This window comes from Scyliorhinus torazame, chromosome 18, assembly GCF_047496885.1.
Source record: "Scyliorhinus torazame isolate Kashiwa2021f chromosome 18, sScyTor2.1, whole genome shotgun sequence".
Classification (NCBI taxonomy): domain Eukaryota; kingdom Metazoa; phylum Chordata; class Chondrichthyes; order Carcharhiniformes; family Scyliorhinidae; genus Scyliorhinus; species Scyliorhinus torazame.
Window position 1 is genome coordinate 77,949,667 of NC_092724.1, and position 1,153,433 is coordinate 79,103,099.

Here is a 1,153,433-nt window from a genome sequence, read left to right on the forward strand (position 1 = left end):
CCATGGGGAAGGTGGGTGGGCAGCTGAGGAGGGCGACAGTGGCGGTGTATGAATATGGTGAGTAAGCGAGCAGGCCAGCAGGGGCGGCATGTGGCGCAGTGGATAGCACTGGGACTGCAGCGCTGAGATTCAAATCCCAGCCCTGGGTCACTGTCCGTGTGGAGTTTGCACATTCTCCCTGTGGGTCTGCGTGGGTTTCACCCCCACAATCCAAAGATGTGCAGGTTAGGTGGATTGGCCACGCTAAATTGCCCCTTAATTGGGAAAAAAATAATAATTGGGTACTCTAAATTTAGTTTAAAAAAGGATGGCTCACCAGCTGTGGAAGCAGGAGACAGCATTTGTTTTCCAGAGCCTTCCAAATTTTCATCCCCAAGGCGTTTTTCAGTGAGTAATCACGCAGTAATTTTTCAGTAATCTCAGGGTTTGTGTGGGTGAGTAAAACCCCGCAGTGAAGAATGCTTTTCTGGAGCAGGGTCAGGGTTGGCCCTTCCAAACTTCATAAATTATTATTGGGCGGCAAACATAGCGATGGTCAGGAAATGGGTGGTGGGGGAGGGGTCGGTGTGGGAACGGATTGAGGCAGCCTCATATACGGACACTAGTATGGGGGCACCGTTATCGGCGCCTCTACCGTTCTTGCCGGCCAGGTACTCCACAAGCCTGGTGGTGGTGACAGTCCTGAGGGGGTGGAGGACAGTGTCGACAACACATCAGACTGGAGGGGGAGTCGGTATGGGCACCGATATGTGGCAACCACCGGTTTCCTCCGGGGGGGGGGGGGGGGGACGAGCAGTTTGGGGATCAGTTTATAGATGTGGGTTTTCCGGAGGTGACAGCCATTTATCGACTTTGGGGGAAAATTAAGCTGTCAGCACGGTGGGGGGGGGGAAGAGTCATGGGGAGTTTTGGAAGGTGTGGGTAGGTTGGTGGGGTATTGGGAATGGGGAGTTGGTTATGTAAGCTATGTTGGCTGAGTTTTGTTGTTGGTTGGCTGTGTGGTTGCTTATTTTATTAAAATTATAACAAAAAGAAAAATTTAAATCAAAAAAATAATTTTTTACGTTTCTGAGAACCCCATCATTCTTATGAACTGCAGTGAATACAATCTTAACCGATTCAACTTCTCCTCTTCTGTTATCCTGCCATCCCAGGAATCAGTCTGGTAAACCTTCTCTGCATTCCCTCTATAGAAAGAACATCCTTCCTCAGATAAGAAGACCAAAACTGCATACAATATTCCAGGTGTGGCCTCGCCAAGGCCCTGTATAATTGCAGAAGACACCCTGCTCCTGTACTCAAATCCTTTCGCTATGAAGGCCAGCATGCCATTTGCCGTCTTTACCAACTGCAGTACCTGTATACTTACCTTCAGTGACTGGTGTACGAGCACACCCAGGTCTCGTTGCACATTCCCCTGTCCTAATTTATGACCATTCAGATAATGATCTGCTTTCTCTGCCATTCATTTGCCCACTCACTCAACTTGACCAAATCCTACTGTAGCATCTTGGCATCCTCCTCACAGCTTACCCTCCCACCCAGGTTTGTGTCATCTGGAAAATTAGAGATATTACATTTTGTTCCCTCATCTAAATCATTAATATATTTTGTGAATAGTGGGGTCCCAGAATCGATTTCTGTGGTACCCCACTAGTCACTGCCTGTCATTTGGAAAAAGACCCATTATTCTTACTCTTTGTTTCCTGTCTGCCAACTATTTCTATTCATTTCAAAGCACTACCCCGAAACCCAGGTACTTTAATGCATTTTACATGCTCATCTCTTATGTGGCACTTTGTTGAAAGCTTTCTGAAAATCCAAATAGATCACATCCACTGGCTCCCCTACATCAATTTATGATCGGTATTGCCTAAGGCTCCTTTACTGAGGTTAATGATGAGGTCCTGCAGAAAGAGTTCAGGGAGTTAGGCAGTAAGCTAAAAAGCAGGATCTCTAGGGTTGTAATCAGTAATACGCCCTGTGCCACGTGCCAGTGAGGCTAGAAATAGGAGGATAGTGCAGCAATACATGTGGCTGAACTATTGGTGTAGGAGGGAGGGTTTCAGGCTCATTGGGATCAGGTGAGACCTGTGCAAGAAGGACGGGTTGCATCTAAACAGGAGAGACACCAATATCCTGGCTGGGAGGTTTGCTAGAGTTTCTCGGGAGGATTTGAACTAGTATGGAGGGGGGGGACCAGAGGGTTAGTTTAGAAGGTGTAATAACTGAAGGGGAAATAGAGAACAAAAATAAAAGAACAACATCACCCTCAAGCAGAGCAAAAAAGGTGACAAGTGTGTCAATGCAGGACTGAGGGTATTTTACCTGAATGCGCGCAGTATACGGAACAAGGTAAATGAGCTTGTTGTGCACATTGAAATTGGCCGGTACGATGATGTGGGCATCACAGAGACGTGGCTGCAAGGGGATCAGGGCTGGGATCTAAATATCCAAGGATATGTGTCCTATCGAAAGGACAGGCAGATGGGCAAAGGTTGCCTTGTTAGTAAGGAATTAAGTTAAATTGATAGCAAGGAGCGATATAAGATCAGAAGGCATAGAATCTCTGTGGTTTTGAGTTGAGGAATTGCAAAGGTAAAAAGACTAATGGGCATTATCCACAGGCCCCCGAGCAGTAGTCAGGATGTGGGGCAGAAAATAAATCGGGAGATAGAAAAGGCATGTGAAAAATGCAATATTACAATAATCATCGGGGACTTCAATATGCAGGTGGACTTGGAAAATCAGGTTGGCAGTGGATCCCAAGAAATGGAATTTGTGCAATGTCTAAGATGTTTTTTTTGAGCAACTTGTGACAGGCTACTAGGGAACAGGCAATTCTGGATTTGGTAATGTGTAATGAGTAGTGACCACAATATGATAGAGTTTACCCTGCAGTTTGAGAGGGAGAAGCTGGAATCAGATGTAACGGTATTACAATTAAATAAGGGTAACTAAAAAGACATGAGGGAGGAGCTGGCCAGAGTTGATTGGAAAAGGAGCCTAGCAGGGAAGACAGTGGAACAGCAATGGAAGGAGTTTTGGGGGTTTATTTGGGTGGCACAACAGAAATTCATCCCAAGGAGGAGGAAACATGCTAAGGGGAGGACAAGGCATTCATGGCTGACGAGGGAAGTCAAGGACAGCATTAAAGCGAAAGAAAAAGCATACAAAGTGGTGAGGATTAGTGGGAAGCCAGAGGTCTTTAAAAGCGAGCACAGGACAACTAAAAAAGCAATAAGGGGGTGTCATGTGTGAGTACCTTTAAGAAATGGGTGCTTGAGAAATGTACCTTTAAGAAATGAGTGTTTATTACTGCAGTGATGTCAGAGTGGGTGGAGCTGGGCTGTCTGTCAGCTTTTTTCTTTCGTTTTAGGCTATTTGCTGCAGTGTGTGTTTTAGTTTCGTTTTCAGAGCTGGATACCTGCAGTCACAGCCATAAGGTCTATTAGAGTCTCTCTCTGTATAAAGACTGTAAATCGATCCTGGTGATTTAAAACTAATAACAGTAGTGACTTCAACCTGATGTGCTTCTGGTAAAAGGTGTTTTAAGTCTTATGGATGTTAAAAGGAAAGCTTAAAGGATTACTTAATGTTGTATTCTTTGGGGTTTGTATTTGAATTAATGGTTGCTAAAATGTTCACTATGTTTTAAAAAGGTTAACTTGAGTTCATAGAATAAACATTGTTTTGCTTTAAAAAATACTTTTCCATTTAGAACATAGAACATAGAACGATACAGCGCAGTACAGGCCCTTCGGCCCACAATGTTGCACCGAAACAAAAGCCATCTAACCTACACTATGCCATTATCATCCATATGCTTATCCAATAAACTTTTAAATGCCCTCAATGTTGGCGAGTTCACTACTGTTGCAGGTAGGGCATTCCACGGCCTCACCACTCTTTGCGTAAAGAACCTACCTCTGTCCTATATCTATTACCCCTCAGTTTAAAGCTATGTCCCCTCGTGCTAGCCATTTCCATCCGCGGGAGAAGGCTCTCACTGTCCACCCTATTTAACCCCCTTATCATTTTGTATGCCTCTATTAAGTCTCCTCTTAACCTTCTTCTCTCTAACGAAAACAACCTCAAGTCCATCAGCCTTTCCTCATAAGATTTTCCCTCCATACCCGGCAACTTCCTGGTAAATCTCCTCTGCACCCGCTCCAAAGCTTCCACGTCCTTCCTATAATGCGGTGACCAGAACTGTACGCAATACTCCAAATGCGGCCGTACCAGAGTTTTGTACAGCTGCAACATGACCTCATGACTCCGGAACTCAATCCCTCTACCAATAAAGGCCAACACTCCATAGGCCTTCTTCACAACCCTATCAACCTGGGTGGCAACTTTCAGGGATCTATGTACATGGACACCTAGATCCCTCTGCTCATCCACACTTCCAAGAACTTTACCATTAGCCAAATATTCCGCATTCCTGTTATTCCTTCCAAAGTGAATCACCTCACACTTCTCTACATTAAACTCCATTTGCCACCTCTCAGCCCAGCTCTGCAGCTTATCTATGTCCCTCTGTAACCTGCTACATCCTTCCGCACTGTCGACAACACCACCGACTTTAGTGCCGTCTGCAAATTTACTCACCCACCCTTCTGCGCCCTCCTCTAGGTCATTGATAAAAATGACAAACTGCAACGGCCCCAGAACAGATCCTTGTGGTACGCCACTTGTAACTGAACTCAATTCTGAACATTTCCCATCAACCACCACCCTCTGTCTTCTTTCAGCTAGCCAATTTCTGATCCACATCTCTAAATCACCCTCAATCCCCAGCCTCCGTATTTTCTGCAATAGCCAACCGTGGGGAACCTTATCGAATGCTTTACTGAAATCCATATACACCACATCAACTGCTCTAACCTCATCTACCTGTTCAGTCACCTTCTCAAAGAACTCGATAAGGTTTGTGAGGCATGACCTACCCCTCACAAAGCCATGCTGACTATCCCTGATCATATTATTCCTATCTAGATGATTATAAATCTTGTCTCTTATAATCCCCTCCAAGACTTTACCCACAACAGACGTGAGGCTCACCGGTCTATAGTTGCCGGGGTTGTCTCTACTCCCCTTCTTGAACAAAGGGACCACATTTGCTATCCTCCAGTCCTCTGGCACTATTCCTGTAGCCAATGATGACATAAAAATCAAAGCCAAAGGCCCAGCAATCTCTTCCCTGGCTTCCCAGAGAATCCTAGGATAAATCCCATCAGGCCCCGGGGACTTATCTATTTTCAGCCTGTCCAGAATTGCCAACACCTCTTCCCTACGTACCTCAATGCCATCAATTCTAATAGCCTGGGTCTCAGCATTCTCCTCCACAACATTATCTTTTTCCTGAGTGAATACTGACGAAAAATATTCATTTAGTATCTCGCCTATCTCTTCAGACTCCACACACAACTTCCCATCCCTGTCCTTGACTGGCCCTACTCTTACCCTAGTCATTCTTTTATTCCTGACATACCTATAGAAAGTTTTTGGGTTTTCCTTGATCCTTCCTGCCAAATACTTCTCATGTCCCCTCCTTGCTCGTCTTAGCTCTCTTATTAGATCCTTCCTCGCTACCTTGTAACTATCAATCGCCCCAACTGAAACTTCACATCTCATCTTCACATAGGCCTCCTTCTTCCTCTTAACAAGAGATTCCACTTCTTTGGTAAACCACGGTTCCCTCGCTCGACGCCTTCCACCCTGCCTGACCGGTACGTACTTATCAAGAACACGCAGTAGCTGTTCCTTGAACAAGCTCCACTTATCCAGTGTGCCCAACACTTGCAGCCTACTTCTCCAACCTATCCCCCCCAAGTCATGTCTAATGGCATCATAATTGCCCTTCCCCCAGCTATAATTCTTGCCCTGCGGTGTATACTTATCCCTTTCCATCACTAATGTAAACGTCACCGAATTGTGGTCACTGTCCCCAAAGTGCTCTCCTACCTCCAAATCTAACACCTGGCCTGGTTCATTACCCAAATCCAAAGTGGCCTCCCCTCTTGTTGGCCTGTCAACATATTATGTCAGGAAACCCTCCTGTACACATTGTACAAAAAACGACCCATCTAATGTACTTGAACTATATCTTTTCCAGTCAATATTTGGAAAGTTAAAGTCTCCCATAATAACTACCCTGTTACATTCGCTCTTATCCAGAATCATCTTCGCCATCCTTGGATGACGAGTGATATTGTAGGCCTCGTCAAAAAGAAAAAGGAGGCATTTGTCAGGGCTAAAAGGCTGGGAACAGACGAAGCCTGTGTGGCATATAAGGAAAGTAGGAAGGAACTTAAGCAAGGAGTCAGGAGGGCTAGAAGGGGTCATGAAAAGTCATTGGCAAATAGGGTTAAGGAAAATCCCAAGGCTTTTTACACGTACATAAAAAGCAAGAGGGTAGCCAGGGAAAGGGTTGGCCCACTGAAGGATAGGCAAGGGAATCTATGTGTGGAGCCAGAGGAAATGGGCGAGGTACTAAATTAATACTTTGCATCAGTATTCACCAAAGAGAAGGAATTGGTAGATGTTGAGTCTGGAGAAGGGGGTGTAGATAGCCTGGGTCACATTGTGATCCAAAAAGACGAGGTGTTGGGTGTCTTAAAAAATATTAAGGTAGATAAGTCCCCAGGGCCGGATGGGATCTACCCCAGAATACTGAAGGAGGCTGGAGAGGAAATTGCTGAGGCCTTGACAGAAATCTTTGGATCCTCGCTGTCTTCAGGGGATGTCTCGGAGGACTGGGGAATAGCCAATGTTGTTCCTCTGTTTAAGAAGGGTAGCAAGGATAATCCCGGGAACTACAGGCCGGTGAGCCTTACTTCAGTGGTAGGGAAATTACTGGAGAGAATTCTTCGAGACAGGATCTACTCCCATTTGGAAGCAAATGGACGTATTAGTGAGAGGCAGCACGGTTTTGTGAAGGGGAGGTCGTGTCTCACTAACTTGATAGAGTTTTTCGAGGAGGTCACTAAGATGATTGATGCAGGTAGGGCAGTAGAAGTTGTCTATATGGACTTCAGTAAGGCCTTTGACAAGGTCCCTCATGGTAGACTAGTACAAAAGGTGAAGTCACACGGGATCAGGGGTGAACTGGCAAGGTGGATACAGAACTGGCTAGGCCATAGAAGGCAGAGGGTAGCAATGGAGGGATGCTTTTCTAATTGGAGGGCTGTGACCAGTGGTGTTCCACAGGGATCAGTGCTGGGACCTTTGCTCTTTGTAGTATATATAAATGATTTGGAGGAAAATGTAACTGGTCTGATTAGTAAGTTTGCAGACGACACAAAGGTTGGTGGAATTGCGGATAGCGATGAGGACTGTCTGAGGATACAGCAGGATTTAGATTGTCTGGAGACTTGGGCGGAGAGATGGCAGATGGAGTTTAATCCGGACAAATGTGAGGTAATGCATTTTGGAAGGGCTAATGCAGGTAGGGAATATACAGTGAATGGTAGAACCCTCAAGAGTATTGAAAGTCAAAGAGATCTAGGAGTACAGGTCCACAGGTCATTGAAAGGGGCAACACAGGTGGAGAAGGTAGTCAAGAAGGCATACGGCATGCTTGCCTTCATTGGCCGGGGCATTGAGTATAAGAATTGGCAAGTCATGTTGCAGCTGTATAGAACCTTAGTTAGGCCACACTTGGAGTATAGTGTTCAATTCTGGTCGCCACACTACCAGAAGGATGTGGAGGCTTTCGAGAGGGTGCAGAAGAGATTTACCAGAATGTTGCCTGGTATGGAGGGCATAAGCTATGAGGAGCGATTGAATAAACTCGGTTTGTTCTCACTGGAACGAAGGAGGTTGAGGGGCGACCTGATAGAGGTATACAAAATTATGAGGGGCATAGACAGAGTGGATAGTCAGAGGCTTTTCCCCAGGGTAGAGGGGTCAATTACTAGGGGGCATAGGTTTAAGGTGAGAGGGGCAAGGTTTAGAGTAGATGTACGAGGCAAGTTTTTTACGCAGAGGGTAGTGGGTGCCTGGAACTCACTACCGGAGGAGGTAGTGGAAGCAGGGACGATAGGGACATTTAAGGGGCATCTTGACAAATATATGAATAGGATGGGAATAGAAGGATACGGACCCAGGAAGTGTAGAAGATTGTAGTTTAGTCGGGCAGTATGGTCAGCACGGGCTTGGAGGGCCGAAGGGCCTGTTCCTGTGCTGTACATTTCTTTGTTCTTTGTTTCCTCTACATCCCTAGAACTATTTGGAGGCCTATAGAAAACTCCCAACAGGGTGACCTCTCCTTTCTGCTGTACTACACCTGCAGAGTGGGCCGTGTGCTCCCCATACCACAATCTATTAAAAGTTGTGTGTCAGGTGAACTCCATGATACACTTTGGGGTTCTCCACACCCTGGCCCATAACAGGGGGGAGAAGATGAAATATGACTGCAAACTAGCTAGTAATATAAAAGAAGATGGAAAGAGTTCTTTTCAATATATAAAAGGTAAGAGAGGCAAAAATCGACATTGGACCACTGGAAAATGTGGCTGGTGAAGTAATAATATGAAACAAACCAGAGGAACTGAATAGTTACTTTGCAGCAGTCTTCATGGTGGAAGACACCAGTGGGATTCTAGAGCTCCAGGAGAATCGGGGCAGAGGTGAACGTAGTGGCCATCACTAATGAGGAGGTTCGGGGGAAATGGAAAGGTCTGAAGGTGGATAAATCACCTGGATGTGCGGAGGATGTTTCCACTTGTAGGAAAAACTAGAACCAGCGTTCACAATCTCAGTTAAAGGGACAATCCTTCAAAACAGAGATGAGGAGAATTTCTTCAGCCAAAAGGTGGTGAATCTGTGGAACTCTTTGCCGCAAAAGGCTGTGGAGGCCAAATCGCTGAGTGTCTTTTAAGACACAGCAAAGGCTCTTGATTAATAAGGGTATCAGGGGTTATGGGGAGAAAGGGGATGAGAAAAATATCAGCCATGATTGAATGTCGGAGCAGACTCGATGGGCCAAGTGGCCTAATTGTGCTCCTATGTCTTATGGTCTGATGTACTGCTCTAAGAAATTGTCCTGAATTAACTCGCTGGACTCATTTTCCAGGCCACCTTTACTAATGTGAATTCCCGAATCCACATCAAGATTAAAGTCACCCATGACCTTTCTTACACATTCCATTATTTATACCTTCCGGTATTTCTATTGTTGCCTTTTTACCCTTTACGTGAACCACAAGCTGTTTCTTATATTGACCAAATGACCACACAACCAATATGTTAGCTCAAAAACACAGCTTATTAATAACACAAGATTTGTATCTCTATGCAATAATACACGCGGCTCCATCCTAAACTACACCTAACAACTAAGATGACCTTTACTTAATTTTGAGTGACCGGCACTGTGCGAGATAAGGCCTTTATCCTTTATCCGGGTCCATGTGGTCGATTGGAAGTTGTTGGGTTTAAGTGGTCCTCTTACCACATGACCAAAAATTAGTTCAAAAGGACTGAATTTGGTTGACTCATCAGGTGAATCCCTAATTGCAAACAGTACGAATGGAATTCCTTTATCCCAATCCTCTGGATAATCGTGACAATAAGCCGTCAACATTGTCTTTAATGTCTGATGCCACCTTTCTAATGCTCCCTGTGATTCTGGATGGTACGCAGTGATTTAAATAGTTTTATTCCTAAGCTATCCATAACTTCTTTACCTCATAACCTTGAGGTAAAACTTGATCCTTGATCCGATTGTATTTCTGTGGGTAGTCCATATCTAGTAAAGGATTTAAGTAACTCCTCCACAATCTTTGTTTGTAGTGTTGCCTTCTTTACTTTGGGATGAACCCAAAGAAACAAGCTGTTTCTTATATCGACCAAATAGAACATAGAACATAGAACATTACAGCGCAGTACAGGCCCTTCGGCCCTCGATGTTGCGCCGACCTGTGAAACCACTCTAAAGCCCATCTACACTATTCCCTTAGTGTCCATATGTCTATCCAATGACCATTTGAATGTCCTTAGTGTTGGCGAGTCCACTGCTGTTGCAGGCAGGGCATTCCACGCACTTACTACTCTCTGAGTAAAGAACCTACCTCTGACGTCTGTCTTATATCTATCACCCCTCAATTTAAAGCTATGTCCCCTCGTGCTAGACTTCAACATCCAAGGAAAAAGGCTCTCACTGTCCACCCTATCCAATCCTCTGATCATCTTGTATGCCTCAATTAAGTCACCTCTTAACCTTCTTCTCTCCAACGAAAACAGCCTCAAGTCCCTCAGCCTTTCCTCATAAGGTCTTCCCTCCATACCAGGCAACATTCTGGTAAATCTCCTCTGCACCCTTTCCAATGCTTCCACATCCTTCCTATAATGCGGCGACCAGAATTGCACGCAATACTTCAAATGCGGCCGCAACAGAGTGTTGATTAGCAACATGGCCTCATGGCTCCTAAACTCAATCCCTCTACCAATTAAAGCTAACACACGGTATGCCTTCTTAACAACCCTCTCAACCTGGGTGGCAACTTTGAGGGAACTATATACATGGACACCGAGATCTCTCTGCTCATCCACACTGCCAAGAATCTTACCATTAGCCCAGTACTCAGTCTTCCTGTTATTCCTTCCAAAATGAATCACCTCACACTTTTCTGCATTAAACTCCATTTGCCACTTTTCAGCCCAATGCTGCAGCTTATCTATGCCCCTCTGTAACTTGTAACATCCTTCCGCACTGTCCACAACTCCACCGACTTTAGTGTCATCTGCAAATTTACTCAACCATCCTTCTACGCCCTCCTCCAGGTCATTTATAAAAATGACAAACAGCAGTGGCCCCAAAACAGATCCTTGTGGTACACCATCCACTAGGACTGGACTCCAGTCTGAACATTTCCCATCAACCACCGCCCTTTGTCTTCTTCCAGCAAGCCAATTTCTGATCCAAACTGCTAAATCACCCTGAATCCCATGCCTCCGTATTTTCTGCAGTAGCCCACCATGGGGAACCTTATCAAACGCTTTACTGAAATCCTGCTTTACCCTCATCCACCTGTTTGGTCACCTGCTCAAAGAACTCTATAAGGTTTGTGAGGCACGACCTACCCTTCACAAAACCGTGTTGACTATCTCTAATCAAATTATTCCTTTCCAGATGATTATGCATCCTACCTCTTATAAACCTTTCCAAGATTTTTCCCATAACAGAAGTAAGGCTCACTGGTCTATAGAACAAAGAACAAAGAACAAAGAAATGTACAGCACAGGAACAGGCCCTTCGGCCCTCCAAGCCCGTGCCGACCATGCTGCCCGACTAAACTACAATCTTCTACACTTCCTGGATCCGTATCCCTCTATTCCCATCCTATTCATGTATTTGTCAAGATGCCCCTTAAATGTCACTATCGTCCCTGCATCCACCACCTCCTCCGGTAGCGAGTTCTAGGCACCCACTACCCTCTGCGTAAAAAACTTGCCTCGTACATCTACTCTAAACCTTGCCCCTCTCACCTTAAACCTATGCCCCCTAGTAATTGACCCCTCTACGCTGGGGAAAATCTTCTGACTATCCACTCTATCTATGCCCCTCATAATTTTGTAGACCTCTATCAGGTCGCCCCTCAACCTCCTTCGTTCCAGTGAGAACAAACCGAGTTTGTTCAACCGCTCCTCATAGCTAATGCCCTCCATACCAGGCAACATTCTGGTAAATCTCTTCTGCACCCTCTCTAAAGCCTCCACATCCTTCTGGTAGTGTGGCGACCAGAATTGAACAATATACTCCAAGTGTGGCCTAACTAAGGTTCTAAATATAGTTACCAGGGTTATCTCTACTCCCCTTCTTGAACAAGGGGACAACATTTGCTATCCTCCAGTCTTCTGGCACTATTCCTGTAGACAAAGATGACTTAAAGATCAAGGCTCAGCAATCTCCTCCCTAGCTTCCCAGAGAAGACTAGGATAAATCCCATCCGGCCCAGGTGACTTATCTATTTTCAAACTTTCCAGAATTGCTCACACCTCCTCCTTATGAACCTCAAGCCCTTCTAGTCTAGTAGCCTGAATCTCAGTATTCTCCTCGACAACATTGTCTTTTTCCTGTGTGAATACAGACGAAAAATATTCATTTAGCACCTCTCCTATCTCCTCTGACTCCAAGCACAACTTCCCACTACTGTCCTTGACTGGCCCTACTCTTACCCTACTCATTCTTTTATTCCTGACATATCTATAGAAAGCTTTATGGTTATCCTTGATCCTACCTGCCAAAGACTTCTCATGTCCCCTCCTGGCTCTTCTTAGCTCTCTCTTTAGGTCCTTCCTAGCTAACTTGTAACTCTCGAGTGCCCTAACTGAACCTTCATGTCTCATCTTTACATAAGTCTCCTTCTTCCTCTTGACAAGTGTTTCGACTGCTTTAGTAAACCACGGTTCCCTCACTCGACCACTTCCTCCTTGCCTGACAGGTACATACTTATCAAGGACACGCAGTAGCTGTTCCTTGAACAAGCTCCACATTTCCATTGTGCCCATCCCCTGCAGTTTTCCTCTCCATTCGATGCATCCTAAGTCTTGCCTTATCGCATCATAATTGCCTTTCCCCCAGATGTCACTCTTGCCCTGCGGTATATACCTATCCCTTTCCATCACTAAAGTAAACGTAATCGAATTGTGGTCACTATCACCAAAGTGCTCACCTACCTCCAAATCTAACACCTGTCCTGGTTCATTACCCAGTACCAAATCCAATATGGCCTCGCCTCTCGTTGGCCTATCTACATACTGTGTCAGGAAACCCTCCTGCACACATTGGACAAAAACGGACCCATCTAAAGTACTCGAACTATAGCGTTTCCAGTCAATATTTGGAAAGTTAAAGTCCCCCATAACAACTACCCTGTTGCTTTCGCTCCTATCCAGAATCATCTTTGCAATCCTCTCCTCTACATCTCTGGAACTTTTCGGAGGCTTATAGAAAACCCGTAACAGGGTGACCTCTCCTTTCCTGTTTCTAACCTCAGCCCATACTACCTCAGTAGATGAGTCCTCATCAAATGTCCTTTCTGCCACCGTAATACTGTTCTTGACTAACAATGCCACCCCTCCCCCACACAAATGACCACACAACCAATATGTTACCTCAAAAACAGTTTATTAATAACACAAGACTTGTATCTCTATGCAATAACACGCGGCTCCATCCTAAACTACACCTAACGACTAAGGTGACCTTTACTTAACTTCAAGTGACCGGCACGGTGCGAGATAAGGCCTTTATATGGAACCACGTGGTCGGTTTGGAAGTGCTTGGGTTCATCTCAGCTGGGCCCGTCCTTCAGGAATGGTCGCGGGTACTTGAACTTGGTTGTTCTGCTGCAATACAGTATTGCGTACAGTTCTGGTCACCGCATTATAGGAAGGACATGGAGGCTTTGGAGCGGGTGCAGAGGAGATTTACCAGGATGTTGCCTGGTATGGAGGGAAAATCTTATGAGGAAAGGCTGATGGACTTGAGGTTGTTTTCGTTAGAGAGAAGAAGGTTAAGAGGAGACTTAATAGAGGCATACAAAATGATCAGGGGGTTAGATAGGGTGGACAGTGAAAGCCTTCTCCCGCGGATGGAAATGGCTGGCACGAGCGGACATAGCTTTAAACTGAGGGGTAATAGATATAGGACAGAGGTCAGAGGTAGGTTCTTTACGCAAAGAGTGGTGAGGCCGTGGAATGCCCTACCGGCAACAGTAGTGAACTCGCCAACATTGAGGGCATTTAAAAGTTTATTGGATAAGCATATGGATGATATTGGCATAGTGTATGATGGCTTTTGTTTCGATGCAACATCGTGGGCCGAAGGGCCTGTACTGTGCTGTATCGTTCTATGTCTATGTCTAATTGGTCGCACACAGGCCAGTCCCAAAAGAGGCAGGTCTCTAGTGCGCAGGGCTTTTTTTATCCTTCACCTCTTTCGCGCCCGTTTGGGCGGTCCTTACTCCAGGTCCAATGGATCGATAAGGTTTTCGATCACCCTCATCGATCTCAGCCAATTAGGGGGCAGATACCTCGATAGCTGGGTGGGTCCTAGCTATCACTGTCCCAGGCACCTAGACCTTTCCAAATAAGGGGGGGGGGGGTGGTTTGCGCCGGTTAGTCTGCTACTGTTGTAACTCCTTGATTCAAACTCTATTGTCCTTTCGGAAATGGTGATCGACCCTTAATGGATACAAGTTTCAGCCAAGTCTGGTTTTGCGCAATACACAGAGGCTGTGTACCTGTCTGTGTCCCAAATTCATAGAATAATAGAATCATAGAATTTACAGTGCAGAAGGAGACCATTCGACCCATGTAGGTGAGCACCCTACACATGCCCACACCTCCACCCTATCCCCATAACCCAGTAACCCCCCCAACACTAAGGGCAATTTTGGACACTAAGGGCAATTTAGCATGGCCAATCTACCGAACCTACACATCTTTGGACTGTGGGAGGAAACCGGAGCACCCGGGGAAAACCCACGCACACACGGGGAGAACATGCAGACTCTGCACAGGCAGTGACCCAAGCCGGGAATCGAACCTGGGACCCCTGGAGCTGTGAAGCAATTGTGCTAACCACTATGCTACGGTGCTGCCCTCAATTGGCCACAATTCCCATGGTCCTTTGCAGGTGATCATTTTACACAGCTACAGTAGTATTGATTTGGAGGAAATTATAGCTGGTCTGATTAGTCAGTTTGGGGATGACCCCAAGGTTGGTGGAGTGGCAGATAGTGTTGAGGAGTGGCAGAGTATACAGCAGGACATAGATCGGTTGGAGAGTTGGGCAGAGAAATGGCGAATGGAGTTTAATCCAGACAAATGTGAGGTAATGCATTTTGGTAGGTCTAACATAGAGGGGAAATATATGGCAAAACTCTTAGGAATATAGAAAGTTAGAGATCCGGGCATGCAGGTCCACAGTTCTTTGAAAGTGACAACACAAGTGGACAAGGTAGTCAAGAAAGCATACGGAATGCTTGCCTACATTGGACTGGCGTCGAGTATAGAAACTGGCAAGTCATGCTACAGTTGTATAAAGCCTTGGTAAGGCCACACTTGGAATATTGTGAATTCTGGTCACCACACTACCAGAAGGATGTGGGGGCTTTGGAGAGGGAGCAGAGGAAGTTTGCTGGGATGTTGCCTGGTCTGAAGAATGTTAGTTATGCAGAGAGGCTGAATAGACTTGCACTGTTTTCATTAGAATGATGGAGGTTGAGGGGTGACAAGGTTATGAGGGGCATGGATGGAGTGGATGGGCAGGCACTCATTCCAGGGTGGAGGGGTAAGTCACCAGGGGGCGTAGGCTTAAGGTCCGTGGGACAAAATCTAGAGGAAATGTGCAAGGCAGCTTTTTTACACAGACGGTGGTGAGTGCCTGGAACGTGTTTCCAGGGGAGGTTGTGGAAGCAGATACATTAATGGTGTTCAAAAGCACCTTGACAAATATATGGATAGGATGGGTATAGAGGGATACGGCACAAGGAAGTGCTGAGGGTTTTGGCGAAGGTTGGTAAAGGCTTGGAGGGCCGAAGGGCCTGTTCCTGTGCTGTATTGTTCTTTGTTCCTCTTAAATGTCGAATAAATTTCAATATTCAAGTTCCAGCTTTGGTCACCCTATAACCACATTTCAGTGATTGCTGGCAGGTCATGCATATTTATTTCAATCTGTGCTAACAATTCATCCATTACGTTATTGAAAATATGGAAAGATGTGTCATTTGAAACATGGAAGTCTGGCAATGTCTGGTCTGAGAGAAACATGAGAGGATACAGGGAAAGATCCCACAAAGGCTTAACAGCAGCTGCAAAGAGCAGGATTGTAAAATGCAGATATCCTTGGTCAAGCAGGCTTAGCAAACAAGACAAACAGGATTTTGAATAGAACATAGAACAATACAGCGCAGTACAGGCCCTTCGGCCCACCATGTTGCACCGAAACAAAAGCCATCTAACCTACACTATGCCATTATCATCCATATGTTTATCCAATAAACTTTTAAATGCCCTCAATGTTGGCGAGTTCACTACTGTAGCAGGTAGGGCATTCCACGGCCTCACTACTCTTTGCGTAAAGAACCTACCTCTGACCTCTGTCCTATATCTATTACCCCTCAGTTTAAAGTTATGTCCCCTCGTGCCAGCCATATCCATCCGCGGGAGAAGGCTCTCACTGTCCACCCTATCCAACCCCCTGATCATTTTGTATGCCTCTATTAAGTCTCCTCTTAACCTTCTTCTCTCCAACGAAAACAACCTCAAGTCCATCAGCCTTTCCTCATAAGATTTTCCCTCCATACCAGGCAACATCCTGGTAAATCTGGTAAATGAAGCCAAAAACAATGGCTCACACCTTCATTGAAAGTAACTATCTTAGTAAGCATCTGGAAAAGCATGGATGAGGTTCAGTTGAATTTGGTGACAATTCTAAGTGTGAAATTTTGTTAATACCAGGTAAATTAAAGAAAACTGGAGACTATCAGTCTACGAGAAACATAATTCAAAGCCAATATCAAAGTCAAAATTATGAGCCGAGGACACAATTGGAAAATAAAACTATAGAAATGACAGGAACCAAACCAAAAGTAACACCTCTTGAAGTCAAAGCATTTTTGAATATCACAAAGGACACAATGCAATCAGATCTATGAGATGAGGTTATGTCAAAATGAATACTGAGTTGGATTAGAATGTTTAGATCAAAGATACTTTTTACAATCAAAGAAAATCAAGAGTTACTTTACAATAAAGTCATAAAAACTAGATAACTGTTAGAAAAATATATAAACCCGAAGAAAGGGGACAGCCAGCAGAGCCAGCTCTTACAGCTCGGTACATGGGAAAGATAGGACACAGCAACCGAGCTCATCAGCGAATACATCTAAAGAAGAGCAGGGGCGAAATTCTCCGGAAACGGCGCGATGTCCGCCGACTGGCGCCCAAAACGGCGCAAATCAGTCGGACATCGCGCCGCCCCAAAGGTGCGGAATGCTCCGCATCTTTGGGGGCCGAGCCCCAACCTTAAGGGGCTAGGCCCGCGCCGGATGAATTTCCGCCCCGCCAGCTGGCGGAAAAGGCCTTTGGTGCCCCACCAGCTGGCGCGGAAATGACATCTCCGGGCGGCGCATGCGTGGGAGCGTCAGCGGCCGCTGACGGCATTCCCGCGCATGCGCAATGGAGGGAGTCTCTTCCCATGGTGAAGACCGTGGCGAAGGCGGAAGGGAAAGAGTGCCCCCATGGCACAGGCCCGCCCGTGGATCGGTGGGCCCCGATCGCGGACCAGGCCACCGTGGGGGCACCCCCCGGGGCCAGATCGTCCTTGGCATCCCCCTGACTATACTATTCCCAACGACCACAACATTCCTACTAACATCCTGTATCATGGTTTCATGGCTAGTTCACGCTTCCAACTTGCAAGCTGCAAGAACCTTAAAATGAAGTCTCTTCGCTGCTCTTTTTAAAATGCAACAATGGAAGCAGAATGCACTGGACAGAGCTAAACAATTCCACGAACAGCAGATCAGGTCTAAGCTTTGCAGTCCTGCCACATCCAGTTGTGAGTGGTGGTGGACAATTAAACAACTCACTGGAGGAGGCTTCACAAGTATCCCGATTCTCAATGATGGAGAAGACCAGTATTTCAATACAAAAGACAACACTGTCGCATTCCAAGGAATGCCAAGATAATTGGCATTCCAAGGAATAACCAGATCGTGGTTATTAATACCACTGTAGGTTATTAATAACCTACTTTACTTACTTAGCAACGCAGGACCCAGGATATCAATTCTACTGAGGGGTAAGTAGGTAAAATTCTTCGGTGAAGGTATGGGTTATACCAGGGGATAACTTGAAAATATAGTTTGACCTGAATAGCACCCACTGAAGTCTGCAGCGGAGTCGGGGAGTGAGAATTCCAGTTCACCATTTAGGATATCGACCCTTTTTTTGGTATCGGGGGAATTCTAAGAATAGTGGTAAGTTTTTAATTTCAATTGTGTTGCAAGTGCTACATGCTTTCAGATACAGAGCCTTTAATTCTGTCTTTTTACCAGTTTTTGCAATCTCTGGCCTGATCTGCTAATACAAGTTTGTATGCTCATTGAATGGCCTTCCTACCACATTCTGCTGATCATTACTCAAATGTTACCCACCTACCTTATTGTTGCCCATTAATTTACTAAATGTCCACTACATTGTCCTTTCCCCCACTATTTCGTTTAAAGCCCTCTCTACCACCCTAGTCATACGGATCATCAGAGCCCGGTTCAGGTGAAGACCATCCCAATGGTTCAGCTCCCATTTTCCGCAGTACTGGTGCCAGTGCCCCATAAATCAAACCCATTTCTCCCATGTCTGTCTTTGAGCCACACATTAATCTCCTGTGTCAAATGGCTTGTGGCTTAGGTAATAATCTTGAGAGGTTCTGTTAACCCCCAGCTCCTTATTCTTCCTGAACAGAATCTCGTTCCTAGTCCTGCCCGTTTGATTGGTAATAAAATGCACGACAACAACTGGATCCCCTCTCTCCCACTGCAATTTCCTCTCCAGCCCCGAGCAGATGTCCTGAACACTGGCACTGGGCTGGTAATACAGCCGCCTGGTCTCCCCCTGTATATCCCCCTGACTATACTATTCCCAACGACCACAACATTCCTACTAACATCCTGTATCATGGTTTCATGGCTAGTTCACACTTCCAACTTGCAAGCTGCAAGAACCTTAAAATGAAGTCTCTTCACTGCTCTTTTTAAAATGCAACAATGGAAGCAGAATGCACTGGACAGAGCTAAACAATTCCACGAACAGCAGATCAGGTCTAAGCTTTGCAGTCCTGCCACATCCAGTTGTGAGTGGTGGTGGACAATTAAACAACTCACTGGAGGAGGCTTCACAAGTATCCCGATTCTCAATGATGGAGAAGACCAGTATTTCAATACAAAAGACAACACTGTCGCATTCCAAGGAATGGGTAATTAATGCTAATCTGGCTACCAATGCTCACATGCCAATAACAATTTTTTAAAATTCAAGGTTGGATCAGGTGAGGAGTGCAGTGGGAACATTGAATTCTCTGCACCAAAGATCCTTTGAAATCAACGATTTGTGTCATTTGAGTTAAAGATATTTGTAACGGAGGAAATTCATGGCAAGCTCCCGAAATACAATCTGTTTTTGCAAGATTGATTGAGGGCTAAAGTTTGGGCAGGACAATGGTGGATAATGTTACATTACACTTTGTGGTAATATATCGTTACTCATGATCCGGAATGGTCTGATGATAGACACTCATTTCATAGAATTCACAGTGCAGAAGGAGGCCATTCAGCCCATCGAGTCTGCACCGACTCTTGGAAAGAGCACCCTACCCAAAGTCAACACCTCCACCCTATCCCCATAACCCAGTAACCCCACCCAACACTAAGGGCAATTTTGGACACTCAGGGCAATTTATCATGGCCAATCCACCTAACCTGCACATCTTTGGACTGTGGGAGGAAACCGGAGCACCCGGAGGAAACCCACGCACACACGGGGAGGATGTGCAGACTCCACACAGACAGTGACCCAAGCCGAAATCGAACCTGGGACCTTGGAGCTGTGAAGCAATTGTGCTATCCACAATGCTACCGTGATCAAGAAACCACCAATCTTTAACTTGAAGCAAAACTGATTTATTGAATAACTATTAAATTAAATAGAGCTTGCACACTCTACAGAGCTGTAACTATTAATAAAGTTAGACTGAATCTGTTAACCTAAAATCTATGATTAAGTATTAACTAATGAAGTACACATGCTAATTCTCTCTAACCAAAACTAGTCTTTGAGTTGTGATCTATCTCTCTCCTCTGCTAACACTACCCGAGATTCCCTGAGCTTTGATATTTATACTGGGAACTGGTGGTGCCTCCAGTGTCTGAATTACACTGAGATGTAATAATTAACCTTTTCGTGTTATGCCTATATACATATCATTAAAGATAACTTGCCTAATCTTCTTCAATATAATGGCATGGGCTCTTTTATACCCACCCAAGGTGGCAGATAGGCCGTCGGTTCAATATCTCATGTGACAGCACCTCAGACAGTACAGCACTCCATTAATGATGAGAGTGATCCCATTGGGCCATGGTGGATGGTATTCTGAGGCAATCTAGTATAGTATAACAGTATAGCAAGTGTTAATGTGGAACTGGGAACAATGCTGCCCACTGTCATGATAGGAAGATATTAGAAATATGGATTCAGAAATGGGGCAACAATGAAGCAGACAATATAAAGGTTTAAGCAGCAGAAGCAAAGGGATATGCCCATACCTAGCTGAGTCACAGGCTCGCATTAACAGAGTCTGAGGACCTAATGGTCTAGTAATGGAATCTCGTTGCATATCACTGCCACAATGAACGCCAGGGCTACACCCCCCCCCCCCCCCCCCCCCCCCAATGCATCTGCATCAAAATCACGGGGCCAGTGCGGACCAGAACAGTTTTCTCAGCCCTGCAACTGTGCTAAAGTTTGCGAGCACCACCGGAATGCTGGGGAACATCCAACAGCCGGAACAGCCAACTGTATAGACTCTGGACTCTTGAGACTGGTAAATCTACCTTTTTATAATGGGTTTAAAAATTGCATCCATAAATGTGCAAAGCATCAAAGATACTTCGCGGTGTGTAGCCACACTCAACTATTTAGCAAATGTGAAAGCTGACCTACTGTTCCTGCAGGAGTGCGGAATTCCGCACCTCAGCAACTACAGGCGCTGGTCGAGCTGGTGGTCCCACGGGCCATCCATTTGGTCAGGAGGAAACGACTGCCGCTCCTCCGGCCTGGGTATTCTGCTGCGGGGAGGCAACTTCACCATCTCCGACGTTAAGGAGGTGGTGGGCGGGCGCCTCCTCGTAGCAGACGTGAAATACAAAAACACCCCTCTCAGACTTATTAATGTGTACGCCCCGGCCGTAAAAAGTGAGCGGCTGGCAGTCCTTCAGCAACTCCCACTGCTGTTGGCCACCTCCAAGCCGGTCATCCTGGGTGGTGACGTCAACTGCATCATCGATGCGGCTGGACGATCCAGCAGAGCCGACAGCAAACTAGACGCTACGTCCAGACTCCTGATGGAAACGGCAAAAGATGCCAAGCTGCTCGACGTCTGCAGCAACCCTGCAGACGGAGCGCAGCGTAGATACACATGGTCACGGCCAGACGGGTCCGTCCGCTCCAGGATAGACTTCTTTTTTGTGTCCCGAGCTTTCACGGTCAGGTCCACCGACGTAACGCCGGTGTTCTTCTCTGACCACTGCCTCCTACTGGCTGACTGCCACCTGCAGGAAGACCAGGGGGTAGGCAGGGGAACATGGAAGCTAAATGTAAAACTGCTGACCCCTGAGAACCTCGAGGAACTCAGGAGGGATTACAAAGGTTGGAGAACCGTGAAACCCCTCTTTGAGGCCCCACACCTCTGGTGGGAAGCAATCAAGGGGCATATTAAGAGGTTTTTCATCCTCAAGGGCGTTCAAAAGGTGAGAGAGAGACGAGGAGTCATGTCCAGGCTCCAGAAAAGTATGCAAAATTTTCTCCAGCTGCAGTCGATGGGGGTGGATGTCAAGGAGGATCTCCAAGAGGTGAAGAGCCAGCAAGCCTCGCTCTACACCTCGGAGGCCTCCAAGGTTATCTTCCGTTCCAGAGTCTGCTCCGTGTAGCAGGACGAAAAATGCTCACGCTTCTTCTTCCAAAAGGTGCACAGAGAGACCTCTGTGATCAGCAGCCTGAAGGAAGAAGATGGCTCTGTAAAGTCAGCGCAGTCTGACATCCTGAGGATCAGCCAATCCTTTTATGCCGGACTGTATGACCTGAAGCCAACAGATTTCACTGTTTCCCAGACCTTCCTGTCGACTATCACGGAGGTCATAGGCGACAGCGAGCTGGAAAACCTGGACAAACCACTAACTCTGGATGAGCTGACAAAGGCCGCCAAGTCCTTTGAGACGAGTAAAACTCCCGGAAGCGACGGCTTACCGGTTGAGTTGTATTCGGCTCTGTGGGACTGGATGGGCCCAGACCTGCTGGAAGTGTACGAGAGTATGCTTCTGGATGGCAGCATGTCAGAGTCCATGAGGAAAGGCATCATCACCCTCATTTACAAGCAGAAGGGGGAAAGGGAAGAAATTCGAAATTGGCGACCCATTTCACTGTTGAATGTGGATTACAAAATTCTAGCCAAGGTCATCGCCAATCGGGTCAGGTCTGCTCTGGAGTCGGTGATCCACCCTGACCAGACCTGTGCTGTACCCGGCAGGAAGATCTCTGATAGCCTCGCGCTACTCAGGGATACGATCGCCTATGTGCAGGACAGGAGGGTGGACACTTGCCTCATCAGCCTTGACCAGGAGAAGGCTTTTGACAGAATATCGCACACCTATATGATGGATGTGCTCTCCAAAATGGGGTTTGGGGAGGGAATTCGCAATTGGATCAAACTGCTCTACACAAACATATGTAGCGCAGTCTCAATCAATGGGTGGGAATCAGAAAAATTCCAGATCAAATCTGGAGTCAGGCAGGGCTGCCCTCTCTCCTCTGCCCTTTTTGTGTGCTGCATAGAACCTTTTGCCGAGTCCATCAGGAAGGATCTGGGTATAAGGGGAGTGACGGTCCCAGGCAGTGGAGGCATGCAAGTCAAGGCCTCCGTACATTGACGACGTTGCCGTTTTCTGCTCGGATCCTGCGTCTGTACGCAGGCTCTTGACCACCTGCGACCAGTTTGAACTGGCCTCGGGAGCCAAGGTAAACCGTGGCAAGAGCGAGGCCATGTTCTTTGGGAACTGAGCCGACCGGTCCTTTGTCCCCTTCACTGTCAGGTCAGATTACCTGAAGGTGCTGGGGATATGGTTCGGAGCTGCTGGGGCGTGCACCAAAACCTGGGAGGAGCGCTTAGCAAAGGCAAGGCAGAAACTGGGCTGGTGGGAGCAACGCTCCCTCTCCATTGCTGGCAAAACCCTGCACGTGGCGAAGGTCTGGCCCATAACCCGACCCCACGCTGCAGCAGTCACCCAGGCCATCTTCAAATTCATCTGGAGATCCAAGATGGACCGTGTCCGAAGGGACACCATGTACAAACCTCTGGAGAAGGGAGGGCGGAACGTACCCAATGCCTCCCTCATCCTGTTGGCCACCTTTGTGTCCAGCTGCATCAAGCTGTGCGTGGACCCCCAGTATGCAAACACCAAGTGTCACTACATACTGAGGTTTCTATCTGTCCCCGGTGTTACGAAGGATGGGCCTGGCCTTATTGCCGCGGAACGCTCCAAATAGTTGGACCGTACCGTACCTGTCCTTCGTGGAAAAGTTTTTGAAGAAAAACACCTTTGACCACAAGGCAATGAAGCAGTGGTCAGCATGTAATGTCCTCGAGGCTCTCAGGGAAAAGGAGACCGTGGAGGACGTTGGATGGTTCCCTGAGCAGACTGCCGGAGTCATCTGGCAGAACGCCTCATCACCAGAACTTTCAAACAAGCACCAAGACCTAGCTTGGCTGGTGGTGAGAAGGGCCCTCCCTGTCAGATTCTTCATGCACACCCGAAGGCTCTACGCCAATGCATGCTGCCCTCGGAGTGGCTGTGGGGGAAATGAGACGGTCACACACCTCCTTGTGGAATGTGCCTTTGCAAAGAAGGTCTGGAGAGAGATGCAGTGGTATGTGTCAAGGTTTATCCCAAACAGATCTGTGACACAGGACTCTGTGCTCTACGGACTGTTTCCAGGGACACACACCGAGACAAATATCAACTGCTGCTGGAAGGTCATCAACTCGGTGAAAGACGCTCTTTGGTCTGCCCGAAACGTGCAGATCTTCCAGTGCAAAGAATTGTCCTCGACCGAGTGTTGCAGACTGGCACATTCCAAGGTCCAGGACTACGTGCTGAGGGACGCACTCAAGCTTGGGGCAGCTGCCGCCAAGGCGCATTGGGGAAAGACCACTGTGTAAGGTCTTTCCAGCAAATGTACACCGAGGGGCGGGTAACCCCCCTCGGTCTGGGCCACCAACACTCCAATGTATAAAACAAACATGACAATGTAAATATTTAAGAAGGAATTGTAATGTAAAGAGTGATATGTGTATAATAATATCAAAATTGAATGGAAGAAAGTCAAGGCAATGTATAACTCTGCCGGAAATGTACAGTCAAGACAATTTGAAATGTTTCTGTAATGCTTATGATAAATTTTATGAATAAAGTATATTTTTTGGAAAAAAAAAATGAAACCTTTTTGGGAACAAAGGCAGGCAGAGAAGCAGTTAGGCAGCCAATGGAAGACAATGACAAAGACCCACAGAAAGAAGTCATGAACATGCGGTTGTAAAACAGTTACAGAGAAGCACGTAGAAGGCAGCCAGTCTGGTCAGGAAACCTGCAAACGTAAAGTTACAAACAGCCATGGAACAGATCATGGGAAAAGCCACAGAGAGAGAAAGCTTTGACAAAGGATTCTGAACGAGATGTCCCGAAAAGAAGGAAGATTGCTTCCCAAATCAAAGTACTGCTTTTGCCTGTATAAATAAGTGGAACAAGAGCTTAGTTTAAGGCCACGTAATGGGAATTCAAGTTAAAGTTAAACTGTATATAATCTGTTAGTGTTCAAACTGTGAAGTCTGAAAGTTAAATAGTATTCTCTGTCCTTTTGTTTTAATAAAGTTTTTATTTCTAAAATAACAAAGCCCAATTTCTTACATTCTCACTCCTGGAACGAATCTATCTTTTCTGCAGTCTTAAAATTTACAAACATTACGCGCCTGGTTCAAAGAACAAAGAACAATACAGCACAGGAACAGGCCCTTCGGCCCTCCAAGCCTGTACTGGTCATGATACTAACCTTTGCCAAACCCTCAGCACTTCCTTGGGCTGCCCATGTGTTTGTCAAGATGCCTTTGAATGCCATTAAAGTATCTGCTTACGCAACCTCCCCTGGCAATGAATTCACCACCCTCTGCGTAAAAAACCTGCCTTGCACATCTCCTCTAAACTTTGCCCCATGGACCTTAAACCTATGCCCCCTGGTGATTGACCCCTCCACCCTGGGAAAGAGTATCTGCCCATCGACTCTATCCATGCCCCTTATAATCTTGTAGACCTCTAACAGGTCACCCCTCAACCTCCGTCTTTCAAATGAAAACAATCCGAGTCTATTCAGCCTCTCCACATAGCTAACACCCTCCAGACCAGGCAACAACCTGGTAAACCTCCTCTGCACCCTCTCCAAAGCCTCCACTCCTTCTTGGAATATGGTGACCAGAATTGTGCGCAATATTCCAAGTGCGGCCTTACCAAGGTTTTATACAACTGTTGCACAACTTGCCAGTTTTTATACTCGATGCCTGGTCCAATGAAGGCAAGCATTCCGTATGCTTTCTTGACTAACTTCAATATAATGGCATGGGCTCTTTTATACCCACCCAAGGTGGGTATAACCACACTTGTGTTGCCACTTTCAAAGATCCGTGGACCTGCACGCCCAGATCTCTCTGAGTTTCTATATTCCTCAGAGTTTTGCCATTTACGCTCTGTGTAAATATATTTCCCCTCTGTGTTAGACGTACCAAAATGCATTACCTCACATTTGTCTGGATTAAACTCCATTTGCCATTTCTCTGCCCAAGTCTTCAACCTATCTATGTCCTGCTGTATCTTCTGACAACCCTCAACACTATCTGCACTCCACCAACCTTGGTGTCATCCGCGAACTTACTAATCAGTATCTTAACCTTTGTTGAGGTCTGAGTAGGCGGCCATAATACCACAGTAAAGGGTCACATGACTAAAGGGTCTTGACAGAAATCTTTGTATCCTCCCCAGCTACATTGAGGTCCTGGAGGACTGGAGAATAGCAAATGTTTCCTTTGTTTAAGAAGGAAAGCAAGGATAATTTAGGAAATTACAAGCCGGCGAGCCTAATGTCAGTGGTAGGGAAATTATTGGAGAGGGTTCTTTGAGACAGGATTTACTCCCATTTGGAAGCAAGAGGACGTATTAGCAGTATGGTTTTCTGAAGGGGTAGAGTTTTGATTGAGTTTTTCGAGGAAGTGACAAAGATGATTGATGAAGGTAGGGCAGTGGATGTTGTCTGCATGGAGTTCAGTAAAGCCTTTGACAAGGACCCTCATGGCAGACTGGTACAGAAGGTGAAGTCATGCGGGATCAGAGGTGAGCTGTTTCGGTCATACAGAACTGGCTCGGTCATAGAAGTCCGGTAGCAGTGGAAGGGTGTTTTTCAGAATGGAGATCTGTAGCTGGTGGTGTTCTGCAGGGATCAGTGTTGGGACTTCTGTTGTATGGAGTAAATATGAATGCTTTGGAGGAAAATGTAACTGGTTTGATTAGTAAGTTTCGGAAGACACAAAGGTTGGTGGAATTACGGATTGCATTGAGGACTGTCAGAGCATACGGCAGGATATAGATCAGTTCGGACAGAAAACAGATGGAGCTTAATCCGGACAAATCAGAGAGTCACAGAGGTTTACAGCATGAAAACAGGCCCTTTGGCTCAACTTGTCCATGCCGCCCAGTTTTTACCAGTAAGATAGTCCCAATTGCCTGCATTTGGCCCATAACCATAAATGTGAGGTAATGCATTTTGGAAGCTCAAATACAGGTGGGAAATATAGAGTAAATGGCAGAACTCTGTGTTGACAGGTTACTAAAACTCGAAATGCAGATGGAGAAGGTATTCTTTTTTTTTTAGAACATATTTTATTGAGGCATTTATAATTTTAACACTTTTCAACAATAACATCCAACAGAACCCACAACAAAATAATCATCATTCCCCCCAAACACAAACCACAACCAACATGGCTTATAAAAACACACCGCCAACTCATCCCGGCCCACATGCCATTAGTTTTCCTACCCTCATTCGTCACTTCCATGCCTCCCCTTTCCCCACCACCCTCCCCCTGCAGACAGTGTAATTTTTCTCGAAGAAGTCGATGAATGCCAACTGTGAGCAAACCCCTGTAATAAACCCCTCAAGACAAATTTAATTTTCTCCAGCCTGAGAAACCCTGCCACGCCACTAACACAAACCCCGGACTTTGGTGGATAAGGGATTTGAAAATAGACCAAATGTATGAATCTCTCAGAGAAATTATACTTTTAGAGGAGTTTAAAAATTCTATTCCTGAAGTAGTGAGAACTCATGTGGAAGAGCAGAGGGTTAAAACTGCGAGGTAAGCAGCAGAAATGGCAGATGATTATGAATTAGTTCATAAATCAAAGTTTGGTTTCCGACATCAGTTTCAGCCTGTGAGGGATAGAAACTGGGGAAAAAAGAAATACTCAAGTGGTAAAGGCAAAGGGGATCTGATGGGAGATAATAAGGAGAGTGTACCTCAGATTTTTTTAAAAATCCAGGAGGGTGGAAGAGAAATGAAAAGTTTCAAATGTTTTCACTGTAATAAACAAGGCCATGTAAAGTCACAGTGTTGGTGGTTGAAAGAAAGCACTGGAAAGGCTGATGTGGTAAATCAGGATAAGCCAGTGAGATTTGTTAAAGTGGTAAAGGAAAGCCCAAGTGAAGCGAAGGAGGTGCAAAAGATTGTACAGCCTGATCAAGAGGTGATTGATCAGAAGGTGCCAGATCTCTTTGAAGAATTTACTTGTGTGGGTAAAGTTTACTTATGTGTACCAGGAGGAGTAGGTAAAGAAGTCAGAATTTTAAGAGATACGGGAGCTAGTCACTATTTGATGGTAAGAGATGAGGAGTTATATTATCTAAGGTAAGATTGGTAAGTCCAGTGAAGAGTGGTGAAGTGGTAGTAGGAGTGATAGAGAAACTACCTTGTCCAGGAATACAGTTTGTGGTAGTATGTATTAGGGGTCATGTGGGACTGGAAGCCCTAATGTCATTGGCTGACAGATCCCGGGTCCTGGTTGGCCGTTGACCTCTAGCTCCGCCCTGAAGGCGGAGTATAAGAAGCTGGAGTCCTCCCCCGCAGGCCATTCTACTATCGAGCTGCGGGGGAACAGACACGCTTAATAAAGCCTCATCGACTTCACTCTATTCGTCTCACGGAGTCTTTGTGCGCTACAATTTATTAAGCGTGCCTAAAAAGGACTATGGAGCTCAGGATCATCCCGGAATGCCTGAGGATCAGCCCCCACGCAGTGAACGCGGCAGCAGCCTTCAAGCACTGGCAGACTTGTTTCGAGGCCTACCTCAGAACGGCCACCGGCCGGGTCACAGAAGACCAAAAACTACAGGTCCTGCACTCGAGGGTAAGCACGGAGATTTTCTCCCTCATCGAAGACGCGGAGGATTTCCAGATGGCGTTCGCAGCACTGAAAAGTCTCTATGTCCGCCCAGTTAACCAAATCTACGCTCGCTACCAGCTCGCGACGAGACGGCAAGGTCCCGGAGAATCGATGGACGAATTCTACGCCGCGCTGCTGATTTTGGGATGAGCCTGCAGCTGCCCTTCGGTGAACGCAAATGAACACACGGACATGTTAATGCGCGATGCTTTTGTGGCAGGTATGAATTCCTCCCAAATCCGCCAAAGACTTCTAGAAAGAGAGTCGCTAGGACTCTCAGAGGCCCGGGCCCTAGCAGCCTCCCTAGACGTGGCCGCGCGTAATACCCGCGCCTACGGCCCCGACCGTGCGGCAGCCCATTGGGCTCCGTACGTACCCGTCGCGACAAACCCCCCCCCCCCCCCCGGACACCCCACAGGCTTGCGCGGTCCAAACGCCAAGTCGCACCGGGGGCGCCCGCTGCTATTTCTGTGGTCAGGCGAAACACCCCCGGCAGCGCTGCCCGGCCCGCGCAGCAATCTGCAAGAGCTGCGGGAAAAAGGGCCATTTCGCGGTTGTGTGCCGGTCCCGCGAGGTCGCTGCTGTCCCGGGAGAACAGGAAGCCCTGCAAGCCGTTTACGCTCCCCAACCCCCCCAGCGCCCCATGTACGACCCGTAGGCGCAGTCGCTCTGGGTCCCGACCACCGCGGTCCCGGGAGAACAGGGAGCCCTGCACGCCGCTTACGCTCCCCAACCCCCCCCCCGCGCCCCATGTATGACCCGCCGGTGCTACCAACTTGGGGCCCGACCACCGCTGTCCCCAGAGACGAGGGAGCCCCGCGCGGTCCTAACGCTCCCCAACCCCCCCAGCGCCCCATGTGCGACCCGCTGACGCCGCCATTTTGGGTCCCGGCCACCATGAGGGGTGGAAGGGCGCCGCCATCTTGGACCACCCCAGACCTGTACGACGTGTGGGGGCGGCCATTTTGTCCACCCCCGCCGCCATCTTGTGACCCCCCAGCCATGTGCGATGTATGGGGGCAGCTATTTTGTTCATCCCCGACGCCATCTTGGACGGCAACAACGGACCCCACTCCACTACTACAACCACGTCTCGCTTCAATTACGCTCGATCAAGCTCGGCCCCGGACACTCCAGACGACGACGACAACGGTGCTAATAAACGGCCACGAGACACCATGCCTAGTCGACTCCGGGAGCACGGAGAGCTTTATCCACCCCGACACGGTAAGATGCTGTTCCTTGACCACCTATCCCAGCGCACAAAAGATTTCCCTAGCTGCAGGATCCCACTCCATACAGATCCAAGGTTTCTGCATAGTTACCCTAACGGTGCAGGGGAGGGAGTTCAAAAACTACAAACTACACATCCTTCCCCAACTCTGCGCCCCCACTTTACTGGGATTAGATTTCCAGTGCAATCTACAGAGCCTTACGTTCAAATTCGGCGGCCCAATACCCCCACTCACTATCTGCGGCCTCAAGGTGCAACCCCCGTCCTTGTTTGCGAACCTCACCCCGGATTGCAAACCCATCGCCACTAGGAGCAGACGGTACAGCGCCCAGGACCGGACCTTCATTCGGTCCGAAGTCCAGCGGCTACTAAAGGAAGGCATAATCCAGGCCAGCAATAGTCCCTGGAGAGCACAGGTGGTAGTAGTGAAGACAGGGGAGAAACAAAGGATGGTCATAGACTATAGCCAGACCATCAACAGGTACACACAACTAGACGTGTACCCTCTCCCCGCATATCCGACATGGTCAATCGGATTGCCCAATATAAAGTCTTCTCCACCGTGGACCTCAAGTCCGCCTACCATCAGCTCCCCATCCGCCCAAGTTACCGCAAGTACACAGCCTTCGAGGCAGACGGCCGATTATACCATTTCCTAAGGGTCTCATTTGGCGTCACAAACGGGGTCTCGGTCTTCCAACGGGAGATGGACCGAATGGTTGATCAACATGGGTTGCGGGCCACGTTCCCGTATCTCGACAATGTAACCATCTGCGGCCACGACCAGCAGGACCACGACGCCAACCTCCAAAAATTCCTCCAGACCGCCAAAGCCTTGAACCTCACGTACAATGAGGACAAGTGCATTTTTAGCACCAACCGGCTAGCCATTCTGGGCTACGTAGTGCGCAATGGGATAATAGGCCCGACCCCGAACGTATGCGCGCCCTCATGGAATTTCCCCTCCCGCACTGCTCAAAAGCCCTGAAACGCTGCCTGGGTTTTTTTTCATACTACGCCCAGTGGGTCCCCCAGTACGCAGACAAGGCCCGCCCCCTAATACAGACCACGACCTTCCCTCTGTCGACAGAGGCTTGCCAGGCCTTCAGCCGCATCAAAGCGGATATCGCAAAGGCCACGATGCGCGCCATCGACGAGTCCCTCCCCTTCCAGGTCGAGAGCGACGCCTCCGACGTAGCTCTAGCGGCCACCCTTAACCAAGCGGGCAGACCCGTGGCCTTTTTCTCTCGAACCCTCCACGCTTCAGAAATCCGCCACTCCTCAGTGGAAAAGGAAGCCCAAGCCATAGTGGAAGCTGTGCGACATTGGAGGCATTACCTGGCCAGCAGGAGATTCACTCTCCTCACCGACCAACGGTCGGTAGCCTTCATGTTCGATAATGCACTGCGGGGCAAAATCAAAAACGACAAGATCTTAAGGTGGAGGATCGAGCTCTCCACCTTCAACTACGAGATTTTGTATCGTCCCGTAAAGCTGAACGAGCCGTCCGATGCCCTATCCCACGGCACATGTGCCAACACACAAATTAACCGCCTCCAAACCCTCCACGAGGACCTCTGCCACCCGGGGGTCACTCGGCTTTTCCACTTTATCAAGTCCCGCAATCTCCCATACTCTTTAGAGGAGGTCCGTACAGTCACAAGGGACTGCCACATCTGCGCGGAATGCAAACCGCATTTTTTCAGGCCGGATGGTGCGCACCTGATTAAGGCTTCCCGCCCCTTTGAACGCCTTAGTCTCGATTTCAAAGGGCCCCTCCCCTCCACCGACCGCAACACATACTTTCTTAATGTGGTGGACGAATACTCCCGCTTCCCATTCGCCATTCCCTGCTCTGACATGACCGCGGCCACAGTCATTAAAGCCCTGAACACCATCTTCACACTGTTCGGTTGCCCCGCATACGTCCACAGCGACAGGGGGTCCTCTTTCATGAGTGACGAGCTGCGCCAGTTCCTGCTCAGCAAGGGCATAGCCTCAAGCAGGACGACCAGCTACAACCCCCGGGGGAACGGGCAAGTAGAGAGGTAGAACGGCACGGTCTGGAAGACCGTCCTACTGGCCCTACGGTCCAGGGACCTCCCAGTTTCACGGTGGCAGGAGGTCCTCCCGGACGCTCTCCACTCCATCCGGTCGCTATTATGTACGAGCACTAATCAAACGCCTCATGAGCATTTCCTTGTCTTCCCTAGGAGGTCCTCCTCTGGGACATCGCTGCCGACCTGGCTGGCGGCCCCAGGACCCATCTTGCTCCGAAAGCATGTGCGGGCACACAAGGCGGACCCGTTGGTCGAAAAGGTTCACCTCCTCCACGCGAACCCGCAGTACGCTTACGTGGAGTACCCCGACGGCCGACAGGACACGGTCTCCCTGCGGGATCTGGCGCCCGCCGGCAACACACACCCCCCCCCCCGACACCATTCACCCAACACCCCCCCTTCCTGCCACCGCCGCACCCCGCGACCGCTCCCTTCCCAGGAGGATCGGTTCCCCTCCCCTCAGGCCCGACCAAGAATAAAGCCCAAGCTGAAACCGTAAGGCTCCCGGAGACGACAACACCGGTACAAGCACCACCACCACCACCGGGGCCGAGGCGATCGACACGGACGACCAGACCGCCCGACCGACTCGCGGCGTCGATCTAAATCAATATATGGACTTTTCACAAGAACATTTTGCTTTTCTCCCGATACCTTCTGTAAATAGTTGAAACAGGACAAAATTGTACATACTGTATTGCCATGTGAATGTTTTCCTCCCAGGACCAGCCCTGTAAACCCTTACCACCATGCGAAGCATCACCCCGCCGGGTTCATTTTTGACAAGGGGTGAATGTGGTAGTATGTATTAGGGGTCATGTGGGACTGGAAGCATTGGCTGACAGATCCCGGGTCCTGGTTGGCCGTTGACCTCTAGCTCCGCCCTGAAGGCGGAGTATAAGAAGCCGGAGTCCTCCCCCGCAGGCCATTCTACTATCGAGCTGCGGGGGAACAGACACGCTTAATAAAGCCTCATCGACTTCACTCTATTTGTCTCACGGAGTCTTTGTGCGCTACACAGTTTATCTTGGGTAATGATGTAGCTGGATTACAGGTGGGAGTGATGCCTACTGTGGTTGATAAGCCAGTGGAAAATCATACAAGGTCGAAGGTCGAATATCCTGGGATTTTTTCCGGATTGTGTAGTAACAAGGTCGCAAAGTCACAGGTTAAGACAAGAGGAGAAATCAAAGAGTGAAAATAAAGTTGAAGTTCAATTATCAGAAACGATTTTTGATCAGATGGTTGGAAAAGAACAAGAACAGGTGGAGGATAAGGCGGATGATTTTAGTTCAGGAAAATTGACGGAGTTACAACAGAAAGATATAGAAATAAACCGGATGTATCAGAAAGCATACACGGAAGATGAATCTGAGTGTACACCAGAATGTTATTACCGTAAAAGTGATGGCTTGATGAGAAAATGGAGACCTTTACATATGCAGGCGGATGAAAAGTGGGCAGAAGTTCATCAAGTGGTATTGCCGGTAGGGTATAGAAAGGAGGTGTCACGGGTAGCACATGAGGTACCAGTGGGAAGTCATTTGGGAGTAAGGAAAACTCAAGCTAAAATCCAAAAACAGTTTTATTGGCCTGGACTACATAAAGATGTAGTTAAATTTTGTCGATCATGTCACACATGTCAAGTGATCAGGAAACCTCAAGCAGCGATAAAACCAATGCCCTTAATACCCATTCCAGCATTTGAGGAACCTTTTACAAGGGTCTTAATTGATTGCGTAGGACCGCTTCCTAAAACGAAAGGTCCACAAAATTATGAGGGGCATAGACAGAGTGGAAAGCCAGAGACTTTTTCCCGAAGAGGGGTCAATTACTAGGGAGCATAGTAAGCTGCGAGGGGCAAGGTTTAGAGGAGATGTACAAGGCAAGTTTTTTCCAGGAGGGTAGTGGCTGCCTGGAACTCGCTGCCGGAGGGGGTGGTGGAAGCAGGGACGATAGTGACGTTTAAAGGGCATCTTGACAAATACATGAATAGAATGGAATAGAGGGATACGGACTTTGGAAGTGTAGAAGATTTTAGTTTGGACGGGCAGCATGGTCGGTGCTGGCTTGGAGGGCTGAAGGGCCTGTTCCTGTGCTGCACTTTGTTAGAACATAGAACATAGAACGATACAGCACATTACAGGCCCTTCGGCCCACGATGTTGCACCGACATGGGAAGTCAAAAAACAAAAGCCATCTAACCTACACTATGCCATTATCATCCATATGCTTATCCAATAAACTTTTAAAAGCCCTCAATGTTGGCTAGTTCACTACTGTTGCAGGTAGGGCATTTCACGGCCTCACCACTCTTTGCGTAAAGAACCTACCTCTGACCTCTGTCCTATATCTATTACCCCTCAGTTTAAGGCTATGTCCCCTCGTGCTAGCCATTTCCATCCGCGGGAGAAGGCTCTCACTGTCCACCCTATCTAACCCCCTGATCATTTTGTATGCCTCTATTAAGTCTCCTCTTAACCTTCTTCTCTCTAACGAAAACAACCTCAAGTCCATCAGCCTTTCCTCATAAGATTTTCCCTCCATACCAGGCAACATCCTGGTAAATCTCCTCTGCACCCGCTCCAAAGCTTCCACGTCCTTCCTATAATGCGGTGACCAGAACTGTACGCAATACTCAAAATGCAGCCGTACCAGAGTTTTGTACAGCTGCAACATGACCTCATGACTCCGGAACTCAATCCCTCTACCAATAAAGGCCAACACTCCATAGGCCTTCTTCACAACCCTATCAACCTGGGTGGCAACTTTCAGGGATCTATGTACATGGACACCTAGATCCCTCTGCTCATCCACACTTCCAAGAACTTTACCATTAGCCAAATATTCCGCATTCCTGTTATTCCTTCCAAAGTGAATCACCTCACACTTCTCTACATTAAACTCCATTTGCCACCTCTCAGCCCAGCTCTGCAGCTTATCTATGTTCCTCTGTAACCTGCTACATCCTTCCGCACTGTCGACAACACCACCGACTTTAGTATCGTCTGCAAATTTACTCACCCACCCTTCTGCGCCCTCCTCTAGGTCATTGATAAAAATGACAAACAGCAACGGCCCCAGAACAGATCCTTGTGGTACGCCACTTGTAACTGAACTCCATTCTGAACATTTCCCATCAACCACCACCCTCAGTCTTCTTTCAGCTAGCCAATTTCTGATCCACATCTCTAAATCACCCTCAATCCCCAGCCTCCGTATTTTCTGCAATAGACTACCGTGGGGAACCTTATCAAATGCTTTACTGAAATCCATATACACCACATCAACTGCTCTACCCTCGTCTACCTGTTCAGTCACCTTCTCAAAGAACTCGATAAGGTTTGTGTGGCATGACCTACCCTTCACAAAGCCATGCTGACTATCCCTAATCATATTATTCCTATCTAGATGATTATAAATCTTGTCTCTTATAATCCCCTCCAAGACTTTACCCACAACAGACGTGAGGCTCACCGGTCTATAGTTGTCTCTACTCCCCTTCTTGAACAAAGGGACCACATTTGCTATCCTCCAGTCCTCTGGCACTATTCCTGTAGCCAATGATGACATAAAAATCAAAGCCAAAGGCCCAGCAATCTCTTCCCTGGCTTCCCAGAGAATCCTAGGATAAATCCCATCAGGCCCCGGGGACTTATCTATTTTCCGCCTGTCTAGAATTGCCAACACCTCTTCCCTACGTACCTCAATGCCATCTATTCTAATAGCCTGGGTCTCAGCATTCTCCTCCACAACATTCTCTTTTTCCTGAGTGAATACTGACGAAAAATATTCATTTAGTATCTCACCTATCTCTTCAGACTCCACACACCACTTCCCATCCCTGTCCTTGACTACTCTTACCCTGGTCATTCTTTTATTCCTGACATACCTATAGAAAGCTTTTGGGTTTTCCTTGATCCTGCCTGCCAAATACTTCTCATGTCCCCTCCTTGCTCGTCTTAGCTCTCTCTTTAGATCCTTCCTCGCTACCTTGTAACTATCAAGCACCCCAACTGAAACTTCACTCCTCATCTTCACATAGGCCTCCTTCTTCCTCTTTACAAGAGATTCCACTTCTTTGGTAAACCACGGTTCCCTCGCTCGACGCCTTCCTCCCTGCCTGACCGGTATGTACTTATCAAGAACACGCAGTAGCTGTTCCTTAAACAAGCTCCACATATCCAGTGTGCCCAACACTTGCTCTTTGTTCTTTATTCTTGAAAAGTGGGAATCAATATCTTTTGCCTCTAATGGATGTGTCTACTAGGTTTCCAGAGGCCATTCCAGTATGCAATATTACAGCTAAAAAGATTGTGGAGGAGTTACTTAAATTCTTTACTAGATATGGACTACCCACAGAAATTCAAGCGGATCAAGGATCAAATTTTACCTGAAGGTTATTCACAGAAGTTATGGATAGCTGAGGAATAAAACATTTTAAATCAACTGCATACCATCCAGAATCGCAGGGAGCGTCAGAAAGGTGGCATCAGACATTAAAGACAATGTTGAGGGCTTATTGTCAAGATTTTCCAGAGGATTGGGATAAAGGAATTCCATTCGTACTGTTTGCAATTAGGGTTGCACCTAATGAGTCAACCAAATTCAGTCCTTTTGAACTCATTTTTGGTCATGAGGTAAATTGATTAAGGAAAAATTGGTGAGTGAGCAGTCAGAACTTACATTGTTGGATTACGTGTCAAATTTTAGGGAACGATTAAATAGAGTAGGTGAATTGGTGAGACAACATTTAAAAATTGCACAAAATGTGATAAAACAGATAGCGGACAAGAAAGCGAAAGTTTGTAGTTTTGCCAGTGGAGATAAAGTTTTAGTATTGTTACCAGTGGTAGGTGAAGCTTTAAAAGCAATGTTTTGTGGACATTATCAGATTGAAAGGAAAGTAAGTGAGGCGAATTGTGTGGTAAGAACGCCGGATAGAAGGAAAACTCACCGAGTGTGTCATGTAAATATGCCTAAAAGTTACTTTGAAAGGGAAGGAGAGAAAAAGGATGAGGTTTTAACAATTCTAGCTCAAAGTGACGAACCAAATCCAGATGACTGTGAATTTGACATCCCTCAAATTAAATTGGAAACGAGAATGTTCTTAAAAATTGAGATAAATTGTAAAGTTACCTTTGAGAGGAATAACAAACTGACCTGAAAGCGTTATTGATATCACATGGGCAAGTTTGGGGAGATAAGTTGGGAAGCACTAAAATGGCTATACATGATGTTACATTGTTGGATTACGTGTCAAATTTTAGGGAATGATTAAATCGAGTAGGTGAATTGGTGAGACAACATTTAAAAATTGCACAAAATGTGATAAAACAGATAGCGGACAAGAAAGCAAAAGTTTGTAGTTTTGCCAGTGGAGATAAAGTTTTAGCATTGTTACCAGTGGTAGGTGAAGCTTTAAAAGCAATGTTTTGTGGACATTATCAGATTGAAAGGAAATTAAGTGAGGTGAATTGTGTGGTAAGAAGATAGAAGGAAAACTTCTTGTAGATGTGGGAAATGCTGTTCCAATTAAACAACATCCATATAGACTTAACCCTTTAAAATTGGCACAGGTTAACAAAGAGATTGAGAGTATGCTTAAAAATGGCAGAATTGAAGTGGATTGCAGCCAATGGAGTTCACCCATAGTGATCGTACCAAAACCGGATGGTACCCAACGGTTGTGTGTGGACTATAGAAAGGTTAATGCAGTTACAAGTATGGACTCTTATCCTATCCCACGCTTGGAGGATTGCATTGAGAAAGTGGGACAATCAGCTTTTATTTCCAAACTAGATTTACTTAAAGGTTACTGGCAGGAAAGGGCGAAGGAGATTTCAGTATTTGTGACTCCAGATGGTATATACCAATTCAAAGCCTTAAATCCCAGGCTTTGTCACAAATGTGATGAAGAGAAGCAGGTTCGATGGAGAAAGAACTAAAATGGATTGTTATTATAAATGTTTGTGTGTTTTGTTTTAATCAAAAAAAAGTATATTTCCTGTCAATATTTCTTAAAGGAAAGTGAAAAGGTGAAAAATGAAACCATCTTGACGTTGATGGTTTATTTATTTTTTCTTGGAGGAGGAGCCTTTAAGAAATGGGTGATGTCATTGTGTGGGTGGAGCTGGGTGGAGCTGGGTTGTCTCTCTGGCTTTTACGTTCGGTTTGAGCTGGAAACTGTTTTTGGCTTTGTATTTTGCTTTTGTTTTAGGCAGTTGAAAGCTGAATTCAGACAAGCAAGATTCATTTTGTCTCCCTCTCTCTGTATGTTAAAAGGTGTCCAGATCACTTGATAATTTAAAAGTGTTAACTGTCTTGTGTAAAGAATTTATACCTACTGCTTTGTTAAAAAGGAGGTTTGGCTCATAGATGTTGTTCGGAAAGTTATTAAGGGTTACATATAGAGTACTGAATCTGTGGGGGGTAGTTGTGTTGGTAGTTGATGAAATGTTTACTGTGTGTTTATAAAATGTAAACTGAATTCATAGAATAAACATTGTTTTGTTTAAAAATACTTGAGGTCTCTGGTGCATAACACCTGGAAAGTAGGCCTTTGTGCTCCTCATAACCAAAATCTATTAAAAGTTGTTGGTCAGGTAAACTCCATGATATCCTTTGGAGAATGGGTTGAGCCCATAACAGTGGAAACAGTGTTATGGACCAGGGTTTAGAGAACCCCAAAGTGTAACATGGAGTTCACCTGACCCACAACTTTTAATAGATTGTGGTATGGGGATCACTCGGCCCACTTCTGGTGTGGTACAGCAGAAATGGAAAAGTATTTTTTAATAGCAAAACAATGTTTATTCTATGAACTCAAGTTAACCTTTTTAAAACATACAGTGGACACCTTAGCAAACATCAATTCAAATACAACCCCCAAAGACTAAAACACTAAGTAATTAATTGCTAATGTTGTCCCCTTGTTTAAGAAGGGTAGCAGGGATAATTCAGCTAATTGTAGACCGGTGAGCCTGACATCAGTGGTAGGGAAGCTGCTGGAGAAGATACTGAGGGATAGGATCTATTCACATTTGGAAGAAAATGGGCTTATCCGTGATAGGCAACATGGTTTTGTGCAGGGAAGGTCATGTCTTACCAACTTAATAGAATTCTTTGAGGAAGCGACAAAGTTCATTGATGAGGGAAGGGCTGTAGATGTCATAACATGGACTTCAGTAAGGCATTTGCTAAGGTTCCCCATGGTAGGCTGATGGAGAAAGTGAAGTCTCATGGGGTCCAGGGTGTACTAGCTAGATGGATAAAGAACTGGCTGGGCAACAGGAGACAGAGAGTAGTAGTGGAAGGGAGTTGCTCAAAATGGAGAACTGTGACCAGTGGTGTTCCACAGGGATCCATGCTGGGCCTACTGTTGTTTGTGATGTACATAAATGATCTGGAGGAAGGTATAGGTGGTCTGATTAGCAAGTTTGCAGATGACACTAAGATTGGTGGAGTAGCAGATAGTGAAGGGAATACAGAGAATACAGCAGAATATAGATAGATTGGAGAGTTGGGCGGAGAAATGGCAGATGGAGTTCAATCCGGGCAAATGCGAGGTGAAGCATTTTGGAAGATCCAATTCTAGAGCGGACTATACGGTCAATGGAAGAGTCCTGGGGAAAATTGATGTACAGAGAGATCTGGGAGTTCAGGTCCATTGTACCCTGAAGGTGGCTCCGCAGATTGATAGAGTGGTCAAGAAGGCATACGGCATGCTTTCCTTCATCGGAAGGGGTATTGAGTACAAGAGTTGGCAGTTCTGGTCGCCACATTACCAAAAGGATGTGGATACTTTGGAGAAGGTGTAGAGGAGGTTCACCAGAATGTTGCCTGGTATGGAGGGCGCCAGCTATGAAGAGAGGTTGAGTAGATTAGGATTATTTTCATTAGAAAGACGGAGGTTGAGGGGGAACCGCATTGAGGTCTACAAAATCATGAGAGGTATAGACAGGGTGGATAGCAAGAAGCTTTTTCCCAAAGTGGGGGAGTCAATTACTAGGGGTCACGAGTTCAAGCTGAGAGGGGAAATGTTTAAGGGAGATATGCGTGGAAAGTTCTTTACGCAGAGGGTGGTGGGTGCCTGGAACACATTGCCGGCGGAGGTGGTAGAGGCGGGCACGATAGCGTCATTTAAGATGTATCTAGACTGATACATGAATGGGCAGGGAGCAGAGGGATACAGATCCTTAGAAAATAGGTGACAGTTTTAGATAGCGGATGCAAGATCGGCGCAGGCTTGGAGGGCCGAAGGGCCTGTTCCTGTGCTGTAATTTTTCTTTGTTCTTTGTTTTTTGGTTCAGGACATGCTAATGACCCAGCACTCTGGCAGCGCGAACTGAGAGCAATACCCGCCTCAGCGACCGTTCTAACTGCTGGGACCTGAGTTGGCGCTAAAACGCCTGGCAGCTGGAGCAGATTTTCAGCACTCCACTTACCACGCACTCACTGCAGTCACCAAGATGACTCCCGGAACACCTGGCTACCAAGATGGACCCACTGCTCTATGGCATTGAGGAGAGGAGGGCCACGCAGGGTGGGCTGCAGACTCATACCTGCCATCCTGAACAATGCCTTGGAGGTGGTGGCAGAGACAGTCAGCATTGCCAGTCTCACCAGGTGGAGACAGCTTGGAGGAATTGAGGTCTCTTCTGAGAGGGGCAGAGAACCAAAGGTCACATTGAAGGTGTCCTCTGGTTGGGGTGGATTCTGTTGATCCCCAGCTTCCTCTGCAGTGGGGCAGTGCTTCTGAGGAGTGTCAACACCTGGTGGGCCCCTCATTGAGCATAGTTACGCCCATCCCCTTGATGATACCAGTGGGTATGAGGGTGTCCAGAGGGGAAAACTGGGAGGGCTCCCGGATGACCAGAGGCTCTCTGAACATTTACAGGACACAGGGAAGACTCAGTAATGTGTGTAGTCAGGAGCCTGTAAGTAGTACCAGCACTTTAAAACACATAAAAGTCACAATAGTCACAGATGATCATAGGCTGCAGTCACCCTTTGAGGGCGAAGAGCTGACTAGTGGTGATTTAAGCTGAGGATCACCACACCTCAGGCGAGGGGCAGGTTGAGAATAACCTCAGCAGGTACAGGATTTGAACTCACGCTGCTGGCCTTGCTCTGCATCACAAATCAGCTGCCCAGCCCACTGAGGTAAACTGAGCACTGAGCTGCTAATGATAATAACAGTTTTGCATGGATCCGCCAGCACGGGACACAAACTTAGATAATGCCACCAACAAGGGATCGGAGCATGGTGCTGGAATCGGCGCCAGCTGCAAAATTTTCAGGCTATGTCCGGAGGAAGTGTTTGGTTTTACGATGAAAAAGTTGTTGCCGCCCCCGCACTGATGCTCCGACTGGTGAGGGGCTATCAGTGCGCCACTTAAAACTTCCGACCTCCACAAAATAAACGGCCGGAGAATTGCCGGGTCCATGGCGGCACATGGCGATGACCTGCAGCGGTCACAAGGTACAACATGGCGCCGGCCATGCGCGGACCTGGTCTGCCAGATACTGTCCCCCGGACACCCCCTTGCCACCACCCAACAGCGTCCCCAACCCTCGCTGAAACCCCCTCAGCCAGCACCGCTCCCACCCCGACTGTGACACAATCCGCAGCTGCCACACTGGGTTCCCGAAAACTGAGAACCCCACGCCGTCGGGCACTCGTCCCATTGGGGGTGGAGCATCAGGGGAGGACCTTCAGGTAATGTCCTGAGGCCGTACCAACGGTGTGCGGTGTACTTCTCAATGACGCCATTTTGTAGGGGGCGCAGCATCCATAAACAAGCACCGCCCTGATTGGGTCGTAAATAGGGATTCTCCGCCCGATTGCCGATTACAATATCGGTGTCGGGCAACGGAGAATCCCGCCCTGGATTTTTCCATTGTGTGCAATTCTCCTCCCGATTGCGATTCTTGATTCCGGCATCGCAAAGCGGAGAATTCAGCCCACGTGCTTGATGGCTGTCGCAGACAAAATGGCTGAAGTCTCTGCTCCCGTTTGAGTAAATCTCTTTTGTGCCCTCTTCAAAAGTGCAGAGCAATGACAGTGATCTATTTCTCCCTCTGTCCCAAATATTTGTCTATGCTGTGGAGTTGATTTTCGTGATAATCTAAACAAAAGATTTTCTCAGATCTACAGTTGACTCTGGGATAGGTTACCGAGACTAGCTTACAGTTAACAGCTTTGCATATAGAACGACACAGAATGTACAGCGCAGTAACAGATCTGTGCCAATCCTTAGCTCCAAACCAGCTTCCTCCCACCCTTTTATTGCAGCCTGATAGATGTCTACAAGATTATGAGGGGCATGGTTAGAGTGGATGGGCAGGCACTCTTTCCCAGGGTGGAGGGGTCAGTCATCAGGGGCATAGGTTTGAGGTCCATGGGGCAAAGTTTAAAGGAGATGCGCGAGGCAGTGTTTTTACGCAGAGGGTGATGAGTGTCTGGAATGTGTTACCAGGGAAGGTTGTGGAAGCAGATGCATTAACGGCATTCAAAAGGCATCTTGACAAACACATGGATAGGATGGGTATAGAGGGATACGGCACAAGGAAAGTGCTGAGAATTTTGGCAAAGGTTGGTATCATGACCGGTACAGGCTTGGAGGGCCGAAGGGCCTGTTCCTGAGCTGTATTGTTCTTTGTTCTATCAGCAGATCCTACAATTCCTTTCTCACTCCTCAGGTTATCCAGTTTTATTCCATTCACTCCTTCAGGGTTCCACTTTCAGTACTCCGAAAGCCCCTGTCTGGATTTATTATCTTCCGGTTTGAATTCCCCTGCAAGTGAAACGGTTATGCTTATCCGATCACACACTTACATAATCTTAAACACTTCCTTAGTCACCACACAGGCTTCTCTTTTCTGTAGAAAACTGCCTGACACGTGCTTAATATGAGACTTGGTTTGTTCACCATCCACTGCTTCCCAGGAAAGATTGGTTTGCCAGGCTCTACGCTGGAAGGAGTTTGCAGAGAGGGATTTGAGTGGTTAAGTTTGAAGCAGAGACAAAGAGAGAGACAGACAGCAGAGGGAGTCTGGTGAATGGTTCCACATGTAAGGAAATGACGAGGAGGAAGCAGCCTTGGGGGTTGTGGCTGGGCTGTTGATGCGGGAGGATTCTTGCCGAGTCCCGGGCACTGAGCCCCGTCCCCTCCTCTGCCCTCCCAGCAATGCCCATCCCGCATTTGCACTCGATGTTGGAGTTTGTCCCGTTCCTGCTCCTGTTACTGTTGCTCCTCTCGCTGCTCCTCATCGTCCTGTACAGCCAGCAGCCTGGCCCGGACTCCAAGCGGATCTGAGCCGGGCTCACCTGGAGCTGCTGCCAGGTAAGTGGCGCAGAGACTGCTCCCGGGGGCTTCTCCTCTTCACAGGACAGCCCGAGCCAGGGCCCCCTCTCCAGGGGGACTTCCCTCCCTCCGGCTGCCTCCACCCACCGGCTACTCCTCGGGGAGGCGATTCGATCATAGGAGGCATCATCGCCAAGAGCCAGATCCTGTCCGTTTGTGAGTGCACATTCACTTAGTATAGTCACAAACACTGAGCACTAACTCACACTCACAACTCACAAACCCATTTTCACGAACACACACACTAACCCACACACACTAACGCAGTCACACATATACCAACACAAACACTCTTAACAGTCACACACACTAACACAACCCCACACTCACGAACACAAACCCACACTCACTAATTCACACTCACTAACACAACTCACAAAATCACTCACTAACAGTCAACCACACACACACTAACACAACCCCACATTCACTAACACACACAAGCATACTCACTAACACTCACACACATTCACACCCACTCACACAGTCACTCACAAACAGACATACTCAGTAACACACTCATAAACACACATTAACTTAAATACACTCATGCACACACATGCACCCACACAACACACTAACACACACCTGCAAAACTCACTCACACAGACGGCTGCACACACCCACCCACATCCCTGCGCACACACAGCTTCACGCAGATACACATGCGCACACACACGTGCACATGCACACCGGCACAAACACACACACACACACCGGCACAAACACACACACACCTGCACACACACACAACTCACATTCATCTGCTCACACCCACACAATTCACTCACACATATTCACCCACACACTTATACACACACCCACACATCTCACTCACACACCCACACCCGCTCACGCACACACACACAAACCTGCACAACTTACTCACACACACTCTCACACACTCACACGCACGCACCCCCCGGACGCGCACGCACACACTTGCACGTGCACACACAAACTCCCGCACACTCACACACACACACACACACACAAACTCACATTCACCTGCTCACACCCACACAATTCACTCACACACATTCACCTGCACACTCACATACGCACGCCCGCACATCTCACTCACATACACCCGTTCGCACACTGCACACACACACACAAACTCGCACAACTCACACACACACACACCTGCGCAACTCACACACACACTTGCACACACTCACTCACAGACACCTGTGCATACACATACACACCCGAATACACACACATACCCGCATACTCACACACACACTCACTCACTTACTCACTCACACTAACACTCGGTCTAACCCACATTCACATTCTAAGACACATTCTTGCAAAAACTTAACACACGTGCACACTTACATTTTCACTTAATCTCACTTTGTCACTCTCACATTCTCATTCACACACTTACTCAAACTCATCCTTTCACTCAAACTCACTGAAGAACTTTGCCTTTCACCCCCACACATGTGAATTTTCCAATATGGAATCAGTAACAGGTCTAGGGTGAATTCTCACCCCCCCACCCCTCACCATCTGAGGACACAAGTGGGGGCCCCAGAGGTCTACTAAACAACCTTTCATAGATACATAGAACATATCGTGCAGAAGGAGGCCATTCGGCCCATCGAGTCTGCACCGACCCACTTAAGCCCTCACTTCCACCCTATCCCCATAACCCCATCTAACCTTTTTTGGACACTAAGGGCACTTTAGCATGGCCAATCCACTTAAACTGCACGTTTTTGGACTGTGGGAGGAAACCGGAGCACCCGGAGAAAACCCACTCAGACACCCATGGAGAACGTGCACAGACAATGACCCAGCAGAGAATCGAACCTGGGATCCTGGTGCTGTGAAGCCACAGTACTAGCCACTTGTGCTACCCTGCTGCCCGGTTCATAAACAGTTAAGAATTGTTACTGTCAGTATTTCATATTGGAAAAGTTTTACTGGTGGTGCAACAGGATAGATCCAAATCTAAATCTTGCCTCCTGTACAGGGTGAGTTTTCTGGGCTGTTCCTGGGGCTTTTCACACACCTGAAACCCACACTGCACACGTCAGCCATACCTTAGTGGTAGCAATGCCCCATCTGGAGGTAGTTGGTTTGCATTTCTCTTCATTTACAAGTGCTTCTGTATTGATAGAAGGAACTGAAGGCACTGTTGCCAAATTTGCAGATGATAAAAAGATCTGTAGAGCGACAGATAGTATTGAGGCTGCAGAAGGATTTGACAGGCTCGGAGAGTGGGCAGTGAAGTGGCAGATGGAATACAATGTGGAAAAGTATGAGATTATGCACTTTGGAAGGAGGAATGGAGGCGCAGACTATTTTCTAAATGGGAAAATGTTCAGGAAATCAGAAGCATAAAGGGACTTGGGAGTCTTTGTTCAAGATTCTCTTAAGGTTAGCGTACACGTTCAGTCGGCAGTTAGGAAGGCAATTGCAATGTTAGCATTCATGTCGATTGGCTAGAATAACGCTGTTGGGGAGGGTTTAAACTAATGTGGCAGGGGATCATAGAATTTTACAGTGCAGAAGGAGGCCATTCGGCCCATCAAGTCTGCACCAGCTCTTTGAAAGAGCGCCCTACCCAAGCCGACACCTCCACCCTATCCCCATAACCCAGTAACCCCACCCAACACTAAGGGCAATTTTGGACACTAAGGGCAATTTAGCATGGCCAATCCACCTAACCTAACATCTTTGGACTGTGGGAGGAAACTGGAGCACCCGGAGGAAACCCACGCACACACGGGGAGAACGTGCAGACTCCGCACAGACAGTGACCCAAGTCGGGAATCGAACCTGGGACTCGGGAGCTGTGAAGCAATTGTACTAACCACCATGCTACCGTGCTGCCCGAGGATGGGAACTAAATGGGGACAGTTAAGGAGGTAGTAACTAAAGTCTGTAAGGAACTAGATCATGAAGTCAGCGTGACTAAGGGGAAGAGTAGGCAGGGAGCAGATGATGAACGCAAAGGGACTGGTGGTCTGAGGTACATTTGTTTTAATGCAAGAAGTGTAGTAGGTAAGGCAGATGAACTTAGGGCTTGGTACCTGAGAGTATGATGTTATTGCTATTACTGAGACTTGGTTGAGGGAGGGGCATGATTGGCTGGGGAATGTGGATTGGGAGCAGCTGTTTGAAGGTAAATCCACATTTGATACGTGGGAAGCTTTTAAAGAGAGGTTGATTAGCGTGCAGGACAGACATGTCCCTGTGAAAATGAGGGATAGAAATGGCAAGATTAGGGAACCATCCAAGTTCCCTCCACGATCCCTGATCATCTCTCACTCTGATCATCCTCTTATTTCTCACATAAGTGTAGAACGCCTTGGGATTTTCCCTAATCCTTCCCGCCAGGGTTTTTCATGCCCTCTTCTAGCTCTCCTCAGCCCATTTTTGAGTTCCTTCCTGGCTACCTTGTAACCCTCTAGAGCCAAGTCAGATCCTTGCTTCCACAATCTTACGTAAGCTTCCTTCTTCCTCTTGATTAGAAGCTCCACTTCTCTTGTCATCCAAAGCTCCTTCACCTTACCATTCCTTCCTAGTCTCGGGGACAAAACTATCCAGCAGTCGCAGCAAGTGCTCCTTAAACAACCCCCACATTACTGTTGTCCATTTCCCCAAGAACAATTGTTCCCACTTTTTGCTCCTCAGCTCCTGTTTCATAGCAGTATAATTTCCCCTTCCCCAATTAAATACCTTCCCATACTGTCTGTTTCTAACCCTCTCCATGACTATGGTAAAGGTCAAGGAGTTGTGGTCACTGTCACCGAAATGCTCTCCCACCGAGACATCTGACACTTGGCCTGGTTTGTTGCCGTGCACCAAGTCCAATTTTGCCTCCCCCTTGTTGGCCTATCTACATATTGAGTCAGGAATCCTTCCTGTACACACCTGACAAAATATGCTCCTCCTTATTTGCGAGATGAACAAAGGACAAAACAGGTTCAAAGTTTAACGCAATTTTATTCACAATTATATTACTCAAGAAAATATGGCTCACACTCACAGCTGAGCTTTGGGTTTTACCCACACTTAATGAAGGAGGCTGGCCAGGCTACGATCACTCGATGTGGATATCTTCTCTGTGTTTGAAACTAGGGTCCTTTCTTCTTGCGATGCTTGTGCCTGGGGACTCCCAGGTTATTCCTCAAGATCTGTTCGATGCTCCTTTCTTTATGCTTGGATTGAGTCATATGTATATGCCCACGACCGGCCATTGTCCTAATCAGACCCCACTGGTTAATGGGAAAGACAGGATATTCCTATCTATCCATGGTGGTTCAATCAAGACCCATTGTCCTCTGAAACTCCCTTTGTCTGACCAGCCATCAGCTCATTATGGAGTCTGCTGGCTTCTTTTGTCTGTCCTTCGTTCTGCTGCAAAGTTGATCACCTGTGTCTGGAAGTTTATTACATATCCATAGTCTTTGGAGTGGGTAAACACAAAGTCCATATAGCAATAACAGATTTATGCTTTGATTTGAGTGCTTTTGCAGATGGCCAGTATCGAATCCAGCCAGGGTCCCATGAGACAGTTTCTGTTCCTGGCCTATCCGTATCTTCTCAGCCTGTACCACATTGTGGTATGAGGAACGGTTGAGGACTCTGGGTCTGTACTCATTGGAGTTTAGAAGGATATGGGGGGGATCTTATTTAAACTTACAGTATACTGTGAGGCCTGGCTAGGGTGGATGTGGAGAGGATGTTTCCACTTGTAGGAGAAGCTAGAACCAGAGGACACAATCTCAGACTAAAGAGGCGATCCTTTAAAACTGAGATGAGGAGGAATTGCTTCAGTCAGAGGGTGGTGAACCTGTGGATCTCTTTGCCGCAGAAGTTGTGGAGGCCAAATCACTGAGTGTCTTCAAAACAGCGTTAGATAGGTTTTTGATCAATAAGGGGATCAGGGGTTATGGGGAGAAGGCAGGAGGGTGGGGATGAGAAAAATAACAGTCATGATTGAATGGCTGAGCAGACTCGATGGGCTGATTGGCCTAATTCTGCTCCTCTGTGTTATGGTCCTCACTACTCCCTCATTGAGAACACACACATTTTTGGGTGTAAGTGGGCAATCAATCAAAGTTGGTTATTCAACCAAAGAGGCATCACCGGCAGGCCACATTTTGTCTGCACCTGGTGTCCTGACACATTTGATTTCCAGCAGAGGTGACTGAACAGTGAGTCGGAACATTGTGGGGTGCAGATTGTGTCAGGAATTAAGCGTCTCCTAGCTGACTGTCTGTAAAAGAGAGGACCATTGGCTAGCAACGGCTTGGTTGTGAAGCTGCACAGAACAGGAATCCAAAGTGGAATTTGCCTTGCTCACTCGATAAATGGGCAGCTAGTGTGATTAGATGATCATGGCTAGCTCCAGTGCCCAGCACTGAGAGAAGGGAAAGATCTGCCAGGATTCCTGATCCTCGATTTAAAATAAATTATCCAGTGAGATGTGGGGGACTGTTGGAAGACCATTATTTATTGCCTCTCCCTAATTTCCCTTGAGAAGGTGATGGTGAGCCACCTTCTTGAACCGCTGCAGTCCCTGTGGTACAGGTTTAAAAAAATCCTTCCACAGGGTGTGGGTGTCACTGTTTGGTTTAGCCTTTGTTGCCCATCCTTAATTGTTCTTGAACTGAGTGGTGTGCTAGGGTAGTTCCAGAGGGCAGTCAACCACCAACCACATTGCAATGGATTGGGAGCCATATGTAGGTCAGACCGGGTAAGACGGCAGATTTCCTTCCCGAACGAGGATAGCAGGGTTTTTACAACAATCATTAATAGTTTCACTGTCACCATTACTGAGACTAGCTTTCAATTCCAGATTTTATTAACTTGACTTAGATTCCCACCATCTACCTTGCTGAGATTTGAACCTGTGTCCCCAGAACATTAGCCTGGGCCTCTTGATTACTATTCTAGTCACATTATTACTACGCCACCATCTCTGTGGGACACCCAAATGCTGTTATGGGGAGGGGGGGGGGGAGTTCCAGAATTTTGACCCAGTGCCAAAGGAACGGCAATATACTTCCAAGTCAGAATGGTGTGTGACTTAGAAGGGAACTTCCAGGTGGTGGTGTTTCCAGGTATCTGCTGCCCTTGTCCTTCTGGGGTAGGTGGGACCTCTACAAACGGGATGGTCTACACCTGGACCAGAGGGGTACCAATATCCTGGGGAGGGAAATTTGCGAATGCTCTTCGGGAGGGTTTGAACTAATTCAGCAGGGGCTTGGGAACCTGAATTGTAGCTCCAGTATACAGGAGGCTGAGAGTAGTGAGGTCATGAGTAAGGTTTCAAGGTTGCAGCAGGGTCGGTGCAGGCAGGAAGGTTGTTTGAAGTGTGTCTACTTCAATGCCAGGAGCATCTGGAATAAGGTGGGTAAACTTGCAGCATGGATTGGTACCTGGGACTTCGATGTTGTGGCCATTTCGGAGACATATATAGAGCGGGGACAGGAATGGTTGTTGCAGGTTCCGGGGTTCAGATATTTCAGTAAGCTCAGGGAAGGTGGTAAAAGAGGGGGAGGTGTGGCATTGGGGCTGGTTTAACACACTGGGCTAAATCGCTGGCTTTTAAAGCAGACCAAGGCAGGCCAGCAGCACGGTTCAATTCCCGTACCAGGCGCAGGAATGTGGCGACTAGGGGCTTTTCACAGTAACTTCATTTGAAGCCTACTTGTGATAATAAGCGATTTTCTTTTCATTTCATTGTTAGTATTGCAGTGGCTGAAAGGGCGTTTGATGAGGACTCGTCTACTGAGGTAGTATGGGCTGAGGCTAGGATCAGGAAAGGAGAGGTCACCCTGGTGGGAGTTTTCTATAGGCCTCCGAAAAGTTCCAGAGATGTAGAGGAAAGGATTGGAAAGATGATTCTGGATAGGAGCGAAAGTAACAGGGTAGTTGTTATGGGGGACTTTAACTTTCCAAATATTGACTGGAAACGCTATAGTTTGAGTACTTTAGATGGGTCCGTTTTTGTCCAATGTGTGCAGGAGGGTTTCCTGACACAGTATGTAGATAGGCCAACAAGAGGCGAGGCCACATTGGATATGGTACTGGGTAATGAACCAGGCCAGGTGTTGGATTTGGAGGTAGGTGATAGGCACTTTGGTGATAGTGACCACAATTCGGTTACATAGAACATAGAACAATACAGCGCAGTACAGGCCCTTCGGCCCACGATGTTGCACCGAAACAAAAGCCATCTAACCTACACTATGCCATTATCATCCATATGTTTATCCAATAAACTTTTAAATGCCCTCAATGTTGGCGAGTTCACTACTGTAGCAGGTAGGGCATTCCACGGCCTCACTACTCTTTGCGTAAAGAACCTACCTCTGACCTCTGTCCTATATCTATTACCCCTCAGTTTAAAGTTATGTCCCCTCGTGCCAGCCATATCCATCCGCGGGAGAAGGCTCTCACTGTCCACCCTATCCAACCCCCTGATCATTTTGTATGCCTCCATTAAGTCTCCTCTTAACCTTCTTCTCTCCAACGAAAACAACCTCAAGTCCGTCAGCCTTTCCTCATAAGATTTTCCCTCCATACCAGGCAACGTCCTGGTAAATCTCCTCTGCACCCGCTCCAAAGCCTCCACGTCCTTCCTATAATGCGGTGACCAGAACTGTACGCAATACTCCAAATGCGGCCGGACCAGAGTTCTGTACAGCTGCAACATGACCTCCCGACTCCGGAACTCAATCCCTCTACCAATAAAGGCCAACACTCCATAGGCCTTCTTCACAACCCTATCAACCTGGGTGGCAACTTTCAGGGATCTATGTACATGGACACCTAGATCCCTCTGCTCATCCACACTTTCAAGAACTTTACCATTAGCCAAATATTCCGCATTCCTGTTATTCCTTCCAAAGTGAATCACCTCACACTTCTCTACATTAAACTCCATTTGCCACCTCTCAGCCCAGCTCTGCAGCTTATCTATATCCCTCTGTAACCTGCTACATCCTTCCACACTATCGACAACACCACCGACTTTAGTATCGTCTGCAAATTTACTCACCCACCCTTCTGCGCCTTCCTCTAGGTCATTGATAAAAATGACAAACAGCAACGGCCCCAGAACAGATCCTTGTGGTACTCCACTTGTGACTGTACTCCATTCTGAACATTTCCCATCAACCACCACCCTCTGTCTTCTTTCAGCTAGCCAATTTCTGATCCACATCTCTAAATCACCCTCAATCCCCAGCCTCCGTATTTTTTGCAATAGCCTACCGTGGGGAACCTTATCAAACGCTTTGCTGAAATCCATATACACCACATCAACTGCTCTACCCTCGTCTACCTGTTCAGTCACCTTCTCAAAGAACTCAATAAGGTTTGTGAGGCATGACCTACCCTTCACAAAGCCATGCTGACTATCCCTGATCATATTATTCCTATCTAGATGATTATAAATCTTGTCCCTTATAATCCCCTCCAAGACTTTACCCACTACAGACGTGAGGCTCACCGGTCTATAGTTGCCGGGGTTGTCTCTGCTCCCCTTTTTGAACAAAGGGACCACATTTGCTGTCCTCCAGTCCTCTGGCACTATTCCTGTAGCCAATGATGACATAAAAATCAAAGCCAAAGGTCCAGCAATCTCTTCCCTGGCCTCCCATAGAATCCTAGGATAAATCCCATCAGGTCCCGGGGACTTATCTATTTTCAGCCTGTCCAGAATTGCCAACACCTCTTCCCTACGTACCTCAATGCCATCTATTCTATTAGCCTGGGGCTCAGCATTCTCCTCCACAACATTATCTTTTTCCTGAGTGAATACTGACGAAAAATATTCATTTAGTATCTCGCCTATCTCTTCAGACTCCACACACAATTTCCCATCCCTGTCCTTGACTGGTCCTACTCTTTCCCTAGTCATTCGCTTATTCCTGACATACCTATAGAAAGCTTTTGGGTTTCCCTTGATCCTTCCTGCCAAATACTTCTCATGTCCCCTCCATGCTCGTCTTAGCTCTCTCTTTAGATCCTTCCTCGCTACCTTGTAACTATCCATCGCCCCAACCGAAACTTCACACTTCATCTTCACATAGGCCTTCTTCTTCCTCTTAACAAGAGATTCCACTTCCTTGGTAAACCACGGTTCCCTCGCTCGACGCCTTCCTCCCTGTCTGACCGGTACATACTTATCAAGAACACGCAGTAGCTGATCCTTGAACAAGCCCCACTTATCCAGTGTGCCCAACACTTGCAGCCTACTTCTCCACCTTATTCCCCCCAAGTCACGTCTAATGGCATCATAATTGCCCTTCCCCCAGCTATAACTCTTGCCCTGCGGTGCATACTTATCCCTTTCCATCATTAACGTAAACGTCACCGAATTGTGGTCACTGTCCCCAAAGTGCTCTCCTACCTCCAAATCCAACACCTGGCCTGGTTCATTACCCAAAACCAAATCCAACGTGGCCTCGCCTCTTGTTGGCCTGTCAACATATTGTTTCAGGAAACCCTCCTGCACACACTGTACAAAAAACGACCCATCTATTGTACTCGAACTATATCTTTTCCAGTCAATATTTGGAAAGTTAAAGTCTCCCATAATAACTACCCTGTTACTTTCGCTCATATCCAGAATCATCTTCGCCATCCTTTCCTCTACATCCCTAGAACTATTAGGAGGCCTATAAAAAACTCCCAACAGGGTGACCTCTCCTTTCCTGTTTCTAACTTCAGCCCATACTACCTCGGAAGAAGAGTCCCCATCTAGCATCCTCTCCGCCACCGTAATACTGCTCTTGACTAGCAGCGCCACACCTCCCCCTCTTTTGCCTCCTTCTCTGAGCTTACTAAAACACCTAAACCCCGGAACCTGCAACATCCATTCCTGTCCCTGCTCTATCCATGTCTCCGAAATGGCCACAACATCGAAGTCCCAGGTACCAACCCACGCTGCCAGTTCCCCTACCTTGTTTCGTATACTCCTGGCATTGAAGTAGACACACTTCAAACCACCTACCTGAACGCTGGCCCCCTCCTGCGACGTCAAATCTGTGCTCCTGACCTCTATACTCTCATTCTCCCTTACCCTAAAACTACAATCCAGGTTCCCATGCCCCTGCTGCATTAGTTTAAACCCCCCCCAAAGAGCACTAACAAATCTCCCCCCCAGGATATTTGTGCCCCTCAGGTTCAGATGTAGACCATCCTGTCTGTAGAGGTCCCACCTTCCCCAGAAAGAGCCCCAGTTATCCAAAAATCTGTAACCCTCCCGCCTGCACCATCCCTGTAGCCACGTGTTTAAATGCTCTCTCTCCCTATTCCTCATCTCACTATCACGTGGCACGGGCAATAACCCAGAGATAACAACTCTGTTTGTTCTAGTTCTGAGCTTCCATCCTAGCTCCCTGAAAGCCTGCCTGACATCCTTGTCCCCTTTCCTACCTATGTCGTTGGTGCCAATGTGGACCACGACTTGGGGCTGCTCCCCCTCCCCCCTAAGGACCCGGAAAACACGATCCGAGACATCACGTACCCTTGCACCTGGGAGGCAACATACCAAACGTGAGTCTCTCACGCTCCCACAAAATCTCCTATCTGTGCCCCTGACTATAGAGTCCCCAATTACTAATGCTCTGCTCCTCTCCCCCCTTCCCTTCTGAGCAACAGGGACAGACTCCGTGCCAGAGGCCCGTACCCCATGGTTTACCCCTGGTAAGTCGTCCCCCCCACAAGTATCCAAAGCGGTATACTTGTTTCTCAGGGGAACGACCGCAGGGGATCCCTGCACTGACTGTTTTTTCCCAGTCCCTCTTACAGTTACCCACCTATCTCCAATCTTTGGTGTAACTAATTCCCTGAAGCTGCTATCTATGACCCCTTCTGCCTCCCGAATGATCCGAAGTTCTTCCAACTCCAGCTCCAGTTCCCTAACTCGGTCTTGGAGGAGCTGGAGATGGCAGCACTTCCTGCAGGTAAAATCAGCAGGGACACTAACTGCATCCCTCACCTCAAACATCCTGCAGGTTACGTTTACTTCAGCGATGGAAAGTGACAGGGCAAATACTGCAGGGCAAGAGTTATAGCTGGGGGATAGGCAATTATGATGCGATGAGGCAAGACTTAGGATGCATCGGATGGGGAAGGAAACTGCAGGGGATGGGCACAATTGAAATGTGGAGCTTGTTCAAGGAACAGCTACTGCGTGTCCTTGATAAGTATGTACCTGTCAGGCAGGGAGGAAGTGGTCGAGCGAGGGAACCGTGGTTTACTAAAGTAGTTGAATCACTTATCAAGAGGAAGAAGGAGGCTTATGTAAAGATGAGACGTGAAGGTTCAGTTAGGGCGCTCGAGAGTTACAAGTTAGCAAGGAAGGACCTAAAGAGAGCGCTAAGAAGAGCCAGGAGGGGACATGAGAAGCCTTTGGCAGGTAGGATCAAGGATAACCCTAAAGATTTCTATAGGTATGTCAGGAATAAAAGAATGATTAGGGTAAGAGTAGGGCCAGTCAAGGACAGTAGTGGGAAGTTGTGCGTGGAGTCCGAGGTGCTAAATGAATATTTTTCGTCAGTATTCACACAGGAAAAGACAATGTTGTCGAGGAGAATACTGAGATACAGGCTACTAGACTAGACGGGCTTGAGGTTCATAAGGATGTTCACAATGAGGTTCACAATGACAACACAAAGATCAAAGCCAAAGGTTCAGCAATCTCTTCCCTAGCTTCCCAGAGAATCCTAGGATAAATGCCATCCGGCCCAGGGGACTTATCTATTTTCACACTTTCCAGAATTGCTAACACCTCCAGAGGCATGGAGGTGTTAGCAATACGGAGGCATGGGATTCAGGGTGATTTAGCAGTTTGGATCAGAAATTGGCTAGCTGTAAGAAGACAGAGGGTGGTGGTTGATGGGAAATGTTCAGCCTGGAGTTCAGTTACTAGTGGTGTACCACAAGGATCTGTTTTGGGGCCACTGCTGTTTGTCATTTTTATAAATGACCTGGAGGAGGGCGTAGAAGGATGAGTAAATTTGCAGATGACACTAAAGTCGGTGGAGTTGTGGACAGGGTGGAAGGATGTTGCAGGTTACAGAGAGACATAGATAAGCTGCAGAGCTGGGCTGAGAGGTGGCAAATGGAGTTTAATGCAGAAAAGTGTGAGGTGATTCATTTTGGAAGGAGTAACAGGAAAACAGTACTGGGCTAATGGTAAGATTCTTGGTAGTGTGGATGAGCAGGAGATCTCGGTGTCCATGTACAGAGATCCCTGAAAGTTGCCACCCAGGTTGATAGGGTTGTTAAGAAGGCGTACGGTGTGTTAGCTTTTATTGGTAGAGGGATTGAGTTTTGGAGCCATGAGGTCATGTTGCAGCAGTACAAAACTCTGGTGCGGCCGCATTTGGAGTATTGCGTGCAGTTCTGGTCGCCGCATTAGAGGAAGGATGTGGAAACATTGGAAAGGGTGCAGAGGAGATTTACCAGGATGTTGCCTGGTATGGAGGAAAGATCTTATGAGGAAAGGCTGAGCGACTTCAGGCTGTTATCGTTAGAGAGAAGAAGGTTAAGAGGTGACTTAATTGAGGCATACAAGATGATCAGAGGATTAGATAGGGTGGACAGTGAGAGCCCTTTTCCTCGGATGGTGATGGCTAGCACAAGTTTTAAATTGAGGGGCGATAGATAAAGGACGGATGTCAGAGGTGGGTTCTTTACTCAGAGAGTAATAGGGGCATGGAATGCCCTGCCTGCAACAGTCGTGGACTCGCCAACATTAAGGGCATTTAAATGACTATTGGATAAAAATATGGATGATAGGCTTTAGATTGGTTTCACAGGTCGGTGCAACATCGAGGGCCGAAGGGCCTGTACTGCACTGTAAAGTTCTATGTTCTATGTTCCAGATGGTAGTGACCGTGGGTTTAAGGTGCTGTCTGAGGAGGCTTGGTGAGTTGTTGCAATGCATCTTTTGGATGGAATACGCTTCTGCCATTGTCTATTGGTGGTGGGGGGAGTGAATGTTGATGGTGCTGGATGGGGTCGATAAAGCAGGCTGCTTTGTCCTGGATGATATTGAGCTTCTTGAATGTTGTTGGAGGTGCATTCATCCAGGCAAGTGGAGAGTATTCCAACACACTCCTGAATTGAGCCTTTTAATTGGTAGACAGATTTTGGGGAGTCAGGAAGTGAGTTACTCATTTCAGAATTTGTCCTTCTGACCTGCTCTTGTAGCCACAGTATTTGTATGACTGGTCCAGTTCTGTTTCTTGTCAATGGTAACCCCCAGAATGTTGATTATGGGGGATTTAGCGATGCTAATGCCATCAAATGCCAAGGGGTGATGGATTGTTTCTCTCTTGTCATTGCCTGGTACTTGTGTGGCATTAATGTTACTGGTGACTTATCTGTCCAAGCCTGAATTCTATCCAGGTCTTGCTGCATTTGGACATGGATTGTTTCAGTATCTGAGGAGTTCTGAATGGTGCTGAACATTATGCAATCTTCGGCGAACATCCCCACTTTTGACCTGATGTTGGAAGAAACGCCATTGATGAAGGAGCTGAAGATGGTTGGTCCTAGGACATTACCCTGAGGAACACCTGCAGTGATGTCCTGGAGCTGAGATCATTGACCTCCAACCACCACAACCATCTTCCTTTGTGCCAGGCATGACTCCACCCAGTGGAGTTTTCCCCCTGATTCCCATTGACTCCAGTTTTGCTAGGGCTCCTTGATGCCATGTCGGTCAAATGCTGTCTTGCTGTCAAGGGCAGTCACTCTCACCTCACCTCTTTTGTCTACGTTTGAACAAAAGCGATAATGATGCCAGGAGATGAGTGACCCTGGCAGAATCCAGATTGAGCTTAAGTGAGCAGGCTACTGCTGTGTAAGTGTTGCTTGATAACACGGCTGGCAACACTATCCAACACTTTACTGATGAATGAAAGTAGACTGATGGGGCAGTAATAAACCTGATGTGGTTATGTATTGATTTTTGTGGACAAGTCGTCCCTGGGCAATTTTCCAACTTTTGGTTACATGTCAATGTTGTAGCTGTATTGGAATAGTTTGGCCAGGGCTGTGACTAGTCCTGGAGGAAGAATCTTTAGTACTATTGCCTGAATGTTGTCAGGACCTTTGCTGTATCCAGTGTCACCCATTTGTGCAGGCTTGGCTGAGAATAGGACTAAAGCATCTTTTACAGCCCCAGAACACTCAAATGAAACATAGTCACTGTGGTAATATAGGAAACATGACAGCTAATCCTTACACAACAAACTTCCATGAACAGTGATATGATAATGACCAGATAATGTGTTCTTATATGATGTTGATTGAGGGATAGAACGCCATGGATAACTCACCAACTCTTCTTTTGAAATAGTGCCATGGGATCTTTTACACCCACTTAGTGGGCAGATCGGCCTGGGTTTATTGTTTCATGCAGAAGTTAGCACCTCCAATAGTGCAGCACTCCCTCAGTAGTGTAGGCCTTGAATATATGACATTTTGACAAAGTTGATACCGACCGACCCACAGCGGACACCAAGTTGAGAACGGGATCATGCTCGATTGCCTCTCAAGGTTATCATTTCTTTTATTCATTCAAGGGATGTGAGTTTCGTTGCCAGTCCGAATTGCCCTTGAGAAGGTGGTGGTGAGCTGCCTTCTTGAACTGCTGCAGTCCATGTGATGTAGGTACACCCACAGTGCTCTTAGAGAGGGAGTTTCAGGATTTTGACCTAGCGACAGTGAAGAAACAGTGAATGTTTCCAAGTCGGGGAGGTGAGTGACTTGCCAATTTGGAAATATATCAGCCATTCCTTCACTGTCACTGGTTAAAATTCTGAAACTTTCCCCCGAACAGCGCTGTGGGTGTACCTACACCACATGGACTGCAGCAGCTCAAGAAGGCAGCTTATCACCACCTACCAATTAGGGATGGGCAACAAATGCTGGCCTGGCCAGTGAAGCCCACATCCCTTGAATTATTTAAAAAATTCACCTTGAGAGGTAATTGAGTACGATCTCAACATTCACTACATTGGCAACTTGGCTGAGGTATTGGGGAGGCTGCTGGAATATGTGGAACCCCAATCGCTGCACAAGTCAGAAAGGAGCAGAACAATGGAGACGTGACACTTCAATATTTTCATTACTCTCCGCTAATCGACAAGCCCTGTTGCCTGTGATTGGCCTGTGTTAGGCTCCATTGAACAGGAACTGATGAATTAAACCCCCAGACTTGAGTAGACAAAGGCAGCGTGAAATTGTGATCCTTGTGATTCCCATTGAACTGCTGCCAGCCCAGTGCTGAGCTGGCACATTGCAACAGATGCATTGTGGGGGATGTGGGTGGGGTTTCAGACAGTGACCTGGACACTGGATGCTCCCTGGCCCAGTGGCGATCAGGACGGAACAGACTATCAGAGAGGAAAGCAAATCCAGGAGATCAGCTTTCCACACACAGGATATGGTAATCCTGCGATGGAGTGCTGGGCTAGCCAGGGAGAGAGGCTGCTGTGATTGGTTTAGGGTAGAAGGAGGGGTAGGGATTTCGGAAAGGCCAGGACAAGGGTGGTAAAAGAGCCCCTGAATCTCTTGGATTGATTCACCGATGTGAAGAAAGTACATCTGCCGTCCTTACCCAATCTGGCCGACATGTGATTCCAGATCCAAACTCTTAGCAACCCTGTGAAGTGACTGATATGCCTGCTTTGTACAATCCTAACACCACAGCCTGCTCGAGATGACTAGAGGGCTGAGAAATGCTGACCTAACCAACAATGTCTATATTCCAATAGTATTGAGACAAGGAAGAAGCGTCAAATTCAAAATATACGACAGGCCCATCAGCATCTGAGAGAGCAAGTACTGGGCGAATCTGTCACCCCCAGACCTGGCTCAGGAAGACTCTACGCAGTGATATATTCTGGATCTTACCAGAAACTTGGACTAGCTTCTCTTTCTTGACACTGAGCAAGCTGCAGTATATTTGCTGATTTTAGGCTGTGTACTGGTGCTACAATGGTTAGCAATGCAGCAGGAATCCTGCTGAACTTTTGGGCTGTGGTTTGCCCCTGGGCCCTGTCCTGTATCCCTCATTATCTCTGGCTCCCTCTTCCTGTATCATTTCCCTTTCAGAGTCTAACAGCTTCCAGGTTTTACTTTGGTGTTAATATTGGGCACAGCCTGATTGTTTACCAGCTTTGTTGGAATGGTCAGAATATGGATGTTCTTTTCTCTGATAAGACTTGGATGTAGGGTTAGAAGGTACTATAGCCAAACTTGCAGATGACATTAAAATAGGTAGGATAGTAAGTTGCAATGAAGAAATAAGACATTTTAAAAAATGGACACAGATAGGTTAGGTGAGTCGACCAAAATTTGGAGATGGAGTTTGTGTGAGGTTATAAGCTTCGGACAGAAAAATGTAAAGGCAACTAATTATCTAAATGGAGAGAAACTTCAGAGTGCTGGATGTCCTCATGCATGAACCTCAGAAAACTAGTAAGCAGGTAAAGGAAAAGGAGCTTTGGCCTATAGGTAGGGAGTGTAGAGGTGGGGAAGTGTTGCTGCAACTGTATAAGGCATTGGTGAGACTACACCTAGAGTACTGTGTACAGCTTTGGTCCCTTTATTTGAGGAGGGATGAAGTTGTATTAGAGACAGTTCAGAGGAGAGTTACTAGATTGATTCCAGAGATGAGGGGCAGGATCTACCAGTCGCATTGCGCCCGAAAAGCAGTGCGGCACATCCAACCTGTAGATGAAGGGAGATCCCACTTCAGCGATTTACCCGGCTTGCCACGCTTCGCAAGATCTAACACAATCTTGCGTTGTGAATCCTGCCCTTTCTGGCAAATCTGCATATTAGAGTGAGACAGCTAGTCTCACTCTAATAGGCGTTCCTGAGATCTAACCAAGGCATGGGATCTAGGTTTGCACTGAGTGCTGAATTTGGTGCTTTTTGAGTGCGATAGTGAGAGTTTGGTGACCGAGGGAGTATAAGGCTTCATTTTTATCTAAAGTTTAGTCTTTCTTTTATTTAGTTAATTAACTTAAAAGTTGCTGTTTGGTTTAGAAGAAGGTGAATTTTCAATCAGCTTTAAACAGGCTTCTACTTCTAGGCACTTGCAGCTGGAGCTTGTTAATTAGTTAATTGGATTAGGCCAGTTTTTCAGAGGCTAGATTCACAGTATAAAAGTGATCCCCTACAGTGCAGACTTTGTTTGCACTGAGTGCTGAATTTGGTGCTTTTTGAGTGCGATAGTGAGAGTTTGGTGACCGAGGGAGTGCTGAATTTGGTGCTTTTTGAGTGCGATAGTGAGAGTTTGGTGACCGAGGGAGTGCTGAATTTGGTGCATTTGAGTGCTATAGTGAGAGTTTGGTGACCGAGGGAGTGCTGAATTTGGTGCATTTGAGTGCTATAGTGAGAGTTTGGTGACCGAGGGAGTTAGGTGAGGAGGGAGTAAGGTGCTCCTTTCATTTTGTTTCCGACATTTCCGCAAAGAGTGCGAAGAGAGCCAGGAGTTTACAGGAAGTGTAGCTGACTGGGAGCAGAGTCGGAGGGCGGAGATCGAGTTAGTCCACACAGCAGCTATATTCTGTAAGGTAAGAGGGGATGGAGGCTAGGCCAGTTACATGCTCCCCCTGTAGGATGTGGGTGGTGAGGGATACCACCGGTGTCCCCACTGCCTATACCTGCGGGAAGTGCACCCAACTTCAGCTCCTCAAAGACCGTGTTAGGGAACTGGAGCTGAAGCTGGATGAACTTCGGATCATCCGGGAGGCAGAGGGGGTGATTGAGAAGAGTTACAGGGAGGTAACCACACCCAAGGTACAGGACAAGAATAGCTGGGTTACAGTCAGGGGGAAAAAAACAAACAGGCAGACAGTGCAGGGATCCCTCGTGGCCGTTCCCCTTCAAAACAAGTATACCATTTTGGATGCTGTTGGGGGGGATGACCTACCGGGGGAAGGCCCTAGCGGCCAGGTCTCTGGCACTGAGTCTGGCTCTGGGGCTCAGAAGGGAAGGGGGGAGAATAGAAAAGCAATAGTTGTAGGAGATTCAATGGTTAGGGGAATAGATAGGAGATTCTGTGGTCGCGAGCGAGACTCCCGGAAGGTATGTTGCCTCCCGGGTGCCAGGGCCAGGGATGTCTCGGATCGTGTCTTCAGGATCCTTAAGGGGGAGGGGGAGCAGCCAGAAGTCGTGGTGCACATTGGTACCAACGACATAGGTAGGAAAAGGGGTGTGGAGGTAATAAACAAGTTTAGGGAGTTAGGCTGGAAGTTGAAAGCCAGGACAGACAGAGTTGTCATCTCTGGTTTGTTGCCGGTGCCACGTGATAGCGAGGCTAGGAATAGGGAGAGAGTGCAGTTGAACACGTGGCTGCAGGAATGGTGTAGGAGGGAGGGCTTCAGGTATTTGGATAATTGGAGCGCATTCTGGGGAAGGTGGGACCTGTACAAGCAGGACGGGTTGCATCTGAACCAGAGGGGCACCAATATCCTGGGAGGGAGGTTTGCTAGTACTCTTCGGGAGGGTTTAAACTAATTTGGCAGGGGAATGGGAACCGGATTTGTAGTCCAGCAACTAAGGTAGCCGATATTCAGGACGCCAAAGCATGTAATGAGGCAGTGGGGAAGGGAACACTGACAAAGGAGAGTATTTGCAGGCACGAAGGTGGGTTAAAGTGTGTATACTTCAACGCAAGAAGCATCAGGAATAAGGTGGGTGAACTTAAGGCATGGATCGGTACTTGGGACTACGATGTGGTGGCCATCACGGAAACTTGGATAGAAGAGGGGCAGAAATGGTTGTTGGAGGTCCCTGGTTATAGATGTTTCAATAAGATTAGGGAGGGTGGTAAAAGAGATGGGGGGGTGGCATTATTAATTAGAGATAGTATAACAGCTGCAGAAAGGCATTTCGAGGAGTATCACCCTATTGAGGTAGTATGGGTTGAAGTCAGAAATAGGAAAGGAGCAGTCACCTTTTTAGGAGTTTTCTATAGGCCCCCCAATAGTAGCAGAGATGTGGAGGAACAGATTGGGAAACAGATTTTGGAAAGGTGCAGAAGTCACAGGGTAGTAGTCATGGGTGACTTTAACTTCCCAAATATTGAGTAGAAACTCTTTAGATCAAATAGCTTGGATGGGGTGGTGTTTGTGCAGTGTGTCCAGGAAGCTTTTCTAACACAGTATGTAGATTGTCCGACCAGAGGAGGGGCAATATTGGATTTAGTACTGGGTAATGAACCAGGGCAAGTGATAGATTTGTTAGTGGGGGAGCATTTTGGAGATAGTGACCACAATTCTGTGACTTTCACTTTAGTAATGGAGAGGGATAGGTACGTGCAACAGGGCAAGGTTTACAATTGGGGGAAGGGTAAATACGATGTTGTCAGACAAGAATTGAAGTGCATAAGTTGGGAACATAGGCTGGCAGGGAAGGACACAAGTGAAATGTGGAACTTGTTCAAGGAACAGGTGCTACGTGTCCTTGATATGTATGTCCCTGTCAGGCAGGGAAGAGATGGTCGAGTGAGGGAACCATGGTTGACAAGAGAGGTTGAATGTCTTGTTAAGAGAAAAAAGGTGACTTATGTAAGGCTGAAGAAACAAGGTTCAGACAGGGCATTGGAGGGATACAAGATAGCCAGGAGGGAACTGAAGAAAGGGATTAGGAGAGCTAAGAGAGGGCATGAACAATCTTTGGCGGGTAGGATCAAGGAAAACCCCAAGGCCTTTTACACATATGTGAGAAATATGAGAATGACTAGAGCGAGGGTAGGTCCGATCAAGGACAGTAGCGGGAGATTGTGTATTGAGTCTGAAGAGATAGGAGAGGTCTTGAATGAGTACTTTTCTTCTGTATTTACAAATGAGAGGGGCGATATTGTTGGAGAGGACAGTGTGAAACAGATTGGTAAGCTCGAGGAAATACTTGTTAGGAAGGAAGATGTGTTGGGCATTTTGAAAAACTTGAGGATAGACAAGTCCCCCGGGCCTGACGGGATATATCCAAGGATTCTATGGGAAGCAAGAGATGAAATTGCAGAGCCGTTGGCAATTATCTTTTTGTCCTCACTGTCAACAGGGGTGGTACCAGGGGATTGGAGAGTGGCGAATGTCGTGCCCCTGTTCAAAAAAGGAACTAGGGATAACCCTGGGAATTACAGGCCAGTTAGTCTTACTTCGGTGGTAGGCAAAGTAATGGAAAGGGTACTGAAGGATAGGATTTCTGAGCATCTGGAAAGACACTGCTTGATTAGGGATAGTCAGCACGGATTTGTGAGGGGTAGGTCTTGCCTTACAAATCTTATTGAATTCTTTGAGGAGGTGACCAAGCATGTGGATGAAGGTAAAGCAGTGGATGTAGTGTACATGGATTTTAGTAAGGCATTTGATAAAGTTCCCCATGGTAGGCTTCTGCACAAAGTAAGGAGGCATGGGATAGTGGGAAATTTGGCCAGTTGGATAACGAACTGGCTAACCGATAGAAGTCAGAGAGTGGTGGTGGATGGCAAATATTCAGCCTGGATCCCAGTTACCAGTGGTGTACCGCAGGGATCAGTTCTGGGTCCTCTGCTGTTTGTGATTTTCATTAATGACTTGGATGAGGGAGTTGAAGGGTGGGTCAGTAAATTTGCTGACGATACGAAGATTGGTGGAGTTGTGGATAGTAAGGAGGGCTGTTGTCGGCTGCAAAGAGACATAGATAGGATGCAGAGCTGGTCTGAGAAGTGGCAGATGGAGTTTAACCCTGAAAAGTGTGAGGTTGTCCATTTTGGAAGGACAAATATGAATGCGGAATACAGGGTTAACGGTAGAGTTCTTGGCATTGTGGAGGAGCAGAGAGACCTTGGGGTCTATGTTCATACATCTTTGAAAGTTGCCACTCAAGTGGATAGAGCTGTGAAGAAGGCCTATGGTGTGCTCGCGTTCATTAACAGAGGGATTGAATTTAAGAGCCGTGAGGTGATGATGCAGCTGTACAAAACTTTGGTAAGGCCACATTTGGAGTACTGTGTACAGTTCTGGTCACCTCATTTTAGGAAGGATGTGGAAGCTCTGGAAAAGGTGCAAAGAAGATTTACCAGGATGTTGCCTGGAATGGAGAGTAGGTCTTACGAGGAAAGGTTGAGGGTGCTAGGCCTTTTCTCATTAGAGCGGAGAAGGATGAGGGGCGACTTGATAGAGGTTTATAAGATGATCAGGGGAATAGATAGAGTAGACAGTCAGAGACTTTTTCCCCAGGTGGAACACACCATTACAAGGGGACATAAATTTAAGGTGGAAGATATAGGAGGGATATCAGAGGTAGGTTCTTTACCCAGAGAGTAGTGGGGGCATGGAATGCACTGCCTGTGGAAGTAGTTGAGTCGGAAACATTAGGGACCTTCAAGCAGCTGTTGGATAGGTACATGGATTACGGGAAAATGATATAGTGTAGATTTATTTGTTCTTAAGGGCAGCACGGTAGCATTGTGGATAGCACAATTGCTTCACAGATCCATGGTCCCAGGTTCGATTCTGGCTTGGGTCATTGTCTGTGCGGAGTCTGCACGTCCTCCCCGTGTCTGCGTGGGTTTCCTCCGGGTGCTCCGGTTTCCTCCCACAGTCCAAAGATGTGCGGGTTAGGTGAATTGGCCAATGATAAATTGCCCTTAATGTCCAAATTGCCCTTGGTGTTGGGTGGAGGTGTTGAGTTTGGGTAGGGTGCTCTTTCCAAGAGCTGGTGCAGACTCAAAGGGCCAAATGGCCTCCTTCTGCACTGTAAATTCAATGATAATCTATGATTAATCTAGGACAAAGGTTCGGCACAACATCGTGGGCCGAAGGGCCTGTTCTGTGCTGTATTTTCTATGTTCTATGTTCTAGCTCCCTCGCCTTGGAGACCTTGGGCGAGTGCCGTTCAGTGCTGTTCCTCACAAATGGGGTAGCTGATTAAAAACAGAGATGAGAAATTATTTCTCTCAAAGGGTCATGAATCTGTAGACTTCACCGCCCCAGAGCTAAACTCCAGTCAGGCTGAGAGTTGTATGGTCTCGAAGCTGTAATGCATCATCTTTAGTCCAACTTCTTGAGGGCACCAATCAGAAATGGAAGAAGTGTGGGAAAAGGAAAAAAGTCACATTAGGAGTGAGCTTTGCTCTGTATCTAACCCCGTGCTGTACCTGTCCTTGGAGTGTTTGATGGGGGCAATGTAGAGGGAACATCACTCTGTATCTAACTCTGTGCCAGACCTGTCCTGGGAGTATTTGATGGGGACAGTGTAGAGGGAGCTTTACTCTGTTCTAACCCCGTGCTGTACCTGTCCTGGGAGTGTTTGATGGGGACAGTGTAGAGGGAAGTTTACTCTGTATCTAACCCCGTGCTGTACCTGTCCTGGAAGTGTTTGATGGGAAAGCGTAGCGGGAGCTTTACTCTGTATCTAACCCCATGCTGTACCTGTCCAGGGACTGTTTGATGGGGATAGTATAGAGGGAGCTTTACTCTGTATCTAACTCCGTGCTGTACCTGTCCTGGGACTGTTTGATGGGGACAGTATAGTGGGAGCTTTACTCTGTATCTAACCCCATGCTTTAACATAGAATTTACAGTGCAGAAGGAGGCCATTCGGCCCATCGAGACTGCACCGGCTCTTGGAAAGAGCACCCTACCCAAGGTCAACACCTTCACCCGATCCCCATAACCCAGTAACCCCACTCAACACTAAGGGCAATTTTGGACACTAAGGGCGATTTATCATGGCCAATCCACCTAACCTACACATCTTTGGACTGTGGGAGGAAACCGGAGCACCCGGAGGAAACCCACACACACACGGGGAGGATGTGCAGACTCGCACAGACAGTGACCCAAGCCGGAATCGAACTTGGGACCCTGGAGCTGTGAAGCAATTGTGCTATCCACAATGCTACCGTGCTGCCTGTCCAGGGACTGTTTGATGGGGATAGTATAGAGGGAGCTTTATTCTGTATCTAATACCATGCTGTACCTGTCCTGGGAATGTTTGAATTGGAAAGTGTCCTATACGTAGACATAGATTTTTTACGTACAACATACAGTGCCATTCAGCCCATTGAGTCTGCACCCACCCGCTTAAGCTTAAGCCCTCACTTCCACCCTATCCCTGTAACCCCTCCTAACCTTTTTGGACACTAAGGGCAATTTAGCATGTCCAAAAATCTCCAACAGTAATGTCCATTTTTTTCATTGAGTATGAGAAACCAGGACAGTAAGAGCAGGAATTTTGCAGCTTGTCAAATTGCCCAATGTTGGACCTTTGCTGTTGTCCACCTTTTGCTGTTTGTTTGTCACTGACTGGCATCTTCTCTCTCACCAGTCTATCTCTGAAGTGAATGCGTGTGTGACCAAAGCAACTACCATGGAAAGTTCAGCAAAGGATGATTACAAGATCCAGTCATTTGATGCAGACACACAACAGCTGCTGAAAACAGCTCTGAAAGGTAAACGTATGAAACGGTGAGAGTGATAGAAAATTCTGGCTTTTAGTTTCCTCTCATCCCTCCCCGACTGGTGTGTGCAGCTTTCCTAGGGCACCAGCTGCTCTCTGACAACTTCACACAAGTGGTCACTCAGAGAGCAGAAGCCTATATGATGAAGTGTCGCTGGGCTTTTGGAACAGAGGAGGCATTACAACCTGAACGGTACGGTCTCTGAACTGAAATGGCCTCCTTCTGTGCCGTGACGATTCTGTGATTGTACATATTTGCTAACATGGTGTCTTCCTGATCCTTGGAGCTCAGTTCCACAGAGAGTAATGTCTGCCACTCTGACCAGGATGACTGAATATGGATGCCCCTCACTGCTGGGCAACTCAGTGAGTCTCTTGTTTTCAGGGGGGCTGGGGTTGGGAGACTGCCTGATGCTATGTCTGTATCAGTAAATGTGGTCCAGGGGCTGACACCCACTGAGCTCCCACCTCTAACCAGATGCAGCAAACTCTGAATCAGCTCCTGTGTTGGGGCTATGGGGGTTCAGGGCTGTGGAACAGACACCTGTTTACCAGAGGCAGCACACTGATGGGACTGAACAGGTGAGATGCAGGGAAAAATGTTCCCGATGTTGGCGACGTCCAGAACTCAGGGTCACAGCCTAAGAATAAGGGCAGTACGAAGTCTTACAACACCAGGTTAAAGTCCAACAGGTTTGTTTCTATGTCACTAGCTTTCGGAGCGCTGCTCCTTCCTCAGGTGAATGAAGAGGTCTGTTCCAGAAACACATATATAGACAAATTCAAAGATGCCAAACAATGCTTGGAATGCGAGCATTAGCAGGTGATTAAATCTTTACAGATCCAGAGATGGGGTAACCTCAGGTTAAAGAGGTGTGAATTGTACCAAGCCAGGACAGTTGGTAGGATTTCGCAGGCCAGATGGTGGGGGATGAATGTAATGCGACATGAATCCCAGGTCCCGGTTGAGGCCGCACTCATGTGTGCGGAACTTGGCTATATGTTTCTGCTCGGCGATTCTGCGTTGTCGCGGGTCCTGAAGGCCGCCTTGGAGAACGCTTACCCGGAGATCAGAGGCTGAATGCCCTTGACTGCTGAAGTGTTCCCCGACTGGAAGGGAACATTCCTGCCTGGTGATTGTTGCGCGAAGTCCGTTCATTCGTTGTCGCAGCGTCTGCATGGTCTCGCCAATGTACCACGCTTCGGGACATCCTTTCCTGCAGCGTAGACAACGTTGGCCGAGTCGCACGAGTATGTACCGCGTACCTGGTGGGTGGTGTTCTCACGTGTAATAGTGGTATCCATGTCGATGATCTGGCACGTCTTGCAGAGATTGCCATGACAGGGTTGTGTGGTGTCGTGGTCACTGTTCTGAAGTTTGCTGCAAACAATGGTTCGTTTGAGGTTGCGCGGTTGTTTGAAGGCAAGTAGTGGGGGTGTGGGGATGACCTTGGCAAGATGTTCATCGTCATCAATGACGTGTTGAAGGCTGTGAAGAAGATGACGTAGTTTCTGCGCTTCAGGGAAGTACTGGACGACGAAGGGTATTCTGTCGGTTGTGTCCCATGTTTGTCTTCTGAGGAGGTCGGTCCGGTTTTTCGCTGTGGCGCGTTGGAACTGTCGATCGATGAGTCGAGTGCCATATCCCGTTCGTACGAGGGCATCTTTCAACGTCTGTAGATGTCTGTTACGCTCCTCCTCGTCTGAGCAGATCCTGTGTATACGGAGCGCTTGTCCATAGGGGATGGCTTCTTTAATGTGTTTAGGGTGGAAGCTGTAGAAGTGGAGCATCATGAGGTTATCCGTAGGTTTGCGGTAAAGCGAAGTGCTGAGGTGACCGTCCTTGATGGAGACGAGTGTGTCCAAGAATGCAACTGATTTTGGAGAGTAGTCCATGGTGAGTCTGATGGTTGGATGGAACTTATTAATGTCATTGTGTAGTCGTTTCAGTGATTCTTCGCCGTGGGTCCAAAGGAAAAAAATGTCATCGGTGTATCTGGTGTATAACATCGGTTGAAGGTCCTGTGCGGTGAGTAGGTCCTGTTCAAACTTGTGCATGAAGATGTTGGCGTATTGGGGTGCGAATTTGGTCCCCATGGCTGTTCCGTGCGTCTGGATGAAGAACTTGTTGTCGAAGGTGAAGACGTTGTGATCCAGAATGAAGCGGATGAGTTGCAGAATTGCGTCTGGAGATTGGCAGTTGTCGGTGTTGAGTACTGAGGCTGTTGCAGCAATGCCGTCATCATGGGGGATGCTGGTGTAGAGTGCCGAGACGTCCATTGTGACGAGGAATGTTCCTGGTTCAACTGGTCCATGGGTGCTGAATTTCTGTAGGAAGTCCGTCGTGTCGCGACAGAAGCTGGGTGTACCTTGTACGATGGGTTTCAAGATGCCCTCGATGTGGCCAGAGGTTCTCACACCACCCACCAGGTACGCGGTACATACTCGTGCGACTCGGCCAATGTTGTCTACCTCATTCGCTGCAGGAAAGGATGTCCCGAAGCGTGGTACATTGGCGAGACCATGCAGACGCTGCGACAACGAATGAACGGGCATCGCGCAACAATCACCAGGCAGGAATGTTCCCTTCCAGTCGGGGAACACTTCAGCAGTCAAGGGCATTCAGCCTCTGATCTCCGGGTAAGCGTTCTCCAAGGCGGCCTTCAGGACCCGCGACAACGCAGAATCGCCGAGCAGAAACATATAGCCAAGTTCCGCACACATGAGTGCGGCCTCAACCGGGACCTGGGATTCATGTCGCATTACATTCATCCCCCACCATCTGGCCTGCGAAATCCTACCAACTGTCCTGGCTTGGTACAATTCACACCTCTTTAACCTGAGGTTACCCCATCTCTGGATCTGTAAAGATTTAATCACCTGCTAATGCTCGCATTCCAAGCATTGTTTGGCATCTTTGAATTTGTCTATATATGTGTTTCTGGAACAGACCTCTTCATTCACCTGAGGAAGGAGCAGCGCTCCGAAAGCTAGTGACATAGAAACAAACCTGTTGGACTTTAACCTGGTGTTGTAAGACTTCGTACTGCCCTTATTCTTAGGCTGTGACCCTGAGTTCTGGACGTCGCCAACATCGGGAACATTTTTCCCTGCATCTCACCTGTTCAGTCCCATCAGGATTTTATATGTTTCTATAAGATCCCCTCTCATTCTTCTAAACTCCAGTGAACACAAGCCCAGTCGATTCAGTCTTTCTTCATATGTCAGTCCTGCCATCCCGGGAATTAGTCTGGACACCCTCAATAGCAAGAATGTTCTTCCTCAAACGAGATCAAAACTGCACACAATGAAGGTGCGGCCTCACCAAGTCTCTGTATAACTGCAGCAAGACATCCCTACTCCCTATCTGTTTTTCCACTTGGCGCCAACCTCTGCCCATGACGGAAAAACTGCAGCAGGGATATGAAGAGGCCCTTAAGAAGCCATTAATTGGCGACATAAGGGCCTAAATTTGTCCACAGCTGACAGGGCCACCCGACCTCTCCCTCCTCACAAATAAAATTGATGTGTGAGCAGCGCCAGTGGTATTAATCCCACCCATCTGCTAACCAGACCCTGTGAGATGCAGTGGGGGGAGAGGGGCAAAATTCAGCTCCATGTTTCTAGATTCAATAGTAACTTTCAAAGGGCATTGGATATTGAGGAGGAATTTGCAGCACTTTGGAGAAGGATCATTGTGCCGTGGGAATACTCAGATAGCTTCTAATCAGCTGGCACAGTGACCTCCTTCTGCGCTGTATCATTTTGAAGCTGGACTAGAGTAAATATGGGATAATAGATCTGTATTGTGAGATGCCGACTGGAATTTCATGGAATTTACAGTGCAGAAGGTGACCATTCGGACCATTGAGTCTGCACCAGCTCTTGGAAAGAGCACCCTACCCAAGCCCACACCTCTAACCCCATAACCCAGTACCTCACCCAACACTAAGGGCAATTTTGGACACTGGGGGCAATTTAGCATGGCCAATCCATCTATGGACTGGGAGAAAACCGGAGCACCCGGAGGAAATCCATGCAGATATGGGGAGAATGTGCAGACTCCACACAGACAGTGACCCAAGCCAGGAATCGAACCTGGGACCCTGAAACCGTGAAGCAACTGTGCTACCGTGCTGCCCAGGAGTGTAAAGATTGTGCTGCTCTTGTGTACCCCTCAGTGTCTGAGTGAAGAGTGTCTCTATCTGGGAGGAACATCTCAGAAGGAATGTTAAAAGCTTCTGTGATTCTTGTTTCACAGAACCTGCCTCAGTGGACCTGGAGAAGGTAGCCTCTGTGATAATCGAACAATCCATGAAAGACCTGGTGTTCAGTAAAGAAGCCGGCCGTATTTGCTACACTATAGTACAGGTACAGTGTAGAACTATGGTAGATATACCCCTCCCTCACACTTACTGCATGGGGCTCAGAGAGCCCAAAGTCCCAATTGACTCGGGTGACACTAGAAGAAATGCCCATGTTGGCATTTATCTACCATACAAATGGTTTAAATCACTTTTAGCTGCCCTGTTCATATCAACTCATTCTCTTCCGATCAGGCCCGTATGGCTCCAAAATCCCACAGCCGCTATTCTGAAGAAGAGAAGGGGAGTTTGTTCCAGGGACCTGGGCAATATTTGGCCCACAATCATCAACACAAAACTTGTTATCTGGTCATTATCACACTGCTGTTGTGGGATCTTGCGCTGCACAAATTGGCTGTCATGTTTCCAAAATTACAACAGTGACTGTACTTCAAAATGTGCTTCATTGGTTGCAAAACGTTTTGGAACGTCCTGCTGTATAAATAGAAATATTTATCTTCCTTCCCCTCTCAAAGAACAAAAAACAAAGAAAAGTACAGCACAGGAACAGGCCCTTCTGCCCTCCAAGCCTGCGCCGACCATGCTGCCCGTCTAAACTAAAATCTTCTACACTTCCGGGGTCCGTATCCCTCTATTCCCATCCTAAAAGAACGTTCCCCCTCTCGTTCCCCATCTCATTTTTTCCCTTTAATTTCCTACTTAATTTTCTCCCCCTCTTGTTCATTTTTCAATCATCCACCTATCCTGTCTAACATTGAATGTTGACGTAATTTTTGCCACACCCTGGGAGACAGTTCCACAGCCTTGCCGTGCTCTCTGTGTGAAGAACATTTTCCTGTTCTCTGTTCTACATCTCTGACATTTAACTTTGTAACTGGTCGCTTCTCCCAGACTCCTCAACTACTAGATAGAGCCTCCTTCTATCCAGCCTGCCCGACCACTCAGAATTTTAAATATTTCAGCCATATCGCTCCATTTTGCATTGTTCTAACAATTTAGTATCAAGTCTCACTCTGTCTCACTGTGGCCGATTGTCACTCAATTCAGTTCTTCTTTCTTCCCAATAATTTCATGTGGCTTCTTCAAATCACAGTGCTTTTTAATTAATTATTTAGATTGCTTGAATCTCCTTTACGTACAAACCCTACAATCAACATGGGAATGTAGATCCTAACAAGGTTTGTCGCCAGGCCCAAGAGGTGACAGCCCCTGTTGCCCAGCTGCCTTCCTATTGGTTGCTTGTGTAGGCCAGAGATGTGGAGTTAGACTGGATTCTGCTCTTACCTCAGTGCAGGCCGGACCCCAGGGTCAGGTTCGCTGCCTTTACCGGCTGGATCCCAGGATCAGGCTCACTGCCTCAGTCCAGACCAGACCCCAGGATCAGGCTCTCTATGTCAGTACAGACCAGACCCCAGGATCAGGCTCTCTGCCTCAGTTCCAGGGCCGGCTAGACCTCAGGGTCAGGTTTGTTTATTCTTTCTTATCTCTAGGCGGAGAACAAGCAGAGTGGAAACAGCAACTTCAGACGTAACATCCTGACCCGCCTGCAGCAGGAATTCCTGTTGAAGGAGCAGCTTCGAGAGCGCTCGGTGAATGATTGGGTTTGTCTGGTCACCTTCATCTGCAACATTTTTGATTACCTGAAGGTGAGTAACACCTCCCATTACCTCAGGGCTTGGGCCACGACCTGGGAGATTGTCGAGGCAGCAGCTAATAATACTTATCTAGTTAAACCCCCCCCATGTCAAGTTTTTTTATAATAATACAGTCTGTTACACATCTCCATGAAAATAACTTAGTTATAAACCTCCCTTCTATTGCATGCCCCATTCAGTATAACACTCACTCTGGTTCTGTTACTGGCAAACATGATTTTTTTAAGCTGGTTGATATAGTGTGAAAGACTCTGCCAATAGATGAAGCTGAGGCAGAGCAGATTGTACATTTCAAGATGTTTTGATTTTAAAAATGTGATCGGAATACCCTGGTGTCCAGATTTTCCTTTTCAACATGGCCTACTCAGGCCCCGTGTGTGCTGGTTTCAGAGTGACAGGAGGAGAATGTCAGGTTTCCATGGTTTGAAAGGGAGAGGGAGAGCAGCCTGGAACCTGACCATGAATTTATTGTCTAGCCGTTCTCGCTGGTCCTTGCTATCCATTCATTCTGATCACACCACTGCCAAGCATCATGATTGGAGGTGCTATATAAATGTAGCTGGTTACTGAGTGTAAGTGCATTTCCGATCTCCTCACCTCCCTGGAGAGGTTAATCCTGATGTTAGTCACTCAGGGCTGTAATCATCTGCCATTTCGGGTAGACAACAGATTGACAGTATGAAGAAAAGGCAGTGGGAAATATGCTGGGTTTGCAAATGCCCCCTCCTCCGTCCTGCCCATCCCCAATGAAGTCATCAACAGATGCTGCAACAGGTCAGGTGGCACTCCCTGCATTGAACCCTAACCAAATTGTGTTTGTGCCCGGGATGGGTCATTGCTTCCAGTTTTGGAATGGAGTTGCTGTGAAGATGGATCGGCCGTGTGTTAACTCCTGTTCTCTATTTCAGGTGAATAACATGCCCATGATGGCGCTGGTTAACCCCGTGTATGATTGTTTGATGCGTCTCACCCATCCTGATTCACTGCAGAACGAAGAGGAGGTGAGGAGGAGCCCTGATTCCCTGTCGCTGTCTGTAGATACTCTGATTATCTGGGCCTTGTATCCCTACCTTTCTCAATGACCTCAGCTTCTATTTCTTCTTGTTTTTATGTCGATTCTCTATATTTTTCATTCTCGTCATACATCCTTTCATTTCTCTCCTCTTGGATTCTCTGCCCTCCCAAATCCCTATTGTAGCCCTTTGGTACTGCTCAACCCTTGTTACCTTTGCCACTGACTCCCTGTGAGATAAGCTGACAGTTTTTCTCTGCTCCTCTCGGTATTCTCCAAAGGGCTCATCAAGGTACCTGTGCTACCTCTGCATGAGCAGCAACATCAACATTCCCATCTCACCCTATCATCTGCCTATTGGCCCAGTGTACCCACTGGGGAATAATCTTGATATCATTCTCCCTGTCCAATTCACCTTTCCAGTGCCTATCCTGTAGACTCTGCCAGTCGATCAACTCTCAATACCCCTCCATGCATCTCCCTCCAAAATATCCGTTTACTTGTGAACAAGGCCCGCGCCATCCAGAAACGTCTTGTGGATGATTGCATCAACATTGTGGTTTTGATAAAGAAAGCCTGAGACCTTCTTAACTAAAGCCTCTCTGTCTGGCTATACCCTTCACCACTGGCTCTGTCAGGATCATTGCCATGACGCTGATCACCAAATCACACCTTGGCTAGTTCCCCTAACCTTCTGGCACTTTTACCTCCTTTGAACATCTCATCTTGTTCTAACCTCTCATTAAAAATTCTTATTTCCTCCCACTCACACCCAAGCCATTTTTCTCACCACCATTTCTTCATCACTTTCCTCCCTCAGCCCCTGCACCCAGCATCATCTTTCATTCATTCTTGGGATGCGGCTGTTACTGGTGAGACCAGCATTTGTTGCGCATACCAAGTTGGTCTTGAGAAGGTGGTGCTGAGTCGCCATCTGAACTGCTGCGAACCCTGTGGTGTTCATACACCCACAGTGCTGAATCTTGCTGAAAGGTTGATTGGTTGGCAGGTCAACTCTGATTGGCTGAGGCGGTGCCAAGGAGATTGAAATGGGGAACTATAGGCTCCCCAAGGTCCCCTGAATTCAAAAATGGTGCAGCAAGGCTTAAACATATTCCATTTGTTTGTAAAGAACAGGTACTTGCTTGGAGTAAGGGTATGTTGTGAGCTTGACTACGATAGTGATGTTTAAGGGGCATCTTGACAAATACATGAATAGGTTGGGAATAGAGGGATATGGACCCTGGAAGTGTAGACGATTTTAGTTTAGACGGGCAGCATTGTTGGCGCAGGCTTGGAGGGCCGAAGGGCCTGTTCCTGTGCTGTACTTTTCTTTGTTCTTTGTTTGTTCTTTGACAGATTGCCTTAAATTGGTTGTTAGTGTAGCTGTGAGTGCACATAGGATTATTCATAAGTGCTATCCCATTGTGGAATTACAACTAACAGTAGACAATTTTGGGTTTTGCAAGGGTGGGTTGGTTGAGTACGGTCTGTACTCTGCTTATTGCGAACAATTGAAAAGAACATATTGATTGATTTCATTAGCCAATCAATGGGATGTAAGCCTATGTTGCAATGAAGAACAAAGAACAATACAGCACAGGAACAGGCCATTCGTCCCTCCAAGCCTGTACTGGTCAAGATACCAACCTTTGCCAAAACCCTCAGCATTTCCTTGTGCCGTATCCCATGATATCCATCCAGCCGTTAATGTGTCTGCTTCCACAACCTCCCCTGGCAATGCGTTCCAGGCACACACCACCCTCTGCGTAAAAAAAATGCCTCACACATCTCTAAACTTTGCCCCATGGTCCTTAAACCTATGCCCCTTAGTGACTGACCCCTCCACCTTGGGAAAGAGTGCCTGCCTATACACTCTATCCATGCCCTTCATAATCTTGTAGACCTCTATCAGATCACCCCTCAACCTCCGTCTTTCTAATGAAAACAATCCGAGTCTATTCAGCCTCTCCACAGAGCTAACACCCTTCAGACCTCCTGTAAACCTCCTCTGCACCCTCTCCAAAGCCTCCACATCCTTCTGGTAGTGTGGCGACCAGACTTGTGAGCAATATTCCAATTGCAGCCTGACTGAATCTTGTAGCACGACTTGCCAGTTTTTATAGTCAATGCCCCGTCCAATGAAGGCAAGCATTCCGTATGCTTTCTTGACTACGTTGTCCTCTTGTGTTTCCACCATCAAAGATCTGTGGACCTGCACGCCCAGATCTCTCTGACTTTCTATATTCCTAAGAGTTTTGCCATTTACGGTATATTTCCCCTCTATGTTAGACCTACCAAAATGCATTACCTCACATTGTCCATTATAAACTCCATTTGCCATTTCTGTGCCCAACTCTCCAACCTATCTATGTCCTGCGGAACTCTGACAATCCTCAACACTAACTGCCACTCCACCAACCTTGGTGTCATCCCCGAACTTACTAATCAGACTGGCGAAATTTTCCTTCAAATCGTTTACGTACACTACAAACAACAGAGGCCCCAACACAGATCACAGTGGAACACCACTAGTCACAACCTTCCATTCTTAAAAACACCCTTCTACTCTACCCTTTGCTTTCTGTGACCGAGCCAGTTCTGTATCCATCTTACCACCTCACCTCTGATGCCGTGCGACTTTACATTTTGTACCAGTCTGCCATGAGGCACCTTTACTGAAGTCAGTAAACAACATCCACTGCCCTCCCCTCATCAATCATCTTTGTCACCCCCTCAAAAAACTCGATCAAGTTAGTGAGGCACGACCTCCCCTTCACAAAACCATGCTGACTATCGCTTATGAGTCCATTTGTTTCTAAATGGGTATAAATCCTGTCCCTGAGAATTCTCTCCAATAATTTATCTACTACCGACGTGAGGCTCTTCGGCCTATAGTTTCCTGGATTATCCCTGCTACCTTTCTTAAACAGCAGTACCACATTAGCTATTCTCCAGTCCTCTGGGATCTCGCCTGTAGCCAATGAGGATACAACAATGTCAGTTAAGGCCTCAGCAATTTCCTCCCTTGCTTCCCTCAGTATTCTGGGGTAAATCCCATCCAGCCCAGGAGTCTTTTCTATTTTAATATCTTTTAAAATACCCAATAACTCCTCCTTTTCGATGTTAACATGATCCAGACTGTCCACACACCCTACCAAGAATTACCTTCCACAAAATCCCTTTTTTTGGAGAACACTGATGCAAAGTATTCATTTACTACCTCGCCCATTTCCTCTGGCTGTTGAGCCAGAGATTCCTCCCACTGTCCTTAAGTGGTCCAATCCTTTCCCTGGCCACCTTCTTGCTTTTTACATATGAATGAAAAGCTTTGGGATTCACCTTAAAGGATTAAAGGATTATCCTACTTGCCAAGGATATTTCATGACCCCTCCTAGACCTCCTAATTTCCCGCTTCAGTACTTTCCTACTTTCTTTGTACTCCAAGGGTGTTGACTGTCCCCACCCTTCTAGACCGTACAAAAGTCTCCTTTTTCTTTTTGACGAGGTTCACAATATCCCTCGTTATCCAAGGTTGAAATTCATACATAATATTGCTCAATTGTTGTGGTGGGCAGAATGTTGTTTTGGACTAACAGCAGCTCCTCTGCTGTTAGTTCTGGACAACACTCAAGAAACTCATTGGCCTTTTGACATGGGCTAATCTGCTTATCCCAATTTATACGAAAGTTAAAATCACCCATTCTGGACTCTGCCTCTTCTCCATGCTTGTGTAATCTCCACATTTATATAATCTACCACTTCATAGCTGCTATAATGTGTCCAAACACAACTCCCAACACTGTCTTAAATCCTTTTCTATTTTCTAATTCAACCCGGAAAGTTTCTGCTACCTGCTTCCTGTTGTGTTAATCACCCTGAGGTAACACGGACTGCAACTGGATGCAGTTGTACTTGAAAGTAGACTCCAAACTTTGATGTTAGTTCAATACGCTTTATTGAACTTGTTAAGCAGTGCACACAGTTCGCTGTGGGTTTGACACTCTACTAATCTAATTGTGCTAACAGACCAGCTCTGAGCCACGTGTAGAAGGTGCTAACTGATATATACACCCTGACTGTCACTCCAGTTGTCACCAGTGGAAAGAGGCAGAGTGTTGATGCCTCCTGTGTTTTATACCCTCAATCCCCACCTTAGAACATAGAACATAGAACGATACAGCGCAGTACAGGCCCTTCGGCCCACAATGTTGCACCGACATGGGAAGTCAAAAAACAAAAGCCATCTAACCTGCACTATGCCATTATCATCCATATGCTTATCCAATAAACTTTTAAATGCCCTCAATGTTGGCGAGTTCACTACTGTTGCAGGTAGGGCATTCCACGGCCTCACCACTCTTTGCGTAAAGAACCTACCTCTGACCTCTGTCCTATATCTATTACCCCTCAGTTTAAGGCTATGTCCCCTCATGCTAGCCATTTCCATCCGCGGGAGAAGGCTCTCACTGTCCACCCTATCTAACCCCCTGATCATTTTGTATGCCTCTATTAAGTCTCCTCTTAACCTTCTTCTCTAACGAAAACAACCTCAAGTCCAACAGCCTTTCCTCATAAGATTTTCCCTCCATACCAGGCAACATCCTGGTCAATCTCCTCTGCACCCGCTCCAAAGCCTCCACGTCCTTCCTATAATGCGGTGACCAGAACTGTATGCAATCCTCCAAATGCGGCCGTACCAGAGTTTTGTACAGCTGCAACATGACCTCATGACTCCGGATCTCAATCCCTCTACCAATAAAGGCCAACACTCCATAGGCCTTCTTCCCAACCCTATCAACCTGGGTGGCAACTTTCAGGGATCTATGTACATGGACACCTAGATCCCTCTGCTCGTCCACACTTCCAAGAACTTTACTATTAGCCAAATATTCCGCATTCCTGTTATTCCTTCCAAAGTGAATCACCTCACACTTCTCTACATTAAACTCCATTTGGCACCTCTCAGCCCAGCTCTGCAGCTTATCTATGTCCCTCTGTAACCTGCTACATCCTTCCGCACTGTCGACAACACCACCGACTTTAGTGTCTGCAAATTTACTCACCCACACTCCTCTAGGTCATTTATAAAAATGACAAACAGCAACGGCCCCAGAACAGATCCTTGTGGTACGCCACTTGTAACTGAACTCCATTCTGAACATTTCCCATCAACCACCACCCTCTGTCTTCTTTCAGCTAGCCAATTTCTGATCCACATCTCTAAATCACCCTCAATCCCCAGCCTCCGTATTTTCTGCAATAGCCTACCGTGGGGAACCTTATCAAACGCTTTACTGAAATCTATATACACCACATCAACTGCTCTACCCTCGTCTACCTGTTCAGTCACCTTCTCAAAGAACTCAATAAGGTTTGTGAGGCATGACCTACCCTTCACAAAACCATGCTGACTATCCCTGATCATATTATTCCTATCTAGATGATTATAAATCTTGTCTCTTATAATCCCCTCCAAGACTTTACCCACAACAGACGTGAGGCTTACCGGTCTATAGTTGCCGAGGTTGTCTCCACTCCCCTTCTTGAACAAAGGGACCACATTTGCTATCCTCCAGTCCTCTGGCTCTACTCCTGTAGCCAATGATGACATAAAAATCAAAGCCAAAGGCCCAGCAATCTCTTCCCTGGCTTCCCAGAGAATCCTAGGATAAATCCCATCAGGCCCCGGGGACTTACCTATTTTCAGCCTGTCCAGAATTGCCAACACCTCTTCCCTACGTACCTCAATGCCATCTATTCTAATAGCCTGGGTCTCAGCATTCTCCTCCACAACATTATCTTTTTCCTGAGTGAATACTGACGAAAAATATTCGTTTAGTATCTCGCCTATCTCTTCAGACTCCACACACAACTTCCCATCCCTGTCCTTGACTACTCTTACCCTACTCATTCTTTTATTCCTGACATACCTATAGAAAGCTTTTGGGTTTTCCTTGATCCTTCCTGCCAAATACTTCTCATGTCCCCTCCTTGCTCGTCTTAGCTCTCTCTTTAGATCCTTCCTCGCTACCTTGTAACTATCAAGCGCCCCAACTGAAACTTCACTCCTCATCTTCACATAGGCCTCCTTCTTCCTCTTAACAAGAGATTCCACTTCTTTGGTAAACCACGGTTCCCTCGCTCGACGCCTTCCTCCCTGCCTGACCGGTACGTACTTATCAAGAACACACAGTAGCTGTTCCTTAAACCAGCTCCACAGATCCAGTGTGCCCAACACTTGTAGCCTACTTCTCCAACCTATACACCCCCAAGTCTAATGGCATCATAATTGCCCTTCCCCCAGCTATAACTCTTGCCCTTTCCATCACTAACGTAAAGGTCACCGATTGTGGTCACTGTCCCCAAAGTGCTCATCTACCTCCAAATCTAACACCTGACCTGGTTCATTACCCAAAACCAAATCCAATGTGGCCTCTCCTCTTGTTGGCCTGTCAACATATTGTGTCAGGAAACCCTCCTGCACACATTGTACAAAAAACGACCCATCTAATGTACTCGAACTATATATTTTCCAGTCAATATTTGGAAAGTTAAAGTCTCCCATAATAACTACCCTGTTACTTTCGCTCTTATCCAGAATCATCTTCGCCATCCTTTCCTCTACATCCCTAGAACTATTTGGAGGCCTATAGAAAACTCCCAACATAGAACATAGAACATAGAAAATACAGCACAGAACAGGCCCTTCGGCCCACGATGTTGTGCCGAACCTTTGTCCTAGATTAATCATAGATTATCATTGAATTTACAGTGCAGAAGGAGGCCATTCGGCCCCCTGAGTCTGCACCGGCTCTTGGAAAGAGCACCCTACCCAAACTCAACACCTCCACCCAACACCAAGAGAAATTTTAGACACTAAGGGCAATTTATCATGGCCAATCCACCTACCCTGCACATCTTTGGACTGTGGGAGGAAACCGGAGCACCCGGAGGAAACCCATGCAGACACGGGGAGGACGTGCAGACTGCGCACAGACAGCGACCCAAGCCGGAATCGAACCTGGGACCCTGGAGCTGCGAAGCAACTGCGCTATCCACAATGCCACCGCGCTGCCTTTAAGAGCAAATAAATCTACACTATATCATTTTACCGTAATCCATGTACCTATCTAATAGCTGTTTGAAGGTCCCTAATGTTTCCGACTCAACTACTTCCACAGGCAGTGCATTCCATGCCCCCACTACTCTCTGGGTAAAGAACCTACCTCTGATATCCCTCCTATATCTTCCACCTTTCACCTTAAATTTATGTCCCCTTGTAATGGTTTGTTCCACCCGGGGAAAAAGTCTCCGACTGTCTACTCTATCTATTCCCCTGATCATCTTATAAACCTCTATCAAGTCGCCCCTCATCCTTCCCCGTTCTAATGAGAAAAGGCCTAGCACCCTCAACCTTTCCTCGTAAGACCTACTCTCCATTCCAGGTAACATCCTGGTAAATCTTCTTTGCACCTTTTCCAAACCTTCCACATCCTTCCTAAAATGAGGTGACCAGAACTGTACACAGTACTCCAAATGTGGCCTTACCAAAGTTTTGTACAGCTTTTGTACAAGTCTTGTATCATCACCTCACGGCTCTTAAATTCAATCCCTCTGTTAATGAACGCGAGCACACCATAGGCCTTCTTCACAGCTCTATCCACTTGAGTGGCAACTTTCAAAGATGAACAAACAGGGTGACCTCTCCTTTCCTGTTTCTAACCTCAGCCCATACTACCTCGGAAGAAGAGTCCCCATCCAGCATCCTCTCCGCCACCGTAATACTGTTTTTGACTAGCAGCGCCACACCTCCCCCTCTTTTGCCTCCTTCTCTGAGCTTACTAAAACACCTAAACCCCGGAACCTGCAACAACCATTCCTGTCCCTGCTCTATCCATGTCTCCGAAATGGCCACAACATCGAAGTCCCAGGTACCAACCCATGCTGCCAGTTCCCCTACCTTGTTTCGTATACTCCTGGCATTGAAGTAGACACACTTCAAACCACCTACCTGAACACTGGCCCCCTCCTGCGATGTCAATTCTGTGCTCCTGATCTCTATACTCTCAATCTCTCGTACCCTGAAACTACAATCCAGGTTCCCATGCCCCTGCTGTATTAGTTTAAACCCCCCCAAAGAGCACTAACAGATCTCCCCCCCCCCAGGATATTTGTGCCCCTCAGGTTCAGATGTAGACCATCCTGTCTGTAGAGGTCCCACCTTCCCCAGAAAGAGCCCCAGTTATCAAGAAATCTGAATCCCTCCCACCTGCACCATCCCTGTAGCCACGTGTTTAATTGCTCTCTCTCCCTATTACTCATCTCATTATCACGTGGCACGGGCAACAACCCAGAGATAACAACTCTGTTTGTTCTCGTTCTGAGCTTCCATCCTAGCTCCCTGAAAGCCTGCCTGACATCCTTGTCCCCTTTCCTACCTATGTCGTTAGTGCCAATGTGGACCACGACTTGGGGCTGCTCCCCCTCCCCCTTAAGGACCCGGAAAACACGATCCGAGACATCACATACCCTTGCACCTGGGAGGCAACATACCAAATGTGAGTCTCTCTCGCTCCCACAAAATCTCCTGTCTGTGCCCCTGACTATCGAGTCCCCAATTACTAATGCTCTGCTCCTCTCCCCCCTTCCCTTCTGAGCAACAGGGACAGACTCCGTGCCAGAGGCCCGTACCCCATGGCTTACCCCTGGTAATTCCCCCCCCCCCCAAGTATCCAAAGCGGTATACTTGTTACTCAGGGGAACGTCCGCAGGGGATCCCTGCACTGACTGCTTCTTCCCAGTCCCTCTTACAGTTACCCATCTATCTCCAATCTTTGGTGTAACTAATTCCCTGAAGCTGCTATCTATGACCCACTCTGCCTCTCGAATGATCTGAAGTTCATCCAACTCCAGCTCCAGTTCCCTAACTCGGTCTTGGAGGAGCTGGAGATGGCTGCATTTCCTGCAGGTAAAATCAGCAGGGACACTAACGGCATCCCTCACCTCAAACATCCTGCAGGAGGAACATTGCACTACCTTCCCTACCATCCCTCTAACCTCCAACCAAGATCTGGTTAATAAATAAATAAATTTTAAAAAAAAATATTTATATATAATAATAATATGGCACTTACCTCACACCAATGGGTCTTATTATTAGGTTAGAGGAGGAGGGTGGGAGACACTACACGTGTAGTGTCTCGGGTTTCCTCTCCACCAGAATTTATTGGTTGGGGCGTGGGCCTTCCCAGAAGTCCGCGGGTCAAACTTCCGGTTCCCGCCTTATATTAAAAATAAAATAAAAATAAAACAGAAAAGAACAGAAACGGGACCAGGTAAGTGTTTTTAAAGTAAAAACTTACCTCCCAGAAGTCCCTTGCGCCCCGCTCCCACCGAAATCCAAAGTGCTGCTCCTGCAAAGGTAAGGGTTTTTAAAGTAAAAACTTACCTCCCAGATGTCCCTTGCGTACCGCTCCCACCGAAATCCAAAGTGCTGCTCCTGCAAAGGTAAGGGTTTTTAAAGTAAAAACTTACCTCTCAGAAGGCCCCTGAGCACCGCCAAAATTCAAAGGGCTGCTCCTGCAAAGGTAAGGGTTTTTAAAGTAAAAACGTACCTCCCAGAAGTCCCTTGCGCACCGCTCCCGCCGAAATTCTAGTGTTCTGCCTGGTGATTGGTTGTGTTCTGTCCTGTGTGTTGATTGGCTGTACTGGGGTCTGTCACTGCCTGTCTGTATCTCATTATGTGCATGACACTTACATCCTTTTTTATAATTGAAATTATTTTATGCTTTATAATTATGGCTACTACTTTCCCTCTACTATTTTCCCTGACTTTGCTGCAGACCTTACAACCTGATATATTTAGTTCCCAATTCTGACTGTCTTGTATCCATGTCTCAGTCATGTCTACCTTGTCATATAAACTCTAAGTTGAATTTGTTGAATTTGTGTCTACAATTCATTCAATCTGTTCATTATCCTCCATTAATTTGTCTAATGAACACTTAGTTTGGCTTAAACATCTCCCGCTGTCCTAACGTTTACTCACATTTTAAAATTTATTTTTCCTGGTTTAATTACTTTATATTTTTTCATTTCCCCTGTACCACAATTACAATTATACAAAGTACAATTTCTACTTTCTACCTTTTCATTTTTTAGTTACACTACCTTTTCAAATTAATCCCTCTCTCCCCCACTCTAGATGGTCAGATTAGCTCTGTTTCTGCCTCTGTCTGTCCCCCACTCTTCTAGGTGGACTGCCTGGTGTTGCAGTTACATCGTATCGGGGAGCAGCTACAGAAGATGAATGCTCAGAGGATGGATGAACTCTTCTGCCAACTGCGAGATGGCTTCCTGCTGCTGCACCAGCCATCCTCGCTGTCCCGCCTACTGTTGTTGGAGATTATTGAGTTCCGTGCCGGGGGCTGGAAGATGTCTGAGAATGCTCAGAAATATTACTACAGTGAGGTGGCAGACTGAGGAGGATGTGGGAATTTGGGATGAGCGAGAGAAGGACCGAGCTGAGCCTTTTCTGCAACTGATATTTCAGCAAAGTGAAACCTTGCGTTGATTTTAAAGGTGACTGATGTATGGGAGACTCACCAGTGATGGTCCACATTGCGAATCATTGAAGCTTGAATTATTTTTTTGATAGAATTTTGATAATGTTGGAACCGATTATTGGAATAGGTGATTGGTACCAGTCTGCATCATGTGTGCTCCTGCCCAAAGATAAATTTTGTACCCCCAATGCTTGTTTTTAATATATCTATTTCTTGATAGCTGTTGGGACTCCCTGTTTGGCCGCTTTGCCATAGGAAATAACAGATGGACTATGCAGTGTTTGGTTTTTGGCCTGGTGAGGTGCTAGCACCAACAGTGCCTGTTTCCATAACACCATGAGGTGTAGCCTGTGGGGAGCTTGTATTGTGACAGTATTGGGCAATATTGCCCAGTTTCTGAGTAGGCAGGGGGTGCAATGACAATGTTCAGAATCATGAGCTGTCAACCAAAATATTCAAAATTCTTCATTCTTCCCTGCCACTGACCCTTTTTCATCTCCACTCCCCGTTTCCACATGACCCCATCGCCTGCTTCTGTCCTGATTGCAAAGTGCCAAGTGTAGCCCCAGGGCCCAGCAGCTTCTTTTTGGGGGAGTGTAGACACAGTCACAGACAGCTCACCCCATCACTCAGAATGATTGCCGCTGCAGCTCAGATGAAAGGGCTGATGCTGCAAGTGCTTAACATTAGTTACAGCTGATTGGTTTTGAGAAGTTTTGTCATAATAAAGGAGCTGGTTTGATTTTGAGGCCCTGGTAATCCTTCATTAACCGACCAGAGATCACAGCCTGAGAGAGGAGCCTGTTGAAGCTTGCTTGCCCATTCCAATCGATCATGGATATCTGCACATTAAGTTCATCTTACCCACCTGAGTTCTTGATCTTTAACCTAAGGCAAATCCAACAATCACCGTTTTGAAATTTTCTTTTTTTAAAATATTTTATTCAAGACATTTTCATACAAACAAACAAAAGCAGAAGAACAACCAAACAACTTTATAAATAATCAACACCCACTCCCCCCGCTCCCCTAATACCACCCGCTTCTCACATCCCCCATTCCCCACACTCCAATTCCCCCCCCCCTTGCTGACCCCTCAAAGCTCCATAAATAAATCAGTAAACGGCTTCCACTGAGTGAATCCATCCGCGACCCCCTCAGGATGAACCTGACCTTCTCCAGCCTCAGGAGCTTTCGGCGGCTCCGAGTCCCTCCATCAGAGCAAGCTCCATCCGGGCGATCAGGGAGGCAAAGGCCACAACGTCGGCCCCCCCCCCACCAGCAGGATTCCCGAATATCTGCACCATTAGACACGGGACTACCTCCACTCCCAGCACCTCAGACATTACGTCCGAGAACCCCTGCCAGAACCCCTTCAGCCGTGGACATGCGCAGAATATGTGGGCGTGATTTGCGGGCCCTCTAGCACCGCCCACACCAACCCTCTCACCCCTCAAAGAACCTACTCATTCTTGGCACCATCATATGAGCCGCATGTATTACTTTAAACTAAATGAGCTTAGCCTTGCACATGACGAGGACGCGTTCATCCTCTGCAAGGCCTCTGCCACACCTTCCCTCCTAGCTCCTCCTCCAACTTGTGTTTATGTCCCCCACCAGGGCCCCCTCCCTACAGACATCAAACACCTTCCTCCCCCCTATCTCATCCTTCGACAGCACCTTTCTTGCAACCCCAGGGGTGGCACGCCAGGAAAGAACGGCACCTCTCACAAAATCCTGGCCCTGCAGGTACCTAAATTAGTTCCCCCTGGGCAGCTCGTACTCCTTCTCCCGGTCCTCCAACCTCGCAAATTTACCCCGTATGAACAGATCACCAAATCGCTCAATCCTTTCTTGCCGCCACCCCCGAAACCTCACATCCAAGCCCCTCCCTGGCGCAAACCTAGGGTTGTAACAGATCGGTGCCTACACCGAGGCACCCTCCAGTCCCAAATGCTGCCTCCACACCCTTAGTGCCGGCACCACCACTGGCTCACTGAGTACCTGGCTGGCGAGAATGGCAGAGGCACTGACAACAAAGCCATTAAACTTCTTTTCCTACAAGATACCGCCTGCATCCGACTTCACGCTGACCCCTCCCCTTCGACCCATTTCCTAACCATAGCACTATTCGCCACCCAGTAGTAGTACATCATGTTCAGCAGCGCCAGCACCTGCCACACCCCACACCACGCTCCAGAAGAACCTTTCTGACCCGCGGGGTCTTGCCCTCCTACACAAACCTGGAGATCAGCACGTTAACTTTCTTCACAAAATGACTTCAGGATGAAAAGTGGGAGGTTCTGGGACACGGACAGAAACCTTGGCAGCACCGTCAATTTTAATGTCTGTATCCACCCTGCCAGCGATAGCGGCGACACATCCCACCTCTTAATATCCACTTTCATCTGCTCCACCAGCCGAGTGAGGCTCAATTTGTGCAGCTGTGCCCAGCCCCGGGTCAACTGGATATCCAAATGTCTAAAACTCGCCGCCGTCATTGTCCTGGACGGCAGCTCCTGTAACCTGCTCTCCTGCCCTCTAGTCTCAATGGGAAACGAACTCTTTCCCATATTCAACTTGTAGCTTGAAAATGGGCCAAATTCCTCTAAAATCCCCATAATGCTCCCGATACTGCCCACCGGGTACGAGATATATAACAGGTCGACCGCACACAATGTGACCCTGTGTTCAACCACCCACCCACTCAATCCCTCTCCAGTCCCTCTCCTCCCCAAGCGCCATTGCCAATGGCTCTATTGCCAAGGTGAAGACCAATGGGGAGAATGGGTACCCCTGCCTCATCTCCCAATGCAACCCAAAATACTCCAAACTCACTCGGTTCGTCCGCACACTTGGAGATGGCGCCTTATACAGCAGCCGGACCCAGTCCACAAACCCCTGTCCAAACCTGAACCACCCCAAAACCTCCAGCAGATACTCCCAGTCCACCCGATTGAATGCCTTCTCCGTGTCCACCACCACCACTGCCTCCACCTCCTGCCCCTCCGAAGCCATCATCATTACTTTAAGCAGCCTCCTCAAGTTCGCTGTCAACTGCCTCCCCTTCAGAAACCCTGTTTGATCCTTGCCTATCACCCCGGGACACAAGTCCTCGATACGCGAGGTCAACACTTTCGGCAACAGTTTGGCGTCTATATTCACTAACGATATTGGGTGGTACAACCCAACTGCTCTGGATCCTTATCCTTTTTTAATATCAGAGAAATGGAAGCCTGTGACAATGTAGGGGGAGAGTTCCCCCCTCTCCCTTGCTTCATTATACAGCCTCACCAGCAGTGCCCCAAATCTTTGTAAAACTGCACTGGGAAGCCGTCCGGACCCGGGGCCTTTGCTACCTCCATTTGGGGCCCCTAATCCCTGAACCAGCTTCTCCTCTACTTGAGGAAACTCCAGCCCGTCCAAAAAACGCCGCATCCCCTAACCTACTTCCCCCCCCGGCGAGTGTTCATATAGCCTTCTGTAGAACACCTCAAACACACCATTCACCCCCCCTCTGCGTCCATCATCACCTTACCCTTATCATCCCTAACTCTACCGATCCCTCTCTCTGCCTCTTGCTTTCTCAATTGGTGGGTCAAAGTCCTGCTCGCCTTCTCCCCATACTCATAAACTGCCCTCTGGCCCCCATAGCTGCCCCAGTGCCATCCCTGTAGACACCAGTCCAAACACCACCTGGAACCTCTGCCTCGCCTTCAATAACCCTGCCTCCAGGGCCACTGAAACAACATATGGAAAAGTAGGATCTGGTGGTGGGCAGGCAACTTTGCGCAGTGCCCTTCTGTTGTGCCTGCCAATGGAGCCATCAGCCATACTGCTATTTGTGATTTTTATCAATGACTTGGAGGAGGGGGCTGAAGGGTGGGTCAGTAAATTTGCCGACGACACCAAGATTGGTGGAGTAGTGGATGAGGTGGAGGGCTGTTGTAGGCTGCAAAGAAACATTGATAGGATGCAGAGCTGGGCCGAAAAATGGCAGATGGAGTTTAACCCTGATAAGTGCGAGGTGATTCATTTTGGTAGAAAAAATTTGAATGCGGATTACAGGGTCAACGGCAGGGTTCTGAGGAATGTGGAGGAACAGAGAGATCTTGGGGTTCATGACCACAGATCTCTGAAGGTTGCCACTCAAGTGGATAGAGCCGTGAAGAAGGCCTATAGTGAGTTAGTGTTTATTAACGGGGGGCATGAGTTTAAGAGCCGCGGGGTTATGCTGCAACTGTACATGACCCTGGTGAGACCACATTTGGAATATTGTGTGCAGTTCTGGTCACCTTACTATAGGAAGGATGTGGAAGCATTGGAAAGGATGCAAAGGAGATTTACCTGGATGCTGCCTGGTTTGCAGGATAGGTCTTATGAGGAAAGGCTGAGGGAGCTAGGGCTCCTCCTCTTTGGAGCGGAGGAGGATAAGAGGCGACTTAATAGAGGTTTATAAGATGATGAGGGGGATAGATAGAGTGGACGCTCAGAGACTATTTCCTCGGGTGGATGTAGCTGTTACAAGGGGGCATAACTATAAGATTCAGGGTGGGAGATATAGGAGGGATGTCCGAGGAAGATTCTTTACTCGGAGAGTGGTTAGGGTGTGGAATAGACTGCCTGCTGTGAGAGTGGAGTCGGACACTTTAGGAACTTTCAAGCGGTTATTGGATAGGCACATGGAGCACACCAGAATGACAGAGAGTGGGATAGCTTGATTTTGGTTTCGGACAATGCGCGGCACAACATCGAGAGCCGAAGGGCCTGTTCTATGCTGTACTGTTCCATGTTCATTTCCAACTGCTCTGCTTTCTCCCTGTGCGCTCAAATGGAGATAAACTCCCCCCTAACCACCGCCTTGTGTGCCTCCCATGGCGGCCGTGAACTCCCGTGTCGTTTAGCTCCACATATCCCTGAATGGCAGCCCTCACCTGCTTGCACACCTCCTCCTCCGCCAACAACCCCGCATCCAGTCTCCACTGGGCTGGGCCCCCTCCCCCAGGGCCATGTGCAAATCCACCCAGTGTGGCGCGCAGTCGGAAACCACAATTGTTGAATAGATCGAGTTGGCAACACCCGACAGCAACTCCTTGTCTAACACCATAAAATCAATCCTGGAGAACTGGTGCACATGGGAAAAGTATGAAAATTCCTTTGCCTTCGGCCTCCCAAACCTCTATGCGTCCAGCCCCGCCACATGCTCCATGAACCCCTTCAGGTCCTTCACCACTGCCGAGAACTTCACTGACTTGGGACTTGACCGGTCCAAGCTTGGTTCTATAACAGTGTTAAAATGCCCCCCACCCACCCATAATCAACCGTTGCGAGTCCAAGTCAGGAATCTTTTCTAGCACCCACCTCATAAAATCTACACCATCCCAATTTGGGGTATAAAAGTTTATCAGAACCACCGGCACTCAATCCATTCTCTCAATCCCCTAATCGGCTCCACCACCTTGGCCAGGTCTTCCAGGAACTCTTTCCTCTGCTGGCAAAACCTTTCATTGAAGATCTCTATTAACTGCTCCGTTGACCACTGGGCAGGCAGAGCAGCTCCTGTATCCTCTGCCATTATATCCTGTGACGCATCAGCAAGATTCTCCTTTCCTTTGTGCCCCACTCCTAGTCCGTGGATCTACCCAACAACCACACCAGAGGAGTAAAACCTTCTCAAGCATTCCTGCACGTCTTACACTCAAATACTTCGCCCTTCAAGTGGGGAAAAGACCGAAAAAATCCACCGAGTAGGAGCCAACATGTGACTGCTCACTCCATGGCCACCATGGAAGTCCCCATTTTGAAATTTTCAGTTGACTCTGTGCATCAACAACTTTTTTGGGAGAGCATTCCAGATTTCCACAACCCAATGTGTGAAGAAAAGCTTCCCGACATCATTCCTGAAGGACATGGCTCCAATTTTGAGGCCACACCTCCTCATTCTTAACTCTATCGACCCTATCAAACGCTTTAGTCAGCTTAAATACCTCAATTAGATTAGCGCTCAGGTTTGCTAGGTATAAACAGCTGGTTCTAGAGGATGATGGTTTTGGGGCCACTTGGGGCACTTGCTGAATCAGCTATCTCCCGCACAGTTTCAGAATCGAGGCAGGGCTCTCTGGAGTGTGGATCTCACTGGAACGTGTCCACTAACTCATCTGGGGAGCCTTAACTGTTGCTATTTAAATGTATCAGGCAGAGAAACAGCAAGTCACAACATGACAAACACATTGGGCTCGATTGTCCGTTCCCGAGGCTAAGTGCCGACGCGAACAGAGGATACGTGGTGTTTCACGACTGGAAAACTGACGCGAATCCTCACTGATTCCGCTACCGGTGAGGGGCTAGCACCGGCGCTGCGTGAAACACCTGCGGAACGCGCGGAGGACTGACAAGCTGCTGCCGCACGTACGCCTACACCCCTCCACACACGCACCAATCGCACCAGAAAAGATGGCGCCGACCGTGCTGGACCCTACCCGCCCACCCCCGACCCCACAACCCCCCCCGTCAAAGCCCTGGAAGAAGCCCCCCAGCCAGTGGTGCGGATCCCGGCTGACTGTGGCATGCTCTCTCTCCGCAGTCGCGACAGCAGGCTCCCGACCACTGAGACCACATGTGGCCCGCATCGTCGGGAACTCAGCCCATCAGAGTCAGAGCATCGTGAGTGGGCCAGCCAAGGACATTCCAAAGGGGTTACGACTGCGCGCAGTGTGCGTCCTGATGATGCCGATTTGGAGGGGGCGGAGAACTGCCGCCTGCACCGATTTCGGCGCCAGGCAACGGAGAATCCCGTCAATCATTTTATTCAGTAAAAATCAGCAAGACACAGCCATGCAGAAGGAAGAGAAAGTTCCAGAACAGAAATGCAAGGAGCAGGGACTGGCTGGTGGACTTTATACATACACAGCACCCGGCACTGACATGGGGTGGCATGCCACAACCAACACAGTGCTACCCACTCATGGTTAATAATTGGGCCTGAGCTAATGCTGTGTGCCTCACCTGGAAGCAGTGCCAATCCCCACATGGGGATCCTTCCTGGTATCAACCTCCTGGAAGTGACAATTGATGAGAAGCTGAACTAGACGAGCCATATTAATACCGTGGATACCTCAGCAAGTCAAAGGCTAGGAATCCTATGACAAATGTGGCAGGGGGATGGGAACCAGATTAGGAAGTTAGAGGTCAGTGAAGAGGCAGCAACTAAAGCCAGTAAGGTCCTAGATAATACACTCAATGTGACTAAGGGGAAGAGTAGACAGGGAAGAGATGATGAACGCAAAGCGACTGGTGGTCTGAGGTGCATTTGTTTTAATGCGAGAAGTGTAGCAGGTAAGGCAGATGAACTTAGGGTTTGGATTAGTACCTGGGAATATGATGTTATTGGTATTACTGAGACTTGGTTGAGGGAAGGGCAAGATTGGCAACTAAATATCCCAGGGTATAGATGCTTCAGGAGGGATAGAGAGGGAAATAAAAGGGGTGGAGGAGTTGGATTACTGGTCAGAGATGATATCAGCTGTGATTAAGGAGGGCACGATGGAGAATTCGAGCACTGAGGCAATATGGGTAGAGCTAAGAAATAGGAAGGGTGCAGTAACATTGTTGGGACTTTACTACAGACCTCCCAAAAGCGAGCGTGAAGTAGAGTTACAAATACGTAGACAGATTATAGAAAAATGTAGGAGCAATAGGGCAGTCGTGATGGGAGATTTTTAACTTCCCCAACATTGAATGTAGTGTTGGAGGCGTAGATGGAGCAGAATTTGTAAGGAGCATCCAGAAGAGCTTTTTAGAGCAGTATGTAAACTCGGGAAGGGGCCATACTGGACCTGGTATTGGGAAATGATACTGGCCAGGTGGTTGAAGTTTCAGTCGGTGATTATTTTGGGAATAGCGATCACAATTCCCTAAGTTTTAGAATTATCATGGACAAAGACGAGAGTGGTCTTAAAGGAAGAGTGCTAAATTGGGGAAAGGCCAAGTATAACAAAATTCAGCAGGAGCTAGGGAATGTGGATTGGGAGCAGCTGTTTAAGGGTAAATCCACATTTGAAATGTGGGAGTCTTTGAAGGAAATGTTGATTAGGGTGCGGGACAGACATGTCCCTGTGAAAATGAGGGATAGAAATGGCAAGATTAGGGAACCATGGATGACGGGTGGAATTGTGGGACTAGCTAAGATGAAAAAGGAAGATCTAGGCGACTTAAAACTGATGAAGCTTTGGAGGAATATCGGGAAAGTAGGACAAAAGAGGGCTAAAAGGGGTCATGAAATATCTTTGGCTTACAGGGTTAAGGAAAATCCCAAAGCCTTTTATTCGTATATAAGGAGCAAGAGGGTAACTAGAGAAAGGATTGGCCCACTCAAAGACAAAGAGGGAATTTATGCGTGGAGTCCGAGGAAATGGGTGAGATTCTGAGTACTTTGCATCGGTATTCACCAAGGAGAGGGACATGACGGATGTTGAGGCTAGGGATGGATGTTTAAATACTCTAGGTCAAGTTGGCATAAGGAAGGGGGAAGTTTTGGGTATTCTAAAAGGCATTAAGGTGGACAAGTCCCCAGGTCCGGATGGGATCTATCCCAGGTTGCTGAGGGAAGCGAGGGACGAAATAGCTGGGGCCTTAACAGATATCTTTGCAGCATCCTTGAGCACGAGTGAGGTCCCGGAGGACTGGAGAATTGCTAATGTTGTCCCTTTGTTTAAGAAGGGTAGCAGGGATAATCCAGGGAATTATAGACCTGTGAGCTTGACGTCAGTGGTAGGCAAACTGTTGGAGAAGATACTGAGGGATAGGATCTATTCACATTTGGAAGAAAATAGATAGGCAGCATGGTTTTGTGCAGGGAAGGTCATGTCTTACAAACCTAATCGAATTCTTTGAGCAAGTGACAAAGTTAATTGATGATGGAAGGGCTGTAGATGTCATATACATGGACTTAGGCGTTTGATAAAGTTTCCCATGGCATGTTGATGGAAAAAGTGAAGTCGTATGGGGTTCAGGGTGTACTAGCTAGATGGATAAAGAACAGGCTGGGCAACAGGAGTCAGAGAGTAGTGGTGGAAGGGAGTGTCTCAAAATGGAGAAAGGTGACTAGTGGTGTTCCACAGGGATCCGTGCTCGGACCACTGTTGTTTGTGATATACATAAATGATCTGGACGAAGGTATAGGTGGTCTGATTAGCAAGTTTGCAGATGATACTAAGATTGGTGGAGTTGCAGATAGCAAGGAGGACTGTCAGAGAATACAGCAAAATATAGATAGATTGGAGAATTGGGCAAGAACTGGCAGATGGAGTTCAATCCAGGCAAATGCGAGGTATGCATTTTGGAAGATCTAATTCAAGAGCGGACTATACGGTCAATGGAAGAGTCCTGGGGAAAATTGATGTACAGAGAGATCTGGGAGTTCAGGTCCATTGTACCCTGAAGGTGGCAACGCAGGTCAATAGAGTGGTCAAGAAGGCATACAACATGCTTGCCTTCATCGGACGGGGTATTGAGTACAAGAGTCGGCAGGTCATGTTACAGTTGTATAGGACTTTGGTTAGGCCACATTTGGAATACAGCGTGCAGTTCTGGTCGCCACATTACCAGAAGGATGTGGATGCTTTAGAGAGGGTGCAGAGGAGATTCACCAGGATGTTGCCTGGTATGGAGGGTGCTAGCTATGAAGAAACGTTGAGTAGATTAGGATTGTTTTCGTTGGAAAGACGGTGGTTGAGGGGGGACCTCATTGAGGTCTACAAAATTATGAGAGGTATGGACAGGGTGGATTGCAACAAGCTTTTTCCAAGAGCGGGGGTGTCAATTACAAGGGGTCACGATTTCAAGGTGAGAGGGGGAAAGTTTAAGGGAGATGTGCGTGGAAAGTCTTTTACGCAGAGGGTGGTGGCTGTCTGGAATGCTTTGCCAGCGGAGGTGGTAGAGGCAGGCACGATAACATCATTTAAGATGCATCTCGACAGATATATGAATGGGCGGGGAACAGAGGGAAGTAGATCCTTGGAAAATAGAAGACAGGTTTAGATAGAGGACCTGGATCGGCGCAGGCTGGGAGGGCCGAAGTGCCTGTTCCTGTGCTGTAATTTTTATTTGTTCTTTGTTCTTTGAATAACTCAGCTCCTGACCCCTCCAGAGCCTGTCCACCATCTACAAAGCACAAGTCAGGAGTACAGTGGAATACTCTCCACTTGCCTGGATGAGTACAGCTGCTCAAGAAGCTCGACACCATCCAGGACAAAACAGCCCGCTGATTGCTCCTCCTTCCACAAACATTCAAACCCTCCACCACCGATGAACAGTGGCAGCCGTGTGTACTATTTACAAGATGCACTGCAGTAACTCACCAAGGTACCTTAGGCAGCACCTTCAAAACCCACGACCACTACCATCTAGAAGGACAAGAGCAGCAGATACCTGGGAACACCAAGTCACTCACCAGCCTGACTTGGAAATATATCGCCGTTCCTTCACTGTTACTGCGTCAAAATCCTGGAACTCCCTCCCTAACAGCACAGTGGATGTACCTACACCTCTGGGACAGCAGCGGTTCAAGAAGGCAAATCACCACCACCTTAGAAAGCAAAGAGTGGGGATTAATGGGTGTTTCTCTGGTTGGCAATCAGTAGCTAGTGGTGTCCCTCAGGGATCAGTGTTGGCCCACAATTGTTCACAATTTACATAGATGATTTGGAGTTGGGGACCAAGGGCAATGTGTCCAAGTTTGCAGACGACACTAAGATGAGTGGTAAAGCAAAAGTGCAGAGGATACTGGAAGTCTGCAGAGGGATTTGGATAGGCTAAGTGAATGGGCTAGGGTCTGGCAGATGGAATACAATGTTGACAAATGTGAGGTTATCCATTTTGGTAGGAATAACAGCAAAAGAGATTATTATTTAAATGATAAAATATTAAAACATGCTGCTGTGCAGAGAGACCTGGGTGTGCTAGTGCATGAGTCGCAAAAAGTTGGTTTACAGGTGCAACAGGTGATTAAGAAGGCAAATGGAATTTTGTCATTCATTGGTAGAGGGATGGAGTTTAAGACTAGGGAGGTTATGCTGCAATTGTATAAGGTGTTAGTGAGGCCACGCCTGGAGTATTGTGTTCAGTTTTGGTCTCCTTACTTGAGAAAGTATGTACTGGCACTGGAGGGTGTGCAGGGGAGATTCACTAGGTTAATCCCAGAGCTGAAGGGGTTGGATTACGAGGAGAGGTTGAGTAGACTGGGACTGTACTCGTTGGAATTTAGAAGGATGAGGGGGAATCTTATAGAAACATATAAAATTATGAAGGGAATAGATAGGATAGATGTGGGCAGGTTGTTTCCACTGGCGGGTGAAAACAGAACTAGGGGGCATAGCCTCAAAATAAGGGGAAGTAGATTTAGGACTGAGTTTAGGAGGAACTTCTTCACCCAAAGGGTTGTGAATCTATGGAATCCCTTGCCCAGTGAAGCAGTAGAGGCTCCTTCATTAAATGTTTTAAAGATAAAGATAGAAAGTTTTGAAGAATAAAGGGATTAAGGGTTATGGTGTTCGGGCTGGAAAGTGGAGCTGAGTCCACAAAAGATCAGCCACGATCTCATTGAATGGTGGAGCAGGCTTGAGGGGCCAGATGGCCTACTCCTGCTCCTAGTTCTTATGATCTTATGTTTTCTGAAGAGCAACTAGGGATGGGCAATAAATGCTGGCCTAACCAGCGACGCCCACATCCCGTAAAGTGAATGAAAAAAAAGGTAAGTGGAGCTCTGTGTGGAGGATTTTAGTGCCCTGGGGAGGTCAAAAATACATGACTCACAACTTGGATAACCCGCTGCTCTCAATCACTCATTTACTCTGAAAAGCACAGTCCGATCGAGAGGACTGAAACAAATTTCTGACAAGCCAAGAACCAACCACTGATTCAGATCTGGTGAAACAACTGCTTTTACATTAAAATGAGCATCAGTTAGTTTCCAAGTGCGGGTCTAGAAGGAGAGACTTGCTACTGTTTCCACCCAAAAGAACTTTCTAGATGGCTTTGGATTAGCTTCAGATTTCTCAAGGTCTCAGCTTTTTTTGCACAGTGCAAAAACCTCAACAACTAATAATCACTCTTAAAATTCAGCCATTTTAAACTCTCAGAAACATTAGGTGATGAGATATTCAAGATGAATAATGTTGGCTCAGGGGGAGTACTCCATCAGTACTGATCCTCTGATAGTGCAGTGCTTCTTGTGTACCGATCCTCCGCCAGTCCAGCACTCCCTCAGTACTGACCCTCTGACATTGCAATGCCCCTCAGTACTGACCCTCTGACAGTACAGCACTCCCTCAGTCCTGACTCTCTGACAGTACAGCACTCCCTCAGTACTGACCCTTTGACAGTGCAGCGCTCCCTCAGTACTGACCCTCTGACAGTGCAGCGCTCCCTCAGTACTGACCCTCTGACAGTGCGGCACTCCCTCAGTACTGACTCTCTGACAGTGCAGCATTCCTTCAGTACTGACCCTCTGACAGTGCGGCACTCCCTCAGTACTGACTCTCTGACAGTGCAGCATTCCTTCAGTACTGACCATCTGACAGTGCTGTGCTCCCTCAGTCCTTACCCTCTAACAGTGCAGCACTCCCTCAGTACTGACCCTCTGACAGTGCAGCACTCCCTCAGTACTGACCCTCTGACAGTGCAGCGCTCCCTCAGTACTGACCCTCTGACAGTGCGGCACTCCCTCAGTACTGACTCTCTGACAGTGCAGCATTCCTTCAGTACTGACCATCTGACAATGCAGCACTCCCTCAGTCCTTACCCTCTAACAGTGCAGCACTCCCTCAGTACTGACCCTCTGACAGTGCGGCACTCCCTCAGTACTGACTCTCTGACAGTACAGCACTCGCTCAGTCCTGACCCTCTGACAGTGCAGCACTCCCTCAGTACTGACCCTCTGACAGTCCAACACTCCCTCAGTACTGACCCTCTGACAGTGCAGCACTCCCTCAGCATTGACCCTCTGACAGTGCAGCTCTCCCTAAGTACTGACCTCTGACAGTGCAGCACTCCCTCAGTTACTGACCCTTTGACAGTACAGCACACCCACAGTACTGACGCTCTGAGAGTGCAGCGATCCCTCTACTGACCCTCTGACAGTCCAACACTCCCTCAGTACTGACTCTCTGACAGTGCAGCACTCCCTCAGCATTGACCCTCTGACAGTGCAGCTCTCCCTACGTACTGACCTCTGACAGTGCAGCACTCCCTCAGTTACTGACCCTTTGACAGTCAGCACTCCCTCAGTGCTGACTCTCTGAGAGTGCAGCGATCCCTCAGTACTGACCCTGTGACAGTGCAGCAGTCCCTCAGTCCTGACCCTGTGACAGTGCAGCGCTCCCTCAGTCCTGACCCTCTGACAGTGCAGCGCTCCCTCAGTCCTCACCCTCTGACAGTGCAGCGCTCCCTCAGTCCTGACCCTCTGACAGTTCAGGGCCTCAGTACTGACCCTCTGACAGTGCAGCACTCCCTCAGTACTGACCCTCTGACAGTGCAGCGCTCCCTCAGTCCTGACCCTCTGACAGTGCAGCACTCTCCCAGTACTGACCCTCAGACAGTACAGCGCTCCCTCAGTACTGACCCTCAGACAGTACAGCGCTCCCTCAGTACTGACCCTCTGACAGTGCAGCGCTCCCTCAGTCCTGACCCTCTGACAGTGCAGCGCTCCCTCAGTACTGACCCTCTGACAGTGCAGTGCTCCCTCAGTGTTGACCCTCTGACAGTGCAGCGCTCCCTCAGTCCTGACCCTCTGACAGTGCAGCACTCCCTCAGTCCTGACCCTCTGACAGTGCAGCGCTCCCTCAGTTCTGACCCTCTGACAGTGCAGCACTCCGTCAGTCCTGACCTTCTGACAGTGAAGCGCTCCCTCAGTCCTGACCCTCTGACAGTTCAGGGCCTCAGTCCTGACCCTCTGCCAGTGCAGCGCTCCCTCAGTCCTGACCCACTGACAGTGCAGCACTCCCTCAGTACTGACCCTCTGACAGTGCAGCGCTCCCTCAGTCCTGACCCTCTGATAGTGCAGGACTCCCTCAGTCCTGACCCTCTGACAGTGCAGCGCTCTCTCAGTCCTCACCCTCTGACAGTGCAGCGCTCCCTCAGTCCTGACCCTCTGACAGTTCAGGGCCTCAGTACTGACCCTCTGACAGTGCAGCACTCCCTCAGTACTGACCCTCTGACAGTGCAGCGCTCCCTCAGTCCTGACCCTCTGACAGTGCAGCACTCTCCCAGTACTGACCCTCAGACAGTACAGCGCTCCCTCAGTACTGACCCTCAGACAGTACAGCGCTCCCTCAGTACTGACCCTCTGACAGTGCAGCGCTCCCTCAGTCCTGACCCTCTGACAGTGCAGCGCTCCCTCAGTACTGACCCTCTGACAGTGCAGTGCTCCCTCAGTGTTGACCCTCTGACAGTGCAGCGCTCCCTCAGTCCTGACCCTCTGACAGTGCAGCACTCCCTCAGTCCTGACCCTCTGACAGTGCAGCGCTCCCTCAGTTCTGACCCTCTGACAGTGCAGCACTCCGTCAGTCCTGACCTTCTGACAGTGAAGCGCTCCCTCAGTCCTGACCCTCTGACAGTTCAGGGCCTCAGTCCTGACCCTCTGCCAGTGCAGCGGTCCCTCAGTCCTGACCCACTGACAGTGCAGCACTCCCTCAGTACTGACCCTCTGACAGTGCAGCGCTCCCTCAGTCCTGACCCTCTGACAGTGCAGGACTCCCTCAGTCCTGACCCTCTGACAGTGCAGCGCTCCCTCAGTCCTGACCCTCTGACAGTGCAGCACTCCCTCAGTCCTGACCCTCTGACAGTGCAGCACTCCCTCAGTACTGACTCTCTGACAGGGCAGCGCTCCCTCAGTACTGACCCTCTGACAGTGCAGCACTCCCTCAGTACTGACTCTCTGACAGTGCAGCGCTCCCTCAGTACTGACCCTCTGACAGTGCAGCACTCCGTTGCATGATGGCAATCGGACCGCGGGTGCACTGCGTGGGTGTTGGACGGGATGCGGCGGGTGGGGGAGGGGGGGCTTGGTGGAAGGGGGGGAATCGGGAATTACTACAGAGATTTAAATGGTGGCCCAATGTCTTGCTACACTGAGGAGTTCCAGCACGCAGATCTCCTCAGTGCACAAAGCCGGGCTACATGTGTCCTTGGATGCGCGTTTCCCGCTGAGGCCCCCTATCTAACGTGAGTGCCGTTTTATACTGTGTTTCTCAGCACTGTGAGCTCCGGGGAATGTGGGACTTTGTTCCCATTTAGTTAAATTGCACCCTACGTCTTACAAATTTGATAAAGTCCCACATGTGAGACTGACGGCGAAGGTAAGAGCCCATGGGATCCAAGGAAATTTGGCAAATTGGATCCAGAATTGGCTGAGTGGCAGAAAGCAGAGGGTGATGGTCGAGTGGTGTTTTTCTGACTGGAAGCCTGTGTCCAGTGGGGTCCCACAGGGTTCAGTATTGGAGCCCTTGCCGTTTATGGTTTATATAAATGATATAAACATGAATGTAGGAGGGTTGATCAGTAAGTTTGCGGATTATACGAAAATTGGTGGTAAATAGTGAGGATAGACTTCGATTACAGGAGGATATAGACAGGCTGGTCAGTTGGGCTGATCAGTGGCAAATCAAATTCAATCTGGATAAGTGTGAGGTGATGCACCTGAGCAAGACAAACAAGGCAATGGAATACATGATGAACGGCAGGACCCTGGGAATCACCGAGGATCAGAGGGACGTTGTTGTGCATGTACACCTTAAGGTAAGCAGAGAAGGTTACAGTGGTTAAGAAGGCATATAGTATACTTTGCCTTTATTAGCCAAGGCATAGACTTTAAGAGCAAGGAGGTTATGCTGGAACTGTATAAAATGTTGGTTAGGCCATAACTAGAGTATTCCACATTATAGAAGGGATGTGGCAGGAGACAGAGGGTGAAATTCAAGGTTTTTGTGACCGGAAGCCTGTGACCAGTGGTGTTCCGCAGGGATCAGTGCTGGGTCCCTTGCTCTTTGCAGTGCACATTAATGATTTAGACGTGAATGTATGAGGATGATCAGTAGTTTGCTGATGGCACAAAAATTGATGGTGTGGTAAATAGTGATGCGGAAAGCCTCAGATTACAGGATGATATAGACGGACTGGTTAGATAGGCAAAACAGTGGCAAATGGAATTTAATCCTGAAAGATGTGAGGTAATGCATTTTGGGACCCTGGGAAGCACCAAGGATCAGAGGGACCTTGGTGTGCATGTGCACCGGTCTCTTAAGGTAGCAGAGCAGGTGGTTAAGAAGGTATGTGGGATTCTTGCCTTTATAAACCGAGGCATAGAATATAAGAGCAGGGAGATTAAATGGAGCTGTATAAAATGCTGGTTTGGCCACATTTAAAGTACTGTGTGCAGTTCTGGTTGCCACACGATAAGATGGAAGTGATTGCACTTGAGAGGGTGCAGAGGAAATTCATCAAGATGTTGCCTGGCTGGAGTGTTTCAGCTATCAAGAAAGACTGGTTAGGCTGGGGTTGTTTTCCTTAGAGCAGCGAAGGCTGGGGGGGGGGGGGGGGGGGGGCTGATTGAAGTGTATAAAATTCATAGATTATCATAGAATTTACAGTGCAGAAGGAGGCCATTCGGCCCATCGAGTCTGCACCGGCTCTTGGAAAGAGCACCCTACCCAAGGTCCACACCCCCACCCTAGCCCCATAACCCAATAACCCCACCCAACACTAAGGGCAATTTTGGACACTAAGGGCAATTTATCATGGCCAATCCACCTAACCTGCACATCTTTGGACTGTGGGAGGAAACCGGAGCACCCGGAGGAAACCCACGCACACACGGGGAGGATATGCAGACTCCGCACAGACAGTGACCCAAACCGGAAGCGAACCTGGGACCCTGGAGCTGTGAAGCAATTGTGCTATCCACAATGCTACCGTGCTGCCCGTATGAGGGACATAGATGGGGTAGATAGAAAGAAACTTTTCCCCTTAGCGGAGGGGTCAATAACCAAGGAGCATAGATTTAAGGTAAGGGGCTGGAGATTTAGAGGGGATTTGAGGAAGAACCCTTTCACCCAGAGGGTGGTGGAAGTCTGGAACTCACTGTCTCAAAGAGTGGTAGAGGCGGGAACCCTCACAACATTTAAGAAGCATTTAGATGAGCACTTGAAACACCATAGCATACAAGGCTATGGACCAAGTGCTCGAAAAGAGGATTAGAATAGACTGGCTTGATGACCAGTGCAGACACAATGGGCTGATGGGCCTCTTAGACCATAGAACATTACAGTGCAGTACAGGCCCTTTGGCCCTCAATGTTGCGCCGACCTATGAAACCACTCTAAAGCCCATCTACACTATTCCCTTATCGTCCATATGTCTATCCAATGACCATTTGAATGCCCTTAGTGTTGGCGAGTCCACTACTGTTGCAGACAGGGCATTCCGCGCCCTTACTACTCTCTGTAAAGAACCTACCTCTGACATCTGTCCTATATCTATCTCCCCTCAATTTAAAGCTATGTCCCCTCGTGCTGGACATCACCATCCGAGGAAAAAGGCTCTCATTGTCCACCCTATCCAATCCTCTGATCATCTTGTATGCCTCAATTAAGTCACCTTCTTCTCTCTAACGAAAACAGCATCAAGTCCCTCAGCCTTTCCTCATAAGATTTTCCCTCCATACCAGGCAACATTCTGGTAAATCTCCTCTGCACCCTTTAAAATGCTTCCCCATCCTTCCTATAATGCGGCGACTAGAATTGCACGCAATACTCCAAATGCGGCCGCACCAGAAGTTTGTACAGCTGCAACATGACCTCATGGCTCTGAAACTCAATCCCTCTACCAATAAAAGCTAACACACGGTATGCCTTCTTAACAACGCTCTCAACCTGGATGGCAACTTTCAGGGATCTATGTACATGGACACCGAGATCTCTCTGCTCATCCACACTACCAAGTATCTTACCATTAGCCCAGTACTTTTCTTCCTGTTATTCCTTCCAAAATGAATCACCTCACACTTTTCTGCATTAAACTCCATTTGCCACCTCTCAGCCCAGCGCTGCAGCTTATCTATGTCCCTCTGTAACTTGTAACATCCTTCCGCACTGTCCACAACTCCACCGACTTTAGTGTCATCTGCAAATTTACTCACACATCCTCCTACGCCCTCCTCCAGGTCATTTATAAAAATGACAAACAGCAGTGGCCCCAAAACAGATCCTTGTGGTACACCACTAGTAACTGGACTCCAGTCTGAACATTTCCCATCAAGCACCACCCTCTGTCTTCTTCCAATTAGCCAATTTCTGATCCAAACTGCTAAATCACCCTGAATCCCCAGCCTCCGTATTTTCTACAGTAGCCTACCGTGGGGAACCTTATCAAATGCTTTCCTGAAATCCATATACACCACATCAACTGCTTTACCCTCATCCACCTTTCTACGCTGTAATCACTCTATGACTCTGTTCTGGTAAGCAAAGAGTTTAAATGCTGCACAACGGCTTTGAAAGCTATGGCGGCACAGTGGTTAGCACTGCTGCCTCACAGCACAAGGGACCGGGTTTGATTCCCACCTTGGGTGACGGTCTGCGTGGAGTTCGCACTTTCTCCCTGTGTTTGCGTGTGTTTCCTCTGGGTGCTCCTCGTTTCCTCCCACAGTCCAAAAATGTTCAGGTTAGGTGGATTGGACATGCCAAATTTGTTGCAAAGGCATCTTGACAAATACATGGATATAGGAGGAAGGAGGAAGCGCTGAAGGATTTGGCCAAGGTTCGTATCATGCTTGGAGTGCTGTATTGCTCTTTGTTCAAATTGCCCATGAGGGTAATTGGGCCTAGGTCGGGTGGTCTTTCAAAGCGACGGTGCAGCCTCGATGGGCTGAATGGCCTCTTTCTGTACTGTAAGAATTCTATGTTGATTCTAAGTGGGTAAAGTAAATGGGAATTGGGGTAGGGTGGCAGGTGGGTGAGGGGGTTAGGTGGGTCTGGGGCTATTCTGCTCAGTGGGTAGTTGGGGCAAGTCAAGTCAGCGAAAATCGGGTATTAGTGGATAGCCGGATCACATGGGGGGGGGAGGAGTCAGGAGTTAAGGTGGGGTGACGGGTTGTGGGGGCTAGTTAGGTTAGGTCGCGGGGGGGTCAGGGTGTCAGAGGTGTACTGATGGGGATCGAGGGGGTAGACTGGAGGGTCAATGCGAGTGATTGGAGTTATATAGACTAGTTGTTCTCTCAGTCTGTTATTTCCTGGGAAGTAAGTTGGAACACCCAAAGTCTCCAATTCCCGTGCAAGCCCCACAAAGTCCTTGGGACCTCTGAGGGATTCCATAGCGTATCTTCCGGGGTACACCGTATCTCGGATGGAAAATCTGAACCTTAGTGTTCTCTGTATGAGCACAGCCAAGTCTCTTTAAACATCAACGTTTGCAAGTTAAAAAATATTCTGCTTTCCTTCAATGAATAACTTTACACTGTACATCATTACATGTGCGAAAGATATTGCCCACTCACTCAACATTTATTTACAGCCTCTTTTTGTCCTCCTGACAGCTTATCTAAATGTGTATCACCAACACGTTTAGATACATTTGGCGGAATTCTCTGATAATTCCCCATGCCCGTGGGAAACGGTCGCAAATCACTGGACTTTTTTCTGGAAAGTCCAGAGTGATTCTCCATTTTGAAGGGGGCTAGCAGGGCCTCGGTGTAGCCCACGCAGCTCTGGCTGCCAATACGGGGCCCTGCAACTCCGGCGGACCCACACAGCGGGCCGGCCCCCACAATATCAGCACCTCCCCCAGATCACGCTCACCCGCCGATCGGTGGCCCCCGATCGCGAGCCTGGCCGTCTTGGAAGCCCCCCCCGGTGACGGATCCCCCCACCCCCCACCAGGGCGGCCGTGGTCTTTGTCCACGGCCGCCACTCCGAGTGCCTGCCGGGTGGAACCATGAGTGAACCACGCCAGTGGGAACTCGGCCAGTTGCCTGCGGAGAATCGTTGCGGGGCCTCTATCAATGGTCCCTGATTAGCGCTGTGTCGACCGTGTGGGACCAGAGAATCGCTGGAAGAGTTCGGACCCGATCGCGGGTCTGACGCCCCATTCTCTGCCCCCGTGCCGAGCGCGATTGCGGCGCGGAGGCTCGGAGAATCCCGCCCAGGGCAGCACGGTAGCACAGTTGCTTCACAGCTCCATGGTCCCAGATTCGATTCCTGGCTTGGGTCACTGTCTGTGTGGAATTTGCATGTTCTCCCATGTCTGCGTGGGTTTCCTCCGGGTGTGTGGGTTAGGTGGATTGGCCATGATAAATTGCCCTTAGCATCCAAAAAAGGTGGGGTCACTGGGTTACGGGGATAGGGTGAAGGTATGGGCTTGGGTGGGGTGCTCTTTCCAAGGTCCAATGCAGACTCGATGGGCCGAATGGCCTCCATCTGCACTGTATATTCTATTATTCTCTGACTCTTGGTCTAATTAATTAAGATTTGTAAACAGCTGAGCCCCAGCAATGACCCTTCTTCACAGCCCTTTACTTATTCTAGTAGTGACATTCTCAAAAATCTAATTCAATTTGTCAAAGAGGGTGCAAGTTGGGAGCCTAGTAGAATTGAGTGGAATTGTCCACTCTGGAGGATTCAGCAGTGGGCAGCAGAGTTAGGGGCAAAATTCATTATGTTGACTCCCTCCCCGAGATTCTCTCTCAGAATCTCACACTTGTTGAAATTCTCAATCTACCTAGACCCCACAACCCCAAATAATGCAGTGCTTACTTATGAATTGCCTGCTTCCACATCCTCAGCTTGATACTGCTTTATGAGTTTTCTTCTTAAATTGAATCATATAGGGGTGGTAGTGGTACTGTCACTGGACTAGTAATCCAGAGACCCAGAGTAATGTTCTGGGGACCAGATTTGAATCCCACCATGGCAGATGATGACATTTTAATTCAATAATTATCTGCAATTAAAAGTCTAATTGTGACACTAAATGTAAAAACCCATCTGGTTTTTTAATATCCTTTAGGGAAGGAAATCTGCCACCCTTACCTGGTCTGGCCGACATGTAACTCCAGACCCACAGCAATGTGGTTGTCTCTTAAATTCCCTCTAAAATGGCCCAGCAAACCACTCAATTCAAGGGCAATTCGGGATGGGCGATAAATGCTGGCCCAGACAACGCCCCTGAATGAATAAAAAAACAGGCCATTCAGCTCATCATGTTTCTTACTTGTTCTCTGGAGACCTGCAAATTTTTACTCATCAAGTACTTTTTCAATTAAATTTTTTGTGTAACTATTTTAATAAATTTAGAGTACCCAATTCTTTTTTCCCAATTAAGGGGCAATTTAATGTGGCCAATTAACCTACCCTGCACATCTTTGTGCTGTGGGGGTGAGACCCATGCAGGAGAATGTGCAAACTCCGCACGGACAGTGACCCAGTGCTGGGATTGAAACGGATCCTCGGCGCGTGAGCCAGCAGTGCTAACCACTGCACCATCGTGCTGCCCTCATTCTTGATCCTTTTACAACCAGGAACAGTTCCTCCCCGTCTCCTCTATCCCACCTCCACATGATTTTGAACATTTCTATCATAAGCTTTTGTAATTTGGAAAACCTGCTGTGGATGTAGGCTTCTACCCATAATACCATGGCAGAAGATGTCATGAAGTACCTTTATAGACTCCCTGATGTCAGGGGTTAGGTGCAAGCTTAGTACATTAGGAAACTTCCACCAGCAAAAAGATAAATGCGAGAGTGCTCAAAACATGGCATTTCACATTGATGGGCTCTTCTGGGACACTGTGGTGGAGATGCCAAGACTGGGCTCGTGTTGCTATGGTGAGGGGCACCTCCACTTTTTGGCATGAATAAGTCAAAGGTCACTTTCCTGGATATTCTATTGCATCACTTCCTGTTCCAAAAGGTACATGACTGAAGAAACTTCTAGTAAAACAAATATATCTGAACAGTAATCTCATTACCCAGTATAAAGCAAAGATGTTTTTATGTACAATTTCATTTTGGGTTTAAAAAGCTATATGTCTAGGTCTGTGTATAAAATGTGCAGCCCACCCATAACTAAACTGATGCAACTTTATTTAAAATCATGCTCAAAAGCAGAAATATACAGAGACATGGCAGGAGAGCAGGGCAAGATGGTGGCTGAGCTGTTCGGTACCATGAACTAATGGTTAAACTCATTGATCTCTGAACACATGTGGCTGATGCGGTGAGGGAAGTGGTGGGGTTGGGGGAGTTAATTGGACTATAGTCTGTCTACATCAATGAATACCCATTTAAAAGGGGTGGGGAGGAAAGGGAGTCTATTATTGGAACGGCTCCATCTACTTCAGGTTAGAAACCCAGTGACGAATTCTGGCTGTGTGTATGGGAGAGATGTATCCACAGATGTGTACAAACCTGATGATGACTCGACTTTCACTGTCAGGTTGCATACAACAGAGGGAGGACATCCAACCCCTCCAAACTGTTATGGCTGATCTATATCTTAATTCCATCTATCAATGTAACCCTTAATCCCCTTGCCTAACAAAAATCTCTCTCAATTTTGAAATTTCCAATTGGCCTTCAGTCTCCACAACATTTTTGGGGGACAGAGTTCCAGATTCAACTGTCCTTTGTGTATAGAAGAGCTTCCTGACATCACCCATGAATGGCCGAGCTCTTATTTTAATTTTATGCTCCTTTGTTCTGGAATTACTGCCATCAGAGAAAACAGTTCCTTTCTATCGATCATATTAAATTCTTTCATCACCTTAAACACCTCAATTAGGTCACTAGTAACTCTTCTGCACTTGGGAGAAGTTTAGAGTATGCAACCCACACCCATTATTTAACCTTCGTAGAATCAGCATCCACACTTGCACTCTCTCCAGAACTGAATGGACGGTTATCTTCCTGAATACCAGTGGCCAAGAGCTCCCTAATTGGACTGTCCACGTGGCGAGGGTCACTGCCCCCATTTATGTTGAGAAATTCAATTGTAGATAGCTCTGGAGGAAGTCCATCGACTGACTAATGGACCGCAAGAGCTGGGATGGTAGAGGGTTATGGGGGGAGCTGAGCAAACCAGGGGCTTTCAGCTGACACGCAGAATGGCAATGAAAATGCCCAGGCTGTTCCTTTCTGTTCCCTCTGCCGAAAGCCTGCGGGGTCAGTTAGAGGGCACTAATTCACACTAGACCACTGGGTTCCCATGCGACTATGGCTGTATCCTGAGCATCCATTTGTCCCATGGAGCGGCATTCCTGCAAATATGGAGGGGGTTGCCCCTGGCCTTCAGATCTACATGTTTATTCAGCCCCCTGTGCAATGGCTTAAGGAGCAGCTTCAAAGTGGAGACAGAAATGGAGACATTTAATGAGAAAATTCCAGAGCTTAGGGCACAACTGCCAATGGTGGAATGTAACAATCCAGGATGTAAAAGAGGCCAAAATGGAGGAATCTGGGATCTCGGAGGACTGCAGGGCTGAAAGTGGGCACAGTCAAAGTCTTACAACACCAGGTTAAAGTCCAACAGGTTTGTTTCAAATCACTAGCTTTCAGAGCACTGCTCCTTTCTCATTCATCTGAGGAAGGAGCAGTGCTCTGAAAGCTAGTGGTTTGAAACAAACCTGTTGGACCTTAACCTGGTGTTCTAAAACTTCTTACTGCGCTCACCCCAGTCCAACGCCGGTATCTCCACATCAGGGCTGAAAGTGGTTATAGATTTACAAAGGCAGGGATAGGTTAGTAGACCAGGAGCCCACATAGGTCAGCAATCATAGGGGCTTATGTCTCATCAATCCCATTGCATGGGATATCTCAAAATCACAGAGAATGTTCCGACATCCCACATACATCACTGATTAAAAGAGAAGTACATTTCAAACTGGCATAATCTTGTTTTGTGTTGCAGATGTCACATCACATGGTACAGATATTGGACGGGACAGGTTCACAAAAAGAATGAAACTAGCATGAATATGAGATTGAATACGGAATGGGTTAAGACAATGGTGTGGGAGTCATGTTGGCTTGAAACGTTAACTCTATTTCTCCACAGATGCTGCTAGTTTTTCCAGCATTTTCTGTTTTTATTTCGGATACCTAGTATCCGCAGCATTTTGCTTTTATTATTATTATATTGGTGCATATTGGGTATGGTCTGGGATGGACATATTTATGCACAGAATGCATATGAGTATTGGATGTGTACAGGATGGATACTGTGTGGGGATAGATAGGTACAGGTATGGAAAACTGGGAATGGGATAGATATGGGATGGGGTGGCTAGGGATATGGGATATATACAGAATAGGGATGGGGTGGGTAGGGGATGGGTGGGAGGGGTATGGGGTCAAAATGGGATAGGGTGGAATGGGTAGGGGTATGGGATAGATACAAGATGGGTATGGGATGGGTAGGTAGGGGTATGGGGATGCTGTATCCTGAGCATCCATTTGTCCCATGGAGCGGCATTCCTGCAAATATGGAGGGGGTTGCCCCTGGCCTTCAGATCTACATGCCCCCTGTGTAATGGGTATGGGATGGGGTGGGTAGGGGTATGGGGTAAATACGGGATGGGTAGTGGAATGGGATAGCTACAGGATGTGGATGGGTTGGGTCTGGGATGGGATGGATAAGGGTATGGGAGATACGGATTGGGTATGAAATGGAGTGGGTAGTGGTATGAGATTGGGTGGGTAGAGGTATGGGATGGGGTGGGTAAGAGTGGGAGATATGGGTTGGTATGGAATGGGGTGGGTAGTGGTATGGTTTGGGGTGGGTGGGGTATCAGATGGGGAAGGTAGGGGTATGGGATGGGGTGGGTAAAGGTATGGGAGATACGAGCTGGGTATAGGATGGCATGGGTAAGAGTATGGGAGATTAGAGTTGGGTATAGGATAGGGTGCGTAGTGGTATAACATGGGTGGGTAGTGGTATGACATGGGGAAGGTAGGGGTATGGGATAGATATGGGTTGGGGATGGCGTCAGGGGGGTAGTGGTATGGGATAGGTACAGGATGGGGATGGGATGGGTCGGGGTATGGGGTGGCTATGAGATGGGGTGGGTTAGGGTATGGGGTGTGGTGGGTAGGGATATGGGAGATATGAGTTGGGTGTACGATGGAGTGGGTAGTGGTATGACATGGGTAGGCAGGGTATGGGATGGGGTGGGTTGGGATATGGGAGATACAAGTTGGGTATAAGATGGTGTGGGTAAGGGTATCGGAGGTACGAGTTGGTTATAGGATCGGGTGGGTAGCAGTATGACATGGGGTGGGTAGCAGTGTGGCAAGGGGTAGGTAGCGGTATGGCAAGGGGTGGGTAGCGGTATGACAAGGCGTGGGTAGTGGTATGGCAAGGGGTGGGTAGTGGTATGACATGGGGTGGGTAGCGGTATGACAAGGGGTGGGTAGCAGTATGGCAAGAGGTAGGTATCGGTATGGCAAGGGGTAGGTAGCGGTATTGCAAGGGGTGGGTAGCAGTATGGCAAAGGGTGGATAACGGTATGGCAAGGGGTAGATAGCGGTATGACATGGGGTGGGTAGCAGTATGGCAAGGGGTAGGTAGCGGTATGGCAAGTGTTGATAGCGGTATGGCAAGGGGTGGGTAGCAGTATAACATGGGGTGGGAAGCAGTATGGCAAGGAGTAGGTAACGGTATGGCAAGGGGTGGGTAGCAGTATGACAAGGGGTGGGTAGTGGTATGGCAAGGGGCAGGTAGCGGTATGACATGAGGTGGGTAGCAGTATGGCAAGGGGTATGTAGCGGTATGACATGGGGTGGGTAGCAGTATGGCAAGGGGTAGGTAGCGGTATGGCAAGGGGTGGGTAGCAGTATGACAAGGGGTGGGTAGTGGTATGGCAAGGGGTAGGTAGCGGTATGACATGGGGTGGGTAGCAGTATGGCAAGGGGTAGGTAGCGGTGTGACAAGGGATGGGTAGCGGTATGGCAAGGGGTGGGTAGCGGTATGACAAGGGATGGGTAGCGGTATGGCAATGGGTGGGTAGCAGTATGGCAAGGGGTGAGTAGCGGTATGACATGGGGTGGGTAGCAGTATGGCAAGGGGTGGGTAGCGGTATGACATGGGGTGGGTAGCAGTATGGCAAGGGGTGGGTAGCGGTATGGCAATGGGTGGGTAGCGGTATGGCAATGGGTGGGTAGCGGTATGGCAATGGGTGGGTAGCGGTATGGCAATGGGTGGGTAGCGGTATGGCAATGGGTGGGTAGCGGTATGACATGGGGTGGGTAGCAGTATGGCAAGGGGTGGGTAGCGGTATGGCAATGGGTGGGTAGCGGTATGGCAATGGGTGGGTAGCGGTATGAGAAGGAGACAGGAGAACCAGGATGAGTAAAATATCAGCCATGATTGAATGGCAGAGCAGACTCGTTTTAGTTGAGTGCCCTAATTCTGCTCCTCTGTCTTATGGTCTTATGGACATGGGATGGGCAGCGGTATGACATAGGGTGGGTATGGGAGATATGGGCTGGGTACACTGCACACCAAACTGTGAATGCCTATTTGCAAATAGTGCAAGTTACACCACCCATTCAGAGCTAACCAGTGAAGCTGATTGCTGCTTCGAACTCTGAATCCTCCAATCAGATCAGTCCCTTATTCAAACCCACAACAGCTGGACTTTTCCCTCTGAGATTCGATATACTCGTGGATTTGGAATTTCAGTTCGTTGGGTTGATTGGCAGACCTGTGTTTCAGCTCCCTGCAATGAGAGGAAGTTAGTTACCCAGTGCGTTTATTGCCCCATTACATACATGCCACCCCACCATCCAAGAAGTTCCCTCAGTTTCTGGGGTGCAGTTTCCATTGGCCCTTCCCAACCCATCAACCCATTTGTCTATTCTGAGTCCAGACAGTGTGAAAAGAGCAAATCCTCTGATGGATGCATCGCAACAGAGCCAGATCCTGCTCTTACCTGCAAACCTTTCAGCAATGCCCACTGAAGGAAAAAGCATACAAAGTGGCAAAGATTAGTGCGAGACTAGAGGACTGGGAAATCTTTAGGGGGCAACAGAAAGCTACTAAAAACGCTATAAAGAAGAGTAAGATAGATTATGAGAGTAAACTTGATCAGAATATAAAGACAGATAGTAAAAGTTTCTACAAATATATAAAACAAAAAAGAGTGGCTAAGGTAAATATTGGTCCTTCAGAGGATGAGAAGGGAGATTTAATAATGGGAGATGAGGAAATAGCTGAGGAACTGAACAGGTTTTTTGGGTCGGTCTTCACAGTGAAAGACACAAATAACATGCCAGTGACTGATAGAAATGAGGCTATGACAGGTGAGGACCTTGAGAGGATTGTTATCACTAAGTTATCATTAAGGAGGTAGTGATGGGCAAGCTAATGGGGCTAAAGGTAGACAAGTCTCCCGGCCCTGATGGAATGCATCCCAGAGTGCTAAAAGAGATGGCTAGGGAAATTGCAAATGCACTAGTGATAATTTACCAAAATTCACTAGACTCTGGGGTGGTCCTGGCGGATTGGAAATTAGCAAACGTGACACCACTGTTTAAAAAAGGAGGTAGGCAGAAAGCGGCTAATTATAGGCCAGTGAGCTTAACTTTGGTAGTAGGGAAGATGCTGGAATCTATCATCAAGGCAGAAATAGCGAGGCATCTGGATGGAAATTGTCCCATTGGGCAGATGCAGCATGGGTTCATAAAGGGCAGGTCATGCCTAACTAATTTAGTGGAATTTTTTGAGGACATTACCAGTGCGGTAGATAACAGGGAGCCAATGGATGTGGTATAACTGGATTTCCAGAAAGCCTTTGACAAGATGCCACACAAAAGGTTGCTGCATAAGATAAAGATGCATGGCATTAAGGGGAAAGTAGTAGCATGGATAGAGGATTGGTTAATTAATAGAAAGCAAAGAGTGGGGATTAATGGGTGTTTCTCTGGTTGGCAATCAGTAGCTAGTCCCTCAGGGATCAGTGTTGGCCCACAATTGTTCACAATTTACATAGATGATTTGGGGTTGGGGACCAAGGGCAATGTGTCCAAGTTTGCAGATGACACTAAGATGAGTGGTAAAGCAAAAAGTGCAGAGGATACTGGAAGTCTGCAGAGGGATTTGGATAGGCTAAGTGAATGGGCTAGGGTCTGGCAATGTTGACAAATGTGAGGTTATCTATTTTGGTAGGAATAACAGCAAAAAGGGATTATTATTTAAATGATAAAACATTAAAACATGCTGCTGTGCAGAGAGACCTGGGTGTGCTAGTGCATGAGTCGCAAAAAGTTGGTTTACAGGTGCAACAGGTGATTAAGTAAGCGAATGGAATTTTGTCCTTCATTGCTAGAGGGATGGAGTTTAAGATTAGGGAGATAATGCTGCAATTGTATAAGGTGTTAGTGAGGCCACACCTGGAGTATTGTGTTCGGTTTTGGTCTCCTTACTTGAGAAAGGACTGGCACTGGAGGGTGTGCAGAGGAGATTCACTAGGTTAATCCCAGATCTGAAGGGGTTGGATTACGAGGAGAGGCTGAGTAGACTGGGACTGTATGCGTTGGAATTTAGAAGGCTGAGGGATATAGAAAGATATAAAATTATCAAGGGAATAGATAGGATAGATGCGGGCAGGTTGTTTCCACTGGCTGGTGAAAGCAGAACTAGGGGGCATAGCCTCAAAATAAGGGGAAGTAGATTTATGACTGAGTTTAGGAGGAACTTCTTCACCCAAAGGGTTGTGAATCTATTGAATTCCTTGTCCAGTGAAGTAGTAGAGGCTCCTTCATTAAATGTTTTGAAGATAAAGATAGTTTTTTGAAGAATAAAGGGATTAAGGGTTATGGTGTTCGGGCCGGAAAGTGGAGCTGTGTCCACAAAAGATCAACCATGATCTCATTGAATGGCGGAGCAGGCTCGAGGGGCCAGATGGCCTACTCCTGCTCCTAGTTCTTATGTTCTTATGATTGTAGGAAGGAGTAGGAATGGAATGGGAACTTGAACACAACTTAAAGATAACCTTTTTCTCACAGCTTGTAACGACATTAGAAATTTTAAGGTGGTGAAGGGTTTATGGGACATTGGCATCTTCAATTCAAATCCCACTGAATTCAATCAACCTGATAACATATGGACTCGCACCAAGAAATGACCACAAAAGAAATCTGATGGGTCATCTTTTATAGAAGTGGACTCATTACCCCTCGTCCACATGCTCTGAATGCTGTCAGGGTTTGATACTGAATGTTGTCTTGGCAGTACCAATCCAAAATTAAATCAAATCAAAACGTACTTAGCCACAGCCAGGAAAGCCAGCTCCACGTTGATGCCAGTTTTGGCACTGGTCTCTATGAAAGGAACTCCATATTCCTGTAGATCAGATACAGGCATATTATTAGGGAAGGGTCATGACATGTTACTAACATGTTACTAACATCTCACACGCTTGTATGTGTTCTGGGCACTTGAAACACCACAGCTTACAAGGCTATGGACCAAGCGCTGGAAATGGGATTAGAATAGGTAAGTGTTTGATGGTCAGCACAGACATGATGGGCCAAAGGGCCTCTTTTTATGCTGTAAACCTCTAAGACTCTATGACTCCTGTGTAGATATCACACATTAGTGTCACTGTTTCCGGTTTGTGAAAGCACAGAATATATGAGAATAGAGGGGCTCATTGTATAACTGCACCAAGCATGGTGGGTACAGCATGACAGCATAACATCATACCTGTGTGTGAAGGTCCTGAAACCCATGTTTGTGGGTTTGCAATGTGAATCCAGAGATCAATGTACCCGATAATTAACAAACACGTATTTATAGAGTGCCTTTCACAACCTTGAGCCACCTCCAAGCTGGTTTAGCAGGGGACGGTATAGCTGGCTTGTAATGCAGAACAAGGCAGCAGCGCGGGCTCAATTCCCGTACTCGCCTCCCCGAACAGGCGACGGAATGTGGCGACTAGGGGCTTTTCACAGTAACTTCATTGAAGCCTACTTGTGACACTAAGCGACTATTATTGTTATTAAGCTCTTCACAGCCAGTGAAATAATTTGGATTGGATAGGATTGGATTGAATTTGTTTATTGTCACGTGTACCGAGGTACAGTGAAAAGTGTTTTTCTGCGAGCAGCTCAACAGATCATTAAATACATGGGAAGAAAGGGGAATAAAAGAAAATACATAATAGGGCAACACAATGTAACTACATAAGCACTGGCATCGGATGAAGCATACAGGGTGTAGTGTAAATGAGGTCAGACCATAAGAGGGTAATTTAGGAGTCTGGTGACAGTGGGGAAGAAGCTGTTTTTGAGTCTGTTCGTGCGTGTTCTCAGACTTCTGTATCTCCTGCCCGATGAAAGAAGTTGGAAGAGTGAGTAAGCCGGGTGGGAGGGGTCTTTGATTATGCTGCCCGCTTTCCCCAGGCAGCGGGAGGTGTAGATGGAGTCAATGGATGGGAGGCAGGTTCGTGTGATGGACTGGGCGGTGTTCACGACTCTCTGAAGTTTCTTGCGATCCTGGGCCGAGCAGTTGTCATACCAGGCTGTGACGCAGTCCAATAGGATGCTTTCTATGGTGCATCTGTAAAAGTTGGTAAGGGTTAATATGGACATGCCGAATTTCCTTAGTTTCCGGAGGAAGTATAGGCGCTGTTGTGCTTTCTTGGTGGTAGCGTCGACGTGGGTGGACCAGGACAGATTTTTTGAGATGTGCACCCCATGGAATTTGAAACTGCTAACCATCTCCACCTCGGCCCCGTTGATGCTGACAGGGGTGTGTACCCCAAATAATTTTGAAGTGCAGTCACTGTTGTGATGTGAGATAAATAGCAGCCAATTTCCACACAGCGGGATCCCACACACATCAATGTGATGAGGACGAGATAATATCTTATTGTTGCTGCTTGAGGCATAGATATTGGTGAGGACACTGGGAGAACCCAGTGTCCTCACTCATCCTCACTTAGGGCCATCCACATCCTTCTGCATCCCAAGAGGTCTGATGGGGGCTTCAGTTCAACATCATACCTGAGAGACGACTTTTCTGTCAGTGTAGTACTCTTTCATTCTGCACTTAGAACATAGAACATAGAACAATACAGTGCAGTACAGTCCCTTCGGCCCACGATGTTGCACCGAAACAAAAGCCATCTAACCTACACTATACCATTATCATCCATATGTTTATCCAATAAACTTTTAAATGCCCTCAATGTTGGCGAGTTCACTACTGTAGCAGGTAGGGCATTCCACGGCCTCACTACTCTTTGCGTAAAGAACCTACCTCTGACCTCTGTCCTATATCTATTACCCCTCAGTTTAAAGTTATGTCCCCTCGTGCCAGCCATTTCCATCCGCGGGAGAAGGCTCTCACTGTCCACCCTATCCAACCCCCTGATCATTTTGTATGCCTCTATTAAGTCTCCTCTTAACCTTCTTCTCTCCAACGAAAACAACCTCAAGTCCATCAGCCTCATAAGATTTTCCCTCCATACCAGTCAACATCCTGGTAAATCTCCTCTGCACCCACTCCAAAGCCTCCACGTCCTTCCTATAATGCGGTGACCAGAACTGTACGCAATACTCCAAATGCGGCCGTACCAGAGTTCTGTACAGCTGCAACATGACCTCCTGACTCCGGAACTCAATCCCTCTACCAATAAAGGCCAACACTCCACAGGCCTTCTTCACCACCCTATCAACCTGGGTGGCAACTTTCAGGGATCTATGTACATGGACACCTAGATCCCTCTGCTCATCCACACTTCCAAGAACTTTACCATTAGCCAAATATTCCGCATTCCTGTTATCCCTTCCAAAGTGAATCACCTCACACTTCTCTACATTAAACTCCATTTGCCACCTCTCAGCCCAGCTCTGCAGCTTATCTATATCCCTCTGTAACCTGCTACTTCCTTCCACACTATCGACAACACCACCGACTTTAGTATCGTCTGCAAATTTTCTCACCCACCCTTCTGCGCCTTCCTCTAGGTCATTGATAAAAATGACAAACTGCAACGGCCCCAGAACAGATCCTTGTGGTACTCCACTTGTGACTGAACTCCATTCTGAACATTTCCCATCAACCACCACCCTCTGTCTTTCAGCTAGCCAATTTCTGATCCACATCTCTAAATCACCCTCAATCCCCAGCCTCCGTATTTTCTGCAATAGCCTACCATGGGGAACCTTATCAAACGCTTTGCTGAAATCCATATACACCACATCAACTGCGCTACCCTCGTCTACCTGTTCAGTCACCTTCTCAAAGAACTCAATAAGGTTTGTGAGGCATGACCTACCCTTCACAAAGCCATGCTGACTATCCCTGATCATATTATTCCTATCTAGATGATTATAAATCTTGTCTCTTATAATCCCCTCCAAGACTTTACCCAGTACAGACGTGAGGCTCACCGGTCTATAGTTGCCGGGGTTGTCTCTGCTTCCCTTTTTGAACAAAGGGACCACATTTGCTATCCTCCAGTCCTCTGGCACTATTCCTGTAGCCAATGATGACATAAAAATCAAAGCCAAAGGTCCAGCAATCTCTTCCCTGGCCTCCCAGAGAATCCTAGGATAAATCCCATCAGGTCCCGGGGACTTATCTATTTTCAGCCTGTCCAGAATTGCCAACACCTCTTTCCTACGTACCTCAATGCCATCTAATCTATTTACCTGGAGCTCAGCATTCTCCTCCACAACATTATCTTTTTCCTGAGTGAATACTGACGAAAAATATTCATTTAGTATCTCGCCTATCTCTTCAGACTCTACACACAACTTCCCATCCCTGTCCTTGACTGGTCCTACTCTTTCCCTAGTCATTCGCTTATTCCTGACATACCTATAGAAAGCTTTTGGGTTTTCCTTGATCCTTCCTGCCAAATACTTCTCATGTCCCCTCCTTGCTCGTCTTAGCTCTCTCTTTAGATCCTTCCTCGCTACCTTGTAACTATCCATCGCCCTTGATTGTCAGCCTTGATTTTGCTGCCCAAGAGTGTAACTTTAACCCATAAACCTTTTCCTCAGATGAAAGAGTGCCACACATACGGCTGACACATGTCAATGTAATATTGTCAAAATAAGTTACTTAGTTAGAAATGCACGTCAGCTTACCCTGGCCAGTTTCTCGCCTTCTTCTCTCTTGATGGCTCTCTCACTGGTTATGTCGGCCTGCAACAGCAATGGATATTGAGGATTTCAACACAATATATATTTGGGATATAATTGATGAGTCAGGCTGGCAAGCTCAAGAGCTATGTGATAGTCAAGTGAATGATGGGCCATACCATGTCAGAGCTAACATGAAAACAGTGAAGAAGATGGAAAGTCAGAAAACTTTGGGAAATGGATTTCTAAATATTATTTTCATGTGATATTAAATACATATGGTAAATCTCCCCTCTCCATAGAGAATCATATTATTCCCAGCAGAGAGATGGTCACTGAATAGATTATATCATGATACACATGTCTTGGAGGACTGGAGATTGACGTACAGGAACTATGAATGTAGATGGAGGTACAGCCAATCTCAATGAGATATCGAGGTACAGACATTCTGAGTGAGAGATAATATAATCATATAATTTTTGTTTATAAACATTTTATTGTGGTATTTATGGTTTTATAACAACAGAAGAAACAATGTACATACAAATATAAACATAGTGCAAAAGCCGTCTTCCTCCCTCACAGGTCACACCTTTTCCAACTCCCTACTCTAAACTAAACGAACCCCCCTCCCCCCCCCCCCCCCCTCTGCTGAGGGTTAATTTTCCCCAAGGAAGTTGACGAACGGTTGCCACCTCAGGACGAACCCTAACATTGACCCTCTCCGGGCGAACTTGATTTTCTCCAGTCAGAGAAAGCTCGCCATGTCCGATAGCCATTGAGTCCTTGGGGGCTTTGAGTCCCTCCAAGTTAATAATATCAGTCTCCGGGCTACCAGGGTGGCAAAGACCAGAACGTCTGCCTCTTTGTCCTCCTGGACTCCCGGGTCTTCCGACACTCCGAAAATCGCCACCTCTGGACTCGGTGCCACCCTTGTTTTTAACACCTTGGACATGACGTCCGCAAACCCCTGCCAAAATCCCCTAAGCTTCGGGCATGCCCAGAACATGTGGACATGGTTCGCTGGCCCTCCCGCACACCTTGCGCACCTATCTTCTACCCCCAAAAACCTGGGCCACTGTCATGTGGGCCCGGTGAACGACCTTAAACTGTATCAGGCTGAGCCTGGCACATGTTGTGGACGCGTTGACTCTACTTAACGCGTCCGCCCAGAGACCGTCCTCTATCTCTCCTCCTAACTCCTCTTCCCATTTGTGTTTCAGCTCCTCAGTCTGCGTTTCCTCTGACCCCATGAGTTCCTTGTAAATGTCTGAAACCCTCCATTCTTCCACCCACATTCTGGAAACTACCCTGCCCTGTATCCCCCTTGGCGGTAGGAGCGGGAAGGTCGTGACCTGCCTGCGTAGGAAGTCCTGCGCCTGCAGGTACCTAAACTCATTCCCTCCTGTCAATTCAAATATCTCCTCCAACTTCCTCAGGCTGGGAAAGCTCCCCTCTGTGAACAGATCTCCCATCCTCTCGATCCCTGCTCTCTGCCATCTCCGGAACCCTCCACCTAGCCTCCCCAGGGCAAACCAGTGATTATTGCAGATTGGCGACCAGACCGATGCTCCCTCTGCTCCCACATGTCTCCTCCATTGCCTCCAGACTCTCAGGGCCGCTACCACCACGGGGCTGGTGAAGTAACGTGCCGGCGGGAATGACAGAGGCGCTGTTAACAATGCCCCAAAACTAGTGCCCTTGCATGATGCCGCATCCACATTCTGAGTGAGAGATTGAGGTACAGACATTCTGAGTGAGAAATTGAGGTACTGACATTCTGAGTGAGCGATTGCGATACAGACATTCTGAGTGAGAGATTGAGGTACAGACATTGTGAGTGAGAAATTGAGGTACAGACATTCTGAGTGAGAAATTGAGGTACTGACATTCTGAGTGAGAGATTGCGATACAGACATTCTGAGTGAGAGATTGAGGTACAGACATTGTGAGTGAGACATTGAGGTACAGTCTTTCTGAGTTAGAAATTGAGGTACGGACATTCTGAGTGAGAGATTGAGGTGCCGACATTCTGATTGAGAGATTGAGGTACAGACATTCTGAGTGAGAGATTAAGGTGCTGACATTCTGAATGAGAGATTGAGGTGCCGACATTCTGAGTGAGAGATTGAGGTACAGACAGTCTGAGTAAGGAATTGAGGTACAGACATTCTGAGTGAGAGATTGAGGTGCCGACATTCTGAGTGAAAGATTGAGTTACAGACATTCTCAATGAGAGATTGAGGTATAGACATTCTGAGTGAGAAATTGGGGTACAGACATTCTGAGTGAGAGATTGATGTACAGACATTCTGAGTGAGAGATTGAGGTACAGACATTCTGAGTGAGAGATTGATGTACAGACATCCTGAGTGAGAAATTGAGGTACGGGCATTCTGAGTGAGAGATTGAGGTGCCGACATTCTGAGTGAGAGATTGAGGTACAGACATTCTGAGTGAGAGATGAAGGTGCTGACATTCTGAATGAGAGATTGAGGTGCCGACATTCTGAGTGAGAGATTGAGGTACAGACAGTCTGTTCTGAGTGAGAGATTGAGGTACAGACATTGTGAGTGAGAGATTGAGGTCCAGACATTCTGAGTTAGAAATTGAGGTACAGACATTCTGAGTGAGAGATTGAGGTGCCGACATTCTGAGTTAAAGTTTAAGGTACAGATATTCTGAGTGAGAGATTGAGGTACAGACATTCTTCGTGAAAGATTGGGGGACAGACATTCTGAGTGAGAAATTGAGGTGCAGACATTCTGAGTGAGAAATTGAGGTACAGACATTCTGAGTGAGAAATTGAGGTACAGACATTCTGAGTGAGAAATTGATGTACAGACATTCTGAGTGAGAAATAGAGGTACAAACATTCTGAGTGAGAAATTGAGGGACAGACATTCTGAGTGAGAAATTGAGGTACGGGCATTCTGAGTGAGAGATTAAGGTGCCGACATTCTGAGTGAGAGATTGAGGTACAGACATTCTGAGTGAGAGATTAAGGTGCTGACATTCTGAATGAGAGATTGAGGTGCCGACATCCTGAGTGAGAGATTGAGGTACAGACAGTCTGAGCAAGGAATTGAGGTACAGACATTCTGAGTGAGAGATTGAGGTGCCGACATTCTGAGTGAACGTTTGAGGTACAGATATTCTGAGTGAGAGATTGAGGTACAGACATTCTTCGTGAGTGATTGGGGGACAGACATTCTGAGTGAGAAATTGAGGTGCAGACATTCTGAGTGAGAAATTGAGGTACAGACGTTCTGAGTGAGAAATTGAGGTACAGACATTCTGAGTGAAAAATTGAGGTACAGACATTCTGAGTGAGAGATTGAGTTACACACCTTCTCAATGCGAGATTGAGGTTAAGACATGCTGAGTGGGAAATTGAGGTACTGATACTCTCAATGAGAGATTTGAGTTACACTCATTCTCAATGAGAGATTGAGGTATAGACATTCTGAGTGAGAAATTGAGGTACTGACATTCTGAGTGAGAGATTGCGATACAGACATTCTGAGTGAGAGATTGAGGTACAGACATTGTGAGTGAGAGATTGAGGTCCAGACATTCTGAGTTAGAAATTGAGGTACAGACATTCTGAGTGAGAGATTAATGTGCCAACATTCTGAGTGTGAGACTGAGGTACAGACATTCTGAGTGAGAGATTGAGGTACAGACATTCTGAGTGAGAGATTGAGGTACAGACATTCTGAGTGAGAGATTGAGGTACAGACATTCTGAGTGAGAGATTGAGGTACAGACATTCTGAGTTAGAAATTGAGGTACTGACATCCTGAGTGAGAGATTGCGATACAGACATTCTGAGTGAGAGATTGAGGTACAGACATTGTGAGTGAGAAATTGAGTTACACACATTCTGCGTGAGAAATTGAGGTACTGACATTCTGAGTGAGAGATTGCGATACAGACATTCTGAGTGAGAGATTGAGGTACAGACATTGTGAGTGAGAGATTGAGGTCCAGACATTCTGAGTTAGAAATTGAGGTACAGACATTCTGAGTGAGAGATTGAGGTGCCGACATTCTGAGTGAGAGATTGAGGTACAGACATTCTGAGTGCGAAATTGAGGTACTGGCATTCTGAGTGAGAGATTGAGGTGCCGACATTCTGAGTGAGAGATTGAGGTACAGACATTCTGAGTGAGAGATTAAGGTGCTGACATTCTGAATGAGAGATTGAGGTGCCGACATTCTGAGTGAGAGATTGAGGTACAGACAGTCTGAGTAAGGAATTGAGGTACAGACATTCTGAGTGAGAGATTGAGGTGCCGACATTGTGAGTGAAAGATTGAGGTACAGACATTCTGAGTGAGAGATTAAGGTGCTGACATTATGAATGAGAGATTGAGGTGCCGACATTCTGAGTGAGAGATTGAGGTACAGACAGTCTGAGTAAGGAATTGAGGTACAGACATTCTGAGTGAGAGATTGAGGTGCCGACATTCTGAGTGAAAGATTGAGGTACAGACATTCTGAGTGAGAGATTGAGGTACAGACATTCTTCGTGAGAGATTAGGGGACAGACATTCTGAGTGAGAAATTGAGGTGCAGACATTCTGAGTGAGAAATTGAGGTACAGACATTCTGAGTGAGAAATTGAGGTACAGACATTCTGTGTGAGAAATTGAGGTACACACATTCTGAGTGAGAAATTGAGGTACTGACATTCTGAGTGAGAGATTGCGATACAGACATTCTGAGTGAGAGATTGAGGTACAGACATTGTGAGTGAGAGATTGAGGTCCAGACATTCTGAGTTAGAAATTGAGGTACAGACATTCTGAGTGAGAAATTGAGGTACGGGCATTCTGAGTGAGAGATTGAGGTGCCGACATTCTGAGTGAGAGATTGAGGTACAGACATTCTGAGTGAGAGATGAAGGTGCTGACATTCTGAATGAGAGATTGAGGTGCCGACATTCTGAGTGAGAGATTGAGGTACAGACAGTCTGTTCTGAGTGAGAGATTGAGGTACAGACATTGTGAGTGAGAGATTGAGGTCCAGACATTCTGAGTTAGAAATTGAGGTACAGACATTCTGAGTGAGAGATTGAGCTGCCGACATTCTGAGTTAAAGTTTGAGGTACAGATATTCTGAGTGAGAGATTGAGGTACAGACATTCTTCGTGAAAGATTGGGGGACAGACATTCTGAGTGAGAAATTGAGGTGGAGACATTCTGAGTGAGAAATTGAGGTACAGACATTCTGAGTGAGAAATTGAGGTACAGACATTCTGAGTGAGAAATTGAGGTACAGACATTCTGAGTGAGAAATAGAGGTACAAACATTCTGAGTGAGAAATTGAGGGACAGCCATTCTGAGTGAGAAATTGAGGTACGGGCATTCTGAGTGAGAGATTAAGGTGCCGACATTCTGAGTGAGAGATTGAGGTACAGACATTCTGAGTGAGAAATTAAGGTGCTGACATTCTGAATGAGAGATTGAAGTGCCGACATCCTGACTGAGAGGCTGAGGTACAGACATTCTGAGTGAGAGATTGAGGTGCCGACATTCTGAGTGAGAGATTGAGGTACAGACATTCTGAGTGAGAGATTGAGGTACAGACATTCTGAGTGAGAAATTGAGGTACAGACATTCGGAGTAAGAGATTGAGGTACAGACATTACGAGTGAGAGATTGAGGTACAGACATTCTTCGTGACAGATTGGGGGACAGCCATTCTGAGTGAGAGATTGAGGTACAGACATTCTGACTGAGAGATTGAGGTACAGACATTCTGAGTGAGAGATTGACAGGCCGATATTCTGAGTGAGAGATTGAGGTACAGACATTCTGACTGAGAGATTGAGGTACAGACTTTCTGAGTGAGAAATTGAGGTACAGACATTACGAGTGAGAGATTGAGGTACAGACATTCTTCGTGAGAGATTGGGGGACAGCCATTCTGACTGAGAGATTGAGGTGCCGACATTCTGAGTGAGAGATTGAGGTACAGACATTCTGAGTGAGAGATTGAGGTACAGACATTCTGAGTGAGAAATTGAGGTACAGACATTCTGAGTGAGAGATTGAGGTGCCGACATTCTGAGTGAAAGATTGAGTTACAGACATTCTCAATGAGAGATTGAGGTATAGACATTCTGAGTGAGAAATTGGGGTACAGACATTCTGAGTGAGAGATTGATGTACAGACATTCTGAGTGAGAGATTGAGGTACAGACATTCTGAGTGAGAGATTGATGTACAGACATCCTGAGTGAGAAATTGAGGTACAGACATTCCGAGTGAGAAATTGAGGTACAGACATTCTGAGTGAGAGATTGAGGTACAGACGTTCTGAGTGAGAAATTGAGGTACAGACATTGAGTGAAAAATTGAGGTACAGACATTCTGAGTGAGAAATAGAGGTACAAACATTCTGAGTGAGAGATTGAGTTACACACCTTCTCAATGCGAGATTGAGGTTAAGACATGCTGAGTGGGAAATTGAGGTACTGATATTCTCAATGAGAGATTTGAGTTACACTCATTCTCAATGAGAGATTGAGGTATAGACATTCTGAGTGAGAAATTGAGGTACTGACATTCTGAGTGAGAGATTGCGATACAGACATTCTGAGTGAGAGATTGAGGTACAGACATTGTGAGTGAGAGATTGAGGTCCAGACATTCTGTGTTAGAAATTGAGGTACACACATTCTGAGTGAGAGATTGATGTGCCAACATTCTGAGTGTGAGACTGAGGTACAGACATTCTGAGTGAGAGATTGAGGTACAGACATTCTGAGTGAGAGATTGAGGTACAGACATTCTGAGTGAGAGATTGAGGTACAGACATTCTGAGTTAGAAATTGAGGTACTGACATCCTGAGTGAGAGATTGCGATACAGACATTCTGAGTGAGAGATTGAGGTACAGACATTGTGAGTGAGAAATTGAGTTACACACATTCTGCGTGAGAAATTGAGGTACTGACATTCTGAGTGAGAGATTGCGATAGAGACATTCTGAGTGAGAGATTGAGGTACAGACATTGTGAGTGAGAGATTGAGGTCCAGACATTCTGAGTTAGAAATTGAGGTACAGACATTCTGAGTGAAAGATTGAGGTGCCGACATTCTGAGTGAGAGATTGAGGTACAGACATTCTGAGTGCGAAATTGAGGTACTGGCATTCTGAGTGAGAGATTGAGGTGCCGACATTCTGAGTGAGAGATTGAGGTACAGACATTCTGAGTGAGAGATTAAGGTGCTGACATTCTGAATGAGAGATTGAGGTGCCGACATTCTGAGTGAGAGATTGAGGTACAGACAGTCTGAGTAAGGAATTGAGGTACAGACATTCTGAGTGAGAGATTGAGGTGCCGACATTGTGAGTGAAAGATTGAGGTACAGACATTCTGAGTGAGAGATTGAGGTACAGACATTCTTCGTGAGAGATTAGGGGACAGACATTCTGAGTGAGAGATTGAGGTACACACCTTCTCAATGCGAGATTGAGGTTAAGACATGCTGAGTGGGAAATTGAGGTACTGATCTTCTCAATGAGAGATTTGAGTTACACTCATCCTCAATGAGAGATTGAGGTATAGACATTCTGAGTGAGAAATTGAGTTTCAGACATTCTGAGTGAGAGATTGAGGTACAGACATTCTGAGTGAGAAATTGAGGTACAGACATTCTGAGTGAGAAATTGAGGTACAGACATTCTGAGTTAGAAATTGAGGTGCAAACATTCTGAGTGAGAGATTGAGGTGCCGACATCCTGAGTGAGAGATTGAGGTACAGACAGTCTGAGTAAGGAATTGAGGTACAGACATTCTGAGTGAGAGATTGAGGTGCCGACATTCTGAGTGAACGTTTGAGGGACAGATATTCTGAGTGAGAGATTGAGGTACAGACATTCTTCGTGAGAGATTGGGGGACAGACATTCTGAGTGAGAAATTGAGGTGCCGACATTCTGAGTGAGAAATTGAGGTACAGACATTCTGAGTTAGAAATTGAGGTGCAAACATTCTGAGTGAGAGATTGAGGTGCCGACATTCTGAGTGAGAGATTGAGGAACAGACATTCTGAGTGAGAAAAAGAGGTACAGACATTCTGAGTGAGAGATTGATGTGCCAACATTCTGAGTGAGAGACTGAGGTACAGACATTCTGAGTGAGAGATTGAGGTGCTGACATTCTGAGTGAGAGATTGAGGTACAGACATTCTGAGTGAGAGATTGAGGTACAGACATTCTGAGTGAGAAATTGAGGTACTGACATTCTGAGTGAGCGATTGCGATACAGACATTCTGAGTGAGAGATTGAGGTACAGACATTGTGAGTGAGAAATTGAGGTACAGACATTCTGAGTGAGAAATTGAGGTACTGACATTCTGAGTGAGAGATTGCGATACAGACATTCTGAGTGAGAGATTGAGGTACAGACATTGTGAGTGAGACATTGAGGTACAGTCTTTCTGAGTTAGAAATTGAGGTACGGACATTCTGAGTGAGAGATTGAGGTGCCGACATTCTGATTGAGAGATTGAGGTACAGACATTCTGAGTGAAAAATTGAGGTATGGGCATTCTGAGTGAGAGATTGAGGTGCCGACATTCTGAGTGAGAGATTGAGGTACAGACATTCTGAGTGAGAGATTAAGGTGCTGACATTCTGAATGAGAGATTGAGGTGCCGACATTCTGAGTGAGAGATTGAGGTACAGACAGTCTGAGTAAGGAATTGAGGTACAGACATTCTGAGTGAGAGATTGAGGTGCCGACATTCTGAGTGAAAGATTGAGTTACAGACATTCTCAATGAGAGATTGAGGTATAGACATTCTGAGTGAGAAATTGGGGTACAGACATTCTGAGTGAGAGATTGATGTACAGACATTCTGAGTGAGAGATTGATGTACAGACATCCTGAGTGAGAAATTGAGGTACAGACATTCTGAGTGAGAAATTGAGGTACAGACATTCAGAGTGAGAAATTGAGGTACAGACATTCTGAGTGAGAGATTGAGGTACAGACATTCTCAGTGGGAGATTGATGTGCCGAGATTCTGAGTGAGAGATTGAGGGACAGACATTCTGACTGAGAGATTGAGGTACAGACATTCTGAGTGAGAGATTGATTGGCCGATATTCTGAGTGAGAGATTGAGGTACAGACATTCTAAGTGAGAAATTGAGGTACAGACATTCTGAGTGAGAAATTGGGGTGCAAACATTCTGAGTGAGAGATTGAGTTGCCGACATTCTGAGTGAGCGATTTAGGTACAGACATTCTGAGTGAGAGATTGAGGTGCCGACATTCTGAGCGAGATATTGAGGTACAGACATTCTGAGTGAGAGATTGAGGTACAGACATTCTGAGTGAGAAATTGAGGTACTGATATTCTGAGTGAGAGATTGCGATACAGACATTCTGAGTGAGAGATTGAGGTACAGACATTGTGAGTGAGACATTGAGGTACAGTCTTTCTGAGTTAGAAATTGAGGTACGGACATTCTGAGTGAGAGATTGAGGTGCCGACATTCTGATTGAGAGATTGAGGTACAGACATTCTGAGTGAGAGATTAAGGTGCTGACATTCTGAATGAGAGATTGAGGTGCCGACATTCTGAGTGAGAGATTGAGGTACAGACAGTCTGAGTAAGGAATTGAGGTACAGACATTCTGAGTGAGAGATTGAGGTGCCGACATTCTGAGTGAAAGATTGAGTTACAGACATTCTCAATGAGAGATTGAGGTATAGACATTCTGAGTGAGAAATTGGGGTACAGACATTCTGAGTGAGAGATTGATGTACAGACATTCTGAGTGAGAGATTGAGGTACAGACATTCTGAGTGAGAGATTGATGTACAGACATCCTGAGTGAGAAATTGAGGTACGGGCATTCTGAGTGAGAGATTGAGGTGCCGACATTCTGAGTGAGAGATTGAGGTACAGACATTCTGAGTGAGAGATGAAGGTGCTGACATTCTGAATGAGAGATTGAGGTGCCGACATTCTGAGTGAGAGATTGAGGTACAGACAGTCTGTTCTGAGTGAGAGATTGAGGTACAGACATTGTGAGTGAGAGATTGAGGTCCAGACATTCTGAGTTAGAAATTGAGGTACAGACATTCTGAGTGAGAGATTGAGGTGCCGACATTCTGAGTTAAAGTTTAAGGTACAGATATTCTGAGTGAGAGATTGAGGTACAGACATTCTTCGTGAAAGATTGGGGGACAGACATTCTGAGTGAGAAATTGAGGTGCAGACATTCTGAGTGAGAAATTGAGGTACAGACATTCTGAGTGAGAAATAGAGGTACAAACATTCTGAGTGAGAAATTGAGGGACAGACATTCTGAGTGAGAAATTGAGGTACGGGCATTCTGAGTGAGAGATTAAGGTGCCGACATTCTGAGTGAGAGATTGAGGTACAGACATTCTGAGTGAGAGATTAAGGTGCTGACATTCTGAATGAGAGATTGAGGTGCCGACATCCTGAGTGAGAGATTGAGGTACAGACAGTCTGAGCAAGGAATTGAGGTACAGACATTCTGAGTGAGAGATTGAGGTGCCGACATTCTGAGTGAACGTTTGAGGTACAGATATTCTGAGTGAGAGATTGAGGTACAGACATTCTTCGTGAGTGATTGGGGGACAGACATTCTGAGTGAGAAATTGAGGTGCAGACATTCTGAGTGAGAAATTGAGGTACAGACGTTCTGAGTGAGAAATTGAGGTACAGACATTCTGAGTGAAAAATTGAGGTACAGACATTCTGAGTGAGAAATAGAGGTACAAACATTCTGAGTGAGAGATTGAGTTACACACCTTCTCAATGCGAGATTGAGGTTAAGACATGCTGAGTGGGAAATTGAGGTACTGATACTCTCAATGAGAGATTTGAGTTACACTCATTCTCAATGAGAGATTGAGGTATAGACATTCTGAGTGAGAAATTGAGGTACTGACATTCTGAGTGAGAGATTGCGATACAGACATTCTGAGTGAGAGATTGAGGTACAGACATTGTGAGTGAGAGATTGAGGTCCAGACATTCTGAGTTAGAAATTGAGGTACAGACATTCTGAGTGAGAGATTAATGTGCCAACATTCTGAGTGTGAGACTGAGGTACAGACATTCTGAGTGAGAGATTGAGGTACAGACATTCTGAGTGAGAGATTGAGGTACAGACATTCTGAGTGAGAGATTGAGGTGCAGAGATTCTGAGTGAGAGATTGAGGTACAGACATTCTGAGTTAGAAATTGAGGTACTGACATCCTGAGTGAGAGATTGCGATACAGACATTCTGAGTGAGAGATTGAGGTACAGACATTGTGAGTGAGAAATTGAGTTACACACATTCTGCGTGAGAAATTGAGGTACTGACATTCTGAGTGAGAGATTGCGATACAGACATTCTGAGTGAGAGATTGAGGTACAGACATTGTGAGTGAGAGATTGAGGTCCAGACATTCTGAGTTAGAAATTGAGGTACAGACATTCTGAGTGAGAGATTGAGGTGCTGACATTCTGAGTGAGAGATTGAGGTACAGACATTCTGAGTGCGAAATTGAGGTACTGGCATTCTGAGTGAGAGATTGAGGTGCCGACATTCTGAGTGAGAGATTGAGGTACAGACATTCTGAGTGAGAGATTAAGGTGCTGACATTCTGAATGAGAGATTGAGGTGCCGACATTCTGAGTGAGAGATTGAGGTACAGACAGTCTGAGTAAGGAATTGAGGTACAGACATTCTGAGTGAGAGATTGAGGTGCCGACATTGTGAGTGAAAGATTGAGGTACAGACATTCTGAGTGAGAGATTAAGGTGCTGACATTATGAATGAGAGATTGAGGTGCCGACATTCTGAGTGAGAGATTGAGGTACAGACAGTCTGAGTAAGGAATTGAGGTACAGACATTCTGAGTGAGAGATTGAGGTGCCGACATTCTGAGTGAAAGATTGAGGTACAGACATTCTGAGTGAGAGATTGAGGTACAGACATTCTTCGTGAGAGATTAGGGGACAGACATTCTGAGTGAGAAATTGAGGTGCAGACATTCTGAGTGAGAAATTGAGGTACAGACATTCTGAGTGAGAAATTGAGGTACAGACATTCTGTGTGAGAAATTGAGGTACACACATTCTGAGTGAGAAATTGAGGTACTGACATTCTGAGTGAGAGATTGCGATACAGACATTCTGAGTGAGAGATTGAGGTACAGACATTGTGAGTGAGAGATTGAGGTCCAGACATTCTGAGTTAGAAATTGAGGTACAGACATTCTGAGTGAGAAATTGAGGTACGGGCATTCTGAGTGAGAGATTGAGGTGCCGACATTCTGAGTGAGAGATTGAGGTACAGACATTCTGAGTGAGAGATGAAGGTGCTGACATTCTGAATGAGTGATTGAGGTGCCGACATTCTGAGTGAGAGATTGAGGTACAGACAGTCTGTTCTGAGTGAGAGATTGAGGTACAGACATTGTGAGTGAGAGATTGAGGTCCAGACATTCTGAGTTAGAAATTGAGGTACAGACATTCTGAGTGAGAGATTGAGGTGCCGAAATTCTGAGTTAAAGTTTGAGGTACAGATATTCTGATTGAGAGATTGAGGTACAGACATTCTTCGTGAAAGATTGGGGGACAGACATTCTGAGTGAGAAATTGAGGTGCAGACATTCTGAGTGAGAAATTGAGGTACAGACATTCTGAGTGAGAAATTGAGGTACAGACATTCTGAGTGAGAAATTGAGGTACAGACATTCTGAGTGAGAAATAGAGGTACAAACATTCTGAGTGAGAAATTGAGGGACAGCCATTCTGAGTGAGAAATTGAGGTACGGGCATTCTGAGTGAGAGATTAAGGTGCCGACATTCTGAGTGAGAGATTGAGGTACAGACATTCTGAGTGAGAAATTAAGGTGCTGACATTCTGAATGAGAGATTGAAGTGCCGACATCCTGACTGAGAGGCTGAGGTACAGACATTCTGAGTGAGAGATTGAGGTGCCGACATTCTGAGTGAGAGATTGAGGTACAGACATTCTGAGTGAGAGATTGAGGTACAGACATTCTGAGTGAGAAATTGAGGTACAGACATTCGGAGTAAGAGATTGAGGTACAGACATTACGAGTGAGAGATTGAGGTACAGACATTCTTCGTGACAGATTGGGGGACAGCCATTCTGAGTGAGAGATTGAGGTACAGACATTCTGACTGAGAGATTGAGGTACAGACATTCTGAGTGAGAGATTGTCAGGCCGATATTCTGAGTGAGAGATTGAGGTACAGACATTCTGACTGAGAGATTGAGGTACAGACTTTCTGAGTGAGAAATTGAGGTACAGACATTACGAGTGAGAGATTGGGGGACAGCCATTCTGAGTGAGAAATTAAGGTGCTGACATTCTGAATGAGAGATTGAAGTGCCGACATCCTGACTGAGAGGCTGAGGTACAGACATTCTGAGTGAGAGATTGAGGTACAGACATTCTGAGTGAGAGATTGACAGGCCGATATTCTGAGTGAGAGATTGAGGTACAGACATTCTGACTGAGAGATTGAGGTACAGACTTTCTGAGTGAGAGATTGAGGTACAGACATTCTGAGTGAGAGATTAAGGTGCTGACATTCTGAATGAGAGATTGAGGTGCCGACATCCTGAGTGAGAGATTGAGGTACAGACAGTCTGAGCAAGGAATTGAGGTACAGACATTCTGAGTGAGAGATTGAGGTGCCGACATTCTGAGTGAACGTTTGAGGTACAGATATTCTGAGTGAGAGATTGAGGTACAGACATTCTTCGTGAGTGATTGGGGGACAGACATTCTGAGTGAGAAATTGAGGTGCAGACATTCTGAGTGAGAAATTGAGGTACAGACGTTCTGAGTGAGAAATTGAGGTACAGACATTCTGAGTGAAAAATTGAGGTACAGACATTCTGAGTGAGAAATAGAGGTACAAACATTCTGAGTGAGAGATTGAGTTACACACCTTCTCAATGCGAGATTGAGGTTAAGACATGCTGAGTGGGAAATTGAGGTACTGATACTCTCAATGAGAGATTTGAGTTACACTCATTCTCAATGAGAGATTGAGGTATAGACATTCTGAGTGAGAAATTGAGGTACTGACATTCTGAGTGAGAGATTGCGATACAGACATTCTGAGTGAGAGATTGAGGTACAGACATTGTGAGTGAGAGATTGAGGTCCAGACATTCTGAGTTAGAAATTGAGGTACAGACATTCTGAGTGAGAGATTAATGTGCCAACATTCTGAGTGTGAGACTGAGGTACAGACATTCTGAGTGAGAGATTGAGGTACAGACATTCTGAGTGAGAGATTGAGGTACAGACATTCTGAGTGAGAGATTGAGGTACAGACATTCTGAGTGAGAGATTGAGGTACAGACATTCTGAGTTAGAAATTGAGGTACTGACATCCTGAGTGAGAGATTGCGATACAGACATTCTGAGTGAGAGATTGAGGTACAGACATTGTGAGTGAGAAATTGAGTTACACACATTCTGCGTGAGAAATTGAGGTACTGACATTCTGAGTGAGAGATTGCGATACAGACATTCTGAGTGAGAGATTGAGGTACAGACATTGTGAGTGAGAGATTGAGGTCCAGACATTCTGAGTTAGAAATTGAGGTACAGACATTCTGAGTGAGAGATTGAGGTGCCGACATTCTGAGTGAGAGATTGAGGTACAGACATTCTGAGTGCGAAATTGAGGTACTGGCATTCTGAGTGAGAGATTGAGGTGCCGACATTCTGAGTGAGAGATTGAGGTACAGACATTCTGAGTGAGAGATTAAGGTGCTGACATTCTGAATGAGAGATTGAGGTGCCGACATTCTGAGTGAGAGATTGAGGTACAGACAGTCTGAGTAAGGAATTGAGGTACAGACATTCTGAGTGAGAGATTGAGGTGCCGACATTGTGAGTGAAAGATTGAGGTACAGACATTCTGAGTGAGAGATTAAGGTGCTGACATTATGAATGAGAGATTGAGGTGCCGACATTCTGAGTGAGAGATTGAGGTACAGACAGTCTGAGTAAGGAATTGAGGTACAGACATTCTGAGTGAGAGATTGAGGTGCCGACATTCTGAGTGAAAGATTGAGGTACAGACATTCTGAGTGAGAGATTGAGGTACAGACATTCTTCGTGAGAGATTAGGGGACAGACATTCTGAGTGAGAAATTGAGGTGCAGACATTCTGAGTGAGAAATTGAGGTACAGACATTCTGAGTGAGAAATTGAGGTACAGACATTCTGTGTGAGAAATTGAGGTACACACATTCTGAGTGAGAAATTGAGGTACTGACATTCTGAGTGAGAGATTGCGATACAGACATTCTGAGTGAGAGATTGAGGTACAGACATTGTGAGTGAGAGATTGAGGTCCAGACATTCTGAGTTAGAAATTGAGGTACAGACATTCTGAGTGAGAAATTGAGGTACGGGCATTCTGAGTGAGAGATTGAGGTGCCGACATTCTGAGTGAGAGATTGAGGTACAGACATTCTGAGTGAGAGATGAAGGTGCTGACATTCTGAATGAGAGATTGAGGTGCCGACATTCTGAGTGAGAGATTGAGGTACAGACAGTCTGTTCTGAGTGAGAGATTGAGGTACAGACATTGTGAGTGAGAGATTGAGGTCCAGACATTCTGAGTTAGAAATTGAGGTACAGACATTCTGAGTGAGAGATTGAGGTGCCGACATTCTGAGTTAAAGTTTGAGGTACAGATATTCTGAGTGAGAGATTGAGGTACAGACATTCTTCGTGAAAGATTGGGGGACAGACATTCTGAGTGAGAAATTGAGGTGCAGACATTCTGAGTGAGAAATTGAGGTGCAGACATTCTGAGTGAGAAATTGAGGTACAGACATTCTGAGTGAGAAATTGAGGTACAGACATTCTGAGTGAGAAATATAGGTACAAACATTCTGAGTGAGAAATTGAGGGACAGCCATTCTGAGTGAGAAATTGAGGTACGGGCATTCTGAGTGAGAGATTAAGGTGCCGACATTCTGAGTGAGAGATTGAGGTACAGACATTCTGAGTGAGAAATTAAGGTGCTGACATTCTGAATGAGAGATTGAAGTGCCGACATCCTGACTGAGAGGCTGAGGTACAGACATTCTGAGTGAGAGATTGAGGTGCCGACATTCTGAGTGAGAGATTGAGGTACAGACATTCTGAGTGAGAGATTGAGGTACAGACATTCTGAGTGAGAAATTGAGGTACAGACATTCGGAGTAAGAGATTGAGGTACAGACATTACGAGTGAGAGATTGAGGTACAGACATTCTTCGTGACAGATTGGGGGACAGCCATTCTGAGTGAGAGATTGAGGTACAGACATTCTGACTGAGAGATTGAGGTACAGACATTCTGAGTGAGAGATTGACAGGCCGATATTCTGAGTGAGAGATTGAGGTACAGACATTCTGACTGAGAGATTGAGGTACAGACTTTCTGAGTGAGAAATTGAGGTACAGACATTACGAGTGAGAGATTGGGGGACAGCCATTCTGAGTGAGAAATTAAGGTGCTGACATTCTGAATGAGAGATTGAAGTGCCGACATCCTGACTGAGAGGCTGAGGTACAGACATTCTGAGTGAGAGATTGAGGTACAGACATTCTGAGTGAGAGATTGACAGGCCGATATTCTGAGTGAGAGATTGAGGTACAGACATTCTGACTGAGAGATTGAGGTACAGACTTTCTGAGTGAGAAATTGAGGTGCCGACATTCTGAGTGAGAGATTGAGGTACAGACATTCTGAGTGAGAAATTAAGGTGCTGACATTCTGAATGAGAGATTGAAGTGCCGACATCCTGACTGAGAGGCTGAGGTACAGACATTCTGAGTGAGAGATTGAGGTACAGACATTCTGAGTGAGAGATTGACAGGCCGATATTCTGAGTGAGAGATTGAGGTACAGACATTCTGACTGAGAGATTGAGGTACAGACCTTCTGAGTGAGAAATTGAGGTGCCGACATTCTGAGTGAGAGATTGAGGTACAGACATTCTGAGTGAGAAATTAAGGTGCTGACATTCTGAATGAGAGATTGAAGTGCCGACATCCTGACTGAGAGGCTGAGGTACAGACATTCTGAGTGAGAGATTGAGGCACAGACATTCTGAGTGAGAGATTGACAGGCCGATATTCTGAGTGCGAGATTGAGGTACAGACATTCTGAGTGAGAGATTGAGGTACAGACATTCTGAGTGAGAAATTGAGGTACAGACATTCTGAGTGAGAGATTGAGGTGCCGACATTCTGAGTGAAAGATTGAGTTACAGACATTCTCAATGAGAGATTGAGGTATAGACATTCTGAGTGAGAAATTGGGGTACAGACATTCTGAGTGAGAGATTGATGTACAGACATTCTGAGTGAGAGATTGAGGTACAGACATTCTGAGTGAGAGATTGATGTACAGACATCCTGAGTGAGAAATTGAGGTACAGACATTCTGAGTGAGAAATTGAGGTACAGACATTCCGAGTGAGAAATTGAGGTACAGACATTCTGAGTGAGAGATTGAGGTACAGACGTTCTGAGTGAGAAATTGAGGTACAGACATTCTGAGTGAAAAATTGAGGTACAGACATTCTGAGTGAGAAATAGAGGTACAAACATTCTGAGTGAGAGATTGAGTTACACACCTTCTCAATGCGAGATTGAGGTTAAGACATGCTGAGTGGGAAATTGAGGTACTGATATTCTCAATGAGAGATTTGAGTTACACTCATTCTCAATGAGAGATTGAGGTATAGACATTCTGAGTGAGAAATTGAGGTACTGACATTCTGAGTGAGAGATTGCGATACAGACATTCTGAGTGAGAGATTGAGGTACAGACATTGTGAGTGAGAGATTGAGGTCCAGACATTCTGTGTTAGAAATTGAGGTACACACATTCTGAGTGAGAGATTGATGTGCCAACATTCTGAGTGTGAGACTGAGGTACAGACATTCTGAGTGAGAGATTGAGGTACAGACATTCTGAGTGAGAGATTGAGGTACAGACATTCTGAGTGAGAGATTGAGGTACAGACATTCTGAGTTAGAAATTGAGGTACTGACATCCTGAGTGAGAGATTGCGATACAGACATTCTGAGTGAGAGATTGAGGTACAGACATTGTGAGTGAGAAATTGAGTTACACACATTCTGCGTGAGAAATTGAGGTACTGACATTCTGAGTGAGAGATTGCGATACAGACATTCTGAGTGAGAGATTGAGGTACAGACATTGTGAGTGAGAGATTGAGGTCCAGACATTCTGAGTTAGAAATTGAGGTACAGACATTCTGAGTGAAAGATTGAGGTGCCGACATTCTGAGTGAGAGATTGAGGTACAGACATTCTGAGTGCGAAATTGAGGTACTGGCATTCTGAGTGAGAGATTGAGGTGCCGACATTCTGAGTGAGAGATTGAGGTACAGACATTCTGAGTGAGAGATTAAGGTGCTGACATTCTGAATGAGAGATTGAGGTGCCGACATTCTGAGTGAGAGATTGAGGTACAGACAGTCTGAGTAAGGAATTGAGGTACAGACATTCTGAGTGAGAGATTGAGGTGCCGACATTGTGAGTGAAAGATTGAGGTACAGACATTCTGAGTGAGAGATTGAGGTACAGACATTCTTCGTGAGAGATTAGGGGACAGACATTCTGAGTGAGAGATTGAGGTACACACCTTCTCAATGCGAGATTGAGGTTAAGACATGCTGAGTGGGAAATTGAGGTACTGATCTTCTCAATGAGAGATTTGAGTTACACTCATCCTCAATGAGAGATTGAGGTATAGACATTCTGAGTGAGAAATTGAGTTTCAGACATTCTGAGTGAGAGACTGAGGTACAGACATTCTGAGTGAGAAATTGAGGTACAGACATTCTGAGTGAGAAATTGAGGTACAGACATTCTGAGTTAGAAATTGAGGTGCAAACATTCTGAGTGAGAGATTGAGGTGCAGACATCCTGAGTGAGAGATTGAGGTACAGACAGTCTGAGTAAGGAATTGAGGTACAGACATTCTGAGTGAGAGATTGCGATACAGACATTCTGAGTGAGAGATTGAGGTACAGACATTGTGAGTGAGAGATTGAGGTCCAGACATTCTGTGTTAGAAATTGAGGTACACACATTCTGAGTGAGAGATTGATGTGCCAACATTCTGAGTGTGAGACTGAGGTACAGACATTCTGAGTGAGAGATTGAGGTACAGACATTCTGAGTGAGAGATTGAGGTACAGACATTCTGAGTGAGAGATTGAGGTACAGACATTCTGAGTTAGAAATTGAGGTACTGACATCCTGAGTGAGAGATTGCGATACAGACATTCTGAGTGAGAGATTGAGGTACAGACATTGTGAGTGAGAAATTGAGTTACACACATTCTGCGTGAGAAATTGAGGTACTGACATTCTGAGTGAGAGATTGCGATACAGACATTCTGAGTGAGAGATTGAGGTACAGACATTGTGAGTGAGAGATTGAGGTCCAGACATTCTGAGTTAGAAATTGAGGTACAGACATTCTGAGTGAAAGATTGAGGTGCCGACATTCTGAGTGAGAGATTGAGGTACAGACATTCTGAGTGCGAAATTGAGGTACTGGCATTCTGAGTGAGAGATTGAGGTGCCGACATTCTGAGTGAGAGATTGAGGTACAGACATTCTGAGTGAGAGATTAAGGTGCTGACATTCTGAATGAGAGATTGAGGTGCCGACATTCTGAGTGAGAGATTGAGGTACAGACAGTCTGAGTAAGGAATTGAGGTACAGACATTCTGAGTGAGAGATTGAGGTGCCGACATTGTGAGTGAAAGATTGAGGTACAGACATTCTGAGTGAGAGATTGAGGTACAGACATTCTTCGTGAGAGATTAGGGGACAGACATTCTGAGTGAGAGATTGAGGTACACACCTTCTCAATGCGAGATTGAGGTTAAGACATGCTGAGTGGGAAATTGAGGTACTGATCTTCTCAATGAGAGATTTGAGTTACACTCATCCTCAATGAGAGATTGAGGTATAGACATTCTGAGTGAGAAATTGAGTTTCAGACATTCTGAGTGAGAGATTGAGGTACAGACATTCTGAGTGAGAAATTGAGGTACAGACATTCTGAGTGAGAAATTGAGGTACAGACATTCTGAGTTAGAAATTGAGGTGCAAACATTCTGAGTGAGAGATTGAGGTGCAGACATCCTGAGTGAGAGATTGAGGTACAGACAGTCTGAGTAAGGAATTGAGGTACAGACATTCTGAGTGAGAGATTGAGGTGCCGACATTCTGAGTGAACGTTTGAGGGACAGATATTCTGAGTGAGAGATTGAGGTACAGACATTCTTCGTGAAAGATTGGGGGACAGACATTCTGAGTGAGAAATTGAGGTGCAGACATTCTGAGTGAGAAATTGAGGTACAGACATTCTGAGTGAGAAATTGAGGTGCAGACATTCTGAGTGAGAAATTGAGGTACAGACATTCTGAGTGAGAAATAGAGGTACAAACATTCTGAGTGAGAAATTGAGGGACAGCCATTCTGAGTGAGAAATTGAGGTACGGGCATTCTGAGTGAGAGATTAAGGTGCCGACATTCTGAGTGAGAGATTGAGGTACAGACATTCTGAGTGAGAAATTAAGGTGCTGACATTCTGAATGAGAGATTGAAGTGCCGACATCCTGACTGAGAGGCTGAGGTACAGACATTCTGAGTGAGAGATTGAGGTGCCGACATTCTGAGTGAGAGATTGAGGTACAGACATTCTGAGTGAGAGATTGAGGTACAGACATTCTGAGTGAGAAATTGAGGTACAGACATTCGGAGTAAGAGATTGAGGTACAGACATTACGAGTGAGAGATTGAGGTACAGACATTCTTCGTGACAGATTGGGGGACAGCCATTCTGAGTGAGAGATTGAGGTACAGACATTCTGACTGAGAGATTGAGGTACAGACATTCTGAGTGAGAGATTGACAGGCCGATATTCTGAGTGAGAGATTGAGGTACAGACATTCTGACTGAGAGATTGAGGTACAGACTTTCTGAGTGAGAAATTGAGGTACAGACATTACGAGTGAGAGATTGAGGTACAGACATTCTTCGTGAGAGATTGGGGGACAGCCATTCTGACTGAGAGATTGAGGTGCCGACATTCTGAGTGAGAGATTGAGGTACAGACATTCTGAGTGAGAGATTGAGGTACAGACATTCTGAGTAAGAAATTGAGGTACAGACATTCTGAGTGAGAGATTGAGGTGCCGACATTCTGAGTGAAAGATTGAGTTACAGACATTCTCAATGAGAGATTGAGGTATAGACATTCTGAGTGAGAAATTGGGGTACAGACATTCTGAGTGAGAGATTGATGTACAGACATTCTGAGTGAGAGATTGAGGTACAGACATTCTGAGTGAGAGATTGATGTACAGACATCCTGAGTGAGAAATTGAGGTACAGACATTCTGAGTGAGAAATTGAGGTACAGACATTCCGAGTGAGACATTGAGGTACAGACATTCTGAGTGAGAGATTGAGGTACAGACGTTCTGAGTGAGAAATTGAGGTACAGACATTCTGAGTGAAAAATTGAGGTACAGACATTCTGAGTGAGAAATAGAGGTACAAACATTCTGAGTGAGAGATTGAGTTACACACCTTCTCAATGCGAGATTGAGGTTAAGACATGCTGAGTGGGAAATTGAGGTACTGATATTCTCAATGAGAGATTTGAGTTACACTCATTCTCAATGAGAGATTGAGGTATAGACATTCTGAGTGAGAAATTGAGGTACTGACATTCTGAGTGAGAGATTGCGATACAGACATTCTGAGTGAGAGATTGAGGTACAGACATTGTGAGTGAGAGATTGAGGTCCAGACATTCTGTGTTAGAAATTGAGGTACACACATTCTGAGTGAGAGATTGAGGTGCCGACATTGTGAGTGAAAGATTGAGGTACAGACATTCTGAGTGAGAGATTGAGGTACAGACATTCTTCGTGAGAGATTAGGGGACAGACATTCTGAGTGAGAGATTGAGGTACACACCTTCTCAATGCGAGATTGAGGTTAAGACATGCTGAGTGGGAAATTGAGGTACTGATCTTCTCAATGAGAGATTTGAGTTACACTCATCCTCAATGAGAGATTGAGGTATAGACATTCTGAGTGAGAAATTGAGTTTCAGACATTCTGAGTGAGAGATTGAGGTACAGACAGACATTCTGAGTGAGAAATTGAGGTACAGACATTCTGAGTGAGAAATTGAGGTACAGACATTCTGAGTTAGAAATTGAGGTGCAAACATTCTGAGTGAGAGATTGAGGTGCAGACATCCTGAGTGAGAGATTGAGGTACAGACAGTCTGAGTAAGGAATTGAGGTACAGACATTCTGAGTGAGAGATTGCGATACAGACATTCTGAGTGAGAGATTGAGGTACAGACATTGTGAGTGAGAGATTGAGGTCCAGACATTCTGTGTTAGAAATTGAGGTACACACATTCTGAGTGAGAGATTGATGTGCCAACATTCTGAGTGTGAGACTGAGGTACAGACATTCTGAGTGAGAGATTGAGGTACAGACATTCTGAGTGAGAGATTGAGGTACAGACATTCTGAGTGAGAGATTGAGGTACAGACATTCTGAGTTAGAAATTGAGGTACTGACATCCTGAGTGAGAGATTGCGATACAGACATTCTGAGTGAGAGATTGAGGTACAGACATTGTGAGTGAGAAATTGAGTTACACACATTCTGCGAGAGAAATTGAGGTACTGACATTCTGAGTGAGAGATTGCGATACAGACATTCTGAGTGAGAGATTGAGGTACAGACATTGTGAGTGAGAGATTGAGGTCCAGACATTCTGAGTTAGAAATTGAGGTACAGACATTCTGAGTGAAAGATTGAGGTGCCGACATTCTGAGTGAGAGATTGAGGTACAGACATTCTGAGTGCGAAATTGAGGTACTGGCATTCTGAGTGAGAGATTGAGGTGCCGACATTCTGAGTGAGAGATTGAGGTACAGACATTCTGAGTGAGAGATTAAGGTGCTGACATTCTGAATGAGAGATTGAGGTGCCGACATTCTGAGTGAGAGATTGAGGTACAGACAGTCTGAGTAAGGAATTGAGGTACAGACATTCTGAGTGAGAGATTGAGGTGCCGACATTCTGAGTGAAAGATTGAGGTACAGACATTCTGAGTGAGAGATTGAGGTACAGACATTCTTCGTGAGAGATTAGGGGACAGACATTCTGAGTGAGAGATTGAGGTACACACCTTCTCAATGCGAGATTGAGGTTAAGACATGCTGAGTGGGAAATTGAGGTACTGATCTTCTCAATGAGAGATTTGAGTTACACTCATCCTCAATGAGAGATTGAGGTATAGACATTCTGAGTGAGAAATTGAGTTTCAGACATTCTGAGTGAGAGATTGAGGTACAGACATTCTGAGTGAGAAATTGAGGTACAGACATTCTGAGTGAGAAATTGAGGTACAGACATTCTGAGTTAGAAATTGAGGTGCAAACATTCTGAGTGAGAGATTGAGGTGCAGACATCCTGAGTGAGAGATTGAGGTACAGACAGTCTGAGTAAGGAATTGAGGTACAGACATTCTGAGTGAGAGATTGAGGTGCCGACATTCTGAGTGAACGTTTGAGGGACAGATATTCTGAGTGAGAGATTGAGGTACAGACATTCTTCGTGAAAGATTGGGGGACAGACATTCTGAGTGAGAAATTGAGGTGCAGACATTCTGAGTGAGAAATTGAGGTACAGACATTCTGAGTGAGAAATTGAGGTACAGACATTCTGAGTGAGAAATTGAGGTACAGACATTCTGAGTGAGAAATAGAGGTACAAACATTCTGAGTGAGAAATTGAGGGACAGCCATTCTGAGTGAGAAATTGAGGTACGGGCATTCTGAGTGAGAGATTAAGGTGCCGACATTCTGAGTGAGAGATTGAGGTACAGACATTCTGAGTGAGAAATTAAGGTGCTGACATTCTGAATGAGAGATTGAAGTGCCGACATCCTGACTGAGAGGCTGAGGTACAGACATTCTGAGTGAGAGATTGAGGTGCCGACATTCTGAGTGAGAGATTGAGGTACAGACATTCTGAGTGAGAGATTGAGGTACAGACATTCTGAGTGAGAAATTGAGGTACAGACATTCGGAGTAAGAGATTGAGGTACAGACATTACGAGTGAGAGATTGAGGTACAGACATTCTTCGTGACAGATTGGGGGACAGCCATTCTGAGTGAGAGATTGAGGTACAGACATTCTGACTGAGAGATTGAGGTACAGACATTCTGAGTGAGAGATTGACAGGCCGATATTCTGAGTGAGAGATTGAGGTACAGACATTCTGACTGAGAGATTGAGGTACAGACTTTCTGAGTGAGAAATTGAGGTACAGACATTACGAGTGAGAGATTGAGGTACAGACATTCTTCGTGAGAGATTGGGGGACAGCCATTCTGACTGAGAGATTGAGGTGCCGACATTCTGAGTGAGAGATTGAGGTACAGGCATTCTGAGTGAGAGATTGAGGTACAGACATTCTGAGTGAGAAATTGAGGTACAGACATTCTGAGTGAGAGATTGAGGTGCCGACATTCTGAGTGAAAGATTGAGTTACAGACATTCTCAATGAGAGATTGAGGTATAGACATTCTGAGTGAGAAATTGGGGTACAGACATTCTGAGTGAGAGATTGATGTACAGACATTCTGAGTGAGAGATTGAGGTACAGACATTCTGAGTGAGAGATTGATGTACAGACATCCTGAGTGAGAAATTGAGGTACAGACATTCTGAGTGAGAAATTGATGTACAGACATTCCGAGTGAGAAATTGAGGTACAGACATTCTGAGTGAGAGATTGAGGTACAGACGTTCTGAGTGAGAAATTGAGGTACAGACATTCTGAGTGAAAAATTGAGGTACAGACATTCTGAGTGAGAAATAGAGGTACAAACATTCTGAGTGAGAGATTGAGTTACACACCTTCTCAATGCGAGATTGAGGTTAAGACATGCTGAGTGGGAAATTGAGGTACTGATATTCTCAATGAGAGATTTGAGTTACACTCATTCTCAATGAGAGATTGAGGTATAGACATTCTGAGTGAGAAATTGAGGTACTGACATTCTGAGTGAGAGATTGCGATACAGACATTCTGAGTGAGAGATTGAGGTACAGACATTGTGAGTGAGAGATTGAGGTCCAGACATTCTGTGTTAGAAATTGAGGTACACACATTCTGAGTGAGAGATTGATGTGCCAACATTCTGAGTGTGAGACTGAGGTACAGACATTCTGAGTGAGAGATTGAGGTACAGACATTCTGAGTGAGAGATTGAGGTACAGACATTCTGAGTGAGAGATTGAGGTACAGACATTCTGAGTTAGAAATTGAGGTACTGACATCCTGAGTGAGAGATTGCGATACAGACATTCTGAGTGAGAGATTGAGGTACAGACATTGTGAGTGAGAAATTGAGTTACACACATTCTGCGTGAGAAATTGAGGTACTGACATTCTGAGTGAGAGATTGCGATACAGACATTCTGAGTGAGAGATTGAGGTACAGACATTGTGAGTGAGAGATTGAGGTCCAGACATTCTGAGTTAGAAATTGAGGTACAGACATTCTGAGTGAAAGATTGAGGTGCCGACATTCTGAGTGAGAGATTGAGGTACAGACATTCTGAGTGCGAAATTGAGGTACTGGCATTCTGAGTGAGAGATTGAGGTGCCAACATTCTGAGTGAGAGATTGAGGTACAGACATTCTGAGTGAGAGATTAAGGTGCTGACATTCTGAATGAGAGATTGAGGCGCCGACATTCTGAGTGAGAGATTGAGGTACAGACAGTCTGAGTAAGGAATTGAGGTACAGACATTCTGAGTGAGAGATTGAGGTGCCGACATTGTGAGTGAAAGATTGAGGTACAGACATTCTGAGTGAGAGATTGAGGTACAGACATTCTTCGTGAGAGATTAGGGGACAGACATTCTGAGTGAGAGATTGAGGTACACACCTTCTCAATGCGAGATTGAGGTTAAGACATGCTGAGTGGGAAATTGAGGTACTGATCTTCTCAATGAGAGATTTGAGTTACACTCATCCTCAATGAGAGATTGAGGTATAGACATTCTGAGTGAGAAATTGAGTTTCAGACATTCTGAGTGAGAGATTGAGGTACAGACATTCTGAGTGAGAAATTGAGGTACAGACATTCTGAGTGAGAAATTGAGGTACAGACATTCTGAGTTAGAAATTGAGGTGCAAACATTCTGAGTGAGAGATTGAGGTGCAGACATCCTGAGTGAGAGATTGAGGTACAGACAGTCTGAGTAAGGAATTGAGGTACAGACATTCTGAGTGAGAGATTGAGGTGCCGACATTCTGAGTGAACGTTTGAGGGACAGATATTCTGAGTGAGAGATTGAGGTACAGACATTCTTCGTGAGAGATTGGGGGACAGACATTCTGAGTGAGAAATTGAGGTGCCGACATTCTGAGTGAGAAATTGAGGTACAGACATTCTGAGTTAGAAATTGAGGTGCAAACATTCTGAGTGAGAGATTGAGGTGCCGACATTCTGAGTGAGAGATTGAGGAACAGACATTCTGAGTGAGAAAAAGAGGTACAGACATTCTGAGTGAGAGATTGATGTGCCAACATTCTGAGTGAGAGACTGAGGTACAGACATTCTGAGTGAGAGATTGAGGTGCTGACATTCTGAGTGAGAGATTGAGGTACAGACATTCTGAGTGAGAGATTGAGGTACAGACATTCTGAGTGAGAAATTGAGGTACTGACATTCTGAGTGAGCGATTGCGATACAGACATTCTGAGTGAGAGATTGAGGTACAGACATTGTGAGTGAGAAATTGAGGTACAGACATTCTGAGTGAGAAATTGAGGTACTGACATTCTGAGTGAGAGATTGCGATACAGACATTCTGAGTGAGAGATTGAGGTACAGACATTGTGAGTGAGACATTGAGGTACAGTCTTTCTGAGTTAGAAATTGAGGTACGGACATTCTGAGTGAGAGATTGAGGTGCCGACATTCTGATTGAGAGATTGAGGTACAGACATTCTGAGTGAAAAATTGAGGTATGGGCATTCTGAGTGAGAGATTGAGGTGCCGACATTCTGAGTGAGAGATTGAGATACAGACATTCTGAGTGAGAGATTAAGGTGCTGACATTCTGAATGAGAGATTGAGGTGCCGACATTCTGAGTGAGAGATTGAGGTACAGACAGTCTGAGTAAGGAATTGAGGTACAGACATTCTGAGTGAGAGATTGAGGTGCCGACATTCTGAGTGAAAGATTGAGTTACAGACATTCTCAATGAGAGATTGAGGTATAGACATTCTGAGTGAGAAATTGGGGTACAGACATTCTGAGTGAGAGATTGATGTACAGACATTCTGAGTGAGAGATTGAGGTACAGACATTCTGAGTGAGAGTTTGATGTACAGACATCCTGAGTGAGAAATTGAGGTACAGACATTCTGAGTGAGAAATTGAGGTACAGACATTCCGAGTGAGAAATTGAGGTACAGACATTCTGAGTGAGAGATTGAGGTACAGACATTCTCAGTGGGAGATTGATGTGCCGAGATTCTGAGTGAGAGATTGAGGGACAGACATTCTGACTGAGAGATTGAGGTACAGACATTCTGAGTGAGAGATTGACGGGCCGATATTCTGAGTGAGAGATTGAGGTACAGACATTCTAAGTGAGAAATTGAGGTACAGACATTCTGAGTGAGAAATTGGGGTGCAAACATTCTGAGTGAGAGATTGAGTTGCCGACATTCTGAGTGAGCGATTTAGGTACAGACATTCTGAGTGAGAGATTGAGGTGCCGACATTCTGAGCGAGATATTGAGGTACAGACATTCTGAGTGAGAGATTGAGGTACAGACATTCTGAGTGAGAAATTGAGGTACTGACATTCTGAGTGAGAGATTGCGATACAGACATTCTGAGTGAGAGATTGAGGTACAGACATTGTGAGTGAGACATTGAGGTACAGTCTTTCTGAGTTAGAAATTGAGGTACGGACATTCTGAGTGAGAGATTGAGGTGCCGACATTCTGATTGAGAGATTGAGGTACAGACATTCTGAGTGAGAGATTAAGGTGCTGACATTCTGAATGAGAGATTGAGGTGCCGACATTCTGAGTGAGAGATTGAGGTACAGACAGTCTGAGTAAGGAATTGAGGTACAGACATTCTGAGTGAGAGATTGAGGTGCCGACATTCTGAGTGAAAGATTGAGTTACAGACATTCTCAATGAGAGATTGAGGTATAGACATTTTGAGTGAGAAATTGGGGTACAGACATTCTGAGTGAGAGATTGATGTACAGACATTCTTAGTGAGAGATTGAGGTACAGACATTCTGAGTGAGAGATTGATGTACAGACATCCTGAGTGAGAAATTGAGGTACGGGCATTCTGAGTGAGAGATTGAGGTGCCGACATTCTGAGTGAGAGATTGAGGTACAGACATTCTGAGTGAGAGATGAAGGTGCTGACATTCTGAATGAGAGATTGAGGTGCCGACATTCTGAGTGAGAGATTGAGGTACAGACAGTCTGTTCTGAGTGAGAGATTGAGGTACAGACATTGTGAGTGAGAGATTGAGGTCCAGACATTCTGAGTTAGAAATTGAGGTACAGACATTCTGAGTGAGAGATTGAGGTGCCGACATTCTGAGTTAAAGTTTAAGGTACAGATATTCTGAGTGAGAGATTGAGGTACAGACATTCTTCGTGAAAGATTGGGGGACAGACATTCTGAGTGAGAAATTGAGGTGCAGACATTCTGAGTGAGAAATTGAGGTACAGACATTCTGAGTGAGAAATTGAGGTACAGACATTCTGAGTGAGAAATTGATGTACAGACATTCTGAGTGAGAAATAGAGGTACAAACATTCTGAGTGAGAAATTGAGGGACAGACATTCTGAGTGAGAAATTGAGGTACGGGCATTCTGAGTGAGAGATTAAGGTGCCGACATTCTGAGTGAGAGATTGAGGTACAGACATTCTGAGTGAGAGATTAAGGTGCTGACATTCTGAATGAGAGATTGAGGTGCCGACATCCTGAGTGAGAGATTGAGGTACAGACAGTCTGAGCAAGGAATTGAGGTACAGACATTCGGAGTGAGAGATTGAGGTGCCGACATTCTGAGTGAACGTTTGAGGTACAGACGTTCTGAGTGAGAAATTGAGGTACAGACATTCTGAGTGAAAAATTGAGGTACAGACATTCTGAGTGAGAAATAGAGGCACAAACATTCTGAGTGAGAGATTGAGTTACACACCTTCTCAATGCGAGATTGAGGTTAAGACATGCTGAGTGGGAAATTGAGGTACTGATACTCTCAATGAGAGATTTGAGTTACACTCATTCTCAATGAGAGATTGAGGTATAGACATTCTGAGTGAGAAATTGAGGTACTGACATTCTGAGTGAGAGATTGCGATACAGACATTCTGAGTTAGAAATTGAGGTACAGACATTCTGAGTGAGAGATTAATGTGCCAACATTCTGAGTGTGAGACTGAGGTACAGACATTCTGAGTGAGAGATTGAGGTACAGACATTCTGAGTGAGAGATTGAGGTACAGACATTCTGAGTGAGAGATTGAGGTACAGACATTCTGAGTGAGAGATTGAGGTACAGACATTCTGAGTTAGAAATTGAGGTACTGACATCCTGAGTGAGAGATTGCGATACAGACATTCTGAGTGAGAGATTGAGGTACAGACATTGTGAGTGAGAAATTGAGTTACACACATTCTGCGTGAGAAATTGAGGTACTGACATTCTGAGTGAGAGATTGCGATACAGACATTCTGAGTGAGAGATTGAGGTACAGACATTGTGAGTGAGAGATTGAGGTCCAGACATTCTGAGTTAGAAATTGAGGTACAGACATTCTGAGTGAGAGATTGAGGTGCCGACATTCTGAGTGAGAGATTGAGGTACAGACATTCTGAGTGCGAAATTGAGGTACTGGCATTCTGAGTGAGAGATTGAGGTGCCGACATTCTGAGTGAGAGACTGAGGTACAGACATTCTGAGTGAGAGATTAAGGTGCTGACATTCTGAATGAGAGATTGAGGTGCCGACATTCTGAGTGAGAGATTGAGGTACAGACAGTCTGAGTAAGGAATTGAGGTACAGACATTCTGAGTGAGAGATTGAGGTGCCGACATTGTGAGTGAAAGATTGAGGTACAGACATTCTGAGTGAGAGATTAAGGTGCTGACATTATGAATGAGAGATTGAGGTGCCGACATTCTGAGTGAGAGATTGAGGTACAGACAGTCTGAGTAAGGAATTGAGGTACAGACATTCTGAGTGAGAGATTGAGGTGCCGACATTCTGAGTGAAAGATTGAGGTACAGACATTCTGAGTGAGAGATTGAGGTACAGACATTCTTCGTGAGAGATTAGGGGACAGACATTCTGAGTGAGAAATTGAGGTGCAGACATTCTGAGTGAGAAATTGAGGTACAGACATTCTGAGTGAGAAATTGAGGTACAGACATTCTGTGTGAGAAATTGAGGTACACACATTCTGAGTGAGAAATTGAGGTACTGACATTCTGAGTGAGAGATTGCGATACAGACATTCTGAGTGAGAGATTGAGGTACAGACATTGTGAGTGAGAGATTGAGGTCCAGACATTCTGAGTTAGAAATTGAGGTACAGACATTCTGAGTGAGAAATTGAGGTACGGGCATTCTGAGTGAGAGATTGAGGTGCCGACATTCTGAGTGAGAGATTGAGGTACAGACATTCTGAGTGAGAGATGAAGGTGCTGACATTCTGAATGAGAGATTGAGGTGCCGACATTCTGAGTGAGAGATTGAGGTACAGACAGTCTGTTCTGAGTGAGAGATTGAGGTACAGACATTGTGAGTGAGAGATTGAGGTCCAGACATTCTGAGTTAGAAATTGAGGTACAGACATTCTGAGTGAGAGATTGAGGTGCCGACATTCTGAGTTAAAGTTTGAGGTACAGATATTCTGAGTGAGAGATTGAGGTACAGACATTCTTCGTGACAGATTGGGGGACAGACATTCTGAGTGAGAAATTGAGGTGCAGACATTCTGAGTGAGAAATTGAGGTACAGACATTCTGAGTGAGAAATTGAGGTACAGACATTCTGAGTGAGAAATTGAGGTACAGACATTCTGAGTGAGAAATAGAGGTACAAACATTCTGAGTGAGAAATTGAGGGACAGCCATTCTGAGTGAGAAATTGAGGTACGGGCATTCTGAGTGAGAGATTAAGGTGCCGACATTCTGAGTGAGAGATTGAGGTACAGACATTCTGAGTGAGAAATTAAGGTGCTGACATTCTGAATGAGAGATTGAAGTGCCGACATCCTGACTGAGAGGCTGAGGTACAGACATTCTGAGTGAGAGATTGAGGTGCCGACATTCTGAGTGAGAGATTGAGGTACAGACATTCTGAGTGAGAGATTGAGGTACAGACATTCTGAGTGAGAAATTGAGGTACAGACATTCGGAGTAAGAGATTGAGGTACAGACATTACGAGTGAGAGATTGAGGTACAGACATTCTTCGTGACAGATTGGGGGACAGCCATTCTGAGTGAGAGATTGAGGTACAGACATTCTGACTGAGAGATTGAGGTACAGACATTCTGAGTGAGAGATTGACAGGCCGATATTCTGAGTGAGAGATTGAGGTACAGACATTCTGACTGAGAGATTGAGGTACAGACTTTCTGAGTGAGAAATTGAGGTACAGACATTACGAGTGAGAGATTGAGGTACAGACATTCTTCGTGAGAGATTGGGGGACAGCCATTCTGACTGAGAGATTGAGGTGCCGACATTCTGAGTGAGAGATTGAGGTACAGACATTCTGAGTGAGAGATTGAGGTACAGACATTCTGAGTGAGAAATTGAGGTACAGACATTCTGAGTGAGAGATTGAGGTGCCGACATTCTGAGTGAAAGATTGAGTTACAGACATTCTCAATGAGAGATTGAGGTATAGACATTCTGAGTGAGAAATTGGGGTACAGACATTCTGAGTGAGAGATTGATGTACAGACATTCTGAGTGAGAGATTGAGGTACAGACATTCTGAGTGAGAGATTGATGTACAGACATCCTGAGTGAGAAATTGAGGTACAGACATTCTGAGTGAGAAATTGAGGTACAGACATTCCGAGTGAGAAATTGAGGTACAGACATTCTGAGTGAGAGATTGAGGTACAGACGTTCTGAGTGAGAAATTGAGGTACAGACATTCTGAGTTAAAAATTGAGGTACAGACATTCTGAGTGAGAAATAGAGGTACAAACATTCTGAGTGAGAGATTGAGTTACACACCTTCTCAATGCGAGATTGAGGTTAAGACATGCTGAGTGGGAAATTGAGGTACTGATATTCTCAATGAGAGATTTGAGTTACACTCATTCTCAATGAGAGATTGAGGTATAGACATTCTGAGTGAGAAATTGAGGTACTGACATTCTGAGTGAGAGATTGCGATACAGACATTCTGAGTGAGAGATTGAGGTACAGACATTGTGAGTGAGAGATTGAGGTCCAGACATTCTGAGTTAGAAATTGAGGTACAGACATTCTGAGTGAGAGATTGATGTGCCAACATTCTGAGTGTGAGACTGAGGTACAGACATTCTGAGTGAGAGATTGAGGTACAGACATTCTGAGTGAGAGATTGAGGTACAGACATTCTGAGTGAGAGATTGAGGTACAAACATTCTGAGTTAGAAATTGAGGTACTGACATCCTGAGTGAGAGATTGCGATACAGACATTCTGAGTGAGAGATTGAGGTACAGACATTGTGAGTGAGAAATTGAGTTACACACATTCTGCGTGAGAAATTGAGGTACTGACATACTGAGTGAGAGATTGCGATACAGACATTCTGAGTGAGAGATTGAGGTACAGACATTGTGAGTGAGAGATTGAGGTCCAGACATTCTGAGTTAGAAATTGTGGTACAGACATTCTGAGTGAAAGATTGAGGTGCCGACATTCTGAGTGAGAGATTGAGGTACAGACATTCTGAGTGCGAAATTGAGGTACTGGCATTCTGAGTGAGAGATTGAGGTGCCGACATTCTGAGTGAGAGATTGAGGTACAGACATTCTGAGTGAGAGATTAAGGTGCTGACATTCTGAATGAGAGATTGAGGTGCCGACATTCTGAGTGAGAGATTGAGGTACAGACAGTCTGAGTAAGGAATTGAGGTACAGACATTCTGAGTGAGAGATTGAGGTGCCGACATTGTGAGTGAAAGATTGAGGTACAGACATTCTGAGTGAGAGATTGAGGTACAGACATTCTTCGTGAGAGATTAGGGGACAGACATTCTGAGTGAGAGATTGAGGTACACACCTTCTCAATGCGAGATTGAGGTTAAGACATGCTGAGTGGGAAATTGAGGTACTGATCTTCTCAATGAGAGATTTGAGTTACACTCATCCTCAATGAGAGATTGAGGTATAGACATTCTGAGTGAGAAATTGAGTTTCAGACATTCTGAGTGAGAGATTGAGGTACAGACATTCTGAGTGAGAAATTGAGGTACAGACATTCTGAGTGAGAAATTGAGGTACAGACATTCTGAGTTAGAAATTGAGGTGCAAACATTCTGAGTGAGAGATTGAGGTGCCGACATCCTGAGTGAGAGATTGAGGTACAGACAGTCTGAGTAAGGAATTGAGGTACAGACATTCTGAGTGAGAGATTGAGGTGCCGACATTCTGAGTGAACGTTTGAGGGACAGATATTCTGAGTGAGAGATTGAGGTACAGACATTCTTCGTGAGAGATTGGGGGACAGACATTCTGAGTGAGAAATTGAGGTGCCGACATTCTGAGTGAGAAATTGAGGTACAGACATTCTGAGTTAGAAATTGAGGTGCAAACATTCTGAGTGAGAGATTGAGGTGCCGACATTCTGAGTGAGAGATTGAGGAACAGACATTCTGAGTGAGAAAAAGAGGTACAGACATTCTGAGTGAGAGATTGATGTGCCAACATTCTGAGTGAGAGACTGAGGTCCAGACATTCTGAGTGAGAGATTGAGGTGCTGACATTCTGAGTGAGAGATTGAGGTACAGACATTCTGAGTGAGAGATTGAGGTACAGACATTCTGAGTGAGAAATTGAGGTACTGACATTCTGAGTGAGCGATTGCGATACAGACATTCTGAGTGAGAGATTGAGGTACAGACCTTGTGAGTGAGAAATTGAGGTACAGACATTCTGAGTGAGAAATTGAGGTACTGACATTCTGAGTGAGAGATTGCAATACAGACATTCTGAGTGAGAGATTGAGGTACAGACATTGTGAGTGAGAAATTGAGTTACACACATTCTGCGTGAGAAATTGAGGTACTGACATTCTGAGTGAGAGATTGCGATACAGACATTCTGAGTGAGAGATTGAGGTACAGACATTGTGAGTGAGAGATTGAGGTCCAGACATTCTGAGTTAGAAATTGAGGTACAGACATTCTGAGTGAGAGATTGAGGTGCCGACATTCTGAGTGAGAGATTGAGGTACAGACATTCTGAGTGCGAAATTGAGGTACTGGCATTCTGAGTGAGAGATTGAGGTGCCGACATTCTGAGTGAGAGACTGAGGTACAGACATTCTGAGTGAGAGATTAAGGTGCTGACATTCTGAATGAGAGATTGAGGTGCCGACATTCTGAGTGAGAGATTGAGGTACAGACAGTCTGAGTAAGGAATTGAGGTACAGACATTCTGAGTGAGAGATTGAGGTGCCGACATTGTGAGTGAAAGATTGAGGTACAGACATTCTGAGTGAGAGATTAAGGTGCTGACATTATGAATGAGAGATTGAGGTGCCGACATTCTGAGTGAGAGATTGAGGTACAGACAGTCTGAGTAAGGAATTGAGGTACAGACATTCTGAGTGAGAGATTGAGGTGCCGACATTCTGAGTGAAAGATTGAGGTACAGACATTCTGAGTGAGAGATTGAGGTACAGACATTCTTCGTGAGAGATTAGGGGACAGACATTCTGAGTGAGAAATTGAGGTGCAGACATTCTGAGTGAGAAATTGAGGTACAGACATTCTGAGTGAGAAATTGAGGTACAGACATTCTGTGTGAGAAATTGAGGTACACACATTCTGAGTGAGAAATTGAGGTACTGACATTCTGAGTGAGAGATTGCGATACAGACATTCTGAGTGAGAGATTGAGGTACAGACATTGTGAGTGAGAGATTGAGGTCCAGACATTCTGAGTTAGAAATTGAGGTACAGACATTCTGAGTGAGAAATTGAGGTACGGGCATTCTGAGTGAGAGATTGAGGTGCCGACATTCTGAGTGAGAGATTGAGGTACAGACATTCTGAGTGAGAGATGAAGGTGCTGACATTCTGAATGAGAGATTGAGGTGCCGACATTCTGAGTGAGAGATTGAGGTACAGACAGTCTGTTCTGAGTGAGAGATTGAGGTACAGACATTGTGAGTGAGAGATTGAGGTCCAGACATTCTGAGTTAGAAATTGAGGTACAGACATTCTGAGTGAGAGATTGAGGTGCCGACATTCTGAGTTAAAGTTTGAGGTACAGATATTCTGAGTGAGAGATTGAGGTACAGACATTCTTCGTGACAGATTGGGGGACAGACATTCTGAGTGAGAAATTGAGGTGCAGACATTCTGAGTGAGAAATTGAGGTACAGACATTCTGAGTGAGAAATTGAGGTACAGACATTCTGAGTGAGAAATTGAGGTACAGACATTCTGAGTGAGAAATAGAGGTACAAACATTCTGAGTGAGAAATTGAGGGACAGCCATTCTGAGTGAGAAATTGAGGTACGGGCATTCTGAGTGAGAGATTAAGGTGCCGACATTCTGAGTGAGAGATTGAGGTACAGACATTCTGAGTGAGAAATTAAGGTGCTGACATTCTGAATGAGAGATTGAAGTGCCGACATCCTGACTGAGAGGCTGAGGTACAGACATTCTGAGTGAGAGATTGAGGTGCCGACATTCTGAGTGAGAGATTGAGGTACAGACATTCTGAGTGAGAGATTGAGGTACAGACATTCTGAGTGAGAAATTGAGGTACAGACATTCGGAGTAAGAGATTGAGGTACAGACATTACGAGTGAGAGATTGAGGTACAGACATTCTTCGTGACAGATTGGGGGACAGCCATTCTGAGTGAGAGATTGAGGTACAGACATTCTGACTGAGAGATTGAGGTACAGACATTCTGAGTGAGAGATTGACAGGCCGATATTCTGAGTGAGAGATTGAGGTACAGACATTCTGACTGAGAGATTGAGGTACAGACTTTCTGAGTGAGAAATTGAGGTACAGACATTACGAGTGAGAGATTGAGGTACAGACATTCTTCGTGAGAGATTGGGGGACAGCCATTCTGACTGAGAGATTGAGGTGCCGACATTCTGAGTGAGAGATTGAGGTACAGACATTCTGAGTGAGAGATTGAGGTACAGACATTCTGAGTGAGAAATTGAGGTACAGACATTCTGAGTGAGAGATTGAGGTGCCGACATTCTGAGTGAAAGATTGAGTTACAGACATTCTCAATGAGAGATTGAGGTATAGACATTCTGAGTGAGAAATTGGGGTACAGACATTCTGAGTGAGAGATTGATGTACAGACATTCTGAGTGAGAGATTGAGGTACAGACATTCTGAGTGAGAGATTGATGTACAGACATCCTGAGTGAGAAATTGAGGTACAGACATTCTGAGTGAGAAATTGAGGTACAGACATTCCGAGTGAGAAATTGAGGTACAGACATTCTGAGTGAGAGATTGAGGTACAGACGTTCTGAGTGAGAAATTGAGGTACAGACATTCTGAGTTAAAAATTGAGGTACAGACATTCTGAGTGAGAAATAGAGGTACAAACATTCTGAGTGAGAGATTGAGTTACACACCTTCTCAATGCGAGATTGAGGTTAAGACATGCTGAGTGGGAAATTGAGGTACTGATATTCTCAATGAGAGATTTGAGTTACACTCATTCTCAATGAGAGATTGAGGTATAGACATTCTGAGTGAGAAATTGAGGTACTGACATTCTGAGTGAGAGATTGCGATACAGACATTCTGAGTGAGAGATTGAGGTACAGACATTGTGAGTGAGAGATTGAGGTCCAGACATTCTGAGTTAGAAATTGAGGTACAGACATTCTGAGTGAGAGATTGATGTGCCAACATTCTGAGTGTGAGACTGAGGTACAGACATTCTGAGTGAGAGATTGAGGTACAGACATTCTGAGTGAGAGATTGAGGTACAGACATTCTGAGTGAGAGATTGAGGTACAAACATTCTGAGTTAGAAATTGAGGTACTGACATCCTGAGTGAGAGATTGCGATACAGACATTCTGAGTGAGAGATTGAGGTACAGACATTGTGAGTGAGAAATTGAGTTACACACATTCTGCGTGAGAAATTGAGGTACTGACATACTGAGTGAGAGATTGCGATACAGACATTCTGAGTGAGAGATTGAGGTACAGACATTGTGAGTGAGAGATTGAGGTCCAGACATTCTGAGTTAGAAATTGTGGTACAGACATTCTGAGTGAAAGATTGAGGTGCCGACATTCTGAGTGAGAGATTGAGGTACAGACATTCTGAGTGCGAAATTGAGGTACTGGCATTCTGAGTGAGAGATTGAGGTGCCGACATTCTGAGTGAGAGATTGAGGTACAGACATTCTGAGTGAGAGATTAAGGTGCTGACATTCTGAATGAGAGATTGAGGTGCCGACATTCTGAGTGAGAGATTGAGGTACAGACAGTCTGAGTAAGGAATTGAGGTACAGACATTCTGAGTGAGAGATTGAGGTGCCGACATTGTGAGTGAAAGATTGAGGTACAGACATTCTGAGTGAGAGATTGAGGTACAGACATTCTTCGTGAGAGATTAGGGGACAGACATTCTGAGTGAGAGATTGAGGTACACACCTTCTCAATGCGAGATTGAGGTTAAGACATGCTGAGTGGGAAATTGAGGTACTGATCTTCTCAATGAGAGATTTGAGTTACACTCATCCTCAATGAGAGATTGAGGTATAGACATTCTGAGTGAGAAATTGAGTTTCAGACATTCTGAGTGAGAGATTGAGGTACAGACATTCTGAGTGAGAAATTGAGGTACAGACATTCTGAGTGAGAAATTGAGGTACAGACATTCTGAGTTAGAAATTGAGGTGCAAACATTCTGAGTGAGAGATTGAGGTGCCGACATCCTGAGTGAGAGATTGAGGTACAGACAGTCTGAGTAAGGAATTGAGGTACAGACATTCTGAGTGAGAGATTGAGGTGCCGACATTCTGAGTGAACGTTTGAGGGACAGATATTCTGAGTGAGAGATTGAGGTACAGACATTCTTCGTGAGAGATTGGGGGACAGACATTCTGAGTGAGAAATTGAGGTGCCGACATTCTGAGTGAGAAATTGAGGTACAGACATTCTGAGTTAGAAATTGAGGTGCAAACATTCTGAGTGAGAGATTGAGGTGCCGACATTCTGAGTGAGAGATTGAGGAACAGACATTCTGAGTGAGAAAAAGAGGTACAGACATTCTGAGTGAGAGATTGATGTGCCAACATTCTGAGTGAGAGACTGAGGTACAGACATTCTGAGTGAGAGATTGAGGTGCTGACATTCTGAGTGAGAGATTGAGGTACAGACATTCTGAGTGAGAGATTGAGGTACAGACATTCTGAGTGAGAAATTGAGGTACTGACATTCTGAGTGAGCGATTGCGATACAGACATTCTGAGTGAGAGATTGAGGTACAGACCTTGTGAGTGAGAAATTGAGGTACAGACATTCTGAGTGAGAAATTGAGGTACTGACATTCTGAGTGAGAGATTGCAATACAGACATTCTGAGTGAGAGATTGAGGTACAGACATTGTGAGTGAGACATTGAGGTACAGTCTTTCTGAGTTAGAAATTGAGGTACGGACATTCTGAGTGAGAGATTGAGGTGCCGACATTCTGATTGAGAGATTGAGGTACAGACATTCTGAGTGAAAAATTGAGGTATGGGCATTCTGAGTGAGAGATTGAGGTGCCGACATTCTGAGTGAGAGATTGAGGTACAGACATTCTGAGTGAGAGATTAAGGTGCTGACATTCTGAATGAGAGATTGAGGTGCCGACATTCTGAGTGAGAGATTGAGGTACAGACAGTCTGAGTAAGGAATTGAGGTACAGACATTCTGAGTGAGAGATTGAGGTGCCGACATTCTGAGTGAAAGATTGAGTTACAGACATTCTCAATGAGAGATTGAGGTATAGACATTCTGAGTGAGAAATTGGGGTACAGACATTCTGAGTGAGAGATTGATGTACAGACATTCTGAGTGAGAGATTGAGGTACAGACATTCTGAGTGAGAGATTGATGTACAGACATCCTGAGTGAGAAATTGAGGTACAGACATTCTGAGTGAGAAATTGAGGTACAGACATTCCGAGTGAGAAATTGAGGTACAGACATTCTGAGTGAGAGATTGAGGTACAGACATTCTCAGTGGGAGATTGATGTGCCGAGATTCTGAGTGAGAGATTGAGGGACAGACATTCTGACTGAGAGATTGAGGTACAGACATTCTGAGTGAGAGATTGACGGGCCGATATTCTGAGTGAGAGATTGAGGTACAGACATTCTAAGTGAGAAATTGAGGTACAGACATTCTGAGTGAGAAATTGGGGTGCAAACATTCTGAGTGAGAGATTGAGTTGCCGACATTCTGAGTGAGCGATTTAGGTACAGACATTCTGAGTGAGAGATTGAGGTGCCGACATTCTGAGCGAGATATTGAGGTACAGACATTCTGAGTGAGAGATTGAGGTACAGACATTCTGAGTGAGAAATTGAGGTACTGACATTCTGAGTGAGAAATTGCGATACAGACATTCTGAGTGAGAGATTGAGGTACAGACATTGTGAGTGAGAGATTGAGGTGCCGACATTCTGAGTGAGAGATTGAGGTACAGACATTCTGAGTGAGAAATTGAGCAGCCGACATTCTGAGTGAGAGATTGAGGTACAGACATTCTGAGTGAGAGATTAAGGTGCTGACATTCTGAATGAGTGATTGAGGTGCCGACATTCTGAGTGAGAGATTGAGGTACAGACAGTCTGAGTAAGGAATTGAGGTACAGATTTTCTGAGTGAGAGATTGAGCAGCCGCCATTCTGAGTGAAAGATTGAGGTACAGACATTCTGAGTGAGAGATTGAGGTAGACACATTCTCAATGCGAGATTGAGGTTAAGACATGCTGAGTGGGAAATTGAGGTACTGATATTCTCAATGAGAGATTTGAGTTACACTCATTCTTAATGAGAGTTTGAGGTATAGACATTCTGAGTGAGAAATTGGAGTACAGACATCCCGAGTGAGAGATTGATGTACAGACATTCTGAGTGAGAAATAGAGGTACAAACATACTGAGTGAGAAATTGAGGTACAGGCATTACGGGTGAGAGATTGAGGTGCCAACATTCTGAGTGAGAAATTGAGGGACAGGCATTGAGTGGGAAATTGAGGTACAACATTGAGTGAGAAATTGAGGTACAGACATTCTGAGTGAGAAATTGAGGTACAGACATTCTGAGTGAGAGATTGAGGTACACACATTCTCAATGCGAGATTGAGGTTAAGACATGCTGAGTGGGAAATTGAGGTACTGATATTCTCAATGAGAGATTTGAGTTACACTCATTCTCAATGAGAGATTGAGGTATAGACATTCTGAGTGAGAAATTGAGGTTCAGACATTCTGAGTGAGAGATTGAGGTACAGACATTCTGAGTGAGAAATTGAGGTACAGACATTCTGAGTGAGAGATTGATGTGCCAACATAATGACTGAGAGGCTGAGGTACAGACATTCTGAGTGAGAGATTGAGGTGCCGACATTCTGAGTGAGAGATTGAGGTACAGACATTCTGAGTGAGAGATTGATGTACAGACATCCTGAGTGAGAAATTGAGGTACAGACATTCTGAGTGAGAAATTGAGGTACAGACATTCCGAGTGAGAAATTGAGGTACAGACATTCTGAGTGAGAGATTGAGGTACAGACATTCTCAGTGGGAGATTGATGTGCCGAGATTCTGAGTGAGAGATTGAGGGACAGACATTCTGACTGAGAGATTGAGGTACAGACATTCTGAGTGAGAGATTGACGGGCCGATATTCTGAGTGAGAGATTGAGGTACAGACATTCTAAGTGAGAAATTGAGGTACAGACATTCTGAGTGAGAAATTGGGGTGCAAACATTCTGAGTGAGAGATTGAGTTGCCGACATTCTGAGTGAGCGATTTAGGTACAGACATTCTGAGTGAGAGATTGAGGTGCCGACATTCTGAGCGAGATATTGAGGTACAGACATTCTGAGTGAGAGATTGAGGTACAGACATTCTGAGTGAGAAATTGAGGTACTGACATTCTGAGTGAGAGATTGCGATACAGACATTCTGAGTGAGAGATTGAGGTACAGACATTGTGAGTGAGAGATTGAGGTACAGACATTCTGAGTTAGAAATTGAGGTACAGATATTCTGAGTGAGAGATTAAGGTGCCGACATTCTGAGTGAGAGATTGAGGTACAGACATTCTGAGTGAGAAATTGAGCAGCCGACATTCTGAGTGAGAGATTGAGGTACAGACATTCTGAGTGAGAGATTAAGGTGCTGACATTCTGAATGAGTGATTGAGGTGCCGACATTCTGAGTGAGAGATTGAGGTACAGACAGTCTGAGTAAGGAATTGAGGTACAGATTTTCTGAGTGAGAGATTGAGCAGCCGCCATTCTGAGTGAAAGATTGAGGTACAGACATTCTGAGTGAGAGATTGAGGTAGACACATTCTCAATGCGAGATTGAGGTTAAGACATGCTGAGTGGGAAATTGAGGTACTGATATTCTCAATGAGAGATTTGAGTTACACTCATTCTTAATGAGAGTTTGAGGTATAGACATTCTGAGTGAGAAATTGGAGTACAGACATCCCGAGTGAGAGATTGATGTACAGACATTCTGAGTGAGAAATAGAGGTACAAACATACTGAGTGAGAAATTGAGGTACAGGCATTACGGGTGAGAGATTGAGGTGCCAACATTCTGAGTGAGAAATTGAGGGACAGGCATTGAGTGGGAAATTGAGGTACAACATTGAGTGAGAAATTGAGGTACAGACATTCTGAGTGAGAAATTGAGGTACAGACATTCTGAGTGAGAGATTGAGGTACACACATTCTCAATGCGAGATTGAGGTTAAGACATGCTGAGTGGGAAATTGAGGTACTGATATTCTCAATGAGAGATTTGAGTTACACTCATTCTCAATGAGAGATTGAGGTATAGACATTCTGAGTGAGAAATTGAGGTTCAGACATTCTGAGTGAGAGATTGAGGTACAGACATTCTGAGTGAGAAATTGAGGTACAGACATTCTGAGTGAGAGATTGATGTGCCAACATAATGACTGAGAGGCTGAGGTACAGACATTCTGAGTGAGAGATTGAGGTGCCGACATTCTGAGTGAGAGATTGAGGTACAGACATTCTGAGTGAGAGATTGAGGTACAGACATTCTGAGTGAGAAATTGAGGTACAGACATTCGGAGTAAGAGATTGAGGTACAGACATTACGAGTGAGAGATTGAGGTACAGACATTCTTCGTGACAGATTGGTGGACAGCCATTCTGAGTGAGAGATTGAGGTACAGACATTCTGACTGAGAGATTGAGGTACAGACATTCTGAGTGAGAGATTGACAGGCCGATATTCTGAGTGAGAGATTGAGGTACAGACATGCTGACTGAGAGATTGAGGTACAGACTTTCTGAGTGAGAAATTGAGGTACAGACATTACGAGTGAGAGATTGAGGTACAGACATTCTTCGTGAGAGATTGGGGGACAGCCATTCTGACTGAGAGATTGAGGTGCCGACATTCTGAGTGAGAGATTGAGGTACAGACATTCTGAGTGAGAGATTGATGTACAGACATTCTGAGTGAGAAATTGAGGTACTGACATTCTGAGTGAGAGATTGCGATACAGACATTCTGAGTGAGAGATTGAGGTACAGACATTCTGAGTTAGAAATTGCGGTACAGACATTCTGAGTGAGAGATTGAGGTGCCGACATTCTGAGTGAGAGATTGAGGTACAGACATTCTGAGTGAGAGATTGAGGTACAGACATTCTTCGTGAGAGATTGGGGGACAGCCATTATGATTGAGAGATTGAGGTACAGACATTCTGAGTTAGAAATTGAGGTACAGACATTCTGAGTGAGAGATTGAGGTGCCAACATTCTGAGTGAGAGATTGAGGTACAGACATTCTGAGTGAGAAATTGAGGTACGGGCATTCTGAGTGAGAGATTGAGGTGCCGACATTCTGAGTGAGAGATTGAGGTACAGACATTCTGAGTGAGAGATTAAGGTGCTGCCATTCTGAATGAGAGATTGAGGTGCCGACATTCTGAGTGAGAGATTGAGGTACAGACATTCTTCGTGAGAGATTGGGGGACAGCCAGTCTGAGTGAGAGATTGAGGTACAGACAATCTGAGTGAGAGATTGAGGTATAGACATTCCGGGTGAGAAATTGAGATGCAGACATTCTGAGTGAGAAATTGAGGTACAGACATTCTGAGTGAGAAATTGAGGTACAGACATTCTGAGTGAGAAATTGATGTTCAGACATTCTGAATGAGAAATAGAGGTACAAACATTCTGAGTGAGAGATTGAGGTACACACCTTCTCAATGCGAGATTGAGGTTAAGACATGCTGAGTGGGAAATTGAGGTACTGATATTCTCAATGAGAGATTTGAGTTACACTCATTCTCAATGAGAGATTGAGGTATAGACATTCTGAGTGAGAAATTGAGGTACTGACATTCTGAGTGAGAGATTGCGATACAGACATTCTGAGTGAGAGATTGAGGTACAGACATTGTGAGTGAGAGATTGAGGTCCAGACATTCTGAATTAGAAATTGAGGTACAGACATTCTGAGTGAGAGATTGATGTGCCAACATTCTGAGTGAGAGACTGAGGTACAGACATTTTGAGTGAGAGATAGAGGTGTCGACATTCTGAGTGAGAGATTGAGGTACAGACATTCTGAGTGAGAGATTGAGGTACAGACATTCTGAGTGAGAGATTGAGGTACAGACATTCTGAGTTAGAAATTGAGGTACTTACATTCTGAGTGAGAGATTGCGATACAGACATTCTGAGTGAGAGATTGAGGTACAGACATTCTGAGTGAGAAATTGAGGTACACACATTCTGCATGAGAAATTGAGGTACTGACATTCTGAGTGAGAGATTGCGATACAGACATTCTGAGTGAGAGATTGAGGTACAGACATTGTGAGTGAGAGATTGAGGTCCAGACATTCTGAGTTAGAAATTGAGGTACAGACATTCTGAGTGCGAGATTGAGGTGCCGACATTCTGAGTGAGAGATTGAGGTACAGACATTCTGAGTGCGAAATTGAGGTACGGGCATTCTGAGTGAGAGATTGAGGTGCCGACATTCTGAGTGAGAGATTTAGGTACAGACATCCTGAGTGAGAGATTAAGGTGCTGACATTCTGAATGAGAGATTGAGGTGCCGACATTCTGAGTGAGAGATTGAGGTACAGACAGTCTGAGTAAGGAATTGAGGTACAGACATTCTGAGTGAGAGATTGAGGTGCCGACATTGTGAGTGAAAGATTGAGGGACAGACATTCTGAGTGAGAGATTGAGGTACAGACATTCTTCGTGAGAGATTAGGGGACAGACATTCTGAGTGAGAGATTGAGGTACACACCTTCTCAATGCGAGATTGAGGTTAAGACATGCTGAATGGGAAATTGAGGTACTGATCTTCTCAATGAGAGATTTGAGTAACACTCATTCTCAATGAGAGATTGAGGTATAGACATTCTGAGTGAGAAATTGAGGTTCAGACATTCTGAGTGAGAGATTGAGGTACAGACATTCTGAGTGAGAAATTGAGGTACAGACATTCTGAGTGAGAAATTGAGGTACAGACATTCTGAGTTAGAAATTGAGGTGCAAACATTCTGAGTGAGAGATTGAGGTGCCGACATTCTGAGTGAGAGATTGAGGAACAAACATTCTGAGTGAGAAATTGAGGTACAGACATTCTGAGTGAGAGATTGATGTGCCAACGTTTTGAGTGAGAGACTGAGGTACAGACATTCTGAGTGAGAGATTGAGGTGCTGACATTCTGAGTGAGAGATTGAGGTACAGACATTCTGAGTGAGAGATTGAGGTACAGACATTCTGAGTGAGAAATTGAGGTACAGACATTCTGAGTGAGAAATTGAGGTACTGACATTCTGAGTGAGAGATTGCGATACAGACATTCTGAGTGAGAGATTGAGGTACAGACATTGTGAGTGAGACATTGAGGAACAGTCTTTCTGAGTTAGAAATTGAGGTACGGACATTCTGAGTGAGAGATTGAGGTGCCGACATTCTGATTGAGAGATTGAGGTACAGACATTCTGAGTGAAAAATTGAGGTACGGGCATTCTGAGTGAGAGATTGAGGTGCCGACATTCTGAGTGAGAGATTGAGGTACAGACATTCTGAGTGAGAGATTAAGGTGCTGACATTCTGAATGAGAGATTGAGGTGCCGACATTCTGAGTGAGAGATTGAGGTACAGACAGTCTGAGTAAGGAATTGAGGTACAGACATTCTGAGTGAGAGATTGAGGTGCCGACATTCTGAGTGAAAGATTGAGTTACAGACATTCTCAATGAGAGATTGAGGTGCCGACATTCTGAGTGAGATATTGAGGTACAGACATTCTGACTGAGAGATTGAGGTACAGACATTCTGAGTGAGAAATTGAGGTACTGACATTCTGAGTGAGAGATTGCGATACAGACATTCTGAGTGAGAGATTGAGGTACAGACATTCTGAGTGAGAAATTGAGCAGCCGACATTCTGAGTGAGAGATTGAGGTACAGACATTCTGAGTGAGAGATTAAGGTGCTGACATTCTGAATGAGTGATTGAGGTGCCGACATTCTGAGTGAGAGATTGAGGTACAGACAGTCTGAGTAAGGAATTGAGGTGCAGATTTTCTGAGTGAGAAATAGAGGCACAAACATTCTGAGTGAGAGATTGAGTTACACACCTTCTCAATGCGAGATTGAGGTTAAGACATGCTGAGTGGGAAATTGAGGTACTGATATTCTCAATGAGAGATTTGAGTTACACTCATTCTCAATGAGAGATTGAGGTATAGACATTCTGAGTGAGAAATTGAGGTACTGACATTCTGAGTGAGAGATTGCGATACAGACATTCTGAGTGAGAGATTGAGGTACAGACATTGTGAGTGAGAGATTGAGGTCCAGACATTCTGAATTAGAAATTGAGGTACAGACATTCTGAGTGAGAGATTGATGTGCCAACATTCTGAGTGAGAGACTGAGGTACAGACATTCTGAGTGAGAGATTGAGGTGTCAACATTCTGAGTGAGAGATTGAGGTACAGACATTCTGAGTGAGAGATTAAGGTGCTGACATTCTGAATGAGAGATTGAGGTGCCGACATTCTGAGAAAGAGATTGAGGTACAGACAGTCTGAGTAAGGAATTGAGGTACAGACATTCTGAGTGAGAGATTGAGGTGCCGACATTCTGAGTGAAAGATTGAGTTACAGACATTCTCAATGAGAGATTGAGGTATAGACATTCTGAGTGAGATATTGAGGTACAGACATTCTGAGTGAGAGATTGAGGTACAGACATTCTGAGTGAGAAATTGAGGTACTGACATTCTGAGTGAGAGATTGCGATACAGACATTCTGAGTGAGAGATTGAGGTACAGACATTGTGAGTGAGAGATTGAGGTACAGACATTCTGAGTTAGAAATTGAGGTACAGATATTCTGAGTGAGAGATTGAGGTGCCGATATTCTGAGTGAGAGATTGAGGTGCCGACATTCTGAGTGAGAGATTGAGGTACAGACATTCTGAGTGAGAAATTGAGCAGCCGACATTCTGAGTGAGAGATTGAGGTACAGACATTCTGAGTGAGAGATTAAGGTGCTGACATTCTGAATGAGTGATTGAGGTGCCGACATTCTGAGTGAGAGATTGAGGTACAGACAGTCTGAGTAAGGAATTGAGGTGCAGATTTTCTGAGTGAGAGATTGAGCAGCCGCCATTCTGAGTGAAAGATTGAGGTACAGACATTCTGAGTGAGAGATTGAGGTACACACATTCTCAATGCGAGATTGAGGTTAAGACATGCTGAGTGGGAAATTGAGGTACTGATATTCTCAATGAGAGATTTGAGTTACACTCATTCTTAATGAGAGTTTGAGGTATAGACATTCTGAGTGAGAAATTGGAGTACAGACATCCCGAGTGAGAGATTGATGTACAGACATTCTGAGTGAGAAATAGAGGTACAAACATACTGAGTGAGAAATTGAGGTACAGACATTACGTGTGAGAGATTGAGGTGCCAACATTCTGAGTGAGAAATTGAGGGACAGGCATTGAGTGGGAAATTGAGGTACAACATTGAGTGAGAAATTGAGGTACAGACATTCTGAGTGAGAAATTGAGGTACAGACATTCTGAGTGAGAGATTGAGGTACACACATTCTCAATGCGAGATTGAGGTTAAGACATGCTGAGTGGGAAATTGAGGTACTGATATTCTCAATGAGAGATTTGAGTTACACTCATTCTCAATGAGAGATTGAGGTATAGACATTCTGAGTGAGAAATTGAGGTTCAGACATTCTGAGTGAGAGATTGAGGTACAGACATTCTGAGTGAGAAATTGAGGTACAGACATTCTGAGTGAGAGATTGATGTGCCAACATAATGACTGAGAGGCTGAGGTACAGACATTCTGAGTGAGAGATTGAGGTGCCGACATTCTGAGTGAGAGATTGAGGTACAGACATTCTGAGTGAGAGATTGAGGTACAGACATTCTGAGTGAGAAATTGAGGTACAGACATTCGGAGTAAGAGATTGAGGTACAGACATTACGAGTGAGAGATTGAGGTACAGACATTCTTCGTGACAGATTGGGGGACAGCCATTCTGAGTGAGAGATTGAGGTACAGACATTCTGACTGAGAGATTGAGGTACAGACATTCTGAGTGAGAGATTGACAGGCCGATATTCTGAGTGAGAGATTGAGGTACAGACATTCTGACTGAGAGATTGAGGTACAGACTTTCTGAGTGAGAAATTGAGGTACAGACATTACGAGTGAGAGATTGAGGTACAGACATTCTTCGTGAGAGATTGGGGGACAGCCATTCTGACTGAGAGATTGAGGTGCCGACATTCTGAGTGAGAGATTGAGGTACAGACATTCTGAGTGAGAGAATGAGGTACAGACATTCTGAGTGAGAAATTGAGGTACTGACATTCTGAGTGAGAGATTGCGATACAGACATTCTGAGTGAGAGATTGAGGTACAGACATTCTGAGTTAGAAATTGAGGTACAGACATTCTGAGTGAGAGATTGAGGTGCCGACATTCTGAGTGAGAGATTGAGGTACAGACATTCTGAGTGAGAGATTGAGGTACAGACATTCTTCGTGAGAGATTGGGGGACAGCCATTATGATTGAGAGATTGAGGTACAGACATTCTGAGTTAGAAATTGAGGTACAGACATTCTGAGTGAGAGATTGAGGTGCCAACATTCTGAGTGAGAGATTGAGGTACAGACATTCTGAGTGAGAAATTGAGGTACGGGCATTCTGAGTGAGAGATTGAGGTGCCGACATTCTGAGTGAGAGATTGAGGTACAGACATTCTGAGTGAGAGATTAAGGTGCTGACATTCTGAATGAGAGATTGAGGTGCCGACATTCTGAGTGAGAGATTGAGGTACAGACATTCTGAGTGAGAGATTAAGGTGCTGACATTCTGAATGAGAGATTGAGGTACAGACATTCTGAGTGAGAGATTGAGGTACAGACAGTCTGAGTAAGGAATTGAGGTACAGACATTCTGAGTGAGAGATTGAGGTGCCGACATTCTGAGTGAAAGATTGAGGTACAGACATTCTGAGTGATTGATTGAGGTACAGACATTCTTCGTGAGAGATTGGGGGACAGCCAGTCTGAGTGAGCGATTGAGGTACAGACAATCTGAGTGAGAGGTTGAGGTATAGACATTCCGGGTGAGAAAATGAGATGCAGACATTCTGAGTGAGAAATTGAAGTACAGACATTCTGAGTGAGAAATTGAGGTACAGACATTCTGAGTGAGAAATTGAGGTTCAGACATTCTGAATGAGAAATAGAGGTACAAACATTCTGAGTGAGAGATTGAGGTACACACCTTCTCAATGCGAGATTGAGGTTAAGACATGCTGAGTGGGAAATTGAGGTACTGATATTCTCAATGAGAGATTTGAGTTACACTCATTCTCAATGAGAGATTGAGGTATAGACATTCTGAGTGAGAAATTGAGGTACTGACATTCTGAGTGAGAGATTGCGATACAGACATTCTGAGTGAGAGATTGAGGTACAGACATTGTGAGTGAGAGATTGAGGTCCAGACATTCTGAATTAGAAATTGAGGTACAGACATTCTGAGTGAGAGATTGATGTGCCAACATTCTGAGTGAGAGACTGAGGTACAGACATTCTGAGTGAGAGATTGAGGTGTCGACATTCTGAGTGAGAGATTGAGGTACAGACATTCTGAGTGAGAGATTGAGGTACAGACATTCTGAGTGAGAGATTGAGGTACAGACATTCTGAGTTAGAAATTGAGGTACTGACATTCTGAGTGAGAGATTGCGATACAGACATTCTGAGTGAGAGATTGAGGTACAGACATTGTGAGTGAGAAATTGAGGTACACACATTCTGCATGAGAAATTGAGGTACTGACATTCTGAGTGAGAGATTGCGATACAGACATTCTGAGTGAGAGATTGAGGTACAGACATTGTGAATTAGAAATTGAGGTACAGACATTCTGAGTGAGAGATTGATGTGCCAACATTCTGAGTGAGAGACTGAGGTACAGACATTCTGAGTGAGAGATTGAGGTGTCGACATTCTGAGTGAGAGATTGAGGTACAGACATTCTGAGTGAGAGATTAAGGTGCTGACATTCTGAATGAGAGATTGAGGTGCCGACATTCTGAGTGAGAGATTGAGGTACAGACAGTCTGAGTAAGGAATTGAGGTACAGACATTCTGAGTGAGAGATTGAGGTGCCGACATTCTGAGTGAAAGATTGAGTTACAGACATTCTCAATGAGAGATTGAGGTATAGACATTCTGAGTGAGAGATTGAGGTACAGACATTCTGAGTGAGAAATTGAGGTACTGACATTCTGAGTGAGAGATTGCGATACAGACATTCTGAGTGAGAGATTGAGGTACAGACATTGTGAGTGAGAGATTGAGGTACAGACATTCTGAGTTAGAAATTGAGGTACAGATATTCTGAGTGAGAGATTGAGGTGCCGACATTCTGAGTGAGAGATTGAGGTGCCGACATTCTGAGTGAGAGATTGAGGTACAGACATTCTGAGTGAGAAATTGAGCAGCCGACATTCTGAGTGAGAGATTGAGGTACAGACATTCTGAGTGAGAGATTAAGGTGCTGACATTCTGAATGAGTGATTGAGGTGCCGACATTCTGAGTGAGAGATTGAGGTACAGACAGTCTGAGTAAGGAATTGAGGTACAGACATTCTGAGTGAGAGATTGAGGTACACACATTCTCAATGCGAGATTGAGGTTAAGACATGCTGAGTGGGAAATTGAGGTACTGATATTCTCAATGAGAGATTTGAGTTACACTCATTCTTAATGAGAGTTTGAGGTATAGACATTCTGAGTGAGAAATTGGAGCACAGACATCCCGAGTGAGAGATTGATGTACAGACATTCTGAGTGAGAAATAGAGGTACAAACATACTGAGTGAGAAATTGAGGTACAGACATTACGGGTGAGAGATTGAGGTGCCAACATTCTGAGTGAGAAATTGAGGGACAGGCATTGAGTGAGAAATTGAGGTACAGACATTCTGAGTGAGAAATTGAGGTTCAGACATTCTGAATGAGAAATAGAGGTACAAACATTCTGAGTGAGAGATTGAGGTACACACCTTCTCAATGCGAGATTGAGGTTAAGACATGCTGAGTGGGAAATTGAGGTACTGATATTCTCAATGAGAGATTTGAGTTACACTCATTCTCAATGAGAGATTGAGGTATAGACATTCTGAGTGAGAAATTGAGGTACTGACATTGTGAGTGAGAGATTGAGGTCCAGACATTCTGAATTAGAAATTGAGGTACAGACATTCTGAGTGAGAAATTGATGTGCCAACATTCTGAGTGAGAGACTGAGGTACAGACATTCTGAGTGAGAGATTGAGGTGTCGACATTCTGAGTGAGAGATTGAGGTACAGACATTCTGAGTGAGAGATTGAGGTACAGACATTCTGAGTGAGAGATTGAGGTACAGACATTCTGAGTTAGAAATTGAGGTACTGACATTCTGAGTGAGAGATTGCGATACAGACATTCTGAGTGAGAGATTGAGGTACAGACATTGTGAGTGAGAAATTGAGGTACACACATTCTGCATGAGAAATTGAGGTACTGACATTCTGAGTGAGAGATTGCGATACAGACATTCTGAGTGAGAGATTGAGGTACAGACATTGTGAGTGAGAGATTGAGGTCCAGACATTCTGAGTTAGAAATTGAGGTACAGACATTCTGAGTGCGAGATTGAGGTGCCGACATTCTGAGTGAGAGATTGAGGTACAGACATTCTGAGTGCGAAATTGAGGTACGGGCATTCTGAGTGAGAGATTGAGGTGCCGACATTCTGAGTGAGAGATTTAGGTACAGACAGTCTGAGTAAGGAATTGAGGTACAGACATTCTGAGTGAGAGATTGAGGTGCCGACATTGTGAGTGAAAGATTGAGGGACAGACATTCTGAGTGAGAGATTGAGGTACAGACATTCTTCGTGAGAGATTAGGGGACAGACATTCTGAGTGAGAGATTGAGGTACACACCTTCTCAATGCGAGATTGAGGTTAAGACATGCTGAATGGGAAATTGAGGTACTGATCTTCTCAATGAGAGATTTGAGTAACACTCATTCTCAATGAGAGATTGAGGTATAGACATTCTGAGTGAGAAATTGAGGTTCAGACATTCTGAGTGAGAGATTGAGGTACAGACATTCTGAGTGAGAAATTGAGGTACAGACATTCTGAGTGAGAAATTGAGGTACAGACATTCTGAGTTAGAAATTGAGTTGCAAACATTCTGAGTGAGAGATTGAGGTGCCGACATTCTGAGTGAGAGATTGAGGAACAAACATTCTGAGTGAGAAATTGAGGTACAGACATTCTGAGTGAGAGATTGATGTGCCAACGTTCTGAGTGAGAGACTGAGGTACTGACATTCTGAGTGAGAGATTGAGGTGCTGACATTCTGAGTGAGAGATTGAGGTACAGACATTCTGAGTGAGAGATTGAGGTACAGACATTCTGAGTGAGAAATTGAGGTACAGACATTCTGAGTGAGAAATTGAGGTACTGACATTCTGAGTGAGAGATTGCGATACAGACATTCTGAGTGAGAGATTGAGGTACAGACATTGTGAGTGAGACATTGAGGTACAGTCTTTCTGAGTTAGAAATTGAGGTACGGACATTCTGAGTGAGAGATTGAGGTGCCGACATTCTGATTGAGAGATTGAGGTACAGACAGTCTGAGTAAGGAATTGAGGTACAGACATTCTGAGTGAGAGATTAAGGTGCTGACATTCTGAATGAGAGATTGAGGTGCCGACATTCTGAGTGAGAGATTGAGGTACAGACAGTCTGAGTAAGGAATTGAGGTACAGACATTCTGAGTGAGAGATTGAGGTGCCGACATTCTGAGTGAAAGATTGAGTTACAGACATTCTCAATGAGAGATTGAGGTATAGACATTCTGAGTGAGAAATTGGGGTACAGACATTCTGAGTGAGAGATTGATGTACAGACATTCTGAGTGAGAGATTGAGGTACAGACATTCTGAGTGAGAGATTGATGTACAGACATTCTGAGTGAGAGATTGAGGTACAGACATTCTGAGTGAGAGATTGATGTACAGACATCCTGAGTGAGAAATTGAGGTACAGACATTCTGAGTGAGAAATTGAGGTACAGACATTCCGAGTGAGAAATTGAGGTACAGACATTCTGAGTGAGAGATTGAGGTACAGACATTCTCAGTGGGAGATTGATGTGCCGAGATTCTGAGTGAGAGATTGAGGGACAGACATTCTGACTGAGAGATTGAGGTACAGACATTCTGAGTGAGAGATTGACGGGCCGATATTCTGAGTGAGAGATTGAGGTACAGACATTCTAAGTGAGAAATTGAGGTACAGACATTCTGAGTGAGAAATTGGGGTGCAAACATTCTGAGTGAGAGATTGAGTTGCCGACATTCTGAGTGAGCGATTTAGGTACAGACATTCTGAGTGAGAGATTGAGGTGCCGACATTCTGAGCGAGATATTGAGGTACAGACATTCTGAGTGAGAGATTGAGGTACAGACATTCTGAGTGAGAAATTGAGGTACTGACATTCTGAGTGAGAGATTGCGATACAGACATTCTGAGTGAGAGATTGAGGTACAGACATTGTGAGTGAGAGATTGAGGTACAGACATTCTGAGTTAGAAATTGAGGTACAGATATTCTGAGTGAGAGATTGAGGTGCCGACATTCTGAGTGAGAGATTGAGGTACAGACATTCTGAGTGAGAAATTGAGCAGCCGACATTCTGAGTGAGAGATTGAGGTACAGACAGTCTGAGTAAGGAATTGAGGTACAGATTTTCTGAGTGAGAGATTGAGCAGCCGCCATTCTGTGTGAAAGATTGAGGTACAGACATTCTGAGTGAGAGATTGAGGTACACACATTCTCAATGCGAGATTGAGGTTAAGACATGCTGAGTGGGAAATTGAGGTACTGATATTCTCAATGAGAGATTTGAGTTACCTCATTCTTAATGAGAGATTGAGGTATAGACATTCTGAGTGAGAAATTGGGGTACAGACATCCCGAGTGAGAGATTGATGGACAGACATTCTGAGTGAGAAATAGAGGTACAAACATACTGAGTGAGAAATTGAGGTACAGACATTACGGGTGAGAGATTGAGGTGCCAACATTCTGAGTGAGAAATTGAGGGACAGGCATTGAGTGGGAAATTGAGGTACAACATTGAGTGAGAAATTGAGGTACAGACATTCTGAGTGAGAAATTGAGGTACAGACATTCTGAGTGAGAGATTGAGGTACACACATTCTCAATGCGAGATTGAGGTTAAGACATGCTGAGTGGGAAATTGAGGTACTGATATTCTCAATGAGAGATTTGAGTTACACTCATTCTCAATGAGAGATTCAGGTATAGACATTCTGAGTGAGAAATTGAGGTTCAGACATTCTGAGTGAGAGATTGAGGTACAGACATTCTGAGTGAGAAATTGAGGTACAGACATTCGGAGTGAGAGATTGAGGTACAGACATTACGAGTGAGAGATTGAGGTACAGACATTCTTCGTGAGAGATTGACAGGCCGATATTCTGAGTGAGAGATTGAGGTATAGACATTCTGACTGAGAGATTGAGGTACAGACCTTCTGAGTGAGAAATTGAGGTACAGACATTACGAGTGAGAGATTGAGGTACAGACATTCTTCGTGAGAGATTGGGGGACAGCCATTCTGACTGAGAGATTGAGGTACTGACATTCTGAGTGAGAGATTGAGGTACAGACATTCTGAGTGAGAGATTGAGGTACAGACATTCTGAGTGAGAAATTGAGGTACAGACATTCTGAGTGAGAGATTGAGGTGCCGACATTCTGAGTGAGAGATTGAGGTACAGACATTCTGAGTGAGAGATTGAGGTACAGACATTCTTCGTGAGAGATTGGGGGACAGCCATTATGAGTGAGAGATTGACAGGCCGATATTCTGAGTGAGAGATTGAGGTACAGACATTCTGACTGAGAGATTGAGGTACAGACCTTCTGAGTGAGAAATTGAGGTACAGACATTACGAGTGAGAGATTGAGGTACAGACATTCTTCGTGAGAGATTGGGGGACAGCCATTCTGACTGAGAGATTGAGGTGCCGACATTCTGAGTGAGAGATTGAGGTGCCGACATTCTGAGTGAGAGATTGAGGTACAGACAGTCTGAGTAAGGAATTGAGGTACAGACATTCTGAGTGAGAGATTGAGGTGCCGACATTGTGAGTGAAAGATTGAGGGACAGACATTCTGAGTGAGAGATTGAGGTACAGACATTCTTCGTGAGAGATTAGGGGACAGACATTCTGAGTGAGAGATTGAGGTACACACCTTCTCAATGCGAGATTGAGGTTAAGACATGATGAATGGGAAATTGAGGTACTGATCTTCTCAATGAGAGATTTGAGTAACACTCATTCTCAATGAGAGATTGAGGTATAGACATTCTGAGTGAGAAATTGAGGTTCAGACATTCTGAGTGAGAGATTGAGGTACAGACATTCTGAGTGAGAAATTGAGGTACAGACATTCTGAGTGAGAAATTGAGGTACAGACATTCTGAGTTAGAAATTGAGGTGCAAACATTCTGAGTGAGAGATTGAGGTGCCGACATTCTGAGTGAGAGATTGAGGAACAAACATTCTGAGTGAGAAATTGAGGTACAGACATTCTGAGTGAGAGATTGATGTGCCAACGTTCTGAGTGAGAGACTGAGGTACAGACATTCTGAGTGAGAGATTGAGGTGCTGACATTCTGAGTGAGAGATTGAGGTACAGACATTCTGAGTGAGAGATTGAGGTACAGACATTCTGAGTGAGAAATTGAGGTACAGACATTCTGAGTGAGAAATTGAGGTACTGACATTCTGAGTGAGAGATTGCGATACAGACATTCTGAGTGAGAGATTGAGGTACAGACATTGTGAGTGAGACATTGAGGTACAGTCTTTCTGAGTTAGAAATTGAGGTACGGACATTCTGAGTGAGAGATTGAGGTGCCGACATTCTGATTGAGAGATTGAGGTACAGACATTCTGAGTGAAAAATTGAGGTACGGGCATTCTGAGTGAGAGATTGAGGTGCCGACATTCTGAGTGAGAGATTTAGGTACAGACATTCTGAGTGAGAGATTAAGGTGCTGACATTCTGAATGAGAGATTGAGGTGCCGACATTCTGAGTGAGAGATTGAGGTACAGACAGTCTGAGTAAGGAATTGAGGTACAGACATTCTGAGTGAGAGATTGAGGTGCCGACATTCTGAGTGAAAGATTGAGTTACAGACATTCTCAATGAGAGATTGAGGTATAGACATTCTGAGTGAGAAATTGGGGTACAGACATTCTGAGTGAGAGATTGATGTACAGACATTCTGAGTGAGAGATTGAGGTACAGACATTCTGAGTGAGAGATTGATGTACAGACATCCTGAGTGAGAAATTGAGGTACAGACATTCTGAGTGAGAAATTGAGGTACAGACATTCCGAGTGAGAAATTGAGGTACAGACATTCTGAGTGAGAGATTGAGGTACAGACATTCTCAGTGGGAGGTTGATGTGCCGAGATTCTGAGTGAGAGATTGAGGGACAGACATTATGACTGAGAGATTGAGGTACAGACATTCTGAGTGAGAGATTGACGGGCCGATATTCTGAGTGAGAGATTGAGGTACAGACATTCTAAGTGAGAAATTGAGGTACAGACATTCTGAGTGAGAAATTGGGGTGCAAACATTCTGAGTGAGAGATTGAGTTGCCGACATTCTGAGTGAGCGATTTAGGTACAGACATTCTGAGTGAGAGATTGAGGTGCCGACATTCTGAGCGAGATATTGAGGTACAGACATTCTGAGTGAGAGATTGAGGTACAGACATTCTGAGTGAGAAATTGAGGTACTGACATTCTGAGTGAGAGATTGCGATACAGACATTCTGAGTGAGAGATTGAGGTACAGACATTGTGAGTGAGATATTGAGGTACAGACATTCTGAGTTAGAAATTGAGGTACAGATATTCTGAGTGAGAGATTGAGGTGCCGACATTCTGAGTGAGAGATTGAGGTACAGACATTCTGAGTGAGAAATTGAGCAGCCGACATTCTGAGTGAGAGATTGAGGTACAGACAGTCTGAGTAAGGAATTGAGGTACAGATTTTCTGAGTGAGAGATTGAGCAGCCGCCATTCTGTGTGAAAGATTGAGGTACAGACATTCTGAGTGAGAGATTGAGGTACACACATTCTCAATGCGAGATTGAGGTTAAGACATGCTGAGTGGGAAATTGAGGTACTGATATTCTCAATGAGAGATTTGAGTTACCTCATTCTTAATGAGAGATTGAGGTATAGACATTCTGAGTGAGAAATTGGGGTACAGACATCCCGAGTGAGAGATTGATGGACAGACATTCTGAGTGAGAAATAGAGGTACAAACATACTGAGTGAGAAATTGAGGTACAGACATTACGGGTGAGAGATTGAGGTGCCAACATTCTGAGTGAGAAATTGAGGGACAGGTATTGAGTGGGAAATTGAGGTACAACATTGAGTGAGAAATTGAGGTACAGACATTCTGAGTGAGAAATTGAGGTACAGACATTCTGAGTGAGAGATTGAGGTACACACATTCTCAATGCGAGATTGAGGTTAAGACATGCTGAGTGGGAAATTGAGGTACTGATATTCTCAATGAGAGATTTGAGTTACACTCATTCTCAATGAGAGATTCAGGTATAGACATTCTGAGTGAGAAATTGAGGTTCAGACATTCTGAGTGAGAGATTGAGGTACAGACATTCTGAGTGAGAAATTGAGGTACAGACATTCGGAGTGAGAGATTGAGGTACAGACATTACGAGTGAGAGATTGAGGTACAGACATTCTTCGTGAGAGATTGACAGGCCGATATTCTGAGTGAGAGATTGAGGTACAGACATTCTGACTGAGAGATTGAGGTACAGACCTTCTGAGTGAGAAATTGAGGTACAGACATTACGAGTGAGAGACTGAGGTACAGACATTCTTCGTGAGAGATTGGGGGACAGCCATTCTGACTGAGAGATTGAGGTACTGACATTCTGAGTGAGAGATTGAGGTACAGACATTCTGAGTGAGAGATTGAGGTACAGACATTCTGAGTGAGAAATTGAGGTACAGACATTCTGAGTGAGAGATTGAGGTGCCGACATTGTGAGTGAAAGATTGAGGGACAGACATTCTTCGTGAGAGATTGACAGGCCGATATTCTGAGTGAGAGATTGAGGAATAGACATTCTGACTGAGAGATTGAGGTACAGACCTTCTGAGTGAGAAATTGAGGTACAGACATTACGAGTGAGAGATTGAGGTACAGACATTCTTCGTGAGAGATTGGGGGACAGCCATTCTGACTGAGAGATTGAGGTACTGACATTCTGAGTGAGAGATTGAGGTACAGACATTCTGAGTGAGAGATTGAGGTACAGACATTCTGAGTGAGAAATTGAGGTACAGACATTCTGAGTGAGAGATTGAGGTGCCGACATTCTGAGTGAGAGATTGAGGTACAGACATTCTGAGTGAGAGATTGAGGTACAGACATTCTTCGTGAGAGATTGGGGGACAGCCATTATGAATGAGAGATTGACAGGCCGATATTCTGAGTGAGAGATTGAGGTACAGACATTCTGACTGAGAGATTGAGGTACAGACCTTCTGAGTGAGAAATTGAGGTACAGACATTACGAGTGAGAGATTGAGGTACAGACATTCTTCGTGAGAGATTGGGGGACAGCCATTCTGACTGAGAGATTGAGGTGCCGACATTCTGAGTGAGAGATTGAGGTGCCGACATTCTGAGTGAGAGATTGAGGTACAGACAGTCTGAGTAAGGAATTGAGGTACAGACATTCTGAGTGAGAGATTGAGGTGCCGACATTGTGAGTGAAAGATTGAGGGACAGACATTCTGAGTGAGAGATTGAGGTACAGACATTCTTCGTGAGAGATTAGGGGACAGACATTCTGAGTGAGAGATTGAGGTACACACCTTCTCAATGCGAGATTGAGGTTAAGACATGCTGAATGGGAAATTGAGGTACTGATCTTCTCAATGAGAGATTTGAGTAACACTCATTCTCAATGAGAGATTGAGGTATAGACATTCTGAGTGAGAAATTGAGGTTCAGACATTCTGAGTGAGAGATTGAGGTACAGACATTCTGAGTGAGAAATTGAGGTACAGACATTCTGAGTGAGAAATTGAGGTACAGACATTCTGAGTTAGAAATTGAGATGCAAACATTCTGAGTGAGAGATTGAGGTGCCGACATTCTGAGTGAGAGATTGAGGAACAAACATTCTGAGTGAGAAATTGAGGTACAGACATTCTGAGTGAGAGATTGATGTGCCAACGTTCTGAGTGAGAGACTGAGGTACAGACATTCTGAGTGAGAGATTGAGGTGCTGACATTCTGAGTGAGAGATTGAGGTACAGACATTCTGAGTGAGAGATTGAGGTACAGACATTCTGAGTGAGAAATTGAGGTACAGACATTCTGAGTGAGAAATTGAGGTACTGACATTCTGAGTGAGAGATTGCGATACAGACATTCTGAGTGAGAGATTGAGGTACAGACATTGTGAGTGAGACATTGAGGTACAGTCTTTCTGAGTTAGAAATTGAGGTACGGACATTCTGAGTGAGAGATTGAGGTGCCGACATTCTGATTGAGAGATTGAGGTACAGACATTCTGAGTGAAAAATTGAGGTACGGGCATTCTGAGTGAGAGATTGAGGTGCCGACATTCTGAGTGAGAGATTGAGGTACAGACATTCTGAGTGAGAGATTAAGGTGCTGACATTCTGAATGAGAGATTGAGGTGCCGACATTCTGAGTGAGAGATTGAGGTACAGACAGTCTGAGTAAGGAATTGAGGTACAGACATTCTGAGTGAGAGATTGAGGTGCCGACATTCTGAGTGAAAGATTGAGTGACAGACATTCTCAATGAGAGATTGAGGTATAGACATTCTGAGTGAGAAATTGGGGTACAGACATTCTGAGTGAGAGATTGATGTACAGACATTCTGAGTGAGAGATTGAGGTACAGACATTCTGAGTGAGAGATTGATGTACAGACATCCTGAGTGAGAAATTGAGGTACAGACATTCTGAGTGAGAAATTGAGGTACAGACATTCCGAGTGAGAAATTGAGGTACAGACATTCTGAGTGAGAGATTGAGGTACAGGCATTCTCAGTGGGAGATTGATGTGCCGAGATTCTGAGTGAGAGATTGAGGGACAGACATTATGACTGAGAGATTGAGGTACAGACATTCTGAGTGAGAGATTGACGGGCCGATATTCTGAGTGAGAGATTGAGGTACAGACATTCTAAGTGAGAAATTGAGGTACAGACATTCTGAGTGAGAAATTGGGGTGCAAACATTCTGAGTGAGAGATTGAGTTGCCGACATTCTGAGTGAGCGATTTAGGTACAGACATTCTGAGTGAGAGATTGAGGTGCCGACATTCTGAGCGAGATATTGAGGTACAGACATTCTGAGTGAGAAATTGAGGTACTGACATTCTGAGTGAGAGATTGCGATACAGACATTCTGAGTGAGAGATTGAGGTACAGACATTGTGAGTGAGAGATTGAGGTACAGACATTCTGAGTTAGAAATTGAGGTACAGATATTCTGAGTGAGAGATTGAGGTGCCGACATTCTGAGTGAGAGATTGAGGTACAGACATTCTGAGTGAGAAATTGAGCAGCCGACATTCTGAGTGAGAGATTGAGGTACAGACAGTCTGAGTAAGGAATTGAGGTACAGATTTTCTGAGTGAGAGATTGAGCAGCCGCCATTCTGTGTGAAAGATTGAGGTACAGACATTCTGAGTGAGAGATTGAGGTACACACATTCTCAATGCGAGATTGAGGTTAAGACATGCTGAGTGGGAAATTGAGGTACTGATATTCTCAATGAGAGATTTGAGTTACCTCATTCTTAATGAGAGATTGAGGTATAGACATTCTGAGTGAGAAATTGGGGTACAGACATCCCGAGTGAGAGATTGATGGACAGACATTCTGAGTGAGAAATAGAGGTACAAACATACTGAGTGAGAAATTGAGGTACAGACATTACGGGTGAGAGATTGAGGTGCCAACATTCTGAGTGAGAAATTGAGGGACAGGCATTGAGTGGGAAATTGAGGTACAACATTGAGTGAGAAATTGAGGTACAGACATTCTGAGTGAGAAATTGAGGTACAGACATTCTGAGTGAGAGATTGAGGTACACACATTCTCAATGCGAGATTGAGGTTAAGACATGCTGAGTGGGAAATTGAGGTACTGATATTCTCAATGAGAGATTTGAGTTACACTCATTCTCAATGAGAGATTCAGGTATAGACATTCTGAGTGAGAAATTGAGGTTCAGACATTCTGAGTGAGAGATTGAGGTACAGACATTCTGAGTGAGAAATTGAGGTACAGACATTCGGAGTGAGAGATTGAGGTACAGACATTACGAGTGAGAGATTGAGGTACAGACATTCTTCGTGAGAGATTGACAGGCCGATATTCTGAGTGAGAGATTGAGGTACAGACATTCTGACTGAGAGATTGAGGTACAGACCTTCTGAGTGAGAAATTGAGGTACAGACATTACGAGTGAGAGATTGAGGTACAGACATTCTTCGTGAGAGATTGGGGGACAGCCATTCTGACTGAGAGATTGAGGTACTGACATTCTGAGTGAGAGATTGAGGTACAGACATTCTGAGTGAGAGATTGAGGTACAGACATTCTGAGTGAGAAATTGAGGTACAGACATTCTGAGTGAGAGATTGAGGTGCCGACATTCTGAGTGAGAGATTGAGGTACAGACATTCTGAGTGAGAGATTGAGGTACAGACATTCTTCGTGAGAGATTGGGGGACAGCCATTATGAGTGAGAGATTGACAGGCCGATATTCTGAGTGAGAGATTGAGGTACAGACATTCTGACTGAGAGATTGAGGTACAGACCTTCTGAGTGAGAAATTGAGGTACAGACATTACGAGTGAGAGATTGAGGTACAGACATTCTTCGTGAGAGATTGGGGGACAGCCATTCTGACTGAGAGATTGAGGTGCCGACATTCTGAGTGAGAGATTGAGGTACAGACATTCTGAGTGAGAGATTGAGGTACAGACATTCTGAGTGAGAAATTGAGGTACTGACATTCTGAGTGAGAGATTGCGATACAGACATTCTGAGTGAGAGATTGAGGTACAGACATTCTGAGTTAGAAATTGAGGTACAGACATTCTGAGTGAGAGATTGAGGTGCCGACATTCTGAGTGAGAGATTGAGGTACAGACATTCTGAGTGAGAGATTGAGGTACAGACATTCTTCGTGAGAGATTGGGGGACAGCCATTATGAGTGAGAGATTGAGGTACAGACATTCTGAGTTAGAAATTGAGGTACAGACATTCTGAGTGAGAGATTGAGGTGCCGACATTCTGAGTGAGAGATTGAGGTACAGACATTCTGAGTGAGAAATTGAGGTACGGGCATTCTGAGTGAGAGATTGAGGTGCCGACATTCTGAGTGAGAGATTGAGGTACAGACATTCTGAGTGAGAGATTACGGTGCTGACATTCTGAATGAGAGATTGAGGTGCCGACATTCTGAGTGAGAGATTGAGGTACAGACATTCTGAGTGAGAGATTAAGGTGCTGACATTCTGAATGAGAGATTGAGGTACAGACATTGTGAGTGAGAGATTGAGGTACAGACAGTCTGAGTAAGGAATTGAGGTACAGACATTCTGAGTGAGAGATTGAGGTGCCGACATTCTGAGTGAAAGATTGAGGTGCAGACATTCTGAGTGATTGATTAAGGTACAGACATTCTTCGTGAGAGATTGGGGGACAGCCAGTCTGAGTGAGAGATTGAGGTACAGACAATCTGAGTGAGAGATTTAGGTATCGACATTCCGGGTGAGAAATTGAGATGCAGACATTCTGAGGAGAAATTGAAGTACAGACATTCTGAGTGAGAAATTGAGGTACAGACATTCTGAGTGAGAAATTGAGGTTCAGACATTCTGAATGAGAAATAGAGGTACAAACATTCTGAGTGAGAAATTGAGGTGCCAACATTCTGAGTGAGAGATTGAGGTACAGACATTCTAAGTGAGAAATTGAGGTACAGACATTCTGAGTGAGAAATTGGGGTGCAAACATTCTGAGTGAGAGATTGAGTTGCCGACATTCTGAGTGAGCGATTTAGGTACAGACATTCTGAGTGAGAGATTGAGGTGCCGACATTCTGAGCGAGATATTGAGGTACAGACATTCTGAGTGAGAGATTGAGGTACAGACATTCTGAGTGAGAGATTCAGGTACAGACATTCTGACTGAGAGATTGAGGTGCAGACTTTCTGAGTGAGAAATTGAGGTACAGACATTACGAGTGAGAGATTGAGGTACAGACATTCTTCGTGAGAGATTGGGGGACAGCCATTCTGACTGAGAGATTGAGGTGCCGACATTCTGAGTGAGAGATTGAGGTACAGACATTCTGAGTGAGAGATTGAGGTACAGACATTCTGAGTGAGAAATTGAGGTACTGACATTCTGAGTGAGAGATTGCGATACAGACATTCTGAGTGAGAGATTGAGGTACAGACATTCTGAGTTAGAAATTGAGGTACAGACATTCTGAGTGAGAGATTGAGGTGCCGACATTCTGAGTGAGAGATTGAGGTACAGACATTCTGAGTGAGAGATTGAGGTACAGACATTCTTCGTGAGAGTTTGGGGGACAGCCATTATGAGTGAGAGATTGAGGTACAGACATTCTGAGTAAGAAATTGAGGTACAGACATTCTGAGTGAGAGATTGAGGTGCCAACATTCTGAGTGAGAGATTGAGGTACAGACATTCTGAGTGAGAGATTAAGGTGCTGACATTCTGAATGAGAGATTGAGGTGCCGACATTCTGAGTGAGAGATTGAGGTACAGACATTCTGAGTGAGAGATTAAGGTGCTGACATTCTGAATGAGAGATTGAGGTACAGACATTGTGAGTGAGAGATTGAGGTGCAGACAGTCTGAGTAAGGAATTGAGGTACAGACATTCTGAGTGAGAGATTGAGGTGCCGACATTCTGAGTGAAAGGTTGAGGTACAGACATTTTGAGTGATTGAGGTACAGACATTCTTCGTGAGAGATTCGGGGACAGCCAGTCTGAGTGAGAGATTGAGGTATAGACATTCCGGGTGAGAAATTGAGATGCAGACATTCTGAGTGAGAAATTGAAGTACAGACATTCTGAGTGAGAAATTGAGGTACAGACATTCTGAGTGAGAAATTGAGGTTCAGACATTCTGAATGAGAAATAGAGGTACAAACATTCTGAGTGAGAAATTGAGGTGCCAACATTCTGAGTGAGAGATTGAGGTACAGCCATTCTAAGTGAGAAATTGAGGTACAGACATTCTGAGTGAGAAATTGGGGTGCAAACATTCTGAGTGAGAGATTGAGTTGCCGACATTCTGAGTGAGCGATTTAGGTACAGACATTCTGAGTGAGAGATTGAGGTGCCGACATTCTGAGTGAGATATTGAGGTACAGACATTCTGAGTGAGAGATTGAGGTACAGACATTCTGAGTGAGAAATTGAGGTACTGACATTCTGAGTGAGAGATTGCGATACAGACATTCTGAGTGAGAGATTGAGGTACAGACATTGTGAGTGAGAGATTGAGGTACAGACATTCTGAGTGAGAAATTGAGCAGCCGACATTCTGAGTGAGAGATTGAGGTACAGACATTCTGAGTGAGAGATTAAGGTGCTGACATTCTGAATGAGTGATTGAGGTGCCGACATTCTGAGTGAAAGATTGAGGTACAGACAGTCTGAGTGAGAGATTGAGGTACACACATTCTCAATGCGAGATTGAGGTTAAGACATGCTGAGTGTGAAATTGAGGTACTGATATTCTCAATGAGAGATTTGAGTTACACTCATTCTTAATGAGAGATTGAGGTGCCAACATTCTGAGTGAGAAATTGAGGGACAGGCATTGAGTGGGAAATTGAGGTACAACATTGAGTGAGAAATTGAGGTACAGACATTCTGAGTGAGAAATTGAGGTACAGACATTCTGAGTGATAGATTGAGGTACACACATTCTCAATGCGAGATTGAGGTTAAGACATGCTGAGTGGGAAATTGAGGTACTGATATTCTCAATGAGAGATTTGAGTTACACTCATTCTCAATGAGAGATTGAGGTATAGACATTCTGAGTGAGAAATTGAGGTTCAGACATTCTGAGTGAGAGATTGAGGTACAGACATTCTGAGTGAGAAATTGAGGTACAGACATTCTGAGTGAGAGATTGATGTGCCAACATAATGACTGAGAGGCTGAGGTACAGACATAGAGTGAGAAATTGAGGTGCCGACATTCTGAGTGAGAAATTGCGGTACAGACATTCTGAGTGAGAGACAGATGTGCCAACATTCTGAGTGAGAGACTGAGGTACAGACATTCTGAGTGAGAGATTGAGGTGCCGACATTCTGAGTGAGAGATTGAGGTACAGACATTCTGAGTGAGAGAATGAGGTACAGACATTCTGAGTGAGAAATTGAGGTACTGACATTCTGAGTGAGAGATTGCGATACAGACATTCTGAGTGAGAGATTGATGTACAGACATTGTGAGTGAGAGATTGAGGTACAGACTTTCTGAGTTAGAAATTGAGGTACAGACATTCTGAGTGAGAAATTGAGGTACAGATATTACGAGTGAGAGATTTAGGTACAGACATTCTTCGTGAGAGATTGGGGGACAGCCATTCTGACTGAGAGATTGAGGTGCCGACATTCTGAGTGAGAGATTGAGGTACAGACATTCTGAGTGAGAGATTGAAGTACAGACATTCTGAGTGAGAAATTGAGGTACTGACATTCTGAGTGAGAGATTGCGATACAGACATTCTGAGTGAGAGATTGAGGTACAGACATTCTGAGTTAGAAATTGAGGTACAGACATTCTGAGTGAGAGATTGAGGTGCCGACATTCTGAGTGAGAGATTGAGGTACAGACATTCTGAGTGAGAGATTGAGGTACAGACATTTAGGGCAGCACGGTAGCATAGTGGTTAGCGCAATTGCTTCACAGCTCCAGGGTCCCAGGTTCGATTCCCGACTGGGTTACTGTCTGTGCGGAGTCTGCACGTTCTCCCCGTGTCTGCGTGGGTTTCCTCCGGGTGCTCCGGTTTCCTCCCACAGTCCAAAGATGTGCGGGTTAGGTGGATTGGCCATGCTAAATTGCCCTTAGTGTCCAAAAAGGTTAAGTGGGGGTTGCAGGGATAGGGTACATACGTGGGTTTGAATGGGTTGATCTTTGTAAGGGCCGGTGCAGACTCGATGGGCCGAATGGCCTCCTTCTGCACTGTAAATTCTATGAGACTATGAGACATTCTTCGTGAGAGATTGGGGGACAGCCATTATGAGTGAGAGATTGAGGTACAGACATTCTGAGTTAGAAATTGAGGTACAGACATTCTGAGTGAGAAATTGAGGTACGGGAATTCTGAGTGGGAGATTGAGGTGCCGACATTCTGAGTGAGAGATTGAGGTACAGGCATTCTGAGTGAGAGATTGAGGTACAGACATTTTGAGTGAGAAATTGAGGTACGGGCATTCTGAGTGGGAGATTGAGGTGCCGACATTCTGAGTGAGAGATTGAGGTACAGACATTCTGAGTGAGAGATTGAGGTACAGACATTCTGAATGAGAGATTGAGGTGCCGACATTCTGAGTGAGAGATTGAGGTACAGACATTCTGAGTGAGAGATTAAGGTGCTGACATTCTGAATGAGAGATTGAGGTGCCGACATTCTGAGTGAGAGATTGAGGTACAGACATTCTGAGTGAGAGATTGAGGTACAGACATTATGAGTGAGAAATTGAGGTACTGACATTCTGAGTGAGAGATTGCGATACAGACATTCTGAGTGAGAGATTGAGGTACAGACATTCTGAGTTAGAAATTGAGGTACAGACATTCTGAGTGAGAGATTGAGGTGCCAACATTCTGAGTGAGAGATTGAGGTACAGACATTCTGAGTGAGAAATTGAGGTACGGGCATTCTGAGTGAGAGATTGAGGTGCCGACATTCTGAGTGAGAGATTGAGGTACAGACATTCTGAGTGAGAGATTAAGGTGCTGACATTCTGAATGAGAGATTGAGGTGCCGACATTCTGAGTGAGAGATTGAGGTACAGACATTCTGAGTGAGAGATTGAGGTGCCGACATTCTGAATGAGAGATTGAGGTACAGACATTGTGAGTGAGAGATTGAGGTACAGACAGTCTGAGTAAGGAATTGAGGTACAGACATTCTGAGTGAGAGATTGAGGTACAGACATTCTGAGTTAGAAATTGAGGTACAGGCATTCTGAGTGAGAGATTGAGGTGCCGACATTCTGAGTGAGAGATTGAGGTACATACATTCTGAGTAAGAGATTGAGGTACAGACATTCTTCGTGAGAGATTGGGGGACAGCCATTATGAGTGAGAGATAGAGGTACAGACATTCTGAGTTAGAAATTGAGGTACAGACATTCTGAGTGAGAGATTGAGGTGCCAACATTCTGAGTGAGAGATTGAGGTACAGACATTCTGAGTGAGAAATTGAGGTACGGGCATTCTGAGTGAGAGATTGAGGTGCCGACATTCTGAGTGAGAGATTGAGGTACAGACATTCTGAGTGAGAGATTAAGGTGCTGACATTCTGAATGAGAGATTGAGGTGCCGACATTCTGAGTGAGAGATTGAGGTACAGACATTCTGAGTGAGAGATTGAGGTGCCGACATTCTGAATGAGAGATTGAGGTACAGACATTGTGAGTGAGAGATTGAGGTACAGACAGTCTGAGTAAGGAATTGAGGTACAGACATTCTGAGTGAGAGATTGAGGTGCCGACATTCTGAGTGAATGATTGAGGTACAGACATTCTGAGTGATTGATTGAGGTACAGACATTCTTCGTGAGAGATTGGGGGACAGCCAGTCTGAGTGAGAGATTGAGGTACAGACATTCTGAGTGAGAGATTGAGGTATAGACATTCCGGGTGAGAAATTGAGATGCAGACATTCTGAGTGAGAAATTGAGGTACAGACATTCTGAGTGAGAAATTGAGGTTCAGACATTCTGAATGAGAAATAGAGGTACAAACATTCTGAGTGAAAAATTGAGGGACAGGCATTATGAGTGAGAGATTGAGGTGCCGACATTCTGAGTGAGAAATTGAGGGACAGACATTCTGAGTGAGAAATTGAGGTACAGACATAGAGTGAGAAATTGAGGTACAGGCATTCTGAGTGAGAAATTGAGGTACAGACATTCTGAGTGAGAGATAGATGTGCCAACATTCTGAGTGAGAGACTGAGGTACAGACATTCTGAGTGAGAGATTGAGGTGCCGACATTCTGAGTGAGAGATTGAGGTACAGACATTCTGAGTGAGAAATTGAGGTACTGACATTCTGAGTGAGAGATTGCGATACAGACATTCTGAGTGAGAGATTGATGTACTGACATTGTGAGTGAGAGATTGAGGTACAGACATTCCGAGTTAGAAATTAAGGTACAGACATTCTGAGTGAGAGATTGAGGTGCCGACATTCTGAGTGAGAGACTGAGGTACAGACATTCTGAGTGAGAGATTGAGGTGCCGACATTCTGAGTGAGAGATTGAGGTACAGACATTCTGAGTGAGAGATTGAGGTACAGACATTCTGAGTGAGAAATTGAGGTACTGACATAGAGTGAGAAATTGAGGTACAGACATTCTGAGTGAGAGATTGATGTGCCAACATTCTGAGTGAGAGACTGAGGTACAGACATTCTGAGTGAGAGATTGAGGTGCCGACATTCTGAGTGAGAGATTGAGGTACAGACATTCTGAGTGAGAGACTGAGGTACAGACATTCTGAGTGAGAAATTGAGGTACTGACATTCTGAGTGAGAGATTGCGATACAGACATTCTGAGTGAGAGATTGATGTACAGACATTGTGAGTGAGAGATTGAGGTACAGACATTCAGAGTTAGAAATTGAGGTACAGACATTCTGAGTGAGAGATTGAGGTGCCGACATTCTGAGTGAGAGATTGAGGTACAGACATTCTGAGTGAGAAATTGAGGTACGGGCATTCTGAGTGAGAGATTGAGCTGCCGACATTCTGAGTGAGAGATTGAGGTACAGACATTCTGAATGAGAGATTGTGGTGCCGACATTCTGAGTGAGAGATTGAGGTACAGACATTCTGAGTTAGAAATTGAGGTACAGACATTCTGAGTGAGAGATTGTGGTGACGACATTCTGAGTGAGAGCTTGAGGTACAGACATTCTGAGTGAGAAATTGAGGTACGGGAATTCTGAGTGGGAGATTGAGGTGCCGACATTCTGAGTGAGAAATTGAGGTACAGGCATTCTGAGTGAGAGATTGAGGTACAGACATTTTGAGTGAGAAATTGAGGTACGGGCATTCTGAGTGGGAGATTGAGGTGCCGACATTCTGAGTGAGAGATTGAGGTACAGACATTCTGAGTGAGAGATTGAGGTACAGACATTCTGAGTGAGAGATTAAGGTGCTGACATTCTGAATGAGAGATTGAGGTGCCGACATTCTGAGTGAGAGATTGAGGTACAGACATTCTGAGTGAGAGATTGAGGTACAGACATTATGAGTGAGAAATTGAGGTACTGACATTCTGAGTGAGAGATTGAGGTACAGACATTCTGAGTGAGAAATTGAGGTTCAGACATTCTGAATGAGAAATAGAGGTACAAACATTCTGAGTGAGAAATTGAGGTGCCAACATTCTGAGTGAGCGATTGAGGTACAGACATTCTAAGTGAGAAATTGAGGGACAGACATTCTGAGTGAGAAATTGGGGTGCAAACATTCTGAGTGAGAGATTGAGTTGCCGACATTCTGAGTGAGATATTGAGGTACAGACATTCTGAGTGAGAGATTGAGGTACAGACATTCTGAGTGAGAAATTGAGGTACTGACATTCTGAGTGAGAGATTGCGATACAGACATTCTGAGTGAGAGATTGAGGTACAGACATTGTGAGTGAGAGATTGAGGTACAGACATTCTGAGTGAGAAATTGAGCAGCCGACATTCTGAGTGAGAGATTGAGGTACAGACATTCTGAGTGAGAGATTAAGGTGCTGACATTCTGAATGAGTGATTGAGGTGCCGACATTCTGAGTGAAAGATTGAGGTACAGACAGTCTGAGTGAGAGATTGAGGTACACACATTCTCAATGCGAGATTGAGGTTAAGACATGCTGAGTGGGAAATTGAGGTACTGATATTCTCAATGAGAGATTTGAGTTACACTCATTCTTAATGAGAGATTGAGGTGCCAACATTCTGAGTGAGAAATTGAGGGACAGGCATTGAGTGGGAAATTGAGGGACAACATTGAGTGAGAAATTGAGGTACAGACATTCTGAGTGAGAAATTGAGGTACAGACATTCTGAGTGATAGATTGAGGTACACACATTCTCAATGCGAGATTGAGGTTAAGACATGCTGAGTGGGAAATTGAGGTACTGATATTCTCAATGAGAGATTTGAGGTACACTCATTCTCAATGAGAGATTGAGGTATAGACATTCTGAGTGAGAAATTGAGGTTCAGACATTCTGAGTGAGAGATTGAGGTACAGACATTCTGAGTGAGAAATTGAGGTACAGACATTCTGAGTGAGAGATTGATGTGCCAACATAATGACTGAGAGGCTGAGGTACAGACATAGAGTGAGAAATTGAGGTGCCGACATTCTGAGTGAGAAATTGCGGTACAGACATTCTGAGTGAGAGACAGATGTGCCAACATTCTGAGTGAGAGACTGAGGTACAGACATTCTGAGTGAGAGATTGAGGTGCCGACATTCTGAGTGAGAGATTGAGGTACAGACATTCTGAGTGAGAGATTGAGGTACAGACATTCTGAGTGAGAAATTGAGGTACTGACATTCTGAGTGAGAGATTGCGATACAGACATTCTGAGTGAGAGATTGATGTACAGACATTGTGAGTGAGAGATTGAGGTACAGACATTCTGAGTTAGAAATTGAGGTACAGACATTCTGAGTGAGAAATTGAGGTACAGATATTACGAGTGAGAGATTTAGGTACAGACATTCTTCGTGAGAGATTGGGGGACAGCCATTCTGACTGAGAGATTGAGGTGCCGACATTCTGAGTGAGAGATTGAGGTACAGACATTCTGAGTGAGAGATTGAGGTACAGACATTCTGAGTGAGAAATTGAGGTACTGACATTCTGAGTGAGAGATTGCGATACAGACATTCTGAGTGAGAGATTGAGGTACAGACATTCTGAGTTAGAAATTGAGGTACAGACATTCTGAGTGAGAGATTGAGGTGCCGACATTCTGAGTGAGAGATTGAGGTACAGACATTCTGAGTGAGAGATTGAGGTACAGACATTTAGGGCAGCACGGTAGCATAGTGGTTAGCGCAATTGCTTCACAGCTCCAGGGTCCCAGGTTCGATTCCCGACTGGGTTACTGTCTGTGCGGAGTCTGCACGTTCTCCCCGTGTCTGCGTGGGTTTCCTCCGGGTGCTCCGGTTTCCTCCCACAGTCCAAAGATGTGCGGGTTAGGTGGATTGGCCATGCTAAATTGCCCTTAGTGTCCAAAAAGGTTAAGTGGGGGTTGCAGGGATAGGGTACATACGTGGGTTTGAATGGGTTGATCTTTGTAAGGGCCGGTGCAGACTCGATGGGCCGAATGGCCTCCTTCTGCACTGTAAATTCTATGAGACTATGAGACATTCTTCGTGAGAGATTGGGGGACAGCCATTATGAGTGAGAGATTGAGGTACAGACATTCTGAGTTAGAAATTGAGGTACAGACATTCTGAGTGAGAAATTGAGGTACGGGAATTCTGAGTGGGAGATTGAGGTGCCGACATTCTGAGTGAGAGATTGAGGTACAGGCATTCTGAGTGAGAGATTGAGGTACAGACATTTTGAGTGAGAAATTGAGGTACGGGCATTCTGAGTGGGAGATTGAGGTGCCGACATTCTGAGTGAGAGATTGAGGTACAGACATTCTGAGTGAGAGATTGAGGTACAGACATTCTGAATGAGAGATTGAGGTGCCGACATTCTGAGTGAGAGATTGAGGTACAGACATTCTGAGTGAGAGATTAAGGTGCTGACATTCTGAATGAGAGATTGAGGTGCCGACATTCTGAGTGAGAGATTGAGGTACAGACATTCTGAGTGAGAGATTGAGGTACAGACATTATGAGTGAGAAATTGAGGTACTGACATTCTGAGTGAGAGATTGCGATACAGACATTCTGAGTGAGAGATTGAGGTACAGACATTCTGAGTTAGAAATTGAGGTACAGGCATTCTGAGTGAGAGATTGAGGTGCCGACATTCTGAGTGAGAGATTGAGGTACATACATTCTGAGTAAGAGATTGAGGTACAGACATTCTTCGTGAGAGATTGGGGGACAGCCATTATGAGTGAGAGATAGAGGTACAGACATTCTGAGTTAGAAATTGAGGTACAGACATTCTGAGTGAGAGATTGAGGTGCCAACATTCTGAGTGAGAGATTGAGGTACAGACATTCTGAGTGAGAAATTGAGGTACGGGCATTCTGAGTGAGAGATTGAGGTGCCGACATTCTGAGTGAGAGATTGAGGTACAGACATTCTGAGTGAGAGATTAAGGTGCTGACATTCTGAATGAGAGATTGAGGTGCCGACATTCTGAGTGAGAGATTGAGGTACAGACATTCTGAGTGAGAGATTGAGGTGCCGACATTCTGAATGAGAGATTGAGGTACAGACATTGTGAGTGAGAGATTGAGGTACAGACAGTCTGAGTAAGGAATTGAGGTACAGACATTCTGAGTGAGAGATTGAGGTGCCGACATTCTGAGTGAAAGATTGAGGTACAGACATTCTGAGTGATTGATTGAGGTACAGACATTCTTCGTGAGAGATTGGGGGACAGCCAGTCTGAGTGAGAGATTGAGGTACAGAAATTCTGATTGAGAGATTGAGGTATAGACATTCCGGGTGAGAAATTGAGATGCAGACATTCTGAGTGAGAAATTGAGGTACAGACATTCTGAGTGAGAAATTGAGGTTCAGACATTCTGAATGAGAAATAGAGGTACAAACATTCTGAGTGAAAAATTGAGGGACAGGCATTATGAGTGAGAGATTGAGGTGCCGACATTCTGAGTGAGAAATTGAGGGACAGACATTCTGAGTGAGAAATTGAGGTACAGACATAGAGTGAGAAATTGAGGTACAGGCATTCTGAGTGAGAAATTGAGGTACAGACATTCTGAGTGAGAGATAGATGTGCCAACATTCTGAGTGAGAGACTGAGGTACAGACATTCTGAGTGAGAGATTGAGGTGCCGACATTCTGAGTGAGAGATTGAGGTACAGACATTCTGAGTGAGAAATTGAGGTACTGACATTCTGAGTGAGAGATTGCGATACAGACATTCTGAGTGAGAGATTGATGTACTGACATTGTGAGTGAGAGATTGAGGTACAGACATTCCGAGTTAGAAATTAAGGTACAGACATTCTGAGTGAGAGATTGAGGTGCCGACATTCTGAGTGAGAGACTGAGGTACAGACATTCTGAGTGAGAGATTGAGGTGCCGACATTCTGAGTGAGAGATTGAGGTACAGACATTCTGAGTGAGAGATTGAGGTACAGACATTCTGAGTGAGAAATTGAGGTACTGACATAGAGTGAGAAATTGAGGTACAGACATTCTGAGTGAGAGATTGATGTGCCAACATTCTGAGTGAGAGACTGAGGTACAGACATTCTGAGTGAGAGATTGAGGTGCCGACATTCTGAGTGAGAGATTGAGGTACAGACATTCTGAGTGAGAGATTGAGGTACAGACATTCTGAGTGAGAAATTGAGGTACTGACATTCTGAGTGAGAGATTGCGATACAGACATTCTGAGTGAGAGATTGATGTACAGACATTGTGAGTGAGAGATTGAGGTACAGACATTCAGAGTTAGAAATTGAGGTACAGACATTCTGAGTGAGAGATTGAGGTGCCGACATTCTGAGTGAGAGATTGAGGTACAGACATTCTGAGTGAGAAATTGAGGTACGGGCATTCTGAGTGAGAGATTGAGCTGCCGACATTCTGAGTGAGAGATTGAGGTACAGACATTCTGAATGAGAGATTGTGGTGCCGACATTCTGAGTGAGAGATTGAGGTACAGACATTCTGAGTTAGAAATTGAGGTACAGACATTCTGAGTGAGAGATTGTGGTGACGACATTCTGAGTGAGAGCTTGAGGTACAGACATTCTGAGTGAGAAATTGAGGTACGGGAATTCTGAGTGGGAGATTGAGGTGCCGACATTCTGAGTGAGAAATTGAGGTACAGGCATTCTGAGTGAGAGATTGAGGTACAGACATTTTGAGTGAGAAATTGAGGTACGGGCATTCTGAGTGGGAGATTGAGGTGCCGACATTCTGAGTGAGAGATTGAGGTACAGACATTCTGAGTGAGAGATTGAGGTACAGACATTCTGAGTGAGAGATTAAGGTGCTGACATTCTGAATGAGAGATTGAGGTGCCGACATTCTGAGTGAGAGATTGAGGTACAGACATTCTGAGTGAGAGATTGAGGTACAGACATTATGAGTGAGAAATTGAGGTACTGACATTCTGAGTGAGAGATTGAGGTACAGACATTCTGAGTGAGAAATTGAGGTTCAGACATTCTGAATGAGAAATAGAGGTACAAACATTCTGAGTGAGAAATTGAGGTGCCAACATTCTGAGTGAGCGATTGAGGTACAGACATTCTAAGTGAGAAATTGAGGGACAGACATTCTGAGTGAGAAATTGGGGTGCAAACATTCTGAGTGAGAGATTGAGTTGCCGACATTCTGAGTGAGATATTGAGGTACAGACATTCTGAGTGAGAGATTGAGGTACAGACATTCTGAGTGAGAAATTGAGGTACTGACATTCTGAGTGAGAGATTGCGATACAGACATTCTGAGTGAGAGATTGAGGTACAGACATTGTGAGTGAGAGATTGAGGTACAGACATTCTGAGTGAGAAATTGAGCAGCCGACATTCTGAGTGAGAGATTGAGGTACAGACATTCTGAGTGAGAGATTAAGGTGCTGACATTCTGAATGAGTGATTGAGGTGCCGACATTCTGAGTGAAAGATTGAGGTACAGACAGTCTGAGTGAGAGATTGAGGTACACACATTCTCAATGCGAGATTGAGGTTAAGACATGCTGAGTGGGAAATTGAGGTACTGATATTCTCAATGAGAGATTTGAGTTACACTCATTCTTAATGAGAGATTGAGGTGCCAACATTCTGAGTGAGAAATTGAGGGACAGGCATTGAGTGGGAAATTGAGGGACAACATTGAGTGAGAAATTGAGGTACAGACATTCTGAGTGAGAAATTGAGGTACAGACATTCTGAGTGATAGATTGAGGTACACACATTCTCAATGCGAGATTGAGGTTAAGACATGCTGAGTGGGAAATTGAGGTACTGATATTCTCAATGAGAGATTTGAGGTACACTCATTCTCAATGAGAGATTGAGGTATAGACATTCTGAGTGAGAAATTGAGGTTCAGACATTCTGAGTGAGAGATTGAGGTACAGACATTCTGAGTGAGAAATTGAGGTACAGACATTCTGAGTGAGAGATTGATGTGCCAACATAATGACTGAGAGGCTGAGGTACAGACATAGAGTGAGAAATTGAGGTGCCGACATTCTGAGTGAGAAATTGCGGTACAGACATTCTGAGTGAGAGACAGATGTGCCAACATTCTGAGTGAGAGACTGAGGTACAGACATTCTGAGTGAGAGATTGAGGTGCCGACATTCTGAGTGAGAGATTGAGGTACAGACATTCTGAGTGAGAGATTGAGGTACAGACATTCTGAGTGAGAAATTGAGGTACTGACATTCTGAGTGAGAGATTGCGATACAGACATTCTGAGTGAGAGATTGATGTACAGACATTGTGAGTGAGAGATTGAGGTACAGACATTCTGAGTTAGAAATTGAGGTACAGACATTCTGAGTGAGAAATTGAGGTACAGATATTACGAGTGAGAGATTTAGGTACAGACATTCTTCGTGAGAGATTGGGGGACAGCCATTCTGACTGAGAGATTGAGGTGCCGACATTCTGAGTGAGAGATTGAGGTACAGACATTCTGAGTGAGAGATTGAGGTACAGACATTCTGAGTGAGAAATTGAGGTACTGACATTCTGAGTGAGAGATTGCGATACAGACATTCTGAGTGAGAGATTGAGGTACAGACATTCTGAGTTAGAAATTGAGGTACAGACATTCTGAGTGAGAGATTGAGGTGCCGACATTCTGAGTGAGAGATTGAGGTACAGACATTCTGAGTGAGAGATTGAGGTACAGACATTTAGGGCAGCACGGTAGCATAGTGGTTAGCGCAATTGCTTCACAGCTCCAGGGTCCCAGGTTCGATTCCCGACTGGGTTACTGTCTGTGCGGAGTCTGCACGTTCTCCCCGTGTCTGCGTGGGTTTCCTCCGGGTGCTCCGGTTTCCTCCCACAGTCCAAAGATGTGCGGGTTAGGTGGATTGGCCATGCTAAATTGCCCTTAGTGTCCAAAAAGGTTAAGTGGGGGTTGCAGGGATAGGGTACATACGTGGGTTTGAATGGGTTGATCTTTGTAAGGGCCGGTGCAGACTCGATGGGCCGAATGGCCTCCTTCTGCACTGTAAATTCTATGAGACTATGAGACATTCTTCGTGAGAGATTGGGGGACAGCCATTATGAGTGAGAGATTGAGGTACAGACATTCTGAGTTAGAAATTGAGGTACAGACATTCTGAGTGAGAGATTGAGGTGCCAACATTCTGAGTGAGAGATTGAGGTACAGACATTCTGAGTGAGAAATTGAGGAACGGGCATTCTGAGTGAGAGATTGAGGTGCCGACATTCTGAGTGAGAGATTGAGGTACAGACATTCTGAGTGAGAGATTGTGGTGTCGATATTCTGAGTGAGAGATTGAGGTACAGACATTCTGAGTTAGAAAATGAGGTACAGACATTCTGAGTGAGAGATTGAGGTGACGACATTCTGAGTGAGAGCTTGAGGTACAGACATTCTGAGTGAGAAATTGAGGTACGGGAATTCTGAGTGGGAGATTGAGGTGCCGACATTCTGAGTGAGAGATTGAGGTACAGGCATTCTGAGTGAGAGATTGAGGTACAGACATTTTGAGTGAGAAATTGAGGTACGGGCATTCTGAGTGGGAGATTGAGGTGCCGACATTCTGAGTGAGAGATTGAGGTACAGACATTCTGAGTGAGAGATTGAGGTACAGACATTCTGAATGAGAGATTGAGGTGCCGACATTCTGAGTGAGAGATTGAGGTACAGACATTCTGAGTGAGAGATTAAGGTGCTGACATTCTGAATGAGAGATTGAGGTGCCGACATTCTGAGTGAGAGATTGAGGTACAGACATTCTGAGTGCGAGATTGAGGTACAGACATTATGAGTGAGAAATTGAGGTACTGACATTCTGAGTGAGAGATTGCGATACAGACATTCTGAGTGAGAGATTGAGGTAGAGACATTGTGAGTGAGAGATTGAGGTACAGACATTCTGAGTTAGAAATTGAGGTACAGACATTCTGAGTGAGAGATTGAGGTGCCGACATTCTGAGTGAGAGATTGAGGTACAGACATTCTGAGTAAGAGATTGAGGTACAGACATTCTTCGTGAGAGATTGAGGTGCCAACATTCTGAGTGAGAGATTGAGGTACAGACATTCTGAGTGAGAAATTGAGGTACGGGCATTCTGAGTGAGAGATTGAGATGCCGACATTCTGAGTGAGAGATTGAGGTACAGACATTCTGAGTGAGAGATTAAGGTGCTGACATTCTGAATGAGAGATTGAGGTGCCGACATTCTGAGTGAGAGATTGAGGTACAGACATTCTGAGTGAGAGATTAAGGTGCTGACATTCTGAATGAGAGATTGAGGTACAGACATTGTGAGTGAGAGATTGAGGTACAGACAGTCTGAGTAAGGAATTGAGGTACAGACATTCTGAGTGAGAGATTGAGGTGCCGACATTCTGAGTGAAAGATTGAGGTACAGACATTCTGAGTGATTGATTGAGGTACAGACATTCATCGTGAGAGATTGGGGGACAGCCAGTCTGAGTGAGAGATTGAGGTACAGACATTCTGAGTGAGAGATTGAGGTATAGACATTCCGGGTGAGAAATTGAGATGCAGACATTCTGAGTGAGAAATTGAAGTACAGACATTCTGAGTGAGAAATTGAGGTACAGACATTCTGAGTGAGAAATTGAGGTTCAGACATTCTGAATGAGAAATAGAGGTACAAACATTCTGAGTGAAAAATTGAGGGACAGGCATTATGAGTGAGAGATTGAGGTGCCGACATTCTGAGTGAGAAATTGAGGGACAGACATTCTGAGTGAGAAATTGAGGTACAGACATAGAGTGAGAAATTGAGGTACAGGCATTCTGAGTGAGAAATTGAGGTACAGACATTCTGAGTGAGAGATAGATGTGCCAACATTCTGAGTGAGAGACTGAGGTACAGACATTCTGAGTGAGAGATTGAGGTGCCGACATTCTGAGTGAGAGATTGAGGTACAGACATTCTGAGTGAGAAATTGAGGTACTGACATTCTGAGTGAGAGATTGCGATACAGACATTCTGAGTGAGAGATTGATGTACTGACATTGTGAGTGAGAGATTGAGGTACAGACATTCCGAGTTAGAAATTAAGGTACAGACATTCTGAGTGAGAGATTGAGGTGCCGACATTCTGAGTGAGAGACTGAGGTACAGACATTCTGAGTGAGAGATTGAGGTGCCGACATTCTGAGTGAGAGATTGAGGTACAGACATTCTGAGTGAGAGATTGAGGTACAGACATTCTGAGTGAGAAATTGAGGTACTGACATAGAGTGAGAAATTGAGGTACAGACATTCTGAGTGAGAGATTGATGTGCCAACATTCTGAGTGAGAGACTGAGGTACAGACATTCTGAGTGAGAGATTGAGGTGCCGACATTCTGAGTGAGAGTTTGAGGTACAGACATTCTGAGTGAGAAATTGAGGTACGGGCATTCTGAGTGAGAGATTGAGCTGCCGACATTCTGAGTGAGAGATTGAGGTACAGACATTCTGAATGAGAGATTGTGGTGCCGACATTCTGAGTGAGAGATTGAGGTACAGACATTCTGAGTTAGAAATTGAGGAACAGACATTCTGAGTGAGAGATTGTGGTGACGACATTCTGAGTGAGAGCTTGAGGTACAGACATTCTGAGTGAGAAATTGAGGTACGGGAATTCTGAGTGGGAGATTGAGGTGCCGACATTCTGAGTGAGAAATTGAGGTACAGGCATTCTGAGTGAGAGATTGAGGTACAGACATTTTGAGTGAGAAATTGAGGTACGGGCATTCTGAGTGGGAGATTGAGGTGCCGACATTCTGAGTGAGAGATTGAGGTACAGACATTCTGAGTGAGAGATTGAGGTACAGACATTCTGAGTGAGAGATTGTGGTGTCGATATTCTGAGTGAGAGATTGAGGTACAGACATTCTGAGTTAGAAAATGAGGTACAGACATTCTGAGTGAGAGATTGAGGTGACGACATTCTGAGTGAGAGCTTGAGGTACAGACATTCTGAGTGAGAAATTGAGGTACGGGAATTCTGAGTGGGAGATTGAGGTGCCGACATTCTGAGTGAGAGATTGAGGTACAGGCATTCTGAGTGAGAGATTGAGGTACAGACATTTTGAGTGAGAAATTGAGGTACGGGCATTCTGAGTGGGAGATTGAGGTGCCGACATTCTGAGTGAGAGATTGAGGTACAGACATTCTGAGTGAGAGATTGAGGTACAGACATTCTGAATGAGAGATTGAGGTGCCGACATTCTGAGTGAGAGATTGAGGTACAGACATTCTGAGTGAGAGATTAAGGTGCTGACATTCTGAATGAGAGATTGAGGTGCCGACATTCTGAGTGAGAGATTGAGGTAAAGACATTCTGAGTGAGAGATTGAGGTACAGACATTATGAGTGAGAAATTGAGGTACTGACATTCTGAGTGAGAGATTGCGATACAGACATTCTGAGTGAGAGATTGAGGTAGAGACATTGTGAGTGAGAGATTGAGGTACAGACATTCTGAGTTAGAAATTGAGGTACAGACATTCTGAGTGAGAGATTGAGGTGCCGACATTCTGAGTGAGAGATTGAGGTACAGACATTATGAGTAAGAGATTGAGGTACAGACATTCTTCGTGAGAGATTGGGGGACAGCCATTATGAGTGAGAGATTGAGGTACAGACATTCTGAGTTAGAAATTGAGGTACAGACATTCTGAGTGAGAGATTGAGGTGCCAACATTCTGAGTGAGAGATTGAGGTACAGACATTCCGAGTGAGAAATTGAGGTATGGGCATTCTGAGTGAGAGATTGAGGTGCCGACATTCTGAGTGAGAGATTGAGGTACAGACATTCTGAGTGAGAGATTAAGGTGCTGACATTCTGAATGAGAGATTGAGGTGCCGACATTCTGAGTGAGAGATTGAGGTACAGACATTCTGAGTGAGAGATTAAGGTGCTGACATTCTGAATGAGAGATTGAGGTACAGACATTGTGAGTGAGAGATTGAGGTACAGACAGTCTGAGTAAGGAATTGAGGTACAGACATTCTGAGTGAGAGATTGAGGTGCCGACATTCTGAGTGAAAGATTGAGGTACAGACATTCTGAGTGATTGATTGAGGTACAGACATTCTTCGTGAGAGATTGGGGGACAGCCAGTCTGAGTGAGAGATTGAGGTACAGACATTCTGAGTGAGAGATTGAGGTATAGACATTCCGGGTGAGAAATTGAGATGCAGACATTCTGAGTGAGAAATTGAAGTACAGACATTCTGAGTGAGAAATTGAGGTACAGACATTCTGAGTGAGAAATTGAGGTTCAGACATTCTGAATGAGAAATAGAGGTACAAACATTCTGAGTGAAAAATTGAGGGACAGGCATTATGAGTGAGAGATTGAGGTGCCGTCATTCTGAGTGAGAAATTGAGGGACAGACATTCTGAGTGAGAAATTGAGGTACAGACATAGAGTGAGAAATTGAGGTACAGGCATTCTGAGTGAGAAATTGAGGTACAGACATTCTGAGTGAGAGATAGATGTGCCAACATTCTGAGTGAGAGACTGAGGTACAGACATTCTGAGTGAGAGATTGAGGTGCCGACATTCTGAGTGAGAGATTGAGGTACAGACATTCTGAGTGAGAAATTGAGGTACTGACATTCTGAGTGAGAGATTGCGATACAGACATTCTGAGTGAGAGATTGATGTACTGACATTGTGAGTGAGAGATTGAGGTACAGACATTCCGAGTTAGAAATTAAGGTACAGACATTCTGAGTGAGAGATTGAGGTGCCGACATTCTGAGTGAGAGACTGAGGTACAGACATTCTGAGTGAGAGATTGAGGTGCCGACATTCTGAGTGAGAGATTGAGGTACAGACATTCTGAGTGAGAGATTGAGGTACAGACATTCTGAGTGAGAAATTGAGGTACTGACATAGAGTGAGAAATTGAGGTACAGACATTCTGAGTGAGAGATTGATGTGCCAACATTCTGAGTGAGAGACTGAGGTACAGACATTCTGAGTGAGAGATTGAGGTGCCGACATTCTGAGTGAGAGATTGAGGTACAGACATTCTGAGTGAGAGATTGAGGTACAGACATTCTGAGTGAGAAATTGAGGTACTGACATTCTGAGTGAGAGATTGCGATACAGACATTCTGAGTGAGAGATTGATGTACAGACATTGTGAGTGAGAGATTGAGGTACAGACATTCAGAGTTAGAAATTGAGGTACAGACATTCTGAGTGAGAGATTGAGGTACAGACATTCTGAGTGAGAAATTGAGGTACGGGCATTCTGAGTGAGAGATTGAGCTGCCGACATTCTGAGTGAGAGATTGAGGTACAGACATTCTGAATGAGAGATTGTGGTGCCGACATTCTGAGTGAGAGATTGAGGTACAGACATTCTGAGTTAGAAATTGAGGTACAGACATTCTGAGTGAGAGATTGTGGTGACGACATTCTGAGTGAGAGCTTGAGGTACAGACATTCTGAGTGAGAAATTGAGGTACGGGAATTCTGAGTGGGAGATTGAGGTGCCGACATTCTGAGTGAGAAATTGAGGTACAGGCATTCTGAGTGAGAGATTGAGGTACAGACATTTTGAGTGAGAAATTGAGGTACGGGCATTCTGAGTGGGAGATTGAGGTGCCGACATTCTGAGTGAGAGATTGAGGTACAGACATTCTGAGTGAGAGATTGAGGTACAGAGATTCTGAGTGAGAGATTGAGGTACAGACATTGTGAGTGAGAGATTAAGGTGCTGACATTCTGAATGAGAGATTTAGGTGCCGACATTCTGAGTGAGAGATTGAGGTACAGACATTCTGAGTGAGAAATAGAGGAACAAACATTCTGAGTGAGAAATTGAGGGATAGACATTATGGGTGAGAGATTGAGGTGCTGACATTCTGAGTGAGAAATTGAGGGACAGACATTGAGTGAGAAATTGAGGTACAGACATTGAGTGAGAAGTTGAGGTACAGACATTCTGAGTGGGAGTTCGAGGTACAGACATCTTGAGTGAGAAATTGAGGTACAGACATTCTGAATGAGAAATTGAGGTACAGACATCCCGAGTGAGAAATTGAGGTACAGACATTCTGTGTCAGACATTGAGGTACAGACATTCTGAGTGAGAGATTAAGGTGCTGACATTCTGAATGAGAGATTGAGGTGCCGACATTCTGAGTGAGAGATTGACGTACAGACATTCTGAGTGAGAGATTAAGGTGCTGACATTCTGAATGAGAGATTGAGGTACAGACATTGTGAGTGAGAGATTGAGGTACAGACAGTCTGAGTAAGGAATTGAGGTACAGACATTCTGAGTGAGAGATTGAGGTGCCGACATTCTGAGTGAGAGATTGAGGTACAGACATTCTGAGTGAGAGATTGAGGTACAGACATTCTGAGTGAGAAATTGAGGTACTGACATTCTGAGTGAGAGATTGCGATACAGACATTCTGAGTGAGAGATTGATGTACAGACATTGTGAGTGAGAGATTGAGGTACAGACATTCTGAGTTAGAAATTGAGGTACAGACATTCTGAGTGAGAGATTGAGGTGCCGACATTCTGAGTGAGAGATTGAGGGACAGACATTCTGAGTGAGAAATTGAGGTACAGACATAGAGTGAGAAATTGAGGTACAGGCATTCTGAGTGAGAAATTGAGGTACAGACATTCTGAGTGAGAGATTGATGTGCCAACATTCTGAGTGAGAGACTGAGGAACAGACATTCTGAGTGAGAGATTGAGGTGCCGACATTCTGAGTGAGAGATTGAGGTACAGACATTCTGAGTGGCAGATTGACGTACAGACATTCTGAGTGAGAAATTGAGGTACTGACATTCTGAGTGAGAGATTGCGATACAGACATTCTGAGTGAGAGATTGATGTACAGACATTGTGAGTGAGAGATTGAGGTACAGACATTCAGAGTTAGAAATTGAGGTACAGACATTCTGAGTGAGAGATTGAGGTGCCGACATTCTGAGTGAGAGATTGAGGTACAGACATTCTGAGTGAGAAATTGAGGAACGGGCATTCTGAGTGAGAGATTGAGGTGCCGACATTCTGAGTGAGAGATTGAGGTACAGACATTCTGAATGAGAGATTGTGGTGTCGACATTCTGAGTGAGAGATTGAGGTACAGACATTCTGAGTTAGAAAATGAGGTACAGACATTCTGAGTGAGTGATTGAGGTGACGACATTCTGAGTGAGAGCTTGAGGTACAGACATTCTGAGTGAGAAATTGAGGTACGGGAATTCTGAGTGGGAGATTGAGGTGCCGACATTCTGAGTGAGAGATTGAGGTACAGACATTCTGAGTGAGAGATTGAGGTACAGACATTCTGAGTGAGAGATTGAGGTACAGACATTGTGAGTGAGAGATTAAGGTGCTGACATTCTGAATGAGAGATTTAGGTGCCGACATTCTGAGTGAGAGATTGAGGTACAGACATTCTGAGTGAGAAATAGAGGAACAAACATTCTGAGTGAGAAATTGAGGGATAGACATTATGGGTGAGAGATTGAGGTGCTGACATTCTGAGTGAGAAATTGAGGGACAGACATTGCGGGAGAAATTGAGGTACAGACATTGAGTGAGAAGTTGAGGTACAGACATTCTGAGTGGGAGTTCGAGGTACAGACATCCTGAGTGAGAAATTGAGGTACAGACATTCTGAATGAGAAATTGAAGTACAGACATCCCGAGTGAGAAATTGAGGTACAGACATTCTGTGTCAGACATTGAGGTGCCGACATTCTGAGTGAGAGATTGAGGTACAGACATTATGAGTGAGAAATTGTGGTACTGACTTTCTGAGTGAGAGATTGCGATACAGACATTCTGAGTGAGAGATTGAGGTAGAGACATTGTGAGTGAGAGATTGAGGTACAGACATTCTGAGTTAGAAATTGAGGTACAGACATTCTGAGTGAGAGATTGAGGTGCCGACATTCTGAGTGAGAGATTGAGGTACAGACATTCTGAGTGAGAGATTGAGGTACAGACATTCTTCGTGAGAGATTGGGGGACAGCCATTATGAGTGAGAGATTGAGGTACAGACATTCTGAGTTAGAAATTGAGGTACAGACATTCTGAGTGAGAGATTGAGGTGCCAACATTCTGAGTGAGAGATTGAGGTACAGACATTCTGAGTGAGAAATTGAGGTACGGGCATTCTGAGTGAGAGATTGAGGTGCCGACATTCTGAGTGAGAGATTGAGGTACAGACATTCTGAGTGAGAGATTAAGGTGCTGACATTCTGAATGAGAGATTGAGGTGCCGACATTCTGAGTGAGAGATTGAGGTACAGACATTCTGAGTGAGAGATTAAGGTGCTGACATTCTGAATGAGAGATTGAGGTACAGACATTGTGAGTGAGAGATTGAGGTACAGACAGTCTGAGTAAGGAATTGAGGTACAGACATTCTGAGTGAGAGATTGAGGTGCCGACATTCTGAGTGAAAGATTGAGGTACAGACATTCTGAGTGATTGATTGAGGTACAGACATTCTTCGTGAGAGATTGGGGGACAGCCAGTCTGAGTGAGAGATTGAGGTACAGACATTCTGAGTGAGAGATTGAGGTATAGACATTCCGGGCGAGAAATTGAGATGCAGACATTCTGAGTGAGAAATTGAAGTACAGACATTCTGAGTGAGAAATTGAGGTACAGACATTCTGAGTGAGAAATTGAGGTTCAGACATTCTGAATGAGAAATAGAGGTACAAACATTCTGAGTGAAAAATTGAGGGACAGGCATTATGAGTGAGAGATTGAGGTGCCGACATTCTGAGTGAGAAATTGAGGGACAGACATTCTGAGTGAGAAATTGAGGTACAGACATAGAGTGAGAAATTGAGGTACAGGCATTCTGAGTGAGAAATTGAGGTACAGACATTCTGAGTGAGAGATAGATGTGCCAACATTCTGAGTGAGAGACTGAGGTACAGACATTCTGAGTGAGAGATTGAGGTGCCGACATTCTGAGTGAGAGATTGAGGTACAGACTTTCTGAGTGAGAAATTGAGGTACTGACATTCTGAGTGAGAGATTGCGATACAGACATTCTGAGTGAGAGATTGATGTACTGACATTGTGAGTGAGAGATTGAGGTACAGACATTCCGAGTTAGAAATTAAGGTACAGACATTCTGAGTGAGAGATTGAGATGCCGACATTCTGAGTGAGAGATTGAGGGACAGACATTCTGAGTGAGAAATTGAGGTACAGACATAGAGTGAGGAATTGAGGTACAGACATTCTGAGTGAGAGATTGATGTGCCAACATTCTGAGTGAGAGACTGAGGTACAGACATTCTGAGTGAGAGATTGAGGTGCCGACATTCTGAGTGAAAGATTGAGGTACAGACATTCTGAGTGAGAGATTGAGGTACAGACATTCTGAGTGAGAAATTGAGGTACTGACATTCTGAGTGAGAGATTGCGATACAGACATTCTGAGTGAGAGATTGATGTACAGACATTGTGAGTGAGAGATTGAGGTACAGACATTCAGAGTTAGAAATTGAGGTACAGACATTCTGAGTGAGAGATTGAGGTGCCGACATTCTGAGTGAGAGATTGAGGTACAGACATTCTGAGTGAGAAATTGAGGTACGGGCATTCTGAGTGAGAGATTGAGCTGCCGACATTCTGAGTGAGAGATTGAGGTACAGACATTCTGAATGAGAGATTGTGGTGCCGACATTCTGAGTGAGAGATTGAGGTACAGACATTCTGAGTTAGAAATTGAGGTACAGACATTCTGAGTGAGAGATTGTGGTGACGACATTCTGAGTGAGAGCTTGAGGTACAGACATTCTGAGTGAGAAATTGAGGTACGGGAATTCTGAGTGGGAGATTGAGGTGCCGACATTCTGAGTGAGAAATTGAGGTACAGGCATTCTGAGTGAGAGATTGAGGTACAGACATTTTGAGTGAGAAATTGAGGTACGGGCATTCTGAGTGGGAGATTGAGGTGCCGACATTGTGAGTGAGAGATTAAGGTGCTGACATTCTGAATGAGAGATTTAGGTGCCGACATTCTGAGTGAGAGATTGAGGTACAGGCATTCTGAGTGAGAGATTGAGGTACAGACATTCTGAGTGAGAGATTGAGGTACAGACATTCTGAGTGAGAGATTGAGGTACAGACATTGTGAGTGAGAGATTAAGGTGCTGACATTCTGAATGAGAGATTTAGGTGCCGACATTCTGAGTGAGAGATTGAGGTACAGACATTCTGAGTGAGAAATAGAGGAACAAACATTCTGAGTGAGAAATTGAGGGATAGACATTCTGAGTGGGAGTTCGAGGTACAGACATCCTGAGTGAGAAATTGAGGTACAGACATTCTGAATGAGAAATTGAGGTTCAGACATCCCGAGTGAGAAATTGAGGTACAGACATTCTGTGTCAGACATTGAGGTACAGACATTCTGAGTGAGAGATTAAGGTGCTGACATTCTGAATGAGAGATTGAGGTGCCGACATTCTGAGTGAGAGATTGAGGTACAGACATTCTGAGTGAGAGATTAAGGTGCTGACATTCTGAATGAGAGATTGAGGTACAGACATTGTGAGTGAGAGATTGAGGTACAGACAGTCTGAGTAAGGAATTGAGGTACAGACATTCTGAGTGAGAGATTGAGGTGCCGACATTCTGAGTGAAAGATTGAGGTACAGACATTCTGAGTGATTGATTGAGGTACAGACATTCTTCGTGAGAGATTGGGGGACAGCCAGTCTGAGTGAGAGATTGAGGTACAGACATTCTGAGTGAGAGATTGAGGTATAGACATTCCGGGTGAGAAATTGAGATGCAGACATTCTGAGTGAGAAATTGAGGTACAGACATTCTGAGTGAGAAATTGAGGTTCAGACATTCTGAATGAGAAATAGAGGTACAAACATTCTGAGTGAGAAATTGAGGGACAGGCATTATGAGTGAGAGATTGAGATGCCGACATTCTGAGTGAGAAATTGAGGGAAAGACATTCTGAGTGAGAAATTGAGGTACAGACATAGAGTGAGAAATTGAGGTAGAGGCATTCTGAGTGAGAAATTGAGGTACAGACATTCTGAGTGAGAGATAGATGTGCCAACATTCTGAGTGAGAGACTGAGGTACAGACATTCTGAGTGAGAGATTGAGGTACAGACATTCTGAGTGAGAAATTGAGGTACTGACATTCTGAGTGAGAGATTGCGATACAGACATTCTGAGTGAGAGATTGATGTACAGACATTGTGAGTGAGAGATTGAGGTACAGACATTCTGAGTTAGAAATTCAGGTACAGACATTCTGAGTGAGAGATTGAGGTGCCGACATTCTGAGTGAGAGATTGAGGGACAGACATTCTGAGTGAGAAATTGAGGTACAGACATTCTGAGTGAGAGATTGATGTGCCAACATTCTGAGTGAGAGACTGTGGTACAGACATTCTGAGTGAGAGATTGAGGTGCCGACATTCTGAGTGAGAGATTGAGGTACAGACATTCTGAGTGAGAGATTGAGGTACAGACATTCTGAGTGAGAAATTGAGGTACTGACATTCTGAGTGAGAGATTGCGATACAGACATTCTGAGTGAGAGATTGATGTACAGACATTCTGAGTGAGAGATTGAGGTACAGACATTCAGAGTTAGAAATTGAGGTACTGACATTCTGAGTGAGAGATTGCGATACAGACATTCTGAGTGAGAGATTGATGTACAGACATTGTGAGTGAGAGATTGAGGTACAGACATAGAGGGAGAAATTGAGGTACAGGCATTCTGAGTGAGAAATTGAGGTACAGACATTCTGAGTGAGAGATAGATGTGCCAACATTCTGAGTGAGAGACTGAGGTACAGACATTCTGAGTGAGAGATTGAGGTACAGACATTCTGAGTGAGAAATTGAGGTACTGACATTCTGAGTGAGAGATTGCGATACAGACATTCTGAGTGAGAGATTGATGTACAGACATTGTGAGTGTGAGATTGAGGTACAGACATTCTGAGTTAGAAATTCAGGTACAGACATTCTGAGTGAGAGATTGAGGTGCCGACATTCTGAGTGAGAGATTGAGGGACAGACATTCTGAGTGAGAAATTGAGGTACAGACATAGAGTGAGAAATTGAGGTACAGGCATTCTGAGTGAGAAATTGAGGTACAGACATTCTGAGTGAGAGATTGATGTGCCAACATTCTGAGTGAGAGACTGTGGTACAGACATTCTGAGTGAGAGATTGAGGTGCCGACATTCTGAGTGAGAGATTGAGGTACAGACATGCTGAGTGAGAGATTGAGGTACAGACATTCTGAGTGAGAAATTGAGGTACTGACATTCTGAGTGAGAGATTGCGATACAGACATTCTGAGTGAGAGATCGATGTACAGACATTCTGAGTGAGAGATTGAGGTACAGACATTCAGAGTTAGAAATTGAGGTACTGACATTCTGAGTGAGAGATTGCGATACAGACATTCTGAGTGAGAGATTGATGTACAGACATTGTGAGTGAGAGATTGAGGTACAGACATTCTGAGTTAGAAATTGAGGTACAGACATTCTGAGTGAGAGATTGAGGTGCCGACATTCTGAGTGAGAGATTGAGGGACAGACATTCTGAGTGAGAAATTGAGGTACAGACATAGAGTGAGAAATTGAGGTACAGGCATTCTGAGTGAGAAATTGAGGTACAGACATTCTGAGTGAGAGATTGATGTGCCAACATTCTGAGTGAGAGACTGTGGTACAGACATTCTGAGTGAGAGATTGAGGTGCCGACATTCTGAGTGAGAGATTGAGGTACAGACATTCTGAGTGAGAGATTGAGGGACAGACATTCTGAGTGAGAAATTGAGGTACTGACATTCTGAGTGAGAGATTGCGATACAGACATTCTGAGTGAGAGATTGATGTACAGACATTCTGAGTGAGAGATTGAGGTACAGACATTCAGAGTTAGAAATTGAGGTACAGACATTCTGAGTGAGAGATTGAGGTGCCGACATTCTGAGTGAGAGACTGTGGTACAGACATTCTGAGTGAGAGATTGAGGTGCCGACATTCTGAGTGAAAGATTGAGGTACAGACATTCTGAGTGATTGATTGAGGTACAGGCATTCTTCGTGAGAGATTGGGGGACAGCCAGTCTGAGTGAGAGATTGAGGTACAGACATTCTGAGTGAGAGATTGAGGTATAGACATTCCGGGTGAGAAATTGAGATGCAGACATTCTGAGTGAGAAATTGAGGTACAGACATTCTGAGTGAGAAATTGAGGTTCAGACATTCTGAATGAGAAATAGAGGTACAAACATTCTGAGTGAGAAATTGAGGGACAGGCATTATGAGTGAGAGATTGAGATGCCGACATTCTGAGTGAGAAATTGAGGGAAAGACATTCTGAGTGAGAAATTGAGGTACAGACATAGAGTGAGAAATTGAGGTACAGGCATTCTGAGTGAGAAATTGAGGTACAGACATTCTGAGTGAGAGATAGATGTGCCAACATTCTGAGTGAGAAACTGAGGTACAGACATTCTGAGTGAGAGATTGAGGTACAGACATTCTGAGTGAGAAATTGAGGTACTGACATTCTGAGTGAGAGATTGCGATACAGACATTCTGAGTGAGAGATTGATGTACAGACATTGTGAGTGAGAGATTGAGGTACAGACATTCTGAGTTAGAAATTGAGGTACAGACATTCTGAGTGAGAGATTGAGGTGCCGACATTCTGAGTGAGAGATTGAGGGACAGACATTCTGAGTGAGAAATTGAGGTACAGACATAGAGTGAGAAATTGAGGTACAGGCATTCTGAGTGAGAAATTGAGGTACAGACATTCTGAGTGAGAGATTGATGTTCCAACATTCTGAGTGAGAGACTGTGGTACAGACATTCTGAGTGAGAGATTGAGGTGCCGACATTCTGAGTGAGAGATTGAGGTACAGACATTCTGAGTGAGAGATTGAGGTACAGACATTCTGAGTGAGAAATTGAGGTACTGACATTCTGAGTGAGAGATTGCGATACAGACATTCTGAGTGAGAGATTGATGTACAGACATTCTGAGTGAGAGATTGAGGTACAGACATTCAGCGTTAGAAATTGAGGTACAGACATTCTGAGTGAGAGATTGAGGTGCCGACATTCTGAGTGAGAGATTGAGGTACAGACATTCTGAGTGAGAAATTGAGGTACGGGCATTCTGAGTGAGAGATTGAGGTGCCGACATTCTGAGTGAGAGATTGAGGTACAGACATTCTGAATGAGAGATTGTGGTGCCGACATTCTGTGTGAGAGATTGAGGTAAAGACATTCTGAGTTAGAAATTGAGGTACAGACATTCTGAGTGAGAGATTGAGGTGACGACATTCTGAGTGAGAGATTGAGGTACAGACATTCTGAGTGAGAAATTGAGGTACGGGAATTCTGAGTGGGAGATTGAGGTGCCGACATTCTGAGTGAGACATTGAGGTACAGGCATTCTGAGTGAGAGATTGAGGTACAGACATTCTGAGTGAGAAATTGAGGTACGGGCATTCTGAGTGGGAGATTGAGGTGCCGACATTCTGAGTGAGAGATTGAGGTACAGACATTCTGAGTGAGAGATTGAGGTACAGACATTCTGAGTGAGAGATTGAGGTACAGACATTGTGAGTGAGAGAATAAGGTGCTGACATTCTGAATGAGAGATTTAGGTGCCGACATTCTGAGTGAGAGATTGACGTACAGACATTCTGAGTGAGAAAAAGAGGAACAAACATTCTGAGTGAGAAATTGAGGGACAGACATTATGGGTGAGAGATTGAGGTGCCGACATTCTGAGTGAGAAATTGAGGGACAGACATTGAGTGAGAAATTGAGGTACAGACATTGAGTGAGAAGTTGAGGTACAGACATTCTGAGTGGGAGTTCGAGGTACAGACATCCTGAGTGAGAAATTGAGGTACAGACATTCTGAATGAGAAATTGAGGTACAGACATCCCGAGTGAGAAATTGAGGTACAGACATTCTGAGTGAGAGATTAAGGTGCTGACATTCTGAATGAGAGATTGAGGTACAGACATTGTGAGTGATTGATTGAGGTACAGACATTCTTCGTGAGCGATTGGGGGACAGCCAGTCTGAGTGAGAGATTGAGGTACAGACATTCTGAGTGAGAGATTGAGGTAGAGACATTCCGGGTGAGAAATTGAGATGCAGACATTCTGAGTGAGAAATTGAAGTGCAGACATTCTGAGTGAGAAATTGAGGTACAAACATTCTGAGTGAGAAATTGAGGGACAGGCATTATGAGTGAGAGATTGAGATGCCGACATTCTGAGTGAGAAATTGAGGGACAGACATTCTGAGTGAGAAATTGAGGTACAGACATAGAGTGAGAAATTGAGGTACAGGCATTCTGAGTGAGAAATTGAGGTACAGACATTCTGAGTGAGAGATAGATGTGCCAACATTCTGAGTGAGAGACTGAGGTACAGACATTCTGAGTGAGAGATTGAGGTGCCGACATTATGAGTGAGAGATTGAGGTACAGACATTCTGAGTGAGAGATTGAGGTACAGACATTCTGAGTGAGAAATTGAGGTACTGACATTCTGAGTGAGAGATTGCGATACAGACATTCTGAGTGAGAGATTGATGTACAGACATTGTGAGTGAGAGATTGAGGTACAGACATTCTGAGTTAGAAATTGAGGTACAGACATTCTGAGTGAGAGATTGAGGTGCCGACATTCTGAGTGAGAGATTGAGGGACAGACATTCTGAGTGAGAAATTGAGGTACAGACATAGAGTGAGAAATTGAGGTACAGGCATTCTGAATGAGAAATTGAGGTACAGACATTCTGAGTGAGAGATTGATGTGCCAACATTCTGAGTGAGAGACTGTGGTACAGACATTCTGAGTGAGAGATTGAGGTGCCGACATTCTGAGTGAGAGATTGAGGTACAGACATTCTGAGTGAGAGATTGAGGTACAGACATTCTGAGTGAGAAATTGAGGTACTGACATTCTGAGTGAGAGATTGCGATAGACATTCTGAGTGAGAGATTGATGTACAGACATTCTGAGTGAGAGATTGAGGTACAGACATTCAGAGTTAGAAATTGAGGTACAGACATTCTGAGTGAGAGATTGAGGTGCCGACATTCTGAGTGAGAGATTGAGGTACAGACATTCTGAGTGAGAAATTAAGGTACGGGCATTCTGAGTGAGAGATTGAGGTAGAGACATTCTGAATGAGAGATTGTGGTGCCGACATTCTGAGTGAGAGATTGAGGTAAAGACATTCTGAGTCAGAAATTGAGGTACAGACATTCTGAGTGAGAGATTGAGGTGACGACATTCTGAGTGAGAGATTGAGGTATAGACATTCTGAGTGAGAAATTGAGGTACGGGAATTCTGAGTGGGAGATTGAGGTGCCGACATTCTGAGTGAGAGATTGAGGTACAGGCATTCTGAGTGAGAGATTGAGGTACAGACATTCTGAGTGAGAAATTGAGGTACGGGCATTCTGAGTGAGAGATTGCGATACAGACATTCTGAGTGAGAGATTGATGTACAGACATTGTGAGTGAGAGATTGAGGTACAGACATTCAGAGTTAGAAATTGAGGTACAGACATTCTGAGTGAGAGATTGAGGTGCCGACATTCTGAGTGAGAGATTGAGGTACAGACATTCTGAGTGAGAAATTGAGGTACGGGCATTCTGAGTGAGAGATTGAGCTGCCGACATTCTGAGTGAGAGATTGAGGTACAGACATTCTGAATGAGAGATTGTGGTGCCGACATTCTGAGTGAGAGATTGAGGTACAGACATTCTGAGTTAGAAATTGAGGTACAGACATTCTGAGTGAGAGATTGTGGTGACGACATTCTGAGTGAGAGCTTGAGGTACAGACATTCTGAGAGAGAAATTGAGGTACGGGAATTCTGAGTGGGAGATTGAGGTGCCGACATTCTGAGTGAGAAATTGAGGTACAGGCATTCTGAGTGAGAGATTGAGGTACAGACATTTTGAGTGAGAAATTGAGGTACGGGCATTCTGAGTGGGAGATTGAGGTGCCGACATTCTGAGTGAGAGATTGAGGTACAGACATTCTGAGTGAGAGATTGAGGTACAGACATTCTGAGTGAGAGATTGAGGTACAGACATTGTGAGTGAGAGATTAAGGTGCTGACATTCTGAATGAGAGATTTAGGTGCCGACATTCTGAGTGAGAGATTGAGGTACAGACATTCTGAGTGAGAAATAGAGGAACAAACATTCTGAGTGAGAAATTGAGGGATAGACATTATGGGTGAGAGATTGAGGTGCTGACATTCTGAGTGAGAAATTGAGGGACAGACATTGAGTGAGAAATTGAGGTACAGACATTGAGTGAGAAATTGAGGTACAGGCATTCTGAGTGAGAAATTGAGGTACAGACATTCTGAGTGAGAGATTGATGTGCCAACATTCTGAGTGAGAGACTGTGGTACAGACATTCTGAGTGAGAGATTGAGGTGCCGACATTCTGAGTGAGAGATTGAGGTACAGACATTCTGAGTGAGAGATTGAGGTACAGACATTCAGAGTTAGAAATTGAGGTACAGACATTCTGAGTGAGAGATTGAGGTGCCGGCATTCTGAGTGAGAGATTGAGGTACAGACATTCTGAGTGAGAAATTGAGGTACGGGCATTCTGAGTGAGAGATTGAGGTGCCGACATTCTGAGTGAGAGATTGAGGTACAGACATTCTGAATGAGAGATTGTGGTGCCGACATTCTGAGTGAGAGATTGAGGTAAAGACATTCTGAGTTAGAAATTGAGGTACAGACATTCTGAGTGAGAGATTGAGGTGCCGACATTCTTCGTGAGCGATTGGGGGACAGCCAGTCTGAGTGAGAGATTGAGGTACAGACATTCTGAGTGAGAGATTGAGGTAGAGACATTCCGGGTGAGAAATTGAGATGCAGACATTCTGAGTGAGAAATTGAAGTACAGACATTCTGAGTGAGAAATTGAGGTACAAACATTCTGAGTGAGAAATTGAGGGACAGGCATTATGAGTGAGAGATTGAGATGCCGACATTCTGAGTGAGAAATTGAGGGACAGACATTCTGAGTGAGAAATTGAGGTACAGACATAGAGTGAGAAATTGAGGTACAGGCATTCTGAGTGAGAAATTGAGGTACAGACATTCTGAGTGAGAGATAGATGTGCCAACATTCTGAGTGAGAGACTGAGGTACAGACATTCTGAGTGAGAGATTGAGGTGCCGACATTATGAGTGAGAGATTGAGGTACAGACATTCTGAGTGAGAGATTGAGGTACAGACATTCTGAGTGAGAAATTGAGGTACTGACATTCTGAGTGAGAGATTGCGATACAGACATTCTGAGTGAGAGATTGATGTACAGACATTGTGAGTGAGAGATTGAGGTACAGACATTCTGAGTTAGAAATTGAGGTACAGACATTCTGAGTGAGAGATTGAGGTGCCGACATTCTGAGTGAGAGATTGAGGGACAGACATTCTGAGTGAGAAATTGAGGTACAGACATAGAGTGAGAAATTGAGGTACAGGCATTCTGAATGAGAAATTGAGGTACAGACATTCTGAGTGAGAGATTGATGTGCCAACATTCTGAGTGAGAGACTGTGGTACAGACATTCTGAGTGAGAGATTGAGGTGCCGACATTCTGAGTGAGAGATTGAGGTACAGACATTCTGAGTGAGAGATTGAGGTACAGACATTCTGAGTGAGAAATTGAGGTACTGACATTCTGAGTGAGAGATTGCGATACAGACATTCTGAGTGAGAGATTGATGTACAGACATTCTGAGTGAGAGATTGAGGTACAGACATTCAGAGTTAGAAATTGAGGTACAGACATTCTGAGTGAGAGATTGAGGTGCCGACATTCTGAGTGAGAGATTGAGGTACAGACATTCTGAGTGAGAAATTAAGGTACGGGCATTCTGAGTGAGAGATTGAGGTAGAGACATTCTGAATGAGAGATTGTGGTGCCGACATTCTGAGTGAGAGATTGAGGTAAAGACATTCTGAGTCAGAAATTGAGGTACAGACATTCTGAGTGAGAGATTGAGGTGACGACATTCTGAGTGAGAGATTGAGGTATAGACATTCTGAGTGAGAAATTGAGGTACGGGAATTCTGAGTGGGAGATTGAGGTGCCGACATTCTGAGTGAGAGATTGAGGTACAGGCATTCTGAGTGAGAGGTTGAGGTACAGACATTCTGAGTGAGAAATTGAGGTACGGGCATTCTGAGTGAGAGATTGCGATACAGACATTCTGAGTGAGAGATTGATGTACAGACATTGTGAGTGAGAGATTGAGGTACAGACATTCAGAGTTAGAAATTGAGGTACAGACATTCTGAGTGAGAGATTGAGGTGCCGACATTCTGAGTGAGAGATTGAGGTACAGACATTCTGAGTGAGAAATTGAGGTACGGGCATTCTGAGTGAGAGATTGAGCTGCCGACATTCTGAGTGAGAGATTGAGGTACAGACATTCTGAATGAGAGATTGTGGTGCCGACATTCTGAGTGAGAGATTGAGGTACAGACATTCTGAGTTAGAAATTGAGGTACAGACATTCTGAGTGAGAGATTGTGGTGACGACATTCTGAGTGAGAGCTTGAGGTACAGACATTCTGAGAGAGAAATTGAGGTACGGGAATTCTGAGTGGGAGATTGAGGTGCCGACATTCTGAGTGAGAAATTAAGGTACAGGCATTCTGAGTGAGAGATTGAGGTACAGACATTTTGAGTGAGAAATTGAGGTACGGGCATTCTGAGTGGGAGATTGAGGTGCCGACATTCTGAGTGAGAGATTGAGGTACAGACATTCTGAGTGAGAGATTGAGGTACAGACATTCTGAGTGAGAGATTGAGGTACAGACATTGTGAGTGAGAGATTAAGGTGCTGACATTCTGAATGAGAGATTTAGGTGCCGACATTCTGAGTGAGAGATTGAGGTACAGACATTCTGAGTGAGAAATAGAGGAACAAACATTCTGAGTGAGAAATTGAGGGATAGACATTATGGGTGAGAGATTGAGGTGCTGACATTCTGAGTGAGAAATTGAGGGACAGACATTGAGTGAGAAATTGAGGTACAGACATTGAGTGAGAAATTGAGGTACAGGCATTCTGAGTGAGAAATTGAGGTACAGACATTCTGAGTGAGAGATTGATGTGCCAACATTCTGAGTGAGAGACTGTGGTACAGACATTCTGAGTGAGAGATTGAGGTGCCGACATTCTGAGTGAGAGATTGAGGTACAGACATTCTGAGTGAGAGATTGAGGTACAGACATTCAGAGTTAGAAATTGAGGTACAGACATTCTGAGTGAGAGATTGAGGTGCCGGCATTCTGAGTGAGAGATTGAGGTACAGACATTCTGAGTGAGAAATTGAGGTACGGGCATTCTGAGTGAGAGATTGAGGTGCCGACATTCTGAGTGAGAGATTGAGGTACAGACATTCTGAATGAGAGATTGTGGTGCCGACATTCTGAGTGAGAGATTGAGGTAAAGACATTCTGAGTTAGAAATTGAGGTACAGACATTCTGAGTGAGAGATTGAGGTGCCGACATTCTGAGTGAGAGATTGAGGGACAGACATTCTGAGTGAGAAATTGAGGTACAGACATAGAGTGAGAAATTGAGGTACAGGCATTCTGAATGAGAAATTGAGGTACAGACATTCTGAGTGAGAGATTGATGTGCCAACATTCTGAGTGAGAGACTGTGGTACAGACATTCTGAGTGAGAGATTGAGGTGCCGACATTCTAAGTGAGAGATTGAGGTACAGACATTCTGAGTGAGAGATTGAGGTACAGACATTCTGAGTGAGAAATTGAGGTACTGACATTCTGAGTGAGAGATTGCGATACAGACATTCTGAGTGAGAGATTGATGTACAGACATTCTGAGTGAGAGATTGAGGTACAGACATTCAGAGTTAGAAATTGAGGTACAGACATTCTGAGTGAGAGATTGAGGTGCCGACATTCTGAGTGAGAGATTGAGGTACAGACATTCTGAGTGAGAAATTGAGGTACGGGCATTCTGAGTGAGAGATTGAGGTGCCGACATTCTGAGTGAGAGATTGAGGTACAGACATTCTGAATGAGAGATTGTGGTGCCGACATTCTGAGTGAGAGATTGAGGTAAAGACATTCTGAGTCAGAAATTGAGGTACAGACATTCTGAGTGAGAGATTGAGGTGACGACATTCTGAGTGAGAGATTGAGGTACAGACATTCTGAGTGAGAAATTGAGGTACGGGAATTCTGAGTGGGAGATTGAGGTGCCGACATTCTGAGTGAGAGATTGAGGTACAGGCATTCTGAGTGAGAGATTGAGGTACAGACATTCTGAGTGAGAAATTGAGGTACGGGCATTCTGAGTGGGAGATTGAGGTGCCGACATTCTGAGTGAGAGATTGAGGTACAGACATTCTGAGTGAGAGATTGAGGTACAGACATTCTGAGTGAGAGATTGAGGTACAGACATTGTGAGTGAGAGATTAAGGTGCTGACATTCTGAATGAGAGATTTAGGTGCCGGCATTCTGAGTGAGAGATTGACGTACAGACATTCTGAGTGAGAAATAGAGGAACAAACATTCTGAGTGAGAAATTGAGGGACAGACATTATGGGTGAGAGTTTGAGGTGCCGACATTCTGAGTGAGAAATTGAGGGACAGACATTGAGTGAGAAATTGAGGTACAGACATTGAGTGAGAAGTTGAGGTACAGACATTCTGAGTGGGAAATTGAGGTACAGACATTCTGAATGAGAAATTGAGGTACAGACATCCCGAGTGAGAAATTGAGGTACAGACATTCTGTGTCAGACATTGAGGTACAGACATTCTGAGTGAGAGATTAAGGTGCTGACATTCTGAATGAGAGATTGAGGTGCCGACATTCTGAGTGAGAGATTGAGGTACAGACATTCTGAGTGAGAGATTAAGGTGCTGACATTCTGAATGAGAGATTGAGGTACAGACATTGTGAGTAAGAGATTGAGGTACAGACAGTCTGAGTAAGGAATTGAGGTACAGACATTCTGAGTGAGAGATTGAGGTGCCGACATTCTGAGTGAAAGATTGAGGTACAGACATTCTGAGTGATTGATTGAGGTACAGACATTCTTCGTGAGAGATTGGGGGACAGCCAGTCTGAGTGAGAGATTGAGGTACAGACATCCCGAGTGAGAAATTGAGGTACAGACATTCTGTGTCAGACATTGAGGTACAGACATTCTGAGTGAGAGATTAAGGTGCTGACATTCTGAATGAGAGATTGAGGTGCCGACATTCTGAGTGAGAGATTGAGGTACAGACATTCTGAGTGAGAGATTAAGGTGCTGACATTCTGAATGAGAGATTGAGGTACAGACATTGTGAGTAAGAGATTGAGGTACAGACAGTCTGAGTAAGGAATTGAGGTACAGACATTCTGAGTGAGAGATTGAGGTGCCGACATTCTGAGTGAAAGATTGAGGTACAGACATTCTGAGTGATTGATTGAGGTACAGACATTCTTCGTGAGAGATTGGGGGACAGCCAGTCTGAGTGAGAGATTGAGGTACAGACATTCTGAGTGAGAGATTGAGGTATAGACATTCCGGGTGAGAAATTGAGATGCAGACATTCTGAGTGAGAAATTGAAGTACAGACATTCTGAGTGAGAAATTGAGGTACAGACATTCTGAGTGAGAAATTGAGGTTCAGACATTCTGAATGAGAAATAGAGGAACAAACATTCTGAGTGAGAAATTGAGGGACAGACATTATGGGTGAGAGATTGAGGTGCCGACATTCTGAGTGAGAAATTGAGGGACAGACATTGAGTGAGAAATTGAGGTACAGACATTGAGTGAGAAGTTGAGGTACAGACATTCTGAGTGGGAGTTCGAGGTACAGACATCCTGAGTGAGAAATTGAGGTACAGACATTCTGAATGAGAAATTGAGGTACAGACATCCCGAGTGAGAAATTGAGGTACAGACATTCTGTGTCAGACATTGAGGTACAGACATTCTGAATGAGAAATTGAGGTACAGACATTCTGAGTGAGAGATTGATGTGCCAACATTCTGAGTGAGAGACTGTGGTACAGACATTCTGAGTGAGAGATTGAGGTGCCGACATTCTAAGTGAGAGATTGAGGTACAGACATTCTGAGTGAGAGATTGAGGTACAGACATTCTGAGTGAGAAATTGAGGTACTGACATTCTGAGTGAGAGATTGCGATACAGACATTCTGAGTGAGAGATTGATGTACAGACATTCTGAGTGAGAGATTGAGGTACAGACATTCAGAGTTAGAAATTGAGGTACAGACATTCTGAGTGAGAGATTGAGGTGCCGACATTCTGAGTGAGAGATTGAGGTATAGACATTCTGAGTGAGAAATTGAGGTACGGGCATTCTGAGTGAGAGATTGAGGTGCCGACATTCTGAGTGAGAGATTGAGGTACAGACATTCTGAATGAGAGATTGTGGTGCCGACATTCTGAGTGAGAGATTGAGGTAAAGACATTCTGAGTCAGAAATTGAGGTACAGACATTCTGAGTGAGAGATTGAGGTGACGACATTCTGAGTGAGAGATTGAGGTACAGACATTCTGAGTGAGAAATTGAGGTACGGGAATTCTGAGTGGGAGATTGAGGTGCCGACATTCTGAGTGAGAGATTGAGGTACAGGCATTCTGAGTGAGAGATTGAGGTACAGACATTCTGAGTGAGAAATTGAGGTACGGGCATTCTGAGTGGGAGATTGAGGTGCCGACATTCTGAGTGAGAGATTGAGGTACAGACATTCTGAGTGAGAGATTGAGGTACAGACATTCTGAGTGAGAGAGTGAGGTACAGACATTGTGAGTGAGAGATTAAGGTGCTGACATTCTGAATGAGAGATTTAGGTGCCGACATTCTGAGTGAGAGATTGACGTACAGACATTCTGAGTGAGAAATAGAGGAACAAACATTCTGAGTGAGAAATTGAGGGACAGACATTATGGGTGAGAGATTGAGGTGCCGACATTCTGAGTGAGAAATTGAAGGACAGACATTGAGTGAGAAATTGAGGTACAGACATTGAGTGAGAAGTTGAGGTACAGACATTCTGAGTGGGAGTTCGAGGTACAGACATCCTGAGTGAGAAATTGAGGTACAGACATTCTGAATGAGAAATTGAGGTACAGACATCCCGAGTGAGAAATTGAGGTACAGACATTCTGTGTCAGACATTGAGGTACAGACATTCTGAGTGAGAGATTAAGGAGCTGACATTCTGAATGAGAGATTGAGGTGCCGACATTCTGAGTGAGAGATTGAGGTACAGACATTCTGAGTGAGAGATTAAGGTGCTGACATTCTGAATGAGAGATTGAGGTACAGACATTGTGAGTAAGAGATTGAGGTACAGACAGTCTGAGTAAGGAATTGAGGTACAGACATTCTGAGTGAGAGATTGAGGTGCCGACATTCTGAGTGAAAGATTGAGGTACAGACATTCTGAGTGATTGATTGAGGTACAGACATTCTTCGTGAGAGATTGGGGGACAGCCAGTCTGAGTGAGAGATTGAGGTACAGACATTCTGAGTGAGAGATTGAGGTATAGACATTCCGGGTGAGAAATTGACATGCAGACATTTTGAGTGAGAAATTAAAATTCAGACATTCTGAGTGAGAAATTGAGGTACAGACATTCTGAGTGAGAAATTGAGGTTCAGACATTCTGAATGAGAAATAGAGGAACAAACATTCTGAGTGAGAAATTGAGGGACAGACATTATGGGTGAGAGATTGAGGTGCCGACATTCTGAGTGAGAAATTGAGGGACAGACATTGAGTGAGAAATTGAGGTACAGACATTGAGTGAGAAGTTGAGGTACAGACATTCTGAGTGGGAGTTCGAGGTACAGACATCCTGAGTGAGAAATTGAGGTACAGACATTCTGAATGAGAAATTGAGGTACAGACATCCCGAGTGAGAAATTGAGGTACAGACATTCTGTGTCAGACATTGAGGTACAGACATTCTGAGTGAGAGATTAAGGTGCTGACATTCTGAATGAGAGATTGAGGTGCCGACATTCTGAGTGAGAGATTGAGGTACAGACATTCTGAGTGAGAGATTAAGGTGCTGACATTCTGAATGAGAGATTGAGGTACAGACATTGTGAGTGAGAGATTGAGGTACAGACAGTCTGAGTAAGGAATTGAGGTACAGACATTCTGAGTTAGAGATTGAGGTGCCGACATTCTGAGTGCAAGATTGAGGTACAGACATTCTGAGTGATTGATTGAGTTACAGACATTCTTCGTGAGAGATTGGGGGACAGCCAGTCTGAGTGAGAGATTGAGGTACAGACATTCTGAGTGAGAGATTGAGGTATAGACATTCCGGGTGAGAAATTGAGATGCAGACATTCTGAGTGAGAAATTGAAGTCCAGACATTCTGAGTGAGAAATTGAGGTTCAGACATTCTGAATGAGAAATAGAGGTACAGACATTCTGAGTGAGAAATTGAGGGACAGGCATTATGAGTGAGAGATTGAGGTGCTGACATTCTGAGTGAGAAATTGAGGTACAGACATAGAGTGAGAAATTGAGGTACAGGCATTCTGAGTGAGAAATTGAGGTACAGACATTCTGAGTGAGAGATAGATGTGTCAACATTCTGAGTGAGAGACTGAGGTACAGACATTCTGAGTGAGAGATTGAGGTGCCGACATTCTGAGTGAGAGATTGAGGTACAGACATTCTGAGTGAGAGATTGAGGTACAGACATTCTGAGTTAGAAATTGAGGTACAGACATTCTGAGTGAGAGATTGAGGTGCCGACATTCTGAGTGAGAGATTGAGGGACAGACATTCTGAGTGAGAAATTGAGGTACAGACATAGAGTGAGAGATTGATGTGCCAACATTCTGAGTGAGAGACTGAGGTACAGACATTCTGAGTGAGAGATTGAGGTGCCGACATTCTGAGTGAGAGATTGAGGTACAGACATTCTGAGTGAGAGATTGAGGTACAGACATTTTGAGTGAGAAATTGAGGTACTGACATTCTGAGTGAGAGATTGCGATACAGACATTCTGAGTGAGAGATTGATGTACAGACATTGTGAGTGAGAGATTGAGGTACAGACATTCAGAGTTAGAAATTGAGGTACAGACATTCTGAGTGAGAGATTGAGGTGCCGACATTCTGAGTGAGAGAATGAGGTACAGACATTCTGAGTGAGAAATTGAGGTAGAAGACATTGAGTGAGAAATTGAGGTACAGACATTCTGAGTAGGAGATAGAGGTACACACATTCTCAATGCGAGATTGAGGTTAAGACATGCTGAGTGGGATATGGAGGTACTGATATTCTCAATGAGCGATTCGATTTACATTCATTCTCAATAAGAGATTGAGGTATAGACATTCTGAGTGAGAGATTGAGGTACAGACATTGAGTGAGAGATTGATGTACAGACATCCTGAGTGAGAAATTGAGGTACAGACATTCTGAGTGAGAAACTGAGGTACAGACATTCTGAGTCAGAAATTGAGGTACAGACATTCTGAGTGGGAGATTGAGGTACAGAAATTCCGAGTGGGAGATTGATGTGCCTATATTCGGAGTGAGAGATTGAGGGACAGACATTCTGACTGAGAGATTGAGGTACAGACATTCTGAGTGGGAGATTGAGGTGCCGATATTCTGAGTGAGAGATTGAGGTACAGACATTCTGACTGAGAGATTGAGGTACAGACTTTCTGAGTGAGAAATTGAGGTCCAGACATTCTGAGTGAGTGATTGAGGTACAGACATTCTGAGTGAGAGATAGAGGTGCCGACATTCTGAGTGAGAGATTGAGGTGCCGTCATTCTGAGTGAGAGATTGAGGTACAGACATTCTGAGTGAGAGATTGAGGTACAGACATTCTGAGTGAGAAATTGAGGTACAGACATTCTGAGTGAGTGATTGAGATGCCGACATTGAGAGTGAGAGATTGAGCTGCAGACATTCTGAGTGAGAGATTGAGGTGCCGATATTCTGAGTGAGAGATTGAGATGCTGACATTCTGAGTGAGAGATTGCGATACAGACATTCAGAGTTAGAGATTGAGGTACAGACATTCTGAGTGAGAGATTGAGGTTCAGACATTCTGAGTGAGAAATTGAGGTACTGACATTCCGAGTGAGAGATTGCGATACAGACATTCTGAGTGAGAGATTGAGGTACAGACATTGTGAGTGAGAGATTGAGGTACAGACATTCTGAGTGAGAAATTGAGGTACAGACATTCTGAGTGAGAAATTGAGGTACAGACATTCTGAGTGAGAGATTGAGGTACAGACATTGTGAGTGAGAGATTGAGGTACAGACATTGAGTGAGAGATTGATGTACAGACATCCTGAGCGAGAAATTGAGGTACAGACATTCTGAGTGAGAAATAGAGGTACAAACATTCTGAGTGAGAAATTGAGGTACAGACATTATGTGTGAGAGATTTAAGTGCCGACATTCTGAGTGAGAAACTGAGGGACAGACATTCTGAGTGAGAAATTGAGGGACAGACATTGAGTGAGAAATTGAGGTACAGACATTGAGTGAGAAGTTGAGCTACAGACATTCTGAGTGAGAGATTGAGGGACAGACATTCTGAGTGAGAGATTGAGGTACAGACATTCTGAGTGAGAGATTGAGGTACAGACATTCTGAATGCGAGATCGAGGTACAGACATCCTGAGTGAGAAATTGAGGTACAGACATTCTGAATGAGAAATTGAGGTACAGACATCCCGAGTGAGAAATTGAGGTACAGACATTCTGTGTCAGACATTGAGGTACAGACATTATGGGTGAGAGATTTAGGTGCCGACATTCAGAGTGAGAAATTGAGGTACAGACATTCTGAGTGTGAAATTGAGGTACAGACATTGAGTGAGAAATTGAGGTACAGACATTCTGAGTGGGTGATAGAGGTACACACATTCTCAATGCGAGATTGAGGTTAAGACATGCTGAGTGGGAAATTGAGGTACTGATATTCTCAATGAGCGATTCGAGTTACATTCATTCTCAGTGAGAGATTGAGGTATAGACATTCTGAGTGAGAAATAGGGCTACAGACATTCTGAGTGAGAGACTGATGTACAAACATTCTGAGTGAGAGATTGAGGTACAGACATTCAGAGTTAGAAATTGAGGTACAGACATTCTGAGTGAGAGATTGAGGTGCCGACATTCTGAGTGAGAGAATGAGGTACAGACATTCTGAGTGAGAGATTGAGGTACAGACATTCTGAATGAGAGATTGTGGTGCCGACATTCTGAGTGAGAGATTGAGGGACAGACATTCTGAGTTAGAAATTGAGGTACAGACATTCTGAGTGAGAGATTGAGGTACAGACATTCTGAGTGAGAAATTGAGGTACGGGAATTCTGAGTGGGAGAATGAGGAGCCGACATTCTGAGTGAGAGATTGAGGTACAGGCATTCTGAGTGAGAGATTTAGGTACAGACATTCTGAGTGAGAAATTGAAGTACGGGCATTCTGAGTGGGAGATTGAGGTGCCGACATTCTGAGTGAGAGATTGAGGTACAGTCATTCTGAGTGAGAGATTGAGGTACAGACATTCTGAGTGAGAGATTGAGGTACAGACATTGTGAGTGAGAGATTAAGGTGCTGACATTCTGAATGAGAGATTTAGGTGCCGACATTCTGAGTGAGAGATTGAGGTACAGACATTCTGAGTGAGAAATAGAGGAACAAACATTCTGAGTGAGAAATTGAGGGACAGACATTGAGTGAGAAATTGAGGTACAGACATTGAGTGAGAAGTTGAGGTACAGACATTCTGAGTGGGAGTTCGAGGTACAGACATCCTGAGTGAGAAATTGAGGTACAGACATTCTGAATGAGAAATTGAGGTACAGACATCCCGAGTGAGAAATTGAGGTACAGGCATTCTGTGTCAGACATTGAGGTACAGACATTATGGGTGAGAGATTTAGGTGCCGACATTCTGTGTGAGAAATTGAGGGACAGACATTCTGAGTGAGAAATTGAGGTACAGACATTGAGTGAGAAATTGAGGTACAGACATTCTGAGTGAGAGAATGAGGTACAGACATTCTGAGTGAGAGATTGAGGTACAGACATTCTGAATGAGAGATTGTGGTGCCGACATTCTGAGTGAGAGATTGAGGTACAGACATTCTGAGTTAGAAATTGAGGTACAGACATTCTGAGTGAGAGATTGAGGTACAGACATTCTGAGTGAGAAATTGAGGTACGGGAATTCTGAGTGAGAGACTGATGTACAAACATTCTGAGTGAGAGATTGAGGTACAGACATTCAGAGTTAGAAATTGAGGTACAGACATTCTGAGTGAGAGATTGAGGTGCCGACATTCTGAGTGAGAGAATGAGGTACAGACATTCTGAGTGAGAGATTGAGGTACAGACATTCTGAATGAGAGATTGTGGTGCCGACATTCTGAGTGAGAGATTGAGGTACAGACATTCTGAGTTAGAAATTGAGGTACAGACATTCTGAGTGAGAGATTGAGGTACAGACATTCTGAGTGAGAAATTGAGGTACGGGAATTCTGAGTGGGAGAATGAGGAGCCGACATTCTGAGTGAGAGATTGAGGTACAGGCATTCTGAGTGAGAGATTTAGGTACAGACATTCTGAGTGAGAAATTGAAGTACGGGCATTCTGAGTGGGAGATTGAGGTGCCGACATTCTGAGTGAGAGATTGAGGTACAGTCATTCTGAGTGAGAGATTGAGGTACAGACATTCTGAGTGAGAGATTGAGGTACAGACATTGTGAGTGAGAGATTAAGGTGCTGACATTCTGAATGAGAGATTTAGGTGCCGACATTCTGAGTGAGAGATTGAGGTACAGACATTCTGAGTGAGAAATAGAGGAACAAACATTCTGAGTGAGAAATTGAGGGACAGACATTGAGTGAGAAATTGAGGTACAGACATTGAGTGAGAAGTTGAGGTACAGACATTCTGAGTGGGAGTTCGAGGTACAGACATCCTGAGTGAGAAATTGAGGTACAGACATTCTGAATGAGAAATTGAGGTACAGACATCCCGAGTGAGAAATTGAGGTACAGGCATTCTGTGTCAGACATTGAGGTACAGACATTATGGGTGAGAGATTTAGGTGCCGACATTCTGTGTGAGAAATTGAGGGACAGACATTCTGAGTGAGAAATTGAGGTACAGACATTGAGTGAGAAATTGAGGTACAGACATTCTGAGTGGGAGATAGAGGTACACACATTCTCAATGCGAGATTGAGGTTAAGACATGCTGAGTGGGATATGGAGGTACTGATATTCTCAATGAGCGATTCAATTTACAATTCTTTCTCAATAAGAGATTGAGGTATAGACATTCTGAGTGAGAGATTGAGGTACAGACATTGAGTGAGAGATTGATGTACAGACATCCTGAGTGAGAAATTGAGGTACAGACATTCTGAGTGAGAAACTGAGGTACAGACATTCTGAGTCAGAAATCGAGGTACAGACATTCTGAGTGAGAGATTGAGGTACAGAAATTCCGAGTGGGAGATTGATGTGCCTATATTCGGAGTGAGAGATTGAGGGACAGACATTCTGACTGAGAGATTGAGGTACAGACATTCTGAGTGGGAGATTGAGGTGCCGATATTCTGAGTGAGAGATTGAGGTACAGACATTCTGACTGAGAGATTGAGGTACAGACTTTCTGAGTGAGAAATTGAGGTCCAGACATTCTGAGTGAGTGATTGAGGTACAGACATTCTGAGTGAGAGATAGAGGTGCTGACATTCTGAGTGAGAGATTGAGGTGCCGTCATTCTGAGTGAGAGATTGAGGTACAGACATTCTGAGTGAGAGATTGAGGTACAGACATTCTGAGTGAGAAATTGAGGTACAGACATTCTGAGTGAGAAATTGAGGTACAGACATTCTGAGTGAGAGATTGAGATGCCGACATTGAGAGTGAGAGATTGAGGTGCAGACATTCTGAGTGAGAGATTGAGGTGCCGATATTCTGAGTGAGAGATTGAGATGCTGACATTCTGAGTGAGAGATTGCGATACAGACATTCTGAGTGAGAGATTGCGATACAGACATTCTGAGTGAGAGATTGATGTACAGACATTGTGAGTGAGAGATTGAGGTACAGACATTCAGAGTTAGAAATTGAGGTACAGACATTCTGAGTGAGAGATTGAGGTGCCGACATTCTGAGTGAGAGAATGAGGTACAGACATTCTGAGTGAGAAATTGAGGTACGGGCATTCTGAGTGAGAGATTGAGGTGCCGACATTCTGAGTGAGAGATTGAGGTACAGACATTCTGAATGAGAGATTGTGGTGCCGACATTCTGAGTGAGAGATTGGGGTACAGACATTGTGAGATAGAAATTGAGGTACAGACATTCTGAGTGAGAGATTGAGGTGACGACATTCTGAGTGAGAGATTGAGGTACAGACATTCTGAGTGAGAAATTGAGGTGCGGGAATTCTGAGTGGGAGATTGAGGTGCCGACATTCTGAGTGAGAGATTGAGGTACAGGCATTCTGAGTGAGAGATTTAGGTACAGACATTCTGAGTGAGAAATTGAGGTACGGGCATTCTGAGTGGGAGATTGAGGTGCCGACATTCTGAGTGAGAGATTGAGGTACAGACATTCTGAGTGAGAGATTGAGGTACAGACATTCTGAGTGAGAGATTGAGGTACAGACATTGTGAGTGAGAAATAGAGGAACAAACATTCTGAGTGAGAAATTGAGGGACAGACATTATGGGTGAGAGATTGAGGTGCCGACATTCTGAGTGAGAAATTGAGGGACAGACAGTGAGTGAGAAATTGAGGTACAGACATTGAGTGAGAAGTTGAGGTACAGACATTCTGAGTGGGAGTTCGAGGTACAGACATCCTGAGTGAGAAATTGAGGTACAGACATTCTGAATGAGAAATTGAGGTACAGACATCCCGAGTGAGAAATTAAGGTACAGGCATTCTGTGTCAGACATTGAGGTACAGACATTATGGGTGAGAGATTTAGGTGCCGACATTCTGAGTGAGAAATTGAGGTACAGACATTGAGTGAGAAATTGAGGTACAGACATTCTGAGTGGGAGATAGAGGTACACACATTCTCAATGCGAGATTGAGGTTAAGACATGCTGAGTGGGATATGGAGGTACTGATATTCTCAATGAGCGATTCGATTTACAATTCTTTCTCAATAAGAGATTGAGGTATAGACATTCTGAGTGAGAGATTGAGGTACAGACATTGAGTGAGAGATTGATGTACAGACATCCTGAGTGAGAAATTGAGGTACAGACATTCTGAGTGAGAAACTGAGGTACAGACATTCTGAGTCAGAAATCGAGGTACAGACATTCTGAGTGAGAGATTGAGGTACAGAAATTCCGAGTGGGAGATTGATGTGCCTATATTCGGAGTGAGAGATTGAGGGACAGACATTCTGACTGAGAGATTGAGGTACAGACATTCTGAGTGGGAGATTGAGGTGCCGATATCCTGAGTGAGAGATTGAGGTACAGACATTCTGACTGAGAGATTGAGGTACAGACTTTCTGAGTGAGAAATTGAGGTCCAGACATTCTGAGTGAGTGATTGAGGTACAGACATTCTGAGTGAGAGATAGAGGTGCTGACATTCTGAGTGAGAGATTGAGGTGCCGTCATTCTGAGTGAGAGATTGAGGTACAGACATTCTGAGTGAGAGATTGAGGTACAGACATTCTGAGTGAGAAATTGAGGTACAGACATTCTGAGTGAGAAATTGAGGTACAGACATTCTGAGTGAGAGATTGAGATGCCGACATTGAGAGTGAGAGATTGAGGTGCAGACATTCTGAGTGAGAGATTGAGGTGCCGATATTCTGAGTGAGAGATTGAGATGCTGACATTCTGAGTGAGAGATTGCGATACAGACATTCTGAGTGAGAGATTGCGATACAGACATTCTGAGTGAGAGATTGATGTACAGACATTGTGAGTGAGAGATTGAGGTACAGACATTCAGAGTTAGAAATTGAGGTACAGACATTCTGAGTGAGAGATTGAGGTGCCGACATTCTGAGTGAGAGAATGAGGTACAGACATTCTGAGTGAGAAATTGAGGTACGGGCATTCTGAGTGAGAGATTGAGGTGCCGACATTCTGAGTGAGAGATTGAGGTACAGACATTCTGAATGAGAGATTGTGGTGCCGACATTCTGAGTGAGAGATTGGGGTACAGACATTGTGAGATAGAAATTGAGGTACAGACATTCTGAGTGAGAGATTGAGGTGACGACATTCTGAGTGAGAGATTGAGGTACAGACATTCTGAGTGAGAAATTGAGGTACGGGAATTCTGAGTGGGAGATTGAGGTTCCGACATTCTGAGTGAGAGATTGAGGTACAGGCATTCTGAGTGAGAGATTTAGGTACAGACATTCTGAGTGAGAAATTGAGGTACGGGCATTCTGAGTGGGAGATTGAGGTGCCGACATTCTGAGTGAGAGATTGAGGTACAGACATTCTGAGTGAGAGATTGAGGTACAGACATTCTGAGTGAGAGATTGAGGTACAGACATTGTGAGTGAGAAATAGAGGAACAAACATTCTGAGTGAGAAATTGAGGGACAGACATTATGGGTGAGAGATTGAGGTGCCGACATTCTGAGTGAGAAATTGAGGGACAGACAGTGAGTGAGAAATTGAGGTACAGACATTGAGTGAGAAGTTGAGGTACAGACATTCTGAGTGGGAGTTCGAGGTACAGACATCCTGAGTGAGAAATTGAGGTACAGACATTCTGAATGAGAAATTGAGGTACAGACATCCCGAGTGAGAAATTAAGGTACAGGCATTCTGTGTCAGACATTGAGGTACAGACATTATGGGTGAGAGATTTAGGTGCCGACATTCTGAGTGAGAAATTGAGGTACAGACATTGAGTGAGAAATTGAGGTACAGACATTCTGAGTGGGAGATAGAGGTACACACATTCTCAATGCGAGATTGAGGTTAAGACATGCTGAGTGGGATATGGAGGTACTGATATTCTCAATGAGCGATTCGATTTACATTCATTCTCAATAAGAGATTGAGGTATAGACATTCTGAGTGAGAGATTGAGGTACAGACATTGAGTGAGAGATTGATGTACAGACATCCTGAGTGAGAAATTGAGGTACAGACATTCTGAGTGAGAAACTGAGGTACAGACATTCTGAGTCAGAAATTGAGGTACAGACATTCTGAGTGGGAGATTGAGGTACAGAAATTCCGAGTGGGAGATTGATGTGCCTATATTCGGAGTGAGAGATTGAGGGACAGACATTCTGACTGAGAGATTGAGGTACAGACATTCTGAGTGGGAGATTGAGGTGCCGATATTCTGAGTGAGAGATTGAGGTACAGACATTCTGACTGAGAGATTGAGGTACAGACTTTCTGGGTAGAAATTGAGGTCCAGACATTCTGAGTGAGTGATTGAGGTACAGACATTCTGAGTGAGAGATAGAGGTGCCGACATTCTGAGTGAGAGATTGAGGTGCCGTCATTCTGAGTGAGAGATTGAGGTACAGACATTCTGAGTGAGAGATTGAGGTACAGACATTCTGAGTGAGAAATTGAGGTACAGACATTCTAAGTGAGAAATTGAGGTACAGACATTCTGAGTGAGAGATTGAGATGCCGACATTGAGAGTGAGAGATTGAGCTGCAGACATTCTGAGTGAGAGATTGAGGTGCCGATATTCTGAGTGAGAGATTGAGATGCTGACATTCTGAGTGAGAGATTGCGATACAGACATTCTGAGTGAGAGATTGAGGTACAGACATTCTGAGTGAGAGATTGAGGTTCAGACATTCTGAGTGAGAAATTGAGGTACTGACATTCCGAGTGAGAGATTGCGATACAGACATTCTGAGTGAGAGATTGAGGTACAGACATTGTGAGTGAGAGATTGAGGTACAGACATTCTGAGTGAGAAATTGAGGTACAGACATTCTGAGTGAGAAATTGAGGTACAGACATTCTGAGTGAGAGATTGAGGTACAGACATTGTGAGTGAGAGATTGAGGTACAGACATTGAGTGAGAGATTGATGTACAGACATCCTGAGCGAGAAATTGAGGTACAGACATTCTGAGTGAGAAATAGAGGTACAAACATTCTGAGTGAGAAATTGAGGTACAGACATTATGTGTGAGAGATTTAAGTGCCGACATTCTGAGTGAGAAACTGAGGGACAGACATTCTGAGTGAGAAATTGAGGGACAGACATTGAGTGAGAAATTGAGGTACAGACATTGAGTGAGAAGTTGAGCTACAGACATTCTGAGTGAGAGATTGAGGGACAGAAATTCTGAGTGAGAGATTGAGGTACAGACATTCTGAGTGAGAGATTGAGGTACAGACATTCTGAATGCGAGATCGAGGTACAGACATCCTGAGTGAGAAATTGAGGTACAGACATTCTGAATGAGAAATTGAGGTACAGACATCCCGAGTGAGAAATTGAGGTACAGACATTCTGTGTCAGACATTGAGGTACAGACATTATGGGTGAGAGATTTAGGTGCCGACATTCAGAGTGAGAAATTGAGGTACAGACATTCTGAGTGTGAAATTGAGGTACAGACATTGAGTGAGAAATTGAGGTACAGACATTCTGAGTGGGTGATAGAGGTACACACATTCTCAATGCGAGATTGAGGTTAAGACATGCTGAGTGGGAAATTGAGGTACTGATATTCTCAATGAGCGATTCGAGTTACATTCATTCTCAGTGAGAGATTGAGGTATAGACATTCTGAGTGAGAAATAGGGCTACAGACATTCTGAGTGAGAGACTGATGTACAAACATTCTGAGTGAGAGATTGAGGTACAGACATTGAGTGAGAGATTGATGTACAGACATCCTGAGTGAGAAATTGAGGTACAGACATTCTGAGTGAGAAACTGAGGTACAGACATTCCGAGTGAGAATTTGAGGTACTGACATTCTGAGTCAGAAATTGAGGTACAGATATTCTGAGTGAGAGATTGAGGTACAGACATTCTGAGTGGGATATTGATGTGCCTATACTCTGAGTGAGAGATTGAGGGACAGACATTCTGACTGAGAGATTGAGGTACAGACATTCTGAGTGGGAGATTGAGGTTCCGATATTCTGAGTGAGAGATTGAGGTACAGACATTCTGACTGAGAGATTGAGGTACAGACATTCTGAGTGAGAAATTGATGTCCAAACATTCTGAGTGAGTGATTGAGGTACATACATTCTTCGTGAGAGATTGGGGGACAGCCATTCTGAGTGAGAGATTGAGGAGTCGTCATTCTGAGTGAGAGATTGAGGTACAGACATTCTGAGTGAGAGATTGAGGTACAGACATTCTGAGTGAGAAATTGAGGTACAGACATTCTGGGTGAGAAATTGAGGTACAGACATTCTGAGTGAGAGACTGAGATGCCGACATTCTGAGTGAGAGATTGAGGTACAGACATTCTGAGTGAGAGATTGAGGTGCCGATATTCTGAGTGAGAGATTGAGGTACAGACATTCTGAGTGAGAGATTGAGAGGCCGACATTTTGAGTGAGAGATTGAGGTACAGACATTCTGAGTGAGAGATTGAGGTGTCGATATTCTGAGTGAGAGATTGAGGTACAGACATTCTGACTGAGAGATTGAGTAACAGACATTCTGAGTGAGAAATTGAGGTACAGACATTCTGAGTGAGTGATGGAGGTACAGACATTCTGAGTGAGAGATAGAGGTGCTGACATTCTGAGTGAGAGATTGAGGTACTGACAATCTGAGTGAGAAACTGAGGTACAGACATTCTGAGTTAGAAATTGAGGTGCAGACATTCTGAGTGAGCGATTGAGGTGCCGACATTCTGAGTGAGAGATTGAGGTACAGACATTCTGAGTGAGAAATTGAGGTACAGACATTCTGAGAGAGAGATTGAGGTGACGATATTCTGAGTGAGAGATTGAGGTACAGACATTCTGAGTGAGAAATTGAGGTACTGACATTCTGAGTGAGAAACTGAGGTACAGACATTCTGAGTTAGAAACTGAGGTGCAGACATTCTGAGTGAGCGATTGAGGTGCCAACATTCTGAGTGAGAGATTGAGGTACAGACATTCTGAGTGAGAAATTGAGGTACAGACATTCTGAGTGAGAGATTGATGTGCCGACATTCTGAGTGAAAGATTGAGGCACAGACATTCTGAGTGAGAGATTGAGGTACAGACATTCTGTGTGAGAGATTGAGGTGCCGACATTCTGAGTGAGAAATTGAGGGGCAGACATTTTGAGTGAGAAATTGAGGTACAGACATTCTGAGTGAGTAATTGAGGTACAGACATTCTGAGTGAGAAATTGCGGTACAGACATTGAGTGAGAAATTGAGGTGCCAACATTCTGAGTGAGAAATTGAGGTACAGGCATTCTGAGTGAGAAATTGAGGAACAGCCATTCTGAGTAAGAGATTGAGGTACAGACGTGCTGGGTGAGAAATTGAGGTACAGATATTCTGAGCGAGAGATTGAGATGCCGACATTCTGAGTGAGAGATTGAGGTACAGATATTCTGAGTGAGAGATTGAGGTGCCGATATTCTGAGTGAGAGATTGAGGTACAGACATTCTGAGTGAGATATTGAGGTACAGACATTCTGAGTGAGAAATTGAGGTACTGACATTCTGATGGAGAAATTGACGTACAGACATTCTGAGTCAGAAATTGAGGTACAGACATTTTGAGCGAGAAATTGAGGTACAGACATTCTGAGTGGGAGATTGAGATGCCGACATTCTGAGTGAGAGATTGAGGTGCTGACATTCTGAATGCGAGATTGAGGTGCCGACATTCTGAGTGAGAGATTGAGGTACGGGCATTCTGAGTGGGAGATTGAGATGCCGACATTCTGAGTAAGAGATTGAGGTACAGACATTCTGATTGAGAGATTTAGGTGCTGACATTCTGAATGAGAGATTGAGCTACAGACATTCTGAGTGAGAGATTGAGGTACAGACATTCTTCGTGAGAGATTGGGGGACAGCCATTCTGAGTGAGAGATTGAGGATTAGACATTCTGAGTGAGAAATTGAGGTGCTGACATTCTGTGTGAGAAATTGAGGTACTGGCAGTCTGAATGAGAAATTGAGGTACAGACATTCTGAGTGAGCAATTGAGGTACGGGCATTCTGAGTGGGAGATTGAGATGCCGACATTCTGAGTGAGAGATTGAGGTACAGACACTCTGAGTGAGAGATTTGGGTGCTGACATTCTTAATGAGAGATTGAGGTGCCGACTTTCTGAGTGAGAGATTGAGGTACAGACAGTCTGAGTGAGGAATTGTGGTACTGACATTCTGAGTGAGAGATTGAGGTGCCGACATTCTGAGTGAAAGATTGAGGTACAGACATTCTGAGTGAGAGATTGAGGTACAGACATTCTTCGTGAGAGATTGGGGGACAGCCATTCTGAGTGAGAGATTGAGGTGCCGTCATTCTGAGTGAGAGATTTTGGTACAGACATTCTGAGTGAGAGATTGAGGTGTCGTCATTCTGAGTCAGAGATTGAGTTACAGACATTCTGGGTGAGAAATTGAGGTACAGACATTCTGAGGGAGAGATTGAGATGCCGACATTCTGAGTGAGAGATTGAGGTACAGACATTCTGAGTGAGAGATTGATGTGCCCATATTCTGAGTGAGAGATTGAGGTACAGACATTCTGAGTGAGAGATTGAGAGGCCGACATTCTGAGTGAGAGATTGAGGTACAGACATTCTGAGTGAGAGATTGAGGTGTCGATATTCTGAGTGAGAGATTGAGGTACAGACATTGTGAGTGAGAGATTGAGGTACAGACATTCTGAGTTAGAAATTGAGGTACAGACATACTGAGTGCGAAATTGAGGTACGGGAATTCTGAGTGAGAGATTGAGGTGCCGACATTCTGTGTGAGAGATTGAGGTACAGACATTCTGAATGAGGGATTGAGGTGCCGACTTTCTGAGTGAGAGATTGAGGTACAGACATTCTGAGTGAGAAATTGAGGTACAGACATTCTGAGTGAGAGATTGAGGTGCCGACATTCTGAGTGAGAGATTGAGGTACAGACATTCTGAGTGAGAGATTGAGGTACAGACATTCTGAGTGAGAGATTGAGGTACAGACATTCTGAGTGAGAAATTGAGGTACGGGCATTCTGAGTGGGAGATTGAGGTGCCGACATTCTGAGTGAGAGATTGAGGTACAGACATTCTGAGTGAGAGATTTAGGTGCTGACATTCTGAATGAGAGATTGAGGTGCTGACATTCCGAGTGAGAGATTGAGGTACAGACAGTCTGAGTGAGGAATTGTGGTACTGACATTCTGAGTGAGAGATTGAGGTGCCGACATTCTGAGTGAAACATTGAGGTACAGACATTCTGAGTGAGAGATTGAGGTACAGACATTATTTGTGAGAGATTGGGGGACAGCCATTCTGAGTGAAAGATTGAGGTACAGACATTCTGAGTGAGAGATTGAGGATTAGACATTCTGAGTGAGAAATTGAGGTGCTGACATTCTGTGTGAGAAATTGAGGTACTGGCAGTCTGAGTGAGAAATTGAGGTACAGACATTCAGAGTGAGAAATTGAGGTACAGACATTCTGTGTGAGAGATTGAGGTGCCGATATTCTGAGTGAGTGATTGAGGTACAGACATTCTGAGTGAGAAATTGAGGTACGGGCATTCTGAGTGGGAGATTGAGATGCCGACATTCTGAGTCAGAGATTGAGTTACAGACATTCTGAGTGAGAGATTGAGGTACAGACATTCTGAGTGAGAAATTGAGGTACAGAGATTCTGGGTGAGAAATTGAGGTACAGACATTCTGAGTGAGAGACTGAGATGCCGACATTCTGAGTGAGAGATTGAGGTGCAGACATTCTGAGTGAGAGATTGAGGTGCCGATATTCTGAGTGAGAGATTGAGGTACAGACATTCTGAGTGAGAGATTGAGGTGTCGATATTCTGAGTGAGAGATTGAGGTACAGACATTCTGACTGAGAGATTGAGTAACAGACGTTCTGAGTGAGAAATTGAGGTACAGACATTCTGAGTGAGTGATGGAGGTACAGACATTCTGAGTGAGAGATAGAGGTGCCGACATTCTGAGTGAGAGATTGAGGTACTGACATTCTGAGTGAGAAACTGAGGTACAGACATTCTGAGTGAGAAATTGAGGTACAGACATTCTGAGTGAGCGATTGAGGTGCCGACATTCTGAGTGAGAGATTGAGGTACAGACATTCTGAGTGAGAAATTGAGGTACAGACATTCTGAGAGAGAGATTGAGGTGTCGATATTCTGAGTGAGAGATTGAGGTACAGACATTCTGAGGGAGAAATTGAGGTACTGACATTCTGAGTGAGAAACTGAGGTACAGATATTCTGAGTTAGAAATTGAGGTGCAGACATTCTGAGTGAGCGATTGAGGTGCCAACATTCTGAGTGAGAGATTGAGGTACAGAAATTGTGAGTGAGAAATTGAGGTACAGACATTCTGAGTGAGAGATTGATGTGCCGACATTCTGAGTGAAAGATTGAGGCACAGACATTCTGAGTGAGAGATTGAGGTACAGACATTCTGTGTGAGAGATTGAGGTGCTGACATTCTGAGTGAGAAATTGAGGGGCAGACATTTTGAGTGAGAAATTGAGGTGCAGACATTCTGAGTGAGTAATTGAGGTACAGACATTCTGAGTGAGAAATTGCGGTACAGACATTGAGTGAGAAATTGAGGTGCCAACATTGAGTGAGAAATTGAGGTACAGGCATTCTGAGTGAGAAATTGAGGAACAGCCATTCTGAGTAAGAGATTGAGGTACAGACGTGCTGGGTGAGAAATTGAGGTACAGATATTCTGAGTGAGAGATTGAGATGCCGACATTCTGAGTGAGAGATTGAGGTACAGATATTCTGAGTGAGAGATTGAGGTGCCGATATTCTGAGTGAGAGATTGAGGTACAGACATTCTGAGTGAGATATTGAGGTACAGACATTCTGAGTGAGAAATTGAGGTACTGACATTCTGAGTGAGAAATTGACGTACAGACATTCTGAGTCAGAAATTGAGGTACAGACATTTTGAGCGAGAAATTGAGGTACAGACATTCTGGGTGGGAGATTGAGATGCCGACATTCTGAGTGAGAGATTGAGGTGCTGACATTCTGAATGCGGGATTGAGGTGCCGACATTCTGAGTGAGAGATTGAGGTACGGGCATTCTGAGTGGGAGATTGAGATGCCGACATTCTGAGTGAGAGATTGAGGTACAGACATTCTGAGTGAGAGATTTAGGTGCTGACATTCTGAATGAGAGATTGAGGTACAGACATTCTGAGTGAGAGATTGAGGTACAGACATTCTTCGTGAGAGATTGGGGGACAGCCATTCTGAGTGAGAGATTGAGGTACAGACATTCTGAGTGAGAGATTGAGGATTAGACATTCTGAGTGAGAAATTGAGGTGCTGACATTCTGTGTGAGAAATTGAGGTACTGGCAGTCTGAGTGAGAAATTGAGGTGCAGACATTCTGAGTGAGAAATTGAGGTACAGACATTCTGAGTGAGAGATTGAGGTGCCGACATTCTGAGTGAGAGATTGAGGTACAGACATTCTGAGTGAGAAATTGAGGTACGGGCATTCTGAGTGGGAGATTGAGATGCCGACATTCTGAGTGAGAGATTGAGGTACAGACACTCTGAGTGAGAGATTTAGGTGCTGACATTCTGAATGAGAGATTGAGGTGCCGACATTCTGAGTGAGAGATTGAGGTACAGACATTCTGAGTTAGAAATTGAGGTACTGACATTCTGAGTGAGAGATTGAGGTGCCGACATTCTGAGTGAAAGATTGAGGTACAGACATTCTGAGTGAGAGATTGAGGTACAGACATTCTTCGTGAGAGATTGGGGGACAGCCATTCTGAGTGAGAGATTGAGGTGCCGTCATTCTGAGTGAGAGATTTTGGTACAGACATTCTGAGTGAGAGATTGAGGTGTCGTCATTCTGAGTCAGAGATTGAGTTACAGACATTCTGAGTGAGAGATTGAGGTACAGACATTCTGAGTGAGAAATTGAGGTACAGACATTCTGGGTGAGAAATTGAGGTACAGACATTCTGAGGGAGAGATTGAGATGCCGACATTCTGAGTGAGAGATTGAGGTACAGACATTCTGAGTGAGAGATTGAGGTGCCGATATTCTGAGTGAGAGATTGAGGTACAGACATTCTGAGTGAGAGATTGAGAGGCCGACATTCTGAGTGAGAGATTGAGGTACAGACATTCTGAGTGAGAGATTGAGGTGTCGATATTCTGAGTGAGAGATTGAGGTACAGACATTGTGAGTGAGAGATTGAGGTACAGACATTCTGAGTTAGAAATTGAGGTACAGACATACTGAGTGAGAAATTGAGGTATGGGAATTCTGAGTGAGAGATTGAGGTGCCGACATTCTGTGTGAGAGATTGAGGTACAGACATTCTGAATGAGGGATTGAGGTGCCGACTTTCTGAGTGAGAGATTGAGGTACAGACATTCCAAGTGAGAAATTGAGGTACAGACATTCTGAGTGAGAGATTGACGTGCCAACATTCTGAGTGAGAGACTGAGGTACAGACATTCTGAGTGAGAGATTGAGGTGCCGACATTCTGAGTGAGAGATTGAGGTACAGACATTCTGAGTGAGAGATTGAGGTACAGACATTCTGAGTGAGAGATTGAGGTACAGACATTCTGAGTGAGAAATTGAGGTACGGGCATTCTGAGTGGGAGATTGAGGTGCCGACATTCTGAGTGAAACATTGAGGTACAGACATTCTGAGTGAGAGATTGAGGTACAGACATTCTTCGTGAGAGATTGGGGGACAGCCATTCTGAGTGAAAGATTGAGGTACAGACATTCTGAGTTAGAGATTGAGGATTAGACATTCTGAGTGAGAAATTGAGGTGCTGACATTCTGTGTGAGAAATTGAGGTACTGGCAGTCTGAGTGAGAAATTGAGGTACAGACATTCAGAGTGAGAAATTGAGGTACAGACATTCTGTGTGAGAGATTGAGGTGCCGACATTCTGAGTGAGTGATTGAGGTACAGACATTCTGAGTGAGAAATTGAGGTACGGGCATTCTGAGTGGGAGATTGAGATGCCGACATTCTGAGTGAGAGATTGAGGTACAGACATTCTGAGGGAGAGATTTAGGTGCTGACATTCTGAATGAGAGATTGAGGTGCCGACATTCTGAGTGAGAGATTGAGGTACAGACAGTCTGAGTGAGGAATTGTGGTACTGACATTCTGAGTGAGAGATTGAGGTGCCGACATTCTGAGTGAGAGATTGAGGTACAGACATTCTTCGTGAGAGATTGGGGGACAGCCATTCTGAGTGAGAGATTGAGGTGCCGTCATTCTGAGTGAGAGATTGAGGTACAGACATTCTGATTGAGAGATTGAGGTGTCGTCATTCTGAGTCAGAGATTGAGTTACAGACATTCTGAGTGAGAGATTGAGGTACAGACATTCTGAGTGAGAAATTGAGGTGCAGACATTCTGGGTGAGAAATTGAGGTACAGACATTCTGAGTGAGAGACTGAGATGCCGACATTCTGAGTGAGAGATTGAGGTGCAGACATTCTGAGTGAGAGATTGAGGTGCCGATATTCTGAGTGAGAGATTGAGGTACAGACATTCTGAGTGAGAGATTGAGAGGCCGACATTCTGAGTGAGAGATTGAGGTACAGACATTCTGAGTGAGAGATTGAGGTGTCGATATTCTGAGTGAGAGATTGAGGTACAGACATTCTGACTGACAGATTGAGTAAAGACATTCTGAGTGAGAAATTGAGGTACAGACATTCTGAGTGAGTGATGGAGGTACAGACATTCTGAGTGAGAGATAGAGGTGCCGACATTCTGAGTGAGAGATTGAGGTACTGACATTCTGAGTGAGAAACTGAGGTACAGACATTCTGAGTGAGAAATTGAGGTACAGACATTCTGAGTGAGAGATTGAGGTGTCGGTATTCTGAGTGAGAGATTGAGGTACAGACATTCTGAGTGAGAAATAGAGGTACTGACATTCTGAGTGAGAAACTGAGGTACAGACATTCTGAGTTAGAAATTGAGGTGCAGACATTCTGAGTGAGCGATTGAGGTGCCAACATTCTGAGTGAGAGATTGAGGTACAGACATTCTGAGTGAGAAATTGAGGAACAGCCATTCTGAGTAAGAGATTGAGGTACAGACATGCTGGGTGAGAAATTGAGGTGCAGACATTCTGAGTGAGAGATTGAGATGCCAACATTCTGAGTGAGAGATTGAGGTACAGAAATTGTGAGTGAGAAATTGAGGTACAGACATTCTGAGTGAGAGATTGATGTGCCGACATTCTGAGTGAAAGATTGAGGCACAGACATTCTGAGTGAGAGATTGAGGTACAGACATTCTGTGTGAGAGATTGAGGTGCTGACATTCTGAGTGAGAAATTGAGGGGCAGACATTTTGAGTGAGAAATTGAGGTGCAGACATTCTGAGTGAGTAATTGAGGTACAGACATTCTGAGTGAGAAATTGCGGTACAGACATTGAGTGAGAAATTGAGGTGCCAACATTGAGTGAGAAATTGAGGTACAGGCATTCTGAGTGAGAAATTGAGGAACAGCCATTCTGAGTAAGAGATTGAGGTACAGACGTGCTGGGTGAGAAATTGAGGTACAGATATTCTGAGTGAGAGATTGAGATGCCGACATTCTGAGTGAGAGATTGAGGTACAGATATTCTGAGTGAGAGATTGAGGTGCCGATATTCTGAGTGAGAGATTGAGGTACAGACATTCTGAGTGAGATATTGAGGTACAGACATTCTGAGTGAGAAATTGAGGTACTGACATTCTGAGTGAGAAATTGACGTACAGACATTCTGAGTCAGAAATTGAGGTACAGACATTTTGAGCGAGAAATTGAGGTACAGACATTCTGGGTGGGAGATTGAGATGCCGACATTCTGAGTGAGAGATTGAGGTGCTGACATTCTGAATGCGGGATTGAGGTGCCGACATTCTGAGTGAGAGATTGAGGTACGGGCATTCTGAGTGGGAGATTGAGATGCCGACATTCTGAGTGAGAGATTGAGGTACAGACATTCTGAGTGAGAGATTTAGGTGCTGACATTCTGAATGAGAGATTGAGGTACAGACATTCTGAGTGAGAGATTGAGGTACAGACATTCTTCGTGAGAGATTGGGGGACAGCCATTCTGAGTGAGAGATTGAGGTACAGACATTCTGAGTGAGAGATTGAGGATTAGACATTCTGAGTGAGAAATTGAGGTGCTGACATTCTGTGTGAGAAATTGAGGTACTGGCAGTCTGAGTGAGAAATTGAGGTGCAGACATTCTGAGTGAGAAATTGAGGTACAGACATTCTGAGTGAGAGATTGAGGTGCCGACATTCTGAGTGAGAGATTGAGGTACAGACATTCTGAGTGAGAAATTGAGGTACGGGCATTCTGAGTGGGAGATTGAGATGCCGACATTCTGAGTGAGAGATTGAGGTACAGACACTCTGAGTGAGAGATTTAGGTGCTGACATTCTGAATGAGAGATTGAGGTGCCGACATTCTGAGTGAGAGATTGAGGTACAGACATTCTGAGTTAGAAATTGAGGTACTGACATTCTGAGTGAGAGATTGAGGTGCCGACATTCTGAGTGAAAGATTGAGGTACAGACATTCTGAGTGAGAGATTGAGGTACAGACATTCTTCGTGAGAGATTGGGGGACAGCCATTCTGAGTGAGAGATTGAGGTGCCGTCATTCTGAGTGAGAGATTTTGGTACAGACATTCTGAGTGAGAGATTGAGGTGTCGTCATTCTGAGTCAGAGATTGAGTTACAGACATTCTGAGTGAGAGATTGAGGTACAGACATTCTGAGTGAGAAATTGAGGTACAGGCATTCTGGGTGAGAAATTGAGGTACAGACATTCTGAGGGAGAGATTGAGATGCCGACATTCTGAGTGAGAGATTGAGGTACAGACATTCTGAGTGAGAGATTGAGGTGCCGATATTCTGAGTGAGAGATTGAGGTACAGACATTCTGAGTGAGAGATTGAGAGGCCGACATTCTGAGTGAGAGATTGAGGTACAGACATTCTGAGTGAGAGATTGAGGTGTCGATATTCTGAGTGAGAGATTGAGGTACAGACATTGTGAGTGAGAGATTGAGGTACAGACATTCTGAGTTAGAAATTGAGGTACAGACATACTGAGTGAGAAATTGAGGTATGGGAATTCTGAGTGAGAGATTGAGGTGCCGACATTCTGTGTGAGAGATTGAGGTACAGACATTCTGAATGAGGGATTGAGGTGCCGACTTTCTGAGTGAGAGATTGAGGTACAGACATTCCAAGTGAGAAATTGAGGTACAGACATTCTGAGTGAGAGATTGACGTGCCAACATTCTGAGTGAGAGACTGAGGTACAGACATTCTGAGTGAGAGATTGAGGTGCCGACATTCTGAGTGAGAGATTGAGGTACAGACATTCTGAGTGAGAGATTGAGGTACAGACATTCTGAGTGAGAGATTGAGGTACAGACATTCTGAGTGAGAAATTGAGGTACGGGCATTCTGAGTGGGAGATTGAGGTGCCGACATTCTGAGTGAAACATTGAGGTACAGACATTCTGAGTGAGAGATTGAGGTACAGACATTCTTCGTGAGAGATTGGGGGACAGCCATTCTGAGTGAAAGATTGAGGTACAGACATTCTGAGTTAGAGATTGAGGATTAGACATTCTGAGTGAGAAATTGAGGTGCTGACATTCTGTGTGAGAAATTGAGGTACTGGCAGTCTGAGTGAGAAATTGAGGTACAGACATTCAGAGTGAGAAATTGAGGTACAGACATTCTGTGTGAGAGATTGAGGTGCCGACATTCTGAGTGAGTGATTGAGGTACAGACATTCTGAGTGAGAAATTGAGGTACGGGCATTCTGAGTGGGAGATTGAGATGCCGACATTCTGAGTGAGAGATTGAGGTACAGACATTCTGAGGGAGAGATTTAGGTGCTGACATTCTGAATGAGAGATTGAGGTGCCGACATTCTGAGTGAGAGATTGAGGTACAGACAGTCTGAGTGAGGAATTGTGGTACTGACATTCTGAGTGAGAGATTGAGGTGCCGACATTCTGAGTGAGAGATTGAGGTACAGACATTCTTCGTGAGAGATTGGGGGACAGCCATTCTGAGTGAGAGATTGAGGTGCCGTCATTCTGAGTGAGAGATTGAGGTACAGACATTCTGATTGAGAGATTGAGGTGTCGTCATTCTGAGTCAGAGATTGAGTTACAGACATTCTGAGTGAGAGATTGAGGTACAGACATTCTGAGTGAGAAATTGAGGTGCAGACATTCTGGGTGAGAAATTGAGGTACAGACATTCTGAGTGAGAGACTGAGATGCCGACATTCTGAGTGAGAGATTGAGGTGCAGACATTCTGAGTGAGAGATTGAGGTGCCGATATTCTGAGTGAGAGATTGAGGTACAGACATTCTGAGTGAGAGATTGAGAGGCCGACATTCTGAGTGAGAGATTGAGGTACAGACATTCTGAGTGAGAGATTGAGGTGTCGATATTCTGAGTGAGAGATTGAGGTACAGACATTCTGACTGACAGATTGAGTAAAGACATTCTGAGTGAGAAATTGAGGTACAGACATTCTGAGTGAGTGATGGAGGTACAGACATTCTGAGTGAGAGATAGAAGTGCCGACATTCTGAGTGAGAGATTGAGGTACTGACATTCTGAGTGAGAAACTGAGGTACAGACATTCTGAGTGAGAAATTGAGGTACAGACATTCTGAGTGAGAGATTGAGGTGTCGGTATTCTGAGTGAGAGATTGAGGTACAGACATTCTGAGTGAGAAATAGAGGTACTGACATTCTGAGTGAGAAACTGAGGTACAGACATTCTGAGTTAGAAATTGAGGTGCAGACATTCTGAGTGAGCGATTGAGGTGCCAACATTCTGAGTGAGAGATTGAGGTACAGACATTCTGAGTGAGAAATTGAGGAACAGCCATTCTGAGTAAGAGATTGAGGTACAGACATGCTGGGTGAGAAATTGAGGTACAGATATTCTGAGTGAGAGATTGAGATGCCGACATTCTGAGTGAGAGATTGAGGTACAGATATTCTGAGTGAGAGATTGAGGTGCCGATATTCTGAGTGAGAGATTGAGGTACAGACATTCTGAGTGAGATATTGAGGTACAGACATTCTGAGTGAGAAATTGAGGTACTGACATTCTGAGTGAGAAATTGACGTACAGACATTCTGAGTCAGAAATTGAGGTACAGACATTCTGAGCGCGAAATTGACGTACAGACATTCTGAGTGAGAAATGGAGGTGCAGACATTCTGACTGAGAGATTGAGGTACAGACATTCTGAGTGAGAGATTGATGTGCCAACATTCTGAGTGAGAGACTGAGGTACAGACATTCTGAGTGAGAGATTGAGGGACAGACATTGAGTGAGAAATTGAGGTACAGACATTGAGTGAGAAGTTGAGGTACAGACATTCTGAGTGAGAAATTGAGGGACAGACATTCTGATTGAGAGATTGAGGTACACACCTTCTCAATGCAAGATTGAGGTTAAGACATGCTGAGTGGGAAATTGAGGTAGTGATATTCTCAATGAGAGATTGAGTTACACTAATTCTCAATGAGAGATTGAGGTATAGACATTCTGAATGAGAGATTGAGGTACAGACATTCTGAGTGAGAGATTGAGGTAGAGACATTCTGAGTGAGCGGTTGAGGTACAGACATTCTGAGTGGGAGATCGAGGTACAGAAATCCTGAGTGAGAAATTGAGGTACAGACATTCTGAATGAGAAATTGAGGTACAGACATCCCAAGTGAGAAATTGAGGTACAGACATTCTGTGTCAGAAATTGAGGCACAGACATTATGGGTGAGAGATTTAGCTGCCGACATTGAGTGAGAAATTGAGGGACAGACATTCTGAGTGAGAAATTGAGGTACAGACATTGAGTGAGGAATTGAGGTACAGACATTCTGAGTGGGAGATTGAGATGCCGACATTCTGAGTGAGAGATTGAGGTACAGACATTCTGAGTGAGAGATTTAGGTGCTGACATTCTGAATGAGAGATTGAGGTGCCGACATTCTGAGTTAGAGATTGAGGAACGGGCATTCTGAGTGGGAGATTGAGATGCCGACATTCTGAGTGAGAGATTGAGGTACAGACATTCTGAGTGAGAGATTTAGGTGCTGACATTCTGAATGAGAGATTGAGGTACAGACATTCTGAGTGAGAGATTGAGGTACAGACATTCTTCGTGAGAGATTGGGGGACAGCCATTCTGAGTGAGAGATTGAGGTACAGACATTCTGAGTGAGAGATTGAGGATTAGACATTCTGAGTGAGAAATTGAGGTGCTGACATTCTGTGTGAGAAATTGAGGTACTGGCAGTCTGAGTGAGAAATTGAGGTACAGACATTCTGAGTGAGAAATTGATGTACAGACATTCTGAGTGAGAGATTGAGGTAGCCGACATTCTGAGTGAGAGATTGAGGTACAGACATTCTGAGTGAGAAATTGAGGTACGGGGATTCTGAGTGGGAGATTGAGATGCCGACATTCTGAGTGAGAGATTGCGGTACAGACATTCTGAGTGAGAGATTTAGGTGCTGATATTCTGAATGAGAGATTGAGGTGCCGACATTCTGAGTGAGAGATTGAGGTACAGACAGTCTGAGTGATGAATTGTGGTACTGACATTCTGAGTGAGAGATTGAGGTGCCGACATTCTGAGTGAAAGATTGAGGTACAGACATTCTGAGTGAGAGATTGAGGTACAGACATTCTTCGTGAGAGATTGGGGGACAGCCATTCTGAGTGAGAGATTGAGGTGCCGTCATTCTGAGAGGGAGATTTTGGTACAGACATTCTGAGTGAGAGATTGAGGTACAGACATTCTGAGTGAGAGATTGAGGTACAGACATTCTGAGTGAGAAATTGAGGTGCAGACATTCTGGGTGAGAAATTGAGGTACAGACATTCTGAGTGAGAGACTGAGATGCCGACATTCTGAGTGAGAGATTGAGGTGCAGACATTCTGAGTGAGAGATTGAGGTGCCGATATTCTGAGTGAGAGATTGAGGTACAGACATTCTGAGTGAGAGATTGAGAGGCCGACATTCTGAGTGAGAGATTGAGGTACAGACATTCTGAGTGAGAGATTGAGGTGTCGATATTCTGAGTGAGAGATTGAGGTACAGACATTCTGACTGACAGATTGAGTAAAGACATTCTGAGTGAGAAATTGAGGTACAGACATTCTGAGTGAGTGATGGAGGTACAGACATTCTGAGTGAGAGATAGAAGTGCCGACATTCTGAGTGAGAGATTGAGGTACTGACATTCTGAGTGAGAAACTGAGGTACAGACATTCTGAGTGAGAAATTGAGGTACAGACATTCTGAGTGAGAGATTGAGGTGTCGGTATTCTGAGTGAGAGATTGAGGTACAGACATTCTGAGTGAGAAATAGAGGTACTGACATTCTGAGTGAGAAACTGAGGTACAGACATTCTGAGTTAGAAATTGAGGTGCAGACATTCTGAGTGAGCGATTGAGGTGCCAACATTCTGAGTGAGAGATTGAGGTACAGACATTCTGAGTGAGAAATTGAGGAACAGCCATTCTGAGTAAGAGATTGAGGTACAGACATGCTGGGTGAGAAATTGAGGTACAGATATTCTGAGTGAGAGATTGAGATGCCGACATTCTGAGTGAGAGATTGAGGTACAGATATTCTGAGTGAGAGATTGAGGTGCCGATATTCTGAGTGAGAGATTGAGGTACAGACATTCTGAGTGAGATATTGAGGTACAGACATTCTGAGTGAGAAATTGAGGTACTGACATTCTGAGTGAGAAATTGACGTACAGACATTCTGAGTCAGAAATTGAGGTACAGACATTCTGAGCGCGAAATTGACGTACAGACATTCTGAGTGAGAAATGGAGGTGCAGACATTCTGACTGAGAGATTGAGGTACAGACATTCTGAGTGAGAGATTGATGTGCCAACATTCTGAGTGAGAGACTGAGGTACAGACATTCTGAGTGAGAGATTGAGGGACAGACATTGAGTGAGAAATTGAGGTACAGACATTGAGTGAGAAGTTGAGGTACAGACATTCTGAGTGAGAAATTGAGGGACAGACATTCTGATTGAGAGATTGAGGTACACACCTTCTCAATGCAAGATTGAGGTTAAGACATGCTGAGTGGGAAATTGAGGTAGTGATATTCTCAATGAGAGATTGAGTTACACTAATTCTCAATGAGAGATTGAGGTATAGACATTCTGAATGAGAGATTGAGGTACAGACATTCTGAGTGAGAGATTGAGGTAGAGACATTCTGAGTGAGCGGTTGAGGTACAGACATTCTGAGTGGGAGATCGAGGTACAGAAATCCTGAGTGAGAAATTGAGGTACAGACATTCTGAATGAGAAATTGAGGTACAGACATCCCAAGTGAGAAATTGAGGTACAGACATTCTGTGTCAGAAATTGAGGCACAGACATTATGGGTGAGAGATTTAGCTGCCGACATTGAGTGAGAAATTGAGGGACAGACATTCTGAGTGAGAAATTGAGGTACAGACATTGAGTGAGGAATTGAGGTACAGACATTCTGAGTGGGAGATTGAGATGCCGACATTCTGAGTGAGAGATTGAGGTACAGACATTCTGAGTGAGAGATTTAGGTGCTGACATTCTGAATGAGAGATTGAGGTGCCGACATTCTGAGTTAGAGATTGAGGAACGGGCATTCTGAGTGGGAGATTGAGATGCCGACATTCTGAGTGAGAGATTGAGGTACAGACATTCTGAGTGAGAGATTTAGGTGCTGACATTCTGAATGAGAGATTGAGGTACAGACATTCTGAGTGAGAGATTGAGGTACAGACATTCTTCGTGAGAGATTGGGGGACAGCCATTCTGAGTGAGAGATTGAGGTACAGACATTCTGAGTGAGAGATTGAGGATTAGACATTCTGAGTGAGAAATTGAGGTGCTGACATTCTGTGTGAGAAATTGAGGTACTGGCAGTCTGAGTGAGAAATTGAGGTACAGACATTCTGAGTGAGAAATTGATGTACAGACATTCTGAGTGAGAGATTGAGGTAGCCGACATTCTGAGTGAGAGATTGAGGTACAGACATTCTGAGTGAGAAATTGAGGTACGGGGATTCTGAGTGGGAGATTGAGATGCCGACATTCTGAGTGAGAGATTGCGGTACAGACATTCTGAGTGAGAGATTTAGGTGCTGATATTCTGAATGAGAGATTGAGGTGCCGACATTCTGAGTGAGAGATTGAGGTACAGACAGTCTGAGTGATGAATTGTGGTACTGACATTCTGAGTGAGAGATTGAGGTGCCGACATTCTGAGTGAAAGATTGAGGTACAGACATTCTGAGTGAGAGATTGAGGTACAGACATTCTTCGTGAGAGATTGGGGGACAGCCATTCTGAGTGAGAGATTGAGGTGCCGTCATTCTGAGAGGGAGATTTTGGTACAGACATTCTGAGTGAGAGATTGAGGTACAGACATTCTGAGTGAGAAATTGAGGTACAGACATTCTGGGTGAGAAATTGAGGTACAGACGTTCTGAGGGAGAGATTGAGATGCCGACATTCTGAGTGAGAGATTGAGGTACCGACATTCTGAGTGAGAGATTGAGGTGCCGATATTCTGAGTGAGAGATTGAGGTACAGACATTGTGAGTGAGAGATTGAGAGGCCGACATTCTGAGTGAGAGATTGAGGTACAGACATTCTGAGTGAGAGATTGAGGTGTCGATATTCTGAGTGAGAGATTGAGGTACAGACATTCTGACTGAGAGATTGAGTAACAGACATTCTGAGTGAGAAATTGAGGTACAGACATTCTGAGTGAGTGATGGAGGTACAGACATTCTGAGTGAGAGATAGAGGTTCCGACAATCTGAGTGAGAGATTGAGGTGCCGACATTCTGAGTGAGAGATTGAGGTACAGACATTCTGAGTGAGAAATTGAGGTACGGGCATTCTGAGTCTGAGATTGAGATGCCAACATTCTCAGCGAGAGATTGAGGTACAGACATTCTGAGTGAGAGATTTAGGTGCTGACATTCTGAATGAGAGATTGAGGTGCCGACATTCTGAGTGAGAGATTGAGGTACAGACAGTCTGAGTGAGGAATTGTGGTACTGACATTCTGAGTGAGAGATTGAGGTGCCGACATTCTGAGTGAAAGATTGAGGTACAGACATTCTGAGTGAGAGATTGAGGTACAGACATTCTTCGTGAGAGATTGGGGGACAGCCATTCTGAGTGAGAAATTGAGGTACAGACATTCTGAGTGAGAATTTGAGGTACAGACATTGAGTGAGAAATTGAGGTACTGACATTCTGAGTGAGAAACTGAGGTACAGACATTCTGAGTTAGAAATTGAGGTGCAGACATTCTGAGTGAGCGATTGAGGTGTCGATATTCTGAGTGAGAGTTTGAGGTACAGACATTCTGAGTGAGAAATTGAGGTACTGACATTCTGAGTGAGAAACTGAGGTACAGACATTCTGAGTTAGAAATTGAGGTGCAGACATTCTGAGTGAGCGATTGAGGTCCCAACATTCTGAGTGAGAGATTGAGGTACAGACATTCTGAGTGAGAAATTGAGGTACATGCATTCTGAGTGAGAGATTGATGTGCCGACATTCTGAGTGAGAGATTGATGTGCCAACATTCTGAGTGAGAGACTGAGGTACAGACATTCTGAGTGAGAGATTGAGGGACAGACATTGAGTGAGAAATTGAGGTACAGACATTGAGTGAGAAGTTGAGGTACAGACATTCTGAGTGAGAAATTGAGGTATAGACATTCTGATTGAGAAATTGAGGTACACACCTTCTCAATGCGAGATTGAGGTTAAGACATGCTGAGTGGGAAATTGAGGTACTGATATTGAGTGAGAGATTGATGTACAGACATCCTGAGTGAGAAATTGAGGTACAGACATTCTGAGTGAGAAATTGAGGTACAGACATTCCGAGTGAGAAATTGAGGGACAGTCATTCTGAGTGAGAGATTGAGGTACAGACATTCTGAGTGGGAGATTGAGGTGCCGATATTCTGAGTGAGAGATTGAGGTACAGACATTCTGAGTTAGATATTGAGGTACAGGCATTCTGAGTGAGTGATTGAGGTACAGACATTCTGAGTGAGAGATAGAGGTGCCGACATTCTGAGTAAGAGATTGAGGTACAGACATTCTGAGTGAGAAATTGAGGTACAGACATTGAGTGGGAAATTGAGTTACAGTCATTCTGAGTGAGAAATTGAGGTACAGACATTCTGAGTGAGAAACTGAGGTACAGACATACTGAGTGAGAGATTGAGGTACACACATTCACAATGAGATTGAGGTTTAGACATGCTGAGTGGGAAATTGAGGTACCGATATTCTCAATGAGAGATTGAGTTACACATTCTCAATGAGAGATTGAGGTGCTGACATTCTGAGTGAGAAATTGAGGTTCAGACATTCTGAGTGAGAGATTTAGGTACAGACATTCTGAGTGAGAAATTGAGGTACAGACGTTCTGAGTGAGAAATTGAGGTACAGACATTCTGAGTGAGAAATTGAGGTACAGACATTCAGAGTTAGAAATTGAGGTGCAAACATTCTGAGTGAGCGATTGAGGTCCCAACATTCTGAGTGAGAGATTGAGGTACAGACATTCTGAGTGAGAAATTGAGGTACATGCATTCTGAGTGAGAGATTGATGTGCCGACATTCTGAGTGAGAGATTGATGTGCCAACATTCTGAGTGAGAGACTGAGGTACAGACATTCTGAGTGAGAGATTGAGGGACAGACATTGAGTGAGAAATTGAGGTACAGACATTGAGTGAGAAGTTGAGGTACAGACATTCTGAGTGAGAAATTGAGGTATAGACATTCTGATTGAGAAATTGAGGTACACACCTTCTCAATGCGAGATTGAGGTTAAGACATGCTGAGTGGGAAATTGAGGTACTGATATTCTCAATGAGAGATTGAGTTACACTAATTCTCAATGAGAGATTGAGGTGCTGACATTCTGAGTGAGAGATTGAGGTAGAGACATTCTGAGTGAGCGGTTGAGGTACAGACATTCTGAGTGGGAGATCGAGGTACAGACATCCTGAGTGAGAAATTGAGGTACAGACATTCTGAATGAGAAATTGAGGTACAGACATCCCGAGTGAGAAATTGAGGTACAGACATTCTGTGTCAGAAATTGAGGCACAGACATTATGGGTGAGAGATTTAGGTGCCGACATTCTGAGTGAGAAATTGAGGGACAGACATTCTGAGTGAGAAATTGAGGTACAGACATTGAGTGAGAAATTGAGGTACAGACATTCTGAGTGGGAGATTGAGGTACACACATTCTCAATGCGAGATTGAGGTTAAGACATGCTGAGTGGGAAATTGAGGTACTGATATTCTCAATGAGAGATTTGTGTTACACTCATTCTCAATGAGAGATTGAGGTATAGACATTCTGAGTGAGAAATTGGGGTACAGACATTCTGAGTGAGAGACTGATGTGCAAACATTCTGAGTGAGAGATTGAGGTACAGACATTGAGTGAGAGATTGATGTACAGACATCCTGAGTGAGAAATTGAGGTACAGACATTCTGAGTGAGAAATTGAGGTACAGACATTCCGAGTGAGAAATTGAGGGACAGTCATTCTGAGTGAGAGATTGAGGTACAGACATTCTGAGTGGGAGATTGAGGTGCCGATATTCTGAGTGAGAGATTGAGGTACAGACATTCTGAGTTAGATATTGAGGTACAGGCATTCTGAGTGAGTGATTGAGGTACAGACATTCTGAGTGAGAGATAGAGGTGCCGACATTCTGAGTAAGAGATTGAGGTACAGACATTCTGAGTGAGAAATTGAGGTACAGACATTGAGTGGGAAATTGAGTTACAGTCATTCTGAGTGAGAAATTGAGGTACAGACATCCTGAGTGAGAAACTGAGGTACAGACATACTGAGTGAGAGATTGAGGTACACACATTCACAATGAGATTGAGGTTTAGACATGCTGAGTGGGAAATTGAGGTACCGATATTCTCAATGAGAGATTGAGTTACACATTCTCAATGAGAGATTGAGGTGCTGACATTCTGAGTGAGAAATTGAGGTTCAGACATTCTGAGTGAGAGATTTAGGTACAGACATTCTGAGTGAGAAATTGAGGTACAGACGTTCTGAGTGAGAAATTGAGGTACAGACATTCTGAGTGAGAAATTGAGGTACAGACATTCAGAGTTAGAAATTGAGGTGCAAACATTCTGAGTGAGAGATTGAGGTGCCGACATTCTGAGTGAGAGATTGAGGTACAGACATTCTGAGTGAGAAATTGAGGTAGAGACATTCTGAGTGAGAGATTGATGTGCCAACATTCTGAGTGAGAGACTGATGTACAGACATTCTGAGTGAGAGATTGAGGTGCCGACATTCTGAGTGAGAGATTGAGGTACAAACATTCTGAGTGAGAGATTGAGGTACAGACATTCTGAGTGAGAAATTGAGGTACTGACATTCTGAGTGAGAGATTGCGATACAGACATTCTGAGTGAGAGATTGAGGTACAGACATTCTGAGTTAGAAATTGAGGTACAGACATCCTGAGTGAGAGATTGAGGTGCCGACATTCTGAGTGAGAGATTGAGGTACAGACATTCTGAGTGAGAAATTGAGGAACAGCCATTCTGAGTAAGAGATTGAGGTACAGACATGCTGGGTGAGAAATTGAGGTACAGATATTCTGAGTGAGAGATTGAGATGCCGACATTCTGAGTGAGAGATTGAGGTACAGATATTCTGAGTGAGAGATTGAGGTGCCGATATTCTGAGTGAGAGATTGAGGTACAGACATTCTGAGTGAGATATTGAGGTACAGACATTCTGAGTGAGAAATTGAGGTACTGACATTCTGAGTGAGAAATTGACGTACAGACATTCTGAGTCAGAAATTGAGGTACAGACATTCTGAGCGCGAAATTGACGTACAGACATTCTGAGTGAGAAATGGAGGTGCAGACATTCTGACTGAGAGATTGAGGTACAGACATTCTGAGTGAGAGATTGATGTGCCAACATTCTGAGTGAGAGACTGAGGTACAGACATTCTGAGTGAGAGATTGAGGGACAGACATTGAGTGAGAAATTGAGGTACAGACATTGAGTGAGAAGTTGAGGTACAGACATTCTGAGTGAGAAATTGAGGGACAGACATTCTGATTGAGAGATTGAGGTACACACCTTCTCAATGCAAGATTGAGGTTAAGACATGCTGAGTGGGAAATTGAGGTAGTGATATTCTCAATGAGAGATTGAGTTACACTAATTCTCAATGAGAGATTGAGGTATAGACATTCTGAATGAGAGATTGAGGTACAGACATTCTGAGTGAGAGATTGAGGTAGAGACATTCTGAGTGAGCGGTTGAGGTACAGACATTCTGAGTGGGAGATCGAGGTACAGAAATCCTGAGTGAGAAATTGAGGTACAGACATTCTGAATGAGAAATTGAGGTACAGACATCCCAAGTGAGAAATTGAGGTACAGACATTCTGTGTCAGAAATTGAGGCACAGACATTATGGGTGAGAGATTTAGCTGCCGACATTGAGTGAGAAATTGAGGGACAGACATTCTGAGTGAGAAATTGAGGTACAGACATTGAGTGAGGAATTGAGGTACAGACATTCTGAGTGGGAGATTGAGATGCCGACATTCTGAGTGAGAGATTGAGGTACAGACATTCTGAGTGAGAGATTTAGGTGCTGACATTCTGAATGAGAGATTGAGGTGCCGACATTCTGAGTTAGAGATTGAGGAACGGGCATTCTGAGTGGGAGATTGAGATGCCGACATTCTGAGTGAGAGATTGAGGTACAGACATTCTGAGTGAGAGATTTAGGTGCTGACATTCTGAATGAGAGATTGAGGTACAGACATTCTGAGTGAGAGATTGAGGTACAGACATTCTTCGTGAGAGATTGGGGGACAGCCATTCTGAGTGAGAGATTGAGGTACAGACATTCTGAGTGAGAGATTGAGGATTAGACATTCTGAGTGAGAAATTGAGGTGCTGACATTCTGTGTGAGAAATTGAGGTACTGGCAGTCTGAGTGAGAAATTGAGGTACAGACATTCTGAGTGAGAAATTGATGTACAGACATTCTGAGTGAGAGATTGAGGTAGCCGACATTCTGAGTGAGAGATTGAGGTACAGACATTCTGAGTGAGAAATTGAGGTACGGGGATTCTGAGTGGGAGATTGAGATGCCGACATTCTGAGTGAGAGATTGCGGTACAGACATTCTGAGTGAGAGATTTAGGTGCTGATATTCTGAATGAGAGATTGAGGTGCCGACATTCTGAGTGAGAGATTGAGGTACAGACAGTCTGAGTGATGAATTGTGGTACTGACATTCTGAGTGAGAGATTGAGGTGCCGACATTCTGAGTGAAAGATTGAGGTACAGACATTCTGAGTGAGAGATTGAGGTACAGACATTCTTCGTGAGAGATTGGGGGACAGCCATTCTGAGTGAGAGATTGAGGTGCCGTCATTCTGAGTGAGAGATTTTGGTACAGACATTCTGAGTGAGAGATTGAGGTACAGACATTCTGAGTGAGAAATTGAGGTACAGACATTCTGGGTGAGAAATTGAGGTACAGACGTTCTGAGGGAGAGATTGAGATGCCGACATTCTGAGTGAGAGATTGAGGTACCGACATTCTGAGTGAGAGATTGAGGTGCCGATATTCTGAGTGAGAGATTGAGGTACAGACATTGTGAGTGAGAGATTGAGAGGCCGACATTCTGAGTGAGAGATTGAGGTGCAGACATTCTGAGTGAGAGATTGAGGTGTCGATATTCTGAGTGAGAGATTGAGGTACAGACATTCTGACTGAGAGATTGAGTAACAGACATTCTGAGTGAGAAATTGAGGTACAGACATTCTGAGTGAGTGATGGAGGTACAGACATTCTGAGTGAGAGATAGAGGTTCCGACAATCTGAGTGAGAGATTGAGGTGCCGACATTCTGAGTGAGAGATTGAGGTACAGACATTCTGAGTGAGAAATTGAGGTACGGGCATTCTGAGTCTGAGATTGAGATGCCAACATTCTCAGCGAGAGATTGAGGTACAGACATTCTGAGTGAGAGATTTAGGTGCTGACATTCTGAATGAGAGATTGAGGTGCCGACATTCTGAGTGAGAGATTGAGGTACAGACAGTCTGAGTGAGGAATTGTGGTACTGACATTCTGAGTGAGAGATTGAGGTGCCGACATTCTGAGTGAAAGATTGAGGTACAGACATTCTGAGTGAGAGATTGAGGTACAGACATTCTTCGTGAGAGATTGGGGGACAGCCATTCTGAGTGAGAAATTGAGGTACAGACATTCTGAGTGAGAATTTGAGGTACAGACATTGAGTGAGAAATTGAGGTACTGACATTCTGAGTGAGAAACTGAGGTACAGACATTCTGAGTTAGAAATTGAGGTGCAGACATTCTGAGTGAGCGATTGAGGTGTCGATATTCTGAGTGAGAGTTTGAGGTACAGACATTCTGAGTGAGAAATTGAGGTACTGACATTCTGAGTGAGAAACTGAGGTACAGACATTCTGAGTTAGAAATTGAGGTGCAGACATTCTGAGTGAGCGATTGAGGTCCCAACATTCTGAGTGAGAGATTGAGGTACAGACATTCTGAGTGAGAAATTGAGGTACATGCATTCTGAGTGAGAGATTGATGTGCCGACATTCTGAGTGAGAGATTGATGTGCCAACATTCTGAGTGAGAGACTGAGGTACAGACATTCTGAGTGAGAGATTGAGGGACAGACATTGAGTGAGAAATTGAGGTACAGACATTGAGTGAGAAGTTGAGGTACAGACATTCTGAGTGAGAAATTGAGGTATAGACATTCTGATTGAGAAATTGAGGTACACACCTTCTCAATGCGAGATTGAGGTTAAGACATGCTGAGTGGGAAATTGAGGTACTGATATTGAGTGAGAGATTGATGTACAGACATCCTGAGTGAGAAATTGAGGTACAGACATTCTGAGTGAGAAATTGAGGTACAGACATTCCGAGTGAGAAATTGAGGGACAGTCATTCTGAGTGAGAGATTGAGGTACAGACATTCTGAGTGGGAGATTGAGGTGCCGATATTCTGAGTGAGAGATTGAGGTACAGACATTCTGAGTTAGATATTGAGGTACAGGCATTCTGAGTGAGTGATTGAGGTACAGACATTCTGAGTGAGAGATAGAGGTGCCGACATTCTGAGTAAGAGATTGAGGTACAGACATTCTGAGTGAGAAATTGAGGTACAGACATTGAGTGGGAAATTGAGTTACAGTCATTCTGAGTGAGAAATTGAGGTACAGACATTCTGAGTGAGAAACTGAGGTACAGACATACTGAGTGAGAGATTGAGGTACACACATTCACAATGAGATTGAGGTTTAGACATGCTGAGTGGGAAATTGAGGTACCGATATTCTCAATGAGAGATTGAGTTACACATTCTCAATGAGAGATTGAGGTGCTGACATTCTGAGTGAGAAATTGAGGTTCAGACATTCTGAGTGAGAGATTTAGGTACAGACATTCTGAGTGAGAAATTGAGGTACAGACGTTCTGAGTGAGAAATTGAGGTACAGACATTCTGAGTGAGAAATTGAGGTACAGACATTCAGAGTTAGAAATTGAGGTGCAAACATTCTGAGTGAGCGATTGAGGTCCCAACATTCTGAGTGAGAGATTGAGGTACAGACATTCTGAGTGAGAAATTGAGGTACATGCATTCTGAGTGAGAGATTGATGTGCCGACATTCTGAGTGAGAGATTGATGTGCCAACATTCTGAGTGAGAGACTGAGGTACAGACATTCTGAGTGAGAGATTGAGGGACAGACATTGAGTGAGAAATTGAGGTACAGACATTGAGTGAGAAGTTGAGGTACAGACATTCTGAGTGAGAAATTGAGGTATAGACATTCTGATTGAGAAATTGAGGTACACACCTTCTCAATGCGAGATTGAGGTTAAGACATGCTGAGTGGGAAATTGAGGTACTGATATTCTCAATGAGAGATTGAGTTACACTAATTCTCAATGAGAGATTGAGGTGCTGACATTCTGAGTGAGAGATTGAGGTAGAGACATTCTGAGTGAGCGGTTGAGGTACAGACATTCTGAGTGGGAGATCGAGGTACAGACATCCTGAGTGAGAAATTGAGGTACAGACATTCTGAATGAGAAATTGAGGTACAGACATCCCGAGTGAGAAATTGAGGTACAGACATTCTGTGTCAGAAATTGAGGCACAGACATTATGGGTGAGAGATTTAGGTGCCGACATTCTGAGTGAGAAATTGAGGGACAGACATTCTGAGTGAGAAATTGAGGTACAGACATTGAGTGAGAAATTGAGGTACAGACATTCTGAGTGGGAGATTGAGGTACACACATTCTCAATGCGAGATTGAGGTTAAGACATGCTGAGTGGGAAATTGAGGTACTGATATTCTCAATGAGAGATTTGTGTTACACTCATTCTCAATGAGAGATTGAGGTATAGACATTCTGAGTGAGAAATTGGGGTACAGACATTCTGAGTGAGAGACTGATGTGCAAACATTCTGAGTGAGAGATTGAGGTACAGACATTGAGTGAGAGATTGATGTACAGACATCCTGAGTGAGAAATTGAGGTACAGACATTCTGAGTGAGAAATTGAGGTACAGACATTCCGAGTGAGAAATTGAGGGACAGTCATTCTGAGTGAGAGATTGAGGTACAGACATTCTGAGTGGGAGATTGAGGTGCCGATATTCTGAGTGAGAGATTGAGGTACAGACATTCTGAGTTAGATATTGAGGTACAGGCATTCTGAGTGAGTGATTGAGGTACAGACATTCTGAGTGAGAGATAGAGGTGCCGACATTCTGAGTAAGAGATTGAGGTACAGACATTCTGAGTGAGAAATTGAGGTACAGACATTGAGTGGGAAATTGAGTTACAGTCATTCTGAGTGAGAAATTGAGGTACAGACATCCTGAGTGAGAAACTGAGGTACAGACATACTGAGTGAGAGATTGAGGTACACACATTCACAATGAGATTGAGGTTTAGACATGCTGAGTGGGAAATTGAGGTACCGATATTCTCAATGAGAGATTGAGTTACACATTCTCAATGAGAGATTGAGGTGCTGACATTCTGAGTGAGAAATTGAGGTTCAGACATTCTGAGTGAGAGATTTAGGTACAGACATTCTGAGTGAGAAATTGAGGTACAGACGTTCTGAGTGAGAAATTGAGGTACAGACATTCTGAGTGAGAAATTGAGGTACAGACATTCAGAGTTAGAAATTGAGGTGCAAACATTCTGAGTGAGAGATTGAGGTGCCGACATTCTGAGTGAGAAATTGAGGTACAGACATTCTGAGTGAGAAATTGAGGTAGAGACATTCTGAGTGAGAGATTGATGTGCCAACATTCTGAGTGAGAGACTGATGTACAGACATTCTGAGTGAGAGATTGAGGTGCCGACATTCTGAGTGAGAGATTGAGGTACAAACATTCTGAGTGAGAGATTGAGGTACAGACATTCTGAGTGAGAAATTGAGGTACTGACATTCTGAGTGAGAGATTGCGATACAGACATTCTGAGTGAGAGATTGAGGTACAGACATTGTGAGTCAGAGATTGAGGTACAGACATTCTGAGTTAGAAATTGAGGTACAGACATCCTGAGTGAGAGATTGAGGTGCCGACATTCTGAGTGAGAGATTGAGGTACAGACTTTCTGAGTGAGAAATTGAGGTACGGGCATTCTAAGTGAGAGATTGAGGTTCCGACATTCTGAGTGAGAGATTGAGGTACAGACATTCTGAATGTGAGATTGAGGTGCCGACATTCTGAGTGATAGATTGAGGTACAGACATTCTGAGTGAGAAATTGAGGTACGGGCATTCTGAGTGGGAGATTGAGGTGCCGACATTCTGAGTGAGAGATTGAGATGCCGACATTCTGAGGTCGAGATTGAAGTGCAGAGATTCTGAGTGAGAGATTGAGGTGTCGATATTCTGGATCAGAGATTGAGTTACAGACATTCTGAGTGAGAGATTGAGGTACAGACATTCTGAGTGAGAAATTGAGGTACAGACATTCTGAGTGAAAGATTGAGGAACAGACATTCTGAGTGACAGATTGAAGTACAGACATTCTGGATGAGAAATTGAGGTACAGACATTGTGAGTGAGAGATTGAGATGCCGACATTCTGAGTGAGAGATTGAGGTACAGACATTCTGAGTGAGAGATTGAGGTGTCGATATTCTGAGTGAGAGATTGAGGTACAGACATTCTGATTGAGTGATGGAGGTTCAGACATTCTGAGTGAGAGATAGAGGTGCCGACATTCTGAGTGAGAGATTGAGGTACAGACTTTCTGAGTGAGAAATTGAGGTAAAGACATTCTGAGTGAGAAATTGAGGAACAGACATTCTGAATGAGAGATTGAGGTACAGACATTCTGGATGAGAAGTTGAGGTACAGCCATTCTGAGTGAGAGATTGAGATGCCGACATTCTGAGTGAGAGATTGAGGTACAGACATTCTGAGTGAGAGATTGAGGTGCCGATATTCTGACTGAGAGATTGAGGTACAGACATTCTGAGTGAGAGATTGAGATGCCGACATTCTGACTGAGAGACTGAGATACAGGCATTCTGAGTGGGAGATTGAGGTGCCGATATTCTGAGTGAGAGATTGAGGTACAGACATTCTGAGTGAGAAACTGAGGTACAGACATACTGAGTGAGAGATTGAGGTACACACATTCACAATGAGATTGAGGTTTAGACATGCTGAGTGGGAAATTGAGGTACCGATATTCTCAATGAGAGATTGAGTTACACATTCTTAATGAGAGATTGAGGTTCTGACATTCTGAGTGAGAAATTGAGGTTCAGACATTCTGAGTGAGAGATTGAGGTACAGACATTCTGAGTGAGAAATTGAGGTATAGACATTCTGAGTGAGAAATTGAGGTACAGACATTCTGAGTGAGAAATTGAGGTACAGACATTCTGAGTTAGAAATTGAGGTGCAAACATTCTGAGTGAGAGATTGAGGTTCCGACATTCTGAGTGAGAGATTGAGGTACAGACATTCTGAGTGAGGAATTGAGGTAGAGACATTCTGAGTGAGAGATTGATGTGCCAACATTCTGAGTGAGAGACTGAGGTACAGACATTCTGAGTGAGAGATTGAGGTGCCGACTTTCTGAGTGAGAGATTGAGGTACAAACATTCTGAGTGAGAGATTGAGGTACAGACATTCTGAGTGAGAAATTGAGGAACTGACATTCTGAGTGAGAGATTGCGATACAGACATTCTGAGTTAGAAATTGAGGTACAGACATTCTGAGTGAGAGATTAAGGTGCCGACATTCTGAGTGAAAGATTGAGGTACAGACATTCTGAGTGAGAGATTGAAGTACAGACATTCTTCGCGAGAGATTGGGGGACAGCCATTCTGAGTGAGAGATTGAGGTGCCGACTTTCTGAGTGAGAGATTGAGGTACAAACATTCTGAGTGAGAGATTGAGGTACAGACATTCTGAGTGAGAAATTGAGGTACAGACATTCTGAGTGAGAAATTGAGGTACAGACATTTTGAGTTAGAAATTGAGGTACCGACATTCTAAGTGAGAGATTGAGGTGCCGTCATTCTGAGTGAGAGATTGAGGTACAGACATTCTGAGTGAGAGATTGAGGTGTCGTCATTCTGAGTCAGAGATTGAGTTACAGACATTCTGAGTGAGAGATTGAGGTACAGACAGTCTGAGTGCGAAATTGAGGTACAGACATTCTGAGTGAGAAATTGAGGAACAGACATTCTGAGTGAGAGATTGAGGTACAGACATTCTGACTGAGAAATTGAGGTAGAGACATTCTGAGTGAGAGATTGATGTGCCAACATTCTGAGTGAGAGACTGAGGTACAGACATTCTGAGTGAGAGATTGAGGTGCCGACTTTCTGAGTGAGAGATTGAGGTACAAACATTCTGAGTGAGAGATTGAGGTACAGACATTCTGAGTGAGAGATGGCGATACAGACATTCTGAGTGAGAGATTGAGGTACAGACATTGTGAGTGAGAAATTGAGGTACAGACATTCTGAGTTAGAAATTGAGGTACTGGCATCCTGAGTGAGAGATTGAGGTTCCGGCATTCTGAGTGAGAGATTGAGGTACAGACATTCTTCGCGAGAGATTGGGGGACAGCCATTCTGAGTGAGAGATTGAGGTGCCGACATTCTGAGTGAGAGATTGAGGTACAGACATTCTGAGTGAGAAATTGAGGTACAGATATTCTGAGTGAGAGATTGAGGTACAGACATTCTGAGTGAGAGATTGAGGTACAGACATTGTGAGTGAGAGATTGAGGTACAGGCATTGTGAGTGAGAGATTGAGGTACAGACATTCTGAGTGAGAGATTGAGGTACAAACATTCTGAGTGAGAGATTGAGGTACAGACATTCTGAGTGAGAAATTGAGGAACTGACATTCTGAGTGAGAGATTGCGATACAGACATTCTGAGTTAGAAATTGAGGTACAGACATTCTGAGTGAGAGATTGAGGTGCCGACATTCTGAGTGAAAGATTGAGGTACGGACATTCTGAGTGAGAGATTGAGGTACAGACATTCTTCGCGAGAGATTGGGGGACTGCCATTCTGAGTGAGAGATTGAGGTGCCGACTTTCTGAGTGAGAGATTGAGGTACAAACATTCTGAGTGAGAGATTGAGGTACAGACATTCTGAGTGAGAAATTGAGGTACAGACATTCTGAGTGAGAAATTGAGGTACAGACATTTTGAGTTAGAAATTGAGGTACCGACATTCTAAGTGAGAGATTGAGGTGCCGTCATTCTGAGTGAGAGATTGAGGTACAGACATTCTGAGTGAGAGATTGAGGTGTCGTCATTCTGAGTCAGAGATTGAGTTACAGACATTCTGAGTGAGAGATTGAGGTACAGACAGTCTGAGTGAGAAATTGAGGTACAGACATTCTGAGTGCGAAATTGAGGAACAGACATTCTGAGTGAGAGATTGAGGTACAGACATTCTGACTGAGAAATTGAGGTAGAGACATTCTGAGTGAGAGATTGATGTGCCAACATTCTGAGTGAGAGACTGAGGTACAGACATTCTGAGTGAGAGATTGAGGTGCCGACTTTCTGAGTGAGAGATTGAGGTACAAACATTCTGAGTGAGAGATTGAGGTACAGACATTCTGAGTGAGAGATGGCGATACAGACATTCTGAGTGAGAGACTGAGGTACAGACATTGTGAGTGAGAAATTGAGGTACAGACATTCTGAGTTAGAAATTGAGGTACAGGCATCCTGAGTGAGAGATTGAGGTTCCGGCATTCTGAGTGAGAGATTGAGATACAGACATTCTGAATGAGAGATTGAGGTGCCGACATTCTGAGTGAGAGATTGAGGTACAGACATTCTGAGTGAGAAATTGAGGTACAGAAATTCTGAGTGAGAGATTGAGGTACAGACATTCTGAGTGAGAGATTGAGGTACAGACATTGTGAGTGAGAGATTGAGGTACAGACATTGTGAGTGAGTGATTGAGGTACAGACATTCTGAGTGAGAGATTGAGGTGCCGACATTTTGAGTGAAAGATTGAGGTACAGACATTCTGAGTGAGAGATTGAGGTACAGACATTCTTCGTGAGAGATTGGGGGACAGCCATTCTGAATGAGAGATTGAGGTACAGACATTCTGAGTGAGAGATTGAGGATTAGACATTCTGAGTGAGAAATTGAGGTACAGGCATTCTGAGTGAGAAATTGAGGTACAGACATTCTGAGTGAGAAATTGAGGTACAGACATTCTGAGTTAGAAATTGAGGTACCGACATTCTAAGTGAGAGATTGTGGTGCCGTCATTCTGAGTGAGAGATTGAGGTACAGACATTCTGAGTGAGAGATTGAGGTGTCGTCATTCTGAGTCAGAGATTGAGTTACAGACATTCTGAGTGAGAGATTGAGGTACAGACATTCTGAGTGAGAAATTGAGGTACAGACATTCTGAGTTAGAAATTGAGGTACTGACATTCTGAGTGAGAGATTGCGATACAGACATTCTGAGTGAGAGATTGAGGTGCCGACATTCTGAGTGAGAGATTGAGGTACAGACATTCTGAGTGAGAAATTGAGGTACAGATATTCTGAGTGAGAGATTGAGGTACAGACATTCTGAGTGAGAGATTGAGGTACAGACATTGTGAGTGAGAGATTGAGGTACAGACATTGTGAGTGAGAGATTGAGGTACAGACATTCTGAGTGAGAGATTGAGGTGCCGACATTTTGAGTGAAAGATTGAGGTACAGACATTCTGAGTGAGAGATTGAGGTACAGACATTCTTCGTGAGAGATTGGGGGACAGCCATTCTGAATGAGAGATTGAGGTACAGACATTCTGAGTGAGAGATTGAGGATTAGACATTCTGAGTGAGAAATTGAGGTGCAGACATTCTGAGTGAGAAATTGAGGTACAGGCATTCTGAGTGAGAAATTGAGGTACAGACATTCTGAGTGAGAAATTGAGGTACAGACATTCTGAGTTAGAAATTGAGGTACCGACATTCTAAGTGAGAGATTGTGGTGCCGTCATTCTGAGTGAGAGATTGAGGTACAGACATTCTGAGTGAGAGATTGAGGTGTCGTCATTCTGAGTCAGAGATTGAGTTACAGACATTCTGAGTGAGAGATTGAGGTACAGACATTCTGAGTGAGAAATTGAGGTACAGACATTCTGAGTGAGAAACTGAGGAACAGACATTCTGAGTGAGAAATTGAGGAACAGACATTCTGAGTGAGAGATTGAGATGCCGACATTCTGAGTGAGAGATTGAGGTGTCGATATTCTGAGTGAGAGATTGAGGTACAGACATTCTGACTGAGAGATTGAGTAACAGACATTCTGAGTGAGAAATTGAAGTACAGACATTCTGAGTGAGTGTGGAGATACAGACATTCTGAGTGAGAGATAGAGGTGCCAACATTCTGAGTGAGAGATTGAGGTACAGACATTCTGAATGAGTAATTGAGGTACAGACATTCTGAGTGAGAAATTGAGGAACAGACATTCTGAGTGAGAGATTGAGGTACAGACATTCTGGATGAGAAATTGAGGTACAGACATTCTGAGTGAGAGATTGAGATGCCGACATTCTGAGTGAGAGATTGAGGTACAGACATTCTGAGTGAGAGATTGAGGTGCCGATATTCTGATTGAGAGATTGAGATACAGACATTCTGAGTGAGAGATTGAGATGCCGACATTCTGACTGAGAGATTGAGGTACAGACATTCTGTGTGGGAGATTGAGGTGCCGATATTCTGAGTGAGAGATTGAGGTACAGACATTCTGACTGAGAGATTGAGGTACAGACATTCTGAGTGAGAAATTGAGGTACAGGCATTCTGAGTGAATGATTGAGGTACAGACATTCTGAGTGAGAGATAGAGGTGCCGACATTCTGAGTGGGAAATTGAGTTACAGTCATTCTGAGTGAGAAATTGAGGTACAGACATTCTGAGTGAGAAACTGAGGTACAGACATACTGAGTGAGAGATTGAGGTACACACATTCACAATGAGATTGAGGTTTAGACATGCTGAGTGGGAAATTGAGGTACGGATATTCTCAATGAGAGATTGAGTTACACATTCTCAATGAGAGATTGAGGTGCTGACATTCTGAGTGAGAAATTGAGGTTCAGACATTCTGAGTGAGAGATTGAGGTACAGACATTCTGAGTGAGAAATTGAGGTACAGACATTCTGAGTGAGAAATTGAGGTACAGGCATTCTGAGTGAGAAATTGAGGTACAGACATTCTGAGTTAGAAATTGAGGTGCAAACATTCTGAGTGAGAGATTGAGATGCCGACATTCTGAGTGAGAGATTGAGGTACACACAGTCTGAGTGAGAAATTGAGGTGGAGACATTCTGAGTGAAAGATTGATGTGCCAACATTCTGAGTGAGAGACTGAGGTACAGACATTCTGAGTGAGAGATTGAGGTGCCGACTTTCTGAGTGAGAGATTGAGGTACAAACATTCTGAGTGAGAGATTGAGGTACAGACATTCTGAGTGAGAAATTGAGATACTGACATTCTGAGTGAGAGATTGCGATACAGAAATTCTGAGTGAGAGATTGAGGTACAGACATTGTGAGTGAGAAATTGAGGTACAGACATTCTGAGTTAGAAATTGAGGTACAGACATCCTGAGTGAGAGATTGAGGTGCCAACATTCTGAGTGAGAGATTGAGGTACAGACATTCTGAGTGAGAAATTGAGGTACGGGCATTCTGAGTGAGAGATTGAGGTTCCGGCATTCTGAGTGAGAGATTGAGGTACAGACATTCTGAATGAGAGATTGAGGTGCCGACATTCTGAGTGAGAGATTGAGGTACACACATTCTGAGTGAGAAATTGAGGTACAGACATTCTTAGTGAGAGATTGAGGTACAGACATTCTGAGTGAGAAATTGAGGTACGGGCATTCTGAGTGGGAGATTGAGGTGCCGACATTCTGAGTGAGAGATTGAGGTACAGACATTCTGAGTGAGAGATTAATGTGCTGACATTCTGAATGAGAGATTGAGGTGCCGACATTCTGAGTGAGAGATTGTGGTACAGACAGTCTGAGTGAGGAATTGAGGTACAGACATTCTGAGTGAGAGATTGAGGTGCCGACATTCTGAGTGAAAGATTGAGGTACAGACATTCCGAGTGAGAGATTGAGGTACAGACATTCTTCGTGAGAGATTGGGGGACAGCCATTCTGAGTGAGAGATTGAGGTACAGACATTCTGAGTGAGAGATTGAGGATTAGACATTCTGAGTGAGAAATTGAGGTGCAGACATTCTGAGTGAGAAATTGAGGTACAGGCATTCTGAGTGAGAAATTGAGGTACAGACATTCTGAGTGAGAAATTGAGGTACAGACATTCTGAGTGAGAGATTGAGATGCCGACATTCTGAGTGAGAGATTGAGGTACAGACATTCTGAGTGAGAGATTGAGGTGCCGATATTCTGACTGAGAGATTGAGGTACAGACATTCTGAGTGAGAGATTGAAGTGTTGATATTCTGAGTGAGAGATTGAGGTACAGACATTCTGAGTGAGAGATTGAGGTACAGACATTCTGAGTGAGAAATTGAGATACTGACATTCTGAGTGAGAGATTGCGATACAGACATTCTGAGTGAGAGATTGAGGTACAGACATTGTGAGTGAGAAATTGAGGTACAGACATTCTGAGTTAGAAATTGAGGTACAGACATCCTGAGTGAGAGATTGAGGTGCCAACATTCTGAGTGAGAGATTGAGGTACAGACATTCTGAGTGAGAAATTGAGGTACGGGCATTCTGAGTGAGAGATTGAGGTTCCGGCATTCTGAGTGAGAGATTGAGGTACAGACATTCTGAATGAGAGATTGAGGTGCCGACATTCTGAGTGAGAGATTGAGGTACACACATTCTGAGTGAGAAATTGAGGTACAGACATTCTGAGTGAGAGATTGAGGCACAGACATTCTGAGTGAGAAATTGAGGTACGGGCATTCTGAGTGGGAGATTGAGGTGCCGACATTCTGAGTGAGAGATTGAGGTACAGACATTCTGAGTGAGAGATTAATGTGCTGACATTCTGAATGAGAGATTGAGGTGCCGACATTCTGAGTGAGAGATTGTGGTACAGACAGTCTGAGTGAGGAATTGAGGTACAGACATTCTGAGTGAGAGATTGAGGTGCCGACATTCTGAGTGAAAGATTGAGGTACAGACATTCTGAGTGAGAGATTGAGGTACAGACATTCTTCGTGAGAGATTGGGGGACAGCCATTCTGAGTGAGAGATTGAGGTACAGACATTCTGAGTGAGAGATTGAGGATTAGACATTCTGAGTGAGAAATTGAGGTGCAGACATTCTTAGTGAGAGATTGAGGTACAGACATTCTGAGTGAGAGATTGAGGTGCCGATATTCTGACTGAGAGATTGAGGTACAGACATTCTGAGTGAGAGATTGAAGTGTTGATATTCTGAGTGAGAGATTGAGGTACAGACATTCTGAGTGAGAGATTGAGGTACAGACATTCTGAGTGAGAAATTGAGGTAGAGACATTCTGAGTGAGAAATTGAGGAACAGACATTCTGAGTGAGAGATTGAGGTACAGACATTCTGGATGAGAAATTGAGGTACAGACATTCTGAGTGAGAGATTGAGATGCCGACATTCTGAGTGAGAGATTGAGGTACAGACATTCTGAGTGAGAGATTGAGGTGCCGATATTCTGACTGAGAGATTGAGGTACAGACATTCTGAGTGAGAAATTGAGTAACAGACATTCTGAGTGAGAAATTGAGGTACAGACATTCTGAGTGAGTGATGGAGGTACAGACATTCTGAGTGAGAGATAGAGGTGCCGACATTCTGAATGAGAAATTGAGGTACAGACATTCTGAGTGAGAATTTGAGGTACTGACATTCTGAGTGAGAAACTGAGGTACAGACATTCTGAGTTAGAAATTGAGGTGCAGACATTCTGAGTGAGCGATTGAGGTGCCGACATTCTGAGTGAGAGATTGAGGTACAGACATTCTGAGTGAGAAATTGAGGTACAGACATTCTGAGTGAGAGATTAATGTGCCGACATTCTGAGTGAGAGATTGAAGCACAGACATTCTGAGTGAGAGATTGAGGTACAGACATTCTGAGTGAGAGATTGAGGTGCCGACATTCTGAGTGAGAAATTGAGGGGCAGACATTTTGAGTGAGAAATTGAGGTACAGACATTCTGAGTGAGAAATTGAGGTACAGACATTCTGAGTGAGCAATTGCGGTACAGACATTGAGTGAGAAATTGAGGTACAGGCATTCTGAGTGAGAAATTGACGAAAAGCCATTCTGAGCGAGAGATTGAGGTACAGACATGCTGGGTGAGAAATTGAGGTACAGATATTCTGAGTGAGAGATTGAGATGCCGACATTCTGAGTGAGAGATTGAGGTACAGACATTCTGAGTGAGAGATTGAGGTGCCGATATTCTGAGTGAGAGATTGAGGTACAGACATTCTGAGTGAGGTATTGAGGTACAGACATTCTGAGTGAGAAATTGAGGTACTGACATTCTGAGTGAGAAATTGAGGTACAGACATTCTGAGTGAGAAATTGAGGTACACACTTTGAGTGAGAAATGTAGGTACAGACATTCTGAGTGAGAGATTGAGGTACACACATTCTCAATGAGAGATTGAGGTTAAGACATGCTGAGTGGGAAATTGAGGTACTGATATTCTCAATGAGAGATTGTGGTGCTGACATTCTGAGTGAGAAATTGAGGTACAGACATTCTGATAAGAGAGATTGAAGTACAGACATTCTGAGAGAGAAATTGAGGTACTGACATTTTGAGTGAGAAATTGTGGTACAGACTTTCTGAATGAGAAATTGAGGTCCAGATATTCTGAGTGAGAAATTGTGGTACAGGCATTCTGAGTGAGGAATTGAGGTACAGACATTCTGAGTGAGAAATTGAGGTACAGACATTCTGAGTGAGAAATTGAGGTGCCGACATTCTGAGTGAGAAATTGAGGTACACACTTTGAGTGAGAAATTGAGGTACACACATTCTGAGTGAGAAATTGAGGTGCTGACATTTTTATTTTAAATAAACAATTTTATTGAGGCATTTTGGCATAGTAAACAACAACAATACAAAACAGTGTGCAAAGAATAATCAAAATGGTGCAAAAACCAGCTTCCATCCCACCAGGACCCACCTAAGTAACCCCCTAATCTACGTTGCCCTAATCCCCCTTCCCGCTCCCCCCCCAACTGCTGACGGTTAATTTTTCGCGAAGAAGTTGATAAATGGTTGCTCCCTCCATGCGAACCCTGACAGTGACTGTCTCAGAGTGAATTTAATTTTCTCCAGACCGCGAAAGCTCACCATACCTGATAGCCAGGCCTCCGACTTTGGGAGTTTTGTGTCCACCCATGCCAGCAGAATTCGTCGCCGGGCTACCAGGGAAGCAAAGGCCAAAACGCCTCTCTCTCCTCCTGGACTCCCGGGTACTCCGATACCCCAAAAACTGCCATCTCTGGACTCATCACCACCCTTGTTTTCAGTACCCGGGACATAAGGTCCACAAATCCATGCCAGTACCCCATGAGTTTTGGACATGCCCAGAACATGTGGACACGGTTTGCTGGTCCTCCCGCACATCTGGCGCACCTGTCCTCCAGTCCAAAGAATTTACTCATCCGGGCCACTGTCATGTGGGCCCGGTGGACGACCTTGAATTGAATCAGGCTGAGCCTAGCGCATGTTGCGGTCGCGATCACCCTACTCAACGCCTCCTCCCATAAGCCCTCTTCTATCTCACCTCCGAGCTCCTCTTCCCACTTAAGCTTCAGCTCCTTGGTCTGCGTCACCTCAGCCCCCATAAGTTCTTCATATATATCCGAGACCCTTCCCTCCCCCACCCATCCACTGGACACTACCCTGTCCTGGATTCCCCTAAGTGGCAGGCGTGGAAAGGATGGAATCTGTCTGCGTAGAAAGTCCCGCACCTGCAAATACCTGAAATCATTCTCTCTCACCAGCCCAAATTTCTCCTCCAGCGCCCTCATGCTTGGGAAGCTCCCTTCTAAGAACAGATCCCCCATCCTCTCAATCCCAGCCCTCCGCCATGTTCCGAACCCACCGTCCATATTCCCCGGGGGAAACCGGTGATTGTCGCAAATTGGGGACCAAACTGATGCTCTCATTTCACCCACGTGCCTTCTTCATTGGCCCCAGATCCGCAAAGTCGCCACCACTATAGGGCTGGTGGAGTCCCGTGTCGACGGGAGCGGCAGGGGCGCCGTAACCTGGGCCGCCAAGCTGGTGCCCCTGCACGAAGCTGCTTCATTTTGCCCCCAAACCGACCCTGCACCCACCATCCACTTCCTTATCATAGCTATGTTGGCCGCCCAGTAGTAATTACTGAAGTTCGGCAGCGCCAGCCCCCCTTCCCCTCGGTTCCTCTCGAGCATCAATCTCCTCACCCGCGGGGACTTTCCTGCCCACACAAATCCCACAATCATTTTATTGACCTTAAAAAAGGACCGCGGAATGAAAATGGGTAGACACTGGAACACGAACAGGAATCTCGGGAGGATCGTCATTTTAACCGTCTGAACTCTCCCCGCTAGTGTCAATGGGAGCGCATCCCACCTCCGGAACCCGACCCTCATTTGCTCCACCAACCGAGATAAGTTCAATTTGTGCAACCGACTCCAGTCTCGCGCCATCTGTATCCCTAAGTATCTGAAACCGTCCCCTACTAACCTAAACGGCAGCCCCCTCAACCCCTAGAAGCTCTCAAGACAATTGCCAGCGGCTCTATTGCTAGCGCAAACAGCAGTGGGGAGAGGGGGCATTCGTCCTTACACTACCCTCCGGAGCCTGGTACAGCAGTCTGACCCCCCCGAACCCAAATCGTCCCAGAACCTCCCAAAAATAGTCCCACTCAACCCGGTCGACATCCATTGCCACGACTACCTCTACCTCCCTACTCTCTGGGGGCATCATGATCACATTCAGCAGCCTTCTTAGGTTGGCCACCAGCTGCCTGCCCTTGGCGAACCTGGTTTGGTCTTCCATAATAAAGTCCAGCACACAGTCCTCAATCCTAGCAGCCAAGAGCTTGGCCAGTAATTTTGCATCTACATTGAGCAGAGAGATCGGCCTATAGAACCCACATGCCTCCGGTTCTTTGTCCCGTTTCAATATCAGGGAGATGGTGGCCTGTGACATCGTCAGGGGTAAAACCCCTCTGTCTCTTGCCTCATTAAAAACCCGAGCCAGCACCAGCCCCACTATCTCAGAGAACTTTTTATAGAACTCCACCGGATACCCATCTGGTCCTGGGGCTTTACCCGATTGCATGGCCCTCAAGTCCACCAATATTTCTTTGGTCCTAATTGGGGCCCCCAGCCCGTCAACCAACCCCCTACCCCACATTTGGGAAGGTCAGTCCATCCAGAAAGCGCTTCATCCCCTACGACCCCGCGGGGGATTCCGAGGTATAAAGCTTACTGTAGAAGTCCCTGAATACCTTGTTCAGCCCTGCTGGATCTGCTACCAGGCCCCCCCCACCCCCCGTCGACTACCTTCCCTATTTCCCTAGATGCCTCCCTCATCCTCAATTGCTGTGCCAGCATTCTACTGGCTTTCTCCCCATGCTCACAGATTGCGCCTCTTGCCTTCCTAAGCTGCTCTACTGCCTTACCTGTGGACAACACCCCAAACTCCCCCTGTAGCCTTCGTCGTTCCCTTAAAAGCTCTGCCCTCGGGGGCTCCGCATATCTCCTGTCTCTCTGTAAAATCTCCTTCACCAGTCGGTCTGTTTCTGCCCTGTCCATCCTGTGCCTATGTGCTCGAATCGAGATCAGCACCCCTCTCACCATTGCCTTCAGCGTCTCCCAGAGCACCGCAGCTGAGACTTCCCCTGTGTAGTAGACCTGCAGGTAGTTTTGCATACATTTCCTCACCCTCTCATCCGCCAACTGACCGACCTCTAGCCTCCATTGAGAGCGCTGAAAGCTTTCCTTACAGACCTGAAGATCACCCCAATGTGGAGCATGGTCCGAAATAGCGATCGACGAATATTCTATGTCCGTCACCCCCGCCAGCAAATCCCTGCTCATGATGAAAAAATCAATTCTCCTTCCCTGTCGGCCGACTAGCCCTCCATGGATCAGCCCTCCCCAGTTGCTCCATGAACCCCCTCAGTTCCTTTGCCATCACCTGTACCTTACCCGTTTTTGAACACGACCGGTCCAGACCGGGGTCAAGGACTATGTTAAAATCACCTCCCATAATCAGCCTGTGCGAGACCAGGTCAGGTATCTTCCCCAGCAGTCTCTTAATAAAATCCACATCATCCCTATTTGGGGCATATACATTGACCAAAACTACCCTCACCCCCTCGGGCTTGCTACTCACCATGACAAATCTACCTCCCCCATCTGAAATTGTGCTACCCACCTCGAATTGCACCCGCTTGTTAACCAATATCGCGACCCCCCCTGGTTTTAGTGCCCAGCCCCAAGTGGAAGACCTGGCTAATCCAGCCCTTCCTCAATCTGACCTGGTCAGCTACTTTCAGATGAGTCTCCTGAAGCATTATTACATCCGCCTTCAGCGTCCTCAGATGCGCGAACACACGTGCCCTCTTTACCGGTCTGTTTAACTCTCTAACGTTCCAGGTGATCAGCCTGGTTGAGGGGCACCGTGCCCCCCCGCCTCGCCGATCAGCCATCTCCTTTCTTGGGGCCGCCCCTACCCCTGTGTCGCGCTTCCCCTGGCTCACTTCCTGGCAGCCCCCATCTCCGATCTCCTCCATGTTACCAAACCCAAGTCTCCCCCCCCCCCCCGCCCCCCCTCGACACCACTTCCCCAAACTAGCCATCCTCGAGCAATTGCTCTGACAAAAAAAAACAAGGAACTAAGAAACTGGTGCAAATCAAGTAATACAAAATAAGTAATAGGCACTTCCAACCACCCCGATCAGAACACAAAAAGCCCCCAGCACCAAATGCCTTAACTTCCCTCTTTTCCAACGAAAACTCGAATACAGAAGAAAAAAAACAAGGAACAAGAAAAACATGTAAATATCACTTAGTAACTTTTTAAACTTAAGTCCAAATGTCCTAGCGCTCTGTGTGCCCTGTCCACCTCCAATGGGCGAGGGAAGGCATCATTCCCCAACAGCTTTTGGAATATGTCAGCCACATATGAGGCGACATTCTCTCCCTCAGCCCCCTCCGGGAGACCAACGATTCTTAAATTCTGCCGACGGGACCTATTTTCCAGGTCCTCCACCTTCGCCAGAAGCCTTTTTTGTTGGTCTTTCAGCCTCCCCATCTCCACCTCCACCACTGTTTGATGATCCTCCTGCTCCTCCAGCGCCTTAGCCAGCTTCTGGATCGTCCGATCCTGGGCATCCAGCCTGTGCTCCAGGCGCTCGATTGATTTCTGGATCGGGTCTAAAATGTCCCGTTTCAGCGCGGTGAAGCCCTCTTGGATGGCTTTCAGCAAATGCTCCGTTGTTGGCTGGGGTGTCTGCACCGGGGTCCGGACATCGGCCATATTGTCCTCAGCAGCAGCTTCCACACTGCCCTTGTTTGCCCACATCTTTAGCTGTTTTCGATTCTTTCTGCTTCTTAATTCCATGCACCTATACCTGGAGTCAGTGTCTGAGTGCCTATGCCTTCAGATCCAGCGCTCAAAAGTACAAAAAGTCAGGGAAAAAGGTCCAAAAGCCCGACCGGAGCAAGAGCCACCAAATGTGCGACTTACTCCCTCATAGCCGCCACCGGAAGTTCCGAGGTACAGACATTTTGAGTGAGACATTGTGTGCTGGATTCTCCATTTCAGAAATGAAGGGCGGGATTCTCCATTGGCCGACGCCGATTTTGTAATCGGCGATCAGGGGAGAAACCCTGCCGACGCCCAAATTGGGCTGGCGGCGGTTTGACACCGGTTTTCTATCTTCCACCCCCTCCGAAATGGATCATTGCGCCACGCGCCGTTGGAATGCCGTTGCCGTGTCATTGTAAGGTCCTCCCCGATGCTCCACCGCGATGGGCCGAGTTCCCGACCGCACGATTTACGTGTGGTCTCAGCGATTGGGAACGTGGCGTGGCGGCCACAGTCGGCCAGGAGCTGTGCTGCTGGTTGGAGGGGCTTCTGCGAGGGCTGGGGGAACTGGTGGGCGGTGGCTTGTAGGTCAAGTCCGCGCACGACCAGCGCCATGTTGTACAGCGTGACTGCTGCAGGTCATCACCTTGTGATTGCGCGGCCACAGACTCGGCCATTCTCTGGCCATTCTTGGAATGGGAACCGGGAGTTTTACCCGCCGCCGCTGCTCGCTCCTCACTGGTCACAGGACCGGTGAGGGATTGGAGCCGATTTTGGCGTTGTAAAATGCCACAGATCCCGCTTAGCTGCAAAATCAGAGAATTCAGCCCAAAGTGTTGACGCCAGTACTGAATCGCTGAGCTTCTACGACCACTAAAATGGTGCTGGTCCCGGAGCAATTCATGATCCCTTAATGGGCTAGCACTGGTGCCACTCGAGAGATTCCAATGTAAAATGGTGTCCGTTTTGCTGGGGTTGGTATTGCCACTCGAGAGGCTGACATACGTGTGCTGCATATGAGCACTCCACTTGCCACACACACTCATTCCAGTCAACAAGATGACAGCATGAAGAGCAGCACCCTGGTTCACAGATGCAGAGCACGAGACCCTGCTAGGCGCTGTGAAGGAGAGGAGTGTCACCGTGTTCCCCGGGTGGGAAGGAGGCTGCTATCCACATCCATACACTGGGCTTGGGCGCAGATGGCAGAGGCCATGAGTGCCGAGGCTCCACCTCCAGGGCCGGAGAGCAGTGCAGGAAGAAGTTGCACTCCTCCTCAGGGCAGTCAGAGTGAGTAGGCAGCACTGTGCCCCTGGCGCCGACCCTCAACCCACACTTCCGTAACCCCATCCTCCCCCACCGGGGGGGGGGGGGGGTGACCAAACCCCACCCGTCGGCAGTGTGTGCGCTCTTCACTCTGCACCACATGCCAGCATCCTTATCGCCCGCCATGTCCAGGTGTCTTGTTCACAAATGCCACCAGCTGCCCACCCCCTTTGCTGTGACTGCCTAACACCTGCCGCTTTCTGGTCCCACCCCACCCCTCCAGGAGAAGGCGGTGTATAACCGCAGATCACCTGGCGATGAGGTGGGTCTTTCTGATGTCCCACGACCCCAACACCAAGTGGATTCCAGCGAGGAGTTGGAAATGGACGCGAGTCCGAAACTCCCTGGACCACCAGCCCGGGGACAACAACACCCTCCACCATCTCAGAGACAGTCACCTCAGTGGGCATGATAGTGAAGAGGCTCCTGAGGCACTATCTTGTGCACACCACACACGTGCAGCGGTACATCAGGTGGAGGTAGGAACACCCGAGTGGGTGGATGTTTGAAAAGCGGCCTGAACTCCAGGGTCTAGCTGCCGTCCTGATGGGAAGGGTGGTCCCATCGATAATGGAGATGCAGACAAAGAGCTGGGGAATACATGACAGGCTGTCAGCAACCATCCATGGCCTGCAGGTGCAGTTGGAGGAGTCCAACCGCCTGAAAGGGCCAACACCGCATGGGTGGCATTCACTGTGAAGGCCTTGGGGGCAAAGGTATCAGGCGTGGATTAGGATGTCCAAGGCCTGCGGCAGTCTGTGTGGGCGGTGGCCAAGGCAAAGGGCAGGGCTGCCCTGTCACAGTCGGGGTCACCTGGACTTTGCAGCACTGCTCCAGAGCTTGGTCCAGTCACAATGGCTAATGGCTGAGGGCTTCAATGGCATTGCCTGAGTGCTGGCTGATCTGAGCCAGATCCAGAGGGAGTGGCACAGTAACTGAGTGATGTAATAATAATAATAATCAATAATAATCGCTTATTGTCACAAGTAGGCTTCATAGAACATAGAACATAGAACAGTGCAGTACAGGCCCTTCGGCCCACGATGTTGCACCGACATGGGAAGTCAAAAAACAAAAGCCATTTAACCTACACTATGCCATTATCATCCATATGCTTATCCAATAAACTTTTAAATGCCCTCATTGTTGGCGAGTTCACTACTGTTGCAGGTAGGGCATTCCACGGCCTCACCACTCTTTGCGTAAAGAACCTACCTCTGACCTCTGTCCTATATCTATTACCCCTCAATTTAAGGCTATGTCCTCTCGTGCTAGCCATTTCCATCCGCGGGAGAAGGCTCTCACTGTCCACCCTATCTAACCCCATGATCATTTTGTATGCCTCTATTAAGTCTCCTCTTAACCTTCTTCTCTCTAACGAAAACAACCTCAAGTCCATCAGCCTTTCCTCATAAGATTTTCCCTCAATACCAGGCAACATCCTGGTAAATCTCCTCTGCACCCGTTCCAAAGCTTCCACGTCATTCCTACAATGAGGTGACCAGAACTGTACGCAATACTCCAAATGCGGTCGTACCAGAGTTTTGTACAGCTGCAACATGACCTCATGACTCCGGAACTCAATCCCTCTACCAATAAAGGCCAATACTCCATAGGCCTTCTTCACAACCCTATCAACCTGGGTGGCAACTTTCAGGGATCTACGTACATGGACACCTAGATCCCTCTGCTCATCCACACTTCCAAGAATTTTACCATTAGCCAAATATTCCGCATTCCTGTTATTCCTTCCAAAGTGAATCACCTCACACTTCTCTACATTAAACTCCATTTGCCACCTCTCAGCCCAGCTCTGCAGCTTATCTATGTCCCTCTGTAACCTGCAACATCCTTCCGCACTGTCGACAACACCACCGACTTTAGTGTCGTCTGTAAATTTACTCACCTACTCTTCTGCGCCCTCCTCTAGGTCATTTATAAAAATGACAAATAGCAACGGCCCCAGAACAGATCCTTGTGGTACGCCACTTGTAACTGAACTCCATTCTGAACATTTCCCATCAACCACCACCCTCTGTCTTCTTTCAGCTAGCCAATTTCTGATCCACATCTCTAAATCACCCTCAATCCCCAGCCTCCGTATTTTCTGCAATAGCCTACCGTGGGGAACCTTATCAAACGCTTTACTGAAATCCATATACACCACATCAACTGCTCTACCCTCGTCTACCTGTTCAGTCACCTTCTCAAAGAACTCGATAAGGTTTGTGAGGCATGACCTACCCTTCACAAAGCCATGCTGACTATCCCTAATCATATTATTCCTATCTAGATGATTATAAATCTTGTCTCTTATAATCCCCTCCAAGAATTTACCCACAACAGACATGAGGCTCACCGGTCTATAGTTGCCGGGGTTGTCTCTACTCCCCTTCTTGAACAAAGGGACCACATTTGCTATCCTCCAGTCCTCTGGCACTATTCCTGCAGCCAATGATGACATAAAAATCAAAGCCAAAGGCTCAGCAATCTCTTCCCTGGCTTCCCAGAGAATCCTAGGATAAATCCCATTGGGCCCCGGGGATTTATCTATTTTCAGCCTGTCCAGAATTGGCAACACCTCTTCCCTACGTACCTCAATGCCATCTATTCTAATAGCCTGGGTCTCAGCATTCTCCTCCACAACATTCTCTTTTTCCTGAGTGAATACTGACGAAAAATATTAATTTAGTATCTCGCCTATCTCTTCAGACTCCACACACAACTTCCCATCCCTGTCCTTGACTGGTCCTACTCTTTCCCTAGTCATTCGCTTATTCCTGACATACCTATAGAAAGCTTTTGGGTTTTCCTTGATCCTGCCTGCCAAATACTTCTCATGTCCCCTCCTTGCTCGTCTTAGCTCTCTCTTTAGATCCTTCCTCGCTACCTTGTAACTATCCATCGCCCCAACTGAAACTTCACACCTCATCTTCACATAGGCCTCCTTCTTCCTCTTAACAAGAGATTCCACTCCTTTGGTAAACCACGGTTCCCTCGCTCGACGCCTTCCTCCCTGCCTGACCGGTACATACTTATCAAGAACACGCAGTAGCTGATCCTTGAACAAGCTCCACTTATCCAGTGTGCCCAACACTTGCAGCCTACTTCTCCACCTTATCCCCCCCAAGTCACATCTAATGGCATCATAATTGCCCTTCCCCCAGCTATAACTCTTGCCCTGCGGTGTATACTTATCCCTTTCCATCATTAACGTAAACGAATTGTGGTCACTGTCCCCAAAGTGCTCTCCTACCACCAAATCCACCTGGCCTGGTTCATTACCCAAAACCAAATCCAACGCGGCCCCGCCTCTTGTTGGCCTGTCAACATATTGTGTCAGGAAACCCTCCTGCACACACTGTACAAAAAACGACCCATCTAATGTACTCGAACTATGTCTTTTCCAGTCAATATTTGGAAAGTTAAAGTCTCCCATAATAACTATTCTGTTACTTTCGCTCTCATCCAGGATCATCCTCGCCATCCTTTCCTCTACATCCCTCGAACTATTTGAAGGCCTATAGAAAACTCCCAACAGGGTGACCTCTCCTTTCCTGTTTCTAACCTCAGCCCATACTACCTCGGAAGATGAGTCCCCATCTAGCATCCTCTCCGCCACCGTAATACTGCTCTTGACTAGCAGCGCCACACCTCCCCCTCTTTTGCCTCCTTCTCTGAGCTTACTAAAACACCTAAACCCCGGAACCTGCAACAACCATTCCTGTCCCTGCTCTATCCATGTCTCCGAAATGGCATCGAAGTCCCAGGTACCAACCCATGCTGCCAGTTCCCCTACCTTATTTCGTATACTCCTGGCATTGAAGTAGACACACTTCAAACCACCTACCTGAACACTGGCCCCCTCCTGCGAAGTAAAATCTGTGCTCCTGACCTCTATACTCTCAATCTCCCGTACCCTAAAACTACAATCCAGGTTCCCATGCCCCTGCTGCATTAGTTTAAACCCCCCCAAAGAGCACTAACAAATCTCCCCCCCAGGATATTTGTGCCCCTCAGGTTCAGATGTAGACCATCCTGTCTGTAGAGATCCCACCTTCCCCAGAAAGAGCCCCAGTTATCCAGAAATCTGAATCCCTCCCGCCTGCACCATCCCTGTAGCCACGTGTTTAATTGCTCTCTCTCCCTATTCCTCATCTCATTATCACGTGGCACGGGCAACAACCCAGAGATAACAACTCTGTTTGTTCTCGTTCTGAGCTCCCTGAAAGCCTGCCTGACATCCTTGTCCCCTTTCCTACCTATGTCATTAGTGCCAATGTGGACCACGACTTGGGGCTGCTCCCCCTCCCCCTCCCCCCTAAGGACCCGGAAAACACGATCCGAGACATCACATACCCTTGCACCTGGGAGGCAACATACCAAACGTGAGTCTCTTTCGCTCCCACAAAATCTCCTATCTGTGCCCCTGACCATCGAGTCCCCAATTACTAATGCTCTGCTCCTCTCCCCCCTTCCCTTCTGAGCAACAGGGACAGACTCCGTGCCAGAGGCCCGTACCCCATGGCTTACCCCTGGTAAGTCCCCCCACCCACAAGTATCCAAAGCGGTATACTTGTTACTCAGGGGAACGACCGCAGGGGGTCCCTGCACTGACTGCTTCTTCCCAGTCCCTCTTACAGTTACCCATCTATCTCCAATCTTTGGTGTAACTAATTCCCTGAAGCTGCTATCTATCTCTGCCTCCCGAATGATCCGAAGTTCATCCAACTCCAGGTCCAGTTCCCTAACTCGGTCTTGGAGGAGCTGGAGATGGCTGCACTTCCTGCAGGTAAAATCAGAAGGGACACTAACGGCATCCCTCACCTCAAACATCCTGCAGGAGGAACATTGCACTCCCTTCCCTGCCATCTCTCTAACTTCCACCAAGATCTGATTAATAAATAATTTTAAAAAAAAATAATAATGTATATATGGCACTTACCTCACACCAATGGGTCTTATTATTAGGTTAGAGGAGGAGGGCGGGTGGGAGACACTACACGTGTAGTGTCTCGGGTTTCCTCCCCACCAGAATTTAACTTCAATGAAGTTACTGTGAAAAGCCCCTAGTCGCCACATTCCGCGCCTGTTCAGGGGGGCTGATATGGGAATTGAACCCGCTGCCTTGTTCTGCATTACATCCAGCTATTTAGCCCAGTGTGCTAAACCAGCCCCACTGATGTGGCCCAGTCCCTGCGCTCCAAGTCTGCAATATGGAGACCCTGGTCGAGACACTAGCAGGCCTCCAGGACTGGCAGGGGAGCCCCAGGAATTTGCTCCGGTCGGACCTCCATCCCATGGAGTAGCCTGGGGGCCATCGGGCACCCTGAGGGAGGAGGAGGTGATGGGGCCTGTGCCGGTGACTCCCGCAGTGGAGGTATTGGAACACCACAGCGGCTCGGACTGTCCCCCTCATGTCCCTGTCACATCCAATGGGCAGCGGGCAGAACGGGGTGGCACCAGGCCACGTGGGACACCCAAGCAACTGCCGGGCTCATCCAGGCGCGGTTGCTCCAAAGGTTGGCTGCCAAATGGGGTCCAGGTCACAGGGCAGGAACCACAGCAGCCTGTCTCCACTCCTGATGTACCACCTGGGGCTCCACCTAGATGTAGCGTTAGGGCTGGTAAGGCGAGCAAGGTAGACACCAGCTAAGTTGGCACAGGTGCATGACACAGGATAGCATTTGGGGCTAGGGCACATACTGTTATAGAGATGTTCACCTGTTACATTCAAAATAATCACCTCAGCGCAAAAGTTCCAAACTGCCTCAGTTCTCTTTCAGAAGGCTGTGAGGGAGGGGGCGCTGGGGGCGGGTGGCGGCAATCACAGGGGGAAATGGGTGGACGATGGAGATGGGCATTGGCCGGACCTGAGATCCGACATGCAAATCGCCCGATACCCCGCCACTCCCGCTCCCCCACCCCCTCAACCCTGCCCCCGTCCCCACCTCCCCAAGGGTTTGGCATGACCGTGCGATGGAATGGTCAGCACGCATGCAGGGATCACCCAAACGTATGGTGAAAAATGCTACCGTGGGCAGGAGTCAGATGTTGTTGAACGATGCAGAGCACCAGAACTCATCACAGAGTGGGTCGTCATCATCCTCCACCCCATGGACCAGACCTGCTGTTACTGTCAACCGAGGGCCCACACTCCATTGTGAGGCAGGTAGGAATCACAGAGGAGGTTCCAGGTGGGAAGGTGGGATGCAGGGAGGGTAGTCATGGGAGGTGGTGGTCAGCTGGGGGGGGGGGGGGGGGGGTGCGAGGCGGGAGAGGGGGGCAGCCAGGAGGGTGCGGAGGCAGGCTGGGATGGGATGTTCGTGCCATCGGTTAGGCCCCCTAGTTGATGAACCTGGATGCGGTTAGAGCGTCCCAAGCATGCCGGCCCTAGCACACACTTTGTGTGGCCTCCTGCGCCTACGCGGGCCTCATGCTCTGCCCATCCTGGACGTCATCAACATCTTCCTTGTCGGATGAGGCCTGACATTCATCCCCATCCTCCAGCATGTCGTCCTTTTGCTGCGCGATGTTGCGGAAGGCGCAGCAGGTCACCACAATGTGGGAGACTCTCCTAGCGCTATACTGGAGGGTCCCTCCGGAGATATCCAGACACCTGAACTGCATCTTCAGAATGCCGATGCACTGTTCGATCACTCCCCTGGTCATGGCATTGGCATTGTTGGAGAGGGGCGGCGCATCGGTCTCTGGCCTCCGGATAGTCGTAATCAGCCATGACTGCAGTGGATAACCCCTGTGACCCAGGAACTAACCCCTCAGCCGGGGATGCACGTTGAAGGTGTCGGGAACCGTCAAATGTGCCTGGATGAAAGCGTCATGACCCCTGCCCGGGTATCAGGCGCAAACATACATGATATGCATCTCATGGTCACACCACAGCTGCACGTTCATTCAGTGGAACCCTTTTCGGTTTGTGAAGACCAACCCGTCAAGGGCTGGTGCTCGTAGGGGGACATGTATCCCGTCGATCACCCCTTGGACCTGGGGCATCCCGGTGATTGCAGCAAACCCTGCTGCTCGAGCATCCTGTTGGGCTAGGTTCACATTGAATTTGATATATTGTGCTAACCGGGCATATACGGCCTCCTGTGCACTGAGGTGAGTGAGATTTAGGGCGACAGACACCTTGATGGCCACTGAGAGAGGGTGGGGTAAGGTTCCCCATACCCCACGGTGGAGTCATCGAAAATACACCTGGTTCAGCAAGCCCTCAAATGACAGGTGCTGCCAGTACACACGGGGCCTGATGCGGCGCCTCCATTCCACCTCATCCTTGGCCTGTTGGACGGCCGACTCTCCATCCTCACCGACTGGTTCCTGTTCCACTGGGGCAGGCTCTGCCGCTGTGGGGTTCTTTCCGAGCAGCACCTGCTCGTAAAGCTTCAGTATATCCCCTAGGGCTGCGATGGCTAGGAACAAGGCCACCATTCCTGGTTGGATTCGAAATCCATTGTCTTCAGGGGATGAAAGCAGACCTGTTAGCATGGTGCGTACAGCTGTGTCCAACCAGGTCCAATGGGCTACACAGTCGCCCCGGTCTGCATTGCAGCCCCTGCCCCGCATGTCCCCCTCCTCCCCTCTCCCATTCCTACCCCCACCCCCTGGCCATTCCCCCTTGCACTCTGCCCTCTGTACCGCACCCCTCGCCCCATTGGTGCCGGCGCAGCAGGGGCCTCTGGCCCCGGCACCTGTCCTTGCCGGCAGTGGGACCGATGGCTGGCTCCTGTAGGGGATATTGTGGGCATCCCCCTTGGGTGGACCACGTGATGCCATGCCAGCGGGAGATGCCCGGTTGGGGGGGGCAGAGTTCGTGGGTGGTGGGTTGGGGCACCCATATGGCCGGTGTCACTCTGCGCAAACATGGGCCAGGGTGGGCGGGCAGTGTGGTGCTTTTGGCAGAGGCAGAGCATCGCAGAAGACCTGGAGAATACCAGGTCCGGCCTGTTAATGCCATACCAACAGCATTTACTGGATGTGTGGAGTAGCCGCCGCTGTCGAGATTGGTATTCCGGAGCATGGTATTCCGTTGGGTGCCTGGCTCACAGACAATTCTCCACCTATCCTGTTTCGAGATTCTGGCATCGCTGGATGGTGAATTCTGCCCTGAGGTACTGACATTCTGAATGAGAGATTGAGGTGCAGACTTTCTCAATGAGAGACTGAGGGACTAAGACAGAAACCAGGGATTTCAAATGGACATAAAAGTTGGAAGTTGTGTATAAACACTGAATTTTGGAGAGCTTGAGATGAGTAGAGATTCAGATGTGAAAGCAGTGTTAGAATTCTTTGCAGGACACTGCTCAGATTTGGATGCCAAATTCCAGACGATGTAAGTGTCTTTTTGCACTGATAGTAAATAGGTAATTTGCCCCTTCCTTTGAAGTTACACCGTATAACGTTTCCTTTCATTCTCCTGTCTACCAGTTATTTACAATCCAGGTTGATCTTCTCGCACTGTTCCTGGTTGAAGATGTTCAGTTCCCTATGTGCTCACCAGACATCCTCATCCAAACCACCATTCATGCTGCAGCAACAGTGAGTATATCAGACCATGGAATATATTACAGCTATTTCTCTATTTCCAATGTGAATCCCGAAATGCCAATCAGGAATCCTCATGGAATTTCTGTCCTTCCGCGAATGGCACTGAGGTCAATTGTAGCACCCATACTAAACCATTCATGTAAAATTTGGGTTTTGTGAAATCTTTGTGTATCTTTCCTTTGGAAATGATGAAACTAAGTTGATATTCTGGATATTTTAGTAAAATTATGTCATGCAACATAAAATGAAATGAGGACTGAGTACCAACCTTGTTACCGAGCAACATGATGACTACATCCTGTTGTGCATATTCATGTACCTCTGTTAACCAGGCCTGAGAGAGAACGTAACAGATAAAATGTTAATAACATTTTTTTATTGAAAACATTTTTTATCCTTAGGAAATGTAAGTTAAAAAGTGGCACTGGTCTCATTGGCCGATTAAGAGGTGATCAACTCCAATTTACCAACCACAAGTGTTATGACCGGCTGTGGATATTTCACAATACCAGCTCCCCCGATAAGGGGATGGGGAACCTTTAACAATGTCTGGTTTTGTAAAAATAGAGTAGATCAGTAAGGCATCAACAGAAGGGAACTACCGGAGCTGTATATAATAGTAATTATAAAATATAGTGGGCGGGATAGTGAGAAGATCAACCTGGATTGGAAATAACTGGTAGACAGGAGCATGAAGGGAAACGTTATACGGTGTAACTTCAGTCGAAGGGGCAAATTAGCTATTTACTGTCAGTGCAAAAAGACACTCGCACGTCGATTCACGCAACGCCGCCCCGACGCCTGTCCGTCGATTCTCCGGTCACCGGAGAATGGACGCCATTGCCTCCGGTAGAGCGCCCCCACCCCCGACGATTCTCCGCGCGGGATGGGTCGAGTGGCCGCCGAGATAAGCCGAGCCCCGCCGGTGGCGTTCACATGTGGTCTTACCCAGTGGGACCGCGGCGTCCACCCTGCGGGGGGCGGCCTGGTGGGGGGGGGAGGGGGGGGTCCGACCCCGTGGCCTGGCCCGCGGTCAGGGCCTACCGATTGGCGGGCTGGCTTCTCCTGGTGGGGGCCTCTTTTACTCCGTGCGGGAGCCCTGTAGCTATACATCATGTTGCATTGGGGCCGGCGCGGAGAAGGAAACTAGCGCACATGTGCGAGTTCGTGCCGGCCGCAGTGCGCATGCGCAGACCCGCGGCGCCCGTTTGACGCTAGTATCGGCAGCTGCAGCTGCGAGTGTCACCCCAGTGCCGTGCTGGCCCCCTGTAGGGCTCGAAAGTAGCAGAGGGGAGGGGAGGCTGGTGTTGCCGAACTTTAGCAACTACTACTGGGCGGCCAACTGGGCGATGACAAGGAAATGGATGGTGGGCACGGGGTTGGTCTGGGAGTGGATGGAGGCTGCTTCGTGCAGGGGCACCAGTTTGGCGGCCCTGGTTACGGTGCCTCTGCCGCTCCCGCCGGCGCGGTACTCCACCAGCCCTATTGTGGTGGCGGCTTTGCGGATCTGGTGCCAGTGGAGGAGGCATATAGGGGAAGTGAGAGCATCGGTGTGGTCCCCAATCTGCAGCAATCACCGGGGAACATGGACGGTGGGTATCGACTGTGGCGGAGGGCGGGGATTGTGAGGGTGGGTGATCTGTTCCTGGAAAGGAGCTTTCTGAGCATGAGGGCGTTGGAGGAGAAGTTTGAGCTGGCGGGAAGGAATGACTTTAGCCAGGGAAGTGGGATGGGTGGTTTCAGAGATGTTCCTGTTCCTGGGAGGTCGTTTTGCGAGGCTTGAGGAGCTGGGGAGAAATATGGACTGGGCAGGGGGAAGTATTTTGATATCTGCAGCTCCACATCCAATCTCCACCCTGGCCTCTGCACTGTCCTCTTCTCCAAGACCATGTCCACCCAATGCGGCGCATGATCGGAAATTGCTATCGCCGAATATTCCGATCCCTCAACCCCAGCCAACTTCCCTACTACAAAAAAAATCTATCCTCGAGTAAACTTTATGGACTGAGGAGAAAAACAAATACTCGTTTCGGATGCAAAAACCACCAGGGGTCCACTCCTTCCATTTCCTCCATAAGCCCAGTCAACACCTTCGCCACCCCTGACTGGGTAAGCGAGCGCGGCTGCGACCTGTCCAACCTTGGCTCCTGCAACACGTCCCTACCCACTATCAGCTTATTCGAATCCAAGTCAGGAATGGCCCCACATACCTTCCTCACAAACCCTACATCATCCAGTTGGGACCATACACACTTGCCAACACCACCAACCTCCTTCCCCAATGCCCCATTACTATCACATACCTACCCTACTGATCTGCTACCACCTTCTTCATCTGGATCCTCACTGTCTTTCAAACCAAAACCGCTAACTGTCGTGCCCAGCTGTCAAACCCCAAATGATACACTTGGCTTACCCAGCCCTTCCTGAGCCTCACCTGATCTTTCACCCTCAAATGAGTCTCCTGTAACATAGCCACATCGGCCTTTAAACTTTTTAGGTGCGTGAGCACTCTCAACCTCTTCACTGGCCCTCCCAACCCCCTCACGTTCCACATAACTTCAACCCTCCCTCCACTTTCCTATCCACCATCATCATAACTCCGGGCCCTGCCCACTGGACCAGACCCACCCGCACCCATTAGAATATAGAACATACAGTGCAGAAGGAGGCCATTCGGCCCATCGAGTCTGCACCGACCCACTTAAGCCCTCACTATCCCCGTAACCCAATAACCCCTCCTAACCTTTTTGATCACTAAGGGCAATTTATCATGGCCAATCCACCTAACCTGCACGTCTTTGGACTGTGGGAGGAAACAGGAGCACCCGGAGGAAACCCGCGCAGACATGGGGAGAACGTGCAGACTCCGCACAGACAGTGACCAAGCAGGGAATCGAACCTGGGACCCTGGTGCAGTGAAGCCACAGTGCTATCCACTTGTGCTACCGTGCTGCCCATGGTTGTTACCATCAAACTCCTCCTCCCCCTCCCAGAATCCCTCCACCCCTTTTCACACCTCCTAGGCACACCAGGTTCCAATGGCCGCAGCCCCACCCCTCACCACACCTCCGTTCAAGAGCTAACTTCAGCTTACTAGTGCGAGGTGCCCTGCCCAGGCCCCCCCACCCCTCTCGCCGCCCAGTCCTAGGAAAACAACCAGAAAATACATACCCCCCCTCAACCAAACATATCCCGTGCAAACATACAAATCCCAGAAAAAACGTTACTACAAAAAACAAAGACAAAAATTTACCCATATAACAGAATGAAGTAAAATTTAGAAAATAGAACTGTATATACACTCTTCCAACTCCCCTCCCCACTGCCCAAGACCAATCCTCAGTCCCATTGCTCACTTCTGCCCCAATACTTCCGTCCTCGCAACGCCTCTGCCCTCTCCACCGTCTCAAAGTAAAAGTCTCTGGCGTTGTAGGTCACAACGCCAAACTGCACCCATCTTCACTCGGTCGAAGGCTGCCCCACCTCCTCATCAGTTCTACCGTTAAGTTCCGGTAGATACGAACACCAGCTCCAGCCCACTCGACCTCCCACTTCTGCTTTGCCAAACTCAGGGCCTTCTCCTTCACATGGTACCTGTGAAAACAAATAATTACTGCTCTTTGCGGTTCATTTGTCTTCCGTTTGGGCTTCAATGACCGATGAGCCCGGTCCAGCTCACACAGGAAGGGATCTTCTCCCTCCCATTCCAACTCCCTCGGACAGGCCCACGATCCTCAAATTTTGCCGCCTCGATCGATTTTCCAAATCCTCCAATTCTGCTCGCAGCCGTTTGTTGGCCTCAACCACCCTCTGCAGCTCCTCCCCCATCGAGGTGAGCTGATAGCTGTGCTGCGACATGGCCTCCTCCACTTCCTTAATTTTCACACCCTGCTCCCGCACTCGGCCGATGCCGTCGACACAGCTACCTTCACCGGGGCAATTGCCTCCTTCACCAACACCTTCAACGTCACCATCACATCCATGTGCTTTGCGAACTGGTTGCCCAATTCCAACTCCATCACCTCGATCATCTTTTCTGCCGTAAGCAGTGCGTCCCCATCCAGCGACCCAGCCCCTGCCATCTTGCCAGCTCCCGGGCTAGCCCTTTCACTCAATGATGAACCCTCACTTCATGCATCTTTCCCCTGACCTTTCGACATCTTCCTCTTTCCTTATGCCTTCTACACTCAATCATCAAAAAGTTACCCCTGGGACTGGACATTAAACTCCAAAAAAAAGGCCTTGAGCGAGAGCCACCCAACGTGTGAATTAGATAGTCATAGAATCTACAGTGCAGAAGGAGGCCATTCAGCCCATTGAGTCTGCACCGGCCCTTGGAAAGAGCACCCAACCCAAGTCCACACCTGCACCCTACCCCCACACCTCCACCCTATCCCCACACCTCCACCCTATCCCCACACCTCCACCCTATCCCCATAACCCCACCTAACCTTTTTTGGACACTAAGGGCAATTTAGCATAGCCAACCCACCTAACCTGCACATCTTTGGACTGTGGGAGGAAGCCAGAGCTCCTGGAGGAAACCCACGCAGACACGGGAAGAACGTGCAGACACAGACAGTGACCCAAGCCAGGAATCGAACCTGGTATCCTGGAGCTGCGAAGCAATTGTGCTAACCACTGTGCTACCATGCTGCCCCTACATACTGCCATCGGAAGTTCCAGTAATCATAGATCACTATTCCAATTATCCTGAAGTCATAACGTTGACAGATTCGACTACTCCCTCCATCATGAGAACTGCGAAGTCTGTATTTGCTCAACATGGCATACTCCTAAAAGTCGTGATGGATAATGGGCCCTGTTTCAGCAGTTGGAAAGGCTACAACTTCCAACACATCACATCCAGTCCGTTATACCCCCAATCGAATGGAAAAGCCGAGAAAGGAGTCGGAATAGTAAAACAACTGTTCAAAAAGGCGATTGATGATCAAAGGATTTTTCATTCGCACTGTTAAGCTACAGAGCTACTTCTTTGGCATCAGGTTGTTGCCTGCCCAGATGTTGATGGGAAGGAAGCTACATACCTCGTTACCAGCCATAACCATTCCAGATCTGGACAAACAGCTGATACATGACAAAATAAAACAACAGAAATGCAAACAAAAATCATATTATGATAGGCATGCAAAGCAACTACCTCCACTGAAAGAAGGAGATGTTGTAAGGATACAAAATCCTTATTTTGGATGGTCAGAAAATACAAAGGTGTCGAATGAGGTTACACCACGCTTATATGTGGTAAAAACTGCATCTGGAGTTATGTTCTGTAGGAGTCGACGAGCTTTGTTAAAAGTCAGAATCCAGAATGTTCCAGCACTACGTATAACACAACCGGACACGGTGTTTAGCAATATTGACTTTCTGGCAGATTTGTTGTCAAATAGAACTTATGAACTGACAAGGGACAATCTAATGACGCTTTGAGTGTATTAAGAAGGCCCAAAAGGACAAGAAAACAACCTAATCGTTTGAACTTGTAAACAATGATGTCTGCTACTCTGTAATTGTAATTATGATATTTGATATGACATTGTACAGGTTATGCATAAATGCATTCTTGTATATGTATGTATCAAATGTTAAAGGATTTCAAACATTTTCTTTCAAAAATGTGACATTATGTAGAATGTCTAGAATATAAAGGGTTAACGTACTATCATAATTGACCACGAGATGGAGCTAGATGCAGAACGAAAGAAAGCACTGACTCTCAGACTTCTGGGAAAGGGCTGGATAGACTGCAGATAAGAGGTGTGATATGGTACGAATTAAGTAATGGCATGATGGGAAAACTGGTCAATGGGAAGACTGGTCAAAAGGTTTGATACTATACAAGAAAGACTGAAACTACTCATTCCAGCTCCCCAGGCCCAGGTAAAGAATGCTGCCCTAACCATTTTCAGAGCTGTATGGTCGTAGGCCAACTCTGCATAACTGAAGTCTGAAAAGATCAGCGAAGGTCGAGCCATTCCAAAACACCGGACCTCGGCAACTCCTGATAAAACTAACTCGTCATAACCCAGGGCCGTAGGAATTTAAAACAAAGATAAGTTCAGGAAGAAACAAGTCTATTCTGGCCTTTCAATGTTCCCTCCGAGGACTAAATAATGGTATGAGTGATATGACCAAACATGGTCTGGTCTTTGCTTCCGTTTGTATTTCCGATCAAACTCCTGACCATACTGTTGTCACATAATCTTGATAAAGTTAATGTATAAATATTGAGTTAATTCTCCGCGAAAAGCACAGAACTTGTGACAGACTGAGCAGTTTTGTTGACTGCCCTCTGACTTCAAGTTTCAGCCATTACTGCAAGCAGTTGTTTTCGACAATAAAGTTTGTTATTCTGTCTTAACGAGTATGTTGAATTTTTCTACCACAGAAGTGAAAATATTAACTTTGACAGAGGTCTAGAGAGTGCAGAGTACAGTTATAGATAGAGTGTAGAGACTAGTGTTAGTAGAGTCTATACATTGTAGATTACTAGATTATTGCTTGCTATAGGAGTAAGTGGTCGAGCTTTAATAAGTAGCATAATAAATGTTAACTTTGTTGTTGAACTTAGCTTCTGTCGTCTTTGTGAACACTACGACATCCATCCTGATAATAAGAATCACAAAGAACACCACACTTGCCTCTGAGTTAGAAGGCTCTGGGTTCAAGGCCCATTCAAGGACTTGACACAAATGAGATACTGTTAGAAATGTCACTTTTACACCGAGGCCTTCCTCCCAAGTGGTCATAAATCCTGTGGCACTATTTCAAAGAAGAATTGGAGTGATCTTCCTGGTGCACTGGCCAATATTAGTCCCTCAATCGTATGTAAATGTCGCTGTAGTCCCAGATGACTAAAGGCTGCTTTCCCCTTTGAGGGGTAGAGATGATTGGTGGTGATTTAACCTGAGGATCACCACACCTCAGGTGGGGGGCAAAGTTGAGAAGGTGGGCATTCATGAATAACCTCAGCTAGCTCAGGAATTGAACCCACTCTGTTAGCATCGTTCCACACCATGAACCGGCTATCCGGCTAACTGACCCCCATCTCTCAATCAACATCACAAATAAACAGATGATCAGGTCACTATCACATTGCTGTCTGTGGGAGCTTACTGTCATTTTTCTCGGCCAGACGGGATATACCCAAGGTTACTACGGGAAGCGAGGGAGAAGATTGCTGCACCATTGGCGATGATCTTTGCGTCCTCACTCTCCATTGGAGTAGTACCGAATGATTGGTGGGAGGCGAATGTTCTTCCCCTGTTCAAGAAAGGGAATAGGGAAATCCTTGGGAATTATGGACCAGTCAGTCTTACGTCTGTGGTGAGCAAAATACTGGAAATGATTCTGAGAGATAGGATTTTTGATTATTTAGAAAAACATAGTTTGATTAAATATAGTCAGCATGGCTTTGTGAGAGGCAGGTCATGCCTCACAAGCCTCATTGATTTCTTTGAGGATTTGACGAGACACACTGATGAAGGTCGGGCAGTGGATGTGGTGTATATGGATTTCAGTAAGGCATTTGATAAGGTTCAGAAAGTCAGGGCACATGGGATACAGGGAAATCTGGCTGAATGGATACAGAATTGGCTGGCCGAAAGAAGACAGCGCGTGGTAGTAAATGGAAAGTATTCCTCCTGGAGGTCAGTGACCAGTGGTGTCCCGCAGGGACCTCTGCTCTTGTGGTTTTTATAAATGGCTTGCATGAGGAAGTGGAAGGGTGGGTTAGTAAGTTTGCCGATAACATGAAGGTTGGTGGAGTTGTAGATAGTGTCGAGGGCTGATGCAGGTTACAACAGGACATTGACAGGATGCAGAGCTGGGCTGAGAAATGGCAGATGGAGTTCAACCTAGATAAATGTGAAGTGATTCATTTTGGAAGGTCGAATTTGAATGCTGAATGCAGGGTTAAAGGCAGGATTCTTGGAAGTGTGGAGGAACAGAGGAATCTTGGGGTCCAAGTACATAGATCCCTCAAAGTTGCCACCCAGGCTGATAGGATTGTTAAGAAGGCGTATGGTGTGTTGGCTTTCGTTAACAAAGGGATTGAGTTCAAGAGCCGTGAAGTTTTGCTGCCGTTTTAGAAAACCTTGGTTAGACCAATTGGAATATTGTGTCCAGTTCTGGTCACCTCATTATAGGAAGGATGTGGATGCTTTGGCGAGGATGCAGAGGAGATTTACCAGGATGCTGCCTGGACTGGAGGGTATGTCTTATGAAGAAAGGTTGAGGGAGCTAGGGCTTGTCTCAATGGAGCGAAGAAGGAAGAGAAGTGACTTGATAGAGGTGAACAAGGTGATGAGAGGCTTGGATAGAGTGGATAGCCAGAGACTTTTCTCCAGGGCGGAAATGGCTGTCACAAGGGGACATAATTTTAAGGTGATTGTAGGAAAGTATAGGGGAGATGTCAGAGATAGGTTCTTTACACAGAGAGTGGTGGGTGTGTGGAATGCACTGCCAGCAGAGGTGGTGGAGTCAGAGTCTTTAGGACATTTAAGCGACTTTTAGACAGGCGCATGGACAGCAGTAAATTGATGGGGTGTAGGTTAGGTTGATCATGGATTACGATAAATGGTCGGCACAACATCGTGGGCTGAAGGACCTGTACTGTGCTGTACTGTTCTATGTTCTATTACAACAGTTATTTTACTTCAAAAAGTACCTCTTTGGCTGCAAAGTGTTGTGGTTTGGATGGGGTGGTGTTTGTGCAGTGTGTCCAGGAAGCTTTTCTAACACAGTATGTAGATTGTCCGACCAGGGGAGGGCAATATTGGATTTAGTACTTGGTAATGAACGAGGGCAAGTGATAGATTTGTTAGTGGGGGAGCATTTTGGAGATAGTGACCACAATTCTGTGACTTTCACGTTCGTAATGGAGAGGGATAGGTACGTGCAACAGGGCAAGGTTTACAATTGGGGGAAGGGTAAATACGATGTTATCAGACAAGAATTGAAGTGCATAAGTTGGGAACATAGGCTGGCAGGGAAGGACACAAGTGAAATGTGGAACTTGTTCAAGGAACAGGTGCTACGTGTCCTTGATATGTATGTCCCTGTCAGGCAGGGAAGGGATGGTCGAGTGAGGGAACCATGGTTGACAAGAGAGGTTGAATGTCTTGTTAAGAGGAAAAAGGAGACTTGTGTAAGGCTGAGGAAACAAGGTTCAGACAGGGCATTGGAGGTATACAAGATAGCCAGGAGGGAACTGAAGAAAGGGATTAGGAGAGCTATGAGAGGGCATGAACAATCTTTGGCGGGTAGGGTCAAGGAAAACCCCAAGGCCTTTACACCTATGTGAGAAATATGAGAATGACTAGAGCGAGGGTAGGTCCGATCATGGACAGTAGCGGGAGATTGTGTATTGAGTCTGAAGAGATAGGAGAGGTCTTGAACGAGTACTTTTCTTCTGTATTTACAAATGAGAGGGGCGATATTGTTGGAGAGGACAGTGTGAAACAGATTGGTAAGCTCGAGGAAATACTTGTTAGGAAGGAAGATGTGTTGGGCATTTTGAAAAACTTGAGGATAGACAAGTCCCCCGGGCCTGACGGGATATATCCAAGGATTCTATGGGAAGCAAGAGATGAAATTGCAGAGCCGTTGGCAATGATCTTTTCGTCCTCACTGTCAACAGGGGTGGTACCAGGGGATTGGAGAGTGGCGAATGTCGTGGCCTTGTTCAAAAAAGGGACGAGGGATAACCCTGGGAATTACAGGCCAGTTAGTCTTACTTCGGTGGTAGGCAAAGTAATGGAAAGGGTACTGAAGGATAGGATTTCTGAGCATCTGGAAAGACACTGATTGATTAGGGATAGTCAGCACGGATTTGTGAGGGGTAGGTCTTGCCTTACAAGTCTTATTGAATTCTTTGAGGAGGTGACCAAGCATGTGGATGAAGGTAAAGCAGTGGATGTAGTGTACATGGATTTTAGTAAGGCATTTGATAAGGTTCCCCATGGTAGGCTTCTGCAGAAAATAAGGAGGCATGGGATAGTGGGAAATTTGGCCAGTTGGATAACGAACTGGCTAACTGATAGAAGTCAGAGAGTGGTGGTGGATGGCAAATATTCAGCCTGGATCCCAGTTACCAGTGGCGTACCGCAGGGATCAGTTCTGGGTCCTCTGCTGTATGTGATTTTCATTAATGACTTGGATGAGGGAGTTGAAGGGTGGGTCAGTAAATTTGCAGACGAGTTGTGGATAGTAAGGAGGGCTGTTGTCGGCTGCAAAGAGACATAGATAGGATGCAGAGCTGGGCTGAGAAGTGGCAGATGGAGTTTAACCCTGAAAAATGTGAGGTTGTCCATTTTGGAAGGACAAATATGAATGCGGAATACAGGGTTAACGGTAGAGTTCTTGGCAATGTGGAGGAGCAGAGAGATCTTGGGGTCTATGTTCATACATCTTTGAAAGTTGCCACTCAAGTGGATAGTGCTGTGAAGAAGGCCTATGGTGTGCTCGCGTTCATTAACAGAGGGATTGAATTTAAGAGCCGTGAGGTGATGATGCAGCTGTACAAACTTTGGTAAGGCCACATTTGGAGTACTGTGTACATTCTGGTCGTCTCATTTTAGGAAGGATGTGGAAGCTTTGGAAAAGGTGCAAAGAAGATTTACCAGGATGTTGCCTGGAATGGAGAGTAGGTCTTACGAGGAAAGGTTGAGGGTGCTAGGCCTTTTCTCATTAGAACGGAGAAGGATGAGGGGCGACTTGATAGAGGTTTATAAGATGATCAGGGGAATAGATAGAGTAGACAGTCAGAGACTTTTTCCCCGGGTGGAACAAACCATTACAAGGGGACATAAATTTAAGGTGAAAGGTGGAAGATATAGGAGGGATATCAGAGGTAGGTTCTTTACCCAGAGAGTAGTGGGGGCATGGAATGCACTGCCTGTGGAAGTCGTTGAGTCGGAAACAATAGGGACCTTCAAGCAGCTATTGGATAGGTACATGGATTTCGGTAAAATGATATAGTGTAGATTTATTTGTTCTTAAGGGCAGCACGGTAGCATTGTGGATAGCACAATTGCTTCACAGCTCCAGGGTCCCAGGTTCGATTCCGGCTTGGGTCACTGTCTGTGCGGAGTCTGCACGTCCTCCCCGTGTCTGCGTGGGTTTCCTCCGGGTGCTCCGGTTTCCTCCCACAGTCCAAAGATGTGCAGGTTGGGTGAATTGGCCAATGATAAATTGCCCTTACTGTCCAAAATTGCCCTTGGTGTTGGGTGGAGGTGTTGAGTTTGGGTAGGGTGCTCTTTCCAGGAGCCGGTGCGGACTCGTGGGGCCGAATGGCCTCCTTCTGCACTGTAAATTCAATGATAATCTATGATTAATCTAGGACAAAGGTTCGGCACAACATCGTGGGCCGAAGGGCCTGTTCTGTGCTGTATTTTCTATGTTCTATGTTGTTACAAGTTACAGAGGGACATAGATAAGCTGCAGCGCTGGGCTGAGAGGTGGCAAATGGATTTTAATGCAGAAAAGTGTGAGGTGATTCATTTTGGAAGGAATAACAGGAAGACAGAGTACTGGGCTAATGGTAAGATTCTTGGTAGTGTGGATGAGCAGAGAGATCTCGCTGTCCATGTACATAGATCCCTGAAAGTTGCCACCCAGGTTGAGAGGGTTGTTAAGAAGGTGTGTTAGCTTTTATTGGGAGAGGGATTGAGTTTCGGTCATGCTGCAGCCGTACAAAACTCTGGTGCGGCCGCATTTGGAGTATTGCGTGCAATTCTGGTCGATGTGGAAGCATTGGAAAGGGTGCAGAGGAGATTTACCAGAATGTTGCCTGGTATGGAGGGAAGATCTTATGAGGGAAGGCTGAGGGACTTGAGGTTGTTTTCGTTAGAGAGAAGAAGATTAAGAGGTGACTTAATTGAGGCATACAAGATGATCAGAGGATTAGATAGGGTGGACAGTGAGAGCCTTTTTCCTCGGATGGTGATGTCTAGCACGAGGGGACATAGCTTTAAATTGAGGGGAGATAGATATAGGACAGATGTCAGAGGTAGGTTCTTTACTCAGAGAGTAGTAAGGGCGTGGAATGCCCTGCCTGCAACAGTAGTGGACTCGCCAACACTAAGGGCATTCAAATGGTCATTGGATAGACATATGGACGATAAGGGAATAGTGTAGTGGTTTCACGGGTCGGCGCAACATCGAGGGCTGACGGGCCTGTACTGCGCTGTAATGTTCTATGTTCTATGGAGGCCATTCAGCCTTCGAGCCTGATCCACCATTTAATACGATCATGCCTGTCCTAATAATATTGACCTAACCTCAAATCTGCATCCCGCCTATCATCGATAACCTGTCATCACCTTTCTTACAAAAAATCTATCCACCTCTGCATTAATAATAATTATGAATTCCTGCAGTGCATCATGATTGCAGAACACAGCTGACACTGTGTGGAGGTGTTCAAGCGAGTGAATGGGATGTCAGTCAGGCGGGCAGCTTTGTCCTACATGGTGAACGGTTCCTTCCCCTGTGTTCACTTATTTCCGTTTTCTTTTATTTTGCCGTTATTATTTTAAGACCAGAAGATTATTTTAAGAGCAGAATTAGGCTACTCGGCCTATATAGTCTGCTCCGCAATTCAATCATGGCTGATATATTCTCATCCCCATTCCCCTGCCTTCTCCCCATAACCCCTGATCCCCTTATTAATCAAGAACCTATCTTACTAAAATATTTCTTTATTCTCCTCCTTTTTCGCATTTTCTCCTAAATTTACACCCATGAACAATAAACAATAATCAGTAACAAATATGTCAATCCCCATATCAATAACAACGATCCCATCCTCCCACAAAACCCAAAACATTCGCCCACATGTTCACATAAACAACTGACAAAAAGGAATCAGGAATCACCCATAGACACCATCAACACACACAGCCCCCCTCCCCCCCAACCCTCCCACCCACCCCCCCACCAACTAATGTTCGGTTATCCAGTTCTTGAAAGTGCATAATGAATAATGCCCATGAATTTAAGAACCCTTCTGTCCTTCCCCTCAGTTTGAACTTAACCTTTTCAAGAGTCAAGAATTCCAACAGATCCCCCGCCACGCTAGGGCACAGGGTGGAGAGGTTGCTCTCCAACCCATCAGGATCCGCCTTCGGGAGATTAACGAGGCAAAGGTACAACATCTGTCTCCGCACCCGTTTCCAACCCTGGCTGGTCCGACACCCCGAATATGGCCTCCCGGGGGCTCGGGTCTAGTTTCACGTGCACCACCTTGGAAATTACCCTAAAAACCTCCTTCCAGTAATCCTCTAGCTTTGGACAGGACCAAAACATATGAACGTGATTAGCGGCCCCCCCTCCCCCGCAACGCTCACACACCTTCTACTCCTTCAAAGAATCGGCTCATCCTCGCCCTCGTGAGGTGTGCTCTGTACACCACCTTAAGCTGTATCAGCCCCAGCCTCGCGCACGAGGTAGAGGCATTTACTCTCCGGAGCACCTCACACCAGAACCCCTCCTCCATATCCTCTCCCAACTCTTCCTCCCACTTTGCTTTGATCCATTCCAGTGGTGCCTTCTCCTCCTCCAAAATAGCTCTGTAGACCGCTGACACTACCCTCCCCCTGTCGTCAGCATCTCCTCCAGCAATGTGGAGGCCAGCTCCTCCGGGAAGTTCTGTACCTCCTTTCTGGCAAAATCTCGAACCTGCATATATCTAAACATTTCCCCCTGCTCCAGCCCATACTTCGCTTCCAGCTCCTTCAATCCTGCAAACCGACCCATAAGAAACAAATCTTTCAGTGTCTTAATCCCCTTCTCCTCCCATTTCCGAAAATTTCCATCCCACCTCCCTGGCTCAAATCTGTGGTTCCCCCGAATCGGCATTTCCCTTGACCCTGCCCTCAACCCAAAGTGTTGGCGAAACTGCCTCCAGATTCTCAATGAAGCTATTCTTATCGGACTTCCCGAGTACTTCCCCGGGGCTATCGGGAGCGGCGCTGTTGCTAGTGCTTTCAATCCCGACCCCCTGCACAAACTCTCCTCCATTCTGACCCACTGGGAATTAACCCCTCTGACCCAGCTCCGCACCTTCTCCACATTCGTCACCCAGTAGTAATACATCAGGTTCAGAAGACCCAAACCCCCTGCCTGCCATCCCCTCTGTAGTAGCACCTTCCTAACTCTGGCCACCTACCCTCCCCATATGAACAACGTAATCCTTCCCTCAATCTCTCTGAAAAAACATTTTGGCAGGAAAATCGGCTGGCATTAAAAAATAAACAGAAATCGTGGCAACACACTCATTTTAATCGCCTGCACCCGACCCACCAGTGACAGAGGGAGACCATCCCACCTTGCCAGATCAGCTTTCACTCTCCCCACCAAACTAGAAATGTTGTACCTGCGGAGCCCCTCCCACTCCTGCACCCCCAGGTACCTAAAGTGAGTCCCTGCCCTATGGAATGGAAGCCCTCCCACCCCTGCCCCCACACCTGGTCGAGATACCACAAAATACTCACTCTTGTCTAGATTCAGTTTGAACCCCAAACACTCGAAGCAGCTCCAATAGTCCCCCTATCGACACACTCGGTTCCGACACATATAACAGCAAGTCGTCGGCATATAAGGACAACCTATGCTCTATCCCCACCTTGCACTATTCCTTTCCATACCCCCGAACTTCTTAATGCGATGGCCAACGGCTTAATCGTGAGTGCAAACAGCAGGGGGGGGACATAGGACATCCCTGCCTAGTCCCACGGTGAAGAGAAAAGTATCTCGAGCTGATGTTGTTTATGTGGACACTCGCCCTCGGCTCCTTATATTGTAGCTTTACCCAGTTCAAAAAGCTTGGTCCAATCCCAAACTGCTCCAGAACTGCCATCAAGACCCCATTCTGCACGGTCAAACGCCTTCTCGGCGTCCAATGCCACAACCACCTCTGTTTCCTTCCCCTCTGCCGGTGCCATAACGACATTCAATACCCTTCTAATGTTTAAAAAGAGCTGGCTCCCTCTCACGAACCCCGTCTGATCTTCACCTATCACCTTCGGGAGGCACTCCTCCCGCCTACCCACCAGTATCTTCGCCAATACTTTTGCGTCCACATTCAGAAGTGATATGGGCTTGTACGACCCAAAGTCCGACGGATCCTTATCTTTTTTTAGCAACAGGGCAATCGATGCCTGCCCCAAGGTTTGTGGCCTTCCCTATCACCTCTTCAAACATCCCCAACATCAGGGGTGCCAGCTTATCCTTGAATTTTTTATAATATTCTACTGGAAACCCATCCGGCCCTGCCACCTTCCCCGACTGCATCCTCCTAATCACACCCTTTGTCTCCTGCTCCACTATCGCTCCTTCTAATGTAGCTCTGACCCCCTCCCCTCACCTCAGGTACTCCAACCCACCTAGAAATTCCTGCATCTCACGATCTCCCCCGGGTGGCTCTGACCTGTACAACCTCTCATAAAATTCCTCAAAAACCTTGTTAATCAGATCCGGAGCCACCTCCAACTTCCCTGCCCTATCCCTCACCTGCACAATTTCCCTTGCCGCTGCATCCCTCCGGAGCTGACCTGCTAATAGGTCTGATCTCCATATTCGTAAACTGCACCCCTTGCTCGTCTCAGTTGGCGCACCGCCTTCCTGGTAGATAGTCGGTCAAAGCTCTCCTGTAGTTCCTTCCTCTTTTCCAGCTTTGCTGGGTCCCCATCCTCTACATAACTCCTGTCTACCTCCAACATCTCATCTATTACCCTCTGCCGCTCCAACCTCTCCTCTTTGTCCACCCTGGCCTTAAACAAGATCACTTCCCCCCTCACCACCGCCTTTAGAGCCTCCCAGACGACCGCCTTCGACACCTCGCCCGGACAGTTGAAACCTACATATTCCTGAATTACCTTTTCAACTTTGTCACAGAACACTTGGTCCCCCAAAAGTCCCACATCTAATTTCCACCCCGGCCTCTGCGCTACCCCCTTCTCCAGCACCATATCCATCCAATGCGGAGCATGATCTGACACTACAATTGCCGAATATTCCGACCCCTTAACCCCAGTCAACAAAGCCTTCCCCACCACGAAAATCCGCGAATATACCTTATGGACTACTGAGAAAAATGAGTACTCCCGCTCCCTCAGGTGCAGAAACCTCCAAGGGTCCAGCCCCCCCATTTCCACCATTAGCCCAGCTAACGCCTTCGCACCACCTGATGGGACCAGCGAGCACGGCCGTGACCTGTCCAAACTTGGCTCCTGCACCAAGTTCCGGTCCCCCCCACTATCAGTTTGTGTGTGTCCAAGTCGGGGATGGCCCCAAACACCTTTTTTGCGAATCCCACATCGTCCCAATTGGAGCCATATACACTTAACAGCGCCACTAACCTCCCCTCCAGCGCCCCTGTCACAATCACATATCTACCCCTCTGATCTGCCACCACCTTCTCCATCTGGAAGCGTACTCTTTTGCTAACCATTACCGCTGCCCCTCGAGCCCTTCCGTCAAGTTCAGAGTGAAACACCTGACTAACCCAGCCCTTTTTAAGTCTCACCTGGACCTTCACCCTCAAGTGAGTCCCCTGCAGCATTGCTACATCGGCTTTCAAACTTTTAAGATGCGCAAGCACCCTTGACCTCTTGACCAGACCTCCTAACCCCCTCACGTTCCACGTGACCATCCTAACTGGGGGTCTCTCACCCCCCCTCCCCCCCCACCCTTCTTATCCACCATCATCATACCACCGGGCCCTGCCCCATGAGCCTGACCCGCCCCTATCCATTATTAACATCGAACCCCTTCCCCCCTCCCAAAATCCCCCCCTACATTTCCTCTCGAAAAAACATCTCCCAGCATCAATCCCTTCCCCCCCCCTTGCTCGCCTCGTAGGCCCATCGAAACCTGCCAACCAGGCTCCAATGTCTGCAGCCCTTCTCTCACCTCACCTCCGTTCACTAGCCGACTTTAGTTAGCTAGCGCTTCCCCCGCCACACTATACCGTCTCCTCCCGCCCAGTTCCAGAGAAAGAAAACACCAAAACAACAATCCAACCCATACAATTCACTAAACTAAGATATAACTGTTGCAACACAGAATGCCAATCAACCCAACTAATAATTTGAACTCTGTAACAATGTGAAGAGAAGTAAATTACAATACACGTCAGTAAAACGAAAGTTATAACATTTATACATTTTCCAGCTCCCCAATCACAGTCCACAGTCTCTCTTACAGCTCCGCTCCTCACGTCTGTCCCAAGCCTTCTGCCCTCACGAATGCCTCAGCCGCCTCCGCTGCCTCGAAATAAAAGTATTTGGCACCATACGTCACCCTCAGCTTCGCCGGGTATACCATACCAAATCGCACCCCCTTCTTGTACAATGCTGCCTTCACTCGCCCGAACGCCGCTCGTCTTTTTGCCAACTCCATCGTCAAGTCCTAGTAGATCCGAACTCCGGCACCATCCCACTGCACCTTGCGATTCTTCTTCGCCCAGCTTAACATCTTCTCCTTCATGCAGTACTTATGGAAACAGATGATTACTGCTCTTTGCGGCTCATTCACTTTGGGCTTCGGCCTTAACGACTGATGAGCAGGTTATTGCTGTGTATGCTGCTTGATAGTTCTGTTGGTGACACCTTTTAGGCATGTTGATTTGATCACCTTCAATCTTCTCTATTTGAGTGAATAAAAACCAGATTTATACAACCTGCCCTCATTTCTTAACCCTTTTTGTGCTGGTTTTGTTTCAGTGAATCTGTGCTGCATCCCCTCCAAGGCAGCACGTCCTACCTTAGGGGTGATGCCTGTCATGATATGCAGGCACACACACACACACACACACACACAAACACACACAATGATATACAGACAAGCAGCTAATGGACACAGAGAACAGGACATGTACTGTGTACAGTTCTGGTCGCCTCATTTTAGGAAGGATGTGGAAGCTCTGGAAAAGGTGCAAAGAAGATTTACCAGGATGTTGCCTGGAATGGAGAGTAGGTCTTACGAGGAAAGGTTGAGGGTGCTAGGCCTTTTCTCATTAGAGCGGAGAAGGATGAGGGGCGACTTGATAGAGGTTTATAAGATGATCAGGGGAATAGATAGAGTAGACAGTCAGAGACTTTTTCCCCGGGTGGAACACACCATTACAAGGGGACATAAATTTAAGGTGAAAGGTGGAAGATATAGGAGGGATATCAGAGGTAGGTTCTTTACCCAGAGAGTAGTGGGGGCATGGAATGCACTGCCTGTGGAAGTAGTTGAGTCGGAAACATTAGGGACCTTCAAGAAGCTATTGGATAGGTACATGGATTACGGTAAAATAATATAGTGTAGATTTATTTGTTCTTAAGGGCAGCACGGTAGCATTGTGGATAGCACAATTGCTTCACAGCTCCATGGTCCCAGGTTCGATTCCGGCTTGGGTCATTGTCTGTGCGGAGTCTGCACGTCCTCCCCGTGTCTGCGTGGGTTTCCTCCGGGTGCTCCGGTTTCCTCCCACAGTCCAAAGATGTGCGGGTTAGGTGAATTGGCCAATGATAAATTGCCCTTAATGTCCAAATTGCCCTTGGTGTTGGGTGGAGGTGTTGAGTTTGGGTAGGGTGCTCTTTCCAAGAGCCGGTGAAGACTCAAAGGGCCGAATGGCCTCCTTCTGCACTGTAAATTCAATGATAATCTATGATTAATCTAGGACAAAGGTTCGGCACAACATCGTGGGCCGAAGGGCCTGTTCTGTGCTGTATTTTCTATGTTCTATGTTCTATGACCAATAAGCAGGCAGGACACTCAGGGGTGGGATCTGACTATAAAAGACACGAGGCACTCATTCCGCCTCTTTCCACTGATGAACATCTAGAGAGTCAGTCAAGGGTGTTGTTACAATCTCACACCTCCACCACGTGGCTAAGAGCTAGCCTGGTTCAGTCAGACAGAGTAACCACACTTAAGTTAGCAGAGAGTCGAACTCACAGAGAACTGTGCTAACTGTGCTATTAGTTCAATAAACCTGATTGAACTAACTTCAAGGTCTGGAGTATTTTTCTGATCTAATCTGCATCCAGTTGCAGCCAGTGTTAGACCAGTGTACCTAACATGACATGATACCAGGAGACTACTAATTTAAGGTGGCTTACCTCAGTCCATTCCGTGACGACTAGCAAATGTATCCCGGCACCATGGAGAAGATTCAGGCTCCTCACCAGCTCAGGACCCCCGGCAATCTCAGTGCCAACTGGCGGATATTCAAGCAAAAGTTTCTGCTGTACATCGAAGCCTCAGACCAGGACAAGACAAAGTTTCAGACCATCCTGGACAAGTTCGATAGTCACTGTGAAGTGGACACCAATGAAATCTTCAAGCGCTACATATTCAAACAACGTCTTCAAGGTAAAGATGAATCTTTCAATGCCTTCTTAACTAGCCTCCGCCTGCTAGCGCTGTCCTGCAACTTTGGTGATATTGCTGACTCCATGATCAGAGACCAAATAGTGTTTGGAGTTCACTCTGATCCTCTGAGAGAGTAGCTCTTAAGAATCAAGCATATGACCCTGCCAGTTGCGATTAAAACATGTACAATGCATGAGCATGCAAAAAAATCGGTATTCCCAATACAAATCGGCTGAAAATGAGAAACTTGCCTCCCACGAGGCAGTGGATGTGCAGGCCATCTCCCGGATGCAGCGCCTCAGCACTGAAGACAGCAGCCATCTAGCGTGCTTTTCCCGGAGCCCCACACATGCGCGATGCGAACGGGACAACGAAGCGGCCGACACTCACAGCGGATGCAGACGTCTGCCGACCGCACTGTGCATGTGCGACGACGTACACCGCGTCACAACACCGACGTCATGACATGCCCGAACTGTGGCAATGCCCACTTAAAGGGGCACTGCCCTGCAAGAGGCAGGCGATGTTTAAACTGCGGGAAGCCTGGACACTATGCAGCCTTATGCAGGTCTGCACCACCAGTCAGAGGCCAGCACTCCCAATTCTGCCGACGGCGCGTCCAGAATGTGCAACGGCGATTACAGGATTCTGATCCTGGCAGTACAACGGATCCAGAGGACGAGTGCCTGGAGTCCGCCTACCGAGTGGTCATCATTACCACACGTGAACATGCCACACCTAACTCATCTCGCATTCAATCCATCCTCGCTGTGGATTCGGAGGACGAATGGCGTGCGGTGATGCAGATTTAAAAAGAACAGGAGCTGCGAGTCGGAGCGGAGATTTAAAAAGCGCAGGAGCTGCGAGTCAGAGGGGAGATTTTAAAAGATCGCGACCTAGTTTCGGGAGCCGTTCGGAGGAGGAGGAGCAGTCTCTGAGAACATCTAAGACCCTAAGAAGGTAAGAAGGTAAGTAAGTGATTTTTACTCATTTTTACTTTTATTACCTTTTCAAATTGTGTGTGTGTGGGGGGGGGAAACTGAAGTGACATCACAGTAAAGCTGTGACCTGAGTGGCTGGTTGGGAATCTACACTAAATAAAAAAAATTAAGCATTGGTAACTAATTAAACATAATTACTTAATTATAATTTAGAGGGGTATCTAAGCCAGAGATCGGAGAGTACTATATTTAGCTTTCACATTTATAGTAGAAATCTAGTGCTAGGAAACAGATAGTTAACAGTAACTTAACATTTAAAAAAAAAACTTTTAATTTTAATTTACTAATTAATTGATGCAATGTCAGTTAGAGGGGGGTGCAGTGCTCTGACTGTGAGATGTGACAGGTCCGGGATGGCTTCATGTGCAGAAAGTGCACCCAACTGGAGCTCCTCACAGACCGCATGGTTCGGTTGGAGCAGCAATTGGATGCACTTAGGAGCATGCAGGTGGCGGAAAGCGTCATAGATCGCAGTTATGTAAATGTGGTCACACCCAAGGTGCAGGCAGAGAAATGGGTGACCACCAGAAAGGGCAGGCAGTCAGTGCAGGAATCCCCTGTGGTTGTCCCCCTCTCGAACAGGTATACCCCTTTGGATACTGTCGGGGGGGATAGCCTATCAGGGGAAAACAGCAGCAGCCAGAACAGTGGCACCACGGCTGGCTCTGATGTTCAGAAGGGAGGGTCAAAGCGCAGAAGCGCAATAGTAATAGGGGACTCTATAGTCAGGGGCACAGATAGGCGCTTCTGTGGATGTGAAAGAGACTCCAGGATGGTATGTTGCCTCCCTGGTGCCAGGGTCCATGATGTCTCCGAACGGGTAGAGGGCATCCTGAAGGGGGAGGGCAAACAGGCAGAGGTCGTTGTACATATTGGTACTAACGACATAGGCAGGAAGGGGCATGAGGTCCTGCAGCAGGAGTTCAGGGAGCTAGGTAGAAAGTTAAAAGACAGGACCTCTAGGGTTGTAATCTCGGGATTACTCCGTGTCACGTGCCAGTGAGGCTAGAAATAGGAAGATAGAGCAGCTAAACACATGGCTAAACAGCTGGTGTAGGAGGGAGGGTTTCCGTTATCTGGACCACTGGGAGCTCTTCCGGGGCAGGTGTGGCCTACATAAGGACGGGTTGCATCTAAACTGGAGAGGCATAAATATCCTGGCCGCGAGGTTTGCTAGTGTCACACGGGAGGGGTTAAACTAGTATGGCAGGGGGGTGGGCACGGGAGCAATAGGTTGGAAGGTGAGAGCATTGAGGGAGAACTAGGGAATAGGGACAGTGGGGCTCTGAGGCAGAGCAGACAGGGAGAAGTTGCTGAACACAGCGGGTCTGGTGGCCTGAAGTGCATATGTTTTAATGCAAGAAGTATTACGGGTAAGGCAGATGAACTTAGAGCTTGGATTAGTACTTGGAACTATGATGTTGTTGCCATTACAGAGACCTGGTTGAGGGAAGGGCAGGATTGGCAGCTAAATGGTCCAGGATTTAGATGTTTCAGGCAGGATAGAGGGGTTGTAAAAGGAGTGGTGGGGTTGCGCTACTGGTTAGGGAGAATATCACAGCTGTACTATGGGAGGACACCTCAGAGGGCAGTGAGGCTATATGGGTAGAGATCAGGAATAAGAAGGGCGCAGTCACAATATTGGGGGTTTACTACAGGCCTCCCAACAGCCAGCGGGAGATAGAGGAGCAGATACATAGACAGATTTTGGAAAAGAGTAAAAACAACAGGGTTGGGGTGATGGGAGACTTCAACTTCCCCAATATTGACTGGGACTCACTTAGTGCCAGGGGCTCAGACGGGGCAGAGTTAGTAAGGAGCATCCAGGAGAGCTTCTTAAAACAATATGTAGACAGTCCAACTAGGGAAGGGGCGGTACTGGACCTGGTATTGGGGAATGAGCCCGGCCAGGTGGTAGAAGTTTCAGTAGGGGAGCATTTCGGGAACAGTGACCACAATTCAGTAAGTTTTAAATTGCTGGTGGACAAGGATAAGAGTGGTCCTAGGATGAATGTGTTAAATTGGGGGAAGGCTAATTATAACAATATTAGGCGGGAACTGAAGAACATAGATTGGGGGCGGATGTTTGAGGGCAAATCAACATCTGACATGTGGGAGGCATTCAAGTGTCAGTTGAAAGGAATTCAGGACCGGCATGTTCCTGTGAGGAAGAAGGATAAATACGGCAATTTTCATGAACCTTGGATAACGAGAGATACTGTCGGCCTCGTCAAAAAGAAAAAGGAGGCATTTGTCAGGGCTAAAAGGCTGGGAACAGACGAAGCCTGTGTGGAATATAAGGAAAGTAGGAAGGAACTGAGGGGTAATAGATATAGGACAGAGGTCAGAGGTAGGTTCTTTACGCAAAGAGTAGTGAGGCCGTGGAATGCCCTACCTGCTACAGTAGTGAACTCGCCAACATTGAGGGCATTTAAAAGTTTATTGGATAAACATATGGATGATAATGGCATAGTGTAGGTTAGATGGCTTTTGTTTCGGTGCAACATCGTGGGCCGAAGGGCCTGTACTGCGCTGTATTGTTCTATGTTCTATGAACTTAAGCAAGGAGTCAGGAGGGCTAGAAGGGGTCACGAAAAGTCATTGTCAAATAGGGTTAAGGAAAATACCAAGGCTTTTTACATGTACATAAAAAGCAAGAGGGTAACCAGGGAAAGGGTTGACCCACTGAAGGATAGGCAAGGGAATCTATGTGTGGAGCCAGAGGAAATGGGCGAGGTACTAAATGAATACTTTGCATCAGTATTCACCAAAGAGAAGGAATTGGTATATGTTGAGTCTGGAGAAGGGTGTGTAGATAGCCTGGGTCACATTGAGATCCAAAAAGACGAGGTGTTGGGCATCTTAAAAAATATTAAGGTAGATAAGTCCCCAGGGCCTGATGGGATCTACCCCAGAATACTGAAGGAGGGTGGAGAGGAAATTGCTGAGGCCTTGACAGAAATCTTTGGATCCTCACTGTCTTCAGGTGATGTCCCGGAGGACTGGAGAATAGCCAATGTTGTTCCTCTGTTTAAAGTAGCAAGGATAATCCAGGGAACTACAGGCCGGTGAGCCTTACTTCAGTGGTAGGGAAATTACTGGAGAGAACTCTTCGAGACAGAATCTATTCCCATTTGGAAGCAAATGGAAGTATTAGTGAGAGGCAGCATGGTTTTGTGAAGGGGAGGTTGTGTCTCACTAACTTGATAGAGTTTTTCGAGGAGGTCACAAAGATGATTGATGCAGGTCAGGCAGTGGATGTTAGAACATAGAACATAGAACAATACAGCGCAGTACAGGCCCTTCGGCCCACGATGTTGCACCGAAACAAAAGCCATCTAACCTACACTATGCCATTATCATCCATATGTTTATCCAATAAACTTTTAAATGCCCTCAATGTTGGCGAGTTCACTACTGTAGCAGGTAGGGCATTCCATGGCCTCACTACTCTTTGCGTAAAGAACCTACCTCTGACCTCTGTCCTATATCTATTACCCCTCAGTTTAAAGCTATGTCCCCTCGTGCCAGTCATTTCCATCCGCGGGAGAAGGCTCTCACTGTCCACCCTATCTAACCCCCTGATCATTTTGTATGCCTCTATTAAGTCTCCTCTTAACCTTCTTCTCTCCAACGAAAACAACCTCAAGTCCATCAGCCTTTCCGCATAAGATTTTCCCTCCATACCAGGCAACATCCTGGTAAATCTCCTCAGCACCCGCTACAAATCCTCCACGTCCTTCCTATAATGCGGTGACCAGAACTCTACGCAATACTCCAAATGCGGCCGAACCAGAGTTCTGTACAGCTGCAACATGACCTCCCGATTCCGGAACTCAACCCCTCTACCAATAAAGGCCAACACTCCATAGGCCTTCTTCACAACTCTATCAACCTGGGTGGCAACTTTCAGGGATCTATGTACATGGACACCTAGATCCCTCTGCTCATCCACACTTTCAAGAACTTTACCATTAGCCAAATATTCCGCATTCCTGTTATTCCTTCCAAAGTGAATCACCTCACACTTCTCTACATTAAACTCCATTTGCCACCTCTCAGCCCAGCTCTGCAGCTTATCTATATCCCTCTGTAACCTGCTACATCCTTCCACACTATTGACAACACCACCGACTTTAGTATCGTCTGCAAATTTACTCACCCACCCTTCTGCGCCTTCCTCTAGGTCATTGATAAAAATGACAAACAGCAACGGCCCCAGAACAGATCCTTGTGGTACTCCACTTGTGACTGTACTCCATTCTGAACATTTCCCATCAACCACCACCCTCTGTCTTCTTTCAGCTAGCCAATTTCTGATCCACATCTCTAAATAAGCCTACCGTGCGGAACCTTATCAAACGCTTTGCTGAAATCCATATACACCACATCAACTGCTCTACCCTCATCTACCTGTTCAGTCACCTTCTCAAAGAACTCAATAAGGTTTGTGAGGCATGACCTACCCTTCACAAAGCCATGCTGACTATCCCTGATCATATTATTCCTATCTAGATGATTATAAATCTTGTCTCTTATAATCCCCTCCAAGACTTTACCCACTACAGACGTGAGGCTCACCGGTCTATAGTTGCCGGGGTTGTCTCTGCTCCCCTTTTTGAACAAAGGGACCACATTCACTGTCCTCCAGTCCTCTGGCACTATTCCTGTAGCCAATGATGACATAAAAATCAAAGCCAAAGGTCCAGCAATCTCTTCCCTGGCCTCCCAGAGAATCCTAGGATAAATCCCATCAGGTCCCGGGGACTTATCTATTTTCAGCCTGTCCAGAATTGCCAACACCTCTTCCCTACGCACCTCAATGCCATCTATTCTATTAGCCTGCGGCTCAGCATTCTCCTCCACAACATTATCTTTTTCCTGAGTGAATACTGACGAAAAATATTCATTTAGTATCTCGCCTATCTCTTCAGACTCCACACACAATTTCCCATCCCTGTCCTTGACTGGTCCTACTCTTTCCCTAGTCATTCGCTTATTCCTGACATACCTATAGAAAGCTTTTGGGTTTTCCTTGATCCTTCCTGCCAAATACTTCTCATGTCCCCTCCTTGCTCGTCTTAGCTCTCTCTTTAGATCCTTCCTCGCTACCTTGTAACTATCCATCGCCCCAACTGAAACTTCACACCTCATCTTCACATAGGCCTCCTTCTTCCTCTTAACAAGAGATTCCACTTCCTTGGTAAACCACGGTTCCCTCGCTCGACACCTTCCTCCCTGCCTGACCGGTACATACTTATCAAGAACACGCAGTAGCTGATCCTTGAACAAGCCCCACTTATCCAGTGTGCCCAACACTTGCAGCCTACTTCTCCACCTTATCCCCCCCAAGTCACGTCTAATGGCATCATAATTGCCCTTCCCCCAGCTATAACTCTTGCCCTGCGGTGTATACTTATCCCTTTCCATCATTAACGTAAACGTCACCGAATTGTGGTCACTGTCCCCAAAGTGCTCTCCTACCTCCAAATCCAACACCTGGCCTGGTTCATTACCCAAAACCAAATCCAACGTGGCCTCGCCTCTTGTTGGCCTGTCAACATATTGTTTCAGGAAACCCTCCTGCACACACTGTACAAAAAACGACCCATCTATTGTACTCGAACTATATCTTTTCCAGTCAATATTTGGAAAGTTAAAGTCTCCCATAATAACTACCCTGTTACTTTCGCTCTTATCCAGAATCATCTTCGCCATCCTTTCCTCTACATCCCTAGAACTATTAGGAGGCCTATAAAAAACTCCCAACAGGGTGACCTCTCCTTTCCTGTTTCTAACTTCAGCCCATACTACCTCGGAAGAAGAGTCCCCATCTAGCATCCTCTCCGCCACCGTAATACTGCTCTTGACTAGCAGCGCCACACCTCCCCCTCTTTTGCCTCCTTCTCTGAGCTTACTAAAACACCTAAACCCCGGAACCTGCAACATCCATTCCTGTCCCTGCTCTATCCATGTCTCCGAAATGGCCACAACATCGAAGTCCCAGGTACCAACCCATGCTGCCAGTTCCCCTACCTTGTTTCGTATACTCCTGGCATTGAAGTAGACACACTTCAAACCACCTACCTGAACACTGGCCCCCTCCTGCGACGTCAAATCTGTGCTCCTGACCTCTATACTCTCATTCTCCCTTACCCTAAAACTACAATCCAGGTTCCCATGCCCCTGCTGCATTAGTTTAAACCGCCCCAAAGAGCACTAACAAATCTCCCCACCAGGATATTTGTGCCCCTCAGGTTCAGATGTAGACCATCCTGTCTGTAGAGGTCCCACCTTCCCCAGAAAGAGCCCCAGTTATCCAGAAATCTGAATCCCTCCCGCCTGCACCATCCCTGTAGCCACGTGTTTAAATGCTCTCTCTCCCTATTCCTCATCTCACTATCACGTGGCACGGGCAACAACCCAGAGATAACAACTCTGTTTGTTCTAGTTCTGAGCTTCCATCCTAGCTCCCTGAAAGCCTGCCTGACATCCTTGTCCCCTTTCCTACCTATGTCGTTAGTGCCAATGTGGACCACGACTTGGGGCTGCTCCCCCTCCCCCCTAAGGACCCGGAAAACACGATCCGAGACATCACGTACCCTTGCACCTGGGAGGCAACATACCAAACGTGAGTCTCTCACGCTCCCACAAAATCTCCTATCTGTGCCCCTGACTATAGAGTCCCCAATTACTAATGCTCTGCTCCTCTCCCCCCTTCCCTTCTGAGAAAAAGGGACAGACTCCGTGCCAGAGGCCCGTACCCCATGGCTTACCCCTGGTAAGTCATCCCCCCCACAAGTATCCAAAGCGGTATACTTGTTTCTCAGGGGAACGGCCGCAGGGGATCCCTGCACTGACTGCTTTTTCCCAGTCCCTCTTACAGTTACCCACCTATCTCCAATCTTTGGTGTAACTAATTCCCTGAAGCTGCTATCTATGACCCCTTCTGCCTCCCGAATGATCCGAAGTTCTTCCAACTCCAGCTCCAGTTCCCTAACTCGGTCTTGGAGGAGCTGGAGATGGCAGCACTTCCTGCAGGTAAAATCAGCAGGGACACTAACTGCATCCCTCACCTCAAACATCCTGCAGGAGGAACATTGCACTCCCTTCCCTGCCATTCCTCTAACTTTCTACCAAGATCTGGCTAACAACCACATTAAAATTTTTATAAAAAACAATAATAATATAATAAAATATGGTACTTACCTCAGACCAATGGGTTTTATTATTAGGTTAGAGGAGGAGGAGGGCGGGTGGGAGACACTACACGTGTAGTGTCTCGGGTTTCCTCTCCACCAGAATTTATTGGTGAGGGTCTTCCCAGACGTCCGCGGGTCGACTTCCTGTTCCCGCCTAAAACACTAATTTAAAAAAAAAATTAAAAAAAATTCTCAGCTCCTGCTGAAATTGACTAACCAGCCAGCTCCACTCCCGCCGAAATCGATTGGCCTGCCCCTGCAAAGACAAGTGCTTTTAAAGGACACACTTACCTCCCAGCAGCCACTTCCGCACTGCTCCCGCTGAAACTGACTCACCAGCTGATTCTCCCGCCGAAATCGACTGGCCTGCCCCTGCAAAGACAAGTGCTTTTAAAGGACACACTTACCTCCCAGCAGACACTTCCGCACTGCTCCCGCTGAAACTGACTCACCAGCTGATTCTCCCGCCGAAATCGACTGGCCTGCCCCTGCAAAGACAAGTGCTTTTAAAGGACACACTTACCTTCCAGCAACCACTTCCGCACTGCTCCCGCTGAAACTGACTCACCAGCTGATTCTCCCGCTGAAATCGACTGGCCTGCCCCTGCAAAGACAAGTGCTTTTAAAGGACACACTTACCTCCCAGCAACCACTTCCGCACTGCTCCCGCTGAAACTGACTCACCAGTTGATTCTCCCGCCGAAATCGACTGGCCTGCCCCTGCAAAGACAAGTGCTTTTAAAGGACACACTTACCTCCCAGCAACCACTTCCGCACTGCTCCCGCTGAAACTGACTCACCAGCTGATTCTCCCGCCGAAATCGACTGTTGTCTATATGGACTTCAGTAAGGCCTTTGACAAGGTCCCTCATGGTAGACTAGTACAAAAGGTGAAGTCACACGGGACCAGGGGTCAGCTGGCAAGGTGGATACAGAACTGGCTAGGTCATCGAAGGCAGAGAGTAGCAATGGAAGGATGTTTTTCTAATTGGAGGGCTGTGACCAGTGGTGTTCCGCAGGGATCAGTGCTGGGACCTTTGCTGTTTGTAGTATCTGTAAATGATTTGGAGGAAAATGTAACTGGTCTGATTAGTAAGTTTGCAGACAACACAAAGGTTGGTGGAATTGCGGATAGCGATGAGGACTGTCAGAGGATACAGCAGGATTTAGATTGTTTGGAGACTTGGGCGGAGAGATGGCAGATGGAGTTTAATGCGGACAAATGTGAGGTAATGCATTTTGATAGGTCTAATGCAGGTAGGGAATATACAGTGAATGGTAGAACCCTCAAGAGTATTGAAAGTCAGAGAGATCTAGGAGTACAGGTCCACAGGTCCACTGAAAGGGGCAACACAGGTGGAGAAGGTAGTCAAGAAGGCATACGGCATGCTTGCCTTCATTGGCCGGGGCATTGAGTATAAGAATTGGCAAGTCATGTTGCAGCTGTATAGAACCTTAGTTAGGCCACACTTGGAGTATAGTGTTCAATTCTGGTCGCCACACAACCAGGAGGATGTGGAGGCTTTAGAGAGGGTGCAGAAGAGATTTACCAGAATGTTGCCTGATATGGAGGGCATTAGCTATGAGGAGCGGTTGAATAAACTCGGTTTGTTCTCACTGGAACGACGGAGGTTGAGGGGCGACCTGATAGAGGTCTGCAAAATTATGAGGGGCATAGACAGAGTGGATAGTCAGAGGCTTTTCCCCAGGGTAGAGGGGTCAATTACTAGGGGGCATAGGTTTAAGGTGCGAGGGGCAAGGTGTAGAGTACGAGGCAAGTTTTTTACACAGAGGGTAGTGTGTGCCTGGAACTTGCTGCCGGAGGAGGTGGTGGAAGCCGGGATGATAGTGACATTTAAGGGGCATCTTGACAAATACATGAATAGGATGGGAATAGAGGGATATGGACCCAGGAAGTGTAGAAGATTGTAGTTTAGTCGGGCAGCATGGTCGGCACGGGCTTGGAGGGCCGAAGGGCCTGTTCCTGTGCTGTACTTTTCTTTGTCCTTTGTTCTTTGGCATGTCGCAGGGTCAACTCCTGATGAACAGGATCCTGCGAACGACACTTCCAGCCATACACGTGCCCAACCTGTATCACCTCCCGGTGCTGCAGAAGGTGCAGCAACTCCGAGACCGGCAAAAACTCATGCCCGTGATTTGCCCGTGTTATCCCCGTCAGATATTGTTCGGGTCAAATCCATGATGGAGGCTGGTCAGCTCCAGCTGTCATTGTTCGACAGGCTGCCCCCCTCTCGTATGTTGTGCGTCTGGCTGATGGTTCTGTTGTGCGACGAAACAGATGGGCACTGCGCAAAGTTGCCTGCCCTCAACCACATTCTTCTCCGTTTCCTTCTGTTGTTTTGCCACCTCCTGATACCTCGACTCACGAGGCCACCAGTGAGGCTTCAATCCCGCCCATCATGGCGCTGTCGTCCCCACCACCACCTCTCCGACGGTTGACAGGGATTAGACGCAAGCCACTGAGACTGGACTTATGAACATTTGTTCTGCTTGCTATGTTCTATGTTCTCGCACTAGACAGCTGTTTTCACATGTACATATCTTCACATCCACTGCATGTATATATGTTAATATTGGCCTATTCTTGTAAATACGCTCACATATGTCATCCAAACATTAAAAAAAGGGGCGATGTCATGATATGCAGGCACACACACACACACACATAATGATATACAGACAAGCAGCTAATGGACACAGAGAACAGGACATGACCAATAAGTAGGCAGGACGCTCAGGGGTGGGATCTGACTATAAAAGACACGAGGCACTCACACGCCGCCTCTTTCCACTGATGAACATCTAGAGAGTCAGTCAAGGGTGTTGTTACAATCTCACACCTCCACCACGTGGCTAAGAGCTAGCCTGGTTCAGTCAGACAGAGTAACCACACTTAAGTTAGCAGAGAGTCGAACTCACAGAGAACTGTGCTAACTATGCTATTAGTTCAATAAACCGGATTGAACTAACTTCAAGGTCTGGAGTAACTTTCTGATCTAATCTGCATCCAGTTGCAGCCAGTGTTAGACCAGTGTACCTAACACGACAATGCCCATAACTGTTTTTGCTAAAGTGGGAATTGGTCTGTAAGAAATGATGTTGTGAAGGGGGAAGATGGGAGCAGTGCTGGTCATTGACAGTAGTCAAGAGGGGATCTCTCATAAAAGAATAGCAGAACTGTCCCATTGTATCCTGACAGTAATTCGAATGTCCAAGCTGCTACCACGAGGAGTAATTGAAGCGAATAACTTAGAGCATTTATGAAAAAGCTAGACAAGGATTTGAAAGAGACACTGAGATGAAGCATGTTGGGAAGAAATTCATATGAATCATAAACACAGCCATTGACCAGTTGGGCTGATTGGATTTTTCTATGTAATTCGGTATAGCCAGCAAAAAACTTCCTTCACATCACATCTGGATGGAAATTGTCCCATTGGACAGACGCAGCATGGGTTCATAAAGGGTAGGTCGTGCCTAACTAATTTAGTGGAATTTTTTGAGGACATTAACAGTGCGGTAGATAACGGGGAGCCAATGGATGTGGTATATCTGGATTTCCAGAAAGCCTTTGACAAGGTGCCACACAAAAGGTTGTTGCATAAGATAATGATGCATGGCATTAAGGGGAAAGTAGTAGCATGGATAGAGGATTGGTTAATTAATAGAAAGCAAAGAGTGGGGATTAATGGGTGTTTCTCTGGTTGGCAATCAGTAGCTAGTGGTGTCCCTCAGGGATCAGTGTTGGGCCCACAACTGTTCACAATTTACATAGATGATTTGGAGTTGGGGCCCAAGGGCAATGTGTCCAAGTTTGCAGACGACACTAAGATAAGTGGTAAAGCAAAAAGTGCAGAGGATACTGGAAGTCTGCAGAGGGATTTGGATATGCTAAGTGAATGGGCTAGGGTCTGGCAGATGGAATACAATGTTGACAAATGTGAGGTTATCCATTTTGGTAGCAATAACAGTAAAAGGGATTATTATTTAAATGATAAAATATTAAAACATGCTGCTGTGCAGAGAGACCAGGGTGTGCTAGTGCATGAGTCGCAAAAAGTTGGTTTTCAGGTGCAACAGGTGATTAAGAAGGCAAATGGAATTTTGTCCTTCATTGCTAGAGGGATGGAGTTTAAGACTAGGGAGGTTCTGCTGCAATTGTATAAGGTGTTAGTGAGGCCACACCTGGAGTATTGTGTTCAGTTTTGGTCTCCTTACTTGAGAAAGGACGTACTGGCACTGGAGGGTGTGCAGAGGAGATTCACTAGGTTAATCCCAGAGCTGAAGGGGTTGGATTATGAGGAGAGGTTGAGTAGACTGGGACTGTACTCGTTGGAATTTAGAAGGATGAGGGGGGATCTTATAGAAACATATAAGATTATGAAGGGAATAGATAGGATAGATGCGGGCAGGTTGTTTCCACTGGCGGGTGAAAGCAGAACTAGGGGGCATAGCCTCAAAATAAGGGGAAGTAGATTTAGGACTGAGTTTAGGAGGAACTTCTTCACCCAAAGGGTTGTGAATCTATGGAATTCCTTGCCCAGTGAAGCAGTAGAGGCTCCTTCATTAAATGTTTTTAAGATAAAGATAGATCGTTTTTTGAAGAATAAAGGGATTAAGGGTTATGGTGTTCGGGCCAGAAAGTGGAGCTGAGTCCACAAAAGATCAGCCATGATCTCATTGAATGGTGGAGCAGGCTCGAGGGGCCAGATGGCCTACTCCTGCTCCTAGTTCTTATGTTCTTACAAAACCAGGGGCTGGTTTAGCACAGTGGGCTAAAACAGCTGGCTTGTAATGCAGAACAATGCCAGCAGCGCGGGTTCAATTCCCGTTCTGGCCTCCCCGAACATACGCCGGAATGTGGCGACTAGGGGCTTTTCACAGTAACTTCATTGAAGTCTACTTGTGACAATAAGTGATCATTATTATTATATTATTATTATATCTATATCTGTCCTTGCTGCTTCCTCCTCCTCCTCCTCCTCCCAGTTTACCTGATTACCCTTTGTCTACCTAATGCAATATTGCACAGCATGGGGCACACAGTCCACAGGCATTGATGACCAATATTGAAGGAATCCCCCAGATCAATTGATGACACCTGAAGCTTGCCTTCAGTGTGCCAACATTGTTCAATTATCCACCTGGAATCACGACTGAGCCTTGCTATCGTATAGTGTTTGACTTGAACTCTGTGAAAATGCATGGATATGAAAACTGCCGAGAGTCATCTCTAAACCGTAGAAAAAACCTACCAACTTGTATTTTTTTCCCTGGGTCAAAGATCATGGGCACAGTGGACTGACTGATAATGAAGGCAGCTGCTGGGGTTAGAAGCTTGTCTGTAGCTAAGGTGATGAAATTGCTGAATCAAGGTAGCAAGGTGATTTGAGACCTCAGGGGTGGGTGTGGCTGCATTTTGACAAGTTCACTGTTATGAACCAGTGAATTTTCGATGCTGATGACAGAAGCTCTTCCCCCCCAAAATAAAGCCAAGAGATTGGGGAATGTCCATGGGAAAAGCTATGGAGCGCTGTTTGAAATGGTGAAGTGAAGGGGGAAATAGCAGCCTCACCAACCAATGACACCAAGTCCAATGGGAAGTTGATAAAGGAGAAATTAAAACAGAAAGCATCAGAATGATGTCAGGTATAAGGTTTCAGTAAATCAATTCACTTGGAGATGCTGAGCTTCTTGAAGTTTGCTTTTGTCTTCTCAACATTTGCTTAGTAACTGCATGCCTGATTATTCAGGTGTAAAGGAACTAATGTAGCTGAAAGGTAAATTCCAGGCAGTGGTGCCTGAGGTGCCATCATGTTGCTCCTATCTCATCATGGCATCGTGGCACTGCCCCTACTTACAACCACTGGAGAAGAGGGTGGAAAATAGTGTTTCCCTGTCCCGTCGCACCAGAAATCTGGTGCGGCACACCATCAGAATTCTCCGTTGCGGCAGCTGGTCAATGGGGTTTCCCATTGTGGGGCAGCCCCATGGCGCCAGGAAACCCCTGGGCTGCCGGCAAAATGGAGAATCCCGACGGCAGAGAATTCAGACCCCAGCTTGACACTCCAGTGCTGTACTGAGGGAGTGCCGCTCTGTCAGAGAGCCCATCATTCAGATGCGACATTAAACCGCGGTCTTGCCAACCCTCCTAAGTTGTCATAGTAGCTTCCATGGCACTATTCAAAGAAACCCCAAACCCCAGCATCCTGGTCAACATTTAATTTTTCATTGGGAAAACTGGCTGCTACATTTTCTCTGTCACAACATTTCAGTGAATATGTACATAAAACAGAGAACATAGAACAGTACAGCACAGAACAGGCCCTTCGGCCCACGATGTTGTGCCGAGCATTGTCCGAAACCAAGATCAAGCTATCCCACTTCCTGTCATTCTGGTGTGCTCCATGTGCCTATCCAATAACCGCTTGAAAGTTCCTCAAGTGTCCGACTCCACTATCACAGTAGGCAGTCCATTCCACACCCTAACCACTCTCTGAGTAAAGAACCTACCTCGGACATCCCTCCTATATCTCCCACCCTGGATAGATCATAGAATTTACAGTGCAGAAGGAGGCCATTCGGCCCTTTGAGTCTGCACCGGCTCTTGGAAAGAGCACCCTACCCAAGGTCCACACCTCCACCCTATCCCCATAACCCAGTAACCCCACCCAACACTAAGGGCAATTTTGGACACTAAGGGCAATTTATCATGGCCAATCCACCCAACCTGCACATCTTTGGACTGCGGGAGGAAACCTACGCGCACACGGGGAGGATGTGCAGACTCTGCACAGACAGTGATCCAAGCCGGAATCGAACCTGGGACCCTGGAGCTGTGGAGCAATTGTGCTATCCACAATGCTACCGTGCTGCCCTTATAGTTATGCCCCCTTGTAACAGATACATCCACCCGAGGAAATAGTCTCTGAACGTCCACTCTATCTATCCCCCTCATTATCTTATAAATCTCTATTAAGTCGCCTCTCATCGTCCTCTGCTCCAAAGAGAAAAGCCTTTGCTCCCTCAACCTTTCCTCATAAGACCTATCCTGCAAACATAAGAACTAGGAACAGGAGTAGGCCATCTGGCCCCTCGAGCCTGCTCCGCCATTTGATGAGATCATGGCTGATCTTTGTGGACTCAGCTCCACTCTCCGTCCCGTACACCATATCCCCGAATCCCTTTATTCTTTAGAAAGGCATCTATCTTTTTCTTAAAAACGTTTAAAGAAGGAGCCTCAACTGCTTCACTGGGCAAGGAATTCCAGAGATTCACAACCCTTTGGGTGAAGAAGTTCCCCCTACACTCCGTCCTAAACCTACCTCCCCTTATTTTGAGGCTATGCCCCCTAATTCTGCTTTCCCCGACCAGTGGAAACAACCTGCCCGCACCTATGCTATCTATTCCCTTCATAATTTTATATGTCTCAATAAGATCCCCCCGCATCCTTCTAAACTCCAATGAGTACAGTCCCAGTCTACTCAACCTCTCGTCATAATCTAATCCCCTCAACTCTAATCTAATCAACCTAGTGAATCTCCTCTGCACTCCCTCCAGTGCCAATATGTCCGTTCTCAGGTAAGGAGACCAAAACTGAACACAATACTCCAGATGCGGCCTCACCAACACCCTATACAATTGCAGCATAACCTCACTAGTCTTGAACTCCATCCCTCGAGCAATGAAAGACAAAACTCGATTAGCCTTCTTAATCACCTGCTGCACCTGCACATCAACTTTTTGCAACTCGTGCACCAGCACACCCTGGTCCCTCTGCACAGCAGCATGTTTTAACATCTTACCTTTTAAATAATAATCCATTCTGCTGTTGTCCCTCCCAAAATGGATAGCCCCACACTTGGCAACATTGAATTCCATCTGCCAGACCCTAGCCCATTCACCTATCCAAATCCTTCTGCAGACTTCCGGTATCCTCTGCACCTTTTGCTTTTCCACTCATCTTAGTGTCGTCTGCAAACTTTGACACATTGCACTTGGTCCCCAACTCCAAATCGTCTATGTAAATTGTGAACAACTGCGGGCCCAACACTGATCCTTGAGGGACCCCACTAGTTACAGGTTGCCAACCAGAGAAACACCCATTTATCCCCACTCTCTGCTTTCTGTTAGTTAACCAATCCTCTACCCATGCTACCACTTTACCCTCAATGCCATGCATCTTTAGTTTATGCAGCAACCTTTTGTGTGGCACCTTGTGAAAAGCTTTCTGGAAATCCAGATATACCACATCCATTGGCTCCCCATTATCTACTGCACTGGTAACGTCCTCAAAAAATTCTACCAAATTAGTCAGACACGACCTACCCTTTGTGAACCCATGCTGCGTCTGCCCAATTGGACAATTTCCCTCCAGGTGCCCCGCTATTTCCTCCTTAATGATAGATTCCAGCATTTACCCCACAACCGAAGTTAAGCTTACCGGCCTAGAATTACCCGCTTTCTGCCAACTTCCTTTTTTAAACAGTGGTGTCACGTTTGCTACTTTCCAATCCTCTGGGACCACCCCAGAGTCCAGTGAATTTTGATAAATTATCACTAGTGCATTTACAATTTCCCTAGCCATCTCTTTTAACACTCTGGGATGCATCCCATCAGGGCCAGGAGACTTGTCTACCTTTAGCCCCATTAGCTTGCCCAATACTGCCTCCTTAGTGATTACAATCATCTCAAGGTCCTCACCTATCATATCCTTATTTCCATCAGTCACTGGCATGTTATTTGTGTCCTCCATTGTGAAGACTGACCCAAAAAACCTGTTCAGCTCCTCAGCCATTTCCCCGTCTCCTATTATTAAATCTCCCTTCTCATCTTCCAAGGGACCAATATTTACCTTAGCCACTCTTTTTTGTCTTGTATATTTGTAGAAGCTTTTACTATCTGCTTTTATGTTCTGAGCCAGTTTACTTTCATATTCTACCTTACTCTTCTTTATGGCTTTTTTAGTAGCTTTCTGTTGTCCCCTGAAGACTTCCCAGTCCTCTAGTCTCTCACTAATTTTTGCCACTTTGTATGTTTTTTCCTTCAATTTGATACTCTCCCTCACCTCCTTAGATATCCACGGTCGATTTTTTCCCCTTTCTACCGTCTTTCTTTTTTGTCGGTATGAACCTTTTCTGAACACTGTGAAAGATCGCTCAGAAGGTTCTCCACTGTTCCTCAACTGCTTCACCATGAAGTCTTTGCTCCCAGTCTACCTTAGCTCGTTCTTCTCTCATCCCATTGTAATCGCCTTTGTTTAAGCACAAAACACTAGTGTTTGATTTTACCTTGTCATCCTCCAACTGTATTTTAAATTCCACCATATTGTGGTCGCTCCTTCCAAGAGGATCCCGAACTATGAGATCATTGATCAATCCTGCCTCGTTACACAGGACCAGATCTAGGACCGCTTGTTCCCTTGTAGGTTCCATTACATACTGTTCCAGGAAATTATCCCGGGCACATTCTATAAACTCCTCCTCAAGGCTGCCTTTACCAACCTGGTTAAACCAATCGATATGCAGATTAAAATCTCCCATGATAACCGCTGTACCATTTCCACATGCATCCGTTATTTCTTTGCTTATTGCCTGCCCTACCATCCTGTTACTATTTGGTGGCCTATAGACTACTATCAGTGACCTTTTCGCCTTCCTATTCCTGATTTCCATCCAAATTGATTCAACCTTCTCCTCCATAGCACCAATATCATCCCTTACTATTGCCCGGATGTCATCCTTAAACAACAAATCTACACCACCGCCCTTACCGTCCATTCTATCCTCTCGTATAGTCTGATACCCTTGGATATTTAACTCCCAGTCGTGACCATCTTTTAACCATGTTTCAGTAATGGCCACTAAATCATAGTCATTCACGATGATTTGCGCCATCAACTCATTTACCTTATTTCGTATACTACGTGTTTACTTCAGGTAAAAACACTTATGCTGTTTTTTATGTCTTTGTTATGAATCCTAACACCTTGATCAGTAACTTTTCGCAATTTATTTTTCCTCTTACCCTTTCTCCTAATTTTCCTTGTCTTTGAACCCATATCTCTACATAATAACCTGTCACGTAACCTGCTGCCTTGATCTCCATTAACCATTATACTGTCCATAGCTTTACACTTCCCTTCCCCCCAACTTGCTAGTTTAAAGTTCTTGTGACCAACCTATTTATCGTATTCGCTAGAACACTGGTCCAAGAATGGTTCAGGTGAAGACCGTCCCAACGGTACAGGTCCCTCCTGCCCCAGTACTGATGCCAATGCCCCATGAAATGGAATCCCTCTTTCCCGCACCACTCCTTTAGCCACGTGTTAACTTCTCTAATTTTCTCAATCCTATGCCAATTGGCACGTGGCTCGGGTAGTAATCCAGAGATTATAACCCTGGAGGACCTGTTCTTTAATTTAGTCCCTAGTGTTTGATAATCCCCAAACAGGTCCTCTTTCCTAGTCTTACCTATGTTGTTAGTCCCAACGTGGACCACAACAACTGGATCCTCCCCCTCCCTCTCCAAAATCCTTTCAAGCCGATCAGAGATGTCCCTCACCCTGGCACCGGGCAGGCAACATACCATGCGGGACTCTCGATCTGGCTTACAAAGGATGCCATCAATCCCACTAATTATAGAATCCCCTACAACTACCACTTGTCTTTTTGCTCCCCCCTCTTGAATGGCTTCCTGTACCACGGTGCAGTGGTCAGTCAACGCATCCTCCCTACAGCCCTCTTCCTCATCCACACAGGGAGCAAGTACCTCATACCTGTTGGACAAGGTCAAGGGCTGATGCTCCTCAACTCCTAAACTCAGGATCCCCCTACCTGCCTCCCTTGCAGTCACACCACTCTGTCCCTGGCCACTGTCCGAATTAACAGAACTTATTCTACCGGGTGTGACTGCCTCCTGAAACAAAGCGTCCAGGTAATGTTCCCCCTCTCTGATGTGCCGCAGTGTGTGCAGCTCGGTCTCCAGCTCATCAATTCTGAGCTGAAGTTCCTCGAGCAGCCAACACTTGCTGCAGATGTGGTCACTGACGGTCTCAATGGGATCCACCAGTTCCATCATCATACAGCAACAGCACATCACCTGTCCAGCCATATTCAACTAGTTAATTAATTTAAATAATTTTTTTTTTAATAGAACCTTAAGGATAAACCCGAACACCAACAAAAACACAGCCCTCTCTCGCCACTCACTTGAACTCAGTCACTCACCTAAACGCAGATGCACTCTGTTCCAATCAGCACTCCATGTCTAAAGGCACTCCTGCCACACCTTTTGTGCACTCACCTCTCCCAGCACACCCGGCTCTCTCCTCCCGCGCTTTTTAAATCTTCCGGCTCTCTCCTGCGGCGCTGTTTTCGCTGTCCCGGCTCTCTCTGCTCCCGCGCTGTTTTCGCTGTCCCGGCTCTCTCGTCCCGCGCTTTTAAAATCTCCCGGCTCTCTCCTCCGGCGCTGTTTTCGCTGCCCCGGCTCTCTCTGTTCCCGCGCTGTTTTCGCTGTCCCGGCTCTCTCCTCCCGCGCTTTTTAAATCTCCCGGCTCTCTCCTCCGGCGCTGTTTTCGCTGTCCCGGCTCTCTCTGCTCCCGCGCTGTTTTCGCTGTCCCGGCTCTCTCCTCCCGCGCTTTTAAAATCTCCCGGCTCTCTCCTCCGGCGCTGTTTTCGCTGTCCCGGCTCTCTCTGCTCCCGCGCTGTTTTCGCTGTCCCGGCTCTCTCCTCCCACGCTCTTTAAATCTCCCGGCTCTCTCCTCCGGCGCTGTTTTCGCTGTCAACCAGCAGCATCCTGCAAAAATCTCCTTTGCACCCTTTCCAATGCTTCCACATCCTTCCTATAATGAGGTGACCAGAACTGCTCACAATACTCCAAATGTGGTCTCACCAGGGTCATGTATAGTTGCAGCATAACCCCGTGGCTCTTAAACTCAAGCCCCCTGTTAATAAACGCTAACACACTATAAGGCTTCTTCACGGCTCTATCCACTTGAGTGCCAACCTTCAGAGATCTGTGGACATGAACCCCAAGATCTCTCTATTCCTCCACATTCCTCAGAACCCTGCCATTGACCCTGTAATCCGCATTCAAATTTTTTCTACCAAAATGAATCACCTCGCATTTATCAGGGTTAAACTCCATCTGCCATTTTTCGGCCCAGCTCTGCATCCTATCAATGTCTCTTTGAAGCCTACAACAGCCCTCCAGCTCATTCACTACTCCACCAATCTTGGTGTCATCAGCAAATTTACTGACCCACCCTTCAGCCCCCTCCTCCAAGTCATTGATAAAAATCACAAATAGCAGAGGACCCAGCACTGATCCCTGTGGTACACCGCTGGTAATTGGTCTCCAGTCTGAAAATTTTCCATCCACCACCACCTTCTGTCTTCTATGTGATAGCCAGTTACTTATCCAATTGGCCAAATTTCCCTCTACCCCACACCTCCTTACTTTCCTCATGAGCCGACCATGGGGAACCTTATCAAAAGCCTTACTAAAATCCATGTATAAGACCATAAGACATAGGAGCGGAAGTAAGGCCATTCGGCCCATCGAGTCCACTCCACCATTCAATCATGTCTGATTTCAACTCCATTTACCCGCTCTCTCTCCATAGCCCTTAATTCCTCGAGAAATCAAGAATTTATCAACTTTTGTCTTAAAGACACTCAATGTCCCGGTCTCCACCGCCCTCTGTGGCAATGAATTCCACAGACCCACCACTCTCTGGCTGAAGAAATTTCTCCTCATCTCTGTTCTAAAGTGACTCTCTTTTATTCAAAGGCTGTGCCCCCGTGTCCTAGTCTCCCCTGCTAATGGAAACAACTTCCCTACGTCCACCCTATCTAAGCCATTCATTATCTTGTAAGTTTCTATTAGATCTCCCGTCAACCTCCTAAACTCCAATGAATATAATCCCAGGTTCCTCACAAGTTCATCGTATGTTAGGCCTACCATTCCTGGGATCATCCGTGTGAATCTCCGCTGGACCCGCTCCAGTGCCAGTATGTCCTTCCTGAGGTGTGGGGCCCAAAATTGCTCACAGTATTCTAAATGGGGCCTAACTAATGCTTTATAAAGCTTCAGAAGTACATCCCTGCTTTTATATTCCAAGCCTCTTGAGATAAATGACAACATTGCATTTGCTTTCTTAATTACGGACTCAACCTGCAAGTTTCCCTTTAGAGAATCCTGGACTAGGACTCCCAAGTCCTTTTGCACTTCAGCATTATGAATTTTGTCACCGTTTAGAAAATAGTCCATGCCTCTATTCGTTTTTCCAAAGTGCAAGACCTTGCACTTGCCCACGTTGAATTTCATCAGCCATTTCTTGGACCACTCTCCTAAACTGTCTAAATCTTTCTGCAGCCTCCCCACCTCCTCCATACTACCTGCCCCTCCACCTATCTTTGCATCATCGGCAAACTTAGCCTGAATGCCCCCAGTCCCGTCATCTAGATCGTTAATATATAAAGAGAACAGCTGTGGCCCCAACACTGAACCCTGCGGGACACCACTCGTCACCGGTTGCCATTCCGAAAAAGAACCTTTTATCCCAACTCTCTGCCTTCTGCCTGACAGCCAATCGTCAATCCATGTTAGTACCTTGCCTCGAATACCATGGACCCTTATTTTACTCAGCAGTCTCCCGTGAGGCACCTTATCAAAGGCCTTTTGGAAGTCCAGATATATAACATCTATTGGCTCTCCTTGGTCTCACCTATTTGTTATCTCTTCAAAGAACTCTAACAGGTTTCTCAGGCATGACCTCCCCTTACTAAATCCATGCTGACTTGTCCTAATCCGACCCTGCACTTCCAAGAATTTAGAAATCTCATCCTTAACAATGGATTCTAGAATCTTGCCAACAACCGAGGTTAGGCTAATTGGCCTATAATTTTCCATCTTTTTCCTTGTTCCCTTCTTGAACAGGGGGGTTACAACAGCGATTTTTCAATCCTCTGGGACTTTCCCTGACTTCAGTGACTTTTGAAAGATCATAACTAACGCCTCCACTATTTCTTCAGCTATCTCCTTTAGAACTCTAGGATGTAGCCCATCTGGGCCCGGAGAATTATCAATTTTTAGACCTCTTAGTTTCTCTAGCACTTTCTCCTTTGTGATGGCTACCATATTCAACTCTGCCCCCTGACTCTCCGGAATTGTTGGGATATTACTCATGTCTTCTACTGTGAAGACTGACGCAAAGTACTTATTTAGTTCCTCAGCTATTTCCTTGTCTCTCATCACTAGATTACCAGCGTCATTTTGGAGCGGCCCAATGTCTACTTTTGCCTCTCGTTTGTTTTTAATGTATTTAAAGAAACTTTTACTGTCATTCCTAATGTTACTGGCTAGCCTACCTTCATAATTGATCCTCTCTTTCCTTATTTCTCTCTTTGTTATCCTCTGTTTGTTTCTGTAGCCTTCCCAATCTTCTGACTTCCCACTACTCTTTGCCACATTATAGGCTTTCTCTTTTGCTTTGATGCATTCCCTAACTTCCTTTGTCAGCCATGGCTGCCTAATTCCCCCTCTGATAACCTTTCTTTTCTTTGGGATGAACCTCTGTACTGTGTCCTCAATTACTACCAGAAACTCCTGTCATTGCTGTTCTACTGTCTTTCCCACTAGGCTCTGCTCCCAGTCGATTTTCGTCAGTTCCTCCCTCATGCCCCTGTAGTTACCTTTATTTAACTGTAACACCTTTACATCTGATTCTACCTTCTTTCTTTCAAATTGGAGATTGAATTCTACCATATTATGATCACTGCCTCCTAAGTGTTCCCTTACTTTAAGATCTTTAATCAAGTCTGGCTCATTACATAACACTAAGTCCAGAATGGCCTGTCCACTCGTGGGCTCCATCACAAGCTGTTCCAAAAAGCCCTCCTGTAAACATTCACTGAATTCCCTTTCCTTGGGTCCACTGGCAGCATTATTTACCCAGTCCACCTGCATATTGAAGTCCCCCATGATCACTGTGACCTTGCCTTTCTGACATGCACTTTCTATTTTGTGGTGCATTTTGTGCCCCTGGTCCTGACCACTGTTAGGAGGCCTGTACATAACTCCCATTATGGTTTTTTTGCCTTTGTGGTTCCTCAACTCTACCCACACAGACTCCACATCATCTGACCCTATGTCGTTTAGTGCTATTGATTTAATTTCATTCCTAATGAACAAGGCAACTCCGCCCCCTCTGCCCACCTCTCTGTCTTTTCGATAGGTTGTGAATCCCTGGATGTTTAAATGCCAGTCCTGAACCCCCTGCAACCACGTCTCTGTGATGCCTACCACATCATACCTGCCAGTCACAATCTGGGCCACAAGCTCATCTACCTTGTTCCGTACACTGCGCGCATTTAAAAATAGCACCTTTAATTCTCTATTGACCGTCCCTTTTTGTTTTCTTAGTGTGGTGGACCTTGGTTTACTGAGCCTTTCCATACACTGTGTCATATTTTGTGGGATGGGGACTTTCGTAACCTCTCCTGAGTTCTGTCTTTTCGTGCTTTTTTGTATTCCTGAGCAGCTACGCTTCCCACTGATTACTTCACCTCTTGGTTCCCTGACTTTCCCTTCCCCCCCCAATCTCTAGTTTAAAGTCCTATTGACCACCCTATTTACTCTTTTCGCTAGAACACTGGTCCCAGCTCGGTTCAGGTGGAGACCATCTCAACGGTATAGGTCCCCCCTGTTCCAAAACTGATGCCAGTGTCCCATGAAAAGGAACCCCTCTTTCCCACACCACTCTTTCAGCCACGTGTTAACTTCCCTTATTCTTGCCTCCCTATGCCAATTTGCACGTGGCTCGGGCAGTAATCCGGAGATTATGACCCTTGAGGACCTGTTTTTTAATTTGAATCCTAGCTCTTTATAATCTCTAAACAGGTCCTCTTTTCTAGACTTGCCTATGTTGTTGGTACCGACATGGACCACAACAACTGGATCCTCCCCCTCCCTCTCCAGTACCCTTTCAAGCCGGTCAGAGATGTCCCGCACCCTAGCACCGGGCAGGCAACATACCATGCGGGACTCTTTATCCTGCTCACAAAGGATACTATCTATTCCCCTGATAATAGAATCCCCTACAACTACAACTTGCCTATTTACTCCCTCCCCTTGAATGGCCTGCTGAACCATGGTGCCTTGGTCAGCTGACTCATCCTTCCTGCAGCCCTGTTCGCCATCAACTGCTCTACCTTCATCTACACACTTAGTTACCTCCTCAAAGAATTCAATCAAATTTGTGAGGCAAGACCTACCCTTCACGAATCCGTGGTGACGATCCCGGATTAAGCTGCATCTTTCCAAATGGTCATAAATCCTATCCTTCAGGGCCTTTTCCATTATCTTCCCGACCACCGAAGTGAGACTAACTGGCCTATAATTGCCAGGGTCATTCATATTCCCTTTCTTGAACAGTGGAACAACATTCACCACTCTCCAGTCCTCTGGCACTATCCCCATGGACAGCGAGGACCCAAAGATCAAAGCCAAAGGCTCTGCAATCTCATCCTTTGCCTCCCAAAGAATCCTTGGGTATATCCCATCTGGCCCAGGGGACTTGTCGACCAACAGGTTTTTCAAAATTGCTAATACATCCTTCCGCAGAACATCTACTTCCTCCAGCCTACCCGTCTGAATCACACTCTCATCCTCAAAAACATGGCCCCTCTCCTTTGTGAACACTGAAGAAAAGTATTCATTCAACGCCTCTCCTATTTCGTCTGACTCCATGCACAAGTTCCCACTTGTGAAAGTGTACAAACTCAGCAATAACATGATGGGAAAAATAGCCAACTTATGTAACCATGTATAAGGAAGCTGTGTCAGCTATTACCAAGACCAGACCCTGGCAAACTAGACAAAGCTAAGAATCCACATAATCGTATCATACAAGGCTAAAAGAGGGAAAAGAGTGCCTGACCTTAGTAAAACCTGATAACAAAGTCACGATCTAGGAATGTCCTAATAACACAACCTCCTCATGACCTAGGACCATCTGCGTCAAGGCATCATGAGGGCAGAGGTGAAAGCAAAATAGGACCACGTCTTAAACCCTCTAAAGACAAAATACTGCGAATAAGCCAAGTCAGGGTCTTTCCATAACAACATGTTTGTTCAGAATTTATGACTGTATTTATGTCCTTACTACTGATTACATTTTTGAACAAGGTCTGTTTTTGTAAAATGATACAGCTTTTGTATAAATATTGAACGGTTTCTCCATGTCTTTGCAAGCTTGAGGAAGAATGAGCAGTTTTGCATTAACTGCTCTCTGGCTTCAAACTGTAGCCGTACTGCATGCAGACTTTGGTCAATAAAGACTAACTTATTTTTATCGAAACAGAGTTGTAAAGTTGTTTTCTCCACAGTCTCGAAGTAGGAAAGATTTCCAATTCAACACACTACTGTCCTTGACTGGCCCTACCCTCACGTGGTTATCAATGATTTGGAATACCCTGAACTTCTGAAAGCCACTAAGTTCTTTCTTTCTGAACAACAATACTACCAGGCAGCCACATGCAATGAATGGAGTTTGGTAAATTGAGAAGCTGTCGTTGACATGCCAAAGTGCAGGGTGGCAACACAATTAGCAGGTTGTATGAGAGAGTGTGGGGTGGATCAAGAAGCAGCGGGTTAGTTGCAAAAGTCTGGAAATTGGAGGAAAAGGGAAGAATGATCGAGGTAAGGTGTTCCAGAGTGTTTAGTTCCTTTGGGAAAATGGTTCTGAAAGTAAAAGAAAGATTTGAATTGACATAACGACTTTCATAAACATCGGATAATTCAAAAGGTTGTTTCATGAAGTAGAATTTTGAAGTGTAGCAGCTGTTGAGGGAAACATGGAAGCTGATGTGCGCACAATAAACTCCCACAAACACCAAGCTGTGTGAGAATGATTATCTGTTTCAGATGTTGGTTGAGGGATGAATATTGGCCAGGACATCCTCTTCTTTGAAGTAGCGCCATGGACTTGTTAATGTCCCCCTGTGAGACAAATGGGTTTCAATTATCTCTCAGTACCACATTCCAAAGTGTAAATCTAGGGGTTTTTGCTGGTCTCTGGAGTGGGGCTTCAGTTTAACATCTCCTCTGAAAAATGGCACCTCTGACAGTGTATCACTCCCTCAGCACTGCATTGGAGTGTCAGGAGTTTCTGGATTGTGTCAAAGAACCCACAATCTTCTGGCTCAGAGGTGAGTGTACTACCACTGAGCTGACATCTGGGTATGTGGCGATACGATGAGGCTTGAGCATTGTGAGAATGGAATAAGGATGGTAAAATCCTTTTATTACAACATTAACACGGGATCAGTCGACCATCTAAATTCCCCAAATTTATTTGCCCGAGTATCATGAAATTTGAAGCATCTTACCCTTGTGTTGTCAAACGATGACTTGCTCGTGATGTCATAGAGCAGCAGCAATGCTGTGAGGAGACAGAGAGATTTTAAATTCCAAACAATCGTCATGTCCGGAGGCTAAACATCTTGCAGCAGCACGTAACAGTCAAAAATTCCCATCCCCCACCTCCCCCAGGGCCAATAACTGTGTTGAAGCAAAATTATAATAATATAATAATAATCTGATAATAATCTTTATTGTCACAAGTAGGCTTACTATTGCAATGAAGTTACTGTGAAAAGCCCTTATCGCCACATTCCGGCACCTGTTCGGATACACAGAGGGAGAATTGAGAATGTCCAAATTACCTAACAGCTTGTCTTTCAGGACTTGTGGGAAGAAACTGGAGCACCAGGCGGAAAATGGAGACACTTCAAAGAGGGATGTGGGGGGATGGGTGAGGTGTTGCTGAGGAGACCATTGGTCGGAGAAGGGTGGTGAAAAGTGGGATGGCGTTGAGGCGTTGACTGGGGTGGGGAGAGGTACTGCTGACACTGCTCAATGGGTCTGCTAACTCTCTTACCAAACACAAACACACTTGTGTGACCCTATCTCTATTTAGGGACCAAGAGCTGGAAAATGAGATTAGAATAGTTAGGTACTTGATGGTTGACGTAAACTTGATGTGCTGAAGGGTCTCTTTCGGTGCTGTAAAATCTCTATGACCCACCTCCCCTGATAGACTCATTCGGAAGCCCCTATTCCAAAAGCCCTCTCACTACTCAATCAACAGACTGGCCTAACCCCCCACCACACTTCATGTGCCTACCAGATAGCCCCAGTCTCCCTACAAGGTCTGCAGGAGCAACCCCCTTCCCCACCCATGGCCTGCCAGACCCTACCTTATAGACCCTGGTCCACTGAACCCCACAAAGTGAGCACATATACAGGCACCAAAGAAACTCGGGAAGAATGCCTGGAAGAGTCTATCCCAGGCAACCAATATCCGGACATGGGATTGCAAATTCCAAGACAATTCCATAAAATACAGGACTGTTGGTTATGTTGGTTTTCCCATATCAGCTGGCAAGATCACGCTGGAATGCTCTCATACCTACACTGGCTCTCAGTCCAGCAACACCTCAAACATAAAATTTAAGGTGAGAGGGGAGAAATACAAAAGAGACCAGAGGGGATATTTCTTCAAACAGAGGGTGGTGAGCATCTGGAATGGGCTGCCAGAGACAGAAGTAGAGGCGGGTACAATTTTGTCTTTTAAAAAGCAGTTAGACAGTTACATGCGCAGGGTGGGTATCGAAGGATGTGGGCCAAATGCGGGCAAGTGGGACTAGCCTATATAGAAACTAGGCGGCATGGACAAGCAGGGCCGAAGGGCCTGTTTCTATGCTGTAAACATCTATGACTCATCTCTGTTTTCAAATCCCTCCATGGTCTTGCCCCTTCCTATCTCTGTAATGACCTCCAGCCCCACACCTTCAGACATTCAATGTTTCTTTGATTCTGGGTAATTGCACATCTCCAATTTTATTTTCTCCATCACTGCTGGCCAGGCCCTAAGCTAAGGAATACCCTCCAGCTATCTCTTGATCTTTCTACCTCGCTCTCCACCTTAAAGACACTCCTTAAAATCGACCTAATTGACCCAGATTCTGGTCAATTGTCCGAATATCTCCTTATGTGGCTCTTTATCAAATTCTGTCTGATAATAAATCCCGTGAAGCGCCTTAGGGCTTAGGGTAAATATATGGAACGTGCTGCCTGGGGAGGTGGTGGGAGCAGGTACGATAGTGGCATATAGAACATAGAACATACAGTGCAGAAGGAGGCCACTCGGCCCATCGAGTCTGCACCGACTCACTTAAGCTTTCACTTCCACCCTATCCCCGTAACCCAATAACACCTCCTAACCTTTTTGAACACTAAGGGCAATTTATCATGGCCAATCCACCTAACCTGCACATCTTTGGACTGTGGGAGGAAACCGGAGCACCCGGAGGAAACCCACGCAGACATGGGAAGAACGTGCAGGCTCCGCACAGACAGTGACCCAGTGGGGAATCGAACCTGGGACCCTGGCGCTGTGAAGCCACAGTGCTATCCACTTGTGCTACCGTGCTGCCCTAAGGTGGCATTTAAGGGGCGTCTAGAGAAATATATAAATAGGGTGAGACTGGAAGGATACGGACTCCGTAAGTGCATATGGTTTTAGTTTGGACAGGTACCATGGTCGGCGCAGGCTTGGAGGGCCGAAGGGCCTGTTCCTGTGCTGTATTGTTCTTTGTTTTTTGTTCTTTGATCCACACAGACAGTTACTCTAAGTTGGAATTGAACCCGAGTCCCTGTCACTATGAGGCGGCAGTGCTAACCACTGTGCCACCGTGCCGCCCATCATGTTGCATTTAAATTTTTGCTGTTGAATTAATACAAGCAAAGGTTAATGAGCTCTTGCTCACTCGTCGATTGGCCTTGTCCTGGTTTGTTACTGCACTGCACAGCTGCTTTCCTTCATCTCCTCAGCCCATATTCCCAGAGTGTAAATTGCTTCACTTGTGAAATTAATAGGAGTCCTAGGGACTGAGCCTTGCTCAGAACCAGCAGTAAAAATGAGAGTCTGGGGCCTGAACCCAGCTTACTGATCAACACTTCATTCCCATCCATTGTAGCCCTACCTTGTGCATCTCTGTAGTAGGCGTGAGTGACACTGCGGAACCTCTCCTGCCCGGCTGTGTCCCAAATCTGGAAACAGAAACAAAGCAAAGTCATGAACCTTGTTATTTAATTTACTTCAAATTAAATGCAATACAAGAACAATAATGAACAGCTGCATAATATGAGGTGAGTGCACACTCAGGAGTTACTGGGAATTAATCGGGAGGCAGCGAGGAATGCGTGACAGAGCCGAGGAACTGGAGAATGTGTCACTTTGTGTGACCTCATGTACCCTCCCACCCACCTGGATAATACTGCTACAAGTCTAAATCTTGTTGGATTCCTTAAAAAACACACTCCGTTACGTATGTCTGAATATAATCTGGGTCTCATTGTGTTGAAATTGTGTTTGGAGTGTGGGCAGATATTTTAGGACTAGTTGTATGCTTCTTTTGGTTTGAAACTCATCGTTCTGTAGACTGGACGAAATTAATGATGAACTACAGAATGACAGAACATCTAGTTTAAATAATTTATTATGCAATAACTGCGTAATAAAGATAACTAAGATAAATAAAACAATAAGCTACTTAGACCAATTAACTGTTATAGAGCTACTGTAAAATACGTCTGTCTCCTAGCACAACCTACTCCCATCTCCCCAGCCACAAGATCACGTGGTAGTTTAAAATTGCCATCTCGTGATCGGAAGTCGTGTATAACATTATGTACAGAACTTCTTTAATCATATCATATCCCCTTTCCTTTGGAAAATTATTTACATACATTAAATTATTTTTTTTACATTTCACCATGATATGCATAACTTTTTACATGTTCAGAATTTTTTACAGTCTGTCACAAGTTAAGTCTACCTGGCTTGCGCCTTATCCTTGTAGATCTTCTCAGTGTCTGTTGAACTTGCAAAGGTTCTTCATGTTCTTTAGTGTTTGTTGCTTGAGTTTGATGTTCTTCATGTATTGATGTATCATCCTCCTGTTGTATTTGTTCCGTGTGTTCTTCAGATGTTTTAGGACTGTTGCATGCTTCTTCTGGTGGTTGCATCACAATGATTTGAGGCGTTTCGTGGATTTATTGGCAAATCACTTTGTGGATTTGGCTTGAAATCTCTCCCTAGCCTCCTTTTTTGACAGAATGGTTGCCTTTCTGCTTCTGGATGAGCAGATTCACACAACGCTTGGAACTGAAGCAGATTGCACCATGTGCCTTTTGTTTGCTTCCTGCACTGTGTACAGACATGGACTCTCCCGCACTGCGTACAGACGTACACTCTCCTGCCCTGTGTGTAGTTTGTTTGCTTCTCGCATGTGTACAGGCGGTCACTCTCCAGTTTGTTTGCTTCCCGCACTGTGTACAGACGTTCACTCTCCTGCACCGTGTGCAGTTTGTTTGCTTCACTGAAGGTAATCAACTATTTTCTGATAGGTAAAAAGGCTATTTTAATGTAAATATTAAAGCCCAGTTTTAATACCCATTTTAAAATAAGGATTTCAGCACTCATAACCTTAGGTCATGACAAAACACATAACCTCAACAGAAGCACAAAAGCCTGACACATCCACAAACTAATTGGAGATAAAAACTGCTGACAAAATGCTGACAAACTGCTGACAAAATGAATGAACAGATTTTAAAGTTAGTTTCATATTAAGAAATGAACTGTAACAGTAATCAAGGTCGAAATAAGCACCATAGTAATATGACGGCACCATTGTCCAGAATATGGATAAAGCAAAGTCAGCAGAAAACCAGTAAAAACCAGTCTTGATAATACCACAAAATTGCATTCCATAGCATACACAAATATTCAAACATGAAACATTCAGAACTTATGTTGCACATTGAGGATTGACAGTTAACCATTGAATCAAATGTAGTTGATTTTCACCCAAACCAATTAGGACGACATAGAGGTATAGACAGATGACTTCAGACTGTTAAAATTCTCTTTAAACATGAGGGTCCACACAGCCATCTTTATTCCGGGATCACTCTATACTTTGATCTAGCTACTTACTATCTTTATTTTCATATTTTCACTTTTCCACTCCAACTCTTGAAGTTCATGCCAGATGTTTTGCCGGAAGCAAGAAACCATTTCTGTATTATTCTGACAGTTAAATTGTTTATAAGTTAATTTTGCTAGCTTTTACTTTTACTTTAAGTCCTTTTGCTAGCCGGACTTTATTGAGAATAGATTTAAGTTTCTCTCAATTGTAACCAAGTAGAGGCAATAAAAGATTCTTATTTGCATCCAAAAAGTTTAACTCAAATTTCTACTGAGTTTTAGTGTTGCGAGACTTCACTAGATCCGCATGGTAGATCTCTACTATTGGCGCAGTCGGCAAAAGGGGAGGAGCGCAGAGTCGGAGGAAATTGGAAGACCGAAGAAAGATCAGAAGGACGGAAGACCCAAAGACATCTATCTGAAAAACGGCTGAGACAGGGGTAAGAAAATATCTTTTCACCCATTAAAAGTCTTAAAGCCGCATCAAATAGAGCTTCGAGCCCTCAGAAAGGACCTTTTTCAGAAGGTGATATTCAATCGGGTGCCGGTTGTAGAAACTAAAATAAAATGGGACTGAATAGTAAGTAGTTGCGGTGGTGTAAATAAAGATTGCACATAACGTAGTTGACGACCAAAAAATTGGGTGTAAGGCTGAGTTTATGGCGGACAGAAATCCTAAAATAGATTCAGAACCTTCAAAAGGTAGAGAACAACTTCCCACAACTTCAAGGGGAGGTTGCGCTGTACCAGATGTCTCTGTTGACGATATATTGGGAGATCTTAGATCTTTGATCTATAGACATTTTGGTCTGTCAAAAGTATCCACAAAAATTGAATCGAAACATAACATCCCTGAAGGACAGTGGCCCCTTGACAACATCAAAAAGTTTGGGGAAAAAACACACGATTGACCAAAAAGAAACCTATGAAATGGTCTTTTGCAGTAATGGCAAAGCTCCATAAGCAGCAAGAAGCAATCACAAACAAAAAACACAATTGCGACCTTAAAACTGCCAATGAAAAACTAGTGGCAGTCATTGCGAGCTGCAAAATCTAAGCTCGAGAAATCTGATCAAACTGAAACACTCAAAATGCAAAACTCAGCTATTACTATTACAAATTGATGAACTCCAAACGAAAAATACTGACTCAGAATCCAAACTTCAACAGTTAATATCAGAAAATGATGGTCTTAAAAGTCAAAATTGCCAGGGAAAATGTATTTTGGAAAGTAACATGGACACCATGAAATGTCATAACAAATTACTGACAGACAAATTAACAGCGCCACCAACGGGAACAGTTGAAATGATTTTAACTAAGGCTCAAGATGTACCAGCGATATCTAAATCAAATCCTGCATTATTGCAAGCTGCTACTGACATGAAAACAATGAATACACTGATCGAAATTCCACAGGGGGAGTCTGGCCGAATGAACTATCTGTCTGTTCTGGGATCAAGGACCCTTTTACCCAGAACAAACCGGCATCTTACTCTGAGACCAACCAAGAAATACTGCTGGCCCCGATCCAAAAGCCACTCATGGCAGCTTTAATAGACTGTGAGATTGTTAAACAAGAAAACAACGAGCCTCATGGCAAATAAAGTGTGACAAAACTTAATCCATTAAGCACCAACCAGTTTGGAGTTGAAGTGATAAAGACAACAGCCTGGGATTGGGAACCTGAATTGTAGCTCCAGTATACAGGAGGTTATAAGAACATAAGAACATAAGAACTAGGAACAGGAGTAGAACATCTGGCCCCTCGAGCCTGCTCCGCCATTTAATGAGATCATGGCTGATCTTTGTGGACTCAGCTCCACTCTCCGGCCCATACACCATATCCCCGAATCCCTTTATTCTTTAGAAAGGCATCTATCTTTTTCTTAAAAACGTTTAAAGAAGGAGCCTCAACTGCTTCACTGGGCAAGGAATTCCAGAGATTCACAACCCTTTGGGTAAAGAAGTTCCTCCTACACTCCGTCCTTAATCTACCTCCCCTTATTTTGAGGCTATGCCTCCTAGTTCTGCTTTCCCCGACCAGTGGAAACAACCTGCCCGCATCTATCCTATCTATTCCCTTCATAATTTTATATGTCTCAAAAAGATACCCCCGCATCCTTCTAAACTCCAATCAGTACAGTCCCAGTCTACTCAACCTCTCGTCATAATCTAATCCCCTCAACTCTGGGATCAACCGAGTGAATCTCCTCTGCACTCCCTCCAGTGCCAATATGTCCTTTCTCAGGTAAGGAGACCAAAACTGAACAGAGAGTAGTGAGGTCATGAGTAAGGATTCAAAGTTGCAGGAGTGTACTGACAGACAGGAAAGTGGTTTAAAGTGTGTCCACTTCAATGCCAGGAGCATCCGGAATAAGGTGGGTGAACTTGCGGCATGGGTTGGTACCTGGGACTTCGATGTTGTGGCCGTCTCGGAGACATGGATAGAGCAGGGACAGGAATGATTGTTGCAGGTGCTGGGGTTTAGATATTTCAGTGAGCTCAGGGAAGGTGGTAAAAGAGGGGGAGGGGTGGCATTGTTAGGCAAGGACAGTATTACGGTGGCAGAAAGAACGTTTGATGAGGACTCATCTACTGAGGTAGTATGGGCTGAAGTTAGAAACAGGAAAGGTGAGGTCACCCTGTTAGGGGTTTTCTATAGGCCTCCGAAAAGTTCCAGAGATGTAGAGGAAAGGATTGCAAAGATGATTCTGGATAGGAGCGAAAGTAACAGGGTAGTTGTTATGGAGGACTTTAACTTTCCAAATATTGACTGGAAACTCTATAGTTTGAGTACTTTAGATGGGTCCGATTTTTTCCAATGTGTGCAGGAGGGTTTCCTGACGCAGTATGTAGATAGGCCAACGAGAGGCGAGGCCATATTGGATTTGGTACTGGGTAATGAACCAGGACAGGTGTTAGATTTGGAGGTAGGTGAGCACTTTGGTGATAGTGACCACAATTCGATTATGTCTACTTTAGTGATGGAAAGGGATAGGTATATACCGCAGGGCAAGAGTTATATCTGGGGGAAAGGCAATTATGATGCGATGAGGCAAGACTTAGGATGCATTGGATGGAGAGGAAAACTGCAGGGGATAGGCACAATGGAAATATGGAGCTTGTTCAAGGAACAGCTACTGCGTGTCCTTGATAAGTATGTATTTGTCAGGGAGGGAGGATGTGATCGAGCGAGGGAACTGTGGTTTACTAAAGCAGTTGAAACACTTGTCAAGAGGAAGAAGGAGGCTGATGTAAAGATGAGACGTAAAGGTTCAGTTAGGGCGCTCGAGAGTTACAAGTTAGCTAGGAAGGACCTAAAGAGAGAGCTCAGAAGAGCCAGGAGGGGACATGAGAAGTCTTTGGCAGGTAGGATCAAGGATAACCCTAAAGCTTTCTATAGATATGTCAGGAATAAAACAATGACAAGGGTAAGAGTAGGGCCAGTCAAGGACAGTAGTGGGAAGTTGTGCATGGAGTCCGAGGAGATAGGAGAGGTGCGAAATGAATATTTTTCGTCAGTATTCACACAGGAAAAGGACAATGTCGTCGAGGAGAATACTGAGATACAGGCTACTAGACTAGAAGGGCTTGAGGTTCACAAGGAGGAGGTGTTAGCAATTCTGGAAAGTGTGAAACTAGATAAGTGCCTGGGCCTGATGGGATTCATCCTAGGATTCTCTGGCCAGCTAAGGTGGAGATTGCTGAGCCTTTGGCTTTGATCTTTAAGTCATCTTTGTCTACAGGAACAGTGCCAGAAGACTGGAGGATAGCAAATGTTGTCCCCTTGTTCAAGAAGAGGAGTAGAGACAACCCCGGTAACGATAGACCAGTGAGCCTTACTTCTGTTGTGGGCAAAGTCTTGGAAAGGTTTATAAGAGATAGGATGTATAATCATCTGGAAAGGAATAATTTGATTAGAGATAGCCAACACGGTTTTGTTAAGGGTAGGTCGTGCCTCACAAACCTTATTGAGTTCTTTGAGAAAGTGACCAAACAGGTGGATGAGGGGAAAGCAGATGATGTGGTGTATATGGATTTCAGTAAAGCGTTTGATAAGGTTCCCCATGGTAGGCTATTGCAGAAAATACAGAGGCATGGGATTCAGGGTGATTTAGCAGTTTGGATCAGAAATTGGCTAGCTGGAAGAAGAAAAAGAGTGGTGGTTGATGGGAAATGTTCAGACTGGAGTCCAGTTATTAGTGGTGTACCACAAGGATCTGTTTTGGGGCCACTGCTGTTTGTCATTTTTATGGGCGTAGAAGGATGGGGGAGTAAATTTGCAGATGACATTAAAGTCGGTGGAGTTGTCACGGTGCGGAAGGATGTTACAAGTTACAGAGGGACATAGATAAGCTGCAGCGCTGGGCTGAGAGGTGGCAAATGGAGTTTAATGCAGAAAAGTGTGAAGTGATTCATTTTGGAAGGAATAACAGGAAGACAGAGTACTGGGCTAATGGTAAGATTCTTGGTAGTGTGGATGAGCAGAAAGATCTCGGTGTCCATGTACATAGATCCCTGAAATTTGCCACCCAGGTTGAGAGGGTTGTTAAGAAGGCGTATGGTGTGTTAGCTTTTATTGGTAGAGGGATTGAGTTTCGGAGCCAAGAGGTCATGTTGCAGCTGTACAAAACTCTGGTGCGGCCGCATTTGGAGTATTGAGTGCAATTCTGGTCGCCGCATTATAGGAAGTATGTGGAAGCATTGTAAAGGGTGCAGAGGAGATTTACCAGAATGTTGCCTGATATGGAGGGAAGATCTTATGAGGGAAGGCGGAGGGACTTGAGAGGCAGTTTTCGTTAGAGAGAAGAAGGTTAAGAGGTGACATAATTGAGGCATACAAGATGATCAGAGGATTGGATAGAGTGGACAGTGAGAGTTTTTTTCCTTGGATGGTGATGTCTAGCACGACAGGACATAGCTTTAAATTGAGGGCAGATAGATATAGGACAGATGTCAGAGGTAGGTTCTTTACTCAGAGAGTAGTAAGGGCGTGGAATGCCCTGCCTGCAACAGTACTGGACTCGCTAACATTAAGGGCACATGTGGACGATAAGGGAATAGTGTAGATGGGCTTGAGAGTGGTTTCACAGGTCGGCGCAACATCGAGGGTTCTATTTAAAATAACTCAGAAACTATCATGAAATGTTTGAAACAGTTTGGAAGGGGTTTTCTGGAATGGAAATCCAGCCAAAAGAGGAAAACCGTGAAATGAGTGCATTCGGATCATTTAAAACCCATTTTGTCACTCGTTTAAAACCAGAACTGTCTGCAGCTTTAAACTTAATCTTACCCAGACCTCAGTCCCAGTCCAAAACAGCAACTGCTAAAAATAGCACGTTAATCATTGCTTCTCCTCCTCCGTCAATGACAAATCTGACCCCTGTACTCACTTCGGAGAAGAATTCTAGAAAAGATCTGGGGCGGGATTCTCCCCTAACCGGTGGGGCGGGCCGTACCGGCGGCGAGGAGCGGCGTGAACCACTTCGGCATCGTGCCGCCCGGAAGGTGCGGAATCCTTCGCACCTTCAGTAGCTAGGCCGGCACCGGAGGGGTTGGCGCCGCGCCAGCCGGCGGCCAAGGGCCTCTACCGGCCGGCACGAGTTGGCGCATGCGCAGGAGCGCCAGCATGTGCTGACGTCATCCCAGCGCATGCGCAGGGGGATTCTTCTCTGCGCCAGCCATGGCAGACCGTTACAGCGGCCGGCGTGGAGGATAAAGGCATCACATGTGACCCGCGGATGGGTGGGCCCCGATTGCGGGCCAGGCCACCGTGGGGACCCCCGTTGGGGCCAGATCCCCCGAGGACTCCGCAGGCCGCCCGCAGAGCCAGGTCCCGCCGGTAAGGAGCTGGGGTATTTCACACTGGCAGGACCCGCTGAAAACGGGCAGCCCATCGTGGGCCGGAGATCCCCGGAGAGGCCGCTGCCAACGGCCCCCGACCGGCGGGGCATGAACCCCACCCCCGATGAAAAACCGACACCAGAGAATCCGGCAGCCGGCGGCGGGGCGGGATTCCCGCCACCCCCCAGCGATTCACCAGCCCGGCGGGGAGGGTCGGAGAACCCGCCCATGAAATTCCTTTCTCATGTTGAAGACGGCCATTTTCGAATTTCAGATTTCATGATTACAAACTGGACTCTTACTATGAAGACCCGCCTCCTGGTTACAGGGATATGCCCCAAGTCACATATCGCCAAAAAGTTGCCATGAACTGTTAACTTGAGAAAGCTGTCATTATTTTGAATGTTGCTTTATTAATTTTAAGAAATTAGCAAATCTTCTTCGCTGTGCTTTCTTTAACAGCCGGCAAATTCATCTACAGAAAACCAAGTTCATTCAGCGCAAGATTGATTCAGCCATATAGTCAATAAGTTATTGAGTTTGATATCTTAAAATAAATGTTTAAAATTAGCTTGGAAATTAAAACTTCAGACAATGCGGAAGCTTCTTTTAAAAAAAAACTCTGATTAAAAGCAAATCTATGTTTCAAGAGCACACTGATAAGCATTAATTTGGCAGCAAGCCAACTTTTACTCCCAGTCCATTTGAGTGACATATATAAAAAAGAACGTTTGTGAAAGATGCAAATGACATCATTCCAAGCTATACGCCCCTTTTTGGTTCTGCAGGCAAATTAACCCTTTCAACAGGCTTTTCTGTATAATCCAGAAGATGTCAAAGACTTGGCAAGTCACATCCAATGAGAAAGTTAAAAAAAAACTTGACCAACCCTTTGATTACACTCTTTGGGGTTGGCTTTCCAATTAGTTGGGTGGCACAGGAATTAACATCATTCAGGGGCTTTTCCTATTTTGCATATTTGGACTTATCTGATTATATTTGCATACTGATGTTGCTGATCAGATCCTTTGGCTAATGCATGCCTATCCATAGTGCCCCACCAATCCACATGGTTCATATTAATTCATATGGACCACGAGCCAATAACATCAAAATGGAAAGTTTCTGTTGAGCTATTATTTACTGCAGTATTATTCATTTATTAGTGAACTTTTATTCATAATTTTATTCCTGAATTACATAGTCAATTTTGATAATCATTTTACCAATTATTACTAAATCATACACTCAACTTCAGTTATTTTACTGTATAATCATTTTATTTGTATACATGAAATTATTATTATTAATTAGCAAATGTGACACCACTGTTTAAAAAAGGAGGTAGGCAGAAAGTGGGTAATTATAGGCCAGTGAGCTTAACTTCGGTAGTAGGGACGATGCTGGAATCTATTATCAAGGAAGAAATAGCGAGGCATCTGGATGGAAATTGTCCCATTGGACAGACGCAGCATGGGTTCATAAAGGGCAGGTCGTGCCTAACTAATTTAGTGGAATTTTTTGAGGACATTAACAGTGCGGTAGATAACGGGGAGCCAATGGATGTGGTATATCTGGATTTCCAGAAAGCCTTTGACAAGGTGCCACACAAAAGGTTGTTGCATAAGATAAAGATGCATGGCATTAAGGGGAAAGTAGGAGCATGGATAGAGGATTGGTTAATTAATAGAAAGCAAAGAGTGGGGATTAATGGGTGTTTCTCTGGTTGGCAATCAGTAGCTAGTGGTGTCCCTCAGGGATCAGTGTTGGGCCCACAACTGTTCACAATTTACATAGATGATTTGGAGTTGGGGACCAAGGGCAATGTGTCCAAGTTTGCAGACGACACTAAGATAAGTGGTAAAGCAAAAAGTGCAGAGGATACTGGAAGTCTGCAGAGGGATTTGGACAGGCTAAGTGAATGGGCTAGGGTCTGGCAGATGGAATACAATGTTGACAAATGTGAGGTTATCCATTTTGGTAAGAATAACGGCAAAAGGGATTATTATTTAAATGATAAAAAATTAAAACATGCTGCTGTGCAGAGAGATCTGGGTGTGCTAGTGCATGAGTCGCAGAAAGTTGGTTTTCAGGTGCAACAGGTGATTAAGAAGGCAAATGGAATTTTGTCCTTCATTGCTAGACGGATGGAGTTTAAGACTAGGGAGGTTATGCTGCAATTGTATAAGGTGTTAGTGAGGCCACACCTGGAGTATTGTGTTCAGTTTTGGTCTCCTTACTTGAGAAAGGACGTACTGGCACTGGAGGGTGTGCAGAGGAGATTCACTAGGTTAATCCCAGAGCTGAAGGGGTTGGATTACGAGGAGAGGTTGAGTAGACTGGGACTGTACTCGTTGGAATTTAGAAGGATGAGGGGGGATCTTATAGAAACATATAAGATTATGAAGGGAATAGATAGGATGGATGCGGGCAGGTTATTTCCACTGGCGGGTGAAAGCAGAACTAGGGGGCATAGCCTCAAAATAAGGGGAAGTAGATTTAGGACTGAGTTTAGGAGGAACTTCTTCACCCAAAGGGTTGTGAATCTATGGAATTCCTTGCCCAGTGAAGCAGTAGAGGCTCCTTCATTAAATGTTTTTAAGATAAAGATAGATAGTTTTTTGAAGAATAAAGGGATTAAGGGTTATGGTGTTCGGGCCGGAAAGTGGAGCTGAGTCCACAAAAGATTAGCCATGATCTCATTGAATGGCGGAGCAGGCTCAAGGGGCCAGATGGCCTACTCCTGCTCCTAGTTCTTATGTTCTTATGTTCTTATGTTTAAGGGTGGCCAATGAATTAAATAAAATGACAACCATCATACAAAACGTAGCCGATCACACCGCCACTGCCATAGATAAAATTTCTGACGAAATGCGAGCTATTCGAAACATGGCATTACAAAATCGAATGGCACTTGACTATGTGCTAGCCGAAAAAGTTGGCACCTGTGCCCTGATTGGTGCGGAGTGTTGCACTTTTATTCCAGATAACTCAAAGGAAGTTAAAGATCTGGCAGCACACATTCAAAAGGAAGGCAAAAAACTTGACTCACCCTCAGATACCTCTATCTGGGAGAAACTTTGCGGGTGGTTGGGACCCACAGGAATGTCCACAGTAACAATATTCATTATTTACATGACATTCCTGGTGATCAAATGCACTCAACAACTATTCACTAAACGCAAGGGCCCAACAGTCAGAATGATTCACACTAACCCCACTGCACCACCATTAGATGAAATAAAACTGCAATATTATTGTTGAAATGTTATTGATCAATCAATTATTTGACTGTATTATTAACATATTGCTAATAGATTAATACTGAATCAGTGGAATCAAATTTGATTAATTGATTGATTGTTGTTTTATAATAATGATTCTTTAAGAATTATAAAATATGTTGCTGTAATGCTTGTAATGCAAAGCTTGTCCACTCTATTGTTGAAGATTGCAATGCCAATATGAATGAGTTCCTCTTTGCGCTTTTACCTATCCTATCGCATTTACTCCTTCGTTTTATCTTATTGTGATATATCTCACTTAATCCTTCGATTTATCATAGGACAGACTGAAGGTAATCAACTATTTTCTGATAGGTAAAAGGCTATTTTAATGTAAATAATAAAGCCCAGTTTTAATACCCATTTTAAAATAAGGATTTCAGCACTCATAACCTTAGGCCATGACAAAACACATAACCTCAACAGAAGCACAAAAGCCTGATACATCCACAAACTAATTGGAGATAAAAACAAAACTTTTCAGACAAAATGAACGAACTATTGTTTTAATGAACAGATTTTAAGGTTAGTTTCATATTAAAATATGAGCGGTACCAGTAATCACGATCAAGGTCAAAATAAGCACCATAGTAATATGACGGCACCATTGTCCAGAATATGGATAAAGGAAAGTCAGCAGAAAACCAGTAAAAACCAGTCTTGATAATACCACAAAATTGCATTCCATAGCATACACAAATATTCAAACATGAAACATTCAGAACTTATGTTGCACATTGAGGATTGACAGTTAACCATCGAATCAAATGTATTTGATTCTCACTCAAACCAATTAGGACGACATAGAGGTGTAGACAGATGGCTTCAGACTGATAAAATTCTCATTAAACATGAGGGTCCGCACAGCCATCTTTATTCCAGGATAACTCTATACTTTGATCTAGCTACTCGCTATCTTTATTTTCATATTTTCAATTTTCCACTAACTCTTCAAGTTCATGCCAGATGTTTTGCCGTAAGCAAGAAACCATTTCTGTATTAAATTGTTTATAAGTTACTTCTCTTTAAGTCTTTTTGCTAGCCGGACTTTACTGAGAATAGATTTAAGTTTCTCTCAATTATAATCAAGTAGAGGAAATAAAAGATTCTTATTTGCATCCGAGAAGTTTAACTCAAATGTCTACTGAGTTTCAGTGTTGCGAGACTTCACTAGATCCGCATGGTAGATTTCTACATTCACGCACTGTGTACAGACGGTCACTCTCCTGCACCATGTGCAGTTTGTTTGCTTCCTGCACTGTGTACAGATGTTTCCTCTCCTGCACCGTGTGCAGTTTGTTTGCTTCCTGCACTGTATACAGACATTCACTCTCCTGCACCGTGTGCAGTTTGTTTGCTTCTCGCATTTGTGTACAGACGTTCACTCTCCTGCACCGTGTGCAGTTTCTTTACTTCCCGCACTGTGTACGGACGTACGCTCTCCTGCACCGTGTGCCTTTTGTTTGCTTCCCGCACCTTCCGGGAGCAGAGAGGAATGGAGCTGTGTGGGAGACTGCTGCAGGGAGAGGATAAAGGCAGCGCCAGGCTCGGGACCTTCATTCAACTTCCGGGAGCAGAGAGGACCGGAGCTGAGTGGGGCACTGCTACAGGGAGAGGATAAAGGCAGCGCCAGGCTCGGGGCCTACACTCACCTTCCGGGAGCAGAGAGGACTGGAGCTGAGTGGGACACCGCTCCAGGGAGAGGATAAAGGCAGCACCAGGCTCGGGGCTGAGCAGAGAAGACTCAGACCTGCGTGGGGCACTGCTACAGGGAGAGAATAAAGGCGACGGCAGGCTCGGGGATGAGCAGAGACAGCCGGACCTGCGTGGGACACTGCTACAGGGCGAGAATAAAGGCGGCGCCAGGCTCGGGGCTGAGCAGAGACAGTCGGACCTGTCATGATATTCAGATGAACATCACAGCACATACATACACACATAATGATGGACAGATCAACGGACCAATCAACACACAAAACACGACAACCAATCACGGACAAGAGCATGCACAGTACAAAGCAGGGAACACAACACTCCCTGGGCACTCGAGCAGGAGAGAGCTCAGGGCACAGACCTCATTGCCAGCCATTCAGAGGTTCACCATGTGCTGAATACCAGAGTTTACTATGTTTATAGTTCAATGAAATAAAATTGCGTTGTACCATACGCAACCGTGTTGGTTCGTCTGTGTGTCAGAGTACCCAACACTTCATGGAACCAGGACTGAATTGACACCTACCCACAAATCTGCCATCCTGCGCCATGGACACCGTCAACACACCGCAGCCGCTGCAAGTCGCTGGGAACCTCGGCGTAAATTGGAAGCTGTTCAAGCAGCGCTTCCAGCTCTTTCTGGAAGACAACGAAAGATCGCCATCCTCCTCACCACCGCAGGGCAGCACGCCATCCATATCTACAACTCCCTGGTGTTCGCGGAAGGCGAGACAAATCCAAATACGAGACGGTCCTTCTCAAGCTCGAGCAACACTTCAACGTCGAGGTCAATGAGAGCTTCGAGAGATATGTCTTCCAGCAGCGCCTGCAAGGTAAGGATGAGCTCTTTCAGTCATTCCTTACCCATCTCCCCATCCTCGCGCAGTCCTGCGGTTACGACACCACCTCGGACTCCATGATTCGGGACCAGATCGTTTTTGGTGTCACCTCGGGCACCCTACGCCAGCAGTTTTTAAAAATAAAAGGCCTCACCTTAGCCTCTGCAATCAAAGCCTGTGTCCTGCACGAAAACGCGACTAGCCGCTATGCACAATTTCAGGCGACCGAATCGGCGCGGCGGGGGTCCTACGCGGCCGGATCGGCGAGCCAGGTGCCCCACGAGGCCGAACGGGTCCAGGCGATCGAGTTCCTCCCAACCCGCGGCCCGGACGACGTCAGCCATTTCGCGCGCTTTTCGAGGCCTCGGTCTAGGCCTCTAGGTGCGCGCCAAAACCTACGGCAACACTTAGGGACGTGATGCGCAGGCGCGCCCGACGCAAGACCGAACTGCGCATGTGCAGTGGCGCAACGAATGTCATGACGTCACGACATGCGGCAACTATGGAGCTGCACATTTAAGCGGCAATGTCCCGCAAGAACCCGACAATGCCTACGCTGTGGCAAGGTGGGCCACTACGCTGCTTACTGTCGAGCAGCTCAACCTGCCAATCTTCCACAACTCCGACAACCTCGCAGGGACGTGCGGACCATTCAGCCTCCCCATTACAAATCTTGCCCAGACGACATCCAGACCGGTGACACAGATGACCGAGACGCCTTCCGTGTTGCGGTCATTGATGGGAACCGAGTTAACACGGTCAATCCGGGTGATGAATGGTGTGCCACCCTGACGGTCAACCGATCGCCGATAACTTTCCGCCTGGACACTGGCGCCTCCGCCAACCTCATAGCATGGTCAGCCTTCTACCCCATGAAGGTCAGGCAACCAATTCGGCCGTCCCGGTGCAGGATGGTCGACTACAACGGAAACGTTATCCCGGCTATGGGATCTTGCCAGCTCCAGGTGACACACAACACACACACGGCCACACTCTCATTCGAGATAGTCGACTCTCATTTCGATGGAAAGACTCCCTGCTAGGCGCACAGGCATGCAAGGCTCACCACCTCGTGCAACGAGTCCACTCACTCTCTCCAGACGGAACGTCTGACTTCCCGGATGCAGAGTTTAATGCACATCTCCAATCGCCCCTCGCCCACAACCAGGAGGCATTCGAGGGCCTGGGAACACTGCAATACACCTATAGAATTCGGCTCAAACCAGACGCCACCCCGGTCATTCACGCACCTCGCAGGGTCTCTGCGCCACTCAAAGACCGCCTCAAGCAGCAGCTGCAGGATCTCCAGGACCAAGGGGTCCTATCCAGGGTCACGGAGCCCACGCCGTGGGTCAGCTCCATGGGGTGTGCCAAGAAGCCCTCCGGCGAGCTCCGCATATGTATTGACCCAAAAGACCTCAATAACAATATTATGAGGGAACATTACCCCATACCCAAATGGGAAGAGATCACGAGTGAAATGGCCCAGGCGAAAATATTTAGCAAACTGGATGCCTCTAAAGGCTTTTGGCAAATCCAACTAGATCCGTCCAGCCGAAAGCTGTGCACTTTCAACACCCCTTTCGGCAGGTTCTGCTACAACCGAATGCCATTTGGCATCATCTCGGCATCCGAGGTCTTTCATAGGATCATGGAGCAGATGATGGAAGGCATCGAAGGGGTGCGCGTCTACGTGGACGACGTCATCATCTGGTCCACCACACCACAGGAGCACATCTATCGTCTCCAACGCGTCTTTGCACGCATACGTGAAAACGGCCTGCGCCTCAACCGAGCCAAGTGTTCTTTCGGCCAAACCGAGCTGAAGTTCCTGGGGGACCACATTTCCCGGTCAGGGGTCCGTCCGGATGCAGACAAGGTGAGCACCATCACAGCCATGCCGCAGCCGGCAGACAAGAAAGCAGTACTATGCTTCCTAGGCCTGGTCAACTTCCTGGGGAAGTTCATTCCCAAACTTGCCTCCCACACGACAGCTCTGCGCCACCTCGTCAAAAAGTCCACGGAGTTCCAGTGGCAGCACACACACCAGCAGGAATGGGAGGAGCTCAAACTCAAGCTCACCACTGCTCCGGTACTGGCGTTTTTCGACACGTCTCGTGTCACTAAAATCCCGCCTGATGCCAGCCAGTCCGGCATTGGGGCAGTGCTCCTGCAGCAGGATGGCACTGCGTCATGGGCCCCGGTCGCCTATGCCTCGCGGGCCATGACCCCCACAGAGCAGCGCTACGCGCAGATCGAAAAGGAGTGCCTGGGCTTGTGTGGTGGTATGTATTAGGGGTAATGTGGTACCTGTGAAGCCGAGAGGCTATTGGCTGACAGGTCCCAGGTCCTGGTTGGATCTGCCGACTTCTGGCTCCACCCTGAAGGCGGAGTATAAGAGCCCGAGCTTCTCCCCGCAGCCTCATTCTGTTGCTGAGCTGCTGGGGACAAGTCTCGCTTAATAAAGCCTAGATCGAGTTCATCGCTTCTCGTCTCGCGTAAGTCATTGTGTGCTACAGCTTGCTAACCGGTTTAGACAAGTTCCATGATTATGTGTATGGTCTTCCCCGGTTCACTGTTGAAACTGACCACCGCCTCCTGGTCAGCATCATAAACAAGGACCTGAACGAGATGACCCCTCACCTCCAGCGCATCCTACTTAAACTCAGGAGGTATGACTTCCAACTGGTCTACACCCCAGGGAAGGACCTTATCATTGCGGATGCCCTATCGAGAGCAGTGAGCACACTGCCAGATTCGGAGGGGTTCGTATGTCAGGTCGAGGCGCAGGTGGCCTTCACATCGGCAAATCTGCCAGCTGACGACTCCAGTCTGGCCCGTATTCGTCGAGAGACTGCGGCCGACCCCCTTCTACAACGTGTGATGCGCCACATGACGGGAGGGTGGCTCAAAGGGCAGTGCCCGCAGTTCTACAATGTCCGAGACAACTTGGCCGTCATTGATGGTGTCCTTCTGAAGCTGGACCGCACAGCATGCACAAGTTGGTTCTCGACCAACTACACGAAGGCCACCTGGGGGTCGAGAAGTGCAGAAGGAGGGCCCCGAGAGGTGGTATACTGGCCGGGCATCAGTGACGATATTGCCAATATGGTGCTCAACTGCCCAACCTGCCAAAGGTTTCAGCCGGCGCAACCTCCTGAAACGCTTCTGCCCCATGAGCTGGTGACGTCCCCATGGGCGAAGGTGGGTGTGGACCTCTCTCACGCGCTCGGCAGGGACAATGTCATCATCATTGACTTCTTCTCCAACTACCCAGAGGTCATAGGCCTACACGATTTGACGTCGTCCGCTGTCATAAGGGCCTGCAAAGACACCTTCGCTCGCCACGGCATTCCGATGACTGTCATGTCGGACAATGGGTCCTGTTTCGCAAGCCAGGAATGCTCATCGTTTGCTGCCTCCTATGGCTTCACACACGTGACGTCTGAGTGGCTAGCAATGAGGTCTGTGCCCTGAGCTCTCTCCTGCTCGAGTGCCCAGGAAGTGTCGTGTTCCCTGCTTTGTACTGTGTATGCTGTTGTCCGTGATTGGCTGTCGTGTTTTGTGTGTTGATTGGTCCATTGATCTGTCCATCATTATGTGTGTATGTATGTGCTGTGATGTTCATCTGAATATCATGACATCCCTCCTTTTTTACAGGATTATGTGCCTACGTGTTTATAAATAGAGATGTGTACTGAGTGTAGCTAAATGTGTGTGTGTGCAATATTTACAGCATGTAAACATGGCGTTTAACTATATACAAGAGGCGATGTCGGGTGTGACACAACAACGAGGTTGTACCATGAACAAAGAACGGGGAAATTTTGAACGATAAAACAAATTCCTGTAACGTCCAACGGAAAGGCGGAGAAGGGCGTTCACATTGTCAAGTGGCTCCTCTGTAAGGCTGCTGCTGCCGGATCGGATTTCTGCCTCACCCTGCTGGCCTATCGCTCGGCCCCACTAGCCACTGGTCTCTCACCAGCCCAGCTGTTGATGGGTCGCGCTCTCAGGACTACTGTGCCTTCCATTCTGGTGCCCACAATCGACCATGCTCCGGTACTGCACAGGATGCAACTGCAGCGCGGTCGCCAGAAGAGGTCATATGACACACGGGCAACTGATCTTCCCGCCCTGGCCCCTGGAAACGAACTCCACATCCACCTACCAGAGGGTGGCTGGTCAGCACCTGCCGAAGTTCTCCGACGCGTGGCTCCCCGCTCGTTCCTGGTTCGCATGCCCGATGGTGCATTCGTAGGCGCAATCGCCGGGCTCTTCGCCTGCTTCCACGCTCGCTACGAGACCTTACACCGACACCGTGCCCTCCTGTTGTTCCTGATTTCGACTTTGTGGAGCTGCCTGCTACCATGCCCCTTCCGACGTCGCCCGTGGCCAGGCCCGTTCCTCAGCTGGTGGTTCCAGACCTACCCTTGAGGCGGTCAACCCGAATTCGTCGCCCACCGACTAGACTGGACTTATGAGACTGTTTATACATTGAACTCTTGCAACCACTTTGTTAATATGTTTATGTTCTTATCGTTACAGGAATTCGTTTTACCGTTCAACATTTCCCCGTTCTTTGTTCATGGTACAACCTCGTTGTTATGTCACACCCGACATCGCCCCTTGTATATAGTTAAGCCCCATGTACGTGCTGTAAATATTGCACACACACACATTTTGCTACACTCAGTACACATCTTTATTTATAAACACGTAGGCACATAATCCTGTAAAAAAGGAGGGATGTCATGATATTCAGATGAACATTACAGCACATACATACACACATAATGATGGACAGATCAACGGACCAATCAACACACAAAACACGACAGCCAATCACAGACAACAGCATACACAGTACAAAGCAGGGAACACGACACTTCCTGGGCACTCGAGCAGGAGAGAGCTCAGGGCACAGTCCTCATTGCCAGCCACTCAGAGGTTCACCATATGCTGAATACCAGAGTTTACTATGTTTATAGTTCAATGAAATAAAACTGCGTTGTACCATACGCAACCGTGTTGGTTCGCCTGTGTGTCAGAGTACCCAACACTTCAGGACCTGCGAGGGACACTGCTATAGGGAGAGGATAAAGGCAGCGCCAGGCTTGGCGCTGAGCAGAGACAGCCGGACCTGCGTGGGACACTGCTACAGGGAGAGGATAAAGGCAGCGCCAGGCTCAGGGCTGAGCAGAGACAGCTGGAACGGTGAGCGACACTGCTACAGGGAGAGGATAAGGGCAGCGCCAGGTTCGGTGCTGAGCAGAGATTGCCGGACCTGCGAGCGACACTGCTACAGGGAGAGGATAAAGGCAGCGCCAGGCTCGGGTCTGAGCAGAGACAGCCGGACCTGCGTGGGACACTGCTACTGGGAGGGAATAAAGGCAGCGCCAGGCTCGGGGCTGAGCAGGGACAGATGGACCTGCGAGGGACACTGCTACAGGGAGAGAATAAAGGCAGCGCCGGGCCAGAGACAGCCGGACCTGCGTGGGACATTGCTACAGGGAGGGAATGAAGGCAGCGCCAGGGTCGGGGCTGAGCAGAGACAGCCGGACCTGCGAGGGACACTGCTACAGGGAGAGAATAAAGGCGGCGCCAGGCTCGGGGCTGAGCAGAGACAGCTGGAACGGTGAGCGACACTGCTACAGGGAGAGGATAAGGGCAGCGCCAGGTTCGGTGCTGAGCAGAGATTGCCGGACCTGCGAGCGACACTGCTACAGGGAGAGGATAAAGGCAGCGCCAGGCTCGGGTCTGAGCAGAGACAGCCGGACCTGCGTGGGACACTGCTACTGGGAGGGAATAAAGGCAGCGCCAGGCTCGGGGCTGAGCAGGGACAGATGGACCTGCGAGGGACACTGCTACAGGGAGAGAATAAAGGCAGCGCCGGGCCAGAGACAGCCGGACCTGCGTGGGACATTGCTACAGGGAGGGAATGAAGGCAGCGCCAGGGTCGGGGCTGAGCAGAGACAGCCGGACCTGCGAGAGACACTGCTACAGGGAGAGAATAAAGGCGGCGCCAGGCTCGGGGCTGAGCAGAGATAGCTGGACCAGCGAGGGACACTGCTACAGGGAGCGGATAAAGGCAGCGCCAGACTCGGTGCTGAGCAGAGACAGTCGGACCAGCGAGGGACACTGCTACAGGGAGAGAATAAAGGCGGCGCCAGACTTGACGCTGAGCAGAGACAGTCCGACCTGCGTGGGACACTGCTACAGGGAGAGAATGAAGGCAGCGCCAGGGTCGGGGCTGAGCAGAGACAGCCGGACCTGCAAGCGACACTGCTACAGGGAGAGGATAAAGGCAGCGCCAGGGTCGGGGCTGAGCAGAGACAGCCGGACCTGCGTGGGACACTGCTACAGGGAGAGGATAGGGATAGCGCCAGGCTCGGCGCTGAACAGGGATGGTCGTACCTGCGTGGGACACTGCTACAACATGGAACATAGAACATAGAACATTACAGCGCAGTACAGGCCCTTCGGCCCTCGATGTTGCGCCGACCTGTGAAACCAATCTGAAGCCCATCTACACTATTCCCTGATCGTCCCTATGTTTATCCAATGACCATTTAAATGCCCTTAATGTTGGCGAGTCCACTACTGTTGCAGGCAGGGCATGCCACGCCCTTAGAAGTCACTACTGTTATTAGTTTTAAATCACTTGGATCGATTTACAGAGAGATTCATACACCTTCTGGCTGCGACTGCAGCTATCCAGCTCTGAAAACGAAACTAAAACACACCCTGCAGCAAACAGCCTAAAACAAAAGTAAAAAGCTGACAGACAGCCAGCTCCACCCACTCTAACATCACTGCAGTAATAAACAACCATTTCTTAAAGGTACTCTCACTACAGATACTTATATACACACCCATTTATAAACACCCATTTCTTAAAGGTATTCTCACATGACACCTTCCCCAAGAAAAAAAATAAACCATCAACTTCAAGATGGTTTCATTCTTCACCTTTTCACTATCCTTTAAGAAATGCACACAGTAAATATACTTCATCGTTTCAAAAAAACACACCTGTTTAGGTATCATAATATAGTCCATTTTTTTTTGTTCTTCTTCCAACTTCCGAATCTTGGAGGTTTGATCGATACTGGTCTTACGCTTGTGGTTTATTTTACTTTTCCAATTTAGGGAGAGGATAGAGGCAGCGGCAGGCTCGGGGCTGAGCAGGGAGGACTCGGACCTCCGAGGGGCACTGCTACAGGGAGAGGATAAAGGCAGCGCCAGGCTCGGCGCTGAGCAGAGACAGCCGGACCTGCGTGGGACACTGCTGCAGGGAGGGAATAAAGGCAGTGCCAGGCTTGGGGCTGAGCTGGAACAGGCGGACCTGCATGGGACACTGCAACAGGGAGAGGATAAAGGCAGCGCCAGACTCGGGGCTGAGCAGAGACAGCCGGACCCACGAGAAAGCCATTGAGCAATTAGTTGCGAATGTAAAAACGGCTCAGTTAGCAGCCGCAGTTAAATTGGGCACCAAAATGAAACAGAGCAAGGCCTGTTTTGATAAGGCAGTACATGCAACGGAGTATGATATAGGACAACGAGTGATGTTGTCTGTGTATAACCCCAGCACATTCCTGTCTCCGAAATACTCGGGTCCGTACTCCATTATGGATAAAGTAAGCCCATCGGTATATAAAATAAAATACCCAAATGGTAAGACTGCGTGATTTCACATAAACCAGTTAAAGGCTTATGGAGCCCAGTCAAACCACGCCCACAACGTCATGCTTGCTGCAGCAGACCACACCCCGCCCACAGCCAACGTAACCAGACCAACCCCCACCACGTCCAGCCCAGACACGGACTCGGCCTCGACTCCACCCCCAAAATCTACACTCCGCCCCGGAACGCCCACAGACTGCAGCAGCAGAGACAGTGACTGTGACTCTGATGATAGCCACAGCACGCCTCCCTACTATCCACATACAACCGGACCCACACCCAGCGACTCCAATTTCGACTCCAGTGATCCCTTCATGATCACTTTTCTAAACAAACCCCACCACCGACCACAGAGCCACACGGACGACCCCGACTTTGTCCCCACACAACTCGACGAAACTCATTGGCACTGCGACAACTCCTACAGACTCGTCCGAAACGACAAGAGCAACCCCAACTCAAAACCACGCAGCCCTCTCAGCATTAATTCACTCCAGAACTTGGCACCCGGGAGAAGGGGACAACCTCGAGTCGGACCCCCACTCCGCCAACTCCTTTGTGACCCTGTTCGCAACAGAGAACTGAGGTGTCCACATGATGATTTAAAGGAGACACTTGGGAGAAGTGTTGTCCTGCCTGATGGAAACTGCAGGATGTTTTATGGTGTTTGTACGTCTGTTTTATGTTGTTTGTCCGACAGAATCTTTCTCACTGTCACGCACCCATTCACCTGAAACGTCTGAGCTCTTGCCTCAGAGACTTGTTCAGCGGTACCAACTTGTCCACAGATACCTGGTCAACAGACCAGACGCTTGTTCAGCGGAACTAGCTTATCTGCAGATTCCTGGTCAGCAGACCACACGCTCGTTCAGAGGAACTAGCTTTTCAGCTGATACTGGTTCGGATATCAGACGCCTGTTCTGATTTTAGGGTAGAATCACAGCAGCAACCCCACCACGATGACTACACTTTTGCCCGTTCTTGTCGGTTGCTCAGGCAGTGGAGAAACGGCGTGAGACCCGCCCTGCCTGGGGACCCCCCCGTTGGTCAACCACGCTCGGGTTGGGGAGATACGGCATTGGTAGCCGTCCTACCCGGAGACTCCATCCAAATCTTACCCGGCGTGGCCCATACGCACCTCATCTGGCATTTTCATTTCAAAAAGTTTTTTTTTTGGCGACCTTTAGGTTGCTGCCATATGATATTTACATCCTGGAACATTGGGATGGTGAATCAGCACTGGCCCCTCACTGGGAAGTGTCCCGTGTCCTAAAATTTGTTTTGAAAAAAAATGAGGGAGTCACACATTGTGACCAATTATAAGGGTATAATTGGCCCCAAAAAGAACAGACACACTAACATACCGGATATTAAACCAAGGTAGTTACAGATACTATGCTTGTTTTACAGAACTCCAGAAGCTCCAGGACCGGAGAAAACAGAGAACACAAAGAAAGACAAAGAAAGAGGACAGCCATGAGGACTTCTTTCATCGTGCTCAACATCTTTTTGATGAACATTTGGTTGCACGGGAACGCGGACCCCATTACCCCAAACCCCCCTGCCGTTAATGTTTCACTGCCTCGCAGTACCCAAAGCCCAGTCACCAGCGACACTGCATCTTCCTGGTGTGCCAGATTCACAACCTTACGTAATTGAAGCACTGTTAGCGTTGGCGATACTCTGCTGTGTAGTGCAGACTATGCGCCTCCGCAAATGGACCGAACTCGAACCCCAGTATATCGGATCCGATCCCCTATATTCGGGTATGACCAGACCCCCGACCCCCGCGACCTATAACACAATAATAAAGAACATGCACTTGCGTTTTTCTGTAAATAAAAGATGTACAAAACGTCCATAAACAAAAAATGTATGATCCTGAGCTTGACTGCCAAGCCAGGAAAGAGTATATTGAATGTTATGTTTGTTGTTGTATGTTTTAGGAAGATAGGATAATGCAATGTTTGATGAGTATAGTGTATTTAGGTAAAATTAGAGGTTCCAAGTTTTTATTTTGTAGATACATGCCCCTGCCTGAATCGCCCTCAGAATTGTTTAGGTAAAAAAAATTTGTGCATAGCTAGGGTCAGAGTAGTGGCCATGTAGGAGGTGTCCCCCCCAGTCAGGGAACGGAAAGGACAAAATTTAGGTGATCCTTCATGCTTCGCGTTAGGATCAGAAGCAGGGATTGTAGCCACCTAAAATGGCTGATTCACGATTAATTTGGCCAAAACCCGATGTAAAATGGCTAACTGAAAAGGCTGATGGGAAAAGCATCCAACAGGGCACAAACGGACAGCTGCAGACAGAACAGCGTATTCCGCTCTGGGGAAGTCGGCCCAGATCGATACCTGCGACCATTAGCAGCACATCAACCCAGACATCTGCAGTTTAATCGGCTATCCCTGGGAACAATTGGAACATATTAGCAATTGAATGCCGATCCAGACCTCTCGGCGCCAGCAGTGGCCGAGACAAGGAAAGGTGAACGACCACCCCACGATCAAGGAATCGCCCCATTATTGGAGCGTATCGAACCCAGTGATTGGGAACAAGTCCAATCACTTGGGGCCAGGGTCAAGGTCCGCCCCGAGAGGCGGGAAGCCCCCGGGAACTATAAAAGATAGGGGCCAAGTTCAGATCGACCCTTCTCGCCCTCCTTCTCCTGCTCGCAACCTTCGCAAGAACCATCGACCAGCAACCGTAAGTTTGACTCCAGCGATCGCTACCCGATAGAGACTCCTAGCCATCGACCTGTATCAGCCTTTGAATCCCGCAGGCCAGACCCAATTCGATAAGCCATTCGTTTCCCTGACCTGGTGGGCCATTCCCAAAAGTTAACTATTGGCCAGTAGTGGTAGGTAGTGATCTAGAAAGTAGGATTATTGTGTAAGTATTTATTGCTGTACATAATAAATGACCGTTGATTTTAATCTTACTAAGCGGTGTGCTGTCTTATTAATCATAACTAGATACTGGATACAAGAAAAACCACAAGTGTTCAAGCGGTCCTGATTAATAATTCACAATTCGGAAGTGTGTGTATGCATGCGTAACTAACAGCGCTATAAGGTAAAACTGATAGATTTTGTTGCGTCAAAACTGTCGGAAGTCTGTATTTTCGGAAATTAGCGCAAGCCGTACCCGCACCTACGACACCACCTAAGCCCCCTGTTCCAAATTCGACCAAAGCAAGCAACAAAGAACAAAGAATAAAGAAATGTACAGCACAGAAACAGGCCCTTCGGCCCTCCAAGCCTGTGCCGACCATGCTGCCCGACTAAACTACGATCTTCTACACTTCCTGGTAGCGAGTTCCAGGCACCCACTACCCTCTGCATTAAAAAAAACTTGCCTCGTACATCTACTCTAAACCTTGCCCCTCTCACCTTAAACCTATGCCCCCTAGTAATTGACCCCTCTACCCCGGGGAAAAGCCTCTGACTATCCACTCTGTCTATGCCCCTCATAATTTTGTAGACCTCTATCAGGTCGCCCCTTTTCCTTAACCCTATTTGCCAATGACTTTTCGTGACCCCTTCTAGCCCTCCTGACTCCTTGCTTAAGTTCCTTCCTACTTTCCTTATATTCCACGCAGGCTTCGTCTGTTCCCAGCCTCTGGTGTTCTCTCCCCAGAGGGAGTCATTATTATGTTCAGCAGCCGCCTGATGTTCGCTGTGAGCTGCCTACCCTTGACAGAGCCGGTTTGGGCCTCTGCGACCACCTCTGGTACACAGCCCTCCAGCCTTTTGGCCGGGACCATTGCGAGTATTTTCGCATCCACGTTCAGCAGTGAAATGGATCTGTATGATCCGCATTCCGTCAGGTCTTTATCTTTTTTGGGTATCAGTGAAATTGTGGCCTGCGTTGGCGTTGGGGACAGGGTGCCCCTTGCCAGTGAGTCCGCGAACACGTCCCTTAGGTGTGGGGCCAGGACTGGTGCAAATCTTTTGTAGAAGTCTGCCAGGAACCCATTGGGTCCCGGTGCCTTCCCCACCTGCATGGAGCTGATGCTCTCCATGATTTCTCCCAGGTCTATTGGTGCTTCCAGCTCTGCCCGTCTGTCTTCCCCCACAACTGGTAGTTCCAGTTTGTCTAGGAACAGTTTCATCCCCGCATCCCCGTTGCGGGGCTCGGAGGTGTACAGTCCCTGGTAGAAGGTCTCAAATGCCCGATTGACCTCCTTTGGTTCTGTTACCAGTCTGCCTCTACTATCCTTTACCTGCGCTATTTCCCTTGTGGCTGCCTGCTTTCTCAGCTGGTGAGCCAATAGGCGGCCAGCCTTGTCTCCGTGTTCGTAGAAGGTCCCCCGTGTCTGATGGTGTTGGTACACTGCTTTCCTAGTGGATAGCAGGTTAAAGTCCATTTGCAGCTATTTCCTCTCCGCCAGCAGCCCTACGGTCGGGGCCTCGGAGTATTTTCTGTCGACTTCCAGGATGGAGTCCACCAGTTGTTGCCTGGCCACCCTCTCTTCCCTATCTCTGCTTGCCTTGTAGGCTATGATCTCTCCTCTAATCACGGCCTTCAGTGCCTCCCAGAACGTGGAGGGTGAGACCTCCCCGTTTTGGTTGTTACTCACGTCGTCGCCTAAGGCCCGCAATGTTTTCTGACAGAAGGCCTTGTCGGCCAGGAGGTCCGTGTCCAGCCTCCATGTGGGGCGCTGGGCACGGCCCGTCTCCAACCTCACATCCATATAGCGTGGCGCGTGGTCAAAGATAACGATCGCGGAGTACTCCGTTCCCGTGACCCCTGGAAGCACTGATTTCCCCACTGCAAAGAAGTCGATAGGGGTGTATACCTTGTGTACTTGTGAGAAGTATGAAAATTCCTTCTCTCCCGGGTGCAGGAACCTCCATGGGTCCACTGCCCCCATCTGCTCCATAAATGCTCCTAGTTCCCTAGCCATGCCCGTCTTTTTCCCTGCTCTGGGGTTTGATCGGTCGGTCAGTGGGCCCTGTACACAGTTGAAGTCGCCCCCCATGATCAGTCGGTGTGTGTCAATGTCAGGCATTTCCGCCACGGTCTTCTTTATGAATTCTATGTCGTCCCAGTTGGGAGCGTACACATTTGTCAGTACGACCGGTGCCCCTTCCAGGACACCGCTGACCATGGTGTACTGTCCCCCTGGGTCCGTAACTGTCTTGGTTTCCGTAAACCTCGTCCTCTTACTAATTAATATTGCTACTCCCCTAGCCCTCGTCCCATAGCATGAGTGGTATGTCTGTCCCCCTAGCCCTTCCTTACCAGCCGTTGGTCCTTCTCCCTCAGGTGCGTCTCTTGTAGGTAGATTATGTCTGCTTTCAGGCTTCTTAGGTGGGTGAAGACTCTGGATCTTTTGACCGGGCCGTTGAGTCCCCTTACGTTCCAGGTAACACTCCTGGTGGGGGGGGGGGAGTTTGACCCCCAGGTCCTGCGGGGTCACCCATACTTACCTGGTGGATGCGCCCCTGCCCTCCGGGGTTTCCCTTCATTAGGGGGCCATACAAAATGACCGCTCTCACCATGAGGTCGGGCTCCGGGGTTTCCTTTTGTCCAGGGGGCACCCACCATGGCCGCCAGCTGTGTCTACGCCATGTGGCTGCGCCCCTGCACTCCAGGGTCTCCCTTCGTCCTGAAGCCCTCCCGAGTGGCTGTTTGTGGCACCGTCTTGGTTCCTTGCCCTGCTCCATGCCTGCCGAGGCCTGTGTTCGTGCTGCTTTTCTACCTCACCCTTCCCTTTGCTTCTCTTTTGTTCTGCACTCTCCCCCCGACCCCTTAGTCCCTGTTTCTCTGGCCCCTCCCTGTGTTCTACCCCCCCTTCTGCCCTGCCCCCCTTCTCTTTGTGCCAGGCGCTACCTCTCCCCTGAGAAGCGCGCCACGACCCTCCTTTCTTCCTGCCCTCCCGTGTTAGCCCTCCTCGCTAGCACGGGTGGCCCCCCCTCCTGTTCTGGTCCTGTTTTACCTTCCTTTTGCTAGCCTTTGTCTCGCCATCCTGTCCGCCTTTTTCACCCTCATTCACCTTGCTTCGCTCCCCCCCCATTGCATTGAGAGGTGGAACGAGCCCGGGAACGAGTCAGCACAGTCCCGCACAGTACACCAAACACGTGTGTACAGTCCGTGATCGTGTTGTCTCTGTTTTCGGTCTGCCCTCCGCTCTTTGTTCCGATTCTTCCTTTCTTTTCCATCCCCGTCGCTTTCCTCATGGCCGTTGCGGCTGTTCTTCCCACAGTTTGTTCACTCTAACAAACTCCTCAGCTGCCGCTGGGGTGTTAAAAAACAGCTCCTTCCCCTCAAATGTTACCCAGAGATTGGCCGGGAATAACATCCCAAATTTCACATTACTTTTGTAGAGTGCTGATTTGGCCCTGTTGAATTCACAGAACATAGAACATAGAACGATACAGCGCAGTACAGGCCCTTCGGCCCACGATGTTGCACCGACATGGGAAGTCAAAAAACAAAAGCCATCTAACCTACACTATGCCATTATCCAATAAACTTTTAAATGCCCTCAATGTTGGCGAGTTCACTACTGTTGCAGATGGGGCATTCCATGGCCTCACCACTCTTTGCGTAAAGAACCTACCTCTGACCTCTGTCCTATATCTATTACCCCTCAGTTTAAGGCTACGTCCCCTCGTGCTAGCCATTTCCATCCGCGGGAGAAGGCTCTCACTGTCCACCCTATCTAACCCCCTGATCATTTTGTATGCCTCTATTAAGTCTCCTCTTAACCTTCTTCTCTCTAATGAAAACAACTTCAAGTCCATCAGCCTTTCCTCATAAGATTTTCCCTCCATACCAGGCAACATCCTGGTAAATCTCCTCTGCACCCGCTCCAAAGCTTCCACGTCCTTCCTATAATGCGGTGACCAGAACTGTACGCAATACTCCAAATGCGGCCGTACCAGAGTTTTGTACAGCTGCAACATGACCTCCTGACTCCGAAACTCAATCCCTCTACCAATAAAGGCCAACACTCCATAGGCCTTCTTCACAACCCTATCAACCTGGGTGGCAACTTTCAGGGATCTATGTACATGGACACCTAGATCCCTCTGCTCATCCACACTTCCAAGAACTTTACCATTAGCCAAATATTCCGCATTCCTGTTATTCCTTCCAAAGTGAATCACCTCACACTTCTCTACATTAAACTCCATTTGCCACCTCTCAGCCCAGCTCTGCAGCTTATCTATGTCCCTCTGTAACCTGCTACATCCTTCCGCACTGTCGACAACACCACCGACTTTAGTGTCATCTGCAAATTTACTCACCCACCCTTCTGCGCCCTCCTCTAGGTCATTGATAAAAATGACAAGCAGCAACGGCCCCAGAACAGATCCTTGTGGTACGCCACTTGCAACTGAACTCCATTCCATTTCCCATCAACCACCACCCTCTGTCTTCTTTCAGCTAGCCAATTTCTGATCCACATCTCTAAATCACCCTCAATCCCCAGCCTCCCTATTTTCTGCAATAGCCTACCGTGGGGAACCTTATCAAACGCTTTACTGAAATCCATATACACCACATCAACTGCTCTACCCTCGTCTACCTGTTCAGTCACCTTCTCAAAGAACTCGATAAGGTTTGTGAGGCATGACCTACCCTTCACAAAGCCATGCTGACTATCCCTGATCATATTATTCCTATCTAGATGATTATAAATCTTGTCTCTTATAATCCCCTCCAAGACTTTACCCACAACAGATGTGAGGCTCACCGGTCTATAGTTGCCGGGGTGGTCTCTACTCCCCTTCTTGAACAAAGGGACCACATTTGCTATCCTCCAGTCCTCTGGCACTATTCCTGTAGCCAATGCTGACATAAAAATCAAAGCCAAAAGCCCAGCAATCTCTTCCCTGGCTTCCCAGAGAATCCTAGGATAAACCCCATCAGGCCCCGGGGATTTACCTATTTTCAGCCTGTCCAGAATTGCCAACACCTCTTCCCTACGTACCTCAATGCCATCTATTCTAATAGCCTGGGTCTCAGCATTCTCCTCCACAACATTATCTTTTTCCTGAGTGAATACTGACGAAAAATATTTGTTTAGTATCTCGCCTATCTCTTCAGACTCCACACACAACTTCCCATCCCTGTCCTTGACTGGCCCTACTCTTACCCTAGTCATTCTTTTATTCCTGACATACCTATAGAAAGCTTTTGGGTTTTCCTAGATCCTACCTGCCAAATATTTCTCATGTCCCCTCCTTGCTCGTCTTTGCTCTCTCTTTATTCAGTCCTTCTTTTGGCCAGGTCCGCCCCAATGTTCTGGTACACCCTTATGGTCTTCCCTTCACACGTGCTCGCTTTCGTCTGCCGGGCCCATTTTAGGATTTTTTTCCCTGTCTTGGAACCTGTGCAGCTTCACGAAAATCGCTCTGGGCTGCTCCCCGGCTTTGGGCCTGGGTCGGAGCGTCCTGTGCACCCTGTCGATTTCTGGGGGGTTTGGAAACTTCTCCCTTCCCACGAGCTTGCCCAGCATTTGGGTGATGTAGCCTGTTGGGTCTCTGCCCTCCATCCCCTCTGGCAGACCCACTATTTTAACATTCTGCCGTCTGGACCTATTTTCCTGGCCCTCCACTTTCCCTCTTAGGCTCCCCTGGGTCATTACCAGCCTTTTCACCTCGGTTTCCTGAGTTACCATCCTGTCGCTCTGGTCCGAGGCGGCCCTCTCCAACCCCTGAATCGTTTTCTCCTGCGCCTCCACCTTCCTTTCCAGGCCGTTGATGGTTCGCTGCATTTGTTCTGTTGTCTCTGCCAGCATCTCCTTCATCATTGTGTGGAGCTCCGTCCTGAGTGCCTCCCTCATGGCGTTTATCTCCGTTTTTATCTCCTCCTTTATGGTGTTTATCTCCGTTTTCAACACGCTTCTCCAATCCTCCCCCTGTGCGGGGGGATCGCCATGTCCTGTTCCTGCTCAGCTGCTCGGCTCACCAGCTTTTCCGCTTCCTGATTCGCCTGAACCTCCGCCTCGCCCCGTGGGGTCGTTGGCCTGCGCGGCCGCAGCTCCTGCTTTTTTCCTTTGCCTTCGCTGCTGTTCCTTCTTACATCTTGCCGTCCCCTCAATTTATTATTTGGAGACATATTTCTGAGCCTTCCTTTTAAAAACAATTTTTTTTAATATAAAAAGGGATTTTTTTTTGTTGAAAGTTTTGTTTTCCCCTCTAAAAAAGTTTTTCTTTTTGAAAAAAAATTTGCAGGAGAGGAACAAGGAATGTTAAATTAAAAAATTCTTATTTTGTCCTTGTGATCCTCTGCGTGCTCCGACTTTCAGGCCGTTTCTGAGCGATCCCCACTCCTCCTCCACGTGCAACTCACCGGGACCAGTCTCTCCTTTTTTTTCCCTCTCCCTCTCCAGCTCTGTGGATCGGAGCTTTGGCGCCTGAGCAGGCCCGAATTCGCGGGGCCTAAGGAATTTTTAAAAAAATGAAAATTCCCCGGGAAAACCCCCCCAAAAAAGCCGTGATTTTGTGGCTGTGCGGGAGCGTCTTTGCTGCGGCCTCTCCGTTCGCGATCGCCACCGGAAATCTCAGATTACTATTTTTAAATTGATTTGAATTACTATTTTTTAGTTTTTTAATTCGACTTAAATAACTATTTTTGGTTGATTTAAATTACTATTTTTAAGTTGATTTAAATAACTATTTTAATTTCAATTAAATAACTATTTTAAATTTGTTGTCAGAGCAATAGCGATAAATGCTCAGTTTTTTAAAAAAAGCTAATTAAATAGTGTACGTGAGATTGGATATAATCTGACACAAAAACATCTTTCTAAAGTTTAATATCAAAGGTTTAATTTAAAGGAATAAATCATGGCAGGCCAGCTCCAAAGCGTGGTCTGCTCGTCTTGCTCCAGTTCCAGTCCCAGGGTCAGTATGTGTGCAGAAGGTGCCTCCAGTTACAGCTCCTGGAAGCTCGAGTTTCAGAGCTGGAGCGGCGGCTGGGGACACTGTGGAGCATCTGCGAGTCGGAAAGTATCATGGATAGCACGTGGTCTCACCTCAGGCTCAGACTCGGCAGGCAGGAAGGGAATGGGTGACCATCAGACAGAGCAAGAGAGCGAGGCAGGTAGTGCAGGAATCTCCTGTGGCCATTCCCCTGCAGAACAGATATACTGCTTTGGATACTATTGAGGGGAATGGCCTCTTACGTTGAGGAGCCTCCGCACATTGGTGTTCAACTGCCTACCCTTCACAAATCCTGTCTGGTCCTCGTGAATCACCCCCGGGACACAGTCCTCAATTCAGGTAGCTCGCACCTTCGCCAACAACTTCGCGTCGACATTGAGGAGCGAGATCGGCCTGTACGACCCACACTGTAATGGGTCCTTGTCCCGCTTCAGGATCAGCGAGATCAGCGCCCTGAATATTGTCGGGGGCAAGGCCCCCCCTGCCTCATTGAAAGTCCTCACTAGTCATGGGCCCAACAGGTCCATGTACTTCCGGTAGAATTCCACCGAGAACCCATCCGGCACCGGGGCCTTGCCTGCCTGCATGCTCCCCAACCCCTTAACCAGCTCCTCCAGCCCAATCGGTGCCCCCAGCCTAACCACCTGCTCCTCCTCCACCCTCGGGAACCTCAGCCGATCCAAAAATCAGCTCATCCCCCCACCCCCGTCGGGAGCTCAGACCTATACAGCTCCTCATAAAAGTCCCTGAATACCCCATTTATTCCCACCGCACTCTGCACCGTGTTCCCCCCTCTATCCCCAACTCCCCCAATCTCCCTCACTGCCTCCCGCTTCCGAAGCTGATGTGCCAACATCTGGCTCGCCTTCTCCCCATATTCGTACGCCGCCCCTTGCACTTTCCTCCACTGCACCTCTGCCTTCCTGGTAGTCAACAGGTCGAATTCGGCCTGGAGGCTTCGTCGCTCCTTGAGTAATCCCTCCTCGGGGACCTCTGCATACCTCCTATCCACCCTTAATATCTCCCCCACCAATCTCTCCCTCTCTCTCCTCTCCTTCCTCTCCTTATGGGCCCTAGTGGAGATTAGCTCTCCCCTGACCACCGCCTTCAGCGCCTCCCAGACCACCCACACCTGCACCTCCCCATTGTCGTTAGCCTCTAAATATCTTTCAATGCACCCCCGGATCCGCCCGCTCACCTCCTCATCCACCAACAGTCCCACATCGAGGCGCCACAGCGGGCGCTGGTCCCTCTCCTCCCCCCACTCCAGCTCCACCCAATGCGGGGCATGACCTGAGATAGCTATGGCCAAATATTCCGTGCCCTCCACCCTCGGGATTAGTGCCGTACTCATAATGAAGAAATCTATACTGGAGTAGGCTTTATGGACGTGGGAAAAAAAGGAAAATTCCCTGGCCCCGGCCTGGCAAATCTTCATGGGTCCACTCCCCCCATCTGGTACATAAACCACCTAAGCACCTTGGCCGCTGCCGGCCTTTTACCCATCCTGGACCGGGAGCGGTCCAATGCTGGGTCCAACACCGTGTTGAAGTCCCCCCCCCCCCATTAGCAAGCTCCCTGTCTCCAGGTCCAGAATCCGACCCAACATGCGCCTCATGAATCCAGCATTGTCCCAATTCGGGGCGTTTACATTCACTAGTACCACCCGCACCCCCTGCAGCTTACCACTCACCATCACGTACCGACCTCCATTATCTACCACAATGTTCAGCGCCTCAAACGACACCCGCTTCCCCACCAAGATCGCCACCCCTCGATTCTTCGCGTCCAACCCCGAGTGGAAAACCTGCCCTACCCACCTCTTTCTCAGCCTAACCTGATCTGCCACCCTCAAATGCGTCTCCTGGAGCATAACCACATCTGCCTTCAGTCCCTTCATGTGCGTGAACACATGGGCCCTCTTGACCGGCCTGTTCAGGCCTCTCACATTCCAAGTTATCAGCCGGATCAGGGGGCTTCCCCTCCTGCCGACTAGCCATCTCCCTTTCTAGGCCAGCCACATGCCCGCGCCTCCCGCACCCTCCATTCCCCCAGGCGGCGGACCCCCGCCCCGCTCTCTCTCCGAACTCCAGCTCCCCTTTGGCCAATGCAGCAGCAACCCAGTTCCCCCCCCCCCCCCCACCTCCCAGCTAGGTCCCCCCCTAGCTGTATTGTTCCCCCCATGGCACTCCCGTAAGTCAGCTGACTCCTGCTGACCCCGGCTTCGCCCGCCACTCCGTCGACCCCCCAGTGTGAGAATCTCTCCTCCCCCTCCTGGCAGACAGCGTGCGCTCCTCTCCAACCCCGCCCTTCCCCTTCATTCCCTAGCGTGGGAAAAAGCCCGCGCTTTCCACCAAGCCGGCCCCGCCCTCTCTGGTGCAGCTCCCTTTTGCGGCCTTATCTCAGCTCCCCCGCCTCGGGCCTCCCCTTCCCCCCGGCGGGGCACCGTCCTTCCAACCACCGATGGCCACACTCTCACACAACCCCCACTTCGAACCATTTACCCAACCACACCCAGCACCAAAGAAAACAGAACAGAACATCCCCCAAAACACAATAACCACAATAACCCCCTCTCGACACCCCCTCCCAACAAACCCTCAGTCCGTGTCCAACTTTTCGGCCTGGATAAAGGTCCATGCCTCCTCCGGCGTCTCAAAGTAATGGTGTCAGTCCTTAAATGTGACCCACAATCGCGCCGGCTGCAGCATCCTGAATTTCACCCCCTTCCGATGCAGGACCACCTTAGCCCGGTTGCACCCGGCCCTCTTCTTGGCCACCTCCGCGCTCCAGTCCTGATATATAAGGATCTCTGCGTTCTCCCACCTGCTGCTCCGCTCCTTTTTAGCCCATCTCAGGACACACTCCCTGTCCACCAAGCGGTGGAACCGCACCAATACCGCACGCGGCGGCTCGTTAGACTTGGGCCACCTCGCCAGGACTCGGTGAGCCCCATCCAGCTCCAGGGGCCTCGGAAAGCTCCTGCGCCCATCAGCGTGTTCAGCATCGTGATCACGTATGCTCCAGCATCCGACCCCTCCACTCCCTCCGGAGACCCAGAATCCGAAGGTTCTTCCTCCTCGACTGATTCTCCATGTCTTCAAACTTTTCTTGCCACTTCTTGTGCAACGCCTCGTGTGCCTCCACCTTCACCGCCAGGCCCAAGATCTCGTCCTCGTTCTCCGAGGCCTTTTGCCGCACCTCCCGAATCGCCGCTCCTTGGGACTTCTGGATCTCGACCAGCTTATCGATCGATGCCTTCATTGGCTCCAGCAGCTCTGCCTTCAGGTCCGCTAAACAGCGCTTGAGGAACTCCTGCTGCTCTTGCGACCATTGCGCCCACGCTGCCTGGTCTCCACCCGCCGCCATCTTGGTTTCCACACTGGGAACCGTCGAACAAATGCCGCTGGGGCCCCTAAAAAAAGCCCAAAAGCCCGTTTCTGACGGGAGCTGCCGAACATGCGACTTAGCTCAGCATAGCTGCAACCGGAAGTCGAAAGCAGTGAGTTACAGACCAGTAAGCCTAACATCGGTAGTGGGGAAAATCCTTGAATCCATTGTCAAGGAATTTATAGCGGAACATTTAGAAAGCAGTGGCAGGATCAGTCAGAGTCAGCATGGATTTATGAAGGGAAAATCATGCTTGACAAATCTGTTGGAATTCTTTGAAGATGTAACCAGTACAGTTGACAAGGGGGAGCCAGTCGATGTGGTATATTTGGACTTTCAGAAGGCGCTTGACAAAGTCCCGCATAAGAGATTATTGTGCAAAATGAAAGCGCATGGGATTGGGGGAAATGTATTGAGGTGGATAGAAAACTGGTTGGCAGAGATGAAAGAAAGAGTAGGGATTAATGGGTTCTTTTCAAATTGGCAGGCAGTAACTCGTGGGGTACCACAGCGATCGGTGCTGGGACCCCAGCTATTCACAATATATATTAATGATTTGGATGAGGGAACAAAATGTAACATCTCAAAGTTTGCAGATGATACCAAATTAGGTGGGAGGGCGAATTGTGACAAGGGTGCAGGGATCCTACAGCAAGATCTAGACAGGTCGGGCGAGTGGGCAAACCAATGCCAGATGCAGTATAATTTGGATAAGTGTGAGGTTATTCATTTTAGACGCAAAAACAGGAAGGCTGAGTGCTACCTGAATGGTTGTAAATTGGGAGAGGGGAGTGTGCAGCGGGACCTGGGTGTCCTTGTGCACCTGTCGCTGAAGGTAAGCATGCAGGTGCAGCAGGCGGTAAAGAAGGCTAATGGTATGTTGGCCTTCATTGCAAGAGGTTTCGAGTATTGAAGCAGGGACATGTTGCTGCAATTATACAGGGCCTTGGTGAGGCCACCAAGTATTGGAGTATTGTGTGAAGTTTTGGTCTCCTTCTCTCAGGAAGGACGTTCTTGCTCTCGAGGGAGTGCAACGAAGGTTTGCCAGATTGATTCCAGGGATGGCGGGACTGTCATATGAGGAGAGATTGACTAGGTTGGGATTGTTCTCGCTGGAGTTCAGAAGAATGAGGGGGGATCTCATAGAGACATATAAAATTCTAACAGGACTAGACAGGGTAGATGCAGGGAAGATGTTACCAATGATGGGTGTGTCCAGAACCAGGGGTCACAGTCTGAGGATTCAGGGTAAACCATTTCGGACTGAGATAAGGAGACATTTTTTCACATAAAGAGTGGTGAGCCTGTGGAATTCATTACGACAGGAAGTAGTAGATGCTAAAACTTTCAATATATTCAAGAGGCGGCTGGGTATAGCACTTGGCGAGAATGGGACCAAAGGCTATGGGGAGAAAGCAGGATTAGGCTATTGAGTTGGATGATCAGCCATGATCGTGATGAATGGCGGAGCAGGCTCGAAGGGCCAAAAGGCCTCCTCCTGCTCCTATCTTCTATGTACCTATGTATGCATTGTGTACAGATGTTTACTTACTGCACCTTGTGCACTTTGTTTGCTTCCTGCATGTGTACAGACGTACACTCTCCTGCACCGTGTGCCTTTTGGCTGCTTCCCACACTGTATACAGACATACATTCTCTTGCACCATGTGCGTTTTGTGTGCTTCCCGCACTGTATATAGACGTACACTCTCCTGCACCATGTGCAGTTTGTTTGCTTCCCGCACTTTGTACAGGCGTACACTCTCCGGCACCGTGTGCCTTTTGTTTGCTTCCCGCACTGTGTACAGACGGTCACTCTCCTGCACCGTGTGCAGTTTGTTTGCTTCACGCACTGTGTACAGACGGTCACTCTCCTGCACCGTGTGTAGTTTGTTTGCTTCTGAGCAGAGGGCAGCAGAGTGGAGCCGCTGACTGGCTGTTGTGGGGAAATATTGCATCAGTGCATTGTGGTCACTGTATCCAGAAGGTGTACCTGAGCAAGACACCCTCCGTGTTCAAGTGAAGGCAAGCATCCAGCAGAGGGCAGCAGAGCAGAGCCACTGACTGGCTGTTGCGGGGAAAATTAGCAATAGTGCATTGCGGGGAGTAGATAGGTGGTTCTGTGGTCGAAAACGAGACTCCTGAATGGTATGTTGCCTCCCAGGTGCACGGGTTAGGGATGTCTCAGATTGGCGCCAGAACATTCTGAAGGGGAGGGTGAACAGCCAGTTGTCGTGGTGCATATAGGCACCAATGATATAGGTAAAAAAACGGATGAGGTCCTACAAGCAGAATTTAGGGAGTTAGGAGCCAAGTTAAAAAGTCGGACCTCAGAGGTCATAATCTCAGGATTGCTACCAGTGCCACGTGGTAGTCAGAGTAGAAATGAAAGAATAGGCAGGATGAATGCGAGCTTGAGAGATGGTGCAGGAGGGAGGGGTTCAGATTTTTGGGACATTGGGACCGGTTCTGGGGGAGGTGGGACTACTACAAATTGGACGGGCTACACCTGGGCCGGACTGGAACCAATGCCCTTGGGGGTGCTTTTGCTAACGCTGTTGGGGAGGGTTTAAACTAATGTGGCAGGGGGATGGGAACCAAATGAGGAGGTTAGTGGACAGTAAGGAGGTAGTAACTAAAGCCTGTAAGGAACTAGATCATGAAGTCAGCGTGACTAAGGGGAAGAGTAGGCAGGGAGCAGATGATGAACGCAAAGGGACTGGTGGTCTGAGGTGCATTTGTTTTAATGCAAGAAATGTAGTAGGTAAGGCAGATGAACTTAGGGCTTGGATTAGTACCTGGGAGTATGATGTTATTGCTATTACTGAGACTTGGTTGAGGGAAGGCCATGATTAGCAACTAAATATCCAGGATATGAATGCTTCAGGCGGGATAGAGAGGGAGGTAAAAGGGGTGGAGGAGTTGCATTACTGGTCAGAGAGGATATCACAGCTGTGCTGAAGGAGGGCACTATGGAGGACTCGAGCAGTGTGGTGATATGGGCAGAGCTCAGAAATAGGAAGGGTGCGGTAACAATGTTGGGGCTGTACTACAGACCTCCCAACAACGAGCGTGAGATAGAGATACAAATATGTAAACAGATTATGGAAAGATGTAGGAGCAACAGGGTGGTGGTGATAGGAGATTTTAATTTTCCCAACAATGACTGGGATACACTTTGTGTCAGAGGTCTAGATGGAGCAGAGTTTGTAAGGAGCATCCAGGAGGGTTTTCTAGAGCAGTATGTAAATAGTCCAACTCGGGAAGGGGCCATACTGGACCTGGTGTTGGGGAATCAGCCCGGCCAGGTGGTTGAAGTTTCAATCGGGGATTACTTTGAGAGTAGTGATCACAATTCCGTAAGTTTTAGAATACTCATGGACAAAGACGAGAGTAAGAGTGCTAAATTGGGGGAAGGCCAACTATACCAAAATTCGGCAGGAGCTGGGCAATGTGGATTGGGAGCAGCTGTTTGAAGGTAAATCCACATTTGATATGTGGGAGGCTTTTAAAGAGAGGTTGATTAGAAATGAAATTAAAATGAAATGAAATGAAAAAATGAAAATCGCTTATTGTTACAAGTAGGCTTCAATGAAGTTACTGTTAAAAGCCCCTAGTCGCCACATTCCGGTGCCTGTTCGGGGAGGCTGGTACGGGAATTGAACCGTGCTGCTGGCCTGCTTGGTCTGCTCTAAAAGCCAGCGATTTAGCCCAGTGTGATAAACCAACACCAGAGTGCAGGACAGACATGTCCCTGTGAAAATGAGGGATAGAAATGGCAAGATTAGGGAACTATGGATGATGGGTGAAATTGTGAGACTAGCTAAGAGGAAAAAGGAAGCATACATAAGATCTAGGCGACTGATGACAAACAAAGTTTTGGAGGAATATCGGGAATGTAGGACCAATCTGAAACGCGGAATCAAGAGGGCTAAAAGAGGTCATGAAATATCTTTAGCAAACAGGGTTAAGGAAAATCCCAAAGCATTTTATTCATATATAAGGAGCAAGAGGGTAACAAGAGAAATGGTTGGTCCACTCAAGGACAAAGGAGGAAAGTTATGCGTGGAGTCAGAGAACATGGGTGAGATTCTTAACAAGTACTTTGCATCGGTATTCACCGAGGAGAGGGACATGATGGATGTTGAGGTAGGGATTGATGTTTGATTACTCTAGATCAAGTCAGCATAAGGAGGGAGAATGTGTTGGGTATTCTAAAAGGTATTAAGATAGTCCGGATGGGATCTATCCCAGGTTACTGAGGGAAGTGAGAAAGGAAATAGCTGGGGCCTTGACAGATATCTTTGCAGCATCCTTGAACACGGGTGAGGTACCGGAGGACTGGAGAATTGCTAATGTTGTCCCCTTGTTTAAGAAGGGTAGCAGGGATAATCCAGGTAATTATAGACCAGTGAACCTGGCGTCAGTGAGAGGGAAACTGCTGGAGAAGATACTGAGGGATAGGATCTATTCCCATTTGGAAGAAAATGGGCTTATCATTGATAGGCAACATGGTTTTGTGCAGGGAAGGTCATGTTTTACCAACTTAATAGAATTCTTTGAGGAAGTGACAAAGTTGATTGATGTAGATGTCATATACATGGACTTCAGTAAGGTATTTGATAAGGTTCCCCATGGTAGGCTGATGGAGAAAGTGAAGTCCAATGGGGTCCAGGGTGTACTAGCTAAATGGATAAAGAACTGGCTGGGCAACAGGAGACAGAGAGTAGTAGTGGAAGGAAGTTTCTCAAAATTGGAGAGCTGTGACCAGTGGTGTTCCAGAGATTCGTGCTGGGACCACTGTTATTTGTGATTTACACAAATGATCTGGAGGAAGGTATAGGTGGTCTGATTAGCAAGTTTGCAGATGACACTAAGATTGGTGGAGTAGCAGATAGTGAAGGGGACTGTCAGAGACTACAGCAGAATATAGATAGATTGGAGAGTTGGGCGGAGAAATGGCAGATGGAGTTCAAACCGGGCAAATGCGAGGTGATGAACTTTCGAAGATCCAATTCAAGAGCGAACTATACTGTAAACGCAAAAGCCCTGGGGGAAATTGACGCACAGAGAGATCTGGGTGTTCAGGTCCATTGTACCCTGAAGGTGGCTGCGCAGGTCGATAGAGTGGTCAAGAAGGCATACGGCATGCTTTCCTTCATCGGAAGGGGTATTGAGTACAAGCATTGGCAGGTCATGTTACAGTTGTATAAGACTTTGGTTCGGCCACATTTGGAATACTGCGTACAGTTCTGGTCGCCACATTACCAAAAGGATGTGGATGCTTTGGAGAAGGTGCAGAGGAGGTTCACCAGGATGTTGCCTGGTATGGAGGGCACTAGCTATGAAGAGAGGTTGAGTAGATTAGGATTATTTTCATTAGAAAGACAGAGGTTGAGGGGGGACCTCATTGAGGTCTACAGAATCAAGAGAGGTACAGACAGGGTGTATAGCAAGATGTTATTTCACAGAGTGGGGTACTCAATTACTAGGGGTCACGAGTTCAAGATGAGAGGGGAAATGTTTAAGGGAGATATGCGTGGAAAGTTCTTTACGCAGAGGGTGGTGTGTGCCTGGAACGCATTGCCGGCGGAGGTGGTAGAGGCGGTACAATAGCATCATTGCTTTTCTAATTGGAGGGCTGTGACCAGTGGTGTTCCGCAGGGATCAGTGCTGGGACCTTTGCTGTTTGTAGAATATATAAATGATTTGGAGGAAAATGTAACTGGCCTGATTAGTAAGTTTGCAGATGACGCAAAGGTTAGTGGAATTGCGGATAGCGATGAGGACTGTCAGAGGATACAGCAGGATTTAGATTGTTTCGAGACTTGGGCGGAGAGATGGCAGATGGACAAATGTGAGGTAATGCATTTTGGAAGGTCTAATGCAGGTAGGGAATAGACAGTGAATGGTAGAACCCTCAAGAGTATTGAAAGTCAGAGAGATCTAGGAGTACAGGTCCACAGGTCACAGAGCAACACGGTAGCATTGTGGATAGCACAATTGCTTCACAGCTCCAGGGTCCCAGGTTCGATTCCGGCTTGGGTCACTGTCTGTGCGGAGTCTGCACATCCTCCCCGTGTGTGCGTGGGTTTCCTCCGGGTGCTCCGGTTTCCTCCCACAGTCCAAAGATGTGCAGGTTAGGTAGATTGGCCATGATAAATTGCCCTTAGTGTCCAAAATTGCCCTTAGTGTTGGGTGGGGTTACTGGGTTATGGGGATAGGGTGGAGGTGTTAATCTTGGGTAGGGTGCTCTTTCCAAGACACGGTGCAGACTCGATGGGCCGTAATGGCCTCCTTCTGCACTGTAAATTCTATGATCTATGAAAGGGGCAACACAGGTTGAGAAGGTAGTCAAGAAGGCATACGGCATGCTTGCCTTCATTGGCCGGGGCATTGAGTATAAGAATTGGCAAGTCATGTTGCAGCTGTATGGAACCTAAGGAAGGCCACACTTGGAGTATAGTGTTCAATTCTGGTCGCCACACTACCAGAAGGATGTGGAGGCTTTAGAGAGGGTGCAGAAGAGATTTACCAGAACATTGCCTGGTATGGAGGGCATTAGCTCTGAGGAGTGGTTGAATAAACTCGGTTTGTTCTCACTGGAACGACGGAGGTTGGTGGGCGACCTGATAGAGGTCTAACAAAATTATGAGGGGCATAGACAGTGGATAGTCAGAGGCTTTTCCCCAGGGTAGAGGGGTCAATTACTAGGGGGCATAGGTTTGACGTGAGAGGGGCAAGGTTTAGAGAAGATGTACGAGGCAAGTTTTTTTACACAGAGGGTAGTGGGTGCCTGGAACTCGCTACCGGAGGAGGTGGTGGAAGCAGGGACGATAGTGACATTTATGGGCACCTTGACAAATACATGAATAGGATGGGAATAGTGGGATACGGACCCAGGAACATAGAACATAGAACATAGAACGATACAGCGCAGTACAGGCCCTTCGGCCCACGATGTTGCACCGAAACAAAAGCCATCTAACCTACACTGTGCCATTATCATCCATATGTTTATCCAATAAACTTTTAAATGCCCTCAATGTTGGTGAGTTCACTACTGTTGCAGGTAGGGCATTCCACGGCCTCACTACTCTTTGCGTAAAGAACCTACCTCTGACCTCTGTCCTATATCTATTACCCCTCAGTTTAAAGCTATATCCCCTCGTGCCAGCCATTTCCATCCGCAGGAGAAGGCTCTCACTGTCCACCCTATCTAACCCCCTGATCATTTTGTATGCCTCTATTAAGTCTCCTCTTAACCTTCTTCTCTCCAACGAAAACAACCTCAAGTCCATCAGCCTTTCCTCAGAAGATTTTCCCTCCATACCAGGCAACATCCTGGTAAATCTCCTCTGCACCCGCTCCAAAGCCTCCACATCCTTCCTATAATGCGGTGACCAGAACTGTACACAATACTCCAAGTGCGGCCGTACCAGAGTTTTGTACAGCTGCAACATGACCTCCTGGCTCCGGAACTCAATCCCTCTACCAATAAAGGCCAACACTCCATAGGCCTTCTTCACAACACTATCAACCTGGGTGGCAACTTTCAGGGATCTATGTACATGGACACCTAGATCCCTCTGCTCATCCACACTTCCAAGAACTTTACCATTAGCCAAATATTCCGCATTCCTGTCATTCCTTCCAAAGTGAATCACCTCACACTTCTGTACATTAAACTCCATTTGCCACCTCTCAGACCAGCTCTGCAGCTTATCTATATCCCTCTGTAACCTGCTACATCCTTCCACACTGTCGACAACACCACCGACTTTAGTATCGTCTGCAAATTTACTCACCCACCATTCTGCGCCTTCCTCTTGGTCATTTATAAAAATGACAAACAGCAATGGCCCCAGAACAGATCCTTGTGGTACGCCACTTGTAACTGAACTCCATTCTGAACATTTCCCATCAACCACCACCCTCTGTCTTCTTTCAGCTAGCCAATTTCTGATTCACATCTGTAAATCTCCCTCAATCCCCAGCCTCCGTATTTTCTGCAATAGCCTACCGTGGGGAACCTTATCAAATGCTTTACTGAAATCCATATACACCACATCAACTGCTCTACCCTCGTCTACCTGTTCAGTCACCTTCTCAAAGAACTCGATAAGGTTTGTGAGGCATGACCTACCCTTCACAAAGCCATGCTGACTATCCCTGATCATATTATTCCTATCTAGATGATTATAAATCTTGTCTCTTATAATCCCCTCCAAGACTTTACCCACTACAGACGTGAGGCTCACCGGTCTATAGTTGCCGGGGTTGTCTCTACTCCCCTTCTTGAACAAAGGGACCACATTTGCTATCCTCCAGTCCTCTGGCACTATTCCTGTAGCCAATGATGACATAAAAATCAAAGCCAAAGGTCCAGAAATCTCTTCCCTGGCCTCCCAGAGAATCCTAGGATAAATCCCATCAGGCCCTGGGGACTTATCTATTTTCAGCCTGTCCAGAATTGCCAACACCTCTTCCCTACGTACCTCAATGCCATCTATTCTAATAGCCTGGGTCTCACCATTCTCCTCCACAACATTATCTTTTTCCAGAGTGAATACTGACGAAAAATATTCATTTAGTATCTCTCCTATCTCTTCAGACTCCACGCACAACTTCCCATCCCTGTCCTTGATTGGTCCTACTCTTTCCCTAGTCATTCGCTTATTCCTGACATACCTATAGAAAGCTTTTGGGTTTTCCTTGATCCTACCTGCCAAATACTTCTCATGTCCCCTCCTTGCTCGTCTTAGCTCTCTCTTTAGATCCTTCCTCGCTACCTTGTAACTATCCATCGCCCCAACTGAAACTGCACACCTCATCTTCACATAGGCCGCCTCCTTCCTCTTAACAAGAGATTCCACTTCTTTGGTAAACCACGGTTCCCTCGCTCTACGCCTTCCTCCCTGCCTGACCGGTACATACTTATCAAGAGCACGCAGTAGCTGATCCTTGAACAAGCTCCACTTATCCAGTGTGCCCAACACTTGCAGCCTACTTCTCCACCTTATCCCCCCCAAGTCACGTCTAATGGCATCATAATTGCCCTTCCCCCAGCTATAACTCTTGCCCTGCGGTGTATACTTATCCCTTTCCATCATTAACGTAAACGTCACCGAATTGTGGTCACTGTCCCCAAAGTGCTCTCCTACCTCCAAATCCAATACCTGGCCTGGTTCATTACCCAAAACCAAATCCAACGTGGCCTCGCCTCTTGTTGGCCTGTCAACATATTGTGTCAGGAAACCCTCCTGCACACACTGTACAAAAAATGACCCATCTAATGTACTCGAACTATATATTTTCCAGTCAATATTTGGAAAGTTAAAGTCTCCCATAATAACTACTCTGTTACTTTCGCTCTTATCCAGGATCATCCTCGCCATCCTTTCCTCTACATCCCTCGAACTATTTGGAGGCCTATAGAAAACCCCCAACAGGGTGACCTCTCCTTTCCTGTTTCTAACCTCAGCCCATACTACCTCGGAAGATGAGACCCCATCTAGCATCCTCTCCGCCACCGTAATACTGCTCTTGGCTAGCAGCGCCACACCTCCCCCTCTTTTGCCTCCTTCTCTGAGCTTACTAAAACACTTAAACCCCGGAACCTGCAACATCCATTCCTGTCCCTGCTCTATCCATGTCTCCGAAATGGCCACAACATCGAAGTCCCAGGTACCAACCCATGCTGCCAGTTCCCCTACCGTATTTTGTATACTCCTGGCATTGAAATAGACACACTTCAAACCACCTACCTGAACACTGGCCCCCTCCTGCGACGTCAAATCTGTGCTCCTGACCTCTATACTCTCATTCTCCCTTACCCTAAAACTACAATCCAGGTTCCCATGTCCCTGCTGCATTAGTTTAAACCCCCCCAAAGAGCACTAACAAATCTCCCCCCCAGGATATTGTACCCCTCAGGTTCAGATGTAGACCATCCTGTCTGTAGAGGTCCCACCTTCCCCAGAAAGAGCCCCAGTTATCCAGAAATCTGAATCCCTCCCGCCTGCCCCATCCCTGTAGCCACGTGTTTAATTGCTCTCTCTCCCTATCCCTCACCTCACTATCACCTACACGGAAGTGTAGAAGATTGTAGTTTAGTCGGGCAACATGGTCGGCACGGGCTTGGAGGGCCGAAGGGCCTGTTCCTGTGCTGTACATTTCTTTGTTCTTTGTTTAAGATGTATCTAAACAGATACATGAATGGGCAGGGAGCAGAGGGATCCAGATCCTTAGAAAATAGGCGACAGTTTTAGATAGAGGATCTGGATTGGCACAGGCTTGGAGGGCCGAAGGGCCTGTTCCTGTGCTTTAATTTTTCTTTGTTCTTTGTTCCCGCACTGTGTACAGACGTACACTCTCCTGCACCATGTGCAGTTTGTTTGCTTCCCGCACTGTGTACAGACATTCACTCTCCTGCACCATGTGCAGTTTGTTTGCTTCCCGCACTGTGTACAGACATTCACTCTCCTGCACCATGTGCAGATTATGGTCCAGGGTTTAGAGAACCCCAAAGTGTATCATGGAGTTTACCTGACCCACAACTTTTAATAGATTGTGGTATGGGGAGCACACGGCTCACTCTACAGGTGTGGTACAGCGAAAATGGAAAAGTATGTTTTAAAGTAAAACAATGTTTAGTCTATGAACTCAAGTCAACCTTTGTAAAACATACAGTGAACATCTTAGCAACCATCAATTCAAATACACCCCCCAAAGAATACAACACTAAGTAATCCTTAATAAATTCCCAAACAACATTCAGAACACAAAAGACCCTTTTAACACAAAGATCAGGTTTAAATTCACTATTGAGAGCAGTTACCACGTTGAAATCAGCAAATGAACACTCATAAGTTTGCAGAGATTCATACACATCATGCTGTGATTTCAGCTTCTCCAAAACTAAAATTAAACCAAGCCCAACCTGCAGCAAAAAGCCTAAAGCGAAAGTAAAAAGCTGACAGACAGCCCAGCTCCACCCACTCTCTGACATCACTGCAATAATAAACACCCATTTCTTAAAGGTACTCTCACATGACAGCAGTTTGTTTGCTTCCCTCACTGTGTACAGACGGTCACTCTCCTGCACCGTGTGCCTTTTGTTTGCCTCCTGTACTGTGTACAGACATTCACTCTGCTGCACCATGTGCAGTTTGTTTGCATCCCGCACTGTGTATAGATGTTCACTCTCCTGCACCGTGTGCAGTTTGTTTGCTTCCCGCACTGTGTATAGACGTTCACTATCCTGCACCGTGTGCAGTTTGTTTGCTTCCCACACTGTGTACAGACATTCACTCTCCTGCACCCTATGCAGTTTCTTCCATTGTGTCGATATCCCAGAGGATGCTCGGCCAATCCACTGGTTCTTTGGCTCTCTCTTCACATTTTTTTCTTCCATTGTGCTTTGCGTGGAGTTTGCTCAAACCCCGAACGTAATCATTTCGGAATTATTATTTGCTTTGTTGGCAGCAAAACTCCATCTACAACACGCAACTCTGCTCTCACATTGTAGAAACCGGAGCAGGATTCTCTGGACCATCCTTCATGAAAATATCTTCTCACCTTCTGTAACATGGGATCCTTCTTAGTTCCTTCTCTTTGCTTGACACCATTAATACAGGTGGTCATCCATTGTGGAGGTTCTTTATTACGCTTCTTTAATTAACCCAGTCTGCGGGGACTTCAACACGCTTAATGACACCCAAGGAAGTCATTCTCTCGCGCTCTGCCTTTAGTTTTTTTCAAACATTTTATTAAGGCATTTATGGTTTTATAACAATAAAAGATACAAATGTAAACATAGTTCAGTGCGTAACGGGAGTGTGCTAATGTTTTCAGTGATCTACGGGAGTATACTTATGTTTACAGAGCTCTATGGGAATTTGTCAATGTTTCCAGGGATCTATGGAAGTGTGTCAATATTTATGGGAAGTTTTGGGCATGTTCCTTTAGCTGTGGACATTTTCCTAAGAAAGAGAGTGATGTTTGTTAATTAGAATTTTCTTCCAGTTCAGTTTTAATGATTGAGAACAGGTTGATGAAGAATCCGTGCATAGTACAGCACTGAAATCACCGAGGAATGAGTTATTTTAGGTGAAACTATGTCCACTGATTTATGATGTTGCCATTCGAAGTTTCGTCAGAAAGTACTGACCTGCAACTTGACTTTGACCCCATCCACAACCACCACCTTATTCTGTGAAACAAGGAGAAAAGCTAGTTAGCAATGGGAAACAACAGGATTAATGATCATAGTGTGAACACTGCTACAGACTATTTTAATTCAGACCCCTATTCTCTGCAAATATTGATTCTGCCCTGATTCACCACTCAAACTGGACCTCGATCATTGGTTACTCTGCGTGATTCACCACCCAAACTATTTGGACATCATCAATGATTGATAACCACCTGATTGACTATCAAATAAATGTTTCAAATGTCACAAAGCAGCTCTGTAGCTGCGTGGCTACATTCTATGATTGGTTATCATTCTTGGTCACTGTGCCTGTTCTTCTTCTCCACTAGAAATTTCACTGCTGCTGGTCCTTGAAAGTGGGGCTGTAGCCACCTAAAATGGCTGATTCCCGATTAATTTGGCCAAAACCCGATGTAAAATGGCTGATGGGAAAAGCAGCCAACAGGGCACAAACGGACAGCTGCAGACAGAACAGCGTATTCCGCTCTGGGGAAGTCGGCCCAGATCGATACCTGCGACCATTAGCAGCACATCAACCCAGACATCTGCAGTGTAATCAGCTATCCCCGGGAACAATTGCAACATATTAGCAATTGAATGCCGATCCAGACCTCTCGGCGCCAGCAGTGGCCGAGACAAAGAAAGGTGAACGACCACCCCCCGATCAAGGAATCGCCCCATTATTGGAGCATATCGAACCCAGTGATTGGGAACACTTGGGACCAGGGTCAAGGTCCGCCCCGAGAGGCGGGAAGCCCCTGGGACCTATAAAAGATAGGGGCCAAGTTCAGATCAACCTTTCTCTCCCTGCTTCTCCTGCTCGCAACCTTCGCAAGAACCATCGACCAGCAACCGTAAGTTTGACTCCAGCGATCGCTACCCGATAGAGACTCCTAGCCATCGACCTGTATCAGCCTTTGAATCCCGCAGGCCAGACCCAATTCGATAAGCCATTCGTTTCCCTGACCTGGTGGGCCATTCCCAAAAGTTAACTATTGGCCAGTAGTGGTAGGTAGTGATCTAGAAAGTAGGATTATTGTGTAAGTATTTATTGCTGTACATAATAAATGACCGTTGATTTTAATCTTACTAAGCGGTGTGCTGTCTTATTAATCATAACTAGAGCTTGAACCACGTGGCGGTATCAGAAAGATACCTGGCGACTCGTGAGCAAAGGTGACAGAATTAGAGCTAATAAAACTAAGGCTAATAAGAGCAACAAATTGGCGACTCTGCCGGGACCCGGTATAGAAGTGGAAAACCACTCCGGGAGAACCCCAGGAATTTGAATAGAATCCAATTGGAAACAAAAACAAAAAACCACAAGTGTTCAAGCGGTTCTGGTTAATAATTCATAATTCGGAAGCGTGTGTATGCATGCGTAACTAACAGGGTTATAAGGTAAAACTGATAGATTTTGTTGCGTCAAAACTGTTGGAAGCCGGTATTTTCGGAAATTAGCGCAAGCCGTACCCGCATCTACGACACCACCTTAGCCCCCTGTTCCAAATTCGCCCGAAGCAAGCAGATAAGAGAGATGGCCATGCAGGCAATGCAACGCCTCATGAATCCCGAAGAATTTGCGGTCGCAGCGACCAGCAGCAGTAGAGTGGGACAGTGTCCCATTTGGGAGGAGGAGATTTGGAAATATCTCAAGGGCAAAGGATGGCCCATGTGGGATGATTTCTGCAGTAATGACGACTCAGGTCCCGGACGTATAGGGCATACTTGGTGGGAGAACATGAGTGAAATCCATAAGAAGAGCTTAGCAAAAGCACGCAAGCCGATGGCAATTGTGTCCTGTCTGGCACAATTGCGAGGCACAGAGGAGGTCGTCAGGATGCTCCGCAAAGGGGTAGAGGGCATACATCGTATGAGTAAAGTCGATGTATGCGAGGTGGAGAAAGAGAACCTGGAGTTAAGGCGGAAATTAGCGGCAAAGGACGAAGAGGTGGCTGACGCCAAACGGGGTCACCAGTCTTGTCTGGCGCATTTGAGTAGTTTCCAGTCCCAGTATGAGAAGGCTTATCAGGACACACAGCGTGCAGTCCTGGTAAAGAAAGAGACAGAGAAGCAGGTGGAGACACTACAGAAGCAATGTAGTGATCTCAAGGCAGCCTTGAGAGCGCTCCACGCTGCAACCACGGAACAAAGGCAGAGTACCATATACCATGCGAAGTGCCGAAAGCAAATTGCAGACCTGCAATCACTGCTTTCTGTCCAAAAGGGATTCCAAGAAACCTTTGGGGAAAGTTTAGAACAGGAAGACGGCCCTGATTGGGAAGAATTGCAGGAGACAGCGCAGAGATATGTTCAGGGAACATGTGTGCAGGGAAAGCCCCAAAGGAGGAAAGCACCCCCACCCCCCACACAGCAGGTAGTTCAGGCTCCCATGAACGCTGTAACAACCCACCGCACAGCCACATCAGATGAGGCGGAATTCCTATATTCCACCCCCCTCACAGTGACCCAATTACGGGACGCATGTGCGAAAATCACACCGTTCCTTCCCGCTTCAGACCCACAGCATTTCTTTGCCACCGTCAAACACCAGGCGACCTTGTACGGCCCGGATGAGAAAGAGCAGGTAAAGCTCATGGTCCTAAGCTTAGACCCATCGGTAGCAGCAGCCCTTCCCGACCCACAGAACGTAGGAAGAGGCACCCTTGCAGAAATGCATACCGCGATCCTGGATGCGATCAGGTATAACCGGGGTGACCCCGTAGATGGCCTAAATAAGTGCAGACAGAAGAAGTCTGAACACGCCACAGCGTTCGCAGGATGCTTGTGGATTCACTTTGAAGCCGTTTTCGGAAACGTAGATCGTGCCCATTTGTCCCCAGATAATATGGCCAAATGGACCCGCACCCTTATCTCCCATGCCACAGAAGCAGGACAGAATGCCTGTAGTAATTATGACCCCTCGGAGGAGGCTCATAATGAGAAGTGGGTGGTAAAAAGACTGTCCCGCGTTTGGGAACAGTCTGCTCACAATAAGCCTGCCGCTAAAACCCCCGAGGAAAAGCAAGCCGCCGCAGACATACAGGCAGTAAGAACTACTCTTCACAACCCTGCCTGGGTAAACGAGGGAAAGAGCAGCCCCCCAGCAAAACCGCAAGAACGCTACAACTGGGGACAGTTGGGACATTTTGCCAAAGAATGCAATGCCCCTAAAAAACCACAGAGAGCCCAACAGACAGGCACTCTCAGTAAGAAAAAGGCAGAGCCCATACATAGCGTTAGCGCCCATTGGATCAGACAGACTTGACCGGAACGGACTGACGGTGTACAGGCTCCCCCAGTTGGGTCTGCGATACCCTTTGGGATAGGCCCGTAGTCGCAGCGAAAATTCGGGGACACCACTAGTAACTGGACTCCAGTCTGAACATTTCCCATCAACCACCACCCTTTGTCTTCTTCCAGCGATCCAATTTCTGATCCAAACTGCTAAATCGCCTTGAATCCCATGCCTCCATATTTTCTGCAGTAGCCTACCGTGGGGAACCTTATCAAACGCTTTACTGAAATCCATATACACCACATCAACTGCTTTACCCTCATCCACCTGTTTGGTCACCTTCTCAAAGAACTCAATAAGGTTTGTGAGGCACCTCTATGCTGAAGTGGCGTATCAAATTTGAGGAGAACCGTCTTGTACTTTGTCTTGTCCTCGTCGTCTGCGAATGTGAGGGAGTTGAAGATGTGGATGGCGTGTTGCCTGGCCGTGGAGAGGAGCAGAGCAATCTTCCTGGTCTCCGAGGCGTTCTCCCTGTCCGTGGCTTTGAGGAAGAGCTGGAAGCGCTGTTTAAAAATCTTCCAATTGACCCCGAGATTGCCGGCGATGCGGTGCGGCGGCGGCGGGTTGATGTTCTCCATACTTCAGGATGCTGGAATGCTGAGTAGTTGCAGGTGGGTCTCAGAAGTGCTAGTATGCAATCACTCCTTGTACCATGATGTGTTGGGTGTTCTGGATCACAAACAGGTCACCAACACTGGAAGTGGTGCAACTCTATTTTATTATAAGGTTAACTATATTAACATACTTGAACTGTGGGTCAATGCAATACCAGCTTTAACTGTTGATCCTTGCCTAGTCCTAACCAGGTGATGCACTTAGCACATGGTGAATGTCTGTGTTGCAGGCTGTGAGCTCTGTGCTCCGAGCTGGCTGCTACTAGAATGAGTGGGAATTCTCCTGTCCCCTGTCTTTATAGTGCATGTGCTCTCACTGGTGATTGGCTGCGGTGCTGTGTATGCTGATTGGTCCCACCGCATGTCCATCAATGTGTGTGTGTGTGTGTGTCTGCACCATGATATACTGGTGTATATTATGACAGGTCCTACTTGAGCGTTATAAGTCCAGTCTAATGGGTGACCGCCTCAAGAATAGGCTGGTCCTCAAGCCGGTTCAGCTGTGTAGATTTGGGTTCACACTGGTTCACCTTGGACTGTTGGAGGTGAGGCTGTTGCCGAAGTCTCTACTTTTCCATTTGTTGTACTTCGTGCAATGCTTGGTTTTTCATTCGTGCAAATATAACATTCAACATCTTTGTTAGTGTTGCCTTGGCTGTGGTTTGGTTCTGGTGGCGATGGAAGGGGCATGATCCGTGGCATCTCCACGAAGTCATCCTTGGGAACCAGTGGAGGATCCGGCGTGTGCGTACGGTTCAGTTGCGAACGTGGAAGGCGGCGCAAAGCTCGCTGATTGCGCCTACGCACCAATCCATCCGCCCTGCATGCCAGGAACAAGGTGGAGTCTTTTTTCTTTTTATGTTTGTGGTGGACGGCATCTTGTAGCCGATGGGTCGTTGCCATCGAAGTAGCACCATCACTAATATCATGCAAGGCGATGACTGTGCCAGATGTGGAAGTTGGCCGAGACCGTGCACGCTGGTTCCGGCCACCTGCTGTGCCGGAAGGGCGACTCCGCAGAGAAACGTCGAAGCATGTCGCCTTGGAGAGAGAATTGTTGCTCACATCAACATCTGGCGATGGCGCGAATTGGTGTGTCCGTCTTGGACCGCCGGTGCTGGTCGCCACTGCCGACCCAGTGGGACTGCCACGCGATCCATTCCCTGTCGCCGTGGCATCCGCCGTCACCCTGAGCATGCCATCACCGAGGCCGCGACACCGCCCGTCCGGTGCAAGGTCTGGTGTGCGCAAATCAGAGTCGGCGCTTGGCTGCTCCCCATCTGGAGTCCGGTCTGCCTTCCGTCGATGCTCCCCGTCCAGAGTCCCAACAGGTTCACTGGAGGCAGCCGAGATTCCCTGAAGCTGCACTTCTGGAGTCGGAACATGCAGGAATGCACCCACCAGTGGAGAGGCTCGAGCCATCGAGGGTGGAAGCGGTTCGCCGCCACCGCAGTCGTCAGTGGTCCCTCCGTGATCGTCGAGTGCCTCGGTATGCACTAGGCGAGGTCTGTCACCTTGCACCTTTTGCATGGGAAGTGGGATGCTGTCGTCACTCGTCTCACATCCCGTGGATAGATCCTCATTAGGATCCATAGATCACTAGGGTTGGGTAAATTGTCAGAGTTTTCATCTGGTGGTGCATACCATGTCGGTGGACTGTCATTGTCTTGCCGTTGTCCTTCATTTGGGCTTTTCTTCTTTGGAATTTTAAATCTTCCCCCAGACATTGCAGAACCTTGTTTATTACCCCCAAATTCTCCCATATGTATGGTCTCGAATGTAGGATCCAATGTTTCTTTCGACATTGTACTATTTTCCAAAGAACATTCCGTTTCACTTTTCTTCTCAGGTACCTCATATGTATCTTTGTCTAATGTACATGCCTTCATGGTCTCTGGGTCTGATTTTGCTGGGACTGGCATGGTCACAGTCTCTCTTTTACTGTTCTCAATTGCCCACATTATACTCCCCATACATAACTGCTTAATCACTGGGGTTAGTGTGGTACAATGGATAATCGGGTCGACCTTATCTGCATCTTCACCATTAGTGGAAAGCATACTTGGTTCACTTGAAACTGCTGCGGGTTTTAAATTCGTTATCTGGCTACTCGATGTCGGTGTCCTCAGGATTCTTGCTCCAATGTTCTGCTCATTTATCAGTGGAGTGTGTATAGGTTCAATGCAATTAATGTTCCCCTCAAGGTTTGAAGAGTCATTACTGACTAACTGCTGGTCTCCGAAGTTGGGACTTTGCGGCGTTGTGTTGAAGGAAGACATTTGTCCCTTCTGTAGATATGATTCAGGTTGTGTTATTTCCATTACCTGAGGATCAATGTCTTGTCCATTTTTTCGATCCGTACTAAAACACTGGCAATTCTCAGTCTGCTCCTTGCAAGTTAAACATTCAATTAATTTCTTTAGCAAATCCTCAGCATCCTTCTGTGACCGTGCAGCATTATTAATCTCTGTTCGGCTATAATGATCCTGAAGGTCAGCGCATAAACCTTTTTTCTTCGGGCTTGGAAGAGGCGATTCCTTTGGCTTGTCTTCAGTTGGGCTTGAACAGTCTTCAGCGCTGTGCCCTTCATTGTAGCATGAGAGACCGTCATGGTCATGCTGCTGTGTAGTGGAGCATGGTAGGCTGTTATAACCTTCTTGCTGTTCACGTGAGCATGGCAGACTTGCATCGTCTGCCGCTGGTTGGTCAGGAGAGGTTGCTAGACCCTCATGGTCTTGTTCCTGCAAGGACCGCACATTGGAGTCTTGCGTTGCTTCTATCGTGGAGGCTGTCCACGAGCTCTCTGTGGAGGCTTGTGACACTGGAGTCACTTCTTATTTGTGCAAGGACTGCGCTCTGGAGTCTTGCGTTGCTTCTATCGTGGAGGCTGTCCACGAGCTCCCTGTGGAGGCTTGTGACTCTGGAGTCACTTCTTGTTCATGCAAGGACTGCGCTCTGGAGTCTTGCGTTTCTGCAATTGTGGAGTCTGTCCACGAGCTTGCTGTGGAGGCTTGTGACACTGGAGTCACTTCTGGTTCATGCGAGGACTGCGCTCTGGAGTCTTGCATGTCTTGCATAGAGTCGGGAACGTTGAGCGGGACGTGGACCACGCTCTGTGTGGCAGCAGGGCGCTCTCCGTGTGCTTGCAGCGCTCCCTGTCTGTTAATGTCAGGCTGCAGCACCATCCGGTACTGATAAGTTGGGACGTCATATCTGCTGGATTGAAGATCCTCAAATCCGAAAAATGAATCCGCATCTGCGTCGGATTCAATGTGGGGGCCGCCAATGTGCAACACGAAAGGTTCGTCCGAGTCATAGTCGTATAGGACCACGGAGCTATCATTGGGCTCGCGAGGTCCGGAAACACTGTAAAGATCGTCATCGAAGTATTCGAGGTCGGAATCATCGGCTTGTGCGTAGGTAACTGCTTGTCGGAGGGTTCTTCGGAGGTCAAATTCATCTCTTGGGTCAATTTGCAGCAATGTGCTGTCATTCCAGGTGAGGGAAGGTTGTTTTACAGCTTTAACAGATTTTTGTTTTTTTGATTTGGGACGTTTCCCTTTTAAATTGGATTTGGGACGTTTCCCCTTTAAATTGGTGCGGTCTGGGGCCTCTGACATCCTGACGCTCGGTATGTAGCACGTAGGAAGCGACTGCGCATGCTCAGATCGCTGTTCCTTTACCGATGGCCGTTTTCTTGACTGCGCATGCGCAGCATATCGCGCATGCGCAAACAAAACTTCCGGTTCTGCGCACTGCTCGCGCAACTGTGCTAGCGTGATACCTTTAGCAAGATGGCCGCCGACCTCGACCCAGCCCTCTCTCAGGCCCGGGATTTCGGCCTCTGGGAATTCGGGCTCCGGGATCCCAGCCACGAGGTGAGTACTGCCGCTTTTCTTCCCTTTACTTGCCGATTGGATTGCGTTTTCTTCACAGTACTTGGAGAATTTGTCCAGGACTGCCTGGTAATCGTACCTTTGCTGCCTCCTGAAGAACCTGAACCTTGTGAATATTTCTCTTGCCCTTGCACCGGCGATGGTGAGGAGAAATTCAATTTTTTCGCTATCATTCAGGTCTTGGAGTTCAGCTGCCACCAGGAACAATTCGAACACTTGCCGGAATCGCCGCGAGTTTTCGCGGAGATCGCCGTAGCACTGGAGCGGCTGCGGAACCGGGAGCTCTATCATTTTGCCTGGGCACTGCTGGTTGTCTGTGTACACTGAGGTATGCCGGCAGGTATCGATCCACTCCTGTACCATGTGGTGTTGGGTTCTCTGGTGCTGTCTCCCTGAGTGTGTCTGGTAGCAGGTCTGTCCTGGTCCTCCTCTCCAGCTAATACTGACCACCAGGTGTCGTGTTTGTGCTTTTATATCTTTCTGTGATTGGTTGTGGTGGTGTGTGTTCTGATTTGTCTGTTGGTGTGTCTATCATGATGTGTGTGTTTGAATATCATGACACCGCCAAGGGCGATGGTGGTGAGATTTCACCGGTTCAGACAGAGAGAGGCTCCTGAAATGAGGCAAGAAGGAGCGGAGCAGCAAGTGGGACAATGCAGAGATCCGAACATACCCGGACTGGAGCACGGAGGTTGCTAAGCGGAGAGCGGGTTTCAACCTGGCCAAAACGGTGCTGCATCGGAAAGGAGTGAAATTTGGAATGCTGCAGCCAGCACGACTGTGGGTTACATACAAGGACCAACACCACTACTTCGAAACGCCTGAAGAGGCGTGGACCTTTATACAAACTGAAAAGTTGGTCTCTAACTGAGGGTTTGTGAGAGTAGGGGGTGATTGAGGGTTGATGTTTGATGTGTGATGGTTGTTGTATATAGGGGGTCAATCACGCACAGGAAATGTTATATGGGCTGGGGGAGCTGCGCCAGAGGGGGCGGGGCAGGCTTTGGAAAGCGCGGGGTTTGCTCCCGTGCGCGGGAAGGGGAACGAAGGAACGTATATTGATTGGGAGACTCCCACACGGGGGGGGGGGGGGTCAAAGGGGCGGCGGGGGAAGCCGGGGTCAGCAGGTGTCAGCTGACTTACGGGAGTGATATGGGGGGAGCAAAAAAGCTAGACAGGGGTCTAGCGGGGGGGGGGGGGGGGGGGGGGCGGGGGATGGGGGGAAGGGGGGGGGGAAAAGGGTTGCTGCTGCACTGGCCGAAAGGGAATGGGACACAGAAGAGGTGGTTGGGACGGAGGTCCCCCGGCTGGGGGACTGGAGGGTGAGGGAGACGCGGACACGGGACTGGCCTAGAAAAGGAGATGGCTCGTCGGCGGGGGGGGGGGGGTTGAGAGCCCCTCCAATCCGGCTGATAACGTGGAACGTGAGGGGCCTGAATGGGCCGGTGAAGAGGACTCGAGTGTTCGCGCACTTGAAGGGACTGAAGGCAGACGTGGCTATGCTCCAAGAGATACACCTGAAGGTGGCGGACCAAGTCAGGTTAAGAAGGGGATGGGTAGGACAGGTATTTCACTCAGGACTATGATTCTATGACTGGACGCGAAAAATAGAGGGGTGGCAATACTGGTGGGAAAGCATGTGTCATTTGAGGCCAAGACTATCGTAGCAGATAATGGAGGGAGATATGTGATGGTGAGCGGCAGGTTGCAAGGGACGTGGGTGGTGTTGGTAAATGTATACGCCCCGAACTGGGATGATGCTGGATTCATGAAGCGCATGTTGGGGCGCATTCCGGACCTGGAGGTAGGAGGCCTGATAATGGGAGGGGACCCAGCACTGGACCGCTCCAGATCAAGGGCGGGAAAGAGGCCGGCGGCGGCCAAGGTGCTTCGGGGGTTTATGGATCAGATGGGGGGAGTGGACCCATGGAGGCTTGCAAGACCGCAGGCCAGGGAATTTTCTTTCTTCTCCCACGTGCACAAAGTCTACTCCCGGATAGATTTCTTTGTTCTGGGCAGGGCGCTCATCCCGAGGGTGGAGGGGACGGAGTATTCGGCCATAGCCGTTTCGGACCACGCCCTGCACTGGGTGGAAATGGGGCTGGGAGAGGAGAGGGACCAACGCCCGCTGTGGCGGCTGGATGTGGGACTGCTGGCAGATGAGGTGGTGTGTGGGAAGGTGAGGGGGTGTATCGAAAGGTACTTGGAGGTCAACGACAACGGGGAGGTGCGAGTGGGGGTGGTATGGGAGGCGTTGAAGGCGGTGATCAGGGGAGAGCTAATCTCCATCAGGGCTCATAGGGAGAAGATAGAGGGCATGGAAAGGGAGAGGTTAGTGGGGGAGATTTTGAGAGTGGACAGGGGATACGCAGAGGCCCCGGAGGAAAGATTACTTGGGAAAGACGACGGCTCCAGACGGAGTTGACCACGGGGAAGGCGGAGGCACAGTGGAGGAAGGCGCAGGGGGCGACCTACAAGTACGGGGAAAAGGCTAGTCGGATGCTGGCACACCAGCTCCGTAAGAGGACGGCAGCGAGGGAAATAGGGGGAATCAAAGACGGAAGGGGAGCCACGGTTCGGACTGTAACAAAAATAAACAAGGTATTCAAGGCCTTCTATGAAGAGCTGTATAGATCCCAGCCCCCAGTAGGGGAAGAGGGGATGAGACGATTCCTAGACCAACTGAGGTTCCCGAAGGGTGGAGGAGCAAGAGGTGGCTGGTTTGGGGGCACCAATCGGGTTGGAGGAGCTGAGCAAGGGTTTGGGGAGTATGCAGGCGGGGAAGGCCCCGGGACCAGACGGGTTCCCGGTGGAGTTCTACAGAAAGTACGTAGACCTGTTGGCCCCGCTACTAGTGAGGACCTTTAACGAGGCAAGAGAGGAGGGGACCCTGCCCCCAACAATGTCGGAAGCGACAATTTTCTTGATTCTAAAGCAGAACAAGGACCCACTGCAATGTGGACCGTACAGGCCGATTTCGCTCCTCAATGTGGACGCTAAGTTATTGGCAAAAGTGCTGGCCACGAGGATTGAGGACTGTGTCCCGGGGGTGATCCATGAGGACCAGACGGGATTCGTAAAGGGCAGGCAATTAAACAATAATGTGCGGCGGCTCTTAAACGTGATAATGATGCCATCGGAGGAGGGAGAGGCGGAGATAGTGGCAGCTATGGAAGTGGAAAAGGCCTTTGACCGAGTAGAGAATGAGTACCTCTGGGAGGTGCTGCATAGGTTTGGGTTCGGGGGAGGGTTTATCAGCTGGGTTAAGCTCCTTTACAGAGCCCTGGTGGCGAGTGTAGTGACGAACCGGCGGAGGTCGGAGTACTTTTGGCTGTACCGAGGAACGAGGCAGGGGTGCCCCCTGTCCCCCCTGTTGTTTGCATTGGCGATCGAACCCTTGGCCATGTCACTGAGGGAGTCTAATAAATGGAGGGGGGTGGTCCGAGGGGGAGAAGAGCATCGGGTGTCGCTATACGCGGATGACCTGTTGCTGTACGTGGCGGACCCAATGGAGGGGATGGTGGAGGTCATGTAGACTCTAAGGGAGTTTGGGGAGTTTTTGGGCTATAAGCTCAATGTAGGGAAGAGTGAGCTCTTTGTATTACAGGCAGGGGACCAAGAAAGAGGGATAGGGGACCTACCACTAAGGAGGGCGGCGGGGAGTTTTCGGTATCTGGGGATCCAGATAGCCAGGAGTTGGGGGGCCCTACATAAACTGAATCTGACGAGGTTGGTGGGCCAAATGGAGGAGGACTTCAAAAAAGATGGGACATGTTACCGCTCTCGCTGGCGGGTAGAGTGCAGTCGGTCAAAATGGTGGTCCTCCTGAGGTTTCTGTTTGTGTTTCAGTGCCTTCTCATCTTGATCACCAAGGGCTTTTTTAAGAGAGTAGGTAGGAGGATTATGGGGTTTGTGTGGGCGAATAAGACTCCAAGGGTAAGGAGAGGGTTCCTGGAACGCAGTAGGGACCGAGGAGGGTTGGCGCTGCCAAACCTAGGTAGCTACTACTGGGCAGCAAATGTGGCGATGATCCGCAAGTGGGTCATGGAGGGAGAGGGTGCGGCATGGAAGAGGATGGAGATGGCGTCCTGTAAAGGAACGAGCTTGGGGGCGTTGGTGACGGCACCGCTGCCGTTCTCGCAGTCAAAGTATACCACGGGCCCGGTGGTGGCGGCAACGTTAAGGATCTGGGGCCAGTGGAGACGGCACAGGGGTGCAGTGGGAGCCTCGGTGTGGTCCCCGATCAGGGGTAACCACCGGTTTGTCCCGGGGAAGATGGATGGGGGGTTCCAGGGCTGGCATCGGGCGGGGATTAGAAGAATGGGGGACCTGTTCATTGACGGGACATTTGCGAGCCTCGGGGCACTGGAGGAGAAGTTTGAGTTACCCCCGAGAAATGCTTTTAGATATATGCAGGTGAGGGCTTTTGTGAGGCGACAGGTCAGGGAATTCCCGTTGCTCCCGGCACAAGAAATTCAAGACAGGGTGATCTCGGGTGTATGGGTCGGGGAGGGCAAGGTGTCGGCAATACACCAAGAGATGAAAGAAGAGGGGGAAGCGCTAGTAGAAGAGTTGAAGGGAAAATGGGAGGAGTAGCTGGGGAAGGAAATCGAGGAAGGTCTGTGGGTTGATGCCCTAAGTAGGGTTAATTCCTCTTCCTCGTGTGCCAGGCTCAGCCTGATACAATTTAAGGTGGTTCACAGAGCGCACTTGACGGGGGCGAGGTTGAGTAGGTTCTTTGGGGTAGAGGACAGATGTGGAAGGTGCTCAGGGAGCCCGGCGAACCATGTCCATATGTTTTGGTCATGCCCGGCACTGGAGGGGTTCTGGAGAGGAGTGGCGGGAGCAATATCTCAGGTGGTGAAAGTCCGGGTCAAGCCAAGCTGGGGGCTAGCAATATTTGGAATAGTGGACGAGCCGGGAGTGCAGGAGGCGAAAGAGGCCGGCATTCTGGCCTTTGCGTCCCTAGTAGCCCAGCGACGGATCTTGCTAATGTGGAAGGAGGCGAAGCCCCCTAGCGTGGAGGCCTGGATAAATGACATGGCTGGGTTCATAAAGCTGGAGAGGATTAAGTTTGCCTTGAGAGGGTCTGCGCAGGGGTTAAACAGGCGGTGGCAACCGTTCCTTGACTATCTCGCGGAGCGTTAGAGGAAGATCGGTCAGCAGCAGCAACCCTGGTGGGGGGGGGACGTCTTGGGAATTGTGGGGGGGGGGAGGAGGGGGGGAATGGGGGATTGCTTGGGGGGATGGATGAGCAGGAGATAACATGAAGGGAGGGGGAAACTGGCACGTGAGGGAGAGAGCCAGTGTATAAAGCTATGTAAATATACCATTTTGCCATGTATATATCTTGCTCAGTGCGATTTTGTGTTATTTTGTTACGGGGGTGGGGGGGGGGGGGGGGCGGGGGGGTGGTGTTATTGTTTGTAAGGGGAAAAAATTGTGTTGTTGAAAAACTTTAATAAATATATTTTTAAAAAATAAAAATAAAATGGCCAACTCCCGATTCAAAATGGCGAACGGCAAAGGCTGATGGGAAAGTCAGCCAACAAGACAAAAACCAGCAGCTGCAGGTTGGCTGTGTATTTACCTCTGGAAAGGCCAGACAATATCGATACCAGCAACCATCAGCATAACAAAACAACAGCCATCTGCACACTAATGAGCAATCCCCGGGAACAATAAGCAACATTTAGACACACAAAGCAAAACTAGACTCTTCGGCGCCAGCAGGAGCCTACACAAAAGGAGGTGAACGAGCACCTCAATACCGCCCATTGATCAGGGAACCGCTCCAGCATTGGAGAAAATCGAACCAAGCGATTGGGACAAAGTCCAATCACTTGGGACCAGGTACAGGGTCCGCCCCGAAAGGCGGGAAGCCCCTGGGGGCTATAAGAATTGAGCCCCAAGTTCAAATCGCGCTCTTCACTCTTCAGCAGCTCCTCTTCAGCTCTTCTTCCTGCCCGGGTCACCCAGCAACAACGAACCAACATTGACCGTGACCGGAGCAGTGAAGATCGAACTCGTAAGTTTAATTCAACGCTAGCTACGAGATAGGCGTCCTAGCTACAAATCTGTACCAACTTCGAATCCCGCAGGCTCAGAACCCGAACGAAAGGCCATTTGTTTCCCTGGCCGTGATCTTTAAGTCATCTTTGTCTACAGGAATAGTGCCAGAACACTGGAGGATAGCAAATGTTGTCCCCTTGTTCAAGAAGGGGAGTAGAGATAGCCCCGGTAACTGTAGACCAGTGAGCCTTACTTCTGTTGTGGGAACAATCTTGGAAAGGTTTAGAAGAGATAGGATGTATAATCATCTAGAAAGGAATAATTTGATTAGAGATAGTCAACACGGTTTTGTGAAGGGTAGGTCGTGCCTCACAAACCTTATTGAGTTCTTTGAGAAGGTGACCAAACAGGTGGATGAGGGTAAAGCAGTTGATGTGGTGTATATGGATTTCAGTAAAGCGTTTGATAAGGTTCCCCACGGTAGGCTACTGCAGAAAATATGGAGGCATGGGATTCAAGGCGATTTAGCAGTTTGGATCAGAAATTGGCTCGCTGGAAGAAGACAAAGGGTGGTGGTTGATGGGAAATGTTCAGACTGGAGTCCAGTTACTAGTGGTGTACCACAAGGATCTGTTTTGGGGCCACTGCTCTTTGTCATTTTTATAAATGAGCTGGAGGAGGGCGTAGAAGGATGGGTGAGTAAATCGTCGGTGGAGTTGTGGACAGTGCAGAAGGATGTTACAAGTTACAGAGGGACATAGATAAGCTGCAGCGCTGGGCTGAGAGGTGGCAAATGGAGATTAATGTAGAAAAGTGTGAGGTGATTCATTTTGGAAGGAATAACAGGAAGACAGAGTACTGGGCTAATGGTAAGATTCTTGGTAGTGTGGATGAGCAGAGAGATCTCGGTGTCCATGTACATAGATCCCTGAAAGTTGCCACCCAGGTTGAGAGGGTTGTTAAGAAGGCGTACGGTGTGTTAGCTTTTATTGGTAGAGGGATTGAGTTTCAGAGCCATGAGGTCATGTTGCAGCTGTACAAAACTCTGGTGCGTGCAATTCTGGTTGCCGCATTATAGGAAGGATGTGGAAGCATTGGAAAGGGTGCAGAGGAGATTTACCAGAATGTTGCCTGGTATGGAGGGAAGATCTTATGATGGAAGGCTGAGGGACTTGAGGCTGTTTTCGTTAGAGAGAAGAAGGTTAAAGGTGACTTAATTGAGGCATACAAGATGATCAGAGGATTAGATAGGGTGGACAGTGAGAGACTTTTTTCTCGTATGCTGATGTCTAGCACGAGGGGACATAGCTTTAAATTGAAGGAAGATAGATATAGGACAGATGTCAGAGATTGGTTCTTTACTCAGAGAGTAGTAAGGGCGTGGAATGCCCTGCCTGCAACAGTAGTGGACTCGCTAACACTAAGGGCATTCAAATGGTCATTGGATAGACATATGGATGATAAGGGCTTTAGATGGGCTTTAGAGTGGTTTCACAGGTCGACGCAACATCGAGGGCCGAAGGGCCTGTACTGGCGCTGTAATGTTCTATTTTCTATGTTCTAAAATTACAGCACAGGAACAGGCCCTTCGGCCCTCCCAGCCTGCTCCGATCCAGATCCTTTATCTAAACCTGTCTTCTATTTTCCAAGGATCTACTTCCCTCTGATCCCCGCCCATTCATATATCTGTCCAGATGCATCTTAAGTGGTGCTATCGTGCCCGCCTCTACCACCTCCGCTGGCAAAGCGTTCCAGACACCCACCACCCTCTGCGTAAAAAGCGTTCCATGGACATCTCCCTTAAACTTTCCCCCTCTCACCTTGAAACCGTGACCCCTTGTAATTGACACCCCCACTCTTGGAAAAAGCTTGTTGCTATCCACCCTGTCCATACCTCTCATAATTTTGTAGACCTCAATCAGGTCCCCCCTCAACCTCCGGTTTTCCAACGAAAGCAATCCTATCTACTCAACCTTTCTTCATAGCTGGCACCCTCTATACCAGGCAACATCCTGGCGAACCTCCTCTGCACCTTCTCTAAACCATCCACATCCTTCTGGTAATGTGGCGACCAGAACTGCATGCAGTATTCCAAATGTGGCCTAATCAAAGTCCTATACAACTGTAACATGAAATGCCGACTCTTGTACTCAATACCCTGTCCGATGAAGGCAAGCATGCCGTATGCATTCTTGACCACTCTATCGACCTGCGCTGCCACCTGCAGGGTTCAATGGACCTGAACTCCCAGATCTCTCTATATATCAATTTTCCCCAGGACTCTTCCATTGACCATATAGTCCGCTCTTGAATTAGATCTTCCAAAACGCACCACCTCGCATTTGCCTGGATTGAACTCCATCTGCCATTTGACTGCCCAACTCTCCAATCTATCTATATTTTGCTGTATTCTCTGACAGTCCTCCTCGCTATCTGCAACTCCACCAATCTTAGTATCATCTGCAAACTTGCTAATCAGACCACCTATACCTTCGTCCAGATCACAAACAACAGTGGTCCGAGCACGGATCCCTGTGGGACACCACTAGTCACCTTTCTCTATTTGAGACACTCCCTTCTACCACTACTCTCTGTCTCCTGTTGCCCAGCCAGTTCTTTATCCGTCTAGCTAGTACACCCTGAACCCCATACGACTTCACTTTTTCCATCAACCATGGGAAACTTTATGAAACATCTTACTGAAGTCCATGTATATGACATCTACAGCCCTTCCCTCATCAATTAACTTTGTCACTTCCTCAAAGAATTCTATTAGGTTTGTAAGACATGACCTTCCCTGCACAAAACCATGCTGCCTATCACTGATAAGTCTCTTTTCTTCCCAGTGTGAATAGATCCTGTCCCTCAGTATCTTCTCCAACAGTTTGCCTACCACTGACGTCAAGCTCACAGGTCTATGCTTCCCTGGTTTATCCCTGCTATCCTTCTTAAACAAAGGGACAATATTAGCAATTCTCCAGTCCTCCGGGACCTCACCCATGCTCAAGGATACTGCAAAGATATCTGTTAAGGCCCCAGCTATTTCGTCCCTCGCTTCCCTCAGTAACCTGGGATAGATCCCATCCGGACCTGGGGACTTGTCCACCTTAATGCCTTTTAGAATACCCAAAACTTCCCCCTTCCTTATGCCGACTTGACCTAACCTCCATCCATCCCTAGCCTCAACATCCGTCGTGTCCCTCTCCTTGGTGAATATACCGATGCAAAGTACCCATTAAGAACCTCACCCATTTCCTGACTCCACGCATAAATTCCCTCTTTTGTCTTTGAGTGGGCCAATCCTTTCTCTAGTTACCCTCTTGCTCCTTATGTACGAATAAAAGACTTTGGGATTTTCCTTAACCCTGTCAGCCAAAATTATTTCATGACCCCTTTTAGCCCTCTTTATTGCGCGTTTGAGATTTGTCCTACTTTCCCGATATTCCTCCAAAACTTCATCAGTTTTAAGTCGCCTAGATCTTATGCATGCTTCCTTTTTCATCTTCGCTAGTCTCACAATTCCACCCGTCATCCATGGTTCCCTCATCTTGCCATTTCTATCCCTCATTTTCACAGGGCCATGTCTGTCCTGCACTCTAATCAACCTTTCCTTAAAAGACTCCCATATTTCAAATGTGGATTACCCTTAAACAGCTGCTCCCAATCCACATTCCCTAGCTCCTGCCGAATTTTGTTATACTTGGCCGTTCCCCAATTTAGCACTCTTTCTTTAGGACCACTCTCGTCTTTGTCCATGAGTATTCTAATACTTACGGAATTGTGATCGCTATTCCCAAAGTAGTAACTGACTGAAACTTCAACCACCTGGCCGGGATCATTCCCCAATACCAGGTCCAGTATGGCCCCTTCCCGAGATGGACTATTTACATACTGCTCTAAAAAACTCTCCTGGATGCTCCTTACAAATTCTGCTCCATCTCCGCCTCCAACACTACATTCAATGTTGGGGAAGTTAAAAATCTCCCATCACGACCACCCTATTGCTCCTACATTTTTCTATAATCTGTCTATGTATTTGTACCTCTACTTCACGCTCGCTTTTGGGAGGTCTGCAGTAAAGTCCCAACAATGTTCCTGCACCCTTCCTATTTCTTAGCTCTACCCATATTGCCTCAGTGCTCGAATCCTCCATCGTTCCCTCCTTAATCACAGCTGTGATATCATCTCTGACCAGTTATCCAACTCCTCTACCCCTTTTACCTCCCTCTCTATCCCTCCTGAAGCATCTATACCCTCGGATATTTAGTTGCCAATCTTGCCCTTCCCTCAACCAAGTCTCAGTAATACCAATAACATCATGTTCCCAGGTACTAATCCAAGCCCTAAGTTCATCTGCCTTACCTACTACACTTCTTGCATTAATACAAATGCACCTCAGACCACCTGTCCCTTTGCGTTCACCATCTCTTCCCTGTCTACTCTTCCCCTGAGTTTATTATCTAGTACTTTACTGGTGTAATGGGCGAGGCGTTTTCAGAACCCCAAATGTATCATGGAGTTCAACCAACCTCTCCCTTCAATGGATTTGTTGCTTTTCCTAGCGCACGGCTTTTTCCCTCGGTGTGGGATTACAATCATGGACACATGGGTTTTTAAACACAAAACACTGTTTATTCCATGAACTCAACTTAACACCTTAAATAAACATTGGAGCTCTTAACACCCCTTACTTCAAAGATAACTCAGAAAATATTGCAACAGTAAATAATTCCTTACAATGTTCCTTCAAACATCCAAGAGACTTAATACCTTTACACAAAATCACACCAGGTTAAAGGTTTTACTATTATGAGTTTAACTCACCCAAATGATCCAGAGGTGGTCTTTTATGGCAGAGATCCAGCTCACAGCAAAACACAGACACACACCCAGCTCTTTTCAAAACTGCAAAACTAAAAACTGCAAAATGGCTGACCTGACCTCAGCTCCATCCACTCTCTGATATCACTGTTTTCTTAAAGGTACATTGCTCAAACATCCATGTCTTAAGGTACTCTCATATGACACTGGCTTTAATTACTGCCTCTTTACTGACCTCTAACTTCCTAATCTGGTTCCCATCCCCCTGCCACATTAGTTTAAAACCTCCCCAACAGTGTTAGCAAAAGCACCCCCTAGGACATTGATTCCAGTCCTGCCCAGGTGTAGACCATCCAATTTGTAATGGTCCCACCGCCCCCAGAACCGGTTCCAATCTCTCAAACCATGTATTCATTCTGACTATTCTTGAATTTCTACTCTGACTGTCTCGTGGCACTGGTAGCAATCCTGAGATTACTACCTTTGAGGTCCTACTTTTTAACTTATCTCCTAACCCCCTAAATTCTGATTGTAGGACCTCATCCCGTTTTTTACCTAAATCGTTGATGCCTGTATGCAGCATGACAACTGGCTGTTCACCCTCCCCCTTCAGTATGTCCTGCAGCTGATCTGAGACATCCCTGACCCGTGCACCCGGGAGGCAACATACCATTCGGGAGTCTCGTTTTCGACCACAGAAACGCCTGTCTACACCCCTTACGATTTAATCCCCTATGACTATAGCCCTGCCAGTCTTTTTCCCGCCCTTCTGTGCAGCAGTTCCAGCCACAGTGCCATGAGCCTGGCTACTACTTCCCCTTCCCCTAGTGAGTCATCTCCCCCAACAGTATCCAAAACGGTATACCTGTTTTGGAGGGAGATGACCGCAGGGGACACCTGCACTGCCTTCCCGCTCTTTCTCTGCCTTTTGGTCATCCATTACCTGTCTCCCTCACCAATCCTAATCTGCGGTGTGATCAACTCACTGAACGTGCTATCCACGACCTCCTCAGCATTGCGGATCCTCCAAAGTGAGTCCATCCGCAGCTCCAGAGCCTTCATGCGGTCTAAGAGGACCTGCAGCTGGACACACTTCCCGCACATGAAGGAGTCAGGGGCATCGGATAGGATGGGTATAGAGGGATACGGCACAAGGAAGTGCTGAGGGTTTTGGCAAAGGGTACAGGCTTGGAGGGCTGAAGGGCCTGTTCCTGTGCTGTATTGTTCTTTGTTCGTTATACACATGGCATCCCGCAGAGAATAATGATAGACAATGCTCAACAATCCATCTCTGTGGAGTTTCAGAATTTTGCACGCACCTGGGACTTCGAGCATATCATAAACAGCCCCCTCCACGGGTCAGCAGAAAGAGCAGTACACACAGCCAATTACCTCTTGAAAAAATATGCACAGGACGACATTGATTGCTATGCCGTGCTACTTAGCTTGTGGAATCTTCCACGACAGGATCTGCCCTCGTTCTGCACAGAGACATTTCTCTACGTGCACCAGGATCAAAATTCCCATGGCCAAGGCTCTGTTTCAGCCTAAAATTATATCTATTGTACAAGGTGCACTGTTGCAATGCAGACTGCGTAACAAGGTACAGTATGAGCGATATGCACCAGGCCAATAATGCCACTGTCTCCCTTTGCTAATTGATGCTCTATGAAAAAGGACAAACTAGCTGCATGGGCCTGATCCTCTGTTGTCATGGTGATCTGGTAAGAAGCTCATCAGTGCCCTTTAACTCTGCCCTTTCCATGAACTAAGCACAGACAGGTGAATGGTTAAAGGATAACCCCTATTCATTGTCTATTCTTGTGCAGATCTATTCACCCACATGCCCCCAATCTAGCTCTTCTGAAGGACTTCGGCTGTGGATCAGAATTGAAACCCAAAATATTACCCAAATGTGAGAGTGACACTTGTTGGGATCTTTGGCGATGAAGGGTGAGACAGTTAACCCATCTCATCACCCAGGGGTCTTGATTTGATATAATCACCCTCTGTGAACATGGTGGATTCAATCCAGATACCCTGGGCGGAATTCTCCATCCCGCCGCACCATTTTCTGGTGCAGCACGCCCTGCCAGCAGTGGAATTCTCCATTCTGGAAGCCGGCCAATGGGGTTTCCATTTTGGGCAAATCCACTCCGTCGGGAAATAGATGGGTGCGAGTGCACTGCCGGTGAAACGGAGAATCCAGCTTTCTGTTTCTATCTCATGTAGTTTTACTCTCCTCTGAAAAACACTGGGCTGGATTCTCCGTTTGGGAGACTAAGTCCCCACACCGGCGTCTTTTATGCCAGGAAAACTGGCTCCCACCTGACTGTGGCGGCATTGAACTCAGTCCGCAGCCACCATTCCGGGTTCACGAAAATAAATAAGATAAGTGTTCCACACCGTTGGAACTCGACATCGGGAGCGGAGCATCGGGGGAGAGCCTCACCTGATGTCCTGAGGCCGTCCCGATGGCGTGTTGCGTACTCTGTGAGTACGCCATTTTTGAGGGGGCGGAGCATCGCAAAAGCGATGCCGTCCCCGATTTTGGCCTAATCGTCGAACGCGATTTCAGAGTCGGAGACCAGAAAATCCTGCCCACCGTCTCTCATATACTTACAAGCAGGTGCCACCAGGAGGTGACTGTGAGTATGAAACCTGCAAAGTTAACTGTGGTGCTTCAGCTGTATCTTTGTCCGCCATGAACCTGTTCATGATCCATATACACAGGTTATCGAGTCATAGAGTTATCGAGGTGTACAGCACAGAAATGACCCTTCAGCCCATCACGTCTGTGCCAGTCAAAAATAACTACTTAACTATTCTAATCTCATTTTCCAGCACTTGGCCCATAACTTTGTATGCCTTGGTATCGCAAGTGCACATCTAAATACTTCTTAAATGTTACGAGGGTCTCTGCCTCCACCACCTTTTCAGCGAATTCCAAACTTCCACCACCCTCTGGGTGAAAAGATTTTTCCTCATATCCCCTCTGAACCTCCTGCCCCTTCATGCCCCAGCTTCCTGTCCCAGCTTGAAGCCTGAAATCAATTTCCAAACTGAAATGGGGGAAATTGAAGTCATATTCATTGAAGTAACAGAACCACAATCTGACTATATTATCCTTCTGCATTATATGTTAAAAGATTGCACAGTTAATGCTCACTTCAATTTGCTACTGCTTTCTGTGTTCTCATTTTAAAAATCATATGGACATATATAATTGTAGTTCATCATCATCATCATAGAATTGACAGTGCAGAAGGAGGCCATTCGGCCCATCACGTCTACCGGCACCTGAAAGAGCACCCTACCTAAGCCGACGCCTCCATCCTATCCCCGTAACATACCTAGCCTTTTGGACACTAAGGGGCAATGTAGCATGGCCAATCTACCTAACCTGCACATCTTTGGACTGTGGGAGGAAACCGGAGCACCCGGAGGAAGCCCACGCAGACACGGGGAGAACGTGCAGACTCTGTTCTGACAGTGACCCAAGCCAGGAATCGAACGACAGCCATTGCCACTGTGACTTGATGCCCATCTCCTCTATCTCTGATACAGGGGTTGATTCTCCCATCATCTATTCTTTCTTCCCTCTATTTATATTTGTTCAGCCATAACAGGAGCAAAGAGAATGATGCTGGACAGGGTTTACAATCCCTGCCTCTGGGTCTGCATTCAGCTCCCAGTCCTGACAGCACTGAATACTGAGTTGATAGCCACCAGGTACTGGTGTCCAATCTGAGCGCAATGTGACCATGAGCACCCCTCACCTCAGCAATCACATCAAGCCTATTCTGCTATTCAATTTGATTAGTAGCCTCCTTAGTTCTTTAATACCAAACAAAAATCTATTAATCTCAGTTTTGAATTTTCAATTGATCCCCACCTTCAATAATTATTGGGATGAGGGAGTTCCAAATTTCCCCTCCCCGATGTGTTAAGCAATGCTTTCTGTCGTCATCCCTGAATGGCCTAGCTTGAATTTTACCCTTTTATTCTAGGCTCCCACACCCAACAGGTATAGTTTCCCTCAATCTACCCGATTGGGCAGCATGGTAGCATAGTGGTTAGCACAATTGCTTCACGGCTCCAGGGTCCCAGGCTCGATTCCCGGCCGGGTCACTGTCTGTGTATTCTCCCCGTGTCTGCACGGGTTTCCTCCAGGTGCTCTGGTTTCCTCCCACATTCCAAAGATGTGTGGGTTAGGTGGATTGGACACGCTAAATTGCCCTTAGTGTCCAAAAAATGTTAAGTGGGGTTACTGGGTTATGGGGATAGAGTAGATACGTGGGCTTCAGTAGGGTGCTCTTTGTAAGGGCCGGTGCAGACTCAATGGGCCGAATGGCCTCCTTCTGCACTGTAAATTCTATGATTCTGTGATGAGGGTCGCCAACCAGTCTGGAAGATGTCAATGGAAGTCATGGAAACTTGGCACAACTGGCTCCATTCTTTAAAACAGCTTAGTTACCAATCCACTTTATTGAGAAAAAAGTATGACATCCACTCAACAGATTTAAGATGCAGCCTGTTGATTCAAAAAGTAGAGTAAGAGATGGCTATTCACCACACAAAACAGGTGGAAACATTAAATATTAAACCTTCGCTGGTGCATGTTGTCCTCTTCTGATTTCATCCCCATTCCGTGTTGTTAATGTTGACATTGCCTATCATCTCAGCCACCTCTATTTTGTTTTTTTATGTGATTTTGGGCTGTATTGTCTGCCTCGCAACGGCAGAAATGTGAATCGTGATTGGGCAGAGAATCAGTCATCCGGCAAACATCAAGATTCGTGCCCGCCGCCCATTTGGGCACCATGCTCCGGTCCCTCTCTGGTGGCACAAATGGAATTTGCACAGCTGGGGCATGAAAAACCAGCAGAATGTACTTACAGGGTTGGATCCAGTATGCTCCGTGCTTCCATGATGCTTTGCTCCTCTCAGACGGACGTCTCGCAGGGGGTGAATTACTATAAGTATTTACAAACGTGGACTGGGTGCCACGGTTGCGGCGTGGGAGGCTAAAGAAACACTGAAAAAAACGTTGAATATTGTCAGCCTAGTCAGCCACCCAGACCAGGGCTGTAGCGGGGAATGACCTGGTGCTGAGTGCATTTTGGTCACTGTTTCCAGAACGTGTACCTGAGCAAGACACCCTTCGTGGTCAAGTGATGGCAAGCATCCAGCAGAAGGCAGCAGAGCGGAGCTGCTGATTGGCTGCTATGGGGAAATGTTGCATCAGTGCATTGCGATCACTGTATCCAGAACGTGTACCTGAGCAAGACACCCTTCATGTTCAAGTGAAGGCAAGCATCCAGCAGAGGGCAGCAGAGCGGAGCTGCTGATTGGCTGTTGTGAGGAAAATTAGCATCAGTGCATTGTGGCCACTGTATCTAGAAGGTGGTCTGTGGAAGAGCTGTTGTCAAGTGACAGTTAAACCCCAAACACTTCTTCAGTGTTTCCCTCCCTACCTCCTCCTCTAACCAAAAAAACCCCAATCACTGTAAGGATCCCAGCCGAGTAAAGATCAAGAGGGAGACTTGAGGGCAGGTAGAAGCAGAAAGAAGTTGAGCCGTGATGTCGCAGCCTGCAGGTAAGTGGTTGGCTGGTGACTGGTAAGTAGTTTTTCTTTTCCCTGAGGTGTTCTCGCGCAGTGGTTGCTGAGAGAGTGCTTGCTGAGAAGGGGAGTAAATTTAAAAAAAACTTACTGTTGGGAGTTTCCAGCTGGATCCGGTCGGAGTGAGGACAGAGTGACTGCTGGGTAAGTAGTGAAGATTTAAATTGTTTGCGCGGGCCCATTACAGCTGATTGCTGTTCTCGCGTGGGGCGCAGTGGTTGCTGGTTAAGTGTTTTATTTTTACCTGTATTTAAGTTGGGCGGTTCCTGAACCCTAGACACTACACTTGTAGTGTCCGCCACCCTTCCACCTCCTCTAACCAAAGGGGTAGAGTGAATAACAGGTAAGCTCTTTCTTTCTTTTTCTTGTTTTATCCAGAGGGGATGGCAGGGAAGGCAGTGCAATGTTCCTCCTGCAGAATGTTTGATGTGAGGGACGCCGTCAGTGTCCCTGCTGATTTCACCTGTGGGAAGTGCACCCATCTCCAGCTCCTCAGAAACCGCTTTAGGGAACTGGAGCTGGAGCTGGATGAACTTCGGATCATTCGGGAAGCTGAGGTGGTCCTAGATAGTAGCTTCGGGGATGTAGTTACTCCGAAGAATCAAGATAGATGGGTGATGGTGAGAGGGGCTGGGAGGAAGCAGTCAGTGCAGGGATCCTCTGCGGACCATGTTTTCAGAATCCTTAAGGGGGAGGGGGAACAGTCACAAGTTGTGGTACACATCGGTACCAACGACATAGGTAAGAGAAGGGACGGGGATTTAAAACAGGAAGTTAGGGAGCTAGGATGGAAGTTGAGAGACAGGACAAACCATTGTTATCGTCTCTGGTTTGTTGCCGGTGCCACATGCTAGCGAGGTGAGGAACAGGGAGAGAGTGCAGATAAACACATGGCTGCAGGGATGGCGTAGGAGGGAGGGTTTCAGTTACGTGGATAATCGGAGCACATTCTGGGGAAGCTGGGACCTGTACAGACAGGACGGTTTGCACCTGAACCAGAGGGGCACCAATATCCTGGGAGGGAAATTTGCTCCGGCTCTTCTGGGGGTTTTAAACTAATTTGTCAGGGGGATGGGAAAACGAGCTGTAGTCCAGAAGCCAGTGTTGAGAATAGTGAGGTACAGAGGAGGGTATCAAGGTCGCAGGAGTGTACCGGCAGACAGAAAGATGGGTTGAAGTGTGTCTACTTCAATGCAAGGAGCATCCGGAATAGGGTAGGTGAACTTGGAGCGTGGATTGGTACTTGGGACTATGATGTTGTGGCCATTACGGAGGCATGGTTAGAACAGGGACAGGAATGGTTGTTGGAAGGTCTGGGCTATAGACGTGTCAGTAAGAGTAGGGAAGGTGGTAAAAGAGGCGGAGGAGTCGCATTGTTAATCAAGGATAGTTTAACGGCTGCAGAAAGGCAGTTTGAAGGGGATCTGACTACTGAGGTAATATGGGCCGAAGTTAGAAACAGGAAAGGAGCGGTCACGTTGTTAGGGGTTTTCTGTAGGCCCCAAAATAGCAATAGAGATGTGGAGGAAGAAATTGCAAAACAGATTATGGAGCGGTGTGGACGTCTCAGGGTAGTTGTCATGGGTGACTTTAATTTTCCAAATATTGATTGGAACCTCTATAGGTTCGGATGGGGCAGTTTTTGTACAGTGTATGCAGGAGGGTTTCCTGACACAATATGTGGATAGGCCGACAAGAGGATTTGGTACTGGGTAATGAACTGCGCCAAGTGTTAGATTTGTTTGTGGGAGAGCACTTTGGCGATAGTGACCACAATTCAGTGTCTTTCACTATTGCAATGTAGAGGGATAGGGCCATACGGCAGGAAAGGTTTATAATTGGGGGAGGGGTAATTATGATGCAATTAGGCAAGAATTAGGGAGCATAAGATGGGAACAGAAACTGTCAGGGAAAGGCACAAATGAAAAGTGGAGCTTGTTCAAGGAACAAATACTGCGTGTCCTTGATAGGCATGTCCCTGTCAGGCAGGGAGGAAATGGCCGTGTGAAGGAACCATGGTTCACAAAAGAGGTTGAATGTCTTGTCAAGAGGAAAAATGAAGCGTATGTAAGGATGAGAAAACAAGGTTCAGCTGGGTCGCTTGAGGGTTACAAGGTAGCAAGGAATGAGCTAAAAAAAAGGGCTTAGGAGAGCCAGGAGGGGGCATGAGAAGTCCTTGGCGGGTCGTATCAAGAAAAACCCCAAGGCTTTTTACTCTTATGTGAGAAATAAAAGAATGACCAGGGTGAGGTTAGGGACGGTCAAGGACAGTAGTGGGAACTTGTGCATGGAGTCAGAAGAAATAGGAGAGGCGTTGAATGAATACTTTTCTTCAGTGTTCACCAAGGAGAGGGGCCAAGTTTTTGAGGATGAGAGTGTGATACAGGCGGGTAGGCTGGAGGAGGTAGATGTCCTGAGGAAGGGTGTATTAGCAATTTTGAAAAACCTTAGAGTCAACTAGTCCCCTGGGCCAGATGGGATATATCCAAGGATTCTTTGGGAGGCAAGGGATGAGATTGCAGAGCCTTAAGCTTTGATCTTTGGGTCCTCACTGTCCACGGGGATAGTGCCAGAGGACTGGAGAGTGGCGAATGTTGTTCCTCTGTTCAAGAAAGGGAGTAGGAATGATCCTGGTAATTATAGGCTGGTTAGTCTTACTTCGGTGGTCGGTAAGTTAATGGGAAAGGTCCTGAAGGATAGGATTCATGACCATTTGGAAAGAGGCAGCTTAATCCGGGATAGTCAACACGGATTCGTGAAGGGTAAGTCTTGCCTCACAAATTTGATTGAATTCTTTGAGGAGGTAACTAAATGTGTAGATGAAGGTAGAGCAGTTGATGTTGTATACATGGATTTTAATAAGGCGTTTGATAAGGTTCCCCATGGTCGGCTTATGAAGAAAGTAAGGATGTGTGGGATAGAGGGAAATGTGGCCAATTGGATTAGTAACTGGCTATCACATAGAAGACAGAGGGTGGTGGTGGATGAAAAATTTTCAGACTGGAGACCAGTTACCAGCGGTGTACCACAGAGATCAGTGCTGGGTCCTCTGCTATTTGTGATTTTTATCAATGACTTGGAGGAGGGGGCTGAAGGGTGGGTCAGTAAATGTGCTGATGACACCAAGATTGGTGGGGTAATGGATGAGGTGGAGGGCTGTTGTATGCTGCAAAGAGACATTGATAGGATGCAGAGCTGGGCTGAAAAATGGCAGATGGAGTTTAATCCTGATAAGTGCGAGGTGATTCATTTTGGTAGAAAACATTTGAATGCAGATTACAGGGTCAACGGCAGGGTTCTGAGGAATGTGGAGGAACAGAGAGATCTTGGGGTTCATGCTCACAGATCTCTGAAGGTTGCCACTCAAGTGGATAGAGCCGTGAAGAAGGCCTATGGTGTGCTCGCGTTCATTAACAGGGGACTTGAGTTTAAGAGGTTATGCTGCAACATTTGGAGTATTGTGTGAAGTTCTTGTCACCTCACTATAGAAAGGATGTGGAAGCATTGGAAAGGGTGCAAAGGAGATTTACCAGGATGCTGCCTGGTTTGCAGGATAGGTCTTATGAGGAAAGGTTGAGGGAGCTAGGATTTTTCTCTTTGGAGTGGGGGAGGATGAGAGGTGACTTGAGAGGTTTATAAGTAATGAGGGGGATAGATAGAGTGGACGCTCAGAGACTATTTCTTCAGGTGGATGTAGCTGTTACAAGGGGGCATAACTATAAGGTTCAGGGTGGGAGATATAGGAGGGATGTCCGAGGTAGGTTCTTTATTCAGAGAGTGGTTAGGGTGTGGAATGGACTGCCTGCTGTGATAGTTGGGTCGGACAGTTTTGGAACTTTCAAGCGGTTATTGGAAAGGCACATGGAACATAGGACATAACAGCACAGTACAGGCCCTTCGGCCCTTGATGTTGCGCCGACCTGTGAAACCACTCTCAAGCCCATCTACACTATTCCCTTATCATCCATATGTCTATCCAATGACCATTTGAATGCCCTTAGTGTTGGCAAATCCACTACTGTTGCAGGCAGGGCATTCCACGCCCTTGCTACTCTCGGAGTAAAGAACCTGCCTCTGACATCTGTCCTATATCTATCTCACCTCAATTTAAAGCTATGTCCCCTCGTGCTAGACATCACCATCCGAGGAAGAAGGCACTCACTGTCCACCCTATGCAATCCTCTGATCATCTTGTATGGCTCAATTAAGATACCTCTTAACCTTCTTCTCTCTAACGAAAACAGCCTCAGGTCCCACAGCCTTTCCTCATAAGATCTTCCCTCCATACCAGGCAACATTCTGGTAAATCTCCTATGCACCCTGTCCAATGCTTCCACATCCTTCCTATAATGCGGCGACCAGAATTGCACGCAATACTTCAAATGCGGCCATACCAGGGTTTTGTCCGGCTGCAGCATGACCGAAACTCAATCCCTCTCCCAATAAAAGCTAACACACCGTACGCCTTCTTAACAACCCTCTCAACCTGGGTGGGAACTTTCAGGGATCTATGTACATGGACACCGAGATCTCTCTGCTCATCCACACTGCCAAGAATCTTACCATTAGCCCAGTACGTTTCTTCCTGTTATTCCTTCCAAAATGAATCACCTCACACTTTTCTGCATTAAACTCCATTTGCCACCTCTCAGCCCAGCGCTGCAGCTTATCTATCTCCCTCTGTAACTTGTAACATCCTTCCGCACTGTACACAACTTCACCGACTTTAGTGTCATCTGCAAATTTACTCACCCATCCTTCTACGCCCTCCTCCAGGTCATTTATAAAAATGACAAACAGCAGTGGCCCCAAAACAGATCCTTGTGGTACACCACTAGTAACTGGACTCCAGTCTGAACATTTCCCATCAAGCACCACCCCTTGTCTTCTTCCAGCTAGCCAATGTCTGATCCAAACTGCTAAATCACCCTGAATCCCATGCCTCCGTATTTTCTGCAGAAGCCTACCGTGGGGAACCTTATCAAACGCTTTACTGAAATCCATATACATGACATCAACTGTTTTACCCTCATCCACCTGTTTGGTCACCTTCTCAAAGAACTCAATAAGGTTTGTGAGGCACGACCTACCCTTCACAAAACCGTGTTGACTATCTTGAATCAAATTATTCCTTTCCAGATGATTATACATCCTATCTCTTATAAACCTTTCCAAGATTTTGCCCACAACAGAAGTAAGGCTCACTGGTCTGTAGTTACCGGGGTTGCCTCTACTCACCTTCTTGAAAAGGGGACAACATTTGCTATCCTCCAGTCTTCTGGCACTATTCCTGTAGACAAAGGTGACTTAAAGATCAAAGCCAAAGGCTCAGCAATCTCCTCCCTAGCTTCCCAGAGAATCCTAGGATAAATCCCATCCGGCCCAGGGGACTTATCTATTTTCATACTTTCCAGAATTGCTAACACCTCCTCCTTATGAACCTCAAGCACTTCTAGTCTAGTAGCCTGAATCTCAGTATTCTCCTTGACAACATAAGCATATGGGGCACACATGGTGCACACCAGAATGACAGGGAGTGGGATAGCTTGATCTTGGTTTCGGACAATGCTCGGCACAACATCGAGGGCCGAAGGGCCTGTTCTGTGCTGTACTGTTCTATGTTCTATGAGTCCGTGGACTTGGGTTATCCACCTCGGCATCGGAGTGTCCTGGCTCAGACCACCATTGCTGCAGTATGTCTTTTTAACACACCCCTTTAGTGCTACTTACAGATTCCTGGCTGCTCACATGCTGAATGCTGCCTGTATCCTTTGAATGCTCAGAAGGCCTCTGGTCATCTGGGAGCCCACCCAGGTTGCCCCTCTGGACACCCTCATACCCAGCTGTATTCTCAGTGAGTTCTCCCAGTGAGCCAGAGAAGACACAGCCAGAGTGAGACAGAACCAAGAGCGAGTTTGGGAATTTGAATCTAGGTGGGAATTGAATCAAATCAGTAAGGCAGGTCCTTTTAAATTTCTGGAGTTTAAATTAATTTAAATTAAGCTAGAATTGTGCAGTGTAGGTTAACAAGGGCTGCCCCACCAACTCAAATAACTGGTTGGCAGTTAAGTGTCAGTCACTTAAATCTACCTTGATCTAAAAGCAGGTGGGGGAGGGGAGTCAATTCAGGACAATTTAAAAAGAGCCACATGTAAACTCACTCCCAGTGAGTTCTCCCAGTGAGCCAGAGAAGACACTGCCAGAGTGAAACAGGACCAAGAGTGAGTTTGGGAATTTGAATCAAGGTGGGATTTCGAAGCTGGGTGGGGCTTTTTATCCCTGGTAAGTGACTGGTAAGTAGTGTTTCTGTTTTTCTGTTTCTTTTCATTGGTATATATGTATATTTTTTTCTTGGTTGTTTATTTATTTATTTAATTTTGGGAGGGGGAAATTGTAATTGGTGATGTTAACCGAAGGTTTAAGACATGGCAGGAGATCTCAGACCCGTGTCATGCTCCTCGTGTGCGATGGGGGAGCTCAGGGACACGTCCACTGTCCCTGGCTCCTTCACGTGCAAGAAGTGTGACCAGTTGCAGCTCCTGTTAGACCGCATGACGGCTCTGGAGCTGCGGATGGACTCACTTTGGAGCATCCGCGATGCTGAGGACGTCGTGGATAGCACGTTTAGCGAGTTGGTCACACCGCAGGTGAAAGGTACTGAGGGAGATAGAAAATGGGTGACCAAAAGAGCAAGAGTAGGAAGGCAGTGCAGGTGTCCTCTGCGGTCAACTCCCTGCAAAACAAATATACCGCTTTGGATACTGTTGAGGGAGATGGCTCACCAGGGGAAGGCAGCAGCAGCCAGGTTCATGGCACCGTGGCTGGCTCTGCTGCGCAGCTGGGCAGGAAGAAGAATGGCAGGGCTATAGTGATAGGGGACTCAATTGTAAGGGGAATAGACAGGCGGTTCTGCGGACGCAATCGAGACTCCAGGATGGTATGTTGCCTCCCTGGTGCAAGGGTCAAGGATGTCTCTGAGCGGCTGCAGGACATTCTGGGGGGGGGGGGGGTGAACAGCCAGCTGTCGTGGTGCACATAGGCACCAACGATATAGGTAAAAAATGGGACGAGGTCCTACAAGCTGAATTTAGGGAGTTAGGAGTTAAACTAAAAAGTAGGACCTCAAAGGTAGTAATCTCAGGATTGCTACCAGTGCCACGAGCGAGTCAGAGTAGGAATGTCAGGATAGAGAGGATGAATGCGTGGCTCGAGAGATGGTGCAAGAGGGAGGGATTCAAATTCCTGGGACATTGGAACCGGTTCTGGGGGAGGTGGGACCAGTACAAACCGGACGGTCTGTACCTGGGCAGGACTGGAACCGATGTCCTTGGAGGGGTGTTTGCTAGAGCTGTTGGGGAGAGTTTAAACTAATGTGGCAGGGGATGGGAACCGATGCAGGAAGTTGGAAGGTAGTAAAACAGGGACAGAAACAAAAGGCAGTAAAGGTGGAAAGTGTAAGGCAGAGAAGCCATAGTCAAAAATCAAAAAGGGCGACAGTATAAGGTCCAGTGATTGAGGGGAGCTCAGTGAATAGGACCAGGAATACTAAAAGGAATAAAACGGGAAGTGAAAACATTAATGGTAAGCGACGCGGCAGGTTGTTCCATGAAGATATGGGTTCAACGACAAGGAAAATTAGGAGAAAGGTTAAGAGGAAATATAACTTAGGAGAGGTTACTGATCGAGGTGTTAAGATTCAGAACAGAGGTAAAAAAGCTAACATAAGTGTACTTTACCTGAATGCTCGTAGTATTCGGAATAAGGTAAATGAGTTGATGGCGCAAATCATCGTGAATGACTATGATTTAGTGGCCATTACTGAAACATGGTTAAAGGATGGTCACGACTGGGAGTTAAATATCCGAGGGTATCAAACTATTCGGAAGGACAGAGTGGATGGTAAGGGAGGTGGTGTAGCTCCGTTATTTAAGGATGACATCCGGGCAACAGTAAGGGATGACATCGGTGCTATGGAGGATAAGGTTGAATCCGTTTGGGTGGAAATCAGGAATAGTAAGGCGAAAAAGTCACTGATAGGAGTAGTCTTTAGGCCACCAAATAGTAATGTTATGGTGGGGCAGGCAATAAACAAAGAAATAACTGATGCATGTAGAAATGGTACAGCAGTTATCATGGGGGATTTTAATCTACATGTTGATTGGTTTAACCTGGTCAGTCAAGGTAGCCTTGAGGAGGAGTTTAGAGAATGTATCCGCGATAGTTTCCTTGAACAGTATGTAATGGAACCTATGAGGGAACAAGCGGTCCTAGATCTGGTCCTGTGTAATGAGACAGGATTGATTCAGGATCTCATAGTTAGGGATCCTCTTGGAAGGAACGATCACAATATGGTGGAATTTAAAATACAGATGGAGGGTGAGAAGGTAAAATCAAGCACTAGTGTTTTGTGCTTAAACAAAGGAGATTACAATGGGATGAGAGAAGAACTAGCTAAGGTAGACTGGGAGCAAAGACTTTATGGTGAAACAGTTGAGGAACAGTGGAGAACCTTCCAAGTGATTTTTCACAGTGCTCAGCAAAGGTTTATACCAACAAAAAGGAAATCTTTAGGGGGCAACAGAAAGCTACTAAAAAAGCTGTAAAGAAGAGTAAGATAGATTGTGAGAGTAAACTTGCTCAGAATATAAAAACAGATAGTAAAAGTTTCTACAAATATATAAAACAAAAAAGAGTGGCTAAGGTAACTATTGGTCCTTTAGAGGATGAGAAGGGAGATTTAATAATGGGAGATGAGGAAATGGCTGAGGAACTGAACAGGTTTTTTGGGTCGGTCTACACAGTGGAAGACACAAATAACATGCCAGTGACTGATGGAAATGAGGCTATGACAGGTGAGGACCTTGAGAGGATTGTTATCACCAAGGAGGTAGTGATGGGCAAGCAAATGGGGCTAAGGATAGACAAGTCTCCTGGACCAGATGGAATGCATCCCAGAGTGCTAAAAGAGATGGCTAGGGAAATTGCAAATGCACTAGTGATAATTTACCAAAATTCACTGGACTCTGGGGTGGTCCCGGCGGATTGGAAATTAGCAAACGTGACACCACTGTTTAAAAAAGGAGGTAGGCAGAAAGCGGGTACTTATAGGCCAGTGAGCTTAACTTCGGTAGTAAGGAAGATGCTGGAATCTATCATCAAGGAAGAAATAGCGAGGCATCTGGATGGAAATTGTCCCATTGGGCAGACGCAGCATGGGTTCATAAAGGGCACGTTGTGCCTAACTAATTTAGTGGAATTTTTGAGGACATTAACAGTGCAGTAGATAACGGGGAGCCAATGGATGTGGTATATCTGGATTTCCAGAAAGCCTTTGACAAGGTGCCACACAAAAGGTTGCTGCATAAGATAAAGATGCATGGCATTAAGGGGAAAGTAGTAGCATGGATAGAGGATTGGTTAATTAATAGAAAGCAAAGAGTGGGGATCAATGGGTGTTTCTCTGGTTGGCAATCAGTAGCTAGTGGTGTCCCTCAGGGATCAGTGTTGGGCCCACAACTGTTCACAATTTACATAGATGATTTGGAGTTGGGGACCAAGGGCAATGTGTCCAAGTTTGCAGACGACACTAAGATAAGTGGTAAAGCAAAAAGTGCAGAGGATACTGGAAGTCTGCAGAGGGATTTGGATAGGCTAAGTGAATGGGCTAGGGTCTGGCAGATGGAATACAATGTTGACAAATGTGAGGTTATCCATTTTGGTAGGAATAACAGCAAAAGGGATTATTATTTAAATGATAAAATATTAAAACATGCTGCTGTGCAGAGAGACCTGGGTGTGCTAGTGCATGACTCGCAAAAAGTTGGTTTACAGGTGCAACAGGTGATTAAGAAGGCAAATGGAATTTTGTCATTCATTGGTAGAGGGATGGAGTTTAAGACTAGGGAGGTTATGCTGCAATTGTATAAGGTGTTAGTGAGGCCACACCTGGAGTAATGTGTTCAGTTTTGGTCTCCTTACTTGAGAAAGGACGTACTGGCACTGGAGGGTGTGCAGAGGAGATTCACTAGGTTAATCCCAGAGCTGAAGGGGTTGGATTATGAGGAGAGGTTGAGTAGACTGGGACTGTACTCGTTGGAATTTAGAAGGATGAGGGGGGATCTTATAGAAACATATAAAATTATGAAGGGAATAGATAGGATAGATGCTGGCAGATTGTTTCCACTGGCAGGTGAAAGCAGAACTAGGCGGCATAGCCTCAAAATAAGGGGAAGTAGATTTAGGACTGAGTTTAGGAGGAACTTCTTCACCCAAAGGGTTGTGAATCTATGGAATTCCTTGCCCAGTGAAGCAGTAGAGGCTCCTTCATTAAATGTTTTTAATATAAAGATAGATAGTTTTTTGAAGAATAAAGGGATTAAGGGTTATGGTGTTCGGACCCACCGAGTATGTCCAATTGAGGATTGCAAACTGAATTTCCGAACTGCGTTTAACTTGGATCATCACATCCAAAAAGACCATATCAAGATCCTGGAATACAAAGCAACTTCCCAGATTGTCAAAAGGCATTTGCAATTGAAGAAAGCCATCTCCGTCACCTGGTGGTGCACGATCCCGAGAGGAAAAAGGAGAATATCAACGATGAATGTAGACAAAAACAGCACCAAAGCCCGAGAAACCTATTATCGAAAATAAGCTGACAAGGCTCATCAATGAAAAACTGTTTGAGTCAAAAAGCAAGATTGAGAGTCACCTCTCCGGTCTCTTAACGTGTGTAATATTCCACATCCTGTGACTGCTGAAGCCAATCTGGCACGACTGTTTGAAAACCAGCTGTCCCTACCAGCAAAATAGTTTAATAGTAATCTACACACCTACACACACCCATCTACACACCCACACACCTTGTTATGGGCCAGGGTTTAGAGAATCTCAAAGTGTATCATAGAGTTCACCTGACCCACAACTTTTAATAGATTGTGGTCTGGGGAGCGCACGGCTCACTCTACAGGTATGGTACAGAAGAAAATGGACCAGTAGCTTTTTAAAACAAAACAATGTTTATTCTCTGAACTCAAGTTAACCTTTTTAAAACAAACAGTGAACATCTTAGCCACCATTAATTCAAAGATAACCCCCAAAGAATACAACACTAAGTAATTGTTTGAGTAGTCCTTTTAACACCCAAAAGACTTAACAAACCTCTAAACAGAAGCACATCAGGGTTTACATTCAAGACTGAAAACATTTATAATTCTTCTGAATTCACCAAATGATCCATAGATAGACTTTGGATGGCAGAGATCAACAGCAATGCAGCACACTGAAAAACACAGACACGCCCCCCAAGCTCTTCTCAAACTGAAACTAAAAAGTAGAAGTAGAGCTCAAGCTCCACCCACACGCTGACATCAATCCAGTAACATGAGCAGCTCCATTTCTTAAAGGTACATTTCTGAAACACCCATGTCTTAAAGGTACTCTCACATGACACCTGCCCCCAAGAAAAAAAAAAAACTATCAATTTCAAGATAGTTTCATTTTTCACCTTTGCAGTATCCTTTAAGAAATGCACACAGTAAATATACTTGTTTGTTTAAAAAAAACAACACACGCAAACAGGTATAATAATATAGTCAATATGTTCCCCCCGTTCTTCTTCCTCCAACTGAAATCCGTCTCGATTGAACAAGAAGGTCTCTGCACGCTCTGTCCATTTCTCTACGCCTCGGCATTTCCCTTGAAAGTCAGATACTTTAATTCAATCTAATCACAGAGTCCCTTGCAATTCTCCAACACAGGAGCATTTGTTATCACAGCTTTCAGGCCACCAAATGCATGTCGAAAGTCCACTGTCAATTGAAATTTTCGACGTTTCTTCAGTAAGTCCATCAGTGGAGCAATCACGCTACAAAACCTTTGCACAAATGTTCGATCAAATTCACTCATGCCAAGAAATCGCATCATTTCCCTTTGTCTGGAGGGTATCGAAAACTCCTCAAGGAAAGTGACTTGGGCTTTTTCACTTTTGGCTAGGTTTATCACCAAACCCGCCTCCTGAAGTCAATCGAATAATTCCCTCAGATGTTTTAAATATTCTTTCCATGTCTGGCTGAAAACTACCAGATCGTCAATGTATACCGCACAATTGGGTAATCCTGAAACGACTCTAATAGTTAACCGTTGAAATGTTGCTGGGGCGTTTTACATGCCAACTGGCATAACTTTGAACTGGTATATACCATCTGGAGTCACAAAAGCTGAAATCATCTTTGCCCTTTCAGATAAAGGCACATAAAGTAACCTTTAAGTAAATCCAATTTGGAAATAAAAGCGGATTGTCCCACTTTCTCAATGCAATCCTCCAAACGTGGGATAGGATAAGAGTCCGTTCTTGTAACTGCATTTCACCTTTCGATAGTCCACACACAACCATTGGGTACCGTCTGGTTTAGGTACCATCACTATAGGTGAGCTCCATTGGCTGCAACCCACTTCAATTATGCCATTCTTCAGCACACTCTCAATCTCTCTGTTAACCTGTGCCAATTTTAAAGGATTAAGTCTATATGGATGTTGTTTGATAGGAACAGCATTTCCCACATTTACATCATGTATAGCTATTTCAGTACTTCCCAATTTATCTCCACAAACTTGCCCATGTGGTATCAATAACTCTTTCAGGTCAGTTTGTTTCTCCTCTAGAAGATAACTCAACAATTTATCCCAATTTTTAAGAACATCCTCATTTTCCAATTTAATTTGAGGTATGTCAAATTCACAGTCATCTGTATTTGGTTTGTCACTTTGAGTTAGAATCATTAAAACCTCCTTTTTCTCTCCTTCCCTTTCAAAGTACCTTTTAAGCATATTCACATGACACACTCGGTGAGTCTTCCTTCTATCTGGTGTATTTACCACATAATTCACCTCACTTAATTTCCTTTCAATCTGATACGGTCCACAAAACCTAGCTTTTAATGGTTCAGCTACCACTGGTAACAACACTAAAACTTTATCCCCACTGGCAAAACTACGAACTTTGGATTTCTTGTCCGCTACCCGTTTCATCACATTTTGTGCAACTTTCAAATGTTGTCTAGCCAATTCACCTGCTCTATTTAATCGTTCCCTAAAATTTGACACGTAATCCAACAGCGTAATTTCCGATTTCTCACCCACCAATTTTTCCTTATTCAATTTAAGTGGTCCTCATGACCAAAAATTAGTTCAAAAGGGCTAAATTTGGTAGACTCATTAGGTGCATCCCTAATTGCAAACAATATGAATGGGATCCCTTTATCCCAATCCTCTGGATAATCTTGACAATACGCCCTCAACATTGTCTTTAATGTCTGATGCCATCTTTCTAACGCTCCCTGCGATTCTGGATGGTACGCAGTTGATTTAAATTGTTTTATTACGAAGTTATCTTTGGGAAGGTGACCAAACAGGTGGATGAGGGTAAAGCAGTTGATGTGGTGTATATGGATTTCAGCAAAGCGTTTGATAAGGTTCCCCACGGTAGGCTACTGCAGAAAATACGGAGCATTGGGTTCAGGGTGATTTAGCAGTTTGGATCAGAAATTGGCTAGATGGAAAAAGACAAGGGGTGGTGGTTGATGGGAAATGTTCAGACTGGAGTCCAGTTACTAGTGGTGTACCACAAGGATCTGTTTTAGGGCCACTGCTGTTTGCCATTTTTGTAAATGACCTGGAGGAGGGCGTAGAAGGATGGGTGAGTAAATTTGCAGATGACACTAAAGTCGGTGGAGTTGTGGACAGTGCGGAAGGGACAAGTTACAGAGGGACATAGATAAGCTGCAGCGCTGGGCTGAGAGGTGGCAAATGGTGTTTAATGTAGAAAAGTGAGAGGTGATTCATTTTGGAAGGAATAACAGGAAGACAGAGTACTGGGCGCATGGTAAGATTCTTGGAAGTGTGGATGAGCAGAGAGATCTCGGTGTCCATGCACATAGATCCCTGAAAGTTGCCACCCAGGTTGAGAGGGCTGTTAAGAAGGCGTACGGTGTGTTAGCTTTTATTGGTAGAGGGATTGAGTTTCGGAGCCATGAGGTCATGTTGCAGCTGTACAAAACTCTGGTGCGGCCGTATTTGGAGTATTGCGAGCATTTCTGGTCGCCGCATTATAGGAAGGATGTGGAAGCATTGGAAAGGGTGCAGAGGAGGTTTACCAGAATGTTGCCTGGTATGGAGGGAAGATCTTATGAGGAAAGGCTGAGGGACTTGAGGCTGTTTTCGTTAGAGAGAAGAAGGTGACTTAATTGAGGCATACAAGATGATCAGAGGCTTAGATAGGGTGGACAGTGAGAGCCTTTTTCCTCGGATGGTGATGTCCAGCACGAGGGGACATAGCTTTAAATTGAGGGGAGATAGATAGAGGACAGATGTCAGAGGTAGGTTCTTTACTCAGAGAGTAGTAAGGGCGTGGAATGCCCTGCCTGCAACAATAGTGGACTCGCCAACATTAAGGGCATTCAAATGGTCATTGATAGACATATGGACGATAAGGGAATAGTGTAGATGGGCTTCAGAGTGGTTTCACAGGTCGGCGCAACATCGAGGGCCGAAGGTTCTGTACTGCGCTGTAATGTTCTATGTTCTATCCATAACTTCTTTGAATAACTTTTAAGTAAAATTTGTTCCTTGGTCCGATTGAATTTCTGTGGGTAGTCCATATCCTCCACAATCCTTTTAGCTGTAATATTACATACTGGAATGGCCTCTGGAAACCTAGTAGACACATCCATTACAGTCAAAAGATATTGATTCCCACTTTTTGTTTCAGGAAGCGGTCCTACAGAATCGATTAGGACCTTTGAAAAAGGTTCCTCAAATGCTGGAATGGGTATGAAGGGCGCTGGTTTTATCACTGCTTGAGGTTTCCCTATTACTTGACATGTGTGACATGATTGACAAAATTTAACTACATCTTTATGTAGTCCAGGCCAATAAAAATGTTTCTGGATTTTAGCTTGAGTTTTCCTTATTCCCAAATGACATCCGACTGGTACCTCATGTGCAACTCGCAACACCTCCTTTCTATACCCTACCGGCAATACTACTTGATGAACTTCTGCCCACTTTTCATCCACCTGCATATGTACAGGTCTCCATTTTCTCATCAACACATCATTTTTATGGTAATAACACTCTGGTATACTCTCAGATTCCTCTTCCGTATATGCTTTCTGATATATCCGTTATATTTCTACATTTTTCTGTTGTAACTCCGCCAATTTTCCTGAACTAAAAATATTCGCCTCACCTCCACCTCTTCTTGTTCTTTTTCAACCATCTGATCAAAAATCATTTCTGATAATTGCACTTCAACTCCATCTTCACTCTTTGATTTCTCCTCTTGTCTTAACCTGTGACTTTGCGACCTTGTTACTACACAATCCGGAAAAATCCCAGGACATTCGTCCTTCAACACTTCAGTTGACTGGTTTCCCACTGGCTTATCAACCACAGTAGGCATCACTCCCACCTGCGAACAGCTATATCATTACCCAAGATAAACAGTATTCCTGGACAAGACAGTTTATCTATTACTCCTACTACCACTTCACCACTCTTCACTGGACTTTCCAACCATACCTTATATAATGGAACCCTACTCCTCTCACCTTGAATTCCACATATCACCACCTTTTCTGGCAACATTCTTCCCAAACTACATAATTCCTCATCTCTTACCATTAAAGATTGACTAGCCCCTGAATCTCTTAAAATTGTGACTTCTTTACCTGCTCCTTCTGATACACATGAGTAAACTTTACCAACACAAGTAAATTCTTTAAAGACATCTGGCACCTTCTTAACAATTACTTCTTGAACAGGCTGTACAATCGTTTGCACCTCCTTCGCTTCCTTTGGGCTTTCCTTTACCACTCTAACAAACCCCATTGTCTTATCCTGTTTTACCACATCAGCCGTCCTAGTGCTTTTCTTCAACTACCAACACTGTGAATTTACAAGGCCTAGTTTATTCCAGTGAAAACATCTTTTTCATTTATTTTCCACCCTCCTGGATTTCCTTTTTAAACTGAGGTACACTCTCTTTATTGTCTCCCATCAGATCACCTTTACCTTGACCACTTGAGTATTTCTCATGTCCCCAGTTTCTATCCCTCACCGGCTGAAACTGATGTCGGAAACCAATCTTTGATTTATGAACTAATTCATAATCATCTGCCATTTCCGCTGCTAATCTCGCAGTTTTAACCCTCTGTTCTTCCACATGAGTTCTCACTACATTAGGAATTGAATTTTTAAACTCCTCCAAAGTATAATTTCTCTGAGAGCTTCATACGTTTGGTCTATTTTTAAAGCCCTTATTCACCTATCAAAATGACTCTGTTTGAGCCTTTCAAACCTCCATGCATGTTTGACCAAATTCTTCTCCAGCGAGGTTGGATGCTAGGTTTTGGGGATGGGAGGAGCGGGGGGAGAGGGAAATGAAGGGCTTATTTCTACATGAGCGGTTACTGAGTTTGGAGGGGCTGAGGGAGAACTTTGGGATCCCACAGGGGGAGGTTTTTAGGTTTATGCAGGTACGGGATTTTGTGAAGAAGGTTTCCCCGACTTTTCTGGGGGCACCACCCTCTTCGTTGTTGGGATCATCTCGGCCATCTATGAGAGGATTTTGGAGGAAGATCAGGGGCGTCATTCTCCGACCCCCCGCCGGGTCGGAGAATGGCCGTTGGCCGCCGTGAATCCCGCCCCCGCCCCCGCCGAAGTCTCCGCTCCCGGAGATTGGGCGGGGGCGGGAATCCAGCCGCGCCGGTTGGCGGGACCCCCCGCTGGATTCTCCGGCCCGGATGGGCCGAAGTCCCGCCCAGGAATTGCCTGTCCCGCCGACGTAAATCAAACCTGGTATTTACCGGCGGGACCAGGCAGCGTGGGCGGGCTCCGGGGTCCTGGGGGGGGCGCGGGGCGATCTGACCCCGGGGGGTGCCCCCACGGTGGCCTGGCCCGCGATCGGGGCCCACCGATCCGCGGGCGGGCCTGTGCCGTGGGGGCACTCTTTCCCTTCCGCCTCCGCCACGGTCTCCACCATGGCGGAGGCGGAAGAGACTCTCCCCACTGCGCATGCGCGGGAAACTTTCAGCGGCCGCTGACGCTCCCGCGCATGCGCGGGGAAACTGACAGCGGGCGCTGACGCTCCCGCGCATGCGCCGCATTTCCGCGCCAGCTGGCGGGGCAACAAACGCCATTTCCGCCAGCTGGCGGGGCGGAAATCCCTCCGGCGTCGGCCTAGCCCCTCAATGTTGGGGCTAGGCCGCCAAAGATGCGGAGACTTCCGCACCTTTTTGCCGGCGCGATGCCCGTCTGATTTGCGCCGTCTTTGGCGCCAGTCGGCGGGCATCCCGCCGTTGGGGGAGAATTTCGCCCAGGGTGTCTCTGCAGGGGGTTAAGACCAACTGGGAGGACAAGCGGGGGGTCATGGTGCTGAGGTGCCGCAGAGGGTGAGGCCGGGATTGATACAGTTATAGGTGGTACATAGAGCGCACCTGATGAAGTCAAGGATGAGCCAGATCTTTGAGGGGAAGGACATTTGTGAACGGTGTGGGAGTGGCCCGGCCAATCACGTACATGTTTTCTGGTCCTGCCCGAAGTTGGAGAAATTTTGGAGGTCGTTCTTCAGCACCATGTCAGCGTTCTTACACTTGGATTTGGAGTCCTGTCCTCTGGGGGCCATATTTGAGGTGCCGGACCTGCAAGAGCGGGGGCAGATGTCTTATTCTTCGTCTTGCTGATTGGCATGGTAGCACAGTGGTTAGCACTGTTGCTTCAAAGTGCCAGGGTCCCAGGTTCAATTCCCGGCTTGAGTCTGCATGTTCTCCCAATGTCTGCCTGGGTTTCCTCCGGGTGCTCCGGTTTCCTCCCATAGTCCAAAGATGTGCAGGTTAGGTGGATTGGCCATACTAAATTGCCCTTAGTGTCCACAAAAGATTAGGAGGGGTTATTGAGTTATGGGGATAGGGTGGAAGTGAGGGCTTAAGTGGGTCGTTGCAGACTTGATGGGCCGAATGGCTTCCTTCTGCATTGTATGTTCTATGTATCTATGTATATCACCATAACCAGTATTACTGTAATTCTCTATTCCCTTGCTCCTCATATACTTTCAAGTTTTCCTTAAATACGTCTATACAATTCACTTCAATGGTATTCCATCACTGAATCCTCCACTATTAACATCCTTGGATTATCATTGGTCAGAAACTGAACTGGACTAACCATATAAATACTGTGGCTACAAGAGCAGGTCAAAGGCAAGGAATTCTGTGAGAGTAACTCGCCTCCTGACTCTCCAAAGCCTGTCCATCATCTACAAGGCACGAGTCAGGAATGTGGTTGAATATTGCCTTCATGTAATATACCTGTAGATATTACATGTACTCAGCAGTGTGATCTCCCACCAGCAGGTGGCATCAGATATAAGGCAGGCGACATCCGGCTATCTCCAGACATTTGTACGACATACATGAAAAATGAAAATGAAAATCCTTATTGTCACAAGTAAGCTTCAAATGAAGTCACTGTGAAAAGCCCCTCGTCGCCACATTCCGGCGCTTGTTCGGGGAGGCTGTTACGGGAAGGACATGAGGACAGTCGTGCGGAGGGGCAGTCCCAGGAGAGTCTAAAAGTAACTCCATGATAACTTGCTCTGTATCTGATTGTTATCTTACCACGTATACATTAATAAGTCCTGGTTCTGGCTAAGTCACCAGCAGTTCTGTTGATTCATTGCTAGACAAGGAACACGGAACACAACACTGGCTAGTCTGAATGGCCTGTTTTTCAGCCTTTTATCTTCTATAATTCCAAACACCAGGGGCAGGAAGACCCCTGCAATGGGAATCAGAGGGAAGAATCTCGATTGGTTTGTCGTATTCTCAGCAGAAAGGTGGTTGGGGTTGTTTGAGGCCAATCATTGCAGCCCCGGCTATCACAACAGAAATTCCTCAAGGAATGTCCAAGGTCCAGTCATCTTTTTTATCGAAAATATTTTATTGAGGCATTTATAATTTTAACAAATTAAACAAAGAAATCCAACAAACAAAGCCCCCCACAATAACATAGCCGTCACCCCCCCAAGCCTAAGCCCTAACTATCGTGGTCCATGTAACCACTCCATCTCACGGTTCTCCCTTCATTAGTTTTCCTATCCTTATTTGTCACACTTCCATGCCTCCCATTCCCCTGCTGACGGTCAATTTTCCTTGAAGAAGTTGATGAACCCCTTTAGACGAACTTGATTTTCTCCAACCGAAGAAACCTTGCCATGTCGCTGACTCAAACCCCCGACTTTGGAAGCTCCGAGTCCCTCCAACCCAACAGAATCTGTCTCCGGGCCACCAGGGAGGCAGAGGCCAAAATGTCACCCTCTCTACCCCCCTGAGCTCCTGGATCTTCCGACATACCAAATATTGCCACCTCTGGACTCGGAGTCACCCACCCTTGCAGGACCTCTGACATGACATCTGCAAACCCCTGCCAAAATCCCCTCAGCCTCGGACACGCCAAGAACATATGCACATGGTTCGCAGGACCACCCCACATCGCCCACACCTGTCCTCCACCTCCTCAAAAAACCTGCTCATCCGGGTCACAGTCATATGAGCCCTGTGGACCACCTTGAATTGGATCAGGCTAAGCCTGGCACACGACGAGGCTGCATTAATTCACCGCAGAGCCTCCTTCCGTAACCCGACTTCGAACTCTCCTCCCAGCACTTCCTCCCACTTCCTCTTCACCTCCCCAATTGGGGCCCCTTCCCACTCCATCAGTTCCTTATATATTTCAGAGCATCTCTCCTCCCCAACCTCTGTTTTTGACATCACCTTGTCCTGTAGCTCCCTTAGTGGGAAGCCTAGGGCCTGCCTCCGAACAAAGTCCCACACTTGCAAGTACTGGAACCCATGCCCACCTGGCAACTCAAACTCTTCCTCTAGCTCCACCAAACGCAGGAAACACTCCTCAATGAAAAGATCTCCAAATCTCTCGATCCTTGCCCGCTGCCACAAACAACAAAGAGAACAAAGACAAAGAAAATTACAGCCCTTTGGCCCTCCCAGTCTGTGCCGATCCAGATCTTTTATCTAAACCTGTGTTCTATTTTGCAAGGATCTACTTCCCTCTGTTCCCCGCCCGTTCATATATCTGTCTAGATGCATCTTAAATGATGCTATCATGCCCGCCTCTACCACCTCCGCTGGCAAAGCGTTCCAGGCACCCACTACCCTCTGCGTAAAAACTTTCCACGCACATCTCCCTTAAATTCCCCTTCCTAATGCCGACTTGACCTAGAGTATTTAAGCATCCATCCCTAGCCTCAATATCCGTCATGTCCCTCTCCTTGATGAATACCGATGCAAAGTACTCATTAAGAATCACACCCATTTCCTCTGACTCCACGCATAAATTCCCTCTTTTGTCTTTGAGTGGGCCAATCTTTTCTCTAGTTACCGTCTTGCTCCTTATATATGAATAAAAGGATTTTCCTTAACCCTGTTAGCCAAAGATATTTCATGACCCCTTTTAGCCCTCTTTAGTGCGTGTTTGAGATTGCCACCTCCTAAAACTCCCATCCAGCACCCCCCCCGGTGGCTGTCACAGATCGGTGACCACACTAACAGTCCCATGTGCTGCCTCCATTGTCCCCATACCTTTAGGGCTGCCACCACCACTGGCTTGTGGAGTATCGAGCTGGCGAGAACGGCAGAGGTGCTGTTAACAAAGCCTTCAGACTCGAGCCCTTGCAAGATGCCGCCTCTACCCACTCCCACACTGACCCCTCCCCCACTTCCCACCACCTAACCATCGACATATTAGCCGCCCAGTAATAGTTGATAAAGTTCAGAAGTCCTCCTATTCAGGAATCCCTCCTATTCAAGTAGGACCTTCTTCACCCGTGGGGCTTTCTCGGACAATATAAAACCCGAGATTGCTGCATTCATCTTCCTACAAAATGCCTTAGGGATGAAAATTGGGAGACACTGAAAATGAAAAGCAATCTCGGGAGGACTGTCATTTTCACAATCTGTACCCTCCCCGCCAATGACAGCGGGAGAACATCCCACATTCGGAAATCACCTTTCATCTGCCCTATCGCCCTGCCCAAACTTAGTTTGTGGAGCTGCCCCAATCCCGTGCCACTTGAATAGAATACCCAGGTACCTAAAACTCCCCCTCACCACCCTGAAAGGCATTTCCCTCAAGTCTCCTCTCCTGCCCCCTTGCCTGGATCGCAAAAACCTCGCTCTTCACCATATTCAGTTTGTAACCTGAGAACCAGCCAAATTCCTCCAGTATTCCCATATTTCCTGCAATCCCCCCCAACGGGACCTTTATGTAATGAGCAAATCGTCCGCATAGAACGAGACGCTGTGTTCCACCCCCCTCTCACTATCTCCCGCCAAATGTTCGATATTCGCAGCACCATTGCCAATGGCTCTATGGCCAGGGCAAACAGTAGTGGGGAGCATGGACATCCCTGTCTCGTCCCCCGACACAGGCTACCTATTTCGATTGCACCCGATTCATCCTTACATTTCCCACCGGTGCCTGACATAGCAACCGGATCTCTGCCCAAACCTAAACGTTCCCAGGACCTCCCACAGATATTTCCACTCCACCCAATAAAGGCCTTTTCTGCATCCATGGCCACCAGCACCTCGACCTCGCGCCCCTCAGCAAGCATCATTATTACATTAAGGAGCCGCCTAATGTTGGACGCCAGGTGTCGTCCCTTAACAAATCCCGTCTGGTCTTCCATATTACCCCCGAACACAGTCCTCTATCCGTATGGCCAAGATCTTTGCCAGCAATTTTGCATCAACGTTTGCATCAACTGGCCTATATGACACCTAGCGACACATAACGGGATCTTTATCCCGTTTCAAAATAAGGGAAAATCGAAGCTGCGATAACGTCGGGGGAAGTACTCCCAATTCCTTTAACTCATTGAAAGCCTTTACCAAAAGCGGCCCCAACAGCCCGGGAAACTTCCACTGGGTATCCGTCTGGCCCCGGGGCTTTCCCGATTGCATTGCCCCTCGCCCCTCTATAACCTCCCCGAGCCCAATTGGGGCTCCCAGATCCTCATGTATCCTCGGGAACTCCAGCACCCCGAAAAATCGATTCATCCCCTCCTCCCCGGTTGAGGAGTTCCGATTTGTATAATTTACTGTAAAACGCCCGAAACACATCATCCACCTCCGCCGGGTCCAGAACCACCTCCCCCCCCTTGTATCCCTCACTTTCACTATCTCTCTCTCGCTGCCTCCTGTTTCCTCAGCTGATGCGGCAGCATCCTGCTGGCTTTTTCCCCATATTCATAAAACACCCCCTTTACCCTCCTCAGCTGACCCTCCTGTGGACAGGAGCCCAAATTCTAGCTGCAGTTTCTGACACTCCTTCAAAAGCCCGTCATCCAGAATCTCCGCATATCTCCTATCCACTGTAGAATTTCACCTACCAGTCTGTCTAACTCTGCCCGCAGCCTTCTCCTTATGGGCCCAAAATGAGACTGATTCTCCTCTGATAATCGCCTTCAGTGCCTCCCAGACCACCCCCGCCAAGACCTCACCCAAATCATTGATCCTTCTATATCCCCAAATGGCCTCTCTCACCTGCTCACACACCTCCTTCTCCGCTAACAGCCCCACATACAACTTCCATTGCGGGCGCTAGGCCTTTCCTTTACTCACTTGCAAGTCCACCCAGTGCGGGTCGTGGTCTCACACCACTATTGCTGAATATTCAACATCTACCCCCTCAGCCAACAGTGTTTTGTCCATCACAAAAAAGTCTATCCAGGAATACACGTGGGAGTAGAACAAATATTCCTTACTCCTCGGCCTCCCGAATCTCCACGGATCAACCCCCTGGGAACCTTCCCAGTACCCGTCTCACAAAATCCAGATCACCCCAGTTTGGGGGCATATATATATATTTATATTTATCAACATGACTATGGATAGTCAGAGGCTTTTCCCCGGAGTAGAGGGGTCAATTACTAGGGGGCATAGGTTTAAGGTGAGAGGGGCAAGGTTTAGAGTAGATGTACGAGGCAAGATTTTTACGCAGAGGGTAGTGGGTACCTGGAACTCGCTACCGGAGGAGGTGGTGGAAGCAGGGACGATAGTGACATTTAAGGGGCATCTTGACAAATACATGAATAGGATGGGAATAGAGGGATACGGACCCAGGAAGTGGAGAAGATTGTAGTTTAGTAGGGCAGCATGGTAGCACGGGCTTGGAGGGCCGAAGGGCCTGTTCCTGTGCTGTACATTTCTTTGTTCTTTGTTGTTCTAACACCACAGACATTCCTTCCAGTTTCCTACTAACCATGACATATCTACCCCCCGGATCCACATCGATATTCCCCACCTCAAATGCCACCCGCTTATTAACCAAGACCATCCAAGGATCTACTTCCCTCTGTTCCCTGCCAGTTCATATATCTGTCTAGATGCATCTTAAATTATGCTATCGTGCCCGCCTCTACCACCTCCGCTGGCAAAGCGTTCCATGCACCCACCACCCTCTGTGTAAAAAACTTTCCACGCACATCTCCCTTAAACTTTCCCCCTCTCAGCTTGAAATCGTAACCCCTTGTAATTGCCACCCCCACTCTTTAAAAAAGCTTGTTGCTATCCGCCGTGTCCATACCTCTCATAATTTTGTAGACCTCAATCAGGTCCCCCTTCAACCTCCGTCTTTCCAACGAAAACAATCCTAATCTACTCAACCTTTCTTCATAGCTAGCACCCTCAATACCAGGCAACATCCCGGTGAACCTCCTCTGCATCCTCTCTAAAGCATCCACATCCTTCTGGTAATGTGGCGACCAGAACTGCACGCAGTGTTCCAAATGTGGCCGAACCAAAGTCCTATACAACTGTAACATGACCTGCCGACTCTTGTACTCAATACCCCGTCCGATGAAGGCAAGCATGCTGTATGCCTTCTTGACCACTCTATTGACCTGCGTTGCCACCTTCAGGGTACAATGGACCTGAACTCCCAGATCTCTCTGTACATCAATTTTCCCCAGGACTCTTCCATTGTCCGTATAGTCGGTTCTTGAATTAGATCTTCCAAAATGCATCACCTCGCATTTGCCTGGATTGAACTCCATCTGCCATTTCTCTGCCCAACTCTCCAATCTATCTATATTTTGCTGTATTCTCTGACAGTCCTCCTCGCTATTTGTAACTCCACCAATCTTAGTGTCATCAGCAAACTTGCTTATCATCCAGATCATTTACATTTATATATCACAAACAACAGTGGTCCGAGCACGGATCCCTGTGGAACATCACTAGTCACCTTTCTCCATTTTGAGACACTCCCTTCCACCACTACTCTCTGTCTCCTGTTGCCCAGCCAGTTCTTTATCCATCTAGCTAGTACACCCTGAACCCCATACAATTTCACTTTTTCCATCAACCTGCCATGGGAAACTTTATCAAACGCCTTACTGAAGTCCATGTATAAGACATCTACAGCCCTTCCCTCATCAATTAACTTTGTCACTTCCTCAAAGAATTCTATTGGGTTTGTAAGACATGACCTTCCCCGCACAAAACCATGCTGCCTGTCACTGATAAGTCCATATTCTTCCAAATGTGAATAGATCCTATCCCTCAGTATCTTCTCCAACAGTTTGCCTACCACTGACGTCAAGCTCACAGGTCTATAATTCCCTGGATTATCCCTGCTACCCTTCTTAAACAAAGGGACAACATTAGCAATTCTCCAGTCCTCCGGGGCCTCACCTCTGCTCAAGGATGCTGCAAAGATATCTGTTAAGGCCCCAGCTATTTCGTCCCTTGCTTCCCTCAGTAACCTGGGATAGATCCCATCCGGACCTGGGGACTTGTCCACCTTAATGCCTTTTAGAATACCCAAAATTTCCCCCTTCCTTATGCTGATTTGACCTAGAGTATTTAAACATCCATTCCTAACCTCAACATCCGTCATGTCCCTCTCCTTGGTGAATACCGATGCAAAGTACTCATTAAGAAACTCACCCATTTCCTCTGACTCCACGCATAAATTCCCTCTTTTGTCTTGGAGTGGGCCAATCCTTTCTCGAGTTACCCTCTTGCTCCTTATATACGAATAAAAGGCGTTGGGATTTTCCTTAACCCTGTTAGCCAAAGATATTTCATGACCCCTTTTAGCCCTCTTTGTTGCGCGTTTGAGATTTATCCTACTTTCCCGATATTCCTCCAAAGCTTCATCAGTTTTAAGTCGCCTAGATCTTATGTATGCTTCCTTTTTCATTTTAGCTAGTCTCACAATTCCACCCGTCATCCATGGTTCCCTAATCTTGCCATTTCTATCCCTCATTTTCACAGGTACATGTCTGTCCTGCACTCTAATCAACCTGTCCTTAAAAGACTCCCACATTTCAAATGTGGATTTACCCTGAAACAGCTGCTCCCAATCCACATTCCCTAGCTTCTGCCGAATTGTGTTCTACTTGGCCTTTACCCAGTTTAGCACTCTTCCTTTAGGACCACTCTCGTCTTTGTCCATGAGTATTCTAAAACTTACGGAATTGTGATCGCTATTCCCAAAGTAATCACAGACTGAAACTTCAACCACCTGGTCGGGATCATTCCCCAGTACCAGATCCAGTATGGCCCCTTCCCGAGATGGACTATTTACATACTGCTCTAAAAAAACTCTCCTGGATGCTCTTTACAAATTCAGCTCCATCTACGCCTCCAACACTACATGAGTCCCATTCAATGTTGGGGAAGTTAAAATCTCCCATCACGACCACCCTATTGCTCCTACATTTTTCTATAATTTGTCTACATATTTGTACCTCTACTTCACGCTCGCTTTTGGGAGGCCTGTAGTAAAGTTCCAACAATGTTACTGCACTCTTCCTATTTCTTAGCTCTACCCATATTGCCTCAGTGCTCAAATCCTCCATAGTGCCCTCCTTAATCACAGCTGTGATATCATCTCTGACCAGCAATGCAACTCCTCCACCCCTTTTACCTCCCTCTCTATCCCTCCTGAAGCATCTATACCCTGGGATATTTAGTTGCCAGTCTTGCCCTTCCCTCAACCAAGTCTCAGTAATACCAATAACATCAAAGAAGTGGAATCTCTTGTTAAGAGGAAGAAGGAGGCCTATGTGAAGATGAGGTGTGAAGTTTCAGTTGGGGCGATGGATAGTTACAGGGTAGCGAGGAAGGATCTAAAGAGAGAGCTAAGACGAGCAAGGAGGGGACATGAGAAGTATTTGGCAGGTAGGATCAAGGAAAACCCAAAAGCTTTCTATAGGTATGTCAGGAATAAGCGAATGACTAGGGAAAGAGTAGGACCAGTCAAGGACAGGGATGGGAAGATGTGTGTGGAGTCTGAAGAGATAGGCGAGATACTAAATGAATATTTTTCATCAGTATTCACTCAGGAAAAAGATAATGTTGTGGAGGAGAATGCTGAGACCCAGGCTAATAGAATAGATGGCATTGAGGTACGTAGGGAAGAGGTGTTGGCAATTCTGGACAGGCTGAAAATAGATAAGTCCCCGGGTCCTGATGGGATTTATCCTAGGATTCTCTGGGAGGCCAGGGAAGAGATTGCTGGACCTTTGGCTTTGATTTTTATGTCATCATTGGCTACAGGAATAGTGCCAGAGGACTGGAGGATAGCAAATGTGGTCCCTTTGTTCAAAAAGGGGAGCAGAGACAACCCCGGCAACAAAAGACCGGTGAGCCTCACGTCTGTCGTGGGTAAAGTCTTGGAGGGGATTATAAGAGACAAGATTAATAATCATCTAGATAGGAATAATATGATCAGGGATAGTCAGCATGGCTTTGTGAAGGGTATGTCATGCCTCACAAACCTTATTGAGTTCTTTGAGAAGGTGACTGAACAGGTAGACGAGGGTAGAGCAGTTGATGTGGTGTATATGGATTTCAGCAAAGCGTTTGATAAGGTTCCCCACGGTAGGCTATTGCAGAAAATACGGAGGCTGGGGATTGAGGGTGATTTAGAGATGTGGATCAGAAATTGGCTAGCTGAAAGAAGACAGAGGGTGGTGGTTGATGGGAAATGTTCAGAATGGAGTTCAGTTACAAGTGGAGTACCACAAGGATCTGTTCTGGGGCCGTTGCTGTTTGTCATTTTTATCAATGACCTAGAGGAAGGCGCAGAAGGGTGGATGAGTAAATTTGCAGACGATACTAAAGTCGGTGGTGTTGTCGATAGTGTGGAAGGATGTAGCAGGTTACAGAGGATATAGATAAGCTGCAGAGCTGGGCTGAGAGGTGGCAAATGGAGTTTAATGTAGAGAAGTGTGAGGTGATTCACTTTGGAAGGAATAACAGAAATGCGGAATATTTGGCTAATGGTAAAGTTCTTGGAAGTGTGGATGAGCAGAGGGATCTAGGTGTCCATGTACATAGATCCCTGAAAGTTGCCACCCAGGTTGATAGAGTTGTGAAGAAGGCCTATGGAGTGTTGGCCTTTATTGGTAGAGGGATTGAGTTCCGGAGTCAGGAGGTCATGTTGCAGCTGTACAAAACTCTGGTACGGCCGCATTTGGAGTATTGCGTACAGTTCTGGTCACCGCATTATAGGAAGGACGTGGAGGCTTTGGAGCGGGTGCAGAGGAGATTTACCAGGATGTTGCCTGGTATGGAGGGAAAATCTTCTGAGGAAAGGCTGATGGACTTGAGGTTGTTTTCGTTGGAGAGAAGAAGGTTAAGAGGAGACTTAATAGAGGCATACAAAATGATCAGGGGGTTGGATAGGGTGGACAGTGAGAGCCTTCTCCCGCGGATGGAAATGGCTGGCACGAGGGGACATAGCTTTAAACTGAGGGGTAATAGATATAGGACAGAGGTCAGAGGTAGGTTCTTTACGCAAAGAGTAGTGAGGCCGTGGAATGCCTTACCTGCTACAGTAGTGAACTCGCCAACATTGAGGGCATTTAAAAGTTTATTGGATAAACATATGGATGATAATGGCATAGTGTAGGTTAGATGGCTTTTGTTTCGGTGCAACATCGTGGGCCGAAGGGCCTGTACTGCGCTGTATCGTTATATGTTCTATGTTCTATATTCCCAGGTACTAATCCAAGCCCTAAGTTCATCTGCCTTACCTGCTACACTTCTCGCATTAAAACAAATGCACCTCAGACCACCTGTCCCTTGCGTTCATCATCTCTTCCCTGTCTACTCGTCCCCTTAGTCACAATGAACTGATTATCTCGTACCTTACTGGCTTTCGTTGCTGCCTCTTTACTGACCTCTAACTTCCCAATCTGGTTCCCATCCCCTGCCACATTAGTTTAAAACCTCCCCAACAGTGTTAGCAAAAGCACCGCCTAGGACATTGGTTCCAGTCCTGCCCAGGTGTAGGCCATCTGAAGGGAACCCTGAATGGAACACTGACCCAACCCATCCCTTCCTTAACCTAATCTGATTCCCCACCTTCAGATGTGTCTCGTGCAACATGGCCACATCCGCCTTCAGTAGCCTCAAGTGCGCGAACACACGGGCCCTATTGACTGGCCCATTCAGTCCACGAACATTCCACATGACCAGTCTGGTCGGGGAGCCATGCCCCCCTCCCCTGATCAGCCATAGCTTCTCCCAGGCCAGTATTCGGCCTATGTCCCGCACCTCCCCTGGCCCGCCCCCAGGAAACCACATCAACCCTCCTCCTCCTCCAGTGTGGAAGTCTCCTCCCTAACAGCAGTATTATCCCCCCACCCAAACCCCCCACTCCCACTCCCCCTTCAGCCCCTCCCCCCCCTCGTCTGCCTGGCCCACCTCTCGATACGTTCCTTATCCAGGAACCGATGCAACCGTACCACCATCGCCCTCGGCGGGTCACTCCCCCTAGGGCTTGCGCATCAGCGCCCCGTGGGCTCGATTCACCTCTAACGGCCGGTCAAAAGCACTTTCCCCAAGCAACTTCTCCAGCATCTTCACAACGTATGCACCAGCATCAGTTCCTTCGGTCCCATCCGGCAGGCCCACAATCCGGATGTTCTGCCTACGAGAACGGTTGTTCAGGTCACCCACTTTCTCCAGCAGTCGCTTCTGCTGGTCTCGCAGCATCCCAATCTCTGCTTCCATTGAGGTGGACTGTTCCTCTTGCTTCCCCGCCAGCTCCTCCAACCTCCGGATCGCCTGTCCCTGGGCTGCCAGTCTCGTCTCAACGCGGTCAACCACTGCCTTGATCGAGTCCACCGCCTGGGCCAGGTCCTCCAAATTTTTCTTCCGCTGCTGGGTGAACTTCCCATCCAAGAAGCTCACCAACTGCTCCAGCGACCACTGGGTCGGTAGGGCCAGACCCTGCCCCTGCCGAACCACCATCTCCATGTGCGTTGCCAGCACATCAACAGCCTCAGCCAACTGGTTTGCTTTTTTCCAGGCAATTCTGGTCCTCCGCTCCATAAACCAAGGGTCACTCTCTTCTGCTCTCACTTCTACACCTTTGTCCTCCAAAATTCCTGCTGCAAACCGGGGTAAAGGCCACAAAAAGGCCACCATGAGCGGGAGCTACCAAATATGCGACAGCTCACTCCATGGCCACCACCGGACGTCAGCCCCTCATCTTCAACTACTTCGCCAATGAGCTGCCCTCCATCACAAGGGAGAACCCAGAATTTTTGTTGATGATTTCAAAGTATTCAGTTCCAATTGCAATCACAGAGATACTGAATCAGTCTGTGTCCATCTGCAGCAAGACTTGGACAACAAGTCTTATGGGGCAGCACGGTGGTACAGTGGTTAGCAATGCCTCACAGAACGAGGGGCCCGGGTTCAATTTTGGCCTTGGGCAACTGTCTGTGTGGAGTTTGCACATTCTCCCCGTGTCAGCATGAGTTTCCTCCGGATTCTCCGGTTTCCTCCCAAAGTCATAAGATGTGCAGGTTATGTGGATTGGCCATGCTAAATTGGCCCGTTGTGTCAAAGGGAAGCGTAGGTTAGCAAGGGTTATGGGGATAGGGCCATAACCCCCCCTGGTGAGCCTAGGTAGGATGCTCTTTCGGAGGTTTGGTGCAGACTCGATGACCTTGTAATTCTATGATTCTAACATTCAGGCAGGGGCTGGTAAATGGTGAGTAACATTCATGCTAAAGAAGGGCCAGGCAATGATCATCTCCAACTAGTGAGAATTTAACCATCTCCCCTTAACATTCAATGGCATTACCATTGTTAAACCCCACCTCCAACATCCTGGGGATGGGGGTGGGGTGGGGGGGGGGTCCATTGACTAGAAACTTCACTTTGGAAGGAATAACAGGAATGCGGAATATTTGGCTAATGGTAAAGTTCTTGAAAGTGTGGCTGAGCAGAGGGATCTAGGTGTCCATGTACATAGATCCCTGAAAGTTGCCACCCAGGTTGATAGGGTTGTGAAGAAGGCCTATGGAGTGTTGGCCTTTATTGGTAGAGGGATTGAGTTCCGGAGTCGGGAGGTCATGTTGCAGCTGTACAGAACTCTGGTCCGGCCGCATTTGGAGTATTGCGTACAGTTCTGGTCACCGCATTATAGGAAGGACGTGGAGGCTTTGGAGCGGGTGCAGAGGAGATTTACCAGGATGTTGCCTGGTATGGAGGGAAAATCTTATGAGGAAAGGCTGACGGACTTGAGGTTGTTTTCGTTGGAGAGAAGAAGGTTAAGAGGAGACTTAATAGAGGCATACAAAATGATCAGGGGGTTGGATAGGGTGGACAGTGAGAGCCTTCTCCCGCGGATGGATATGGCTGGCACGAGGGGACATAACTTTAAACTGAGGGGTAATAGATATAGGACAGAGGTCAGAGGTAGGTTCTTTACGCAAAGAGTAGTGAGGCCGTGGAATGCCCTACCTGCTACAGTAGTGAACTCGCCAACATTGAGGGCATTTAAAAGTTTATTGGATAAACATATGGATGATAATGGCATAGTGTAGGTTAGATGGCTTTTGTTTCGGTGCAACATCGTGGGCCGAAGGGCCTGTACTGCGCTGTATTGTTCTATGTTCTATGTTCTATGTAAACTGAACTGGACTAGCCATATAAATACTGTGGTTATAAAAGCAGTTCAAAGGGTTGGAATCCTGTGGTAAATAACTCACCTCCTGACTCCCCAAAGCCTGTCCACCATCTGCAACGTACAAGTCAAGAGTGTGATGGAATACTCCCCAAATGCCTGGCTGAGTGCAGGTCCAATAACACTCAAGACGCTCAACACCATCCAGGGCAAAGCAGCCCATTGCAAACATTAAACATTCACCCCCGCGCCCCCTCCCCCGCTGACTGTCACACAGTGGTAGCAGCATGCATCATCTCCAAAATGCACTGCAGTAACTTATCAAATCCCCTTTGAAAGAAAGTAACTTCTGTCATAATATCCACTCATGTATATAATGAGATGGAGCCAGGCAGTGATTGACACACAGGATAACCAATGAACACACACGACACAGAACAGCCAATCACCAGACAGCACCACTGTAAAGCCCACAGGGCAATAAGACTCTCCCTCTCTCACAGGACATTGGGCAAGCTAATGGGGCTAAAGGTAGACAAGTCTCCTGGCCCTGATGGGATGCATCCCAGAGTGTTAAAAGAGATGGCTAGGGAAATTGTAAATGCACTAGTGATAATTTATCAAAATTCACTAGACTCTGGGGTGGTCCCAGAGGATTAGAAAGTAGCAAACGTGACACCACTGTTTAAAAAAGGAGGTCTGCAGAAAGTGGGTAATTATAGGCCGGTAAGCTTAACTTCGGTTGTAGGGAAAATGCTGGAATCTATCATTAAGGAGGAAATAGCGGGGCACCTGGAGGGAAATTGTCCCATTGGGCAGACGCAGCATGGGTTCACAAAGGGTAGGTCGTGTCTGACTAATTTGGTAGAATCTTTTGAGGACGTTACCAGTGCAGTAGATAACGGGAACCAATGGATGTGGTATATCTGGATTTCCAGGAAGCTTTTGACAAGGTGCCACACAAAAGGTTGCTGCATAAACTAAAGATGCATGGCATTGAGGGTAAAGTCGTAGCATGGGTCTCTATCTACATCCTCTGATTGGTTAACTAACAGAAAGCAGAGAGTGGGGATAAATGGGTGTTTCTCTGGTTGGCAACCTGTAACTAGCGGGGTCCCTCAAGGATCAGTGCTGGGCCCGCAGTTGTTCACAATTTACATAGACGATTTGGAGTTGGGGACCATGTGCAATGTGTCAAAGTTTGCAGACGACACTAAGATGAGTGGTAAAGCAAAAAGTGCAGAGGATACCGGAAGTCTGCAGAAGGATTTGGATAGGTTAGGTGAATGGGCTAGGGTCTGGCAGATGGAATTCAATGTTGCCAAGTGTGAGGCTATCCATTTTGGGAGGAATAACAGCAGAATGGATTATTATTTAAATGGTAAGATGTTGAAACATGCTGCTGTGCAGAGGGACCTGGGTGTGCTGGTGCACGAGTCGCAAAAAGTTGGTGTGCAGGTGCAACAGGTGATTAAGAAGGCTAATCAAGTTTTGTCTTTCGTTGCTAGAGGGGTGGAATTCAAGACTAGGGAGGTTATGCTGCAATTGTATAGGGTGTTGGTGAGGCCGCATCTGGAGTATTGTGTTCAGTTTTGGTCTCCTTACCTGAGAAAGGACATATTGGTACTGGAGGGAGTGCAGAGGAGATTCACTGGGTTGATCCCAGAGTTGAGGGGATTAGATTATGTCGAGAGGTTGAGTAGACTGGGACTGTACTCATTGGAGTTTAGAAGGATGCGGGGGGATCTTATTGAAACATACAAAATTATGAAGGGATAGATGCGGGCAGGTTGTTTCACTGGTCGGGGAAAGCAGAACAAGGGGTCATAGCCTCAAAATAAGGGGAAGTGAAATTAGGACCGAGTGTAGAAGGAACTTCTTCACCCAAAGGGTTGTGAATCTCTGGAATTCCTTGCCCAGTGAAACAGTTGAGGCTCCTTCTTTAAACGTTTTTAAGAAAAAGATAGATACCTTTCTAAAGAATAAAGGGATTCGGGCATATGGTGTACGGGCCGGAGAGTGGAGCTGAGTCCACAAAGATCAGCCATGATCTCATTGAATGGCGGAGCAGGCTCGAGGGGCCAGATGGCCTACTCCTGTTCCTAGTTCTTATGTTCTTGTGACACAGCTACTGAGATAGTTCGAGTGCACAAGCCAGTGAGCACCATCTCCATGTGGTAGAGAGCTAGTCTGGTCAAGCCAATAGTAGGTTATCAGTTAGATTAATAGAGTATCAACCCACAGCAGATAATGTACAGCAATCAGCAAGTTCAATAAAACAGTGTTGGACCATCTCCTGTGTCGGAAGCCTGTTTCTAGTTTCACTGTATCCAGTTGCAGTCAATGTTGAACCAGCTCACATAACACATCAATTTCCTCTACCACCGAGAAGAACAATGGTAGCCAATGCATTGGGAACACCACCAAGTATAAGTTTCCTCCAAGTCACATCCCATCCTGAGTTTGAAATATAATTCCGTTCCTCGACCTTTTGACAGTCTTTAATTCCCTGCCTAACAGCACTGTAGGTGTACCTACAACAAGTGGATTGCAGAGGCTCAAGAAGGCAGCTCATCACCTCTCAAGGGCAATTAGGGATGGGCAATAAATGCTGGCCTTTGTCTGCGATACCCATATCCCATGAATGGATCAAATAAAACTCATCCCAAATGCCAGAAACAAAGAGGTCAACCCAACCAACCCCAAGAACAAGGGTGAGGGTTTGCAGGAAATCATCCCAGATGTCAGACTGAGAGACAAGGGCAATTTGGACTGAACACCAAATTTTGAAACAGCTTGGAAACCGACAGTGGTTAGCACTGGTGCTTCACAGCGCCAGAGACCCGGGTTTGATTCCCAGCTTGGGTCACTGTCTGTGCCGAGTCTGCACTTTCTCCCCATGTCTGCGTCGGTTTCCTCCGGATGCTCCGGTTTCCTCCCACAAGTCCTGAAACATGCGCTTGTTAAGTGAATTGGACATTCTGAATTCTCTCTCAGTGTACACGAACAGACGCCGGAGTGTGGCGACCAGGGGATTTTCACAGTAATTAATTGCAGTAATGTAAGCCTGCTTGTGACACTAATAAAGATTGTTATTATGATTACAAACAATTTGCCAACACTGTAAGTAGGTGATTCCTCCAACTTGAGGCCCCCATGGTATTTAGACATTGTTCCTAGGCCTCCACAATGGCAGGAGTCAAGCAAGAAGTCACATGAGTAAAACTCTCATCACATACTGAAAACCATGGCTGACTTTACACCCACATTATTTGTCAAACTTGTTTTCAAAGTTGATCGCTCTTTGGAGCTGCTCAACCTGTTTGGCAAGGAAACTTTAAATTAATAACATGTATCAAGTTAAAAGTGTTATGAAGCTGTGGTTGCCTGGGATACAAATACACAACATTCCCTTTTGTTATAACCTGCCTGCTTACCATTGGCTGGGGACTAATGACAATCCCACAATCCTGTGGGAGTATGAGCTTCCCCAATGACCCCCTCACGGGCACCTACAGTGCTGTTAGGCAGGGAATTAAAGACTGTCAAAAGGTCGAGGAACGGAATTATATTTCAAACTCAGGATGGGATGTGACTTGGAGGAAACTTATACTTGGTGGTGTTCCCAATGCATTGGCTACCCTTGTTCTTCTAGGTGGTAGAGGAAATTGATGTGTTATGTGAGCTGGTTCAACATTGACTGCAACTGGACCACGGAGAAATCATTAGCAGACTCCCTGTATAAATAAAGCTGGCCAGTTTGGAACCAGCAGAAAGGAGTAAGCAGCAAGCAAAGTTGCTGCTGTATATATATGTTATTGTAAATAAATGTTATTTCTTTGTATCCTTGAAACTCGTGCTGGATTCTGCGTGGCCCTCACAAAACTGGCGACGAGGGTTAAAGTGAATAGCTGTCTACACTGCTGAAGCCACCTCCCTGGATTTTTGTTGGATACAGGTTGGAAGTTGTTTTCTATTACACCTCTGTACGGACGTTTGGATATTTTTGATGCTGCACTGCAAAGCTGGAACCAGTACACACAATGGATGCATTACTATTTCCGGGCAAACAATATAACCGAAAACAAGCGCCAGGTGGTCATATTGCTCACCGCCTGCGGCCCGCATACGTTTGGGGTGATTAGGGGCCTTACGTACCCAGCTGCGCCGGACACCAAAACATTTGATGAACTTGTGAATTTAGTGGGGCAGCATTTTAACCCAACCCCGTCCACGATAGTCCAACGTTACCGGTTTAATACCGCTGAGAGGACCCCAGGAGAATCCCTTGCCGACTTTCTATCCAGGCTACGCAGGATTGCGGAGTACTGTGACTATGGTGAGACCTTGTCAGAAATGTTACGCGACCGTTTGGTTTGCGGTATTAACAATGCGGCCACCCAGAGAAGGTTGTTAGCTGAGCCAACATTGGCTTTTCAGCAGGCCATTCAAATAGTATTGTCCCGAGAGAGCGCAGAACGAGAAGTGGAGGAGCTACAGGGAATGGAAGTGCATGCCTTGGGGTGCAACCACTTCCGTCCGAAAACGTCCCCCTGAACTCCTGCGGTACCTTGGGCGAGGCGACGTCCGGATCGACGCCAGTGGCCGTCGGATATTCCTCCCCGAAGGGAGCCTTCTCCAGAACCAATGGATGAGGAGCCATGTCCGTGTCAGACTTGTAGGCGCCGACCCCGTCGCGGACGCCGGTCCTGGGGGCGCCAGAGGCGCCGTCGTTCTGACCGAAACTGGGACCAGCCACAGCTAGCTCCCATGTGGATGAACCTGCGGCGACTACTGAGGACGTGGAGACGGAGGACGACTGCCTGCAGCTGCATTGATTGGCAGCTCCATGTGTGGCCCCCATTAAGGTGACAGTACGGGTCATTGGTCACCCGCTTGAGATGGAGTTGGACACTGGCGCAGCGGTCTCCGTGATCGCCCAGAGGACATTCGAATGCATCAAGCAGGGTATACAGACCCTTACATTAACCGACACACAGGCCAGGTTGGCCACCTACACGGGGGAACCATTGGATATTGCATGAACTACGATGACCCCTGTTGTTTATGGACGCCAGGAGGGGCGTTTCCCATTTGTCGTGGTGCGCGGCCATGAGCCCAGCCTGTTGGGTCGGGACTGGTTGTACCATTTGCGCTTGCAGTGGCAGCACATCCTCCAAACAGTTTCTGGAGGGTTGACTGAGGTGCTAGGACGATACCCAGATGTATTCCAGCCCGGTTTGGGGAAAATAAAAGGGGCCGTAGCCCGTATCCAAGTCGAACCAGGAGCCACGCCACACTATTTCCGGGCGCGCCTTACGCCTTGCTCAAGAAGGTAGAAGGGGAGCTCACTCGTTTGGAAGCTTTGGGTATTATCAGGCGCGTCCGTTTCGCTGACTGGGCAGCACCAATTGTACCTGTAATGAAGCCAGATGCCACAGTTTGCTCGTGCGGCGACTATAAACCGACAGTGAATACGGCTTCCCGACTCGACCGATATCCAATGCCTCACATAGAGGATCTCTATGCGAAGCTTGCAGTGGGACTCTCGTTCACAAAATTCGATATGAGTCATGCCTACCTACAGTTGGAGCTGGACCCTGCCTCCCGACCATATGTAACGATTAATACACACCGGGGCCTGTATGAATATCCACGTTTACCCTTTGGAGTATCCTCTGCCTGCGATATTTTTCAACGCGTTATGGAGGGCATTTTGAGAGGTCTACCGCGTGTCGCTGTCTACTTGGATGACGTTTTGATCACAGGGACGTTGGAGCAGGAACATTTGGAAAATCTGGAGGCTTTCCTTAGACGCTTTTCGGAGGCTGGAGTCCATTTACATCGCACAAAGTGCGTCTTTCAGGCGAAGGAAGTAGTCTACTTGGGTTATCGGGTGGACCGCGAAGGTTTGCACCCCGTCGCAGAGGAGGTGCGCGCGATTCAACAGGCCCCCGCCCCGACTGACACTTCGCATCTTCGTTCTTTTCTTGGCCTTGTAAACTATTACGGGAAGTTCCTCCCCAATCTGGCAACTACGCTGGCCCCGTTGCACCTTCTGCTAAAGAAAAATCACACCTGGGTTTGGGGTCAGCCGCAAGAAACCGTTTTCCGGCAGGTAAAACAACAATTGTCGTCGTCTGGGTTACAAACCCACTATGATTCTGGAAAGCCTTTGCTCGTCACATGTGATGCATTCCTGTATGGTATTGGGGCCGTCCTGTCCCACAAGATGGAGAACGGGGCCGAGCGGCCGATAGCTTTCGCCTCCCGCACATTGACTGCAGCAGAAAAAAAGTACGCGCAGATCGAGAAGGAGGGCCTGGCAGTGGTCTTTGCGGTGGAACGTTTCCACCAGTACGTATATGGCCGCCACTTCACTATCGTGACTGATCATAAGCCTCTGTTGGGACTTTTCAGAGAGGATAAGCTCATTGCTTCCACACGGATCCAGCGCTGGGCTTTGTTGCTTGCTGCATACGAGTATTCTCTGGAGCACAACCAGGAACGCAGATAGCGAATGCCGACGCACTGAGCCGATTGCCTTTATCGACCGGCCCCATGTCGACCCCCATGACTGGTGAGGTGGTTGCAACCCTAACTTTTATGGACACCTTGCCTGTCACGGCATCACAGATCCGTGAGTGGACCCAGACGGAGCCAGTCCTGTCAAAGGTTCGACACATAGTCCTGTATGGTGGGCAGCATAGACAGCTCCCAGGCGAGTTGTGGGCATTTTCCTCCAAGCTGTCAGAATTCAGCGTGGAAGACGGCATCCTCTTGTGGGGGACGCGTGTGATTGTCCCGGAAAAAGGCCAGGAGCTGATACTATCAGACTTGCACAATGGGCATCCAGGCGTGACCAAAATGAAAATGTTGGCCCGGAGTTATGTCTGGTGGCCAAGCCTCGACACTGACATTGAGAAGGTGGCCCAAAACTGCTCCATTTGTCCGGAGCATCAGAAGCTTCCGCCGGCCGCGCCCCTACATCACTGGGAATGGCCAGGGCGGCCTTGCATGCGGATTTCGCCGGCCCTTTTCAAGGATCCATGTTCCTTTTATTAATCGACGCCCAGTCTAAATGGCTAGAGGTGCATAAGATGCTAGGCACAACGTCCTGCGCAACAATTGAGAAGATGCGTTTGTCTTTTAGTTTGCATGGCCTCCCCGAAGTGCTGGTCATGGATAACAGCACTCCATTCACCAGTGAGGAGTTTGCGAGGTTCATGAAGATGAACGGCATACGTCATATCCGCACTGCCCCATACCACCCGGCTTCAAATGGGTTGGCGGAGCGCGCAGTGCAGACATTCAAACGAGGCCTAAAGAAGCAGTCTTCCGGGTCAATGGACACAAGACTGGCTCGCTTTTTGTTTTCTGCTATGCGGTGACTGGGGTAGCTCCCGCAGAATTCCTAATGGGCCGGAGACTTCGCACTCGTCTTAGTATGGCTTTCCCGGACATTGGCGTAAAAGTACACCACACATAAGAACGGCAGGGACAGGGTATTTCTCAGCATCGGCCGATTCGGTAGTTTGTGCCCGGTGACCCAGTGTTCGTTTGCAATTTTGCTGGTGGGGCCCAGTGGGTCCCTGGCGTAATCTTTCGCCAAACAGGCCCTATATCTTACCAGGTGCAAGCCCAGGGTCGTCTCCAGCGCAAACATGTAGACCACGTTCGGTCCAGAAGACTATCCCTTCCAAAGATTCCCCGCCCCCAGAGCTCATTTCTACAGCCACAGAGACCAGAGACAATGGAAAGTAGTCCTCACAATCTTCCTCTGGTGCCTCACTCAAAGCCTGCGCAGGTTGTTACAGAACCGCGTGGAGATAGAGACGCCGAGATGACAGAGGCAGCAGTCTCTGACTCCGAGATGGAGCCACAGGACGCATCAGAGGGCGAGTCCTCGGGCCCACGGGCCGTGGATGTACAACCATTACATCGTTCATCACGGAAGCACCGGTCTCCGTCTCGTTACATGCCGCCCGATCCAGCGCCTCGTGCAATTGGTGTCCGGCCTGCGGCAAAACGAGTCCGACGCCCTCCTTCGCCAGGGTCTTTGGTGGATTCCTTGGACTTTGGGGGGAGGGATGTTATAACCTGCCTGCTTACCATTGGCTGGGACTAATGACAATCCCACAATCCTGTGGGAGTATGAGCTTCTCCAATGAGGGGGGGGGCGGAGAAATCATTAGCAGACTCCCTGTATAAATAAAGCTGGCCAGTTTGGAACCAGCAGAAAGGAGTGAGCAACAAGCGAAGTTGCTGCTGCTGTTGTATATATATGTTATTTCTTTGTATCCTTGAAACTCGTGCTGGATTCTTCGTGGCCCTCACAAAACCTTTGTATTTTATCTTTTTGTTTTAGAAAAGGTCAGGACATTATTGAGATATTGCGTCATTCAGATCGATTGATGGAGTGTTGGGGCGTAAAGTATGAATGTGGGGTGCATGGGTCGTGGTGGTGAGACCATGGGCGGAAACGGCGCGATGTCTGCTGACTGGCACCCAAAACGGCGCCAAACAGTTGGGCATCGCGCCGCCCCAAAGGTGTGGAATGCTCTGCATCTCTGGGGGCCGAGCCCCAACATTGAGGGGCTAGGCCGACACTAGAGGAATTTCCGCCCCGCCAGCTGGTGGAAACGGCCTTTGTTGCCCCGCCAGCTGGCGCGGAAATGACATCTCCGGGCGGCGCATGCGCGGGAGCGTCAGCGGCCGTTGACAGTTTCCCACGCATGCGCAGTGGAGGGAGTCTCTTCCACCTCCGCCATGGTGGAGACCGTGGCGGAGGCGGAAGGGAAAGAGTGCCCCCACGGCACAGGCCCGCCCGCGGATCGGTGGGCCCCAATCGCAGGCCAGGCCACCGTGGAGGCATCCCCCGGGGTCAGATCGCCCCGCGCCCCCCCCAGGACCCCGGAGCCCGCCCACGCCGCCTTGTCCCGCCGGTAAGGTAGGTGATTTAATTTACACCGGCAGGACAGGCAATTTATCGGCGGGACTTCGGCCCATCCGGGCCGGAGAATCGAGCGGGGGGGCCGGCCAACCGGCGCGCCGCAATTCCCGCCCCCGCCGAATCTCCGGTGCCGGAGACTTCGGCAACCGGCGGGAACGGGATTCACGGCAGCCCCCGGCGATTCTCCAACCCGGCGGGGGGTCGGAGAATGTCGCCCCATATCTGGATCTGTCCATCACTTTTGCTTTGCCTGAAGATACATTATGACCACTTTGCCAGTTCAGTTGGTTAATGACAAAGGAACGTGGGTGTCATTAGACACCAGTCACTGAAATCAAGCAGTTAGGAAAGCAAATGGTATGTTGGCCTTCATTGCCAGAGGATTTGCATACTGGAACAAGGGTGGCTTACTGCAGCTGTACAGGGCCTTGGGGATACCACACCTGGAATATTAGATGCAATTTTGGTCTCTTTATCCAAGAAATTATATAATTGCCACAGAGGGAGAAAACAGAATGTCATAATATGCACACATGCACATCATGAGGTAAAAGCAGGCAGTAACAGACACCCAGCACGGTAGCACAAGTGATTAGCACTGTGGCTTCACAGCGCCAGGGTCCCAGGTTCGATTCCCCGCTGGGTCACTGTCTGTGCGGAGTTTGCACGTTCTCCCCGTGTCCGCGTGGGTTTCCTCCGGGTGCTCCGGTTTCCTCCCACAGTCCAAAGACGTGCAGGTTAGGTGGATTGGCCATGCTAAATTACCCGTAGTGTCCATAAGGGTTGGGAGGGGTTATTGGTTTGCGGGGATAAGGTGGAAGTGAGGGATTAATGTGGGTCGGTGCAGACTCGATGGGCCGAATGGCCTCCTTCTGCACTGTATGTTCTATGTTCTATGTTCTATGTTCAGGTGAGCCAATCAATTTACAGAACACAACACGACTTATCACAAGACAGGACACCAGAGGGGGACTTACACCTATAAAACAGACGAGGCATCAGCACTCTGCCCCTTTCCACTGGTGATAGCTATAGTGATAGTCAGGGTGTACAAATCATTCAACACCTCCAACACGTGGATCAGAGCTAGCCTGGTCTAGATAGTTAATTTTAGTTTAATTTGGTTAGTAGAGAGTCAACCCACAGGCAGCTGTGTGTTCTGTTGCTAGAGTTTGTCATGTGAGAGTACCTTTAAGACATGGATGTTTAAGCAATGTACCTTTAAGAAAACAGTGATGTCAGAGAGTGGGTGGAGCCGAGGTCAGGTCAGCCATTTTGCAGTTTAGTTTCAGTTTGAAAAAGAGCTTGTGTGTGTCTGTGTGTTTCCAGAGAGCTGCAGTTTGAAGGAAAAGAGCTGGATGTGTGTCTGTGTTTTGCAGTGAGCTGGATTTGCTGTGATCTCTGCCATGAAAGACTATCTCTGGATCATTTGGGTGATTTAAACTCATAATAGTAAAGCCTTTAATCTGATGTGATTCTGTTTAAAGGTGTTAAGTCTCTTGGAAGTCTGAAGGAACATTTTGAGAAATTATTTACTGTTGCAATATTTTCTGAATTATCTTTGAAGTAAGGGATGTTGAGAGATCCAATGTTTATTTAAGATGTTAAGTTAAGTTCATGGAATAAATAAACTCCATGATACATTTTTGGGGATGTGAAAACGCCTCGCCCATAACAATTGGGGGCTCATCTTGGATAAAAGTCTATCTATTGGATTGGCTTTTGTGAACTTAAAGACAGTGAAGGATTGTTGCTTTTCCGGTGTGGTATTTTAGTTTAAGTGGGGAGAGTGTTGTGAACAATGGCTCTTTCAGAGGCTCAGACGTTTTTGGGGGTGGACAATGTCACACGTAGTACTTTACGGACAGAAATGAAAAGCAGACTGTTAGATTTGGCAAGAACAATGCAGTTAACATTACCTGACAAAATGCGAAAAGATGAGGTAATTATGGCGGTGGTTAAGCATTTAAAGTTGCCTGAGATAGAGTTTGACTCACTGGAAACAGGGCAGCATGGTAGCATTGTGGATAGCACAATTGCTTCACAGCACCAGGGTCCCAGGTTCGATTCCGGCTTGGGTCACTGTCTGTGCAGAGTCTGCACCTCCTCCCCGTGTGTGCGTGGGTTTCCTCCGGGTGCTCCGGTTTCCTCCCACAGTCCAAAGATGTGCAGGTTAGGTGGATTGGCCATGCTAAATTGCCCTTAGTGTTGGGTGGGGTTACTGGATTATGGGGATGGGGTGGAGGTGTTGACCTTGGGTAGGGTGCCCTTTCCAAGAGCCGGTGCATACTCGATGGGCCGAATGGACTCCTTCTGCACTGTAAATTCTATGAAACATAACCTCTATCTATCTATGAAACGGCAAAAATTCAGTTGCAAATTAAACAAATGGAACATGAGAAAGAATTAAAGCAGCTTGAATACGAGAGTGAGAGAGAGGAAAAAGAAAGAGAAAGAGAGAGAGGAAAAAGAAAGAGAGAGAGGAAAAAGAAAGAGAAAGAGAGAGAGAGAGGAAAAAGAAAAGGAGAGAGAAGAAAGGAGAAAAGAAAGAATAGCCCTAGCAGAACAAAAAGAAAAAGAAAGGAAGATACAGATCAGGGAAAAAGATAAAAGGAGGGAGTTTGAACTTCAGAAAATGGCCATGAAACATATCACTATCATCCAACTGTACGTTTCCCTTTACGTCTGCCAATTTTAACAGATTGTCAGGATAGTGAGAAAGAGCGTCATAGTCGAAAGCTTGGTGGGAATCTATTTAAATTGTCCAAGCATTGCCAAGGTTTAACGAGCAGGAAGTGGAAGCCTTTTTCATTTCATTTGAGAAGGTAACTAAACAAATGAAATGGCCACAGGACATGTGGATGTTACTGATTCAAACAAAGCTGGTAGGTAGGGCTAGTGAAGTGTTTACTATCGGAGGAGGTATCTGGAACGTATGAGGAGGTGAAGAAATCCATTTTAAGTGCATATGAGCTAGGGCCTGAAGCTTACAGACAAAGGTTTAAAAATTTATGGAAAGAATTTGGTCAAACATACATGGAGTTTGAAAGGCTCAAACAGAGTAATTTTGATAGGTGGATAAGGGCTTTGAAAATAGACCAAACGTATGAAGCTCTCAGAGAAATTGTACTTTTGGAGGAGTTTAAAAATTCAATTCCTGATGTAGTGAGAACTCATGTGGAAGAACAGAGGGTTAAAACCGTGAGATTAGCAGCGGAAATGGCAGATGATTATGAATTAGTTCATAAGTCAAAGATTGGTTTCCAACATCAGTTTCAGCCGGTGAGGGATAGAAACTGGGGACATGAGAAATACTCAAGTGGTAAAGGTAAAGGTGATCTGATGGGAGATAATAAAGAGAGTGTACCTCAGATTAAAAAGGAAATCCAGGAGGGTGGAAAAGAGATGAAAAGTTTCAGATGTTTTCACTGTAATAAACTAGGCCATGTAAAGCCACAGTGTTGGTGGTTGAAGAAATGCACTGGGAAGGTTGATGTGGTAAAACAGGATAAGACAGTGGGATTTGTTAAAGTGGTAAAGGAAAGTCCAAGGGAAGTGAAGGAGGTGCAAACGATTGTCCAGCCTGTTCAAGAAGTAATTGTTAAGAAGGTGCCAGATGTCTTTCAAGAATTTACTTGTGTGGGTAAAGTTTACTCATGTGTATCAGGAGGAGCAGGTAAAGAGGTCACAATCTTAAGAGATACAGGGGCTAGTCAATCTTTAATGGTAAGAGATGAGGAATTATGTAGTTTGGGAAGAATGTTGCCGGAAAAGGTGGTGATATGTGGAATTCAGGGTCAGAGGAGTAGCGTTCCATTATATAAGGTAAGGTTGGAAAGTCCAGTGAAGAGTGGTGAAGTGGTAGTAGGAGTAATAGATAAACTATCTTGTCCAGTAATACAGTTTATCTTGGGTAATGATATAGCTGGATCGGAGGTGGGAGTGATGCCTACTGTGGTTGATAAGCCAGTGGAAAACCAGTCAACTGAAGGGTTGAAGGACGAATATCCTGGGATTTTTCCGGATTGTGTAGTACCAAGGTCGCAAAGTCACATGTTAAGACAAGAGGAGAAATCAAAGAGTGAAGATGAAGTTGAAGTGCAATTATCAGAAACGATTTTTGATCAGATGGTTGAAAAGGCTGATGTGGTAAAAGTAGATACATCCAGATTTACCTAATATACCCAGAAACCCGAAGGCGAAATAGAAGTATTGAATATTTATTTTTGGCAGTGCATTTCTGACAGCATGAATTTTATGTTAAAAGTGATGGTTCATTTTAAACACTTTCGCACTTCACAATAAATACATTATCAATTTAACTAGCAAAAAAGAACAACAAAATGAATGGCACAAATACACAAGATATTCTCTCAGATTCAACATTGTCTCTGTCTTCACCCTATCTCAGGTCATCTGCCACCAACTCTGTACTTATCTCATTCAAAACTCTCTTGTAAACGTCACCTCCTTCAACACTCTGATCCTTCAGTCCCTTTCTCCTTCTCCCATTAACCTATCCCACATTGGCTCCTGGTCTCTCAATGGCTCAAATTCACTCCTCAAACGTATGGCCGAGTCTCCATGGCTCAATCTCTCTCTGGAACCTGTTGCTAACTTTCTCCTTGGTTCAATTGCTCTCTTTTATTACGTTTGCTCTTGAGTCGGCAGGTATCTTTATGATACCGCCACGAGGTTCAAGTCCGAGTAATGATCAATAACCCAATACACCGATTTGTAAGATTCAAATCAAAGCACATTTATTATACACAGTAATCACTACTCATGCACAAATTCTACGTCTAAGCTACTTCTATAACTAACAGGCCTATACTTAACTTCGGACTGACCCACCAGGTCAGGGGAACAAATGGCCTTTCATTCGGGTTCTGAGTCTGCGGGATTCGAAGTTGGTACGGATTGGTAGCTAGGAGCGCCTATCTCGTAGCGAGCGTTGAATTAAGACTTACTTTGTTCAGGGGTCACTGCACCGGTCACGGTCAATGTTGGTGACCCGGGCAGGACGCAGAGGTGAAGAGCGCAATTTGAACTTGGGGCTGAACTCTTATAGTCCCCAGGGGCTTCCCGCCTTTCGGGGCAGACCCTGTACCTGGTCCTAAGTGATTGGACTTTGTCCCAATCGCTTGGTTCGATTTCTACAATACTGGAGCGGTTCCCTGATCGATGGATGGTCTTGAGGTGCTCGTTCACCTCCTTTCTGTTGGCTCCTGCTGGCGCCGCGGAGTCTGGCTTTGCTTTGTGTGTCCAAAATGTTACTTATTGTTCCCAGGGATTGCTCATCAGTATGCAGATGGCTGCTACATTGTTATGCTGATGGTCGCTGGTATCGATGTTGTCTGGCCTTTGCAGAGGTAAATACTCAGCAAACCTGCAGCTGCTGGTTTCTGTCTTGTTGGCTGACTTTCCCATCAGCCTTTGCCGTTCGCCATTTTAAATCGGGAGCTGGCCAATTTAGGTGGCTACAAACCTTCCTCGGGTCACAGACTGCCCATCCTTTCCCCAAACCCTCTGCTCGTATGACTTGCGCAACCCCCCCTCCCCTACCCTCACTGCACACTTACCGTCAACTGTCTCACCCTACTCTCTGGAATATCCTCTCTTGGTATCTCTGCCTCACAATCTCCCTCACTCAACCTTTAAAAATCTCCTGAAATTCCACCTCCCACCAGATTGACTGAGGCTAAATGAAGCGAGGCGAGCCGAGAGATTAAGAGAGACACATGTGTAGAGATTACATGTGATTAAAAAAAACACAGTCACTGAAGTAGACCCATTGTTTTAGGTCTGAAATCTGACAAAAACTGACAATTCTGTAATGACTTCCAGAAACCTAATGAAGTCAATGTTTATCCAAGATTCTGAGCAGATTGAGAGACTGGAGAAAGCCAATTATCTCACCACCTTAGATCTGACTAAAGGATGTTGGCAGATCCCTTTAACAGAGTCTGTGAAATAGAAAACAGCTTTTTGGCTCCTGTACACTGTCATGTCATTGGATTACACAGAGCTGCTATTAAATGACCCCAAGCAAATCATAGGGGTGTTAGAAAGCAAAATGAGACACTGGTCACATAACGAGATACAGCAGATAGCCAAATCTTCTGGTTAAAGAGGTAAGTTTGAAGGAATGCCTTAAAGCATAAAAGTGAGTTTAATCGGCACAAGTGAGTCCGAACTGAGTTGGCAAAAAGGAAATGTGGTTTATTGCAAAGCAATTATATTTACAATATGCATCAAATCACAGCCAGGTCTGTTCTGATGGTTCCATACCCGGCCGACTGCCTACAGACCTCAATCATGAATGATCTAGGAATGCCCGCCCCCTTAGCAGGGGAGCTCGTTTTCGGCGAGACTCATGGGAAAATTGATTGCTCCAACCCCATAGGTCTTGTGCGGGATATAAGAATGGAGTGGAAAGGCAGAGTAGTGTAAGGAGGTGTGATAACCCCCACCAGGAGCACAGGGTGTGTCTTGTGGAGCACAAGTTTCTCTGGTAACACACGGAGACCAGCCCACCGGGGCCCCGTCAATTCAGCGCTTTGGAGGCCGCCCTGAACCTGGAACTGCCAATCTGGTAGCCCAGGGCTGGCCTTTTGTTTGACTTAGAAGACGTTTAGGCTAGCTAATTTGATCCTTGGGACTGTCTTCACCAGAACTGTGTTGGGGACAGTGTACTGGCGATTCAGGTAACTGGGGCAGTAGAGACGGCTTGAAACTAAATCATGGGGAGGAGGGATCATGTGAGAGGAGATGTGGTAAATTAAAGGGAAGCAACAAGGTAAAAGAGCAGCGTAGTTCTTTGGATAACCAGAGCATGGCAAGAGCGTACAAACTATAGAATACACCATAGACAAGGCAAGAGATTACAAAAATGGTGAAAAGACAGAGTGAATTGATTAATATCTGAATGTGGGGAGGAGGTAGCTTGGTGGTATTGTCACTGGACTTGTAAACCAGAGACCCAGGATGATCTGGGGACCCGATCCAAATCCCAGCACGACAGGTGATAGAATTTAAATAGCTGTAATTAAAAGTCTAATGATGACCATGAAACCATTGTCGATTGCCGTAAAAACCCATCTGGTTCACAATTGTCCGTTAGGCAAGGAAATCTACCATCCTTTCCTGGTCTGGCCTACATGTGACTCCAGACCCACAGCAACGTAGTTGACTCTTAAATGCCCTCTGAACTGTGCTAGCAAGCCACTCAACCACTACAAAAACAGAAAAAGGAAGGAAACCAAATGGACCACCCAGCATTGAACCAGGCACCGATGGTGTGAACCTGGTGAAGCTACAACACAGGATTACTTGTGTGTCAAACAGCATAAGCAGCAAGTAATAGACAGAGTTAAGCGATTCCACAATGAACGCATCAGATATAAGCTCTGTGGTCATGCCACATCCAACCGTGAATGGTGGTGAACAATTTAACTCACTGGAGGAGGAGGCTCCACAAATATCCCCATCCTTAATGATGGAGGAGCCCAGCACATATGTGCAAACGACAAGGCTAACGTACAGCCAGAAATGCCGAGTGGATGATCTACCTCGATCTCCTTCGGAGGCCCTCAGCATCACAGTTGTCAGCCTTCAGCCAATATGATTCACTCCACGTGATAACACAATTGCTTCACAGCTCCAAGGTCCCAGGTTCGATTCCGGCTTGGGTCACTGTCTGTGTGGAGTCTGCACATCCTCCCCGTGTGTGCGTGGGTTTCCTCCGGGTACTCCGGTTTCCTCCCACAATCCAAAGATGTTCAGGTTAGGTGGATTGGCCATGATAAATTGCCCTTAGTGTCCAAAATTGCCCTTAGTGTTGGGTGGGGTTACTGGGTTATGGGGATAGGGTGGAGGTGTAGACCTTGGGTAGGGTGCTCTTTCCAAGAGCCGGTGCAGACTCGATGGGCCGAATGGCCTCCTTCTGCACTGTAAATTCTATGATAACAAGAAATGGCTGAAGGCTGGAAACTGCAAAGGCTATGAGCCCTGACAATATACCGGCAATAGTGCTCCAGAACTTGCTGCACCCCAGCCAAGCTGTTCCAGTACATCTATAACACTGGCATCTACCCGGCAATGTGGAGAAATGCCCAGGTGTGTCCTGTACACAAGAAACGAAACACATTCAACCCAGCCAATTACCGCTCTATCAGTCTACTCTCCCGTCATCAGCAGTCATCAACAGTGCTACCAAGGGGCACTTACTCAGTAATAGCCTGCTCACGGACGGTCACTTTGGGTTCTGCCAGGGTCATTCAGTTCCTGACCTCATTACAGCCTTGGTGCAAACATGGACAAAAGAGCTGAATGCCAGAGGTGAGGTGAGGGCCACTGCCATTGACATCAAGGCAGCATTTGACTGAGTATGGCATCAAGGAGCCTTAGCTAAACTGGAGTCAATAGGAATCAGGGGTAAAACTCTCCGCTGGCTGGACTCATGCCTGGCACAAAGGAAGATAGTTGTGGTTGGAGATCAATCATCTCAGCTCCAGGACATCACTGCAGGAGTTCCTCAGGGTAGTGTCCTAGGCTCAACCATCTTCAGCTGCTTCATTAATGACCTCACTTCCATCAGAAGGTCAGAAGTGAGGATGTTTGCAGATGACTGCACAATGTCATCATCATTCAGCACCATCCGTGACTCCTCAGATAATGAAGCAGTCCATGTCAAAATGCAGCAAGATCTGGACAATATCCAGGCTTGGGCTGACAAGTGGGAGGCAATGACCATCTCCGACAAGTGCGTATCTAACCACCGCCCCATGAGATCCCATCGCTGAATACCCCAAAATCAACATCCTGGTGGTTTCCATTGATCAGAAATTGAACTCGACTAGCCATATAAATCCTGTGGCTACCAGGGCAGGTCAAAGGCTAGGAATCCTATAGCGAGTAACTCACCTCCTGACCCCCAAAGCCTGTCCACCATCTACAAGGCACAAGCCAGGAGTGTAATGGAATACTTTCCACTTGCCTGCATGAGTGCAGCTCCAACAACACTCAAGAAGCTCAACACCATCCAGGACACAGCAGCCGGCTTGATTGCTCCGCCTTCAACAAACATTCAAACCCTCCACCATCGATGAACAGTAACAGCCGTGTGTACCATCTACAAGATGCATGGCAGTAACTCACCAAGGTTCCTCAGACAACACCTTTCAAACCCACGACCACTACCACCGAGAAGGACAAGGGCAGCAGGTACATGGGAACCCCACCACCTGGAGATACCCCTCCAAGTCACTCGCCACCCTGACCTGGAAATATATCGCTGTTCCTTCACTGTCGCTGGGGCAACATCTTGGAACTCCCTCCCTAACAGCACAGTGGGTGTACCTACACCTCAAGGACTGCAGCGGTTCAAGAAGGCAACTCACCACCACTTTCTGCAGGGCAACCAAAGATGGGCAATAGATTTTAGCGACGCCCACATCCCATAAATGAATTAAAAACAAAATGTGCAGTATTTGTAATAAAATGGATAAACTGTTACATAGAAACATAGAATCATAAAAGATAGGAACAGGAGGAGGCCATTCGGCCCTTTGAGCCTTCTCCGCCATTCATCATGATCATGGCTGATCATCCAACTCAATAGCCTAATCCCCAAAACCCTTGATCCCATTCGCCTCAAGTGCTATATCCAGGAGCCTCTTGAATGTATTCAATGTCTTCGCCTCAACTACTTCCTCTGGTAATGAATTCCACAGGCTCACCACTCTCTGGGTAAAAACATTTCTCCTCATCCCTGTCCTAAACGGTTTACCCTGAATCCACAGACTGTGACCCCTGGTTCTGGACACACCCACCTTCGGGAACATCCTCCCTACATCCACCCTATCTAGTCCTTTTAGAATTTTATAAATCTCTATGAGATCCCCCCTCATTCGTCTGAACTCCAGCGAAAACAATCCTAACCTAGTCAATCTCTCCTCATACATTAGTCCTGCCATCCTGGAATCAGCCTGGTAAACCTTTGCTGCATAACCTTGAGAGCTAGAACATCCTTCCTCAGAAAATGAGACCAAAACTGCACGCAATATTCTGGGATTTGCCTCATCAAGGCCCTGTATAATTGCAACAACACACCTCTGCTCCTGTACTCAAAACCTCTCGCAATGAAAGCCAACATACCATTAGCCTTCTTTACCGCCTGCTGCACCTGCATGCTTACCCTCAGTGTCCCAGGTCCCGCTGCACACTCTCCTCTCCCATTACAGCCATCAGCTAGTAATCTGCCTTCTTGTTTTTGCTTCCAAAGTGAATAATCTCACATTTATCCAAATTATACTGCATCTGCCATTGATTTGCCCACTCACCCAACATGTTCAGATGATGCTGAAGGGTCTCTGCATCCTTGCCACCACCGATAGAAATTAATATGTCTGACCATCGCAGAGACATGGTATAAGGTAACCAAGGCTAGGCACCTGAATATTGTTGGGTAGGGCGTCCCTGTAGCAGAGTGGTTAGCACTGTTGTTTCACAGCGCCAGGGTGCCAGGTTCGATTCCCGGCTTGGGTCACCGTCTGTGTGGAGTCTGCATATCCTCCCTGTGTCGCCGTGGGTTTCCTCCGGGTGCTCCGGTTTCCTCCCACATGTTCAGAAAGATGTGCTTGTTAGATAATTTGGACATTCCGAATTCTCCCTTAGTGTGCCCGAACAGGTGCCTCAGTGTGGTGACTAGGAGATTTTCACAGTAACTCCATTGCAGTGTTAATGTAAGCCTACTTGTGACAATAATAAAGATTATTATTATTTTGAAAAGGTGGGGGATAACTCTGTTAATTAAGGGAGACATTAGTACAGTACTGAGAGGTGATCTGAGCTGGAAAGAGCAAGAGAGCAAGATATAGAATCAATTTGGGTGGAGATAAGAAATAGGAAAGGTAAGAGATCACTTGTAGGAGTAGTTTATAGACTCCTAAAAGTAACCACACTGTAGGACAGAGTTTTTTAAAAATTTGTTCATGGGGATGCGGGCGTCCCTCACTGCGCCAGCATTCAATTGTCCATCCTTGAACTGAGTGGCTTGCTGGACCATTTCAGGGGGAATTTAAGAGTAAACCATATTGTTGTGGATCTGGAGTCATATATAGGCCAGACCAGGTAAGGATGGCAGATTTCCTTCTCTAAGGACATTAATGAATTAGATGGGTTTTTACAACAATCAACAATTGTTTCATGGTCATCATTTGACTTTACTTTTTTTTATTGAATTCAAATTTCACCATCTACCATGGTGGGATTGAACCTGGGTCCCGGATGTTCTGGGTCTCTGGGTTACTAGTCCAGTTATAATACCACAACACCAATGTCTCCCCTAAATATACAGAAATAAGTAAATGGGGCATGTAAGAAATGTTCTGAATTAATCATGGGTGACTTGAGTCTACGTTAGATTGGGCTGAATCAGACTGGCAAAAGTAGCCTGGAAAATGAGCTCAGAGAGTGTATTCAGGACAATTTCTTAGAGCAGTGCGTTCTAGAGTGGCGCTGAAGCACAGTGGTAAACACTGCTGCCTCGCAGGCTAGGACCCGAGTTAGATTCTGGCCTTGACTGTGTGGAGTTTGTAGATTCTCCCAGTGTCTGCGTGGGTTTCCTCCGGGTGCGCCAGTTTCTTCCTACAGTCCAAAGATGTGCAGATTAGGTGGACTGGCCACGATCAATTAACCCTTAGTGTCCAAACATTTGGTGGGGTTATAGGGTCACATGGATAGGGCGGCGGAGTGGGCGTAGGTGCGGTGGACTTTCGGAAGGTTGGTTCATAATATCTGAAATGAATCCATGATTAAGGAGCTTATAGCACGAAATTTAGAAAATCATAATGCAATCAGAAAGAGTCAATATTGTTTTGTGAAAGAGAAATCAATACCGCTATCTACAGACTGCGTTATGCTCAAAAGGAAGCCCGTGCGCAGCAGGTAGATCCCTCTTCCGGGAGCCACACGGCTCGCCACAACTCGCAAGATCTAATCTGATCGTTATTTTGAATATTCGAGCGAAACAGCTAGTCTCACTCTAATATGCATTTCTGTGATCGACTGAGGCCCTGGAATCGAACCCTCTTGCCTTGGAGACCTCGGGCGAGCACTGTTCAGTGCTGGTCTCCTCAAATGAGGACCAGATGGAATGGAACTCATGGGGGTCTCCTCGGGGATTGGAAGTCCCCAGGTGCTTGCACTCTGGGCAGGATGGCATCCTAACAGTAAAACCTGTGCGCCAGCTTGGCAGTGCCAAAGTGGCATTGCCAGCTGGCAGGGGCACTGCCAGGTTGGCAGTGCCAAACTGGCATTTTTCCCCAGCTGAGGATTGGGCCCCCTTTTGGATGAATTGGGGATTTGGGGTTGCATCAGGGGCTCAAGAGATTGGAACACCAGTTAAAATTTGGTTACATTGCGTCACAAGTTTAACTAATTTATTAGAATTTTTGAAGAAATCACAAGCAAAATAGATAAAGGGAAACCTGTGGATCTTGTGTGCATGGATTTCCAGGGGGCATTTGATAAGGCGCCACACCACACAAGATAAGAGGACAGGGTGTCGGGGATAAGATATTCGCATGTATAAAGATTTTGTCAGGTAACAGGAAGCAGAGTAAGAATAAATGGGTTATTTTTGAGCTGTCAAGCTGTGCCTAATGGAGTGCCACAGGGATCAATGCTGGGCTCTTAACTATTTACAGAGAGCAGTGGATGCTGGGTCATTGAATTTATTCATTGCTGTTAGATTTTTGAGATTCAAAGAGTCAAGGGTAATGGAGTCGTGGAGAGTAGGTGTAGGGAAGGGGGTGCAGACAGAAAAGTGGAGTGGGTCGAAAACCAGATCAGCTATGATCTTATCCAATAATAGAGTAGTCTTGTTGGGCTGAATGGCCGACTCCTACTGCTAAGTCCAATGTTTCTATGACTGTCTAGCAGAATTCTGGGGTCAGTTTGAACAGAATCACAGAATAATAGTGCAGAAGAGGCCCTTCGGCTCATCGGGTCTGCGCCAACGCATGAAACACACCTGACGTGCCTACCCAATCCCATTTGCCAGCACTTGGCCTTGAATGTTATGATGTGCCAAGTGCTCATCCAAGTACTTTTTAAAGGATGTGAGGCAACCCGCCTCTACCACACTCCCAGGCATTGCATTCCAGACCGTCACCATCCTCTGGGTAAAAAGAGCTTTTCCTCACATCCCACCTGAACCTCCTGCCCCTCACTTTGAACTTATATCCCCTCGTAACTGACCCTTCGACTAAGGGGAACAGTTGCTCCCTATCCACCCTGTCCATGCCCCTCATAATGTACACTCAATCAGGTCACCCCTCAGTCTTCTCTGTTCCAGTGAAAATAACCCAAACCTACCCAACCTCTCTTCGTAACTTAAATGTTCCATCCCAGGCAACATCCTGGTGAATCTCCTTTGCACCCCTCCAGTGCAATCATATCCTTCCTACAATATGGTGACCAGAATTGCACGCATACCCCAGCTGTGGCCTCACAACTCTATCATGACCTCCCTGCTTTTGTAATCTATGCCTCAATTGATGAAGGCAAGTGTCCCAAATGCCTTTTTGAACACGTGGGCAATAAAGCAAGGTGGCCACATTTTCAGAGCTTTTAGATAATTTAAATGTGAAGTGAATCTGCATTTTTATTGTAGCAGATCTGGAGGCCAAGGATTCCATCTCCAGTTACTGTGGATAAGCTTCACCTGTTTCAGTCCAGAAGCAAGGCATCGGATGGAAACAGTGCCAGATTTAAATGTCATCTTCAGCAAATGAACCCAGCAGGCGAGGAACAGTTGGAGGCTGAACGATAACTAGTTGGAACTCATTCCATCTAAGACTATACTAGCTTAGATGTTCCAATCATTAAAAGCAGCTGTCCAACAGAGTGGAATCAAAACACGCAGTTCTGCAGCCCCCCCCCCTCTTCCAGTGTAGCCTGGCAGAAAGCGGAAAAAGGCAAGTTCAGGACTGATTATTCACACTCCAGACTGTAACAGAGCAGCACCGTTGGTGTGCTTAAGTATTTGAAGGCTTCCTATCCTGCCTCTGTTTTTGCCGGTTTATTTTGTTCTTTTTCCCGCTGTCCCTTCACACTGTTCCCTTTCCGCGTGCAGCAAAGAAATGATAGAGAGGGGAGGGGGGCGGGGGGAATGAATGTGCAGCCATGAGACTGGGAGTGGGTTCTGGTTGGAGAGGAAGTATTTAAAAGGTATACAATTCTGTGAAGAGAGGAATGCACATTTCAAAGGGTTACTGGATACAGCACGCAGCAGAAATAAAGGTTTGAAGCAATAAATAGGATGTGGGGGCTGAGTAACCAGTGACGTCTTGTGCATAGACCACAAGATGAGAATCATCTCTTTAAAACGGAGATAAGCAGCAAACTGAAGATCAAACTGGATTGAGCCAGTTCAATGCAAGAATGATTGAGCTGAGGTTGCTGGGTAGCGGGTGACTGGGGCGCTCACGTGGCAGACACAAAGGAGCATTTTAACTTCAGTGGATAGCAGAATTTGGGAAGTTTTATCAGGTTAATGATCTTCCTGTTTGTATCCTGAGCAAATCAGCAGAATGTGGCAACCCTGCGTGTGGGCAATGGTCAACAATATGTCCCATGGGCTGCATTCAGAACCCAGACCCCAAGCCACAGTTCGCCCACCACTGTTACAGACACTTTCTCGATGTGAGTTGCTGTCCAGGTCCTATGTTCTGGAATTGCCTTTGAAAACATCCCCATCTCTCATTTCTCTTTTAACATGCTCCTTCACGCCTGCCTCTCTGATCAGCCCTCTTTGCCTTGGCAGTAATTTCTACCTGATAACACTCCCCTAAGCACTTTGGGACTTTTTGTTCTATGTTGAAGATGCTACTTTTTAAAAAAAAAAACACATTTTATTCAAATTTGTATCAAAGTAGTTACAGCAAATAAACACCCCGGGAAACATTCTTCCCAACAATCAACTATACAGTTTGGACAGATTTTCCTCCTTTTTCACCCGCCCTCTCCATCACCCCCCCCCCCCCCCCCCCCTGCGACAAATGGCTCCTGAAACACAGTCACAAAATCCCCCACCTTTTCTCAAACTCCCCTGCTGTGCCTCTTAACTCATACTTTATCTTCCCTAACCACAGGAAGTCGTACAGGTCACCCAACCATGCTGCTACCCCCGGTGGCGATGCCGACCGCCACTCCAGTACAATTCGTCGCCGTGCAATCAGAGAGGCGAAGGCCACTACATCGGCCTTCCTCCTCTCCATGAGCTCTGGCTTCTCTGAAACCCCAAATATCGCCACCAAAGGGTCCGGGTCCACTCCCTCCTCCACTATCCTGGCTAAGACCGCGAACACTCCCGCTCAGAATCTTCCCAATTTTTCACAACCCCAAAACATGTGCGCAGGATTCGCTGGCCCCCGCCCACACCTCTCACACTCATCTGCTACCCCCTGAAAGAACCCACTCATTCTCGCCCTAATCATATGCACCCTGTGCACCACCATAAACTGTGTCAGGCTCATCCTTGCACAAGAGGAGGTATCGTTTACCCTTCGCAGTGCCTCACTCCATACTCCCCAATTGATCTCCATTCCCAACTCCGCTTCCCATTTCTCCTTGATCTTCGCCACCCACTCATCTCCCTGCTCCCCCAGCCACTTATATATATCCCCAATTCTTTCCTCCCCTTCCACATCCGGAAGCAGCAGTCACTCCAGCAGGGTGTATCCCGGCAATCGAGGGAACCCCTTCCAGACCTTTCGTGCAAAGTCCCTAACCTGTAGATACCTAAACTCACTACCCGTCGGCAGCTCTACCCTCCCCCTTAGCTCCTCCAGACTGGCGAACCCTTCCTTCAAATACAAATCCCTCACCTTGACCAGCCCCACTGCCCTCCTATATACACTATCCACCCCCCCCGGCTCAAACCCATGATTCTCACACAGCGGCGTTAGCACCGACATCCCTTCCACCCTAAAATGCCTCCTCAGCTGATTCCATATCTTCACCGTGGACTGCACCACTGGGCTCCCTGAATACCTACTCGGAGCCATTGGCAATGCTGCCGTCACCATAGCCCTCAAACTAGACCCCTCACAAGATTCCTCCTCCATCCTAACCCACTCTACCTCTTCTCCTTCCCACCACCGCCGCACCTTGTCCACATTCGCCACCCAATAATAATGAAGCAGGTTTGGCAATGCCAACCCCCTCTGCTGCCTCTGCCTCTGTAGCAGGGTCCTCCCCACCCTCGGCACCTTCCCCACCCATACAAGTCAGAGATGATTGTGTTCACTTTCCGAAAAAAGGCCTTTGGTATAAAGATCGGGAGAGCCTGAAAGATAAACAAGCACCTCGGCAGAATATTCATTTTCACCACTTGGACCCTCCCCGCCAGCGTTAAGTGCAGTGTATCCCACCTCTTAAACATAAGAACATAAGAACTAGGAGCAGGAGTAGGCCATCTGGCCCCTCGAGCCTGCTCCACCATTCAATGAGATCATGGCTGATCTTTTGTGGACTCAGCTCCACTTTCCGGCCCGAACACCATAACCCTTAATCCCTTTATTCTTCAAAAAACTATCTATCTTTATATTAAAAACATTTAATGAAGGAGCCTCTACTGCTTCACTGGGCAAGGAATTCCATAGATTCACATCCCTTTGGGTGAAGAAGTTCCTTCTAAACTCAGTCCTAAATCTACATCCCCTTATTTTGAGGCTATGCCCCCTAGTTCTGCTTTCAACCGCCAGTGGAAACAACCTGCCCGCATCTATCCTATCTATTCCCTTCATAATCTTATATGTTTCTATAAGATCTCCCCTCATCCTTCTAAATTCCAACGAGTACAGTCCCAGTCTACTCAACCTCTCCTCGTAATCCAACCCCTTCAGCTCTGGGATTAACCTAGTGAATCTCCTCTGCACACCCTCCAGTGCCAGTATGTCCTTTCTCAAGTAAGGAGACCAAAACTGAACACAATACTCCAGGTGTGGCCTCACTAACACCTTATACAATTGCAGCAGAACCTCCCTAGTCTTAAACTCAATCCCTCTAGCAATGAAGGAGAAAATTCCATTTGCCTTCTTAATCACCTGTTGCACCTGTAAACCAACTTTTTGCGACTCATGCACTAGCACACCCAGGTCTCTCTGCACAGCAGCATGTTTTAACATTTTATCATTTAAATAATAATCCCTTTTGCTGTTATTCCTACCAAAATGGATAACCTCACATTTGTCAACATTGTATTCCATCTGCCAGACCCCAGCCCATTCACTTAGCCTATCCAAATCCCTCTGCAGACTTCCAGTATCCTCTGCACCTTTTGCTTTACCACTCACCTTTGTGTCGTCTGCAAACTTGGACACATTGCCCTTGGTCCCCAACTCCAAATCATCTATGTAAACTGTGAACAGTTGTGGGCCCAACACTGACCCCTGAGGGACACCACTAGCTACTGATTGCCAACCAGAGAAACACCCATTAATCCCCACTCTTTGCTTTCTATTAATTAACCAATCCTCTATCCATGCTACTACTTTCCCCTTAATGCCATGCGTCTTTATCTTATGCAACAACCTTTTGTGTGGCACCTTGTCAAAGGCTTTCTGGAAATCCAGATATACCACATCCATTGGCTCCCCGTTATCTACCGCACTGTTAATGTCCTCAAAAAATTCCACTAAATTAGTTAGGCACGACCTGCCCTTTATGAACCAATGCTGCGCCTGCCCAATGGGACAATTTCCATCCAGTTGCCTCGCTATTTCTTCCTTGATGATAGATTCCAGCATCTTCCCTACTACCGAAGTTAAGCTCACTGGCCTATAATTACCCGCTTTCTGCCTTCCTCCTTTTTAAAACAGTGGTGTCACGTTTGCTAATTTCCAATCCGCCGGCCCACCCCAGAGTCTAGTGAATTTTGGTAAATTATCACTAGTGCATTTGCAATTTCCCTAGCCATCTCTTTTAGCACTCTGGGATGCATTCCATCAGGTCCAGGAGACTTGTCTACCTTTAGCCCCATTAGCTTCCCCATCACTACCTCCTTGATGATAACAATCCTCTCAAGGTCCTCACCTGTCATAGCCTCATTTCCATCAGTCACTGGCATGTTATTTGTGTCTTCCACTGTGAAGACCGATCCAAAAAACCTGTTCAGTTCCTCAGCCATTTCCTCATCTCCCATTATTAAATCTCCCTTCTCATCCTCTAAAGGACCAATATTTACCTTCACCACTCTTTTTTGTTTTATGTATTTGTAGAAACTTTTACTATCTGTTTTTATATTCTGAGCAAGTTTACTCTCATAATCTATCTTACTCTTCTTTATAGCTTTTTTAGTAGCTTTCTGTTGCCCCCTAAAGATTTCCCAGTCCTCTAGTCTCCCACTGATCTTTGCTACTTTGTATGTTTTTTCCTTCAATTTGATACTCTCCCTTATTTCCTTAAATATCCACGGTCGATTTTCCCTCTTTTTACCGTCCTTCCATTTTGTTGGGATAAACCTTTGCTGAGCACTGTGAAAAATCACTTGGAAGGTTCTACACTGTTCCGCAACTGTTTCACTATAAAGTCTTTGCTCCCAGTCTACCTCAGCTAGTTCTTCTCTCATCCCATTGTAATCTCCTTTGTTTAAGCACAAAACACTAGTGCTTGATTTTACCTTCTCACCCTCCATCTGTATTTTAAATTCCACCATATTGTGATCGCTCCTTCCGAGAGGATCCCTAACTATGAGATCCTGAATCAATCCTGTCTCATTACACAGGACCAGATCTAGGACTGCTTGTTCCCTCGTAGGTTCCATTACATACTGTTCTAGGAAACTATCGCGGATACGTTCTATAAACTCCTCCTCAAGGCTGCCTTGACCGACCTGGTTAAACCAATCAACATGTAGATTAAAATCCCCCATGATAACTGCTGTACCAATTCTACATGCATCTGTTATTTCTTTGTTTATTGCCTGCCCCACCATAATGTTACTATTTGGTGGCCTATAGATTACTCCAATCAGTGACTTTTTTGCCTTACTATTCCTGATTTCCACCCAAATGGATTCAACCTTATCCTCCATAGCACCGATGTCATCCCTTACTGTTGCCCGGATGTCATCCTTAAATAACAGAGCAACACCACCTCCCTTACCATCCACTCTGTCCTTCCAAAAAGTTTGATACCCTCGGATATTTAACTCCCAGTCGTGACCATCCTTTAACCATGTTTCAGTAATGGCCACTAAATCATAGTCATTCACGATGATTTGCGCCATCAACTCATTTACCTTATTCCGAATACTACGAACATTCAGGTAAAGTACACTTATGTTGGCTTTTTTACCTCTGTTCTGAATCTTAACACCTTGGTCAGTAACCTCTCCTAAGTTATATTTCTTCTTAACCTTTCTCCTAATTTTCCTTGTCGTTGAACCCATATCTTCATGTAACAACCTGCCGCGTCGCTTACCATTAATGTTTTCACTTCCCGTTTTATTTCTTTTAGTATTCCTGGTCCTATTCACTGAGCCCCCCTCAGTCACTGTACCTTGTACTGTCGCCCTTTTTGATTTTTGACTATGGCTTCTCTGCCTTACACTTTCCCCCTTACTGCCTTTTATTTCTGTCCCTGTTTTACTACCTTCCAACGTCCTGCATCGGTTCCCATCCCCCTGCCACATTAGTTTAAACTCTCCCCAACAGCTCCAGCAAACACCCCCCCCTAGGACATCGGTTCCAGTCCTGCCCAGGTGCAGACTGTCCAGTTTGTACTGGTCCCACCTCCCCCAGAACCGGTTCCAATGTCCCAGGAATTTGAATCCCTACCTCTTGCACCATCTCTCGAGCCACGCATTCATCCTCTCTATCCTGACATTCCTACTCTGACTAGCTCGTGGCACTGGTAGCAATCCAGAGATTACTACCTTTGAGGTCCTACTTTTTAGTTTAACTCCTAACTCCCTAAATTCAGCTTGTAGGACCTCGTCCCATTTTTTACCTATATCGTTGGTGTCTATGTGCACCACGACAGCTGGCTGTTCACCCTCCCCCCCAGAATGTCCTGCAGCCGCTCCGAGACATCCTTGACCCTTGCACCAGGGAGTCAACATACCATCCTGGAGTCTTGATTGCGTCCGCAGAACCGCCTGTCTATTCCCCTTACAATTGAGTCCCCTATCACTATAGCCCTGCCATTCTTCTTCCTGCCCAGCTGCGCAGCAGAGCCAGCCACGGTGCCATGAACCTGGCTGCTGCTGCCTTCCCCTGGTGAGCCATCTCCCTCAACAGTATATCTGTTTTGCAGGGAGATGACCGCAGAGGACACCTGCACTGCCTTCCTACTCTTGCTCTGTCTTTTAGTCACCCATTTTCTATCTCCCTCAGTACCTTTCACCTGCGGTGTGACCAACTCGCTAAACGTGCTATCCATGACGTCCTCAGCATCGCGGATGGTCCAAAGTGAGTCCATCCGGAGCTCCAGAGCCGTCAAGCGGTCTAACAGGAGCTGCAACTGGACACACTTCTTGCACGTGAAGGAGCCAGGGACAGTGGACGTGTCCCTGAGCTCCCACATCGCACACGAGGAGCATGACACGGGTCTGAGATCTCCTGCCATGTCTTAAACCTTCGGTTAACTTCAACAACTACAATTTCAACAAAAAAAACAGCAAAGAAAAAATAAACAAATATTTATTTATATCCTCCCTGGCCTCCTCCAGCAGCTTTGTTAAGTTCCACTTATGGAGCCCCGTCCATTCCCTCGCTATCTGAATCCCCAAGTACCTAATTGCAAGTCATTGTTGCCGTGGCAATTTCAAATTGTCCAACACAGTCAATTTCATTGCCAGCTGTAGAACTGCTGCTCATACGGCTGTGCCTGTGTTACAGGGGACACCTTTTGGTGAGACTGGTCAGAATTGGCTGGTGGATTACCATACAGAGTTTGGGTTCATTCCTCCTGTGCCAGTGTGAGAACCCTGCTAACAGCAGGGCTGTGGTCTTGGAGTGAGTCAACAGTTTAAACCTGACTGTATGTCATTCCTCTTGTGGTTTCCTGTCACTTGACCTTGTTGCGGTTAGGGCATGAGATGTGACTTTTTTTGAGAACTTGCTCTCTTTCTCTTGCTACCAAGAGAGACAAACTTGCAAGACAGAAACTCCAGCTCATTCTAAAAAGGCAAAAGTGCTGTTATAATTGTTAAGGGGCTTGACGGGGTAAATGCTGAGAGGATGTTTCCCCTCATGGGAGAATGAAGGAGTGCCAATATAAGATTGAGATGAGGAGGAATTTCTTCTCTCAGGGTCACTGTCTGTGCAGCATCTACACGTTCTCCCCGTGTCTGCGTGGATTTCCTCTGACTTCCTCCCATCGTGCAAAGATGTGCAGGTTAGGTGGACTGGTCACGTTAGATTTCCCTGTTGTATCCAAATGTTAGGTGGGGTTGCTGGGTTACGAGGATAGGGTGGAGGTGTGGGCTTATGTAGGGTGCTCTTTCAGGGGCCTGTCTAGACTCATCGAATTTACAGTGCAGAAGGAGGCCATTCGGCCCATCGAGTCTGCTCCGGCTCTTGGAAAGAGCACCCTACCCAAGGTCCACACCTCCACCCTATCCCCATAACCCAGTAACCCCACCCAACACTAAGGGCAATTTTGGACACTAAGGGCAATTTATCATGGCCAATCCACCTAACCTGCACATCTTTGGACTGTGGGAGGAAACCGGAGCACCCGGAGGAAACCCACGCACACACGGGGAGGATGTGCAGACTCCGCACAGACAGTGACCCAAGCCGGAATCGAACCTGGGACCCTGGAGCTGTGAAGCAATAGTGCTATCCACAATGCTACCGTGCTGCCCTGACTCAATAGGCCGAATGACCTCCTTCTGCACTGTAAATTCTGATATCTATATGAGGATTTTGAGTCTTTGGAACTCCTTGCCACAGAGAGCTGCGGGGGCAGAGTCCTTGCGTATGTTTAAAGATGGGATAGATATGGGAGGCAGTAGCGTAGTGGTATTGCCACTGGACTAGTCATCCAGAGGCCCAGAGTAATGCTCTGGTACCTGGATTTGAATCCCACCATGACAGGTGGTGAAATTTGAAATTAGCGTCCAAAACATTAGGTGAAGTTATGGTTATGAGGATAGAGTGTGTGGTGGGCCTAGGTAAAGTGCTCTTTGAGAGGGTCGGTGCAGTGGACCAAATGGCCTCCTTCTGCTCTATAGTGATTCTATTCTTCAACTCTAAATTCGGATCAGCCATGATCCTATTGGATGGCTTGAGGGGCCGAATGGCCTACTCCTGTTCCTATTTCCTCTGGTTCTAATTTCACCAACTGAACCTAGAAAAATGTTTGAGCAGACACCTGAAATAAAATAGAAGCAAAGAAGGAAACATTAGGAGGTGGTGATCACACACTTAAAGGTATGGTAAAAGGATGATAAGCATGTTGGGGATAGGGATAGGGTTTTCAGGAGGGAACTCCAAGGCAGGTTGAAGATATTGCCAAGAGTGGGGCAAGGAGGATAGATTCATTAGAGCTCAGTGAAACAGGTGTTGTATGGCTGGAGCAGGCACCCAGAGATTGAAAGGATCAGGCCCACAGGAACATCTGAATGTTTGACATAAGCAACGATCTGCTGCCCATACTCCATTGGACATATTTTGATTGCGATATTATATAGTTTGATGGATCTCAGCGTCCCCTGATTCATGTTTGACACCTCCTATCACCCTCCCTACCCTAACGCAAGACTGTACAGGTGAACTTCTCTTCATGACCCATTCGCATTGCCAAAGCAGCTGTATAAGAACAGCAATGTTGCTCCCAGTCTGGCTGAGATGGCAATCGATGAGCTTATTGTACATGATGTGGAGATGCCGGCATTTACTGGGGTGAGCACAGTAAGAAGTCTTACAACACCAGGTTAAAGTCCAAAAGATTTGTTTCAAACACTAGCTTTCGGAGCACTGCTCCTTCCTCAGGTGAATGAAGAGGTGGGTTCTGGAAACATATATATGGACAAAGTCAAAGATGCAAGACAATGTTTTGAATGCGAGCATTTGCAGGTAATTAAGTCCAGGTCAAAGTCCAACAGGTTTGTTTCAAACACTAGCTTTTGGAGCACTACTTTGTCCATATATATGTTTCTGGAACATACCTCTTCATTCACCTGAGGAAGGAGCAATGCTCTGAAAGCTAGTGTTTGAAACAAACCTGTTGGACTTTAACCTGGTATTCTTGGACACATTAATCGCCATCAAGGACCACGGATAACCTCACGATGGTCCACTTCACCAGCTTCCACCCTAAACACATTAAAGAAGCCATCCCCTATGGACAAACCCTTCGTAGGGCAGCACGGTAGCACAAGTGGATAGCACTGTGGCTTCACAGCACCAGGGTCCCAGGTTCGATTCCCCACTGGGTCACTGACTGTGCGGAGTTTGCACGTTCTCCCCGTGTCCGCGTGGGTTTCCTCTGGGTGCTCCGGTTTCCTCCCACAGTCCAAAGACGTGCAGGTTAGGTGGATTGGCCATGCTAAATTGCCCGTAGTGTCCATAAGGGTTGGGAGGGGTTATTGGGTTGCGGGGATAGGGTGGAAGTGAGGGATTAATGTGGGTCGGTGCAGACTCGATGGGCCGAATGGCCTCCTTCTGCACTGTATGTTCTATATTCTATGTAATCTATGTATACACAGGACTTGCTCAGACGAGGAGGAGCGTAACAGACATATACAGATGCTGAAAGATGCCCTCGTACGAACGGGATATGGCGCTCGACTCATCGATCGACAGTTCCAATGCGCCACAGCAAAAAACCACACCGACCTCCTCAGAAGACACAACCGACAGAATATCCTTCGTCGTCCAGTACTTCCGCGGAGAAACTATGACATCTTCTTCGCAGCCTTCAATACGTCATTGATGAAGCTGAACATCTTGCCAAGGTCATCCCTACACCCCCACTACTTTCCTTCAAACAACCGCGCAACCTCAAACCATTGTTTGTAGCAAACTACCACTTCAGAACAGCGACCACGACACCACACAGCTCTGCCATGGCAATCTCTGCAAGACGTGCCAGATCATCGACATGGGTACCACCATTACACGTGAGAACACCACCCATCAGATACGCGGTACATACTCATGCGACTCGGCCAACGTTGTCTACCTCATACGCTGCAGGAAAGGATGTCCCGAAGCGTGGTACATTGGCGAGACCATGCAGACTCTGCGACAACAGATGAACGGACATCACTTGACAATCGCCAGGCAGGAATATTCCCTTCCAGTCGGGGAACACTTCAGCAGTCAAGGGCATTTAGCCTCCGATCTCCGGGCAAGCGTTCTCCAAGACTGCTTCAGGACGCGCGACAACGCAAAATCGCCGAGCAGAAACATATAGCTAAGTTCCGCATACATGAGTATGGTCTCAACCGGGACCTTTTCATGTCGCATTACATTCATCCCCCACCATCTGGCCTGGGCTTGCGAAATCCTACCAACTGTCCTGGCTTGAGACAATTCACACCTCTTTAACCTGGGGTTACCCCTATCTCTGGATCTGTAAAGACTTAATTACCTGCAAATGCTCACATTCAAAGCATTGTCTTGCATCTTTGACTTTGTCCATATATATGTTTCTGGAACATACCTCTTCATTCACCTGAGGAAGGAGCAGTGGTCCGAAAGCTAGTATTTGAAACAAATCTGTTGGACTTTAACCTGGTGTTGAAAGACTTCTTACTTATTGTACATGGCTGTGGTGATTGTTCCTTTAAGGGTAACACAGCAGAGTAAGGGACGCCCAAGCCAGGTGACCCTTACTCTGCTGCATTACCCTTAAAGGGGCAATCACCATATTGGCTCTGCCAGATTAATCAACACACATTAGATGGGCAGATACACCTCACCAATTGAGTTGTAACAATTGCTCAACATCCCTACTTTCCTCTAACAGAAGCTCCTGTGACATTGTGATGAATGCAATAAATTGTTATATATGTTGTATTTTACATTTGCTGCAGCAATGCTATTAAAGGGCTGGTTTAGCACACTGGGCTAAATAGCTAGCTTGTAATGCAAAACAAGGCCAGCAGCGTGGGTTCAATTCCCGTACTAGCCTCCCTGAACAGGCGCCGAAAGGTGGCGACTAGGGGATTTTCACAGTAACTTCATTGAAGCCTACTTGTAACAATAAGCGATTATTATTATTAAAAGCCTGGGTTCAGGTATTATTTGTTGCAGTAATATAATTAAATAACCTAGGTTAAGGTACCCAGGCTGTGTGTCTGCTAAAGCTGTAATTAATGGATCGTACAAGTGAGGTAATCATTCATGCCAACCACTTACTTGGTTATAGAGAAAGGGCTAATGGAAGTGTGTTTATATTTTGGATGATTCCCTGAAGTATTGATAATCTAGGAATGGTGTCCTTGCAGTCAGCATTGCAGTGAAGCAGTCAGCGAGTGGTGTTCTCGCAGTAAGCATCGCAGTGAAGCAGTCTGGGAATGGTGTTCTCATTGTAAGCAATGCAGTGAAGCAGTCTGGGAATGGTATCCTTGGAGTGAGCATTGCAGTGCAGCAGTCTGGGAATGGTGACCTTGCAGTCAGCATTGCAGTGAAGCAGTCTGGGAATGGTGCCCTTGCAGTCAGCGTCACAGTGTTGTAGTCTGTAGGAATGGTGTCCTTGCAGTCAGCGTCACAGAGAAGCAGTCTAGGAATGGTGACCTTGCAGTCAGCGTCACAGTGAAGCAGTCTAGGAATGGTGTTTTTGCAGTCAGTGTTTCAGTGAAGTGGTCTGGGAATGGTGTCCTCTCAGTCAGTGTCACAGAGAAGTGGTCTGGGAATGGTGCCCTTGCAGTCAGTGTCACAGGGAAGTGGTCTGGGAATGGTTTCCTCTCAGTCAGTGTCACAGAGAAGTGGTCTGGGAATGGTGACCTTGCAGTCAATGTTTCAGTGAAGTGGTCTGGGAAAGGTGCCCTCTCAGACAGTGTCACAGAGAAGTTGTCTGGGAATTGTGTCCTTGCAGTCAGCGTAACAGAGAAGTTGCCTGGGAATTGTGTCCTTGCAGTCAGCAACACAGGGAAGTGGTCTGGGAATGGTGCCCTCTCAGTCAGTGTCACAGAGAAGTGGTCTGCGAACAGTGTCCTTGCAGTCAGTGTCACAGAGAAGTTGTCTGGGAATTGTGTCTTTGCAGACAGTGTCACAGAGAGGTTGTCTGGGAATTGTGTCCTTGCAGTCAGTGTCACAGAGACGCTGTCTGGAAATTGTGTCCTTGCAGTCAGCATCAGAGTGAAGTGGTCTGGGAATGTGTCCTTGCAGTCAGCATCACAGTGAAGTGGTCTGGGAATGGTGTCCTCTCAGTCAGTGTCACAGAGATGTTGTCTGGGAATGGTGTCCTCTCAGTCAGTGTCACAGAGAAGTTGTCTGGGAATGGTGTTCTCGCAGTCAGCATTGCAGTGAAGCAGTCTGGGAACTGTGTCCTCATGGTAAGTATTGCAGTGACGCAGTCTGGGAACCGTGTTCTCACAGTCAGCATCACAGAGAAATGGTCTGAGAATGTGTCCTTGCAGTCAGCGTCAGAGTGTAGTGGTCTGGGAATGGTGTCCTCTCAGTCAGTGTCACAGAGAAGTTGTCTGAGAATGGTGTCCTTGCAGTCAGCGTCAGAGTGAAGTGGTCTGGGAATGGTGTCCTCTTAGTCAGTGTCACAGAGAAGTTGTCTGGGAATGGTGCCCTTGCAGTCAGCATCACAGAGAAATGGTCTGAGAATGTGTCCTTGCAGTCAGCGTCAGAGTGTAGTGGTCTGGGAATGGTGTCCTCTCAGTCAGTGTCACAGAGAAGTTGTCTGAGAATGGTGTCCTTGCAGTCAGCGTCAGAGTGAAGTGGTCTGGGAATGGTGTCCTCTTAGTCAGTGTCACAGAGAAGTTGTCTAGGAATGGTGTCCTTGCAGTCAGCGTCACAGTGAAGCAGTCTAGGAATGGTGTCCTTGCAGTCAGCATCACAGTGAAGCAGTCTAGGAATGGTGTTTTTGCAGTCAGTGTTTCAGTGAAGTGGTCTGGGAATGGTGTCCTTGCAGTCAGTGTTTCAGTGAAGTGGTCTGGGAATGGTGTCCTCTCAGTCAGTGTCACAGATAAGTGGTTTGGGAATGGTGTCCTTGCAGTCAGTATCACAGGGAAGTGGTCTGGGAATGGTATCCTCTCAGTCAGTGTCACAGAGAAGCAGTCTGAGAATGGTGACCTTGCAGTCAGCGTCACAGTGAAGCAGTCTAGGAATGGTGTCCTTGCAGTCAGTGTTTCAGTGAAGTGGTCTGGGAAAGGTGCCCTCTCAGTCAGTGTCACAGAGAAGTTGTCTGGGAATTGTGTCCTTGCAGTCAGCGTAACAGAGAAGTTGTCTGGGAATTGTGTCCTTGCAGTCAGCATCACAGGGAAGTGGTCTGGGAATGGTGCCCTCTCAGTCAGTGTCACAGAGAAGTGGTCTGCGAACAGTGTCCTTGCAGTCAGTGTCACAGAGACGTTGTCTGGAAATTGTGTCCTTGCAGTCAGCATCAGAGTGAAGTGGTCTGGGAATGTGTCCTTGCAGTCGGCATCACAGTGAAGTGGTCTGGGAATGGTGTCCTCTCAGTCAGTGTCACAGAGATGTTGTCTGGGAATGGTGTCCTCTCAGTCAGTGTCACAGAGAAGTTATCTGGGAATGGTGTCCTTGCAGTCAGTGTTTCAGTGAAGTGGTCTGGGAATGGTGTCCTTGCAGTCAGTATTTCAGTGAAGTGGTCTGGGAATGGTGTCCTCTCAGTCAGTGTCACAGATAAGTGGTTTGGGAATGGTGTCCTTGCAGTCAGTGTCACAGGGAAGTGGTCTGGGAATGGTGTCCTCTCAGTCAGTGTCACAGATAAGTGGTTTGGGAATGGTGTCCTTGCAGTCAGTGTCACAGGGAAGTGGTCTGGGAATGGTGTCCTCTCAGTCAGTGTCACAGAGAAGCAGTCTGAGAATGGTGACCTTGCAGTCAGCGTCACAGTGAAGCAGTCTAGGAATGGTGTCCTTGCAGTCAGTATTTCAGTGAAGTGGTCTGGGAATTGTGTCCTTGCAGTCAGCGTAACAGAGAAGTTGTCTGGGAATTGTGACCTTGCAGTCAGCATCACAGGGAAGTGGTCTGGGAATGGTGCCCTCTCAGTCAGTGTCACAGAGAAGTGGTCTGCGAACAGTGTCCTTGCAGTCAGTGTCATAGAGAGGTTGTCTGGGAATTGTGTCCTTGCAGACAGTGTCACAGAGAGGTTGTCTGGGAATTGTGTCCTTGCAGTCAGTGTCACAGAGAAGTTGTCTGGAAATTGTGTCCTTGCAGTCAGTGTCACAGAGAGGTTGTCTGGGAATTGTGTCCTTGCAGTCAGTGTCACAGAGACGCTGTCTGGAAATTGTGTCCTTGCAGTCAGTGTCACAGAGACGCTGTCTGGAAATTGTGTCCTTGCAGTCAGCATCAGAGTGAAGTGGTCTGGGAATGTGTCCTTGCAGTCAGCATCACAGTGAAGTGGTCTGGGAATGGTGTCCTCTCAGTCAGTGTCACAGAGAAGTTGTCTGGGAATGGTGTCCTTGCAGTCAGAGTCAGAGTGAAGTGGTCTGGGAATGGTGTCCTCACAGTCAGTGTCACAGTGAAGTGGTCTGGGAATGGTGTCCTCTCAGTCAGTGTCACAGAGATGTTGTCTGGGAATGGTGTTCTCGCAGTCAGCATTGCAGTGATGCAGTCTGGGAACTGTGTCCTCATGGTAAGTATTGCAGTGACGCAGTCTGGGAACGGTGTTCTCACAGTCAGCATCACAGAGGAGTGGTCTGGGAATGGTGTCCTCACAGTCAACATCACAGAGGAGTGGTCTGGGAATGGTGTCCTCAAAATCAGCATCACAGAGGAGTGGTCTGGGAATGGTGTCCTCACAGTCAGCTTCACAGAGGAGTGGTCTGGGAATGGTGTCCTCACAGTCAGCATCACAGAGGAGTGGTCTGGGAATGGTGTCCTCACAGTCAGCGTCACAGAGAAGTTGTCTGGGAATGGTGTCCTTGCAGTCAGAGTCAGAGTGAAGTGGTCTGGGAATGGTGTCCTCACAGTCAGTGTCACAGAGGAGTGGTCTGGGAATGGTGTCCTCGCCGTCAGCTTCACAGAGGAGTGGTCTGGGAATGGTGTCCTTGCAGTCAGCGTCAGAGTGAAATGGTCTGGGAATGGTGTCCTCACAGTCAGCGTCACAGAGAAGTTGTCTGGGAATGGTGTCCTTGCAGTCAGAGTCAGAGTGAAGTGGTCTGGGAATGATGTACTCGCAGTCAACATCACAGAGGAGTGGTCTGGGAATGGTGTCCTTGCAGTCAGCATCACAGAGGAGTGGTCTGGGAATGGTGTCCTTGCAGTCAGTGTCACAGAGGAGTGGTCTGGGAATGGTGTCCTCGCAGTCAACATCACAGAGGAGTGGTCTGGGAATGGTGTCCTTGCAGTCAGTGTCACAGAGGAGTGGTCTGGGAATGGTGTCCTTGCAGTCAGCATCACAGAGGAGTGGTCTGGGAATGGTGTCCTCACAGTCAACATCGCAGATGTGTGGTCTGGGAATGGTGTCCTCACAGTCAGCATCACAGAGGAGTGGTCTGGGAATGGTGTCCTCACAGTCAGCATCACAGAGGAGTGGTCTGGGAATGGTGTCCTCACAGTCAACATCGCAGAGGAGTGGTCTGGGAATGGTGTCCTCACAGTCAGTGTCACAGAGGAGTGGTCTGGGAATGGTGTCCTCACAGTCAGTGTCACAGAGGAGTGGTCTGGGAATGATGTCCTCACAGTCAGCATCACAGAGGAGTGGTCTGGGAATGATGTCCTCACAGTCAGTGTCACAGAGGAGTGGTCTGGGAATGGTGTCCTCACCGTCAGTGTCACAGAGGAGTGGTCTGGGAATGGTGTCCTCACAGTCAACATCACAGAGGAGTGGTCTGGGAATGGTGTCCTCACAGTCAACATCACAGAGGAGTGGTCTGGGAATGGTGTCCTCACAGTCAGTGTCACAGAGGAGTGGTCTGGGAATGGTGTCCTCGCAGTCAACATCACAGAGGAGTGGTCTGGGAATGGTGTCCTCACAGTCAGCATCACAGAGGAGTGGTCTGGGAATGGTGTCCTCACAGTCAACATCGCAGAGGAGTGGTCTGGAAATGGTGTTCTCACAGTCAGCATCACAGAGGAGTGGTCTGGGAATGGTGTCCTCACAGTCAGCATCACAGAGGAGTGGTCTGGGAATGGTGTCCTCACAGTCAGCATCACAGAGGAGTGGTCTGGGAATGGTGTCCTCACAGTCAACATCGCAGAGGAGTGGTCTGGGAATGGTGTCCTCACAGTCAGCATCACAGAGGAGTGGTCTGGGAATAGTGTCCTCACAGTCAGCTTCACAGAGGAGTGGTCGGGGAATGGTGTCCTCACAGTCAGCTTCACAGAGGAGTGGTCTGGGAATGGTTCCTGAGAGTCAGCATCACAGAGGAGTGGTCTGGGAATGGTGTGCTCACAGTCAGTGTCACAGAGGAGTGGTCTGGAAATGGTGTCCTCACAGTCAGTGTCACAGAGGAGTGGTCTGGGAATGGTGTCCTCACAGTCAGCTTCACAGAGGAGTGGTCTGGGAATGGTGTCCTCACAGTCAGCATCACAGAGGAGGGGTCTGGGAATGGTGTCCTCACAGTCAGTGTCACAGAGGAGTGGTCTGGAAATGGTGTCCTCGCCGTCAGCTTCACAGAGGAGTGGTCTGGGAATGGTGTCCTCACAGTCAGCTTCACAGAGGAGTGGACTCGGAATGGTGTCCTCACAGTCAGTGTCACAGAGGAGTGGTCTGGGAATTGTGTCCTCACAGTCAGTGTCACAGAGGAGTGGTCAGGGAATGGTGTCCTCACAGTCAACATCACAGAGGAGTGGTCTGGGAATGGTGTCCTCACCGTCAGTGTCACAGAGAAGTGGTCTGGGAATGGTGTCCTCACAGTCAGCTTCAAAGAGGAGTGGTCTGGGAATGATGTCCTCACAGTCAACATCACAGAGGACTGGTCTGGGAATGGTGTTCTCACAGTCAGCTTCACAGAGGAGTGGTCTGGTAATGGTGTCCTCACAGTCAGCATCACAGAGGAGTGGTCTGGGAATGGTGTCCTCACAGTCAACGTCACAGAGGAGTGGTCTGGGAATTGTGTCCTCACAGTCAGCATCACAGAGGAGTGGTCTGGGAATTGTGTCCTCACAGTCAGCATCACAGAGGAGTGGTCTGGGAATGGTGTCCTCACAGTCAGCTTCACAGAGGAGTAGTCAGGAAATGGTGTCCTCACAGTCAACATCACAGAGGAGTGGTCTGGGAATGGTGTCCTCACCATCAGTGTCACAGAGAAGTGGTCTGGGAATGGTGTCCTCACAGTCAGCTTCACAGAGGAGTGGTCTGGGAATGGTGTCCTCACAGTCAACATCACAGAGGAGTGGTCTGGGAATGGTGTCCTCACAATCAGCTTCACAGAGGAGTGGTCTGGGAATGGTGTCCTCACAGTCAGCTTCCCAGAGGAGTGGTCTGGGAATGATGTCCTCACAGTCAACATCACAGAGGAGTGGTCTGGGAATGGTGTCCTCAAAATCAGCTTCACAGAGGAGTGGTCTGGGAATGGTGTCCTCACAGTCAGCATCACAGAGGAGTGGTCTGGGAATGGTGTCCTCACAGTCAGCTTCACAGAGGAGTGGTCTGGGAATGGTGTCCTCACAATCAGCTTCACAGAAGAGTGGTCTGGGAATGGTGTCCTCACCGTCAACATCACAGAGGAGTGGTCTGGGAATGGTGTCCTCACAGTCAGCATCACAGAGGAGTGGTCTGGGAATGGTGTCCTCGCAGTCAACATCACAGAGGAGTGGTCTGGGAATTGTGTCCTCACAGTCAGCATCACAGAGGAGTGGTCTGGGAATGGTGTCCTCACAATCAACATCACAGAGGAGTGGTCTGGGAATGGTGTCCTCACAGTCAGCATCACAGAGGAGTGGTCTGGGAATGGTGTCCTCAAATTCAGCTTCACAGAGGAGTGGTCTGGGAATGGTGTCCTCACAGTCAACATCACAGAGGAGTGGTCTGGGAAGGGTGTCCTCACAATCAGCTTCACAGAGGAGTGGTCTGGGAATGGTGTCCTCACAGTCAGTGTCACAGAGGAGTGGTCTGGAAATGGTGTCCTCACCGTCAGCTTCACAGAGGAGTGGTCTGGGAATGGTGTCCTCACAGTCAGCATCACAGAGGAGTGGTCTGGGAATGGTGTCCTCACAGTCAACATCACAGAGGAGTGGTCTGGGAATGGTGTCCTCACAATCAGCTTCACAGAGGAGTTGTCTGGGAATGGTGTCCTCACAGTCAGTGTCACAGAGGAGTGGTCTGGGAATGGTGTCCTCACAGTCAGCATCACAGAGGAGTGGTCTGGGAATGGTGTCCTCACAGTCAGCATCACAGAGGAGTGGTCTGGGAATGGTGTCCTCGCAGTCAGCATCACAGAGGAGTGGTCTGGGAATTGTGTCCTCACAGTCAGCATCACAGAGGAGTGGTCTGGGAATTGTGTCCTCACAGTCAGCATCACAGAGGAGTGGTCTGGGAATGGTGTCCTCACAGTCAGTGTCACAGAGGAGTGGTCTGGAAATGGTGTCCTCGCCATCAGCTTCACAGAGGAGTGGTCTGGAAATGGTGTCCTCGCCGTCAGCTTCACAGAGGAGTGGACTCGGAATGGTGTCCTCACAGTCAATGTCACAGAGGAGTGGACTCGGAATGGTGTCCTCACAGTCAACATCGCAGAGGAGTGGTCTGGGAATGGTGTCCTCACAGTCAGCTTCACAGAGGAGTGGTCTGGGAATGGTGTCCTCACAGTCAGCTTCACAGAGGAGTGGACTCGGAATGGTGTCCTCACAGTCAGTGTCACAGAGGCGTGGTCTGGGAATTGTGTCCTCACAGTCAGCTTCACAGAGGAGTGGTCTGGGAATGGTGTCTGTGGTGTTGGGTGTTCTGACACACAGAAGAGCCAACACAGTTGCATATGGTACAACGCTTCTTTATTTAAACTCACTATTTACAACTTGGTCTTTGCACTCTGCACGTGGGGGGCTCCCTGCTTGTGGTGTTTCAACAGCTCTTTCTTGTTTCCTTCTCCCCAGACCTACTGACCTCCAGGTGTCGTGCTCGTGCTTTTTATGTGGTTGGTGTTCTTGTCTGTGATTGGTTGTGGTGTTGTGTACTCTGATTTGCCTGTTAGTGTGTCCATCATGATGTGTGTGTTTGAATATCATGACATCCCCCCTTTTTACAAAGATATGTGCCTACGTGGTAATAAATATGATCGTGACGTGAGTGCATCTAAGAGTGTGTGTGTGTCGTGTGCAGCATGTGTCTATGACGGAACTATGTACATGGGGCGATGTCGAGTGCGTCACATGAATCCAGTTGTACCATAACATAACAGAAATGCGAACGAGAGAAGAAGAAAAAAAATTTGAACAGTTGTCCAGTCAGACGACATCTGGAACGATAAACAACAACAGGTTATCATGTAAAATTGCCAACTTATTAAACATATGAACTGTATTATAAGTCCATTCTAATGGGTTTGCGACGAATTCGGGTTGACCGCCTTAAGGGTGGATCAAGAACCACCGGCTGCTGTGCAGGCATGGCCATGGGTGGCGATGGAAAGGGCGTGATGTGCGGCAGCTCCACAAAGTCATCCTCGGAAGCCTGTTGAGGATCTGGCGTGTTGTGTGGCTGTGAGCGTGGAAGTCGGTGAAGGGCGCGCCGATTGCGGCGACGCACGGAACCATCCGGCATGCGAACCAGGAACGAGCGGGGAGCCACTTGTCGGAGGACTTCGGCCGGTGCTGACCAGCCACCATACGGTTGATGGACGCGTACTTTGTCTCCGGAGGACAGGGGGGGCAGGTCCGTCGCTCGTGTGTCGTACCGACCTTTCTGGCGATCACGCTGCAGTTGCATGTTCCGAAGAACCGCCTCATGGTCTGTTGTCGGTGCCAGGACGGAAGGTACCGTCGTCCTGAGGGAGCGACCCATTAGTAGCTGCGCTGGCGAGAGGCCCGTGGATAACGGGGCCGATCGATAGGCCAGCAAGGCAAGGTTAAAGTCCGATCCGGCATCAGCCGCCTTGCACAAGAGCCGCTTTGCGATGTGGACACCCTTTTCAGCCTTCCCGTTCGATTGTGGATGCAGAGGGCTGGATGTCACATGAGTGAAACCATATGCTGCGGCAAAGGACGACCATTCACGGCTGGCAAAACAAGGTCCATTGTCTGACATGACAGTCCTTGGAATGCCATGGCGAGCAAACGTTTCCTTGCAGGCCCCAATGACTGCGGACGACGTCAGATCATGGAGAGGCATGACTTCCGGGTAGTTTGAGAAGTAGTCTATAATAACAATGTAATCTCTGCCGAGCGCGTGAAATAGGTCAACACCCACCTTCGCCCAGGGGGACGTCACCATCTCGTGTGGTAGAAGTGTTTCCGGAGGTTGCGCTGGCTGAAACCTCTGACAGGTTGTGCAGTTGAGCACCATGTTGGCTATGTCTTCATTAATACCCGGCCAATATACCGCCGCCCGGGCCCTTCGTCTGCATTTTTCGACGCCCAAGTGGCCTTCGTGTAGTTGACGAAGAATCATCTGGCGCACACTGTGTGGAATGACGATCCTATGCGATTTCATAAGGACCCCGTCTATATTGGTGAGATCATCTCGCACATTATAAAACTGGGGGCACTGCCCTTTTAGCCACCCTTCCGTCATGTGGCGCATCACTCGCTGCAGCAGAGGGTCAGTCGCCGTCTCTGCGCGTATGTGGGCCAGACAAGGATCATCAGCTGGCATATTTGCTGCTGTCAGAGTCACGTGTGCCTCAATTTGACGCACGAACCCCTCCGCATCTGGTGGTGTGCTCACTGCTCGGGAAAGAGTGTCCGCCACTATGAGTTCCTTCCCCGGAGTGTAGATCAGTTCAAAATCGTACCTCCTGAGTTTAAGTAAGATGCGCTGGAGGCGAGGAGTCATGTCGTTCAGGTCTTTGTTAATGATGTTGACCAGGGGGCGGTGGTCAGTTTCGACCGTGAATCGTGGCAGGCCATACACATAGTCGTGGAACTTGTCCAGTCCAGTTAACAAGCCCAGGCATTCTTTTTCGATTTGCGCGTAGCGCTGTTCGGTAGGGGTCATGGCTCGTGAGGCATACGCAACCGGGGCCCATGATGACGTGCTGTCTTTTTGCAGGAGTACCGCTCCAATACCAGATTGGCTGGCGTCTGTTGAGATCTTTGTAGGGCGAGTCGCGTCAAAGAAGGCCAGCACTGGTGCCGTGACCAGTTTGTGCTTGAGCTCCTCCCATTCCCGCTGATGCGACTGGTGCCAGTTGAATTCCGTCGATTTTTTTACGAGATGGCGCATGTTTGTTGTATGAGAAGCCAGGTTGGGAATGAACTTCCCAAGGAAGTTGACCATGCGCAGGAATCTTAAGACAGCCTTCTTGTCAGCCGGTCGTGGCATGGCTGTGATGGCGCTAACCTTGTCTGCATCGGGACGGACCCCGGACCTTGAGATGTGGTCCCCGAGGAATTTCAGCTCCGTCTGGCCGAAAGCACACTTCGCACGGTTGAGACGCAGGCCATTTTGCCGTATGCGGGTGAAGACACGTCGAAGACGATGCATGTGTTCCTGCGGAGTGGTGGACCAAATGATGATATCGTCCACATATACACGTACCCCTTCGATGCCTTCCATCATCTGCTCCATAATGCGGTGGAATACTTCAGATGCCGAAATGATGCCGAATGGCATCCGGTTGTAGCAGAATCTGCCAAAAGGGGTGTTGAATGTGCATAGTCTTCGGCTGGCCGGGTCCAGTTTGATCTGCCAGAATCCTTTGGACGCATCCAATTTAGTGAATATGTTGGCTCGCGCCATCTCGCTGGTGAGGTCTTCTCGTTTCGGGATGGGATAGTGTTCCCGCATGATGTTGTTGTTCAGATCTTTTGGATCTATACATATACGGAGCTCGCCAGAGGGCTTCTTTACACAGACCATGGAGCTGACCCATGGCGTGGGCTCCGTGACCTTGGATAGGACCCCTTGGTCCTGAAGAATCTGCAGTTGTGCCTTGAGGCGGTCTTTGAGAGGCGCAGGAACCCTGCGAGGTGCGTGAACGACAGGGATGGCGTCCGGTCTGAGTCGAATCTTGTACGTGTGTGGCAATGTCCCCATGCCTTCAAAAACCTCCTGGTTGTGAGCGAGGAGGGAATGGAGATTCGCGTGGAACTCAGCATCCGGGAAGTCGGATATCTCATCTGGAGAGAGAGACATGATGCGCTGTACCAGGTGAAGGACCTTACACGCTTGTGCGCCCAGTAACGAGTCCTTTGATGAGCCCACAACTTCGAAGGGGAGTGTGGCCGTGTACCTCTTGTGAGTCACCTGTAGCTGGCAAGATCCTACGGACGGGATAACGTTCCCGTTATAGTCAACCATCTTAAGCCGGGATGGTGTGATGGGTGGTTTGACCTTCATGGCCTGGACTGCAGAGTAAGCAATTAGGTTGGCGGATGCGCCGGTGTCCAGACGGAAGGCGACGCGCGATCGGTTGACCGTCAGGGTGGCACACCACTCATCGTCTGGATTGATGGCATTGACCTTGTTGACATCAATGACGGCAACTCGGAAGTCATCCTGGTCATCTGCATCACTTAACTGGAAGTCGTGATGCGTGGGCTGGACGGTCCTGACTCGTGTGCGAGGTTGTCGAGGATGCGCCGGATCCATGGGTTGAGCCGCACGACAGCGGGCTGCGTAGTGGCCTATCATGGCACATCTGTTGCACTGTCGGTATTTTGCAGGACATTGCCCTTTTAAGTGTAGACCTCCACAATTGCTGCACGTCATGACGTCACGACGTTCGTTGCGCCACTGCGCATGCGCAGTGCGATCTTGCGGTGGGCGCGCCTGCGCAGTGCGTCCCTCGTTGTGGCCGTTATTTTTGGCGCGCACCTGCGCGGGAGACCGCGAAAAGCGCGGGAAGCGGCCGCTGTCGTCCGGGCCGTGGGGCGGGAAGAAATCGACGGCCTGGATGCGTTCAACGTCGTGGGCGGCCTGGCTTGCCGATTCGACGGCTGGGGACCCCCTCCGTGCCAACTCGGACGCCTGAAATCGGGCAAAACGGCAGGTAGCATTTTCATGGAGGACACAGGCTTCCACAGCAGACGCTAAGGTGAGGCTCTTTATTTTAAGAAGCTGCTGGCGTAGGCCACTAGAGGCAACGCCAAAAACAATCTGGTCCCTGATCATGGACTCTGTAGTGGTGCCGTAACCGCAGGACTGCGCTAGAATCCGGAGGTGCGTCAAAAAGGGTTGAAAAAGCTCCTCCTTACCTTGCAGGCGTTGCTGAAAGATGTATCTTTCGAAAGTTTCGTTTACTTCAGTTTGAAAGTGCTGGTCCATTTTGAGGATGACCGTGTCATATTTGGCCTGGTTTTCGCCTTCCTCGAACACCAGTGAATTAAAGACATCGTTTGGGTGGGGGCCTGCGTAGAAGAGGAGCATTGCAATCTTCGAATCATCCGAGGCATTCTGTTTTTCGGTGGCACGGATGTACAGGTCAAATCGCTGCCTGTAGAGCTTCCAGTTGGTGCCTAGGTTCCCCGTGACTTGCATCGGCTGCAGTTTGCCGGTGTGGTCCATGTCCAGAATGGCAGGTTGGTAGGCAGGTATCGATCCACTCCTGTACCATGTGGTGTTGGGTGTTCTGACACACAGAAGAGCCAACACAGTTGCATATGGTACAACGCTTCTTTATTTAAACTCACTATTTACAACTTGGTCTTTGCACTCTGCACGTGGGGGGCTCCCTGCTTGTGGTGTTTCAACAGCTCTTTCTTGTTTCCTTCTCCCCAGACCTACTGACCTCCAGGTGTCGTGCTCGTGCTTTTTATGTGGTTGGTGTTCTTGTCTGTGATTGGTTGTGGTGTTGTGTACTCTGATTTGCCTGTTAGTGTGTCCATCATGATGTGTGTGTTTGAATATCATGACAGTGTCCTCACAGTCAGCTTCACAGAGGAGTGGTCTGGGAATTGTGTCCTCACAGTCAACATCACAGAGGAGTGGTCTGGGAATGGTGTCCTCACAGTCAGCTTCACAGAGGAGTGGTCTGGGAATGGTGTCCTCACAGTCAACATCACAGAGGAGTGGTCTGGGAATGGTGTCCTCACCGTCAGTGTCACAGAGGAGTGGTCTGGGAATGGTGTCCTCACAGTCAGCTTCACAGAGGAGTGGTCTGGGAATGGTGTCCTCACCGTCAGTGTCACAGAGGAGTGGTCTGGGAATTGTGTCCTCACAGTCAGCATCACAGAGGAGTGGTCTGGGAATTGTGTCCTCACAGTCAGCGTCACAGAGGAGTGGTCTGGGAATGGTGTCCTCACAGTCAGTGTCACAGAGGAGTGGTCTGGGAATGGTGTCCTCACAGTCAGCTTCACAGAGGAGTGGACTCGGAATGGTGTCCTCACAGTCAGTGTCACAGAGGAGTGGTCTGGGAATGGTGTCCTCACAGTCAGTGTCACAGAGGAGTGGTCTGGGAATGGTGTCCTCACAGTCAGCTTCACAGAGGAGTGGACTCGGAATGGTGTCCTCACAGTCAGTGTCACAGAGGAGTGGTCTGGGAATTGTGTCCTCACAATCAGCTTCACAGAGGAGTGGTCTGGGAATGGTGTCCTCACAATCAACATCACAGAGGAGTGGTCTGGGAATGGTGTCCTCACAGTCAGCTTCACAGAGGAGTGGTCTGGGAATGGTGTCCTCACAGTCAGCTTCACAGAGGAGTGGTCTGGGAATGGTGTCCTCACCGTCAGTGTCACAGAGAAGTGGTCTGGGAATGGTGTCCTCACAGTCAACATCACAGAGGAGTGGTCTGGGAATGGTGTCCTCACAGTCAGCTTCACAGAGGAGTGGTCTGGGAATGGTGTCCTCACAGTCACAGCTTGGCCACAGAAGAAGCAGCGTTGGCCGGCGGTGAAAACGGGCCGTCTAGCGGCGCAGGCCTGCGGGGTTTGCGGGAAAGTCTGGGGGCCTGCCGCGACGGGGTACCACGCAGCCCAGGGGGGCGCCGTGCGCCTGGGAGCGGAGGCCAGTGCGTTTTTGTACGCAACGTCCATGGACCCTGCCAGGGCCCGTGCCTCAGTGAGGCCCAGCGTGTCCATTTCAAGGAGTCTTCAAGGGGGAAGACATACCTGACACACAAGCGTCCCGAATTAAAAGTTCCGTGTGCTCATTCCCCGTGACTGCTGGGCAGCCACAGTTCCGGCCCAGCACTAGTAGAGACCGATAGAAGTCTTCCAGTGTTTCTTCAGGGCTCTGCCTTCTAGTTGCCAACAGGTGACGGGCGTAGACCTGGTTCAGAGGACGGATGTAATGTCCTTCTAGCAGCTCGATAGCTGCAGCATAATTCTCCGCCTCCTCGATCAGAGGGTAGATTGCAGGGCTGACTCGGGAGTGTAGAAGGTGCATCTTCTGCCTTTCCGTGGGGGTGTCGGCGGTCGTGTCGGCGAAGCTCTTAAAACACGCCAGCCAGTGCTTGAAGATAGCAGCGGAGTTGTCTGCGTGGGGACTGAGCTGAAGGCATTCCGGCTTGATGCGGAGGTCCATCCTTTCAGAAGTAATAGCTGATTAAATTGATGCACAATCAATTACTCGAGAGACAAGGAGAGTCATACTAATCGGCTTTAATCAGCTAGACTGGGCAGCACGGTAACATTGTGGATAGCACAATTGCTTCACAGCTCCAGGATCCCAGGTTCGATTTCGGCTTGGGTCACTGGCTGTGCGGAGTCTGCACATCCTCCCTGTGTGTGCGTGGGTTTCCTCCGGGTGCTCCGGTTTCCTCCCACAGTCCAAAGATGTGCAAGTTAGGTGGATTGGCCATGATAAATTGCCCTTAGTGTTGGGTGGGGTTGCTGGGTTATGGGGATAGGGTGGCGGTGTTGACCTTGGGTAGGTTGCTCTTTCCAAGAGCCGGTGCGGACTCGATGGGCCGAATGGCCTCCTTCTGCACTGTAAATTCTATGATAGACTGTACCCAGCAGCTTCAATACAGAAAGTGAAGGCTGCTGGGACGGCATTGGTTCTTGTACCCCGCCTCTCAGGGCAGAACTATGTACGTTGGGCAATGGTAGACGCCTAGGTCTAGCCAATGGGCATCCACCTCTCAGGTACTGCAATACCTGGTATTACCACAGTAATGTTGCCGGATTGTGTAGGAATTTTGACTAAAGCAAATTAAACAGATCTTGAGCAGCTCTTAAGCACCATGCCGGTAGCCACACTGGTGAGAACTTCCACACTACCAACACATCACTTCCTGTGTAAAGGTCATGGCAATATATACATGTATACACATTGTACCGATAAATCCCTTGATAATTAGCAGCCTGGGTGCTCAAAGCTAAAAAAGAATCTTCAAGAGGTGTCTGTGGTCTCAGAGTCTTCAACAATGGATTCTGCATTCAGCCCTTTAAGCCAATGTGCTTGTTCTCATATTGGGTTTAAAGAGCCCTTTTTGCAGCTGGGCAGTCAGCATCAGACCCCTCTTGTTGGCATGATAAAGCAGGGAGATTTTGAGGGAAATTTCATTTGAACCCCCCCATTGACCTTACTTCCATACAAGGCCCTCAGGCACTGCACACAACTTCTTCAAGATATCAAACCTACTCGAGTCCAACGTCCCTTCAGTAATTAGGGAGCTATATGGAAAGCCTCTGTGGAAATGTTTTAAAGTGCAAATCCGATAAATAAATAAAAAGCTGTGAACAGCATCTCACCCGGAAGTCTATCCCGACTGTGGCGATGAAGTTCCCTGCTAAAAAGGCTCGGTCTTTGAACTGGACCAGGAAGCAGGTCTTTCCCACACCAGAATCTCCAATTAACATAACCTACAGTGTGTGCAAATTCTTATTAGAACCTTCCTTATACAAGGGAGTGTGGCAACAGTACAAAATGGTTATTCAACAGGTTAGTTCAACAGAAGAGATCCAGCAAAGTCTTGGGAGATGATCCTCTAGAATCCCTACAGTACAAAAGAAGGCAATTCGGCCCATCGAAACTGCAACTGACCTTCCAAAGCAGCACCATACATGGGCCCACTCTCCCACACTATCCCCATAACCCCACCTAACCATTGGACATGGAGGGGCAATTTAGCATGGGCAATCTACCTAACTGGACTGTTGAAGGAAACTGGAGTTCTCGGAGGAAACAAGGAGAACGTGCAAACTCTACACAGTCACCCCAAGGCCGGAATCAAACCCAGGTCCCTGGTGCTGTGAGGCAGCAGTGCTAACCATTGTGCCACACTGCCACCCATGGTACTACCCAGTGCCAGTGTTAGTATCCAAGGAGACAGCACTCTGTGTCACACAGCAATCCCAAAAGGGAAGCACGGTGACGTAATCTGGAAATTACTTGGAGTTGTCTTTAAATGGGGCTTTATTTTGCACTTGCGGTTAAGTTAAGGAAATTCCTGGCCATATTCTTCTGAGGTACATTTAAATGTCAGCTTTGGCTATGGGGTATCACACCCATGTCAGGATGCAGTGGGTTCAAAACCAACATCAGGGGCAAAATTCTCCCCCAACGGCACGATGTCCGCCGACTGGCGCCAAAAACAGCGCCAATCAGACGGGCATCGCGCCGGCCCAAAGGTGCGGAATGCTCCGCATCTTTGGGGGCCGAGCCCCAACATTGAGGGGCTAGGCCGACGCCGGAGGGATTTCCGCCCCGTCCAGCTGGCGGAAATGGCGTTTGGTGTCCCGCCAGCTGGCGCGGAAATGCGGCGCATGCGCGGGAGCGTCAGCGGCCGCCGACAGTTTCCCGCGCATGCGCAGTGGGGAGAGTCTCTTCCGCCTCCGCCATGGTGGAGGCCGTGGCGGAGGCGGAAGGGAAAGAGTGCCCTCACGGCACAGGTCCGCCCGCGGATCGGTGGGCCCCGATCGCGGGCCAGGCCACTGTGTGGGCACCCCCTGGGGTCAGATCGCCCCGCGCCCCCCCCCAGGACCCCGGAGCCCGCTCACGCCGCCTGGTCCCGCCGGTAAATACCAGCTTTGATTTACGCCGGCGGGACAGGCAATTTCTGGGCGGGTCTTCGGCCCATCCGGGCCGGAGAATTGAGCGGAGGGTCGCGCCAACCGGCGCGGCCCGATTCCCGCCCCCGCCCAATCTCCGGTACTGGAGACTTCGGCGGGGGCGGGATTCACGGCGGCCAACGGCCATTCTCCGACCCGGCGGGGGGTCGGAGAATGACGCCCCAGAGTCTTGAGCACATGAACTCAGGTGACACTTCTGGGCACTACCATGGGAATGCTGCAGTCCTGGAAGTGCTGTTTTTCAGATAAGACATTAAGCTGAGGGTTAAATCCCCCACAGTATGATTGGACAAAGAACAGGACAGTTTTCTCCTGGCCCATAGTGAACCCTAAGCCAACAAATTATCTTGCCAATCATCACATTTGTTTCTGGGATTTTGCTGTGCAATTTTTCTACACTGGAGAAGTGACTGGAAATATTTAGTTGGTCTTAAGAGTATGAAAAGAGCTTAATATATGCAAACTTGTTTCTTCTTTATGTGTATGTTAATTTGGGAATAACAGATGATTGTCATTATAATTTCCTGTCCATTATTGCGAACTCTGAGCTTTCCTGTGGCATAAGAGACAGGTTCAGTCAACAACGAAGCAGAACAGGCCCTTTCAGACTAATCCAGGGATTTCTGTAAGCCCCCTCCCACCCCCAGATGCAACCCTCCCACCCTCCCTATCTCTATAACCCCAACCTCAGTCCAACCCTCCAACCCTCTCTATCTTTGTAACCACAACCACAGTGCAACCTTCCAACCCGCCCCCATCGCTGTAAACCCAACACCAGTGCAGCCCTCCAATGCCCCCATCTCCGTAACCCTAACTCCAGTGTAACTTCCAAGTCTCCCGATCTCAGTAACCTCACAAGTGCAGTCCTCCAATCCCCCCACATCTGTAACTCCACCCCCAGTGCAGCCTTCAACCCGCACCCAACTCTGTAACCCAAACACCAGTGTAACTTCCAACTCTCACGATCTCTGTAACCCCAGCCACGTGCAGCCCCACACTGCCACCTTAAATACCCCCACAACACTGTCACCCTAAATACCCTCACACTGACACCGTAAATACCCCCACACTGCCACCCTAAATATCGCCCACACTGACACCGTAAATACCCCCACACTCCCACTCCAAATACCCCATACATTGCCACCCTAAATATCCTCAAATTGCCACCATATATGTCCCCCACATTGCTACCCTAAATATTCCCACATTGCCACCCTAAATATCCCCACATTGCCACCCTAAATACCCCCCACATTGCCACCCTAAATATCCCCCACACAGCCATCCTAAATACCCTACACTGCCTTCTAAATATCCCCCACATTACCATCCTAAATATCCCCCACATTGCCAACCTAAATATGCCCACACATAGCACCCTAAATATACCACCACACAGCCACCCTAAATATACCCACAAAGCCACACTAAATACCCTACACTGCCTCCCAAATATCCACACACATTGCCAAGGTAAATATTTCCCCACAACGCCACCCTAAATTACCCCACATACTGCCACCCTAAATATCCCAACATACTGCCACCCTAAATATCACCCCACACTGCCACCCTAAATATCACCCCACACTGCCACCCTAAATATCCCCCCACACTGCCACACTAAATATCCCCCCACACTGCCACCCTAAATATCCCCACATACTGCCACCCTAAATATCGCCACATAATGCCACCCTAAATATCACCCCACACTGCCACCCTAGATATCCCCACACATTGCCACCCTAAATATCCCCCCACACTGGCACAATAAATTTACCCCCACACTGCCACCCTAACTATCCCCCCACACTGCCACACTAAATATCCCCCCACACTGCCACCCGAAATATCCCCACACTGCCACCCTAAATATCCCCCCACAATGCCACCCTAAATAACCCCACACACTGCCACCCTAAATATCACCACACACTGCCACCCCAAATATCCCCACACACTGCCACCCTAAATATCCCCAAACTGCCACCCTAAATTTCCCACCACACTGCCACCCTAAATATCCCCACACAGCCACCCTAAATATCGCCACATTGCGACCCTAAATATCCCCACACTGCCACCCTAAATTTCCCCCCACACTGCTACCCAAAATATCCCCACACTGCCACCCAAAATATCCCCACACTGCCACCATAAATAACCCCCCACATTGCTACACTGAATATCCCCACACTGCCACCCTAAATATCCCCACACATTCCCACCCTAAATAACCCCACATACTGCCACCCTAAATATCCCTCACACAGCCACACTGAATATCCCCTCACAATGCCACACTGAATATCCCCTCACACAGTGCCACCCTAAATATCCCTCCACTGCCACCCTAAATATCCCCGCACACTGCCACGCAAAATATCCCCCCACTGCCACCCTAAATTTCCCCCCACACTGCTACCCAAAATATCCCCACACAGACACCCTAAATATCCCCCCACACTGCCACCCGCAATATGCCCCCACAATGCCACCCTAAATAACCCCACACACTGCCACCCTAAATATCGCCACACACTGCCAACCTAAATATCCCCCCACACTGCCACTCTAAATATCCCCCCACACTGCCACGCTAAATATCCCCCCACTGCCACCCTAAATTTCCCCCCACACTGCTACCCAAAATATCCCCACAGAGACACCCTAAATATCCCCCCACACTGCCACCCGCAATATCCCAACACAATGCCACCCTAAATATCCCTCCACAATGCCACCCTAAATAACCCCACACACTGCCACCCTAAATATCCCCACACACTGCCACCCTAAATATCCCCACACACTGCCACCCTAAATATCCCCAAACTGCCACCCTAAATATCCCCCCCAAGCAGCCACCCTAAATATCCCCCCACACTGCCATCCTAAATATCCCCCCCACACTGCCACCATAAATATCCCCACACACTGCCTCCCTAAATATCCCCCCACACAGCCACCCTAAATATCCCCCCACACTGCCACCCTAAATAACCCCACACACTGCCACCCTAAATATCCCCACACACTGCCACCCTAAATATCCCCACACACTGCCACCCTAAATATCGCCCACACAGCCACACTGAATATCCCCACACACTGTCACCCTAAATAACCCCCCACACTGCCACCCTAAATATCCCCCCACACTGCCACCCTAAATATCCCCCCACACTGCCACCCAAAATATCCCCCCACACAGCCACCCTAAATATCCCCCCCACACTGCCACCCTAAATAACCCCCCACACTGCCACCCAAAATAACCCCCCACACTGCCACCCTAAATATTCCCACACACTGCCACCCTAAATATCCCCCCACACAGCCACCCTAAATATCCCCCCCACACTGCCACCCTAAATAACCCCCCACACTGCCACCCTAAATAACCCCCCACACTGCCACCCTAAATATCCCCCCACACTGCCACCCTAAATATCCCCCCACACTGCCACCCTAAATATCCCCCCACACAGCCACCCTAAATATCCCCCCCACACTGCCACCCTAAATAACCCCCCACACTGCCACCCTAAATAACCCCCCACACAGCCACCCTAAATATCACCACACACTGCCACCCTAAGTGACCCCACACTGCCACCCTAAATATCCCCACACATTCCCACCCTAAATATCCCCACATACTGCCACTCTAAATATCCCTCACACAGCCACACTGAATATCCACTCACAATGCCACACTGAATATCCCCTCACACACTGCCACCCTAAATATCCCTCCACTGCCACCCTAAATAACCCCGCACACTGCCACGCAAAATATCCCCCCACTGCCACCCTAAATTTCCCCCCACACTGCTACCCAAAATATCCGCACACAGACACCCTAAATATCCCCCCACAATGCCACCCTAAATATCCCCCAACAATGCCACCCTAAATAACCCCACACACTGCCACCCTAAATATCCCCACACACTGCCACCCTAAATATCCCCCCACTGCCACCCTAAATTTCCCCCCACACTGCTACCCAAAATATCGCCACAGAGACACCCTAAATATCCCCCCACACTGCCACCCTCAATATCCCCCCACACTGCCTCCCTAAATATCCCCCCACACAGCCACCCTAAATATCCCCCCACACTGCCACCCTAAATTTCCCCCCACTGCCACCCTAAATAACCCCTCACACTGCCACCCTAAATATCCCCACACACTGCCACCCTAAATATCCCCACACACTGACACCCTAAATATCGCCCACACAGCCACACTGAATATCCCCACACACTGTCACCCTAAATAACCGCCCACACTGCCACCCTAAATATCCCCCCACACTGCCACCCTAAATATCCCCCCACACTGCCACCCAAAATATCCCCCCACACAGCCACGCAAAATATCCCCCCACTGCCACCCTAAATTTCCCCCCACACTGCTACCCAAAATATCCCCACACAGACACCCTAAATATCCCCCCACACTGCCACCCGCAATATGCCCCCACAATGCCACCCTAAATATCCCCCCACAAAGCCACCCTAAATAACCCCACACACTGCCACCCTAAATATCCCCCCACACTGCCACCCTAAATAACCCCCCACACTGCCACCCTAAATATCCCCCCACACTGCCACCCTAAATATCCCCCCACACTGCCACCCAAAATATCCCCCCACACAGCCACCCTAAATATCCCCCCCACACTGCCACCCTAAATAATCCCCCACACTGCCACCCAAAATAACCCCCCACACTGCCACCCTAAATATTCCCACACACTGCCACCCTAAATATCCCCCCACACAGCCACCCTAAATAACCCCCCACACTGCCACCCTAAATAACCCCCCACACTGCCACCCTAAATAACCCCCCACACTGCCACCCTAAATATCCCCCCACACAGCCACCCTAAATATCCCCCCCACACTGCCACCCTAAATAACCCCCACACTGCCACCCAAAATATCCCCCCACACAGCCACCCTAAATATTCCCACACACTGCCACCCTAATAATCCCCACACTGCCACCCTAAATATCCCCACACTGCCACCCTAAATATCCCCACACACTGCCACCCTAAGTGACCCCACACTGCCACCCTAAATATCCCCACACATTCCCACCCTAAATATCCCCACATACTGCCACCCTAAATATCCCTCACACAGCCACACTGAATATCCCCTCAGAATGCCACACTGAATATCCCCTCACACAGTGCCACCCTAAATATCCCTCCACTGCCACCCTAAATATCCCCGCACACTGCCACGCAAAATATCCCCCCACTGGCACCCTAAATTTCCCCCCACACTGCTACCCAAAATATCCGCACACAGACACCCTAAATATCCCCCCACAATGCCACCCTAAATATCCCCCCACAATGCCACCCTAAATAACCCCACACACTGCCACCCTAAATATCCCCACACACTGCCACCCTAAATATCCCCCACACTGCCACCCTAAATTTCCCCCCACACTGCCACGCTAAATATCCCCCCACTGCCACCCTAAATTTCCCCCCACACTGCTACCCAAAATATCGCCACAGAGACACCCTAAATATCCCCCCACACTGCCACCCGCAATATCCCAACACAATGCCACCCTAAATATCCCCCCACAATGCCACCCTAAATAACCCCACACACTGCCAACCGAAATATCCCCACACACTGCCACCCTAAATATCCCCCCACACTGCCACCCTAAATATCCCCAAACTGCCACCCAAAATATCCCCCCAAGCAGCCACCCTAAATATCCCCCCACACTGCCATCCTAAATATCCCCCCCACACTGCCACCCTAAATATCCCCCCACACTGCCTCCCTAAATATCCCCCCACACAGCCACCCTAAATATCCCCCCACACTGCCACCCTAAATATCCCCCCACTGCCACCCTAAATAACCCCTCACACTGCCACCCTAAATATCCCCACACACTGCCACCCTAAATATCCCCACACACTGACACCCTAAATATCGCCCACACAGCCACACTGAATATCCCCACACACTGTCACCCTAAATAACCCGCAACACTGCCACCCTAAATATCCCCCCACACTGCCACCCTAAATATACCCCCCACACTGCCACCCAAAATATCCCCCCACACAGCCACCCAAAATATCCCCCCCACACTGCCACCCTAAATAACCCCCCACACTGCCACCCTAAATAACCCCCCACACTGCCACCCTAAATATTCCCACACACTGCCACCCTAAATATCCCCACACTGACACCCTAAATATCCCCACACTGCCACCCTAAATATCCCCCCACACAGCCACCCTAAATATCCCCCCCACACTGCCACCCTAAATAACCCCCCACACTGCCACCCTAAATAACCCCCCACACAGCCACCCTAAATATTCCCACACACTGCCACCCTAAATATCCCCACACTGCCACCCTAAATATCCCCACACACTGCCACCCTAAGTAACCCCACACTGCCACCCTAAATATCAATCCACAATGCCCACCCTAAATAACCCCCAACACTGCCACCCTAAATATCCCCACACACTGCCACCCTAAATAACCCCACACTGCCACCCTAAATATCGCCACACACTGCCACACTGAATATCCCCCCACACTGCCACCCTCAATATTCCTACACTGCAATCCTAAATATCCCCACACAGCCACCCAAAATATCCCCAAACTACCACCCTAAATATCCCAACACTGCCAGCCTAAATATTCCCACACTGACACCCTAAAGCACCCCCCACACTGCCACACTGAATATCCACACACTGCCACCCTAAATATCCCCACACACCGCCAACCTAAATATCCCCCCACTGCCACCCAAAATAACCCCCCACACTGCCACCCTAAATATCCCCCCACTGCCACCCTAAATACTCCCATACACTGCCGCCCTAAATATCCCCACACTGCCACCCTAAATAACCCCCCACACTGCCACCCTAAATATCCCCGCACACTGCCACGCAAAATATCACCCCACTGCCACCCTAAATTTCGCCCCCACACTGCTACCCAAAATGTCCCCACACAGACACCCTAAATATCCCCCCACAATGCCACCCTAAATAACCCCACACACTGCCACCCTAAATATCCCCACACAATGCCACCCTAAATATCCCCCCACACTGCCACCCTAAATATCCCCCCACACTGCCACCCTAAATATCCCCCCACTGCCACCCTAAATTTCCCCCCACACTGCTACCCTAAATATCCCCCCACACTGCCACCCGCAATATCCCAACACAATGCCACCCTAAATATCCCCCCACAATGCCACCCTAAATAACCCCACACACTGTCACCCTAAATATCCCCACACACTGCCACCCTAAATATCCCCCACACTGCCACCCTAAATATCCCCAAACTGCCACCCAAAATATCCCCCCAAGCAGCCACCCTAAATATCCCCCCACACTGCCATCCTAAATATCCCCCCCACACTGCCACTCTAAATATCCCCCCACACTGCCTCCCTAAATATCCCCCCACACAGCCACCCTAAATATCCCCCACACTGCCACCCTAAATATCCCCCCACTGCCACCCTAAATAACCCCTCACACTGCCACCCTAAATATCCCCACACACTGCCACCCTAAATATCGCCCACACAGCCACACTGAATATCCCCACACACAGACACCCTAAATATCCCCCCCACACTGCCACCCTAAATAACCCCCCACACTGCCACCCTAAATAACCCCCCACACTGCCACCCTAAATATTCCCACACACTGCCACCCTAGATATCCCCACACTGCCACCCTAAATAACCCCACATTGCCACCCTAAATATCCCCCCACACAGCCACCCTAAATATCCCCCCACACTGCCACCCTAAATAACCCCCCACACTGCCACCCTAAATAACCCCCCACACAGCCACCCTAAATATTCCCACACACTGCCACCCTAAATATCCCCACACTGCCACCCTAAATATCCCCACACTGCCACCCTAAATATCCCCACACACTGCCACCCTAAGTAACCCCACACTGCCACCCTAAATATCAATCCACAATGCCCACCCTAAATAACCCCCAACACTGCCACCCTAAATATCCCCACACACTGCCACCCTAAATAACCCCACACTGCCACCCTAAATATCCCCACACACTGCCACACTGAATATCCCCCCACACTGCCACCCTCAATATTCCTACACTGCAATCCTAAATATCCCCACACAGCCACCCAAAATATCCCCAAATTACCACCCTAAATATCCCAACACTGCCAGCCTAAATATTCCCACACTGACACACTAAAGCACCCCCCACACTGCCACACTGAATATCCACACACTGCCACCCTAAATATCCCCACACACCGCCAACCTAAATATCCCCCCACTGCCACACTAAATAACCCCCCACACTGCCACCCTAAATATCCCCCACTGCCACCCTAAATACTCCCATACACTGCCGCACTAAATATCCCCACACTGCCACCCTAAATAACCCCCCACACTGCCACCCTAAATATCCCCGCACACTGCCACGCAAAATATCCCCCCACTGCCACCCTAAATTTCCCCCCACACTGCTACCCAAAATATCCCCACACAGACACCCTAAATATCCCCCCACAATGCCACCCTAAATATCCCCCCACAATGCCACCCTAAATAACCCCACACACTGCCACCCTAAATATCCCCACACACTGCCACCCTAAACATCCCCCACACTGCCACCCTAAATATCCCCCCACTGCAACCCTAAATTTCCCCCCACACTGCTACCCTAAATATCCCCCCACACTGCCACCCGCAATATCCCAACACAATGCTACCTAAATATCCCCCCACAATGCCACCCTAAATAACCCCACACACTGCCACCCTAAATATCTCCACACACTGCCACCCTAAATATCCCCCCACACTGCCACCCTAAATATCCCCAAACTGCCACCCAAAATATCCCCCCAAGCAGCCACCCTAAATATACCCCCACACTGCCATCCTAAATATCCCCCCACACTGCCACCCTAAATATCCCCCCACACTGCCTCCCCAAATATCCCCCCACACAGCCACCCTAAATATCCCCCCACACTGCCACCCTAAATATCCCCCCACTGCCACCCTAAATAACCCCTCACACTGCCACCCTAAATATCCCCACACACTGCCACCCTAAATATCCCCACACACTGACACCCTAAATATCGCCCACACAGCCACACTGAATATCCCCACACACTGTCACCCTAAATAAACCCCCACACTGCCACCCTAAATATCCCCCCACACTGCCACCCTAAATAACCCCCCACACTGCCACCCTAAATATTCCCACACACTGCCACCCTAAATATCCCCACACTGCCACCCTAAATATCCCCACACTGCCACCCTAAATATCCCCACACACTGCCACCCTAAGTAACCCCACACTGCCACCCTAAATATCAATCCACAATGCCCACCCTAAATAACCCCCAACACTGCCACCCTAAATATCCCCACACACTGCCACCCTAAATAACCCCACACTGCCACCCTAAATATCCCCACACACTGCCACACTGGACATCCCCCCACACTGCCACCCTCAATATTCCTACACTGCAATCCTAAATATCCCCACACAGCCACCCAAAATATCCCCAAACTACCACCCTAAATATCCCAACACTGCCAGCCTAAATATTCCCACACTGACACCCTAAAGCACCCCCCACACTGCCACACTGAATATCCACACACTGCCACCCTAAATATCCCCACACACCGCCAACCTAAATATCCCCCCACTGCCACCCTAAATAACCCCCCACACAGCCACCCTAAATATCCCCCCACTGCCACCCTAAATACTCCCATACACTTCCACCCTAAATATCCCCACGCTGCCACCCTAAATAACCCCCCACACTGCCACCCTAAATATTCCCACACACTGCCAACCTAAATAACCCCCCACACTGCCACCCTAAATATCCCCACACGCTGCCAACCTAAATAACCCCACACTGCCACACTGAATATCCCCAAACTGCCACCCTAAATATCCCCCCACACTGCCACCCTAAATATCCCCCCACTGCCACCCTAAATACTCCCACACACTGCCACCCTAAATATCCCCCCACTGCCACCCTAAATACTCCCACACACTGCCGCCCTAAATATCCCCACACTGCCACCCTAAATATCCCCACAAACTGCCACCCTAAATATCCCCACACTGCCACCCTAAATATCCCCACACACTGCCACCCTAAATATCCCCACACATTGCCAACCTAAATATTACCCACACAGCCACACTGAATATCCCCTCTCACTGCCACACTGAAAATCCCCCCACACAGCCACACAAAATATCCCCACACACTGCCACCCCAAATATCCCCCAACACACTGCCACCCTAAATATCCCCACACAGTGCCACCCTAAATATCCCCACACACTGCCACCCCAAATATCCCCCACAAGGCCACACTGAATATCCCCTCACAATACCACACTGAATATCCCCCACACACTGCCACCCTAAATATCCCACCACTGCCACCATAAATATCCCACCACACCGCCACCCTAAATATCCCCCCACTATCACCCGAAATATCCCCCCACACTGCCACCTTAAATATCCCCCCACTGCCACCCTAAATACCCCCGCACACTGCCGCCCTAAATATCCCCACACTGCCACCCTAAATATCCCCACACACTGCAACCCTAAATAACCCCCCACACTGCCACCCTAAATAATCCCCACACTGCCACCCTAAAAATCCCCACACACTGCCACCCTGTATAACCCCACACTGCCAACCTAAATATCCCCACACACTGCCACCCTATATATCCCCACACTGCCACCCTAAATATCCCCACACTGCCACCCTAAATATCCCCACACTGCCACCCTAAATATCCCCACACTGCCACCCTAAATATCCCCCCACACTGCCACCCAAAATATACCCCCACACTGCCACCCTAAATATCCCCCCACTATCACCCTAAATATCCCCCCACACTGCCACCTTAAATATCCCCCCACTGCCACCCTAAATATCCCCCAAAACTGCCACCCTAAATATCCCCCCACACTGCCACCCTAAATATCCCCCCACACTGCCACCCTAAATATCCCCCCACACTATCACCCTAAATATCCCCCCACACTGCCACCCTAAATATCCCCCAAAACTGCCACCCTAAATATCCCCCCACACTGCCACCCTAAATATCCCCCAAAACTGCCACCCTAAATATCCCCCCACACTATCACCCTAAATATCCCCCCACACTGCCACCTTAAATATCCCCACACTGCCACCCTAAATATCCCCATACTGCCACCCAAATATCCCCCCACACTGCCACCCTAAATATCCCCCCACTATCACCCTAAATATCCCCCCACACTGCCACCTTAAATATCCCCCCACTGCCACCCTAAATACCCCCGCACACTGCCGCCCTAAATATCCCCACACTGCCACCCTAAATATCCCCACACACTGCAACCATAAATAACCCCCCACACTGCCACCCTGTATAACCCCACACTGCCAACCTAAATATCCCCACACACTGCCACCCTATATATCCCCACACTGCCACCCTAAATATCCCCACACTGCCACACTAAATATCCCCCCACACTGCCACCCTAAATATCCACCCACACTGCCACCCTAAATATCCCCCCACACTGCCACCCTAAATATCCCCACACTGTCACCCTAAATATCCCCCCACATAGACAAACTGAATATCCCCTCATAATGCCACATTGAATATCCCCCCACACTGCCACCCCAAATATCAACCCACACTGCCACCCTAAATATCCCCAAACTTCCACCCTAAATATCCCCACACTGCCACCCTAAATATCCCCACACTGCCACCCTATATATCCCCACACTGCCACCCTAAATATCCCCACACTGCCACCCTAAATAACCCCCCACACTGCCACCCTACATAACCCAGACGCTGCCACCCTAAATAACCCCCCACACTGCCACCCTAAATATCCCCACACACTGCCACCCTAAATAACCCCACACACTGCCACCCTAAATATCGCCCATTCAGCCACACTGAATATCCCCTCACACTGCCACACTGAATATCCCCCCACACTGCCACCCTAAATATCCCCCACACTGCCACCCTAAATATCCCCACACTGCCACCCTAAATATCCCCACACTGCCACCCTAAATGTCCCCACACTGCCACCCTAAATATCCCCACACTGCCACCCTAAATATCCCGCCACACTGCCATCCTAAATATCCCCCCACACAGCCACCCTAAAGTCCCCCCACACTGCCACCCTAAATATCCCAACCCACTGCCACCCTAAATATCCCCACCCACTGCCACCTTAAATATCCCCACACACTGCCACACTGAATATCCCCACACTGCCACCCTAAATATCCCCACACTGCCACACTAAATTTTCCCACACTGCTACCCTAAATATCCCCACAAACTGCCACCCTAAATATCCCCACACTGCCACCCTAAATATCCCCACGCACTGCCACCCTAAATATCCCCCACACAGCCACACTGAATATCCCCTAACACTGCCACGCTGAATATCCCCCCACACAGCCACACTAAATATTCCCACACACTCCCACACTAAATATCCCCACACTGCCGCCCTAAATATCCTCACATACTGCCACCCAAAATATCCCCCACACAGCCACACTGAATATCCCCTCACAATGCCACACTGAATACCCCCCCCCACACACTGCCACCCTAAATATCCCCCCACTGCCACCATAAATATACCCCCACAGTGCCACCCTAAATATCCCTCCACTGCCACCCGAAATATCCCCCCACACTGCCATCCTAAATATCCCCACACACTGCCACCCTAAATATTCCCACACACTGCCACCCTAAATATCCCCACACACTGCCACCCTAAATATCCCCCCACACAGCAACCCTAAATATCCCCACAATGCCACCCTAAATAACCCCCTCACTGCCTCACTAAATAACACCCCTCACAGCCACCCTAAATAACACCCCTCACAGCCACCCTAAATATCCCCCCACACTGCCACCCTAAATATCCCCACACTGCCACCCTAAATATCCCCACACTGCCACCCTAAATATCCCCACACCCTGCCACTCTAAATATCCCCACACTGCCACCCTAAATATCCCCACACCCTGCCACCCTAAATATCCCCACACTGCCACCCTAAATATTCCCACACACTGCCACCCTAAATATTCCCCCACACTGCCACATTAAATATCCCCACACCCTGCCACTCTAAATATCCCCACACTGCCACCCTAAATTTTCCCACACACTGCCACCCTAAATATCCCCACACACTGCCACCCTAACTATCCCCCACACTGCCACACTAAATACCCCCCACACAGCCACACACAATATCCCCCCACACTGTCACACTGCATATCCCCCCACACAGCCACCTTAAATATCCCCACACACTCCACCCTAAATATCCCCACACTGCCACCCTAAATATCCCCACACACTGCCACCCTAAATATCCCCCACTGCCACCCCAAATATCCCCACACTGCCACCCTAATTATCCCCACACTGCCACCCTAATTATCCCCACACACTGCCACCCTAAATATCCCCCACTGCCACCACAAATATCCCCACACTGCCACCCTAAATATCACCCCTCAGTCACCGTAAATATACCACCACACTGCCAGCCTAAGTATCCCCCACACTGCCACCTACATATCTCCCCACTGCCACCCTAAATACCTCCACACACTGCCACCCTAAATATCCCCACATACTGCCACCCTAAATAACCTCGCACACTGGCACCCTAAATATCCCCACACACTGCCACCCTAAATAACGCCGCACTGCCACCCCAAATATCAACCCACACTGCCACCCTAAATAACCCCCCACACTGCCACCCTAAATATCCCCACACACTGCCACCCAAAATAACCCCACACTGCCACCCTAAATTTCCCCAGCCTGCTGCCCTAAATATCCCCACACTGCCACCCTAAATAACCCCCAACACTCCCACACTGAATATCCCCACACTACCACCCTAAATATCCCCACACTGCCACCCTAAATATCTCCACACACTGCCACGCTAAATATCCCCCACACAGCCACACTGAAGATCCCCTCACACTGCCACACTGAATATCCCCCACACAGCCACACTGAATATCCCCCCCACACTGCCACCCTAAATATCCCCCAACACACTGCCACCCTAAATATCCCCCTACTGCCAACCTAAATATCCCCACACACTGCCACCCTAAATATCCCCGGTGCCATCCTAAATATCCTCCCTCACTGCCACCCTAAATAACCCCCCTCACTGCCACACTGAATATCCCCACACTGCCACCCTAAATATCCCCACACTGCCACACTAAATATCCCCACACTGCTACCCTAAATATCCCCACAAACTGCCACCCTAAATATCCCCACACTGCCACCCTAAATATCCCCACGCACTGCCACCCTAAATATCCCCCACACAGCCACACTGAATATCCCCTAACACTGCCACCCTAAATATCCCCCACACAGCCACACTGAATATCCCCTAACACTGCCACGCTGAATATCCCCCCACACAGCCACACTCAATATTCCCACACACTCCCACACTAAATATCCCCACACTGCCGCCCTAAATATCCTCACATACTGCCACCCAAAATATCCCCCACACAGCCACACTGAATATCCCCTCACAATGCCACACTGAATACCCCCCCACACACTGCCACCCTAAATATCCCCCCACTGCCACCATAAATATCCCCCCACAGTGCCACCCTAAATATCCCTCCACTGCCACCCGAAATATCCCCCCACACTGCCATCCTAAATATCCCCAAACACTGCCACCCTAAATATTCCCACACACTGCCACCCTAAATATCCCCACACACTGCCACCCTAAATATCCCCCCACACTGCGACACTAAATATCCCCCACACAGCCACACACAATATCCCCCCACACTGCCACACTGCATATCCCCCCACACAGCCACCTTAAATATCCCCACACACTCCACCCTAAATATCCCCACACTGACACCCTAAATATCCCCACACACTGCAACCCTAAATAACCCCCCACACTGCCACCCTAAATAATCCCCACACTGCCACCCTAGATATCCCCACACACTGCCACCCTAAATAACCCCACACTGCCACCCTAAATATCCCCACACTGCCACCCTGAATATCCCCCCACACTGCCACACCAAATATCCCCACACTGCCACCCTAAATATCGCCACACAGCCACCCTAAATAACCCCCTCTTCCCACCATAAATAATCCCCCTCACTGCCACCCTCAATATCCCCACACTGCCACCTTCAATATCCCCACACACTGCCACCCTAAATATTCCCACACACTGCCACTCTAATTATCCCCACACACTGCCACCCTAAATATCCCCCCACACAGCCACACACAATATCCCCCCACACAGCCACACACAATATCCCCCCACACTGCCACACTGCATATCCCCCCACACAGCCACCTTAAATATCCCCACACACTCCACCCTAAATATCTCCACACTGACACCCTAAATATCCCCACACGCTGCCACCCTAAATATCCCCCACTGCCACCCAATTATCCCCACACTGCCACCCTAAATAACCCCACACTGCCACCCTAAATAACCCCACACTGCCACCCTAAATATCCCCACACACTGCAACCCTAAATATCCCCCACTGCCACCCCAATATCCCCACACTGCCACCCTAAATATCCCCACACTGCCACCCTAAATATCCCCACACTGCCACCCTAAATATCCGCCCACACTGCCACCCTAAATATCCCCCCACACTGCCACCCTAAATATGCCTCACACAGCAACCCTAAATATCCCCACAATGCCACCCTAAATAACACCCTCACTGCCTCACTAAATAACACCCCTCACAGCCACCCTAAATAACACCCCTCACAGCCACCCTAAATATCCCCCCACACTGCCACCCTAAATATCCCCACACTGCCACCCTAAATATCCCCACACTGCCACCCTAAATATCCCCACACCCTGCCACTCTAAATATCCCCACACTGCCACCCTAAATATCCCCACACCCTGCCACCCTAAATATCCCCACACTGCCACCCTAAATATTCCCACACACTGCCACCCTAAATATTCCCCCACACTGACCACATTAAATATCCCCACACCCTGCCACTCTAAATATCCCCACACTGCCACCCTAAATTTTCCCACACACTGCCACCCTAAATATCCCCACACACTGCCACCCTAACTATCCCCCACACTGCCACACTAAATACCCCCCACACAGCCACACACAATATCCCCCCACACTGTCACACTGCATATCCCCCCACACAGCCACCTTAAATATCCCCACACACTCCACCCTAAATATCCCCACACTGCCACCCTAAATATCCCCACACACTGCCACCCTAAATATCCCCCACTGCCACCCCAAATATCCCCACACTGCCACCCTAATTATCCCCACACTGCCACCCTAAATATCCCCACACACTGCCACCCTATATATCCCCCACTGCCACCACAAATATCCCCACACTGCCACCCTAAATATCACCCCTCAGTCACCGTAAATATACCACCACACTGCCAGCCTAAGTATCCCCCACACTGCCACCTACATATCTCCCCACTGCCACCCTAAATACCTCCACACACTGCCACCCTAAATATCCCCACATACTGCCACCCTAAATAACCTCGCACACTGGCACCCTAAATATCCCCACACACTGCCACCCTAAATAACGCCGCACTGCCACCCCAAATATCAACCCACACTGCCACCCTAAATAACCCCCCACACTGCCACCCTAAATATCCCCACACACTGCCACCCAAAATAACCCCACACTGCCACCCTAAATTTCCCCAGCCTGCCGCCCTAAATATCCCCACACTGCCACCCTAAATAACCCCCAACACTCCCACACTGAATATCCCCACACTACCACCCTAAATATCCCCACACTGCCACCCTAAATATCTCCACACACTGCCACGCTAAACATCCCCCACACAGCCACACTGAAGATCCCCTCACACTGCCACACTGAATATCCCCCACACAGCCACACTGAATATCCCCCCACACTGCCACCCTAAATATCCCCCAACACACTGCCACCCTAAATATCCCCCCACTGCCACCCTAAATATCCCCGGTGCCATCCTAAATATCCTCCCTCACTGCCACCCTAAATAACCCCCCTCACTGCCACACTGAATATCCCCACACTGCCACCCTAAATATCCCCACACTGCCACACTAAATATCCCCACACTGCTACCCTAAATATCCCCACAAACTGCCACCCTAAATATCCCCACACTGCCACCCTAAATATCCCCACGCACTGCCACCCTAAATATCCCCCACACAGCCACACTGAATATCCCCTAACACTGCCACGCTGAATATCCCCCCACACAGCCACACTAAATATTCCCACACACTCCCACACTAAATATCCCTACACTGCCGCCCTAAATATCCTCACATACTGCCACCCAAAATATCCCCACACTGCCACCCTAAATATCCCCCCGCAGTGCCACCCTAAATATCCCCACACTGCCACCCTAAATATGCCCACACTGCCACCCTAAATAACCCCACACTGCCACCCTAAATATCCCCACACTGCCACCCTAAATATCCCCACACTGCCACTGTAAATAACCCTCCACACTGCCGCACTTAATAACCCCACAATGCAACACTGAAGATCCCCCCACACACTGACACCCTAAATATCCCCCCACAGTGCCACCCTAAATATCCCTCCACTGCCACCCTAAATACCCCCCCACACTGCCATGCTAAATATGCCTCCACTGCCACCCTAAATACCCCAACACGCTGCCGCCCTAAATATCCCCCCACACAGCCACACTGAATATCCCCTCACACTGCCACACTGAATATCCCCCCACACTGCCACCCTAAATATCCCCGCACACTGCCACCCTAAATATACCCCCACTGCCACCCTAAATATCCACAAACACTGCCACCCTAAATATCCCCCCACACTGCCACCCTAAATATCCCCCCACAGTGCCACCCTAAATATCCCCACACTGCCACCCTAAATATTCCCTGACACTGCCACCCCAAATATCCCCCCACACAGCCACCCTAAATATCCCACCACACTGCCACCCTAAATATCCCTACAGTGCCACCCTAAATATCCCCACACTGCCACCCTAAATATCCCCCCACACTGCCACCCTAAATATCCCCCCACACTGCCACCCTAAATAACCCCCCACAATGCCACTTTGAATATCCCCACACTGCAACCCTAAATATCCCTACAGTGCCACCCTAAATATCCCCACACTGCCACCCTAAATATCCCACACACTGACACCCAAAATATCCCCACACTGCCACCCTAAATATCCCCCCACACTGCCACCCTAAATATCCCCACACTGCCACCCTAAATATCCCCCACACAGCCATTCTAAATATTCCCCCACACTGCCACCCAAAATATCCCCCCACACTGCCACCCTTAATATCCCCCACACAGCCCCCCTGTATATCCCCGCTGCCATCCTAAATATCCTCCCTCACTGCCACCCTAAATAACCCCCCTCACTGCCACACTGAATATCCCCACACTGCCACCCTAAATGTCCCCACACTGCCACCCGAAATATCCCCACACTGCCACCCTAAATATCCCCCACACAGCCTCAATGAATATCCCCTAACACTGCCACGCTGAATATCCCCCCACACAGCCACACTAAATATTCCCACACACTCCTACACTAAATATCCCCACACTGCCACCCTAAATATACCCCACACAGCCACACTAAATATCCCCCCACACTGCCACCCTTAATATCCCCCACACAGCCCCCCTGTATATCCCCGCTGCCATCCTAAATATCCTCCCTCACTGCCACCCTAAATAACCCCCCTCACTGCCACACTGAATATCCCCACACTGCCACCCTAAATATCCCCCACACAGCCTCAATGAATATCCCCTAACACTGCCACGCTGAATATCCCCCCACACAGCCACACTAAATATTCCCACACACTCCTACACTAAATATCCCCACACTGCCACCCTAAATATACCCCACACAGCCACCCTTAATATCCCCCACACAGCCCCCCTGTATATCCCCGCTGCCATCCTAAATATCCTCCCTCACTGCCACCCTAAATAACCCCCCTCACTGCCACACTGAATATCCCCACACTGCCACCCTAAATGTCCCCACACTGCCACCCGAAATATCCCCACACTGCCACCCTAAATATCCCCCACACAGCCTCAATGAATATCCCCTAACACTGCCAACCTAAATATCCCCACAAACTGCCACCCTAAATAACCCCCTCACTGCCTCACTAAATAACACCCCTCACAGCCACCCTAAATAACACCCCTCACAGCCACCCTAAATATCCCCCCACACTGCCACCCTAAATATCCCCACACTGCCACCCTAAATATCCCCACACTGCCACCCTAAATATCCCCACACCCTGCCACTCTAAATATCCCCACACTGCCACCCTAAATATCCCCAGACCCTGCCACCCTAAATATCCCCACACTGCCACCCTAAATATTCCCACACACTGCCACCCTAAATATTCCCCCACACTGCCACATTAAATATCCCCACACCCTGCCACTCTAAATATCCCCACACTGCCACCCTAAATTTTCCCACACACTGCCACCCTAAATATCCCCACACACTGCCACCCTAACTATCCCCCACACTGCCACACTAAATACCCCCCACACAGCCACACACAATATCCCCCCACACTGTCACACTGCATATCCCCCCACACAGCCACCTTAAATATCCCCACACACTCCACCCTAAATATCCCCACACTGCCACCCTAAATATCCCCACACACTGCCACCCTAAATATCCCCCACTGCCACCCCAAATATCCCCACACTGCCACCCTAATTATCCCCACACTGCCACCCTAAATATCCCCACACACTGCCACCCTAAATATCCCCCACTGCCCCCACAAATATCCCCACACTGCCACCCTAAATATCACCCCTCAGTCACCGTAAATATACCACCACACTGCCAGCCTAAGTATCCCCCACACTGCCACCTACATATCTCCCCACTGCCACCCTAAATACCTCCACACACTGCCACCCTAAATATCCCCACATACTGCCACCCTAAATAACCTCGCACACTGGCACCCTAAATATCCCCACACACTGCCACCCTAAATAACGCCGCACTGCCACCCCAAATATCAACCCACACTGCCACCCTAAATAACCCCCCACACTGCCACCCTAAATATCCCCACACACTGCCACCCAAAATAACCCCACACTGCCACCCTAAATTTCCCCAGCCTGCTGCCCTAAATATCCCCACACTGCCACCCTAAATAACACCCAACACTCCCACACTGAATATCCCCACACTACCACCCTAAATATCCCCACACTGCCACCCTAAATATCTCCACACACTGCCATGCTAAATATCCCCCACACAGCCACACTGAAGATCCCCTCACACTGCCACACTGAATATCCCCCACACAGCCACACTGAATATCCCCCCACACTGCCACCCTAAATATCCCCCAACACACTGCCACCCTAAATATCCCCCTACTGCCAACCTAAATATCCCCACACACTGCCACCCTAAATATCCCCGGTGCCATCCTAAATATCCTCCCTCACTGCCACCCTAAATAACCCCCCTCACTGCCACACTGAATATCCCCACACTGCCACCCTAAATATCCCCACACTGCCACACTAAATATCCCCACACTGCTACCCTAAATATCCCCACAAACTGCCACCCTAAATATCCCCACACTGACACCCTAAATATCCCCACGCACTGCCACCCTAAATATCCCCCACACAGCCACACTGAATATCCCCTAACACTGCCACCCTAAATATCCCCCACACAGCCACACTGAATATCCCCTAACACTGCCACGCTGAATATCCCCCCACACAGCCACACTCAATATTCCCACACACTCCCACACTAAATATCCCCACACTGCCGCCCTAAATATCCTCACATACTGCCACCCAAAATATCCCCCACACAGCCACACTGAATATCCCCTCACAATGCCACACTGAATACCCCCCCACACACTGCCACCCTAAATATCCCCCCACTGCCACCATAAATATCCCCCCACAGTGCCACCCTAAATATCCCTCCACTGCCACCCGAAATATCCCCCCACACTGCCATCCTAAATATCCCCAAACACTGCCACCCTAAATATTCCCACACACTGCCACCCTAAATATCCCCACACACTGCCACCCTAAATATCCCCCCACACTGCGACACTAAATATCCCCCACACAGCCACACACAATATCCCCCCACACTGCCACACTGCATATCCCCCCACACAGCCACCTTAAATATCCCCACACACTCCACCCTAAATATCCCCACACTGACACCCTAAATATCCCCACACACTGCAACCCTAAATAACCCCCCACACTGCCACCCTAAATAATCCCCACACTGCCACCCTGAATATCCCCCCACACTGCCACACCAAATATCCCCACACTGCCACCCTAAATATCTCCACACACTGCCACGCTAAACATCCCCCACACAGCCACACTGAAGATCCCCTCACACTGCCACACTGAATATCCCCCACACAGCCACACTGAATATCCCCCCACACTGCCACCCTAAATATCCCCCAACACACTGCCACCCTAAATATCCCCCCACTGCCACCCTAAATATCCCCGGTGCCATCCTAAATATCCTCCCTCACTGCCACCCTAAATAACCCCCCTCACTGCCACACTGAATATCCCCACACTGCCACCCTAAATATCCCCACACTGCCACACTAAATATCCCCACACTGCTACCCTAAATATCCCCACAGACTGCCACCCTAAATATCCCCACACTGCCACCCTAAATATCCCCACGCACTGCCACCCTAAATATCCCCCACACAGCCACACTGAATATCCCCTAACACTGCCACGCTGAATATCCCCCCACACAGCCACACTAAATATTCCCACACACTCCCACACTAAATATCCCTACACTGCCGCCCTAAATATCCTCACATACTGCCACCCAAAATATCCCCACACTGCCACCCTAAATATCCCCCCGCAGTGCCACCCTAAATATCCCCACACTGCCACCCTAAATATGCCCACACTGCCACCCTAAATAACCCCACACTGCCACCCTAAATATCCCCACACTGCCACCCTAAATATCCCCACACTGCCACTGTAAATAACCCTCCACACTGCCGCACTTAATAACCCCACAATGCAACACTGAAGATCCCCCCACACACTGACACCCTAAATATCCCCCCACAGTGCCACCCTAAATATCCCTCCACTGCCACCCTAAATACCCCCCCACACTGCCATGCTAAATATGCCTCCACTGCCACCCTAAATACCCCAACACGCTGCCGCCCTAAATATCCCCCCACACAGCCACACTGAATATCCCCTCACACTGCCACACTGAATATCCCCCCACACTGCCACCCTAAATATCCCCGCACACTGCCACCCTAAATATACCCCCACTGCCACCCTAAATATCCACAAACACTGCCACCCTAAATATCCCCCACACAGCCACACTGAATATCCCCTAACACTGCCACGCTGAATATCCCCCCACACAGCCACACTAAATATTCCCACACACTCCCACACTAAATATCCCTACACTGCCGCCCTAAATATCCTCACATACTGCCACCCAAAATATCCCCACACTGCCACCCTAAATATCCCCCCGCAGTGCCACCCTAAATATCCCCACACTGCCACCCTAAATATGCCCACACTGCCACCCTAAATAACCCCACACTGCCACCCTAAATATCCCCACACTGCCACCCTAAATATCCCCACACTGCCACTGTAAATAACCCTCCACACTGCCGCACTTAATAACCCCACAATGCAACACTGAAGATCCCCCCACACACTGACACCCTAAATATCCCCCCACAGTGCCACCCTAAATATCCCTCCACTGCCACCCTAAATACCCCCCCACACTGCCATGCTAAATATGCCTCCACTGCCACCCTAAATACCCCAACACGCTGCCGCCCTAAATATCCCCCCACACAGCCACACTGAATATCCCCTCACACTGCCACACTGAATATCCCCCCACACTGCCACCCTAAATATCCCCGCACACTGCCACCCTAAATATACCCCCACTGCCACCCTAAATATCCACAAACACTGCCACCCTAAATATCCCCCCACACTGCCACCCTAAATATCCCCCCACAGTGCCACCCTAAATATCCCCACACTGCCACCCTAAATATTCCCTGACACTGCCACCCCAAATATCCCCCCACACAGCCACCCTAAATATCCCACCACACTGCCACCCTAAATATCCCTACAGTGCCACCCTAAATATCCCCACACTGCCACCCTAAATATCCCACACACTGCCACCCTAAATATCCCCCCACACTGCCACCCTAAATAACCCCCCACAATGCCACTTTGAATATCCCCACACTGCAACCCTAAATATCCCTACAGTGCCACCCTAAATATCCCCACACTGCCACCCTAAATATCCCACACACTGACACCCAAAATATCCCCACACTGCCACCCTAAATATCCCCCCACACTGCCACCCTAAATATCCCCACACTGCCACCCTAAATATCCCCCACACAGCCATTCTAAATATTCCCCCACACTGCCACCCAAAATATCCCCCCACACTGCCACCCTTAATATCCCCCACACAGCCCCCCTGTATATCCCCGCTGCCATCCTAAATATCCTCCCTCACTGCCACCCTAAATAACCCCCCTCACTGCCACACTGAATATCCCCACACTGCCACCCTAAATGTCCCCACACTGCCACCCGAAATATCCCCACACTGCCACCCTAAATATCCCCCACACAGCCTCAATGAATATCCCCTAACACTGCCACGCTGAATATCCCCCCACACAGCCACACTAAATATTCCCACACACTCCTACACCAAATATCCCCACACTGCCACCCTAAATATACCCCACACAGCCACACTAAATATCCCCCCACACTGCCACCCTTAATATCCCCCACACAGCCCCCCTGTATATCCCCGCTGCCATCCTAAATATCCTCCCTCACTGCCACCCTAAATAACCCCCCTCACTGCCACACTGAATATCCCCACACTGCCACCCTAAATATCCCCCACACAGCCTCAATGAATATCCCCTAACACTGCCACCCTAAATATCCCCCCACACTGCCACCCTAAATATCCCCCCACACTGCCACCCTAAATAACCCCCCACAATGCCACTTTGAATATCCCCACACTGCAACCCTAAATATCCCTACAGTGCCACCCTAAATATCCCCACACTGCCACCCTAAATATCCCACACACTGACACCCAAAATATCCCCACACTGCCACCCTAAATATCCCCCCACACTGCCACCCTAAATATCCCCACACTGCCACCCTAAATATCCCCCACACAGCCATTCTAAATATTCCCCCACACTGCCACCCAAAATATCCCCCCACACTGCCACCCTTAATATCCCCCACACAGCCCCCCTGTATATTCCCGCTGCCATCCTAAATATCCTCCCTCACTGCCACCCTAAATAACCCCCCTCACTGCCACACTGAATATCCCCACACTGCCACCCTAAATGTCCCCACACTGCCACCCTAAATATCCCCCACACAGCCTCAATGAATATCCCCTAACACTGCCACGCTGAATATCCCCCCACACAGCCACACTAAATATTCCCACACACTCCTACACTAAATATCCCCACACTGCCACCCTAAATATACCCCACACAGCCACACTAAATATCCCCCCACACTGCCACCCTTAATATCCCCCACACAGACTCCCTGTATATCCCCGCTGCCATCCTAAATATCCTCCCTCACTGCCACCCTAAATAACCCCCCTCACTGCCACACTGAATATCCCCACACTGCCACCCTAAATATCCCCCACACAGCCACACTAAATATTCCCACACACTCCTACACTAAATATCCCCACACTGCCACCCTAAATATACCCCACACAGCCATTCAAAATATTCCCCCACACTGCCACCCAAAATATCCCCCCACACTGCCACCCTTAATATCCCCCACACAGCCCCCCTGTATATCACCGCTGCCATCCTAAATATCCTCCCTCACTGCCACCCTAAATAACCCCCCTCACTGCCACACTGAATATCCCCACACTGCCACCCTAAATGTCCCCACACTGCCACCCGAAATATCCCCACACTGCCACCCTAAATATCCCCCACACAGCCTCAATGAATATCCCCTAACACTGCCTACCTAAATATCCCCACAAACTGCCACCCTAAATAACCCCCTCACTGCCTCACTAAATAACACCCCTCACAGCCACCCTAAATAACACCCCTCACAGCCACCCTAAATATCCCCCCACACTGCCACCCTAAATATCCCCACACTGCCACCCTAAATATCCCCACACTGCCACCCTAAATATCCCCACACCCTGCCACTCTAAATATCCCCACACTGCCACCCTAAATATCCCCACACCCTGCCACCCTAAATATCCCCACACTGCCACCCTAAATATTCCCCCACACTGCCACATTAAATATCCCCACACCCTGCCACTCTAAATATCCCCACACTGCCACCCTAAATTTTCCCACACACTGCCACCCTAAATATCCCCACACACTGCCACCCTAACTATCCCCCACACTGCCACACTAAATACCCCCCACACAGCCACACACAATATCCCCCCACACTGTCACACTGCATATCCCCCCACACAGCCACCTTAAATATCCCCACACACTCCACCCTAAATATCCCCACACTGCCACCCTAAATATCCCCACACACTGCCACCCTAAATATCCCCCACTGCCACCCCAAATATCCCCACACTGCCACCCTAATTATCCCCACACTGCCACCCTAAATATCCCCACACACTGCCACCCTAAATATCCCCCACTGCCCCCACAAATATCCCCACACTGCCACCCTAAATATCACCCCTCAGTCACCGTAAATATACCACCACACTGCCAGCCTAAGTATCCCCCACACTGCCACCTACATATCTCCCCACTGCCACCCTAAATACCTCCACACACTGCCACCCTAAATATCCCCACATACTGCCACCCTAAATAACCTCGCACACTGGCACCCTAAATATCCCCACACACTGCCACCCTAAATAACGCCGCACTGCCACCCCAAATATCAACCCACACTGCCACCCTAAATAACCCCCAACACTCCCACACTGAATATCCCCACACACTACCACCCAAAATAACCCCACACTGCCACCCTAAATATCTCCACACACTGCCACGCTAAATATCCCCCACACAGCCACACTGAAGATCCCCTCACACTGCCACACTGAATATCCCCCACACAGCCACACTGAATATCCCCCCACACTGCCACCCTAAATATCCCCCAACACACTGCCACCCTAAATATCCCCCTACTGCCAACCTAAATATCCCCACACACTGCCACCCTAAATATCCCCGGTGCCATCCTAAATATCCTCCCTCACTGCCACCCTAAATAACCCCCCTCACTGCCACACTGAATATCCCCACACTGCCACCCTAAATATCCCCACACTGCCACACTAAATATCCCCACACTGCTACCCTAAATATCCCCACAAACTGCCACCCTAAATATCCCCACACTGACACCCTAAATATCCCCACGCACTGCCACCCTAAATATCCCCCACACAGCCACACTGAATATCCCCTAACACTGCCACCCTAAATATCCCCCACACAGCCACACTGAATATCCCCTAACACTGCCACGCTGAATATCCCCCCACACAGCCACACTCAATATTCCCACACACTCCCACACTAAATATCCCCACACTGCCGCCCTAAATATCCTCACATACTGCCACCCAAAATATCCCCCACACAGCCACACTGAATATCCCCTCACAATGCCACACTGAATACCCCCCCACACACTGCCACCCTAAATATCCCCCCACTGCCACCATAAATATCCCCCCACTGCCACCCGAAATATCCCCCCACACTGCCATCCTAAATATCCCCAAACACTGCCACCCTAAATATTCCCACACACTGCCACCCTAAATATCCCCACACACTGCCACCCTAAATATCCCCCCACACTGCGACACTAAATATCGCCCACACAGCCACACACAATATCCCCCCACACTGCCACACTGCATATCCCCCCACACAGCCACCTTAAATATCCCCACACACTCCACCCTAAATATCCCCACACTGACACCCTAAATATCCCCACACACTGCAACCCTAAATAACCCCCCACACTGCCACCCTAAATAATCCCCACACTGCCACCCTAGATATCCCCACACACTGCCACCCTAAATAACCCCACACTGCCACCCTAAATATCCCCACACTGCCACCCTGAATATCCCCCCACACTGCCACACCAAATATCCCCACACTGCCACCCTTAATATCGCCACACAGCCACCCTAAATAACCCCCTCTTCCCACCATAAATAATCCCCCTCACTGCCACCCTCAATATCCCCACACTGCCACCTTCAATATCCCCACACACTGCCACCCTAAATATTCCCACACACTGCCACTCTAATTATCCCCACACACTGCCACCCTAAATATCCCCCCACACAGCCACACACAATATCCCCCCACACAGCCACACACAATATCCCCCCACACTGCCACACTGCATATCCCCCCACACAGCCACCTTAAATATCCCCACACACTCCACCCTAAATATCCCCACACTGACACCCTAAATATCCCCACACGCTGCCACCCTAAATATCCCCCACTGCCACCCAATTATCCCCACACTGCCACCCTAAATAACCCCACACTGCCACCCTAAATAACCCCACACTGCCACCCTAAATATCCCCACACACTGCAACCCTAAATATCCCCCACTGCCACCCCAATATCCCCACACTGCCACCCTAAATATCCCCACACTGCCACCCTAAATATCCCCACACTGCCACCCTAAATATCCGCCCACACTGCCACCCTAAATATCCCCCCACACTGCCACCCTAAATATGCCTCACACAGCAACCCTAAATATCCCCACAATGCCACCCTAAATAACACCCTCACTGCCTCACTAAATAACACCCCTCACAGCCACCCTAAATAACACCCCTCACAGCCACCCTAAATATCCCCCACACTGCCACCCTAAATATCCCCACACTGCCACCCTAAATATCCCCACACCCTGCCACCCTAAATATCCCCACACCCTGCCACTCTAAATATCCCCACACTGCCACCCTAAATATCCCCACACCCTGCCACCCTAAATATCCCCACACTGCCACCCTAAATATTCCCACACACTGCCACCCTAAATATTCCCCCACACTGACCACATTAAATATCCCCACACCCTGCCACTCTAAATATCCCCACACTGCCACCCTAAATTTTCCCACACACTGCCACCCTAAATATCCCCACACACTGCCACCCTAACTATCCCCCACACTGCCACACTAAATACCCCCCACACAGCCACACACAATATCCCCCCACACTGTCACACTGCATATCCCCCCACACAGCCACCTTAAATATCCCCACACACTCCACCCTAAATATCCCCACACTGCCACCCTAAATATCCCCACACACTGCCACCCTAAATATCCCCCACTGCCACCCCAAATATCCCCACACTGCCACCCTAATTATCCCCACACTGCCACCCTAAATATCCCCACACACTGCCACCCTAAATATCCCCCACTGCCACCACAAATATCCCCACACTGCCACCCTAAATATCACCCCTCAGTCACCGTAAATATACCACCACACTGCCAGCCTAAGTATCCCCCACACTGCCACCTACATATCTCCCCACTGCCACCCTAAATACCTCCACACACTGCCACCCTAAATATCCCCACATACTGCCACCCTAAATAACCTCGCACACTGGCACCCTAAATATCCCCACACACTGCCACCCTAAATAACGCCGCACTGCCACCCCAAATATCAACCCACACTGCCACCCTAAATAACCCCCCACACTGCCACCCTAAATATCCCCACACACTGCCACCCAAAATAACCCCACACTGCCACCCTAAATTTCCCCAGCCTGCCGCCCTAAATATCCCCACACTGCCACCCTAAATAACCCCCAACACTCCCACACTGAATATCCCCACACTACCACCCTAAATATCCCCACACTGCCACCCTAAATATCTCCACACACTGCCACGCTAAACATCCCCCACACAGCCACACTGAAGATCCCCTCACACTGCCACACTGAATATCCCCCACACAGCCACACTGAATATCCCCCCACACTGCCACCCTAAATATCCCCCAACACACTGCCACCCTAAATATCCCCCCACTGCCACCCTAAATATCCCCGGTGCCATCCTAAATATCCTCCCTCACTGCCACCCTAAATAACCCCCCTCACTGCCACACTGAATATCCCCACACTGCCACCCTAAATATCCCCACACTGCCACACTAAATATCCCCACACTGCTACCCTAAATATCCCCACAAACTGCCACCCTAAATATCCCCACACTGCCACCCTAAATATCCCCACGCACTGCCACCCTAAATATCCCCCACACAGCCACACTGAATATCCCCTAACACTGCCACGCTGAATATCCCCCCACACAGCCACACTAAATATTCCCACACACTCCCACACTAAATATCCCTACACTGCCGCCCTAAATATCCTCACATACTGCCACCCAAAATATCCCCACACTGCCACCCTAAATATCCCCCCGCAGTGCCACCCTAAATATCCCCACACTGCCACCCTAAATATGCCCACACTGCCACCCTAAATAACCCCACACTGCCACCCTAAATATCCCCACACTGCCACCCTAAATATCCCCACACTGCCACTGTAAATAACCCTCCACACTGCCGCACTTAATAACCCCACAATGCAACACTGAAGATCCCCCCACACACTGACACCCTAAATATCCCCCCACAGTGCCACCCTAAATATCCCTCCACTGCCACCCTAAATACCCCCCCACACTGCCATGCTAAATATGCCTCCACTGCCACCCTAAATACCCCAACACGCTGCCGCCCTAAATATCCCCCCACACAGCCACACTGAATATCCCCTCACACTGCCACACTGAATATCCCCCCACACTGCCACCCTAAATATCCCCGCACACTGCCACCCTAAATATACCCCCACTGCCACCCTAAATATCCACAAACACTGCCACCCTAAATATCCCCCCACACTGCCACCCTAAATATCCCCCCACAGTGCCACCCTAAATATCCCCACACTGCCACCCTAAATATTCCCTGACACTGCCACCCCAAATATCCCCCCACACAGCCACCCTAAATATCCCACCACACTGCCACCCTAAATATCCCTACAGTGCCACCCTAAATATCCCCACACTGCCACCCTAAATATCCCACACACTGCCACCCTAAATATCCCCCCACACTGCCACCCTAAATAACCCCCCACAATGCCACTTTGAATATCCCCACACTGCAACCCTAAATATCCCTACAGTGCCACCCTAAATATCCCCACACTGCCACCCTAAATATCCCACGCACTGACACCCAAAATATCCCCACACTGCCACCCTAAATATCCCCCCACACTGCCACCCTAAATATCCCCACACTGCCACCCTAAATATCCCCCACACAGCCATTCTAAATATTCCCCCACACTGCCACCCAAAATATCCCCCCACACTGCCACCCTTAATATCCCCCACACAGCCCCCCTGTATATCCCCGCTGCCATCCTAAATATCCTCCCTCACTGCCACCCTAAATAACCCCCCTCACTGCCACACTGAATATCCCCACACTGCCACCCTAAATGTCCCCACACTGCCACCCGAAATATCCCCACACTGCCACCCTAAATATCCCCCACACAGCCTCAATGAATATCCCCTAACACTGCCACGCTGAATATCCCCCCACACAGCCACACTAAATATTCCCACACACTCCTACACTAAATACCCCAACACGCTGCCGCCCTAAATATCCCCCCACACAGCCACACTGAATATCCCCCCACACTGCCACCCTAAATATCCCCGCACACTGCCACCCTAAATATACCCCCACTGCCACCCTAAATATCCACAAACACTGCCACCCTAAATATCCCCCCACACTGCCACCCTAAATATCCCCCCACAGTGCCACCCTAAATATCCCCACACTGCCACCCTAAATATTCCCTGACACTGCCACCCCAAATATCCCCCCACACTGCCACCCTAAATATTCCCACACACTGCCACCCTAAATATTCCCCCACACTGACCACATTAAATATCCCCACACCCTGCCACTCTAAATATCCCCACACTGCCACCCTAAATTTTCCCACACACTGCCACCCTAAATATCCCCACACACTGCCACCCTAACTATCCCCCACACTGCCACACTAAATACCCCCCACACAGCCACACACAATATCCCCCCACACTGTCACACTGCATATCCCCCCACACAGCCACCTTAAATATCCCCACACACTCCACCCTAAATATCCCCACACTGCCACCCTAAATATCCCCACACACTGCCACCCTAAATATCCCCCACTGCCACCCCAAATATCCCCACACTGCCACCCTAATTATCCCCACACTGCCACCCTAAATATCCCCACACACTGCCACCCTAAATATCCCCCACTGCCACCACAAATATCCCCACACTGCCACCCTAAATATCACCCCTCAGTCACCGTAAATATACCACCACACTGCCAGCCTAAGTATCCCCCACACTGCCACCTACATATCTCCCCACTGCCACCCTAAATACCTCCACACACTGCCACCCTAAATATCCCCACATACTGCCACCCTAAATAACCTCGCACACTGGCACCCTAAATATCCCCACACACTGCCACCCTAAATAACGCCGCACTGCCACCCCAAATATCAACCCACACTGCCACCCTAAATAACCCCCCACACTGCCACCCTAAATATCCCCACACACTGCCACCCAAAATAACCCCACACTGCCACCCTAAATTTCCCCAGCCTGCCGCCCTAAATATCCCCACACTGCCACCCTAAATAACCCCCAACACTCCCACACTGAATATCCCCACACTACCACCCTAAATATCCCCACACTGCCACCCTAAATATCTCCACACACTGCCACGCTAAACATCCCCCACACAGCCACACTGAAGATCCCCTCACACTGCCACACTGAATATCCCCCACACAGCCACACTGAATATCCCCCCACACTGCCACCCTAAATATCCCCCAACACACTGCCACCCTAAATATCCCCCCACTGCCACCCTAAATATCCCCGGTGCCATCCTAAATATCCTCCCTCACTGCCACCCTAAATAACCCCCCTCACTGCCACACTGAATATCCCCACACTGCCACCCTAAATATCCCCACACTGCCACACTAAATATCCCCACACTGCTACCCTAAATATCCCCACAAACTGCCACCCTAAATATCCCCACACTGCCACCCTAAATATCCCCACGCACTGCCACCCTAAATATCCCCCACACAGCCACACTGAATATCCCCTAACACTGCCACGCTGAATATCCCCCCACACAGCCACACTAAATATTCCCACACACTCCCACACTAAATATCCCTACACTGCCGCCCTAAATATCCTCACATACTGCCACCCAAAATATCCCCACACTGCCACCCTAAATATCCCCCCGCAGTGCCACCCTAAATATCCCCACACTGCCACCCTAAATATGCCCACACTGCCACCCTAAATAACCCCACACTGCCACCCTAAATATCCCCACACTGCCACCCTAAATATCCCCACACTGCCACTGTAAATAACCCTCCACACTGCCGCACTTAATAACCCCACAATGCAACACTGAAGATCCCCCCACACACTGACACCCTAAATATCCCCCCACAGTGCCACCCTAAATATCCCTCCACTGCCACCTTAAATACCCCCCCACACTGCCATGCTAAATATGCCTCCACTGCCACCCTAAATACCCCAACACGCTGCCGCCCTAAATATCCCCCCACACAGCCACACTGAATATCCCCTCACACTGCCACACTGAATATCCCCCCACACTGCCACCCTAAATATCCCCGCACACTGCCACCCTAAATATACCCCCACTGCCACCCTAAATATCCACAAACACTGCCACCCTAAATATCCCCCCACACTGCCACCCTAAATATCCCCCCACAGTGCCACCCTAAATATCCCCACACTGCCACCCTAAATATTCCCTGACACTGCCACCCCAAATATCCCCCCACACAGCCACCCTAAATATCCCACCACACTGCCACCCTAAATATCCCTACAGTGCCACCCTAAATATCCCCACACTGCCACCCTAAATATCCCACACACTGCCACCCTAAATATCCCCCCACACTGCCACCCTAAATAACCCCCCACAATGCCACTTTGAATATCCCCACACTGCAACCCTAAATATCCCTACAGTGCCACCCTAAATATCCCCACACTGCCACCCTAAATATCCCACACACTGACACCCAAAATATCCCCACACTGCCACCCTAAATATCCCCCCACACTGCCACCCTAAATATCCCCACACTGCCACCCTAAATATCCCCCACACAGCCATTCTAAATATTCCCCCACACTGCCACCCAAAATATCCCCCCACACTGCCACCCTTAATATCCCCCACACAGCCCCCCTGTATATCCCCGCTGCCATCCTAAATATCCTCCCTCACTGCCACCCTAAATAACCCCCCTCACTGCCACACTGAATATCCCCACACTGCCACCCTAAATGTCCCCACACTGCCACCCGAAATATCCCCACACTGCCACCCTAAATATCCCCCACACAGCCTCAATGAATATCCCCTAACACTGCCACGCTGAATATCCCCCCACACAGCCACACTAAATATTCCCACACACTCCTACACTAAATATCCCCACACTGCCACCCTAAATATACCCCACACAGCCACACTAAATATCCCCCCACACTGCCACCCTTAATATCCCCCACACAGCCCCCCTGTATATCCCCGCTGCCATCCTAAATATCCTCCCTCACTGCCACCCTAAATAACCCCCCTCACTGCCACACTGAATATCCCCACACTGCCACCCTAAATATCCCCCACACAGCCTCAATGAATATCCCCTAACACTGCCACGCTGAATATCCCCCCACACAGCCACACTAAATATTCCCACACACTCCTACACTAAATATCCCCACACTGCCACCCTAAATATACCCCAGACAGCCATTCTAAATATTCCCCCACACTGCCACCCAAAATATCCCCCCACACTGCCACCCTTAATATCCCCCACACAGCCCCCCTGTATATCCCCGCTGCCATCCTAAATATCCTCCCTCACTGCCACCCTAAATAACCCCCCTCACTGCCACACTGAATATCCCCACACTGCCACCCTAAATGTCCCCACACTGCCACCCGAAATATCCCCACACTGCCACCCTAAATATCCCCCACACAGCCTCAATGAATATCCCCTAACACTGCCAACCTAAATATCCCCACACTGCCACCCTAAATATCCCCCCACACTGCCACCCTAAATATCCCCACACTGCCACCCTAAATATCCCCCACACAGCCATTCTAAATATTCCCCCACACTGCCACCCAAAATATCCCCCCACACTGCCACCCTTAATATCCCCCACACAGCCCCCCTGTATATCCCCGCTGCCATCCTAAATATCCTCCCTCACTGCCACCCTAAATAACCCCCCTCACTGCCACACTGAATATCCCCACACTGCCACCCTAACTGTCCCCACACTGCCACCCGAAATATCCCCACACTGCCACCCTAAATATCCCCCACACAGCCTCAATGAATATCCCCTAACACTGCCACGCTGAATATCCCCCCACACAGCCACACTAAATATTCCCACACACTCCTACACTAAATACCCCAACACGCTGCCGCCCTAAATATCCCCCCACACAGCCACACTGAATATCCCCCCACACTGCCACCCTAAATATCCCCGCACACTGCCACCCTAAATATACCCCCACTGCCACCCTAAATATCCACAAACACTGCCACCCTAAATATCCCCCCACACTGCCACCCTAAATATCCCCCCACAGTGCCACCCTAAATATCCCCACACTGCCACCCTAAATATTCCCTGACACTGCCACCCCAAATATCCCCCCACACTGCCACCCTAAATATTCCCACACACTGCCACCCTAAATATTCCCCCACACTGACCACATTAAATATCCCCACACCCTGCCACTCTAAATATCCCCACACTGCCACCCTAAATTTTCCCACACACTGCCACCCTAAATATCCCCACACACTGCCACCCTAACTATCCCCCACACTGCCACACTAAATACCCCCCACACAGCCACACACAATATCCCCCCACACTGTCACACTGCATATCCCCCCACACAGCCACCTTAAATATCCCCACACACTCCACCCTAAATATCCCCACACTGCCACCCTAAATATCCCCACACACTGCCACCCTAAATATCCCCCACTGCCACCCCAAATATCCCCACACTGCCACCCTAATTATCCCCACACTGCCACCCTAAATATCCCCACACACTGCCACCCTAAATATCCCCCACTGCCACCACAAATATCCCCACACTGCCACCCTAAATATCACCCCTCAGTCACCGTAAATATACCACCACACTGCCAGCCTAAGTATCCCCCACACTGCCACCTACATATCTCCCCACTGCCACCCTAAATACCTCCACACACTGCCACCCTAAATATCCCCACATACTGCCACCCTAAATAACCTCGCACACTGGCACCCTAAATATCCCCACACACTGCCACCCTAAATAACGCCGCACTGCCACCCCAAATATCAACCCACACTGCCACCCTAAATAACCCCCCACACTGCCACCCTAAATATCCCCACACACTGCCACCCAAAATAACCCCACACTGCCACCCTAAATTTCCCCAGCCTGCCGCCCTAAATATCCCCACACTGCCACCCTAAATAACCCCCAACACTCCCACACTGAATATCCCCACACTACCACCCTAAATATCCCCACACTGCCACCCTAAATATCTCCACACACTGCCACGCTAAACATCCCCCACACAGCCACACTGAAGATCCCCTCACACTGCCACACTGAATATCCCCCACACAGCCACACTGAATATCCCCCCACACTGCCACCCTAAATATCCCCCAACACACTGCCACCCTAAATATCCCCCCACTGCCACCCTAAATATCCCCGGTGCCATCCTAAATATCCTCCCTCACTGCCACCCTAAATAACCCCCCTCACTGCCACACTGAATATCCCCACACTGCCACCCTAAATATCCCCACACTGCCACACTAAATATCCCCACACTGCTACCCTAAATATCCCCACAAACTGCCACCCTAAATATCCCCACACTGCCACCCTAAATATCCCCACGCACTGCCACCCTAAATATCCCCCACACAGCCACACTGAATATCCCCTAACACTGCCACGCTGAATATCCCCCCACACAGCCACACTAAATATTCCCACACACTCCCACACTAAATATCCCTACACTGCCGCCCTAAATATCCTCACATACTGCCACCCAAAATATCCCCACACTGCCACCCTAAATATCCCCCCGCAGTGCCACCCTAAATATCCCCACACTGCCACCCTAAATATGCCCACACTGCCACCCTAAATAACCCCACACTGCCACCCTAAATATCCCCACACTGCCACCCTAAATATCCCCACACTGCCACTGTAAATAACCCTCCACACTGCCGCACTTAATAACCCCACAATGCAACACTGAAGATCCCCCCACACACTGACACCCTAAATATCCCCCCACAGTGCCACCCTAAATATCCCTCCACTGCCACCCTAAATACCCCCCCACACTGCCATGCTAAATATGCCTCCACTGCCACCCTAAATACCCCAACACGCTGCCGCCCTAAATATCCCCCCACACAGCCACACTGAATATCCCCTCACACTGCCACACTGAATATCCCCCCACACTGCCACCCTAAATATCCCCGCACACTGCCACCCTAAATATACCCCCACTGCCACCCTAAATATCCACAAACACTGCCACCCTAAATATCCCCCCACACTGCCACCCTAAATATCCCCCCACAGTGCCACCCTAAATATCCCCACACTGCCACCCTAAATATTCCCTGACACTGCCACCCCAAATATCCCCCCACACAGCCACCCTAAATATCCCACCACACTGCCACCCTAAATATCCCTACAGTGCCACCCTAAATATCCCCACACTGCCACCCTAAATATCCCACACACTGCCACCCTAAATATCCCCCCACACTGCCACCCTAAATAACCCCCCACAATGCCACTTTGAATATCCCCACACTGCAACCCTAAATATCCCTACAGTGCCACCCTAAATATCCCCACACTGCCACCCTAAATATCCCACACACTGACACCCAAAATATCCCCACACTGCCACCCTAAATATCCCCCCACACTGCCACCCTAAATATCCCCACACTGCCACCCTAAATATCCCCCACACAGCCATTCTAAATATTCCCCCACACTGCCACCCAAAATATCCCCCCACACTGCCACCCTTAATATCCCCCACACAGCCCCCCTGTATATCCCCGCTGCCATCCTAAATATCCTCCCTCACTGCCACCCTAAATAACCCCCCTCACTGCCACACTGAATATCCCCACACTGCCACCCTAAATGTCCCCACACTGCCACCCGAAATATCCCCACACTGCCACCCTAAATATCCCCCACACAGCCTCAATGAATATCCCCTAACACTGCCACGCTGAATATCCCCCCACACAGCCACACTAAATATTCCCACACACTCCTACACTAAATATCCCCACACTGCCACCCTAAATATACCCCACACAGCCACACTAAATATCCCCCCACACTGCCACCCTTAATATCCCCCACACAGCCCCCCTGTATATCCCCGCTGCCATCCTAAATATCCTCCCTCACTGCCACCCTAAATAACCCCCCTCACTGCCACACTGAATATCCCCACACTGCCACCCTAAATATCCCCCACACAGCCTCAATGAATATCCCCTAACACTGCCACGCTGAATATCCCCCCACACAGCCACACTAAATATTCCCACACACTCCTACACTAAATATCCCCACACTGCCACCCTAAATATACCCCAGACAGCCATTCTAAATATTCCCCCACACTGCCACCCAAAATATCCCCCCACACTGCCACCCTTAATATCCCCCACACAGCCCCCCTGTATATCCCCGCTGCCATCCTAAATATCCTCCCTCACTGCCACCCTAAATAACCCCCCTCACTGCCACACTGAATATCCCCACACTGCCACCCTAAATGTCCCCACACTGCCACCCGAAATATCCCCACACTGCCACCCTAAATATCCCCCACACAGCCTCAATGAATATCCCCTAACACTGCCAACCTAAATATCCCCACAAACTGCCACCCTAAATATCTCCACACAGCCACCCTAAATATCTCCACACACTGCCACCCTAAATATCCCCACACTGCCACCCTAAATATCTCCACACACTGCCACCCTAAATATCCCCCAGACAGCCACACTGAATATCCCCTAACACTGCCACACTGAATATCCCCCCACACAGCCACACTAAATATGCCCACATACTCCCACACTAAATATCCCCCACACAGCCACACTGAATATCCCCTCACAATGCCACACTGAATATCCCCCAACACACTGCCACCCTAAAAATCCCCCCACCGCCACCATAAATATCCCCCCACACTGCCACCCTAAATATCCCTCCACTGCCACCCTAAATATCCCACACACTGTCACCCTAAATATCCCCCCACACTGCCACCCTAAATAACCCCCCACAATGCCACACTGAATTTCCCCACACTGCCACCCTAAATATCCCCCACACTGCCAGCCTAAATATCCCCACACTGCCACCCTAAATATCCCCACACTGCCACCCGAAATATTCCCACACAGCTACCCTAAATATCCCCCCACACTGCCACCCTAAATATCCCCACACTGCCACCCTAAATATCCCCACACTGCCACTCTAAATATCCCCCCACACTGCCACCCTAAATATCCCCACACTGCCACCCTAAATATCCCCACACTGCCACCCTAAATATCCCCACACTGCCACCCTAAATATCCCCACTCTGCCACCCTAAATATCCCCACACTGCCACCATAAATATCCCCCAACACTGCCACCCTAAATATCCCCACACACTGCCACCCTAAATATCCCCACACACTGCCACTCTAAATATCCCCACACACTGCCACCCTAAATATCCCCACACACTGCAACCCTAAATATCCCCCCACACTGCCACACTAAATATCCCCCCACACAGCCACCTTAAATATCCCCACACACTCCACCCTAAATATGCCCACACTGCCACCCTAAATATCCCCCACTGCCACCCTAAATATCCCCACACTGCCACCCTAAATATCCCCACACTGCCACCCTAAATATCCCCACACTGCCACCCTAAATATCCCCACACTGCCACCCTAAATATCCCCACACTGCCACCCTAAATATCCCCCCACACTGCCACCCTAAATATCCCCACACTGCCACCCTAAATATCCCCCCACACTGCCACCCTAAACATCCCCCCACACTGAAACCAAAATATCCCCCCACACTGCCACCCTAAATATCCCCACACTGCCACCATAAATAACCCCCCACACTGCAACCCTAAATATCCCCACACTGCAACCCTAAATAACCCCCTCACTGCCACACTAAATAACCCCCCTCACTGCCACCCTAAATATCCCCCCACACTGCCACCCTAAATATCCCCACACTGCCACCCTAAATATCCCCACACTGCCACCCTAAATATCCCCACACTGCCACCCTAAATATCCCCACACTGCCACCCTAAATATCCCCCCACACTGCCACCCAAAATATCCCCACACACTGCCACCCTAATTATCCCCACACACTGCCACTCTAAATATCCCCACACACTGCCACCCTAAATATCCCCACACACTGCCACCCTAAATATCCCCCCACACTGCCACGCTAAATATCCCCCCACACAGCCACACTCAATATTCCCTTACAATGCCACACTGCATATCCCCCCACACAGCCACACTGAATATCCCCCCACACTGCCACCCTAAATATCCCCACACTGCCACCCTAAATTTCCCCAGCCTGCCGCCCTATATATCCCCACACTGCCACTCTGAATATCCCCACACTACCACCCTAAATATCCCCACACTGCCACCCTAAATATCTCCACACACTGCCACGCTAAATAACCCCCACACAGCCACACTGAAGATCCCCTCACACTGCCACACTGAATATCCCCCACACAGCCACACTGAATATCCCCCCACACTGCCACCCTAAATATCCCCCCACACACTGACACCCTAAATATCCCCCCACTGCCAACCTAAATATCCCCACACACTGCCACCCTAAATATCCCCATACTGCCACCCTAAATATCCCCACACTGCCACCCTAAATATCCCCACACTGCCACCATAAATATCCCCACACTGCCAACCTAAATATCCCCCACACTGCCACCCTAAATATCCCCACACTGCCACACTAAATATCTACACACAGCCACCTTAAATATCCCCCCACATACCACCATAAATATCCCCCACACTGCCACCCTTAATATCCCCCACACAGCCACCCTAAATATCCCCGCACTGCCAACCCAAATAACCCCCCTTACTGCCACCCTAAATAACCCCCCTCAGTGCCACCCTAAATAGCCCCACACTGCCACCCTAAATATCCCCACACTGCCACCCAAAATATCCCCACACACTGCCACCCTAAATATCCCCACACTGCCACCCTAAATATCCCGCCGCAGTGCCACCCTAAATATGCCCACACTGCCACCCTAAATAACCCCACACTGCCACCCTAAATATCCCCACACTGCCACCCTAAATATGCCCACACTGCCACTGTAAATAACCCTCCACACTGCCGCACTTAATAACCCCACACTGCCACCCTAAATATTCCCCCACACTGCTACCCTAAATATCCCCACACTGACACCCTAAATATCCCCACACAGCCATACTGAATATCCCCTCACAATGCAACACTGAAGATCCCCCCACACACTGCCACCCTAAATATCCCCCCATTGCCAGTGTAAATATCCCCCCACAGTGCCACCCTAAATATCCCTCCACTGCCACCCTAAATATCCCCCCACACTGCCATGCTAAATATGCCTCCACTGCCACCCTAAATACCCCCACACACTGCCGCCCTAAATATCCCCCCACACAGCCATACTGAATATCCCCTCACACTGCCACACTGAATATCCCCCCACACTGCCACCCTAAATATCCTCCCACACAGCCACCCTAAATATCCCCGCACACTGCCACCCTAAATATCCCCCCACTGCCACCCTAAATATCCACACACACTGCCACCCTAAATATCCCCCCACACTGCCACCCTAAATATGCCCCCACAGTGCCACCCTAAATATCCCCACACTGCCACCCTAAATATTCCCTGACACTGCCACCCTAAATATCCCCCCACACTGCCACCCTAAATATCCCACCACACTGCCACCCTAAATATCCCTACAGTGCCACCCTAAATATCCCTGCACTGCCACCCTAAATATCCCACACACTGCCACCCTAAATATCCCCCCACACTGCCACCCTAAATAACCCCCCACAATGCCACATTGAATATACCCACACTGCAACCCTAGATATCCCCCCACACTGACACCCTAAATATCCCCACACTGCCACCCTAAATATCCCCCCACAATGCCACCCTAAATATCCCCACACTGCCACCCTAAATATTCCCCCACACTGCCACCCAAAATATCCCCCCACACTGCCACCCTTAATATCCCCCACACAGCCCCCCTGAATATCCTCGGTGCCATCCTAAATATCCTCCCTCACTGCCACCCTAAATAACCCCCCTCACTGCCACACTGAATATCCCCACACTGCCACCCTCAATGTCCCCACACTGCCACCCTCAATGTCCCCACACTGCCACACTAAATACCCCACACTGCTACCCTAAATATCCCCACAAACTGCCACCCTAAATATCCCCACACTGGCACCCTAAATATCCCCCACACTGCCACCCTAAATATCCCCACCCTGCCACCCTGTATATCTCCACACAGCCACCTTAAATATCCCCCCACATACCACCATAAATATCCCCCACACTGCCACCCTTAATATCCCCCACACAGCCACCCTAAATATCCCCGCACTGCCATCCCAAATAACCCCCCTTACTGCCACCCTAAATAACCCCCCTCAGTGCCACCCAAAATATCCCCACACACTGCCACCCTAAATATCCCCACACTGCCACCCTAAATAACCCCCCACACTGCCACCCAAAATATCCCCACACACCGCCACCCTAAATATCCCCACACTGCCACCCTAAATATCCCCCCGCAGTGCCACCCTAAATATGCCCACACTGCCACCCTAAATAACCCCACACTGCCACCCTAAATATCCCCACACTGCCACCCTAAATATCCCCACACTGCCACCCTAAATAACCCCCCACACTGCCACCCAAAATATCCCCACACTGCCACCCTAAATATCCCCCCGCAGTGCCACCCTAAATATGCCCACACTGCCACCCTAAATAACCCCACACTGCCACCCTAAATATCCCCACACTGCCACCCTAAATATCCCCACACTGCCACCCTAAATAACCCCCCACACTGCCACCCAAAATATCCCCACACTGCCACCCTAAATATCCCCCCACACTGCCACCCTAAATATCCCCACACTGCCACCCTAAATATCCCCCACACTGCCATCCTAAATATTCCCCCACACTGCCACCCTAAATAACCCCCCTCACTGCCACACTGAATATCCCCACACTGCCACCCTAAATGTCCCCACACTGCCACACTAAATATCCCCACACTGCTACCCTAAATATCCCCACAAACTGCCACCCTAAATATCCCCACACACAGCCCCCCTGAATATCCCCGGTGCCATCCTAAATATCCTCCCTCACTGCCACCCTAAATAACCCCCCTCACTGCCACACTGAATATCCCCACACTGCCACCCTAAATATCCCCACACACAGCCCCCCTGAATATCCCCGGTGCCATCCTAAATATCCTCCCTCACTGCCACCCTAAATAACCCCCCTCACTGCCACACTGAATATCCCCACACTGCCACACTAAATATCCCCACACTGCTACCCTAAATATCCCCACAAACTGCCACCCTAAATATCCCCACACACTGCCACCCTAAATATCCCCACGCACTGCCACCCTAAATATCCCCCACACAGCCACACTGAATATCCCCTAACACTGCCACACTGAATATCCCCCCACACTGCCACCCTAAATATCCCCACACTGCCACCCTAAATATTCCCACACTGCTACCCTAAATATCCCCCCACACTGCCACCCTAAATATCCCCACACTGCCACCCTAAATATCCCCACACTGCCACCCTAAATATCCCCCCACACTGCCACCCTAAATATCCCCACACTGCCACCCAAAATATCCCCACACTGCCACCCTAAATATCCCCACACTGCCACCCTAAATATGCCCACACTGCCACCCTAAATATCCCCCACACTGCAACCCTAAATATCCCCCCCACACTGCCACCCTAAATATCCCCCCACACTACCACCCTAAATATCCCCACACACTGCCACCCTAAATATCCCCACACACTGCCACCCTAAATATCCCCACACACTGCCACTCTAAATATCCCCACACACTGCCACTCTAAATATCCCCACACACTGCCACCCTAAATATCCCCACACACTGCAACCCTAAATATCCCCCCACACAGCCACACTCAATATTCCCTCACATTGCCTCACTGCATATCCACCCACACAGCCACCTTAAATATCCCCACACACTCCACCCTAAATATGCCCACACTGCCACCCTAAATATCCCCACACTGCCACCATAAATATCCCCACACTGCCACCCTAAATATCCCCACACTGCCACCCTAAATATCTCCCACTGCCACCCTAAATATCCCCACACTGCCACCCTAAATATCCCCACACTGCCACCCTAAATATCCCCACACTGCCACCCTAAATATCCCCCCACACTGCCACCCTAAATATCCCCACACTGCTACCCTAAATATCCCCCCACACTGCCACCCTAAATATCCCCCACAGTGCCACCCTACATATCCCCACACTGCCACCCTAAATATCCGCACACACTGCCACCCTAAATATCCCCCCACACTGAAACCCAAAATATCCCCCCACACTGCCACCCAAAATATCCCCACACACTGCAACCCTAAATATCCCCCCACACTGCCACACTAAATATCCCCCCACACAGCCACACTCAATATTCCCTCACATTGCCTCACTGCATATCCACCCACACAGCCACCTTAAATATCCCCACACACTCCACCCTAAATATGCCCACACTGCCACCCTAAATATCCCCCACTGCCACCCTAAATATCCCCCACTGCCACCCTAAATATCCCCACACTGCCACCCTAAATATCCCCACACTGCCACCCTAAATATCCCCACACTGCCACCCTAAATATCCCCCCACACTTCCACCCTACATATCCCCACACTGCCACCCTAAATATCCGCACACACTGCCACCCTAAATATCCCCCTACACTGAAACCCAAAATATCCCCCCACACTGCCACCCTAAATATCCCCACACTGCCACCATAAATAACCCCCCACAGTGCTACCATAAATATCCCCCCACACTGCCACCCTAAATATCCCCCACACAGCCACCCTAAATATCCCCACACTGCCACCCTAAATAACCCCCTCACTGCCACACTAAATAACCCCCCTCACTGCCACCCTAAATATCCCCCCACACTGCCACCCTAAATATCCCCACACTGCCACCCTAAATGTCCCCACACTGCCACCCTAAATATCCCCACACTGCCACCCTAAATATCCCCCCACACTGCCACCCTAAATATCCCCACACACTGCCACCCTAAATATCCCCACACACTGCCACTCTAAATATCCCCACACACTGCCACCCTAAATATCCCCACACACTGCCACCCTAAATATCCCCCCACACTGCCACACTAAATATCCCCCCACACAGCCACACTCAATATTCCCTTACACTGCCACACTGCATATCCCCCCACACAGCCACCTTAAATATCCCCACACACTCCACCCTAAATATGCCCACACTGCTACCCTAAATATCCCCACACACTGCCACCTTAAATATCCCCCACTGCCACCCTAAATATCCCCACACTGCCACCCTAAATATCCCCACACTGCCACCCTAAATATCCCGCCACACTGCCACCCTAAATATCCCCACACTGCCACCCTAAATATCCCACCACACTGCTGTAGCGCACAAAGACTCCGAGAGACGAATAGAGTGAAGTCGATGAGGCTTTATTAAGCGTGACTGTTTCCCCCGCAGTTCGGTAGTAGACTGCCTGCGGGGGAGGACTCCAGGTACTTATACTCCGCCTTCAGGGCGGAGCTAGAGGTCAACGTCCAACCAGGACCCGGGATCTGTCAGCCAATGACATCATGGCTTCACAGTCTCACATGACCCCTAATGCATACTACCACATTCACCCCTCGTTAAAAATGAACCCGGCGGGGTGATGCTTCGCTTGGTGGTAAGGGTTTACAAGGCTGGTCCTGGGAGGAAAACTTTCACATGTTATAACAGTATGTACAAGGTTTTTTTTTTGTTTCAAACTATTTACAGTAATCGTCAGGAAAAGACAAAATGTTCTCGTTAAAAGTCCACAAAGTCCACATTGTACTGTTAGATCGACGCCACGAGTCGGTCGGGCGGTCTGGTCGTCCGTGTCGATCGCCTCGGCCCCGGTGGTGGTGGTGGTGCTTGTTTCGGTGTTGTCTTCTCCGGGAGCCTTACGGTTTCAGCTTGGGCTTCATTCCTGGTCGGGCCTGGGAGGAGGACTGATCCTCCTGGGAAGGGGGCGGTCGCGGGGTGCGGCGGTGGCAGGAAGGGGGGGGGTTGGGTGATTGGTGTCGGGGGGGGGTGTGTGTGTTGCCGGCGGGCGCCAGAGAGACCATGTCCTGTCGGCCGTCGGGGTACTCCATGTAAGCGTACTGCGGGTTCGCGTGAAGAGGTGAACCCTTTCGACCAACGGGTCCGACTTGTGCGCCCACACGTGCTTCGAGCAAGTTGGGTCCTGGGGCCGCCAGCCAGGTCGGCAGCGACGTTCCAGAGGAGGACTTCCTGGGGAAGACAAGGAGGCGCTCATGAGGCGTTTGGTTAGTGCTAGTACACAGTAGTGACCGGATGGAGTGGAGGGCGTCCGGAAAGACCTCCTGCCACTGTTAAACTGGGAGGTCCCTAGACTGTAGGGCCAGTAGGACGGTCTTCCAGACCGTGCCGTTCTCCCTCTCTACTTGCCCGTTCCCCCGGGGGTTGTATCTGGTCATCCTGCTCGAGGCTATCCCGTTGCTGAGCAGGAACTGGCGCAGCTCGTCACTCATGAAGGAGGACCACCTGTCGCTGTGGACGTATGCGGGGCAACCGAACAGTGTGAATATGGTGTTCAGGGCTTTAATGACTGTGGTCGCGGTCATGTCAGAACAGGGGATGGCGAATGGGAAGCGGGAGTACTCGTCCACCACATTAAGGAAGTATATGTTGCGGTCGGTGGAGGGGAGGAGTCCTTTGAAATCCAGACTAAGGCGTTCAAAGGGGCGGGAAGCCTTAATCAGGTGCGCACCATCCGGCCTGAAAAAATGCGGTTTGCACTCTGCGCAGATGTGGCAGTTCCTTGTGACTGTACGGACCTCCTCTAAGGAGTATGGGAGGTTGCGGGACTTGATAAAGTGGAAAAACCGAGTGACCCCCGGGTGGCAGAGGTCCTCGTGGAGGGTTTGGAGGCGGTTAATTTGTGCGTTGGCACATGTGCCGCGGGATAGGGCATCGGACGGCTCGTTCAGCTTTCCGGGACGATACAAGATCTCGTAGTTGAAGGTGGAGAGCTCGATCCTCCACCTTAAGATCTTGTCGTTTTTGATTTTGCCCCTCTGTGCATTATCGAACATGAAGGCTACCGACCGTTGGTCCGTGAGGAGAGCGAATCTCCTGCCGGCCAGGTAATGCCTCCAATGTCGCACAGCTTCCACTATGGCTTGGGCTTCCTTTTCCACTGAGGAGTGGCGGATTTCTGAAGCGTGGAGGGTTCGGGAGAAAAAGGCCACGGGTCTGCCCGCTTGGTTAAGGGTGGCCGCTAGAGCTATGTCGGAGGCGTCGCTCTCGACCTGGAAGGGGAGGGACTCGTCGATGGCGCGCATCGTGGCCTTTGCGATATCCGCTTTGATGCGGCTGAAGGCATGGCAAGCCTCTGTCGACAGAGGGAAGGTCGTGGTCTGTATTAGGGGGCGGGCCTTGTCTGCGTACTGGGGGACCCACTGGGCGTAGTATGAAAAAAATCCCAGGCAGCGTTTCAGGGCTTTTGAGCAGTGCGGGAGGGGAAATTCCATGAGGGCGCGCATACATTCGCGGTCGGGGCCGATTATCCCATTGCGCACTACGTAGCCCAGGATGGCTAGCCGGTTGGTGCTAAAAACGCACTTGTCCTCGTTGTACGTGAGGTTCAAGGCTTTAGCGGTCTGGAGGAATTTTTGGAGGTTGGCGTCGTGGTCCTGCTGATCGTGGCCGTAGATGGTTACATTGTCGAACATAGAACATAGAACATAGAAAATACAGCACAGAACAGGCCCTTCGGCCCACGATGTTGTGCCGAACCTTTGTCCTAGATTAATCATAGATTATCATTGAATTTACAGTGCAGAAGGAGGCCATTCGGCCCTTTGAGTCTGCACCGGCTCTTGGAAAGAGCACCCTACCCAAACTCAACACCTTCACCCAACACCAAGGTCAATTTGGACATTAAGGGCAATTTATCATTGGCCAATTCACCTAACCTGCACATCTTTGGATTGTGGGAGGAAACCGGAGCACCCGGAGGAAACCCACGCAGACACGGGGAGGACGTGCAGACTCCGCACAGTCAGTGACCCAAGCCGGAATCGAACCTGGGACCCTGGAGCTGTGAAGCAATTGTGCTATCCACAATGCTACCGTGCTGCCCTTGAGAACAAATAAATCTACACTATATCATTTTACCGTAATCCATGTACCTATCCAATAGCTGCTTGAAGGTCCCTAATGTTTCCGACTCAACTACTTCCACAGGCAGTGCATTCCATGCCCCCACTACTCTCTGGGTAAAGAACCTACCTCTGATATCCCTCCTATATCTTCCACCTTTCACCTTAAATTTATGTCCCCTTGTAATGGTTTGTTCCACCCGGGGAAAAAGTCTCTGACTGTCTACTCTATCTATTCCCCTGATCATCTTATAAACCTCTATCAAGTCGCCCCTCATCCTTCTCCGTTCTAATGAGAAAAGGCCTAGCACCCTCAACCTTTCCTCGTAAGACCTACTCTCCATTCCAGGCAACATCCTGGTAAATCTTCTTTGCACCTTTTCCAAAGCTTCCACATCCTTCCTAAAATGAGGCGACCAGAACTGTACACAGTACTCCAAATGTGGCCTTACCAAAGTTTTGTACAGCTGCATCATCACCTCACGGCTCTTAAATTCAATCCCTCTGTTAATGAACGCGAGCACACCATAGGCCTTCTTCACAGCTCTATCCACTTGAGTGGCAACTTTCAAAGATGTATGAACATAGACCCCAAGATCTCTCTGCTCCTCCACATTGCCAAGAACTCTACCGTTATACGGGATACGGGAACGTGGCCCGCAACCCGTGTTGATCAACCATTCGGTCCATCTCTCGTTGGAAGACCGAGACCCCGTTTGTGACGCCAAATGGGACCCTTAGGAAATGGTATAATCGCCCATCTGCCTCGAAGGCTGTGTACTTGCGGTCACTTGGGCGGATGGGGAGCTGATGGTAGGCGGACTTGAGGTCCCCGGTGGCGAAGACTTTATATTGGGCAATCCGATTGACCATGTCGGATATGCGGGGGAGCGGGTACGCGTCTAGTTGTGTGTACCTGTTGATGGTCTGGCTATAGTCTATGACCATCCTTTGCTTCTCCCCTGTCTTTACTACTACCACCTGTGCTCTCCAGGGACTATTGCTGGCCTGGATTATGCCTTCCTTTAGTAGCCGCTGGACTTCAGACCGAATGAAGGTCCGGTCCTGGGCGCTGTACCGTCTGCTCCTAGTGGCGACGGGTTTGCAATCCGGGGTGAGGTTTGCAAACAAGGACGGGGGTTGCACCTTGAGGGTTGCGAGGCCGCAGATAGTGAGTGGGGGTATTGGGCCGCCGAATTTGAAGGTAAGGCTCTGTAGATTGCACTGGAAGTCTAATCCCAGTAATGTGGGGGCGCAGAGTTGGGGAAGGACGTAGAGCCTGTAGTTTTTGAACTCCCTCCCCTGCACCGTTAGGGTAACTATGCAGAAGCCTTTGATCTGTACGGAGTGGGATACTGCAGCTAGGGAAATCTTTTGTGCGCTGGGATGGGTGGTCAAAGAACAGCGTCTTACCGTGTCGGGGTGGATAAAGCTCTCCCTGCTCCCGGAGTCGACTAGGCATGGTGTCTCGTGCCCGTTTATCAGCACCGTTGTCGTCGTCGTCTGGAGTGTCCGGGGCCGAGCTTGGTCCAGCGTTATTGAAGCGAGACGTGGTTGTAGTAGTTGAGCGTCTTCTTCGAACCCCGTGGAGCCGTCGACACTGGGGTCCGTTGTTGCCGTCCAAGATGGCGTCGGGGTTGAACAAAATGCCTGCCCCCATGCATCGCACATGGCTGGGGGGTCACAAGATGGCGGCGGGGGTGGACAAAATGGCCGCCCCCATGCGTCGTACAGGTCTGGGGTGGTCCAAGATGGCGGCACCCTTCCTCCCCTCGTGGTGGCCGGGACCCAAAATGGCTGCGCCTGCGGGTCGCACATGGGGCACTGGGGGGGGTTGGGAGCGTTAGGAACGCGCGGGGCTCCCTCATCTCTGGGGACAGCGGTGGTCGGGACCATAATTGGTAGCGCCGGCGGGACATACGTGGGGGGGGGGGTTGGGGAGGGTAAGCGGCGTGCAGGGCTCCCTGTTCTCCCAGGACCGCGGTGGTCGGGACCCAGAGTGGCTGCGCCTGCGGGTCGTACATGGGGCGCAGGGGGGGTTGGGGAGCGTAAGCGGCGTGCAGGGCTCCCTGTTCTCCCGGGACAGCAGCGACCTCGCGGGACCGGCACACAACCGCGAAGTGGCCCTTTTTCCTAGCGACTCTTTTTCTAGAAGTCTTTGGCGGATTTGGGAGGAGTTCATACCTGCCACAAAAACGTCGCGCATTAACATGTCCGTGTGTTCATTTGCGTTCGCCGACGGGTAGCTGCAGGCTCGTCCCAAAATTAGTAGCGCGGCGTAGAATTCATCTATCGATTCTCCGGGACTTTGCCGTCTCGTTGCGAGTTGATAGCGAGCGTAGATCTGGTTTACTGGGCGGACATAGAGACTTTTTAGTGCTGCGAACGCCGTCTGGAAATCCTCTGCGTCTTCGATGAAAGAGAAAATCTCCGTGCTTAACCTCGAGTGCAGGACCTGTAGTTTTTGGTCTTCTGTGACCCGGCCGGTGGCCGTTCTGAGGTAGGTCTCAAAACAAGTCTGCCAGTGCTTGAAAGCTGCTGCCGCGTTCACTGCGTGGGGGCTGATCCTCAGGCATTCCGGGATGATCCTGAGCTCCATAGTCCTTTTTAGTCACGCTTAATAAATTGTAGCGCACAAAGACTCCGAGAGACGAATAGAGTGAAGTCGATGAGGCTTTATTAAGCGTGACTGTTTCCCCCGCAGTTCGGTAGTAGACTGCCTGCGGGGGAGGACTCCAGGTACTTATACTCCGCCTTCAGGGCGGAGCTAGAGGTCAACGTCCAACCAGGACCCGGGATCTGTCAGCCAATGACATCATGGCTTCACAGTCCCACATGACCCCTAATGCATACTACCACAACTGCCACCCTAAATATCCCCCCACAGTGCCACCCTACATATCCCCACACTGCCACCCAAAATACCCCCCCACACTGCCATCCTAAATATCCCCACACTGCCACCATAAATAAGCCCCCACACTGCCACCATAAATATCCCTAAATACTTAAACATATCGTCACTGGGTTCCATTCTCGGATTAAGCTCTTGGCAGATCCCTTTTAATTTCCAGAGAAACCCTTTCTCTTTTGCTCTTTCTTCTCTCTCTAATTCCACCTTCCTCATTTTAATTTCCATTTGAGAAGCTCTATCTCTTTCTTTTTGCTGTATTTCTAATTGGTTCATTTGTAACTGGATTTTAGGTAATTCCACTGATTTTTTTCCATGATCCAGCGTCTATGGTAATCACTTTCAAATTTAAATGCTGAGTGATTACTTCAATTATCTCTATCTTCCGAGGTTTAGCTGCCACTTCTATTTTAATTCACTTGACAATTCAGTTAGCTTGTCTTTTCAAAGCACTTGTAAATCAAGCAAAAGCAGGTCCTCCACCTGAAGAAAAGCCTTAGTAGCTTCCAGAACCATCCTGTCATTTTAAAAAATATTTGTTCATGGGATGTGGGTGTCGCTGGCGGGGCCAGCATTTATAGCCCATCCCTGAGAGCATTTAAGAGTCAACCACATTGCTGTGGGTCTGGAGTCACATGTAGGTCAGACCAGGTAAGGAGATTTCCTTCTATAAAGGACATTGGTGAACCAGATGGGTATTTACGACAATTGACAATGGTTTTTATGGACTTCTAATTTCAGATTTTTATTGATTTAAAATTCCACCATCTCCTGTGGTGGGATTCAAACCTGGGTTCTCCCAGAGCATGACTCCAGGTCTCTGGATTACTAGTCCAGGGACAATACCACTATGTCACTGCTTCCCCTATACCCATATGACTACAAACCTAGTGTCTCTTTTTAATAAATACTGTACCACAAATAGTTGCTGTCTACCATTCCAAACATCCCCAGATAATGCCTCTAAACTATGTCACGACACCCTGCGCCAGTGCACTGTCAATTCCAGCCCCACTTGACCCGGAGTTGCAACACAGTTGAAATTAACTTTTATTTTTAAATATCCAAGGTTGTAAGGTCCTGTATGTTACTGTCTCTTCCCTTATTTTTCTCTTCCTTTTATTTTTGCAATTACCATTTTAATTTATGGGTGACTAATAGGCCTATGACTTTAAGGCAAAGAAGCATTGTCTGTGTCTTAAATTCAAGCAGAAGATTGTAGCAGCAAGAGATAAGTGATAAGTGATGACTTGTTTCGATTGACTTGACTGGTGGCCAATGAACTGGCTTGAAATACTGCGCTTTTCCCGGTAATCAGTAGTAATTGGTTTTGTTCCCATTGAGATGCTTTTTCAGGCTGGGTTTCTAGTTTAATTTTTGGTTCTGAAGCTTGGAAGCAGCAGCTCTAAATCTCTCACTCTGATCAGATGTAATCTCTCTAAAAGTCCAGTGTGAGAGGTCTTCTTTCTCCAAAGTAAGACATGTTTCATTCTCTCAAGACTGAAAGGGATTGAAGTCAACCCATGGGCTGGAAGCCGGGTTTGATGTGAAGCAGAGGGTCGCAAGAAAGAAACAGGCCTGAAGGCGAAACTTCAACCTCAAGGCCCAGTTTCATAAAAAAGTGTCTCTCCAGAAGAAAGACTACTGCTTATGAGTACTGAATGAATGACTCCGTAAGAAGACCATCACCAACTGTAAACTGGAGCTTTGATCAAACAGTGTGTTGGAAGGCATGCCTACCTGCAAATAACTCAACATCTGAAGCAAGGACTCTATTTTTCTTTGCCCTTATTATTTTTATCCCTTTCCACCGATCTGTGTTTGTCTGTCCTCTGTGTGTGGGTAGAGGGTGGGACAGTTAAGTGGTGGTATTAGGTTAGCTTACTTGTTATCCAGCTGGAATTACTGCATAGAACATAGAACATAGAAAAATACAGCACAGAACAGGCCCTTCGGCCCACGATGTTCTGCCAAACCTTTGTCCTAGATTAATCATAGATTATCATTGAATTTACAGTGCAGAAGGAGGCCATTCGGCCCATTGAGTCTGCACCAGCTCTTGGAAAGAGCATCCTACCCAAAGTCAACATCTCCACCCAACACTAAGGGCAATTTTGGACACTAAGGGCAATTTACCATGGCCAATCTACCTAACCTGCACATCTTTGGACTGTGGGAGGAAACCGGAGCACCCGGAGGAAACCCACGCAGACACGGGGAGGATGTGCAGACTCCGCACAGACAGTGACCCAAGCCGGAATCGAACCTGGGACCCTGGAGCTGTGAAGCAATTGTGCTATCCGCAATGCTACCGTGCTGCCCTTAAGAACAAATAAATCTACACTATATCATTTTACCGTAATTCATGTACCTATCCAATAGCAGCTTGAAGGTCCCTAATGTTTCCGACACAACTACTTCCACAGGCAGTGCATTCCATGCCCCCACTACTCTCTGGGTAAAGAACCTACATCTGACATTCGCCCTATATCTTCCACCATTCACCTTAAATTTATGTCCCCTTGTAATGGTTTGTTCCACCCGTGGAAAACGTCTCTGACTGTCTACTCTATCTATTCCCCTGATCATCTTATAGGAACAGAAGAACTAGGAGCAGGAATAGGCCATCTGGCCCCTCGAGACTGCTCCACCATTTAATGAGATCATGGCTGATCTTTTGTGGACTCCGCTCAACTTTCCGGCCAAACACCATAACCCTTAATCCCTTTATTCTTCAAAATACTATCTATCTTTATCTTAAAAACATTTAATGAAGGAGCCTCTACTGCTTCACTGGGCAATGAATTCCATAGATTCACAACCCTTTGGGTGAAGAAGTTCCTCCGAAACTCAGTTCTAAATCTACTTCCCCTTATTTTGAGGCTATGCCCCCTAGTTCTGCTTTCACCCTTTAAGGAGTTTCTCCTTTAAAAACACTTGTCCTTGCAGGAGCAGGCCAGTCGATTTCAGCGGGAGCGGAGCAGGTTAGTCAATTTCAGCGGGAGCAGTGCGCAAGTGATTTCTGGGAGGTAAGTTTCTCCTTTAAAAACACTTGTCTTTGCAGGAGCAGGCCAGTCGATTTCAGCGGGAGCGGAGCAGGTTAGTCAATTTCAGCGGGAGCAGTGCGCAAGTGATTTCTGGGAGGTAAGTTTCTACTTTAAAAACACTTGTCTTTGCAGGAGCCGGCCAGTCGATTTCAGCGGGAGCGGAGCAGGTTAGTCAATTTCAGCGGGAGCAGTGCGCAAGTGATTTCTGGGAGGTAAGTTTCTCCTTTAAAAACACTTGTCTTTGCAGGAGCAGGCCAGTCGATTTCAGCGGGAGCGGATCAGGTTAGTCAATTTCAGCGGGAGCAGTGCACAAGTGATTTCTGGGAGGTAAGTTTCTCCTTTAAAAACACTTGTCTTTGCAGGAGCAGGCCAGTCGATTTCAGCGGGAGCGGTGCGTTAGTGATTTCTGGGAGACCTTCACAGGAGCAGGCTAGTCAATTTCAGCGGTAAACACTTACCTGGTCCCGTTTTCGGTCCCTCTTTGCTGTTATTAAAAAAATTTTAGTGTTTAAGGCGGGAACAGGAAGTTAGACCCGCGGACGTATGAGAAGACCCTCACCAATAAATTCTGGTGGAGAGGAAACCCGAGACACTACACGTGTAGTGTCTCCCACCCGCCCTCCTCCTCTAACCTAATAATAAAACCCATTGGTGTGAGGTAAGTACCATATTTTATTATTATTATTATTATTTTAAAAAAAAATTTAATTTAGTTGTTAGCCAGATCTTGGTAGAAAGTTAGAGGGATGGCAGGGAAGGGAGTGCAATGTTCCTCCTGCAGGATGTTTGAGGTGAGGGATGCTGTTAGTGCCCCTGCTGATTTTACCTGCAGGAAGTGCTGCCATCTCCAGCTCCTCCAAGACCGAGTTAGGGAACTGGAGCTTGAGTTGGAAGAACTTCGGATCATTCGGGAGGCAGAGGGGGTCATAGATAGCAGCTTCAGGGAATTAGTTACACCAAAGATTGGAGATAGATGGGTAACTGTAAGAGGGACTGGGAAGAAACAGTCAGTGCAGGGATCCCCTGCGGTCGTTCCCCTGAGAAACAAGTATACCGCTTTGGATACTTGTGGGGGGGGGACTTACCAGGGGTAAGCCATGGGGTACGGGCCTCTGGCACGGAGTCTGTCCCTGTTGCTCAGAAGGGAAGGGGGGAGAGGAGCAGAGCATTAGTAATTGGGGACTCGATAGTCAGGGGCACAGATAGGAGATTTTGTGGGAGCGTGAGACACTCACGTTTGGTATGTTGCCTCCCAGGTGCAAGGGTACATGATGTCTCGGATCGTGTTTTCCGGGTCCTTAAGGGGGAGGGGGAGCAGCCCCAAGTCGTGGTCCACATTGGCACTAACGACATAGGTAGGAAAGGGGACAAGGATGTCAGGCAGGCTTTCAGGGAGCTAGGATGGAAGCTCAGAACTAGAACAAACAGAGTTGTTATCTATGGGTTGTTGCCCGTGCCACGTGATAGTGAGATGAGGAATAGGGAGAGAGAGCAATTAAACACGTGGCTACAGGGATGGTGCAGGCGGGAGGGATTCAGATTTCTGGATAACTGGGGCTCTTTCTGGGGAAGGTGGGACCTCTACAGAAAGGATGGTCTACATCTGAACCTGAGGGGCACAAATATCCTGGGGGGGGAGATTTGTTATTGCTCTTTGGGGGGGGTTTAAACTAATGCAGCAGGGGCATGGGAACCTGGATTGTAGTTTTAGGGTAAGGGAGAATGAGAGTATAGAGGTCAGGAGCACAGATTTGACGTCGCAGGAGGGGGCCAGTGTTCAGGTAGGTGGTTTGAAGTGTGTCTACTTCAATGCCAGGAGTATACGAAATAAGGTAGGGGAACTGGCAGCATGGGTTGGTACCTGGGACTTCGATGTTGTGGCCATTTCGGAGACATGGATAGAGCAGGGACAGGAATGGATGTTGCAGGTTCCGGGGTTTAGGTGTTTTAGTAAGCTCAGAGAAGGAGGCAAAAGAGGGGGAGGTGTGGCGCTGCTAGTCAAGAGCAGTATTACGGTGGCGGAGAGGATGCTAGATGGGGACTCATCTTCCGAGGTAGTATGGGCTGAGGTTAGAAACATGAAAGAAGAGGTCTTCTATAGGCCTCCAAATAGTTCTAGGGATGTAGAGGAAAGGATGGCGAGGATGATCCTGGATAAGAGCGAAAGTAACAGGGTAGTTATTATGGGAGACATTTCCAGTCAATATTTGGAAAGTTAAAGATATAGTTCGAGTACATTAGATGGGTCGTTTTTTGTACAGTGTGTGCAGGAGGGTTTCCTGACACAATATGTTGACAGGCCAACAAGAGGCGAGGCCACGTTGGATTTGGTTTTGGGTAATGAACCAGGCCAGGTGTTGGATTTGGAGGTAGGAGAGCACTTTGGGGACAATGACCACAATTCGGTGACGTTTACGTTAATGATGGAAAGGGATAAGTATACACCGCAGGGCAAGAGTTATAGCTGGGGGAAGGGCAATTATGATGCCATTAGACGTGACTTGGGGGGCTAAGGTGGAGAAGTAGGCTGCAAGTGTTGGGCACACTGGATAAGTGGAGCTTGTTCAAGGATCAGCTACTGCGTGTTCTTGATAAGTATGTACCGGTCAGGCAGGGAGGAAGGCGTCGAGCGAGGGAACCGTGGTTTACCAAAGAAGTGGAATCTCTTGTTAAGAGGAAGAAGGAGGCCTATGTGAAGATAAGGTGTGAAGTTTCAGTTGGGGCGATGGATAGTTACAAGGTAGCGAGGAAGGATCTAAAGAGAGAGCTAAGACGAGCAAGGAGGGGACATGAGAAGTATTTGGCAGGTAGGATCAAGGAAAACCCAAAAGCTTTCTATAGGTATGTCAGGAATAAGCGAATGACTAGGGAAAGAGTAGGACCAGTCAAGGACAGGGATGGGAAGTTGTGTGTGAAGTCTGAAGAGATAGGCGCGATACTAAATGAATATTTTTCGTCAGTATTCACTCAGGAAAAAGATAATGTTGTAGAGGAGAATGCTGAGACCCAGGCTAATAGAATAGATGGCATTGAGGTACGTAGGGAAGAGGTGTTGGCAATTCTGGACAGGCTGAAAATAGATAAGTCCCCGGGTCCTGATGGGATTTATCCTAGGATTCTCTGGGAGGCCAGGGAAGAGATTGCTGGACCTTCGGCTTTGATTTTTATGTCATCATTGGCTACAGGAATAGTGCCAGAGGACTGGAGGATAGCAAATGTGGTCCCTTTGTTCAAGAAGGGGAGTAGAGACAACCCCGGCAACTATAGACCGGTGAGCCTCACGTCTGTAATGGGTAAAGTCTTGGAGGGGATTATAAGAGACAAGATTTATAATCATCTAGATAGGAATAATATGATCAGGGATAGTCAGCATGGCTTTGTGAAGGGTAGGTCATGCCTCACAAACCTTATCGAGTTCTTTGAGAAGGTGACTGAACAGGTAGACGAGGGTAGAGCAGTTGATGTGGTGTATATGGATTTCAGCAAAGCGTTTGATAAGGTTCCCCACGGTAGGCTGTTGCAGAAAATACGGAGGCTGGGGATTGAGGGTGATTTAGAGATGTGGATCAGAAATTGGCTAGCTGAAAGAAGACAGAGGGTGGTGGTTGATGGGAAATGTTCAGAATGGAGTTCAGTTACAAGTGGAGTACCACATGGATCTGTTCTGGGGCCATTGCGGTTTGTCATTTTTATAAATGACCTAGAGGAAGGCACAGAAGGGTGGGTGAGTAAATTTGCAGACGATACTAAAGTCGGTGGTGTTGACGATAGTGTGGAAGGATGTAGCAGGTTACAGAGGGATATAGATAAGCTGCAGAGCTGGTCTGAGAGGTGGCAACTGGAGTTTAATGTAGAGAAGTGTGAGGTGATTCACTTTGGAAGGAATAACAGGAATGCGGAATATTTGACTAATGGTAAAGTTCTTGGAAGTGTGGATGAGCAGAGGGATCTAGGTGTCCATGTACATAGATCCCTGAAAGTTGCCACCCAGGTTGATAGGGTTGTGAAGAAGGCCTATGGAGTGTTGGCCTTTATTGGTAGAGGGATTGAGTTCCGGAGTCGGGAGGTCATGTTGCAGCTGTACAGAACTCTGGTACGGCCGCATTAGGAGTATTGCGTACAGTTCTGGTCACCGCATTATAGGAAGGACGTGGAGGCTTTGGAGCGGGTGCAGAGGAGATTTACCAGGATGTTGCCTGGTATGGAGGGAAAATCTTATGAGGAAAGGCTGATGGACTTGAGGTTGTTTTCGTTGGAGAGAAGAAGGTTAAGAGGAGACTTAATAGAGGCATACCAAATGATCAGGGGGTTGGATAGGGTGGACAGTGAGAGCCTTCTCCCGCGGATGGAAATGGCTGGCACGAGGGGACATAGCTTTAAACTGAGGGGTAATAGATGTAGGACAGAGGTCAGAGGTAGGTTCTTTACGCAAAGAGTAGTGAGGCCGTGGAATGCCCTACCTGCTACAGTAGTGAACTCGCCAACATTGAGGGCATTTAAAAGTTTATTGGATAAACATATGGATGATAATGGCATAGTGTAGGTTAGATGGCTTTTGTTTCGGTGCAACATCGTGGCCCGAAGGGCCTGTACTGCGCTGTATCATTCTATGTTCTATGTTCTATGTTCACCCACCAGTGGAAACAACCTGCCCGCAAATATCCTATCTATTCCCTTCATAATCTTATATGTTTCTATAAGATCCCCCCTCATCCTTCTAAATTCCAACGAGTACAGTCCCAGTCTACTCAACCTCTCCTCATAATCCAACCCCTTCAGCTCTGGGATTAACCGAGTGAATCTCCTCTGCACACCCTCCAGTGCCAGTACATCCTTTCTCAAGTAAGGAGACCAAAATTGAACACAATACTCCAGGTGTGGCCTCACTAACACCTTATACAATTACAGCATAACCTCCTTAGTCTTAAACTCCATCCCTCTAGCAATGAAGGACAAAATTCCATTTGACTTCTTAATCACCTGTTGCACCTGTAAACCAACTTTTTGCGACTCATGCAGTAGCACACCCAGGTCTCTCTGCACAGCAGCATGTTTTAATATTTTATCATTTAAATAATAATCCCTTTTGCTGTTATTCCTACCAAAATGGATAACCTCACATTTGTCAACATTGTATTCCATCTGCCAGACCCTAGCCCGTTCACTTAGCCTATCCAAATCCCTCTGCAGACTTCCCGTATCCTCTCCACTTTTTGCTTTACCATTTATCTTAGTGTCGTCTGCAAACTTGGACACATTGCCCTTGGTCCCCAACTCCAAATCATCTATGTAAATTGTGAACAGTTGTGGGCTCAACACTGATCCCTGAGGGACACCAATAGTTACTGATTGCCAACCAGAGAAACACCCATTAATCCCCACTCTTTGCTTTCTATTAATTAACCAATCCTCTATCCATGCTACTACTTTCCCCGTAATGCCATGCATCTTTATCTTATGCAGCAACGTTTTCTGTGGCACCTTGTCAAAGGCTTTCTGGAAATCCAGATATACCACATCCATTGGCTTCCCGTTATCTACCGCACTGTTAATGTCCTCAAAAAATTCCACTAAATTAGTAAGGCACGACCTGCCCTTTATGAACCCATGCTGCGTCTGCCCAATGGGACAATTTCCGCCCAGGTGCCTCGCTATTTCTTCCTTGATGATTGATTCCAGCATCTTCCCTACAACCAAAGTTAAGCTCACTGGCCTATAATTACCCGCTTTCTGCCTTCCTCCTTTTTAAAACAGTGGTGTCACGTTTGCTAATTTCCAATCCGCCAGGATCACCCCAGAGTCTAGTGAATTTTGGTAAATTATCACTAGTGCATTTGCAATTTCCCTAGCCATCTCTTTTAGCACTCTGGGATGCATTCCATCAGGTCCAGGAGACTGTCTACCTTTAGCTCCATTAGCTTCCCCATCAATACCTCCTTGGTGATAACAATCCTCTTAAGGTCCTCACCTGTCATAGCCTCATTTCCATCAGTCACTGGCATGTTATTTGTGTCTTCCACTGTGAAGACCGATCCAAAAAACCTGTTCAGTTCCTCAGCCACTTCCTCATCTCCCATTATTAAATCTCCCTTCTCATCCTCTAAAGGACCAATATTTACCTTCGCCACTCTTTTTTGTTTTATATATTTGTAAAAACTTTTACTATCTGTTTTTATATTCTGAGCAAGTTTACTCTGATAATCTATCTTACTCTTCTTTATAGCTTTTTTAGTAGCTTTCTGTTGTCCCCTAAAGATTTCCCAGTCCTCTAGTCTCCCACTTATCTTAGCTACTTTGTATGTTTTTTCCTTCAATTTGATACTCTCCCTTATTTCCTTAGATATCCACGGTCGATTTTCCCTCTTTTTACCGTCCTTCCTTTTTGTTGGTATAAACCTTTGCTGAGCACTGAAAAATCACTTGGAAGGTTCTCCACTGTTCCTCAACTGTTTCACCATAAAGTCTTTGCTCCCAGTCTACCTTAGCTAGTTCTTCTCTCATCCCATTGTAATCTCCTTTGTTTAAGCACATACCACTGGTGCTTGATTTTACCTTCTCACCCTCCATCTGTATTTTAAATTCCACCATATTGTGATCGCTCCTTCTGAGAGGATCCCTAACTATGAGATCCTGAATCAATCCTGTCTCATTACACAGGACCAGATCTAGGACCGCTCGTTCCCTCGTAGGTTCCATTACATACTGTTCTCGGAAACTATCGCGGATACATTCTATAAACTCCTCCTCAAGGCTGCCTTGACCGACCTGGTTAAACCAATCGACATGTAGATTAAAATCCCCCATGATAACTGCTGTACCATTTCTACATGCATCAGTTATTTCTTTGTTTATTGCCTGCCCCACCATAACATTACTATTTGGTGGCCTATAGACTACTCCTATCAGTGACTTTTTCGCCTTACCATTCCTGATTTCCACCCAAATGGATTCAACCTTATCATCCACTCTGTCCTTCCGAATAGTTTGATACCCTTGGATATTTAACTCCCAGTCGTGACCATCCTTTAACCATGTTTCAGTAATGGCCACTAAATCATAGTCATTCACCATGATTTGCGCCATCAACTCATTTACCTTATTCCAAATACTACGAACATTCAGGTAAAGTACACTTATGTTGGCTTTTTTACCTCTGTTCTGAATCTTAACACCTCGATCAGTAACCTTTCCTAAGTTATATTTCCTCTTAACCTTTCTCCTAATTTTCCTTGTCGTTGAACCCATATCTTCATGTAACAACTTACCATTAATGTTTTCACTTCCCGTTTTATTCCTTTTAGTATTCCTGGTCCTATTCACTGAGCTCCCCTCAGTCACTGTACCTTGTACTGTCCCCCTTTTTGATTTTTGCTATGGCTTCTCTGCCTTACACTTTCCCCCTTACTGCCTTTTGTTTCTGTCCCTGTTTTACTACCTTCCAACTTCCTGCATCGGTTCCCATCCCCCTGCCACATTAGTTTAAACTCTCCCCAAAAGCTCTAGCAAACACCGCCCCTAGGACATCGGTTCCAGTCCTGCCCAGGTGCATACCATCCGGTTTGTACTGGTCCCACCTCCCCCAGAACCGGTTCCAGTGTCCCAGGAATTTGAATCCCTCCCTCTTGCACCATCTCTCGAGCCATGCATTCATCCTCTCTATCCTGACATTCCTACTCTGACTAGTTTGTGGCACTGGCAGCAATCCTGAGATTACTGCCTTTGAGGTCTTACCTTTTAATTTAACTCCTAACTCCCTAAATTCAGCTTGTCGGACCTCATCCCGTTTTTTACCTATATCGTTGGTGCCTATGTGCACCACGACAGCTGGCTGTTCACCCTCCCCCTCCCCCCCCCCCCAGAATGTCCTGCAGCCGCTCCGAGACATCCTTCACCCTTGCACCAGGGAGTCAACATACCATCCTGGAGTCTCGATTGCATCTGCAGAACCGCCTGTCTATTCCCCTTACAATTGAGTCCCCTATCACTATAGCCCTGCCATTCTTCTTCCTGCCCAGCTGCGCAGCAGAGCCAGCCACGGTGCAATGAACCTGGCTGCTGCTGCCTTCCCCTGGTGAGCCATCTCCCTCAACAGTATCCAAAGCGGTATATCTGTTTTGCAGGGAGATGACCGCAGAGGACACCTGCACTGCCTTCCTACTCTTGCTCTGTCTTTTAGTCACCCATTTTCTATCTCCCTCAGTACCTTTCACCTGCGGTGTGACCAACTCGCTAAACGTGCTATCTACGACGTCCTCAGCATCGCGGATGCTCCAAAGTGAGTCCATGCGCAACTCCAGAGCCATCAAGCGGTCTAACAGGAGCTGCAACTGGACACACGTCTTGCACGTGAAGGAGCCAGGGACAGTGGACATGTCCCTGAGCTCCCACATCGCACACGAGGAGCATGACACAGGCCTGAGATCTCCTGCCATGTCTTAAACCTTCGGTTAACTTCAACAATTCCAATTTCCTCCCCAAAAAACACTACTTACCAGTCACTTACCAGGGATAAAAAGCACTTCCTCACCCCCCCCCCCCCCCCCCACCAAGCTTTGAATTCGCACCTAGATTCAAATTCCCAAACTCACACTTGGATCTGTCTCACTCTGGCTGTGTCTTCTCTGGCTCACTGGGAGAACTCACTCTATAAACCTCTATCAAGTCGCCCCTCATCCTTCTCCGTTCTAATGAGAAAAGGCCTAGCACCCTCAACCTTTCCTCATAAGACCTACTCTCCATTCCAGGCAACATCCTGGTAAATCTCCTTTGCACCTTTTCCAAAGCTTCCACATACTTCCTAAAATGAGGCAACCAGAACTGTACACAGTACTCCAAATGTGGCCTTACCAAAGTTTTGTACAGCTGCATCATCACCTCACGGCTCTTAAATTCAATCCCTCTGTTAATGAACGCTAGCACACCATAGGCCTTCTTCACAGCTCTATCCACTTGAGTGGCAACTTTCAAAGATGTATGAACATAGACCCCAAGATCTCTCTGCTCCTCCACATTGCCAAGAACTCTACCGTTAACCCTGTATTCCGCATTCATATTTGTCCTTCCAAAATGGACAACCTCACACTTTTCAGGGTTAAACTCCATCTGCCACTTCTCAGTCCAGCTCTGCATCCTATCTATGTCTCTTTGCAGCCGACAACAGCCCTCCTCACTATCCACAACTCCATCAATCTTCGTAACGTCTGCAAATTTACTGACCCACCCTTCAACTCCCTCATCCAAGTCATTAATGAAAATCACAAACAGCAGAGGAAATAGAACTGATCCCTGCGGGACGTCACTGGTAACTGGGATCCAGGGTGAATATTTGCCATCCACCACCACTCTCTGACTTCTATCGGTTAGCCAGTTTGTTATCCAACTGGCCAAATTTCCCACTATCCCATGCACCCCATCCGGGCCTGAGAATAGCAGGGGTGCCGGAGAATCGCCATTTTGGGTGTCTAAGGCGATTCTCCGGCCTGCGCTGCGCGGAACTCGACTGGGCCGTTCATGCCGCTTGGGAGAATCACGGGAGGGTGTCGCGGGAAAATTTGGCGACCCAGGCGATTCTCCCAACCGGCGCGGGAGCGGAGAATCGCGCCCAAGATGTTTCAGCTTACAAACATGGGGCGGGATTCTCCGCAATCGGCGCGATGTCCGCCGACCGGCGCCAAAGACGGCGCAAATCAGTCCGGCATTGTGCCGCCCAAAAGGTGCGGAATTCTCCACATTTTGAGGGGCCGAGCCCTCACCTTGAGGGGCTAGGCCCGCGCCGGACTGATTTCCGCCCTGCCAGCTGGCGGGAAAGGCCTTTGGTACCCCGCCAGCTGGCGCGGAAATTACTTTGCCGTGCGGCGCATGCGCGGGAGCGTCAGCGGCCGCTCACGGCATCCCTGCGCATGCGGAGTGGAGGGGGTCTCTTCCACCTCCGCCATAGTGGAGACCATGGCGAAGGCGGAAGAAAAAGAGTGCCCCCACGGCACAGGCCCGCCCGTGGATCGGTGGGCCCCGATCGCGGGCCAGGCCACCGTGGGGGCACCATTCGGGGCCAGATCGCTCCGCGCCCCCCCAGGACCCCGAAGCCCGCCCGTGCCGCCTGCTCCCGCCGGTAAGAGAGGTGGTTTGATTCTCGCCGGCGGGAGAGGGTGCCGGAGAATTCGGCAACCGGAGGGGGCGGGATTCACGCCAGCCCCCAGCGATTCTCCGACCCGGCGGGGGGTCGGAGAATCCCGCCCCTGGTGACTGTAAATTACTGGGCAACCAAGGGCCAAAGATTTTGGGAATTTTTAAACAAATTATTAATTAATAAGTGTTGGGACTCCAGAGCTGGAATTGACCATGCACTAGCCCAGGGTGTCGTAACAAGGTCTTGAGCTGCACAATAACCAGGTTTCCAGGTTTGTAAATTTAAACACAATTAATTTGTATTGTGAACAGTAACTAATTAAAATTAAATTAATTAAATAGGAGACAAATACAACTGTCTGATACTACTAGCTAATATCTAACCCCCCTCCCCTTTTAATTCGCTCCACCCTCTATATACACATGCAGACAAACAAACACAGTGGGGAAAGAAGGGTGTAAAATAATGATGAAAGTAAAAGGATAAGAGTCTTTGTTTCAGGTGGACGTCTTCCAATTTAGTTTCTTCTTCAGTCTAGGCTTTCAGGTGAATGTAGAAAGAGAGAAACAGAGAGAGACAGAGAGAGACAGACAGTGCCATCTTTCAGGATCTAGAAATGTCTGCCTTCAGACAGTGGGCAACAGAGTAGAGGGAGCGGTTTCCACCTTGAGGGTCTGTGGTTTCTCCTGGATTCTCGCTGATAAACCCCAGCCTACAGGGGCGGCACAGTGCTTAGCACTGCTTCCTCACAGAGCCAGGGACCCGGGTTCGAATCTGATCTGGGGTGACTGTGTGGAGTTTGTACGTTCTCCCTGTGTCTGCGTAGGTTTCCTCCAGGTGCTCTGGTTTCGTCCCACAGTCCAAAGATGTGCAGATTAGGTGAATTGACCATCCTAAAAAAATTGCCCAAAGGTTAGGTGGGGTTACAGGATAGAGGCAGGGGATTGAGCCCAGGTAGGGTGTTCTATCGGATCAAGGGCTGGTGCAGACTCGATGTGCCGAACGGCCTCCTTCTGTACTGTGGGGCTTCCGTGAAATCGCTGTCAGTTGCCAAACAGAATACTGTCCCTGGCCAATCCATTGGCCACCAGCTAACCAATCAAAACATACCCCTCCAATGTCTTTGGTGCCACAAAGTTCGGGTTCTTCTGCCGAAAATACAAAGCTTCATAACACCGTGTACTATTGAATTATTTTGACACTTTGAGTTCCTTACTTCCTCTGATCGACTTAAAGGTATGTCTCCATTAATGGTCATGGACCAAAAACGACATAGATAAAATAAAATAAATAGGAACGAAGGGAATCAACAGGTAGGACCCTTAAATCCTGAAAAGCCTCTGATTTTACATTTGGTTACCTTATTCCTCCCACCCCACTGCCAACAGAGGAAATATTTTCACTACCTGTTTCCATTGAATCTCTTTTTCATATCAACTTTACAAACATTCCCTTTACAAACAGGTTCCCCACACAAAGTGATGTGATTCTCCTTGTATGCATTTGATTTTGTTGTTTACACTTCTTTTTTCATACTGACGAAGAGCTCAATTGAACATAGAACATACAGTGCAGATGGAGGCCATTCGGCCCATCAAGTCTGCACCGACCCACTTAAGCCCTCACTTTCACCCTTAACCCAATAACCCGTCCTAACGTTTTGTGGACACTAAGGGCAATTTGTCATAGCCAATCCACCTAACCTGCACGTCTTTGGACTGTGGGAGGAAACTGGAGCACCCGGAGGAAACCCACGCAGACACAGGGAGAACGTGCAGACTCCGCACAGACAGTGACCCAGTGGGGAATCGAACCTGGGACCCTGGCGCTGTGAAGCCACAGTGCTATCCACTTGTGCTATCCTGCTGCCCAATTGTGCTTTCACACAAATCAGACAACTAAATGCAAGAGACAATTTTGAAATTCTCCAAACAGCCAAACCAGTCCTTGGAATAGGAACATTCCTGTGACGGTAGATAATTTTCAATAGACCTTTCCTGTCCAAACCAATCACATACAATGGATAAAGCCATTTTGCAACTGAGGGAAGTTCACCTCAAATTGGTGATAGGCATTAACTGGTATGGACCAGCCAGACTGAAGTGAGACAGTTATCGATAGTTTCTCTATTGTTCATTCAGACAATGGATGTTCGACCTAGGATTAAGAACACTGGCCTCAATTCAGTCCGGCTGCATTTCCTGCTGTACCTGTCCTAGTAGTGTTTGATGGCTATACAGTGAATGGTAGAACACTCAAGAGCATTGAAAGTCAGAGAGATCTAGGTGTACAGGTCCACAGGTCACTGAAAGGGGCAACACAGGTGGAGAACCTAGAACAATACAGCGCAGTACAGGCCCTTCGGCCCACGATGTTGCACCGAAACAAAAGCCATCTAACCTACACTATGCCATTATCATCCATATGTTTATCCAATAAACTTTTAAATGCCCTCAATGTTGGCGAGTTCACTACTGTAGCAGGTAGGGCATTCCACGGGCTCACTACACTTTGCGTAAAGAACCTACCTCTGACCTCTGTCCTATATCTATTACCCCTCAGTTTAAAGTTATGTCCCCTCATGCCAGCCATTTCCATCCGCGGGAGAAGGCTCTCACTGTCCACCCTATCCAACCCCCTGATCATTTTGTATGCCTCTATTAAGTCTCCTCTTAACCTTCTTCTCTCCAACGAAAACAACCTCAAGTCCATCAGCCTTTCCTCATAAGATTTTCCATCCATACCAGGCAACATCCTGGTAAATCTCCTCTGCACCCGCTCCAAAGCCTCCACGTCCTTCCTATAATGCGGTGACTAGAACTGTACGCAATACTCCAAATGCGGCCGTACCAGAGTTCTGTGCAGCTGCAACATGACCTCCCGACTCCGGAACTCAATCCCTCTACCAATAAAGGCCAACACTCCATAGGCCTTCTTCACAACCCTATCAACCTGGGTGGCAACTTTCAGGGATCTATGTACATGGACACCTAGATCCCTCTGCTCATCCACACTTCCACGAACTTTACCATTAGCCAAATATTCCGCATTCCTGTTATTCCTTCCAAAGTGAATCACCTCACACTTCTCTACATTAAACTCCAGTTGCCACCTCTCAGACCAGCTCTGCAGCTTATCTATGTCCCTCTGTAACCTGCTACATCCTTCCACACTATCGACAACACCACCGACTTTAGTATCGTCTGCAAATTTACTCACCCACTCTTCTGCGCCTTCCTCTAGGTCATTGATAAAAATGACAAACAGCAATGGCCCCAGAACAGATCCTTGTGGTACTCCACTTGTGACTGTACTCCATTCTGAACATTTCCCATCAACCACCACCCTCTGTCTTCTTTCAGCTAGCCAATTTCTGATCCACATCTCTAAATCACCCTCAATCCCCAGCCTCCGTATTTTCTGCAATAGCCTACCGTGGGGAACCTTATCAAACGCTTTGCTGAAATCCATATACACCACATCAACTGCTCTACCCTCATCTACCTGTTCAGTCACCTTCTCAAAGAACTCAATAAGGTTTGTGAGGCATGACCTACCCTTCACAAAGCCATGCTGACTATCCCTGATCATATTATTCCTATCTAGATGATTATAAATCTTGTCTCTTATAATCCCCTCCAAGACTTTACCCACTACAGACGTGAGGCTCACCGGTCTATAGTTGCCGGGGTTGTCTCTGCTCCCCTTTTTGAACAAAGGGACCACATTTGCTGTCCTCCAGTCCTCTGGCACTATTCCTGTAGGCAATGATGACATAAAAATCAAAGCCAAAGGTCCAGCAATCTCTTCCCTGACCTCCCAGAGAATCCTAGGATAAATCCCATCAGGTCCCGGGGACTTATCTATTTTCAGCCTGTCCAGAATTGCCAACACCTCTTCCCTACGTACCTCAATGCCATCTATTCTATTAGCCTGGGGCTCAGCATTCTCCTCCACAACATTATCTTTTTCCTGAGTGAATACTGACGAAAAATATTCATTTAGTATCTCGCCTATCTCTTCAGACTCCACACACAATTTCCCATCCCTGTCCTTGACTGGTCCTACTCTTTCCCTAGTCATTCGCTTATTCCTGACATACCTATAGAAAGCTTTTGGGTTTTCCTTGATCCTTCCTGCCAAATACTTCTCATTTCCCCTCCTTGCTCGTCTTAGCTCTCTCTTTAGATCCTTCCTCGCTACCTTGTAACTATCCATCACCCCAGCTGAAACTTCACACCTCAGCTTCACATAGGCCTCCTTCTTCCTCTTAACAAGAGATTCCACTTCCTTGGTAAACCACGGTTCCAAGGTAGTCAAGAAGGTATACGGCATGCTTGCCTTCATTGGCCGGGCATTGAGTATAAGAATTGGCAAGTCATGTTGCAGCTGTATAGAACCTTAATTAGGCCACACTTGGAGTATAGTGTTCAATTCTGGTCGTCACACTACCAGAAGGATGTGGAGGCTTTAGAGAGGGTGCAGAAGAGATTTTCCAGAATGTTGCATGGTATGGAAGGCATTAGCTATGAGGAGCGGTTGAATAAACTTGGTTTGTTCTCACTGGAACGATGGAGGTTGAGGGGCGACCTGATAGAGGTCTACAAAATTATGAGGGGCATAGACAGAGTGGATAGTCAGAGGCTTTTCCCCAGGGTAGAGAGGTCAATTACTAGGGGGCATAGGTTTAAGGTGCGAGGGGCAAGGTTTAGAGTAGATGTACGAGGCAAGTTTTTTACACAGTGGGTAGTGGGTGCCTGGAACTCGCTACCGGAGGTGGTGGTGGAAGCAGGGACGATAGTGACATTTAATGGGCATCTTGACAAATACATGAATAAGATGGGACTAGAGGGATACGGACCCAGGAAGCGTAGAAGATTGTAGTCGGGCAGCATGGTTGGCACGGGCTTGGAGGGTCGAAGGGCCTGTTCCTGTGCTGTACTTTTCTTTGTTCTTTGTTTTGTTCTTTGTAAGTGTAAAGGGAGCTTAACCCTGTATCTAACCTTGTGCTGTATCTGTCCTGGGAGTGTTTGATGGGGACAGTGTACATCGAGATTTACTCTGTATCTAACTCTGTGCTGTACCTGGAACAAAGAACAAAGAAAATTACAGCACAGGAACAGGCCTTTCGGCCCTCCCAGCCTGCGCCGATCCAGATCCTTTATCTAAACCGGTCTTCTATTTTCCAAGGATCTACTTCCCTCTGTTCCCCGCCCGTTCATATATCTGTCTAGATGCATCTTGAATGATGGTATCGTGCCCGCCTCTACCACCTCCGCTGGCGGAGCGTTTCAGGCACCCACCACCCTCTGCGTAAAAGACTTTTCACGCACATCTCCCTTGAACTTTCCCCCTCTCACCTTGAAATAATGACCCCTTGTAATTGACACCCCCACTCTTGGAAAAAGCTTGTTGCTATCCGCCGTGTCCATACCTCTCATAATTTTGTAGACCTCAATCAGGGCCCCCCTCAACCTCCGTCTTTCCAATGAAAACAATCCTAATCTACTCAACCTTTCTTCATAGCTAGCACCCTCCATACCAGGCAACATCCTGGTGAACCTCCTCTGCACCCTCTCTAAAGCATCCACATCCTTCTGGTAATGTGGCGACCAGAACTGCATGGAGTATTCCAAATGTGGCCGAACCAAAGTCTTATACAACTGTAACATGACCTGCCGACTCTTGTACTCAATATCCCGTCCGATGAAGGCAAGCATGCTGTATGCCTTCTTGACCACTCTATCGACCTGCGTTGCCACCTTCAGGGTACAATGGACCTGAACTCCCAGATCTCACTGTACATCAATTTCCCCCATTGACCGTATAGTTCGCTCTTGAATTAGATCTTCCAAAATGCATCACCTCGCATTTGCCTGGATTGGACTCCATCTGCCATTTCTCTGACCAACTCTCCAATCTATCTATATTTTGCTGTATTCTCTGACAGTCCTCCTCGCTATCTGCAACTCCACCAATATTAGTATCATCTGCAAACTTGCAACCTGGGAGTTTTGATGGGGACAGTGTAGAGGGAGCTTTACTCTGTATCTAACCTCGTGTTCTTTCTGTCCTGGGTGTGTTTCATGGGGACAGTGTAGAGGGAGCTTTACTTTCTATCTAACCCCGTGTTCTTTCTGTCCTGGGTGTATTTCATGGGAACAGTGTAGAGGGAGCTTTACTCTGTATCTAACCCAGTGTTCTTTCTGTCCTGGGTGTATTTCATGGGGACAGTGTAGAGGGAGCTTTACTCTGTATTTAACTTGTGGCATTGGATTACTTCAATCTGACGGAGTGTTGAAACGCTGAATTTTCTGACTGACTAAACACTACATTAGGTAGCCAGGAAGGAACTCAAAAATGGATGGAGGAGAGCTAGAAGGGGGCATGAAAAAGCCCTGGTGGGAAGGATTAGGGAAAATCCCAAGACGTTCTACACTTACATGAGAAATAAGAGGATGATCAGAGTGAGTGTAGGGCTGATCATTGGTAGTGGAGGGAACTTGTGCCTAGAGTCTGACGAGATGGGGGAGGCCCTGAAGGAATATATTGCTTCAGGATTCACTGGAGAGAGTGACCTTGTTGCTCATGAGAACAGTGTGAACCAGGTTAATAGACTCGAACAGGTTGGTATTAAGAAAGAGGATGTGCTGGAAATTTTGAAGAGCATCAGGATAGATAAGTCCCCTGCGCCAGACGGGATATACCCAAGGTTACTACAGGAAGCGAGGGAGGAGATTGCTGCGCCGTTGGCGATGATCTTTGCGTCCTCACTCTCCAGTGGAGTAGTACCGGATGATTGGAGGGAGGCGAACGTTGTTCCCCTGTTCAAAAAAGGGAATAGGGAAATCCCTGGAAATTACAGGCCCATCAGTCTTACATCTGTGGTGAGCAAAATATTGGAAAGGATTCTGAGGGACAGGATGTATGATTATTTAGAAAAACATAGTTTGATTAAAGATAGTCAGCATGGCTTTGTGAGGGGCAAGTCATGCCTCACAAGCCTCATTGAATTCTTAGAGGATGTGACGAGACACATTGATGAAGGTCGGGCAGTGGATGTGGTGTATATGGATTTCAGTCAGGCATTTGATAAGGTTCCCCATTGTAGGCTCATTCAGAAAGTTAGGGGGCATGGGATACAGCAAAATTTGACTGTCTGGATACAGAATTGGCTGGCCGAAAGAAGACAGCGAGTGGTAGTGGATGGAAAGTATTCCGTCTGGTGGTTGGTGAGCAGTGGTGACCCGCAGGGATCTGTTCTGGGACCTCTGCTCTTTGTGGTTTTTATAAATGACTTAGATGAGGAAATGGAAGGGTGGGTTAGTAAGTTTGCCGATGACACGAAGGTTGGGGGAATTGTAGATAGTAGGGCTGTTGCAGGTTACAACAGGACATTGACAGGATGCAGAGCTGGACTTAGAAGTGGCAGATGGAGTTCAACCTCGATAAATGTGAAGTGATTCATTTTGGAAGGTCGAATTTGAATTCTGAATACAGGGTTAAAGGCAGGATTCTTGGAAGTGTGGAGGAACAGAGGGATCTTGGCGTCTACATTGTTATGGGCCAGGGTTTAGAGAACCCCAAAGTGTAGCATGGAGTTCATCTGATCCACAACTTTTATGAGATTGTGGTATGGGGAGCACACGGCCCACTCTACAGGTGTGGTACAGCAGAAATGGAAAAGTGTTGTTTATTCTATGAACTCAAGTTAACCTTTTTAACATACAGTGAACATCTTAGCAACCATCAATTCAAATACAACCCCCAAAGAATACAACACTAAGTAATCCTTTAAGCTTTCCTTTTAACATCCATAAGAATTAAAACACCTTTTACCAGAAGCACATCAGGGTAAAGTCACTACTGTTATCAGTTTTAAATCACCAGCATCGATTTACAGTCTTTAGATTACAAAGAGAGATTCATACACCTTCTGGCTGTGACTGCAGCTATTGAGCTCCAACACTGAAAACAAAACTAAAACACACCCTGCAGCCTGCTCAAAAACGAAAGTAAAAAGCTGACAGACAGCTCAGCTCCACCCAATCTCTGATATCACTGCAGTAATAAACACCCATTTCTTAAAGGTACTCTCACTACAGATATTTATATTCACACCCATTTCTTAAAGATACTCTCGCATGACACCTCCCCCCAAGAAAAAAAAATAAACGATCAACTTCAAGATTGTTTCATTTTTCACCTTTTCACTAGTCTTTAAGAAATGCACACAGTAAATATACTTTTTCGTTTCAAAAAACAACACACGCAAATAGGTATAATAATATAGTCCATTTTTTTTTCCGTTTTTCTTCCGCCACCTGAAATCCTTCTCAATTGATAGTCTCTTTGAACAAGAAGGTCTCTGCTCGATCCATCCATTTCTCTATGCCTCGGCATTTCTCTTTAAAGTCAGATACGTTAGTTCAATCTGATCACAGAGTCCCTTGTAATTCTCCAACACCAATGGAGCATTGGTTATCACAGCTTTCAGGCAGCCTGTTGAAAGTCTGCTGTCCACTGGAATTTTTGACATTTCTTCAGCAAATCCATCAGTGGAGCAATCACGCTCCAAAATGTTTACACAAATGTTTGATCAAATCAACTCATGCCAAGAAATCACATTTTTCCCTTCGTCTTGAGGGTATCGGAACCTCCCCAAGGAAAGTGACTTGGGCTTTTCGAAATTCACTTTTGGCTCGGTTTATCACCAAACCCGCCTCCTGAAGTCGATCGAATAACTCCATCAGATGTTTCAAATGTTCTGTCCATGTCTGGCTGAAAATTACCAGATCGTCGATGTATACCGCACAATTGGGTAATCCTGAAACAACTTTGTTAGGTAACCGTTGAAATGTGGCTGGGGTGTTTTTCATGCCAAATGGCATAACTTGGAATTGGTATATACCATCTGGAGTCACAAAAGCTGAAATCACCTTCGCCCTTTCGGATAAAGGTACCTGCCAGTAACCTTTAAGTAAATCCAGTTTGGAAATAAAGGCTGATTGTCCCACTTTCGCAATGCAATCCACCAAATATGGGATAGGATAAGTCAATTCTTGTAACTATAGTCCACACACAACCATTGGGTACCATCTGGTTTAGGTACCATCACTATGGGTGAGCTCCATTGGCTGCAACCCACTTCAATTACGCCATTTTTAAGCAGACTCTCAATCTCTCTGTTAACCTGTGCCAATTTTAAAGGGCACAGTACGAAGTCTTACAACACCAGGTTAAAGTCCAACAGGTTTTTTTGATGTCACTAGCTTTCGGAGCACTGCTCCTTCCTCAGGTGAATGCAGAGGTCTGTTCCAGAAACACATATATAGACAAATTCAAAGATGCCAGACAATGCTCGGAATGTGAGCATTAGCAGGTGATTAAATCTTTATCTTGTCTGCTTTCTTGCATCTTTGTAGAAACTTAATGTCAGTGTCTATATGCGCGATCTTCCTGGAGATCCTCTCCACTTTGAGCCGGCAGTTTGCGGTGTCGATGATAGCCATGATGTGGAGATGCCGGCGTTGGACTGGGGTGAGCACAGTATGAAGTCTTACAACACCAGGTTAAAATCCAACAGGTTTGTTTCAATGTCAATTTTAAAGGGTTAAGTCTGTTTCCCACATCTACATCATGAATAGCCATTTTAGTACTTCCCAATTTATCTCTACAAACTTGCCCTCGTGATGCCAATAACTCTTTCAGTTCAGTTTGTTTTCCTCTGGAAGGTAACTGAACAATTTATCCCAATTTTTAAGAACATCCTCATTTTCCAATTTAATTTGAGGTATGTCAAATTCACAGTCATCTGGATTTGGTTTGTCACTTCGAGTTAGAATCATTAAAACCTCCTTTTTCTCTCCTTCCCTTTCAAAGTACATTTTAAGCATATTCACATGACACACTCGGTGAGTCTTGCTTCTGTCTGGTGTTTGTACCACATAATTCACCTCACATAATTTCCTTTCAATCTGATAAGGTCCACAAAACCCTGCTTTTAAAGGTTCACCTACCACTGGTAGCAATACTAAAACTGTATCTCCACTGGCAAAACTACGGACTTTGGATTTCTTGTCCGCTACCCGTTTCATCACATGTTGTGCAACTTTTTAATATTGTCCAGCCAACTCACCTGCTCTATTTAATCGTTCCCTAAAACTTGACACGTAATTCAATAATGTAATTTCCGATTTCTCACTCACCAATTTTTCCTTAATTAATTTAAGTGGATCATGACCAAAAATTAGTTCAAAAGGACTGAATTTGGTTGATTCATTAGATGCATCCCTAATTGCAAACAGTACAAATCAAATTACTTTATCCCAACCCTTTGGATAATCTTGACAATAAGCCCTCAACATTGTCTTTAATGTCTGATGCCACCTTTCTAATACTCGCTGCGATTCTGGATGGTACGCAGTTGATTTAAATTGTTTTATTCCGAAGCTATCCATAACTTCTTTGAATAACCTTGAGGTAAAATCTGATCCTTGATCCGATTGTATTTCTGTGGGTAGTCCATATCTGGTAAAGAATTTAGGTAACTCCTCCACAATCTTTTTAGCTGTAATATTACGTACTGGAATGGCCTCTGGAAATCCAGTAGACACATCCATTATCGTCAAAAGATATTGATTCCCTCTTTTTGTTTTAGGAAGCGGTCCCACACAATCAATTAGGACCCTTGTAAAAGCTTCCGTAAATGCTGGAATGGGTATTAAGAGCACTGGTTTTATCACTGCTTGAGGTTTCCCTAACACTTGACATGTGTGACATGATTGACAAAATTTAACTACATCTTTATGTAGTCCAGGCCAATAAAAATGGTTCTGGATTTTAGCTTGAGTTTTCCTTATTCCCAAATGACCTCCCACTGGTACCTCATGTGCAACTCGCAACACCTCTTTTCTATATCCTACCGGCAATACTACTTAATAAAGTTCTGCCCACTTTTCATCCGCCTGCATATGTAAAGGTCTCCAGTTTCTCATCAAGACATCACTTTTATGGCAATAACACTCTGGTATACACTCAGATTCCTCTTCCATGTACGCTTCCTGATACATCCGGTTTATTTCCATATCTTTTTGTTGTAACTCCGCCAATTTTCCTGAACTAAAAATATCCGCCTCATCCTCCACCTGTTCTTGTTCTTTTTCAACCATCTGATCAAAAATCTTTCTGATAATTGCACTTCAACTTCACCTTCACTCTTTGATTTACCCTCTTGTCTTAACGTGTAGAACCTTAGTTAGGCCACACTTGGAGTATAGTGTTCATTTCTGGTCGCCACACTACCAGAAGGACGTGGAGGCTTTAGAGAGGGTGCAGAAGAGATTTACCAGGATGTTGCCTGGTATGGAGGGCATTAGCTATGAGGAGCGGTTGAATAAACTCGGTTTGTTCTCACTGGAACGAAGGAGGTTGAGGGGCGACCTGATAGAGGTCTACAAAATTATGAGGGGCATAGACAGAGTGGATAGTCAGAGGCTTTTCCCTGGGGTAGAGGGGTCAATTACTAGGGGGCATAGGTTTAAGGTGAGAGGGGCAAGGTTTAGAGTAGATGTACGAGGCAAGTTTTTTACGCAGATGGTAGTGGGTGCCTGGAACGCGCTGCCGGAGGAGGTGGTGGAAGCAGGGACTATAGTGACATTTAAGGGGCATCTTGACAAATACATGAATAGGATGGGAATAGAGGGATACGGAACCAGGAAGTGTAGAAGATTGTAGTTTAGTCGGGCAGCATGGTCGGCACGGGCTTGGAGGGCCGAAGGGCCTGTTCCTGTGCTGTACATTTCTTTGTTCTTTGTTCTTTGTGACTTTGCGAACTTGTTACTACACAATCTGGAAAAATCCCAGGATATTTGACCTTCAACACTTCAGTTGTCTGATTTTCCACTCGCTTATCAACCACAGTAGGCATCACTCCCACCTGTGATCCAGCTATATCATTATCCAAGATAAACTGTATTCCTGGACAAGATAGTTTCTCTTTTCGTCCTACTACCACTTCACCACTCTTCACTGGACTGTCCAACCTCACCTTATATAATGGAACACTACTCCTATCACCCTGAATTCCACATGTTACCACCTTTTCTGGCAACATTCTTCCTAAACTACATAACTCCTCATCTCTTACCATTAAAGATTGACTAGCTCCCGTATCTCTTCAAATTGTGACTTCTTTACCTGCTCCTCCTGATACACATGAGTAAACTTTACCAACACAAGTAAATTCTTTAAAGACATCTGGCACCTTCTTATCAATCACCTCTTGATCCGGCTGAACAATCTTTTGCACCTCCTTCGCTTCACTTGGGCTTTCCTTTTCCACTTTAACAAACCCTACTGTCTTATCCTGTCTTATCCACATCAGCCTTCCCAGTGGTTTTAACCTTCAACCACCAATACTGTGACTTTACATGGCCTAGTTGATTACAGTGAAAACATTTGAAATTTTTCATTTCTTTTTCACCCTCCTGGATTTCTTTTTTAATCTGAGGTACCCTCTCCTTATTATCCCCCATCGGATCACCTTTACCTTTAGCACTTGAGTATTTCTCATGTCCCCAGTTTCTATCCGTCACAGGCTGTCAGAAACCAAGCTTTGATTTATGAACTAATTCATAATCATCTGCCATTTCTGCTGCTAATCTCACCGTTTTAACCCTTTGCTCTTCCACATGAGTTCTCACTATATCAGGAATTGAATTTTTAAACTCCACCAAAAGTATAATTTCTCTGAGAGCTTCAGACGTTTGGTCTATTTTGTTTGAATCAGTAATACCCACATGTCCTGTGGCCATTTCATTTGTTTAGCTACCTTCCCAAATGAAATGAAAAAGGCTTCCACCTCGTTCTCATCAAACCTTGGCAATGCCTGGACATATTTAAATAGATCCCCACCAAGCCTTCGACTATGATGCTCTTTCTCACTATCCTCATCACTATCAACCAACCGTATGTTTCCCTTTACGTCTGCCAATTTTAACTGACTGTCATGTTTCATGGCCATTTTCTGAAGTTCAAACTCTCTCTCTTTATCTTTTTCCCTGATCTGTATCTCCCTTTCCATTTCTTTTTGTTCTGCTAGCGCTATTCTTTCTGTTTTCTTTTCTTCTCTCTTTTTTTCCTCTCTCTCTCTTTCTCTTTCCTCTCTTTCTCTTTCATATTCAAGCTGCTTTAATTCTTTCTCATATTCCATTTGTTTAATTTGCAACTGAATTTTCCAATGAGTCAAACTGTATCTCAGGCAACTTTAAATGCTTAGCCACTGCCATAATGACCTCATCTTTTCGCATTTTGTCAGGTAATGTTAACTGCAATGTTTTTGCCAAATCTAACAGTCTGCTTTTAGACTCTGTCCGTAAGGTACTGTGTGTGACTACAACACTAAGTAAACCTTTTAGCTTTCCTTTTTAACATCCATACGACTTAAAAACAAAACCTTTATCAGAAGCACATCAGGTTAAATTCACTACTGAAAACATTTATAATTCTGAATTCACCAAATGATCACAGAGATAGTCTTTTGATGGCAGAGAGAACAGCAGTACACCTGCTTGGTCTGGCTTCAGCTCCAACACTGAAAGTGAAAATAAAACACACCCTGCTGCCTGCTCAAAAACGAATGTAAAAAGCTGACAGCCCAGCTCTACCCAATCTCTGACATCACTGCAGTAGTAAACATCCATTTCTTAAAGGTACTCCCACTACAGATATTTATATACACACCCATTTATAAACACCCATTTCTTAAAGGTACTCTCACATGACATGGTGCATAGATGCCTCGAAGTTGCCACCCAGGTTGATAGGGTTGTTAAGAAGGTGTATGGTGTGTTGGCTTTCATTAATTGAGGGGAATTGAGTTTAAGAGCCGCGAGGTTTTGTTATGAAATCCTGGTTGGACCACACTTGGAATATTGTGTCCAGTTCTGGTCGTCTCATTATAGGAAGGATGTGGATGCTTTGGAGAGGGCACAGAGGAGGAGGACATAGTTTTAAGGTGATTGGAGGAAGGTATATGGGAGATGTCAGAGGTAGGTTCTTTACACAGAGAGTGGTGGGTGCGTGGAATGCACTGCCTGCAGAGGTGGTGGAGCCTGAGTCATTTAAGTTACTCTTGGCCAGGCACATGGACAGCAGTAAATTGAAGGGGTGTAGATTCGGTTGACCTTTAGATTAGCATAAATGGTCGGCACAACATTGTGGGCCGAAGGACCTGTACTGTCTAATCTCCCAGCTTTCAACAACCTGAAGGAGACTAACTGGCACTTGTGTGATTGAGAACTAGGCACCCCCTTTTTGTGATGCTATTCCTGTCATAGGCAGGAGTGTCAGTAACTAGAGGACACAGGTTTAAGATATTTGGCAAATAAAAAGCAGGGTGAAATGAGGATATAATTCATTCACAGCGAGTTGTAATGCCGCAGAAGGTCTGTGCGTGAACTGGAAGCAGATTCAGTCATAACTTTCATTGGGGAATTGGATAAATAAACATGCAAGTGGGGCACTTGCCTTTATCAATTGAGGCATAGATTGCAAAAGCAGGGAGGTCATGATGGAATTGTATCGAACTTTGGTGAGGCCACAGCTGGAGTACTGTGTGCAATTCTGGTCGCCACATTATATGAAGGATGTGACTGCACTGGAGGGGCTGCAGTGGAGATTCACCAGGATGTTCTGAAGAGAGGTTGGATAGGTTTGGGCTCTTTTCACTGGAGCAGAGAAGATTGAAGCGCAACCTGATCGAGGTGTATAAGATTATGAGGGGCATGGACAGGGTGGATAGGGAGCAGCTGTTCCCCTTAGTTGAAGGGTCAGTTATTAGGGGAGACAAGTTCAAGGTGAGGGACAGTAGTTTAAGGGGGATTTGAGGAAAAATGTTTTTACCCGGAGAGTGGTGATGGTCTGGAATGCACCGCCTGGGAGGGTGGTAGAGGTAGAATGCCTCACATCTTTTAAAAAGGGGCTGGTTTAGCACACAGGGGCTGGTTTAGCACACTGGGCTAAATAGCTGGCTTTTAAAGCAGACCAAGGCAGGCCAGCAGCACGGTTCAATTCCCGTACCAGCCTCCCCGAACAGGCGCCGGAATGTGGCGACTAGGGGCTTTTCACAGTAACTTCATTTGAAGCCTACTTGTGACAATAAGCGATTTTCATTCATTTCATTTCAAAAGTACCTGGATGAGCACTCGGCACATCATAACATTCAAGGCTATGGGCCAAGTGTTGGCAAATGGGATTAGTTCGTCGGGTTAGGTTTTCCCATGCAGACTCGATGGGCCAAAGGGCCTCTTCTGCTCTGTATTATTCTGTGATTCTGTGAGAGAACAGGAAAGTGAGTTGAATTGAATGGTCCTTTCAGGGAGCTTGTCCATGCACAATGGGGTGAATGGCCTTCTGCTGGGCTGTAAGAGATCAGGATTCTCCTGAAGGGGCTGTGAGTTACTGTGGTGTGACTGACAACGTTCTTGTGGCAGCAAGCAAACATTCCTCAAATAAACAGGGCACATACAGCACCCCACCCCCCACCAAGTCCACCCCGCTTCAAATGTGCACATTACCCTGCCCCTCCCTCTGTCATCCTGGCTCAAATGATCTAACTCAACCCCAACAGGGAATCGGACCACGCAATGCTCAGAGGGAGAAGAGGCAGGGAGCAGGGTGGAATCTTATCTGAATTAACACCAACTTTCTGTAATAGGACAGTCCACAAACATGCCAAAGTCTCCTGCACCTGACGCTGTAGAGCTGGGGGCATGGGAGGGGGTGGAATGGAGGATTCCTCCTACTCCCCCAAAACAGCCTAGTAGAGGTAAGACGGGAAGAACAGCCTCAAGTTCACGTTGAAAGATTCTAAGCTTAAAAAAAAATAAAAACAATTGTTTCCAAAATGATTATTTACTCCCAGCTGATGAAAAAGATCCTGAGTCAGTGTGTGATCTGCCAGGAGAAGGGGAAGCTGCTTTTTCTGGCTGAGGCTGAGGCTGGGGCTCAATCTCATCCCTCTCCTGCTCTCCTCCCTGTTTCTCACACACCTCTACCACCAGTCATTGTTTGCTGAACATTCACAGCCACCGACAGGGCTAAACTCCCAATTTGCTGGATCTTTTTGCTGTGAGAAATGTATCTTTTCCGATGTGGAGTGAGATTTAGGAATGAATAAAGACGTACACACCTTGTAAGTCAGCTCGGTGATGTGTCTGCAGGAGGTGGATGGCTGGAGGGGAGATTCCGGGGCTCCGTTGGACAGCTCGGCGCTGCCTTGCCTCAGGTGGGAATTCTTTTTTCGGGGCATAGCAGCTTCAGAGACAGCAAGAGGAAACCTTGGGGACGAGAACCGTCGCGGCGGCAGGAATGAAGCGAGGGCAAATCCCCTCCCGGGGGCTGCGGAGCCTCTCAGTGTGAGCTGGGATAGGGGGCACCAGGCACAGTCAGCCCCATGATTCAAAACTCAGTCCTTTCACACACACAGCAGTTAGCAAGACCTCTGTGTGTGTGTGTGTGATCCACAGCTGATCATCTCAACACACACAGGGAGGGGCTGGGAGATGTGTCATCAACATTTTTACTTTCAGTTTAACTCTCACAAGGAGCACTGAGCTCCAACTCTCCAAATTACACTCCATCACCACTATATTGTTATTTCAATGCACTTGCCCCACAGGAAGATATTTTTGGTTGATAGTTGCCCCGCAAAAAACATTCCGTGCAAGCCCCCCCCCTCCAACCCCCCCCCTTAACACCCCCCAACCCCCCCCCCCTTAACACCCCCCAACCCCCCCCCCTTACACACCCCCAACCCCCTTTTAACACCCCCCCTTAACCCTCCTCCCCTACCCCCCTCAACCCCCCCCCATCCCCCCTCCCCTACCCCCCCTACCCCCCAACCCCCCTCCCCTACCCCCCCCCAACCCCCCCTCCCCTACCCCCCCCAACCCCCCCTCCCCTACCCCCCCCAACCCCCCCTCCCTACCCCCCCCCAACCCCCCCCCCCCCACCCCCCCCCAACCCCCCCTCCCCTACCCCCCCCAACCCCCCCCCTCCCCTACCCCCCCCCAACCCCCCCTCCCCTACCCCCCCCAACCCCCCCCTCCCCAACCCCCCCTCCCCAACCCCCCCTCCCCTACCCCCCCTCAACCCCCCCCCCATCCCCCCTCCCCTACCCCCCCAACCCCCCTCCCCTACCCCCCCCAACCCCCCCTCCCCTACCCCCCCCAACCCCCCCTCCCCTACCCCCCCCCAACCCCCCTCCCCTACCCCCCCCCCCCCAACCCCCCCCCCCCACCCCCCCCCAACCCCCCCTCCCCCTACCCCCCCCAACCCCCCCTCCCCTACCCCCCCCAACCCCCCCCTCCCCTACCCCCCCCCCAACCCCCCCCTCCCCTACCCCCCCCAACCCCCCCTCCCCTACCCCCCCCAACCCCCCCTCCCCTACCCCCCCCCCCACCCCCCCCCCCCTACCCCCCCAACCCCCCCTCCCCTACCCCCCCAACCCCCCCCTCCCCTACCCCCCCAACCCCCCCCTCCCCTACCCCCCCCCCCAACCCCCCCAACCCCCCCCCCTACCCCCCCCAACCCCCCCCCTCCCCTACCCCCCCAACCCCCCCCCCCCTCCCCTACCCCCCCCAACCTCCCCCCCACCCCCCCTACCCCCCAACCTCCCCCCACCCCTCCCCCTCCCCCCAACCCCCCCCTCCCCTACCCCCCCCAACCCCCCCCCCCCCTCCCCCCCCAACCCCCCCCCCTCCCCTACCCCCCCAACCCCCCCCCTCCCCCCCCAACCCCCCCCCTCCCCTACCCCCCCCAACCCCCCCCCCCCTCCCCTACCCCCCCCAACCCCCCCCCTCCCCTACCCCCCCCAACCCCCCCCTCCCTACCCCCCAACCCCCCCCCCTCCCCTACCCCCCCAACCCCCCCCCCCTCCCCTACCCCCCCCAACCCCCCCCCCCTCCCCTACCCCCCCCAACCCCCCCCCCCTCCCCTACCCCCCCAACCCCCCCCCTCCCTCCCCCTCCCAACCCCCCCCTCCCCTCCCCTCCCCTCCCCCTCCCAACCCCCCCTCCCCTCCCCTCCCAACCCCCCTCCCAACCCCCCTCCCCTCCCCCCTCCCCTCCCCCTCCCAACCCCCCCTCCCCTCCCCCTCCCAACCCCCCCTCCCCCTCCCCTCCCCCCCCCTCCCCTCCCCCCTCCCCTCCCCCCCCTCCCCTCCCCCCTCCCCTCCCCCCCCTCCCCTCCCCCCTCCCCTCCCCCCTCCCCTCCCCCCTCCCCTCCCCCCTCCCCTCCCCCCTCCCCTCCCCCCTCCCCTCCCCTCCCCCTCCCAACCCCCCTCCCCTCCCCTCCCCCTCCCAACCCCCCCTCCCCTCCCCCTCCCAACCCCCCCTCCCCTCCCCCTCCAACCCCCCCTCCCCTCCCCCTCCCAACCCCCCTCCCCTCCCCCTCCCAACCCCCCCTCCCCTCCCCCTCCCAACCCCCCCTCCCCTCCCCCTCCCAACCCCCCCTCCCCTCCCCCTCCCAACCCCCCCTCCCCTCCCCCTCCCAACCCCCCCTCCCCTCCCCCTCCCAACCCCCCCTCCCCTCCCCCTCCCAACCCCCCCTCCCCTCCCCCTCCCAACCCCCCCTCCCCTCCCCCTCCCAACCCCCCCTCCCCTCCCCCTCCCAACCCCCCCTCCCCTCCCCCTCCCAACCCCCCCTCCCCTCCCCCTCCCAACACCCCCTCCCCCTCCCAACCCCCCTCCCCCTCCCAACCCCCCCTCCCCCTCCCAACCCCCCCTCCCCCTCCCAACCCCTCCCCCCCTCCCCTCCCCCTCCCCTCCCCCTCCCAACCCCCCCTCCCCTCCCCCTCCCAACCCCCCCTCCCCGCCCCCTCCCAACCCCCCCTCCCCGCCCCCTCCCAACCCCCCCTCCCCGCCCCCTCCCAACCCCCCCTCCCCGCCCCTCCCAACCCCCCCTCCCCTCCCAACCCCCCCTCCCCTCCCAACCCCCCCTCCCCTCCCCCTCCCAACCCCCCTCCCCTCCCCCTCCCAACCCCCCCTCCCAACCCCCCCTCCCCTCCCCCTCCCAACCCCCCCTCCCCTCCCCCTCCCAACCCCCCCTCCCCTCCCCCTCCCAACCCCCCCTCCCCTCCCCCTCCCAACCCCCCCTCCCCTCCCCCTCCCAACCCCCCCTCCCCTCCCAACCTCCCCTCCCCTCCCCCTCCCAACCCCCCCTCCCCTCCCCCTCCCAACCCCCCTCCCCTCCCCCTCCCAACCCCCCCTCCCCTCCCCCTCCCAACCCCCCCTCCCCTCCCCCTCCCAACCCCCCCTCCCCTCCCCCTCCCAACCCCCCCTCCCCTCCCCCTCCCAACCCCCCCTCCCCTCCCCCTCCCAACCCCCCCTCCCCTCCCCCTCCCAACCCCCCCTCCCCTCCCCCTCCCAACCCCCCCCCCTCCCAACCCCCCCTCCCCTCCCCCTCCCAACCCCCCCTCCCCTCCCCCCCAACCTCCCCCTCCCCTCCCCCCCAACCTCCCCTCCCCTCCCCCCAACCCCCCCTCCCCTCCCCCCAACCCCCCCTCCCCTCCCCCCCAACCCCCCCTCCCCTCCCCCCCAACCCCCCCTCCCCTCCCCCCAACCCCACCTCCCCTCCCCTCCCCCCAACCCCCCCTCCCCTCCCTCCCCTCCCCCCAACCCCCCTCCCCTACCCCCCCAACCCCTACCCCCCCAACACCCCCTCCCCTACCCCCCCACCCCCTCCCCTACCCCCCCACCCCCTTAACCCCCCCCAACCCCCTTAACCCCCCCAACCACCCTTAAACCCCCAACCCACTTAAGCCCCCCAAAGCCCTTAACCCCTCCCCAACCCCCTCAACCCCCCCAACCCCCTTAACCCCCCCAACTCCCTTAACCCCCCCAACTCCCTTAACCCCCCCAACCCCCTTAACCCCCCCAACCCCCTTAACCCCCCCCAACCTCCTTAATCCCCCAACCCCCTTAACCCACCCACGCCCCCCCAACCCCCTTAACCCCCCCAACCCACTTAACCCCCCCCCAACCCACTTAACCCCCCCAACCCCCTTAACCCCCCAACCCCCTTAACCCCCCAACCCCCTAACCCCCTAAACCCCCCTTAACCCCCCCCCAATCCCCTTAACCCCCCTTAACCCCCCAACCCCCTTAGCCCCCCCAACCCACTTAGCCCCCCCAACCCACTTAACACCCCCCCAACCCCCTTAACACCCCCCAACCCCCTTAACACTCCCCCAAACCCTTAACCCCCCCAACCCCCTTAACCCTCCCCCAACCCACTTACCCCCCAACCCACTTACCCCCCCAACCCCCTTAACCCCCCCAACCCCCTTAAACCCCCAACCCCCTTAACCCCCCCAACCCCCTTAACACCCCAACCCCCTTAACATCCCCCAACCCCCTTAACCCCCCCAACCCCCTTAACCCCCTCCCAACCCCCTTAACCCCCCGAACCCCCTTATCCCCCAACCCACTTAACCCCCCCAACCCCCTTAACCCCCCCAACTCCCTTAACCCACCCCAACCCCCTTAACCCCCCAACCCCCTTAACCACCCCCAACCCCCTTAACCCCCCCAACCCCCTTAACCCCCCCCAACCCCCTTAACCCCCCCAACCCCCTTAACACCCCCCAACCCCCTTAAACCCCCCAAAACCCCCTTGACCCCCCCAACCCCCTTAACCGCCCCCCAACCCACTTAACCCCCCCAACCCCCTTAACTCCCCCAACCCCCTTAACCCCCCTCCCCAACCCCCTTAACCCCCCTCCCCAACCTCCTTAACCCCCCCAACCCCCTTAACCCCCTCCCAACCCCCTTAACCCCCCCAACCCCCTTATCCCCCAACCCACTTAACCCCCCCAACCCCCTTATCCCCCCAACCCACTTAACCCCCCCAACCCCCTTAACCCCCCCAACCCCCTTAACCCCCCCAACCCCCTTAACCCCCCCAACCCCCTTAACCCCCCCAACCCCCTTAACCCCCCAACCCCTTAACCACCCCCAACCCCCTTAACCCCCCCAACCACCTTAACCCCCCCAACCCCCTTAACCCCCCCAACCCCCTTAACCCCCCCCAACACCCTTAACCCCCCCAACGCCCTTAACACCCCCCAACCCCCTTAACCCCCCCAAAACCCCCTTGACCCCCCCCAACCCCCTTAACCACCCCCCAACCCACTTAAGCCCCCCAACCCCCTTAACTCCCCAACCCCCTTAACCCCCCTCCCCAACCCACTTAACCCCCCTCCCCAACCCCCTTAACCCCCCCTCCCCAAACCCCTTACCCCCCAACCCCCTTAATGCCCCCCAACCCCCTTAACCCCCCCAACCCCCTTAACCCCCCCAACCCCCTTAACCCCCCCCAACCCCCTTAACCCCCCCAACGCCCTTAACACCCCCCAACCCCCTTAACCCCCCCAAAACCCCCACCCCCCAACCCCCTTAACCCCCCCAAAACCCCCTTGACCCCCCCCAACCCCCTTAACCACCCCCCAACCCACTTAAGCCCCCCAACCCCCTTAACTCCCCCAACCCCCTTAACCCCCCTCCCCAACCCACTTAACCCCCCTCCCCAACCCCCTTAACCCCCCTCCCCAAACCCCTTACCCCCCAACCCCCTTAATGCCCCCCAACCCCCTTAACCCCCCCAACCCCCTTAACCCCCCCAACCCCCTTAACCCACCCCCTTAACCCCCCCTTAACCCCCCACCCCCTAAACCCACCCTTAACACCCCCACCTCCTTAACCCCCCCACCCTCTTCACCCCACCCCCCACCTTAACCCCCCCAACCCCCTTAACCCCACCCCCACCCCTTTAACAACCCCCCCACCCCCTTAACCCCCCCAACTCCCTTAACCACCCCACCCCCTTAACCCCCCCCAACTCCCTTAACCACCCCACCCCCTTAACCACCCCACCCCCTTAACCCCCCCCAACCCCCTTAACCCCCCCACCCCGTTAAACCCCCACCCCCTTAACCCCCCCCACCCCGTTAACCCCCCCACCCCCACCCCATTAACCCCCCACCCCCTTAGCCCCCACACCCTTAACCCCCCCACCCCTCCTTAAACCCCCCACCCACCGTAACCCCCCATAACCCCCCCAACCCCCCATAACCCCCCCAGCCCCCCTTAACCCCCCACCGCTCTTAACCCCCACCCACTTAACCCCCCCACCCCCTTAACTCACCCCACCCCCACCCCCTTAACCCTCCCACCCCCGTAACCCCCCCACCCCCTTAACCCCCACCCTCTTAACCCCCACCCCCTTAACCCCCCACCACCTTAACCCCACCCACCCCCTTAAACCCCCCACCCCTTTAAACCCCCCCACCCCCTCAACTCCCCCACCCCCTTAACCCCCCCCAACCCCCTTAGCCCCCCACCCCCTTAGTCCCCCCACCCCCTTAACCCACCCCTTAACCCCCACACCCCCTCAACGCCCCCACCCCCTTAACCCCCCCCACTCCCTTAACACCCCACCACCCCCTTAACCCCCCCACTTCCTTAACCCCCCACACCCACTTAACCACCCCCCCCTTAACCCCCCACCCCCCTTAACCCCCCACCCCCACAACCCCCCCACCCCCTTAACCCCCCCACCCCCTTAACCCCCCCCCACCCCCTTAACCCCCCCAACCCCCTTAGCCCCCCACCCCCTTAGTCCCCCCACCCCCTTAACCCACCCCTTAACCCCCACACCCCCTCAACGCCCCCACCCCCTTAACCCCCCCCCCACTCCCTTAACACCCCACCACCCCCTTAACCCCCCCACTTCCTTAACCCCCCACACCCACTTAACCACCCCCCCTTAACCCCCCACCCCCTTAACCCCCCACCCCCTTAACCCCCCACCCCACAACCCCCCCACCCCCTTAACCCCCCCACCCCCTTAACCCCCCCACCCCCTTAACCCCCCCACTCCCTTTCCCCCCCCACTTCCTTAACCCCCCCACACCCCCTTAATCACCCCCCCAACCCCCCCTTAACCCTCCCTCCAACACCCCCTTAACCCCCCACCCCCTTAACCCCCCACCCCCTTAACCCCCCACCCGCTTAACCCCCCAACCACCTTAACCCCCCCAACCCCCTTAACCCCCCCAACCCCCTTAACCCCCCCAACACCCTTAACCCCCCCAACCCCCTTAACCACCCCCCAACACCCTTAACCCCCCCAACACCCTTAACCCCACCCCCACCCCCTTAACCCCCCCCGCCCCCTTCACCCCCCACCCCCTTCACCCCTCCCACCCCTTCACCCCCTCTTAAACCCCCCACCCCCCCACCCCCCTTAACCCCCCCACCCCCCCTTAAGCCCCCACCCCCTTAATCCCCCCTTAAACCCTCCCACCCCCTTAACCCCCTCTTAACCCCCCCCCCCACCCCCCTTAACCCCCCCCACTCCCCCTTAAGCCCCCACCCCCTTAATCCCCCCTTAAACCCCCCACCCCCCACTTAACCCACCCCAGCCCCCCTTAACCCACCCCAGCCCCCCTTAACCCCCCCAGCCCCCCTTAACCTCCTCACCCCCTCTTAACCCCCAGCCCCCCTTAACCCCCCACCCCCTCTTAACCCCAAGCCCCCCTTAACCCCCCCACCCACTCTTAACACCCCCTCCATCTTAACCCCCCTTAACCCCCCCACCCCTTTAACACCCCCCACCCCCTTAACCCCCCCACCCCTTTAACCCCCCCACCCCCTCAACCCCCCACCACTTTAACCCCCCCACCCCCTCAACCCCCCCACCCCCTCAACCTCCCCACCCCCTCAACCTGCCCACCCCCTCAACCTGCCCACCCCCTCAACCTCCCCACCCTCTTAACCCTCCCCACCCCCTCCACCCCCTTAATCCCCCCACCCCCTTAACCCCCGCACCCCTTAACCCCGCCACCCCCTCAACCCCGCCACCCCCTCAACGCCCCCCACCCCCTCAACGCCCCCCGCCCCCCTTAACCCCCCACCCCTTAACACCCCCCACCCCTTAACACCCCCCACCCCTTAACATGCCCCACCCCCTTAACCCCCCCACCCCCTTAACCCCCCCACCCCCTTAACCCCCCCACCCTCTTAACCCCCCCCACACCTTTAACCCCGCCCCACCTGCTTAACCCCCCCCACCCGCTTAACCCCCCCACCCGCTTAACCCCCCCACCCCCTTAACCCCCTTAACCCTCCCCTTAACCCCCCTTACACCCCCACCCCCCCACCACCTTAACCCCCCCACACCCTTAACTCTGCCCCACCTGCTTAACCCCCCCACCCGCTTAACCCCCCCACCCGCTTAAACCCCCCACCCGCTTAACCCCCCACCCCCTTACCCCCCCATCCCCCCAGCCCCTTAACCCCCCACCCCCTTAACCCCCCCACCCCCTTAACCCCCCACCCCCCTTAACCCCCCCACCCCCTTAACCCCCCCACCCCCTTAACCCCCCCCCACACCCTTAACTCTGCCCCACCTGCTTAACCCCCCACCCCCTTAACCCCCCCACCCCCTTACACCCCCACCCCCTTACACTCCCACCCCCTTACACCCCCCACCCTCTTACACCCCCACCCTCTTACACCCCCACCCCCTTAACACCCCCACCCCCTTAACCCCCCCACCCCCTTAACCCCCCACCCCATTAACCCCCACCCCCTTAACCCCCACCGCCCCCTTAACCCCCACCACCTTAACCCCCACCCCTTAACCCCCAACCCCCTTAACCCCCAACCCCCTTAACCCCCACCGCCTTAACCACCACTCCCTTAACTCCCCCACCCCCTTAACCCCCACCGCCCCCTTAACCTCCACCCCCTTAACCCCCCCTTAACCCCACCCACCCTCTTGACCCCCCCACCCCCTTGACCCCCCCTTGACGCCCCCCCACCCCCTTGACGCCCCCCACCCCCTTAACCCCCCCACACCCTTAACCCCCCCCACACCCTTAACCCCCCCACACCCTTAACCCCCCCCACATCCTTAACCCCCACATCCCCTTAACCTCCCCACCCCCTTAACCCCCCTTAACTCCACCCCCTTAACCCCCCCACCCGCTTAACCCCCCACCCCCTTAACCCCCACCACCCCCTTAACCCCCACCACCCCCTTAACCCCCCACCACCCCCTTTACCCCCACCACCCCCTTAACCCCCCCATCCCCTTAACCCCCCACCACCCCCTACCCCCTTAACCCCCCACCCCCTTAGCCCCCCACCCCCTTAGCCCCCACTGCCCCCTTAACCCCCACCCCCTTAACCCCCACCCCCTGAACCCCCACCCCCTGAACCCCCCACCCTATTAACCCCCCACCCCCCACCCCCTTAACCCCCCCACACCCTGAACCCCACACCCTGAACCCCCACACCCCCTTAACCCCCCCACACCCCATTAACCCCCAACCCTTAACCCCCCCAACACCCTTTACCCCCACACACACCCTTAATCCCCCCAACCCTACCCGAACCCTCCCAACACTACCCGACCCCCCTAACGCTACCCCGACTCCCCCAACCCTACCCAACCACCCCCCAACCCTACCCGACCCCCCAATCCTACCTGACCCCCCCATCCAACCCTACCAGACCAACCCCCAACCCTACCCGACCACCCCCCAACCCTACCTGACCCCCCAACCCTACCTGACCCCCCCAACCCTACCTGACCCCCCCAACCCTGCCCGACCTCCCACCCCAACACTTCCCAACCCCCCCCAACCCTCCCCTCCACCACCCCCCCCCCCCCCCCCAATTGGGGAAGGTCATACTCAAGAAGAATTTTTGAAGTGGTGCAGCCACTCTCCCTCTGTCTCTGTTGCTACTACTGTTTCCAGTGTTGAGCTGCAGTGAAAGGAGCGAGGGGAAAGAGGAGAGCTGGAGCGTATATCCTGCTGGAAATGGCAGACTGGGGTGGGATTCAGGCCAAGGATGGAAGGCCTACTTGGCGCTGTGTTGGTAAAGATCGTGTCCCGCCGCCTGCAGCTCGCGATGAATTGATGGTGGCCTGCTGCTGCTGCTACTGGAGGCTCGGTGGTTGGCCCCTTGGACTGTTGAAGTAGACTTTGGGATTTTGGTACCTTTCTACTGACTTTTGTCTGTTTTGGAGAGACTATCTGGGGATTTCCGGGTGGCCATTTTCTGGATTGTTGGTGAACGTTTCAAGCTGCACCGGGTGTCAGCGAGTTTTGTGTCGGACACTATTTTGTTGCACTAGGACTGACTTTCTGGACTTTTGTGTTGATTTATTACTGTTGTTTTTGTCTATGTTGTTAAACTGTTCTGCTTACAAATGGTCCCTTGCCGTTTGGGCAGGGTGGTAGTCACCGCTGTGTGTATAATACGTGTATTAGAGGTAATACGGTAAAGCTCCTACAGGTACGGGGGTAGATCCCTGCCTGCCGGCTCCACCCAGTAGGCGGAGTATAAATGTGTGTGCTCACATGTGCTGCTGCCATTTCGGTAGCAGCTGCAGGAGGCAACACATCTCTGCTTAATAGAGCCTCGATTACTCGCGACTCGTCATAATTGTAGCGCACAATGACTTACGAGAGAGACGAGTAGAGATGAAGTCGATGAGGCTTTATTAAGCATGACTTGTTCCCAGCAGTTCAGCAACAAAATGGAGCTGCGGGGAGAAGCACGGGTTCTTATACTCCGCCATCAGGGCGGAGCCAGGGGTCAACAGCCAACCAGGACCCGGGATCTGTCAGCCAATAGCATCACGGCTTCACAGTCCCACATGACCCCTAATACATACCACCACAATAATTGATAGTGCATCAATTTATTAAGCAGAGATATTACAGTGATGGAACTACGCATCAAGCCAGATTGCCCACAGCTGCATCCTCAAGCAGACAACGCCACGTCGGCCTTCGACCATTGGCTAGCTTGCTTTGAAGCCTACATCGGATCAGCGACAGAACAACCCTCAGAAGCACAGAAACTCCAGATCCTGTACTCACGGGTGAGCTCCGATATTTTTTTCCCTTATCCGGGATGTGCCCAACTACACTGAGGCCATGGCGGTTCTGAAAGGGAACTACATCCGGCCGATCAACAAACTCTACGCCAGGCACCTCCTGTCCACGCAGCAACAACTCCCCGGTGAGTCATTGGACGATTTCTGGCTTGCCCGGCACATCATGGCGATGAACTGCGATTGCCAGGCAGTTTCGGCTGTTGAACATACTGAACTCTTAATCAGGGACGCTTTCGTTACGGGCATGGGGTCGGCGTACATCCGTCAGCGCCTCTTAGAAGGGGGTATGCTTGATCTCGTGGCAACCAAGCAACTCGTAGCCTCCCGTAATGTACAATCGTACGCCCTCGACTGCATGGCGCCACCGTCATGGACATCGTGGGCCCCACCAGCGGCCGCTCTCAGACAACCCCAAGCCTGCGCCGCGCGGCAGCCAGCCAACCCCGGGGGGCCTAAGTGCTATTTCTGTGGCCAGACAAAGCACCCCCGACAGCACTGCCCAGCACGGAGTGCAATCTGCAAGACTTGCGGGAAGAAGGGACATTTCGCTGCGGTGTGCCAGGCCCGGTCGATCGCCGCTGTATCCAGGCCCATTGTTCCTGCACCCTCCACGTGCGACCCGTGGACACTGCCATCTTCCCCCATCAGACCTCGTGTGTCCCATGGGCGCCACCATCTTTAACGCCGCCCGCCATGTGCGCCCCATGGGCGCCGCCATCTTCAGCGCCATTTTGGACGGCGCCTCAGGACCCCTGCTCGTCGGGCACCTCATCTGGCCGCTCATCGCCCGCCACCACTGCCGAACAGCCCGGGGCCCACCAACACCAGCCGCAGCTTGCCTCCATCACGCTCGACCAGTCCCGGCCGCACAGCCTCGCAACCACGACAACGACGGTGAAAGTCGATGGCCACAAGACACCTTGCCTTCTTGACTCTGGGGGCACGGAGAGCTTTATCCACCCCTCTACGGTAAGGCGCTGCTGCCTCGCGGTACACCCCATTACCCAGAGAATCTCCCTGGCCTCCAGATCCCACTCTCTGGAAATCCGGGGGTACTGCATCGCCACCCTCACTGTCCAGGGCGTTGAGTTCAGCAACTTCCGGTTCTACGTCCTCCCCAACCTCTGCGCTGCCTTGCTACTCGGCCTGGACTTCCAGTGCAACCTCCAAAGTCTAACTCTAAAATTCGGCGGACCCCTACCACCCCTCACCGTATGCAGCCTCACGACACTTAAGGTCGACCCACCTTCCCTGTTTGCGAATCTCACCCCGGATTGCAAACCAGTCGTTACCAAGAGCAGACGGTACAGTGGACAGGACAGAACCATCATCAGGTCGGAGGTCCAGCGGCTACTGCGGGAAGGCATCATTGAGGCCAGCAACAGCCCCTGGAGAGACCAAGTGGTAGTAGTAAAGACTGGGGAGAAGCACAGGATGGTCATTGACTACAGCCAGACCATCAATCGGTACACGTAGCTTGACGCATACCCCCTCCCATACATATCTGACATGGTCAATCAGATTGCACAGTTGTGGTGAGCCACGTATGTGGTGGTGAGCCACGTTGTATATATTATAGTATTTATTCACTGATACTGTTGTTGTGTTGATGTTGTTGTTGGCTCCGCCTGTGGCTCCGCCCCTCTGAGAAGGTATATAACCCATCGATCCGGGACAGCCTCTCAGTGCGGGAGAAGCTGCTGGAGGGCACATTCTAGCTGATTAAAACCACAGTTCTTGTTAACTACCATTTGGACTGGATTGATTGGTATCAATTTAATTTCTTTGTTCTTTGTTTGTAATCAGATAGAATTTTTTTTAACATGGAAGCAGTTTTAAAACCAGAACGCCTCGATCTTGACCCGCAGGCGCCAGAGGCTACGGCAATATTTGAGCATTGGCTCAATTGCTTTGAGGCCTACCTCAGCTCCTTCGCCGCCGAGGTCTCCCTGAAAATTAAACAGCGTCTCCTCAACACCGGAGTGAGCCACAAGATTTTCCAGCTCATCAGAGAGGCAGTGGAGCTGCTCAAACGACAGTTTGTGAGGCCGGTGAATGGGGTACTCGCTCGACACCTCCTACCCACGCGGCGTCAGCGCCAGGGTGAGTCACTGGCTGAATACCTACGTGAACTGAGAGTACTCGTCTGCAGTTTGATGCACGATCAATTGCACAGAGACGAGAGTTGAATACAACTGAGGCTTTATTACTCTAAGATGTGTGGCCTCCTACAGCAGCTGGCGAAATGGCTGCTGTATAGGGAGCACACATATTTATACTCCGCCTACTGGGCAGAGCCAGCAGGCAGGGACTACCCTCTACCTGTAGTACAGGGCCTTACCACACATCTCCTAATATATACAACAGTGGTGATTACCACATTCACCCCCTGTTAAAATTGAGTCCGGCGGGGGTGGTGGAGAGCAAGTTTAATATACAGAAGCGAAAAAACATATATTTCTTTCTGAAGTCCAGTACAAGGTGGTTTGATAGTCCCGAACCAATTATAGATTTAGCCGGTCCGGGTCCTTGATGTGGCGTTGGGAGCGACGAATTGGTGGCGGCGATTCCAGTGTTGGTCTGGTCATCGGTGACTCCGGGAGCATGCCGAAATCCTCTTCATCCTCGGGCGTGGGCAGGATGAGGACGGATGGTTTGCTGGTCAGCGCTGATTCATTCAAGGTAGGTCTGTCAAATTTTCAGCATCACTCAGCTGGTACCATGATGTGTTGGGTAGGCTGGGTTGAGGTGAACTGCACTTGATGCAGTGTAGCGAGAGACAGACCTCCAACACTTGATAAAATGCAACACAATTTTATTCAACATCCAAACTATTATGCATGTTCAACTGTGGGTCGACACTATTGTCATGTGAGAGTACCTTTAAGACATGGATGTTTAAGCAATGTACCTTTAAGAAAACAGTGATGTCAGAGAGTGGGTGGGGCTGAGTTCCGGTCAGCCATTTTGGAAGTTTAGTTTTGCAGTTTAAGTTTTGAAAAGAGCTGGGTGTGTGTCTGTGTTTTGCAGTGAGCTGGATCTCTGCCATGAAAGACTATCGCCGGATCATTTGGGTGATTTAAACTTATAATAGTGAAGCCTTTAACCTGATGTGATTTTGTTTAAAGGTGTTAAGTCTCTTGAAAGTTTGAAGGAACAGTTTAAGGACTTATTTACTGTTGCAATATTTTCTGAGTTATCTTTGAAGTAAGGGGTGTTAAGAGATCCAATGTTTATTTAAGATGTGAAGTTGAGTTCATGGAATAAACAGTGTTTTGTGTGTAAAAACCCACGTGTCCATAATTGTAATCCCACACCTAGGGAAAAAGCCGTGTGCTAGGAAAAGCAACAAATCCATTAAAGGTTGAACTCCATGATACATTTTGGGGTTCTGAAAACGCCTCGCCCATAACAATTGGGGGCTCGAGAGGGATAAAAGTCTATCTATTGGATTGACTTTTGTGAACAAAGAACAAAGAAAAGTACAACACAGGAACAGGCCCTTCGGCCCTCCAAGCCCGTGCCGACCATGCTGCCCGACTAAACTACAATCTTATACATTTCCTGGGTCCATATCCCTCTATTCCCATCTTATTCATGTATTTGTCAAGATGCCCATTAAATGTCACTATCGTCCCTGCTTCCACCACCTCCTCCGGCAGCGAGTTCCAGGCACCCACTACCGTCTGTGTAAAAAACTTGCCTCGTACATCTACTCTAAACCTTGCCCCTCGCACCTTAAACCTATGCCCCTGAGTAATTGACCCCACTACCCTGGGGAAAAGCCTCTGACTATCCACTCTGTCTATGCCCCTCATAATTTTGTAGACCTCCATCAGGTCGCCCCTCAACCTCCGCCGTTCCAGTGAGAAAAAAACAAGTTTATTCAACGCTCCTCATAGCTAACGCCCTCGATACCAGGCAACATTCTGGTAAATCTCTTCTGCACCCTCTCTAAAGCCTCCGCATCCTTCTGGTGATGTGGCGACCAGAATTGAACACTATACTCCAAGTGTGGCCTAACTAAGGTTCTATACAGCTGCAACATGACTTGCCAATTCTTATACTCAATGCCCCGGTCAATGAAGGCAAGCATGCCGTATGCCTTCTTGACAACCTTCTCCACCTGTGTTGCCCCTTTCAGTGACCTGTGGACCTGTACACCTAGATCTCTCTGACTTTCAATACTCTTGAGGGTTCTACCATTCATTGTATATTTCCTACCTGCATTAGACCTTCCAAAATGCATTACCTCACATTTGTCCGGATTAAACTCCATCTGCCATCTCTCCGCCCAAGTCGCCAAACAATCTAAATCCTGCTGTATCCTCTGACAGTCCTCATCGCTATCCGCAATTCCACCAACCTTTGTGTCGTCTGCAAACTTACTAATCAGACCAGTTACATTTTCCTCCAAATCATTTATATATACTACAAACAGCAAAGGTCCCAGCACTGATCCCTGCGGAACACCACTAGTCACAATCCTCCAATTAGAAAAGCACCCTTCCATTGCTACTGTCTGCCTTCTATGACCTAGCCAGTTCTGTATCCACTTTGCCAGTTCACCCCTGATCCCGTGTGACTTCACCTTTTGTACTAGTGTACCATGAGGGACCTTGTCAAAGGCCTTACTGAAGTCCATATAGACAACATCCACTGCCCTACCTGCATCAATCATCTTTGTGACCTCTTTGAAAAACTCTATCAAGTTAGTAAGACACAACCTCCCCTTCACAAAACCATGCTGCCTCTCACTAATACGTCCATTTGCTTCCAAATGGGAGGAGATCCTGTCTCGAAGAATTCTCTCCAGTAATTTCCCTACCACTGAAGTAAGGCTCACCGGCCTGTAGTTCCCTGGATTATCCTTGCTACCCTTCTTAAACAGAGGAACAACATTGGCTATTCTCCAGTCCTCCAGGACATCACCTGAAGACAGTGAGGATCCAAAGATTTCTGTCAAGCCCTCTGCAATTTCCTCTCTAGCCTCCTTCAGTATTCTGGAGTAGATCACATTAGGCCCTGGGGACTTATCTACCTTAATATTTTTCAAGACCTCATCTTTTTGGATCTCAATGTGACCCAGGCTATCTACATACCCTTCTCCAGACTCAACATCCACCAATTCCTTCTCTTTGGTGAATACTGATGCAAAGTATTCATTTAGTACCTCACCCATTTCCTCTAACTCCACACATAGATTCCTTGCCTATCCTTCAGTGGGCCAACCCTTTCCCTGGCTACCCTCTTGCTTTTTATGACCGTGTAAAAAGCCTTGGGATTTTCCTTAACCCTATTTGCCAATGACTTTTCGTGACCCCTTCTAGCCCTCCTGATTCCTTGCTTAAGTTCCTTCCTACTTTCCTTATATACAACACAGGCTTCATCTGTTCCCAGCCTTTTAGCCCTGACAAATGCATCCTTTTTCTTTTTGATGAGGTCTACAATATCTCTCGTTATCCAAGGTTACCGAAAATTGCCGTATTTATCCTGCTTCCTCACAGGAACACGCCGGTACTGAATTCCTTTCAACTGACACTTGAAAGCCTCCCACATGTCAGATGTTGATTTACCCTCAAACATCCGCCCCCAATCTAGGTTCTTCAGTTCCCGCCTAATATTGTTATAATTAGCCTTCCCCCAATTTAGCACATTCACCCTAGGACCACTCTTATCCTTGTCCACCAGCACTTTAAAACTTACTGAATTGTGGTCACTGTTCCCGAAATGCTCCCCTACTGAAACTTCTACCACCTCATTCCCCAATACCAGGTCCAGTACAGCCCCTTCCCGAGTCGGACTGTCTACATATTGTTTTAAGAAGCCCTCCTGGATGCTCCTTACAAACTCTGCCCCGTCTAAGCCCCTGGCACTAAGTGAGTCCCAATCAATATTAGGGAAGTTGAAGTCTCCCATCACAACAAGCCTGTTGTTTTTACTCTTTTCCAAAATCTGTCTACCTATCTGCTCCTCTATCTCCCGCTGGCTGTTGGGAGGCCCCCAACATTGTGACTGCACCCTTCTTATTCCTGATCTCTACCCATATTGCCTCACTTCCCTCAAAGGTGCCCTCCCATAGTACAGCTGTGATATTCTCCCTAACCAGTAGCGCAACTCCGCCACCCCTTTTACATCCCCCTCTATCCCGCCTGAAACATCTAAATCCTGGAACGTTTAGCCAACCCTGCCATTCCCTCAACCAGGTCTCTGCAATGGCAACAACATCATAGTTCCAAGTACTAATCCAAGCTCTAAGTTCATCTGCCTTTCCCGTAATACTTCTTGCATTAAAATATATGCACTTCAGGCCACCAGACCCACTGTGTTCAGCAACTTCTCCCTGTCTGCTCTGCCTCAGACCCATACTGGCCCTATTCCCTAGTTCTCCCTAAATGCTCTCACCTTCTGACCTATTGCTCCCGTGCCCACCCCCCTGCCATACTAGTTTGAACTTAAAGACAGTGAAGGATTGTTGCTTTTCCGGTGTGGTATTTTAGTTCAAGTGGGGAGAGTGTTGTGAACAATGGCTCTTCAGAGGCTCAGAAGTTTTTGGGGGTGGAGAAAGGTCACACACAGTACTTTACGGACAGAAACGAAGAGCAGACTGTTAGATTTGGCAAGAACATTGCAGTTAACATTACCTGACAAAATGCGAAAAGGTGAGGTAATTATGGTGGTGGTTAAGCATTTAAAGTTGCCTGAGATAGAGTTTGACTCATTGGAAATGGCAAAAATTCAGTTGCAAATTAAACAAATGGAGTGAGAGAGTGGAAAATGAAAGAGAAAGAGAGAGAGAGGAAAGAGAAAGAGAGAGAGAGAGGAAAAAGAAAAGGAGAGAGAAGAAAGGAGAAAAGAAAGAATAGCCCTAGCAGAACAAAAAGAAAAAGAAAGGGAGACACAGATCAGGGAAAAAGATAAAGAGAGGGAGTTTGAACTTCAGAAAATGGCCATGAAACATGACAATCAGTTAAAATTGGCAGACATAAAGGGAAACGTACAGTTGGATGATAGTGATGAGGATAGTGAGAAAGAGCGTCATAGTCGAAGGCTTGGTGGGAATCTATTTAAATATGTCCTGGCATTGCCAAGGTTTGACGAGAAGGAAGTGGAAGCCTTTTTCATTTCATTTGAGAAGGTAGCTAAACATAGGAAATGGCCACAGGACATGTGGGTGTTACTGATTCAAACAAAATGGTAGGTAGAGCTAGTGAAGTGTTTGCATCACTACCGGAGGAGGTATCTGGAATGTATGATGAGGTGAAGAAATCCATCTTAAGTGCATATGAGCTAGTGCCTGAAGCTTACAGACAAAGGTTTAGAAATTTAAGGAAAGAATTTGGTCAAACATACATGGAGTTTGAAAGGCTCCAGCAGAGTAATTTTCATAGGCGGATAAGGGCTTTGAAAATAGACCAAATGTACGAAGCTCTCAGAGAAATTCTACTTTTGAAGGAGTTAAAAAATTTAATTCCTGATGCAGTGAGAACTCATGTGGAAGAACAGAGGGTTAAAACTGCGAGATTAGCAGTGGAAATGGCAGATGATTATGAATTAGTTCAAAAATCAAAGATTGGTTTCCGACATCAGTTTCAGCCGGTGAGGGATAGAAACTTGGGACATGAGAAATACTCAAGTGGTAAAAGTAAAGGTGATCTGATGGGAGACAATAAAGAGAGTGTACCTCAGATTTAAAAAGAAATTCAGGAGGGTGGAAAAGAAATGAAATGTTTCAGATGTTTTCACTGTAATAAACTAGGCCATGTAAAGTCACAGTGTTGGTGGTTGAAGAAGGAGGTGCAAACGATTGTACAATCTGTTCAAGAAGTAATTGTTAAGAAGGTGACAGATGTCTTTAAAGAATTTACTTGTGTGGGTAAAGTTTACTCATGTGTATCAGGAGGAGCAGGTAAAGAAGTCACAATTTTAAGAGATACAGGAGCTAGTCAATCTTTAATGGTAAGAGATGAGGAATTATGTAGTTTGGGAAGAATGTTGCCAGAAAAGGTGGTGATATGTGGAATTCAGGGTGAGAGGAGTAGCGTTCCATTATATAAGGTAAGGTTGGAAAGTCCAGTGAAGAGTGGTGAAGTGGTAATAGGAGTAAGAGATAAACTATATTGTCCAGGAATACAGTTTATCTTGGGTCATGATATAGCTGGATCGCAGGTGGGAGTGATGCCTACTGTGGTTGATAAGCCATTGGAAAATCAATCAACTGAAGTGTTGAAGGACGAATATTCTGGGATTTTTCCGGATTGTGTAGTAACAAGGTCGCAAAGTCACAGGGTAAGAAAAGAGTAGAAATCAAAGAGTGAAGATGAAGTTGAAGTGCAATTATCAAAAACGATTTTTGATCAGATTGTTGAAAAAGAACAAGAACAGGTGGAGGATGAGGCAGATATTTTTAGTTCAGGAAAATTGGCAGAGTTACAACAGAAAGATGTAGAAATAAAACGGATATATCAGAAAGCATATACGGAAGAGGAATCTGAGAGTATACCAGAGTGTTATTGCCGTAAAAATGATGTCTTGATGAGAAAATGGAGACCTGTACATATGCAGGCGGATGAAAAGTGGGCAGAAGTTCATCAAGTAGTATTGCCGGTGGGGTATGGAAAGGAGGTGTTGCGAGTTGCACATGAGGTACCAGTGGGAGGCCATTTGGGAAGAAGGAAAACTCAAGATAAAATCCAGAAACATTTTTATTGGCCTGGACTACATACAGATGTAGTTAAATTTTGTCAATCATGTCACACATGTCAAGTGATGGGGAAACCTCAAGCAGTGATAAAACCAGCGCCCTTAACACCCATTCCAGCATTTGAGGAACCTTTTACAAGGGTCCTAATTGATTGTGTAGGATCGCTTCCTGAAACAAAAAGTGGGAATCAATATCTTTTGACTATAATGGATGTGTCTACTATGTTTCCAGAGGCCATTTCTGTACGTAATATTACAGCTAAAAGGATTGTGGAGGAGTTACTTAAATTCTTTACTAGGTATGGACTACCCACAGAAATTCAATCGGATCAAGGATCAAATTTTACTTCAAAGTTATTCAAAGACGTTATGGATAGTTTAGGAATAAAACAATTTAAATCAACTGCGTACCATCCCGAATCGTAGGGAGCATTAGAAAGGTGGCATCAGACATTAAAGACAATGTTGAGGGCGTATTGTCAAGATTATCCAGAGGATTGGGATAAAGGAATCCCATTTGTATTGTTTGCAATTAGGGATACACCTAATGAATCTACCAAATGTAGTCCTTTTGAACTAATTTTTGGTCATGAGGTAAGAGGACCACTTAAATTGATTAAGGAAAAATTGGTGGGTGAGAAATCGGAAATTACATTATTGGGTTAAGTGTCAAATTTTAGGGAACGATTAAATAGAGCAGGTGAATTGGCTAGACAACATTTGAAAGTTGCACAAAATATGATGAAACGGGTCGCGGACAAGAAATCCAAAGTTCAGAGTTTTGCCAGTGGGGATAAAGTTTTAGTGTTTTTACCAGTGGTAGGGGAACTTTTACAAGCTAGGGTTTGTGGACCGTATCAGATTGAAAGGAAATTAAGTGAGGTGAATTATGTGGTAAAAACACCAGATAGAAGGAAGACTCACCGAGTGTGTCATGTGAATATGCTTAAAAGGTACTTTGAAAGGGAAGGAGAGAAAAAGGAGGTCTCAATGATTCTAACTCAAAGTGACGAACCAAACCCAGTTGACTGTGAATTTGACATACCTCAAATTAAATTGGAAAATGAGGATGTTCTTAAAAATTGGGATGAATTGTTCCGTTACCTTCCAGAGGAAAAACAAACTGACCTGAAAGAGTTATTGATATCACATGGGCAAGTTTGTAGAGATAAATTGGGAAGTACTAAAATGGCTATACATTATGTAGATGTGGGAAATGCTGTTCCTATCAAACAACATCCATGTAGACTTAATCCTTTAAAATTGGCACAGGTTAACAGAGAGATTGAGAGTATGCTGAAGAATGGCATAATTGAAGTGGGTTGCAGCCAATGGAGCTCACCCATAGTGATGGTACCTAGACCAGATGGTACCCAATGGTTGTGTGTGGACTATAGAAAGGTGAATGCAGTTACAAGAATGGACTCTTATCCTGTCCCACCATTGAGGGATTGCATTGAGAATGTGTGACAATCTGCATTTATTTTCAACTTCCAGACATGGAAAGAATATTTAAAACATCGTATGGAGTTCTTCGATCGACTTCAGGAGGCGGGTTTGGTGATGAACCTGGCCGAAAGTGAATTTGGAGAAGCCTGAATCATTTTCCTTGAGGAGTTTCCGATACCCTCAAGATGAAGGGATATAATGCGATTTCTTAGCATGAATGGCTTTGATCGAACAGTTGTGCAAATGTATTGTGGCGTGATTACTCCACTGATCGAATTGCTGAAGAAGCGTTAAAAAAATTCAATGGACAGCGGACTTTCAACAAGCATTTGACTGCCTGAAAGCTGTGATCACCAATGTTCCTGTATTGGAGAATTGCAAGGGACTCTGTGGTCAGATTGAACTAACGTATCTGATTCTAAAGAGAAATGCCGAGGAGTAGAGGAATGGATGGATCATGCAGAGACTTTGTTCAAAGAGACCGTCAATCGAGAAGGAGTTTGGTTGGAGGAAGAAGAACAAAGAAAAATGAACTATATTATTATACCTGTTTGATTGTGTTGTTTTCTTTAAATGAAAATGTATATTTACTGCGTAGATTTCTCAGTGGATGGTGCAAAAGTGAAAAATGAAACCATCTTGAAGTTGATGGTTTATTTTTTTTCTTGGGGGGAGTTGTCATGTGAGAATACCTTTAATACATGGATGTTTAAGCAATGTACCTTTAAGAAAACAGTGATGTCAGAGAGTGGGTGGGGCCGAGTTCCGGTCAGCCATTTTGGAAGTTTAGTTTTGCAGTTTCAGTTTTGAAAAGAGCTGGGTGTGTGTCTGTGTTTTGCAGTGAGCTGGATCTCTGCCATGAAAGTCTATCTCTGGATCATTTGGGTGATTTAAACTTATAATCGTGAAGCCTTTGACCTGATGTGATTTTGTTTAAAGGTGTTAAGTCTCTTGGAAGTTTGAAGGAACAGTTTAAGGAGTTATTTGCAATATTTTCTGAGTTATCTTTGAAGTAAGGGGTGTTAAGGGATCCAATGTTTATTTAAGATGTTAAGTTGAGTTCATGGAATAAACAGTGTTTTGTGTTTAAAAACCCACGTGACCATAATTGTAATGCCACACCTAGGGAAAAAGCCATGTGCGAGGAAAAGCAATAAATCCATTAAAGGGAGAGGTTGGTTGAACTCCATGATACATTTTGGGGTTCTGAAAACGCCTCACCCATAACACTATGCTCACTTGACTGGAGACCTGACACTAGCCTGACCAGACTAACATAGCTACCACATGGTGTAGGCACTGGCTAGCTCACGAGCTCTGACTGTCTCAGAGGCTGCGTTGAGAGAGTGGGAAAACTGGTGCCCTCTGGCTTTAAAGTGGTCGTGTCCTGTCTGGTGATTGGCTGCTCTGTTCTTACAGTGTGCTTACTGGTCATCCTGCGTGTCAATCACTGCCTGTCTGCACTCCATTGTATACATAGATGTATATTATGACAGCGCCCATTGTCCGTACACGAAGGGGGTTGGGGCAATAGCGGCGACTGAGCGGGCCTGGCACACCACAGCGAAGTGCCCCTTCTTGCCGCAGGCTTTGCAAAAGGCGGTGCGGGCTGGGCAGCGTTGGCGGGAGTGTTTCTGTTGCCCGCAGAAGTAACATCGGGGGCCCCTGGGGTTGGCTGGCTGGCGCATGGCACAGGCGTTTTGGCTGGGTGAAGCCCCCGGTGTGGCAGCCGTCTGCGGAGTCCACGATGTGTAGGAGGGGTGGGCCGCGCGGATTGCGCAAGGCGACCGTCATCGATAGCACCAGTTTTTTGTTGCTGCGAGGTTGAGCCTCTAAAAGTCACTGGCGTATGAGGTCTGACCCTATCCCCCGTAAAGAACGCGTCCTGCATGAGGAGGTTCGAATGTTCAGTGGCCGTGACGGCCTGACTGTCACAGTCTCTGACCAGAGGAATTAAAGCACATCAGAAATCATCTATGGACTCACCAGGGAGTTGACTGCGAGTAGAGAGTACATGTCTGGCGAAGAGTGTGTTAGTCTGCTGGGCGTAATTCTCTTTCAGTAGCGCCATGGCTTCATTGTAGTTCGGCGCGTCCTGGATAAGAGGAAAGACGTTGGAGCTCAGCCGCGAGTCGAGTATCTGGATCTTCTGAGCTTCCGGGATTGGGTCTGGTGCAGACCTGATGTAAGCTTCGAAACAAGCTAGCCAGTGTTGAAAGTCTTTTTGGCGTTGCTTGATTGTGGATCCAGCTGCAGGCGATCCGGCTTGATGCAGAGGTCCATCTTCTGAAAATCTTAGAGTAATAAATTGATGCACGATCAATTGCACAGAGACGAGAGTTGAATACAACTGAGGCTTTATTACTCTAAGATGTGTGACCTCCTACAGCAGCTGGTGATATGGCTGCTGCAGAGGGATCACACACATTTATACTCCGCCTACTGGGCAGAGCCAGCAGGCAGGGACTTCCCCGTACCTGTATTACAGGGCCTTACCACACATCTCCTAATATATACAACAGTGGTGATTACCACAGTTGTAACTGCAGGACTGTCACAGCGGTCGAGCACGCGGAACTGATGGTCCGGGACAGCTATGTGGCAGGTGTCCGGTCCAGCTACATCCGGCAGCGGCTTCTAGAAAAGGGGGCCCTCGACTTCGAGGAGACTGTGAAGCTGGCTACCTCGCTGGAAGTGGCCTTCCAGAGCCTGGATGCCTTCCTATCCGACCACGTGGCACCCTCAGGGACTTCGGAGGTGCAGCCATCACCCGACCCAGGCATGCCTCATTCCTGCGCCGCGCGGCAGCCGTCCAGCTCCGGAGGACCATGCTTTTACTTCTGTGGTTAGGGCCAGCATCCCAGGCAGCGTTGTGCGGCTCGCAACTCCACATGTAACGAGTGTGGGAAGAAGGGGCACTACGCTAAAGTATGCCTAGCGAAGCCTAAAAATCAAAATCAAAAACCAAAAACCTGCCAATGCCAGTCTGAGACTCACAGTTCCCTCAGCGTGGCATCGTGCCTGCCCGGAGCGCCCTCTGCTGACGCGTCACTCGCCGTCTGCAATCAATTGGGGGGCAGACATCTTGTCTGACGTCTTCGACGTCGAACGCTGTGTGCAATCCATGGGGGCAGCCATTTTGTCCGACTTCGTTGACGCCGCCATTTTGCGACCAGAACAACACTCATCAACTCAGCTCCATTCAACTTGACCAGTCCCAGCCTTGCCACATTCAAAGCATGATGATGGCCATCAGCCTCAACGGGCGGGAGACGTCCTGCATCTTCGACTCCGGGAGCACGGATAGCTTCATCCACCTGGACATGGTGAGGCGCTGTTCCCTCCGGGTCCTCCCTGTCTCACAAGTCATAGCCCTAGCTTCCAGATCACACTCCGTGCAGATCCGGGGGTACTGCTCCGTCAACCTGGCAACACAGGGCGTCGAATACGCCAATTTCAAACTCTACGTCCTCTACGGTTTAGACTTTCAGTGCAACCTCCGTAGTCTAACCCTGAAGTTCGGGAGACCCCTGCCCCCTCTCACCGTCTGTAGCCTCGCGGCCCTCAAGGTGTCGCCCCTCTCTCGCTCTTCGCGAACCTCACCCCAGACTGTAAGCCCGTCGCCACCCGGAGCTGACGGTACAGTGCTCATGACAAGGCCTTCGTCAGGTCAGAGGTCCAGCGACTCCTGAGGGAAGGGATCATTGAGGCCAGTAATAGCCCCTGGAGAGCACAAGTGGTGGTCGTCAGGACCAGGGAGAAACACCGGATGGTCATCGACTAGAGTCAGACGATCAACCGGTACAAACAGCTCGATGCGTACCTCCTCCTGCGCATATCTGACATGGTCAATCAGATTGCGCAGTATCGAGTCTTCTCTATGGTGGACTTGAAGTCCGCGTACTACCAGCTCCCTATTGGCGGTCCTCCCGCCGGATACACTGCCTTTGAGGCAGATGGCCGTCTCTTCCATTTCCTCAGGGTCCCCTTCGGCGTCACCAACGGGGTTTTGGTCTTCCAACGAACAATGGAACGAATGGTCGACCAGTACGGGCTGCGGGCCATGTTCCCGTATTTGGATAATGTTACCATCTGCGGCCATGACCTGCAGGACCACAACACCAACCTTCAAAAATTCCTCCGCACCGCCCGACTCCTTAATTTGACATATAATAAGGAGAAATGCGGTTTCCGCACAACCCGGCTAGCCATCCTCGGCTGTGTCGTGGAAAATGGAGTCCTAGGGCCTGACCCCGAATGCATGCTCTTGCAACTCTCCCTCCCCCACTGCCCCTGAAAAGGTGCTTGGGGTTCTTCTCCTACTATGCCCAGTGGGTCCCCAACTACGTGGACAAAGCCCGCCCACTTGTTAAGTCCACTACTTTTCCCCTGACGGCTGAGGCCCGCCCGGCCTTTAACCGCATCAGATCCGAAATTGCCAAGGCCGTAGATGAATCCATCCTGTTCCAGGTGGAAAGAGATGCGTCTGACTTTGCCCTGGCAGCCACTCTTAACCAGGCAGGGAGGCCTGTCATCCTTTTTTCCCCATATCCTCCACGCCTCCAAAATTCGACACTCCTCTGGTGAAACACGCAAGCCATTGTGGAAGCTGTGCGGCACTGGAGGCATTACCTGGCCGGGAGGAGATTTACTCTCCTCACAGACCAACGGTCGGTTGCCTTCATGTTCAACAACACGCAGCGGGGCAAAATTAAGAACGACAAGATATTGCGGTGGAGGATCAAGCTCTCCACCTATAACTACGACATCTCGTATCGTCCTGGGAAGCTGAATGCGCCCCCAGATGCCCTGTCCCGTGGCACCTGCGCCAACACACAGGCTGACCGGTTATGGGCTATCCGCAACGACCTCTGTCACCCGGGGGTCACCCGGCTTCTCCACTTTGTCAAGGCCCGCAACCTGCCCTATTCCACAGAGGAGGTCAAGGCCATGACCAGGGACTGCCAAGTAAGTCTGTGCGGAGTGCAAGCCGCACTTCTATCGGCCAGACAAGGCCTACCTGGTGAAGGTACCTGGCCCCCGCCCTTTTGAATGCCTCAGTATGGATTTCAAAGGGCCACTCCCCTCCACTGATCGTAACGTGTACTTTCTCAACGTTGTTCATGAGTATTCATGTTTTCCTTTCGCCTTCTCATGCCCTGACATGACCACAGTCATCAAGGCCCTGCATGGCCTCTTCGCCCTGTTCGGTTTCCCCACTTATATTCACAGCGATCGGGGATCCTCATTCATGAGCGATGAGCTGCGTCAGTACCTGCTCAGTAAGGGCATCGCCTCGAGCAGGACTACCAGCTACAACCCCAGGGGAAACGGGAAGGTAGAGAGGGAGAATGAGACGGTCTGGAAGGCCGTCCTTCTGGCCCTACAGTCTAGCAGTCTCCCAGTCGCCCGCTGACAGGAGGTCCTCCCTGACGCGTTCCACTCCATCCGGTCACTGTTGTGTACTGCCACTAACGAGACCCCTCACGACCGTCTTTTTGTCTTTCCTAGGACGTCGATCTCCGGGGTCCCGCTTCCTACCTGGCTCACGACTCCTGGTACATGGGTAAATCCCTGCCTGCTGGCTCCGCCCAGTAGGCGGCGTATCAATGTGAGGGCATGGCCGAGAGAGAGGGCAGTGCTAAGTGAGAGGGCAGTGCTGAGAGAGAGGGCAGTGCGGAGAGAGAGGGCAGTGCTGACAGAGGGGGCAGTGCCGAGTGAGAGGGCAGTGCTGAGAGAGAGGGCGGTGCTGAGTGAGAGGGCAGTGCTGAGAGAGAGGGCAGTGCTGAGAGAGAGGGCAGTGCTGAGAGAGAGGGCAGTGCTGAGATAGAGGGCAGTGCTGAGAGAGAGGGCAGTGCTGAGAGAGGGGGCAGTGTCGAGAGAGAGGGCAGTGCTGAGAGAGAGGGCAGTCCTGAGGAGAGAGGGCAGTGTTGAGAGAGAGGGCAGTGTTGAGAGAGAGAGCAGTGTTGAGAGAGAGGGCAGTGCTGAGAGAGAGGGCATTGCTGAGAGAGAGGGCAGTGCTGAGAGAGGGGGCAGTCCTTGTAGCGCACAAAGACTCCGTGAGACGAATAGAGTGAAGTCGATGAGGCTTTATTAAGCGTGTCTGTTCCCCCGCAGCTCGATAGTAGAATGGCCTGCGGGGGAGGACTCCGGCTTCTTATACTCCGCCTTCAGGGCGGAGCTAGAGGTCAACGGCCAACCAGGACCCGGGATCTGTCAGCCAATGACATTAGGGCTTCCAGTCCCACATGACCCCTAATACATACTACCACATTCACCCCTTGTCAAAAATGAACCCGGCGGGGTGATGCTTCGTATGGTGGTAAGGGTTTACAGGGCTGGTCCTGGGAGGAAAAACATTCACATGGCAATACAGTATTGTACAATTTTGTCCTGTTTCAACTATTTACAGAAGGTATCGGGAGAAAAGCAAAATGTTCTTGTGAAAAGTCCATATATTGATTTAGATCGACGCCACGAGTCGGTCGGGCAGTCTGGTCGTCCGTGTCGATCGCCTCGGCCCCGGTGGTGGTGGTGGTGGTGCTTGTACCGGTGTTGTCGTCTCCGGGAGCATTACGGTTTCCGCTTGGGCTTTATTCTTGGTCGGGCCTGAGGGGAGGGGAACCGATCCTCCTGGGAAGGGGGCGGTCGCGGGGTGCGGCGGTGGCAGGAAGTGGGTGGGTTGGGTGAATGGTGTCGGGGGGATGTGTGTGTTGCCGGCGGGCGCCAGATCCCGCAGGGAGACCGTGTGTTGCCGGCCGTCGGGGTACTCCACGTAAGCGTACTGCGGGTTCGCGTGGAGGAGGTGAACCCTTTCGACCAACGGGTCCGCCTTGTGTGCCCGCACATGCTTTCGGAGCAAGATGGGTCCTGGGGCCGCCAGCCAGGTCGGCAGCGACGTTCCAGAGGAGGACCTCCTAGGGAAGACAAGGAGACGCTCATGAGGCGTTTGATTAGTTCTCGTACATAATAGCGACCGGATGGAGTGGAGAGCGTCCGGGAGGACCTCCTGCCACCGTGAAACTGGGAGGTCCCTGGACCGTAGGGCCAGTAGGACGGTCTTCCAGACCGTGCCGTTCTCCCTCTCTACTTGCCCGTTCCCCCGGGGGTTGTAGCTGGTCGTCCTGCTCGAGGCTATGCCCTTGCTGAGCAGGAACTGGCACAGCTCGTTACTCATGAAAGAGGACCCCCTGTCGCTGTGGACGTATGCGGGGCAACCGAACAGTGTGAAGATGGTGTTCAGGGCTTTAATGACTGTGGCCGCGGTCATGTCAGAGCAGGGAATGGCGAATGGGAAGCGGGAGTATTCGTCCACCACATTAAGAAAGTATGTGTTGCAGTCGGTGGAGGGGAGGGGCCCTTTGAAATCGAGACTAAGGCGTTCAAAGGGGCGGGAAACCTTAATCAGGTGCGCACCCTCCGGCCTGAAAAAATGCGGTTTGCATTCCGCGCAGATGTGGCAGTCCCTTGTGACTGTACGGACCTCCTCTAAAGAGTATGGGAGGTTGCGGGACTTGATAAAGTGGAAAAACCGAGTGACTCCTGGGTGGCAGAGGTCCTCGTGGAGGATTTGGAGGCGGTTAATTTGTGCGTTGGCACATGTGCCGCGGGATAGGGCATCGGACGGCTCGTTCAGCTTTCCGGGACGATACAAAATCTCGTAGTTGAAGGTGGAGAGCTCGATCCTCCACCTTAAGATCTTGTCGTTTTTGATTTTGCCCCGCAGTGCATTATCGAACATGAAGGCTACCGACCGTTGGTCAGTGAGGAGAGTGAATCTCCTGCCGGCCAGGTAATGCCTCCAATGTCGCACAGCTTCCACTATGGCTTGGGCTTCCTTTTCCACTGAGGAGTGGCGGATTTCTGAGGCGTGGAAGGTCCGGGAGAAAAAGGCCATGGGTCTGCCCGCTTGGTTAAGGGTGGCCGCTAGAGCTACGTCTGAGGCGTCGCTCTCGACCTGGAAGGGGAGGGACTCGTCGATGGCGCGCATCGTGGCCTTTGCGATATCCGCTTTGATGCGGCTGAAGGCCTGGCACGCCTCTGTCGACAGAGGGAAGGTCGTGGTCTGTATTAGGGGGCGGTCCTTGTCTGCGTACTGGGGGACCCACTGGGCGTAGTATGAAAAAAACCCCAGGCAGCGTTTCAGGGCTTTGGAGCAGTGCGGGAGGGGAAATTCCATGAGGGCGCGCATACGTTCGGGGTCGGGGCCTATTATCCCATTGCGCACTACGTAGCCCAGAATGGCTAGCCGATTGGTGCTAAAAACGCATTTGTCCTCGTTGTACGTGAGGTTCAAGGCTTTGGTGGTCTGGAGGAATTTTTGGAGGTTGGCGTCGTGGTCCTGCTGATCGTGGCCGCAGATGGTTACATTGTCGAGATACGGGAACGTGGCCCGCAACCCATGTTGATCAACCATTCGGTCCATCTCCCGTTGTAAGACCGAGACCCCGTTTGTGACGCCAAATGGGACCCTTAGGAAATGGTATAATCGCCCGTCTGCCTCGAAGGATGTGTACTTGCGGTCACTTGGGCGGATGGGGAGCTGATGGTAGGCGGACTTGAGGTCCACGGTGAAGAAGACTTTATCTTGGGCAATCCGATAGACCATGTCGGATATGCGGGGGAGAGGGTACGCGTCTAGTTGTGTGTACCTGTTGATGGTCTGGCTATAGTCTATGACCATCCTTTGTTTCTCCCCTGTCTTCACTACTACCACCTGCGCTCTCCAGGGACTATTGCTGGCCTGGATTATGCCTTCCTTTAGTAGCCGCTGGACTTTGGACCGAATGAAGGTCCGGTCCTGGGCGCTGTACCATCTGCTCCTAGTGGCGACGGGTTTGCAATCCGGGGTGAGGTTCGCAAACAAGGACGGGGGTTGCACCTTGAGGGTTGCGAGGCCGCAGATAGTGAGTGGGGGTATTGGGCCGCCGAATTTGAACGTAAGGCTCTGTAGATTGCATTGGAAATCTAATCCCAGTAAGGTGGGGGCGCAGAGTTGGGGAAGGACGTTTAGTTTGTAGTTTTTGAACTCCCTCCCCTGCACCGTTAGGGTAACTATGCAGAATCCTTGGATCTGTACTGAGTGGGATCCTGCAGCGAGGGAAATCTTTTGTGTGCTGGGATAGGTGGTCAAGGAACAGCGTCTTACCGTGTCGGGGTGGATAAAGCTCTCCGTGCTCCCGGAGTCGACTAGGCATGGTGTCTCGTGGCCGTTTATTAGCACCGTTGTCGTCGTCGTCTGGAGTGTCCGTGGCCGAGCTTGATCGAGCGTAATTGAAGCGAGACGTGGTAGTAGTAGCGGAGTGGGGTCCGTTGTCGCTGTCCAAGATGGCGTCGGGGATGAACAAAATGGCCGCCCCCATACATCGCACATGGATGGGGGGTCACAAGATGGCGGCGGGGGTGGACAAAATGGCCGCCCCCACGCGTCGTACAGGTTTGGGGTGGTCCAAGATGGCGGCGCACTTCCTCCCCTCGTGGTGGCCAGGACCCAAATGGCGGCGTCTGCAGGTCGCGCATGGGGCGCTGGGGGGGTTGGGGAGCGTTAGGACCGCGCGGGGTTCCCTCATCTCCGGGAACAGCGGTGGTCGGGACCCAAGTTGGTCGCGCCGGCAGGTCAGACGTGGGGCGCGGGGGGGGGGGGGGGTTAGGGGGGGCGTTAGAGACGCCCAGAACTCCCTCTTCTCCGTGGGGAGTGGTGGTCGGGACCCAAAGTGGTAGCGCCGGCAGGTCATACATGGGCTGCGGGGGGGGAGGTTGGGGAGCGTAAGCGGCGTGCAGGGCTCCCTGTTCTCCCGGGACCGCGGTGGTCGGGACCCAGAGCGGCTGCGCCTGCGGGTCGTACATGATGTGCTGGGGGGGTTGGGGAGCGTAAACGGCTTGCAGGGCTCCCTGTTCTCCCGGGACAGCGGCGACCTCGCGGGACCGGCACACAACCGCGAAATGGCCCTTTTTCCCGCAGCTCTTGCAGATCGCTGCGCGGGCCGGGCAGCGCTGTCGGGGGTGTTTCACCTGGCCGCAGAAATAGCAGCGGGCGCCCCCGGTGCGACTTGGCGTTTGGACCGTGCAAGCCTGTGGGGTGTCCGGGGGGGGCGGGGGGTGGTTTTGTCGTGACGGGTACGTACGGAGCCCAATGGGCTGCCGCGCGGTCGGGGCCGTAGGCGCGGGTATTACGCGCGGCCACGTCTAGGGAGGCTGCTAGGACCCGGGCCTCTGAGAGTCCTAGCGACTCTCTTTCTAGAAGACTTTGGCGGATTTGGGAGGAATTCATACCTGCCACAATAATGCATCGCGCATTAACATGTCCGTGTGTTCATTTGCGTTCACCGAAGGGCAGCTGCAGGCTCGTCCCAAAATCAGCAGCGCGGCGTAGAATTCGTCCATCGATTCTCCGGGACATTGCCGTCTCGTCGCGAGCTGGTAGCGAGCGTTCATTTGGTTAACTGGGCGGACATAGAGACTTTTCAGTGCTGCGAACCCCGTCTGGAAATCCTCCGAGTCTTCGATGAGGGAGAAGATCTCCATGCTTACCCTCGAGTGCAGGACCTGTAGTTTTTGGTCTTCTGTGACCCGGCCGGTGGCCGTTCTGAGGTAGGCCTCGAAACAAGTCTGCCAGTGCTTGAAGGCTGCTGCCGCGTTCACTGCGTGGGGGCTGATCCTCAAGCATTCCGGAATGATCTTGAGCTCCATAGCCCTTTTTAGGCACGCTTAATAAATTGTAGCGCACAAAGACTCCGTGAGACGAATAGAGTGAACTCGATGAGGCTTTATTAAGCGTGTCTGTTCCCCCACAGCTCGATAGGAGAATGGCCTGTGGGGGAGGACTCCGGCTTCTTATACTCCGCCTTCAGGGCTGAGCTAGAGGTCAACGGCCAACCAGGACACGGGATCTGTCAGCCAATGACATTAGGGCTTCCAGTCCCACATGACCCCTAATACATACTACCACAGTGCTGAGAGAGAGGGCACTATTGAGAGAGGGGACAGTGCTGAGAGAGAGGGTGGTGCTGAGAGAGGGGGCCCTGCTAAGGGGAGAGCAGTGCTGAGGAGGGGCCAGTGCTGAGAGAGTGAGGAGTACTGAGGAGAGGGCAGTACTGAGGAGAGGGCAGTGCTGAGAGAGAGGGCACTGCTGAGTGAGAGGGCGGTGCTGAGAGAGAGGGAAGTGCTGAGAGAGAGGGCAGTGGTCAGTGAGAGGGCAGTGCTGAGAGAGAGGGCAGTGTCGAGAGAGAGGGCAGTGCTGAGAGAGAGGGCAGTCCTGAGGAGAGAGGGCAGTGCTGAGAGAGAGGGCAGTGGTCAGTGAGAGGGCAGTGCTGAGAGAGAGGGCAGTGTCGAGAGAGAGGGCAGTGTCGAGAGAGAGGGCAGTGCTGAGAGAGAGGGCAGTCCTGAGGAGAGAGGGCAGTCCTGAGGAGAGAGGGCAGAGTTGAGAGAGCGGGCAGTGCTGGTAGAGAGGGCAGTGTTGAGAGAAAGGGCAGTGCTGAGAGAGTGAGGGCAGTGCTGAGAGAAAGGGCAGTGCTTAGAGAGAGGGCAGTGCTGAGAGAGAGGGCAGTGCTGAGAGAGAGGGCAGTGCTGAGAGAGAGGGCAGTGCTGAGAGAGAGGGCAGTGCTGAGAGAGAGGGCAGTGTCGTGAGAGAGGGGGCAGTGCTGAGAGAGGGGGCAGTGCTAAGGGGAGAGCAGTGCTGATAGAGGGGGCAGTGCTGAGAGAGAGGGCAGTGCTGAGTGAAAGGGCAGTACTGAGGAGAGGGCAGTGCTGAGAGTGAGGGCAGTGCTGTGAGAGAGGGCAGTACTGAGGAGAGGGCAGTGCTGAGAGAGAGGGCAGTGCTGAGAGTGAGGGCAGTGCTGAGTGAGAGGGCAGTGCTGAGAGAGAGGGCAGTGCAGTTAGAGAGGGCGGTGCTGAGAGAGAGGGCAGTGCAGAGAGAGAGGGCGGTGCTGAGAGAGAGGGCGGTGCTGAGAGAGATGTCGGTGCTTGATGCGCTAAGCGTCAAGAACCACAAAGACATGTGAGACTTTAACTCAGGCTTTAATATACTACATGGGAGGCTGACCCGACACAGGCGACCCCAGACAGAATGGGGCCTGTCCCAGAAGAGGTTCTTATACTGACTCCCGGGGGAGTGGCTAAGGCGGAGCTCTCCGTGGCCAGGTCGGGTTACCTACCAGTGACCGAACCTCTGCAGAGTTACAGTACAATACACAGTATTACAGGGCCACGTTACGCACAACTATTATATACTATGTACAATGGTAGGGAGGTACAGTGGTGTATCACCACAGTGCTGAGAAAAAGGGCGGTGCTGAGTGAGAGGGCAGTGCTGAGAGAGAGGGCGGTGTTGAGTGAGAGGGCGGTGCTGAGAGAGAGGGCAGTGGTCAGTGAGAGGGCAGTGCTGAGAGAGAGGGCAGTCCTGAAGAGAGAGGGCAGTGTTGAGAGAGAGGGCAGTGCTGAGTGAGAGGGCAGTGCTGAGTGAGAGGGCAGTGCTGAGAGAGAGGGCAGTGCTGAGAGAGAGGGCAGTGCTGAGTGAGAGATAAGTGCTGAGTGACAGGGAAGTGCTGAGTGAGAGGGCAGTGCTGAGAGAGAGGGCAGTGCTGAGAGTGAGGGCAGTGCTGAGAGTGAGGGCAGTGCTGAGAGAGAGGGCAGTGCTGAGAGAGAGGGCAGTGCTCAGAGAGAAGGCAGTGCTGAGAGAGAGGGCATTGCTGAGAGAGAGGGAAGTGCTGAGTGAGAGGGCAGTGCTGAGAGAGATAGCAGTGCTGGGACTAGGGCAGTACTGAGCAGAGGGTAGTGTTGAGAGAGAGGGCAGTGCTGAGACTAGGGCAGTACTGAGCAGAGGGCAGTGCTGAGAGAGGGCAGTGCGGAGAGTGAGGGCAGTGCTGAGTGAGAGGGCAGTGTTGAGAGAGTGGGCAGTGCTGAGAGAGAGAGCATTGCTGAGAGAGAGGGCAATGCTGAGTAAGAGGGCAGTGCTGAAGGAGCGGGTAGTGCTGAGAGAGAGGGCAGTGGTCAGTGAGAGGGCAGTGCTGAGAGAGAGGGCAGTGCTGAGAGAGAGGGCAGTGCTGAGAGAGAGGGCAGTGCTGAGAGAGAGGGCAGTGCTGAGAGAGAGGGCAGTGTTGAGAGAGGGGGCAGTCCTGAGGAGAGAGGGCAGTGTTGAAAGAGAGAGCGGTGCTGAGAGAGGGGGCAGGGCTAAGGGGAGAGCAGTGCGGAGAGAGGGGGCAGTGCTGAGAGAGAGGGCAGTGCTGAGTGAGAGGGCAGTGCTGAGAGAGGGGGCAGTGCTGAGACAGGGGTCATTGCTGAGAGAGAGGGCACTGCTGAGAGAGGGGACAGTGCTGAGTGAGAGGGCAATACTGAGGAGAGGTCAGTGCTGAGAGAGGGCAGTTCTGTGAGAGAGGGCAGTACTGAGAGAGAGGGCAGTGCTGAGAGAGAGGGCAGTGCTGAGAGAGAGGGCAGTGCTGAGAGAGAGGGCAGTGCTGAATGAGAGGGCAGTGCTGAGAGGGCAGGACTGAGGAGAGGGCAGTGCTGAGAGAGGGCAGTGCTGAGAGTGAGGGCAGTACTGAGGAGAGGGCAGTGCTGAGAGAGAGGGCAGTGCTGAGGGAGAGGGCAGTGCTGAGAGAGAGGGCAGTGCTGAGAGAGAGGGCAGTGCTGAGAGAGAGGGCAGTGCTGAGAGTGAGGGCAGTGCTGAGTGTGAGGGCAGTGCTGAGAGTGAGGGCAGTGCTGAGAGAGAGGGCATTGCCGAGAGAGAGGGCAGTGCCGAGAGAGAGGGCAGTGCTGAGGAGAGGGCAGTGCTGAGAGAGGGAAGTGCTGTGAGAGAGGGCAGGACTGAGGAGAGGGCAGTGCTGAGAGAGGGCAGTGCTGAGAGTGAGGGCAGTGCTGAGTGAGAGGGCAGTGCTGAGAGAGAGGGCAGTGCTGAGGAGAGGGCAATGCTGAGAGAGAGGGCAGTGCTGAGTGTGAGGGCAGTGGTGAGAGTGAGGGCAGTGCTGAGAGAGAGGGCAGTGCCGAGAGAGAGGGCATTGCCGAGAGAGAGGGCAGTGCAGAGAGAGAGGGCAGTGCAGAGAGAGAGGGCAGTGCAGAGAGAGAGGGCAGTGCTGAGAGAGAGGGCAGTGCTGAGAGAGAGGGCAGTGCTGAGAGAGAGGGCAGTGCTGAGAGAGAGGGAAGTGCTGAGAGAGAGGCAATGCTGAGTGAGAGGGCAATGCTGAGTGAGAGGGCAGTGCTGAGAGAGATAGCAGTGCTGAGACTAGGGCAGTACTGAGCAGAGGGCAGTGCTGAGAGAGAGGGCAGTGCTGAGACTAGGGCAGTACTGAGCAGAGGGCAGTGCTGAGAGAGAGGGCAGTGCTGAGTGTGAGGGCAGTGCTGAGGGAGAGGGCAGTGCTGAGGGAGAGGGCAGTGCCGAGAGAGAGGGCATTGCCGAGAGAGAGGGCAGTGCAGAGAGAGAGGGCAGTGCAGAGAGAGAGGGCAGTGCTGAGAGAGAGGGCAGTGCTGAGAGAGAGGGCAGTGCTGAGAGAGAGGGCAGTGCTGAGAGAGAGGGCAGTGCTGAGAGAGAGGGCAGTGCTGAGAGAGAGGGAAGTGCTGAGAGAGAGGCAATGCTGAGTGAGAGGGCAATGCTGAGTGAGAGGGCAGTGCTGAGAGAGATAGCAGTGCTGAGACTAGGGCAGTACTGAGCAGAGGGCAGTGCTGAGAGAGAGGGCAGTGCTGAGACTAGGGCAGTACTGAGCAGAGGGCAGTGCTGAGAGAGAGGGCAGTGCGGAGAGTGAGGGCAGTGTTGAGTGAGAGGGCAGTGCTGAGAGAGTGGGCAGTGCTAAGAGAGAGGGCAGTGCTGAGAGAGAGGGCAGTGCTGAGAGAGAGGGCAGTGTTGAGAGAGAGGGCAGTGTTGAGAGAGAGGGCCGTCCTGAGGAGAGAGGGCAGTGTTGAAAGAGAGGGCAGTGTTGACAGAGAGAGCCGTGTTGAGAGATGGGGCAGTGCTGAGAGAGGGGGCAGTGCTAAGGGGAGAGCAGTGCTGAGAGAGGGGGCAGTGCTGAGAGAGAGGGCAGTGCTGAGTGAGAGGGCAGTGCTGAGAGAGGGGGCAGTGCTGAGAGAGAGGGCAGTGCTGAGAGAGGGGGCAGTGCTGAGAGAGGGGGCAGTGCTGAGAGAGAGGGCAGTACGGAGGAGAGGTCAGTGCTGAGAGAGGGCAGTGCTGTGAGAGAGGGCAGTACTGAGGAGAGGGCAGTGCTGAGAGAGAGGGCAGTGCTGAGAGAGAGGGCAGTGCTGAGAGAGAGGGCATTGCCGAGAGAGAGGGCAGTGCCGAGGGAGAGGGCAGTGCTGAGGAGAGGGCAGTGCTGAGAGAGAGGGCAGTACGAAGGAGAGCGCAGTGCTGAGAGAGGGGGCTGTGCTGAGAGAGAGGCACTGCTGAGGGAGTGGGCAGTGCTGATGGAGGGGGCAGTGCTGAGAGAGAGGGCACTGCTGAGAGAGGGGGCAGTGCTGAGAGAGTGAGGGCAGTGCTGAGAGAGAGGGCAGTGCTGAGAGAGTGAGGGCAGTGCTGAGAGTGAGGGCAGTGCTGAGAGAGAGGGCTGTGCTGAGAGAGAGGGCAGTGCGGAGAGTGAGGGCAGTGTTGAGTGAGAGGGCAGTGCTCAGAGAGAGGGCAGTGCTGAGAGAGAGGGCAGTGCTGAGAGAGAGGGCAGTGCTGAGAGAGAGGGCAGTGCTGAGAGAGAGGGCATTGCTGAGAGAGAGGGCAATGCTGAGTGAGAGGGCAGTGCTGAGAGAGCGGGTAGTGCTGAGCGAGAGGGCAGTGGTGAGTGAGAGGGCAGTGCTGAGAGAGAGGGCAGTGCTGAGAGAGAGGGCAATGCTGAGTGAGAGGGCAGTGCTGAGAGAGCGGGTAGTGCTGAGAGAGCGGGTAGTGCTGAGAGAGAGGGCAGTGGTGAGTGAGAGGGCAGTGCTGAGAGAGAGGGCAGTGCTGAGAGAGAGGGCAATGCTGAGTGAGAGGGCAGTGCTGAGAGAGCGGGTAGTGCTGAGAGAGAGGGCAGTGCTGAGAGAGAGGGCAGTGCTGAGAGAGAGGGCATTGCTGAGAGAGAGGGCAATGCTGAGTGAGAGGGCAATGCTGAGTGAGAGGGCAGTGCTGAGTGAGAGGGCAGTGCTGAGGAGAGGGCAGTGCTGAAAGAGAGGGCAGTGCTGAGAGTGAGGGCTGTGCTGAGAGTGAGGGCAGTGCTGAGTGAGAGGGCAGTGCTGAGAGAGAGGGCAGTGCTGAGAGCGAGGGCAGTGCTGAGAGTGAGGGCAGTGCTGAGAGAGAGGGCAGTGCTGAGAGAGAGGGCAGTGGTCAGTGAGAGGGCAGTACTGAGGAGAGGTCAGTGCTGAGAGAGGGCAGTGGTGTGAGAGGGCAGTGCCGAGTGAGAGGGCAGTGCTGAGGAGAGGGCAGTGCTGAGAGAGAGGGCAGTGCTGAGAGTGAGGGCTGTGCTTTGAGTGAGGGCAGTGCTGAGTGAGAGGGCAGTGCTGAGACAGAGGGCAGTGCTGAGAGCGAGGGCAGTGCTGAGAGTGAGGGCAGTGCTGAGTGAGAGGGCAGTGCTGAGAGAGAGGGCAGTGCTGAGAGAGAGGGCAGTGCTGAGAGTGAGGGCAGTGCTGAGAGAGAGGGCAGTGCTGAGAGAGAGGGAAGTACTGAGAGAGAGGGAAGTACTGAGGAGAGGGCAGTGCTGAGAGAGATGGCAGTGCTGAGAGTGAGGGCAGTGCTGAGAGAGAGGGCAGTGCTGAGGAGAGGGCAGTGCTGAGAGAGAGGGCAGTGCTAAGGAGAGAGCAGTGCTGAGAGAGAGGGCAGTGCTGAGAGAGAGGGCACTGCTGAGGTAGTGGGCAGTGCTAAGAGAACGGGCTGTGCTGAGTGAGAGGGCACTGCTGAGAGAGGGGGCAGTGCTAAGGGGAGAGCAGTGCTGAGAGAGGGGGCAGTGCTGAGAGAGTAAGGGCAGTGCTGAGAGTGAGAGCAGTGCTGAGAGAGAGGGCATTTCTGAGAGAGAGGGCAGTGCAGAGAGAGAGGGCAGTGCTGAGAGGGCAGTGCTGAGAGAGAGGGCAGTGCGGAGAGTGAGGGCAGTGCTGAGTGAGAGGGCAGTGCTGATTGAGAGGGCAGCGCTGAGAGTGAGAGCAGTGCTGAGAGAGAGGGCAGTGCTGAGAGAGAGGGCAGTGCTGAGAGAGAGGGCAGTGCAGAGAGAGAGGGCAGTGCTGAGAGAGAGGGCAGTGCTGAGAGAGAGGGCAGTGCGGAGAGTGAGGGCAGTGCTGAGTGAGAGGGCAGTGCTGATTGAGAGGGCAGTGCTGAGAGTGAGAGCAGTGCTGAGAGAGAGGGCAGTGCTGAGAGTGAGAGCAGTGCTGAGAGAGAGGGCATTGCTGAGAGAGAGGGCAGTGCTGAGTGAATGAGGGCAGTGCTGAGAGTGAGGGCAGTGCTGAGAGAGAGGGCAGTGCGGAGAGTGAGGGCAGTGCTGAGTGAGACGGCAGTGCTGAGTGAGAGGGCAGTGCTGAGAGAGAGGGCAGTGCTGAGAGAGAGGGCAGTGCTGAGAGAGAGGGCAGTGCGGAGAGAGAGGGGAGTGCTGAGAGAGAGGGCAGTGCTGAGAGAGAGGGCAGTGCTGAGAGAGACGGCATTGCTGAGAGAGAGGGCAATGCTGAGTGAGAGGGCAGTGCTGAGAGAGCGGGTAGTGCTGAGAGAGAGGGCAGTGGTCAGTGAGAGGGCAGTGCTGAGAGAGGGGACAGTGCTGAGTGAGAGGGCAGTTCTGAGGAGAGGTCAGTGCTGAGATAGGGCAGTGCTGTGAGAGAGGGCAGTGCTGAGAGAGAGGGCAGTGCTGAGAGCGAGGGCAGTGCTGAGAGTGAGGGCAGTGCTGAGAGAGAGGGCAGTGCTGAGAGAGAGGGCAGTGGTCAGTGAGAGGGCAGTACTGAGGAGAGGTCAGTGCTGAGAGAGGGCAGTGGTGTGAGAGGGCAGTGCCGAGTGAGAGGGCAGTGCTGAGGAGAGGGCAGTGCTGAGAGAGAGGGCAGTGCTGAGAGTGAGGGCTGTGCTTTGAGTGAGGGCAGTGCTGAGTGAGAGGGCAGTGCTGAGACAGAGGGCAGTGCTGAGAGCGAGGGCAGTGCTGAGAGTGAGGGCAGTGCTGAGTGAGAGGGCAGTGCTGAGAGAGAGGGCAGTGCTGAGAGAGAGGGCAGTGCTGAGAGTGAGGGCAGTGCTGAGAGAGAGGGCAGTGCTGAGAGAGAGGGAAGTACTGAGAGAGAGGGAAGTACTGAGGAGAGGGCAGTGCTGAGAGAGATGGCAGTGCTGAGAGTGAGGGCAGTGCTGAGAGAGAGGGCAGTGCTGAGGAGAGGGCAGTGCTGAGAGAGAGGGCAGTGCTAAGGAGAGAGCAGTGCTGAGAGAGAGGGCAGTGCTGAGAGAGAGGGCACTGCTGAGGTAGTGGGCAGTGCTAAGAGAAGGGGCTGTGCTGAGTGAGAGGGCACTGCTGAGAGAGGGGGCAGTGCTAAGGGGAGAGCAGTGCTGAGAGAGGGGGCAGTGCTGAGAGAGTAAGGGCAGTGCTGAGAGTGAGAGCAGTGCTGAGAGAGAGGGCATTTCTGAGAGAGAGGGCAGTGCAGAGAGAGAGGGCAGTGCTGAGAGGGCAGTGCTGAGAGAGAGGGCAGTGCGGAGAGTGAGGGCAGTGCTGAGTGAGAGGGCAGTGCTGATTGAGAGGGCAGCGCTGAGAGTGAGAGCAGTGCTGAGAGAGAGGGCAGTGCTGAGAGAGAGGGCAGTGCTGAGAGAGAGGGCAGTGCAGAGAGAGAGGGCAGTGCTGAGAGAGAGGGCAGTGCTGAGAGAGAGGGCAGTGCGGAGAGTGAGGGCAGTGCTGAGTGAGAGGGCAGTGCTGATTGAGAGGGCAGTGCTGAGAGTGAGAGCAGTGCTGAGAGAGAGGGCAGTGCTGAGAGTGAGAGCAGTGCTGAGAGAGAGGGCATTGCTGAGAGAGAGGGCAGTGCTGAGTGAATGAGGGCAGTGCTGAGAGTGAGGGCAGTGCTGAGAGAGAGGGCAGTGCGGAGAGTGAGGGCAGTGCTGAGTGAGACGGCAGTGCTGAGTGAGAGGGCAGTGCTGAGAGAGAGGGCAGTGCTGAGAGAGAGGGCAGTGCTGAGAGAGAGGGCAGTGCGGAGAGAGAGGGGAGTGCTGAGAGAGAGGGCAGTGCTGAGAGAGAGGGCAGTGCTGAGAGAGACGGCATTGCTGAGAGAGAGGGCAATGCTGAGTGAGAGGGCAGTGCTGAGAGAGCGGGTAGTGCTGAGAGAGAGGGCAGTGGTCAGTGAGAGGGCAGTGCTGAGAGAGGGGACAGTGCTGAGTGAGAGGGCAGTTCTGAGGAGAGGTCAGTGCTGAGATAGGGCAGTGCTGTGAGAGAGGGCAGTGCTGAGAGAGAGGGCAGTGCTGAGAGCGAGGGCAGTGCTGAGAGTGAGGGCAGTGCTGAGAGAGAGGGCAGTGCTGAGAGAGAGGGCAGTGGTCAGTGAGAGGGCAGTACTGAGGAGAGGTCAGTGCTGAGAGAGGGCAGTGGTGTGAGAGGGCAGTGCCGAGTGAGAGGGCAGTGCTGAGGAGAGGGCAGTGCTGAGAGAGAGGGCAGTGCTGAGAGTGAGGGCTGTGCTTTGAGTGAGGGCAGTGCTGAGTGAGAGGGCAGTGCTGAGACAGAGGGCAGTGCTGAGAGCGAGGGCAGTGCTGAGAGCGAGGGCAGTGCTGAGAGTGAGGGCAGTGCTGAGTGAGAGGGCAGTGCTGAGAGAGAGGGCAGTGCTGAGAGAGAGGGCAGTGCTGAGAGTGAGGGCAGTGCTGAGAGAGAGGGCAGTGCTGAGAGAGAGGGAAGTACTGAGAGAGAGGGAAGTACTGAGGAGAGGGCAGTGCTGAGAGAGATGGCAGTGCTGAGAGTGAGGGCAGTGCTGAGAGAGAGGGCAGTGCTGAGGAGAGGGCAGTGCTGAGAGAGAGGGCAGTGCTAAGGAGAGAGCAGTGCTGAGAGAGAGGGCAGTGCTGAGAGAGAGGGCACTGCTGAGGTAGTGGGCAGTGCTAAGAGAAGGGGCTGTGCTGAGTGAGAGGGCACTGCTGAGAGAGGGGGCAGTGCTAAGGGGAGAGCAGTGCTGAGAGAGGGGGCAGTGCTGAGAGAGTAAGGGCAGTGCTGAGAGTGAGAGCAGTGCTGAGAGAGAGGGCATTTCTGAGAGAGAGGGCAGTGCAGAGAGAGAGGGCAGTGCTGAGAGGGCAGTGCTGAGAGAGAGGGCAGTGCGGAGAGTGAGGGCAGTGCTGAGTGAGAGGGCAGTGCTGATTGAGAGGGCAGCGCTGAGAGTGAGAGCAGTGCTGAGAGAGAGGGCAGTGCTGAGAGAGAGGGCAGTGCTGAGAGAGAGGGCAGTGCAGAGAGAGAGGGCAGTGCTGAGAGAGAGGGCAGTGCTGAGAGAGAGGGCAGTGCGGAGAGTGAGGGCAGTGCTGAGTGAGAGGGCAGTGCTGATTGAGAGGGCAGTGCTGAGAGTGAGAGCAGTGCTGAGAGAGAGGGCAGTGCTGAGAGTGAGAGCAGTGCTGAGAGAGAGGGCATTGCTGAGAGAGAGGGCAGTGCTGAGTGAATGAGGGCAGTGCTGAGAGTGAGGGCAGTGCTGAGAGAGAGGGCAGTGCGGAGAGTGAGGGCAGTGCTGAGTGAGACGGCAGTGCTGAGTGAGAGGGCAGTGCTGAGAGAGAGGGCAGTGCTGAGAGAGAGGGCAGTGCTGAGAGAGAGGGCAGTGCGGAGAGAGAGGGGAGTGCTGAGAGAGAGGGCAGTGCTGAGAGAGAGGGCAGTGCTGAGAGAGACGGCATTGCTGAGAGAGAGGGCAATGCTGAGTGAGAGGGCAGTGCTGAGAGAGCGGGTAGTGCTGAGAGAGAGGGCAGTGGTCAGTGAGAGGGCAGTGCTGAGAGAGGGGACAGTGCTGAGTGAGAGGGCAGTTCTGAGGAGAGGTCAGTGCTGAGATAGGGCAGTGCTGTGAGAGAGGGCAGTGCTGAGAGAGAGGGCAGTGCTGAGAGAGAATGCAGTGCTGAGAGAGAGGGCAGTGCTGAGAGAGAGGGCAGTTCTGAGAGAGAGGGCAGTGCTGAGAGACTGGGCAGTGCTGAGAGAGAGGGCAGTGCTGAGAGAGTGAGGGCAGTGCTGAGAGAGAGGGCAATGCTGAGTGAGAGGGCAATGCTGAGTAAGAGGGCAGTGCTGAGAGAGATAGCAGTGCTGAGATTAGGGCAGTACTGAGCAGAGGGCACTGCTGAGAGAGAGGGCAGTGCTGAGACTAGGGCAGTACTGAGCAGAGGGCAGTGTTGAGAGAGAGGGCAGTGCGGAGAGTGAGGGCAGTGCTGAGAGAGAGGGCAGTGCTGAGAGAGAGGGCAGTGCTTAGAGAGAGGGCAGTGCTGAGAGAGAGGGCAGTGCTGAGAGAGAGGGCATTGCTGAGAGAGAGGGCAATGCTGAGTGAGAGAGCAGTGCTGAGAGAGCGGGTAGTGCTGAGAGAGAGTGCAGTGGTCAGTGAGAGGGCAGTGCTGAGAGAGGGGACAGTGCTGAGTGAGAGGGCAGTGCTGAGAGTGAGGGCAGTGCTGAGTGAGAGGGCAGTGCTGAGAGAGAGGGCAGTGCTGAGAGAGAGGGCGGTGCTGAGTGAGAGATAAGTGCTGAGTGACAGGGAAGTGCTGAGTGAGAGGGCAGTGCTGAGAGAGAGGTCAGTACTGAGGAGAGGGCAGTGCTGAGAGAGAGGGCAGTGCTGAGAGAGAGGGCATTGCGGAGAGAGAGGGCAGTGCAGAGAGAGAGGGCAGTGCAGAGAGAGAGGGCAGTGCTGAGAGAGAGGGCAGTGCTGAGAGAGAGGGCAGTGCTGAGAGAGAGGGCAGTGCTGAGAGAGAAGGCAGTGCTGAGAGAGAGGGCATTGCTGAGAGAGAGGGAAGTGCTGAGAGAGAGGGCAATGCTGAGTGAGAGGGCAATGCTGAGTGAGAGGGCAGTGCTGAGAGAGATAGCAGTGCTGGGACTAGGGCAGTACTGAGCAGAGGGCAGTGTTGAGAGAGAGGGCAGTGCTGAGACTAGGGCAGTACTGAGCAGAGGGCAGTGCTGAGAGAGGGCAGTGCGGAGAGTGAGGGCAGTGCTGAGTGAGAGGGCAGTGTTGAGAGAGTGGGCAGTGCTGAGAGAGAGAGCATTGCTGAGAGAGAGGGCAATGCTGAGTAAGAGGGCAGTGCTGAGGGAGCGGGTAGTGCTGAGAGAGAGGGCAGTGGTCAGTGAGAGGGCAGTGCTGAGAGAGAGGGCAATGCTGAGAGAGAGGGCAGTGCTGAGAGAGAGGGCAGTGCTGAGAGAGAGGGCAGTGTTGAGAGAGGGGGCAGTCCTGAGGAGAGAGGGCAGTGTTGAAAGAGAGAGCAGTGTTGAGAGAGGGGGCACGGCTAAGGGGAGAGCAGTGCTGAGAGAGGGGGCAGTGCTCAGAGAGAGGGCAGTGCTGAGTGAGAGGGCACTGCTGAGAGAGGGGACAGTGCTGAGTGATAGGGCAGTACTGAGGAGAGGTCAGTGCTGAGAGAGGGCAGTTCTGTGAGAGAGGGCAGTACTGAGGAGAGGGCAGTGCTGAGAGAGAGGGCAGTGCTGAGAGAGAGGGCAGTGCTGAGAGAGAGGGCAGTGCTGAGTGAGAGGGCAGTGCTGAGAGGGCAGGACTGAGGAGAGGGCAGTGCTGAGAGAGGGCAGTGCTGAGAGTGAGGGCAGTGCTGAGTGTGAGGGCAGTGCTGAGAGAGAGGGCAGTGCTGAGAGTGAGGGCAGTGCTGTGAGAGAGGGCATTGCCGAGAGAGAGGGCAGTGCCGAGAGAGAGGGCAGTGCTGAGAGAGAGGGCAGTGCTGAGGAGAGGGCAGTGCTGAGAGAGGGCAGTGCTGTGAGAGAGGGCAGGAATGAGGAGAGGGCAGTGCTGAGAGAGGGCAGTGCTGAGAGTGAGGGCAGTGCTGAGTGAGAGGGCAGTGCTGAGAGAGAGGGCAGTGCTGAGGAGAGGGCAATGCTGAGAGAGAGGGCAGTGCTGAGTGTGAGGGCAGTGGTGAGAGTGAGGGCAGTGCTGAGAGAGAGGGCAGTGCCGAGAGAGAGGGCATTGCCGAGAGAAAGGGCAGTGCAGAGAGAGAGGGCAGTGCTGAGAGAGAGGGCAGTGCTGAGAGAGAGGGCAGTGCTGAGAGAGAGGGCAGTGCTGAGAGAGAGGGCAGAGCTGAGAGAGAGGGAAGTGCTGAGAGAGAGGCAATGCTGAGTGAGAGGGCAATGCTGAGTGAGAGGGCAGTGCTGAGAGAGATAGCAGTGCTGAGACTAGGGCAGTACTGAGCAGAGGGCAGTGCTGAGAGAGAGGGCAGTGCTGAGACTAGGGCAGTACTGAGCAGAGGGCAGTGCTGAGAGAGAGGGCAGTGCTGAGAGAGAGGGCAGTGCGGAGAGTGAGGGCAGTGTTGAGTCAGAGGGCAGTGCTGAGAGAGTGGGCAGTGCTAAGAGAGAGGGCAGTGCTGAGAGAGAGGGCAGTGCTGAGAGAGAGGGCAGTGTTGAGAGAGAGGGCAGTGTGAAGAGAGGGGGCAGTCCTGAGGAGAGACGGCAGTGTTGAGAGAGAGGGCAGTGTTGAGAGAGAGAGCAGTGTTGAGAGAGGGGGCAGTGCTGAGAGAGGGGGCAGTGCTAAGGGGAGAGCAGTGCTGAGAGAGGGGGCAGTGCTGAGAGAGAGGGCAGTGCTGAGTGAGAGGGCAGCGCTGAGTGAAAGGGCAGCGCTGAGAGAGGGGGCAGTGCTGAGAGAGATGGCAGTGCTGAGAGAGAGGGCACTGCTGAGAGAGGGGACAGTGCTGAGTGAGAGGGCAGTGCTGAGAGAGAGGGCAGTGCTGAGAGAGAGGGCAGTGCTGAGAGAGAGGGCAGTGCTGAGAGAGAGGGCAGTGCTGAGAGAGAGGGCAGTGCTGAGTGAGAGGGCAGTGCTGAGAGGGCAGGACAGAGGAGAGGGCAGTGTTGAGAGAGGGCAGTACTGAGAGTGAGGGCAGTGCTGAGTGATAGGGCAGTGCTGAGAGAGAGGGCAGTGCTGAGGAGAGGGCAATGCTGAGAGAGAGGGCAGTGCTGAGTGTGAGGGCAGTGCTGAGAGTGAGGGCAGTGCTGAGAGAGAGGGCATTGCCGAGAGAGAGGGCAGTGCCGAGAGAGAGGGCAGTGCTGAGAGAGAGGGCAGTGCTGAGAGTGAGGGCAGTGCTGAGAGAGAGGGCAGTGCTGAGAGAGAGGGCAGTGCTGAGAGAGAGGGCATTGCTGAGAGAGAGGGCAGTGCCGAGAGAGAGGGCAGTGCTGAGAGAGAGGGCAGTGCTGAGGAGAGGGCAGTGCTGAGAGAGAGGGCAGTGCTAAGGAGAGAGCAGTGCTGAGAGAGGGGGCAGTGCTGAGAGAGAGGGCAGTGCTGAGGGAGTGGGCAGTGGGAAGAGAGGCGGCAGTGCTGAGAGAGAGGGCACTGCTGAGAGAGGGGGCAGTGCTAAGGGGAGAGCAGTGCTGAGAGAGGGGGCAGTGCTGAGAGAGGGAGGGCAGTGCTGAGAGTGAGAGCAGTGCTGAGAGAGAGGGCATTGCTGAGAGGGCAGTGCTGAGTGAGTGAGGGCAGTGCTGAGAGAGAGGGCAGTGCTGAGAGAGCGGGCAGTGCTGGGAGAGAGGGCAGTGCGGAGAGTGAGGGCAGTGCTGAGTGAGAGGGCAGTGCTGAGAGAGAGGGCAGTGTTGAGAGAGAGGGCAGTGTTGAGAGAGGGGGCAGTCCTGAGGAGAGAGGGCAGTGTTGAGAGAGAGGGCAGTGTTGAGAGAGAGAGCTGTGTTCAGAGAGGGGGCAGTGCTGAGAGAGGGGGCAGTGCTAAGGGGAGAGCAGTGCTGAGAGAGGGGGCAGTGCTGAGAGAGAGGGCAGTGCTGAGTGAGAGGGCAGCGCAGAGTGAGAGGGCAGTGCTGAGAGAGGGGGCAGTGCTGAGAGAGATGGCAGTGCTGAGAGAGAGGGCACTGCTGAGAGAGGGGACAGTGCTGAGTGAGAGGGCAGTACTGAGGAGAGGTCAGTGCTGAGAGAGGGCAGTGCTGTGAGAGAGGGCAGTACTGAGGAGAGGGCAGTGCTGAGAGAGAGGGCAGTGCTGAGAGAGAGGGCAGTGCTGAGAGAGAGGGCAGTGCTGAGAGAGAGGGCAATGCTGAGAGAGAGGGCAGTGCTGAGAGAGAGGGCAGTGCTGAGTGAGAGGGCAGTGCTGAGAGGGCAGGACTGAGGAGAGGGCAGTGTTGAGAGAGGGCAGTGCTGAGAGAGAGGGCATTGCTGAGAGAGAGGGCAGTGCCGAGAGAGAGGGCAGTGCTGAGAGAGAGGGCAGTGCTGAGGAGAGGGCAGTGCTGAGAGAGAGGGCAGTGCTAAGGAGAGAGCAGTGCTGAGAGAGGGGGCAGTGCTGAGAGAGAGGGCAGTGCTGAGGGAGTGGGCAGTGGTAAGAGAGGCGGCAGTGCTGAGAGAGAGGGCACTGCTGAGAGAGGGGGCAGTGCTAAGGGGAGAGCAGTGCTGAGAGAGGGGGCAGTGCTGAGAGAGGGAGGGCAGTGCTGAGAGTGAGAGCAGTGCTGAGAGATAGGGCATTGCTGAGAGGGCAGTGCTGAGTGAGTGAGGGCAGTGCTGAGAGAGAGGGCAGTGCTGAGAGAGCGGGCAGTGCTGAGAGAGAGGGCAGTGCGGAGAGTGAGGGCAGTGCTGAGTGAGAGGGCAGTGCTGAGAGAGAGGGCAGTGCTTAGAGAGAGGGCAGTGCTGAGAGAGAGGGCAGTGCTGAGAGAGAGGGCATTGCTGAGAGAGAGGGCAATGCTGAGTGAGAGGGCAGTGCTGAGAGAGAGGGCAGTGCTGAGAGAGAGAGCAGTGCTGAGAGAGAGGGCAGTGCTGAGAGAGAGGGCAGTGCTGAGAGAGAGGGCAGTGCTGACAGAGAGGGCAGTGCTGAGAGAGAGTGCATTGCTGAGAGAGAGGGCAGTGCTGAGAGAGAGGGCATTGCTGAGAGCGAGGGCAATGCTGAGTGAGAGGGCAGTGCTGAGAGAGCGGGTAGTGCTGAGAGAGAGGGCAGTGGTCAGTGACAGGGCAGTGCTGAGAGAGGGGGCAGTGCTGAGTGAGAGGGCAGTACTGAGGAGAGGACAGTGCTGAGAGGGCAGTGCTGTGAGAGAGGGCAGTACTGAGGCGAGGGCAGTGCTGAGAGAGAGGTCAGTGCTGAGACTGAGGGCAGTGCAGAGTGAGAGGGCAGTGCAGAGTGAGAGGGCAGTGCTGAGAGAGAGGGCAGTGCTGAGTGAGAGGGCAGTGCTGAGAGAGAGGGCAGTGCTGAGAGTGAGGGCAGTGCTGAGTGAGAGGGCAATGCTGAGTGAGAGGACAGTGCTGAGAGAGATAGCAGTGCTGAGACTAGGGCAGTACTGAGGAGAGGGCTGTGCTGAGACATAGGGCAGTGCGGAGAGTGAGGGCAGTGCTGAGTGAGAGGGCAGGACTGACGAGAATGCAGTGCTGAGAGAGGGCAGTGCTGAGAGTGAGGGCAGTGCTGAGTGTGAGGGCAGTGCTGAGAGAGAGGGCAGTGCTGAGGAGAGGGCAATGCTGAGAGACAGGGCAGTGCTGAGGAGAGGGCAATGCTGAGAGAGAGGGCAATGCTGAGAGAGAGGGCAGTGCTGAGTGTGAGGGCAGTGGTGGGAGTGAGGGCTGTGCTGAGAGAGAGGGCATTGCCGAGAGAGAGGGCATTGCCGAGAGAGAGGGCAGTGCTGAGAGAGAGGGCAGTGCTGAGAGAGGGGGCACTGCTGAGAGAGAGGGCACTGCTGAGGGAGTGGGCAGTGCTGATGGGGGGGCAGTGCTGAGAGAGAGGGCACTGCTGAGAAAGGGGGCAGTGCTAAGGGGAGAGCAGTGCTGAGACAGGGGGCAGTGCTGAGAGAGTTAGGGCAGTGCTGAGAGAGAGGGTAGTGCTGAGTGAGAGGGCAGTGCTGAGAGAGAGGGCTGTGCTGTGAGAGAGGGCAGTGCGGAGAGTGAGGGTAGTGCTGAGTGAGAGGGCAGTGCTTAGAGAGAGGGCAGTGCTGAGAGAGAGGGCAGTGCTGAGAGGGAGGGCAGTGCTGAGAGAGAGGGCAGTGCTGAGAGATTGAGGGCAATGATGAGAGTGAGGGTAGTGCTGGGAGAGTGGGCAGTGTTGAGAGAGAGGGCAGTGCTGAGAGTGCGGGCAGTGCTGAGGGTGAGGGCAGTGCTGAGAGAGAGGGCAGTGCTGAGAGAGAGGGCAGTGCTGAGAGAGAGGGCAGTGCTGAGAGAGAGGGCAGTGCTGAGAGTGAGGGCAGTGCTGAGAGAGAGGGCAGTGCTGAGAGAGAGGGCAGTACTGAGGAGAGGGCAGTGCTGAGAGAGAGGGCAGTGCTGAGAGTGAGGGCAGTGCTGAGAGAGAGGGCATTGCTGAGAGAGAGGGCAGTGCCGAGAGAGAGGGCAGTGATGAGAGAGAGGGCAGTGCTGAGGAGAGGGCAGTGCTGAGAGAGAGGGCAGTGCTGAGGAGAGAGCAGTGCTGAGAGAGGGAGCAGTGCTGAGAGAGAGGGCACTGCTGAGGGAGTGGGCATTGCAAAGAGAGGCGGCAGTGCTGAGAGAGAGGGCACTGCTGAGAGAGGGGGCTGTGCTAAGGGGAGAGTAGTGCTGAGAGAGGGGGCAGTGCTGAGAGAGTGAGGGCAGTGCTGAGAGTGAGAGCAGTGCTGAGAGAGAGGGCATTGCTGAGAGGGCAGTGCTGAGTGAGTGAGGGCAGTGCTGAGAGAGAGGGCAGTGCTGAGAGAGAGGGCAGTTCGGAGAGTGAGGGCAGTGCTGAGTGAGAGGGCAGTGCTGAGAGAGAGGGCAGTGCTGAGAGAGAGGGCAGTGCAGAGAGAGAGGGCAGTGCTGAGAGAGAGGGCAGTGCTGAGAGAGAGGGCATTGCTGAGAGAGAGGGCAATGCTGAGTGAGAGGGCAGTGCTGAGAGAGAGGGCAGTGCTGAGAGAGAGGGCAGTGCTGAGAGAGAGGGCAGTGCTGAGAGAGAGGGCAGTGCTGACAGAGAGGGCAGTGCTGACAGAGAGGGCAGTGCTGAGAGAGAGGGCAGTGCTGAGAGAGAGGGCAGTGCTGAGAGAGAGGGCATTGCTGAGAGCGAGGGCAATGCTGAGTGAGAGGGCAGTGCTGAGAGAGCGGGTAGTGCTGAGAGAGAGGGCAGTGGTCAGTGACAGGGCAGTGCTGAGAGAGAGGGCAGTGGTCAGTGACAGGGCTGTGTTGAGAGAGAGGGCAGTGCTGAGAGAGAGGACAGTGTTGAGAGAGAGGGCAGTGTTGAGAGAGAGGGCAGTGATGAGAGAGAGTGCATTGCTGAGAGAGAGGGCAGTGCTGAGAGAGAGGGCATTGCTGAGAGCGAGGGCAATGCTGAGTGAGAGGGCAGTGCTGAGAGAGCGGGTAGTGCTGAGAGAGAGGGCAGTGGTCAGTGACAGGGCAGTGCTGAGAGAGGGGGCAGTGCTGAGTGAGAGGGCAGTACTGAGGAGAGGACAGTGCTGAGAGGGCAGTGCTGTGAGAGAGGGCAGTACTGAGGCGAGGGCAGTGCTGAGAGAGAGGTCAGTGCTGAGACTGAGGGCAGTGCAGAGTGAGAGGGCAGTGCAGAGTGAGAGGGCAGTGCTGAGAGAGAGGGCAGTGCTGAGTGAGAGGGCAGTGCTGAGAGAGAGGGCAGTGCTGAGAGTGAGGGCAGTGCTGAGTGAGAGGGCAATGCTGAGTGAGAGGACAGTGCTGAGAGAGATAGCAGTGCTGAGACTAGGGCAGTACTGAGGAGAGGGCTGTGCTGAGACATAGGGCAGTGCGGAGAGTGAGGGCAGTGCTGAGTGAGAGGGCAGGACTGACGAGAATGCAGTGCTGAGAGAGGGCAGTGCTGAGAGTGAGGGCAGTGCTGAGAGAGAGGGCAGTGCTGAGAGAGAGGGCAGTGCTGAGGAGAGGGCAATGCTGAGAGACAGGGCAGTGCTGAGGAGAGGGCAATGCTGAGAGAGAGGGCAGTGCTGAGTGTGAGGGCAGTGGTGGGAGTGAGGGCTGTGCTGAGAGAGAGGGCATTGCCGAGAGAGAGGGCATTGCCGAGAGAGAGGGCAGTGCTGAGAGAGAGGGCAGTGCTGAGAGAGGGGGCACTGCTGAGAGAGAGGGCACTGCTGAGGGAGTGGCCAGTGCTGATGGGGGGGCAGTGCTGAGAGAGAGGGCACTGCTGAGAAAGGGGGCAGTGCTAAGGGGAGAGCAGTGCTGAGAGAGGGGGCAGTGCTGAGAGAGTTAGGGCAGTGCTGAGAGAGAGGGTAGTGCTGAGTGAGAGGGCAGTGCTGAGAGAGAGGGCTGTGCTGTGAGAGAGGGCAGTGCGGAGAGTGAGGGTAGTGCTGAGTGAGAGGGCAGTGCTTAGAGAGAGGGCAGTGCTGAGAGAGAGGGCAGTGCTGAGAGGGAGGGCAGTGCTGAGAGAGAGGGCAGTGCTGAGCGATTGAGGGCAGTGATGAGAGTGAGGGTAGTGCTGGGAGAGCGGGCAGTGTTGAGAGAGAGGGCAGTGCTAAGAGTGAGGGCAGTGCTGAGGGTGAGGGCAGTGCTGATAGAGAGGGCAGTGCTGAGAGAGAGGGCAGTGCTGAGAGAGAGGGCAGTGCTGAGAGAGAGGGCAGTGCTGAGAGAGAGGGCAGTGCGGAGAGTGAGGGCAGTGCTGAGAGAGAGGGCAGTGCTGAGAGAGAGGGCAGTACTGAGGAGAGGGCAGTGCTGAGAGAGAGGGCAGTGCTGAGAGTGAGGGCAGTGCTGAGAGTGAGGGCAGTGCTGAGAGAGAGGGCATTGCTGAGAGAGAGGGCAGTGCCGAGAGAGAGGGCAGTGATGAGAGAGAGGGCAGTGCTGAGGAGAGGGCAGTGCTGAGAGAGAGGGCAGTGCTGAGGAGAGAGCAGTGCTGAGAGAGGGAGCAGTGCTGAGAGAGAGGGCACTGCTGAGGGAGTGGGCATTGCAAAGAGAGGCGGCAGTGCTGAGAGAGAGGGCACTGCTGAGAGAGGGGGCTGTGCTAAGGGGAGAGTAGTGCTGAGAGAGGGGGCAGTGCTGAGAGAGTGAGGGCAGTGCTGAGAGTGAGAGCAGTGCTGAGAGAGAGGGCATTGCTGAGAGGGCAGTGCTGAGTGAGTGAGGGCAGTGCTGAGAGAGAGGGCAGTGCTGAGAGAGAGGGCAGTGCTGAGAGAGAGGGCAGTTCGGAGAGTGAGGGCAGTGCTGAGTGAGAGGGCAGTGCTGAGAGAGAGGGCAGTGCTGAGAGAGAGGGCAGTGCAGAGAGAGAGGGCAGTGCTGAGAGAGAGGGCAGTGCTGAGAGAGAGGGCATTGCTGAGAGAGAGGGCAATGCTGAGTGAGAGGGCAGTGCTGAGAGAGAGGGCAGTGCTGAGAGAGAGGGCAGTGCTGAGAGAGAGGGCAGTGCTGAGAGAGAGGGCAGTGCTGAGAGAGAGGGCAGTGCTGAGAGAGAGGGCAGTGCTGAGAGAGAGGGCAGTGCTGAGAGAGAGGGCATTGCTGAGAGCGAGGGCAATGCTGAGTGAGAGGGCAGTGCTGAGAGAGCGGGTAGTGCTGAGAGAGAGGGCAGTGGTCAGTGACAGGGCAGTGCTGAGAGAGAGGGCAGTGGTCAGTGACAGGGCAGTGTTGAGAGAGAGGGCAGTGCTGAGAGAGAGGACAGTGTTGAGAGAGAGGGCAGTGTTGAGAGAGAGGGCAGTGATGAGAGAGAGAGCAGTGTTGAGAGAGGGGGCAGTGCTGAGAGAGGGGGCAGTGCTAAGGGGAGGGCAGTGCTGAGAGAGGGGGCAGTGCTGAGAGAGGGGACACTGCTGAGTGAGAGGGCAGTACGGAGGAGAGGACAGTGCTGAGAGAGGGCAGTGCTGTGAGAGAGGGCAGTACTGAGGAGAGGGCAGTGCTGAGAGAGAGGTCAGTGCTGAGAGTGAGGGCAGTGCAGAGTGAGAGGGCAGTGTTGAGAGAGAGGGCAGTGCTGAGTGTGAGGGCAGTGCTGAGTGTGAGGGCAGTGCTGAGAGAGAGGGCAGTGCTGAGAGTGAGGGCAATGCTGAGTAAGAGGGCAGTGCTGAGAGAGATAGCAGTGCTGAGACTAGGGCAGTACTGAGCAGAGGGCATTGCTGAGAGAGAGTGCAGTGCTGAGAGAGAGGGCAATGCTGAGTAAGAGGGCAGTGCTGAGAGAGATAGCAGTGCTGAGACTAGGGCATTGCTGAGACTAGGGCAGTACTGAGCACAGGGCCGTGCTGAGAGAGAGGGCAGTGCGGAGAGTGAGGGCAGTGCGGAGAGTGAGGGCAGTGCGGAGAGTGAGGGCAGTGCTGAGTGAGAGGGCAGTGCTGAGAGAGTGGGCAGTGCTGAGAGAGTGGGCAGTGCTGAGAGAGAGGGCAGTGCTGAGTGAGAGGGCAGTGCTGAGTGAGAGGGCAGTGCTGAGAGAGAGGGCATTGCTGAGAGAGTGGGCAATGCTGAGTGAGAGGGCAGAGCTGAGAGAGCGGGTAGTTCTGAGAGAGAGGGCAGTGGTCAGTGAAGGGGCAGTGCTGAGAGAGGGGACAGTGCTGAGTGAGAGGGCAGTGCTGAGAGTGAGGGCAGTGCTGAGTGAGCGGGCAGTGCTGAGAGAGAGGGCAGTGCTGAGTGAGAGGGCAGTGCTGAGTGAGAGGGCAGTGCTGAGAGAAAGGGCAGTACTGAGCAGAGGGCCGTGCTGAGAGAGAGGGCAGTGCTGAGAGAGAGGGCATTGCCGAGAGAGAGGGCAGTGCTGAGAGAGAGGGCAGTGCTGAGAGAGAGGGCCATGCTGAGTGAGAGGGCAATGCTGAGTGAGATGGCAGTGCTGAGAGAGATAGCAGTGCTGAGAGAGATAGCAGTGCTGAGACTAGGGCAGTACTGAGCATAGTGCAGTGCTGAGAGAGAGGGCAGTGCGGAGAGTGAGGGCAATGCTGAGAGAGAGGGTAGTGCTGAGTGAGAGGGCGGTGCTGAGAGAGAGGGCTATGCTGTGAGAGAGGGCAGTGCGGAGAGTGAGGGTAGTGCTGAGTGAGAGGGCAGTGCTTAGAGAGAGGGCAGTGCTGAGAGAGAGGGCAGCGCTGAGAGGGAGGGCAGTGCTGAGAGAGAGGGCAGTGCTGAGAGATTGAGGGCAGTGCTGAGAGTGAGGGTAGTGCTGGGAGAGTGGGCAGTGTTGAGAGAGAGGGCAGTGCTGAGAGTGAGGGCAGTGCTGAGGGTGAGGGCAGTGCTGATAGAGAGGGCAGTGCTGAGAGAGAGGGCAGTGCTGAGAGAGAGGGCAGTGCTGAGAGAGAGGGCAGTGCTGAGAGAGAGGGCAGTGCTGAGAGTGAGGGCAGTGCTGAGAGAGAGGGCAGTGCTGAGAGAGAGGGCAGTACTGAGGAGAGGGCAGTGCTGAGAGAGAGGGCAGTGCTGAGAGAGAGGGCAGTGCTGAGAGTGAGGGCAGTGCTGAGAGAGAGGGCATTGCTGAGAGAGAGGGCAGTGCCGAGAGAGAGGGCAGTGATGAGAGAGAGGGCAGTGCTGAGGAGAGGGCAGTGCTGAGAGAGAGGGCAGTGCTAAGGAGAGAGCAGTGCTGAGAGAGGGAGCAGTGCTGAGAGAGAGGGCACTGCTGAGGGAGTGGGCATTGCTAAGAGAGGCGGCAGTGCTGAGAGAGAGGGCACTGCTGAGAGAGGGGGCTGTGCTAAGGGGAGAGTAGTGCTGAGAGAGGGGGCAGTGCTGAGAGAGTGAGGGCAGTGCTGAGAGTGAGAGCAGTGCTGAGAGAGAGGGCAGTGGTCAGTGACAGGGCAGTGCTGAGAGAGAGGGCAGTGGTCAGTGACAGGGCAGTGTTGAGAGAGAGGGCAGTGCTGAGAGAGAGGGCAGTGCTGAGAGAGAGGGCAGTGTTGAGAGAGAGGGCAGTGTTGAGAGAGAGGGCAGTGTTGAGAGAGAGGGCAGTGATGAGAGAGAGAGCAGTGTTGAGAGAGGGGGCAGTGCTGAGAGAGGGGGCAGTGCTAAGGGGAGAGCAGTGCTGAGAGAGGGGGCAGTGCTGAGAAAGGGGGCAGTGCTGAGAGAGGGGACACTGCTGAGTGAGAGGGCAGTACTGAGGAGAGGACAGTGCTGAGAGAGGGCAGTGCTGTGAGAGAGGGCAGTACTGAGGAGAGGGCAGTGCTGAGAGAGAGGTCAGTGCTGAGAGTGAGGGCAGTGCAGAGTGAGAGGGCAGTGTTGAGAGAGAGGGCAGTGCTGAGTGTGAGGGCAGTGCTGAGTGTGAGGGCAGTGCTGAGAGAGAGGGCAGTGCTGAGAGTGAGGGCAGTGCTGAGTGAGAGGGCAATGCTGAGTAAGAGGGCAGTGCTGCGAGAGATAGCAGTGCTGAGACTAGGGCAGTACTGAGCAGAGGGCATTGCTGAGAGAGAGTGCAGTGCTGAGAGAGAGGGCAATGCTGAGTAAGAGGGCAGTGCTGAGAGAGATAGCAGTGCTGAGACTAGGGCATTGCTGAGACTAGGGCAGTACTGAGCACAGGGCCGTGCTGAGCACAGGGCCGTGCTGAGAGAGAGGGCAGTGCGAAGAGTGAGGGCAGTGCGGAGAGTGAGGGCAGTGCTGAGTGAGAGGGCAGTGCTGAGTGAGAGGGCAGTGCTGAGAGAGTGGGCAGTGCTGAGAGAGTGGGCAGTGCTGAGAGAGAGGGCAGTGCTGAGAGAGAGGGCAGTGCTGAGAGGGCATTGCTGAGAGAGTGGGCAATGCTGAGTGAGAGGGCAGAGCTGAGAGAGCGGGTAGTTCTGAGAGAGAGGGCAGTGGTCAGTGAAGGGGCAGTGCTGAGAGAGGGGACAGTGCTGAGTGAGAGGGCAGTGCTGAGAGTGAGGGCAGTGCTGAGTGAGCGGGCAGTGCTGAGAGAGGGCAGTGCTGAGTGAGAGGGCAGTGCTGAGTGAGAGGGCAGTGCTGAGTGAGAGGGCAGTGCTGAGAGAAAGGGCAGTACTGAGGAGAGGGCAGTGCTGAGAGAGAGGGCAGTGCTGAGAGAGAGGGCAGTGCTGAGAGAGAGGGCAGTGCTGAGGAGAGGGCAGTGCTGAGAGAGAGGGCAGTGCTAAGGAGAGAGCAGTGCTGAGAGAGCGGGCAGTGCTGAGAGAGAGGGCACTGCTGAGAGAGGGGGCAGTGCTAAGGGGAGAGCAGTGCTGAGAGAGGGGGCAGTGCTGAGAGAGGGAGGGCAGTGCTGAGAGTGAGAGCAGTGCTGAGAGAGAGGGCATTGCTGAGAGGGCAGTGCTGAGTGAGTGAGGGCAGTGCTGAGAGAGAGGGCAGTGCTGAGAGAGCGGGCAGTGCTGAGAGAGAGGGCAGTGCGGAGAGTGAGGGCAGTGCTGAGTGAGAGGGCAGTGCTGAGAGAGAGGGCAGTGTTGAGAGAGAGGGCAGTGTTGAGAGAGGGGGCAGTCCTGAGGAGAGAGGGCAGTGTTGAGAGAGAGGGCAGTGTTGAGAGAGAGAGCAGTGTTGAGAGGGCAGGACTGAGGAGAGGGCAGTACTGAGCAGAGGGCAGTGCTGTGAGAGAGGGCAGTACTGAGCAGAGGGCAGTGCTGAGAGAGAGGGCAGTGCTGAGAGAGAGGGCAGTGCTGAGAGAGAGGGCAGTGCTGAGAGAGAGGGCAGTGCTGAGAGAGAGGGCAGTGCTGAGAGAGAGGGCAGTGCTGAGTGAGAGGGCAGTGCTGAGAGGGCAGGACTGAGGAGAGGGCAGTGTTGAGAGAGGGCAGTGCTGATAGAGAGGGCATTGCTGAGAGAGAGGGCAGTGCCGAGAGAGAGGGCAGTGCTGAGGAGAGGGCAGTGCTGAGAGAGAGGGCAGTGCTAAGGAGAGAGCGGTGCTGAGAGAGGGGGCAGTGCTGAGAGAGAGGGCAGTGCTGAGGGAGTGGGCAGTGGTAAGAGAGGCGGCAGTGCTGTGAGAGAGGGCACTGCTGAGAGAGGGGGCAGTGCTAAGGGGAGAGCAGTGCTGAGAGAGGGGGCAGTGCTGAGAGAGGGAGGGCAGTGCTGAGAGTGAGAGCAGTGCTGAGAGAGAGGGCATTGCTGAGAGGGCAGTGCTGAGTGAGTGAGGGCAGTGCTGAGAGAGAGGGCAGTGCTGAGAGAGCTGGCAGTGCTGAGAGAGAGGGCAGTGCGGAGAGTGAGGGCAGTGCTGAGTGAGAGGGCAGTGCTGAGAGAGAGGGCAGTGCTTAGAAAGAGGGCAGTGCGGAGAGTGAGAGCAGTGCTGAGTGAGAGGGCAGTGCTGAGAGGGCAGGACTGACGAGAATGCAGTGCTGAGAGAGGGCAGTGCTGAGTGTGAGGGCAGTGCTGAGAGAGAGGGCAGTGCTGAGGAGAGGGCAATGCTGAGAGAGAGGGCAATGCTGAGAGACAGGGCAGTGCTGAGTGTAAGGGCAGTGGTGAGAGTGAGGGCAGTGCTGAGAGAGAGGGTAGTGCTGAGAGGGCAGGACTGAGGAGAGGGCAGTGCTGAGAGAGGGCAGTGCTGAGAGTGAGGGCAGTGCTGAGAGTGAGGGCAGTGCTGAGTGTGAGGGCAGTGCTGAGAGAGAGGGCAGTGCTGAGGAGAGGGCAATGCTGAGAGAGAGGGCAATGCTGAGAGAGAGGGCAGTGGTGGGAGTGAGGGCTGTGCTGAGAGAGAGGGCATTGCCGAGAGAGAGGGCATTGCCGAGAGAGAGGGCAGTGCTGAGAGAGAGGGCAGTGCTGAGAGAGGGGGCACTGCTGAGAGAGAGGGCACTGCTGAGGGAGTGGGCAGTGCTGATGGGGGGGCAGTGCAGAGAGAGAGGGCACTGCTGAGAAAGGGGGCAGTGCTAAGGGGAGAGCTGAGCTGAGAGAGGGGGCAGTGCTGAGAGAGTGAGGGCAGTGCTGAGAGAGAGGGTAGTGCTGAGTGAGAGGGCAGTGCTGAGAGAGAGGGCTGTGCTGTGAGAGAGGGCAGTGCGGAGAGTGAGGGTAGTGCTGAGTGAGAGGGCAGTGCTTAGAGAGAGGGCAGTGCTGAGAGAGAGGGCAGTGCTGAGAGGGAGGGCAGTGCTGAGAGAGAGGGCAGTGCTGAGAGATTGAGGGCAGTGCTGAGAGTGAGGGTAGTGCTGGGAGAGTGGGCAGTGTTGAGAGAGAGGGCAGTGCTGAGAGTGAGGGCAGTGCTGAGGGTGAGGGCAGTGCTGATAGAGAGGGCAGTGCTAAGAGAGTGGGCAGTGCTGAGAGAGAGGGCAGTGCTCAGAGAGTGGGCAGTGCTGAGAGTGAGGGCAGTGCTGAGAGAGAGGGCAGTGCTGAGAGAGAGGGCAGTACTGAGAAGAGGGCAGTGCTGAGAGTGAGGGCAGTGCTGAGAGAGAGGGCATTGCTGAGAGAGAGGGCAGTGCTGAGAGAGAGGGCAGTACTGAGGAGAGGGCAGTGCTGAGAGAGAGGGCAGTGCTGAGAGTGAGGGCAGTGCTGAGAGAGAGGGCATTGCTGAGAGAGAGGGCAGTGCCGAGAGAGAGGGCAGTGATGAGAGAGAGGGCAGTGATGAGAGAGAGGGCAGTGCTGAGGAGAGGGCAGTGCTGAGAGAGAGGGCAGTGCTAAGGAGAGAGCAGTGCTGAGAGAGGGAGCAGTGCTGAGAGAGAGGGCACTGCTGAGGGAGTGGGCATTGCTAAGAGAGGCGGCAGTGCTGTGAGAGAGGGCACTGCTGAGAGAGGGGGCTGTGCTAAGGGGAGAGTAGTGCTGAGAGAGGGGGCAGTGCTGAGAGAGTGAGGGCAGTGCTGAGAGTGAGAGCAGTGCTGAGAGAGAGGGCATTGCTGAGAGGGCAGTGCTGAGTGAGTGAGGGCAGTGCTGAGAGAGAGGGCAGTGCTGAGAGAGAGGGCAGTGCTGAGAGAGAGGGCAGTGCTGAGAGTGAGGGCAGTGCTGAGTGAGAGGGCAGTGCTGAGAGAGAGGGCAGTGCTGAGAGAGAGGGCAGTGCAGAGAGAGAGGGCAGTGCTGAGAGAGAGCGCAGTGCTGAGAGAGAGGGCATTGCTGAGAGAGAGGGCAATGCTGAGTGAGAGGGCAGTGCTGAGAGAGAGGGCAGTGCTGAGAGAGAGGGCAGTGCTGAGAGAGAGGGCAGTGCTTACAGAGAGGGCAGTGCTGAGAGAGAGGGCAGTGCTGAGAGAGAGGGCAGTGCTGAGAGAGAGGGCATTGCTGAGAGCGAGTGCAATGCTGAGTGAGAGGGCAGTGCTGAGACAGCGGGTAGTGCTGAGAGAGAGGGCAGTGGTTAGTGACAGGGCAGTGCTGAGAGAGAGGGCAGTGGTCAGTGACAGGGCAGTGTTGAGAGAGAGGGCAGTGCTGAGAGAGAGGGCAGTGTTGAGAGAGAGGGCAGTGTTGAGAGAGAGGGCAGTGTTGAGAGAGAGGGCAGTGATGAGAGAGAGAGCAGTGTTGAGAGAGGGGGCAGTGCTGAGAGAGGGGGCAGTGCTAAGGGGAGAGCAGTGCTGAGAGAGGGGGCAGTGCTGAGAGAGGGGGCAGTGCTGAGAGAGGGGACACTGCTGAGTGAGAGGGCAGTACTGAGGAGAGGACAGTGCTGAGAGAGGGCAGTGCTGTGAGAGAGGGCAGTACTGAGGAGAGGGCAGTGCTGAGAGAGAGGTCAGTGCTGAGAGTGAGGGCAGTGCAGAGTGAGAGGGCAGTGTTGAGAGAGAGGGCAGTGCTGAGTGTGAGGGCAGTGCTGAGTGTGAGGGCAGTGCTGAGAGAGAGGGCAGTGCTGAGAGTGAGGGCAGTGCTGAGTGAGAGGGCAATGCTGAGTAAGAGGGCAGTGCTGCGAGAGATAGCAGTGCTGAGACTAGGGCAGTACTGAGCAGAGGGCATTGCTGAGAGAGAGTGCAGTGCTGAGAGAGAGGGCAATGCTGAGTAAGAGGGCAGTGCTGAGAGAGATAGCAGTGCTGAGACTAGGGCATTGCTGAGACTAGGGCAGTACTGAGCACAGGGCCGTGCTGAGAGAGAGGGCAGTGCGGAGAGTGAGGGCAGTGCGGAGAGTGAGGGCAGTGCGGAGAGTGAGGGCAGTGCTGAGTGAGAGGGCAGTGCTGAGAGAGTGGGCAGTGCTGAGAGAGTGGGCAGTGCTGAGAGAGAGGGCAGTGCTGAGAGAGAGGGCAGTGCTGAGAGAGAGGGCATTGCTGAGAGAGTGGGCAATGCTGAGTGAGAGGGCAGAGCTGAGAGAGCGGGTAGTTCTGAGAGAGAGGGCAGTGGTCAGTGAAGGGGCAGTGCTGAGAGAGGGGACAGTGCTGAGTGAGAGGGCAGTGCTGAGAGTGAGGGCAGTGCTGAGTGAGCGGGCAGAGCTGAGAGAGCGGGTAGTTCTGAGAGAGAGGGCAGTGGTCAGTGAAGGGGCAGTGCTGAGTGAGAGGGCAGTGCTGAGAGAAAGGGCAGTAATGAGCAGAGGGCAGTGCTGAGAGAGAGGGCAGTGCTGAGAGAGAGGGCATTGCCGAGAGAGAGGGCAGTGCTGAGAGAGAGGGCAGTGCTGAGAGAGAGGGAAGTGCTGAGAGAGAGGGCCATGCTGAGTGAGAGGGCAATGCTGAGTGAGATGGCAGTGCTGAGAGAGATAGCAGTGCTGAGAGAGATAGCAGTGCTGAGACTAGGGTAGTACTGAGCATAGTGCAGTGCTGAGAGAGAGGGCAGTGCGGAGAGTGAGGGCAATGCTGAGAGAGAGGGTAGTGCTGAGTGAGAGGGCAGTGCTGAGAGAGAGGGCTGTGCTGTGAGAGAGGGCAGTGCGGAGAGTGAGGGTAGTGCTGAGTGAGAGGGCAGTGCTTAGAGAGAGGGCAGTGCTGAGAGAGAGGACAGTGCTGAGAGGGAGGGCAGTGCTGAGAGAGAGGGCAGTGCTGAGAGATTGAGGGCAGTGCTGAGAGTGAGGGTAGTGCTGGGAGAGTGGGCAGTGTTGAGAGAGAGGGCAGTGCTGAGAGTGAGGGCAGTGCTGAGGGTGAGGGCAGTGCTGAGAGAGAGGGTAGTGCTGAGAGGGCAGGACTGAGGAGAGGGCAGTGCTGAGAGAGGGCAGTGCTGAGAGAGGGCAGTGCTGAGAGTGAGGGCAGTGCTGAGAGTGAGGGCAGTGCTGAGTGTGAGGGCAGTGCTGAGAGAGAGGGCAGTGCTGAGGAGAGGGCAATGCTGAGAGAGAGGGCAATGCTGAGAGAGAGGGCAGTGGTGGGAGTGAGGGCTGTGCTGAGAGAGAGGGCATTGCCGAGAGAGAGGGCATTGCCGAGAGAGAGGGCAGTGCTGAGAGAGAGGGCAGTGCTGAGAGAGGGGGCACTGCTGAGAGAGAGGGCACTGCTGAGGGAGTGGGCAGTGCTGATGGGGGGGCAGTGCTGAGAGAGAGGGCACTGCTGAGAAAGGGGGCAGTGCTAAGGGGAGAGCTGAGCTGAGAGAGGGGGCAGTGCTGAGAGAGTGAGGGCAGTGCTGAGAGAGAGGGTAGTGCTGAGTGAGAGGGCAGTGCTGAGAGAGAGGGCTGTGCTGTGAGAGAGGGCAGTGCGGAGAGTGAGGGTAGTGCTGAGTGAGAGGGCAGTGCTTAGAGAGAGGGCAGTGCTGAGAGAGAGGGCAGTGCTGAGAGGGAGGGCAGTGCTGAGAGAGAGGGCAGTGCTGAGAGATTGAGGGCAGTGCTGAGAGTGAGGGTAGTGCTGGGAGAGTGGGCAGTGTTGAGAGAGAGGGCAGTGCTGAGAGTGAGGGCAGTGCTGAGGGTGAGGGCAGTGCTGATAGAGAGGGCAGTGCTGAGAGAGTGGGCAGTGCTGAGAGAGAGGGCAGTGCTCAGAGAGAGGGCAGTGCTGAGAGTGAGGGCAGTGCTGAGAGTGAGGGCAGTGCTGAGAGAGAGGGCAGTGCTGAGAGAGAGGGCAGTACTGAGAAGAGGGCAGTGCTGAGAGTGAGGGCAGTGCTGAGAGAGAGGGCATTGCTGAGAGAGAGGGCAGTGCTGAGAGAGAGGGCAGTACTGAGGAGAGGGCAGTGCTGAGAGAGAGGGCAGTGCTGAGAGTGAGGGCAGTGCTGAGAGAGAGGGCATTGCTGAGAGAGAGGGCAGTGCCGAGAGGGCAGTGATGAGAGAGAGGGCAGTGATGAGAGAGAGGGCAGTGCTGAGGAGAGGGCAGTGCTGAGAGAGAGGGCAGTGCTAAGGAGAGAGCAGTGCTGAGAGAGGGAGCAGTGCTGAGAGAGAGGGCACTGCTGAGGGAGTGGGCATTGCTAAGAGAGGCGGCAGTGCTGTGAGAGAGGGCACTGCTGAGAGAGGGGGCTGTGCTAAGGGGAGAGTAGTGCTGAGAGAGGGGGCAGTGCTGAGAGAGTGAGGGCAGTGCTGAGAGTGAGAGCAGTGCTGAGAGAGAGGGCAGTGCTGAGAGAGAGGGCAGTGCTGAGAGTGAGGGCAGTGCTGAGTGAGAGGGCAGTGCTGAGAGAGAGGGCAGTGCTGAGAGAGAGGGCAGTGCAGAGAGAGAGGGCAGTGCTGAGAGAGAGCGCAGTGCTGAGAGAGAGGGCATTGCTGAGAGAGAGGGCAATGCTGAGTGAGAGGGCAGTGCTGAGAGAGAGGGCAGTGCTGAGAGAGAGGGCAGTGCTGAGAGAGAGGGCAGTGCTTACAGAGAGGGCAGTGCTGAGAGAGAGGGCAGTGCTGAGAGAGAGGGCAGTGCTGAGAGAGAGGGCATTGCTGAGAGCGAGTGCAATGCTGAGTGAGAGGGCAGTGCTGAGACAGCGGGTAGTGCTGAGAGAGAGGGCAGTGGTTAGTGACAGGGCAGTGCTGAGAGAGAGGGCAGTGGTCAGTGACAGGGCAGTGTTGAGAGAGAGGGCAGTGCTGAGAGAGAGGGCAGTGTTGAGAGAGAGGGCAGTGTTGAGAGAGAGGGCAGTGTTGAGAGAGAGGGCAGTGATGAGAGAGAGAGCAGTGTTGAGAGAGGGGGCAGTGCTGAGAGAGGGGGCAGTGCTAAGGGGAGAGCAGTGCTGAGAGAGGGGGCAGTGCTGAGAGAGGGGGCAGTGCTGAGAGAGGGGACACTGCTGAGTGAGAGGGCAGTACTGAGGAGAGGACAGTGCTGAGAGAGGGCAGTGCTGTGAGAGAGGGCAGTACTGAGGAGAGGGCAGTGCTGAGAGAGAGGTCAGTGCTGAGAGTGAGGGCAGTGCAGAGTGAGAGGGCAGTGTTGAGAGAGAGGGCAGTGCTGAGTGTGAGGGCAGTGCTGAGTGTGAGGGCAGTGCTGAGAGAGGGGGCAGTGCTGAGAGAGGGGACACTGCTGAGTGAGAGGGCAGTACTGAGGAGAGGACAGTGCTGAGAGAGGGCAGTGCTGTGAGAGAGGGCAGTACTGAGGAGAGGGCCGTGCTGAGAGAGAGGGCAGTGCGGAGAGTGAGGGCAGTGCGGAGAGTGAGGGCAGTGCGGAGAGTGAGGGCAGTGCTGAGTGAGAGGGCAGTGCTGAGAGAGTGGGCAGTGCTGAGAGAGTGGGCAGTGCTGAGAGAGAGGGCAGTGCTGAGAGAGAGGGCAGTGCTGAGAGAGAGGGCATTGCTGAGAGAGTGGGCAATGCTGAGTGAGAGGGCAGAGCTGAGAGAGCGGGTAGTTCTGAGAGAGAGGGCAGTGGTCAGTGAAGGGGCAGTGCTGAGAGAGGGGACAGTGCTGAGTGAGAGGGCAGTGCTGAGTGAGAGGGCAGTGCTGAGAGTGAGGGCAGTGCTGAGAGTGAGGGCAGTGCTGAGTGAGCGGGCAGAGCTGAGAGAGCGGGTAGTTCTGAGAGAGAGGGCAGTGGTCAGTGAAGGGGCAGTGCTGAGTGAGAGGGCAGTGCTGAGAGAAAGGGCAGTACTGAGCAGAGGGCAGTGCTGAGAGAGAGGGCAGTGCTGAGAGAGAGGGCATTGCCGAGAGAGAGGGCAGTGCTGAGAGAGAGGGCAGTGCTGAGAGAGAGGGCAGTGCTGAGAGAGAGGGAAGTGCTGAGAGAGAGGGCCATGCTGAGTGAGAGGGCAATGCTGAGTGAGATGGCAGTGCTGAGAGAGATAGCAGTGCTGAGAGAGATAGCAGTGCTGAGACTAGGGCAGTACTGAGCATAGTGCAGTGCTGAGAGAGAGGGCAGTGCGGAGAGTGAGGGCAATGCTGAGAGAGAGGGTAGTGCTGAGTGAGAGGGCAGTGCTGAGAGAGAGGGCTGTGCTGTGAGAGAGGGCAGTGCGGAGAGTGAGGGTAGTGCTGAGTGAGAGGGCAGTGCTTAGAGAGAGGGCAGTGCTGAGAGAGAGGACAGTGCTGAGAGGGAGGGCAGTGCTGAGAGAGAGGGCAGTGCTGAGAGATTGAGGGCAGTGCTGAGAGTGAGGGTAGTGCTGGGAGAGTGGGCAGTGTTGAGAGAGAGGGCAGTGCTGAGAGTGAGGGCAGTGCTGAGGGTGAGGGCAGTGCTGATAGAGAGGGCAGTGCTGAGAGAGAGGGCAGTGCTGAGAGAGAGGGCAGTGCTGAGAGAGAGGGCAGTGCTGAGAGAGAGGGCAGTGCTGAGAGAGAGGGCAGTGCTGAGAGTGAGGGCAGTGCTGAGAGAGAGGGCAGTGCTGAGAGAGAGGGCAGTGCTGAGAGAGAGGGCAGTACTGAGGAGAGGGCAGTGCTGAGAGAGAGGGCAGTGCTGAGAGTGAGGGCAGTGCTGAGAGTGAGGGCATTGCCGAGAGAGAGGGCAGTGCTGAGAGAGAGGGCAGTGCTGAGAGAGAGGGAAGTGCTGAGAGAGAGGGCCATGCTGAGTGAGAGGGCAATGCTGAGTGAGATGGCAGTGCTGAGAGAGATAGCAGTGCTGAGAGAGATAGCAGTGCTGAGACTAGGGCAGTACTGAGCATAGTGCAGTGCTGAGAGAGAGGGCAGTGCGGAGAGTGAGGGCAATGCTGAGAGAGAGGGTAGTGCTGAGTGAGAGGGCAGTGCTGAGAGAGAGGGCTGTGCTGTGAGAGAGGGCAGTGCGGAGAGTGAGGGTAGTGCTGAGTGAGAGGGCAGTGCTTAGAGAGAGGGCAGTGCTGAGAGAGAGGACAGTGCTGAGAGGGAGGGCAGTGCTGAGAGAGAGGGCAGTGCTGAGAGATTGAGGGCAGTGCTGAGAGTGAGGGTAGTGCTGGGAGAGTGGGCAGTGTTGAGAGAGAGGTCAGTGCTGAGAGTGAGGGCAGTGCTGAGGGTGAGGGCAGTGCTGATAGAGAGGGCAGTGCTGAGAGAGAGGGCAGTGCTGAGAGAGAGGGCAGTGCTGAGAGAGAGGGCAGTGCTGAGAGAGAGGGCAGTGATGAGAGAGAGGGCAGTGCTGAGAGAGAGGGCAGTGCTGAGAGTGAGGGCAGTGCTGAGAGAGAGGGCAGTGCTGAGAGAGAGGGCAGTACTGAGGAGAGGGCAGTGCTGAGAGAGAGGGCAGTGCTGAGAGTGAGGGCAGTGCTGAGAGAGGGCATTGCTGAGAGAGAGGGCAGTGCCGAGAGAGAGGGCAGTGATGAGAGAGAGGGCAGTGCTGAGGAGAGGGCAGTGCTGAGAGAGAGGGCAGTTCTAAGGAGAGAGCAGTGCTGAGAGAGGGAGCAGTGCTGAGAGAGAGGGCACTGCTGAGGGAGTGGGCATTGCTAAGAGAGGCGGCAGTGCTGAGAGAGAGGGCACTGCTGAGAGAGGGGGCTGTGCTAAGGGGAGAGTAGTGCTGAGAGAGGGGGCAGTGCTGAGAGAGTGAGGGCAGTGCTGAGAGTGAGAGCAGTGCTGAGAGAGAGGGCATTGCTGAGAGGGCAGTGCTGAGTGAGTGAGGGCAGTGCTGAGAGAGAGGGCAGTGCTGAGAGAGAGGGCAGTGCTGAGAGAGAGGGCAGTGCGGAGAGTGAGGGCAGTGCTGAGTGAGAGGGCAGTGCTGAGAGAGAGGGCAGTGCTGAGAGAGAGGGCAGTGCTGAGAGAGAGGGCAGTGCTGAGAGAGAGGGCAGTGCTGAGAGAGAGGGCAGTGCTGAGAGAGAGGGCATTGCTGAGAGAGAGGGCAATGCTGAGTGAGAGGGCAGTGCTGAGAGAGAGGGCAGTGCTGAGAGAGAGGGCAGTGCTGAGAGAGAGGGCAGTGCTGAGAGAGAGGGCAGTGCTGAGAGAGAGGGCAGTGCTGAGAGAGAGGGCAGTGCTGAGAGAGAGGGCATTGCTGAGAGCGAGGGCAATGCTGAGTGAGAGGGCAGTGCTGAGAGAGCGGGTAGTGCTGAGAGAGAGGGCAGTGGTCAGTGACAGGGCAGTGCTGAGAGAGAGGGCAGTGGTCAGTGACAGGGCAGTGTTGAGAGAGAGGGCAGTGCTGAGAGAGAGGGCAGTGTTGAGAGAGAGGGCAGTGTTGAGAGAGAGGGCAGTGATGAGAGAGAGAGCAGTGTTGAGAGAGGGGGCAGTGCTGAGAGAGGGGGCAGTGCTAAGGGGAGAGCAGTGCTGAGAGAGGGGGCAGTGCTGAGAGAGGGGGCAGTGCTGAGAGAGGGGACACTGCTGAGTGAGAGGGCAGTACTGAGGAGAGGACAGTGCTGAGAGAGGGCAGTGCTGTGAGAGAGGGCAGTACTGAGGAGAGGGCAGTGCTGAGAGAGAGGTCAGTGCTGAGAGTGAGGGCAGTGCAGAGTGAGAGGGCAGTGTTGAGAGAGAGGGCAGTGCTGAGTGTGAGGGCAGTGCTGAGTGTGAGGGCAGTGCTGAGAGAGAGGGCAGTGCTGAGAGTGAGGGCAGTGCTGAGTGAGAGGGCAATGCTGAGTAAGAGGGCAGTGCTGCGAGAGATAGCAGTGCTGAGACTAGGGGAGTACTGAGCATGGCATGGCTTTGTGAAGGGTAGGTCATGCCTCACAAACCTTATCGAGTTCTTTGAGAAGGTGACTGAACAGGTAGACGAGGGTAGAGCAGTTGATGTGGTGTATATGGATTTCAGCAAAGCGTTTGATAAGGTTCCCCACGGTAGGCTATTGCAGAAAATACGGAGGCTGGGGATTGAGGGTGATTTAGAGATGTGGATCAGAAATTGGCTAGCTGAAAGAAGACAGAGGGTGGTGGTTGATGGGAAATGTTCAGAATGGAGTTCTGTCACAAGTGGAGTACCACAAGGATCTGTTCTGGGGCCGTTGCTGTTTGTCATTTTTATCAATGACCTAGAGGAAGGCGCAGAAGGGTGGGTGAGTAAATTTGCAGACGATACTAAAGTCGGTGGTGTTGTCGATAGTGAGGAAGGAAGTAGCAGGTTACAGAGGGATATAGATAAGCTGCAGTGCTGGGCTGAGAGGTGGCAAATGGAGTTTAATGTTGAGAAGTGTGAGGTGATTCACTTTGGAAGGAAAAACAGGAATGTGGAATATGTGGCAAATGGAAAAGTTCTTGAAAGTGTGGATGAGCAGAGGGATCTAGGTGTCCATGTACATAGATCCCTGAAAGTTGCCACCCAGGTTGATAGGGTGGTGAAGAAGGCCTATGGAGTGTTGGCCTTTATTGGTAGAGGGATTGAGTTCCGGAGTCAGGAGGTCATGTTGCAGCTGTACAGAACTCTGGTACGGCCGCATTTGGAGTATTGCGTACAGTTCTGGTCACCGCATTATAGGAAGGACGTGGAGGCTTTGGAACGGGTGCAGAGGAGATTTACCAGGATGTTGCCTGGTATGGAGGGAAAATCTTATGAGGAAAGGCTGATGGACTTGAGGTTGTTTTCGTTAGAGAGAAGAAGGTTAAGAGGAGACTTAATAGAGGCATACAAAATGATCAGAGGGTTAGATAGGGTGGACAGTGAGAGCCTTCTCCCGCGGATGGAAATGGCTAGCACGAGGGGACATAGCCTTAAACTGAGGGGTAATAGATATAGGACAGAGGTCAGGGGTAGGTTCTTTACGCAAAGAGTAGTGAGGCCGTGGAATGCCCTACCTGCTACAGTAGTGAACTCGCCAACATTAAGGGCATTTAAAAGTTTATTGGATAAACATATGGATGATAATGGTATAGTGTAGGTTAGATGGCTTTTGTTTCGGTGCAACATCGTGGGCCGAAGGGCCTGTACTGCGCTGTATTGTTCTATGTTCTATGTTCTATGAGCAGAGGGCATTGCTGAGAGAGAGTGCAGTGCTGAGAGAGAGGGCAATGCTGAGTAAGAGGGCAGTGCTGAGAGAGATAGCAGTGCTGAGACTAGGGCATTGCTGAGACTAGGGCAGTACTGAGCACAGGGCCGTGCTGAGAGAGAGGGCAGTGCGGAGAGTGAGGGCAGTGCGGAGAGTGAGGGCAGTGTGGAGAGTGAGGGCAGTGTGGAGAGTGAGGGCAGTCCTGAGTGAGAGGGCAGTGCTGAGTGAGAGGGCAGTGCTGAGTGAGAGGGCAGTGCTGAGAGAGTGGGTAGTTCTGAGAGAGAGGGCAGTGGTCAGTGAAGGGGCAGTGCTGAGAGAGGGGACAGTGCTGAGTGAGAGGGCAGTGCTGAGAGTGAGGGTAGTGCTGAGTGAGCGGGCAGTGCTGAGAGAGAGGGCAGTGCTGAGTGAGAGGGCAGTGCTGAGTGAGAGGGCAGTGCTGAGAGAAAGGGCAGTACTGAGCACAGGGCCGTGCTGAGAGAGAGGGCAGTGCGGAGAGTGAGGGCAGTGCGGAGAGTGAGGGCAGTGCGGAGAGTGAGGGCAGTGCGGAGAGTGAGGGCAGTGCTGAGTGAGAGGGCAGTGCTGAGTGAGAGGGCAGTGCTGAGAGAGTGGGCAATGCTGAGAGAGTGGGCAGTGCTGAGAGAGAGGGCAGTGCTGAGAGAGAGGGCAGTGCTGAGAGAGAGGGCATTGCTGAGAGAGTGGGCAATGCTGAGTGAGAGGGCAGAGCTGAGAGAGCGGGTAGTTCTGAGAGAGAGGGCAGTGGTCAGTGAAGGGGCAGTGCTGAGAGAGGGGACAGTGCTGAGTGAGAGGGCAGTGCTGAGAGTGAGGGCAGTGCTGAGTGAGCGGGCAGTGCTGAGAGAGAGGGCAGTGCTGAGAGAGGGGGCAGTGCTGAGAGAGGGGGCAGTGCTGAGAGAGAGGGCACTGCTGAGAGAGGGCAGTGCTGTGAGAGAGGGCTGTACTGAGGAGAGGGCAGTGCTGAGAGAGAGGGCAGTACTGAGAGAGAGGGCAGTGCTGAGTGAGAGGGCAGTGCTGAGTGAGAGGGCAGTGCTGAGTGAGAGGGCAGTGCTGAGAGAAAGGGCAGTACTGAGGAGAGAGCAGTGCTGAGAGAGAGGGCAGTGCGGAGAGTGAGGGCAGTGCTGAGAGAGAGGGAAGTGCTGAAAGAGAGGGCCATGCTGAGTGAGAGGGCAATGCTGAGTGAGATGGCAGTGCTGAGAGAGATAGCAGTGCTGAGAGAGATAGCAGTGCTGAGACTAGGGCAGTACTGAGCATAGTGCAGTGCTGAGAGAGAGGGCAGTGCGGAGACTGAGGGCAGTGCTGAGTGAGAGGGCAGTGCTGAGAGAGAGGGCAGTGCTGAGAGAGAGGGCAGTGCTGAGAGAGAGGGCAATGCTGAGAGAGGGGGCAGTCCTGAGGACAGAGGGCAGTGTTGAGAGAGAGGGCAGTGTTGCGAGAGAGGGCAGTGTTGAGAGAAGGGGCAGTGCTGAGAGAGGGGGCAGTGCTAAGGGGAGAGCAGTGCTGAGAGAGGGGGCAGTGCTGAGAGAGAGGGCAGTGCTGAGAGAGAGGGCAGTGCTGAGAGAGGGGGCAGTGCTGAGAGAGGGGGCAGTGCTGAGAGAGGGGGCAGTGCTGAGAGAGAGGGCAGTGCTGAGAGAGAGGGCAGTACTGAGAGAGAGGGCAGTGCTGAGTGAGAGGGCAGTGCTGAGAGGGCAGGACTGAGGAGAGGGCAGTGCTGAGAGAGGGCAGTGCTGAGAGTGAGGGCAGTGCTGAGTGAGAGGGCAGTGCTGAGAGAGAGGGCAGTGCTGAGGAGAGGGCAATGCTGAGAGAGAGGGCAGTGGTGAGAGTGAGGGCAGTGGTGAGAGTGAGGGCAGTGCTGAGAGAGAGGGCATTGCCGAGAGAGAGGGCAGTGCCGAGAGAGAGGGCAGTGCTAAGGAGAGAGCAGTGCTGAGAGAGGGGGCAGTGCTGAGAGAGAGGGCACTGCTGCGGGAGTGGGCAGTGCTGATGGAGGGGGCAGTGCTGAGAGAGAGGGCACTGCTGAGAGAGGGGGCAGTGCTAAGGGGAGAGCAGTGCTGAGAGAGGGGGCAGTGCTGAAAGAGGGCAGTGCTGTGTGAGAGGGCAGAGCCGAGTGAGAGGGCAGAGCCGAGTGAGAGGGCAGTGCCGAGTGAGAGGGCAGTGCTGAGTGAGAGGGCAGTGCTGAGGAGAGGGCAGTGCTGACAGAAAGGGCAGTGCTGAGAGTGAGGGCAGTGCTGAGTGAGAGGGCAGTGCTGAGAGAGAGGGCAGTACTGAGGAGAGGGCAGTGCTGAGAGCGAGGGCAGTGCTGAGAGTGAGGGCAGTGCTGAGAGAGAGGGCAGTGCTGAGAGAGAGGGCAGTGCTGAGAGTGAGGGCAGTGCTGAGTGAGAGGGCAGTTCTGAGAGAGAGGGCAGTAAGTAGGAGAGGGCAGTGCTGAGAGAGAGGGCAGTGCTGAGTGAGAGGGCAGTGCTGAGTGAGAGGGCAGTGCTGAGAGAGAGGGCAGTAAGTAGGAGAGGGCAGTGCTGAGAGAGAGGGCAGTGCTGAGAGTGAGGGCAGTGCTGAGAGAGAGGGCAGTGCTGAGGAGAGAGCAGTGCTGAGAGAGAGGGCACTGCTGAGGGAGTAGGCAGTGCTGAGAGAGAGGGCACTGCTGAGAGAGGGGGCACTGCTATGGGGAGAGCAGTGCTGAGAGGGGGGGCAGTGCAGAGAGTGAGGGCAGTGCTGAGAGAGTGAGGGCAGTGCTGAGAGAGTGAGGGCAGTGCTGAGAGAGTGAGGGCAGTGCTGAGAGTGAGGGTAGTGCTGAGTGAGAGGGCAGTGCTGAGAGAGAGGTCTGTGCTGAGAGAGAGGGCAGTGCATAGAGTGAGGGCAGTGCAGAGAGTGAGGGCAGTGCTGAGAGTGAGGGCAGTGCTGAGAGAGAGGGCAGTGCTGAGAGTGAGGGCAGTGCTGAGTGAGAGGGCAGTTCTGAGAGAGAGGGCAGTAAGTAGGAGAGAGCAGTGCTGAGAGAGAGGGCAGTGCTGAGAGAGAGGGCAGTGCTGAGTGAGAGGGCAGTGCTGGTGAGAGGGCAGTGCTGAGAGAGAGGGCAGTAAGTAGGAGAGGGCAGTGCTGAGAGAGAGGGCAGTGCTGAGAGTGAGGGCAGTGCTGAGAGAGAGGGCAGTGCTGAGAGAGAGGGCAATGCTGAGTAAGAGGGCAGTGCTGAGAGAGATAGCAGTGCTGAGACTAGGGCATTGCTGAGACTAGGGCAGTACTGAGCACAGGGCCGTGCTGAGAGAGAGGGCAGTGCGGAGAGTGAGGGCAGTGCGGAGAGTGAGGGCAGTGCGGAGAGTGAGGGCAGTGCTGAGTGAGAGGGCAGTGCTGAGTGAGAGGGCAGTGCTGAGAGAGTGGGCAGTGCTGAGAGAGTGGGCAGTGCTGAGAGAGAGGGCAGTGCTGAGAGAGAGGGCAGTGCTGAGAGAGAGGGCATTGCTGAGAGAGTGGGCAATGCTGAGTGAGAGGGCAGAGCTGAGAGAGCGGGTAGTTCTGAGAGAGAGGGCAGTGGTCAGTGAAGGGGCAGTGCTGAGAGAGGGGACAGTGCTGAGTGAGAGGGCAGTGCTGAGAGTGAGGGCAGTGCTGAGTGAGCGGGCAGTGCTGAGAGAGGGGGCAGTGCTGAGAGAGGGGGCAGTGCTGAGAGAGGGGGCAGTGCTAAGAGAGAGGGCACTGCTGAGAGAGGGCAGTGTTGTGAGAGAGGGCAGTACTGAGGAGAGGGGAGTGCTGAGAGAGAGGGCAGTACTGAGAGAGAGGGCAGTGCTGAGTGAGAGGGCAGTGCTGAGTGAGAGGGCAGTGCTGAGTGAGAGGGCAGTGCTGAGTGAGAGGGCAGTGCTGAGAGAAAGGGCAGTACTGAGGAGAGGGCAGTGCTGAGAGAGAGGGCAGTGCTGAGAGAGAGGGCATTGCCGAGAGAGAGGGCAGTGCTGAGAGAGAGGGCAGTGCTGAGAGAGAGGGAAGTGCTGAGAGAGAGGGCCATGCTGAGTGAGAGGGCAATGCTGAGTGAGATGGCAGTGCTGAGAGAGATAGCAGTGCTGAGAGAGATAGCAGTGCTGAGACTAGGGCAGTACTGAGCATAGTGCAGTGCTGAGAGAGAGGGCAGTGCGGAGAGTGAGGGCAATGCTGAGAGAGAGGGCAGTGCTGAGAGAGAGGGCAGTGCTGAGAGAGAGGGCATTGCTGCGAGAGAGGGCAATGCTGAGTGAGAGGGCAGTGCTGAGAGAGCGGGTAGTGCTTAGAGAGAGGGCAGTGGTCAGTGAGAGGGCAGTGCTGAGAGAGAGGGCAGTGTTGAGAGAGGGGGCAGTCCTGAGGACAGAGGGCAGTGTTGAGAGAGAGGGCAGTGTTGCGAGAGAGGGCAGTGTTGAGAGAGAGAGCAGTGTTGAGAGAAGGGGCAGTGCTGAGAGAGGGGGCAGTGCTAAGGGGAGAGCAGTGCTGAGAGAGGGGGCAGTGCTGAGAGAGAGGGCAGTGCTGAGAGAGAGGGCAGTGCTGAGAGAGGGGGCAGTGCTGAGAGAGGGGGCAGTGCTGAGAGAGGGGGCAGTGCTGAGAGAGAGGGCACTGCTGAGAGAGGGCAGTGCTGTGAGAGAGGGCAGTACTGAGGAGAGGGCAGTGCTGAGAGAGAGGGCAGTACTGAGAGAGAGGGCAGTGCTGAGTGAGAGGGCAGTGCTGAGAGGGCAGGACTGAGGAGAGGGCAGTGCTGAGAGAGGGCATTGCTGAGAGAGTGGGCAATGCTGAGTGAGAGGGCAGAGCTGAGAGAGCGGGTAGTTCTGAGAGAGAGGGCAGTGGTCAGTGAAGGGGCAGTGCTGAGAGAGGGGACAGTGCTGAGTGAGAGGGCAGTGCTGAGTGAGAGGGCAGTGCTGAGAGTGAGGGCAGTGCTGAGAGTGAGGGCAGTGCTGAGTGAGCGGGCAGAGCTGAGAGAGCGGGTAGTTCTGAGAGAGAGGGCAGTGGTCAGTGAAGGGGCAGTGCTGAGTGAGAGGGCAGTGCTGAGAGAAAGGGCAGTACTGAGCAGAGGGCAGTGCTGAGAGAGAGGGCAGTGCTGAGAGAGAGGGCATTGCCGAGAGAGAGGGCAGTGCTGAGAGAGAGGGCAGTGCTGAGAGAGAGGGCAGTGCTGAGAGAGAGGGAAGTGCTGAGAGAGAGGGCCATGCTGAATGAGAGGGCAATGCTGAGTGAGATGGCAGTGCTGAGAGAGATAGCAGTGCTGAGAGAGATAGCAGTGCTGAGACGAGGGCAGTACTGAGCATAGTGCAGTGCTGAGAGAGAGGGCAGTGCGGAGAGTGAGGGCAATGCTGAGAGAGAGGGTAGTGCTGAGTGAGAGGGCAGTGCTGAGAGAGAGGGCTGTGCTGTGAGAGAGGGCAGTGCGGAGAGTGAGGGTAGTGCTGAGTGAGAGGGCAGTGCTTAGAGAGAGGGCAGTGCTGAGAGAGAGGACAGTGCTGAGAGGGAGGGCAGTGCTGAGAGAGAGGGCAGTGCTGAGAGATTGAGGGCAGTGCTGAGAGTGAGGGTAGTGCTGGGAGAGTGGGCAGTGTTGAGAGAGAGGGCAGTGCTGAGAGTGAGGGCAGTGCTGAGGGTGAGGGCAGTGCTGATAGAGAGGGCAGTGCTGAGAGAGAGGGCAGTGCTGAGAGAGAGGGCAGTGCTGAGAGAGAGGGCAGTGCTGAGAGAGAGGGCAGTGCTGAGAGAGAGGGCAGTGCTGAGAGTGAGGGCAGTGCTGAGAGAGAGGGCAGTGCTGAGAGAGAGGGCAGTGCTGAGAGAGAGGGCAGTACTGAGGAGAGGGCAGTGCTGAGAGAGAGGGCAGTGCTGAGAGTGAGGGCAGTGCTGAGAGTGAGGGCATTGCCGAGAGAGAGGGCAGTGCTGAGAGAGAGGGCAGTGCTGAGAGAGAGGGAAGTGCTGAGAGAGAGGGCCATGCTGAGTGAGAGGGCAATGCTGAGTGAGATGGCAGTGCTGAGAGAGATAGCAGTGCTGAGAGAGATAGCAGTGCTGAGACTAGGGCAGTACTGAGCATAGTGCAGTGCTGAGAGAGAGGGCAGTGCGGAGAGTGAGGGCAATGCTGAGAGAGAGGGTAGTGCTGAGTGAGAGGGCAGTGCTGAGAGAGAGGGCTGTGCTGTGAGAGAGGGCAGTGCGGAGAGTGAGGGTAGTGCTGAGTGAGAGGGCAGTGCTTAGAGAGAGGGCAGTGCTGAGAGAGAGGACAGTGCTGAGAGGGAGGGCAGTGCTGAGAGAGAGGGCAGTGCTGAGAGATTGAGGGCAGTGCTGAGAGTGAGGGTAGTGCTGGGAGAGTGGGCAGTGTTGAGAGAGAGGTCAGTGCTGAGAGTGAGGGCAGTGCTGAGGGTGAGGGCAGTGCTGATAGAGAGGGCAGTGCTGAGAGAGAGGGCAGTGCTGAGAGAGAGGGCAGTGCTGAGAGAGAGGGCAGTGCTGAGAGAGAGGGCAGTGATGAGAGAGAGGGCAGTGCTGAGAGAGAGGGCAGTGCTGAGAGAGAGGGCAGTGCTGAGAGAGAGGGCAGTGCTGAGAGAGAGGGCAGTGCTGAGAGTGAGGGCAGTGCTGAGAGAGAGGGCAGTGCTGAGAGAGAGGGCAGTGCTGAGAGAGAGGGCAGTACTGAGGAGAGGGCAGTGCTGAGAGAGAGGGCAGTGCTGAGAGTGAGGGCAGTGCTGAGAGTGAGGGCATTGCCGAGAGAGAGGGCAGTGCTGAGAGAGAGGGCAGTGCTGAGAGAGAGGGAAGTGCTGAGAGAGAGGGCCATGCTGAGTGAGAGGGCAATGCTGAGTGAGATGGCAGTGCTGAGAGAGATAGCAGTGCTGAGAGAGATAGCAGTGCTGAGACTAGGGCAGTACTGAGCATAGTGCAGTGCTGAGAGAGAGGGCAGTGCGGAGAGTGAGGGCAATGCTGAGAGAGAGGGTAGTGCTGAGTGAGAGGGCAGTGCTGAGAGAGAGGGCTGTGCTGTGAGAGAGGGCAGTGCGGAGAGTGAGGGTAGTGCTGAGTGAGAGGGCAGTGCTTAGAGAGAGGGCAGTGCTGAGAGAGAGGACAGTGCTGAGAGGGAGGGCAGTGCTGAGAGAGAGGGCAGTGCTGAGAGATTGAGGGCAGTGCTGAGAGTGAGGGTAGTGCTGGGAGAGTGGGCAGTGTTGAGAGAGAGGTCAGTGCTGAGAGTGAGGGCAGTGCTGAGGGTGAGGGCAGTGCTGATAGAGAGGGCAGTGCTGAGAGAGAGGGCAGTGCTGAGAGAGAGGGCAGTGCTGAGAGAGAGGGCAGTGATGAGAGAGAGGGCAGTGCTGAGAGAGAGGGCAGTGCTGAGAGTGAGGGCAGTGCTGAGAGAGAGGGCAGTGCTGAGAGAGAGGGCAGTACTGAGGAGAGGGCAGTGCTGAGAGAGAGGGCAGTGCTGAGAGTGAGGGCAGTGCTGAGAGAGGGCATTGCTGAGAGAGAGGGCAGTGCCGAGAGAGAGGGCAGTGATGAGAGAGAGGGCAGTGCTGAGGAGAGGGCAGTGCTGAGAGAGAGGGCAGTTCTAAGGAGAGAGCAGTGCTGAGAGAGGGAGCAGTGCTGAGAGAGAGGGCACTGCTGAGGGAGTGGGCATTGCTAAGAGAGGCGGCAGTGCTGAGAGAGAGGGCACTGCTGAGAGAGGGGGCTGTGCTAAGGGGAGAGTAGTGCTGAGAGAGGGGGCAGTGCTGAGAGAGTGAGGGCAGTGCTGAGAGTGAGAGCAGTGCTGAGAGAGAGGGCATTGCTGAGAGGGCAGTGCTGAGTGAGTGAGGGCAGTGCTGAGAGAGAGGGCAGTGCTGAGAGAGAGGGCAGTGCTGAGAGAGAGGGCAGTGCGGAGAGTGAGGGCAGTGCTGAGTGAGAGGGCAGTGCTGAGAGAGAGGGCAGTGCTGAGAGAGAGGGCAGTGCTGAGAGAGAGGGCAGTGCTGAGAGAGAGGGCAGTGCTGAGAGAGAGGGCAGTGCTGAGAGAGAGGGCATTGCTGAGAGAGAGGGCAATGCTGAGTGAGAGGGCAGTGCTGAGAGAGAGGGCAGTGCTGAGAGAGAGGGCAGTGCTGAGAGAGAGGGCAGTGCTGAGAGAGAGGGCAGTGCTGAGAGAGAGGGCAGTGCTGAGAGAGAGGGCAGTGCTGAGAGAGAGGGCATTGCTGAGAGCGAGGGCAATGCTGAGTGAGAGGGCAGTGCTGAGAGAGCGGGTAGTGCTGAGAGAGAGGGCAGTGGTCAGTGACAGGGCAGTGCTGAGAGAGAGGGCAGTGGTCAGTGACAGGGCAGTGTTGAGAGAGAGGGCAGTGCTGAGAGAGAGGGCAGTGTTGAGAGAGAGGGCAGTGTTGAGAGAGAGGGCAGTGATGAGAGAGAGAGCAGTGTTGAGAGAGGGGGCAGTGCTGAGAGAGGGGGCAGTGCTAAGGGGAGAGCAGTGCTGAGAGAGGGGGCAGTGCTGAGAGAGGGGGCAGTGCTGAGAGAGGGGACACTGCTGAGTGAGAGGGCAGTACTGAGGAGAGGGCAGTGCTGAGAGAGAGGTCAGTGCTGAGAGTGAGGGCAGTGCAGAGTGAGAGGGCAGTGTTGAGAGAGAGGGCAGTGCTGAGTGTGAGGGCAGTGCTGAGTGTGAGGGCAGAGCTGAGAGAGAGGGCAGTGCTGAGAGTGAGGGCAGTGCTGAGTGAGAGGGCAATGCTGAGTAAGAGGGCAGTGCTGCGAGAGATAGCAGTGCTGAGACTAGGGGAGTACTGAGCATGGCATGGCTTTGTGAAGGGTAGGTCATGCCTCACAAACCTTATCGAGTTCTTTGAGAAGGTGACTGAACAGGTAGACGAGGGTAGAGCAGTTGATGTGGTGTATATGGATTTCAGCAAAGCGTTTGATAAGGTTCCCCACGGTAGGCTATTGCAGAAAATACGGAGGCTGGGGATTGAGGGTGATTTAGAGATGTGGATCAGAAATTGGCTAGCTGAAAGAAGACAGAGGGTGGTGGTTGATGGGAAATGTTCAGAATGGAGTTCTGTCACAAGTGGAGTACCACAAGGATCTGTTCTGGGGCCGTTGCTGTTTGTCATTTTTATCAATGACCTAGAGGAAGGCGCAGAAGGGTGGGTGAGTAAATTTGCAGACGATACTAAAGTCGGTGGTGTTGTCGATAGTGAGGAAGGAAGTAGCAGGTTACAGAGGGATATAGATAAGCTGCAGTGCTGGGCTGAGAGGTGGCAAATGGAGTTTAATGTTGAGAAGTGTGAGGTGATTCACTTTGGAAGGAAAAACAGGAATGTGGAATATGTGGCAAATGGAAAAGTTCTTGAAAGTGTGGATGAGCAGAGGGATCTAGGTGTCCATGTACATAGATCCCTGAAAGTTGCCACCCAGGTTGATAGGGTGGTGAAGAAGGCCTATGGAGTGTTGGCCTTTATTGGTAGAGGGATTGAGTTCCGGAGTCAGGAGGTCATGTTGCAGCTGTACAGAACTCTGGTACGGCCGCATTTGGAGTATTGCGTACAGTTCTGGTCACCGCATTATAGGAAGGACGTGGAGGCTTTGGAACGGGTGCAGAGGAGATTTACCAGGATGTTGCCTGGTATGGAGGGAAAATCTTATGAGGAAAGGCTGATGGACTTGAGGTTGTTTTCGTTAGAGAGAAGAAGGTTAAGAGGAGACTTAATAGAGGCATACAAAATGATCAGAGGGTTAGATAGGGTGGACAGTGAGAGCCTTCTCCCGCGGATGGAAATGGCTAGCACGAGGGGACATAGCCTTAAACTGAGGGGTAATAGATACAGGACAGAGGTCAGGGGTAGGTTCTTTACGCAAAGAGTAGTGAGGCCGTGGAATGCCCTACCTGCTACAGTAGTGAACTCGCCAACATTAAGGGCATTTAAAAGTTTATTGGATAAACATATGGATGATAATGGTATAGTGTAGGTTAGATGGCTTTTGTTTCGGTGCAACATCGTGGGCCGAAGGGCCTGTACTGCGCTGTATTGTTCTATGTTCTATGTTCTATGAGCAGAGGGCATTGCTGAGAGAGAGTGCAGTGCTGAGAGAGAGGGCAATGCTGAGTAAGAGGGCAGTGCTGAGAGAGATAGCAGTGCTGAGACTAGGGCATTGCTGAGACTAGGGCAGTACTGAGCACAGGGCCGTGCTGAGAGAGAGGGCAGTGCGGAGAGTGAGGGCAGTGCGGAGAGTGAGGGCAGTGCGGAGAGTGAGGGCAGTGTGGAGAGTGAGGGCAGTGTGGAGAGTGAGGGCAGTCCTGAGTGAGAGGGCAGTGCTGAGTGAGAGGGCAGTGCTGAGTGAGAGGGCAGTGCTGAGAGAGTGGGTAGTTCTGAGAGAGAGGGCAGTGGTCAGTGAAGGGGCAGTGCTGAGAGAGGGGACAGTGCTGAGTGAGAGGGCAGTGCTGAGAGTGAGGGTAGTGCTGAGTGAGCGGGCAGTGCTGAGAGAGAGGGCAGTGCTGAGTGAGAGGGCAGTGCTGAGTGAGAGGGCAGTGCTGAGAGAAAGGGCAGTACTGAGCACAGGGCCGTGCTGAGAGAGAGGGCAGTGCGGAGAGTGAGGGCAGTGCGGAGAGTGAGGGCAGTGCGGAGAGTGAGGGCAGTGCGGAGAGTGAGGGCAGTGCTGAGTGAGAGGGCAGTGCTGAGTGAGAGGGCAGTGCTGAGAGAGTGGGCAATGCTGAGAGAGTGGGCAGTGCTGAGAGAGAGGGCAGTGCTGAGAGAGAGGGCAGTGCTGAGAGAGAGGGCAGTGCTGAGAGAGAGGGCATTGCTGAGAGAGTGGGCAATGCTGAGTGAGAGGGCAGAGCTGAGAGAGCGGGTAGTTCTGAGAGAGAGGGCAGTGGTCAGTGAAGGGGCAGTGCTGAGAGAGGGGACAGTGCTGAGTGAGAGGGCAGTGCTGAGAGTGAGGGCAGTGCTGAGAGTGAGGGCAGTGCTGAGTGAGCGGGCAGTGCTGAGAGAGAGGGCAGTGCTGAGAGAGGGGGCAGTGCTGAGAGAGGGGGCAGTGCTGAGAGAGAGGGCACTGCTGAGAGAGGGCAGTGCTGTGAGAGAGGGCTGTACTGAGGAGAGGGCAGTGCTGAGAGAGAGGGCAGTACTGAGAGAGAGGGCAGTGCTGAGTGAGAGGGCAGTGCTGAGTGAGAGGGCAGTGCTGAGTGAGAGGGCAGTGCTGAGAGAAAGGGCAGTACTGAGGAGAGAGCAGTGCTGAGAGAGAGGGCAGTGCGGAGAGTGAGGGCAGTGCTGAGAGAGAGGGAAGTGCTGAAAGAGAGGGCCATGCTGAGTGAGAGGGCAATGCTGAGTGAGATGGCAGTGCTGAGAGAGATAGCAGTGCTGAGAGAGATAGCAGTGCTGAGACTAGGGCAGTACTGAGCATAGTGCAGTGCTGAGAGAGAGGGCAGTGCGGAGACTGAGGGCAGTGCTGAGTGAGAGGGCAGTGCTGAGAGAGAGGGCAGTGCTGAGAGAGAGGGCAGTGCTGAGAGAGAGGGCAATGCTGAGAGAGGGGGCAGTCCTGAGGACAGAGGGCAGTGTTGAGAGAGAGGGCAGTGTTGCGAGAGAGGGCAGTGTTGAGAGAAGGGGCAGTGCTGAGAGAGGGGGCAGTGCTAAGGGGAGAGCAGTGCTGAGAGAGGGGGCAGTGCTGAGAGAGAGGGCAGTGCTGAGAGAGAGGGCAGTGCTGAGAGAGGGGGCAGTGCTGAGAGAGGGGGCAGTGCTGAGAGAGGGGGCAGTGCTGAGAGAGAGGGCAGTGCTGAGAGAGAGGGCAGTACTGAGAGAGAGGGCAGTGCTGAGTGAGAGGGCAGTGCTGAGAGGGCAGGACTGAGGAGAGGGCAGTGCTGAGAGAGGGCAGTGCTGAGAGTGAGGGCAGTGCTGAGTGAGAGGGCAGTGCTGAGAGAGAGGGCAGTGCTGAGGAGAGGGCAATGCTGAGAGAGAGGGCAGTGGTGAGAGTGAGGGCAGTGGTGAGAGTGAGGGCAGTGCTGAGAGAGAGGGCATTGCCGAGAGAGAGGGCAGTGCCGAGAGAGAGGGCAGTGCTAAGGAGAGAGCAGTGCTGAGAGAGGGGGCAGTGCTGAGAGAGAGGGCACTGCTGCGGGAGTGGGCAGTGCTGATGGAGGGGGCAGTGCTGAGAGAGAGGGCACTGCTGAGAGAGGGGGCAGTGCTAAGGGGAGAGCAGTGCTGAGAGAGGGGGCAGTGCTGAAAGAGGGCAGTGCTGTGTGAGAGGGCAGAGCCGAGTGAGAGGGCAGAGCCGAGTGAGAGGGCAGTGCCGAGTGAGAGGGCAGTGCTGAGTGAGAGGGCAGTGCTGAGGAGAGGGCAGTGCTGACAGAAAGGGCAGTGCTGAGAGTGAGGGCAGTGCTGAGTGAGAGGGCAGTGCTGAGAGAGAGGGCAGTACTGAGGAGAGGGCAGTGCTGAGAGCGAGGGCAGTGCTGAGAGTGAGGGCAGTGCTGAGAGAGAGGGCAGTGCTGAGAGAGAGGGCAGTGCTGAGAGTGAGGGCAGTGCTGAGTGAGAGGGCAGTTCTGAGAGAGAGGGCAGTAAGTAGGAGAGGGCAGTGCTGAGAGAGAGGGCAGTGCTGAGTGAGAGGGCAGTGCTGAGTGAGAGGGCAGTGCTGAGAGAGAGGGCAGTAAGTAGGAGAGGGCAGTGCTGAGAGAGAGGGCAGTGCTGAGAGTGAGGGCAGTGCTGAGAGAGAGGGCAGTGCTGAGGAGAGAGCAGTGCTGAGAGAGAGGGCACTGCTGAGGGAGTAGGCAGTGCTGAGAGAGAGGGCACTGCTGAGAGAGGGGGCACTGCTATGGGGAGAGCAGTGCTGAGAGGGGGGGCAGTGCAGAGAGTGAGGGCAGTGCTGAGAGAGTGAGGGCAGTGCTGAGAGAGTGAGGGCAGTGCTGAGAGAGTGAGGGCAGTGCTGAGAGTGAGGGTAGTGCTGAGTGAGAGGGCAGTGCTGAGAGAGAGGTCTGTGCTGAGAGAGAGGGCAGTGCATAGAGTGAGGGCAGTGCAGAGAGTGAGGGCAGTGCTGAGAGTGAGGGCAGTGCTGAGAGAGAGGGCAGTGCTGAGAGTGAGGGCAGTGCTGAGTGAGAGGGCAGTTCTGAGAGAGAGGGCAGTAAGTAGGAGAGGGCAGTGCTGAGAGAGAGGGCAGTGCTGAGAGAGAGGGCAGTGCTGAGTGAGAGGGCAGTGCTGGTGAGAGGGCAGTGCTGAGAGAGGGCAGTAAGTAGGAGAGGGCAGTGCTGAGAGAGAGGGCAGTGCTGAGAGTGAGGGCAGTGCTGAGAGAGAGGGCAGTGCTGAGAGAGAGGGCAATGCTGAGTAAGAGGGCAGTGCTGAGAGAGATAGCAGTGCTGAGACTAGGGCATTTCTGAGACTAGGGCAGTACTGAGCACAGGGCCGTGCTGAGAGAGAGGGCAGTGCGGAGAGTGAGGGCAGTGCGGAGAGTGAGGGCAGTGCGGAGAGTGAGGGCAGTGCTGAGTGAGAGGGCAGTGCTGAGTGAGAGGGCAGTGCTGAGAGAGTGGGCAGTGCTGAGAGAGTGGGCAGTGCTGAGAGAGAGGGCAGTGCTGAGAGAGAGGGCAGTGCTGAGAGAGAGGGCATTGCTGAGAGAGTGGGCAATGCTGAGTGAGAGGGCAGAGCTGAGAGAGCGGGTAGTTCTGAGAGAGAGGGCAGTGGTCAGTGAAGGGGCAGTGCTGAGAGAGGGGACAGTGCTGAGTGAGAGGGCAGTGCTGAGAGTGAGGGCAGTGCTGAGAGAGAGGGCAGTGCTGAGAGAGAGGGCATTGCTGAGAGAGTGGGCAATGCTGAGTGAGAGGGCAGAGCTGAGAGAGCGGGTAGTTCTGAGAGAGAGGGCAGTGGTCAGTGAAGGGGCAGTGCTGAGAGAGGGGACAGTGCTGAGTGAGAGGGCAGTGCTGAGAGTGAGGGCAGTGCTGAGTGAGCGGGCAGTGCTGAGAGAGAGGGCAGTGCTGAGAGAGGGGGCAGTGCTGAGAGAGGGGGCAGTGCTAAGAGAGAGGGCACTGCTGAGAGAGGGCAGTGTTGTGAGAGAGGGCAGTACTGAGGAGAGGGGAGTGCTGAGAGAGAGGGCAGTACTGAGAGAGAGGGCAGTGCTGAGTGAGAGGGCAGTGCTGAGTGAGAGGGCAGTGCTGAGTGAGAGGGCAGTGCTGAGAGAAAGGGCAGTACTGAGGAGAGGGCAGTGCTGAGAGAGAGGGCAGTGCTGAGAGAGAGGGCATTGCCGAGAGAGAGGGCAGTGCTGAGAGAGAGGGCAGTGCTGAGAGAGAGGGAAGTGCTGAGAGAGAGGGCCATGCTGAGTGAGAGGGCAATGCTGAGTGAGATGGCAGTGCTGAGAGAGATAGCAGTGCTGAGAGAGATAGCAGTGCTGAGACTAGGGCAGTACTGAGCATAGTGCAGTGCTGAGAGAGAGGGCAGTGCGGAGAGTGAGGGCAATGCTGAGTGAGAGGGCAGTGCTGAGAGAGAGGGCAGTGCTGAGAGAGAGGGCATTGCTGCGAGAGAGGGCAATGCTGAGTGAGAGGGAAGTGCTGAGAGAGCGGGTAGTGCTTAGAGAGAGGGCAGTGGTCAGTGAGAGGGCAGTGCTGAGAGAGAGGGCAGTGTTGAGAGAGGGGGCAGTCCTGAGGACAGAGGGCAGTGTTGAGAGAGAGGGCAGTGTTGCGAGAGAGGGCAGTGTTGAGGGAGAGAGCAGTGTTGAGAGAAGGGGCAGTGCTGAGAGAGGGGGCAGTGCTAAGGGGAGAGCAGTGCTGAGAGAGGGGGCAGTGCTGAGAGAGAGGGCAGTGCTGAGAGAGAGGGCAGTGCTGAGAGAGGGGGCAGTGCTGAGAGAGGGGGCAGTGCTGAGAGAGGGGGCAGTGCTGAGAGAGAGGGCACTGCTGAGAGAGGGCAGTGCTGTGAGAGAGGGCAGTACTGAGGAGAGGGCAGTGCTGAGAGAGAGGGCAGTACTGAGAGAGAGGGCAGTGCTGAGTGAGAGGGCAGTGCTGAGAGGGCAGGACTGAGGAGAGGGCAGTGCTGAGAGAGGGCAGTGCTGAGAGTGAGGGCAGTGCTGAGTGAGAGGGCAGTGCTGAGAGAGAGGGCAGTGCTGAGGAGAGGGCAATGCTGAGAGAGAGGGCAGTGGTGAGAGTGAGGGCAGTGGTGAGAGTGAGGGCAGTGCTGAGAGAGAGGGCATTGCCGAGAGAGAGGGCAGTGCCGAGAGAGAGGGCAGTGCTAAGGAGAGAGCAGTGCTGAGAGAGGGGGCAGTGCTGAGAGAGAGGGCACTGCTGCGGGAGTGGGCATTGCTGATGGAGGGGGCAGTGCTGAGAGAGAGGGCACTGCTGAGAGAGGGGGCAGTGCTAAGGGGAGAGCAGTGCTGAGAGAGGGGGCAGTGCTGAAAGAGGGCAGTGCTGTGTGAGAGGGCAGAGCCGAGTGAGAGGGCAGAGCCGAGTGAGAGGGCAGTGCTGAGTGAGAGGGCAGTGCTGAGTGAGAGGGCAGTGCTGACAGAGAGGGCAGTGCTGACAGAGAGGGCAGTGCTGAGAGTGAGGGCAGTGCTGAGTGAGAGGGCAGTGCTGAGAGAGAGGGCAGTACTGAGGAGAGGGCAGTGCTGAGAGCGAGGGCAGTGCTGAGAGTGAGGGCAGTGCTGAGAGAGAGGGCATTGCTGAGAGTGAGGGCAGTGCTGAGTGAGAGGGCAGTTCTGAGAGAGAGGGCAGTAAGTAGGAGAGGGCAGTGCTGAGAGAGAGGGCAGTGCTGAGTGAGAGGGCAGTGCTGAGTGAGAGGGCAGTGCTGAGAGAGAGGGCAGTAAGTAGGAGAGGGCAGTGCTGAGAGAGAGGGCAGTGCTGAGAGTGAGGGCAGTGCTGAGAGAGAGGGCAGTGCTGAGGAGAGAGCAGTGCTGAGAGAGAGGGCACTGCTGAGGGAGTAGGCAGTGCTGAGAGAGAGGGCACTGCTGAGAGAGGAGGCACTGCTATGGGGAGAGCAGTGCTGAGAGGGGGGGCAGTGCAGAGAGTGAGGGCAGTGCTGAGAGAGTGAGGGCAGTGCTGAGAGTGAGGGTAGTGCTGAGTGAGAGGGCAGTGCTGAGAGAGAGGTCTGTGCTGAGAGAGAGGGCAGTGCATAGAGTGAGGGCAGTGCAGAGAGTGAGGGCAGTGCTGAGTGAGAGGGTAGTGCTGAGAGAGAGGGCAGTGCTGAGATAGAGGGCAGTGCTGAGATAGAGGGCAGTGCTGAGATAGAGGGCAGTGCTGAGAGAGGGGACAGTGCTGAGAGAGAGGGCACTGCTGAGAGAGGGAAGTGCTGTGAGAGAGGGCAGGACTGAGGAGAGGGCAGTGCTGAGAGAGGGCAGTGCTGAGAGTGAGGGCAGTGCTGAGTGAGAGGGCAGTGCTGAGAGAGAGGGCAGTGCTGAGGAGAGGGCAATGCTGAGAGAGAGGGCAGTGCTGAGAGTGAGGGCAGTGCTGAGAGTGAGGGCAGTGCTGAGTGAGAGGGCAGTGCTGAGAGAGAGGGCAGTGCTGAGAGAGAGGGCAGTGCTGAGAGAGAGGGCAGTGCTGAGAGTGAGGGCAGTGCTGAGAGAGAGGGCAGTGCTGAGAGAGAGGGCAGTACTGAGGAGAGGGCAGTGCTGAGAGAGAGGGCATTGCTGAGAGCGAGGGCAATGCTGAGTGAGAGGGCAGTGCTGAGAGAGCGGGTAGTGCTGAGAGAGAGGGCAGTGGTCAGTGACAGGGCAGTGCTGAGAGAGAGGGCAGTGGTCAGTGACAGGGCAGTGTTGAGAGAGAGGGCAGTGCTGAGAGAGAGGGCAGTGTTGAGAGAGAGGGCAGTGTTGAGAGAGAGGGCAGTGTTGAGAGAGAGGGCAGTGATGAGAGAGAGAGCAGTGTTGAGAGAGGGGGCAGTGCTGAGAGAGGGGGCAGTGCTAAGGGGAGAGCAGTGCTGAGAGAGGGGGCAGTGCTGAGAGAGGGGGCAGTGCTGAGAGAGGGGACACTGCTGAGTGAGAGGGCAGTACTGAGGAGAGGACAGTGCTGAGAGAGGGCAGTGCTGTGAGAGAGGGCAGTACTGAGGAGAGGGCAGTGCTGAGAGAGAGGGCAGTGCTGAGAGTGAGGGCAGTGCAGAGTGAGAGGGCAGTGTTGAGAGAGAGGGCAGTGCTGAGTGTGAGGGCAGTGCTGAGGGTGAGGGCAGTGCTGAGAGAGAGGGCAGTGCTGAGTGAGATGGCAGTGCTGAGAGAGATAGCAGTGCTGAGAGAGATAGCAGTGCTGAGACTAGGGCAGTACTGAGCATAGTGCAGTGCTGAGAGAGAGGGCAGTGCGGAGAGTGAGGGCAATGCTGAGTGAGAGGGCAGTGCTGAGAGAGAGGGCAGTGCTGAGAGAGAGGGCATTGCTGCGAGAGAGGGCAATGCTGAGTGAGAGGGCAGTGCTGAGAGAGCGGGTAGTGCTTAGAGAGAGGGCAGTGGTCAGTGAGAGGGCAGTGCTGAGAGAGAGGGCAGTGTTGAGAGAGGGGGCAGTCCTGAGGACAGAGGGCAGTGTTGAGAGAGAGGGCAGTGTTGCGAGAGAGGGCAGTGTTGAGAGAGAGAGCAGTGTTGAGAGAAGGGGCAGTGCTGAGAGAGGGGGCAGTGCTAAGGGGAGAGCAGTGCTGAGAGAGGGGGCAGTGCTGAGAGAGAGGGCAGTGCTGAGAGAGAGGGCAGTGCTGAGAGAGGGGGCAGTGCTGAGAGAGGGGGCAGTGCTGAGAGAGGGGGCAGTGCTGAGAGAGAGGGCACTGCTGAGAGAGGGCAGTGCTGTGAGAGAGGGCAGTACTGAGGAGAGGGCAGTGCTGAGAGAGAGGGCAGTACTGAGAGAGAGGGCAGTGCTGAGTGAGAGGGCAGTGCTGAGAGGGCAGGACTGAGGAGAGGGCAGTGCTGAGAGAGGGCAGTGCTGAGAGTGAGGGCAGTGCTGAGTGAGAGGGCAGTGCTGAGAGAGAGGGCAGTGCTGAGGAGAGGGCAATGCTGAGAGAGAGGGCAGTGGTGAGAGTGAGGGCAGTGGTGAGAGTGAGGGCAGTGCTGAGAGAGAGGGCATTGCCGAGAGAGAGGGCAGTGCCGAGAGAGAGGGCAGTGCTAAGGAGAGAGCAGTGCTGAGAGAGGGGGCAGTGCTGAGAGAGAGGGCACTGCTGCGGGAGTGGGCATTGCTGATGGAGGGGGCAGTGCTGAGAGAGAGGGCACTGCTGAGAGAGGGGGCAGTGCTAAGGGGAGAGCAGTGCTGAGAGAGGGGGCAGTGCTGAAAGAGGGCAGTGCTGTGTGAGAGGGCAGAGCCGAGTGAGAGGGCAGAGCCGAGTGAGAGGGCAGTGCTGAGTGAGAGGGCAGTGCTGAGTGAGAGGGCAGTGCTGAGGAGAGGGCAGTGCTGACAGAGAGGGCAGTGCTGACAGAGAGGGCAGTGCTGAGAGTGAGGGCAGTGCTGAGTGAGAGGGCAGTGCTGAGAGAGAGGGCAGTACTGAGGAGAGGGCAGTGCTGAGAGCGAGGGCAGTGCTGAGAGTGAGGGCAGTGCTGAGAGAGAGGGCATTGCTGAGAGTGAGGGCAGTGCTGAGTGAGAGGGCAGTTCTGAGAGAGAGGGCAGTAAGTAGGAGAGGGCAGTGCTGAGAGAGAGGGCAGTGCTGAGTGAGAGGGCAGTGCTGAGTGAGAGGGCAGTGCTGAGAGAGAGGGCAGTAAGTAGGAGAGGGCAGTGCTGAGAGAGAGGGCAGTGCTGAGAGTGAGGGCAGTGCTGAGAGAGAGGGCAGTGCTGAGGAGAGAGCAGTGCTGAGAGAGAGGGCACTGCTGAGGGAGTAGGCAGTGCTGAGAGAGAGGGCACTGCTGAGAGAGGAGGCACTGCTATGGGGAGAGCAGTGCTGAGAGGGGGGGCAGTGCAGAGAGTGAGGGCAGTGCTGAGAGAGTGAGGGCAGTGCTGAGAGAGTGAGGGCAGTGCTGAGAGTGAGGGTAGTGCTGAGTGAGAGGGCAGTGCTGAGAGAGAGGTCTGTGCTGAGAGAGAGGGCAGTGCATAGAGTGAGGGCAGTGCAGAGAGTGAGGGCAGTGCTGAGTGAGAGGGTAGTGCTGAGAGAGAGGGCAGTGCTGAGATAGAGGGCAGTGCTGAGATAGAGGGCAGTGCTGAGATAGAGGGCAGTGCTGAGAGAGGGGACAGTGCTGAGAGAGAGGGCACTGCTGAGAGAGGGAAGTGCTGTGAGAGAGGGCAGGACTGAGGAGAGGGCAGTGCTGAGAGAGGGCAGTGCTGAGAGTGAGGGCAGTGCTGAGTGAGAGGGCAGTGCTGAGAGAGAGGGCAGTGCTGAGGAGAGGGCAATGCTGAGAGAGAGGGCAGTGCTGAGTGTGAGGGCAGTGCTGAGAGTGAGGGCAGTGCTGAGTGAGAGGGCAGTGCTGAGAGAGAGGGCAGTGCTGAGAGAGAGGGCAGTGCTGAGAGAGAGGGCAGTGCTGAGAGTGAGGGCAGTGCTGAGAGAGAGGGCAGTGCTGAGAGAGAGGGCAGTACTGAGGAGAGGGCAGTGCTGAGAGAGAGGGCATTGCTGAGAGCGAGGGCAATGCTGAGTGAGAGGGCAGTGCTGAGAGAGCGGGTAGTGCTGAGAGAGAGGGCAGTGGTCAGTGACAGGGCAGTGCTGAGAGAGAGGGCAGTGGTCAGTGACAGGGCAGTGTTGAGAGAGAGGGCAGTGCTGAGAGAGAGGGCAGTGTTGAGAGAGAGGGCAGTGTTGAGAGAGAGGGCAGTGTTGAGAGAGAGGGCAGTGATGAGAGAGAGAGCAGTGTTGAGAGAGGGGGCAGTGCTGAGAGAGGGGGCAGTGCTAAGGGGAGAGCAGTGCTGAGAGAGGGGGCAGTGCTGAGAGAGGGGGCAGTGCTGAGAGAGGGGACACTGCTGAGTGAGAGGGCAGTACTGAGGAGAGGACAGTGCTGAGAGAGGGCAGTGCTGTGAGAGAGGGCAGTACTGAGGAGAGGGCAGTGCTGAGAGAGAGGGCAGTGCTGAGAGTGAGGGCAGTGCAGAGTGAGAGGGCAGTGTTGAGAGAGAGGGCAGTGCTGAGTGTGAGGGCAGTGCTGAGGGTGAGGGCAGTGCTGAGAGAGAGGGCAGTGCTGAGAGTGAGGGCAGTGCTGAGTGAGAGGGCAATGCTGAGTAAGAGGGCAGTGCAGCGAGAGATAGCAGTGCCCCGACTAGGGCAGTACTGAGCAGAGGGCATTGCTGAGAGAGAGTGCAGTGCTGAGAGAGAGGGCAATGCTGAGTAAGAGGGCAGTGCTGAGAGAGATAGCAGTGCTGAGACTAGGGCATTGCTGAGACTAGGGCAGTACTGAGCACAGGGCAGTGCTGAGAGAGAGGGCAGTGCGGAGAGTGAGGGCAGTGCGGAGAGTGAGGGCAGTGCTGAGTGAGAGGGCAGTGCTGAGAGAGTGGGCAGTGCTGAGAGAGTGGGCAGTGCTGAGAGAGAGGGCAGTGCTGAGAGAGAGGGCAGTGCTGAGAGAGAGGGCATTGCTGAGAGAGTGGGCAATGCTGAGTGAGAGGGCAGAGCTGAGAGAGCGGGTAGTTCTGAGAGAGAGGGCAGTGGTCAGTGAAGGGGCAGTGCTGAGAGAGGGGACAGTGCTGAGTGAGAGGGCAGTGCTGAGAGTGAGGGCAGTGCTGAGTGAGCGGGCAGTGCTGAGAGAGAGGGCAGTGCTGAGTGAGAGGGCAGTGCTGAGTGAGAGGGCAGTGCTGAGAGGAAGGGCAGTACTGAGGAGAGGGCAGTGCTGAGAGAGAGGGCAGTGCTGAGAGAGAGGGCATTGCCGAGAGAGAGGGCAGTGCTGAGAGAGAGGGCAGTGCTGAGAGAGAGGGAAGTGCTGAGAGAGAGGGCCATGCTGAGTGAGAGGGCAATGCTGAGAGAGATAGCAGTGCTGAGAGAGATAGCAGTGCTGAGACTAGGGCAGTACTGAGCATAGTGCAGTGCTGAGAGAGAGGGCAGTGCGGAGAGTGAGGGCAATGCTGAGTGAGAGGGCAGTGCTGACAGAGAGGGCAGTGTTGAGAGAGAGGGCATTGCTGCGAGAGAGGGCAATGCTGAGTGAGAGGGCAGTGCTGAGCGAGCGGTCAGTGAGAGGGCAGTGCTGAGAGAGAGGGCAGTGTTGAGAGAGGAGGCAGTCCTGAGGACAGAGGGCAGTGTTGAGAGAGAGGGCAGTGTTGCGAGAGGGGGCAGTGTTGAGAGAGAGAGCAGTGTTGAGAGAAGGGGCAGTGCTGAGAGAGGGGGCAGTGCTAAGGGGAGAGCAGTGCTGAGAGAGGGGGCAGTGCTGAGAGAGAGGGCAGTGCTGAGAGAGAGGGCAGTGCTGAGAGAGGGGGCAGTGCTTAGAGAGGGGGCAGTGCTGAGAGAGAGGGCACTGCTGAGAGAGGGCAGTGCTGTGAGAGAGGGCAGTACTGAGGAGAGGGCAGTGCTGAGAGAGAGGGCAGTACTGAGAGAGAGGGCAGTGCTGAGTGAGAGGGCAGTGCTGAGAGGGCAGGACTGAGAAGAGGGCAGTGCTGAGAGAGGGCAGTGCTGAGAGTGAGGGCAGTGCTGAGTGAGAGGGCAGTGCTGAGAGAGAGGGCAGTGCTGAGGAGAGGGCAGTGCTGATGGAGGGGGCAGTGCTGAGAGAGAGGGCACTGCTGAGAGAGGGGGCAGTGCTAAGGGGAGAGCAGTGCTGAGAGAGGGGGCAGTGCTGAACGAGGGCAGTGCTGTGTGAGAGGGCAGAGCCGAGTGAGAGGGCAGAGCCGAGTGAGAGGGCACTGCTGAGTGAGAGGGCAGTGCTGAGGAGAGGGCAGTGCTGAGGAGAGGGCAGTGCTGACAGAGAGGGCAGTGCTGAGTGAGAGGGCAGTGCTGAGAGAGAGGGCAGTGCTGAGAGAGAGGGCAGTGCTGAGAGAGAGGGCATTGCTGAGAGAGAGGGCAATGCTGAGTGAGAGGGCAGTGCTGAGAGAGAGGGCAGTGCTGAGAGAGAGGGCAGTGCTGAGAGAGAGGGCAGTGCTGAGAGAGAGGGCATTGCTGAGAGCGAGGGCAATGCTGAGTGAGAGGGCAGTGCTGAGAGAGCGGGTAGTGCTGAGAGAGAGGGCAGTGGTCAGTGACAGGGCAGTGCTGAGGAGAGAGCAGTGCTGAGAGAGAGGGCACTGCTGAGGGAGTGGGCAGTGCTGAGAGAGAGGGCACTGCTGAGAGAGGGGGCACTGCTAAGGGGAGAGCAGTGCTGAGAGAGGGGGCAGTGCAGAGAGTGAGGGCAGTGCTGAGAGAGTGAGGGCAGTGCTCAGAGAGTGAGGGCAGTGCTGAGAGTGAGGGTAGTGCTGAGTGAGAGGGCAGTGCTGAGAGAGAGGGCAGTGCTTAGAGAGTGAGGGCAGTGCTGAGAGTGAGGGTAGTGCTGAGTGAGAGGGCAGTGCTGAGAGAGAGGTCTGTGCTGAGAGAGAGGGCAGTGCATAGAGTGAGGGCAGTGCAGAGAGTGAGGGCAGTGCTGAGTGAGAGGGTAGTGCTGAGAGAGAGGGCAGTGCTGAGATAGAGGGCAGTGTTGAGATAGAGGGCAGTGCTGAGAGAGGGGGCAGTGCTGAGAGAGAGGGCACTGCTGAGAGAGGGAAGTGCTGTGAGAGAGGGCAGGACTGAGGAGAGGGCAGTGCTGAGAGAGGGCAGTGCTGAGAGTGAGGGCAGTGCTGAGTGAGAGGGCAGTGCTGAGAGAGAGGGCAGTGCTGAGGAGAGGGCAATGCTGAGAGAGAGGGCAGTGCTGAGTGTGAGGGCAGTGCTGAGAGTGAGGGCAGTGCTGAGAGAGAGGGCAGTGCTGAGAGAGAGGGCAGTGCTGAGAGAGAGGGCAGTGCTGAGAGAGAGGGCAGTGCTGAGAGTGAGGGCAGTGCTGAGAGAGAGGGCAGTGCTGAGAGAGAGGGCAGTACTGAGGAGAGGGCAGTGCTGAGAGAGAGGGCATTGCTGAGAGCGAGGGCAATGCTGAGTGAGAGGGCAGTGCTGAGAGAGCGGGTAGTGCTGAGAGAGAGGGCAGTGGTCAGTGACAGGGCAGTGCTGAGAGAGAGGGCAGTGGTCAGTGACAGGGCAGTGTTGAGAGAGAGGGCAGTGCTGAGAGAGAGGGCAGTGTTGAGAGAGAGGGCAGTGTTGAGAGAGAGGGCAGTGATGAGAGAGAGAGCAGTGTTGAGAGAGGGGGCAGTGCTGAGAGAGGGGGCAGTGCTAAGGGGAGAGCAGTGCTGAGAGAGGGGGCAGTGCTGAGAGAGGGGGCAGTGCTGAGAGAGGGGACACTGCTGAGTGAGAGGGCAGTACTGAGGAGAGAACAGTGCTGAGAGAGGGCAGTGCTGTGAGAGAGGGCAGTACTGAGGAGAGGGCAGTGCTGAGAGAGAGGGCAGTGCTGAGAGAGAGGGCACTGCTGCGGGAGTGGGCAGTGCTGATGGAGGGGGCAGTGCTGAGAGAGAGGGCACTGCTGAGAGAGGGGGCAGTGCTAAGGGGAGAGCAGTGCTGAGAGAGGGGGCAGTGCTGAAAGAGGGCAGTGCTGTGTGAGAGGGCAGAGCCGAGTGAGAGGGCAGAGCCGAGTGAGAGGGCAGTGCTGAGTGAGAGGGCAGTGCTGAGTGAGAGGGCAGTGCTGAGGAGAGGGCAGTGCTGACAGAGAGGGCAGTGCTGAGAGTGAGGGCAGTGCTGAGAGTGAGGGCAGTGCTGAGTGAGAGGGCAGTGCTGAGAGAGAGGGCAGTACTGAGGAGAGGGCAGTGCTGAGAGCGAGGGCAGTGCTGAGAGTGAGGGCAGTGCTGAGAGAGAGGGCAGTGCTGAGAGTGAGGGCAGTGCTGAGTGAGAGGGCAGTTCTGAGAGAGAGGGCAGTAAGTAGGAGAGGGCAGTGCTGAGAGAGAGGGCAGTGCTGAGTGAGAGGGCAGTGCTGAGTGAGAGGGCAGTGCTGAGAGAGAGGGCAGTAAGTAGGAGAGGGCAGTGCTGAGAGAGAGGGCAGTGCTGAGAGTGAGGGCAGTGCTGAGAGAGAGGGCAGTGCTGAGGAGAGAGCAGTGCTGAGAGAGAGGGCACTGCTGAGGGAGTAGGCAGTGCTGAGAGAGAGGGCACTGCTGAGAGAGGGGGCACTGCTATGGGGAGAGCAGTGCTGAGAGGGGGGGCAGTGCAGAGAGTGAGGGCAGTGCTGAGAGAGTGAGGGCAGTGCTGAGAGAGTGAGGGCAGTGCTGAGAGTGAGGGTAGTGCTGAGTGAGAGGGCAGTGCTGAGAGAGAGGTCTGTGCTGAGAGAGAGGTCTGTGCTGAGAGAGAGGGCAGTGCATAGAGTGAGGGCAGTGCAGAGAGTGAGGGCAGTGCTGAGTGAGAGGGTAGTGCTGAGAGAGAGGGCAGTGCTGAGATAGAGGGCAGTGCTGAGAGAGGGGGCAGTGCTGAGAGAGAGGGCACTGCTGAGAGAGGGAAGTGCTGTGAGAGAGGGCAGGACTGAGGAGAGGGCAGTGCTGAGAGAGGGCAGTGCTGAGAGTGAGGGCAGTGCTGAGTGAGAGGGCAGTGCTGAGAGAGAGGGCAGTGCTGAGGAGAGGGCAATGCTGAGAGAGAGGGCAGTGCTGAGTGTGAGGGCAGTGCTGAGAGTGAGGGCAGTGCTGAGTGAGAGGGCAGTGCTGAGAGAGAGGGCAGTGCTGAGAGAGAGGGCAGTGCTGAGAGTGAGGGCAGTGCTGAGAGAGAGGGCAGTGCTGAGAGAGAGGGCAGTACTGAGGAGAGGGCAGTGCTGAGAGAGAGGGCATTGCTGAGAGCGAGGACAATGCTGAGTGAGAGGGCAGTGCTGAGAGAGCGGGTAGTGCTGAGAGAGAGGGCAGTGGTCAGTGACAGGGCAGTGCTGAGAGAGAGGGCAGTGGTCAGTGACAGGGCAGTGTTGAGAGAGAGGGCAGTGCTGAGAGAGAGGGCAGTGTTGAGAGAGAGGGCAGTGTTGAGAGAGAGGGCAGTGATGAGAGAGAGAGCAGTGTTGAGAGAGGGGGCAGTGCTGAGAGAGGGGGCAGTGCTAAGGGGAGAGCAGTGCTGAGAGAGGGGGCAGTGCTGAGAGAGGGGGCAGTGCTGAGAGAGGGGACACTGCTGAGTGAGAGGGCAGTACTGAGGAGAGGACAGTGCTGAGAGAGGGCAGTGCTGTGAGAGAGGGCAGTACTGAGGAGAGGGCAGTGCTGAGAGAGAGGGCAGTGCTGAGAGTGAGGGCAGTGCAGAGTGAGAGGGCAGTGTTGAGAGAGAGGGCAGTGCTGAGTGTGAGGGCAGTGCTGAGTGTGAGGGCAGTGCTGAGAGAGAGGGCAGTGCTGAGAGTGAGGGCAGTGCTGAGTGAGAGGGCAATGCTGAGTAAGAGGGCAGTGCTGCGAGAGATAGCAGTGCCCCGACTAGGGCAGTACTGAGCAGAGGGCATTGCTGAGAGAGAGTGCAGTGCTGAGAGAGAGGGCAATGCTGAGTAAGAGGGCAGTGCTGAGAGAGATAGCAGTGCTGAGACTAGGGCATTGCTGAGACTAGGGCAGTACTGAGCACAGGGCAGTGCTGAGAGAGAGGGCAGTGCGGAGAGTGAGGGAAGTGCGGAGAGTGAGGGCAGTGCTGAGTGAGAGGGCAGTGCTGAGAGAGTGGGCAGTGCTGAGAGAGTGGGCAGTGCTGAGAGAGAGGGCAGTGCTGAGAGAGAGGGCAGTGCTGAGAGAGAGGGCATTGCTGAGAGAGTGGGCAATGCTGAGTGAGAGGGCAGAGCTGAGAGAGCGGGTAGTTCTGAGAGAGAGGGCAGTGGTCAGTGAAGGGGCAGTGCTGAGAGAGGGGACAGTGCTGAGTGAGAGGGCAGTGCTGAGAGTGAGGGCAGTGCTGAGTGAGCGGGCAGTGCTGAGAGAGAGGGCAGTGCTGAGTGAGAGGGCAGTGCTGAGTGAGAGGGCAGTGCTGAGAGAAAGGGCAGTACTGAGGAGAGGGCAGTGCTGAGAGAGAGGGCAGTGCTGAGAGAGAGGGCATTGCCGAGAGAGAGGGCAGTGCTGAGAGAGGGCAGTGCTGAGAGAGAGGGAAGTGCTGAGAGAGAGGGCCATGCTGAGTGAGAGGGCAATGCTGAGTGAGATGGCAGTGCTGAGAGAGATAGCAGTGCTGAGAGAGATAGCAGTGCTGAGACTAGGGCAGTACTGAGCATAGTGCAGTGCTGAGAGAGAGGGCAGTGCGGAGAGTGAGGGCAATGCTGAGTGAGAGGGCAGTGCTGAGAGAGAGGGCAGTGCTGAGAGAGAGGGCATTGCTGCGAGAGAGGGCAATGCTGAGTGAGAGGGCAGTGCTGAGCGAGCGGGTACTGCTGAGAGAGAGGGCAGTGGTCAGTGAGAGGGCAGTGCTGAGAGAGAGGGCAGTGTTGAGAGAGGGGGCAGTCCTGAGGACAGAGGGCAGTGTTGAGAGAGAGGGCAGTGTTGCGAGAGAGGGCAGTGTTGAGAGAGAGAGCAGTGTTGAGAGAAGGGGCAGTGCTGAGAGAGGGGGCAGTGCTAAGGGGAGAGCAGTGCTGAGAGAGGGGGCAGTGCTGAGAGAGAGGGCAGTGATGAGAGAGAGGGCAGTGCTGAGAGAGGGGGCAGTGCTGAGAGAGGGGGCAGTGCTGAGAGAGGGGGCAGTGCTGAGAGAGAGGGCACTGCTGAGAGAGGGCAGTGCTGTGAGAGAGGGCAGTACTGAGGAGAGGGCAGTGCTGAGAGAGAGGGCAGTACTGAGAGAGAGGGCAGTGCTGAGTGAGAGGGCAGTGCTGAGAGGGCAGGACTGAGAAGAGGGCAGTGCTGAGAGAGGGCAGTGCCGAGAGTGAGGGCAGTGCTGAGTGAGAGGGCAGTGCTGAGAGAGAGGGCAGTGCTGAGGAGAGGGCAATGCTGAGAGAGAGGGCAGTGGTGAGAGTGAGGGCAGTGGTGAGAGTGAGGGCAGTGCTGAGAGAGAGGGCAGTGCCGAGAGAGAGGGCATTGCCGAGAGAGAGGGCAGTGCCGAGAGAGAGGGCAGTGCTAAGGAGAGAGCAGTGCTGAGAGAGGGGGCAGTGCTGAGAGAGAGGGCACTGCTGCGGGAGTGGGCAGTGCTGATGGAGGGGGCAGTGCTGAGAGAGAGGGCACTGCTGAGAGAGGGGGCAGTGCTAAGGGGAGAGCAGTGTTGAGAGAGGGGGCAGTGCTGAACGAGGGCAGTGCTGTGTGAGAGCGCAGAGCCGAGTGAGAGGGCAGAGCCGAGTGAGAGGGCAGAGCCGAGTGAGAGGGCACTGCTGAGTGAGAGGGCAGTGATGAGTGAGAGGGCAGTGCTGAGGAGAGGGCAGTGCTGACAGAGAGGGCAGTGCTGAGAGTGAGGGCAGTGCTGAGTGAGAGGGCAGTGCTGAGAGAGAGGGCAGTACTGAGGAGAGGGCAGTGCTGAGAGCGAGGGCAGTGCTGAGAGTGAGGGCAGTGCTGAGAGGGAGGGCAGTGCTGAGAGAGAGGGCAGTGCTGAGAGAGAGGGCAGTGTTGAGAGAGAGGGCAGTGTTGAGAGAGGGGGCAGTGCTGAGAGAGGGGGCAGTGCTAAGGGGAGAGCAGTGCTGAGAGAGGGGGCAGTGCTGAGAGAGGGGGCAGTGCTGAGAGAGGGGACACTGCTGAGTGAGAGGGCAGTACTGAGGAGAGGACAGTGCTGAGAGAGGGCCGTGCTGTGAGAGAGGGCAGTCCTGAGGAGAGGGCAGTGCTGAGAGAGAGGGCAGTGCTGAGAGTGAGGGCAGTGCAGAGTGAGAGGGCAGTGTTGAGAGAGAGGGCAGTGCTGAGTGTGAGGGCAGTGCTGAGTGTGAGGGCAGTGCTGAGAGAGAGGGCAGTGCTGAGAGTGAGGGCAGTGCTGAGTGAGAGGGCAGTGCTGAGAGTGAGCGCAGTGCTGAGTGAGAGGGCAGTTCTGAGAGAGAGGGCAGTAAGTAGGAGAGGGCAGTGCTGAGAGAGAGGGCAGTGCTGAGTGAGAGGGCAGTGCTGAGAGAGAGGGCAGTAAGTAGGAGAGGGCAGTGCTGAGAGAGAGGGCAGTGCTGAGAGTGAGGGCAGTGCTGAGAGAGAGGGCATTGCCGAGAGAGAGGGCAGTGCCGAGTGAGAGGGCAGTGCTGAGAGAGAGGGCAGTGCTGAGGAGAGAGCAGTGCTGAGAGTGAGGGCACTGCTGAGGGAGTGGGCAGTGCTGAGAGAGAGGGCACTGCTGAGAGAGGGGGCACTGCTAAGGAGAGAGCAGTGCTGAGAGAGGGGGCAGTGCAGAGAGTGAGGGCAGTGCTGAGAGAGTGAGGGCAGTGCTTAGAGAGTGAGGGCAGTGCTGAGAGTGAGGGTAGTGCTGAGTGAGAGGGCAGTGCTGAGAGAGAGGTCTGTGCTGAGAGAGAGGGCAGTGCATAGAGTGAGGGCAGTGCAGAGAGTGAGAGGGTAGTGCTGAGTGAGAGGGTAGTGCTGAGTGAGAGGGCAGTGCTGAGATAGAGGGCAGTGCTGAGATAGAGGGCAGTGCTGAGAGAGGGGGCAGTGCTGAGAGATGGGGCACTGCTGAGAGAGGGAAGTGCTGTGAGAGAGGGCAGGACTGAGGAGAGGGCAGTGCTGAGAGAGGGCAGTGCTGAGAGTGAGGGCAGTGCTGAGTGAGAGGGCAGTGCTGAGAGAGAGGGCAGTGCTGAGGAGAGGGCAATGCTGAGAGAGAGGGCAGTGCTGAGTGTGAGGGCAGTGCTGAGAGTGAGGGCAGTGCTGAGTGAGAGGGCAGTGCTGAGAGAGAGGGCAGTGCTGAGAGAGAGGGCAGTGCTGAGAGAGAGGGCAGTGCTGAGAGTGAGGGCAGTGCTGAGAGAGAGGGCAGTGCTGAGAGAGAGGGCAGTGCTGAGGAGAGGGCAGTGCTGACAGAGAGGGCAGTGCTGAGAGTGAGGGCAGTGCTGAGAGTGAGGGCAGTGCTGAGTGAGAGGGCAGTGCTGAGAGAGAGGGCAGTACTGAGGAGAGGGCAGTGCTGAGAGCGAGGGCAGTGCTGAGAGTGAGGGCAGTGCTGAGAGAGAGGGCAGTGCTGAGAGTGAGGGCAGTGCTGAGTGAGAGGGCAGTTCTGAGAGAGAGGGCAGTAAGTAGGAGAGGGCAGTGCTGAGAGAGAGGGCAGTGCTGAGTGAGAGGGCAGTGCTGAGTGAGAGGGCAGTGCTGAGAGAGAGGGCAGTAAGTAGGTGAGGGCAGTGCTGAGAGAGAGGGCAGTGCTGAGAGTGAGGGCAGTGCTGAGAGAGAGGGCAGTGCTGAGGAGAGAGCAGTGCTGAGAGAGAGGGCACTGCTGAGGGAGTAGGCAGTGCTGAGAGAGAGGGCACTGCTGAGAGAGGGGGCACTGCTATGGGGAGAGCAGTGCTGAGAGGGGGGGCAGTGCAGAGAGTGAGGGCAGTGCTGAGAGAGTGAGGTCAGTGCTGAGAGAGTGAGGGCAGTGCTGAGAGCGTGAGGGCAGTGCTGAGAGTGAGGGTAGTGCTGAGTGAGAGGGCAGTGCTGAGAGAGAGGTCTGTGCTGAGAGAGAGGTCTGTGCTGAGAGAGAGGGCAGTGCATAGAGTGAGGGCAGTGCAGAGAGTGAGGGCAGTGCTGAGTGAGAGGGTAGTGCTGAGAGAGAGGGCAGTGCTGAGATAGAGGGCAGTGCTGAGATAGAGGGCAGTGCTGAGAGAGGGGGCAGTGCTGAGAGAGAGGGCACTGCTGAGAGAGGGAAGTGCTGTGAGAGAGGGCAGGACTGAGGAGAGGGCAGTGCTGAGAGAGGGCAGTGCTGAGAGTGAGGGCAGTGCTGAGTGAGAGGGCAGTGCTGAGAGAGAGGGCAGTGCTGAGGAGAGGGCAATGCTGAGAGAGAGGGCAGTGCTGAGTGTGAGGGCAGTGCTGAGAGTGAGGGCAGTGCTGAGTGAGAGGGCAGTGCTGAGAGAGAGGGCGGTGCTGAGAGAGAGGGCAGTGCTGAGAGTGAGGGCAGTGCTGAGAGAGAGGGCAGTGCTGAGAGAGAGGGCAGTACTGAGGAGAGGGCAGTGCTGAGAGAGAGGGCATTGCTGAGAGCGAGGGCAATGCTGAGTGAGAGGGCAGTGCTGAGAGAGCGGGTAGTGCTGAGAGAGAGGGCAGTGGTCAGTGACAGGGCAGTGCTGAGAGAGAGGGCAGTGGTCAGTGACAGGGCAGTGTTGAGAGAGAGGGCAGTGCTGAGAGAGAGGGCAGTGTTGAGAGAGAGGGCAGTGTTGAGAGAGAGGGCAGTGATGAGAGAGAGAGCAGTGTTGAGAGAGGGGGCAGTGCTGAGAGAGGGGGCAGTGCTAAGGGGAGAGCAGTGCTGAGAGAGGGGGCAGTGCTGAGAGAGGGGGCAGTGCTGAGAGAGGGGACACTGCTGAGTGAGAGGGCAGTACTGAGGAGAGGACAGTGCTGAGAGAGGGCAGTGCTGTGAGAGAGGGCAGTACTGAGGAGAGGGCAGTGCTGAGAGAGAGGGCAGTGCTGAGAGTGAGGGCAGTGCAGAGTGAGAGGGCAGTGTTGAGAGAGAGGGCAGTGCTGAGTGTGAGGGCAGTGCTGAGTGTGAGGGCAGTGCTGAGAGAGAGGGCAGTGCTGAGAGTGAGGGCAGTGCTGAGTGAGAGGGCAATGCTGAGTAAGAGGGCAGTGCTGCGAGAGATAGCAGTGCCCCGACTAGGGCAGTACTGAGCAGAGGGCATTGCTGAGAGAGAGTGCAGTGCTGAGAGAGAGGGCAATGCTGAGTAAGAGGGCAGTGCTGAGAGAGGTAGCAGTGCTGAGACTAGGGCATTGCTGAGACTAGGGCAGTACTGAGCACAGGGCAGTGCTGAGAGAGAGGGCAGTGCGGAGAGTGAGGGAAGTGCGGAGAGTGAGGGCAGTGCTGAGTGAGAGGGCAGTGCTGAGAGAGTGGGCAGTGCTGAGAGAGTGGGCAGTGCTGAGAGAGAGGGCAGTGCTGAGAGAGAGGGCAGTGCTGAGAGAGAGGGCATTGCTGAGAGAGTGGGCAATGCTGAGTGAGAGGGCAGAGCTGAGAGAGCGGGTAGTTCTGAGAGAGAGGGCAGTGGTCAGTGAAGGGGCAGTGCTGAGAGAGGGGACAGTGCTGAGTGAGAGGGCAGTGCTGAGAGTGAGGGCAGTGCTGAGTGAGCGGGCAGTGCTGAGAGAGAGGGCAGTGCTGAGTGAGAGGGCAGTGCTGAGTGAGAGGGCAGTGCTGAGAGAAAGGGCAGTACTGAGGAGAGGGCAGTGCTGAGAGAGAGGGCAGTGCTGAGCGAGAGGGCATTGCCGAGAGAGAGGGCAGTGCTGAGAGAGAGGGCAGTGCTGAGAGAGAGGGAAGTGCTGAGAGAGAGGGCCATGCTGAGTGAGAGGGCAATGCTGAGTGAGATGGCAGTGCTGAGAGAGATAGCAGTGCTGAGAGAGATAGCAGTGCTGAGACTAGGGCAGTACTGAGCATAGTGCAGTGCTGAGAGAGAGGGCAGTGCGGAGAGTGAGGGCAATGCTGAGTGAGAGGGCAGTGCTGAGAGAGAGGGCAGTGCTGAGAGAGAGGGCATTGCTGCGAGAGAGGGCAATGCTGAGTGAGAGGGCAGTGCTGAGCGAGCGGGTACTGCTGAGAGAGAGGGCAGTGGTCAGTGAGAGGGCAGTGCTGAGAGAGAGGGCAGTGTTGAGAGAGGGGGCAGTCCTGAGGACAGAGGGCAGTGTTGAGAGAGAGGGCAGTGTTGAGAGAGAGGGCAGTGTTGAGAGAGAGGGCAGTGTTGCGAGAGAGGGCAGTGTTGAGAGAGAGAGCAGTGTTGAGAGAAGGGGCAGTGCTGAGAGAGGGGGCAGTGCTAAGGGGAGAGCAGTGCTGAGAGAGGGGGCAGTGCTGAGAGAGAGGGCAGTGATGAGAGAGAGGGCAGTGCTGAGAGAGGGGGCAGTGCTGAGAGAGGGGGCAGTGCTGAGAGAGGGGGCAGTGCTGAGAGAGGGGGCAGTGCTGAGAGAGAGGGCACTGCTGAGAGAGGGCAGTGCTGTGAGAGAGGGCAGTACTGAGGAGAGGGCAGTGCTGAGAGAGAGGGCAGTACTGAGAGAGAGGGCAGTGCTGAGTGAGAGGGCAGTGCTGAGAGGGCAGGACTGAGAAGAGGGCAGTGCTGAGAGAGGGCAGTGCCGAGAGTGAGGGCAGTGCTGAGTGAGAGGGCAGTGCTGAGAGAGAGGGCAGTGCTGAGGAGAGGGCAATGCTGAGAGAGAGGGCAGTGGTGAGAGTGAGGGCAGTGGTGAGAGTGAGGGCAGTGCTGAGAGAGAGGGCAGTGCTGAGAGAGAGGGCATTGCCGAGAGAGAGGGCAGTGCCGAGAGAGAGGGCAGTGCTAAGGAGAGAGCAGTGCTGAGAGAGGGGGCAGTGCTGAGAGAGAGGGCACTGCTGCGGGAGTGGGCAGTGCTGATGGAGGGGGCAGTGCTGAGAGAGAGGGCACTGCTGAGAGAGGGGGCAGTGCTAAGGGGAGAGCAGTGCTGAGAGAGGGGGCAGTGCTGAACGAGGGCAGTGCTGTGTGAGAGCGCAGAGCCGAGTGAGAGGGCAGAGCCGAGTGAGAGGGCACTGCTGAGTGAGAGGGCAGTGCTGAGTGAGAGGGCAGTGCTGAGGAGAGGGCAGTGCTGACAGAGAGGGCAGTGCTGAGAGTGAGGGCAGTGCTGAGTGAGAGGGCAGTGCTGAGAGAGAGGGCAGTACTGAGGAGAGGGCAGTGCTGAGAGCGAGGGCAGTGCTGAGAGTGAGGGCAGTGCTGAGAGGGAGGGCAGTGCTGAGAGAGGGGGCAGTGCTAAGGGGAGAGCAGTGCTGAGAGAGGGGGCAGTGCTGAGAGAGGGGGCAGTGCTGAGAGAGGGGACACTGCTGAGTGAGAGGGCAGTACTGAGGAGAGGACAGTGCTGAGAGAGGGCAGTGCTGTGAGAGAGGGCAGTCCTGAGGAGAGGGCAGTGCTGAGAGAGAGGGCAGTGCTGAGAGTGAGGGCAGTGCAGAGTGAGAGGGCAGTGTTGAGAGAGAGGGCAGTGCTGAGTGTGAGGGCAGTGCTGAGTGTGAGGGCAGTGCTGAGAGAGAGGGCAGTGCTGAGAGTGAGGGCAGTGCTGAGTGAGAGGGCAGTGCTGAGAGTGAGCGCAGTGCTGAGTGAGAGGGCAGTTCTGAGAGAGAGGGCAGTAAGTAGGAGAGGGCAGTGCTGAGAGAGAGGGCAGTGCTGAGTGAGAGGGCAGTGCTGAGAGAGAGGGCAGTAAGTAGGAGAGGGCAGTGCTGAGAGAGAGGGCAGTGCTGAGAGTGAGGGCAGTGCTGAGAGAGAGGGCATTGCCGAGAGAGAGGGCAGTGCCGAGTGAGAGGGCAGTGCTGAGAGAGAGGGCAGTGCTGAGGAGAGAGCAGTGCTGAGAGTGAGGGCACTGCTGAGGGAGTGGGCAGTGCTGAGAGAGAGGGCACTGCTGAGAGAGGGGGCACTGCTAAGGAGAGAGCAGTGCTGAGAGAGGGGGCAGTGCAGAGAGTGAGGGCAGTGCTGAGAGAGTGAGGGCAGTGCTTAGAGAGTGAGGGCAGTGCTGAGAGTGAGGGTAGTGCTGAGTGAGAGGGCAGTGCTGAGAGAGAGGTCTGTGCTGAGAGAGAGGGCAGTGCAAAGAGTGAGGGCAGTGCAGAGAGTGAGAGGGTAGTGCTGAGTGAGAGGGTAGTGCTGAGTGAGAGGGCAGTGCTGAGATAGAGGGCAGTGCTGAGAGAGGGGGCAGTGCTGAGAGAGAGGGCACTGCTGAGAGAGGGAAGTGCTGTGAGAGAGGGCAGGACTGAGGAGAGGGCAGTGCTGAGAGAGGGCAGTGCTGAGAGTGAGGGCAGTGCTGAGTGAGAGGGCAGTGCTGAGAGAGAGGGCAGTGCTGAGGAGAGGGCAATGCTGAGAGAGAGGGCAGTGCTGAGTGTGAGGGCAGTGCTGAGAGTGAGGGCAGTGCTGAGTGAGAGGGCAGTGCTGAGAGAGAGGGCAGTGCTGAGAGAGAGGGCAGTGCTGAGAGAGAGGGCAGTGCTGAGAGAGAGGGCAGTGCTGAGAGTGAGGGCAGTGCTGAGAGAGAGTGCATTGCTGAGAGAGAGGGCAGTGCCGAGAGAGAGGGCAGTGCCGAGAGAGAGGGCAGTGCTGAGAGAGAGGGCAGTGCTAAGGAGAGAGCAGTGCTGAGAGAGGGGGCAGTGCTGAGAGAGGGGGCAGTGCTGAGAGAGGGGACACTGCTGAGTGAGAGGGCAGTACTGAGGAGAGGACAGTGCTGAGAGAGGGCAGTGCTGTGAGAGAGGGCAGTCCTGAGGAGAGGGCAGTGCTGAGAGAGAGGGCAGTGCTGAGAGTGAGGGCAGTGGTCAGTGAAGGGGCAGTGCTGAGAGAGGGGACAGTGCTGAGTGAGAGGGCAGTGCTGAGAGTGAGGGCAGTGCTGAGTGAGCGGGCAGTGCTGAGAGAGAGGGCAGTGCTGAGTGAGAGGGCAGTGCTGAGTGAGAGGGCAGTGCTGAGAGAAAGGGCAGTACTGAGGAGAGGGCAGTGCTGAGAGAGAGGGCAGTGCTGAGCGAGAGGGCATTGCCGAGAGAGAGGGCAGTGCTGAGAGAGAGGGCAGTGCTGAGAGAGAGGGAAGTGCTGAGAGAGAGGGCCATGCTGAGTGAGAGGGCAATGCTGAGTGAGATGGCAGTGCTGAGAGAGATAGCAGTGCTGAGAGAGATAGCAGTGCTGAGACTAGGGCAGTACTGAGCATAGTGCAGTGCTGAGAGAGAGGGCAGTGCGGAGAGTGAGGGCAATGCTGAGTGAGAGGGCAGTGCTGAGAGAGAGGGCAGTGCTGAGAGAGAGGGCATTGCTGCGAGAGAGGGCAATGCTGAGTGAGAGGGCAGTGCTGAGCGAGCGGGTACTGCTGAGAGAGAGGGCAGTGGTCAGTGAGAGGGCAGTGCTGAGAGAGAGGGCAGTGTTGAGAGAGGGGGCAGTCCTGAGGACAGAGGGCAGTGTTGAGAGAGAGGGCAGTGTTGAGAGAGAGGGCAGTGTTGAGAGAGAGGGCAGTGTTGCGAGAGAGGGCAGTGTTGAGAGAGAGAGCAGTGTTGAGAGAAGGGGCAGTGCTGAGAGAGGGGGCAGTGCTAAGGGGAGAGCAGTGCTGAGAGAGGGGGCAGTGCTGAGAGAGAGGGCAGTGATGAGAGAGAGGGCAGTGCTGAGAGAGGGGGCAGTGCTGAGAGAGGGGGCAGTGCTGAGAGAGGGGGCAGTGCTGAGAGAGAGGGCACTGCTGAGAGAGGGCAGTGCTGTGAGAGAGGGCAGTACTGAGGAGAGGGCAGTGCTGAGAGAGAGGGCAGTACTGAGAGAGAGGGCAGTGCTGAGTGAGAGGGCAGTGCTGAGAGGGCAGGACTGAGAAGAGGGCAGTGCTGAGAGAGGGCAGTGCCGAGAGTGAGGGCAGTGCTGAGTGAGAGGGCAGTGCTGAGAGAGAGGGCAGTGCTGAGGAGAGGGCAATGCTGAGAGAGAGGGCAGTGGTGAGAGTGAGGGCAGTGGTGAGAGTGAGGGCAGTGCTGAGAGAGAGGGCAGTGCTGAGAGAGAGGGCATTGCCGAGAGAGAGGGCAGTGCCGAGAGAGAGGGCAGTGCTAAGGAGAGAGCAGTGCTGAGAGAGGGGGCAGTGCTGAGAGAGAGGGCACTGCTGCGGGAGTGGGCAGTGCTGATGGAGGGGGCAGTGCTGAGAGAGAGGGCACTGCTGAGAGAGGGGGCAGTGCTAAGGGGAGAGCAGTGCTGAGAGAGGGGGCAGTGCTGAACGAGGGCAGTGCTGTGTGAGAGCGCAGAGCCGAGTGAGAGGGCAGAGCCGAGTGAGAGGGCACTGCTGAGTGAGAGGGCAGTGCTGAGTGAGAGGGCAGTGCTGAGGAGAGGGCAGTGCTGACAGAGAGGGCAGTGCTGAGAGTGAGGGCAGTGCTGAGTGAGAGGGCAGTGCTGAGAGAGAGGGCAGTACTGAGGAGAGGGCAGTGCTGAGAGCGAGGGCAGTGCTGAGAGTGAGGGCAGTGCTGAGAGGGAGGGCAGTGCTGAGAGAGAGGGCAGTGCTGAGAGAGAGGGCAGTGTTGAGAGAGAGGGCAGTGTTGAGAGAGGGGGCAGTGCTGAGAGAGGGGGCAGTGCTAAGGGGAGAGCAGTGCTGAGAGAGGGGGCAGTGCTGAGAGAGGGGGCAGTGCTGAGAGAGGGGACACTGCTGAGTGAGAGGGCAGTACTGAGGAGAGGACAGTGCTGAGAGAGGGCAGTGCTGTGAGAGAGGGCAGTCCTGAGGAGAGGGCAGTGCTGAGAGAGAGGGCAGTGCTGAGAGTGAGGGCAGTGCAGAGTGAGAGGGCAGTGTTGAGAGAGAGGGCAGTGCTGAGTGTGAGGGCAGTGCTGAGTGTGAGGGCAGTGCTGAGAGAGAGGGCAGTGCTGAGAGTGAGGGCAGTGCTGAGTGAGAGGGCAGTGCTGAGAGTGAGCGCAGTGCTGAGTGAGAGGGCAGTTCTGAGAGAGAGGGCAGTAAGTAGGAGAGGGCAGTGCTGAGAGAGAGGGCAGTGCTGAGTGAGAGGGCAGTGCTGAGAGAGAGGGCAGTAAGTAGGAGAGGGCAGTGCTGAGAGAGAGGGCAGTGCTGAGAGTGAGGGCAGTGCTGAGAGAGAGGGCATTGCCGAGAGAGAGGGCAGTGCCGAGTGAGAGGGCAGTGCTGAGAGAGAGGGCAGTGCTGAGGAGAGAGCAGTGCTGAGAGTGAGGGCACTGCTGAGGGAGTGGGCAGTGCTGAGAGAGAGGGCACTGCTGAGAGAGGGGGCACTGCTAAGGAGAGAGCAGTGCTGAGAGAGGGGGCAGTGCAGAGAGTGAGGGCAGTGCTGAGAGAGTGAGGGCAGTGCTTAGAGAGTGAGGGCAGTGCTGAGAGTGAGGGTAGTGCTGAGTGAGAGGGCAGTGCTGAGAGAGAGGTCTGTGCTGAGAGAGAGGGCAGTGCAAAGAGTGAGGGCAGTGCAGAGAGTGAGAGGGTAGTGCTGAGTGAGAGGGTAGTGCTGAGTGAGAGGGCAGTGCTGAGATAGAGGGCAGTGCTGAGAGAGGGGGCAGTGCTGAGAGAGAGGGCACTGCTGAGAGAGGGAAGTGCTGTGAGAGAGGGCAGGACTGAGGAGAGGGCAGTGCTGAGAGAGGGCAGTGCTGAGAGTGAGGGCAGTGCTGAGTGAGAGGGCAGTGCTGAGAGAGAGGGCAGTGCTGAGGAGAGGGCAATGCTGAGAGAGAGGGCAGTGCTGAGTGTGAGGGCAGTGCTGAGAGTGAGGGCAGTGCTGAGTGAGAGGGCAGTGCTGAGAGAGAGGGCAGTGCTGAGAGAGAGGGCAGTGCTGAGAGAGAGGGCAGTGCTGAGAGAGAGGGCAGTGCTGAGAGTGAGGGCAGTGCTGAGAGAGAGTGCATTGCTGAGAGAGAGGGCAGTGCCGAGAGAGAGGGCAGTGCCGAGAGAGAGGGCAGTGCTGAGAGAGAGGGCAGTGCTAAGGAGAGAGCAGTGCTGAGAGAGGGGGCAGTGCTGAGAGAGGGGGCAGTGCTGAGAGAGGGGACACTGCTGAGTGAGAGGGCAGTACTGAGGAGAGGACAGTGCTGAGAGAGGGCAGTGCTGTGAGAGAGGGCAGTCCTGAGGAGAGGGCAGTGCTGAGAGAGAGGGCAGTGCTGAGAGTGAGGGCAGTGCAGAGTGAGAGGGCAGTGTTGAGAGAGAGGGCAGTGCTGAGTGTGAGGGCAGTGCTGAGTGTGAGGGCAGTGCTGAGAGAGAGGGCAGTGCTGAGAGTGAGGGCAGTGCTGAGTGAGAGGGCAGTGCTGAGAGTGAGCGCAGTGCTGAGTGAGAGGGCAGTTCTGAGAGAGAGGGCAGTAAGTAGGAGAGGGCAGTGCTGAGAGAGAGGGCAGTGCTGAGTGAGAGGGCAGTGCTGAGAGAGAGGGCAGTAAGTAGGAGAGGGCAGTGCTGAGAGAGAGGGCAGTGCTGAGAGTGAGGGCAGTGCTGAGAGAGAGGGCATTGCCGAGAGAGAGGGCAGTGCCGAGTGAGAGGGCAGTGCTGAGAGAGAGGGCAGTGCTGAGGAGAGAGCAGTGCTGAGAGTGAGGGCACTGCTGAGGGAGTGGGCAGTGCTGAGAGAGAGGGCACTGCTGAGAGAGGGGGCACTGCTAAGGAGAGAGCAGTGCTGAGAGAGGGGGCAGTGCAGAGAGTGAGGGCAGTGCTGAGAGAGTGAGGGCAGTGCTTAGAGAGTGAGGGCAGTGCTGAGAGTGAGGGTAGTGCTGAGTGAGAGGGCAGTGCTGAGAGAGAGGTCTGTGCTGAGAGAGAGGGCAGTGCATAGAGTGAGGGCAGTGCAGAGAGTGAGGGCAGTGCTGAGTGAGAGGGTAGTGCTGAGTGAGAGGGCAGTGCTGAGATAGAGGGCAGTGCTGAGAGAGGGGGCAGTGCTGAGAGAGAGGGCACTGCTGAGAGAGGGAAGTGCTGTGAGAGAGGGCAGGACTGAGGAGAGGGCAGTGCTGAGAGAGGGCAGTGCTGAGAGTGAGGGCAGTGCTGAGTGAGAGGGCAGTGCTGAGAGAGAGGGCAGTGCTGAGGAGAGGGCAATGCTGAGAGAGAGGGCAGTGCTGAGTGTGAGGGCAGTGCTGAGAGTGAGGGCAGTGCTGAGTGAGAGGGCAGTGCTGAGAGAGAGGGCAGTGCTGAGAGAGAGGGCAGTGCTGAGAGAGAGGGCAGTGCTGAGAGTGAGGGCAGTGCTGAGAGTGAGGGCAGTGCTGAGAGAGAGGGCAGTGCTGAGAGAGAGGGCAGTACTGAGGAGAGGGCATTGCTGAGAGAGAGGGCAGTGCTGAGAGAGAGTGCATTGCTGAGAGAGAGGGCAGTGCCGAGAGAGAGGGCAGTGCCGAGAGAGAGGGCAGTGCTGAGGAGAGGGCAGTGCTGAGAGAGAGGGCAGTGCTAAGGAGAGAGCAGTGCTGAGAACGGGGGCAGTGCTGAGAGAGAGGGCACTGCTGAGGGAGTGGGAAGTGCTAAGAGAGGCGGCAGTGCTAAGGGGAGAGCAGTGCTGAGAGAGGGGGCAGTGCTGAGAGAGTGAGGGCAGTGCTGAGGGTGAGGGCAGTGCTGAGTGAGAGGGCAGTGCTGAGAGAGAGGGCAGTGCTGAGAGAGAGGGCAGTGCCTAGTGAGAGGGCAGTGCGGAGAGTGAGGGCAGTGCTGAGAGAGAGGGCAGTGCTGAGAGAGAGGGCAGTGCTGAGAGAGAGGGCAGTGCTGAGAGAGAGGGCATTGCTGAGAGAAAGGGCAATGCTGAGTGAGAGGGCAGTGCTGAGAGAGAGGGCAGTGCTGAGAGAGAGGGCAGTGCCTAGTGAGAGGGCAGTGCGGAGAGTGAGGGCAGTGCTGAGTGAGAGGGCAGTGCTGAGAGAGAGGGCAGTGCTGAGAGAGAGGGCAGTGCTGAGAGAGAGGGCATTGCTGAGAGAGAGGGCAATGCTGAGTGAGAGGGCAGTGCTGAGAGAGAGGGCAGTGCTGAGAGAGAGGGCAGTGCTGAGAGAGAGGGCAGTGCTGAGAGAGAGGGCATTGCTGAGAGCGAGGGCAATGCTGAGTGAGAGGGCAGTGCTGAGAGAGCGGGTAGTGCTGAGAGAGAGGGCAGTGGTCAGTGACAGGGCAGTGCTGAGGAGAGAGCAGTGCTGAGAGAGAGGGCACTGCTGAGGGAGTGGGCAGTGCTGAGAGAGAGGGCACTGCTGAGAGAGGGGGCACTGCTAAGGGGAGAGCAGTGCTGAGAGAGGGGGCAGTGCAGAGAGTGAGGGCAGTGCTGAGAGTGTGAGGGCAGTGCTTAGAGAGTGAGGGCAGTGCTGAGAGTGAGGGTAGTGCTGAGTGAGAGGGCAGTGCTGAGAGAGAGGTCTGTGCTGAGAGAGAGGGCAGTGCATAGAGTGAGGGCAGTGCAGAGAGTGAGGGCAGTGCTGAGTGAGAGGGTAGTGCTGAGTGAGAGGGCAGTGCTGAGATAGAGGGCAGTGCTGAGAGAGGGGGCAGTGCTGAGAGAGAGGGCACTGCTGAGAGAGGGAAGTGCTGTGAGAGAGGGCAGGACTGAGGAGAGGGCAGTTCTGAGAGAGGGCAGTGCTGAGAGTGAGGGCAGTGCTGAGTGAGAGGGCAGTGCTGAGAGAGAGGGCAGTGCTGAGGAGAGGGCAATGCTGAGTGAGAGGGCAGTGCTGAGAGAGAGGGCAGTGCTGAGAGTGAGGGTAGTGCTGAGTGAGAGGGCAGTGCTGAGAGAGAGGTCTGTGCTGAGAGAGAGGGCAGTGCATAGAGTGAGGGCAGTGCAGAGAGTGAGGGCAGTGCTGAGTGAGAGGGTAGTGCTGAGTGAGAGGGCAGTGCTGAGATAGAGGGCAGTGCTGAGAGAGGGGGCAGTGCTGAGAGAGAGGGCACTGCTGAGAGAGGGAAGTGCTGTGAGAGAGGGCAGGACTGAGGAGAGGGCAGTTCTGAGAGAGGGCAGTGCTGAGAGTGAGGGCAGTGCTGAGTGAGAGGGCAGTGCTGAGAGAGAGGGCAGTGCTGAGGAGAGGGCAATGCTGAGTGAGAGGGCAGTGCTGAGAGAGAGGGCAGTGCTGAGAGAGAGCGCAGTGCTGAGAGAGAGGGCAGTGCTGAGAGAGAGGGCAGTGCTGAGAGTGAGGGCAGTGCTGAGAGAGAGGGCAGTGCTGAAAGAGAGGGCAGTACTGAGGAGAGGGCAGTGCTGAGAGAGAGGGCAGTGCTGAGAGAGAGTGCATTGCTGAGAGAGAGGGCAGTGCCGAGAGAGAGGGCAGTGCCGAGAGAGAGGGCAGTGCTGAGGAGAGGGCAGTGCTGAGAGAGAGGGCAGTGCTAAGGAGAGAGCAGTGCTGAGAAAGGGGGCAGTGCTGAGAGAGAGGGCACTGCTGAGGGAGTGGGAAGTGCTAAGAGAGGCGGCAGTGCTAAGGGGAGAGCAGTGCTGAGAGAGGGGGCAGTGCTGAGAGAGTGAGGGCAGTGCTGAGGGTGAGGGCATTGCTGAGGGAGAGGGCAGTGCTGAGAGAGAGGACAGTGCTGAGAGAGAGGGCAGTGCCTAGTGAGAGGGCAGTGCGGAGAGTGAGGGCAGTGCTGAGTGAGAGGGCAGTGCTGAGTGAGAGGGCAGTGCTGAGAGAGAGGGCAGTGCTGAGAGAGAGGGCAGTGCTGAGAGAGAGGGCAATGCTGAGTGAGAGGGCAGTGCTGAGAGAGAGGGCAGTGCTGAGAGAGAGGGCAGTGCTGAGAGAGAGGGCAGTGCTGAGAGAGAGGACAGTGCTGAGAGAGAGGGCATTGCTGAGGGCGAGGGCAATGCTGAGTGAGAGGGCAGTGCTGAGAGAGCGGGTAGTGCTGAGAGAGAGGGCAGTGGTCAGTGACAGGGCAGTGCTGAGAGAGAGGGCAGTGCTCAGAGAGAGGGCAGTGCTGAGGAGAGGGCAATGCTGAGAGAGAGGGCAGTGCTGAGTGTGAGGGCAGTGCTGAGAGTGAGGGCAGTGCTGAGTGAGAGGGCAGTGCTGAGAGAGAGGGCAGTGCTGAGAGAGAGGGCAGTGCTGAGAGAGAGGGCAGTGCTGAGAGAGAGGGCAGTGCTGAGAGTGAGGGCAGTGTGAGAGAGAGGGCAGTGCTGAGAGAGAGGGCAGTACTGAGGAGAGGGCAGTGCTGAGAGAGAGGGCAGTGCTGAGAGAGAGTGCATTGCTGAGAGAGAGGGCAGTGCTGAGAGAGAGGGCAGTGCCGAGAGAGAGGGCAGTGCTGAGGAGAGGGCAGTGCTGAGAGAGAGGGCAGTGCTAAGGAGAGAGCAGTGCTGAGAAAGGGGGCAGTGCTGAGAGAGAGGGCACTGCTGAGGGAGTGGGAAGTGCTAAGAGAGGCGGCAGTGCTAAGGGGAGAGCAGTGCTGAGAGAGGGGGCAGTGCTGAGAGAGTGAGGGCAGTGCTGAGGGTGAGGGCAGTGCTGAGTGAGAGGGCAGTGCTGAGAGAGAGGGCAGTGCTGAGAGAGAGGGCAGTGCCTAGTGAGAGGGCAGTGCGGAGAGTGAGGGCAGTGCTGAGAGAGAGGGCAGTGCTGAGAGAGAGGGCATTGCTGAGAGAGAGGGCAATGCTCAGTGAGAGGGCAGTGCTGAGAGAGAGGGCAGTGCTGAGAGAGAGGGCAGTGCTGAGAGAGAGGGCAGTGCTGAGAGAGAGGGCATTGCTGAGAGCGAGGGCAATGCTGAGTGAGAGGGCAGTGGTCAGTGACAGGGCAGTGCTGAGAGAGAGGGCAGTGCTGAGAGAGAGGGCAGTGCTGAGAGAGAGGGCAGTGCTGAGAGAGAGGGCAGTGTTGAGAGAGGGGGCAGTCCGGAGGAGAGAGGGCAGTGTTGAGAGAGAGGGCAGTGTTGAGAGAGAGAGCAGTGTTGAGAGAGGGGGCAGTGCTGAGAGAGGGGGCAGTGCTGAGAGAGGGGGCAGTGCTAAGGGGAGAGCAGTGCTGAGAGAGGGGGTAGTGCTGAGAGAGAGGGCAGTGCTGAGTGAGAGGGCAGTGCTGAGAGAGGGGGCAGTGCTGAGAGAGCGGGCACTGCTGAGAGAGGGGACACTGCTGAGTGAGAGGGCAGTACTGAGGAGAGGACAGTGCTGAGAGAGGGCAGTGCTGTGAGAGAGGGCAGTACTGAGGAGAGGGCAGTGCTGTGAGAGAAGGCAGTGCTGAGAGTGAGGGCAGTGCAGAGTGAGAGGGCAGTGCTGAGAGGGCAGGACTGAGGAGAAGCCAGTGTTGAGAGAGAGGGCAGTGCTGAGAGTGAGGGCCGTGCTGAGTGAGAGGGCAGTGCTGAGAGAGAGGGCAGTAAGTAGGAGAGGGCAGTGCTGAGAGAGAGGGCAGTGCTGAGAGTGAGGGCAGTGCTGATAGAGACGGCATTGCCGAGAGAGAGGGCAGTGCCGAGTGAGAGGGCAGTGCTGAGAGAGGGCAGTGCTGAGGAGAGGGCAGTGCTGAGAGAGAGGGCAGTGCGAAGGAGAGAGCAGTGCTGAGAGAGAGGGCACTGCTGAGGGAGTGGGCAGTGCTGAGAGAGAGGGCACTGCTGAGAGAGGGGGCACTGCTAAGGGGAGAGCAGTGCTGAGAGAGGGGGCAGTGCAGAGAGTGAGGGCAGTGCTGAGAGAGTGAGGGCAGTGCTGAGAGTGAGGGTAGTGCTGAGTGAGAGGGCAGTGCTGAGAGAGAGGTCTGTGCTGAGAGAGAAGGCAGTGCATAGAGTGAGGGCAGTGCAGAGAGTGAGGGCAGTGCTGAGTGAGAGGGTAGTGCTGAGAGAGAGGGCAGTGCTGAGATAGAGGGCAGTGCTGAGAGAGGGGGCAGTGCTGAGATAGAGGGCACTGCTGAGAGAGGAAAGTGCTGTGAGAGAGGGCAGGACTGAGGAGAGGGCAGTGCTGAGAGAGGGCAGTGCTGAGAGTGAGGTCAGTGCTGAGTGAGAGGGCAGTGCTGAGAGAGAGGGCAGTGCTGAGGAGAGGGCAATGCTGAGAGAGAGGGCAGTGCTGAGTGTGAGGGCAGTGCCGAGAGAGAGGGCAGTGCTAAGGAGAGAGCAGTGCTGAGAGAGGGGGCAGTGCTGAGAGAGAGGGCACTGCTGAGGGAGTGGGCAGTGCTGATGGAGGGGGCAGTGCTGAGAGAGAGGGCACTGCTGATAGAGGGGGCAGTGCTGAGGGGAGAGCAGTGCTGAGAGAGGGGGTAGTGCTGAGAGAGAGGGCAGTGCTGAGTGAGAGGGCAGTGCTGAGAGAGGGGGCAGTGCTGAGAGAGCGGGCACTGCTGAGAGAGTGGACACTGCTGAGTGAGAGGGCAGTACTGAGGAGAGGACAGTGCTGAGAGAGGGCAGTGCTGTGAGAGAGGGCAGTACTGAGGAGAGGGCAGTGCTGTGAGAGAAGGCAGTGCTGAGAGTGAGGGCAGTGCAGAGTGAGAGGGCAGTGCTGAGAGGGCAGTACTGAGGAGAGGGCAGTGCTGTGAGAGAAGGCAGTGTTGAGAGAGAGGGCAGTGCTGAGAGAGAGGGCAGTGCTGAGAGTGAGGACAGTGCTGAGTGAGAGGGCAGTGCTGAGAGAGTGGGCAGTAAGTAGGAGAGGGCAGTGCTGAGAGAGAGGGCAGTGCTGAGAGTGAGAGCAGTGCTGATAGAGACGGCATTGCCGAGAGAGAGGGCAGTGCCGAGTGAGAGCGCAGTGCTGAGAGAGAGGGCAGTGCTGAGGAGAGGTCAGTGCTGAGAGAGAGGGCAGTGCTAAGGAGAGAGCATTGCTGAGAGAGAGGGCCCTGCTGAGGGAGTGGGCAGTGCTGAGAGAGAGGGCACTGCTGAGAGAGGGGGCACTGCTAAGGGGAGAGCAGTGCTGAGAGAGGGGGCAGTGCAGAGAGTGAGGGCAGTGCTGAGAGAGTGAGGGCAGTGCTGAGAGAGTGAGGGCAGTGCTGAGAGAGTGAGGGCAGTGCTGAGAGTGAGGGTAGTGCTGAGTGAGAGGGCAGTGCTGAGAGAGAGGGCAGTGCTGAGAGAGAAGGCAGTGCATAGAGTGAGGGCAGTGCAGAGAGTGAGGGCAGTGCAGAGAGTGAGGGCAGTGCTGAGTGAGAGGGTAGTGCTGAGAGAGAGGGCAGTGCTGAGATAGAGGGCAGTGCTGAGAGAGGGGGCAGTGCTGAGAGAGAGGGCACTGCTGAGAGAGGGAAGTGCTGTGAGAGAGGGCAGGACTGAGGAGAGGGCAGTGCTGAGAGAGGGCAGTGCTGAGAGTGAGGGCAGTGCTGAGTGAGAGGGCAGTGCTGAGAGAGAGGGCAGTGCTGAGGAGAGGGCAATGCTGAGAGAGAGGGCAGTGCTGAGTGTGAGGGCAGTGCCGAGAGAGAGGGCAGTGCTAAGGAGAGAGCAGTGCTGAGAGAGGGGGCAGTGCTGAGAGAGAGGGCACTGCTGAGGGAGTGGGCAGTGCTGATGGAGGGGGCAGTGCTGAGAGAGAGGGCACTGCTAATAGAGGGGGCAGTGCTAAGGGGAGAGCAGTGCTGAGAGAGGGGGCAGTGCTGAGAGAGGGCAGTGCTGAGAGAGAGGGCAGTGCGGAGTGTGAGGGCAGTGCTGAGTGTGAGGGCAGTGCTGAGTGTGAGGGCAGTGCTGAGTGTGAGGGCAGTGCTGAGAGAGAGGGCAGTGCTGAGAGTGAGGGCAGTGCTGAGTGAGAGGGCAATGCTGAGTGAGAGGGCAGTGCTGAGCGAGATAGCAGTGCTGAGAGAGAGGGCACTGCTGAGAGAGGGGGCAGTGCTAAGGGGAGAGCAGTGCTGAGAGAGGGGGCAGTGCTGAGAGAGTGAGGGCAGTGCTGAGAGTGAGAGCAGTGCTGAGAGAGAGGGCATTGCTGAGAGGGCAGTGCTGAGTGAGTGAGGGCAGTGCTGAGAGTGAGGGCAGTGCTGAGTGAGAGGGCAGTGCTGAGTGAGAGGGCAGTGCTGAGTGAGAGAGCAGAGCTGAGAGAGCGGGTAGTGCTGAGAGAGAGGGCAGTGGTCAGTGACAGGGCAGTGCTGAGAGAGAGGGCAATGCTGAGAGAGAGGGCAGTGCTGAGAGAGAGGGCAGTGTTGAGAGAGGGGGCAGTCCGGAGGAGAGAGGGCAGTGTTGAGAGAGAGGGCAGTGTTGAGAGAGAGAGCAGTGTTGAGAGAGGGGGCAGTGCTGAGAGAGGGGGCAGTGCTAAGGGGAGAGCAGTGCTGAGAGAGGGGGCAGTGCTGAGAGAGAGGGCAGTGCTGAGTGAGAGGGCAGTGCTGAGAGAGGGGGCAGTGCTGAGAGAGCGGGCACTGCTGAGAGAGAGGACACTGCTGAGTGAGATGGCAGAACTGAGGAGAGGACAGTGCTGAGAGAGGGCAGTGCTGTGAGAGAGGCCAGTACTGAGGAGAGGGCAGTGCTGAGTGGGAGCGCAGTGCTGAGAGTGAGGGCAGTGCTGAGAGTGAGGGCAGTGCTGAGAGAGAGGGCAGTGCTGAGAGAGAGGGTTAGTGCTGAGAGAGAGGGCAGTGCTGAGAGTGAGGGCAGTGCTGAGTGAGAGGGCAGTGCTGAGTGAGAGGGCAGTGCTGAGAGGGCAGGACTGAGGAGAGGGCAGTGCTGAGAGAGAGGGCAGTGCTGAGAGTGAGGGAAGTGCTGAGTGAGAGGGCAGTGCTGAGAGAGAGGGCAGTAAGTAGGAGAGGGCAGTGCTGAGAGGGAGGGCAGTGCTGAGAGTGAGGGCAGTGCTGAGAGAGAGGGCATTGCTGAGAGAGAGGGCATTGCCGAGAGAGAGGGCAGTGCTGAGAGAGAGGGCAGTGCTGAGGAGAGGGCAGTGCTGAGAGAGAGGGCAGAGCTTAGGAGAGAGCAGTGCTGAGAGAGAGGGCCCTGCTGAGGGAGGGGGCAGTGCTGAGAGAGAGGGCACTGCTGAGAGAGGGGGCACTGCTAAGGGGAGAGCAGTGCTGAGAGAGGGGGCAGTGCTGAGAGAGTGAGGGCCGTGCTGAGAGTGAGGGCAGTGCTGGGAGAGAGGGCAGTCCTGAGAGAGTGAGGGGAGTGCTGAGAGTGAGTGTAGTGCTGAGTGAGAGGGCAGTGCTGAGAGAGAGGTCTGTGCTGAGAGAGAGGGCAGTGCAGAGAGTGAGGGCAGTGCTGAGTGAGAGGGCAGTGCTGAGTGAGAGGGCAGTGCTGAGAGAGAGGGCAGTGCTGAGAGAGAGGGCAGTGCTGAGAGAGGGGGCAGTGCTGAGAGAGAGGGCACTGCTGAGAGAGGGCAGTGCTGTGAGAGAGGGCAGTACTGAGGAGAGGGCAGTGCTGAGAGAGAGGGCAGTGCTGAGAGAGTGGGCAGTGCTGAGTGAGAGGGCAGTGCTGAGAGGGCAGGACTGAGGAGAGGGCAGTGCTGAGAGAGGGCAGTGCTGAGAGTGAGGGCAGTGCTGAGTGAGAGGGCAGTGCTGAGAGAGAGGGCAGTGCTGAGGAGAGGGCAATGCTGAGAGAGAGGGCAGTGCTGAGTGTGAGGGCAGTGGTGAGAGTGAGGGCAGTGCTGAGAGAGGGAAGTGCTGTGAGAGAGGGCAGGACTGAGGAGAGGGCAGTGCTGAGAGAGGGCAGTGCTGAGAGTGAGGGCAGTGCTGAGTGAGAGGGCAGTGCTGAGAGAGAGGGCAGTGCTGAGGAGAGGGCAATGCTGAGAGAGAGGGCAGTGCTGAGTGTGAGGGCAGTGCCGAGAGAGAGGGCAGTGCTAAGGAGAGAGTAGTGCTGAGAGAGGGGGCAGTGCTGAGAGAGAGGGCACTGCTGAGGGAGTGGGCAGTGCTGATGGAGGGGGCAGTGCTGAGAGAGAGGGCACTGCTGATAGAGGGGGCAGTGCTAAGGGGAGAGCAGTGCTGAGAGAGGGGGTAGTGCTGGGAGAGAAGGCAGTGCTGAGTGAGAGGGCAGTGCTGAGAGAGGGGGCAGTGCTGAGAGAGCGGGCACTGCTGAGAGAGGGGACACTGCTGAGTGAGAGGGCAGTACTGAGGAGAGGACAGTGCTGAGAGAGGGCAGTGCTGTGAGAGAGGGCAGTACTGAGGAGAGGGCAGTGCTGTGAGAGAAGGCAGTGCTGAGAGTGAGGGCAGTGCAGAGTGAGAGGGCAGTGCTGAGAGGGCAGGACTGAGGAGAGGCCAGTGTTGAGAGAGAGGGCAGTGCTGAGAGTGAGGGCAGTGCTGAGTGAGAGGGCAGTGCTGAGAGAGAGGGCAGTAAGTAGGAGAGGGCAGTGCTGAGAGAGAGGGCAGTGCTGAGAGTGAGGGCAGTGCTGATAGAGACGGCATTGCCGAGAGAGAGGGCAGTGCCGAGAGAGAGGGCAGTGCTGAGAGAGAGATCAGTGCTGAAGAGAGGGCAGTGCTGAGAGAGAGGGCAGTGCTAAGGAGAGAGCAGTGCTGAGAGAGAGGGCCCTGCTGAGGGAGTGGGCAGTGCTGAGAGAGAGGGCACTGCTGAGAGAGGGGGCACTGCTAAGGGGAGAGCAGTGCTGAGAGAGGGGGCAGTGCAGAGAGTGAGGGCAGTGCTGAGAGAGTGAGGGCAGTGCTGAGAGAGTGAGGGCAGTGCTGAGAGTGAGGGTAGTGCTGAGTGAGAGGGCAGTGCTGAGAGAGAGGTCTGTGCTGAGAGAGAAGGCAGTGCATAGAGTGAGGGCAGTGCAGAGAGTGAGGGCAGTGCTGAGTGAGAGGGTAGTGCTGAGAGAGAGGGCAGTGCTGAGATAGAGGGCAGTGCTGAGAGAGGGGGCAGTGCTGAGAGAGAGGGCACTGCTGAGAGAGGGAAGTGCTGTGAGAGAGGGCAGGACTGAGGAGAGGGCAGTGCTGAGAGAGGGCAGTGCTGAGAGTGAGGGCAGTGCTGAGTGAGAGGGCAGTGCTGTGAGAGAGGGCAGTGCTGAGGAGAGGGCAATGCTGAGAGAGAGGGCAGTGCTGAGTGTGAGGGCAGTGCCGAGAGAGAGGGCAGTGCTAAGGCGAGAGCAGTGCTGAGAGAGGGGGCAGCGCTGAGAGAGAGGTCACTGCTGAGGGAGTGGGCAGTGCTGATGGAGGGGGCAGTGCTGAGAGAGAGGGCACTGCTGATAGAGCGGGCAGTGCTAAGGGGAGAGCAGTGCTGAGAGAGGGGGCAGTGCTGAGAGAGGGCAGTGCTGATAGAGAGGGCAGTGCGGAGTGTGAGGGCAGTGCTGAGTGTGAGGGCAGTGCTGAGAGAGAGGGCAGTGCTGAGAGTGAGGGCAGTGCTGAGTGAGAGGGCAATGCTGAGTGAGAGGGCAGTTCTGAGCGAGATAGCAGTGCTGAGAGAGAGGGCACTGCTGAGAGAGGGGGCAGTGCTAAGGGGAGAGCAGTGCTGAGAGAGGGGGCAGTGCTAAGGGGAGAGCAGTGCTGAGAGAGGGGGCAGTGCTGAGCTGAGAGAGTGAGGGCAGTGCTGAGAGTGAGAGCAGTGCTGAGAGAGAGGGCATTGCTGAGAGGGCAGTGCTGAGTGAGTGAGGGCAGTGCTGAGAGTGAGGGCAGTGCTGAGTGAGAGGGCAGTGCTGAGTGAGAGGGCAGTGCTGAGTGAGAGAGCAGAGCTGAGAGAGCGGGTAGTGCTGAGAGAGAGGGCAGTGGTCAGTGACAGGGCAGTGCTGAGAGAGAGGGCAATGCTGAGATAGAGGGCAGTGCTGAGAGGGCAGTGTTGAGAGAGGGGGCAGTCCGGAGGAGAGAGGGCAGTGTTGAGAGAGAGGGCAGTGTTGAGAGAGAGAGCAGTGTTGAGAGAGGGGGCAGTGCTGAGAGAGGGGGCAGTGCTAAGGGGAGAGCAGTGCTGAGAGAGGGGGCAGTGCTGAGAGAGAGGGCAGTGCTGAGTGAGAGGGCAATGCTGAGAGAGGGGGCAGTGCTGAGAGAGCGGGCACTGCTGAGAGAGAGGACACTGCTGAGTGAGATGGCAGAACTGAGGAGAGGACAGTGCTGAGAGAGGGCAGTGCTGTGAGAGAGGCCAGTACTGAGGAGAGGGCAGTGCTGAGTGGGAGGGCAGTGCTGAGAGTGAGGGCAGTGCTGAGAGTGAGGGCAGTGCTGAGAGTGAGGGCAGTGCTGAGAGAGAGGGCAGTGCTGAGAGAGAGGGTTAGTGCTGAGAGAGAGGGCAGTGCTGAGAGTGAGGGCAGTGCTGAGTGAGAGGGCAGTGCTGAGTGAGAGGGCAGTGCTGAGAGGGCAGGACTGAGGAGAGGGCAGTGCTGAGAGAGAGGGCAGTGCTGAGAGTGAGGGAAGTGCTGAGTGAGAGGGCAGTGCTGAGAGAGAGGGCAGTAAGTAGGAGAGGGCAGTGCTGAGAGGGAGGGCAGTGCTGAGAGTGAGGGCAGTGCTGAGAGAGAGGGCATTGCTGAGAGAGAGGGCATTGCCGAGAGAGAGGGCAGTACTGAGAGAGAGGGCAGTGCTGAGGAGAGGGCAGTGCTGAGAGAGAGGGCAGTGCTTAGGAGAGAGCAGTGCTGAGAGAGAGGGCCCTGCTGAGGGAGTGGGCAGTGCTGAGAGAGAGGGCACTGCTGAGAGAGGGGGCACTGCTAAGGGGAGAGCAGTGCTGAGATAGGGGGCAGTGCTGAGAGAGTGAGGGCCGTGCTGAGAGTGAGGGCAGTGCTGGGAGAGAGGGCAGTCCTGAGAGAGTGAGGGGAGTGCAGAGAGTGAGGGCAGTGCTGAGTGAGAGGGTAGTGCTGAGAGAGAGGGCAGTGCTGAGATAGAGGGCAGTGCTGAGAGAGGGGGCAGTGCTGAGAGAGAGGGCACTGCTGAGAGAGGGAAGTGCTGTGAGAGAGGGCAGGACTGAGGAGAGGGCAGTGCTGAGAGAGAGGGCAGTGCTGAGAGTGAGGGCAGTGCTGAGAGTGAGGGCAGTGCTGAGAGTGAGGGCAGTGCTGAGAGAGGGGGCAGTGCTGAGAGAGGGGGCAGTGCTGAGAGAGGGGGCAGTGCTGAGAGTGAGGGCAGTGCTGAGTGAGAGGGCAGTGCTGAGAGAGAGGGCTGTGGTAGTATGTATTGGGGGTCATGTGGGACTGGAAGCCCTAATGTCATTGGCTGACAGATCCCGGGTCCTGGTTGGCCGTTGACCTCATACTCCGCCCTGAAGGCGAAGTATAAGAAGCCGGTGCCTTCCCCCGCATGCCAGTTTACTATCGGGCTGCTGGGGAACAGACACGCTTAATAAAGCCTCATCGACTTCACTCTGTTTGTCTCACGGAGTCTTTGTACGCCACAAGGGCAGTGCTGAGGAGAGGGCAATGCTGAGAGAGAGGGCAGTGCTGAGTGTGAGGGCAGTGCCGAGAGAGAGGGCAGTGCTAAGGAGAGAGCAGTGCTGAGAGAGGGGGCAGTGCTGAGAGAGAGGGCACTGCTGAGGGAGTGGGCAGTGCTGATGGAGGGGGCAGTGCTGAGAGAGAGGGCACTGCTGATAGAGGGGGCAGTGCTAAGGGGAGAGCAGTGCTGAGAGAGGGGGCAGTGCTGAGAGAGGGCAGTGCTGAGAGAGAGGGCAGTGCGGAGTGTGAGGGCAGTGCTGAGGAGAGGGCAGTGCTGAGGAGAGGGCAGTGCTGAGAGAGAGGGCAGTGCTGAGAGTGAGGGCAGTGCTGAGTGAGAGGGCAGTGCTGAGAGAGAGAGGGCAGTACTGAGGAGAGGGCAGCGCTGAGAGCGAGGGCAGTGCTGAGAGAGAGTGCAGTGCTGAGAGAGAGGGCAGTGCTGAGAGAGAGGGCAGTGCTGAGAGTGAGGGCAGTGCTGAGAGATAGGGAAGTGCTGAGAGAGAGGGCAGTGCTGAGAGAGAGGGCCGTACTGAGGAGAGGGCAGTGCTGAGAGAGAGGGCAGTGCTGAGGGTGAGGGCAGTGCTGAGAGAGAGGGCATTGCTGATAGAGAGGGCAGTGCCGAGAGAGAGGGCAGTGCCGAGAGAGAGGGCAGTGCTGAGAGAGAGGGCAGTGCTGAGGAGAGGGCAGTGCTGAGAGAGAGGGCAGTGCTAAGGAGAGAGCAGTGCTGAGAGAGGGGGCAGTGCTGAGAGAGAGGGCACTGCTGAGGGAGTGGGCAGTGCTAAGAGAGGCGGCAGTGCTGAGAGAGAGGGCACTGCTGAGAGAGGGGGCAGTGCTAAGGCGAGAGCAGTGCTGAGAGAGGGGGCAGTGCTGAGAGAGTGAGGGAAGTGCTGAGAGTGAGAGCAGTGCTGAGAGAGAGGGCATTGCTGAGAGGGCAGTGCTGAGTGAGTGAGGGCAGTGCTGAGAGTGAGGGCAGTGCTGAGTGAGAGGGCAATGCTGAGTGAGAGGGCAGTGCTGAGAGAGAGGGCAGTGCTGAGAGAGAAGGCAGTGCTGAGAGAGAGGGCAGTGCGGAGAGTGAGGGCAGTGCTGAGTGAGAGGGCAGTGCTGAGAGAGAGGGCAGTGCTGAGCGAGAGGGCAGTGCTGAGAGAGGGCTGTGCTGAGAGAGAGGGCATTGCTGAGAGTGAGGGCAATGCTGAGTGAGAGGGCAGTGCTGAGAGAGCGGGTAGTGCTGAGAGAGAGGGCAGTGGTCAGTGACAGGGCAGTGCTGAGAGAGAGGGCAGTGCTGAGAGAGAGGGCAGTGCTGAGAGAGAGGGCAGTCCTGAGGAGAGAGGGCAGTGTTGAGAGAGAGGGCAGTGTTGAGAGAGAGGGCAGTGTTGAGAGAGAGAGCAGTGTTGAGAGAGGGGGCAGTGCTGAGAGAAGTGGCAGCGCTAAGGGGAGAGCAGTGCTGAGAGAGGGGGCAGTGCTGAGAGAGAGGGCAGTGCTGAGTGAGAGGGCAGTGCTAAGAGAGGGGGCAGTGCTGAGACAGCGGGCACTGCTGAGAGAGAGGAATTGCTGAGTGAGAGGGCAGTACTGAGGAGAGGACAGTGCTGAGAGAGGGCAGTGCTGTGAGAGAGGGCAGTACTGAGGAGAGGGCAGTGCTGAGAGAGGGCAGTGCTGTGAGAGAGGGCAGTACTGAGGAGAGGGCAGTGCTGAGAGAGAGGGCAGTGCAGAGAGTGAGGGCAGTGCAGAGTGAGAGGGCAGTGCCGAGAGAGAGGGCAGTGCCGAGAGAGAGGGCAGTGCCGAGAGAGAGGGCAGTGCCGAGTGAGAGGGCAGGACTGAGGAGAGGGCAGTGCTGAGAGAGAGGGCAGTGCTGAGAGTGAGGGCAGTGCTGAGTGAGAGGGCAGTGCTGAGAGAGAGGGCAGTAAGTAGGAGAGGGCAGTGCTGAGAGAGAGGGCAGTGCTGAGAGAGAGGGCAGTGCTGAGAGAGAGGGCATTGCCGAGAGAGAGGGCAGTGCCGAGAGAGAGGGCAGTGCTGAGAGAGAGGGCAATGCTGAGGAGAGGGCAGTGCTGAGAGAGAGGGCAGTGCTAAGGAGAGAGCAGTGCTGAGAGAGAGGGCACTGCTGAGGGAGTGGGCAGTGCTGAGCGAAAGGGCACTGCTGAGAGAGAGGGCAGTGCTGAGAGAGAGGGCAGTGCTGAGGAGAGGGCAGTGCCGAGAGACAGGACAGTGCTGAGAGAGAGGGCAGTGCTGAGGAGAGGGCAGTGCTGAGAGAGAGGGCAGTGCTGAGAGAGTGAGGGCAGTGCTGAGAGTGAGGGTAGTGCTGAGAGGTCAGTGCTGAGAGAGAGGGCTGTGCTGAGAGAGAGGGTAGTGCTGAGAGGGCAGTGCTGAGAGAGAGGGCAGTGCTGAGTGAGAGGGCAGTGCTGAGAGAGAGGGCAGTGCTGAGAGAGAGGGCAGTGCTGACAGAGAGGGCAGTGCTGAGAGAGTGAGGGCAGTGCTGAGAGTGAGGGTAGTGCTGAGAGGTCAGTGCTGAGAGAGAGAGCTGTGCTGAGAGAGAGGGTAGTGCTGAGAGGGCAGTGCTGAGAGAGAGGGCAGTGCTGAGAGAGAGGGCACTGCTGAGAGAGGGGGCAGTGCTAAGGGGAGAGCAGTGCTGAGAGAGTGAGGGCAGTGCTGTGTAAGGTTTTCGGGCAATTCGGCCTTTTTTGGAACTGCCCAAGAATAAAACTCAGAGACTGTAAACTGACTTTTCAGCCAAGAGAACGTAACCAGTTTTCCCAGCAGGCTTGGTCCGCTGAGCTGAGTAGGGACATAAGTATTTACAAACCCCCCCCCCCCCAGGAGCTACAAGGAAGAAGGAGCCAGACAACGAGATAAGATCAAAACACAGACAAAGGGGCACGGGAATACACAGGGGGCCTGCCTGCAAGCAGGACAATGGGATGGTCATAGCCCCATGCAGATGTAAATGACCTGGCCTCCACCAGAGCAGAATCCAATTAACACCCCATCAACATAGCGAGGTGAGAATAGCAGCCATCTCCGGAGCAGCTGGAAGACACTGAAATTCTTCACAAGAGAGCTTAACCTCGTTATCCTAAAAAACAGACTGTCTGGGCTCAGTACATTGCGCTGGAAAAGCCCCTTGAAGATAAGCGGTAGAAAAAACCAAGTTGGAGGCGGACCTGGGGGAGGTACTCCAATCTTGACAGAAGCTACCGGCAGGAACTCACTGGGAGAAGGGGGCGGAGTCAGCGCCAAATTCAAATCGCGGACGGTAGAAAAAACCAAGTTGGAGGCGGACCTGGGGGAGGTACTCCAATCTTGACAGAAGCCACCGGCAGGAACTCACTGGAAGAAGGGGGCGGAGTCAGCGCCAAATTCAAATCGCGGACGGTAGAAAAAACCAAGTTGGAGGCGGACCTGGGGGAGGTACTCCAATCTTGACAGAAGCCACCGGCAGGAACTCACTGGAAGGAGGGGGCGGAGTCGGCGCCAAATTCAAATCGCGCAGGTCTGCCTAGCTGGAAGGAGCGGACCTGCGAGGAATACCCGGAAACAAACAGCTCTGACCGGCTCAAAGGGGGCGGGACCAGCGGGAACTTTAAACTTGGACTGATACAACGCAAAGGAGGAGGAAAACCCGGAAGTCGACAGCTCTGACCGGCCCAAAGGGGGCGGGACCAGCGGGAACTTTAAACCTTACCTTTTCAATGCAAAAGGGGCTGGCCGAACACTGGACAAAGCCAGGTAAAACAATATAAAAGGGGCTGTGTTTTCGATTGAGGGTCTCTTGGCTCTTGGCTCGACCTCTGCACCTCTGACTTGACCTCTGCAGCCTGTGACCGTAAGTACCCTGCAGCAGCTTGCGAAACTCCCTTGACTTTAATAGTGGTTGAGGCTTTGGGGAAGGGAACTTGATGTGTGTTTTGTGCTATTGCTAAACTGTGTAACCATAAGATTTTTCGTTGTGTCCGTTATAGTACTTTTTGAATAGACTTAGTTTGTGTTAGAGTTTAAGATTTTATTATATTTTCTTCTGTTGATGATTTTGACCTGGGTTTTGCAATAAACCTTGATTTGCTGATAATTGGAGTCGTTTAAATTCTTCAATCTTTCACCAGCGATCTCTGACCAAGTCATTGTTAAAATATTCCTCACCTTAATTCCGGGTTCAAGAATCAAGGGTCATCTTGAGCGATTCACTCAGGACAGACTGCTGGTTAGGTAATAAACAGCAGTGTCCTATTCTCTCTCTTGGGAAAGCTACTCTAGCGAAGTAGGAACCGGGTGGGTGTTGCACCACCGGCAAGAGAGAGAATCACCTGGGTATTGGTAGGGGTCTGGAGATCTGTGTGATATAAGCCTCAGGCTGCCGGTTAGGGATAAACGGCAGGCTTGATTCAGTGCTCTCTTCAGTGGAAGTGTCCCAGTGCGGCATCCCCTGGCCTCTGAAGTTTCAGTGCCAGCTGGAGAGAGACACACACAGATACTCAAACCCCAGATATCGGCCCAGTAGTGGAGTAGCAGAGATGGCACCCTCTACAGCTGAGAGAGTGAGGGCAGTGCTGAGAGAGTGAGGGCAGTGCTGAGAGAGAGGGCAGTGCTGAGAGAGAGGGCAGTGCTGAGAGAGAGGGTTGTGCTGAGAGAGTGAGAGCAGTGCTGAGAGAGAGGGCACTGCTGAGAGACGGGGCAGTGCTAAGGGGAGAGCAGTGCTGAGAGAGGGGGCAGTGCTGAGAGAGGGCAGTGCCGAGTGAGAGTGCTGTGCCGAGTGACAGGGCAGTGCTGAGTGAGAGGGCAGTGCTGAGAGTGAGGGCAGTGCTGAGAGTGAGGGCAGTGCTGAGTGAGAGGGCAGTGCTGAGAGAGAGGGCAGTACTGAGGAGAGGGCAGTGCTGAGAGCGAGGGCAGTGCTGTGAGCGAGAGCAGTGCTGAGAGTGAGGGCAGTGCTGAGTGAGAGGGCAGTGCTGAGTGAGAGGGCAGTGCTGAGAGAGAGGGCAGTGCTGAGAGCGAGGGCAGTGCTGAGAGCGAGGGCAGTGCTGAGAGCGAGGGCAGTGCTGAGAGTGAGGGCAGTGCTGAGTGAGAGGGCAGTGCTGAGTGAGAGGGCAGTGCTGAGAGAGAGGGCAGTGCTGAGAGAGGGCAGTGCTGAGAGAGAGGGCAGTGCTGAGGAGAGGGCAGTGCTGAGGAGAGGGCAGTGCTGAGAGTGAGGGCAGTGCTGAGTGAGAGGGCAGTGCTGAGAGACAGGGCAGTGCTGAGAGAGAGGGCATTGCTGAGAGAGGGGGCATTGCTGAGAGAGAGGGCAGTGCCGAGAGAGAGGGCAGTGCCGAGAGAGAGGGCAGTGCCGAGAGAGAGGGCAGTGCTGAGGAGAGTGCAGTGCTGAGAGAGAGGGCAGTGCTGAGGAGAGAGCAGTGCTGAGGAGAGGGCAGTGCTGAGAGAGAGGGCAGTGCTGAGGAGAGGGCAGTGCTGAGAGTGAGGGCAGTGCTGAATGAGAGGGCAGTGCTGAGAGAGAGGGCAGTGCTGAGAGAGAGGGCAGTGCTGAGAAAGAGGGCAGTGCTGAGAGAGAGGGCAGTGCTGAGAGAGAGGGCAGTGCTGAGAGAGAGGGCAGTACTTAGGAGAGGGCAGTGCTGAGAGAGAGGGCAGTGCCGAGAGAGAGGGCAGAGCTGAGAGAGAGGGCAATGCTGAGGAGAGGGCAGTGCTACGAGAGAGGGCAGTGCTAAGGAGAGAGCAGTGCTGAGAGAGGGGGCAGTGCTGAGAGAGAGGGCACTGCTGAGGGAGTGGGCAGTGCTAAGAGAGGCGGCAGTGCTGAGAGAGAGGGCACTGCTGAGAGAGGGGGCAGTGCTAAGGGGAGAGCAGTGCTGAGAGAGGGGGCAGTGCTGAGAGAGTGAGGACAGTGCTGAGAGTGAGCGCAGTGCTGAGAGAGAGGGCATTGCTGAGAGGGCAGTGCTGAGTGAGTGAGGGCAGTGCTGAGAGTGAGGGCGGTGCTGAGTGAGAGGGCAGTGCTGAGTGAGAGGGCAGTGCTGAGTGAGAGGGCAGTGCTGAGAGAGAGGGCAGTGCTGAGAGAGAGGGCAGTGCGGAGAGTGAGGGCAATGCTGAGAGAGAGGGCAGTGCTGAGAGAGAGGGCAGTGCTGAGAGAGAGGGCATTGCTGAGAGAGAGGGCAATGCTGAGTGAGAGGGCAGTGCTGAGAGAGAGGGCAGTGCTGAGGAGAGTGCAGTGCTGAGAGAGAGGGCAGTGCTGAGGAGAGAGCAGTGCTGAGGAGAGGGCAGTGCTGAGAGAGAGGGCAGTGCTGAGGAGAGGGCAGTGCTGAGAGTGAGGGCAGTGCTGAATGAGAGGGCAGTGCTGAGAGAGAGGGCAGTGCTGAGAGAGAGGGCAGTGCTGAGAAAGAGGGCAGTGCTGAGAGAGAGGGCAGTGCTGAGAGAGAGGGCAGTGCTGAGAGAGAGGGCAGTACTTAGGAGAGGGCAGTGCTGAGAGAGAGGGCAGTGCCGAGAGAGAGGGCAGAGCTGAGAGAGAGGGCAATGCTGAGGAGAGGGCAGTGCTACGAGAGAGGGCAGTGCTAAGGAGAGAGCAGTGCTGAGAGAGGGGGCAGTGCTGAGAGAGAGGGCACTGCTGAGGGAGTGGGCAGTGCTAAGAGAGGCGGCAGTGCTGAGAGAGAGGGCACTGCTGAGAGAGGGGGCAGTGCTAAGGGGAGAGCAGTGCTGAGAGAGGGGGCAGTGCTGAGAGAGTGAGGACAGTGCTGAGAGTGAGCGCAGTGCTGAGAGAGAGGGCATTGCTGAGAGGGCAGTGCTGAGTGAGTGAGGGCAGTGCTGAGAGTGAGGGCGGTGCTGAGTGAGAGGGCAGTGCTGAGTGAGAGGGCAGTGCTGAGTGAGAGGGCAGTGCTGAGAGAGAGGGCAGTGCTGAGAGAGAGGGCAGTGCGGAGAGTGAGGGCAATGCTGAGAGAGAGGGCAGTGCTGAGAGAGAGGGCAGTGCTGAGAGAGAGGGCATTGCTGAGAGAGAGGGCAATGCTGAGTGAGAGGGCAGTGCTGAGAGAGAGGGCAGTGCTGAGAGAGAGGGCAGTGCTGAGAGAGAGGGCAGTGCTGAGAGAGAGGGCAGTGCTGAGAGAGAGGGCAGTGCTGAGAGAGAGGGCAGTGCTGAGAGAGAGGGCAGTGCTGAGAGAGAGGGCAGTGCTGAGAGAGAGGGCAGTGCTGAGGGAGAGGGCAGTGCTGAGAGAGAGGGCAGTGCTGACAGAGAGGGCAGTGCTGAGAGAGAGGGCAGTGCTGAGAGAGAGGGCATTGCTGAGAGCGAGGGCAATGCTGAGTGAGAGGGCAGTGCTGAGAGCGCGGGTAGTGCTGAGAGAGAGGGCAGTGTTGAGAGAGGGGGCAGTCCTGAGGAGAGAGGGCAGTGTTGAGAGAGAGGGCAGTGTTGAGAGAGAGAGCAGTGTGGAGAGAGAGAGCAGTGTTGAGAGAGAGAGCAGTGTTGAGAGAGGGGGCAGTGCTGAGAGAGGGGGCAGTGCTAAGGGGAGAGCAGTGCTGAGAGAGGGGGCAGTGCTGAGAGAGAGGGCAGTGCTGAGTGAGAGGGCAGTGCTGAGAGAGGGGGCAGTGCTGAGTGAGAGGTCTCTGTTGAGAGAGGGGACACTGCTGAGTGAGAGGGTAGTACTGAGGAGAGGACAGTGCTGAGAGAGGGCAGTGCTGTGAGAGAGGGCAGTACTGAGGAGAGGGCAGTGCTGAGAGAGAGGGCAGTGCTGAGAGTGAGGGCATTGCTGAGTGAGAGTGCAGTGCTGAGAGGGCAGGACTGAGGAGAGGGCAGTGTTGAGAGAGAGGGCAGTGCTGAGAGTGAGGGTAGTGCTGAGTGAGAGGGCAGTGCTGAGAGGGCAGTAAGTAGGAGAGGGCAGTGCTGAGGAGAGGGCAGTGCTGAGAGTGAGGGCAGTGCTGAGAGAGAGGGCATTGCCGAGAGAGAGGGCAGTGCTAAGGAGAGAGCAGTGCTGAGAGAGAGGGCACTGCTGAGGGAGTGGGCAGTGCTGAGACGGCACAGCTGAGAGAGGGGGCACTGCTAAGGCGACAGCAGTGCTGAGAGAGGGGGCAGTGCTGAGAGAGTGAGGGCAGTGCTGAGAGAGTGAGGGCAGTGCTGAGAGTGAGGGCAGTGCTGAGAGAGAGGGCAGTGCTGAGAGATTGAGGGCAGTGCTGAGAGTGAGGGTAGTGCTGAGTGAGAGGGCAATGCTGAGAGAGAGGGCTGTGCTGAGAGAGAGGGCAGTGCGGAGAGTGAGGGCAGTGCTGAGCGAGAGGGCAGTGCTGAGAGAGAGGGCAGTGCTGAGAGAGAGGGCAGTGCTGAGAGAGAGGGCAGTGCTGAGAGAGTGAGGGCAGTGCTGAGAGAGTGAGGGCAGTGCTGAGAGGGAGGATAGTGCTTAGAGGGCAATGCTGAGAGAGAGGGCTGTGCTGAGAGAGAGGGCAGTACTGAGGGGAGGTCAGTGCTGAGAGAGGGCAGTGCTGTGTGAGAGGGCAGTGCCGAGTGAGAGGGCAGTGCCGAGTGAGAGGGCAGGGCTGAGTGAGAGGGCAGTGCTGAGAGAGAAGGCAGTGCTGAGAGTGAGGGCAGTGCTGAGTGAGAGGGCAGTGCTGAGAGAGAGGGCAGTACTGAGGAGATGGCAGTGCTGACAGCGAGGGCAGTGCTGAGAGTGAGGGCAGTGCTGAGTGAGAGGGCAGTGCTGAGTGAGAGGGCAGTGCTGAGAGAGAGGGCAGTGCTGAGAGAGGGGGCAGTGCTGAGAGAGAGGGCAGTGCTGAGGAGAGGGCAGTGCTGAGAGAGAGGGCAGTGCTGAGAGAGAGGGCAGTACTGAGGAGAGGGCTGTGCTGAGAGAGAGGGCAGTGCTGAGGAGAGGGCAGTGCTGAGGAGAGGGCAGTGCTGAGAGAGAGGGCAGTGCTAAGGAGAGAGCAGTGCTGAGAGAGGGGGCAGTGCTGAGAGAGAGGGCACTTCTGAGGGAGTGGGCAGTGCTGAGAGTGGGGGCAGTGCTGAGAGAGAGGGCACTGCTGAGAGAGGGGGCAGTGCTAAGAGGAGAGCAGTGCTGAGACAGGGGGCAGTGCTGAGAGAGTGAGGGCAGTGCTGAGAATGAGGGCAGTGCTGAGAGTGAGGGCATTGCTGAGAGAGAGGGCAGTGCTGAGAGAGTGAGTGCAGTGCTGAGAGTGAGGGCAGTGCTGAGTGAGAGGGCAGTGCTGAGAGAGAGGGCAGTGCTGAGAGAGAGGTCAGTGCTGAGAGAGAGGGCATTGCGGAGAGTGAGGGCAGTGCTGAGTGAGAGGGCAGTGCAGAGAGAGAGGGCAGTGCAGAGAGAGAGGGCAGTGCTGAGAGAGAGGGCAGTGCTGAGAGAGAGGGCAGTGCTGAGAGAGTGAGGGCAGTGCTGAGAGTGAGGGCAGTGCTGAGTGAGAGGGCAGTGCTGAGAGAGAGGGCAGTGCTGAGAGAGAGGTCAGTGCTGAGAGAGAGGGCATTGCGGAGAGTGAGGGCAGTGCTGAGTGAGAGGGCAGTGCAGAGAGAGAGGGCAGTGCTGAGAGAGAGGGCATTGCTGAGAGAGAGGGCTATGCTGAGTGAGAGGGCAGTGCTGAGAGAGCGGGTAGTGCTGAGAGAGTGAGGGCAGTGCTGAGAGAGAGAGCAGTGCTGAGAGAGAGGGCATTTCTGAGAGAGAGGGCAGTGCTGAGAGAATGAGAGCAGTGCTGAGAGAGGGGGCAGTGCTGAGAGAGAGGGCAGTGCGGAGAGTGAGGGCAGTGCGGAGAGTGAGGGCAGTGCTGAGTGAGAGGGCAGTGCTGAGAGAGAGGGCAGTGCTGAGAGAGAGAGGGCAGTGCTGAGAGAGAGGGCAGTGCTGAGAGAGAGGGCAGTGCTGTGAGAGAGGGCATTGTTGAGAGAGAGGGCAATGCTGAGTGAGAGGGCAGTGCTGAGAGAGCGGGTAGTGCTGAGAGAGAGGGCAGTGCTGAGTGAGAGGGCAGTGCTGAGAGAGGGGGCAGTGCTGAGAGAGAGGGCACTGCTGAGAGAGGGGACACTGCTGAGTGCTGAGTGAGAGGGCAGTGCTGAGAGAGGGGGCAGTACTGAAGAGAGGACAGTGCTGAGAGAGGGCAGTGCTGTGAGAGAGGGCAGTACTGAGGAGAGGGCAGTGCTGAGAGAGAGGGAAGTGCTGAGAGTGAGGGCACTGCAGAGTGAGAGGGCAGTGCTGAGAGAGAGGGCAGTGCTGAGTGAGAGGGCAGTGCGGAGAGGGCAGGACTGAGGAGAGGGCAGTGCTGAGAGAGAGGGCAGTGCTGAGAGTGAGGGCAGTGCTGAGTGAGAGGGCAGTGCTGAGAGAGAGGGCAGTAAGTAGGAGAGGGCAGTGCTGAGAGAGAGGGCAGTGCTGAGAGTGAGGGCAGTGCTGAGAGAGAGGGCATTGTCGAGAGTGAGGGCATTGCCGAGAGTGAGGGCAATGCAGAGAGAGAGGGCAGTGCTGAGAGAGAGGGCAGTGCTGAGAGAGAGGGCAGTGCTGAGAGTGAGGGCAATTCTGAGTGAGAGGGCAGTGCTGAGAGAGCGGGTAGTGCTGAGAGAGAGGGCAGTGGTCAGTGACAGGGTAGTGCTGAGAGAGGGCAGTGCTGAGAGAGAGGGCAGTGCTGAGAGAGAGGGCAGTGTTGAGAGAGGGGGCAGTCCTGAGGAGAGAGGGCAGTGTTGAGAGAGAGGGCAGTGTTGAGAGAGAGAGCAGTGTTGAGAGAGGGGGCAGTGCTGAGAGAAGGGGCAGTGCTAAGGGGAGAGGAGTGCTGAGAGAGGGGGCAGTGCTGAGAGAGAGGGCAGTGCTGAGTGAGAGGGCAGTGCTGAGAGAGGGGGCAGTGCTGAGAAAGCGGGCACTGCTGAGAGAGGGGACACTGCTGAGTGAGAGGGCAGTACTGAGGAGAGGACAGTGCTGAGAGAGGGCAGTGCTGTGAGAGAGGGCAGTACTGAGGAGAGGGCAGTGCTGAGAGAGGGCAGTGCTGTGAGAGAGGGCAGTACTGAGGAGAGGGCAGTGCTGAGAGAGAGGGCAGTGCAGAGAGAGAGGGCATTGCTGAGTGAGAGGGCAGTGCTGAGAGAGAGGGCAGGGCTGAGAGAGAGGGCAGTAAGTAGGAGAGGGCAGTGCTGAGAGAGAGGGCAGTGCTGAGAGTGAGGGCAGTGCTGAGAGAGAGGGTATTGCCGAGAGAGAGGGCAGTCCCGAGAGAGAGGGCAGTGCTGAGAGAGAGGGCAGTGCTGAGGAGAGGGCAGTGCTGAGAGAGTGGGCAGTGCTAAGGAGAGAGCAGTGCTGAGAGATAGGGCACTGCTGAGGGAGTGGGCAGTGCTGAGAGAGAGGGCACTGCTGAGAGAGAGGGCAGTGCTGAGAGAGAGGGCAGTGCTGAGGAGAGGGCAGTGCCGAGAGAGAGGGCAGTGCTGAGAGAGAGGGCAGTGCTGAGGAGACGGCAGTGCTGAGAGAGAGGGCAATGCAAAGGAGAGAGCAGTGCTGAGAGAGAGGGCAGTGCTGAGAGAGGTGGTAGTGCTGAGAGAGTGAGGGCCGTGCTGAGAGTGAGGGCAGTGCTGGGAGAGAGGTCAGTGCTGAGAGAGTGAGGGCAGTGCAGAGAGTGAGTGCAATGCTGAGTGAGAGGGCAGTGCTGAGAGAGAGGGCAGTGCTGACGGAGAGGGCAGTGCTGAGAGAGTGAGGGCAGTGCTGAGAGTGAGGGTAGTGCTGAGAGGGCAGTGCTGAGAGAGAGGGCTATGCTGAGAGTGAGGGTAGTGCTGAGTGAGAGGGCAGTGCTGAGAGAGAGGTCTGTGCTGAGAGAGAGGGCAGTGCAGAGAGTGAGTGCAGTGCTGAGTGAGAGAGCAGTGCTGAGAGAGAGGGCAGTGCTGACAGAGAGGGCAGTGCTGAGAGAGTGAGGGCAGTGCTGAGAGTGAGGGTAGTGCTGAGAGGGCAGTGCTGAGAGAGAGGGCTAGGCTGAGAGAGAGGGTCGTGCTGAGAGGGCAGTGCTGAGAGAGAGGGCACTGCTGAGAGAGGGGGCAGTGCTAAGCGGAGAGCAGTGCTCAGAGAGTGAGGGCAGTGCTGAGAGAGAGGGCAGTGCTGAGAGAGTGAGGGCAGTGCTGAGAGTGAGGGCAGTGCTGAGAGAGAGGGCAGTGCTGAGAGAGAGGGTTGTGCTGATGGAGGTCGCAGTGCTAAGGGGAGAGCAGTGCTGACAGAGGGGGCAGTGCTGAGAGAGGGCAGTGCCGAGTGAGAGGGCAGTGCCGAGTGAGAGGGCAGTGCTGAGTGAGAGGGCAGTGCTGAGTGAGAGGGCAGTGCTGAGGAGAGGGCAGTGCTAAGGGGCGAGCAGTGCTGACAGAGGGGGCAGTGCTGAGAGAGGGCAGTGCCGAGTGAGAGGGCAGTGCCGAGTGAGAGGGCAGTGCTGAGTGAGAGGGCAGTGCTGAGTGAGAGGGCAGTGCTGAGTGAGAGGGCAGTGCTGAGGAGAGGGCAGTGCTGAGAGTGAGGGCAGTGCTGAGAGTGAGGGCAGTGCTGAGTGAGAGGGAAGTGCAGAGAGAGAGGGCAGTGCTGAGAGCGAGGGCAGTGCTGAGAGTGAGGGCAGTGCTGAGAGTGAGGGCAGTGCTGAGTGAGAGGGCAGTGCTGAGAGAGAGGGCAGTGCTGAGAGAGAGGGCAGTGCTGAGAGAGAGGGCAGTGCTGTGAGAGAGGGCAGTGCTGTGAGAGAGGGCAGTGCTGAGAGTGAGGGCAGTGCTGAGAGAGAGTGCAGTGCTGAGAGAGTGGGCAGTACTGAGGAGAGGGCAGTGCTGAGAGAGAGGGCAGTGCTGAGAGTGAGGGCAGTGCTGAGAGAGAGGGCATTGCTGAGAGAGAAGGCAGTGCCGAGAGAGAGGGCAGTGCTGAGAGACAGGGCAGTGCTGAGAGAGAGGGTATTGCTGAGAGAGAGGGCATTGCTGAGAGAGAGGGCAATGCCGAGAGGGCAGTGCCGAGAGAGAGGGCAGTGCCGAGAGAGAGGGCAGTGCTGAGGAGAGGGCAGTGCTGAGAGAGAGGGCAGTGCTGAGGTGAGAGGGCAGTGCTGAGAGAGAGGGCAGTGCTGAGTGAGAGGGCAGTGCTGAGAGAGAGGGCAGTGCTGAGAGTGAGGGCAGTGCTGAGTGAGAGGGCAGTGCTGAGAGAGAGGGCAGGGCTGAGAGAGAGGGCAGTGCTGAGAGAGAGGGCAGTGCTGAGAGTGAGGGCAGTGCTGAGAGAGAGGGCAGTGCTGAGAGAGAGAGCAGTGCTGAGAGAGAGGGCAGTGCTGAGAGAGAGGGCAGTTCTTAGGAGAGGGCAGTGCTGAGAGAGAGGGCAGTGCCGAGAGAGAGGGCAGTGCTGAGAGTGAGGGCAATGCTGAGGAGAGGGCAGTGCTGAGAGAGAGGGCAGTGCTAAGGAGAGAGCAGTGCTGAGAGAGGGGGCAGTGCTGAGAGAGAGGGCACTGCTGAGGGAGTGGGCAGTACTAAGAGAGGCGGCAGTGCTGAAAGAGAGGCCACTGCTGAGAGAGGGGGCAGTGCTGAGAGAGAAGGCAGTGCTGAGAGAGAGGGCAGTGCTGAGAGAGAGGACAGTACTGAGGCGCGGGCAGTGCTGATAGAGAGGGCAGTGCTGAGAGAGAGGGCAGTGCTGAGAGAGAGGGCAGTGCTGAGAGAGAGGGCACTGCTGTGAGAGGGGGCAGTGCTAAGGGGAGAGCAGTGCTGAGAGAGGGGGCAGTGCTGAGAGAGGGCAGTGCCGAGTGAGAGGGCAGTGCCGAGTGAGAGGGCAGTGCTGAGTGAGGGGGCAGTGCTGAGTGAGAGGGCAGTGCTGAGTGAGAGGGCAGTGCTGAGAGTGAGGGCAGTGCTGAGAGTGAGGGCAGTGCTGAGTGAGAGGGCAGTGCTGAGTGAGAGGGCAGTGCTGAGAGAGAGGGCAGTACTGAGGAGAGGGCAGTGCTGAGAGCGAGGGCAGTGCTGAGAGCGAGGGCAGTGCTGAGAGTGAGGGCAGTGCTGAGAGAGAGGGCAGTGCTGAGAGACAGGGCACTGCTGAGAGAGAGGGCATTGCTGAGAGAGAGGGCATTGCTGAGAGAGAGGGCAGTGCCGAGAGAGAGGGCAGTGCCGAGAGAGAGGGCAGTGCCGAGAGAGAGGGCAGTGCTGAGGAGAGTGCAGTGCTGAGAGAGAGGGCAGTGATGAGGAGAGAGCAGTGCTGAGGAGAGGGCAGTGCTGAGAGAGAGGGCAGTGCTGAGAGAGAGGGTAGTGCTGAGGAGAGGGCAGTGCTGAGAGAGAGGGCAGTGCTGTGAGAGAGGGCAGTGCTGAGAGTGAGGGCAGTGCTGAGAGAGAGGGCAGTGCTGAGAGAGAGGGCAGTACTTAGGAGAGGGCGGTGCTGAGAGAGAGGGCAGTGCTGAGAGAGAGGGCAGTGCTGAGAGAGAGGGCAATGCTGAGGAGAGGGCAGTGCTGAGAGAGAGGGCAGTGCTAAGGAGAGAGCAGTGCTGAGAGAGGGGGCAGTGCTGAGAGAGAGGGCACTGCTGAGGGAGTGGGCAGTGCTAAGAGAGGCGGCAGTGCTGAGAGAGAGGGCACTGCTGAGAGAGGGGGCAGAGCTAAGGGGAGAGCAGTGCTGAGAGAGGGGGCAGTGCTGAGAGAGAGGGCAGTGCTGAGGAGAGGGCAGTGCCGAGAGAGAGGGCAGTGCTGAGAGAGAGGGCAGTGCTGAGGAGACGGCAGTGCTGAGAGAGAGGGCAATGCTAAGGAGAGAGCAGTGCTGAGAGAGAGGGCAGTGCTGAGAGAGAAGGCAGTGCTGAGAGAGAGGGCAGTGCTGAGGAGAGGGCAGTGCTGAGAGTGAGAGCAGTGCTGAGAGAGAGGGCATTGCTGAGAGGGCAGAGCTGAGTGAGTGAGGGCAGTGCTGAGAGTGAGGGCAGTGCTGAGTGAGAGGGCAGTGCTGAGTGAGAGGGCAGTGCTAAGGAGAGAGCAGTGCTGAGAGAGAGGGCACTGCTGAGGGAGTGGGCAGTGCTGAGAGAGAGGGCAGTGCTGAGAGAGAGGGCAGTGCTGAGGAGAGGGCAGTGCCGAGAGAGAGGGCAGTGCTGAGAGAGAGGGCAGTGCTGAGGAGACGGCAGTGCTGAGAGAGAGGGCTATGCTGAGAGTGAGGGTAGTGCTGAGTGAGAGGGCAGTGCTGAGAGAGAGGTCTGTGCTGAGAGAGAGGGCAGTGCAGAGAGTGAGTGCAGTGCTGAGTGAGAGAGCAGTGCTGAGAGAGAGGGCAGTGCTGACAGAGAGGGCAGTGCTGAGAGAGTGAGGGCAGTGCTGAGAGTGAGGGTAGTGCTGAGAGGGCAGTGCTGAGAGAGAGGGCTAGGCTGAGAGAGAGGGTCGTGCTGAGAGGGCAGTGCTGAGAGAGAGGGCAGTGCTGAGAGAGAGGGCACTGCTGAGAGAGGGGGCAGTGCTAAGGGGAGAGCAGTGCTCAGAGAGTGAGGGCAGTGCTGAGAGAGAGGGCAGTGCTGAGAGAGTGAGGGCAGTGCTGAGAGTGAGGGCAGTGCTGAGAGAGAGGGCAGTGCTGACAGAGAGGGCAGTGCTGAGAGAGTGAGGGCAGTGCTGAGAGTGAGGTTAGTGCTGAGAGGCCAGTGCTGAGAGAGAGGGCTATGCTGAGAGTGAGGGTAGTGCTGAGTGAGAGGGCAGTGCTGAGAGAGAGGTCTGTGCTGAGAGAGAGGGCAGTGCAGAGAGTGAGTGCAGTGCTGAGTGAGAGAGCATTGCTGAGAGAGAGGGCAGTGCTGACAGAGAGGGCAGTCCTGAGAAAGTGAGGGCAGTGCTGAGAGTGAGGGTAGTGCTGAGAGGGCAGTGCTGAGAGAGAGGGCTAGGCTGAGAGAGAGGGTCGTGCTGAGTGAGAGGGCAGTGCTGAGTGAGAGGGCAGTGCTGAGGAGAGGGCAGTGCTGAGAGTGAGGGCAGTGCTGAGAGTGAGGGCAGTGCTGAGTGAGAGGGAAGTGCAGAGAGAGAGGGCAGTGCTGAGAGCGAGGGCAGTGCTGAGAGTGAGGGCAGTGCTGAGAGTGAGGGCAGTGCTGAGTGAGAGGGCAGTGCTGAGAGAGAGGGCAGTGCTGAGAGAGAGGGCAGTGCTGAGAGAGAGGGCAGTGCTGTGAGAGAGGGCAGTGCTGTGAGAGAGGGCAGTGCTGAGAGTGAGGGCAGTGCTGAGAGAGAGTGCAGTGCTGAGAGAGTGGGCAGTACTGAGGAGAGGGCAGTGCTGAGAGAGAGGGCAGTGCTGAGAGTGAGGGCAGTGCTGAGAGAGAGGGCATTGCTGAGAGAGAAGGCAGTGCCGAGAGAGAGGGCAGTGCTGAGAGACAGGGCAGTGCTGAGAGAGAGGGTATTGCTGAGAGAGAGGGCATTGCTGAGAGAGAGGGCAGTGCCGAGAGAGAGGGCAGTGCCGAGAGAGAGGGCAGTGCCGAGAGAGAGGGCAGTGCTGAGGAGAGGGCAGTGCTGAGAGAGAGGGCAGCGCTGAGGTTAGAGGGCAGTGCTGAGAGAGAGGGCAGTGCTGAGTGAGAGGGCAGTGCTGAGAGAGAGGGCAGTGCTGAGAGTGAGGGCAGTGCTGAGTGAGAGGGCAGTGCTGAGAGAGAGGGCAGGGCTGAGAGAGAGGGCAGTGCTGAGAGAGAGGGCAGTGCTGAGAGTGAGGGCAGTGCTGAGAGAGAGGGCAGTGCTGAGAGAGAGAGCAGTGCTGAGAGAGAGGGCAGTGCTGAGAGAGAGGGCAGTTCTTAGGAGAGGGCAGTGCTGAGAGAGAGGGCAGTGCCGAGAGAGAGGGCAGTGCTGAGAGTGAGGGCAATGCTGAGGAGAGGGCAGTGCTGAGAGAGAGGGCAGTGCTAAGGAGAGAGCAGTGCTGAGAGAGGGGGCAGTGCTGAGAGAGAGGGCACTGCTGAGGGAGTGGGCAGTACTAAGAGAGGCGGCAGTGCTGAAAGAGAGGCCACTGCTGAGAGAGGGGGCAGTGCTGAGAGAGAAGGCAGTGCTGAGAGAGAGGGCAGTGCTGAGAGAGAGGACAGTACTGAGGCGCGGGCAGTGCTGATAGAGAGGGCAGTGCTGAGAGAGAGGGCAGTGCTGAGAGAGAGGGCAGTGCTGAGAGAGAGGGCACTGCTGTGAGAGGGGGCAGTGCTAAGGGGAGAGCAGTGCTGAGAGAGGGGGCAGTGCTGAGAGAGGGCAGTGCCGAGTGAGAGGGCAGTGCCGAGTGAGAGGGCAGTGCTGAGTGAGGGGGCAGTGCTGAGTGAGAGGGCAGTGCTGAGTGAGAGGGCAGTGCTGAGAGTGAGGGCAGTGCTGAGAGTGAGGGCAGTGCTGAGTGAGAGGGCAGTGCTGAGTGAGAGGGCAGTGCTGAGAGAGAGGGCAGTACTGAGGAGAGGGCAGTGCTGAGAGCGAGGGCAGTGCTGAGAGCGAGGGCAGTGCTGAGAGTGAGGGCAGTGCTGAGAGAGAGGGCAGTGCTGAGAGAGTGGACAGTACTGAGGAGAGGGCAGTGCTGAGAGAGAGGGCAGTGCTGAGAGTGAGGGCAGTGCTGAGAAAGAGGGCATTGCTGAGAGAGAGGGCAGTGCCGAGAGAGAGGGCAGTGCTGAGAGACAGGGCAGTGCTGAGAGAGAGGGCATTGCTGAGAGAGAGGGCATTGCTGAGAGAGAGGGCAGTGCCGAGAGAGAGGGCAGTGCCGAGAGAGAGGGCAGTGCCGAGAGAGAGGGCAGTGCTGAGGAGAGTGCAGTGCTGAGAGAGAGGGCAGTGATGAGGGGAGAGCAGTGCTGAGGAGAGGGCAGTGCTGAGAGAGAGGGCAGTGCTGAGAGAGAGGGCAGTGCTGAGGAGAGGGCAGTGCTGAGAGTGAGGGCAGTGCTGAGTGAGAGGGCAGTGCTGAGAGAGAGGGCAGTGCTGAGAGAGAGGGCAGTGCTGAGAGAGAGGGCAGTGCTGTGAGAGAGGGCAGTGCTGAGAGTGAGGGCAGTGCTGAGAGAGAGGGCAGTGCTGAGAGAGAGGGCAGTGCTGAGAGAGAGGGTAATGCTGAGGAGAGGGCAGTGCTGAGAGAGAGGGCAGTGCTAAGGAGAGAGCAGTGCTGAGAGAGGGGGCAGTGCTGAGAGAGAGGGCACTGCTGAGGGAGTGGGCAGTGCTAAGAGAGGCGGCAGTGCTGAGAGAGAGGGCACTGCTGAGAGAGGGGGCAGAGCTAAGGGGAGAGCGGTGCTGAGAGAGGGGGCAGTGCTGAGAGAGAGGGCAGTGCTGAGGAGAGGGCAGTGCCGAGAGAGAGGGCAGTGCTGAGAGAGAGGGCAGTGCTGAGGAGACGGCAGTGCTGAGAGAGAGGGCAATGCTAAGGAGAGAGCAGTGCTGAGAGAGAGGGCAGTGCTGAGAGAGAAGGCAGTGCTGAGAGAGAGGGCAGTGCTGAGGAGAGGGCAGTGCTGAGAGTGAGAGCAGTGCTGAGAGAGAGGGCATTGCTGAGAGGGCAGAGCTGAGTGAGTGAGGGCAGTGCTGAGAGTGAGGGCAGTGCTGAGTGAGAGGGCAGTGCTGAGTGAGAGGGCAGTGCTAAGGAGAGAGCAGTGCTGAGAGAGAGGGCACTGCTGAGGGAGTGGGCAGTGCTGAGAGAGAGGGCAGTGCTGAGAGAGAGGGCAGTGCTGAGGAGAGGGCAGTGCCGAGAGAGAGGGCAGTGCTGAGAGAGAGGGCAGTGCTGAGGAGACGGCAGTGCTGAGAGAGAGGGCTATGCTGAGAGTGAGGGTAGTGCTGAGTGAGAGGGCAGTGCTGAGAGAGAGGTCTGTGCTGAGAGAGAGGGCAGTGCAGAGAGTGAGTGCAGTGCTGAGTGAGAGAGCAGTGCTGAGAGAGAGGGCAGTGCTGACAGAGAGGGCAGTGCTGAGAGAGTGAGGGCAGTGCTGAGAGTGAGGGTAGTGCTGAGAGGGCAGTGCTGAGAGAGAGGGCTAGGCTGAGAGAGAGGGTCGTGCTGAGAGGGCAGTGCTGAGAGAGAGGGCAGGGCTGAGAGAGAGGGCACTGCTGAGAGAGGGGGCAGTGCTAAGGGGAGAGCAGTGCTCAGAGAGTGAGGGCAGTGCTGAGAGAGAGGGCAGTGCTGAGAGAGTGAGGGCAGTGCTGAGAGTGAGGGCAGTGCTGAGAGAGAGGGCAGTGCTGACAGAGAGGGCAGTGCTGAGAGTGAGGGCAGTGCTGAGAGTGAGGGTAGTGCTGAGAGGGCAGTGCTGAGAGAGAGGGCTATGCTGAGAGTGAGGGTAGTGCTGAGTGAGAGGGCAGTGCTGAGAGAGAGGTCTGTGCTGAGAGAGAGGGCAGTGCAGAGAGTGAGTGCAGTGCTGAGTGAGAGAGCAGTGCTGAGAGAGAGGGCAGTGCTGACAGAGAGGGCAGTCCTGAGAGAGTGAGGGCATTGCTGAGAGTGAGGGTAGTGCTGAGAGGGCAGTGCTGAGAGAGAGGGCTAGGCTGAGAGAGAGGGTCGTGCTGAGAGGGCAGTGCTGAGAGAGAGGGCAGTGCTGAGAGAGAGGGCACTGCTGAGAGAGGGGGCAGTGCTAAGGGGAGAGCAGTGCTCAGAGAGTGAGGGCAGTGCTGAGAGAGAGGGCAGTGCTGAGAGAGTGAGGGCAGTGCTGAGAGTGAGGGCCGTGCTGAGAGAGAGGGCAGTGCTGAGAGAGAGGGTTGTGCTGATGGAGGGGGCAGTGCTAAGGGGAGAGCAGTGCTGACAGAGGGGGCAGTGCCGAGTGAGAGGGCAGTGCCGAGTGAGAGGGCAGTGCCGAGTGAGAGGGCAGTGCTGAGTGAGAGGGCAGTGCTGAGTGAGAGGGCAGTGCTGAGTGAGAGGGCAGTGCTGAGGAGAGGGCAGTGCTGAGAGTGAGGGCAGTGCTGAGAGTGAGGGCAGTGCTGAGTGAGAGGGAAGTGCAGAGAGAGAGGGCAGTGCTGAGAGCGAGGGCAGTGCTGAGAGTGAGGGCAGTGCTGAGAGGGAGGGCAGTGCTGAGTGAGAGGGCAGTGCTGAGAGAGAGGGCAGTGCTGAGAGAGAGGGCAGTGCTGTGAGAGAGGGCAGTGCTGTGAGAGAGGGCAGTGCTGAGAGTGAGGGCAGTGCTGAGAGAGAGTGCAGTGCTGAGAGAGTGGGCAGTACTGAGGAGAGGGCAGTGCTGAGAGAGAGGAAGTGCTGAGAGTGAGGGCAGTGCTGAGAGAGAGGGCATTGCTGCGAGAGAAGGCAGTGCCGAGAGAGAGGGCAGTGCTGAGAGACAGGGCAGTGCTGAGAGAGAGGGTATTGCTGAGAGAGAGGGCATTGCTGAGAGTGAGGGCAGTGCCGAGAGAGAGGGCAGTGCCGAGAGAGAGGGCAGTGCCGAGAGAGAGGGCAGTGCTGAGGAGAGGGCAGTGCTGAGAGAGAGGGCAGTGTTGAGGTGAGAGCAGTGCTGAGGAGAGGGCAGTGCTGAGGAGAGGGCAGTGCTGAGAGAGAGGGCAGTGCTGAGAGAGAGGGCAGTGCTGAGGAGAGGGCAGTGCTGAGAGTGAGGGCAGTGCTGAGTGAGAGGGCAGTGCTGAGAGAGAGGGCAGTGCTGAGAGAGAGGGCAGTGCTGTGAGAGAGGGCAGTGCTGAGAGTGAGGGCAGTGCTGAGAGAGAGGGCAGTGCTGAGAGAGAGGGCAGTGCTGAGAGAGAGGGTAATGCTGAGGAGAGGGCAGTGCTGAGAGAGAGGGCAGTGCTAAGGAGAGAGCAGTGCTGAGAGAGGGGGCAGTGCTGAGAGAGAGGGCACTGCTGAGGGAGTGGGCAGTGCTAAGAGAGGCGGCAGTGCTGAGAGAGAGGGCACTGCTGAGAGAGGGGGCAGAGCTAAGGGGAGAGCGGTGCTGAGAGAGGGGGCAGTGCTGAGAGAGAGGGCAGTGCTGAGGAGAGGGCAGTGCCGAGAGAGAGGGCAGTGCTGAGAGAGAGGGCAGTGCTGAGGAGACGGCAGTGCTGAGAGAGAGGGCAATGCTAAGGAGAGAGCAGTGCTGAGAAAGAGGGCAGTGCTGAGAGAGAAGGCAGTGCTGAGAGAGAGGGCAGTGCTGAGGAGAGGGCAGTGCTGAGAGTGAGAGCAGTGCTGAGAGAGAGGGCATTGCTGAGAGGGCAGAGCTGAGTGAGTGAGGGCAGTGCTGAGAGTGAGGGCAGTGCTGAGTGAGAGGGCAGTGCTGAGTGAGAGGGCAGTGCTAAGGAGAGAGCAGTGCTGAGAGAGAGGGCACTGCTGAGGGAGTGGGCAGTGCTGAGAGAGAGGGCAGTGCTGAGAGAGAGGGCAGTGCTGAGGAGAGGGCAGTGCCGAGAGAGAGGGCAGTGCTGAGAGAGAGGGCAGTGCTGAGGAGACGGCAGTGCTGAGAGAGAGGGCTATGCTGAGAGTGAGGGTAGTGCTGAGTGAGAGGGCAGTGCTGAGAGAGAGGTCTGTGCTGAGAGAGAGGGCAGTGCAGAGAGTGAGTGCAGTGCTGAGTGAGAGAGCAGTGCTGAGAGAGAGGGCAGTGCTGACAGAGAGGGCAGTGCTGAGAGAGTGAGGGCAGTGCTGAGAGTGAGGGTAGTGCTGAGAGGGCAGTGCTGAGAGAGAGGGCTAGGCTGAGAGAGAGGGTCGTGCTGAGAGGGCAGTGCTGAGAGAGAGGGCAGTGCTGAGAGAGAGGGCACTGCTGAGAGAGGGGGCAGTGCTAAGGGGAGAGCAGTGCTCAGAGAGTGAGGGCAGTGCTGAGAGAGAGGGCAGTGCTGAGAGAGTGAGGGCAGTGCTGAGAGTGAGGGCAGTGCTGAGAGAGAGGGCAGTGCTGACAGAGAGGGCAGTGCTGAGAGAGTGAGGGCAGTGCTGAGAGTGAGGGTAGTGCTGAGAGGGCAGTGCTGAGAGAGAGGGCTATGCTGAGAGTGAGGGTAGTGCTGAGTGAGAGGGCAGTGCTGAGAGAGAGGTCTGTGCTGAGAGAGAGGGCAGTGCAGAGAGTGAGTGCAGTGCTGAGTGAGAGAGCAGTGCTGAGAGAGAGGGCAGTGCTGACAGAGAGGGCAGTCCTGAGAGAGTGAGGGCATTGCTGAGAGTGAGGGTAGTGCTGAGAGGGCAGTGCTGAGAGAGAGGGCTAGGCTGAGAGAGAGGGTCGTGCTGAGAGGGCAGTGCTGAGAGAGAGGGCAGTGCTGAGAGAGAGGGCACTGCTGAGAGAGGGGGCAGTGCTAAGGGGAGAGCAGTGCTCAGAGAGTGAGGGCAGTGCTGAGAGAGAGGGCAGTGCTGAGAGAGTGAGGGCAGTGCTGAGAGTGAGGGCAGTGCTGAGAGAGAGGGCAGTGCTGAGAGAGAGGGTTGTGCTGATGGAGGGGGCAGTGCTAAGGGGAGAGCAGTGCTGACAGAGGGGGCAGTGCCGAGTGAGAGGGCAGTGCCGAGTGAGAGGGCAGTGCCGAGTGAGAGGGCAGTGCTGAGTGAGAGGGCAGTGCTGAGTGAGAGGGCAGTGCTGAGTGAGAGGGCAGTGCTGAGGAGAGGGCAGTGCTGAGAGTGAGGGCAGTGCTGAGAGTGAGGGCAGTGCTGAGTGAGAGGGAAGTGCAGAGAGAGAGGGCAGTGCTGAGAGCGAGGGCAGTGCTGAGAGTGAGGGCAGTGCTGAGAGGGAGGGCAGTGCTGAGTGAGAGGGCAGTGCTGAGAGAGAGGGCAGTGCTGAGAGAGAGGGCAGTGCTGTGAGAGAGGGCAGTGCTGTGAGAGAGGGCAGTGCTGTGAGAGAGGGCAGTGCTGAGAGTGAGGGCAGTGCTGAGAGAGAGTGCAGTGCTGAGAGAGTGGGCAGTACTGAGGAGAGGGCAGTGCTGAGAGAGAGGAAGTGCTGAGAGTGAGGGCAGTGCTGAGAGAGAGGGCATTGCTGCGAGAGAAGGCAGTGCCGAGAGAGAGGGCAGTGCTGAGAGACAGGGCAGTGCTGAGAGAGAGGGTATTGCTGAGAGAGAGGGCATTGCTGAGAGTGAGGGCAGTGCCGAGAGAGAGGGCAGTGCCGAGAGAGAGGGCAGTGCCGAGAGAGAGGGCAGTGCTGAGGAGAGGGCAGTGCTGAGAGAGAGGGCAGTGCTGAGGTGAGAGCAGTGCTGAGGAGAGGGCAGTGCTGAGAGAGAGGGCAGTGCTGAGGAGAGAGGGCAGTGCTGAGAGAGAGGGCAGTGCTGAGTGAGAGGGCAGTGCTGAGAGAGAGGGCAGTGCTGAGAGTGAGGGCAGTGCTGAGTGAGAGGGCATTGCTGAGAGAGAGGGCAGGGCTGAGAGAGAGGGCAGTGCTGAGAGAGAGGGCAGTGCTGAGAGTGAGGGCAGTGCTGAGAGAGAGGGCAGTGCTGAGAGAGAGGGCAGTGCTGAGAGAGAGGGCAGTGCTGAGAGAGAGGGCAGTTCTTAGGAGAGGGCAGTGCTGAGAGAGAGGGCAGTGCCGCGAGAGAGGGCAGTGCCGAGAGTGAGGGCAATGCTGAGGAGAGGGCAGTGCTGAGAGAGAGGGCAGTGCTAAGGAGAGAGCAGTGCTGAGAGAGGGGGCAGTGCTGAGAGAGAGGGCACTGCTGAGGGAGTGGGCAGTACTAAGAGAGGCGGCAGTTCTGAGAGAGAGGGCACTGCTGAGAGAGGGGGCAGTGCTGAGAGAGAAGGCAGTGCTGAGAGAGAGGGCAGTGCTGAGAGAGAGTGCAGTACTGAGGAGTGGGCAGTGCTGATAGAGAGGGCAGTGCTGAGAGAGAGGGCAGTGCTGAGAGAGAGGGCAGTGCTGAGAGAGAGGGCACTGCTGTGAGAGGGGGCAGTGCGAAGGGGAGAGCAGTGCTGAGAGAGGGGGCAGTGCTGAGAGAGGGCAGTGCCGAGTGAGAGGGCAGTGCCGAGTGAGAGGGCAGTGCTGAGTGAGGGGGCAGTGCTGAGTGAGAGGGCAGTGCTGAGTGAGAGGGCAGTGCTGAGAGTGAGGGCAGTGCTGAGAGTGAGGGCAGTGCTGAGTGAGAGGGCAGTGCTGAGTGAGAGGGCAGTGCTGAGAGAGAGGGCAGTACTGAGGAGAGGGCAGTGCTGAGAGCGAGGGCAGTGCTGAGAGCGAGGGCAGTGCTGAGAGCGAGAGCAGTGCTGAGAGTGAGGGCAGTGCTGAGTGAGAGGGCAGTGCTGAGTGAGAGGGCAGTGCTGAGAGAGAGGGCAGTGCTGAGAGAGAGGGCAGTGCTGAGTGAGAGGGCAGTGCTGAGTGAGAGGGCAGTGCTGAGGAGAGGGCAGTGCTGAGGAGAGGGCAGTGCTGAGAGTGAGGGCAGTGCTGAGAGTGAGGGCAGTGCTGAGTGAGAGGGAAGTGCAGAGAGAGAGGGCAGTGCTGAGAGCGAGGGCAGTGCTGAGAGTGAGGGCAGTGCCGAGAGTGAGGGCAGTGCTGAGTGAGAGGGCAGTGCTGAGAGAGAGGGCAGTGCTGTGAGAGAGGGCAGTGCTGTGAGAGAGGGCAGTGCTGAGGTGAGAGCAGTGCTGAGGAGAGGGCAGTGCTGAGAGAGAGGGCAGTGCTGAGGAGAGAGGGCAGTGCTGAGAGAGAGGGCAGTGCTGAGTGAGAGGGCAGTGCTGAGAGAGAGGGCAGTGCTGAGAGTGAGGGCAGTGCTGAGTGAGAGGGCATTGCTGAGAGAGAGGGCAGGGCTGAGAGAGAGGGCAGTGCTGAGAGAGAGGGCAGTGCTGAGAGTGAGGGCAGTGCTGAGAGAGAGGGCAGTGCTGAGAGAGAGGGCAGTGCTGAGAGAGAGGGCAGTGCTGAGAGAGAGGGCAGTTCTTAGGAGAGGGCAGTGCTGAGAGAGAGGGCAGTGCCGCGAGAGAGGGCAGTGCCGAGAGTGAGGGCAATGCTGAGGAGAGGGCAGTGCTGAGAGAGAGGGCAGTGCTAAGGAGAGAGCAGTGCTGAGAGAGGGGGCAGTGCTGAGAGAGAGGGCACTGCTGAGGGAGTGGGCAGTACTAAGAGAGGCGGCAGTTCTGAGAGAGAGGGCACTGCTGAGAGAGGGGGCAGTGCTGAGAGAGAAGGCAGTGCTGAGAGAGAGGGCAGTGCTGAGAGAGAGTGCAGTACTGAGGAGTGGGCAGTGCTGATAGAGAGGGCAGTGCTGAGAGAGAGGGCAGTGCTGAGAGAGAGGGCAGTGCTGAGAGAGAGGGCACTGCTGTGAGAGGGGGCAGTGCGAAGGGGAGAGCAGTGCTGAGAGAGGGGGCAGTGCTGAGAGAGGGCAGTGCCGAGTGAGAGGGCAGTGCCGAGTGAGAGGGCAGTGCTGAGTGAGGGGGCAGTGCTGAGTGAGAGGGCAGTGCTGAGTGAGAGGGCAGTGCTGAGAGTGAGGGCAGTGCTGAGAGTGAGGGCAGTGCTGAGTGAGAGGGCAGTGCTGAGTGAGAGGGCAGTGCTGAGAGAGAGGGCAGTACTGAGGAGAGGGCAGTGCTGAGAGCGAGGGCAGTGCTGAGAGCGAGAGCAGTGCTGAGAGTGAGGGCAGTGCTGAGTGAGAGGGCAGTGCTGAGTGAGAGGGCAGTGCTGAGAGAGAGGGCAGTGCTGAGAGAGAGGGCAGTGCTGAGTGAGAGGGCAGTGCTGAGTGAGAGGGCAGTGCTGAGGAGAGGGCAGTGCTGAGGAGAGGGCAGTGCTGAGAGTGAGGGCAGTGCTGAGAGTGAGTGCAGTGCTGAGTGAGAGGGAAGTGCAGAGAGAGAGGGCAGTGCTGAGAGCGAGGGCAGTGCTGAGAGTGAGGGCAGTGCCGAGAGTGAGGGCAGTGCTGAGTGAGAGGGCAGTGCTGAGAGAGAGGGCAGTGCTGTGAGAGAGGGCAGTGCTGTGAGAGAGGGCAGTGCTGAGAGTGAGGGCAGTGCTGAGAGAGAGTGCAGTGCTGAGAGAGTGGGCAGCACTGAGGAGAGGGCAGTGCTGAGAGAGAGGGCAGTGCTGAGAGTGAGGGCAGTGCTGAGAGAGAGGACATTGCTGAGAGAGAAGGCAGTGCCGAGAGACAGGGCAGTGCTGAGAGACAGGGCAGTGCTGAGAGAGAGGATATTGCTGAGAGAGAGGGCATTGCTGAGAGAGAGGGCAGTGCCGAGAGAGAGGGCAGTGCCGAGAGAGAGGGCAGTGCCGAGAGAGAGGGCAGTGCTGAGGAGAGGGCAGTGCTGAGAGAGAGGGCAGTGCTGAGGTGAGAGCAGTGCTGAGGAGAGGGCAGTGCTGAGAGAGAGGGCAGTGCTGAGGAGAGAGGGCAGTGCTGAGAGAGAGGGCAGTGCTGAGTGAGAGGGCAGTGCTGAGAGAGAGGGCAGTGCTGAGAGTGAGGGCAGTGCTGAGTGAGAGGGCATTGCTGAGAGAGAGGGCAGGGCTGAGAGAGAGGGCAGTGCTGAGAGAGAGGGCAGTGCTGAGAGTGAGGGCAGTGCTGAGAGAGAGGGCAGTGCTGAGAGAGAGGGCAGTGCTGAGAGAGAGGGCAGTGCTGAGAGAGAGGGCAGTTCTTAGGAGAGGGCAGTGCTGAGAGAGAGGGCAGTGCCGAGAGAGAGGGCAGTGCCGAGAGTGAGGGCTATGCTGAGGAGAGGGCAGTGCTGAGAGAGAGGGCAGTGCTAAGGAGAGAGCAGTACTGAGAGAGGGGGCAGTGCTGAGAGAGAGGGCACTGCTGAGGGAGTGGGCAGTACTAAGAGAGGCGGCAGTTCTGAGAGAGAGGGCACTGCTGAGAGAGGGGGCAGTGCTGAGAGAGAAGGCAGTGCTGAGAGAGAGGGCAGTGCTGAGAGAGAGGGCAGTACTGAGGAGCGGGCAGTGCTGATAGAGAGGGCAGTGCTGAGAGAGAGGGCAGTGCTGAGAGAGAGGGCAGTGCTGAGAGAGAGGGCACTGCTGTGAGAGGGGGCAGTGCTAAGGGGAGAGCAGTGCTGAGAGAGGGGGCAGTGCTGAGAGAGGGCAGTGCCGAGTGAGAGGGCAGTGCCGAGTGAGAGGGCAGTGCTGAGTGAGGGGGCAGTGCTGAGTGAGAGGGCAGTGCTGAGTGAGAGGGCAGTGCTGAGAGTGAGGGCAGTGCTGAGAGTGAGGGCAGTGCTGAGTGAGAGGGCAGTGCTGAGTGAGAGGGCAGTGCTGAGAGAGAGGGCAGTACTGAGGAGAGGGCAGTGCTGAGAGCGAGGGCAGTGCTGAGAGCGAGAGCAGTGCTGAGAGTGAGGGCAGTGCTGAGTGAGAGGGCAGTGCTGAGTGAGAGGTCTGTGCTGAGAGAGAGGGCAGTGCAGAGAGTGAGTGCAGTGCTGAGTGAGAGAGCAGTGCTGAGAGAGAGGGCAGTGCTGACAGAGAGGGCAGTGCTGAGAGAGTGAGGGCAGTGCTGAGAGTGAGGGTAGTGCTGAGAGGGCAGTGCTGAGAGGGCAGTGCTGAGAGAGAGGGCTAGGCTGAGAGAGAGGGTCGTGCTGAGAGGGCAGTGCTGAGAGAGAGGGCAGTGCTGAGAGAGAGGGCACTGCTGAGAGAGGGGGCAGTGCTAAGGGGAGAGCAGTGCTCAGAGAGTGAGGGCAGTGCTGAGAGAGAGGGCAGTGCTGAGAGAGTGAGGGCAGTGCTGAGAGTGAGGGCAGTGCTGAGAGAGAGGGCAGTGCTGAGAGAGAGGGTTGTGCTGATGGAGGGGGCAGTGCTAAGGGGAGAGCAGTGCTGACAGAGGGGGCAGTGCCGAGTGAGAGGGCAGTGCCGAGTGAGAGGGCAGTGCCGAGTGAGAGGGCAGTGCTGAGTGAGAGGGCAGTGCTGAGTGAGAGGGCAGTGCTGAGGAGAGGGCAGTGCTGAGAGTGAGGGCAGTGCTGAGAGTGAGGGCAGTGCTGAGTGAGAGGGAAGTGCAGAGAGAGAGGGCAGTGCTGAGAGCGAGGGCAGTGCTGAGAGTGAGGGCAGTGCTGAGAGTGAGGGCAGTGCTGAGTGAGAGGGCAGTGCTGAGAGAGAGGGCAGTGCTGAGAGAGAGGGCAGTGCTGTGAGAGAGGGCAGTGCTGTGAGAGAGGGCAGTGCTGAGAGTGAGGGCAGTGCCGAGAGAGAGGGCAGTGCTGAGAGACAGGGCAGTGCTGAGAGAGAGGGTATTGCTGAGAGAGAGGGCATTGCTGAGAGTGAGGGCAGTGCCGAGAGAGAGGGCAGTGCCGAGAGAGAGGGCAGTGCCGAGAGAGAGGGCAGTGCTGAGGAGAGGGCAGTGCTGAGAGAGAGGGCAGTGCTGAGGTGAGAGCAGTGCTGAGGAGAGGGCAGTGCTGAGAGAGAGGGCAGTGCTGAGGAGAGAGGGCAGTGCTGAGAGAGAGGGCAGTGCTGAGTGAGAGGGCAGTGCTGAGAGAGAGGGCAGTGCGGAGAGTGAGGGCAGTGCTGAGTGAGAGGGCATTGCTGAGAGAGAGGGCAGGGCTGAGAGAGAGGGCAGTGCTGAGAGAGAGGGCAGTGCTGAGAGTGAGGGCAGTGCTGAGAGAGAGGGCAGTGCTGAGAGAGAGGGCAGTGCTGAGAGAGAGGGCAGTGCTGAGAGAGAGGGCAGTGCCGAGAGAGAGGGCAGTGCCGAGAGTGAGGGCAATGCTGAGGAGAGGGCAGTGCTGAGAGAGAGGGCAGTGCTAAGGAGAGAGCAGTGCTGAGAGAGGGGGCAGTGCTGAGAGAGAGGGCACTGCTGAGGGAGTGGGCAGTACTAAGAGAGGCGGCAGTTCTGAGAGAGAGGGCACTGCTGAGAGAGGGGGCAGTGCTGAGAGAGAAGGCAGTGCTGAGAGAGAGGGCAGTGCTGAGAGAGAGGGCAGTACTGAGGAGCAGGCAGTGCTGATAGAGAGGGCAGTGCTGAGAGAGAGGGCAGTGCTGAGAGAGAGGGCAGTGCTGAGAGAGAGGGCACTGCTGTGAGAGGGGGCAGTGCTAAGGGGAGAGCAGTGCTGAGAGAGGGGGCAGTGCTGAGAGAGGGCAGTGCCGAGTGAGAGGGCAGTGCCGAGTGAGAGGGCAGTGCTGAGTGAGGGGGCAGTGCTGAGTGAGAGAGCAGTGCTGAGTGAGAGGGCAGTGCTGAGAGTGAGGGCAGTGCTGAGAGTGAGGGCAGTGCTGAGTGAGAGGGCAGTGCTGAGTGAGAGGGCAGTGCTGAGAGAGAGGGCAGTGCTGAGAGAGAGGGCAGTGCTGAGTGAGAGGGCAGTGCTGAGTGAGAGGGCAGTGCTGAGGAGAGGGCAGTGCTGAGAGTGAGGGCAGTGCTGAGAGTGAGGGCAGTGCTGAGTGAGAGGGAAGTGCAGAGAGAGAGGGCAGTGCTGAGAGCGAGGGCAGTGCTGAGAGTGAGGGCAGTGCTGAGAGTGAGGGCAGTGCTGAGTGAGAGGGCAGTGCTGAGAGAGAGGGCAGTGCTGTGAGAGAGGGCAGTGCTGTGAGAGAGGGCAGTGCTGAGAGTGAGGGCAGTGCTGAGAGAGAGTGCAGTGCTGAGAGAGTGGGCAGTACTGAGGAGAGGGCAGTGCTGAGAGAGAGGGCAGTGCTGAGAGTGAGGGCAGTGCTGAGAGAGAGGGCATTGCTGAGAGAGAAGGCAGTGCCGAGAGAGAGGGCAGTGCTGAGAGACAGGGCAGTGCTGAGAGAGAGGATATTGCTGAGAGAGAGGGAATTGCTGAGAGAGAGGGCAGTGCCGAGAGAGAGGGCAGTGCCGAGAGAGAGGGCAGTGCCGGAGAGAGGGCAGTGCTGAGGAGAGGGCAGTGCTGAGAGAGAGGGCAGTGCTGAGGTGAGAGCAGTGCTGAGGAGAGGGCAGTGCTGAGAGAGAGGGCAGTGCTGAGGAGAGAGGGCAGTGCTGAGAGAGAGGGCAGTGCTGAGTGAGAGGGCAGTGCTGAGAGAGAGGGCAGTGCTGAGAGTGAGGGCAGTGCTGAGTGAGAGGGCATTGCTGAGAGAGAGGGCAGGGCTGAGAGAGAGGGCAGTGCTGAGAGAGAGGGCAGTGCTGAGAGTGAGGGCAGTGCTGAGAGAGAGGGCAGTGCTGAGAGAGAGAGCAGTGCTGAGAGAGAGGGCAGTGCTGAGAGAGAGGGCAGTTCTCAGGAGAGGGCAGTGCTGAGAGAGAGGGCAGTGCCGAGAGAGAGGGCAGTGCCGAGAGTGAGGGCAATGCTGAGGAGAGGGCAGTGCTGAAAGAGAGGGCAGTGCTAAGGAGAGAGCAGTGCTGAGAGAGGGGGCAGTGCTGAGAGAGAGGGCAATGCTGAGGGAGTGGGCAGTACTAAGAGAGGCGGCAGTTCTGAGAGAGAGGGCACTGCTGAGAGAGTGGGCAGTGCTGAGAGAGAAGGCAGTGCTGAGAGAGAGGGCAGTGCTGAGAGAGAGGGCAGTACTGAGGAGCGGGCAGTGCTGATAGAGAGGGCAGTGCTGAGAGAGAGGGCAGTGCTGAGAGAGAGGGTAGTGCTGAGAGAGAGGGCACTGCTGTGAGAGGGGGCAGTGCTAAGGGGAGAGCAGTGCTGAGAGAGGGGGCAGTGCTGAGAGAGGGCAGTGCCGAGTGAGAGGGCAGTGCCGAGTGAGAGGGCAGTGCTGAGTGAGGGGGCAGTGCTGAGTGAGAGGGCAGTGCTGAGTGAGAGGGCAGTGCTGAGAGTGAGGGCAGTGCTGAGAGTGAGGGCAGTGCTGAGTGAGAGGGCAGTGCTGAGAGTGAGGGCAGTGCTGAGAGTGAGGGCAGTGCTGAGTGAGAGGGCAGTGCTGAGTGAGAGGGCAGTGCTGAGAGAGAGGGTAGTACTGAGGAGAGGGCAGTGCTGAGAGCGAGGGCAGTGCTGAGAGCGAGAGCAGTGCTGAGAGTGAGGGCAGTGCTGAGTGAGAGGGCAGCGCTGAGTGAGAGGGCAGTGCTGAGAGAGAGGGCAGTGCTGAGAGAGAGGGCAGTGCTGAGAGAGAGGGCAGTGCTGAGAGAGAGGGCAGTGCTGAGAGTGAGGGCAGTGCTGAGAGAGAGGGCAGTGCTGAGAGAGTGGACAGTACTGAGGAGAGGGCAGTGCTGAGAGAGAGGGCAGTGCTGAGAGTGAGGGCAGTGCTGAGAAAGAGGGCATTGCTGAGAGAGAGGGCAGTGCCGAGAGAGAGGGCAGTGCTGAGAGACAGGGCAGTGCTGAGAGAGAGGGCATTGCTGAGAGAGAGGGCATTGCTGAGAGAGAGGGCAGTGCCGAGAGAGAGGGCAGTGCCGAGAGAGAGGGCAGTGCCGAGAGAGAGGGCAGTGCTGAGGAGAGTGCAGTGCTGAGAGAGAGGGCAGTGATGAGGAGAGAGCAGTGCTGAGGAGAGGGCAGTGCTGAGAGAGAGGGCAGTGCTGAGAGAGAGGGCAGTGCTGAGGAGAGGGCAGTGCTGAGAGTGAGGGCAGTGCTGAGTGAGAGGGCAGTGCTGAGAGAGAGGGCAGTGCTGAGAGAGAGGGCAGTGCTGTGAGAGAGGGCAGTGCTGAGAGTGAGGGCAGTGCTGAGAGAGAGGGCAGTGCTGAGAGAGAGGGCAGTATTAAGGAGAGGGCGGTGCTGAGAGAGAGGGCAGTGCTGAGAGAGAGGGCAGTGCTGAGAGAGAGGGCAATGCTGAGGAGAGGGCAGTGCTGAGAGAGAGGGCAGTGCTAAGGAGAGAGCAGTGCTGAGAGAGGGGGCAGTGCTGAGAGAGAGGGCACTGCTGAGGGAGTGGGCAGTGCTAAGAGAGGCGGCAGTGCTGAGAGAGAGGGCACTGCTGAGAGAGGGGGCAGAGCTAAGGGGAGAGCAGTGCTGAGAGAGGGGGCAGTGCTGAGAGAGAGGGCAGTGCTGAGGAGAGGGCAGTGCCGAGAGAGAGGGCAGTGCTGAGAGAGAGGGCAGTGCTGAGGAGACGGCAGTGCTGAGAGAGAGGGCAATGCTAAGGAGAGAGCAGTGCTGAGAGAGAGGGCAGTGCTGAGAGAGAGGGCAGTGCTGAGAGAGAGGGCAGTACTGAGGAGAGGGCAGTGCTGAGAGAGAGGGCAGTGCTGAGAGTGAGGGCAGTGCTGAGAAAGAGGGCATTGCTGAGAGAGAGGGCAGTGCCGAGAGAGAGGGCAGTGCTGAGAGACAGGGCAGTGCTGAGAGAGAGGGCATTGCTGAGAGAGAGGGCATTGCTGAGAGAGAGGGCAGTGCCGAGAGAGAGGGCAGTGCCGAGAGAGAGGGCAGTGCCGAGAGAGAGGGCAGTGCTGAGAGTGAGGGCAGTGCTGAGAGAGAGGGCAGTGCTGAGAGAGAGGGCAGTACTTAGGAGAGGGCGGTGCTGAGAGAGAGGGCAGTGCTGAGAGAGAGGGCAGTGCTGAGAGAGAGGGCAATGCTGAGGAGAGGGCAGTGCTGAGAGAGAGGGCAGTGCTAAGGAGAGAGCAGTGCTGAGAGAGGGGGCAGTGCTGAGAGAGAGGGCACTGCTGAGGGAGTGGGCAGTGCTAAGAGAGGCGGCAGTGCTGAGAGAGAGGGCACTGCTGAGAGAGGGGGCAGAGCTAAGGGGAGAGCAGTGCTGAGAGAGGGGGCAGTGCTGAGAGAGAGGGCAGTGCTGAGGAGAGGGCAGTGCCGAGCGAGAGGGCAGTGCTGAGAGAGAGGGCAGTGCTGAGGAGACGGCAGTGCTGAGAGAGAGGGCAATGCTAAGGAGAGAGCAGTGCTGAGAGAGAGGGCAGTGCTGAGAGAGAGGGCAGTGCTGAGAGAGAGGGCAGTCCTGAGGAGAGGGCAGTGCTGAGAGTGAGAGCAGTGCTGAGAGAGAGGGCATTGCTGAGAGGGCAGAGCTGAGTGAGTGAGGGCAGTGCTGAGAGTGAGGGCAGTGCTGAGTGAGAGGGCAGTGCTGAGTGAGAGGGCAGTGCTAAGGAGAGAGCAGTGCTGAGAGAGAGGGCACTGCTGAGGGAGTGGGCAGTGCTGAGAGAAAGGGCACTGCTGAGAGAGAGGGCAGTGCTGAGAGAGAGGGCAGTGCTGAGGAGAGGGCAGTGCCGAGAGAGAGGGCAGTGCTGAGAGAGAGGGCAGTGCTGAGGAGACGGCAGTGCTGAGAGAGAGGGCAATGCTGAGGAGAGGGCAGTGCCGAGAGAGAGGGCAGTGCTGAGAGAGAGGGCAGTGCTAAGGAGAGAGCAGTGCTGAGAGAGAGGGCACTGCTGAGGGAGTGGGCAGTGCTGAGAGAGAGGGCACTGCTGAGAGAGAGGGCAGTGCTGAGAGAGAGGGCAGTGCTGAGGAGAGGGCAGTGCTGAGTGTGAGGGCAGTGCTGAGTGAGAGGGCAGTGCTAAGGAGAGAGCAATACTGAGAGAGAGGGCACTGCTGAGGGAGTGGGCAGTGCTGAGAGGGCACTGCTGAGAGAGAGGGCAGTGCTGAGAGAGAGGGCAGTGCTGAGGAGAGGGCAGTGCTGAGAGAGAGGGCAGTGCTGAGGAGACGGCAGTGCTGAGAGAGAGGGCAATGCTAAGGAGAGAGCAGTGCTGAGAAAGAGGGCATTGCTGAGAGAGAGGGCAGTGCCGAGAGAGAGGGCAGTGCTGAGAGACAGGGCAGTGCTGAGAGAGAGGGCAGTGCTGAGAGAGAGGGCATTGCTGAGAGAGAGGGCAGTGCCGAGAGAGAGGGCAGTGCCGAGAGAGAGGGCAGTGCCGAGAGAGAGGGCAGTGCTGAGGAGAGTGCAGTGCTGAGAGAGAGGGCAGTGATGAGGAGAGAGCAGTGCTGAGGAGAGGGCAGTGCTGAGAGAGAGGGCAGTGCTGAGAGAGAGGGCAGTGCTGAGGAGAGGGCAGTGCTGAGAGTGAGGGCAGTGCTGAGTGAGAGGGCAGTGCTGAGAGAGAGGGCAGTGCTGAGAGAGAGGGCAGTGCTGTGAGAGAGGGCAGTGCTGAGAGTGAGGGCAGTGCTGAGAGAGAGGGCAGTGCTGAGTGAGAGGGCAGTGCTGAGAGAGAGGGCAGTGCTGAGAGAGAGGGCAGTGCTGAGAGAGAGGGCAATGCTGAGGAGAGGGCAGTGCTGAGAGAGAGGGCAGTGCTAAGGAGAGAGCAGTGCTGAGAGAGGGGGCAGTGCTGAGAGAGAGGGCACTGCTGAGGGAGTGGGCAGTGCTAAGAGAGGCGGCAGTGCTGAGAGAGAGGGCACTGCTGAGAGAGGGGGCAGAGCTAAGGGGAGAGCAGTGCTGAGAGAGGGGGCAGTGCTGAGAGAGAGGGCAGTGCTGAGGAGAGGGCAGTGCCGAGAGAGAGGGCAGTGCTGAGAGAGAGGGCAGTGCTGAGGAGACGGCAGTGCTGAGAGAGAGGGCAATGCTAAGGAGAGAGCAGTGCTGAGAGAGAGGGCAGTGCTGAGAGAGAGGGCAGTGCTGAGAGAGAGGGCAGTGCTAAGGAGAGGGCAGTGCTGAGAGTGAGAGCAGTGCTGAGAGTGAGGGCAGTGCTGAGTGAGAGGGCAGTGCTGAGTGAGAGGGCAGTGCTAAGGAGAGAGCAGTGCTGAGAGAGAGGGCACTGCTGAGGGAGTGGGCAGTGCTGAGAGAGAGGGCACTGCTGAGAGAGAGGGCAGTGCTGAGAGAGAGGGCAGTGCTGAGGAGAGTGCAGTGCTGAGAGAGAGGGCAGTGATGAGGAGAGAGCAGTGCTGAGGAGAGGGCAGTGCTGAGAGAGAGGGCAGTGCTGAGAGAGAGGGCAGTGCTGAGGAGAGGGCAGTGCTGAGAGTGAGGGCAGTGCTGAGTGAGAGGGCAGTGCTGAGAGAGAGGGCAGTGCTGAGAGAGAGGGCAGTGCTGTGAGAGAGGGCAGTGCTGAGAGTGAGGGCAGTGCTGAGAGAGAGGGCAGTGCTGAGAGAGAGGGCAGTACTTAGGAGAGGGCGGTGCTGAGAGAGAGGGCAGTGCTGAGAGAGAGGGCAATGCTGAGGAGAGGGCAGTGCTGAGAGAGAGGGCAGTGCTAAGGAGAGAGCAGTGCTGAGAGAGGGGGCAGTGCTGAGAGAGAGGGCACTGCTGAGGGAGTGGGCAGTGCTAAGAGAGGCGGCAGTGCTGAGAGAGAGGGCACTGCTGAGAGAGGGGGCAGAGCTAAGGGGAGAGCAGTGCTGAGAGAGGGGGCAGTGCTGAGAGAGAGGGCAGTGCTGAGGAGAGGGCAGTGCCGAGAGAGAGGGCAGTGCTGAGAGAGAGGGCAGTGCTGAGGAGACGGCAGTGCTGAGAGAGAGGGCAATGCTAAGGAGAGAGCAGTGCTGAGAGAGAGGGCAGTGCTGAGAGAGAGGGCAGTGCTGAGAGAGAGGGCAGTGCTGAGGAGAGGGCAGTGCTGAGAGTGAGAGCAGTGCTGAGAGAGAGGGCATTGCTGAGAGGGCAGAGCTGAGTGAGTGAGGGCAGTGCTGAGAGTGAGGGCAGTGCTGAGTGAGAGGGCAGTGCTGAGTGAGAGGGCAGTGCTAAGGAGAGAGCAGTGCTGAGAGAGGGCACTGCTGAGGGAGTGGGCAGTGCTGAGAGAGAGGGCACTGCTGAGAGAGAGGGCAGTGCTGAGAGAGAGGGCAGTGCTGAGGAGAGGGCAGTGCCGAGAGAGAGGGCAGTGCTGAGAGAGAGGGCAGTGCTGAGGAGACGGCAGTGCTGAGAGAGAGGGCAATGCTGAGGAGAGGGCAGTGCCGAGAGAGAGGGCAGTGCTGAGAGAGAGGGCAGTGCTAAGGAGAGAGCAGTGCTGAGAGAGAGGGCACTGCTGAGGGAGTGGGCAGTGCTGAGAGAGAGGGCACTGCTGAGAGAGAGGGCAGTGCTGAGAGAGAGGGCAGTGCTGAGGAGAGGGCAGTGCTGAGTGTGAGGGCAGTGCTGAGTGAGAGGGCAGTGCTAAGGAGAGAGCAGTACTGAGAGAGAGGGCACTGCTGAGGGAGTGGGCAGTGCTGAGAGAGAGGGCACTGCTGAGAGAGAGGGCAGTGCTGAGAGAGAGGGCAGTGCTGAGAGAGAGGGCAGTGCTGAGGAGACGGCAGTGCTGAGAGAGAGGGCAATGCTAAGGAGAGAGCAGTGCTGAGAGAGAGGGCAGTGCCGAGAGAGAGGGCAGTGCTGAGAGACAGGGCAGTGCTGAGAGAGAGGGCATTGCTGAGAGAGAGGGCATTGCTGAGAGAGAGGGCAGTGCCGAGAGAGAGGGCAGTGCCGAGAGAGAGGGCAGTGCTGAGGAGAGTGCAGTGCTGAGAGAGAGGGCAGTGATGAGGAGAGAGCAGTGCTGAGGAGAGAGCAGTGCTGAGAGAGAGGGCAGTGCTGAGAGAGAGGGCAGTGCTGAGGAGAGGGCAGTGCTGAGAGTGAGGGCAGTGCTGAGTGAGAGGGCAGTGCTGAGAGAGAGGGCAGTGCTGAGAGAGAGGGCAGTGCTGTGAGAGAGGGCAGTGCTGAGAGTGAGGGCAGTGCTGAGAGAGAGGGCAGTGCTGAGAGAGAGGGCAGTGCTGAGAGAGAGGGCAGTGCTGAGAGAGAGGGCAATGCTGAGGAGAGGGCAGTGCTGAGAGAGAGGGCAGTGCTAAGGAGAGAGCAGTGCTGAGAGAGGGGGCAGTGCTGAGAGAGAGGGCACTGCTGAGGGAGTGGGCAGTGCTAAGAGAGGCGGCAGTGCTGAGAGAGAGGGCACTGCTGAGAGAGGGGGCAGAGCTAAGGGGAGAGCAGTGCTGAGAGAGGGGGCAGTGCTGAGAGAGAGGGCAGTGCTGAGGAGAGGGCAGTGCCGAGAGAGAGGGCAGTGCTGAGAGAGAGGGCAGTGCTGAGGAGACGGCAGTGCTGAGAGAGAGGGCAATGCTAAGGAGAGAGCAGTGCTGAGAGAGAGGGCAGTGCTGAGAGAGAGGGCAGTGCTGAGAGACAGGGCAGTGCTAAGGAGAGGGCAGTGCTGAGAGTGAGAGCAGTGCTGAGTGAGAGGGCAGTGCTGAGTGAGAGGGCAGTGCTAAGGAGAGAGCAGTGCTGAGAGAGAGGGCACTGCTGAGGGAGTGGGCAGTGCTGAGAGAGAGGGCACTGCTGAGAGGGCAGAGCTGAGTGAGTGAGGGCAGTGCTGAGAGTGAGGGCAGTGCTGAGTGAGAGGGCAGTGCTGAGTGAGAGGGCAGTGCTAAGGAGAGAGCAGTGCTGAGAGAGAGGGCACTGCTGAGGGAGTGGGCAGTGCTGAGAGAGAGGGCTCTGCTGAGAGAGAGGGCAGTGCTGAGAGAGAGGGCAGTGCTGAGGAGAGGGCAGTGCCGAGAGAGAGGGCAGTGCTGAGAGAGAGGGCAGTGCTGAGGAGACGGCAGTGCTGAGAGAGAGGGCAATGCTGAGGAGAGGGCAGTGCCGAGAGAGAGGGCAGTGCTGAGAGAGAGGGCAGTGCTAAGGAGAGAGCAGTGCTGAGAGAGAGGGCACTGCTGAGGGAGTGGGCAGTGCTGAGAGAGAGGGCACTGCTGAGAGAGAGGGCAGTGCTGAGAGAGAGGGCAGTGCTGAGGAGAGGGCAGTGCTGAGTGTGAGGGCAGTGCTGAGTGAGAGGGCAGTGCTAAGGAGAGAGCAGTACTGAGAGAGAGGGCACTGCTGAGGGAGTGGGCAGTGCTGAGAGAGAGGGCACTGCTGAGAGAGAGGGCAGTGCTGAGAGAGAGGGCATTGCTGAGGAGAGGGCAGTGCTGAGAGAGAGGGCAGTGCTGAGGAGACGGCAGTGCTGAGAGAGAGGGCAATGCTAAGGAGAGAGCAGTGCTGAGAGAGAGGGCAGTGCTGAGAGAGGTGGTAGTGCTGAGAGAGTGAGGGCCGTGCTGAGAGTGAGGGCAGTGCTGGGAGAGAGGTCAGTGCTGAGAGAGTGAGGGCAGTGCAGAGAGTGAGTGCAATGCAAAGTGAGAGGGCAGTGCTGAGAGAGAGGGCAGTGCTGACAGAGAGGGCAGTGCTGAGAGAGTGAGGGCAGTGCTGAGAGTGAGGGTAGTGCTGAGAGGGCAGTGCTGAGAGAGAGGGCTATGCTGAGAGTGAGGGTAGTGCTGAGTGAGAGGGCAGTGCTGAGAGAGAGGTCTGTGCTGAGAGAGAGGGCAGTGCAGAGAGTGAGTGCAGTGCTGAGTGAGAGAGCAGTGCTGAGAGAGAGGGCAGTGCTGACAGAGAGGGCAGTGCTGAGAGAGTGAGGGCAGTGCTGAGAGTGAGGGTAGTGCTGAGAGGGCAGTGCTGAGAGAGAGGGCTAGGCTGAGAGAGAGGGTCGTGCTGAGAGGGCAGTGCTGAGAGAGAGGGCAGTGCTGAGAGAGAGGTCACTGCTGAGAGAGGGGGCAGTGCTAAGGGGAGAGCAGTGCTGACAGAGTGAGGGCAGTGCTGAGAGAGAGGGCAGTGCTGAGAGAGTGAGGGCAGTGCTGAGAGTGAGGGCAGTGCTGAGAGAGAGGGCAGTGCTGAGAGAGAGGGTTGTGCTGATGGAGGGGGCAGTGGTAAGGGGAGAGCAGTGCTGACAGAGGGGGCAGTGCTGAGAGAGAGGGCAGTGCTGAGGAGAGGGCAGTGCTGAGTGTGAGGGCAGTGCTGAGTGAGAGGGCAGTGCTAAGGAGAGAGCAGTGCTGAGAGAGAGGGCACTGCTGAGGGAGTGGGCAGTGCTGAGAGAGAGGGCACTGCTGAGAGAGAGGGCAGTGCTGAGAGAGAGGGCAGTGCTGAGGAGAGGGCAGTGCTGAGAGAGAGGGCAGTGCTGAGGAGACGGCAGTGCTGAGAGAGAGGGCAATGCTAAGGAGAGAGCAGTGCTGAGAGAGAGGGCAGTGCTGAGAGAGGTGGTAGTGCTGAGAGAGTGAGGGCCGTGCTGAGAGTGAGGGCAGTGCTGGGAGAGAGGTCAGTGCTGAGAGAGTGAGGGCAGTGCAGAGAGTGAGTGCAATGCTGAGTGAGAGGGCTGTGCTGAGAGAGAGGGCAGTGCTGACAGAGAGGGCAGTGCTGAGAGAGTGAGGGCAGTGCTGAGAGTGAGGGTAGTGCTGAGAGGGCAGTGCTGAGAGAGAGGTCTATGCTGAGAGTGAGGGTAGTGCTGAGTGAGAGGGCAGTGCTGAGAGAGAGGTCTGTGCTGAGAGAGAGGGCAGTGCAGAGAGTGAGTGCAGTGCTGAGTGAGAGAGCAGTGCTGAGAGAGAGGGCAGTGCTGACAGAGAGGGCAGTGCTGAGAGAGTGAGGGCAGTGCTGAGAGTGAGGGTAGTGCTGAGAGGGCAGTGCTGAGAGAGAGGGCTAGGCTGAGAGAGAGGGTCGTGCTGAGAGGGCAGTGCTGAGAGAGAGGGAAGTGCTGAGAGAGAGGTCACTGCTGAGAGAGGGGGCAGTGCTAAGGGGAGAGCAGTGCTGACAGAGTGAGGGCAGTGCTGAGAGAGAGGGCAGTGCTGAGAGAGTGAGGGCAGTGCTGAGAGTGAGGGCAGTGCTGAGAGAGAGGGCAGTGCTGAGAGAGAGGGTTGTGCTGATGGAGGGGGCAGTGGTAAGGGGAGAGCAGTGCTGACAGAGGGGGCAGTACTGAGAGAGGGCAGTGCCGAGTGAGAGGGCAGTGCCGAGTGAGAGGGCAGTGCTGAGTGAGAGGGCAGTGCTGAGTGAGAGGGCAGTGCTGAGGAGAGGGCAGTGCTAAGGGGAGAGCAGTGCTGACAGAGGGGGCAGTGCTGAGAGAGGGCAGTGCCGAGTGAGAGGGCAGTGCCGAGTGAGAGGGCAGTGCTGAGTGAGAGGGCAGTGCTGAGTGAGAGGGCAGTGCTGAGTGAGAGGACAGTGCTGAGGAGAGGGCAGTGCTGAGAGTGAGGGCAGTGCTGAGAGTGAGGGCAGTGCTGAGTGAGAGGGAAGTGCAGAGAGAGAGGGCAGTGCTGAGAGCGAGGGCAGTGCTGAGAGTGAGGGCAGTGCTGAGTGAGAGGGGAGTGCTGAGAGAGATGGCAGTGCTGAGAGAGAGGGCAGTGCTGTGAGAGTGGGCAGTGCTTAGAGTGAGGGCAGTGCTGAGAGAGAGTGCAGTGCTGAGAGAGTGGGCAGTATTGAGGAGAGGGCAGTGCTGAGAGAGAGGGCAGTGCTGAGAGTGAGGGCAGTGCTGAGAGAGAGGGCATTGCTGAGAGAGAAGGCAGGGCCGAGAGAGAGGGCAGTGCTGAGAGACAGGGCAGTGCTGAGAGAGAGGGCATTGCTGAGAGAGAGGGCATTGCTGAGAGAGAGGGCAGTGCCGAGAGAGAGGGCAGTGCCGAGAGAGAGGGCAGTGCCGAGAGAGAGGGCAGTGCTGAGGAGAGGGCAGTGCTGAGAGAGAGGGCAGTGCTGAGGTGAGAGCAGTGCTGAGGAGAGGGCAGTGCTGAGAGAGAGGGCAGTGCTGAGGAGAGAGGGCAGTGCTGAGAGAGAGGGCAGTGCTGAGTGAGAGGGCAGTGCTGAGAGAGAGGGCAGTGCTGAGAGTGAGGGCAGTGCTGAGTGAGAGGGCAGTGCTGAGAGAGAGGGCAGGGCTGAGAGAGAGGGCAGTGCTGAGAGAGAGGGCAGTGCTGAGAGTGAGGGCAGTGCTGAGAGAGAGGGCAGTGCTGAGAGAGAGGGCAGTGCTGAGAGAGAGGGCAGTGCTGAGAGAGAGGGCAGTTCTTAGGAGAGGGCAGTGCTGAGAGAGAGGGCAGTGCCGAGAGAGAGGGCAGTGCTGAGAGTGAGGGCAATGCTGAGGAGAGGGCAGTGCTGAGAGAGAGGGCAGTGCTAAGGAGAGAGCAGTGCTGAGAGAGGGGGCAGTGCTGAGAGAGAGGGCACTGCTGAGGGAGTGGGCAGTGCTAAGAGAGGCGGCAGTGCTGAGAGAGAGGGCACTGCTGAGAGAGGGGGCAGTGCTGAGAGAGAAGGCAGTGCTGAGAGAGAGGGCAGTGCTGAGAGAGAGGGCAGTACTGAGGAGCGGGCAGTGCTGATAGAGAGGGCAGTGCTGAGAGAGAGGGCAGTGCTGAGAGAGAGGGCAGTGCTGAGAGAGAGGGCACTGCTGAGAGAGGGGGCAGTGCTAAGGGGAGAGCACTGCTGAGAGAGGGGGCAGTGCTGAAAGAGGGCAGTGCCGAGTGAGAGGGCAGTGCCGAGTGAGAGGGCAGTGCTGAGTGAGGGGGCAGTGCTGAGTGAGAGGGCAGTGCTGAGTGAGAGGGCAGTGCTGAGAGTGAGGGCAGTGCTGAGAGTGAGGGCAGTGCTGAGTGAGAGGGCAGTGCTGAGAGAGAGGGCAGTACTGAGGAGAGGGCAGTGCTGAGAGCGAGGGCAGTGCTGAGAGCGAGAGCAGTGCTGAGAGTGAGGGCAGTGCTGAGTGAGAGGGCAGTGCTGAGTGAGAGGGCAGTGCTGAGTGAGAGGGCAGTGCTGAGAGAGAGGGCAGTGCTGAGAGAGAGGGCAGTGCTGAGAGAGTGGGCAGTGCTGAGAGAGAGGGCAGTGCTGAGAGTGAGGGCAGTGCTGAGAGAGAGGGCAGTGCTGAGAGAGTGGGCAGTACTGCGGAGAGGGCAGTGCTGAGAGAGAGGGCAGTGCTGAGAGTGAGGGCAGTGCTGAGAAAGAGGGCATTGCTGAGAGAGAGGGCAGTGCCGAGAGAGAGGGCAGTGCTGAGAGACAGGGCAGTGCTGAGAGAGAGGGCATTGCTGAGAGAGAGGGCATTGCTGAGAGAGAGGGCAGTGCCGAGAGAGAGGGCAGTGCCGAGAGAGAGGGCAGTGCCGAGAGAGAGGGCAGTGCTGAGGAGAGTGCAGTGCTGAGAGAGAGGGCAGTGCCGAGGAGAGAGCAGTGCTGAGGAGAGGGCAGTGCTGAGAGAGAGGGCAGTGCTGAGAGAGAGGGCAGTGCTGAGGAGAGGGCAGTGCTGAGAGTGAGGGCAGTGCTGAGTGAGAGGGCATTGCTGAGAGAGAGGGCAGTGCTGAGAGAGAGGGCAGTGCTGTGAGAGAGGGCAGTGCTGAGAGTGAGGGCAGTGCTGAGAGAGAGGGCAGTGCTGAGAGAGAGGGCAGTACTTAGGAGAGGGCGGTGCTGAGAGAGAGGGCAGTGCTGAGAGAGAGGGCAGTGCTGAGAGAGAGGGCAATGCTGAGGAGAGGGCAGTGCTGAGAGAGAGGGCACTGCTGAGGGAGTGGGCAGTGCTAAGAGAGGCGGCACTGCTGAGAGAGAGTGCACTGCTGAGAGAGGGGGCAGAGCTAAGGGGAGAGCAGTGCTGAGAGAGGGGGCAGTGCTGAGAGAGTGAGGACAGTGCTGAGAGTGAGAGCAGTGCTGAGAGAGAGGGCAGTGCTGAGAGAGAGGGCAGTGCTGAGAGAGAGGGCAGTGCTGAGAGAGAGGGCAGTGCTGAGAGAGAGGGCAGTGCTGAGAGAGAGGGCAGTGCTGAGAGAGAGGGCAGTGCTGACAGAGAGGGCAGTGCTGACTGAGAGGGCAGTGCTGAGAGAGAGGGCATTGCTGAGAGCGAGGGCAATGCTGAGTGAGAGGGCAGTGCTGAGAGAGAGGGCAGTGCTGAGAGAGAGGGCAGTGCTGAGAGAGAGGGCAGTGTTGAGAGAGGGGGCGGTCCTGAGGAGAGAGGGCAGTGTTGAGAGAGAGGGCAGTGTTGAGAGAGAGAGCAGTGTTGAGAGAGAGAGCAGTGTTGTGAGAGGGGGCAGTGCTGAGAGAGGGGGCAGTGCTAAGGGGAGAGCAGTGCTGAGAGAGGGGGCAGTGCTGAGAGAGAGGGCAGTGCTGAGTGAGAGGGCAGTGCTGAGTGAGAGGTCTCTGCTGAGAGAGGGGACATTGCTGAGTGAGAGGGTAGTACTGAGGAGAGGACAGTGCTGAGAGAGAGGGCAGTGCTGAGAGTGAGGGCATTGCTGAGTGAGAGGGCAGTGCTGAGAGGGCAGGACTGAGGAGAGGGCAGTGTTGAGAGAGAGGGCAGTGCTGAGAGAGAGGGTAGTGCTGATTGAGAGGGCAGTGCTGAGAGTGCAGTAAGTAGGAGAGGGCAGTGCTGAGGAGAGGGCAGTGCTGAGAGTGAGGGCAGTGCTGAGAGAGAGGGCAGTGCCGAGAGAGAGGGCAGTGCTAAGGAGAGAACACTGCTGAGAGAGAGGGCACTGCTGAGGGAGTGGGCAGTGCTGAGAGGGCACAGCTGAGAGAGGGGGCACTGCTAAGGGGACAGCAGTGCTGAGAGAGGGGGCAGTGCTGAGAGAGTGAGGGCAGTGCTGAGAGAGTGAGGGCAGTGCTGAGAGTGAGGGCAGTGCTGAGAGAGAGGGCAGTGCTGAGAGAGTGACGGCAGTGCTGAGAGTGAGGGTAGTGCTGAGTGAGAGGGCAGTGCTGAGAGAGAGGGCAGTGCTGAGAGAGAGGGCAGTGCTGAGAGAGAGGGCAGTGCTGAGAGAGAGGGCAGTGCTGAGAGAGAGGGCAGTGCTGAGAGAGTGAGGGCAGTGCTGAGAGAGTGAGGGCAGTGCTGAGAGTGAGGGTAGTGCTGAGAGGGCAGTGCTGAGAGAGAGGGCTGTGCTGAGAGAGAGGGCAGTACTGAGGGGAGGTCAGTGCTGAGAGAGGGCAGTGCTGTGTGAGAGGGCAGTGCCGAGTGAGAGGGCAGTGCCGAGTGAGAGGGCAGGGCTGATTGAGAGGGCAGTGCTGAGAGAGAGGGCAGTGCTGAGAGTGAGGGCAGTGCTGAGTGAGAGGGCAGTGCTGAGAGAGAGGGCAGTACTGAGGAGATGGCAGTGCTGAGAGCGAGGGCAGTGCTGAGAGTGAGGGCAGTGCTGAGAGAGAGGGCAGTACTGAGGATAGGGCTGTGCTGAGAGAGAGGGCAGTGCTGAGGAGAGGGCAGTGCTGAGGAGAGGGCAGTGCTGAGAGAGAGGGCAGTGCTAAGGAGAGAGCAGTGCTGAGAGAGGGGGCAGTGCTGAGAGAGAGGGCACTGCTGAGGGAGTGGGCAGTGCTGAGAGTGGGGGCAGTGCTGAGAGAGAGGGCAGCGCTGAGAGAGAGGGATGTGCTGACAGAGAGGGCAGTGCTGAGAGAGAGGGCAGTGCTGAGAGAGAGGGCAGTGCTGACAGAGAGGGCAATGCTGAGTGAGAGGGCAGTGCTGAGAGAGCGGGTAGTGGTGAGAGAGAGGGCAGTGCTGAGAGAGAGGGCAGTGCTGAGAGAGTGGGCAGTGCTGAGAGAGAGGGCAGTGCTGAGAGTGAGGGCAGTGCTGAGAGAGAGGGCAGTGCTGAGAGAGTGGGCAGTACTGAGGAGAGGGCAGTGCTGAGAGAGAGGGCAGTGCTGAGAGTGAGGGCAGTGCTGAGAAAGAGGGCATTGCTGAGAGAGAGGGCAGTGCCGAGAGAGAGGGCAGTGCTGAGAGACAGGGCAGTGCTGAGAGAGAGGGCATTGCTGAGAGAGAGGGCATTGCTGAGAGAGAGGGCAGTGCCGAGAGAGAGGGCAGTGCCGAGAGAGAGGGCAGTGCCGAGAGAGAGGGCAGTGCTGAGGAGAGTGCAGTGCTGAGAGAGAGGGCAGTGCCGAGGAGAGAGCAGTGCTGAGGAGAGGGCAGTGCTGAGAGAGAGGGCAGTGCTGAGAGAGAGGGCAGTGCTGAGGAGAGGGCAGTGCTGAGAGTGAGGGCAGTGCTGAGTGAGAGGGCAGTGCTGAGAGAGAGGGTAGTGCTGAGAGAGAGGGCAGTGCTGTGAGAGAGGGCAGTGCTGAGATTGAGGGCAGTGCTGAGAGAGAGGGCAGTGCTGAGAGAGAGGGCAGTACTTAGGAGAGGGCGGTGCTGAGAGAGAGGGCAGTGCTGAGAGAGAGGGCAGTGCTGAGAGAGAGGGCAATGCTGAGGAGAGGGCAGTGCTGAGAGAGAGGGCAGTGCTAAGGAGAGAGCAGTGCTGAGTGAGGGGGCAGTGCTGAGAGAGAGGGCACTGCTGAGGGAGTGGGCAGTGCTAAGAGAGGCGGCACTGCTGAGAGAGAGGGCACTGCTGAGAGAGGGGGCAGAGCTAAGGGGAGAGCAGTGCTGAGAGAGGGGGCAGTGCTGAGAGAGTGAGGACAGTGCTGAGAGTGAGAGCAGTGCTGAGAGAGAGGGCAGTGCTGAGAGAGAGGGCAGTGCTGAGAGAGAGGGCAGTGCTGAGAGAGAGGGCAGTGCTGAGAGAGAGGGCAGTGCTGAGAGAGAGGGCAGTGCTGAGAGAGAGGGCAGTGCTGAGAGAGAGGGCAGTGCTGACAGAGAGGGCAGTGCTGACTGAGAGGGCAGTGCTGAGAGAGAGGGGATTGCTGAGAGCGAGGGCAATGCTGAGTGAGAGGGCAGTGCTGAGAGAGAGGGCAGTGCTGAGAGAGAGGGCAGTGCTGAGAGAGAGGGCAGTGTTGAGAGAGGGGGCAGTCCTGAGGAGAGAGGGCAGTGTTGAGAGAGAGGGCAGTGTTGAGAGAGAGAGCAGTGTTGAGAGAGAGAGCAGTGTTGTGAGAGGGGGCAGTGCTGAGAGAGGGGGCAGTGCTAAGGGGAGAGCAGTGCTGAGAGAGGGGGCAGTGCTGAGAGAGAGGGCAGTGCTGAGTGAGAGGGCAGTGCTGAGTGAGAGGTCTCTGCTGAGAGAGGGGACATTGCTGTGTGAGAGGGTAGTACTGAGGAGAGGACAGTGCTGAGGGAGTGGGCAGTGCTGAGAGGGCACAGCTGAGAGAGGGGGCACTGCTAAGGGGACAGCAGTGCTGAGAGAGGGGGCAGTGCTGAGAGAGTGAGGGCAGTGCTGAGAGAGTGAGGGCAGTGCTGAGAGGGCAGTGCTGAGAGAGAGGGCAGTGCCGAGAGAGAGGGCAGTGCCGAGAGAGAGGGCAGTGCCGAGAGAGAGGGCAGTGCTGAGGAGAGTGCAGTGCTGAGAGAGAGGGCAGTGCCGAGGAGAGAGCAGTGCTGAGGAGAGGGCAGTGCTGAGAGAGAGGGCAGTGCTGAGAGAGAGGGCAGTGCTGAGGAGAGGGCAGTGCTGAGAGTGAGGGCAGTGCTGAGTGAGAGGGCAGTGCTGAGAGAGAGGGCAGTGCTGAGAGAGAGGGCAGTGCTGTGAGAGAGGGCAGTGCTGAGAGTGAGGGCAGTGCTGAGAGAGAGGGCAGTGCTGAGAGAGAGGGCAGTACTTAGGAGAGGGCGGTGCTGAGAGAGAGGGCAGTGCTGAGAGAGAGGGCAGTGCTGAGAGAGAGGGCAATGCTGAGGAGAGGGCAGTGCTGAGAGAGAGGGCAGTGCTAAGGAGAGAGCAGTGCTGAGTGAGGGGGCAGTGCTGAGAGAGTGAGGGCAGTGCTGAGAGAGTGAGGGCAGTGCTGAGAGTGAGGGCAGTGCTGAGAGAGAGGGCAGTGCCGAGAGAGAGGGCAGTGCCGAGAGAGAGGGCAGTGCCGAGAGAGAGGGCAGTGCTGAGGAGAGTGCAGTGCTGAGAGAGAGGGCAGTGCCGAGGAGAGAGCAGTGCTGAGGAGAGGGCAGTGCTGAGAGAGAGGGCAGTGCTGAGGAGAGGGCAGTGCTGAGAGTGAGGGCAGTGCTGAGTGAGAGGGCAGTGCTGAGAGAGAGGGCAGTGCTGAGAGAGAGGGCAGTGCTGTGAGAGAGGGCAGTGCTGAGAGTGAGGGCAGTGCTGAGAGAGAGGGCAGTGCTGAGAGAGAGGGCAGTACTTAGGAGAGGGCGGTGCTGAGAGAGAGGGCAGTGCTGAGAGAGAGGGCAGTGCTGAGAGAGAGGGCAATGCTGAGGAGAGGGCAGTGCTGAGAGAGAGGGCAGTGCTAAGGAGAGAGCAGTGCTGAGTGAGGGGGCAGTGCTGAGAGAGAGGGCACTGCTGAGGGAGTGGGCAGTGCTAAGAGAGGCGGCACTGCTGAGAGAGAGGGCACTGCTGAGAGAGGGGGCAGAGCTAAGGGGAGAGCAGTGCTGAGAGAGGGGGCAGTGCTGAGAGAGTGAGGACAGTGCTGAGAGTGAGAGCAGTGCTGAGAGAGAGGGCAGTGCTGAGAGAGAGGGCAGTGCTGAGAGAGAGGGCAGTGCTGAGAGAGAGGGCAGTGCTGAGAGAGAGGGCAGTGCTGAGAGAGAGGGCAGTGCTGAGAGAGAGGGCAGTGCTGACAGAGAGGGCAGTGCTGACTGAGAGGGCAGTGCTGAGAGAGAGGGCATTGCTGAGAGCGAGGGCAATGCTGAGTGAGAGGGCAGTGCTGAGAGAGAGGGCAGTGCTGAGAGAGAGGGCAGTGCTGAGAGAGAGGGCAGTGTTGAGAGAGGGGGCAGTCCTGAGGAGAGAGGGCAGTGTTGAGAGAGAGGGCAGTGTTGAGAGAGAGAGCAGTGTTGAGAGAGAGAGCAGTGTTGTGAGAGGGGGCAGTGCTGAGAGAGGGGGCAGTGCTAAGGGGAGAGCAGTGCTGAGAGAGGGGGCAGTGCTGAGAGAGAGGGCAGTGCTGAGTGAGAGGGCAGTGCTGAGTGAGAGGTCTCTGCTGAGAGAGGGGACATTGCTGTGTGAGAGGGTAGTACTGAGGAGAGGACAGTGCTGAGAGAGAGGGCAGTGCTGAGAGTGAGGGCATTGCTGAGTGAGAGGGCAGTGCTGAGAGGGCAGGACTGAGGAGAGGGCAGTGTTGAGAGAGAGGGCAGTGCTGAGAGAGAGGGTAGTGCTGATTGAGAGGGCAGTGCTGAGAGTGCAGTAAGTAGGAGAGGGCAGTGCTGAGGAGAGGGCAGTGCTGAGAGTGAGGGCAGTGCTGAGAGAGAGGGCAGTGCCGAGAGAGAGGGCAGTGCTAAGGAGAGAACACTGCTGAGAGAGAGGGCACTGCTGAGGGAGTGGGCAGTGCTGAGAGGGCACAGCTGAGAGAGGGGGCACTGCTAAGGGGACAGCAGTGCTGAGAGAGGGGGCAGTGCTGAGAGAGTGAGGGCAGTGCTGAGAGAGTGAGGGCAGTGCTGAGAGTGAGGGCAGTGCTGAGAGAGAGGGCAGTGCTGAGAGAGTGACGGCAGTGCTGAGAGTGAGGGTAGTGCTGAGTGAGAGGGCAGTGCTGAGAGAGAGGGCAGTGCTGAGAGAGAGGGCAGTGCTGAGAGAGAGGGCAGTGCTGAGAGAGAGGGCAGTGCTGAGAGAGAGGGCAGTGCTGAGAGAGTGAGGGCAGTGCTGAGAGAGTGAGGGCAGTGCTGAGAGTGAGGGTAGTGCTGAGAGGGCAGTGCTGAGAGAGAGGGCTGTGCTGAGAGAGAGGGCAGTACTGAGGGGAGGTCAGTGCTGAGAGAGGGCAGTGCTGTGTGAGAGGGCAGTGCCGAGTGAGAGGGCAGTGCCGAGTGAGAGGGCAGGGCTGATTGAGAGGGCAGTGCTGAGAGAGAGGGCAGTGCTGAGAGTGAGGGCAGTGCTGAGTGAGAGGGCAGTGCTGAGAGAGAGGGCAGTACTGAGGAGATGGCAGTGCTGAGAGCGAGGGCAGTGCTGAGAGTGAGGGCAGTGCTGAGAGAGAGGGCAGTACTGAGGATAGGGCTGTGCTGAGAGAGAGGGCAGTGCTGAGGAGAGGGCAGTGCTGAGGAGAGGGCAGTGCTGAGAGAGAGGGCAGTGCTAAGGAGAGAGCAGTGCTGAGAGAGGGGGCAGTGCTGAGAGAGAGGGCACTGCTGAGGGAGTGGGCAGTGCTGAGAGTGGGGGCAGTGCTGAGAGAGAGGTCAGCGCTGAGAGAGAGGGATGTGCTGACAGAGAGGGCAGTGCTGAGAGAGAGGGCAGTGCTGAGAGAGAGGGCAGTGCTGACAGAGAGGGCAATGCTGAGTGAGAGGGCAGTGCTGAGAGAGCGGGTAGTGGTGAGAGAGAGGGCAGTGCTGAGAGAGAGGGCAGTGCTGAGAGAGTGGGCAGTGCTGAGAGAGAGGGCAGTGCTGAGAGTGAGGGCAGTGCTGAGAGAGAGGGCAGTGCTGAGAGAGTGGGCAGTACTGAGGAGAGGGCAGTGCTGAGAGAGAGGGCAGTGCTGAGAGTGAGGGCAGTGCTGAGAAAGAGGGCATTGCTGAGAGAGAGGGCAGTGCCGAGAGAGAGGGCAGTGCTGAGAGACAGGGCAGTGCTGAGAGAGAGGGCATTGCTGAGAGAGAGGGCATTGCTGAGAGAGAGGGCAGTGCCGAGAGAGAGGGCAGTGCCGAGAGAGAGGGCAGTGCCGAGAGAGAGGGCAGTGCTGAGGAGAGTGCAGTGCTGAGAGAGAGGGCAGTGCCGAGGAGAGAGCAGTGCTGAGGAGAGGGCAGTGCTGAGAGAGAGGGCAGTGCTGAGAGAGAGGGCAGTGCTGAGGAGAGGGCAGTGCTGAGAGTGAGGGCAGTGCTGAGTGAGAGGGCAGTGCTGAGAGAGAGGGCAGTGCTCAGAGAGAGGGCAGTGCTGTGAGAGAGGGCAGTGCTGAGAGTGAGGGCAGTGCTGAGAGAGAGGGCAGTGCTGAGAGAGAGGGCAGTACTTAGGAGAGGGCGGTGCTGAGAGAGAGGGCAGTGCTGAGAGAGAGGGCAGTGCTGAGAGAGAGGGCAATGCTGAGGAGAGGGCAGTGCTGAGAGAGAGGGCAGTGCTAAGGAGAGAGCAGTGCTGAGAGAGAGGGCAGTGCTAAGGAGAGAGCAGTGCTGAGTGAGGGGGCAGTGCTGAGAGAGAGGGCACTGCTGAGGGAGTGGGCAGTGCTAAGAGAGGCGGCACTGCTGAGAGAGAGGGCACTGCTGAGAGAGGGGGCAGAGCTAAGGGGAGAGCAGTGCTGAGAGAGGGGGCAGTGCTGAGAGAGTGAGGACAGTGCTGAGAGTGAGAGCAGTGCTGAGAGAGAGGGCAGTGCTGAGAGAGAGGGCAGTGCTGAGAGAGAGGGCAGTGCTGAGAGAGAGGGCAGTGCTGAGAGAGAGGGCAGTGCTGAGAGAGAGGGCAGTGCTGACAGAGAGGGCAGTGCTGACTGAGAGGGCAGTGCTGAGAGAGAGGGCATTGCTGAGAGCGAGGGCAATGCTGAGTGAGAGGGCAGTGCTGAGAGAGAGGGCAGTGCTGAGAAAGAGGGCAGTGCTGAGAGAGAGGGCAGTGCTGAGAGAGAGGGCAGTGCTGATTGAGAGGGCAGTGCTGAGAGTGCAGTAAGTAGGAGAGGGCAGTGCTGAGGAGAGGGCAGTGCTGAGAGTGAGGGCAGTGCTGAGAGAGAGGGCAGTGCCGAGAGAGAGGGCAGTGCTAAGGAGAGAACACTGCTGAGAGAGAGGGCACTGCTGAGGGAGTGGGCAGTGCTGAGAGGGCACAGCTGAGAGAGGGGGCACTGCTAAGGGGACAGCAGTGCTGAGAGAGGGGGCAGTGCTGAGAGAGTGAGGGCAGTGCTGAGAGAGTGAGGGCAGTGCTGAGAGTGAGGGCAGTGCTGAGAGAGAGGGCAGTGCTGAGAGAGTGACGGCAGTGCTGAGAGTGAGGGTAGTGCTGAGTGAGAGGGCAGTGCTGAGAGAGAGGGCAGTGCTGAGAGAGAGGGCAGTGCTGAGAGAGAGGGCAGTGCTGAGAGAGAGGGCAGTGCTGAGAGAGAGGGCAGTGCTGAGAGAGTGAGGGCAGTGCTGAGAGAGTGAGGGCAGTGCTGAGAGTGAGGGTAGTGCTGAGAGGGCAGTGCTGAGAGAGAGGGCTGTGCTGAGAGAGAGGGCAGTACTGAGGGGAGGTCAGTGCTGAGAGAGGGCAGTGCTGTGTGAGAGGGCAGTGCCGAGTGAGAGGGCAGTGCCGAGTGAGAGGGCAGGGCTGATTGAGAGGGCAGTGCTGAGAGAGAGGGCAGTGCTGAGAGTGAGGGCAGTGCTGAGTGAGAGGGCAGTGCTGAGAGAGAGGGCAGTACTGAGGAGATGGCAGTGCTGAGAGCGAGGGCAGTGCTGAGAGTGAGGGCAGTGCTGAGAGAGAGGGCAGTACTGAGGATAGGGCTGTGCTGAGAGAGAGGGCAGTGCTGAGGAGAGGGCAGTGCTGAGGAGAGGGCAGTGCTGAGAGAGAGGGCAGTGCTAAGGAGAGAGCAGTGCTGAGAGAGGGGGCAGTGCTGAGAGAGAGGGCACTGCTGAGGGAGTGGGCAGTGCTGAGAGTGGGGGCAGTGCTGAGAGAGAGGTCAGCGCTGAGAGAGAGGGATGTGCTGACAGAGAGGGCAGTGCTGAGAGAGAGGGCAGTGCTGAGAGAGAGGGCAGTGCTGACAGAGAGGGCAATGCTGAGTGAGAGGGCAGTGCTGAGAGAGCGGGTAGTGGTGAGAGAGAGGGCAGTGCTGAGAGAGAGGGCAGTGCTGAGAGAGTGGGCAGTGCTGAGAGAGAGGGCAGTGCTGAGAGTGAGGGCAGTGCTGAGAGAGAGGGCAGTGCTGAGAGAGTGGGCAGTACTGAGGAGAGGGCAGTGCTGAGAGAGAGGGCAGTGCTGAGAGTGAGGGCAGTGCTGAGAAAGAGGGCATTGCTGAGAGAGAGGGCAGTGCCGAGAGAGAGGGCAGTGCTGAGAGACAGGGCAGTGCTGAGAGAGAGGGCATTGCTGAGAGAGAGGGCATTGCTGAGAGAGAGGGCAGTGCCGAGAGAGAGGGCAGTGCCGAGAGAGAGGGCAGTGCCGAGAGAGAGGGCAGTGCTGAGGAGAGTGCAGTGCTGAGAGAGAGGGCAGTGCCGAGGAGAGAGCAGTGCTGAGGAGAGGGCAGTGCTGAGAGAGAGGGCAGTGCTGAGAGAGAGGGCAGTGCTGAGGAGAGGGCAGTGCTGAGAGTGAGGGCAGTGCTGAGTGAGAGGGCAGTGCTGAGAGAGAGGGCAGTGCTGAGAGAGAGGGCAGTGCTGAGAGAGAGGGCAGTGCTGTGAGAGAGGGCAGTGCTGAGAGTGAGGGCAGTGCTGAGAGAGAGGGCAGTGCTGAGAGTGAGGGCATTGCTGAGTGAGAGGGCAGTGCTGAGAGGGCAGGACTGAGGAGAGGGCAGTGTTGAGAGAGAGGGCAGTGCTGAGAGAGAGGGTAGTGCTGATTGAGAGGGCAGTGCTGAGAGTGCAGTAAGTAGGAGAGGGCAGTGCTGAGGAGAGGGCAGTGCTGAGAGTGAGGGCAGTGCTGAGAGAGAGGGCAGTGCCGAGAGAGAGGGCAGTGCTAAGGAGAGAACACTGCTGAGAGAGAGGGCACTGCTGAGGGAGTGGGCAGTGCTGAGAGGGCACAGCTGAGAGAGGGGGCACTGCTAAGGGGACAGCAGTGCTGAGAGAGGGGGCAGTGCTGAGAGAGTGAGGGCAGTGCTGAGAGAGTGAGGGCAGTGCTGAGAGTGAGGGCAGTGCTGAGAGAGAGGGCAGTGCTGAGAGAGTGACGGCAGTGCTGAGAGTGAGGGTAGTGCTGAGTGAGAGGGCAGTGCTGAGAGAGAGGGCAGTGCTGAGAGAGAGGGCAGTGCTGAGAGAGAGGGCAGTGCTGAGAGAGAGGGCAGTGCTGAGAGAGAGGGCAGTGCTGAGAGAGTGAGGGCAGTGCTGAGAGAGTGAGGGCAGTGCTGAGAGTGAGGGTAGTGCTGAGAGGGCAGTGCTGAGAGAGAGGGCTGTGCTGAGAGAGAGGGCAGTACTGAGGGGAGGTCAGTGCTGAGAGAGGGCAGTGCTGTGTGAGAGGGCAGTGCCGAGTGAGAGGGCAGTGCCGAGTGAGAGGGCAGGGCTGATTGAGAGGGCAGTGCTGAGAGAGAGGGCAGTGCTGAGAGTGAGGGCAGTGCTGAGTGAGAGGGCAGTGCTGAGAGAGAGGGCAGTACTGAGGAGATGGCAGTGCTGAGAGCGAGGGCAGTGCTGAGAGTGAGGGCAGTGCTGAGAGAGAGGGCAGTACTGAGGATAGGGCTGTGCTGAGAGAGAGGGCAGTGCTGAGGAGAGGGCAGTGCTGAGGAGAGGGCAGTGCTGAGAGAGAGGGCAGTGCTAAGGAGAGAGCAGTGCTGAGAGAGGGGGCAGTGCTGAGAGAGAGGGCACTGCTGAGGGAGTGGGCAGTGCTGAGAGTGGGGGCAGTGCTGAGAGAGAGGTCAGCGCTGAGAGAGAGGGATGTGCTGACAGAGAGGGCAGTGCTGAGAGAGAGGGCAGTGCTGAGAGAGAGGGCAGTGCTGACAGAGAGGGCAATGCTGAGTGAGAGGGCAGTGCTGAGAGAGCGGGTAGTGGTGAGAGAGAGGGCAGTGCTGAGAGAGAGGGCAGTGCTGAGAGAGTGGGCAGTGCTGAGAGAGAGGGCAGTGCTGAGAGTGAGGGCAGTGCTGAGAGAGAGGGCAGTGCTGAGAGAGTGGGCAGTACTGAGGAGAGGGCAGTGCTGAGAGAGAGGGCAGTGCTGAGAGTGAGGGCAGTGCTGAGAAAGAGGGCATTGCTGAGAGAGAGGGCAGTGCCGAGAGAGAGGGCAGTGCTGAGAGACAGGGCAGTGCTGAGAGAGAGGGCATTGCTGAGAGAGAGGGCATTGCTGAGAGAGAGGGCAGTGCCGAGAGAGAGGGCAGTGCCGAGAGAGAGGGCAGTGCCGAGAGAGAGGGCAGTGCTGAGGAGAGTGCAGTGCTGAGAGAGAGGGCAGTGCCGAGGAGAGAGCAGTGCTGAGGAGAGGGCAGTGCTGAGAGAGAGGGCAGTGCTGAGAGAGAGGGCAGTGCTGAGGAGAGGGCAGTGCTGAGAGTGAGGGCAGTGCTGAGTGAGAGGGCAGTGCTGAGAGAGAGGGCAGTGCTCAGAGAGAGGGCAGTGCTGTGAGAGAGGGCAGTGCTGAGAGTGAGGGCAGTGCTGAGAGAGAGGGCAGTGCTGAGAGAGAGGGCAGTACTTAGGAGAGGGCGGTGCTGAGAGAGAGGGCAGTGCTGAGAGAGAGGGCAGTGCTGAGAGAGAGGGCAATGCTGAGGAGAGGGCAGTGCTGAGAGAGAGGGCAGTGCTAAGGAGAGAGCAGTGCTGAGAGAGAGGGCAGTGCTAAGGAGAGAGCAGTGCTGAGTGAGGGGGCAGTGCTGAGAGAGAGGGCACTGCTGAGGGAGTGGGCAGTGCTAAGAGAGGCGGCACTGCTGAGAGAGAGGGCACTGCTGAGAGAGGGGGCAGAGCTAAGGGGAGAGCAGTGCTGAGAGAGGGGGCAGTGCTGAGAGAGTGAGGACAGTGCTGAGAGTGAGAGCAGTGCTGAGAGAGAGGGCAGTGCTGAGAGAGAGGGCAGTGCTGAGAGAGAGGGCAGTGCTGAGAGAGAGGGCAGTGCTGAGAGAGAGGGCAGTGCTGAGAGAGAGGGCAGTGCTGACAGAGAGGGCAGTGCTGACTGAGAGGGCAGTGCTGAGAGAGAGGGCATTGCTGAGAGCGAGGGCAATGCTGAGTGAGAGGGCAGTGCTGAGAGAGAGGGCAGTGCTGAGAAAGAGGGCAGTGCTGAGAGAGAGGGCAGTGCTGAGAGAGAGGGCAGTGCTGATTGAGAGGGCAGTGCTGAGAGTGCAGTAAGTAGGAGAGGGCAGTGCTGAGGAGAGGGCAGTGCTGAGAGTGAGGGCAGTGCTGAGAGAGAGGGCAGTGCCGAGAGAGAGGGCAGTGCTAAGGAGAGAACACTGCTGAGAGAGAGGGCACTGCTGAGGGAGTGGGCAGTGCTGAGAGGGCACAGCTGAGAGAGGGGGCACTGCTAAGGGGACAGCAGTGCTGAGAGAGGGGGCAGTGCTGAGAGAGTGAGGGCAGTGCTGAGAGAGTGAGGGCAGTGCTGAGAGTGAGGGCAGTGCTGAGAGAGAGGGCAGTGCTGAGAGAGTGACGGCAGTGCTGAGAGTGAGGGTAGTGCTGAGTGAGAGGGCAGTGCTGAGAGAGAGGGCAGTGCTGAGAGAGAGGGCAGTGCTGAGAGAGAGGGCAGTGCTGAGAGAGAGGGCAGTGCTGAGAGAGAGGGCAGTGCTGAGAGAGTGAGGGCAGTGCTGAGAGAGTGAGGGCAGTGCTGAGAGTGAGGGTAGTGCTGAGAGGGCAGTGCTGAGAGAGAGGGCTGTGCTGAGAGAGAGGGCAGTACTGAGGGGAGGTCAGTGCTGAGAGAGGGCAGTGCTGTGTGAGAGGGCAGTGCCGAGTGAGAGGGCAGTGCCGAGTGAGAGGGCAGGGCTGATTGAGAGGGCAGTGCTGAGAGAGAGGGCAGTGCTGAGAGTGAGGGCAGTGCTGAGTGAGAGGGCAGTGCTGAGAGAGAGGGCAGTACTGAGGAGATGGCAGTGCTGAGAGCGAGGGCAGTGCTGAGAGTGAGGGCAGTGCTGAGAGAGAGGGCAGTACTGAGGATAGGGCTGTGCTGAGAGAGAGGGCAGTGCTGAGGAGAGGGCAGTGCTGAGGAGAGGGCAGTGCTGAGAGAGAGGGCAGTGCTAAGGAGAGAGCAGTGCTGAGAGAGGGGGCAGTGCTGAGAGAGAGGGCACTGCTGAGGGAGTGGGCAGTGCTGAGAGTGGGGGCAGTGCTGAGAGAGAGGTCAGCGCTGAGAGAGAGGGATGTGCTGACAGAGAGGGCAGTGCTGAGAGAGAGGGCAGTGCTGAGAGAGAGGGCAGTGCTGACAGAGAGGGCAATGCTGAGTGAGAGGGCAGTGCTGAGAGAGCGGGTAGTGGTGAGAGAGAGGGCAGTGCTGAGAGAGAGGGCAGTGCTGAGAGAGTGGGCAGTGCTGAGAGAGAGGGCAGTGCTGAGAGTGAGGGCAGTGCTGAGAGAGAGGGCAGTGCTGAGAGAGTGGGCAGTACTGAGGAGAGGGCAGTGCTGAGAGAGAGGGCAGTGCTGAGAGTGAGGGCAGTGCTGAGAAAGAGGGCATTGCTGAGAGAGAGGGCAGTGCCGAGAGAGAGGGCAGTGCTGAGAGACAGGGCAGTGCTGAGAGAGAGGGCATTGCTGAGAGAGAGGGCATTGCTGAGAGAGAGGGCAGTGCCGAGAGAGAGGGCAGTGCCGAGAGAGAGGGCAGTGCCGAGAGAGAGGGCAGTGCTGAGGAGAGTGCAGTGCTGAGAGAGAGGGCAGTGCCGAGGAGAGAGCAGTGCTGAGGAGAGGGCAGTGCTGAGAGAGAGGGCAGTGCTGAGAGAGAGGGCAGTGCTGAGGAGAGGGCAGTGCTGAGAGTGAGGGCAGTGCTGAGTGAGAGGGCAGTGCTGAGAGAGAGGGCAGTGCTGAGAGAGAGGGCAGTGCTGAGAGAGAGGGCAGTGCTGTGAGAGAGGGCAGTGCTGAGAGTGAGGGCAGTGCTGAGAGAGAGGGCAGTGCTGAGAGAGAGGGCAGTACTTAGGAGAGGGCGGTGCTGAGAGAGAGGGCAGTGCTGAGAGAGAGGGCAGTGCTGAGAGAGAGGGCAATGCTGAGGAGAGGGCAGTGCTGAGAGAGAGGGCAGTGCTAAGGAGAGAGCAGTGCTGAGAGAGAGGGCAGTGCTAAGGAGAGAGCAGTGCTGAGTGAGGGGGCAGTGCTGAGAGAGAGGGCACTGCTGAGGGAGTGGGCAGTGCTAAGAGAGGCGGCACTGCTGAGAGAGAGGGCACTGCTGAGAGAGGGGGCAGAGCTAAGGGGAGAGCAGTGCTGAGAGAGGGGGCAGTGCTGAGAGAGTGAGGACAGTGCTGAGAGTGAGAGCAGTGCTGAGAGAGAGGGCAGTGCTGAGAGAGAGGGCAGTGCTGAGAGAGAGGGCAGTGCTGAGAGAGAGGGCAGTGCTGAGAGAGAGGGCAGTGCTGAGAGAGAGGGCAGTGCTGACAGAGAGGGCAGTGCTGACTGAGAGGGCAGTGCTGAGAGAGAGGGCATTGCTGAGAGCGAGGGCAATGCTGAGTGAGAGGGCAGTGCTGAGAGAGAGGGCAGTGCTGAGAGAGAGGGCAGTGCTGAGAGAGAGGGCAGTGCTGAGAGAGAGGGCAGTGCTGAGAGAGAGGGCAGTGCTGAGAGAGAGGGCAGTGTTGAGAGAGGGGGCAGTCCTGAGGAGAGAGGGCAGTGTTGAGAGAGAGGGCAGTGTTGAGAGAGAGAGCAGTGTTGAGAGAGAGAGCAGTGTTGTGAGAGGGGGCAGTGCTGAGAGAGGGGGCAGTGCTAAGGGGAGAGCAGTGCTGAGAGAGGGGGCAGTGCTGAGAGAGAGGGCAGTGCTGAGTGAGAGGGCAGTGCTGAGTGAGAGGTCTCTGCTGAGAGAGGGGACATTGCTGAGTGAGAGGGTAGTACTGAGGAGAGGACAGTGCTGAGAGAGAGGGCAGTGCTGAGAGTGAGGGCATTGCTGAGTGAGAGGGCAGTGCTGAGAGGGCAGGACTGAGGAGAGGGCAGTGTTGAGAGAGAGGGCAGTGCTGAGAGAGAGGGTAGTGCTGATTGAGAGGGCAGTGCTGAGAGTGCAGTAAGTAGGAGAGGGCAGTGCTGAGGAGAGGGCAGTGCTGAGAGTGAGGGCAGTGCTGAGAGAGAGGGCAGTGCCGAGAGAGAGGGCAGTGCTAAGGAGAGAACACTGCTGAGAGAGAGGGCACTGCTGAGGGAGTGGGCAGTGCTGAGAGGGCACAGCTGAGAGAGGGGGCACTGCTAAGGGGACAGCAGTGCTGAGAGAGGGGGCAGTGCTGAGAGAGTGAGGGCAGTGCTGAGAGAGTGAGGGCAGTGCTGAGAGTGAGGGCAGTGCTGAGAGAGAGGGCAGTGCTGAGAGAGTGACGGCAGTGCTGAGAGTGAGGGTAGTGCTGAGTGAGAGGGCAGTGCTGAGAGAGAGGGCAGTGCTGAGAGAGAGGGCAGTGCTGAGAGAGAGGGCAGTGCTGAGAGAGAGGGCAGTGCTGAGAGAGAGGGCAGTGCTGAGAGAGTGAGGGCAGTGCTGAGAGAGTGAGGGCAGTGCTGAGAGTGAGGGTAGTGCTGAGAGGGCAGTGCTGAGAGAGAGGGCTGTGCTGAGAGAGAGGGCAGTACTGAGGGGAGGTCAGTGCTGAGAGAGGGCAGTGCTGTGTGAGAGGGCAGTGCCGAGTGAGAGGGCAGTGCCGAGTGAGAGGGCAGGGCTGATTGAGAGGGCAGTGCTGAGAGAGAGGGCAGTGCTGAGAGTGAGGGCAGTGCTGAGTGAGAGGGCAGTGCTGAGAGAGAGGGCAGTACTGAGGAGATGGCAGTGCTGAGAGCGAGGGCAGTGCTGAGAGTGAGGGCAGTGCTGAGAGAGAGGGCAGTACTGAGGATAGGGCTGTGCTGAGAGAGAGGGCAGTGCTGAGGAGAGGGCAGTGCTGAGGAGAGGGCAGTGCTGAGAGAGAGGGCAGTGCTAAGGAGAGAGCAGTGCTGAGAGAGGGGGCAGTGCTGAGAGAGAGGGCACTGCTGAGGGAGTGGGCAGTGCTGAGAGTGGGGGCAGTGCTGAGAGAGAGGTCAGCGCTGAGAGAGAGGGATGTGCTGACAGAGAGGGCAGTGCTGAGAGAGAGGGCAGTGCTGAGAGAGAGGGCAGTGCTGACAGAGAGGGCAATGCTGAGTGAGAGGGCAGTGCTGAGAGAGCGGGTAGTGGTGAGAGAGAGGGCAGTGCTGAGAGAGAGGGCAGTGCTGAGAGAGTGGGCAGTGCTGAGAGAGAGGGCAGTGCTGAGAGTGAGGGCAGTGCTGAGAGAGAGGGCAGTGCTGAGAGAGTGGGCAGTACTGAGGAGAGGGCAGTGCTGAGAGAGAGGGCAGTGCTGAGAGTGAGGGCAGTGCTGAGAAAGAGGGCATTGCTGAGAGAGAGGGCAGTGCCGAGAGAGAGGGCAGTGCTGAGAGACAGGGCAGTGCTGAGAGAGAGGGCATTGCTGAGAGAGAGGGCATTGCTGAGAGAGAGGGCAGTGCCGAGAGAGAGGGCAGTGCCGAGAGAGAGGGCAGTGCCGAGAGAGAGGGCAGTGCTGAGGAGAGTGCAGTGCTGAGAGAGAGGGCAGTGCCGAGGAGAGAGCAGTGCTGAGGAGAGGGCAGTGCTGAGAGAGAGGGCAGTGCTGAGAGAGAGGGCAGTGCTGAGGAGAGGGCAGTGCTGAGAGTGAGGGCAGTGCTGAGTGAGAGGGCAGTGCTGAGAGTGAGGGCAGTGCTGAGAGAGAGGGCAGTGCTGAGAGAGAGGGCAGTACTTAGGAGAGGGCGGTGCTGAGAGAGAGGGCAGTGCTGAGAGAGAGGGCAGTGCTGAGAGAGAGGGCAATGCTGAGGAGAGGGCAGTGCTGAGAGAGAGGGCAGTGCTAAGGAGAGAGCAGTGCTGAGTGAGGGGGCAGTGCTGAGAGAGAGGGCACTGCTGAGGGAGTGGGCAGTGCTAAGAGAGGCGGCACTGCTGAGAGAGAGGGCACTGCTGAGAGAGGGGGCAGAGCTAAGGGGAGAGCAGTGCTGAGAGAGGGGGCAGTGCTGAGAGAGTGAGGACAGTGCTGAGAGTGAGAGCAGTGCTGAGAGAGAGGGCAGTGCTGAGAGAGAGGGCAGTGCTGAGAGAGAGGGCAGTGCTGAGAGAGAGGGCAGTGCTGAGAGAGAGGGCAGTGCTGAGAGAGAGGGCAGTGCTGAGAGAGAGGGCAGTGCTGACAGAGAGGGCAGTGCTGACTGAGAGGGCAGTGCTGAGAGAGAGGGCATTGCTGAGAGCGAGGGCAATGCTGAGTGAGAGGGCAGTGCTGAGAGAGAGGGCAGTGCTGAGAGAGAGGGCAGTGCTGAGAGAGAGGGCAGTGTTGAGAGAGGGGGCAGTCCTGAGGAGAGAGGGCAGTGTTGAGAGAGAGGGCAGTGTTGAGAGAGAGAGCAGTGTTGAGAGAGAGAGCAGTGTTGTGAGAGGGGGCAGTGCTGAGAGAGGGGGCAGTGCTAAGGGGAGAGCAGTGCTGAGAGAGGGGGCAGTGCTGAGAGAGAGGGCAGTGCTGAGTGAGAGGGCAGTGCTGAGTGAGAGGTCTCTGCTGAGAGAGGGGACATTGCTGAGTGAGAGGGTAGTACTGAGGAGAGGACAGTGCTGAGAGAGAGGGCAGTGCTGAGAGTGAGGGCATTGCTGAGTGAGAGGGCAGTGCTGAGAGGGCAGGACTGAGGAGAGGGCAGTGTTGAGAGAGAGGGCAGTGCTGAGAGAGAGGGTAGTGCTGATTGAGAGGGCAGTGCTGAGAGTGCAGTAAGTAGGAGAGGGCAGTGCTGAGGAGAGGGCAGTGCTGAGAGTGAGGGCAGTGCTGAGAGAGAGGGCAGTGCCGAGAGAGAGGGCAGTGCCGAGAGAGAGGGCAGTGCTAAGGAGAGAACACTGCTGAGAGAGAGGGCACTGCTGAGGGAGTGGGCAGTGCTGAGAGGGCACAGCTGAGAGAGGGGGCACTGCTAAGGGGACAGCAGTGCTGAGAGAGGGGGCAGTGCTGAGAGAGTGAGGGCAGTGCTGAGAGAGTGAGGGCAGTGCTGAGAGTGAGGGCAGTGCTGAGAGAGAGGGCAGTGCTGAGAGAGTGACGGCAGTGCTGAGAGTGAGGGTAGTGCTGAGTGAGAGGGCAGTGCTGAGAGAGAGGGCAGTGCTGAGAGAGAGGGCAGTGCTGAGAGAGAGGGCAGTGCTGAGAGAGAGGGCAGTGCTGAGAGAGAGGGCAGTGCTGAGAGAGTGAGGGCAGTGCTGAGAGAGTGAGGGCAGTGCTGAGAGTGAGGGTAGTGCTGAGAGGGCAGTGCTGAGAGAGAGGGCTGTGCTGAGAGAGAGGGCAGTACTGAGGGGAGGTCAGTGCTGAGAGAGGGCAGTGCTGTGTGAGAGGGCAGTGCCGAGTGAGAGGGCAGTGCCGAGTGAGAGGGCAGGGCTGATTGAGAGGGCAGTGCTGAGAGAGAGGGCAGTGCTGAGAGTGAGGGCAGTGCTGAGTGAGAGGGCAGTGCTGAGAGAGAGGGCAGTACTGAGGAGATGGCAGTGCTGAGAGCGAGGGCAGTGCTGAGAGTGAGGGCAGTGCTGAGAGAGAGGGCAGTACTGAGGATAGGGCTGTGCTGAGAGAGAGGGCAGTGCTGAGGAGAGGGCAGTGCTGAGGAGAGGGCAGTGCTGAGAGAGAGGGCTGTGCTAAGGAGAGAGCAGTGCTGAGAGAGGGGGCAGTGCTGAGAGAGAGGGCACTGCTGAGGGAGTGGGCAGTGCTGAGAGTGGGGGCAGTGCTGAGAGAGAGGTCAGCGCTGAGAGAGAGGGATGTGCTGACAGAGAGGGCAGTGCTGAGAGAGAGGGCAGTGCTGAGAGAGAGGGCAGTGCTGACAGAGAGGGCAATGCTGAGTGAGAGGGCAGTGCTGAGAGAGCGGGTAGTGGTGAGAGAGAGGGCAGTGGTCAGTGACAGGGCAGTGCTGAGAGAGAGGAAGTGCTGAGAGAGAGGGCAGTGCTGAGAGAGAGGGCAGTGTTGAGAGAGGGGGCAGTCCTGAGAAGAGAGGGATGTGTTGAGAGAGAGGACAGCGTTGAGAGAGAGAGCAGCGTTGAGAGAGGGGGCAGTGCTGAGAGAGAGGGCAGTGCTGAGAGAGAGGGCAGTGCTGAGAGAGAGGGCAATGCTGAGAGTGAGGGCAGTGCTGAGAGAGAGGGCAGTGCTGAGAGAGAGGGCAGTGCTGAGAGAGAGGGCAGTGCTGAGAGAGAGGGCAGTGCTGAGAGAGAGGGCAGTGCTGAGAGAGAGGGCAGTGCTGACAGAGAGGGCAGTGCTGACAGAAAGGGCAGTGCTGAGAGAGAGGGCAGTGCTGAGAGAGAGGGCAGTGCTGAGAGAGAGGGCAGTGCTGAGAGAGAGGGCAGTGCTGAGAGAGAGGGCCGTGCTGAGAGAGAGGGCAGTGCTGAGAGAGAGGGCAGTACTTAGGAGAGGGCGGTGCTGAGAGAGAGGGCAGTGCTGAGAGAGAGGGCAGTGCTGAGAGAGAGGGCAATGCTGAGGAGAGGGCAGTGCTGAGAGAGAGGGCAGTGCTAAGGAGAGAGCAGTGCTGAGTGAGGGGGCAGTGCTGAGAGAGAGGGCACTGCTGAGGGAGTGGGCAGTGCTAAGAGAGGCGGCACTGCTGAGAGAGAGGGCACTGCTGAGAGAGGGGGCAGAGCTAAGGGGAGAGCAGTGCTGAGAGAGGGGGCAGTGCTGAGAGAGTGAGGACAGTGCTGAGAGTGAGAGCAGTGCTGAGAGAGAGGGCAGTGCTGAGAGAGAGGGCAGTGCTGAGAGAGAGGGCAGTGCTGAGAGAGAGGGCAGTGCTGAGAGAGAGGGCAGTGCTGAGAGAGAGGGCAGTGCTGAGAGAGAGGGCAGTGCTGACAGAGAGGGCAGTGCTGACTGAGAGGGCAGTGCTGAGAGAGAGGGCATTGCTGAGAGCGAGGGCAATGCTGAGTGAGAGGGCAGTGCTGAGAGAGAGGGCAGTGCTGAGAGAGAGGGCAGTGCTGAGAGAGAGGGCAGTGTTGAGAGAGGGGGCAGTCCTGAGGAGAGAGGGCAGTGTTGAGAGAGAGGGCAGTGTTGAGAGAGAGAGCAGTGTTGAGAGAGAGAGCAGTGTTGTGAGAGGGGGCAGTGCTGAGAGAGGGGGCAGTGCTAAGGGGAGAGCAGTGCTGAGAGAGGGGGCAGTGCTGAGAGAGAGGGCAGTGCTGAGTGAGAGGGCAGTGCTGAGTGAGAGGTCTCTGCTGAGAGAGGGGACATTGCTGAGTGAGAGGGTAGTACTGAGGAGAGGACAGTGCTGAGAGAGAGGGCAGTGCTGAGAGTGAGGGCATTGCTGAGTGAGAGGGCAGTGCTGAGAGGGCAGGACTGAGGAGAGGGCAGTGTTGAGAGAGAGGGCAGTGCTGAGAGAGAGGGTAGTGCTGATTGAGAGGGCAGTGCTGAGAGTGCAGTAAGTAGGAGAGGGCAGTGCTGAGGAGAGGGCAGTGCTGAGAGTGAGGGCAGTGCTGAGAGAGAGGGCAGTGCCGAGAGAGAGGGCAGTGCTAAGGAGAGAACACTGCTGAGAGAGAGGGCACTGCTGAGGGAGTGGGCAGTGCTGAGAGGGCACAGCTGAGAGAGGGGGCACTGCTAAGGGGACAGCAGTGCTGAGAGAGGGGGCAGTGCTGAGAGAGTGAGGGCAGTGCTGAGAGAGTGAGGGCAGTGCTGAGAGTGAGGGCAGTGCTGAGAGAGAGGGCAGTGCTGAGAGAGAGGGCAGTGCTGAGAGAGTGACGGCAGTGCTGAGAGTGAGGGTAGTGCTGAGTGAGAGGGCAGTGCTGAGAGAGAGGGCAGTGCTGAGAGAGAGGGCAGTGCTGAGAGAGAGGGCAGTGCTGAGAGAGAGGGCAGTGCTGAGAGAGAGGGCAGTGCTGAGAGAGTGAGGGCAGTGCTGAGAGAGTGAGGGCAGTGCTGAGAGTGAGGGTAGTGCTGAGAGGGCAGTGCTGAGAGAGAGGGCTGTGCTGAGAGAGAGGGCAGTACTGAGGGGAGGTCAGTGCTGAGAGAGGGCAGTGCTGTGTGAGAGGGCAGTGCCGAGTGAGAGGGCAGTGCCGAGTGAGAGGGCAGTGCCGAGTGAGAGGGCAGGGCTGATTGAGAGGGCAGTGCTGAGAGAGAGGGCAGTGCTGAGAGTGAGGGCAGTGCTGAGTGAGAGGGCAGTGCTGAGAGAGAGGGCAGTACTGAGGAGATGGCAGTGCTGAGAGCGAGGGCAGTGCTGAGAGTGAGGGCAGTGCTGAGAGAGAGGGCAGTACTGAGGATAGGGCTGTGCTGAGAGAGAGGGCAGTGCTGAGGAGAGGGCAGTGCTGAGGAGAGGGCAGTGCTGAGAGAGAGGGCAGTGCTAAGGAGAGAGCAGTGCTGAGAGAGGGGGCAGTGCTGAGAGAGAGGGCACTGCTGAGGGAGTGGGCAGTGCTGAGGGTGGGGGCAGTGCTGAGAGAGAGGTCAGCGCTGAGAGAGAGGGATGTGCTGACAGAGAGGGCAGTGCTGAGAGAGAGGGCAGTGCTGAGAGAGAGGGCAGTGCTGACAGAGAGGGCAATGCTGAGTGAGAGGGCAGTGCTGAGAGAGCGGGTAGTGGTGAGAGAGAGGGCAGTGGTCAGTGACAGGGCAGTGCTGAGAGAGAGGAAGTGCTGAGAGAGAGGGCAGTGCTGAGAGAGAGGGCAGTGTTGAGAGAGGGGGCAGTCCTGAGAAGAGAGGGATGTGTTGAGAGAGAGGACAGCGTTGAGAGAGAGAGCAGCGTTGAGAGAGGGGGCAGTGCTGAGAGAGAGGGCAGTGCTGAGAGAGAGGGCAGTGCTGAGAGAGAGGGCAATGCTGAGAGTGAGGGCAGTGCTGAGAGAGAGGGCAGTGCTGAGAGAGAGGGCAGTGGTGAGAGAGAGGGCAGTGCTGAGAGAGAGGGCAGTGCTGAGAGAGAGGGCAGTGCTGAGAGAGAGGGCAGTGCTGAGAGAGAGGGCAGTGCTGAGAGAGAGGGCAGTGCTGACAGAGAGGGCAGTGCTGACAGAGAGGGCAGTGCTGAGAGAGAGGGCAGTGCTGAGAGAGAGGGCAGTGCTGAGAGAGAGGGCCGTGCTGAGAGAGAGGGCATTGCTGAGAGCGAGGGCAATGCTGAGTGAAAGGGCAGGCTGAGAGAGCGGGTAGTGCTGAGAGAGAGGGCAGTGCTGAGAGAGAGGGCAGTGTTGAGAGAGGGGGCAGTCCTGAGGAGAGAGGGCAGTGTTGAGAGGGAGGGCAGTGTTGAGAGAGAGAGCAGTGTTGAGAGAGAGAGCAGTGTTGAGAGAGGGGGCAGTGCTGAGAGAGGGGGCAGTGCTAAGGGGAGAGCAGTGCTGAGAGAGGGGGCAGTGCTGAGAGAGAGGGCAGTGCTGAGTGAGAGGGCAGTGCTGAGAGAGGGGGCAGTGCTGAGTGAGAGGTCTCTGCTGAGAGAGGGGACATTGCTGAGTGAGAGGGCAGTGCTGAGGAGAGGACAGTGCTGTGAGAGAGGGCAGTACTGAGGAGAGGGCAGTGCTGTGAGAGAGGGCAGTACTGAGGAGAGGGCAGTGCTGAGAGAGAGGGCAGTGCTGAGAGTGAGGGCAGTGCTGAGTGAGAGGGCAGTACTGAGGAGAGGACAGTGCTGAGAGAGGGCAGTGCTGTGAGAGAGGGCAGGACTGAGGAGAGGGCAGTGCTGTGAGAGAGGGCAGTACTGAGGAGAGGGCAGTGCTGAGAGAGAGGGCAGTGCTGAGAGTGAGGGCAGTGCTGAGTGAGAGGGCAGTACTGAGGAGAGGACAGTACTGAGGAGAGGGCAGTGCTGTGAGAGAGGGCAGTACTGAGGAGAGGGCAGTGCTGAGTGAGAGGGCAGTGCTGTGAGAGGGGGCAGTGCTGAGTGAGAGGGCAGTACTGAGGAGAGGACAGTGCTGTGAGAGAGGGCAGTACTGAGGAGAGGCAGCGCTGTGAGAGAGGGCAGTACTGAGGAGAGGGCAGTGCTGAGACAGAGGGCAGTACTGAGGAGAGGGCAGTGCTGTGAGAGAGGGCAGTACTGAGGAGAGGGCAGTGCTGAGAGAGAGGGCAGTGCTGAGAGAGAGGGCAGTGCTGAGAGTGAGGGCAGTGCTGAGAGAGAGGGCAGTGCTGTGAGAGAGGGCAGTACTGAGGAGAGGGCAGTGCTGTGAGAGAGGGCAGTACTGAGGAGAGGGCAGTGCTGAGAGAGAGGGCAGTGCTGAGAGTGAGGGCAGTGCTGAGTGAGAGGGCAGTACTGAGGAGAGGACAGTGCTGAGCGAGGGCAGTGCTGTGAGAGAGGGCAGTACTGAGGAGAGGGCAGTGCTGAGAGAGAGGGCAGTGCTGAGAGTGAGGGCATTGCTGAGTGAGAGGGCAGTGCTGAGAGGGCAGGACTGAGGAGAGGGCAGTGTTGAGAGAGAGGGCAGTGCTGAGAGAGAGGGTAGTGCTGATTGAGAGGGCAGTGCTGAGAGTGCAGTAAGTAGGAGAGGGCAGTGCTTAGGAAAGGGCAGTGCTGAGAGTGAGGGCAGTGCTGAGAGAGAGGGCACTGCTGAGGGAGTGGGCAGTGCTGAGAGGGCACAGCTGAGAGAGGGGGCACTGCTAAGGGGACAGCAGTGCTGAGAGAGGGGGCAGTGCTGAGAGAGTGAGGGCAGTGCTGAGAGAGTGAGGGCAGTGCTGAGAGTGAGGGCAGTGCTGAGAGAGAGGGCAGTGTTGAGAGAGTGACGGCAGTGCTGAGAGTGAGGGTAGTGCTGAGTGAGAGGGCAGTGCTGAGAGAGAGGGCAGTGCTGAGAGAGAGGGCAGTGCTGAGAGAGAGGGCAGTGCTGAGAGAGAGGGCAGTGCTGAGAGAGAGGGCAGTGCTGAGAGAGTGAGGGCAGTGCTGAGAGAGTGAGGGCAGTGCTGAGAGTGAGGGTAGTGCTGAGAGGGCAGTGCTGAGAGAGAGGGCTGTGCTGAGAGAGAGGGCAGTACTGAGGGGAGGTCAGTGCTGAGAGAGGGCAGTGCTGTGTGAGAGGGCAGTGCCGAGTGAGAGGGCAGTGCCGAGTGAGAGGGCAGGGCTGAGTGAGAGGGCAGTGCTGAGAGAGAGGGCAGTGCTGAGAGAGAGGGCAGTGCTGAGAGTGAGGGCAGTGCTGAGTGAGAGGGCAGTGCTGAGAGAGAGGGCAGTACTGAGGAGATGGCAGTGCTGAGAGCGAGGGCAGTGCTGAGAGTGAGGGCAGTGCTGAGTGAGAGGGCAGTGCTGAGAGAGAGGGCAGTGCTGAGAGAGGGGGCAGTGCTGAGAGAGAGGGCAGTGCTGAGGAGAGGGCAGTGCTGAGAGAGAGGGCAGTGCTGAGAGAGAGGGCAGTACTGAGGAGAGGGCTGTGCTGAGAGAGAGGGCAGTGCTGAGGAGAGGGCAGTGCTGAGGAGAGGGCAGTGCTGAGAGAGAGGGCAGTGCTAAGGAGAGAGCAGTGCTGAGAGAGGGGGCAGTGCTGAGAGAGAGGGCACTGCTGAGGGAGTGGGCAGTGCTGAGAGTGGGGGCAGTGCTGAGAGAGAGGGCACTGCTGAGAGAGGGGGCAGTGCTAAGGGGAGAGCAGTGCTGAGACAGGGGGCAGTGCTGAGAGAGTGAGGGCAGTGCTGAGAATGAGGGCAGTGCTGAGAGTGAGGGCATTGCTGAGAGAGAGGGCAGTGCTGAGAGAGTGAGTGCAGTGCTGAGAGTGAGGGCAGTGCTGAGTGAGAGGGCAGTGCTGAGAGAGAGGGCAGTGCTGAGAGAGAGGTCAGTGCTGAGAGAGAGGGCAGTGCGGAGAGTGCGGGCAGTGCGGAGAGTGAGGGCAGTGCTGAGTGAGAGGGCATTGCAGAGAGAGAGGGCAGTGCTGAGAGAGAGGGCAGTGCTGAGAGAGAGAGCAGTGCTGAGAGAGAGGGCATTGCTGAGAGAGAGGGCAGTGCTGAGAGAGTGAGAGCAGTGCTGAGAGAGAGGGCAGTGCTGAGAGAGAGGTCAGTGCTGAGAGAGAGGGCAGTGCTGACAGAGAGGGCAGTGCTGACAGAGAGGGCAGTGCTGAGAGAGAGGGCAGTGCTGAGAGAGAGGGCCGTGCTGAGAGAGAGGGCATTGCTGAGAGCGAGGGCAATGCTGAGTGAGAGGGCAGTGCTGAGAGAGCGGGTAGTGCTGAGAGAGAGGGCAGTGCTGAGAGAGAGGGCAGTGTTGAGAGAGGGGGCAGTCCTGAGGAGAGAGGGCAGTGTTGAGAGAGAGGGCAGTGTTGAGAGAGAGAGCAGTGTTGAGAGAGAGAGCAGTGTTGAGAGAGGGGGCAGTGCTGAGAGAGGGGGCAGTGCTAAGGGGAGAGCAGTGCTGAGAGAGGGGGCAGTGCTGAGAGAGAGGGCAGTGCTGAGTGAGAGGGCAGTGCTGAGAGAGGGGGCAGTGCTGAGTGAGAGGTCTCTGCTGAGAGAGGGGACATTGCTGAGTGAGAGGGCAGTGCTGAGGAGAGGACAGTGCTGTGAGAGAGGGCAGTGCTGTGAGAGAGGGCAGTACTGAGGAGAGGGCAGTGCTGTGAGAGAGGGCAGTACTGAGGAGAGGGCAGTGCTGAGAGAGAGGGCAGTGCTGAGAGTGAGGGCAGTGCTGAGTGAGAGGGCAGTACTGAGGAGAGGACAGTGCTGAGAGAGGGCAGTGCTGTGAGAGAGGGCAGGACTGAGGAGAGGGCAGTGCTGTGAGAGAGGGCAGTACTGAGGAGAGGGCAGTGCTGAGAGAGAGGGCAGTGCTGAGAGTGAGGGCAGTGCTGAGTGAGAGGGCAGTACTGAGGAGAGGACAGTACTGAGGAGAGGGCAGTGCTGTGAGAGAGGGCAGTACTGAGGAGAGGGCAGTACTGAGAGAGAGGGCAGTGCTGTGAGAGGGGGCAGTGCTGAGTGAGAGGGCAGTACTGAGGAGAGGACAGTGCTGTGAGAGAGGGCAGTACTGAGGAGAGGCAGTGCTGTGAGAGAGGGCAGTACTGAGGAGAGGGCAGTGCTGAGAGAGAGGGCAGTACTGAGGAGAGGGCAGTGCTGTGAAAGAGGGCAGTACTGAGGAGAGGGCAGTGCTGAGAGAGAGGGCAGTGCTGAGAGAGAGGGCAGTGCTGAGAGTGAGGGCAGTGCTGAGAGAGAGGGCAGTGCTGTGAGAGAGGGCAGTACTGAGGAGAGGGCAGTGCTGTGAGAGAGGGCAGTACTGAGGAGAGGGCAGTGCTGAGAGAGAGGGCAGTGCTGAGAGTGAGGGCAGTGCTGAGTGAGAGGGCAGTACTGAGGAGAGGACAGTGCTGAGCGAGGGCAGTGCTGTGAGAGAGGGCAGTACTGAGGAGAGGGCAGTGCTGAGAGAGAGGGCAGTGCTGAGAGTGAGGGCATTGCTGAGTGAGAGGGCAGTGCTGAGAGGGCAGGACTGAGGAGAGGGCAGTGTTGAGAGAGAGGGCAGTGCTGAGAGAGAGGGTAGTGCTGATTGAGAGGGCAGTGCTGAGAGTGCAGTAAGTAGGAGAGGGCAGTGCTGAGGAGAGGGCAGTGCTGAGAGTGAGGGCAGTGCTGAGAGAGAGGGCACTGCTGAGGGAGTGGGCAGTGCTGAGAGGGCACAGCTGAGAGAGGGGGCACTGCTAAGGGGACAGCAGTGCTGAGAGAGGGGGCAGTGCTGAGAGAGTGAGGGCAGTGCTGAGAGAGTGAGGGCAGTGCTGAGAGTGAGGGCAGTGCTGAGAGAGAGGGCAGTGTTGAGAGAGTGACGGCAGTGCTGAGAGTGAGGGTAGTGCTGAGTGAGAGGGCAGTGCTGAGAGAGAGGGCAGAGCTGAGAGAGAGGGCAGTGCTGAGAGAGAGGGCAGTGCTGAGAGAGAGGGCAGTGCTGAGAGAGAGGGCAGTGCTAAGAGAGTGAGGGCAGTGCTGAGAGAGTGAGGGCAGTGCTGAGAGAGTGAGGGCAGTGCTGAGAGTGAGGGTAGTGCTGAGAGGGCAGTGCTGAGAGAGAGGGCTGTGCTGAGAGAGAGGGCAGTACTGAGGGGAGGTCAGTGCTGAGAGAGGGCAGTGCTGTGTGAGAGGGCAGTGCCGAGTGAGAGGGCAGTGCCGAGTGAGAGGGCAGGGCTGAGTGAGAGGGCAGTGCTGAGAGAGAGGGCAGTGCTGAGAGAGAGGGCAGTGCTGAGAGTGAGGGCAGTGCTGAGTGAGAGGGCAGTGCTGAGAGAGAGGGCAGTACTGAGGAGATGGCAGTGCTGAGAGCGAGGGCAGTGCTGGGAGTGAGGGCAGTGCTGAGTGAGAGGGCAGTGCTGAGAGAGAGGGCAGTGCTGAGAGAGGGGGCAGTGCTGAGAGAGAGGGCAGTGCTGAGGAGAGGGCAGTGCTGAGAGAGAGGGCAGTGCTGAGAGAGAGGGCAGTACTGAGGAGAGGGCTGTGCTGAGAGAGAGGGCAGTGCTGAGGAGAGGGCAGTGCTGAGGAGAGGGCAGTGCTGAGAGAGAGGGCAGTGCTAAGGAGAGAGCAGTGCTGAGAGAGGGGGCAGTGCTGAGAGAGAGGGCACTGCTGAGGGAGTGGGCAGTGCTGAGAGTGGGGGCAGTGCTGAGAGAGAGGGCACTGCTGAGAGAGGGGGCAGTGCTAAGGGGAGAGCAGTGCTGAGACAGGGGGCAGTGCTGAGAGAGTGAGGGCAGTGCTGAGAATGAGGGCAGTGCTGAGAGTGAGGGCATTGCTGAGAGAGAGGGCAGTGCTGAGAGAGTGAGTGCAGTGCTGAGAGTGAGGGCAGTGCTGAGTGAGAGGGCAGTGCTGAGAGAGAGGGCAGTGCTGAGAGAGAGGTCAGTGCTGAGAGAGAGGGCAGTGCGGAGAGTGAGGGCAGTGCGGAGAGTGAGGGCAGTGCTGAGTGAGAGGGCAGTGCAGAGAGAGAGGGCAGTGCTGAGAGAGAGGGCAGTGCTGAGAGAGAGAGCAGTGCTGAGAGAGAGGGCATTGCTGAGAGAGAGGGCAGTGCTGAGAGAGTGAGAGCAGTGCTGAGAGAGAGGGCAGTGCTGAGAGAGAGGTCAGTGCGGAGAGTGAGGGCAGTGCGGAGAGTGAGGGCAGTGCTGAGTGAGAGGGCAGTGCTGAGAGAGAGGGCAGTGCTGAGAGAGAGGGCAGTGCTGAGAGAGAGAGGGCAGTGCTGAGAGAGAGGGCAGTGCTGTGAGAGAGGGCATTGTTGAGAGAGAGGGCAATGCTGAGTGAGAGGGCAGTGCTGAGAGAGCGGGTCGTGCTGAGAGAGAGGGCAGTGCTGAGTGAGAGGGCAGTGCTGAGAGAGGGGGCAGTGCTGAGAGAGAGGGCACTGCTGAGAGAGGGGACACTGCTCAGTGAGAGGGCAGTGCTGAGAGAGAGGGCAGTAAGTAGGAGAGGGCAGTGCTGAGAGAGAGGGCAGTGCTGAGAGTGAGGGCAGTGCTGAGAGAGAGGGCATTGCCGAGAATGAGGGCAATGGAGAGAGAGAGGGCAGTGCTGAGAGAGAGGGCAGTGCTGAGAGAGAGGGCAGTGCTGAGAGTGAGGGCAATTCTGAGTGAGAGGGCAGTGCTGAGAGAGCGGGTAGTGCTGAGAGAGAGGGCAGTGGTCAGTGACAGGGCAGTGCTGAGAGAGGGCAGTGCTGAGAGAGAGGGCAGTGCTGAGAGAGAGGGCAGTGTTGAGAGAGGGGGCAGTCCTGAGGAGAGAGGGCAGTGTTGAGAGAGAGGGCAGTGTTGAGAGAGAGAGCAGTGTTGAGAGAGGGGGCAGTGCTGAGAGAAGGAGCAGTGCTAAGGGGAGAGCAGTGCTGAGAGAGGGGGCAGTGCTGAGAGAGAGGGCAGTGCTGAGTGAGAGGGCAGTGCTGAGAGAGGGGGCAGTGCTGGGAAAGCGGGCACTGCTGAGAGAGAGGACACTGCTGAGTGAGAGGGCAGTACTGAGGAGAGGACAGTGCTGAGAGAGAGGGCAGTACTGAGGAGAGGGCAGTGCTGAGAGAGGGCAGTGCTGTGAGAGAGGGCAGTACTGAGGAGAGGGCAGTGCTGAGAGAGAGGGCAGTGCAGAGAGTGAGGGCAGTGCAGAGTGAGAGGGCAGTGCTGAGAGAGAGGGCATTGCTGAGTGAGAGGGCAGTGCTGAGAGGGCAGGACTGAGGAGAGGGCAGTGCAGAGAGAGAGGGCAGTGCTGAGAGTCAGGGCAGTGCTGAGTGAAAGGGCAGGGCTGAGAGAGAGGGCAGTAAGTAGGAGAGGGCAGTGCTGAGAGAGAGGGCAGTGCTGAAAGTGAGGGCAGTGCTGAGAGAGAGGGCATTGCCGAGAGAGAGGGCAGTGCCGAGAGAGAGGGCAGTGCTGAGAGAGAGGGCAGTGCTGAGGAGAGGGCAGTGCTGAGAGAGAGGGCAGTGCTAAGGAGAGAGCAGTGCTGAGAGAGAGGGCACTGCTGAGGGAGTGGGCAGTGCTGAGAGAGAGGGCACTGCTGAGAGAGAGGGCAGTGCTGAGAGAGAGGGCAGTGCCGAGAGAGAGGGCAGTGCTGAGAGAGAGGGCAGTGCTGAGGAGAGGGCAGTGCTGAGAGAGAGGGCAATGCTAAGGAGAGAGCAGTGCTGAGAGAGAGGGAAGTGCTGAGAGAGGTGGTAGTGCTGAGAGAGTGAGGGCCGTGCTGAGAGTGAGGGCAGTGCTGGGAGAGAGGTCAGTGCTGAGAGAGTGAGGGCAGTGCAGAGAGTGAGTGCAGTGCTGAGTGAGGGGGCAGTGCTGAGAGAGAGGGCAGTGCTGACAGAGAGGGCAGTGTTGAGAGAGTGAGGGCAGTGCTGAGAGTGAGGGTAGTGCTGAGAGGGCAGTGCTGAGAGAGAGGGCTATGCTGAGAGTGAGGGTAGTGCTGAGTGAGAGGGCAGTGCTGAGAGAGAGGTCTGTGCTGAGAGAGAGGGCAGTGCAGAGAGTGAGTGCAGTGCTGAGTGAGAGGGCAGTGCTGAGAGAGAGGTCAGTGCTGACAGAGAGGGCAGTGCTGAGAGAGTGAGGGCAGTGCTGAGAGTGAGGGTAGTGCTGAGAGGGCAGTGCTGAGAGAGAGGGCTATGCTGAGAGAGAGGGTCGTGCTGAGAGGGCAGTGCTGAGAGAGAGGGCAGTGCTGAGAGAGAGGGCAGTGCTGAGAGAGTGAGGGCAGTGCTGAGAGAGAGGGCAGTGCTGAGAGAGAGGGCAGTGCTGAGAGAGAGAGTTGTGCTGATGGAGGGGGCAGTGCTGAGAGAGAGGGCACTGCTGAGAGAGGGGGCAGTGCTAAGGGGAGAGCAGTGCTGAGAGAGGGGGCAGTGCTGAGAGAGGGCAGTGCCGAGTGAGAGGGCAGTGCCGAGTGAGAGGGCAGTGCTGAGTGAGAGGGCAGTGCTGAGTGAGAGGACAGTGCTGAGAGTGAGGGCAGTGCTGAGAGTGAGGGCAGTGCTGAGTGAGAGGGCAGTGCTGAGAGAGCGGGCAGTGCTGAGAGCGAGGGCAGTGCTGAGAGTGAGGGCAGTGCTGAGTGAGAGGGCAGTGCTGAGAGAGAGGGCAGTGCTGAGAGAGAGGGCAGTGCTGTGAGAGAGGGCAGTGCTGAGAGTGAGGGCAGTGCTGAGAGAGAGTGCAGTGCTGAGAGAGTGGGCAGTACTGAGGAGAGGGCAGTGCTGAGAGAGAGGGCAGTGCTGAGAGTGAGGGCAGTGCTGAGAGAGAGGGCATTGCTGAGAGAGAGGGCAGTGCCGAGAGAGAGGGCAGTGCTGAGAGACAGGGCAGTGCTGAGAGAGAGGGCATTGCTGAGAGAGAGGGCATTGCTGAGAGAGAGGGCAGTGCCGAGAGAGAGGGCAGTGCCGAGAGAGAGGGCAGTGCCGAGAGAGAGGGCAGTGCCGAGAGAGAGGGCAGTGCTGAGGAGAGGGCAGTGCTGAGAGAGAGGGCAGTGCTGAGGTGAGAGCAGTGCTGAGGAGAGGGCAGTGCTGAGAGAGAGGGCAGTGCTGAGGAGAGAGGGCAGTGCTGAGAGAGAGGGCAGTGCTGAGTGAGAGGGCAGTGCTGAGAGAGAGGGCAGTGCTGAGAGTGAGGGCAGTGCTGAGTGAGAGGGCAGTGCTGAGAGAGAGGGCAGTGCTGAGAGAGAGGGCAGTACTGAGAGAGAGGGCAGTGCTGAGAGAGAGGGCAGTGCTGAGAGAGAGGGCAGTGCTGAGAGAGAGGGCAGTGCTGAGAGAGAGGGCAGTGCTGAGAGAGAGGGCAGTGCTGAGAGAGAGGGCAGTACTTAGGAGAGGGCAGTGCTGAGAGAGAGGGCAGTGCCGAGAGAGAGGGCAGTGCTGAGAGAGAGGGCAATGCTGAGGAGAGGGCAGTGCTGAGAGAGAGGGCAGTGCTGAGAGAGGTGGTAGTGCTGAGAGAGTGAGGGCCGTGCTGAGAGTGAGGGCAGTGCTGGGAGAGAGGTCAGTGCTGAGAGAGTGAGGGCAGTGCAGAGAGTGAGTGCAGTGCTGAGTGAGAGGGCAGTGCTGAGAGAGAGGGCAGTGCTGACAGAGAGGGCAGTGCTGAGAGAGTGAGGGCAGTGCTGAGAGTGAGGGTAGTGCTGAGAGGGCAGTGCTGAGAGAGAGGGCTATGCTGAGAGTGAGGGTAGTGCTGAGTGAGAGGGCAGTGCTGAGAGAGAGGTCTGTGCTGAGAGAGAGGGCAGTGCTGAGAGAGAGGGCAGTGCTGACAGAGAGGGTCGTGCTGAGAGGGCAGTGCTGAGAGAGAGGGCACTGCTGAGAGAGAGGGCAGCGCTGAGAGAGAGGGCAGTGCTGAGAGAGTGAGGGCAGTGCTGAGAGTGAGGGTAGTGCTGAGAGGGCAGTGCTGAGAGAGAGGGCACTGCTGAGAGAGAGGGCAGCGCTGAGAGAGAGGGCAGTGCTGAGAGAGAGAGTTGTGCTGATGGAGGGGGCAGTGCTGAGAGAGAGGGCACTGCTGAGTAAGGGGGCAGTGCTAAGGGGAGAGCAGTGCTGAGAGAGGGGACAGTGCTGAGAGAGGGCAGTGCCGAGTGAGAGGGCAGTGCCGAGTGAGAGGGCAGTGCTGAGTGAGAGGGCAGTGCTGAGTGAGAGGGCAGTGCTGAGTGAGAGGGCAGTGCTGAGAGTGAGGGCAGTGCTGAGTGAGAGGGCAGTGCTGAGTGAGAGGGCAGTGCTGAGAGAGCGGGCAGTGCTGAGAGCGAGGGCAGTGCTGAGAGTGAGGGCAGTGCTGAGTGAGAGGGCAGTGCTGAGTGAGAGGGCAGTGCTGAGAGAGAGGGCAGTGCTGAGAGAGAGGGCAGTGCTGTGAGAGAGGGCAGTGCTGAGAGTGAGGGCAGTGCTGAGAGAGAGTGCAGTGCTGAGAGAGTGGGCAGTACTGAGGAGAGGGCAGTGCTGAGAGAGAGGGCAGTGCTGAGAGTGAGGGCAGTGCTGAGAGAGAGGGCATTGCTGAGAGAGAGGGCAGTGCCGAGAGAGAGGGCAGTGCTGAGAGACAGGGCAGTGCTGAGAGAGAGGGCATTGCTGAGAGAGAGGGCATTGCTGAGAGAGAGGGCAGTGCCGAGAGAGAGGGCAGTGCCGAGAGAGAGGGCAGTGCCGAGAGAGAGGGCAGTGCCGAGAGAGAGGGCAGTGCTGAGGAGAGGGCAGTGCTGAGAGAGAGGGCAGTGCTGAGGTGAGAGCAGTGCTGAGGAGAGGGCAGTGCTGAGAGAGAGGGCAGTGCTGAGGAGAGAGGGCAGTGCTGAGAGAGAGGGCAGTGCTGAGTGAGAGGGCAGTGCTGAGAGAGAGGGCAGTGCTGAGAGTGAGGGCAGTGCTGAGTGAGAGGGCAGTGCTGAGAGAGAGGGCAGTGCTGAGAGAGAGGGCAGTGCTGAGAGAGAGGGCAGTGCTGAGAGAGAGGGCAGTGCTGAGAGAGAGGGCAGTGCTGAGAGAGAGGGCAGTACTTAGGAGAGGGCAGTGCTGGGAGAGAGGGCAGTGCCGAGAGAGAGGGCAGTGCTGAGAGAGAGGGCAGTGCTAAGGAGAGAGCAGTGCTGAGAGAGGGGGCAGTGCTGAGAGAGAGGGCACTGCTGAGGGAGTGGGCAGTGCTAAGAGAGGCGGCAGTGCTGAGAGAGAGGGCACTGCTGAGAGAGGGGGCAGTGCTGAGAGAGAAGGCAGTGCTGAGAGAGAGGGCAGTGCTGAGAGAGAGGGCAGTACTGAGGAGCGGGCAGTGCTGATAGAGAGGGCAGTGCTGAGAGAGAGGGCAGTGCTGAGAGAGAGGGCAGTGCTGAGAGAGAGGGCAGTGCTGAGAGAGAGGGCAGTGCTGAGAGAGAGGGCAGTGCTGAGAGACAGGGCATTGCTGAGAGAGAGGGCAGTGCTGAGAGAGAGGGCAGTGCTGAGAGAGGGGGCAGTGCTGAGAGAGGGGGCAGTGCTGAGAGAGAGGGCAGTGCTGAGAGAGGGCAGTGCTGAGAGAGTGAGGGCAGTGCTGAGAGAGAGGGCAGTGCTGAGAGAGAGGGCAGTGCTGAGAGAGAGGGCAGTGCTGAGGAGAGTGCAGTGCTGAGAGAGAGGGCAGTGCTGAGAGAGAGTGCAGTGCTGAGAGAGAGGGCAGTACTGAGGAGAGGGCAGTGCTGAGAGAGAGGGCATTGCGGAGAGTGAGGGCAGTGCTGAGAGAGAGGGCAGTGCTGAGAGAGAGGGCAGTGCTGAGAGAGAGGGCAGTGCTGAGAGAGAGGGCAGTGCTGAGTGAGAGGGCATTGCTGAGAGAGAGGGCAGTGCTGAGAGAGAGGGCAGTGCTGAGAGAGAGGGCAGTGCTGAGAGAGAGGGCAGTGCTGAGAGAGAGGGCAGTGCTGAGAGAGAGGGCAGTGCTGAGAGAGAGGGCAATGCTGAGTGAGAGGGCAGTGCTGAGAGAGCGGGTAGTGCTGAGAGAGAGGGCAGTGCTGAGAGAGAGGACAGTGCTGAGAGAAAGGGCAGTGTCGAGAGAGAGGGCAGTGTCGAGAGAGAGGGCAGTCCTGAGGAGAGATGGCAGTGTTGAGAGAGTGGGCAGTGTAGAGTGAAAGGGCAGTGTTGAGAGAGAGAGCAGTGTTGAGAGAGAGGGCAGTGTAGTGTGAGAGGGCAGTGTTGAGAGAGAGACCAGTGCTGAGAGAGAGGGCAGTGCTGAGAGAGAGGGCAGTGCTGAGAGAGAGGGCAGTGCTGAGAGAGAGGGCAGTGCTGAGTGAGAGGGCAGTGCTGAGAGAGAGGGCAGTGCTGAGAGAGAGGGCAATGCTGAGTGAGGGGGCAGTGCTGAGAGAGCGGGCAGTGCTGAGTGAGCGGGTAGTGCTGAGAGAGAGGGCAGTGCTGAGAGAGAGGGCAGTGCTGAGAGAGAGGGCAGTGCTGAGAGAGAGGGCAGTGCTGAGAGAGAGGGCAGTGCTGAGAGTGAGGGCAGTGCTGAGAGAGAGGGCAGTGCTGAGGAGAGGGCAGTGCTGAGAGAGAGGGCAGTGCTGAGACTAGGGCAGTACTGAGGAGAGGGCAGTGCTGAGAGGGCAGTGCTGAGAGAGGGGGCAGTGCGGAGAGTGAGGGCGGTGCTGAGTGAGAGGGCAGTGCTGAGAGTGAGGGCAGTGCTGAGAGAGAGAGCAGTGCTGAGTGAGAGGGCAGTGCTGAGAGAGAGGGCAGTGCTGAGAGAGAGGGCAATGCTGAGTGAGAGGGCAGTGCTGAGAGAGCGGGTAGTGCTGAGAGAGAGGGCAGTGCTGACTGAGAGGGCAGTGCTGAGTGAGAGGGCAGTGCCGAGAGAGGAGGCCGTGCCGAGAGAGAGGGCAGTGCTGTGAGAGATGGCAGTGCCGAGAGAGGAGGCAGTGCTGAGAGAGAGGGCAGTGCTGAGAGAGAGGGCAGTGCTGTGAGAGCGGGTATTGCTGAGAGAGAGGGCAGTGCTGAGAGAGAGGGCAGTGCCGAGAGAAAGGGCAGTGGCGAGAGAGAGGCCAGTGCCGAGAGAGAGGGCAGTCCTGAGGAGAGAGGGCAGTGTTGAGAGAGAGGGCGGTGCGGAGAGAGAGGGCGGTGCGGAGGGAGAGGGCGGTGCGGGGAGAGAGGGCAGTGCTGAGGAGAGAGGGCAGTGTTGAGAGAGAGGGCGGTGCTGAGAGGGCAGTGCTGAGAGAGCGGGTAGTGCTGAGAGAGAGGGCAGTGCTGAGAGAGAGGACAGTGCTGAGAGAAAGGGCAGTGTCGAGAGAGAGGGCAGTGCCGAGAGAGAGGGCAGTCCTGAGGAGAGAGGGCAGTGTTGAGAGAGAGGGCAGTGTAGAGTGAGAGGGCAGTGTTGAGACAGAGAGCAGTGTTGAGAGAGAGGGCAGTGTAGTGTGAGAGGGCAGTGTTGAGAGAGAGACCAGTGCTGAGAGAGAGGGCAGTGCTGAGAGAGAGGGCAGTGCTGAGAGAGAGGGCAGTGCTGAGAGAGAGGGCAGTGCTGAGAGAGAGGGCAGTGCTGAGTGAGAGGGCAGTGCTGAGAGAGAGGGCAGTGCTGAGAGAGAGGGCAATGCTGAGTGAGAGGGCAGTGCTGAGAGAGCGGGCAGTGCTGAGAGAGCGGGTAGTGCTGAGAGAGAGGGCAGTGCTGAGAGAGAGGGCAGTGCTGAGAGAGAGGGCAGTGCTGAGAGAGAGGGCAGTGCTGAGAGAGAGGGCAGTGCTGAGAGAGAGGGCAGTGCTGAGAGTGAGGGCAGTGCTGAGAGAGAGGGCAGTGCTGAGGAGAGGGCAGTGCTGAGGAGAGGGCAGTGCTGAGAGAGAGGGCAGTGCTGAGAGAGAGTGCAGTGCTGAGAGAGAGGGCAGTACTGAGGAGAGGGCAGTGCTGAGAGAGAGGGCATTGCGGAGAGTGAGGGCAGTGCTGAGAGAGAGGGCAGTGCTGAGAGAGAGGGCAGTGCTGAGTGAGAGGGCATTGCTGAGAGAGAGGGCAGTGCTGAGAGAGAGGGCAGTGCTGAGAGAGAGGGCAGTGCTGAGAGAGAGGGCAGTGCTGAGAGAGAGGGCAGTGCTGAGAGAGAGGGCAGTGCTGAGAGAGAGGGCAATGCTGAGTGAGAGGGCAGTGCTGAGAGAGCGGGTAGTGCTGAGAGAGAGGGCAGTGCTGAGAGAGAGGACAGTGCTGAGAGAAAGGGCAGTGTCGAGAGAGAGGGCAGTGTCGAGAGAGAGGGCAGTCCTGAGGAGAGATGGCAGTGTTGAGAGAGAGGGCAGTGTAGAGTGAGAGGGCAGTGTTGAGAGAGAGAGCAGTGTTGAGAGATAGGGCAGTGTAGTGTGAGAGGGCAGTGTTGAGAGAGAGACCAGTGCTGAGAGAGAGGGCAGTGCTGAGAGAGAGGGCAGTGCTGAGAGAGAGGGCAGTGCTGAGTGAGAGGGCAGTGCTGAGAGAGAGGGCAGTGCTGAGAGAGAGGGCAATGCTGAGTGAGGGGGCAGTGCTGAGAGAGCGGGCAGTGCTGAGTGAGCGGGTAGTGCTGAGAGAGAGGGCAGTGCTGAGAGAGAGGGCAGTGCTGAGAGAGAGGGCAGTGCTGAGAGAGAGGGCAGTGCTGAGAGAGAGGGCAGTGCTGAGAGTGAGGGCAGTGCTGAGAGAGAGGGCAGTGCTGAGGAGAGGGCAGTGCTGAGAGAGAGGGCAGTGCTGAGACTAGGGCAGTACTGAGGAGAGGGCAGTGCTGAGAGGGCAGTGCTGAGAGAGGGGGCAGGGCGGAGAGTGAGGGCGGTGCTGAGTGAGAGGGCAGTGCTGAGAGTGAGGGCAGTGCTGAGAGAGAGCGCAGTGCTGAGTGAGAGGGCAGTGCTGAGAGAGAGGGCAGTGCTGAGAGAGGGCAATGCTGAGTGAGAGGGCAGTGCTGAGAGAGCGGGTAGTGCTGAGAGAGAGGGCAGTGCTGACTGAGAGGGCAGTGCTGAGTGAGAGGGCAGTGCTGAGAGAGAGCGCAGTGCTGAGAGAGAGGGCAGTGCCGAGAGAGGAGGCCGTGCCGAGAGAGAGGACAGTGCTGTGAGAGAGGGCAGTGCCGAGAGAGGAGGCAGTGCTGAGAGAGAGGGCAGTGCTGAGAGAGAGGGCAGTGCTGTGAGAGCGGGTATTGCTGAGAGAGAGGGCAGTGCTGAGAGAGAGGGCAGTGCCGAGAGAAAGGGCAGTGGCGAGAGAGAGGCCAGTGCCGAGAGAGAGGGCAGTCCTGAGGAGAGAGGGCAGTGTTGAGAGAGAGGGCGGTGCGGAGAGAGAGGGCGGTGCGGAGAGAGAGGGCGGTGCGGGGAGAGAGGGCAGTGCTGAGGAGAGAGGGCAGTGTTGAGAGAGAGGGCGGTGCAGAGAGGGCAGTGCTGAGAGAGCGGGTAGTGCTGAGAGAGAGGGCAGTGCTGAGAGAGAGGACAGTGCTGAGAGAAAGGGCAGTGTCGAGAGAGAGGGCAGTGCCGAGAGAGAGGGCAGTCCTGAGGAGAGAGGGCAGTGTTGAGAGAGAGGGCAGTGTAGAGTGAGAGGGCAGTGTTGAGACAGAGAGCAGTGTTGAGAGAGAGGGCAGTGTAGTGTGAGAGGGCAGTGTTGAGAGAGAGACCAGTGCTGAGAGAGAGGGCAGTGCTGAGAGAGAGGGCAGTGCTGAGAGAGAGGGCAGTGCTGAGAGAGAGGGCAGTGCTGAGTGAGAGGGCAGTGCTGAGAGAGAGGGCAGTGCTGAGAGAGAGGGCAATGCTGAGTGAGAGGGCAGTGCTGAGAGAGCGGGCAGTGCTGAGAGAGCGGGTAGTGCTGAGAGAGAGGGCAGTGCTGAGAGAGAGGGCAGTGCTGAGAGAGAGGGCAGTGCTGAGAGAGAGGGCAGTGCTGAGAGAGAGGGCAGTGCTGAGAGAGAGGGCAGTGCTGAGAGTGAGGGCAGTGCTGAGAGAGAGGGCAGTGCTGAGGAGAGGGCAGTGCTGAGAGAGAGGGCAGTGCTGAGACTAGGGCAGTACTGAGGAGAGGGCAGTGCTGAGAGGGCAGTGCTGAGAGAGGGGGCAGTGCGGAGAGTGAGGGCGGTGCTGAGTGAGAGGGCAGTGCTGAGAGAGAGGGCAGTGCTGAGAGAGAGCGCAGTGCTGAGTGAGAGGGCAGTGCTGAGAGAGAGGGCAGTGCTGAGAGAGAGGGCAATGCTGAGTGAGAGGGCAGTGCTGAGAGAGCGGGTAGTGCTGAGAGAGAGGGCAGTGCTGACTGAGAGGGCAGTGCTGAGTGAGAGGGCAGTGCTGAGAGAGAGCGCAGTGCTGAGAGAGAGGGCAGTGCCGAGAGAGGAGGTTGTGCCGAGAGAGAGGGCAGTGCTGTGAGAGAGGGCAGTGCCGAGAGAGGAGGCAGTGCTGAGAGAGAGGGCAGTGCTGAGAGAGAGGGCAGTGCTGTGAGAGCGGGTATTGCTGAGAGAGAGGGCAGTGCTGAGAGAGAGGGCAGTGCCGAGAGAAAGGGCAGTGGCGAGAGAGAGGCCAGTGCCGAGAGAGAGGGCAGTCCTGAGGAGAGAGGGCAGTGTTGAGAGAGAGGGCGGTGCGGAGAGAGAGGGCGGTGCGGAGAGAGAGGGCGGTGCGGGGAGAGAGGGCAGTGCTGAGGAGAGAGGGCAGTGTTGAGAGAGAGGGCGGTGCGGAGAGAGAGGGCGGTGCGGAGAGAGAGGGCGGTGCGGAGAGAGGGGGCGTTGCGGAGAGAGGGGGCGGTGCGGAGAGAGGGGGCGGTGCGGAGAGAGGGGGTGGTGCGGAGAGAGGGGGCGATGCGGAGAGAGGGGGCGGTGCGGAGAGAGGGGGCGGTGCGGAGAGAGGGGGCGGTGCGGAGAGAGGGGGCGGTGCGGAGAGAGGGGGCGGTGCGGAGAGAGGGGGCGGTGCGGGGAGAGGGGGCGGTGCGGGGAGAGGGGGCGGTGCGGGGAGAGGGTGCGGTGCGGGGAGAGGGGGCGGTGCGGGGAGAGGGGGCGGTGCCGAGGAGAGGGGGCGGTGCCGAGGAGAGGGGGGCATTTTACTGGAAAGTTAGTAAAAACGGTGTGCCAACTCATGGGCATAAAACAGAAATTCCACAACCCCTACCATCCACAAAGCTCTGGGATGGTAGAACAAATGAACCAAACCCTTAAAAATGCTTTGGCAAAAGCTATACAGGTGTCGGGAAAAACATGGACTGAGGTATTACCCATAATCCTGATGAAATTAAGAGCTACAACGAGTCGTACAACGGGATTGATCCCGTATGAATTAATGACTGGGAGGGCGATGCAGCTACCAGGGAATATTATCACTGGTGGGGCCGATGTAGGTCCGTTGAAAGAAAGGTTTAGCCGATATGTATTGGAGCTGAGCGCCCAACTAAAAGAGATGCGTAAATGGAATGGGACATACCAAGTTATAATTAGTGGAGATACTTGTGCATGTATAGACATTAGAGGTAAGGGGGTCTGGAAACATTGGACTCAACTTAAAACGTACCCAGGCGACAGTTAAAAAAAAAGTGATTTGCTTGACTTACAGACCCTCCTCTCTGACCTCCAAGCAAGCTGAACGGGAACGCAGGCAGTAGCGCGCGACCGGTATAGGCTTTGGGATATTGTTAATTTAGAGTAATAAGGATGAATCTGATAAAATTGATACTTTGTTTGGGACTGCTGGGAGTCGGCAACTGTCTCCATAACAGCAAACGAGAGTTACATGTGAATACGTACCTTAAAATGTCCTATGTGTATACAAGGGATGCCAATGTGTCACAGTGTTGGGTTTGTGCTCATGTACCGATACATGCAAAAGGAGGGATCCCCCTAGGTCCCATCTCTTTTAATACTTCTGAAACGGCAGAATGGTGGCTAAGTATTCTCGCCATTCTTTCACCACAGCAGGAATACTATAGAAAAATGGGAATCAGCTGGGTATTATATGAATCAGTTCGAGGGTTGGTATCGACCCGAGTATAATGGCCACCATGACCCCCCCTCATTTTGTCCTAATTAATACATCAGGGATTGGCCGCCGAAAGGGAGAAATCTGCTTCCTAAAAACTGGGAAGCGAGATGCCACCAGAGGAGGAGATAGTGCATGTGGACACTATCTCAATGTCACCCCCTCATATGGCAAAAGCACAACCTTTCAGACTATTATGAACCTGAAAATTCCCAATAAAACTGAAGGAGGCAACGTAATATTTACAACCTCCTGGATGGGTGATCAAGTGACGAACCTGGCCTCGTACAACGGCACCTACTTTATCTGTGGTCATAAGGCATACCTGGGGCAGCACGGTAGCATTGTGGATAGCACAATTGCTTCACAGCTCCAGGGTCCCAGGTTCGATTCCGGCTTGGGTCACTGTCTGTGCGGAGTCTGCACATCCTCCCAGTGTGTGCGTGGGTTTCCTCCGGGTGCTCCGGTTTCCTCCCACAGTCCAAAGATGTGCAGGTTAGGTGGATTGGCCATGATAAATTGCCCTTAGTGTTGGGTGAGGTTACTGGGTTATGGGGATAGGGTGGAGGTGCTGACCTTGGGTAAGGTGCTCTTTCCAAGAGCCGGTGCAGACTCGATGGGCCGAATGGCCTCCTTCTGTACTGTAAATTCTATGATTCTATGATACCCCTGGCTACCTACGGATTGGACCAGATCATGCTACCTAAGATATGTAGTCCCGTATATCCACCACCTTAAGGACTTGAGGAACCACTATCCGGTGGGAGATCGGCAGAAAGGGGACATAACGGAGACTCAACGTTTCTTCGGGATCGTGCATCTCCCTATTGGGGGCGTTTGCCATTAAGGAAATACGTAAAGTAGCAAAGATCTTAGAAGAAGTAGCCAATGACACCACAGAGGCATTGCTCGAAATGATCAACGAGATGGTGGCCATAAGAACGGTGGCCCTACAAAATAGGGCAGCCTTAGATAACCTCCTGGCCAGCGAAGGAGGAACTTGACGGCACGGGCTTGGAGGGCCGAAGGGCCTGTTCCTGTGCTGTACATTTCTTTGTTTTTTGTTTGTTTGTGCCATGATTGGTTCCGAATGCTATACCTACAACTCCGATAGTTCAGACAATATTATATTGCAAGGCAGCACGGTAGCCTTGTGGATAGCACAATTGCTTCACAGCTCCAGGGTCCCAGGTTCGATTCCGGCTTGGGTCACTGTCTGTGCGGAGTCTGCACATCCTCCCCGTGTGTGCGTGGGTTTCCTCCGGGTGCTCCGGTTTCCTCCCACACTCCAAAGATGTGCGGGTTAGGTGGTTTGGCCATGATAAATTGCCCTTAGTGTCCAAAATTGCCCTTAGTGTTGGGTGGGGTTACTGGGTTATGGGGATAGGGCGGAGGTGTTGACCTTGGGTAGGGTGCTCTTTCCAAGAGCCGGTGCAGACTCGATGGGCCGAATGGCCTCCTTCTGCACTAGAAATTCTATGAAATTCTATGAAATTACTCACCTTGCTGATCATATTCGGACGGAGGTTCAGAAATTGCATGAGACCTGGGGGGGGGGGGGGGGTTGGACTGGCTATTGGAGGGTCCTGGGGGTCTTACCTGATGCATGTATTGATGATACATGTCGTAATTATAATTATATGTTGTATAATCATTGGATGCCTTAGTATGTGTTGTAAAATGGCTATGGCTCGAATGATGCCAGTACACTTGGCCCGTAATCAGGACGACATCCCGGTGATGGTCACCACCGAACAAGGTGGTGAAGAAGGGGTTGTCACATATGATGACGTGTTTATATAAGTAATTTAAGACGAAACATCGAAACAGGTTATATGCCCGGGGATGTTTAAAGTGGCGACGGGAAGGTGTCTGTCTGACCAAGATCCAGATTTGGAACAAGACAGCAACAGGGATATTATTGGTCTGAAGAATTGTTGACACAATCCCTGACCAAAAGGAGGGATTGTTAAGGTAAAAATTGTACATGGAGAAGTTAAAATTAAGGGTCTCTCTGTTTTAATTATGCCTGCAATAATGTAATTGGGATTCTGCAAAGATCTGCTCCAGCTTGCAATAATGTGATTGGAAGATTCTGCAATGTTCTGATACAAAAGTGCAACAAACTAACCATTTACTGTTGAGACACCTGCTATTCTTGTAACTGAAAACAAGGAGTTGTGGACATCAGTTATCAAATGTTTTCAGAGGAATGTGATTGGAAGCTAAATGTTGCTAGGGGGACCTAATTGGTCATGTATGTAATCCCTTCAAGCTAATGAGGAACATGTATAAAGAAGGCTAACTGCCGCTATGAAATTGAGACGGTGACTGCAAGCACTGCGGTGTGCCGGCTCTTCTCCCAAAAGCTTTTGCCAATAAATGGACTTGATTCAACTCTTTGGTGTGGACAGGTTGTTAACCACTTCATCACTCTTCCTACCTATGTCATTATTACCTATGTGTACTACGACCTCCCCCTTCAGGATGTCCTGTATTTGTTCAGAGACGTCCTTGACCCTAACGCCAGGGAGGCAACATGCCATCCTGGAGTCTCTTTCACGTCCACAGAAGCGCATATCTGTGCCCCTTACTATCGAGTCCCCTATAACTATCACTCTCCTGCACTTTGCCCTCCCTTGCTGAGCAACAGAGCCAGTTTTAGTGCCACCGTTCAAGTAGCTGTTGTTTTCCCCGATAAGCTATCCTCCTCAACAGTATTTAAACGGTATGCCTGTTAGAGAGGGAGACAGCCAGACAGGATTCCTGCGCTGACTGCCTGCCCTTTCTAGCAGTCACCCATCTATCCCCCTCAACAGTATCCAAAACGGTATACATGTTAGAGAGGGGGACTGCGACAGAGGATTCCTGCGCTGACTGCCTGCTCTTTCTAGTGGTCACCCATATGTCTGCCTGCACCTTGGGTGTGACCACGCCTCTATAACTCCTATCTATGATGCTTGCCGCCACTTGCATGCTCCTAAGTGCATCCAACTGCTGCTCCAACCGAACCACACGGTCTGTGAGGAGCTGCCATTGGTTACATTTGCTGCAGATATAGTCAACCGGAACGCTGGAAGCATCACAGATCTGCCACATCTCACAGTTGGAGTACTGCACCATGCTGAGTGACATTTAAGCACTCGTTAGTTAATTTAAAATAAATACCTGAATTATTGTTAGATTGAGTTACATTTAACTGTATGGCCCTGACATCAGATTTTTACTGTAAAATTAAATGCTAAATACTAATCTCTGCCCCCAGGTTTAGTTACTCCTCTACCTAATTCATTGATAAGTTTTAATTCGTTTGGTTTTCAATGTTATTTTATTTCAAATTTAACAGATTTCCCAGGTCACAGCTTTACTGTGATTTCACTTCAGTTTTTCCCCCCACAATGTGAAAAGGTATTTGTATCACTTACCTTCCCGGGATTCACTCTGAATCTCTCCCAGCAGATTAACAGTTACAGGCCAGAAGAAAGAAAACAAAACGGTAGGGAAAAAGCACCTCCTCCCACTCTGCACCGAATTACCTCACTGCTCCAAACAGTTTCAACCACACTTTAGATGTCTCACTCACTCAGGATGTCTCAACTTCACCATATGCAAAGCTTACTGAGTGTGCACTTTGTGTCTTTTATATAGAACTCAGCTAAACTAAGATGACTCACACTACTTAAGCTTCAAACAGAAGAAGAATGCAATTCAATACAATTCACATCTTTTGCCACTAATCAGGCTTCAGGTGACTGAGAGTACTGCCACTCAGCAATTAGGGGTGGGGACAGCTTTAGTCAATCAGACATTAAGCTACACACTGAACTTTTAACTGAAAAACTGGACAATTAGATTGAACTCTTACCTTTCTTGATTACCTCACTGCTCCAAATGATCAAGTTTCAACCTCACTCGCGCTGTCTCACTCACTCAGGATGTTTCAACTTCACCGTGCGCAAAGCTACGGAACTTCACAAGAAAGGTCTTCCCGACCTTTCCGATGGCACTGTGCTCCTCGTGGCTGGAGGAGGTGCTGTCGACAGGGGGGGGCGGGTTGTTTTGGCAATTTAAGGTAGGATCATGGAGGAGGGATAGTGGAATGATGGCACAGTGGTTAGCACTGCTGCCTCATAGCTCCAGGGTCCCTGGGTTAATTCCGGCCTCGGGTGACTGAGTGGATTTTGCATTTTCTCCATGTGTCTGTGTGGGTGTCCTCCGGGTGCTTCAGTTTCCTCCCACAAAAATGTGCAGGTTAGGTGGATTGACCATGCTAAATTGCCCCTTCATGTCCAAAAGGTGAGGTGGGGACACTGGGTTACAGAGATAGGGTGGAGGCATGGGCTTAAGTAGGGTGATCTTTCCAAGGGCCAGTGCAGACTCGATGGGCCGAATGGCCTCCTTCTGCACTATAAATTATATGATAAGGTGTCCATGAATGGGATTAAGGTCAAGTGGGAGGAAGTCTTGGGGATGGGGTTGGAGGAAGGATTATGGTGCAAACTGCTACGAAGAGTCAATGCCTCAACCTTGTGAGCGAGTCTGGGGTTAATTCAATTAAAGGTGGTGCACAGGGCACACTTAACGAAGGCATGAATGAGCCGGTTGTTTGAGGGGGTGGAGGACACCTGCGAGCGGTGTGGGAGGGGCCCAACCAATCATGTCCATACGTTCTGGTCTTGCCTGAAGTCGGAGAAATTTTGGGGGTCATTTTCAGCACTATGTCACAGATCCTACACATGGAGTTGGAGCCGGGTCCCCTGGAGGCCATATTTGGGGTGTCAGACCTGCCAGAAGTGCAGACGGATGCAGGGGCAGAAGCCTTAGCCTTTGCCTTGTTGATCGCTCACAGACGGGTCCTGTTGGGGTGGAGGTCAGAGATTCTCTCCCCCCCCCCCCCCCCCCACCCCCACCTTGGTGTGGCTGTGGGATCTAATTGGGTTCATGAATTTGGTGAAAGTGAGAGGCAGATGAGGAGTTTCGCAAGAGATGGGGTTTGTTTATCTTATACATTGGGGATCTGGTTGCTGTCGAGGGGTGGGGTGGGTAGTTCATGGGGGGGGGGGGCGGGGGGGGGGTTATTTTTTGTAAAAACATTAAAATATTGAAAATTTGAATTAAAATATTTTTCAAAATAACAATTTCTACATTCATCACAGATAGCAAATGTATGAAAACACCATCAGCGGTAAATTAATTTCTCTCCAAGACCCACACCTTCGGAAATGAACACACATCACTTCTTCATCACAGGAACAAAAGCCTGGAGCTCCCTCCCTTACACCATGGAGCCATCTTCACCATATTGAATGCAGCGGCTCAAGAAGGCAACCCACCACCATTTTCTGAAGGGAAGCTAGGGATGGACAATAATTGGCAGCATTGCCAGGGACATTGACACGCACTGTAGCATATATATGAAATAACCTTTGGTCGACTTCTAACATGAAGAATTAAACGTAACCAACAATTAAGTCTAGCTGCTGTTTTTCTGGCACTCAATCAGTCACCATCACCTTTTCATGTCAACAGCACCATCAAACCATTGACTATCATTATGTTAGCTGAATACAATGGGGTCTGCAGATTATTAATTGTTTTTTTCACACTGTTTCTTGTCCTTGGCCATACTGGATATAAACAAAAAACAGCTATAGCCCATGTCAGGAAATTCGAACTGAAAACCAGGAACTTACTGTGAATCCAATTCCCACAGTCGCAGAGAATGACCCCGGGATGAACTTGCCTTGGTCAAACTGCACTAACAGTGATGTCTTTCCAACTCCACTGTCACCCACCAGGATAGTCTGTGGGGAAAGAAAATAATTAGGCGGGTCAGTGGTAGCATTTATTGATCCACCCTCTATGCCTGATACTTAATGATCCAGAAGCATGCAGCAGTACAGTATGGGGAGGCTGGTTGAGGGACATGTTAATAAACTTTTGGGGTTCATGGTGAAGAGAAAGATACTGGGGTATTGCAATATGAATGAATGGTGGGAGGTGTCTATTAAACATTGGTGTAGTAGGAATCTCGGGGTGTATTGGGTCTAGGTGCAGTTGGATGTGTATCTGGACCTGGCAATGATTGGTAGGTGGTCTTGGGATGTAAGATGCCAGCTTAGGAATGTCGCTGTGTTTGAGGGAAAAGAATAAGAATATAAGAAAATAAGAAATGGGAGTATGACTAGGTCATTTGATCCTTTGACCCTGTTTTGCGATTCATTCAGATCATGGTGAATTTTATGTCTTAAATCCACCTTCCTATACCGTCCCCATATCTCTGTACTGTTATGGGACCGGACTAGAATCTCAGTTTTGGCTACGATCCCAGATTAGAACCCAACAATTTGTATTTCGTGAAACTGTGAGGAAATGTTACTGCCCAACAGGAGTGATAAAACTGACCTGCAGACAGCTTTTATGCTATAACAAACTTAAATTCGAACACAGAATTATGCACATTAGCAACAAAGAGATAGCTTTACAGTTAAAAGGTACAACATCTTGTCATGGGAGTGTCCCTTAAATAAATGATTTTGTCTTATCACATGGCTTCAGTGATGTCATTGTGTGGGTGGAGCTGGGTTGTGGCTCTGGGATTTACTGTTGCTTTGAGTTTCGACTGGGTTTTGAACCGCACTGTTTGAAAGATGTGTCTCTATCTTAATTTTAAAAGCTGTTTCCAGAATGCTTGATAACTTAAAAGAGATAATTGTTTTGTGGAAGGAATTCAAACCTGCTGTTTGAAAAGGGGAACAGAGTATTAATAACAAGTCTTATAACAGTCAGAATGCCATGTGCTGGGCCACACCTTTGAAAAGGGGTTTCTGGTTTTACTTGGATTTTGTTATTGAATTGGAACAGTTAAGGGGGAATTCATTAAGGGTTATACATAGATTACTGTAGGTGTGTGGGGTCTTTATGGTTGTAGTTGATAATAATTCTTGCGATGTGTGTTATACAAATATTAACTAAATTTGTAGAATAAAGCTTGGTTTTTTTCATTAAAAGTGCCTAAGAGGTCTGTTGAAGAACACCTGAAAGGCTCATCTTAACCAAAATCAATAAACAGTTATAGGTCAGATGAACTCCATAATATACTTTGGTGCTTTCTAAACCCTGGCCATAACAATCTTAAAATCTTCAGTTGCTTCCTGTAACCTGCCTCTCCATTCCAGTTAAGTAACCAATATGTTTCAAAGCCACTTATGTATAAAGTTATCAACCAAGTTTTACTTGCTTATCTTGGAGAGAAAACCCATTTTTTAGGACCATATTGGAAACCTTCTACTCAGCTTAGATTCCTGGAATTAACTCCTTTATCCAGACAGACCTGGCTACTCCCATTAGCTACACCAGTTGCACTCAAAGCATATAGCATTCTTTTGTCTCTTTTTACAAGATGTGCTTTGATTTGTTTAGCCAGACTCAAACTATTACAACCTTACATTAGCACTCTCACTGCAAAGAGGTAAAATTGCTTTTAATCACAGCTTTAATCATATTCTCTGTGAGCATTTAAAAAAAATGTTTTTATTGCTTTTCACATTTGTACATTACACATTCCAGTTTGTACTTTAAATTTACAAGTTTCCTCACCATGCAGAGTGTTGAGCAAAGCGACCAAAGAAAAGTTAAAAATTACAAGTGAGAGATAAGTCAGAGAGGAACGAGGAGAAGAAGAAAACAAAAACAATAATAATAATAATCGCTTATTGTCACAAGTAGGCTTCAATGAAGTTGCTGTGAAAAGCCCTTGCCACCACATTCCGGCGCCTGTTCGAGGACGCCGGTACGGGAATTGAACCCACACTGCTGGCCTTGTTCTGCATTACAAGCCAGCTGTTTAGCTCACTGTGCTAAACCAGCATCTACTGTGCTAAACCAGCCCCTACAAACAAGCAAGTATATTTACAAATCCTCCCCCCCACCTCCACCATGGCTGTGGGCCCCCTTTGGCTGCTCTACCTTAATTGGACTGCCCAGTGTTAGCCCTAGCTTGTCTTGCCAGGCATGTTGCTGCTCCCTCTGCCTTTTTCTGCTTGCCCTCGGTCCCATCTCCTGCGGCTATGTCACTTGTGCCCCGTGGTCTTTTTAATGGTGTTATGGGTGAGGCGTTTTGAGAACCCCAAAATGTATCATGGAGTTCAACCCTTTAATGTATTTGTTGCTTTTCCTAGCACACGGCTTGTTCCCTTGGTGTGAGATTACAATTATGGGCACATGGGTTTGTAAACACAAAACAATGTTTATTCCATGAACTCAACTCAACATCTTAAGTAAACATTGGATCTCTTAACACCCCCTACTTCAAAGATAACTCAGAAAATATTGCAACAGTAAATAATTCCTCAAAATGTTCCTTCAAACTTCCAAGAGACTTAACACCTTTAAACAGAATCACATCAGGTTAAAGGCTTTAATATTATGAGTTTAAATCACCCAAATGATCCAGAGATAGTCTTTCATGGCATGGATACAGCTCACTGCAAACACACACTCCCAAGCTCTTTTCAAGCTGCAAACCTAAACTGCAAAATGGCTGACCTGACCTCAGCTCCACCCACTCTCTGACATCACTGTTTTCTTAAAGGTACATTGCTTAAGCATCCATGTCTTAAAGGTACTCTCACATGACACTTCCCCCAAGAAAAAAAAATAAACCATCAACTTCAAGATGGTTTCATTTTTCACTTTTGCACCATCCACCAGATGCTCTATGGTTGGGCCTCAGAGTACCACCAGTCATAGAACATAGAACATAGAATGATACAGCGCAGTACAGGCCCTTCGGCCCACGATGTTGCACCGACATGGGAAGTCAAAAAACAAAAGCCATCTAACCTACACTATGCCATTATCATCCATATGCTTATCCAATAAACTTTTAAATGCCCTCAATGTTGGCGAGTTCACTACTGTTGCAGGTAGGGCATTCCACGGCCTCACCACTCTTTGCGTAAAGAACCTACCTCTGACCTCTGTCCTATATCTATTACCCCTCAGTTTAAGGCTATGTCCCCTCGTGCTAGCCATTTCCATCCGCGGGAGAAGGCTCTCACTGTCCACCCCCTATCTAACCCCCTGATCATTTTGTATGCCTCTATTTAGTCTCCTCTTAACCTTCTTCTCTCTAACGAAAACAACCTCAAGTCCATCAGCCTTTCCTCATAAGATTTTCCCTCCATACCAGGCAACATCATGGTAAATCTCCTCTGCACCCGCTCCAAAGCTTCCACGTCCTTCCTATAATGCGGTGACCAGAACTGTACGCAATACTCCAAATGCGGCCATACCAGAGTTTTGTACAGCTGCAACATGATCTCATGACTCCGGAACTCAATCCCTCTACCAATAAAGGCCAACACTCCAGAGGCCTTCTTCACAACCCTATCAACTTGGGTGGCAACTTTCAGGGATCTATGTACATGGAAACCTAGATCCCTCTGCTCATCCACACTTCCAAGAACTTTACCATTCGCCAAATATTCCTCATTCCTGTTATTCCTTCCAAAGTGAATCACCTCACACTTCTCTACATTAAACTCCATTTGCCACCTCTCAGCCCATCTCTGCAGCTTATCTATGTCCCTCTGTAACCTGCTACATCCTTCCGCACTGTCGACAACACAACCGACTTTAGTGTCGTCTGTAAATTTACCCTCCCACCCTTCTGCGCCCTCCTCTAGGTCATTGATAAAAATGACAAACAGCAACGGTCCCAGAACAGATCCTTGTAGTACGCCACTTGTAACTGAACTCCATTCTGAACATTTCCCATCAACCACCATCCTCTGTCTTCTTTCAGCTAGCCAATTTCTGATCCACATCTCTAAATCACCTTCAATCCCCAGCCTCCGTATTTTCTGCAATAGCCTACCGTGGGGAACCTTATCAAACGCTTTACTGAAATCCATATACACCACATCAACTGCTCTACCCTCGTCTACCTGTTCAGTCACCTTCTCAAAGAACTCGATAAGGTTTGTGAGGCATGACCTACCCTTCACAAAGCCATGCTGACTATCCCTAATCACATTATTCCTATCGAGATGATTATAAATCTTGTCTCTTATAATCCCCTCCAAGACTTTACCCACAACAGACGTGAGGCTCACCGGTCTATAGTTGCCGGGGTTGTCTCTACTCCCCTTCTTGAACAAAGGAACCACATTTGCTATCCTCCAGTCCTCTGGCACTATTCCTGTTGCCAATGATGACATAAAAATCAAAGCCAAAGGCCCAGCAATCTCTTCCCTGGCTTCCCAGAGAATCCTAGGATAAATCCCATCAGGCCCCGGGGACTTATCTATTTTCAGCCTGTCCAGAATTGCCAACACCTCTTCCCTACGTATCTCAATGCCATCTATTCTAATAGCCTGGGTCTCAGCATTCTCCTCCACAACATTATCTTTTTCCTGAGTGAATACTGATGAAAAATATTCATTTAGTATCTCGCCTATCTTTTCAGACTCCACACACAACTTCCCATCCCAGCCCTTGAGTGGCCCTACTCTTACCCGAGTCATTCTTTTATTCCTGACATACCTATAGAAAGCTTTTGGGTTTTCCTTGATCCTACCTTCTAAATACTTCTCATGTCCCCTCCTTGCTTGTCTTAGCTCTCTCTTTAGATCCTTCCTCGCTACCTCAGGCGCCCCAACTGAAACTTCACTCCTCATCTTCACACAGGCCTCCTTCTTCCTCTTAACAAGAGATTCCACTTCTTTGGTAAACCACGGTTCCCTCGCTCGACGCCTTCCTCCCTGCCTGACCGGTACGTACTTATCAAGAACACGCAGTAGCTGTTCCTTAAACAAGCTCCACATATCCAGTGTGCCCAACACTTGCAGCCTACTTCTCCAACCTATCCCCCCCAAGTCATATCTAATGGCATCATAATTGCCCTTCCCCCAGCTATAACTCTTGCCCTGCGGGGTATACTTATCCCTTTCCATCACTAACATAAACGTCACCGAATTGTGGTCACTGTCCCCAAAGTGCTCACCTACCTCCAAATCTAACACCTGGCCTGGTTCATTACCCAAAACCAAATCCAATGTGGCCTCTCCTCTTGTTGGCCTGTCAGCATATTGTGTCAGGAAACCCTCCTGCACACATTGTACAAAAAACGACCCATCTAGTGCACTCGAACTATATCTTTTCCAGTCAATATTTGGAAAGTTAAAGTCTCCCATAATAACTACCCTGTTACTTTCGCTCTTATCCAGAATCATCTTCGCCATCCTTTCCTCTACATCCCTAGAACTATTTGGAGGCCTATAGAAAACTCCCAACAGGGTGACCTCTCCTTTCCTGTTTCTAACCTCAGCCCATACTACCTCGGAAGAAGAGTCCCCATCTAGCATCCTCTCCGCCACCGTAATACTGTTTTTGACTAGCAGCGCCACACCTCCCCCTCTTTTGCCTCCTTCTCTGAGCTTACTAAAACACCTAAACCCCGGAACCTGCAACAACCATTCCTGTCCCTGCTCTATCCATGTCTCCGAAATGGCCACAACATCGAAGTCCCAGGTACCAACCCATGCTGCCAGTTCCCCTACCTTATTTTGTATACTCCTGGCATTGAAGTAGACACACTTCAAACCACCTACCTGAACACTGGCCCCCTCCTGCAAAGTCAATTCTGTGCTCCTGACCTCTATACTCTCAATCTCTCGTACTCTAAAACTACAATCCAGGTTCCCATGCCCCTGCTGCATTAGTTTAAACCCCCCCAAAGAGCACTAACAAATCTCCCCCCCAGGATATTTGTGCCCCTCAGGTTCAGATGTAGACCATCCTGTCTGTAGAGGTCCCACCTTCCCCAGAAAGAGCCCCAGTTATCCAGAAATCTGAATCCCTCCCACCTGCACCATCCCTGTAGCCACGTGTTTAATTGCTCTCTCTCCCTATTCCTCATCTCATTATCTCAGAGTCGACCAGTTGTTGCCTATCCGCCCACTCCTTCCTGATAATTTAAACCTCCTCATTCTGGCAATTGGTAACACACCTGTCTATGTCCTGTTATATCGTTTCACAAAATGTCTTAGCAGCAAGGAGGGCCGTGTCCAACCTCCATGGGAGGCTTTGGGCCCAGCCCATCTCCAACCTCACATCCATGTAGTGTGAAGCGTGGTCGGAGATTACGATTGCTGATTATTCCGCTCCTGTTATCCCTGGAAGCACAGATTTCTCCACTACAAAGAAGTCGATCCTGGTGTAGATCCTGTGTGAACCTCCTCACTGCCCCCGTGCACACTGCCCTCATCCCCCATCTATTCCAAGAACGTTCCTTTGCCAAGTTAAATTTTTTCCACAATTTGGCGTTTGATCTGCCTGTTCATGGTCCTATACACAGTTAAAGTACCCCTGCCCCGCCACGATGAGTCGGTGCTTGTCTATGTCGTGGATTTCCACCATGGTTTTTTAAATTTGTGTCGTCCCAGTTGGGAGCGTATACGTTAACAGGGACTTCTGGTAACCCTTCCAGGACATCACTGCCCATGACGTACTGCCCCCTGGGTCTGTAACTGCCTTTGTCACTGTAAACACCATTCTCTTATTGAGCAGTATGACCACCCCCCCAGAAGGTCTTAGCATGAATGGTATGTCGGTCCCACCCAGCCCTTCCTTATCTGTAGTCAGTCCTTCTCCCTCAGGTGGGTCTCTTGGAGGAAGACTATGTCGGCCTTCATATTTTTCAGATGGGTGAAGACTCTCCATCTTTTCACTGTGCCGTCAGTCCCCTGACGTTCCAGGTAACTATTCTGAAGGGGGATTTCTGTCCGTCCCCCTCATAGAGTCATAGAATTTACAGTGCAGAAGGAGGCCATTCGGCCCATCAAGTCTGCACCGGCTCTTGGAAAGAGCACCCTACCCAAGGTCAACACTGCCACCCCATTCCCATAACCCAGTAACCCCACCCAACACTAAGGGCAATTTTGGACACTAAGGGCAATTTATCATGGCCAATCCACCTAACCTGCACATCTTTGGACTGTGGGAGGAAACCGGAGCACCCGGAGGAAACCCATGCACACACGGGGAGGATGTGCAGACTCCGCACAGACAGTGACCCAAGCTGGAATTGAACTTGGGACCCTGGAGCTGTGAAGCAATTGTGCTATCCACAAGGCTACCGTGCTGCGAGATCAACCATACATTCCTTGTGGATTAAACATGAAATTAGAGATGCATGTAATAAGGGAATATTGGTGATCATGGGTGATTTTAATCTTCACATAGATTGGGCAAATCAAATTAGCCACAATGCCATACAGGAGGAATTACTGGAGTGTATATGGGATGGTTTTCCTGACCAATATGTGGAGGAACCAACTAGAGAGCAGGCCATTTTTGACTGGGTACTGTGTAATGAGAAGGGAATCATTGCCAATCTGGCTGTGTGAGACCCCTTGAGGATGAGCGACCATAACATGATCGAATTTTATACCTTCTCTGTATCTATGTATCTATGATGCACCGGGATTTCACTTTGGTAGGGGACCATCTGTAGAAGCCAAGTATTTCAAATACAACTAGTATAGGTAAAAGATAGCTGTTTAAGCATAAATGTTGAGCCCCAGTTTTTAATACCCATTTATACAGCATATTTCACTTTTACTGAAGTTCGTTGTTCTGGCAAATGCATATTTTCAAAGACAGTGTGACATTAAAACAGCAAGACAATTTGACACTGCTTGTGCTAATTGTCAAGGACAGGGACTGAATACACAGCAACATTGTTCACAATGCAGATAACAGCTGGGTCAGAAAAGCTGATGTTGCACATTGAAGATGGACGGCTTGCCATCAAATCAAATGTGTTTGAGTCTAACCCAAACCAATTAGGATTATATTGGGGTGTAATTAGATGACTTAAGACAGATATGAAAGTGTATAACTAAAACGTTTCTCCCCGCCATTTTGGGTTTTTTTGTCTTTGTGAGTATTGTCTTTGTAGGTTTTGTTTTAGTGTTTAGTTTTTAGGTAATTGTCTTTGGGGGTTCTGTCAGCCTAACAGTCTGTGTCAGTGATGTTAGTCCACTTTTGACTTTGAGTTTGAGTTTAGCTGAAGATTAGCTTTCTCTCTCTCTTCATGTTTCATTGCCAGACTTTGACCTTTTAAAAAGTTACTTTCGAGCTGTCTGCCTAAGCAAAGAAAGATAATGTCTGTAATTCTCTGAAAGCTTCGAATTGTCTACGAATTGCCTTTTAAATGACTTTCAAATTGTAATCAAGCGACTACAAATAAAACAATTCTTTTTCGCACCTGAGGAGTTTATACTGCAAATTTCTGCTGAGTTCCAGTATTCGCAAAGTGCTACTGATAACCGAATAGCAGACATGATATAAATTCCTTCAACTATACACAGTCGAATAATACAAGGAATCAAACAACTTAACACAGTCTACAAATATTACAAATCTTACAACTTGTCGTATTGCGCCAGGACTTGATTCATCAACTAAGTTTCCCCCAAACTTGGCGTAGTTCGACAGGTTAAGATCCTTATAAATTAAAGATTCCTTCACCATCCAAAATGGCCATGGTCATCCTACTCCCCTTGAAGCCTCGCCTCGGCGCTCCTATATCTCACACCCTGAATCTTATAGTTATGCCCCTTGTAACAGCTACATCCAACCGAGGAAATAGTCTCTGAACGTCCACTCTATCTATCCCCCTCATTATCTTATAAACCTCTCTCAAGTTGCCTCTCATCCTCCTCCGCTCCAAAGAGAAAAGCCCGAGCTCCCTCAACCTTTCCTCATAAGACCTATCCTGCAAACCAGGCAGCATCCTGGTAAATCTCTTTTGCATCCTTTCCAATGCTTCCACATCCTTCCTATAATGAGGTTACCAGAACTGCACACAATACTCCAAATGTGGTCTCAATAGGGTCATGTATAGTTGCAGCATAACCCCACGGCTCTTAAACTCAAGCCCCCTGTTAATAAACGCGAACACACTATAAGCCTTCTTCACAGCTCTATCCACTTGAGTGGCAACCTTCAGAGATCTGTGGACATGAACCCCAAGATCTCTCTCTTCCTCCACATTCCTCAGAACCATGCCGTTCACCCTGTAATCCGCATTCAATGTTTTTCTACCAAAATAAATCAGGGTTAAACTCCATCTGCCACTTTTCGGCCCAGCTCTGCATCCTATCAATGTCTCTTTACAGCCTACAACAGCCCTCCACCTCATCCACTACTCCACCAATCGTGGTGTCATCAGCAAATTTACTGACCCACCTGTCAGCCCCCTCCTCCAAGTCATTGATAAAAATCACAAATAGCAGAGGACCCAGCACTGATCCCTGTGGTACACCGCTGGTAACTGGTCTCCAGTCTGAAAATTTTCCATCCACCACCACCTTCTGTCTTCTATGTGATAGCCAGTTAGAACATAGAACATTACAGCGCAGTACAGGCCCTTCGGCCCTCGATGTTGTGCCGACCTGTGAAACCACTCTGAAGCCCATCTACACTATTCCCTTATCGTCCATATGTCTATCCAATGACCATTTGAATGCCCTTAGTGTTGGCGAGTCCACTACTGTTGCAGGCAGGGCATTCCACGCCCTTACTACTCTCTGAGTAAAGAACTTACCTCTGACATCTGTCCTATATCTATCTCCCCTCAATTTAAAGCTATGTCCCCTCGTGCTAGACATCACCATCCGAGGAAAAAGGCTCTCACTGTCCACCCTATCCAATCCTCTGATCATCTTGTATGCCTCAATTAAGTCACCTCTTAACATTCTTCTCTCTAATGAAAACAGCCTCAAGTCCCTCAGCCTTTCCTCATAAGATCTTCCCTCCATATCAGGCAACATTCTGGTAAATCTCCTCTGCACCCTTTCCAATGCTTCCACATCCTTCCTATAATGTGGCGACCAGAATTGCACGCAATACTCCAAATGCGGCCGCACCAGAGTTTTGTACAGCTGCAACATGACCTCATGGCTCCGAAACTCAATCCCTCTACCAATAAAAGCTAACACACCGTACGCCTTCTTAACAACCCTCTCAACCTGGCTGGCAACTTTCAGGGATCTATGTACATGGACACCAAGATCTCTCTGCTCATCCACACTGCCAAGAATCTTACCATTAGCCCAGTACTCTGTCTTCCTGTTATTCCTTCCAAAATGAATCACCTCACACTTTTCTGCATTAAACTCCATTTGCCACCTTTCAGCCCAGCGCTGCAGCTTATCTATGTCCCTCTGTAACTTGTAACATCCTTCCGCACTGTCCACAACTTTAGTGTCATCTGCAAATTTACTCACCCATCCTTCTACGCCCTCCTCCAGGTCACTTTCAAAATGACACAAACAGCAGTGGCCCCAAAACAGATCCTTGTGGGACACCACTAGTAACTGGACTCCAGTCTGAACATTTCCCATCAACCACCACCTTTTTTCTTCTTCCAGTCAGCCAAAATACTGATCCAAACAGCTAAATCACCCTGAATCCATGCCTCCGTATTTTCTGCAGTAGCCTACCGTGGGCTACACCATTCCTGGTATTATAATTGTCGTTTCATTTTTATATTGTACAGCACAAAAGGTTTTTTCTTAAGTTTCCATCTTTACAGTTTGTCGCCGTCTGACTCGGCGCTCAATCCTCCTTACCACTCCCATCCCCCAACTCCCCTCTTCCTAACACTCCTCCCTCGCATCCTCCTCTATTGCCCTCCCTGCTTGTTGTAGTGGTTGTACCCTCCTACTCGTTTCCCCCCTTTACCCCTATTTCTTTTCTCCCCCCGTCAATTGCGGCCATAATCCATCTTGTGGGTGGGGAGTTTGCCCCTCCCCCCTCTCCGCGTTGTATCTTTCATCCCTCTCAGGCTCTCACTTCTCTTCCTGACCGCCCCCCCCCCTCCTCCTGGGTTGTGCATCCCTGACGTTCCTCTTTGACGTTTTTACTTTCCAGTTTCCCGCTCTACTCATTGTTGCTGGCCTCGAACAGGTTTTGGAACAGGCTGACAAATTGCCCCAATGCAGTAATGAAGCCTTCCTCTGACCCTTGTGTCATGATATTCAAACACACACATCATGATAGACACACCAACAGACAAATCAGAACACACAACACCACAACCAATCACAGACAAAGACAGGACAGTATAAAAGGACAAACACGACACCTGGTGGACAGTAGATCTGGGGACAAGGACAACGACAAGACCTGTTTTAACATCATAGACAGGGAGTCCCCACGTGCAGAGTATCAAGACAAAACTGTAGATAGTAAGTTTGAATAAAACAGCGTTGTACCAAATACAACTGTGCTGGCTCATCTGTGTGTCAGAACGCCCAACACCACACCTTGGATAGCGTATTTGATCTTCTCCAGGTGGAGAAATTCCGATAGGCCTGCCAGCCAGTCTGCAGCTGTGGGTGGTGCTGCTGATCGCCAGCTGAGCAGAATTCTCCGGCGTGCAATTAGGGAAGCGAAACTAGGGCATCGGCCCCCTTCCCCATCTGTATCTCTGGCTGTTCTGATACGCCGAATATTGCCATGGCTTCACCCTCACCCCCACAACCTTGGACATTGCTTCGGAGAAGGCTGTCCAGAACCCAGCCAGCTTGGGACAAGCCCAGAACATGTGGGTGTGATTGGCCAGGCCTCGCTGGCACCATTCACATTTGTCCTCCACCTCCGGGAAGAACCTGTTCATTCTTTTTTTTTTAGAACAAGCAGTGCAGAAGGAGACCATTCGGGCCATCGAGTCTGCACCGACCCACTTAAGCTCTCACTTCCACCCTATCCCCGTAACCCAATAACCCCACCTAACCTTTTTGGACACAAAGGGCAATTTAGCATGGCCAATCCACTTAACCTGCACGGCTTTGGACTGTGGGAGGAAACCGGAGCACCCGGAGGAAACCCATGCAGCCACGGGGAGAATGTGCAGACTCCTCACAGACAATGATCCAGCGGGAAATCGAACCTGGTACCCTGGTGCTGTGAAGCCACAGTGCTAACCACTTGTGCTACCGTGCTGCTGGTCAGTCGTGCTCTGTGCACTACTTTGGACTGCATGAGGCTGAGCCTTACGCAGGAGGAGGTGGAGTTGGTCCTGCTCAGTGCTTCGCTCCAGAGTCCACACCCACTTCTGTCCCCAGTTCGGCCCCCCATTTCCGTCTGGTCTTGTCTCGTGGTGTTCGGGCTCTCTCCAGTAGCTGTCCAGATATTTTCCTGCAGAGTCACCCTTCTTTACTGCCGTGTTGATCAGGTCCTCTAATAGTGTGGTCTCCAGGGCCCTAGGATATCCTACTGTCTCTTTGTGGAGGAAGTATTTTGTTTGTAGGTGTCTCATTTTCTGTCCTGTCGGTAGTTCCCATTCCTCCGTCAGTTCGTTCAGCGCCGCGCGTCTGTTTCCTCTGTAGAAGTCCCTGACTGTCAGCATTCTCCCGTCCTGTCTCCATTTTTTAAAGGTTCTGTCTAGCATGGCTGTTGGGAACCTGTGATTTCTGCAGTAGGGGACCAAGGGAGACATCTTGGTCAGCCCGAAGTGTTGTTTTAATTGGTTCCACGTTTTCAGTGTGGCCGCTACCACTGGGCTGGATGTGTATTTTGCCATGAAGATTGGGAGTGCTGCTGTGGCTAGGGCTCAGAGGGTCATCCACTTGCAGGGGGCCTCCCCCATCTGCACCCACTCCGAGTTCGGTTTGTGTACCCATCTCCTCATTCTTTCCACTGTTGCCAATCAGTGGTAGTATTACAGATTTGGTAATGCCCCAACTTTCAATGTCCATAGAACATAGAAAAATACAACACAGAACAGGTCCTTCGGCCCACGATGTTGTGCCGAACCTTTGTCCTAGATTAATCATAGATTATCGTAGAATTTACAGTGCAGAAGGAGGCCATTCGGCCCATCGAGTCTGCACCGGCTCTTGGAAAGAGCACCCTACCCAAGGTCAACACCTCCACCCTATCCCCAGAACCCAATAATCCCACCCAACACTAAGGGCAATTTTGGACAATAAGGGCAATTTATCATGGCCAATCCACCTCACCTGCACATCTTTGGACTATGGGAGGAAACCGGAGCACCCGGAGGAAACCCACGCACACACGGGGCGGATGTGCAGACTCCGCACAGACAGTGACCCAAGCTGGAATCGAACCTGGGACCCTGGAGCTGTGAAGCCATTGTGATATCCACAATGCTACCGTGCTGCCCTTAAGAACAAATTAATCTACACTACACTATTCTACCGTAATCCATGTACCTATCCGATAGCTGCTTGAAGGTCCCTAATGTTTCCGACTCAACTACCTCCACAGGCAGTGCATTCCATGCCCCCACTACTCTCTGGGTAAAGAACCTACCTCTGACATCCCCCCTATATCTTCCACCATTCACCTTAAATTTATGCCCCCTTGTAATGGTTTGTTCCACCCGGGGGAAAAGTCTCTGACTGTCTACTCTATCTATTCCCCTGATCATCTTGTAAACCACTATCATCAAGTCGCCCCTCATCCTTCTCCGTTCTAATGAGAAAAGGCCTAGCACCCTCAACCTTTCCTCGTAAGGCCTACTTTCCAGTCCAGGCAACATCCTGGTAAATCTCCCTTGCACTTTTCCAAAGCTTCCACATCCTTCCTAAAATGAGGCGACCAGAAGTGTACACAGTACTCCAAATGTGGCCTTACCAAGGTTTTGTACAGCTGCATCATCACCTCACGGCTCTGAAATTCAATCCCTCTGTTAATGAACGCGAGCACACCATAGGCCTTCTTCACAGCTCTATCCACTTGAGTGGCAACTTTCAAAGATGTATGAACATAGGCCCCAAGATCTCTCTGCTCCTCCACATTGCCAAGAATCCTACCGTTAACCCTGTATTCCACATTCATATTTGTCCTTCCAAAATGGACAACCTCACACTTTTCAGGGTAAACTCCGTCTGCCACTTCTCAGCCCAGCTCTGCATCCTATCTATGTCTCTTTGCAGCCAACAACAGCCCTCCTCACTATCCAGTACTCCACCAATCTTCGTATCGTCTGCAAATTTACTGACCCACCCTTCAACTCCCTCATCCAAGTCATTAATGAAAATCACAAACAGCAGAGGACCCAGATCTGCGGTACGCCACTGATAACTGGGATCCAGGCTGAATATTTGCCATCCACCACCACTCTCTGACTTCTATCGGTTAGCCAGTTCGTTATCCAACTGGCCAAATTTCCCACTATCCCATGCCTCCTTACTTTCTGCATAAGCCTACCATGGGGAACCTTATCAAATGCCTTACTAAAATCCATTTACACTACATCCACTGCTTTACCTTCATCCACATGCTTGGTCACCTCCTCAAAGAATTCAATAAGACTTGTAAGGCAAGACCTACCCCTCACAAATCCGTGCTGACTATCCCTAATCAAGCAGTGTCTTTCCAGATGCTCAGAAATCCTATCCCTCAGTACCCTTTCCATTAATTTGCCTACCATCGAAGTAAGACTATAATTCCCAGGGTTATCCCTATTCCCTTTTTTGAACAGGGGCACGACATTCACCACTCTCCAATCCCCTGGTATCACCCCTGTTGACAGTGAGGACGAAAAGATCATTGCCAACGGCTCTGCAATTTTATCTCTTGCAGATAGAATCCTTGGATAAATCCCGTCAGGACCGGGGGACTTGTCTATCCTCAAGGTTTTCAAAATGCCCAACACATCTTCCTTCCTAACAAGTATTTCCTCGAGCTTACCAGTCTGTTTCACACTGTCCTCTCCAACAATATGGCCCCTCTCATTTGGAAATACTGAAGAAAAGTACTCGTTCAAGACCTCTCCTATCTCTTCAGATTCAATACACAATCTCCCACTACTGTCCTTGATCGGACCTACCCTCGCTCTAGTCATTCTCATATTTCTCACATAAGGGGCAGCACGGTAGCATTGTGGATAGCACAATTACTTCACAGCTCCAGGGTCCCAGGTTCGATTCCGGCTTGGGTCACTGTCTGTGCGGAGTCTGCACATCCTCCCCGTGTGTGCGTGGGTTTCCTCCGGGTGCTCCGGTTTCCTCCCACAGTCCAAAGATGTGCTGGTTAGGTGGATTGGCCATGATAAATTGCCCGTAGTGTCCAAAATTGCCCTTTGTGTTGGGTGGAGTTACTGGGTTATGGGGATAGGGTGTGGAGGTGTTGACCTTGGGTAGGGTGCTCTTTCCAAGAGCTGGTGCAGACTCGATGGGCCGAATGGCCTCCACATTTTCACATTTCCACATTTCCAAAATCTGTTTCCCAATCTGTTCCTCCACATCTCTGCTACTATTGGGGGGCCTATAGAAAAGTCCCAACAAGGTGACTGCTCCTTTCCTATTTCTGACTTCAACCCATACTACCTCAGTAGGCTGATGCTCCTCGAACTGCCTTTCTGCAGCTGTTATACTATCTCTAATTAATAATGCCACCCCCCCCCCCCCCCCACCACCACCTCTTTTACCACCCTCCCTAATCTCATTGAAACATCTATAACCAGGGACCTCCAACAACCATTTCTGTTCCTCTTCTATCCAAGTTTCCGTGATGGCCACCATATCGTAGTCCCATATCCATGCCTTAAGTTCACCCACCTTATTCCTGATGCTTCTTACGTTGAAGTATACACACTTCAACCCATCTCCGTGCCTGCAGGTACTCTCCTTTGTCAGTGTTCTCTTCCCCACTGCCTCACTACACGCTTTGGCATCCTGAATATCGGCTACCTTAGTTGCTGGACTACAAATGAGGTTCCCATTCCCCTGCCAAATTAGTTTAAACCCTCCCGAAGAGTACTAGAAAACCTCCCTCCCAGGATATTGGTGCCATTCCTGTTCAGATGCAACACGTCCTGCTTGTTCAGGTCCCACCTTCCCCAGAATGCGCTCCAATTATCCAAATACCTGAAGCCCTCCCTCCTACACCATTCTTGCAGCCACGTGTTCAACTGCACTCTCTCCCTATTCCTAGCCTGGTTATGACGTGGCACTGGCAACAAACCAGAGATGACAACTCTGTCTGTCCTGGCTTTTAACTTCCAGCCTAACTCCCTATACTCGTTTATTACCTCCACACCCCTTTTCCTACCTACGTCGTTGGTACCAATGTGCACCACGACTTCTGGCTGCTCCCCCTCCCCCTTAAGGATCCTGAAGACACGATCCGAGACATTCCTGGCCCTGGCACCCGGGAGGCAACATACCTTCCGGGAGTCTCGCTCGCGACCACAGAATCTATCTATTCCCCTAACCATTGAATCTCTTATTACTATTGCTTTTCTATTCTCCCCCCTTTCCTTCTGAGCCCCAGAGCCAGACTCAGTGCCAGAGACCAGGTGGCCGGTAGGGCCTTCTCCCGGTAGGTCATCCCCCCCCAACAGCATCCAAAACGGTATACTTGTTTTGAAGGGGGACGGCCACGAGGGATCCCTGCACTGTCTGCCTGTTTGTTTTCTTTCCCCTGACTGTAACCCAGCTACTCTTGTCCTGTACCTTGGGTGTGATTACCTCCCTGTAACTCTTCTCTATAACTCCCTCTGCCTCCCGGATGATCCGAAGTTCATCCAGCTTCAGCTCCAGTTCCCTAACACAGTCTCTGAGGAGCTGGAATTGGGTGCACTTCCCGCAGGTATAGTCAGCGGGGACACCGGTGATATCCCTCACCACCCACATCCTACAGAAGGAGCATGCAACTGGCCTAGCCTCCATCCCCACTTACCTTACAGAATATAGCTGCCCTGTGGACCAACTGGACCTCCGCCCTCCGACTCTGCTCCCAGTCAGCTGCACTCTCTGTAAACTCCTGGCTCCCTTCTCGCTCTTTGAGGAAATGTAGGAAATGAAATAAAAGGAGAACCTTACTCCCTCCTCACCTAACTCACTCAATCACCAAGCGCTCACTATAGCACTCAAATGCACCAAATTCAGCACTTCCTCAGTCACCAAACTCTCACTATGGCACTCAAATGCACCAAATTCAGCACTCCCTCAGTCAGCAATCTCTCACTATAGCACTCAAATGCTCCGAATTCAGCACTCAGTGCAAACAAAGTCTGCACTGTAGGTGGATCACTTTTATACTGTGAATCTAGCCTCTGAAAACTGGCCTAATCCAATTAACTAATGAACAAGCTCCAGCTGCAAGCACCTACAAGTAGAACCTTTGTTTATAGCTAAAATTGAAAATTCACCTTCTTCTAAACCAAACAGCAACTTTTAAGTTAATTAACTAAATAAAAGAAAGACTAGACTTGAGATAAAAATGAACCCTTATACTCCCTCAGTCACCAAACTCTCACTATAGCACTCAAATGCACCAAATTCAGCACTCAGTGCAAACAAAGTCTGCACTGTAGGTGGATCACTGTCCGTTTTGGCTTCCTCCACTAGGCTTGTCAGATTCCACTTATGGATCTGTGATCAGTCTCAGGCTAATTGGATCACCAGGTATCGGAATCTATTTTGGGTTATTTTAAACGGGTGCCCCTCCAGCTCTGTCCCTCGCCCATTTGGGTTCACTAGGAATGCCTCACTCTTGACCAGGTTGAGTTTGTAACCTGAGAAGATCTGCATGATTACTCTCAGTCCTTCCTGCGGCTTTGAGATGTATGGGAGCAGGTCATCCGCATAGACTGAAACTCTGTGCTCTCTGTCACCTCTTTGAATGCCCTTCTAGCTTTTCGCGTCCCGCAGACCTATCGCCAGGGGTACAATTGCTAATACAAACAGGAGTGGGGATAGTGGGCATCCCTGTTGTGGCTCTTTGTAGCTGGAAGTATTCGGAGCTGGTGGTGTTGGAACGCTCACCTTGGGAGCTTTATACAGGAGACTCACCCAGGTGGTGAATCCTGTTCCTAGCCCAAACCGTTCCAGTACCTCAAGGAGGTATTTCCATTTAACTCTGTGAAGGCCTTTTCTGTATCCAGGAAGACGATCGCCTCTGATGTTCTTGCCCCAGGGGGGGGTCATTATGAGGCAGCAAGGTAGCACAGTGGTTAGCACAGTTGTTTCACAGCTCCAGGGTCTCAAGTTCGATTCCCGGCTTGGGTCTCTATCTGTGCGGAGTCTGCACGTTCTCCCCGTGGCTGCGTGGGTTTCCTCCGGGTGCTCCGGTTTCCTCCCACAGTCCAAAGATGTGCAGGTTAGGTGGATTGGCTTTGCTAAATTGCCCTTAGTGTCCAAAAACAAAAGGTTAGGTGGAGTTACGGGGATAGGGTGGAGGTGTGGGGATAGAGTGGTGGTGTACGCTTAGGTAGGGTGCTCTTTCCAAGGGCCGGTGCAGACTCGATGGGCCGAATGGCCTCCTTCTGCACTGTAAATTCTATGATTCTATGATTCTATGATTATTATATTCATCAGCCGCCTGATATTCGCAGTGAGCTGCCAACCTTTGTCAAAGCCCGTCTGGTCCTCTGCGACTAGCTTTGATACCCAGCTCTCCAGCCTTTTGCCAAAACCTTTGTGAGTATTTTCGCTCCCACAGTTAGCAGCAAAATGGGTCTATATGATCTACATTCTGTCGGGTCTTTGTCTTTTTTGGGTGTCAATGAAATTGTGGCCTGTGCTAGTGTAGGACACAAAGTGCCCCTTGCTAGCGAGTCCGCAAACACGTCCCTGGCCATGGCCAGCACAAATTTTTCATAGAAGTCTGCCAGGAACCCGTTGGGTCCCGGCGCCTTCCCCGCCTGCATGGAACTGATGCTCTCCATGATTTTGCCCTGATCTATTGGTGCTTCCAGGCTCCCCCTCTCCCCCTGCAACCCCCCCCCTCCCCACCTGGGGGAGACTGTCCTCCCCCATAACTGGCATTTCCAGTCTGTCGAAGAACCGTTTCATCCCCGTATCTCCATCGGGGGGCTTAGAGGTGTACAGCCCTCGGTCGAAGGTATCGAATGTTCAATGGACTTCTTTTTGTTTCGCTACCAGTCTGCCTCTGCTATCCTTTACCTGCGCTATTTCCGTCGTGGCTGCCTGCTTTCTTAGCTGGTGTGCCAATAGGCACTTCGTAGAAGGTCCCCCGTGTCTGGTGGAGTTGGTGCACTGCTTCCCAGGTTAAAGTCCATTTGTACCTTTTTACTCTTCACTAGCAGCTCTATGGTCGGGGTCTCGGAGTACTTTCTGACGACCTCCAAGATGGAGTCGATCAGCTGTTACCTGGCCACCCTCTCTTCCCTATCTCTACGTGCCGTGTAGGCTATAATATCCCCTCTGAGAGGCCTTCAGTGCCTCTCAAAACGTGCAGTGTGAGGCCTCCCTCTTCTGGTTGTTATTAACGTAGTCACCTATGGCCTGCAATGTTTTCTGGCAGAAGGCCTTGTCGCCAGGAGGTCCGTGTCCAACCTCCATGTGGCGCGCTGGGCACTGCCCGTTTCCAACCACGCTACTGTCCTATCCTCCGTAGATCTTGTCCTCTTGCTGATCAGTGTGGCTACTTCCCTAGCCTCGTCCCATAGCATGAATGGTACGTCTGTTCCATCCAGCCCTTCCTTACCAGTAGTCTGTCCTTCTCCCTCAGGTGTGTCTTCTGTAGGTAAACTATGTCGGCCTTCAGGCTTCTCAGGTGGGCGAAGACTCTGGATCTTTTCACCGGGCCTTTAAGTCCCCTTACATTCCAGGTGACTATCCTGGTAGGAGGGCTTTGTCCTCCCGTTCCTGCATGAGCAACCATATTTACCTGTTGAATGCGCCCCTGCACTCCAGGGTTTCCCTTTGTTATGGTGCCATCCAAAATGGCCATGGTCGCTGCTCACACCATGAGGGTGGGCCCCTGCACTCTGAGGTTTCCCTTTGTCCAGGGGGCACTCAACATGGCCCCCAAATATGTGTACGCCAGGTTAGTGCGCCCCTGCACTCCTGGGTCTCCCTTTGTTTATAGACCCTCCAAAGTATCTGCTTGCGGCGCCATCTTGATTTCTCGGCCTGCACCATGCCCATCGAAGCTCAGAAGTCTTGCTGCCAACCCTTTCCTATCCTTCAGACCCCTGTTTTTTCTTTGAATTCCCCCCGTCCCAGCCCCGTACCCCCTCCTTGTCCACCTCCTGTATTCTCCCTCCCTTCTTCCTTGCCCCCCCCCCCTCCCACTTGGCCAGGTGCTCCCGCTCCCCTGAGAGGTGCGCCGCAGCCGCCCTTATTGCCTGTCTTCCCATGCTAGCTTCCCTTCCCGGGCTGGTTTAGCCCTGTCTCCATTTTGTCTGCCTGTCTACTTTCCCTTCCCACCCCCGTCACATGCTTCCCCTGTCCGCGCTCCCTTCTCTCTGTCTTCCCACTTTCAACTGAGATCGAGTCAGCACAGTCCTGCACAAAAAAAGAGTCCACACAGTTGTTCCTAGTCCCATTACGGTCCTTTTTCCCCGCTGCCCTTACCGCGTTTGTTATCTCTCCAGATTGTTCGCTTTTACAAACTCATCGGTCTCGGGCGGGGAGCCAAAGTAGTACTTCTTCTCCTGGTATGTATCCGAGAGTCTGGCCGGGAACAGCATGCCGAACCTCACTCCATTCTTGTAGAGCGCCGATTTTGCCCTACTGAACTCGGCCCTCTTTCTTGCAATGTCTGCCCCAATGTCCTGGTAAATCCTGATTCCATGTCCTTCCCAAGAGCACAACTTTATTTGTCGGGCCCACGTCAGGATCTTTTCCCAGTCCAGTGCAACTTCTCGATTAACTTTCTCGGCTGCTCCACAGTTTTGGGTTTTGGCCAGAGCGACCTGTGTGCCCTGTCGAATTCTGGAGGACTGGGGAAGCTGTCTCTCCCGACTAGGTTGCCCAGCATTTGGGCAATGAAGTTCGTTGGGTCCCTTCCCTCAATGCCCTCTGATAAGCCCACGATACGGACATTTTGCCATTGGGGCCTGTTTTCCTGGTTCTTGATCTTCCCTTTCAAGTTCCCCTGGGCCGCCACGAACCTTTTCACCTCGTCCTGCAGAGCCACGGCCCTGCCGCTCTGAGCCGATGATGCCTTTTCCAGGTCCAGGATCGTCCTTTCCTGGGCCTCCAACTTCTTCCCCAGGCCATCTACTGTGGGCTGGAGGGAGGCCATCGCTTCTGTCACAGCCTCCTTCACCAACACCTGAAACTCTATTTTAATCGCCTCCATCATGGCGGTCAGTTCCTTTTTTTGGAAACTCTTCCATCCATCCCCTGGTGTGGGGGGAGACGTCGCCGTTCACTCCTGTTCCGCTGTTCCGGTCGCCGGTCTTCCCCACTCCTGGTTTGCTGGAGCCTCGCCTCACCTCGTGGGTCCGCTGGTCCATCCGCCTGTTGCTCGTGGCTCTTTCCTCCGCGTCTGCCTTCTCGCCAGCTCTTTGAACTGCCATTTGCCGGCAAGTTCCTTTCCACTCAGTTCTTGTTTGCACCGTCTGGGTTTGGGAGAATTTTGGGTGGCTTTGTGGGCCAGAAATCTCAAAGAATTCACTATTTTGGGTCTGATTGGGAGGCGAGCCACCTGATGTGTGTCTGCTCAGCTCATCACCGCCACTGGAAATCCCCGGTGAGTGACATTTAATGGGGGCCATAGTGGACATTTCAGTTAGGCCAAAGTGTTGTCTCATTTGGTACCACGTTTGTAACATGGGTAACACCATTGGGCTTTTTGAGTGCTTGGTTGAAGGGGATGGGGGTGCGGTCATGACAAGAGCTCGGAGAGACATCCCTGTGCTGGAACCTTCTTCCACCCTCACCCATTCCACTACCGCTTCCTTCAACCATCCCCTCACTCTTTCTGCTGTGTCTGCCCAGTGGTAAAACTGTAGGTTTGGGAGGACCTTTTCTTTTGTAGGACCTTTTTTTGAATCCTTGGGTTCCCTACAGTACCGAAGGAGGCCATTTGGCCCATTAAGTCCGCACAGACCCTCTGATCGAACACCCCACCCAACACCTCCCCCATCCTCGTAATTACCCCACCTTACCTTTTTCGACACGAAGGGGCAATTTAGCATAGTCAATCCACCTAACCTCCACATGTTTGCACTGTGGGAGGAAACCGGAGCACCTGGAGGAAACCCATGCAGACATGGGGAGAATGTGCATTAAGGTAGACAAGTCCCCTGTGCCAGAATGAATATATCTTTGGGCAGCACGGTAGTACAAGTGGATAGCACTGTGGCTTCACAGCGCCAGGGTCCCAGGTTCAATTCCCCGATGGGTCACTGTCTGTGACGGGGTCTGCATGTTTTCCCCGTGTCTGCGTGGGTTTCCTCTGGGTGCTCCGGTTTCCTTCCACGGTCCAAAGACGTGCAGGTTAGGTGGATTGGCCATGATAAATTGCCCTTAGTGTCCAAAAAGGTTAGGAGGGGTTATTGGGTTACGGGGATAGGGTGGAAGTGAGGGCTTAAGTGGAGGCCGAATGGCCTCCTTCTGCACTGTATGTTCTATGTTCTATGTTCTATCTCAGGTTACTGTGGGAGGCAAGAGAGGACACACTGCTTAACCACTTCCTTACCACTGCTTAACCACTTTCTTACCTTGCAGGTCAGCTGTTCGGGAGAGAGAGAGAGCCGGGACCTTGGAAACAGCGCGGGAGTTTTTAAAAGCACGGGAGCTGCGAGGCAGAGGGGACAGTTTAAAAGGTCGCGGCGTGGGTGAGGTAAGTACTGCTTAACCACTTCCTTACCTTGCAGGTCAGCTGTTCGGGAGAGAGAGAGAGCCGGGACCTTGGAAACAGCGCGGGAGTTTGAAAAAGCGCGGGAGCTGCGAGGCAGAGGGGACAGTTTAAAAGGTCGCGGCGTGGATGAGGTAAGTACTGCTTAACCACTTCCTTACCTTGCAGGTCAGCTGTTCGGGAGAGAGAGAGAGCCAAGACCTTGGAAACAGAGCGGGAGTTTGAAAAAGCGCGGGAGCTGCGAGGCAGAGGGGACAGTTTAAAAGGTCGCGGCGTGGGTGAGGTAAGTACTGCTTAACAACTTCCTTACCTTGCAGGTCAGCTTTTAGTTTCGGGAGATCAGTTTCGGGAGCAGGCCTATTGGCTGACTGTAAATCAGGAAGGATACAAAAAGTGTGGCTGAAGTGCCTATAGAAACAGAGTGCTGGAGGCAAACAGAGTGTATCTAAGTTTGGGTAAGGCTGAGTTCGGGTAAGAGGTGAGTGAGGGCTGTGTTTGTTTTTTGGAGTTTGGTGTTTGGGGTTGAGTTTCCCCCCCCCCCCCAAATTTTTTTTTAAAAATCCAATTAATTAAGTAAATTAATTAACTAGTTAAGGGAATTTGGTGCTCATCTTAAGGAGGTGCAGAGAAGCAGACCTGTGAGGGAGCCTCGGGAGCAATTACATCACAGCTAGCAGGTAAGTGATTGGCTTGTAACTGGTAAGTGATTTCTCTCTCTTTGACTTTCTCTTAGCTGTGTAGTGTAGTTCAAATTTAACTTCAGGTTTAAGTTATGGCAGGAGAGCTCAGACCCGTGTCATGCTCCTCTTGTGAGGTGTGGCAAGTCAGGGACCCTTCTGGTGTCCCTGACTCCTTCATCTGCAAGAAGTGTGTCCAACTGCAGCTCCTGTTAGACCGCTTGACGGCTCTGGAGCTGCGGATGGACTCACTTTGGAGCATCCGCGATGCTGAGGAAGTTGTGGATAGCACATTCAGTGAGTTGGTCACACCGCAGATTAAAATTACTGAGGCAGATAGGGAATGGGTGACCAACAGACAGAGGAAGAGTAGGAAGGCAGTGCAGGAATCCCCTGCGGTCATCTCCCTCCAAAACAGATTTACCGTTTTGGAAACTGTTGGGGGAGATGGCTCACCAGGGGAAGGTGGCAGCAGCCAGGTTCATGGCACCGTGGCTGGCTCTGCTGCACAGAAGGGCGGGAAAAAGAGTGGCAGAGCTATAGTGATAGGGGATTCAATTGTAAGGGGAATAGACAGGCGTTTCTGTGGACGCAAACGAGAATCCAGGTTGGTATGTTGCCTCCCTGGTGCAAGGGTCAAGGATGTCTCGGAGCGGCTGCAGGGCATTCTGGAGGGGGAGGATGAACAGCCAGCTGTCGTGGTGCATATAGGCACCAACGATATAGGTAAAAAACGGGATGAGGTCCTACAAGCTGAATTTAGGGAGTTAGGAGTTAAACTAAAAAGTAGGACCTCAAAGGTAGTAATCTCAGGATTGCTACCAGTGCCACGTGATAGTCAGAGTAGGAATGACAGGATAGCTAGGATGAATACGTGGCTTGAGAGATGGTGCAAGAGGGAGGGTTTCAAATTCCTGGGACATTGGGACCGGTTCTGGGAGAGGTGGGACCTGTACAAATCGGACGGTCTGCATCTGGATGGGACCGGAACCAATGTTCTCGGGGGTGTGTTTGCTAGTGCAGTTGGGGAGGGTTTAAACTAATGTGGCAGGGGGATGGGAACCGATGTAGGAAGTCAGTGGGGACAGAAACAAAAGGCAGGAAGGGAGAGTGTGTAAAGCATGACCAGAGAAAGCAGGGCAGAGAGCAAGGAAGGTCTACATTAAACTGCATTTATTTCAATGCAAGGGGCCTGACGGGCAAAGCGGATGAACTCAGGGCATGGACGGGCACATGGGACTGGGATATTATAGCTATGACTGAAACATGGCTAAGGGAGGGGCAGGACTGGCAGCTCAATGTTCCGGGGTACAGATGCTGTAGAAAGGATAGAACAGGAGGTAAGAGAGGAGGGGGAGTGGCATTTTTGATGAGGGAGAACATCACGGCAGTACTTAGAGGGGATATATCCGAGGGTTCGCCCACTGAGTCTATATGGGTGGAACTGAAAAATGAGAAGGGAGGACTGTACTACAGGCCCCCAAATAGTCAGCGGGAAATTGAGGAGCAAATATGTAAGGAGATTACAGATAGCTGCAAGAATAATAGGGTGGTAGTAGTAGGGGACTTTAACTTTCCCAACATTGACTGGGACAGCCATAGCATTAGGGGCTTGGATGGAGGGAAATTTGTTGAGTGTATTCAGGAGGAATTTCTCATTCAGTATGTGGATGGACCGACTAGAGAGGGGGCAAAACTTGACCTCGTCTTGGGAAATAAGGAAGGGCAAATGACAGAAGTGCTAGTGAGGGATCACTTTGGGACAAGTGACCATAACTCCATTAGTTTTAAGATAGCTATGGAGAATGATAGGTCTGGCCCAAGAGTTAAAATTCTTAATTGGGGCAAGGCCAATTTTGATGGTATCAGACAGGAACTTGCAGAGGTAGATTGGGGGAGACTGTTGGCAGGCAAAGGGACGGCTGGTAAATGGGAGGCTTTTAAAAATGTGTTAACCAGGGTGCAGGGTAAGCACATTCCCTTTAGAGTGAAGGGCAAGGCTGGTAGAAGTAGGGAACCCTGGATGACTCGAGATACTGAGACTCTGGTCAAAAAGAAGAAGGAGGCATATGACGTACATAAGCAACTGGGATCAAGTGGATCCTTTGAAGAGTATAGAGATTGTCGAAATAGAGTTAAGAGGGAAATCAGGAGGGCAAAAAGGGGACATGAAATTGCTTTGGCAAATAATGCAAGGGAGAATCCAAAGAGATTCTACAAATACATAAAGGGGAAAAGAGTAACTAGGGACAGAGTAGGGCCTCTTAAGGATCAACAAGGGCATCTATGTGCAGAGCCACAAGAGTTGGGTGAGATCCTGAATGAATATTTCTCATCGGTATTCACAGTGGAGAAAGGTATGGATGTTAGGAAACTAAGGGAAATAAATAGTGATGTCTTGAGAAGTGTGCATATTACAGAGGAGGAGGTGCTGGAAGTCTTAAAGCGCAACAAGGTAGATAAATCCCCGGGACCTGATGAAATGTATCCCAGGATGTTGTGGGAGGCTAGGGAGGAAATTGCGGGTCCCCAACAGAGATATTTGAATCATCGGCAGCCACAGGTGAGGTGCCTGAAGATTGGAGAGTGGCGAATGTTGTGCCCTTGTTTAAGAAGGGCAGCAGGGAAAAGCCTGGGAACTACAGACCGGTGAGCCTAACGTCTGTAGTAGATAAGTTGCTAGAAGGTATTCTGAGAGACAGGATCTACAAGCATTTAGAGAGGCAAGGACTGATTCGGGGCAGTCAGCATGGCTTTGTGCGTGGAAAATCATGTCTCACAAATTTGATTGAGTTTTTTGAGGGGGTAACCAAGAAGGTAGATGAGGGCAGTGCAGTAGACGTTGTCTACATGGACTTTAGCAAAGCCTTTGACAAGGTACCGCATGGTAGGTTGTTGCAGAAGGTTAAAGCTCACGGGATCCAGGGTGAGGTTGCCAACTGGATTCAAAATTGGCTGAACGACAGAAGGCAGAGGGTGGTTGTAGAGGGTTGTTTTTCAAACTGGAGGTCTGTGACCAGTGGTGTGCCTCAGGGATCGGTGCTGGGTCCACTGTTATTTGTGATTTATATTAATGATTTGGATGAGAATTTAGGAGGCATGGTTAGTAAGTTTGCAGATGACACCAAGATTGGTGGCACAGTGGATAGTGAAGAAGGTTATCTAGGATTGCAACGGGATCTTGATCAATTAGGCCAGTGGGCCGACGAATGGCAGATGGAGTTTAATTTAGATAAATGTGAGGTGATGCATTTTGGCAGATCGAATCAGGCCAGGACCTACTCAGTTAATGGTATGGCGTTGGGGAGAGTTATAGAACAAAGAGATCTAGGAGTACAGGTTCATAGCTCCTTGAAGGTGGAGTCGCAGGTGGACAGGGTGGTGAAGAAGGCATTCGGCATGCTTGGTTTCATTGGTCAGAACATTGAAGTTGGGACGTCTTGTTGAAGTTGTACAAGACATTGGTACGGCCACACTTGGAATACTGTGTGCAGTTCTGGTCACCCTATTATAGAAAGGATATTATTAAACTGGAAAGAGTGCAGAAAAGATTTACTAGGATGTTGCCGGGACTTGATGGTTTGAGTTATAAGGAGAGGCTGGATAGACTGGGACTTTTTTCCTTGGAGCGTAGGAGGCTTAGGGGTGATCTTATAGAAGTATATAAAATAATGAGGGGCATAGATAAGGTAGATAGTCAACATCTTTTCCCAAAGGTACGGGAGTCTAAAACTAGAGGGCATAGGTTTAAGGTGCTCTCTGACCTCCATCTGGAAATTTCTCTAGCCTTTTGCCGTTCTGAGGGCGATTGCCAGTGGCTCGATTGCCAGGACGAACAGCAGCAGAAAGTGCGGGCATCCCAGACTTGTGCCTTTGTGCAGCTGGAAGTATTTAGAGCCGGTGGTGTTAGTGCAGTAGACGTTGTCTACATGGACTTTAGCAAAGCCTTTGACAAGGTACCGCATGGTAGGTTGTTGCAGAAGGTTAAAGCTCACGGGATCCAGGGTGAGGTTGCCAACTGGATTCAAAATTGGCTGAACGACAGAAGGCAGAGGGTGGTTGTAGAGGGTTGTTTTTCAAACTGGAGGTCTGTGACCAGTGGTGTGCCTCAGGGATCGGTGCTGGGTCCACTGTTATTTGTGATTTATATTAATGATTTGGATGAGAATTTAGGAGGCATGGTTAGTAAGTTTGCAGATGACACCAAGATTGGTGGCACAGTGGATAGTGAAGAAGGTTATCTAGGATTGCAACGGGATCTTGATCAATTAGGCCAGTGGGCCGACGAATGGCAGATGGAGTTTAATTTAGATAAATGTGAGGTGATGCATTTTGGCAGATCGAATCAGGCCAGGACCTACTCAGTTAATGGTATGGCGTTGGGGAGAGTTATAGAACAAAGAGATCTAGGAGTACAGGTTCATAGCTCCTTGAAGGTGGAGTCGCAGGTGGACAGGGTGGTGAAGAAGGTGGTGAAAGTCCCAGTCTATCCAGCCTCTCCTTATAACTCAAACCATCAAGTCCCGGCAACATCCTAGTAAATCTTTTCTGCACTCTTTCCAGTTTAATAATATCCTTTCTATAATAGGGTGCGCAATGGGAGCACTGTACAGTGGCTACACCCAGGCGGTGAACCCTGATCCCTCCCCAAACCGCTCCAGTACCTGTATGGCAGCATGGTAACATAGTGGTTAGCACTGTGGCTTCACAGTGCCAGGGTCCCAGGTTCGATTCCCTGCTGGGTCACTGTCTGTGCGGAGTCTGCACGGCCTCCCCATGTCTGCGTGGGTTTCCTCCGGGTGCTCCGGTTTCCTCCCACAGTCCAAAGATGTGCAGGTTTGGTGGATTGGCCATGCTAAATTGCCCTTAGTGTCCAAAAAGTTTAGGAGCGGTTATTGGGTTACGGGGATAGGGTGGAAGTGAGGGCTTTAAGTGGGTCGGTGCAGAACCGATGGGCCAAATGGCCTCCTTCTGCACTGTATGTTCTGCTTTCTATGAGGTATTTCCAGTTGACTCTGCAGAAGGCTTTTTCTGTGACAGGAGAAAATATCACTTCTGGTGTTCTCTCCCTGTATGGGGTCATTATCACGTTCAGCCTGATATTCGATGTCAGCTGCCTGCTCTTGGCAAAACCCATCTAGTCCACTGCGACATGCAGAGATACGCAGCTCTCCAATGCCTAGCCAACATTTTTGCCCGGATTTCCGCTTCTACATTGAGTAGCGAGGTGGGCCTGTAAGACCCGCACTCAGTTTGGGTCTTTGTCTTCCTTTGGGTATCTGCGATATTGAGCCTTGCGCCAGTGTTAGTGGCAGGGAGCCGCTTACCAGCGAGCCTGAAAACACCTCCTGGAGGTGCGGAGCCAGTGCTGTCGCGAACGTTTTCTAGAAAGCCGTCGCGAATCCATTTTACCCTGGGAGCTTCCCGCCATCACGGAGTTGACTTCCCTCAGTCCTAATGTGCTTCCAGGCCCCATCTCCTATCTTGCCGTGCGATTGGCATGTCCAGTCTGTCGAGGAACGGCTTCACCCTCGAGTACCCCTCAGGGGGGCTTGAAGGTGTACAGTCACCAGTAGAAGGCCTCAAAGGTCTTGTTGAACTTTTCCTGCTCGGCTACCAGCCTGCCGTTGTTATCCCTAATCTGTGCCATTTCTCTTGTGCCTACCAGCTTTCTCAGCTGGTGAGCAAGCAGGCAGCTGGCTTTGTCTCTGTCCTCGTACAGAGCGTCCCGTGCCTGGTGGAGTTGGTGTACCGCTTTCCTCATGGACAGCATGTCAAAGTCCACCTGTAGCATTTTCCTCTCCACCAGATGCTCTATGGTTGGGCCTCAGAGTACCACCAGTCATAGAAAATATCACATAGAATGATACAGCGCAGTACAGGCCCTTCGGCCACGATGTTGCACCGACATGGGAAGTCAAAAAACAAAAGCCATCTAACCTACACCCATTATCATCCATATGCTTATCCAATAAACTTTTAAATGCCCTCAATGTTGGCGAGTTCACTACTGTTGCAGGTAGGGCATTCCACGGCCTCACCACTCTTTGCGTAAAGAACCTACCTCTGACCTCTGTCCTATATCTATTACCCCTCAGTTTAGGGCTATGTCCCCTCGTGCTAGCCATTTCCATCCGCGGGAGAAGGCTCTCACTGTCCACCCTATCTAACACCCTGATCATTTTGTATGCCTCTATTAAGTCTCCTCTTAACCTTCTTCTCTCTAACGAAAACAACCTCAAGTCCATCAGCCTTTCCTCATAAGATTTTCCCTCCATACCAGGCAACATCATGGTAAATCTCCTCTGCACCCGTTCCAAAGCTTCCACGTCATTCCTACAATGAGGTGACCAGAATTGTACGCAATACTCCAAATGCGGTCGTACCAGAGTTTTGTACAGCTGCAACATGACCTCATGACTCCGGAACTCAATCCCTCTACCAATAAAGGCCAATACTCCATAGGCCTTCTTCACAACCCTATCAACCTGGGTGGCAACTTTCAGGGATCTATGTACATGGACACCGAGATCCCTCTGCTCATCCACACTTCCAAGAATTTTACCATTAGCCAAATATTCCGCATTCCTGTTATTCCTTCCAAAGTGAATCACCTCACACTTCTCTACATTAAACTCCATTTGCCACCTCTCAGCCCAGCTCTGCAGCTTATCTATGTCCCTCTGTAACCTGCAACATCCTTCCGCACTGTCGACAACACAACCGACTTTAGTGTCGTCTGCAAATTTACTCACCCACCCTTCTGCGCCCTCCTCTAGGTCATTGATAAAAATGACAAACAGCAACGGCTCCCGAACAGATCCTTGTGGTGCGCCACTTGTAACTGAACTCCATTCTGAACATTTCCCATCAACCACCACCCTCTGTCTTCTTTCAGCTAGCCAATTTCTGATCCACATCTCTAAATCACCTTCAATCCCCAGCCTCCATATTTTCTGCAATAGCCTACCGTGGGGAACCTTATCAAACGTTTTACTGAAATCCATATACACCACATCATATACGCCCCAACTGCTCTACCCTCGTCTACCTGTTCAGTCACCTTCTCAAAGAACTCGATAAGGTTTGTGAGGCATGACCTCCCCTTCACAAAGCCATGCTGACTATCCCTAATCATATTATTCCTATCTAGATGATTATAAATCTTGTCTCTTATAATCCCCTCCAAGACTTTACCCACAACAGACATGAGGCTCACCAGTCTATAGTTGCCGGGGTTGTCTCTACTCACCTTCTTGAACAAAGGAACCACATTTGCTATCCTCCAGTCCTCTGGCACTATTCCTGTAGCCAATGGTGACATAAAAATCAAAGCCAAAGGCCCAACAATCTCTTCCCTGGCTTCCCAGAGAATCCTAGGATAAATCCGATCAGGCCCTGGGGACTTATCTATTTTCAGCCTGTCCAGAATTGCCAACACCTCTTCCCTACGTACCGCAGTGCCATCTATTCTAATAGCCTGGGTCTCAGCATTCTCCTCCACAACATTATCTTTTTCCTGAGTGAATACTGACGAAAAATATTCATTTAGTATCTCGCCCATCTCTTCAGACGCCACACACAACTTCCCATCCCTGTCCTTGACTGGCCCTACTCTTCCCCTAGTCATTCTTTTATTCCTGACAAACCTATAGAAAGCTTTTGGGTTTTCCTTGATCCTACCTGTATTTACTTCTCATGTCCCCTCCTTGCTTGTCTTAGCTCTCTCTTTAGATCCTTCCTCGCTACCTTGTAACTATCAAGCGCCCCAACTGAAACTTCACTCCTCATCTTCACATAGGCCTCCATCTTCCTTTTAACAAGAGATTCCACTTCTTTGGTAAACCACGGTTCCCTCGCTCGACACCTTCCTCCCTGCCTGACCGGTACGTACTTATCAAGAACACGCAGTAGCTGTTCCTTAAACAAGCTGCACATATCCAGTGTGCCCAACACTTGCAGCCTACTTCTCCAACCTATCCCCCCCCATCATAATTGCCCTTCCCCCAGCTATAACTCTTGCCCTGCGGGGTATACTTATCCCTTTCCATCACTAACGTAAACATCACCGAATTGTGGTCACTGTCCCCAAAGTGCTCACCTACCTCCAAATCTAACACCTGGCCTGGTTCATTACCCAAAACCAAATCCAATGTGGCCTCTCCTCTTGTTGGGATGTCAACATATTGTGTCAGGAAACCCTCCTGCACACATTGTACAAAAAACGACCCATCTAATGCACTCGAACTATATCTTTTTCAGTCAATATTTGGAAAGTTAAAGTCTCCCATAATAACTACCCTGTTACTTTCGCTCTTATCCAGAATCATCTTCGCCATCCTTTCCTCTACATCCCTAGAACTATTTGGAGGCCTATAGAAAACTCCCAACAGGGTGACCTCTCCTTTCCTGTTCCTAACCTCAGCCCATACTACCTCGGAAGAAGAGTCCCCATCTAGCATCCTCTCCGCCACCGTAATACTGCTCTTGACTAGCAGCGCCACACCTCCCCCTCTTTTGCCTCCTTCTCTGAGCTTACTAAAACACCTAAACCCCGGAACCTGCAACAACCATTCCTGTCCCTGCTCTATCCATGTCTCCGAAATGGCCACAACATCGAAGTCCCAGGTACCAAACCATGCTGCCAGTTCCCCTACCTTATTTCGTATACTCCTGGCATTGAAGTAGACACACTTCAAACCACCTACCTGAACACTGGCCCCCTCCTGCAAAGTCAATTCTGTGCTCCTGACCTCTATACTCTCAATCTCTCATACCCTAAAACTACAATCCAGGTTCCCATGCCCCTGCTGCATTAGTTTAAAGAGCACTAACAAATCTCCCCCCCCAGGATATTTGAGCCCCTCAGGTTCCGATGTAGACCATCCTGTCTGTAGAGGTCCCACCTTCCCCAGAAAGAGCCCCAGTTATCCAGAAATCTGAATCCCTCCCGCCTGCACCATCCCTGTAGCCACGTGTTTAATTGCTCTCTCTCCCTATTCCTCATCTCATTATCTCAGAGTCGACCAGTTGTTGCCTATCCGCCCACTCCTTCCTGATAATTTAAACCTCCTCATTCTGGCAATTGGTAACATACCTGTCTATGTCCTGTTATATCGTTTCGCAAAATGTCTTAGCAGCAAGGAGGGCCGTGTCCAACCTCCATGGGAGGCTTTGGGCCCAGCCCATCTCCAACCTCACATCCATGTAGTGTGAAGCGTGGTCGGAGATTACGATTGCTGATTATTCCGCTCCTGTTACCCCTGGAAGCACAGATTTCTCCACTACAAAGAAGTCGATCCTGGTGTAGACCCTGTGTGAACCTCCCCACTGCCCCCGTGCACACTGCCCTCATCCACCATCTATTCCAAGAACGTTCCTTTGCCAAGTTAAATTTTTTCCACGATTTGGGGTTTGATCTGCCTGTTCATGGTCCTATACACAGTTAAAGTACCCCTGCCCCGCCACGATGAGTCGGTGCTTGTCTATGTCGTGGATTTCCACCATGGTTTTTTAAATTCTGTGTCGTCCCAGTTGGGAGCGTATACGTTGACAAGGACTTCTGGTAACCCTTCCAGGACATCACTGCCCATGACGTACTGTCCCCCTGGGTCCCCCATAGATACCTTCTCTGTATCTATGTATCTATGGTGCACCGGGATTTCACTTTGGTAGGGGCCATCCCAAATGGCCATGGTCATCCTAACTGCCTTTGTCACTGTAAACACCATCCTCTTATTGAGTATTATGACCACCCCCCCAGAAGGTCTTAGCATGAATGGTATGTCGGTCCCACCCAGTCCTTCCTTATCTATATTCAGTCCTTCTCCCTCAGGTGGGTCTCTTGGAGGAAGACTATGTCGGCCTTCATATTTTTCAGATGGGTGAAGACTCTAGATCTTTTCACTGTGCCGTCAGTCCCCTGACGTTCCAGGTAACTATTCTGAAGGGGGATTTCTGTCCATCCCCCTCCTGCGGGATCAACCATACATTCCTTGTGGATTAAACATGAAATTAGAGATGCATGTAATCAGGGAATATCGGTGATCATGGGTGATTTTAATCTTCACATAGATTGGGCAAATCAAATTAGCCACAATGCCATACAGGAGGAATTCCTGGAGTGTATATGGGATGGTTTTCCTGACCAATATGTGGAGGAACCAACTAGCGAGCAGGCCATTTCTGACTGGGTACTGTGTAATGAGAAGGGAATCATTGCCAATCTGGCTGTGTGAGACTCCTTGAGGATGAGCGACCATGACATGATAGAATTTTATACCTTCTCTGTATCTATGTATCTATGGTGCACCGGGATTTCACTTTGGTAGGGGCCATCCAAAATGGCCATGGTCATCCTACTCCCCTTAAAGCCTCGCCTCGGCGCTCCGGGTTTTGCCTTTTTCCAGGGATTACCCAAGATGGCTGCCAACTATGTGTGCATCATGTGGGTGAGCCCCATGCACTCTGGGGTTTCCATTTGTTTGGGGGCCATCCAAAGTCACTGTTTGCAGTGCATTTGTGCCCTTGCTGCCATATGCTGTGCCTGTGCCTCAGGGATCGGTGCTGGGTCCACTGTTATTTGTGATTTATATTCATGATTTAGATGAGAATTTAGGAGGCATGGTTAGTAAGTTTGCAGATGACACCAAGATTGGTGGCACAGTGGATAGTGAAGAAGGTTATCTAGGATTGCAACGGGATCTTGATCAATTAGGCCAGTGGGCCGACGAATGGCAGATGGAGTTTAATTTCGATAAATGTGAGGTGATGTATTTTGGCAGGTCGAATCAGGCCAGGACCTACTCAGTTAATGGTATGGCGTTGGGGAGAGTTATAGAACAAAGAGATCTAGGCGTACAGGTTCATAGCTCCTTGAAGGTGGAGTCGCAGGTGGACAGGGTGGTGAAGAAGGCATTCGGCATGCTTGGTTTCATTGGTCAGAACATTGAATACAGGAGTTGGGACGTCTTGTTGAAGTTGTACAAGACATTGGTACGGCCACACTTGGAATACTGTGTGCCGTTCTGGTCACCCTATTATAGAAAGGATATTATTAAACTGGAAAGAATGCAGAAAAGATTTACTAGGATGTTGCCGGGACTTGATGGTTTGAGTTATAAGGAGAGGCTGGATAGACTGGGACTTTTTTCCCTGGAGCGTAGGAGGCATAGGGGTGATCTTATAGAGGTCTATAAAATAATGAGGGGCATAGATAAGGTAGATAGTCAACATCTTTTTCCAAAGGTAGGGGGTCTAAAACTAGAGGGCATAGGTTTAAGGTGAGAGGGGAGAGATTCAGAAGGGCCCAGAGGGGCAATTTCTTCACTCAGAGGGTAGTGAGTGTCTGGAATGGGCTGCCAGAGGTAGTAGTAGAGGCGGGTACAATTGTGTCTTTTAAAAAACATTTAGATAGTTACATGGGTAAGATGGGTATAGAGGGTTATGGGCCAAGTGCGGGCAACTGGGACTAGCTTAATGGTAAAAACTGGGCGGCATGGACTGGTTGGGCCGAAGGGCCTGTTTCCATGCTGTAAACTTCTTTGATTCTATGATTCTATGCTGTCCTTTGTCGCCAGCCTAGAGCCCTTCTCCCCCATTGTCCTTCTGTTCCCCGAGTGACCCCCCTGTACTTCCCCCCGCCCCCCCCACCATTCACCCCCACTTACGCCAGGCACCCTCTCCCCCTCGCTCCTACTTCCTGGTACTAGCTTATCCACTAGTATGGTGGACCGCTTCCTGGGGTCGATCTGTATCTCCCACCCCGACTACTGCGTACCTGGTCTCCTTTCCTCCTCATCATCTTCACTGCCGCACTGCTGCTCCAGTGTTCAAAATGAGGTAATACAGTCCCGCGCAAACAGTTTCTCAATGTCTTAGTATGTTAGGGTATCTGATTCATTGTTGGTTCTGTTGCTGTCTTCCCAGCCCATGTTTGCAGATGAATTCATCTGCATCCACCAGTGCTGTAAAGTAATGTTCTTTGCCCTGGAAGGTGACCCAGAGCATTCCAAATTTCACATTATTCTTATAGAGAGCTGCCATGGTTTTGTTAAATTCTGCCTGGCACTTGGCCAGGTCTGCCCCAATGTCTTGAAACACCCGGATCGAGTGACCCTCCCAATTGCAGGACCTTGTTTGCCTGGCCCAGTTCAGGATTCTTTCCCGGTCCTGGTACATACAGGTGCAGCTTTGCGATGATACCCTCGGTTGTGCCCTGGCCTTGGGCTTTGGCCGAAGTGACTTGTGAACTCTGTCTATTTTTGGTGGCTTGGGGAAACTGTCCATTCCCATCAGGTTACCCAGCATTTGACCCACATATTCTGTGGGATTCCTGCCCTCGGTTCCCTCCGGTAGTCCCACGATGCGGAGGTTCTGGCGCCACAATCGATTTTCTTGACCTTTGACCATTCCCCCCAGTGTCCCTTGGGCCACCACCAACCTTCCATCTCCACCTCTAGTGTCACTGTGGTCTGTTGATGCCTTCTCATTACGACATGAGTCTCCAGCCGCCTTTGCACCTTTTCCAGAGCTGCCTGCAGGGCGATCAGCGCCTCTGCCGTCTCCACTTTGACCATTGCCTTCATCTCTTAATGGCCTCTTTGAGTTCCTGGAGTTCTTGTGTGAGGAACTTCCTTCATCTGTTCAGTGAGGGGGTGGGGGGCAGAGGGGAGAGAGCTGTGTATGCGGCCTGGTGGTCCATCTTGTTCAATTGTAGCCGGGGCCTTGCCGTCATCTCATTCCTTCTCCCCAGGCTTTTGCTGCCTGTTCTGTTTTTTCTGCCCCTGGACTTGCTGCCGCCTGGTATGTCTTGACCTGATGGTGTTGGAGGAGGGCAAGGAGTGTTTTAGAGAGCTAATTTGGGCCTAAAGTGCTTTTAGTCAAGTTTTCAGGAGGAGAGCCACCTTTCATGTGTACACTCAGCGCATCCCTGTCACTGCAACATTGTAAGCATTGTAAGCTACATTTTAATGACATTACTCAAAAAATACCAACTATAAAGTGTTATAACCTGCCTGCTTACCATTGGCTGGGGACTAATGACAATCCCACAATGAGCTTCCCCAATGAGGGGGGTGGAGAAACCATTAGTAAACTCCAAGTATAAATAAAGCTGGCCAGTTTGGAACCAGCAGGAAGGAGTGTGCAGCAAGGGAAGTTGCTGCTGCTGTTATATATATATGTTATTGTGAATAAATGTTATTACTTTGTATCCTTAGAACTCATGCTGGATTCTTCGTGGCCAAAAAAAGTATGACAATTTCTTACATTCAATACAGTACCCAAACGTCTATCAACCTCTGTCTTGATATTCAACAAATGATAGTCCACAGCCTCATGAGCTGAAAATTCTAAAAATGATCAGCACTTTGAGCAAAAAATTTTCTCATCTCAGTCCAAACAGCCAATTACTTACTCTGAGACTGTGATCCCTGGTATCCTGGGAGAGGCGGTAGGAATTGTGCTGGACTAGGGGGGACGTGGGTGTGAGCAGTTCAGGGGATGCCAGGGGAGGTGTGGTCAGGGGGTTGTGATATATGCATCAGCAATCTTGTACATAATGTACACGACCACTGACCAGCAGGTGGCAGTGTAAATCTACCATGCGACTATGTACCTCGGGGAGTTGGGAGTCAGTCTTGTTGGTGGATAGTCGTACTTGCAGTAGCTCCAGGATAATTTGTTATTATTAGTAGTTTGTAAAATATTTTTTCCAGTTATCTTTTCCACGCATTTGTTTTGTAATAAATTACTTTAACTAGCCCAGAACTAGATGTTCTATTGTGCATCATCTCTACCGGCCATTGCACAAGAACATGGCAGGGGTGCAAGCAGTTCAGAGGGCAGCTGGGGTTGTGAGGAGTGCTGGATGGAGCCAGTGGAGTGGTGGGGGTGGGTGAGGGGTATATGAGGTGGTAGAGAGAACTGAGGGGAGATGATTGAGGATGTGTGAGAGGTGACGACGAGATTGGGTCAGGGAGCCAGGAGTAGGGGTGGAGTTGGGTTGGGGGGGATGAGCAATGACAGGGATAGGGGAGCAGTTTTGTGAGCAGAGTCAGGGAATCTTGGAAGGGGGCTCATTGTCTGCTGAATGCCAACACTCCCATAATTAAATCAAAGTAAACGACAGTATAATAATCCCGCAAACAGCCCAGCTCGACATACTGATGTGTCCTGGTGGGATATCAGTGTTAGCTCCCATCGAACCATTTCTGACAAGCCAGATCCTCCAGGTTCCAATGTAGATCATTGAACCAGAGAATCCCTACAGTATAGGGATATGCTGTCTACTTAGATGACGTTTTGATTACAGGGACATCGGAGCAGGAACATTTGGAAAATCTGGAGGCTGTCCTGAGACGCTTTTCGGAGGCTGGAGTCCGTTACGTCGCACAAAGTGCGTATTTGGTGTGAGGTAAGTACCATATTTTATTATTGTTATTAATAATTTTTATTCTTTATTTTTTTTTTATATATAAAATTTTTTTTAAATTTAGTTGTTAGCCAGATCTTGGTAGAAAGTTAGAGGAATGGCAGGGAAGGGAGTGCAATGTTCCTCCTGCAGGATGTTTGAGGTGAGGGATGCCGTTAGTGTCCCTGCTGATTTTACCTGCAGGAAGTGCTGCCATCTCCAGCTCCTCCAAGACCGAGTTAGGGAACTGGAGCTGGAGTTGGAAGAACTTCGGATCATTCGGGAGGCAGAGGGGGTCATAGATAGCAGCTTCAGGGAATTAGTTACACCAAAGATTGGAGATAGATGGGTAACTGTAAGAGGGACGGGGAAAAAACAGTCAGTGCAGGGATCCCCTGCGGTCGTTCCCCTGAGAAACAAGTATACCGCTTTGGATACTTGTGGGGGGGACGACTTACCAGGGGTAAGCCATGGGGTACAGACCTCTGGCACAGAGTCTGTCCCTGTTGCTCAGAAGGGAAGGGGGGAGAGGAGCAGAGCATTAGTAATTGGGGACTCTATAGTCAGGGGCACAGATAGGAGATTTTGTGGGAGCGTGAGAGACTCACGTTTGGTATGTTGCCTCCCAGGTGCAAGGGTACGTGATGTCTCGGATCGTGTTTTCCGGGTCCTTAAGGGGGAGGGGGAGCAGCCCCAAGTCGTGGTCCACATTGGCACTAACGACATAGGTAGGAAAGGGGATAAGGATGTCAGGCAGGCTTTCAGGGAGCTAGGATGGAAGCTCAGAACTAGAACAAACAGAGTTGTTATCTCTGGGTTGTTGCCCGTGCCACGTGATAGTGAGATGAGGAATAGGGAGAGAGAGCAATTAAACACGTGGCTACAGGGATGGTGCAGGCGGGAGGGATTCAGATTTCTGGATAACTGGGGCGCTTTCTGGGGAAGGTGGGACCTCTACAGACAGGATGGTCTACATCTGAACCTGCGGGGCACAAATATCCTGGGGGGGAGATTTGTTAGTGCTCTTTGGGGGGGTTTAAACTAATGCAGCAGGGGCATGGGAACCTGGATTGTAGTTTTAGGGTAAGGGAGAATGAGAGTATAGAGGTCAGGAGCTCAGATTTGACGTCGGAGGAGGGGGCCAGTGTTCAGGTAGGTGGTTTGAAGTGTGTCTACTTCAATGCCAGGAGTATACGAAATAAGGTAGGGGAACTGGCAGCATGGGTTGGTACCTGGGACTTCGATGTTGTGGCCATTTCGGAGACGTGGATAGAGCAGGGACAGGAATGGATGTTGCAGGTTCCGGGGTTTAGGTGTTTTAGTAAGCTCAGGGAAGGAGGCAAAAGAGGGGGAGGTGTGGCGCTGCTAGTCAAGAGCAGTATTACGGTGGCGGAGAGGATGCTAGATGGGGACTCATCTTCCGAGGTAGTATGGGCTGAGGTTAGAAACAGGAAGGGAGAGGTCACCCTGTTGGGAGTTTTCTATAGGCCTCCAAATAGTTCTAGGGATGTAGAGGAAAGGATGGCGAAGATGATCCTGGATATGAGCGAAAGTAACAGGGTAGTTATTATGGGAGACTTTAACTTTCCAAATATTGACTGGAAAAGATATAGTTCGAGTACATTAGATGGGTCGTTTTTTGTTCAGTGTGTGCAGGAGGGTTTCCTGACACAGTTTGTTGACAGGCCAACAAGAGGTGAGGCCACATTGGATTTGGTTTTGGGTAATGAACCAGGCCAGGTGTTGGATTTGGAGGTAGGTGAGCACTTTGGGGACAGTGACCACAATTCGGTGACGTTTACGTTAAGGATGGAAAGGGATAAGTATACACCGCAGGGCAAGAGTTATAGCTGGGGGAAGGGAAATTATGATGCCATTAGACGTGACTTGGGGGGGATAAGGTGGAGAAGTAGGCTGCAAGTTTTGGACACACTGGATAAGTGGAGCTTGTTCAAGGATCAGATATTGCGTGTTCTTGATAAGTATGTACCGGTCAGGCAGGGAGGAAGGTGCCGAGCGAGGGAACCGTGGTTTACCAAAGAAGTGGAATCTCTTGTTAAGAGGAAGAAGGAGGCCTATGTGAAGATGAGGTGTGAAGTTTCAGTTGGGGCGATGGATAGTTACAAGGTAGCGAGGAAGGATCTAAAGAGAGAGCTAAGACGAGCAAGGAGGGGACATGAGAAGTATTTGGCAGGAAGGATCAAGGAAAACCCAAAAGCTTTCTATAGGTATGTCAGGAATAAGCGAATGACTAGGGACAGAGTAGGACCAGTCAAGGACAGGGATGGGAAGTTGTGTGTAGAGTCTGAAGAGATAGGCGAGATACTAAATGAATATTTTTCGTCAGTATTCACTCAGGAAAAAGATAATGTTGTGGAGGAGAATGCTGAGCTCCAGGTAAATAGATTAGATGGCATTGAGGTAAGTAGGGAAGAGGTGTTGGCAATTCTGGACAGGCTGAAAATAGATAAGTCCCCGGGGCCTGATGGGATTTATCCTAGGATTCTCTGGGAGGCCAGGGAAGAGATTGCTGGACCATTGGCTTTGATTTTTATGTCATCATTGGATACAGGAATAGTGCCAGAGGACTGGAGGATAGCAAATGTGGTCCCTTTGTTCAAAAAGGGGAGCAGAGACAACCCCGGCAACTATAGACCGGTGAGCCTCACGTCTGTAGTGGGTAAAGTCTTGGAGGGCATTATAAGAGACAAGATTTATAATCATCTAGATAGGAATAATATGATCAGGGATAGTCAGCATGGCTTTGTGAAGGGTAGGTCATGCCTCACAAACCTTATCGAGTTCTTTGAGAAGGTGACTGAACAGGTAGACGAGGGTAGAGCAGTTGATGTGGTGTATATGGATTTCAGCAAAGCGTTTGATAAGGTTCCCCACGGTAGGCTATTGCAGAAAATACGGAGGCTGGGGATTGAGGGTGATTTAGAGACGTGGATCAGAAATTGGCTAGCTGAAAGAAGACAGAGGGTGGTGGTTGATGGGAAATGTTCAGAATGGAGTTCTGTCACAAGTGGAGTACCACAAGGATCTGTTCTGGGGCCGTTGCTGTTTGTCATTTTTATCAATGACCTAGAGGAAGGCGCAGAAGGGTGGGTGAGTAAATTTGCAGACGATACTAAAGTCGGTGGTGTTGTCGATAGTGAGGAAGGAAGTAGCAGGTTACAGAGGGATATAGATAAGCTGCAGTGCTGGGCTGAGAGGTGGCAAATGGAGTTTAATGTAGAGAAGTGTGAGGTGATTCACTTTGGAAGGAAAAACAGGAATGTGGAATATGTGGCTAATGGAAAAGTTCTTGAAAGTGTGGATGAGCAGAGGGATCTAGGTGTCCATGTACATAGATCCCTGAAAGTTGCCACCCAGGTTGATAGGGTGGTGAAGAAGGCCTATGGAGTGTTGGCCTTTATTGGTAGAGGGATTGAGTTCCGGAGTCAGGAGGTCATGTTGCAGCTGTACAGAACTCTGGTACGGCCGCATTTGGAGTATTGCGTACAGTTCTGGTCACCGCATTATAGGAAGGACGTGGAGGCTTTGGAACGGGTGCAGAGGAGATTTACCAGGATGTTGCCTGGTATGGAGGGAAAATCTTATGAGGAAAGGCTGATGGACTTGAGGTTGTTTTCGTTAGAGAGAAGAAGGTTAAGAGGAGACTTAATAGAGGCATACAAAAGGATCAGAGGGTTAGATAGGGTGGACAGTGAGAGCCTTCTCCCGCGGATGGAAATGGCTAGCACGAGGGGACATAGCCTTAAACTGAGGGGTAATAGATATAGGACAGAGGTCAGGGGTAGGTTCTTTACGCAAAGAGTAGTGAGGCCGTGGAATGCCCTACCTGCTACAGTAGTGAACTCGCCAACATTAAGGGCATTTAAAAGTTTATTGGATAAACATATGGATGATAATGGTATAGTGTAGGTTAGATGGCTTTTGTTTCGGTGCAACATCGTGGGCCGAAGGGCCTGTACTGCGCTGTATTGTTCTATGTTCTATGTTCTATTTCAGGCAAAGGAAGTAGTCTACCTGGGTTATCGGGTGGACCGCGAAGGTTTGCGCCCCGTCATTGAAAGGGGCAACACAGGTGGAGAAGGTAGTCAAGAAGGCATACGGCATGCTTGCCTTCATTGGCCGGGGCATTGAGTATAAGAATTGGCAAGTCATGTTGCAGCTGTATAGAACCTTAGTTAGGCCACACTTGGAGTATAGTGTTCAATTCTGGTCGCCACACTACCAGAAGGATGTGGAGGCTTTAGAGAGGGTGCAGAAGAGATTTACCAGAATGTTGCCTGGTATGGAGGGCATTAGCTATGAGGAGCGATTGAATAAACTCGGTTTGTTCTCACTGGAACGAAGGAGGTTGAGGGGAGACCTGATAGAGGTATACAAAATTATGAGGGGCATAGACAGAGTGGATAGTCAGAGGCTTTTCCCCAGGGTAGAGGGGTCAATTACTAGGGGGCATAGGTTTAAGGTGAGAGGGGCAAGGTTTAGAGTAGATGTACGAGGCAAGTTTTTTTACGCAGAGGGTAGTGGGTGCCTGGAACTCGCTATCGGAGGAGGTAGTGGAAACAGGGACGATAGGGACATTTAAGGGGCATCTTGACAAATATATGAATAGGATGGGAATAGAAGGATACGGACCCAGGAAGTGTAGAAGATTGTAGTTTAGTCGGGCAGCATGGTCGGCACGGGCTTGGAGGGCCGAAGGGCCTGTTCCTGTGCTGTACATTTCTTTGTTCTTTGTTCTTTGTTCTTTTTCGCAGAGGAGGTGCGCGCGATTCAACAGGCCCCCGCCCCGACTGACACTTCGCATCGTCGTTCTTTTCTCGGTCTCGTAAACTATTACGGGAAGTTCCTCCCCAATCTGGCAACTACGCTGGCCCCATTACACCTTGTGCTAAAGAAAACTCACACCTGGGTTTGGGGTCAGCCGCAAGAAACCGCTTTCCGGCGGGTAAAGCAACAATTGTCGTCGTCTGGGTTACTAACCCACTATGATCCTGGAAAGCCTTTGCTCGTCACATGTGATGCATCCCCGTATGGTATTGGGGCCGTCGTGTCCCACAAGATGGAGAATGGGGCAGAGCGACCGATAGCTTTCGACTGCAGCGGAGAAAAGGTACGCGCAGATCGAGAAGGAGGGCCTGGCAGTGGTTTTGCAGTGAAACACTTCCACCAGTACGTGTATGGCCTCCATTTCACTATCGTGACTGATCATAAGCCTCTGCTGGGACTTTTCAGAGAGGATAAGCCAATACCGCCCATTGCTTCCGCACGGATCCAGCGCTGGGCTTTGTTGCTTGCTGCATACGAGTATTCTCTGGAGCACAAACCAGGAACGCAGATAGCAAATGCCGACGCACTGAGCCGATTGCCTTTATCGACCGGCCCCATGTCGACCCCCACGACCGGTGAGGTGGTTGCAACCCTAAATTTTATGGACACCTTGCCTGTCACGGCATCACAGATCCGTGAGTGGACCCAGACGGAGCCAGTCCTGTCAAAGGTTCGGCATATAGTCCTGTATGGTGGGCAGCATAGACAGCTCCCAGGCTAGTTGCGGGCATTTTTCTCCAAGCTGTCAGAATTCAGCGTGGAAGACGGCATCCTCTTGTGGGGGACGCGTGTGATTGTTCCGGAAAAAGGCCAGGAGCTGATACTAAGAGACTTGCACAATGGGCATCCAGGTGTGACCAAAATGAAAATGTTGGCCCGGAGTCATGTCTGGTGGCCAAGCCTCGACACCAACATTGAGAAGGTGGCCCAAAACTGCTCCATTTGCCAGGAGCATCAGAAGCTTCCGCCGGCCGCGCCCCTACATCACTGGGAATGGCCAGGGCGGCCTTGGGCACGCTTGCATGCAGATTTCGCAGGCCCTTTTCAAGGATCCATGTTCCTTCTATTAATCGACGCCCAGTCTAAATGGCTAGAGGTGCATAAGATGCAGGGGACAACGTCCTGTGCAACAATTGAAAAGATGCGTTTGTCCTTTAGCACGCATGGCCTCCCCGAGGTGCTGGTCACGGATAACGGCACTCCATTCACGAGTGAGGAGTTTGCGAGGTTCATGAAGATGAACGGCATACGCCATATCCGTACTGCCCCTTACCACCCGGCTTCAAATGGGTTGGCAGGGCGCGCAGTGCAGACATTCAAAAGAGGCCTAAAGAAGCAGTCTTCCGGATCAATGGACACAAGACTGGCTCGCTTTTTGTTTACGTATAGGACCACCCCCCATGCGGTGACTGGGGTAGCTCCCGCAGAACTCCTAACGGGCCGGAGACTTCGCACCCGCCGCAGTATGGTTTTCCCGGACATTGACGCAAAAGTACGCCGCACACAAGAACGGCAGGGACAGGGGTTTTCTCGGCATCGGCCGATTCGGCAGTTTGCGCCCGGTGACCCAGTGTTCGTTCGGAATTTTGCTGCTGGTGCCCAGTGGGTTCCTGGCGTAATCTTTTGCCAAACGGGCCCTATATCTTACCAGGTGCAAGCCCAGGGTCGTCTCCAGCGCAAACATGTAGACCACGTTCAGTCCAGAAGACTATCCTCTCCAAAGATTCCCCGCCCCCGGAGCTCATTTCTACAGCCGCAGAGACCAGAGACAAGGGAAGGTAGTCCTCACAATCTTCCACTGGTGCCTCACTCAAAGCCTGCGCAGGTCATTACAGAACCGAATGGAGATAGAGACGCTGACATGACGGAGGCAGCAGACTCTGACTCCGAGATGGAGACACAGGACACATCAGAGGGGGAATCCTCAGGTCCACGGGCCATGGATGTACAACCGTTACGCCGTTCATCACGGAAGCGCCGGTCTCCGACTCGTTACACGCCACCTGATCAAGTGCCGCTTGCAAATGGTGTCCGGCCTGCGGCAAAACAAGTCGGACGCCCTCCTTCGCCAGGGTCTTCGGTGGATTCCTTGGACTTTCGGGGGGAGGGATGTTATAACCTGCCTGCTTACCATTGGCTGGGGACTAATGACAATCCCACAATCCTGTGGGAGCATGAGCTTCCCCAATGAGGGGGGCAGAGAAACCATTAGTAAACTCCAAGTATAAATAAAGCTGGCCAGTTTAGAACCAGCAGGAACAAGTGTGCTGCAAGGGAAGTTGCTGCTGCTGTTATATATATATACGTTATTGTGAATAAATGTCATTACTTTGTATCCTTAGAACTCATGCTGGATTCTTCGTGGCCAAAAAACGTATGACAATTTCTTACATTCAATACAGTACCCAAACGTCTATCAACCTCTGTCTTGATATTCAACAAATGATAGTCCACAGCCTCATGAGCTGAAAATTCTAAAAATGATCAGTACTTTGAGCAAAAAAATTTCTCATCTCAGTCCAAACAGCCAATTACTTACTCTGAGACTGTGATCCCTGGTATCCTGGGAGAGGCGGTAGGAATTGTGCTGGGATAGGGGGGACGTGGGTGTGAGCAGGTCAGGGGATGCCAGGGGAGCTGTGGTCAGGGGGTTGTGATATATGCATCAGCAATCTTGTACATAATGTACACGACCACTGACCAGCAGGTGGCAGTGTAAATCTACCATGTGACTATGTACCTGGGGGAGTTGGGAGTCAGTCTTGTTGGTGGATAGTCGTACTTGCAGTAGCTCCAGGATAATTTGTTATTATTAGTAGTTTGTAAAATATTTTTTCCAGTTATCTTTTCCACGCATTTGTTTTGTAATAAATTACTTTAACTAGCCCAGAACTAGATGTTCTGTTGTGCATCATTTCTACCGGCCATTGCACAAGAACATGGCAGGGGTGCGAGCAGTTCAGAGGGCAGCTGGGGTTGTGAGGAGTGCTGGGTGGAGCCAGTGGAGCAGTGGGGGTGGGTGAGGGGTATATGAGGTGGTAGAGAGAACTGAGGGGAGATGATTGAGGATGTGTGAGAGGTGATGACGAGATTGGGTCAGGGAGTCAGGAGTAGGGGTGGAGTTAGGGTTGGGGGGATGAGCAATGACAAGGATAGGGGAGCAGTTTTGTGAGCAGAGTCAGGGAATCTTGGAAGGGGGCTCATTGTCTGCTGAATGCCAACACTCCCATAATTAAATCAAAGTAAACAACAGTATAATAATCTCGCAAACAGCCCAGTTCGACATACTGATGTGTCCTGGTGGGATATCAGTGTTAGCTCCCATGGAACCATTTCTGACAAGCCAGAACCTCCAGGTTCCAATGTAGATCATTGAACCAGAGAATTCCTACAGTATAGGAGGAGGCCATTCTGTCCATCAGGTCTGCACCAACCCTCCGAAAGAATACCCTACCCAGACCCATACCCCACCCTATCCCGGAATCCCACTTAATCTTTTGGACACTAGGAGGCAGTTTAGCATGGCCAATCCACCTAACCTGCACATCTTTGGACTGTGGGAAAAAACCAGAGCACCTGGAGGAAACCCACGCAGACATAAGTAGAACATGCAAACTCCACATAGACAGTCAACCAACGCCGGAATGAAACCCAGGTCCCTGGCACTGTGGGGCAACAGTGATAACCAGTGTACCACTATGCCGTCCAATGCAGAGGGCAGTTTATTGTTGTGGGGCTAATAATCCAAAGACCCAGGGTAATTCTCTGGGGAGCAAAGTTTGAATCACAACATGGCAGATGGTGAAAATTGAATTCAAGGACTTCCGGATGCGGCGATGACCAGCTAAGTCGCACGTTTCGGCAGCTCCCGGTGGAACGGACTTTTGGGCTCTTAATAGGAGCCCCATCGGCAATTTTAACGGCAAATAACACTGTGCGGTAATCCAGAAGGGAATCCCCCCCGGACACGGATGGAAAAAAGAGAGGAAAGTAGCCGGATTGCGGTGGATCCTCAAGAGCAGCGGCCAGGAAGGCAGGCACAAAGCAAGATGGCGTCGGAAGAAGGCAGTTTAATATGGGGCCCTGACCAACAAGAGTTCCTGCGGCGTTGCGTAGATGAACTCAAAAAGGAGATGAAGAAGGAGCTGTTGGCCCCGATATTACAAGCGATTGAGGGGCTAAAGGAGGAGCAAAAGACCCAGGAACAGGAGCTTCGGGTCGTGAAGGCAAAGGCTGCTGAGAATGAGGACGACATACAGGGCCTGGTGGTGAAAACGGAGATGTACGAGGCACAACACAAAAGGTGTGTGGAAAGGCTGGAGGTGCTGGAGAACAATGCGAGGAGGAAGAACTTAAGGGTTCTTGGTCTTCCCGAAGGTGCAGAGGGGGCGGACGTCGGGGTATATGTGAGCACGATGCTGCATTCGTTAATGGGATCGGAGGTCCCGATGGGTCCGCTGGAGGTGGAGGGAGCCTATCGAGTTATGGCGCGAAGACCGAGGGCTGGAGAAACTCCTCGAGCAATAGTTGTGAGATTTCTCCGATACAAGGACAGAGAGATGGTCCTCAGATGGGCCAAGAAAACTCGGAACAGTAGGTGGGAGAATGCGGTGATCCGCGTGTATTCAAGATTGGAGTGCGGAGGTGGCGAGAAGGAGGGCAAGCTTTAATCGGGCCAAGGCGGTGTTGCATAAAAGGAAGGTCAAATTCGGAATGTTGCAGCCGGCGAGACTGTGGGTCACACATCTAGGGACACACCCCTATTTCGAAACGGCAGACGAAGCGTGGACATTCATTGTCGAGGAGAAGCTGGAGTGAGCGGGCCAGAAGAAAAAGAACGTTTGGGACAAAACGGGGGGGGGGGGGGTGAATTTGTGGGATGAAGGGGGGAAAAGGGGGAAGAGAAGACTTCCCAGATTGTTAAACCTGCGACCCTGTAACTTCTCTCTCTTCCCCATGTCGTGGGGGAGGGGGTGAGGGAGGATGAGGAGCTGTGGGCGCTGGCCATTGGGGGCGGGGCCAAAAGGGGAAGCACGGGCTTTGTTCCCGCGCTATGGTAATCATGGCGGGAACAGGGAAGCAGGAAGTAGGGGGCCTCGCACAGTGTGAGCCGAGGTCACGGGGGGAAGCCGAGGTCGGCCAGAGTTTGCTGACTTCTGGGAGCAACATGGGGGTGCAATTACGCTAGCTTGGGATCTGGCGGGGGGGGGGGGGTTAACTGGGTTGCTGCTGCTGGGGAGAAGGGGGAGCTGGTATGGGGGGGGGTCGGGGCGGGGGGGCGCCGCCTGGGGGGGATACAGCTACGTGGGAACCGGGTGAGGAGCTGGATTGAAAAAGGAAATGGCTAGTCATCAAGGGGGGGGGGTAAAGAGCCCCGCAACCCGGTTGATCACGTGGAATGTGAGAGGGCTGAACGGGCCGATTAAGAGGGCACGGGTACTCGCACACCTAAAGAAACTTAAGGCAGATGTGGTTATGCTTCAGGAGACGCATCTGAAGCTGACAGACCAGGTTAGACTTTGCAAAGGATGGGTGGGGCAGGTGTTTCATTCGGGGCTGGATGCAAAAAACAAGGGGGTGGCCATACTAGTGGGGAAGCAGGTAATGTTTGAGGCAAAGACTATAGTGGCAGATAGTGGGGGCATATACGTGATGGTGAGTGGCAGTGGTATTGGGGAGGCGGTGGTATTGGTGAACGTGTATGGCCCGAACTGGGATGATGCCAATTTTATGAGGCGTATGTTAGGACGCATCCCGGACCTAGAGGCGGGAAAGTTGGTAATGGGTGGAGACTTTAATACGGTGCTGGACCCAGGGCTGGACAGATCGAGGTCCAGGACCGGAAGGAGGCCGGCTGCAGCTAGGGTGCTTAAGGATTTTATGGTACAGATGGGAGGAGTAGATCCCTGGAGATTTAGTAGACCTAGGAGTAAGGAGTTTTCGTTTTTCTCCTATGTACATAAAGTATTTTCACGAATAGATTTTTTTGTTTTGGGGAGGGCACTGATCCCAAAGGTGACGGGGACGGAGTACACGGCTCTCGCCATCTCGGATCATGCTCCACACTGGGTGGACCTGGAGATAGGGGAAGAAAAACAACAGCTTCCACCCTGGAGAATGGACATGGGATTATTGGCAGATGAGGGTGTGTGTTTAAGGGTGAGGGGATGTATTGAAAGGTACTTGGAAATTAATGATAATGGGGAGGTACAGTTGGGAGTGGTCTGGGAGGCACTGAAGGCAGTGGTTAGAGGGGAGCTGATATCTATTAGGGCACATAAAGGAAAGCAGGAGGGTAGGGAAAGGGAGCGGTTGTTGAAAGAACTGCTGAGGGTGGACAGACAATACGCGGAGAAACCGGAGGAGGGACTATACAGGGAAAGGCAAAGGCTACAGATAGAGTTTGACTTGTTGACTACGGGTAAGGCAGAGGCACAATGGAGGAAGGCACAGGGTGTACAGTACGAATATGGGGAGAAGGCGAGTAGGTTGTTGGCCCACCAACTGAGGAAAAGGGGAGCAGCGAGGGAGATAGGGGGGGTGAGAGATGAGGAGGGGGAGATGGAGCGGGGAGCGGAGAGAGTGAATGGAGTGTTCAAGGCATTTTATGAAAGATTATATGAAGCGCAGCCCCCGGACGGGAAGGAGAGAATGATGTGCTTTCTGGATCAGCTGGAATTTCCTAAGGTTGAGGAACAGGAGAGAGTGGGGCTGGGAGCACAGATAGAGACGGAGGAAGTAGTGAAAGGGATTGGAAGCATGCAGGCGGGGAAGGCCCCGGGACCAGACGGATTCCCAGTTGAATTCTACAGGAAATATATGGACTTGCTGGCCCCGCTACTGATGAGAACCTTTAATGAGGCGAGGGAAAGGGGGCAGCTGCCCCCGACTATGTCAGAGGCAACGATATCGCTCCTCCTAAAGAAGGAAAAAGACCCGCTGCAATGAGGGTCGTACAGGCCCATTTCCCTCCTGAATGTGGATGCTAAGATCCTGGCCAAGGTAATGGCAATGAGGATAGAGGATTGTGTCCCGGGGGTGGTCCATGAGGACCAAACTGGGTTTGTGAAGGGGAGACAGCTAAATACAAATATACGGAGGCTGCTAGGGGTAATGATGATGCCCCCACCAGAGGGGGAAGCGGAGATAGTGGTGGCGATGGATGCCGAGAAAGCATTTGATAGAGTGGAGTGGGATTATTTGTGGGAGGTGTTGAGGAGATTTGGCTTTGGGGACGGGTATATCAGGTGGGTACAGTTGCTGTATAGGGCCCCGATGGCGAGCGTGGTCACGAATGGACGGGGGTCTGACTATTTTCGGCTCCATAGAGGGACGAGGCAGGGATGTCCTCTGTCCCCGTTATTGTTTGCACTGGCGATTGAACCCCTGGCCATGGCACTGAGGGGTTCCAGGAAGTGGAGGGGAGTACTTAGGGGGGGAGAAGAACACCAGGTATCTCTATATGCGGACGATTTGTTGCTATATGTGGCGGACCCGGAGGAGGGGATGCCAGAGATAATGCGGATACTTGGGGAGTTTGGGGATTTTTCAGGGTATAAACTGAACATGGGTAAAAGTGAGTTATTTGTGGTGCACCCGGGGGAGCAGAGCAGAGAGATAGAGGATTTACCGTTGAGGAAGGTAACAAGGGACGTCCGGTACCTGGGGATCCAGATAGCCAAGAATTGGGGTACATTACATAGGCTTAATTTAACACGGTTGGTGGAACAGATGGAGGAGGATTTCAAGAGATGGGACATGGTGTCCTTGTCATTGGCAGGTAGGGTGCAGGCGGTTAAAATGGTGGTCCTCCCGAGATTCCTTTTTGTGTTCCAGTGCCTCCCGGTGGTGATCACGAAGGCTTTTTTCAAAAGAACTGAGAAGAGCATTATGAGTTTTGTGTGGGCTGGGAAGACCCCGAGAGTGAGGCGGGGATTCTTGCAGCGTAGTAGGGATAGGGGGGGCTGGCACTACCGAGCCTAAGTGAGTACTACTGGGCCGCCAATGTTTCAATGGTGTGTAAGTGGATGGGAGAAGGGGAGGGAGCGGCGTGGAAGAGAATGGAGAGGGCGTCCTGCAAGGGGACTAGCCTGCAAGCAATGGTGACGGCGCCGTTGCCATTCTCACCAAAGAAATACACCACAAGCCCGGTGGTGGTGGCTACATTGAGAATTTGGGGGCAGTGGAGACGGCATAGGGGAGGGACGGGAGCTTCGGTGCGGTCCCCGATAAGAAACAATCATAGGTTCGTTCTGGGGAGAATGGATGGGGGATTTGGAGCATGGCAAAGAGCTGGGGTAGTACAATTAAGAGATCTATTTGTAGATGGGACGTTTGCGAGTCTGGGAGCGCTGACGGAGAAATATGGGTTGCCCCAAGGGAATGCATTTCGGTATATGCAATTGAGGGCTTTTGTGAGGCAACAGGTGAGGGAATTCCCGCAGCTCCCGACGCAGGAAGTGCAGGATAGAGTGATCTCAGAGACATGGGTGGGGGACAGTAAGGTAGCGGACATATACAGGGAGATGAGGGACGAGGGGGAGATCATGGTAGATGAGCTGAAAGGGAAATGGGAAGAAGAACTGGGGGAGGAGATTGAGGAGGGGCTGTGGGCGGATGCCCTACGTAGGGTAAACTCATCGTCCTCGTGTGCCAGGCTAAGCCTGATACAATTTAAGGTGCTACACAGGGCGCATATGACTGGAGCACGGCTTAGTAAATTTTTTGGGGTAGAGGATAGGTGTGCGAGATGCTCGAGAGGCCCAGCGAATCACACCCACATGTTCTGGTCATGCCCGGTACTACAGGGGTTCTGGGTGGGGGTGGCAAAGGTGCATTCGAAGGTGGTGGGGGTCCGGGTCGAACCAAGCTGGGGGTTGGCTATATTTGGGGTTGCAGAAGAGCCGGGAGTGCAGGAGGCGAGAGAGGCTGACGTGTTGGCCTTTGCGTCCCTTGTAGCCCGGCGCAGGATATTGTTAATGTGGAAGGAAGCTAAGCCCCCGGGGGTGGAGACCTGGATAAACGATATGGCAGGGTTCATGTTAGAACAGATTAAGTTCGTGTTAAGGGGTTCTGCTCAGGCGTTCACCAGGCGGTGGCAAACGTTCGTCGACTACCTCACAGAAAGATAGAGGGAATGGAAAAGAAGTAGACAACAGCAGCACCCCAGGGGGGGGAGGGGGGGGGGGGAAGGAATCGGACGGACTCTCAGGGATGTTATTGTACATGTATAGGTATTTGGTATATGTAATTGTATATTGGACTGTTGGATTGTAATTTTGGAGAGTATTTATTTTGGACAAGGCAGTTGCCATTTAGTTTTGTTTTTCTTTTGTTTTTGTTTATATATATTATTTATTTATTTGTTTAAAACTGGCCACGGCTATTTATATTGCTTTATTGTTGTGTAAAAGAAACACTACGTATTGTTATGTTTGGCCAAAAAACTCGAATAAAATATATTTTTAAAAAAAAAGAAAATTGAATTCAATAAAAAAAAGATCCATTGTCAATTGTTGTAAAAACCCATCTGGTTCAGTAATGTCCTTTGGGGAAGGAAATTTGTCATCCCTGTGACTACAGATCCACAGCAATTAAAATGGCCAAACAAGCCACTCAGTTCAAGGGAATGGTAAACAAACTCTGGCCTCGTGACACCCACATCCCATAAATAAACTTTTCTGGCAGTTGAGGTGTCATTGTGATCCTCAGTAGCAGTGACCATCTCAGCATTCACTACTATTGGGATAAGACGATTTGGGCCTATTTCAAGTAGGTCATCTCACATCATTCCTTTGCCTTCAGATTTAGTATATCCAGGACTGAACATTTTATACAACACAAGTTCCACAAGGGTAACTCACTGCAGCCAACAGCAACAGCATGCCTTTAATATAGAAAAACACAGCAGAGTACTTCACAGAGAACAGAATGAGAGACCAGAATAAAACCTCCATTTATACAGCTTCTTTCAGAACCTCCGGACATTCTAAAGCACATCAGTCAATGAATTACAGAGGAATTCATAACAAGGAACAAAGAAATAGCTGAGGAACTAAATTCATAGTTTGCTTCTGTCTTCACGAACGAAGCCATGAAGAATGTACCAGAAGTTCTGAAAAACACAAGTTCACAAGTTTTAGTGAATAGCTGAAGGAAATTAGTAGTAGTAAAGAGATGGTTATGGGCGGCACATAGCCACAGTAGTTAGCACTGCCGACTCATAGTGTCAGGGGCCCGGGTTCAATTCCAGCCTTGGGTCACTGTCTGCGCGGAGTTTGCACATTCTCCCAGTGTCTGCGTGGGTTTCCTCCGGGTGTTCCGGTTTCATCCCATAGTCCAAAGATGTGCAGGTTAGATAGATTGGCCATGATAGGTTACCCCTTAGTATCCAGAGGTGTACAGGTTAAAGTTTGGGATTACGGGTATAGGTTGAAGTGCTGAATGGCCGCTTTCTGCACTGTAGAGATTCTATTCTATGAAATTAATGGGATTTAATCATAGAATTTACAGTGCAGAAGGAGGCCATTCGGCCCATCGAGTCTGCACTGGTTCTTGGAAAGAGCACTCGACTTAGGTTATGTGGGGTTGCTGGGTTACGGCGATAGGGTGGTGTGGCCTTAAGTAGGGTGCTCTTTCCAAGCAAAAATGTTTCTTTTTTTCATTGGCAAGGAGTGACTAGTGGGATACTGCAGGGGTCTGTGCTAGGACCCCAACTATTTACGTTATATATTAATGATTTGGATGAGGGAACTAAATATAGTGTTTCCAAATTTGCAGAAAGTACAAAGTTGGGTGGGAGGGTGAACTGTGAGGAGGATGCAGAGATTATTCAGTGGGATTTGGACAGGCTGAGTGAGTGGGCATATGCATGGCAGATGCAGTATAATGTGGATAAATGTGAGGTTATTCGTTTTGGTAGCAAAAATAGGAAGGCAGTTATTATTTCAATGGGTGTAAATTGAGAAAGGTGAACATTCAGCGAGACATTGGTGTACTCGTGCATCAGTCTCTGAAAACGCTCAGGCAGTAAAGAAGGCAAATGGTATGTTGGCCTTCAGAGCGAGAGGATTTGAGTAGAGGAATCGAGATGTTTTACTGCAATTGTATAGGGCATTAGTGAGGCCAAACCTGGGGTATTGTGTGCAGTTTTGCACTAAATAGTTTTGCATTAAACTAATGCAGCAGGGGCATGGGAACCTGGATTGTAGTTTTAGGGTAAGGGAGAATGAGAGTATAGAGGTCAGGAGCACAGATTTGACATCGCAGGAGGGGGCCAGTGTTCAGGTAGGTGGTTTGAAGTGTGTCTACTTCAATGCCAGGAGTATACGAAACAAGGTAGGGGAACTGGCAGCGTGGGTTGGTACCTGGGACTTCGATGTTGTGGCCATTTCGGAGACATGGATAGAGCAGGGACAGGAATGGATGTTGCAGGTTCTGGGGTTTAGGTGTTTTAGTAAGCTCAGAGAAGGAGGCAAAAGAGGGGGAGGTGTGGCGCTGCTAGTCAAGAGCAGTATTACGGTGGCGGAGAGGATGCTAGATGGGGACTCTTCTGCCGAGGTAGTATGGGCTGAAGTTAGAAACAGGAAAGGAGAGATCACCCTGTTGGGAGTTTTCTATAGGCCTCCTAATAGTTCTAGGGATGTAGAGGAAAGGATGGCGAAGATGATTCTGGATATGAGCGAAAGTAACAGGGTAGTTATTATGGGAGATTTTAACTTTCCAAATATTGACTGGAAAAGATATAGTTCGAGTACAATAGATGGGTCGTTTTTTGTACAGTGTGTGAAGGAGGGTTTCCTGAAACAATATGTTGACAGGCCAACAAGAGGCGAGGCCACGTTGGATTTGGTTTTGGGTAATGAACCAGGCCAGGTGTTGGATTTGGAGGTAGGAGAGCACTTTGGGGACAGTGACCACAATTCGGTGACGTTTACGTTAATGATGGAAAGGGATAAGTATACACCGCAGGGCAAGAGTTATAGCTGGGGGAAGGGCAATTATGATGCCATTAGACGTGACTTGGGGGGGATAAGGTGGAGAAGTAGGCTGCAAGTGTTGGGCACACTGGATAAGTGGAGCTTGTTCAAGGATCAGCTACTGCGTGTTCTTGATAAGTATGTACCGGTCAGACAGGGAGGAAGGCGTCGAGCGAGGGAACCGTGGTTTACCAAGGAAGTGGAATCTCTTGTTAAGAGGAAGAAGGAGGCCTATGTGAAGATGAAGTGTGAAGTTTCGGTTGGGGCGATGGATAGTTACAAGGTAGCGAGGAAGGATCTAAAGAGAGAGCTAAGACGAGCAAGGAGGGGACATGAGAAGTATTTGGCAGGAAGGATCAAGGAAAACCCAAAAGCTTTCTATAGGTATGTCAGGAATAAGCGAATGACTAGGGAAAGAGTAGGACCAGTCAAGGACAGGGATGGGAAATTGTGTGTGGAGTCTGAAGAGATAGGCGAGATACTAAATGAATATTTTTCGTCAGTATTCACTCAGGAAAAAGAGGAGGAGAATGCTGAGCCCCAGGCTAATAGAATAGATGGCATTGAGGTACGTAGGGAAGAGGTGTTGGCAATTCTGGACAGGCTGAAAATAGATAAGTCCCCGGGACCTGATGGGATTTATCCTAGGATTCTATGGGAGGCCAGGGAAGAGATTGCTGGACCTTTGGCTTTGATTTTTATGTCATCATTGGCTACAGGAATAGTGCCAGAGGACTGGAGGACAGCAAATGTGGTCCCTTTGTTCAAAAAGGGGAGCAGAGACAACCCCGGCAACTATAGGCCGGTGAGCCTCACGTCTGTAGTGGGTAAAGTCTTGGAGGGGATTATAAGAGACAAGATTTATAATCATCTAGATAGGAATAATATGATCAGGGATAGTCAGCATGGCTTTGTGAAGGGTAGGTCATGCCTCACAAACCTTATTGAGTTCTTTGAGAAGGTGACTGAACAGGTAGACGAGGGTAGAGCAGTTGATGTGGTGTATATGGATTTCAGTAAAGCGTTTGATAAGGTTCCCCACGGTAGGCTATTGCAAAAAATACGGAGGCTGGGGATTGAGGGTGATTTAGAGATGTGGATCAGAAATTGGCTAGCTGAAAGAAGACAGAGGGTGGTGGTTGATGGGAAATGTTCAGAATGGAGTACAGTCACAAGTGGAGTACCACAAGGATCTGTTCTGGGGCCGTTGCTGTTTGTCATTTTTATCAATGACCTAGAGGAAGGCGCAGAAGGGTGGGTGAGTAAATTTGCAGACGATACTAAAGTCGGTGGTGTTGTCGATAGTGTGGAAGGATGTAGCAGATTACAGAGGGATATAGATAAGCTGCAGAGCTGGGCCGAGAGGTGGCAAATGGAGTTTAATGTAGAGAAGTGTGAGGTGGTTCACTTTGGAAGGAATAACAGGAATGCGGAATATTTGGCTAATGGTAAAGTTCTTGAAAGTGTGGATGAGCAGAGGGATCTAGGTGTCCATGTACATAGATCCCTGAAAGTTGCCACCCAGGTTGATAGGGTTGTGAAGAAGGCCTATGGAGTGTTGGCCTTTATTGGTAGAGGGATTGAGTTCCGGAGTCGGGAGGTCATGTTGCAGCTGTACAGAACTCTGGTACGGCCGCATTTGGAGTATTGCGTACAGTTCTGGTCACCGCATTATAGGAAGGACGTGGAGGCTTTGGAGCGTGTGCAGAGGAGATTTACCAGGATGTTGCCTGGTATGGAGGGAAAATCTTATGAGGAAAGGCTGATGGACTTGAGGTTGTTTTCGTTGGAGAGAAGAAGGCTAAGAGGAGACTTAATAGAGGCATACAAAATGATCAGGGGGTTGGATAGGGTGGACAGTGAGAGCCTTCTCCCGCGGATGGATATGGCTGGCACGAGGGGACATAACTTTAAACTGAGGGGTAATAGATATAGGACAGAGGTCAGAGGTAGGTTCTTTACGCAAAGAGTAGTGAGGCCGTGGAATGCCCTACCTGCTACAGTGGTGAACTCGCCAACATTGAGGGCATTTAAAAGTTTATTGGATAAACATATGGATGATAATGGCATAGTGTAGGTTGGATGGCTTTTGTTTCGGTGCAACATCGTGGGCCGAAGGGCCTGTACTGCGCTGTATTGTTCTATGTTCTATGTTCTATGTTTGGTGTCCTTATCTGAGGAAGGATGTTCTTGCTATGGAGGGAGTGCAGCGAAGGTTGACCAGACTGTTTCCTGGGATGTCGGGACTATTATATGAGGAGAGACTAAATCGATTAGGATTATATTCATTGGAGTTCAGAAGAGTGAGAGGGGATCTCATAGAAATTTAGAAAATTCTAACAGGATTGGATCGGGTAGATTCAGAAAGAATGTTCCCGATGGTGGAGGAGTCCAGAAGTAGGGGTCATAGTTTGAGGATAAGGGGAAAACCTTTTGGGACTGAGGTGAGGAGAAATTTCTTCACCCAGAGAGTGGTGAATCTGTGGAATTCACTATCACAAAAAGTTGTTGAGGTCAAAACGTGGTGTAATTTTGAGAAGGAATTCAATATAGCTTTTGGGCTAAAGGGATCAAGGAATATGGGGGGAAGGCAGGATCAGGGTATTGAACTTGATCAGCCATGACTATAAGAATGGCAGATCAAGGTCGAAGGGCCGAATAGCCTCCTCTTGCTTTTATTTTCCACGTATGTCTCAATGTATGTAGTTCTTGTTGTTGGCCAATTGATCAAGCTCTAGGTGTTAGTTAAGGGATAAATGTCAATTAGGAGAATGGGAAAAATTTACCTGCTTGTTCGCAGAGTGTTGTGGTACATAATTGGTCGATTTTACAGCCACGCTGCTGCTAAAAGGCAGTTCGCCATGGTGCAGCATGCCGATAGAAGCCGAAAGACCCTGCTCCCGGGATCTACACGGCTTGCAACACCTTGCGAGATATAACCCGATCTTGCAAGACATTGTCATGTAAATCCCACTGTTATATTACATTGCGTTATACATATATTACTCTTTTGAACCAGCCGAGTTGTTGAAATGAGCAGTAGTCTTCTTGTAAAGATAAACTAATTTATTGAGTAATATAAATAAATATTGTGAGTTCTTTTCACTTAATACTCAACCAAAGAAAGAATTGTAGAGATAACTAATTAAATTATACAATACAATGCTTTGATAACTAATAACTTCTCTCTTAAGCTTTCCTGGGCAAAATTCTCCCGAAACGGCGTGATGTCGACCGACTGGCGCCCAAAGCGGCACCAATCAGACGGGCATCGCGCCGCCCCAAAGGTGCGGAATGCTCCTCATCTTTGGGGGCCGAGCCCCAACATTGAGGGGCTAGGCCGGCGCCGGAGGAATTTCCGCCCCGCCAGCTGGCGGAAAAGGCCTTTGTTGTCCCGCCAGCTGGCGCGGAAATGACACCTCCGGGCGGTGCATGCGCGGGAGCGTCAGCGGCCGCTGACAGTTTCCCACACATGCGCAGTGGAGGGAGTCTCTTCCGCCTCCGCCATGGTGGAGACCGTGGCGGAAGCGGAAGGGAAAGAGTGCCCCCGCGGCACAGGCCCACCCGCGGATCGGTGGGCCCCGATCGCGGGCCAGGCCACCGTGGGGGCACCCCCCGGGGCCAGATTGCCCCGTGCTCCCCCCAGGACCCCAGAGCCCGCCCACGCCGCCTTGTCCCGCCGTTCAAAAGGTGGTTTAATCCACGCTGGCGGGACAGGCAATTTATCGGCGGGACTTCGGCCCATTCGGGCCAGAGAATCCAGCGGGGGGGCCCGCCAACCGGCGCGGCCCGACTCCCGCCCCCGCCGAATATCCGGTGCCGGAGACTTCGGCAACCGGCGGGGGCGGGATTCACGCCAGCCCCTGGCGATTCTCCGACCCGACGGGGGGTCGGAGAATGACGCCCCCTGAGTCTGTTTTCTGTGCACTCCTGATACACACTCCAAAAGAAAGAGCGGGACACACTCCAAAAGAAAGAGCGGGAAAGCTATTAATATAGGTCCTGACAGTGAGACATCTAGTATTCAATTGCCTGCACGAGCATAATATATATTGATCATGTATATTGATATACAGAGATCACTACATCCCCATTTTTTAAACATTTTCTTGCAAATATTAAAAGAAAATTTTACATTTGAAATGCAGTGGTTACATAGTACTGCAATTACTAGAATTATGTAAAAGTTCGCAAATTCAGTCGATTTGGTCTTCTTCTCCTTGTGTATCTTCTTAATCTCAAAAGTGATGAAGAAGTTTTAATGGCCTTTTTGCTTGTCAGATTGGAATTTAGTTGTTGTGCAACTTGCTTTGAAATTGTGTGACGTAAGTCAAGATGAGGAAAAATATGTTTGATCTTTGACTTAAGTAGATCATGACGATTTTTTCTATAGATGTTGCCATCTGAAGTTTGAATCAGGTAAGATCTGGGAGAGAATTGCCTAATGATATGAGCAATGTCAGACCAACCTCCTTCAGGAAGTCAGAATCGAACAATATCATTTTCTGTTAGAATTGACAAATCTTTTGCATGTAGATCAAAATACCGTTTTTGTTTCAGTCTCTGTTGTTGAAGTTTCTTCACAGCAAGATGTTGTTCAGGATCAGGAATATGTAGCTGAGGTAGAGTTGTTCTTATGTTCCTGTTAAATAACATCTGAGCTGGAGATAATCCTGACGATAAAGGCGATGCTCTATAATTAAATAGTACTAAATAGAAATCAGATTGTGAATCTTTTGATTTCCTCAGTAACTGTTTAATTATGTGGACGCCTTTCGCAACCTTCCCATTGGACTGAGGGAAATGAGGGCTCAAAGTGATGTGTTTAAAATTGTAAATTGTTGAAAATTCTTTCCACTCACAACTCTACAAACATGGGCCATTGTCAGACATGACGGTATGCGGAATACCATGTATGGCAAATATTTCTCTGCATGCTTTGATTACAGTATTGGATGTAAGATCATTCAACTTCTGGAAAATTTGAAAAATAGTCAATGACTAAAATATAATCCTTACCCAATGAAAGAAAGAAATCGATACCCACTTTCACCCATGGTGATGTAACGATGTAATGCTGTTGCAATGGTTCCTTGCTCTGTTGACTCTGATGTGTTTGACACATTGAACATGATGCTATAATGTCAGATATATCTTTATTTATACCTGGCCAATATATTGATTGTCTGGCACAATGTTTACATTTCTCTAGGCCTACTAGACTAGACTTCATGCTGTCTAGTCAGCATTTCTGACTTCGTGCTGCCTGGACTGACGATTCGATCCTGTCTCAGCAAATTACCATCCAAGATAGTCAGTTCAGACTGTATGCTCTGGTATTGTGGACAATGACCTTTGGGCCATCCATGCTGTAAATGATGTATAACTTTGGTCAAAGCAGCATCTTTCTGTGTTTCTGTTCAAATTTGTTGAAGCTTTGAATCAGGGGCTGGAAGTAACTCTGAAAAGTTGCAGGTGAGAATCAATGTCATTGATTGATTCTTCTTGAAGAATATCAGTGTTGATGGATCTGGACAGAGTGTCTTTACCTGGAGTATAGATAATATATAGAAATTATATAGATATAAATGTTTACCTGGAGTATAGATAAGATTAAAATCATATCTGTGCAATTTCATCATAAGTCTTTGTAGTCTTGGCGTCATCTCATTTAAATTATTTTCAATGATGTGGACAAGTCTGTCTCTACAGTAAACCTGGGTAAACCATAAACATACTCGTGGAACTTGGAAATTCCAGTCACGAATATAAGACACTTCCTTTGCAATCTGGGCACACCTACCCTCAGTTGCAACCATGGACCTGGATGCGTATGCTATAGGAACTCATTCATTGAAATGGTCTTGTTAAATTGGAACTGCACCTATGCCATTTTCACTAGCATCAGTTGAAATTGTGGTGGGCCTGGTCGGGTCAAAGAAGGACAAGCTGGGAGCTTGGATCAACTGTTGTTTCTGTTCTGTCCATTCTTCGGTATGACTCTGAGTCCAGTTGAAATCAGTATTCTTTCTGATCAGCTAACGTAATGCAGTTGTTCTACTGGAAAGAGATGTCTACAGAGTCCACAAAAGATCAGCCATGATCTCATTGAATGGCGTACCAGGCTCCAAGGGCCAGGTGGCCTACTCCTGCTCCTAGTTCTTATGTTCTTAACACCTCCCGAAAGGTGTGTTAAACGTACAGAGGAGCTTGCTGCATCTGCCAAAAACCTTGCGAGGCATCGAGTTTGGTAAAAATTCTGGCATTGGCCATTTCTGATGTGATTTCCTCTCTCTTTCGTATTGGGTAGTATTCTCTTCTAATATTACGATTGAGATCTTTAGGATCCATACAGTTTCTAATGTCACCCATTGGCTTTTTGACACAGACTAGGGAGCTAACCCAGTGAGTTGGTTGTGTTACCTTTGATATTATTCCTTGCGATTGCAATATGGTTAGTTCAGCCTACAATCTGTCTCTGAGAGGTGCAGGTCTTGGTGGATGTATCACGGGCTTGGCATCATTTTTCAAAAGTATCTTGTACTGATATGATGGTGTTCCAATGCCTTGAAATACATCATGGTATTCATGTAAATTTGCTGGATGTCTTCTTTAAGTGTAGCTGATTCACAAGTATTGAGGAAAATTCTTTGAATGAGCTGCAAATCCTTACAAGCTTGAATACCCAATAGTGAGGAACGATTGTCATCCACTATCTCGAATCTGATTTGTTTGTGAATGTCCCTATTGGTGGCACTCAAATAACATGATCCGTGTGATAAAATTCAATTGCCATTATAATCTTTTAAAGAACATGCTGGAGGAATTATGTCATGGTGACTTTTAATCATAGATAAATCTTTGGAATTGAGAAGATTCGCTGAAGCTCCTGTGTCTAATTTGAATGAGTAATTTGAATGAGATTGGAACATTATTAATACGGATTAATAGTCATCCATTTGTTGCTGACGATGTTGACTTCGTGCTCTTTTGTTGCTTGAAGATCCTTTTTATTTTCATGTAGAGTTTTTTGTGTTGCTTGAAGATCCTTTTTGCTTGCTTGCAGATCATTCTTGCTTGCTTGTAGGCTAGTCTGCGTAGATGCCTCAACCACTCCAACAAAGAAAGTATTTTCTAATGAGAAAATTTCATCATCTTGTGTGAAATCTTGAGTGTTGATTTGTTCATCTTTCAGCTCTCACATTGTAGATCTTTTTATGTGCAGGATGAGGATAACTTGCAGATGATTGACACTGAGAAGCATAATGATTTAGCTTGGAACATCTTAAACAGCGTTTTCCAAAAGCAGGGCATTGTCCCTTTAAGTGAGCATTGTCAACCTATGACATGTCATCACCGTGTCGCCGTGACCTATTAGTGACGTCTCGCATTTCTGTGCGAAGTGCGCATGTCCCGAGTTTGAGAATGCGTGCGCTGGGTAGCTGCTGTTCTGAACAGTCTTCTGTGCTGCCTGCACATTTTTATTTTCTCTGCCTCATGGCAGACTTTCGTGCCTTTTTCCTTGGGATAAAATTCTAAAGACTGACTTTTGGTCTGTTCACTGGAGATCATTTCTCTATCACAATTTTCAATATTAAATCATTTTGCCAAATTAAAGCTTCTCGTACAGTATCATCAATTATTCCATCAACAATTTGATCTCTTACAAAAGAATCATGAAGATTTGTATAGTTACAGGTTGGAGCTATGAGTTTGAGATCTGTATTGAAGTTATTCACCGGTTCACCAACTTTTTGGACACGCTTATGAAACATGAATCTTTCTAAAATTTCATTAGTTTGCATCTTGCAATGGTCATCGAATTTCGCGATAATTTGTTCAAACTTCGACTTATCTTCACCAGCAGCAAAATTAAATGAATTATATATTTCAATTGCTTGCTGTCCTGCTAGGCACAGAAGCAAAGCGATTTGTCTTGCATCAGATGCAGCGTTTAAATCACTAGCTTCCAGAAAGAGTTGAAATTGTTGTTTAAACAACTTCCAATTTAAGTACAGATTACCAGGGTCTTTAGATGCCTGGGAGCTTGCTCTGTTTTTTTTGTCAAGGATTCCGAAGTTGCGATGACTTCACCAGTCGAATAGTTGATTGCTATTTTTCTTCTTTTTTGTTCAAATTTCTTTACTAGTCTTTCTTAAAAGCCTAATTTATCCTGGTACAATGTTATATTACTTTGTAGTAATACATATATTACTCTTTTACACCAGCCGAGTTGTTGAAAACAGCAGTAGTCTTCTTGTCAAGATAAACTACTTTATTGAGTAATATAAATAAATATTGTGAGTTCTTTTTACTTAATACTCAACCAGTAAAACAAAGAAACAATTGTAGAGATAACAAATTAAATTATACAATACATTGCTTTGATAACAAATAACTTCTTCTCTCTCCCTTTGTGGGCAGGATCACTTTTTAACAAACCTGCATATTAAAGCGTGACAGCTAGCCTCACTTTAATGTGCAGCTTCCCGAGGTACCTGAGGTGTGGAATCTATCTCCTTTGCTTCAGAGATCTCAGGTGAGCATTGTTCAGTACTGGTTTCTACAAATGAGGACTAGATGGAATTGCACTTGTGGGGGTCTCCCAGGCAATTGGAAGCCCCTAGGTTTTTGCCCCTTGGGCAGGGTGGTATCTTGGCACTGCTGGTGCCACCTGGGCTTTGGGGGCTCCAGAGATTGGGATGTAATTTTTAAATGGCATCCCTATCTCGTGCTACACTCTAATGCTCTGGCAGGTGTTCAGTGCACAAAACGGGGCTATTTGTGGCCTCAGCCACGTGTTCCTTGCTGAGGCTCCCTATCAACCCGGTGCTGTTTTATAGTATTGTGTTTCTCGGTGCTGTGAGCGCCGGGAAACACATCGCTAAACGCGCTCGCCATAAGACTTTCTTCCCATTTAGTTAAATTGCACCTTTTGTATCTACCTGAAGGACAAACAGAACCTTGGTTTAATGTCTTATCCAAAAGAGAGTGCTTCTGACAGTGTGGCACTCCCTCAGTTTTGTACCAGGAGTGTCAGCTTCAATTATTAGCTCCAGACCATGGAGTGCGGTTTAAACCCACAGTCTCAGATTTTGAAGGCGACAGCCTTACTAACTGAGGAAAACCTGACACGTGTAAGAGGTATGTAAATGTTCATTAAAATCAGGGAGGGGGGATTAGGAAGGGAATGGAACACATAAAAAGCCAGTGTTTGAAAACCAAAGTGGGTAGGAGTGAGTAGGTATGGCAGGAGAATGTTGCAGAGACAGCTGACCAGATAACCACACAAATTGACTGCCATGTTTCCTGGAACAGAGATTACACTTCAAGAAGTGCTCCATTGACTATAAAGCACATTGGGACATCCTAAGTTGTTTTTTTCCTAAAGGTTCATATAAATCTATTCTGATCCCTGAAACTATTAGCTCGATTGAAATTGGATTCTTTGCCGCCTGCCACTTCTGTGAGTCACATGTCTAACCCTGAGTTTATTTATGTTCTCGTCAACACTTAGTCATTCAAGGCTCTCTCCAGAAAACCAGTCTATTATTGTGTTGAATATTTTGTGTGAACTACAATTCCAGGTTTAAATTTAAAACTGTTGTTCATTGAGAAGTTGTTGAATGTCACATCTGAGATCCTATGACCCGCTTGGGGAAGCACTTTCCACTCTGAGGCAGGAGGTTTGGGCTTTACTCCCAGGATGTGAGTTGATCATTTAGGTATGTTGACAGTCCCAATGTGATGTAGAGGCAAGGTTGCATTTCAGGGTGCTATCTTTGAGGTGATGGGTGAAGTTCTGATTTACCAAGAGAACAGAATATCATTATATATGATTCCACCCGAACTGAGATATTTTCTCCCAGTGCAGAGAGGTCCCACTGCATTAGCCGATGTATAGAGAATTGTTTTGGCATCTTAGCCAACTTTCATCTGGCATCAGTGACAACATGTGAGCTCAGAGGCACTGAGGGACTGGGGGTGGGCTGGAAGGAGGGGAAGTGGTACTGGAGTGGAATTGGGGGTGAGTGTTTGAAGTTGGGGAAATCCAGAATATGGATTCAGTTCCTGTTTCCGATTTTTAGCTTTTTAACCTCCCATCCAGGTCAATGATACCCTTATTTGAAAGTTAAAATTTCCTCATAGTGAGTGGCGAGTCACCTCAGTGGTTGTTTGTGGGATCTTGCTGTGCATAAGTTGCTTGCCGTGCTTGGCTACATATCATGAGTGGCTGCATTTCATAAGTAACTGACAGACTGTGAAGATTATTATGGTTTCTACCCATGTCTGCGTGGGTTTCCTCCAGGCGCTCTGGCTTCCTCCCACAAATCCCGAAAGACATGCTTGTTAGGTGAATTGGACATTCTGAATTCCTCCCGAATAGGTGCCGTAGTGTGGCGACTAGGGGATTTTCACAGTAATTTCATTGCAGTGTTAATGTAAGCGTACTTGTGATATCAATAAAGATTATTAATAAAGATTATTATAATGATACTGAGGATGTGATTATATAAATGTAAGTTCCTGCAGTTTTTTAATTCTCTGGTACATAGCAAATACCGGATCAAACAGGGATAACCAGGGTTAAAAAGTTGCACTGGTAGGGGTGGGATTTGATTATAAACACTGGCACCTTACTCAACATTCGTGAACCTGAACAGGTCACACTCTTCATTTCTGCTGTCGGTCAGAGATTAACAATGGAGCCTACACTACACATTCCATCTACTCCTCATCCTGACTTGACTACCCACCCTAACCACCCAATCCTTAATATGACTACCCATCCCACTAAAACCCAAAATCTTTACACTGTTATCATAGAATAGAATCATAGAAACGTTACAGCACTGGAGGCCATTCGGGCTATCTTGTCCATGCCAGCCTAAGGACACCCAGGTGCCTTTTCTAATCCGACCTTCCTGCACCCGGTCCATAGCCCTGTAGCTTAGAGCATTTAGGTGCAGATCCAGGTACTTTTTAAAAAGAGTTTAGGGTCTCTGCTCCCACCAACTCGGGCAGTGATTTCCAGACTCACACTACCTGCTATGTAAAACAGTTCATCGTCGTGTCCCCTCTACCTTCTGCCACTTATCTAGAATCTACGTTCCCTGGATCTAGAATTCTCCACCAAGGGAAACAATTTGATCCTGTCCACTCTATCTGTTCCTCTCATAATTTTGTACACCTCAATTAAGTCACCCCTCAGCCTTCGTTGTTCCAAGGAAAATAACCCCAATCTATCCAATCTCTCCTCGTAGCTACACTTTTCTAGCCCTGGCAACATTCTTATAAACCTCCTCTGCACTCTCTCCAGAGCAATTACATCAATTATCCCTCACCAGCACTGAAAACAGATTATTTGGACAGTATTTAATTCTTGTTTGTGGGATTTTGTTGTGCACCAATTATTTTCTGAGTTTCCTGCATTACAACAGTGACCACACTTCAAAAAGTACTTGATTGGCTGTAAAGCACTTTGAGAAGTCGTGAGCCTTGAAATGTAGGTTATTTGTTTATATGCCTTTTTATCAGCTTTCTCAACTTGTAGTACCAGCTTTAAAAACCTTGGCCGGGACTTCCGGTGGCGACCATGGGGTGAACGGTTGCACATTTAGCAGCTCACGCTCTTAGTGGTCGTTTAACGGCTTTTAAGCTGGATATCTGTGGGAATTTTTCAACATAAGTGGATAAAAATGAGAGAAGAAGGCAACCACTAGTTTATGGAGCTGCGCCGAAGAAACAATCGTAAAAGAAGAAATCAAATGTTTGTTGGAAGGGAAGCTCAGAGTTTGGTGGATGCAATGGCAGAGAATAAAAGTTCGATCACGCCAGCTCCATGGATGATGGATCAGTGGGTTAAATACTAGGATGAGAAGTTCGCCAAGCATCGTAAAGAGTGTGCGGAGGACCTGACCCGGGCGGTGGCCTTGATTAAGGAGGTGGTCGACCGGGTGGAGGAGAAAGTGATGACCCAGGGACAGGCGATCCAAAAGGTGCAGGAGCTGGCGGCGGAACAAGAGGAGCAGTCCACTGTGATGGCAATGGAAATTAATATCGGCAGAAATGGCTGTTGGAGAAGGTGGAGGGCCTGGAGAATCGTTCTCGCAGGCAGAACATCCGGATCGTCGGTCTGCCAGAGGGAAAGGAGGGATCGGATGCCGGTGCGTATGTGAGGAAGATGCTGGAGAAAATGCTTGGGGAAGATGCGTTCGACAGGCCGTTGGAGGTGGACCGGGCTCACAGGGTGCTCATGCGTAAGCCCCAGGGGTGTGACCCCCCCCCGAGGGCGATGGTGGTGAGGCTGCATCGGTTCCTGGACAAGGAATGCATTATGAGGTGGGCAGGCAGATGAAATGGTTCATGTGGCAAGAGGCTGAGATCCGGGTGTATCAAGACTTGGGAGCAGAACTCGCAAAGAGGAGGGCGAGTTTTAATGAGGCTGCCCTGTATGCGAAGGGAATAAAATTTGGACTGCTCTACCCAGCCCATCTTTGGGTGGCCTACGAGAGCCAGGAACTATATTTTGGCTCGTCGGAAGAAGTGGCGGTCTTCATGAAGGACAATAATCTGGCAGAGGCACAATGACTTTAAAATCTAGACAGTAGTGGCCTGAGTTAAAAGTTTTGTGTTGCTTTATATTTAAAAAATCTCAGCTATCATAATTTAAGTTGTGGGAATCGGGAAAAGAAGGATCTCTTGGATTGATTTGATTTTGATCCATTGTTGTAGGTACCGAGGTACAGTAAAAACGTTTTTAAGTTGTGATATTCTGGGATGGGGGGTGTGGAAGAAAAGATGTTTGAGCTTTTGCATGCAAAAAAAAAGTCTTATGCTGTTTGATTTTTCTTCTATTCTTTTCGGCTCTGTCTGAAGTTGATGGGGCTGATAAGATGTTGTAAAGGGAGGAGTGATGGTTGCCCAGACCTTGGGGGATTGTTTGTTTGCTTTCTGTGTTTGTTGCTATTGTTTTGAGAATTTATGTTAAGGGGGGGGGGATCCAGCAGATGGTAGGATACCGCAGGGGCGGGAGCTGCTAGGCTAGTTGGGAGAGCTGGTTCACAGGAGCAAAGTGGGGGGAGAGCGGAAGAGAGACAGAGTAGGGGGGGATGGGGGCAGGGGGTGGGAGGGGCCTGCTGATGACTAGGGGACTTTTAGGAGGTTGGAAATGGAGACCAGATGGCGGTGGCTGTCGAGGGGCGGGCCGGGGAAGTGCGGGACATGGGCTAAGGGCTGGCCGAGGAAAGGTCATGGCTGATCGACAGGGGAGGGGGGCAAGAGCCCCCCTGACCAGACTGGTTACGTGGAATGTTTGTGGACTGAATGGGCCGGTCAAAAGGGCCCGTGTGTTCGCACGCTAAAAGCGGACATGGACATTTACACACTTGAAGCTGAGAGACCAAGTTAGGCTGAAGAAGGGATGGGTCGGACAGGTATTCCATTCGGGACTGGACTTGAAAACAAGGGGGGTGGCCATCCTGATTAACAAAAGGGTGGCATTTGAGGTGGGGAGGATAGAGGCAGGCCCGGGAGGCAGATCTAGTATGGTTAGCGGGAAGCTGGAGGGAATGGCAGTGGTGTTGGTAAATATATATGCCCCAAACTGCGTTTGTCAGGAAGGTGCTGGGAAAGATCCCGGACCTTGACTCACACCGGTTGGGGGGGGGGCAACGTCAACACAGTCCTAGATCCGAGAATGGGCCGGTTGAGTTCTAAGTCAGGGAAAGTATCAGCAATGGCGAAAGAGCTGCGGAGGTTCATGGAGCGCATGGGAGGGGTTGATCCTTGGAGACTCGATAGATCAAGGAGCAAGGAATATTCATTCTACTTTCATGTGCACAAGTTATACTCCAGGATAGATTTCTTTATACTGGTTAAAACACTGTTAGCTGGGGTGGAGGACACTGAGTACTCAGCAATTGTGGTGTCAGGCCACGCGCCACATTGGATAGACCTGCGGATAAGCACAGGAAAGTCCCCGCAGTGGAGATTAGATGCAGGGCTGTTAGCAGACGACGAGATCTGTGTGCGAGTGAGGGAGGCGATTCGCGGGTATATAAAGAACAACGACACGGGAGAGACTGTGGCTGGGGTGGTGTGGGAGGCATTGAAGGCGGTTATTAGAGGGGAATGTATTTCGATTCGGGCCCATAGGGAGAAGACTGAACGGGCGGAGCTGGACAGGTTGGTAGGAGAAATCTTACAGGTGGCCAAGAGACATGCGGAGTCTCCGAATGAGGAGCCCCTGAAGGAGCGTCAGAGACTCCAAATGGAATTTGGGCTCCTTTCCACAGGCAAGGGGGAGGGACAGTTGAGGAGGGCAAAAGGGGCAATATATGAATATGGGGAGAAAGCTAGCAGGATGCTGGCACATCAGCTGAAGAAGCAGGAGGCGGCGAAAGAAATAGGGAAAATAAAGGATATGAGGAATCAAGGTAGTGTGGACCCGGTGGTTAACGACTTGTTCCGTGAATTCTATAGTCGACTATATGAGTCGGAACCCCCGGACGGGGAGGAGGGTGTGAATCAATTCCTAGAGAGGCTAGAGTTCCCGAAGGTAGATGAGGAGCTGGTGGAAGTCCTGGGGGGCCCAATTGGGCTCACAGAGGTGATAGACGGATTGGAGGCCGATGCAATCGGGTAAGACCCCGGGATCTAATGGATTCCCAGTGGAATTTTATAAAAGGTTTTCTGGGCTACTGGGACCAATCCTGGCTAAGGCTTTTAACGATTCCAAGGAGCTGGGAGTTCTTCCCCCAACGTTTTCACAGGCATCAATCTCTGTCACCCTGAAGCGAGACAAGGACCCGGAAAGCTGTCAATACAGGTCAATTGCCCTTTTGAATGTAGATGCTAAATTGCTGGCAAAGGTCCTGGCCACCCGAATAGAGGATGGTGTCCCGGAGGTAATCGGGGAGGACCAGACGGGATTTGTGAAGGGCACGCAGCTGACGTCCAATATTAGACGGCTTCTTAACGTTATAATACCAGCGGAGGGGCGCGATGTTGAGAAGGCAGTAGCCATGGACACGGAGAAGGCTTTCGACCAGATGGAGTGGAAGTACCTATGGGATATTTTAGGCAGGTTTGGGTTCGGGCAGGGATTTGTGGATTGGGTTCGGCTGTTATATCAGGCTCCGGTGGCAAATGTAAGAACCAACCGAGTCCGGTCAGAATACTTTATTCTCTGTAGGGGGACAAGGCAGGGATGCCCGCTCTCCCCAATACTGTTTGCCCTGGCGATGGAGCCCTTAGCATTGGCCCTTAGATCATTGAATGCCTGGTGGGCGATAGTGAGAGGGGGGGGCGGGGGGGCGGGTGGGGGTTGGGTGGTGGGGGGGAGCTGGAACACAGGGTCTCTCTCTATGCGGGCGACTTGCTGCTCTATGTCACAGACCCAGTGGGGGGATGGCCGAAACCATGGAAATACTCGGAGAATTTGAGCGATTTTCAGGCTACAAGTTAAATATGGGAAAGAGCGAGATGTTAGGCACAGGGGCAGGAAAGGAGACTGAAGGAAGTACCTTTTAAAGTGGCTGAGACGAGTTTTAGATATCTGGGGATTCAAGTGGCTAAGGATTGGGGACAGCTTCGTAAGTTAAATCTGGGCAAAGCGGTTGATCAAATGAAAAGGGACCTCCAGAGATGGGACATGCTCCCACTGACGCTGGCAGGGAGGGTCCAGACGGTGAAGATGACAGTCTTCCGATTTTTGTCCCAAAGGTTTTTTTCAGGAAAATGAGCGCGGCGATATCGGGTTTTGTGTGGGCGGGTAAAGCCCCGAGAGTAAAGAAGGCACTCCTGGAACGGGGTTGCAGGGAGGTGGACTTGGCCCTCCCAAGCTTAAACTATTATTGGGCGGCCAACATGTTGATGGTCAGGACGTGGGTAGTGGGGGAGGGGTTGGTTTGGGAGCGAATGGAAGCAGCATCCTGCAAGGGTACGAGTTTGAAGGCTTTACTAACGGTACCTCTGCAGTTCTGGCCGACTCGGTATTCTACAAGCCCTGTGGTAGTGGCAGCCCTAAGGGTGTGGGAACAATAGAGGTAGCACATGGGATTGGAGGGGGCATCAGTGTGGTCACCGATTTGTGACAACCACCGGCTTGCCCCGGGGGGGGGGCTAGATGGGGGCTTTAAGAGATGGCAGCGGGCAGGGATTGAGAGATTTGGGGACCTATTCATCCAGGAGGGCTTTCCGACCTTGGAGGCACTAGAGGAGGAGTTTGAGTTGCCGGGTGGGAACCGATTTCGGTACCTTCAGGTGTGGTATTTTGGCCGGAGGCAGGTTCCAAGCTTTCCTCGCTTCCCCTGAGGGGACTACAGGACAAGGTGACGTCAAAAACGGGGGTTGGAGAGGGGAGCGTATCGGAGATATACAAAGAGTTGATGGAGTGGGAAGGGGTCCCTATCAGAGAGGTGAAGAGGAGCCGGGAGGAGAGCTGAAAATTGAACTGTGGGAAAAAGCCTTGAATAGAGTCAATTCATTGTGTGCCAGACTTAGTTTGATGCAGTTTAAGGTGGTCCACAGGGCCCACATGAAGGTAGCCCAGATGAGCAGGTTCTTTGAGGAGGTGGAGGACAGATGTGGGCGGTATGGGGGTAGTCCGGCGAACCATGTACATCTGTTTTGGGCATGTCTGAAATTGAGAGGCTTCTGGCAGGGATTTGCAGACGTCATGTCAGAAGTCCAGGAAGGGAGGGTAACACCGAGTCCAGAACTGGCAATATTTGGGGTATCGGAAGATCCGGGGGCTAAGGGGGGGGGGGAGGGAGGCCGATGTCCTGGCCTTCTCCTCCCTGGTGGCCAGGAGACGGATTTTGCTGGGATGGAGGGATTCGGAGCCTCCAAAGTCAGGATTGTGGGTCAGCAACATGGCAGGGTTTCTCAGGCTGGAAAAAATCAAGTTCGCTTTGAGAGGATTAATTCAGGGGTTCGCCCGGAGATGGCAGCCGTTCATCGATTTCTTCAAGGAAAATTGAACGTCAGCAGTAAGGGGGGCAGGAAAACAGTAGGCATGGCAATGTTAGATAAGGGTTAGGATGGGTAATTAGGGAACAGGGCGGGGGACTACTAAGGGGACGTTGTTTTCTGTTTTTTGTTCTTTTAGGTGTTTTGTGTGTGTCAGTTGTTTAAGAAATATTAATGTGTTGAACTGTGAAAATTACATATGCTTCAATAAAAAGGTTTCCGAGAAAAAGCCTTGGCCGGGATTCTCCGTTGCGGGTTCAATCCCTGCCGCTGCCAGCGAGGACGGAGAATCTGGCACTCAGCCAGATCTGCCATTCTCTGCAGCGGGAGCGGAGATTCCTGCTGTCGGGGACGGGAGCAGAATCCCGCTCCCGGGAATGGACGGAGAATCTGTCCTTTGTGTCCCTACAGATATCCTTGTTTCTGCATCTTTTAAAATAGGGTCAGTTAGTTTATATTGGGCGCGATTCAGCAATCTTGTCACGCTCGACTTGGTGTCGGGACAAAGCAGATGAATCTCGCAAGAAGCCTCACACAAGATTTGTGTTGCTGAAAATGTCGTGTGAGATTCAATGGTATCTCAGAAAGTGTGGCGACTGGATCTCGCTCTTGCTGAGTGAGTTCGAGGCACGTGTATTTAAATGAACCATTAGGCTTATTTAAATATGTATTCGGCAGATTCACCCAGAGCACCGGATTCACCAATCTCCCCAGTAAGGCCTCAACCAGGCACCGTTTAGTATTGGTTCACAAAGTTGCGAACTAGTTGTGATGGCAGCTGGGGGAAGAGAGTTGAGGCTCCCTGTTGGTTGCCAGGGTGCCCAGGTGGCAGTTCCAAGGTTCTTGAATGACAATGCCAAGGTGTCCAGGTACAAGATTTTCTGTGCCAGGTTCCGAGCCTGAGGATCTTGGAAGAGGTAAGTTGAGCGAAATGGGGTGTCCTGAGACTGTGGTGGGGGTTGAAAGATTGGGGCTGCCTTTAAAAATGGAACCCTGATCCACGAGTCACCTTAAAGTAGAGCCTCGATGGGGAGTTACTCGCCAAAGCCAAAAAAATGGCAAAGTGCCTGTGTCATTCTTTGTTTTGCTTTACCTGGATGGCTTGGATGCATCGTGCTGAACAAAGAACAACAAGCTTTGTTAACAAATGAAACTATAAATATATTTACACTCCTTACTATGATTCGTTCACATACCTAAAGTATGCCCGTACCAGCCTCCCCGAACAGGTGCCGGAATGTGGCGACTAGGGGCTTTTCACAGTAACTTCATTTGAAGCCTACTTGTGACAATAAGCGATTTTCATTCATTTCATTTTCAGTTTGCTATCTCTAACTGCAGAACTCTAAAGTACACAACTGCTCTCTCTCTCTTATACCTCACTATCTTCTGTCTGTCTGTTTTTCTGCTGTCTTCATCATCTCATCTGACCCACAAGGCTTAGCCCCCCATCCCTTACATACTTATGGGACTAGCTCTCTGGTGACTGTCTGTATACATTTAATTAACCCTCGCATTGCTTCATTTATGACAATACAACATTCCTCTTTCTTTCTAAAGAAAGATTCTCACACTTTGTTCAAGACATTTTTCTTTTATTCTTATGTCATGCAGTCTTTTTTTTAAATATATATTTTATTCAACATTTTTGGCCAAACATAACAATATGTAGTGTTTCTTTTACACAACAATAAAGCAATATAAATAACAGTGGCCAGTTTTAAACAAATAAATAAATATGTAAACAAAAACAAAACTGAATGGCAACTGCCATGTCCAAAATAAATACTCTCCAAAAATACAATCCAACAATCCAATATACAATTACCTATAACAAATACCTATACATATTATACATATACAATAACATCTCTGAGAGTCCGTTCGATTCCTCCACCCCCCCCCCCCCCCTCCCCCCTGGGTTGCTGCTGTTGTCTACTTCTTTTCCATTCCCTCTATCTTTCTGTGAGGTAATCGACGAACGGTTGCCACTGCCTGGTGAACCCCTGAGCCGAACCCCTTAACACGAACTTAATCCGTTCTAACTTTATACACCCTGCCATGTCGTTTATCCAGGTCTCCACACCCGGGGGTTTGGCTTCCTTCCACATTAACAATATCCTGCGCCGGGCTTCTATGGACACAAAGGCCAACACGTCAACCTCTCTCGCCTCCTGCACTCCCGGCTCTTCTGCAACCCCAAATATAGCCAACCCCCAGCTTGGTTCGACCCGGACCCCCACCACCTTCGAAAGCACCTTTGCCACCCCCACCCAGAACCCCTGTAGTGCCGGGCATGACCAGAACATGTGGGTGTGATTCGCTGGGCCTCTCGAGCATCTCGCACACCTATCCTCTACCCCAAAAAATTTACTAAGCTGTGCTCCAGTCATATGCGCCCTGTGTAACACCTTAAATTGTATCAGGCTTAGCCTGGCACACGAGGACGATGAGTTTACCCTACGTAGGGCATCAGCCCACAGCCCCTCCTCAATCTCCTCCCCCAGTTCTTCTTCCCATTTCCCTTTCAGCTCATCTACCATGATCTCCCCCTCGTCCCTCATTTCCCTGTATATGTCCGACACCTTACCATCCCCCACCCATGTCTCTGAGATCACTCTATCCTGCACCTCCTGCGTCGGGAGCTGCGGGAATTCCCTCACCTGTTGCCTCGCAAAAGCCCTCAATTGAATGTACCGAAATGCATTCCCTTGGGGCAACCCATATTTTTCCGTCAGCGCTCCCAGACTCGCACACATCCCATCTACAAACAGATCTCTCAGTTGTACTACCCCAGCTCTTTGCCATGCTCCAAATCCCCCATCCATTCTCCCCGGAACGAACCTATGATTGTTTCTTATCGGGGACCGCACCGAAGCTCCCGTCCTTCCCCTATGCCGTCTCCACTGCCCCCAAATTTTCAATGTAGCCACCACCACCGGGCTTGTGGTGTATTTCTTTGGTGAGAACGGCAACGGTGCCGTCACCATTGCTTGTAGGCTAGTCCCCCTGCAGGACGCCCTCTCCAATCTCTTCCACGCCGCTCCCTCCCCTTCTCCCATCCACTTACACACCATTGAAACATTGGCGGCCCAGTAGTACTCACTTAGGCTCGGTAGTGCCAGCCCCCCCCTGTCCCTACGTCGCTGCAAGAATCCCCTCCTCACTCTCGGGGTCTTCCCAGCCCACACAAAACTCATAATACTCTTCTCGATTCTTTTGAAAAAAGCCTTCGTGATCACCACCGGGAGGCACTGAAACACAAAAAGGAATCTCGGGAGGACCACCATTTTAACCGCCTGCACCCTACCTGCCAATGACAGGGACACCATGTCCCATCTCTCAAAGTCCTCCTCCATCTGTTCCACCAACCGCGTTAAATTAAGCCTGTGTAATGTACCCCAATTCTTGGCTATCTGGATCCCCAAGTACCGGAAGTCCCTTGTTACCTTCCTCAACGGTAAATCCTCTATCTCTCTGCTCTGCTCCCCTGGATGCACCACAAACAACTCGCTTTTCCCCATGTTCAGTCTATACCCTGAAAAATCCCCAAACTCCCCAAGTATCCGCATTATCTCTGGCATCCCCTCCGCCGGGTCCGCCACATCTAGCAACAAATCATCCGCATACAGAGATACCCGGTGTTCTTCTCCCCCCCTGAGTACTCCCCTCCACTTCCTGGAACCCCTCAATGCTATGGCCAGGGGTTCAATCGCCAGTGCAAACAATAACGGGGACAGAGGACATCCCTGCCTCGTCCCTCTATGGAGCCGAAAATAGTCGGACCCCCGTCCATTCGTAACCACGCTCGCCATCGGGGCCCTATACAGCAACTGTACCCACCTGATATACCCATCCCCAAAACCAAATCTCCTCAGCACCTCCCACAAATAATCCCACTCCACTCTATCAAATGCTTTCTCGGCATCCATCGCCACCACTATCTCCGCTTCCCCCTCTGGTGGGGGCATCATCATTACCCCTAGCAGCCTCCGTATATTTGGATTCAGCTGTCTCCCCTTCACAAACCCAGTTTGGTCCTCATGAACCACCCCCGGGACACAATCCTCTATCCTCAATGCCATTACCTTGGCCAGAATCTTAGCGTCCACATTCAGGAGGGAAATGGGCCTGTAGGACCCGCATTGCAGCGGGTCTTTTTCCTTCTTTAGGAGGAGCGATATCGTTGCCTCTGACATAGTCGGGGGCAGCTGCCCCCTTTCCCTCACCTCATTAAAGGTTCTCATCAGTAGCGGGGCCAGCAAGTCCATATATTTCCTGTAGAATTCAACTGGGAATCCGTCTGGTCCCGGGGCCTTCCCCGCCTGCATGCTCCCAATCCCTTTCACCACTTCCTCCGTCTCAATCTGTGCTCCCAGTTCCCCCCTCCTCTCCTGGTCCTCCACCTTAGGAAATTCCAGCTGATCCAGAAAGCACATCATTCTCTCCTTCCCATCCGGGGGCTGAGCTTCATATAATCTTTCGTAAAATGCCTTGAACACTCCATTCACTCTCTCCGCTCCCCGCTCCATCTCTCCCTCCTCATCTCTCACCCCCCCTATCTCCCTCGATGCTCCCCTTTTCCTCAGTTGGTGGGCCAGCAACCTGGTATTCTCCCCGTATTCGTACTGTACACCCTGTGCCTTCCTCCATTGTGCCTCTGCATTACCCGTAGTCAACAAGTCAAATTCTACATGTAGCCTTTGCCTTTCCCTGTACAGTCCCTCCTCCGGTGCCTCCGCATATTGTCTGTCCACCCTCAGAAGTTCTTTCAACAACCGCTCCCTTTCCCTACCCCCCTGCTTTCCTTTATGTGCCCTAATAGATATCAGCTCCCCTCTAACCACTGCCTTCAGCGCCTCCCAGACCACTCCCACCTGTACCTCCCCATTATCATTGAGTTCCAAGTACCTTTCAATACACCCCCTCACCCTTAAGCACACCCCCTCATCTGCCAATAATCCCATGTCCATTCTACAGGGTGGACGCTGTTGTTTTTCTTCCCCTATCTCCAGGTCCACCCAATGTGGAGCATGATCAGAAATGGCTCTAGCCGTGTACTCCGTCCCCGTCACCTTTGGGATCAGTGCCCTTCCCAAAACAAAAAAAATCTATTTGTGAATAAACTTTGTGGACATAGGAGAAAAACGAAAACTCCTTACTCCTAGGTCTACTAAATCTCTAGGGGTCTACTCCTCCCATCTGCTCCATAAAGTCCTTAAGCACCCTAGCTGCAGCCGGCCTCCTTCCGGTCCTGGACCTCGATCTGTCCAGCCCTGGGTCCAGCACCGTATTAAAATCTCCACCCATTACCAACTTCCCCACTTCCGGGATTCGTCCTAACATACGCCTCATAAAGTTGGCATCATCCCAGTTCGGGGCATACACGTTCACTAATACCACCGCCTCCCCTTGCAATTTGCCACTCACCATCTGCCCCCACTATCCGCCACTATAGTCTTTGCCTCAAACATTACCCGCTTCCCCACTAGTATAGCCACCCCCCTGTTTTTTGCGTCTAGCCCCGAATGAAACACCTGCCCCACCCTTCCTTTGCGTAGTCTGACCTGGTCTATCAGCTTCATATGCGTCTCCTGAAGCATAACCACATCTGCCTTAAGTTTCTTTAGGTGTGCGAGTACCCGTGCCCTCTTAATTGGCCCATTCAGCCCTCTCACATTCCACGTGATCAACCGGGTTGGGGGGCTCTTTACCCCTCCCCCCTTGATGACTAGCCATCTCCTTTTTCAATCCAGCTCCTCACCCGGTTCCCACGTAGCCGTATCTCCCCCAAGCGGCGCCCCCCCGCCCCGACCACACCCCCATACCAGCTCCCCCTTCTCCCTAGCAGCAGCAACCCAGTTAACCCCCCCCCCCCCCCCGCTAGATCCCAAACTAGCGTAATTGCACCCCCCATGTTGCTCCCAGAAGTCAGCAAACTCTGGCCAACCTCGGCTTCCCCCCGTGACCTCGGCTCACACTGTGCGAGGCCCCCTCCTTCCTGCTTCCCTGTTCCCGCCATGATTACCATAGCGCGGGAACAAAGCCCGCGCTTCCCTTTTGGCCCCGCCCCCAATGGCCGGCGCCCTCAGCTCCTCATCCTCCCTCCCCCCACTCCCCCACGACATGGGGAAGAGAGAAAAGTTACAGGGCCGCAGGATTAACAACTTGGGAAGTCATCTCTTCCCTCTTTTCCCCCCCTTCATCCCACATATTCACCCCCCCACTTTGTCCCAAACGTTCTTTTTATGGCCCGCTCGCTCCAGTTTCTCCTCGACAATAAATGTCCACGCCTCATCTGCCGTTTCGAAGTAGTGGTGTTTCCCTTGATGTGTGACCCACAGTCTTGCCGGTTGCAGCATTCCAAATTTAATCTTCCGTTTGTGCAGCACCGCCTTGGCCCGATTAAAGCTTGCCCTCCTTCCCGCCACCTCCGCACTCCAATCTTGATATACGTGGATCACCGCGTTCTCCCACCTACTGCTCCGAGTTTTCTTTGCCCATCTGAGGACCATCTCTCTGTCCTTATATCGGAGAAATCTCACCACTATGGCTCGAGGAATTTCTCCAGCCCTCGGTCTTCGCGCCATAACTCGATAGGCTCCCTCCACCTCCAGCAGACCCGTCGGGGCCTCCGATCCCATTAACGAGTGCAGCATCGTGCTCACATATGCCCCGACGTCCGCCCCTTCTACACCTTCGGGAAGACCAAGAATCCTTAAATTCCTCCTCCTCGCATTATTCTCCAGCACCTCCAGCCTTTCCACACACCTTTTGTGTTGTGCCTCGTGCATCTCCGTTTTCACCACCAGGCCCTGTATGTCGTCCTCATTCTCAGCAGCCTTTGCCTTCACGACCCGAAGCTCCTGTTCCTGGGTCTTTTGCTCCTCCTTTAGCCCCTCAATCGCTTGTAATATCGGGGCCAACAGCTCCTTCTTCATCTCCTTTTTGAGTTCTTCCACGCATGTCATGCAGTCTTAATCATAAATGTATTATCCTGTTCTATTACTATACATGTCATATTTCTTCCTGTTTCTTGTCTGCAGGATAATTTGAGATTGTTACAACCCTATATCAAAATCATTATCTGCTCATCATGAGCAATTGAGTACTAGTTAACAATTGTTTAAACTGTTCAAACTTTTTTTTTTATAGTCCACAATTTTAAGTATGCACTCAGTCTTCACTGTGGTAGTGTGTTTCAGTACCACCAAGTCATCACTCCAAATCAGGGCAGCACGGTGGCGCAGTGAGTAGCACTGCTGCCTCACGGCGCCGAGGTCCCAGGTTCGATCCCGGCTCTGAGTCACTGTCTGTGTGGAGTTTGCACATTCGCCCCGTGTTTGCGTAGGTTTCGCCCCCACAACCCAAAAAGATGTGCAGGGGAGGAGGATTGGCCACGCTAAATTGCCCCATAATTGGAAAAAATCAATTGGGTACTCTAAATTTATTTTTTTTAAAGTCATCACTCCAAATCGATCAGGTGTTCAACTGGTTGAACCATGTTTGTTGCCTGATGTGTTTCTTTTTGTGCTTCTGATGGTGCTTTTGTGTTTCCTTTGCCTTCAAAACCTGTTTGGTTTCTGGTTTTACAGCAAATACCAACTCATTAAATTCATTGGCATGACTTCTTTTTTGTCTAAACAATGTCCTGTTCTTCCTGACGTTGGTGCCATTATGCCTGCATTTTGTATTGTTTTCACACGCGTTACATCCGTGTTACCTCTATTATGCGCCAGGGTTTAGAGAACACCAAAGTATATCATGGAGTTCACCTGTCCCACAACATTTAATAGATTTTGGTTATGGGAACCACAAGGACCCACTTTACTGGTGTGATGCAACAGGTATCTAAAGTATTTTTAAACAAAAACAATGTTTATTCTATGAATTCAGTTAATATTTTATAAACACACAGCAAACATCTTATCAACTACCAACACTGATACACCCCCCCCCCAAAGATACAGTAGTCTGTAGGTAACCTTTAGTAACTTTTCTGACATCCATAAGTCAAAGACCCTTTTTAACAAAGAGTAGGTTTGTATTCCTTACAGAAACAGGTATTACTTTGAAATCATCAAGTGATCTGGGGACATTCTTTAGCATGCAGAGAGAGAGGCCAAAATACACCTCCTTGGTTTGAATGCAGCTCTCCAACTGAAAAGGAAACTAAAACTCAGAGCCAAAAACAGCTCGCAGCTCAAAACGAAAGTAAAAAGCAGAGCCAGAGCCCAGCTCCACCCACACAATGACATCACTGCAGCCACTTGAGAAGACAAACATTTCTTAAAGTGACATTCCCATGACACCTTGACTTGTAGTTATGTTTCACACACTGTCCTGCTCGCTTGCTATCTGGATTGCTTTCCATTTTGTATGGTCTGTCAAGTGTGACTGCAAGTTCAAACACTTTTTTGTCATTGCATTGGACTGTGCTGTTCAGTTATCCTTCTTTTTCACAGTCATACCTTTGTGTACAGTCAGTTGTTCCGTAGTCACTCTTTGTGTGCTCACGAACCACTCCTTCTGGCTTCTTTGATTCATTTTCAACCTTTATACTATCAATGTCCTTTCTATTACCTAATGTTTCGCTGCACTTCGTGATCTCAGTTCTGATGCATCGTTGAGCTTTGTGACATCAGTCCCTGTTGGATGTACTGATGTATCTGTGATCTTTTGGCGCTTCTCGTCTGGAGTCAATTTCTGCAAGATGTAATTTTCTTGTGCGCTGAGCACAATTGATATGTTCTCAGTTGATCTGTTCATTGTTGCACTTTCATTATGTTCTTGTTGGCTGGTCACAATTGATGTGCTCTCATTTGATCTGTTCATTGTTGCACTCGGATTGTCAGCCTTTGTACAGTCCCGCTAAGATCAGTCAGTCTCGCTTTTGCCCTGCATAGCTTGTATGCTACTTGTGATAACTTTGTCACTCTTCACAGATAAAGTGGACAGACCATCATAGTCTTCTTTTTGTTGCTCATTATCTGTTTCTTCACTGTTGTCCTCACTGGCAAATACAGTGGATAGACTTTCATAGACTTCCGTGGGCACGGGAGCAATAGGTCAGAAGGTGAGAGCATTGAGGGAGAACTAGGGAATAGGGACAGTGTGGCTCTGAGGCAGAGCAGACAGGGAGAAGTTGCTGAACACAGCGGGTCTGGTGGCCTGAAGTGCATATGTTTTAATGCAAGGAGCATTACGGGTAAGGCAGATGAACTTAGAGCTTGGATTAGTACTTGGAACTATGATGTTGTTGCCATTACAGAGACCTGGTTGAGGGAAGGGCAGGATTGGCAGCTAAACGTTCCAGGATTTAGATGTTTCAGGCGGGATAGAGGGGGATGTAAAAGGGGAGGCGGAGTTGCGCTACTTGTTCGGGAGAATATCACAGCTATACTGCGAGAGGACACCTCAGAGGGCAGTGAGGCTATATGGGTAGAGATCAGGAATAAGAAGGGTGCAGTCACAATGTTGGGGGTATACTACAGGCCTCCCAACAGCCAGCGGGAGATAGAGGAGCAGATAGGTAGACAGATTTTGGAAAAGAGTAAAAACAACAGGGTTGTGGTGATGGGAGACTTCAACTTCCCCAATATTGACTGGGACTCACTTAGTGCCAGGGGCTTAGACGGGGCGGAGTTTGTAAGGAGCATCCAGGAGGGCTTCTTAAAACAATATGTAAACAGTCCAACTAGGGAAGGGGCGGTACTGGACCTGGTATTGGGGAATGAGCCCGGCCAGGTGGTAGATGTTTCAGTAGGGGAGCATTTCGGTAACAGTGACCACAATTCAGTAAGTTTTAAAGTACTGGTGGACAAGGATAAGAGTGGTCCGAGGATGAATGTGCTAAATTGGGGGAAGGCTAATTATAACAATATTAGGCGGGAACTGAAGAACATAGATTGGGGGCGGATGTTTGAGGGCAAATCAACATCTGACATGTGGGAGGCTTTCAAGGGTCAGTTGAAAGGAATACAGGACAGGCATGTTCCTGTGAGGAAGAAAGATAAATACGGCAATTTTCGGGAACCTTGGATGACGAGTGATATTGTAGGCCTCGTCAAAAAGAAAAAAGAGGCATTTGTCAGGGCTAAAAGGCTGGGAACAGACGAAGCCTGTGTGGCATATAAGGAAAGTAGGAAGGAACTTAAGCAAGGAGTCAGGAGGGCTAGAAGGGGTCATGAAAAGTCATTGGCAAATAGGGTTAAGGAAAATCCCAAGGCTTTTAACACGTACATAAAAAGCAAGAGGGTAGCCAGGGAAAGGGTTGGCCCACTGAAGGATAGGCAAGGGAATCTATGTGTGGAGCCAGAGGAAATGGGCGAGGTACTAAATGAATACTTTGCATCAGTATTCACCAAAGAGAAGGAATTGGCAGATGTTGAGTCTGGAGAAGGGGGTGTAGATAGCCTGGGTCACATTGTGATCCAAAAAGACGAGGTGTTGGGTGTCTTAAAAAATATTAAGGTAGATAAGTCCCCAGGGCCTGATGGGATCTACCCCAGAATACTGAAGGAGGCTGGAGAGGAAATTGCTGAGGCCTTGACAGAAATCTTTGGATCCTCGCTGTCTTCAGGGGATGTCCCGGAGGACTGGAGAATAGCCAATGTTGTTCCTCTGTTTAAGAAGGGTAGCAAGGATAATCCAGGGAACTACAGGCCGGTGAGCCTTACTTCAGTGGTAGGGAAATTACTGGAGAGAATTCTTCGAGACAGGATCTACTCCCATTTGGAAGCAAATGGACGTATTAGTGAGAGGCAGCACGGTTTTGTGAAGGGGAGGTCGTGTCTCACTAACTTGATAGAGTTTTTCGAGGAGGTCACTAAGATGATTGATGCAGGTAGGGCAGTAGATGTTGTCTATATGGACTTCAGTAAGGCCTTTGACAAGGTCCCTCATGGTAGACTAGTACAAAAGGTGAAGTCACACGGGATCAGGGGTGAACTGGCAAGGTGGATACAGAACTGGCTAGGCTATAGAAGGCAGAGGGTAGCAATGGAGGGATGCTTTTCTAATTGGAGGGCTGTGACCAGTGGTGTTCCACAGGGATCAGTGTTGGGACCTTTGCTGTTTGTAGTATATATAAATGATTTGGAGGAAAATGTAACTGGTCTGATTAGTAAGTTTGCAGACGACACAAAGGTTGGTGGAATTGCGGATAGCGATGAGGACTGTCTGAGGATACAGCAGGATTTAGATTGTCTGGAGACTTGGGCGGAGAGATGGCAGATGGAGTTTAATCCGGACAAATGTGAGGTAATGCATTTTGGAAGGGCTAATGCAGGTAGGGAATATACAGTGAATGGTAGAACCCTCAAGAGTATTGAAAGTCAAAGAGATCTAGGAGTACAGGTCCACAGGTCATTGAAAGGGGCAACACAGGTGGAGAAGGTAGTCAAGAAGGCATACGGCATGCTTGCCTTCATTGGCCGGGGCATTGAGTATAAGAATTGGCAAGTCATGTTGCAGCTGTATAGAACCTTAGTTAGGCCACACTTGGAGTATAGTGTTCAATTCTGGTCGCCACACTACCAGAAGGATGTGGAGGCTTTAGAGAGGGTGCAGAAGAGATTTACCAGAATGTTGCCTGGTATGGAGGGCATAAGCTATGAGGAGCGATTGAATAAACTCGGTTTGTTCTCACTGGAACGAAGGAGGTTGAGGGGCGACCTGATAGAGGTATACAAAATTATGAGGGGCATAGACAGAGTGGATAGTCAGAGGCTTTTCCCCAGGGTAGAGGGGTCAATTACTAGGGGGCATAGGTTTAAGGTGAGAGGGGCAAGGTTTAGAGTAGATGTACGAGGCAAGTTTTTTACGCAGAGGGTAGTGGGTGCCTGGAACTCACTACCGGAGGAGGTAGTGGAAGCAGGGACGATAGGGACATTTAAGGGGCATCTTGACAAATATATGAATAGGATGGGAATAGAAGGATACGGACCCAGGAAGTGTAGAAGATTGTAGTTTAGTCGGGCAGTATGGTCGGCACGGGCTTGGAGGGCCGAAGGGCCTGTTCCTGTGCTGTACATTTCTTTGTTCTTTGTTCTTTTTCTTGCTCATCATCTCTTTCAGTGCTCTCTTTCTGGAGTCTTTTATTGCTCTCTTTCTGGAGTCTTTTATTGTTTTCTTTCTGGAGTTTTTTATTGCTCTCTTTCTAGAGTCTTATTGCTCTCTTTATTGCTCTCTATCTGGAGTCTTTTTCTTGCTCATCGTCTGTTTCTTTCAGTGCTCTCTTTCTGGAGTCTTTTATTGCTCTCTTTCTGGAGTCTTTTATTGTTTTCTTTCTTGAGTCTTATTGCTCTCTTTATTGCTCTCTATCTGGAGTCTTTTATTGCTCTCTTTCTGGAGTCTTATTGCTCTATTTATTGCTCTCTATCTGGAGTCTTTCAATATGTAAACTGTTCGTTCAATGCTGCTGCAAAAGACTTCTTCTTCATCTTCATTTGTCAGATTATCATCCTCATCGGATGATTGCTGTATCAATTTTTGTGGGCAGTTACAATGATCCTCTGTCTTCACACGGTCTGGAATGTGCAGCCATTTAATGAGGTTCAGGGTTTCACATGCATTCGCTCCCAATATGGGCTCTCGCTTTGTGTTCACAGTGGTGAATTGCACGATGTGACTTTGATTGCACACCTATGCTTCTAGGTTACATACCCCTAACATTTCAATCGCATTCCCACTGTAGACGATAAGCCGGTTCTGCCCATCAAAAACTGTTGGTTGAACTCTCAAGTGGTTCAAATCGGAGGGGCTAAGCAAATTTTCACTTGTCCCGGTGACAAGCTTGCATTTGATTAATGTGGCATTCAGCATCACTGGAATTGCCCATTCATCAAGATTTGGAACAATTGTGATTGGGTTTGTTTCTTCAGCTTCTGAAATTTCCTGTGTGCCTTTGTCTACACTTTCAATTGTATCCATATGGAATATATCTTCCAAATCTAATTCATCTTTGGTGATGTTGAGTTTATACTCTTTATTTTTGGATTTGTTAAAGTTTCTTCTTTTTTCATGCTGAAAATTCCTACTAGGGTGTGTTTAGTATGGAGGATTATGTTTCCGGTCATTATTATCGGTTCGTTGGGCAGCATGGTGGCGCAGTGGTAGCACTGCAGTCTCACGGCGCCGAGGTCCCAGGTTCGATCCCGGCTCTGCGTCACTGTCCGTGTGGAGTTTGCACATTCCCCCTGTGTTTGTGTGGGTTTCGCTCCCACAACCCAAAGATGTGCAAGGTAGGTGGATTGAACATGCTAAATTGCCCCTTAATTGGAAAAAAATGAATTGGGTACTCTAAATTTAAAAAAAATAATAAAATAAAAATTATTATCGGTTCGCTGACTTTTACTGCCCAGGCAGCACAATCCAATGCCACTATACATCTTGGTAGTCCGGTGACTACTGGACCCTCGGCGGTCGAGTAATAGCCTATAGGTCTTTGTTTATCTCCATGTTCTTGTGTCACTACTGTGGAATAGAATCCCCCTTCATTATTGCAATGTATGTGGAAGGTTTTGTTAGCGTCTGGCACTCCCAGAACGGGAGCTGATATTTAGTTTGTTATATGCTCCCTCCTGCTCTGTTCCCCATTCTATAGAATCTAGAGCTGACTTTCCTCCTTTAACTAGCCTTTGTATAGGTTTGGCTAGTTTTGCAAATTCGGGGATAAAGCTTTGGCTGTAATTAAATAGTCCCAGTACCTTTCTAACTCCTCTTACAGTTGCCGGGCGTGGCATCTGTTGTACCGCTTTCTTACGGTCTTCTGGCATTTCTTTTGAGTCCTTGTGAGATTAGATGTCCTAAGTATAGCACTTGTTCTTTTCCAAAATGTGCCTTTTTGGGACTCACTTTAAATCCCGCAGTGTTCAATTCGCTTAACACCACATATAATGCCTCCTGGTGCCCTGACTTGGATTCTGAGGCTATCAGTATATCATCTACATACAGTAATAGTGTAATAGAAGCCCTTTGGTAATTCTATTCATTCCAGGGCTTCACTCATGACTCGGTGGAAAATAGCAGGGCTATTATGGAACCCCTGTGGTAGTCGCGTTCATGTGTATTGTTTATCTCCTACTGTGAACGCAAATTTTTCTTGAGATTCTGGGTCCAGGGGGAGGGACCAAAAGCCATTAGCTATGTCTAATACTGTAAAGATTTTGTGCTCCGGTGACAGTCCATTTAGGATTGTCGAGGGGCTTGCTACAATGGGGTGCAATTTAGGTGTAACTTTATTAAGGGCAGTGTAGTCTATCGTGAGTCTATAGCTTCACCATATACCTTCCATCGGCCAGGTAGTTGGTGGTGCTCGTGGTTTTCCTCAGGATTCCCATTTCCACCAACCCTCTGACTAGTTCTACTACAGCTGCCTTTGCTTCTGGTTTTATCGGGTATTGTCGGTTTATGTTCGGGCCCGGGCACCTTTATTGGGTTTATGTTGACTAAACCAGTATCCAGTTTAGCTTTTGCCCATACTCCAGGCGCAGAGGAGCAAATGGTCCCGAACCCCTTTGTTTCTAACCTCCAGTCTCGGGTAGTGGCAGTGGCCATTTTAATAGAACGATACAGCGCAGTACAGGCCCTTCGGCCCACGATGTTGCACCGAAACAAAAGCCATCTAACCTACACTATGCCATTATCATCCATATGCTTATCCAATAAACTTTTAATTGCCCTCAATGTTGGTGAGTTCACTACTGTTGCAGGTAGGGCATTCCACGGCCTCACCACTCTTTGCGTAAAGAACCTACCTCTGACCTCTGTCCTATATCTATTACCCCTCAGTTTAAAGCTATGTCCCCTCGTGCCAGCCATTTCCATCCGCAGGAGAAGGCTCTCACTGTCCACCCTATCTAACCCCCTGATCATTTTGTATGCCTCTATTAAGTCTCCTCTTAACCTTCTTCTCTCCAACGAAAACAACCTCAAGTCCATCAGCCTTTCCTCATAAGATTTTCCCTCCATACCAGGCAACATCCTGGTAAATCTCCTCTGCACCCGCTCCAAAGCCTCCACGTTCTTCCTATAATGCGGTGACCAGAACTGTACACAATACTCCAAATGCGGTCGTACAGCTACAACGTGACCTCATGACTCCGGAACTCAATCCCTCTACCAATAAAGGCCAACACTCCATCGCCCTTCTTCACAACCCTATCAACCTGGGTGGCAACTTTCAGGGATCTATGTACATGGACACCTAGATCCCTCTGCTCATCCACACTTCCAAGAACTTTACCATTAGCCAAATATTCCGCATTCCTGTTATTCCTTCCAAAGTGAATCACCTCACGCTTCTCTACATTCAATTCCATTTGCCACCTCTCAGCCCAGCTCTGCAGCTTATCTATGTCCCTCTGTAACCTGCTACATCCTTCCACACTGTCGACAACACCAACGACTTTAGTGTCGTCTGCAAATTTACTCACCCACTCTTCTGCGCCTTCCTCTAGGTCATTGATAAAAATGACAAACAGCATCGGCCCCAGAACAGATCCTTGTGGTACGCCACTTGTAACTGAACTCCATTCTGAACATTTCCCATCAACCAGCACCCTCTGTCTTCTTTCAGCTAGCCAATTTATGATCCACATCTCTAAATCACCCTCAATCCCCAGCCTCCGTATTTTCTGCAATAGCCTACCGTGGGGAACCTTATCAAATAGTTTCAAGGTTGCTTGTAAGCCTTCCCATTTTTGCTTTCTGGCCATTTTTTGTTGGCCAAATTAGTTCCCCTTTCCCACAGTCAATTAAAATTTCATATTCTTTCATTAAGTCATTCCCCATTATTGTTCCTTCATTATTTTTACATACATATAATTGCATTGGTATATACAAGTCATTTATTTCCACCAGTGTGGTCTCGCTCAGATAGGCGGGTGTTATACTTCCTCCTACCCCGGTTATATAAATCATTCTATTGGAGGTAGGCGGGGGAGATCAGTAATAGATATAGATGCACCTGTGTCCACCAGCATTTCACATTGCCGGCCCCCTACCAGCGCAGACACATAAATTCTCCCCTCCTTCTTGCTCTTAAAAATGGGGGCCACAGACTGTCAGTCTACTTCCTCCTCGGTCCCTCGTCCCCTGCCTTCTGCTGCGGATACAAGTCGGGGCTGGGGTTTTCCATGTTTATCCCAACATGTGGCCTCTGTGTGCCCGTTTTTGTTGCAATAATTGCAACGGCCCCCTCCATTCCCAGATTTGTTTCCTTTCCTTGGGGCCCGACATTCCTTCGCAAAATGTCCCTTTCTGCCACAGTTGTAACACATCAGCTTTGGCTGTGCCGCACCTCCACTGCCATAAACGCTAATGTTTTCTTGTTTTATTTTTATTTGGCATTTCTCTTCTACACGCTGTAGTTTGTACCTCACCACTATTCTTAGAATTCCCCCATACCAAAAAGGGCCGATTTATCCTACATGGTGAGCAGGGTTTCTCACTCCCCGACTCCTACTCAGACTTTGGTGGGTGCTATTCGGGTCAAACTAGTGTTTCAAGTTATCTCCCGGTATAACCCGTATCTTCGTAGAAGAATTTTATTTACTTACCACTTAGTAACTTACACACGGGTCCAGCTTGCTAAGTGAAGTAAAGTAAACTTTTTAAAGAAAATAATAACCACTATTTCAGGTTATCAATTTGAACTTAACTTTATTTTCAAGTTAAAAGAGAATAACTACTTTTACTGAAAGGTAGAAAGATCTTTTCTTGTTCGGACCAGTTGCAGACTTTCAAGTCTCTCTTGACAATCAGTTTTCTTTAGCTTTTGATCTTCTGCTGACTTCTCTGGGCTGCTCGGTCTGTCGATGTTGCTTGTCCCATCACCGAGGAAGATGCTCATTATCCCCAGTTTTTATAGCCATTTGGGGCCCCTTAACCTCTGCACCTGGCACCCTTCAGACTGTCTGCATGACATTTGGAAGGCAGTTTTAGCAGTTTAGAAGCGTGGCGCTGCTTCAACAGCGACATTGCAGCTTCATCCTCACCAGCTCGCCATCCTTGACTGCACTTTTCTCGCTTTGCTTGACATGTCATAAATTTGTCTGTGCCTTAGTTTGCACTCTTTTGGTTTTATGTCTTTTTCAATGAGTTTTCTCCGATTCGACTCAGGTCATCTTCAGGTGAAGCTAATGTCATGTTAGGGTTATCCCCCCGACTCTAACTTTATCTGCTTTGGCCATCTTCCAAAAGGTTTTAACTTCAAATGTGATGTCCGTTTTATGTAACCTTGTCACCTTCTAGTTTTCTTAATTTATAAATCAGTTGTTTCACTTTATTACTAGTGTGAGCAACTTTTCACACTTCACAGTTGTTCCTTATCTTATACTTTAGATTCTGGCTGCTTTTTCTAATTGTTCAATAAAATAATTCATTACTTAAAGATTTGTGAAATACTGTTCCCTTTCATATAACTTCAAGAGTTTTTAAGTCAATCAAATGTCTTTTCTAACTTGTAAATTAAAATGAAGCTCCTATCTGTTTTCTTACCTGTCTGTGAAGTTGTCTGCTTTTAAAACAGGCTGCTGCTGTTAACCCCTTGTGGGACTTCTCCTTTTCATTTAAAAGCCTCAGGCATTCTCAGTGTTACTTTCATGTTTCAAATGTCATATTCTTCCGAGTTTTCACATCAACAACCACTCTACTAGTTCATCATACCCTCGGAGCGCAACTGCTCCCATTTTTAAGATGATCTGGTGGTTACTTGAGAGCCCAACTTTAAAGGCTTGGATAAAGGCACGATCAGCGCGTGCTGGGTTTGCTATTCCTGATCATTCTTCGTAGACCCGGAACAATCGTTCTCCATATTCAGAGGCTCCCTCTCCCTTTTGTTGCTTCGTTGTGGTAATCCTACTCCAATTAGTTGGTGTGTTTCCCAGGGCTGCTTGTACTGCTGTTTTAAATGGGGCGAAGTTATCGCCTGTTGGGCGTCCACTTCGGCAAGGAGGGCTAATGACTAATGGCTAATGAGGGCCCAGACTCCGTTTGGAAGTCATTTGTGTTGCCTGGACCGGTAACCAATCTCCATTTATCCTGAGGGCATGCGGCTCTGACTAATTGGTGAATGTCCCGCAAATGTAATTGATGTCCTACCCATACGGTATCTAATTCTGCCCAAAATTTAGCATTTGCACTTTGTGGTTGTAATTTGCCCAAGGAGTCCAATATTTGCTGTCTTTCCCCGGGGGTGAAGGGTTTACAAGTTGCCCTCGGTTGTGCCTCAGTTCCTATCCTGGTTACCGGGGCCATATTACATTCTTCCGTATCCCCCTGAGGTAGGGGTGACGGACGGTTGCCTCTTGTTGTGTTGTCTCATAGGTTGGAAGGAGACCGCAATGATTCTCCTCTAATAGTTGATTCCTTTTTTCTAATTCCCTTACCCTAGATTCTAATTTCTTATCTTTGTCCTCAGACCATTTTTTGGTTGAGGCTGTTACCTGTCCAATTAGTCCAGCTAATTGGTGTACTAACAATATGCCTACTTTCTTTGTTTTATCTTTCTTTTCACCATCTATCCATTTCCTTTGTTGTTCCAATGTCTGAGAGACATCCCAACCATCTTTCTGCATCATTTTAATTTGTGAGTGTCTGTTGGTCATATACTTATTTATCAGTGAACCTGCCAGTTCCTCTCCTGCCATTTCGGTAACAATTTTTATACTCACGATTATCCCTGAGTCTCTAGATAGTGTTTTATTCACCGGTTTTTAGAGCGCTCTTTCCTTTACACCCCGGCCATGTCTTTCTCTCGGTGATCGTCGTTACCCGAGTCCGACAAGTTCTTGAATGATCAGTTGCCCCTTGCCGCTTGCAAATTGTTGAGAGGAAAAGTATACTTACAGTTCCGTCATTTTCTTCCTACCTTTGACTGCTCACACACACTTTCTCACAGCTGCCTCAGTCTTCCTCCCAAGTGCTCTGTCTCCAGTCCCGACACCCACTTCGGGGTCCTGACCTTCGCGTGAGAGGATTTCCTCCCTTAACAACCGGTCTAAGGCTGCATGTTAGGGACAAGCACTTCCTTGTCCTTAGGTCAACTCAGGCAGTTACCATTCTCTCAGTCACTCAACCTTCCATGAATTGACTCAACCCTTTACCAAAAAAAAGAAAAAAACTCGGATAAGATATTCGGCCAAGGAAGGCATCACTACACTCGGATCTCTCGGGCACAAAACGGTAAGATGGAATCATTTCAGAACCTCTGGTAATCTCCAGTATAATTGGAAGATTTTCCTGCAACAATTTAATTTGTTTCTGGAAATTAAGGACATGACCGCTGCGCCAGATAAAAAAAAATTGCATACCTCTTAGCTGCGGCAGGGAAACCGGCCATGGAGATATACAACTCATTTACCTATGCCAAAGGGGAGGACAAGAATAAGTGGAACACAATGATTAAAAAATTCGATACCCACTGCAACTCGGAGGTGAATGAAACATTTGAACACTTCAAGTTCACCAGGCGTGTACAAAGACCAGGCGAATCATTCAGCAGCTTTCTCACTGGCTTAAAGCTGCTGGCCCAATCCTGTAATTATGAGACCCTCCGTGACTCCCTCATCAGAGACCAGATTGTCAGTGGCATTTCTGATGAGGGACTCAGAAAATCTCTCTAGCACAAAAATCTTGATCTTGAAATGGCTACACAACTATGTTCTGCTCATGAAATCACTGAAGCACGATATCAACAGTTTACTTCCCGGGTCCAAGGCCTCCACCACGAGGTTGGAGCAGTCAAAATGGTGGCCCAGGCTTCTCGAAGGCGCTTCTCCACCGGCAATCCCGCGCGCGAATCTGCAAGTGGCCCACACACATGCGCAGTTCGCACGGAGACTGGAACCGGCTGAGAACATTACTGCACATGCGCGAACGTGCCAGGACGGCGTCATGACGTGTCATGACGCCCACTTAAAAGGGCAATGTCCAGCTTATGGCAAACAGGGCCTGAGGTGTGGAAAGTACAACCACTATGCCTTCAAATGTCGAGCTGTGCTACAGGTGACTTCCACGGGACAACAACTGAGACCCTGCGACGTTCGGAACGTGGCATCTGTGCACCGCCAACCAATATTCAGTGATTACCTGTCCGAAAATTATGACCTTGCCTATGATGGCTCCTACCATGTGGCCACGGTCACAGTCGCGGAGGAACCTTACATCACCACGCCTCATCCAAAATGCCCGAAAGTGAACAAAAAGTGGTTTAAAGTCTCAAAACAAAAAATTATTTTCCCCAGCGACAGAATGAAGCCTCCACTTACAGCAGCACCCTGAAACATACCGTTTGCAACACCCAAAAAGAAGAGCACAATGACAAATCCATAGCAAAAGATTTGTTCATTGACGATGATTACTCAGTAGATGAGTTCCTCATTGGACAAATAGAGCACCCACCATGACACATCCTTGACAAGAAGCGATGATTTGCTCGCTGACAAATGCCACTCAGCCATGGATCAGTTCTCCGGATCTGATGGTCATTGCAGCAGCAACATGGGTGCCAAGTCCCATACGAGTCTCATGGTGGGAGAATCCAGTACCATGACGACATGGCAGCTTGTCGACAAAATGGATGAGAACCACATGTCATATATCCTAGCAGACGGTGACGCCACGCAGAGAGCACAGATTGACTCCACTGAGGGAGTGATACCGGCCTCCATAGCGAGCTAGTTGACAGGCTCCAGAATGGCCACAAGCGACGACTCCGCACGACAGCCGTGAACGAGGAAGACTATGACGGTCTATCTGCCTTGTATGAGCAGCCAGCAGCAGATATTAAATGTCTACCCACTGTTGATCAAAGCAGTGAACAAAGCCACAACAACAACAACAACAACAGATCTTGTGATTTTGTGTATGGGCCGCAGCAATCACCCAACCCAGCTTGCAAAAAAGATGACATACGGGGTCAACACTGCAAGCACAAAAGAAAGTCCGCTACTAATGTCAACTTACTTCGACCATTCCGATGTCTCATGATGTCCTCACGGACACACATAAACACTGACGGTCACAACGACATGGCAACATCAACACTGCCACCTCAACGACAGGCGAAAGGATCAACCCACCTGATCAAACGCATACAGTCTGGACTCACAAAGTTTTTCGTTAGAATTGGACTTTTTAATCGTTGATTGACTTTGTACATTCATTAATACCATCCAATTCTGTACACAATGTTACTTGTTTTATCTGTTCCCAGTTGACTTAATTCATTATGTTTGTTTAGTTTTCATTACACCATACAGAATTACACATTAAAAAGGGGGAGATGTGGTGATCTCTGTAGGTGCATGCACACAAGGGGTTAATGGGTAGATAGCAGCACCACATGATCACCAGAGGGCTGGACCAACAGGGGTATAAAGGGCAGCCACACGGCGTCTCTGTCTCTCTCTCGGGTGTGCTGTGAACAGGGAAACATCAGAATCACATAGATAGTTAGTGGAGTTAAATTTAATTACAATTGTTAAATCTTGTTATCCAATTCCTAGTTCCCATGTTAAGGTAAAGAACTCACGCATTAATAGTTATAGTTCCTTTGTTGTTACTGGATGAATTTGAGTCTTCTTCAACAAGATTCAGATGACCTCACCATCAGCCAAGGATTGAGTAACACGTGTTATCGACCACGCAGGTAACACTACGTGGTCCACCCACGTCAACGCTATGATCAAGAAAGCACAACAGTGCCTATACTTTCTCAGGAAACTAAGGAAATTCTCAATGTCCACATTGACTCTTACCAACTTTTACAGATGCACGACAGAAAGCATCCTATCTGGCTGCTTCACATCCTGGTATGGCAACTGCTTGGCCCAAGACCGTAAGAAACTACAGAGAGCTGTGAACACAGCCTTGCCCATCAGGTGAACCTGCTTCCCATCCATTGACTTTGTCTACACCTTCCGTTGCCTTCGGAAAGCGGGCAACATAATCAAAGATCCCTCCCATCCGGCTTACTCAGCTCAAAAACCTAGGTCTTGGCTCCTCAATCTGCAACTGGATCCTCGACTTACTGATCCATAGACCAAAATCAGTAAGAATAAACAACACCTCCTCCACAATAGTCCTCAATACCGAGGCCCGCAAGGCTGCGTACTTAGCCTCCTACTATATTCCCTGGAGACACATGACTGCGTGACAAAATTTGGCTCCAGCTCCATCTACAAGTTTGCGGACGACATGAACGTAGTGGGTCGGATCTTGAACAACAACAATCTCTCCATCAATGCCAGCAAAACTAAAGAGCTGGTCATTGACTTCAGGAAGCAAAGTACTGTTCATACCCTGTCTGCATCAACAGGGCCAAGGTGGATATTGTTGAAATATCCACCTTGGTTGGATATGGTTGAGAGCACATCACCAAAAATCTGTCCTAGTTCACCCATGTCGACACTACCACCAAGAAAGCTAAGGAAACTAAGGAAATTCGGCATGTCCACACTGGCTCTCACCAACTTTTACAGATGCACCATAGAAAGCATCCTATCTGGCTGCATCACAGCCTGGTATGGCAACTGCTCGGCCCAAGACCCACAAGAAACTTCAGAGAGTCGTGAACACAGCCCTGTCCATCACACAAACCCGCCTCCCATCCATTGACTCTATCTACACCTCCCGCTGCCTTGAGAAAGCAGGCAGCATAATCAAAGATGCCTCCCACCCGGCTTAATCACTCTTCCAACTTCTTCCATCGGGCAGGAGATACAAAAGTCTGAGAACATGCACAAACAGATTCAAAAACAGGTTCTTACCCGCTGTTACCAGATTCCTAAACAATCCACTTATGGACTGACCTGATTAACACTATACTCCTGTATGCTTCACCCGATGCCAGTATCTATGTATTTACATTGTGTACCTTGTGTTGCCCTATTATGTATTTTCTTTTCTTTTCATGTATTAAATGATCTGTTTGAGCTGCTCGCAGAAAAATACTTTTCACTGTACCTCGGTACACATGACAATAAACAAATCCAAATCCAAATCCAAACGGCCCCTAGTTCTGGACTCCAAATAAAGGTGAAGTTGCTGGCATGCAGCTATATATGGTGGCCAGGCACTGATAAAGCCATCGAAAAAATGTACAGCAATGTCACCGCTTCTCAGACTCAACGATCTGAGCCTCCATCAGCCCTGCCCATCACCCCTGAGAGTGGTGGTCCAGGGTCCATGTTGACTATGCGGGCCCTTTCTTAGTCAGGATGCTTTTAATTTTGGAGGATGCCCACTCCAAGTGGTTGTCAATAGATTAAATGGGGACCACAACATCAGCAGCTACGACGGACGCCTTACATCAAGTTTTCGCTATTCATAGAATTTCGTAGTCTATTGTATCTGACAACAGCACCCCTTTTATAGGGGATGACTTCCTGAACATCATTTGAACTAATAGCATGCACCACACCAGGATGGCCTATACTACCCTGGACCAATGATCTGGCTGAGAGGGCCATTCAAACCTTTAAAAACACCATTAGGAAACAATCTGACAAACCGCTGCACTAATGTTTTACCAATTTGTTGTGTGACCCCCTCCCACCCTCCCTCACAGCACACGGGGTCACACCTGCCGTGTTGCTGATGGGCTGTCACCTCCGCACTAGTTTAGATTTAATGTTTCCTAACATGGCGGGGAGGCTGGAAGCACGTCAGGCCTCCCAGAAAAGTCATCAGGCTACTCGGGGGAGGGGGGTGGGGGGATGTGACAAACCATCACGGGAGGGGGACCAATCCTGGTTTGGGACCTCGGAGCCGCTATCGTTAACCGGGTGGATTGTGTCTCAATCGGGGCCTGTGTCATACATGGTAAATGTAAATGGAAAGACTGTCAAAAAGCACATTGACCATTTGAGGAACTAGAGAACAATTCAGGGCAAATGATTCCCACCGGTTATGTCTTTTTTTTAAATTTAGCGTATCCAATTCTTTTTTTTCCAATTGAGGGCCAATTTAGAATGGCCAATCCACTACCCTGCACATCTTTTGTGCAAACTCCACACGGACAGTGACCGGGGGCCGGGATCAAACCCGGGTCCTCAACGCCGTGAGGCAGCAGTGCTAACCACTGCGCCACCGTGCCGCCCTCCCCCTGGTTATGTCAACACTCCTGTGAATGTTCCTGAGCGGAAGGAGCTGAGAACTCCTGAAACCACTCAGCCAGTTGTTCCCTTGGAGGCCGGTTCTGCTGTTCTCCTACCATTGAGGTGGTGCCTCCTGAACAGTCCCCGGCAGCTGACAACGTAACTACCTTGAAAGATGTCGAGCTTGTGGGTGGGCTACAAAAAAACTGGTCGGCTTGAAGGTCCTGGACGAATTGATTCTTTAATTAACTCTTTTCCTCCTGATGTCATTTGCCATGTATATTGAACCTGTAAATCATTAATGTGCAAATGTTATAAGGAACTTAGAGGAAGGGAAGGCTAAGGTTGAAAGGCCCCTTTAAGGGGAGGGGCGCTTGGCAGACCACATGACTAACGCAGGGCCAATCACATGGGTGCACGCAAACGCTGACCACAAGTGTGTTAGCAGGGCACTGAGAGACAAAACCCATCTTATTATGTTCTGTGTCTGTACATACACCAGTTTTCACCTTTCGTTAATAAACCCCCTTGTTACTATTGGAAGCTTGCAGAGTGTTTCTCGAGTCACCACTGAAGTACAGGCTGGGGTGATGGACATTCTTTATTGCTGTAATACAGTTAGGAACACTTTCTTCTCATGGCTATTCATTCTATCAAAACCCTTCTTTACCTGAGGGTTGAGAGCAACTGAAAAGGAAGCCAGTTAGAGACGACGCTAACAATAACAACAACTTTCTGCAACAAGAGAAGCAGCTGCCCCCTCCTGTGGGTGCTTGTTAATCTCAGTGACAGGTTGCTGAATAGGTTAGGCCCTTTGGCTGTGCCTCTATGTAATGTGGCAATTGCTGTTTGATAGAACATAGTACCTCAGAACCAAAGGTAAAAAGAGTGACAAGAGCTTATCATCATCCTGAGCCGCACTCCCCTCTTGCTCCGAACACACTGCTCTTGATAAATGGTTTTATGGAGTTTATCTCACAATATAACTCAAAAAGCAAGAGTGGTACTGCCTAATCTAGACCCCTCTGGTTGTCGAGAGGAATACAGGGGTAGATCAAACAGAAAAAGAAAGCATACAATAGGCATAAAGAACAAAGCACTGCAAATAGTCTAGACTGGCATAGGAAATGCAGGGACATCGTCAAATAGTCTAGACTGGCATAGGAAGTGCAGGGACAAAGTCAAAAAGGAAATTAGGAACTCAAAGAGAGAGCATGAAAAAAAATTACCAAGTAAAGTTAAAGAGAGCGCAAAGTTGTTTTACCAATATATTAATGGGAAAAGGTTAGTTCAGGAAAAAGTGGGACCTATCAGAGATGAAGAAGGAAAGTAGTGTGTAGATGTAGAGGCTGGTGAAAGGGTTTTGTGGAAGGGAAATTAATGAGTTGCCCATTTAGAAGCATGCTGAGAAATGCTTGACTATAGTTTAACACTGCTTTTGAACGAAAATAAGTAGGCCAGGTAATGTAAACAAAATACTGCTTAATATTTTGGACTCGGCCTTATGAGAAGTTGTTCTTCTGAAGGACAACAAAATGCGTCCTCGAGAATTGTTTTTCAACCAAGGGCAAAACATTCGTATTTCCACTTGCATATTTTCTCAAGCTTTAGCTCTTCAAAGTTGTTTATTTCACACTATAAATATAATGGTTTTCAAGTGTATAATTCAGAGTGCTGTGGAATGGCTCTGCAGCCAGACCACTCCTCTTTCCGCAAATATTTGTGTAAATAAATTTCCTTAAATCGAACCTCGAAGAATTTGTCTTTATTATAATTTCCACGACAAACTGGCGTAATTGTTGCAGTTTCCCTAATTTAACGGGACATGAACCCCGAAATGGCTCTAAGTAGGACTCTCTCAGTTGAAAGCGAGAGAGCCATAGCGCGACCCCAGCTGAAAGGAGGGGAGGGGGGGGTCGCTCAGCAGCCTTAATTACTGGCTGGTGATTCATGCTAGGATGAGTTATCTTAACGGTAGCTGCATGGGAGGAAAATAAGGTGCCTTAAAGACTAACATTTTTAAAAAGACTTCAAGGTTCGTGAAAGGATAAACACCGGTATGCGCTCCCTGTAATATTTGTAAATGATATCCGCAGCCATTGTTATTGTTATATATATGTTCTGAAGTATTTTGCAGAAGGAACTATGTGCAATATATTCGGACGCCCCTCACATGTCACCCCGTGGCCTCGGCAAAGACATCCGGAGCGAGAAAGAAGGTGAACTCCTTAAAGAAGACAGATAAGGGAGTCAAAATGAGTAAGAAAATGAAAAGAAACAATTGTAAAGCAATGGAATGAGGTAGAAAAACCTGTATGTCCCCCATAGGAATATAATGAAGCTGACCCCCTCTCAAGAAAAAAAAAACAGGGGAGTAAAAGTAAATAGAAGATTAAGGTAAAAACGTAACAGATGGGTTCCTGTCTAAAGGGAATTCAGATTTGTCTGTAGCCATGAGATAAGGCTAACGGGTAACTGTGATATTTGTGAGCTGTAAGAATCTGTGTGTTTTGTTTAACCAATTAATTTTAGTCAAACATGAAGTGCAAAGTGGGGTGTATTTTTTTTGTCGGCTGATATTGTGAGTCCGAGGTTATAACTTAAGTGATTTGTGTTGAGATTTCTCTTAATCACTGAAACATCGGAAATTAAAATCAGTTTAAAAGAAAGAAAATGTCTTTACGAATAAAAGTAATTGAATATGAATAAGTTTTTAGATTACGTGAAAAGACACAAATGGTATCATTCCAAGTTCTCCGCCACTCTCCACTCCCTTTGTTCTGCAGGAAACATTAACCATTTCAGCAGACAGTTGATCTTTTCTGAATTGGCAAAGAAAAATATACGTCTCTAAGAATAGCTAATACCTATAAAATCAATCATTGGAAATTGTGGTATTTCTAGCCCCCTCCCACGGGTTGTTTTTCTGCTTCTAAAATACTCTTATGGTGCATCTTGGCCAGCTTTGAAGGATGGGATTGCAGTCCCACCCAGCATAAATGGGGGCTGGGTTCCCAATAATGATAATCATTTGAATGAAGGAAATGAGTCCCTCGAACACTGGTTAGCACATAGAGGGAAAGTGGCTATCATGCAAGGGGTCAAGAAGTATTTAACCCCAGGAAGGATGTACCCTACCTAGTGACACCTTCCCCTATTAGGCAGACAGACACTCTGCAAATTAGGAGCAGTAATACATTGCACTGATAATGGAATGTTTATAGAACTGCCTCAAATACAAGCTCACCAGCTGCTATATTCAATAACTTCTGAGTCTGCACCCACTCTGTGTCTGGCAGCTGAACGTTAAGCCTTACAGTACCACTGTTAAAAAAAACTGCAGGAAGTCTGACAAAAGGTTAATGACCCTTGGGCACAGCTATTAAAACACCTGGTAGAGTCCAGCCGAGAGAATATAGTGACCCATTGCACGGCTTGGTATGCTCGTGAGGATGAGCACACATATAATTTACAAGCGCAATGCCACTTAGGAAAGCAGACATCATTGCATATCACTCTTTTTTATTTTTCGGTCTTGTGGGATTAGGAATGTGAGTACAGTTGGCCCATAGTCAGAGGGACCTTTTTAGGATGGGTTTAACTTCAGAACCATTTAACATTGGCCGTAAGACGTCCTGCTAAGGCAAAGCAATAGAACTGATCAAAGAGGCCAAAGGAAAAAAGTAATGCATGGGATTTATATTGAAATAGACAGACACAATTGCCTGATGGAATTTTATGGCAAACAGGAGGTCAGAGTGACCTGGAAAGAGGAGCAATGGCCCGCTACATTTGAAAAACAACAACCGCCCCAAAAGAGCCATCATTTACTCCCTTCAATCCTGGCCCAGGTACTGGCAGATCAATGGACCCAACATAAAAATCATGTTGGAAAAGCACATTATGTCCCAGCGCATAAGGTGCAGTTGCAGAAGAACGTTGCCCTGTCATGCTTAAAACTATACTGTAAGAAGTCCAACAGGTTTGTTTTGAATCACCAGCTTTCGGACCACTGCTCCTTCCTCAGGTGAATGAAGAGGTAAGTTCCAGAAACATATATATAGACAAAGTCAAAAATGCAAGACTAGACACCTGGGTTGGCCACTTCCCGACTTAAAATGGAGAACCGCAAAGACTGAAGGAAAATTCAGCCAACACAGGCAAAGACTAGCAAATACAGAAATCATGTGTATTGAAACCTGTAAGAAACCAGACAGCACTGAAACCAGCAGCCATCTGCATAGTAATGAGCAATTCCAAGGCACAATTGCAACAGTTAAGGTGAATAAAGCCAAGCCAGACTCCTCGGCGCCAGCAGGAGCCAAGACAAAGGAAGACCAACGGACACTTAGGGACTGCCCACCGATCAGGGAACCGCTCCAGCATTGGAGAAATCGATCCAATCATTTGGAACCAGGTATGGGGTCCGCCCCGAAGGGTGGGAAGCCCCTGGGGACTATAAAGTAAAGCCCCCAAGTTCAAATCGTCCTTCTTTGGCAGGGTCACTCAGCAACTTGAACCAACCCTTGACAGTGACCTGCCTCGCTGCCGCCAACCAAGTAAGTCTCAAGTCAACGCTCGCTGCGAGATAGGCACTCCTAGGTACCAGTCCATACCAGCTTTTGAATCCTGCAGACTCAGGACCTGAACGAAAGGCCATTTGTTCCCCTGACCTGGTGGGCCAGTCCAAAGCTAAGTATAGGCATTTTACTAATAGGAATAGCCCAGAAAGTAGAGTTTAATGCATGAGTAGTGATTTACTGTGTATAATAAATGTGTTTTGATTTGAATCTTACTTGTGTGTTGAGTTATTGATCATTACATGAACTTGAACCTCGTGGCGGTATCATAAAGATACCTGGTGACTCTAGAGCAAAGCAAACAGAGCAAATTACGATTTAAGAGCCAACCAAAAGTTAGCAACAAGTCAATACTTTGAATGCGAGCCTTTGCAGGTAATTAAGTCTACAGGTCCCTGGAGAGAGGGATAATCACATGTTAAAAAGGTGTGAATTGTCTCAAGCTGGGACATCCTTTCCTGCAGCGTATGAGGTAGACACCATTGGCAGAGTCGCACGAGTATACACAATTACATCAATAAGTTCCATCCCACCATCAGGCACACCATGGACTACTCTCCAGAATCGGTTGCATTCTTGGACACACACATCTCCATCAAGGACGGTCACTTCAGTACTTCGCTTTACCGCAAGCCCACGGATAACCTTCTCCAATTCTCCAGCTTCCACCCTAAACACATTAAAGAAGACATCCCCTATGGACAAGCCCTCCATATACACAGGATCTGGTCAGACAAGGAGGAGCGTAACAGACATCTCCAGACGCTGAAAGATGCCCTCATATGAACGGGATATGCGCTCGACTCATCGATCGACAGTTCCAACGCGCCACAGCAAAAAACCGCACCAGCCTCCTCAGAAGACAAACATGGGACACAACCGACAAGAGTACCCTTCGTCGTCCAATATTTCCCCGGATGGATAAACTACGATATCCTCTTCGCAGCCTTCAACACGTCATCGACGAAGATGAACATCTTGCCAAGGTTAGCCCCACACCCCCATTACTTGCCTTCAAACAACCGCGCAACCTAAAACAAGCCATTGTTTGCAGCAAACTACCCAGCCTTCAGAACAGCGACCACGACACCACACAACCCTGCCATGGCAGTCTCTGCAAGACGTGCCAGATCATCAACATGGGTACCACCATTACATGTGAGAACACCACCCACCAGGTGCGTGGTACATATTCGTGCGACTCGGCCAAAGTTGTATACCTCATACGCTGCAGGAAAGGATTCCTGAAGCATGGTTCATTGGCGAGACCATGCAGACACTGCAACAGATGAACGGACATCGCGCGACAATCGCTAGGCAGGATTGCCGGGGAACACTTCAGCAGTCAAGGGCATTCAGCCTCTGATCTTTGGGTAAGCGTTCTACAAGGTGGCCTTCAGGACGCGCGACAATGCAGAATCGCCGAGCAGAAACTTATAGCCAAGTTCCACACACATGAGTACAGTCTCAACCGGGACCTTGGAGTCACGTCGCATTACATTCACCCCCCACCATCTGGCCTGGGCTTACAAAATCCTACCAACTGTCCTGGCTTGAGACAATTGACACCTCTTTAACCTGTGATTATCCCTCTCTCCAGGGGCTCCATCTGGACCTGTAGACTGAATTACCTGCAAAGATTTGCATTCAAAGTATCGTCTTGCATTTTTGGCTTTGTCTATATATATGTTTCTGGAACTTACCTCCTCATTCAGCTGAGGAAGGAGCAGTGGTCCAAAAGTTAGTGATTCAAAACAAACCTGTTAGACTTTAACCTGGCGTTGTAAGACTTCTTATTGTGCTCTCACCAGTCCAACGCCGGCATCTCCACATTAAAACTAAACTGGTTGGCGCCGGAAGCAGAAAAAGGGATAGAACAAAGAACAACAAAGAAAAATACCAGGTTAAAGTCCAACAGGTTTGTTTCGATGTCACCGAACGCCGGACATCGAAACAAACCTGTTGGACTTTAACCTGGTGTTGTAAGACTTCGTACTGTGCTCACCCCAGTCCAACGCCGGCATCTCCACATCAAAGCGTCAAAGAAAAATACAGCACAGGAACAGGCCCTTTGGCCCTCCAAGCCTGCGCGATCAGGCTGCCCATCTAAACTAAAATCTTCTACGCTTCCGGGGCCCATATCCCTCTATTCCCATCCTATTCACGTATTTGTCAAGGCGTCCTTTAAACTCCACTATCGTCACTGCTTCCACTACCCCCTCCGGCAGCGAATTCCAGGTACCCACTACCACAGAGGGAGTGATCAATGTACTATTACAGCAAGGTGTGCTGAAGAGGACACAAAGCACCTGTAACACCCCTACACTCCCTATTCCAAAGATAGGAAAACCCAATGAGCGGTGGTTTGTGCCAGATCTCAGAGCTATCAATAAAATTGTTATCACTATTGCTCATTGGTGCTGGACGCAAATGTCATTTTGTCTTCTATACCACTGATAGAATCTACCATTTAGTGTAGAATCTACCTGCTTAGTATATAACAAGTGTAAAGGAACCAACGGTCCAAGATTTCATAGAATTTACAGTGCAGAAGGAGGCCATTCGGCCCATCGAGTCTGCACCGGCTCTTGGAAAGAGCACCCTACCCAAGGTCAACACCTCCACCTATTCCCATAACCCAGTAACCCCTCCCAACACTAAGGGCAATTTTGGACACTAAGGGCAATTTTGGACACTATGGGCAATTTAGCATGGCCAATCCACCTAACCCGCACATCTTTGGACTGTGGGAGGAAACCGGAGCACCCGGAGGAAACCCACGCACACACGGGGAGGATGTGCAGACTCCGCACAGACAGTGACCCAAGCCGGAATCGAACCTGGGACCCTGGAGCTGTGAAGCATTTGTGCTAACCACCATGCTACCGTGCTGCCCCACATGGCTTCTTGAAATGGTTTGTTAAAATACCCACATTTCAAACAGGACAGTAAAGAATGCTGTTTCATAGAACATAGAACATTACAGCGCAGTACAGGCCTGTGGTAGTATGCATTAGGGGTCATGTGGGACTGTGAAGCCGTGATGTCATTGGCTGACAGATCCCGGGTCCTGGTTGGCCGTTGACCTCTAGCTCCGCCCTGAAGGCGGAGTATAAGAACCAGGAGTCCTCCCCCGCAGGCAGTCTACTGCTGAACTGCGGGGGAACAGTCACGCTTAATAAAGCCTCATCGACTTCACTCTATTCGTCTCTCGGAGTCTTTGTGCGCTACAATTTATTAAGCGTGACTAAAGGACTATGGAGCTCAGGATCATCCTGGAATGCCTGAGGATCAGCCCCCACGCAGTGAACGCAGCAGCAGCTTTCAAGCACTGGCAGACTTGTTTCGAGGCCTACCTCAGAACGGCCCCCGGCCGGGTCACAGAAGACCAAAAACTACAGGTCCTGCACTCGAGGTTAAGCACGGAGATTTTCTCTCTCATCGAAGACGCAGAGGATTTCCAGACGGCGTTCGCAGCACTAAAAAGTCTCTATGTTCGCCCAGTAAACCAGATCTACGCTCGCTATCAACTCGCAACGAGACGGCAAAGTCCCGGAGAATCGATAGATGAATTCTACGCCACGCTACTAATTTTGGGACGGGCCTGCAGCTGCCCGCCGGTGAACGCAAATGAACACACGGACATGTTAATGCGCGATGCTTTTGTGGCAGGTATGAACTCCTCCCAAATCCGCCAAATACTTTTAGAAAAAGAGTCGCTAGGACTCTCAGAGGCACGGGCCCTAGCAGCCTCCATAGACGTGGCCGCGCGAAACACCCGCGCCTACGGTCCCGACCGCGCGGCAGCCCATTGGGCTCCATACGCCCCCATCGCGACAAACCCACCCCCCCCGGACACCCCACAGGCTTGCGCGGTTCAAACGCCAAGCCGCACCGGGGGAGCCCGCTGCTATTTCTGCGGCCAGGCGAATCACCCCGGCAGCGCTGCCCGGCCCGCGCAGCGATCTGTAAGAGCTGCGGGAAAAAGGGCAATTAGGGGTCATGCGGGACTGTGAAGCCGTGATGTCATTGGCTGACAGATCCCGGGTCCTGGTTGGCTGTTGACCTCTAGCTCCGCCCTGAAGGCGGAGTATAAGAACCAGGAGTCCTCCCCCGCAGGCAGTCTACTACTGAACTGTGGGGGAACAGTCACGCTTAATAAAGCCTCATCGACTTCACTCTATTCGTCTCTCGGAGTCTTTGTGCGCTACAAGGCCCTTTGTCCCTCAATGTTGCGCCGACCTGTGAAACCACTCTAAAGCCCATCTACACTATTCCCTTATTGTCCATATGTCTATCCAATGACCATTTGAATGTCCTTAGTGTTGGCGAGTCCACTACTGTTGCAGGCAGGGCATTCCACGCCCTTACTACTCTCTGAGTAAAGAACCTACCTCTGATATCTATCTCCCCTCAGTTTAAAGGTATGTCCCCTCGTGCTAGACATCACCATCCGAGGATGGCAGATGGAGTTTAATCCGGACAAATGTGAGGTAATGCATTTTGGAAGGTCTAATGCAGGTAGGGAATATACAGTGAATGGTAGAACCCTCAAGAGTATTGAAAGTCAAAGAGATCTAGGAGTACAGGTCCACAGGTCATTGAAAGGGGCAACACAGGTGGAGAAGGTAGTCAAGAAGGCATACGGCATGCTGGCCTTCATTGGCCGGGGCATTGAGTATAAGAATTGGCAAGTCATGTTGCAGCTGTATAGAACCTTAGTTAGGCCACACTTGGAGTATAGTGTTCAATTCTGGTCGCCACACTACCAGAAGGATGTGGAGGCTTTAGAGAGGGTGCAGAAGAGATTTACCAGAATGTTGCCTGGTATGGAGGGCATAAGCTATGAGGAGCGGTTGAATAAACTCGGTTTGTTCTCACTGGAACGAAGGAGGTTGAGGGGCGACCTGATAGAGGTATACAAAATTATGAGGGGCATAGACAGAGTGGATAGTCAGAGGCTTTTCCCCAGGGTAGAGGGGTCAATTACTAGGGGGCATAGGTTTAAGGTGAGAGGGGCAAGGTTTAGAGTAGATGTACGAGGCAAGTTTTTTACGCAGAGGGTAGTGGGTACCTGGAACTCGCTACCGGAGGAGGTAGTGGAAGCAGGGACGATAGGGACATTTAAGGGGCATCTTGACAAATATATGAATAGGATGGGAATAGAAGGATACGGACCCAGGAAGTGTAGAAGATTGTAGTTTAGTCGGGCAGTATGGTCGGCACGGGCTTGGAGGGCCGAAGGGCCTGTTCCTGTGCTGTACATTTCTTTGTTCTTTGTTTGTTTGTTTGAAAAGGGCTCTCACTGACCAAGGAAAAAGGCTCTCACTGTCCACCCTATCCAATCCTCTGATCATCTTGTATGCCTCAATTAAATCACCTCTTAACCTTCTCTCTCACGAAAACAGCCTCAAGTCCCTCAGCCTTTCCTCATAAGATCTTCCCTCCATACCAGGCAACATTCTGGTAAATCTCCTCTGCACCCTTTCCAATGCTTCCACATCCTTCCTATAATGCGGTTTCTCATGAGAACCATCAAGATAAGGAAGCTAGACTTACCAAAGACACATTTGATTAATTTAAAGTGTCTGGACAGTGTTCCCAGAAACTTGTTTCATGACAACAGATGAGATTCATAAGAAACACGCATTTCACCACCTCATTTTATAATTTGATGGACACATATTTTAAACAAATTGAATTAACTGTGTAATAACTTTAACCCAATCACAGCCAGAAAGGTGGGTACCATTAGTGACAGCAATAATCTTAAAAAAGTATGTGCCGGTTTGAACAATTCATTCTGGAATAATCTGTCTTAAACTTCTGAAGCTACTTTTCTGCACTATCGCTTTGAACAGCCATTTTGTTTTCGTTTCAACTTTTCTGTATCGTGTATTCAATTAGAAGAAATATCAAGAGCTGTAATTGTATTGAATTAAACTCTGTATTTGCTTGGACAAAACGCACTTTAAAAAACTCTGTATCTGCAAGAAAACTGACCTTTGATATGAGACATCTGGTAACTAAATGAATAAAGACAATTTACTTCACGCATGAAGTTTCCTAATCTCTCGCGCAGGTGTATAAAATGCGGTGACACATAAGATGTACTAACCAAAGTACAGATCTAATAATTGGTGCTGCGAACATACCAATAAGAGACAAGAGGGAGGATTTACGAGTCAGGCGAACACAGAAAACACGGTGTGGCCTTGAAAGCTGACCTTGCTGCCAGGGGCATCCGAGAAAATTACAGACCAAACGATCGGAAGAAAACCACAGACCAGACCAGATCTGAAGCCTTCAATCCGAGATTCGGCTGAGGTAAGACTCTTATTATTGCCTAATTTCACGCTGCAATAGCCCACCCCTATCGCCCATCAGCTAAAGAATCCTGCAAGAGGAACGGAGATAAGTGAGTGTTGAAATTGCTTATTCATATTTTTCGGGAGAGTTAAAAGGGATGCAGTACAACATCCCTACGTCTTCCACGTTTAACTGAAGGGTTACAAGGGGGCGAGAAGATAATAGCTCCCACTCCTTCAAAGTTGAAGTTATAATGGCGGAAAGTCATTTTAAAATCCCTTTCACTTTAAAAAGTGTAGCAGATGTATCCACAACCAGAAATGGGAGCCAGACTCCACCAGATGTCTCTAGTGAATATATATTCAATGATTTACGAATTCTGTCTGTAATAATTTCAACTTGCAAAAAGCAATTACGGACATTGAGTTGAAATACAACATTACTCAAGGCCAATGGTCCTTCGAAGATGTTAAAATCGTTTGGGGAAAGATCACCCGTTTAAGGAAAAATGACCGCATCAAATGGTCACTAATGGTATTAAGAGAATTACATAAGCTGAGATCAGCAGCTGAGCACAGGGACCACGAAGACGCTATTACAGCTGCCAAAAAGGAGCTTCAAACAGCTTCTGCGCTTTTACAAGACTCAAATTGCAAGCTCGTGTGCTCTAATCAATCTCGGTCATTTTTACACCATCAAATTGTGAACTCCAAAACAAATTGCAGACCTGAAATGGAAAAATAACGACCTTGAGGCCACTAATGCCGAAATTCAAAGTAGAGCCTCTGACCTTCAAACCATTAATGCTGAAATTCAAATTAAAAATACAGAGCTTGAGACCATTAATAGTGACAACCAAGCTCTTCAAATCATTAATTCCAATGCAGAGAAGGAAAGATTCGAACTTAAAATTCAAAAATTATTGTTTGACTCCAAATCCACACTTCAATTAACATTACAAAATAATGAACTGCTCTTCAAAAGTAACAGCCTTCAAGCAGAAAATGCACAAATTTTAAAAGACAATGGTATTCTGGACACTAAAATTTCCAATATGGAAAATACTACCTACAACCTGAAAATGTGTTCCAAATTATTGAAAAACGATTTAAAAGCTTTAAAAACAACAAGCTGCTGCAATTTAAATGCACTTGAACAATCTATCCCAGTTCCAAATAATGTTATTACGCCATGTGGTGAAGAACAAAGGAACCTTTTCAGCTCTAATGAGGATAGTGATGATGGTGACGCTTCTGGTTACCAAGGAAATGACGTTCCTTGTGCCAGTACTGCTGTGACACAGGAACCCCCTAAACTGGCCCCTTTATGAATTAGAAACAAGAGATGCTGATAATGTTTCCACCTACAGATCTCAATACACACGGCACTGGCTACATAATCCAGCTGACCCTGATAAGGTGGACAGATGGTCTGAAGACCTTCCGCATCCTAAGAAGGGAGGCTTAGCTACATGGAATGAGTTAGAACGAATAATAAACATCTGCAGTTTACACCCAATGGATGGTGTTCAGGTTTTGCCAATAATGGTTTGTGCCAGTGTGGTGATACACCACTGTACTTCCCTAGCATTGTACATAGTTATATAATAGTTGTGTGTAACGTGGCCCTGTAATCCTGTGTATTGTACTGTGTATTGTACTGTAGCTCTGTAGAGGTTCGGTCACCTGTATGTAACCTGACCTGGCCACAGAGAGCTCCACCTTGGCCACTCCCCCGGGAGTTAGGTATAAGACCCAGCTTCTGAGACCTGACCCATTTTGTCTGGGGTCGTCTGTGTCGGGTAAGCTTCCTATGTAGTGTATTAAAGCCTTGGTTAAAGTCTCACACGTCTTTGTGGTTCTTGACGCTTAGTGCATCAATTTAATACACTACAGTTATAATGGAGGCTGCTCTGAAACCCGACAAGCTCTCGCTCGACCCCCACGCTCCACGCGCGGATCACCTTTTCAACTGCTGGCTCCGGTGTTTCGAGGCCTACCTGGAAGCATCCTCCGCCTTCGCCAAAACGGACCCTGACCGACTCAACCTCCTGTGCTCACGGCTCGACTACGGGCTTTTCGACCTCATCACGGGAACAACGACCTACGCCGATGCCATTGTGAAGCTCAAAAGCCGGTATGCACAAACTGTTAATTCTATTTACGCCCGCCACCGCCTCGCCTCCCGGCACCAGCAGCTGGGTGAACCCCGATCCTGCCTCTTATTATCGTGTTCGTTCGGGACCTCCGTGCCCTCACGCTCACCTGTAACGCGCCAGCAGTCTCCGCTGAGCAGAACACTGAGGCCCTGGTGCTCGATGCCTTTGTAGCCGGCATCGCTTCCGTCCCAATTCGCCAACTCCTACTGGCACAAACTACCCTGACTCTGGACACGGCAGTCACTATGGCAGAGGCCCAACAGGCAGCCTATGACAATAATGCATCCTACACGCCTGCCCAAACTTCCTATGCGCCTGCCCACGTTCCCTACGTGGCCGCTACCTCCCTGCCGCCCGCCCAGCAACAACCCCTGCAAGTCACGGCCCACCCAGCCACACCAGCAGTAAAAATAATGCCTGGGCCCCAGTGTTACTTTTGTGGCCAGGCAAAACACCCTAGGAAACACTGCCCTGCTAGAGATGCTACCTGTTCAGCCTGTGGCAAGAAAGGCCATTTTGCAAACGTCTGCCGCTCCACCGCTGCCTCAGGGTCCAACACCGCGGCCTGCTACTCCTGGGTGCCGCCATCCTCCGTTCCCGGCTCGCTATTTGACACGTGCGACACATGGGCGTCGCCATCTTTGATTATCCCCGGCCCAGTTTCCTTCACTTCCGGTCCGCCGCACGCCACTTCCGGTCCGCCGGCGATCGTCGCTTCCGGGTCCGCCCCGCCGCCGATCGTCACTTTCGGACCTGCGCACTCGACCTCTGGCCCCCCCTCCACGTGGTCTGCATGGGCGCCGCCCGGAACCCCGACTTACGTCACTTCGGGTCCACTGCCGATCGTCACTTCCGGTCCTGCGCACTCGACCGAAATGCTGCAAACAACTGAGATGCAGCCAACGACAGCAACCTGGCCTCCAACAGCAACCTACGACGCCTGGGCACCGCCACCTTCTTCCGCAGGCTGCTCCCCGGATCCGGCACCCTTCTCCAACAGCTCCACCATCGCATCCATCGTCCCCGACCAGGACCGACCACATCAGCTCGCCAGATCCACCATGGAGGTTCAGGTAAATTGTTTCACTGTTACCTGCCTCTTTGACAGCGGCAGCACGGAGAGCTTCCTCCACCCGGACACCGTGCGCCGCTGCTCCCTCAAGGTACTACCCACACGCAGGCATATTTCCATGGCCGCCAACTCCCAGTCGGCCCAGGTTTCGGGCTACTGCGTCGTCACCCTCTCAGTGAACGGATTTCACAGTGTTCCAGGATTTCAAATTCATGGTCCTCCCTCACCTCTGCGCCGCCGCGATCCTCGGCCTGGACTTCCAATGCCACCTGCGCAGCCTAACCTTGCATTTTAACGGCCCCCTCCCCCCCCTCACGGTCTCCAACCCCCAGTTCTTCCCTGATCCCCCCCCCGGGTCCCACCTGTAGTCTCTCCATGCTCAGGATCCCCCCCCCCTTCACTGTTTGCTAATCTCACCCCCGACTGCAAGCCCGTGGCTACTAAAAGTCGGCGTTACAGTTTCGGGGACCGCCAATTCATTCGAGCGGAGATTAAGCGCCATCTCTCGGAAAAGATCATTGCTCACAGCACCAGCCCCTGGCGAGCCCAAGTGGTGGTGGTCAAGTCTAGCGAGAAACACCGCATGGTCATTGACTACAGTCAGACCATCAACCGGTACACGCTGCTTGATGCGTATTCCCTCCCCCGCATATCTGACATGGTCAACCGGATTACACAGTACCGGGTGTTCTCCACCATAGACTTGAAATCCGCCTACCACCAGCTCCCTATCCACCCGGAGGACCGTAACTTCATGGCCTTCGAGGCGGACGGCCGCCTCTACCACTTTCTTAGGGCACCCTTTGGCATCACCAATGGAGTCTCGGTCTTCCAACGGGAGATGGACCGAATGGTGGACCAGAACAGACTGCGGGCTACCTTCCCGTATCTGGACAACGTCACCATCTGCGGCCACAACCAGCAGGACCATGACATCAACCTCACTAAATTCCTCCAAACTGCCAAACGCCTCAATCTCACGTACAACGAGGCAAAATGTGTTTTCGGCACCACCTGCCTCGCCATACTCGGCTACGTGGTGGAGAACGGTGTCCTTGGCCCCGATCCCGACCGTCTGCGTCCCTTTCTCGAACTCCCCATTCCCACCTGCCCCAAAGAACTGAGGCGATGCCTCGGGTTCTTTGCCTACTATGCCCAGTGGGTGCCCGAGTACGCTGACAAGGCCCGACCCCTCCTCCGTTCCCCCTCATTCCCCCTCCCGCCCGAGGCCTGCCAGGCCTGCCACCTCCTAAATACCGCTATCGCCAAAGCTGCCATGCATGCGGTAGACGAGTCTGCACCATTCCAAGTCGAGAGCGATGCCTCCGACTTTGCCCTGGGTGCTACCCTCAACCAGGCGGGCAGGCCCATCGCCTTCTTTTCCCGCACACTCCAAGGCCCCGAAATCCGCAACTCCTCTGTTGAGAAGGAGGCACAGGCCATAATGGAAACCGTCCGGCACTGGAGGCACTACCTGGCCGGAAAACCATTTACCCTCGTTACTGACCAACAATCAGTTGCGTTCATGTTCGACAACAAACAATGAGGTAAAATCAAAAATGATAAGATATTACGGTGGAGGATCGAACTCTCCACCTACAATTATAGTATCTTATACCGGCCAGGTAAGCTCAATGATCCTCCTGATGCCCTGTCCCGTAGTACTTGTGCCAGCGCACAGGATGACCGACTGCGGGCACTACATAATGACCTCTGTCACCCGGGCGTCGGGCGGTTCTACCACTACGCCAAGGGCCACAACCTGCCCTTCTCAGTCGAGGAGGTCAAGGCCATGACTAGGGACTGCCAAGTCTGTGCGGAGTGCAAGCCGCAATTCTACAAGCCAGACAAGGCGCACCTAATCAAGGCTACCCGCCCCTTTGAACGTCTCAGCATTGACTTCAAAGGGCCCCTCCCCACCCACAACCGCAACACATACTTCCTCAATGTCATCGACGAGTACTCGCGGTTCCCCTTCGCCATTCCCTGCCCCGACACGACCTCTGCCACCGTCATCAAAGCATTGCACGACCTCTTCATGCTGTTCGGTTATCCCAATTACAGTCACAGTGACAGGGGCTCCTCCTTCATGAGTGAGGAGCTGCGTCGGTACCTGCTCGCCAGGGGCGTTGCCTCGAGCAGGACGACCAGTTACAACCCCCGGCGGAACGGACAGGTGGAGAGGGAGAACATGCCAGTTTGGAAGGCCGTGCTGCTAGCCCTCAAGTCCAAAGGCCTACCAGTCTCCCGTTGGCAGGAGGCCCTCCCTGCCGCACTCCACTCCATTCGGTCCCTTTTGTGTACTGCAACGAATGCTACCCCTCATGAGCGGATGTTTCTCTTCTCCAGGAGATCGGCATCGGTGACATCGCTTCCATCCAGGCTCCGGGAGACGTCCTGCTCCACAAGCACGTGCGGACCTCTAAGGCGGAGCCCCTGGTGGAGAGAGTCCGTCTCCTCCACGCCAACCCACAGTACGCATACATAGCGTACCCCGACGGGCGTGAGGAGACCGTCTCCATCAAGGACCTGGCCCCCTCTGGGGCCCCTGCCGCCCCCGCCCCGCAACCTCCACCCTGCTCCCTCTCTGCTCCCGACGATCCCTCGGCCTGTTACTACTCCGTGCCAGCCGCTGTCATCCCGCAGTTTCGCCTTGAGCCAGCCGAAGCGGTGGGGGACGTCATGCCGCCTCGCGACCCAGCACCACCGACCGCACGGATACCGCTGGACACTACCTCAGCGCCGCAGCTCCGACATTCAAAGAGAGCGACCAAACCCATCGTTCGTCTCGACCTCTGACGACACGGAACCTCCTGATGGACTCTGTTCGTTACTCCCTGTTTGTTCACTGTGTTTGCTACTCCATATTTTCACCCCGGACTTCCTTCTAAACAAGGGGTGATTGTGGTGATACACAATACTTCCCTAGCATTGTACATAGTTATATAATAGTTGTGTGTAACGTGGCCCTGTAATCCTGTGTATTGTACTGTAGCTCTGTAGAGGTTTGGTCACCTGTATGTAACCTGACCTGGCCACGGAGAGCTCCACCTTGGCCACTCCCCCGGGGGTTAGGTATAAGACCCAGCTTCTGAGACCTGACCCATTTTGTCTGGGGTCGTCTGTGTCGGGTAAGCTTCCTATGTAGTGTACTAAAGCCTTGGTTAAAGTCTCACATGTCTTTGTGGTCCTTGACGCTTAGTGCATCAGCCAGAGATAGCAAAAGACTCTCCACAAGCGTCCTCACAGCCCTGGGAGATGATTTGCAAAATCTGGACGTGGCCTGGCTGTCAATTAAAGAATGGTTAACAGCATTTGACCCACCTAAAACTGATTGGACAAAAATTACTTCCTGACTTCAGAAGATCTGCAGGATTATGATGAAAGGTTTAGAGCAATTTGGGTGGAACATTCAGGAATGGCACTTCAGGCAGGAAAACTGACTTGGGATCAGAGTACATTGGGACCATTTAAAACCAGAATTGTCTAAACTTTAAATCTGGTGTTCCCTGACTGGGGACTAGTTGGCACCACCTATAGGGGATTAGTAGAACGCTGTATTCAATTATAGAGGAGTTATAGGGAAAAGACCACAAAGATACACCCCGTGACTCACATCACAGGGATACGCCCCATGACTCATACTATCGGGACCCATCCCATGACTACTGTAGGGATTCGTCCAAGAGCACGTATTATGATGATACGTACAGGGAACAACCTAGACCCCGCCTAGGGACACCACCTAAACATGATTATGATGATGCCAACGACAGGTTTAACAGACAAGAATGGAAACCACAACTTCAGAGGTCAAAAGTCTAGTGGACCCTGTCATAATATGCACCCATGCACATCATGAGGTAAAAGCAGGCAGTGACAGACACCCTGGTGAGCCAATCAATGTACAGAACAAACACGACCTATCACAAGACAGGACACCAGAGGGGGACTTACACCTATAAAACACACGAGGCATCAGCACTCTGCCCCTTTCCACTGGTGATAGCTATAGTGATAGTCAGGGTGTACAAATCATTCAACACCTCCAACACGTGGATCAGAGCTAGCCTGGTCTAGATAGTTAGCTTTAGTTTACTTAGGGTAGTAGAGAGTCAACCCACAGGCAGCTGTGTGTTCTGTTGCTAGATAATATCTTTTATTGAATCAACGCCTTTGTTTGGTGTATACTTGATCAGTGGGAGGACAAGACATTGATTTTGTTTCTGATACTGGTGTTGTGTTATGTAATTTGGAATAACACAAGCTGCCACTTGATGCAGTTTTGAGTAAAAGATGCTCAAGACTTTGAAGTGAGTTCAATGTGTTTTATTGAACTATTAGCAGAGTTCTCAATGAGTTTGACTCTCTGCTAATCTAAATGTAGTAACTCAGTCTAACTGAACCAGCCTTGCTCTAAGCCACGTGCTGGGGTGTGATGCTGAGGATACACCCTGTCTCACTCTGTAGATGTTGGTCTGTGGAAAGAGGCGGGGTGTGAGTGCCTCATCCCTTTTATAGTGAGATACCACCCTGAGTGTCCTGACTGCTCAATGGTCGTGTCCTATTTATGTGTTCATTAGCTGCATGTTTGCATATCATGACATCTCCCCTTTTTCAAAAGTTTTGTTGGCGTATGTGAATGTATTACTTGTGAATGAGTCTGTCTAACGTGACTGACGAAGGGCAACAGAACAGAGCAAACAAAACAAATGTTCACAAGTCCAGTCTCTGAGGCTTGCGTCTGATCCTGGTCGACCGCCGGAGAGGTGGCGGAGGGGACGACGACACCTTGACAGGCGGGATGGAAGCCTGGCTGGTGGCCTCGTGGTGCGAGATATCAGGAGGTAGCAATTCAACATATGGAAATGGAGGAGAAAGTGGTTGCGGGCAGGCAAATTTGCACAGTGCCCGTTGATTCCTTCCACCCAATGGAGCCATCAGCCATACGTACAACATAAGAGCAGGGCCTGTCGAACAACGACAGCCGGAGCAGACCACCCACCATCCGGTATCTTGATCCTGACAGTGTCTGCTGGGGATTGCACGGCCAGATCGGTGGCATGAGCATCATAGCCCTGCTTTTGACGGTCTCTTAGCTGCTGCATCTTCTGTAACACCTGAAGGTGATCCAGGTTGGGCAGGTGTATGGCTGGAAGCGATGTCCACAGGTCCCTGTTCATCAGGAGTTGAGCCGGCGACATGTCAGTGGACAATGGAGTTGCCCTGTACGCGAGCAGTACAAGGTGTATGTCGGAAGCAGAGTCTGCGGCCTTGCAGATGAGCTGTTTCACAATGTGCACCCCTTTCTTGACTTTTCCATTGGACTGCGGTTAGTGCGGACTGGAGGTGACATGCTGGAAATTGTATGACCTGGCAAACGTGGCCCATTGTCGATTGCTAAAGCGCGGGCCATTGTCACTCATGACATCGGTGTCCTGCCGCTCTGTGCGTCGATGCACATGCGCAGTGCGGTTCTCAGACGCCTGCACCTGCGCATGCGTCGGGCCCCGGGAAGAGCGCACCTATACGAAATGAGAAAAAAGTACAAGACCTTCTGGAAGCAATGGCTTTACCAAAAGAACTATCTATTCTCAAATGTAAAGCTCATACTCAAGAAGATACAATGGAAGCTAAAGGAAATGCCTTTGCAGACAAAGCAATAAAGACAGCTGCCTCTAAGTGGCATCCTTCAGCACCACCAAGACACATCTACAAATTAGGAGTGAACAAGTTATTACAAGATCTACGTGAAATGCAACAAAACTCTACACAACAAGAAAAATGGTCATGGCTAGATTCAGGTATTGAGGAGTATGATGATGCTATCTGGAGACAAGTTCAAACTGTTAAACCAGTGGGACCACAGGCACTGATGCCATTCCTGGCACAACAGATCCATTCATGGGGACATTCATGGGGCTGGTTTAGCACACTGGGCTAAATCGCTGGCTTTTAAAGCAGACCAAGGCAGGCCAGCAGCACGGTTCAATTCCCGTACCAGCCTCCTCGAACAGGCCCCGGAATGTGGCGACTAGGGGCTTTTCACAGTAACTTCATTTGAAGCCTACTTGTGACAAGTGATTTTCATTTCATTTTTTCATCTAGCCCCTCAACAGATGATGGATAGATTCCACAGAAGTTGGTGTGGCAAAGGATTCAAAAAAACATGTAAAGTTGGTATCGGATCGTTGTGTGACAAGTCAAAAGTACAACTTAGGACCTATCACGAAAATGCCCCAGCTAAGATCTCCTGCCCCTGCAGGACCATTTCAGAACATTCAGATTGATTACATCACCCTTCCTCCATGCCAAAGATACACTGAGGTCCTTCTGATACTAGATACATTTTCTAGATGGATAGAAGCTACTCCAGTCAGAAAGGCTACAGCCACCCATACGGCCAAAATGCTATACAAAGACTGTATTCCCAGATGGGGAGTACCAGCTAGCATTGATTCAGATAATGGAACACACTTTACGGGTACTGTATGCCAGGAGGTGTGCACATTACTGAACATTGATTGGAATTTGCACTGCCCTTATCATCCAGAATCATCAGGTCTAGTGGAACGCATGAACCGGACCTTAAAAGAACGACTGTCCAAATACAGCCAAGAAGGCATGAACTGGATTCAAGCTTTGCCCCTAGTACTGTGCAGTATCAGAGCAACCCCAAACAGAACAACAGGCCGAAGCCCATTTGAGGTCATTACAGGCTGACCCATGTCCCTGCCAGGAACTATTGACTTACGAAAGGCAGACTGTCATTTAATGAGTGATGCTATTACTTAGCTATTGTCAAAATCTAACAAATGCTGTTAGTTCTGCTTCTCAGCAGGTTTCCGCAGCTTGGGGAAACCCCCCAGAGGGAGGACATAGTCTTGTCCGGGGCGAGGCGGTGTATGTGAAAAAGCTACAGAAAGAACCACTAGGGGCCAAGTGGGAGGGCACTTTTCAGGTTCTACTGACTACTCAATCAGCCGTGAAACTCCAAGGAAAGAAACACTAGATTCACGCATCACATGTGAAGAGCGTGCATCAGAATAATAATAATCCGTTATAATATTTGCCGCATTATTAATTTTAAGTTGCCTGGTCTGCTTAGCAGGCTTTACTAAACAGTTATATGACAATACCTTTCTTCAAATGTCCCACAGTTATGCTCAAAAATTTAATATCTCCGTGTGCTGGGTGTGTACTGCAATCCCTACCCACTCAGAGGGAAGTATCCCTTTTATACCCGTTCCTTTCAATATTTCAGAAACCGCTGAATGGTATATTTTTCAGAGCTCTGATCGCTCTTCCCATGCCCGTACAGGAGCATACAAATGTTCGGACACCAGAATTGCGGCTAATATTAATTATTATGTCCAACTTTGGGAATCTGCCGGATATTCATTGAATTCTTTTGAAGGATAGTATCAACATAACTATGATACAAACAAAAACCCTCCCCAAATTCACCTCCTGTCGACTGACCAGAAAGAGTCCATATGCTTAGTTAGTGATGATCCTATAGGAATGAGGATGGAATATAGCAATTTCTTCCATTACTTTCATGTGAGTACATCTTGTATTCGACTCGGAGCTCAAAGAATTGCTCGCACCTCCTTACTAAGAGACTTACTGAATCTCAGGATAAGAGACTTACTGAATCTCACGAGTAATTCCACATTTCTAATTCTCTTGGAACAAATCACCCGTTATACTCCTTATAATGGAACTTCTTTGGTCTTGTCATGCGAGAGTGCCTTTAAGAACTGGATGTTTAAGCAATGTACCTTTGAGAAAACAGTGATGTCATAGAGTGGGTGGAGGTCAGCTCAGTTCAGCCATTTTGCAGTTTGGTTTTGCAGTTTGAAAAGTGCTTGGCTGGTTTTGCTGAGAGCAGTTTAAAAGTGCCTGGCTGTTTTGCTGTGAGCTGATTAAAAGGAGAAAGCCTGTTTGAGACAGCAGCTTGAGAAGTTCTGGTTTGCTGGGAGTTGCTTGAAGGGAGAAAGCCTGTTGGAAAAAGCAGTTTTGTGTGTCTGTGTGTGTCCAGAGAGCTGCAGGAAGAAAGCAAGGTGCTGGAGCTGAAGTCAACCAAGCTAATATGTCTCTGCCATTCTACAGAAAATATATATGTCCTTTCACCTGATGCGATGCTGTTTAAAGGTGTTAAGTCTCTTGGAAGTTTGAAGGAACATTTTAAGGAGTTATTTACTGTTGCAATATTTTCTGAGTTACCTTTGAAGTAAGGGGTGTTAAGAGATCCAATGTTTATTTAAGATGTTAAGTTGAGTTCATGGAATAAACAGTGTTTTGTGTTTAAAAACCCACGTGTCCATAATTGTAATGCCACACCTAGGGAAAAATCCGTGTGCTAGGAAAAGCAACAAATCCATTAAAGGGAGAGGTTGGTTGAACTCCATGATACATTTTGGGGTTCTGAAAATGCCTCACCCATACAGTCTGTAATAACAAGGTTATGGGCTTCCAAGACTTTGGTCATGAGCCTGTTATTTAGCGTACATTATACCTCCCATCTGTCATCTCTCTACCCTTCCAGGAACACCAGTTCAAAGAGAGAAACGTGCACTCACCATTAAAGATAGATTTCTTGCTTAGCTTATTCCTTTTCATTGGCATAGATGAGTGGCCAGTGAATTGAACAAACTAACTGAATAATAGAACAAGTAGCTAATGATACCTCCTGCGCCCTAATTGGAATTTCTGACGAAATGGTTGCCATCAGAACTTTTACCTTACAGAATCGAATGGCACTTGACTATTTGTTAGCCGAAAAAGGTGGCACCTGTGCCCTGATTGGTGCAGAGTGTTGCACCTATATTCCAAATAACTCAGACCAAGTCAAAGACTTGGGAATACACATCCAAAACAAAGTTAGGAAACTTGAACATCCCTCTGATTCCACTACTTGGGGTTGGCTCTTTGGATGGTTAGGTAGCACTGGAAGGTCCGTTATCCAGGGAATTTTCTTCTTTTGACTTTTGGATTTATCCTTTACGTAATCATCATGCTCATCAGATGTGCATGCCAATGCATGGCAGCCCGTACCGCCCAAAGGATTCAAGTGGTTCAGTCCACACCTAGTGCACCACCACCCAATAACTTAAAAGGAAAGTTGAACATTATTTACTGCATTATTAATCATTTATTAGTGAATTATTATTAATAATTTTATTACTGAATTACATCATCAATTTTGATAATCATTTCACCTATTATTACTAAATCATATACTCAACTTCAGTTATTTCAGGGGCTGTTTATCACAGGGCTAAATCGCTGGCTTTGAAAGCAGACCTAGGCAGGCCAGCAGCACGGTTCAATTCCCGTAACAGCCTCCCCGAACAGGCCCCGGAATGTGGCGACTAGGGGCTTTTCACAGTAACTTCATTTGAAGCCTACTTGTGACAATAAGCGATTTTCATTTCATTTTCATTTTACTGTATGCTCATTTTATTTGTACACATGAAATAATAATTATTCACCTTTTATTACTCAATGATGTAATCATGATATCAAGTCTTAATCAGTATATCAATTTTTAATCAGTATATCAATTGTTAATCAGTATATCAATGTTTTAAGCAATTTTTCAATTTTTACTAAGTCCTTTAATCAATGTATTATCAAGTTCAATTATTAATGTATTAATATTTTACGATATTATCGTTTGATTTGTTTTATTGAATTATTAAGACGTTTGTAAGTCTTTTCCCACTCTGTTGTTGAAGACTGTTCTCAAATAAGTGAACCATTAAAGGCAATGTGAATGAGTCTCTCTCTACACCTACCACTATCCTATTGCATTTATTCCTTTCCTTCTTTGATTCTATTTCATTTTTGATGCATCTTATTCACCTTTTGAATAATCCAAAAGGGGGGAATGATAGAATCTACCTTTTTAGTATAGAATCTACCTGTTTAGTATATAACAAGTGCAAAGGAACCAATGGTCCAAGATTTAAAATGGCTTCTTGAAATGGATTGCTAAAATACCCACATTTCAAACAGGACAGTAAAAAATCTGTTTCTCATGAGAACCATCAAGATAAGGAAGCTAGACTTACCAAGGACACATTTGGTTAATTTAAAGTGTCTGGACAGTGTTCCCAGAAACTGTTTTCATGACAACGGATAAGATTCATAACAAAAACGCATTTCATCACCTCATATTATAATTTGATGGACAGATATTTTAATCAAATTGAATTAACTGTGTAATAACTTTAACCCAATCACAGCCAGAAAGGGGGGTACCATTAGTGACAGCAATAATCTAAAAAGTACGTGTCAGTTTGAACAATTCATTCTGGAATCATCTGCCTTAAACTTCTGAAGCTACTTTTCTGTACTATCGCTTTGAACAGTCATTTTGTTTTAGTTTCAACTTTTCTGTATCGTGTATTCAATTAGAAGAAACATCCAGAGCTGTAATTTGTATTGAATTAAACTCAGTACTCTGTATTTGCTTGGACAAAACGCACTTTAAAGACTCTGTATCTGCAAGAAAACTGACCTTTGATACGAGACTAAATGAATAAAGACAATTTATTTCACGCATGAAGCTCAGTTTCATAATCTGTCGAGTAGTGTATAAAGTGCGGTGACACATAAGATATACTAACCAAAGTACAGATCTAATAATCCAAAGTACAGATCTACTAACCACCAACAACGGATACTTTCTCAGCCTTTTTCTCTATACCATTGTACCCGCAACATCAATATCTATTTGCTTTACATATCGGAATCCACAATATTAAAAGAGGCTTGGACGAGTGCCAGTTGTCTGCAGGCTCAACATTCCCTCAATATGCTGATGATTTGTTGACAGCCTCAGAGGGAGGGCTAGTTTGTCAGCAGAATGCCCTTTTGTTATTCTCACATCTGACAGAGAAAGGGCATAGAGTCTCAATGGGCAAACTGCAATTTTGTCAGGAAACAGTTCAGTATTTGGGATTTCAGCTGCAGCAAGGACAGCAGAGGTTTGGGTCTGAAAGAGTACAGGCTGTAGCAAGGGTTCCAACTCCACGCACGAAAAAGGAAACCCTTACCTTCCTCGGCATGGTGGGCTATTGCAGGCAGTGGATACTGCACTATAGAGAGATGGATGCAGTACTGCGCCGGGCTACCCTACAGGACACCCCTTCAGTTGTTTCCTTGGACCCCAGAACGGGAGCAAGCATTTCGTAACTTGAAATAAGCCATGATAAGCGAACCTGCCTTGGGACTTCCTAATTCCAGCAAGCCCTTTATTCTTTATGTGAATGAAGCAGGGGGATTTGCAATAGGGGTCCTGGTGCAAGAGCATGGAGGAGGGAAAAGACCCCTTGCCTATTATTCGGTGGCCCTATGTGCTGTGGTCAAGGGTATGCCAAGTTGCTTAAAAGCAGTAGCAGTCACGGCGGCCATAGTAGAAAAATCAGCACCCCTTGTACTCGACCACCCTTGTACAGTACTGGTTCCTCACTCTGTTTTGCTGCTGCTTAATTCATCCGCAATGCAGCATTTTGCTGCGGCTCGAAGCACTGGGTATGAGGTAATCCTTCTCTCTAAAACCAACTTTACCTACAAGCGAGCACCAGCTGCCAACCCTGCTACACTCTTGCCTGCTCCCTCAGAAGCAGAACATCTGTACGATCATGACTGTTTACAATTGGTTTAAATCACCACAACCCCTCGACCTGATTTATTGAGTCATCCACTAGAAAATCCAGACATCATCTTTTTCACCGATGGGTCAGCAAACCGACCAAATGATATGACCCTCCTGGCCGGCTATGCAATAGTAACTCCATTCGAGAAAATAGAAGTTTTTGCTCTGCCTTCGGGAATGTCTGCTCAAGCGGCCGAATAGTTTGCCCTTACTAAAGCATGTATTCTAGCTAAAAATAAAACAGTCAATATTTATATTGATTCTCGATACGCTTTTGGGGTAGTACATGATTTTGGCCAATTGTGGAAAAACATAACTTCCTCTGGCCAATCCATTAAACATGCTAAATTGGTTTTAAATTTACTAGATGCTATTCAGATGCCCAGCAAGATAGCCGTTTTAAAGTGTGAAGCGCGTACTACCGCAGACGATGACGTCTCATGCGGCAATAGATTTGCTGATAAAATAGTGAAGGAAGTGGCTCTCAAACAGCAGCCACAACTGCAAACGGCTGCAATTGAACTTCCGTTCACCATAACAGACCCAAAGTTAAAACAGGCACAAGAGCAAGCCTCCCTACAGGAGCATCGTTCTTGGCTAAAAGCGGGTTGCTAACAAGACAATCATCAAATCTGGATCCATCCAGATACCCGCAAAGTCTGCCCCAGAAGTCTGTTTTTGACACTATGTCGCCTTGCCCATGGGCAGGCAAAGGAGGGATGACACATGCCATATGTCAACAATGGTATGCTCCAGGTATTACGGTAACAATTGAAAAACTAGCCCGCACATGTATGATTTGTCAGAGGAATAATTGTCTTTGATCATCTACCACAGCCCGAAATGCCTTTTGAAAATTTGCAGATAGATTTTGTCCACAGGTCGATGGCTAAGGGATTCAAATATGTGCTGGCGATAGTGGACATGTTTTCACGATGGGTAGAGGCTTTTCCAACCAAAAGAGATGATGCTAGAACAGTGGTAAATATTCTGTTAAAGGAAATAATACCCAGGTTTGGGATACAAATGGGTATTAACAGTGACAGAGGAACTCATTTCGCTAGCAAATTGACCAAAGCCCTTACAGAAGCCATGGGATTTGATTGGAAATTGCATATACCATATCAGCCACAATCCTCAGGAATGGTGGAAAGGGTGGATGGAATAATTAAAACTGCAGTTACAAAAGTGTGTCAACAAAATGGGCTATTTTGGCCAGATGCCATACCCACAGTAATGTATGCCCTGAGAAATCGTAATACGGGTTTAACCCCGTATGAGATATTAATGGGACGTCCCATGACAACTGGAATTAAAGCCCCAATGACTCCAGCGGCAGTAGCCTTAATATGGGCAGATGAGGCATCACTAAAATATGCCCAGGCCATGTGTGAAACCGCTGAAAAAAAACATGAAAAGTTGCGACAGGCTCAGATGCAACCAAAAGAGGGAAATGCACACCCTTTTAAACCTGGAGATCAAGTATATGCGAAAGCACTAAACAAAGATTCTTTTTCTCCTAGGTGGAAAGGACCCTACCAAGTGCTGCTAACAACCCAAACAGCCATTAAAGTCAAAGAAAAGCCAGATTGTATCCATGCAACTCGGTGTAAACCACATCATACAGAACTTTTGAGAGTACTAGCGAAATGCTGACCTGAAGAGAATGAGCGGGCTACTGTTCTTATGCATTGTCATATTAATCAAACATCATGTCGGAGGTGAACTACATACTAACCCCTTAATGTACATGTCTCAGACTTCCGGTAGCGGCCATGTCCAAATAGGTCGCGCACATGGCAGCTCCCGCTGAGATCGGACATTTGGTCCCTTTAACGGAGCTGTAGCGGTACTACGGCAGTCATTCATGGTGTGGCAAGAGACGCTGGAGAGGTTCCCCTCACTGTTGCATGGAGGGGACCAAGGTTGTGGCCGTCAATAGAGCGATTGCGGGGAAGAGAGCGGAACGGGTCCGAGAAGACAAAATTGCGGCCGGCGTGGACCAAGCAGCATGGGCCCAGTGGTCGAGAGAACAGCAGGAGTTCCTCAGAAGTAGCTTTGCAGAGCTGAAGACGGAGATGCTGGCCCCTATGAAGGCCTCTATGGAAAGGATGGTGGAGACTCAGAAGGTGCAGGAAAAGGCGATCAAAGAGGTGGAGAGAAGGGTATCTGACAATGAGGATGAGATCCTGGGCCTGGCTGTCAGGGTGGAGGCGCATGAGGCCCTGCACAAGAGATGGCAGGAGAGACTGGATGACCTCAAATATAGATCTAGGAGTCATAACCTGCGAATCCCTGAAGGTGAGGAGGGGATGGATGCGAGCGCATATGTGACTACAATGCTGGTGATGCTGATGGGCGCGGGGGCCTTCCCGCGGTCCTTGGAACTCGCACAGAGTCCTCGCGAGGAAGCCTAGGGTGAACGAACCACCGAGGGCGATGGTGATAAGGTTCCACCGCTTCACAGACAGGGAGCATGTCTTGCGTTGGGCAAAGAAGGAGTGGAGCAGTTAGTGGGAGAACTGCGAGATTTGTATATACCAGGACCTGGGAGCTGAATTGGCTAAGCAGCGTGCGGGATTCAACCGGGTTCAAGTGGTCCTCCACAACAAAGGGGTGAAGTTCGGGCTGTTGCATCCGGCGAGGCTTTGGGTAACATACCAGGACAGGCACCACTACTTCGATACGCCAAACGAGGCGTGGACATTTTTTAAGCATGAAAAGCTGGACTCGAGCTAAAGGACAGCTGCACGTGGGTGAAATGCCCTGGTGGGGATGTGTAACCGGGTGTTGGCCTAATGTAAGATTGGTAGTAGAATATAAGTTGTTCGTTTTTCTTTTTTGTTGTTTTTTTCAGGGGGCGGGGTAACGCCCGGGTTGTGTTTCTTGTTTCACGGGAAGTATTTGGATGGCTCTCGCTCTCTTACCCTGTGGGGGAGGGGAGGTTAGGGGCCCGAAGGAGGAGACAACAGTAAGATTGGGGATAGAGGTGGGAGCGGCCGGGGTCAGCATGGGTCAGCAGACTTACGGAAGCGTAATGGGGGGGAAATCAGTGCTAAGCGTGTGCTTAGCATGGGGGTTTGGGATTGGGGGGTTGGGGGGGGGTGGGGTGCTGCTTTGCTGACTGAAGGGGAGCCAACTTTTGAGTACGGATGGAGAGTTGGGGTTGGGAGCCTCCGGCGGGAGGGCTGGAGCAAGCGGGGAGCGCGGGCACGTGGCTGGCCGAAAAAGGGAGATGGCTAGTCGGCAGGGGGGGGTCAACCCCCCCGTCCAGGCTGATCACGTGGAATGTGAGGGGTCTGAACGGGCTGGTCAATAGGGCCCGCGTGTTCTCACACTTAAAGGGATTAAAGGCGGACGTGGCCACGCTACAGGAGACGCACTTAAAACTCGCTGACCAAACGAGGTTAAGGAGGGGTCAGGTGTTCCATTCGGGGCTAGACTCGAAGACCAGAGGGGTGGCAATTCTGGTTAGCAAACGGGTGGCATTCGAGGCAGGGAGTATTGTGGCGGACAAAAGGGGCAGGTACATTATGGTGAGTGGCAAGCTGCAGGGGGCCCGGGTGGTGTTCGTGAACGTCTATGCCCCGAACTGGGATGAAGTGGAATTCATGAGGCGCATGCTGGGTAAAATCCCGGACTTGGAGTCAAGGAATTTGATCATGGGGGCGGGGGGGGGGGACTTCAACACAGTCCTGGATCCGGCATTGGACCGATCTAAGTCCAGGTCGGGAAAGAGACCAGCGGCGGCCAAGGCCCTGAGGGAGTTCATGGATCAGAGGGGGGCGTGGACCCATGGAGACTCGCAAAGGAGTTCTCTTTTTTCCCCCACATTCACAAAGTGTACTCTTGGATTGACTTTTTTGTGTTGAGCAGGGCGTTAATCCCGAGGGTGGAGGGGGTCGAGTATTCGGCCATTGTGGTCTCAGACCATGCCCCGCACTGGGTGGACTCACGATTAGGGGCGGAGGGAGAGCAGTGCCCTCTCTGGAGACTGGATGTGGGACAGCTGGCGGATGAAGAGGTGTGTGGGTGGATAAGGAGGAGCATCCAAAACTATGTGACAACAAATGACACAGGGGAGGTAACAGCAACAACGGTCTGAGAGGCTATGAAGGCAGTTATTAGAAGGGAGTTAATTTCTATTAGGTCCCATAGAGAGAAGAGGGAGAGGGCGGAGAGGGAGAGGCTGGTGGGAGAGATACTCAGAGTAGACAGGAAGTACGTGGAGACCCCCGAGGAGGGGCTGCTAAAGGAGCGCCGGAGACTGCAGGCGGAGTTTGATCTGCTGACCACTGGGAAGGCAGAGGCACAGCTGAGGAAGGTGAAAGGGGCAATCTACGAGTATGGGGAGAAAGCAAGTAGGATGCTGGCGCACCAACTTCGCAGGAGAGAGGTGGCCAGGGAGATTGGGGGAGTTAGGGATAAGGCAGGTAACATGGTCTTGGGCCCAGAGATGGGAGGGGAAGGGATGAAGCAATTTATGGACCAATTGAGGTTCCCAAGGGTGGACGAAGAGCCGGTGGAGGGACTGGGGGCCCCAATTGAGTTGGAGGAGATAGTTAAGGGCTTAGAAAGTATGCAGTCGGGCAAGGCCCCGGGTACGGACGGCTTCCCTGTAGAATGCTACAAGAAATTCTCGGAGCTGCTGAGCCCACTCCTGCTAAGAGCCTTTAACGAGGCAAAGGAGAGAGGAACCCTCCCCCCAATGATGTCGCAGGCTTTGATCTCGCTCATCCTGAAGAGGGAGAAGGATCCGCTTCAATGTGGGTCCTACAGGCCGATATCGCTCCTGAACGTGGATGCCAAACTGCTGGCTAAAAGTTTGGCTTCTAGAATAGAGGACTGTGTCCCGGGAGTGATTGATGAGGATCAGACGGGTTTCGTCAAGGGAAATTGATCACAAATGTGAGGAGGCTCCTAAACATTATTATGATACCCTCAGAAGGAGGAGACGCAGAAGTAGTGGCTGCAATGGATGCAGAGAAATCCTTTGACCAGGTGGAATGGGAGTACCTGTGGGAAGCGTTAGGTAGGTTTGGATTCGGTGAGGGATTTAGAGGGTGGGTCAAGCTACTGTATCAGGCCCCCGTAGCAAATGTATCCATGAACCGGCTGAGGTCGGAGTATTTTAGTATTTTAGTCTGCACCGAGGGACGAGGCAGGGGTGCCCCCTGTCCCCGCTACTATTTGCCCTGGCAATTCAGCCGTTGGCCATAGCGCTGAGGAGTTCAAGGAACTGGAGGGGGCTGGTTCGGTGGGGGAGAGGAGCACCGGGTTTCGCTCTGCGCAGACGACCTGCTATTGTATATTTCGGACCCGCTAGAGTCCCTCAGCGGGGGAGGTCATGCGGATCCTAAGGGACTTTGGGAGCTTCTCAGGGTACAAGTTGAACGTGGGGAAAAGTGAGCTGATTGTAATCCATGCTAGGGGTCAGGAGGAGAGACTGGGAGAGCTCCCGCTCAAGATGGTGGAGAGGAGCTTTCCTTACTTAAGTATACAGGTGGCTCGGAACTGGGATGACCTGCACAGGCTCAATCTGTCTCGGCTTGTAGAGCAGATGGAGGGAGACTTTAAAAGGTGGGACATGCTCCCGCTTTCCCTGGCGGGAAGGGTGCAGACCGTGAAAATGACGGTCCTCCCAGATTCCTGTTTGTTTTCCAGTGCCTTCCCATCTTCATCCCCAAATCCTTCTTCAAGCGGGTGAACAGGATTATCACGGGATTTGTGTGGGCAGACAAGACCCCGCGAGTTTAAAAGACTGTTTTTGGAGCGCAGTCGGGGGGCGGGAGGGTTGGCGCTTCCGAACGTCTGTAGCTACTACTGGGCGGCTCATGTAGCCATGATTAGGAAATGGGTAATGGAGGAGGGGTCGGTGCGGGGGCGGCTCGAGGTGGCGTCATGCAAAGGCACCAGCCTAGGGACACTAGTAACAGCACCGCTGCAGTTCTCGCCGGCATGATACACCACAAGCCCGGTGGTGACGGCAGCACTGAGGGTCTGGGGTCAGTGGAGAAGGCACAGGAAGGAGGAGGGGGCTGATGTGTTGGGTGTTCTGGATCACAAACAGGTCACCAACACTTGAAGTTGTGCAACTCTATTTTATTATAAGGTTAACTATATTAACATACTTGAACTGTGGGTAAATGCAATACCAGCTTTAACTGTTGACCCTTGCCTAGTCCTAACCAGGTGATGCACTCAGCACATGGTGAATGTCTGTGTTGAAGGCTGTGAGCTCTGTGCTCCGAGCTGGCTGGTACTAGAATGAGCGGGAACTCTCCCGTCCCCTTTCTTTATAGTGCGTGTGCTCTCACTGGTGATTGCCTGCGGTGTTGTGTATGCTGATTGGTCCCACTGCATGTCCATCAGTGTGTGTGTGTGTGTGTGTGTGTGTGTGTCTGCACCATGATATACTGGTGTATATTATGACATCCCCGCTTTTATATAAAGAATATGTGCCTGCGTGACAATACATTTTGTGTAGTGAATGTACCTGACTATGTGTGTGCGTGTTATTTACATGACTATGTACATGAGGCTAATCTACATGGGAATGTGCCTGGTGCCGAGAAATAGGGTGTCACACTAACAACGAAATGAACATTATATGCAAACTACTGGAACGATGAAACAGGATAACAGAACAGATCAAAGCGTCCAACATTGTAAAACTCATAAGTCAAGTCTCTGAAGTGGGCAACGAATTCTGGTTGACCACCTCAATTGTGGGTCAGGAGCCACCGGCTGAGGAACGGCTGAGAGTGAGGAGGATGCAGAGCATTCGGAATCTCCACATAGTCCAGGTTGGGGACAACAGGAGGGCGTGGCACCGATGGAGGATCACGTAGCGAGCGTGGAACGAGACGAAGGGCACGCCGATTGTGGCGACGAATGGAACCATCTGGCAGACGAACCAGGAACGAGCGGGGAGACACCTGCCAAAGAACCACAGCAGGCCACCCTCCGGAAGATGGATGCGGACGTTGTCATCCAGAGCAGGGAGATCAGTCGCCCGAGCGTCATGCGCCGCCTTGTGTTGTGCACGAAACTGTTGCATCCGCTGAAGGACCGGAACGTGGTCGAGGTCTGGGACGTGAATGGACGGCACAGTGGTCCTGAGGGTGTGACTCATGAGCAGCTGGGCTGGCAACAGGCCCGTGGAGAGTGGGGCCGAACGATAGGCCAGCAAGGCGAGGTAGAAGTCGGATCCTGCATCGGCAGCCTTGCAGAGGAGCCGTTTGACGATGTGGACGCCCTTTTCCGCTTTGCCATTGGATTGGGGGTACAGGGGACTGGATGTCACATGCACAAAGTTGTACCTGCTGGCAAAGTTGGACCATTCCTGGCTCGCGAAGCAGGGGCCATTGTCCGACATCACAGTGAGTGGAATGCCGTGACGAGCAAAGGTCTCCTTGCAGGCACGGATGACCGCCAATGATGTGATGTCATGCAGGCGTACGAACTCCGGGTAGTTCGAAAAATAGTCTACAATCAGAACATAGTCACTGCCGAGCGCATGGAACAGGTCAACGCCTACCTTAGACCAAGGGGACGTGACCAACTCATGGGGCTGTAGGGTCTCACGTGGCTGGGCCGGCTGGAACCGCTGACAGGTGGGGCAGTTGAGCACTGTGTTGGCGATGTCCTCATTGATGCCGGGTCAGTACACTGCCTCTCGGGCCCTCCGTCGGCACTTCTCCATGCCAAGATGGCCCTCGTGTAGCTGTTCCAAAACGAGCTGGCGCATGCTGTGCGGGATCACGATGCGGTCCAGCTTCAGGAGGACACCATCGACTACTGACAGATCGTCTCTGATATTGCAGAACTGCGGGCATTGGCCCTTGAGCCACCCATCCGTCATGTGGCGCATGATACGCTGTAGTAGGGGGTCAGCCGCTGTCTCGCGGTGAATGTGGATAAGGCGTTCATCCGAGGCCAGCAGATTAGAAGCCGTGAAGGCCACATGAGCGTCAACCTGGCAGACAAACCCCTCTGGGTCACACAGGGTGTTGACTGCCCTGGACAGAGCGTCGGCTATGATCAGGTCCTTGCCCGGGGTGTATAGGAGCTGGAAATCGTACCGCCGGAGTTTAAGCAGAATGCGCTGGAGACGAGGGGTCATATCATTCAGGTCTTTTTGTATAATGTTGACCAGCGGGCGATGGTCGGTCTCGACAGTGAATCAGCGGGCGATGGTCGGTCTCGACAGTGAATTGGGGGAGGCCGTACACGTAATCATGAAATTTGTCGACCCCAGTCAACAGGCCAAGGTACTCCTTTTCGACCTGTGCGTAGCGCTGTTCCGTGGGGGTCATGGCACGTGACGCATATGCAACGGGGGCCCATGATGAGGCCTCATCGCGTTGCAGGAGCACCGCCCCAATGCCGGATTGGCTGGCATCCGTTGAAATTTTTGTTTCCTTCGTGGGGTCAAAAAATGCAAATGGTAATGCCGTGGTAAGCTTGGTCTTAAGCTCCTCCCATTTGCGCTCGTGGGCGGGAAGCCATTGGAAGTCTGTCGTCTTCCTGACCAGGTTCCGGAGAGCTGTGGTATGGGAGGCGAGGTTGGGGATGAACTTCCCCAGGAAGTTGACCATGCCCAAAAATCGGAGGACCGCCTTCTTATCCGTTGGCTTCTGCATGGCCGTGATGGCTGCCACCTTATCCGCATCCGGCCGCACAGCCAACCGGGAGATGTGGTCCCCTAGGAACTTGAGTTCCATCTGGCCGAAGGAACATTTGGCTCTGTTGAGGCGAAGGCCTTGGTCCCGTATTCGTTTGAAAACGCGTGGGAGGCGACTGATGAGGTCGTCAACATAGACGCGCACACCCTCAATGCCCTCCATCATTTGCTCCATGATCCGGTGGAATACTTCTGATGCCGATATAATCACAAACGGCATCCTGTTGTAGCAGTATCTGCCAAACGGGGTATTAAAGATACACCGCTTTCTGCTGGACCTGTCTAGTTGAATTTGCCAGAATCCTTTTGAGGCGTCCAAGTTTGGTGAAGATATTGGCCCGAGCCATCTCGCACGTGATCTCCTCGCGCTTGGGGATAGGGTAATGCTCCCTCATTATGTTGCGATTCAGATCCTTTGGGTCAATGCAGATCCGGAGCTCGCCGGAGGGCTTCTTTACGCACACAATTGAACTGACCCAGTCGGTTGGTTCCGTCACTCTGGAGAGCACTCCTTGGTCCTGGAGGTCCTGCAGCTGCTGCTTGAGGCGGTCCTTGAGAGGTGCTGGGACTCTGCGAGGTGCATGAACCACAGGATTGTTTGAGCAGGATTTTGTAAGTGTATGGAAGCGTGCCCATGCCTTCAAAAACGTCACGGTGCTGGTCGATGATGGCATTGAGTTGCGCCCTGTAGTCCGCATCCTGGAAGGCAGATGTGTCCTCTGGAGAGAGAGAGTGTACTCGTTGAACGAGGTTTAGGAGTTTGCACGCCTGTGCACCTAGCACAGAGTCCTTCAAGGAGCCCACGATCTCGAAGGGAAGGATGGCTTTTCGCGAGTTGTGCGTCACTTCGAGTTGGCATGAACCGGTAGCAGGAATGACGTTGCCATTGTAGTCCACTAGTTGGCAGGTCGACGGAAGAATGGTTGGTTTGACGCCAAGGGTCTGAAAGGCTGACCACGCTAGGAGATTAGCGGAAGCACCAGTGTCCAGGCGGAATCGTATCTGGGATCGGTTGACCGTCAGGGTGGCACACCACTCGTCGTCTGGATCAATGCTGTGCACCAACAGCGGCTGGTGGTTTTGCTTCGGGGACAGCCTGTTCTTTGTTATAACAGCGACTGGAAAAGGCTCCCTCGGGTCCTCAGTGTCACTGGTCTGCGGGAAGTCGGAATCGGACTCGATTTGGAGTAGGTAACTGCTTGTTGCAGGGTTCTTCGGAGGTTTATTTCATTTCCTGGTTAAATTTGAGGCATTGTGCTGTCATTCCAAGTGAAGGTTGTTTTACAGCTTTAAAATATTTTTTCTTTGATTTGGGATGTTTCCCCTTTAAATGGGCGTGGTCCGGGGCCTCTGACATCATGGCGCGTGTGACGTAGCACGTAGGAGGCGTTTGCACATGCGCAGATCGCGGTTCCTTTACTGATGGCCATTTTCGTGATTGCGCATGCGCGGAGTCGCGCAACTGCGCATGTGCCGTTCCTTTACAAAAATGGCCGCCGACCAAAATTGTTCTGTGCTCCCCGGAGTTCGGCCTCGAGGTGAGTACCTTTTCTTGCTGGTTGGAGTGTGTTTTCCTCACAGTATTTGCCCAAGACTGCCTGGAAGTCGCTCCTGTTTTGCCCCTTGGAGAACTTGAATTTTTTAAAGATTTCGTCTGCTCTGGCACCGGCAATGGTGGGGAGAAGCTCTGTTTTTTCAGAATTGGCTAGGTCTTCTAGTTCGGCTGCCAGCAGGAAGATTTCAAACTGTTGCCGGAATGCCTGCCAGTTTTCACGGAGTTCGCCGTGGCACTGGAGCTGCTGTGGAACCCGGATCTTGAACATCTTGCCCGGGTATCGTTGGTGGTTGTCACTACGCTGAGGTGCCGGCAATGCGGAGCGGTGGTGGCGGGTTGCTGTTCTCCAAACTGCATGATGCCGGAATGCTGATTAGTTGCAGGTGGGTCTCAGAAGTGCTAGTATGCAACCAAACCTGGTATCATGATGTGTAGGGTGTTCTGGATCACAAACAGGTCACCAACACTTGAAGTGGTGCAACTCTATTTTATTATAAGGTTAACTATATTAACATACTTGAACTGTGGATAAATGCAATACCAGCTTTAACTGTTGACCCTTGCCTAGTCCAAACCAGGTGATGCACTCAGCACATGGTGAATGTCTGTGTTGCAGGCTGTGAGCTCTGTGCTCCGAGCTGGCTGGTACTAGAAAGAGCGGGAACTCTCCCGCCCCCTTTCTTTATAGTGTGTGTGCTCTCACTGGTGATTGCCTGCGGTGTTGTGTATGCTGATTGGTCCCACTGCATGTCCATCAGTGTGTGTGTGTGTATGTGTGTGTGTGTGTCTGCACCATGATATACTGGTGTATATTATGACAGGGGTCTCAGTTTGGACCCCGATACCGAACAATCATAGATTTGTTCCGGGCAAGATAGACGGGGGGGTTTCAAAGCTGGCACAGGGCAGGCTTTAGAAGGATGGGAGACCTGTTCATAGATGGGACTTTCCTAGCTTGAAGGCGCTGGAGGAGAAATTCAGCCTGCCCCCTGGAAACATCTTCACATACCTCCAAGTCTGCGACTTTCTCAAAAAACAGGCGGGGACATTTCCGTTGCTACCCCCTCGTAGGATACAGGATAGGGTGGTGTCTGGCATCTGGATAGGAGAGGAGAAGCTGTCGGACAACTACCAATAACTGCAGGAGGCAGAGGAAGCCCCAGTGGAGGAACTGAAGGGCAAGTGGGAGGAGGAGCTGGGTGTGGAGCTAGATGACGGCCTGTGGGCTGATGCCCTAGGCAGGGTAAATTCCTCCTCATCATGTGCCAGGCTCAGCTTAATTCAGTTTAAGGTGGTACATCGGGCACACATGACAACGGCGAGAATGAGCAAGTTCTTTGGGGTGGAGGACATCTGTGCGAGATGTTCAGGGAGTCCAGCGAACCATGGCCATATGTTCTGGGCATGCCCGGCGCTTAAAGAATTCTGGCAGGGCTTTGCGAGGGCTATGTCCAGGATTTTGGACACGCAGGTGAAGCCGAGTCCAGAAATAGCGATCTTTGGGGTGTCAGAGGATCCGGGAGTGCAGGAAGCGAAAGGGGCCGAGGTGTTGGCCTTTGCCTCCATGGTATCCCGGAGACGGATATTGTTAATGTGGAGAGACTCGAAACCCCCAAGTGTGAGGACCTGGGTTAGTGACATGGCTGGGTTTCTCCAGCCTGGAGCGAATAAAGTTTGCCTTGAGAGGGTCCTTGCCAGGGTTTTCCCAGCAGTGGCAACTGTTCCTTGACTTTCTAGGAGAGTGTTAAAATGTCAGCAGCAGACTTCCGGGTGCGGCGATGACCAGCTGAGTCGCACGTTTCGGCAGCTCCCGGTGGAACGGACTTTTGGGCTCTTAATAAGAGCCCCAACGGCAATTTTACCGGCTAAAAGTACTGTGCGGTGAACCAGAAGGGAATCCCCCCTGGATACGGATGAAAAAAGGAGAGGAAGGTGGCCGGATTGCGGTGGATCCTTTAGAGCAGCGGCAAGGAAGGCAAGCAAAAACCAAGATGGCGTCGGAAGGTGGCAGTTTAATATGGGGCCCTGAACAACACGAGTTTTTGAAACGCTGCGTGGAAGAACTCAAAAAGGAAATGAAGAAGGAGCTGTTGGCCCCGATATTACAGGCGATCGAAGGGCTAAAGGAGGAGCAAAAGACCCAGGAGCGAGAGCTTCGGGTCGTGAAGGCAAAGGCTGCCGAGAATGAGGACGACATACAGGGCCTGGTGGTGAAGACGGAGATGCACGAGGCACACCATAAACGATGTGTGGAAAGGCTGGAGGCGCTGGAGAACAACGCGAGGAGGAACAACCTAAGGATTCTTGGTCTTCCTGAAGGTGCGGAGGGAGCGGACGTCGGGGTATATGTGAGCACGATGCTGCACTCGTTAATGGGAGCGGAGGCCCCGGCGGGTCCGCTGGAGGTGGAGGGAGCATACCGAGTGATGGCGCGAGGACCGAGAGCAGGAGAAATTCCTAGAGCCATAGTGGTGAGATTCCTCCGTTTTAAGGACAAAGAGATGGTCCTTAGATGGGCAAAGAAAACTCGGAGCAGTAAGTGGGAGAACGCGGTGATCCGCGTATACCAAGACTGGAGTGCGGAGGTGGCGAGAAGGAGGGTCACATATCTTTAATCGGGCCAAGGCGGTGCTTCACAAAAAGAAGATAAAATTCGGAATGCTGCAACCGGCAAGACTGTGGGTCACATATCAAGGGAGGCACCACTACTTTGAGACGGCGGATGAGGCGTGGACTTTTATCGTGGAAGAAAAATTGGAATGAGCGGGTTATTTAAAAAAAGAACGTTTGAAACAAAGTGGTGGGGCGAGTATGGGGGGCGAAGAGGGGGGTAAAAAGGGGGGAAAGAGGAGTTTTATGTTATTAATCCTGCGATGTGGTAACTTTTCTCTTCCACAGGAGGTGGTGGGGGGAGGAAAGGAGGTGGAGGAGATGGGGCGTTGACCATTGGGGGTGGGGCCAAGGGGGAAGCGCGGGCTCAGTTCCCGCGCTATGATAATCATGGCGGGAATAGGGAAGCAGGAAGGAGGGGCGTCGCACGGTGCGAGCCGAGGTCACGGGGGGAAGCCGAGGTCGGCCAGAGTTTGCTGACTTCTGGGAGCAACATGGGGGGTGTAACTACGCTAGTGGGGGATCTAGCGGGGGGGGGTGGGAGGGGGGAACTATTGGGCTGCTGCTGCTGGGGAGAGGGGGAGCTGGTATGGGGTGGGATGGGCGGGGGGGCACCGCCTGGGGGGGACACAGCTGCGTGGGAACCGGGTGAGGAGCTGGAAAAAGGGGATGGCTAACCGACAGGGGGGGGGGGGGTAAAAAGCCTCCCAACCCGGCTGATCACGTGGAACGTGAGAGGGCTGAACGGGCCGATAAAGAGGGCACGGGTACTCGCACACCTGAAGAAACTTAAGGCAGACGTGGTTATGTTACAGGAAACGCACTTGAAACTGATAGACCAGGTGAGACTACGCAAAGGTTGGGTGGGGCAGGTGTTCCATTCGGGGCTAGATGCGAAAAACAGGGGGGTGGCTATATTAGTGGGGAAGCGGGTAATGTTTGAGGCAAAGACTATAGTGGTGGATAGCGGGGGCAGATACGTGATGGTGAGTGGCAAACTACAGGGGGAGACGGTGGTTTTGGTAAACGTATATGCCCCGAACTGGGATGATGCCAATTTTATGAGGCGTATGCTAGGACGCATCCCGGACCGAGAGGTGGGAAAGTTGGTAATGGGGGGAGATTTCAATACGGTGTTGGAACCAGGGCTGGACAGGTCGAGGTCCAGGACTGGAAGGAGGCCGGCAGCAGCCAAGGTGCTTAAAGATTTTATGGAGCAGATGGGAGGAGTTGACCCGTGGAGATTTAGCAGACCTAGCAGTAAGGAGTTTTCGTTTTTCTCCTATGTCCACAAAGTCTATTCGCGAATCGACTTTTTTGTTTTGGGAAGGGCGTTGATCCCGAAGGTGAGGGGAACGGAGTATACGGCTATAGCCATTTTGGATCACGCTCCACATTGGGTGGACTTGGAGATAGGGGAGGAAACAGAAGGGCGCCCACCCTGGAGAATGGACATGGGACTAATGGCAGATGAGGGGGTGTGGCTAAGGGTGAGGGGGTGCATTGAAAAGTACTTGGAACTCAATGATAATGGGGAGGTCCAGGTGGGAGTGGTCTGGGAGGCGCTGAAGGCAGTGGTTAGAGGGGAGCTGATATCAATAAGGGCACATAAAGGAAAGCAGGAGAGTAGGGAACGGGAGCGGTTGCTGCAAGAACTTCTGAGGGTGGACAGGCAATATGCGGAGGCACCGGAGGAGGGAATGTACAGGGAAAGGCAAAGGCTACACGTAGAATTTGACCTGCTGACAACGGGTACTGCAGAGGCACAGTGGAGGAAGGCACAGGGTGTACAGTATGAATATGGGGAGAAGGCGAATTGCTGGCCCACCAATTGAGGAAAAGGGGAGCAGCGAGGGAAATAGGGGGAGTGAGGGATGAGGAAGGAGAGATGGAGCGGGGAGCGGAGAGAGTGAATGGAGTGTTCAAGGCATTTTATAAAAAATTATACGAAGCTCAACCCCCGGAGGGGAGGGAGAGAATGATGGGCTTTCTGGACCGGCTGGAATTTCCCAAGGTGGAGGAGCAGGAAAGGGTGGGACTGGGAGCACAGATTGAAATAGAGGAAGTAGTGAAAGGAATTAGGAGCATGCAGGCGGGGAAGGCTCCGGGACCGGATGGATTCCCAGTTGAATTTTACAGGAAATATGTGGACTTGCTCGCCCCGCTACTGATGAGGACCTTTAATGAGGCAAAGGAAAGGAGACAGCTGCCCCCGACTATGTCTGAGGCAACGATATCGCTTCTCCTATAGAAGGAAAAGGACCCGCTGCAATGCGGGTCCTATAGACCTATTTCCCTCCTAAATGTAGACGCTAAGATTCTGGCCAAGGTAATGGCAATGAGGATAGAGGATTGTGTCCCGAGGGTGGTCCATGAGGACCAAACTGGGTTTGTGAAGGGGAGACAGCTGAATACGAATATACGGAGGCTGCTAGGGGTAATGATGATGCCCCCACCAGAGGGGGAAGCGGAGATAGTGGTGGCGATGGATGCCGAGAAAGCATTTGATAGAGTGGAGTGGGATTATCTGTGGGAGGTGCTGAGGAGATTTGGTTTTGGAGATGAATATGTTGGATGGGTGCAGCTGTTGTATAGGGCCCCAGTGGCGAGTGTGGTCACGAATGGACGGGGATCTGCATACTTTCGGCTCCATAGAGGGACAAGGCAGGGATGCCCTCTGTCCCCATTATTCTTTGCACTGGCGATTGAGCCCCTGGCAATAGCATTGAGGGGTTCCAAGAAGTGGAGGGGAGTACTTAGAGGAGGAGAAGAACACCGGGTATCTCTGTATGCGGATGATTTGTTATATGTAGCGGACCCGGCGGAGGGGATGCCAGAGATAATGCGGACACTTCGGGAGTTTGGAGAATTCTCAGGATATAAACTGAACATGGGGAAAAGTGAGTTGTTTGTGGTGCATCCAGGGGAGCAGAGCAGAGAAATAGAGGACTTTCCGCTGAGGAAGGTAACAAGGGACTTTCGTTACTTGGGGATCCAGATAGCCAAGAATTGGGGTACATTGCATCGGTTAAATTTAACGCGATTGGTGGAACAAATGGAGGAGGACTTCAAGAGATGGGACATGGTATCCCTGTCACTGGCAGGGAGGGTGCAGGCGGTTAAAATGGTAGTCCTCCCGAGATTTCTCTTTGTGTTTCAGTGCCTCCCGGTGGTGATCACGAAGGCTTTTTTCAAAAGGATCGAAAAGAGTATCATGAGTTTTGTGTGGGCCGGGAAGACCCCGAGAGTGAGGAAGGGATTCTTACAGCGTAGTAGGGATAGGGGGGGCTGGCACTACCGAGCCTAAGTGAGTACTACTGGGCCGCCAATATCTCAATGGTGAGTAAGTGGATGGGAGAAGAGGAGGGAGCGGCGTGGAAGAGATTGGAGAGGGCGTCCTGTAGGGGGACTAGCCTACAAGCTATGGTGACGGCCCCATTGCCGTTCTCACCGACGAAATACACCACAAGCCCGGTGGTGGTGGCGACTTTGAAAATTTGGGGACAGTGGAGACGGCATAGGGGAAAGACGGGAGCCTTGGTGGGGTCCCCGATAAGAAATAACCATAGGTTTGCCCCGGGGAGAATGGATGGGGGATTTGGAATATGGCAAAGAGCAGGAGTAACGCAACTGAAAGATCTGTTTGTGGATGGGAAGTTCGCAAGTCTGGGAGCGCTGACCGAGAAATATGGGTTGCCCCAAGGGAATGCATTCCGGTATATGCAACTGAGGGCTTTTGCGAGGCAACAGGTGAGGGAATTCCCGCAGCTCCCGACGAATGAGGTGCAGGACAGAGTGATCTCAAAGACATGGGTGGGGGACGGTAAGGTGTCAGATATATATAGGGAAATGAGGGACGAGGGGGAGATTATGGTAGATGAGCTGAAAGGGAAATGGGAAGAAGAGCTGGGGGAGGAGATTGAGGAGGGGCTGTGGGCGGATGCCCTAAGTAGGGTAAACTCATCGTCCTCGTGTGCCAGGCTAAGCCTGATTCAATTTAAGGTGTTACACAGGGCGCATATGACTGGAGCACGGCTCAGTAAATTTTTTGGGGTAGAGGATAGGTGTGCGAGATGCTCGAGAAGCCCAGCGAATCACACCCACATGTTCTGGTCATGTCCGGCACTACAGGGGTTCTGGGTGGGGGTGACAAAGGTGCTTTCGAAAGTAGTGGGGGTCCAGGTCGAACCAAGCTGGGGGTTGGCTATATTTGGGGTTGCACAAGAGCCGGGAGTACAGGAGGCGAGAGAGGCCGATGTTTTGGCCTTTGCGTCCCTAGTAGCCCGGCGCAGGATACTGTTGATGTGGAAGGAAGCCAAGCCCCCGGGTGTGGAGACCTGGATAAATGACATGGCAGGGTTTATAAAGCTGGAACGGATTAAGTTCGTCCTCAGGGGATCGCCTCAAGGGTTCAACAGGCGGTGGCAACCGTTCGTCGAATACCTCACAGAAAGATAGAGGGAATGGAAAAGAAGAAGGTAGCAGCAGCAGCCCAGGGGGGGAGGGGGGGGGGGGAGGAACCAGAAGGACTCTCAGGGTTGTTAATATATATGTATAATATGTATAGGTCGTTGCTATAAATAATTGTATATTGGACTGTTAAATCATATTTTTGGAGAGTGTTTATCTGAGACAAGGCAGTTGCCATTTAGTTTTAGTTTTTGTTATATATTATTTATTCTTTGTTTATAAAACAGGTCATTGTTATTTATACGGTTATATTATTGTGTAAAGGATACACAATGTACTGTGATGGTTGACCAAAAATGTTCAATAAAATATTATTATTTTTTTTTAAATGTCAGCAGCAGCAGCAATCTGGAGGGTGGGGGAGAAGGGGGCTTAGGTGGGGAACTGTTTATTTAATGTATATTCTCTCTTTGTATAATAATAACAGCCACCTAGTTTTGTTAAATATTTTCCTTTTATTTTTCCGTTATTGGTTATGTAAAAATTCTGTTTGAAAAAAACTTTAATAAAAACAAATTTAAAAAAACAAATATACATGTCTCACTCATACGCAGAGAGGGTAAATAAATCCAGTTGTTGGGTTTGTACACAAATTCACAGATGCTCGGGGGAGGGCATCCCTGTGAGACCTATCCCATTCACCAGTAACGAGATAGCAGAATATGCTCTAAGAGGAAATAGTACAGGACGTGGTGGAGATACACAGAATATGTTGGATTGGATATCAGCTGGATATGATATGAATATGTTTGAAGGGTGGTGGTGGCCTAGGTTTAATGTAACACATCAACCGTTTGTTCCTTCCCAATTATACTGGAGTCACAAAAGAGAGTATATGCTTAAAGAAACATAAAACATATGGGATCCACTCAGTAGGCACGAGTCAGTGTGATAAGAACTTGAATTGGCAACCCCCTAAGTTCCACCTTACAGTTAAAGGATTATTCATCTTTGATTGGTCAGGAGTTGAAAATCGAACTAGTGGAGGCTCCTGGGATGGGGATCCTATTCGAATAATGGTGATTGATAGTCAAGGAAACCTGACCGCAAATAACAGCACATATTTTATCTGTGGCCATAAGGCGTACCAGAAAATTGGGAAGGCTCCTATTTGGGATATGTAGTCCCTCATGTGCATCATGTTCAGCAATTGCAGGACCATCCCCGTCACAGGACGACATGAAGCATTGTGACATGGGCACAAATGCAGGGAATAATGATACCACCATTAGGAATAGCCACTAGTGTATACAAACTAAGTGAACTACAAGACATCCTTGAGCAGGTAGCTAATAATACTGCAGAAGCTGTTAACTGGTTGCTATAAGAGCAGTTGCCTGCAGAACAGAATGGCCCTTGATTTCTTGTGAGCTGAAAAGGGAGGTACTTGTGCCCTGATTGGAAGTGACTGTTGCACAAACATCTCTGATAACTCAGAGAAAATTGATAATCTGATGGATCACATTCGTAGAGAGGTAACAAGATTACATGAAAATGAGGGATGTGACTTTGGCTTTGGGTGGTTGGGAACGTTAGGTCAGAGGATTGTGTTCTGGATTATAATCACCATTGTAATCTTGATTGTCGTATGGTTACTGTTTAAATGTTGCGCAAGATATTTTTATTGTACGAACATGGGAACAGCCCTAGCTGCATTGCCTCCTTGGTACAAGCCTCATAACACGCAGGGAACTGTCATACGTCCGTTCCCCTTATATTATAAACCACCATTCTCTACGGAGGACACGATAATGTACTATAAGGCGTTGATCAACAAGGAGGGAAATTAATGAGTTGCCCACTTAGAAGAACGCTGGGAAATGCTTGACTATAGTTTAACACTGCTTTTGAACGTAAACAAAATACTGCTCAATATTTTGGACTCGGCCTTATTATGAGAAGTTGTTCTTCTGAAGGACAACAAAATAAGTCGAGAATTGTTTTTAAACCAAGGGCAAGTCATTCGTATTTCCACTTGCGTATGTTCTCAAGGTTTAGCTCTTCAAAGTTGTTTATTTCACACCATAAATATAATGGTTTTCATGTGTATAACTCAGAGTGCTGTGGAATGGCTATGCAGCCAGACCACTCCTCTCTCCGCAAATATTTGTGTAAATAAATTTCCTTAAATCGAACCTCGAAGAATTTGTCTTTATTATAATTTCCACGACAATTTGGCATAGTCGTTGCAGTCTCCCTAATTTAATTGGAAGGCTGGTTCAAGTTGGTCCAGCAGAGTGGCGGCACTAATTGACTGTTGCGGGGAAGAAGTGAAGGCAAGCGTCCAGCAGAGGGGCAGCGCTGATTGGCTGTTGCGGGGAAGAAGTCGGGAAGGTAAGAATAACTTTAAAAACTTACCTTTCCAGCTGCAGGAAGTCGGCCGTGTGGATTTCTGGGAAGATTTGTTAGTACCTGTATATAAGTTGGGCGGTTGCTAAACCCGAGACACTACAATTGTAGTGTCCTCCACCCTTCCACCTCCTCTAACCTAAGGGGTTGAGTGATTATCAGGTAAGCTCTTCCTTACCTTTTCTTGTTTTATCTAGAGGGAATGGCAGGGAAGGCAGTACAATGTTCCTCCTGCAGAATGTTTGAGGTGTGGGACGCCGCCAGTGTCCCTGCTGATTTCATCTGTGGGAAGTGCACCCATCTCCTGCTCCTCAGAAACCATGTTCGGGAACTGGAGCTGGATGAACTTCGGATCATTCGGGAGGCAGAGGTAGTTATAGATAGTAGCTTCAGGGATGTAGTAACTCCGAAGAATAAAGATAGATGGATGACGGTGAGAGGGGCTGGGAATAAACAGTCAGTAGAGGGATCCCCTGTGGTCGTTCCCCTTCGTAACAAGTATACCACTTTGGATACTGTTGGGGGGGGGGGGGGGACTTACAAGGGGTAAGCCATGGGGTACAGGTCTCTGGCACAGTCTGTCCCTGTTGCTCAGAAGGGAAAGGGGGAGAGGAGTAGAGCATTAGTCATTGGAGACTCCATAATTAGGGGTATATATAGGAGATTCTGTGGGAACGAGAGAGACTCGCAGTTGGTGTGTTGCCTCGCAGGTGCCAGGGTCCGCGATGTCTCGGATCGTGTTTTCGGGATCCTTAAGGGGGAGGGGGAGCAGCCCTAAGTCGTGGTCCACATAGGTACCAACGACATAGGTAGGAAAAGGGATAGGGATGTAAGGCAGGAATTCAGGGAGCTCAGGTGGGAACTTAGATCTAGGACAAACAGAGTTATTATCTCTGGGTTGTTACCCGTGCCACGTGCTAGCGAGACGAGGAATAGGGAGAGAGAGCAGTTGAACACGTGGCTACAGGGATGGTGCAGGAGGGAGGGTTTCAGATTCCTGGATAATTGTGGCTCATTCTGCAGTAGGTGGGACCTCTACAAACGGGATGGTCTACACCTGGACCAGAGAGGTACCAATATCCTGGGGGGGATATTTGCTAATGCTCTTCGGGAGGGTTTAAACTAGATCAGGGGAGTGGGAACCTGAATTGTAGCTCCAGTATACAGGAGGTTGAGAGTAGTGAGGTCATGAGTAAGGTTTCAAAGTTGCAGGAGTGTACCGGCAGGCAGGAATGTGGTTTAAAGTGTCTCTTCTTCAATGCCAAGAGCATCTGGAATAAGGTGGGTGAACTTGCGGCATGGGTTGGTACCTGGGACTTTGATGTTGTGGCCATCTCGGATACATGGATAGAGCAGGGACAGGAAGGGTTGTTGCAGGTGCCGGGGTTTAGATATTTCAGTAAGCTCAGGGAAGGTGGTAAAAGAGGGGGAGGGGTGGCATTGTTAGTCAAGGACAGTATTACGGTGGCAGAAAGAAAGTTTGATGAGGACTCGTCTACTGAGGTTGTATGGGCTGAGGTTAGAAATAGGAAAGGTGAGGTCACCCTGTTAGGGGTTTTCTATAGGCCTCCGAAAAATTCCAGAGATGTAGAGGAAAGGATTGCAAAGATGATTCTGGATAGGAGCGAAAGTAACAGCGTAGTTGTTATGGGGGACTTTAACTTTCCAAATATTGACTGGAAACGCTATAGTTCGAGTACTTTAGATGGGTCCGTTTTTGTCCAATATGTGCAGGAGGGTTTCCTGACGCAGTATGTAGTTAGGCCAACGAGAGGCGAGGCCATATTGTATTTGGTACTGGGTAATGAACCAGGACTGGTGTTAGATTTGGAGGTAGGTGAGCACTTTGGTGATAGTGACCACAATTTGATTACGTTTACTTGAGTGATGGAAAGGGATAGGTATATACCGCAGGGCAAGGGTTATATCTGGAAAGGCAATTATGATGTGATGAGGCAAGACTTAGGATGCATCGGATGGAGAGGAAAACTGCAGAGGATGGGCACAATGGAAATGTGGAGCTCGTTCAAGGAACAGCTACTGCTTGTCCTTGATAAGTATGTACCTGTCAAGCAGGGAGGAAGTGGTCGAGCAAGGGAACTGTGGTTTACAAAAGCAGTTTAAACACTTGTCAAGAGGAAGAAGGAAGCTTATGTAAAGATGAGACGTGAAGGTTCAGTTAGGGCACTCGAGAGTTACAAGTTAGCTAGGAAGGACCTAAAGAGAGAGCTAAGAAGAGCCAGGAGGTGACATGAGAAGTCTTTGGCAGGTAGGATCAAGGATAACACTAAAGCTTTCTATAGATATGTCAGGAATAAAAGAATGATTAGGGTAAGAGTAGGGCCAGTCAAGGACAGTAGTGGGAAGTGGCGCGTGGAGTTCGAGGAGATAGGTGAGGTGCTAAATGAATATTTTTCGTCAGTATTCACACAGGAAAAGGACAATGCTTTCGAGGAGAATACTGAGATGCAGGCTACTAGACTGGAAGGGCTTGAGGTTCATAAGGAGGAGGTGTTAGCAATTCTGGAAAGTATGAAAATAGGTAAGTCCCCTGGGCCGGATGGGATTTATCCTAGGATTCTCTGGGAAGCTAGGGAGGAGATTGCTGAGCCTTTGGCTTTGATCTTTAAGTCATCGTTGTCAACAGGAATAGTGCCAGAAGACTGGAGGATAGCAAATGTTGTCCCCTTGTTCAAGAAGGGGAGTAGAGATAACCCCGGTAACTATAGACCAGTGAGCCTTACTTTCGTTGTGGGCAAAGTCTTGGAAAGGTTTATAAGAGATAGGATGTATAATCCTCTGGAAAGGAATAATTTGATTAGAGATAGTCAACACTGTTTTGTAAAGGGTAGGTCATGCCTCACAAACCTTATTGAGTTCTTTGAGAAGGTGACCAAATAGGTGGATGAGGGTAAAGCAGTTGATGTGGTGTATATGGATTTCAGTAAAGCGTTTGATAAATCCCATCCCATGGTAGGCTATTGCAGAAAATACAGAGGCATGGGATTCAGGGTGATGTAGCAGTTTGGATCAGAAATTGGCTAGCTGGAAGAAGACAAAGGGTGGTGGTTGATGGGAAATGTTCAGACTGGAGTCCAGGTACTAGTGGTGTACCACAAGGATCTGTTTTGGGGCCACTGTTGTTTGTCATTTTTATAAATGACCTGGAGAAGGGCGGAGAAGGATGGGTGAGTAAATTTGCAGATGACACTAAAGGCGGTGGAGTTGTGGACAGTGCGGAAGGATGTTACAGGTTACAGAGGGACATAGATAAGCGGCAGAGCTGGGCTGAGAGGTGGCAAATGGAGTTTAATGCAGAAAAGTGTGAGGTGATTTATATTGGAAGGAATAACAGGAAGACTGGGCTAATGGTAAGATTCTTGGTAGTGTGGATGAGCAGAGATCTCGGTGTCCATGTACATAGATTCCTGAAAGTTGCCACCTAGATTGAGAGGGCTGTTAAGAAGGCGTATGGTGTGTTAGCTTTTATTGGTAGAGGGATTGAGTTTCGGAGCCATGAGGTCATGTTGCAGCTGTACAACACTCTGGTTCGGCCGCATTTGGAGTATTGCGTGCAATTCTGGTCGCCGCATTATAGGAAGGATGTGGAATTATTGGAAATGGTGCAGAGGAGATTTACCAGAATGTTGCCTGGTATGGAGGGAAGATATTATGATGGAAGGCTGAGGCTGTTTTCGTTAGAGAGAAGGTTAAGAGGTGACTTAATTGAGGCATACAAGATGATCAGAGAATTAGATAGGGTGGACAGTGAGAGCCTTTTCCTCGGATGATAATGTCTAGCATGAGGGGACATAGCCTTAAATTGAGGGGAGATAGATATAAGACAGATGTCAGAGGTAGGTTCTTTACTCAGAGTGTAGTAAGGGCGTGGAATGCCCTGCCTGCAATAGTAGTGGACTCGCCAACATTAAGGGCATTCAAATGGTAATTGGATAGACATATGGACGATAAGGGAATAGTGTAGATGGGCTTTAGAGTGGTTTCACAGGTCGACGCAACATCGAGGGCCGAAGGGCCTGTACTGCGCTGTAATGTTCTATGAAGTGAAGGCAAGCATCCAGCAAAATGGCGGCGCTGATTGATTGTTGCGGGGAAGAAGTGAAGGCAAGCGTCCAGCAGAGTGGCAGCACTGCTTGGCTGCTGAAGGGAAGATTTGCATCGGTCGGTCAGTGCTTCCAGAAAGTGAACCTCAGCAAGACACCCTCCGTATTCAGGTGAAGGCTAGCGTCCAGCAGACTGGCGACGCTGAGTGGCTATTATGGGTAGGATTTGCATTGGGCAGTCAGTGCTTCCAGAATGTGATTTGTGGAGGAGCTGCTGTCAAGGGACTGTGTGTGTGTCTGTGCGTGTGGAGATGGTGTGTGTGTGTGTGGGGGGGGGGGGGGGGTGTTGTGGGGGGGTCTGTGTGTGTGTGATAGGGGCGTTGTGTGTGTGTGTGAGGTGAATTGTTTGTGGGGGGGAGCAGTTTGTGTGTGTGCATGTGAGGGTTTGTGTGTGTGAGGTGGTTTTGTGTATGCCTGTGTGTCAGCTCCTGATGACTCACAGTTTAATTTAGAAGGAGCAAGCACAGGTCACCGAGGGAGGCTGAGGCCTCTTCGTCCCTTGTCTTCAAGAAATCACTGCTGTCTCACAGCGCCAGGGAGCCAGGTTCAATTCCAGCCTTGGGCCACTGCCTGTGTGGAGTTTGCACTTTCTCCCCATGTCTACGTGGATTTCCTCTGGGTGCTCCGGTTTCCTTCCTCAGTCCAAAGATGTGCAGGTTAGGTGGATTGGCCATGATAAAATTGCCCCTTCATGTACAGGGATTTGCAGGTTAGATGTAGGCACCCTAGGGTCGGTTTCAGAGGGTCGGTGTAAACTTGATTGATCCCTTCTGCGCTGTAGGGATTCTATGATTATGTTAACCAGGGGCTTGTGGGAGCTTTTGACTACTTTCTGTCAACTTCCTAACTTCCCACTTAGCATTGGGCTGATATCTTTAAACTCTGGACCATGATTAATCCAGCCCAGTCTTTTCAGAATAAAGCCTTTTCTCTCTGTTAGCCACATTCCAAAAAGAGTGAAGGTTAGAATTTATCAGCAGGTCCTTGGAAGAGTGGGTGAGGGTCATATTAGGGCAGTGGTTTGTATAGAAGTTTTAAAGATTGAGTTGGAAGTAGGTTGTTGGGTACAGGAGGAAGAGCTTTACTTTGCTTTTAACCTAAATGTGGCGCATCGGCCATGAGTCACCAAGTGGAGAAGAAGCTAGATTTTTTAAATGACAGAAAGCAACTGATGTGCTAATGTCAGTTGATGTTGTTTTCAAGTTATTGATACCAAGGCCTCCCTTTGTATGGACAATAGTTGGGATTTCCCCCCAAAATGGCCAAGTATCGTTTCTGGCAGAACAATGGGTGTGATTCCCGTCAGCCCAGGCGGTGCAATCCGGATTGCAATCTTTCAGCACTAGGAACGTTATTTTTTCCCACATGAAAATCGTCGTGCCTGAGGTGTGAAACATTTGGTCCATCCGCCACGGGGGTCATCGGAACTCTTCAATCAAGGAAACGCTACATTTAAACGTCTCCACAGCAGTTGTTCACCGTCAAGTCAGGAAGATGGCAGCCAAGAAAGCCAGCTCCACCATTCACCGAGGGGGCCCTCACAAGCGGCGAGATTTCAGGTCCCATTCTCCGCAGGCGCAAATCCTGTTATGGCTGCTAATTCTCACGAGAGGACGAAAATGGGATTTGAGCGGCGAGATTTCCGAGTGTTGTTGGGCCCTCCCTGCAGACGTGATCAGGGCATGAACTGATTTCAATTAATTAGAATACATTAACACATCATTAAGCAGCTCATGTTGTCACTCCCGGCAGCATCAGATGCTCCCCCTCTCCACTCACCGGCGGCCTGATGTCACATCGGCTGGAATCACCAGTTGTGGTGACCACACCAAAGGGTGCGGAGGTGAGTATAGCCCCTGGGTGGTGAAGGACATGGCAGAGAATAGCCCGCCAACCTGGTAGTGCCAGGGTTGGGGCCAGGAGTGGGACCATGGGTGGGGCCATGGATGGGCAAAGCCAGGGGTTAAGCCTCTAAGGAGCCCCACTGCGGGTTGGGGGTCCCATTATGTGTGTGAGGGGGGTAATATTAAAGGGAGTGGCAGACTTGCACTTGCATGACTGGTGGGGATGCGGTTACTAAGAATAGAGGGATGCGAAGAATAGAGTCTTGATGTTGACAAGATTTGGGTGGGGGGGGGATCGCGTCACCCTGATGCCTGCATGGTATGGGGGTGGGGGGGCATGGGAATGTCATCCGATCATGGAGTGGTGGGGGGGCAAGATTGGCCCTTGGCGTGGGAGGGTTTGGGATATTCCCCACTTTTGCTGGGGCCCCGATGTCCATGGGAGAGGGGTGGCAATATACCTTCACTTTGATGTTGGGCATAGAGAATTTGCAGAGAGTGCTGCTTAATCAGGGGCGAAAAGGCATCTGTGAAGCCAGCCAGTGGAAGTAACATAAAACCAGAAAAGACTCGGGCAGTAGTCATTGTGCTCTTGCCCCCTAATCCCCCTCTAGTACAATGCGACAAAGGGATATCGGGCCAAACCTCACTTGCACACGAACCAGGTGCATCACAGAGCTTTCCTCACTGCAAGTCATCATCATCCTGATTAGCAAGCACAGGCCTCCCAGACCCAGCACCCTGATGACCCTCCTTTCATTTTCATTGAGAGGTTAGCATGGTCTTGAGGCGGGAGGGGGAGGTTATGTTCTGCGTAATGGCCGTAGTACAGATGCACACAGAACATCTAGTTCTTTCACTAGTATGATGATTTATTAACAAGATGAACAGGTGGAAAGATAATTTAGGAACTATAATATAAACAGTGACGAATAAATGAACTCAATGAATCCTCCTGGAGCTAATTCTAGTGCGACTCTCCGCTCGGTCGACTTACTACTAACTGCTAGATATCTCAAGTCACATGGTCGATCCCTATCGCCAACAACTGGTTGCCGCATTGATAACTACATACATTGATTGACAATAATATATCCTCTCTGGTCTCTTCCTCCACTTCCTCCTGGTCTCATGGGCAGGGTCAACTGAATGGTTCTGTCTTCTTCCCTTGAGGGCTAATGGATCCTCAATGGCAAATGGAGGGGTCTGATTCTTATGCAGTCACAAGGGCAGTTTTGAGCCCGCATAGGCGGTCCACGGGGTCGCCAATGCAGGTGGAAAATGCAGAGATTCTCTCCGGAGAGATCATGTTTCCGGATTATCCATGACCCACGCCGGTAATGTCTGGAGATTCACGGCCACAAAGTATGAGAACCTCATTTTAATGTTTATGAATACATTTGAATGTAATTACCCAGCTCCCCCGTCACATGGCCACCTCTCACTGAGTATGCAATGGTTTGACATTATTTGAAGATGTGAATCAGCCGAGGGGAGCTCCCCGGAGTTAGAATGGTAAGTATAGCCCCGGGGGCAGAGGAACTTTCTCGCGTAATGCCCTGGCACTGACTCTTGGCTCAGGTTGGTGATGCCAACCCGACAGTATCAACCGGTGTCAAGGGGAAGTGCCAGAGGGAAATGTCAGGGGCAGGCCCTCTGGGGAGCCACATGAAGGTGTTCCAGAGTCATGTGTGGTGGTGGGAAGAGCACCAAAGCCATTGAGGAGGGACTTGCAGGCATAAGGTGGGGGGAAACAGGCATTGAGGTGGGAAACATTGGCAATAATTCTGTGGTGGGGAGGCGAGGGAAGAGACCCTGATGATTGTGCGGGGGGACGGAGGAATTGACATTCAACTCTAATTGGGGCAGCCTTTCATGGTGGTATCAGGCCCTGCCCTACCAGAGTGACACTGCAAACCATGCCCACTCATTTTATTTACTCAGAGAGGCTCAAGATCAGGAAAATTAGTCTGTACAGCTGGAGAGTAACACGCTGGTTATCAGTCTGAGTCTGACATTTTGAAAAAATAAAGTCAGATTCTGCCCACTGTCCCTCTTGCTCCTGTGTACCCAAGCGCTTATCCTTGAACCATGAGTTTTCACCCCTCTCCTTGACTCTGAGTATGTGGGCAGCTGACATTGTTAAGGGTTAACATGAGTCTGAGGAATGGTAGAGGCACAATAACTTTCTGCATCATGTGGGTGGCACAGGTGGTTAGCATTGCTGTCTCATGGAACCAAGGACCTGGGTTTCATCCCAGCCCTGGGTCACTGCCCGTGTGGAGTTTGCACATTCTCCCTGTGTCGGAATAGGTGCCACCCCCACAACCTAAAAGATGTGCAGGCTCGGTGGATTGGCCATATCTTTTTATTTAAACAGTAAACAATTTATACAAGGCCAAATGGTACAAATACTAATTTTGCGTTGGAGAAACAGGGTATCCTCCCATCAGTACTATTGGTACATAGAAGATAGGAGCAGGAGGAGGCCTTTTGGCCCTTCAAGCCTTATCACGATCATGGCTGATCATCCAACTGAATAGCCTAATCTCAGTTTTTTTACACAGAAGGTAGTGGGTGCCTGGAACTCGCTAGCCGGAGGAGGTGGTGGAAGCAGGTACGATAGTGACGTTTAAGGGGCACCTTGACAAATACATGAATAGGATGGGAATACAAAGAAAATTACAGCACTGGAACAGGCCCTTCGGCCCTCCCAGCCTGCGCGATCCAGATCCTTTATCTAAACCTGTCTTCTGTTTTCCAAGGATCTACTTCCCTCTGTTCTCCGCCCGTTCATATACCTGTCTAGATGCATCTTAACTGATGCTATCGTGCCTGCCTCTACCACCTCCGCTGGCAAAGCGTTCCAGGCACCCACCACCCTCTGCGTAAAAAACTTTCCACGCACATCTCCCTTAAACTTTCCCCTTCTCACCGTGAAATCGTGACCCCTTGTAATTGACACCCCCACTCTTGGAAAAAGCTTGTTGCTATCCATCCTGTCCATACCTCTCATAATTTTGTAGACCTAAATCAGGTCCCCCCTTAACTTCCATCTTTCCAATGAAAACAATCCTAATCTACTCAAACTTTCTTCATAGCCAGCACCCTCCATTCTAGGAAACATCCTGGTGAACCTCCTCTGCACCCTCTCTAAAGCATCCACATCCTTCCGGTAATGTGGCGACCAGAAGTGCACGCAGTATTCCAAATGTGGCCCAACCAAAGTCCTATACAACTGTAACATGACCTGCCGACTCTTGAACTCAATACCCCATCCGAAGAAGGCAAGCATGCTGTATGCCTTCTTGACCACTCTATCGACCTGCATTGCCACCTTCAGGAATAGAGGGATACGGACCCCGGAAGTGGACAAGATTTCAGTTTACACAGGCAGCATGGTCGGCGCAGGCTTGGAGGGCCAAAGGGCCTGTTCCTGTGCTGTACGTTTCTTTGTTCTTTGTTCTCATCCTGATTTCTCCCCATAGCCTTTGATCCCATTCTCCCCAAGTGCTAAATCTAGCCGCTCTTGAATATATTCAATGTTTTAGCATCAACTACTTCCCATGGTAATGAATTCCACAGGCTCACCACTCTTTGTGTAAAGAAATGTCTCCCCATGTCCAAAATGGTTTACCCTGAATCCTCAGACTGTTACCCTTGGTCCTGGACACACCCCTCATTGGTAGCATCTTCCTTGCATCTACCTTGTCTAGTACTGTCAGAATTTTATAAGTCCCTATGAGATCCCCCCTCATTCTTCTGAACTCCAGTGAGAACAATCTAGTCAATCTCTCCTCATATGACAGTCCCGCCATCCCTGGAATCAGTCTGGTAAATCTTTGCTGCACTCCCTCGAGAACAAACATCCTTCCTCAGAAAAGGAGACCAAAACTGCACACAATATTCTAAGTGTGGCATCACCAAGGCCCTGTATAATTGCAACGTCACATCCCTGCTTCTGTACTCGAAAGCTCTCACAATGAAGGCCAACATACCATTAGCTTTCTTTACCTCCTGCTGCACCTGCATGCTTACCTTCAGCGACTGGTGCACAAATACACACAGGTCCCGCTGCACACTCCCCCCTCCCAATTTACAACCATTCAGGTAGTAATCTACCTCCTGGTTTTGCTTCCAAAGTGAATAACCTCACACTTATCCAAATTATACTGCATCTGCCACTGATTTGCCCACTCGCCGGACCTGTCCAGATCATGCTGTAGGATCCTTGCATCTTCGTCACAGTTCACCCTCCCGCCCAACCTGGTATCATCTGCAAGCTTTGAGATGTTACATTTTGTTCTCTCATCCAAATCATTCATATATATTGTGAATAGCTGGGGTCAGAGCACCGATCTCTGTGGAACCCCACTAGTTACTGCCTGACATTTTGAAAAGGACCCATGAATTCCTACTCTTTGTTTTCTCTCTGCCAACCAGTTTTCTATCCATCTCAATACACTTGCCCAATCCCATGCACTTTAATTTTTCACAATACTCTCATATGCGGGACTTTGTCAAACCACTTCTGAAAGTCCAAATATACCACATCGACTGGCTCCCCCTTGTCAACTGTACTGGTTACATCTTCAAAGAATTCCAACAGATTTATCAAGCCCTTAGAACATAGAACATAGAACAATACAGCGCAGTACAGGCCCTTCGGCCCACGATGTTGCACCAAAACAAAAGCCATCTAACCTACACTATGCCATTATCATCCATATGTTTATCTAATAAACTTTTAAATGCCCTCAATGTTGGCGAGTTCACTACTGTAGCAGGTAGGGCATTCCACGGCCTCACTACTCTTTGCGTAAAGAACCTACCTCTGATTCTATATCTATTACCCCTCAGTTTAAAGTTATGTCCCCTCGTGCCAGCCATATCCATCCGCGGGAGAAGGCTCTCACTGTCCACCCTATCCAACCCCCTGATCATTTTGTATGCCTCTATTAAGTCTCCTCTTAACCTTCTTCTCTCCAACGAAAACAACCTCAAGTCCATCAGCCTTTCCTCATAAGATTTTCCCTCCATACCAGGCAACATCCTGGTAAATCTCCTCTGCACCCGCTCCAAAGCCTCCACGTCCTTCCTATAATGCGGTGACCAGAACTGTACGCAATACTCCAAATGCGGCCGTACCAGAGTTCTGTACAGCTGCAACATGACCTCCCGACTCCGGAACTCAATCCCTCTACCAATAAAGGTCCCTTCATAAATCCATGGTGACTCTGACTGATCCTGCCACTGCTTTCTAAACTTGATAATGGATTCAATAATTTTCCCCACTACCGATGTTAGGCTTACTGGTCTATAATTCCCTGCTTTCTCTCTACCTCCCTTTTTGAATATTGGAGTGACATGAGCTCCAATCTGCAGGGACTGCTACAGAGTCTATAGAATCCCTGAAGATGACCACCAATGCATCCACTATTTCCTGAGCCACATCCTTAAGCACTCTGGGATGCAGATTTTCAAACCCTGCGGATTTATCCGCCTTAAATCCCATCAATTTTCCCAGCACCACTTCTCTACTAATATTGATCTCCCTCAGTTCCTCCCTCTCACTAAACCTTTCATTCTTCAACATTTCTGCTATCTGATTTCTGCCCTCGTTTGTGAATACAGAACCAAAGTATGTATTCAATTGCTCAGCTATTTCTCTGTCCCTTATTATGCATCCCCCTGTTTCTGTATGTAGGGGACCTACATTTCTTTTTAGCAATCTCTTTCTCTTCACAAATCTATAGAAATTATTAGTGTAGTCTTTATGTTCCCTGCAAGCTTCCTTTCGTACTGTACTTTCCCCTTCGTAGTCAACCTCTTTGTCCTTTGCTGAATTCGAAACTGCTCCCAATCATCAGACCTATGGGGCACTATTCTCCCCGCCCCCCCCCCCCCCCCACACCGGGTGGGAGAATCGTCGGGGCACCGCATGAATCGCGCCACGCCGCTCCGACCGTCGCACACGATTCTCCCACCCCCCGAAACCAGCGGCGCGCGATTCGCACCGGGCCGCTCGGAGAACCGGCGAGCTGCGCTTCTCCGGCCCAGATGGGCCGAGCGGCCGCTACGACACGACGGGTTCCCGACAGCACCGTCCGCCCCTGGTCGCTGCCAGCGGGAACTCTGCGGGAACGCTGGGGGGGGGGCAGCCTGTGGGGGAGGGAGAGGGGCTCCTTCACCATGGTGGCATCCGATGGGGTCTGGCCCGCGATCGGGGCCCACCGATCGGCGGGCCAGCCTCTTCCCCCCCCCCCCCCCCCCGCCCTCGGGCCTACCTCCTTCCGCGTTCGGACACTGGAGCTGGATGAACTTCGGATCATTCAGGACGCAGAGGTGGTCATAGATAGAAGCTTCAGGGATGTAGTTACTCTGAAGAATAAAGATAGATGGGTGACAGTGAGAGTGGCTGGGAGGAAGCAGTCAGAACAGGGATCCCCTGTGGTCGTTCCCCTTAGTAACAAGTATACCGCTTTGGATACTGTTGGGGGGGGGGGAGACTTACCAGGGGTAAGCCATGGGGTACAGGTCTCTGGCACAGAGTCTGTCCCTGTTGCTCAGAAGGGAAAGGGGGAGAGGAGTAGAGCATTAGTCATTGGAGACTCCGTAGTTAGGGGGATAAATAGCAGATTCTGTGGGAACGAGAGAGTCTCGCGGTTGGTGTGTTGCCTCCCAGGTGTCTCGGATCGTGTTTTCGAGATCCTGAAGGGGAAGGGGGAGCAGCCCCAAGTCGTGGTCCACAAATGTACCAGCGACATAGGTAGGAAAAGGGATAGGGATGTAAGGCAGGAATTCAGGGAGCTAGGGTGGAAACTTAGATCTAGGACAAACAGAGTTATTATCTCTGGGTTGTTACCCGTGCTACGTGCTAGCGAGACGAGGAATAGGGATAGAGAGCAGTTGAACACGTGGCTACAGGGATGGTGCAGGAGGGAGGGTTTCAGATTTCTGGATAATTGGGGCTCATTCTGGGGTCGGTGGGACCACTGCAAACCTGATGGTCTACACCTGGACCAGAGGGGTACCAATATCTTGGGGGGGAAATTTGCTAATGCTCTTCGGGAGGGTTTAAACTAGTTCAGCAGGGCTTGGGAACCTGAATTGTAGCTCCAGTATACAGGAGGTTGAGAGTAGTGAGGTCATGAGTAAGGTTTCAAAGTTGCAGGAGTGTACCGGCAGGCAGGAAGGTGGTTTAAAGTGTGTCTTCTTCAATTCCAGGAGCATCCGGAATAAGGTGCGTGAACCTGCGGCATGGGTTGGTAACTGGGACTTCGATGTTGTGGCCATTTCGGAGACATGGATAGAGCAGGGACAGGAATGTTTGTTGCAGGTGCCGGGGTTTAGATATTTCAGTAAGCTCAGGGAAGGTGGTAAAAGAGGGGGAGGGGTTGCATTGTTAGTCAAGGATGGTATTACGGTGGCAGAAAGGACGTTTGATGTGGACTCTTCTACTGAGGTTGTATGGGCTGAGGTTAGAAACAGGAAAGGAGAGGTCACCCTGTTAGGGGTTTTCTATAGGCCTCCGAAAATTTCCAGAGATGTAGAGGAAAGGATTGCAAAGATGATTCTGGATAGGAGCGCAAGCAACAGGGTCATTGTTATGGGGACTTCAACTTTCCAAAATATTGACTGGAAACGCTATAGTTTGAGTACTTTTAATGGGTCCGTTTTTGTCCAATGTGTGCAGGAGGGTTTCCTGACACAGTATGTAGGGAGGCCAAGGAGAGGCAAGGCCATATTGGATTTGGTAGTATTACGGTGGCGGAGAGAATGCTAGATGGGGACTCAGCTTCCGAGGTAGTAACAGGAAAGGAGAGGTCACCCTGTTGGGAGTTTTCTATAGGCCTACAAATAATTCTAGGGATGTAGAGGAAAGGATGGCGAGGATGATCCTGGATAAGAGCGAAAGTAACAGGGTAGTTATTATGGAAGACTTTAACTTTCCAAATATTGACTGGAAAAGATATAGTTCGAGTACATTAGATGGGTCGTTTTTTGTACAGTGTGTGCAGGAGGGTTTCCTGACACAATATGTTGACAGGCCAACAAGAGGCGAGGCCACGTTGGATTTGGTTTTGGGTAATGAACCTGGCCAGGTGTTGGATTTGGAGGTAGGAGAGCACTTTGGGGACAGTGACCACAATTCGGTGACGTTTACGCGAGTGATGGAAAGGGATAAGTATACACCGCAGGGCAAGAGTTATAGCTGGGGGAAGGGCAATTATGGTGCCATTAGACGTGACTTGGGGGGATAGGTTGGAGAAGTAGACTGCAAGTGTTGGGCACACTGGATAAGTGGAGCTTGTTCAAGGATCAGCTACTGCGTGTTCTTGATGAGTACGTACCAGTCAGGCAGGGAGAAAGGCTCAGAGCGAGGGAACCGTGGTTTACCAAAGAAGTGGAATCTCTTGTTAAGAGGAAGAAGGAGGCCTATGTGAAGATGAGGTGTGAAGTTTCAGTTGGGGCGATGGATAGTTACAAGGTAGCGAGGAAGGATCTAAAGAGAGAGCTAAGACGAGCAAGGAGGGGACATGAGAAGTATTTGGCAGGTTGGATCAAGGAAAACCCAAAAGCTTTCTATAGGTATGTCAGGAATAAACGAATGACTAGGGTAAGAGTAGGACCAGTCAAGGACAGGGATGGGAAGTTGTGTGTGGAGTCTGAAGAGATAGGCGAGATACTAAATGAATATTTTTCGTCAGTATTCACTCAGGAAAAAGATAATGTTGTGGAGGAGAATGCTGAGACCCAGGCTATTAGAATAGATGGCATTGAGGTACGTAGGGAAGAGGTGTTGGCAATTCTGGACAGGCTGAAAATCGATAAGTCCCCGGGGCCTGATGGGATTTATCCTAGGATTCTCTGGGAGGCCAGGGAAGAGATTGCTGGACCTTTGGCTTTGATTTTTATGTCATCATTGGCTACAGGAATAGTGCCAGAGGACTGGAGGATAGCAAATGTGGTCCCTTTGTTCAAAAAGGGGAGCAGAAACAACCCCGGCAACTATAGACCGGTGAGCCTCACGTCTGTAGTGGGTAAAGTCTTGGAGGGGATTATAAGAGACAAGATTTATAATCACCTAGATAGGAATAATATGATCAGGGATAGTCAGCATGGCTTTGTAAAGGGTAGGTCATGCCTCACAAACCTTATCGAGTTCTTTGAGAAGGTGACTGAACAGGTAGACGAGGGTAGAGCAGTTGATGTGGTGTATATGGATTTCAGTAAAGCGTTTGATAAGGTTCCCCACGGTAGGCTATTGCAGTAAATACGGAGGCTGGGGATTGAGGGTGATTTAGAGATGTGGATCAGAAATTGGCTAGCTGAAAGAAGACAGAGGGTGGTGGTTGATGGGAAATGTTCAGAATGGAGTTCAGTTACAAGTGGCGTACCACAAGGATCTGTTCTGGGGCCGTTGCTGTTTGTCATTTTTATCAATGACCTAGAGGAAGGCGCAGAAGGGTGGGTGAGTAAATTTGCAGACGACACTAAAGTCGGTGGTGTTGTTGACAGTGAGGAAGGATGTAACAGGTTACAGAGGGACATAGATAAGCTGCAGAGCTGGGCTGAGAGGTGGCAAATGGAGTTTAATGTAGAGAAGTGTGAGGTGATTCACTTTGGAAGGAATAACAGGAATGCGGAATATTTGGCTAATGGTAAAGTTCTTGGAAGTGTGGATGAGCAGAGGGATCTAGATGTCCATGTACATAGATCCCTGAAAGTTGCCACCCAGGTTGATAGGGTTGTGAAGAAGGCCTATGGCATGTTGGCCTTTATTGGTAGAGTTCCGGAGTCATGAGGTCATGTTGCAGCTGTACAAAACTCTGGTACGGCCGCATTTGGAGTATTGCGTACAGTTCTGGTCACCACATTATAGGAAGGACGTGGAGGTTTTGGAGCGGGTGCAGAGGAGATTTACCAGGATGTTGCCTGGTATGGAGGGAAAATCTTATGAGGAAAGGCTGAAGGACTTGAGGTTGTTTTCGTTGGAGAGAAGAAGGTTAAGAGGAGACTTAATAGAGGCATACAAAATGATCAGGGGGTTAGATAGGGTGGACAGTGAGAGCCTTCTCCCGCGGATGGAAATGGCTGGCACGAGGGGACATAGCTTTAAACTGAGGGGTAATATATATAGGACAGAGGTCCGAGGTAGGTTCTTTACGCAAAGAGTGGTGAGGCCGTGGAATGCCCTATCTGCAACAGTAGTGAACTCGCCAACATTGAGGGCATTTAAAAGTTTATTGGATAAGCATATGGATGATAATGGCATAGTGTAGGTTAGATGGCTTTTGTTTCGGTGCAACATCGTGGGCCGAAGGGCCTGTACTGCGCTGTATCGTTCCAGGCACCCACTACCATCTGTGTAAAAACACTTGCCTTGTACATCTCCTCTAGACCTTGTCCCTCGCAGCTTAAACCTATGCCCCCTAGTAATTGACCCCTCTACCCTGGGAAAAAGTCTCTGACTATCCACTCTGTCAATGCCCCTCATAATTTTGTAGACCTCTATCAGGTCGCCCCTCAACCTCCTTCGTTCCAGTGAGAACAAACCAAGTATATTCAACCTCTCCTCATAGCTAATGCCCTGAATACCAGGCAACATCCTGGTAAATCTCTTCTGCACCCTCTCTAAAGCCTCCACATCCTTCTGGTAGTGTGACGACCAGAATTGAACACTATACTCCCAAGTGTGGCCGAACTAAGGTTCTATACAGCTGCAACATGACTTGTCAATTTTTGTACTCAATTCCCCGGCCAATGAAGGCAAGCATGCCGTCTGCCTTCTTGACTACCTTCTCCACCTGTGCTATAACAATTCATTTTCAGTGACCTGTACACCTAGGTCTCACTGACTGTCAATACTCTTGAGGGTTCTACCATTCACTGTATATTCCCTACCTGTAATAGACCTTCCAAAATGCATTACCTCATATTTGTCCGGACTAAGCTCCATCTGCCATCTCTCCGCCAATGTCTCCAAACGATCTAAATCTTGCTGTATCCTCTGACAGTCCTCATCGCTATCTGCAATTCCACCAACCTTTAATGTCGTCCTCAAACTTATTAATCAGACCAGTTACATTTTCCTCCAAATCATTGCTATATACTACGAACAGCAAAGATCCCAGCACTGAACCATGCGGAACACCACTAGTCACAGCTCTCCAATCAGAAAAGCACCTTTCCATTGCTACTCTCTGCCTTCTATGACCTAGTAAGAAGTCTTACAACACAAGGTTAAAGTCCAACAGGTTTGTTTCAAATCACTAGCTTTCGGAGCACTGCTCCTTCCTCACATGAACGAGCAGTGCTCAGAAAGCTAGTGATTTGGGCAGCACGGTAGCATAGTCGTTAGCACTATGGCTTCACAGCACCAGGATGCCAGTTTCGATTCCCACTTGGGTCACTCTCTGTGCAGAGTCTGCACGTTCTCCCCGTGTCTGCGTGGGTTTCCCCCGGGTGCTCCTGTTTTCTCCCACAGTCCAAAGATGTGCAGGTTAGGTGGATTGGCCATGCCAAATTCCCCTTAGGTTAGATGGGGTTGCAGGGTTACGGGGATAGGGTGGAGATGTGCGGGTTAAGTAGGGTGCTCTTTCCAAGAGCCGGTGTAGACTCGATGGGCTGAATGGCCTCCTTCTGCATTGTAAATTCTATGAAACCTGTTGGACGTTAACCTGGTGTTGTAAGACTTCTTACTGTGCTCATCCCAGTCCAACACCAGCATCTCCACATCATGGCTTCTATGACCTAGCCAGTTCTGTATCCATCTTGCCACCTCACCTCTGATCCCATCTGACTTCACCTTTTGTACCAGTCTGCCATGAGGGACCTTGTCAAAGGCCTTACTGAAGTCCATATAGACAACATCCACTGCCCTACTTGCATTAATCATCTTTGTGACCTCCTCGAAAAACTCTATCAAGTTAGTATCAAGTCCATGAGGTGTAGGTACATACACTGTGCTGTTGGGGCCAGATTCTGGATTTTGACCCAGCAACAGTGAAGGAACGACGATAAAGTTCCAGAAGGGTTCAGAACGAGAGCTCTCAGATTTACGGTAATTGGCAAAAGGAGCAATAGAGACATGACGAGAAATCTTTTCACACAGTGAGTTGTCAGGATCTGAGCGCACTGCCTGAGAGTGTGGTGAAGGCAGCGTCAATCGAGGCGTTCAAGATGGAATTGGATGATGATCTGAAAAGGAAGAATGTCCAGGGTTAGGGGGAAGATGAGGGAATGGAAGAGTTCCTGAAGAGCGTCTGCATGGACAGGACAGAGTGAGTGGCTTTGTTCAGTGCTGTAACAATTCAATGAAGTCAGGATGGTGAGTGGCTAGGAAGAGAACTTGCAGCTGGTGGTGTTTCCATATGTCTGCTGCCCTTATCCTTGGTGATGCAGGTCGTGTTCCAACAAAGGTTGTTGTCAAAGGAGTCTTGGTGAGTTCCTGCAGTGCATCATGTAGATGGCACTGTTCGTCAATGGTGGATGAGGTGTCCATTAAGCTGACTGCTTTGACCTGGATGGTGTCAAGCTTTTTGAGTGTTGCTGGAGCTGAGCGCCCCCAGGCAAGTGGTGAGTCTGCCATCACACTCCTTACAGCCTTGCAGATGGTGGACAGGCTTTGGGGAGTTAGAAATGAGTTACTCGCCACAAGATTCCTTGCCTCTGACCTGCTCTGGTAGTCACAGAATTTATAAGACTGGCACCAGTTCTGTTTCTGGTCAATGGTAACCTCCAGGATGCTGACTGTGGGGGATTCAGTGATGGTAATGTCATTGAATATCAAGAGTAGATAGAGATAGAGGGGGATGTAAAATGGGTGGGGGAGTAGCATTACTGGTTAAGAGAGAATATTATAGCCGTACTGCGGGAGGTCACCTTGGAGGGCTCATACAATGAGGCAATCTGGATAGAGCTTAGGATCAGAAAGGGGCAAACACAATGTTGGAGGTGTATTACAGGTCCCCCAACTGCCAGCGAGAGATAGAGGAGCAGATAGTTAGAGAGATTTTGGATAGGTGCAAAAGTAACAGGGTTGTTGTGGTAGGGGATTTTAATTTCCCTTATATTGACTGAGACTCACTTAGTGCTAGGGGTTTGGATGGGGCAGAGTTTGTAAGGTGTATCCAGTACTGTCCTAGTCCAACTAGGGAAGGGCAGTACTGGATCTGGTATTGGGGAATGAGCCTGGACAGGTGGTTGAAGTTTCAGTAGGGGATCATTTTGGGAGTAGTGACCACAATTCCGTAAGTTTTGGGGTACTTTTGGACAGGGATGAGGATAACCCTCACGTTAAGGTACTAAACTGGGGAAAGGCAAATTACGATAACATTAAACAGGAATTGAAGAATCTGGATTGGGTGCAGCTGTTGGATAATAAATCAACATCGGACATGTGGGAATCTTTCAAGCAACAATTGATTAGGGTTCAGGAAAGTCACATTCCTGAGAGAATGAAGGATAAGTATGGGAAGTTTAGGGAGTCTTGGATTGCGAGGGATATTGTGAACCTCGTCAAAAAGAAAAAGGAGACTTTTGTACGGGCTAGAAGGGTGGGAACAGTCAAAACCCTTGATGAGTGTAAAGAAAATAGGAAGGTACTGAAGTGGGAAATTAGGAGGGCTAGGAGGGGTCAAGAAAAATCCTTGGAAAGTAGGATTAAGGTGAATCCCAAAGCTTTTTATTCATATGTAAAAGGCAAGAGGGTGGCCAGGGAAAGGATTGGACCATTTAAGGACAGAATCTATGTGTTGAGCCAGAGGAAATGGGTGAGGTACTGAATGAATACTCTGCCTCAGTGTTCACTAAAGAAAGGGACTTTGTTAAAATTGATTCTTGGGTAGAGTGTGTGGACAGTCTGGATCATGCTAACATCGAAACGGAGGAGGTATTGGGTCTTTTAAAAAGATATTTAGGTACATAAGTCTCCTGGGCTGGATGGGATTTATCCGAGAATGCTGAGGGAAACAAGGAAGGAAATTTTTGGGGCCTTGACTGATATCTTTGTATCTTGATTGGCTACAGGTGAGATCCCAGAGGACTGGAGAATAGCGAATGTGGTACCGCTGTTTAAGAAACGTAGCAGGGATAATCCTGGGAACTATAGGCCGGTGAGCCTCATGTCGGTAGTAGGTAAATTATTGGAGAGAATTCTCAGGGACAGGATTTATACTCAGTTGGAAACAAATGGACTCATAAGTGATAGACAGCATGATTTTGTGAAGGGGAGGTCGTGCCTCACGAACTTGATCGAGTTTTTTTTGAGGTGGTGACAAAGATGATTGAAGAGGGGAGGGCAGTGGATGTTGTTTATCTGGACTTCAGTAAAGCCTTTGACAACTGGTCATGGCAGACTGGTACAAAAGGTGAAGTCACACAGGATCAGATGTAAGATGGATACAGAACTGGCTCGGTCACAGAAGGCAAAAGGTAGCAGTAGAAGGGTGTTTTTGTGAATGGAAGGTTGTGACTAGTGGTGTTCCACAGGGATCGGTACTGGGGCCTCTGTTGTTTGTGGTGTACATAAACGATTTGGAGGAAAATGTAGCTGGTCTGATTAGTAAGTTCGCGGATGACACCAAGGTTGGTGGAGTGGCAGATAGTGTTGAGGATTGTCAAAAGATACAGTGTCATGAGAATGTCACTTTAAGAAATATTTGTCTGCTCATGTTACTGCAGTGGTGTCAGAGTATGGGTGGAGCTGGGCTGTCTGTCAGCTTTTAGTTTCACTTTGAGAAAAGCTTGGGTGTGTTTTTTTTTGTGATTTTGTTTAAGTGTTGGAGCTGCAGCCAGCCACAGAAGGCATAATGTTGTTCTCTCTGACATGTAAAGACTATCTCTTGATCATTTGGTGAATTCAGAGTGATAACTGCTCTCAGTGGTGAATTTAACCCTGATGTGCTTCTGTTAAAAGTTTTTTTTTAAAAGTCTTATGGATGTTAAAAGAAAAGTTTAAGGATTACTTAGTGCTGTATTCTTTGGGGGTTGTATTTGAATTGATGGTTGCTAAGATGTTCACTGTATATTTTAAAAAGGTTAACTTGAGTTCATAGAATAAACATTGTTTTGCTTTAAAAAATACTTTTCGATTTCTGTTGTACAACACCTGTAGAGTGGGCCGTGTGCTCCCCATACCACAATCTGGTAAAAGTTGTGGGTCAGGTGAACTCCATGATACACTTTGGGGTTCTCTAAACCCTGGCCCATAACAACAGCAGGACATATATAGGTTGGAGACTTGGGCAGAGAAATGGCAAATGCAGTTTAATCCGGACAAATGTGAGGTAATGTATTTGGGTAGGTCTAACATAGAGGGGAAATATACCGTAAATGGTAAAACTCTTAGGAATATAGACAGTCAGAGAAATCTGGGTGTGCAGGTCCACATATCTTTGAAGGTGGCAACACAAGTGGACAAGGTAGTCAAGAAAGCATACGAAATGCTTGCCTTCATTGGACGGGGCATCGAGTTTAAAAACTGGCAAGTCATGCTACAGTTGTCTAGAACCTTGGTAAGGCTGCATTTGGAATATTGCGCACAATTCTGGTCACCACACTACCAGAAGAATGTGGAGGCTTTGGAGAGGGTGCACAGGAGGTTTATTAGGATGTTGCCTGGTCTGGAGGGTGTTAGCTGTGTGGAGAGGCTGACTAGACTCAGACTGTTTTCATTAGAAAGACGGAGGTTGACAGGTGATCTGATAGAGGTGTACAAGATTATGAGGGGCACAGAGAGAGTGGATGGGCAGACACTCTTTCCGAGGGTGTCGGGGTCAGTCACCAGGGCTCAACACATCACACAAGCTTGCCACCCCTACATTGATTCTGTACACCTCCCGATGTCTCAAGGAAGGCAGACAGCATTATTAGAGACCCCTCCCACCCAGGCATTGGCTTCTTCCAGACTCTCTTCCAGACACTCCCATCAGGGAGAAGGTACAGAAGTCTGAAGACCCACACATCCAGACATAGGAACAGCTTCTTCTCCACAGCTACAAGACTCCTCAACGACTCCCCCTCAGACTGATCTTTTCCCTGTAAGAACACTATTCATGACGCCCTATGCTGCTCTTACTCATGTATTTGGTTTGTTTGGCCCCTTTTTCTGCACTGTAACCAATCACTGTTTATCGATGTACCATTTGCCAATGTTCTCTGTTCATTATTCTATTTGTCTACTATGTACGTCCTGTGTACGTTCCCTCGGATGCAGAAAAACACTTTTCTCTGTACTTCAGTACATGTGACAATAGATTAAATCAAATCAAAGCATAGGTTAAAGGTCCGTGGGGCACAGTTTAGAGGAAATGTGCGAGGCAGGTTTTTTACGCAGAGGGTGATGAGTGCCTGGAACGCGTTGCCAGGGGAGGCTGTGAAAGCAGATACATTAACAGCGTTCAAGAGGCATCTTGACAAACACATGGATAGGATGGGTATGGAGGGATATGGCACAAGGAAGTGCTGAGGGTTTTGGCAGAGGTTGGTATCGTGACCGGTACAGTCTTGGAGGGCCGAAGGGCCTGTTCCTGTGCTGTATTGTTTTTTGTTCTTCGTTTCTCTCTTGTTGGAGAAGGTCATTGCCTGGCATTCGTGTGGCGCCAATGTTACTTAATACTTATCACCCAAAGCCTAGATATTGTCCAGGTCTTGCTGCATTTGAACATGGGCTGTTTCAGTGTCTGAGGAGTCGCAAATGTCATCTGCAAACATCTCCACCTCTGACCTTATGATGGAGGGTAGGTCATTGATGAAGCAGCTGAAGATGGTGAGGCCTAAGACACTACCCTGAGGACCTCCTGCAGTGATGTCCTGGAGCTGAGATGATTGACCTCGAACCTTCTTACTTGCTGGACAAAATCAGTTCCATGTTCGCAATTGAAGATACACTTTTCATGGGCTGTGTTATTGTGGGAGTCTATACAATCCATAAAGTGCAAAAGATGGCCATTCAGCCCATCGAGCCTGCACTGTCTGTCCGAAAGAGTACCCTAAGTAGGCTCACTCCCCTGCCCTATCACCGTAACTCCATACATTGATCATGGACAATCCATCTAACCTGCACATCTTTGGACTGTGGGAGGAATCTCCAAATCCAGATTAACAAACGTTGTTAAACGTTGTTAAACGAAGTTTCGGTTGGGGCGATGGATAGTTACAAGGTAGCGAGGAAGGATCTAAAGAGAGAGCTAAGACGAGCAAGGAGGGGACATGAGAAGTATTTGGCAGGAAGGATCAAGGAAAACCCAAAAGCTTTCTATAGGTATGTCAGGAATAAGCGAATGACTAGGGAAAGAGTAGGACCAGTCAAGGACAGGGATGGGAAATTGTGTGTGGAGTCTGAAGAGATAGGCGAGATACTAAATGAATATTTTTCGTCAGTATTCACTCAGGAAAAAGATAATGTTGTGGAGGAGAATGCTGAGCCCCAGGCTAATAGAATAGATGGCATTGAGGTATGTAGGGAAGAGGTGTTGGCAATTCTGGACAGGCTGAAAATAGATAAGTCCCCGGGACCTGATGGGATTTATCCTAGGATTCTATGGGAGGCCAGGGAAGAGATTGCTGGACCTTTGGCTTTGATTTTTATGTCATCATTGGCTACAGGAATAGTGCCAGAGGACTGGAGGACAGCAAATGTGGTCCCTTTGTTCAAAAAGGGGAGCAGAGACAACCGCGGCAACTATAGACCGGTGAGCCTCACGTCTGTAGTGGGTAAAGTCTTGGAGGGGATTATAAGGGACAAGATTTATAATCATCTAGATAGGAATGATATGATCAGGGATAGTCAGCATGGCTTTGTGAAGGGTAGGTCATGCCTCACAAACCTTATTGAGTTCTTTGAGAAGGTGACTGAACAGGTAGACGAGGGTAGAGCAGTTGATGTGGTGTATATGGATTTCAGCAAAGCGTTTGATAAGGTTCCCCACGGTAGGCTATTGCAAAAAATACGGAGGCTGGGGATTGAGGGTGATTTAGAGATGTGGATCAGAAATTGGCTAGCTGAAAGAAGACAGAGGGTGGTGGTTGATGGGAAATGTTCAGAATGGAGTACAGTCACAAGTGGAGTACCACAAGGATCTGTTCTGGGGCCGTTGCTGTTTGTCATTTTTATCAATGACCTAGAGGAAGGCACAGAAGGGTGGGTGAGTAAATTTGCAGATGATACTAAAGTCGGTGGTGTTGTCGATAGTGTGGAAGGATGTAGCAGGTTACAGAGGGATATAGATAAGCTGCAGAGCTGGGCTGAGAGGTGGCAAATGGAGTTTAATGTAGAGAAGTGTGAGGTGATTCACTTTGGAAGGAATAACAGGAATGCGGAATATTTGGCTAATGGTAAAGTTCTTGAAAGTGTGGCTGAGCAGAGGGATCTAGGTGTCCATGTACATAGATCCCTGAAAGTTGCCACCCAGGTTGATAGGGTTGTGAAGAAGGCCTATGGAGTGTTGGCCTTTATTGGTAGAGGGATTGAGTTCCGGAGTCGGGAGGTCATGTTGCAGCTGTACAGAACTCTGGTCTGGCCGCATTTGGAGTATTGCGTCCAGTTCTGGTCACCGCATTATAGGAAGGACGTGGAGGCTTTGGAGCGGGTGCAGAGGAGATTTACCAGGATGTTGCCTGGTATGGAGGGAAAATCTTATGAGGAAAGGCTGACGGACTTGAGGTTGTTTTCGTTGGAGAGAAGAAGGTTAAGAGGAGACTTAATAGAGGCATACAAAATGATCAGGGGGTTGGATAGGGTGGACAGTGAGAGCCTTCTCCCGCGGATGGATATGGCTGGCACGAGGGGACATAACTTTAAACTGAGGGGTAATAGATATAGGACAGAGGTCAGAGGTAGGTTCTTTACGCAAAGAGTAGTGAGGCCGTGGAATGCCCTACCTGCTACAGTAGTGAACTCGCCAACATTGAGGGCATTTAAAAGTTTATTGGATAAACATATGGATGATAATGGCATAGTGTAGGTTAGATGGCTTTTGTTTCGGTGCAACATCGTGGGCCGAAGGGCCTGTACTGCGCTGTATCGTTCTATGTTCTATGTTCTATGTACTTGATGGGGAAATGGAAGAATATGAAAAGGAACAATGATAGAAACAGTAAATAAAAGTGATTGCACGACAGATGGAGTCACTTGTCAGTGCAACTGTAATACGACCTCCATTGCATAGGCAAAGACATTCTGGGAGATTAGCAAGGGCACCTCAGGGTTCTGTAATCTTAGAGTGGATATTGTGTTGGAATTGTATATAAATTAACAAACATCCACATCATTATTTATCTAGCTATCATTCTACAATGACAACTGGTACTTATATAACATCTTTAATGTAATGAACTATTCTAAGGTTCTTCAAAGCAGTATTATCAAAGGAAATTGGATATGCATCTATATGAGAAGATGTTAGGACAATTGACAAAATAATTGGTTAAAGAGGTAGCTTTTAGACATCTCCGAATGGAGGAGGGAGATTTGGAGAAGAAGTTCTTGTTCTTTGAGCCGAGACTGCTGAAGGGAGGAACATCTGAGGTGGAGTGATCAAAATCAAGGATGAACATGAGTTGTATGAGTTACACGATAGGGTTCCCAGCACCCACTGTAACTTCGGCAGGAGATTTCCAGTTTATACCATTTCACCAGTGGACAGCCAGCCCTAATGTACTGTCTCAGGTACCTGAATGCTTCCTCCCCCTTCTGTGAAAAATGTGCCAGAAATCTGACAAAGCAGAAATTCCTGGCTTTTGTGGCGGTCATCACCAAAGGCCCAAAATTGCTGCAAAGGCAGTTTTCACAGCGAATGAAGTTATTGGAATTTTCTGCCAACTATTAACATTGTGGCATTGAAACTTACTGGAATGTGAACTGTGATAAAGGTGCAGCATCTGGGTCCTTACGGAAGTTGTACCTGATAAGTTATCGCTATGATCAATGAAAGAAAAGGAGGGAGATACAAACAGTGGAATACCATCTAACGGACATGTATCTTAGTGTTGTGGTGAGTGGGAAATGTCACGTGTTTCCACCATGCGAGGTCGTCACCGGTATTCAACATTATTTAGGGCACTTAATGATGCCCCACGAGCTTCATTCCACAAATGACTGTCCCGCCCACTGATTCACCAGGACCGTGCCCGGCCGCTCCGCACTAATGAGGGAGGCGGCACTTAAACCGATCCCACAGAGCAAACCCCAGACAGCACGCAACTGTGCCACCGCGCAGACCAGCTCCACAATTCGGAGATGCCAACCTGGCCAGAATGATGGACACAGTTGAGTCCAGATGCGATACCCTGCTCCCCGAAGGGTTTGGAGGGTCAGCCACAGGGCAAACAACGCCACAAGAAGCTCAAAGACCTCAATCGGGCCACATGGGTAAGTTGATATCCGCCCCCTGGCACCGGTCTCATCTGCTACCCTGCCTCCCACCCTCGTCGATCCTGCGTCTGCCGTTCCCCCTTCGCAGCACAATACCGCAACATGCCCCAGCACACCCTGGCATCTACCAGCAAACCCAACCCATGCCCAGCAGTGGTGTCCCCCACCACCCATGATGCATGTAGCGTATGGTTCACAACACCCCATCTGTTTTCCCGCAGGAGAAGTTGGGTCACAATAGATGGGAAAGGGCACAGACAGGTGGCAGCTTGCCAGACCTCAGGGTCCTCGCTCCCTATGTGGATGGCCGAGGACAGATTGGTTACCGACGTTGAGATTGGCCTACGCCGCAGAGGTGAGTATCCACTGGCCCCCACCCAGTTGACCTGTCACATATGAGTTGTTCATGCCAACATGATGAACCTACCCTGCCACTGACCACATGCCCATTCCCCCGCAGGATCTCCAGCTGATGTTGCCAGCCCATCCGGAATGGCCAAACAACGGCCCTTCTTCACCGTCCATGAGAATATCTCGGAGGAGAGCTCAGAGGATGCCACCATTGATGCATCATGGTTGTCATCCCCACCCTCCAACAGCGCAGAGGCACACACCTCGGTGGGTGAAAGTAGTGGACAGGCCACTGGGCACAATCTGGTGTGCTCCACACAGTTGCAGATGCAGGTGGAGGCAGGAACGTCCAGGGGAGGAAGCAATTGGAGGTCTGCTGGATCCCAGGACCCAGCTTGATCCCAGTCATTTGCTGAACCTCTGGACCAGGCTATCCTGGAGCTGATGCAGTCAATAGGGTGCGGCCATGAAATTCAGAGGGAAATGTCAGCGACACTCCAGTGTGTCCATAGCCGATTGAGGAGTCCCAAAGGTTATGGGCGCAGGAGATGGCACCAGCAATGCGTGGCACTGAGGCCAACACTGGTGGAAGTCCCTTTCAAGTGAACCTTTCTGAGCCACTGCGAAGCATGTTTCAGTCTCAGTTGGGCATTGCCGAGGCACTGTGGGCCATGGCGCGGTCACTCGGGGACGTGTCCCAGTCTCAGGTGGATATTGTCGGGGCAAAGAACAAACAAAGAACAAAGAAATGTACAGCACAGGAACAGGCCCTTCGGCCCTCCAAGCCCGTGCCGACCATACTGCCCGACTAAACTACAATCTTCTACACTTCCTGGGTCCGTATCCTTCTATTCCCATCCTATTCATATATTTGTCAAGATGCCCCTTAAATGTCCCTATCGTCCCTGCCTCCACTACCTCCTCCGGTAGTGAGTTCCAGGCACCCACTACCCTCTGCGTAAAAAACTTGCCTCGTACATCTACTCTAAACTTTGCCCCTCTCACCTTAAACCTATGCCCCCTAGTAATTGACCCCTCTACCCTGGGGAAAAGCCTCTGACTATCCAAAATGAGGCGCTGTGGAGCATGTCCCTGTCTCAGGAGGGCATTACTGAGGCACTCCAGAGCATGTCCCAGTCGCTGAGGACCGTGTCCCAGGCGCAGATGGACATTGGTGAGGCACTACAGAGCATAGCCCGCTCACAGAGGGTCACCAAGGTGCAGACATTGGGGAGCTGCCAGGGCTGACAGAGTCAGATGAGGTGACCCCCAGGGCCATACTGGCATCGATTGGGAGGGGAAGCACTGGGGTCCAACTCGGAGCCTCCCTACTGGGTGACAACCACTCCCGAGTCCACCCCCTGACAACGCCCTGTCTCGGGGTCAATGTGTGGAATAGGGATGTGGCAGTTCCAAGTCGCCTGGGGGCCTCAGGCCCCAGGTCCTCCAGTGGGCGCTCACCAGGGGCATCGAAGGCCATGTGATGCGATAAGCAGCAGGCTGGCCCCATTACTGATATGCATCCTGGGGACACACCTAGACTTGGTGGTAGAGCACAGAGGGCTAAGCAGATAGAGAATTACTGAGAGGGTACTGTTGTGGGGGGTGGGGGGGGGGGGTGGGGGGGGGGGGACAGCACCATCTGGAGCTAGGGACAGTTGGGGCCACAATTATACAAGATTAAAACACGTTACACCAGATACATGTGAAGCCCCGTCACGTTATCCCTCACTGTGAGCCAGCCTGCAGCCCCTCCCCCATTAGCTCTTCACCTTCCCCCAGCCCCAGCCCTCTGGGTTCCCAGCTACTAGATTTGGCCCCCATCCCCAAGGCACACCCATGATGGGTGTGAGCGTTCTGCCAGCAGACAGACAAGAATCAGACTATGACATAGATAGAGGAGCACCAGAGCTCAGCTCACAGCAAGTCATCATCATCCTCCTGCCGTGTCTGTTGACCCGCTGAATGTGAAGACACAGGCCCACCACCCTGGAGTGATGTAACACAGGCCCTGGGAGGGTGGAAAAAGGCAATTCTGGAGGGGCATTGGGGGGATGCTCTCAGGGGGGGGTGGGTAGTGTGAGGTGGACCATTTGGGGGTTTTCATGGGTGTGGGGTAAAGGTGGGTGGGAAGGGGGAGAGATGACAGGGGAAGCCATGTCCTATGGGAATAGGGTGAGGATGAGGGTCTCCCTGGTCCTTTGGGCATGCCTGACCATCCCCGCTGCCTGTCCTCCATCCTCCGGCTACTCCCCTGGGTCCTCCCCGGGCTCATGTTCAACCCCCTCCTGGTCTGGCTCCTCCTCGTCCTTCTCCTCGGAGGTGACCACATGTTCCTTCTCCTTCACCTCCAGCACGTCACACCACTGTTGTGCCAAGTTGTGGAGGGCACAGCAGACCACCACAAAATGGGCGAACCTTCGGTCCCTGTACTGCAGTGCACCACCAGAGAGGTTGAAGCATTGGGACCGCATTTTAAGCAGTCCGATGCACAACTCAATGACAACCCAGTTGGTCACATGGGCCTCATTATATCGGGCCTCCGCATCAGTCTCCGCACACCCCGACTGCCCGGTGGACACAAGGCAACATGCGTATCATCTATTTCCCTCTCGACCTGGGGAATCTCAGGCGATGGCAGAGAATCTTGCTGCCCGGGCATCTTGGTGTATTTGGTCCAGGTCAAAGTTTATGTAGTCGGGTTCCCGGGTGAACAGGGCATCCGTGACTTCACGGATGTACTTGTGGGCTGTTGGTTGGGAAATGCTACACAAGTCCCTACTCAAGCCCTGGAATAGAACAAAGAACAAAGTACAATACAGCACAGGAACAGGCCCTTTGGCCCTCCAAGCCTGTACCGGTCACGATACCAACCTTGGCCAAAACCCTCAGCACTTCCTTGTGCCTTATCCCTCTATACCCATCCTATCCATGTATTTGTCAAGATGCCTGTTGAATGCCGTTCATGTATCTGCTTCCACAACCTTCCTTGGCAACGCATTCCAGGCGCTCACCACCCTCTGCGTAAAAAACCTGCCTCGCACACCTCCTCTAAACTTTGCCCCACGGACCTTAAACCTATGCCCCTGATGACTGACCCCTCCACCCTGGGAAAGAGTGCCTGCCCATCCACTCTATCCATGCCCCTCATAATCTTGTAGACCTCTATCAGGTCACCCCTCAACCTCCATCTTTCTAATGAAAGTAGTCCGAGTCTATTCAGCTTCTCCACATAGCTAACACACTCCAGACCAGGCAACATCCTGGTAAACCTACTCTGCACCCTCTCCAAAGCCTCCACATCCTTCTGGTAGTGTGGCGACCAGAATTGTGCGCAATATTCCAAGTGTCACCTTACCAAGGTTCTATACAACTGCATATATATATATCCTCCTCCTTGGGATGAATTTCTGTTGTGACTCCCGAATAACTCCCAAAAACACCTGCAATTGCAGTTCGACTGTCTTCCCTGCTAGTCTTCCCTTCCAATCAACTCTGGCCAGCTGCTCTCTCATAGAACATAGAACATACAGTGCAGAAGGAGGCCATTCGGCCCATCGAGTCTGCACCGACCCACTTAAGCCCTCACTTCCACCCTATCCCCGTAACCCAATGACCCCTCCTAACCTTTTTTTGGTCACTAAGGACAATTTTGCATGGCCAATCCACCTAACCTGCACATCTTTGGACTGTGGGAGGAAACCGGAGCACCCGGAGGAAACCCATGCAGACACGGGGAGAACGTGCAGACTCTGCACAGACAGTGACCCAGCGGGGAATCGAACCTGGGACCCTGGCGCTGTGAAGCCACAGTGCTATCCACCTGTGCTACCGTGCTGCCCTGTTTTTGCAGTTACCTTTATTCAATTGTAAAACCATTACATCTGATTCTGGTTTCTTCCTCTCAAACCGCAGTGAATTCTATCATATTGTGGTCACAACCCCTAAGGATTCCTTCATTTTAAGTTCCCTATCAAGTCTGCCTTATTACACATCACCAAATCCAGAGTTGCCAGTTCCCTAGAAGGCTCTGTCACAAGCGGCTCCAATAAAATCATCTCTCAGACATAAGGATAAGAGTGGTCCTAGGATGAATGTGCTAAATTGGGGGAAGGCTAATTATAACAATATTAGGCGGGAACTGAAGAACATAGATTGAGGGCAGATGTTTGAGGGCAAATCAACATCTGACATGTGGGAGGCTTTCAAGTGTCAGTTGAAAGGAATTCAGGACCGGCATGTCAGGAGCGTAATGGAATACTGTGGGCCATGGTCTTCCACTTGCCTGGAAGAGTGCAGCTCCAACAACACTCAAGAAGATCAACACAGGAAAAAGCAGCCCGCTTTGTTGAGATGTTGAGTCTGGAGAAGGGTGTGTAGATAGCCTGGGTCACATTGAGATCCAAAAAGACGAGGTGTTGGGTGGTAGAACCCTCAAGACTATTGACAGTCAGTGAGACCTAGGTGTACAGGTCACTGAAAATGAATTGTTATAGCACAGGTGGAGAAGGTAGTCAAGAAGGCAGACGGCATGCTTGCCTTCATTGGCCGGGGAATTGAGTACAAAAATTGGCAAGTCATGTTGCAGCTGTATAGAACCATAGTTCGGCCACACTTGGGAGTATAGTGTTCAATTCTGGTCGCCACACTACCAGAAGGATGTGGAGGCTTTAGAGAGGGTGCAGAAGAGATTTACCAGAATGTTGCCTGGTATGGAGGGCATTAGCTATGAGGAGCGGTTGAATAAACTCGGTTTGTTCTCACTGGAACGAAGGAGGTTGAGGGGCGACCTGATAGAGGTCTACAAAATTATGAGGGGCATAGACAGAGTGGATAGTCAGAGGCTTTTCCCCGGGGTAGAGAGGTCAATTACTAGGGGGCATAGGTTTAAGGTGAGAGGGGCAAGGTTTAGAGTAGATGTACGAGGCAAGTTTTTTACGCAGAGGGTAGTGGGTGCCTGGAACTCGCTACCGGAGGAGGTAGTGGAAGCAGGGACAATAGGGACATTTAAGGGGCACCTTGACAAATATATGAATAGGATGGGAATAGAAGGATACGGACCCAGGAAGTGTAGAAGATTGTAGTTTAGTCGGGCAGCATGGTCGGCACGGGCTTGGAGGGCCGAAGGGCCTGTTCCTGTGCTGTACATTTCTTTATTCTTTGTTCTTTGTATTCCACAAATTCCTTTTCTCAGGATCCACTACCAACCTGATTTTCCCAGTCGACCTGCATATTGAAGTCCCCCATGATTGTTCGAATATTGCCTTTGTTATATTCCTTTTCTATCTCCTGATTTATTTTCCTAACCACATCCTGACTACTGCTACGGGACCTGTACATAACTCCCATCACAGTCTTTCTTCCTTTGTGATACCTCAATTCCACCCATACAGATTCTACGCTTTCTGATACTGTAACGCTTCTTGCTATCGACTTAATTTCATTCTTTATTACCAATGGAACCCCGCCCCTGAAGTGATCTGCATATCTGTATGTATATGAAGGGTTAATATACAGAAGTAACAGCTAAGTAATCACTAGATGGAAGCACTCGAGATGGGTATAAAAGACAGACTCAAGCCGTGGTCCCGCCTCTTCATGGATGTAGTGACTAGTAACCAGGGGTAGAGAGAGCTAGCTCAGAGTGCAGGTGTGGTTAATCGTCGTTAATATATATTTAATCTTGTTTATTTAATCTCTAGTTTAGTTGTTGAAGAGAGAACAAACTCACAGTTTATTTGTTTATGTTACTCAATAAATAATTTGCTTTAACTGTAAGAGTTCGAGTGTTAATGAACATCGAATACAGGATCATCTTGGTAAGAAGCAAATGAGTAACATACATTACACAAGGTAATATAACATGCTTGGTGGAAAGCTTTAAAATTTAATGTACCACGTAATAACTTGGCACCAAGTAATTGATTTCAAGAAAATTTACTCGATTAGATTGGATTAGAATCAGCAAGGAAAAAGAAAAATTTGTACCGACCATTCGACTGGGGACGCTTCGCAGCATTCGGATCTCTCAAAGACAAATCACCTCGATAGACCACGTTCAAGCTCCACGTCAACTCAAGACAACCAGTAATCTTAACTCCAATTAGAAACTATTGAAATTGCAATTCCAAATTTAGCTAGAGGCACATGATTTAACCACCACTATTAAGGCTAGGAAAATAGCACTGCTTTTATCCATGGCAGGACAGCAGGCAATAGATATATATAACTCTTTCATTTACTCTGAAGGGGAGGATAAAGGCAAATTTAATTTGATAATCACCAAATTTGATGACCATTGCAAAACGCAGACAAATGAAATCTTTGAGAGATTCAGGTTTAACAAACATTTGCAAAAATATTGGGAATCATTCATCATACTTGTCACTGATTTAAAATTACAAGCACTATCCTGCAATTTTTTAACGCTGCAAGAGTCTCAGGATTCATGATCAAATTATGTGTGGCATATGTGATGAGAGTCTAAGGGAAGCATTGTTAAGACAGCAAGATTTAACGCTGAAAATCGCAATTGAAAAGTGTTTATCTCACGAACAATCAAAGAATCAATATAATGAATACCTAAAATATAAAATCCATGAAAAAGGTGCAAAAACTTACCACGACGTTGAGGCAGTATCGCACTCGATGAAGAAGCACGTTTTGGACGGTATCCATCTTGCACGAACGCATTCAAACCAGTACGCACATGCGCACATCCAGAAAAGACGCAAACCGGTGCAGTTGAAAAAAGAGTGCACTCTGTAAGAAGATCAATTTGCGCATGCGCAATCGACGATTACGCATGACATCACGAGCCACATAACCCAATATTTTTACCTCGCAAGGCAGAACATTGCCTGAATTTCAACAGTTGAAGATAACTTTCGCAGCACCATGGAACAAGATGTTTGCAACATTCAACATGAAGAGCACATTAACAAATCCAAAACGAAAGTGTAGTGATCTCTATTTGCATGTACATCAGGGGTTAATGTGTAATCAGTAGCACCAGATGATTACTAACACTGTAACATCTCCGCAGCACCCTGGAACAAGCAGTTTGCACCACCCAAAGTGAAGAGCGCAATGACAAATCCGAAACCAAAGAAGATGATTTGTTCATTAAACATGAAGAGCCCAATAATAGATCTAAAACAAAAAGAGATGATTTGTATATTGAAAATATACTCAGATACGGCTGAGTGGTTCGGATATGATGATCATAGCATCAGCAACATGGTTGAAAAGCTCAATACGATTTTACTCATGGTAGATGAATCCAATATCATGCTGGAATGGCAGATCGTTGACACATTGGATGACAACCTGTCAATCAGTCAAGATGAAAATGACACCACACAGAGAGTACTGACTGACTCTGTTCAGAGAGCGCTGATCAACTCCACAGAGAGAACACTACACGACTCCATACGGAGAGCGATGAAAGACTCCACAGAGAGAGCGATGGAAGCCTCCTCCGAGAGATCATTGACAGACTCCAGAATGGAAGCAATTAAAGACTCCAGAGTGACAACCATGCATGAAGAGGACTATGAAGGTCTATCCACCTTATTTGAGCCATCAGAAGAAGACTATGAAAGTCTACCCAGCTTATTTAAACAACAAGAAGCACAACAAAAACAACAACAGAAACCACAAGCACAACACAAACAACAACAAAAACAACAGAAACAACAAAAACAACAACAGTGAAACAACAATCTATACAAAATGGTACAACTCTGCCCATGAAGGACAATGGAGCAGCACAGTCCAAAACAATAGCAAGAGCACAAACATAACATGGGATGACAACGAATCTCGCGAATTCATATCTGCCCCACAACAAACAAGCAAAACAGTTGTTAAGGCAAATGTAACACAGAATCGCTACCACAAGCATAGAAAAAAAAAGTCAAAATCAGACAACGAAGTGATTCAACCATTTGAACACCTCATGATGACTTGTTGGGACTGAACCACAAGCAAACGAAAAAAAAGAAACCTAAGAGACTAAATGTATTAACATTTGACTGATTAACTCATTGATTTTATGTAATGCATTTGAAAAACTGCATCCATTATGTTTGTTCAATTTTCTTTACAACATACAGAAAATCTGTGACACAAGATAAAAAGGGGGATGCAGTGATCTCTATGTGCATGTACATAAGGGGTTAATGTGTAATCAGTAGCACCAGATGATCACTAGAGGGCTGGACCACATTGTGTGTGTCTCTCTCTCTTTTGGATGTACTGTGACCAGGACAGGAGTATCAGATTAGCTCAGATGGTTAGTGTAGTTAAGCATAGTTACTGTAGTTAGATATTGTTAACCTTATCACTAGCATCAAGGTTAAAGTAAAGAACTCACACAATTATTGTTATAGTTACTCAATACATCGTTTGTTACTACGGGCCGAGTTCGAGTCTTCTTCATCGAGATTCAGAAGACCTCATCAATAACCAAGGTTTGAGTAATGTGGAGATGCCGGCGTTGGACTGGGGTGAGCACAGTACAAAGTCTTACAACACCAGGTTAAAGTCCAACAGGTTTGTTTCGATGTCACTAGCTTTCGGAGCGCTGCTCCTTCCTCAGGTGAATGAAGAGGTATGTTCCAGAAACATATATATAGACAAATTCAAAGATGCCAAACAATGCTTGGAATGCGACCATTAGCAGGTGATTAAATCTTTACAGATCCAGAGATGGGGTAACCCCAGGTTAAAGAGGTGTGAATTGTGTCAAGCCAGGACAGTTGGTAGGATTTCGCAGGCCAGATGGTGGGGGATGAATGTAATGCGACATGAATCCCAGGTCCCGGTTGAGGCCAGGAAGGTTTGAGTAACACATATGACTCTCCGTAGTATATCAAAACACACAAAGAAGTGTAATAAAAGATGAAACAGGAATGTAATAAAAGATAAAGAAGATGATTTGTTTATTGAAGAATACTACTCAGACATGGCTGAGTTATTTGGCTATGGTGATCATAGCATCAGCAACATGGTTGAAAAGCTCAATACGACTCTATACCACGATGGAATGGCAGATCGTTGATACATTGGATGACAGAAACCTGTCAAATAGCCAAGAAAAAACAACACCACACAGAGACCACTGAACGACTCCACATAGAGAGCACTGATCGACTCCACAGAGAGAACACTGCACGACTCCACACAGAGAGCGATGAAATACTCCACAGAGAAAGCGATGGAAGCATCCACAGAGAGATCATTGACAAATCCAGAATGGAAGCAATTAAAGACTCCAGAGCGACAACCATGCAAGAAGAAGACTATGAAAGTCTAATCATCTTATGATTCTGGGGGGGGGGCGCTGTCAACGGCCCCCAACCGGCATGGTGGCAATCCCGCGGGCGCCCGAAAAAGGGCGCCAGAGAATGGGGAAGCCTCGCGCTCCCCGGGGATTCTCCGACCCGGCGCCGGGTCGGAGAATCCTGGCCATGATGTTTCAGACTTTTGTGGAGTACCTGCACATGGTCAGTTTTTACTCAATAGAATTTCCTGGAATCAGAGAATGGCAGAAAACAGAAGGCCATTCAGCCCATCATGCGTGTGACTGCTCTTTAGAGAGCCATCCATTTCAGAAGATCATAAGACATAGAAGCAGAATTAGGCCACTCGGCCGATCGAGTCTGCCCCACCATTCAATCATGGCTGATATTTTTCTCATCACCATACCCCTGATCCCCCTATTAATCAATAACCTATCTATCTTTTGTTGCTAACTTTTGGTTGGCTCTTAAATCGTAATTTGCTCTGTTTGTTTAACCTTTGCTCTAGAGTCGCCAGGTATCTTTATGATACCGCCACGAGGTTCAAGTTCAAGTAATGATCAATAACTCAACACACCAATTGGTAAGATTCAAATCAAAACACATTTATTATATACAGTAAATCACTACTCATGCATAAACTCTACTTTCTAGGCTATTCCTATCACTAAAAGGTCTATACTTAGCTTTGGACTGGCCCACCAGGTCAGGGGAACAAATGGCCTTTCGTTCAGGTACTGAGTCTGCAGGATTCAAAAGCTGGTATGGACTTGTAGCTAGGAGCGCCTATCTCGTAGCAAGCGTTGACTTGAGACTTATTTGGTTGATGCAGCAGCTGAGACAGGTCACTCTCACGTGTTGATTCAAGTTGCTGAGTGACCTTGCCAAAGAAGAACAATTTGAACTTAGGGGCTTTACTTTATAGTCCCCAGGGGCTTCCCGCCCTTTGGGGCGGGCCCCAGACCTGGTTCCAAGTGATTGGACTACTTTAGGATCGCTTGGATTGATTTCTCCAATGCTGGAGCGGTTCCCTGATCGCTGGGCGGTCCCTAAGTGTCCGTTGGCCTTCCTTTGTCCTGGCTCCTGCTGGCGCCGAGGAGTCTGGCTTGGCTTTATTCACCTGAACTGTTGCCATTGTGCCTTGGAATCGCTCATTACTATGCAGATGGCTGCTGCATTACTATGCAGATGGCTGCTGGTTTCAGTGCTGTCTGGTTGTTTTGCAGGTTTCAATATACATGATTTCTGCACTTGCTAGTCTTTGCCTGTGTTGGCTGAATTTCCCTTCAGCCTTTGCGGTTCTCCATTTTAAGTTGGGAAGTGGCCATCCCAGGTGGCTACACTCTGTCTTAAACACACTCAGTGATTTGGCCTCCACAGCCTTCTGTGGCAAAGAGTTCCACAGATTCACCACCCTCTGGCTGAAGAAATTCCTCTTTATCTCTGTTTTAAAGGATTGTCCCTTCAGTCTGAGATTGTGCCCTCTGGTTCTAGTTTTTCCTACTAGTTAGTCTGTAGAGAGAGTGAGGAGAGGGCTAGTCTGTAGAGAGAGTGAGGAGAGGGTTAGTCTGTAGAGAGAGTGAGGAGAGGGTTAGTCGGCAGAAACATGCTCTCCATATCCAGTCTATCCAGGCCTCGCAGAATCCTGCAAGTTTCAATAAGATCCCCCCTCATCCTTCTGAACTCCAAAGAGTACAGACCCTGTTCTTCAGACGACAAGATCTTCATTCAGGGATCATTCTTGTCATCGAATTTAGTCATAGAATTTACAGTGCAGAAGGAGGCCACTTGGCCCATCGAACCTGCACCGGCCTTTGGAAAGAGCACCCCACTCAAGCTCACGTCTCCACCCGAGCCCGGTAACCCAATAACCTCACCCACCCTTTTTGGACACTAAGGGCAATTTAGCATGGCCAATCCACCTAACCCGCACATCTTTGGACTGTGGGAGGAAACTGGAGCACCCAGAGGAAACCCGTGCAGACACTGGGAGAACGTGCAGACTCTGCACAGGCAGTGACCCAAGCCGGGAATCGAACCTGGGATCCTGGAGCTGTGAAGCAACTGTGCTAACCACGGTGCTACCGTGCTGCCCTGTGAACCTCTTATGGATCTTTCCAAGGCCAGCACATCCTTCCTTAGATACGGGGCCCAAAACTACTCACAATATTCCACATGGGGTCTGACCAGAGTCTTATACAGCCTCAGAAGTACATCCCTGCTCTTTATTAGTCATAGACATAGAAGTTACAGTTCAGAAGGAGGCCATTCAGCCCATCGAGTCTGCCTTCAACATGAATGCCAACATTGCATTTGCCTTCCTAACTGCCGACTGAACCTGTAGGTTTACCTTAGGAGAATCTTGAACAAGGACTCCAAAGTCCCTTTGTGCTTTTGATTTCCAATGCATTTCCCCATTTAGAAAATAGTCTATGCCTCCATTCCTCCTTCCAAAGTGTATAACCTCAGACTTTACCACATTTTATTCCATTTGCCACTTCTTTGCCCACTCTCCTAGTCTGTACAAGTCGTTCTGGAGCCCCTTTGCTTCCTCAATACTACCTGTCCCTCTACATATCTTTGTATCATCTGCAAACTTAGCAACAGTGCCTTTGGTTCCTTCTTCCAAATCGTTAATGTATATTGTGAAATGTTGTGGTCCCAGCACAGACCCCTGAGGCACACCACTAGTGACCAGCCACCATCCTGAAAAATACCCCTTTATCCTCACTCTCTGTCTTCTGCCAGTCAGTCAATCCTCTATCCATGCCAGCATCTTACCCTTAACACCATGGGCACATAACTTCTCCTGTGTAGAACCTTGGTAAAGGCATTCTGGAAGTCTAATTAAATCATGTCCACTGGTTCTCCTTTGTCTAACTTCCTTGTTATCTCCTCAAAGAACTCCAACAGATTTGTCAGACACGACCTCTCCTTGATGTTGGCGTGCTGACTCAGTTCTATTTTGTCATGCACTTCCAAGTACTCGGCGATCTCATCTTTAATAATGGACTCTAAAATCTTACCAAAGTCATGCTTACCGGCCTATAATTTCCTGCCTTCTGCCTCCCTCCCTTCAGAAACAGAGATCCTGGTCACAGAGAACATTGTCTATGCCCATAACTATACGATCCACAATTACATCTACATTTCTTTTTTCTCCCCCCACTTGAACGACTCCCTACACCACAGTGCCATGCTCAGTTTTCTCATCCTCCCTACAGTCCCCCTTCTAATCCACACAGGGCGCAAGACTCTCAAACATGTTGGACAAGTTCAGGGACTGACGGTCCTGCAACCCTACCTCCTGAATCCCTCTACCTGCTTCACTCACAGCCATACCCTTTTGTCCTTGACCAATCTGCCGAATTCAAGGTATTTAATCTAAGGGGTGTGACTGTCCAAGTATCTCTCCCCCTCCTTGATGTGTCACAGTTTCTGAAGTTCAGAATCCACCTCCTCAAATCTGAGCTGGAGTTGATCAAGCAACAAACACTTACTATAGACGTGCTCACTGGGAACCACAATGGGGTCTACCAGCTCCCATAGCATGCATGAACAATGCATCATCTGACCCTCCATCTCTATTTTATTTAATTCGTTTTTAACTTGGTTTTTCATTTTTTGAATGTAATTTTAAAAATATATTTCCTTTTTACCTCAGTCTCAATGCAATATCTGACCAGTAATTTAAATGGATATTCAAATTTAGCACAGCTCCCTATTAGCTAATCAAATCACAGCCCTCCTGTAATGTCACTTTTAAGTCCAAACTCGCTGTCAGTTTGAGAATCCAGAGTAGCACTTACCTTCCCCCACACAGCACTCTCTGCTTCTCCTGGTCACAGCTCCTGAAATGAGGTAGATCTTTATATCACTTACTTTCCCAGGATGCTCTCTGGGTATCTCCCTGCAGGTTACCAGTTACAAAGTCAGAAGAAAGTGTCATGCAAGAGTGCCTTTAAGAACTGGATGTTTAAGCAATGTACCTTTAAGAAAACAGTGATGTCATAGAGTGGGTGGAGCTCAGCTCAGTTCAGCCATTTTGCAGTTTGGTTTTGCAGTTAGTTTAAAAGCAGTGTCTGTGTGTTTCCAGAGAGCTGCAAATTTTGCAGTTTGGTTTTGCTGAGAGCAGCTAAAAAGTGCCTGGCTGGTTTTGCTGAGAGCAGTTTAAAAGTAGAAAGCCAGTTTGCGACAGTCTCTGCCATTCTACAGAAAATATATCCTTTAACCTGATGTGATACTGTTTAAAGGTGTTAAGTCTCTTGGAAGTTTGAAAGAACATTTTAAGGAAGTATTTACTGTTGCAATATTTTCTGAGTTATCTTTGAAGTAAGGGGTGTTAAGAGATCCAATGTTTATTTAAGATGTTAAGTTGAGTTCATGGAATAAACAGTGTTTTGTGTTTTAAAAACCCACGTGTCTATAATTGTAATCCCACACCTCGGGAAAAAGCTGTGTGCTCGGAAAAGCAACAAATCCATTAAAGAGTGAGGTTAGTTGAACTCCATGATACACTTTGGGGTTCTGAAAAAGCATAACAAAATACAAAACGAAAGGGAAAAAGCACCGCCTGCCACTCTGCACCAAATTACCACACTGCTCCAAATTACCAAGTTTCAATCCCCAATCTGGCTCTCTCACTCAGGCTGTCTCCAACTTCACATGAACAAAGCTTACTGGGAGTGCGCTTATGTCTCTCTCTTACATAGAGCTTAACCAAGCTGAGATGACTCACACACTCCTCTGCTCTTTCCCATAGCTCTGCAAAGATTTTATCCAATTCCCTTTTGAAAGTTACGACTGAATCTGCTTCAACCATCCTTTCAGGCAGCAGATTATAAATACTTCCAGCAGAGAATTAATTCTCCTCATCTGCCCCCAGTTCCTTTGTCAATTATTTTAAATCTGTGTCCATTTGTTACCAATCCTGCTGCCAAAGGCAATATTTTCTGCTCATTTGCCCTACTATAAACATTCTTAATTGTGAATCCCTCTATTAAATCCATCTCTGATTGAAGGAGGACATTTCCATCTTCTTGAGTCCACATATTTGGGTACTTCATTCTTATTAGCATGCTATTAACTCTGCATGCTGTCCAAGGCCTGGACACCCCCCATGAAGCATTGTTTCCTAGAATTGTAAACAATACTCTAGCTGGAGGTTAAGTAATGACTTGTAAAAGTTTCACATAAATTCCTTGCTTTTGTACTCAATACTTTATTAATAAAGTGTAAAATCCCATATGCTTTTTAAGGAACCTTATCAATTTGTTTATGTTCACTCCCAGGTATCTCTTTTCCTGAACACAATTTAAAATGACGTAATTTAGTTCATGTTGCCTTCCCATATCCCCCCTTCCAAAATGCATCACTTCACATTATATTTCATCTGCCATTTGTCTACCAGATCCACGCCATTAATATACATCAAAAAGACATGTGGTCCCATACCGGACCCAGGAGGGGAACTATCCTATGCTTTGTTCCAGTTTCTCTATTCACACTAATCTCTTCTCTGTATTTTTAGTCAATCCACATGACCACAGCTACTTTAATCCTATTGCTTCAGTTTTTTAAAAGAGGTATGGTATGTGGTACTTGATGGAAAGTTCATGCACATATGCACATAGGGGCTGGTTTAGCACACTGGGCTAAATCACTGGCTTTTAAAGCAGACCAAGGCAGGCCAGCAGCACGGTTCAATTCCCGTACCAGCCTCCCTGAGCAGGCGCCAGAATGTGGTGACTAGGGGCTTTTCACAGTAAGTTGATTGAAGCCTACTTGTGACAATAAGCGATATTCATTCATTTCATTTTTCATTTCATATCAAACTTATGTACCCTTATCATCCCTCCCCTTACTCCATCAAAATTTCCAATAGGTTTGAGAGGCACAATTTGGCCAAATCCATTCATTGCTTGTTATTTATTTATGGAATCCCTACAGTGCAGAAGGAGGCCAATTGGTCCATCAAGTCTCTACCTACCCTCTGAAAGAGCACTGTACCAAGGCCCAGTTTCCCCATCCTAATCCTGTAACCCCACCAATGGACAATTTGGCATGGCCAATTCACCTAACCTGCAATCTTTGGACTGTGGGAGGAAACCGGAGCACCTGGAGGAAACCCACACAGACACAAGAAGAATGTGCAAACTCCACACAGTCATCAAGGTCGGAATCAAACCCGGATCTCTGGTGCTGTGAGGCAGCAGTGCTGAGCACTGTGCCACCGTGCTACCCCACTGTTTTAACAAATTATATTAACCATTTTTTTAAATGGCAATTAATGATGACCCAGATTGTCTCTCATATTTCTCCCACCACTGATATTCAGTGACTGGCCTGTAATTACCAGGCTTATCCCTCTCCCCTTTTTGAACAGAGATATAGCTTTTGAAACCACCCAACCCTCCCACAATTCTCAAAGTCAAGGAGGGGAGAAAGATTGTGGATTGAGTCCTGTTCATTCCATCATTATGGCCTTCAATAACCGAAGAAATATCCCACTCAGGCCAGGTGACTTTTCTACTTTGAGTAACGATTATCTTTTAAATAACTCCTCTTTATCTATTTTTAATCTATCCAATCTACCAGCTGGAACATTGTGATATTGGAAGCAACCTCTTCAAAGAAAACAGGAGCAAAATATTCATTTCATACTTCCGGCTGCCCTCGGATTTACTTTGGTCCTTAATCAGCCCATCCTTCTTTTGACGTCCTAGTTCTCAAGAAGTCATACAGACTCAAACGTTAATCCGGTTTCTCTTTCCACAGATGCTGCCAGATCTGCCGAGTTTCTCCAGCATTTCCTGTTTTTACGATCAGTTTCCCCTTTGGTGCTCCCTTTTCTGTTATCTATTAATCTTTACTCATATACTCTTTATCCCTCCTGTTTCTTTTCTTTCGGATCTCCTCTCCACTTTCCATTCGAAGAAAGTTATCATACATCAGGGTGTCTTAATTCCTGAGACGATAAACTATATAATCTTTGCCGTTCGATATTTACCCGTTCCGCAGCTACACGGATTTCAATCCTGCTTTAGGGCGTTTTAATCCGTTACAAACATTATTAATGTAACCTACTATTGTTATTATTAATATTAAGGCTACTCACCTTATGCATCAGTTCTTCGTTGTAGTAAATTATATTATTGGAAGGAGGCGTGTGGCCCTCTTCCGTATCCGTGTCTAAGACAGAAGATCCATAAGCACTGTCTGGGCAATAGACCTCTCCTTCAGGGGCACTCTGCAAGTGTAACCTGGACTCCATCGCCTTCACTTCTTCAGCGGCGAATGGCAACACGGACCGAGACGTGATGCAGGAGTTGGCACCAGTTCCAGGACGGTTTCAGCCCGAAGAAACGTTCAGCACCGGGGACATCCGCAGGATGTTCAGCACCACGGCCAGCTCCTCTTCTTTCTCCGCCTTGAACAAGCCGACCATCGAAGATGGTGTTCAGGGAGCGGCCTGAGTGAAGCTCCGAACCACCCTCTCCCCTGTTTGATTCAGGTGCCGTCTTCAAACCTCTGGCTCCCGCTGCTATCCTCTCTCAGAACAACGCCAATGGGCAGAAGCACGCGCTGACGTAAAACGTAAAGCTCACTGACACAAACCAAAAGTCTTATTCCAGTTTGGGGATTCTGAACTTTAGATTTAGACAGGGTTGCTGTAGCAATGCGGATTGCAACACGCATCTTCATTTTCCCATGAGAAATGGACAGGCTGCAACAATGCTGCGTTATTAATCAGGAATAGAGGTCGGATTTTTCTGAATGGACTCCGAGTAGCAGGATGACATTGGCAGACATTTAATTCAATTTAGTGCAAAGTTTAAGGTGGTGATTGGCAATACATTTTTACTGTGGAATGAGTTATTTACTTTCCCCGCCCTTCCATAGGTACAGGTCGACATTTAATTTTGACCTTTAAATTATTTAATATTGAAAAGAATTGCAGAGTTTGACAAAGTTTGTTCAGGTGACATAATAGATTATGCTCGTCTAAGGAGATGAGGATGATGGAGGGATGTGAATGCACTCGAAGAGACCCCATGGTCCTTGGGGTTTCATAACCACGACCTTTGTTATATTGAGTTCCGACTTGTGGGACTGCACAGTGACCTGGAGTCCGAGGCCTCACAGCACCAGGAACCCGGGTTCAATTCTCACCTTAGGTGACTGTCTGTGTGGAGGCTGCCCTTTCTCCCAGGTTTCCTCTGAACAAAGAAGAAAGACAAAGAACAATACAGCACAGACCCTTCGGCCCTCCAAGCCTGTGCCAGTCATACCAATTTTGGCCAAAACCTTGAGTCATAACCCTCTATACACATCCTATCCATGTATTTGTTGAGATGCCTTTTGAACGCCGTTAATGTATCTCCTTCCACAACCTCCCCAGGCAATGCGTTCCAGGCACTTGCCACCTTCTGTGTAAAAAACCTGCCTCACACATCTCCTCTAAGCTTTGCCCCAGGGACCTTAAACCTATGCCCCCTATGTATGGTGACTGACCCCTCCACCCTGGGAAAGCGTGCCTGCCCCATTCACTCTATCCATGCCCCTTATAATCTTGTAGACCTTTATCATGTCACCCTTCAACTTCTGTCATTCAAATGAAAGCAGTCCGAGTCTATTCAGCGTCTCTGCATAGCTAAGCCCCTCCAGACCAGGCAACATCCTGATAATTCTCCTCTGGTGCTCTCCAAAGCCTCCACATCCTTCTGGTAGTATGGCGACCAGAATTGTGCACAATATTCCAAGTCCGGCCTGACCAAGGTTCTGTACAACTACAGCATGACTTGCCAGTTTTTATACTCGTGCCCCGTCCATTCCATCTGCTTTCTTGAGTACCTTGTCCACTTCTGTTGCCACTTTCAAAGATCTGTGGACTTGCACACCGAGATCTTCCTGACTTTCCCAAGCGTTTTGCCATTAACGGTATATTACCCCTCTATGTTAGACTTTTAAAATGCATTACCTCACATTTGTCTGGATTAAACTCCATTTGCCCACCTACTTTCTCAGTAAATCTCTCAATCCCTTTGCTCCAGAGGTTGGCTGACAATACATTTTAACTGATTGCCTTCATAGAACATTGCAGCGCAGTACAGGCCCTTCGGCCCTCGATGTTGCGCCAACCTGTGAAACCCCTCTAAAGCCCATCTACACTATTCCCTTATCATCCATATGTCTATCCAATGACCATTTGAATGCCCTTAGTGTTGGCAAGTCCACTACTGTTGCAGGCAGGGCATTCCACGCCCTTACTATCTGAGTAAAGAACCTACCTCTGACATCTATCTCCCCTCAATTTAAAGCTATGTCCTCTTGTGCTAGACATCACCATCCGAGGAAAAAGGCTCTCACTGTCCACCCTATCTAATCCTCTGATCATCTTATATGCCTCAATTAAGTCACCTCTTAACCTTCTCTCTAACGAAAACAGCCTGAAGTCCCTCAGCCTTCCCTCCATACGAGGCAACATTCTGGTAACTTATTCTCCAGGCAGGACTTGAGAAAAAAATCAGAGGCAGGCTGTATGTTGTAGCTGTTAGAAGATGAAGCAAGATGGATATGAGCCGAGGTTGGACTCAAATCCAATTACAAACCATTCCAATTGTGAATGTATTTTTCTGTCTTCAATTATCTATTTTCTAAGTGCTATAATGTTGAAATGTAGCAGGGAATTGAAGATATTTGAAAGCTTTGGATGTTTCGGAGTTAGTGACTCCCAAATACATGGCAACAGAAGAAATGTATTTGCTTTACAAAATAAGAGTGACTACACATTACAAATAATTAATTCAGTAAGAGGTTTTACAACACCAGGTTAAAGTCCAACAAGTTTGTTTCGATGTCACTAGCTTTCGGAGCGCTGCTCCTTCCTCAGGTGAATGAAGAGGTATGTTCCAGAAACATATATATAGACAGGTTCAAAGATGCCAGACAATGCTTGGAATGCGAGCATTAGCAGGTGATTAAATGTTTACAGATCCAGAGATGGGGCAACCCCAGGTTAAAGAGGTGTGAATTGTGTCAAGCCAGGACAGTTGGGAGGATTTTGCAGGCCAGGTGGTGGGGGATGAATGTAATGCGACATGAATCCCAGGTCCCGGTTAAGGCCGCACTGATGTGTGCGGAACTTGGCTGTAAGCTTCTGCTCGGCGATTCTGCGTTGTTGCACGTTCTGAAGGCCGCCTTGGAGAACGCTTACTCGGAGATCAGAGGCTGAATGCCCTTGACTGCTGAAGTGTTCCCCGACTGGAAGGGAACATTCCTGCCTGGTGATTGTATAATAATTAATTGGTTATGAAGAATTTTGGGTGTCCTCAGGCTGAAGAATATGCTTATAAAATGGAAATTATTTATTTATTTTTGAATTCTACCTTTTTGTAACACAATACAAAGCATTTCAACATTTAATAAAGCAACATTTCCAAAATGTGTTTATCAAAGATGCTCAAACACTCAATAGCTATTCGGAGTGAAGGCCCAGCTAAACAAAGTAAGCTCTGGGGAAAGAGCACAACTCAAGCCCCAGGCTTAACAGAGATGGGTAGGCCTCCAGGATAAAAACTTATTGGAAAGACTTGAATGAGGACATGGTCAATTTTGTGGGTCGGTTAAAATGTTTTCTGTGAATTACTTCCATTTCTGGATGTATGTTATTGCTACAAATCTTACTTTTAGTTATTTGATTCCAGATTACTGTGAAACAAGATAGTGGCTGAAAATATTTACAAAATGTTCTGAGTAATTTCATTTGCTCCCCCTATTGATTAGCTGTATCTGCTACCTCTCTCTTTTTTAGCCCAGTGAGCCAAACTTCCTCTCATGTTCTTCCCTTTTCTTGCTCAGAACTTGCATCTTTTTCCAGTGTCTCCAATATCTCTCTTTACTTTATTCTTTCACAGGGTGTGGTCTAGCTCTGTATTTGTTTCTCATCCCTAATTGTCCTTGAGAAGGTGGTGGTGAGCTGACTTTCTTTAACTGCAGCAGTCCATGAGGTATAGCTACACCCACAGGGCTGTTAGTGAGTGAGTTCTGAGATTTTGACACTTTGAATGTGAAGGAACAGCGCTATATTTCCAAGTCAGGATGTTGAGTGGCTTGGAGGGAAACTTGCAAGTGGTGGTGTTCCCATGTCCTTTGTCCTTTTAGGTGGTAGAGGCCATGCGTTTGAGATGTACTGTCGAACGATTCTTGGTGAGTTGCTCCAGTGCCTCTTGCAGATGGGCCACACTGCTCCCACTGTCCATTGGTGGTGGAGGGAGTAAATGTTTCAGGTAGTGGATGGGTTGCTAATCAAGCGGGCTGCTTTGGCCTGGATGGTGTCAAACTTCTTGATTGTTGCTGGAGTTGCACTTATCCAGGCAAGTGGGGAGTATTCCGACACATTGCTTACTTGCATGTTGTAAATTGTGGGCAGGCTTTGGGGTGAAAGCAAGTAAACTACTTACTGCAGAACTCCCAACCTCTGACTTGCTCTTTGTAACCACAGTATTTATATGGCTAGTCTAGTCAGTTTCTGATCAATGGTAACCCCCAGGATGTTTACAGTGGTAGATTGAATACATTTCATGTACACATTGAATGTATGCATGTATACATTGAATGCCAAAGGGAGATGATTAGATTCTCTTTTTTTTGGGATGGTCATTGCCTAGCACTTGTGTAGCATCAATGTTATTTGCCACTTGTCAGCCCAAGCCTGGATATTGTCCAGGTCTTGCTGCAATTGGACATGGACTTCTTCACTATCTGAGGAGTTGCTAATGGTGCTGAATATTGTGCAGTCATCAGAGAACATCCCCACTTCTGACCTTATGATGGAAGGAAGGTTATTGATGAAGCAGCTAAAGATGGTTGGGCCTGAGGCACCACCCTGAGGAACTCCTGCAGTGATGTCCTGGTACTGAGAAGATTGAACTCCAACAGCCACAATGATCTGAAATGTGCTTTCAGCTGCTAAATCCATGTCTATGATTCCCACAACTCCGTCTTTGAATCCATCCAATCAGATTTCTCAACCATGCCAAAATGCCTTTTTATCAAATATTATTTGACACTTGTGAAAAACCTCAAAGCAATGTATTACATTAAACACTGTATAAATACAAGTTGATGTTGATCCCCTGTTTACTAGTTATTTATTTGCTAGTTCTTTTTTGGTTGTCTTTTCTAATTTTTTTCTTAGTTATAGGTCTCTAACCTGTTCAGTCATGCCATTCAATTAATAATTTGTTCCTTTTGTATGAACATGACATTTCACGGGAAAGTTTGTCATACACTTTGCATATGTCACACTTTCACATGTGACCTGTGACAAAACGTAATAATGAATGGATTTGGAACAGCTCGAAGGTAGATTGATAATGGGTGGAGGCTGAAGACAGCAGTAAAGTGCAAACAAATTAATAAAAATTGGAATGTGCTCAGGAATGTGCCACACATTGACAAAAGGCATTTAATTTACAAAGAACTTGGTGACACGCATGTTAAACTAGCCAAGACAATATGCATAGTATTTTCATGTAACAATACTGAAAAAAGATTAAGGAAAAAAATATCCTGATGGCAGCACCAATGGTATACAGTCGGGAGGGGGTTGTAGTGGGGGTGCTCAACATTGCTTCTGGACTTCTTGAAGTCACATGGCATCAGGTCAAACATGGGCAAGGAAACACTGCAAAAACTATGGACCCGGACAACATTCCAGCAATAGTACCACTGCAGACTTGTGGGTCAAACTAGCAGTTCTCCTCGTCAAGCTATTCCAATATAGCTACAACACTGCCATCTCCCCGACAATGTGGAAATGTACTCAACTATGTCCTGCACACAAAAAGTAGGACACATCTAACCTGATCAATTACTACCACATCAATCAACTCTCAATCATCCACAAAAGCAGGGGCAGCACTGTAGCATTGTAGGTAGCACAATTGCTTCATAACTCCAGGGTCCCAGGTTCGATTCCGGCTTGGGTCACTGACTGTGCGGAGTCTGCACATCCTCCCCGTGTGTGCGTGGGTTTCCTCTGGGTGCTCCGGTTTCCTCCCACAGTCCAAAGATGTGCAGGTTAGGTGGATTGGCCATGATAAATTGCCCTTAGTGTCCAAAATTGCCCTGAGTGTTGAGTGGGGTTACTGGGTTATGGGGATAGGGTGGAGGTGTTGATCTTAGGAAGGGTGCTCTTTCCAAGAGCCGGTGCAGACTCAATGGGCTGAATGACCTCCTTCTGCACTGTAAATTCTATGAAAATGATGGAAGTGCTACCAAGTGGCACTTGCTCAGATACAACCTGATCAATGGCACTCTGTTTAGGTTCCACCAGACCCACTCAAGGACCTCATTATGGTATTGGTACATGGACAAAATAAATGGACTGAAGAGGTGTGATGAGGTGAGAGTGATTGCCCTTGACATTAAGACAACATTTGACAGAGTGTAGCTTCAAGGAGCCCGAGCATAACTGGAGTCAATGGGAATCAGGGGTAAAATATTCCACTGGCTGGAGTCATACCTGGCATAAAGCACAATGCATGTGGTTGTTGGAGGTCAATCATCTCAGCTCCAGATCATCACTGCAGGTGTTCCTCAGGGTAATGTCCTCGGCCCGACCATCTTCAGTCGCTTCATCAATGACCTCCCTTCCAACATGAGGTCAGAAGTGGGGATATTCATTGATGATTGCACAATGCCCAGCACCATTCACGACATCTCATGTACTGAAACCATCTGTGTCCATATACAGGAAGCCCCGGACAACATTTGAGCTTGGACTGATAAGTGGTAAGTTACATTTTCATCACACACCTTCCAGACAATGAATATCTCCAACAAAAGACAATCTAACCATTGCCTCTTGACATTTACTATCATTGAATCCCCCACAATCAATATCCTGCGGGTTACCATTGACCAGAAACTGAACTGGACTAGCTATATTAATACTCTGGCTATTAGAGCAGGTCAAAGGCTATGGATTCTGTGGAGGATGACTCACCTCCTGACTCCTCAAAGCTTGTCCACCGTCTACAAGGCACAAGTCAGGCAGAAAATGGAATACCCTCGACTTGCCTGGATGAGTGCAGGTCCAATAACACTCAAGAAGCTCAATGCCGACCAGGACAAAGCAGCTGCTTGATTGGTACCTTAAACATTCACTCCTCCACCACCGTAGCAGCTGTGAAAACCATCAACCAGATGCATTGCAGGTACCCACAAAAATGCCTTCGAAGACACCTTCTGAACCTGCGATCTCCACCACTTGGAAGGACAAGGGCAGTAGACCATAAGACATAGGAGCAGAATTAGGCCACTCGGTACATCAAGTCTGCTCCACCATTCAATCATAGCTGATATTTCTCTCATCCCCATTATCCTGCATGGGAACAACACCAAATGCAAGTTCACCTCCAAATTATTCGCCATCCTGGCTTGGAAATATTCCTTCACTGTGACAGGGTCAACATCCTGGAACTGCCTCCTTAATAGCACTATTGCTGGTTCAAGAAGGCAACTCACCACCAACGTCTTTAGGACGATTCTTAAGGGCTGGGCAATACAAATGTGGCTTAGCCAGCGATGCCCACATCCCTTGAAGCAATAAAAACAAGAGTGTCTTATAATGATGGAATATCTGTCATAAGTTAGAGGCCTGACTGATAGGCAAGTTAGTCTTTCTGTTCCTCTATTTCATATTTTTGAGTACAGTAATCCTATGATTCTTTGATTTGAAATCGGGTCACCGAAAATATGCATTTAAGAATCACCTAATCCAATCCAGACAGTAGGCAACGTCATGTTTTGAAGTACAAATGACTGAGAGGCTGGTGGAATTCCTGCTAGAGGAGTTTGAGAAGCAGAGACAAACAGTTTCTTATGACCTGGTGAATGTGATTGAGGTGACGGTGGTGTAGCCACCTAAAATGGCTGATTCCCGAGTAAAATGGTCAAACCCCGATCTAAAATGGCGAACGAAAGAGGCTGATGGGAAAATCAGCCAACAGGACTCAAACGGACAGCTGCAGGCAAAACAGTGTATTCGGCTCTGGGGAAGTCAGCCCAGACCGATACCTGCAACCATTAACAGCCATCAACCCAGCCATCTGCATAGTAAGCAGCCATCCCCGGGAACAATTGCTACACATTAGCAACATAAAGCCGATCCAGACTTTTCGGCGCCAGCTGAGTGGCTGAGACAAAGAAAGGTGGACGACCACCCCCCGATCAAGAAATCGCCCCATTATTGGAGCATATCGAACCCAGTGATTGGGACCAAGTCCAATCACCTGGAACCAGGGTCAAGGTCCGCCCCGAGAGGCGGGAAGCCCCTAGGAACTATAAAAATAAGGGGCCAAGTTCAGATCGACCCTTCTTCTCCTACTCGCAACCTTCGAGACCCTTCGATGAAGAAACAAGTAAGTGTTACTCCAGCGATCGCTACCAGATAGGTGCTCCAGACGATCGACTCGTACCACCTTTTTGAATCCCACAGGCCAGACCCAATTCGATAGACCATTTGTTTCCCTGACCTGGTGGGCCATCACCAAAGTTAAGTATTGGCCTTTAGTGGTAGGTAATAGTCTAGAAGTAGGATTATTGTATAAGTATTTATTGCTGTATATAATAAATGATCGTTGATTTAACTTTTACTAAGCGGTGTGCTGCATTATTAATCATTACTTGAGCTTGAACCACGTGGCGGTATGAGAAAGATACCTGGCGACTCGTGAGCAAAGGTGACAGAATTAGAGCTAATAAAACTAAGGCTAATAAGAGCAACATTTTGGCGACATCCTGACGGGACCCGATCTAGAAGTGGAAAACCACTCCGGGAGAACCCAAGAAATTTTGAATTAGAATCCAATTGGAAACAAAAAAAACCCACAAGTGTTCAAGCGGTTCTGATTAATAATTCAGAAGTGTGTGTATGCATGCAAAACTAACAGGGCTATAAGGTAAAACTGATAGATTTTTGTTGCGTCAAAACTGTCGGAAGTCTGTATTTTCGGAAATTAGCGCAAGCTGTACCCGCATCTACGACACCACCTTAGCCCCCTGTTCCAAATTTAACCGAAGCAAGCGGATAGGAGAGATGGCCATGCAGGCAATGCAACACCTCATGAACCCTGAGGAATATGCGGTCGCAGCGACCAGCAGCAGTAGAGTGGGACAGTGCCCCACTTGGGAAGAGGAAATTCGGAAATACCTCAATGGCAAAGGATGGCCCATGTGGAATGATTTCTGTAATAATGACGACTCAGGTCCCGGAAGCATAGGGCATACTTGGTGGGAGAACATAAGTGAGATCCATAAAAAGAACTTAGCAAAAGCCCGCAAGCCGATGGCAATTGTGTCCTGTCTGGCACAATTGTGAGGCACAGAGGAGGTCGTCAGGACGCTCCGCAAAGAAGTAGAGGGCATACATCGTATGAGTAAAGTCGATGTATGCGAGGTGGAGAAAGAGAATCTGGAATTAAGGCGGAAATTAGCAGCAAAGGACGAAGAGGTGGCTGACGCCAAACGGAGTCACCAGTCTTGTTTGGCGCATGTGAGTAGTTTCCAGTCCCAGTACGAAAAGGCTTATCAGGACACGCAGCGTGCAGTCCTGGTAAAGAAACATACAGAGAAGCAGGTGGAGACGCTACAGAAGCAATGTAGTGATCTCAAGGCAGCCTTGAGAGCGCTCCATGCTGCAACCACAGAACAAAGGCAGAGCACCATAGACCATGCAAAGTGCCGGAAGCAAATTGCAGACCTGCAGTCACTGCTTTCTGTCCAAAAGGGATTTCAAGAAACCTTTGGGGGAAAATTAGACCAGGAAGACGGCCCTGATTGGGAAGAATTACAGGAAACAGCGCAGAGATATGTTCAGGGAACATGTGCGCAGGGAAAACCCCAAAGGAGAAAAGCACCCCCACCCCCCACACAGCAGGTAGTTCAGGCTCCAATGAACCCTGTAACCACACTCCGCACAGCCACACCGGTCGATGCGGCATATCTATGTTCCACCCCCTTAACAGTGACCCAATTACGGGACGCGTGCGAGAAGATCACACCATTCCTCCCCAGCTCAGACCCCCACCAGTTCTTTGCCACAGTTAGACGCCAGGTGCACATGTACGTCCTGGATGAGAGAGAGCATGTAAAGCTCATGGTTCTAAGTTTGGATCCATCGGTAGCAGCAGCCCTTCCCGACCCACAGAACGTAGGAGGAGGCACCCTTGCAGAAATGCATACCGCGATCCTGGATGCGATCGTGTATAACCGGGGTGACCCCATAGATGGCCTAAATAAGTGTAGGCAGAAGAAGTCTGAGCACCCCACAGTGTTCGCAGGACGCCTGTGGATTCACTTCAAAGCCGTTTTTGGAGACGTAGACCGTGCCCATTTGTCCCCAGACAATATGGCCAAATGGACCCGCACCCTTATCTCCCATGCCACAGAGACAGGACAGAATGCCTGTAGTAGTTATGATCCCTCGGAGGAGGCTCAAAACGAGAAGTGGGTGGTTAAAAGATTGTCCCGCGTTTGGGAGCAGTCTGTTCACAATAGACCCGCCGCTAAAACCACAGAGGAAAAGCAAGCCGCCGCAGACATGCAGGTAGTAAAAGCCACACCTCACAACCCCGCCTGGGTAAATGAGGGAAAGAACAGCCCCCCAACAAAATCACAAGAATGTTACAACTGCGGACAGTTGGGACATTTTGCAAAAGAGTGCAATGGCCCTAAAAAGCCACAGAAAGCCCAACAATCAGGCACTCTGAGTAAGAAAAAGGCAGAGCCCATCCATAGCATTAGCGCCCGTTCGGATCAGATGGACTTGACCGGAACTGACAGTTGGGTCTGCGATACCCTTTGGGATAGGTCAGGACGACCCGTAGTTGCAGCGAAAATTCGGGGACAGCCTATCGAGTTTCTTTGGGACACAGGAGGATCCCGCACCACCACCAATTCCTCCACCCTTTCTCAGGACACGTGGCCCACTACAGCCACCATCACCCTCAGCGGCTTTACAGGCCACTCACAGCAGGGACACATCACAGTGTCATTCAAATAGGAAACATAACCACAAAACACCCCGTAGTTTTAGTAGACCTGCCCCACACATTCTGGGAATCGACTTTATGAATTCCCACCACCTATCCTTAGATCCAGTCAACCAGTGTGTCTGGAAGATGGCGAAATCCGCTAGAGCCCCCGCAACGCTCAACATAGGGGACTTATGAACAAAATTAGCGCAGTGGGCGAGTTTTGGTTCAACCCCACCACACTCAGCACGGACCGGCAGGTTAGGGCAGTCCTGCAAAAGAACAGGGCAGCATTCGCGACCCACAAGCACGACTGTGGACGGATGACTGGCTCCGTACAAGTAACAGGACCGGACCCTAGACCCCCAAAACAGTACGGATTGCCCCTAGAAGCAGAGGGAGAAATCCTAAAAGTTATAGAGAGCTTATTAGAGCAGGGCGTACTAAGACCGGTAGCCTCTACTAATAATGCCCCGATTTGGCCAGTAAGAAAGCCCGACGGATCATGGCGCTTGACCATTGATTATCGGGAACTCAATAAAGTCACCCCCACAGCAGCCCCCACCGTAGCAACAAGTCCCGAGACCATGCTCAAACAGGGACTCAATTCCCGATTTTTCACGGTTTTGGACGTCAGTAATGGATTCTGGTCCATTCCATTGGCAAAGGCGTGCCAGTATAAATTTGCCTTCACTTTTAAAGCGCAGCAGTACACGTGGACATGCCTGCCACAAGGCTTCCACAACTCCCCCTCCATTTTCCACCGACAGCTGGCAAATGGACTAGCAAAATTTTCTCGCCCCGAATGTCTGGTACAGTATGTAGATGATCTACTACTGCAGACAGACACAAAGGAAGAGCACATTGAGCTTCTATCCGAACTCCTGGAATTGTTACATTCCATTGGCTGTAAAGTAAACCCCAAAAAGGCCCAGATTTTGAAAGAAAAAGTGGTATATTTGGGTACAATTATCACACACGGCAAACGCGAGATTGAGCACAAAAGAATTGACTCGATCGCTAAATTGCCCCTTCCCCTGAACGTTTCAGCCCTCCAGTCGTTTTTAGGACTGGTTGGCTACTGCCGAAACCACATCGATGGTTTCGCCAGCAAGGCAGCGCCCCTCTCAGACCTCCTAAAGAAAGGAGCCCCCTGGGAGTGGCTTCCGCAGCATACGGATGCTGTGGAATCATTAAAACAAGCGCTCATAGCCGCCCCCGCACTACAAGTTCCAGACCCGCTTTCCCCTTACTCAATAGAGGTAGCGACCACAGACCGCACCCTTTCAGCCGTGCTCCTGCAGGAACGGCACGACCAGTTAAGACCCGTGGCTTATGCCTCCCGAATTTTAGATGCTGTGGAGCAGGGATTTTCAGCCTGTGAGAGGCACCTGCTCGCAGTTTTCTGGGCAGTCCAGTACTTTTCATGCATTACCGGACTGAACCCCATCACCATTTTGACCGAGCACACCCCCACCCAACTTTTACTGGACGGACGACTTAAGGACGGTACCGTCAGCCAAATACGTGCAGCTAAATGGACCCTTCTCTTGCAGGGACGGGACACCACAGTAAAGCGGACCAAGACACACACATACTTAGCGGACAATTTACAGTACCCCGGAACCCCCATGAGTGTGAAATCATCTCTCCACACCACAACACAGGCCCCTTTATAGCAAAAACACCCCCCAGAAAAATAGGAAATCCATCTCAGAGCCCCCCTCACCCGGACACGTGTGACCCCATTAAGATTTATGTGGATGGATCGTCCACAGTCTTAGATGGGCAACGCATAACAGGTTGTGAGGTTTATGTTGAGGACGCACAGGGACGTGCACTCGAGGAGATAGCATTAAAACTCCCCGGACACTTAGGCGCACAGGCAGCAGAGCTTGCGGCCATCACGTACATAGTAGACCACCCAGATTCCTTCCCCAGCCCAGCAGACATATACTCAGACAGCCTCTATGTCTGCAACAGCCTTACAGAATTTCTGCCCCTGTGGGAAACAAGAGGATTTGTTTCCGCGGATGGGAAACCCCTCCCCTCTGCCCCATTACTCCGCCATATTTTACAAAAAGCCCAGGACAGGACTTTTGGCATTATAAAAGTCCGCAGCCACCATCGTTCCTCCCCCCCTGGAAATGTAAAAGCCGACGCACTGGCTAAGGCAGGATCCAGGCATGGGTACTTTTGGAAACCCACCGAAAGCGCGCCAGTGAGTGCAATTCAGGTCACGCAGACTAGGATCGAGGATCTAGTAGAGGCCCAGAAGCAGGATAGCGCTCTCACTGAGATTGTGAAAGGGAAGTTTCCAGCCTCCTACGAGAGGTTCAGAAATACACTGACCACACATGACGGTGTGGTGTTAAAGGACACCCTTTATGTAGTTCCTGAGCAGGATAGGAACCAATTAATTTGCTTATTCCAAGATGGTCATGGAAACCAGGGAATCGATCCCACCGCAGCCCACCTCAAACAGCTTTGTTGGTAGCCAAATCTCAAGGAAGATGTAAGCCATTACATTGAGAATTGCCTTATCTGCGTGCAGAACAACCCCAATAGATATGCCAAAAAGGCCCAACTCAGCCACACCTGACCCGTTAACGGCCCCTGGACTAACCTCCTGATTGATTTTATAGGCCCATTGCTCCCTTGCAGGAATGGCTATAAATATGATCTGGTGGTCATAGACACTTTTACAAAGTGGGTGGAAGCATTTCCAGCCCGCACCAACACCGCGAAAGCCACAGCCACGATCCTAACCCACAACATCTTTACAAGATGGGGACTGCCCCACAGTATTGAATCAGACCAAGGTCTCACTTTACGGGACAGGTCATGCAGAACGTCCACACAATATTTGGCATTACCCAAAGATTCCACATTGCGTACCACCCACAGTCGAGTGGTATAGTGGAGCGCATGAATCGGACCCTAAAAACCACCCTCCGAAAAATGGTCCAGCAGAACAGCACCACTTGGGACTCAGTCCTCCCTTTTGCGCTGATGTTTTTGCGTAACACTGTTTCCACCTCCACAGGTTACACCCCACACACTCTTATGACCGGACGCCCCATGAAAGGGACAGAATACTTGTTAGGTTTAGACCTGACCAGCCCTGAAGTTACGGCCCTCACCCACGAGAAAGCCGTGGAGCAATTAGTTGCTAATGTAAAAACGGCTCAGTTAGCAGCCGCAGTTAAATTGGGCACCAAAAAGAAACAGAGCAAGGCCTGTTTTGATAAGGCAGTGCATGCAACGGAGTATGATATAGGACAGCAAGTGATGTTGTCTGTATATAACCCCAGCACATTCCTGTCTCCAAAATACTTGGGTCCGTACTCCATTACGGATAAAGTAAGCCCATCGGTATACAAAATAAAATACCCAAATGGTAAGACTGCGTGGTTTCATATAAACCAGTTAAAGGCTTATGGAACACAGTCAAACCACGCCCACCACGTCATGCTTGACGCAGCAGACCACACCCCGCCCACAGCCAACGTAACCAGACCAACCCCCACCACGTCCAGCCCAGACACGGACTCGCCCTCGACTACACCATCAAAATCTACACTCCGCCCCGGAACGCCCAGAGACTGCAGCAGCAGAGACAGCGATTGTGACTCGGACGATAGCCACAGAACGCCTTCCTACTATCCCCATACAACCGGACCCACACCCAGCGACTCTGATTTCGACTCCAGTGATCCCTTCATGATCACTTTTCTAAACAAATCCCACCACCGACCACCGAACCACACGGACGACCCCGACTTTGTCCCCACACAACTCGACACAACTCATTGGCACCACGACAACTCCTACAGACTCGTCCGCAACAATGAAAGCAACCCCAACTCACACCACACAGCCCTTTCAGCCCTAATTCACTCCAGAGTTTGGCACCCGGGAGAAGGGGACGACCTCGAGTCTGACTCCCAAACTGCCAACCCCTTTGCGACCCTGTTCGTAACAGAGAACTAAGGTGTCCACATGATGTTAAAAGGAAAAGCTTGGGAGAAGTGTTGTCGTTCCTGATGGAACCTGCAGGATGTTTTATGTTGTTTGTACTTTGTTTTGTGTTGTTCGTCCGACAGGAGAATTTTTTTTTCCAGCCGCTTGTTCAGCGGTACCAACTTATCTGCAGATACCTGGTCAGCAGACCAGACGCTTGTTCAGTGGAACTAGCTTGTCTGCAGACACTTCAGCTGATACTGGTTCGGGTACCAGACGCCCGATTGTAGCTGCTCTTGTGATTCAAGGATAGAATCGCTATAGCAACCACACCACGATGACTACATTTTTGCCCGTTCTTGTCGATTGCTCAGGCAGTGGAGAAACGGCGTGAGACCCGCCCTGCCTGGGGACCCCCCCATTGGTCAAACACGCTTGGGTAGGGGAGATACGGCATTGGTAGCCATCCTACCCGGGGACTCCATCCAAATCTTACCCGTCGCGGCCCATACGCACCTCATTTGGCATTTTTCATTTCAAAAAGTTTTTATTTGTTTAGGTGACCTTTAGGTCGCTGCCATATGCTATTTACATCCTGGAACATTTGGATGGTGAATCAGCACTGGTCCGTCATTGGGAAGTGTGCCGTGTCCTAAAATTTGTTTTTGGAAAAAAAAATGAGGGAGTCACACATAGTGACCAATTATAAGGGTATAATTGGCCCCAAAGGACAGACACACTAACATATCGGATATTAAACCAAGGTAGTTACAGATACTATGCTTGTTTATACAGAACTCCAGAGGCTCCAGGACCGGAGAAAACAAAGAACACAAAAAGGAAAGAGGACAGCCAGGATAGCCATCAGGTCTCCCTTCATCGTGCTCAACATGTTTTTTGTGAACACTTGGTTGCGCAGGAACGCAGACCCCATTACTTCAAACCTCCCTGCCGTTAATGTTTCACTGCCCTGCAGTACCCAGAGCCCAGTCACCAGCGACACTGCATCTTCCTGGTGTGCCAGGTTCATAACCTGGTACTCCCTGTCCTACATGATTGAAGCTCTGTTAGCGTTGGCGATACTCTGCTGCATAGTGCAGACTATGCGCCTCCGCAACTGGAGAAGGAGAGCGTACCGCGCTCGATCCCCGGTATATCGGATCCGATCCCCTATATTCGGTTATGACCAGACCCCCGACCCCTGCGATCTATAACAAAATAATAAAGAGCATTCACTTGCGTTATTACTGTAAATAAAAAGATGTACAAAACTTTTCATGAACAAAAAAAATGTATGATCCTGAGCTTGACTGCCAAGCCAGGAAAGAGTATATTAAATGCTGTGATTGTTGTTGTATGTTTTAGGAAGATAGGATAATGCAATGTTTAGTGAGTATAGTGTATTTAGGTAAAGTTAGAGGTTCCAAGTTTGTTATTTTGTAAATGCATGTGCCTGCCTGACATAGCGCCCTTAGAATTGTTTAGGTAAAACATTTTTGTGCATAGCTAGGGTCAGAGCAGTGGCCATGTAGGAGGTGTCCCCCCCCCAGTCAGGGAATGGAAAGAACAAAATTTATGTGATCCATCACGCTTCGCGTTAGGATCACAAGGAGGGTCTGTAGCCACCTAAAATGGCTGATTCCAGAGTAAAATGGTCAAACCCCGATCTAAAATGGCGAACGAAAGAGGCTGATGGGAAAATCAGCCAACAGGACTCAAACGGACAGCTGCAGGCAAAACAGTGCATTCGGCTCTGGGGAAGTCGGCCCAGACCGATACCTGCAACCATTAACAGCACATCAACCCAGCCATCTGCATAGTAAGCAGCCATCCCCGGGAACAATTGCTACACATTAGCAACATAAAGCCGATCCAGACTTTTCGGCGCCAGCAGTGGCTGAGACAAAGAGAGGTGGACGACCACCCCCCGATCAAGAAATCGCCCCATTATTGGAGCATATCGAATCCAGTGATTGGGACCAAGTCCAATCACCTGGAACCAGGGTCAAGGTCCGCCCCGAGAGGGGGGAAGCCCCTAGGAACTATAAAAATAAGGGGCCAAGTTCAGATCGACCCTTCTCCTACTCTCAACCTTCGAGGCCCTTCGACGAAGAAACAAGTAAGTGTTACTCCAGTGATCGCTACCAGATAGGTGTTCCAGACTATCGACTCGTACCAGCCTTTTTGAATCCCGCAGGCCAGACCCAATTCGATAGACCATTTGTTTCCCTGACCTGGTGGGCCATCACCAAAGTTAAGTATTGGCCTTTAGTGGTAGGTAATAGTCTAGAAGTAGGATTATTGTATAAGTATTTATTGCTGTATATAATAAATGATCGTTGATTTAACTTTTACTAAGCGGTGTGCTGCATTATTAATCATTACTTGAGCTTGAACCACGTGGCGGTATCAGAAAGATACCTGGCGACTCGTGAGCAAAGGTGACAGAATTGGAGCTAATAAAACTAAGGCTAATAAGAGCAACAGTGGAGCCCATTCGTGTAACTTTGGACAGGATGGAACAATGACTGGAGGCGCAAGGCATGATGATTCAGAAGTTGGAGCAGGCAGTCACAGAACATTGTGTTCGGATCGCCTCCTTGGGCCATCCCATCAAACGTTGGGGCACAACTGGCAAAAGGTGTGCAAGGTTCAATAGACCAAGGCGGCTCTTTACAAGAGCAAAGTGCAGTTTGGAGTGGTGTACCCAGCTTGCCTTCGGGTCACACTCAAAGACAGGAACAAACATTTGCCGTTGGTCAAGAGGTCAATGGCCAGGGGCATAGATTTAAGGGAATGAGCAAGAGGTTTAGGGAGATGTGAGGAAAAACCTTTTTACCCAGAGGCTGGTGGGAGTGTTGAATTCACTGCCTGAAATGGTGGTAGAAGCAGAGACCTTCATACCTTTTAGAAGTATTTAGACATGTACTTGCGATCCTAGGGCATACAAGGCCAAGTGCTGGGGAATGTGATTACAATGGTTAGGTGGTTGTTTTTGACCATTGCAGATGGGCCAAAGGGCCTTTACTGTGCTGCATGATTCTATGCAGCATTGGCTCAACATTGAACAGTCAGCTTAACTTACAGGACCAAGTGTTGATATAGGACTGGAACCTACAACCCACTGACTCAATGAGATGCAAGTGCTGACACTAAGCCAAAGTGACACTATTTGAAATTTTTGTTTAAATTAATGCCAGTTTAAAAAAAGCAATTGTTCAAATAACAAAGACATGAACTGTTACTCTATAAATGTCACAATTTGTAATATCAAATGTCTGTGAGAATTTCATTTGGTCAACAAGGTTTTAACAATGAATGGAAGACCATATTTTTTAGTTTAAACATCTATATATCGCTGTTCAGCACAGGGCTAAATCGCTGGCTTTGAAAGCAGACCAAGGCAGGCCAGCAGCATAGTTCAAATCCCGTAACAGCCTTCCCAAACAGGCGCTGGAATGTGGTGAATAGGGTCTTTTCACAGTAACTTCATTTGAAGCCTACTTGTGACAATAAGCGATTTTCATTTCATTTCATCTAACTCTATATCTATACAAATATCTACCTATCTATCTGTCTGTCTATCTATCCATCTATACATCTATCTATCAATCTGCCCGTCAGTCTATCTATCTATCTATCTTTCTATCTATCGATCTATCTATCTATCTGTCTACCTTTCGTCCTACATATCTATCTATCGACGTATCTATCTATCTATTTACCTTTCTTCATACCTATCTATCTATCTAACTGTCTCTCTGTCTATCTGTCTATCACTCTCCCTACCTACCTATAAATCTATCTATCTATTTATCCATCAATGTATCAATCTAATGAACTATCTATCTATATATATATCTCGCTGTCTATCTATCTACCAACCTGTCTATTTATCTAGCTATCTATCTGTCTGCCTGTCTATCTAGCTACCTATCTAACTAACTATCTGTATATCTATCCATATTATTATCGATTTCTCTATCTATATATGTAACTATATTAAAATAGATCTGTTTATCTATCTATCAATCTATCTTTCCCTCAATCTGTCTATCTATCTACCTATCTATCTATCTGTCTATCTATCTATAAATATATCTATCTACCTGCCTTTCTGTCTCTCTATCTGTCTAGCTATCTATATATCCATGTATCTCTCTATCTATCTATCTACCTATCTATCTATGTATCTATCTATCTATCTAACTAACTAACTATCTGTATATCTATCCACATTATTATCGCTCAATCTCTCTGTCTATGAGTCTATCTAGCTATCAATCTATTTATCTCTCTATCAATCGAAAAATTCACCTATCTACCATATATATGTCTTTCTAATTATCTATCTATTTAACTATCTATCTATACATCTCGCTATATTACTATCTATCTATCTATTTATCTATCTATCTATCCATCTATCTATCAATCTATCTGCCTATCTGCCTATCTATCTATCTATCTATGTATCTATCCATCTATCTATCTTTCTTACTACCTATATATCTATCGATCTGTCTCTCTGTCTATCGATCTGTCTATCCATCTATCTATCTATCTATCTATCTATATTGCTATCTATCTATATTACAATCTACTCTCCAAAATCAGTTGCATTCTTGGACACACTCGTCTCCATCAAGGACGGTCACCTCAGCACTTCGCTTTACCGCAAACCCACGGATAACCTCATGATGCTCCACTTCTCCAGCTTCCACCCTAAACACATTAAAGAAGCCATCCCCTATGGACAAGCGCTCCGTATACACAGGATCTGCTCAGACGAGGAGGAGCATAACAGACATCTACAGACGTTGAAAGATGCCCTCGTACGAACGGGATATGGCACTCGACTCATCGAGTGACAGTTCCAACGCGCCACAGCGAAAAACCGGACCGACCTCCTCAGAAGACAAACATGGGACACAACCGACAGAATACCCTTCGTCGTCCAGTACTTCCCCGGAGCGGAGAAACTACGTCATCTTCTTCACAGCCTTCAACACGTCATTGATGACGATGAACATCTTGCCAAGGTCATCCCCACACCCCCACTACTTGCCTTCAAACAACTGCGCAACCTCAAACGAACCATTGTTTGCAGCAAGATACCCAGTCTTCAGAACAGCGACCACGACACCACACAACCCTGCCATGGCAATCTCTGCAAGACGTGCCAGATCATCGACATGGATACCACTATTACACGTGAGAACACCACCCACCAGGTACGCGGTACATACACGTGCGACTCGGCCAATGTTGTCTACCTCATATGCTGCAGGAAAGGATGTCCCGAAGCGTGGTATATTGGCGAGACCATGCAGACGCTGCGACAACGAATGGACGGACATCGCGCAACAATCACCAGGCAGGAATGTTCCCTTCCAGTCGGGGAACACTTCAGCAGTCAAGGGCATTCAGCCTCTGATCTCCGGGTAAGCGTTCTCCAAGGCGGCCTTCGGGACCCGCGACAACGCAGAATCGCCGAGCAGAAACTTATAGCCAAGTTCCGCACACATGAGTGCGGCCTCAACCGAGACCTGGGATTCATGTCACATTACATTCATCCTCCACCATCTGGCCTGCGAAATCCTACCAACTGTCCTGGCTTGATATAATTCACACCTCTTTAACCTGGGGTTAACCCATCTCTGGAGCTGTAAAGATTTAATCACCTGCTAATGCTCGCATTCCTAGCATTGTTTGGCATCTTTGAATTTGTCTATATATGTGTTTCTGGAACAGACCTCTGCATTCACCTGAGGAAGGAGCAGCGCTCTGAAAGCTAGTGACATCGAAACAAACCTGTTGGACTTTAACCTGGTGTTGTAAGACTTCGTACTATATTACAATCGAGCTATCTATCTATCTAGCTATATTAATATCTATCTATCTATCGATTTATCTATGTATCAATTTATCTATCTATCTATCTATTTATATATCTATCTATCTACCTAACTGTCTATCTATTTATCAATCTAACGATCTATTTATCTATCTATTTATCATTGGATCTATCTACAACATATCTGTCTTTCTAACTATCTATCTAACTATCTATCTATACATCTCGCTATATTACTATCTATCTATCTAGCCATCTATCTATCAATCTATCTGTCTACCTATCTATCTATCTATCTATCTATCTATGTATCTATCTAGCCATCAATCTATCTATCTTTCTTACTACCTACTTACTACCTCGGTCTAGCTAGTTGGTTTTCTATCTATCTACCTATCTATCTGTCTCTATCTATCTATCTATAAATATATCTATCTATCTGCCTGTCTGTCTATCTATCTAGCAATCTAACGAACTATCTATCTATCTATATATATATATACATACCTCACTATCTATCTATCTGTCTACCTACCTGTCTATCTATCTAGCTATCTAACTGTCTGTCTATCTAGCTACCTATCTAACTATCTATCTGTATATCTATCCATTTTATTATCGATTTGTCTACCTATATATGTATCTATATTACTTTAGATCTGTTTATCTATCTATCAATCAATCTTTCTCTCTATCTGTCTATCTACCTGTCTGTCTCTCTATCTATCTATAAATATATCTATCTGCCTGTCTGCTATCTGTCTATCTATATATCCATTTATCTATCTATATATATTTCTATCTATCTATCTACCTATCTAGCTAACTAACTATCTAGCTATCTATCCATATTATATCAATCCATCTCTCTGTCTATGTGTCTATCTAGGTGTCGATCTATTTATCTCTCTTTCAATCTAAAAATTCACCTATCTATCAATTTGTCTATCGATCTATCGATCTATCTATCTATCTATTTATCTATCTATCTATCTATCTATCTATCTATCTATCTATCTATCTATCTATCTATCTACCTGTCTGTCTGTCTGTTTATCTATCTGTCTATCTCTCTATCTATCTATCTATCTGTCGATCTAACTATCTATCTGTCTGTCTATCTATCTATCTATATATCTACCTATCTATGTATCTAACAATCTATCTATCTGTCTATATATACATACATCTATCTCGCTATTTATCTATCTGTCTATCTACCTATCTATCTATATATCTACCTATCTAACAGTTCACCTATCCATCAATTCGTCTATCTATCTATCTATTTATCTATCTATCTGTCGATCTATCTGTCTATCAATCTAACGATCTATTTACCAGTCACTTTCTATCTATCTAACTGTCTACCTATATATCTATCTATATTACTATCTATCTATCAATATATCTATTTACCTATCTATCTATCAACCCATCTATGTATCTATCTATCAATCTATCTATCTGTCTACCTACCTATCTGTCTATCTAACTATCTATATATCTTTCTCTCTCTATCTATCTATCTGTCTGTATATCTGTCTATCTGTCTAATATCTATCTATCTATCCATATTGCTATCTATCTATATTACAATCGAGCTATCTATCTAGCTGTATTAATATCTATCCATCTATCTATCTATCGATTTATCTACATATCAATCTATCTATCTATCTATTTATCTATCTATCGATCTGTCTGTCTATCTATTTATCAATCTAACAATCTATTTATCTATGTATTTGTCACTCGATCAATCTACCATATATATGTCTTTCTAACTATCTATCTATTTAACTATCTATCTATATATCTCGCTATATTACTATCTATCTATCCATCTATCAATCTATCTGCCTATCTACTTACCTATCTATCTATCTATGTATGTGCCTAGCTATCCATCTATCTATCCTTCTTACTACCTATATATCTATCGATTTGTCTCTCTGTCTATCTATCTATCTGTCTATCTATCTATCTACCTACCTGTCTGTCTATCTATCTCTATATCTATCTATCTATCTGTCTGTCTATCTGTCGATTATCTATCTATCTATCTATCTATCTATATTGCTATCTATCTATATTACAAACGAGCTATCTATCTATCTAGCTATATTAATATCTATCCATCTATCGATTAATCTATGTATCAATTTATCTATCTATCTATCTATTTACATGTCTATCTATTTATCTATCTATCTATCTATATTGCTATCTATCTATATTACAAACGAGCTATCTATCTATCTAGCTATATTAATATCTATCCATCTATCGATTAATCTATGTATCAATTTATCTATCTATCTATCTATTTACATGTCTATCTATTTATCTATCTATCTATCTGTCTATCTATTTATCAATCTAACGATCTATTTATCTATCTATTTATCACTCGATCTATCTACAATCTATCTGTCTTTCTAACTATCTATCTAACTATCCATCTATATCTCTGGCTATATTACTATCTGTCTATCTTTCTGTCTATCTATTTATCAATCTAACGATCTATTTATCTATCTATTTATCTCTCGATCTATCTACAATATATCTGTCTGTCTACCTATCTATATATGTATCTATATATCCATCTATCTATCTACCTTTCTTACTACCTATATATCTATCCATCTAGCTAGCAACTTTTCTATCTAACTATCTATCTATCTATCTAACTAACTATCAGTATATCTATGTATATCATTATCTATCTATCTCTCATCTATGAGTCTATCTAGCTATCTATCTCTCTACCAATTTAAAAATTCACCGAGCCATCAATTCATCTATCTATCTATTTATCTATCTTTCTACCTGCCTATCTATATATCTATATATCTATCTGTCTATCATATCTACCTCGCTATCAATCTAACAATCTCTCTATCTATCTACCTATCTATCAATCTACCTATCTCTCTATATATCTATCTATATTACTATCTATATATCTATCTATATTTCTATGTATCTATCTATCTATCCATCTGTCTACCTATCTATTGATCTAACTATCTATCTGTCTATCTATCTGTCTATCTATCTATATATCTATCTATATTACTATCTATATATCTATCTATATTTCTATTTATCTATCTATCTATCCATCTATCTACCTATCTACCTATCTATCTATCTAACTATCTATCTGTCTATCTATCTGTCTACCTATCTGTCTATCTATCTATCTATCTGTCTGTCTATCTGTCTATCTATCTATCTATCTATCCATCTATCTATCTTTCTATTTATATTACTATCTATCTATCTATATTACTAACGAGCTATCTATCTAGCTATATTAATATCTATCTATCTAGTTATCTATGTATCAATGTATCTATCAATCTATATATCTTTCTATCAATCTATATATATATCAATCTATCTATCTATCTATCTGCCTATCTATTTATCAATCTAACGATCTACTTATCTATCTATCTCTCGATCTAACCACCATCTATCTATCTTTCTAACCATCTATCTATCTAACCGTCCATCTATCTATCTATCCACCTATCTATCAATCTATCAATCTAACGGTCTATATATCTACTTATACATATCTATTCGCTATCTATCTATCTATGTATCTAACAGTTCACCGTTCCATCAATTTGTCTATCTATCTATTCATCTATCTATCTATTTATCTATCTATCTATCTATCTATCTATCTATCTATCTATCTGTCTGTCTGTCTGTCTGTCTGTCTGTCTGTCTGTCTATCTGTCTGTCTGTCTATCTGTATATCTATCTGTCCATCTATCTGTCTATCTATCTATCGGTCTGTCTATATTACTATCTATCTATTTATCAATTTATCAATATATCTATCTATCTAACTGTTTAACGATTTATCAATCTAACGATGTATTTATCTATCTATTTATCTCTCGATCTATCTATCATATACCTGTCTTTCTAACTATCTATCTATATATCTTTCTATATTACTATCTATCTATCTATCTATCGATCTATCTATCTGTCTATCTTTCGAACTATCTACATATCTGTCAATCTAACGATCTATCTATCTAGCTATCTAAATTTCTATCTCGCCATCTATATATGTATCTATATTACTATCGATCTGTTTTTCTATCCATCTGTCTATATATCTATCGATCTAACTATCTATCTGTCTATCTATCTACCTATCTGTCTGTCTATCTTTCTATCCATCTATCTTTCTATTTATCTATCTGTCCTTCTATCTATTTATATTACTATCTATATAGCTATCTATATTACTATCGAGCTATCTATCTATCTAGCCATCTATCTATATATCTATCTATCTATTTATCTATGCATCTATCTATCGATCTAACTATCTATCTGTCTGTCTGTCTATCTGTCTATCCATCAATCTATATCACTATTTATCTATCTATCTATCTATAGATATATTAAAATCGAGCTATCTATATATCTAGCTATATTAATATCTATCTAGTTAGGTGGATTGGCCATGATAAATTTTCCCTTAGTGTCCAAAATTGTCCTTAGTGTTGGGTGGGGTTACTGGGTTATGGGGATAGGGTGGAGGTGTTGATCTTAGGAAGGGTGCTCTTTCCAAGAGCCGGTGCAGACTCGATGGGCTGAATGACCTCCTTCTGCACTGTAAATTCTATGAAAATGACGGAAGTGCTACCAAGTGGCACTTGCTCAGATACAACCTGATCAATGGCACTCTGTTTAGGTTCCACCAGGCCCACTCAAGGACCTCATTACAGTATTGGTACATGGACAAAATAAATGGACTGAAGAGGTGTGGTGAGGTGAGAGTGATTGACCTTGACATTAAGACAACATTTGACAGAGTGTAGCTTCAAGGAGCCCGAGCATAACTGGAGTCAATGGGAATCAGGGGTAAAATATTCCACTGGCTGGAGTCATACCTGGCACAAAGCACAATGCATGTGGTTGTTGGAGGTCAATCATCTCAGCTCCAGGTCATCACTGCAGGTGTTCCTCAGGGTAATGTCCTCGGCCCGACCATCTTCAGTCGCTTCATCAATTACCTCCCTTCCAACATGAGGTCAGAAGTGGGGATATTCATTGATGATTGCACAATGCTCAGCACCATTCACGACATCTCATGTACTGAAACCATCTGTGTCCATATACAGCAAGCCCCGGACAACATTTGAGCTTGGACTGATAAGTGGTAAGTTACATTTTCACCACACAACTTCCAGACAATGAACATCTCCAACAAGAGACAATCTAACCATTGCCTCTTGACATTTACTATCATTGAATCCCCCACAATCAATATCCTGCGGGTTACCATTGACCAGAAACTGAACTGGACTAGCTATATTAATACTCTGGCTATCAGAGCAGGTCAAAGGCTACGGATTCTGTGGAGGATGACTCACCTCCTGACTCCTCAAAGCTTGTCCACCGTCTACAAGGCACAAGTCAGGTGGAAAATGGAATACCTTCGACTTGCCTGGATGAGTGCAGGTCCAATAACACTCAAGAAGCTCAATGCCGACCAGGGCAAAGCAGCTGCTTGATTGGTACCTTAAACATTCACTCCTCCACCACCGATGCACAGTAGCAGCTGTGAAAACCATCAACCAGATGCATTGCAGGTACCCACAAAAATGCCTTCGAAGACACCTTTTGAACCTGCGATCTCCACCACTTGGAAGGACAAGGGCAGTAGACCATAGACATAGGAGCAGAATTAGGCCACTCGGTACATCAAGTCTGCTCCACCATTCAATCATAGCTGATATTTCTCTCATCCCCATTATCCTGCATGGGAACAACACCAAATGCAAGTTCACCTCCAAATTATTCGCCACCTGGCATTTTGAGTAGTTTGCCGTTTTGTTTCAGAGCGGATTGCAACTAAATTTACTATTTTTTTGGCAAACATTCATTTTGCAAAATAACTGATTTTCACGACGAGCATTTTGAATAATATGCCGTTTGTTTTCAGAGAAGCTTTCATCAAAATTTGCTACTTTTTGCCAAACATTCATTTTGGCACAAAAGTTATTTTTTCGACGAGTTAAGCATTTTGAATAATTTGCCGTTCGTTTTCATCAAAATATACTACTTTTTGCCAAATATTCATTTTGTCACAAAAGTGATTTTCTCGACGAATTGAGCATTTTACGTAATACGCCGTTCGCTTTCATTTTGTCTGACATCACACTTTACTGCGTTTTGCCAAATATTCATTTTGACACAAAAGTGTTTTGTCGACGAGTTCAGAATTTTGAGTAATTCGCCGTTTGTTTTGAGAGAGGTTTTCATCAAAATTTACTACTTTTTGCTAAAATATTCATTTCGGCTCAAAACTGATTTTCTCGACGATTTAAGCATTTTGAGGAATTTGCCGTTTGCTTTCAGAGCAGCTTGCATCTAAATTTTTTATTTTTTTGGCAAACATTCATTTTGGAAAAAAGTGATTTTCTTGGTGAGTTAAGCATTTTGAGTAATTAGCCATTTGTTGTCAGAAAGGATTTCATCAAAATTTACTCCTTTTTGCCATCGATCAGTTTTGAATAATTTACAGTTTGTTTTTAGAGAAGCTTTCATCAAAATCTGCTACTTTTTTGTGAATATTCATTTTGGCACAAAAGGGAATTCTCGACCAGTTAAGCATTTTGAGCAATATACGTTTCATTTTCAGAGTGGCTTTCTTGAAATATACTTTTTGCCAAATATTATTTTTGGCACAAAATGATTTACTCGGCGATTTAAGCATTTTGTTCAATGTGCTGCTCGTTTTTAGAGAGACTTTCCTCAAAATTGACCAGTTTTTCCAAATATTAATTTTGGCACAAAAGTGATTTTCTCGGCGAGTTAAGCATTTTGAGTAATTTGCCGTTTGTTTTCAAAGGGGTTTCATGAAAATTTACTACATTTTGCCAAGTATTCATTTTGGCACAAAAGTGATTTTCTCGATAAGTTAAGCATTTTGAGTAATTTGCCATTCGTTTTCCGAGAAGCTTTCATCAACATTTACTACATTTTGCCAAGTACTCATTTTGGAACAAAAGTGATTTTGTCGGCGTTTTAAGCATTTTGAGCAATTTGAGGTTTGTTTTCAGAGCAGCCTTAATCAAAATTCACTACTTTTTGCCAAATATTCATTGTGGCCCAAAAGTGAATTTCTCGATGAGTTCAGCATTTTGAGAAATTTACCTTTTTTTCAGAGCGGCTTTCATCAAAATTTACTTTTGGCACAAAAGTGAATTTCTCGACGAGTTAATAATTTTGACTTATTTGGCATTCGTTTTCATATCGGATTTCATCAAAATTTACTGTTTTTTCCCAAATATTCATTTTGGAAAAAAAGTGATTTTCTCGCCCATTTAAGCATTTTGGGCAATTTGAGGTTTGTTTTCAGAGCGGCTTTCATCAACATTTGCTACTTTTTGCGAATATTCATTTTGGCACAAAAGTGATTTTCTCGACGAGTTAATCGTATTGACTAATTTGCCATTCGTTTTCAGAGAGTCTTTCATCAAAATTTACTGCTTTTGCCAAAGACTCATTTTGGAACAAAAGTGATTTTGTCGGCGAGTTAAGTATTTTGGGCAATCTGTCGTTCGTTTCCAGTGAGGCTTTCATCAAATGTGAAGCTGAATCATCTGAATAAGAATCTGAATCAAACTGAAAGTGAGTCAGAATTGTTCCAAATGTGAATCTGAATCGAACGGTATGTGAATCTGAATCAATCTGACTGAGAACCTGAATCAATCTGACTGAGAATCTGAATCCACCTGAACGTGAATCTGAAGCAATCTGAATGAGTATCGAAATCAACCTCAATGAGTATCTGATTTCACCTGAATCGGAATCAGAGTCGATCTGAATGTAAATCATAATCGATCTCAATGAGAATCTCAATCTATCTGTAAGTGAAACTGCATCAATCTGAATGAGGTTCTGAATGAATCTGTATTTGATTCTGAACAGACCTGAAAGATAATATCAATCAATCATAATGGAAATCTGTAACAATCGGAATGTGAATCTGAATTATTATGTGTGCGAATCTGAATAAATCTGAACTGAATCAGAATCGTTCTCATTGTAACTCTGAATCGATCGGAATGTGCATCTGAATCAACCTGATTTTGATTCTGAATCAATCTGAATGAGCATCTGAATCAATCTGACTGAGAATCTGAACCAAACTGCACGTGAATCAAAATTAAACTGAATCTGATTCTCAATCAATCAGAATGTGAATCTGAATCAATCTGAATGTGCCTCTGAATGAAGCTGAATGGCAAATCGAAGCATTCTGACTATGAATCTGAATCTACCTGAATAAATATCTGAATTAATCTTAATGCAAATGTGAATCGATCTGAATGTTAATCTGAAGTTGTCTTAATGGGAATCTGAATCAATATGAATGACATTGGTAATATGGGGGATAAGGTTGAATCCATTTGGGTGGAAATCAGGAATAGTAAGGCGACAAAGTCACTGATAGGAGTAGTCTATAGGCCACCAAATAGTAACATTATGGTGGGGCAGGCAATAAACAAAGAAATAATTGATGCATGTAGAAATGGTACAGCAGTTATCGTGGGGGATTTTAATCTACCATGTCGATTGGTTTAACCAGGTCGGTCAAGGCAGCCTTGAGGAGGTGTTTATAGAATGTATCCGCGATAGTTTCCTAGAACAGTATATAATGGAACCTACGAGGGAACAAGCGGTCCTAGATCTGGTCCTGTGTAATGAGACAGGATTGATTAATGATCTCATAGTTAGGGAACCTCTCGGAAGGAGCGATCACAATATGGTGGAATTTAAAATGCAGATGGAGGGTGAGAAGGTAAAATCAAATATTCGTGTTTTGTGCTTAAACAAATGAGATTACAATGGGATGAGAGAAGAACTAGCTAAGGTAGACTGGGAGCAAAGACTTTATGGTGAAACAGTTGAGGAACAGTGGAGAACCTTCCAAGCGATTTTTCACAGTGCTCAGCAAAGGTTTATACCAACAAAAAGGAAGGACGGTAGAAGGAGGGAAAATCGATCTTGGATATCCAAGGAAATAAGGGAGAGTATCAAATTGAAGGAAAAAGCATAGAAAGTGGCAAACATTAGTGGGAGTCTAGAGGACTGGGAAATCTTTAGGGGGCAACAGAAAGCTACTAAAAAACTATAGAGAAGAGTAAGACAGATTATGAGAGTAAACTTGCTCAGAATATAAAAACAGATAGTAAAAGTTTCTACAAATATATGAAACAAAAATGAGTGGCTAAGGTCCTTTAGAAGATGAGAAGGGAAATTTAATAATGGTGGATGAGGAAATGGCTGAGGAACTGAACAGGTTTTTTGGGTCGGTCTTCACAGTGGAAGACACAAATAACATGCCAGTGACTGATGAAAATGAGGCTATGACAGGTGAGGACCTTGAGAGGATTGTTATCACTGAGGAGGTACTGATGGGCAAGCTAATGGGGCTAAAGGTAGACATGTCCCCTGGCCCTGATGGAATGCATCCCAGAGTGCTAAAAGAGATGGCTATGGAAATGGCAAATGCACTAGTGATAATTTACCAAAATCACTAGACCCTGGGGTGGTCCCGGCCGATTGGAAATTAGCACACGTGACACCACTTCTGTCATCGGGAAGATGCTGGAATCTATCATCAAGGAAGAAATAGCGAGGCATCTGGATGGAAATTGTCCCATTGGGCAGATGCAGCATGGGTTCATAAAGGGCAGGTCGTGCCTAACTAATTTAGTGGAATTCTTTGAGGACATTACCAGTGCGGTAGATAAAGCGGAGCCAATGGATGTGGTACATCTGGATTTCCAGAAAGCCTTTGATAAGGTGACACACAAAAGGTTGCTGCATAAGATAAAGATGCATGGCATTAAGGGGAAAGTAGTAGCATGGATAGACGATTGGTTAATTAATAGAAAGCAAAGAGTGGGAAAGTAGTAGCATGGATAGACGATTGGTTAATTAATAGAAAGCAAAGAGTGGGAATTAATGGGTGTTTCGCTGGTTGGCAATCAGTGGTGTCCCTCAGTGTTGGGCCCACAATTGTTCACAATTTACATAGATGATTTGGAGTTGGGGACCAAGGGCAATGTGTCCAAGTTTGCAGACGACACTAAGATGAGTGGTAAAGCAAAAAGTGCAGAGGATACTGGAAGTCTGCAGAGGGATTTGGATAGGCTAAGTGAATGGGCTAGGGTCTGGCAGATAGAATACAATGTTGACAAATGTGAGGTTATCCACTTTGGTTGGAATAACAGCAAAAGGGATTATTATTTAAATGATAAACATGCTGCTGTGCAGAGAGACCTGGGTGTGCTAGTGCATGAGTCGCAAAAAGTTGGTTTACAGGTGCAACCGGTGATTAAGAAGGCGAATGGAACTTTGTCCTTCATTGCTAGAGGAATGGAGTTTAAGACTAGGGAGGTTATGCTACAATTGTATAAGGTGTTAGTGAGGCCACGCCTGGAGTATTGTGTTCAGTTTTGTATAAGGTGTTAGTGAGGCCACGCCTGGAGTATTGTGTTCAGTTTTGGTCTCCTTACTTGAGAAAGGACGTACTGGCACTGGGGAGTGTGCAGAGGAGGTTCACTAGGTTAATCCCAGAGCTGAAGGGGTTAGATTACGAGGAGAGGTTGAGTATACTGGGACTGTACTCGTTGGAATTTAGAAGGATGAGGGGGGATCTTATAGAAACATATATAATTATGAAGGGAATAGATAGGATAGATGAAGGCAGGTTGTTTCCACTGGCGGGTGAAAGCAGAACTAGGGGGCAGAGCCTCAAAATAAGGGGAAGTAGATTTAGAACTGAGTTTAGAAGGAACTTCTTCACCCAAAGGGTTGTGATTCTATGGAATTCCTTGCCCAGTGAAGCAGTAGAGGCTCCTTCATTAAGTGTTTTTAAGATGAAGATAGATAGTTTTTTGAAGAATAAGGGAATTAAGGGTTATGGTGTTCGGGCTGGAAAGTGGAGCTGAGTCCTCAAAAGATCAGCTATGATCTCATTGAATGGGGGAGCAGGCTCGAGGGGGCAGATGGCCTACTCCTGCTCCTAGTTCTTATGTTCCTATGTTCTAATGAAATGAATCAATCTGATTGTGAATCTGAATCGATCTGAATGAGAATATAAATCACTCTGAATGAGAATCTGAATCAATCTGACTGACAAGCTGAGTAATTCTGACTGAATCTGAATTAAGCGGAATCAGAATCTGGGCCAATATGAATTTGAATATGAATCTATCTCATTGACAATCTTAATAAGTCGAAATGAGTATCTGAATCAATCTGAATAAGAATCTGAATCCATCTGAATGAGAATCTGAATCAACATGAATGTGAACCTGAAGCAATTTGAATGAGTATCGAAATCAATCTGAATGTGAATCTGATTGAATCTGAATGTGAATCAGAATCGATCAGAATCTGAGTCGATCTCAATGAGGAAGTCAAACAATCTGAAAGTGAATCTGAATCGATATGAATGAGAATCTAAACCCCTCTGAATGATAATCTGAATCAAACTGTATGTGAATCTGAATCAATGTGGATGTGAATTTTATTTTATCTGAATCTGCAACTAAATGAATGTGAATGTGAATTGCTTTCATCAAAATTTACTACTTTTTGCTAAACATTCATTTTGGCACAAAAGTTATTTTTTCGACAAGTTAAACGTTTTCAATAATTTTCCGTTTGTTTTTAGAGATGCTTTGATCAAAATCTGCTACTCATTGCGAATATTTATTTTGGCATAAAAGTGATTTTCTCGACGCATTAAGCATTTTCTTTCAGCGCGCTTTCATCATAATGTACTACGGTTTGCCAAATACTATTTTGGCACAAATGTGATTTTCTCGACGAGTTAAGCATGTTGCGAAATATGCCATTAGTTTTCAGAGTGGCTTTCTTGAAATTTAATACTTTTTGCCAAATATTCATTTTGGCACAACATGATTTAGTCGGCAATTTAAGCGTATTGTTCAATTTGCTGCTCGTTTTCAGAGAGACCTTCCTCAAAATCTACCAGTTTCTGCCAAATATTCATTTTGGCACAAAAGTAATTTTCTTGGCGAGTGAAGCATTTTGAGTAATTTGCCGTTTGTTTTCAGAGGGGTTTCATGAAAATTTACTGCATTTTGCCAAATATTCATTTTGACACAAAAGTGATTTTCTCGATAAGTTAAGCATTTTGAGCAATTTGAGGTTTGTTTTCAGAGCAGCTTTCATCAAAGTTCACTACTTTTTGCCATTTCGGCCCAAAAGTGAATTTCTCAATGAGTTCAGCATTTTGAAAAATTTGCCTTTTTTTCAGAGCGGCTTTCATCAAAATTGACTTTTGGATCAAAAGTCAATTTCTCGACGAGTTAATAATTTTCACTTATTTGCCATTAGTTTTCATATCGGATTTTATCAAAATTTACTGTTTTTGCTAAATATTCATTTCAGAAGAAAAGTGATTTTCTTGCCGATTTAAGTATTTTGGGCAATTTGAGGTTTGTTTTCAGAGCGGCTTTCATCAACATTTGCTACTTTTTGCGAATATTCATTTTGGCACAAAAGTGATCTTCTCGACGTGTTAATCATATTGACTAATTTGCCATTCGTTTTGAGAGAGTATTTCATCAAAATTTACTGCTTTTTGCCAAATACTCATTTTGGAACAGAAGTGATTTTGTCCGCGAGTTAAGCATTTTGAGCAATTTGTCGTTCGTTTTCAGCGAGGCTTTCATCAAATATGAAGCTGAATCATCTGAATAAGAATCTGAATCAAACTGAAAGTGAGTCAGAATCGTTCCAAATGTGAATCAGAATCGAACGGTATTTGAATCTGAATCAATCTGACTGAGAACCTGAATCAATCTGACTGAGAATCTGAATCAACCTGAACGTGAATCTGAAGCAATCTGAATGAGTATCGAAATCAACCTCAATGAGTATCTGATTTCACCTGAATCTGAATCAGAATCGATCTGAATGTAAATCATAATCGATCTCAATGAGAATCCCAATCTATCTGTAAGTGAATCTGCATCAATCTGAATGGGGTTCTGGATGAATTTTTATTTGATTCTGAACATACCTGAAAGATAATATCAATCAATCATGATTGAAATCTGTAACAATCGGAATGTGAATCTGAATTATTATGAGTGCGAATCTGAATAAATCTGAACTGAATCAGAATCGTTCTCATTGGAACTCTGAATCGATCGGAATATGCATCTGAATCAATCTGAATGTGCCTCTGAATGAAGCTGAATGGCAAATCGAAGCATTCTGACTATGAATCTGAATCTACCGGAATAAATATCTGAATTAATCTTAATGTAAATGTGAATCGATCTGAATGTTAATCTGAAGTTGTCTTAATGGGAATCTGAATCAATATGAGCCCGGCCAGGTGGTAGATGTTTCAGTAGGGGAGCATTTCGGTAACAGTGACCACAATTCAGTAAGTTTTAAAGTACTGGTGGACAAGGATAAGAGTGGTCCGAGGATGAATGTGCTAAATTGGGGGAAGGCTAATTATAACAATATTAGGCAGGAACTGAAGAACATAGATTGGGGGCGGATGTTTGAGGGCAAATCAACATCTGACATGTGGGAGGCTTTCAAGTGGCAGTTGAAAGGAATACAGGACCGGCATGTTCCTGTGAGGAAGAAAGATAAATACGGCAATTTTCGGGAACCTTGGATGACGAGTGATATTGTAGGTCTCGTCAAAAAGAAAAAGGAGGCATTTGTCAGGGCTAAAAGGCTGGGAACAGACGAAGCCTGCGTGGAATATAAGGAAAGTAGGAAGGAACTTAAGCAAGGAGTCAGGAGGGCTAGAAGGGGTCACGAAAAGTCATTGGCAAATAGGGTTAAGGAAAATCCCAAGGCTTTTTACACGTACATAAAAAGCAAGAGGGTAGCCAGGGAAAGGGTTGGCCCACTGAAGGACAGGCAAGGGAATCTATGTGTGGAGCCAGAGGAAATGGGCGAGGTACTAAATGAATACTTTGCCTCAGTATTCACCAAAGAGAAGGAATTGGTAGATGTTGAGTCTGGAGAAGGGGGTGTAGATAGCCTGGGTCACATTGTGATCCAAAAAGAGGAGGTGTTGGGTGTCTTAAAAAATATTAAGGTAGATAAGTCCCCAGGGCCTGATGGGATCTACCCCAGAATACTGAAGGAGGCTGGAGAGGAAATTGCTGAGGCCTTGACAGAATCTTTGGATCCTCGCTGTCTTCAGGGGATGTCCCGGAGGACTGGAGAATAGCCAATGTTGTTCCTCTGTTTAAGAAGGGTAGCAAGGATAATCCCGGGAACTACAGGCCGGTGAGCCTTACTTCAGTGGTAGGGAAATTACTGGAGAGAATTCTTCGAGACAGGATCTACTCCCATTTGGAAGCAAATGGACGTATTAGTGAGAGGCAGCACGGTTTTGTGAAGGGGAGGTCGTGTCTCACTAACTTGATAGAGTTTTTCGAGGAGGTCACTAAGATGATTGATGCAGGTAGGGCAGTAGATGTTGTCTATATGGACTTCAGTAAGGCCTTTGACAAGGTCCCTCATGGTAGACTATTACAAAAGGTGAAGTCACACGGGAACAGGGATGAGCTGGCAAGGTGGATACAGAACTGGCTGGGCCATAGAAGGCAGAGAGTAGCAATGGAGGGATGCTTTTCTAATTGGAGGGCTGTGACCAGTGGTGTTCCACAGGGATCAGTGCTGGGACCTTTGCTCTTTGTAGTATATATAAATGATTTGGAGGAAAATGTAACTGGTCTGATTAGTAAGTTTGCAGACGACACAAAGGTTGGTGGAATTGCGGATAGCGATGAGGAATGTCGGAGGATACAGCAGGATTTAGATTGTCTGGAGACTTGGGCGGAGAGATGGCAGATGGAGTTTAATCCGGACAAATGTAAGGTAATGCATTTTGGAAGGTCTAATGCAGGTAGGGAATATACAGTGAATGGTAGAACCCTCAAGAGTATTGAAAGTCAAAGAGATCTAGGAGTACAGGTCCACAGGTGGAGAAGGTAGTCAAGAAGGCATACGGCATGCTTGCCTTCATTGGCCGGGGCATTGAGTATAAGAATTGGCAAGTCATGTTGCATCTGTATAGAACCTTAGTTAGGCCACACTTGGAGTATAGTGTTCAATTCTGGTCGCCACACTACCAGAAGGATGTGGAGGCTTTAGAGAGGGTGCAGAAGAGATTTACCAGAATGTTGCCTGGTATGGAGGGCATTAGCTATGAGGAGCGGTTGAATAAACTCGGTTTGTTCTCACTGGAACGAAGGAGGTTGAGGGGCGACCTGATAGAGGTCTACAAAATTATGAGGGGCATAGACAGAGTGGATAGTCAGAGGCTTTTCCCCAGGGTAGAGGGGTCAATTACTAGGGGGCATAGGTTTAAGGTGAGAGGGGCAAGGTTTAGAGTAGATGTACGAGGCAAGTTTTTTACGCAGAGGGTAGTGGGTGCCTGGAACTCGCTACCGGAGGAGGTAGTGGAAGCAGGGACGATAGGGACATTTAAGGGGCATCTTGACAAATATATGAATAGGATGGGAATAGAAGGATACGGACCCAGGAAGTGTAGAAGATTGTAGTTTAGTCAGACAGCATGGTCGGCACGGGCTTGGAGGGCCGAAGGGCCTGTTCCTGTGCTGTACATTTCTTTGTTCTTTGAATGACATCGGTGCTGTGGGGGATAAGGTTGAATCCATTTGGGTGGAAATCAGGAAAAATATGGCGACAAAGTTACTGATAGGAGTAGTCGAGAGGCCACAAAATAGTAACATTATGGTGGGGCAGACAATAAACAAAGAAATAACTGATGCATGTAGAAATGGTACAGCAGTTATCATGGGGGATTTTAATCTACCATGTCGATTGGTTTAACCAAGTCGGTCTAGGCAGCCTTGAGGAGGAGTTTATAGAATGTATCCGCAAAAGTTTCCGAGAACAGTATGTAATGGAACCTACGAGGGAACAAGCGGTCCTAGATCTGGTCCTGTGTAATGAGACAGGATTGATTAATGATCTCATAGTTAGTGATCCTCTCGGAAGGAACGATCACAATATGGTGGAATATAAAATACAGATGGAGGGTGAGAAGGTAAAATCAAACCTTCTGTGTTTTGTGCTTAAACAAAGGAGATTACAATGGGATGAGAGAAGAACTAGCTAAGGTAGACTGGGAGCAAAGACTTTATGGTGAAACAGTTGAGGAACAGTGGAGAACCTTCCAAGCGATCTTTCACAGTGCTCAGCAAAGGTTTATACCAACAAAAAGGAAGAACGGTAGAAGGAGGGAAAATCGACCGTGGATATCCAAGGAAATAAGAGAGAGTATCAAATTGAAGGAAAAAGCATACAAAGTGGCAAACATTAGTGGGAGACTAGAGGACTGGGAAATCTTTAGGGGGCAACAGAAAGCTACTAATAAAGCTATAAAGAAGAGTAAGATAGATTATCAGAGTAAACTTGCTCAGAATATAAAAACAGATCATAAAAGTTTCTACAAATATATAAAACAAAAAAGAGTGGCTAAGGTAAATATTGGTCCTTTAGAGGATGAGAAGGAAGATTTAATAATAGTGGATGAGGAAATGGCTGAGGAACTGAACAGGTTTTTTGGGTCGGTCTTCACAGTGAAAAACACAAATAACATGCCAGTGACTGATGGAAATGAGGCTATGACAGGTGAGGACCTTGAGAGGATTGTTATCACTGAGGAGGTAGTGATGGGCAAGCTAATGGGGCTAAAGGTAGACAAGTGTCCTGGCCCTGATGGAATGCATCCTAGAGTGCTGAAAGAGATGGCTTGGGAAATGGCAAATGCACTTGTGACAATTTACCAAAATTCACTAGACTCTGTGGTGGTCCCGGTGGATTGGAAATTAGCACATGTGACACCACTGTTTAAAAAAGGAGGTAGGCAGAAAGTGGGTAATTATAGGCCAGTGAGCTTCACTTCGGTAGTAGGGAAGATGTAGGAATCTATCATCAAGGAAGAAATAGCGAGGCATCTGGATGGAAATTGTTCCATTGGGCAGATGTAGCATGAGTTCATAAAGGGCAGATTGTGCCGAACTAATTTAGTGGAATTCTTTGAGGACATTACCAGTGCGGTAGATAAAGGGGAGCCAATGAATGTGGTACATCTGGATTTACAGAAAGCCTTTGACAAGGTGACACACAAAAGGTTGCTTTGTGCGTGGAAAATCATGTCTCACAAATTTGATTGAGTTTTTTGAGGGAGTGACCAAGAAGGTAGATGAGGGCAGTGCAGTAGACGTTGTCTACATGGACTTTAGCAAAGCCTTTGACAAGGTACCGCATGGTAGGTTGTTGCAGAAGGTTAAAGCTCACGGGATCCAGGGTGAGGTTGCCAATTGGATTCAAAATTGGCTGGACGACAGAAGGCAGAGGGTGGTTGTAGAGGGTTGTTTTTCAAACTGGAGGCCTGTGACCAGTGGTGTGCCTCAGGGATCGGTGCTGGGTCCACTGTTATTTGTGATTTATATTAATGATTTGGATGAGAATTTAGGAGGCATGGTTAGTAAGTTTGCAGATGACACCAAGATTGGTGGCACAGTGGATAGTGAAGAAGGTTATCTAGGATTGCAACGGGATCTTGATCAATTAGGCCAGTGGGCCGACGAATGGCAGATGGAGTTTAATTTAGCTAAATGTGAGGTGATGTATTTTGGCAGATCGAATCAGGCCAGGACCTACTCAGTTAATGGTATGGCGTTGGGGAGAGTTATAGAACGAAGAGATCTAGGAGTACAGGTTCATAGCTCCTTGAAGGTGGAGTCGCACGTGGACAGGGTGGTGAAGAAGGCATTTGGCATGCTTGGTTTCATTGGTCAGAACATTGAATACAGGAGTTGGGACGTCTTGTTGAAGTTGTACAAGACATTGGTACGGCCACACTTGGAATACTATGTGCAGTTCTGGTCACCCTATTATAGAAAGGATATTATTAAACTAGAAAGAGTGCAGAAAAGATTTACTAGGATGTTGCCGGGACTTGATGGTTTGAGTTATAAGGAGAGGCTGGATAGACTGGGACTTTTTTCCCTGGAGCGTAGGAGGCTTAGGGGTGATCTTATAGAGGTCTATAAAATAATGAGGGGCATAGATAAGGTAGATAGTCAACATCTTTTCCCAAAGGTAGGGGAGTCTAAAACTAGAGGGCATAGGTTTAAGGTGAGAGGGGAGAGATTCAGAAGGGCCCAGAGGGGCAATTTCTTCACTCAGAGGGTAGTGAGTGTCTGGAATGGGCTGCCAGAGGTAGTAGTAGAGGCGGGTACAATTGTGTCTTTCAAAAAGCATTTAGATAGTTACATGGGTAAGATGGGTATAGAGGGTTATGGGCCAAGTGCGGGCAACTGGGACTAGCTTAATGGTAAAAACTGGACGGCATGGACTGGTTGGGCCGAAGGGCCTGTTTCCATGCTGTAAACTTCTATGATTCAATGATTCTATGAGATAAAGATGCATGGCATTAAGGGGAAAGTAGTAGCATGGATAGACGATTAGTTAATTAATAGAAAGCAAAGAGTGGGGATTAATGGGTGTTTCTCTGGTTGGCAATCAGTGGTGTGCCTCAGGGATGAGTGTTGGGCCCACAATTGTTCACAATTTACATCGATGATTTGGAGTTGGGGGCCAAGGGCAATGTGTCCAAGTTTGCAGACGACACTAAGATGACTGGTGAAGCAAAAAGTGCAGAGGATACTGGAAGTCTGTAGAGGGATTTGGATAGGCTAAGTGAATGGGCTAGGGTCTGGCAGATAGAATACAATGTTGACAAATGTGAGGTTATCCATTTTAGTAGGAATAACAGCAAAAGGGATTATTATTTACATTAAAAATATTAAAACATGCTGCTGTGCAGGGAGTCCTGGGTGTGCTACTGCATGAGTCGCAAAAAGTTGGTTTACAGGTGCAACAGGTGATTAAGAAGGCAAATGGAATTCTGTCCTTCATTGCTAGAGGAATGGAGTTTAAGACTAGGGAGGTCATGCTGCAATTATATAATGTGTTAGTGAGGCTACGCCTGGAGTATTGTGTTCAGTTTTGGTCTCCTTACTTGAGAAAGGATGTGCTGGCACTGGAGAGTTTGCAGAGGAGATTCACTAGGTTAATCCCAGAGCTGAAGGGGTTGGATTACGAGGAGAGGTTGGGAAAATAAATCGTTCCGAATGTGATTCTGATTCGAACTGAATGAGAATATGAATCAATCTGGATGTGAATCTGTATCAACCTGAATGATAACTTGAATCAGTTTGAATGTGAAACTAAATGTGCATCTTAACAACGAAAATGTGAATCTGAATCTAACTCAATGAGAAACTGAATCGATTTGAATCTGAATCGATCTGACTGAGAATCTGAATCAACCTGAATGTGAATCTCAATCTGAATGAGAATCTGATGAATCTGATTGTGAATCAGAATTGATCTGAATGTGAATCTGAATCTGCCTCAATGAGAATCTCTATCTATCGGAAAGTGAATCTGAATCGCTCTGAATGACGAACTGAATCAATCTGGCTGTGCAGCTGAATTAACCTGAATGACACGCTGAATCAATATGACTCAGAATAAATCTGACTCTGCATCTTAATTTGACGGAATGCAGATGTCAATCAATCTGAATTTGAATATGATTCGATCTCAATGACAATCTTAAGAAGTCTAAATGAGTATCCGAATTAATCTAAATTCGAATTTGAATCAACCTGAATGTGAATCTCGAAGCAACCTGAATGAGAATAGAAATCAATGCAAATGAGAATCTGATTGAATCTGAATGTGAATCAGAATCGATCCGAATGTGAATCTGAATCTAACTCAATGAGAATCTGAATATATCTGATTGTAAGTCTGAATCAATCTGAATGAGAATCACATTCAGTCTGAATGCGGATTTGAATCTCCCTGAATGAGAATCTGAATCAAACTGAATGTGAGTATGAATCAATCTAAATTAATCTGAATGTCAATCTCCATCAGTCTGAATAGTATAATAAATCGTTCTGAATGTGAGTCTGATTCGATCTGAATGAGAATATGAATCAAACTGAATGTGAATCTGAATCAACCTGAAGGTGAATCAAAATCAGTCTCAATGAGAAACTGAATCTATCTGAAAGTGAATCTGAATCGAAATGAATGCGAACATGAATCAGTCTGAATGTGAACCTGAATCAATCTAAATGTGTATCTGAATCAAGCTGAATGTGAATCTGAATCTATCTCAATAGGAAACTGATTTGATTTGAATCTGAATCGATCTGAATGAGAATATGAATCAAGCAGCATGTGAATCTGAATCAAACTGAATGAAAAGCTGAATCAAACTGACTATGATCTGAATTAAACAAAATGCTAATCTGGATCAATTGGAATCGTTCTCAGTGGAAATCGTAATAAGTCTAAATTAGTACTTTAAATCAATCTGAATGTGAATCTGAATCAACTTGAATGTGAATCTGAAGCAATCTGAATGAGAATCGAAATCAATCTGAATCAAAATAGATCTGAATGTGAATCTGAATCTATCAGAATGAGAATCTGAATCCGTCTGTATGTGAATCTGAATCAACTTGAACGTGAATCTGAATCAACGTGAATAAGAATCTGAATCAATCCAAATGAGAATCTGAATCAAATTGAATGTGACGATGAATCAATCTAAAATATTCTGAATGTGAATCTCCATCAGTCTGAATGGTAAAATAAATCGTTCTGAATGTGAATCTGATTCGATCTGAATGAGAAACTGAATCAATCTGAATGAGAACCTGAATCAACCTGAATGTCAATCTGAATCCGTTTCAATCATAAACTGGATCTATCTGAAAGTGAATCTGAATCGATCTGAATGATAACCTGAATCACTCTGAATGTGAAACTGAATCAAACTAAATGTGCATCTTAATCAACCAGAATGTGAATCTGAATCTAACTCAATGAGAAACTGAATCGATTTGAATCTGAATCTGAATCGATCTGACTAAGAATCTGAATCAACCTGAATGTGAATCTGAATCAGAAGCAATCTGAATGAGAATCTGATAAATCTGATTGTTAATCAGAATCGATCTGAATGTGAATCTGAATCTATCTCAATGAGAAATTATGTCTATCGGAAAGTGAATCTGAATCGCTCTGAATGAGAATCTGAATCAATCTGGCTGTGCAGCTGCAACAACCGAAATGACAAGCTGAATCAATATGACTCAGAATTCGTATTCAAAGTAATGTAAATATGTATCAATCTGAATGAGAATCTGAATCAACTTGGACGTGAATCTGAAGCAATCTAAATGAGAATCGAAATCAATCTGATTGAATCTGAATGTGAGTCAAAATAGATCTGAATTTGACTCTGAATCTATCTCAATGAGAATCTGAATCTCTCTGAAAGTCAATCTGAATCTAACTGAATGAAAACCTGAATTAATCTGAATGAGAATCGGAATCAATCTGAATCAACTTGAACATGAATCCGAATCAATCTGAATGAGAATCTGATGAATGAGAGTGTGAATCAGAATTGATCTGAATGTGAATCTGAATCTCCCTCAATGAGAATCTATATCTATCGGAAAGTGAATCTGAATTGCTCTGAATGACAAACTGAATCAATCTGGCTGTGCAGCTGCATCAACCTGAATGACAAGCTGACTCAATATGACTCAGAATCCGAACTAAAAGCAATGTGACTCTGTATCGGTCTGAATGAGAATCTGAATCAACTTGGATGTGAATCTGAAGCAACCTGAATAAGAATCGAGATCAATCTGATTGAATCTGAATGTGAATCAAAATAGATCTGAATTTGACTCTGAATCTATCTCAATGAGAATCTGAATCTCTCTGATAGTCAATCTGAATCTAACTGAATGAGAACCTGAATTAATCTGAATGAGAATCGGAATCAATCGGAATCAACTTGAACGTGAATCCGAATCAATCGGAATGAGAATCTGAATGAGAATCTGGATTACTCTTAATGAGAATCTGAATCAATCTTAATGAAATCTTTATCAATCTGAATCAGAATCAACCTGAATGACAAGCTGAATAAATCTGACTATGCATCTTAATTAATCGGAATGCGAATGTCAATCAATCTGAATTTGAATATGATTCGATCTCAATGACAATCTTAAGAAGTCTAAATGAGTTACCGAATTAATCTGAATGCGAATTTGAATCAATCTGAACGTGAAACTCGAAGAAATCTGAATGAGAATAGAAATCAATGTGAATGAGAATCTGATTGAATCTGAATCAACTTTAATGAGAATCAGAAGCAATCTGAATGAGAACCGAAATCAATCTGAATGAAAATCTGAGTGAATCTGAATGTAAATCAGAATCCATCTGAATTTGAATCTGAATCTATCAGAATGAGAATCTGCATCCATCTGAATGTGAACCTGAATCAACTTGAGTGTGAATCTGGATCAACGTGAACACGAATCTGAAACAATCTGAATGAGAATCTCAATCCAACTGAATGTGAGTATCAATCAATCTAAATTAATTTGAATGTGAATCGCCATCAGTCTGAATGGTAAAATAAATCGTTCTGAATGAGATTCTGATTCGATCCGAATGAGAATATGAATCAATCTGGATGTGAATCTGTATCAACATGAATGTGAATTGGAATCAGTCACAATGAGAAACTGAATCTATCAGAAAGTGAATCTGGATCGATCTGAATGATAACCTGAATCAGTCTGAATGTGAAAATGAATCAATCTAAATGTGCATCGTAATCAACAAAAATGTGAATCTGAATCTAACTCAATGAGAAACTGAATCGATTTGAATCGGAATCGATCTGACTGAGAATCTGAATCAACCTGAATGTGAATCTGAATCAGAAACAATCTGGATGAAGAACTGATGAATCAGAGTGTGAATCAGAATTGATCTGAATGTGAATCTGAATCTACCTCAATGAGAATCTATATCTATCGGAAAGTGAATCTGAATTGCTCTGAATGACAAACTGAATCAATCTGGCTGTGCAGCTGAATCAATCTGAATGACAAGCTGAATCGATATGACTCAGAATCTGAACTAAAAGCAATGTGACTGTATCGGTCTGAATGAGAATCTGAATCAACTTGGATGTGAATATGAAGCAACCTGAATAAGAATCGAGATCAATCTGATTGAATCTGAATGTGAATTAAAATAGATCTGAATTTGACTCTGAATCTATCTCAATGAGAATCTGAATCTCTCTGAAAGTCAATCTGAATCTAACTGAATGAGAACCTGAATTAATCTGAATGAGAATCGGAATCAATCTGAATCAATTTGAACATGAATCCGAATCAATCTGAATGAGAATCTGAGTGAACCTGAATGAGAATCTGAATCAATCTTAATGAAATCTTTATAAATCTGAATGTGAATCTGAATCAACCTGAATGACAAGCTGAATAAATCTGACTTTGCATCTTAATTTAACAGAATGCGGATGTCAATCAATCTGAATTTGAATATGATTCGATCTCAATGACAATCTTAAGAAGTCTAAATATGTATCCGAATTAATCTGAATGTGAATTTGAATCAACCTGGACGTGAATCTCAAAGCAATCTGAATGAGAATAGAAATCAATGCAAATCTGAATCTATCTGATTGTAAGTCTGAATCAATCTGAATGAGAATCAGATTAATTCTGAATGCGGATCTTAATCTATCTGAATGAGAATCTGAATCAAACTGAATGTGAGTATGAATCAATCTAAATTAATCTGAATGTGAATCTCCATCAGTCTGAATGGCAAAATAAATCGTTCTGAATGTGAATCTGATTCGATCTGAATGAGAATATGAATCAACCTGAAGGTGAATCATAATCAGTCTCAATGAGAAACTGAATCTATCTGAAAGTGAATCTGAATCGAAATGAATGCTAACATGAATCAGTCTGAATGTGAACTTGAATCAATCTAAATGTGTATCTGAGTCAAGCTGAATGTGAATCTGAATATGATTCAATAAGAAACTGATTTGATTTGAATCTGATCGATCTGAATTAGAATATGAATTAAGCAGAATGTGAATCTGAATCAACATGAACATGAATCTGAATCAGTCTCAATCAGAAATTGAATCTATCTGAAAGTGAATCTGAATCAATATGAATGATAAGCTGAATCAGTCTGAATGTGAAACTGAATCAATCTAAATATGCATCTGAATCAAGCTGAATGTGAATCGGAATCTATCTCAACAAGAAACTAAATCGATTTGAATCGAATTGATCTGAATGAGAATCTGAATAAATCTGAATGTGAATCTGAATCAACCTCAATGAAAAGCTGAATCAAACAGACTATGAATCTGAATTAAACTAAATGTTAATCTGGATCAATTGGAATTAGAATATGAATCGTTCTCAGTGGAAATCGTAATAAGTCTATATTAGTATTTTAAATCAATCTGAATGTGAATCTGAATCAACTTGAATGTGAATCTGAAGCAATCTGAATGAGAATCGAAATCAATCTGAATGAAAATCTGAGTGAATCTGAATGTAAATCAGAATCCATCTGAATGTGAATCTGAATCTATCAGAATGAGAATCTGAATCCATCTGTATGTGAATCTGAATCAACTTGAACGTGAATCTGAATCAACGTGAATAAGAATCTGAATCAATCCAAATGAGAATCTGAATCAAATTGAATGTGACGATGAATCAATCTAAATTATTCTGAATGTGAATCTCCATCAGTCTGAATGGTAAAATAAATCGTTCTGAATGTGAATCGGATTCGATCTGAATGAGAATATGAATCAATCTGAATGAGAATCTGAATCAACCTGAATGTCAATCTGAATCCGTCTCAATGATAAACTGAATCTATCTGAAAGTGAATCTGAATCGATCTGAATGATAACCTGAATCACTCTGAATGTGAAACTGAATCAAACTAAATGTGCATCTTAATCAACCAGAATCTGAATCTGAATCTAACTCAATGATAAACTGAATCGATTTGAATCTGAATCTGAATCGATCTGACTGAGAATCTGAATCAACCTGAATGTGAATCTGATTCAGAAGCAATCTGAATGAGAATCTGATAAATCTGATTGTTAATCAGAATCGATCTGAATGTGAATCTGAATCTATCTCAATGAGAAATTATGTCTATCGGAAAGTGAATCTGAATCGCTCTGAATGAGAATCTGAATCAATCTGGCTGTGCAGCTGCATCAACCTAAATGACAAGCTGAATCAATATGACTCAGAATTCGTATTCAAAGCAATGTAAATATGTATCAATCTGAATGAGAATCTGAATCAACTTGGACGTGAATCTGAAGCAATCTGAATGAGAATCGAAATCAATCTGATTGAATCTGAATGTGAGTCAAAACAGATCTGAATTTGACTCTGAATCTATCTCAATGAGAATCTGAATCTCTCTGAAAGTCAATCTGAATCTAACTGAATGAGAACCTGAATTAATCTGAATGAGAATCGGAATCAATCGGAATCAACTTGAACGTGAATCCGAATCAATCTGAATGAGAATCTGAGTGAACCTGAATGAGAATCTGGATTACTCTTAATGAGAATCTGAATCAATCGTAATGACATCTTTATCAATCTGAATCTGAATCAGAATCAACCTGAATGACAAGCTGAATAAATCTGACTATGCATCTTAATTAATCCGAATGCGAATGTCAATCAATCTGAATTTGAATATGATTCGATCTCAATGACAATCTTAAGAAGTCTAAATGAGTTACCGAATTAATCTGAATGCGAATTTGAATCAATCTGAACGTGAATCTCGAAGAAATCTGAATGAGAATAGAAATCAATGTGAATGAGATTCTGATTGAATCTGAATCAACTTTAATGTGAATCGGAAGCAATCTGAATGAGAATCGAAATCAAACTGAATGAAAATCTGAGTGAAACTGAATGTAAATCAGAATCCATCTGAATGTGAATCTGAATCAATCAGAATGAGAATCTGAATCCATCTGAACGGGAATCTGAATCAACGTGAACACGAATCTGAAACAATCTGAATGAGAATCTCAATCCAACTGAATGTGAGTATGAATCAATCTAAATTAATTTGAATGTGAATCTCCATCAGTCTGAATGGTAAAATAAATCGTTCTGAATGTGATTCTGCTTCGATCTGAATGAGAATATGAATCAATCTGGATGTCAATCTGTAGCAACCTGAATGTGAATCGGAATCAGTCACAATGAGAATATGAATCTATCAGAAAGTGAATCTGGATCAATCTGAATGATAACCTGAATCAGTCTGAATGGAAACTGAATCAATCTAAATGTGCATCTTAATCAACGAAAATGTGAATCTGAATCTAACTCAATGAGAAACTGAATCGATTTGAATCGGAATCGTTCTGACTGAGAATCTGAATCAACCTGAATGTGAATCTGAATCAGAAACAATCTGGATGAGAATCTGATGAATCAGAGTGTGAATCAGAATTGATCTGAATGTGAATCTGAATCTACCTCAACAAAAATCTATATCTATCGGAAAGTGAATCTGAATTGCTCTGAATGACAAACTGAATCAATCTGGCTGTGCAGCTGAATCAACCTGAATGACAAGCTGAATCAAGATGACTCAGAATCTGAACTAAAAGCAATGTGACTCTGTATCGGTCTGAATGAGAATCTGAATCAACTTGGACGTGAATCTGAAGCAATCTGAATGAGAATCGAAATCAACCTGATTGAATCTGAATGTGAGTCAAAATAATCTGAATTTGACTCTGAATCTATCTCAATGAGAATCTGAATTTCTCTGAAAGTCAATCTGAATCTAACTGAATGAGAACCTGAATTAATCTGAATGAGAATCGGAATCAATCGGAATCAACTTGAACGTGAATCCGAATCAATCTGAATGAGAATCTGAATGAGAATCTGGATTACTCTTAATGAGAATCTGAATCAATCGTTATGACATCTTTATCAATCTGAATCTGAATCAGAATCAACCTGAATGACAAGGTGAATAAATCTGACTATGCATCTTAATTAATCGGAATGCGAATGTCAATTAATCTGAATTTGAATATGATTCGATCTCAATGACAATCTTAAGAAGTCTAAATGAGTTACCGAATTAATCTGAATGCGAATTTGAATCAATCTGAACGTGAATCTCGAAGAAATCTGAATGAGAATAGAAATCAATGTGAATGAGAATCTGATTGAATCTGAATCAACTTTAATGTGAATCGGAAGTAATCTGAATGAGAATCGAAATCAATCTGAATGAAAATCTGAGTGAATCTGAATGTAAATCAGAATCCATCTGAATGTGAATCTGAATCAATCAGAATGAGAATCTGAATCCATCTGAATATGAATCTGAATCAACTTGAACGGGAATCTGAATCAACGTGAACACGAATCTGAAACAATCTGAATGAGAATCTCAATCCAACTGAATGTGAGTGTGAATCAATCTAAATTAATTGGAATATGAATCTCCCTCAGTCTGAATGGTAAAATAAATCGTTCTGAATGTGATTCTGATTCGATCTGAATGAGAATATGAATCAATCTGGATGTCAATCTGTATCAACCTGAATGTGAATCGGAATCAGTCACAATGAGAATCTGAATCTATCAGAAAGTGAATCTGGATCAATCTGAATGATAACCTGAATCAGTCTGAATGGAAACTGAATCAATCTAAATGTGCATCTTAATCAACGAAAATGTGAATCTGAATCTAACTCAATGAGAAACTGAATCGATTTGAATCGGAATCGATCTGACTGAGAATCTGAATCAACCTGAATGTGAATCTGAATCAGAAACAATCTGGATGAGAATCTGATGAATCAGAGTGTGAATCAGAATTGATCTGAATGTGAATCTGAATCTTCCTCAACAAAAATCTATATCTATCGGAAAGTGAATCTGAATTGCTCTGAATGACAAACTGAATCAATCTGGCTGTGCAGCTGAATCAACCTGAATGACAAGCTGAATCAATATGACTCAGAATCTGAACTAAAAGCAATGTGACTCTGTATCGGTCTGAATGAGAATCTGAATCAACTTGGACGTGAATCTGAAGCAACCTGAATAAGAATCGAGATCAATCTGATTGAATCTGAATGTGAATCAAAATAGATCTGAATTTGACTCTGAATCTATCTCAATGAGAATCCGAATCTCTCTGAAAGTCAATCTGAATCTAACTGAATGAGAACCAGTTTAATCTGAATGAGAATCGGAATCAATCTGAATCAATTTGAACGTGAATCCGAATCAGTCTGAATGAGAATCTGAGTGAACCTGAATGAGAATATGGATTACTCTTCATGAGAATCTGAATCAATCTTAATGATGTCTTTATCAATCTGAATGTGAATCTGAATCAACCTGAATGACAAGCTGAATAAATCTGACTATGCATCTTAATTTAACAGAATGCAGATGTCAATCATTCTGAATTTGAATATGATTCGATCTCAATGACAATCTTAAGAAGTCTAAATGAGTATCCGAATTAACCTGAATGCGAATTTGAATCAACCTGAATGTGAATCTCGAAGCAATCTGAATGAGAATAGAAATCAAGCTGAATGAGAATCTGTTTGAATCTGAATGTGAATCATAATCGATCCGATGTGAATCCGAATCTATCTCAATGAGAATCTGAATCTATCTGATTGCAAGTCTGAATCAATCTGAATGAGAATCATATTCAGTCTGAATGCTGAACTGAATCGAGCTGAATGAGAATCTGAATCAAACTGAATGTGAGTATGAATCAATCTAAATTAATCTGAATGTGAATCTCAACCAGTCTGAATGGTAAAATAAATCGTTCTGAATGTGAATCTGATTCGATCTGAATGAGAATATGAATCAACCTGAAGATGAATCAAAATCAGTCTCAATGAGAAACTGAATCTATCTGAAACTGAATCTGAATCGCAATGAATGCAGACATGAATCAGTCTGAATGTGAACCGGAGTCAATCTAAATGTGTATCTGAGTCAAGCTGAATGTGAATCTGAATCTAATTCAATAAGAAACTGAATCGATTTGAATCTGAATCGATCTGAATGAGAATATGAATAAAGCAGAATGTGAATCTGAATCAACATGAATATGAATGTGAATCAGTCTCAATCAGAAATTGAATCTATCTGAAAGTGAATCTGAATCAATATGAATGATAATCTGAATCAGTCTGAATGTGAAACTGAATCAATCTAAGTATGCATCTGAACCAAGCTGAATGTGATTCGGAATCTATCTCAACAAGAAACTAAATTTATTTGAATCGAATTGATCTGAATGAGAATTTGAATAAATCTGAATGTGAATCTGAATCAACCTGAATGAAAAGCTGAATCAAACAGACTATGAATCTGAATTAAACTAAATGTTAATCTGGATCAATTGGAATTAGAATATGAATCGTTCTCAGTGGAAATCGTAATAAGTCTAAATTAGTATTTTAAATCAATCTGAATGTGAATCTGAATCAACTTGAACGTGAATCTGAAGCAATCTGAATGAGAATCTGAATCAATCCAAATGAGAATCTGAATCAAATTGAATGTGACGATGAATCAATCTAAATTATTCTGAATGTGAATCTCCATCAGTCTGAATGGGAAAATAAATCGTTCTGAATGTGAATCTGATTCGATCTGAATGAGAATATGAATCAATCTGAATGAGAATCTGAATCAACCTGAATGTCAATCTGAATCTGTCTCAATGATAAACTGAATCTATCTGAAAGTGAAGCTGAATCGATCTGATTGATAACCTGAATCACTCTGAATGTGAAACTGAATCAAACTAAATGTGCATCTTAATCAACCAGAATGTGAATCTGAATCTAACTCAATGAGAAACTGAATCGATTTGAATCTGAATCTGAATCGATCTGACTGAGAATCTGAATCAACCTGAATGTGAATCTGAATCAGAAGCAATCTGAATGAGAATCTGATAAATCTGATTGTTAATCAGACTCGATCTGAATGTGAATCAGAATCTATCTCAATGAGAAATTATGCCTGTCGGAAAGTGAATCTGAATCGCTCTGAATGAGAATCTGAATCAATCTGGCTGTGCAGCTGCATCAACCTAAATGACAAGCTGAATCAATATGACCCAGAATTCGTATTCAAAGCAATGTGAATATGTATCAATCTGAATGAGAATCTGAATCAACTTGGACGTGAATCTGAAGCAATCTGAATGAGAACCGAAATCAATCTGATTGAATCTGAATGTGAGTCAAAATAGATGTGAATTTGACTCTGAATCTATCTCAATGAGAATCTGAATCTCTCTGAAAGTCAATCTGAATCTAACTGAATGAGAACCTGAATTAATCTGAATGAGAATCGGAATCAATCGGAATCAACTTGAACGTGAATCCGAATCAATCTGAATGAGAATCTGAGTGAACCTGAATGAGAATCTGGATTACTCTTAATGAGAATCTGAATCAATCGTAATGAAATCTTTATCAATCTGAATCTGAATCTGAATCAACCTGAATGACAAGCTGAATAAATCTGACTATGCATCTTAATTAATTGGAATGCGAATGTCAATCAATCTGAATTTGAATATGATTCGATCTCAATGACAATCTTAAGAAGTCTAAATGAGTTACCGAATTAATCAGAATGCGAATTTGATTCAATCTGAACGTGAATCTCGAAGAAATCTGAATGAGAATAGAAATCAATGTGAATGAGAATCTGATTGAATCTGAATCAACTTTAATGTGAATCGGAAGCAATCTGAATGAGAATCGAAATCAATCTGAATGAAAATCTGAGTGAATCTGAATGTAAATCAGAATCCATCTGAATGTGAATCTGAATCAATCAGAATGAGAATCTGAATCCATCTGAATGTGAATCTGAATCAACTTGAACGGGAATCTGAATCAACGTGAACACGAATCTGAAACAATCTGAATGAGAATCTCAATCCAACTGAATGTGAGTATGAATCAATCTAAATTAATTGGAATGTGAATCTCCCTCAGTCTGAATGGTAAAATAAATCGTTCTGAATGTGATTCTGATTCGAACTGAATGAGAATATGAATCAATCTGGATGTCAATCTATATCAACCTGAATGTAAATCGGAATCAGTCACAATGAGAATCTGAATCTATCAGAAAGTGAATCTGGATCAATCTGAATGATAACCTGAATCAGTCTGAATGGAAACTGAATCAATCTACATGTGCATCTTAATCAACGAAAATGTGAATCTGAATCTAACTCAATGAGAAACTGAATCGATTTGAATCGGAATCGATCTGACTGAGAATCTGAATCAACCTGAATGAATCTGAATCAGAAACAATATGGATGAGAATCTGATGAATCAGAGTGTGAATCAGAATTGATCTGAATGTGAATCTGAATCTACCTCAACAAAAATCTATATCTATCGGAAAGTGAATCTGAATTGCTCTGAATGACAAACTGAATCAATCTGGCTGTGCAGCTGAATCAACCTGAATGACAAGCTGAATCAATATGACTCAGAATCTGAACTAAAAGCAATGTGACTCTGTATCGGTCTGAATGAGAATCTGAATCAACTTGGACGTGAATCTGAAGCAATCTGAATGAGAATCGAAATCAACCTGATTGAATCTGAATGTGAGTCAAAATAATCTGACTTTGACTCTGAATCTATCTCAATGAGAATCTGAATTTCTCTGAAAGTCAATCTGAATCTAACTGAATGAGAACCTGAATTAATCTGAATGAGAATCGGAATCAATCGGAATCAACTTGAACGTAAATCCGAATCAATCTGAATGAGAATCTGAATGAGAATCTGGATTACTCTTAATGAGAATCTGAATCAATCGTAATGACATCTTTATCAATCTGAATCTGAATCAGAATCAACCTGAATGACAAGCTGAATAAATCTGACTATGCATCTTAATTAATCGGAATGCGAATGTCAATCAATCTGAATTTGAATATGATTCGATCTCAATGACAATCTTAAGAAGTCTAAATGAGTTACCGAATTAATCTGAATGCGAATTTGAATCAATCTGAACGTGAATCTCGAAGAAATCTGAATGAGAATAGAAATCAATGTGAATGAGAATCTGATTGAATCTGAATCAACTTTAATGTGAATCGGAAGTAATCTGAATGATAATCGAAATCAATCTGAATTAAAATCTGAGTGAATCTGAATGTAAATCAGAATCCATCTGAATGTGAATCTGAATATATCAGAATGAGAATCTGAATCCATCTGAATGTGAATCTGAATCAAACTAAATGTGCATCTTAATCAACCAGAATGTGAATCTGAATCTAACTCAATGAGAAACTGAATCGATTTGAATCTGAATCTGAATCGATCTGACTAAGAATCTGAATCAACCTGAATGTGAATCTGAATCAGGAGCAATCTGAATGAGAATCTGATAAATCTGATTGTTAATCAGAATCGATCTGAATGTGAATCTGAATCTATCTCAATGAGAAATTATGTCTATCGGAAAGTGAATCTGAATCGCTCTGAATGAGAATCTGAATCAATCTGGCTGTGCAGCTGCAACAACCGAAATGACAAGCTGAATCAATATGACTCAGAATTCGTATTCAAAGTAATGTAAATATGTATCAATCTGAATGAGAATCTGAATCAACTTGGACGTGAATCTGAAGCAATCTGAATGAGAATCGAAATCAATCTGATTGAATCTGAATGTGAGTCAAAATAGATCTGAATTTGACTCTGAATCTATCTCAATGAGAATCTGAATCTCTCTGAAAGTCAATCTGAATCTAACTGAATGAAAACCTGAATTAATCTGAATGAGAATCGGAATCAATCTGAATCAACTTGAACGTGAATCCGAATCAATCTGAATGAGAATCTGATGAATCAGAGTGTGAATCAGAATTGATCTGAATGTGAATCTGAATCTCCCTCAATGAGAATCTATATCTATCGGAAAGTGAATCTGAATTGCTCTGAATGACAAACTGAATCAATCTGGCTGTGCAGCTGCATCAACCTGAATGACAAGCTGACTCAATATGACTCAGAATCCGAACTAAAAGCAATGTGACTCTGTATCGGTCTGAATGAGAATCTGAATCAACTTGGATGTGAATCTGAAGCAACCTGAATAAGAATCGAGATCAATCTGATTGAATCTGAATGTGAATCCAAATAGATCTGAATTTGACTCTGAATCTATCTCAATGAGAATCTGAATCTCTCTGATAGTCAATCTGAATCTAACTGAATGAGAACCTGAATTAATCTGAATGAGAATCGGAATCAATCGGAATCAACTTGAACGTGAATCCGAATCAATCTGAATGAGAATCTGAATGAGAATCTGGATTACTCTTAATGAGAATCTGAATCAATCTTAATGAAATCTTTATCAATCTGAATCAGAATCAACCTGAATGACAAGCTGAATAAATCTGACTATGCATCTTAATTAATCGGAATGAGAATGTCAATCAATCTGAATTTGAATATGATTCGATCTCAATGACAATCTTAAGAAGTCTAAATGAGTTACCGAATTAATCTGAATGCGAATTTGAATCAATCTGAACGTGAAACTCGAAGAAATCTGAATGAGAATAGAAATCAATGTGAATGAGAATCTGATTGAATCTGAATCAACTTTAATGAGAATCAGAAGCAATCTGAATGAGAACCGAAATCAATCTGAATGAAAATCTGAGTGAATCTGAATGTAAATCAGAATCCATCTGAATTTGAATCTGAATCTATCAGAATGAGAATCTGCATCCATCTGAATGTGAACCTGAATCAACTTGAGCGTGAATCTGGATCAACGTGAACACGAATCTGAAACAATCTGAATGAGAATCTCAATCCAACTGAATGTGAGTATCAATCAATCTAAATTAATTTGAATGTGAATCGCCATCAGTCTGAATGGTAAAATAAATCGTTCTGAATGAGATTCTGATTCGATCCGAATGAGAATATGAATCAATCTGGATGTGAATCTGTATCAACATGAATGTGAATTGGAATCAGTCACAATGAGAAACTGAATCTATCAGAAAGTGAATCTGGATCGATCTGAATGATAACCTGAATCAGTCTGAATGTGAAAATGAATCAATCTAAATGTGCATCTTAATCAACGAAAATGTGAATCTGAATCTAACTCAATGAGAAACTGAATCGATTTGAATCGGAATCGATCTGACTGAGAATCTGAATCAACCTGAATGTGAATCTGAATCAGAAACAATCTGGATGAAGATCTGATGAATCAGAGTGTGAATCAGAATTGATCTGAATGTGAATCTGAATCTACCTCAATGAGAATCTATATCTATCGGAAAGTGAATCTGAATTGCTCTGAATGACAAACTGAATCAATCTGGCTGTGCAGCTGAATCAATCTGAATGACAAGCTGAATCGATATGACTCAGAATCTGAACTAAAAGCAATGTGACTCTGTATCGGTCTGAATGAGAATCTGAATCAACTTGGATGTGAATATGAAGCAACCTGAATAAGAATCGAGATCAATCTGATTGAATCTGAATGTGAATTAAAATAGATCTGAATTTGACTCTGAATCTATCTCAATGAGAATCTGAATCTCTCTGAAAGTCAATCTGAATCTAACTGAATGAGAACCTGAATTAATCTGAATGAGAATCGGAATCAATCTGAATCAATTTGAACATGAATCCGAATCAATCTGAATGAGAATCTGAGTGAACCTGAATGAGAATCTGAATCAATCTTAATGAAATCTTTATAAATCTGAATGTGAATCTGAATCAACCTGAATGACAAGCTGAATAAATCTGACTTTGCATCTTAATTTAACAGAATGCGGATGTCAATCAATCTGAATTTGAATATGATTCGATCTCAATGACAATCTTAAGAAGTCTAAATATGTATCCGAATTAATCTGAATGTGAATTTGAATCAACCTGGACGTGAATCTCAAAGCAATCTGAATGAGAATAGAAATCAATGCAAATCTGAATCTATCTGATTGTAAGTCTGAATCAATCTGAATGAGAATCAGATTAATTCTGAATGCGGATCTTTATCTATCTGAATGAGAATCTGAATCAAACTGAATGTGAGTATGAATCAATCTAAATTAATCTGAATGTGAATCTCCATCAGTCTGAAATGCAAAATAAATCGTTCTGAATGTGAATCTGATTCGATCTGAATGAGAATATGAATCAACCTGAAGGTGAATCATAATCAGTCTCAATGAGAAACTGAATCTATCTGAAAGTGAATCTGAATCGAAATGAATGCTAACATGAATCAGTCTGAATGTGAACTTGAATCAATCTAAATGTGTATCTGAGTCAAGCTGAATGTGAATCTGAATATGATTCAATAAGAAACTGATTCGATTTGAATCTGATCGATCTGAATGAGAATATGAATTAAGCAGAATGTGAATCTGAATCAACATGAACATGAATCTGAATCAGTCTCAATCAGAAATTGAATCTATCTGAAAGTGAATCTGAATCAATATGAATGATAAGCTGAATCAGTCTGAATGTGAAACTGAATCAATCTAAATATGCATCTGAATCAAGCTGAATGTGAATCGGAATCTATCTCAACAAGAAACTAAATCGATTTGAATCGAATTGATCTGAATGAGAATCTGAATAAATCTGAATGTGAATCTGAATCAACCTCAATGAAAAGCTGAATCAAACAGACTATGAATCTGAATTAAACTAAATGTTAATCTGGATCAATTGGAATTAGAATATGAATCGTTCTCAGTGGAAATCGTAATAAGTCTATATTAGTATTTTAAATCAATCTGAATGTGAATCTGAATCAACTTGAATGTGAATCTGAAGCAATCTGAATGAGAATCGAAATCAATCTGAATGAAAATCTGAGTGAATCTGAATGTAAATCAGAATCCATCTGAATGTGAATCTGAATCTATCAGAATGAGAATCTGAATCCATCTGTATGTGAATCTGAATCAACTTGAACGTGAATCTGAATCAACGTGAATAAGAATCTGAATCAATCCAAATGAGAATCTGAATCAAATTGAATGTGACGATGAATCAATCTAAATTATTCTGAATGTGAATCTCCATCAGTCTGAATGGTAAAATAAATCGTTCTGAATGTGAATCGGATTCGATCTGAATGAGAATATGAATCAATCTGAATGAGAATCTGAATCAACCTGAATGTCAATCTGAATCCGTCTCAATGATAAACTGAATCTATCTGAAAGTGAATCTGAATCGATCTGAATGATAACCTGAATCACTCTGAATGTGAAACTGAATCAAACTAAATGTGCATCTTAATCAACCAGAATCTGAATCTGAATCTAACTCAATGATAAACTGAATCGATTTGAATCTGAATCTGAATCGATCTGACTGAGAATCTGAATCAACCTGAATGTGAATCTGATTCAGAAGCAATCTGAATGAGAATCTGATAAATCTGATTGTTAATCAGAATCGATCTGAATGTGAATCTGAATCTATCTCAATGAGAAATTATGTCTATCGGAAAGTGAATCTGAATCGCTCTGAATGAGAATCTGAATCAATCTGGCTGTGCAGCTGCATCAACCTAAATTACAAGCTGAATCAATATGACTCAGAATTCGTATTCAAAGCAATGTAAATATGTTTCAATCTGAATGAGAATCTGAATCAACTTGGACGTGAATCTGAAGCAATCTGAATGAGAATCGAAATCAATCTGATTGAATCTGAATGTGAGTCAAAACAGATCTGAATTTGACTCTGAATCTATCTCAATGAGAATCTGAATTAATCTGAATGAGAATCGGAATCAATCGGAATCAACTTGAACGTGAATCCGAATCAATCTGAATGAGAATCTGAGTGAACCTGAATGAGAATCTGGATTACTCTTAATGAGAATCTGAATCAATCGTAATGACATCTTTATCAATCTGAATCTGAATCAGAATCAACCTGAATGACAAGCTGAATAAATCTGACTATGCATCTTAATTAATCCGAATGCGAATGTCAATCAATCTGAATTTGAATATGATTCGATCTCAATGACAATCTTAAGAAGTCTAAATGAGTTACCGAATTAATCTGAATGCGAATTTGAATCAATCTGAACGTGAATCTCGAAGAAATCTGAATGAGAATAGAAATCAATGTGAATGAGATTCTGATTGAATCTGAATCAACTTTAATGTGAATCGGAAGCAATCTGAATGAGAATCGAAATCAAACTGAATGAAAATCTGAGTGAAACTGAATGTAAATCAGAATCCATCTGAATGTGAATCTGAATCAATCAGAATCAGAATCTGAATCCATCTGAACGGGAATCTGAATCAACGTGAACACGAATCTGAAACAATCTGAATGAGAATCTCAATCCAACTGAATGAGAATATGAATCAATCTGGATGTCAATCTGTAGCAACCTGAATGTGAATCGGAATCAGTCACAATGAGAATATGAATCTATCAGAAAGTGAATCTGGATCAATCTGAATGATAACCTGAATCAGTCTGAATGGAAACTGAATCAATCTAAATGTGCATCTTAATCAACGAAAATGTGAATCTGAATCTAACTCAATGAGAAACTGAATCGATTTGAATCGGAATCGATCTGACTGAGAATCTGAATCAACCTGAATGTGAATCTGAATCAGAAACAATCTGGATGAGAATCTGATGAATCAGAGTGTGAATCAGAATTGATCTGAATGTGAATCTGAATCTTCCTCAACAAAAATCTATATCTATCGGAAAGTGAATCTGAATTGCTCTGAATGACAAACTGAATCAATCTGGCTGCGCAGCTGAATCAACCTGAATGACAAGCTGAATCAATATGACTCAGAATCTGAACTAAAAGCAATGTGACTCTGTATCGGTCTGAATGAGAATCTGAATCAACTTGGACGTGAATCTGAAGCAACCTGAATAAGAATCGAGATCAATCTGATTGAATCTGAATGTGAATCAAAATAGATCTGAATTTGACTCTGAATCTATCTCAATGAGAATCCGAATCTCTCTGAAAGTCAATCTGAATCTAACTGAATGAGAACCAGTTTAATCTGAATGAGAATCGGAATCAATCTGAATCAATTTGAACGTGAATCCGAATCAGTCTGAATGAGAATCTGAGTGAACCTGAATGAGAATATGGATTACTCTTCATGAGAATCTGAATCAATCTTAATGATGTCTTTATCAATCTGAATGTGAATCTGAATCAACCTGAATGACAAGCTGAATAAATCTGACTATGCATCTTAATTTAACAGAATGCAAATGTCAATCATTCTGAATTTGAATATGATTCGATCTCAATGACTATCTTAAGAAGTCTAAATGAGTATCCGAATTAACCTGAATGCGAATTTGAATCAACCTGAATGTGAATCTCGAAGCAATCTGAATGAGAATAGAAATCAAGCTGAATGAGAATCTGTTTGAATCTGAATGTGAATCATAATCGATCCGATGTGAATCCGAATCTATCTCAATGAGAATCTGAATCTATCTGATTGCAAGTCTGAATCAATCTGAATGAGAATCATATTCAGTCTGAATGCTGAACTGAATCGAGCTGAATGAGAATCTGAATCAAACTGAATGTGAGTATGAATCAATCTAAATTAATCTGAATGTCAATCTCCACCAGTCTGAATGGTAAAATAAATCGTTCTGAATGTGAATCTGATTCGATCTGAATGAGAATATGAATCAACCTGAAGATGAATCAAAATCAGTCTCAATGAGAAACTGAATCTATCTGAAACTGAATCTGAATCGCAATGAATGCAGACATGAATCAGTCTGAATGTGAACCGGAGTCAATCTAAATGTGTATCTGAGTCAAGCTGAATGTGAATCTGAATCTAATTCAATAAGAAACTGATTCGATTTGAATCTGAATCGATCTGAATGAGAATATGAATAAAGCAGAATGTGAATCTGAATCAACCTGAATATGAATGTGAATCAGTCTCAATCAGAAATTGAATCTATCTGAAAGTGAATCTGAATCAATATGAATGATAATCTGAATCAGTCTGAATGTGAAACTGAATCAATCTAAGTATGCATCTGAACCAAGCTGAATGTGATTCGGAATCTATCTCAACAAGAAACTAAATTGATTTGAATCGAATTGATCTGAATGAGAATTTGAATAAATCTGAATGTGAATCTGAATCAACCTGAATGAAAAGCTGAATCAAACAGACTATGAATCTGAATTAAACTAAATGTTAATCTGGATCAATTGGAATTAGAATATGAATCGTTCTCAGTGGAAATCGTAATAAGTCTAAATTAGTATTTTAAATCAATCTGAATGTGAATCTGAATCAACTTGAATGTGAATCTGAATCTATCAGAATGAGAATCTGAATCCATCTGTATGTGAATCTGAATCAACTTGAACGTGAATCTGAATCAACGTGAATAAGAATCTGAATCAATCCAAATGAGAATCTGAATCAAATTGAATGTGACGATGAATCAATCTAAATTATTCTGAATGTGAATCTCCATCAGTCTGAATGGTAAAATAAATCGTTCTGAATGTGAATCGGATTCGATCTGAATGAGAATATGAATCAATCTGAATGAGAATCTGAATCAACCTGAATGTCAATCTGAATCCGTCTCAATGATAAACTGAATCTATCTGAAAGTGAATCTGAATCGATCTGAATGATAACCTGAATCACTCTGAATGTGAAACTGAATCAAACTAAATGTGCATCTTAATCAACCAGAATGTGAATCTGAATCTAACTCAATGATAAACTGAATCGATTTGAATCTGAATCTGAATCGATCTGACTGAGAATCTGAATCAACCTGAATGTGAATCTGATTCAGAAGCAATCTGAATGAGAATCTGATAAATCTGATTGTTAATCAGAATCGATCTGAATGTGAATCTGAATCTATCTCAATGAGAAATTATGTCTATCGGAAAGTGAATCTGAATCGCTCTGAATGAGAATCTGAATCAATCTGGCTGTGCAGCTGCATCAACCTAAATTACAAGCTGAATCAATATGACTCAGAATTCGTATTCAAAGCAATGTAAATATGTTTCAATCTGAATGAGAATCTGAATCAACTTGGACGTGAATCTGAAGCAATCTGAATGAGAATCGAAATCAATCTGATTGAATCTGAATGTGAGTCAAAACAGATCTGAATTTGACTCTGAATCTATCTCAATGAGAATCTGAATTAATCTGAATGAGAATCGGAATCAATCGGAATCAACTTGAACGTGAATCCGAATCAATCTGAATGAGAATCTGAGTGAACCTGAATGAGAATCTGGATTACTCTTAATGAGAATCTGAATCAATCGTAATGACATCTTTATCAATCTGAATCTGAATCAGAATCAACCTGAATGACAAGCTGAATAAATCTGACTATGCATCTTAATTAATCCGAATGCGAATGTCAATCAATCTGAATTTGAATATGATTCGATCTCAATGACAATCTTAAGAAGTCTAAATGAGTTACCGAATTAATCTGAATGCGAATTTGAATCAATCTGAACGTGAATCTCGAAGAAATCTGAATGAGAATAGAAATCAATGTGAATGAGATTCTGATTGAATCTGAATCAACTTTAATGTGAATCGGAAGCAATCTGAATGAGAATCGAAATCAAACTGAATGAAAATCTGAGTGAAACTGAATGTAAATCAGAATCCATCTGAATGTGAATCTGAATCAATCAGAATCAGAATCTGAATCCATCTGAACGGGAATCTGAATCAACGTGAACACGAATCTGAAACAATCTGAATGAGAATCTCAATCCAACTGAATGAGAATATGAATCAATCTGGATGTCAATCTGTAGCAACCTGAATGTGAATCGGAATCAGTCACAATGAGAATATGAATCTATCAGAAAGTGAATCTGGATCAATCTGAATGATAACCTGAATCAGTCTGAATGGAAACTGAATCAATCTAAATGTGCATCTTAATCAACGAAAATGTGAATCTGAATCTAACTCAATGAGAAACTGAATCGATTTGAATCGGAATCGATCTGACTGAGAATCTGAATCAACCTGAATGTGAATCTGAATCAGAAACAATCTGGATGAGAATCTGATGAATCAGAGTGTGAATCAGAATTGATCTGAATGTGAATCTGAATCTTCCTCAACAAAAATCTATATCTATCGGAAAGTGAATCTGAATTGCTCTGAATGACAAACTGAATCAATCTGGCTGCGCAGCTGAATCAACCTGAATGACAAGCTGAATCAATATGACTCAGAATCTGAACTAAAAGCAATGTGACTCTGTATCGGTCTGAATGAGAATCTGAATCAACTTGGACGTGAATCTGAAGCAACCTGAATAAGAATCGAGATCAATCTGATTGAATCTGAATGTGAATCAAAATAGATCTGAATTTGACTCTGAATCTATCTCAATGAGAATCCGAATCTCTCTGAAAGTCAATCTGAATCTAACTGAATGAGAACCAGTTTAATCTGAATGAGAATCGGAATCAATCTGAATCAATTTGAACGTGAATCCGAATCAGTCTGAATGAGAATCTGAGTGAACCTGAATGAGAATATGGATTACTCTTCATGAGAATCTGAATCAATCTTAATGATGTCTTTATCAATCTGAATGTGAATCTGAATCAACCTGAATGACAAGCTGAATAAATCTGACTATGCATCTTAATTTAACAGAATGCAAATGTCAATCATTCTGAATTTGAATATGATTCGATCTCAATGACTATCTTAAGAAGTCTAAATGAGTATCCGAATTAACCTGAATGCGAATTTGAATCAACCTGAATGTGAATCTCGAAGCAATCTGAATGAGAATAGAAATCAAGCTGAATGAGAATCTGTTTGAATCTGAATGTGAATCATAATCGATCCGATGTGAATCCGAATCTATCTCAATGAGAATCTGAATCTATCTGATTGCAAGTCTGAATCAATCTGAATGAGAATCATATTCAGTCTGAATGCTGAACTGAATCGAGCTGAATGAGAATCTGAATCAAACTGAATGTGAGTATGAATCAATCTAAATTAATCTGAATGTCAATCTCCACCAGTCTGAATGGTAAAATAAATCGTTCTGAATGTGAATCTGATTCGATCTGAATGAGAATATGAATCAACCTGAAGATGAATCAAAATCAGTCTCAATGAGAAACTGAATCTATCTGAAACTGAATCTGAATCGCAATGAATGCAGACATGAATCAGTCTGAATGTGAACCGGAGTCAATCTAAATGTGTATCTGAGTCAAGCTGAATGTGAATCTGAATCTAATTCAATAAGAAACTGATTCGATTTGAATCTGAATCGATCTGAATGAGAATATGAATAAAGCAGAATGTGAATCTGAATCAACCTGAATATGAATGTGAATCAGTCTCAATCAGAAATTGAATCTATCTGAAAGTGAATCTGAATCAATATGAATGATAATCTGAATCAGTCTGAATGTGAAACTGAATCAATCTAAGTATGCATCTGAACCAAGCTGAATGTGATTCGGAATCTATCTCAACAAGAAACTAAATTGATTTGAATCGAATTGATCTGAATGAGAATTTGAATAAATCTGAATGTGAATCTGAATCAACCTGAATGAAAAGCTGAATCAAACAGACTATGAATCTGAATTAAACTAAATGTTAATCTGGATCAATTGGAATTAGAATATGAATCGTTCTCAGTGGAAATCGTAATAAGTCTAAATTAGTATTTTAAATCAATCTGAATGTGAATCTGAATCAACTTGAACGTGAATCTGAAGCAATCTGAATGAGAATCGAAATCAATCTGAATGAAAATCTGAGTGAATCTGAATGTAAATCAGAATCCATCTGAATGCGAATCTGAATCTATCAGAATGAGAATCTGAATCCATCTGTATGTGAATCTGAATCAACTTGAACGTGAATCTGAATCAACGCGAATAAGAATTTGAATCACTCCAAATGAGAATCTGAATCAAATTGAATGTGACGATGAATCAATCTAAATTATTCTGAATATGAATCTCCATCAGTCTGAATGGTAAAATAAATCGTTCTGAATGTGAATCTGATTCGATCTGAATGAGAATATGAATCAATCTGAATGAGAATCTGAATCAACCTGAATGTCAATCTGAATCCGTCTCAATGATAAACTGAATCTATCTGAAAGTGAATCTGAATAGATCTGAATGATAACCTGAATCACTCTGAATGTGAAACAGAATCAAACTAAACGTGCATCTTAATCAACCAGAATGTGAATCTGAATCTCACTCAATGAGAAACTGAATCGATTTGAATCTCAATCTGAATCGATCTGACTGAGAATCAACCTGAATGTGAATCTGAATCAGAAGCAATCTGAATGAGAATCTGATAAATCTGATTGTTAATCAGAATCGATCTGAATGTGAATCTGAATCTATCTCAATGAGAAATTATATCTATCGGAAAGTGAATCTGAATCGCTCTGACTGAGAAACTGAATCAATCTGGCTGTGCAGCTGAATCAAAGTAAGTGACAAGCTGAATCATATGACTCAGAATTCGTATTCAAAGCAATGTGAATATGTATCAATCTGAATGAGAATCTGAATCAACTTGGACGTGAATCTGAAGCAATCTGAATGAGAATCGAAATCAATCTGATTGAATCTGAATGTGAGTCAAAATAGATCTGAATTTGACTCTGACTCAATGAGAATCTGAATATCTCTGGAAGTCAAACTGAATTTAACTGAATGAATAATTCTGAAATAGTTAATTTCAATGCAAGCCGTTCTGAAACCAATCGGCAAATTACTCAAAATGCTTAACTCGCCGAGAAAATCACTTTTTCCCACAATGAATGTCTGGCAAAAAATAGTTAATTTTGATGCAAGCCGTTCTGAAACCAATCGGCATATTACTCAATATGCTTAACTCGCCGAGAAAATCACTTTTTTCCCACAATGAATGTCTGGCAAAAAATAGTAAATATCAATGCAAGACGTTCTGAAACCAATCGGCAAATTACTCAAAAAGCTTAACTCGCCGAGAAAATCACATTTTTTCCACAATGAATCTCTGGTAAAAAGATCGTTAATTTTGATGCAAGACGGTCTGAAACCAATCTGCAAATAACTCAAAATGCTTAACTCGCCGAGAAAATAACTTTTTTCCACAATGAATGTCTGGCAAAAAATAGTTAATTTTGATGCAAGCCGGTCTGAAACCAATCGGCAAAATGCTTAACTTGCCGAGAAAATAATTTCCTTCCCACAATGAATGTCTGGCAAAAAAAGTTAATTTTGATGCAAGCCGTTCTGAAACCAATGGGCAAATTACTCAAAATGCTGAACTCGCCGAGAAAATCACTTTTTTCCCACAATGAATGTCTGGCAAAAAATAGTAAATTTCAATGCAAGCCGTTCTGAAACCAATCGGCAAATTACTCAAAATGCTTAACTCGCTGAGAAAATCACTTTTTTCCCACAATGAATGGCTGGCAAAAAATAGTAAATTTCAATGCAAGCCGTTCTGAAACCAATCGGCAAATTACTCAAAATGCTAAACGCGCCGAGAAAATCACTTTTTTCCCCCAATGAATGTCTGGCAAAAAATTGTAAATTTTGATGCAAGCCGTTCTGAAACCAATCGGCAAAATGCTTCACTGGCAGATTAAATCATTTTATTCCCACAATGAATTTCTGGCAAAAAAAGTTAATTTTGATGCAAGCCGTTCTAAACCAATCGGCAAATTACTCAAAATGCTTAACTCGCGGAGAAAATCACTTTTTTCCCACAATGAATGTCTGGCAAAAAATAGTAAATTTCAATGCAAGCCCTTCTGAAACCAATCGGCAAATTCCTCAAAATGCTTAACTCGCGGAGAAAATCACTTTTTTCCCACAATGAATGTCTGGCAAAAAATAGTAAATTTCAATGCAAGCCCTTCTGAAACCAATCGGCAAATTCCTCAAAATGCTTAACTCGCCGAGAAAACCACTTTTTTCCACAATGTATGTCTGGCCAAAAATAGTAAATTTCAATGCAAGCCGTTCTGAAACCAATCGGCAAATTGCTCAAAATGCTTAACTCACTGAGAAAATCACTTTTTTTCACGATGAATGTCTTGCAAAAAATAGTTAATTTTGATGCAAACCGGTCTGAAACCAATCGGCAAATTACTCAAAATGCTTAACTCGCCGCGAAAATCACTTTTTTCCCCACAATAAATGCCTGGCAAAAAAAGGTTAATTTTGATGCAAGTCGTTCTTAAACCAATCGGCAAATTACTCAAAATGCTTAACTCGCCGCGAAAATCACTTTTTTCCCCACAATAAATGTCTGGCAAAACATAGTTAATTTCAACGCAAGCCCTTCTGAAACCACTCGGCAAATTACTCAAAATGATTAACTCGCCAGAAAATCACTTTTTTTCCACAATGTATGTCTGGCAAAAAATAGTTAATTTTGATGCAAGCCGTTCTGAAACCAATCGGCAAATTACTCAATATGCTTAACTCGCCGAGAAAATCACTTTTTCCCACGATGAATGCCTGGCAAAAAATAGTGAATTTCAATTCAATCCGTTCTGAAACAAATCGGCAAATTGCTCAAAATGCTTAACTCGCCGGGAAAATCACTTTTTTTCCCCAATGAATGTCTGGCAAAAAAGTTAATTTTGATGCAAGCCGGTCTGAAACCAATCCGCAAATTACTCAAGATGCTTAACTCGCAGAGAAAATCACTTTTCTTCCACAATGAATGTCTGGCAAAACATAGTTAATTTTAATGCAAGATGTTCTGAAACCAATCGGCAAATAACTCAAAATGCTTAACTGGCCGAGAAAATCACTTTTTTTCCACAATGAATGTCTGGCAAAAAATAGTTAATTTTGATGCAAGCCGGTCTGAAACCATTCGGCAAAATGCTTAACTCGCCGAGAAAATCATTTTATTCCCACAATGAATGTCTGGCAAAAAAAGTTAATTTTGATGCAAGCCGTTCTGAATCCAATCGGCAAATTACTCAAAATGCTTAACTCGCCGAGAAAATCACTTTTTCCCACAATGAATGTCTGGCAAAAAATAGTTAATTTTGATGCAAGTCGTTCTTAAACCAATCGGCAAATTACTCAAAATGCTTAACTCGCCGCGAAAATCACTTTTTTCCCACAATGAATGTTGGACAAAAAATAGTAAATTGCAATGCAAGCCGTTCTGAGACCAATCGGCAAATTACTCAAAATGCCTAACTCGCCGAGAAAATCACTTTTTTTCAAAATGAATGTCTGGCAAAAAAGAGTTAATTTTGATGCAAGCCGTTCTGAAACCAATCGGCAAATAACTCAAAATGCTTAACTCGCCTGGAAAATCACTTTTTTCCACAATGAATGACTGGCAAAAAATAGTTAATTTTGATGCAAGCCGGTCTGAAACCAATCGGCAAATTACTCAAAATGCTTAACTCGCCGAGAAAATAACTTTTTTCCCACAATGAATGGCTGGCAAAAAATAGTAAATTTCAATGCAAGCCGTTCTGAAACCAATCGGCAAATTACTAAAAATGCTTAACGCGCCGAGAAAATCACTTTTTTCCCCCAATGAATGTCTGGCAAAAAATAGTAAATTTTGATGCAAGCCGTTCTGAAACAAATCGACAAACTGCTTAACTCGCCGAGAAAATCATTTTATTCCCACAATGAATTTCTGGCAAAAAAAGTTAATTTTGATGCAAGCCGTTCTCAAACCACTCGGCAAATTACTCAAAATGCTTAACTCGCCGAGAAAATCACTTTTTTCCCACAATGAATGGCTGGCAAAAAATAGTAAATTTCAATGCAAGCCGTTCTGAAACCAATCGGCAAATTCCTCAAAATGCTTAACTCGCCGAGAAAACCACTTTTTTCCACAATGTATGTCTGGCCAAAAATAATAAATTTCAATGCAAGCCGTTCTGAAATCAATCGGCAAATTGCTCAAATGCTTAACTCGCTGAGAAAATCACTTTTTTTCACAATGAATGTCTTGCAAAAAATAGTTAATTTTGATGCAAGCCGGTCTGAAACCAATCGGCAAATTACTCAAAATGCTTAACTCGCCGCGAAAATCACTTTTTTCCCCACAATAAATGTCTGGCAAAAAATAGTTAATTTTGATGCAAGTCGTTCTTAAACCAATCGGCACATTACTCAAAATGCTGAACTCGCCGAGAAAATCACTTTTTTCCCCACAATGAATGCCTGGCAAAACATAGTTAATTTCAACGCAAGCCCTTCTGAAACCACTCGGCAAATTACTCAAAATGCTTAACTCGCCGAGAAAACCACTTTTTTCCACAATGTATGTCTGGCCAAAAATAGTAAATTTCAATGCAAGCCGTTCTGAAATCAATCGGCAAATTGCTCAAATGCTTAACTCGCTGAGAAAATCACTTTTTTTCACAATGAATGTCTTGCAAAAAATAGTTAATTTTGATGCAAGCCGGTCTGAAACCAATCGGCAAATTACTCAAAATGCTTAACTCGCCGCGAAAATCACTTTTTTCCCCACAATAAATGTCTGGCAAAAAATAGTTAATTTTGATGCAAGTCGTTCTTAAACCAATCGGCACATTACTCAAAATGCTGAACTCGCCGAGAAAATCACTTTTTTCCCCACAATGAATGCCTGGCAAAACATAGTTAATTTCAACGCAAGCCCTTCTGAAACCACTCGGCAAATTACTCAAAATGCTTAACTCGCCGAGAAAACCACTTTTTTCCACAATGTATGTCTGGCCAAAAATAGTAAATTTCAATGCAAGCCGTTCTGAAACCAATCGGCAAATTGCTCAAATGCTTAACTCGCTGAGAAAATCACTTTTTTTCACAATGAATGTCTTGCAAAAAATAGTTAATTTTGATGCAAGCCGGTCTGAAACCAATCGGCAAATTACTCAAAATGCTTAACTCGCCGCGAAAATCACTTTTTTCCCCACAATAAATGTCTGGCAAAAAATAGTTAATTTTGATGCAAGTCGTTCTTAAACCAATCGGCACATTACTCAAAATGCTTAACTCGCCGAGAAAATCACTTTTTTTCCCACAATGAATGCCTGGCAAAACATAGTTAATTTCAACGCAAGCCCTTCTGAAACCACTCGGCAAATTACTCAAAATGATTAACTCGCCAGAAAATCACTTTTTTTCCACAATGTATGTCTGGCAAAAAATAGTTAATTTTGATGCAAGCCGTTCTGAAACCAATCGGCAAATTACTCAATATGCTTAACTCGCCGAGAAAATCACTTTTTCCCACGATGAATGCCTGGCAAAAAATAGTGAATTTCAATTCAAGCCGTTCTGAAACAAATCGGCAAATTGCTCAAAATGCTTAACTCGCCGAGAAAATCACTTTTTTCCCCAATGAATGTCTGGCAAAAAAGTTAATTTTGATGCAAGCCGGTCTGAAACCAATCGGCAAATTACTCAAGATGCTTAACTCGCAGAGAAAATCACTTTTTTTCCACAATGAATGTCTGGCAAAACATAGTTAATTTTAATGCAAGATGTTCTGAAACCAATCGGCAAATAACTCAAAATGCTTAACTGGCCGAGAAAATCACTTTTTTTCCACAATGAATGTCTGGCAAAAAATAGTTAATTTTGATGCAAGCCGGTCTGAAACCATTCGGCAAAATGCTTAACTCGCCGAGAAAATCATTTTATTCCCACAATTAATGTCTGGCAAAAAAAGTTAATTTTGAGCAAGCCGTTCTGAAACCAATCGGCAAATTACTCAAAATGCTTAACTCGCCGAGAAAATCACTTTTTCCCACAATGAATGTCTGGCAAAAAATAGTTAATTTTGATGCAAGTCGTTCTTAAACCAATCGGCAAATTACTCAAAATGCTTTACTCGCCGAGAAAATCACTTTTTTTCCACAATGGATGTCTGTCAAAACATAGTTAATTTCAATGCAAGCCGTTCTTAAACCAATCGCCAAATTACTCCAAATGCTTAACTCGCCGAGAAAATCACTTTTTTCCCCCAATGAATGTCAGGCAAAAATTAGTTAATTTTGATGCAAGCCGTTCTGAAACCAATCGGCAAATTACTCAAAATGCTTAACTCGCCGAGAAAATCATTTTTTTCCACAATGTATGTCTGGCAAAAAATAGTTAATTTTGTTGCAAGCCGGTCTGAAACCAATCGGCAAATAACTCAAAATGCTTAACTCGCCGAGAAAATCACTTTTCTCCACAATGAATGTCTGGCAAAAAATAGTTAATTTTGATGCAAGCCGGTCTGAAACCAATCGGCAAATTACTCAAAATGCTTAACTCGCCGAGAAAATCATTTTTTTCCACAATGTATGTCTGGCAAAAAATAGTTAATTTTGATGCAAGTCGGTCTGAAACCAATCGTCAAATTACTCAAAATGCTTAACTCGCCGAGAAAACCACTTTTTTCCGCAGTGTATGTCTGGCAAAAAATAGTTAATTTTGATGCAAGCCATTCTGAAACCAATCGGCAAATTACTCAAAATGCTTAACTCGCAGCGAAAATCACTTTTTTCCCACAATGAATGTTGGACAAAAAATAGTAAATTGCAATGCAAGCCGTTCTGAGACCAATCGGCAAATTACTCAAAATGCCTAACTCGCCGAGAAAATCACTTTTTTTCAAAATGAAGGTCTGGCAAAAAATAGTTAATTTTGATGCAAACCGGTCTGAAACCAATCGGCAAATTACTCAAGATGCTTAACTCGCTGAGAAAATCACTTTTTTTCCACAATGAATGTCTGGCAAAAAATAGTTAATTTTGATGCAAGCCATTCTGAAACCAATCGGCAAATTACTCAAAATGCTTAACTCGCAGCGAAAATCACTTTTTTCCCCACAATGAATGTTGGACAAAAAATAGTAAATTTCAATGCAAGCCGTTCTGAAACCATTCGGCAAATTACCCAAAATGCTGAACTCGCCGAGAAAATCACTTTTTTCCCACAATGTATGTCTGGCAAAAAATAGTTAATTTTGATGCAAGTCGGTCTGAAACCAATCGGCAAATTACTCAAAATGCCTAGCTCGCCGAGAAAATCATTTAATTCCTACAATGAATGTCTGGCAAAAATAGTAAATTTCAATGCAAGCCGTTCTGAAACCAATCGGCAAATTACTCAAAATGCTTAACTCGCCGAGAAAATCACTTTTTTCCCACAATGAATGTCTGGCAAAAAATAGTTAATTTTGATGCAAGCCGTTCTGAAACCAATCGGCAAATTACTCAAAATGCTTAACTCGCCGAGATAATCACTTTTTTCCCACAATGAATGTCTGGCAAAAAATAGTTAATTTTGATGCAAGCCGGTCTGAAACCAAACGGCAAATAACTCAAAATGCTTAACTCGCCGCGAAAATCACATTTTTCCGCACAATAAATGTCTGGCAAAAAATAGTTAATTTTGATTCAAGCCGGTCTGTAACCAATCGGCAAATAACTCAAAATGCTTAACTCGACGAGAAAATCACTTTTCTCCACAATGAATGTCTGGCAAAAAATAGTTAATTTTGTTGCAAGCCGTTCTGAAACCAATCGGCAAATTACTCAAAATGCTTAACTCGCCGAGAAAATCATTTTTTTCCACAATGTATGTCTGGCAAAAAATAGTTAATTTTGATGCAAGCCGTTCTGAAACCAATCGGCAAATTACTCAAAATGCTTAACTCGCCGCGAAAATCACATTTTTCCGCACAATAAATGTCTGGCAAAAAATTGTTAATTTTGATTCAAGCCGGTCTGTAACCAATCGGCAAATAACTCAAAATGCTTAACTCGACGAGAAAATCACTTTTCTCCACAATGAATGTCTGGCAAAAAATAGTTAATTTTGTTGCAAGCCGTTCTGAAACCAATCGGCAAATTACTCAAAATGCTTAACTCGCCGAGAAAATCATTTTTTTCCACAATGTATGTCTGGCAAAAAATAGTTAATTTTGTTGCAAGCCGTTCTGAAACCAATCGGCAAATTACTCAAAATGCTTAACTCGCTGAGAAAATCATTTTTTTCCAGAATGTCTGTCTGGCAAAAAATAGTTAATTTTGATGCAAGTCGGTCTGCAACCAATCGGCAAATTACTCAAAATGCCTAGCTCGCCGAGAAAATCATTTAATTCCTATAATGAATGTCAGGCAAAAGTAGTAAATTTCAATGCAAGCCGTTCTGAAACCAATCGGCAAATTACTCAAAATGCTTAACTCGCCGAGAAAATCATTTTTTTCCCACAATGAATGTCTGGCAAAGAATAGTTAATTTTGATGCAAGTCATTCTGAAACCAATCGGCAAAATGTTTAACTCGCCGAGTAAATCACTTTTTTTTTCAAAATGAATGTCTGGCAAAAAATAGTTAATTTTGATACAAGCCGTTCTGAAACCAATCGGCAAAATGTTTAACTCGCCGAGAAAATCATTTTATTCCCACAATGAATGTCTGGCAAAAAAAGTTAATTTTGATGCAAGCCGTTCTGAAACCAATCGGCAAATTACTCAGAATGCTTAACTCGCCGCGAAAATCACTTTTTTCCCACAATGAATGTCTGGCAAAAAATAGTAAATTTCAATGCGAGCCGTTCTGAAACCAATCGGCAAATTACTCAAAATGATTAACTCGCTGAGAAAATCACTTTTTTTCACAATGAATGTCTGGCAAAAAATAGTTAATTTTGATGCAAGTCGTTCTTAAACCAATCGGCAAATTACTCAAAATGCTTAACTCGCCGCGAAAATCACTTTTTTCCCACAATGAATGTCTGGCAAAAAATAGTTAATCTCAATGCAAGCCGTTCTGAAACCAATCGGCAAATTACTCAAAATGCTTAACTCGCCGCGAAAATCACTTTATTCCCACAAAGAATGTCTGGCAAAAAATAGTTAATTTTGATGCAAGTCGTTCTTAAACCAATCGGCAAATTACTCAAAATGCTTAACTCGCCGAGAAAATCACTTTTTCCCACAATGAATGTCTGGCAAAAAATAGTGAATTTCAATTCAAGCCGTTCTGAATCAAATCGGCAAATTACTCAAAATGCTTAACTCGCTGAGAAAATCACTTTTTTTCACAATGAATGTCTGGCAAAAAATAGTTAATCTCAATGCAAGCCGTTCTGAAACCAATCGGCAAATTGCTCAAAATGCTTAACTCGCCGCGAAAATCACTTTTTTCCCACAAAGAATGTCTGGCAAAAAATAGTTAATTTTGATGCAAGTCATTCTTAAACCAATCGGCAAATTACTCAAAATGCTTAACTCGCCGAGAAAATCACTTTTTCCCACAATGAATGTCTGGCAAAAAATAGTGAATTTCAATTCAAGCCGTTCTGAATCAAATCGGCAAATTACTCAAAATGCTTAACTCGCTGAGAAAATCACTTTTTTTCCACAATGAATGTATGGCAAAAAATAGTTAATTTTGATGCAAGCCGTTCTGAAACCAATCGGCAAATTAATCAAGATGCTTAACTCGCTGAGACAATCACTTTTTTTCCACAATGGATGTCTGGCAAAAAATAGTTAATTTTGATGCAAGCCGTTCTGAAACCAATCGGGAAATTACTCAAAATGCTTTACTCGCCGCGAAAATCACTTTTTTCCCACAATGAATGTCTGGCAAAAAATAGTTAATTTTGATGCAAGCCGGTCTGAAACCAATCGGCAAATAACTCAAAATGCTTAACTCGCCGCGAAAATCACATTTTTCCGCACAATAAATGTCTGGCAAAAAATAGTTAATTTTGATTCAAGCCGGTCTGTAACCAATCGGCAAATAACTCAAAATGCTTAACTCGACGAGAAAATCACTTTTCTCCACAATGAATGTCTGGCAAAAAATAGTTAATTTTGTTGCAAGCCGTTCTGAAACCAATCGGCAAATTACTCAAAATGCTTAACTCGCCGAGAAAATCATTTTTTTCCACAATGTATGTCTGGCAAAAAATAGTTAATTTTGTTGCAAGCCGTTCTGAAACCAATCGGCAAATTACTCAAAATGCTTAACTCGCTGAGAAAATCATTTTTTTCCAGAATGTCTGTCTGGCAAAAAATAGTTAATTTTGATGCAAGTCGGTCTGCAACCAATCGGCAAATTACTCAAAATGCCTAGCTCGCCGAGAAAATCATTTAATTCCTACAATGAATGTCAGGCAAAAGTAGTAAATTTCAATGCAAGCCGTTCTGAAACCAATCGGCAAATTACTCAAAATGCTTAACTCGCCGAGAAAATCATTTTTTTCCCACAATGAATGATTGGCAAAGAATAGTTAATTTTGATGCAAGTCATTCTGAAACCAATCGGCAAAATGTTTAACTCGCCGAGTAAATCACTTTTTTTTTCAAAATGAATGTCTGGCAAAAAATAGTTAATTTTGATACAAGCCGTTCTGAAACCAATCGGCAAAATGTTTAACTCGCCGAGAAAATCATTTTATTCCCACAATGAATGTCTGGCAAAAAAAGTTAATTTTGATGCAAGCCGTTCTGAAACCAATCGGCAAATTACTCAGAATGCTTAACTCGCCGCGAAAATCACTTTTTTCCCACAATGAATGTCTGGCAAAAAATAGTAAATTTCAATGCGAGCCGTTCTGAAACCAATCGGCAAATTACTCAAAATGATTAACTCGCTGAGAAAATCACTTTTTTTCACAATGAATGTCTGGCAAAAAATAGTTAATCTCAATGCAAGCCGTTCTGAAACCAATCGGCAAATTACTCAAAATGCTTAACTCGCCGCGAAAATCACTTTATTCCCACAAAGAATGTCTGGCAAAAAATAGTTAATTTTGATGCAAGTCGTTCTTAAACCAATCGGCAAATTACTCAAAATGCTTAACTCGCCGAGAAAATCACTTTTTCCCACAATGAATGTCTGGCAAAAAATAGTGAATTTCAATTCAAGCCGTTCTGAATCAAATCGGCAAATTACTCAAAATGCTTAACTCGCTGAGAAAATCACTTTTTTTCACAATGAATGTCTGGCAAAAAATAGTTAATCTCAATGCAAGCCGTTCTGAAACCAATCGGCAAATTGCTCAAAATGCTTAACTCGCCGCGAAAATCAATTTTTTCCCACAAAGAATGTCTGGCAAAAAATAGTTAATTTTGATGCAAGTCATTCTTAAACCAATCGGCAAATTACTCAAAATGCTTAACTCGCCGAGAAAATCACTTTTTCCCACAATGAATGTCTGGCAAAAAATAGTTAATTTTGATGCAAGCCGTTCTGAAACCAATCGGCAAATTAATCAAGATGCTTAACTCGCTGAGACAATCACTTTTTTTCCACAATGGATGTCTGGCAAAAAATAGTTAATTTTGATGCAAGCCGTTCTGAAACCAATCGGGAAATTACTCAAAATGCTTTACTCTCCGCGAAAATCACTTTTTTCCCACAATGAGTGTTGGACAAAAAATAGTAAATTGCAACGCAAGCCGTTCTGAGACCAATCGGGAAATTACTCAAAATGCCTAACTCGCCGAGAAAATCACTTTTTTCCACAATGAATGTCTTGCAAAAAATAGTAAATTTCAATGCAAGCCGTTCTGAAACCAATCGGCAAATTGCTCAAAATGCTTAACTCGCCGAGAAACTCACTTTTTTCCACAATGAATGTCTGGCAAAAAATAGTTAATTTTGATGCAAGCCGGTCTGAAACCAATCGGGAAATTACTCAAAATGCTAAACTCGCCGCGAAAATCACTTTTTTCCCACAATGAGTGTTGGACAAAAAATAGTAAATTGCAACGCAAGCCGTTCTGAAACCAATCGGCAAATTACTCAAAGTGCTTAACTCGCCGAGAAAATCACTTGTTTTCCACAATGTATGTCTGGCAAAAAATATTTAATTTCATTGCAAGCCGGTCTGAAACCAATCGGCAAATTACTCAAAATGCTTAACTCGCCGAGAAAATCACTTTTTTTCCAAAATGAATGTCTGGCAAAAAATAGTGAATTTCAATTCAAGCCGTTCTGAATCAAATCGGCAAATTACTCAAAATGCTTAACTCGCTGAGAAAATCACTTTTTTTCACAATGAATGTCTGGCAAAAAATAGTTAATCTCAATGCAAGCCGTTCTGAAACCAATCGGCAAATTGCTCAAAATGCTTAACTCGCCGCGAAAATCATTTTTTTCCCACAAAGAATGTCTGGCAAAAAATAGTTAATTTTGATGCAAGTCGTTCTTAAACCAATCGGCAAATTACTCAAAATGCTTAACTCGCCGAGAAAATCGCTTTTTTTCCCACAATGAATGGCTGGCAAAACATAGTTAATTTCAGTGCAAGCCGTTCTGAAACCAATCGGCAAATTGCTCAAAATGCTTAACTCGCCGAGAAAATCAATTTTTCCCACAATGAATGTCTGGCAAAAAATAGTGAATTTCAATTCAAGACGTTCTGAATCAAATCGGCAAATTACTCAAAATGCTTAACTCGCCGAGAAAATCATTTTTTTCCACAATGTATGTCTGGCAAAAAATAGTTAATTTTGATGCAAGTCGGTCTGAAACCAATCGTCAAATTACTCAAAATGCTTAACTCGCCGAGAAAACCACTTTTTTCCGCAGTGTATGTCTGGCAAAAAATAGTTAATTTTGATGCAAGCCATTCTGAAACCAATCGGCAAATTACTCAAAATGCTTAACTCGCAGCGAAAATCACTTTTTTCCCCACAATGAATGTTGGACAAAAAATAGTAAATTTCAATGCAAGCCGTTCTGAAACCATTCGGCAAATTACCCAAAATGCTGAACTCGCCGAGAAAATCACTTTTTTCCCACAATGTATGTCTGGCAAAAAATAGTTAATTTTGATGCAAGTCGGTCTGAAACCAATCGGCAAATTACTCAAAATGCCTAGCTCGCCGAGAAAATCATTTAATTCCTACAATGAATGTCTGGCAAAAATAGTAAATTTCAATGCAAGCCGTTCTGAAACCAATCGGCAAATTACTCAAAATGCTTAACTCGCCGAGAAAATCACTTTTTTCCCACAATGAATGTCTGGCAAAAAATAGTTAATTTTGATGCAAGCCGTTCTGAAACCAATCGGCAAATTACTCAAAATGCTTAACTCGCCGAGATAATCACTTTTTTCCCACAATGAATGTCTGGCAAAAAATAGTTAATTTTGATGCAAGCCGGTCTGAAACCAATCGGCAAATAACTCAAAATGCTTAACTCGCCGCGAAAATCACATTTTTCCGCACAATAAATGTCTGGCAAAAAATAGTTAATTTTGATTCAAGCCGGTCTGTAACCAATCGGCAAATAACTCAAAATGCTTAACTCGACGAGAAAATCACTTTTCTCCACAATGAATGTCTGGCAAAAAATAGTTAATATTGTTGCAAGCCGTTCTGAAACCAATCGGCAAATTACTCAAAATGCTTAACTCGCCGAGAAAATCATTTTTTTCCACAATGTATGTCTGGCAAAAAATAGTTAATTTTGTTGCAAGCCGTTCTGAAACCAATCGGCAAATTACTCAAAATGCTTAACTCGCTGAGAAAATCATTTTTTTCCACAATGTCTGTCTGGCAAAAAATAGTTAATTTTGATGCAAGTCGGTCTGCAACCAATCGGCAAATTACTCAAAATGCCTAGCTCGCCGAGAAAATCATTTAATTCCTACAATGAATGTCAGGCAAAAGTAGTAAATTTCAATGCAAGCCGTTCTGAAACCAATCGGCAAATTACTCAAAATGCTTAACTCGCCGAGAAAATCACTTTTTTCCCACAATGAATGTCTGGCAAAGAATAGTTAATTTTGATGCAAGCCGTTCTGAAACCAATCGGCAAAATGTTTAACTCGCCGAGTAAATCACTTTTTTTTTCAAAATGAATGTCTGGCAAAAAATAGTTAATTTTGATGCAAGCCGTTCTGAAACCAATCGGCAAAATGTTTAACTCGCCGAGAAAATCATTTTATTCCCACAATGAATGTCTGGCAAAAAAAGTTAATTTTGATGCAAGCCGTTCTGAAACCAATCGGCAAATTACTCAGAATGCTTAACTCGCCGCGAAAATCACTTTTTTCCCACAATGAATGTCTGGCAAAAAATAGTAAATTTCAATGCGAGCCGTTCTGAAACCAATCGGCAAATTACTCAAAATGCTTAACTCGCTGAGAAAATCACTTTTTTTCACAATGAATGTCTGGCAAAAAATAGTTAATCTCAATGCAAGCCGTTCTGAAACCAATCGGCAAATTACTCAAAATGCTTAACTCGCCGCGAAAATCACTTTATTCCCACAAAGAATGTCTGGCAAAAAATAGTTAATTTTGATGCAAGTCGTTCTTAAACCAATCGGCAAATTACTCAAAATGTTTAACTCGCCGAGAAAATCACTTTTTCCCACAATGAATGTCTGGCAAAAAATAGTGAATTTCAATTCAAGCCGTTCTGAATCAAATCGGCAAATTACTCAAAATGCTTAACTCGCTGAGAAAATCACTTTTTTTCACAATGAATGTCTGGCAAAAAATAGTTAATCTCAATGCAAGCCGTTCTGAAACCAATCGGCAAATTGCTCAAAATGCTTAACTCGCCGCGAAAATCACTTTTGTCCCACAAAGAATGTCTGGCAAAAAATAGTTAATTTTGATGCAAGTCATTCTTAAACCAATCGGCAAATTACTCAAAATGCTTAACTCGCCGAGAAAATCACTTTTTCCCACAATGAATGTCTGGCAAAAAATAGTGAATTTCAATTCAAGCCGTTCTGAATCAAATCGGCAAATTACTCAAAATGCTTAACTCGCTGAGAAAATCACTTTTTTTCCACAATGAATGTATGGCAAAAAATAGTTAATTTTGATGCAAGCCGTTCTGAAACCAATCGGCAAATTAATCAAGATGCTTAACTCGCTGAGACAATCACTTTTTTTCCACAATGGATGTCTGGCAAAAAATAGTTAATTTTGATGCAAGCCGTTCTGAAACCAATCGGGAAATTACTCAAAATGCTTTACTCGCCGCGAAAATCACTTTTTTCCCACAATGAGTGTTGGACAAAAAATAGAAAATTGCAACGCAAGCCGTTCTGAGACCAATCGGGAAATTACTCAAAATGCCTAACTCGCCGAGAAAATCACTTTTTTCCACAATGAATGTCTTGCAAAAAATAGTACATTTCAATGCAAGCCGTTCTGAAACCAATCGGCAAATTACTCAAAATGCTTAACTCGCCGAGAAACTCACTTTTTTCCACAATGAATGTCTGGCATAAAATAGTTAATTTTGATGCAAGCCGTTCTGAAACCAATCGGCAAATTACTCAAAATGCTTAACTCGCTGAGAAAATCACTTTTTTTCCACAATGAATGTCTGGCAAAAAATAGTTAATTTTGATGCTAGCCGGTCTGAAACCAATCGGGAAATTACTCAAAATGCTAAACTCGCCGCGAAAATCACTTTTTTCCCACAATGAGTGTTGGACAAAAAATAGTAAATTGCAACGCAAGCCGTTCTGAAACCAATCGGCAAATTACTCAAAGTGCTTAACTCGCCGAGAAAATCACTTTTTTTCCACAATGTATGTCTGGCAAAAAATATTTAATTTCATTGCAAGCCGGTCTGAAACCAATCGGCAAATTACTCAAAATGCTTAACTCGCCGAGAAAATCACTTTTTTTCCAAAATGAATGTCTGGCAAAAAATAGTGAATTTCAATTCAAGCCGTTCTGAATCAAATCGTCAAATTACTCAAAATGCTTAACTCGCCGCGAAAATCACTTTTTTCCCACAAAGAATGTCTGGCAAAAAATAGTTAATTTTGATGCAAGTCGTTCTTAAACCAATCGGCAAATTACTCAAAATGCTTAACTCGCCGAGAAAATCACTTTTTTCCCACAAAGAATGTCTGGCAAAAAATAGTTAATTTTGATGCAAGTCGTTCTTAAACCAATCGGCAAATTACTCAAAATGCTTAACTCGCCGAGAAAATCACTTTTTTTCCCACAATGAATGGCTGGCAAAACATAGTTAATTTCAGTGCAAGCCGTTCTGAAACCAATCGGCAAATTGCTCAAAATGCTTAACTCGCCGAGAAAATCACTTTTTCCCACAATGAATGTCTGGCAAAAAATAGTGAATTTCAATTCAAGCCGTTCTGAATCAAATCGGCAAATTACTCAAAATGCTTAACTCGCTGAGACAATCACTTTTTTTCCACAATGGATGTCTGGCAAAAAATAGTTAATTTTGATGCAAGCCGTTCTGAAACCAATCGGGAAATTACTCAAAATGCTTTAATCGCCGCGAAAATCACTTTTTTCCCACAATGGGTGTTGGACAAAAAATAGTAAATTGCAACGCAAGCCGTTCTGAGACCAATCGGGAAATTACTCAAAATGCCTAACTCGTCGAGAAACTCACTTTTTTCCACAATGAATGTCTGGCATTAAATAGTTAATTTTGATGCAAGCCGTTCTGAAACCAATCGGCAAATTACTCAAAATGCTTAACTCGCTGAGAAAATCACTTTTTTTCCACAATGAATGTCTGGCAAAAAATAGTTAATTTTGATGCAAGCCGGTCTGAAACCAATCGGCAAATTACTCAAGATGCTTAACTCGCTGAGAAAATCACTTTTATTCCACAATGGATGGCTGGCAAAAATAGTTAATTTTGATGCAAGCCGTTCTGAGACCAATCGGGAAATTACTCAAAATGCTAAACTCGCCGCGAAAATCACTTTTTTCCCACAATGAGTGTTGGACAAAAAATAGTAAATTGCAACGCAAGCCGTTCTGAAACCAATCGGCAAATTACTCAAAGTGCTTAACTCGCCGAGAAAATCACTTTTTTTCCACAATGTATGTCTGGCAAAAAATATTTAATTTCATTGCAAGCCGGTCTGAAACCAATCGGCAAATTACTCAAAATGCTTAACTCGCCGAGAAAATCACTTTTTTTCCAAAATGAATGTCTGGCAAAAAATAGTTAATTTTGATGCAAGCCGTTCTGAAACCAATCGGCAAATTACTTTCAGTGCTTAATGCGCCGAGAAAATCACTTTTTTTCCAAAATGAATGTCTGGCAAAAAATATTTAATTTCATTGCAAGCCGTTCTGAAACTAATCGGCAAATTACTCAAAATGCTTAACTCGCCGAGAAAATCACTTTTTTCCCACAATGAATGTCTGGCAAAAAATAGTAAATTTCAATGCGAGCCGTTCTGAAACCAATCGGTAAATTACTCAAAATGCTTAACTCGCTGAGAAAATCACTTTTTTTCACATTGAATGTCTGGCAAAAAATAGTTAATCTCAATGCAAGCCGTTCTGAAACCAATCGGCAAATTGCTCAAAATGCTTAACTCGCTGAGAACATCACTTTTTTTCACAATGAATGTCTGGCAAAAAATAGTTAATTTTGATGCAAGCCGGTCTGAAACCAATCGGCAAATTACTCAAACTGCTTAACTCGCCGTGAAAATCACTTTTTTCCCCACAATAAATGTCTGGCAAAAAATAGTTAATTTTGTTGCAAGCCGTTCTGAAACCAATCGGCAAATTACTCAAAATGCTTAACTCGCCGAGAAAATCATTTTTTTCCACAATCTATGTCTGGCAAAAAATAGTTAATTTTGATGCAAGTCGGTCTGAAACCAATCGGCAAATTACTCAAAATGCCTAGCTCGCCGAGAAAATCGTTTAATTCCCACAATGAATGTCTGGCAAAAATAGTTAATTTTGATGCAAGCCGTTCTGAAACCAATCGGCAAATTACTCAAAATGCTGAACTCGCCGCGAAAATCACTTTTTTTCCACAATGAACGTCTGGCAAAAAATAGTAAATTTCAATGCAAGCCGGTCTGAAACCAATCGGCAAATTACTCAAAATGCTTAACTCGCCGAGAAAATCACTTTTTTTCCACAATGAATGTCTGGCAAAAAATAGTTAATTTTGATGCAAACCGTTCTGAAACCAATCGGCAATTTACTCAAAATGCTTAACGCGCCGAGAAAATCATTTTTTTTCCAAAATGAATGTCTGGCAAAAAATAGTTTATTTTGATGCAAGCCGTTCTGAAACCAATCGGCAAAATGCTTAACTCGCCGAGAAAATCATTTTATTCCGACAATGAATGTCTGGCAAAAAAAGTTAATTTTGATGCAAGCCGTTCTGAAACCAATCGGCAAATTACTCAGAATGCTTAACTCGCCGCGAAAATCACTTTTTTCCCACAATGAATGTCTGGCAAAAAATAGTAAATTTCAATGCAAGCCGTTCTGAAACCAATCGGCAAATTACTCAAAATGCTTAACTCGCTGAGAAAATCACTTTTTTTCACAGTGAATGTCTGGCAAAAAATAGTTAATTTTGATGCTAGCCGTTCTGAAACCAATCGGCAAATTACTCAAAATGCTTAACTCGCCGCGAAAATCACTTTTTTCCCACAAAGAATGTCTGGCAAAAAATAGTTAATTTTGATGCAAGTCGTTTTTAAACCAATCGGCAAATTACTCAAAATGCTTAACTCGCCGAGAAAATCATTTTTTTCCACAATGTATGTCTGGCAAAAAATAGTTAATTTTGATGCAAGTCGGTCTGAAACCAATCGGCAAATTACTCAAAATGCTTAACTCGCCGAGAAAACCACTTTTTTCCGCAATGTATGTCTGGCAAAAAATAGTAAATTTCAATGCAAGCTGTTCTGAAACCAATCGGCAAATTACTCAAAATGCTTAACTCGCTGAGAAAATCACTTTTTTTCACAATGATTGTCTGGCAAAAAAGAGTTAATTTTGATGCAAGCCGTTCTGAAAACAATCGGCAAATTACTCAAAATGCTTAACTCGCCGCGAAAATCACTTTTTTCCCACAATGAATATCTGGCAAAAAATAATTAATTTTGATGCAAGCCGGTCTGAAACCAATCGGCAAATTAATCAAGATGCTTAACTCGCTGAGAAAATCACTTTTTTCCCACAATGGATGTCTGGCAAAAAATAGTTAATTTAGATGCAAGCCGTTCTGAGACCAATCGGGAAATTACTCAAAATGCTAAACTCGCCGCGAAAATCACTTTTTTCCCACAAGGAGTGTTGGACAAAAAATAGTAAATTGCAACGCAAGCCGTTCTGAAACCAATCGGCAAATTACTCAAAGTGCTTAACTCGCCGAGAAAATCACTTTTTTTCCACAATGTATGTCTGGCAAAAAATATTTAATTTCATTGCAAGCCGTTCTGAAACCAATCGGCAAATTACTCAAAATGCTTAACTCGCCGCGAAAATCACTTTTTTCCCACAATGAATATCTGGCAAAAAATAATTAATTTTGATGCAAGCCGGTCTGAAACCAATCGGCAAATTAATCAAGATGCTTAACTCGCTGAGAAAATCACTTTTTTCCCACAATGGATGTCTGGCAAAAAATAGTTAATTTAGATGCAAGCCGTTCTGAGACCAATCGGGAAATTACTCAAAATGCTAAACTCGCCGCGAAAATCACTTTTTTCCCACAAGGAGTGTTGGACAATAAATAGTAAATTGCAACGCAAGCCGTTCTGAAACCAATCGGCAAATTACTCAAAGTGCTTAACTCGCCGAGAAAATCACTTTTTTTCCACAATGTATGTCTGGCAAAAAATACTTAATTTCATTGCAAGCCGTTCTGAAACCAATCGGCAAATTACTCAAAATGCTTAACTCGCCGCGAAAATCACTTTTTTCCCACAATGAATATCTGGCAAAAAATAATTAATTTTGATGCAAGCCGGTCTGAAACCAATCGGCAAATTAATCAAGATGCTTAACTCGCTGAGAAAATCACTTTTTTCCCACAATGGATGTCTGGCAAAAAATAGTTAATTTAGATGCAAGCCGTTCTGAGACCAATCGGGAAATTACTCAAAATGCTAAACTCGCCGCGAAAATCACTTTTTTCCCACAAGGAGTGTTGGACAAAAAATAGTAAATTGCAACGCAAGCCGTTCTGAAACCAATCGGCAAATTACTCAAAGTGCTTAACTCGCCGAGAAAATCACTTTTTTTCCACAATGTATGTCTGGCAAAAAATATTTAATTTCATTGCAAGCCGTTCTGAAACCAATCGGCAAATTACTCAAAATGCTTAACTCGCCGAGAAAATCACTTTTTTTCCAAAATGAATGTCTGGCAAAAAATAGTTAATTTTGATGCAAGCCGTTCTGAAACCAATCGGCAAATTACTTTAAGTGCTTAACGCGCAGAGAAAATCACTTTATTTCCAAAATGAATGTCTGACAAAAAATATTTAATTTCATTGCAAACCGTTTTGAAACCAATCGGCAAATTACTCAAAATGCTTAACTCGCCGAGAAAATCACTTTTTTCCCACAATGAATGTCTGGCAAAGAATAGTTAATTTTGATGCAAGCCGTTCTGAAACCAATCGGCAAAATGTTTAACTCGCCGAGTAAATCACTTTTTTTTTCAAAATGAATGTCTGGCAAAAAATAGTTAATTTTGATGCAAGCCGTTCTGAAACCAATCGGCAAATTACTCAAAATGCTTAACTCGCCGAGAAAACCACTTTTTTCCGCAATGTATGTCTGGCAAAAAATAGTAAATTTCAATGCAAGCTGTTCTGAAACCAATCGGCAAATTACTCAAAATGCTTAACTCGCTGAGAAAATCACTTTTTTTCACAATGATTGTCTGGCAAAAAAGAGTTAATTTTGATGCAAGCCGTTCTGAAAACAATCGGCAAATTACTCAAAATGCTTAACTCGCCGCGAAAATCACTTTTTTCCCACAATGAATATCTGGCAAAAAATAATTAATTTTGATGCAAGCCGGTCTGAAACCAATCGGCAAATTAATCAAGATGCTTAACTCGCTGAGAAAATCACTTTTTTCCCACAATGGATGTCTGGCAAAAAATAGTTAATTTAGATGCAAGCCGTTCTGAGACCAATCGGGAAATTACTCAAAATGCTAAACTCGCCGCGAAAATCACTTTTTTCCCACAAGGAGTGTTGGACAAAAAATAGTAAATTGCAACGCAAGCCGTTCTGAAACCAATCGGCAAATTACTCAAAGTGCTTAACTCGCCGAGAAAATCACTTTTTTTCCACAATGTATGTCTGGCAAAAAATATTTAATTTCATTGCAAGCCGTTCTGAAACCAATCGGCAAATTACTCAAAATGCTTAACTCGCCGCGAAAATCACTTTTTTCCCACAATGAATATCTGGCAAAAAATAAATAATTTTGATGCAAGCCGGTCTGAAACCAATCGGCAAATTAATCAAGATGCTTAACTCGCTGAGAAAATCACTTTTTTCCCACAATGGATGTCTGGCAAAAAATAGTTAATTTAGATGCAAGCCGTTCTGAGACCAATCGGGAAATTACTCAAAATGCTAAACTCGCCGCGAAAATCACTTTTTTCCCACAAGGAGTGTTGGACAAAAAATAGTAAATTGCAACGCAAGCCGTTCTGAAACCAATCGGCAAATTACTCAAAGTGCTTAACTCGCCGAGAAAATCACTTTTTTTCCACAATGTATGTCTGGCAAAAAATACTTAATTTCATTGCAAGCCGTTCTGAAACCAATCGGCAAATTACTCAAAATGCTTAACTCGCCGCGAAAATCACTTTTTTCCCACAATGAATATCTGGCAAAAAATAATTAATTTTGATGCAAGCCGGTCTGAAACCAATCGGCAAATTAATCAAGATGCTTAACTCGCTGAGAAAATCACTTTTTTCCCACAATGGATGTCTGGCAAAAAATAGTTAATTTAGATGCAAGCCGTTCTGAGACCAATCGGGAAATTACTCAAAATGCTAAACTCGCCGCGAAAATCACTTTTTTCCCACAAGGAGTGTTGGACAAAAAATAGTAAATTGCAACGCAAGCCGTTCTGAAACCAATCGGCAAATTACTCAAAGTGCTTAACTCGCCGAGAAAATCACTTTTTTTCCACAATGTATGTCTGGCAAAAAATATTTAATTTCATTGCAAGCCGTTCTGAAACCAATCGGCAAATTACTCAAAATGCTTAACTCGCCGAGAAAATCACTTTTTTTCCAAAATGAATGTCTGGCAAAAAATAGTTAATTTTGATGCAAGCCGTTCTGAAACCAATCGGCAAATTACTTTAAGTGCTTAACGCGCAGAGAAAATCACTTTATTTCCAAAATGAATGTCTGACAAAAAATATTTAATTTCATTGCAAACCGTTTTGAAACCAATCGGCAAATTACTCAAAATGCTTAACTCGCCGAGAAAATCACTTTTTTCCCACAATGAATGTCTGGCAAAGAATAGTTAATTTTGATGCAAGCCGTTCTGAAACCAATCGGCAAAATGTTTAACTCGCCGAGTAAATCACTTTTTTTTTCAAAATGAATGTCTGGCAAAAAATAGTTAATTTTGATGCAAGCCGTTCTGAAACCAATCGGCAAATTACTCAAAATGCTTAACTCGCCGAGAAAACCACTTTTTTCCGCAATGTATGTCTGGCAAAAAATAGTAAATTTCAATGCAAGCTGTTCTGAAACCAATCGGCAAATTACTCAAAATGCTTAACTCGCTGAGAAAATCACTTTTTTTCACAATGATTGTCTGGCAAAAAAGAGTTAATTTTGATGCAAGCCGTTCTGAAAACAATCGGCAAATTACTCAAAATGCTTAACTCGCCGCGAAAATCACTTTTTTCCCACAATGAATATCTGGCAAAAAATAATTAATTTTGATGCAAGCCGGTCTGAAACCAATCGGCAAATTAATCAAGATGCTTAACTCGCTGAGAAAATCACTTTTTTCCCACAATGGATGTCTGGCAAAAAATAGTTAATTTAGATGCAAGCCGTTCTGAGACCAATCGGGAAATTACTCAAAATGCTAAACTCGCCGCGAAAATCACTTTTTTCCCACAAGGAGTGTTGGACAAAAAATAGTAAATTGCAACGCAAGCCGTTCTGAAACCAATCGGCAAATTACTCAAAGTGCTTAACTCGCCGAGAAAATCACTTTTTTTCCACAATGTATGTCTGGCAAAAAATACTTAATTTCATTGCAAGCCGTTCTGAAACCAATCGGCAAATTACTCAAAATGCTTAACTCGCCGCGAAAATCACTTTTTTCCCACAATGAATATCTGGCAAAAAATAATTAATTTTGATGCAAGCCGGTCTGAAACCAATCGGCAAATTAATCAAGATGCTTAACTCGCTGAGAAAATCACTTTTTTCCCACAATGGATGTCTGGCAAAAAATAGTTAATTTAGATGCAAGCCGTTCTGAGACCAATCGGGAAATTACTCAAAATGCTAAACTCGCCGCGAAAATCACTTTTTTCCCACAAGGAGTGTTGGACAAAAAATAGTAAATTGCAACGCAAGCCGTTCTGAAACCAATCGGCAAATTACTCAAAGTGCTTAACTCGCCGAGAAAATCACTTTTTTTCCACAATGTATGTCTGGCAAAAAATATTTAATTTCATTGCAAGCCGTTCTGAAACCAATCGGCAAATTACTCAAAATGCTTAACTCGCCGAGAAAATCACTTTTTTTCCAAAATGAATGTCTGGCAAAAAATAGTTAATTTTGATGCAAGCCGTTCTGAAACCAATCGGCAAATTACTTTAAGTGCTTAACGCGCAGAGAAAATCACTTTATTTCCAAAATGAATGTCTGACAAAAAATATTTAATTTCATTGCAAACCGTTTTGAAACCAATCGGCAAATTACTCAAAATGCTTAACTCGCCGAGAAAATCACTTTTTTCCCACAATGAATGTCTGGCAAAGAATAGTTAATTTTGATGCAAGCCGTTCTGAAACCAATCGGCAAAATGTTTAACTCGCCGAGTAAATCACTTTTTTTTTCAAAATGAATGTCTGGCAAAAAATAGTTAATTTTGATGCAAGCCGTTCTGAAACCAATCGGCAAAATGTTGTCGCCGAGAAAATCATTTTATTCCCACAATGAATGTCTGGCAAAAAAAGTTAATTTTGATGCAAATCGGTCTGAAACCAATCGGCAAATTACTCAAAATGCCTAGCTCGCCGAGAAAATCATTTAATTCCCACAATGAATGTCTGGCAAAAATAGTTAATTTTGATGCAAGCCGTTCTGAAACCAATCGGCAAATTACTCAAAATGCTGAACTCGCCGCGAAAATCACTTTTTTTCCACAATGAACGTCTGGCAAAAAATAGTAAATTTCAATGCAAGCCGGTCTGAAACCAATCGGCAAATTACTCAAAATGCTTAACTCGCCGAGAAAATCACTTTTTTTCCACAATGAATGTCTGGCAAAAAATAGTTAATTTTGATGCAAACCGTTCTGAAACCAATCGGCAATTTACTCAAAATGCTTAACGCGCCGAGAAAATCATTTTTTTTCCAAAATGAATGTCTGGCAAAAAATAGTTTATTTTGATGCAAGCCGTTCTGAAACCAATCGGCAAAATGCTTAACTCGCCGAGAAAATCATTTTATTCCGACAATGAATGTCTGGCAAAAAAAGTTAATTTTGATGCAAGCCGTTCTGAAACCAATCGGCAAATTACTCAGAATGCTTAACTCGCCGCGAAAATCACTTTTTTCCCACAATGAATGTCTGGCAAAAAATAGTAAATTTCAATGCAAGCCGTTCTGAAACCAATCGGCAAATTACTCAAAATGCTTAACTCGCTGAGAAAATCACTTTTTTTCACAGTGAATGTCTGGCAAAAAATAGTTAATTTTGATGCTAGCCGTTCTGAAACCAATCGGCAAATTACTCAAAATGCTTAACTCGCCGCGAAAATCACTTTTTTCCCACAAAGAATGTCTGGCAAAAAATAGTTAATTTTGATGCAAGTCGTTCTTAAACCAATCGGCAAATTACTCAAAATGCTTAACTCGCCGAGAAAATCATTTTTTTCCACAATGTATGTCTGGCAAAAAATAGTTAATTTTGATGCAAGTCGGTCTGAAACCAATCGGCAAATTACTCAAAATGCTTAACTCGCCGAGAAAACCACTTTTTTCCGCAATGTATGTCTGGCAAAAAATAGTAAATTTCAATGCAAGCTGTTCTGAAACCAATCGGCAAATTACTCAAAATGCTTAACTCGCTGAGAAAATCACTTTTTTTCACAATGATTGTCTGGCAAAAAAGAGTTAATTTTGATGCAAGCCGTTCTGAAAACAATCGGCAAATTACTCAAAATGCTTAACTCGCCGCGAAAATCACTTTTTTCCCACAATGAATATCTGGCAAAAAATAATTAATTTTGATGCAAGCCGGTCTGAAACCAATCGGCAAATTAATCAAGATGCTTAACTCGCTGAGAAAATCACTTTTTTCCCACAATGGATGTCTGGCAAAAAATAGTTAATTTAGATGCAAGACGTTCTGAGACCAATCGGGAAATTACTCAAAATGCTAAACTCGCCGCGAAAATCACTTTTTTCCCACAAGGAGTGTTGGACAAAAAATAGTAAATTGCAACGCAAGCCGTTCTGAAACCAATCGGCAAATTACTCAAAGTGCTTAACTCGCCGAGAAAATCACTTTTTTTCCACAATGTATGTCTGGCAAAAAATATTTAATTTCATTGCAAGCCGTTCTGAAACCAATCGGCAAATTACTCAAAATGCTTAACTCGCCGCGAAAATCACTTTTTTCCCACAATGAATATCTGGCAAAAAATAATTAATTTTGATGCAAGCCGGTCTGAAACCAATCGGCAAATTAATCAAGATGCTTAACTCGCTGAGAAAATCACTTTTTTCCCACAATGGATGTCTGGCAAAAAATAGTTAATTTAGATGCAAGCCGTTCTGAGACCAATCGGGAAATTACTCAAAATGCTAAACTCGCCGCGAAAATCACTTTTTTCCCACAAGGAGTGTTGGACAAAAAATAGTAAATTGCAACGCAAGCCGTTCTGAAACCAATCGGCAAATTACTCAAAGTGCTTAACTCGCCGAGAAAATCACTTTTTTTCCACAATGTATGTCTGGCAAAAAATACTTAATTTCATTGCAAGCCGTTCTGAAACCAATCGGCAAATTACTCAAAATGCTTAACTCGCCGCGAAAATCACTTTTTTCCCACAATGAATATCTGGCAAAAAATAATTAATTTTGATGCAAGCCGGTCTGAAACCAATCGGCAAATTAATCAAGATGCTTAACTCGCTGAGAAAATCACTTTTTTCCCACAATGGATGTCTGGCAAAAAATAGTTAATTTAGATGCAAGCCGTTCTGAGACCAATCGGGAAATTACTCAAAATGCTAAACTCGCCGCGAAAATCACTTTTTTCCCACAAGGAGTGTTGGACAAAAAATAGTAAATTGCAACGCAAGCCGTTCTGAAACCAATCGGCAAATTACTCAAAGTGCTTAACTCGCCGAGAAAATCACTTTTTTTCCACAATGTATGTCTGGCAAAAAATATTTAATTTCATTGCAAGCCGTTCTGAAACCAATCGGCAAATTACTCAAAATGCTTAACTCGCCGAGAAAATCACTTTTTTTCCAAAATGAATGTCTGGCAAAAAATAGTTAATTTTGATGCAAGCCGTTCTGAAACCAATCGGCAAATTACTTTAAGTGCTTAACGCGCAGAGAAAATCACTTTATTTCCAAAATGAATGTCTGACAAAAAATATTTAATTTCATTGCAAACCGTTTTGAAACCAATCGGCAAATTACTCAAAATGCTTAACTCGCCGAGAAAATCACTTTTTTCCCACAATGAATGTCTGGCAAAGAATAGTTAATTTTGATGCAAGCCGTTCTGAAACCAATCGGCAAAATGTTTAACTCGCCGAGTAAATCACTTTTTTTTTCAAAATGAATGTCTGGCAAAAAATAGTTAATTTTGATGCAAGCCGTTCTGAAACCAATCGGCAAAATGTTGTCGCCGAGAAAATCATTTTATTCCCACAATGAATGTCTGGCAAAAAAAGTTAATTTTGATGCAAATCGGTCTGAAACCAATCGGCAAATTACTCAAAATGCCTAGCTCGCCGAGAAAATCATTTAATTCCCACAATGAATGTCTGGCAAAAATAGTTAATTTTGATGCAAGCCGTTCTGAAACCAATCGGCAAATTACTCAAAATGCTGAACTCGCCGCGAAAATCACTTTTTTTCCACAATGAACGTCTGGCAAAAAATAGTAAATTTCAATGCAAGCCGGTCTGAAACCAATCGGCAAATTACTCAAAATGCTTAACTCGCCGAGAAAATCACTTTTTTTCCACAATGAATGTCTGGCAAAAAATAGTTAATTTTGATGCAAACCGTTCTGAAACCAATCGGCAATTTACTCAAAATGCTTAACGCGCCGAGAAAATCATTTTTTTTCCAAAATGAATGTCTGGCAAAAAATAGTTTATTTTGATGCAAGCCGTTCTGAAACCAATCGGCAAAATGCTTAACTCGCCGAGAAAATCATTTTATTCCGACAATCAATGTCTGGCAAAAAAAGTTAATTTTGATGCAAGCCGTTCTGTAACCAATCGGCAAATTACTCAGAATGCTTAACTCGCCGCGAAAATCACTTTTTTCCCACAATGAATGTCTGGCAAAAAATAGTAAATTTCAATGCAAGCCGTTCTGAAACCAATCGGCAAATTACTCAAAATGCTTAACTCGCTGAGAAAATCACTTTTTTTCACAGTGAATGTCTGGCAAAAAATAGTTAATTTTGATGCTAGCCGTTCTGAAACCAATCGGCAAATTACTCAAAATGCTTAACTCGCCGCGAAAATCACTTTTTTCCCACAAAGAATGTCTGGCAAAAAATAGTTAATTTTGATGCAAGTCGTTCTTAAACCAATCGGCAAATTACTCAAAATGCTTAACTCGCCGAGAAAATCATTTTTTTCCACAATGTATGTCTGGCAAAAAATAGTTAATTTTGATGCAAGTCGGTCTGAAACCAATCGGCAAATTACTCAAAATGCTTAACTCGCCGAGAAAACCACTTTTTTCCGCAATGTATGTCTGGCAAAAAATAGTAAATTTCAATGCAAGCTGTTCTGAAACCAATCGGCAAATTACTCAAAATGCTTAACTCGCTGAGAAAATCACTTTTTTTCACAATGATTGTCTGGCAAAAAAGAATTAATTTTGATGCAAGCCGTTCTGAAAACAATCGGCAAATTACTCAAAATGCTTAACTCGCCGCGAAAATCACTTTTTTCCCACAATGAATATCTGGCAAAAAATAATTAATTTTGATGCAAGCCGGTCTGAAACCAATCGGCAAATTAATCAAGATGCTTAACTCGCTGAGAAAATCACTTTTTTCCCACAATGGATGTCTGGCAAAAAATAGTTAATTTAGATGCAAGCCGTTCTGAGACCAATCGGGAAATTACTCAAAATGCTAAACTCGCCGCGAAAATCACTTTTTTCCCACAAGGAGTGTTGGACAAAAAATAGTAAATTGCAACGCAAGCCGTTCTGAAACCAATCGGCAAATTACTCAAAGTGCTTAACTCGCCGAGAAAATCACTTTTTTTCCACAATGTATGTCTGGCAAAAAATATTTAATTTCATTGCAAGCCGTTCTGAAACCAATCGGCAAATTACTCAAAATGCTTAACTCGCCGCGAAAATCACTTTTTTCCCACAATGAATATCTGGCAAAAAATAATTAATTTTGATGCAAGCCGGTCTGAAACCAATCGGCAAAATGCTTAACTCGCCGAGAAAATCATTTTATTCCGACAATGAATGTCTGGCAAAAAAAGTTAATTTTGATGCAAGCCGTTCTGAAACCAATCGGCAAATTACTCAGAATGCTTAACTCGCCGCGAAAATCACTTTTTTCCCACAATGAATGTCTGGCAAAAAATAGTAAATTTCAATGCAAGCCGTTCTGAAACCAATCGGCAAATTACTCAAAATGCTTAACTCGCTGAGAAAATCACTTTTTTTCACAGTGAATGTCTGGCAAAAAATAGTTAATTTTGATGCTAGCCGTTCTGAAACCAATCGGCAAATTACTCAAAATGCTTAACTCGCCGCGAAAATCACTTTTTTCCCACAAAGAATGTCTGGCAAAAAATAGTTAATTTTGATGCAAGTCGTTTTTAAACCAATCGGCAAATTACTCAAAATGCTTAACTCGCCGAGAAAATCATTTTTTTCCACAATGTATGTCTGGCAAAAAATAGTTAATTTTGATGCAAGTCGGTCTGAAACCAATCGGCAAATTACTCAAAATGCTTAACTCGCCGAGAAAACCACTTTTTTCCGCAATGTATGTCTGGCAAAAAATAGTAAATTTCAATGCAAGCTGTTCTGAAACCAATCGGCAAATTACTCAAAATGCTTAACTCGCTGAGAAAATCACTTTTTTTCACAATGATTGTCTGGCAAAAAAGAGTTAATTTTGATGCAAGCCGTTCTGAAAACAATCGGCAAATTACTCAAAATGCTTAACTCGCCGCGAAAATCACTTTTTTCCCACAATGAATATCTGGCAAAAAATAATTAATTTTGATGCAAGCCGGTCTGAAACCAATCGGCAAATTAATCAAGATGCTTAACTCGCTGAGAAAATCACTTTTTTCCCACAATGGATGTCTGGCAAAAAATAGTTAATTTAGATGCAAGCCGTTCTGAGACCAATCGGGAAATTACTCAAAATGCTAAACTCGCCGCGAAAATCACTTTTTTCCCACAAGGAGTGTTGGACAAAAAATAGTAAATTGCAACGCAAGCCGTTCTGAAACCAATCGGCAAATTACTCAAAGTGCTTAACTCGCCGAGAAAATCACTTTTTTTCCACAATGTATGTCTGGCAAAAAATATTTAATTTCATTGCAAGCCGTTCTGAAACCAATCGGCAAATTACTCAAAATGCTTAACTCGCCGCGAAAATCACTTTTTTCCCACAATGAATATCTGGCAAAAAATAATTAATTTTGATGCAAGCCGGTCTGAAACCAATCGGCAAATTAATCAAGATGCTTAACTCGCTGAGAAAATCACTTTTTTCCCACAATGGATGTCTGGCAAAAAATAGTTAATTTAGATGCAAGCCGTTCTGAGACCAATCGGGAAATTACTCAAAATGCTAAACTCGCCGCGAAAATCACTTTTTTCCCACAAGGAGTGTTGGACAAAAAATAGTAAATTGCAACGCAAGCCGTTCTGAAACCAATCGGCAAATTACTCAAAGTGCTTAACTCGCCGAGAAAATCACTTTTTTTCCACAATGTATGTCTGGCAAAAAATATTTAATTTCATTGCAAGCCGTTCTGAAACCAATCGGCAAATTACTCAAAATGCTTAACTCGCCGCGAAAATCACTTTTTTCCCACAATGAATATCTGGCAAAAAATAATTAATTTTGATGCAAGCCGGTCTGAAACCAATCGGCAAATTAATCAAGATGCTTAACTCGCTGAGAAAATCACTTTTTTCCCACAATGGATGTCTGGCAAAAAATAGTTAATTTAGATGCAAGCCGTTCTGAGACCAATCGGGAAATTACTCAAAATGCTAAACTCGCCGCGAAAATCACTTTTTTCCCACAAGGAGTGTTGGACAAAAAATAGTAAATTGCAACGCAAGCCGTTCTGAAACCAATCGGCAAATTACTCAAAGTGCTTAACTCGCCGAGAAAATCACTTTTTTTCCACAATGTATGTCTGGCAAAAAATATTTAATTTCATTGCAAGCCGTTCTGAAACCAATCGGCAAATTACTCAAAATGCTTAACTCGCCGAGAAAATCACTTTTTTTCCAAAATGAATGTCTGGCAAAAAATAGTTAATTTTGATGCAAGCCGTTCTGAAACCAATCGGCAAATTACTTTAAGTGCTTAACGCGCAGAGAAAATCACTTTATTTCCAAAATGAATGTCTGACAAAAAATATTTAATTTCATTGCAAACCGTTTTGAAACCAATCGGCAAATTACTCAAAATGCTTAACTCGCCGAGAAAATCACTTTTTTCCCACAATGAATGTCTGGCAAAGAATAGTTAATTTCATTGCAAGCCGTTCTGAAACCAATCGGCAAATTACTCAAAATGCTTAACTCGCCGCGAAAATCACTTTTTTCCCACAATGAATATCTGGCAAAAAATAATTAATTTTGATGCAAGCCGGTCTGAAACCAATCGGCAAATTAATCAAGATGCTTAACTCGCTGAGAAAATCACTTTTTTCCCACAATGGATGTCTGGCAAAAAATAGTTAATTTAGATGCAAGCCGTTCTGAGACCAATCGGGAAATTACTCAAAATGCTAAACTCGCCGCGAAAATCACTTTTTTCCCACAAGGAGTGTTGGACAAAAAATAGTAAATTGCAACGCAAGCCGTTCTGAAACCAATCGGCAAATTACTCAAAGTGCTTAACTCGCCGAGAAAATCACTTTTTTTCCACAATGTATGTCTGGCAAAAAATATTTAATTTCATTGCAAGCCGTTCTGAAACCAATCGGCAAATTACTCAAAATGCTTAACTCGCCGCGAAAATCACTTTTTTCCCACAATGAATATCTGGCAAAAAATAATTAATTTTGATGCAAGCCGGTCTGAAACCAATCGGCAAATTAATCAAGATGCTTAACTCGCTGAGAAAATCACTTTTTTCCCACAATGGATGTCTGGCAAAAAATAGTTAATTTAGATGCAAGCCGTTCTGAGACCAATCGGGAAATTACTCAAAATGCTAAACTCGCCGCGAAAATCACTTTTTTCCCACAAGGAGTGTTGGACAAAAAATAGTAAATTGCAACGCAAGCCGTTCTGAAACCAATCGGCAAATTACTCAAAGTGCTTAACTCGCCGAGAAAATCACTTTTTTTCCACAATGTATGTCTGGCAAAAAATATTTAATTTCATTGCAAGCCGTTCTGAAACCAATCGGCAAATTACTCAAAATGCTTAACTCGCCGAGAAAATCACTTTTTTTCCAAAATGAATGTCTGGCAAAAAATAGTTAATTTTGATGCAAGCCGTTCTGAAACCAATCGGCAAATTACTTTAAGTGCTTAACGCGCAGAGAAAATCACTTTATTTCCAAAATGAATGTCTGACAAAAAATATTTAATTTCATTGCAAACCGTTTTGAAACCAATCGGCAAATTACTCAAAATGCTTAACTCGCCGAGAAAATCACTTTTTTCCCACAATGAATGTCTGGCAAAGAATAGTTAATTTTGATGCAAGCCGTTCTGAAACCAATCGGCAAAATGTTTAACTCGCCGAGTAAATCACTTTTTTTTTCAAAATGAATGTCTGGCAAAAAATAGTTAATTTTGATGCAAGCCGTTCTGAAACCAATCGGCAAAATGTTGTCGCCGAGAAAATCATTTTATTCCCACAATGAAAGTCTGGCAAAAAAAGTTAATTTTGATGCAAATCGGTCTGAAACCAATCGGCAAATTACTCAAAATGCCTAGCTCGCCGAGAAAATCATTTAATTCCCACAATGAATGTCTGGCAAAAATAGTTAATTTTGATGCAAGCCGTTCTGAAACCAATCGGCAAATTACTCAAAATGCTGAACTCGCCGCGAAAATCACTTTTTTTCCACAATGAACGTCTGGCAAAAAATAGTAAATTTCAATGCAAGCCGGTCTGAAACCAATCGGCAAATTACTCAAAATGCTTAACTCGCCGAGAAAATCACTTTTTTTCCACAATGAATGTCTGGCAAAAAATAGTTAATTTTGATGCAAACCGTTCTGAAACCAATCGGCAATTTACTCAAAATGCTTAACGCGCCGAGAAAATCATTTTTTTTCCAAAATGAATGTCTGGCAAAAAATAGTTTATTTTGATGCAAGCCGTTCTGAAACCAATCGGCAAAATGCTTAACTCGCCGAGAAAATCATTTTATTCCGACAATGAATGTCTGGCAAAAAAAGTTAATTTTGATGCAAGCCGTTCTGAAACCAATCGGCAAATTACTCAGAATGCTTAACTCGCCGCGAAAATCACTTTTTTCCCACAATGAATGTCTGGCAAAAAATAGTAAATTTCAATGCAAGCCGTTCTGAAACCAATCGGCAAATTACTCAAAATGCTTAACTCGCTGAGAAAATCACTTTTTTTCACAGTGAATGTCTGGCAAAAAATAGTTAATTTTGATGCTAGCCGTTCTGAAACCAATCGGCAAATTACTCAAAATGCTTAACTCGCCGCGAAAATCACTTTTTTCCCACAAAGAATGTCTGGCAAAAAATAGTTAATTTTGATGCAAGTTTTTCTTAAACCAATCGGCAAATTACTCAAAATGCTTAACTCGCCGAGAAAATCATTTTTTTCCACAATGTATGTCTGGCAAAAAATAGTTAATTTTGATGCAAGTCGGTCTGAAACCAATCGGCAAATTACTCAAAATGCTTAACTCGCCGAGAAAACCACTTTTTTCCGCAATGTATGTCTGGCAAAAAATAGTAAATTTCAATGCAAGCTGTTCTGAAACCAATCGGCAAATTACTCAAAATGCTTAACTCGCTGAGAAAATCACTTTTTTTCACAATGATTGTCTGGCAAAAAAGAGTTAATTTTGATGCAAGCCGTTCTGAAAACAATCGGCAAATTACTCAAAATGCTTAACTCGCCGCGAAAATCACTTTTTTCCCACAATGAATATCTGGCAAAAAATAATTAATTTTGATGCAAGCCGGTCTGAAACCAATCGGCAAATTAATCAAGATGCTTAACTCGCTGAGAAAATCACTTTTTTCCCACAATGGATGTCTGGCAAAAAATAGTTAATTTAGATGCAAGCCGTTCTGAGACCAATCGGGAAATTACTCAAAATGCTAAACTCGCCGCGAAAATCACTTTTTTCCCACAAGGAGTGTTGGACAAAAAATAGTAAATTGCAACGCAAGCCGTTCTGAAACCAATCGGCAAATTACTCAAAGTGCTTAACTCGCCGAGAAAATCACTTTTTTTCCACAATGTATGTCTGGCAAAAAATATTTAATTTCATTGCAAGCCGTTCTGAAACCAATCGGCAAATTACTCAAAATGCTTAACTCGCCGCGAAAATCACTTTTTTCCCACAATGAATATCTGGCAAAAAATAATTAATTTTGATGCAAGCCGGTCTGAAACCAATCGGCAAATTAATCAAGATGCTTAACTCGCTGAGAAAATCACTTTTTTCCCACAATGGATGTCTGGCAAAAAATAGTTAATTTAGATGCAAGCCGTTCTGAGACCAATCGGGAAATTACTCAAAATGCTAAACTCGCCGCGAAAATCACTTTTTTCCCACAAGGAGTGTTGGACAAAAAATAGTAAATTGCAACGCAAGCCGTTCTGAAACCAATCGGCAAATTACTCAAAGTGCTTAACTCGCCGAGAAAATCACTTTTTTTCCACAATGTATGTCTGGCAAAAAATATTTAATTTCATTGCAAGCCGTTCTGAAACCAATCGGCAAATTACTCAAAATGCTTAACTCGCCGAGAAAATCACTTTTTTTCCAAAATGAATGTCTGGCAAAAAATAGTTAATTTTGATGCAAGCCGTTCTGAAACCAATCGGCAAATTACTTTAAGTGCTTAACGCGCAGAGAAAATCACTTTATTTCCAAAATGAATGTCTGACAAAAAATATTTAATTTCATTGCAAACCGTTTTGAAACCAATCGGCAAATTACTCAAAATGCTTAACTCGCCGAGAAAATCACTTTTTTCCCACAATGAATGTCTGGCAAAGAATAGTTAATTTTGATGCAAGCCGTTCTGAAACCAATCGGCAAAATGTTTAACTCGCCGAGTAAATCACTTTTTTTTTCAAAATGAATGTCTGGCAAAAAATAGTTAATTTTGATGCAAGCCGTTCTGAAACCAATCGGCAAAATGTTGTCGCCGACAAAATCATTTTATTCCCACAATGAATGTCTGGCAAAAAAAGTTAATTTTGATGCAAGCCGTTCTGAAACCAATCGGCAAATTACTCAGAATGCTTAACTCGCCGCGAAAATCACTTTTTTCCCCACAATGAATGTGTGGCAAAAAATAGTAAATTTCAATGCGAGCCGTTCTGAAACCAATCGGCTAATTACTCAAAATGCTTAACTCGCTGAGAAAATCACTTTTTTTCACAATGAATGTCTGGCAAAAAATAGTTAATTTTGATGCTAGCCGTTCTGAAACCAATCGGCAAATTACTCAAAATGCTTCACTCGCCGCGAAAATCACTTTTTTCCCACAAAGAATGTCTGGCAAAAAATAGTTAATTTTGATGCAAGTCGTTCTTAAACCAATCGGCAAATTACTCAAAATGCTTAACTCGCCGAGAAAATCACTTTTTTCCCCACAATGAATGGCTGGCAAAACATAGTTAATTTCAGTGCAAGCCGTTCTGAAACCAATCGGCAAATTACTCAAAATGATTCACTCGCCGAGAAAATCACTTTTTTTCCACAATGAATGTCTGGCAAAAAATAGTTAATTTTGATGCAAGCCGTTCTGAAACCAATCGGCAAATTACCCAATATGCTTAACTCGCCGAGAAAATCACTTTTTCCCACAATGAATGTCTGGCAAAATATAGTGAATTTCAATTCAAGCCGTTCTGAATCAAATCGGCAAATTACTCAAAATGCTTAATTCGCTGAGAAAATCACTTTTTTTCCACAATGAATGTCTGGCAAAAAATAGTTAATTTTGATGCAAGCCGGTCTGAAACCAATCGGCAAATTAATCAAGATGCTTAACTCGCTGAGACAATCACTTTTTTTCCACAATGGATGTCTGGCAAAAAATAGTTAATTTTGATGCAAGCCGTTCTGAAACCAATCGGGAAATTACTCAAAATGCTTTACTCGCCGAGAAAATCACTTTTTTCCCACAAAGAATGTCTGGCAAAAAATAGTTAATTTTGATGCAAGCCGTTCTGAGACCAATCGGGAAATTACTCAAAATGCTAAACTCGCCGAGAAAATCATTTTTTTCCACAATGTATGTCTGGCAAAAAATAGTAAATTGCAACGCAAGCCGTTCTGAAACCAATCGGCAAATTACTCAAAATGCTTAACTCGCCGAGAAAATCACTTTTTTTCCAAAATGAATGTCTGGCAAAAAATAGTTAATTTTGATGCAAGCCGTTCTGAAACCAATCGGCAAATTACTTTAAGTGCTTAACGCGCAGAGAAAATCACTTTATTTCCAAAATGAATGTCTGACAAAAAATATTTAATTTCGTTGCAAACCGTTTTGAAACCAATCGGCAAATTACTCAAAATGCTTAACTCGCCGAGAAAATCACTTTTTTCCCACAATGAATGTCTGGCAAAGAATAGTTAATTTTGATGCAAGCCGTTCTGAAACCAATCGGCAAAATGTTTAACTCGCCGAGTAAATCACTTTTTTTTTCAAAATGAATGTCTGGCAAAAAATAGTTAATTTTGATGCAAGCCGTTCTGAAACCAATCGGCAAAATGTTTGTCGCCGAGAAAATCATTTTATTCCCACAATGAATGTCTGGCAAAAAAAGTTAATTTTGATGCAAGCCGTTCTGAAACAAATCGGCAAATTACTCAGAATGCTTAACTCGCCGCGAAAATCACTTTTTTCACCACAATGAATGTGTGGCAAAAAATAGTAAATTGCAATGCGAGCCGTTCTGAAACCAATCGGCTAATTACTCAAAATGCTTAACTCGCTGAGAAAATCACTTTTTTTCACAATGAATGTCTGGCAAAAAATAGTTAATTTTGATGCTAGCCGTTCTGAAACCAATCGGCAAATTACTCAAAATGCTTCACTCGCCGCGAAAATCACTTTTTTCCCACAAAGAATGTCTGGCAAAAAATAGTTAATTTTGATGCAAGTCGTTCTTAAACCAATCGGCAAATTAATCAAGATGCTTAACTCGCCGAGAAAATCATTTTTTTCCACAATGTATGTCTGGCAAAAAATAGTTAATTTTGATGCAAGTCGGTCTGAAACCAATCGGCAAATTACTCAAAATGCTTAACTCGCCGAGAAAACCACTTTTTTCCGCAATGTATGTCTGGCAAAAAATAGTGAATTTCAATGCAAGCTGTTCTGAAACCAATCGGCAAATTACTCAAAATGCTTAACTCGCTGAGAAAATCACTTTTTTTCACAATGATTGTCTGGCAAAAAAGAGTTAATTTTGATGCAAGCCGTTCTGAAACCAATCGGCAAATTACTCAAAATGCTTAACTCGCCGCGAAAATCACTTTTTTCCCACAATGAATGTCTGGCAAAATATAGTTAATTTTGATGCAAGCCGGTCTGAAACCAATCGGCAAATTACTCAAGATAAACTCGCTGAGAAAATCACTTTATTTCCACAATGAATGTCTGGCAAAAAATAGTTAATTTTGATGCAAGCCATTCTGAAACCAATCGGCAAATTACTCAAAATGCTTAACTCGCAGCGAAAATCACTTTTTTCCCACAATGAATGTTGGACAAAAAGTAGTAAATTGCAATGCAAGCCGTTCTGAGACCAATCGGCAAATTACTCAAAATGCCTAACTCGCCGAGAAAATCACTTTTTTTCAAAATGAATGTCTGGCAAAAAATAGTTAATTTTGATGCAAGCCGGTCTGAAACCAATCGGCAAATTACTCAAGATGCTTAACTCGCTGAGAAAATCACTTTTTTTCCACAATGAATGTCTGGCAAAAAATAGTTAATTTTGATGCAAGCCGTTCTGAAACCAATCGGCAAATTACTCAATATGCTTAATTCGCCGAGAAAATCACTTTTTCCCACAATGAATGTCTGGCAAAAAATAGTGAATTTCAATTCAAGCCGTTCTGAAGCAAATCGGCAAATTACTCAAAATGCTTAACTCGCTGAGAAAATCACTTTTTTTCCACAATGAATATCTGGCAAAAAATAATTAATTTTGATGCAAGCCGGTCTGAAACCAATCGGCAAATTAATCAAGATGCTTAACTCGCTGAGAAAATCGCTTTTTTCCCACAATGGATGTCTGGCAAAAAATAGTTAATTTAGATGCAAGCCGTTCTGAGACCAATCGGGAAATTACTCAAAATGCTAAACTCGCCGCGAAAATCACTTTTTTCCCACAAGGAGTGTTGGACAAAAAATAGTAAATTGCAACGCAAGCCGTTCTCAAACCAATCGGCAAATTACTCAAAGTGCTTAACTCGCCGAGAAAATCACTTTTTTTCCACAATGTATGTCTGGCAAAAAATATTTAATTTCATTGCAAGCCGTTCTGAAACCAATCGGCAAATTACTCAAAATGCTTAACTCGCCGAGAAAATCACTTTTTTTCCAAAATGAATGTCTGGCAAAAAATAGTTAATTTTGATGCAAGCCGTTCTGAAACCAATCGGCAAATTACTTTAAGTGCTTAACGCGCAGAGAAAATCACTTTTTTCCCCACAATGAATGGCTGGCAAAACATAGTTAATTTCAGTGCAAGCCGTTCTGAAACCAATCGGCAAACTACTCAAAATGATTCACTCGCCGAGAAAATCACTTTTTTTCCACAATGAATGTCTGGCAAAAAATAGTTAATTTTGATGCAAGCCGTTCTGAAACCAATCGGCAAATTACTCAATATGCTTAACTCGCCGAGAAAATCACTTTTTCCCACAATGAATGTCTGGCAAAATATAGTGAATTTCAATTCAAGCCGTTCTGAATCAAATCGGCAAATTACTCAAAATGCTTAATTCGCTGAGAAAATCACTTTTTTTCCACAATGAATGTCTGGCAAAAAATAGTTAATTTTGATGCAAGCCGGTCTGAAACCAATCGGCAAAATGCTTAACTTGCCGAGAAAATAATTTCCTTCCCACAATGAATGTCTGGCAAAAAAAGTTAATTTTGATGCAAGCCGTTCTGAAACCAATGGGCAAATTACTCAAAATGCTGAACTCGCCGAGAAAATCACTTTTTTCCCACAATGAATGTCTGGCAAAAAATAGTAAATTTCAATGCAAGCCGTTCTGAAACCAATCGGCAAATTACTCAAAATGCTTAACTCGCTGAGAAAATCACTTTTTTCCCACAATGAATGGCTGGCAAAAAATAGTAAATTTCAATGCAAGCCGTTCTGAAACCAATCGGCAAATTACTCAAAATGCTTAACGCGCCGAGAAAATCACTTTTTTCCCCCAATGAATGTCTGGCAAAAAATTGTAAATTTTGATGCAAGCCGTTCTGAAACCAATCGGCAAAATGCTTCACTGGCAGATTAAATCATTTTATTCCCACAATGAATTTCTGGCAAAAAAAGTTAATTTTGATGCAAGCCGTTCTAAACCAATCGGCAAATTACTCAAAATGCTTAACTCGCGGAGAAAATCACTTTTTTCCCACAATGAATGTCTGGCAAAAAATAGTAAATTTCAATGCAAGCCCTTCTGAAACCAATCGGCAAATTCCTCAAAATGCTTAACTCGCGGAGAAAATCACTTTTTTCCCACAATGAATGTCTGGCAAAAAATAGTAAATTTCAATGCAAGCCCTTCTGAAACCAATCGGCAAATTCCTCAAAATGCTTAACTCGCCGAGAAAACCACTTTTTTCCACAATGTATGTCTGGCCAAAAATAGTAAATTTCAATGCAAGCCGTTCTGAAACCAATCGGCAAATTGCTCAAAATGCTTAACTCACTGAGAAAATCACTTTTTTTCACGATGAATGTCTTGCAAAAAATAGTTAATTTTGATGCAAGCCGGTCTGAAACCAATCGGCAAATTACTCAAAATGCTTAACTCGCCGCGAAAATCACTTTTTTCCCCACAATAAATGCCTGGCAAAAAAAGGTTAATTTTGATGCAAGTCGTTCTTAAACCAATCGGCAAATTACTCAAAATGCTTAACTCGCCGCGAAAATCACTTTTTTCCCCACAATAAATGTCTGGCAAAACATAGTTAATTTCAACGCAAGCCCTTCTGAAACCACTCGGCAAATTACTCAAAATGATTAACTCGCCAGAAAATCACTTTTTTTCCACAATGTATGTCTGGCAAAAAATAGTTAATTTTGATGCAAGCCGTTCTGAAACCAATCGGCAAATTACTCAATATGCTTAACTCGCCGAGAAAATCACTTTTTCCCACGATGAATGCCTGGCAAAAAATAGTGAATTTCAATTCAATCCGTTCTGAAACAAATCGGCAAATTGCTCAAAATGCTTAACTCGCCGGGAAAATCACTTTTTTTCCCCAATGAATGTCTGGCAAAAAAGTTAATTTTGATGCAAGCCGGTCTGAAACCAATCCGCAAATTACTCAAGATGCTTAACTCGCAGAGAAAATCACTTTTCTTCCACAATGAATGTCTGGCAAAACATAGTTAATTTTAATGCAAGATGTTCTGAAACCAATCGGCAAATAACTCAAAATGCTTAACTGGCCGAGAAAATCACTTTTTTTCCACAATGAATGTCTGGCAAAAAATAGTTAATTTTGATGCAAGCCGGTCTGAAACCATTCGGCAAAATGCTTAACTCGCCGAGAAAATCATTTTATTCCCACAATGAATGTCTGGCAAAAAAAGTTAATTTTGATGCAAGCCGTTCTGAATCCAATCGGCAAATTACTCAAAATGCTTAACTCGCCGAGAAAATCACTTTTTCCCACAATGAATGTCTGGCAAAAAATAGTTAATTTTGATGCAAGTCGTTCTTAAACCAATCGGCAAATTACTCAAAATGCTTTACTCGCCGAGAAAATCACTTCTTTTCCACAATGGATGCCTGTCAAAACATAGTTAATTTCAATGCAAGCCGTTCTGAAACCAATCGGCAAATTACTCAAAATGCTTAACTCGCTGAGAAAATCACTTTTTTTCACAATGATTGTCTGGCAAAAAAGAGTTAATTTTGATGCAAGCCGTTCTGAAACCAATCGGCAAATTACTCAAAATGCTGAACTCGCCGCGAAAATCACTTTTTTTCCAAAATGAATGTCTGGCAAAAAATAGTTAATTTTGATGCAAGCCGTTCTGAAACCAATCGGCAAATTACTTTAAGTGCTTAACGCGCAGAGAAAATCACTTTTTTCCCCACAATGAATGGCTGGCAAAACATAGTTAATTTCAGTGCAAGCCGTTCTGAAACCAATCGGCAAACTACTCAAAATGATTCACTCGCCGAGAAAATCACTTTTTTTCCACAATGAATGTCTGGCAAAAAATAGTTAATTTTGATGCAAGCCGTTCTGAGACCAATCGGGAAATTACTCAAAATGCTAAACTCGCCGCGAAAATCACTTTTTTCCCACAATGAGTGTTGGACAAAAAATAGTAAATTGCAGCGCAAGCCGTTCTGAAACCAATCGGCAAATTACTCAAAGTGCTTAACTCGCCGAGAAAATCACTTTTCCCACAATGAATGTCTGGCAAAGAATAGTTAATTTTGATGCAAGCCGTTCTGAAACCAATCGGCAAAATGTTTAACTCGCCGAGTAAATCACTTTTTTTTTCAAAATGAATGTCTGGCAAAAAATAGTTAATTTTGATGCAAGCCGTTCTGAAACCAATCGGCAAAATGTTTGTCGCCGAGAAAATCATTTTATTCCCACAATGAATGTCTGGCAAAAAAAGTTAATTTTGATGCAAGCCGTTCTGAAACAAATCGGCAAATTACTCAGAATGCTTAACTCGCCGCGAAAATCACTTTTTTCACCACAATGAATGTGTGGCAAAAAATAGTAAATTGCAATGCGAGCCGTTCTGAAACCAATCGGCTAATTACTCAAAATGCTTAACTCGCTGAGAAAATCACTTTTTTTCACAATGAATGTCTGGCAAAAAATAGTTAATTTTGATGCTAGCCGTTCTGAAACCAATCGGCAAATTACTCAAAATGCTTCACTCGCCGCGAAAATCACTTTTTTCCCACAAAGAATGTCTGGCAAAAAATAGTTAATTTTGATGCAAGTCGTTCTTAAACCAATCGGCAAATTAATCAAGATGCTTAACTCGCCGAGAAAATCATTTTTTTCCACAATGTATGTCTGGCAAAAAATAGTTAATTTTGATGCAAGTCGGTCTGAAACCAATCGGCAAATTACTCAAAATGCTTAACTCGCCGAGAAAACCACTTTTTTCCGCAATGTATGTCTGGCAAAAAATAGTGAATTTCAATGCAAGCTGTTCTGAAACCAATCGGCAAATTACTCAAAATGCTTAACTCGCTGAGAAAATCACTTTTTTTCACAATGATTGTCTGGCAAAAAAGAGTTAATTTTGATGCAAGCCGTTCTGAAACCAATCGGCAAATTACTCAAAATGCTTAACTCGCCGCGAAAATCACTTTTTTCCCACAATGAATGTCTGGCAAAATATAGTTAATTTTGATGCAAGCCGGTCTGAAACCAATCGGCAAATTACTCAAGATAAACTCGCTGAGAAAATCACTTTATTTCCACAATGAATGTCTGGCAAAAAATAGTTAATTTTGATGCAAGCCATTCTGAAACCAATCGGCAAATTACTCAAAATGCTTAACTCACTGAGAAAATCACTTTTTTTCACGATGAATGTCTTGCAAAAAATAGTTAATTTTGATGCAAGCCGGTCTGAAACCAATCGGCAAATTACTCAAAATGCTTAACTCGCCGCGAAAATCACTTTTTTCCCCACAATAAATGCCTGGCAAAAAAAGGTTAATTTTGATGCAAGTCGTTCTTAAACCAATCGGCAAATTACTCAAAATGCTTAACTCGCCGCGAAAATCACTTTTTTCCCCACAATAAATGTCTGGCAAAACATAGTTAATTTCAACGCAAGCCCTTCTGAAACCACTCGGCAAATTACTCAAAATGATTAACTCGCCAGAAAATCACTTTTTTTCCACAATGTATGTCTGGCAAAAAATAGTTAATTTTGATGCAAGCCGTTCTGAAACCAATCGGCAAATTACTCAATATGCTTAACTCGCCGAGAAAATCACTTTTTCCCACGATGAATGCCTGGCAAAAAATAGTGAATTTCAATTCAATCCGTTCTGAAACAAATCGGCAAATTGCTCAAAATGCTTAACTCGCCGGGAAAATCACTTTTTTTCCCCAATGAATGTCTGGCAAAAAAGTTAATTTTGATGCAAGCCGGTCTGAAACCAATCCGCAAATTACTCAAGATGCTTAACTCGCAGAGAAAATCACTTTTCTTCCACAATGAATGTCTGGCAAAACATAGTTAATTTTAATGCAAGATGTTCTGAAACCAATCGGCAAATAACTCAAAATGCTTAACTGGCCGAGAAAATCACTTTTTTTCCACAATGAATGTCTGGCAAAAAATAGTTAATTTTGATGCAAGCCGGTCTGAAACCATTCGGCAAAATGCTTAACTCGCCGAGAAAATCATTTTATTCCCACAATGAATGTCTGGCAAAAAAAGTTAATTTTGATGCAAGCCGTTCTGAATCCAATCGGCAAATTACTCAAAATGCTTAACTCGCCGAGAAAATCACTTTTTCCCACAATGAATGTCTGGCAAAAAATAGTTAATTTTGATGCAAGTCGTTCTTAAACCAATCGGCAAATTACTCAAAATGCTTTACTCGCCGAGAAAATCACTTCTTTTCCACAATGGATGCCTGTCAAAACATAGTTAATTTCAATGCAAGCCGTTCTGAAACCAATCGGCAAATTACTCAAAATGCTTAACTCGCTGAGAAAATCACTTTTTTTCACAATGATTGTCTGGCAAAAAAGAGTTAATTTTGATGCAAGCCGTTCTGAAACCAATCGGCAAATTACTCAAAATGCTGAACTCGCCGCGAAAATCACTTTTTTTCCAAAATGAATGTCTGGCAAAAAATAGTTAATTTTGATGCAAGCCGTTCTGAAACCAATCGGCAAATTACTTTAAGTGCTTAACGCGCAGAGAAAATCACTTTTTTCCCCACAATGAATGGCTGGCAAAACATAGTTAATTTCAGTGCAAGCCGTTCTGAAACCAATCGGCAAACTACTCAAAATGATTCACTCGCCGAGAAAATCACTTTTTTTCCACAATGAATGTCTGGCAAAAAATAGTTAATTTTGATGCAAGCCGTTCTGAAACCAATCGGCAAATTACTCAATATGCTTAACTCGCCGAGAAAATCACTTTTTCCCACAATGAATGTCTGGCAAAATATAGTGAATTTCAATTCAAGCCGTTCTGAATCAAATCGGCAAATTACTCAAAATGCTTAATTCGCTGAGAAAATCACTTTTTTTCCACAATGAATGTCTGGCAAAAAATAGTTAATTTTGATGCAAGCCGGTCTGAAACCAATCGGCAAATTAATCAAGATGCTTAACTCGCTGAGACAATCACTTTTTTTCCACAATGGATGTCTGGCAAAAAATAGTTAATTTTGATGCAAGCCGTTCTGAGACCAATCGGGAAATTACTCAAAATGCTAAACTCGCCGCGAAAATCACTTTTTTCCCACAATGAGTGTTGGACAAAAAATAGTAAATTGCAGCGCAAGCCGTTCTGAAACCAATCGGCAAATTACTCAAAGTGCTTAACTCGCCGAGAAAATCACTTTTCCCACAATGAATGTCTGGCAAAGAATAGTTAATTTTGATGCAAGCCGTTCTGAAACCAATCGGCAAAATGTTTAACTCGCCGAGTAAATCACTTTTTTTTTCAAAATGAATGTCTGGCAAAAAATAGTTAATTTTGATGCAAGCCGTTCTGAAACCAATCGGCAAAATGTTTGTCGCCGAGAAAATCATTTTATTCCCACAATGAATGTCTGGCAAAAAAAGTTAATTTTGATGCAAGCCGTTCTGAAACAAATCGGCAAATTACTCAGAATGCTTAACTCGCCGCGAAAATCACTTTTTTCACCACAATGAATGTGTGGCAAAAAATAGTAAATTGCAATGCGAGCCGTTCTGAAACCAATCGGCTAATTACTCAAAATGCTTAACTCGCTGAGAAAATCACTTTTTTTCACAATGAATGTCTGGCAAAAAATAGTTAATTTTGATGCTAGCCGTTCTGAAACCAATCGGCAAATTACTCAAAATGCTTCACTCGCCGCGAAAATCACTTTTTTCCCACAAAGAATGTCTGGCAAAAAATAGTTAATTTTGATGCAAGTCGTTCTTAAACCAATCGGCAAATTAATCAAGATGCTTAACTCGCCGAGAAAATCATTTTTTTCCACAATGTATGTCTGGCAAAAAATAGTTAATTTTGATGCAAGTCGGTCTGAAACCAATCGGCAAATTACTCAAAATGCTTAACTCGCCGAGAAAACCACTTTTTTCCGCAATGTATGTCTGGCAAAAAATAGTGAATTTCAATGCAAGCTGTTCTGAAACCAATCGGCAAATTACTCAAAATGCTTAACTCGCTGAGAAAATCACTTTTTTTCACAATGATTGTCTGGCAAAAAAGAGTTAATTTTGATGCAAGCCGTTCTGAAACCAATCGGCAAATTACTCAAAATGCTTAACTCGCCGCGAAAATCACTTTTTTCCCACAATGAATGTCTGGCAAAATATAGTTAATTTTGATGCAAGCCGGTCTGAAACCAATCGGCAAATTACTCAAGATAAACTCGCTGAGAAAATCACTTTATTTCCACAATGAATGTCTGGCAAAAAATAGTTAATTTTGATGCAAGCCATTCTGAAACCAATCGGCAAATTACTCAAAATGCTTAACTCGCAGCGAAAATCACTTTTTTCCCACAATGAATGTTGGACAAAAAGTAGTAAATTGCAATGCAAGCCGTTCTGAGACCAATCGGCAAATTACTCAAAATGCCTAACTCGCCGAGAAAATCACTTTTTTTCAAAATGAATGTCTGGCAAAAAATAGTTAATTTTGATGCAAGCCGGTCTGAAACCAATCGGCAAATTACTCAAGATGCTTAACTCGCTGAGAAAATCACTTTTTTTCCACAATGAATGTCTGGCAAAAAATAGTTAATTTTGATGCAAGCCGTTCTGAAACCAATCGGCAAATTACTCAATATGCTTAATTCGCCGAGAAAATCACTTTTTCCCACAATGAATGTCTGGCAAAAAATAGTGAATTTCAATTCAAGCCGTTCTGAAGCAAATCGGCAAATTACTCAAAATGCTTAACTCGCTGAGAAAATCACTTTTTTTCCACAATGAATATCTGGCAAAAAATAATTAATTTTGATGCAAGCCGGTCTGAAACCAATCGGCAAATTAATCAAGATGCTTAACTCGCTGAGAAAATCGCTTTTTTCCCACAATGGATGTCTGGCAAAAAATAGTTAATTTAGATGCAAGCCGTTCTGAGACCAATCGGGAAATTACTCAAAATGCTAAACTCGCCGCGAAAATCACTTTTTTCCCACAAGGAGTGTTGGACAAAAAATAGTAAATTGCAACGCAAGCCGTTCTCAAACCAATCGGCAAATTACTCAAAGTGCTTAACTCGCCGAGAAAATCACTTTTTTTCCACAATGTATGTCTGGCAAAAAATATTTAATTTCATTGCAAGCCGTTCTGAAACCAATCGGCAAATTACTCAAAATGCTTAACTCGCCGAGAAAATCACTTTTTTTCCAAAATGAATGTCTGGCAAAAAATAGTTAATTTTGATGCAAGCCGTTCTGAAACCAATCGGCAAATTACTTTAAGTGCTTAACGCGCAGAGAAAATCACTTTTTTCCCCACAATGAATGGCTGGCAAAACATAGTTAATTTCAGTGCAAGCCGTTCTGAAACCAATCGGCAAACTACTCAAAATGATTCACTCGCCGAGAAAATCACTTTTTTTCCACAATGAATGTCTGGCAAAAAATAGTTAATTTTGATGCAAGCCGTTCTGAAACCAATCGGCAAATTACTCAATATGCTTAACTCGCCGAGAAAATCACTTTTTCCCACAATGAATGTCTGGCAAAATATAGTGAATTTCAATTCAAGCCGTTCTGAATCAAATCGGCAAATTACTCAAAATGCTTAATTCGCTGAGAAAATCACTTTTTTTCCACAATGAATGTCTGGCAAAAAATAGTTAATTTTGATGCAAGCCGGTCTGAAACCAATCGGCAAAATGCTTAACTTGCCGAGAAAATAATTTCCTTCCCACAATGAATGTCTGGCAAAAAAAGTTAATTTTGATGCAAGCCGTTCTGAAACCAATGGGCAAATTACTCAAAATGCTGAACTCGCCGAGAAAATCACTTTTTTCCCACAATGAATGTCTGGCAAAAAATAGTAAATTTCAATGCAAGCCGTTCTGAAACCAATCGGCAAATTACTCAAAATGCTTAAGTCGCTGAGAAAATCACTTTTTTCCCACAATGAATGGCTGGCAAAAAATAGTAAATTTCAATGCAAGCCGTTCTGAAACCAATCGGCAAATTACTCAAAATGCTTAACGCGCCGAGAAAATCACTTTTTTCCCCCAATGAATGTCTGGCAAAAAATTGTAAATTTTGATGCAAGCCGTTCTGAAACCAATCGGCAAAATGCTTCACTGGCAGATTAAATCATTTTATTCCCACAATGAATTTCTGGCAAAAAAAGTTAATTTTGATGCAAGCCGTTCTAAACCAATCGGCAAATTACTCAAAATGCTTAACTCGCGGAGAAAATCACTTTTTTCCCACAATGAATGTCTGGCAAAAAATAGTAAATTTCAATGCAAGCCCTTCTGAAACCAATCGGCAAATTCCTCAAAATGCTTAACTCGCGGAGAAAATCACTTTTTTCCCACAATGAATGTCTGGCAAAAAATAGTAAATTTCAATGCAAGCCCTTCTGAAACCAATCGGCAAATTCCTCAAAATGCTTAACTCGCCGAGAAAACCACTTTTTTCCACAATGTATGTCTGGCCAAAAATAGTAAATTTCAATGCAAGCCGTTCTGAAACCAATCGGCAAATTGCTCAAAATGCTTAACTCACTGAGAAAATCACTTTTTTTCACGATGAATGTCTTGCAAAAAATAGTTAATTTTGATGCAAGCCGGTCTGAAACCAATCGGCAAATTACTCAAAATGCTTAACTCGCCGCGAAAATCACTTTTTTCCCCACAATAAATGCCTGGCAAAAAAAGGTTAATTTTGATGCAAGTCGTTCTGAAACCAATCGGCAAATTACTCAAAATGCTTAACGCGCCGAGAAAATCACTTTTTTCCCCCAATGAATGTCTGGCAAAAAATTGTAAATTTTGATGCAAGCCGTTCTGAAACCAATCGGCAAAATGCTTCACTGGCAGATTAAATCATTTTATTCCCACAATGAATTTCTGGCAAAAAAAGTTAATTTTGATGCAAGCCGTTCTAAACCAATCGGCAAATTACTCAAAATGCTTAACTCGCGGAGAAAATCACTTTTTTCCCACAATGAATGTCTGGCAAAAAATAGTAAATTTCAATGCAAGCCCTTCTGAAACCAATCGGCAAATTCCTCAAAATGCTTAACTCGCGGAGAAAATCACTTTTTTCCCACAATGAATGTCTGGCAAAAAATAGTAAATTTCAATGCAAGCCCTTCTGAAACCAATCGGCAAATTCCTCAAAATGCTTAACTCGCCGAGAAAACCACTTTTTTCCACAATGTATGTCTGGCCAAAAATAGTAAATTTCAATGCAAGCCGTTCTGAAACCAATCGGCAAATTGCTCAAAATGCTTAACTCACTGAGAAAATCACTTTTTTTCACGATGAATGTCTTGCAAAAAATAGTTAATTTTGATGCAAGCCGGTCTGAAACCAATCGGCAAATTACTCAAAATGCTTAACTCGCCGCGAAAATCACTTTTTTCCCCACAATAAATGCCTGGCAAAAAAAGGTTAATTTTGATGCAAGTCGTTCTTAAACCAATCGGCAAATTACTCAAAATGCTTAACTCGCCGCGAAAATCACTTTTTTCCCCACAATAAATGTCTGGCAAAACATAGTTAATTTCAACGCAAGCCCTTCTGAAACCACTCGGCAAATTACTCAAAATGATTAACTCGCCAGAAAATCACTTTTTTTCCACAATGTATGTCTGGCAAAAAATAGTTAATTTTGATGCAAGCCGTTCTGAAACCAATCGGCAAATTACTCAATATGCTTAACTCGCCGAGAAAATCACTTTTTCCCACGATGAATGCCTGGCAAAAAATAGTGAATTTCAATTCAATCCGTTCTGAAACAAATCGGCAAATTGCTCAAAATGCTTAACTCGCCGGGAAAATCACTTTTTTTCCCCAATGAATGTCTGGCAAAAAAGTTAATTTTGATGCAAGCCGGTCTGAAACCAATCCGCAAATTACTCAAGATGCTTAACTCGCAGAGAAAATCACTTTTCTTCCACAATGAATGTCTGGCAAAACATAGTTAATTTTAATGCAAGATGTTCTGAAACCAATCGGCAAATAACTCAAAATGCTTAACTGGCCGAGAAAATCACTTTTTTTCCACAATGAATGTCTGGCAAAAAATAGTTAATTTTGATGCAAGCCGGTCTGAAACCATTCGGCAAAATGCTTAACTCGCCGAGAAAATCATTTTATTCCCACAATGAATGTCTGGCAAAAAAAGTTAATTTTGATGCAAGCCGTTCTGAATCCAATCGGCAAATTACTCAAAATGCTTAACTCGCCGAGAAAATCACTTTTTCCCACAATGAATGTCTGGCAAAAAATAGTTAATTTTGATGCAAGTCGTTCTTAAACCAATCGGCAAATTACTCAAAATGCTTTACTCGCCGAGAAAATCACTTCTTTTCCACAATGGATGCCTGTCAAAACATAGTTAATTTCAATGCAAGCCGTTCTGAAACCAATCGGCAAATTACTCAAAATGCTTAACTCGCTGAGAAAATCACTTTTTTTCACAATGATTGTCTGGCAAAAAAGAGTTAATTTTGATGCAAGCCGTTCTGAAACCAATCGGCAAATTACTCAAAATGCTGAACTCGCCGCGAAAATCACTTTTTTTCCAAAATGAATGTCTGGCAAAAAATAGTTAATTTTGATGCAAGCCGTTCTGAAACCAATCGGCAAATTACTTTAAGTGCTTAACGCGCAGAGAAAATCACTTTTTTCCCCACAATGAATGGCTGGCAAAACATAGTTAATTTCAGTGCAAGCCGTTCTGAAACCAATCGGCAAACTACTCAAAATGATTCACTCGCCGAGAAAATCACTTTTTTTCCACAATGAATGTCTGGCAAAAAATAGTTAATTTTGATGCAAGCCGTTCTGAAACCAATCGGCAAATTACTCAATATGCTTAACTCGCCGAGAAAATCACTTTTTCCCACAATGAATGTCTGGCAAAATATAGTGAATTTCAATTCAAGCCGTTCTGAATCAAATCGGCAAATTACTCAAAATGCTTAATTCGCTGAGAAAATCACTTTTTTTCCACAATGAATGTCTGGCAAAAAATAGTTAATTTTGATGCAAGCCGGTCTGAAACCAATCGGCAAATTAATCAAGATGCTTAACTCGCTGAGACAATCACTTTTTTTCCACAATGGATGTCTGGCAAAAAATAGTTAATTTTGATGCAAGCCGTTCTGAGACCAATCGGGAAATTACTCAAAATGCTAAACTCGCCGCGAAAATCACTTTTTTCCCACAATGAGTGTTGGACAAAAAATAGTAAATTGCAGCGCAAGCCGTTCTGAAACCAATCGGCAAATTACTCAAAGTGCTTAACTCGCCGAGAAAATCACTTTTCCCACAATGAATGTCTGGCAAAGAATAGTTAATTTTGATGCAAGCCGTTCTGAAACCAATCGGCAAAATGTTTAACTCGCCGAGTAAATCACTTTTTTTTTCAAAATGAATGTCTGGCAAAAAATAGTTAATTTTGATGCAAGCCGTTCTGAAACCAATCGGCAAAATGTTTGTCGCCGAGAAAATCATTTTATTCCCACAATGAATGTCTGGCAAAAAAAGTTAATTTTGATGCAAGCCGTTCTGAAACAAATCGGCAAATTACTCAGAATGCTTAACTCGCCGCGAAAATCACTTTTTTCACCACAATGAATGTGTGGCAAAAAATAGTAAATTGCAATGCGAGCCGTTCTGAAACCAATCGGCTAATTACTCAAAATGCTTAACTCGCTGAGAAAATCACTTTTTTTCACAATGAATGTCTGGCAAAAAATAGTTAATTTTGATGCTAGCCGTTCTGAAACCAATCGGCAAATTACTCAAAATGCTTCACTCGCCGCGAAAATCACTTTTTTCCCACAAAGAATGTCTGGCAAAAAATAGTTAATTTTGATGCAAGTCGTTCTTAAACCAATCGGCAAATTAATCAAGATGCTTAACTCGCCGAGAAAATCATTTTTTTCCACAATGTATGTCTGGCAAAAAATAGTTAATTTTGATGCAAGTCGGTCTGAAACCAATCGGCAAATTACTCAAAATGCTTAACTCGCTGAGAAAATCACTTTTTTTCACAATGATTGTCTGGCAAAAAAGAGTTAATTTTGATGCAAGCCGTTCTGAAACCAATCGGCAAATTACTCAAAATGCTTAACTCGCCGCGAAAATCACTTTTTTCCCACAATGAATGTCTGGCAAAATATAGTTAATTTTGATGCAAGCCGGTCTGAAACCAATCGGCAAATTACTCAAGATAAACTCGCTGAGAAAATCACTTTATTTCCACAATGAATGTCTGGCAAAAAATAGTTAATTTTGATGCAAGCCATTCTGAAACCAATCGGCAAATTACTCAAAATGCTTAACTCGCTGCGAAAATCACTTTTTTCCCACAATGAATGTTGGACAAAAAGTAGTAAATTGCAATGCAAGCCGTTCTGAGACCAATCGGCAAATTACTCAAAATGCCTAACTCGCCGAGAAAATCACTTTTTTTCAAAATGAATGTCTGGCAAAAAATAGTTAATTTTGATGCAAGCCGGTCTGAAACCAATCGGCAAATTACTCAAGATGCTTAACTCGCTGAGAAAATCACTTTTTTTCCACAATGAATGTCTGGCAAAAAATAGTTAATTTTGATGCAAGCCGTTCTGAAACCAATCGGCAAATTACTCAATATGCTTAATTCGCCGAGAAAATCACTTTTTCCCACAATGAATGTCTGGCAAAAAATAGTGAATTTCAATTCAAGCCGTTCTGAAGCAAATCGGCAAATTACTCAAAATGCTTAACTCGCTGAGAAAATCACTTTTTTTCCACAATGAATATCTGGCAAAAAATAATTAATTTTGATGCAAGCCGGTCTGAAACCAATCGGCAAATTAATCAAGATGCTTAACTCGCTGAGAAAATCACTTTTTTCCCACAATGGATGTCTGGCAAAAAATAGTTAATTTAGATGCAAGCCGTTCTGAGACCAATCGGGAAATTACTCAAAATGCTAAACTCGCCGCGAAAATCACTTTTTTCCCACAAGGAGTGTTGGACAAAAAATAGTAAATTGCAACGCAAGCCGTTCTCAAACCAATCGGCAAATTACTCAAAGTGCTTAACTCGCCGAGAAAATCACTTTTTTTCCACAATGTATGTCTGGCAAAAAATATTTAATTTCATTGCAAGCCGTTCTGAAACCAATCGGCAAATTACTCAAAATGCTTAACTCGCCGAGAAAATCACTTTTTTTCCAAAATGAATGTCTGGCAAAAAATAGTTAATTTTGATGCAAGCCGTTCTGAAACCAATCGGCAAATTACTTTAAGTGCTTAACGCGCAGAGAAAATCACTTTTTTCCCCACAATGAATGGCTGGCAAAACATAGTTAATTTCAGTGCAAGCCGTTCTGAACCCAATCGGCAAACTACTCAAAATGATTCACTCGCCGAGAAAATCACTTTTTTTCCACAATGAATGTCTGGCAAAAAACAGTTAATTTTGATGCAAGCCGTTCTGAAACCAATCGGCAAATTACTCAATATGCTTAACTCGCCGAGAAAATCACTTTTTCCCACAATGAATGTCTGGCAAAATATAGTGAATTTCAATTCAAGCCGTTCTGAATCAAATCGGCAAATTACTCAAAATGCTTAATTCGCTGAGAAAATCACTTTTTTTCCACAATGAATGTCTGGCAAAAAATAGTTAATTTTGATGCAAGCCGGTCTGAAACCAATCGGCAAAATGCTTAACTTGCCGAGAAAATAATTTCCTTCCCACAATGAATGTCTGGCAAAAAAAGTTAATTTTGATGCAAGCCGTTCTGAAACCAATGGGCAAATTACTCAAAATGCTGAACTCGCCGAGAAAATCACTTTTTTCCCACAATGAATGTCTGGCAAAAAATAGTAAATTTCAATGCAAGCCGTTCTGAAACCAATCGGCAAATTACTCAAAATGCTTAACTCGCTGAGAAAATCACTTTTTTCCCACAATGAATGGCTGGCAAAAAATAGTAAATTTCAATGCAAGCCGTTCTGAAACCAATCGGCAAATTACTCAAAATGCTTAACGCGCCGAGAAAATCACTTTTTTCCCCCAATGAATGTCTGGCAAAAAATTGTAAATTTTGATGCAAGCCGTTCTGAAACCAATCGGCAAAATGCTTCACTGGCAGATTAAATCATTTTATTCCCACAATGAATTTCTGGCAAAAAAAGTTAATTTTGATGCAAGCCGTTCTAAACCAATCGGCAAATTACTCAAAATGCTTAACTCGCGGAGAAAATCACTTTTTTCCCACAATGAATGTCTGGCAAAAAATAGTAAATTTCAATGCAAGCCCTTCTGAAACCAATCGGCAAATTCCTCAAAATGCTTAACTCGCGGAGAAAATCACTTTTTTCCCACAATGAATGTCTGGCAAAAAATAGTAAATTTCAATGCAAGCCCTTCTGAAACCAATCGGCAAATTCCTCAAAATGCTTAACTCGCCGAGAAAACCACTTTTTTCCACAATGTATGTCTGGCCAAAAATAGTAAATTTCAATGCAAGCCGTTCTGAAACCAATCGGCAAATTGCTCAAAATGCTTAACTCACTGAGAAAATCACTTTTTTTCACGATGAATGTCTTGCAAAAAATAGTTAATTTTGATGCAAGCCGGTCTGAAACCAATCGGCAAATTACTCAAAATGCTTAACTCGCCGCGAAAATCACTTTTTTCCCCACAATAAATGCCTGGCAAAAAAAGGTTAATTTTGATGCAAGTCGTTCTGAAACCAATCGGCAAATTACTCAAAATGCTTAACGCGCCGAGAAAATCACTTTTTTCCCCCAATGAATGTCTGGCAAAAAATTGTAAATTTTGATGCAAGCCGTTCTGAAACCAATCGGCAAAATGCTTCACTGGCAGATTAAATCATTTTATTCCCACAATGAATTTCTGGCAAAAAAAGTTAATTTTGATGCAAGCCGTTCTAAACCAATCGGCAAATTACTCAAAATGCTTAACTCGCGGAGAAAATCACTTTTTTCCCACAATGAATGTCTGGCAAAAAATAGTAAATTTCAATGCAAGCCCTTCTGAAACCAATCGGCAAATTCCTCAAAATGCTTAACTCGCGGAGAAAATCACTTTTTTCCCACAATGAATGTCTGGCAAAAAATAGTAAATTTCAATGCAAGCCCTTCTGAAACCAATCGGCAAATTCCTCAAAATGCTTAACTCGCCGAGAAAACCACTTTTTTCCACAATGTATGTCTGGCCAAAAATAGTAAATTTCAATGCAAGCCGTTCTGAAACCAATCGGCAAATTGCTCAAAATGCTTAACTCACTGAGAAAATCACTTTTTTTCACGATGAATGTCTTGCAAAAAATAGTTAATTTTGATGCAAGCCGGTCTGAAACCAATCGGCAAATTACTCAAAATGCTTAACTCGCCGCGAAAATCACTTTTTTCCCCACAATAAATGCCTGGCAAAAAAAGGTTAATTTTGATGCAAGTCGTTCTTAAACCAATCGGCAAATTACTCAAAATGCTTAACTCGCCGCGAAAATCACTTTTTTCCCCACAATAAATGTCTGGCAAAACATAGTTAATTTCAACGCAAGCCCTTCTGAAACCACTCGGCAAATTACTCAAAATGATTAACTCGCCAGAAAATCACTTTTTTTCCACAATGTATGTCTGGCAAAAAATAGTTAATTTTGATGCAAGCCGTTCTGAAACCAATCGGCAAATTACTCAAAATGCTTAACTCGCCGAGAAAATCACTTTTTTCCACAATCAATGTCTGGCAAAACATAGTTAATTTCAATGCAAGCCGTTCTGAAACCAATCGGCAAATTATTCAAGATGCCTAACTCGCCGACAAAATCACTTTTTTTCCACAATGAATGTCTGGCAAAAAATAGTTAATATTGATGCAAGCCGTTCTGAAACGAATCGGCAAATTACTCAAAATACTTAACTCGCCGCGAAAATCACTTTTTTTCCACAATGAACGTGTGGCAAAAAATAGTAAATTTCAATGCAAGCCGGTCTGAAACCAATCGGCAAATTCCTCAAAATGCCTAACTCGCCGAGAAAATCACTTTTTTTCCACAATCAATGTCTGGCAAAAAATAGTTAATTTTGATGCAAGCAGTTCTGAAACCAATCGGCAAATTACTCAAAATGCTTAACTCGCCTAGAAAATCACTTTTTTTCCACAATGAATGTCTGGCAAAAAATAGTTAATTTTGATGCAAGCCGTTCTGAAACCAATCGGCAAATTACTCAATATGCTTAATTCGCCGAGAAAATCACTTTTTCCCACAATGAATGTCTGGCAAAAAATAGTGAATTTCAATTCAAGCCGTTCTGAAGCAAATCGGCAAATTACTCAAAATGCTTAACTCGCTGAGAAAATCACTTTTTTTCCACAATGAATATCTGGCAAAAAATAATTAATTTTGATGCAAGCCGGTCTGAAACCAATCGGCAAATTAATCAAGATGCTTAACTCGCTGAGAAAATCACTTTTTTCCCACAATGGATGTCTGGCAAAAAATAGTTAATTTAGATGCAAGCCGTTCTGAGACCAATCGGGAAATTACTCAAAATGCTAAACTCGCCGCGAAAATCACTTTTTTCCCACAAGGAGTGTTGGACAAAAAATAGTAAATTGCAACGCAAGCCGTTCTCAAACCAATCGGCAAATTACTCAAAGTGCTTAACTCGCCGAGAAAATCACTTTTTTTCCACAATGTATGTCTGGCAAAAAATATTTAATTTCATTGCAAGCCGTTCTGAAACCAATCGGCAAATTACTCAAAATGCTTAACTCGCCGAGAAAATCACTTTTTTTCCAAAATGAATGTCTGGCAAAAAATAGTTAATTTTGATGCAAGCCGTTCTGAAACCAATCGGCAAATTACTCAATATGCTTAACTCGCCGAGAAAATCACTTTTTCCCACAATGAATGTCTGGCAAAATATAGTGAATTTCAATTCAAGCCGTTCTGAATCAAATCGGCAAATTACTCAAAATGCTTAATTCGCTGAGAAAATCACTTTTTTTCCACAATGAATGTCTGGCAAAAAATAGTTAATTTTGATGCAAGCCGGTCTGAAACCAATCGGCAAAATGCTTAACTTGCCGAGAAAATAATTTCCTTCCCACAATGAATGTCTGGCAAAAAAAGTTAATTTTGATGCAAGCCGTTCTGAAACCAATGGGCAAATTACTCAAAATGCTGAACTCGCCGAGAAAATCACTTTTTTCCCACAATGAATGTCTGGCAAAAAATAGTAAATTTCAATGCAAGCCGTTCTGAAACCAATCGGCAAATTACTCAAAATGCTTAACTCGCTGAGAAAATCACTTTTTTCCCACAATGAATGGCTGGCAAAAAATAGTAAATTTCAATGCAAGCCGTTCTGAAACCAATCGGCAAATTACTCAAAATGCTTAACGCGCCGAGAAAATCACTTTTTTCCCCCAATGAATGTCTGGCAAAAAATTGTAAATTTTGATGCAAGCCGTTCTGAAACCAATCGGCAAAATGCTTCACTGGCAGATTAAATCATTTTATTCCCACAATGAATTTCTGGCAAAAAAAGTTAATTTTGATGCAAGCCGTTCTAAACCAATCGGCAAATTACTCAAAATGCTTAACTCGCGGAGAAAATCACTTTTTTCCCACAATGAATGTCTGGCAAAAAATAGTAAATTTCAATGCAAGCCCTTCTGAAACCAATCGGCAAATTCCTCAAAATGCTTAACTCGCGGAGAAAATCACTTTTTTCCCACAATGAATGTCTGGCAAAAAATAGTAAATTTCAATGCAAGCCCTTCTGAAACCAATCGGCAAATTCCTCAAAATGCTTAACTCGCCGAGAAAACCACTTTTTTCCACAATGTATGTCTGGCCAAAAATAGTAAATTTCAATGCAAGCCGTTCTGAAACCAATCGGCAAATTGCTCAAAATGCTTAACTCACTGAGAAAATCACTTTTTTTCACGATGAATGTCTTGCAAAAAATAGTTAATTTTGATGCAAGCCGGTCTGAAACCAATCGGCAAATTACTCAAAATGCTTAACTCGCCGAGAAAATCACTTTTTTCCCCCAATGAATGTCTGGCAAAAAATTGTAAATTTTGATGCAAGCCGTTCTGAAACCAATCGGCAAAATGCTTCACTGGCAGATTAAATCATTTTATTCCCACAATGAATTTCTGGCAAAAAAAGTTAATTTTGATGCAAGCCGTTCTAAACCAATCGGCAAATTACTCAAAATGCTTAACTCGCGGAGAAAATCACTTTTTTCCCACAATGAATGTCTGGCAAAAAATAGTAAATTTCAATGCAAGCCCTTCTGAAACCAATCGGCAAATTCCTCAAAATGCTTAACTCGCGGAGAAAATCACTTTTTTCCCACAATGAATGTCTGGCAAAAAATAGTAAATTTCAATGCAAGCCCTTCTGAAACCAATCGGCAAATTCCTCAAAATGCTTAACTCGCCGAGAAAACCACTTTTTTCCACAATGTATGTCTGGCCAAAAATAGTAAATTTCAATGCAAGCCGTTCTGAAACCAATCGGCAAATTGCTCAAAATGCTTAACTCACTGAGAAAATCACTTTTTTTCACGATGAATGTCTTGCAAAAAATAGTTAATTTTGATGCAAGCCGGTCTGAAACCAATCGGCAAATTACTCAAAATGCTTAACTCGCCGCGAAAATCACTTTTTTCCCCACAATAAATGCCTGGCAAAAAAAGGTTAATTTTGATGCAAGTCGTTCTTAAACCAATCGGCAAATTACTCAAAATGCTTAACTCGCCGCGAAAATCACTTTTTTCCCCACAATAAATGTCTGGCAAAACATAGTTAATTTCAACGCAAGCCCTTCTGAAACCACTCGGCAAATTACTCAAAATGATTAACTCGCCAGAAAATCACTTTTTTTCCACAATGTATGTCTGGCAAAAAATAGTTAATTTTGATGCAAGCCGTTCTGAAACCAATCGGCAAATTACTCAAAATGCTTAACTCGCCGAGAAAATCACTTTTTTCCACAATCAATGTCTGGCAAAACATAGTTAATTTCAATGCAAGCCGTTCTGAAACCAATCGGCAAATTATTCAAGATGCTTAACTAGCCGACAAAATCACTTTTTTTCCACAATGAATGTCTGGCAAAAAATAGTTAATATTGATGCAAGCCGTTCTGAAACGAATCGGCAAATTACTCAAAATACTTAACTCGCCGCGAAAATCACTTTTTTTCCACAATGAACGTGTGGCAAAAAATAGTAAATTTCAATGCAAGCCGGTCTGAAACGAATCGGCAAATTACTCAAAGTGCTAAACTCGCCGAGAAAATCACTTTTTTCCCACAATGAATGTCTGGCAAAAAATAGTTCATTTTGATGCAAGTCGTTCTTAAATCAATCGGCACATTACTCAAAATGCTTTACTCGCCGAGAAATTCGCTTTTTTCCGCAATGAATGTCTCGCAAAACATTGTTAATTTCAATGCAAGCCGTTCTGAAACCAATCGGCAAATTACTCAAAATGCTTAACTCGCCGAGAAAATCACTTTTTTTCCCCAATGAATGTCTGGCAAAAAATAGTTAATTTTGATGCAAGCCGTTCTGAAACCAATCGGCAAATTACTCAAAATGCTAAACTCGCCGATAAAATCACTCTTTTCCCACAATGAATGTCTGGCAAAAAATGGTTAATTTTAATGCAAGATGTTCTGAAACCAATTGGCAAATAACTCAAAATGCTTAACTCGCCGAGAAAATCACTTTTTTCCCACAATGAATGTCTGGGAAAAAATAGTAAATTTCAATGCAAGCCGTTCTGAAACCAATCGGCAAATTACTCAAAATGCTTAACTCGCTGAGAAAATCACTTTTTTTCACAATGAATGTCTGGCAAATAATAGTTAATTTTGATGCAAGCCGTTGTGAAACCAATCGGCAAATTACTCAAAATGCTTAACTCGCCGCGAAAATCACTTTTTTCCCACAATGAATGGCAGGCAAAAAATAGTAAATTTCAATGCAAGCCGGTCTGAAACCAATCGGCAAATTACTCGAAATGCTTAACTCGCCGATAAAATCACTCTTTTCCCACAATGAATGTCTGGCAAAAAATAGATAATTTTGATGCAAGCAGTTCTGAAACCAATCGGCAAATTACTCAATATGCTTAATTCGCCGCGACAATCACGTTTTTTCCACAATGAACGTCTGGCAAAAAATAGTAAATTTCAATGCAAGCCGGTCTGAAACCAATCCGCAAATAACTCAAAATGCTTATCTCGCCGAGAAAATCACTTTTTTTGCACAATGAATGTCTGGCAAAAAATAGTTAATTTTGATGCAAGCCGTTCTGAAACGAATCGGCAAATTACTCAAAATGCTAAACTCGCCGCGAAAATCACTTTTTTCCCACAATGAATGAGTGGCAAAAAATAATAAATTTCAATGCAAGCCGGTCTGAAACCAATCGGCAAATTACTCAAAGTGCTTAACTCGCCGAGAAAAATCACTTTTTTTCCACAATGAATGTCTGGCAAAAAATATTTAATTTCATTGCAAGCCGTTCTGAAACCAATCGACAAATTACTCAAAACGCTTAACTCGCCGAGAAAATCACTTTTTTTCCAAAATGAATGTCTGGCAAAAAATAGTTAATTTTGATGCAAGCCGTTCTGAACCCAATCGGCAAATTACTCAAAATGCTTAACGCGCCGTGAAAATCACTTTTTTCCAAAATGCATGTCTGGCAAAAAATAGTTAATTTTGATGCAAGCCGTTCTGAAACCAATCGGCAAAATGCTTAACTCGACAAGAAAATCACATTTTTTCCAAAATGAATGTCTGGCAAAAAAAGGTTAATTTTGATGCAAGCCGTTCTGAAACCAATCGGCAAAATGCTTAACTCGCCGAGAAAATCATTTTATTCCCACAATGAATGTGTGGCAAAAAAAGTTAATTTTGATGCAAGCCGTTCTGATACCAATCGGCAAATTACTCAAAATGCTTAACTCGCCGACAAAATCACTTTTTTCCCACCATGAATGTCTGGCAAAAAATAGTTAATTTTGATGCAGGTCGTTCTGAAACCAATCGGCAAATTACTCAAAATGCTTTACTCGCCGAGAAAATCACTTTTTTTCCACAATGAGTGTTGGACAAAAAATAGTAAATTGCAACGCAAGCCGTTCTGAAACCAATCGGCAAATTACTCAAAGTGCTTAACTCGCCGAGAAAATCACTTTTTTTCCACAATGTATGTCTGGCAAAAAATATTTAATTTCATTGCAAGCCGTTCTGAAACCAATCGGCAAATTACTCAATATGCTTAACTCGCCGAGAAAATCACTTTTCCCACAATGAATGTCTGGCAAAGAATTGTTAATTTTCATGCAAGCCGTTCTGAAACCAATCGGCAAAATGTTTAAGTCGCCGAGTAAATCACTTTTTTTTTCAAAATGAATGTCTGGCAAAAAATAGTTAATTTTGATGCATGCCGTTCTGAAACCAATCGGCAAAATGTTTAACTCGCCGAGAAAATCATTTTATTCCCACAATGAATGTCTGGCAAAAAAAGTTAATTTTGATACAAGCCGTTCTGAAACCAATCGGCAAATTACTCAAAATGCTTAACTCGCCGAGAAAATCATTTTTTTCCCACAATGGAAGTCTGGCAAAAAATAGTTATTTTTTGATTCAAGTCGTTCTTGGACCAATCGGCAAATTACTCAAAATGCTTAACTCGCCGAGAAAATCACTTTTTTCCCATAATGAATGTCTGGCAAAGAATAGTTAATTTTGATGCAAGCCGTTCTGAAACCAATCGGCAAAATGTTTAACTCGCCGAGTAAATCACTTTTTTTTTCAAAATGAATGTCTGGCAAAAAATAGTTAATTTTGATGCAAGCCGGTCTGAAACCAATCGGCAAATTACAAAAGATGCTTAACTCGCTGAGAAAATCACTTTTTTTCCACAATGGATGTCTGGCAAAAAATAGTTAATTTTGATGCAAGCCGTTCTGAGACCAATCGGGAAATTACTCAAAATGCTAAACTCGCCGCGAAAATCACTTTTTTCCCACAATGAGTGTTGGACAAAAAATAGTAAATTGCAACGCAAGCCGTTCTGAAACCAATCGGCAAATTACTCAAAGTGCTTAACTCGCCGAGAAAATCACTTTTTTTCCACAATGTATGTCTGGCAAAAAATATTTAATTTCATTGCAAGCCGTTCTGAAACCAATCGGCAAATTACTCAAAATGCTTAACTCGCCGAGAAAATCACTTTTTTCCACAATCAATGTCTGGCAAAACATAGTTAATTTCAATGCAAGCCGTTCTGAAACCAATCGGCAAATTATTCAAGATGCTTAACTAGCCGACAAAATCACTTTTTTTCCACAATGAATGTCTGGCAAAAAATAGTTAATATTGATGCAAGCCGTTCTGAAACGAATCGGCAAATTACTCAAAATACTTAACTCGCCGCGAAAATCACTTTTTTTCCACAATGAACGTGTGGCAAAAAATAGTAAATTTCAATGCAAGCCGGTCTGAAACGAATCGGCAAATTACTCAAAGTGCTAAACTCGCCGAGAAAATCACTTTTTTCCCACAATGAATGTCTGGCAAAAAATAGTTCATTTTGATGCAAGTCGTTCTTAAATCAATCGGCACATTACTCAAAATGCTTTACTCGCCGAGAAATTCGCTTTTTTCCGCAATGAATGTCTCGCAAAACATTGTTAATTTCAATGCAAGCCGTTCTGAAACCAATCGGCAAATTACTCAAAATGCTTAACTCGCCGAGAAAATCACTTTTTTTCCCCAATGAATGTCTGGCAAAAAATAGTTAATTTTGATGCAAGCCGTTCTGAAACCAATCGGCAAATTACTCAAAATGCTAAACTCGCCGATAAAATCACTCTTTTCCCACAATGAATGTCTGGCAAAAAATGGTTAATTTTAATGCAAGATGTTCTGAAACCAATTGGCAAATAACTCAAAATGCTTAACTCGCCGAGAAAATCACTTTTTTCCCACAATGAATGTCTGGGAAAAAATAGTAAATTTCAATGCAAGCCGTTCTGAAACCAATCGGCAAATTACTCAAAATGCTTAACTCGCTGAGAAAATCACTTTTTTTCACAATGAATGTCTGGCAAATAATAGTTAATTTTGATGCAAGCCGTTGTGAAACCAATCGGCAAATTACTCAAAATGCTTAACTCGCCGCGAAAATCACTTTTTTCCCACAATGAATGGCAGGCAAAAAATAGTAAATTTCAATGCAAGCCGGTCTGAAACCAATCGGCAAATTACTCGAAATGCTTAACTCGCCGATAAAATCACTCTTTTCCCACAATGAATGTCTGGCAAAAAATAGATAATTTTGATGCAAGCAGTTCTGAAACCAATCGGCAAATTACTCAATATGCTTAATTCGCCGCGACAATCACGTTTTTTCCACAATGAACGTCTGGCAAAAAATAGTAAATTTCAATGCAAGCCGGTCTGAAACCAATCCGCAAATAACTCAAAATGCTTATCTCGCCGAGAAAATCACTTTTTTTGCACAATGAATGTCTGGCAAAAAATAGTTAATTTTGATGCAAGCCGTTCTGAAACGAATCGGCAAATTACTCAAAATGCTAAACTCGCCGCGAAAATCACTTTTTTCCCACAATGAATGAGTGGCAAAAAATAATAAATTTCAATGCAAGCCGGTCTGAAACCAATCGGCAAATTACTCAAAGTGCTTAACTCGCCGAGAAAAATCACTTTTTTTCCACAATGAATGTCTGGCAAAAAATATTTAATTTCATTGCAAGCCGTTCTGAAACCAATCGACAAATTACTCAAAACGCTTAACTCGCCGAGAAAATCACTTTTTTTCCAAAATGAATGTCTGGCAAAAAATAGTTAATTTTGATGCAAGCCGTTCTGAACCCAATCGGCAAATTACTCAAAATGCTTAACGCGCCGTGAAAATCACTTTTTTCCAAAATGCATGTCTGGCAAAAAATAGTTAATTTTGATGCAAGCCGTTCTGAAACCAATCGGCAAAATGCTTAACTCGACAAGAAAATCACATTTTTTCCAAAATGAATGTCTGGCAAAAAAAGGTTAATTTTGATGCAAGCCGTTCTGAAACCAATCGGCAAAATGCTTAACTCGCCGAGAAAATCATTTTATTCCCACAATGAATGTGTGGCAAAAAAAGTTAATTTTGATGCAAGCCGTTCTGATACCAATCGGCAAATTACTCAAAATGCTTAACTCGCCGACAAAATCACTTTTTTCCCACCATGAATGTCTGGCAAAAAATAGTTAATTTTGATGCAGGTCGTTCTGAAACCAATCGGCAAATTACTCAAAATGCTTTACTCGCCGAGAAAATCACTTTTTTTCCACAATGAGTGTTGGACAAAAAATAGTAAATTGCAACGCAAGCCGTTCTGAAACCAATCGGCAAATTACTCAAAGTGCTTAACTCGCCGAGAAAATCACTTTTTTTCCACAATGTATGTCTGGCAAAAAATATTTAATTTCATTGCAAGCCGTTCTGAAACCAATCGGCAAATTACTCAATATGCTTAACTCGCCGAGAAAATCACTTTTCCCACAATGAATGTCTGGCAAAGAATTGTTAATTTTCATGCAAGCCGTTCTGAAACCAATCGGCAAAATGTTTAAGTCGCCGAGTAAATCACTTTTTTTTTCAAAATGAATGTCTGGCAAAAAATAGTTAATTTTGATGCATGCCGTTCTGAAACCAATCGGCAAAATGTTTAACTCGCCGAGAAAATCATTTTATTCCCACAATGAATGTCTGGCAAAAAAAGTTAATTTTGATACAAGCCGTTCTGAAACCAATCGGCAAATTACTCAAAATGCTTAACTCGCCGAGAAAATCATTTTTTTCCCACAATGGAAGTCTGGCAAAAAATAGTTATTTTTTGATTCAAGTCGTTCTTGGACCAATCGGCAAATTACTCAAAATGCTTAACTCGCCGAGAAAATCACTTTTTTCCCATAATGAATGTCTGGCAAAGAATAGTTAATTTTGATGCAAGCCGTTCTGAAACCAATCGGCAAAATGTTTAACTCGCCGAGTAAATCACTTTTTTTTTCAAAATGAATGTCTGGCAAAAAATAGTTAATTTTGATGCAAGCCGGTCTGAAACCAATCGGCAAATTACACAAGATGCTTAACTCGCTGAGAAAATCACTTTTTTTCCACAATGGATGTCTGGCAAAAAATAGTTAATTTTGATGCAAGCCGTTCTGAGACCAATCGGGAAATTACTCAAAATGCTAAACTCGCCGCGAAAATCACTTTTTTCCCACAATGAGTGTTGGACAAAAAATAGTAAATTGCAACGCAAGCCGTTCTGAAACCAATCGGCAAATTACTCAAAGTGCTTAACTCGCCGAGAAAATCACTTTTTTTCCACAATGTATGTCTGGCAAAAAATATTTAATTTCATTGCAAGCCGTTCTGAAACCAATCGGCAAATTACTCAAAATGCTTAACTCGCCGCGAAAATCACTTTTTTTCCACAATGAATGTCTGGCAAAAAATAGTAAATTTCAATGCAAGCCGGTCTGAAACCAATCCGCAAATAACTCAAAATGCTTAACTCGCGGATAAAATCACTTTTTTTCCACAATGAACGTGTGGCAAAAAATAGTAAATTTCAATGCAAGCCGGTCTGAAAACCAATCGGCAAATTACTCAAAGTGCTTAACTCGCCGAGAAAATCACTTTTTTTCCAAAATGAATGTCTGGCAAAAAATAGTTAATATTGATGCAAGCCGTTCTGAAACCAATCGGCAAATTACTCAAAATGCTTAACGCGCCGAGAAAATCACTTTTTTTCCCAAAATGAATGTCTGGCAAAAAAAGGTTAATTTTGATGCAAGCCGTTCTGAACCCAATCGGCAAAATGTTTAACTCGCCGAGAAAATCATTTTATTCCCACAATGAATGTCTGGCAAAAAAAGTTAATTTTGATACAAGCCGTTCTGAAACCAATCGGCAAATTACTCAAAATGCTTAACTCGCCGAGAAAATCATTTTTTTCCCACAATGGAAGTCTGGCAAAAAATAGTTATTTTTTGATGCAAGTCGTTCTTAAACCAATCGGCAAATTACTCAAAATGCTTAACTCGCTTGGCAAATCACTTTTTTCCACAATCAATGTCTGGCAAATCATAGTTAATTTCAATGCAAGCCGTTCTGAAACCAATCGGCAAATTATTCAAGATGCTTAACTAGCCGACAAAATCACTTTTTTTCCACAATGAATGTCTGTCAAAAAATAGTTAATTTTGATGCAAGCCGTTCTGAAACGAATCGGCAAATTACTCAAAATACTTAACTCGCCGCGAAAATCACTTTTTTTCCACAATGAACGTGTGGCAAAAAATAGTAAATTTCAATGCAAGCCGGTCTGAAACGAATCGGCAAATTACTCAAAGTGCTTAACTCGCCGAGAAAATCACTTTTTTCCCACAATGAATGTCTGGCAAAAAATAGTTCATTTTGATGCAAGTCGTTCTTAAATCAATCGGCACATTACTCAAAATGCTTTACTCGCCGAGAAATTCGCTTTTTTCCACAATGAATGTCTCGCAAAACATAGTTAATTTCAATGCAAGCCGTTCTGAAACCAATCGGCAAATTACTCAAAATGCTTAACTCGCCGAGAAAATCACTTTTTTTCCCCAATGAATGTCTGGCAAAAAATAGTTAATTTTGATGCAAGCCGTTCTGAAACCAATCGGCAAATTACTCAAAATGCTAAACTCGCCGATAAAATCACTCTTTTCCCACAATGAATGTCTGGCAAAAAATGGTTAATTTTAATGCAAGATGTTCTGAAACCAATTGGCAAATAACTCAAAATGCTTAACTCGCCGAGAAAATCACTGTTCTTCCACAATGAATGTCTGGCAAAAAATAGTTAATTTTGATGCAAGCCGTTCTGAAACCAATCGGCAAATTACTCGAAATGCTTAACTCGCCGATAAAATCACTCGTTTCCCACAATGAATGTCTGGCAAAAAATAGATAATTTTGATGCAAGCAGTTCTGAAACCAATCGGCAAATTACTCAATATGCTTAATTCGCCGCGACAATCACGTTTTTTCCACAATGAACGTCTGGCAAAAAATAGTAAATTTCAATGCAAGCCGGTCTGAAAACAATCCGCAAATAACTCAAAATGCTTATCTCGCCGAGAAAATCACTTTTTTTCCACAATGAATGTCTGGCAATAAATAGTTAATTTTGATGCAAGCCGTTCTGAAACGAATCGGCAAATTACTCAAAATGCTTAACTCGCCGCGAAAATCACTTTTTTCCCACAATGAATGTGTGGCAAAAAATAGATAATTTTGATGCAAGCCGTTCTGAAACCAATCGGCAAATTACTCAATATGCTTAACTCGCCGCGAAAATCACTTTTTTTCCACATTGAACGTCTGACAAAAAATAGTAAATTTCAATTCAAGCCGGTCTGAAACCAATCCGCAAATAACTCAAAATGCTTAACTCGCCGAGAAAATCACTTTTTTTCCACTATGAATGTCTGGCAAAAAATAGTTAATTTTGATGCAAGCCGTTCTGAATCCAATCGGCAAATTACTCAAAATGCTTAACTCGCCGCGAAAATCACTTTTTTTCCACAATGAACATGTGGCAAAAAGTAGTAAATTTCAATGCAAGCCGGTCTGAAACAAATCGGCAAATTACTCAAAGTGCTTAACTCGCCGAGAAAAACACTTTTTTTCCAAAATTAATGTCTGGCAAAAAATAGTTAATATTGATGCAAGCCGTTCTGAAACCAATCGGCAAATTACTCAAAATGCTTAACTCGCAGCGAAAATCACTTTTTTCCCCACAATGAATGTTGGACAAAAAATAGTAAATTTCAATGCAAACCGTTCTGAAACCAATCGGCAAATTACTCAAAATGCTTAACTCGCCGAGAAATTCACTTTTTTTCCCACAATGAATGTCTGGCAAGAAATAGATAATTTTGATGCAAGCCGTTCTGAAACCAATCGGCAAATTACTCAAAATGCTAAACTCGCCGCGAAAATCACTTTTTTCCCACAATGAATGAGTGGCAAAAAATAATAAATTTCAATGCAAGCCGGTCTGAAACCAATCGGCAAATTACTCAAAGTGCTTAACTCGCCGAGAAAAATCACTTTTTTTCCACAATGTATGTCTGGCAAAAAATATTTAATTTCATTGCAAGCCGTTCTGAAACCAATCGACTAATTACTCAAAACGCTTAACTCGCCGAGAAAATCACTTTTTTTCCAAAATGAATGTCTGGCAAAAAATAGTTAATTTTGATGCAAGCCGTTCTGAACCCAATCGGCAAATTACTCAAAATGCTTAACGCGCCGTGAAAATCACTTTTTTCCAAAATGCATGTCTGGCAAAAAATAGTTAATTTTGATGCAAGCCGTTCTGAAACCAATCGGCAAAATGCTTAACTCGACAAGAAAATCACATTTTTTCCAAAATGAATGTCTGGCAAAAAAAGGTTAATTTTGATGCAAGCCGTTCTGAAACCAATCGGCAAAATGCTTAACTCGCCGAGAAAATCATTTTATTCCCACAATGAATGTGTGGCAAAAAAAGTTAATTTTGATGCAAGCCGTTCTGATACCAATCGGCAAATTACTCAAAATGCTTAACTCGCCGACAAAATCACTTTTTTCCCACCATGAATGTCTGGCAAAAAATAGTTAATTTTGATGCAGGTCGTTCTGAAACCAATCGGCAAATTACTCAAAATGCTTTACTCGCCGAGAAAATCACTTTTTTTCCACAATGAGTGTTGGACAAAAAATAGTAAATTGCAACGCAAGCCGTTCTGAAACCAATCGGCAAATTACTCAAAGTGCTTAACTCGCCGAGAAAATCACTTTTTTTCCACAATGTATGTCTGGCAAAAAATATTTAATTTCATTGCAAGCCGTTCTGAAACCAATCGGCAAATTACTCAATATGCTTAACTCGCCGAGAAAATCACTTTTCCCACAATGAATGTCTGGCAAAGAATTGTTAATTTTCATGCAAGCCGTTCTGAAACCAATCGGCAAAATGTTTAACTCGCCGAGTAAATCACTTTTTTTTTCAAAATGAATGTCTGGCAAAAAATAGTTAATTTTGATGCATGCCGTTCTGAAACCAATCGGCAAAATGTTTAACTCGCCGAGAAAATCATTTTATTCCCACAATGAATGTCTGGCAAAAAAAGTTAATTTTGATACAAGCCGTTCTGAAACCAATCGGCAAATTACTCAAAATGCTTAACTCGCCGAGAAAATCATTTTTTTCCCACAATGGAAGTCTGGCAAAAAATAGTTATTTTTTGATTCAAGTCGTTCTTGGACCAATCGGCAAATTACTCAAAATGCTTAACTCGCCGAGAAAATCACTTTTTTCCCATAATGAATGTCTGGCAAAGAATAGTTAATTTTGATGCAAGCCGTTCTGAAACCAATCGGCAAAATGTTTAACTCGCCGAGTAAATCACTTTTTTTTTCAAAATGAATGTCTGGCAAAAAATAGTTAATTTTGATGCAAGCCGGTCTGAAACCAATCGGCAAATTACACAAGATGCTTAACTCGCTGAGAAAATCACTTTTTTTCCACAATGGATGTCTGGCAAAAAATAGTTAATTTTGATGCAAGCCGTTCTGAGACCAATCGGGAAATTACTCAAAATGCTAAACTCGCCGCGAAAATCACTTTTTTCCCACAATGAGTGTTGGACAAAAAATAGTAAATTGCAACGCAAGCCGTTCTGAAACCAATCGGCAAATTACTCAAAGTGCTTAACTCGCCGAGAAAATCACTTTTTTTCCACAATGTATGTCTGGCAAAAAATATTTAATTTCATTGCAAGCCGTTCTGAAACCAATCGGCAAATTACTCAAAATGCTTAACTCGCCGCGAAAATCACTTTTTTTCCACAATGAATGTCTGGCAAAAAATAGTAAATTTCAATGCAAGCCGGTCTGAAACCAATCCGCAAATAACTCAAAATGCTTAACTCGCGGATAAAATCACTTTTTTTCCACAATGAACCTGTGGCAAAAAATAGTAAATTTCAATGCAAGCCGGTCTGAAACCAATCGGCAAATTACTCAAAGTGCTTAACTCGCCGAGAAAATCACTTTTTTTCCAAAATGAATGTCTGGCAAAAAATAGTTAATTTTGATGCAAGCCGTTCTGAAACCAATCGGCAAATTACTCAAAATGCTAAACTCGCCGATAAAATCACTCTTTTCCCACAATGAATGTCTGGCAAAAAATAGTTCATTTTGATGCAAGTCGTTCTTAAATCAATCGGCACATTACTCAAAATGCTTTACTCGCCGAGAAATTCGCTTTTTTCCACAATGAATGTCTCGCAAAACATAGTTAATTTCAATGCAAGCCGTTCTGAAACCAATCGGCAAATTACTCAAAATGCTTAACTCGCCGAGAAAATCACTTTTTTTCCCCAATGAATGTCTGGCAAAGAATAGTTAATTTTGATGCAAGCCGTTCTGAAACCAATCGGCAAAATGTTTAACTCGCCGAGTAAATCACTTTTTTTTTCAAAATGAATGTCTGGCAAAAAATAGTTAATTTTGATGCAAGCCGGTCTGAAACCAATCGGCAAATTACACAAGATGCTTAACTCGCTGAGAAAATCACTTTTTTTCCACAATGGATGTCTGGCAAAAAATAGTTAATTTTGATGCAAGCCGTTCTGAGACCAATCGGGAAATTACTCAAAATGCTAAACTCGCCGCGAAAATCACTTTTTTCCCACAATGAGTGTTGGACAAAAAATAGTAAATTGCAACGCAAGCCGTTCTGAAACCAATCGGCAAATTACTCAAAGTGCTTAACTCGCCGAGAAAATCACTTTTTTTCCACAATGTATGTCTGGCAAAAAATATTTAATTTCATTGCAAGCCGTTCTGAAACCAATCGGCAAATTACTCAAAATGCTTAACTCGCCGCGAAAATCACTTTTTTTCCACAATGAATGTCTGGCAAAAAATAGTAAATTTCAATGCAAGCCGGTCTGAAACCAATCCGCAAATAACTCAAAATGCTTAACTCGCGGATAAAATCACTTTTTTTCCACAATGAACGTGTGGCAAAAAATAGTAAATTTCAATGCAAGCCGGTCTGAAAACCAATCGGCAAATTACTCAAAGTGCTTAACTCGCCGAGAAAATCACTTTTTTTCCAAAATGAATGTCTGGCAAAAAATAGTTAATATTGATGCAAGCCGTTCTGAAACCAATCGGCAAATTACTCAAAATGCTTAACGCGCCGAGAAAATCACTTTTTTTCCCAAAATGAATGTCTGGCAAAAAAAGGTTAATTTTGATGCAAGCCGTTCTGAACCCAATCGGCAAAATGTTTAACTCGCCGAGAAAATCATTTTATTCCCACAATGAATGTCTGGCAAAAAAAGTTAATTTTGATACAAGCCGTTCTGAAACCAATCGGCAAATTACTCAAAATGCTTAACTCGCCGAGAAAATCATTATTTTCCCACAATGGAAGTCTGGCAAAAAATAGTTATTTTTTGATGCAAGTCGTTCTTAAACCAATCGGCAAATTACTCAAAATGCTTAACTCGCTTGGCAAATCACTTTTTTCCACAATCAATGTCTGGCAAATCATAGTTAATTTCAATGCAAGCCGTTCTGAAACCAATCGGCAAATTATTCAAGATGCTTAACTAGCCGACAAAATCACTTTTTTTCCACAATGAATGTCTGTCAAAAAATAGTTAATTTTGATGCAAGCCGTTCTGAAACGAATCGGCAAATTACTCAAAATACTTAACTCGCCGCGAAAATCACTTTTTTTCCACAATGAACGTGTGGCAAAAAATAGTAAATTTCAATGCAAGCCGGTCTGAAACGAATCGGCAAATTACTCAAAGTGCTTAACTCGCCGAGAAAATCACTTTTTTCCCACAATGAATGTCTGGCAAAAAATAGTTCATTTTGATGCAAGTCGTTCTTAAATCAATCGGCACATTACTCAAAATGCTTTACTCGCCGAGAAATTCGCTTTTTTCCACAATGAATGTCTCGCAAAACATAGTTAATTTCAATGCAAGCCGTTCTGAAACCAATCGGCAAATTACTCAAAATGCTTAACTCGCCGAGAAAATCACTTTTTTTCCCCAATGAATGTCTGGCAAAAAATAGTTAATTTTGATGCAAGCCGTTCTGAAACCAATCGGCAAATTACTCAAAATGCTAAACTCGCCGATAAAATCACTCTTTTCCCACAATGAATGTCTGGCAAAAAATGGTTAATTTTAATGCAAGATGTTCTGAAACCAATTGGCAAATAACTCAAAATGCTTAACTCGCCGAGAAAATCACTGTTCTTCCACAATGAATGTCTGGCAAAAAATAGTTAATTTTGATGCAAGCCGTTCTGAAACCAATCGGCAAATTACTCGAAATGCTTAACTCGCCGATAAAATCACTCGTTTCCCACAATGAATGTCTGGCAAAAAATAGATAATTTTGATGCAAGCAGTTCTGAAACCAATCGGCAAATTACTCAATATGCTTAATTCGCCGCGACAATCACGTTTTTTCCACAATGAACGTCTGGCAAAAAATAGTAAATTTCAATGCAAGCCGGTCTGAAAACAATCCGCAAATAACTCAAAATGCTTATCTCGCCGAGAAAATCACTTTTTTTCCACAATGAATGTCTGGCAATAAATAGTTAATTTTGATGCAAGCCGTTCTGAAACGAATCGGCAAATTACTCAAAATGCTTAACTCGCCGCGAAAATCACTTTTTTCCCACAATGAATGTGTGGCAAAAAATAGATAATTTTGATGCAAGCCGTTCTGAAACCAATCGGCAAATTACTCAATATGCTTAACTCGCCGCGAAAATCACTTTTTTTCCACATTGAACGTCTGACAAAAAATAGTAAATTTCAATTCAAGCCGGTCTGAAACCAATCCGCAAATAACTCAAAATGCTTAACTCGCCGAGAAAATCACTTTTTTTCCACTATGAATGTCTGGCAAAAAATAGTTAATTTTGATGCAAGCCGTTCTGAATCCAATCGGCAAATTACTCAAAATGCTTAACTCGCCGCGAAAATCACTTTTTTTCCACAATGAACATGTGGCAAAAAGTAGTAAATTTCAATGCAAGCCGGTCTGAAACAAATCGGCAAATTACTCAAAGTGCTTAACTCGCCGAGAAAAACACTTTTTTTCCAAAATTAATGTCTGGCAAAAAATAGTTAATATTGATGCAAGCCGTTCTGAAACCAATCGGCAAATTACTCAAAATGCTTAACTCGCAGCGAAAATCACTTTTTTCCCCACAATGAATGTTGGACAAAAAATAGTAAATTTCAATGCAAACCGTTCTGAAACCAATCGGCAAATTACTCAAAATGCTTAACTCGCCGAGAAATTCACTTTTTTTCCCACAATGAATGTCTGGCAAGAAATAGATAATTTTGATGCAAGCCGTTCTGAAACCAATCGGCAAATTACTCAAAATGCTAAACTCGCCGCGAAAATCACTTTTTTCCCACAATGAATGAGTGGCAAAAAATAATAAATTTCAATGCAAGCCGGTCTGAAACCAATCGGCAAATTACTCAAAGTGCTTAACTCGCCGAGAAAAATCACTTTTTTTCCACAATGTATGTCTGGCAAAAAATATTTAATTTCATTGCAAGCCGTTCTGAAACCAATCGACTAATTACTCAAAACGCTTAACTCGCCGAGAAAATCACTTTTTTTCCAAAATGAATGTCTGGCAAAAAATAGTTAATTTTGATGCAAGCCGTTCTGAACCCAATCGGCAAATTACTCAAAATGCTTAACGCGCCGTGAAAATCACTTTTTTCCAAAATGCATGTCTGGCAAAAAATAGTTAATTTTGATGCAAGCCGTTCTGAAACCAATCGGCAAAATGCTTAACTCGACAAGAAAATCACATTTTTTCCAAAATGAATGTCTGGCAAAAAAAGGTTAATTTTGATGCAAGCCGTTCTGAAACCAATCGGCAAAATGCTTAACTCGCCGAGAAAATCATTTTATTCCCACAATGAATGTGTGGCAAAAAAAGTTAATTTTGATGCAAGCCGTTCTGATACCAATCGGCAAATTACTCAAAATGCTTAACTCGCCGACAAAATCACTTTTTTCCCACCATGAATGTCTGGCAAAAAATAGTTAATTTTGATGCAGGTCGTTCTGAAACCAATCGGCAAATTACTCAAAATGCTTTACTCGCCGAGAAAATCACTTTTTTTCCACAATGAGTGTTGGACAAAAAATAGTAAATTGCAACGCAAGCCGTTCTGAAACCAATCGGCAAATTACTCAAAGTGCTTAACTCGCCGAGAAAATCACTTTTTTTCCACAATGTATGTCTGGCAAAAAATATTTAATTTCATTGCAAGCCGTTCTGAAACCAATCGGCAAATTACTCAATATGCTTAACTCGCCGAGAAAATCACTTTTCCCACAATGAATGTCTGGCAAAGAATTGTTAATTTTCATGCAAGCCGTTCTGAAACCAATCGGCAAAATGTTTAACTCGCCGAGAAAATCACTTTTTTTCCAAAATGAATGTCTGGCAAAAAATAGTTAATATTGATGCAAGCCGTTCTGAAACCAATCGGCAAATTACTCAAAATGCTTAACGCGCCGAGAAAATCACTTTTTTTCCCAAAATGAATGTCTGGCAAAAAAAGGTTAATTTTGATGCAAGCCGTTCTGAACCCAATCGGCAAAATGTTTAACTCGCCGAGAAAATCATTTTATTCCCACAATGAATGTCTGGCAAAAAAAGTTAATTTTGATACAAGCCGTTCTGAAACCAATCGGCAAATTACTCAAAATGCTTAACTCGCCGCGAAAATCACTTTTTTTCCACAATGAATGTCTGGCAAAAAATAGTAAATTTCAATGCAAGCCGGTCTGAAACCAATCCGCAAATTACTCAAAGTGCTTAACTCGCCGCGAAAATCACTTTTTTTCCAAAATTAATGTCTGGCAAAAAATAGTTAATATTGATGCAAGCCGTTCTGAAACCAATCGGCAAATTACTCAAAATGCTTAACTCGCAGCGAAAATCACTTTTTTCCCCACAATGAATGTTGGACAAAAAATAGTAAATTTCAATGCAAACCGTTCTGAAACCAATCGGCAAATTACTCAAAATGCTTAACTCGCCGAGAAATTCACTTTTTTTCCCACAATGAATGTCTGGCAAGAAATAGATAATTTTGATGCAAGCCGTTCTGAAACCAATCGGCAAATTACTCAAAATGCTAAACTCGCCGCGAAAATCACTTTTTTCCCACAATGAATGAGTGGCAAAAAATAATAAATTTCAATGCAAGCCGGTCTGAAACCAATCGGCAAATTACTCAAAGTGCTTAACTCGCCGAGAAAAATCACTTTTTTTCCACAATGTATGTCTGGCAAAAAATATTTAATTTCATTGCAAGCCGTTCTGAAACCAATCGACTAATTACTCAAAACGCTTAACTCGCCGAGAAAATCACTTTTTTTCCAAAATGAATGTCTGGCAAAAAATAGTTAATTTTGATGCAAGCCGTTCTGAACCCAATCGGCAAATTACTCAAAATGCTTAACGCGCCGTGAAAATCACTTTTTTCCAAAATGCATGTCTGGCAAAAAATAGTTAATTTTGATGCAAGCCGTTCTGAAACCAATCGGCAAAATGCTTAACTCGACAAGAAAATCACATTTTTTCCAAAATGAATGTCTGGCAAAAAAAGGTTAATTTTGATGCAAGCCGTTCTGAAACCAATCGGCAAAATGCTTAACTCGCCGAGAAAATCATTTTATTCCCACAATGAATGTGTGGCAAAAAAAGTTAATTTTGATGCAAGCCGTTCTGATACCAATCGGCAAATTACTCAAAATGCTTAACTCGCCGACAAAATCACTTTTTTCCCACCATGAATGTCTGGCAAAAAATAGTTAATTTTGATGCAGGTCGTTCTGAAACCAATCGGCAAATTACTCAAAATGCTTTACTCGCCGAGAAAATCACTTTTTTTCCACAATGAGTGTTGGACAAAAAATAGTAAATTGCAACGCAAGCCGTTCTGAAACCAATCGGCAAATTACTCAAAGTGCTTAACTCGCCGAGAAAATCACTTTTTTTCCACAATGTATGTCTGGCAAAAAATATTTAATTTCATTGCAAGCCGTTCTGAAACCAATCGGCAAATTACTCAATATGCTTAACTCGCCGAGAAAATCACTTTTCCCACAATGAATGTCTGGCAAAGAATTGTTAATTTTCATGCAAGCCGTTCTGAAACCAATCGGCAAAATGTTTAACTCGCCGAGTAAATCACTTTTTTTTTCAAAATGAATGTCTGGCAAAAAATAGTTAATTTTGATGCATGCCGTTCTGAAACCAATCGGCAAAATGTTTAACTCGCCGAGAAAATCATTTTATTCCCACAATGAATGTCTGGCAAAAAAAGTTAATTTTGATACAAGCCGTTCTGAAACCAATCGGCAAATTACTCAAAATGCTTAACTCGCCGAGAAAATCATTTTTTTCCCACAATGGAAGTCTGGCAAAAAATAGTTATTTTTTGATTCAAGTCGTTCTTGGACCAATCGGCAAATTACTCAAAATGCTTAACTCGCCGAGAAAATCACTTTTTTCCCATAATGAATGTCTGGCAAAGAATAGTTAATTTTGATGCAAGCCGTTCTGAAACCAATCGGCAAAATGTTTAACTCGCCGAGTAAATCACTTTTTTTTTCAAAATGAATGTCTGGCAAAAAATAGTTAATTTTGATGCAAGCCGGTCTGAAACCAATCGGCAAATTACACAAGATGCTTAACTCGCTGAGAAAATCACTTTTTTTCCACAATGGATGTCTGGCAAAAAATAGTTAATTTTGATGCAAGCCGTTCTGAGACCAATCGGGAAATTACTCAAAATGCTAAACTCGCCGCGAAAATCACTTTTTTCCCACAATGAGTGTTGGACAAAAAATAGTAAATTGCAACGCAAGCCGTTCTGAAACCAATCGGCAAATTACTCAAAGTGCTTAACTCGCCGAGAAAATCACTTTTTTTCCACAATGTATGTCTGGCAAAAAATATTTAATTTCATTGCAAGCCGTTCTGAAACCAATCGGCAAATTACTCAAAATGCTTAACTCGCCGCGAAAATCACTTTTTTTCCACAATGAATGTCTGGCAAAAAATAGTAAATTTCAATGCAAGCCGGTCTGAAACCAATCCGCAAATAACTCAAAATGCTTAACTCGCGGATAAAATCACTTTTTTTCCACAATGAACCTGTGGCAAAAAATAGTAAATTTCAATGCAAGCCGGTCTGAAACCAATCGGCAAATTACTCAAAGTGCTTAACTCGCCGAGAAAATCACTTTTTTTCCAAAATGAATGTCTGGCAAAAAATAGTTAATATTGATGCAAGCCGTTCTGAAACCAATCGGCAAATTACTCAAAATGCTTAACGCGCCGAGAAAATCACTTTTTTTCCCAAAATGAATGTCTGGCAAAAAAAGGTTAATTTTGATGCAAGCCGTTCTGAACCCAATCGGCAAAATGTTTAACTCGCCGAGAAAATCATTTTATTCCCACAATGAATGTCTGGCAAAAAATAGTTATTTTTTGATTCAAGTCGTTCTTGGACCAATCGGCAAATTACTCAAAATGCTTAACTCGCCGAGAAAATCACTTTTTTCCCATAATGAATGTCTGGCAAAGAATAGTTAATTTTGATGCAAGCCGTTCTGAAACCAATCGGCAAAATGTTTAACTCGCCGAGTAAATCACTTTTTTTTTCAAAATGAATGTCTGGCAAAAAATAGTTAATTTTGATGCAAGCCGGTCTGAAACCAATCGGCAAATTACACAAGATGCTTAACTCGCTGAGAAAATCACTTTTTTTCCACAATGGATGTCTGGCAAAAAATAGTTAATTTTGATGCAAGCCGTTCTGAGACCAATCGGGAAATTACTCAAAATGCTAAACTCGCCGCGAAAATCACTTTTTTCCCACAATGAGTGTTGGACAAAAAATAGTAAATTGCAACGCAAGCCGTTCTGAAACCAATCGGCAAATTACTCAAAGTGCTTAACTCGCCGAGAAAATCACTTTTTTTCCACAATGTATGTCTGGCAAAAAATATTTAATTTCATTGCAAGCCGTTCTGAAACCAATCGGCAAATTACTCAAAATGCTTAACTCGCCGCGAAAATCACTTTTTTTCCACAATGAATGTCTGGCAAAAAATAGTAAATTTCAATGCAAGCCGGTCTGAAACCAATCCGCAAATAACTCAAAATGCTTAACTCGCGGATAAAATCACTTTTTTTCCACAATGAACCTGTGGCAAAAAATAGTAAATTTCAATGCAAGCCGGTCTGAAACCAATCGGCAAATTACTCAAAGTGCTTAACTCGCCGAGAAAATCACTTTTTTTCCAAAATGAATGTCTGGCAAAAAATAGTTAATATTGATGCAAGCCGTTCTGAAACCAATCGGCAAATTACTCAAAATGCTTAACGCGCCGAGAAAATCACTTTTTTTCCCAAAATGAATGTCTGGCAAAAAAAGGTTAATTTTGATGCAAGCCGTTCTGAACCCAATCGGCAAAATGTTTAACTCGCCGAGAAAATCATTTTATTCCCACAATGAATGTCTGGCAAAAAAAGTTAATTTTGATACAAGCCGTTCTGAAACCAATCGGCAAATTACTCAAAATGCTTAACTCGCCGAGAAAATCATTTTTTTCCCACAATGGAAGTCTGGCAAAAAATAGTTATTTTTTGATGCAAGTCGTTCTTAAACCAATCGGCAAATTACTCAAAATGCTTAACTCGCCGAGCAAATCACTTTTTTCCACAATCAATGTCTGGCAAATCATAGTTAATTTCAATGCAAGCCGTTCTGAAACCAATCGGCAAATTATTCAAGATGCTTAACTAGCCGACAAAATCACTTTTTTCCCACAATGAATGTCTGGCAAAAAATAGTTCATTTTGATGCAAGTCGTTCTTAAATCAATCGGCACATTACTCAAAATGCTTTACTCGCCGAGAAATTCGCTTTTTTCCACAATGAATGTCTCGCAAAACATAGTTAATTTCAATGCAAGCCGTTCTGAAACCAATCGGCAAATTACTCAAAATGCTTAACTCGCCGAGAAAATCACTTTTTTTCCCCAATGAATGTCTGGCAAAAAATAGTTAATTTTGATGCAAGCCGTTCTGAAACCAATCGGCAAATTACTCAAAATGCTAAACTCGCCGATAAAATCACTCTTTTCCCACAATGAATGTCTGGCAAAAAATGGTTAATTTTAATGCAAGATGTTCTGAAACCAATTGGCAAATAACTCAAAATGCTTAACTCGCCGAGAAAATCACTGTTCTTCCACAATGAATGTCTGGCAAAAAATAGTTAATTTTGATGCAAGCCGTTCTGAAACCAATCGGCAAATTACTCAAAATGCGTAACTCGCCGAGAAAATCACTTTTTTCCCACAATGAATGTGTGGGAAAAAATAGTAAATTTCAATGCAAGCCGTTCTGAAACCAATCGGCAAATTACTCAAAATGCTTAACTCGCTGAGAAAATCACTTTTTTTCACAATGAATGTCTGGCAAAAAATAGTTAATTTTGATGCAAGCCGTTGTGAAACCAATCGGCAAATTACTCAAAATGCTTAACTCGCCGCGAAAATCACTTTTTTCCCACAATGAATGGCAGGCAAAAAATAGTAAATTTCAATGCAAGCCGGTCTGAAACCAATCGGCAAATTACTCGAAATGCTTAACTCGCCGATAAAATCACTCGTTTCCCACAATGAATGTCTGGCAAAAAATAGATAATTTTGATGCAAGCAGTTCTGAAACCAATCGGCAAATTACTCAATATGCTTAATTCGCCGCGACAATCACGTTTTTTCCACAATGAACGTCTGGCAAAAAATAGTAAATTTCAATGCAAGCCGGTCTGAAAACAATCCGCAAATTACTCAAAATACTTAACTCGCCGCGAAAATCACTTTTTTTCCACAATGAACGTGTGGCAAAAAATAGTAAATTTCAATGCAAGCCGGTCTGAAACGAATCGGCAAATTACTCAAAGTGCTTAACTCGCCGAGAAAATCACTTTTTTCCCACAATGAATGTCTGGCAAAAAATAGTTCATTTTGATGCAAGTCGTTCTTAAATCAATCGGCACATTACTCAAAATGCTTTACTCGCCGAGAAATTCGCTTTTTTCCACAATGAATGTCTCGCAAAACATAGTTAATTTCAATGCAAGCCGTTCTGAAACCAATCGGCAAATTACTCAAAATGCTTAACTCGCCGAGAAAATCACTTTTTTTCCCCAATGAATGTCTGGCAAAAAATAGTTAATTTTGATGCAAGCCGTTCTGAAACCAATCGGCAAATTACTCAAAATGCTAAACTCGCCGATAAAATCACTCTTTTCCCACAATGAATGTCTGGCAAAAAATGGTTAATTTTAATGCAAGATGTTCTGAAACCAATTGGCAAATAACTCAAAATGCTTAACTCGCCGAGAAAATCACTGTTCTTCCACAATGAATGTCTGGCAAAAAATAGTTAATTTTGATGCAAGCCGTTCTGAAACCAATCGGCAAATTACTCAAAATGCGTAACTCGCCGAGAAAATCACTTTTTTCCCACAATGAATGTGTGGGAAAAAATAGTAAATTTCAATGCAAGCCGTTCTGAAACCAATCGGCAAATTACTCAAAATGCTTAACTCGCTGAGAAAATCACTTTTTTTCACAATGAATGTCTGGCAAAAAATAGTTAATTTCGATGCAAGCCGTTGTGAAACCAATCGGCAAATTACTCAAAATGCTTAACTCGCCGCGAAAATCACTTTTTTCCCACAATGAATGGCAGGCAAAAAATAGTAAATTTCAATGCAAGCCGGTCTGAAACCAATCGGCAAATTACTCGAAATGCTTAACTCGCCGATAAAATCACTCGTTTCCCACAATGAATGTCTGGCAAAAAATAGATAATTTTGATGCAAGCAGTTCTGAAACCAATCGGCAAATTACTCAATATGCTTAATTCGCCGCGACAATCACGTTTTTTCCACAATGAACGTCTGGCAAAAAATAGTAAATTTCAATGCAAGCCGGTCTGAAAACAATCCGCAAATAACTCAAAATGCTTATCTCGCCGAGAAAATCACTTTTTTTCCACAATGAATGTCTGGCAAAAAATAGTTAATTTTGATGCAAGCCGTTCTGAAACGAATCGGCAAATTACTCAAAATGCTTAACTCGCCGCGAAAATCACTTTTTTCCCACAATGAATGTGTGGCAAAAAATAGATAATTTTGATGCAAGCCGTTCTGAAACCAATCGGCAAATTACTCAATATGCTTAACTCGCCGCGAAAATCACTGTTTTTCCACATTGAACGTCTGACAAAAAATAGTAAATTTCAATTCAAGCCGGTCTGAAACCAATCCGCAAATAACTCAAAATGCTTAACTCGCCGAGAAAATCACTTTTTTTCCACTATGAATGTCTGGCAAAAAATAGTTAATTTTGATGCAAGCCGTTCTGAATCCAATCGGCAAATTACTCAAAATGCTTAACTCGCCGCGAAAATCACTTTTTTTCCACAATGAACATGTGGCAAAAAGTAGTAAATTTCAATGCAAGCCGGTCTGAAACCAATCGGCAAATTACTCAAAGTGCTTAACTCGCCGAGAAAAACACTTTTTTTCCAAAATTAATGTCTGGCAAAAAATAGTTAATATTGATGCAAGCCGTTCTGAAACCAATCGGCAAATTACTCAAAATGCTTAACTCGCAGCGAAAATCACTTTTTTCCCCACAATGAATGTTGGACAAAAAATAGTAAATTTCAATGCAAACCGTTCTGAAACCAATCGGCAAATTACTCAAAATGCTTAACTCGCCGAGAAATTCACTTTTTTTCCCACAATGAATGTCTGGCAAGAAATAGATAATTTTGATGCAAGCCGTTCTGAAACCAATCGGCAAATTACTCAAAATGCTTAACTCGCCGCGAAAATCACTTTTTTTCCACAATGAATGTCTGGCAAAAAATAGTAAATTTCAATGCAAGCCGGTCTGAAACCAATCCGCAAATAACTCAAAATGCTTAACTCGCGGAGAAAATCACTTTTTTTCCACAATGAACGTGTGGCAAAAAATAGTAAATTTCAATGCAAGCCGGTCTGAAACCAATCGGCAAATTACTCAAAGTGCTTAACTCGCCGAGAAAATCACTTTTTTTCCAAAATGAATGTCTGGCAAAAAATAGTTAATATTGATGCAAGCCGTTCTGAAACCAATCGGCAAATTACTCAAAATGCTTAACGCGCCGAGAAAATCACTTTTTTTCCACATTGAACGTCTGACAAAAAATAGTAAATTTCAATTCAAGCCGGTCTCAAACCAATCCGCAAATAACTCAAAATGCTTAACTCGCCGAGAAAATCACTTTTTTTCCACTATGAATGTCTGGCAAAAAATAGTTAATTTTGATGCAAGCCGTTCTGAATCCAATCGGCAAATTACTCAAAATGCTTAACTCGCCGCGAAAATCACTTTTTTTCCACAATGAACATGTGGCAAAAAGTAGTAAATTTCAATGCAAGCCGGTCTGAAACCAATCGGCAAATTACTCAAAGTGCTTAACTCGCCGAGAAAAACACTTTTTTTCCAAAATTAATGTCTGGCAAAAAATAGTTAATATTGATGCAAGCCGTTCTGAAACCAATCGGCAAATTACTCAAAATGCTTAACTCGCAGCGAAAATCACTTTTTTCCCCACAATGAATGTTGGACAAAAAATAGTAAATTTCAATGCAAACCGTTCTGAAACCAATCGGCAAATTACTCAAAATGCTTAACTCGCCGAGAAATTCACTTTTTTTCCCACAATGAATGTCTGGCAAGAAATAGATAATTTTGATGCAAGCCGTTCTGAAACCAATCGGCAAATTACTCAAAATGCTTAACTCGCCGCGAAAATCACTTTTTTCCCACAATGAATGTCTGGCAAAAAATAGTAAATTTCAATGCAAGCCGGTCTGAAACCAATCCGCAAATAACTCAAAATGCTTAACTCGCGGAGAAAATCACTTTTTTTCCACAATGAACGTGTGGCAAAAAATAGTAAATTTCAATGCAAGCCGGTCTGAAACCAATCGGCAAATTACTCAAAGTGCTTAACTCGCCGAGAAAATCACTTTTTTTCCAAAATGAATGTCTGGCAAAAAATAGTTAATATTGATGCAAGCCGTTCTGAAACCAATCGGCAAATTACTCAAAATGCTTAACTCGCCGAGAAAATCACTTTTTTCCCCACAATGAATGTCTGGCAAAAAATTGTTACTTTTGATGCAAGTCGTTCTTAAACCAATCAGCAAATTACTCAAAATGCTTCACGCGCCGAGAAAATCACGTTTTTTCCACAATGAATGTCTGGCAAAAAATAGTAAATTCTGATGCAAGCCGTTCTGAAACCAATCGGCAAATAACTCAAAATGCTTAACTCGCCGCGAAAATCACTTTTTTTCCACAATGAATGTCTGGCAAAAAATAGTAAATTTCAATGCAAGCCGGTCTGAAACCAATCCGCAAATTACTCAAAGTGCTTAACTCGCCGCGAAAATCACTTTTTTTCCAAAATTAATGTCTGGCAAAAAATAGTTAATATTGATGCAAGCCGTTCTGAAACCAATCGGCAAATTACTCAAAATGCTTAACTCGCAGCGAAAATCACTTTTTTCCCCACAATGAATGTTGGACAAAAAATAGTAAATTTCAATGCAAACCGTTCTGAAACCAATCGGCAAATTACTCAAAATGCTTAACTCGCCGAGAAATTCACTTTTTTCCCCACAATGAATGTCTGGCAAGAAATAGATAATTTTGATGCAAGCCGTCCTGAAACCAATCGGCAAATTACTCAAAATGCTTAACTCGCCGCGAAAATCACTTTTTTTCCACAATGAATGTCTGGCAAAAAATAGTAAATTTCAATGCAAGCCGGTCTGAAACCAATCCGCAAATAACTCAAAATGCTTAACTCGCGGAGAAAATCACTTTTTTTCCACAATGAACGTGTGGCAAAAAATAGTAAATTTCAATGCAAGCCGGTCTGAAACCAATCGGCAAATTACTCAAAGTGCTTAACTCGCCGAGAAAATCACTTTTTTTCCAAAATGAATGTCTGGCAAAAAATAGTTAATATTGATGCAAGCCGTTCTGAAACCAATCGGCAAATTACTCAAAATGCTTAACGCGCCGAGAAAATCACTTTATTTCCCAAAATGAATGTCTGGCAAAAAAAAGATAATTTTGATGCAAGCCGTTCTGAAACCAATCGGCAAATTACTCAAAATGCTTAACTCGCCGAGAAAATCACTTTTTTCCCCACAATGAATGTCTGGCAAAAAATTGTTACTTTTGATGCAAGTCGTTCTTAAACCAATCAGCAAATTACTCAAAATGCTTCACGCGCCGAGAAAATCACGTTTTTTCCACAACGAATGTCTGGCAAAAAATAGTAAATTTCAATGCAAGCCGTTCTGAAACCAATCGGCAAATTACTCAAAATGCTTAACTCGCCGAGAAATTCACTTTTTTTCCCACAATGAATGTCTGGCAAAAAATAGAAAATTTTGATGCAAGCCGTTCTGAAACCAATCGGCAAATTACTCAATATGCTTAACTCGCCGCGAAAATCACTTTTTTCCCACAATGAATGTCTGGCAAAAAATAGTAAATTCTGATGCAAGCCGTTCTGAAACCAATCGGCAAATAACTCAAAATGCTTAACTCGCCGAGAAAATCACTTTTTTTCCACAGTGAATGTCTGGCAAAAAATAGTAAATTTCAATGCAAGCCGGTCTGAAACCAATCCGCAAATAACTCAAAATGCTTAACTCGCGGAGAAAATCACTTTTTTTCCACAATGAACGTGTGGCAAAAAATAGTAAATTTCAAAGCAAGGCGGTCTGAAACCAATCGGCAAAGTGCTTAACGCGCCGAGAAAATCACTTTTTTTCCACAATGAATGTCTGGCAAAAAATATTTAATTTCATTGCAAGCCGTTCTGAAACCAATCGGCAAATTACTCATAATGCTTAACTCGCCGAGAAAATCACTTTTTTTCCCACAATGAATGTCTGGCAAAAAATAGTTAATTTTGATGCAAGCCGTTCTGAAACCAATCGGCAAATTACTCAAAATGCTGAACTCGCCGAGAAAATCACTTTTTTCCCACAATGAATGTCTGGCAAAAAATAGTCAATTTTGATGCAAGTCGTTCTTAAACCAATCAGCAAATTACTCAAAATGCTTTACTCGCCGAGAAAATCACTTTTTTCCACAATGAATGTCTGGGAAAACATAGTTAATTTCAATGCAAGCAGTTCTGAAACCAATCGGCAAATTACTCAAAATGCTTAACTCGCCGAGAAAATCACTTTTTTTCCACAATGTTTTTCTGGCAAAAAATAGTAAATTTCAATGCAAGCCGTTCTGAAACCAATCGGCAAATTACTCAAAATGCTTCACGCGCCGAGAAAATCCCGTTTTTTCCACAATGAATGTCTGGCAAAAAATAGTAAATTTCAATGCAAGCCGTTCTGAAACCAATCGGCAAATAACTCATAATGCTTAACTCGCCGAGAAAATCACTTTTTTCCCACAATGAATGTCTGGCAAAAAATAGTAAATTTCAATGCAAGCCGTTCTGAAACCAATCGGAAAATTACTCAAAATGCTGAACTCGCCGAGAAAATCACTTTTTTCCCACAATGAATGTCTGGCAAAAAATCGTTAATTTTGATGCAAGCCGTTCTGAAACCAATCGGCAAATTAGTCAAAAAGCTTAACTCGCCGAGAAAATCAATTTTCTTCCACAATGTATGTCTGGCAAAAAATAGTAAATTTCAATGCAAGCCGTTCTGAAACCAATAGGCAAATTACTCAAAATGCTTAAGTCGCCTAGAAAATCACTTTTTTTCCCCAATGAATGTCTGGCAAAAAATAGTTAATTTTGATGCAAGCCGTTCTGAAACCAATCGGCAAATTACTCAAAATGCTAAGCTCGCCGATAAAATCACTCTTTTCCCACAATCAATGTCTGGCAAAAAATAGATAATTTTGATGCAAGCCGTTCTGAAACCAAGCGGCAAATTACTCAATATGCTCAACTCGCCTCGAAAATCACTTTTTTTCATCAATGAACGTGAATTGATTTTCTCGGCGAGTTAAGCATTCTGAGTAATTTGCCGATTGGTTTCAGAACGGCTTGCACTGAAATTTACTATTCTTTGCCAGACATTCATTGTGGAACAAAAGTGATTTTCGCGGCGAGTTAAGCATATTGAGTAATTTGCCGATTGGTTTCAGAACGGCTTGCATCAAAATTAACTATTTTTTGCCAGATATTCATTTTGGAAAAAAAGTGATTTTCTCGGCGCGTTAAGCATTTTGAGTAATTTCCCGATTGTTTTCAGAACAGCTTGCATTGAAATTTACTATTTTTTGCCAGACATTCATTGTGGGAAAAAAGTGATTTTCTCGGCGAGATGGCATTTTGAGTAATTTGCCGATTGGTTTCAGAACGACTTGCATTGAAATTTACTATTTTTTGCCAGGCACTCATTGTGGGAAAAAATTGATTTTCTCGGTGAGTTAAGCATTTTGAGTTATTTGCCGATTGATTTCAGAACACCTTGCATTAAAATTAACTATTTTTTGCCAGACATTCACTGTGGAAAAAAAGTGATTTTCTCGGCGAGATAAGCATTTTGAGTAATTTGCCGATTGGTTTCAGAACGGCTTGCATTGAAATTTACAATTCTTTGCCAGACATTCATTGTTAAAGAAAATTGATTTTCTCGGCGAGTTAAGCTTTTTGACTAATTTGCCGATTTATTTCAGAACGGCTTGCATCAAAATTAACTGTTTTTTGCCAGACATGCATTGTGGAAAAAAAGTGATTTTCTCGGCGAGTTAAGCATTTTGAGTTATTTGCCGATTGGTATGAGACCATCTTTTGCATTAAAATTAACTATTTTTTGCCAGACATTCACTGTGGAAAAAAAGTGATTTTCTCGGCGAGTTAAGCATTTTGAGTAATTTGTCGATTGGTTTCAGAAAGGCTTGCATTGAAATTTACTTTTCTTTGCCAGACATTCATTGTGGAAAAAAAGTGATTTTCTCGGCGAGTTAAGCATTTTGAGTTATTTGCCGATTGGTTTCAGAACATCTAGCATTAAAATTAACTATTTTTTCCCAGACATTCACTGTGGAAAAAAAGTGATTTTGTCGCCGAGTTAAGCAATTTGAGTTATTTGCCGATTGGTTTCAGTAAGGCTTGCATTGAAATTTACTATACTTTGCCAGACATTCATTGTGGAAGAAAAGTGCTTTTCTCGGCGAGTTAACCATTTTGAGTTATTTGCCGATTGGTTTCAGAACATCTTGCATTAAAATTAACTATTTTTTGCCAGACTTCACTGTGGAAAAAAAGTGATTTTCTCGGCGAGTTAAGCAATTTGAGTTATTTGCCGATTGGTTTCAGAACGGCTGGCATCATAATTAACTATTTTTTGCCAGACATTCATTGTGGAAAAAAGTGATTTTCTCGGCGAGTTAAGCATTTTGAGTAATTTGCCGATTGGTTTCAGAACGGCTTGCATTGAAATTTACTATTCTTTGCTAGACATTCATTGTGGAAAAAAAGTGATTTTTCTCGGTGAGTTAAGCAATTTGAGTTATTTGCCGATTGGTTTCAGAACGGCTTGCATCAAAATTAACTATTTTTTGCCAGACATTCATTGTGGAAAAAAAGTGATTTTCTCGGCGAGTTAAGCATTTTGAGTTATTTGCCGATTGGTTTCAGAACGGCTTGCGTTGCAATTTACTATTTTTTGTCCAACACTCATTGTGGGAAAAAAGTGATTTTCGCGGCGAGTTTAGCATTTTGAGTAATTTCCCGATTGGTCTCAGAACGGCTTGCATCAAAATTAACTATTTTTTGCCAGGCATCCATTGTGGAAAAAAAGTGATTTTCTCAGCGAGTTAAGCATCTTGAGTAATTTGCCGATTGGTTTCAGACCGGCTTGCATCAAAATTTACTATTTTTTGCCAGACATTCATTGTGGAAGAAAAGTGATTTTCTCGGCGATTTAAGCTTTATGAGTAGTTTGCAGATTGGTTTCAGAACGTCTTGCATCAAAATTAACTGTTTTTTGCCAGACATGCATTGTGGAAAAAAAGTGATTTTCTCGGCGAGTTAAGCATTTTGAGTTATTTGCCGATTGGTTTGAGAACATCTTGCATTAAAATTAACTATTTTTTGCCAGACATTCACTGTGGAAAAAAAGTGATTTTCTCGGCGAGTTAAGCATTTTTAGTAATTTGCCGATTGGTTTCAGGACGGCTTGCATTGATATTTACTATTCTTTGCCAGACATTCATTGTGGAAAAAAAGTGATTTTCTCGGTGAGTTAAGCATTTTGAGTAATTTGCCGATTGGTTTCAGAACGGCTTGCATCAAAATTAACTATTTTTTGCCAGACATTCATTGTGGGAAAAAAGTGATTTTCTCGGCTATTTAAGCATTTTGAGTTATTTGCCGATTGGTTTCAGAACAGCTTGCATTGAAATTTACTATTTTTTGCCAGACATTCATTGTGCCAAAAATGTGATTTTCGCGGCGAATTAAACATTTTGAGTAATTGGCCGATTGGCTTCAGAACGGCTAGCATTGTAATTTACTATTCTTTGCCAGACAATCATTGTGGAAAATAAGTGATTTTCTCGGCGAGTAAAGAATTTTGAGTAATTTGCCGATTGGTTTCAGAACGGCTTGCATCAAAATTAACTGTTTTTTGCCAGACATTCATTGTGGACAAAAAGTGATTTTCTCGGCGAGTTAAGCATTTTGAGTTATTTGCCGATTGGTTTCAGAACACCTAGCATTAAAATTAACTATTTTTTCCCAGACATTCACAGTGGAAAAAAAGTTATTTTGTCGCCGAGTTAAGCAATTTGAGTTATTTGCCGATTGGTTTCAGTAAGGCTTGCATTGAAATTTACTTTTCTTTGCCAGACATTCATTGTGGAAAAAAAGTGATTTTCTCGGCGAGTTAAGCATTTTGAGTTATTTGCCGATTGGTATGAGACCATCTTTTGCATTAAAATTAACTATTTTTTGCCAGACATTCACTGTGGAAAAAAAGTGATTGTCTCGGCGAGTTAAGCATTTTGAGTAATTTGTCGATTGGTTTCAGAAAGGCTTGCATTGAAATTTACTTTTCTTTGCCAGACATTCATTGTGGAAAAAAAGTGATTTTCTCGGCGAGTTAAGCATTTTGAGTTATTTGCCGATTGGTTTCAGAACATCTAGCATTAAAATTAACTATTTTTTCCCAGACATTCACTGTGGAAAAAAAGTGATTTTGTCGCCGAGTTAAGCAATTTGAGTTATTTGCCGATTGGTTTCAGTAAGGCTTGCATTGAAATTTACTATACTTTGCCAGACATTCATTGTGGAAGAAAAGTGCTTTTCTCGGCGAGTTAACCATTTTGAGTTATTTGCCGATTGGTTTCAGAACATCTTGCATTAAAATTAACTATTTTTTGCCAGACTTCACTGTGGAAAAAAAGTGATTTTCTCGGCGAGTTAAGCAATTTGAGTTATTTGCCGATTGGTTTCAGAACGGCTGGCATCATAATTAACTATTTTTTGCCAGACATTCATTGTGGAAAAAAGTGATTTTCTCGGCGAGTTAAGCATTTTGAGTAATTTGCCGATTGGTTTCAGAACGGCTTGCATTGAAATTTACTATTCTTTGCTAGACATTCATTGTGGAAAAAAAGTGATTTTTCTCGGTGAGTTAAGCAATTTGAGTTATTTGCCGATTGGTTTCAGAACGGCTTGCATCAAAATTAACTATTTTTTGCCAGACATTCATTGTGGAAAAAAAGTGATTTTCTCGGCGAGTTAAGCATTTTGAGAAATTTGCCGATTGGTTCAGAACGGCTTGCATGAAAATTAACTGTTTTTTGCCAGACATTGATTGTGGAAAGAAGTGATTTTCTCGGCGAGTTAAGCATTTTGAGTAATTTGCCGATTAGTTTCAGAACGTCTTGCATTGAAATTTCTTTGCCAGACATTCATTGTGGGAAAAAAGTGATTTTCTCGGTGAATTAAGCATTTTGAGTAATTTGCCGATTGGTTTTCAGAACAGCTTGCATCAAAATTAACTATTTTTTGCCAGACATTCATTGTGGAAAATAAGTGATTTTCTCGGCGAGTAAAGAATTTTGAGTAATTTGCCGATTGGTTTCAGAACGGCTTGCATCAAAATTAACTGTTTTTTGCCAGACATTCATTGTGGACAAAAAGTGATTTTCTCGGCGAGTTAAGCATTTTGAGTTATTTGCCGATTGGTTTCAGAACACCTGGCATTAAAATTAACTATTTTTTCCCAGACATTCAAAGTGGAAAAAAAGTGATTTTGTCGCCGAGTTAAGCAATTTGAGTTATTTGCCGATTGGTTTCAGTAAGGCTTGCATTGAAATTTACTATTCTTTGCCAGACATTCATTGTGGAAGAAAATTGCTTTTCTCGGCGAGTTAAGCATTTTGAGTTATTTGCCGATTGGTTTCAGAACATCTTGCATTAAAATTAACTATTTTTTGCCAGACTTCACTGTGGAAAAAAAGTGATTTTCTCGGCGAGTTAAGCAATTTGAGTTATTTGCCGATTGGTTTCAGAACGGCTGGCAACATAATTAACTATTTTTTGCCAGACATTCATTGTGGAAAAAAAGTGATTTTCTCGGCGAGTTAAGCATTTTGAGTAATTTGCCGATTGGTTTTAGAACGGCTTGCATTGAAATTTACTATTCTTTGCTACACATTCATTGTGGAAGAAAAGTGATTTTCTCGGTGAGTTAAGCATTTTGAGTTATTTGCCGATTGGTTTCAGAACATCTTGCATTAAAATTAACTATTTTTTGCCAGATATTCACTATGGAAAAAAAGTGATTTTCTCGGCGAGTTAAGCAATTTGAGTTATTTGCCGATTGGTTTCACAACGGCTTGCATTGAAATTTACTATTCTTTGCCAGACATTCATTGTGGAACAAAAGTGATTTTCGCGGCGAGTTAAGCATATTGAGTAATTTGCCGATTGGTTTCAGAACGGCTTGCATCAAAATTAACTATTTTTTGCCAGTTGTTCATTTTGGAAAAAAGTGATTTTCTCGGCGCGGTAAGCATTTTGAGTAATTTGCCGATTGGTTCCAGAACGGCTTGCATTGAAATTTACTATTCTTTGCCAGACATTCATTGTGAAAATAAGTGATTTTCTCGGCGAGTAAAGAATTTTGAGTAATTTGCCGAATGGTTTCAGAACGGCTTGCATGAAAATTAACTGTTTTTTGCCAGACATTCATTGTGGAAAAAAAGTGGTTTTCTCGGCGAGTTAAGCTTTTTGAGTTATTTGCCGATTGGTTTCAGAACATCTTGCATTAAAATTAACTATTTTTTGCCAGTCATTCACTGTGGAAAAAAGTGATTTTGTCGGCGAGTTAAGCATTTTGAGTAATTTGCCGATTAGTTTCAGAACGTCTTGCATTGAAATTTACTTTTCTTTGCCAGACATTCATTGTGAAAATAAGTGATTTTCTCGGCGAGTAAAGAATTTTGAGTAATTTGCCGATTGGTTTCAGAACGGCTTGCATGAAAATTAACTGTTTTTGCCAGACATTCATTGTGGAAAAAAAGTGGTTTTCTCGGCGAGTTAAGCTTTTTGAGTTATTTGCCGATTGGTTTCAGAACATCTTGCATTAAAATTAACTATTTTTTGCCAGACATTCACTGTGGAAAAAAGTGATTTTGTCGGCGAGTTAAGCATTTTGAGTAATTTGCCGATTAGTTTCAGAACGTCTTGCATTGAAATTTACTTTTCTTTGCCAGACATTCATTGTTGAAAAAAGTGATTTTCTCGGTGAATTAATCATTTTGAGTAATTTGCCGATTGGTTTTCAGAACGGCTTGCATCAAAATTAACTATTTTTTGCCAGACATTCATTTTGGAAAAAAAGTGATTTTCTCGGCGAGTTAAGCATTTTGAGTAATTTTTCGATTGGTTTCAGAAAGGCTTGCATCCAAATTAACTATTTTTTGCCAGACATTCATTGTGCAAAAAAAGTGATCTTCTCGGCGAGTTAAGCATTTCGAGTTATTTGCCGATTGGTTTCAGAACAGCTTGCATTGAAATTTACTATTTTTTGCCAGACATTCATTGTGCCAAAAATGTGATTTTCGCGGCGAATTAAACATTTTGAGTAATTGGCCGATTGGTTTCAGAACGGCTAGCATTGTAATTTACTATTCTTTGCCAGACAATCATTGTGGAAAATAAGTGATTTTCTCGGCGAGTAAAGAATTTTGAGTAATTTGCCGATTGGTTTCAGAACGGCTTGCTTCAAAATTAACTGTTTTTTGCCAGACATTCATTGTGGACAAAAAGTGATTTTCTCGGCGAGTTAAGCATTTTGAGTTATTTGCCGATTGGTTTCAGAACACCTAGCATTAAAATTAACTATTTTTTCCCAGACATTCACAGTGGAAAAAAAGTGATTTTGTCGCCGAGTTAAGCAATTTGAGTTATTTGCCGATTGGTTTCAGTAAGGCTTGCATTGAAATTTACTATTCTTTGCCAGACATTCATTGTGGAAGAAAATTGCTTTTCTCGGCGAGTTAAGCATTTTGAGTTATTTGCCGATTGGTTTCAGAACATCTTGCATTAAAATTAACTATTTTTTGCCAGACTTCACTGTGGAAAAAAAGTGATTTTCTCGGCGAGTTAAGCAATTTGAGTTATTTGCCGATTGGTTTCAGAACGGCTGGCAACATAATTAACTATTTTTTGCCAGACATTCATTGTGGAAAAAAAGTGATTTTCTCGGCGAGTTAAGCATTTTGAGTAATTTGCCGATTGGTTTCAGAACGGCTTGCATTGAAATTTACTATTCTTTGCCAGACATTCATTGTGAAAATAAGTGATTTTCTCGGCGAGTAAAGAATTTTGAGTTATTTGCCGATTGGTTTCAGAACATCTTGCATTAAAATTAACTATTTTTTGCCAGTCATTCACTGTGGAAAAAAGTGATTTTGTCGGCGAGTTAAGCATTTTGAGTAATTTGCCGATTAGTTTCAGAACGTCTTGCATTGAAATTTACTTTTCTTTGCCAGACATTCATTGTGAAAATAAGTGATTTTCTCGGCGAGTAAAGAATTTTGAGTAATTTGCCGATTGGTTTCAGAACGGCTTGCATGAAAATTAACTGTTTTTGCCAGACATTCATTGTGGAAAAAAAGTGGTTTTCTCGGCGAGTTAAGCTTTTTGAGTTATTTGCCGATTGGTTTCAGAACATCTTGCATTAAAATTAACTATTTTTTGCCAGACATTCACTGTGGAAAAAAGTGATTTTGTCGGCGAGTTAAGCATTTTGAGTAATTTGCCGATTAGTTTCAGAACGTCTTGCATTGAAATTTACTTTTCTTTGCCAGACATTCATTGTGGAAAAAAGTGATTTTCTCGGTGAATTAATCATTTTGAGTAATTTGCCGATTGGTTTTCAGAACGGCTTGCATCAAAATTAACTATTTTTTGCCAGACATTCATTTTGGAAAAAAAGTGATTTTCTCGGCGAGTTAAGCATTTTGAGTAATTTGTCGATTGGTTTCAGAAAGGCTTGCATCCAAATTAACTATTTTTTGCCAGACATTCATTGTGCAAAAAAAGTGATCTTCTCGGCGAGTTAAGCATTTCGAGTAATTTGCCGATTGGTTTCTGAACGGCTTGCATTGAAATTTACCATTCTTTGCCAGACATTCATTGTGGAAAAAAAAGTGATTTTCCCGGCGAGTTAAGCATTTTGAGTAATTTGCCGATTGGTTTGAGAACATCTTGCATTAAAATTAACTATTTTTGCCAGACATTCCCTGTGGAAAAAAAGTGATTTTCTCGGCGAGTTAAGCATTTTGAGTAATTTGCGATTGGTTTCAGAACGGCTTGCATTGAAATTTACTATTCTTTGCCAGACATTCATTGTGGAAAAAAAGTGATTTTCTCGGTGAGTTAAGCATTTTGAGGTATTTGCCGATTGGTTTCAGAACGGCTTGCATCAAAATTAACTATTTTTTGCCAGACATTCATTGTGGGAAAAAAGTGATTTTCTCGGCGAGTTAAGCATTTTGAGTTATTTGCCGATTGGTTTCAGAACAGATTGCATTGAAATTTACTATTTTTTGCCAGACATTCATTGTGGAACAAAAGTGATTTTCTCGGCGATTTAAGCTTTATGAGTAGTTTGCAGATTGGTTTCAGAACGGCTTGCATCAAAATTAACTGTTTTTTGCCAGACATGCATTGTGGAAAAAAAGTGATTTTCTCGGCGAGTTAAGCATTTTGAGTTATTTGCCGATTGGTTTGAGAACATCTTGCATTAAAATTAACTATTTTTTGCCAGACATTCACTGTGCCAAAAATGTGATTTTCGCGGCGAATTAAACATTTTGAGTAATTGGCCGATTGGTTTCAGAACGGCTAGCATTGAAATTTACTATTCTTTGCCAGACAATCATTGTGGAAAATAAGTGATTTTCTCGGCGAGTAAAGAATTTTGAGTAATTTGCCGATTGGTTTCCGAACGGCTTGCATCAAAATTAACTGTTTTTTGCCAGACATTCATTGTGGACAAAAAGTGATTTTCTCGGCGAGTTACGCATTTTGAGTTATTTGCCGATTGGTTTCAGAACATCTAGCATTAAAATTAACTATTTTTTCCCAGACATTCACTGTGGAAAAAAAGTGATTTTGTCGCCGAGTTAAGCAATTTGAGTTATTTGCCGATTGGTTTCAGTAAGGCTTGCATTGAAATTTACTATTCTTTGCCAGACATTCATTGTGGAAGAAAATTGCTTTTCTCGGCGAGTTAAGCATTTTGAGTTATTTGCCGATTGGTTTCAGAACATCTTGCATTAAAATTAACTATTTTTTGCCAGACTTCACTGTGGATAAAAAGTGATTTTCTCGGCGAGTTAAGCAATTTGAGTTATTTGCCGATTGGTTTCAGAACGGCTGGCAACATAATTAACTATTTTTTGCCAGACATTCATTGTGGAAAAAAAGTGATTTTCTCGGCGAGTAAAGCATTTTGAGTAATTTACCGATTGGTTTCAGAACGGCTTGCATTGAAATTTACTATTCTTTGCTAGACATTCATTGTGGAAAAAAGTGATTTTCTCGGCGAGTTGAGCAATTTGAGTTATTTGCCGATTGGTTTCAGAACGGCTTGCATCAAAATTAACTATTTTTTTCAAGACATTCATTGTGGAAAAAAGTGATTTTCTCGGCGAGTTAAGCATATTGAGTAATTTGCCGATTGGTTTCAGAACGGCTTGCATCAAAATTAACTATTTTTTGCCAGATGTTCATTTTGGAAAAAAGTGATTTTTTCGGCGCGGTAAGCATTTTGAGTAATTTGCCGATTGGTTTCAGAACGGCTTGCATTGAAATTTACTATTCTTTGCCAGACATTCATTGTGAAAATAAGTGATTTTCTCAGCGAGTAAAGAATTTTGAGTAATTTGCCGATTGGTTTCAGAACGGCTTGCATGAAAATTAACTGTTTTTTGCCAGACATTCATTGTGGAAAAAAAGTGGTTTTCTCGGCGACTTAAGCTTTTTGAGTTATTTGCCGATTGGTTTCAGAACATCTTGCATTAAAATTAACTATTTTTTGCCAGACATTCACTGTGGAAAAAAAATGATTTTGTCGGCGAGTTAAGCAATTTGAGTTATTTGCCGATTGCTTTCAGAACGGCTTGCATTGAAATTTACTATTCTTTGCCAGACATTCATTGTGGAAGAAAAGTAATTTTCTCGGCGAGTTAAGCATTTCGAGTAATTTGAAGATTGGTTTCTGAACGGCTTGCATTGAAATTTACCATTCTTTGCCAGACATTCATTGTGGAAAAAAAAGTGATTTTCCCGGCGAGTTAAGCATTTTGAGTAATTTGCCAAATGGTTTCAGAACGGCTTGCATTGAAATTTACTATTCTTTGCCAGACATTCATTGTGGAAGAAAAGTGATTTTCTCGGCGATTTAAGCTTTTTGAGTAATTTGCCGATTGGTTTCAGAACGCCTTGCATCAAAATTAACTATTTTTTGCCAGACATTCATTGTGGAATAAAATGATTTTCTCGGCGAGTTAAGCATTTTGAGTTATTTGCCGATTGGTTTCAGAACGGCTTGCATCAAAATTAACTGTTTTTTGCCAGACATTGATTTGGGATAAAAAGTGATTTTCTCGGCGCGTAAAGCATTTTGAGTAATTTGCCGATTGGTTTCAGAACGGCTTGCATTAAAATTTACTATTCTTTGTCAGACATTCATTGTGGAAAAAAAGTGATTTTCTCGGTGAGTTAAGCATTTTGAATTATTTGCCGTTTGGTTTCAGAACATCTTGCATTAAAATTAACTATTTTTTGCCAGACATTCACTGTGGAAAAAAAGTGATTTTCTCGGCGAGTTAAGCATTTTGAGTAATTTGCCGATTGGTTTCAGAACGGCTTGCATTGAAATTTACTATTCTTTGCCAGACATTCATTGTGGAAGAAAAGTGATTTTCTCGGCGATTTAAGCTTTTTGAGTAATTTGCCAATTGGTTTCAGAAAGGCTGGCATCCAAATTAACTATTTTTTGCCAGACATTCATTGTGCAAAAAAAGTGATTTTCTCGGCGAGTTCAGCATTTTGAGTAATTTGCCGATTGATTTCAGAACGGCTTGAATTGCAATTTACTATTCTTTGTCAGACATTCATTGTGGAAAAAAAGTGATTTTCTCGGTGAGTTAAGCATTTTGAGTTATTTGCCGATTGGTTTCAGAACATCTTGCATTAAAATTTACTATTCTTTGCCAGACATTCATTGTGGAAGAAAAGTGATTTTCTCGGCGAGTTAAGCATTTTGAGTTATTTGCCGATTGGTTTCAGAACACCTAGCATTAAAATTAACTATTTTTTCCCAGACATTCACAGTGGAAAAAAAGTGATTTTGTCGCCGAGTTAAGCAATTTGAGTTATTTGCCGATTGGTTTCAGTAAGGCTTGCATTGAAATTTACTATTCTTTGCCAGACATTCATTGTGGAAGAAAATTGCTTTTCTCGGCGAGTTAAGCATTTTGAGTTATTTGCCGATTGGTTTCAGAACATCTTGCATTAAAATTAACTATTTTTTGCCAGACTTCACTGTGGAAAAAAAGTGATTTTCTCGGCGAGTTAAGCAATTTGAGTTATTTGCCGATTGGTTTCAGAACGGCTGGCAACATAATTAACTATTTTTTGCCAGACATTCATTGTTGAAAAAAAGTGATTTTCTCGGCGAGTTAAGCATTTTGAGTAATTTGCCGATTGGTTTCAGAACGGCTTGCATTGAAATTTACTATTCTTTGCTACACATTCATTGTGGAAGAAAAGTGATTTTCTCGGTGAGTTAAGCATTTTGAGTTATTTGCCGATTGGTTTCAGAACATCTTGCATTAAAATTAACTATTTTTTGCCAGATATTCACTGTGGAAAAAAAGTGATTTTCTCGGCGAGTTAAGCAATTTGAGTTATTTGCCGATTGGTTTCACAACGGCTTGCATTGAAATTTACTATTCTTTGCCAGACATTCATTGTGGAACAAAAGTGATTTTCGCGGCGAGTTAAGCATATTGAGTAATTTGCCGATTGGTTTCAGAACGGCTTGCATCAAAATTAACTATTTTTTGCCAGTTGTTCATTTTGGAAAAAAGTGATTTTCTCGGCGCGGTAAGCATTTTGAGTAATTTGCCGATTGGTTTCAGAACGGCTTGCATTGAAATTTACTATTCTTTGCCAGACATTCATTGTGAAAATAAGTGATTTTCTCGGCGAGTAAAGAATTTTGAGTAATTTGCCGATTGGTTTCAGAACGGCTTGCATGAAAATTAACTGTTTTTTGCCAGACATTCATTGTGGAAAAAAAGTGGTTTTCTCGGCGAGTTAAGCTTTTTGAGTTATTTGCCGATTGGTTTCAGAACATCTTGCATTAAAATTAACTATTTTTTGCCAGTCATTCACTGTGGAAAAAAGTGATTTTGTCGGCGAGTTAAGCATTTTGAGTAATTTGCCGATTAGTTTCAGAACGTCTTGCATTGAAATTTACTTTTCTTTGCCAGACATTCATTGTGAAAATAAGTGATTTTCTCGGCGAGTAAAGAATTTTGAGTAATTTGCCGATTGGTTTCAGAACGGCTTGCATGAAAATTAACTGTTTTTGCCAGACATTCATTGTGGAAAAAAAGTGGTTTTCTCGGCGAGTTAAGCTTTTTGAGTTATTTGCCGATTGGTTTCAGAACATCTTGCATTAAAATTAACTATTTTTTGCCAGACATTCACTGTGGAAAAAAGTGATTTTGTCGGCGAGTTAAGCATTTTGAGTAATTTGCCGATTAGTTTCAGAACGTCTTGCATTGAAATTTACTTTTCTTTGCCAGACATTCATTGTGGAAAAAAGTGATTTTCTCGGTGAATTAATCATTTTGAGTAATTTGCCGATTGGTTTTCAGAACGGCTTGCATCAAAATTAACTATTTTTTGCCAGACATTCATTTTGGAAAAAAAGTGATTTTCTCGGCGAGTTAAGCATTTTGAGTAATTTGTCGATTGGTTTCAGAAAGGCTTGCATCCAAATTAACTATTTTTTGCCAGACATTCATTGTGCAAAAAAAGTGATCTTCTCGGCGAGTTAAGCATTTCGAGTAATTTGCCGATTGGTTTCTGAACGGCTTGCATTGAAATTTACCATTCTTTGCCAGACATTCATTGTGGAAAAAAAAGTGATTTTCCCGGCGAGTTAAGCATTTTGAGTAATTTGCCGATTGGTTTCAGAACGGCTTGCATCAAAATTAACTAATTTTTGCCAGACATTCATTGTGGGAAAAAAGTGATTTTCTCGGCTATTTAAGCATTTTGAGTTATTTGCCGATTGGTTTGAGAACAGCTTGCATTGAAATTTACTATTTTTTGCCAGACATTCACTGTGCCAAAAATGTGATTTTCGCGGCGAATTAAACATTTTGAGTAATTGGCCGATTGGTTTCAGAACGGCTAGCATTGAAATTTACTATTCTTTGCCAGACAATCATTGTGGAAAATAAGTGATTTTCTCGGCGAGTAAAGAATTTTGAGTAATTTGCCGATTGGTTTCCGAACGGCTTGCATCAAAATTAACTGTTTTTTGCCAGACATTCATTGTGGACAAAAAGTGATTTTCTCGGCGAGTTAAGCATTTTGAGTTATTTGCCGATTGGTTTCAGAACATCTAGCATTAAAATTAACTATTTTTTCCCAGACATTCACTGTGGAAAAAAAGTGATTTTGTCGCCGAGTTAAGCAATTTGAGTTATTTGCCGATTGGTTTCAGTAAGGCTTGCATTGAAATTTACTATTCTTTGCCAGACATTCATTGTGGAAGAAAATTGCTTTTCTCGGCGAGTTAAGCATTTTGAGTTATTTGCCGATTGGTTTCAGAACATCTTGCATTAAAATTAACTATTTTTTGCCAGACTTCACTGTGGATAAAAAGTGATTTTCTCGGCGAGTTAAGCAATTTGAGTTATTTGCCGATTGGTTTCAGAACGGCTGGCAACATATTTAACTATTTTTTGCCAGACATTCATTGTGGAAAAAAAGTGATTTTCTCGGCGAGTAAAGCATTTTGAGTAATTTACCGATTGGTTTCAGAACGGCTTGCATTGAAATTTACTATTCTTTGCTAGACATTCATTGTGGAAAAAAGTGATTTTCTCGGTGAGTTAAGCATTTTGAGTTATTTGCCGATTGGTTTCAGAACATCTTGCATTAAAATTAACTATTTTTTGCCAGATATTCACTGTGGAAAAAAAGTGATTTTCTCGGCGAGTTGAGCAATTTGAGTTATTTGCCGATTGGTTTCAGAACGGCTTGCATCAAAATTAACTATTTTTTTCAAGACATTCATTGTGGAAAAAAAGTGATTTTCTCGGCGAGTTAAGCATATTGAGTAATTTGCCGATTGGTTTCAGAACGGCTTGCATCAAAATTAACTATTTTTTGCCAGATGTTCATTTTGGAAAAAAGTGATTTTTTCGGCGCGGTAAGCATTTTGAGTAATTTGCCGATTGGTTTCAGAACGGCTTGCATTGAAATTTACTATTCTTTGCCAGACATTCATTGTGAAAATAAGTGATTTTCTCGGCGAGTAAAGAATTTTGAGTAATTTGCCGATTGGTTTCAGAACGGCTTGCATGAAAATTAACTGTTTTTTGCCAGACATTCATTGTGGAAAAAAAGTGGTTTTCTCGGCGACTTAAGCTTTTTGAGTTATTTGCCGATTGGTTTCAGAACATCTTGCATTAAAATTAACTATTTTTTGCCAGACATTCACTGTGGAAAAAAAATGATTTTGTCGGCGAGTTAAGCAATTTGAGTTATTTGCCGATTGCTTTCAGAACGGCTTGCATTGAAATTTACTATTCTTTGCCAGACATTCATTGTGGAAGAAAAGTAATTTTCTCGGCGAGTTAAGCATTTCGAGTAATTTGAAGATTGGTTTCTGAACGGCTTGCATTGAAATTTACCATTCTTTGCCAGACATTCATTGTGGAAAAAAAAGTGATTTTCCCGGCGAGTTAAGCATTTTGAGTAATTTGCCAAATGGTTTCAGAACGGCTTGCATTGAAATTTACTATTCTTTGCCAGACATTCATTGTGGAAGAAAAGTGATTTTCTCGGCGATTTAAGCTTTTTGAGTAATTTGCCGATTGGTTTCAGAACGCCTTGCATCAAAATTAACTATTTTTTGCCAGACATTCATTGTGGAATAAAATGATTTTCTCGGCGAGTTAAGCATTTTGAGTTATTTGCCGATTGGTTTCAGAACGGCTTGCATCAAAATTAACTGTTTTTTGCCAGACATTGATTTGGGATAAAAAGTGATTTTCTCGGCGCGTAAAGCATTTTGAGTAATTTGCCGATTGGTTTCAGAACGGCTTGCATTAAAATTTACTATTCTTTGTCAGACATTCATTGTGGAAAAAAAGTGATTTTCTCGGTGAGTTAAGCATTTTGAATTATTTGCCGTTTGGTTTCAGAACATCTTGCATTAAAATTAACTATTTTTTGCCAGACATTCACTGTGGAAAAAAAGTGATTTTCTCGGCGAGTTAAGCATTTTGAGTAATTTGCCGATTGGTTTCAGAACGGCTTGCATTGAAATTTACTATTCTTTGCCAGACATTCATTGTGGAAGAAAAGTGATTTTCTCGGCGATTTAAGCTTTTTGAGTAATTTGCCAATTGGTTTCAGAAAGGCTGGCATCCAAATTAACTATTTTTTGCCAGACATTCATTGTGCAAAAAAAGTGATTTTCTCGGCGAGTTCAGCATTTTGAGTAATTTGCCGATTGATTTCAGAACGGCTTGAATTGCAATTTACTATTCTTTGTCAGACATTCATTGTGGAAAAAAAGTGATTTTCTCGGTGAGTTAAGCATTTTGAGTTATTTGCCGATTGGTTTCAGAACATCTTGCATTAAAATTTACTATTCTTTGCCAGACATTCATTGTGGAAGAAAAGTGATTTTCTCGGCGAGTTAAGCATTTTGAGTTATTTGCCGATTGGTTTCAGAACACCTAGCATTAAAATTAACTATTTTTTCCCAGACATTCACAGTGGAAAAAAAGTGATTTTGTCGCCGAGTTAAGCAATTTGAGTTATTTGCCGATTGGTTTCAGTAAGGCTTGCATTGAAATTTACTATTCTTTGCCAGACATTCATTGTGGAAGAAAATTGCTTTTCTCGGCGAGTTAAGCATTTTGAGTTATTTGCCGATTGGTTTCAGAACATCTTGCATTAAAATTAACTATTTTTTGCCAGACTTCACTGTGGAAAAAAAGTGATTTTCTCGGCGAGTTAAGCAATTTGAGTTATTTGCCGATTGGTTTCAGAACGGCTGGCAACATAATTAACTATTTTTTGCCAGACATTCATTGTTGAAAAAAAGTGATTTTCTCGGCGAGTTAAGCATTTTGAGTAATTTGCCGATTGGTTTCAGAACGGCTTGCATTGAAATTTACTATTCTTTGCTACACATTCATTGTGGAAGAAAAGTGATTTTCTCGGTGAGTTAAGCATTTTGAGTTATTTGCCGATTGGTTTCAGAACATCTTGCATTAAAATTAACTATTTTTTGCCAGATATTCACTGTGGAAAAAAAGTGATTTTCTCGGCGAGTTAAGCAATTTGAGTTATTTGCCGATTGGTTTCACAACGGCTTGCATTGAAATTTACTATTCTTTGCCAGACATTCATTGTGGAACAAAAGTGATTTTCGCGGCGAGTTAAGCATATTGAGTAATTTGCCGATTGGTTTCAGAACGGCTTGCATCAAAATTAACTATTTTTTGCCAGTTGTTCATTTTGGAAAAAAGTGATTTTCTCGGCGCGGTAAGCATTTTGAGTAATTTGCCGATTGGTTTCAGAACGGCTTGCATTGAAATTTACTATTCTTTGCCAGACATTCATTGTGAAAATAAGTGATTTTCTCGGCGAGTAAAGAATTTTGAGTAATTTGCCGATTGGTTTCAGAACGGCTTGCATGAAAATTAACTGTTTTTTGCCAGACATTCATTGTGGAAAAAAAGTGGTTTTCTCGGCGAGTTAAGCTTTTTGAGTTATTTGCCGATTGGTTTCAGAACATCTTGCATTAAAATTAACTATTTTTTGCCAGTCATTCACTGTGGAAAAAAGTGATTTTGTCGGCGAGTTAAGCATTTTGAGTAATTTGCCGATTAGTTTCAGAACGTCTTGCATTGAAATTTACTTTTCTTTGCCAGACATTCATTGTGAAAATAAGTGATTTTCTCGGCGAGTAAAGAATTTTGAGTAATTTGCCGATTGGTTTCAGAACGGCTTGCATGAAAATTAACTGTTTTTGCCAGACATTCATTGTGGAAAAAAAGTGGTTTTCTCGGCGAGTTAAGCTTTTTGAGTTATTTGCCGATTGGTTTCAGAACATCTTGCATTAAAATTAACTATTTTTTGCCAGACATTCACTGTGGAAAAAAGTGATTTTGTCGGCGAGTTAAGCATTTTGAGTAATTTGCCGATTAGTTTCAGAACGTCTTGCATTGAAATTTACTTTTCTTTGCCAGACATTCATTGTGGAAAAAAGTGATTTTCTCGGTGAATTAATCATTTTGAGTAATTTGCCGATTGGTTTTCAGAACGGCTTGCATCAAAATTAACTATTTTTTGCCAGACATTCATTTTGGAAAAAAAGTGATTTTCTCGGCGAGTTAAGCATTTTGAGTAATTTGTCGATTGGTTTCAGAAAGGCTTGCATCCAAATTAACTATTTTTTGCCAGACATTCATTGTGCAAAAAAAGTGATCTTCTCGGCGAGTTAAGCATTTCGAGTAATTTGCCGATTGGTTTCTGAACGGCTTGCATTGAAATTTACCATTCTTTGCCAGACATTCATTGTGGAAAAAAAAGTGATTTTCCCGGCGAGTTAAGCATTTTGAGTAATTTGCCGATTGGTTTCAGAACGGCTTGCATCAAAATTAACTAATTTTTGCCAGACATTCATTGTGGGAAAAAAGTGATTTTCTCGGCTATTTAAGCATTTTGAGTTATTTGCCGATTGGTTTGAGAACAGCTTGCATTGAAATTTACTATTTTTTGCCAGACATTCACTGTGCCAAAAATTTGATTTTCGCGGCGAATTAAACATTTTGAGTAATTGGCCGATTGGTTTCAGAACGGCTAGCATTGAAATTTACTATTCTTTGCCAGACAATCATTGTGGAAAATAAGTGATTTTCTCGGCGAGTAAAGAATTTTGAGTAATTTGCCGATTGGTTTCCGAACGGCTTGCATCAAAATTAACTGTTTTTTGCCAGACATTCATTGTGGACAAAAAGTGATTTTCTCGGCGAGTTAAGCATTTTGAGTTATTTGCCGATTGGTTTCAGAACATCTAGCATTAAAATTAACTATTTTTTCCCAGACATTCACTGTGGAAAAAAAGTGATTTTGTCGCCGAGTTAAGCAATTTGAGTTATTTGCCGATTGGTTTCAGTAAGGCTTGCATTGAAATTTACTATTCTTTGCCAGACATTCATTGTGGAAGAAAATTGCTTTTCTCGGCGAGTTAAGCATTTTGAGTTATTTGCCGATTGGTTTCAGAACATCTTGCATTAAAATTAACTATTTTTTGCCAGACTTCACTGTGGATAAAAAGTGATTTTCTCGGCGAGTTAAGCAATTTGAGTTATTTGCCGATTGGTTTCAGAACGGCTGGCAACATAATTAACTATTTTTTGCCAGACATTCATTGTGGAAAAAAAGTGATTTTCTCGGCGAGTAAAGCATTTTGAGTAATTTACCGATTGGTTTCAGAACGGCTTGCATTGAAATTTACTATTCTTTGCTAGACATTCATTGTGGAAAAAAGTGATTTTCTCGGTGAGTTAAGCATTTTGAGTTATTTGCCGATTGGTTTCAGAACATCTTGCATTAAAATTAACTATTTTTTGCCAGATATTCACTGTGGAAAAAAAGTGATTTTCTCGGCGAGTTGAGCAATTTGAGTTATTTGCCGATTGGTTTCAGAACGGCTTGCATCAAAATTAACTATTTTTTTCAAGACATTCATTGTGGAAAAAAAGTGATTTTCTCGGCGAGTTAAGCATATTGAGTAATTTGCCGATTGGTTTCAGAACGGCTTGCATGAAAATTAACTGTTTTTTGCCAGACATTCATTGTGGAAAAAAAGTGGTTTTCTCGGCGACTTAAGCTTTTTGAGTTATTTGCCGATTGGTTTCAGAACATCTTGCATTAAAATTAACTATTTTTTGCCAGACATTCACTGTGGAAAAAAAATGATTTTGTCGGCGAGTTAAGCAATTTGAGTTATTTGCCGATTGCTTTCAGAACGGCTTGCATTGAAATTTACTATTCTTTGCCAGACATTCATTGTGGAAGAAAAGTAATTTTCTCGGCGAGTTAAGCATTTCGAGTAATTTGAAGATTGGTTTCTGAACGGCTTGCATTGAAATTTACCATTCTTTGCCAGACATTCATTGTGGAAAAAAAAGTGATTTTCCCGGCGAGTTAAGCATTTTGAGTAATTTGCCAAATGGTTTCAGAACGGCTTGCATTGAAATTTACTATTCTTTGCCAGACATTCATTGTGGAAGAAAAGTGATTTTCTCGGCGATTTAAGCTTTTTGAGTAATTTGCCGATTGGTTTCAGAACGCCTTGCATCAAAATTAACTATTTTTTGCCAGACATTCATTGTGGAATAAAATGATTTTCTCGGCGAGTTAAGCATTTTGAGTTATTTGCCGATTGGTTTCAGAACGGCTTGCATCAAAATTAACTGTTTTTTGCCAGACATTGATTTGGGATAAAAAGTGATTTTCTCGGCGCGTAAAGCATTTTGAGTAATTTGCCGATTGGTTTCAGAACGGCTTGCATTAAAATTTACTATTCTTTGTCAGACATTCATTGTGGAAAAAAGTGATTTTCTCGGTGAGTTAAGCATTTTGAATTATTTGCCGTTTGGTTTCAGAACATCTTGCATTAAAATTAACTATTTTTTGCCAGACATTCACTGTGGAAAAAAAGTGATTTTCTCGGCGAGTTAAGCATTTTGAGTAATTTGCCGATTGGTTTCAGAACGGCTTGCATTGAAATTTACTATTCTTTGCCAGACATTCATTGTGGAAGAAAAGTGATTTTCTCGGCGATTTAAGCTTTTTGAGTAATTTGCCAATTGGTTTCAGAAAGGCTGGCATCCAAATTAACTATTTTTTGCCAGACATTCATTGTGCAAAAAAAGTGATTTTCTCGGCGAGTTCAGCATTTTGAGTAATTTGCCGATTGATTTCAGAACGGCTTGAATTGCAATTTACTATTCTTTGTCAGACATTCATTGTGGAAAAAAAGTGATTTTCTCGGTGAGTTAAGCATTTTGAGTTATTTGCCGATTGGTTTCAGAACATCTTGCATTAAAATTTACTATTCTTTGCCAGACATTCATTGTGGAAGAAAAGTAATTTTCTCGGCGAGTTAAGCATTTTGAGTTATTTGCCGATTGGTTTCAGAACACCTAGCATTAAAATTAACTATTTTTTCCCAGACATTCACAGTGGAAAAAAAGTGATTTTGTCGCCGAGTTAAGCAATTTGAGTTATTTGCCGATTGGTTTCAGTAAGGCTTGCATTGAAATTTACTATTCTTTGCCAGACATTCATTGTGGAAGAAAATTGCTTTTCTCGGCGAGTTAAGCATTTTGAGTTATTTGCCGATTGGTTTCAGAACATCTTGCATTAAAATTAACTATTTTTTGCCAGACTTCACTGTGGAAAAAAAGTGATTTTCTCGGCGAGTTAAGCAATTTGAGTTATTTGCCGATTGGTTTCAGAACGGCTGGCAACATAATTAACTATTTTTTGCCAGACATTCATTGTGGAAAAAAAGTGATTTTCTCGGCGAGTTAAGCATTTTGAGTAATTTGCCGATTGGTTTCAGAACGGCTTGCATTGAAATTTACTATTCTTTGCTACACATTCATTGTGGAAGAAAAGTGATTTTCTCGGTGAGTTAAGCATTTTGAGTTATTTGCCGATTGGTTTCAGAACATCTTGCATTAAAATTAACTATTCTTTGCCAGACATTCATTGTGAAAATAAGTGATTTTCTCGGCGAGTAAAGAATTTTGAGTAATTTGCCGATTGGTTTCAGAACGGCTTGCATGAAAATTAACTGTTTTTTGCCAGACATTCATTGTGGAAAAAAAGTGGTTTTCTCGGCGAGATAAGCTTTTTGAGTTATTTGCCGATTGGTTTCAGAACATCTTGCATTAAAATTAACTATTTTTTGCCAGTCATTCACTGTGGAAAAAAGTGATTTTGTCGGCGAGTTAAGCATTTTGAGTAATTTGCCGATTAGTTTCAGAACGTCTTGCATTGAAATTTACTTTTCTTTGCCAGACATTCATTGTGAAAATAAGTGATTTTCTCGGCGAGTAAAGAATTTTGAGTAATTTGCCGATTGGTTTCAGAACGGCTTGCATGAAAATAAACTGTTTTTGCCAGACATTCATTGTGGAAAAAAAGTGGTTTTCTCGGCGAGTTAAGCTTTTTGAGTTATTTGCCGATTGGTTTCAGAACATCTTGCATTAAAATTAACTATTTTTTGCCAGACATTCACTGTGGAAAAAAGTGATTTTGTCGGCGAGTTAAGCATTTTGAGTAATTTGCCGATTAGTTTCAGAACGTCTTGCATTGAAATTTACTTTTCTTTGCCAGACATTCATTGTGGAAAAAAGTGATTTTCTCGGTGAATTAATCATTTTGAGTAATTTGCCGATTGGTTTTCAGAACGGCTTGCATCAAAATTAACTATTTTTTGCCAGACATTCATTTTGGAAAAAAAGTGATTTTCTCGGCGAGTTAAGCATTTTGAGTAATTTGTCGATTGGTTTCAGAAAGGCTTGCATCCAAATTAACTATTTTTTGCCAGACATTCATTGTGCAAAAAAAGTGATCTTCTCGGCGAGTTAAGCATTTCGAGTAATTTGCCGATTGGTTTCTGAACGGCTTGCATTGAAATTTACCATTCTTTGCCAGACATTCATTGTGGAAAAAAAAGTGATTTTCCCGGCGAGTTAAGCATTTTGAGTAATTTGCCGATTGGTTTCAGAACGGCTTGCATCAAAATTAACTAATTTTTGCCAGACATTCATTGTGGGAAAAAAGTGATTTTCTCGGCTATTTAAGCATTTTGAGTTATTTGCCGATTGGTTTCAGAACAGCTTGCATTGAAATTTACTATTTTTTGCCAGACATTCATTGTGCCAAAAATGTGATTTTCGCGGCGAATTAAACATTTTGAGTATTTGGCCGATTGGTTTCAGAACGGCTAGCATTATAATTTACTATTCTTTGCCAGACAATCATTGTGGAAAATAAGTGATTTTCTCGGCGAGTAAAGCATTTTGAGTAATTTGCCGATTGGTTTCAGAACGGCTTGCATCAAAATTAACTATTTTTTGCCAGACTTCACTGTGGAAAAAAAGTGATTTTCTCGGCGAGTTAAGCAATTTGAGTTATTTGCCGATTGGTTTCAGAACGGCTGGCAACATAATTAACTATTTTTTGCCAGACATTCATTGTGGAAAAAAAGTGATTTTCTCGGAGAGTTAAGCATTTTGAGTAATTTGCCGATTGGTTTCAGAACGGCTTGCATTTAAATTTACTATTCTTTGCTACACATTCATTGTGGAAGAAAAGTGATTTTCTCGGTGAGTTAAGCATTTTGAGTTATTTGCCGATTGGTTTCAGAACATCTTGCATTAAAATTAACTATTTTTTGCCAGATATTCACTGTGGAAAAAAAGTGATTTTCTCGGCGAGTTAAGCAATTTGAGTTATTTGCCGATTGGTTTCACAACGGCTTGCATTGAAATTTACTATTCTTTGCCAGACATTCATTGTGGAACAAAAGTGATTTTCGCGGCGAGTTAAGCATATTGAGTAATTTGCCGATTGGTTTCAGAACGGCTTGCATCAAAATTAACTATTTTTTGCCAGTTGTTCATTTTGGAAAAAAGTGATTTTCTCGGCGCGGTAAGCATTTTGAGTAATTTGCCGATTGGTTTCAGAACGGCTTGCATTGAAATTTACTATTCTTTGCCAGACATTCATTGTGAAAATAAGTGATTTTCTCGGCGAGTAAAGAATTTTGAGTAATTTGCCGATTGGTTTCAGAACGGCTTGCATGAAAATTAACTGTTTTTTGCCAGACATTCATTGTGGAAAAAAAGTGGTTTTCTCGGCGAGTTAAGCATTTTGAGTTATTTGCCGATTGGTTTCAGAACATCTTGCATTAAAATTAACTATTTTTTGCCAGACTTCACTGTGGATAAAAAGTGATTTTCTCGGCGAGTTAAGCAATTTGAGTTATTTGCCGATTGGTTTCAGAACGGCTGGCAACATAATTAACTATTTTTTGCCAGACATTCATTGTGGAAAAAAAGTGATTTTCTCGGCGAGTAAAGCATTTTGAGTAATTTACCGATTGGTTTCAGAACGGCTTGCATTGAAATTTACTATTCTTTGCTAGACATTCATTGTGGAAAAAAGTGATTTTCTCGGTGAGTTAAGCATTTTGAGTTATTTGCCGATTGGTTTCAGAACATCTTGCATTAAAATTAACTATTTTTTGCCAGATATTCACTGTGGAAAAAAAGTGATTTTCTCGGCGAGTTGAGCAATTTGAGTTATTTGCCGATTGGTTTCAGAACGGCTTGCATCAAAATTAACTATTTTTTTCAAGACATTCATTGTGGAAAAAAAGTGATTTTCTCGGCGAGTTAAGCATATTGAGTAATTTGCCGATTGGTTTCAGAACGGCTTGCATCAAAATTAACTATTTTTTGCCAGATGTTCATTTTGGAAAAAAGTGATTTTTTCGGCGCGGTAAGCATTTTGAGTAATTTGCCGATTGGTTTCAGAACGGCTTGCATTGAAATTTACTATTCTTTGCCAGACATTCATTGTGAAAATAAGTGATTTTCTCGGCGAGTAAAGAATTTTGAGTAATTTGCCGATTGGTTTCAGAACGGCTTGCATGAAAATTAACTGTTTTTTGCCAGACATTCATTGTGGAAAAAAAGTGGTTTTCTCGGCGACTTAAGCTTTTTGAGTTATTTGCCGATTGGTTTCAGAACATCTTGCATTAAAATTAACTATTTTTTGCCAGACATTCACTGTGGAAAAAAAATGATTTTGTCGGCGAGTTAAGCAATTTGAGTTATTTGCCGATTGCTTTCAGAACGGCTTGCATTGAAATTTACTATTCTTTGCCAGACATTCATTGTGGAAGAAAAGTAATTTTCTCGGCGAGTTAAGCATTTCGAGTAATTTGAAGATTGGTTTCTGAACGGCTTGCATTGAAATTTACCATTCTTTGCCAGACATTCATTGTGGAAAAAAAAGTGATTTTCCCGGCGAGTTAAGCATTTTGAGTAATTTGCCAAATGGTTTCAGAACGGCTTGCATTGAAATTTACTATTCTTTGCCAGACATTCATTGTGGAAGAAAAGTGATTTTCTCGGCGATTGAAGCTTTTTGAGTAATTTGCCGATTGGTTTCAGAACGCCTTGCATCAAAGTTAACTATTTTTTGCCAGACATTCATTGTGGAATAAAATGATTTTCTCGGCGAGTTAAGCATTTTGAGTTATTTGCCGATTGGTTTCAGAACGGCTTGCATCAAAATTAACTGTTTTTTGCCAGACATTGATTTGGGATAAAAAGTGATTTTCTCGGCGCGTAAAGCATTTTGAGTAATTTGCCGATTGGTTTCAGAACGGCTTGCATTAAAATTTACTATTCTTTGTCAGACATTCATTGTGGAAAAAAAGTGATTTTCTCGGTGAGTTAAGCATTTTGAATTATTTGCCGTTTGGTTTCAGAACATCTTGCATTAAAATTAACTATTTTTTGCCAGACATTCACTGTGGAAAAAAAGTGATTTTCTCGGCGATTTAAGCTTTTTGAGTAATTTGCCAATTGGTTTCAGAAAGGCTGGCATCCAAATTAACTATTTTTTGCCAGACATTCATTGTGCAAAAAAAGTGATTTTCTCGGCGAGTTCAGCATTTTGAGTAATTTGCCGATTGATTTCAGAACGGCTTGAATTGCAATTTACTATTCTTTGTCAGACATTCATTGTGGAAAAAAAGTGATTTTCTCGGTGAGTTAAGCATTTTCAGTTATTTGCCGATTGGTTTCAGAACATCTTGCATTAAAATTTACTATTCTTTGCCAGACATTCATTGTGGAAGAAAAGTGATTTTCTCGGCGAGTTAAGCATTTTGAGTTATTTGCCGATTGGTTTCAGAACACCTAGCATTAAAATTAACTATTTTTTCCCAGACATTCACAGTGGAAAAAAAGTGATTTTGTCGCCGTGTTAAGCAATTTGAGTTATTTGCCGATTGGTTTCAGTAAGGCTTGCATTGAAATTTACTATTCTTTGCCAGACATTCATTGTGGAAGAAAATTGCTTTTCTCGGCGAGTTAAGCATTTTGAGTTATTTGCCGATTGGTTTCAGAACATCTTGCATTAAATTAACTATTTTTTGCCAGACTTCACTGTGGAAAAAAAGTGATTTTCTCGGCGAGTTAAGCAATTTGAGTTATTTGCCGATTGGTTTCACAACGGCTTGCATTGAAATTTACTATTCTTTGCCAGACATTCATTGTGGAACAAAAGTGATTTTCGCGGCGAGTTAAGCATATTGAGTAATTTGCCGATTGGTTTCAGAACGGCTTGCATCAAAATTAACTATTTTTTGCCAGTTGTTCATTTTGGAAAAAAGTGATTTTCTCGGCGCGGTAAGCATTTTGAGTAATTTGCCGATTGGTTTCAGACCGGCTTGCATTGAAATTTACTATTCTTTGCCAGACATTCATTGTGAAAATAAGTGCTTTTCTCGGCGAGTAAAGAATTTTGAGTAATTTGCCGATTGGTTTCAGAACGGCTTGCATGAAAATTAACTGTTTTTTGCCAGACATTCATTGTGGAAAAAAAGTGGTTTTCTCGGCGAGTTAAGCTTTTTGAGTTATTTGCCGATTGGTTTCAGAACATCTTGCATTAAAATTAACTATTTTTTGCCAGTCATTCACTGTGGAAAAAAGTGATTTTGTCGGCGAGTTAAGCATTTTGAGTAATTTGCCGATTAGTTTCAGAACGTCTTGCATTGAAATTTACTTTTCTTTGCCAGACATTCATTGTGAAAATAAGTGATTTTCTCGGCGAGTAAAGAATTTTGAGTAATTTGCCGATTGGTTTCAGAACGGCTTGCATGAAAATTAACTGTTTTTGCCAGACATTCATTGTGGAAAAAAAGTGGTTTTCTCGGCGAGTTAAGCTTTTTGAGTTATTTGCCGATTGGTTTCAGAACATCTTGCATTAAAATTAACTATTTTTTGCCAGACATTCACTGTGGAAAAAAGTGATTTTGTCGGCGAGTTAAGCATTTTGAGTAATTTGCCGATTAGTTTCAGAACGTCTTGCATTGAAATTTACTTTTCTTTGCCAGACATTCATTGTGGAAAAAAGTGATTTTCTCGGTGAATTAATCATTTTGAGTAATTTGCCGATTGGTTTTCAGAACGGCTTGCATCAAAATTAACTATTTTTTGCCAGACATTCATTTTGGAAAAAAAGTGATTTTCTCGGCGAGTTAAGCATTTTGAGTAATTTGTCGATTGGTTTCAGAAAGGCTTGCATCCAAATTAACTATTTTTTGCCAGACATTCATTGTGCAAAAAAAGTGGTCTTCTCGGCGAGTTAAGCATTTCGAGTAATTTGCCGATTGGTTTCTGAACGGCTTGCATTGAAATTTACCATTCTTTGCCAGACATTCATTGTGGAAAAAAAAGTGATTTTCCCGGCGAGTTAAGCATTTTGAGTAATTTGCCGATTAGTTTCAGAACGGCTTGCATCAAAATTAACTAATTTTTGCCAGACATTCATTGTGGGAAAAAAGTGATTTTCTCGGCTATTTAAGCATTTTGAGTTATTTGCCGATTGGTTTGAGAACAGCTTGCATTGAAATTTACTATTTTTTGCCAGACATTCACTGTGCCAAAAATGTGATTTTCGCGGCGAATTAAACATTTTGAGTAATTGGCCGATTGGTTTCAGAACGGCTAGCATTGAAATTTACTATTCTTTGCCAGACAATCATTGTGGAAAATAAGTGATTTTCTCGGCGAGTAAAGAATTTTGAGTAATTTGCCGATTGATTTCAGAACGGCTTGAATTGCAATTTACTATTCTTTGTCAGACATTCATTGTGGAAAAAAAGTGATTTTCTCGGTGAGTTAAGCATTTTCAGTTATTTGCCGATTGGTTTCAGAACATCTTGCATTAAAATTTACTATTCTTTGCCAGACATTCATTGTGGAAGAAAAGTGATTTTCTCGGCGAGTTAAGCATTTTGAGTTATTTGCCGATTGGTTTCAGAACACCTAGCATTAAAATTAACTATTTTTTCCCAGACATTCACAGTGGAAAAAAAGTGATTTTGTCGCCGTGTTAAGCAATTTGAGTTATTTGCCGATTGGTTTCAGTAAGGCTTGCATTGAAATTTACTATTCTTTGCCAGACATTCATTGTGGAAGAAAATTGCTTTTCTCGGCGAGTAAAGCATTTTGAGTTATTTGCCGATTGGTTTCAGAACATCTTGCATTAAATTAACTATTTTTTGCCAGACTTCACTGTGGAAAAAAAGTGATTTTCTCGGCGAGTTAAGCAATTTGAGTTATTTGCCGATTGGTTTCACAACGGCTTGCATTGAAATTTACTATTCTTTGCCAGACATTCATTGTGGAACAAAAGTGATTTTCGCGGCGAGTTAAGCATATTGAGTAATTTGCCGATTGGTTTCAGAACGGCTTGCATCAAAATTAACTATTTTTTGCCAGTTGTTCATTTTGGAAAAAAGTGATTTTCTCGGCGCGGTAAGCATTTTGAGTAATTTGCCGATTGGTTTCAGAACGGCTTGCATTGAAATTTACTATTCTTTGCCAGACATTCATTGTGAAAATAAGTGATTTTCTCGGCGAGTAAAGAATTTTGAGTAATTTGCCGATTGGTTTCAGAACGGCTTGCATGAAAATTAACTGTTTTTTGCCAGACATTCATTGTGGAAAAAAAGTGGTTTTCTCGGCGAGTTAAGCTTTTTGAGTTATTTGCCGATTGGTTTCAGAACATCTTGCATTAAAATTAACTATTTTTTGCCAGTCATTCACTGTGGAAAAAAGTGATTTTGTCGGCGAGTTAAGCATTTTGAGTAATTTGCCGATTAGTTTCAGAACGTCTTGCATTGAAATTTACTTTTCTTTGCCAGACATTCATTGTGAAAATAAGTGATTTTCTCGGCGAGTAAAGAATTTTGAGTAATTTGCCGATTGGTTTCAGAACGGCTTGCATGAAAATTAACTGTTTTTGCCAGACATTCATTGTGGAAAAAAAGTGGTTTTCTCGGCGAGTTAAGCTTTTTGAGTTATTTGCCGATTGGTTTCAGAACATCTTGCATTAAAATTAACTATTTTTTGCCAGACATTCACTGTGGAAAAAAGTGATTTTGTCGGCGAGTTAAGCATTTTGAGTAATTTGCCGATTAGTTTCAGAACGTCTTGCATTGAAATTTACTTTTCTTTGCCAGACATTCATTGTGGAAAAAAGTGATTTTCTCGGTGAATTAATCATTTTGAGTAATTTGCCGATTGGTTTTCAGAACGGCTTGCATCAAAATTAACTATTTTTTGCCAGACATTCATTTTGGAAAAAAAGTGATTTTCTCGGCGAGTTAAGCATTTTGAGTAATTTGTCGATTGGTTTCAGAAAGGCTTGCATCCAAATTAACTATTTTTTGCCAGACATTCATTGTGCAAAAAAAGTGATCTTCTCGGCGAGTTAAGCATTTCGAGTAATTTGCCGATTGGTTTCTGAACGGCTTGCATTGAAATTTACCATTCTTTGCCAGACATTCATTGTGGAAAAAAAAGTGATTTTCCCGGCGAGTTAAGCATTTTGAGTAATTTGCCGATTGGTTTCAGAACGGCTTGCATCAAAATTAACTAATTTTTGCCAGACATTCATTGTGGGAAAAAAGTGATTTTCTCGGCTATTTAAGCATTTTGAGTTATTTGCCGATTGGTTTGAGAACAGCTTGCATTGAAATTTACTATTTTTTGCCAGACATTCACTGTGCCAAAAATGTGATTTTCGCGGCGAATTAAACATTTTGAGTAATTGGCCGATTGGTTTCAGAACGGCTAGCATTGAAATTTACTATTCTTTGCCAGACAATCATTGTGGAAAATAAGTGATTTTCTCGGCGAGTAAAGAATTTTGAGTAATTTGCCGATTGGTTTCCGAACGGCTTGCATCAAAATTAACTGTTTTTTGCCAGACATTCATTGTGGACAAAAAGTGATTTTCTCGGCGAGTTAAGCATTTTGAGTTATTTGCCGATTGGTTTCAGAACATCTAGCATTAAAATTAACTATTTTTCCCCAGACATTCACTGTGGAAAAAAAGTGATTTTGTCGCCGAGTTAAGCAATTTGAGTTATTTGCCGATTGGTTTCAGTAAGGCTTGCATTGAAATTTACTATTCTTTGCCAGACATTCATTGTGGAAGAAAATTGCTTTTCTCGGCGAGTTAAGCATTTTGAGTTATTTGCCGATTGGTTTCAGAACATCTTGCATTAAAATTAACTATTTTTTGCCAGACTTCACTGTGGATAAAAAGTGATTTTCTCGGCGAGTTAAGCAATTTGAGTTATTTGCCGATTGGTTTCAGAACGGCTGGCAACATAATTAACTATTTTTTGCCAGACATTCATTGTGGAAAAAAAGTGATTTTCTCGGCGAGTAAAGCATTTTGAGTAATTTACCGATTGGTTTCAGAACGGCTTGCATTGAAATTTACTATTCTTTGCTAGACATTCATTGTGGAAAAAAGTGATTTTCTCGGTGAGTTAAGCATTTTGAGTTATTTGCCGATTGGTTTCAGAACATCTTGCATTAAAATTAACTATTTTTTGCCAGATATTCACTGTGGAAAAAAAGTGATTTTCTCGGCGAGTTGAGCAATTTGAGTTATTTGCCGATTGGTTTCAGAACGGCTTGCATCAAAATTAACTATTTTTTTCAAGACATTCATTGTGGAAAAAAAGTGATTTTCTCGGCGAGTTAAGCATATTGAGTAATTTGCCGATTGGTTTCAGAACGGCTTGCATCAAAATTAACTATTTTTTGCCAGATGTTCATTTTGGAAAAAAGTGATTTTTTCGGCGCGGTAAGCATTTTGAGTAATTTGCCGATTGGTTTCAGAACGGCTTGCATTGAAATTTACTATTCTTTGCCAGACATTCATTGTGAAAATAAGTGATTTTCTCGGCGAGTAAAGAATTTTGAGTAATTTGCCGATTGGTTTCAGAACGGCTTGCATGAAAATTAACTGTTTTTTGCCAGACATTCATTGTGGAAAAAAAGTGGTTTTCTCGGCGACTTAAGCTTTTTGAGTTATTTGCCGATTGGTTTCAGAACATCTTGCATTAAAATTAACTATTTTTTGCCAGACATTCACTGTGGAAAAAAAATGATTTTGTCGGCGAGTTAAGCAATTTGAGTTATTTGCCGATTGCTTTCAGAACGGCTTGCATTGAAATTTACTATTCTTTGCCAGACATTCATTGTGGAAGAAAAGTAATTTTCTCGGCGAGTTAAGCATTTCGAGTAATTTGAAGATTGGTTTCTGAACGGCTTGCATTGAAATTTACCATTCTTTGCCAGACATTCATTGTGGAAAAAAAAGTGATTTTCCCGGCGAGTTAAGCATTTTGAGTAATTTGCCAAATGGTTTCAGAACGGCTTGCATTGAAATTTACTATTCTTTGCCAGACATTCATTGTGGAAGAAAAGTGATTTTCTCGGCGATTTAAGCTTTTTGAGTAATTTGCCGATTGGTTTCAGAACGCCTTGCATCAAAATTAACTATTTTTTGCCAGACATTCATTGTGGAATAAAATGATTTTCTCGGCGAGTTAAGCATTTTGAGTTATTTGCCGATTGGTTTCAGAACGGCTTGCATCAAAATTAACTGTTTTTTGCCAGACATTGATTTGGGATAAAAAGTGATTTTCTCGGCGCGTAAAGCATTTTGAGTAATTTGCCGATTGGTTTCAGAACGGCTTGCATTAAAATTTACTATTCTTTGTCAGACATTCATTGTGGAAAAAAAGTGATTTTCTCGGTGAGTTAAGCATTTTGAATTATTTGCCGTTTGGTTTCAGAACATCTTGCATTAAAATTAACTATTTTTTGCCAGACATTCACTGTGGAAAAAAAGTGATTTTCTCGGCGAGTTAAGCATTTTGAGTAATTTGCCGATTGGTTTCAGAACGGCTTGCATTGAAATTTACTATTCTTTGCCAGACATTCATTGTGGAAGAAAAGTGATTTTCTCGGCGATTTAAGCTTTTTGAGTAATTTGCCAATTGGTTTCAGAAAGGCTGGCATCCAAATTAACTATTTTTTGCCAGACATTCATTGTGCAAAAAAAGTGATTTTCTCGGCGAGTTCAGCATTTTGAGTAATTTGCCGATTGATTTCAGAACGGCTTGAATTGCAATTTACTATTCTTTGTCAGACATTCATTGTGGAAAAAAAGTGATTTTCTCGGTGAGTTAAGCATTTTGAGTTATTTGCCGATTGGTTTCAGAACATCTTGCATTAAAATTTACTATTCTTTGCCAGACATTCATTGTGGAAGAAAAGTGATTTTCTCGGCGAGTTAAGCATTTTGAGTTATTTGCCGATTGGTTTCAGAACACCTAGCATTAAAATTAACTATTTTTTCCCAGACATTCACAGTGGAAAAAAAGTGATTTTGTCGCCGAGTTAAGCAATTTGAGTTATTTGCCGATTGGTTTCAGTAAGGCTTGCATTGAAATTTACTATTCTTTGCCAGACATTCATTGTGGAAGAAAATTGCTTTTCTCGGCGAGTTAAGCATTTTGAGTTATTTGCCGATTGGTTTCAGAACATCTTGCATTAAAATTAACTATTTTTTGCCAGACTTCACTGTGGAAAAAAAGTGATTTTCTCGGCGAGTTAAGCAATTTGAGTTATTTGCCGATTGGTTTCAGAACGGCTGGCAACATAATTAACTATTTTTTGCCAGACATTCGTTGTGGAAAAAAAGTGATTTTCTCGGCGAGTTAAGCATTTTGAGTAATTTGCCGATTGGTTTCAGAACGGCTTGCATTGAAATTTACTATTCTTTGCTACACATTCATTGTGGAAGAAAAGTGATTTTCTCGGTGAGTTAAGCATTTTGAGTTATTTGCCGATTGGTTTCAGAACATCTTGCATTAAAATTAACTATTTTTTGCCAGATATTCACTGTGGAAAAAAAGTGATTTTCTCGGCGAGTTAAGCAATTTGAGTTATTTGCCGATTGGTTTCACAACGGCTTGCATTGAAATTTACTATTCTTTGCCAGACATTCATTGTGGAACAAAAGTGATTTTCGCGGCGAGTTAAGCATATTGAGTAATTTGCCGATTGGTTTCAGAACGGCTTGCATCAAAATTAACTATTTTTTGCCAGTTGTTCATTTTGGAAAAAAGTGATTTTCTCGGCGCGGTAAGCATTTTGAGTAATTTGCCGATTGGTTTCAGAACGGCTTGCATTGAAATTTACTATTCTTTGCCAGACATTCATTGTGAAAATAAGTGATTTTCTCGGCGAGTAAAGAATTTTGAGTAATTTGCCGATTGGTTTCAGAACGGCTTGCATGAAAATTAACTGTTTTTTGCCAGACATTCATTGTGGAAAAAAAGTGGTTTTCTCGGCGAGTTAAGCTTTTTGAGTTATTTGCCGATTGGTTTCAGAACATCTTGCATTAAAATTAACTATTTTTTGCCAGTCATTCACTGTGGAAAAAAGTGATTTTGTCGGCGAGTTAAGCATTTTGAGTAATTTGCCGATTAGTTTCAGAACGTCTTGCATTGAAATTTACTTTTCTTTGCCAGACATTCATTGTGAAAATAAGTGATTTTCTCGGCGAGTAAAGAATTTTGAGTAATTTGCCGATTGGTTTCAGAACGGCTTGCATGAAAATTAACTGTTTTTGCCAGACATTCATTGTGGAAAAAAAGTGGTTTTCTCGGCGAGTTAAGCTTTTTGAGTTATTTGCCGATTGGTTTCAGAACATCTTGCATTAAAATTAACTATTTTTTGCCAGACATTCACTGTGGAAAAAAGTGATTTTGTCGGCGAGTTAAGCATTTTGAGTAATTTGCCGATTAGTTTCAGAACGTCTTGCATTGAAATTTACTTTTCTTTGCCAGACATTCATTGTGGAAAAAAGTGATTTTCTCGGTGAATTAATCATTTTGAGTAATTTGCCGATTGGTTTTCAGAACGGCTTGCATCAAAATTAACTATTTTTTGCCAGACATTCATTTTGGAAAAAAAGTGATTTTCTCGGCGAGTTAAGCATTTTGAGTAATTTGTCGATTGGTTTCAGAAAGGCTTGCATCCAAATTAACTATTTTTTGCCAGACATTCATTGTGCAAAAAAAGTGATCTTCTCGGCGAGTTAAGCATTTCGAGTAATTTGCCGATTGGTTTCTGAACGGCTTGCATTGAAATTTACCATTCTTTGCCAGACATTCATTGTGGAAAAAAAAGTGATTTTCCCGGCGAGTTAAGCATTTTGAGTAATTTGCCGATTGGTTTCAGAACGGATTGCATCAAAATTAACTAATTTTTGCCAGACATTCATTGTGGGAAAAAAGTGATTTTCTCGGCTATTTAAGCATTTTGAGTTATTTGCCGATTGGTTTCAGAACAGCTTGCATTGAAATTTACTATTTTTTGCCAGACATTCATTGTGCCAAAAATGTGATTTTCGCGGCGTATTAAACATTTTGAGTAATTGGCCGATTGGTTTCAGAACGGCTAGCATTATAATTTACTATTCTTTGCCAGACAATCATTGTGGAAAATAAGTGATTTTCTCGGCGAGTAAAGAATTTTGAGTAATTTGCCGATTGGTTTCAGAACGGCTTGCATCAAAATTAACTGTTTTTTGCCAGACATTCATTGTGGACAAAAAGTGATTTTCTCGGCGAGTTAAGCATTTTGAGTTATTTGCCGATTGGTTTCAGAACACCTAGCATTAAAATTAACTATTTTTTCCCAGACATTCACAGTGGAAAAAAAGTGATTTTGTCGCCGAGTTAAGCAATTTGAGTTATTTGCCGATTGGTTTCAGTAAGGCTTGCATTGAAATTTACTGTTCTTTGCCAGACATTCATTGTGGAAGAAAATTGCTTTTCTCGGCGAGTTAAGCATTTTGAGTTATTTGCCGATTGGTTTCAGAACATCTTGCATTAAAATTAACTATTTTTTGCCAGACTTCACTGTGGAAAAAAAGTGATTTTCTCGGCGAGTTAAGCAATTTGAGTTATTTGCCGATTGGTTTCAGAACGGCTGGCAACATAATTAACTATTTTTTGCCAGACATTCATTGTGGAAAAAAAGTGATTTTCTCGGCGAGTTAAGCATTTTGAGTAATTTGCCGATTGGTTTCAGAACGGCTTGCATTGAAATTTACTATTCTTTGCTACACATTCATTGTGGAAGAAAAGTGATTTTCTCGGTGAGTTAAGCATTTTGAGTTATTTGCCGATTGGTTTCAGAACATCTTGCATTAAAATTAACTATTTTTTGCCAGATATTCACTGTGGAAAAAAAGTGATTTTCTCGGCGAGTTAAGCAATTTGAGTTATTTGCCGATTGGTTTCACAACGGCTTGCATTGAAATTTACTTTTCTTTGCCAGACATTCATTGTGAAAATAAGTGATTTTCTCGGCGAGTAAAGAATTTTGAGTAATTTGCCGATTGGTTTCAGACGGCTTGCATGAAAATTAACTGTTTTTGCCAGACATTCATTGTGGAAAAAAAGTGGTTTTCTCGGCGAGTTAAGCTTTTTGAGTTATTTGCCGATTGGTTTCAGAACATCTTGCATTAAAATTAACTATTTTTTGCCAGACATTCACTGTGGAAAAAAGTGATTTTGTCGGCGAGTTAAGCATTTTGAGTAATTTGCCGATTAGTTTCAGAACGTCTTGCATTGAAATTTACTTTTCTTTGCCAGACATTCATTGTGGAAAAAAGTGATTTTCTCGGTGAATTAATCATTTTGAGTAATTTGCCGATTGGTTTTCAGAACGGCTTGCATCAAAATTAACTATTTTTTGCCAGACATTCATTTTGGAAAAAAAGTGATTTTCTCGGCGAGTTAAGCATTTTGAGTAATTTGTCGATTGGTTTCAGAAAGGCTTGCATCCAAATTAACTATTTTTTGCCAGACATTCATTGTGCAAAAAAAGTGATCTTCTCGGCGAGTTAAGCATTTCGAGTAATTTGCCGATTGGTTTCTGAACGGCTTGCATTGAAATTTACCATTCTTTGCCAGACATTCATTGTGGAAAAAAAAGTGATTTTCCCGGCGAGTTAAGCATTTTGAGTAATTTGCCGATTGGTTTGAGAACATCTTGCATTAAAATTAACTATTTTTGCCAGACATTCCCTGTGGAAAAAAAGTGATTTTCTCGGCGAGTTGAGCATTTTGAGTAATTTGCGATTGGTTTCAGAACGGCTTGCATTGAAATTTACTATTCTTTGCCAGACATTCATTGTGGAAAAAAAGTGATTTTCTCGGCGAGTTAAGCAATTTGAGTTATTTGCCGATTGGTTTCACAACGGCTTGCATTGAAATTTACTTTTCTTTGCCAGACATTCATTGTGAAAATAAGTGATTTTCTCGGCGAGTAAAGAATTTTGAGTAATTTGCCGATTGGTTTCAGAACGGCTTGCATGAAAATTAACTGTTTTTGCCAGACATTCATTGTGGAAAAAAAGTGGTTTTCTCGGCGAGTTAAGCTTTTTGAGTTATTTGTCGATTGGTTTCAGAACATCTTGCATTAAAATTAACTATTTTTTGCCAGACATTCACTGTGGAAAAAAGTGATTTTGTCGGCGAGTTAAGCATTTTGAGTAATTTGCCGATTAGTTTCAGAACGTCTTGCATTGAAAATTACTTTTCTTTGCCAGACATTCATTGTGGAAAAAAGTGATTTTCTCGGTGAATTAATCATTTTGAGTAATTTGCCGATTGGTTTTCAGAACGGCTTGCATCAAAATTAACTATTTTTTGCCAGACATTCATTTTGGAAAAAAAGTGATTTTCTCGGCGAGTTAAGCATTTTGAGTAATTTGTCGATTGGTTTCAGAAAGGCTTGCATCCAAATTAACTATTTTTTGCCAGACATTCATTGTGCAAAAAAAGTGATCTTCTCGGCGAGTTAAGCATTTCGAGTAATTTGCCGATTGGTTTCTGAACGGCTTGCATTGAAATTTACCATTCTTTGCCAGACATTCATTGTGGAAAAAAAAGTGATTTTCCCGGCGAGTTAAGCATTTTGAGTAATTTGCCGATTGGTTTGAGAACATCTTGCATTAAAATTAACTATTTTTTGCCAGACATTCCCTGTGGAAAAAAAGTGATTTTCTCGGCGAGTTGAGCATTTTGAGTAATTTGCGATTGGTTTCAGAACGGCTTGCATTGAAATTTACTATTCTTTGCCAGACATTCATTGTGGAAAAAAAGTGATTTTCTCGGTGAGTTAAGCATTTTGAGGTATTTGCCGATTGGTTTCAGAACGGCTTGCATCAAAATTAACTATTTTTTGCCAGACATTCATTGTGGGAAAAAAGTGATTTCCTCGGCGAGTTAAGCATTTTGAGTTATTTGCCGATTGGTTTCAGAACAGATTGCATTGAAATTTACTATTTTTTGCCAGACATTCATTGTGGAACAAAAGTGATTTTCTCGGCGATTTAAGCTTTATGAGTAGTTTGCAGATTGGTTTCAGAACGGCTTGCATCAAAATTAACTGTTTTTTGCCAGACATGCATTGTGGAAAAAAAGTGATTTTCTCGGCGAGTTAAGCATTTTGAGTTATTTGCCGATTGGTTTGAGAACATCTTGCATTAAAATTAACTATTTTTTGCCAGACATTCACTGTGCCAAAAATGTGATTTTCGCGGCGAATTAAACATTTTGAGTAATTGGCCGATTGGTTTCAGAACGGCTAGCATTGAAATTTACTATTCTTTGCCAGACAATCATTGTGGAAAATAAGTGATTTTCTCGGCGAGTAAAGAATTTTGAGTAATTTGCCGATTGGTTTCCGAACGGCTTGCATCAAAATTAACTGTTTTTTGCCAGACATTCATTGTGGACAAAAAGTGATTTTCTCGGCGAGTTAAGCATTTTGAGTTATTTGCCGATTGGTTTCAGAACATCTAGCATTAAAATTAACTATTTTTTCCCAGACATTCACTGTGGAAAAAAAGTGATTTTGTCGCCGAGTTAAGCAATTTGAGTTATTTGCCGATTGGTTTCAGTAAGGCTTGCATTGAAATTTACTATTCTTTGCCAGACATTCATTGTGGAAGAAAATTGCTTTTCTCGGCGAGTTAAGCATTTTGAGTTATTTGCCGATTGGTTTCAGAACATCTTGCATTAAAATTAACTATTTTTTGCCAGACTTCACTGTGGATAAAAAGTGATTTTCTCGGCGAGTTAAGCAATTTGAGTTATTTGCCGATTGGTTTCAGAACGGCTGGCAACATAATTAACTATTTTTTGCCAGACATTCATTGTGGAAAAAAAGTGATTTTCTCGGCGAGTAAAGCATTTTGAGTAATTTACCGATTGGTTTCAGAACGGCTTGCATTGAAATTTACTATTCTTTGCTAGACATTCATTGTGGAAAAAAGTGATTTTCTCGGTGAGTTAAGCATTTTGAGTTATTTGACGATTGGTTTCAGAACATCTTGCATTAAAATTAACTATTTTTTGCCAGATATTCACTGTGGAAAAAAAGTGATTTTCTCGGCGAGTTGAGCAATTTGAGTTATTTGCCGATTGGTTTCAGAACGGCTTGCATCAAAATTAACTATTTTTTTCAAGACATTCATTGTGGAAAAAAAGTGATTTTCTCGGCGAGTTAAGCATATTGAGTAATTTGCCGATTGGTTTCAGAACGGCTTGCATCAAAATTAACTATTTTTTGCCAGATGTTCATTTTGGAAAAAAGTGATTTTTTCGGCGCGGTAAGCATTTTGAGTAATTTGCCGATTGGTTTCAGAACGGCTTGCATTGAAATTTACTATTCTTTGCCAGACATTCATTGTGAAAATAAGTGATTTTCTCGGCGAGTAAAGAATTTTGAGTAATTTGCCGATTGGTTTCAGAACGGCTTGCATGAAAATTAACTGTTTTTTGCCAGACATTCATTGTGGAAAAAAAGTGGTTTTCTCGGCGACTTAAGCTTTTTGAGTTATTTGCCGATTGGTTTCAGAACATCTTGCATTAAAATTAACTATTTTTTGCCAGACATTCACTGTGGAAAAAAAATGATTTTGTCGGCGAGTTAAGCAATTTGAGTTATTTGCCGATTGCTTTCAGAACGGCTTGCATTGAAATTTACTATTCTTTGCCAGACATTCATTGTGGAAGAAAAGTAATTTTCTCGGCGAGTTAAGCATTTCGAGTAATTTGAAGATTGGTTTCTGAACGGCTTGCATTGAAATTTACCATTCTTTGCCAGACATTCATTGTGGAAAAAAAAGTGATTTTCCCGGCGAGTTAAGCATTTTGAGTAATTTGCCAAATGGTTTCAGAACGGCTTGCATTGAAATTTACTATTCTTTGCCAGACATTCATTGTGGAAGAAAAGTGATTTTCTCGGCGATTTAAGCTTTTTGAGTAATTTGCCGATTGGTTTCAGAACGCCTTGCATCAAAATTAACTATTTTTTGCCAGACATTCATTGTGGAATAAAATGATTTTCTCGGCGAGTTAAGCATTTTGAGTTATTTGCCGATTGGTTTCAGAACGGCTTGCATCAAAATTAACTGTTTTTTGCCAGACATTGATTTGGGATAAAAAGTGATTTTCTCGGCGCGTAAAGCATTTTGAGTAATTTGCCGATTGGTTTCAGAACGGCTTGCATCAAAATTAACTATTTTTTGCCAGATGTTCATTTTGGAAAAAAGTGATTTTTTCGGCGCGGTAAGCATTTTGAGTAATTTGCCGATTGGTTTCAGAACGGCTTGCATTGAAATTTACTATTCTTTGCCAGACATTCATTGTGAAAATAAGTGATTTTCTCGGCGAGTAAAGAATTTTGAGTAATTTGCCGATTGGTTTCAGAACGGCTTGCATGAAAATTAACTGTTTTTTGCCAGACATTCATTGTGGAAAAAAAGTGGTTTTCTCGGCGACTTAAGCTTTTTGAGTTATTTGCCGATTGGTTTCAGAACATCTTGCATTAAAATTAACTATTTTTTGCCAGACATTCACTGTGGAAAAAAAATGATTTTGTCGGCGAGTTAAGCAATTTGAGTTATTTGCCGATTGCTTTCAGAACGGCTTGCATTGAAATTTACTATTCTTTGCCAGACATTCATTGTGGAAGAAAAGTAATTTTCTCGGCGAGTTAAGCATTTCGAGTAATTTGAAGATTGGTTTCTGAACGGCTTGCATTGAAATTTACCATTCTTTGCCAGACATTCATTGTGGAAAAAAAAGTGATTTTCCCGGCGAGTTAAGCATTTTGAGTAATTTGCCAAATGGTTTCAGAACGGCTTGCATTGAAATTTACTATTCTTTGCCAGACATTCATTGTGGAAGAAAAGTGATTTTCTCGGCGATTTAAGCTTTTTGAGTAATTTGCCGATTGGTTTCAGAACGCCTTGCATCAAAATTAACTATTTTTTGCCAGACATTCATTGTGGAATAAAATGATTTTCTCGGCGAGTTAAGCATTTTGAGTTATTTGCCGATTGGTTTCAGAACGGCTTGCATCAAAATTAACTGTTTTTTGCCAGACATTGATTTGGGATAAAAAGTGATTTTCTCGGCGCGTAAAGCATTTTGAGTAATTTGCCGATTGGTTTCAGAACGGCTTGCATTAAAATTTACTATTCTTTGTCACACATTCATTGTGGAAAAAAAGTGATTTTCTCGGTGAGTTAAGCATTTTGAATTATTTGCCGTTTGGTTTCAGAACATCTTGCATTAAAATTAACTATTTTTTGCCAGACATTCACTGTGGAAAAAAAGTGATTTTCTCGGCGAGTTAAGCATTTTGAGTAATTTGCCGATTGGTTTCAGAACGGCTTGCATTGAAATTTACTATTCTTTGCCAGACATTCATTGTGGAAGAAAAGTGATTTTCTCGGCGATTTAAGCTTTTTGAGTAATTTGCCGATTGGTTTCAGAAAGGCTGGCATCCAAATTAACTATTTTTTGCCAGACATTCATTGTGCAAAAAAAGTGATTTTTCTCGGCGAGTTCAGCATTTTGAGTAATTTGCCGATTGATTTCAGAACGGCTTGAATTGCAATTTACTATTCTTTGTCAGACATTCATTGTGGAAAAAAAGTGATTTTCTCGGTGAGTTAAGCATTTTGAGTTATTTGCCGATTGGTTTCAGAACATCTTGCATTAAAATTTACTATTCTTTGCCAGACATTCATTGTGGAAGAAAAGTGATTTTCTCGGCGAGTTAAGCATTTTGAGTTATTTGCCGATTGGTTTCAGAACACCTAGCATTAAAATTAACTATTTTTTCCCAGACATTCACAGTGGAAAAAAAGTGATTTTGTCGCCGAGTTAAGCAATTTGAGTTATTTGCCGATTGGTTTCAGTAAGGCTTGCATTGAAATTTACTATTCTTTGCCAGACATTCATTGTGGAAGAAAATTGCTTTTCTCGGCGAGTTAAGCATTTTGAGTTATTTGCCGATTGGTTTCAGAACATCTTGCATTAAAATTAACTATTTTTTGCCAGACTTCACTGTGGAAAAAAAGTGATTTTCTCGGCGAGTTAAGCAATTTGAGTTATTTGCCGATTGGTTTCAGAACGGCTGGCAACATAATTAACTATTTTTTGCCAGACATTCATTGTGGAAAAAAAGTGATTTTCTCGGCGAGTTAAGCATTTTGAGTAATTTGCCGATTGGTTTCAGAACGGCTTGCATTGAAATTTACTATTCTTTGCTACACATTCATTGTGGAAGAAAAGTGATTTTCTCGGTGAGTTAAGCATTTTGAGTAATTTGCCGATTAGTTTCAGAACGTCTTGCATTGAAATTTACTTTTCTTTGCCAGACATTCATTGTGGAAAAAAGTGATTTTCTCGGTGAATTAATCATTTTGAGTAATTTGCCGATTGGTTTTCAGAACGGCTTGCATCAAAATTAACTATTTTTTGCCAGACATTCATTTTGGAAAAAAAGTGATTTTCTCGGCGAGTTAAGCATTTTGAGTAATTTGTCGATTGGTTTCAGAAAGGCTTGCATCCAAATTAACTATTTTTTGCCAGACATTCATTGTGCAAAAAAAGTGATCTTCTCGGCGAGTTAAGCATTTCGAGTAATTTGCCGATTGGTTTCTGAACGGCTTGCATTGAAATTTACCATTCTTTGCCAGACATTCATTGTGGAAAAAAAAGTGATTTTCCCGGCGAGTTAAGCATTTTGAGTAATTTGCCGATTGGTTTCAGAACGGCTTGCATCAAAATTAACTAATTTTTGCCAGACATTCATTGTGGGAAAAAAGTGATTTTCTCGGCTATTTAAGCATTTTGAGTTATTTGCCGATTGGTTTGAGAACAGCTTGCATTGAAATTTACTATTTTTTGCCAGACATTCACTGTGCCAAAAATGTGATTTTCGCGGCGAATTAAACATTTTGAGTAATTGGCCGATTGGTTTCAGAACGGCTAGCATTGAAATTTACTATTCTTTGCCAGACAATCATTGTGGAAAATAAGTGATTTTCTCGGCGAGTAAAGAATTTTGAGTAATTTGCCGATTGGTTTCCGAACGGCTTGCATCAAAATTAACTGTTTTTTGCCAGACATTCATTGTGGACAAAAAGTGATTTTCTCGGCGAGTTAAGCATTTTGAGTTATTTGCCGATTGGTTTCAGAACATCTAGCATTAAAATTAACTATTTTTTCCCAGACATTCACTGTGGAAAAAAAGTGATTTTGTCGCCGAGTTAAGCAATTTGAGTTATTTGCCGATTGGTTTCAGTAAGGCTTGCATTGAAATTTACTATTTTTTGCCAGACATTCATTGTGGAAGAAAATTGCTTTTCTCGGCGAGTTAAGCATTTTGAGTTATTTGCCGATTGGTTTCAGAACATCTTGCATTAAAATTAACTATTTTTTGCCAGACTTCACTGTGGATAAAAAGTGATTTTCTCGGCGAGTTAAGCAATTTGAGTTATTTGCCGATTGGTTTCAGAACGGCTGGCAACATAATTAACTATTTTTTGCCAGACATTCATTGTGGAAAAAAAGTGATTTTCTCGGCGAGTAAAGCATTTTGAGTAATTTACCGATTGGTTTCAGAACGGCTTGCATTGAAATTTACTATTCTTTGCTAGACATTCATTGTGGAAAAAAGTGATTTTCTCGGTGAGTTAAGCATTTTGAGTTATTTGCCGATTGGTTTCAGAACATCTTGCATTAAAATTAACTATTTTTTGCCAGATATTCACTGTGGAAAAAAAGTGATTTTCTCGGCGAGTTGAGCAATTTGAGTTATTTGCCGATTGGTTTCAGAACGGCTTGCATCAAAATTAACTATTTTTTTCAAGACATGCATTGTGGAAAAAAAGTGATTTTCTCGGCGAGTTAAGCATATTGAGTAATTTGCCGATTGGTTTCAGAACGGCTTGCATCAAAATTAACTATTTTTTGCCAGATGTTCATTTTGGAAAAAAGTGATTTTTTCGGCGCGGTAAGCATTTTGAGTAATTTGCCGATTGGTTTCAGAACGGCTTGCATTGAAATTTACTATTCTTTGCCAGACATTCATTGTGAAAATAAGTGATTTTCTCGGCGAGTAAAGAATTTTGAGTAATTTGCCGATTGGTTTCAGAACGGCTTGCATGAAAATTAACTGTTTTTTGCCAGACATTCATTGTGGAAAAAAAGTGGTTTTCTCGGCGACTTAAGCTTTTTGAGTTATTTGCCGATTGGTTTCAGAACATCTTGCATTAAAATTAACTATTTTTTGCCAGACATTCACTGTGGAAAAAAAATGATTTTGTCGGCGAGTTAAGCAATTTGAGTTATTTGCCGATTGCTTTCAGAACGGCTTGCATTGAAATTTACTATTCTTTGCCAGACATTCATTGTGGAAGAAAAGTAATTTTCTCGGCGAGTTAAGCATTTCGAGTAATTTGAAGATTGGTTTCTGAACGGCTTGCATTGAAATTTACCATTCTTTGCCAGACATTCATTGTGGAAAAAAAAGTGATTTTCCCGGCGAGTTAAGCATTTTGAGTAATTTGCCAAATGGTTTCAGAACGGCTTGCATTGAAATTTACTATTCTTTGCCAGACATTCATTGTGGAAGAAAAGTGATTTTCTCGGCGATTTAAGCTTTTTGAGTAATTTGCCGATTGGTTTCAGAACGCCTTGCATCAAAATTAACTATTTTTTGCCAGACATTCATTGTGGAATAAAATGATTTTCTCGGCGAGTTAAGCATTTTGAGTTATTTGCCGATTGGTTTCAGAACGGCTTGCATCAAAATTAACTGTTTTTTGCCAGACATTGATTTGGGATAAAAAGTGATTTTCTCGGCGCGTAAAGCATTTTGAGTAATTTGCCGATTGGTTTCAGAACGGCTTGCATTAAAATTTACTATTCTTTGTCAGACATTCATTGTGGAAAAAAAGTGATTTTCTCGGTGAGTTAAGCATTTTGAATTATTTGCCGTTTGGTTTCAGAACATCTTGCATTAAAATTAACTATTTTTTGCCAGACATTCACTGTGGAAAAAAAGTGATTTTCTCGGCGAGTTAAGCATTTTGAGTAATTTGCCGATTGGTTTCAGAACGGCTTGCATTGAAATTTACTATTCTTTGCCAGACATTCATTGTGGAAGAAAAGTGATTTTCTCGGCGATTTAAGCTTTTTGAGTAATTTGCCAATTGGTTTCAGAAAGGCTGGCATCCAAATTAACTATTTTTTGCCAGACATTCATTGTGCAAAAAAAGTGATTTTCTCGGCGAGTTCAGCATTTTGAGTAATTTGCCGATTGATTTCAGAACGGCTTGAATTGCAATTTACTATTCTTTGTCAGACATTCATTGTGGAAAAAAAGTGATTTTCTCGGTGAGTTAAGCATTTTGAGTTATTTGCCGATTGGTTTCAGAACATCTTGCATTAAAATTTACTATTCTTTGCCAGACATTCATTGTGGAAGAAAAGTGATTTTCTCGGCGAGTTAAGCATTTTGAGTTATTTGCCGATTGGTTTCAGAACACCTAGCATTAAAATTAACTATTTTTTCCCAGACATTCACAGTGGAAAAAAAGTGATTTTGTCGCCGAGTTAAGCAATTTGAGTTATTTGCCGATTGGTTTCAGTAAGGCTTGCATTGAAATTTACTATTCTTTGCCAGACATTCATTGTGGAAGAAAATTGCTTTTCTCGGCGAGTTAAGCATTTTGAGTTATTTGCCGATTGGTTTCAGAACGGCTGGCAACATAATTAACTATTTTTTGCCAGACATTCATTGTGGAAAAAAAGTGATTTTCTCGGCGAGTTAAGCATTTTGAGTAATTTGCCGATTGGTTTCAGAACGGCTTGCATTGAAATTTACTATTCTTTGCTACACATTCATTGTGGAAGAAAAGTGATTTTCTCGGTGAGTTAAGCATTTTGAGTTATTTGCCGATTGGTTTCAGAACATCTTGCATTAAAATTAACTATTTTTTGCCAGATATTCACTGTGGAAAAAAAGTGATTTTCTCGGCGAGTTAAGCAATTTGAGTTATTTGCCGATTGGTTTCACAACGGCTTGCATTGAAATTTACTATTCTTTGCCAGACATTCATTGTGGAACAAAAGTGATTTTCGCGGCGAGTTAAGCATATTGAGTAATTTGCCGATTGGTTTCAGAACGGCTTGCATCAAAATTAACTATTTTTTGCCAGTTGTTCATTTTGGAAAAAAGTGATTTTCTCGGCGCGGTAAGCATTTTGAGTAATTTGCCGATTGGTTTCAGAACGGCTTGCATTGAAATTTACTATTCTTTGCCAGACATTCATTGTGAAAATAAGTGATTTTCTCGGCGAGTAAAGAATTTTGAGTAATTTGCCGATTGGTTTCAGAACGGCTTGCATGAAAATTAACTGTTTTTTGCCAGACATTCATTGTGGAAAAAAAGTGGTTTTCTCGGCGAGTTAAGCTTTTTGAGTTATTTGCCGATTGGTTTCAGAACAGCTTGCATTAAAATTAACTATTTTTTGCCAGTCATTCACTGTGGAAAAAAGTGATTTTGTCGGCGAGTTAAGCATTTTGAGTAATTTGCCGATTAGTTTCAGAACGTCTTGCATTGAAATTTACTTTTCTTTGCCAGACATTCATTGTGAAAATAAGTGATTTTCTCGGCGAGTAAAGAATTTTGAGTAATTTGCCGATTGGTTTCAGAACGGCTTGCATGAAAATAAACTGTTTTTGCCAGACATTCATTGTGGAAAAAAAGTGGTTTTCTCGGCGAGTTAAGCTTTTTGAGTTATTTGCCGATTGGTTTCAGAACATCTTGCATTAAAATTAACTATTTTTTGCCAGACATTCACTGTGGAAAAAAGTGATTTTGTCGGCGAGTTAAGCATTTTGAGTAATTTGCCGATTAGTTTCAGAACGTCTTGCATTGAAATTTACTTTTCTTTGCCAGACATTCATTGTGGAAAAAAGTGATTTTCTCGGTGAATTAATCATTTTGAGTAATTTGCCGATTGGTTTTCAGAACGGCTTGCATCAAAATTAACTATTTTTTGCCAGACATTCATTTTGGAAAAAAAGTGATTTTCTCGGCGAGTTAAGCATTTTGAGTAATTTGTCGATTGGTTTCAGAAAGGCTTGCATCCAAATTAACTATTTTTTGCCAGACATTCATTGTGCAAAAAAAGTGATCTTCTCGGCGAGTTAAGCATTTCGAGTAATTTGCCGATTGGTTTCTGAACGGCTTGCATTGAAATTTACCATTCTTTGCCAGACATTCATTGTGGAAAAAAAAGTGATTTTCCCGGCGAGTTAAGCATTTTGAGTAATTTGCCGATTGGTTTCAGAACGGCTTGCATCAAAATTAACTGTTTTTTGCCAGACATTCATTGTGGACAAAAAGTGATTTTCTCGGCGAGTTAAGCATTTTGAGTTATTTGCCGATTGGTTTCAGAACACCTAGCATTAAAATTAACTATTTTTTCCCAGACATTCACAGTGGAAAAAAAGTGATTTTGTCGCCGAGTTAAGCAATTTGAGTTATTTGCCGATTGGTTTCAGTAAGGCTTGCATTGAAATTTACTATTCTTTGCCAGACATTCATTGTGGAAGAAAATTGCTTTTCTCGGCGAGTTAAGCATTTTGAGTTATTTGCCGATTGGTTTCAGAACATCTTGCATTAAAATTAACTATTTTTTGCCAGACTTCACTGTGGAAAAAAAGTGATTTTCTCGGCGAGTTAAGCAATTTGAGTTATTTGCCGATTGGTTTCAGAACGGCTGGCAACATAATTAACTATTTTTTGCCAGACATTCATTGTGGAAAAAAAGTGATTTTCTCGGCGAGTTAAGCATTTTGAGTAATTTGCCGATTGGTTTCAGAACGGCTTGCATTGAAATTTACTATTCTTTGCTACACATTCATTGTGGAAAAAAGTGATTTTCTCGGTGAGTTAAGCATTTTGAGTTATTTGCCGATTGGTTTCAGAACATCTTGCATTAAAATTAACTATTTTTTGCCAGATATTCACTGTGGAAAAAAAGTGATTTTCTCGGCGAGTTGAGCAATTTGAGTTATTTGCCGATTGGTTTCAGAACGGCTTGCATCAAAATTAACTATTTTTTTCAAGACATGCATTGTGGAAAAAAAGTGATTTTCTCGGCGAGTTAAGCATATTGAGTAATTTGCCGATTGGTTTCAGAACGGCTTGCATCAAAATTAACTATTTTTTGCCAGATGTTCATTTTGGAAAAAAGTGATTTTTTCGGCGCGGTAAGCATTTTGAGTAATTTGCCGATTGGTTTCAGAACGGCTTGCATTGAAATTTACTATTCTTTGCCAGACATTCATTGTGAAAATAAGTGATTTTCTCGGCGAGTAAAGAATTTTGAGTAATTTGCCGATTGGTTTCAGAACGGCTTGCATGAAAATTAACTGTTTTTTGCCAGACATTCATTGTGGAAAAAAAGTGGTTTTCTCGGCGACTTAAGCTTTTTGAGTTATTTGCCGATTGGTTTCAGAACATCTTGCATTAAAATTAACTATTTTTTGCCAGACATTCACTGTGGAAAAAAAATGATTTTGTCGGCGAGTTAAGCAATTTGAGTTATTTGCCGATTGCTTTCAGAACGGCTTGCATTGAAATTTACTATTCTTTGCCAGACATTCATTGTGGAAGAAAAGTAATTTTCTCGGCGAGTTAAGCATTTCGAGTAATTTGAAGATTGGTTTCTGAACGGCTTGCATTGAAATTTACCATTCTTTGCCAGACATTCATTGTGGAAAAAAAAGTGATTTTCCCGGCGAGTTAAGCATTTTGAGTAATTTGCCAAATGGTTTCAGAACGGCTTGCATTGAAATTTACTATTCTTTGCCAGACATTCATTGTGGAAGAAAAGTGATTTTCTCGGCGATTTAAGCTTTTTGAGTAATTTGCCGATTGGTTTCAGAACGCCTTGCATCAAAATTAACTATTTTTTGCCAGACATTCATTGTGGAATAAAATGATTTTCTCGGCGAGTTAAGCATTTTGAGTTATTTGCCGATTGGTTTCAGAACGGCTTGCATCAAAATTAACTGTTTTTTGCCAGACATTGATTTGGGATAAAAAGTGATTTTCTCGGCGCGTAAAGCATTTTGAGTAATTTGCCGATTGGTTTCAGAACGGCTTGCATTAAAATTTACTATTCTTTGTCAGACATTCATTGTGGAAAAAAAGTGATTTTCTCGGTGAGTTAAGCATTTTGAATTATTTGCCGTTTGGTTTCAGAACATCTTGCATTAAAATTAACTATTTTTTGCCAGACATTCACTGTGGAAAAAAAGTGATTTTCTCGGCGAGTTAAGCATTTTGAGTAATTTGCCGATTGGTTTCAGAACGGCTTGCATTGAAATTTACTATTCTTTGCCAGACATTCATTGTGGAAGAAAAGTGATTTTCTCGGCGATTTAAGCTTTTTGAGTAATTTGCCAATTGGTTTCAGAAAGGCTGGCATCCAAATTAACTATTTTTTGCCAGACATTCATTGTGCAAAAAAAGTGATTTTCTCGGCGAGTTCAGCATTTTGAGTAATTTGCCGATTGATTTCAGAACGGCTTGAATTGCAATTTACTATTCTTTGTCAGACATTCATTGTGGAAAAAAAGTGATTTTCTCGGTGAGTTAAGCATTTTGAGTTATTTGCCGATTGGTTTCAGAACATCTTGCATTAAAATTTACTATTCTTTGCCAGACATTCATTGTGGAAGAAAAGTGATTTTCTCGGCGAGTTAAGCATTTTGAGTTATTTGCCGATTGGTTTCAGAACACCTAGCATTAAAATTAACTATTTTTTCCCAGACATTCACAGTGGAAAAAAAGTGATTTTGTCGCCGAGTTAAGCAATTTGAGTTATTTGCCGATTGGTTTCAGTAAGGCTTGCATTGAAATTTACTATTCTTTGCCAGACATTCATTGTGGAAGAAAATTGCTTTTCTCGGCGAGTTAAGCATTTTGAGTTATTTGCCGATTGGTTTCAGAACGGCTGGCAACATAATTAACTATTTTTTGCCAGACATTCATTGTGGAAAAAAAGTGATTTTCTCGGCGAGTTAAGCATTTTGAGTAATTTGCCGATTGGTTTCAGAACGGCTTGCATTGAAATTTACTATTCTTTGCTACACATTCATTGTGGAAGAAAAGTGATTTTCTCGGTGAGTTAAGCATTTTGAGTTATTTGCCGATTGGTTTCAGAACATCTTGCATTAAAATTAACTATTTTTTGCCAGATATTCACTGTGGAAAAAAAGTGATTTTCTCGGCGAGTTAAGCAATTTGAGTTATTTGCCGATTGGTTTCACAACGGCTTGCATTGAAATTTACTATTCTTTGCCAGACATTCATTGTGGAACAAAAGTGATTTTCGCGGCGAGTTAAGCATATTGAGTAATTTGCCGATTGGTTTCAGAACGGCTTGCATCAAAATTAACTATTTTTTGCCAGTTGTTCATTTTGGAAAAAAGTGATTTTCTCGGCGCGGTAAGCATTTTGAGTAATTTGCCGATTGGTTTCAGAACGGCTTGCATTGAAATTTACTATTCTTTGCCAGACATTCATTGTGAAAATAAGTGATTTTCTCGGCGAGTAAAGAATTTTGAGTAATTTGCCGATTGGTTTCAGAACGGCTTGCATGAAAATTAACTGTTTTTTGCCAGACATTCATTGTGGAAAAAAAGTGGTTTTCTCGGCGAGTTAAGCTTTTTGAGTTATTTGCCGATTGGTTTCAGAACAGCTTGCATTAAAATTAACTATTTTTTGCCAGTCATTCACTGTGGAAAAAAGTGATTTTGTCGGCGAGTTAAGCATTTTGAGTAATTTGCCGATTAGTTTCAGAACGTCTTGCATTGAAATTTACTTTTCTTTGCCAGACATTCATTGTGAAAATAAGTGATTTTCTCGGCGAGTAAAGAATTTTGAGTAATTTGCCGATTGGTTTCAGAACGGCTTGCATGAAAATAAACTGTTTTTGCCAGACATTCATTGTGGAAAAAAAGTGGTTTTCTCGGCGAGTTAAGCTTTTTGAGTTATTTGCCGATTGGTTTCAGAACATCTTGCATTAAAATTAACTATTTTTTGCCAGACATTCACTGTGGAAAAAAGTGATTTTGTCGGCGAGTTAAGCATTTTGAGTAATTTGCCGATTAGTTTCAGAACGTCTTGCATTGAAATTTACTTTTCTTTGCCAGACATTCATTGTGGAAAAAAGTGATTTTCTCGGTGAATTAATCATTTTGAGTAATTTGCCGATTGGTTTTCAGAACGGCTTGCATCAAAATTAACTATTTTTTGCCAGACATTCATTTTGGAAAAAAAGTGATTTTCTCGGCGAGTTAAGCATTTTGAGTAATTTGTCGATTGGTTTCAGAAAGGCTTGCATCCAAATTAACTATTTTTTGCCAGACATTCATTGTGCAAAAAAAGTGATCTTCTCGGCGAGTTAAGCATTTCGAGTAATTTGCCGATTGGTTTCTGAACGGCTTGCATTGAAATTTACCATTCTTTGCCAGACATTCATTGTGGAAAAAAAAGTGATTTTCCCGGCGAGTTAAGCATTTTGAGTAATTTGCCGATTGGTTTCAGAACGGCTTGCATCAAAATTAACTGTTTTTTGCCAGACATTCATTGTGGACAAAAAGTGATTTTCTCGGCGAGTTAAGCATTTTGAGTTATTTGCCGATTGGTTTCAGAACACCTAGCATTAAAATTAACTATTTTTTCCCAGACATTCACAGTGGAAAAAAAGTGATTTTGTCGCCGAGTTAAGCAATTTGAGTTATTTGCCGATTGGTTTCAGTAAGGCTTGCATTGAAATTTACTATTCTTTGCCAGACATTCATTGTGGAAGAAAATTGCTTTTCTCGGCGAGTTAAGCATTTTGAGTTATTTGCCGATTGGTTTCAGAACATCTTGCATTAAAATTAACTATTTTTTGCCAGACTTCACTGTGGAAAAAAAGTGATTTTCTCGGCGAGTTAAGCAATTTGAGTTATTTGCCGATTGGTTTCAGAACGGCTGGCAACATAATTAACTATTTTTTGCCAGACATTCATTGTGGAAAAAAAGTGATTTTCTCGGCGAGTTAAGCATTTTGAGTAATTTGCCGATTGGTTTCAGAACGGCTTGCATTGAAATTTACTATTCTTTGCTACACATTCATTGTGGAAGAAAAGTGATTTTCTCGGTGAGTTAAGCATTTTGAGTTATTTGCCGATTGGTTTCAGAACATCTTGCATTAAAATTAACTATTTTTTGCCAGATATTCACTGTGGAAAAAAAGTGATTTTCTCGGCGAGTTAAGCAATTTGAGTTATTTGCCGATTGGTTTCACAACGGCTTGCATTGAAATTTACTATTCTTTGCCAGACATTCATTGTGGAACAAAAGTGATTTTCGCGGCGAGTTAAGCATATTGAGTAATTTGCCGATTGGTTTCAGAACGGCTTGCATCAAAATTAACTATTTTTTGCCAGTTGTTCATTTTGGAAAAAAGTGATTTTCTCGGCGCGGTAAGCATTTTGAGTAATTTGCCGATTGGTTTCAGAACGGCTTGCATTGAAATTTACTATTCTTTGCCAGACATTCATTGTGAAAATAAGTGATTTTCTCGGCGAGTAAAGAATTTTGAGTAATTTGCCGATTGGTTTCAGAACGGCTTGCATGAAAATTAACTGTTTTTTGCCAGACATTCATTGTGGAAAAAAAGTGGTTTTCTCGGCGAGTTAAGCATTTTGAGTTATTTGCCGATTGGTTTCAGAACATCTTGCATTAAAATTAACTATTTTTTGCCAGACTTCACTGTGGATAAAAAGTGATTTTCTCGGCGAGTTAAGCAATTTGAGTTATTTGCCGATTGGTTTCAGAACGGCTGGCAACATAATTAACTATTTTTTGCCAGACATTCATTGTGGAAAAAAAGTGATTTTCTCGGCGAGTAAAGCATTTTGAGTAATTTACCGATTGGTTTCAGAACGGCTTGCATTGAAATTTACTATTCTTTGCTAGACATTCATTGTGGAAAAAAGTGATTTTCTCGGTGAGTTAAGCATTTTGAGTTATTTGCCGATTGGTTTCAGAACATCTTGCATTAAAATTAACTATTTTTTGCCAGATATTCACTGTGGAAAAAAAGTGATTTTCTCGGCGAGTTGAGCAATTTGAGTTATTTGCCGATTGGTTTCAGAACGGCTTGCATCAAAATTAACTATTTTTTTCAAGACATTCATTGTGGAAAAAA

The 1,153,433-nt window shown here is 47.6% G+C and overlaps 2 protein-coding genes and 2 long non-coding RNA genes across 10 annotated transcripts; 3 read left to right on the top strand and 1 right to left on the bottom strand.

Moving 5' to 3' along the window:
• The first annotated feature begins 42,717 nt into the window (after positions 1 to 42,717).
• mif4gdb (MIF4G domain containing b) lies at positions 42,718 to 84,228 on the top strand. 2 transcript variants are annotated; one of them, XM_072482947.1, is made up of 6 exons: positions 42,718 to 42,973; positions 66,320 to 66,443; positions 70,713 to 70,822; positions 72,267 to 72,422; positions 73,340 to 73,432; positions 83,701 to 84,228. In XM_072482947.1, exons 2-6 carry the CDS (start codon positions 66,362 to 66,364, stop codon positions 83,926 to 83,928), a joined length of 669 nt encoding a protein of 222 aa, XP_072339048.1. In that variant the 5' UTR covers positions 42,718 to 42,973; positions 66,320 to 66,361; the 3' UTR covers positions 83,929 to 84,228. The 2 variants fall into 2 exon arrangements, with proteins under 2 accessions (XP_072339048.1, XP_072339049.1); XM_072482948.1 differs by lacking the exon at positions 42,718 to 42,973 and adding an exon at positions 43,130 to 43,150.
• Positions 84,229 to 107,675: 23,447 nt separating this feature from the next.
• LOC140395325 (ras-related protein Rab-37-like) lies at positions 107,676 to 952,578 on the bottom strand. Of its 6 annotated transcripts, none has more exons than XM_072482949.1 (9): positions 952,147 to 952,577; positions 767,663 to 767,773; positions 377,278 to 377,319; positions 330,436 to 330,502; positions 327,778 to 327,830; positions 282,044 to 282,109; positions 117,154 to 117,210; positions 113,319 to 113,395; positions 107,676 to 110,771 (listed from the first exon to the last, which is right to left on the bottom strand). In XM_072482949.1, the coding sequence occupies exons 1-9, from the start codon at positions 952,300 to 952,302 to the stop codon at positions 110,666 to 110,668; spliced, it is 735 nt and encodes a 244-aa protein (XP_072339050.1). In that variant the 5' UTR covers positions 952,303 to 952,577; the 3' UTR covers positions 107,676 to 110,665. The 6 variants fall into 6 exon arrangements, with proteins under 6 accessions (XP_072339050.1, XP_072339051.1, XP_072339052.1 ...); XM_072482950.1 differs by lacking the exons at positions 767,663 to 767,773; positions 952,147 to 952,577 and adding exons at positions 482,434 to 482,544; positions 564,721 to 565,043; XM_072482951.1 differs by lacking the exon at positions 377,278 to 377,319 and having other exon boundaries at positions 952,147 to 952,578.
• LOC140395326 (uncharacterized) lies at positions 281,662 to 339,835 on the top strand. The gene is made up of 3 exons (XR_011936159.1): positions 281,662 to 281,766; positions 332,727 to 332,884; positions 338,754 to 339,835. It is a non-coding gene; the product is annotated as an uncharacterized lncRNA (long non-coding RNA).
• On the top strand, positions 761,546 to 767,440 carry LOC140395327 (uncharacterized). Its single transcript, XR_011936160.1, has 2 exons — positions 761,546 to 761,605; positions 767,126 to 767,440. It is a non-coding gene; the product is annotated as an uncharacterized lncRNA (long non-coding RNA).
• Positions 952,579 to 1,153,433: the final 200,855 nt, after the last annotated feature.

Bases quoted from the DNA above. Each gene is read 5' to 3' on its own strand.
- mif4gdb (XM_072482947.1), top strand. From the start codon at position 66,362: ATGGAAAGTTCAGCAAAGGATGATTACAAGATCCAGTCATTTGATGCA. The intron at 72,423-73,339 runs GTGAGTAACACC...TCTCTATTTCAG, and splicing joins ACATTTTTGATTACCTGAAG to GTGAATAACATGCCCATGAT. The intron at 73,433-83,700 runs GTGAGGAGGAGC...CCACTCTTCTAG, and splicing joins CACTGCAGAACGAAGAGGAG to GTGGACTGCCTGGTGTTGCA.
- LOC140395325 (XM_072482949.1), bottom strand. From the start codon at position 952,302: ATGGAGTCCAGGTTACACTTGCAGAGTGCCCCTGAAGGAGAGGTCTAT. The intron at 767,774-952,146 runs GTGAGTAGCCTT...CTTTCCCCACAG, and splicing joins ACGAAGAACTGATGCATAAG to ACTATCCTGGTGGGTGACAG. The intron at 113,396-117,153 runs GTAAGCTGACGT...TCTGATCTACAG, and splicing joins AAGGCGAGAAACTGGCCAGG to GAATATGGAGTTCCTTTCAT.